The sequence below is a fragment of the Kogia breviceps genome, chromosome 4 (genome assembly GCF_026419965.1).
Source record: "Kogia breviceps isolate mKogBre1 chromosome 4, mKogBre1 haplotype 1, whole genome shotgun sequence".
NCBI classification, from domain to species: Eukaryota; Metazoa; Chordata; class Mammalia; order Artiodactyla; family Physeteridae; genus Kogia; species Kogia breviceps.
Window position 1 is genome coordinate 141,986,173 of NC_081313.1, and position 1,153,433 is coordinate 143,139,605.

At 44.5% G+C, this 1,153,433-nt stretch overlaps 21 protein-coding genes, 3 long non-coding RNA genes, 1 other non-coding gene and 6 pseudogenes across 78 annotated transcripts; 18 read left to right on the forward strand and 13 right to left on the reverse strand.

Moving 5' to 3' along the window:
* Nucleotides 1-12,812: 12,812 nt before the first annotated feature.
* On the reverse strand, nucleotides 12,813-43,623 carry G3BP1 (G3BP stress granule assembly factor 1). 4 transcript variants are annotated; one of them, XM_067032029.1, is made up of 14 exons: nucleotides 38,682-38,835; nucleotides 37,459-37,517; nucleotides 34,559-34,595; nucleotides 28,428-28,540; nucleotides 26,123-26,204; nucleotides 25,475-25,648; nucleotides 22,783-22,873; nucleotides 21,783-21,876; nucleotides 20,325-20,526; nucleotides 18,621-18,722; nucleotides 18,047-18,158; nucleotides 17,700-17,828; nucleotides 17,210-17,319; nucleotides 12,813-13,574 (listed from the first exon to the last, which is right to left on the reverse strand). In XM_067032029.1, the coding sequence occupies exons 4-14, from the start codon at nucleotides 28,520-28,522 to the stop codon at nucleotides 13,368-13,370; spliced, it is 1,398 nt and encodes a 465-aa protein (XP_066888130.1). In that variant the 5' UTR covers nucleotides 28,523-28,540; nucleotides 34,559-34,595; nucleotides 37,459-37,517; nucleotides 38,682-38,835; the 3' UTR covers nucleotides 12,813-13,367. The 4 variants fall into 4 exon arrangements, with proteins under 4 accessions (XP_066888130.1, XP_066888131.1, XP_058918455.1 ...); XM_067032030.1 differs by having other exon boundaries at nucleotides 37,433-37,517; XM_059062472.2 differs by lacking the exons at nucleotides 34,559-34,595; nucleotides 37,459-37,517; nucleotides 38,682-38,835 and adding an exon at nucleotides 43,326-43,623.
* Nucleotides 43,624-43,844: 221 nt separating this feature from the next.
* Nucleotides 43,845-47,682, forward strand: LOC136794177 (uncharacterized). Its single transcript, XR_010840559.1, has 3 exons — nucleotides 43,845-44,439; nucleotides 46,354-46,553; nucleotides 47,135-47,682. It is a non-coding gene; the product is annotated as an uncharacterized lncRNA (long non-coding RNA).
* Nucleotides 47,683-57,729: 10,047 nt separating this feature from the next.
* On the forward strand, nucleotides 57,730-72,967 carry ATOX1 (antioxidant 1 copper chaperone). Of its 3 annotated transcripts, none has more exons than XM_059062477.2 (4): nucleotides 57,730-58,106; nucleotides 64,686-64,761; nucleotides 69,547-69,716; nucleotides 72,829-72,967. In XM_059062477.2, the coding sequence occupies exons 1-3, from the start codon at nucleotides 58,101-58,103 to the stop codon at nucleotides 69,669-69,671; spliced, it is 207 nt and encodes a 68-aa protein (XP_058918460.1). In that variant the 5' UTR covers nucleotides 57,730-58,100; the 3' UTR covers nucleotides 69,672-69,716; nucleotides 72,829-72,967. The 3 variants fall into 3 exon arrangements, with proteins under 3 accessions (XP_058918460.1, XP_066888139.1, XP_058918459.1); XM_067032038.1 differs by lacking the exon at nucleotides 72,829-72,967 and adding an exon at nucleotides 72,238-72,815; XM_059062476.2 differs by having other exon boundaries at nucleotides 58,021-58,106; nucleotides 64,689-64,761.
* Nucleotides 62,950-364,956, reverse strand: SLC36A1 (solute carrier family 36 member 1). 9 transcript variants are annotated; one of them, XR_010840298.1, is made up of 14 exons: nucleotides 364,814-364,956; nucleotides 353,621-353,768; nucleotides 347,666-347,756; nucleotides 346,711-346,799; nucleotides 346,135-346,230; nucleotides 344,006-344,090; nucleotides 343,228-343,446; nucleotides 337,285-337,383; nucleotides 332,790-332,956; nucleotides 321,329-321,498; nucleotides 269,482-269,561; nucleotides 267,917-268,036; nucleotides 75,369-75,483; nucleotides 64,437-64,482 (listed from the first exon to the last, which is right to left on the reverse strand). XR_010840298.1 is itself a non-coding variant. In XM_067032033.1 (12 exons), exons 2-12 carry the CDS (start codon nucleotides 353,761-353,763, stop codon nucleotides 63,183-63,185), a joined length of 1,254 nt encoding a protein of 417 aa, XP_066888134.1. In that variant the 5' UTR covers nucleotides 353,764-353,768; nucleotides 364,814-364,949; the 3' UTR covers nucleotides 62,950-63,182. The 9 variants fall into 9 exon arrangements, 5 of the variants coding, with proteins under 5 accessions (XP_066888134.1, XP_066888132.1, XP_066888133.1 ...); XR_010840297.1 differs by lacking the exons at nucleotides 64,437-64,482; nucleotides 75,369-75,483 and adding an exon at nucleotides 100,041-101,422; XR_010840300.1 differs by lacking the exons at nucleotides 64,437-64,482; nucleotides 75,369-75,483 and adding an exon at nucleotides 194,395-194,592.
* On the forward strand, nucleotides 66,403-67,230 carry LOC136794069 (large ribosomal subunit protein uL15-like; annotated as a pseudogene).
* SPARC (secreted protein acidic and cysteine rich) lies at nucleotides 119,215-142,600 on the forward strand. 3 transcript variants are annotated; one of them, XM_059062474.2, is made up of 11 exons: nucleotides 119,215-119,396; nucleotides 119,649-119,700; nucleotides 129,684-129,753; nucleotides 131,216-131,278; nucleotides 131,877-131,964; nucleotides 133,347-133,468; nucleotides 135,286-135,406; nucleotides 137,394-137,527; nucleotides 138,491-138,639; nucleotides 140,713-140,861; nucleotides 141,351-142,600. In XM_059062474.2, exons 3-11 carry the CDS (start codon nucleotides 129,697-129,699, stop codon nucleotides 141,377-141,379), a joined length of 912 nt encoding a protein of 303 aa, XP_058918457.1. In that variant the 5' UTR covers nucleotides 119,215-119,396; nucleotides 119,649-119,700; nucleotides 129,684-129,696; the 3' UTR covers nucleotides 141,380-142,600. The 3 variants fall into 3 exon arrangements, with proteins under 3 accessions (XP_058918457.1, XP_066888137.1, XP_066888138.1); XM_067032036.1 differs by having other exon boundaries at nucleotides 119,216-119,439; XM_067032037.1 differs by having other exon boundaries at nucleotides 119,246-119,406.
* LOC131755759 (uncharacterized protein NKAPD1 pseudogene) lies at nucleotides 200,911-204,285 on the forward strand (annotated as a pseudogene).
* FAT2 (FAT atypical cadherin 2) lies at nucleotides 208,049-297,266 on the forward strand. The gene is made up of 24 exons (XM_059062466.2): nucleotides 208,049-208,095; nucleotides 227,950-231,226; nucleotides 232,931-233,245; nucleotides 239,400-239,458; nucleotides 240,823-241,134; nucleotides 242,126-242,336; nucleotides 243,911-244,050; nucleotides 244,694-244,975; nucleotides 246,048-246,258; nucleotides 249,351-253,409; nucleotides 255,227-255,423; nucleotides 257,424-257,577; nucleotides 259,855-260,088; nucleotides 262,694-263,077; nucleotides 265,181-265,395; nucleotides 266,345-266,482; nucleotides 267,085-267,228; nucleotides 268,859-269,056; nucleotides 273,138-273,948; nucleotides 277,093-277,238; nucleotides 288,550-288,991; nucleotides 291,423-291,576; nucleotides 293,857-294,314; nucleotides 295,309-297,266. Exons 2-24 carry the CDS (start codon nucleotides 227,971-227,973, stop codon nucleotides 295,845-295,847), a joined length of 13,059 nt encoding a protein of 4,352 aa, XP_058918449.1. The 5' UTR covers nucleotides 208,049-208,095; nucleotides 227,950-227,970; the 3' UTR covers nucleotides 295,848-297,266.
* An 89-nt stretch (nucleotides 364,957-365,045) lies between the features above and the next one.
* Nucleotides 365,046-462,369, forward strand: LOC131755871 (proton-coupled amino acid transporter 2-like). Of its 2 annotated transcripts, XM_067033413.1 has the most exons (15): nucleotides 365,058-365,328; nucleotides 401,548-401,679; nucleotides 402,853-402,935; nucleotides 405,338-405,507; nucleotides 426,210-426,445; nucleotides 433,856-434,021; nucleotides 437,112-437,202; nucleotides 437,822-437,910; nucleotides 438,458-438,553; nucleotides 442,178-442,262; nucleotides 445,547-445,765; nucleotides 447,162-447,260; nucleotides 455,780-455,946; nucleotides 458,076-458,245; nucleotides 460,875-462,369. In XM_067033413.1, exons 6-15 carry the CDS (start codon nucleotides 433,858-433,860, stop codon nucleotides 461,144-461,146), a joined length of 1,452 nt encoding a protein of 483 aa, XP_066889514.1. In that variant the 5' UTR covers nucleotides 365,058-365,328; nucleotides 401,548-401,679; nucleotides 402,853-402,935; nucleotides 405,338-405,507; nucleotides 426,210-426,445; nucleotides 433,856-433,857; the 3' UTR covers nucleotides 461,147-462,369. The 2 variants fall into 2 exon arrangements, with proteins under 2 accessions (XP_066889515.1, XP_066889514.1); XM_067033414.1 differs by lacking the exon at nucleotides 402,853-402,935 and having other exon boundaries at nucleotides 365,046-365,328.
* A 9,761-nt stretch (nucleotides 462,370-472,130) lies between these two features.
* Nucleotides 472,131-496,071, forward strand: SLC36A3 (solute carrier family 36 member 3). Its single transcript, XM_059061165.1, has 10 exons — nucleotides 472,131-472,270; nucleotides 476,086-476,176; nucleotides 479,124-479,212; nucleotides 481,528-481,623; nucleotides 484,629-484,713; nucleotides 485,651-485,869; nucleotides 488,361-488,459; nucleotides 488,835-489,001; nucleotides 492,654-492,823; nucleotides 495,803-496,071. The coding sequence occupies exons 1-10, from the start codon at nucleotides 472,131-472,133 to the stop codon at nucleotides 496,069-496,071; spliced, it is 1,425 nt and encodes a 474-aa protein (XP_058917148.1).
* A 13,703-nt stretch (nucleotides 496,072-509,774) lies between these two features.
* GM2A (ganglioside GM2 activator) lies at nucleotides 509,775-523,264 on the reverse strand. Its single transcript, XM_059061166.2, has 4 exons — nucleotides 522,989-523,264; nucleotides 517,529-517,690; nucleotides 511,733-511,915; nucleotides 509,775-511,417 (listed from the first exon to the last, which is right to left on the reverse strand). Exons 1-4 carry the CDS (start codon nucleotides 523,076-523,078, stop codon nucleotides 511,262-511,264), a joined length of 591 nt encoding a protein of 196 aa, XP_058917149.1. The 5' UTR covers nucleotides 523,079-523,264; the 3' UTR covers nucleotides 509,775-511,261.
* Nucleotides 523,265-529,861: 6,597 nt separating this feature from the next.
* Nucleotides 529,862-530,905, reverse strand: LOC131754701 (NHL repeat-containing protein 3-like; annotated as a pseudogene).
* A 14,602-nt stretch (nucleotides 530,906-545,507) lies between these two features.
* On the forward strand, nucleotides 545,508-581,423 carry CCDC69 (coiled-coil domain containing 69). The gene is made up of 9 exons (XM_059062392.2): nucleotides 545,508-545,734; nucleotides 562,020-562,089; nucleotides 565,188-565,294; nucleotides 565,797-565,884; nucleotides 575,698-575,771; nucleotides 576,622-576,723; nucleotides 577,211-577,330; nucleotides 578,259-578,356; nucleotides 579,034-581,423. The coding sequence occupies exons 1-9, from the start codon at nucleotides 545,687-545,689 to the stop codon at nucleotides 579,209-579,211; spliced, it is 885 nt and encodes a 294-aa protein (XP_058918375.2). The 5' UTR covers nucleotides 545,508-545,686; the 3' UTR covers nucleotides 579,212-581,423.
* A 43,695-nt stretch (nucleotides 581,424-625,118) lies between these two features.
* ANXA6 (annexin A6) lies at nucleotides 625,119-678,210 on the forward strand. Of its 2 annotated transcripts, XM_059061505.2 has the most exons (26): nucleotides 625,119-625,342; nucleotides 635,094-635,137; nucleotides 640,620-640,710; nucleotides 641,425-641,519; nucleotides 642,383-642,496; nucleotides 643,466-643,556; nucleotides 644,498-644,577; nucleotides 646,552-646,608; nucleotides 647,438-647,531; nucleotides 647,961-648,056; nucleotides 648,687-648,745; nucleotides 650,010-650,132; nucleotides 651,577-651,635; nucleotides 653,002-653,080; nucleotides 654,783-654,864; nucleotides 656,124-656,218; nucleotides 656,782-656,895; nucleotides 658,255-658,345; nucleotides 659,378-659,457; nucleotides 660,062-660,115; nucleotides 665,371-665,388; nucleotides 666,175-666,268; nucleotides 667,503-667,598; nucleotides 670,532-670,590; nucleotides 671,952-672,074; nucleotides 677,802-678,210. In XM_059061505.2, the coding sequence occupies exons 2-26, from the start codon at nucleotides 635,120-635,122 to the stop codon at nucleotides 677,859-677,861; spliced, it is 2,022 nt and encodes a 673-aa protein (XP_058917488.1). In that variant the 5' UTR covers nucleotides 625,119-625,342; nucleotides 635,094-635,119; the 3' UTR covers nucleotides 677,862-678,210. The 2 variants fall into 2 exon arrangements, with proteins under 2 accessions (XP_058917488.1, XP_066888140.1); XM_067032039.1 differs by lacking the exon at nucleotides 665,371-665,388 and having other exon boundaries at nucleotides 625,157-625,342.
* LOC131754783 (N-acetyllactosaminide beta-1,3-N-acetylglucosaminyltransferase 2-like) lies at nucleotides 674,524-675,789 on the reverse strand (annotated as a pseudogene).
* An 11,438-nt stretch (nucleotides 678,211-689,648) lies between the features above and the next one.
* On the forward strand, nucleotides 689,649-741,507 carry TNIP1 (TNFAIP3 interacting protein 1). Of its 17 annotated transcripts, none has more exons than XM_059061512.2 (19): nucleotides 689,809-689,901; nucleotides 711,162-711,333; nucleotides 712,504-712,638; nucleotides 714,035-714,120; nucleotides 715,872-715,952; nucleotides 717,885-718,076; nucleotides 722,806-722,900; nucleotides 724,530-724,650; nucleotides 727,337-727,396; nucleotides 728,485-728,574; nucleotides 730,225-730,290; nucleotides 730,452-730,583; nucleotides 732,947-733,075; nucleotides 735,304-735,435; nucleotides 736,800-736,925; nucleotides 737,472-737,537; nucleotides 737,910-738,101; nucleotides 738,955-739,045; nucleotides 740,741-741,507. In XM_059061512.2, the coding sequence occupies exons 2-19, from the start codon at nucleotides 711,198-711,200 to the stop codon at nucleotides 740,773-740,775; spliced, it is 1,965 nt and encodes a 654-aa protein (XP_058917495.1). In that variant the 5' UTR covers nucleotides 689,809-689,901; nucleotides 711,162-711,197; the 3' UTR covers nucleotides 740,776-741,507. The 17 variants fall into 17 exon arrangements, with proteins under 17 accessions (XP_066888143.1, XP_058917495.1, XP_058917498.1 ...); XM_059061511.2 differs by lacking the exon at nucleotides 689,809-689,901 and adding an exon at nucleotides 695,976-696,184; XM_067032041.1 differs by lacking the exon at nucleotides 689,809-689,901 and adding an exon at nucleotides 695,980-696,184 and having other exon boundaries at nucleotides 736,800-736,904.
* LOC136794071 (uncharacterized) lies at nucleotides 691,783-696,063 on the reverse strand. The gene is made up of 2 exons (XR_010840302.1): nucleotides 695,652-696,063; nucleotides 691,783-692,041 (listed from the first exon to the last, which is right to left on the reverse strand). It is a non-coding gene; the product is annotated as an uncharacterized lncRNA (long non-coding RNA).
* Nucleotides 739,789-739,861, forward strand: TRNAR-CCU (transfer RNA arginine (anticodon CCU)). The gene has a single exon. It is a non-coding gene; the product is annotated as a tRNA-Arg (tRNA).
* Nucleotides 741,508-742,025: 518 nt separating the features above from the next.
* Nucleotides 742,026-750,238, reverse strand: GPX3 (glutathione peroxidase 3). Its single transcript, XM_059061545.2, has 5 exons — nucleotides 749,889-750,238; nucleotides 745,086-745,239; nucleotides 744,054-744,171; nucleotides 743,525-743,624; nucleotides 742,026-743,104 (listed from the first exon to the last, which is right to left on the reverse strand). Exons 1-5 carry the CDS (start codon nucleotides 749,970-749,972, stop codon nucleotides 742,883-742,885), a joined length of 678 nt encoding a protein of 225 aa, XP_058917528.1. The 5' UTR covers nucleotides 749,973-750,238; the 3' UTR covers nucleotides 742,026-742,882.
* A 22,650-nt stretch (nucleotides 750,239-772,888) lies between these two features.
* On the reverse strand, nucleotides 772,889-790,236 carry LOC131755206 (zinc finger protein 300-like). Of its 7 annotated transcripts, none has more exons than XM_059061554.2 (5): nucleotides 790,027-790,236; nucleotides 787,944-787,988; nucleotides 787,077-787,203; nucleotides 786,691-786,786; nucleotides 772,889-773,118 (listed from the first exon to the last, which is right to left on the reverse strand). In XM_059061554.2, the coding sequence occupies exons 1-5, from the start codon at nucleotides 790,033-790,035 to the stop codon at nucleotides 773,114-773,116; spliced, it is 282 nt and encodes a 93-aa protein (XP_058917537.1). In that variant the 5' UTR covers nucleotides 790,036-790,236; the 3' UTR covers nucleotides 772,889-773,113. The 7 variants fall into 7 exon arrangements, with proteins under 7 accessions (XP_058917537.1, XP_066888157.1, XP_066888155.1 ...); XM_067032056.1 differs by lacking the exon at nucleotides 772,889-773,118 and adding an exon at nucleotides 786,359-786,444 and having other exon boundaries at nucleotides 790,109-790,236; XM_067032054.1 differs by lacking the exon at nucleotides 772,889-773,118 and adding an exon at nucleotides 786,359-786,444 and having other exon boundaries at nucleotides 790,055-790,236.
* A 4,847-nt stretch (nucleotides 790,237-795,083) lies between these two features.
* Nucleotides 795,084-810,546, forward strand: LOC131755195 (zinc finger protein 300-like). The gene is given in 7 exon segments (XM_059061527.2): nucleotides 795,084-795,282; nucleotides 796,417-796,542; nucleotides 797,127-797,277; nucleotides 797,908-798,034; nucleotides 798,275-798,370; nucleotides 808,243-809,696; nucleotides 809,698-810,546. Coding segments are annotated over 5 exon segments (1,764 nt in total). The 5' UTR covers nucleotides 795,084-795,282; nucleotides 796,417-796,542; nucleotides 797,127-797,262; the 3' UTR covers nucleotides 809,770-810,546.
* Nucleotides 810,547-824,797: 14,251 nt separating this feature from the next.
* Nucleotides 824,798-829,690, reverse strand: LOC131755761 (protein phosphatase 1 regulatory subunit 12A pseudogene; annotated as a pseudogene).
* A 153-nt stretch (nucleotides 829,691-829,843) lies between these two features.
* Nucleotides 829,844-831,044, forward strand: LOC131755762 (testis-specific Y-encoded protein 1-like). Its single transcript, XM_059062393.1, is given in 4 exon segments — nucleotides 829,844-829,850; nucleotides 829,950-830,084; nucleotides 830,087-830,269; nucleotides 830,272-831,044. Coding segments are annotated over 4 exon segments (1,098 nt in total).
* A 12,585-nt stretch (nucleotides 831,045-843,629) lies between these two features.
* On the forward strand, nucleotides 843,630-853,848 carry LOC131755193 (zinc finger protein 300). Its single transcript, XM_059061521.2, has 5 exons — nucleotides 843,630-843,731; nucleotides 844,428-844,471; nucleotides 849,812-849,938; nucleotides 850,179-850,305; nucleotides 851,420-853,848. Exons 1-5 carry the CDS (start codon nucleotides 843,674-843,676, stop codon nucleotides 852,966-852,968), a joined length of 1,905 nt encoding a protein of 634 aa, XP_058917504.1. The 5' UTR covers nucleotides 843,630-843,673; the 3' UTR covers nucleotides 852,969-853,848.
* A 197-nt stretch (nucleotides 853,849-854,045) lies between these two features.
* LOC136794070 (uncharacterized) lies at nucleotides 854,046-860,315 on the forward strand. The gene is made up of 3 exons (XR_010840301.1): nucleotides 854,046-854,205; nucleotides 855,736-855,823; nucleotides 860,156-860,315. It is a non-coding gene; the product is annotated as an uncharacterized lncRNA (long non-coding RNA).
* Nucleotides 860,316-898,079: 37,764 nt separating this feature from the next.
* On the reverse strand, nucleotides 898,080-900,679 carry LOC131755198 (52 kDa repressor of the inhibitor of the protein kinase-like; annotated as a pseudogene).
* A 69,648-nt stretch (nucleotides 900,680-970,327) lies between these two features.
* SMIM3 (small integral membrane protein 3) lies at nucleotides 970,328-990,207 on the reverse strand. Its single transcript, XM_059061556.2, has 2 exons — nucleotides 989,914-990,207; nucleotides 970,328-971,642 (listed from the first exon to the last, which is right to left on the reverse strand). The coding sequence occupies exon 2, from the start codon at nucleotides 971,629-971,631 to the stop codon at nucleotides 971,449-971,451; it is 183 nt and encodes a 60-aa protein (XP_058917539.1). The 5' UTR covers nucleotides 971,632-971,642; nucleotides 989,914-990,207; the 3' UTR covers nucleotides 970,328-971,448.
* A 23,445-nt stretch (nucleotides 990,208-1,013,652) lies between these two features.
* DCTN4 (dynactin subunit 4) lies at nucleotides 1,013,653-1,045,425 on the forward strand. Of its 2 annotated transcripts, XM_067032096.1 has the most exons (14): nucleotides 1,013,907-1,014,101; nucleotides 1,016,549-1,016,619; nucleotides 1,018,942-1,019,120; nucleotides 1,023,200-1,023,243; nucleotides 1,025,363-1,025,470; nucleotides 1,026,657-1,026,677; nucleotides 1,027,063-1,027,136; nucleotides 1,027,370-1,027,482; nucleotides 1,027,797-1,027,906; nucleotides 1,033,166-1,033,239; nucleotides 1,036,135-1,036,189; nucleotides 1,037,226-1,037,333; nucleotides 1,039,650-1,039,747; nucleotides 1,042,799-1,045,425. In XM_067032096.1, the coding sequence occupies exons 1-14, from the start codon at nucleotides 1,013,967-1,013,969 to the stop codon at nucleotides 1,043,010-1,043,012; spliced, it is 1,404 nt and encodes a 467-aa protein (XP_066888197.1). In that variant the 5' UTR covers nucleotides 1,013,907-1,013,966; the 3' UTR covers nucleotides 1,043,013-1,045,425. The 2 variants fall into 2 exon arrangements, with proteins under 2 accessions (XP_058917519.1, XP_066888197.1); XM_059061536.2 differs by lacking the exon at nucleotides 1,026,657-1,026,677 and having other exon boundaries at nucleotides 1,013,653-1,014,101.
* A 7,881-nt stretch (nucleotides 1,045,426-1,053,306) lies between these two features.
* RBM22 (RNA binding motif protein 22) lies at nucleotides 1,053,307-1,062,456 on the forward strand. Of its 2 annotated transcripts, XM_059061535.2 has the most exons (11): nucleotides 1,053,307-1,053,492; nucleotides 1,053,922-1,053,975; nucleotides 1,054,895-1,054,924; nucleotides 1,055,525-1,055,657; nucleotides 1,056,716-1,056,816; nucleotides 1,056,921-1,057,093; nucleotides 1,058,052-1,058,252; nucleotides 1,059,228-1,059,392; nucleotides 1,060,142-1,060,230; nucleotides 1,060,435-1,060,566; nucleotides 1,061,340-1,062,456. In XM_059061535.2, exons 1-11 carry the CDS (start codon nucleotides 1,053,439-1,053,441, stop codon nucleotides 1,061,468-1,061,470), a joined length of 1,263 nt encoding a protein of 420 aa, XP_058917518.1. In that variant the 5' UTR covers nucleotides 1,053,307-1,053,438; the 3' UTR covers nucleotides 1,061,471-1,062,456. The 2 variants fall into 2 exon arrangements, with proteins under 2 accessions (XP_058917518.1, XP_058917516.1); XM_059061533.2 differs by lacking the exon at nucleotides 1,060,142-1,060,230 and having other exon boundaries at nucleotides 1,053,346-1,053,492.
* A 3,122-nt stretch (nucleotides 1,062,457-1,065,578) lies between these two features.
* Nucleotides 1,065,579-1,081,455, reverse strand: MYOZ3 (myozenin 3). 10 transcript variants are annotated; one of them, XR_010840304.1, is made up of 9 exons: nucleotides 1,081,148-1,081,418; nucleotides 1,080,824-1,081,014; nucleotides 1,079,322-1,079,383; nucleotides 1,073,009-1,073,163; nucleotides 1,071,981-1,072,034; nucleotides 1,071,738-1,071,876; nucleotides 1,071,154-1,071,316; nucleotides 1,070,712-1,070,895; nucleotides 1,065,579-1,068,131 (listed from the first exon to the last, which is right to left on the reverse strand). XR_010840304.1 is itself a non-coding variant. In XM_067032067.1 (9 exons), the coding sequence occupies exons 3-9, from the start codon at nucleotides 1,079,380-1,079,382 to the stop codon at nucleotides 1,067,973-1,067,975; spliced, it is 753 nt and encodes a 250-aa protein (XP_066888168.1). In that variant the 5' UTR covers nucleotide 1,079,383; nucleotides 1,080,824-1,081,014; nucleotides 1,081,148-1,081,455; the 3' UTR covers nucleotides 1,065,579-1,067,972. The 10 variants fall into 10 exon arrangements, 8 of the variants coding, with proteins under 8 accessions (XP_066888168.1, XP_066888167.1, XP_066888169.1 ...); XR_010840303.1 differs by lacking the exon at nucleotides 1,081,148-1,081,418 and adding an exon at nucleotides 1,079,893-1,079,972 and having other exon boundaries at nucleotides 1,080,824-1,080,977; XM_067032067.1 differs by lacking the exon at nucleotides 1,070,712-1,070,895 and adding an exon at nucleotides 1,068,867-1,068,888 and having other exon boundaries at nucleotides 1,081,148-1,081,455.
* A 1,482-nt stretch (nucleotides 1,081,456-1,082,937) lies between these two features.
* On the reverse strand, nucleotides 1,082,938-1,119,600 carry SYNPO (synaptopodin). Of its 4 annotated transcripts, none has more exons than XM_067032060.1 (3): nucleotides 1,119,175-1,119,600; nucleotides 1,090,961-1,093,317; nucleotides 1,082,938-1,085,681 (listed from the first exon to the last, which is right to left on the reverse strand). In XM_067032060.1, exons 1-3 carry the CDS (start codon nucleotides 1,119,569-1,119,571, stop codon nucleotides 1,084,974-1,084,976), a joined length of 3,462 nt encoding a protein of 1,153 aa, XP_066888161.1. In that variant the 5' UTR covers nucleotides 1,119,572-1,119,600; the 3' UTR covers nucleotides 1,082,938-1,084,973. The 4 variants fall into 4 exon arrangements, with proteins under 4 accessions (XP_066888161.1, XP_066888163.1, XP_066888162.1 ...); XM_067032062.1 differs by lacking the exon at nucleotides 1,119,175-1,119,600 and adding an exon at nucleotides 1,113,645-1,113,735; XM_067032061.1 differs by lacking the exon at nucleotides 1,119,175-1,119,600 and adding an exon at nucleotides 1,113,504-1,113,681.
* Between the last annotated feature and the right edge of the window lie 33,833 nt (nucleotides 1,119,601-1,153,433).

Genomic DNA, 1,153,433 nt, shown 5'->3' on the forward strand with positions numbered 1-1,153,433 from the left:
TCTTTCAGAATTGAGGCTGGCTCCCAAAGGGCTAAATCCACCCGCCCTGCAGAGCAGCTGATTCAGTGACATTGCATGACTAGCCCCAAGGATTCTCACTGGCGAATTACACCACACTTGCCTCAGAGCCTGTACGCACACTGAGAGACCTAAATTCTATAACTGATTCCACTTACCAAGCACCTGCATCCCTTTTTCCCATGGATACCATGAGTACCAGCTAAACAGAAGCACCATATTAAGCTCTGTGAAGAGTGGTCACTCAAACGTAGACCATTAAGAGATTATGAACAAACCTTGAATATCGCAATATTGTTGAGCACCTACTGTATGTCAGTCTCTTTAAATTATATAACTTATAAATTACATAATTCTCACAATGGCCCTAATTCTATTTCTCCTTTTATAGATCAGGAAACTGCAGCTCAGAAAGCTTATGTTACTAGCCCAAGTCACAGTCTTGCAGAAGTTTCACATCATTATAGAGATGATGGGAAGCCAAATTTTGGAACAGGCATAACATGTTGACCTCTTCCACTCATCTGTTTTTGACTTCAACAAATTATTTCACTCTGTGACCTTAGTCACCTGCCTGTAAAAAGCTCTTGTCTTCCCAAATTATTGAGTATAAAATCAAGCAACTGATGTGGTAGTTTACATTAAAATAATTTAGTTTACATTAAAAAGCAGTATATTGAAGAGATATTAGTTTAACTCAAATGTATCTTCTTATAAAACACATGGTTCCTTTTGCCTAGGTACATTCCAATACACATAAATTTAACCTCCTGTAATGTTATGTGCCAAGGCATACTATCTTATACTAGACTGGAAATCAAACATCTTCTAGATCAAGAACCAACCAAGACAACCCTTGGCCTTCCTCTTCTCAGAACTTGGTAATGAACAATGAATATCAATCAGCCCACCTTAAAAGGTTGAGAGCCTACTAATCCAGTATTTGGAACATGAAGGATTTGGAATTGATAATGGGGCCATTTTCTGGCTAAAGGAATTGTGGAAGAGAGCAAAATGAGTAAACAGGGCAGAATGGGAATAAATGGCCTTTGGAGGACCACGAGAACACCTTGTCTGTAGTCCCGCATGAGAGGTCACTGTGTCCTGGAATGGCTCAGATTTGGCTGGACTCATGGGTAAGGAACTAGAACTTTTCTGGAAGTCTTTCCTAAGTCTAGAATCCCTCTAAAACATTCACTCAACTAGGAACCTACTACAAACAAGGCATAGGAACCAAAGATAAGCACCATCCCTAACTACAGAACTTATATTTAGTGAAGTGAGATGTGATATGGATATGAAGAACTAATTCAAGAGAAGATCTGATAACAGATGAGACAGAGAAAGAATTCAGAAGAGTCTCTTGGAGGATGGGACATCTGAGTCAGACTCTAAACAAAAAACTATTTTCCACAGCAGTTTACTTCTTAGATTTATGTAATTGTAGTCTCACCCACCTTTGAAAGTGTTAAACACAAGGTAACCACTTCCCCCAATCAGCTGCGGAGGTAAAGAGGGAGCAACTGTTTATATGAGGTACCACTGAAACAAGAGAATTACAAGTGGCAGCCTGACCAATGTTCCAGTAAAGGAGGGCCTTCTAACAGCTCGACTCCTATCCAGGCTCTGGAAATTAAGCGGGAAAATAAAATCATAGGGAAATATGTGGACGTAACGCTGCCCCACACACTCAAAAAATATATATTAATAAGCTACTGCTTGTCTCCAAGTCCTTTTGTTCCTGACTTAACAATCGCCTAGGTAAACTTGATGTGTGTAATCTAGCCAGACCAGTTCATGGGGGTAGGCTTCTTCTTACTACACTGCTGAAGTCCCTTTTGCCCTCATCCATGACTCTCCAGCTGCATCAAGTCTGGCGTCGGGCCTAACAGAACCATCAGCTACCAGCAGCGACACCAAAAAGGTCTTGGCGACCGCTCTGAGGACCAGGGCCGCTTCTTCCGCATAGCTCTGGATGCTGGTGAGCAAAGTGGCGCTCTGAACGGACCCTGTTTAGTGACCACAAGTCAGGTTCAGCAGGTCTCCTGGCAACTGTTAAGTACTTGCCTTTGGATGATTTTTCAAAATGTCTCAGCCTAGAGGAAGCAGCTTAGCCCTTCAAGGTTTGAGCTGGAAGCTCAAAGAGAAGGTTTCAAAAGGAAGTGTCATAGCCAGGGCTAGAATGTACATATTCTGTGCAGGTTTTCTATCAGCTTTGTTTTTAACCTCCCTACACCTGCCTGTCTCCACCTACCTGCTCTTTATTAAATCTACTGTGGCAAGACAGTGTACCATGAAAGCAGGGCATCAGAATAAAGCAGAGCTTCTTTTCCTACATCACAGGAGGGGCTAATAGAAGTACCAAAATACTTGGTACTTACTAATAAGTAAGCAGCTTGGTACTTACTAAGAAATACCAAAATACTTGGTACTTACCAATACTTGGTAATACTTACTAATGTGGAATGCAGGAAATATGTGACAGACAAAGGAGGGTACCACGGACCATGCAGAAAATAAAACATGATATGTTTCATGGCTTAAGGGCCATTTGAGCAGTAGCAAGCTTAAAAAACATGTGAGATTTTGACGGATGGTAAGAGTATTCCAGCAGAAGGAACATGAGTAAAAAATATGGAGGTAAATAACAAGAGGCACAATATAAGGCATAGTGATTATCCATTTGCCTGAAGTCTAATGAATGGTAGGCATGTTTGGAAAGACAGACTTGGAATGCATCAGGACAACCTTAAATGTAGAATAAAGGGTCAGGACTCTATTAAGTATGGCAGCTCTCAAAGACAGACCAATAGGGTATTCCCTCATGGTTTGCAAAGCAGTTCATTCAATCCCCTCTCTCCATTAACTGATACTTCCAGCCTAATTCAAATTTACCTGTACTTTGTTGCAGGGAACTTGCCTTTCCCTTCATCTCAGCAGCAGATATAGTTAATACCCACTAGAAATTCACATCTTCTAGGACATCATCAACTCAAGCCAAGTATTAAGCATTTAGTTTGTGGTAGGTAGGCACTAGAAAGGGGACAATAAGGGTACAGTAGAGTCATGGTTCTACATTCAGCTCACTATACTACAGTGATTCTGAAAAAAAGTTACTTCTAGAGTTTCTTCTTTTGTCAAATCTCAAGCCAAGGCAATTCTTAGTACAATGTAGCTATTTGTAAAGAAGAGATTGTGATCCTAGTACTATTACATTTTGTTGATCTGAAATATTAAACAGAGATGATCTAGAAGAAAAGAATAATCTAGCATGTCCTTTTTATTTTCAGCTGTAACTAAAATGATTCTCCCAACCCAAAGAGCATCTATTCAAAGCACGAAATCATGACTATAAAGTAAAAAGGGTATGGAGTGCGAAAAAGTCAAATATGAATAGAAAAAAAAAAAAAAGACAAAATATAACTGGTTTTTAATAAGTTACTCCTTGTGGAAGTATGTAAAAAGAATAATTTCTTTCAGAATGATTTGCCTTTCTTTAGAAAGAATATATTGGGGAAAGAGAAGGTTAGTATTACCTATCCTAGTAATAGATGAAAGACTGCCCCACATCTTTTTTAGAAGTGGTGCTTACATACCAAATAATCAATTTGCTAAACTCAGTTTTTTCCGTTAGATATATATTTCTACCACATTTAAAGGTGTACCATGCTCAACATGCCATTTAGCCAGAATAGTATGCAAGAGACAAAAAAATTGGACATTCCCACAATGCATTTCAGAGCATTTAAAATTCAGACTATTTCACATTTTAATGGTTCAACCTTCCAATACGTGATCCATTATAATATTTTCAGCATAAACAACAGTTAAAATGAGACGAGTGAATTAAATCCCAAAGGGGTGCGTCTTGCTACTTAGTACACTGGACACAGATTAAATACCTACCCAATGTGATTCTTATGCATATTAAACAAAAGTACAACTTCCTCAAAAAAAATTTTTTAAAGCAAGTTTAAATAGCCAAGTTCTACTTTCAAGACAAACATACCAAGGACCTCAGCAGCCTCCAAATAAGTTTGAAAAAAACGACACAATACACATCTCCCCTGCTGTAATTAGACTTGAGGTGTACTACATGAACTACAAAGTGTCCAAGACTAAACTCTTAATGCTTTTAAGCCTCTCAGCAAGGTTGCCAAAGGGGATCCACATGTCTCACTGTCTGATCAGTCCAAAAGTGCTATATCTAGAACTGAGGCAAATTACTGCAATGTAAACAACTACTGTCATTTGGGGTGAAACGCAGTTGGAAAGGATAGTGACTGCTCACTTTCTAAGTGTTCAAAACATACTAAAGTGCTCCCAAACCACACATTATTTGGTCCTCTCCCAGAACAAGTCATTTCCATAGACCTCATTCTCAAACTTGACTGACCCAGGGAACCCACGGGAGGAGACGAATTACCTTGCAGCCACAGTTGCTCTGAATACCCTGGGCCCTACTTGGAATCTGGCCCATGAAGAATTGGGGACGAACATGACTACTTGATATCCAATTCACAGCTAAGACAACATTAATGAAAAAGCAGTGTTAGACTGATCTAAAACACTCCAAAATGAGTGGTAACATCATCAAATAAAGGCTCAAAGTCAGTCACTGTATTTTATTTACATAATTCATCTTAGATTTAGTTAATTTTTTTTTGTTTTTGAACAATTCATCCACTGAAATGGGCCGATCTCAAGAGCTGCCCCCCAACCTTGCCAAAGCAAATAACTTCTGCATAACTGGAAGTCATCTCCAAAGGACTTGCCCATGTTTTCCCCATTTCACTCATTTGATATTTGCACAAAAAAATCTGCCCTTTGTCTTAAAAGTTGCCTGACTTCATGTTTAGGCAGAAGAACAAATCTCATGTTATGATATTTCTGCAAGTGATTTTACATTTCCTTTTTCCCAAAAAGGTAGCTGCCAACTTAAATGTGTGACACAGTGGGGATACAAGTTATTAACTTTATTATTAACTTTCAACAACTCCAGGGGTCCTTACATGAAACCTCACACTTTGGTTCATTACACTGTAACTATTCAAAAAGTTACCTTAACCCCAAAGAATAGAAAGGCCCTGTTTAGTTCTTCAGGTCACAATGCCATCACTGGCTATAGTCTGTTACAGCTAAGACAAATACAAATTACAATACTTTTAGGAGATGTAAAAACTATGCTGGGCTGGGCAGTTAGTTAAGCTACAAAGTACTTGATCACCCATGATGGAAGAGGTTCAAGATGATTCATACTTCCCTGTAAGAGACTACAAAAGTCACAAGCCCACATAGCAGTAACTGACAGCTAGCCAAAGTAGAAGACATTTCTAAGTAACCTGGGGACATCTTAAACAATTAATTGGCCTGGAAAACTGGGTCAGGATTAGTCACAAAGCTCCTCATCCTTTCCTGGAAGAAAATGTGACAGTATGCCTTTTATATGGAAATTTCTTTGTATGTATGTATAAACTTGGTATGGCCTTAATGCTGCAGTTAAGGATTTGTTTGGCTACCACCTTAAGCAGCATGTTAAGCAAGCAATGGCTTCCTATTGTACATTTCTACTTCTCACTGGACTCTTAACCTTGAACAACCAATTAATTCCCCTCTGTCCCTTATTCTTCCCCATTTTTTGCATGAAGTCATAAATGTTATGGCAGTTATTTTTTGGCTTGTAAAAAAAAATCTATTTCTGCAGTTTGAAGATGGAATGTAAAATTTCTGTGATACATGTATATAAAAATATATTTATTGAACCATCCATATACACATATCCATGCTGATTCCAATGGAAAAAAAATTAAAGTTTTCTGAAATTTTCCCTGTGGTTAACTCATAGTTGTTACTAGTTAGCCGACTTTATATTAGGAGAACTTTTGAAATCTCCCCATTACCCGAGAGAAACCTACATATCATCTGGAAAACATCATTTCACTTAAGACAAGGCTTTATGCTGTTCATTCAAGATATATTTATTGATAGGTGCTATGGGAGATACAAAGATGACTCAGACACAGATCCTGCCCATAAGGAGCTTACAGTCTAGTAGGGAGGATAGAACACATACATGGGATACATGGTCAGAGCTAGGTTTCAGTAAGATGTATCTAATATCGTGTAGAAAGTAGGCTGGGAATAAGAAGAGGTCAAGGAAGCTGAGAGGCCACTGAAATTATCTAAGTGAGGAGGAAGATGTGAAAGACTGCTGAGGTAGAACTGACAGGACTTAGCTGGACACTGGATTTGAGGAGTAAGGAAACAAGAAGCAGATGACTAAGACTGAGTCTAAGGTGACTAAGACGTAAGTCTAAGGTGACTTAGACTTACGGCATAGATGATGACAAACTGAGAACAGAGTAAGTTTGGGAATTGAAACTTGGCGCATACAATTCTTGTGCATAAACACAAAGTGCCCAGGATATACTGGGCACAATCAGAAAGAAATAGCTAATTGCCCAGACCAGGGATGGAAGTACTTATTTCAAAATGACCGGTGACTTCCTCCCTCCTCTGCCCACCTCTCAAAATTTCCCAACAATCTCCTCCACTATGAAATTCATAGTGCCTATTATTTACTGAATTAAGTCTGATCTCTAGGTATGCCTCCCTTGTGAGAAAGAAAACAGAAATACATTAATTTATTAACTGAGTGAATCATCATTTATGGATGCTTTCATGTACCTCCAGGAGGAAGGAGGAATACAGAGATTAATCCTCAAGTCCTTGTCCTCCAGGAGATTATGGTTTCATAAGGTAGGTCTGTTCTAATTCTAGGTTGAAGGGGTAACTTATTAGTTAAGAGAAAGGTATAAAGTATTCTAGGAACACATTTTAAAATGAAGGTTGGGACAGAATTTCAAACAGGAGGGGACAATGTGTAAGGAAAGTAGATGAGAATAAATTTGTTCCTCACTTCAAATTCTGCACAAATCAACCCCTAAAGGGGGGCTAACCTCTCGTAAAACATCTTTTCTCTTAGGGGAGAAAAAAAAAAGCTCGAACTAGGCCTTGAAAAAAACGGTTTTGATGGTAAGAGATTTGGGGGAGGTGGGGGTGGCAAGGAGAATGCAGATGCAAGTCTATCTTCAGGGAAGTGAAGGCACTTGAAGCCACGGAATCAGCCATACCTAGCTTGTTAGATGAACCGTAAGTAGTTCAGCATGGCTGGAGCATCCTTTCGTGAAGAACAGGGAAAATCATTGGAAAGGAAAATTAGGACCGTGATTCAAAAATGGTGCTGCCAGGCACTGAACAGGGTACATGCCTAAGACCAAATTGCTGCCCCTTAGGAGCTTACAGTTATAACAATACAAGGTGGAAAAAGCACCACAATGTACAGAATGCAAAATGCTGAAGGATTTAGGAGAAAATTACAGCTGAGTTTCAGCTATTAACACATTAGGATACCCAATAGCTTTCTGACAGCTAGTAGTAAACCCATCCCTGAGGGGAACACAAGTTAATGTCCTTATTGACAACAGGCCCTGGTAGAATTGGGCATTAAAACAGTTCTAAGAAAACAGAAAACTTGGGTATGAAAATTGAGCTAATGAAGCAACGGGGTAAGCATATAAAATGTGGCTCCTTCCCTTTTCTCCCCACATCCTACCCTTTAACAGCTCTGGCTTACTAGAGCGAACATAGAGCAGGACTGGCAATTCCTGAATGTGCTTTAAGCTGACTTGAAACTCTGTACTAGTAATCTGGGCCATCTATCTTTCGAAAACTGAAGGGGTTATACAAATCACCTTAGTCCTTTCCAGCACTAATATTCTAAGAATTCCAGGAGTCTCCTGTTTCTTGTGGTAACCATCAGTATGGAAGAAAAACTTTATGGAACTATTCTGATGTTTCTCACTTAAAATTATGATTTTTCTTTTATATAAACCATAAATGATTCCTAACCCATCAGCTAAGTTCCACGCCCACCCCACTCTTCTTCAAAACCAACATCTACCTATACAATTTATTTTTAACATCATGTGTTCTGCATAATCTATTTAAAGTGTACACTGAATCTTTAAAGAAAGGAAGTCCCTTCTTCTTTCCTACTTCCTTATGTCTTCATTTAAAAGGCTCAAATCAGGGTACATTCGCTCCTCATAAAAACATTTAAGAATTTAAACCAAACCCAAAGTCAAACAGGTGACAACAAAGCTTAGGGAGATTATCAGTAACCAAAGTGGTTAATATAGCAATAGTTAAAACTGTTTATATACATATTAAATGGTATAATCATCCCTCTAACTACTACCAATAATACAGGCAAACTTCCCATAAATGGGTTTCCAAAAAATAAATACTTGCTAAAGTAATTCAACAGTGAAGTTTTGGTAAGCATCGCTTACTTTTTTAAAAAACAAAGACACATTGGATGGATACAAGTCCCTCAGGAATCTGTGACACTGGACACATTTCAAAGTAATAAGCACGTATGGATTTCTGTAACTGTTCAGGTCACATGGTTTATGGAAGTAAGAGGAGAAATGATTTCCAATACTATTTTCCTCTCACTGGGAACTAAAAAAAAGCTACCAGGTTCAAGTGGAAACTGGAAGAGAAGAGACTTCAAAAGTCATGCAATCAAAGACAAACAGAGGCTTCCCTGGTGGCACAGGGGGTTAAGAATCTGCCTGCCAATGCAGGGGACAAGGGGTTTGAGCCCTGGTCCAGGAAGATCCCACATGCTGCGGAGCAACTAAGCCCATGAGCCACAACTACTGAGCCAGCGCTCTAGAGCCCGCGAGCCACAACTGCTGAATCCCACGCGCCGGAACTACTGAAGCCCGTGTGCATAGAGCCCATGCTCTGCAACAAGAGAAGCCACCGCAATGAGAAGTCCACGCACCACAACGAATAGCAACCCCCGCTCACCACAACAAAGAGCAGCCCCCGCTCACCGCAACTAGAGAAAGCCCGCCCACAGCAACGAAGACCCAACGCAGCCAAAAATAAATTAAAAAAAAAAAAGAAAAACAACTTTGATTCTAAGCCAATACATAAGCATAATCATAAGCAAAACTGGTTAAGGGCTGTAGGCCACCTTTAATCAACTTCTCACTCAACTCTCTCAGGCCATTATGAAAGACTGCTTCATGAAAGCATGAGCAAAGCAGAGTCTAATTTCAGCATCATCCTGAGTTAGATACATATCTACTAAAAAGAATGGAAAAAAAAGTTTTATCTCACACGTGCCACCATTTCTTCTTTAATTCAGTCTAGCAAGAGTTCACAAGCCTATCTATGGTCCCCAGAACCTCGATATTACAGTAAACACAAATTCTAAAAGGTATTACTACCTTAAAACCACAAATCCTTGTTTAATTATCTAGTACAATATGGCCATTACTTGATGAGCAACTTTAACCTACAACCCCATCCCTCAAGACACTGCTAAGTTGCTAACACATTCTTTAAGGTTTCTAAAACATTTGCGAAAGAATACCTCTAACTGTCCACTGCCCATCTGTGGTATATTAGGCAGTTAGCTAGAACCTCAATCTCAAATAAATGCTGAACTTGCTTCTTTTACAAAGTTCAAAATTGCTAAACTAAAAGTTCAACAATTATCTAATTTGTATGCAGTTCCTGCAGAGATTCTTTCAAGTAGCACAAAAATATAACTTTAATATAAAAGATATTTTTAGATCAGCAGATTTGACAAATGTAATCATTTACTTAAAATAAGCCACAACATGAACAATGGTCTACAAATTTAAACCTCATAGAAAGAAATTTTCATATAGATTCGAACAAATTGTTTTCTATAAAGTGCCACGTTTTCCACTAAATCATTAAACTCCACAAAGGTTTTCAAATATAAAAGGGATGAAGAAAAGCATCAGAGGATGGCAGTTATAAGCAAAACATAACTGTTATAAACTCATCTGTATGATGCTATGATAAAAATATTACTTCCATATCTAGATTAAATTGTACTAAATGTATTATCAAACCAGATGAGAAAATAATCTAGTAACTCAATGCTACTGTGTTACCATACAGTTTGCAAAGCCCTACAAATTGAATGTTTACGCATCTACTTTACCCCAAAGGAAATGGAGAACAGTAATGTTAACCTTGATCCGAATGTTTGCAGACTCAAGTCTCTATACTGTAGTTATTTCATGCCCTATGCCCCTAATGTCATTCAAATATAAATAGGTAGGCATTATGGTTCTAGAGAAAAAGCAAAAGTTTTGGAAGCCAATCTGCTCCTAAGCTACATGGATGACTTTCAGGCCTCTGATGTCATTTCTTCATCTATTACTTGGGAAAAATCACACCTAATCCACAGGGTTATAGTTGTGAAAATTTAGCTGTCTAACCTAAAACTAAAGTGCAATTCAACTAACACTGTGGTAGTAACCTACTCATCCAAAGCCAAATAATTATTTTTGCATTATCCATTTCACTGCTCCACAGCAACAGCTCAAAAAGTTGAGAACACAGGAGACACAAGTAAAGCCCAAACTCAGCATAAAAGCAAACAAAATTATTTTTGTACAGCCAAGATCTATTTATTTTCAACAGATCTTAAAAGAGACCCACTGAACCAAAGTAGTCTTAACCTAGCTAAAATATTCATGGGTGAAGGGTTTTAAACTCAGAAAAGAACTGCATGTTGGGTCATTCCTACAGATGAAAAATTATGTTGAATGTGATGAATTGATGCTGTCTACAGAAAATCTTGCCCTAATCTATTTCACTTTCTAACTGTGAAATATGTGAATATATGTTTATCTAGGGTGACATGTTTATTCCATCAGCAATAATGTAATCAATGATAGCTGGATACTTAATAGTGTTAACCATGACGCTAAATCCTATTTATAAAGTCCAACGCTAGTCAAAACACCATAATATCCCAATTATGATAACTTGAAATTACTGAAGCAACCTTTTCTTTTCTGAAATTATGCAGTAATTCCCTGCAATAAATTACAAGCAGCATCTAGTACATTGCTACTACCTCTCCAAATTAAAAAAAAAAAAAAAAAAAAAAAACAATTGGTACAGATAAAGGAAAGCTGAGATTATTACTTACAGTAGTTGTTACTCTAATTCCTGAGAGATTTACTTGCTAATTTGTTTATTTTTCTGAGGCTCTATTTCAAAGGAAGGACAACTTTCACTGCAGTTGTCCTAGTCCACCATTCCACCCACCATGAATTACAGGAGCAGGAACTATCTGTGTTCTCAATGGGGTTGCTTCATTTTCAAAGAGCACTTGGCACACTGGCCCCCACCCAGCAAACCCTAGATGCAGTGTATGCATCTCCCTCCATCCCCAACCCACCAAAAATCCCACACATTTCTGCATGTCCTCTAGGATATAGTAACAGCCCCAAGTTGAGAAACACTGCACCTAGTTAGTGCCCTTTAAAGCTCTGTTCTAAGGAGGAAGAACATTTTGAAATGTACAGTTTAGCACTCACTTATGAAAAATGGTTTCTAGGTTATCTGTAATTTATCACCAAACACTTACTGCAAATTAATTTTTTTCTCAAAAATAACTCAGGCTAAATTTTCTTCTTTCTACCACAAGCTTAATATAAGCTACGCCAAGTACAAGCTGAATTTCTTCCAATTATCACTGGCCTGGGCCAAATGAAGTGGTTACCAATTAGTTATTTAAACTGACCCAAAACACAGCCATGTGACTCAGTTATATGTTTCTTTACATGAAAGAAATGTTGCCAATTTTCAAATATTTGAGGTACTGAGGGTCAACTGATAACATCAAACTTCATTTTAGTTTAAGGCTGCACCCTTCAGCAAACCTAGAGATTCCCAGTAACAGCAAAACAAACATTCCTATTCCTACTAATATTCTATCCTCAAACAATAGTCCTAAAGATGAATACTGTTAAGAAAACAAATAAGTTAAATTTGAAAACCTCATCATTGCCCTTCAACTAATAACAAGTTATAATGCAAAGGCTTGCTTCACAAACGTGTGAACAAAACCTTCACCCATCTCCCAAAGAGCACTTAACAGTAACATACTATGCAAAACGAGTATTAGTCTATATTGCCAGATTAAATTTTCTTCCAGAAACATTTTAATAAAAATTGGCCATTTCCAAGAAACACCCACTGCATGCCCACCAATAAAAGGGAACCATAACAAAATAGAACATTTCCCATATGGCTATGATTTAAGAAAAAAAACGAGTGCACACTCAAGCACACCAGCAAAGTCCAATATTAAAGTCACATTCTTTCTTATGGGCCATGATTAGGATTCTGAAAAGACACTGAAATAAAACTTAATACAAGTGCTGAACTACTCAGGTCAAAGGACCTCTACAGAAGCATCTGACCTCAAAAGCATTCCAGTTTGAGACTCAATTTCAGAATAAGGCATAACAAATGAACACAAGACATACAGGGTGAAAGAGGGATTCTATAATTCCCAACATACTCTGAACCTAATAAAACAAATCTAAGTTTATTTTTTTATTATTATTTTTCTTTAAACAATTGCCAAGACTGGAATCAAAGATAAATAGAAGGCACAACAGTTTAGCTCTGGTTTTTGTGTTATTCAGATCTTTGAAATTTTGGGGGGGTTTTTTGGTTCTTTTTTTGTTTGTTTTTTTTTTTTTTTTTTTACAAATACAAATTAAACATGAAAAAACTCTACTTCAAAAAAAAATCTAACAGTTCAAGAAAAGCTTATCAGTTGCATTCTAGACATTTAAAACCTATCTCACAGTTCAAATTTCAATGGTAAAATCGGTAGGTTTTGGAACTGTTTTGCGACCACGTATCCAAAGAAAAACTCTACTAACATCTTTTATTCAGTTTTTAACCATACCAGAGAGAATCTAAAAATTTTTCCACACCAGAAGGTAGTCATGACTCTCAAAGAGACAATTTGGGTTCTTCCTGCCTTCAAAATGTTTATCAAATCCTGTAATTCTCACAGGCTTTTGAAACATGTAGAAAATAAGTAAGAAATATTCCAATGAATGAAACATACCAAATGTCAGTAATAAGCAAGACACATTCCTTTGGGGAAACTGTTAAAAAAAAAAATCCAGTCTATATATGCAAATAAAGCAAAGAAATGCAGTCTTTTTTTTTTCTTCTTTAAAAATCCATTTTTCCTAAAATATCATTCCACAAAACTGGAAGTGAAGGACTAAAAGGTGGGGGGGTGGGGGTGAGAGGGGAAGGAGCACACACCAGTAACACAAAAAGTAGAATTGTACAAACTTAAGCAGTTTATCATAGACTAGGATCAGATTCTGAGATACCAAAGGTTGGCTGCAGAAATTCACCATTCTGTGGGAGCTAGGGTTTGTACTGCTGCCTGAAGATCGGTGAAGAGCAATTCACTGCCTTGGAGCAATGCCCCTTCCCACTCCAAATCCTGGTTTCTGCACCATGCCTCCACGGGGTGGGCCTCTCATCCCACCACCCAGCCCACCTCGAGGGCCTCCAGGTCCCCGAAGGCGGTTATCTCGGCGGTCCCCTTCCCGGGCAGCTCGAGTCTTCTTTTCTTCCACATTCAGACGGACCTCACCTCTGAACATGATGGGCTGTAAGAACCAAGGTGAACAGACTTACACAGAGTGCTTATGGGCTACTGACTACCAAAGACAAAAGAAAGCTATAAAACAAAGACAAAACAAGGAACCAGCAGCTTACAAATCAGCTACGTTCTCACAGTGTTTTTTGTCTCAAACTCAGAACACATAATTTTCCCATTAACAGATACATGGAAAAGCAGTTAGGTATGCAAGCTAGTTCAAAAGTCAAAAAGTCAATTTAAGAAGTGCAGCAGAGTAACCCTCTTTGTACTTATTAAAGCACATCTTATATTCCCACAGAATTATATAAATAGAATATAAATAAAAATCGCCACCTTCTCCATGGATTGGGAGGCTTAGAATAAAATCCCATCATCACCTAATGTGGAAAGACTTTGCTGTACATGTTTATGGAAAGTACATATATGTCTCAAAAACATCATGAATTTCATGATGTTTTTAATAATAAATATAATCTTAAAATGCTATTTGCCTGAACAGAATTTGGGAAAATACTGAAGATATAATAAAGATACCAGATCTTAGTGCAGGAAAAAAAGTTACTTCCCACTAAGTCTTGGGCTTTCTTTTTTGCCAAGAGAAGTACAGAAAACAAAGGGTTACTCAAGATTCCAATGAACTTAATTTACGCTCCTTGCTGGTACTCAGTGGTTTTCTACTGTAATATTCTTTAACATAAATATCTAACAGTACTTACTATGCAGAGAAGTATTCTATATACTTCACTATTATCTCATTTAATCTTCACAACAACCCTTTCGAGGTTGTTAGCACACCTATTTTATAGAGACCAGCAAACTATGTGCCAGGGAGGTTAAGGAACAAGACTGCACGGGTCACAAGGCTAGTGAGAGACAGAAGAGCAATGTAAACCAAGGCATCCTGACAAGAAAGCATAAGCTTTGAACCAACACAGCATGGTCAGACACCACGGTCATATTCTACAAGTTATTTCTGTACTCAAAAAATTACTGAAGGGGGCTTCCCTGGTAGCGAAGTGGTTAAGACTCTGCGCTCCCAATGCAGGAGGCCGGGGTTCAATCCCTGGTCAGGGAACTAGATCCCACGTGCATGCCGCAACCAAGAGTTTGCATGCTACAACTAAGGAGCTGGACAGCCGCAACTAAGGAGCCCGCCTACTGCAACTAAGGAGCCCACCTGCTGCAACTAAGACCTGGTGCAACCAAATAAATAAATAAATAATTAAAAAATTAAGAACAAACCAAAACAAAAAAAGAAGTCTAAATAAAATTCCTGAAGGGAGTAAGGCAGACTTCTACCAATACAGTGAGGTGAGGGAAAGGCAAGCTACATCTGAAGTCACCAGAGTACACAGGAATGATCTGAAAGTGCATGTGAGGAAACCTGCATGGAGGTGGGGTGGGGGAGCCTCTTTTGAGCTCTGACTCTAAAGTGAATTTTAAATTCTGATTAAATATATACTTATATTTGTACATTTATAAGTATTTTAACACAGATTTACAAATATTTATATATATATATTTTATATACACAGCATATAAATCACACACATTAATGTGAAGTGCTGTTCCTAGTAATGTTCTAGATACAGTGGAAAAAATAAAATCATTTAAAGTGTGAAAGATAAGGAGAGGTTAGGACTGCAGATATTTTAAAAGGTAGTTATGGAAGATACCTCTAAGGAGGTATCACAAGAATAGAAGCAATCTGAATGAAAAAAAGTAGCAGACATACCACTTTCTGAGGACATTTACCTCAACAATTCCTATGCATAACGATGCCATGCCTTATCCACAGGGGTTAAATGAAACACCAAAGCCCTCATCTTGTATAATTAACTGGAAGCAAGCTATCAGGCCTGACCTTGTTTGGCCCCACTGGAGTATCATACCATCTAAGAAAATACAAAGTCAAGGCTGCACCAAAAAGTGTGGCCCCTGGATCTCTTGCATGCTCAATGGTGGATTTATCAACAAAGCCTACTGGACATCTCTGGGTTCAGTATTCTGTGTCCTGGGTGACATAAGCCATTATTCTCTCCACACTTCTCAGGGTTTGCAGGAGATGCTTCACAAAAACAGTGGTCCAACAGTTTGATAGATAATGCACATTTCAGATTAAGGCTAACTTAATGTTATGACCACAACATTAAACTTTGTAATATACCCATTAACATTTTGGAGAACATCAGAGGTTCTGGAGAACCTCTGGGAGAACCTCTGGGAAATAATGATCTACAACACTTCTAACTAACGTGGTTAATAAAATGTGTAAGTTTTAACTGGCAGAGACTGAAAGCAGATTAGTGGTTGCCAGGGGCTGGGGAGAGAGGATATGGGGAAAAACTGCTTAATGGGTAAGGGATTTACTTTTGATGAAAATGTTTTGCAACTAGATTAGGTGATGGTTGCAGAACAATGTGTATTAAATGCCACTGAATTGCACACTGTATTATTTTTTAATGAAATTTTGTTTTGTTTTGTTAATTTGTTTTTGGCCACACTGGATCTTCATGGCTGTATGCAGGCTTTCTCTAGTTGCAGTGAGCAGGGGCTACTCTTCGTTGTGGTGTGCCGGCTTCTCATTACAGTGGGTTCTCTTGCTGTGGCGCACAGGCTCTAGGCACATGGGCTTCAGTAGCTGCACAGCACGTGGGCTCAGTAGTTGCGGCACATGGGCCCTAGAGCACACGGGCTTCAGTAGTTGTGGCACATGGGCTCAGTTGCTGCAGCACACAGGCTCTAGGGTGCACAGGCCTCAGTAGTTGTGGTGCACAGGCTCAGTGGTTGTGGCTCGTGGGCCCTAGAGCACAGACTCAGTAGTTGTGGCGCACGGGCTTAGTTGCTCCACGGCGTGTGGGATCTTCCCAGACCAGGGCTCAAACCCATGTCCCCTGCATTGGCAGGCAGATTCTTCACCACTGCGCCAACAGGGAAGTCTTGAACTGTACATTTTAAAACGGTTAATTTTGTTATGTGAATTTCACCTCAATTGAAAAAAAAAGTGAGGTCTTAAAACTCTCACACCCATCTCAGTAAATTAACCGTATTTACACCTTTGTTCTCTACTACACAGAAAGTGTTTTTTTACTTATGAAAGACGTGGGGGAAGGAAAGAGCTCTTTAAGAACACAGAAATAAGATTCTGATTCTACAAATCCCTCTATTACTAGAGAAAGTACTGTTAATAAAAGTGCCTTAAGGTAGGGTGACTCCAAACCCAGACAACTTATAGAACCAAAGAAGCTCCTCATAGTTACACCCAAACAGTTATATATGAAGACCACAAATATACCCGCTAAACAAACTGATTCTAAGTTATCTTGGCTAAAAATAACCTAATATTTAATTCATCACTTACACCAGAAGCCACTACCAAAGAAAGGAACTGCATAAATCTCAGTGCATTGGCTACCATAGTTATTTCATTCTCCATCATGCACGTATTCAAAAAGTATGGTATTTAGATGGCAGTTTTGTTTTTCTAACTCCCAGGCAGTTCTTTTAATAATGGTTAAACATGATGGAAAATATTACCCAGACATGTTGGAATAAACTGCACTTTACATATAAGACATAGTTTTAAGGATGAATACATTAAAAGACCAAAGATACAGAAAATCAAGATGAAAAACTGCTTACCCTGTTGCTAAGCACCTTCTGAACAGGCTCAGAATCATCAAACACAACGAACCCAAAATTGGGTAATTTCCCACCGCTGTTAATACGCAGCTCCACCACATTCCCATAATCTGCAAGTGGAACACAGATTCTCAAATAACTTAGAACATTTCCCTTAAGTATTACACATGCACTGTCCAATGAGAGCCACTAGTAACACATGGTTACAAAGCATGTGAACTGTGGCTATTCCAAAATAAGATGTGCCCTACATGCAACACACACACTGGATTTCAGACTTAGGATAGACTGACGGAAAGTATCTCATGTTTGTACATATTAAGATGATGTCTTAGGTTAAATAAAATGTTATTAAAATTAAATTATCCAGGTTCTTTTTGCCTTTTAAAATGTTACTACGAAACTTAAAATTATACTTGTGGCTCATCTTCTATTTCTATTGGATAGCACTGTATTAAATGAATCTAGTATTTAAAACTCAACAACCTACTTTGAAAAAAATCTTTAAGCTCTGATTTGTCCACCTCATGAGGCAGGTTGCCAATAAAGAGTTGGTGACTGTCAGGGTGTCTCACGATTCTTCGGGGTTCAACATCACCTTGCTCACCAGCCTCACGGACTGAAGAGGAAACAAAAGCAGCAAGGAATGAGAAAGAAGACACCTTTCAGTGACTGTTCCATTCAACAGTTCTCTCTACCCCTAAATACAGGCAATTCCATTAACTCCACAACATATTTTTTAAAATCTAAGTACACACAAACACCAACTGCCCTCCCAAAACAAGCTCTCACCCTCAACAGGCTCAGACTAAAGAAGCCACCCTTCTGAGCTCTCACCTGGTCTAGGTCCCCTCTGGGGAGGAACATTTATTCGCTGTTCTCGCACCCTTTGATCCCTCTGAGGCCTCTGCGGTGGAATCTGAGATTCAGGCTTAGACTCCGGACGAGGCTAAAAAATGTATAACGTTAACTTTTGTTGAAGAACAAAGCAAGCTTACCTTTTTTTCTTGTGAAGTATCCTAGCTAATAATAAGGTATAAACTACAAAATGACAATTCCCTCATTCTCTCACCAAAAAAAAAAAAAAAACACAACACATTAAAAATCACCTTGTAACACAGATGTAGAGAACAAACGTATGGACACCAAGGGGGGAAAGCAGCGGGGGTGGGGGTGGGGGTTGAGGGTGGGATGAATTGGGTGATTGGGATTGACATGTATACACTGATGTGTATAAAATTGATGACTAATAAGAACCTGCTGTATAAAAAAATAAAATCAAGTTCAAAATTTTTTTTAAAAATCACCTTGTACCCTTCTCCTCTGCCTTATTCATTAAACCTCTGTGAAATCACACTACATGAAAATACAAGTAAATTTGCCTCATATGCAAGCTTAATTAGAAACTCACCTGTGAAGCTGGTACTTTAACAACATGAGGTGGTATCCCAGTAACTGGAACAGCTCCACTGGGTGGAAGGTTCTTACTGGTCACAGATGCCCAAGAAAAGGTCTAAGGGAACACACCAACATCAGTTGATTACACTACTTATCATAACAATATAAAACATATTACCTTTTGGGCTTCCCTGGTGGTGCAGTGGTTAAGAATCCGCCTGCCAATGCAGGGTACACGGGTTCAAGCCCTGGGCCGGGAAGATCCCACATACCATGGAGCAACTAAGCCCATGTTCCACAACTACTGAGCCTGCGCTCTAGAGCCTGCGAGCCACACCTACTGAAGCCTGGCACGCAGAGCCCGTGCTCCACAATAAGAGTAGCCACCGCAATGAGAAGCCCATGTACCACAACCAAGAGTAGCCCCTGCTCGCCACAACTAGAGAAAGACCACACACAACGAAGACCCAACACAGCCAAAAATAAATAAATAAAAGAAATAAATTTATTTTTAAAAAAAGGTATTAGCTTTTGATTTCTTGTATTATTACATGTGCATCTCATTTTCAGAGGCAAGATGGAATTTATAAATAACTTGAGATTCCTTTACCCCACTACTTAAAATTTAGTACTAAAACTCCTTAGGACTAATCATCAAGTATCAGCAAAGTATGAGAGGCTACTTTCACATAATTTCAAGTTTGTGAATCAAAGAAAATTCTCCTTCCAAAAACCAGCTCTTCCTCCTATGATTCTCTCAATCTATAACGCAATTACACCAACTTTGGAATCTTCTTGAGTTATTTCAATCAATACCAAAATCAGCAAATCCTGTTATTTACCTCTTAAATCTCTTCTCCATCTCCACTGCCATGACCCTAATCCAAGATGTCATTACCTCTATGCAGAACTACTATAATTAAGCCACCTAACTTGTCATCCATTCTCAATCCAGCCAACCTACTTTTCCACCTGCAAGCTAAAGTCATTTCACCATTTCTCTTTCCTACTCACCCAGAAGCTTCCAGAGACCAAGAATTCTATCTACTTTACTGACAGTTCCTAAACCTAGAACAATGCCTAACGCAAAGACACTTGAAATAACTGTTAGACAAACGGCATTACAAGAACCCTGGCCCCACAAATACAGCACTAAAACGTATTTCTTCAAGGAGTATCAACTGTAAAGGTTCTGTTAGTTCAGTTGTCATCATCTTGATGTGACTCAGGGACAGTAACTGAAAATCTTCAAACTTTTCAAATCAGGTATTCTAATTAGAAAAGTAGTTATACTTGAGCAATTTGTTTCTACTTCTACTGTAAAGTTGTCCTCGATTAGATTTCATAGAAAAGGGCAGAAGTCTGTTGTGCCATGTTATTTTTTAAAGATAGACTATCACTTGTTTAACAAGCACACAGTAATCTGCAATTTGAAAGATGTAATATTAAAAAGAAGGTTTGTTGATGCAGTGATAAAATAGCACCTGAAACTTCTGGCCTAAAAAGTATTCAAGTTTCCTTAGAGGAGGGGAAAAACTACTTTTGATTTTATAAAGCAATATGCATCTTACTTATCTGAGGTATGGCTCAATATGGAAGAAACTTCCCTGAACAACCAATATGAAAATGCACCTACAAAAGTCAACCAAGCAACAATAAAGAAGAAGAGAGATTTTTAAAAATAGAAATGGAATAAAAATGAAGACACATTGCATACTCTCAAGTCCTCCTGCACTGTCTGGGCTATGTCTGCAGGCGCTGGAGAAGAACTCTTCTGAGCATCCTCAGGAGCAGTTTCTTCCAATACTGGCTCAGACTTTTCCTCTTGGACTTCAGACACAGGTTCTTGCTCTGGCTCTGGTTCAGGATCAGGCTCTGGTTCAGCAACAGGTTCTTCTAAATGTTCTTCTAAGTCATTGCTTTCATGGTAAAATTTGAGAAATATCATTCTGCTTCCATTGATTTCTAAGTCATTGCTTTCATGGTAAAATTTGAGAAATATCATTCTGCTTCCACTGATTTAGAAAGAAATTCCTAGAGACCTGAACCTAAAAAACATAGCTCCCTTCTCCCCAAAAAGATCTAAGAATTACGTATTTGCGTATTAAAACAAGACAACTTTTTAGAAAAGCCCTCAGTGAGCAAATCTTAACTGCAGTCAGATTTGCTAAATTCTGATTAAGCAAATGCATCAAACACATCAAAATGAACCAGAGTAGTGTTTCTCAGAATCCCAAAATTATTACAATTTACCTATCACATATCACAAAACTCTAATAGGCTATGGGGAGGTGGAAAGGTACAGTTTCAGTTTTTTCAAGATAAAAATTTCTAGAGATCTGCTGCACAATCATGTGCATATACTTAACACCACTATAAAGTACACTTAAAAATGGTTAAGAAGGTAAATTTTATGTTATGTGGTTTTTAGTATCAAAACTTTTTCTCACAAAAACACACAAGGAATTCTGGAGGAAAACAAACCATCAGTTGTGATTCAAAATAGTTCTTAAACTTCCACATAAGTCACTTTAACAAACTGCAGATGCTTTCCCCCCCGGAAATTCTAATTTGGTAGGTTTGTGGTAGGACAACAAATCTTCATTTTCAACCAGCAACCCAGGTTAGTAAAGTCAGTCCCATCACCACACCTTGAGATGCATCTGAAAGTATCCTTTAAGCACTGAGTATTAACATTAAGGGTATCACAGGGCAACAAGTAAATATTAATTTATATTAATATATCCAACATATTTCTGTTCCAGTTGCAGATTAAAAAAAGCCTAAGATACAGTCACACATTTGTCTGAGCTAATAAATGAAGTTCCTTATTACAACTTAACTCATGTCTGAATTTCTGTCAATTTATGTCTAAGTCCTTGTACACCTTCCATCTCAAAAGCTAAGGCATCTTAAAGCTATGCCTTGATGTATTAATACTTGATAAAACCAAACCGAAAAGCAACTGATGGATATTATTTAAGTAGTCCTCAGACTGCAATCTATGTTAATTAAACAAGTTATATATTTATGTTACATACCAAAAGCAAAACCTTTCTTCTGGGAAATTATCACTATTTTCTGAGATAATTCTGAGCATTATGGCTGCCCTCCAACAAACAGAAAGACTAAACAACTCAAATTCTCATGCAGCTCTGAACAAAGTTTTCTTTACCTGACAGTCTGATCATAGAAAGTTCCAGAATCATCAGGTACCACCTCAGGTGTCTGCTGTCTTTCTTCAGGTTCCTCTACTTCTTCTTCAGATTCTAAATGAGAAAAGAAATATAACAATGTTCATCATGATAAAAAAGGCAATGAAATAAGAAAAGTACACATACATAAAAAGATAAAGAAAATTGGGTAAAATCATGACATAGGCTTTAAGGACAGAATTAAGGCCATGGTAATGTTTGGGTTACAAGCATGGAGTCTGAGGTCATATTGCCAGTAATCCAACGAAGGTTCTACCACCTAACTAGCTATATGACATCAGGCAAATGACCTCCGTGCATTTCAGTGCCCTAATTTATTAAAAGGGAACAACAACAGTTCCTACAATACTTATCTGTATGGCTGTTGTATTATACAATAAATACAAAGCACTTAAGAATTCTGAGTCATACAGAAAACACTAAAAAACTAATTACTCTTAGCATTTAGAGACAATTCTCCATGTGTCGCTTGTGTTTCTGCACATCTTACAACTGAGGCAATGGCTAACCTTCGTTCCAGACTACCTTTTAAGAATATTTATACAGCAACACTCTGGGAAAACAGCGTCTCTCTCCAGAGCAATGGGCAGGCATGTTTGCTGCCCCATTATAAGGTTTTGGTTGCTGAAACTTAGGTTCCACTCTAGTAATGCATCCCACTGCACTGCAGGTATCATCTAAACTTCTGCAGTGTCCTACGGAAACTATGGCTAAGATGCTACTATTGTTGCTGTAATAACCTGTTTACTTCTGATTTAGGAGTTTGATGTCTTCTACCAGTATCAGTGAAGTAGACTAACCTATCAGCCTCAAGAAGGTTAAAATCTCCAACCCTTCTTATGCCTTGACAATTAAAAGTTACTAATGAAAGATACAGAGAATTATGAAAACATTCAAGAAACCTACACTCTCTTCAGGTCAATCTGATGCCATCCAAAAAAATTTAGACAAGTAACTTACCTTCCTGAGGCTCAGTGACAAAGCCACCAAAGACCTCATCTTGGTATCTGAAGATATCATTATGAACATAGAACTTATTTGCAACAGAGCCCTGCAATGCCAACAGAAAGTTTTCATTTATTCAGCAAACTTTTAAAATTCCACATCACCCTACACCATTGTTCTCAACTAAAGGCAATACTGCCCACCCCAGGAGACATTTGGCAACTTCGGGAGACATCTCAGGTTTCCCATCAGGGAGGAGAGCTGACAACTACTGAGGAGAGGGCAGGGATGCTGCCAGACACCCTATGCCACACAGGACAACCCCACAGCAAGCAGTCACTCAGCCCCAAATGCCAATAAGGTCAAGGCTGAAAGGATCCCTGCTTTCCATTACATACTGTGTGCTTAAAATACCACCAGGTGAATATCCAAAAACTGACAAACTCTAAGTATTTAAGATGCCAAAGCCCAAATTTCAAATCATTTCTTGAACAATAAATACATATTACCAATTGCAACAGGTATTTTAAAATTTGCTAAATCGCTCTCCAAGAATATTGACACAAGCACTCAAACGTGTAGCTAAAAAGGTTTGCCTACCCTAGGTATAAGACACACCTACGTTGAAATCCAACTATGTCATTTACTAGTCATTCAACTTCTAAGGCTGTTTCTACATCTGCAAAATGAAGGATACCAACTTATACTTTAGAGCTTTGAATATTAAATGAGACAGTTTATGTAACAATCCATTATGCTATGGTAATGTTAGGAACTTCTTCTTTAAAGGCAAAAAAGAACTAAATTTAGAATAATTAATAATCATCCCATGATCCCTTGAATATTAGAAGTCCATCAACAATTTTAACACTATAGATAATCTAAGCCTTCCTCTAAAAATCATGACTAAAACGAATTCATGTAATTTTTCAAATAGACAACTGATTTTATATTCAAACAGTAAAATGACAGGCATTTTAGATTCACTACCCTTCAACAGAAAATTATCTGACGAGTAATGCTAGAGAAAACTTGTAGTCAGCAGGTCCTCCTGGAGCCCCTTCCACATGCTCACACAGATAGACAGATAGGATTCCTGACTGTTCATTCTGGACCAGTCAAGAAGGCAGTACAAATGCAATTAATCAACATAAACCTGTAGTCCTTTCATGATAAGCATGATAACTAAAAAAAAAAAAAAAAAAAAAAAACAGGGCTTCTTGAAGAAACAGCTGACTCCAGAACTGGGGTTGCGGCTGGAGCAGGGAGAGTGCAAGGTGAGCCTGAAACATCTGTGCCACAAACTGCACCCCACCCCGCAAAAAAAAAACCCAAAACAAACAAACAAAAAAACCCAGAAACCCGCTCGAAGGGGTTCACACTTAGCAGACCCTAGGACCCTTCAGAAATCAATAAAAAATTAACTAAATCCATTAAATAAACAAAGACCCCATGATAGAAGAAAAGGCAAAGTTCTTTACAGCAGAATGCCAACTAATAAAGAATTAGATGATCACCATTTGTAGCCATCAGAGTAGCAACTGATTCTGGCAAAAATCAATGAATGCTAAAACTAGCGCCTAAAAGTTTGATGAAGAACAAAGTATACGCACAGTCTCAAAGAAGCACCCACAATTTACTTACTAATGAGAAAAGTAAAAGCACTAACTTTACAGCGGCAAAACCTGGTAACCATCACCTTAACTAAGTAATACTAATAATGGGACTAAATGTCATCAAGTGCTACCTAATGTGAAGCACTGAAAGACATGTATAACCTAAAACTAATTATAAGGAAATATCAGACAATTCAAAACTGACACATTCTACATGGTAATTTGATTGTCCTCTTTAAAAAATCAACGTCTTGAAAAAAAGATTAATGAATTACAGCAGATTAAAGGAGCCTAACGAGACATGACAGCTATATGCAATGTGTAATCCTGAACTGAATCTTGGACAAGGAAAAAAAAATTACTATTCTTTGTATTATTGGGACAATAACCAAAATTTAAATATGGACTATAGATGGATAATTGTATTACAAATACTTCTTGACTTTGATAACTGTACTATGGTTATGGAAGAGAAGTCCTTATTCTTAAGAAGTGCTCACTTAAGTACTGGAGGATGACTGGACATAATATCTCCAATTTTTTTTTTAAATTTTATTTATTTATCTAATTTTGGCTGCGCTGGGTCTTCACTGCTGCACACAGGCTTTCTCTAGTTGCGGTGAGTGGGGACTACTCTTTGTGGTGGTGTGCGAGCTTCTCACTGAGGTGGCTTCTCTTGTTGCAATGCACGGGCTCTAGATGTGCAGGCTTCAGTAGTTGTGGCACAGGGGCTCAGTAGTTGTGGCTCAAGGGCTCTAGAGCACAGGCTCAGTAGTTGTGGCGCACGGGCTTAGTTGCTCTGCAGCATGTGGGATCTTCCCGGATCAGGGATTGAACCTGTGTCCCCTGCACTGGCAGGTAGATTCTTAACCACTGTGCCACCAGGGAAGTCCTCCAGTTTACTTTCAAAGTAGTTTAGAATTAAAAATGATACGTAAATAGAAAAAGAATTATAAATGTGTGGGCAAATGTGGCTCTAGGTAAGAGTATTTCTGCACTATTATTTCAACTTTTCTGTATATTTAAAATTTCAAAATGAACAGTTTTTAAAAAGACATGTACAACCTTTCATTGTTTTTTTTTTTTCATACCTCAGGAGCAAGGACAAAGGTCTGCATGAATCTCCTCAAAGCCTGGTTGTTATTAGAGAGCAAGCCCATCACCTGGACCACAACACCATCATTCAGGGTGGCATGAGCATCGACATGACGGATCTTAGTGTGGCAATTGGTGAAATTTTGTGACATCACTTTCCTATGGATTTCCTAAGGAATCGAGGGAAGAGAATGCAGTATCTCCAAGAACAACAAAAAACTTTCTGACACAACAAAGATAGAGCATTTACCTGTGCACATTTAAATTACAAACTACACAGACCCCACTATAATTTGTCTTAATATAGTATATTCCCAATGATACCTTAACCTTAATTATTAAAATTATTGTCCTTAATTAACATAACTAAAATGTTTACAATAGATGATCCCCATGCTAAAACCTATTATCTTCTAACATAAAAAAACTTCAGAATATATCATACAAAATGAACAAAAGTGATATTATAAGCTTTTCAATGATTATCATATAAACCAAGTAGTTATTGAATACCTAAATTTCTAAATAGAAGTTGAGAAATTTGATCTTTAAATGTCAACAAACATATCAAGCATGTTTCAACCTCAATTCTATGGGTTATTTTCTAGCTGCTCAACAGCCTACACGAAGCTTGTTATGCTTACTTTCTGTCCATAGACCGCATCTGCTGGCTTTCCATTTGAATCCAACCCCCCATGGACATAAGAAGAGTTCTTTCCATAAAATCTGTAAAACACAAAGATACTTGTCATCTTCAAGTAACCTAAGATCAGGTATTTACTGTTCATGTTTGAACCCATCTGTCTCACTAGTACATTCTTGGAGGAAGGAATGTGATTTCTTTTTCATCTTTGGATGCAATCATATACGCATCACCTACATGTCACAACATTTGCTGAATGGGAATGAATCTGGTCAAGGAATTTTTACAAGTCACAAGTTTCAGGTCTCAGGAAAGGATGATCATGTTGGGAAGGATCTTGTAGTTCATGTCAGGAAGGCCACATAAAATGAAAGTTCCTGTTTTCACTCAAGGAGACCACAGGTAGTCTTGATACACATGAGGACATCTATACTCTCTACTGACTTAGAGAGTCCTTTTATATCTGAGAATGCATGTGATAAGTTCCCATTAAAAACCCAGTAACTCAGGCAGATGGGTTTTAGGAGTAGTTTAACAATTTTTGCTGATGCATTAAGAACTTCAGACTTAAATCTTCATAGCTTTAATTCACCTATATCCTCAAAATTTGCTTGTTTTCATTACAACAATACTGAATTAGGGAAGCGCCAACAACACCCCGCCCCAACACACACACAGACACACAGAAAATACCCTAACTTGGGGAAAATCACTTTTAGGATTTCTTGTCACTTGTACTCCAAATTAACAATTTTTCACAAATAAGCCCATACATGTCATTCTACATCCTGATTGTTTTTTCCTCCAAAAAAGGGACAGATCTGGGGCCTTAAGGATCCCAAAAGTACCTTTCAACTTCCAAAGTTATTAAAAGGCTGCATGCACATCAGCCAATCAGTTCACTGCTGGCCAACCCACTTTTCATTGTATCCAAAATGTACTTCAGAGATGAAATGTGAAAAACAGATGTGTTAGAACCAATAACTATATTGACAAGAAATGTATTTGGTTAGTTTGTTTCAACTCCTGCTCCACTTTTAATTCCAAATGTATCTAACTTCTAAAGGCACAGAATACAATTGACAAAAAAACAACAAAAAAGGGGGAAAGGTTTAGGACTTGTTTTATCACTTAATAGGTGTGTGAGTACCAGCAAATTTTTAACCCCTTATGTCTTTATCTGTAAAATGAAGTTAACTATCCTACAATGCCTTACTAAGAGGTTTTTATAAAGATCAAGAAGAAAAAGGTAAAAGTGTTTCGGAAATTATAAAACCTTAAAAGAAAAAACACAAGTGATTCTTTCCATTTTCAGAACAAGGACTCAAAACGAATTTAAAAACATTCTCTTACACCTAATAATCATGTGGTATCCAATATATGCAAACTGGCAAGATATAGAAGAAAAAATAGTTCTGGTCCAACAAATACACATTTTAGAATTTCTAAAAAATATTCTAATAAGTCCACATAAACAAACTTAAGAGCTTTGTATAATGCAGCACTGTTTGTAAGAGGAAATAATGGAAGCAACTTACATATTCATCATTAGGGGATTAAAACATGTTATACCTCTAGAAAATAAAAACCTCGTGGGTAACAAAATTAATGTGATACATATACTACCCTTGTAAGATGATCACAGATTATCAAGTAAAAAAAGGTAAAACACGGTATGATAAAAAAAAATTTGCACCTATGGGCTTCCCTGGTGGCGCAGTGGTTGAGAGTCCGCCTGCTGATGCAGGAGACACGGGTTCGTGCCCTGGTCCGGGAAGATCCCACATGCCGTGGAGCAGCTAAGCCCGTGAGCCATGGCCGCTGGGCCTGCGCGTCCGGAGCCTGTGCTCCGCAATGGGAGAGGCCACAGCAGTGAGAGGCCCGCATACCGCAAAAAAAAAAAAAAAAAAAAATTTGCACCTACATAGAAAAATCATTAGCATATCAACACAAAAGTATGTCATTACAGGAACACTCTTGCATCTTCTTCGATACATTCTTACTAAATAATTCATAATTCACCAAAAACAGCAAAAAGGAAAACAAAATCAAAAGCACAAATATTATACATTTACATTATCAAGCATTACTTTTCTGATAATGTATAGGTAACTTAGACTAATTTTAAAATAATATTTGTATATTCTACTGTTACATAATCTGAACAACCATCACTTTTTGGTACTTACAAAGCACTTTTATGCAGTAACCCTAGAAGGTGCATGATGAATAAGAGAATCTTAAGGATAAGTACTCACATACTAAAACACAGCATTAGATGATGCTCAGGAAAAAAAAGGTCTTACCTGTGTAGCATGTCTGGGGCCTGGTTCAGCAGTGTGTAATACTGTCTCACAAATTCCCGCCCGACCAGCAGGGGACTAGGCTTCTCCATAACCATTGCTTTGGTCAATTCAACCTGGAAAAAAAAAGTCAAATATGTTCAACCTGAAAGATCAAGTACAAGGGGAAAAAGGGTCAGGGGAGAAGACTGAATCATTTAGCTGAGGCCAACTCATAGACCAACAAGATCACTTCAGCAATTCTTGGTTTTTAAAAGGAATAAACACTATAAGAAACAAACAAAACCCACACAGACCAGTGAGGTTTTATATATTCAAATTTACTGTAATCAGATGAATGCTATGGGGGAAAAAAATCACTACAAAGAATTAATTCATCATTATTCCCAATATTCAATTTCCTTAAACTTAATATAAGAACTTCAAAGGTACATATTGCCAACATGCATCCTATCATAATTTTCCCAACTCAATAAAATCAATTAAGAGTGTTCCACTTGTAGAATTACAACATATTACTATGGCAATATTAGGTTCAAGAGTGATCAATATATATTTGACAATACAGACACATACTATCACATTTTTAGTCAAACTAAATCAGAGAAATTTTTACTATCTTTAAAAATAAAAAAATTCTAAAATGAAAAAAAATAGGCAAAAAGTAACAAATGATGTTTTTACTCAACAAAATAATCCCTACCACCGCAAAATTATGACTTAAAGTATATTGGAGTGTTAAGAAAGGCACCTGGCACACAGTAAGTTCTCAATAACTGTCAGTTATTATTTTTTTTTAAACCCTTTCAAAAAAATATTTGGGGGCTTCCCTGGTGGCGCAGTGGTTGAGAGTCCGCCTGCCGATGCAGGGGACACGGGTTCCTGCCCAGGTCCGGGAAGATCCCACATGTCGCAGAGCAGCTGGGCCCGTGAGCCATGGCCGCTGAGCCTGCGCGTCCAGAGCCTGTGCTCCGCAACGGGAGAGGCCACAACAGTGAGAGGGCTGCGTACCACCAAATTATATATATATATATATATATATATATATATATATATATATATATATATATATATTTGCACGAGATGATCCAGGTTTCCACTTGAGATAAAATCATCCCTAACTTTATAAAACATAAAGGCAAACAGAGGTACGTATAATTAACTACAGTATAAAGGAAAAATGAGAGAAATTGTATTTCAGCTTTCCTAAAGAATGGGTAAAATGGATCAAGTTTGGTTGGTCAATTCCTGTACAGGCAATCTGTGGAGATGTTTATCCTCATCTAGTGCATGACTGCATTATTCTTGAATACCTAGACAGACCATTTATTACTTGTTTCACCAAGATCTAAGAAACTAAACTAATAACATCAACCTAACTGCATCCTTTGATACTGCCAAGTAGTCTCATTATAATATAAATTTCTAAATAATATTTTATCAAATATTGCTTCCCACATCCAATCTTCCCATGAAAAATGATGAAAATCCTCCAGGTTATATATCAAAGGTAAGAAAAATAAAAACTTAAAAGACCACATCTGGAACTTCTCCTTTCCCTTTGAGATTATCTAGATAATTCAAATTAAAAAAAAAAAAAAAAAACTCAGTTTGATTACCATTATCATCAGTGTTTTATTTCAGGTCATTGCCATAAAGCCAAGAAAGTTAACATATTTATACAGTAAATTGATCTTTACCTCATTTGTGAATTTTTCTTTAACTGTTATACTTCTGAAGGTTGTCAGAGAAATCCGTATTATTCACCGAGTTTCTTTATTAGTTTAACAGTTTAATATAACTGAATATTTTGCAAACTAGGTTCTCAATTAGCATTTTAAAATGTTCCAAACAGATGGTACTTTATTCCAGGGTTACCTCAAATAGCCTTGCACACTCCCAAGGCTTATATTCCCACTATGGTTCCATTAAGGTGGAAACTCCAGCTCAAGTCTCTCCTTTAAGCTCTTCTATAATAAATATCAACCAGTCAGCTCGAGGGAAATGGTAGCAGTATTTAAAAATAATCTGTCAATTATATCTCAATAATTGAGAAAAAAAGAAAAAATAATATTCCATGTGCGTAAATACACATAGCATTTTAGTGAAAAGAAACTATATTGCTTCAATATTTAAAAAAAAAAAAAAAACGCACTGATTCTTAAAATAGCCAGAAGTGTCAATTCTAGTAAGTCATGGTCAGACAAAAATAACATTTTGAAAGAAGGCTGCAAGCTTCTTTGAAGTCATAAAGTTTCTTAAGAGTAAAGACCATTTCTTATGCAACTTTCTAGCCCTAAAACTTACAGTGTCTGACACACTCAGGAATAAAAAGTTTTCTTTCATTCATCACTCTCAACACAAGTGGAGATTAGAATTTTATACAAGCAAAACAGACTGATCATCCATTTGTCAGACTGAACTATCATGTTGTCCAGAATTCAGATTATGACCGCAGACACATTTTTTTTTCAATGATTAAGAAAAGGCCAAAGAGAAAACTAAGCTACAGTGCTAAAAAAACAGAAGCTTCCTGAGAGGGAACAGACTGGGAAGGACTGGAGGAGAAGTGGCTGGGGTGACAGGACCGCATGCATTTGGGTGATGGCTACCTGTATACAACTAAAACACTTTTCAAACTGAACCCTTAAATTCTATAATTTTGTGGTTTGTAAATTATGCCTCAAAAAATTTAAATAAAAATGCTTCCACATTTAAAAAAAAATCCTGAAGACATCATAAAATGTTTTATAATAATTAAGAGTACTGAACCACCCAATAGCACCAGTGACTACAAAATGTTTAGGGAAGTTCTTCAGTAATGTAAGACCATACACTGAAAGTTTTGTGAATAACCTTGTCTATTTGATCATCATTCCCAGTAAAAAAGAAAATGCAGAAAATTTTGGCAATTTGAGCCCAAAAGATTTAGTCTATACAAATAGACTCAATCAATTCTCACTAGAAAAATTTTATTTGGTAAATCAACACCCTGAAATCTCCACCTTTATTTCTGGTCCAAACATAAAACAGAAGCTATGAGAAATATGTAAACTAACATCATACCCTCCTGAGAATAAAGTCTTTAATCTCACCCTCGTTCATTAGAACTCTCAATTCTGTCAAATCTAAAATAATGAAAGTAAACAAAATCAAATGGCATCATCTCAGAAAAGCTGATGTTTTTACCAGTTACTGATCCACTATGACAATTAGAAACTATGTATACCAATGAAAATACATGCTAAAAATACATGAGATCCTCCCTCACTTATTAAATACTCCTGAAACACTGTGTCCTTTTAGAAGAGGTTTTACAAATTTATAATACTATGGATTCTGGCTGTTCCTTATATAATAGCTATGCCAATGGATACATTATTGGTTGGACTATGAAACATGTACCAAAACCAAATAAGAGACAAACGAGATAGTCTTATTATTTTAATTATCAACAGCAATTCCCCCTTCCCCATGCTGATGTGAAGACTGGAAGACTTCCTAAAAGATACATGCCACTCTCCCAAGACAAAGTAAGTTCATTGAACATTCCAAGTAATTCCAATTTGGAGATCAACTCCCTTGCAACACTGCTTTCAGATCTACAGGATAAACCTTTTAGGGTATGTATTACAAATCACTCAAAAGTAATATTCCTAAAAATGATAGAAAATAAAATCACTGTGGTCTAGAAAGATCAATGATGAAAGAAACAGGACCTAGGAAGAATAAAGGAGGAAGGAGGAAATCACTCACTTCCACTAAAGTTTACTTTCCATTAATTTTATATCCAAGTTTGTAATATTGTGAATGTCATAATATGCCAAAATTGTACTCTCCAAAGGGACAAGAAAAATACATTTTAAAAATTATACTTTCCCTTAAAATTTTCTTTCAAGAAATACTGAAAAAGTCCTAGTTTAGGGAAAGGGGAAGAACAGAATAGTTCTTGACCTCAAGAAGTAAAGAAAAACTTGGCCACTCAGAAATACTTAAGGAAGCAAAGATAGTAAACAATACCTTCAGTTTACCAGTTCTAACTGAACTGGTAAATCTAAGACCAGTAAGATATAACAAATGAACTCTACTGAGTGCTCTATTTTAAAACAGTGAATGAGTATTTGAGATGCAACAAAAGGAAACCTTCAAATTTTCTCTGACCAATTCTCACTGGGCAAAATTCTACCACTAGTTGTGCTCCTGAGCTAGTAACAATCTCTCTGGTGCCCTCAGTTCTTTAATCTTTAAAATCATAACTGCAAGAATCAAGTGTCTGGTAGTAAGCAATGAATGTTAGCTGTTACTATAACTTTTACTATTATAACTATTAACTATAGTGAAAGAAAACATTTCTACATCCCACCATTTTCTGTCACCCAGAAGACTATTTAACTATTTTGCTAGCAAAATTAAAAGAGGATTACCTCCTGAGAGAATAAGAATTTTTCTAGAGTACCGTGGACTACGGAAGCCCAAGCAGTTAATGTAAAACTACTTTTTAGTGAACTTCTAGGTTGACTTGATGACTGCAGTGGTCTACTCATGAATGCCACAGAGAGTCACCTGTGTGCCCACAGAATGTAACTGGCCCAATTAAAATGTAAAACCAAATGATGTGCACATCTTAATATCTTAATTTTTAAAACATGCATCACGAAGCTCCAATAATTTTAGGTAAAAATTTCTGCTCTCTTTAAAAAAACATACATAAAGCATTAAGTTTTACTTTTCTGTTAAACACTGCTAAAAATTTATTTTATTCTTAGGCTAGGAAAATAAGTTTGCTGAACTGAAGTACTTCTAAAACAATTTTTATTCATCGGAGTCATAACGAATATTTCCCCTGAGAAAAACTACAAGAAAATATGAATCAACATGCTTATCTCACATTAGCAACCTAAAAACTGAGAATACTGACCAATCCTTTTTTTTTTTGGGGGGGGGGTTATATTATGTGAAATAATCCATACAAAAAGTACTATATAAAAAACACAACATGTAAATACATACAACATAAGGTTTAAAAAATATTCACTGTTTCATTACCTGTGTTATAGAAAATTATATTTTGTTCCATATAATATATATAAAACATTTTTAATGGAATACTATGTACCTATTAAAAAGAATAAAATTCATAGACCTCTGAATTGCTGGAATGTCCTGGGATGAACATGAAATTACTTTCAAAATAAAAGAAAAAGAAAAACAGAACAAAGGGTACCAACATCCAATAATTTATGACCTGTTATCTTACATATTCTAGTTCTTAAAACAAAATGATCTTTAAAAATCCCTGTAAGGGACTTCCCCGGTGGCGCAGTGGTTAAGAATCCGCCTGCCAATGCAGGGGACACGGGTTCAATCCCTGGTCTGGGAAGATCCCACATGCCACAGAGCAACTAAGGCCGTGGGTCACAACTACTGATGCCCGTGCACCTAGAGCCCTGTGCTCTGCAATGAGAAGCCAAAGCAATGAGAACCCCAGGCACCACAAGGAAGGGTAGCCCTCGCTCGCCACCAACTAGAGAAAGCCCACATGCAGCAATGAAGGCCCAAAGCAGCCAAAAATAAATAAATAAAATAAATTTAAAAGAAAGAAAAAAAAAATCCCTTTAAGTTCACAATTCCATAAACTAACTCCACACTGTGTGATTTTAATTAGTCCAAGTGGGATACTTTTGTTAAAGTATCTGAGGACCACAGAACATCTCTATTTATTAGCAGCAAATATAGATGGTCCAATTTAAACTTTTTCATGACTCAGGAAGTTTCTATCTGGTCACTTTCTCCCAACTTTCTGGGTTAAGGTCTTAGAGCGGAGCAATCTCCTAAAAAGCTCTTGGTTTCATCTCTAAATTTGTCTTATGATATCTATGTACTTTGCTTTTTCAAAGGATTATATCAGAATATTTTCTGATAAGTTTTCCAGTTTTAGGAAAGATTCGCTTCTGGCTTCTAATAGTATAATTTTTCCAATATCATCACTTCATGTTGGCCTTAGGATCCATCAAAGCAAACAATAAAAGCATGACTAAGGTAGTTTACAAAACAGGAAAAAAAAGTTTGAGGCAACAAAGTTGGTATTAGTTACCTACAAGGAGTGAAGAATGTAATTTTTATATTTTTCTTACCTTATTTGTAAAGCATGCAACATCAATGAGTGCTATTCTAAAAAAAACACACACACGGAAATGTCAATACCTCACATACTAACATAATCACTGATTTTTTACTAGTTGACCCTGATTTGTGAAATATTCAATACTTCCCTAACTTTCAAAATACTCACTTAGCCCAATTTAACTAAACTGCATGGCAACTTTAAAGAAATTCCACATCAATTTTGCTGAAATTCAGATAAATGTTAAAGGTGCTTCTTTTAACTGAGTCTAATAGAGTTGTGAGAATTTATATTCCAAGAACAGGGAAGCATTAAGAGCAACTATAATCCACCTGAATTTTTAAATAGTAGAGTTTACTCTTTCTAATAATAGCAAAATAGCAAAATGTCTTAATAACTCAAGATCTGTAAGTGCCCACTGTAAATTAAGGAAAAGCACAGCATCACACTCTAAGAGATTAATATGCAGAATGGATATAGAACTCCCACACAGATCACTAAAACAAAGAATAGCCTGAGAGAAAAACAAGCAAAGAAATGGAAAAGGCAACTCTCAGAAAAGTAAACGGGCAACAACAAAAGATAAAGTTACTAGTAAAATGTAAATTAAAACTTATCACTTCTCACAGGAGATCCTCCAAAGTATTAAAATATCACTCAATATCAAACAGTGGAAAGGAAGTAATGAAAAAAGAACCTGCAAAACTGTTGTGAGTCAACTGGTACAACCATGGTGGAGAACAACTCTGCAGTTGTCTAACAAAATTAAAACCAATCTGATGAATCCAGCAATTCTCTTGTAGATTGATATATAAACAAGAGAAACTCACCCATTTGCACAAGATATAAACAGAGAAATTAAATGCCACCCTATTTCTGAAACATAAGACAGGTAACAATTCACATATCTGTCAAAGCGGTAATGGATTAAGTTGCAGTTTATTCACATCGTGGAGCGGCCTGTATGTAAGATAATCATATGCGCACTTAAAAGATTAAAAAGTGATACAATTGATAATTATACCAGTTTAACTGGAGTGAATTAGGAGTGTTCCTGGGAAACCGAGATATAAAGTCACCCTATTTATAGCAGTCATAAAGTCAGCATGAACTAGATCTCAGAAACAAAAAAAAAGTCAGGCTTGCCTGGTGGCGCAGTGGTTAAGAATCCGCCTGCCAATGCAGAGGACACGGGTTCGAGCCCTGGTCAAGGAAGATCCCACATGCCACAGAGCAACTAAGCCTGTGCGCCACAGCTACTGAGCCTATGCTCTAGAGCCTGCAAGCCACAACTACTGAAGCCTGCGCGCCTAGAGCCCGTGCTCCACAAGGGAAGTCACCGCAATGAGAAGCCCACGCATCTCAACGAAGAGTAGCCCCCGCTCTCTGTAACTAGAGAAAGCCCGCACGCAGCAACAAAGACCCTACGCAGCCAAAAATAAATAAATAAATAATTTTTTAAAAAATAAATAAATCAGGTTGGATTTTTAAAAAAGAAACAGAAAGTCACTTGCCAAATAAGTACTGTATGATAGCCTTGAAATGTTTAAGTGCTTTTAGTATACACAAAACAATAGCAGTATTGTTCATAGATACATCGGTAAATTTATTTTTAAAACACTCTGGATGTAAAAATAGACAAATAGATCCATGAAACAGAATAAAGAAATATATTCACACATGATTTCCAAAAGTGCAGACAATTCAGTAGAAAAAGGATACTCTTTTCAACAAATGGTGCTGGAACAACTGTACATCCATATATAGAAATAGAGAACCTCAATTCAAGACCCACAGAATATTAAAATTGACTTAATAGTTTTAGGTGTTACCTAAAACCATAAAACTTCTAAAGAATATCTGAATGACAGCGAGTCATTTTTGGATACAACACTAAAAACGTGATCTATAAGAGCACAGATTGATAATGTGAACCCCATCAAAATTAAAACCTTCTAGGGACTTCCCTGGCAGTCCAGTGGTTAAGACTCCGTGCTTCTAACGCAGGGGATGCAGGTTTGATTCCTGGTCAGGGAAGTAGGATCTGGTATGCCGCACAGCATAACCAAAATAAACAAATAAATAAAAACTTTCACTTTGCAAAGACACTATCAAGAGAATGAAAAGGCAAAGCAGGCTTGAGGTAACTATTTGCAAAGCAACTTGTATACAGAATATATTAAAGAACTCTCAAAACTGAAAAACAACTAAAATATATAAGCGAAAAATCTGAACAGACAATTCATCAAAGATATTACTCACTCAAATGTCAAATAAGCACATGAAAAATGCTGAACATCAACACCATTAGTAATTATAGAAATGCAAATTAAAACCACAATAAAGTGCCACTACACACCTGTCAGAATGACAACTTAAAAGGCTGATAATACAGCACTGGTCAGGATATTGAGGAAATGGAACCCTCAAACATTGCTGGTGGGAATGTAAAATGGCACAACCACATTGTTAAAGTTAGGCAGTTTCTCAAGTTTTATTTGTAATAGCTAAAGGCTGGAAACAAACCAATGTCCATCAACAGGTGAATGCATAAACAAATTGTGATATATTTACAGAATAGAACAAACAGTATTACTCAGCAATTTTTTTTAAAAAAGCACATATTGTATGATTCCATTTACATGAAAATTCTAGAAAGTATAAACTGATCTTCAGTGACAGAAAGCAGATAAGGGATCCCCGGGGGCAGAAGAGGAGGGAGAGTGGATAGGAAAGAGGGAATACAAAGGAGCATGAGAAAACTTTTGGGGATGATAGCTATTTTCACTATCTTGACTGTGGTGGTTTCATAGGTATAAACAATGCCAAAAGCTATAAGATTCTACCCTTGAAATATGTGCAGTTTATTGTATGTCAGTTATACCTCAATAAAGCTGTTTTTTAACCCACCAATATAATAGCTTGGAAAGACAAAAGGTCATCTCAGGGGAAGAGAGCAGAATGGGAACCTGTACAGGAAAAAAAAGCAAATTTAAAAGAGTGACTCAAAATGGTAACTGTCAATTCTGAGTACAATGACATTTAAGGGATCTTTTTACTCTATTGTAATAACCTATCTAAAACACTATGGAAAAATAAAACAGTGAGGGTTTCTGTGTACTAACATGAATATGTTGTAAATTTTGTTACAAAGTTATGCTATGTATTCAAACATTTGAAATTCGGCTTAGTTATGAGAAATAAAAATGCTTTCCCAGACCAGAGAAAAAACTACAGAAACCAAGCCGCTTTTGCTCAGGGAGAGAGCAGCATTAACTATCACTACATTTACTACTGTTCAATCTATTTTCCAAACTCTTAACATTTACCACCTGTCACCCTCCTTCAAAATTCTTCCTGACAACTCCTTGGAGACACAGGACAGGCAAAATACAACATGAGCCTGAAGTAACTGATAAGGAAAGAAAATGCTTAAAAAAAAAAAATAGGGGAACATCAAAAGAACACAAGAGTCAAAACTGGAACAATTCAAAAAATAAATAAGTAAAAAACCAAAAATAAGTTAGGAGAACACTGGATTACAACCCCAAAGAATATCCATGAGCCCATACTGATATAACTAAAAATTTAAAAATTGGGCTTCCCTGGTGGCGCAGTGGTTGAGAGTCTGCCTGCCGATGCAGGGGACACGAGATCGCACCCCGGTCTGGGAGGATCGGCTGGGCCCGTGAGCCATGGCTGCTGAGCCTGCGCGTCCGGAGCCTCCGCAACGGGAGAGGCCACAATAGTGAAAGGCCCGTGTACCGCAAAAAAAAAAAAAAAAAAATTACAGGTAAATAGTGTTAAAAAATGGGAAAATGAAGAATTTAAAAAGTGGGGAGAAGAGACAAATCTTTCTTACCTAAGAATTTCAAATGTTGGAGAAGAAACAAGGGAAATAAAGAATCACCATGAGAACACCATAAGAGCTGCAGGCAAGATCCACTATGAATGCTAACATTAAGCGGGGAAACTTTAGAGAAACAGAATATCTGCCTAAGTTCAAAGTGTTTCCCCCAAAATGTTTAGTAACTACAGCGGTAGCTTTAATATGTGTCCAAAAATTCAAAGATTTTCCTCCCTTAGTGACTAGTTTCTAATGAAAAGAATTTGGAAAGGAAAAAAATACTAACCTGGTACACACCACTTTAATCAAGTGATCAAAGGTTAAATTCAACCAGGAATGGTATTATGTGCCCCGTGATGCGGTAAGAAGGTTAAGTCACCTCTGTGGTATTCTTCCCAAAATCCATAACCTCAGTCTACTCAACACCAAGTATAACCAAACTGAGATCAAGTGTCAAGGTCATTAAAGACAAAGAAAATACAAGAAACTGTCACAGATCAGAGAAGAGAAACCAAGGAGACATGAAGACTAACTGCAATGTGGTATCCTGGATTGGATCCTAGAACAGAAAAAAAGGACATTAGTGGAAAAACTAAGGAAATCCATATAAGGTCAATCCTTTGTTAATACTACTTTATCAATGTCAATTTATTTTTGAAAAATGTACCATGATTAGGTGAGATGTTAACATTAGTGAAGTTAGGTAAAGGGTACACAAGACATGTCTGTATTGCAACTTGTCTGTAAATCCAAAATTACCTCAAAATACACGTTTCCTCAAGAGAAAAAAATTCAAGAACTGAGAAACTTAATTCACTAACTTTTCTTGGTTTTTAACATCCCTTCCCCAATCCAGCATTAAAAGCTAGTCAGCTAGGTTTGTAATTAAGCAACAATCTGTCCTTTCTCACCAAGATGAAAAAATACTGTTAACTAAATACTAATGTTTCATCTATGAAATTCCTTGAAAACATGAATTTCCTATACTTTAGATCTCATAAAGCATAAGTGGATGTATGCCGGGAATCCCTAGGAGTAAGCTCAAGATAGTCCATAAACATGGGATATACTTGAGGCGCAGTTGTTAAAACAAACAAAAAACCCTGGAAAGGCAGGTAGGTGCCACTGATACCTTCTAAAACCTTCAAAGATTTTTTGAATAAGGAAATTCTAAAACATTCAAAGTTTCTGAACAAGGAAATATATCTAGCACATATCCTTACCAGTGACATCACTTGCTTTACAAAACAGTTTAGATAGCTATTTAGGTTACAGAGCTCCAGGTCTTATAAGCAAAAACATAAGAATACCTAAGATGTGTGAATGCACTTTAAAAATACATAAACAGCTACACAAATAAGCAATGATGCTGCCACAAAGCCACTTAACAGCCACCAAGGACGACATTCCTACTAAGCTGAAGTGTGTCCCATCTAGGAAGCCAGCTTTTTTTCTCTAAACCACCTCTAATATTTACTTTTTATTAAATACCTGAAACACATCACCCAGGCTAAACAGCCAAGCAATATGACATAACAGACTGGCCAGAAGGCGGAAGTGGAAATCTATCACCTAAAATCTAAAGACCTGATTTTATTTACAAAGGCCACAGCATATAAGAGAACTTTTAATAACTTTCTGCTTTGTTAAGCCCCCTCTTCCCACTCTTCATGTGCAGATTTTTCCTAACTCTTCACCCTCTTCACCGTATCATCAGGCTTGCAATTAAGCTTTCCCAACCAAAGCCAGATAGGGTGACCAAGAATACTATAAATAAATAGACCAACCAACAAACATAAAGCTGACTTTTGAGATTTAAAAACAAACTTAGTTGTTCACCACAACGTGATCACCAAATACAAGTGTGATTACAGTTGCTGAATCTTAAATTTAACTCCATGGCTGGAAGGATAGTACTGTACTAAAGGTCCCAATAGGTGTTAAAAACTGATTGGGAGGGGTGGGGGGGGCTTTTTTTCTTAGCTACTTTAACAATTATCTCCCTCTTTAAAGTCAGTAAATTTTGTCCAAGGAAGTCTTAAAGTACAATGAAATGAATATACAATGCATATTTGAATTCTGAAGTATTATAAGAAACAAATCTAACTGCAAAATGTTGAAAGATCAAGTGGGTAATGTTAGTAAACTGGCAAAAAGAAAAACTGGTTTAGGTCACACATTCAAGCTTTATACCAAATTTCGTTTTTTAACACTGCCCCATCCGTCCTAAGATCGATATACAATTCACAAACCTATAAAAATTTAAAACAAACTTCTGCCCTTTCGTTTCTAGGCAAAGTACTGAAACAAGTTAAAAAAAATGTAAATTACCAAAAACTGCTGTGAAGTAGGTCACCAAGAAACATTACCAAATCTCCTGATGTTCCCTTAGCAGACTGTCAGCTGAGAACAGCAAACTAAAGTGAGTTAAATAAAAGAACAAAGAACTACCTACTTTTCTACCAGTTAGAAGAGATACAAAAGCTTAGATTCAAAGGATTTAACAGCAAAAGTAACCTCTAGCTTGGATTGAAGACTGGCAGACAAGTCTTGTATTATCACAATTTGCTTTAAGTCATTTGTTCTTGATCAATGAATACACAAGCAATCAACTGGGCTACCAATCTGTGAAATACCAGCTTTCATATTCCTACCCAACCGATAACCATTTGTCTGAAGCCAAAAACAGTGTTTTTTAAAGTATCTGAAGGGGAAACTAACAAATTAATACACAAAGAACTTTCATTCTGATATATTTTACCTCAAGGAATAACTAGCGGACTCATTAACAGTTTAAATGTACATCATTAGTGTTTTAACATTTGATAACTTAAAATGCTAATTCAATAGCTAACTGGTGTATAAATGTAGGTAACTGGAATTGCTACAAGAAGGCAAGTTCCAAAGAAAACGATGTTATATACTCTAAAGCTATCTGTCATTCATGGCAACACCAACAAAGGTGTTGGAACCTGTCCACAAGCTATTTTGATCCTGTATCTACTGCTACTTTGTTAAGAAATATGGAAATTACTGGGTAAATGGAAACAAAAATGTTTGTTTCCTCATAGCTTTTTAATTTACTTACAAAGTTGTAAATTATGTGTTCCCTCTGGCAGCAAAAACAATTCTTACAAAAAGACCAATTCTAAAAAGTGTCTGCACAAACAAAATAGATAAACTTCTTAAAGAAAAAAGAGAGAAAGAAAAATGGTCGACAGCCATTCCAATCAAAATTAATTCAGAAGAGCTAGCTCCAAAACTTTTAATGTAGCTTTAGCTCAAGTAGAGACATTTGTGATGCAAAGCAATGTTTCGGACCTGCAACACAGAACATTTATTATTTCATTAAGTCAAGGAATAAACTGGCTTTTAAAAAATCTCAGCTATAACTCTACTAAAAAAATTTACACTCAAGTCTTTGAAGGTGTCTTCTACGTTTGCATATAACAGGAGCATACACACAATGCTAAATAAATGTATATAAACAAGTTTTCATTCACAGAAGTTCCCAACTGCCATAAGAGTAAGATTTCCAACACCTTTCAATCACCCCTAATTCACCTAGCTGAGGCTCCATAGAGGTCAAATTTGTACTGTAACTGGGCAACAAGGTTTCCACTCCCAATTTCAAATTTACTTATACGTAATGGCCAGATCTGAAGCTCATCGCTCTGCAACCTCATTTTCTTTAACTACATAAAACGAAGAAGTTCAACTGTCTTCTCGAGGGTCTTTCTCAAAAGCCTGTTCCAATTAAAAAAAGAAGAAAGACGATTCAAGATCTAATACCAGAGCCTAACTTCCTGCTGGCGGGAACTTCCCATCATCAGGATGTAAGTTTAAAATCTGACGAGGAACACTGTCCAGGATCAATGGGGCTTATTCATTTTATTCTTCGCTTTTCCAAGAAGCTTTTAGGGCAGCACATCCGTCAGCTACCTGTAGGAATATCTGTAGAAAAGAAGCCCCAAAAACCCTTTCTTTTCCTTTGTCATAATCCCACGTCCAACCCTCGTCTCCCTGGAAGCCCTCAACTGGCCCAAGTATAAATGCCGCTGTAGTCGGCCTTCTGGGGCTGATACCGACCCCAGGGACTAGCGTTCTGGGGGCAAAGATGCCCTAGAACCGCACAGGGCGCTGGGACAAAGAATAAAACAGGTTCGGGGACCGGGAGTCAGACCGCCTAGGCTCAAACAAATACCTGCCCCTTACGGTCTATGTGCCTTTGACCATGTCACTCAACCTCGGCCTTCGAGTCCGCTGTAAAAAGAGGGAAAGCATCGTACATACCTCATCGGGGCATTTCGGGAGTAAAGAAGAGACACACAAGTTGCCAGGCACAGTGCCTGGCACACAGCGAGGGCTTGGGAAAATGTTAGCTATTATCATCACTCAATATCCATGAACTCGCTGCTCCCCCCTTAACTCCTTGTAAAACCTAGGAGCAGCACTTCTGCTTCTCGAGTCGAGAAATTCTCATCGCACTTTCGTGTCCCCCACCCAAAGAAAAGCCTCCTCTGGTCTGGGTTAAGCTGGAGACCCCGCCAGGGGACGAAGGACTCGGCTGGCGCGCGGAGGGGGGGGTGGGCAGGCGGGAAAAGCTACCGAGCCGGCCGCGCGGGGCCCCAGGCCCCCGAGATCACCCTGGGGCCCGGGCGGCGGCCGCGGCTCGCTCTCGCCCGCCGTGGCCGTTGGGCGCGGCACTCGCAGGCTGCGGACGCGGACACGGCCACGCGCGCCGAGCCTGTGGGGGCGGGGGGCGAAGAACCTCCGCGCGCCCGTGCGTCCGCCGCGCGCCTGCGGCCGTTGCGGGATGGGGGGGGAGTGGAGGCGCGCCTCGCGCGGTCGCCGTTAGGACTTCTCCTCACCACAGCCGCAGCTCGTCCTCGTCCCGGGGCCACCCAGCCCCGCCCACACCTCGGCGTACCTGCACGGTGAGCGGGAGAGGAACAAGCTCTGCTCCACAGTACTGCAAAAAGCAAAAAACCCCTCACGCAACTGCGTCCGCACACACGCGTGTTCCGTCGCCGGGCTATATAAGGACGATTCAGCCTAACTTGTTGCGGCCAGGTCGGGCAGTCTGGTGGCCAATCCCGACTGCGCACCCTGGGCTCTTCGAGCAGCAATTGGGTACTGACTCAGGATGGAGGCGTGGCTCTTGATTGGCTTTGACTCATGCCTATGAGACTGTGAGGAGCTCGTTTCCCTAGTAACGGATTGGCAATAAGAGAGACCAATAACTGAAAGGTATTATGGGAAGGAGGGTGGGAAGTTCTTTGACCGATATCCACGGTAGCCAATAAATGTGTGAGGGTGCTCCCATTCGTTACAACGTCTTCCCCGGGGCGGAGATCCGCTTTCCATGCAGGAGCGGTTGCTCCACAAGGTGGGGCCCGTGTACTTTGGGGAAGTAAACCCCAAGCAACTAGGAGGTGGGCGCCAGGGTGGCCAAGGAAGCCCACCAATCACAGCGGGGAAAGGAGCTGATTGACGCAGGGGTTGGACTGCACAGAGGAGACCTACCCCCGGGTACGCCGTGCCCTCTGTGGCGGTTCTGAGCCTCTCTGGGCTCCGGCTTCTGTCCTTTTTTTCTTTCTTCACTTCTTGGGTGCAGTCCCTGAGGCCCCTCTCCCGCCTTTTCCTCACAGTTTGGTACCAGGGGAGCCAGGTGGTAAAGTTTCCCGTTGTTTGGTTGTTTTGTTTTGTTTTTCTTTCTTATACCAACTTTATTTCCATGAGGCCGCCTAAGGGCACTTGCTGGCTCCCACCATTAGTCAGCACTCTTGTGGAACAACTGTTCAAGGAAAGCCAGAGGAGAAAGTAACTCCGTTGTGTACCTAAGATCCTGTAAAAAGGTCGCAGGTGAAAACGGTTGAGTTTGAGGACACCCATTCCTACCCCGCTGTTCTCGGCAAGTGCTGCGGCAGGTCGGCTGGTGGGTGTTCACCGAGGAACGGGAGTTTGTAAATTCTCCGATGGGCTTGGGCCTCCCTGCAACATCCTGGGCGTCACCACCATTGTCATTCAGATTTCCAGTTGCTGTGAGTGTGAGGGCTTATTTCTTCAGGTCGTTGCGTCTTTATAAGGTAGCTTGTCAGACTCCCATACGGGGACTTCCTTGGTGCCTCAGTGTTTAAGAATCCGCCTGCCAATGCAGGGGACACGGATTCGAGCTCTGGTCCGGGAAGATCCCACATGCCGCGGAACAACTAAGCCCGTGGGTCACAACTACGGAGCCTGCGCTCTAGAGCCTGCACGCCACAACTACTGAGCCCACGTACCTAGAGCCCGTGCTCCGCAACAAGAAAAGCCACCGCAAAAAATGCCTGCGCACCGCAACAAAGACCCGACGCAGCCAAAAATTTTAAATAAGTTTATATTTTTTTAAAACTCCTATATGGACACCCCGAAGCTTTCCCGAAACACTTAAGGGGCTAAGTGGTGCTCCAGCCTGGTCCTGTCCACGACTCTTACTGTTTTGTTGGGCCTTCTGTTGATCACATGAGCATTTTATATGGAAATACAGAGACCGCCTCTGTTGGTTCTCCTTCCAGGCATGTGACCCTGCGGAAGGGGCTCTTGTTGTTTTGCAAATCTGGAAATGAAGCACGTGAGGCCTCTCTGTTGGGGACGAAGGGGCGCAGGCAGCAGCCTGGTGGGGTCGGAGGTGCGACTCCGGGAGCGAAGTGGGAGCGTCCCTCTGTCCCCCCAAGCCCCTCTCCTGCACTGGCCTCGCTCAATAAGCATTTGTTGAGCTCCAGGGGCTGGGGTCAGAGATAGCCAAGATGCTGTCCCTGCCTGCTGTTACCCATTCAACAAACCGTGTCTCTGCGCCGTGCCGGGAGCTCCCAAAACTGGGGAACGGGCCTGTGGGGCTATGGGGGCACCGGAGGGAACTCGGCTCAGAGGACAGAACCTGCTAGAGGTTTTCTGGAGTAAGGAACCTCCAGGATCACGTTAGCCTTGCTAAGCAATTTGGACTTTATTCTGACGGCGTTGGAGAGCCCCTGAAAGGTTTCTTAAACGGTGAACTAACAAATTTGCAGTTTACAACACGACTTTACAAATTGAAACGCTAAGGAGAGCGGATTGGCAACACTTCCAATTCACAGATTGGTAATTTAACCCAGGTGGCCTGTGCCGGGGGTCAAGGCTATTCTTAATCACATTTGGAGGGAATTTTAAGTGATAACAGCTCTTTTGTAGGGCTGTTTGGCAGTGTTAAAATTGGGTATATCTCCCTTCTTGCTTGATAGCCATGAGGTTTGTTGTTGTTGTTGTTTTGGGGGTTTTTTTTGCGGTACGCGGGCCTCTCACTGTTGTGGCCTCTCCCTTTGCGGAGCATAGGCTCCGGACGCGCAGGCTCAGCGGCCATGGCTCACGGGCCCAGCCGCTCCACGGCACGTGGGATCTTCCCGGACCGGGGCACGAACCCACGTCCCCTGCATCGGCAGGCGGGCTCTCAACCACTGTGCCACCAGGGAAGCCCTGTTGTTTTTTTTTTTTACCAAGAGACATGTACTACGTGTTTATTACAGCACTGTCAGCTTTGTTATGATATTTAAAAACTGAAAACGTAATTGCTCATCAATTTGCAAACTGATTAACCAGTAATATGCCCATAGTATAGGATACTATGCAGCAGTTTAAAAGAGAATGAGGTCGAACTATACTGATATGAGCCTGTCTCCAGATGTTAATTGGATTGTTAACTGACAAAAATCAAGTTCAACAAAACATACAGTGAATTCCCATTTATGTTAAAAACGAAAAACCAAAACGCCTGATTTCTGTATGTTAAAATAGGTATGTAAGTGCACCGCGTAAGAATTCTAAATTTAAAACAAGCCATTCCCCCTAGGGATTCCCCTAGGGTGGTAGCAACAAGGATAATATTTATTGGAAAGTTTTAGGAGACTGTGTTCATGTACTGTGTTGTATCTGTGTTGCTATAGTTATCCATGCACAATCCTGTACGGTTTTGCTGTCTAATAAGTGGGTAGGAAGAAAGGAAGAGGAAATGGATTACCAGAGTGAGAATGTGGACAGGATCCTTCAGGTGGCTGTGACTGTCTTCCACAGGAGAGAACAAGTTGGCATCTTCCTGTGGTCGTTTACCTCAGGATCCAGACGCTGGATACTTAGTAAATGTTCAGTGAGTAATTTACCACCATGGGAGTGTCTGGAGCGCTTGTTCTCAAGATGGAGGAGATTTTGCCCCCAGGAGACATATGATCTTTTCACAACTAAGTAGAGGGGCTACTAGCATCTAATGGATGGAGTCCTGGGAAGCCCAAGAGAGCCCCCATGATGAAGGGGGCCAAATTAATAGTGCCAGCGGTGAGAACCCTGATGTAGTCATCTAAGGGAGAGTACCCGGCCTCCTACTAGTCTTTCTACCGGCAAACAAATTCTGCAGACCCCTCCAGAACACAACTTCACCCTTCTGTTTCTGCCAATTCTCCCCAAAGCTCTGAGAATGGGGGTGGAAATGAAACGGAGCAAGACAGTGGGGCCCTTCCTGGTACAAATCCTTTCCATGTCCCGTTTCTTATTTGCTAGAAAAAGACTTCAGCCTCCTAGACCTTCCTTGAGTTCCAAAGGGGAGGTTCAAACAGTTGCTAGTCAGGGAAGGGAGGGAATGCAGAGACAAAGGAGAAGTCAAGAAACAATAGGGCAGGGTCTTAGTTCTTCCTGAAGGAAGATATGTAACAGTATATTTGAGTTCTTCTGCAGGAACTAAGGCCCCCCGCCCAAGTGGAGGATGATAACTTCAGGCTGAGCACAAGATTCCTGGAACCCAGACTTCCCTGGTGGTCCAGTGGTAAAGAATCCACCTTCCAGTGCAGGGGATGCCACTCGATCCCTGATCCCTGGTCAGGGAACTGAGATCCCACATGCTGCGGGGCAACTAAGCCCGAGAGAGCCACAACTATCGACCTTGTACGCCTCAGTGAGAGAGCCCACATGCCGCAAACTACAGAGCCCATGTGCCCTGGAGCCCACGCACCACAACTAGAGAGAGAAGAAACCCGCATGCCACAACTAGAGAAACCTGCACGCCACAACAAAGAGCCGATGCATGCCTCAACTGAGTAAGAACAAACGCTCCCATTACCTCACCACCAAGCCAATCAGAAGAAAGTCACACACTCTACAGCCCTCAACCCAAATTTTGCCTGTAAAAATTTCTCCCTGAAAACCGTCAGGAGTTTGGTGGTTTTTCAGCCTGACTCACCCATTCTCCTTGCATGGCCCTGCAATAAACCTTTCTCTGCTCCAAACTCCAACGTTTCAGTTTGTTTAGCCTCACTGTGCATCTGGCACACGAACTTATGTTTAGTAACAGAAAAAAGCATGGGCAAGACCCCAGAAAATACACTTTTGTGGAGAGAATGGATGGGTGGTGTATTAGGTAAGGAATGCTCCTAAGAATATCACCTGAATCAGTATTTCCCAAACAAAGCTAATCACTCAGGAAGGGTGATTTAAAATACGTGCCTGTATGTACCTTTAACTGTTAAACTTCTACCTATGAACAAAGACCCAGTGTAATATTAGTCATTGAAGCACTGCTTGCAGTAGAGACAGGAAACAACCCAAATGTCGAGCTATATGGGACTGGGTAGATACAATACACAATACAGTGCACTCTTGAAACCGTTCAACTCAGATTGGGACTTGAACCCACGGTCTTTTAACTGAGATCACACACCTGTTCTCAGGACTTAATGAAACTCAGGTTCTCCATGTCTCATCACAGAAAGAATTCAGTGAGAGACAAAGTGATAGGTAAGAAGTGGATTTATTTAGAGAGAAACACACTCCACAGAGTGTAGGCCATCTCAGAAGGTGAGAAAGGCACCAGGGTATGCGGTTGTCAGTTTTTATAGGGGTGGGTAATTTCATAGGCTAATGAGTAGGAGGAATATTCCAGCTTTTTTGAGGAAAGGGTGGGGATTTCCAGAAGTTGGGCCACCACCCACTTTTCGACCTTTGGAGTCAGCCTTGGAACTGTCATGGCACCTGTGGGTGTGTCATTTAGCTTGCTGATGTATTACAGTGAGCGTATACTGAGGCTCAATGTCTAGTGGAAAGTAGGCTCATCCGCCATCTTGGACCTATTTGGTTCTAATCAGTTTATGTCATGTCCTCGGGCTGTATCATTCTTCTAAAAGTTGTGCCCTCACCCCCTTCCCTCCTGTTTCACTCTTACAGTGGACTGTCATGCAAACACAGAGAAAATGAGGCAGATCTATGTGTATGGTTATAAAGATCTTCAAGAGATATCAATAAATGAAGATAGGAAGAAAAGAAAACAAAGGAGGGGGCCATTATTAATGGGGCAATTATTTCTATTGATACTCTGTATTGCTACAGTTATCCATGCACAATCCTGTATGGTTTTGCTGTACATGCACAGGTAATACCTGGAAGGAGCCATAAGAAACTGTCAATGATTGTTAACAGGGAGATGAATTGGACCTGGGTTGGAGAAAGGCTTAGTTTTCATTCATTGAAAGTACGTACCCTTTAGTACTTTATAATTTTTTTAAACATGTGCATATATTTTTCAAAAATTCAATGTTAAGTATAGATTTTAATAGTGATATGAGGAACTATACTATGAAAACCTTGATCTTTAAAACAAACAGATGGAATACTACATTACCCCTTTAGGTATATGAGGCCTTTTGGAAATGAGGCATTAAAGTTTTAATCTGCCTCCCTCCCAGACTGCTAACCTCTTTTCCTTTTTCTTCTTACCTTACAAAAATCATACAAAGATCCAAAGAGACCCTTTACTGGCTTAGAAATTCATGCCTAATTGGATCCCTCTCTCCTTTGGCATTGACTGTCTGCAAACACATCACCTCCTCAAACTCTGACCAGTGCCTCAGCCAGGCACCCTACTAATGTTCTCTACAAAGATCATTTCATTTAATAGTCACAACAACCCTATTTCCCATTTCTCAGAAACAGGCTCAGAGGGAGTAAGCAACTTGCCCAAGGACACACAGCGAGAGCTAGAAAGTAGGACTCTCTGACTTCAAGTCCATGTTCTTTTACCCACTTGTCAGTACTGCCCAGAGCAGGATAATACAGCCCCAAGTAGAGAAAAGGGGCAGGACCTCCTCAGAAACCCCTGAGAGGCTGGGATTTTCTTTCATTCTCAAAGGCATGGCACCAGGTATTGCTGCATAGACAGCTTTCCAGGTGGTTTGAGAATTTAATCCATGGCAAATCCTGGTAATCTGCAGCCAAAGCTCTTTGCAAAAAGAGCACACTCCAGTACCATCTATAGACCTAGGTGTCCTCACTTCCTGTGGCTTAGAAGAGGGACAAAAACTTGAAGTCTAAATAACGTAGCATGTATCAAGCACCTCCTATATGATAGGCATGGTGCTCTAGGCACCATGTTTGAGTCCCTCCTCACAAAAACTCTTCATAAACTTCATAAAATAACTCCATTTCACAGCAGTAGAAACTATGGCTCAGAAAGGTTAAATGACTGGCCCAAGGTCACATAGCTTGGAAGTGGCAGAGCCGGTATTCAAATTCAGGATAATAGCACTCTAAATCCAAAGCCCAGTAAGGAAAAAGGGAACAATAATAAAATACATACAATAGCTCATCTAATCCTCAAACTGCTCACTTTAACACAGGGGGAAACCAAGGCAAAAAGAAGTTGAATAACTGTTCACTCATCAAATTGAGAAAATGATAATTTGCTAAAATCAAAAATGTTGACAAGAGTGTGGAAAAGTAGTTATTCTCATATACTACTAGTAGAAAATATAAATTAGCATAACCATTCCAAGTGCTATTTGAATGTATCTGTTAAAATTAAAATCCATACACTCTGTGACCCAGAGATTATACTTTTTTATATCCCTTCTGAAGAAACACTCCCACATGTATACAGTGAGCAAAGATGTTCATTATAGCATTGTTTGCAATATTGAAAAATAATCCAAACATCTCTCAATAAGGGAATATCTAAATTTACAATAATAAATCCATACTAGAGAATTTTATGCAGTAATTTTAAAGATTGAGCTGGTTTTTTATGTGTATATATGTGTGTTTATATACATAGATATTGATATTTTAAGTATATATTGGAATATTATATAGCATAAATCTCCAGAGTATATTCATTAAAAAGAGCATCTTATGAAATATGTATGGTATGTCATATATGCTTAAAAAATCCCAACTATTATTTGCATGTGTTTATCAGTATTGGTAAATGCATAGGTAAATATCTGGAAAGATGTAGAGCAATCTGATAATAGTTACTACCTCTATGGAAGAGAGTGACCTAAGAGTTTGAAGGAGACTTTTACTTTATCTGTATTATTTTTTAATTTTTTTACATTAAGAAACTTTTCATATATTGTGTAATTTACAAAATGACTTGTCATAACCCTAAGAGTAGCTTCTGAGTGCTTTTGTGTACCAAGCAGTGAACTGAGTATTTTGTGAACATTGTCTTATTTTTCACAACTAGACTATGAAGGTAGGTGTAATTATTATCTTTATCTTACAGGGAAATAAACTGAAGTTTGAAGAGGTTAATTGTCCAAAACAGCCAGGAATTGAACACAGGTTTGTCTGGATTATCTCACTGAACACAGTTTTAAATCCTGGAAGCCTAGAGTAGTTTGGCAGAAAATAAAGGAACAAAAGGACACTGTAACAAATGTCCTCTGACCTTTGGCTGTAGTGCTGGGAGTCCACTAAGGCATGCTGGGGACTGTGGTGACCCAAAGAGTTCGTGCCTTGTCTAAACAGTCCCTAGCAGTCATTAGTGTTGTGTTCTGACAATGGTGTTTCTCCTCCTTCCAGGTGCCTGGCAAGATTATACTTTCCTGTCGCTTTTAAAGACAGGCATGAATGGGAATTCCCTGGCAGTCCAGTGGTTAGGACTCCACACTTTTGTTGCCGAGGGTGTGGGTTCAGTCCCTGGTCAGGAAACCAAGATCCCACAATCTGAGCAGCGTGGCCAAAAAAATAATAATAATTAAAAAAAAAAAAAATAGGCACGACCATGTGCTCTGCTTTGTCCAAAACAATGGGAGTAAAAGTCACACAGATCTCTTCCAGGCAGTCTTTGCAGCTGGTGATTATTTTGCCAAGGTCTTCCCTCCCCACCCCACCCCACCCCAGTATTCAATGTTGTCCCATATGGATAGTCTCTCTCGACATGGATCCCTGGGCAAAAACAATTTGCACAGAGCCATTCCTCCAAGGTGCCCAACCTGCAGTGGGCATATGGCATGAGCAAGAAAAAATCTGTTGCTTCAAGCCATTGAGGTTTGGAGATTGTTTGTTACCACAGCATTACCTGACCTATCCGGCCAATTATAGATAGGTTTCCAGATCTTCCAGTTTTTCAGGAGATACTCAAAATCTGGGTCATCACGTGACATCACTTAGCATTCTTTTTTTTCTTAGCATTTTATTAATGGTATAAAAATGTTTTGCTCTCACTTTAAAAAATGCAATGAAATATTCTTTCTAAGAGTAGTATAACTAAATTCATTCTTTTTTTAAACATTATTTGGAATTTTAATTTTTTTAATGCTTTTCTTAGTTCTTGTAATAAAGAAGCAACTAATTTCACATGCCATTCTATAAGTAGATTTGTATTTAATTGTGGTAAAATATCCAGAACATAAAATTTACCAATCTAACCATTTCTAAGGGTACAATTCAATGGCACGTAGTACACTCACAATGTTGTGCAACCACATTCAATGTTCTTAAATGTTAACTACTCTAAACATATTTTGAATACTTTAGGAACTGAATAAAATATGTCTACAGGCCAGATTGAGCCAGTGTGCAACTCTGCCAGATGCTATGCTCCCTCTGCCAAGCCTGCAGCCCAAGCTCCCTTGGCTTTGTAGCCCATCTCTTCTCATGCCTGGGCTTCTCTGCAGGCCCTTTCAGATCAGAACCTTTGGTCTTAGGTTAAGGGTTCCTTAGTGGATAAAGCAGTGAAGCAGCTAATGCATACCTGTATTATAACACAGAAAATAAACACTTGGTCTCCTGGAGGGAGTAGGCAGCAGCTATAAAGGCCTCTCTTTCCAAAGCTTAACTGGAAAGCATCCACCAGCATCCACCAAAGGGTCACTCCGGTAGGTAGAGTCTAGAGGTAGGGTATCCCTGGAAGAAGGCTCCAGTCACTGTCTGAGAACCCACCACTACACATGACCGTAGTCTTTCCCAGGCCCACTGGCTTAGTGATGAAATGACTTACCCAAGTTGACAAAGCTAGTAAGGAGCCTGCTGCTGGGCAGTGTGGAACTCAGAATTCCTGAACTCTACTTTTAAAAAATATTTTTCCCTGTGTTTCTTTCAATACACATTCACTCTTGAAAATATGGCAAAGTTTTCAAAAGGAAATAAAAATGATCTATAATATTGGAAAGGGTAAGAATAATACACAGAGATCTGGAGATGGGAAAAATGTAGTCAATAAAACTTTGAGAGGCCATCTGGCTATATCAAAATTTAAAATGAATAGCAATTTCACATCTAGGAATTCTATACAAAATTTTAAGCAAAGATGTGTGTATATGGATAGTCATTACATCACTGTTATTAGCAATAAAAGATTGGAAGGAACCTATATGTCAAATGGTAAGGGACTGTATCTGGAATGTGTCAGCGGGAAGTCTTAGTACTAGTAGCTAAAAATAAAGGTGGGCTTACATTTTTGACATAACAAGTGTGGAGGCCCAAGCTGCAGCTGGCATCAGTTCAGTGACCACACAGTCAGAACTAGATTCTCTTGACATTTCCCTCATGGTTGCAAGATGGTGCACTTGTGCTCTAGATATCTTATCAGCATTCTAGGCAGGAAAGGAAAAGGAGTGGTACCTGTTCCCTTTGTGAGGAAAGCCAGAGCTTTCCCAGAAGCCTCCCAGCAGTCTGCTTTTGACTCACTGGCCTAAGTCATATCATGTGGGTGCACTTGGCTGCAAGAGACGATGGGAAAGCAAGTATTTAGGGATTCCAGCCTCTACAGTAGCTAGAGTAAAACGAGTGGGAATGAGTGCTGAATTAACCAACCAAAGGTTTCTGCCATAGGGACTGGCTAAATAAATTATGGTACAGCTGAATAGTAGAACACCATGTAGTGCTAAAAAGAATGAAGGGAATTGACATGTACTAGTAAAGAACAATCTGTAAGATATTTTGTAAAGTGAGTAAATAAAGCAAGGGGCAAAACTGTATATAGTATGCCTTTTGTTTAAAAGAGGGGATTAGGGTAGGACGGAGACTGACTTTTCCCTCTGTATCTTTTTGTGTTATTTGAAATTTTGAAAAGAATATGTACATTGGGATTTTGCCTGTAATCCTGCACCCATCCTAGATAACTTCTAGTGACATTTGCTGTAGTTTCATTTCAGGCTTACTTTCATGCAAATGAATGGAATTTATATATACATTCATATATAGGAACTATAATCCTGTACATTTTCCTCTGCTCTTTGACAGGTCTTCATTTGCTGTCTCTAGTGAGTTTTCATAATGCTGCTTATCATTAAATTGCACTTTCTCTGCTTAACCCACTCCTCCCCAATTCTCTGAGCTATTCACTCTTCCTCTGCCTTTCCTTTACTCGCTCCTCTGCCTCCTACAGTGATCTAGCTTTCCCCAGTCTCAGTAAACAGTTGTCCCCAGTGCTACCTTCACTGGTCTCCCTCCCTCCCTCCATCCCTCCCTTCTTCCCTCCTTTAGGAAACACCTGGCAGGTAGGGAGGGGGTGGAGGGTTAACAGGTGAGCATTTTGCCAGTAGGGGAAGACCCAGTGCCAGGGAGGCCAGCAGAGATTTTAGCAATTAGAAGAATTCTAATATTTTTTGATGCCTACCCTGTGCCAAGCAATGTGGTAGACAATATTCATACATTACCATATATATTCCTCCAAACAATACTTAAGTGTAGGTTTCCTTGAGGGAACCATATGCCCTGGAACAGTCATGGTATATGCCTGTTGTCCTGACAACATTATTAACGGTATCCCCTTTCACCAGCTAGAGGTTTGTATAAAAAAGTATATAGTTATCTTAACTACTCCCTTTTATTTAAACACTTTATTTTTATTTTTTTGGCCGTGCCGCATGGCCAAAAGGTTAAAAGAAGGGGGGGGCCTAATTCAGTAGAGCTCTACACTTATAAGAGGAGAAGGAAACACCAGAGCTAGCTAGTTCGACCCTGTGAGGACATAGCAAGAAGGCAGCTGTCTGCAAGCCAATAAGGGAGCTCTCACCAGAAACCAAATGGGCTGGCATCTTGATCTTGGACTTCCCAGCTTCTAGAACTGTGAGAAATGTGAGAAATAACTTTTTGTTGCCTAAGCCATCCAGTCTGTGATACAGTATTTTCTTACAGCAGCCTGAGCAGATTAGGATGGGCTCTAATATCCATGCGCCTTCTACTCACCATGCTGGTGGGCCTAGTCATCTAGGGTCAGTGTGAGTCAGCGACTGGTCCTGGTTTAGACTACCCTTCTGTCTTCCTTGAACGTAAAAATTAAGTGGTTTTTTTTTTTTGGCCGTGTGGCATCTGGGATCTTAGTTCCCGGACCAGGGATCAAATCCGTGCTCCCTGCAGTGGAAGGGCAGAGTCTTTTTTTTTTTTTTAATTTTTAAAAAATTTACTTTATTTATTTATTTTTGGCTGCATTGGGTCTTTGTTGCTTTGCGTGGGCTTTCTCTAGTTGCAGCGATCTGGGGCTACTCTTCGTTGCGGTGCGCGGGCTTCTCATTGTCGTGTTTTCTCTTGTTGAAGAGCAAGGGCTCTAGGCATATGGGCTTCAGTAGTTGTGGCACACAGGCTCAGTAGTTGTGGCTCGCGGGCTGTAGAGCTCAGGCTCAGTAGTTGTGGCGCACGGGCTTAGTTGCTCCGCAGCATGTGGGATCTTCCCAGACCAGGGATCGAACCCGTGTCCCCTGCATTGGCAGGCGGATTCTTTTTTTTTTTTTTTTTTTTGCGGTATGCGGGCCTCTCACTGTTGTGGCCTCTCCCGTTGTGGAGCACAGGCTCCGGACGCACAGGCCTAGCGGCCACGGCTCACGGGCCCAGCCGCTCCGCGGCATGTGGGATCTTCCCGGACCAGGGCACGAACCCGTGTCTCCTGCATCGGCAGGCGGATTCTCAACCACTGCACCACCAGGGAAGCCCTGGCAGGCGGATTCTTAACCACGGAAGGGCAGAGTCTTCACCACTGGACCACCAGGGATGTCCTGTTTTCCTTGAACTTAGACTAAGGGTGGAACCATTATCCTCTTCCCTAAACTGAAGTAGGCAAGTTGTCACTCCCTGAATCAGTCTGGGTTCAATCAGGAGAGGGAAACCACACCATAATTAGAAATAGAAGAGTTTAAAGATTATAATGGAGCTAGAGTAATGAAGAATTGGCTAGTAAGAAGTAAACAGAACTCTAAAGAATATGGGAGTAGCAGATTTGGGGAGAAGCCACTGTCCACAGGGCTAAAATAGTAAAGTGGAGTGCCCAAAGAAGAATCTTGCACCCCACACACCCAGGCTGAGATCCAACACTTGTGAATGGCAAAGGAGTGGCTATGGTACCATGCTGGTGGAACTTGCTAGAAATTCACCCTCTGAGCTGGAAAACTGCCCTCTAGGATGCTGGAGAAAGCTGTTCACAGAGAATCATCTCACTGTAGTTACTCTATGAAAGTGCATAAGCAGGGCAGGTACTGGGGGAAGCTGCTGGCTGCTAGGTGCTGCTGGTCCCTGTACACAGCAGGAGCCTGGTGCTGAGGAAGCCATCCTTAGAAGCTAGGCAGAGGCCAATCACACATACTGCAAGAGCCTGGAGAGCGAGCACACTGGAATCAGAAAGGAAAAGCTTTTCTCCTCTAGTGTCTCTCCAGAGCCTTTACTGGCAAAGCTTAACATCCTGCCATAGGCAATGAAAAAACAATGTTTAATGGGTCTAGATTTTCACAAACAGGCAAAAAGGATGAATTGGACAAAAAGACACATGCACCCCAATGTTCATTTCAGCACTATTTACAATAGCCAGGTCATGGAAGCAACCTAAATACCCATTGACAGACGAATGGATAAAGAAGATGTGGTACACATATACAATGGAATATTACCCAGCCATAAAAAGGAGCGAGACTGGGTCATTTGTAGAGATGTGGATGGATGTAGAGACTGTCATACAGAGTGAGGTAAGTCAGAAAGAGAAAAACAAATATCGTATATTAATGCATATATGTGGAACCTAGAAAAATGGTACAGATGAACAGGTTTGCAGGGCAGAAACAGAGACACAGATGTAGAGAACAAACGTATGGACACCAAGGGGGAAAGTGGCTGGGGGCGGTGGTGGTGGTGGTGGTGGGATAAATTGGGAGATTTTGATGACGTATACACACTATATGTATAAAATAGATAACTAATAAGAACCTGCTGTATAAAAAATAAAATAAAATTCAAAAAACAAATAAAATTACATGAATGAGCTCTTTAAAAAAAAAAAAAGGATGAATTGGAGCTAAGAGACAATAAATCAACAACCAGCACACTTTCTCAGAAAGGTTTCATGTATGTGTTAAGACTATAGTTTGGGACTTCCCTGGCCTTCCAGTGGTTAAGAATCTGCGCTTCCACTGCAGGGGGCATGGGTTTGATCCCTGGAACTAAGATCCTGAATGCCTAGCTGCTGGGCCATTAAAAAAAAAAGACTATAGTTTTCCTCAACGTGGTTCCCCAAACCAGAAGGAGGACGCAGACTAAAAATACACCTGGAAATTAAGGGACAGTGTATCTAATGAAAGGACTAGAAATCTGAGTTTTTAATAAGCTTTCCAATCAGTTCTAGTGATGAGAGATCTTTGAAGCTATCTCCATCTCTCTCTGTGCCTGCCCCGCAATCTGAATATGTCTGCCTCCCAAGGCATGCCCTCTAATGTCTTTCAACTTTTACATGCTGTTCTGTCTCCTTCCTTCCCAAGTGGCCCATCTTCATCTTCAGATGAACGAAGACTTCCTCCTCTGGAAGCCTCCTCTCTTCATGAACCGCCCCACCCTCTCCAGTCTGAGTTAGAGGTCCTTTCTTTGCTCCAAAGACACAGTTCCTTTAACACTTGCATTATCTTGCATTATCATCGCCTGCTTCTCTGGCTCCCTACTAGGCTGTGTCTTTTCCACTACTGCATCTTGGATTCCTAGCACAGTGCCGGCCCATGGTTGGCAATCAACAAATACTGACTGAGCGAGTAACTGAGATTGTCCCTCTAGGGAGGGAGGGATGGCGGTGGGGGGTGGAGTTTGTTCTGTTCACAGCCGTTGGGACGGGGCGGGGGGGGGACAGTATTCCCAGGCCCCTAATACAAGCCTGACGCAGAGCAGGAGTTCTAAAAATGGCTAACAAGCAAGGTAGGCTCGCCTAACTTCCCGCCCACCGCCTAGCTTAGTCGTGGCGGGGCTCCAGTGGCCCCGTCCGGGCCTGAAGGAGGCGGGGAGGCCTACAGTCCTCAGGCAGCTGCCAGCCCGCGGGACCAGAGTGGGCGGGGCCGGGGCCAGAGGGCGGCTCCCGCCCTTGTGCACACCCGGAAGCGCACCGGCTTGCGCGCTCCGAGCCAGGGGAAGCAGCGCCGCCGCCGCCGCCGCCGCCGCCGTCCCTCCAGCCAGCTCCTCAGTCATGCCGGTAAGTTGTCGCGCCGTCCCCGCCCCGCGCAGACCCGCGGCCTCTGGCTTGCACCTCGGCTCCACCGCCTTTTGGCCAGAGGTCCCTCTTGAAGGGCTCAGGCCGCGGCCGGAGCTATCGCCCCTCTTCTCGCTCCTCCCCACCCAGCCCCCAGCTTCTGCGACCCTCCGAAAATCGGATCCCAAGGGAGTTTTATCTGGCAGTCAGGCTTCAGAACATCGAAGCAGCAAGGCCTCCAAGCGATTACAAGCCTAAAGCTTCTCTGCAAAGACGGGGAAACTGAGACCCAGCGAGGGGCAGAGAGTCGCTGGAGGTCACACAGGGAGTCAGTGGCGATCCGGAACTGGGATGGCTGGCTAGTCCCTGCGTCTCCCACGTGGATGCCCCTTCCCGCGGAGCTGGCCTGAAAGAGGGGCTTGGGGTGACTGTTACCTCCTGGACAGGGCAGGAGTTCAGAGATCCGTGTTTGTCTTCCGTTCCTCTGCCCACTGTGTCTGAGTTTCGGGTCAGCACTAGGCCACACTGAATGGAGACAGTGCTTTTAACCTTTTCTGCAGGTCACTTTATGAACCTGAACCCGTGAGCTACAGAGAGGTTCAGGGACCTGCCCAAAGTCGCCAGTTGCTCAGTGGCACAGTCTGAGGAGGGATGAGCCGCTCACTCATTCTTATCATCCAATATACATGATAACATTTATGGCCTCATTTTGTAGGTAAAAGATTAAGGCCTTTTGCAGATAAAAACAAACAAACAAACATTAAAATCTCAGTAATTGGGCTTCCCTGGTGGCGCAGTGGTTGAGAATCCGCCTGCCGATGCAGGGGACACGGGTTCGTGCCCCGGTCCGGGAAGATCCCACATGCCGCGGAGCGGTTGGGCCCGTGAGCCATGGCCGCTGGGCCTGTGCGTCCGGAGCCTGTGCTCCGCAACGGGAGAGGCCACAACAGTGAGAGGCCCGCGTACCAAAAAAAAAAAAAAAAAAAAAAAAAATCCCAGTAATTTATTCAAGGTGGTGTTGGGAGATGGGTGCAGCCAGGATTAAGCCCCTTATCTTCAGGGGCCCAGTCTCTCCTGACCTCAGCACGTGATACATGTCCAACAAAAGTAGTCATACCGGCCTGGGAGGAAGCTCTGATCCCAGGTGCATCCCAGGGCTACTGGCTGGAGTCGTGGTGTTCAGCACTTTCCCCCAAGGTGCCTGGTTTTCTGGCCTTGCTCCAAGTGGGTACCCAGAGGTGTCCCACAGACGCCCTGTGTCTTAGCAGCCTAGCTTTGGGGAGCTGACAGGTGAGCCAGAGGCCCCCTGGGCCAGGCCACAAACATCTCAGGTGTCATTTCCCTTGGGTCTTGCCAGGTGCCTTGAGACAAATCCCCAGACAACACAAAGTATGGACAAAGAACCTGACAGGATCAGCCCTCCCAGTTGAGCAAATCTGCCTGTGGCAATGTCAGAGGACAGCATTAATCACTCTGGGACTGGGACGGCGGAGGTTACCGGCCTTTTTGGGGGGATGGCGGTGAGGGAAAGGCCAGCTTGAGGATGGCTCTATTCTGTGTTCACTTCTGGGAATTTTGACGAACAAAAGACCCACCAGAGTGGATGATCCAAATGAAGATGGCACTTGGCCGTACACCACGAGATGAACAGCTGAAGGAGACTCACACCAAAACTGGAAAGGGATTAATGTGTCACCTGAGAGGTTTCTCGCACAAAACACTTGGAATCTCAGAAACCTCTTTGAAAAATCTGTGCCCTACCCTACCCCCCTTGCCAGCCGCGTGACCTCAGGCAAGCTTTGTGCCTTGATTTCCTCAGTGTAAAATGGGGGTAAAAACTGACCTCACAGGGCTGTCGTTAGTAGTAACAGGAAAAATGCCAGTAAAATATGTAGCTCAGCCACTGACATAGTCCCGAAGAAATGGTAGGTCTTGTGTAGACCTAGGACAAATTGGTAGAACTGTAGGCAGGCAGGTTTCAACCCTATGTTAACAAGGACCACAGTGGCTACAAGTTTAGGCTTGGGTAGGCCTAGGCCCTGCTATTCACTAGCTGTGTCACTCTGAGTGAGTGACCTAACCTCATCTGTCAAGAAGGGATAATAATAATGCCTACCTCATGGTGTCATTGTGATGATTAAACGAGGACATGCATGCACAGTGCCTGGCACATAGTAGGCACTCTAATAATAGTAAATTCCCAATCATCAGGGTGTTCAAAAACTGAATGCCCCGGATATTTGAGAAAGCATTTCGTCTCTGGGAGGGGTCTGGATAGTATGACCCCGTTCCATTCCCACCCTTCCAGTTCTGAGATTCTGTTAAAGCATTGCACAGATGACTGGGCTTTTTCCTCTACGTTACAGGACCCATTTTGTAGGTGACAGAGCAGAGGCTCTGAGGGTTGGGACTGTGCAAAGTCAAGCGTTCGGTGGTGGGGCCGGCCTTGGGATTCTCTGCAAAGACAGGATTACTCTGCCCAGGAAGGAGACTTTCCACAACCCTGTATTTACTTTTGCAACTCAGAGGTGGAGGAGGAGAGGACTGAATTGTAACGATTGCCCAGCGGAAGCCGTCTGCTGGCTTCTGACCTCTGTACCATGCAGGATGGAAGGAGACCCGCTTTCTGTAGCTAACAACAGAAAGCTTTAGAGATCTGTTGACTTCAGGTCCTCGGGCAGCAAAAACTTGGGCTCCTTCACAAGGTGTCCCCATCTCAGGTCTCCTGCTAAGAGTCATCATTGTAGGGGGTGGCAGCCCCATTTGCTGGTCCAGAACCAGCAAGGTGTCCCTGGAGCCAGGAAAGCCTGGGTTCACATCCCAGCCTCAGTGCATACTCACCACAGGACTGTGGGTGGCTTAGTTAACACCTGGAACCTCAAGTTTTCTCCTAAGTATAGTACGGTGACTAGCTCCCTTTCCAGGCTGGGTAAGGACTGAGATACTATATAAAGAGCATTTCACATAGTGGGCACTCATTAGATTTGGGTTTTATGTTGGTCTTACAAACCCATTAAAGCTTTGGATGGGTGTACAGATACCAACCACTGATGAATCTTGATTACCAGTTATTCTAGAGCAGGAATCAGCAAACTTTTTCTTAAAGGGTGAGATAGTGAATACCTAAGGCTCCATGAACCACGTGGTCTGTTAAAATTTCTCAACTCTGCCATTCTAGTGTGAAAGTAAATGAATGAGCTTAGCTGTGTTCCAGTAAAACTTTATAAAACCAGGTCGCAGGCAAGCTGTAGTTTGCCAGTTTGTGTGCTAGAGCAGCATCTCAAACTATAATGTGGGCAGGAATGTGCTGGGTGTCTTGTTAAAGATGAGGATTCTAGGGCTTCCCTGGTGGCGCAGTGGTTGAGAGTCCGCCTGCCGATGCAGGGGACACGGGTTCGTGCCCTGGTCCGGGAGGATCCCACATGCCGCGGAGCGGCTGGGCCCGTGAGCCATGGCCGCTCAGCCTGTGCGTCCCAGCGGGAGAGGCCACAACAGTGAGAGGCCTGCGTACCGCAAAAAAAAAAAAAAAAAATGAGGATTCTGGAAAAACAAAAGAAAAAAAAAGGATTCTAATTCAGGAGGCCTGGGGTGGGACCTGAGAGTCTGCAGTCTGGCAAGCTCCTGGGTGATGCTGATACCGTTGTTCTGAGAACCACCCATTAAAGACAAGATTATGGAATCCTCACTAGAAATTCTTATTTCCAGAATTTGCTGTGGTGGTTGTTGAATAGTCACAAAACGAGCTGATGGGATCAGAGGTGTTTAGAAAAAAAGAAAGACTAACTGTTTTCTTTAAGGCAGGTTTTGCAGATTTGGCCTCGATAAAATAGTGGTCTCCTGGTTGTGTCATGACATTTCTAATGATGGTTATGTAATTCAGCACCGAAAAACCAAACTGCTTAACTCTTGGCCTCAGTTTCCCCTGTACAGCATGATGGTAACCCAGACCCAAAGGTTGTTTGAGACTTGGAAAGAGCCTGAGAAGCCATTTAGACCAATGTTTCTCAAGTGTGTGGTCTTACCCCTCAGTGCGTTAAAAATGGAGAGTCACAGGGCCCACCCAGAGCTACAGAGCTCACTGAGGCAGCTGCCTGCAGAGCTGCCCAGTTACCAGGTACCCCTGTGATTCTTCTGTGCTCTGAGGCTGAGGAAACTGAATTGGCTAATGCCCTTTTGGCATTAGCTCATTTGGATAAGAGGACTGGGGCCCCTAAGGGCAGGGATTTTGCCTGAGGTCTTCTAGCAAGATACACTGCTGTGCCCAGAATTCCAGTTGTAAGAGATTTGAAAAGCTCCATGGAAAATGTAGCCATAGTTTTTTATACTTTTTTTTTTTTTTTTTTTTTTTTGCTGTACGCGGGCCTCTCACTGTTGTGGCCTCTCCCGCTGCAGAGCACAGGCTCCGGTCGCGCAGGCCCAGCGGCCATGGCTCACGGGCCCAGCCGCTCCGCGGCACGTGGGATCCTCCCGGACTGGGGCACAAACCCGCATCCCCTGCATCGGCAGGCGGACTCTCAACCACTGCGCCACCAGGGAAGCCCAATAGTTTTTTAAAGGGACAGAAAAACGGAAGTGGAACAAAGTAATACTAATAATCCGATAGCTAACTTTTTCAAGAATTTTTTTCGCCGCGCCGAGCGGCTTGTGGCATTTTAGTTCCCCTTAGTTCCCCGGCCAGGGATTGAGCCTGGGCTCTCAGCAGTAAGAGCACAGAGTCCTAACCACTGGACTACCAGAGAATTCCCCCATAAGCCAACTTTTTGGAACCTACTACTAGGCTCCAATCTCTTTACCTAACATATGAATTAACTATTACTTCTGAGTAATTACCCCCAAAACTTAGTGGTTTGAGACAACAAATATTTATTAACTTATAATTGCTGAGAGTCAGGAATCTGGAAGCAGATTAGCTGGTATTTCGGCTCAGGGTCTCTCATGGAAGCTGCAGTGAAGACGTTGTCCAGGGCTGTGGTCCTCTGAAGGAGGATCTGCTTCCAAGCTGGCTCCCTCACACGGCTGTTGGCTGGAGGGCTCAGCTCCTCACCATGTGCACCTCTCCATAGGGTTGCCAGAGGGTCCTTAGGACATGGCAGCCAGCTTCCTCCAGAGTGAAGGATCCCAGAGAGAGTAAGGCAGAAACCACAGAGTGAAGGATCCCAGAGAGAGTAAGGCAGAAACCACAATGTCTTTTATGTGTTAGCCTCCAAGGTCACCTAACGTCACTTCAGCCATATTCTACTGGACACACAGGCCAACCCTGAGACATTGTGGGATAGGACTACTCAAGGGCATAAATACCAGGAGGCAGAGATCACTGGGCCATCTTGCATGCTGGCTACCACACTTAAAATCTTGTGTTCATCCCATTCACCAGCCTAGAGAGGGACTTTCATCCCCATTTTGCAGATATAGAAACCAAGGCACAAAGGAGTTAAGTAACTTACTCATGGCCACACAGCTACTAAGTGCCAGAGCTGGGATCTGAAGCCAGGTCTCATTTCCAGAGATTTAAAATAAAGGAAGTATTGGTATAAGTAACCTTTGTTTGAAAGCAAAGGAAGGACCCAGGGTTGTTCAACCAGCTGTGTCAATCATCCATTCACTCAACAAAATGTGTTAAGCCCCTACTCTGTGCCAGGCACTCACTGTTCCGAGTATTGGGGATGCAGCAGTGAACTGAACAAAGCCTCATCTTCTGGGAGCTTGCCTTCAGGCCCTTGGTTTGTTAGATATCCTGGAGACTGTAGGATGTTGAGCCCGCATGGAGAGTCCTGGAGCCTGGGTTCCCTTACTGGCCCAGATTCAGCTCACTGGGAGCCCAGGCAAATCCTCTTCCTTCCCAGGATTCAGGTGCTGCCTCTGAAGCACTTGGATGGCAGCAATGGTCTCCAGGGAAGCTTACTGACCATTTCAGAGTCACCAGGGAAGCTTATTGACCATAATAGATGCCTCAGCCCTCTGGCTTGCTGACCAGAACCTATAGTTTTTGTTTGTTTGTTTGTTTTTATACAGCAGGTTCTTATTGGTTATCCATTTTATACATATTAGTGTACATATGTTAATCCCAATCTCCCACGCTTGCCACCTCCCGCTTTCTCCCCTTGGAACCTACAGTTTTTATAAGCTCCCAGGTGAGTCTCATGCAGAGAGTGATCTTTTAATGCATAACTAAGACCACCAGATCAGCACTGCTCAGAGCATGGGGCCCATCCACATTAGAGTTATTAGTGATCCTGAGACAACCCCATAGCTGAAGAATCAGAGCTTTGAAGGTGAGACTAGAAACCAACATCTTAAACTACCTTCCCAGGTGATCCTTCTCGCGTGTCCCAGACGCCGCTAAAGGGTTTCGAGGGATTCTGTCCTTTAACACAACCACCTGTGAGATATAGAAACCCTTAGTTACTGTACAGTTTAACAGAGTGGGGCTCAGAAACAGGCTACTGGGGAGTCTGATGAAAGCCGGATCTTGCCTTTCTCTCTGCCCTGCGTCTTGGCCCCCAAGTGGGCCTGCATGCTAGTGGGGCGTGGGGCCCCTGGGGCCCCTCTGCAGGACTTGGCTTATGGTCTCCTTTGTTTCAGAAGCACGAGTTCTCCGTGGACATGACCTGTGAAGGCTGCTCTAATGCAGTCACTCGGGTCCTCAACAAGCTGGGAGGTGAGTGCGTGGCCCTCGGATGGGGGTGGGGAGACAGATACACTTATATTAAATGCATGTAGGCATGGGGCAGGAGAAGCTTGAGTTTAAGCTGATAACAGTAACACCAAAACGTATTGAGTACCTAGCATATGCCAAGTACTCTGCTTCATGGCTTCCGTGGGTCACATCATTTAATCCTCACCCTGACCATTTCAGGTAGCTGCTTTGACCATCTCCATTTCAAGCAGGAGGGAACTGAAGTTCAGAGAGGTTAAGTAACCTGTTGGGATCACACAGCCAGTAGTGGCAGAGCTGGGATTTGGCCATGTGGAGCCCTGGCAGTACTACTTAGTATGTTGGTGATCACATTCATCTCCAGTGTGATAACTTTTGTTATGTGACACATTTGAGTGTCATTTTCTTTTAAGATTTTTAGAAGCTGTAACATTTTAAGAAATAAACTTTGGATCAGTCCTGTGCAGAACTCCTAAAGCACCTCTTTTCGGTGTATTTAGAAAACCATTAATCCCCTCCAGTCCCCTCAATTCTCATCTGGGGAAACTGAGGCCCAGAGAGGGCTGGGGCCTGGTCCTGGGGCTCCATGAAGTAATGACAGAGCTGTGATCAGAGTTCTGGTAGTGCTGGGGCAGTCAGTCTTTTAACCCTGGATAATAGTAACACCCAGTTTTCAAAGGGCTTTCACGTGGATGTCATCTTGTTAGCACTTAACACTGTCCTCTGAGCTGTACTTTCCATCTGTGGAATGGGGATGTTGACACCAGGCCCCAGGAGGGGAAGTGACTTGCCCAGTGTCCCACAGTGAGTCCATGGCTGGTTTCTAGACTGTAAACTGGAATCTGAACTGTAAAAGAATCTGAAACAGTGAAAAGAACCTGGCTGCTGACTTGCCATGTGACCTTAGCCTCCTCTCCCGGGGCCTGGCTTTCCCCAGCTACAGTATGGGAAAGTCAGCCTCTCAGCTTTGCTGTGGATGCTTTAACAGTGTAACTCTGCTCACAAGCCCCTCTATACAAGCACCAGCTCTGCATGAAGTGAGGGAGGGCCTGCTTTCACTCTTGCTGGCTCCAGGACACCTGTCCAGGGACCTGGGCTGCCAGAAACATAGCTTGAAATCCACTGGGTCAGATGATGCCAGAGTGTCTTCCAGCTCTATGATGCCACCAGAATATTTGCTCCAAAGAGGAGGGGGACACTTCTGAACCAAAAGACAAAACCTGGAGTGCAGCCAGGATACATTGCCCTCTCCCTGGTATCCATTAGGTACAGGATCAAAGGGTAGGACTAAATCCCGTGCCATGTGCTTCTTCAGGCCCCTTCACTGGTGTCTGAGGATCTGCCTTTGAGCTTGGGCAGGTATCTCTCCCTCTTTCACTACTATCCCCACTTGGGATGGCCTCTTAAGAAGGGTCAGAAGGGTTTTCTGAGTTAGTCGGGGCCACAGATGAGCAGTGCTGGGCCTGAGGAATCACAGACCAGTGGCATACTTGAACTGGAGAGCCCACAGGGGCTGGCTGACCCCAAATCCTTCATGTACCGATGGGGAACCTGAGGCCTGTGATGGGCAGGACCCAGCCAGTCAGTGGTGAAGCCAGGCCTGGGATTCTCCCTCTGTTGTTTCAAGAAGACCCATTTGTACCTATTCCCCTATGCCACCGAGGGGCTTCAAATGGGCACAGCCCTTTAGGAGGGCAGTTTTGCAAAGTCTGTGAACATTTAAAGTGTGCTAGGCCCCTGTGCTCAATAGCCCGCGAGACTTTGCAGAGGCCTTCCTCTTTTATCTCGGCCGCCAACATGCCATCTGGACTAAGGAAGACCCGGAAACTTAGGGGCCACCTGAGCCATGGCCACGGCTGCATCAGCAAACACTGGAAGCACCCGGGAGGCCGCGGTAATGCTGGTGGCATGCATCACCACAGGTTCAACTTTGACAAATATCACCCGGGATGCTTTGGGAAAGTTGGTATTAGGCATTACCCCTCAAAGAGGACCTAGAGCTTCTGCCCAACCATCAACCTTGATAAATTGTGGACCTTGGTCAGCGAGCAGACACGGGTGAATGCTGCCAAGAACAAGACTGGAGCTGCTTCTGTCATTGATGTGGTGTGATCGGGTTACTGCAGAGTTCTGGGGGAGGGGAAGCTTCCAAAGCAGCCTGTCATCTGGAAGTCCAAATTCTTCAGCAGGAGAGCTGAGAAGATTAAGGGTGTGGGTGGGGCTTGTGTCCTGGCAGCTTGAAGCTACATGGTGGGAGATTCATGAAAGCAGGGGTCCCTGACACCACCTGCTCCCCAGCCCAGCCCACAGAGCAGGAGGTCAGCAGCGGGCGAGTGAGCGAAGCTTCATCTGCCGTTCCCCATCGCCCGAAAAACTGTCTTGCATAAAACCGGCCTCTGATACAGGCACTATGAAGAACAGTATAGAGGTTCCTTAAAACACTACAAATAGAACTACCATAGGACCCAGCAATCCCACTACTGGGCATATACCCTGAGAAAACCATAATTCACAAAGAGTCATGTACCACAATGTTCATTGCAGCTCTATTTACAATAGCCAGGACAGGGAAGCAACCTAAGTGTCCATCAACAGATGAATGGATAAAGAAGATGTGGCACATATATACAATGGAATATTACTCAGCCATAAAAAGAAACGAAACTGAGTTATTTGTAGTGAGGTGGATGGACCTGGAGTCTGTCATACAGAGTGAAGTAAGTCAGAAGGAGAAAAACAAATACCATATGCTAACACATGTATGTGGAATCTAAGAAAAAAAAAATGTCATGAAGAGCCTAGGGGTAGGATGGGAATAAAACACAGACCTACTAGAGCATGGACTTGAGGATATGGGGAGAGGGAAGGGTAAGCTGTGACGAAGTGAGAGTGGCATGGACATATATACACTACCAAACGTAGGGTGGATAGCTAGTGGGAAGCAGCCACGTGGCACCGGGAGATCAAGGTGCTTTGTGACCACCTAGAGGGGTGGGATAGGGAGGGTGGGAGGGAGACGCAAGAGGGAGGAGATATGGGAATATATGTATATGTATAACTGATTCACTTTGTTGTAAAGCAGAAACTAACCATTGTAAAGCAATTATACTCCAATAAAGATGTTAAAAAAACAAACAAACAAAAAACCGGCCCCTGATGCCAAAAAGGTTGGGGACTGCTGCATTAAAGGATAACAAGTGCTTTCTTCGTCTGGTCTGAGTGTAGGTTCTTTGGCACTTCTACCTCCCTACCTGTGCCAAAACCCACCTAATAGGTTCTAGGAGTTAGGGAATGAAGACCTGGGCTCCTTTGCCAACTCCCCAGGGAATGAAGACCTGGGTTCCTTTGCCAGCTCCCCTCAAAGTATGGAAGACACGGCACCAACACTTAGAATAAGGCGTTGGCTGGTTACCTCATTTGAGGCTTCTCACTTTGAAAATGAGAATGCTACCTGTTGGTAATGGACATATCTTATCCTTGAAAGGCCTATTGCCATTGTATGCCCTGAATTTATAAATGAGTGGGAGAATGTGCCCTTAACTGTTCCATGGGACTCAAGGTGGGAAAACTCAATGATATTTAACCAGATTTTGCTGAGTCACGTTGGAAAGATGGGTCAGTGTTAGGATCGAAGTGGTTCTTTGGAACTTACTTCCTCAGTCTAAGGTTCTTCCACCTGGCTTCTTCATCTCAGACCAAACCATTCTGGTCATAATCAGAATGTTGGAATGGGGCCCAAAATCTGAATTTTTCAACACACCAGGGCTTTTTTTTTTATCAGAGTGGTTCGGATTCTAGAAAGCAGTTGTCAGGACTTATGGGCCCCTGTGCATAGGAGTCTTAATGTTCAACGAAATACATCATGAAATGCTAATGAAAAAAATAAAGTGTGCCAGTCTGTTGCCCCACAATTTCCATTCTATGAATTCATGGTTTAGAAATATTTCCACAAGTTTTATAAGATACCTTCAAGTGTGTTTACATTGTTGTGATCATAGTGAGAGATTGGAGGCAACCTCAATGTCCTTCAGAGGGGGACTGAGTAGATGGATGGTACATCCACACTATGGGATATGGTGTAGCTGTTAAAAAAGAGTGAAGTAAGTCTGTATGCACTGAGATGGAAAGATATCCTGGACATTGGAAAGTGACATACAGCAAGACCTGTTTACAGAGTATGATGCCACTTTGGGGAATTACTTTTCATTTGTCCATCAGGGAGAAACACTGGATGGGGGCCCTATTGTTCAGTGATCCTTAGAGGTAGGAAATAGTAGGGCCCTTACAGTTTCAAATTTTATTCAGAAATGCTTGCATTTTTTCTTTTTAAATGGTGTGTCTGGGGACTTCGCTGGCAGTCCAGTGGTTAAGACTCCGCGCTTCCACTGCAGGGGGGCACGGGTTCAATCCCTGGTACGGAAATTAAGATCCCACATGCCGCATGGCACGGCCAAAAAAAAAGTGTGTCTGTATTACTTTTGCAATTAAGAAAAAAAATTTTTTTTAAGCCCCCATCTAGAGCAGGGATGGGTAAACTACAGTGCCTGGGCCCAATCCAGCCACAGCCTGTTTTTGCACAGCTGACAATGGTTTTTACATTTTTACAGGGTTGTAAAAACAATATACAGAAGACTGTGCAGCCCACAGTTCCTAAAACATGTGCTCTCTGGCCCTTTTCAGGAGAAGTGTGCTGATCCGTGGTCTAGAGGAGAGGGGAATGGTGGTGGTCAATAATTCAGGAGCCTGACTGGGAATGTCTCTGTCCCCCCTTCATCCCCCTTCCTGCAGGAGTTCAATTTGACATTGACCTGCCCAACAAGAAGGTCTGCGTTGACTCTGAGCACAGTGTGGACACTCTGCTGGAGATCCTGGGGAAAACGGGAAAGGCTGTTTCCTACCTCGGCCCCAAGTAGCGAGGGCCTGGGCCCCCAGCCTGCAGGATGGACCAAAGTGGGCAGGTGGGTGAGGCCCCGACACTGCAACAAAATATGTCTCTACCGAATGCAAATCACAAGCTCAGGGACTCCTTCCAGCCCCCCTGTGAGTAGACAGAGCACTATGTGATGTCTCCCAGGGTCCCCTCTATGACTTCGGGGTACATTTCGTGATCAGCAGGGTTTAAGTTTAAGCATATGGCCCCGAGCAGTGTGTCTTGCTTTGATAACTTAACGGTCCCATCAGAGGTGACACTTATGCCCTGAGCCTTGTGGTCCTGTGCACTGACCAGGTGAGTTAGTTCACCTTGGCCTCTGTCCCCACTTGGAACTGTTGTCAGCTTCCTGAGCATGCCCTCTGCCCAGACTGGTGCAAAAACAATACTGTGGTCAATCTGGTAGTTTCTTAAAACCTACCATATGACCCAGCCATTCCTTTGCCAGGTATTTACCCAAGAGAAATGGAAAGCACTGTCCATATGAAGACTTGTAAATATTGAGAGCAGCTTTACTTGTAATAGCCAAAAGCTGGAAACAACCCAATGTCCATCACTAGGTGAATAGATAAACAAATTGTGGTGTAGCCATACAATTGAATACTATTGTCCATGCAACAACTTCAATGAATCTCACATACTGTATGATATCATTTGTATAAAGTTCTAAAAAATGCAAACGAACCTATAGCGACCAAAGCAGATCCGTGATTGCTTGATGATGTGGGGTGGCAAGGAGAGGCAGGAGGAGACTTCGGGGTTGGAAATGTTCATCATCCTGAGTGCGGTGAGGGTATGTGGTTCACATTGTGCGCTTAAAATATGTCTACGTACAGCATGTCAGTTACACCCCCAATAAAGGTGAAAAACACAACACAAACAAACAAAAAACAGCAGCGGGTTTAAGCTGGATGTTCCCTTTGATTTTACATAATCCAGAAAGGAGGTCAGTGACACTGCGCCAGCACCCTTCACTGTGGAACCAGGGCAGACTTTAGTCATCCATCCAGCATTCCTTCCCTCCATGCCTAGCCACAGTCTCAGTATCCTTCACAGCACAGCCCTCCGAGCAGTCACTGCCCCCGTAGTGCCGTTCATGCCCTTCATACGTGTATTACAACAATCGCCACATCCCTGATGTCGGTCAGTGCTCTCTCGCTGTAATTAGGAAAAATGAGGCCTGGAGAGGGGAAGTGACTTGACCAAAAGCCCCACACAGGTGAGTGCCGGGGGCAGGCTGAGAATCAGGCATCCAGCTACAACCGACTGCTGGGCCATGGCAGTGAACTTCAGCTGCAGCCTCCTTCCTAAAGGTGTGCGTTGGAATCTGAGCCATGGCAGTGTCCTGTGTATCTGGTGACATCCTGTGCGAATCATGAGATGTCAGATGTGTCTGTCTTCGTCATCCCCTTTCTGCCCATGGATGAACCATGTTCAGGAATGAGCCCACGATGAATGATCGGTATTCTAGGAGTCTAGTTTTTAGCTCTGCCCTCATTTCACACTCTGACTTAGGACACTTCTCTTTCATTCCTGAGACTTAGTCCTCCCTCCTGTAAAATGGGGCTATAACCTCTACCCTGCTTTCCTGCCTTGTGGAGGTTACTGTGAAAAAAATCCCTCTGAATATGAAGGATGATCCTTAAAGGGAGGGTAATGTTTCCACCATACCAGTGTTCATCACATGGTTCCTGCATCCCTAGGGTTTTGGGGGGAGGGAGGGTGGGTGGGACACTAGGCCCCTCCATGTATCCCAAATAGCCCTGTTTTATATTGGGCCTCCGTGTAAGACTGTGTTTATAAAAGTCTCTGTGACAAGGAGGGATGAAGGGAGGGAAGAGAAAAAAACTTCCTCAGCTGGCTACACACGTGGGGGAGCCCCAGTGTAGACACTTTGAATTGGAAACTCCCGACCTGAGCATGTGAATTTTGTTTGACGAAAAAAGCAATACCTGCCTGTTGTAAACCATGTGTAGCTTACTGTGTGTTTTTCTCATAGTAGGCTCTTTTTTAAAAAATTGAGATGAAATTCACATAACATGCAATTAACCATTTTAAAGTGTACCATTCATTGGCCTTTAGTGTATTCACAATGTTGTACATCCACCACCTCTCTCTAGTTTCAAAACTTTTCATCACCCTAGAAAAACTCCCTGTACCCATTTAGGCTGTCCCCACTGCCTCCTCTCTCCATCCCCCGGCGACCACTAATCCGCTTTCTGCCCCCTGGACTCACCTATTCTGGATATTTCATATAAAAGGAATCATACGTTATGTGACCTTTTGCGTCTGGCTTCTTTCACTTAGCATAATGTTTTCAGGATTCACCCAAGCTTAGCATGTATCAGTACTTCATTCCTTTCTATGGCTGGATAGTTCTTACAGTAGTTTTAATTAATTAATTTTAGCTTTTTTATTATAGGAAGTATCGAACCTATGCAAGTAGGGTAGTAAAATGAATCTCCACGTACCCATCACCTAGATCCAACGACTATCAAAATTGCCATCATTTCATCCATGGCCCACTCTCTCCACCCCCATATTCACAGCAAATTCAGGCATCATATAATTTCATCTGCACATCTGTCAACAACCATGTGTAGTATGAAAAGGCTCCTGGAGATTCATATGCACGGCACTGGGTGAGAATCACTGATCAGGTAAGCTTTTACCCCACACACCAGGCAGCATCTGTCTCTGAGTCTGTTTTAAGAGGCTGCCCAATGACTGATTTGAAGCCAGGTTCAGGAACCAGAGGTAGAATGTTTATTGGTTCTGAAGTTTCCTTGATCATCTGGCTCTCGGTAGATTTGTTTGCTCGTGATTTTTTTTGTTGCCCTCCTGGTATAAGTTGAAACAGGACAGGGAAGGTGCCCCAGCAGCTCTGGGAGTTCCCCAGAAGAGGGCCTCGGCGGTGATCGGCTTAGCAAGATAGTGGGTTCTGGTCAAGACTGCCAAGAGGCAGTCTTGGTAGAAGCAGCGTGCAGGTCTGGACATGGGATTCTAGTCCTGCTCCAGCACCTGGGTTTCCCACCTCACCCCGTACAACTGCCTCTTAGTGAACCTTTACTGCTTTTGTAATGTCTCCATGTGCCCAGCAGATGGCGCCTGTGTTCCACCTCACTTCTCATCTCTTCCAGGATGCTGAGCCAGCTCCTGCCTTCCAGACAGATCTAGGACCTGACAATCCTGCTCAGCGATGGTAGTTCCTGCGGAGACCCTCACTTGCCCTGCTCCTCTGTAGCTTCCTTGCAATAAACTCAAGTCGATTTTGCTGGAGATATTGTCTCTTGTCTGGTCTTAATGTCACTTGCTTACGTGCTGTGCTGTGCTGCTCACATGTTGCTCTGAAGGAGATAACTGCAGTGCTTGCTTGGGTTGGAGTTCTAAGAGCTCCCAACTGGGTGAAAGAGGTCCGATGGATTCTGAGTCTTTGCTGTGTGAGCTTTTGCAAGTCACTTCCCCTCTCTGGGCCTCACTTGTCCTCATCTATAAGTGAAGGTGTTGGGTCAGGCGGGTGATCCTCTTTCTTTTTACTACTTTCTTAGACTCTGTATTGTGAAAAACTTTTGTCTGTCAAGTGAATCGCATTTAAGGGAGGTAAATTTGTATGGCAGTTAGCATAACGGGAAGAAGCAGCGAGAACAGAGTGCCTGGGATAGAGTCCAAGCTCCACACCTCCCAGCTGGGCCACGTAACCTCTTGGTGTCTGCAAGCATAAAATGTGGTAACAGCATCTCCTGCAAATGGTGGTTGTAGGAATTAAATGAGGGGACTCATGTAAGTCACTTAGATAGTGCTTGTCAGTTAGTAATCACTCAGTGAACATTCTCTATTCCCGTACATTTTTTGTGTGTAATTAATCAAAGATCTGTAGAAATGGCAATTAGAATTCCAGTCAGGCTAAAAGTTAGTGCCTTACAGAGTTGATGCAATTATCTCAAAACAAAGGGAATGTTTTAGTTTGTATAGCTTTACTTATTTTTAAACAATATTTCTTTAAGCCAGCAGCGCTCAAACTGTTTCATCCCAGGACCCTTTTACACTCTTAAAAATTACTGAGTATCTCAAAGAGCTTATGGTTATGTGGGTTATGCCGTATCAGAAATTAAAATAGGAATTTTTTTTTTAAACAGGAATTTTTGAAACACAAGAATACGCAAGCATATATCCCATTAGCCATCAGGGCGAGATGAGGTCATTGCACAGCACTTAGATTCTGGAAACTTCACTGCATTATTGTAAGAAAAAGAGAAAAAGGCATCTTGTGTGAATAGTTTTGACCTCGTGTTCCTTCTGAAAGGTCTTGGGGACCACACATTGAGAATCACTGCTTTGACCATCTACTGGGCAGTGACTGGGGACCAGCGCTGCTGGACCTGGGATGAGACCCAGCTCTGCCTTTGGCGACCTGTGACCCTGGACCAGTCACCTCATCTCTCCCAGAGGCAGTTTTCTCACCTGCACAACGCACCATATCTGTACCTCAGGGGCCTTACATAAGACTTTGCCAACTCTGAACTGTGTGCTAGCATAATTTGGGTCCCATTATGAGAGTATTAAAACAAGTCTCGGCCATTTCTGCCTTTGTGGTCCCTTGGGGACACAGGGACTCTCCCTGCCCTCATGGTATCTAGGGTCCTTGGCCACAAGATGGCAGTGTCCTTTGGCTCTGACCATCCACGGAGACACTGAAGACAGTTTCTGTGGGCGCTGGGAGTACAAACTTGAGTTTTTCCATTTTCACAGCTTCCCAGGAGACCTGGTTCAGGCTGGCTGGCCCACTGGGAATGCCCAAGGATAAAGACTGGTGTCTTGGGCCGAGTGGTCATTGAAGGAGTTCCTTTCCTTTGGCTCTTCTCTTACCACCCCCCCACCTACCCGCCAGAATCCCAGTTTCCAGCTGAGGCCAAGCCCCCAAGCAGCTGGAGCAAATGAGATCACACAGCAGGGTGTGTGTGGGGGGAGCAGATGTGTCTACCTGTCACCCAGGTGCTCTCCCCAGCACCTGATCCCAGCCCACCTGCCCAGCCTTTCCAGTCCCCCCTGCAGCCAGCTGCGCCTCCTGTGTCTCCCAGGTGCCTTGCGTTTGTTTATGCTGCCCTGAAATGGCAGGATCTCTGCCTGCCTCCCCAGCCCCGCCTGTCTCCATGTACAAATTCCTTTTCTTCCCTTGCATACCACAGCCTGCAGGAAACCTCTCCACAACTGGAAGTAATTTATTTCTCCTCTTGGCCCTCACAACATTTATCCCACTAGCTTCGGGGCTGAGGCAAAGCTTTTCGTCCACGTGTCTTTCCTGTCCTCAAGGATCAGGCCACGTATCTATTCCCTCAGCACACAGAACAGGCACTGAGGGGATATTTGATGGATGTGTAATGGCTGCCATCTGGGGGGCATTTATTGTGTGTCCTGCCCTTGCGTTCATGTCACTCATCTTCATCTGGTCCCTGTAAGCTAGTGGACCAGGACAGACCCAGAAACCTGGTAGGTGTGCAGGAGGCATTTGTTGAGTTAATCTCACAGAGATGGAGATCACCTGGTCTGATCCTTTTAGTACGGTTATGTTTTTGTCAAAGGTCCCTGGTGTGAGTACAGCAGCCTGGAGCCACCCCTGGGGCTCATTGTTCCCGGCTCCTTGGCCTCTGTCGACCACCCCACCCTGTGGCCAAAGCCTTACCTGTGTCCAGTGCTGACATTCCCAGGGCTGGAGAGAAGCCTCACAGCCCCCATGAACTCGAGAGAGGGTCCATCGCCCATGACCAGGTGAGCAAATCATCTCCTGTCCCTGCCTCCTGTTAAGTACAAGTTTTTGACTTATAAGTGTTTTTGTTTTTAACAGCTTTAATGAGGTATAATTTCATTCAATAAACTGTACACAATTTAAGCCTATATGTAATTTTTAAAGATACACATACACGCTCATGAAACCATAACCACAATCAAGAGAGTGATGGCATTTATCACCTGGGAAAGTTCCCTCAGGCCCTTAGAAATCCTTCCACCCCTCCCTCCCCACTCAAGCAACCACCATCTGCTTTCTGCTACTATCAATTAGTTTGCAGTTCCTAGACTTTTATATAAATAACAATCATACAGAATGTACTCATCTTTGTCTGGCTTTTTCCACTCAGCACAGTGACTTTGAAATTCACCCATGTTATTGAGGTATCAGTGATTAGGTACTCACTCCCTATCACTGAGTAGTATTCCATTGCATGGCCATACCACAAAGTGTTATTCATTCAACTGTTGATGGACACTGGACTTGTTTCCAGTTTTTCAAACTGCTGTCTGGTGCGGGCCAGGTCCCCCAAGGGCTCCACAGGGCACAGGGGACAGTCTCAGATGCCAAACCAAGGCAGCTCAACATATGGTTTTACCTACCGAGCCTCCACCTACAGCCCAGAGGTATTCAGCCACGCTCTGGACTTGAGCAGATCTGGATTCAAATTCCATCTCCACCACTTAATAACTGCATGACCTTGGGAAAGTAACTGATGCTTTTGTGCAACTCAGTTTCCGCATATGTAAAATGGGGATCATAATATACCTACTTCAGGTGGCTATGGTGGGATTTAAGATCATCACGTGCCTAATGCTTGATTTGTGGCATTGCACAAATCAAGCTTTTTGAACAAAAAGTTTCACAATTATACAATTTGAAGTTTGAAAACTGGAATTTGAAAGTCTTTGGATCTAGGTCCTTTCAACCCTGTAGACTCTGAGAAGGAAAAATGGACCCTCAAGCGCTGTGCTGTGTGGGAGGAGAGCAGTGGTCGTTCAGGCCACAGCCCTCTCTGTGGCACCCTCCTTTAATTAGGGACAGTCTCTTCAAAGCACGAGTCTGTAATTTCTGGGGAGTGCCAGGCAGAGCTGCTTTTAGATTTCCATGTCTTTAGGGGCTGTGGCCACTTAGTTTCAGTGGACGAGGCGAGTCTCCTAATCTGCTTCCCAAGAAGGGAAAGGTTTGCAAATCTCATCTTCAGTTGGAACCTTGAAAGAAAATATCAAAGCCTCTGGAAATAAGGATGCTATCCCCCATCCGTCTCCTCATCAGGGTCTCCTAGTATCCTAATCCTTTTAGGACCACAAATCCCCAGACAGCTAGAAGCCAGCTGGATCTCAGATAAGAATGCAGGCTCTGCAGACAAACGGATGGGTTCAGTGCCAGCGTGGCTGTTTCCCAGCCGCGTGAATTTGGGCAAGTCGCTTAACTGTCCAGGATCTCAGTTTTCTCACCTGTAAAATAAGAATAATAACTACGCCTTCTTCTCAGAGTGATATACGCACACGGCGAGTGCTCAGCTTGGCTGCTGCTATCATTGCAGGATCTTTGAAAAGAAGGCCTAGGGCTTCCCTGGTGGCGCAGTGGTTGGGAGCCCGCCTGCCGATGCAGGGGACATGGGTTCGTGCCCCGGTCCGGGAAGATCCCACATGCCGCGGAGCGGCTGGGCCCGTGAGCCATGGCCGCTGAGCCTGCGCTTCCGGAGCCTGTGCTCCACAATGCAGTGAGAGGCCCGCATACCACAAAAGAAAAAAAAAAAAGAAAGAAAAGAAAAGAAAAGAAGGCCTGGCTGGTCATCCAGCCCAATGTCCACATCCACGCCCCCCTACACCCAACAGTGGGGTCCCAAGCCTTGGCCTGCACACTACCCCTACGAGGGAACACGCCACAAGCAGCTGGCTCCGCTCTGGACAGCTCTCTGGGGGAAAGTTCTGGCGTTGAGCCCACCCTCACCTCCTTGGCACGTCTCACGACTGGGGCTGGGTTCATCCTGACACTCGGGGCATCAGTCCAGCCCCTCCCCATGGTGGCTTCTCAGAGGCAGAACTCTCTCTCCCCTTCCCATCCCTAACCCCCTCCCTGGCCCACCACTTCCTCAGGGATGGAGCTGCAGTTATCAGACCACCTGGTCACTAGCTTCTTTGCTGATGCCCCTCCACCCCCTTTATTTTTGGCCGAACCTCACGGCATGCAGGATCTTAGTTCCCCAACCAGGAATGGAACTAGTTCCCCCTGCAGTGGAAGCAGGGAGTCTTAACCACGGGACCGCCAGGGAAGTCCTTGTTGATGCCCTTTTGATAGTGGAAGCCGAGAAAACACAAAAAGGCCAGGCAGCCCTGGGCTCCCACCACTCCTAGGCCCATTCACATGGTTCCCAGCGCAGCACGTTAGGAGCTGGGCTGAGTCCAGAGAGCACGAGGTCCTCACACAGGGGAACCTGGGCAGGATACGCAATCTCTCCTCATCGGGGAACAGTGGCTCCGCCCTGGATGGCACCTTCTTCACAGGTAAGGCCCATAAGGCACCTAGCATGCGTGTGTGTGTGTGTGGCATGTGCCTGGTCAGTGCTGGCACTCACTTTTACATTTTGGGGAGTGGGTCCCCGAATCCGATGGCTCCATAAAAGGAGACTGAGGCTGCCTGGTCAGGCCGCAGCCCCAAATCAGACCTGGCCCCTATCCTGCTCAGTCACTGCCCCTCCCAGGGTTCAATTTGGAAACCATCCTCTCTGAGGCAGTCGTTTGTGAGTATCTAACTCCTTGTTTTGGTCTAAACAGAAGCTGTGGTTCCCTCCGTGTTCCTGGTAATTAGAGAGACCAGAAAAGCCATTGAGATGGTAGGAAGGGCTAGAGGGAGAGGCGGAGCAGCTTGGAACCTCTAAGAGCTTCAAGTGCCCTCCAGAGCAGAGGGACAAGCTCCCCAGACCTTCCCACTATCACCCCAGGCCTGTGCCTCTTCCTCCGACCAAACTCTGGAGATGGCAGAGGCCTCGAGGAATTCCAGAACGTTAGAACTGGATGGGTCTTTAGAAAGAAAAAGTCCTGCCTCATTTGGCGGTGTTGTTATATTACTAGTGGAAATATCTAACTTACGACAATGATACAGAATAATTAGAAAAAAGTGAAACAATCTTATTTATAAATCACTCCCCCCATTATAATCTCCACATGACAAAGAGAGTCCACTTAACTTTCTGGTGTATTTCCTTCTGGATCCGTTTTAGGCTTATGTAAATATATGTAAGTAAACATAAAAGGCAATATACTGTAGCATGTCGAAGCTCAGGCTCTGGAGTTAGACTGCATGGGTTTAAATCCCCACTCCATATGTTACTGGCAAGTTATTTAACCCACCTAGATCTCCATTTCCCCATCAGTGAATTGGACATCATTGCCTTTATATTGTAGGGTAGTTCTGAAAATTAAATAAGGTAATCCACATAAATCATTTAGCACAGTGGCTGATGTGTAATAAGCACTCAGTAAGCGGTTTAACCATTTTATTAGTATTGATGTTTTGTAACCTGTTTCTTTCACTAAATAGTTCATAGACACATTTTCATCTCAAATGTATGTGTTATCTGAGGCTGCTTCTGCACTACAGTGGCTGAGCTGAATAGTTGCAACAGGGACCATATGGCCCGTGAAGCCTAAAATGTTTACTATCTTGCCCTTTACAGAGAAATTTTATCAACCCATGGTCTAGATCAGTGATTTCAAACTGTATTCTATGGAAACCTAAGGTTCCTACAGGTATGTCAGGGGAAAGAGGAGTAGATGGTAGGGCTCCAGGCCCCTAGCACCTTTCTATCAAGACTGATCCTCCTATTTGTTAAGATTAACTATGTGTTCTACCAACCATAAGGAAGAAAATATACCAATTCTCTACAATCTCACTCAGGGGATAGAAACAGAAGAAATATTTCCTAACTCATACTATGAGGCCAGCATTACCCTAATACCAAAACCAGACAAAGACTCTGCAAGAAAACAAAACCATAGACCTTAGGAACATAGACATAAAATCCTCAACAAAATATTAGGAGATCAAATCCAACAATGTGTAAAAAGAATTTTATACCATTATAGGTATGCAAGGCTGGTTCAGCATTCGAAAATCAGTTAATGTAATCTTTCACATCAATAGGCTAAAAAAGAAAAATCACTTGATCATAGCAATAGATGCACAAAAAACATTTGACAAAATCCAACAGTCATTCATGATTAAAAACTCTCAGTATCCTCACTTGATAAGGAATATCTACAAAAAAATGTAGAGCTAAGATCATACTTAATAGTGAGAAACTCAATGCTGTCTCACTAAGATCGGGCACAAGGCAAGGATGTCCCCTCTCACCACTGCTTTTCAACATTTTACTGGAAGTTCTTGTAATACAATAAGGCAAGAAAAGGAAATAAAAGGAATATAGATTGTGAAGGAAGAAATAAAACTGTCTTTGTTTAAAAAAAAAACTCTGTTTGCAGATGACACGATTGTCTATGTAGAAAATCCAAAAGAACTGGGGTTCAAAGAGCTTTCAGGTTGGTGAACACATCCATGAACCAGGAGGGTGGTACACCCCAATTCCATGGGGACAGAACCTTGCTCTTGCACCTGGAACCCTCCCAGACCTCACCCCTATGTATCTCTTCATCTGGCTGTTCAAGTGTATCTTTTACCATTTCCTTTAGTAAACTGGTAAAAGTAAGCAAGGGTTCCCTTGAGTTCGGTGAGCTGTTCTAGCAAATAATCAAATCCAAATGGGAGGAGGTCATGGGAACCTCCTATTTGTAACCAAGTCAGAAGTTGGGTGTGACCTGGGGACCTACTACTTGCAACTGACATCTGAGTAGGGGGAGTGTCTTGGGACTGAGTCCTTAACCTGTGGGATCTGATGCTATCTCCATGTAGGGAGTGTCAGAATTGAGTTAAATTGTAGGACACCCAGCCGGTGTCACAGAATTGCTTGCTGTGGGGAAAACACATACACATTTGGTGACCAGACGTGTCAGAGTGTTCTGTGTGACAGTAAAGGAGAAAGACATAGGACGAGAACTGTAGGTTTCTCAATACAATCATATATGGCAAAACATCAAGATTCATCAAAGCCAGCAGTTACATACAAAGATACTAACTTTAATATCCTCTATACCTTCTTTGTATGCTTGAAGTATCTCATAAATTAGAAGAAAAAAGATTTGATATACAAACATGGAAAATACTGCCAACAGTTCAAAAGGATACACAATGAAAAATAAACATCCAGTTTATCTTAGATCTGTGGTTTTCCTCAGGGACACTGATTATTATCAATTTCATAATCATCTTTCGGAAACAGTCTGCAAATTAAGCTTTAAGATCCAAAAGAGTGGCTCCACTCAGAAGAATCGCTAACCATCCTTACACACATTGACATCTGATTCCATCCCTCATGTGGGAAGCAGCTTGTACACCGGGGCCTTCCATTTGAAGAGTCTACCTTGTGACCCTTTATTTTGCATGTTCACTGGAAACCACTCTTTGTTTTCTCTGTCAGTGGATCCGAACCCATCTGGTGCATAGTTTCCAGTTGGTGACTATGTGGGCCTCTCTTATTTAACTAGAGTCAGCTTCTCTGGAGAATGACTGCTTATCTCCCCAGGACCCCTAGAATAAAATTTTCATATGCCAAACAAACTATATTTTAAGTCAGACCATCCCAAATATATTCTCAAAATTTGGTATGAATCAGTCCAGCCATTTTTTTGCAATGGGGTACACAAATAGACAAGAAGTCACAAACTTCATTTTTATATTTATACGGACACAACCCATACTGTTCTCCTACCCTGACCTTTAGGAAAAACAAAAGAGAGAACACATACAACGTGGGACTACTTAGCACGGTGTTTTTTGTACTTTGGTGCTTTTTTTTCATACATTTCACAACATCTTGAAATGATTGCATGTTTCATATCAATCCACATAGTTTTGTCCTCCTATTTATAGTGCAAATACTGGTTCAATTTCATTTGTGAATATACTGGGGGCTAAAATTCGTAATCATCTTATTTTTTCTAAAATAGTCTTAATTTATGCTAAGTATAGGGTGAACAACTCATCTCCTTGCCTGAGATTTTTTTCAGTTTTACCACTTAAAGTCCGGTATCCTGGGAAACCCCTCAGTTCTGGGTGAACTGGGATGTTTGGTCATCATATTTAAGTACCATAAAAATATCAGACAAGTTTGAATAGGAGTTGGTGCCTTATAGCAATGTGAGTAGTAATCTTCATTTTTGCCCTAAAATTAAATTATTAACTAAATAGTTTCCATATAAAGTAAGGATTTTCCTAGGACTTTGGTGATTATTGTTGGGAACTGCCTCATGCTGTTAGGTGGCTGCATAATATTCCATTGTATGACTTCACCATAATCTTATTAAACCCATTCCCTACCAATGGTCATTTCATTTCTTTCCCATGTTTTGCTGGAATAAACAAGTCTGCCATAAATGTCCTTATTTATCTGTTCTATAAACTGGTAAATTCTTCACAATAATTTGTTTTGAAAATAAAGTTTCCCGCTAAAAACAAAACTCAAAAAGCCACAGGGTTAAACACTCTTTCATCTTGGGTCTCCTGTGAGCCTCTTTTTCTTCAGGTGACTGGGCTGAGGATGAGTTTAAAATGGGTTGGCAGCCAAGGCTCCTGGAAGGAAGCCCAGGCAAAGGGGAGGCTTCCTGGGGTGCAGGAGGGAGAAAAACAGCCCAGTGCTGTGGTTCCCAGCTTGCAGGGGGTGTTTATCAAGGTGGTGGGAGAGGAGTTGGCCAGACTTGGAGGGGTCCAGTGTTGGCTGGGAAAAGGGCCGAGAGACTGGAGCCATTCAGCCGTGTTCTAAGAAGAGCAGGGAGGGGAAGGAAAAACAAGCCCAGACACACACTGGGTGGCTGCCGGCTGGCCAGGGATCTTGGTACAACAAGCCAGGTGCCAGGCTGTGCGGCCAAGGCAGCTTTCCCCTGGGAACCCACCCCAGACTGGGCAGGTTTAGGTCAGTTCCACAACTGCTTCTTGGTTGGGTCTATTTGGAATGGGTTTTTACAGAGTATGGGATAACTCAGTACTTTTCCAGAAAGATGGGCTACCTGGGCCAGAAAGGTGGTTTTCCAGCCATGTTGTATATGTGATACATGTGTATTAATGCATCCTTTACCCATCAAAGGGGCTCAGCATCGCTTGCCAAGCTGTTCTAGGCAGAATGGTGTTAGTGAAACACAAGATCCAAAAGTTGAAAAAGTTTGGGAAATGCTAGGTCAATCAAAATCAAGCAAAATTCTCTACTGTGGGAATTCACAGAGCCTTCAATATGCTAATAGCATACTTCATGAATTTTCCAAAAGTGGAGAAAGTGTGCATTGTTTCCCAAACTTTGAGTCCTCAGAACACAACCCTACCCCCAATCACGGAATATATAATAACAACTTTGCTAAATGTTAATTGCTAATTTTAATCCATAGGATAAGGCAGAAGCCAACAGGCCTACCCTTAAACGTCCAAGAATCTAGGAGAGAGAGGGTTGTGGAATCTGGCCAATGTGAGATCTTGGACGCTGCCAGGTCCTACATGAAAGCACAATGGGTGCCTTTCACAAAATAACATAATTGACCTTCATGAGCATGAGGGATTCTCCTGGAATTCAGACTTGGGAGTAGCCCCATGCAGGTCATAAGAGTTGAGTGAATATGGCAGAAGAGCTCAGGTTTGCTCCAGCCTGCATCTCTGCATCTCACTTCTCTTGGTCTCAGAGACTCAGCATCATACTTAACCACAGTGCTGTCTGAGGGCCTCTGTGTATCAGGGTGGGTGCACACGGCACCACAGGAGAGATGCCCCACACTGGGTTCTGAGAAATGCTGAGAAGATCACTTCATCCAATTAGCATCCCCATTGTGTGGCTCTGTGTCTATGACTCCATCTTTGCTGATGCATCCTTTTAGGTTACAATGCCATCTGGGAAGAAACACTGGCAGTCTCTCTACCCTATGATCTCTGTGGAAAGACCCAACTTTGGTGCTGGTGGATGATGAAATGCCCTGTACTAGACAGGCCATATTTGCAAATCTTTTCCATCCTTGAATAATTAGGTTAAGGCTGGTACCTTGTATTGAGGGTCACTTCCCCTAGAAAGAACTGGAAAAATGAAATGGTAAGGCTTCAGCAAAACCCGGGTCTTACTTCACCCTGTCACTGATTTGCTGATTGATACTAGAAAGTCCTTTCCTGAGAAGCCTCACATTCTCCCTCTGGAAAATGAGGTGGTCAAACTATTTCAGTTATTTTCTAACTTTTGACCAGAGGAAGACTTTGGTCAAACAAAGTCTTAAACTTTATCCCATTTACTACAGATAAAAGTGGTTTTTAACCAAAATGTTTTTAAGGTAATATTACATCATTACGACATGGAAGTGTTTACTATAAAAGTCAGGATAGAGGCGCTTTTAGGAGCAAAGAGGTAGTTGTGATTGAGTCAGGGCACACGGAGGTCTTCTGTGTGGCTGCAAAATTCTGTTTCTTGACATGAGTGATAGTTACAACTGGTGTTTTCCTTAGAATCATTAAGTAAACTATACAAATATTGTATTACTAATGCATTGTAAAGTCAATCACTGAGAACATAAATGTGTGAATTAGGTTTAGCTGCAAAAAGCAGAAACTCCAACATAAAAGTGACTTAAATATGACAGAAGTTTATGTCTCTTTCATGTAAATGAAGTATGGGAGTAAACAGTCCAGGCACTTAATGTAAGTAAGTAAGAACACAGTGATCATCAAAGACGCAAGATTCCTTCTCTGTTTTTGCCCACCATCTTCAACATGAGACTTCCAACTCAAAGTCCAAGGTGGCTGACTGAGTTCCACCATCATGTCCAAATCAGAGACAGTGAGAAGAAGGCAGAAGAAAAGCATACCTCTTCACTCTAAAAAAACACCCAGAAGTAGCACTCACAACCATTACTTACATCCCACTGACCAAAACTCCATTACATGGCCTTACCTAGCTGCAAGGGAGGCTGGGAAATGTAGTCTTTAATCTGGGTGGCCATGGACCCACCCAACTGTAGTTTCCACCACAAAGAGAATACGGAAGGGTAGATTTAGGAGACAACCAGAAGAATCTGGCACAACATTCTAATGGATTTTCATTTCTGATGTGTTGAAATCTAATGGGTGACTGATACGACTGATATTGGTGTCTTTGCTGTTTTTCGGTCACAGTTTTAAATACAGCTTGAGGTATACAAAAGGAGTTGAATATTAATAGTTTGTGGAACTGCAGAAGCACTCACAGAATGTGGCTTGAAAACCCCTGAACTGGAAACTCCCTAAGAGATTTTCCAGTATTGACATTCTAGAAATCTATGAAATCCCTGCCCTGTTTCATGAGCTTACAGCGGGCTTTCTCTCTGGGGACTGGCAGGGGACTTCTTGTTACCTCCAGGACTGAGAATTGTACTGTTTGTTTCTTCTGAGTCAGCACAGCCCCAGCCAAATGTCTTGAAAAGCTCTCTGTCGTTCAGGAACCTTCCCTCTTGGGCTGGGAGTTCCCTAGAGGAAGTATAGGTTACTGAGGCATTGATAACTCAGGGTTTGGAAGCCATGGCAGCTTCTTAGCAGGGAGTGGCTTAGACTTTCCCTCAAGGGTTTCAGAGATCTTTAGAGTAGAGGAGGCTATCTTTGGTTCAACTCTTTCATTTTTTCAGAGGAGGAAGAACTGATCCAGAGAGGCGGAGAGATTTATTGGAAGTCACCAGCAACTTACAGCAGGGCTGGGCCATATACTGACTTGTCCTGATGCTTTCCATTAACTGTAATAGCTTGAGTTTAACATACACTTTCTATGTGCCAGGGTCTGAGCTAAGCACATTACATGCTAATGTAATGTCCTCCAGCACCAGAGGCTATTAATCTATTCCAGAGATGGAGGAGAGGTGGGATGAGGTCATGAGCCTGAGAGACTTGGTATCTTAGAGAAGGTTCTAGAAAGACTCAGGGGCAAAGGTATTGTTTTTGTCCTGATTCTGACCACATTTCTGAGAGGAATGCTGTGAAGGGTGGGACTGCTGGGCAGCCTGTTGTGAGGGTAGCAGGGCCGGAGCAGTGAAAGGGGATCAACATAGCTGACCTGCCTCTGTGAGAGCATAACCCCGGAAAATCCCAAAGCTTTGCGCAGCGCAGTCTGGGCAGAGCCACAATCGAAGAAAACAAAGTCCCACCGTCACCAGTCATTTAAAAGCTCTATAATCTTTACTTTAATATCTCTAGGAGCATTATAAGGGATCTAATTAATTAAACTAATGAATTAATCCATCCCCGTCCCTATCAAATTCTCTCATCTCCTCACTCCTACTGCCCTACTGCTAGGAGACTCTACAAAACCCAACACCCAGGACTGGTAGATTTTTGTTTTTTCCTTCCTTCCTATTAATTAAAAAAAAAATTTTTTTAGAACTTTTAATTTTGAAATCATCATAGATTCACAAGAAGCTGAAGAGGAAGTAGCAAAAGTATGCAGAGATCCCATGTACCCTCTACCTGGTTTCCCCCAATGGCTACTCTTTATGTAATTCTTTCATATTACATTTTACTAGCTCATTTAATCCTTGCAACAACTCTATGAGATGACTATTACCATGACTGTTTTACATGGGAAGAAACTGAGTCCCAGAGAAATGAAATACATTGCTCAAGATCCCCAGCAATTTGGTGCAGAATCAGGAATTCGATTCAGATTTTATGACTCTAAATTTAGTTTGTGCATGCTCACATGAATTCATATTCTCCCTCCATCTTCTCCCTGACCCTCCCCAGGAGAGAGGAAAAATCCAGAAGAGAGAGGCCCAGCCCCTGAAAGAATGCAGTTCTTCACATGCCTCAGAAGCATAAGGGCCAACTGCAGTTTGCTAAAAATTGGAGGAGCCTCCCTACATAGCTTGGCTGTGGAGTCATCAGAATTACGCGTGTGACCCAGACAGTGGCCCCAGACACTCTTTCGGCTCCTTTCTAAAGCCAGAACATGTTTTCTGCTCTCCTTAAGGCTGCTCTTTGCCCTCTCCCGTGACTTTCTTCCTTTCTCATCCTGTTTTGCTGTTTCTCTGAAGCCACAGGGTGATTCTCCTCTGTCATGTAATGAATTTCATCTCCTTTCTCTTAAAGCTATGACTGGGGCTCACCTTGTCTCAGAGACGTGAGAAAAGATTAGCCGCCTGCTTGAGTAAACACAAGATCTCCTCAGAGCTAGAAATCTGAATTCTTCTCTTGAAAGTGACAGAACACCCATAAAATAGATAACTAATGAGAAACTACTATATAGCACAGGGAACTCTACTCAGTGCTCTGTGGTGACCTAAATGGGAAAGAAATCCAAAAAACAGGGGATATATGTATACATAGAGCTGATTCACTTTGCTGTACAGCAGAAACTAACACAACATTGTAAAGTAACTGTACTCCAAAAAAAATTAATTTAAAAGAAAGAAAGAAAGAAAGTGACAGTACCTAACCCAAAGCAGCATAAGCCCCAAAGGGACTTGATTGGCTCCTGTAAACAAAAAGGCCAGGAGCACGGCTATATATCATGTAGGGAGTGCATGCTGCTGTGTGTCACAGAAGCTGGATTCCAAACACATTGATCTCTCTCTGCAAAGCAACCCGTTCCTCCTGTCAGCCTTCCTGGTGCCTTTTACTCCCCTGCTGCCCTCCTTCTAGTCTCATGCTTTCAATTCAAGAAGAAAGGGACAAAGGGCAAGGTCTCCTTCCTTTCACAAGCTTCCTCAGAAGCTTCCAGGCATGGACTTCTGCCTACAAGTCATCGACCAGAAACACGTCACACGGCCTCCCTGAACAGCAAGAAGGTCTAGGAAGCTCAGTATGGTGGCTGGACATGGACAGAGAGCTCCCTGAGCAAAACGGAGGGTCTGCAGATTAAGCAGAAGAGCAGACAAATAGCAGTGTCTGCCTTGGGCTGGTTTAGGGGCTCCGATCAACGTCCCAGGACCGGTCTCCGTCTCTGTCTCTGTCTCTCTCATGTTGGCTTCATGCTCACACAGGCCTCCCCATGTGATCTCAGGAAGGCTGCTGCTACTCTGGATATCACATCCACTCCTAGTCCAGCCCAGGAGGAAAGGCCGGATCCTTTGCTGCAAGCCTGCCTTCCACTTCATGCTCCTCCTTGAAAGGGTCACTATGGCCATGGAGCATGGGATGGCTTAGCCTAGTCACAGGCTCTTTTTCTAAGCTGGGCCGAGCATGCAGGAGAGGGTATTATTGCCTGAGAGGGAAATCGAGGCATGGTTCCCAAACAAGGGGAAATGGGTGTTGGTGGCCCCCCAAAACCCCAACAAATATCTACTGCTGAATCTTAGGCATTATCGTGTTCCGAGATTCTGAAATCACTGAAGGTGTGTCCAGCTGCCCCAAATATTTGATTAAAATTTCATGTTTTAGATCAGTGGTTCTCCAAGTGTGGCCCCAGGGTCCTGGGGGTCCCTTTAAGGTCCACGAGTTCCAAACTATAGGTTCATAATACACTAAGATGTTATTTGCCTTTTTTACTCGCACTCTCTCCAAAGCATCCAGTGGAGTTTTTTCAGAGGTTACGTGACATGTGGCTACATGACATATGATGTTGTCATTGCCCTGATACCTAATGGGTTGTGTGTTTGTATATTCTTTTTTTTGCAGTACGCGGGCCTCTCACTTCTGTGGCCTCTCCCGTTGCGGGGCACAGGCTGCAGACGCGCAGGCTCAGCGGCCATGGCTCACGGGCCCAGCCGCTCTGCGGCATGTGGGATCTTCCCGGACCAGGGCACGAATCCGCGTCCCCTGCATCGGCAGGCGGACTCTCAACCACTGCGCCACCAGGGAAGCCCGTGTTTGTATATTCTTGTGTTTTAAAAAGATCTTACTGTTAATTTCTAACAAAGTGAATACTGATAGATATAACTGACTAAATAAAAATTCTTTGAAGTCACAACACTTTTCTTTCTTTCTTTTTTTTTTTTTTTGGCCATGCTGTGCAGCTTGTGGGATCTTAGTTCCCTGACCAGGGATTGAACCTGAGCTACAGCAGTGGGAGCCCCAGAATCCTAACTAATAGGCCACCAGGGAACTCCCTCACAACAATTTTAAAAAAAAAATAATTTAATTAATTAATTAATTTTTGGCTGTGTTGCATCTTCCTTGCTGCGTGCAGGCTTTCTCTAGTTGCTGCGAGTGAGGGCTACTCTTCATTGCGGTGCGTGGGCTTCTCATTGCAGTGGCTTCTCTTGTTGCGGAGCACGGGCTCTAGGCATGTGGGCTTCAGTAGCTGTGGCAAGTGGGCTCAGTAGTTGTGGCTCATGGGCTCTAGAGCGCAAGCTGAGTAGTTGTGGCACATGGGCATGTGGTTGCTCTGCGGCATGTGGGATCTTCCTGGACCAGGGATTGAACCCATGTCCCCTGCACTGGCAGGTGGATTCTTAACCACTGCGCCACCCGCGGAGTCCCCCTCACAACAATTTTTAAGACAATAATGGGGTCCTGAGACCAAAAGTTTGAGAATCATTGTGAAGGGCAGCCAAATATGCCACCCATGCCATGTTGGCATATTTTGGAGTGGCATATTCTGCTACCTTTCAGCTGTTTTAGATATTAGGCTCACTTGAAAATCTTAAGGAACAACAGGCACACTTATAAGTGTTAGGTAACAAATTTTAACCCATTCAAGGCCATCATCAGTTTACTTTTCCATATCACAGTTTCAGCTGTAAGTATCAGAAAACCAAACCAAAAATAGCAATGTCTTAAACAATGCAGAAATTTGTTTTGCTCTCATGTAAACAAAATTTGGAGGCAAGTTATCAAGGGCTGGGATTTTGGCTTCATGATCATGAAAGACCTGGATTCACTCTATTTTGCTGCTCTGCCACACCCAACATTGGCTTTAAACCTCATGTTCCAAAATGGCTGCTTAAGCTCCACCCACCCCAATTGCATTCTGTCAGCAAGACATTTCCCAAAAATTGCATATGACACTACTATATATTATTTTGGCCAGAACTTAGTTATATGGCCACATCTACCTGCAAAGCAGTCTGGCAAATTCAGTTTTTAAAATTCTGTTTGTCACACACCCAGTTAAAAATCAGAGTTTCTATTTCTGAGAAAGAAAAGTCTATAAATATCAGCAGTCAACTATCAGGTTAACTTTTTTGTGTGTGTCGACCTTGGAATCAAACTTCTTCTTTATTCTCTGTTTAACTGCAAAATATTCTGTGTTTCAAAGAGAGCTGTTTAAAAATTGCGCCCAGTTTCAACTACATATCCGTAAATTGGTATTTTCTCAATATTATGGCATAAAAAATATATATTGTTCAATGGATTGGCTGCTGAGGCTGATTCAAGTCTGCAATTGTCATCCAAACTCCAGTTTCAGGTTCAAGTTTTTGTGATCATCAATGCCTACTCTTCTCATTGACTGGTTTTAACAAACACATGAAACAATGTTTATTTATTTATTTATTTATTTTGGCCACGCCAAGCAGCTTGCAGGATCTTAGCCCCCAAACCAGGGATTGAACCTGGGCCCTCGGCAGTGAAAGCCCATAGTCCTAACCACTGGCCTGCCAGGGAATTCCCAAAACGATGTTTAAAATCAGAAAATAAACTTATATTGATAAGATATTACTATTATTTATTAATAGATTGAAAGTGTGTGTACAATTTCATTTGGAATTGGGGTTGTATTATTATTATTATTTTATTTATTTATTTTTTTGGTGGTACGCGGGCCTCTCACTGCTGTGGCCTCTCCCTCTGTGGAGCACAGGCTCCGGACGCGCAGGCCCAGCGGCCATGGCTCATGGGTCCAGCCGCTCTGCGGCATGTGGGATCCTCCCGGACCGGGGCACGAACCCATGTCCCCTGCATCGGCAGGCGGACTCTCAACCACTGCGCCACCAGGGAAGCCCGGGGGTTGTATTATTAAAGAATTGATAGCAAAGATTTTCTGAAGGTCGCAGGCCGATAGGTGTTTTCTGTCTGGCTACCACTTCCTTCATAAGCATTTTAAATTTGAATGTCTTTATGCAGGCCAGATACTGTCCAGTTCACTAAGGCTCCAACCCACTCTCTTGTGTTAAACTGGGCTATTTAACCAAATCTTAACCTCTGCCTCGAGGCATCTGAAATTTCTACCAAATTATACAGATAGGGAAAGGTCTTGTCTAAAGTCCAACAAGTATTTGTCGAACTTGGGAAAAACCAAGGTGGGTGAGCACTCTTATAAAGAATAATCACTCAAGAATGAAGTAAGTAGAAGTTGTATAAAAGATCATGGTACACTTTGAGGTCAGATGTTGGAGAATCTTGAAGGTGAGCTGAGAATTCTGGCCTTGACCATGTGGGAGATGGCAATCCACTGGATGTTAAATTTTAAGGGGTTTAGGATTGTTAGGGAGGTCCTAGGAAGTGCTTCTTTAAAACCAAGGGTAAAATAATCTATTCTGGAGATGAGACTAGGCAGGTTAAAACAAGGCAAATAGGATGGCCTGGGGTTAGTATTAATAGGGAGAAGGACTGGGTGTGTCTGCCAAAGGAATTTGGGAAAATCTTCTGGAAAAAAAAATGGGTCAGGTCTATCCTAGCCTCTCGGCTGTTTTTTATGGTCATTAGTGTTCCAATGAACACTCATAAACAGGAATTTGATTGGCTTCCTGAGAGTTCCAAGCATACCTGCTTGGGCCATTCAACATAGAGAATGACTCAGGGGCCATAAATTGAATGACTAGGGCCGAGGTTGGGTTTGCTGGGTCCTATGGGTGCCTGAGAGCAAGGGTCACAGATAATCAAGAAGAAGGTTACACTTCAGGAAGCCTGGGCAAGCTAGGGAGTTGCTTTCTGGGTCTCGTGAATGGACTAAGTAGACAAGAAGTAGTGAAAGACCTGCCATTTTTTTTTCCAGAATTAAAACTTTTTTTTTGAATTTTACTTTATTTTTTTATACAGCAGGTTCTTATTACTCATCCATTTTATACACATCAGTGTATACATGTCAATCCCAATCTCCCAATTCATCACACACATACCCACCCCCCGTGGCTTTCCCACCTTGGTGTCCATATGTTTGTTCTCTACATCTGTGTCTCTATTTCTGCCTTGCAAACCAGTTCATCTGTACCATTTTTCTAGGTTCCCCATATATGCGTTAATATACAGTATTTGTTTTTCTCGTTCTGACTTCACTTTGTATGACAGTCTCTAGATCCATCCACGTCTCTACAAATGACCCAATTTCGTTCCTTTTTATGGCTGAGTAATATTCCAATGTATACATGTACCACATCTTCTTTATCCATTCACTTGTCGATGGACACTTAGGTTGCTTCCATGACCTGGCTATCGTAAATAGAGCTGCAATAAACATTGTGGTACATGACTCTTACTGAATTATGGTTTTCTCAGGGTATATGCCCAGTAGTGGGATTCTTGGATTGTATGATAGTTCTATTTTTAGTTTTTTGATGAACCACCATACTGTTCTCCATAGTGGCTGTATCAATTTACATTCCCACCAACAGTGCAAGAGCGTTCCCTTTTCTCCACACCCTCTCCAGCATTTGTTGTTTGTAGATTTTCTAATCATGCCCATTCTAACTGGTGTGAGGTGATACCTCATTGTAGTTTTTTTTTTTTTGCAGTACGTGGGCCTCTCACTGCTGTGACCTCTACTGTTGTGGAGCACAGGCTCTGGACGTGCAGGCTCAGAGGCCATGGCTCACAGGCCTAGCCGCTCTGCGGCATGTGGGATCTTCCCAGACCGGGGCACGAACCTGCGTCCCCTGCATCAGCAGGTGGACTCCCACCACTGCGCCACAAGGGAAGCCCTCTCATTGTAGTTTTGATTTGCATTTCTCTAATAATTAGTGATGTTGAGCAGCTTTTCATGTGCTTCTTGGCCATCTGTATGTCTTCTTTGAAAAATGTCTATTTAGGTCTTCTGCCCATTTTTTGATTGGGTTGTTTGTTTTTTTGATATTGAGCTTCATGGGCTGCTTGTAAATTTTGGAGATTAATCCTTTGTCCACTGATTCGTTTGCAAATATTTTCTCCCATTCTGAGGGTTGTCTTTTCCTCTTGTTTGTAGTTTCCTTTGCTTTGCAAAAGCTTTTAAGTTTCATTAGGTCCCATTTCTTTACTTTTGTTTTTACTTCCATTACTCTAGGAGGTGGATCAATAATGATCTTGCTGTGATTTATGTCAAAGAATGTTCTTCCCATGTTTTCCTCTAAGAGTTTTATAGTATCCAGTCTTACATTTAGGTCTCTAATCCATTTTGAGTTTATATTTGTGTATGGTATTAGGGAGTGATCTAATCTGATTCTTTTACACGTAGCTATCCAGTTTTCCCAGCACCACTTATTGAAGAGACTATCTTTTTTTTTTTTCTTTTGCAGTACGCGGGCCTCTCACTGCTGTGGCCTCTCCCGCCATGGAACACAGGCTCCGGACGCGCAGGCCCAGCAGCCACGGCTCACGGGCCCAGACACTCTGCGGCACACAGGACCCCCCCAGACCGGGGCACGAGCCCGCACCCCCCGCATCAGCAGGCGGACCCCCAACCACTGCGCCACCAGGGAAGCCCTGAAGAGACTATCTTTTCTCCACTGTATACCCTTGCCTCCTTTGTCATAGATTAGTTGACCATAGGCATGTGGGTTTAGCTCTGGGCTTTCTATCCTGTTCCATTAATCTACATTTCTGTTTTTGTGCCAGTACCATATTGTCTTGATTACTGTAGCTTTATAGTACAGTCTGAAGTCAGGGAGTCTGATTCCTCCAGCTCCATTTTTTTTCCCTCAAGACTGCTTTGGCTTTTTGGGTTCTTTTGTGTTTCCATACAAATTTTAAGATTTTTTTGTTCTAGTTCTGTAAAAAATGCCACTGGTAATTTGATAGGGATTGCATTGAATCTGTAGATTGCTTTGGGTAGTATAGTCGCTTTCACAATATTGATTCTTCCAATTCAAGAACATGGTATATCTCTCCATCTGTTTGTGTCATCTTTGATTTCTTTCATCAGTGTCTTATAGTTTTCTGAGTACAGGTCTTTTACCTCCTTAGGTAGGTTTATTCCTACATATTTTATTTTTTTTGTTGCAACGGTGAATGAGATTGTTTCCTTAATTTCTCTTTCTGATCTTTTGTTGTTAGTGTATAGGAATGCAAGAGATTTCTGTGCATTAATTTTGTATCCTGCAACTTTACCAAATTCATTGACTAGCTCTAGGAGTTTTCTGGTGGCATCTTCAGGATTCTCTATGTATAGTATCATGTCACCTGCAAACAGTGACAGTTTTGCTTCTTCTTTTCCAATTTGTATTCCTTTTATTTCTTTTTCTTCTCTGATTGCCGTGACTAGGACTTCCTAAACTATGTTAAATAATAGTGGCAAGAGTGGACATCCTTGTCTTGTTCCTGATCTTAGAGGAAATGCTTTCAGTTTTTCACCATTGAGAATGATGTTTGCTGTGGGTTTGTCGCATGTGGCCTTTATTATGTTGAGGTAGGTTCCCTCTGTGCCCACTTTCTGGAGAGTTTTTATCATAAATTGGTGTTGAATTTTGTCAAAAGCTTTTTCTGCATCTATTGAGATGCTCATATGGTTTTTATTCTTCAGTTTTTTAATATGGTGTATCACATTGATTGATTTGTGTATACTGAAGAATCCTTGCATCCCTGGGATAAATCCCACTTGATCATAGTATATGATCCTTTTAATGTGTTGTTGGATTCTGTTTGCTAGTATTTTGTTGAGGATTTTTGCATCTATATTCATCAGTGATATTGGTCTGTAATTTTTTTGTAGTATCTTTGTCTGGTTTTGGTATCAGGGTGACGGTGGCCTCACAGAATGAGTTTGAGAGTGTTCTTTCCTCTGCAAATTTTTGGAAGAGTTTGAGAAGGATGGGTGTTAGCTCTTCGCTAAATGTGTTTTTTTAAAAAAATAAATTTATTTATTTTATTTTTGGCTGCATGGGGTCTTCATTGCTGCACGTGGGCTTTCTCTAGTTGCAGCGAGCGGGGATTACTCTTCATTGCAGTGCGCAGGCTTCTCACTGTGGTGGCTTATCTTTTTGCAAAGCACAGGCTCTAGGCCCGTGGGCTTCAGTAGTTGTGGCTTGTGGGCTCTAGAGCACAGGCTCAGTAGTTGTGGCACACAGGCTTAGTTGCTCCACAGCATGTGGGATCTTCCTGGACTAGGGCTCGAACCCATGTCCCCTGCATTGGCAGGTGGATTCTTAACCACTGTGCCACCAGGGAAGCCCTCTAAATGTTTAATAGAATTCACCTGTGAAGCCATCTGGTCCTGGACTTTTGTTTGTTGAAAGATTTTTAATCACAGTTTCAATTTCATTACTTGTGATTGGTCTGTTCATATTTTCTATTTCTTCCTGGTTCAGTCTTGGTAGGTTACACCTTTCTAAGAATTTGTCCATTTCTTCCAGGTTGTCCATTTTATTGGCATAGAGTTGCTTGTAGTAGTCTCTTAGGATGCTTTGTATTTCTTCAGTGTCCGTTGTAACTTCTCCTTTTTCATTTCTAATTTTATTGATTTGAGTCCTCTCCCTCTTTTTCTTGATGAGTCTGGCTAAAGGTTTATCAATTTTGTTTAACTTCTCAAAGAACCAACTTTTAGTTTTATTGATCTTTGCTATTGTCTTCTTTGTTTCTATTTCATTTATTTCTGCTCTGATCTTTATGATTTCTCTCCTTCTACTAACTTTGGGTTTTGTTTGTCCTTCTTTTTCTAGTTCCTTTAGGTGTAAGGTTAACTTGTTTATTTGAGAGGTTTCTGTTTCTTGAGGTAGGCTTGTATTGCTACAAAATTCCCTCTTAGAAATGCTTTTGCTGCATCCCATAGGTTTTGGATCATCGTGTTTTTGTTGTACTTTGTCTCTAGGTTTGTTTTTGGTTTTTTTTTCAACTTGAAAGTAATTATTATTTTTTTTTTCTGATTAGGGCATCACGGTTTTTTGTTTGTTTGTTTGTTTGTTTGCGTTACACGGGCCTCTCACTGTTGTGGCCTCTCCCGTTGCGGAGCACAGGCTCCAGACGCGCAGGCTCAGCAGCCATGGCTCACAGGCCCAGCCGCTCCGCGGCATATGGGATCCTCCCGGACCGGGGCACGAACCCGTGTCCCCTGCATCAGCAGGCGGACTCTCAACCACCGCGCCACCAGGGAAGCCCGAAAGTAATTATTTTAATCAAGTTAAAAAAAACCCTTGGTATATAGACACAGTAATGTACCCATATTACAAGTCTACAATGAATATTACAAGCTGAATGAATTTTCATAAACTGTCTAGGTATTTTTTTATTTCCTCTGATTTCTTCAGTGATCTCTTAGTTATTTAGTAACGTATTGTTTAGCCTCCATGTGTTTGTGTTTTTTACGTTTTTTTCCCTGTAATTGATTTCTAATCTCATAGCATTGTGGTTGGAAAAGATGCTTGATATGATTTCAATTTTCTTAAATTTACTGAGGCTTGATTTGTGACCCAAGACGTGATCTATCCTGGAGAATGTTCTGTGTACACTTGAGAAGAAAGTGTATTCTATTGTTTTTGGATGGAATGTCCTGTAAATATCAATTAAGTCCATCTTGTTTAATGTGTCATTTAAAGCTTGTGTTTCCTTATTTATTTTCATTTTGGATGATCTGTCCATTGGTGAAAGTGGGGTGTTAAAGTCCCTGACTGTGATTGTGTTACTGTCCATTTCCCCGTTTATGGCTGTTAGCATTTGCCTTATGTACTGAGGTGCTCCTATGTTGGGTGCATATTTACAATTGTTATATTTTCTTCTTGGATTGATCCCTTGATCATTATGTAGCATCCTTCTTTGTCTCTTGTAATAGTCTTTATTTTGAAGTCTATTTTGTCTGATATGAGAATTGCTACTCCAGTTTTCTTTTGATTTCCATTTGCATGAAATATCTTTTTCCATCCCCTCACTTTCAGTCTGTATGTGTCAAGAGGTCTGAAGAGGGTCTCTTGTAGACAGCATATATATGGGTCTTGTTTTTGTATCCATTCAGCAAGCCTGTGTCTTTTGGTTGGAGCATTTAATCCCTTCACGTTTAAGGTAATTATCAATATGCATGTTCTTATTACCATTTTCTTAATTGTTATGGGTTTGACTTTGTAGGTCCTTTTCTTCTCCTGTGTTTCCCACTTAGAGAAGTTCCTTTAGCATTTGTTGTAGAGCTGGTTTGGTGGTGCTGAATTCTCTTAGCTTTTGCTTGTCTGTAAAGCTTTTGATTTCTCCACCGAATCTGAATGAGATCCTTGCTGGGTAGAGTAAGTTGGTTGTAGGTTCTTCCCTTTCATCACTTTAAGTATGTCATGCCACTCCCTTCTGGCTTGTAGAGTTTCTGCTGAGAAATCAGCTGTTAACCTTATGGGAGTTCCCTTGTATGTCATTTGTTGTTTTTCCCTTGTTCCTTTCAATAATTTTTCTTTGTCTTTAATTTTCATCAATTCGATTACTATGTGTCTCAGCGTGTTTCTCCTTTGGTTTATTCTGCCTGGGACTCTCTGTGCTTCCTGGACTTGGGTGGCTATTTCCTTTCCCATGTTAGGGAAGTTTTCGACTATAACCTCTTCAAATATTTTCTTGGGTCCTTTCTCTCTCTCTTCTCCTTCTGGGGCCCCTATAATGCGAATGTTGTTGCATTTAATGTTGAAAGATCTGCCATTTATTAAGCTTTTTTTTTTTTTTTTTTTTTTAATGTGCTAAGCCATTTACATGAAGTGTCTGCCTGGATCTTCTTCATTGCTTTATAGGCATAGATACCATTATCCCTATTCCACAGAGGAGAAAACTGAGATAGAGACATTAAAACAATTCTTTGGACACTTCCTATTGATGGGGTTAGTTAAGAAGTAGTATAGTGGGACCTCCCTGGTGGCACAGGGATTAAGAATCTGCCTGCCATTGCAAGGGACATGGGTTCGATCCCTGGTCTGGGAAGTTCCCACATGCCACAGAGCAACTAAGCCCGCGAACCACACAACTGAGCCCGTGCACTGCAACTATTGAAGCCTGCATGCCTAGAGCCCGTGCTCCACAACAAGAGAAGCCACTGCAATGAGAAGCCCGCACACTGCAACAAAGAGTAGCCCCCGCTCATCACAATGAGAGAAAGCCCACGCACAGCAACAAAGACCCAATGCAGCCTAAATAAATAAATAAATAAATAAATTTTTTTTAAAAAGTAGTATAGTGACATTTCTTTATGTTATCTCCCCATAGATGAATGGGGAAGTGTGGTATATTTATTCTAGCACTTGCAGTGAGATAAGAGAGGCAGTGGGCTGGTACCTTTTGTCCTTCAGCATCCACCTACCCTTTCTCCAGTTACAGCACCTGAGTTTTCCTATGGACCATCCCTCCTCCCACTCTCAGTACCTGTGTGGTGTAGGAAGAGTCTACCCCCTGCTTCAGGATAAGAATGCCCCCCTTGCCTAGCTACTCAGGGCATTGCATCCCCTGGTCCCAAGGAAGCAACAGCTATTCTGAAATGCAGGTGGTCTGGGGAAGAAAAGTCAGGATTTGAGTAGGCAGGAGATCTGGGAGAAAACTCCTCATACCCCTTCCAAAATGTACCACTACACCAGTGTCTATTTTTCAGAATAACTAACATTTTCTTGGAAACGGCAGATTACAGCTAGACCCTAAGCTCTGTGTGCAGGCATATCCCAGCATCTAGCACCGTCAATAGTAGGTGTTGAATAAATTGATTGTTGTATGACTGAATGAGTTGTTAGACACATTGGTCATTTACTGAATCACAGCTTGACACAATTGGAGGGATCCTAGAGATGTTTTAGCCTGATTTCTCCCATTTTACAGAGGAAGAAACCAAGGTGAGGGGACTTCCCATGAGACAGTACTGAGTGATAATTTGATCCCAGGCCTCCTGCCCCCAGTCCTGGGCTCACTTTATAATACTGGAGCCTCTCAAAATGGGACGCTGACCACTTTTTGTTCTGAAGATTATTTTTCGCATGAAATTACACTGAATCCACAGATTCAGTATATTATTTGTTTTTAAATATTTTTCCAAGCCTTCTGATCACATGGAGGAGAAAGTCTTGGTTTGAAGCTATTAAATTGCTAACACCCCTCACTTGCTAATCTTTCTTTTTTTTTAACAACAGTGGACATGTTAGGCTCAGAGCCTTCACAAGAAACAGAAGTAATTTAGTTTAATATTGTTATCTAAATGTTTTGTAGAAATTTTCAAGCATAATTCAAAGCAAAGAGAATAATATTATTAACCTCCTATGTACCAGCACCCAGCTCTAATTACTCTCAAGATTTTATCAAGCTTGTTTACACACCCAGCACCATCACACACTTTTTTGCAGAAGTATTTCAAAACAAATCTTATACATTATATCATCACACTCATAAATATTTCAGTATGTAAAGCTAACAGATAAGAACTTTCTTTTCAGTGGAGCCACAATTCCATCATCTCACCTAACACAATTAAAAGTAATTCTTTAGTGTCATCCAATACCCAGTCTGCGTTCAAATTTTCCAAATTATCTCAAAAATATTTCTATTTGGCTGATTTGAATCAAGATACAAAGAAACTCATACCGTACACTACTTTTATGTCCCATTCAATTTATTGGAGTTCCTCCCCATGCCCCACCTTTTTTCACACCATTTATTGAACAAACAATCTTATTTGTCCTGCAGAATTTCTCACATTCTGGATTTGGCTGGTTGGATTCTTGCAGTGTTTCTGAATATGTTCCTCTATCCCTGTAAACTGGTAGATGAAGATTCAGATTGATACTGAAAGTGGTTCCTGAGAAACAGAATCTTAAGATGAGTTTTCCAAATTGGTTCTCTAGTCTGACTAGGTTTAAAGGCACTAATGACCTTGTTTTCAGGGCTAAAAGGGACACTTGCAGTCTATGGCAGGTGGTGGTACAACTGTTACTCACACTATTAGCTAAAGATTCCCATAACCAAGTACCTATAGAAGCCAAGGCCCTAAGTGACCAAATATTCTCCATCATAGAACATCTTAGTGAAATTAAGGAGGGTGATGCAGCTGGTTGGTTGCTTCTAAGGGTGCTGCCAGAGGCAAGGAAAGAAAATGACGAACTCAGGACTTTAAATTCCCAGTAAGCATTTTGTTTAATTGTTTCATTTTTAAAATGTATCTCTTAGGCTCTAAATGTTGGTTGCTAATGATATCAGTACAAGTTATTTCCTCTACCACCTATATAATTTATTTCTTTTTCTTTTTTTTTTTTTTTTTTTTTTTTTTTTTTTTTTCGGTATGCGGGCCTCTCACTGTTGTGGCCTCTCCCGTTGCGGAGCACAGGCTCCGGACACGCAGGCCTAGCGGCCATGGCTCACGGGCTTAGTTGCTCCGCAGCATGTGGGATCTTCCCGGACCAGGGCACGAACCCATGTCCCCTGCATCGGCAGGCGGATTCTCAACCACTGCGCCACCAGGGAAGCCCTATAATTTATTTCTTTATCCTATCGTATCCAGATTCTAACATTAATACTAAAAATAAGTCTATGGAATATACTTTTTTTCCTAAGTATATATCTCCTTAAGGATGAACAGCCAAAATACTATTAAATTTACTTGAAATAATGGTTCTCAGGATGGTTATGCTACCAACGTGATATACAATGAGGCTCTTTTGCTCCTGTATGCTTTTGTTTTTAGAATTTACTTTATCCCTTTGATATAATTTAGCATTTTAAATTATGTAAAACGTTTAATAGTTCCAAAGTTAGAATTATATAACAAGGTATATTCAGAAAGCTAGCTTTTATCAATAATCTTTTTCTCTTTCCCTAAGGTAAACACTTCTATTAATTTTTGGTCTGTCTTTTGTTTCTCTTTGAAAATATAAGCAAACACCTATCAGATTTTTGTTTGTCTCTCCCTTTTACTCTAAACACTGTTTGGCACCTTGTGTTTTTGTAGTTGCTTATTTATTTTTTAGCTAATATGTCCTGGAGATCATTTTATAGCATTATATAAAAATTTCCTGGACCTAGAGATTGTCATACAGAGCGAAGTAAGTCAGGAAGAGAAAGACAAATAGCATATAATATCAGTTATATGTGGAATCTAGAAAAATGGCTCAGATGAACTTATTTGCAAAGCAGAAATAGAGTCACAGATTAGAAAATAAACTTATGGTTACCAAGGGAGGAGGTGGGTGGGATGAACTGGGAGATTTGAATTGACATACATACACTACTGTATATAAAATAGATAACTAATGAGGGCTTCCCTGGTGGCGCAGTGGTTGAGAGTCCGCCTGCCGATGCAGGGGACACGGGTTCGTCCCCAGTCCGGGAATATCCCACATGCCGCAGAGCGGCTGGGCCCGTGAGCCATGGCCGCTGAGCCTGCGCGTGTGGAGCCTGTGCTCCGCAACAGGAGAGGCCACAACAGTGAGAGGCCCGCATACCGAAAAAAAAAAAAAACAAAAACTAATGAGAACCTACTGTATAGCACAGGGAACTCTACTCACTGCTCTGTGGTGACCTAAATGGGAAGGAAATCCAAGAGAGTGGATATATGTATACGTATAACTGATTCACTATGCTGTACAGTAGAAACTAACACAACACTGTAAAGCAACTATACTCCAATACAAAAAATTTAAAAAAAATAGAAATTTCCCCTCGTTCTCTTTTACACTGAGTTACAATTTAATACCATCATTTTATTAGCACTGTGTCAATTACTTTCTATTTATGACAAGTTTATCAGTCAGGTTCCTGGCAGGAAACAGACGGCACTTTCAAAAATGTGGGTCCAGGCAGGTCAACCACAGGGATGGCACAGGTCCCCGGGGCCAGCAACAGCACGGGACCTGAGGGGCAAAAGGGGAGAGGTGGTTACAGGAACAAGAGGGGGGCCTTGGATGGGAGCTGGGCCTCTGGGCAGAGGGACACAGTCAGTCTGCTGTAAAACCCCAGGGCAGGAGCTGGGCGAACTGATACGAGCCAGCCAACCTCGCTCTTCTTTCTCCTCTTCCCAGTCTCCTACTGTGCTCCGCACTGGCCCATCCCAAATGGAAACAGGCCATGGGCACCCACTGAGGTGGGTTTAAGACCAACCTCTGTGGATGGACCTAGAGTCTGTCATACAGAGTGAAGGAAGTCAGAAAGAGAAAAACGAATACCGTATGCTAACACATGTGTCTGGAATCTAAAAAAAAGGTTCTGAAGAACCTAGGGGCAGGACAGGAATAAAGACGCAGACCTACTAGAGAATGGACTTGAGGACACGGGGAGGGGGAAGGGTAAGCTGGGACGTTGTGAGAGACTGGCATGGACTTATATACACTACCAAATGTAAAACCAATAGCTAGTGGGAAGCAGCCGCATAGCACACGGAGATCAGCTCGGTGCTGTGTGACCACTTAGAGGGGTGGGATAGGGAGGGTGGGAGGGAGATGCAAGAAGGAGGGGATATAGGGATATATGTATACATATAGCTGATTCACTTTGTTGTAAAGCAGAAACTAACACAACAATGTAAAGCAATTATACTCCAATAAAGATGTTTAAAAAATTAAAACATTTTTTAAAAGACAAAAAAAACCCCAAAATAAGTAAATAAATTAAAGTCTATTGTTTAAAAAAAAAAAAAGACCAACCTCTGTGCAGAGGGGGAGGGGCGGAGAGTGCATCTCAGGCACAGTTAGTGAGACAGTTTTTCACTTATTTTGGTTTTAAAAAATAAGCTGAAATAAGATGATAGGTGTTAGGAGGACACGGCAAAGATAGTGAAGGTAGTGCCCAATGACTGAATCTGAGAAACCCCGCTCAGGAGGACACACTGCCTCCTTGTATTTTAGGAGAAAGCCTCCCCTCTCTCCTGGCTCCCCACTGGCTGCCTTTCCTCTGGACCTCTGAGAGTTGCTGAGAAACATTAGGGAAATGATATTTTTCATTGGAAAGAGAGGAGAGGCCCTGGGAGGTCACTGGGTGAAGGACGCTGAGAGCCCCTGAAATGGATCTGTGCTCCCCTGGGCCTTCCACTGCCTGCTCCCCTCACCCCAAACCTGTTCCCTTGACTACTCTTCCGGGGAGCACAGGGCCTTCTTTCTTATTCCCTGATCAGCTGAGCCACTGAGGGAAGGTGGATGCTGCCCGGTCTTGGGGCTGAAACCCTGGGCTGGAAACCAGAGAAGGACTTAAAAGAGGTGGAGGATCCCCTGCCTGTATTCAGTGCAAGCCCCACCTGGCCCTGGCTCACCGCCGCCATGGCCTGAGGGCTAAGCGAGGACCTCAGAGAAGATCTCTCCAAGGATGGGGGAGCCAGAAAGCTGTATGATTCCAGGGTGGGAGAGATAAAAGAGACCATTCTAAAAGTAGGGAGCCCTCCTGCCTTTTCTTGGCCTTCCACCACTAGGTATAATCTCATTTACTCAAATGAGCGATTGAGCCCTTCCTCTGGGCCTGGCACTCTGCAAAGCTAGGAACACAATGGAGAACAAGGTATCATTTCCACACGCCCCTCCACCCCCTTCCCCCCGGCATGAAACTCATAGTATAGTGCGGAGGAGAGATGAGTAAACACTTACAGAGCCTGTAGGGAAGGTACCTAACCCAGTCTTTGGGAATCAGAGAAGCTTTCCAAAGGAAGTGATGTCTAGGCTGAGCACTGAAGGATGGTAGGGATGAGCAAGTCCATAGGGAAATTTTCCTATGCAGGGAAAATAGGATACACAAAGGTAGCTGCAGGTTCAAGAGATCCTGGTGTCATAGAGCAATTACAAGTGGGTCAGTTTATTAGAATGTGTGTGTGTCGGTGGGGGGGGGGGTGTTGGGCAAGGGATGGGAGGTGTTGAGGGATGAGGCTGGAGGGTAGGCAGGGGCCAGGCTATGCAGGAACTCAAGCTGCCTTAAGGAGCTTGAAGGGTATATTCTGCGGGGAATGAAGTGTTTAGGCAGGGGAGTGACACCAGATTTGTGTTCAAGAGACTCTTCATGCTACCCGAGAGGTAGCCCTCAAAAGTGCCTTGATATGTCCATCCTCACTGTCATTCCCTGGATCCCTGCAACAGCAAGTTCTCCTCCTAAATCCCCCAGCATGTGTGTTTCTGCTCTAGGTGAACTCCTCCCTCCCTCCCTCCTTCCTTCCCTCTCTCTCTCTCTCTCTCCAGTACCTCAGAATGTGCTCTTATTTGGAGATAGGGCCTTTAAATACGTGCTTAAGTTAAAATGAGGTCAATAGGGTGGGCCCTAGTCCCATATGACTGGTGTCCTTATAAGAAGAGGAAATTTGGACACAGACACACACCGAGGGAAGACCATGTAAAGACAGGGAGAAGACAGCTATTTACAATCCAAGAGGAGAGGCCTTGGAAGAAACCAACCCTGATGACACCTTCATCTCAGACATCTAGCCTCCACAATTGTGAGAAAACAAATTTCTGTTGTTAAAGTCACCCAGTATGTGGTACTTTGTTATGGCAGCCCTAGTAACTAATACACTGTGCAATTCACCTATTTAAGGTGTATAATTCAATGGTTTGTAGTATATCCACAGAGTTGGGCAGTTGTGCTGATCACCACAATCAATTTTAGAATCTTTTCATCATGCCCAAAAGAAACCTCATTAGCATCCATTCTCCCTAGGAGCCCCCCTACCGCCAAACCCCATCCCCAGCTCTGGGTAACTATTAACCATCTTTCTGTCTCTATAGATTTGCCTATTCTGGACATTTTATATAAATGGTATCATGCAATATATGTATGGCCTTTTGTGACTGCTTCTGTCACTTAGCATACTGTTTTCAAGATTTCTGTGGGCTGCTGACTATAGTGTCTCTCAGCTATGTGTACGTGGTGCTTTTTCACTCCCAAAGCCATCAGCCACCTATGAGCACAATTCGTGTCTGATTCATGCCTTTATTGCTCACAGCACATGCCTGGCATATGGTGAATTCATTTTTCTGTGAAATCATTTTTATTGTGAATAAAGGGGAAAATATATATTCAAAAAAATAATGTAGAGTCTTTAGAAAAGATTACATTGTGTGACTTTGCCAGTAGTTAAAAACCAAATCAGGGGCTTCCCTGGTGGCACAGTGGTTAAGAATCCGCCTGCCAATGCAGGGGACACGGGTTCGAGCCCTGGTCAGGGAAGATCCCACATGCCGCGGAGCAACTAATCCCGTGCACCACAACTACTGAGCCTGGGCTCTAGATCCCACGAGCCACAACTACTGAGCCTGTGAGCCACAACTACTGAAGCCTGCGCCTAGAGCCTGTGCTCTGCAACAAGAGAAGCCACCGCAATGAGAAGCCTGAGTACTGCAACGAAAAGTAGCCCCCGCTCTCTGCAACTAGAGAAAGGCCGCGCCCAGCAATGAAGACATAATGCAGCCTAAAATAAATAAATAAAATAAGTAAATTTATTAAAAAAAAAAATCAGGTCAGGGGAGGTGGGGGGAGAAGTGATAAATTAGGAGTTTAGGATTAACAAACTATTATACACACTACTATATGTAAAATAGGTAAACAACAAGGACCTACTGTATAACACAGGGAACTATACTCAATATCTTTTAATAACTTATAATGGAAAAGACTCTGAAAAAGTATATATATATATATATATATATATATATATATCTGAATCACTTTGCTGTACACTTGAAACTAACACAGCATATACTTCAATTTTTAAAATACACTAAAAAACCCAAATCAAATTCCAGTTAACCTTAACATTCATTAGAGTTAATTTCTTAAAAATAATTATATCATTATTCCTTAAGCCTTCTAATCTTTGCACCTAGTAAGACTGAGTTTTTAAAAACTGTGATAAAATAAACATAACATTCATATGAGGAGTTCTTGAAAATGGAAAAATCATCACTGTCGAGCAAATGTAAGCATTGGGTGAGGCCACAGGGCTGTACTGGTGATCAAGACATACAAGGTCCCTGCTCAAGGGACACTTCGATTCTGGGGAGAGGGAGATAGAGAACCCCACGAATAAACACACTAGGTAAATTTATCTTCTGATACGTGCTATAAAGAAAATCCCCCCAGGGTGGTATGACAAAGTGACTGGAGATTAGGGGGTAGGTCATGAATCTTTTTGAGATTAGGTCGTTAGTGAAGGCTTCTCTCAAGAATTAGTTGAGCTGAGATCAGATGGCTGGAGGGTAGCATGTCTGTGAATTCCTGGAGTTAGAACATTCCAGATGGGAACAGCAAGTGCCAGGTCCCTAAGGTAGAACAAGGATCTGCTTCACAGAGAGAAGACCAGTGCAGGTAATGAGTATAAAGTAAGGGAGTGAGTAGTTTGAGCTGGAGGCTGATAGCTGGGACCAGATTACATAGGGCTTTGGGGGTCAAGAAAAAGAATTTGGATTAAAGCAATTAGGAAACATTAAGGGTGAATCAATTAGAATTAAGTTTGACTGCGTATAAAGGGAAACCCCAAAGTAATAGTGCCTTAAACAAGATAGAAATGATTTCTCTATCAGGTAAAATTCCACGGTTGATATGGCAGCTCCTTGGTCATCAGGGCCCAGGCTCTTTCTATCTTAGCTAATGGCTTCCATTCTTAAGGTCATTTTGTGGTCCAATATAGCTGCTGGCACTCCAGCCATTATGTCTGCATTCCAGGCAGCAGGAAGAAGGGAGGAAGGAAAGGCCAAAGGGATAGATTTCCAGTGGCTAGATCAAAGTATTGCTGGAAATAACAACTCTGTCCTTTGGAGTCCTTTTTCATCCCGCCAGAAATGAGTGTCTACCACATGATAGAACTTCACCACCTTGGGAAGGAGAAGGGATGAAGAGGACCAGCTCAGTCTGCTCTGCCTGCCAAGAGTGAGCATTTGAAGGATCTGAGGGGAATTCCCTGGAGGTCCCGTGGTTAGGACTCTTCGGTTTCACTGCTGAGGGCCCGGGTTCAATCCCTGATCACGGAACTAAGATCCCACAAGCCGCGCAGCATGGCCAAATTAAAAAAAAAAAAAAAAAAGATATTACAATATCATTGAAGGACCTGAGGAGGAGAGTCCATGTCAAGAGTCTATTGAGGACACAATACATAAGATATTTGGATTTAGCCACAAGCAGAGCTGCCTCTAGGGTGTACATGGCCTTGGCCAAATTTTCGGGGGAGGGTTAGAGCCCCTATCTATATAAATAATTTGATTTTTTAAAAAAGAAATACATGGACTTCCCAGCTGAGTCAAATTCCTGAAAGGATCCTTCTCAGAAACTCCATACATCTCATTGGCTAGAAAATGGCTACTGCGGGAGAGAATTCTGCAAGGGTTTCAAGCAAGGCAGGGACATGAAGTGATGTGCATTTTAAAGGAGTCATTCTAGTTGCTGCGTGGAAGGGGCAAGAGTGGAAAGAATATCAAAGAGGGAGTTGCAGACTCAGTTCCTCGTCCTGATGATATTCAAATTAACCATGTGACCTTGAACAAGTCTCTCCTCCTGCCTGGGCCCGAGTTACTTCATTTCTTAAATTGGGTTGGACGTGAGGAGCACTCAGTCCCCTTCCCCTTAGGAGGCTGACATACCAGAGGTGGTTGCCTGTGGGCCTGGCAGCTCTCAGGGCAGATTCCATGCCCTGGAGAAGCATCTCTGGGAGGCTCTCCTGTCCTCTATCTCCTTAACCCCACAGCTCTGAAAGGCACCTGCCTTCAGGCCTTGGCGCCCAGGTTCCGGAAGGAGGGAGAAGGCCCAGCCCTGGCTCCTGTGTGTCCCTCCACCTGCCCCGGACCTGCCTGTTCCTGCTCCATCTGTCTCCTCCACGTCTGCCTCTCCTCTGCTTTCTCCGGCTCCCTCCCAGCCTCCTGCCTAGACTTCCAACAACACCACACCCAGCCCATGCCAGCCTCCAGGCTGTGCTGCTCCTGATGCCTAGTCTGTCTCTCTTTGGTGGTTTCTTCCTCTCACAGTCCCTCTTTGCCTTTCCCTCTATGTCTGATTCCCTCTTTTAAAAGCATAAAATAACAGGCGATTACGTGTCCATAAAAAAATGCAATACAGAAGTATTAAGAAGTGAGCATGAAGTCCCTTTCACCTCCATTTTCCACTCCAATCCATCCCCTCTCCAGAAGCTACCACTATTTACGGTTTTGTGTGATGCATGGCCAACACTACATTCTGCTTTTAGCCCTTATGTCTCTCTCTCTCTTTCTCTCTCTCTCTGATTTTGTGTATGGGTTTGACTGAGTCTGAGTCCCTCAGCCTTTATCTCTGTCTGTGTCTCTGTGTTTCTGTCTCTGTTTTTTTCCTCTCTCTCTGACTCTCTGTATGGGTCTGACTGGATCTCAGTCTCTCTGCCTTTATCTCTTTTTTTTTTTTTCCTTTTGGCTGCACCATGACTTGAGGGATCTTAATTCCCCGACCAGGGATTGAACCCAGGCTCCGGCACTGAAAACACCGAGTCCTAACCACTGGACCGCCAGGGAATTCCCATCTCTGTCTTTGTCTCTTTCTGTTTCTCTATGTTGCTTTCTCCTGCCGGTCTGCCAGTGTCTCTCTCTCTCTCTCTTTCCCTTTCTCTCTCTGTCTCTGCGTCTCACTCTCACTCTTTCTTTATCTGCCTCATTCTATCTTTGCTTCTCTTGTCAAAAATATAGTTTTTTTAAAAGTTAAAAACACAACTTGCATAAAAATAAAAAATGGGCACATGTCAATGATTTATTTAACCTGTTAATGAGGGAATAAGCAGGGTGGTAAAGCTGATTCAAGGAGAGTTCAAAGAGAGATCACGTCTACAAAGGCATTGAAGGAAGGCTGGAAAAAGTCTGCTAGGACATATACAAAACTGGTTAATGTCCTACAAGGCATTAAAACTGTAACCTCTGGGCTTCTTTCTTTAACTGGACAGAAATCTATGAGTTAATATGTAACTTCAGAGCCAAACCCCCTAATCAATAGTAAACAGCAAGTCAAACAACAATATATCCCCTAGAGAAGCAGATCTTTGGACAGGTGTGTTAGCCCAAGCTTCAGTCTAATGTCAGGAGAATACGCAGGGACTTCCCTGGTGGTCCAGTAGTTAACACTCTGTGCTTCCACTGCAGGGGGTGCGGGTTCGATCCCTGGTTGGGGAACAAGACACGCTGCACAGCCAAAAAAAATTTTTTTTAAAGATAAAAGACCTCTTTGCTTAGTACATTCATTTATTTAAAAAAAAAAAAAAAAAAGAGGATATGCAGTCAGCCTTTTGTCTTATTGCTAAGTTTTGAGTCATTTTCTCCACATTTGTTTCTCTGTGTCTGCCTCTTCCCCTCTCTCCTCACCTCTGTCTCTCTCTTGATCATGACAGACTCTGTCGGTGTCTCTCTCTTCCTCTGTCCGAGCCTGTCTCCCTTTGACTGTGTCCCTCTGTCTTGATTTCACAAACTCATTTTAGTCACCTTTACCTGGGAGTCAGCCATGTGCCAGGACCCGCACAGGAGCTACAGGGAAAGGCCAGAGCTGAATCCCAGAGCTGACATGCCCCTGCCACTCTGTCTGAATTTCTTTTTAGCCTTGGAAGGACATCAGATGGAAATTCTGAGCACTTGGAGGAAAGGAGCTGAGGGTGTGGGACGTGGCAGGAGAAGGGAGGGCCGGTGAGCTGTTGTGGGCTGTAGCAACCTCCTGGCTTCAGCTGGCTGGGGCAGAGATGATTTCACACCACAAAAATGTCTGAATCAGGAGAATAATCCAACTTGGGATAAGGCTGTGAAGCGGGGCCGTTTAGTGGGGGAGGGCAGGGGGTGGAGATCTCAGTGTTGCAACCATTGACCAAGATGGGTGGCTGGCTACAATTCCTCACGGCCCTGGGATTTCAGGAAAGAGACCATTTCTTCTCCCACGTTGCAAGTGAAGGCGCACAGCCTGGTCTCTCGAGAGACAGCGGGACAGACTTAGGGTTGCCACCCTGGAGGATCGTAAGTCTCCACTTGCAAACCTGAGGACCTGAGGGAGGGAGAGAAGCAGGAGCCAAAATAGAAAAAGAAGAGGAAACACTGAACTGAAAGGCTGGAAGGCCTTGAGTTAAATGACTTGCGATTTTCAAGAGTTATTTAGCTGCAGAACCTCATTAAAATAGCCAAACAGCTGCCTCTGGGGGTCTAAGGAGGGAACCTGAGTGCCCTCATCTTGGTCCTCATCCCCTGCTGTTTGGAAATGACGACCTAACCCGACAGCCTCATTTCACAAGCGAGCTAACTGCCCAGAGAGGGGAGATGACTTGCCCAAATCATTTACAGAGTGAGGAACTCAGGCCCCTTGATTCTTGGTCCACTACTCTTCTCAAAAAGATGGGAAGGACAGAAAGAGGAGGGGCCCAGGCAAAACGGAAGAAGAAAAATGAGAAAATGGAGGAGAAGAGGAACAGATTAGCAGAGAGAAGGAAGCAAGAGGCTATGTATCTTTTAAAGTTTTCAAAACCAGAAAGTAAGACGTTGGCCCTTCTCCCAGAAAAATACAGAAGAGGGATGGTCCATCTCTTAAAGAAAGGTGAACCAGCCCCTATCAGTAAAGGTGCCAAACTGGTGGCCAATGGAGAGATTCCTCCTGAAGTTGGATTTTGTTTGGAGGGCAAAACATTTTTAAAAAGGGCAGAAGGGAGACTTCCCTGGTGGTCCAGTGGTGAAGACTTCGTCTTCCAATGCGGGGGGTGCGAGTTCGATCCCTGGTCGGGGAACTAAGATCCCACATGCCTCGCAGCCAAAAAACCAAAACATAAAATAGAACCAATATTGTAACAAATAAAGACTTTTAAAAATTAATTAATTAAAAGGGCGGAAGGGATCTGAGAGCCTCTGGGTGGGGCACGTTCTCTCCAGGTTGCGCAAGGCCCAAACAATCCTTAGAGGAGCTGCTCACATCCATCACCTGCCTGCCCCTGAAGATGATAAATTTACCTCCCTGGTAACCCTTGTTTCTCCTCCAGGGATGTACCCGGCTGGTGGATGGAGCCCCTTCCTCATGGCTGCCTACCTGGGGTGAGCGGACTGCAAGCTTCCGGGGAGGGGGGGTCTCACATCCTCCAGGGCTCATGCGTGGCTCTTGGAAACCTCCCCTTTCCCACAGGGCCTGGTATAGTTTGTGAGTTTGCGATGCTCCGTGTCTGGGACAGATTACCCTCTTTTTCTCTGTTCATTTTTTCTTCACCCATAAAGCCAGTGGACTAAAAATAAATTTGTACATTTCATTTTTTTTTGTTTTGTTTTGCGATAAGTGGGCCTCTCACTGTTGTGGCCTCTCCCGTTGTGGAGCACAGGCTCCGGACGCGCAGGCTCAGCGGCCATGGCTCACGGGCCCAGCCGCTCCGCGGCATGTGGGATCTTCCCGGACCGGGGCACGAACCCGCGTCCCCTGCATCGGCAGGCGGACTCTCAACCACTGCGCCACCAGAGAAGCCCTCAATTTTGTTTTTTAAGCAGCGAACCCACTCTAGGAAATGAAATGAAATCTTAGGCAAAAGTCTGATATGTCAGACAGATAAAAGTAGTTCTGCTCTAGATAACTAATAAGAACCTGCTGTGTAGCACAGGGAACTCTGCTCAATACTCTGTAATGGCCTATATGGGAAAAGAATCTAAAAAAGAGCAGATGTATATATATATATGCATAACTGAATCACTTTGCTGTACACCTGACACTAACACAACATCGTAAATCAACTATACTCCAAAAAAAAAAGTAGTTCCGCTCTGGTTGAAGGCACGGATGGACTGGCACCTAGAGACCTGCCCCTGTGGCCTCCTTTCCGTCCTCTTGAGACTCCTGCATGAAACTCCTATAGAAGCCAGTTTGAACACCACTGGCTTGGAAAATCTCAAAGATTCATCACAAGAAGTTGCTGTCTGAGAACAGAAGCCAGAAGTGGGGAGAGGTGACATATTGGGGCCATGTTAGATCAGCCTCAGAAGAGAGTGATGAGACCTGCCTTCCAGGCAATGGTGGGGAAAAAAGAGACTTGTGTTGGAGATGGGGGTAGAGGTTCTACTGGTTAATCCAGATCTTTCTTCCATGTCTCCTATCTGCCCAGCCCTGGGACCTGGAAAAGACCAATGGAGGCTCCAGGCTGCCTCCCAGGTCGGCTGAGTCACAGCACCGGCTGCCACGTCGCTGGGCTGGCAGGGCTGTCATTACTCCTGGGTCTACAGCTGCTAAAACTGAAGAGAGGTTTGGTTTGCGGGCCACGTCAGGGAAGATGTAAGAGCTGCCACGTTGTTGGGTTGGGTTATTGGGCTTTCCCCCTCCTTCAGAAAAGATTTCCAGGCGTGTGGGGTTTCTAAAGAAAATTGGTGCCTGTGTGGGAGTGTTCCCTGGACCAGGACCAGCAGCTGCAGTGTTACAGAGCCAGGGGTGGGAGGAGGCAGAACTAATCCATAGTCGAGCTCCTCCAACTCCACCCAGGGCTACGGGGAGACAGCTCAGGCCAGAGGGAGCCTGGCATCCTCAGTCATGGATACAGAGCCTCAGAGGAAGAATAAAAGGCTATGAAACCAGTATACAGATCTTTGACATTTAAAGAGTGCTCGTCCACACCAACAGCAGAAGGTGTTTTCTCAGCGTGCTTTAACAGAGCAATAGCCCAAAGAACTCGTTAGCTCGGGTCAAGTCCCAGATCTGCCATTTACTGGCCACGTGACCCAGGACAAGTCGCGTCACCTTCCTGGACTTTAGTTTCTTCTTTGGACAAGGGCATTGGATCAAATAGGCATTCCCCCAAAGGTATTTTCATGGAACACGAGTTCTGTGGGACGCATTCAGAAGTTCATGAAAAGAGAGATGTGTAAATGTTAGATGGAGTTAAACAGGTTTCTTTTCTGCAGAACTTTTCAGAGGCTTTAAGGCTCTCATATGCCTGAGGAATAGCTATGAGGAAGGTGGCAGATGCCACATTTCCAAAACTCACTTGAACCCAGGGTCCCCCTTTTTATCTGAGGCCTAATAGTTTGTGGACATGCTTTGGGAAATGTTTAATGATCTAATGGTACGATGGCTCACATTTATTGATAGTGTAGAATATGAACAGTGAGCCAAACACGTTACCTATATGATCTCATTTAATCCTCACAAGATAGAGGGGAGAGTAATACGTTACACTTGAGAAAACTGAACTTGGAGATGAAATAACATGCCCCCAGTTTTAGAGTTAAGTCACTTGCTACAGGATCCAGGCCCAGAGATCTGACTCCAACGCTGTGACTTCTGACTTTGCTCTTGCTAACTAACTCTCTGAAACCCACACTCGTTTGAATCTTACACTGACTTTGCACCCAGGAGGGTCAGATAATTACGCTCATTTAACAGACAAGAAACCGAGGTGGGGGCTTCCCTGGTGGCGCAGTGGTTAAGAATCCGCCTGCTAATACAGGAGACACGGGTTCGAGCCCTGGTCCGGGAAGATCCCACATGCCGCAGGGCAATTAAGCCTGTGCGCCACAACTTCTGAGCCTGTGCTCTAGAGCCTGTGAGCCACAACTACTGAGCCTGGGCGCCTAGAGCCCGTGCTCTGCAACAAGAGAAGCCACTGCAATGAGAAGCTCATGCGCCGCAACGAAGAGTAGCCCCTGCTCACCTCAGCTAGAGAAAACCCCGTGTGCAGCAACAAAGACCCAGTGCAGGCAAAAATAAAATAAATAAAGTGAATAAATTTTTAAAAAGAAAAAGAAAACCGAGGTGGAGAGGAAAGATGGGCCACTCAAGGACAGACTACAGGCAGGGCCACAGGGCACAGGTCCTACTAAGGGCAGAACCTAACTGGAACTCAATCACTTCTCCTTGGGTGGGTCTGTGTCAATGCGAGGAAGTGCAGCCAACACATCGTGAACGGTTTGTCACCTCAACGAAGAAGGAGATGGCTCTGTAAGCTCTCCCTGGACCCTGGATGGAGGCAGCTGTTTAGTGGAAAGAGCCTCGGACCAAGGGTTAAGTTTGGAATTGTCATTTCAGCGCCACATGGGCCATCAGGGTGACCAAGAGCGGGACATTCTGTCTGCTCAAGCCCCGAATGTGCTTAGTAAATTCTGACTTTTCTACCTGAGAGACTGACTGTGCCACTCCGTAAGACTACGGGAATAAGAGTCCTTTGTGAATAGCAAAGAGCTGAGGGAAAATCTGAATTTGCCCAGTGGGAGTGTGCAAGTGGGGAGGGGTGCTGACATGAAATTTCATCCTCCTCTCCCTTTGGCCTTGCCCTGGTCAGTGGCCACTTTACTCAGGGGACCAAGGGCCAGATGACAATGGGGTCTTTGTGCCCCTCAGCCAATAGGAGGGCTGGCCCAGGAAAAGATACAGTAACAGGACGACAGGCTGAGTCAGTCCCCATGTGCCCAGGCCGTCTTAGCTTGGCAGCCTTGACCTTCAGCCAGATGCACAAAGGGTGCATTTCAAAGTTTTGATACATAATCTTCAGCCCAAAGGATCAGCTGGTCCAGTCCCTGACTCCAGAGACTTGGAACAGCCAGAGATGGCCTCCGCCTGGGCCTGGATTTTGGAGACCAGGGCTCTAGGCCCAGCTGTCTATACTGTGACCTTGGGCTCTATGATCCTCAATTTCCCCAGCCATACAAGGAGGTGTAGGGTTGGAGAGGGCTGAAGGGCCTTATCAGCTCTAAACTTTGAAAGACTAGGAGAGAGTCAGCCTGAGCTCAAAGGATGGGTGGGTTTGGGGCAGATGGGGGCAGGGAGGCAGCCTCACCAAGAGCATGGCATAGGCAGAGTTCTGATTAGGGAGGCTATGGAGAGTTGAGGTCTGGAGTTAAGCTACTTGTGTGGATTCCTGGCTTTATCACTGTGGGACTTTGAGCAAGTTATGTAGTTCCCTGAACCTTTGTTTCCTCATCTTTGGAATGTAAATGGTCATTGTACCTACCTATGGTAGACTAAATCATGCCCCCGCCCCCCCCCCCGCCAAAGAAGTCCATTTCTTATTCCTGTAACTATAAATATGGCTAAAGGGACCAACTTTGCAGGTGAAGTTAAGGCTTTGGAGATGGGAAAATTATCCTAGATTATCCGGGTGGGCCCACTGTAATCACAAGGGTCTCTATAAGAGGGAGGCAAGAGGGTCAAAGCCAGAAAAAGGAGATGCAATGATGGAAGCAGAGGTTGGAATGATGTGCTTGGAGGAATGGAGAATGGGCCACAAGCCAAGCGATGTGGGTGGCCTCTAGAAGCTGAAAAAGGCAAGGAGGCAGATTCTCCCCTCAAGCCTCCGGAAGGAACACAGCCCTGCCGACACCTTGATTTTAGGACTTCTGACCTCCAGAAATGTAAAGTAATAAATGTGTGTTTAAGTCACCAAGTTTGTGGTAATTTCTTAGAGCAATAATGGAAAACTAACATCCTACCTACGTGTGTATATTAAGTGAAGATTAAATGAGAGGATGGACATAAGTGTCTTGCCCAGTGTCTGCTGAGAAATATTGGATATTATTCTCTCTCTTCCCAGTTTACTCATAATTGTTCCAATGGGACATGGTCCCCCCCATAGGCCTTCAAGTTCCCACATGCAAAACTCAGTAAGTTTTTTACCTGCAAGCCCCCTTAGGATTTACAGCCTGGAGTTCTGAACCACTGAGATCCTGACACTGTTTCCGATGTGAGGCCTTAGGGGATGTTTCTTGGCACTGGTTTTATTTATTTAACTTTCTGCTTGGTGGCCTTCCTTCCTGAGAGAAGTTAAATCGACAAGAGCCTCCCTGATCTATTCCAGAGATCAGACCTCTCACGCCCTGTCCTGGTATTTCTGCCCATACATGGGAACACTGGTTGCCCACCTGGCCCCAGTCCAGCTCCCAGAGATGGTCCATCAGGTGGTGCAGGTGACACAGACTCTGGAGCTACGAGCAGAAAGACAAGCAGGTTCTCAGTAGGGTTGAGACTCTGCCTCTGAGCCAGGGCTCAGGAGACCTGGTTTTGAGCCCCAGCTCCACTGGGTGACTTGGGCCTCAGTTTCCTCGTATCTACAACATAGGTTCTAAGCCCTAGCCTGACTCCCTCACAGGACGGCTCTGTCATTCACTGAGAAAGTAGACGAAGAAGTACTTTGGAATGGCCGAAAGGGTGTAAAAATAATACGCATGAAGCAGAGGAAGAGGATGGAGAGAAGGAAGAGGAAGGCCAGGAGGAGAAGGGAAATCTCTGATCGGTAATTCTAACTACACTTTCAGTCACTTGAAGAAGCCAAGCTCTCCCCACCCAGAGTCTTGGCACTTATTCACCCCTTGCCTGGAACACGCCTCCCCCAGCCCTTCTCACTGACTCATGATACAACTTTTTTTTTTCTCAGAATCGGCCTCCTCCAAAGGCTTACCCCGACTACCTTATCGAAATAGTCCCCCCACTACTTTCTCAAGTCGTCTTGTTTAGTTCATTATAGAATTGATGACAACCTGAAACTCGTTTATCACCTGCCTCCGGCTGTGAGAATGTAAAAGGCACGAGGACAGCCTTTGTCCTACTTATTGCTACGGCCTCTGTGCAGTGGAGTCCATGAATGAGTGATGGAGACCAGCTGATGTCCTGGGAGGTGTGGGGAGCTTGGACGCTGTGCACCTGTGGGTATTGCCCTGGAGTTCTAAAGCTGTGCTGGGTGCTAAGTCAGGAAGGGCGGGATCAAGGTAGCGGGGGTGGTGCCTAAAGGAACACTGCTGGTGAGAGGGTGGAGGGGGTGGTGGGCAGCTGGTAGGGACCCCACGGCGCTGACTTCTCGTTCTGCGAGCTGAAAAGCTGATCCAATCTGATGCTGGGTCAGCAACATACTCAGCTAGGGAGATGGGCACCAAGTGGCTGTGTAGCCCAGAGTCCACAGATAGCAGAGCTGGAGGAGAACTTAGGAGAGGGTAGAGTGTAGTGGTTAAGGATTTGGGCTCTGGGATCCCCTAAACCTGGATTTGAATCTCTGATTTGACCATGTATTCGGTGCATGAGCTTGGGCAAATTATTGATCCGAAATTCACTTTCCACATTTCTAAAATGGGGATAATAGGAACTATTAAAAACTATAAAAACTATTAAAAACTATAAAATAGGAACTATTATAGTTCCTATTTTATAAAGGTTAGGTCAGTAAATACGTGCCAATCACCTAGCTCGGGGCTCGGCACATAGTAGGTGTTTAATAAATGCTGGCTCTCATTGCTACTATTATGCTGTCCAATCTACTTACCGATGGAAAAAGTATGGCTCAGACGGGAATGGGGAGGAGCCCTGTGTCACTTGGTAACTCAGTGGCAGAGTGGGAACTGGCACCCAGATCTAGCACATCTGGCCCAGCTGCACGTCTCTCCCTTCTCTTGGTGGTGACCTTGCTGGTGGCGCCCTTGCTGGTGGCAGGAGGAACAGCCTTAGTCCTAATGGTCTCCCTCCCTAGATCAAAGTCATCTTGCTTCAGAGGCTCCTGTTCTCCCAGGATGCTCTCACCCCTAGATAGAAAAAGCCTACCAAGTTTTCCTCTGAGGGATTTGGGCTCAGGGTTCCCCCACAGGGGCTTGGGAGCGGCCCCCAGACTGGATCTCTGTCCTAGAGCTTTAGCCTGGCCCCAACCGGCTTTCCAGTTCCTGAACAGAAGGCCATATGGGAACTCCAGCGAAACACTGGGAATCGTTCAATCAGCTCATTCTCATCAGCATCATTATCTTAGTTCATGAAGGAAAGCACAAAGTTTAGGTTAATTTTAGCCCCCGCGATCCCTGGGAGCTACAGCAACCAATCCTATGAAAACATACATCTGTCCACACTGCAAACAGGAACCTGAGGAGTCTGCCAGCACCCTATACTGAACAGCCGAGGCAGAGAACGCACTTTTGGCTTCTGGACCAGGGAGGGGTCTTGGGGGTCAGTTGGAACAGAGCAACTTTCATGGATTCCTGACCAGTCCCTTTGGAAACCTGAAGGAAGCCTTGGACCCTCTCTGAAGAAAAAGGCACAGACGTCCAGACTTTTGCAGGTTTGAGGATCTCTCTCTCTTTTTTTTTTTTTTTAACTTTTTATTTTATAGTGGAGTATAGTTGATTAACAATGTTGTGTTAGTTTCAGGTGTACAGCAAAGTGATTCAGTTATACATATACATGTATCTATTCTTTTCCCATTTAGGTTCTTATAGAATATTTAGCAGTGTTCCCTGTGCTATACAATAGGTCCTTGTTGGTTATCTATTTTATATTTAGTAGTGTGTATATGTTAATCCCAAATTCCAAATTTATCCCTACCCCCAACCCTTCCCCCCTGGAAACCATAAATTCCTTCTCTAAGTCTGTGAGTCTGTTTCTGTTTTGTAGATAAGTTCATTTGTATCTTTTTTTTTTTTAGATTCCACATATAAGTGATATCATATGATATTTGTCTTTCTCTGACTTACTTCACTTGAAGACCAGTGAAGACCAGTGTTGGGCACTATTGCAGGGTAGAACCCTAGGTAAAAGACAACTCCCACACTGATTGACAGCTAGCTTTGTGTTGGCCACTGATCTAAACACTTGGAGCACTGCAGCAACTAAGACACGAGAAGCCCCTATCCTCATGAAGTGTCTGTCTGTATGGTTGACAAATAGCTCCTGATCATGACATGTGCCAGGAAGGAAAGAGAACAGTGAAAGGTGCTGAACTATGCCTGTGAGAGAGGGGGTCAGGAAGGGCCTCTCTTAGGAGATGACATTAGAACAGAGACCTGAAGGGTGAAAAATCTCCAGGAACACAAAATCAGATGGAGGAAGGTTCCCGGCGGAGGTAAGAGCAAGTGCAAAGATCCTGGGGTGGGAATAACATTGTGGTTGTTGAGGAAATGAAAGGAAGCCAGTGTGGCTGGAGTAAAGTAAAAAAGGAAGAGAGTGGCAGCAGGACAGGATGGCCAAGGAGGTGGAGGCCATATTGTACAGAAGTTTATGAGAATGTTCTCTGCCTTCTCCCTTTCCATGTTATTCAGACTCAGTTCATGCTTTGAGAGCCATCTATTCCAGGAAGCCTTCTCCACCTGCTCCAACTCAGAGATCCTTGCCACTCTGAACCCCTGGGGATAAACCTCAGAGTCTGTACCACTCATATGAGTGGGTGGATGCCTAAGGCATGCCCTCTCAGCAAGATTCAAAGCTCCTTGAGGACAAGGACCAGATATTAATTCTTATACTTCTCAAAGTGCTAGGCCTGCACTCATAAATATTCATACACTCATCAGTATTCTCATAAATATTCAACTGAGACCTGTTGCACCGAGAAGCTCATACAGCCTACCAGTGAACCAAGCTGAATGTAGAATCAGACTGCCTACCCCACTTCTGCCACGTGATCTTGAGCAAGTAACTCAGTATCTTTGCGCCTCTGTTTCCTGATTAGTAAAATAGGCATAATAACAATATCTATGAAAATTCTAAGTCCTCAGTAAACCTTGGCCATCGCTACCTCTGTGACTGTAGTCCATATCATCAATTACCTTATCTGTTCTCTACTGATGACATAGATCCCCCAGCTAGAAAGCTAACCCCTTCTGTCCATTGCTGGTGCAGCTAGAGTTTGAGTGGCTATTTTTAGACCATATCCCAAATCATCAGCAATGACAGCATCAGTGGCAGCTTCTTTAGTCTGTATAGAGGCGAGTCCCAGCCTTGCCTTTGTCACAGATACAACCCCCTCCAATTGCTCCGCCCTCCTCAGCACTGACTAATGTTAGGGAGGCTCTTGTGAAGGTCACTGGTCATAGAATCAAGACCCTTGGGCCTGGCTCTGCCCCTGGGAACCTCGGGTGATCCCTTGCCTCTCCAGGCCTCACTTCCCCTCTGAACAAGGAAGAGGCTGTTCTAGGGGATTCCTGCCGCCCCTTCTAGCCCTGACACACCGCTCCGTCTGTCTGTTTAGGCAACAGCTCCAGAACCCATGTGGCAGGCGGGGGTAGGGGAGGTGGGCCGTCCTGACCCACAAGGAGAGGAAGAAAGAAATGGAAGACAGAGACAGCTTTGGCTGTGGGGAGAAGGGGAGGGGGAGGGAGGGGAAGGAGGAGACACAGGAGGAGGAGGGACCGCGGGGTGGAGGGGGAGACCCAGCCCAGAGCTCTGAGTGGTTTCCTGTTACCAGGCTCTAAACCCCTCACATTCCTGCAGACCTTCTGACCGCCCAGAGCTCTCGCCTGCTGCCTGCCTGCCTGCCACTGAGGTATGCACGACCCCTGCCCTGCCTGTCCCTTCTCTAGTCCCATAACCCCTGCGCTCTGGTTCACTCCTCAACTTTGTGTACAAGGGAGGGGAAGCAATGCTGGGAGGTCTCTTGGATCGGAGACAGGGATGTGCATCTCCTTTGGGCTCCATCATTGCTCCCCTTAAGGGACCATGGACTTGCTGCCTGTTGCTTTTCAGGATAACTTGGTCTCCCTTTTAGGTTCGCAGAAAATAATCAGACTGCCTTTGAGGGAGTATTTTCGCTCTGTCTCTCTCTGTGTTTGTCTCTCTGGTTTCAGAGGCTGCCTTTACAAATGTGGCAGCCTCTTCCTTTCCTGGGAATCTGATCTGGGCACAGCTGCAAGAGGGACCAGCCGGCAGCCAGAGTCTGCCCTGCTTCCCATTCCAGAAGAAGAAACTTCCTAGACTTGGTTCTTGGTCAGGGGCTCTGTTTTCCAAAAGAGACTTTGCCTGAATGATACATTGATCTCTGGAAGGCAAAGGGGGAGTTTTCATCTTTAATCAGCACCTCTGGGAAGGCTCCTGTTTCCCTGGAATTTCTCCCCTCTCAAACCCCGTCCTCCAACACACACACACACACACACACACACACACACACACACACACACACACACACACACACACACACACACACACACACACACACACACACACACACACTGATCAGTCTTGGGTTAGGCATTGTTCCTATCCTGGGTTCCCTGGGGTGTAAACACAGGAAATGGCCAGCAATAGTCCTCTGTGTATCTAGATCTGAAGACCCCAGACATTTGATATGGTCCAGCTGAGGCACTGGGTCTGATGGGAGGCTGGGTGGGGGGATGTGCTGTAAAGAGTGGAAGGGAGGAGGAAAGATGGAGAGGGTTCCAGGGCAACCTTCTCACACCTTGCTACGAGGAGCTCAAACTCTACACAGGCTGGTGTTAGGTCTTCTTCAGACTATGGCTCCACTGGCTGCTGGAGAATTGGACTTCCTGAGTCCCTGGGGACACCAAGAGAAAAGGGGGCATTGGGCAAGGCATGTCTTCTAGGAAGCCCAGTCTGCCCCAGAAGGAACAGAGAGGCACACATTTTCCTCCAGAAAATTCTATTCTATGCAGAACACATAGAGAAAGTGTTTTCTCTGGGGTTAAACTTCTATACACCCCAAGTGCTGACAGTAGGGTGAGAAGCACATAAGAAGCAAGGTGGCAGACCGAAGGCACACATTTTATGTGTAATCTTAGGTAAGTGTCTCCTCTGGACTTAGTCTCCCTGTCTGTAAAGTAAGAGGGGTGGACTTGATTGATGGTCTTTGGGTTGCCCGATGTCCTCTGAAACTTTCAAAGGAAGGTCTCTTAAACCAGAATCCACGGACTAGCTTTTGAATAGGCTTACAGGCACGTGCAAACCCCTTAAATCTATATATACAGTAGTGTGTGTGTGAGAGAGACTGAGAGACAGAGACAGAAAGAAGCAGAGACAGTAGCAGTGTATAAGAGGGTGTTCACAGCCTTCGGTCTTAACATATTCTCAAATGGATGCTGACCTTCCAGGTAGCCGGAGGGCATGATGTGGAAGATGGAGTGGGTGGGGACTGGACGCAAAGGTATATTTGCAGGAGGATGAAAAACTTTGAAATGGGAGTGGCTGGGGGAAGAGAGAGTTAACTCAGCCATCAGCTGCCACATCGACAAAGCCTGGAGCGGAGGGAGGGAGGGTGGGGAGGAAGGGGGGGCGGTGCCTGGGGAAGGAATCAACTTTTGAAACTTTTTCCAAGTCCCACCCACCAAAAGGCTCTTCTTTGCTATGACTCACTCTATGAGGAATGCGAGTTGCCACGGCAACCTTTTTTTCAGGGTCTCTGCCTGCTGGCTGGGGACTCTAGAAACACTTAGAACATCAGGCTCAGTCTGAATATCCCCCACTCCACTCTGTCCTCAAACACCAGGACAGCAAACTCTAGGTCCTGCCCTTCTGATCTCCCAGCACCCCAGGGTAGCTGTGAGGCTGTGATATGCTTCCCGCTTCCTAGACAGGCAACTTGAAGACCTGAGTTTTAATTCCACCTCTGCCTCAAAGGTGCCATTTGACCTTGAACTAATAGCTTCTCCTTTCTGAGCCCCAGGTTCCTCTTTGGTTAAAAAGCAGTAACAGCACCACCTCAAAGGGATACTATGTGGACAAAACAGGGTGATGCACGGTGAAGCACTTGCTACACTGTGGCCCTCCCACTTAATCAGATGGGTTTTTAGAACTGATGAATTTATGGCATCCAAAGAGTTGAAATCATCCCCACCTTTTTTGTCTGGCAGCTTCATCATCCTGGGGTTTGGATATAACTTCCCTTTACTAAAAGTGCTGACAGGCACATTTAAACAAAGTAAATATTGTTCAAATTCTTTTGATTTGGGCATCTTCTTGAGTATTTCCCAAGAGTGTTGTACCCTCCAGTGTGGAAAGAGCATTGGCCAAGGCAATGGCAGAGGTGGATCCTAATTCACAGTGAGTGACATTTGGAAAGACACTTCCCCTCTCTGGACCTCAGTTTCCCAATCTATTAAATGGGGAATGTAACCTAGATGGTCTCCAGGTACCCTTCTGGCTCTGAAATCCTGTAAACCTAAATGCCAGGTGCTGCTTTCATTAGAGGGAATAGTTAGGCTACATTTTTAACACCTCCTGGCCCCCTAGTTGAAAAGGAAACAAGAGAGGACGGGCTAGGGGGTCATGGGTTACATAACAGTCCTGCTAAAATCTTTATCCATCTGTAGAGACTTGTCAACCAATAGCATGGCTGGGGTTTGCTATTCACAAGAGCAGTCTTCCTTGCTGAAAATAAGCTATAAATAGAAAAAGATGGTGGAGGAAAGGAAAGAGTTGAGGATGTGAGGTAAACAGGAAAATGTTTTATTTTTGAGGTTATTTAGATAGGTAGCTATGTGTGCAGAGATAAAAAACCCACAAGGATGCCAAATATACAAACATTGATTTCACCAGCAGGCACCCACTGGCACAGCTAAAAATAAATGTCTCAATACATGAGCAGACACAGAAGGTCATGCACTCAAAGCTCTACCTGAATGATACCCTGACTCATAGACAAGTCCCAGGTGTCCATTTTGATGCATATGGAAACTCTGACCCTCAACTACATAGGCTGAAACTGACGACAGAGGCCGAGTCAAGTAGACATGCACAGAGTCGCACACACAGCTTCACACAGAGGTCCTCAGGGCCATAGGTCACTCATACAGATACACAACTGCTGTTTGTAGCCACACACGGATATGCACAGCCAGATCTAACTATAGGCCATGGCAGGGAGACAGACTCCTGACCACCTGTTACATATTACAGACAGAAATTGAGACTCAGGAAGGGAGAATAACTCACTTAAGGTCACACAGCAAACTGATGCCTGAGCCATACTTTCAGATGTTTGGAAACATCCAGATGTTCAATGCGTTTTTTGTTTGTTTCATCTGAGCAGTTTGGCATCCTCCATACACTCCTCCCTCTAGAGGCAATGAGCCCCATGAACAATAAGTGATGAGCAGGACTTCTTTCTCTCCTTTGCTGGCCTGCCATGGCCTAACCCAGCCCGTATGGCTTTGTCATTAGGGCAGCAGGATGTGGCTAAGAGGTGGCTGCTCATTCGCTTCCTGCTGGCTCCCTCCCTTAACCTCCTATAAAGGAGGAAAGGGAAGGCTGGAGCTGAGTTTTCAGCCAACCCTGGGGATGAAAGAAATTACCTTTTCTCTACAGTACAGAGCCTGGGTCCTGACCCCAACCCTGAACTTGGGGACAGCTGGTCTGTGCAGGCCCAAGGCCAGCAACCAGTGACTTGACAGAATTATTTAGAAAAACAGCCTCTTTCTCACCCAGAAGATGTCTTAGACAGGAAATTAACTCTGCCCTCACTCATCAAGCTATAGAGCTTGATATCTATAGGGAAAATACAAATGGAAATAGCAACTCTCTCCAGAGCTGGGTTCTTTCAGAAATTTGGTATTAACCCATCTCATCTGTGGATCCTTCTGGCCCATCTTGTGTTAGTCATAGCCTTAGGATCCTGACTTGATCAGATGAAAAAATAAAACCACAAACATCTGGATGTTTCTGAACATCTGGAAGTTGAGCTTGCCATATGACCTCGAGTGAATTATTTTACCTTTCTGATCCTCAGTTTCCCTATCTCTAAAATCAGAAGCATGGCAAAGAGATTTCCCATGGCTTGACAACGCCAATCCATTGGTAGCAGCTGCCAGAAGAACTGTGTTCAGGATTTGAATGCCACTCTGGACTTTAGAGGAAAAGGTCATATGATTGATTAGTAATGTCTGCCACATGCACAGGAGGGGCAGGTGGAGGCATATATGCCACAGATTTGCTATCTTTAGGATATGACAGCTTGGACACTTTGATGTTATTCTTTATCCCCTTCATTGTGGTCACCCAGATGCAGCAGTGGCCCCTAGGGGGAGTCAAGAAGGAGAGCCTGAAGCTCCACCCTGGGGCCTCTCCTAACCACAGTGAAACGTGGCATCTCAGATGTGTTTATAGAACCTCAGTCAGATTGATTCCAGTCTCACACTCTGGGGCTACTTCTGAGTTGCCTCTGAACCTTTTCAAAGCTAGGCTTGAGCACCCATAATATCCTAAAAGTTTCCCTTAGCTTCTTCCCTTCCAGCAAGAAATGTTAGAAGTGGAAGCAGGGAGTCAAGGGGCAAGTTGGGAAAGGTGGTATTCTGAAAGATTTCTGCCTCAGTTGACTCAGAATGTCAGGGCTAAGAGGAACCTTAGGGACCCCCTGGCCCCAAGGTCTTCAAACTCTGTTCATGAAAGAACCTAGAGGCATTCCAAAGTGTCTCAGGGGGTGTCCAAGTGTACAGGATTTCCAGCCCCCATCTCAACACTGCTTTCACCTGCTTTTGTTTTTTTAAAAAATTTCAAGCTAATTCATTGAATAGATAATAGTACATTCACATGTTCAACAAATGCAAGAGGCTCTTAGCTGTTTCAAATTTGGCCTTTTGCAGAAGACTTCATTGAGAGAAAGAACTCCTGGCTTGTATGTTGAATACACTGGTCTAAAAGATCCCTCATTGTGCAGATGAGTGGCGCTAGGTGAGGTCCAGGGAGTAGAGGAGCCTACCCTAATCTGCATGGTGAGCTGGGAGCAACATGGCCAAGACTCGAACCCAGGACCCGACTTCCACGTCACCTCTGACTGGCTGCATCTGCTCCCCTGGGGTGTGAGTGCCCATGTGGCTACGCTGGCCATGATGGTGCCTCTCTGGCCTGGCTCAGCCCTCCTTCTGAGTCCCAGCTCCCTGGCGGGCCTGGCTCACTCATGCGTTCTTTTATTAGCCTCTAGACTTGTTTTCCTCTCTTTAGGCTTGTTTACCAGGAACGTGTGTTTTTTGGAACCCTTGTTTGCAAGCCAAACAGCGGAAGCAAGACGCCTGGTTTGCATCTGCTGCTCAACTGAGAGGGCAGCCTGGGGCCGGCTCTGTCACTGTGCCCACTGGGGGCTGGGCTGGTGTGCCTGAGACCAAGAGGAGCAATGTCTCCTTTCTCCACCCCAACACCTTTTCTCCCTGGGCCACAGACAAAGAGCTGGTATTCTCGCCCTGGATTTTCAAGGGGGATGGAGATTCTGGGATCTTTGGATTTTAAGACGCTCTTCCGTTGCTAACCTCTTGTATTCTCTCAGGCAAATCACCCATGAGCCTTTCAAGGTAGGTGTGTTATTTGCATTTTACAGATGGAGACACGAATTGAGGCCCAGAGAGGGAAAGTCACTTTCTGAAGGTCACACAAATGCTAAGTGGCAGAGCCAGGATTTGAACTTGCATATTCTGTCTCCAGAGCCCCTAGGCTTACCTTTCTGCCATACTGCCTCTATAAAAGTTGATAACCACCCTGTCTAATATGGTAGCCACTAGCCACATGTGGCTACACAGATTTAATTAAAATGAAATACTGTGAAAACTTCAGCCCTTCATTTGCACTAGCAACATTTCAAGTGTTCGATAACCACTGGTGGCCAGTAGCTACCATATTGGACAATGCAGATATAGAATATTTTCATCATCTCAGAAAGTTCTATTAGACTGCATTGCTCCATAAACTCTTCTACTCAAATCAGATTTGATGACTGCATCTCAGATTCTGTGTTTCCTGTTCTTAGGGGTCTATGATTCCAAGACCCACGATCTAAAATTTTATGATTCTGAGATTTCCCCCAGTTCTGACGTTCAGAGACTTTCCAGTGTCCAGCAAGAGTCCAAAGGAGGCCCGTTATATTTTGAGGGAGAGGAACTGGGGGCTCTGGCTGTACTTTTCCATCCCCAGAGAAGTGACCTCAGCTTCGGGTCCTGCTGGCAGCCAAAGACGGGTTTTCAGCCATCTGCAGAGCAAATAAAGGCAAAAGGAAGGGACTGGATGTACGGAACAGGAGGCAGGACAGGCGGTGGGGTGGGAGTGAGTGGTGTCTGCATCTGATGACCACTGAGCCAAGGGAAACACACCTCCTGCCCCCCTCATCCCCCCACCCCCCCAGGCTCATTTCCTTCCCTGTACCTTGGGCCAGTTCGAAGCCCAACTGGGCCCCCTTCAGGTGAGCACCTAGGGAGGGAGCTGCCACAAAGGGAAACAGCGTGTGAGGTGGAGGGCATGCCAGTGGCAGAGGGGGGCAGCCTGGGTCCTCATTCAGCCCTTCCGCTCACTCCCTGGGGCTCTGGGCAGGCTCCCCCCGCCCACCGCCCCCCGCTCTGGGCCTCAGCCTTCTCTCCTGTACTAAAAGGCAGAAAGACATGCCTTCAGCCCCCAGTGGGATGTCGGATTAGGAAGACACTTTGAAAAGCATAAACACAGGTATCATTACAAACTAAAGAGATACAAAGAAGGGAGTTTTCATTTAAAATTGCTCATTTATACAAAAGTATTTTAATTTTCCCTGGGCACGCCAGACCTAGGTTTGATTGGCAAAGGATGGGTGCACAGCTGATAATTTCTGGATGCTGGGGTTTGACCCTGTGTTCTGACCTTGCTGGCATTACTGATGTACCCCCTTAGCTTTGCAGGATGGGTGCCTTGCCTCTTCCGCCAGAAGGAACCTCCAAGAGGGAGCTCACAGTATGCAGGGAGTATGGTCGCGCATCCGAGAACAGCCCAGCTGCCTCCCTTCCCTCCCATCCCATCATCTGGAGGGAGAGGGTTCTGGGACTGGTGAGGTAGCACTGGGCACTGGGCAAAAGCTCAAATTTGGAGAATAACTCCTCCTCCAAGATTTTGTGTCCTTTTCTTAATGCTCTCACTTTCCGCTGTTCTCTCCCACCCCACTCCCGTCTCCGAGCATGACCCCTATGAGGCCCAAACCAACGCCATGGGAAGGGAGTTTGTCAGCTTGGAAGGGGCCTGAATGTTGCGTGACTTTCTCCCTCTCAATCTCAGACTCCTCATCGTGCCAGCAGGACTCAGAGCACCCCCATGCCTGCCTGCCAGTGTGTCAGAGGCTCCAAGGGGACAGAGTACTATACGTGAGGCCTTTAGAAACTATAAAGTACTGTAAGATGTAGAATTATTTTTCTCTTCTGGCTGCAGCACCAAGGATGGGGGTGGCGGAAAGGGTCACTGTGCCCCTGGGAAAGAGCGCAGGTGGTGAGGCAGGACAGACAGAAGGGCTGACCCACAAACCCTTCCCTGGTCAAAGAGAAGGAGCTGGTCCTCTGCTCATAAGGACACAGACTTTGGAGACATCAGTCGTCCTGGCTCTCCAACCTGAAGCTTATTGCATTTCCAGTCCTAGTTGGGCTGTTTCTCTCACGATATGTCTCCTCTGCAATTGGAGCCCAGACGAGATGACTTTTTTTTGTTCCTGTTACGAGTCTCACTTTGACCCTTCAACTTCAAACAATCTCAGACAAGCCCTTCATTCATGCTTTCTCTCCTGTTCCCTTCATCCAAAGCCACATGCAGGAGTTGTTTTGCTTGTATCTTCCAAATGGGGAAGGAAGAAGGCAGATTTTTCCACCTCAAGGCTTGCGGGGAGAGGGGGGAGGAAAAGCATACAGAGCTGTGTGAGGGGAGGAACATTCCCAAAACTGCCTGGAAAGGGAAGACTGGATTCCTCTGGGAGTTGGGGATATCGTGAAGCAAAGCCAAGCTTTCAGGTTGATTTCTTTAAATTTCTGTTGGTTTTATTTCTTGTATACTCTATGAAATAGTGAGGTTTAGTGTCTATTTCAATCCAATAAAGGACCATTATGAAGTCTGCCCTTCCCCTGTCTGTTTCCCCAAATACCATAATCCAAGTTAAAATGGAGGATATCAGAGGGGAGGATGTATGCCTAGACCAGCATGTGCTGTGACAGTTTAAGGGTATCTTAAGGGCCCAGGCTACCACCTCAATGTTCACCTAGTCTAACCCTCTCAACAGAAGGGGGAAACAAGGTCTAGAGAGGATGAAGGATTGAACCAATACACCAAGTTAGTATTTCGACAGAACCAGAATCCCTGGCATTTAGTTCCAAGCCAAGTGTTTCTTCCACGATGCCAGGGTACCTCCCACCAAGGTGCTTGGTCAGTTGAGAAGTCTTGGGAGGAACTTGGGACTGATATGGAAGTTTTGGGGGACAAACGAGGGAAGATATGGTTGTTGCTCACCTTGGCTAAAAGCTGCTTGGGGCCAGAGGAAGCATGCTTGCTCTGTGTGGCCACAGAAGGACCATCAGGGTAGACCAGGAGAAGCTTGAGGGAGGCAAATTAAACAGTATAAGGAAGAACTTTCTAAAGCCACTTGGAAACGGAAGTCCATTCAGTTAGAAGAAGAAACGAAACGTCCCCACCATAGTTCCTCAGTTAGGGATGGCATTTTGGCAGTGAACCATCAGAGGAGATTCTGTTCCAAGATGCCTTCCAGTCATGAGATTATTAGAGTCGAGAGCTCAGCATCTAGAGGAAGGTCACAGCAGTGACCAGGGCAGGAGAATTTTCTAGACCTCAGCTAAAATCCTTTAACTGTGAAGGGGAAAGGGAAGGTACCATGCAACATATGTAAGCATTTGGATCGTTCCCACATAGGATCCAAAGAAGTGCCATCCTCCTGGGTAAATGGAGGAAAGTATGGCCACAAGTTTCCACTGGCCACACTCAAAAACTATTGTTCTCTGTTTAGAACGTAGATCTCATTGTCTCAAATTGGCAAGAGGTTGCTGCCCATTAGCTTCTCTTATTAGAGATGGGTAGGAAGCAGAAGGAAGAGGAGGGGAGGACGAGGAGGAAAAGGACGAGGTGGAGGAGGAGGGGAGGAGAGTTTGGGGTATAGGAAGAAAAGAATCCTAGAACACCAGGGATTGAAGGGACCCTTGAACATGATCTGGTTCAGCACTGCCCAGACTTGACTAATTAGTCAATCACCTTTGTCGAATCACTTTTTAAAAACTTAAATAAATGTACTGAGAAAGGAGACTTAAGATCACTACCATAAATGGAGAAATCTGTGTACCTTTGTCATAAATAGAAGGAAACTGTAAAACTAAACACAAAGGAGACAAAACAAATTTATTGAATTCCAGCTGGATGTAGTTTCCTGTGGAGGCTCCGAGCCAGAGGCAGTACTCTCGGTTCAAAAGGGGTGAGTGTTAGGTGTTAAAGACACATTAGCACCAAACTGAGACTCTCTCATATAATCAGGATTGAAAGAGAAATGAATAGAAGCAATTTACTCCCGTGTCTTTCACTATCCTTTAACATGGACCATCTAAAATTACCTTGCATATCACAGGAATTCAGCATCAAGAGCTCTCCATCAAGAATCCTCCCCCTTGGGGACTTCCCTGGCGGTCCAGTGGTCAAGACTCCATGCATCCAATGCAGCGGGTGCGGGTTTGATCCCTGGGGTCAGGGAACTAAGATCCCAAACAAAAAGAAACCTCCCCCTCACTGAACTCTCCATCTCTCTCCTCCCCACAGGGTTCCTAGCACCATGAGGGCCTGGATCTTCTTCCTCCTTTGCCTGGCTGGGTGGGCCTTGGCAGCCCCTGTAAGTACCTAAAGGTCACATCTGTTTGGTCTTACCTCCTACCACCAGCCCAGGGGCATCGAATCTGCCAGCCCTAGATGCTCAGAAGGGACAGAGACTTCCCCATCTTAACTGTCTAATTTTAAAAAAATATTTTTCTTTTCTTTAATAAGCTCAGAAGAAAAAGTGAATGAGGACCTCTGGGTGGAGATTCCAGAGAAGAGAGATTTCCATGTAACATGAAGATGCTCTTTTTAGCAATCAGAGCTTCCCAGAAAGGGACTAGAATTGCTTTAGAAGGAAGTGACCTGTTTGTCATATGAGGAATTCGAGCAGAGGAGGGGATGCTGAGTTAGAAGGGATTCAAGCCACAGAGAGAGGTCTGGATTAGTTTCTCAATCAGTGAGGGCTCCTTGGTTACAAGCAACAGACTCCAATCTGACTAAATTAGGAGGGAAAAGGATATAGGAGTAGATTATAAAATCCAAGGCCTTGCAGAGAACTAGAAAAGGGCAGCTCTGGGATCTGGGAGGTAAGAGCTAATGAACGGTCACGGAGGTGTTGCCATTTGAATGTCTCTACTCTGACAGTTTTCACATCTTGAGAACATGTGCCAAGAAGATTTAAAAAATGCAAGGAGAGCCAATCTAGTTGAGCTTGGGTCCTGGGCCTGCTTCTTGGCCAAGGGATTGTGAGGCACCTTGACTGACGGGCCCTCCAAGAATCGTATGGATTGGGCCAGCAGTGGTCATCCAGTGCTACGCTGGAAGCTGTGACCAGAAGATGGAGGAAGAAACGTGAAGCGCGCAAAGAAAAATTTCTTTCACCTATGATTCCCTCATCCTCTCTTCACTGGAAGGTGTGATGATGGTAGATGCTGGCAATCCTGATCAGGCAGTAAGATTTTGGCAAAAGATCTGGCAAGTTAGCATCACTTTTAGAAGAAGCCCCAGCCAGCCGGGCACCTCAAAGTCATATGCTATCTTGCTTCTTCTAACTCCAAGTTGACTCCAAGAAGGAATCGCCAAATAATAATAACAATGATGATGATATCATGCTTGTGGGGAAGATAATGACCTCTGTTAAAATTCAGTGTTCATCCCCTCTGGGTCTCAGTTTTCCCATCTGTAAGATGAAGGGAGTTCGTCTGCATTAGCGGTTTTCAGACTTTATGGGAGACTAAGTAGCGGAAATGCTTTTCCAAGCCAAATCTTAGATAGACGCTCCAGATATAAATATAAAGGGAGGTGCTCCAGACCCCCACAGGGCCCCGGTGTTTGGCTTCTCCTGTGCCTTCATCCCTAGTCACAGAAGTCCCTGAGGGGCTCTGCTCGTTGGAGGACCCCCAAGTGCACAGCCTTGGGGGTTCTCCAACGAGCCGCTCTCCTAACTCCCCAGCTTTAGAGGTCCAGGCCGAGGCACTTCAGCAGTGAAGCTGGCCTTGGCCCTGACCTCTCCAAACCCTATTTTCACTTCCCAACAGCAACAGGAAGCCCTGCCAGATGAGACGGAGGTGGTCGAGGAAACCGTGGCTGAGGTGTCCGAGGTAGGTGGGGAGGGACCCCAGACCTGCGGCCCCTCTTTGCCTACATCTGTTCCCTGAGAAAGCCAAACGAGTGCTGTGGGTCTCCTGCTGGAACGGGCGCAGCACAGATGTAAATCCTGTGTATCCCCCAATCCTGACACACTCCTGAAAGCTCCCCAAACCTTCCATGGGACCTAACAGTTGGGAGCTATGATTCTGAATTTTGTTTACTTTTTAAGCTGTGGGACATTTTTTCGCAGATGATCACCCACGGTCTTCCCCATATGTCAAACAGATGAAAGAGGAGCTGCTCTGGTGTGGCTGGAGGGGTGGAGAGCTTGGCACCCCCTGTTGCCCTGACCCCCCCTGGTGGCCTCTGACATCTCCATAGAGCTCTGGGGCCCTAGAGGCACAGCGGCCTGTAAGATTCAGTCTCACTTCTGGACCTGGCAATTGTGCTCTCTGTGACCTGGGCCCAGTGCCCCTCTCCAGCTTGTCTCTCCCCATCCCTTTGTGGGTACCTGAGGCTCCAGGCAAACCCCCTCCAGCCTTTGCCCCTTTCTTCCAGGTCTAGGATGGGGGTAGGGCCATTTGACTCATTCTTCCCCCTCCACCCCAGGTACCTGTGGGAACCAACCCCGTCCAGGTGGAAGTAGGAGAATTTGATGAAGGTCCTGAGGAAGCCGAGGAGGAAGTGGTGGCTGAAAGTAGGTCCCTTCCCCGTGTCTTGTCACATGAAGCCTCTGCCCTCTGCCACCCGGGCCTAAAGCGTGGTCCCAGTGTGCACGAAGCTCCTTCCCAAGGAAATGCAGGGTGGGGTCCTCCCTGCAGGATGGGCCGTGGAGGAGAAACTGCCTTGACTGAAAGGTTGGAATTATTTTCTGGAATCTGGAAAGATCTATTTATAGCCAGGCCATGAGTGTCCGGAAGGGAAGTTCTCAAGCTGCAAATGGCCTTCTCCCCTTATACCTCTTTATTGTAATTCCAAAGTTGGGTTTCACATTCCCACTGAGGTCCCCAGTCCCATCTGGTCACTCGATGGCCCCAGAAGCTTTCACGCTCATGAGCTTATTTGATTTTCACACAGCCGTGAGGAAATAAGGCCTGAAAACCTGACACAGCTCATATAAGGCTACCCGTGGAGTTAGCACCAGAGCAACAGCAGTGACCCAGGGCCTCTGGCTCCCACCCACAGGGCCAGCATTCTCCTACACAGCGGAGATGCTTCGTACCCCAGGGGCTCATAGCACAGACTCTGGAGGCAAACCAAACAAGGCTTGCCTCCAAACGGCCGCCTCTTTCTGCGATGCCCTCCGACAGCCTGCGAAGCTTCTCTGAGCCCGCTTCCTCATGTCTTACTTGGGGAAGGGTGAAGATGGTAGATCCTTGCCCCAGGGCTGTCAGAGGATTATGAGATAAAGAAGAAGTGCCCTTGGCCCAGGGCCTGGCAGGGCAGGCATCCAACAAAGGATGACTATGATACCCCCAGGCAAGCACCAGGAGGAAAAGGCTAGACTGGCTCACATCCTATTCGTTGCTATTGAGTCATGTTCCTTCCCCTCCACGCCCCTCATCCAGTGTTTACCAGACACAGGCAGGCTCTATTGTTCAGTGTGGGCCTTGGGGCTCTGCTCCCTTTTCCTCTACAGCCACTCAAGTCTGTTTTGTTGGGCCTCACAGCTCCCTGATTCCGTGACAACAGCTGACTTTCCAAGTCATTCTAGAATGTCTATTCTAAAATCCCCAAATGCCTTGCGATGATGGATCCACCGAAAGCTGAGGACACAATGGTTGCTTCCATCCTTGGGGGAGCTATATGGCACCTGGCACTCCTGGGTCCCAGACTGAGCCCCCAGCCCCCCAAGTGTGCCTGGCCCTGACCTCAGACTGAATCTCTAATCCCCAGACTGAGCCAACTTCTCCCCTACATGCCCATTGCTGGGTTCAGCAGAAGAGAAGGGAGGACGCAGGGCTGCTCAAAGCCCGAGTGGGGGCCACAGCCTAGGACTTCCGTCCAAGGATCCGTTGTGGGGTGGGATGGACGTGCTAGCCTGGGTGATGCTAACCGGGTGCCCTTGCACTCTACCAGATCCCTGCCAGAACCACCACTGCAAACATGGCAAGGTGTGCGAGCTGGACGAGAACAACACCCCCATGTGCGTGTGCCAGGACCCCACCAGCTGCCCTGCCCCTATTGGCGAGTTTGAGAAGGTGAGGCCTGAGGGACAGGGGCATGGTGGGGGGCTGGGGTCCTCAGAACACAGAGCATCTGCCCAGAACACTGCTGGCTTGGTGGTCCCACGGGGCAGCTCCAGTCTCAGAAGTCCCCTCGCTAGGTGTAGTCACATCAAGCAAGCGAGTCGGAGGGGAGGCTCTTCCCGTCACTGGACTCTCCAGCAACCACCAGGAATTTACGTGGCGCCACCAGCTTCCAGCTCTACTCAGACTCCAAAGGGAATACATCAACACCACCAGGCACCGAGATAGGGGCCTTCTATATATGGGAGCAGCTTGGCAAAGCATCAGGTCCAAAAATGTGCATTCTGGGTCAGACTGAAGGCTGACGTCAAACCCCATCTCCACCACTTGTTAGTGTGGGATCTTAGCTATGTTCCTCTCCAAGTTTTCTCACCTCTAAAAATGGGACAGAAATAGACTTTATCTCATAGGGCTATTGTGGGGATTTGTCAGATAATGTCTGGTACTTAGTAAGTTCTCAATCTGTGCTATTTTAAAAAATCTTTCAAACCTGTTCATTATGCCTCCCCTAGGACTCAACCATTCATCCATCCATCCACGCAAGTAAACACTTATTGAGCACCCATGCATGTCAACCATTGTGCTAGTGGTATGGCTATTTGTTGCTCAGGGCAACAAATCGAGTACCAGTATCACTCCCACAACCTCCCACCTGGCTTCTCCATCTTCAATCTCTCCCCAGTGCAGCTTATCCTCTGGGCTCCAAATTTTAGCATCTTTGTCAACTCTTCCCTCCTCGTCACCCCTTCACCCCCTACTGCACCGGTCACCAATGCCCATCAGTTCTCCCTCTGCAGTGATATATAAGAAATAAGCGTGTGCAGGATGTTCAACGCAAGGCTCCCCTCCTCCTGACACAGCCACTTACTCTGCCACTGCCTTTGTTCAGCCCACGGCATCTCTGCTCCTCCACCCCCTCATGCGGAGATTCGCTAGGGGGACCCACGTAACTCAGCGTACAGTTGCACTCACCGCTAAGACTTAAGGGTATGTAGCTGGATGAAAAGGGAACAAGACACAGGCCGAGTGTGGAGGAATCCATGCACAGTCTTGCTTACTCTCCCCCTGCCACGAGGGGTCTCACAGAACCCCACTCTTTCCCCAGCTACAAAGATGAGATGTAGCCACATGTGAGCAAGGCTTCTGCCCAAGGAAGCCCTTCAGAGACTCAGCACCCAACGTTTAATTGAGGGCTGGTCACACAGACATCCTCTCCCTGGCATGTACCCAAAGTCCAGACTCCAAGCAGGAAAACAGATGGTCAGCATGAACCATATTATTTGTACAAGCAATCTAGGCACAGTGAGCCACTTTCATCATTGTGGACAGTTTTCTAACAGTGCAGGGAACTGTTTACCAGCCACGTTTCCGGACTCCAGCCAAGGGCCAACATCATAAGCACGCCTTTCTAAGGATAACAATCCCAGGCCTGCTGTATTAACTCTTCTGCACACCCTGCCCTTTACCCATCCTCACCTTCAGTTCATCCTTTCCATATCTCCCAGGTTTGCTTTCCCATGTCTCAGCCCTGACTCAGTCATACCACAGCTCAGAGACCAGCAGTGGCTCTCAGCATGGACTGAACGTTGGCCTGGGAGCCCAAAGAATAGATCCTTGTCTGGGCTCCACCACTAACTCACTGTATGACCCCGGGCTAATCATGTTCCTTGCCTGGCCTTCAGTGTCCCTATCTCTGAAATGGGCAAGGATGGCGGTACCAGCGAAGGGCTCTGGGAATGAGGGTGAGGTCCTCTATGCTTTGCCGCCAGGTGTGCAGCAATGACAACAAGACCTTCGACTCTTCCTGCCACTTCTTCGCCACCAAGTGCACACTGGAGGGCACCAAGAAAGGCCACAAACTCCACCTGGACTACATCGGGCCTTGCAAATGTGAGTCTCTCCTCGGACCCTGCCAAGCCTCCCATCTCAGGGAGAAGGCACTGAACTGGCACTGATGCTGGCTCTGCCACTCCTGTGCTGTGTGATCTTGGGCAAATCGCTTCCCCTCCCTGAGCCTCAGGGTTCCCACTTATAAAATGAGATGATTGTCTACGAATAGGTATCTGCATTCAGGACATGTCCAGGGGAGAACTGAGCAGTTGTGGGAGCACAGGATCAGGGAGGGTTTCTGGAGCCTCTCACTAGCATCCAAGACAGCTCATTTCTTTTCTGTAAAGATGACGAAGTTCTTCTATAGGGCTAACCACAATCTTTCCTGCTTCAACACTGTGAAGCAAAAGTGATGTTCTACCCGGACCTATAGAGTGTTTTTATTGTTTTTTTTTTTTTTTTTTTTTTTGGTGGTACGCGGGCCTCTCACTGTTGTGGCCCCTCCCGTTGCGGAGCACAGGCTCCAGACGTGCAGGCTCAGCGGCCGTGGCTCACGGGCCCAGCTGCTCCGTGGCACGTGGGATCTTCCCGGACCGGGGCACGAACCCGTGTCCCTTGCATCGGCAGGCGGACTCTCAAGCACTGCGCCACCAGGGAAGCCCAAGAGTGTTTTTAAAATACTTGAATTTGAATGCTTTAAAATTGGGGCGAGGCTGTCAGTTCCCCTTAGGCCCTGTTACTCAATATTGTCATATCCTTGGCCATGTTACTCCATTACATTCCTGTCTGCCCACATAAGACATATGATTCACCACCTTCTTCTAGAAACCTGGGAGCCAGGCGTGTGGCGGAAGGGATGCCAGGGTGTTGTCTGGCCCTTTGTTAGTGATACCAGGTGTAGTCTCAGATGGCCGAAGCTCCTGCTTCAGCGTGGCTGCCTCCCTATCATCTGAAACACGCAAGGCCACCTCTGCTCCCCTCCAAGACAACATCCACGCGGTATGTCTGGTACATCCTGGCACCAGACGACACTGGGGAGGGCCCCTCACCTGCCTCACGTGTGCAGCGTGCAGAAAGGTGGAGGAGGGGGAATGAGGTTCTCCTGTGGTCAGCCCTGCTCTCCCAGTTACGGGGCCTAGGGTGTGAAATGAGAAGGCACAGCCTGGAGAAGGAAGGCAGGGGGAGGAATGCTGGTAGGAATTCCTGGGCAGTGAGACTGACACACGTGCCGAGCGGCTCTCCCGTCCTCTGGGGTGTATCACTCACTCCCTCCAACTCCTAGCGTTTCCAACCCAGATCTTCTCTTCCATTCCCCAGCTGCTGGTGAAGAAGGTTGTGGTCCTAATCACAGAGGGGGCTTTCCGGAGGTGAAAGGATGAGGGAAGGATGGACCCCTAGGCCCTCAGGCACCCACATGCTCTGGTGCTGGATGAGGCTCTGACAGTGTGGCCTTAATCAAGCCCCTTCTCTCCACACGGACCTCTAATAAGTCCAACAAGAGGGTGGACTTGGATGAAATCTCCAGGTCTGACATTCTGGGATCCTAAGTTCCAAAGACGAGGATGGAATCGTATCGCTAAGAATGTTCTGGTGATTAAGTATACCTGAATCCCCACCCCAGCTAAGCGGGGCCTATGGGTGGATGCTATTCCTCAGTATCCCAGCTTCAAACACCTCTCAAGAGTCAACATCATCAGCGAGGGTCCTGGCCTCTGTTTTCAGGGCTCAACACCCAGAAAAATGCAAGAGCCATCGGAGGGAACCATTTCCCTCCGCAGATCAGATGAAGGTCAAGGGTACAGCAGACGTGCCTTTGCACTTGTCCATTTGCAGAGCATTCTTCCCCCCACACAATCTCTATTGTCCAAAAGGTGTGAAGACACTGTGGCCCAGAGAGGCTGAGCCCTGTGCTTCAATCAAGGGTCGCTGATTGAAGCTTCTTGCCGGAGGAGGGCGTGGGGCGGGGAGAGCCGCCCAGCCAGCATGTTGGCCCTCAGGCAGGGAGAATCAGGGTCTGTGCTGACCATCCTTGTGTGTTGGACCCTAGACATCGCTCCCTGCCTGGACTCTGAGCTGACTGAATTCCCCCTGCGCATGCGGGACTGGCTCAAGAACGTCCTGGTCACGCTGTACGAGAGGGATGAGGACAACAACCTTCTGACCGAGAAGCAGAAGCTGCGAGTGAGTGGTATCTTCTTATCCTGTCCCAGGGCACCTGAGCTGGACGCCTCCTGGCCCCAGGCTGGCTGGGATCTACAGTCCCATTCCTAGATCTAGACCCCCAAGTGTAAGCCCACATCCCCACTCCAACGAGTGCCTTGTATTCTGGGTGCCAGGACGCAGACTCCTCCTTGCTGCCTTTGAAGGCTCCCAGAGTACATTCACATCTTAAAGGCTCTGAGAAGTCCTGTAGCAAAAAGTCCTGCTCACTTTGTTTGTCTCTATAAGAGACATAAATAACTCTATTCCTTTTTCCTTCTGAGTCTGTGGATCTTAAACATTAATGGACATACCAAGCACTAGGAGTACTGATAAATGCAGCTTCCTGGGCCCCACCTCAGGCCCACTGAATCGGTGTCTCTGTGAAGCCAGTCCCAGGAAGCTGCATCCGAACATACTCCCCAGTCATTCTGATGTGGCAGCCCTAGGGAGAGCCCTTTGAGATCGCCCCAGGCCTTCATTTTGTGTGTGTGTGTGTGTGTGTGTGTGTGTGTGTGTGTGTGTGTGTGTGTGTATGTGTGTGTGTGTGTTATGTGGGCCTCTCACTGCTGTGGCCTCTCCCGTTGGGGAGCACAGGCTCCGGACGCGCAGGCTCAGTGGCCGTGGCTCACGGGCCCAGCCGCTCCGCGGCACGTGGGATCTTCCCGGACCGGGGCACGAACCCGTGTCCCCTGCCTCGACAGCCGGACTCTCAACCACTGCGCCACCAGGGAAGTCCAGGCCTTCATTTTTTGTGGACGAGATGCTGGTACTCATCTACACCATCTCATTTTGGAAGATGGTACCCATCTTCCTTTCCTCATTTTGAACCTTGGCCTTGGCTGGTGTCTGCCAGCTCTGGCCTCCTGTCAGAGGCGGGAGGGGTCTTGACTGGTCTGGACAGCCTCCCCGGACTGTTTGTCACACGCGTCTCTGCTCCCACAGGTGAAGAAGATCCACGAGAATGAGAAGCGCCTGGAAGCCGGAGACCACCCTGTGGAGCTGCTGGCCCGGGACTTCCAGAAGAACTACAACATGTACATCTTCCCTGTGCACTGGCAGTTCGGGCAGCTGGACCAGCACCCCATCGATGGGTAAGACCTCAGGTCCCCTGGGTCCCGGGGAGCTGCTCTGGCCTGGCCCTGGAGTGGACAGTCATGGGCCAGCGCTGCTAGGTGCACTAGATGTGGTCAGAAAACCTCCCAGTGGCCTCTGCTGCCCCCAGCCCTAGAGCCCACGGTTTGCCTAAGGGCTGTGGCAGGAAGGGACAGGTAGGTATAGGAGAAAGGATGCCGGACCGGGGCAGGGGGTGGGGGTAGAAAGCCATGAGACACTCCCTCCTGCCAGAAGAGGCAGAAGCCATTGGAACTGAAAACCCCTCCTTAACCCGGTGAGTGCTGGCCTGGGGTATCCATTCACGGAGGGAAAGCGAGCTAGGAAGGAATGCCAGACTCCTCGGGGTGGCAGAGCCAAGGTGGGGCAGTCTGTGTGCTCAGGGTCCTTCAGCAAGACCCTGAGACCCAGCCCTAACAGGGCAAACCGGCCCTGGAAGTTCTTAAGAAATTCACAGAGCCAGCCCCATCCCCAAGGCAAGCCCTTGGTTTGATCGCTCTTGCCCCTTGTCAAAACGAGTTAGGAAGTGCTGTTTAACTGCCCTGCAGGATAGGCAGGGAGTGGGTCAGTGAACAAACACTTACTGAGTGTCTATTACACGCCCAGCACGATTCTAGGCAGGGGATTGGACAGTAATCAGAACTGACATGGCCCTTGCCCCCATGGAGCTCACACTCTGGGTGATGATCAGTCCTTCACAATCGAAGGAAAAAGTAAAGAAGGCTCCTGGAAGTTGCAGGTGGAAGCTGGTGCACACCTGCAGCTGAGCGGGGGTGGTCACCCTCACTGCCGCCTTCTGGCCTTCTTTTGCTGTGTGTTCTTGGAGCAGCAGGAAAAGGAAGGCCACCCAGCTCGCACGCTGTGCCCAGGGATGCTCCCCTCAGGGAAGCTCACCGCTCCCTCCTGGTCCAGCCCCTGTGCCTGGAATCTGCCCACCCTGTGCGTGATCCCCGGGGCCTGGGGTCTCCTGAGCACTGGGAAACTCCCTGCTGCTTCTCTCCCAGGCTCCTTCCTTGGCTGGGATCCATCTGAGTCATACTGTGGAGGGGAGGGGAGAAGTCAGGGGAACATCTGGAGCTCAGGCTGAGCAAGGAAGGGGCCAGGAGGGAGGCTTCTGGATGGAGCTGCAAGGACTGTGAGTCTGGGAAAGCGCTTCAGCCTGGGTCAGGGGGGGCCAACCTTCCCCTCTCCTTGTCGAAGAGATGCCTGGTGACCTTGCTTGAGTCCCCGCCCCTCTCTGGGGCTCCGTTTTCTCACTGGTATACAATGAAGGGGGGAGGGTTCAGTTCAAACATTGTGTATTCCTTCCATGAGTTGGGTGGGGCAGGAGGGCCTGGGGGTCAGAGAGAAAATTGGAGTCAAGTTGTAGTCCCTTAGGGAAGAGTGTTTTTTTGTTTGTTTGTTTGGTACGTGGTGTTGTGGCCTCTCCCGTTGTGGAGCACAGGCTCCGGTCGTCCAGGCTCAGCGGCCATGGCTCACGGGCCCAGCCGCTCCGCGGCATGTGGGATCTTCCCGGACCTGGGTGCACGAACCTGTGTCCCCTGCATCGGCAGGCGGACTCTCAACCACTGCGCCACCAGGGAAGCCCTGATGCATCTCTTTTTAGCCTCTTTAATGTGCATGTGCAGCTGTATAAATGTGCGTCCACAGAAAACATGCATTGTTGTTCCACACCAGATTTTGATCTACCAATAGCAGAAATGCTGAATATCTTCAGTTTAAGTCTCTGTGCCCTCAGATCTTAGCCAATTAGGAAACAAATGCACCAAGAGACCTGTGTTATGAACCCACGGACATCAGAACTAGCAGGGCCCTTAGACATTGTGGTCAACTCCTCCCCCTTTGATGGAGGGGCAACCGAGGCTCAGGGTGGGGCGGGGCTGTGCTCGCAGAAACACAGCAGGTCAGTGGCAGAGCTGGGCGGAGACCAGGATTCTGCATGGAACATCCTTTCCTTCGGCCCTGAGGGGCAGGCTCCCTGCCCCCGACTCCCCATGCAGGGGTGTGTGGGGCTTTCTCAAGCTCTCAGGCTCTCCCCTCCTCATCCCCCGCAGGTACCTGTCTCACACCGAGCTAGCCCCACTTCGTGCGCCCCTCATCCCCATGGAGCACTGCACCACCCGCTTTTTCGAGACCTGTGACCTGGACAATGACAAGTACATCGCCCTGGACGAGTGGGCCGGCTGCTTTGGCATCAAGGAGCGTGAGTGTCTGAGCAAAGGGGCCGCCGTCCTCTCCCTCCCTCTTCGCTGCCCTCTCTGCCGTCTGGGTGTCTGTCCTCTCTGCCCGTCTCTGCTCTCTGTGCCTCATTAACTTCTGTCTGCTCTCCCTGCCTGGGTGGGCCTCGCTCTCTCAGGAGGCTTCCTGATCCTTCTCTGTCCAGCCATCGGGTGGCTCTTTCTCTCTCTCTTCCTCGAGAATCAGCACTCACTCTGTGTCTAGCGCCACTTTGGGAGCTGGCAGGCACCTAGAGAGGAGACAGGGAGAGTAACTTGGTGGTGGGTGTAAGTCACAAGGACCGGCCAGGGGGGAGGAGGAGACCAAAGTTCTCAGTCATAGGCTCCCTGGGTGACCTTGGACTGGTCACCTGGCCCCTGGTCCTGGGGATGGGAGGGATCCACCAACTCCTTGGGAAGCACATCTTCATCAACGCTGACCTCCCAGTCTAATGCTGCTGCTTCTTGCTTCACAGGGGACATCGACAAGGATCTCGTGATCTAAATCCACGTCTCCACCTGCAGAACCAGATTCTTTCTCTTTGACCTTCCCCCTCCTGTTTTCCCCAATGTTTAAAATGTTTGGATGGTTTGTTGTTCTGCCTGGGGTCAAGGTGCTAATATAGACTTAAATGAATACATTAACGGTGCTAAACATGGAAATTTTAACCCAAGTCATGACACTCTTAGCTGTAACTCAGCTATCACGGCCTCTTGCTCATCTACTAACGGTCCCACTTTTGTCTTAACATTTGCACGTCTGCCTATCGTCTATAGGTGGCCTATAGGTGGAAATTTTGATCTGTTCAAGTCTGCCTTCAACACACGTTGCATCTTTAGATTTTCTACTTTTCTGTTTGAAACGAATCCTCACTGAATCAGACTTTGTGTTAATTTTATTTCAGGGTATTGGCTGCCGGGGGGTCATCCCTACGTGGCCTGAAGGTAGGCAAAGGGAAGTAATAGACACGTGACGTTGGCAAGGATGTTTCTGGGGCTAGAGGATCAGTGGTGGGGAAAACCTGCAGAACCCACCAGCCAGGACCGCAGATAACAAATCTTGTTTGCCCGGGGCTGTAACTGAGAGAAAGAACCCAAGACTGTGTTCTGGGAATACACAAACTCTCACATAAACCCGGTTCCTCACCGTTCCTCGCCCCCCCTCACTTTTCAGTGTCGTTTCTTTTCATATTAGGCTGTTTGTTCAAACTTTTCAGAGCCGTGGACCATCAGTTCTCTAGAATCCACCACACCGCTGGGGGGCAGGTCACCACATTGTACAGGGGGCTGCTCCCCTCCGAACTGTCTTTGGGAGTTGCAGGAGTGGGAGGGTGTTTCAGCCAGAAAGGCCAAAATCAAGAAGTGAGTCAGGCTCAGAATGTTGTAAAATAGAAAAAGTGCAGTTGGTGAATCGGTTTTGTTTAGGGTTTTTTTTGTTTGTTTGGTTGGTTTTTTCCTCTTTTTTCACATCTGGATGGCTGTCATGAGGGATCTTTCCTTTGGTTGCTAGCATGTTCCTCCTCTTCTCCCCCACCCCTCTCTTTTCTTTCCGTTAATCAAAAGAAACTCCAAAGTAAGTCAATGGGATGGTCGGATCTCACAGGCTGAGAACTCGTTCACCTCCAAGCATTTCATGAAAAAGCTGCTTCTTATTAATCATGTAAACTCTCACCACGATGTGAAGAGTTTGACAAATCTTTCAAAATAAAAAGTACTGACTTAGAAACTGCCTTCCTGAGTGATTTTGCATGTGTCTTAGTGACCTCATTTCCCTGACACGCCAACACATGGACATTCGTGTCCATACACAACTGTACAAATGCAAAGTTTTGCAAACACACTTTTATGCTTTTGTACACACACATGCGCACACACACACAGGCTTGCTTATACACAGGGAATCTATGGTGCTTATAAGCACAGATTTCGCTTACTTTTAATTTTATGACCTGGGGGCTGACCTTTTTCATGACTGCACTTCATTATCAGAGCACCAGGCTAAGCAACTCTCTCCCTTCACTAAGCACTCACTCATTCATCCATCCATCCATTCAATAAATGTTTATGACCTACCTACTCTGGACAGATCCCATTCCAGGTGTTATGGGCACAAATGTGGCAGAGCAGACAAAGCATTTGTTCTTCTGGCTTTTAAAGTCTCATATGGAATGGATTTTAAAATGTGCGAATAAATATAAATTACAAGATGTGATAGGTACACTGAAGGGAGAGTATAAGAAACCAGGAGGACACAGGATTATTCTAGAGTCCCACGATCCCATATGGTAGCTATGACTCATGCATGGCTCTTGAGATTTAAATTTAAATTAATTAAAATTTAAAATTGAGTCCCTCAGTCACTCTAGAAACTTTTCAAGTGCTTAATAGCAATACGTGGCTAGTGGTTACCCTACTGAACAGGTAGATCCAGAACATTTTCATCAATACAGAAGATTCTATTGGACAAGGCTGTTCTAGGGCTTCCTTAAGAAGACTTGAGCTGAGTCACAGAGGAAGAGAAGGAATAAGTGTTTGGAGGGGCAGAGGTGAGAGAGGGGAGAGGTCGGAGAAAGGGCATTCCAGGCAGGGGGAACAGCACAGGCAAAGGTCTTGAGGGGATGGGGAGCGCTATGAGTCCCACGCCAGTGTGGCTGGTGTGCAAAATGAGGGCTTACACTGGACGAAGCTGAAGAGTTGGGCAGAGGCCAGACCCTGCAGTCTGGTAGGCCATGATATGGAGTTTGGATTTTATTTTGTTGTGTGCAATGGGAAATTGTTGGAGGGTTTTAAACCAGAGAAAGAGAGAGACAAGAGTAGATTGGCTTTAAAAAGAACACTCTGGTTCTGGAAAGATAACGGCATCATAAGTCCACAGAGCACATTTCGAAGCTCTTTTGTGCCCACCACGCTGGTGTGATATTTCAGGCTGGTGTTCTGAGGCACCCCTTCAAGACAGAGAAACAGTTCCAGGAAGTGTGCTCCGTCGCAATGGACCACGGAGCTAGGTCTTCAGATGCCAAGACTAGAGTTGGTTTATTCCTCTCTTATTTTAAATTATTTTCAAACTACTAACATAATACAAACTCATTAAAAAAATCATAAAACTCATCTCATAAACTTGTATTCTGGTGTTCTGTTTTCACACCAGAAGGAGGAGAGACTGGCCAGTTTGGTTCTGGCCATTTGAGGAACTCAAGACCAGCGCTAGTCTCATAATCTCTGGGAATCTAGGCAGAGACTGATAGCGTAAATTTCGGTAACGGTTCATTCATTCATTCGATGACGCTTACCAGATGCCTGCACTATGCTAGGCATGTTCTATGATGTCATAAGTAAGCTCGGGCACGGCCCCTGCTGCCCTGGAGCTTTCATTCTGGCTAAGCAGACAATGCACAAGTCAGACCATTTTGGGTAGAAACATGTGCTGTAAGGGAAATAAAGCAAAGAGCTCAGATGGAACATGGCTTGGATGGGTTGTTCCTTTGGGTAGGGAGGGAGATGTGATGTGACATTTTCCCTGAGATTGTAGGATGCAGTCCTTGTGCCTTGGTCAGCCTGGGGCAGATCACCCGTGCAACACACAGCACCCACTATCACAACAGCTCTGCCACCAACTTACTCACAGATGAGGAAACTGAGGTTCAGGGAGATTGAGTGACTTGGCCATGCGATAAGAAAATGAAAAATGGGGGGAACTGGAATCCAGAGCTTTCTCCCCCATATCTGGATGCCCCCTCTAGGGAGTTTCTCAGGGTTTTCAAGGGAAAGGCAGCATCAGAGAGAGGCAAGGAGCATGAATCAGCCTGGGGCCCTGGGAGGACAGGGTGGAGCTTCACTGCCTGCTGCCTGCAGCAACACTGATCAGCTGAGTTGAGAGGGGCCCTCAGAATCCTTAAAGTCAGTGTTTTCACATTCTCCTTCTATCTGTGCTTCTCCTCCCTTTAAGTCAACGCTCTTAAAAATAAACAAAAAACAAAACAAAAACTTACCATTTAAAGGAAATTATCTCATTACCTTGGGTGGAAAACCAGTATCTTTTACCATAAATAGAGATAAACCTTAAAGATAAATTTTAAAAAACACAGTGGAAAAAAATTTCACCCAATTATGAATGTCCCCTGTGCTTGAAGGATGCTCTGTTTCTTGTCAAAAGAAGAAATCTAAGAGACTTTCTCTTTGATAATCAAATGGTCCAGAAGAGAACTGAATTACACTTAATTCAATGTTAATTTATGCCAAATCTGTAAGTCTCCTAAAATCATCTCCTGCTCCGAACTGGTGGGTATCTCTCCCTTTGAGCAATTCCTCTTTTCATTGAAGGGGGTACGGGTCCCTTGGAGATCTTCTAGATCCTGGTAACAGAAGCCAGCCTCCCTCCCTCCCTTCCAACATCTGCTGCAGAACTGGATTGAGCCCCATTCAGTCAATGACCAAACACTGAGCTTGTTTTCCTCATCTGTAAAATCCTGATGATAATGGTCCCTGCTGCATAGGTCGTGGTCCCTTCCTCATAGAGGAGGAGGATGAAGATGATGATGATGATATTCCCAACTTAAATGTGAGGGGCCTGCTCTTTCCCCACTGCCTGGACTCTGGTCCTTTATCCCTGGTCCTCTCTCATTTGTAAGGTTTCAAGACCACATCTCCTTTGAGAAGGGACTCAGGTAGGTCACAGTTGTTAGGCTGTGCTGGGCTGCCTGGCATCTGCATTGGTTTTGGCTTTAAGACTGCAAGGGTTAAAATATGTCCAGCGGGAAGCAGAAATAGGGGCACCCTAAGGAGGTAAAAAGGCTCTGGATAGGCAATCAGAAGTCTAGTTTCCAGGACAGGGGTGTGAGCCTGGACGAGCGCCTTCCCCTCCGGGGTCCAGTCTCCCTTCTATATAATGGTAGAGGGGGAGCTGAGTGAGATGGTCTCTTCTTCAGAGACTCTATGAGATCTCCCCATTTCTCCTTCTGAATAAGCTATCCTAGGGATGAGTAAGGACCTGGGGCCACCGAAGCCTCACAACCCGGTTTCCAGATGGCCACCCAGGGCCAGAGGGACCGAGCAGTCCACTCCCTGAGCCATCGGCCTGGAGCCCGCTGAGCTGAACCAGGGCGCCCTCTGGTGGAGCAGGGCTCCCATAACAGGGGGATGTATCTAAACTGACTGCTACAAGCATCCAAGCCATAAGAAACCACAGAAGTTATCTAGCCCAGGCCCCCTCATCTTCCAAACGGGGAAACTGAGGCTTGCAGGAGCGGAAGATACCCCCTCAGGTAGGAATGCCAGATAAAACACAGGACTTCCAGTTAAACTTGAATTTCAGATAAACAACAATTTTTTTTTTTTTTTTAGTGTATGTCCCATGCAATGTTTAGAACATGCTTCTATTAGAAAATTATGCATTAGGTAACTGAAATTCAAGTTTAACCAGGTGTACTGTCATTTTCTTTGCTAAATCTGGCAAATCAACCTCCAGTCCATGCACTGAGTTAATGTCTGAGCTGGGACTGCAGCCCAGATATGGGTCAGGTCTTCTTCCCCACAAATACCTGACCAACGTCTTTTGCTAGCAGCTCTGCCCAGCACTCAGGCACATGGGAAATACTTCTTGACATTATTCTGGGGGAGAGCAAGTGGAAGGATATCTGAACATGACTTTGATGATCCTAGAAGTGTTTCAAACAGACAGAACAAGGGAGATTATTATTATTATCTTGTTTATTAACTTTTGTTACCTGACACCCCTCCCCCAATGAAAATGTAAGGTCCATGAAAACAGGGACCTGATCTCTTTTGTTCACTGCAGTTCCCCCAACCCTGAGCACATTTCATGGACCATATTAAGATTTCAGTGAATATTTGTTACGATAATTAGTTAATTAATTAATGAGAGGTGGGGCAAGGTCAGAGTAGGAAAAGCCTTGTAACCAAGAAAAAGGGCAGGTGGACACTGGGTCTGAGAAAACAGGGATAAGCTCCTTGACGTTGGTCTTGGCAAAAATTTTTAAGTACGGCACTAAAAGTGCAAGCAACCAAAGCAAAAATAAACAAATGGGACTGCATCAAACTCAAAAGCTTGCGCACAGTGAAAGAAACAATCAACAAAATAAAAAGGCAACTTACAGAATGGGAGAAAATGTTTGCAAGCCATCTATCTGATAAAAGGTTAATATCTAAAATATATCAGGAGCTCATACAACTCAACAGCAAAAAACCAAACAATCTGATTAAAATATCGGCAGAGAGCTTGAATAGATATTTTCCCAAAGAAGATATTCAAATGACCAACAGGTACATGAAAAGGTGCTGAGCATCATTAATCATCAGGGAAATGCAAATCAAAACCACAATGATATATCACCTCATGTCTATTAGAATGGCTGTCAGTAAAAACACAAGGGTAATGAGTACTGGTGAGGGTGTGGGAAAAAGGAACCCTCCTACACTGCTGGTGGGAATGTAAATTGGTGCAGCCACTATGAAAAACAGTATGGAAGTTCCTCAAAAAACTAAAAAATTCCATACTATCCAGTAATCCCACATCTGGGTATAAATCTGAAGGAAATGAAAACACTATTTTAAAGAGGTATCTCCATCCCCATGCTCATTGCAGCATTATTAACAATAGTCAAGACATGGAAACAACCTAAATGTTCATGAATGGATGAATGGATAAAGAAAATGATCACATGGAAACAACACGCTACTGAAAAACCGGTGGTTCAACAATGAAATCAAAGAGGAAATCAGAAAATACCTGAGACAATGAAAACAGAACCTTACAAAATCTAAGGGATGCAGAAAAAGCAGTTCTAAGAGGGAAGTTCATAGCAATATAGGCCTTCCTCAAGAAATAAGAAAATCTCAAATAAACAACCTAACCTACCACCTAAAAGAATTAGAAAAAGAAGAACAAACAAAACCCAAAGTCAACAGAAGGAAGAAAAAAATAAAGATTAGAGAGGAAATAAAATAGAGATTAAAAAAACAATAGAAAAGATCAACATAAACAAGAGTGGGTTTTCTGAAAAGATAAACAAAACTGACAAACCTCTAGTCAGGCTCACCAAGAAGAAAAGAGAGAGGACCTGAAAAAACAAAACAAGAAATGAAAGAGAAGAAATAGCAACCAATACTGCAGAAATACAGAAAATCATTAAGAGAATACTATGAACAGTTATATGCCAACAAATTTGACAACCTATAAGAAATGGACAAGTTTCTAGAAACACAGAGCCTATGAAAATTGAGTCACAAAGAAACAGATAATTTGAACAGATTAATCACTAGAAGTGAAATAGAATGTGTAATTAAAAACAAACAAACAAACAAACAAACAAAAACCCTCCCTTCAAACAAAAGTCCAGGACTGGACAGCTTACTGGGGAATTCTACCAAACATACAAAGAAGAACTTATACCTATCCTTCTCAAACCATTCCAAAAGACTGAAGAGGAGGGAACACTCCCAAATTCATTTTATGAAGCCACCATCACCCTAATACCAAAATCAGAAAAAGACACTACAAAAAAGGAAAATTACAGGCCAATAAGTTTGGTGAATATAGACGTAAAAATCCTCAACAAAATATTAACAAACCAAATCTAACAATACATAAAAAGGATCATACACAATGATCAAGTTGGACTCATTCCTGGGATGCAAGGATGGTTCAACATAACACAGATCAATCCATGTGATACACCATATTAACAAAAGAAAATACAAAAGCCACATGATCATTTCAATAGATGCAGAAAAAGTATTTGATAAAATTCAACATCCATTCAAGATAAAAACTATCACCAAAGTGGATATAGAGGGGACATATATCAATATAACAAAAGCCATTTATGACAAACCCACAGCCAACTTAATACTCAATGGTGAAAAGCTGAAAGCCTTCCCATTAAATTCAGGAACAAGACAAGACCCCCACTCTCACCACTTCTATTCAACATAGTATTGGAAATCCTAGCCACAGTGATCAGACAAGAAAAGGAAATAAAATGTATGAGATTGGAAGGGAAGATGTAAAACTGTCATTATATGCAGATGACATGATACTCTATATAGAAAATCCTAAACACCACACACAAAAACTATTAGAACTGATAAATGAATTCAGCAAGGGAGCAGGATACAAGATTAATAAACAGAAATATGTTGCATTTCTTTACATTAGCAATGAAATATCAGAAAGTGACCCAAAAAATCCCATTTAAAATTGTGTCCAAAAAATACCTAGGAATAAACTTAACAAAGGAGGTGAAAGACATATACCCTGAGAACTATAAAACATTAATAAAGGAAACTGAAGATGATTCAAAGAAATGGAAAGATATCCCATACTCTTGGATGGGAAGAATTAATATTGCTAAAATGGCCATACTACCCAAGCAATCTACAGATTTAATGTGATCCCTATCAAAATACCCATGACATTTTTCACAGAACTAGAACAAATAATACTAAAATTTATATGAACCACAAAAGACCCAGAATTGCCAAGGTAATCCTGAGGAAAAAGAACAAAGCTGGAGGCATAACCCTTTCAGACTTCAGACAATACTACAAAGCTACAGTAATCAAAACAGCATGGTATTGGCACAGAAACAGATACATAGATCAATGGAACAGAAGAGAGCCCAAAACTATATCCACACACCCATAGTCAATCCATGACAAAAGAGGCAAGAATATACAATGGAGAAAAGACAGTCTCTTCAGCAAGTGGTGTTGGGAAAGCTGGACAGCTACTTGTAAACCAATAATATTAGAATACTCCCTCACACCAAATACCAAAAAAACTCAAAATGGTTTAAAGATCTAAATGTAAGACATGGGACTTCCATGGTGGCTCAGTGGTTAAAAATCTGCTTGCCAATGCAGGTGACATGGGATCAATCCCTGTCCAGGAAGATCCCACATGCCACAGAGCAACTAAGCCCATGTGTCACAACTACTGAGCCTTCACTCTAGAGTCTATGAGCCGCAACTACTGAGCTCACGTGCCACAACTACTGAAGCCTGCATGCTCTAGGGCCTGTGTGCTGCAACTACTGAGTCCGTGTGTTGCAACTACTGAAGCCCACGTGCCTAGAGCCTGTGCTCCGCAACAAGAAAAGCCACCACAATGAGAAGCCCGCTCACCACAACAAAGAGTAGCCCCTGCTCGCTGCAACTAGAGAAAGCCCACACGCAGTAACAAAGACACAATGCAGCCAAAAAAATAGTAAAATAAATAAATAAATAAATATCAGACATGACACCATAAAACTCCTGGAAGAAAATGTAGGCAAAACAGTCTCTGACATAAATTGTAGCAATATTTTCTTAGATCAGTCTTTCAAGGTAAAAGAAATAAAAGCAGAAGTAAACGAATGTGAACTAAGCAAGCTTAAAAGCTTTTGCACAGCAAAAGAAACTATCAACAAAATAATAAGACAACCTACAGAATGGGGGAAAATATTTGCAAACCATGTGACTGACAAGGGGTTAATATCTAAAATATACAAACTGCTCATACAACTCAATATAGATAAAACAAACAACCTAATCAAAAATTGGGCAGAAGACCTAAATAGACATATCCCCAAAGAAGACATACAGATGACCAACAGGCACATGAAAAGATGCACAACATAGCTAATTATTGGAGAAAAGTACATCAAAACCACAGTGAGGTATCAGCCCACACCTGTCAGAATAGCTATCATCAAAAAGTCTACAAATAATAAATGCTGGAGAGGGTCTGGAGAAAAGGGAACCCTCCTACACTGTTGGTGGGAATGTAAATTGGTGCAGTCACTATGGAAAATAATATGGAGGTTCCTTAAAGAAAAACTAAAAATAGAGTTACCATATGATCCAGCAATCCCACTCTTGGACATATATTCAGAAAAGACAAAAACCCTAGTTTGAAAAGATATGTGCACCCCAATGTTCACAGAAGCACATACAATAGCTAAGACCTGGAAGCAACCTAAATCTCCATCAACTGATGAATGAATAAAGAAGATGTGGTATATATATATATATATATATATATACAATAGAATACTACTCAGCCATAAAAAAGAATAAAACATTGCCATTTGCAGCAACATGAATGGACCTAGAGAATATCATAATAAGTGAAGTAAGTCAGACAAAGAAAAATATTACATATCACTTATATGTGGAATCTAAAAAATAATACAAATTAATCTGTATACAAAACAGAAATAGACTCACAGACATAAAAAACAAATTTATGGTTACCAAAGGGGGTTAGAGGAGGGGAAATAAATTAGGAGTACGAGATTAACAGAAACAAACTACTATGCCTAAAATAGAGAAGCAACATGGGTTTACTGTATACAGGGAACTATATTCAATATCTTGTAATAATCTATAATGGAAAATAATCTGAAAAACATATAACCGAATCCCTTTGCTGTACACCTGAAACTAACATAACAGTGTAAATCAAATATACTTCAACAAAAAGAAAAGAAAATGTACACACACACACACACACACAGAGACTGCAATATTATTCAGCCATAAAAGAAGGAAATCCTGTCATTTGTGACAACATGGGTGGACCCCGAGGGCATTATACTAGGTGAAATATATCTAACAGAGAAAGACAAACACTGTATGTTCTCACTTCTATCTGGAATCTAAAAAAGCTGAACTTACAGAGGGTAGCATGGTGGTTGCCAGGGACTGGCGGGGTAGGGAAAATGGGGAGATGTTGGTGAAAGGGTACATACCCCCAGCTATAAGATGAATAAGTTCTGGGTATCTAATCTAAAACCTGGTGAATATAATCAAAACGTGTTATATACTTGAAAGTTGTTAACAGAGGTCTTAAAAGTTATCACCACACACAAAAATAGAGGTAATTTTACGAAGGGATGGAGGTGTTAACTAACATTATTGTGGTAAGCATTTTGCAATACGTTCGTATATCAAATCATCATATTTATGCCTTAAACTTACATGTTATATATCTCTAATATCTCAGTAAAGCTGGAATCAATTAGAAAATAAAAAACAAAATAAAACCTCTGCATTTCATATACCTCTGCTTATTAAGTAACATTTAGTTCTCCATCTGTTAAAAGAAGTCTCAGATCTCTCTGGTTACGGATTTGCCAAGGGACATGGCTACAAGTGCACGCAGATACAAGTGGGTGGAAATAGGGACCACACAGGTGACCCTGGTGACGTGGTTTTATTAGATGGTGAACAACTTTTGGTAAAGTTCTAGACAAAGCAAAGAGCAAGCGTCATCTATTTACAGGATGGTTGCAATTCAGTAGACCCTAAAACAGTGCAAAACAGAACAGCAACAAATAAAAACGCAAAAGACTTTGTTAATGTTTGTAAAGCAGAGTGAGTTTCAGGCTCAGACAATTATGAACAGGATTTCTTCATTGGTTCATTCAAAAGCCATGAAGGATGTGAGATAATTCTTCACTGTGCAGTACTGTCTCAAGCCTTGGAAGATGTCTAGGGTCTCTCAGCCCCTGCCTGTTAGATGCCAGCTGCCCCCTCCAACACCGCCACATCCCCAAACAACTCCACGTCTCCAAAGGACACCCAAGGGGCGGTACAACCACCTTTGAGAACCTCTTTCTTGGAAGCTTCCTGAGCACTTCATGAGAGGCCAGCAGGGGGAAACCTGACACAACAAATGGGAACTCCCAGGCTTGTGTGCTCCAACTCTGGGGCTTTGCCAGGAGCAGCTTGGCCTGTCTGCCCCTAGGACACTGAGAGATCACCTGCTCCACCACACTCACACACACACACACACACACACACACACACACACACACACACACACCATGTTACAGGTGGGGAAACTGAGTCTCAGGGAGGAAAAGGGAAAGTGACTGGCTCCATATCTACTCTTAGCGGCACAGCCAGGAAAGGAATTCCAGAAGCAGAATCCCAAAGCCGTATGTCATCATTCCTGTGCCTGTAAGTATCATGAAGTATCATGGACATAATAAAAACCTACCCAACAGCAAACTCCAAACTGTGCAGAAGGACAGAAAATGTAATTAAAAGGTCTTCTCCTCAGCTCTCATTTCATTTCCTCAGCTGCTAAGATTCTTTATACATCTTTTTGGAAATATCATAATAACACACAAGAATATATGTGTGTACATACATATGTATATATACTTCTCATTGCACAAATTGGGTTATACCATACGCTTTACTGTGTGCTTTATTTTTCATTTAAAATGTCACCAGTAATCTTCCCATAGCAATGATGTATATTTGCCTCCTTCCTCCTGAGTGCCTGCACAGTATTCCATAAAACGAATGCCCCACAGGTTAATGCTGCACCTACCGATACCCATGCCTTGTGCTGTCTCTGGGGTTCTTGCACCGACAAAATGTGCACTACAGTGAACCTCATACATACAGCTCTGTGCACACGTGCAAGGACTTCTGTAGGATGAATTCATAGAGTGGAATTTCTGGGTCCAAGAATATATGTGTGTTTAAAACATTGACAGATGTTGCCAAAATGCCCTTGAAAATGCATCCATTCCAATTCCTCCTCTAGCATAGAAGGTCACCTCCCCTGCTGGCCAGCAAGGGGAAGTACTCACCTTTGGGGTCTCAGTCTGTTCATCCCTGGGACAAAGGTTGGACTGGATGATACCCACATCCAGTCCCTTGCAGCCTTAACTTTCTAAATTTGTGATTTTTTTTTTTCCCTCCAAGATGTCCAGCTTGCGGAGTGGGACTGAGCCTGGAAATTTAGCAGGACTCTGCTCCTCTCCACTCCCCTCCCCTCCCTCCCTCCAGTCCCAGGAGAGTGGAAAACGCAAGAGGCTGCCAGGTAGCAGACCCGGTCCCTGAATTGCTGTGGGAAGGAACCCTGTAAGTCTCTCCGCGCCTGCCTGTCCATTTCTCCACCTGGTTCAGCAACTTCTGCCTTCCCTCCCAGGGCTCCCATGCGGGTCTCTTGAGATAACATCTTATGAAGTCCTGTGCCAAAAGCATGCCTTTTTCTGCCCCTGGAAGGAATTATTTTCACTTGTTCTGAAGAAGAGTCTCTGCATGTACTTGTAACTCCTGCCAAGAAACCTGAGAGGCCCCGAATTCCTCAGTGCCTGGATCCCAGAATCACCTAATCTGCCAGCTGCTCCCTTCCAAGGGGCACTGAGATGATGGAGTTACGAGCTGCTTAAAGGCTTAGGAGTGTCAGTCTGAAGGGAGGAGAGAGTGAGGGAGCGTCTGCCGCCACTTGGTTCGACCTCTCAGATGAAAGAGTTTGGGAGAAGGGAGTGTTTATGGGGATCAGTGCAGACACCCTAGAGGGACCAGAGTTCCCCTTGGGCTTCTCAAAGATGACAGAGGTTTGACATCTCAGAGCCCCTGAGGAAGACTTTCTACCCCTAAGTCACTTAGCATCAGGATCTTAAGAGCCTGAAGGCTCATGCGGATTGAGCTGCTCATGCGGTCAGGACTGCTTCACCTTGCACAACTCCAGGGGGCTCTGTTTACATTAACTACACAGTGAATGGTGCCCTGGACAGGTACAAAGTGGTGCTAATGACAGCACTATAGCAGCCAGCGTGACTTTTTTAATGTTAAAAGAACGCTAATGATTTCTTGTTATACTCAAAACAAAATCCATAAATATCTCTGCGCCATCCAGCCCCATTTTCCTCTCCAACCTCATGACCTGCCATCACCCTGGCTCCCTAAGTTCCAAACACATTGGCCGTCTTTCTGATCCCTGGTGGCCCAATGACCCACTTAGTTCCTGCCTCAGGGCCTTTGCACAAGCTGTCTCTAGACCTTCCTAAGTTTGGCTGCTTCTTGTTAATAAATGCTTACTTTGCTTTTGGACATGGGCTCTTTCTATTCACTCCCATGTTACATTCAAAGTTCTATCCACAAGGAGCCACAAGTATCCATTCTCAATTCGCTTTTCCTTTTCCCTACCATATTATTTCCCTACCACTTATCTCACTCATGCTTATATCCATAGAGCCAAGACAATGCCTGACACCTTATAGATGCTCAGAATTATCTGTTGAACTGTTGACCTACAACAGATAGACTGCTGGATAGTTCTCCAGCAAAAATGAATTTATTTGGGATCAGCAAAGAATTGCAATTTGGGAACTGCAACCATGGTGAGCTATGTGCAAGCTCCTGCACAGCTAGGAGAGAAGAACTCTTTTACAGAGGGGAAAAGGTAGGTGGAAGGGTTGTAGTTAAACAAGAGTCCATGGCTTTTCATTGGCTGAGTCCTTGCTAGCAAAGAAGAGTCTTCCTTCTTCCTGCTGGGCTCTGCAGTGGTGCTTGGTGTGAGAGCTCCCCTCTTCAGGTCTCCAAATTCTATTTAATGGAGGTTTCTGTTTATTAATTTTTTACAGAACAAGCACTGAATTGAATCAGGGCAGTGATGGCACCTTGGAAGCTGTAAAGTGCTACACCTCGGTGAAAACCATCCCAAGTAGCAGAAAAGCAATGAGTGTTAGAGAAAACTTACTGTCTCCTAGTTTCATGAGCAGTTCTTAAAAAGCAGAGAACATTTTTTGGGTGTGGGGGGGTCAGCCCATCATTTTCTCCCCCCCGCCAGTGCCCCACTTACACAGGCTGGTAAATGGTGGGGCTGGTGGTAATCCTTCCATCCAACCCCTTTGCCATAATGATGGGAAAACTGAGGCTCTCCTCAAGGGGCAGAAGATACCAACGTGGATAGCTGAGCTTAGACTAGGGGCTCCGGTCCCCTTCTTGCTGGGCCAGAGCACCCCAGTGTCCACTGCATAGACAAAGAATGGAGGGGGGAGTATAAATGAGGGGCAGCCTGATCTGACCTGAGAAACCTGTCACAGTGCCTGGGTATTATGTCTCCAGAAGATTCCTATTAAAACAGAAACACTTTTTCAAAATTTCATCTCTTAGAAGAGATTTGTTTCTGAGATAAGCCATGTGAAAAAGCAAAGAATGAGACCCCGAGGGGGGAGGAAATTCCAAAGGTGGTGGTCGTGGTGTCTGTTATAAAGGGGAGCTTGGGGTCTAGACTTGGGCAGGAGAGTGGAGAGAGGTGTGGCACCCATGCCTACCTCTGCCAATCTCATTTTGCCTCAGGCTGGCCTCAAACCTGAACCACAGAGAACTGTTCAAATGCCAACAAACAAACACAAGCAGCAAACAAAGAGGTGTTTGTACTGGGGATAACCAGTGCCACGGGTGGATTGGGCGTAGCGGAAAGCAAGGTTTGGATTTTGGAACAGATGGCGTTTAGAAAGCTGAGGAGGAGAGGGGGTCATCCCCTACGGCCCTGTGCCACCTGCCCAGTATCCCTGTGGTGAGGGAAGAGTCTGCATCAGAGGCACCTCCTGGGGGGCTGGACCACACAATCAGAGCCCCTCTTCATTCCTGCCCTCCTGAAGGGTGGGGTGGGGAGGACGCAGGGGGCTGTCTATAAATGCTTGGACAGCTGGAATAGGCAGAAAACAAGCAAGTTCAGCAAGACTTTGATATTCTAGCTAAAAAGCTCAGAACTGTACACACCCGGCTCCCTGCAGCCAACAACTAGAGACACCTATAAGAAACTCAACGGAACAAACAATATCAGCAGTGGAAGTGGACCTGAGCATCCCCTGGTTTGCTCCATTGATCCTCTGCTCCTCCAGGGAGGGAAACGAAGCCAGGACCTGCTGCCAGGTCCTTAGTTTGAAGGCTGCTGAGTGGGCCTCCAAAGTGCACAGAGTTTTTCCTTCTTCTCTCCCTATTCAAAAGCTATTACTTCTTAAAGCCTCAGTTAAAGTCCTTTCCAGCCCATAGCGGCTCTCTTCCCCCTGAGCGCCAATGGCTGTTTTCTTCACCTGGCACTTTGCACAGGGAGCCTCACGTCACCACTGCCTATCAATGCCTTACATCTCTCCCCAGTTCATCATCAAGCTCCTTGAAGGCACGGTGCTGAGCACATAGTAGGAGACCCTGATAAAAGCCTGGAGCTGGATGGAACCTGAGTCACCATGATTGTGCACTCCCTCCATATCACAGATGGAGAAACTGAGACCCAGAGAGGGCAAGGGGCTTGCATGACAGACAGCTGGGGAGGGCCGGGGTATTTGCTGAACTAAGAAACAAGGATAATGGTGGTCCCGGCGGTATGTCCGCATTGGCAGGCATGGAAGGCAACATTTCAACTGATGAATCTGAGATGTCCTTCAACTTTTGGATAACTGCATTTTAAGAAATCAAATCCGGGCTTCCCTGGTGGCGCAGTGGTTGAGACTCCGCCTGCCGATGCAGGGGATATGGGTTCGTGCCCCGGTCCGGGAAGGTCCCACATGCCGCGGAGCGGCTGGGCCCGTGAGCCACGGCCGCTGAGCCTGCGCATCCGGAGCCTATGCTCCGCAACGGGAGAGACCCCAACAGGGAGAGGCCCGTGTACCGCAAAAAAAAAAAAAAAAAAAAAAAAAGAACTCAAATCTTATTTTAGATCTTTGGGGGCATTGTGGTTAAAGAAATTATACAGGATATTGTTCCTTAAAAGTCAATGATCAGTCAAGATTCTCTAGTTGTGAGCAACAGAAACTGACTCCAGCTAATTTAGGAGAAAGGAAATTTACTGAAAGGATGTGGGGATACTTGAAAAATAGAAGGAAGAACTGAGACACCAGGATAGGAAAGGGCTGGGAACTCGGCAGCTTTGGGGATCCAGGTAGGAGGAACCTGCAACAGAGATACCACAAGCGACCATAGGCTTGATCAGTTTCAACACCTTGTCCTTGCTTCAAGATAGGAAGGCCAGATAGAAAGGTCCAGCTTGGGCCATGTGCCTTCCTCTTGGCCCGAGCTGGGCAGGTTACCTTGACTAAGAAGATCACGTGCAGGCAACTGGAAGTGTGGGTGCAGGAGGCGAGGAACACTGCTACACCTGCTTGCCACATTTTAGCGTATTGGTTTAGAACAGGAGTCAGCAAACTGCAGCCTACTGCCTGTTTTTGTAAATAAAGTTTTACTGACACACAGCCACGCTTGTCCATGTTATCCATGGCTGCTTTCCTGATATGGCAGCAGAGTTGAGGAGCTGAGACAGAGATCCTGTGGCCCAGAGTCTAAAGTATTTACTACCTGTCCTTTCACAGCAAAAGTCTGTCGAGCCCTGGTTTTGAATCCTGTGCCACCTCCATCAGTTCCTCAAGGCCTGACTTTGAGCAAGACCTTTATTCACCAGCCTCAGTTTACTCATTTGTTAATGATGAATTTGAGCTGTGCCTTCCTTCACGTGTCTTTCCAGAAGACTTAATTTAGCCCCATTGTTCTATAATTAAGCTGATACAAGTAGTTTTTTTAAAAAAGTCTTTGCTTCACGACCATTAGGGTGGCTATTACTGAAAAAAGCAAAACAAAACAGGAAATAACAAGTGTTGGCGAGGATGTGGAGAAATTGGAACCCTTGTGCACTGTTGGTAGAAATGTAAAATAGTGCAGACACTGTGGAAAGCAGTATGGTGGTTCCACAAAAAATTAAAATTAGAATTAACATATGATCCATCAATTCCACTTCTAGGTATATACCGCAAACAATTGAGAGCAAGGTCTCAAAGAGACATCTGTACATCCATATATGTAGTAGCACTATTCATAATAGCCAAAAGGTGGGAGAACCCAAATGTCCATCTGTGGATGAATGGATGAAGAGAATGTGGTATATACCACAAGGGAATATTATTCAGCCAAAAAGGAGGGAATTCTGATACACACACAACAACACGGACAAGCCTTGAAGACATTATGCTAAGTGAAATAGGCCAGTCACAAAAAGACAAATGCTGTATGATTCTATTTATATGAGACACTTAGAGAAGTCAAATTGATAGATAAAGTAGAATGGTGGTTGCCAGGGGCCTGGGGTGGAGGTGGACAAAGGGCAGTTGTTTAATGGGTATAGAATGTCCATTCTGTAAAATGAAGAAGTTCTGGAGATTAGCTGCACAATGAAGTAAATTAGCACCACTGAACTATACTCTCAAAAATGGTCAAAACGGTACATTTAATGTTATGTATATTTTACCACAACTAAAAAATTTTTTTGAAGAAGTCTTTAAAGCTCTTATGTGATTTAGCAATCATGGACATTCCCCGAGGGCAGGGATTCTAGTCTGTTCTGTGCACGGCTGTACCCTTCACTCCAGAACTGCGCCTGGCGTGGAGCAGGGGCTGGGTACATATTTACAGAGACAGAGGGACTCCCAGCCACTTTGCCATGGTGTTTTAGTCACAACCCTTTTAAGGTGAGGGTGACACTGCGATCGCTGTTTGAAGGTCAAGGCAAACCCCAGAGGGTCCTTGTGGCACTCGCCCTTTCACCTGCTTCCTGCCACCAGCTGAACTGGCACAGCTGGCGCCAGGGCAAGGCAGCAACCTAGCGTGGGCTGTGACAACCCAGATTCTATCCTGCTCCAGACCTCACTAGCTTCCTTACGGGTAACTTAAATAAACAGCCATGTCTCAGAGCACTCAAGTTAATTTGCTCTATCACACATGAATATGTCAAACAATATCTGAAGCTAGGATGAAACAAAACAAATAAGTCTGTCCAAGAGGCAATTCACATCCAATTTTGTTTCATCTCGATTCACCTATTCCCTCTCTTATCTCTTTTATACTTTATGTAAATATTTATTGAAGCAACATATATATCCAGAAAAGTGCTCACATTATAAATGTACACCTCAATGGATTTTCACAAATTGTACACATCCATGTAACCAGTGCCCAGTTCAAGAAACAGAACATCGCCAGCCTCTAGAAGCCCCCTCACGTTGCCTGGAATGACACTGAATTCTGGTCCAACATTTTCATTTCGTAAAGGAGAAAATTAAGGCCCAACAGGGAAAATGGCTGTCCCAAAGTGACAAGGTTCAAGGCGCTGCTACTAGTTTATAATCTTGGAGAGGCGATGACTCCCACACAGAACATATCCCTCTGGGCACGTATGGAACACAACACGCTGGGCACCTAATGCCCTCTGCCTGAGGATGCTGAACTCAGGGCATGGTCCGCACCTGCCCTTTGCGGGGATGATTTCTACATCCTGGCCATTCCCAGCATTTCATACAGAACTCTCCCCTGACCACATGCTCCCAAGAAGCTCTTAACAAGATTGTGCCAGAAGGACCCTCAGAGAACCAATCATCGTATGGTTTGCTTAAAAAAGAAAAAGAAAAAACCCATGAAACCTTATTTTTAAAATTCTCTAAATTAGTGGGTTGTTATTATTTTAAAATTCTAAAAATAGAGAAATATACCAAGCCAACATAGAATATTCCCTTGCCTGGATTGTAAATTAGTCAGGAGTACAGGTGGCTGTGTGGCCAATAGGTTTTATATGTGTGTGATTTTTTTTTTAACAGCTAGAGGAGAGAGCTGCCTCTTTTTCTTCCCTCCTCTTTGGCTTTCTCTCAAAGTCACTGTTTTGCTGCCAAAAGATGGATGAGGAGGAGATGGGAAGGGGTAGAGTGATTGCCACTGGCTATGTACTACAAAAGCCCAGCTTCTCATTCACTTCTGGTGTCGTGCCTTTGTGTGTGATAGAAACACAGAGCAAGAAGGGTATTCTCAGCACTAAGGTCTCTGTAAACAGGACCATGTACTAGAAAACACAGAAGGTTGGAGTGAGATGCAGCCTTAGTGTCAACCATGATGATGGGGAGACCAGAGCAGCTGTGTGGTCTCCTGGGCTCTCTCTCACCAGAGCTTGGATTAACTCCAAGTCTCCTGGCCACCAGTGCAGTGCTCTTTGAACTACTCCACTTGAGTTCCCAGGACAATCTCAATTTTTCTATTCTGTTTTATTTGCTCCCCAAACATGTATTTGTACTTGTAGTACTATGGGTGTCAATTCTGGGTTTGTGAAACTAGCAGGAACTTAGAAAGCCTGCCCCTTTGAAGAGCTGAGTTGGCTGGGGATTTTTTAAGGTAGGCATGTGTAGCCATCAGAAACAATTAGGTTGCAAGTGACAGAAACTGAGATTAAATGAGTTTAAGTAGAAAGATAAGTTATTGGTTCATGCAACACATAAGTGGAGACTTCAGGCATGGCTGGATCCAGGGCTCTCTTCTCTCCATCTCTCAGTTCTGCTCTCTCTGCCTGTTGGCTTCTCTCTTTTGCTGCTTTTGAGCTTCCTCTACATGAATGGGTGTGTGAGCTGAATAAAAGGCCCCAAAGATGTCTATGTCCTAATACCTGACTTGTGAATATGTTACCTTATGTGGTAAAAAGCAATGTGTGATTAAGTTAAGGATCTTGTGATGGGGAGAGTATCATGGATTATCCAGGTGAGCCCAGTGTAATCACAAGGGTCCTTAAAAGAAGAAGCAGGAGGGTCAGAGTAGAAGGAGATGTGATGACAGCAGAGGTTACAAAGAGAGAGAGAGAGAGCTTTGAAGATGATAACTTGCTGGACTTGAAGACACAGGAAGGAGCCATAAACCTAGGAATGGAGATGGCCACCAGAACCTGCAAAAAGTAAAGGAGTCTTGTAGTCTCCCCTAGAGCATCCAGAAGGAATGTGACCCAGCTGACAGCTTGATTTTAGGACTTCTGAGCTCCAGAACTATAAGATAATAAATTTAAAATATATTTATTTATTTATTTATTTATTAGGTTGTGCCAGGTCTTAGTTGTGGCACATGGGATCTTTAGTTGTGGCATGTGGAATCTAGTTCTCTGACCAGCGTTCAAATCCGGGCCCCCTGCATTGGGAGTGCGGAGTCTTAGCCACTGGACCACCGGGAAAGTCCTATAAGATAATAAATTTATGTTCTTTTGAGCCACTAAGTTTGTGGTAATTTGTTACCACAGTAATAGGAAACTGACACAATGGGCTTACTTCCCCAGGTTTTTATCCTCTCACATACGGATCCAGTAGTCAGTCCATGGGGGCAGGGAAGTTTCTTTCTCCCAAAGTCCCCACAGGACTCCCAGAGGAAGATTCTCTTTGGTCACAGTCAGGTCATGGGGCTGTCTGTTGTCATACCGATCACTGGTGCCAGACAGGGGAGTGAGAAGGTCCACTCAGCCTGGGTTAACCTGCCTGGGTGGGGACACTGAGCAATGCACCCTGAGTCACTTACTATGGAGAGAGGAAGGCCTGCTGGACAAACTAAAAAATAACACGTGTGCCCTACATTTGGGACTATTTGGAAAGTGATGTGAGGAGATGAAACCAAGGGCTGGATTAGGAGGTGCTGACCATAGCAGAGAGGTGAGTGAACCAGGGGAGGGGACGATAGAATTGCCTGGAAGGTTCTGGACCCTTCAGAACCACGTGGGAATTTTGTTGCTACGTCACAGAGTTGTCAGTGTGATAGTGCTGGAAGAGAAGATTTGGGTGTGTGTGTGTGTGTACACACAGGAGGTAGCAGAGTGCAGTGGTTAAGTTCTGAAAAGCCTGGGTTCCTTATCTCAGCTCTGCTACTTACTGGCTGAGCAACCTCCCACAAAGTTCTTCATCTCTCCTAAGACTCAGACTCCTCATCTACCAAATACGGACAACAGTCATCCCTACCTCGTGGGACCATTGTGAGGAGTAAAAGAGATCAGGCATGTAATGTGCTCAGCAGAGCGTCCAGCCACAGTAAATTCCACGTTAATGGTACCTGTTATTACTATTTTAATTAAGGAGAAACACCTTCAACACATGAAAGATTTTCAGGGGACAACTTGCTTTGTGCGGTCCTGGAGGGCAGAACCAGGGCCAAAGAGTGGAAGCCATAGTTCAACACAAGGAAGAACTTTGTCTGGAGTCTTGGAAGAAGGGCCAGGCTGCCTTCGGAGGTGGTGAGCATCCACCACTGAGGTACTCAGGTAGAGTGGAGGACCACTTGGGGGGGATGCCATGGAGGGGATGTATTTTAAGTAGGAGGTTGGTGTGGTCACCTTTTAAGAGCTCTTCTTGTTCCAAGAGCCAGTGGTTCTCATCCCTGAGGGGAGCCTTCCCCATGTGAGTTGGGCCTCTGTGGTTTCAGAAACCCTCCAGGATCCACTGAGTCCACACATATTTGCTTCTGACACTCCTGGCCTGGGATTACTTCCAGGCTTTACACCTGCAGCCCCAGAACTTGACTCCATCTCCAACTTGTTCAGCTGCAGCTTAGCAAGCAGAGGGACTGACCTGTATTCAGTAACCACCTCAGGAATCATGTGTGAAAGGCTTGGGAAAGTAGCTTCTGTCTTGGGGATAAGATCCCAGCCCCCACCCCCACCCCCAGGAGAGCTGAAAATAACAGCATTAGCAGTCTTTGACCACTTCCAAATTGCCTGGCACTGTACGAGCTCTGGTATCAACTAGAATTCAGCATAGCAAAAAAGCCAAATAATCATAGTTTACACATAAACGTTTTGTTTTTCTTAGGTATAGAAGAAGTATGGACACAAACAGTTCTGAGTTGATGTGGCGACACCATGCAATTACCAGCGACCCAGAATCCTTCTACCTTTTTCTCTTTAGAACAGCATTTCTCCAAAGGGTGTTTGGTCTGATAAATTTGGTACATACTACAAACTATAACCCTTTTTTTAAAAAAAATATAATTTTAATTGGAGTATAGTTGATTTATGTTGTATTAGTTTCAGGTGTACAGCAAAGTGTATAACCATTCTTTAGAAATCACAAATGAGCCCCAGGATGCTCAGGACCGGCACTGCTTCCTGGTGCTTTCTTAGTATCATTTTTTAAATTTTTTTCTTTTGGCCACACCGCATGGCAAGTGGGATTTTAGTTCCCCGACCAGTTCCCTGATCAAACCCACACCTCTTGCAGTGGAAGCTCGGAATCTTAACCACCGGACCGCCAGGGAAGTCCCTCCTGGTGTGCTTTTTTATGAATAATTTTTTTAAGTATTTGTTTTTTTAACCACACAGTTCATATTTGCTATAGAAAATGTTCTTAAGTATAAACAAAGCTGAAAAAAAAAAGAATAAAAAAGAAGATGTCCATATCTTTTCACTCAGAGAGAACCCTTATTAGGAAGTTGGTATGTTACCTAGATTAGATATAAAAAATATACAAACATATTTACAAAAATGGGGTCATTCCCACATACTATTATATAACCTGTTTATTCCATTTAGCAAGATATCATGACCATCTTTCCACGCTGAGAATTACGGTCACAGCATCAAATTAATTAATTTGTTTATTCAACAGTTGATTCAGTGTCTAGAAAGTGACAGGTGTGAGCTATTCCAGGTGGGTTGGACAAAACCAGAAGCTGTCTCTTCCTCCTGGAGCTCATGGCATTGCTCTCTGCACTGTGTTTCACCTCACAGACACATGACCGCACACACACACACACACACGTTTATACAGATATGATGGATTATTGACATGTACATAGAGTGAGGGGTCGACACCTCAGGAGCACAGCTCGATGGACTTTTCCACAAGCATGCACCCCCGTAACCACCACTCACATACTGAACATGTCTGGAACCCCAGAAAGTTCCTTCCTGCCCTTTCCCAGTCACACAGAGCCCTCTGAACGGAAACCCCTTTTGGGGCACGTGGATTTTATCACGGGAGTGAGTTTTGTCTCTAGAACTAGACAGAATTGAGCTCCTCGGCACAGCCCCTCCTGGGCTGGGCTCCCCTCTGGCCCTTAGGGACAGGGCAGCCTGGTGGGCACTACTGACGACTACGGGTACGCCCCCTGGGACCTCCAGACACCTACCCTCCCCGGGGGCACTGGAGGCAGAGGCTTAGGCGTCCTGTGCTCCCAGGTCAGGGAGCACGAAAGCTCTCCTCACGGCGTTACCTCTTGTTCTGTCTGGCCTGGGCAGGCCTCAGTGGGGCGGGCAGGAGAAAGGGGGCCTGAGCAGGAGACGGCGGGTGAAAGAAAGGATTAAAGGCCTGAGTCAGGTTCCCCCAGGTGAAAGGGAGGGGCACAGGGGTAATGAGTAAAAATAATCGCCAGTTCTGAGGTGGGGCTGGGGGCACGACTGAGGACATTTGAATATGGACAGTATCTTAAATAATGGTACTGTATCAATGGTAAATTTCTCGATTTTGATCATTATACTGTGACTGTGAAAGGGAAATATTCACTAACGCACTGAGGGATACTGTATTTGACTTGACCTCAAATGGTTCAGATAAAAATCTCTGTGTGTGTGTGTGTGTGTGTGTGTGTGTGTGTGTGTGTGTGTGTATTTACGGAGCAAGAGAATGGTAAAGAAAATAGGGCAAGATATAAACAAATGGTGAATCTGGGTAAAGGGTTTCTGGGAGTTCCCTGCACTATTCTTTCAACTTTCGTCAAGGAAGTTTAGAATTATAACACCAAAATCACAGAACATAATGGTGTCTGAGCCCTGTCTGAGTTTCAGATGTTTCCATTCTGATGCCGGGGAACAATGTGATCTTGGGCAGCTTCCTGTCTCTTTGGTCCTAAGGTTTGATTTCGTAGGGGTGAAACTGGACACCAGATGGTCTTTGTGTGATAGATCAGCTCTGGCTTTCTGGAAACTTAAGGCTCTGGGTTTGTACTGATAGAATCACAGGATTACCCAGGTGACCCACCAGGTGACTGATGGGTGTAGGTTCCCTCTATCATAACCTTCCCATTTTTACCAGATCACCTGGGGCAGGGGGTTTGCTTCCTGCTGGGGAGGATGAGAGGAGAAGTGGTGATTTTCCAGTGGTTGCCTTTCTCCCAAATTTAAAGTAACAGAAAACTTGTAAGTATGGAAAATAGGAAAATGACAAGCAAGTAGCCAGCCCTCTACAATCCCACTACCCTAATGTTGGCACTTACTCGACAAGTACAGGCTGTTAGAATAGAACGGAATCCCTACTCACTGTACTGCTGGAGAAACTGAGGCTCAGAGGTGGGAAGTGACTTGCTCAACATTCCATAGATGCCCCCTAGTGGCAGGGTCAGGATTAGAGACTATGTGTTGTGAATTTCAGACTAGCCCAATATTGGTGTTTATTATTATTATTATTGTTGGTTTTTTTTTTCGGTATGCAGGCCTCCCACCGTTGTGGCCTCTCCCGTTGCGGAGCACAGGCTCCGGACGCGCAGGCTCAGTGGCCATGGCTCACGGGCCCAGCCGCTCTGCGGCATGTGGGATCTTCCCGGACCAGGGCACGAACCCGTGTCCCCTGCATCGGCAGGCGGACTCTCAACCACTGCGCCACCAGGGAAGCCCGGTGTTTATTATTATCGTTACTATTTTGGCCAGGCCTCACGGTGTGCGGGACCTTAGTCCCCCGGACCAGGGATTGAACCCACGCCCTTGGCAGTGAAACCACGGTTCCTAACCACTGGACTGCCAGGGAATTCCCCCAATATTGGTGTTTCATATGTTATCTTTTTCTAATTATGTAGGAAATATAAAATATGGAAAAGTCTGAGAGGCCATATCAGATGGATTTGCTTGCTGGCTTTCTTGCTTTAAGAATCTCCAGATTCCAGGTGGAACATTCCTCTTTGCATTTGGGTCCCACACCTGGCCCTTCCTTCATCCAGCTGCCTGGGTGCGGCGGGGCTGGGCTGGGCAGGGCAGGGCTGGACTCCATTCCTCAGCAGGGTGTTAGTGGCTTCCAGCTGACCATCAGTAAAACACTCAGGCCCTGAACCTTCCCTGATGGTTCCTTCTCATCCCCCCATGGAAAGTTGGGCTGGGGCTAGCCCATGGGCTGGATGTTGTACAATATATGCCACTCAGAGTCTGGCTTTGGGGGATCAGGAAGATAAACCATCTGTGCATCCTTCTACCTGAAATTTCACAGTTAATGCTTCATTCCTTTAACTTAAGCTTTGGCCAAATTCCTCTGGTAGCCAGGCCCACCTCTAGAGTTCATCAGAAGACGGGGGTCATTCTGTTTGTGGGGAGAGGAGGTATCCTGCTCTCCTTTTTCTCACTCTCCAGAACCCCTTTCATGCATATTTCCAGTGAACATCTGTGTTCTGCTCTGGGGCCATCCCTGGATGGGGCTTATTGTGATCTTGAGGTTGGTCAAAGTAAGAATGTCTGGGGGCAGATCCATTTAAGTTGTTTTATAAAATAAAACAAAAATAGTGATGAACTTAATGTTTATTGGGCTGTTATGTTGGGCTAGGCACTCTGCTAAGTGCTTGAAATGCATCACTTCTTTTAATGCTCACAACGGCCCTATGAGGTATACATTTTCTTCTCCCTGTTTTATTCTTGTGGAAAAACTGGCTAGAGAGATTAGATTACACACAACTGTAAAGAGTAGTAGGGATGGGGTCAGGGATGCAAATCCAGGTCTGGCTCTGGGAGGAGGGGTCACGGTTGTTATTGGGGATTGGCTATCCTTCAACCTCTAGACCCTCTCTATCCCTATGCCTGGCCCTAGGCAAAGGCTCCATCCCTTCTCCCTCCCCAAAGCCCCACACCCTGCTCACACTGATGCCAGGTGAGACTGGGAATTGCCCTCAGAGATGAAACACACCAAGCCTCGTCCTCGCTTTTTGTAGAGCTGAGGAAGCTCAGATGGGAGGCAAGGCCTCTGGGTTGCACAACTCCAGGGGCATCCTTTCATTGTCTTCCATGCGCATGTTACCTCCCGGAGCTGTGCAACACAGGGCCTGTGAGAGAGAGGCAGGGACTACTAGCCCAAGGCACACGGACTAGAAGAGCCAGCCCTTGAACCCAGAGCCAAGGCCTTTCCTGGCAGTCGGGGAGGTCCTTTCGGTGTGTTTTGGGGAACGGGGAGGGTTAAGTCTTGCAGGGATGTCTGCAAGTAATCAAGGCCCAGAGAGGTTAAGTTAACTACTTTTAACTCCCTTTGGAGGAACTTATGATTTAATATATACATTAATAAATAAAATATATAAGTAATATATAAATATAAAGTGATGACTTAGAACTTGGGCTCTGGCGTCACACAGATGTAGTCACACAAATCCCAGTTGTGCCACTGACCGGCTCTGTGACTCAGTCACTTAACCTGTGACTCTGGTTTCCTGTCAACAAAATGGGGATAATAATTGGCAACTTCCCAGGGTTTTTGAGGAGATTAAATATTACATGAAGAGAATTTAGCTCAGTGCCTGGCATTTTATTTTTAATTTTAAATATTTATTTATTTATCTTTGGCTGCATTGGGTCTTCGTTGCTGTGCGTGGGCTTTCTCTAGTTGCGGCGAGTGGGGGCTACGCTTTGTTGCGGTGCATGGGCTTCTCATTGCGGTGGCTTCTCTTGTTGCGGAGCATGGGCTCTGGGCGTGCGGGCTTCAGTAGTTGTGGCACGTGGGCTCAGTAGTTGTGGCCCGTGGGCTCTAGAGTGCAGGCTCAGTAGTCATGGCGCACAGGCTTAGTTGCTCCGAGGCATGTGAGATCTTCCCGGACCAGGGCTCGAACCCGTGTCCCCTGCATTGGCAGGCAGATTCTTTACCACTGTGCCACCAGGGAGGTCCTTTGCTTGACTTTCTGTTTTAACATTTTACCATTCTCTCCTCCTCTCTCCTCTATCCCTAACATCTAATCATCTAGAAAAACTGTCCAACTTGTCTTGTTTTGGGTGGTCAATGAAAAGACATTATCCTATTCCTTCTTTTCTTCAATAAACATCCCCTAATAAGAGCCCCTACCACATCCCAGGTGCTGCAGCCAACAGATCAAAAAAGACCAAGAGGGTCCCTGACCTAGGTGGGGAGGCAATGAATAATGAATAAGCCCATATGTAATTATAACCTGGAAGTGCTCTCTGCATGACACAGCAGAGGCAGGGGAGAGCTCAGGTATCTTAGACTGAGGTCTTATGTAGACGTGGTTTGGGCCATGAGACTGCAGATGGTGTGCATTTCACATCGGGACAAAATCAGACAGTGGAGGATCCTCATTCCAAGTGTGCCCAGGTGCCTGTAGGCGTAGCGAGTGTGGAGATGGAGGAGGTCCATGCTCAGTAGGACAGCTGCTGAGAGCGGGGTCTGCTAAGTGACTGTGATGAATCACCCGGCCTCTCTGATCTGCTTAGCTTATGTAACAGGAGCAAGAAAACTGACTTCCCTCCATCCCAGGAGGGTCTGCAGAGTCCTCTGACATGAGGGAATTATTCACGTGTACATTCATTTATTTGTAAAAGATTCCTTGAGTGCCTACCTACTCCATGCTCTGTACAAGAGGAATATGGACCCTTGGGCTCTTGAGAGGCTCATCATAACAGCCAGGATTTATTGAGCTGTTATTATGTTTCAGGCACTTTACCCATATTAAGTCATTTTATTGTCATAAGACTTATGGCAACAGTTATTACTCGCCCATATTTTATAAGCATGGAAATTGAGGCACAGAGAGGATGACTGACTTCTCCATCGTTCCCAAGAGTTTTTCTGTAATCACTACAACAGTGATTCTCATGGAGTGGCTTGGGGAACCCTGAGGGTCCCAGAGACCTTCGTTCATGGTCCAAAAGGTCAAAATAATTTTCTTTATTAGTAAGACCTTGGTTGCCTTTTTAACTCTCATTTTCTCATGAGGGCACGATGGAGTTTTCCAGAATCTACATGACTTATGATATCAAGCAGCTGGGAGAATCCCGGTATCGTCTGCAGAGATGTGCAAAATGTTGCTGCGCACGGGCTTTCTCTAGTTTCAGTGAGTGGGGGCTACTCTTCGTTGCAGTGCACAGGCTCCTCGTTGCAGTGGTTTCTCTTGTTGCAGATCATGGGCTCTAGGCATGTGGGCTTCAGTAGTTGTGGCATGCGGGTTCAGTAGCTGTGGCTTGCAGGCTGTAGATTGCAGGCTCAGTAGTTGTGGTGCACGGGCTTAGTTGCTCCACAGCATGTGGGACCTTCCCCAACCAGGGCCCGAACCCATGTTCCCTGCATGGGCAGGCGTATTCCTAACCACTGCACCACCAGGGAAATCCATTAATATTTTATCTTGAAAACATTTTTCATAAGGATACTTTTTGTGAATATGTGATGGGTTCATTGATATTTTTAAAATAAATTACTCCAGATTGGAAGAATCAATATTGTGAAAATGATTATACTACTCAAAGCAATCTACAGATTCAATGCAATCCCTATCAAATTACCAATGTCATTTTATACAGAACTAGAACAAGAAATCTTAAAATTTGTATGGAGACACAAAAGACCCCGAATAGCCAAAGCAGTCTTGAGGGGAAAAAATGGAGCTGGAGGAATCAGACTCCCTGAATTCAGACTATACTACAAAGCTACAGTAACCAAGACAGTATGGTACTGGCACAAAAACAGAAATATAGATCAATGGAACAGGATAGAAAGCCCAGAGATAAACCCACACACCTATGGTCAACTAATCTATGACAAAGGAGGCAAGGATATACAATGGAGAAAAGACAGTCTCTTCAATAAGTGGTGCTGGGAAAACTGGACAGCTACATGTAAAAGAATGAAATTAGAACACTCCCTAACACCATACACAAAAATAAACTCAAAATGGATTAGAGACCTAACTGTAAGACCGGACACTATAAAACTCTTAGAGGAAAACATAGGAAGAACATTCTTTGACATAAATCACTACAAGATCTTTTTTGATCCACCTCCTAGAGTAATGGAAATAAAACCAAAAATAAACAAATGGGACCTAATGAAAGTTAAAAGCTTTTGCAAAGCAAAGGAAACTACAAATAAGATGAAAAGACAACCCTCAGAATGGGAAAAAATATTTGCAAATGAATCAATGGACAAAGGATTAATCTCCAAAATATATAAACAGCTCATGCAGCTCAATATTAAAAAAACAAACAACCCAATCAAAAAATGGGCAGAAGACCTAAATAGACATTCCTCCAAAGAGGACATACAGATGGCCAAGAGCACATGAAAAGCTGCTCAACATCATTATTAGAGAAATGCAAATCAAAACTACAATGAGGTATCACCTCACACCAGTTAGAATGGGCATCATCAGAAAATCTACAAACAACAAATGCTGGAGAGGGTGTGGAGAAAAGGCAACCCTCTTGCACCGTTGGTGGGAATGTAAGTTAATACAGCCACTATGGAGAACAGTATGGAGGTCCCTCAAAAAACTAAAAATAGAATTACCATATGATCCAGCAATCTCACTACTGGGCATATACCCAGAGAAAACCATAATTCAAAAAGACACATGCACCCCAATGTTCATTGCAGCACTATTTACAATAGCCAGGTCATGGAAGCAACCTAAATGCCCATCGACAGACGAATGGATTAAGAAGATGTGGTACATATATACATTGGAATATTACTCAGCCACAGAAAGGAACGAAATTGGGTCATTTGTAGAGACATGGATGAATCTAGAGACTGTCATACAGAGTGAAGTAAGTCAGAAAGAGAGAAACAAATATCACATATTAACGCACATATGTGGAACCTAGAATAATGGCACAGATGAACCGGTTTGCAGGGCAGAAATTGAGACACAGATGTAGAGAACAAACATATGGACACAAAGGGGGAAAAGTGGGGGTGGTGGTAGGATGAATTGGGAGATTGGGATTGATGTATACAGACTAATATGTATAAAATGGATAACTAATAAGAACCTGCTGTATAAAAAATAAAAAATAATAATAAATAATAAATTACCCCATAAAGATTTAGAATATTCTTCTCAGTTTGAATTTCTAATAAACTAAGAGTGTAAAGGGGCCCAGAGACCAAAAAACTTGAGAACCACTGTACTACACTAAACAGAAATGCTCCCCAATCATTGTAATGTGGGAATAATGCTCTAAAAGAGGCCTGTTGGAGGTGTGGTCCCAGTGCTGCTTGCCTATATCATTAGCATTATTAAGAGACAGATCCCCGGATCATGTGACATGGTGTGGCCTGTGTGAGAACCAGCCCCATTCCAAATCAATGCCTGTGATTCAGAGCGTCTGCCCTTGTGACTTGCAATATGGGAGTTAGATTTTAAAACCCTCTTTGTGTTTCTATTTCTACAGCTTCCTCAGGGCTATGGCTTGTCTCTCTTGATCAGCCACCCCTCCAGGGTCTAAGATGACTTCCCTACTCTTTGAGATGCCCCCCACCTGAGCCCTGCAAAATAAAGTTTGTTTCCTACACAGCTTATATTTTACACAAGATGCTCACAAACATTCCCACTAAATTTGGTGACCATCCATCTAGTTGCTTTCACTTGATAAGGTGATAAATCAAAACTGAATAAAAAAAATGATGACAACAATAATATCAGGAATTCAGTAAACATTAATGGCATGGAGACAAATGCCAAACCATGGCAGATCTGAAGAGAACTCTGTGAAAACTTTCACAAAATCTGTGTAAGTGCCCCTTGTGGGGGAATCTGGTCTTCTGGATGACAATCTTGATATTATCTTTTAGATTATTCTTTCTACCTGGAACTCTGCAGGAAGCTTCTTGGAGGAATTCCAAAGGACATATATTTGAAAAGAATTTCATTCCAGAGATATTAAGTTACGATCTGACACGAACGTGATTCTAACTTACAGTGTTTCTATAAAGGTTTCTTCAAAAGATGAGAGCTAAGTTTTTCAGCCACACTGGTTAAATTACTACACTTGTACAGGGTGTGTTAAGTCTCTATACAGACTCACCACAGGACATTCTATATCATGCCTGGCAACTTGGCTTCACCTGGCTCTGCTCTGAACTTTGTAACTCATTCAGAGGCTTGCCTAAGAGCTGATCTTGTTTTGGAAGCTTGCGATGGCACGGTGTCAAAGGAATGAGCTTCAGATTTGACCTGAAAAAACAGTGCAGACCACAGATTTCAGCTCCTGTATCAGGATATTCCTGTGTGATCCTGGCTGAACTGTTAGACATTCTAGAGCTTCAGCTCCTCAGCTGTCAAATGGAAAAAGACATCTACCCTTCTTAGCCTTACAGCTTTGTTCTGAGGATCAAATGAGGTAAAATACTTTGAAAAACAGGAAGCTCTTGTCTCTCTCCTGAGGCCTTCGCACATGCCGTTCTTACCTGGAACCAAGGTAACTAAGCTATGGCTTGCTCTGGTCCAGTCATGCTGCCCTGCCCTGCAAGTCTGTCTCAGGACCTTTGTAGCTGCCATGCCCTTGGCATGGAATGCTCTTCCCTCAGGTATTGCGTGCCCGACTCCCTGATTTTCTTTAGGTCTCTGCTCAGATGTCACCTTATTAGAAAGGCCTTTTCTGGACACACTATACAAACTAACATCCAACCCCCAGGAGTTGGATGTTATTTCCCTCACACCACATCCATGTTCTTCAGAGCATGTGTGCAGTTTATAGTTGTTTACCTGTTCATTATCTGACTAAAATGTCAGTTCGATGAGAACAGGGGCTTTGCTTTGTTTGCTATAACCCTAAAGGTTAGAACCTAGCATGCATGCCCTCCTCCACCAAAAAAAGTAATAATAATAATAATAAGAAAAATCAGCAGACAGCCATATCAAGGTACAAGACAGGGTGGGCTGGGTGGAAGAGACTCCAGCAGGGCAGACCAAATAGAGTAAAGAGGAGGCCCCATGTTCCCTCCTGCTCCTACTCCCACCTCTTGGCTTAGATGTATCAGAGCAAATCCTTAGTGTAATTATGGGTATTTGGGTTGTTTACTCCTTGTCAACCATCATCTTTGCTCACTTAATTGGTCCAAAGCCTGCGGCAGGGGTAACTAACTGTGCAGCAATTTGGCACGCAGTTAGCCGGCAGCGGTGGTGTGATCGCACAGTGAGGGCTGCACTTGCGCTAACCAGGCTCTGGGTGCTCCTCAAGCAGTAATGGAGTTCAGACGTAGCCCACAGCACCTTCGATGTCCTGGCAGACACACTTGGCGGGGCTTGCTCAACCCCAGCACCTTCACTCTGGGCTTCTCACGGGGGTCTGATTGGTTGCTCAGATTCCATGCTCTCGGAGCATCCTACCCAAGTGGGCAGAGTAATTCACATCCCTGCTTCAGGGGGAATAACCCAAGCTGCGTATGCATGGCCCGGTTTCTGCTTGCCTGGCCGCCTCACCTCACATGTCTCTCCTCCACATTCAACTCCTACTTCCTCTCCTGTACAGGTCCTGCCTCAGGCCATTTGCACTAGCTGTTTTCCCATATCCTCACATGGCTACCTCTTCTTATCTGTGTATCAGCTTATATGAATGACTGGATGACTTTGGGCAAGTCCTGGTTTCTCTCTGAATCTCCCCTGGTTTCTCTCTGAATCTCCATTTCCCCATCTGATAAATGAGTAGATGGATTCAAGGTCTATGTTCCTCTCTAAAACACATGTCTGAGCACTGTGTTAGTCATCTAATGAGGCCACAGACATTTGGAGACTTTACTGCGTACTGGGTTCTAGGGGCTAGGTAGATAGTGGTGAAAAAAGAAGATAGAAATCCTGCCCTAAAGGGGCATACGTTCTAGTGGGAAGAGATTGACAGACAATAAACATAGAAACAGATAAATAAGATAACTTCAGTTATTGTAAGTGCTGTGACAATAAAAATAAAAGAATGTGATGGAGAATGAGTGATGGGGGTGGGCTTCAGTTAAAGTAGTCAAGGAGGGCCTCTTTGAGGTGGTGACTTTTGAGTTGAGACCTAGACGATAGTGAGCTGGGATGAACATTCCAAGAAGGAGCAGTAATTTCAGGGACCCAGAGAAAGGAACAAGGTGTCATCTTCTAGGAGTAGGAAGAAGCAGGGAAGATGACCAGTAGGTAGGAGACAGAGGATGAAGGTTTTGTCTTGGGGCCATGGTGCCTCTGCACCTCTATGTGTTTCATGCTAAGGGCCATGGGATGTCCATGGAGGGTTTTGGGAGAAGAGTGACTTACATCTTACAGCAAATCATTCTGACTGCTCCTCTGAGAACAGACTACAGCAGGGAGGCAAGAGTGGAGGCGGGGGAACGGCCATCTAGGGGATAAAAGGCAGCAACAGGGGAACTCCCTGATGGTCCAGTGGTTAAGACTCCACGCTTCCAATGCAGGGGGTGCGGGTTCAATCCCTGGTCAGGGAACTAAGATCCCACAAGCCGCGCAGCCGAAAAAAAAAAAAAAAAACGGCAGCATAAACATCTGGGTCAAGGACAGAGAGGCTGGTCAAATTTGGGGTGTGTGTTTTGGAGGTAGAGCTGGGAGTGCTCACTGATGGACTGGATATGCTCGTGAGAGGGAGAGGCATATGGGATACAGTTAATACATGTCTGATGAATAATAAACATAGCTCTGTGATCCCTCTGGGATGCAAGTTTGCCAAAGACAAACTCACATCACTGGGGTTTAGGCACATCTAAAATGATGACAGAGTGATCTTTGTATTTCCCACTTGTCATTGTCCTTGAGGGCAGGAGCCATGTGGCTTTTGTTGCTTTACCCGGGGTGCCCAGCACAATGCCAGGCACAGAATGGCACTTATAATAGTTACAAATAGTCCCTGGAGCGTCTACCTTCCAGCGACTTCACAGGGAGCCTGGGCCAAGAAGGCATTCCTGGGCTCACAAACCACATGATACCTCATAGTCCTATCGGTCCCTTGATTAATCAATTTCAGCAGGCGAGGCAACCCTGACACATAACCACTGCCAAACAGATCACCCAGAGCCCTCTTCCTGTCCCAGGCTCCCAATTTTGATGCAATCTGGCTGCTTTCCCAGCTCAAATATATGCCCACTGCTTAAAAGTCACCAATAGCCTGGACCCCCAACTTCCTTCTTCCCCTGTGCGTCACACACACATTCACAGAGGTCTTTGAGAGACCCGTGAGTCTGTTTCACACTAAGGGTGGAATTTCAACTGTATGGGGGAAATGTTAGGGGCAGGGGTACTTTGGGGAAGGGGTGATCTGTATTAATCCAGGCTTCTTTTGGCTAAGGGGCACCCCACTTTGTCTATGACTAGGGCTGGTACAGGAAAAATATACTCCTTTTTCTGAAGGTCCCTCCAAGATACCTCCAGAGGGGGAGAGGGCTGCCCCAGAGAGCTTCTCAGGGAAAAAAATCCAATCTTTGCATTCCTGGCTCAGCCTGACTATTCAGGCTTCGCCCTGTTCCAGGGCTAATAAGAAAGCACAGCCCCAAGGCACTGGGGCTTGGTATTAAATTTTTAATAGCCACAGTGGGTTTGATCCCATACTACTGGGAGAATTAGTCACTGCAAGTTCAGGTGAGGAATTTATGGACAGGTCTCAACAATCTGCTTCTAATTTGGGGATGGAAATTCTTTGATTCAAGAATCCCAAGAGGCAGTATGGTATAGACAAGGAGGCCTAGGTTCCTACTGTTCAACAAATTTTATTAATCTCTGTGTCTGGTATTGTGCTACTCCAAGCTCCTTCCTATGAGTCTAAAGCTGTGTGATCTTGGGCAAATTCCTCCCCATCTCTGGGCCTCGGCCTCCTGACTTGCAAATGATAGTGTGGGACTCTTCCCAGCTCTGATGCCCTGTGTCTGGGTCTGTGAAGGACAAATGGCATTTCTAGCTGCAGCTGCTCCCTGGGAGGCCTCCCTTATGGAAAGTTGGCTTTGGAGGCAGAGCAATTCCTAGATGCCCAAGCATGCCCTGCCCTGCAGCCCTGCTTGCCCTCTTGCTGCTTGGGGAGATACGGAAGGGGTTAAAGTTGGCTCAGTCAGGCAGGGAGAGACTCACTCAATTCCCTCCCTCTTCAGGTCCTCCCCTCTTTTTGTTCTCAGGGATTTGCTCAGCTTGCTGAGGTTAGGTAAGCCTTCTTGCTGGGCCAGGAGCCATGCACCTCTGCCTCTCTGCTGTGTGAGAGAGCTGAACTGTAGCAACTTGCCCTAGCTCTTCCCCCAGGCAAGAAATCTGAAGCTACTGCAAGGGGTGGAGAAATCTTGGAACCTGAGATAGTGATTCCAGCTGGAGCCAGAAGTGGCTTTAGAGATTATTGAGTCCAACTAACTCCTTTCGCAGATGGGGAAACTGAGGCCCAGAGAGGGGAGTTTTCTTAGGTTCACCTAGAGAGTGAGGGACAGACTCAAATGCAGTTTCCCAGGCTCTCAAGCCACTGGGCTGATTTCTGGAGGTTGGTGAGTCTTTGGGGCTGAAGGTGTCATGAACAGGTCATGTCGGGGTTGGGGGAAGGCAGAAGGAAAGCAGAGGGGGCATGATTTCAGGTGTCATGAAAGCAGGAAAAAGGGCCTGACTCTTTGCTGATGCTTCTTGGAGCTGCCTTCTTGACACTTATCCCTGCCTCTACCAGGTTGCTCCAGGCACTCCAAATGTCTACCCCTCCAATCCTCAGATTGCAGTAGACAGGTGTGTTTTTACTAAGAACCCGGTTTGGATGGAGGTTCCTTTGTTTACAGCCCAGTTTTGTAAACAGACCCCTGCCTCAAGCCCCAGCTTCTCTTCTTATTAGCTCTGTGACCCTTGGCAAGTTGTTAAACTGTTCTGACCCTGAGTTACCTGTCTGATAAATGGTGTTGCTAACAGTTCTTTAGCTTCACGGCACTGATGAGAAATGAACAAGACAATGTAGGGCCGGGCATAAAGTAAGTGCTGGAGAAATCACAGCGTTTACTATCACTCCTCAGCTTCCTCCTCTTCTCTAGAATGGACCTATTTCTGGTCCTGCCCTCCTCACAGGATAGTGTGAAGCTCTAATAAGACAATGGAGATAAAGGAGCTTTATAAGGACAATATGCAACCAGTGGCCTCTCTTGGTGGTCCCTCTGGCTAGATTGTCCCATGGCTCTGGACAATCCCTGGGTTGACCAGTTGTCAGTCAGCTCAGGATGTGGTGTAGGGGAAATACCAGGAAGCCAGAGGCACTGGGATTCATCCTAATCACCTGTGAGCTAAATGGCTCTCACAGATAGTTATGCCCACTGCAAAAGGGGACCAGAATCCCTGCATTTCCTAATTCATAGGTCTATGGTAAAACTGCAAAGCTTTAGACCTGCTCTGCATTCATCCCCCCTTCCTCTGGTTCTACATCTGATTTTCATGAAGGGTCCAGTCCACTCTAACCTTCCATTTTAACCAGTGGTTTTGGGGCAGATGACTCAACCTTTGCTCCAGGGTTGGGGTTGAGACATGGCCTTGCCAATCAGAGCCCTGAATTCCCTATGGTCACCATGATTGGCTCGGGGATGGGCCTGTGACCCAATCACAGCCAACCAACTTTCACCCTGGAACTTCTGCTTGTAGTGATAGGGAGAAATGACTCACTCTCTTTTCTGCTAGACTAGAGGTGGGGTGAATGAGAGGTTGGAGCTCCCAGGAACCATCAAGTGAGGAGAATTTACCTGATTATTAAGCAAATACAGAAGAAAAAAAAAAAAAACAGACAGAAAGTGGAGAAGGGCAGTCTTCTGCTAATGCTGTTTGCACATTTGGCCCCAGACTTACCTAAAGCCAAACTATTCCTGGGCTTCTCAGGAAAATGAGTCAATTAATTTCTTTTATTATTTCCCTTCCTTCTTTCTTTCTATTAATTTTTCTATCTATTCATTTCTTGATTTTTGCTTAAGCCAGTCTAATTTTGGTTTCTGTCATTTTCAATCAAAATTTCCTAATTGAGACCAAAAAAAGAATGATGATAGTTACTGGGAAAAACAATGTTAGCTGCTGACCCAGTATCTATTTTTCCTTCTTCTTCACTAACAGAACCCTGGATAGAGGATGGGAACAGGGAGAGAAGGCACAGGAAGTCCCAGGAGAGATGTGATGTTTGGTCTAAGCTAATCATGACACCCCTGTTTCATGTTTTTCAGAATCCCTTGTACTTGACAGTGGTCACATGACCCACTTCTAGACCATGAAACAAGGAGAAATCTCCTGAGAAAGGAAACACAGGGAAAATAGACATAGCCAGCATCACTCTATCTCTCTCTTCCTACCTTGAAAGAGGGTGTGATGGCTGGAATTGCAGCAGCCACATTGTGACCATGAGGCAGATGCCAAAAGAACGGCAATGACACCAGTCCTAACATAATTGAGCCACTGAACTAATGCCAAGAGCTCTCTACCTGTGTTTTTCTTGTAATAAAAACAAACACCTATTTGTTTAGGATACTGTTAGTTGGATTTTCTGTTACTTGCAGCTTAAAGTATAGGAATGAGTCATCTTAGTCATGCAGAACTCAAGCAGCTACTCAGCAATGTCACTGACCCAAAATTCAAACAGGCATACTAGTTAAGAATAAAACAAATAACCCTTGTTGAGTAGCTACTATTGCCAGGCAGTGTATAAAGTGCTTTTATTGCATATAACTTTACACTTAGCTGTAGTAACCTTACAAGGCAGATACTATTATTCATCCCATTTTATAGATCAGAACTGTAGAAATATCTTTTTAGGCTCATATGGCTAATACGTGCTGGAAAAAAAAAAAAGGCTTCTGAGCAGCCACAATGGATTCTACCATGTATTTCACTCTTAGGAGAGCCCCTTGCTTAGACAACATATGTTCTCATTTTGTACACAATGTAGATGTGCAGTTATCAAACACATTCACTATTGTAAATAGAGAGAGAAGGGCCCCTAAAATAAGTATCAGCTGATACTTCTGCAATGAACAAAGAAAAAATATGAAAAAGAAAAGCCTGGGGACTTCCCTGGTGGTGCAGTGGTTAAGAATCAGCCTGCCAATGCAGGGGACACAGGTTCGAGCCCTGGTCCAGGAAGATCCCACATGCTGCAGAGCAACTAAGCCTGTGTGCCACAACTACTGAGCCTGCTCTCTAGAGCCCACAAGCCACAACTACTCAGCCCATGCACCACAACTACTGAAGCCCACGCACTGCAACTACTGAGCCCATGTGCTGCAACTACTGAGCCTGTGCACTTAGAGCCCATGCTCTGCAACAAGAGAAGCCACCACAATGAGAAGCCCATGCACTGCAACGAAGAGTAGACCCCGCTCACCGCAACTAGAGAAAGCCCACACACAGCAATGATGAACCAATGCAGCCAAAAACAAATTAAAAAAAAAAAAAAGAAAAGTCTGGCTCTTGCAATGCACGGGCAAATAGCCTAACATACCTTCCCAGCCCTGGAAGACGTTCCAGCATTAACACTCAAATCAATCATTAATGTTTTATAATGGCCCTGAGGTCATCAAGTAAAGATGAAGTCACGCTTAGCCTCTTGTTTGGGAAGGCAGGGAAGCAGTAATACTGCATATCTAGGGAAGGTTCTTACCTGAAATACTTAAACGAAGGTTGTAGCACGTTAATCAGCAATACCTGATACAATACAATGATCTCTTCCTGGAAAAATCAACTCACAGAATGTTTCGACCCCCAGAGGCCCAGAGGCCAAGGTGGTAGAGGACTGCATTTTTCACCACCATTTTCCCAAAATATTCCCTTCCCAAGCCTATAAATGTCAACCAGTGGGTTTCTAGCAAAGGGGATCTTAATTATAATGCCTGGGGATTACCAACGGGCACTCACGGCAGAGAACACAGCAACAGCGTGAAGACTCAAAGAGTGAGACTTGGTTGGGACCTCGGTTCACAGCCTGAGCTGGGATCAGAGGAAGTTGTACAAGGAGTGGGAGAAGGATCTGAGAGAGGCAATTAAATCAATCCAATGTCAGGGTGGACAGGGGTCACTGAGCAAAGGGCTTGAAGGTAAAAACCACACCATGCGGGACTTCTCTGGTGGTCCAGTGGTTAAGACTCCGTGCTTCCACTGCAGGGGGTGCGGCACTGCCAAAAAACAAACAAACAAACACCACACCATGCTGAGACTGGATGTGGCCCCCGATGTCCGTAAGTCCCACTTGCTCTTTTAACAGGGAAACTGAGGTCCAGAGAGGGAAAGAGACTTACTCAAGGTCACACAGCAAGGTTATAGCAGAGCTCAGAGCGTTGTTTCATGACTTTTGACCAGGGAAGAAGGGGACACTGGACAAAAGTCTTAGGGTTGGAGAGGTCAGCTGACACGTGTCCTGAGCTAGGAATGGGATCAACCTGGCTGAAGTCCCTCTCGCATCTCCCTCTTTGGGACTTCTGGAGCTTCTCAGGGAGCTGGGCCACTTGGGAGCCTCTCTGAGATATTAATTCAACAAATGGTATTGAGTATCTATTATGTTCTCACAACAGTGAGAAAAATAGGAAGTGGTACCTGTCCTCAAGGGGCTAACAGTCAAATGCGGTGGTTGAGATTACTGGTTGTGGGATCATATGGCAGGAGCCAAGCTTGGGGACTCTTGCTTGCTGCACTAAGACAGGTTACAGAGGGAAAGACAGACATGGAGATCCACACAACGGAGACACACCGGCACAGGTGCAGAGTGACCCACACGTTCACACACAGACGTAGACACTGCACACACAGAGAGACACAAACACATAGATGGGTGTATAGACAGGTGTGCCCAGAGACACACACGTACCTATCACACGCAGACACATGCACACATGTACACACGTGAACACACACACACAGAGCCTTCTCATTCCCCCATAAGCATACTGCAGAATCAGCAACTCGAGAGATGACATCTACATATTTTCCTGGAAAAAGAGACTTCTTCAATGCTGCCTGACCCAAGACCAGGGGTGCCTGGTTCTCCATCCCCCCACCTCCCTGGCTGCTACAGGTATTTGCTGAGTAGAGGCTGGAAACCAGGATCCGAGCCACTCCTGGCTGATTCACTCCTCTCGGGCCGCAGAGCTTCCTCTTGCCTGCTGCTCCCCAGGGCTCTCAGCACCTCAACTTCTGCCCCTGACTCATCCTGCCTTAGCACAGTACACAGGCCTGTGGTTTGCTCAAGTCAGGGCACAACCCAAGGTGGGGATGGGGTGATCTTGGTGGGGGTTGGGGGTCATTATTAGGTAAGGGCCCAGGAGGAGGTAAGGGTGTGGGCTGTGTGCTCGCAGGGAGTACAAGGCGTGGGTACCAATCAGTCCTGCTGGAAAGCCGGCTAATGGGGCAGGGAGGGGGACCTAGCAGTAACCCCAGGATCATCTGCAGTTAGGATACCCCTCACTCTGGAGCTATGGGGCCCCGCCCTGCCCCTCATCCAGTGGCATTCTTCGCTTGGGGCCAAGAGTCTGTGGAGCCAAGGGGATGGGTCACCCCAAGCCTGTGACCCCCCCGCCCCCCACCCAGTTCCTTCTGAGTCAGGCCTCTGCCAGGTGCCTTCCTCCAAGGGCTGGCTGTGCATCCCTAGGGAGATCTAAGCAGGGGTCACATTGGCGCTGTTTGCTGGGCAGGAGTTAGGGTGGTGTGGGTGGACCTGGGGCTGGGAGGTGTAAGCATCTTCCTTGTTCGGAGGGAACAGGTAAGAAGGGAAGGCAGGCGGGCTGGAGCCATGGGGCCTTGCATTTGGACTCTCGCTTGTCACTCCACACTATTAAGGGTGGACCTGAAGTTGGTCGCACCTGGTTCAGGGATGTGGAGGCCTCCCAGAAGGGGTACACCAGGCTGAATATCTATTGTAAAAGCAAGAAGCATGAAGCTGAATGTCAGAGAACCTGGGTTCTGGCCAAGTTCTGCCTAAAAGTTCCACTGGATAGGAGTAGAGGCTCTGGGGTCAGCTACTCTGGGCATTTCTAGCTGGTGACCCCAGCCAAGATCCCCTCCACCAGCCTCAGTTTCCTTCTTTGTCACATGAAACCAATAATTGTCTCCACCTCGTGCTGACTGATTAGCAAGACCATCTGTGACCTTGATAAGTCCCTTGCTTTCTCTGAGTCTCAATTCTCTTTCAGGAAAGGGGGAGGGGTTGATGATGCTAAATTCAATGATCTTTAAAGTTCCTTCAGATGCTCTTAGGTCAGGATTAGGCCCCAGGGAGATGCCTCTCAGTGCCCTGAACGCCCCATTGACAGAGAACAGCAAGCACACGGGACATTCTCCAGCACCAGCTCTCTGCTCTAACAGATGGTTTGAAACTGCAGAGCCTCATCAAAGGGCTCGGAGAGGAAAGTGGTTCTCAGAGAATCATACTCCCCACCCCAGGGCCTTTGCCCACGTTCATTCCTTTGCTGAGAACACTTGTTGTCTCCCACTTCTTACCAGTTAACTTCCACTTAAGTTTCAGGTTTTAGATCAAGTAACCTTCCTCAGGAAAGTTCAGACCCTCTGTTACAGGTTCTCCTTGTTCTTCAGATCTACTCCCACCTATAATCCTATATCTATGCAGGTGACGTTAGATGTCACTTCCTCTAAGAGGCCTTCCTTTCAACCCTGTCAACGTCTAGTGCCCTCCTGCTGTGTTCCCAAAGCACCTGCACTTTGCGTTTCACCTTTCATCTTGGAATTCTTTGTATTTCATCTTTGAGGAGTGGATGAAATGCCGTCTCGCCATGGAGGCACCGGATGGAGACAGGCTCCCCTGCCGCATGTTCCCCTAGAGCTTCTTACTCTCCTTTCACAAAATGCACTGCACCTGTCAAACTTGTCATGACTTACTGAATGTCTGTCTTCTCTCACCAGAACAGGAACTTCCTGAGGCAGGAACACACTTGTCCTCTGCACAGCTGTATCCCTAACATATAGAACAGTGCTTAGCACATTGAAAGAATTAGAACAATATGCTTACCCTTTCCCCTCTGCAAACACACACACACACACGCACACACGCAGACCTGCTTGTATCCTCAGTGTCTATGACAGTGCCTGGGACAAGGTAAAATTCCCCGTGAGCACTTGTTGAATGAATGAATGATTCTCCTTTATGGGACTAGAAGCTCTGGGAGCCAGGGATCATGTCTTCAGATGTTGTTTTCCATCTCCTTGTGAAAATGGGATCAAATAAGATCCCCAGAGAAATGTCCCTGTTATAGGATCAGATCTCCTGGCTTCCACTCCACGCAGACACATCAGGGCCTCCATTTCCTCACTTCTCAACTGTTTACAACCTGCCCCATTCTCCCATCTGGTCCCAACCTTTCTTTCCAATCTTAATTTCCACAATCTCCCCTCAACCTTGGGTCTCAGCCATGGGGCCCCTCCCATGGTTCCCTGAAGCCCCCTGGTTTTCTCCATTGTCCAATAGCTACCATGGAGAGCCTCGTGAGAGAAAAGATGTACAAGTTCAACGGCATAGGGGGAAACTTCATTGAAACAGTGATATTTGATGCTGGCCTTGAAGGGTAACTAGCTAGCTAGCCAGGCTGAGACTGTGAGGGGTGGAGCAGAAAAGAGCAAAGGGAGGAAAGGTATTTCAGGCAGACAGAATGGTCAGCAAAAGCTCAAGGCAGAACCAGCTGAAATGCCTGGCAATGTGGCTACTCCCCTAAGGACACTGGGGTCCAGCATTATGGGGGTAGTAGAATGATTGGCAGGGACTGGAAGAGAACCCGAACCTGGTAGCATTTTAGGAAAGAGAAGTAGTATTATCATCAGCAATAGAAAAACTCAGATGTGACCTTTCCTTTTAAAGAGACCATTGTGTAACCGTCCGTGGGACCTTGCCTTTCTTAGGCCTCAGTTTCCTGATCTACCAGATGAATGTTTTGGTTGAGGTGATCCCTCCAACTCTTTCCAGCTCTGAAGTCCTGTGACTGAAACTAAAGTCTTCTCTTGGCTTCTCATTCCTGTTCTGGGCCGGTCCCAGGACTTGTGACCAGATATGAGGTCAGTCTTGCAGATTTCAAGACAAATGAGGGCTCAGTCTGTGCAGCTGGTGCCCATTTCCTGTGCCCAGGATTTTGCTCTTGTGCTTCGTGCGGCCGGCTGTCATCACACCCATGGCGTCACCTGCTCCTACCAGCTTTTCATCCTCAGGGCTCCTGGAGCATCCCTGGAGCTTGGCCACGGGGAAGGTAGCACAGCAGGTCAGGGAGGGTAGGTGGGCAAGAGGGATCCTACAGAGGGCTGGCAGGGCATTGCAGACACCCTGATGGTCCTTGGCTCGATGGCCAGGCTTCCGTCTTTATTTCCTATACCCACATATGTTTTTTGCAGCCAATAGATTTTGTAATGAGTCAGACCTGGCTTTGAATTCTCTTCTTGCCACTTACTGGCTGTAGGCATTTGGCCTAGTTTAGTTGTTTGTTTACTACTTATTTCATTTGTCCATTAGCTCAAGTTGCTTGTCGATGCATCCATGCATGTATTCTTCAATAAATGTTTATTGAATGCCTACTATGTGCCCACTCAATGCAAGTGATGCAGTGGTCAACAAGCTGACCCTGTCACTGACCTCATGACAGTGTGACAGGAGTGTTGGCCTGTGTGTCCAATACAATAGCCACTAACCATCCATGGCCATAGAGCACTTGAAAACTGGTTACTAAGATTAAGGAACTGAATTTTTAATTTTATATACTTTTTATTAATTTAAACTTAAAAGCACCTACTTGGTTCACTTTTAAGTATGTTTGATATAACTCAGGAATGTGAAGCTACTTTTTCAAATGTAAATTTTGTGAAATCTAAACACAGCTCAAACATTGCTGATGAAAATTTAGCATTTGAATCAAGATGTGCTGGACATCTATAAGAACACATTGGATTTTAAAGTGTTAGTAAGGAAAAAAAGAATGGAAAAATATCCCACCAGTAAATGTTTAAATGTTGATTAATGTTGGAGAGGATAACATTTGTAATATATTGAGTGAAATAAAAGTATATTACCAAAATGAATTTCATCTGCTTCATTTTACCTTTTTAATGTGGCTCCTGGAAATTTTATATCACATATGTAGCTCACATGGTATTTCTCTTTTTTAAAAAACTAAATTTATTAATTATTTATTTACTTTTGGGCTGCCTTGCGTCCTCGTTGGTACACGTGGACTTTCTCTAGTTGTGACTAGTGGGGGGCTACTCTTCAATGCGGTACACCGGCTTCTCATTGCAGTGGCTTCTCTGGTTGCGGAGCACGGGCTCTAGGCATGCGGGCTCAGTAGTTGTGGCTTGCGGGCTCTAGAGCACAGGCTCAGTAGTTGTGGTGCACAGGCTTAGCTGCTCTGCAGCATGTGGGATCTTCCCAGACCAGGGCTCAAACCCATGTCCCCTGCATTGGCAGGTGGATTTTTTTTTTTTTTTTTTGCGGTATGCGGGCCTCTCACTGCTGTGGCCTCTCGTGTTGTGGAGCACAGGCTCTGGATGCCCAGGCCCAGTGGCCATGGCTTATGGGCCCAGCCGCTCCGTGGCATGTGGGATCTTCCTGGACTGCGGCATGAACCCGTGTCCCCTGCATCGGCAGGAGGACTCTCAACCACTGCGCCACCAGGGAAGCCCCAAAGGCAGGTGGATTCTTAACCACTGTGCCACCCGGGAAGTCCTCACATGGTATTTCTATTGGACAATGCTGTGTTAGGCAATTAAGCAATGTGACATAAACTGACAAATTGTAGTGAGCATTAAATGAGATGCATCTCAAGTGCTTAGTTCAGGGTAAGTACTCAGTCAATATTAGCTACTTCTGAACATCAGACATTGGGCAGTACCCCCACATCACTGCTTTCCCTCATCTTGACACTGGTGCCTTCTTGGGGCCAAGATCTGGTTGCCCTGGTGGAGGGTGACTTTTTTCCCCAGAGGTCTCTTGGGCCTTTCCTGCAAACAGGGTCTTCCAGATCCCACCTCTCAGCCCTTCAGACACTCTAAGACATACCTGTTACACCAAGGCCCCACTTGATTCTCTCTCTGTCTTCCATCTTCCTCCCCAGGAGTGCACACTCTCTGCCTTACCTCTAAATCTAACCCACTCTCCAGAACTTTCCAAGTCACTTTCAGAGCTCACAGATCGATGAAATTCCCCACAATTTTGCAGGCCCAATACAGGATTACTTTTCTTTTCTTTTCTTTTTTTGGCTAAATATGGTCTTTAAAAATTACTGTCTTCTATCACCTTATTTCATAAAAGAAAGAACACTTCTAAAACTGAGACCTTTTTTGGGTAGAATTTGACAAGCTAATTCCAGAATTTATATGGAAATGCCAGGGACTCAGAAAAGCCAAAACAATCTTGAAAAGGAAGAGCAAAGTTGAAGGACTCATACTCCTCCATTTCAAAACTTACTATAAAACCATAGTAATCAAGACTGTACGGTACTGGCAGAAGGACAGGCATAGGTCAATGGAAGAAAACTGAGAGCCCAGAGATAAACCCTTACATTTATGGTCAACTGATTTTGATAAGGGCAGTGAGACAATTCAATATGGACATAAGAGTCTTTTCAACAAACGGTGCTGGTATAATTGGATACACACGCAAAAGAATGAATTTGGTCCCTTATATATCATCATATATGAAACAGCTCAACATGGACCATAGACCTAAATTAAAGGGCTATAAACTCTTAGAAAATACAGGTGTGAATCTTTGCAACTCTGAATTAGGCAATGATTTACTAGATATAACACCTAAAGCATAAGCAATAAAAGAAAAACACTGATAAACTGGAGATCAAAATTTAAAACTTTTGTGTTTTAAATGACACCATCAAACCAGTGAAAGGACAACTCACAAAATGGGAGAAAAATATTCGTAAATTGTATATCCAATAAGGGACTTTTATCCAGAATATATAAAGAACTCTTATAACTCAACAACATAAAGACAAACAACCTAATTCTAAAATGGGCAAAGGATCTGAATAGACATTTCTCCAAAAAAGATACACAAATGGTGAATAAGCATATGAAAAGGTGCTCAACATCCTTAGTCATTAGGGAAATGCAAATCAAAACTCCAGTGCAATACCATTCACACCTACTAGGTTGGCTATAATCAAGAAGGCAAATAATGGCAAGTGTTGGCAAGGATGTAGAGAAACTGGAAACTTCATACACTGCTGGTGGGAATGCAAAATGGCCGCTTTGGGAAACAGTTTGGCAGTTCTGCAAAATGCTAAGGATAGAGTTACCATATGACCCAGCCATTCTACCCAAGAGAAATGAAAACATATGTCAAAAAAGAAAACCCCACCCCCTATACATATGTGCATAGCAGCATTATGCCTAATTCCTAAAAAAGTAGAAAAAGCCCAATCCATCAACTGGTGAAGGGTTAAACAAAGTGGGGTACACCATACAATGGAATTTTATTTAGCCACAGAAAGGAATGAAGTACTAATACATGCTACCACATGAATGAACCTCAAAACCATTATGCTTAGTGAAAGAAGCCAGGAACAAAAGAACACCTATCATTCCATTTATTTGAAATGTCCAGATTAGGCAAATCTATAGAGGCAGAAAATAGATTAGAGGTTGGCAGGGGCTGGAGGTGAGGCGTGGGGATTGGGGCGTGACTACTAATGGGTATGAAATTTGGGGGTGGGGGTGATGAAAAGGTTCTAAAATTATATTAGGGCAATCATTGCATAATGCTGTAAATAAACAAAAAGCCATTGATTTGTACACCTTAAATGGGTGAATTTTATGGCATGTAAATTGCATCTCAATAAAGCCATTAAACATAAAAGTCAGCTCTAGGACAGATGGCATATTGGTTAAGAGGGCAGAGCGCTGTGTCCCAAGGGCCTCAGTGTGTCTCAGCTCTGCCACTTTTCAGCTGTGGGACCGCAGAGAAATTAGTTGACTGTGCTAAGCCTCAATTTTCTCAATTACATGGGGGGGCGCGTTGTGAGGATTAAACAAGAACGTCTGCGTAAAATGTCCAGGACACAGCCAGTGCTCAACAATCACCAGGCGTTTTTGTTCTTAGATACGTTTTCATCTCTGATTCAAGTACAGTCCTTTAAATGAAATAATTTTTTTGAAAATCTCACTGGCTTATCCTTCTTTTTCTCATTTTGTAAAAACTAACGAACGCCTCTTTACCAGCTAGCATCTCCCCCGACCCCCCAGGCAGCAGGGCACTGCTCGCCCACAGCTGCAACTCTCTCTTTGAGAAGGAGACTGCCAGGGCTGGAAGATCTTTAGGGATCATTTACTCCAGTCCTTTCCAAACATGTTTTAGAAGTGGAATCAGTCTTCACATGAAATTAAAACACTAATAACCATGATAGTAGCTAACGATTATCGAGCCTTTACCATAAGCCAAGCTCCATGTGAAACATCTCATGTGCGTTATCTCTTTCAACAACCCTCAGGGTACTCAAGGCCTGTTAGTAAGTAGCAGAGTCCTCAATTCAAGAGCCTATTAGTTTAATACAAAACACCTGTACTCTGAATCAGGGGCCAGTTAAAAGGGGCCTGACCACAAGCCTTTGCCTCCTAGCTCAGATCCTAGACAGGGTACTTAACAGCTCAGAGCTTCGGTTTCCTCATCTATAAAATATATATGCTCATGATACAAATACCATGCAGGGTAACTGCAGTAAGCACTTTGCACACGTTAGCACACATAATCAACCACATCGTGGGAGGGTTCAGTGTTTATTTTCGTTATTACTACACATACTTCCTCATGAAGAAACCCAGAGTGTGAAACAGGTTAAAATAGGCAGTTCTGGTTGAAAAGAATGACGGCCCACTTCTATCCGTCCTATCTTCTGCTGTCCCTGCCCCCAAGGCAGCCCTAAAAACTTCTCTCTGGGACTGGAGGGCTCCTTGAAGCATAATTTGAAACTATGCTTCTTACCGCATCCTCATTAATTGCACAGATGAGACACCTGAGGCCCAGAGAGGGCAGGCTGCCCACCCAAGTTCACACGGTCACTTGGGACAGAGATAGGACTACAACCCTGGCTTCCTGGCTCCCGACCCAGTTGTTGCTGAGGCAGTTGGGGTCCCCAGGTCTCCCTGCTGCCTCAGAGGAGGTTGTGTGGCTGCCAGAACTCCCAGGTTGGACTCCCTGCCCTCCCCCAGTCTCAGGGATAATCCTTTAAAGAATTAAGCGCCACAACGATGGGGCTGAGACGGAGGTTTTGTTACCTTTTGGGAACCGACTGGCATCTCGCAGGGTCTCATTTACTGTCAGTTGTGTACGCAGAGAGAAACCCTCTCGCTTTTCACATCTCCATCAGAATTTCCTCCCAAACCACCTTCCCCTTCAATTCACGGCAACCCCCCCGCCACGCCGCCACCCCACCCCACCCCCGCCACCTCCTCTCCTGGCACTTCCAGCTAGCACAGCAAATGGCACCAAACAAGCAAAAACCAGAGCAAAACCCCAAGCAATAAATAGTCTCAAGCTACCTTCCAGTGTACGGCTCTCCTGTTCAGAGTGGAGGAACGGGTTGAGTCTTGAAGGAAGCACAGAACGAGGCCTGGCTGCTGCTTTTCCTTCCGCCTGGAATTTCCTCTCTGACCTGTGTGGCTGGCTTCTCATCACTCTGGGTCCCCTCAGGGGTCACCTGTTCAGAGCGGTGGCCTTTGCCGGCCACCCCACCGGCGTGATGCCAAGCCACTCTGGCCCTTCCTCTGCTTTATTTTCTTGAGAGCTCACAGTTAGATCCCATCATCCAATTGATTGATTTGCTGATATGTTAATTCTGTCTTCTCCTGGAAGCAGTGGAAGCTCCGGCAGGCAGGAAAGGTGTCTCACTCACTTACTGCAGGCCCACAACCGAGAGCAGTGATTGGCATCTGGTAGGGGCTCCACAATAGGTGTTAAGTGAACGACAGGAGGAAGGAATGGGAGAGCAAAGTGCAAAGAAGTGGAAGTTGGGAAAGGATTCTAGTTCCACGTCCATCACTAACTTGCAGTGGGACCTTGGGCAAGTTTCATAGCCTCTCTGGTGAACCTCCTTTTCTTCAGTTGCAAAATTAAAGAATTAGAGTTAGGATCTCTTTCAGCTGTGTGCTCACATCTCTCTATAATGATTTTCACACTGAAGTATAATCTTGTCTCTAGACATCTGTCTCACCCACTAAGCTCTATGTTCCTTGGGGGCAGGGACCAAGTTTTAAGTTTCCAGTCTAACCTAGCACAGTACTAAACATACAGGGGAGCGCACAGTGTTGGGTGAGTGGATGGATGGATGGATGGATGGATGGATGGAAGGCTCTCAGAAGTTCCTGCCAGGCCTAGAGACTTAGGGTTCTAGGGTTCCTGTAGGCATGGGCAATTAAAAGAGGAAGTAGGTGTCCAGGTCTTTGTCTCCTTTTGTGTCTTAGCTTGGATGTCCTCCCCAGAGTGTTCCCAAACCCATTTCTGGGGGCTCAGGCTGTCCCTCCTCTCTCAATCCCTAAGGCACAGAGCTATCTGCCCCACCGGAAGTAAGACAGTGGAAGGAGTGGTATAAAGGTGGCATATGACACTGTCTCATTAACGAGTACAGACAGGGAAAATTATCTCATTATCCAAACAGCACAGCCTGTAAAGGTGATACAGCAACAATCCCGTGGACTGGGGGGACCTAGAGCACAGGCTGGCACACTTTTTCTGCAAAGAGCTAGACAGTAAATATTGATATTTTAGGCTCTGTGGGCCATACTGTCTCTGATGTAACTCCTCAACTCTGCCATTGTATCATGAGAGCAGCCACAGACGGTACCTAAATGAGTGAGCATGGCTGTGTTCCCATAAAACTAGGGATGGGGCTTCCCTGGTGGCGCAGTGGTTGAGAATCCGCCTGCCGATGCAGGGGACACGGGTTCGTGCCCCGGTCCGGGAAGATCCCACATGCCGCTGAGCGGCTGGGCCCGTGAGCCATGGCCGCTGAGCCTGCGCGTCCGGAGCCTGTGCTCCGCAATGGGAGAGGCCACAACAGTGAGAGGCCCGCAAAAAAAAAAAAAAAAAAAAAAAAACTAGGGATGGACACTGAGATTTCAATTTCTTTTAATTTTCACGTATCACAAAATATTATGCTTGATTTGATTTTTTTCAATTATTTACAAATCTAACACCCATTCTTAGCTTGCCGGCAGTGCAATGGGCTGCACTGGCCCATGGGCCATAGTTTACTTGCCCTTGACCTAGAAGGGAGAGGACAGTGTTAGGTGGCCTATCTGGGGGCTTTCTGGAGGAGGGACCTAGAAGCCAGGGAAGGAGTTGGATAGGAGAGCAGTGGTGGTTCAAATCCAAGGTGAGTTAGCAGGGCACACACTCAAATGCTAGCAGAGGCCAGGGAGACCTAGGGGATGAGTGAGGCAAGCCAGGAGCGACTAGGGGAACTCATATACTTGTGTTCCATCTAAAATCTGCAGCATCTTAGCTCCAGTCCTTTGCTGCCAACATGCCCATTTTTCAGATCAACCAAAATTTCAAGAGAAGCCTGGATTTTAAAAAACTCATTGATTAAAAATGAAAAAAACCTAGAGTGGGTTAAATAGAATGTGAGGAGGGGTGATTGTGGCTCAGGAACCATTAGTTTGTGACTCTCGGCTTTGGATGTTTATGGAGATCATTCAAACTGGAGTGAGGGGGAAAGCTTCTTAACTTGGGAGTGTGCCTCCAAGGAGAAGGGGACTGAAGTCCACTGGATAAACAAGGCCTATACTCCTGAAGAGTCCATTTTCCTGAAACATTCTGGAGGAAATCATTGTTAAAGTGCAAACATATTTGGATAGATTGCAAAAATTACATGTTTTTTCTTTTTTTTAAATTAAAACATTTTTAAAAAATTGGCATTACATACAATAAAGTTCACTTATCTTAATAAGTACAGCTCTGCGAATTCGTTTTGCCTGTTCCTGAACTTCACGTACATGGAGTCATTCAGCATATGCTACTTGGGGTCTGGCTTGCCTCTCTCAATGTGTTGTCTGAGATTCATCCATGTTACTACGTGTAGCAGTGGTCTGCTATTTTTTGTGCTCATGTACTATTGCTTAGTTTACTGATTTTACTGTTACTGGACATTTGGTTTGTTTCCAGTTTCTGGATTTTATGAATGACATCGTTATGACCATCCCTGTGTGTGTCTCTTTGTGGACATAAGCACTCACTTCTCTGGGGTATGTGCCCAAAGTGGACTTCCTGGCAGTCTGGCTGATGTGTGTCTCAAAAGACAGATGTGTTTGCTGTGAGTGATTTCAGACTGCCCCCATGCCCTCAGGGGCCCAAGCCCTCTCTCCTTTGCAGTTAGATGCCCCCACTGGAAAATTTGAGAACAAATATAGGGGCAAGAGCATGGAATGAAGAGCCAGAAGACAGAGGTCAACAGATGGTACCATTATTAGCATCCTTTTGCACTGAGGCTCAGTCAGAGAAGTAGGCTGATTTGTTTGAGGTCAGGTAGATATTAAGGGGAGACACTGGGTTTAAATTCAGATTCATCCAACTCCAGAGTCTTTTTTTTTTTTTTTTTTTTTGCGGTACGCAGGCCTCTCACCGCTGTGGCCTCTCCCGTTGCGGAGCACAGGCTCCGGACGCGCAGGCTCAGCGGCCATGGCTCACGGGCCCAGCCGCTCCGCGGCATGTGGGATCTTCCCGGACCGGGGCACGAACCTGTGTCCCCTGCATCGGCAGGCGGACTCTCAACCACTGCGCCACCAGGGAAGCCCCAGAGTCATATCTTTAATTACTCTGCTCTTAAACCTGGGAGTGGGCACCTGTATTTTCAGCCACTCAGCGTGCACTCCTCTCCTTTTGGTAACAGTGCCACAGTTATCCCTTGGGGAGGCATCCAGGGGCTATCTGATGCAGTCTTAGTGGGCTGTCACTCCAGGTACCCTCCTCCCTGGACCAAGGTGTAGGACCAGCACTAGGGTGAGGGGATTCAGGTGTCTAAGGCCCCCAGGGTGCAAAATTTAAGGAGGCACTCACTCTCAGGCTCACACAAGTGCAGGATCAGGCTCGCCCTCATCCCAGCCCTGCAAGGGACACAAGCTCAGCCAGCCCAACCCACTGGCAGCAATCTGGATCTTGAGAAGACCAGCTCACGGACAGGAGGGGCATCCTTCTGGTGGTGACGGCCTGAGCGGGTTGCCCATCCACTCCTGGCTCCTGTCTTTTGGGAGGTCTAACTGTGAACCCTACACTTCATTTTGTGTTGCTCATAACTGTGCATTAAATCCCCCTTCTGCGTAAGTTAGGCGAGGTTGATTTCTGTGGCTTTTAAGGAACACACTATGCACTCTGGGGCATGTTGCCTGACGCTTCTGAGTCTCACTTACTCCATCTGGAAAATGGAGATTCGATGCTTAGCACTCCAGCTGGAAAACACAGCAAGTCCCTGGCTAAGGGACACCTCTAGGCATTGCTTCCCAGCCTAGGCTCCAAACTGGCATCACCTACTGAGACTTAACAGTCCGACACCCAGGCTTGCAGACATTCAGAATCTCTGGGGTGGGCCCACATAATAATACTTTGTAAAGTTCCACAGGTGATTCCAGGGAGCAATAAGGGCCGAGAACAACTGTTCTCAACAACTTGGGATTTCTGTGGGTAATCAGCAGCTCTACCTCCCCTGCAATGCCCCCGTGGCTCCTTGCCTGGGACTTCAGCAGCACATTAGCGTGGCCCCCATCTGGGCAGCAGGCAGACGGGAGCAGAAGCAAGAACCTCTTATCTCCATTAGGCCTCCCTTATCCCTGGGTTTTCAAGGATCCCAGCAGCAGCCTGGTGAAAGCCGGAGGGCTTAGTTCAAAATCCTCGGGCAACTGGAGAGGCTTGTGTCTCAGAGCTGCTGAGGAGTCTGCAATCTCAGAGCCTAGGGCCATGGAGAGGTCATTTGGGCCACTTCCCTTGCAGGAGGCACTGGCAGGGGTGCTGGAATAGGCAGCAGGAGAGCTGGGTTCAAGTCTCAACCCTCAACATCAACCAGTGAACCTGGGCAAACAGCAACAGCCTCAAAATGAACAGATATTTATTGAAGAATCATTGTGTGCAAGGCACCAAGCCGGTATCCTCACCGGGCACATCAAAGGACACTGATGTAGAGGATGGAGGTGGGACCCCAGAATCTGTACTTGTCAGTGGGCATCCAAGCGATTCTGATATTGGTGGGCTCTGGATACTGACCCTGAGGCTGAGGAATCCAGGTGATTCTGAAGAGGGAAGCAGAGTTGAACATCACAGCAGAAGGTGCTCTGTTCGGGAGGAGTGGCATGCTTTGGATGGTGAGACAAAGTGAGTAAAGGCAGACACTGATCTCAAGCAGTCCCCAAACATCAGACCCTTAGTTTGCTCCACAGATACTTGATAGAGTAGGCCCTACAGCTGTGTAATATACATTCCAGCTCCTACATCTATTCCTCCACCAGTCTCTTAATGTGCCAGTTCTGCATTGTCCTCTTTGTGTATCTAGGACTGAGAAATCCTTTAGATTTGCTTATAACCAGAATTCTCTGACACTTACATGCAGCTTTATGCAGTTGTCCCCCTCACCTACTATTTGAGGCAATTCTTATAATTTTCTGGGGAAGGGGACAGGTTGGACTGATAATCCCTGTTTTCAGCACAAAATTCTCATGGTCACATGGCCAATAAGAGTCAGTAAGCAGAAGGGCCCCAATCCAAACTTGGACATTGGACCCTACATCCAGTGAGCCTAGACTAAGATTATCTCTCTGTCTCTCTGCTTGCTCATCCATTTGTCCAACATCAATCCACGTGTCCATCCAACCATGCATTACTAACTTAACTTTCATCTGCTTATTTCTGTCATCTATTTAGTATACTCATATATTTATACTTATCCATTTAACACAATTTGGTATCTATAACAATCTGTTTATTGCAAATATTTATCAACTCTGTCATATGTCATACTCTCCCTATCTCCTGCTTTCACTCTCCACATACCTCATTTTCCCTCTGAATGCTTTCCCCTCTGACCTCTTTGCAGGACCCTTAGTCTGTGTGACCACAATCTCCATTTGCCTGTCTCCTAACCCACACTCGTCCCTGATCACTTGTGAGCCGACCCCTTGTCCTTCCATGACTGCCCCGACCTGACTCCATTCTTCCCCATGCTAGACTCCAGGGAAATACTGATTGACTCGATGACTGGACCCCCAGCTAGGCTGTCTGCAACTCGAGGGCAAGGACGATGTCTCTTTCAGGGTTCCATCCCCCTCAGTTCTCAGCCTAGGGCTATGCACATGCTATGCATTTTGTTCACACTGGTTGGCTGGAATCTGCACTCCTTGGGAGTTGGAAGGGGCTTTTCAACTATTATTCATTCAACAAATCTTGCATAATTTTTCTTGCTAGATGCTCTTACCAGGCATAGAGATTAATGAGTACAACCTTATGGACAGATGGGGACAGGGAAGCCCTGAGAAGGATAAGGGCTTCTTCATGGTCCCACAGCTGTGGCAGAATCTTGAGGACAGTGAGGAAAACATCACTACTCTAGACCCAGACAGCTCCTGGGTCCCCCACAGAGCCAGATGGCATGTGACAGAAGGTCCCCAGGAAGCAGGTATTGGGAAACCTTGGGCTGCTTCACCCAGTCAAACCAGTTAGCCTCCATCAAGAGCCATGGGGAGCTGCCTTCCGGGTGGCAGGGAGAGCCTGAGTCAGCCTTGCCTGCACAGATGACATCAGGATGACCAGGGGCTGGCAAGGGAGGGAGGGAGTGGCCCTGAGAGCTCTAAGGGAAGGGAAGTAGGGGACCTTAGCTGGATCCCAGGGTACCACACCCTTGATACAGGATATCTGAGCAATGGAGTCCAGCTCCAAGTGCCAAGGACACTCTAATTAGGCTGGACCTTCCCTCATTGCTCTTCCTGGTGAAAGAGCATACCCTGCTCTTCCTGTCCCTACCTTATGCTAAAATTAGACTCATAAGATGTGATGTCAGAATTAATCTAGCTCAGAGGTTGTCAAACTTTAGAGAGCCCCAGAATGAGCTCCAAGCGTGAGGTGGAGCTATGTGTATTCCACGAAAAGACCCCAATACACACCACTGAATAAAAAAGTTGCAGAAGGACACACAACATACTGCTTTAACAACCCCCATTCCCACTCCCTTGAAACAAGCAAAATACCCAAATGCTATATATTTCCTACTGGTATGTATATATATATATATATATATTTTTTTTTTTAATTAATTAATTATTTTTGGCTGCATTGGGTCTTTGTTGCTGTGCATGGGCTTTCTCTAGTTGCGGCGAACAGGGGCTACTCTTTGTTGCGGTGCGCCATTTTCTTTTTTTTTTTTCCGGTATGCGGGCCTCTCACTGTTGTGGCCTCTCCCGTTGCGGAGCACAGGCTCCGGACGCACAGGCTCAGTGGCCATGGCTCACGGGCTTAGTTGCTCCGCGGCATGTGGGATCTTCCCGGACCAGGGCACGAACCCGTGTCTCCTGCATCGGCAGGCGGATTCTCAACCACTGAGCCACCAGGGAAGCCCTCTTTTTTTTTTTTAAACATCTTTATTGTAGTATAATTGCTTTACAATGGTGTGCTAGTTTCTGTTTTACAACAAAGTGAATCAGTTATACATATACATATGTTCCCGTATCTCTTCCCTCTTGTGTCTCGCTCCCTCCCGCCCTCCCTATCCCACCACTCTAGGTGGTCACAAAGCACCGAGCTGATCTCCCTGTGCTATGCGGCTGCTTCCCACTAGCTATCCACCCTACGCTTGGTAGTGTATATATGTCCATGCCACTCTCTCACTTCGTCACAGCTTACCCTTCCCCCTCCCCATATCCTCAAGTCCATGCTCTAGTAGGTCTGTGTTTTATTCCCATCCTACCCCTAGGCTCTTCATGACATTTTTTTTTCTTAGATTCCATATATATGTGTTAGCATGCGGTATTTGTTTTTCTCCTTCTGACTTATTTCACTCTGTATGACAGACTCTAGGTTCATCCACCTCACTACAAATAACTCAATTTCATTTCTTTTTATGGCTGAGTAATATTCCATTGTATATATGTGCCACATCTTCTTTATCCATTCATCTGTTGATGGACACTTAGGTTGCTTCCATGTCCTGGCTATTGTAAATAGAGCTGCAATGAACATGTTGGTACATGACTCTTTTTGAATTATGGTTTTCTCAGGGTATATGCCCAGTAGTGGGATTGCTGGGTCATATGGTAGTTCTATTTGTAGTTTTTTAAGGAACCTCCATACTGTTCTCCATAGTGGCTGTATCAATTTACATTCCAACCAGCAGCGCAAGAGGGTTCCGTTTTCTCCACACCCTCTCCAGCATTTATCGTTTCTAGATTTTTTGATGATGGCCATTCTGACTGGTGTGAGATGATATCTCATTGTACTTTTGATTTGCATTTCTCTAATGATTAATGATGTTGAGCATTCTTTCATGTGTTTGTTGGCAATCTGTATATCTTCTTTGGAGAAATGTCTAATTAGGTCTTCTGCCCATTTTTGGATTGGGTTGTTTGTTTTTTTGTTATTGAGCTGCATGAGTTGCTTATAAACTTTGGAGATTAATCCTTTGTCAGTTGTTTCATTTGCAACTATTTTCTCCCATTCTGAGGGTTGTCGTTTGGTCTTGTTTATGGTGTCCTTTGCTGTGCAAAAGCTTTTAAGTTTCATTAGGTCCCATTTGTTTATTTTTGTTTTTATTTCCATTTATCTAGGAGGTGGGTCAAAAAGGATCTTGCTGTGATTTATGTCATAGAGTGTTCTGCCTATGTTTTCCTCTAAGAGTTTGATAGTGTCTGGTCTTACATTTAGGTCTTTAACCCATTTTGAGTTTATTTTTGTGTATGGTGTTGGGGAGTTTTCTCATTGTGGTGGCTTCTCTTGTTGTGGAGCACGGGCTCTAGGCATGTGGGCTTCAGTAGTAGTGGCACGCAGGTTCAGTAGTTGTGGCTCGCGGGCTCTAGAGCGCAGGCTCAGTTGTTGTGGTGCACGGGCTTAGTTACTCCATGGCATATGGGATCTTCCCGGACTAGGGCTCGAACCTGTGTCCCCTGCATTGGCAGGCGGATTCTTAACCACTGTGCCACCAGGGAAGTTCCCCTACTGGTATATTTATGTGTCAATGTAAGTATCTTGAAACGTTACACACCTAAATGATTATACTGTTTGCCTTTGGAGAAGGTATTGGTGGTGGTGGCAAAGAGGGCTTTAGCCTTAAATGTAACGTTTTATTATTTTAGAAGGAAAATATATCGTGTATTATTTGTGTAAATGCAACACTTTACCCATTTTATCTGGTTGGAAGTCTGAGAATCTGCATTTTAGCAAAGTTTCTGTGCTTCTGTGGAGTTGATCCATGAACTGCACTTTGAGCAAAGCTGGTCTAGTCCCATCATTGTACAAATGAGTAAGCTAAGAGTCAGAGAAGGTCAGGAATTTGCCTAAGACCACACAGCATGGTAGTGACTGAGTTGGGACTTGAGCCCAGGATGTCTTACTCTCTTGTACATGGTGACATGAGAAGGAAACGAATGAGGAGAGAGGAGATGGGGGTGGGTGGGCGTGGTTGTCCACAGGCAGTGTGTGAGCAGATGGGGCTCGGTGTACCACTGAGCTGGGATAGTTAGCAGCCTCTGTGAGGGACAGGGGTATAGGGATGGCGGTGGGGAAAGAGGGGGAATTATTATCCATCTTTCTAACTTTTCCTTGAGCCTCCCGGTTCTCAGCTCCTCTTCCTTTATGGATTTCCCTGCCCTTGTGCATCTTGCCTCTGAGGCCCTCCAGTTTCCATCAGCAGCAGTGGCTCCCCTTTGGACAGCCTGGTTGCTAGGCAACCTTGGGCAATTCTCTTCCCTCTCTTGACTGCATCTTCTTCATCTCTCATCTATACAGTGGACGGAATCAGAGGCTCCCAAACCTGATTTTGCACCCTCTTGGAGGCTCATTTAAAAATGCAGAGTGCTGGACCCCTCCATAATGGGGACAGTAGGACCTGGAACACGCTTTTTTTTTTTTTTTTTTTTTTTTGCGGTACGCGGGCCTCTCGCTGTTGTGGCCTCGTTGCGGAGCACAGGCTCCGAACACGCAGGCTCAGTGGCCGCGGCTCACGGGCCCAACTGCTCCGCGGCATGTGGGATCCTCCCGGACCGGGGCACGAACCCGCGTCCCCTGCATCGGCAGGCGGACTCTCAACCACTGCGCCACCAGGGAAGCCCTGGAACATGCATTTTTTTAACAAGCTCATTGCTCTGTCCCTCCATGAGGTCTACAGAGTCTTGAGTTAGAAAACCGCTGTGCTGCTAGTCTTTTTCCTCATGAGCAGCTCCCCCCAGCACCCCCAAAGGAGCCTTGGGCCTTGGGCGTCCTGAGGTCTGGCCTGTGAGGAGCGCTTGCTGTGCTGAGGAATCCAGAGTGCCAGCAAGACTGGTTCCCAGGAGACCTCTCTCCTTGCCACCCCCTGTCTAGGGGTTCCGGATTTCCTCCCTCGGGCTGGCCTCTTCCTCGCCGCCTGGCCAGAATGTCTGGAATGTGGCTGCCGAGGGAGATGGGGCTGGTGGGGCTGCCAGAGCTGCCTCTGGAATTCAGGCAGCAGAGAGCAGACTCCTACCCTTGAGGGCCCCTGCCTTGCTGGCCTGGAGGTGACCCAGCAGGACCCGAGCACCCGAGCAAGCGAGGAATAGAGGGCGGTGGGGCCCTGAGCAGGCCAGGAAATCTCTCCAGGCCTCAGTTTCTGCATCCGTAATCATGTCCTACTCTACACATGTGGCATTCCGGCACTCGCAACACAATTTCACATCTATCCCTCCTCTGCACCTGTCACATTTCATTAGCACTATATTGAGACCTATTGGAAATTCATAGATGAATGAGACACCAAACTGATCCAGAAAACTACCATTTTCCACCTCAGGCACACTGCTTAGTTTTACTGATTCATTACCTTATTTAATCCTGACAACCCCTGCAAGATAAGAACCCCATTTGGCCACCCTCCATTGCCACCTCCATTTGGCAGATGAGGAAACTACTTCCCAGAGAGGTTAAGTAACTTGTCCAATGTCACACAGCTGCAAGATGGCAGAGCTGGGTTTGAATTCAACTGTCTAAGCTCAAGTTCAAACCGCTCCCTGTGCCCCACTCCCCTGACAAGTACAGCAAGGAGGAGGAGGACCACACAGTGGTATCCTGCCCTGACCTCACTGTCAGACCAGAACACATCAATCTGTGCTCCACAAAGAGCACAGAAGCCCCAGCAGTTCATGGGGAGGTGTGGAGAGGGAGGCCAAGAGACGCTCCTGGATTGGGCAACCTTGTGATGGATCTGGTAGGTGAGGGCGGGCTGGCAATCCAGGTAGACACACAGCATGAGCCAGTGGAGGGGGATGGGCTGAGGTTGTCTGATCTGCAGAACCTGCTACCTCATCTGCTTGGCCCAGTGCAAAATGACCATGAGTGAACCTCATTCCAAAGTTATTGGGGACGAGGCTGCGGCGCACAGATCGAGGGATTGAAGAATGTCCTGAGTTCCCTTGGGGGCAGTCCTCCTGAGGAACGTCATCCGGCACATAGATGCTCACAATAAGATTCAGGAGGAATCAGATATGTGGAAAATAAGAGAACTGGAGAAACAGATGGAAGGTGTGTACCGGGGGACCAAAGGGAAAATGTTACCAGGCAGTTCAAGCCGATGCCTAGTGATGGTTTTGATGAAGAAAGTCAAAAGAGACTATTGGAGGCCAAAGAATGAAATTTCTGGGGCACTGGATGATGATTTTCTTAAGGCTAAATCCTGGAACAAGAAGTTGCATGATTATGAAGCTAACATGCCAGACAGATGGGGTCACAGTGGATATAAAGAGTTATACCCTGAAGAATTTGAAATGGTAGTGATCCGCAAGATATTACCAATGGGAAAAAAAACATCTCCCCAGGTAAAAATCATCTACCCGTGAATCTCACAAACACAAGAAGTCAAAGAAATCCCACCAAAAAAAAAAAAAAAAAAAAGCAGAAAAAATATCACACAGAAAACAGAAGAATAGCAAAAAGGAAGCCACAGATATAACAGCAGATTCCTCAAGCCAAGTTCTAAGAAGAAACTGGGGCTTTTAGTACCAGGAAAAGGAAACAACCACATAAGCTCAAGAAAAAATCGAGGAAAAAGTCTCTCAAGAAATCTGCTTTATTCTTAGAGGCAGAAAGTGACACTTCCCAGTCAGATGATTCTGCATTATCCAGCAGTTCTGAGGAAAGTGAGGAAAGAGACACAAAGAAAACCAAAAGGAAAAAGAGAGATTAAAAAAGCCCACATCCCTACAGTTAACAATGAAATACAGGAGAGGACAAACACACAAATTGGAAAGTGGCTACAGATGGAAGGTCTGCCTAGAGTTCAGAGGATGACTTAATGAGAAAGAAACATTCTTGTTTCCTGCCTGACTCTGGATATTTACAGCTCTTACATCTTGGGGATTTGCCAGTGACTATTGCTCAGCACAGGGGGCCTGAGGTCAGAACTGTCCTGTGCCATCTATATACATTCTGACAGACTTCTTGTTTTCTATTTTGGCCTGTTAAACTTGATCCTCTAATTGCTAATAGGGAATCGGTTATTTTGTTACGGAGGTTTCTTGAAGACATTATTTATTTATTTATTTTGTACTTAATCACATTTAGTGTAGAGTGAATATGCAGCCAATTAAAGGGCCCAGAAAGCTGAATCCAATAATGACCAGGGTAGACCAATTGGAATGTTGAATTTGGGGAAAGCAAGGGCTGGGGTCAAGAGATGGATGGAACTAGTGCTGTATACAACGGTATGATAAGGGAACATCCTGTTGCTCTTGTCTGCTTACATAGTAAGTGCCACAACTTGACTTCTTTTGTCTTTAGCCTTGCTGCTTTGACCTTTCTGTATTTCGACCCCACAGGTGTGGTCCAGTTTACTTAATGAGGAAATGAGCATAAGAACATTTTTTATTCATGATAACATCCATAGACAGCTGTTATTGGAAGAGACTAGGAATTTTTTTCAAATTTCCCTGCTGGACAGGGTCTGTGGGGCTGCACTCAGTATATCCCTAAACATGGTAATTGGATCGTGAAAGGTTTTCTAGTTCCATTGTTCATCGCCTAAATGCACTTGTGTTCAGAATTATTTCTTCAGTTGTCTGAGGTTAAGTCCTCAACCAAATGAGGAAGAATTAGGCATTAGTTGTGTTAACGGTGCTCTGAACAGGATTCAGGGCAGCAACAGCTATTTAAGTGTTGTCTTCCTTGTTCATTTCTTAATCTGTAAATGAACTTTAGATTTTTCCTGAAACTAGGTGGAATCAGTTCCAAAATGAAACAGGCTTCTTGGGGACATATCCATTTCTTCCTAGTCTGCCTTTGGATTAAAGCACCAAGCAGAGACCTTGTTACTTCCCTTTGCCATATACTGTGATCCCCACTATTTAATTCTTAAGAAACCGAAATATCACCGGAAGAAGGCTGGCAGAACACAGTGAATTTTTTTCATTAAGGCAGGTGGTGACACTTTTTTCTTGGTTGTCACTTCATGGGTGGAGTAAAAAGCTAGAAAGCTCAGACTTTCAGTCTTGGTTCTGCCATTCATTGGTTATGAGGTCTGGAGCAGGTAAGTCAACCTCCCTGGCCTTACTTTCCCTGTGTGTAATACAGAAATACTTCATGGTAGCGTGACAGTGTACGACACTAGCAATAGACTATAACTATGACAACATTCCATGAGGTGGTAATATTTTGCAGTTCTAAACTATTAAATTTGTTCTCTTTACAGCGCAGATTTCCAATAAAATGTTTAGTCATAAAATTAAAAAAAATTTTTTTTCAAGTTATTGGGATTTGTAAGACAGAGACAGCAGAGCACTGAATCAAGAGCGGGGCCTATCTAGATATAGGCAGCATGGCCATGGATCCAAATCCTGTGATTTGATCAGAGCATAACAGAGGGCGGAGGTTAAGAACACAGGTTTTAGATCTAGATAAACTTAGTTCAAGTCCTGGCTCTGCCATTTAAAGGTATGATGACCTTGGACAAGTCCCTTTAAACTCTGAATCTCAGTTCCTTCCTCTGCAAAATGAGAATGATAACAGTACCTTACTGGGAGGATCTCTTTGAGGATCAAATGAGATGATGCTTACTTAGCCTAGTACTTAATAAAGTAGAACAAATATCAGTTATTCATATATTCACCACAATTGTTACTCTTGTTGTTACTATACAGGAGGGAGAAGTGGGAGATGATGCTGGAAAAGTGGTTCGCGGTTGTGGAGAAGGGGACATGGGAGGGATACTGGTCCTCAGGGGGGCCAGGGCCACATCAGAGCCCCCCGTCTGGGGGCAGGTAAAGGTGGAGATTACATCAGAGGCTCCATTTCGAGTTCTCAGAGTGGCCCCCCATCTCCCGGCTTCCTGTTGGGGTGACCTAACCAAAGCCATTGAACCAGCCAGCCGGGCTCTAGGTGCTCTCAGCGACACCCCACCTACCAGCACCAGCCTGAGGCAGGCTGACTGAGGGCTGGATTGGACGGATGAGCTCATTCTTACTATAGCCTCACCAACCAGGCCGGACACTTCTCCTGGCAGGAGCCTGTCAGAATTGCCAGCTGGGGGTCAGGATGAGCTGGAGGGCCTGGTGGTGCCCAGATGCCCATGGCCAGCAGGTCTGCTGAGTGTTTGATTACATTCCCAGGCACCCCAGGCAACACCAGGGCTGGCGGTTCCCACTCCTGCTGGGTCCCGTCTGTCAGCCACACAGCTGACATCCCCAGCTCAGCCCCCTCAGCCCACCTGCCTTCCACCTTCTGCTTCTTCCTCTTGGCTGCAGGCTGCAGCCCTCACGGAGCCAGGTGGCCTCATCCCCTGATGACTTCATCCTCCTTAAAGGCATCAGGTCCCTCGGACAGCCAGGCCTCTGGAGCCTTTCCTGTCCACAGGTCCACAAACCAGACTCCAGGGTCTCTGCTCCATACCCACTCCCATCCTGCTATATGTGACTCTCCCCGGGAAGTATGACAGAAGGGACCCCAGCCCTGGAAATGACAGCTTGCGTCTCATGTTCATTGAACATGCTGTCTCATTGTAACCAGTGCATCAGCCAACTGTCCCTATGAGCTGAATCTTTTCTCCAGACTGGTCCTCCAAGGTGGGCCACACTCACTCCGCACCTACTCTGGGTATGTGACTCATGTGGGGCAGTGATGTAGCAGTTCCCTCTATTAGGGTGACAGACGGTTCCCATTTCCCTGAAAGTCCTGCATCCCCCGAAGCCCCTCAGTCCCGTGCCAACCAGGATGTTTGTCAGCCAGTCCTGCACATGCATCTGTGATGCGCTGTCTTTCATGATTCGTGTCTATGATTTTCACTGAATTAACCTGAGCCTTTAGCCTGCCCCAGAAGGAATCAGAGGGGTTCAGTCTATTAAAAATGAAAATTGGGCTTCCCTGGTGGCGCAGTGGTTGAGAGTCCGCCTGTCGATGCAGGGGACACGGGTTAGTGCCCCGGTCCGGGAGGATCCCACATGCCGCGGAGCGGCTGGGCCCGTGAGCCATGGCCGCTGAGCCTGCGCGTCCAGAGCCTGTGCTCCGCAGCGGGAGAGGCCACAACAGTGAGAGGCCTGTGTACCACAAAACAAAAAACAAAAAACAAAACAAAACCACGAAAATAATACTCTCTGTGCTTCCAGAATCCATGGACACCCTGAAACTTGTCATCTGGTTAGAATTTTCATCACTGCTTATGCTCCTCATTTATACTCTCTACCCCATGGTGAACATGGACAGATTGCTCTACGAAGGAAAACCTAGGAGGGAGGGAGAAAGCACTCACCCAGTCCAGCTTTCTTCAGGCAAGTAGGAGAGTGGACAGTGATAATTTGCCAGGTCTTTCTCTTGAAGCCTACAACATCCTATGTCAAGAATGTTAGAGCTTTAGAATACTAGAGTTAGATGTCAAAGATCAGAGTTCAACACCTGCTTCAATGAGACAGGGAAACTGAGGTCCAGGAAGAGGATTCAGAATCAGATGTAATTCTTTTAATGCCTACGATGTGGCTGACACTGCTGGGAAAAACTGATGCCCGGGCCCCACTCCCAGGGAGTTTGATGTAATTGGGTTTGGGGGTGGGGCCTGGGCACCATGATTGGTAGAAACTTCCCAATTGATGCCAGTGTGCAGCCTCAGTTGAGAACCCCTGGGTTAGACAGAGATCCATCCCTGAAGAGCTTCAACCAGAGTGGGGCGGGAGGCGATGTGAAAAGACGCACCCGCAAAAGTAGAACAAAGCAGAGGGGCACACGGGAGGTTCAGCCAGAGTGCTGCGGGGAGGAAGGGGAGAGCCGGGGTAGTACAGCCCGATGGTTAAGAGGGTCCAAACAGCAACTTAGCTTAGTCTAGACCAGTGACCTTGGGCAAGTAATTAAAGCTTTTCTGAGCTTCAGTTTCTTCATCTGAAAACTAGAGAATGATAACAGTGCTTAATCCATTGTGGTGGCGTTCAGAGAAAGTGCTGAGATGAGTGCCTGTCATAAAGATTAGCTGCTATTGTTATTATTATTACTTCTCACTCAGGTCAGGGCCATGGTCTGGGGGAGCTCACAGAGGGGAGCTGGCGTATGGGCTGTACCAACATGAATAGGTACCATTTTTGATGTCCAGGAGTGAGAAGTTGCAAGCATGCTTGGGGGTCAGTGAGGAGTGCAATTTCCTCACGGGGGGGGGGGGCGGGGGGGCTGGAGGCCAGAAGGTCGCCCAGTTAGGTCCTGGGACGGGCAGAGTGGGGGATCAGGGCCTCTGGGGGCAGGAGTGGTGGAGGAACTGGGAAGGAGGGGACGGATGTCAGCAGCATTCTGAGACCCATCCCAATCCTCATCGCTCCCGTACCCCCAGGCTGCAGACATCCCTGCACTGGACAGGCTGGAGGCCAGCCTTGGCCAGGATGGGGAGCCCAAAGGCAGAGAGTCACACATGACTAGCCAAAGGGGCCGCACAGCCACCTTCCTCGGGTTAATGCCTAATCGGCCCAGACTCGGAGACTTGGGTGGCAATCAGCCAAGTGGATAATTGCCCAGGTTAGCCTTCCCATTGGCGTTGATCACAGCCGTCCCCCTCATGCTGTAAACCCCTAGGCCTCTCATGCAGCTTGTAGGAGGGACACCTGGGAGACTCCTCCTGTTAGGGGGACCCTCTAGATGTCTTGGGCAACACGTGGAAGCTGTTGACACCTGTGGTCATCCCTGACTCCGGTGAAAGATCCCTGAGGGCATGGCCCACAGTGGCTGCAGTCACTCCATGAATGGATATCTCCTGAGGGCTGGGAAACCACCAAGAGCCTCATTACTCCTCCATAAACAAGACCAGAACCTTAATGGTTCCGCTTAGCCACAGGGTCCAGACTGAACTTCTAGAAAACCAAGTCCTAGCCAGAGAATCAAGCCTTAGGTTTTGTCACATGGCAGAGGAAATATGTTCTGAGTGTCCCTAGCAGTTTTGAACCCATCTAACAAATGAGGAAATAGAGACAGCAAAGTAACATCATTTGCCTTGAGTCATATAGTTATAATAATAGTAATAATAAAGATATGTAGACTTCTTGTTTATCAACCAGGTTCAAGGGCTGCTGCTCAGCTGAACATCAGGTAGAACTGCTGAGTCAGAACTGACTGCTGGAAGAGGTAGTGAGCTCCCTGTAATTAGAGGTATGCAAGCAAAGACTCATTTATTTGCCAGGGAAGCTGCAGAGGGGTTGTAAGTCTGGGGGCCGGGGGAGAGACGGGAGATTGAACAGGATGGTAACAGAGCCATTTTCAGCTCTGTGGGGCAGGAACTATTTCATTTACCTCTATGTCACCAGTGCCCAGTACAGTACCTGGAAAAGAGATGCCAGGCACTGCTTTGCACTTTACACACATTATCAGTCTCACGATTCTGCACAACCTTATGAAGTAGGGATTCCTGTTAGCCCCATTTCACAGCCAGGGAAACCAGAGCTCAGAGAGGTTAAGTCACTTACTGAGGAAGGCACAGCTAATAACAATGAGAAGAAGAATTACCTTTTATAGGGGACTTTCTCTGCCAAGTGCCTTCCCTCAACTGTTATCTCATTTAATCCTCATAACAACCTCATGAGGTAGCGAGTTATTAACCAGACCTTGCGGGGAAGGGTGACTGTGGTCGTTCATCCAGATCTGCAGCGTGGGGAGGAGAGAGGAGAGAACATTGGCCAGAGAGCTGAGCGACCTGGGTCCTTTCCCAGTGCCTCATGGTCTCTTTGTGTCCTCAGGCAAGTACAACCTGTCCAGGGCCTCAGTTTATCCCTCTGTAAAACCGAGAAGGGAGGTGGAGATGGGCCCGATTTCTCAGCAACTCTCCAGCCGTCATTTTCCATAACTTGATTCCCCACCGTGAGTTCTGGGCCACAACCCAGTTGGCTCCCTCCCTCCACTCCAGACCTGGCAGGAGGGGATGATCCGCCTCAATTCTCCCACCTCCTTTTTCCTCCTCCTCCTCCTGGGCTGGGACACACCTACTCCAACTTTCTCAGTAGCCTCTTCGAGTGTGCGCCTTCCTGCTCTGAGACTCTGCACCTCCCTCCCGAGCTTGTCAGCCTGGGGCTTGTGAAAGGGGCTCCAGACCAGCAGCCCCCCCCGGGGCACCCTCCCCCACCTGAAGGGCACAGGTAAGAACTGCTGGAGGATGGGAAGTTAGGGGGTGGAAGTTGCAAAGTTCATCAATTCTGGTCCCTGAGCAGGGGCTCCTGGAAGGTGGCGACAGAACCAGGAGATGGCTGGGGCAGGCACAGCAGGGGTAGGACAAGGACACCTGGGTCCTGGTCACCTAGGTACACTGAATGAAGCCAGCCTGAGCCTGGGGGCTGGGGATTGGGGCCCAGGAATGGACAAGGCTAGGGCTTTGATCTTCGGGAGGAGCCAGGTCACATTTGCATGTATGGAAAGTTGGGCTCCTTTTCTTGGAAGAATGAAATTCCTTGCTCGGGCTTTCTGGGGCTGAGCCTTCAAGGGGATGTGGAGACAATTTCCTCCTTGATTTTAGGAGGAAGGGCTGGGGCCAGGGAACCGAGAGGTGCTGAGTTCTCCTGTGTGTCCAGGAGGCACGGGGTCCCTAAAACAGACAAAGCCACCTGGTGAGGGGGAGGGAGGGCGGGAGGGCCCGAGGGAAAGTCAGACAACCTGGCGGGCTCTGGCTCTCGTGCGACTCTTTAGAGGCACCCAGATTAGAACCTCAGCCTTCCTGGCTGTCGGATGGGGGTGCTCGCTGTCTCCAAGGTCTGTGAAAGGCGGCGAGTCTCAGAGGCCAAGGGCAGCCCTGGAGTGGGTGTGGGGAGTGGGAGCAGCTCTTAGGGGGCAGCAGCAATCTGACGCATATCTGGGCGGGGAAGGAGAGCTGGAGTGGAACACTGAACAGAGCCACCAGGCCAGAGTTCAGCCCTCCACCTGGGGTGGCGGGTGCTATTTGCCCCAATGTGGGAAGCAGCAGGCCATGCTGAGGTTTGCTAAGGGCTCAGAAAGGCTGCCTCTGTCCCCAGGCACACAGCACTGAGGGGCAAGGCCTGGGCTCAGGAGAGCAGGGAGGTAGAGAAGCAGGCTCAGAATGCAGCATTTCCAATCCTTCAGCTCTTTTTAAGATGGGGGTGTTGAGCCTGGGCAGGTGAGCAGTGCCCTCCACGCAGAATCAACTAACAGTTTTTATTACAGCTGATACCCACTGGATGCTTCCTGTGTTTGGGGATGGGGCTGAGTATACACGGTCATTTGAAAATGTTGGGTTTTCAAAGCAGGCAGGGGGAAAAGAGAATTTCATTATTCACGTCCCTGTAACTCAAAGGCGGTGTGGCCTGAAAGGGTTTCATACTGCTCTGGGCCTATCTATTTCCCTACATTTTCACTAATGGTGGTTGGATTATTGTTAAGATCTGTTCTTTTTTTTAAATTAATTTTTTTATTGGAGTATAGTTGATTTACGATGTTGTGTTAGTTTCTGCTGTACAGCAAAGTGAATCAGCCATACATATACATATATCCACTCTCTTCTAGACTTCGTTCCCATATAGGTCATTACAGAGCACCGAATACAGTTCCCTGTAAGATCCATTCTTAATCGATTGAGCCCAACAAGGCTGCTGGGTAGGCAGAGCAGGAATGATTGCATTTTGCAGGTGAGGAAGCTTTGGAACTCAACACCCTGGTGCAGGAAGAGGCAAGCTCGGGTTCGCCCCAGGGCTCTCTACGGAGCACAGGTTACATTTCTGGCAGGAAGGGGCTGAGTTCATGAGTTGGCCAGCGTGGTGGAGCGAAACAGTGAGGCCCTGTCAGCCACAAGCTCCCTGGGTCTTAGTTTCCTCATCTGTAAAGTGGGGAGGAACTGGAGGGAGTCAAGGTTTCCCTAGAACTCCCCTGTTTCCATGACTCTTAGTGGTCTCCTTAAGGACTCAGAGAACCAGACCCAGAAAGACACTGACACTCTTCAGCCCCTACATGTCAGCTGTGCCTGTGCTTTCCACTGGGAGGGGCTGCCAGGCCCCCCTGCCCCAGGCCTCTGTGAGCTGGGCCACCATACTCCGCTGCCTGCACACTCTTCCCCAGGTATGAATGAACTCACCTCGGCCTGGTGGTTTTCCTTCTTGTTCTCGCCAAGTACGCGAGAACGCGGGGCAGCCTCAGTGGAAACCAGTGTGTGCTAGGGACGATGGGGTGGCATAGTTGGGGACCTTCCTGTACCTGCCGGATGGGCCCTGCCTTTTGGGTTCCTTCAGTAATGTGTGCCCAGAGCCCCTGAAAGCTTCCCGTGCTTGCTGGGTCCCCAGCACAAGCTGAGCTAACTCAGAAGCTCAATGTTACTGTTTCTATGACTAATGGAACTAAATGCTTACATTTACAATAGGGGTTTCTAGACAGGTTTAAAATGAAGAGTGTGGGTCCAAATCCTGGATATTATCGGTTGTATGACCTGGGCCTCAACTTCTTTAAACCTCAGTCTCCTCATTTGAAAAAATGGGGTGAATGATAGTTCTTTTCTCAGAGATTGATGTGAAAATTAAATGAGATAATGCATGTAGTGCCAGGGCCTTATTTATGCTGGTCACAGTTATCATCAATTATTTGCCTCCTCTCCGCTTCCCCTGGGGTGGAGATCATCTCACGGCACCCTGAAGTGTTCCTTCCTAAGACAGATCACAACTGTAATTATTAGTTATTTCCGTATATTTTGTTTGATGTGGTCTCTCCTACTAAGTGCTGTTCACTGCTCCGGAACCCGTGTCTAGCACAGCACCTGGTGCGTAAAAGAAACTCACTGCATATATGTTGAGAGAATGAATGAATCTTCACTTCTAATTCACAGATGAGAACTGTCGCTCAGAGGAACCAAGCATTAGTCCAACCCCATCATAGATAAGAGTGGAAGGGTCCCTAGAGATCATTGAATCAGAGAGGTAGAGACACAGAGGCCTACTTAGAGAAGGCTGATAACTTGGCTGCAGTCACACAGCAAGTGAGTGGGGAAAGCAGGGCCACAACGCAGATCTTTTCACCTTCCTTTTCCTCTCTTTGCCTCGCCCAGCTCAGGAGAGAGTCCTGCTCCCTGTGTGGGTGGTCAGCCTCAGAGGCCAGTGAATGGCCCCCATACCCCATGGAGGCAATTTGGAATCAACAACAAGATTGATCCCTAAACTGTAAGATGCCTTTCAGGGGACAGGGGACATACACCTCATCAATCAGACCCCTCCCCCAATACCTACACACACACACACACACACACACACACACACACACACACACACACACACACACCTGCACACCATTCCCTCACTATTGCCAGAGAGTCAGCAAGAATCTGCAACTGTACAAGTAGAAGGTGCTCAGGAGTTCCCTGAAGTCTCCCTTCAAGAATTACTGGTTCCATTTTACAGATGGAATCATAGATTTGGAATTATTTGCCTAAAGTCAGTAGCCAGTTTGCAATGGTGTCCTGGGTCAATGCACAGCCCTGAACATGGGATTTCAAGGTTGAAAAGAGAGCTCTGATGTACTGAGCCCCTCTATATGCCTGTCACCAGGTTAGACTGTGTCACATATACCTTCTCTTCTACTCTGCACAACTGCCCTGCGGTCCACAATCATGATCCTCTACCACTTCTTTTTGTTGCTGCTATTGTTGTTTTCAGTGTGGACATGAATAGAGGCTCAGAAAAGCTAAGCCACTTCCTTTCAGTCGCACAGCTTCTGTTTTCTCAACAGATCTTAGTTCAATAGACACTTAGCACTTACGATGTGTCAGGCCCCCAGAAACTCACAGCTGGTAGAGGCAGCCAAGTGGGTGGTTTAATACCTCGAGGTAGGTGGTAAAATAGAGGCAAACTGGGGCTAGCATTCGGGCCCGAGGAGCCATACATAGATAGCCCAATTAAGAAGTTGGTGGAGGAAGGCTTCTAGGAGAATCTGAGACTGAACATCAGTTTTGAAGACTGAATGAGGCTTAAAAAAAGAAAGAAAAGTGGGAAAGGCAATTCATAAAGAAAAAGCATATGCAAAAGCATAGCAGTTAAAAGAAAACGGCATGTGTGTGCAGAAAAGTATCAGCTGGGTAGGGAACGTTTGGAGATGTGCTCTGAAAGGCAGGATGGGGTCAGGTCACTGAAGGCTATGTGTGCCAGGCCAAGGAGTATGACTTTAAATATATATATATATATATATATGTATATAATTTATGTATAATTTTTATTAATGAGAAATTATAGAAATACCAAAAGGAAGCAGAAGAGTATTTTTAAAAAATCACTCAGCTTCAATAATTATGTTTCCCCTATACCTCCACCAACTCTTCCCTGATCAGATTATTCTGAAACAAATCTCATATACATAATTGCATCTGAAAATATTTCGATATTCGTCTTTTAAATGTTAGGATTTCAGGGAATCATCATAGGGGCATGGGTTTTGTTCTGTAAATATTGGAGGACCACGTTGAGGAAGTTTAATTCAAAGAGCGTCTTGGTGGAGCCAGAATTTCAGGAGGGGTCAGAGCAGAAGGTGATGATATCTTGTTGTCTCCCCCTTGGCCAATCACAGTGCCCGACTGTCCACCATTACCCACTGATTGACAAACTACCTCCTGAATGAGGTGACGCCGTAAGCGTTTTCCAGTTAGGAGCCTACAGAAGAGACAAATGCCTTCCCTGCCCGCCTTTCTCCATTCTTTTTTTTTTTTTTTTTGTGGTACGCGGGCCTCTCACCGCTGTGGCCTCTCCCGTTGCGGAGCACAGGCTCCGGACGCGCAGGCCCAGCGGCCATGGCTCACGGGCCCAGCTGCTCCGCGGCACGTGGGATCTTCCCGGACCGGGGCACGAACCCTCCTCCCCTGCATCAGCAGGCGGATTCTCAACCACTGCGCCACCAGGGAAGCTCTTTCTCCATTCTTGAGACTTGTGGGTCACTGCAAGGTGACCTGGAGTGGCAGGTAAATGGCAGCTGCCCATCTTCTGGCTGAGGGCAGGGAGCCCACAACAGAGAACTCTCCAGTTCCAAGTTCCCGTTCAGCTCCAGTGCCCACAACAGTTGGCCTCGGTGCCAGCTGAGCAGGATTGTACATGCCAGCTGTGGGGTAACGTCAGCATGTATATGCCTGTTGGCCCCCATGTGCTCAAGCGTCCCAGGTCAGAGCTGCTGTCTGTCCCTGCAGCATCCCCTTCCCTCTGGGTCCTCCCAGCAAATGCAGGCTAGATGGCACAAAATGCATCACTGAGATGCTTAGACACTTAGCCTTGGGAAGCGTCAGACCTTGATACCAGTATGGCACCACGGTTGGGCACACCAGCTCTGGAGCCAGGGTGCTGGAGATCTGGTCCTGGCTTTGCCGCTTTCCAGCTCTGTGACCTTGGGCACGTCGTTTCACCTCTCTGAGGGTTGTGGGCTGGATAATGTTATCTATCAATACCTCACAGAGCTGCTGTGAACGGATCCATATGAAGCTCTTAAGCTCTTAGCACAGCACTCAGCACATGCCAAGAGCTCACTAAATGTTAGCTACTATTACAGATATGGGGGCTTCCTGAAGTCTTGCGAATTGACTCAGAGAATCACAGCATCTTGGAAAATTCAAATCCTAGAATCTCAAGCTCTTGGAAGCATGTAATTAGAAGAACTCTGTTGGATTTCTTGTATAAATCTCTACTCTGTGTAAAGATTGCTTCTGTGGTGTCTCTGACAGATGGTTGGCCTGCCTTTTTTTTTTTTCCTTTTTGTAAATATTCAGAAAGAGGGTGTATCAACTGTAAGTTATAGCTTGATGAATTTTTACAAAGTGAATGCAAACGGTGGCAAACCAGGAACCAGAGCAAAAAGCAGACATCACCAGCACCAGTGCCCCTCACACACCCTCCAAATGCCCCTTGTCAGTCACTGCCCCCCACCCTAAGCATAGCTATTACCCAGCCAGTCGGGCTGTTCTCAAATATCTTCTGCAGGGGTTGTGTACCATTGTTAGGAGGACTCTAATTATTAGAGAGGTTCAGTGTGTTAATCTGGAGGTTGCTAAATTAAGCTTTACCTTTAAATTATCTTGCTTTTAATGTCTTATTTCAGTGGCAGCCTAGTTTAGAGCTGAGCATCCCAAATGCCTAGGGCTGTTTTCAAAAATACAGCTTTCTCAGCCCCATCCTGAGTCTACATCATTGGAATGTGTGGTCTGGTGGTGAAGCCAGAGAATCTGTATTTTTACAAGCTCTAAGGGAACTCCAGGTGAGGTCCAACTGGGTTTGGGAACCACTGGACTCGCGGTTCAGAGCTTCAACTCAACTCAGACCATTTCTTCCAATCCATGCTCCACAATTACTAGGCATTGACCCTGGACAAGTCACTTGGACTTTCTGACTTTTCAGTTTTTTCATCTGTTAAAATGGAAATGATATGACAGTACCCTACCTCCTTGGTTTTTTTTTTTTTTTTTTTTTTTTTTTTTTTTTTTTTTTTTTTTTTTTTTTTTTTGCGGTATGCGGGCCTCTCACTGTTGTGGCCTCTCCCTTTGAGGAGCACAAGCTCCGGACGCGCAGGCTCAGTGGCCACGGCTCACGGGCCCAGCCGCTCCGCAGCATGTGGGATCTTCCCAGACCGGGGCACGAACCCGTGTCCCCTGCATCGGCAGGCGGATTCTCAACCACTGCGCCACCAGGGAAGCCCTACCTCCTTGGTTTATTGAAGGCTCTGAGACATCCCCAGGGAAACTGCTCACTAATTGACAGGTGCTATAATCAGCATTGCTATTACTGGGAAGAGACCATCTGCGGTGTAGCCAAGGGAGTGTTGGATTTGGTATCTGAAGCCTGTGTCTGAGTCCTGGCTGGGCCGCTTGCTAGCCCTTGCTAGCTTTTGGACAAGCCTTTTGACCCCCATCTCGGGGCCTCAAATTTCCCATCTATAAAATGGAAATACTTCTTGCCCTACATTTAGGGTCCTTGAGGGGATCAAAAAAGAAAATGGGCCAGAAAACTGCTCTGAGGACAGAAAAATGCTGCATGAAGCAAGCTCCAATGAATGCGAACTCAGCTGAACCTGGGAATCCAGTGGGCTGCCATTGTCCTTGCGGTTCTGGGGAGGGCGTGCCATGAGGGGGTGAGGACAGGAACTGCTGAGGCATCGGTTTTCCACAGCCCTGGTAGGACCTGGCATGGTGCCCGAGCTCTTGGGTTCTGAGAATTGTCTCCTTCCTGGTTCCTGGGACAGGAAGTGTCCACGATCCCACAGCCATGAAATCCCATGCAATTTGCCACAGTCAGAAGTCACCTGGAATTCCCTTTTATTATTTAAATGCTTTTCCTTTTATTAAAAGTCTTCTTTGAAGTCATTTACTAGTACTTTTAGAAAACTTTTCAATTAAGTATAATATGTATACAGAAAAATGCACAAATCCTAAGTGTGCAGCTCAATGAACTTTCCAGAAACTGACCAGCTCCCAGATAAAGAAACAGAACATTACCACCATTCCAGAAACCTTCTCTGTGCCCCTTCCAGTTACTAACCACCCCTCTTCCCCTGCCCAAGGGTATCCTAATGTAATCCATAGGTGAGTTTTGCCTGTTTTAAAGTTTTATATAGTTGGAATAGCACGGTATGTACTCTTTTGTATATAGCTGTTTTCGCCCCACATTATGTGAGGGGGATTCATCTCTGTTGTTGCCTAGAGCAATACTTTCATTTTCTTTGATGTATAGTATTCCACTATATGTCCAAGCCACAATTTACTTAGCCATCTGCTCTTGATGGACATTCAGGCTATTTCCAACAGAGGGCTGTTATAAATAGTGCTGCTCTGAACATTCTCGTGTGAATCTTTCATGAACATACGTACACACTTCCGCTGTGTAAATGCCTAAGAGTGGAATTATTGGGCCCTTGAGGTATGTGTGTGTGGCTGGAACCCTTTGATTTTCAGTTCATTTCTATTCATTGCAAGGGGAACATTGTTCATGGGGCTGTGTCTCTATCTGGGACAGACCTGTCCACAAGAAGGTAAACAGTTGTCTCTGGGGTTTGAGATGCTAATGAGTGGAGACATTTGCAGACTCAGAGACTTCCAGGTGAAAGGCACAGGAATCAGATCTGTTGTTTCCCTCTCCTATCTGCTCTTCTTTTGACTTTAGAGATAACCTTGTGGCTGCTTTGCCCGGGAGCCAGTGTTCCCCATCTACAGGGGAAAACACACCCTCCGAGTTCTACCACAGCCCTATGAAATCAAACTTCTTAAGAATGAGGCTGTGATTTTTAACACACTGACATTTGAGAAGCACTTGTCTAGCCTAAAAGAGTCATGGAGATTTCAGTCTTTTCCTAACTTCCCCACCCGCCTCTCTCCACTGGGGCCAGGAGAAGGCCACATATGAGATATCAACTTTGCAACAAGGCATGGTAGAACACAGGATCCTAAAGAAAGCGAATACCACCTTCAGCGGATCCCAAACACCAGTCACGAAAATCACCCCGAGAGCTTGTTAAACATCTATTCCTGAGCCCCACCCCTAAGGATTTTGATTCAGTAGATTTGGGGTGGGGCTTGGACTATGTATTTGTAACCCCTACACCCACCCGCTTCGGGAATTCCCAAGATGTAGCCCCTGGTTCAATTCAATGGCCAGCCCTGTCTGATGAGAACACAGCAGGCCCAGAAGTTCTGTTGAGTTCCGTGTCCGCCAGTGGCTGGGTGGAGCACAGAGTTACCATGGGTAAGAGGAACCGGTGTGGACACAGCCCAGGGGACTTGAATGTGGGACTCTGGGCTTGAGCTGGAGTCCCCAGCAGAGGTTCATTTGCATCTCATTAGTATGCACCTTGATGCTCCCAAATCATCCCTAACCCCTCTCTTGCCTCTGGCCCTACAGTTCAGGTTCAGCCAGCTCCACAGCAGGACCGCCAACAGCAGAGGGAGCTGCCTGTCTTGCCCCACTGCTAGAACCAGCTCCTCGCCTGCAAGGCCTGCCTACTTGCCAGCTTTGTCCTAAGCTGTTCTGCTCAGAGAGGATTGGACTTGGACAGACAGACAGCACTGCTGGGCTGGGTTCAGCCAGAGGGAAAGTGATGGAACTGAAGATGAAGGTTTTGCTGAGAATCTGTGTTTGCTGGTGGGAGAGGACATAAGGTTATATGATCCCTGGTGTGGGGGAAGGATCATAAAACTCTCCCCCTCCCAAGAGCTCTTTCCAGGCTGTGGGCACCGGCGGGTGCAGGCCAGGGAACTGTTAGACACCCAGGTGATCTGAGTTTTAATCCTGCTTTGGCCGCAAACTAGCTGTGTGAACTTGGAGCTTAGGTAACCTCTCTGGGTCTCATTTATCCCTTCTGCAAAATGAGGATAATTACAGGGTTGCTGTAAGCCAGCTTAAAAGTGATAACGCATGCCAAGCGCATACCACAGGGCCTGGCGCATAGTAAATGTTCAGTAAACATCAGCTATGACCAGAGCCTGTGCCTCTGTAAACATTTCCTATTCCCCAAATGTCGGCTTCTTCAGAGCATCATTTGACAACAGCTCAGTGGAGGGTTACCCAGGAAGGCAGGAGAGCAGGGACTAGTCCCAATTCCCAGATGGACAAGTGGAGGCCCCATGAAATGAGGGGGTTTGCTCAGGGGTCTCCGGCTTGATCCATTCTGGGGCCCTCTGATATATTACCGAGGCCCCTCGGCACCAAAGGAGTGCTAAATGCTTTGCATGCATAAGCTCATTAAAACCTCCAAGTAGGTAACCATTGCCAGCCCCATTTCACAAATGGGGAAACGGAGGCTCAGAGAGAGGAAGCCAGGCCCCCAGACAAAAGCGGGGGCAGGTCTGACCCTGAAGGCTGGCTCCTTCCCCTGCACTCTCCTGAGTAGGAGACCCTGCCTGTGTGGGTTCGTGAGGAGCCCCAGGTTGGGAGAGGAGCTGGGTTTCAGGGAGCCACTTGGCCAGTGCAAAGCACCCAGGATGGGGAGACCAGGTTCTGGTTCCAGGTGCGCCACCAACGTGTGATGTGACTTAGTACACGGCACTATGGGACTTCCCTTCTTGGGGCATAGTTTTCTAATCTCTACAAAATGGAGATTAGACTCCTAGCAGTTTGTAAACTGTGTCCTAGGGAGGCTTGGTAACTTCACAGGGATGCCTCAGAAGGTGAAGGTGGGAATGAATGGGCACGGGGCTCAGGGCAGCAGCTGGGTTTCAATCCAGTTTCCATAATGATAATGATCATTTTTAAATAACAGCCAATATTTATTTAGCGGTTGCGAGGTATCATGCACTGTGTTAACTGCTTAATATGAATCATCTAGTCGAACCTTCAGAACTATCTGAGGTGGGTTCAGTTAGTATCTCTCTTTTAAAGATGAGGAAAACAGAGGCTCAGAGGTTCAGTTAGTGATCCAAGTCACCCTGTTGGAACTTGATGTCTAGATGTCTGAAAACTCATCCATAGTTCCTGGAAAGACACATGATTTCATTGGATCAAAGAGTTTCAAGGAACGCAGAAGAGGAAGGGCCCCTCCAGATGAAGTCCATGCAGCAGGGACATTCTGGCCTCTGCAATCTGTTCTGCCCTCTGAAAGGAGCTTTCTGGTCCTCCAGGGGAGTCTAACTCTTGACTTCAGAACACAACCTTTCAGGCTTGCAGAGAGCCACCCCCAAACCCAGTCCTTCAGGGCAGCCTCCCCCCCATACAGGGGGCCTCCTGGTCCCTGCCTGGCCAGAGGCTGCCCCACCAGGAGGAGAGACTCCAGGGTTCTCCCTGGCCTGCCCATAGGGCTGAGTTCACACTGTGCCCTGATGGATTCCAAGGCACAAATGCAGAACTTAGAGGAGGTGCTCTGTTCCTCTTGCTTTGTCTCCAGAGCTTCTAAATGATAAATAGGTTCAATGCCCTGCTGAACTGGAGCTGGTTTTGATCTTACAAACCTCTCTGGACAGAGAGCCCTGGAGGAAGTGGGGCAGGATTCGCCCTCCGTCCAAGCCCTCTGATCCTGGGATGCCCTCTGATTTAGGGAGTTTTCAGCTCCAGATGTAAAGCTCATGGACCCACATAGGCAACCCCAAGACAAAGAGATCCCTTGCTCTCTCTGGGGCTCCAAACTCAAATGTCTACAGCTGGCAGGAGCCTCAGGGGTGAAGCAGGCCCAGTGTGTGAACAGGAGGCCATCCTGGATTCTATTTTCTTCACAGTTTGGAAAGAGGTATAGGTACAGGTGTGTGTCTCTTCTATTAGAAAACTACCTTGGAGATCAACGGTAGCTGGAATGGCCTCCACATCTGGGAGAGCTTAGGGAGGGGGGACTAGAGAGCCCAGGCCCTATCTAAAGGGGACAGCCACCACTCAACTCCAGCCAACCATGCCATGGGTAGACACAGACAGTGTCCTCCACTTTGGTAAACAGAAGTTGGAATCTAGGTTTTTGGGTGAAGCTTCCCACTGTTTATATGTTAACTAATTAAGTAGAAAACCATCAAACAACAAAACAATGTATTATAGGCCCAACAAAACTAATTGCAGCTGGACAGCTTGTATACCACCCCTTGGCCACAGCGGATGAAGGGCTCTAAGATTTTATGTCCAGCAGCACGACCCTCCCTCCTTCTGCTCCTTATAGAACCACCATGTAAATCCTGTGATGGGATCCCACCTCACTACAGGTCTTTTCTTCGGGCTGAATTGCCCTGGGCCGCCTCCCTGATCTTGCAGGTACCCCTCTCTCCTTGCTCCCTCTAGTCTGTCTGCGGTCTCCTTGCTCCTGCCCCAGGGCCTTTGCACTGCCCGTTTCTTCTGCCTGGAACTCTTTCTTAAGATGGCTTTGTGGCTCTCCCTCTGCTCAGATGTCACCTTGTCACGTAGGATTTCCCTGACCGCCCTTTCAAAAACAGCGCCCCCTCCATCACTCTCTAACCTTGCCTTGCATGATTTTCCTTCATATCACTTTTCATCACCTGATGATAGTGTATATTTTTTTATTTATCATCTCCCTCTCTCTGCCACGAGAATCCAATCCCCACAAGAGCAGGGACCTCACCTGTCCTATTCTCTGTTCTAGAATGCCCTCACAGGGTAGGCCCTCATAAAAGAAGTATTGAGTGAGCGAGTGAATAAATGACTTTGGCAGAGGAAGTCCAATAACAAAACACTCATCATCATCTCCCACTTTGTCTCTTTTCTTCCTTAAAGCCCAGGTGCCTGGAAGCCCTGTGTTTCCTTCAAACGTCTATCTTCCCAGGGTCACATTCTGACTTTCAAGGGCCCTAGTCACTTTAGCTTTTGTGGGCCCCTTCCTCCATGAAAAAAATTAGAAATTATATTTAAGGACAACATTGGTATAAAGATGAATATATGGTCTAGAGGCTCCCACACTGGACAGCGCTCAGACATAGAACATTTCCATCATTGTAGAAAGTTCTGATGGAGAGTGCTGCTCTAGAGAAGCAGCCCTAGCCACTCCAGTCCTCTCTGAGTCTCTCTTCTTGGAATATGGATTCCTGTTCTGGGTCAGTACTTGAATCCACCACCTACTAGATGAGTAAACGCAGGCAAGAGCCTTCCAATTATCTGAGCTTCAGTTTCTCATTTACAAAATGAGAGTGATAATAAGTGTCACAATGAGGATGAGGTTGATACAATAACTAACTGGCACTGAGTGTTTCCTGCACTGGGAATGTACCATGCATTGACTCTTGCAGCCTTCTCAACAGTTCCATGAGATAGCTGCTACTCTCATTTCCCTTTTTCTGGGACCAGAGAGGTTAAATAACTGCCCAAGGTCACACAGCTGTTGAGTAGGATTTGAAAGCAGGTGTATCCGACTCTAGAGACCACTTTCTTACTATTAATTCTACCCAATAATGGGTCTTCTCCCCAAAGACCAAGTGAGAAAATGCATGCAGATGTGTTTTGAAAACATATAGATTACCATCCAGATGTAAGACAGTATAATTTTTGTCATCAATAATAACAACCAGAATACTGATAAAAAAGGGGACCCCAGGTCCCAGCTCCCTTTTACCCATGCCCTAGGCGAGAACTTCCTTTTCAGTCGTTCCTCTTCCCCTTAATTCCAGGCTTGGGTAGGCCTTGCTTTTACAAGCAGCTCTCCTGAGACTGCCTCTCAGTCCACTGGTGGTTCCAGCTGCCTTTTACCAAGCCATTATTTGTCCTAATAAGGTGTTACTCTGTGTCTTTCCTCCCTATGCTTTCTCCTATCATATTATCTGTCTTTCCTCCAGCCCTAGGGAAGTAGGTAGAAGTAGCTATTATTATCCCCATTTTACAGACAGGTAAATTGAGGCTCAGAAGAAGTTCTATGGTCTTCCAAAGGTCACATGGCCCATCCAGGGCTCAAGCCTCTGGTCCTTTTCCTGCTCGTACTCAGTTCTTTGATTTGTTTTTGTTACACGAGGACTCAACAGCGGCTGCCCTCAAACTAGCACATGACTCAAGTGTTCATCCAAGTTTCTTAGAAGTCAATCAGTCCCTCCTACCAATTTCTGAATTCCAGTTGGCTTAAACCAATAGAGCTGGTGTTCAAACCCAGTCCACACTAGAGTGGGAATCTTGAATGTGAAAATTCCCCTTTTGATCTGATATTCGATTACTCTTCCTAGCATATAGTTCTGCTCTGGTCCTGCCTCTTCTCTAAAACCTTCAATGGCTCCCAAAGACTAAGTAGAAAAATTATTTCAGTAGCTAAAGACTTCCTAACAAGCACGTACCTGGAACATCAACATTCTTTCACTTAACGGTTTTAATCTGGCTCAAAGGCACAACCCCTCCTAATTCCTTCCCCCTGGTCCCACCCTCCCCCACTTCCCAGCCTTCGTCATAAACAGAATATATTTAGGATTCTTTCTTGAGAGGCACAGGAGCCAGCCCTAACACTGGATGCCTGGGACAGAGATGGGGGATGGGGGTGGGAGGTCAGAAAATAAATGCTGAGGGCACCCAAATCCATGGTAAATTCACATTCAGATTTTTGGGGGAGAGTATGGACATTCTCCAATCCAGAGGGATGAATCCAGTGACTCCTTCTTTCATGAAAGACTCTCCAAAGTTTGAAAAATATCTTCCCTCATTGCTTCTCCCCTCAGTCTAGGAAATCCAGAGCACCCAGCTTCAGAATATCTGGCTCTCTGTTATCAGTACAGCCACCCGCTTCTGGGTGGCCTTGGGTGTGCCAGGCAAACCTCAATTTGCCTTACCTGAGAAATGGGAGTAAAAGGACAGATGCGTTTCCTAGGAGTATTCTGTGGCTATTAGTTAATGTCTGTGTCATGCCTAAGAAAAGGGAAGGTGCTGGGCCACGAGGGAGAATGTCATTGCTGATCTGTGCCTGGGTGATGGGAGGAATTTCATCGTCAGAAACAAAGCCTGGGGACTTCCCTGGTGGCACCGTGGTTAAGAATCCACCTGCCAATGCAGGGGACACGGGTTTGATCCCTGGTCCAGGAAGATCCACATGCCGTGGAGCAACTAAGCCCGTGCGCCACAGCTACTGAGCCCTCATGCTGCAACTACTGAAGAATGCGTGCCTGGAGCCCGTGCTCCGCAAATAATAAAGCCACTGCAATGAGAAGCCGGTGCACCGCAACGAAGAGTAGCCCCTGCTCGCCACAACTAGAGAAAGCCCGCGGGCTGCAATGAAGACCCAACGCAGCCAAAAATAAATTAAAAAAAAAAAGAAACAAAGAAACAAAGCCTGGCATTTTGAACAAATTTGGTAGGAGCTTCTTTAGTGGAAGTTTGATTTGGCTTTGAATTCCTTCAAGTACGTCTGCTTCCCCGTGGAAGGGATAGAATTACCGACAGCTTCACAGGCTCCTAGAACTAAAATGCCTGAGCCACGGCACATGGACCATTATGGATACAGGTCACAGAGCATCCGAATCACAGAACATCCAACCACACCGCTTAGAACATGTAGGCAGGACACAGGACGTTAGCATAGCAGAGCCCCTGCTTGTCAGATCTGGAGGGGCTCTTAGTCCAGTTTTTCAAACGTGTGCTTCCCAAGGGAGTGAGGGACAAACCCGGGGGCAGGGTCCTGGCCTCGAGCCCTGCTTCAATAGTGCAGCTCTCCTTTTATCTGTTTATAGGCTGTTTCCAAGTACAATTTCATCAGGAAAAAAGAGATTCTGCCCCTGAAAGCAATAGAGGGGTCTGAAATCACAGATCCATTTCCGCCCCTTCCCCCAACATACACACATCATTTACAGATGAAGAAGGAGGTCCAGAGGGCTTAGGTGACTGATTTGACCAGTCACGGGAATAAGTGACTTTAGACCTAGGTCTCCTGAGAGCCAGGTCAGCTAACTACACTGACCACTGAATAGGCATCGGCGAAAGATTTTCCTGATCCACAGCCAGAGGAAATCCCATAGGCCTGCACAAGCCGAAGAACCTACCTGTATAAGATGGAAAGGACTTTAGAGCTCTCCTTGTTTCCCCCAAGGGCACCTATCCCGCTGGAGTAGCATATCCTTCCTGGGTGGCCACACAGAATCTGCTTGGATTCCCCCAGCGATGAGGAGCTCTCCACATTGTGAGATGAGTTGTTCCAGAATTGCAATTGAGATCACTAACCAAGAAAATGAAGATAGATCTCAGAGCACTTACCCGGCCAGTTGTGACTAGATATCAGTGACTCGGATAAAGACATGTATGTTACAACCACCAAGTTTCTGAACGTTAGAATTAAGATTCTGGGATGCTGGGGCAGTGAGTGAAACACAAGGAGAAATGAATCACAGTCTCATTAAAATCCTATGTCATTTAGATGCAGAAGTTCAGCCTGCACAAGAACAGATTGGGGATGACGTGAAAAGACATCTGAGAGTCACACTCAATAATCAATAGTCTGAGCTGGCTGCTAAAAAGTAATAGTACTTCGTAATATTTTTCAAAAATTGTGTCACATGTCATGTTCAGCATTTATGTACGTTAACTCATTTCATTCTCAAAATGGTATTATGAAGTCAGGAAGCTAAGAATCAGAGAAGGTAAGCCACTTGCCCAAAGTCACACAGCCAGAAGCTTTGTGCTGTGAACCACCTTCTGCTGCCTTCCCCATGCATGAAATGGGGTTGGGAGTTACATGGAGACAGAGTTTGATTCACATATATGTGAATCACGAAACCCCACACCTGCACTTGCTCACACTCGTGTACACACAAGCCCCACAGCTACCAGTTTATTTACTCACACAGAATGCATTCTGCCAAGCAGGCACACACAATTAGCGTACCCACACAATTATTCAAAATTGCTTCCTAAGTGTGTGTGTGTGTGTGTGTGTGTGTGTGTGTGTGCTTTCTTGCAAATGTGCACATTCACCCACATGCAGATTTCTCTCTGAGTCTGGGGAGCCAAGAGCATGAGGCCCCACCCCAGACAAGCGCCTGCTCGCAGCTTCCCAGCAGAGCCTGCGGCTGAGCCAGCAAGCTTAGACTTGACCAGGGACCAGTGGATTCCTGCTCCATTGGGGAGCAGGCTGGGCCTTCTCCAGGGGGTTCAGTCTACCCCACCCTCACCCCAACCTCAGGCTTTGATTCTGCTTTGGCTTTGAGACTAATATTTATTGAGTGCTTTTCTATGGGCCAGGCACCAATGCTAAGCATATTAATGTACATGCTCGTATTTCATCTTCATAAAACCCCAGGACAGCAGTACTGTTAATAGCCTCAGATGAGGAAACTGAGGTTCAGAGAGGTTAACTTCCCCAAGGTTATACAGTTAGCAAGTGGAGGAGTTGGGCTCGAACCCAAACAGTTGGATTTACAGGTGAACACAGTTTCTCTTTCTGGCAGCATGGTTGGGAGGAAAGAACATGGCTCTGGTTCTCACCCTGTGACTTTGGGCAAGTCCCTTTCTTTTTTGCGGACTTTACCTTCTAGCATCAAAAAGGAAAGAATGATCGCTAAAGGTTCTTTCAGCTTTCACTCTGTCATTGCTTTCCCTAAGTCCAGATCCTTTCATTTATCAATTAGTATTTATTGAGCTCTGTTATGTACCAGCCACTGATCTAGGCACTGGGAATTCGTGCATGAATAAGATCAAAAAGCTCCTGTCTTCATGGAGCCTAGCATCTAGGGCAGGAGACAGTAAACAAATAAATAAGAACATATTGGAAGGTGACAAGTGCCATGGAGAAAATGGGGTGATGTGATAAAGAACGGCTTTAGGAAGGAGGTTACATCAAACTGGGGGTTAGGCGGTGACGTTAGAGGTGAGAAATGGATAATAACAAGAAGCCAGCCATGGGAGAATCTTAAATAGAGGGAAACAGTAAGTGCAAAGGCCCTGAGGCAGATCCCAGTTTAGTATGTTTGCAGAGGAGAGAGAAGGCCCTTATGGCTGCAGCTTGGTGAACAATGGGGAGAGTGGTGGGAGGTATCACTGGAGATGCAGGCAGGGCCCAGATGGTGTGGAGCCTTCCAGGCCATGATAACAAGTTCAGATTTTCATCTCAATGCTGTGGGAAGCCACTGGAAAATTTTAAGCAGGGTAGTGATAAGAACTGATCTATGTTTTCACAAGATGTTTCAAAATAGTGGTCCTAGGTGGTATGAGGTGGGAGGGTAGCCCAGGGAGCCCATGTGCCCCTGCACCCTGTAAGCCTGTTCACCTGCCCAGGTGTGGTGCCAGAAAGAAATATCAGACACAGGCCCTTCCCCCAGCAAACCACTCACCAGGTCTGTGGGTCCCACGGCTTGAACACAGCCATGGGCACCAAATCCCTACACAAGGGTGCACCCCCTTTGGCATCTTATTGCCCCCCAGGGAGACCCCGTCCCTGCTCCCTTCCCTGCAGCTCATCTTAAGGACTCTGGCTCTCAAGGCGCCCCTGCAGCTTCTGAGCGGAGTGTCTTGTTGGGACCTGCCCTCCACGGGTGCTGACCTGGTGAACAGGAAGCTTTCCCCGAAGCAGGGCAGGCAGAGCTGGGAGGCTGCATGCACCCTGGGATCGCCGGGCCAAGGAGTGAGTGTGGACCTGGGACCGGGGTAAGCACTCATTTCCCCCCTGGGTCCTCAACTTCAAAAGCAATGCCATCCTGGGGGAAGGGGTGGGGTCCAAACGATTCAGGGGTGCCCTCGTGCTTGCAGGGGATTGTGTCAGGGATGGGTGAGTGTGGCTTTTGCCTGTGGCCGGGTCCTTCCTGGGCTGTGGTGCCAAGCAAGGGGTGAAAGCCAGGGGGCAGGAAGGGTGGGGAGTAGACAGCATCTTTTTCTGTCCCTGGCTTTAGGACCCTCAGTGTAGAATCTACCTCCATCCTGCCCCCTCTCTTCTGAGGTGCTGGGTTTAGGGCGCCACCAACAGGATCTCAAGCGAGGGATGGTGTTAAGGAGGCTGGAAGGAGGAGGCCTGTTCAAATTCTTTTCTGTCACAGGCTTTCAGAGGCCAAGTTAGGTTGGCTTTTCCATTTCTGCCTCCACCCTCCTTCCCGTGTTGGGATGCAACCCACGAGGTCTTAAAGAACCTGCATTTGGTTCTCTCAGGACTCTGGAAAGACAAGGATCCAAGCCTCTCCCTTTCCCCCTTGCCTGGAAGTTTAACTCTTCCTTGCCTTTGAAGACCAAGGCAACTGGAAAAACAAGTTTTGCCTGTTTCCTCCAAGAATGCTGGGCACATCTGGCTGGTAGCCATGAACTCCACGGAGTCAAGACGCCCAAGGGCAGGCCGGCCACCAGCCTGGTGTACGCAGCCTCACACGTTGCTTCTAGAAGACCTGGTTGGGCAGCCAAACTCGGCCCTCCCCGGTCCCCCTCCCCATCCTTGGCTCTGATGAGTCTCACATTTTGACCCAGGCTGGAGTTCAGGGACAAGGCATTCGGGCAGCGGCAAGGGAGAGGGTGGGGAAGAGCAGCAGGTCTCAGAGGGTGAAGCGTTCACTCACGGTTAGTTCAACAATCTCCAGGGGCTGGTCCTTTCCTGGCCACCCACCTTGGGACTTGGGGCCAGACCCCTCCCCCACCCGGGGCTCTATTTCCCCACCTATGCATAAGAGGGATCTGAGCTCCATCATCTCTCAGGTCCATTTCAGCTCTGACATTCCACAAAGGGAGGGCTTTTCTCTGTTCAGGGTTACAAGACGAGTCAGAATCAGGCTCTGTCCAAAGGGACTTGTGGTGGGACAGGTGTAGGTAAGCCTGGGACAGGGGAAGCAGCCCTGGCTTGTGATGCAAGGAGCTCCAGGTCTAATTCTTGCTTCGTTTCGATCTAGCTGTAAGGCCCTGGACAGGCCCCTTCGCTTTATGAAACTTAGATTCCCATGACTAATAATAGCTGATATTACATTAAAACTTACTATGTGCCAGGCACTATGCTAGGTCATTTACCTTTGTTATTTCACTTAATTTTCACAACAATCCAATGAGGTAGTTAATATCCTTATTCCTATTCTACAGTAGAGGAAATCGAGTCTCACAGAGGTGCAATTGCCTGCCTAGAAAGCCACCCAGTTAGTAAGTGGTGGATCCAGGCCTGACAGCCTAGCAGCCTGATGCCAGGCCTGTGATCGTGGTCCCTTTGCTTTTCTGCAGCCCCTACATATGCAGACACAGCTCAGTTCAACTGGAGCTGAGCCCTGATGGAGGGGTCTTGTCAGTAGTACTTAGGGCCAGACTGCTAAGCTTGGGTACCTGGTCAGAATGATTTCACCATCACTGGGGAGACATTGAAGGTTCTGGGAAAAGGAGGGAAGTGGTAAGGACAGTGTTGTATCTGCCGGATGCCCTTCAGAAAGCACTTAAACTAGTCTGTTATCCTTCAAACACAAGGTTTCGCAATCTCAGCCCAACTGACTTTGCTGTGGGGGTCTGTCCCGTGCGTTGTAGGACGTTTAGCAGCATCCCCGTCCTCTGTCTACTAAATGCCAGTAGCACCTCCTGCACACAAGCTGGGGTAGCCAAAAATACCTTCAGACATTACCAAATATCTCCTGAGGGGCAAAACCACCCCAGTGAAGAACCACGGCAGTAGGGACCATCTCTTGCCTAACTTGTACCCTTTCTTTTTCTGCCCAGGGTTTCGGGAGGTTTTCCATCATGATTATTGCCTTGTTGGGGTTTGCCATTTTCTTGCTCCACTGTACAACTTGTGAGAAACCCCTAGAAGGGATCATCTCCTCAGCCTGGCGCTTCACACACCCCCTTTATAATGTGACCATCTATGAAAATTCTGCTCCCAAGACCTACGTGGAAAGCTCTGAGAAAATGGGCATCTATCTCACAGACCCCCAGTGGGCAGTGAGGTACCGGATTATCTCTGGAGATGTGGCCAACGTGTTTAAAACAGAGGAGTACGTGGTAGGCAACTTCTGCTTTCTGAGAATAAGGACAAAGAGTAGCAACACAGCCCTTCTGAACAGGGAGGTGCGAGATAGCTACACCCTCATCGTCCAAGCCACGGAGAAGACCTCAGAGTTAGAAGCTCTGACCCGCGTGGTGGTCCACATCCTGGACCAGAATGACCTGAAGCCCCTCTTCTCCCCGCCTTCATACCGAGTCACCATCTCTGAGGACATGCCCCTCAAGAGCCCCATCTGCAAGGTGAGCGCCACGGATGCCGACCTGGGCCAGAACGCCGAGTTCTATTACACCTTTAACACAAGGTCGGAGATGTTTGCCATCCATCCCACCAGCGGGGTGGTTACCTTGGCTGGGAAGCTCAACGTCACCTGGCGAGGGAAGTATGAGCTGCAGGTGCTGGCTGTGGACCGCATGCGGAAGATCTCAGAGGGCAACGGATTCGGCAACTTGGCAGCACTGGTCATCCATGTGGAGCCTGCCCTCAGGAAGCTCCCGGCCATCGCCTCAGTGGTCTTGGCTACACCGGAGAGCAGTGACGATGCCACCTATGCCACGGTGGTGGTAGATGCAAAGAGCTCAGGTGGTGACGTGGACTCACTGGAAATTGTTGGTGGTGACCCTGGAAAGATCTTCAAAGCCATCAAGTCTTACGCCCGGAGCAGTGAGTTCAGTTTGGTTTCCGTCAGAGACATCAACTGGATGGAACACCCTCATGGATTCAACCTCAGCCTGCAGGCCAGGGGTGGGAGCAGACCTTCTTCTTATTCCCAGATCAGGGGCTTTCACCTACCCCCTTCCAAACTGGCTTCCCTCAAATTTGAGAAGGCTGTTTACAGAGTGCAGCTTAGTGAGTTTTCCCCTCCTGGTAGCCGTGTGGTGATGGTGAAAGTAACCCACGCCTTCCCCAACCTGAAGTATGTTCTAAAGCCATCCTCAGAGAGTGCAGCGTTTAAACTGAATGCCCGCACGGGGCTGATCACCACCACGAAGCTCATGGACTTCCATGACCGAGCTCAGTACCAGCTACACATCAGAACCTCACTGGGCCTGGCCTCCACCACTGTGGTCATTGACATCATGGACTGTAACAATCACGCTCCCATGTTCAATAAGTCCTCCTACTATGGCACCTTTGATGAGAACATCCCTCCAGGCACCAGCATTTTGACTGTTACGGCCACAGACCAGGATCATGGAGAGAATGGATATGTCACCTACTCCATCGCTCGCCCAAACTCTGTGCCCTTTTCTATCGACCCTTACCTGGGGATCATCTCCACCTCCAAACCCATGGACTACGAGCTCATGAACAGAATTTACACCTTCCAGGTATGGGCATCAGATTGGGGGTCCCCATTTCGCCAGGAAAAAGAAGTGTCTGTTTCCCTTAGGCTCAAGAACTTGAATGACAACAAGCCTATGTTTGAGGAAGTCAATTGCACTGGGTCTATCCATGAAGACTGGCCAGTAGGAAAATCAGTAATGACCGTGTCAGCTATAGATGTGGATGAGCTTCAGAACCTAAAATATGAGTTTGTGTCAGGCAACGAACTAGAGTATTTTCATCTAAATCATTTCTCTGGAGTGATATCCCTCCAACGCCCTTTTAGGAACCATACTACTGGTCAACCCATCAACTATTCCCTGAAAATTACAGCCTCAGATGGGAAAAACTATGCCTCACCCATGACTTTGAATGTTACTGTAGTGAAGGACCCTCATTTTGAGGTTCCTGTAAAATGTGATAAAACGGGGGTATTGACACATTTCACAAAGACCATCTTGCACTCTGTTGGGCTTCAGAATCAGCAGTCCAGTGATGAGGATTTCACTTCCTTAAGTGCATATCAGATCAATCATCATACCCCTCAGTTTGAGGACCACTTCCCACAGTCCATTGACATCCTTGAGCGTGCTCCTCTCAACACCCCCCTGGCCCACCTGGCAGCCACCGACCCTGATACTGGCTTTAACGGCAAACTGGTCTACGTGATTGCAGATGGCAATGAAGACGGCTGCTTTGACATTGAGCTGGAAACAGGGCTGCTCACTGTAGCTGCCCCCTTGGACTATGAAGCCACCAGTTTCTACATCCTCAATATAACGGTGTATGACCTGGGCACTCCCCAGAAGTCCTCTTGGAAGCTGCTGACAGTGAATGTGGAAGACTGGAATGATAATGCACCCAGATTTCCTCCTGGTGGGTACCAGGTAACCATCTCAGAGGACACAGAAGTTGGAACCACAGTTGCAGAGCTGAAAGCAAAAGATGCTGACTCGGAGGACAATGGGAGGGTTCGCTACATCCTGCTAAGCCCCACAGAGAAGTTCTCCCTCCATCCCCTCACTGGGGAACTGGTTGTCACAGGACACCTGGACCGGGAATCAGAACCTCAATATATACTCAAGGTGGAGGCCAGGGACCAGCCCAGGAAGGGTCACCAGCTCTTCTCTGTCACTGACCTGATAGTCACATTGGAAGATGCCAATGACAACTCTCCCCAGTGCATCACAGAACTTCGCAGGCTTAAGGTCCCAGAGGATCTGCCTCCAGGGACTATTCTAACATTTCTAGATGCCTCTGATCCTGACCTGGGCCCTGCGGGAGAAGTACGATATGTCCTGTTGGATGATGCCCATGGGACCTTCCATGTGAATCTCATGACGGGGGCACTCAGTCTGGAGAAAGAGCTGGACTTTGAGAGGAGGGCTGGGTATAACCTGAGCCTGTGGGCCAGCGACAGTGGGAGGCCCCTGGCCCGAAGGACCCTCTGCCGCGTGGAGGTGATCGTCCTGGATGTGAATGAGAACCTCCACCCTCCCCACTTTGCCTCCTTTGTGTACCAGGGCCAGGTGCGGGAGAACAGCCCCTCGGGAACCTCAGTGATGGCAGTGGCTGCCCATGATGAGGACAGTGGCTTGGACGGGGAGCTCCAGTACTTCCTGCGGGCCGGCACCGACCTTGCAGCCTTTAGCATCAACCAAGACACAGGTACTGGGAGTGGGATGGGATGGTAGGGCCAGGTGCTGGGAAAGGATGGGCCTAAGGGAATCAGGCACTGTCTTGAGAGAAGTCAGGCTGTAAGGCTAAAAGAACAATAAATAGGGACACTCTTTCCTGTCCCTTTTATTTTATTTTTAATTTATATACATATATATATAGTATAAATATGTATATATACATATGTGGGTGGATGTATGTATACCCATTTAAGTTGAATCAAGCATCTCACACACACATATATACACATACACACACACAAAAATATATTACATATATATGCTTATAAAAATAATGTATCATAGTTATAAAATTTTTATATATAATTTTAAAATGAATGTTTCTGTGTCTCATCTCCCCAGATATAATCTCTATTAACAATCTGTCCTATAATCATCTAAATTTTTCTCACTGCATTTGATATATTATCACTTTTCATTTTATTATTATGAAAACATAATACAACAGATACTAATTCTGAAACTCATTTTGTCACCAGGATATCTTATATGTCAGTACATATAAATATTCTTCATTCTTAATGGCTGCATTTGTTCATATACTTTTACTCATATGCAGTGAGTCTCTACAGGAAAAACTCTTAAAAATGGAGCTCTTGGGTCAAAAGATAATACTAATAGATATATAATATCCACATATCCATATATCCATCATCCATAGATATATAATTAATATCAATGCTAATAGATATTTTCAAATTGTCCTCCAAAAAGGTGGCACCAACTTATTTATTCCTCTGAAGCTCCACAGAAAATAAGTGCAATTCAGCAAACACTTACTGGGCACCCTCTACTTGTGAGGTCCTGAGATAGGCACCTTGGGAGAGATCCCAGGTGAATAAAAGTAGGTCCTTCTTGATGGGATGATTTCTCTCCAGGGTAGAGGGCAGGGTGAGGTGGTAGAAAGAGCATTAGATTGAGAGTCAATTCTAGACCCAGCTCTTCTGCTTACTTGCTACATGATCTTGGTCAAGTCATGCTCTTTCTCTGGGCCTCAGTTTCCCCATCTGTCAAAGGAGTAAGGTTCCTTCAGCTCTGCGAAGGAGAGGGCTTTACCCTCTCATCTGGGTCTTTCCAGCTGAGTGTGACCCATAAGAACTTAGGCTACAAGCCTCTTCTACTCACTCTTGGACCCTCGACTTCTAGAACAGTGCTAGTTCATAATAAGCAATTTGTAGATAAGTGAACCAATGAATGAAGCCAAGTCTCTAAAATCATGAGGATGATGAGAGGGGAACAGCAATTTATTTATCAAACCCCTACCCTTGAATTGGTATCTATAAGGACTTGAAGCTTGAAGGAACCAGTCTAAAGACAAATGTAAGGAAATCCCACTTAAGAGAATGTGAAATGAATAAATTGGACTTGGCTTTAGGTAGTCAGGAGAAAGTAGGTCAACTACCATGGTCTTCTGGAAACCCTGCATATGCCCACATGTCCGAGTCATGGGCCTATCTTAGCAGAGAAAGGCTCTGAGAGGTTCTACAATAAGGATATGAATTTCCCTGTGTTTAACTCAGCAGCTCCCATGCCATATCAGCCACAGTTCCCTTTTCTCATGGAATACTTATTAATATCCTTTCTATAGTACCATTTCAGGATTGTTAGGTAAAGTGCTTTCTAAAGCTACTTTGAGCTCTAAAATATTTTGGGTTTGGTGATCGACTATCCCTAGGAATGATTCAGACTTTCGCACCCCTGGACCGAGAATTCATGTCCTGCTACTGGCTGACGGTACTGGCAGTGGATAGGGGTTCCACCCCCCTCTCTTCTATAACTGAAGTCTACATTGAGGTTTTGGATGTCAATGACAACCCACCCCAGATGTCCAGACCCGTGTTCTACCCCTCCGTCCAGGAGGATGCACCCCTGCACACCTCCGTGCTTCAGCTGGATGCCTGGGACCCGGACTCCAGCTCCAAAGGGAAGCTGACCTTCAATATCACCAGTGGCAACCATATGGGATTCTTTGTTATTCATCCTCTCACAGGTAAGGACCTCAGAAATCTGGGTGCATAGGATTATCTACAACAGTGCTTCTCAAAGCACTTGAAAGTCAAGTTCTCCAGCCCCATCTTAGACCTACTGAATCAGAGCTCAGGGTAGGGACCAGAAATCTGTATTTTAATATGATATCCAGAGGATTTTGACATGTGCTAAGTTTAAGAAGTGCTGCTCAACAAAGTCCATCTCTATGGGAGAATAAGAATATGTCAGTTTTCCTTCCTTGGAGCCTAGGGAAGCTAAGCAGGTTCCCTAGGTGGTCAAGCTGGGACTATTTCAGACCTCCGAGTGCTCCCAACTGACCATTCCTGAGAATCACAAGCCACGGGTTGACTCTCTTAACTCTAGTCCAAACTGATCTCAAGCCTGCTCACGGCACAGTGGCCATACAGATCCACTTCAGAGGAATCAACCATCTCACAAAGGTCTATCCTTGGTCCAAGGTCACCTTGGATGGTTTAGAGGAATCCAGAGGTCATTGGCTTGCAGCCGTGAACCAGATGTAGCCCACAAAGGTGTTCTGTTTGGCCTGCACAAGCTTTAAACCGTGATTTTTCAAGTTGTTGCCAACATTTAAAAAGTTGGAAAATCTGTAAAACATTCCAGACTTCTGGTTGTTCTTAAAATAACTAGAAGATCTGGCCACATGGACCGCACATCCTGCAGGGCCACAGCTGCCCGGAGCTGACAGCAGCTCCCTGTGTACAGCAGGTGTGTCCTCTGTGCCCACAGTCCCCTCACGCCTGACTGTGTTATTCCCGCCTGCTTCCTGCAATTATGCTGCCTGCCTGGCTCCCAGCAGAAGGTGAGAGCCAGTTCCCACTGCTGCAGGTACGGCTCCAAGGCCACATGACCCTCTTGACCATGAACAACAACCCTGTTGCAGAGAAGGCTGACATTCTCTCCTTTGAACCTAACTTCCCATTCTCCAGCTCCAACTGACTCTTGTCCTGGAAGGACAGAACTCTGGCAAGATTGGAGGAAGGAGAAGGGGAGAGTGCTGGCAGCAGCTTCCTGATCCTTAAGGCAAAAGGGAGTCAGGAGGGGCTATGGGCCTGGGGATCCTGAGGCAGACAGTGGATGGGGGATACAAGTGCCTCTTTGCCCTGTGACATCCGTTTGGAACCTTTGACCTCGGGGAGTGGATTAGTCCTCCTAGAAGGAGGATGCTTTTCTCTTGAAAAACAGGCCTAAGCTGGCTCTCTGCCTGGGCCCACTCTGTCCCTCCCTTTTTGGAAGAGGGAAGAGCTCTCTCACCTAAGGCAATAGGTTCTCTACTTCTTCCAAATCCCTTCTCTGTTTACTGTCAACAGTTCCCTGACACCAGGTCTGGCAAAATGCCTCAGAGGGCAGAGAGCTCTTAGTCTTCCTACAGTTGAGAAGCAATTTTATCAACATGAACATTTGAAAATAAAATAATAAGTCAGCAATGATTCCCCCTCACCCCCAAAGCCCACCTTTCTTATCCACATTATATTGTCCTACTTCCATACCTGGATCCCTTGGATGGCTTCCCTATGCCCTTAAGTTAAAGCCAGACCCTGCCGTGTCCGACAGACTTGTGCGTGACCGGGCCCCTGCTTTCCTTTCTGGCTTCATCTTGCCTCTCTTGCTCTATCACTCTCTGGATCCAGCCACATGGCCTGCCTTGGTCCATGCCCTCTCCTGGCACAGGGACTTTGCAAATGCTATTCCTTCTGCCAGGAGTCTCTTCTCTCTGTTTTCAGGCTAACTCCTGCTCTTCTTTCAGATCTTGGCCCAGCTGTTCTTTCCTTAAAAACGTTTTTCCTGACACTATAATACATCTCCCAGCAGCATCTACTTTTTAAAAACACTTATCACTTAGAACATTATATTCATTTATGTGATTATTCCATTAATTATCCATGTCCTGCACTAGACTTCAAAGGCTTTCCAGAAAAGGAACCTTGATTTTTTTTTTGCCCACTATAATATAAAGTCCTGGCACACAGTAAGACATCAATAATTGGGAAATGAATGAATGAGTGTCTGCCAGCATCCACAATCTTTTGTTAAGCTCAAGACTCGTTTATTCAGCAAACGTTTAAAGGTGTCTGCCCTGATGAGGCATTTAAATTATGTGCTGTAGAGAGAGGGGAAGATATAAAACACAATTTCAGGCTTTGAGGAATCCAATCCACCAGGACCATGAAGATCTGGATGTAAAACAAGCTATAGAACCAGCGTAAAAAGTACCAAATTGGGACTTCCCTGGTGGCGCAGTGGTTAAGAATCCGCCTGCCAATGCAGGGGACACAGGTTCAAGCCCTGATCTGGGAAGATCCCACATGCCGCAGAGCAACTAAGCCCATGCGCCACAACTACTGAGCCCACGAGCCACAACTACTGAGCCCACGGCCACAACTACTGAAGCTTGCGTGCCTAGAGCCTGTGCTCTGCAACAAGAGAAGCCACCTCAATGAGAAGCCCGCACACCACAACGAAGAGCAGCACGCCCGCTCGCCGCAACTAGAGAAAGCCCACATGCACAGCAACAAAGACCCAACGCAGCCAAATAAATTAATTGATTATTTTTTAAAAAAATTATTTTTAAAAAACAGAGTACCACATTGTTAAAATATGAGTAGATGTGGTGCTGTGACTGTTTAGAGGAGAGAGGAAGCTGCTCAGCGTGGTAGACCAGAAATGGTTTTATGGAACAGGAGTGGCTATGCCGAGCTGAAGTATGCGGAGGATTTGACAAGCAGCAGTCTGGCAGGGCACTTGGGCAAGGACCGTGACAGGAGAAATAGCCAGGAGGGAAAAAGACCCAGGTCCAGTTGAAGACAGAGCAAGTACACTCATTTTCTTTTTTTCTTTTTTTTCCTTTTAGTTTTTTCTTCTTCTAAAAATTTTTAAAGGTGAAATAATTGTAGACCTACAATTGGAGAGTTGCAAAGACAGTTCTCATATACCCATCACTCAGCTTCCCCTAATGTTAACCTTACAGTACATTTATCAAAACTAAGAATTAATGCTGGTGCAAGGCTATTAAGGAGAATACAGACTTTACTAAGAGTTTCCCAGCTTTCTCTGCTAACATCCTTACTCCCATCCAGGACCTCACACTACCTCTAGTCCTCACGTGTCCTTGGTCTCCAGTGTCTAACCGTTCCTCAGTCTTTACTAGTCTTTTATGAGCAAGTAGGCCCATTTTCTAAAGGCATATCCATTTCCACCACTTATCAAATGTAAGATCTTGGGGAAGTTACTTAACTGCTCTATGTCTGAGTTCGCTCACCAGTAAAATGGAGATAACAATAGCTACCTCTTTGGTGGTTGGGAAGACTAAATGGGTGAATAGATGGAGATATATAAGGAGCTTTGAAGAATGCCTGGATGTGTAAGAGCTCAGTGAGTGCTGACTCTTATGATTCTGAGGAAGGGCAGAGGGGGAGAGGAAGCTGTCAGGGTAGGTGGGGTAAGACCTAGATGGCGGTGGGTCAGGGTAAAAAGAGTAGAAGAATCTAGTATCCATGAGAGGTGGAATCAACAGTAGTTATAAAACCACTGGATGAGGGAAGGGAGGGAGAGGGAAGGGGCTGAGATGGAGTGACAGGGGGACATATGTTTGGAGGAGAGAAATGATAAGAGCTGAATCGGCTGAATGCCCGCCTCATGCCAGGAAGGATCCTTGGTGGACCCTCACACAGCCCCTTGGGGGTGGTTCCACCATGTCCCCGTCCTACATGGGCACTCCCTGGGAATCCTGACACCAACCTCAGAGAGGGGACGAGGCTGAGAACAGGGGCAATGGCCCAGGAGGCCAGGCAGCAATTCCAGGGACACTGGCCCTGAGAAGATGCGGGGGGTGGGGGGAGGCAGTGGTGAGAGAAGGGAGAGAGAGAAAAGAAAAACCAGCGATGGAGAAAGCGTGACAGATTCCAAGATGCAAAGAGGGGGAAGGGAGAGAGGAAGCTCTGGGAAGGCAGAGAGAAGGAGGATGGTGAGGGATGAACAGAGAGAGGGGAGAGGAGATGAAGAGAGAGCAGGACTGAGCCGGAAGGAAGGCTCCCAGCCAGGGCCCTCTCATCCCCACTCTCTTCCTGGGGGGCACCCGGATGCTGGGCCTTCCCCATGAGGCCCCTCAGCTTGGGGACAAGCTGGGTGGGGCAACCTGAAACAATATTCACTCTGTCCTAGAGGAATGCATCTTCCTCTCTAGCTGGGGGGCTTTCCAGGAGCCTTCTCGGATTCCTCCCGTGCCTGCCTTCACTGAGGGAAGAAAAGGCAGGATGACAAGAAGGCAGGGACATGGCGCAGACAGAGGTCACTCCTCACACCACACTCCCATTTCCAGCACTGGAGGCCTCAGTCCCCAACACCGGGTCCCCGTTTCTCTCATGGAGCCCCCATCCCCACACTTCATTCCAGTACTCCATCATTTAATTGCCTAAGCAAGATCAAGAAACTTACTGAAAGTTTTTAGAACACCCACTGACACCCCCCCTACCAATAGCTCTGCTTTCATTGAAAAGAGACCTCCTTACCCAGCTAGGACCTCTCAGTCTATGGGCGTGGATGCCCCTCTGGGCCCCCGAAAACCTTGAGCTTGACTTTCCTGATGCTTGCAGAGAACTGGCACCTTCTCACCTTTATGGCCTCAATTTATAGCCATAGTGTCTAGAAAATGAAAACCAGAATTACAGATCACTAAGTTCACCTTCCTGAATTTACAGAGGAGCACTCCTCTGGCTCATCTGTGCCAGCCCGGCATGGGAAGAGCAGGTCCTAGGTCTCAGATGAATAAGAGAATTACAACAAAGGAGTAAAAAGCCAGCCCTTTGTGATTTCTCGTGAACTGAAGGCAGTGACTGTGATCCCTGTTATAACTCCTGATGAGCTGCCTTTTTCACTCAACAATATACTGTGCTCAGCACCCTCCTCACGGTGAAAGCAGGAAGTAGGTGGGAGCCTCCACTCATGCCATCACCTCAGTTGTCCTCTCCCCTTCCTCTCTTCCCCTTCTTTCTCTCCAGAGTTCCATTTCCCCTTCATGCTCTTGCTCTCCAAAGACGAGAAGAATTCTGATCTAGGCTTTGAATGTAACCCTTGAATTTATCCCAGTAAAATGGCCCTGGGCAGAAGACCTAAATAGACATTTCTCCAAAGAAGATATACAGATTGCCAACAGACACATGAAAGGATGCTCAACATCACTAATCATTAGAGAAATGCAAATCAAAACTACAATGAGGTATCACCTCACACCAGTCAGAATGGCCATCATGAAAACATCTACAAACAATAAATGCTGGAGAGGGTGTGGAGAAAACGGAACCCTCTTGCACTGTTGGTGGGAATGTAAATTAATACAGCCACTATGTAGAACAGTATGGAGGTTCCTTAAAAAACTAAAAATAGAACTACCATACAACCCAGCAATCCCACTACTGGGCATATACCCTGAGAAAACCATAATTCAGAAAGAATCATGTACTGCAATGTTCACTGCAGCTCTATTTACAACAGCCAGGACATGGAAGCAACCTAAGTGTCCATTGACAGATGAATGGATAAAGAAGATGTGGCACATATATACAATGGAATATTACTCAGCCATGAAAAGAAACGAAATTGAGTTACTTGTAGTGAGGTGGATGGACCTAGAGTCTGTCATACTGAGTGAAGTAAGTCAGAAAGAGAAAAACAAATACCATATGCTAACACATAGATATGGAATCTGAAAACAAAAATGGTTCTGAAGAACCTAGGGGCAGGACAGGAATAAAGACGCAGACGTAGAGAATGGACTTGAGGACACGGGGAGGGGGAAGGGTAAGCTGCAACAAAGTGAGAGAGTGGCACGGACATATATACACTACCAAATGTAAAATAGATAGCTAGTGGGAAGCAGCCGCATAGCACAGGGAGATCAGCTCGGTGCTTTGTGACCACCTAGAGGGGTGGGATAGGGAGGGTGGGAGGGAGACGCAAGAGGGAGGGGATATGGGGATATATTTATATGTATAGCTGATTCACTTTGTTATAAAGCAGAAACTAACACACCATTGTAAAGCAATTATACTCCAATAAAGATGTTAAAAAAATAAAAATAAATAAATAAAATGGCCCTGGGAGTCTTTGGTCCAGTTTCCCTCCAACCATCTCTCCCCTAGGTCTCCTATCCACTGCCCAGCAGCTGGACCGAGAGAACAAGGATGAACACATCCTGGAGGTGAGTGATGCTGCTGAACCCATTTACTAGATTTGAAAACCTCCTGCAGGAGGTCAGGCTGGAGCCAAGCCAGGCCTTGGGGCCACATGCACGTTTCCAGGCAGTGGCTGAGGAGGGTGCTGACTCAGAGAGGAGTTGTTACTTAAGCTGAGCCTTGCTGTGGTTAGTGGTGGAGACTCTCAGGGTCTTCGCTGGCTCTCGAGCAGTGTGATGGGAAGGAATCTGAAACCATGTGAGGGCTGGACAGGAAGCACTGACGGATTAGCAATGCCTGCAGTGAGTATAGGAAGACGGAGTAGTACACATGGGCTATGCACTTGTCCGGTCTGCTTTCCAGCCCATCCCTAAGCTCTAGAGAGAGTCACCCAATGTCAAACACTAGGTTAGTAGCAGAGCCAGGATGAAAACCCAGACCTGTGTCCTCTGTGCTCTGTGCTCTTTCTAGGACGTCTCTGAAATCACATAAGCATCCCTGGTGACCATTCCAATGAGAGGCGTCGGTCTTGACCCAGAGGGGATTAAATCAGAAGGAATCTAGTTATACCCCCTCCTGCACTATCCACAACTAATGAACAGGCATCTCTTCTAGTCTTAAAGATGTCAGCTGGGAGGGACACATATTCCTCAGCAGGAATTTTGCCTTCTATGCTCCCAGGCTCTGGACGTTCCCTTTGTATGAAACAGGCATTACTAGTAAGCAGCAGCCAAATGGCTCTCTAGGGACTGAGGCATTCTCCATAGTTCAGTACAGGCATTTATCTTTAAATAGCAAAATATATTAAGAACTCGGAATCATTTAAAGTGGAAATGTCCCTTCTCATACTGATGCATGGGGTGATTTGCCTCTACCTGAAACAGCCCGATTCTGAAATTGTTTTCGTGCCTTTACTCTGTCTCTTGATATCATTTCACGCATTGGGCGGCATGTCTGACTCCAAAGGTACCGCCCATGCCTCCATTAACATCTCCTCAATTATTTTTTTCTAACCTCCAGTAGCTTAAGGAAAGCGAGAACAAAGCTTACCAGAATTAGGAGCAAATAAAAAGTAAATGGTCTCCGAGAAATGGCCATTTGCCTCCTGAGTAAAGAGTTCTAGCTTTTGTCTAGAGCCTCTGCGACTCTTCTTCCAGTTCTTTCTGGTTTCTTTCTCTGTTCTTGCTCGCTTTCCTGTGGGCGAGGTTACCACAGAGCTGGGCTCCAAGAAGGTGAGGTTATGATAATAAAAATCACGAGCGTATACCAAACAACAGATGGACTGGTATTTCCAGGTTTTTGAAAGCAGGGGTAGTGCCAGAACTGTGGTGGGTGGCGATACATATTCACTGCCTTGCGTTTGTCAACTCACACTGGATTCTGTCCCCAGGTGACTGTGCTGGACAACGGGGAGCCCTCGCTAAGGTCCACCTCTAGGGTGGTGGTACGCATCTTGGACATCAATGACAACCCCCCTGTCTTCTCCCACAAGCTCTTCAATGTCCGCCTTCCAGAGAGGCTCAGCCCACTGACCCCTGGGGCTGTGTACAGGCTGGTGGCCTCAGACCCGGATGTGGGTCTCAATGGCAGGGTCACCTACAGTATCGAGGAGAGTGACGAGGGGGGCTTCAGTATCGACCCGGTCACAGGCGTGGTGTCGTCCAGCAGCATCTTCCCAGCTGGAGAGTACAACATCCTAACGGTGAGGGATGGATGGAGGCCGTGGAGGGGGAGTGGCATACCTGGTCAAGGATTTTCTTTGAGGATACAGGAGGAGGGAGACAGCCTTCAGGCTTGATGGAGGTAGTACTCTGCTCCGTGGCTTTCTCCCAAAGAAACTGGGAATCTCGACTTCAGCCAAAAGATCAGAATTCTGGGCCTTTCTCTTTGAGGGCAATAAGGTCCTTGCCTGTGAAATCCACCCTATCTAGAGATAAAGATTTTGGTGAGAGGAGCAGGGCTTTGAAATCAAGATAAGCCTGGGTTCCAATCCTAGCACTGCCATTTTACAACTGTGTGACCTTCGACAGGTCACTTAACCCTTGTGAGCCTTTGTTTCATCATCTGTAAGATGGGCATAAGAACATTTTCCTTGTGGAAAGCCAATATAGCAAATGGCCAGGGCCTGGGCTCTCATGTCTGTAGCCTGAATCCAACCCCAGCCTCACTGCTGGCCAGGCAGACATCCCAGGCAAGTGAATTCACTATGCTGAGCCCCAGTTTCCTCCTGCAAAAGGGAGGTGATAACAGTACCTCTCTGAGCGCTGTCAATAGGATTAAATTAGATATTGCACACAATGCTTTTAGAGCAGGGCCTGGTAATAGGGAGAGCTCAGTAAATTCTAGTTTATTATGTTGATGGCTGTTGGGAAGGGTAAAGGGCCCATGCATGGAAAGTCCCGTTCAGGAAGTAGCACACAAAGCCTTCAGATAATAGTGGCTTTGAGTCATTTTTTACTACCTATGAGTTTCTAGAGCACAGTTCTATGTTCTGTTCACCACTGTGCCAGCTGCAACTGGCTTGGTGCCTGTTTACGTAAGCTCTCAGCTGTTTGTCGAACGGATGAACCAGTGGATGGAAGGCCAGCTCAGTCAGTCACAGGGCGCTCTGTCTCCTGGCCTGGCCACCTGGGTCTTCTTGTTTCTTAACCCCAACCCTACAGTCAAAGCCTCAACTTCTGGCCTCCTTTCAGGTCAAGGCAACAGACAGTGGGCAGCCACCGCTCTCGGCCAGTGTCCGGCTACACATCGAGTGGATCCCCCAGCCCCGGCCCTCCTCCATCCCACTGGCCTTTGATGAATCCCACTACAGCTTTACAGTCATGGAGACAGACCCCGTGAACCACATGGTGGGAGTCATCAGTGTCGAGGGCCGACCTGGTCTCTTCTGGTTCAGCATCTCAGGTGAGCGCCCAAGGGTCCCATCCTTGCAGACCGGCCCTAGTCATTGGGATACAATCCTTCTGAGCCCTCTCAAGGTCACGCTCCGTGGCAGCTGCTGTTTTGGCCATGAGTGGTGATTGCCTCTTCCCTGGTCCTTTGGGGCAGTGGGTATTCAGACCACTGCTTTTGCCAAGCTTTCCTTCACACCAGCTGTGATCTCAGGTGCAACCTCCATGGTCTCACTGGTTACCCCAGCCAGAGCCAGACAGGGCCTCAGTTATCCCGAGTTCCTGGGAGACCTAAGACAGTGGTCCAGAGAGACCCAGAGGAGAAAGCACAAGTTTTATGTTTCCTCTTCTGCCTCAATGTGAACATCAATGTAGAGCTGACTTCATTGACCATGAGCCCGAGGCCAGCTGTACCCTGGGGCCCTGCTTAACGTTCTGGTCCCAGGTTCCATCCTCAAGATCAGGGAAAGGGTTCATTCTTGTAGTAGGAGACACTTGGGTCCAAGCTCTCACGGCCTCCTCTGAAATTCCTTTCTGTTTCTAAATCAAGATTTTGTTAAAACATCTTGGGGTGGGGCGTGGTTCAAAGATTCCTTTGGGAACCTGATAAACGTTTAGGTCCTCTTCCCAGAAAGATGTATGTGATTGAGCGCATGCGCGCACACGCGCGCGCGCGCACACACACACACACACACACACACACACACACACACACACACACACACCTGCATGCAAATTTAGGGGTTTTATAGATTCTCTGAAACCCAGCCAGGGATTCCAGGTCAAGAATCTCTAATCTAAGAGCTTCAGTACCCCCTGAACCATGAAGTCCTATTACAGAGATTCCCAGCCTGCTTCAGAGGTTGGATACCAGCCTCTCTCAAGCTTTTTGACCTCCTAGATTTACCTCCAGTTCTGATTCAATGCTCTTTTTAAGTATTTGACTTTTTTTCTTATAGAACATTTAGAAAACACAAATGAGTACAGAAAAGAGAATAAAAATCACCTAAACTCCCACCAATCCGAAGATAATCCCGTTATCATTTTTATGTTTCCCTCTAGTCTTTTCCTTTATACACCCATATACTTAGGGTTATATGAAAATATTGTCATATAACTTTTAAAAATATAATATATCATGAACGTATTTCCATGTCACCAAACAAATTTCTACAAGCAGACATTTAAATAGCTGCATGCTAATTCTATATTTTGGATTCTCATAGTTTATTAAAAGAATTCCCTCCTGTTGAACAGAGTTACTTCCATTTTTTGCTGTGTCTAAGCTGCTTTGGACTATGCAAACTACCTGTAAGCCATGATGTAGAGCTCCATTACTCCTACATGTTTCAATTTTAGTAGCAGAATACATTCTAGAGCAAATTTTAGTCTTCCTCTGGAATTCTTCAGTCCTTATAAGTGTACCTTTTTCTGAATCATCACTTGGATCTTCAAAATAATTTGACAATAAGTTGAGAAGATCAACTACCACCTCCTCTAGATCCGCCAGCCACATCCCATAGTACTTGTGCTACTACTGCCTACATCACTGAGGTCGTGTGTGCTTTCCTCTTACCACCCATCCAGGTGGGGACAAGGACATGGACTTTGACATTGAGAAGACCACAGGCAGCATTGTCATCGCCAAGCCTCTCGATACAAGGAGGAGGTCAAGCTATAACTTGACCGTGGAGGTGACTGATGGGTCCCACACCATTGCCACCCAGGTGAGAGGCCTCACTGGGAACCCTGAGTTGAGAGGAGATGGGAGACCTCCTTGGCTGGAAGGCAGCTGTGCTCACCACTGTGCTACCATTGCACACTGGTGCTTCTTTGGTTGGGATGAGGATACAGAAGGCTCTCTGTGCATGTGGTGTACCTCAAGGAACAGTGAATTTGGAATCAAGGTTCTGTGCTGTAGTCTTGTCTGATCACTATGTCTGTGATCTTGGGAGAATTCTTGTTCCCACTATGGATCTCTATATAATGAAGGGTTTTGTCTAAATGAGCAGTTTTTAATTAAAGGTAGAGTGCCACAGGGGCTACCACAGACATCAGGAATGATGGTAAGTGGGGCTCTGGATTGCTACTCTGGTTTCAGCCAGTTTTATTTGTTTCATACACTGGAATTTCACCCAAAAAATTGCATCTGAAGAAAAGGCCCTTTAACAAGAATTTTGTTTTTGAAAACCACGCAACTGCATACCATCTGAAAGCCCTGTGATTTTGAAATCCTATCATTCATTCAACAAATATTTATCAAGTGACTGCTGTGTGCCAGGCCCAGTTGTTATGGTGGAGAACCAGACAGACAAGGTTCCTGACCCCCTGGAGCTTACAGTCTGTCTTCTCTTTCATTCTCCTCCCTAGGTCTACATCTTCATGATTACCAATGTTAACCACCATCGGCCCCAGTTTTTGAAGCCTCATTATGAGGTCAGAGTTCCCCAGGACACTCTGCCTGGGGTTGAGCTCCTCCGAGTCCAGGCTACTGATCAAGACAAGGGCAAGGGCCTCATCTACACCATACATGGCAGCCAAGACCCGGGAAGTGCCAGCCTCTTCCAGCTGGACCCAAGTAGTGGTGTCCTGGTAACTGTGGGGAAATTGGACCTGGGCTCGGGGCCTTCCCAGCACACACTGACAGTTATGGTGAGTTAACTGAAAAACTGGGTAAGGATGTGCTTGCACACGATGTGTGGGGTGGACATGCTTGGAGGCATGCTGAAGGTTCCCTTTCTCTTGCTGAGCCAGATGTACTGATGCTCATAATGATAATCCATGAGATGAGTTGTGACATTTCACAGCCTGCCAGAGGCACCTTCCATAACGGATGCCTGGGACTGAGGAAAGAGATGGGACAAAACTGCCAAAGAACCCCCTGCAAACTTGGCTTTTTCTGGGCTCACTCCAAATATCCCTCAAGAATTCTCTCCTTGCTCCATGACTGCATGATCGCACAAACTCACATAGCATCAGAGCTGGGAGGGACCCAGAGACCATCCCACCCAGAGCAAGCAGGTATATAGGGCACAAATGAAGGAGGACTTGACTCTTAGGGTCACGTACCTGCAGTTTTATGACCCTGAGAGTGAGATCTTCCCTAAATTTATGCCTTACATGCTTCATTTGCCTCATTCTAGTCCCAGCCCTGGTCCCACCCATTTCTCTTATCTTACACCTGAGGCCCATAGAGGAAGAGAGACTTGCTCACCATCATACAGTTCTTTATGATGGAACCCAAATCAGAGCCAAGCCTTCCCAACTCAAGGTTCTTAGTGTTAGTTTATCATCCTCTGGGCACTTAAATATATATTAAAGGCTCTGAGAAGTCCTGCAGCAAAGAACACTTCAACTTCATTTTAGTTCAGTGCTCCCTAAATTTATTTGACCATAGAATTTTTTTTCCCTGAATAACGTGTTGACATCTTGAAGAACTAATATTCTCTGAGAACCAATCTGGAAAATACTGACTGCTTCTCTGCTTAATTCTGCCTTTCTCCTGAAATGGAATTATCCCTGAAAATAGCTAAGCCTAATAATCACAAATTAATAAACTTATTTAAGAAGAAAAAAGAACGTAACTGAGAGCAAAATTTAAAGGAATACAGAGAGTTACAATTGTGTGCCTCTTGCACTGGCATTCTCTGTCATCGACCTTAATTTAACTGTGCCTCCTCCCATTCCACTTGCTGCTCATCCCATTGCACCCTTGGACCCACAGGTTCGTGACCAGGAGATGCCCATCAAGAGGAACTTTGTGTGGGTGTCCATTCACGTGGAGGATGGAAACCTCCACCCTCCTCGCTTCACCCAGCTTCACTATGAGATGAGTGTTTCTGACACCACAGCCCCCGGAACAGAGCTGCTCCAGATCCGAGCCATGGATGGTGACCGGGGAGCCAATGCTGAGGTCCACTACTCCCTCCTCAAAGGTGAGAGGGCTGAGTTCGGGACATGAGGGGAGGGACTTTGGCAGTAAGGGAAAGCACCGGAGGCATGGATTTGCAAGTTATTCAAGTGCCAAGCTCGCTAAGCTTTGGCAAATGATCATTCTAAAGCACTCCCTGGGACTATAGTGACCTAAGTTACTTTCAAAGGTGGAAAGAACAGTAACAAAGGATTACTCAAGTTATGGGAGAATTTACATAGAGAATACATATATATTCACCAACAACCACACATGTAAAGGATGCTTATGAAGTCCATGCAACATTTTAAAAGATAATACCTTTGTGTAGGTACAATAAAAGAGATCTATAAATACTTGATAAGATATACGGCATAGTTTTAGGAGTATTTTCTTCTAAGGCCACATCATGATTTCATATCTATTATATTTTTTTATCTTAAAAATAGGAATATTACCTGTGCCAGAAACTCATTGTAAAGATTAAAAGAGAAAATGTATGTTAACACATGCTGTAAATTGTAAAATATTATACAAGTGCCAGGGGTTATTACTATCATTGATAAGTGTTAATTATAAGTAGTTAATAGGACAAAAAATGATAATATCTAGTACCCTAATTAATTACTGATTAATCACAGTTAGATTAAGGTTGATGACAGAGAATGCCAATGAAAAATACACACAATTGTAACTCTCTGTATTCCTTTAAATTTTGCTCTCAGTTATGTAATGTCTGATAATTCATAATTGATATTTAATAATTATTGTTATCTTTAATATTCATTAATACTTCATAGAGCTAGCTGCTGCGGACAATCAAAGATGAGAGTGACTTGCTCGCTGCCCTAAAGGGGCATAATAATGTTCATTTATTGCTTGTCAGTATCTTATATACTTTAAGGATTCAGAACTTTTTACATTTTCTTTTTTTGAAGAAATGGAAGTTGTTATACCTTGTCATATGGCAGAAATCTATTCATCCCTGAGGAATAATAATACAAATTATAACCCACTAATTGCTTACTTTTTGTGACTTATGAAGTATAATCACGTCTTTTATCTCACTGACAACCCCATTGATATTAGTATTAATTTTATTTTACAGATAGGGTTAGTTTTAAAATATTCTTCTGATTATAGAAATAACACATGTTGATTCTTTAAAACCTGGAAAAACCAGGAATGTATCAAGAAGAAAATAACATTCAGCCATGGTTCTCATGACCTAGAGAAAATAAGTTCGTGTATTTCCCTCTTATTTTTTTCTATGCATCATTCTGCAGTGGTAGGATCAAAATGAATATACGATTTTGTTCCCTAATTTTTTCTTCCAGCGGTAAAATAAAAAATTATGATTATGTTAAATAGTTTACTTGGCTACTTTTAATGGAACTACTTTTAAATTGCTGTTTACTCATTAAAACCATGTTCTTTGACCAGACTTAGGATTTGTATCACAAAGGCAAATTGGGAAATCACCTCACTAGTCAGCTGGAAAAGGGCTTCCATGAGTGGGAGAATTAGATGGAAGGTTTTGTGGTAAAGCCTGGCTATTTACTTTGCCACTGGAATAATAAAATATCATAAAATATGATAAATGAAATAAGAATAGTAATAAGCAGTACTCCTCTGAGTGAAGGACCTGTACCCCTGAGCAAAATTATTCAGGTGTACGTCACAGTATTAAATAGGTAATGGTCTCATCACAAGAAAAAAATGTATTTGTAACTATGTCAAGTGATGGATGTTAACTAAATTTATTGTGGTGGTCATTTCACAATATATACTTATACACATATCAAATTATGTTGTACACTTTTAATGAAATGTTATATGTCAATTATATCTCAGTAAAACTGGAAAGAAGTACCAGTTATGCAAGCTGAATACGTTCTAGAGATCTCTGTATGACATTGTGCTTATAGTTAACAATTCTGTACTATAACCTCTAAAAATTCAAGAGGGTGAAATCTCATGTTACCTGTTCTTACCACAGTATTAAAAAAGGAAAGGAAAAAAAGGGTAGTTGCAGTCCAAGTAAGGTCATAGGTAATCAGACATGGAGAAATTACTCCATTTTCAATTCTCTTTGGGGCTTCCCCATAAGTCAAGGAAGACTCCTTTGGGTACTAGAATCTCTTCAGTTCTCTAATACTTGCTACTCTTTGCCAAAGAAAGCATGTAGTTCTCAGGCCCAGACCCTTTTAGCAAGCAATAGATTTTAAGAAAATATTTTCCATTGACTAGTTTTTACGGTAACCTCTGACTTATGACAAGCAATACTGGCTTTCTTTTTAAAGTACCAATATAAAGTTGCCTGTTAAAGATATTTTAAATTTTAAAAATAAACAAATTTAAAGGAAAATATCCATTAAATAATGATATAAATAATATACTATACTATTGTATAGGTAGTGGCTGAATATTTAAAAAAATTGTAAAGGCGGTGTGAGAGTGCCTGAAGTTTAGGAAATGTAGGTGTGGTGGAAGGGCCATTTGATCAGGAGCCTCAAGATCTGTGTGTGCTGTCCAGTCCCTCCCCACTCAACCTGTTGCCACTCACTCCCAAAGCCTGACAATGGACTTTCCCACAATAGACTATACAAGGGCTAGACAAGGTGGTTTTTCCAGTCAGTATCAGTTTCGACAACTTATGACTCCATATTTACAATTTTCATCTATCAGGTATATAATCAAAGCTGTTACAAGTTATATAAAGAATGGGTTAAAATTCTAAATAATGTAACTGAAGTTTGTCCTGTAAAAGTCAACACTGAAATACAGAGTGGAGTGTGCTTTTCCTACAAAGTATGTCTCCTTTCTTTGCTCCAAAAACCTACTACTGCTTTGGTTTATAGCTTAAGTTGCAGTCCAAACACTTAGTGATCATTGAAGCTTCCATTTATAGACCACCTAATATAAGCACCACATAAAGAATTTCATAAAGTATATATCTACCCTACACATTATATCATAATTAAATCCAGGGTGGTGCAGGATGTGGATTTTGCCCTGTCCAGCTTTTGTGTGATTGCCTTTTACTGATCTAGAAAGCCTAGTTGGTACCTCTTGAGGGTGTGGTAAACTTCAATTTTATCTTGTCTTTTGTTTCAGGGAACAGTGAAGGTTTCTTCAACATCAATGCCCTACTAGGCATCATAACTCTAGCACAGACACTTGATCAGGCAAATCATGCCCATTATACTCTGACAGTGAAGGCAGAAGATCAAGGCTCCCCACAATGGCATGACCTGGCTACAGTGATCATTCATGTCTACCCCTCAGATAGCAGTGCCCCCATCTTTTCAAACTCCGAGTACTTTGTAGAGATTCCTGAATCAATCCCTGTTGGTTCCCCAATCCTCCTTATCTCAGCTACAAGCTCCTCGGAAGTTACCTATGAGTTACGAGAGGGAAACAAGAATGGTGTATTTTCCATGAACTCATATTCTGGACTCATTTCTACCCAGAAGAACTTGGACCATGAGAAAATTTCATCTTACCAGCTGAAAATCCGAGGCAGCAATATGGCGGGTACATTTACTGATGTCATGGTTCTTGTTTATATCATTGACGAAAATGACAATGCTCCCATGTTCTCAAAGTCGACTTTTGTGGGCCAAATTAGTGAAGCAGCTGCACTGAACAGCATGATAGTGGATGAAAACAACAACCCCCTTGTGATCCGTGCCTCTGACAGTGACAAAGAAGCTAATTCCTTGTTGGTCTATAAAATTTTGGAGGAAGAAGCTCTGAAGTTTTTAAAAATCGATCCCAGCATGGGAACCCTAACCACTGTATTAGAGATGGATTACGAGAGCATGCCCTCTTTCCAATTCAACATCTATGTCCATGACCAAGGAAGCCCTGTCTTATTTGCACCCATGGCTGCCCAGGTCATAATCAATGTCAGAAATATAAATGACTGTCCCCCCAGGTTCTCAGACCAGATATATGAAGTAGCAGTACTGAAGCCCATCCACCGGGGTATGGAGCTCCTCATGGTGCAGGCCAGTGATGATGACTCAGAAGTCAATTATAGCATCAAAACGGGCAATGCTGATGAAGCCGTTGCCATCCATCCCATTACTGGTCGCGTAACTGTGTTGAATCCTGCTTTGCTGGGACTCTCTCGGGAGCTCATCGTCAAGGCTTCTGATGGCCTGTATCAAGATACTGCACTAGTAAAAATTTCTTTGACACAAGCCCTTAACACAAGCTTACAGTTTGATCGGGATGTCTACAGGGCAACAGTGAAGGAGAATTTGCTGGACAGAAAGGCACTGGTGATTCTTGGTGCCCAGGGCAATTGTTTGAATGACACCCTATCTTACTTTCTCTTGAATGGTACAGATATGTTTCATATGGTCAAATCAGTAGGCGTGTTGCAGACAAGAGGTGTGGCGTTTGACAGAGAACAGCAAGACACTCATGAGGTGGCGGTGGAATTGAGGGACAGTCGGACACCTCAGCGGGTGGCTCAGGCTCTGGTCCAAGTCTCTGTTGAGGATGTCAATGACAATAGCCCTGAATTTAAACATCTGCCCTACCACACAATCATCCAAGATGGCACAGAGCCAGGGGACGTCCTCTTTCAGGTATCTGCCACTGACCAGGACTTGGGGGTGAATGGTGCTGTCACATATGCATTTGCAGAAGATTACAGATATTTTCGAATCGACCCCTATCTTGGGGACATATCATTAAAGAAACCCTTTGATTATCAAGCTTTAAATAAGTATCACCTCAAAGTCATTGCTCGAGATGGAGGAACCCCATCCCTCCAGACTGAGGAAGAGGTACTTGTCATTGTGAGAAATAAATCCAACCCACTGTTTCAGAGTCCTTACTACAAAGTCAGAGTGCCTGAAAATATCACACTCTATACCCCAATTCTCCACACCCAGGCCCGGAGTCCAGAGGGACTCCGGCTCATCTACAACATCGTGGAGGAAGAGCCCTTGATGCTGTTCACCACTGACTTTAGGACTGGTGTCCTAACAGTGACAGGCCCTTTGGACTATGAGTCTAAGACCAAACATGTATTCACAGTCAGAGCCACAGACACAGCTCTGGGGTCATTTTCTGAAGCCACGGTAGAAGTCCTGGTGGAGGACGTCAATGATAATCCTCCCACTTTCTCTCAATTGGTCTACTCCACTTCAATCTCAGAAGGTTTGCCTGCTCAGACTCCTGTGATCCAACTGTTGGCTTCTGACCAGGATTCAGGGCAGAACTGTGATGTGTCTTACCAGATTGTAGAGGATGGCTCTGATGTTTCCAAATTCTTCCAGATCAATGGGAGCACGGGGGCGATGTCCACAGTTCAAGAGCTGGATTATGAAGCCCAACAACACTTTAATGTGAAGGTCAGGGCCATGGATGGAGGAGACCCCCCACTAACTGGCGAAACCCTTGTGGTTGTCAATGTGTCTGACATCAATGACAACCCCCCAGAGTTCAGGCAACCTCAGTATGAAGCCAATGTCAGTGAGCTAGCAACCTGTGGACACCTGGTTCTCAAAGTCCAAGCTCTTGACCCCGACAGCAGGGATGCCTCCCGCCTGGAGTACCTGATTCTTTCTGGCAACCAGGACAGGCACTTCTCCATTAACAGTTCATCGGGAATAATTTCTATGTTCAACCTTTGCAAAAAGCACTTGTACTCTTCTTACAATCTGAGGGTAGGTGCTTCTGATGGGGTCTTCCGAGCAACTGTGCCTGTGTATATCAATACTACAAATGCCAACAAGTACAGCCCAGAGTTCCAGCAGCATGTTTATGAGGCAGAATTAGCTGAGAATGCAAAGGTGGGAACCAAGGTGATTGAGTTGTTAGCCATAGACAAAGATAGTGGTTCCTATGGCACTGTAGATTACACCATCATCAATAAACTAGCAGGTGAGAAGTTCTCTATAAACCCCAGTGGCCAGATCACCACTCTGCAGAAATTGGATCGGGAAAATTCCACAGAAAGAGTTATTGCTATTAAGGTCATGGCTCAGGATGGAGGAGGACGAGTGGCCTTCTGCACTGTGAAGATCATCCTCACGGATGAAAATGACAACCCCCCACGGTTCAAAGCATCTGAGTACACTGTATCCATTCAATCCAACGTCAGTAAAGACTTCTCAGTCATCCAGGTGCTGGCCTATGATGCAGACGAAGGTCGGAATGCAGATGTCACCTACTCAGTGGACTCAGTGGAGGACTTGGAAGAAGAGGTCATTGAAGTTAACCCAACCACTGGTGTTGTCAAGGTGAAAGAGAGCCTGGTGGGATTGGAAAATCGGGCCTTTGACTTAAAAATCAAAGCCCAAGATGGGGGCCCTCCTCACTGGAACTCTCTCATGCTGTTACGACTTCAGGTGGTTCCTAATGAAGTATCCTTGCCCAAATTTTCTGAACCTCTATATACCTTTTCTGCATCAGAGGACCTTCCAGAAGGGTCTGAAATTGGTTCTGTTAAAGCAGTGGCAGCCCAAGATCCAGTCATCTATAGTCTAGTGCAGGGCACCACACCAGAGAGCAACAAGGATGGCATCTTTTCCTTGGACCAAAACACAGGGGTTCTAAAGGTGAGGAAGGCCATGGATTATGAGTCCACCAAATGGTACCAGATTGATTTGATGGCACATTGCCCCCATAATGACACTTACTTGGGTTCCTTGGTCTCTGTCAACATCCAAGTGAAGGATGTCAATGACAATAGGCCTGTATTTGAGGCTGATCCATATAAGGCTGTTCTCACTGAGAATATGCCAGTGGGGACCTCAGTCATTCAAGTGACTGCCAATGATCAGGACACTGGGAATGATGGCCAGGTGAGCTATAGGCTGCCAGTGGACCCTGGCAGCAATATCCATGAGCTCTTCGCCATTGACAGTGAAACTGGCTGGATCACCACACTCCAGGAACTTGACTGTGAGACCAGCCAGATCTACCACTTTTATGTGGTGGCCTATGACCATGGCCAGACCATCCAGCTATCTTCTCAGGTCCTAGTCGAAGTCTCCATCACAGATGAGAATGACAATGCCCCCCGATTTGCTTCTGAAGACTACAGAGGATCTGTGGTTGAGAACAGCGAACCTGGTGAACCTGTGGCCACTCTTAAAACTTTGGATGCTGATATCTCTGAGCAGAACAGACAGGTCACCTGCTATATCACAGGTAAGTAGACCTATTTTGGAACAGAGGCACTGGGGTGCATTGAAAAAAGTCCAATAAGAGGTTCCCTAAGACATGGCTCTGCCACTCATTAGCAATGTGACTTTGGGTAAATCACTTAACTTCCCAAGACTTCAACTGCTCCATCTGTAGACTTTGCAGGGCTGTTCTCATTCAACTCACAGGGATGCTGGTAAGATCTAACTTGAAAAAGCTTTGAGAGCCCCCTATACATTGCAAAGTGCATTGTAAAGAGGATTTCTTATTACCTTAGATGGAGTAGATAGACTAGAAGTGAGATTCTACAACTGTTCTCAGTTAGCTTCTGGGAGACAGAGAGAGAATCAACAGTTGTGTGGTCCATGACAACTCTGTAAGGTGACTGTCCTTGTAGAGTAGTATTCTGCCTAGGGCAAGTTGTGGATAGTAGAAAACACTGCCTAGTCAACCATAGGACCTAAGTGTTGGAGCAAAAACACTTTCTTGGATATGATTCCAGCCCAACCTCCTCATTTCAAACATGGGAGAACCAAAGCCCAGATAGGGGAAGAAACTCAACCAAGGTCACACTCCAAGCTTGCATCAGGGCTGGGATTAAAACCATACCCTACAAACTGCTTTCCCCAGTGGATACCTATTGTAAACCTACATTTCCCCAATCTCTGCCCAGTGGCTAAATGAGCCAATCAGTGGCTAAAAGAGAGTTTCTTTACTTCTCAGTGTCCCTTTCCCCATGTCCCAGGTACCATGTCATTCCATTACCATAGTCATGGTTTCTTCTGCTATCACAGCTGTCTGGTGGAGAGTTAATGAGCCTCAAGTTCCAACCAAGAATCATAGACTCCTGGAGACAAATCCTGGATCAGAGCTGTTTGAAATATGGAGTCTTAGTGAAATAGAATCTTGTCATCTTATAATATCAGACTCTTAAAAACACAAAAGTCTTTAAATCTCTGAATAATAGAATAATAAATGTCAATATATCATCAACCCTTGGAATAGTTTAATCTTAGGACTCTGGCATCTTAGAATCTCAAAAATCCATCTCTCCTCTCAGTGACTGGTATCAAGGAAAGATAACTCAGAAGCAAATCTAGTGATCCATCTGAACCTCCACTTAGCCTGTGTCCTCAGTCATAAAATAAAGCCTCAGAGAGTGTATTTATCTATTTATTTATTTTATTTATTTTTGGCTGCATTGGGTCTTCGTTGCTCCATGTGGGCTTTCTCTAGTTGTGGCAAGTGGGGGCTACTCTTCATTGCGGTGCACGGGCTTCAGTAGTTGTGGCACGTGGGCTCAGTAGTTATGGTGCACGGGCTTAGTTGCTCCACAGCATGTGGGATCTTCCTTGACCAGGACTTGAACCCGTGTCCCCTGCATTGGCAAGCAGATTCTTAACCACTGCACCACCAAGGAAGCCCCCACAGAGAGTTTTTACTGATCACTTCCCACCCCTCCACTGTTGAACAGATACTGGATACTAGAAGGTTCTTTTCTAGAATTGCAATCTGCTTCCCTTTAACTTCCTCCGATGCCTTCCAATGCACAAAAATTAAAAACCTGCCCTTCAGCCACATACTTTGGAGCAGTGTTTCTTGCAGTGATAATTCCATTTAATGGAGGCCTTTGAAGTTCGTAGAGGCTTCATAACACCAGATAAACTGACTCGTTGCAGAATTATGGGTCCTCAGCTAAGGGAGAAAATTTTTGCCTTTCCCAACAATCCTAAAAAAGAGTGTCAGGTGGGCAGCCACATAGGGCACAAAGCCTGGTTTGTTCCTGTTGCATGGATTCAGGAAAATCTGTCCCATCTTTTTAGAGGGAGACCCCCTGGGCCAGTTTGGCATCAGCCAAGTTGGGGATGAGTGGAGGATTTTCTCGAGGAAGACCCTGGACCGTGAGCACATGGCCAAATACTTGCTCCGAATCACAGCTTCCGATGGCAAGTTCCAGGCTTCAGTCCTCGTGGAGATCTTTGTCCTGGACATCAATGATAACAGCCCGCAATGCTCAGAGGTGAGAGCCTGGTGAGGGTGGGGGAGGCGTAGAGGCAAGAAGCTGGAGTGAAGGGCAAGAGGAAGGAGAAGGACTCAGGGTACCACCTCTGGGACTGGACATCGTTGACCACACTTGCCCTTGCTTCTCCTTGGCTGGCCTCAGACTAGTGCCCTAGGCAAGGGCGATCCTAGGTGATTCCTCCCGCCCCCTCCAAAGGGATGTCACCAAGCTCTTTAGGACCCATGGTCCATACCTCTTCCCCTACACTCCATAAAAATATCCTTTTCTCTGCAAAACATATCCAGAAGTAAATTCTTCATTCTCCAAACAGCCTGCTATGCCCAGTGGGAAAGCTCCTCCACTGCTGAGCTTGTTAGCATGGCTCATTGTTATCTAATACATCCAAAGAGACCTGCCCCAGAGACGCCCCACACCACTCGCCATGCCTATATGGGCCTATCCCTACATGTGGATAGGTTATACAGAGCAACAGAGACCCTACTCCAGGTTATATGTATAAACAAACATGCAGACAGGGCAGTTACACTTTTGATAAGGGAGACTTTCCTGAGGACTTCATGTAATTCAACACTAAATTTCCCAAGGAAAATGTTGAGTGGTGTGTGTGTGTGTGTGTGTGTGTGTGTGTGTGTGTGTGTGTGTGTGCGTGCACATGCGTAAGGAGAGGAACTGCATTCTTAGAGGGCATAAATCAACAACCACTGTCATGTAGCATTGCTTTTAAACATATTTTTTTAAACACAGTAAATAATTTTTAACTTTGGGGAGATTTGCATTACTTCAAAGTTTGCAGATAAAGTTAAACTATTAACATTTAAATTTTATAACATCAAATTAGCATAATTCAAATTTATAGAAAATCCAGCTATTCAGTATATATACATAAATGCAAACTTACACGTAGGTACTCACACACAGGCATAGTCAAAGGATCATGTACAACTCTCTATAAATATGCAAATACCTATTATATATACAAAGATACACATAAGCATATACCTACATACCCACAACATTCATCCATAAGTACACCCATCCATATACACAAATGTACCTCTATAACTCACACATACTTACATATGCATGTGAATATATATATACTTCAATTCTTCATACTTTATTTGTCCACACACATATATACGGACACACACCTTGGAACACACAAAAATCATACATCCTATCACCTTTTCTTCCACTGTCTTCCACGCTCCAACCTCAAAGAAGCAGAAGAGAAAAAGAGAACCTGGGTTATCAAGTGGGGTGCATGGAAAAAAGTCTTTGCAGGATCCAAGATGACCACTTTTTGGGCAGTCTCAGAAGGGCAGCCTTTTTGGGGAGAATGGTAGCCACACCTTCCCCTTCTTTCCCCTCAGCATCCTGCCAACCAGTCTGCACCCTCCCCATGCTGGAAAAGGCTGGGGCCAAGTTCACCCTGGCCTCCTCGAGGTGGTCAATAGCATCACCAGAGCCAGGGAACGGAGGCCTTGGGGCTGTCTCCACACAGCCCCCCAGGCACAAAGCCCCCACCTGGAGCATGTACAGGTGTCCATGTTCACCCACACCATGCAGTGGGGGGACCGGTTTGCTTGGAAGCTGTGCCCACAGCCAGCAGCTGGAAGAGCACTGGGTTCTCAGGGAACTCCAGCCTCTCCCCTGTGCCACCCCTTCTGCAATGTGGCCCCTGTGGAGTAACAGATTGCGGCAGGTCCTTCTAGCCCTGAGTGTGAGCTTTCATATGGTGGAAATTCTCTCTCATTCTTTGCTTTTCTGACTATGTCTCTTGTCATCATTCTCCTTGCTTTTAATCTCCATTTTCCTTGCAGGTTCCATCTTATTCTGTCCTCCTCCCTCCCTCTCTCCGCTTCTCTCCCCTACCTGCTTCCATCTCTGCTCTCTAATCTCTCTCTCTGCTTCTGTCTCCCTCTCTGTCACTCTGCCTCTCTCTGAATCTCAGCACATCTCCCATAATCCCCCTCTTCTTTGTCTTCTATCTCCAGCTTCTCTACACTGGCAAAGTCAGTGAAGATGTACCTCTAGGACACTTCATTTTGAAAGTTTCTGCAACAGACTTGGACTCCGATACCAATGCTCAGATCACATATTCACTGCATGGTCCTGGGGCAGACGAATTTAAGCTGGATCCTCATACAGGTAGGTTTCCTGAGCTGAAGGATCAAGCAAAGAACTTATACACTGAATAACCAGGGCCCAGTACCCAGGCTCCTTAGAAAAGAAACAGGAATTTATTTATCCATCCATCCATCCGCTCAGCAAACATATATTGGCACTGTGTGTCGAGCATTCACTAAATGCTAAGGACATAAACTGATAAGACAAGATCTAGGTCTTTACAATCCAGTGGGAAAGGCAGTCATTGAATCAGTGGTTTGACGTGTGCTAAGAAAAAATGCAGGATGCTAGGAGAGGTTTGACAGGAGGACTTAAATTTGGGATCAGGGTTAAGTAAAACTTCTCTGAGGAAATGTAGCTGGGGATAAGGGAGTGGTAGGGATGGATATTCAAGGCGGAAGGAGATTTTATACAAGGACCTTGTTTTTGGAAAGAGCATGCACATCTGAGGACCTGAGAGACAGCCAGAAATTGGAGCACAGAACGGGGGGAGGGAGAGAGAGCAAAGGATGAGGCCCTCTGAGCAGGGGGGCCAAATCCCATCTTTACAGCCATTAAAGGATTCAAGAAGGTGAGAGTCATGGTCAAAGACATGATCTCAAGATTGTATGCTGCAGATTGAGATAAAATCTCATAGCATTGTTGCAAGGATCCCAACAAATAAAGTATATAGAAATCTAGCCCAGGTCTGGCACATAATAAGAATTCAGTAGATATGGTTTCCATTGTCAATTATTATCAGTTAGGGGACAAAGCGGAGAGTGGGAAACAGAGAGCCCAGCAGAGTAGACCACAAATACTTGGGAGAGGTTGGCCTGTGACCATCTGGTGGAGAAGACAGGATAGAGACTGCTTCCTTTAGAAAAGGAGGGATCCCTGTCCTGCTGCTACAAGGAAGGGTGTGGAGACGGACAGCACAGAAGGCCCACGTGACAGAGAGCCAGCTGCTGACACTTGACTTGGAATCAGTAGTTCAAAGGATGCCTTGGAGATTCCTGAGCAAGGAGGTGGCACGTGAGAGCTGGTATCCCAGAAAGCTGTCTGGATAGAAGGAGACAGCATTGGGACTTCCCTGGTGGTGCAGTGGTTAAGAATCCGCCTGCCAATGCAGGTGACACAGGTTCGAGCCCTGGTCCAGGAAGATCCCACATGCCACGGAGCAGCTAAGCCCGTGCGCACAACTACTGAGCCTGCTCTCTAGAGCCCCCGAGCCACAGCTACTGAAGCCCACGCACCTAGAGCCTGTGCTCCGCAGCAAGAGAAGCCACCGCAATGAGAAGCCCGCGCACCACAACGAAGAGTAGCCCCCGCTCGACGCAACTAGAGAAAGGCCGTGTGCAGCAACGGAAACCCAATGCAGACGTAAATGAATAAATAGATAGATAATAAATAAATTAATTAAATAAAAAGGAGACAGCATCACCCTTTCTGACCCCAGCATGGGCATGCTGAGTCACCCCAAGTAGGTGACCTAATGTCTGTTGCTGTTTGTCCAGCTGCAGGATGATAGGTGGGGTCTTAAAAAAAAAACTCAGCGGTTTTTCTGAGTATGGAAATAATACATGCTCATTATTCAAAAATTCAAACCATGTAGGCATGCATTATGCGGAAATTGGAAAGACTTCATGATAACCAGCCTCTCCCCCAAAGATAAGCACTCTTGGTATATATTCTATCAGACCAGTTTTCCATGCATCCCCCAAATCTCTATGTAGCATACTACTTTGTGACTTTTTTCTCATAGCAATATCTTGGCGCTATTAACAAGGCAGTACATAAAGCTCTATCATAATTCCTTTTCTGTTGCATAGTATTTTACTATATGGCTAAATGATAATATATTTAACCAGTACCTTTTTGAAAGACACAGGATATTTTCAGTATGTTGCTATTTATAAAGAATGCTGCAGAGAATATCTCTATATGTATATTTTATCCTTGGGTTGATTATTCTATAGAATACATTCCTAGAAGTAAAACTGCAGGCCAAAGGATAAACCCATTTTATGTGCTGTTAGCAATTGCCTAACTGGCCTTTTAAAATGTTGTGGCTCTTTGTAGCTTGTTGGTGTGGATCTTAAACTGGGGATGTGGTGGTGGAATGTGATTAGGGAGGCGAGCAGGTGTGGGAAGCTATAAGACTGAACCTCTTTCCTAACCATTTGTACACAGGACTGACCCCTTTTCCCTGTGACAGCACACAGTATGTCTGGGTTTGTCTCACATAGACATCAGGAAGTCACATGCTGGGGTCATGGCCCCCAGAGAAAGCTCACTTGCTGTCCTTTCTCCGGCCAGGGGAGCTGACCACACTCACAGCCTTAGACCGAGAGAAGAAGGATGCGTACAGCCTTGTTGCCAAGGCGACGGATGGAGGTGGCCAATCGTGCCAGGCAGATGTGATCCTTCACGTGGAGGATGTGAACGACAACGCCCCCCGGTTCTTCCCCAGCCACTGTGCTGTGGCAGTCTTCGACAACACCACAGTGAAGACCCCCGTTGCGGTGGTATTGGCCCGGGACCCAGACCAAGGTGAGAAAGAGAAGGATTGGAGGCCATTTGCTTACAGGGTCACCCTGGGCGAGGGTCTGGCTTTCTCTGTGTTGCTCTGAGACTGGCAAATACCTCACTCCTGAGCCTACAGACACGTACAAGTAGAAAATGTACACAAACTGCATACCTAAGTGCTAGGCACGAAAGATTTTGGCAATGTTTCAAAGCTGGTATGGGGCATTTCAGCCTCATTGTTTCTCACTGCCACTAAGACCTGGAGCCCTTTCAATCCCACCATTTAACCTCAAGAACATTTGAATACAAACATTTAATGTGAAATACACCAATCAGAATTATTCAACCTGATTAATTGGCCACAAGAAAGAAACTTAGGGCACAAACTCCATTAAGCCTATTAAATGCTTAGATCAATTTTCTAGTCAATGAAGTGGAATATTTTACATTTTATTTTGCATTTTAATTTTAATGACATTGTTTTCATTAGGGTTAATTCTTTTCCTTCTACTATTTACAAGGCAAATTGGATTCATCCAGGAGTCTTCATTCCATATTATACCAATTATAGCTTCTGACATCATGAAGTGTTTCATTGTGGAGATCTCTATATCTATAGATATATGTACATATATACATGTTTATATATATATAAACACATATACGTGTGTGTGTGTGTGTGTGTGTGTGTATATATATATATATATACATACACATCCAATTTGCTTGAATTAAATTTTATAATTTAGGTGGGGTAAAAAAATACCCTCAGGGTCAAAGTCTCCAGAGGAACATAGGATATGACAATTATGAAGATAATGATGGTGATAAAAGAGGGATCAAAACACCCTGCTGGGCTTCCCTGGTGGCGCAGTGGTTGAGAGTCCACCTGCCAATGCAGGGGACACGGGTTCGAGCCCTGGTCTGGGAAGATTCCACATGCCACGGAGCACCTAGGCCCGTGAGCCACAACTACTGAGCCTGCGCGCCTGGAGCCCGTGCTCCTCAACAAGAGAGGCCACAATAGTGAGAGGCCCGCGCAACGTGATGAAGAGTGGCCCCTGCTTGCCGCAACTAGAGAAAGCCCTCGCACAGAAACGAAGACCCAACACAGCCAAAAATAAATAAATTAATTAAACAAACAAACAAAAAAACACCCTGCTTTGTTTGACACCAACAGAGTAAATTTAAGACTTCTTAGAGGAAGTGAGTTTTAGCTTGGCATTGAGGAAGGTGAGAGATTTTGGAGGAACGCAGGGGTCCTAGGGAGGGCAAATAGCAGTGCAAAAGCATCTAACATCTAAGGCCCTGCAAATGCTCAATTAGCCAGTGCTTGCACACCTCCAGGGACAGGAAGCTCCCTACTTCCTAGGCAGCCCCTTCTTTCCATGGTACCTCAGATAATATCAAGTGTTACCTTTTTGGAGCAGACATCTGTCAATCACGGTCCTGCCATCTGCAGCCACACAGATCTCCCAGACCCTCACCCATGACAGCCCTTCAGAGACTAGGAGGCAGTGACTATCTGCTCCAGCCTCAAGGTTCCCTTTCTGGGTAGAAGGGCCCTAGTTTCTTCAATCTCGTGTTTCCAATCCCACTTCTCTTCTAGGACTCGTCCTTTGGCCTTGCACCAATTAACCATTAAAACTTCAAAGCTGTTATTATTATTCTAACCCAAATATTCCACCTCAATATTCCAAATGTAGCCTGACCAGCACCTCTCTCTCTCTCCAGAAAATTCATACATGAGAGAATGTGCATGGTATGCACATTTATTTCATGTAAATTCAATGAAAGGGCTGTGTGTCCCCACGTGTGTATAAGACTCAATGCCTATAGGCTCAGAGCCTGTGCTTTTCCCACTGGGTAAGGCTCTCATGGCTGAGCACTAAATGTTGGTGTTCTTCAGACCCTATGGTCCCTACATGAGCCAACTGCTTCATCTGGTCCACAACCAAAGGAAATAATAGCACCTGAGTAGAGCTGGAAAAACACTACATGCTTTGATTTACTAAGAACTTTCCATGGGTGTGTGGTTTTTTTTGTTTGTTTTGTTTTATTTTGACATAATTATAGACTCATAGGAAGTTGTAAAAATAGTACTGAGAGGCCCAGCACCCTTCACCCAGCTTCCCCCAAAGGCAGCATCTGCAGTATGATATCAAAGCCAGGAAACTGGCCCTGGGACATTACTGGTAATTGGACTCCAGTCTTATTCAGATTTCACAGTTTCTATATGCACTCATTTGAATATGTATGCAAACACCACCACAATCCAAATACAGGATTGTTTTATCACAACCAAAGAACTCACTATGGGTGCTTTTGATCTTGCACAATTTTTAATTTGTGAGCTGACACTGGACCCTAACCTCCACATAAACAGCTTCAGATATCCTTAAGGGTTTGCAGAACAACCCTCCCCTTCATAAGAACCTTTCTATGAGGCCTTGAGCCTCACCCTAGTCAAAAACCCTCACATGAGAGAGTCTCACTGCTAACAGCCTAAGCATGTTAGCCTTTATGGGGACCCTGTCCGCCAGGCCCTCCTCTGGCTAAAAGCTCTGCGGCAGGCAGGGCCAAAGGAGGGTCCCTCTGTATGAATCACACGCTCTGTCTCCCCCCGCAGGCACCAATGCCCAGGTGGTTTACTCTCTCACGGACTCTGCTGAAGGCCGCTTTTCCATCGAGGCCACCACGGGAGTGATCCGCCTGGAGAAGCCACTGCGGGTCAGGCCACAGGCAGCACTGGAGCTCACCGTCCGTGCCTCTGACCTGGGCACCCCAATACCGCTGTCCACGCTGGGCACCGTCACCATCTCCGTGGTGGGCCTGGATGAATACCTGCCCGTGTTCCTGAACACCGAGCACAGCGTGCAGGTGCCCGAGGATGCCCAGCGTGGCACGGAGGTTCTGCGGCTGGCCACCCTCACTCGCCCGGGCGCCGAGAAGACCAGCTACCGCGTGGTCAGCGGGAACGAGCAGGGCCGGTTCCGCCTGGATGCCCGCACAGGTGAGGGAGCACGCCCCCTACACACACACACACACACACACACACACACACACACACACAGAGACTTGGGGAACACTGGATTCCTCGCATACCATAGCCCCTCCCCAGCATCCTTCAGCCCCTTCTTCACTCTCCATCTCTCCAGGTACCAAGTCCCTTCTTGCAGCATGGGGCCAGCTTATATGGAAACACCCCTTATTCCACTACATCCCCACCAAAGACTCTGTTGAGGACTCTCTCCTCCCAGTTTGCAGCTTCATAGTCCTGGCTCACACCCAACCCCAGGAGGCTGAAGCAACCTCCATCCTTGGCTGCCGAGGCACGAAGAACTTGCTAGTATCTGGGGCTTAAGCAGCCCAAGGCAAGGCTGCCTGCTTCCCTCCTAAAGCCTTCCCAAAACATCCGGGGACCCCCGAATTTTCCCTTAGTCTCATAAAGAGAGAGAACTAGGAAACCGGCTCTCTTCTATCCTCCTAGCCACAGAAGGATCTAAGTCAGACTCCCAGAATCCCATGGAAGGGAGGATTCAGAGGCTGCTCAGGTCAGACCAGGCTCCATGTGGATTCCTCACCACAACACCTCTGCAACGGTGCGCTCTACCTCCTAAGGCAGCCGCCTTACTGTTGAGCAGTATATTTTTAGTTTTTATTACAGAGACTTTAAACATAGAAAAAATAGACGAACAGTATAATGGACCCCATGATCCCATCACCCAGCTTCAGTAATTATCAATATTTGTCTAGTCTGGTTTCATCTTTGCCCCCCATATCCACCCAGTGCTGAGTTATTTTAAAGCAAATCCCAGACATGATATCATTTGGTTTGTAAATACTTTGGTGTGTATCTCTCTCTAAATGGTAAGGACTCCTTGTATAAACACAACCATAATACCATTATCACACCTCAAAGATAATAATTCCTTAATACAGTCCAAAACCCAGCCAATTTTTCAGATTATCTCGTAAATGAGTTTTAGAAGTTGATTTGCTTGTCAACATCTCCCAAATGTCCACATATTGCATCTGGTTGATAGGCAGTATCTTAAGCCTCTTTTAACCTCTAACGTTTTCCTCTCCCTCTTTATTTCCTGCTTCCATTTATTTAATGAAATATTGGGGTCGTGTGTGAGGCAGGATTTTTAAAATAATTTTGGATTGGCTAGTTGTATCTTTATGGTGTCATATAACATATCCCTCTAGCCCCTATATTTATTATAAATGACATTTGGATCAAAGACCTCGATGCGGTTCAAGCTCAATTTTTTTGCCAACAGAGCTTCATAGATGATGCTGGGCTCTCCTTTGCACCACATAAGGAGGCACATAATGGCTGATTGGTTCTTTTTTCTGAGGTCAAGATTGATGGTGGGTTCGGGGGTTGTCAGCTCGATCCATCCAGCTCTTCTTCTAATGGTTTTAACAGCCTTTAATGATTATTTCCCAGATATATTATTTCATTAGGGGCTGCAAAATGGTGATTTTTCTAACCTTATCATTCCTCATTCATTTACTAACTGGAATTATTTTATGAAGAAGAGTTTTCTACCATTAACTATTCAGTTATCCAGGAATGGCAGGATAAATCCTTGTTCTTTTATTTTACAGTGTTCAGAAGAATAAATCTCTGCCCTAATAATTTGTTAAACAGCTTTGGGTATTATAAAACTCTGTAATCTAAGTTCTGTCATTTACTAGGTGACTGAGCTTGGGCAAGTCACGTAGATGTTAGGAGCATCAGCTGACTTGCCTAGAAAATGGAAATCACACTTGTTCCTGCTCTACAGGGTTATTACAGATCTACATGAGATAGAGTCAATATTATAGAATTAAATGAGATTTCAATGAAATAATGCAGAAATAAATGAGGGAAACACTACTGTTGAGAATGGTAATAAGGAAAATGAGAGGAGATGGGGGGAAGGGAGAGGCTATGGGAGAGAGAAAATGAAGAGGGAGGTGAGATGATGGAGGAGATGATGCAGGAGGTCTGTCTCTCCCAACCCAGTTGAGCTGTTTCTCCCGGGGTTTGGCTCAAGACCCCCTCAGTAATCTGCCTTTGTGGCCCCAACTGCCTCAATGCTCCCATCACCTCTTGTTTCCTCAGGGATCCTGTACGTCAATGAGAGCCTGGACTTTGAGACAAGCCCCAAGTACTTCTTATCCATCGAGTGCAGCCGGAAGGGCTCCTCCTCCCTCAGTGACATGACCACAATTGTGGTCAATATCACTGATGTCAACGAACACCGGCCCAGATTCTCCCAGGATCTGTACAGCACGAGGGTCTTAGAGAATGCCATCGTGGGTGATATTGTGCTCACAGTAAGGATCTGCAATTTTGCACTTTTGAGGGGCATGGACTCTGGGGTGGGTTCTTCTCTCCCCCTCCCCCAGTCATCTATGAACATGGATTATTTTATCAATTAAAACACTACAGACTTGACTCTGACTTGTAGCCACTCAACCAAACTCTCTCATGATAAAATTTCTCAGAGCCACGTTTGGTGAGACCTAGATCACGTACTGAAAGAACGGGGCATGGGAGAGGGCCCAGAGCACAGCCAGAGAGACACTGAGTGTCAGCGTGGGAGGGGAGGAAGAGAGGGGACACCAAACAACACCTCTTTGCATTTAAACATGTAATTGCTCCCCACTTCATGGAGTGAAACCAAACTCTGTATGTCCACATTCGAGGTTCTCATCTCCTTCCACCCCCTGACATGCACCCTATGCTCCAACCACACAGGAAGAGGTACCTTTCCCCAAACATCCTCTGTACTTTCATACCTCTGGGCTCATATTGTTTCTTCTGCCTGGAATGCTGGCTCCACTTCCAGAAGCCTTCAAGGCTTCATGAATCCTCTTCTAATCTCCCCAGGTGAAATTTATCACCATAACGTGGATCATACTTTGCCCCAAATTAGACTTGTCCATAAAATTAGACATTAAGCTTCCCGAGGGCTTATTCATTTTGGCACATTCCTCAACTCCTAGCACAGGACCCTAGCACCCTGTCAGTTATGAGTGAATGAGTGAATGAATGAATGAATGAATGGATAGATAAATGAATGAACCATGAACGCTGACATCCATACAAGGATGTAAATGAGGAGATTCCCTTGGCAAGGGCGACCATGGTCCAGGGATTGCCAGCCCAAGGGCAGTCTATGAGGCAGGGACATATCTGTGCCCCCTACACTCCCAGGGGCCAAGATTCCTTTCTGTTCCTTCTTGCCTCTCCAACCACAACTGTCACGTGCCTCTATTGCAGGTGTCAGCGACTGACGAAGATGGACCCCTAAATAGTGCCATCAACTACAGCCTCATAGGAGGGAACCAGCTTGGGCACTTTGCCATCCACCCCAAGAAAGGGGAGCTACAGGTGGCCAAGGCCCTGGATTGGGAACAGGTGAGTCATGTGGGAGGGCCCCAATCTGAGCTCATCAGAGCAGAATATAGCCCTGCTGCAGGTCCAGAGGGTGAACTGCATTCAGCACCCCATCCTGACACTTCTCCAGACCTGCCCTCAGGGCCTCCCACTCCTTTTCTCTGTGGGTCCCCTGTGACCTGTGAGGCCAGCAGCAGGAGAGGGGCTGAGTAACCTTTAACCTTCCTGAAAGAGCTCAGGCCAGCTTCTATTAACCAGGGATCATTAGATCATTACAAGTTATCACTTATTGAGCACCTGCTCTGTACCAGGAACTTTGCTAAGTGATGTACATACATTACGCCATTTGGTCCTTAAAGTAATCCTAGGAGGTAGGTCCTAATACTGTCCTCACATAAGTTTAGTCGCTTTCCCAAGGTCTCACAGCTAGTAAATGGTTAAACTGGAAGTCAAACCTACTTCTGCCTGACTCTAGAACCTGAGCCCTAAAAGGCTATGGGAGAGTAATGGGGGTGGGCATAGGGGAGTGCCTCCATCTTATTTTTCTAAAAACATCAGTCATGAATCAGGGGGCAGAACTGAGTGGTCTTGTTGCTAACTCTCCCCTGGGCATCTTGCTGTAGTTTTCTAGCTACTCCCTGAGGCTCCGAGCCACAGACAGTGGGAAGCCCCCACTGCATGAGGACACAGACATTGCTATCCAAGTGGCTGATGTCAATGACAACCCACCAAGATTCTTCCAGCTCAACTACAGCACTTCCATCCAGGTATGCTCAAGCTTCCCAAAGCATCCTGAATCCATCTTCCCTTCATATCCCTCCTAGTGGAGGGCACTCACCACCGATACCAGACCACCCAAATAGTGACTGTGACCTTGCATTGATATCCCTAATGGCAACACGGTCTGCTGAAGGGGATTATGGATTACACAATTAAAAATTATCAGGCAATGTGCTAGGCACGTCCACATCCATTATCTCATAGGGGACTCACACAGCCATATGGAAGTAGACAGTACCCATTTTATAGATTTTTTAAAATGGAGGTATAGAAATGTGCCACAGTCAAAATGTGGCAAATTTGGGATTTGAACCCAGAAGATCTTCCAGATCCCAAGCTATTTCCACCATACTAATGGTTTGTGAATGGGATTTGGAGAGAGTCTTAAGATTCCGTGGGGAATTGTGACCACAAGGGGTGAGGGAGGTGAGGAAGTAGGTAAGAGGACAGAGTTCTGTGTCACACTATGCATCAACCAGGGTCACCCCACTTTCACCTGTTTTGTATCATGAGTATGAGTTAGGATGCTTTGGCTGCAAATAACAGATCACCTGACTAAAAGCTTATTAAATAATAAGGCCTTATTGTTTTACATAACAAAAGGTCTGCGAGTGGGAAATCCTATTCCAGAATTGGTTATTTCAGCAGGAAACTGATATCACAACTTTGGGTTACCTTCTTCAAAATTCCTGTACCTTCTCCCTCATGGTAACAAAATGGCTGCTGCAGCTCCAGCATCACATCCTTGCTAAACCATCTTCAAAGGCAAACAGATGGGGACTTCTTTTGCAGAATCTGTTTTTATCAAAGAAGAAGACTTTTCAGAACCCCCACCTGGTAGACTCCTCCAATGATCAGAAATGGATTACATGATCACCCTTAAATCCAAAAACCGGCACAGGGACTCAGATTATTGTAACTGACTTAAACCAATCATAGTCCATCTCCTCTTGGGAGGGGTATATCTTTGCTGAGGATATTGCCACCCAACACCTGAACAAAAGTTGGGTTTTGTAAGAAAGGAAGGAAAGAATGCCTGTTGGATAGGCAACTGCCAGTTTCTGCTCATAAGATACTGTTTGTAGATAAGGTTATGATGCTAAAAAAGATAGTTAACAACCACTGTGTTATGGCATACTGAATTTCCGTGTTATAGAACAGACTGGGACAATATCCAAGGGATCCATTTTTCTCTGTTAATTCCTAATCATCTTTGAATTTTCTCATTGGTCTTCTAATCAGAAAACCATTTATAGGTTTTCAATGGACCCTATGAATCACAAAATTCCCACATGGACCCCAGGCACTAATTTATATACTTTAGTCATCAGCTATGTGACTTTGGCAAGTCACCTCTATAGGATAAAGGGACTCTAAAGACCCTTCCAGACCCAATGGGCTTCATTTCTAAAAACCAGCACTGCCCTCAGGAAGTTCAAAAGTCAACAACTAATTCACAGATGGGCAGAATGAATGAATGACATCTCAAGATGCAGACATGACCTGGGAGCAGCCATAGTGCTGAGGACTCATCCCAGAGAAGGGGACCCAGAAAGATGTGAAAGGAAGGACTGGGACTCATTTTGCTCTTTGATTTCCTGTCTCTCTTGGTCTCAGGAAAACTCCCCCATCGGCAGCAAAGTCCTGCAACTGATCCTGAGTGACCCGGACTCCCCAGAGAATGGTCCCCCCTACTCATTCCGAATCACCAAGGGGAACAATGGCTCTGCCTTCCGAGTGACCCCGGACGGATGGCTGGTGACCACTGCAGGTCTGAGCAAGAGAGTCCAGGAATGGTATCAACTTCAGATCGAGGTTAGAGCTGTGTTGGGCCACTGGTGGTGACCATGGGGACAGAAAATGTGCTGACAAAAGCACCACTAGTGCTTCTCTTATTAGAAAAACAATATACAGAACTCTTCCTTTGTGCCAGGCACTGGCCTAAGTGCTTTATGGGCATCACTGCATTAAATTCCCACAACATGCTTTACAGTGAGTACAGTTATTACCCCCAGTTTCCAAATGTGGTAACTGAGGTACCCAAGAGGTTAAGTTACTGGCTGAAAGTAGTGCTACTAATAAGTGGTAGAGCTGGGCTGCTTCAAACCCAAGCATTCTGACTCCAAGCTCTTAATTCCTCCCCTGCTCCCAGACAGAACAAAAACTCCCTCACCCTGGCTCTAACTCCTTGAGTTTGGCCAGGACAGCTCTCTGAACCTCAAGTCTTTTTAAAGACCTACCTCAGAGAATTGGTGCTGTTATCGAACCAGGTTCAGTTTGTCCAACCGCGCAGCAAACTGAAATGCTGAGATGCCGAAGTCTGCAGTAAAGAGAGGGTTTATTAGCAAGGCAGCCAAGCAAGAAGATAGGAGAACAAGTCTCAGAACTGCCTCCCAAAAGGCAAGGGGCTTGAGGCATTTATGGAATAAAGAATAAAGGAGCAGGGCAGTCTGAGGCATGGGGAGCATGGGGAGCATGGGGAGCATGGGGAAAGGTGACTGGAAAAAGGTGCAGTAATCACAGTTCTGCCGCAGGTGTAACTAAGCTACAGGTCTCTGCACGTTCAAAAATGGAGGCAGTCAGCACTATCTGAGGGTTTTCTGCCCTCTGACGTCAAGGTCACCAAGCAGACCCTTGGGCATGCCCAGTTAAAGGGTCGGCAGTCTTACCCAGTCTTAACCAGCTCAACTCCAACTAGTCATGGTTGACTCCACGTCCTGCCTGGAAAATAACTCTGGCAAACATCTTATTGTTTAGGATATGCGTAGATGCAAGTCTTTAAATGACCTTGTTTAGTGAAGGCAGGTGAAATGAATTTGACTAATCCATGGATCCACTAATCCATGATTACCCACGGTTTCAGTGCAGGGGTCAAATGAGAGAACATATACATACATGGAGAGGATTATAGTGATATTATATGGGTTGTATGAGAACTGCCCAAGGAAAAGTGGCCAAGATGGTGATCAAACATTTCTCCCTCATTTCATTCCCCCAAATCCCTTTCCTAAATCTCAAATCTAGTGGATCCTACTATTCTGTGAACTTCTCTGGGCTCACAATGATGTTGTCATCCATTCAGCCAGCAAACCAGCCAGCCAGCCATGCATCATTCAACAAACATTTATGAGTACTTATCATCATTCAACAAACATTTATGAGTACTTATCATATGCCTTATGAGTACTTATCATATGGCATGCTACCTGCTAGTAATATAGCGGGGAAAATAAGGGGATGATCCCCATCCCTGTGGGCTTTTTTTTTTTTTTTTTTTTTTGCGGTACACAGGCCTCTCACTGTTGTGGCCTCTCCCGTTGTAGAGCACAGGCTCCGGAAGCGCAGGCCCAGCGACCATGGCTCACGGGCCCAGCTGCTCCGTGGCACGTGGGATCTTCCCGGACCGGGGCATGAACCCGTGTCCCCTGCATCAGTGGGCGGACTCTCAACCACTGTGCCACCAGGGAAGCCCCTCCCCGTGGGCTTTTGATTCTAATTATGGCAATAAGCAATAAACAGATGAAGAAAGTGACAGGAGGCTCATAAGGCACAAGAGAGACACTTTCAGAGGGTGGCTGCCCTTGTGAGGAGGGGGCATTTGAGCTGAGATCTGAGGAGCTGGCCATGTGGAAAGTGGGCAGGAGAGCATCACAGGCAGGAAGAGCAAGATGAGACCAAGTTCCAGGGTGGGAAAGAGCTTGAAGTGACCTGAGGTGTTGCCACGTGGTCAGCGCATGGTGAGCACTGGTGGGAACGAAGTTGAAGAGATGGGTTGGGTGGATCATGGGGTCTCATAGCTTGGATGACCGTGTTATTTGAGGCCCAAACGGTGATGCTCTTGAGAGTGAGAGAGGCACTAAAAATAATTAATTGGTGATAAGTGATCCACAAAGGTGAAAATCAAGACTGTCCTGGGCTAACCAGGAAGTAGAGTCATCCTAATGATAAGCCTTGATAATACTTTTAGATTCTATTCGAAGTGCAGTTACAAGTGATTGAAGGGTTTCAAAGAGAGAAGTGACCCTTTTTGTGTCTCAGGAGGCTTGTTTTTGAAGCTCTAGAGAAAGTCAGTTGAAGGGGGCAGGAGTGGTTGAGGGAGACCAGTGAGAATTCATCTAAGCTGGAGGTAGTGGTGATGAGATCTTGAGGTGATGGTGAAGATGAACAAGTGGACATATCTGCGACAGATTTTGCTTGGAAATAAATGGGAGTCGGTGGTGGATTGGATATGAGGAGAGAAAGAAAAGAGAAGAATCAGGACCACTCCCTGGTTCCTGGCTCCAGTAAAGTCTGGATGGTAGGGCCATTTATGAGACTGGAAAGACTTGGGGTGGGGGAGTGACAGGTTTATGGGGTAAAATGAGGGCTCTGCTTAGCATATGTTACCTTTCAGGTGTCCATGAAATATCTAAGTAGAGGTGTCCAATAAACATCTGGGAATGGGAGTCTCAGAGGACAGGTGTGGGCTAATGTAGAGGGTCCTCAAAGCCAAGGGCACGGGTGTGATTGTCTAGGGAGGCAACAGCTTTCTGACCTCTGTATACTGGCCCAGACAATCACTCAGTAACTATTGGCATCATCACTCTCTTTTGCATTTGTCTTGTATTTCCGCTTCCGTTCACTGGGAGGCACTATAGGCCAGCAAAGAAACGGGCTATGAACACAAGAAGAAGTTCGGATTCTGCCCTGGCCTTACCTGCTGTATGGCCTTGGGCACGTCACTTGACCTCTTTGAGACTCAGTTATATTTTTTTTAAATAGGACACTTCAGGGTACTTACCTCATAAGAAAGATAAACTATGATCATGCATTTAAAGCATTCAGAAGTGACTGGCACACAGTTTGTACTCAGTTAATATTAGTTATATATTATTCTTAGTAGTAATATTAATTATTACTGTTGCTATTTATATCTCATCAGTGTTATGCACAATTCCCAGTAGTAGGTGTAATATTGCACCTTTCTCCTGCACTCAAAGCGAATCCACATGAACAAGATATTACCGTAGGGAAAACCGTGAAGACCCTGCTGACAGCTGAGAAAGTGATAACATTACTGAGGAGAGGAAGGAAAGCTTCCTCCTTGCTAAGTCCAGACAGAAAGTTGCAGAGATGCTTGGTGAAATGTGCAAGGGAAAGGCATTTCTAATTTACAATCTTTCCTTGCTTAAGTGAGGTCACGTTGCTTCAAACCTGCATTGGCTTTTCGGGCCTGACTTAAATCCAACCTCGTGCTCCTCAGCCCATCAGCGACAGCCTGGGCTTCCCTCTCTACTCACCTCTGGCCTTCAGCCCTGCCCGCTCCTCCAGCAGCAGTGGTCCCTTCCTGCTGTGTTGAGCATTCTTTCCCACCAGAGGGCCTGACGCTTGCTGTTCCCTGTCTGTCACCTCTTCTCCTCACCTCTCTTTTCTCCTGATCATAGCGGAGGGCCTGGCCCATACAAGGCACTCAATAAATATTTGTTGGCTGAGCTGAAGAAGACATGCCCACCCCGACCCCGACCCCAGTCACATAGTAAAGAGGAATAAGAGAACCCCCTTAGGCTGACAGGGGTCATGAAGGGTGTACCCTAGAATCACTAGGAGACCTTTGAGGACCCTCCTAAGGAAAGAGACAGAATGAGAGAAGCTCAAGTGGTAGGAGGCCGCATGTGGCTGGAGAGGCTTAGGACGGGCTCAGAGAAGTGTCAGATGGAAGGAGGAGTTAAGTTTTACCACCCACACTGGTGATGTGGGATGTAACTCCCTCCACAGAGCCCTCAGCACTTTTGGAGTTACGATTTTCCCTTTCAAATGCAACAACACGCTGAGCCTGCCCTGGAGCAGAGGGACGTGGCTCCCCGGGAAGGCCCCGAGCCGCGGTCCTACGGTAATTCTGTGCCCACTTCGCCCACAGGTGTCAGACAGCGGCACCCCGCCCCTCTCATCTTCCACATCGGTCAGCGTCCACGTCAGGGAGCAGAGCCACTACCCACCCTCTGCCCTCCCACTGGAGATCTTCATCACCATCGGGGAGGAGGAGTTCCAGGGCGGCATGGTGGGCAAAATCCACGCCACAGACCGAGACCCACAGGACACGCTGACCTACAGCCTGGAGGGAGAGGAGAGCCTGGGCAGGCGCTTCACAGTGGGCGCGTCTGATGGCAAGATCATTGCCGCCCAGGGGCTGCCTCAGGGCCGCTACACGTTCAACGTCATGGTCGGCGATGGGACCTTCTCCACCACTGCCGGGGTCCACGTCCACGTGTGGCACGTGGGGCGGGAGGCTCTGCAGCAGACCGTGTGGATGGGCTTCCACCAGCTCACCCCGGAGGAGCTGGTGAGTGACCACTGGAGGAACCTGCAGAGGTTCCTCAGCAACAGGCTGGACATCAAACGAGCCAACATCCACCTGGCCAGCCTGCAGCCTGCAGAGGCCATGGCTGGGGTGGACGTGCTCCTGGTCTTTGAGGGGCATTCGGGGACCTTCTCCAAACTCCAGGAGCTGGCATCCATCATCACTCACTCAGCCAAGGAGATGGAACACTCGGTGGGAATTCAGATGAGGTCAGCCATGGCTGTGGTGCCCTGCCAGGGGCCAACCTGCCAGGGACAAATCTGCCAAGAGACCGTGCACCTGGACCCCAGGGTTGGGCCCACGTACAGCACAGCCAGGCTCAGCATCCTGACCCCGCGGCACCGCCTGGAGAGGAACTGCTCCTGTAATGGTGAGGAATGGGACTTCCCCGGGACAACCAGCGCTGACGGCCCAGCCAGACTAACTCCAGGCATGGAGATCCCAGCAGGGGGCTCTCTGGGGTAGTGACAGGGACATTTTAACAGGGTTAAAGAGCAGGGACCACCATGCTAGTCACTGAATAGCATCCTAGTTCTGGTCACTTTTTGGAACTTCGAAAATAATGGTAAGAATTCAAGAGGCAGTTCAGCATCACAGCTGAAAGCATAGACTCTGGCATCAAGTTGCCTGGGTTCAAATCCCAGCTACGACACTAGCTAGCCAGATGACCTTAAGAAAATTATTTAACCTCTCTGTGCCTTTGCACTGTTGTAGGGATTAAATGAGAATTAAATATCAAGTGCTTGCTTAGAAAAGTGCCTGACCTACAGAAGGTGGTCAATTAACCCGAGTTACTAGCACTACTACTATTATTACTATAGCCTGATAGTTTTTTGGTTTTTTGTTTTTTTTTTGTGGTACGCGGGCCTCTCACTGTTGTGGCCTCTCCCGTTGTGGAGCACAGGCTCCGGACGCGCAGGCTCAGCGGCCATGCCTCACGGGCCCAGCCGCTCCGCGGCATGTGGGATCTTCCCGGACCGGGGCATGAACCCGTGTCCCCTGCATCAGCAGGCAGATTCTCAACCACTGCGCCACCAGGGAAGCCCTAGCCTGATAGTTTTAACCTAAACATTTAGGCTCAGCAGCTCAGGTTCAAACCCCAGCTCTGTCATTTACGAGCTGTGTAACTTTGGGTGGATTACTAAAACGCTCTGAGCTTTTTCCTCATCTTTGAAATAATGAAGATAGTAACATCTACCTCCTTGAGTTGGTTTGCGGAGTAAATTACTTAATGGATATGAAAGCATTTTAACCCCTAGCTATCTCATACTAAGCACCCTATCAGTGATGGCTGCCATTCACATGGTGGTAGTTGTTGCTATAAGGACTCTGCTATGTGCCAGTCTCTGTGTGTATGTTACCTAAACTCATCACCACAACCTTAGGAAGCAGAATCATTAGCTCCATCTACAGTTGAAACAGGTATGGGGATTGTATTGGTTTGCTTGAAACTGTACAGCCTCCAGTGAAGAGCTGGTTATTCTAATACCTGTGTCCCACTCTAAAGCCTGAGCTCTTCGCCAAACTCTTTAGGAACTTGGTGTTCTGACAGGACTTATCCCAGTGCCCCTGGCATTAGGACCAATGCCCTGGATCAGCTCAGGTGCATTTGCAAAAGGGGAATGACATCACCCCGCCCCCTTGCCCCCTGCCTGGCCTGGCCTAGGGGTCCGTCCAGATTGCATTAGGGAAATTCTAGGAAGATTTGTGGACTTTCTCCAGGGTCCTCTGGATTTAGGCTAGGTGAGCTACTCTAGGGGTATGGGGTGGGCTGGGGCGGCAGGTGTTCCCTTTTTGTGTCTCTTACCCTGGAGTCGGCTGCAGGGAAAGCTGTGATGGCTGAAGTTTCTCTCTTGACCCCCTGGCATCAGATAGCAGAGGTTCTAAAATTCAAGATTATGCAAAATCACCTGGGGAGCATGTTTATAAAGTGACCTGCTCCTGGCTGTCACCTCCAGAGTTTTTTATTTAGAAGGTCTTGGGTGACGCCTGGAATTGGCATTTTTAGCCAGCACCTCAAGCACTTCTGAAGCAGGTGGGCCAAGGGCTGCACTTTGAGAAATACTAGGTAGGCTGGCTCACCTAACACCAGAATCACTTGGAAAGAAGTTTGGTTTCTGTTTGTTTGTTTGAACATTTTAGTGAAACAGGACATAAGAAAGATCCATGTATCATAAGTGTACAGCTCAACAAGTGTTCACAAATCAAATACATCAGTGTAACGAGCCTAGATCAAGGTAATCACCTAGATCAAGGACCAGAATATGATCAGCATCTCAGAAACCTCCCGTGGGCTCTCTTCCAGTTGCTACACCCATCATGGGGAAATTTTTAAAATACAGATACCCAAGTGCCACCAGAACTACAGAATCTTAATCACTAAGGGGTAGAGCCTAGCATTCTGTATTTTAAAAGATTCTTCAGCTGATACTGATACTCAGCCAGGTTTGGGGATTCTTGATCTAGATCATCTTCAATATCCCATCCAACAATGGAATTGCCAGCATCAGAGCGTTTTAGACGTACGGTATGACAGCATCTTAGCATCTTGTAACCCATGGGCCTCACTTTCCGGTTCTTTCTCTTCCTTTTGACCTGTGTTCCCTCTCTTCAACAATCCTCTTCCCTAGGAATCTGGAGTCTATACTGCTCATCCCTTCTCCTGACAACTGATAAGCTTATTCACACTGAGGTTTTAGGGATTTAATAACTGAACTCACTTCTGAGGAGGGTGGATTTTTTAAAAAAAATCTGGGGCAGGCGTGGCTTAATATAACACAGCATGTCCCAAAGGAGTTTCCACAGAGTGCTATTTCCAAGGGCTAAGGGTACGTAGTCCACACTAGAGGGTCCCATGGTCAAATAAGCTTGAAAAACTCAAGTTTAGGTGAAGTCTCAGACTCCTCACTGTGCAGTTCTGCATTAGCAATTGCTATGGAGGATGGAGCATATGGAAGTTTTGGCCACACAATTTATCACTACCTTCTTCCTTTACCACAGAAGCCTCTCGACTTCTCAGCAGCATTTTGTGTGGGAAGTGCCTACCCAAATGATTACGCTCCTGATGATGAAGAAGATGTCTTGAGGCAAAAGCCCTCGTGGTGTCCCTGAAATCACACATATATGCAAAATCCTCTCCAACTCGACCTCCTTCTTCCCCAAGTGATGTCAGAAATCACATGGAAAACATGGAGGATAGAAGTTTTGACTTCTGCACACTTGATTGATGACCTTTCTGGCTTGATTCTTGCTTTCTTAATGGTTTGAGTTCATAGTTTCTGATCCAGGCCAGGACCCAAGGCGAGGGTCCCTGGGGCCAGAGGAAGGTGTGCAGGGTGATGGCCCCTGTCTAACTGTGTGACCCTGGACCAGTAACCTCACAGCCTCATTTCATCTGTAAAATGGAAGCAATGACCTTGCTTGCCACCCAAGGGTTGAATGAGACAAAGTCAGTTCCAGGGCTCCATGGGGACCACTTTGTGGGAGGTGACAGTGTCTCTGGTTGCTTTCACAGGTACTGCCGCGAGGTTCAGTGGTCAGAGCTTTGGGAGGTACAGTCTCCCAGAAGCTCAGAACTGGCACATCCGTTTCCGCCTGAAAACACTCCAGTCACAGGCCATTCTCCTGTTCAGCAATAAGACAGTGTGTCTCTCCCTGAAGGTAAGGAACTGCCAGCCTGAGAGATTTCCTGTGGGTGTGCCAGGCTGGGGAGGTGGGGCAGCATGGGGGTGGCCAAGAAGGGTCACTTCTGCAAAGAAACCCCTGCCTGGTTTTCAGGGATACTGGGTGTGACTCTTAGGTAGAACACAAGACTTTCCAGCCACCCCACCTGGCAATACATGTCCAAGTTCAACAGAGGTCAGGCTGTTCTGTGGGATGACAGAGAGCCTCTGAAGATAGAAAGAGAGATGGGTAAGGCCACCTAGACCTGGTTGATGCTTTATCATTTTTGCTGAGTAATAGACCAGTGTTTCCCAAGATGGGTGGAAGGCTGGGGTACATTAAGGTACGTGGAATCCACATGGAGGAAAATGAATTTCCTTTCAAGGGTCTTTTAGTCCTTCTGATTATGTCTTGTAGAAAGTCTCAGAGTACCTGCCTGATTTTAACATCTCTATCACAGGTGTCCATCTCCCATTTTGACAAAGAGAAAGCAGACTTTGGCAGCTAGTTAGAATTTAATCCATTCAACAAATATTTATGGAGCATCTACTATGCAACAGGCACTCTTCCAGGTGCTTGGGTCTCAGTGAAAAAGACAAAAAGCCCTCTTAGAGCTTTCATCCTATGGTGGGAGACTGACAATAAACATAAAAATAATAAATCAGAAAATTATAGAGTTTGTCCAAATGTGATAAGTGCTTTGGGTTAAAAGAAAAAAAAAAGGTTAAGGGGGATCAGGAATGTGGGAAGTTGCAATTTTATTGCTACTTTTTTTTTAAACAAAAGAGAGAATTTTATTGGCTCATGTAATGGAAGAGTCCAAGGGTTGACCTCAGGCTTGGGTAGATCCAGGTGTTCAAAGTATATCAACAGGATCCTTTTCCTTCCTGCTGTCTGATCTGCTTTTGTTCAGAAGACCACAAATATCCCAAGTGATGGCAAAGGTGGCCCCAGCAGCCCAGGCTTTCATTCTGCCACCAAGCCAGCCCCGCAGAAAAGGAGCATCTCTTTCCAATAGCAGTGAAACTCCCACCTCAGACCTTGATTGGCAGGTCTGAGTCATGTGACTATCCCCAAGGCTGCCAAGGAGAGAGGCCAGCCTTTCCAGAACAACGTAGACTCAGTTGAGAAGGAAGCGGAGTGTCCCAAAAGGAAAAGAAGAATGACGGGCACAGTAATAACTCCAGTCCACCCCTACCCTTGTGTACCTGTCCACCTGCAATGCAGAACCCTGCAGCAGGCGGAACCCCGCAGCAGCAACTTCGCGGAGGTCAGCTGCTCAGAGAGCAGGGTGGTGTGCAGGAGAGGCAGCCTGCAGAATATTTCTCTTCTACAGTCACAGTCCTTTGGTGCTTTTTTTTTTTATTATTAATTAATTTATTTATTTTTGGCTGTATTGGGTCTTTGTTTCTGTGTGAGGGCTTTCTCTAGTTGTGGCATGCGGGGGCCACTCTTCATCGCCGTGCGCAGGCCTCTCACTATCGCGACCTCTCTTGTTGCGGAGCACAGGCTCCAGATGTGCAGGCTCAGTAATTGTGGCTCACGGGCCCAGTTGCTCCACGGCATGTGGGATCTTCCCGGACCAGGGCTTGAACCCGTGTGCGCTGCATCGGCAGGCAGATTCTCAACCACTGCGCCACCAGGGAAGCCCAGTCCTTTGGTGCTTTTAAAGCTCTCAAATAAATCATAAGCCTGGAGGTTATGATTTTCATGGACAGTTTTCTTTATAGTTTTCCTTTCCTGCTATATTATTCTAAATTCTGAAAATAGTTTTATGGGTTTTTAAAAACTAAAAATGACATACTTATTGTAATAAATTAAAATGCTATAGGGAAATATACTGAAGAGAGCCAGTTGTTCATGTCAGGCTCCTCTGACCAGCACATGTGCATGGCTGAGCTCCCATTTTCGAATCCCTGCTCAGGCACTCGGTCCTTTGGTCCAGAGCCTCAATCTCACTACATCTGAATTTACTCATCTATGAAAATGGGACTCATCCTTGTAGAGTGGTCATAAGAAAGTACTGAGCCCTTGTCGTGCCAGACACCTTATTGCCTGTGTTGTAGCATTTAGTCCTCAAAAGAGCCTTGTAAGGTGGTGACTGTCATCATCCTTGTCCTATAGATGAAGAAACTGAGGCTTGGGGGGATTAAGTAATTTGCTTATGACTGCACAGGCAGTAAATGTTGGGGATTGGGCTAGTCCAACCTGCTCTAGCACCCGAGCTCTTACCCATGGCGCTGTACTCTGTGAGAATTACATAATGATTCAAGGAAAGCTTTTGGCACAGTGCCTAAAACAGAGCAAGCACTCAAATAATTGTGTTCATTTTTAAAATAGTAATGATACTGACGACATAGTGCAGTTTTATACAAAAGGATGACACATTTGGTACAGTCTGTCTTTTTTTTGGTAACATCTTTACTGGAGTATAACTGTTTTACAATGGTGTGTTAGTTTCTGCTGTATGCCAAAGTGAATAAGCTGTACGTATACATATATCCCCATATCTCCTCCCTCTTGAAACTCCCTCCCACCCTCCCTATCCCACCTCTCTAGGTGGACACAAAGCACTGAGCTGATCTCCCTGTGCTATGCAGCTGCTTCCCACCAGCTATCTATTTTACATTTGGTAGTGTATATATGTCCATGCCACTCTCTCACTTCATCCCAGCTTACCCTTCCCCCTCCCTTTGTCCTCAAGTCCATTCTCCACATCTGCATCTTTATTCTTGTCCTGCCCCTCGGTTCTCCAGAACCATTTTTTTCCTTTAGATTCCATATATATGTATTAGCATACGATCTTTGTTTTTCTTTCTGACTTTCTTCACTCCGTATGACAGTCTCTACGTCCATCCACCTCACTACAAATAACTCAATTTAGTTTCTTTTTATGGCTGAGTAATATTCCATTGTATATATGTGCCACATCTTCTTTATCCATTCATCTGTCGATGGACACTTAGGTTGCTTCCATGTCCTGACTATTGTAAACACAGCTGCAATGAACATTGTGGTACATGACTCTTTGAATTATGGTTTTCTCAGGGTATATGCCCAGTAGTGGGATTGCTAGATCGTATGGTAGTTCTCTATTTTTTGTTTTTTAAGGAACCTCCATACTGTTCTCCATAGTGGCTGTATCAATTTACATTCCCACCAACAGTGCAAGAGGGTTCCCTTTTCTCCACACCCTCTCCAGCATTTATTGTTTGTAGATTTTTTGATGATAGCCATTCTGACTGGTGTGAAGTGATACCTCATTGTAGTTTTGATTTGCATTTCTCTAATGATTAGTGATGTTGAGCATCCTTTCATGTGTTTGTTGGCAGTCTGTGTATCTTCTTTGGAGAAATGTCTATTTAGGTCCTCTGCCCATTTTTGGATTGGGTTTTTTGATATTGAGCTGCGTGAGCTTGTATAGTAGTTTTCTGGAAGCATCTTTAGGAATCTCTATGTATAGTATCATGTCATCCGCAAACAGTGACAGTTTTACTTCTTCTCTTCCAGTATGGATTCCTTTTATTTCTTTTTAGTCTCTGATTGCTGTGGCTAAAACTTCCAAAACTATTTTGAATAATTGTGGGGAGAGTAGGCAACCTTGTCTTGTTCCTGATCTTCGTGGAAATGGTTTCAGTTTTTCACCACTGAGAACAATGTTGGCTGTGGGTTTGTTATATATGGACTTTATTATGTTTAGATAGGTTCCCTCTATGCCTACTTTCTGGAGGGTTTTTATCATAAATTGGTGTTGAATATTGTCAAAAGCTTTTTCTGCATCTATTGAGATGATCATATGATTTTTATCCTTCAATTTGTTAATATGGTTTATAATATTGATTGATTTGTGTATATTGAAGAATCCTTGTGTTCCTGGGATAAACCCCACTTGATCATGCTGTATGATCCTTTTAATGTGCTGTTGGATTCTGTTTGCTAGTATTTTGTTGAGGATTTTTGCATATGTTCATCAGTGATATTGGCCTGTAGTTTTCTTTTAGTGTGATGTCTTTGTCTGGTTTTTGGTATCAGGGTGATGGTATTCTCATAGAATGAGTTTGGGAGTGTTCCTCCCTCTGTTATATTTTGGAAGAGTTGAGAAGGATAGGTGTTAGCTCTTCTCTAAATGTTTGATAGAATTTGCCTGTGAAGCCATCGAGTCCTGGGCTTTTGTTTGCCGGAAGATTTTTAATCACAGTTTCAATTTCAGTGCTTGTGATTGGTTTGTTTATATTTTCTATTTCTTCCTGGTTCAGTCTTGGAAGGTTGTGCATTTCTAAGAATTTGTCCATTTCTTCCAGGTTGTCCATTTTATTGGCATATAGTTGCCTGTAATAATCTTTCATGATCCTTTGTATTTCTGCAGTGTCAGTTCTTCTCTTTTTTCATTTCTAATTCTGTTGATTTGAGTCTTCTCGCTTTTTTTCTTGATGCGTCTGGCTAATAGTTTATCAATTTTGTTTATCTTCTCAAAGAACCACCTTTCAGTTTTATTGATCTTTGCTACTGTTTCCTTCATTTCTTTTTCATTTATTTCTGATTTGATCTTTATGATTTCTTTCCTTCTGCTAACTTTGGGGGTTTTTTTGCTCTTCTTTCTCTAATTTCTTTAGGTGTAAGGTGAGGTTGTTAATTTGAGATGTTTCTTGTTTCTTGAGGTAGGATTTTATTGCTATATATTTCCCTCTTAGAAATGCTTTTGCTGCATCCCACAGATTTTGGGTCATTGTGTTTTCGTTGTCATTTGTTTCTAGGTATTTTTTGATTTCCTCTTTGATTTCTTCAGTGATCTCTTGGTTATTTAATAGTGTATTGTTTAGCCTCCATGTGTTTGCATTTTTTAACAGATTTTTTTCCTGTAATTGATATCTAGTCTCATAGCATTGTGGTCAGAAAAGATACTTGATACAATTTCAATTTTCTTAAATTTACCAAGGCTTGATTTGTGACCCAAGATATGGAGAATGTTCCATGAGCACTTGAGAAGAAAGTGTATTCTGCTGTTTTTGGATGGAATGTCCTATAAATATCAATTAAGTCCTTCCTGTTTAACGTATCATTTAAAGCTTGTGTTTCCTTATTTATTTTCATTTTGGATGATCTGTCCATTAGTGAAAGTGGGATGTTAAAGTCTCCTACTATGATTGTGTTACTGTTGATTTCCTCCTTTATGGCTGTTAGCATTTGCCTCATGTATTGAGGTGCTCCTATGTCAGATGCATAAACATTTACAATTGTTATATCTTCTTCTTGGATTGATCCCTTAATCATTATGTAGTGTCCTTCTTTATCTCTTGTAATAGTCTTTATTTTAAAGTCTATTTTGTCTGATATAAGAATTGCTACTTCGGCATTTTTTCTTTTCTTTTCTTTTCTTTTTTTTTTTTTGTGGTACATGGGCCTCTCACTGTTGTGGCCTCTCCCGTTGCGGAGCACAGGCTCCGGACGTGCAGGCTCAGTGGCCATGGCTCACGGGCCCAGCTGCTCTGCAGCATGTGGGATCTTCCCGGACCGGGGCACAAACCCGTGTCCCCCACATTGGCAGGCGGACTCTCAACCACTGCGCCACCAGGGAAGCCCCCAGCTTTCTTTTGATTTCCATTTGCATGGAGTATCTTTTTCCAACCCCTCACTTTCAGTCTGTATGTGTCCCTAGGTCTGAAGTGGGTCTCTTGTAGACAGCATATATATGGATCTTGGTTTTGTACGCATTCAGCTAGTCTATGTCTTATGGTTGGAGCATTTAATCCATTTACATTTAAGGCAGTTATTGATATGTATGTTCCTATTCCCATTTTCTTAATTGTTTGGGGTTTCTTTTTATGGATCTTTTCCTTCTCTTGTGTTTCCTTCCTAAAGAAGTTCCTTTAGCATTTGTTGTAAAGCTAGTTTGGTGGTGCTGAAGTCTCTTAACTTTTGCTCATTTGTAAAGGTTTTAATTTCTCTGTCGAATCTGAATGAGATCCTTGCTGGGTAGAGTATTCTTGGTTGTAGGTTTTCCCTTTCATCACTTTAAGTATGTCCTGCCACTCCCTTCTGGCATGCAGAGTTTCTGATGAAAGATCAGCTGTTAACCTTCTGGGGATTCCCTTGTGTGTTACTTGTTATTTTTCCCTTGCTGCTTTTAATATTTTTTCTTTGTATTTAATTTTGGATAGTTTGATTAATATGTGTCTTGGCGTGTTTCTCCTTGGATTTATCCTGTATGGGACTCTCTGCACTTCCTCGACTTGATTGACTATTTCCTTTCCCATATGAGGGAAGTTTTCAACTATAATCTCTTTAAATATTTTCTCAGTCCCCCCTTTTTTTTTCTTCTTCTTCTGGGACCCCTATAATTCGAATGTTGGTGCATTTAATGTTGTCCCAGAGGTCTCTGCAACTGTCCTCAATTCTTTTCATTCTTTTTTCTTTATTCTGCTCTGCGGTAGTTATTTCCCCTATTTTATCTTCCAGGTCACTTATCCGTTCTTCTGCCTCAGTTATTTTGCTATTGATTTCTTCTAGAGAACTTTTAATTTCATTTATTGTCTTGTTCATCATTGTTTGTTTGCTCTTTCGCTCTTCTAGGTCCTTGTTAAATGTGTCTTGTATTTTCTCCATTCTATTTTCAAGATTTTGGATCATCTTTACTATCATTACTCTGAATTCTTTTTCTGGTAGACTGCCTATTTCCTCTTCATTTGTTTGGTTCAGTGGGTTTTTACCTTGCTCCTTCATCTGCTGTGTATTTCTCTGTCTTCTCATTTTGCTTAACTTAATGTGTTTGGTGTCTCCTTTTCTCAGGCTGCAGGTTTGTAGTTCCCGTTGTTTTTGGTGTCTTCTCCCAGTGGGTAAGGTTGGTTCAGTGGGTTGTGTAGGCTTCCTGGTGGAGGGGACTGGTGCCTGTGTTCTGGTGGATGAGACTGGATCTTGTCTTTCTGGTGGGTAGGACCACGTACGGTGGTGTGTTTGGGGGTGTCTGTGACCTTATTATGATTTTTAGGCTGCCTCTCTGTGAATGGGTGGGGCTGTGTTCCTGTCTTGCTAGTTGTTTGACATAGGGTGTCCAGCACTGTAGATTGCTGGTCGTTGAGTGCAGCTGTGTCTTAGTGTTGAGATGGAGATGTCTGGTAGAGCTTCTGCCGTTTGATATTACATGGGGCTGGGAGGTCTCTGGTGGACCAATGTCCTGAACTCAGCTCTCCCACATCAGAGGCTCAGGCCTGACACCCGGCCAGAGCACCAAGACCCCGTCATCCACATGGCTCAGAAGAAAAGGGAGGAAAATGAACGAAAGAAAGAAGCCCCCCATAAAGAAAGAAGCCCAAAGAGCTTTTGTTAACGTGAGTTATATCTAGTGATGTTTACCCTGTTAGAAATTAAAACCATGGGGCTTCCCTGGTGGCGCAGTGGTTGAGAATCCGCCTGCTGATGCAGGGGACACGGGTTCGTGCCCCGGTCCGGGAAGATCCCACATGCCGCGGAGCAGCTAGGCCCGTGAGCCAAGGCCGCTGAGCCTGTGTGTCCGGAGCCTGTGCTCCGCAACGGGAGAGGCCACAACAGTGAGAGGCCCGCGTAGCACAAAAAAAAAAAAAAGAAAGAAATTAAAACCATGAAACATTTAAAATAGCTGTTTATTAATCCATTTAGAAATGAGTAATAAGCCCAATTCATGTTCAAATAAATAACATAATTTTTGAAAAGCAGTATTTTAAAAATTACTCATAATGGCATTGTTTTACATATTTGCAAATCTCTTTCATGTCTGGCTTAATAAAATATAGCTGGATTCTCCTAAATGCTTCTACGTTCAAAAAAAAAGGAAAGAAAATGTAATAAAGTTATTGAAATAAAAAAATATTAAAAATAAAAAATTTTTAAAGTAAAAAAGGGAAGAAAGAGAACAACCAACCAAAAAATAAATCCACCAATGATAACAAGCCCTAAAAACTATACTATTAAAAAAAAAAAAAAAAACCACAAAAATGGACAGACAGAACCCTAGGACAAATGGCAAAAACAAAGCTTTTGGGAAGTCTGAGGTCTTCTGCCAGTGTTCAGTAGGTGTTCTGTAGGAGTTGTTCCACATGTAGATGTAGTTTTGATGTATTTGTGGGGAGGAAGGTGATCTCCACGTCTTACTCCTCCACTATCTTGAAGGTGCCTGGTACATTCTGTATTATAGCTGCTTTTCTCCCTCAATGAAGATGAGCCTCTAACTGCTATGTTGTCTACCAAACCAGAGTGGAGGAGATGATGCTTGCATTCTGCCCTTTTGTGGGAAGTAGCAATTTTAAGTAAGGTGGTTAGGGAAGGCTTCATTGAGGTGATAATTGAACAATAATTTGAAGGGGGTGAGGTAGTTAGCCATGTAGACTTCTGGGGGAACAGCCTTCTAGGTAGAGGGTATAGTCATTGGCAGGAGATTCCTTGGCATGTTTAAGGAACAGCTCAGACATCAATATGGCTTGAGTGAAGTGAGCAAGGGGACAGTAGTAGCAGGAGTTGAGGTCAGAGATGTAATAGGATGGGGTCATATCTATAAAGGTCTCATAGGCTATTTAAGGACTTTGAGTTTTATTCTGAGCAAAGTGGGGGGCATCAGAAGGTTTTGAGCAGAGAATTAACATGGTGTGACATATGCAGAAAGGGTCCTCGTGGCTACTGTATGGAGAATAGATTTTAGAGGAACAAGGATGGAAGTGGAAAGACCCAGCCAAAAGGCCGTAATTCTGGTGAGAGCTGATGGTAGTTTAGATCAGGGGAATGACGGTGGAACTGGGAAAAAGAGTGCAGATTCTGGAGAGATTTTGAAGGTAAGGTCAACAGGACTTCCTGATGAACTGAATGAGGGCTCGGAGAGAAAGCAAGGAGTAAGATGTTGATCTGAGAAACCTGAAGGAATGGAGTTGCTGCCAACAGACCCAGGCAAGGATACAGGTGGAGTAGGTTGGGGAAGGGGGATGACCAGGAGTTCCGTTTTGGACATAGGAGCTTGAGATGACTATTAGACCTACTAGTGGAGCTGGACAAACAAAATCTAGCAAGAAAGGTCTGGGCTGGAGATGAAGATCTGGGATTCTTCCACATATACGTAGTATTCAAAGCCATGAGACTGGGGAGATCACCAAAGAGTGTAGACTGAAAAGAGAGTAGACTAAGGATTTATCCCTGAGATACTCCAACACTGAGAGGTTGAGGAAGAGGAGGATCCAATAAAGGAGAATGAAAAGATACAACCAGTGATGCTGGAGAAAAACCAAGAGAGTATTGTATCTGGGAAGCCAAATGAGGGATGTGTATCAAGAAGGAAGCAGTGATCAGCTGCGTAATATGCTGCTGAGAGGTTAAGTAAGATGGGAAGTGGTATCAATCATTGAATTTGGCAACACAAAGGACGCTGAGTACCCTGACACCAGTGGTTTCAGTGTCATGGTGGGTGGGGGTAGAATTTTGCTGCAAAGGGAAAGCAAAGAAAGAAAGTGCTATCTGGCAGGAAAAGTGGGTTCAAGAAAACTTTTTTTTTTTAAAGATTAGAACAATAACAGCATGTTTGTATGATGACTGGGAGACTGGGATGATCCAGTAGAGAGTGAACAAAGATGTAGGAAGGAGAAAGGAAAGTCAGTGGCATCTTGTCCTTTAGGAGGTAAGGGGGGGGGTGGGATCTAGTGCATGAATGGAGAGATTGGCTTTGGACAACGTGGACAGATATGATGGGGAGAGTGCCTGGAAGTTTCCATCTGATTGCTGAGAGAGAGGATGGGGAGAGAGGCATTAAGGGTCTGAGGAGAGAGAAGTTGTGAAAATAGTCATCTGAGAGAGTGAGGGGACTAAGCAAGATAGTACAATCACTGGGTAGCATGAAGGGCTCATTTGAGATGCATGGTCATGAAATTAAAGGGAGACCAATAAGCAAAAGTTGTGTGTTTTTCTCCAGCCATGTTCAGCTCCATGATACGTATATATAGAGGGAGAGTTGGATTTTACTGGATTTGTGTATTTGCCAAGTGAGTTCTACCAAGTAAAAGAGGGACAGGAATTTGGCTCTGGAGTTTAAGATTGGTAAGGAGAGGGATGAGGACATTACAGAGGGGAGAGACAGTGAAAAGATGGAAGGATCAACAGATCTGTGGTCCTAGGTAAGTGAAAGGAGTGATTTAATGACAATGTTTTGTATAAGTTGTACTTATTTTTGTCATTGTCTTTTCTTAATGGCAAGTTATATTGGTTTTCTATTTACTGTAATAATACTGTTTCCTTTTTAAGGAAATAAAGGTATAGGTAGAATTCAACCAGGGCAAAAATCAGGAAGATGGTGTACAAATGTCCAACTTCTGGAAAACACTGGGTTAGATCTTCACATTTCACCCAGAGAAAGCGCTACCTAACCCAGAGTGACAGGAAAACTATTTGGCCACAAGTAGTCCCACTTCTTGAGGGTGAGGGGAACTAAAATGTTCTAACCCAGTGATTCTCAGACTTTTTGATTTTGGGACTTTTTATACTCTTAAAAATAATCGAGGATCATAGGGAAGTTTTGTTTATGTGGGTAATAGCTATTGGCATTTTCATTATTAGAAAGTAAAACTGAGAAGTTTTAAAATAACAAGACACCCATTACATGTTAACATAAATACCATATTTTTAGGAAAAATTGTTCCATTTTCCATAATTTAAAAAAGAGTGGCATTGTTTTACATTTTTGCAAATTTCTCTTACATCTTGGCTTAATAGAAGCTAGCTGGCTCATACCTACTTCTGCCTTTATCTGTTGTGATAGTGCATGTCTAGAGATCACCACTGTATATTTGTGACAGAATCAGAGTAGAAGAGGCAAATAATGTCTTGGATTATTATGAAAATAGTTTCACCTTGTAGATGCCCTAAAATTGTCTTAGAGACCCACTTCAAGAACTGTTGAACTGTTGAGTAAGGGAGTGGGGATGAGAGGGAGGTTTTTGGTATCCCTGAAGGCTGAGGAGTATAGAATACTGGAGAGCCCTGTGAAGAAGAATCCAAAAGACAGGGTCTTGATCAGCAAGGCATCTCTGGGCCTCAGTTTCCTCATCTCTGAAATGGAGATATCATCCCTGCCCAGGCCATCCCAGGGAGAGCGGCGAGGGCCAAATGAGACCATAGAAGAGCACTTTGAGGGTTTCTATACTCTACAAATACAATGTCTAAAACATCCTTGAAAATCACCAAACACTACCCCTCCTACCTCTGAAAATAAACTAACATTCTTTGCACTGGCAGCTTCTGAGCAGGGATTTTTATAAGTACTTCTTGGCTTTGCTGATGACCATTTGGATTTTCTTTACAGCTGGTCGATGGAGTGCTCCAGCTGGAATACCATTGCCCAGGTGGCTTCTACAGAAATCTTTCCTCCCGGTCTCGTGTGAATGACCAAGAGTGGCACTCCGTTCTGGTGGAGGAGACAGATACTTCCGTTCACCTGTCGGTTGACAGTGCAGCCAACACCTCCCTTGCGCTCCCAGAGAACTGCTGGAGTCTGAGGCCTGAAAGGGACCTCTTTCTGGGTGGCCTCTTCCTCTTGCATTCCTTCCCAAATGTCTCCCAGGGCTTTGAAGGCTGCCTGGATGCTGTCATGATCAACGGAGAGGCTCTGGAACTGCTGGCCCATGGCAAGAAGGTGGCAGGCATGCTGGAGAGGCAGGCCCTCACCCAGTGTTGCCTCCACAGTGACCAGTGCAGCCAGAACCCGTGTCTCAACGGTGGAAAGTGCTCACAGATCCGCGGGGCAGGTAAGGCTAGGGCTGACCCTGAGGCTTATCCCAGGAGGCTCTGCAGAGGACCCTGCCAGGTTGAACTAGCAATCGTGTATCACCATAGAGTTTACCAAGCCGATTCCTCCACCACAGTCCCATGAGGGAGGGAGCCGGGTAGGGGGCTGCAGAGAAGAGAGCCATTAAAGCTCCATTTTACTGTTCAGGAAACCACTGGGCTATGTCAGGGATACCCAGAGAGGTAAAGGAATTCACCCAAGGTCACAGGGCTGTTAAGCGAGAGGCATGCTCAGGGTGCAGATCTCAGTGGAAATCTCCCCCTCTTCCCCTTACTGTCTGGTGAGTAACGAGTTGGGATCTGCTAGGTTTACACCAGGGGAGGCCAGTAGTCTTCTTTCTCCCTCAACAAGAACTATCTTCCTTTCTCCTTTTTTTTTTTTTTTTGGATGGGGGAAGGGTACGAATGGGGACCTCTGATGTAGAAGGCTGAAGTCATCACACATCTCAGTGTCATCATTGGTGCGCGCTAAGTCTCTCTCTCTCTCTCTTTTTTAAAAAAATTATTTATTTTATTTTTGGCTGCGTTGGGTCTTTGTTGCTGTGTGCGGGCTTTCTCTAGTTGTGACAAGCGGGGTCTACTCCTCGCTGCGGTGCACAGGCTTCTCATTGCGGTGGCTTCTCTTGTTGCGGAGCAGAGGGTCTAGGCGTGCAGGCCTCAGTAGTTGTGGCTCATGGGATCTAGAACGCAGGCTCCAGTAATTGTGGCGAATGGGCTTAGGGATCCTCCGGGACCAGGATTCTAACCCATGTCCCCTGCATTGGCAGGAGGACTCTTAACCACTGCGCCATCAGGGAAGTCCAGTTTCTCCTTCTTATTGCCCTTTATACTCCACTACCTTCTCCCTTCCTCAAACCCACAGGCAAACATTTAAAGTTTTAAAATGAGTTCTTTCAAAATGTAAGAACTGTTTTACACATGCTTGAATTTCTAACTTATATAACTGGTATATCATGTTTTACACGTTTCCATCCACACTGCCACGAGTAATTCTTATTCATTGCTTTTAATTGCGGCTCAATACTCCAAGGTGTGCATGAGCTTACCTGGACTCTCCCAGCAATGGACATCCCACCTCCATCAACAATGCTGCACTGAACATCCTCCCTCGTCATCTTACAAACCTATCTGAGAACTTTTCACACAGACACACATACATACGCACCACCCAGAGATGGAATTCACATACCCAGAGTATGCAAATAGTTACTTTGACTAAATCGGGTCAGACTGCTGTCCAGCATGGCCGCAGCAGTCTGTATACTTCCACCAGCAAGTACATGAGATTCCTAGGCACCTACATCTCTGTCAACACTTGGCATTCTCCCATTTTCTAATCTTTGCCTGACAAATAATACTGTCATTTCTACCTAAGATACCCAAGGAGTCCATCACTTCTGCATCCCCACCGCCACTGGTCTGACCCCAGCCCCCATCACCTCTCTTCTTTTCTTCTGCACCCGCCACCTCCCTGCTCTCCTGCTTCTCTCCCTCCACTAGCATCTTCCAGCAAGGCACCAGAGAGATCTTTATACAATGTAGATATGAGCACATCGCTTTCCCGCTTGGAATCTTGCAGTGGCTTCCCCTTGCCGTTCAGATGGAGTCCCAATTCCTAATTCCTGCCTGTGGATCTTAGGCCCTGGCCCCTCCCACCTGTTGGTCCACCCTGGTGGCACGCCACACCCTCTCCTCCAAGCCTTTGCACACGTTCTCCTCCGCCTGAAACATCTTCCTCTTTGCCCCTTTATCTTTTTGCCTGGCTAATTTTTACTCAACCTTCAGGTCTCAACTAAAATATCACCTCCTCCAGGAAACCTCCCCTGGTGCCTAGTTTAGGCTAACTCCTTCCCCCAATGCTTCCCTTCAATAAAACTAATTTTTATGATAATTACTAACATACTGATATTATCTATAACTGTCTCAGTTTGAACCCCCAAATTGCCATTTGCTTGCTGTGTGACCTTGAGCAAATGTCATGCATTCCCTGAGCCTCATTTCCTGACCTGCCATCAACTGGTACCTGTCCCTGATGAGGACAATAACAGTAACCAAACTCAGGGCTGTCAGGAGGATCAAATGAGCTAATACATGAAGATTCTTAGAACAACGATTACAATAAATAGTGTTGTCTAGGATGACGATACCCATTATTATCCTTTAGATGCCTATTCTCTGTAGTCTGTGAGCTGTCTGAGGGCAGGGATCCAATCTTCTTGTCCAGCAGGGCACCAGTGCCTACCACGGTGCATGTGGCAGAGAGAGGCACTCAATAACTAAGTGTGAACACTGGGATCTGCAAACACACGAGGTCCCCCTCCATCCTGGAGGACCTATCCCCTGGGGCTACTGGACCAGAGTGCTCTCTCATGGCCCTGCCCTTCTCCCCAGGCTATGTCTGCACGTGCCCCTCACAGTTCTCCGGGAGGCACTGTGAACAAAGGAAGGAGAACTGCACTTCGATGCCCTGCCTGGAAGGTGGAACTTGCATCTCTTCCCCTGAAGGAGCCCCGTGTATCTGCCCTCACCCCTACATGGGAGACAGGTAAGCACAGGAGAGGTCCCCTGACACTGGTTCCTCTCCCTGAGTGTGGCACCACTGGGGGATGACCTCTGCACTCTGACCCCTAGAGAGGCCAATGGGCAGCCAGGGGCTGAGTGCTCTGGTTATCTGGCTTCTTGGCCTTTTCCATGTGTCAAGGCTTCTCCCTCCCACCACCTACATCAGAACCCCCTGGGAGGGGAGGTGCTCGTTAAAAAGACAGATTTCCCAAGCCCTATTCTGAACCTACTGAATTGGACTCACTAGGCTGGGGCCAAGGAATCTGCACTTCCCACCAGATCTTCTGGCAGTTCTGATCTTTGCTGAAGTCTGAAAGTGGCTAAGGTTCTTATTCTCTTGCTCTGGACTGTGACTTTCCAGAAAGCGGCCTGGGGGTAATGATTCCACTTGATACAGGCACTGCTATGGGTCTCAAACCCCACCACTAGCTACCTGTGCCTTGTATTATGCTGGCCTGGGGGGTTGTAAGGGAAGGAGAATCATCCCTAGAATCCTAGATGTAAAGAGGCTTTGGTAGTTCTCTGGTTTTATGGCTCCCCAACTTGGAAACCTTTAAAAATCATGAGGGAGACTTGTGAAAAATACAGATTCCTGGACCAACTAAACTGGAATCTCCAAGGAAGGAGGCCAAGGCTTCTATTTATAACAAGCTCCCAAGGTACCCCCTTGCTGTCAGTGGGTGCATAAGAGATCCAATGTTATAGTCCATACTTCCAATTTACAGATGAGGAAACTGAGGCCCAGAGAAGGAAAGGGCTTGTCCAAGGCTCCCCCGTGTGTTTAAGATCCAAGGCCTTTCTCTCAGCACCTGGCATTACCAGCCCCACTGTGCGCCTCACTCTGCAGCAGGGGATTCTCTCCATCCAGTAGATGTGTTAGGGCAGGGGTCCCCAACACTCAGCCAAGGACCAGTCCGAGGCCTGTTAGGAACTGGGCTGCACAGCAGGAGGTGAGTGGCAAGTGAGTGAGCGAAGCTTCATCTGCTGCTCCCGATCGCTCCCCATCGCTCACATTACTGCCTGAACCATCCCCTCCCCACACCGGTCCATGGAAAACCTGTCTTCCATGAAACTGGTCCCTGGTGCCTAAAAGGTTGGGGACCATTGTGTTAGGGGACACTTCCTGGCTGAAAGTGGTGCTTTGCATTTTAAAAGAGAATTTGGGGAGGCCAGCATAAAACCCAAAGGACAAACTGTTGGTGGTGAAATTTCAGGCACTGGGACTCACGTGGGATGGAGGGAGCCTTTCCCAATGTCCCTCAAAAGTATGCTAACGCATATATATGGAATCTAAAAAAAAAAAAAAAAAATGATACTGATGAACCTAGTGCAGGGCAGGAACAAAGAGGAAGACATAGAAAATGGACTTGAAGACATGGGGTGGGAGGGCAAAGCTGGGGCAAAGTGAGAGTAGCATCGACATATATACACTAGCGAATGTAAAATAGTTGGCTGGTGGGAAGCAGCCGCATAGCACAGGGAGATCAGCTCGGTGCTTTGTGACCACCTAGAGGGGTGGGATAGGGAGGGTGGGAGGGAGACGCAAGAGGGAAGGGATATGGGGATATATGTATATGTATAGCTGATTCACTTTGTTGTGCCACAGAAATGAACACAGTACTGTGAAGCAATTATACTCCAATAAAGATCTATTTTTTTAAAAAGTAGGTAAAGCTGACTATAGAAGTCTCCTAGGAGCCTCACACCAATGAAAGCCAAGCTGAAGGTGACCTGCGAGGTCATACGGTTCTAGGTGTTCCCTCTGAGAAAGTTGTCCCGTGTAAGGTCTGTGTGGAGCCATGCTGGGTTCCTGCAACCTCCTGGTGAGGGACAGAGGAAACACTGGCGCCTGGTTGCCATTGCTGGGTGACTGCTGACTTGTATCTCGGACCCTGACCCGAAGGACAGCTAGGTTGCTGGCTGCCTCTACCACAGTATATGACTGGAAATTTGACCTCAGTGGTAGGCAGTGTATCCAATGCCTAGATCTCACGGGTGGAACATAATGGACTTGTCCAGAGCCTAGATTCAAATGGTCATGAACAAGGGTATTGCTGAGTCTCATGCCTCACTGGTAGAGGATGATGTGAAACTGAAGTTGATGTGTTGGTATGTGTGATAATTACTTTTTTTTTTTTTCTTGGTGGGAAATTGGAGAGGCAGGCTTGAGTGCAGGGGTTTTTATCCCATACATCTTTTAAGAGGGGACATGGAAAGGGCAGTATAGTGACTCAGTCCCCTGACTACTTCTCTGTGTCTGCAGGTGTGAAATGGAATCAAGGGGCTGCTCGGAAGGACACTGTCTTGTCACCCCTGAGATCAAAAGGGGGGACTGGGGACAGCAGGAGATTCTGATTGTCATAGTGGTCCTACTGGTCATCGTCATAATCTCTGCTGGGCTTCTCTTCTACTGCCGTCGTTGCAAGTCCCACAAGCCCGTGGCCATGGAGGACCCAGACCTCCTGGCCAGGAGTGTTGGTGTTGACACCCAAGCCACACCTGCCATTGAGCTCAACCCCCTGAGCACAAGCACCTGCAACAACCTGAACCAAGTGGAGCCCAGCAAGACCTCAGGTCCAAATGAACTCGTCACTTTTGGACCCAGCTCTAAGCAACGGCCAATGGTCTGCAGCGTGCCTCCCAGACTCCCGCCAGTGGTGGTCTCTTCCCACTCTGACAATGAGGCCATCATTAAGAGGACCTGGTCAGGCGAGGAGATGGGTCAGTACAGCCACAGGCCTTTAGCCTCTGGGGTTGATGGAACAGGGTAATAGACTGAAACACTCCATTATCTGAGCCACCATCCAGTCCATGAAGGGATGTGGTCAAGGTCATGGCGCACTAGTGAGCTGCACCAGATCCCAGGCCTCTGGACTCAGAGTCTGTGCCTCATTCCACTGTACCATGATCTACTCCTCTAAATTCCAAGACATTCCACAGGATTGATGTCCATGGCAGAAACCTGTAGACCCTGGATGGGGTGGGTAGGATCCCTGAGGTGAAAAGGGGGCTTCTGTAATATTTATGCTTTTCTGGAAAGGGAAAGAGAGGCAGTCGTCCAAGCTTCTGGTTGCCCAGTCTAGAGGTACAGCAGCCTTGGGCCAGACCTGGCTGACCCAGAGGAGGGACCTTCACTCCCTCTCATCTTTGGCTCAAAAGGAGGTGAATTTGTAAAGTACTTTATATTTTCTGGCTTATTCAGTAATAGTTAAAACAAGTATTTGCTCTTTCTGCCAGCAGAGACAGAGGTAGGACCAAGGATGCCTGCCCTCTAACCTTCCAAGCCACATCTCATTTAATCACCCTCTGTGATAGATGCCATCACACCTCCTAGTCCAAAATATGTGTTTCTTTCCTTCAATTAAGGAGACAAAACTCACCAGTAGGACTTGGGATAGAGCTGCTGTCTCCAGGCATGGGGGTGGGATGCATGGAGCCATTCAGATTCTTCCCTTATTCACTGACCCTTGGATCAGTGGCACAGATTTACAAGATGGGCTGGCTTTGAGTTAAACCTCTGGCTTTGAACTTGGCCCCATTGGGTTCTAGATATTAATCTAAGCTGCCAGAGACAACACACACAGACGGGCCACATACCCACCGACTCCTCGGCCCATCTGTACCACATGCTAAGTCATGTAGAGCAGCTCTAAGGCCAGCTGGAACTTTCACCAGGGAAACTCAGAGCTCACCCTATCTTGCTGTTCCCTTTCAGTGTACCCAGGTGGAGCCACAGTCTGGCCCCCAACTTACTCCAGGAAGGAACGCTGGGAATACCCCCACTCCGAAGGGACCCCCGGCCCTCTGCCGCCATCGCCTCGCTTCCACCGGAACCCAGCTGTGATGCCGGACCCCACTGGCCTCTACGGGGGCTTCCCCTTCCCACTGGAGATGGAAAACAAGAGAGCACCCCTCCCACCCCGTTACAGCAACCAGAACCTGGAAGATCTGATCCCCCGACAGCCCCCCAGTCCCCGGGAGCACCTGCTGGCCCCCTGTCTCAATGAGTACACAGCTATCAGCTACTACCACTCGCAGTTCCAGCAGGGAGCGGGAGGGCCAGGGCCCTGCCTCGCAGAAGGGGGCTACAAGGGAGTGAGCATGCGCCTCAGCCGGGCCGGGCCCTCTTACGCCGACTGCGAGGTAGGGGGCAGGCATCCCATGGGCCGGGGCCAGCCCCAGGCCCCCCCCAACTATGAGGGCTCTGACATGGTGGAGAGTGATTATGGGAGCTGTGAAGAGGTCATGTTCTAGCTGCCCTCAGACGGAGGCAAGGGGGAGGCCGAGGACTTGGCGCCTTTCCCTGTCTGGCGGGGAGCGAGTTGAGCGTGGTTGGGAAACTGGGGGGAAGCCCCCATACCCAGTCCGGGCTGCCCCATCTTGAAATGTGCTCTTCCAGACCCCCAGCTAGTCCCTGAGGATGGAGGGAAGCTGAGGGTAGAGCTCCAGAAACAGCACCAGGGCCCCCAGCAGAAACGGTGTGCACAGAGCCGTTACCCTGGAAACCCAGGAAAAACTGACTCCTGGGATGGGTAAGAGGCAGTGTGCGTCTCCCTGACAGTCCCCAGGGAGTCAGGGCCTGAACGGGCCTGTCGGGCACATTCTTGGACCTGCCTGTTGCTGCACTCTGCAGGCAAGCACCACATGCCTCACAGGCAAGCACCACACCTGCTGAGAGACAAGGTCCAAGGTCACCGACCCTGCAGAGCAACAGGGTGTCCTCCTAGGGGCTGAGAGGTGAGCAGCAGGGAGCAGCTACCACATGTCACTTGTGCGCCCTGTCTGCCTCGCTGCAGAGTCTGCTCCATGTTAGGCACCCAGCTAGGCATCGGGCATAAGGCAGTGAACTACGGCGACAAGGGTTCCCGAGGAGCATCACTTGGCCTCAGTCTCCCGGAGGTCCCACTCCTCTAATCTAATTCCAAGCACCTTGAGCCTCCTCTTTAAGTCTGACTTAAAGCCTGACTTTCTACCAGCCAGGGCCTGCCAGCATCTGTGCAGCCCTTGAATCGTCTTTGTTAAAGAATTCAGACCTCATGGAACTCTGGGTTCGTCAGCCCAAGTTTCGCAAGCACTTTGGGCCAAAGGCAAGAAGGATATCATTTTTCATTAAAAAAAAAAATTCGTAGGCACTTTTCAACCTTGCTGTCTGGATGAGTTGCCCCAGAGGGATTTTTCTTCCCTAGACACAAGGAAGTCAGAACTCCTATGCAGGGAAGGGTGGAAGCAGGGAGCCGGACATCAGGAGTGTCCTTTCCTGCCTCTCTGTTTCAGAGGCCTGCCAATCCAAGTGTTACCTGCAGCGACTCAACCCTATGCATGGAGGGTCATTGTGGGCACGTGTCTGCACATGTGGGCGCTCATGTATAGTACGTGTGTACACATGTGAAGAATATATGTAGCCAGGAGTGGTAGGGACCAGAGACTTCTGGTGGCCTTGCCACTCCCTTGCCTGGCAATCCCTGTCTCCGGTCCACTGCCTTTTCATGTGTGTTGTTTCTGGAGACAAAAGTCTAAAGGAAGCCACTGTTACCCACAGGGCTGCTGCCTCCAGCAAGAGGGAGCTGTGTGGGTGACAGGGTGTTTGTGTGCATGGTTCACGGCTGGGCGGGCGACTGTGTGCGTGAGTGATGAGATGACTGGTTTCACTGGTCATTTGTGGTTGTTGTTTTTTTTTTTTAACAATAAAATATCTTTTTTACTGTTATTTTCTGTGTCACTTAGGCTGTTTGGTCAGGGGAAGGTCACAAAGGTCTACAGGCCCTTCCAAGCTGAGGTTCGTGGGATTTGGGGGCTGGAAAGGACCCCAGAGGTCATTAAGCACTATGATTCTCAAACCTTGCAAAATGGCTAAAATACAGATCTCTGAGGCCCACACATACAAAATCAGAACCTCTGGGAGAAGGGCCCAGGACACTATTTGGATAAAAGGCCTCTAGTTCTGATACAACTGTGCATAGTTATTGGACAAGTCTGCTAAGCAGCAGGTGAATGAAAGGCCCTGGACAAGACTTCAGGACTGCTGACCACCCCCCGCCCCGGCCAGCACCCTTGGCGACACATCAAACTGGTCAGGGAGAGGGGACAATATCGCAGGTCTTGGGAAGCCAGCCTCCTGATGCCCAGAGTCAGCCTGTGGCGCTGCTGCACAGCTCGCCCCAAAGCCCAGCTGGACATGAGTGTCACCAGGCAACCTGGTCCGTGCGGGCCTTGAGGGTACAACACCAAGACTGGACAGTCCAGTCCCTGCCGACAGGCTCCCAGCGCAGGTGGCCAGAGAAGGCACATCCATGGGAGACACCACAGCAGACCGTGGCTCTGGGGTCCGATGGGCTCAGTTCCAAACCTGCTGTGCCACACACTAATGTGGTCTCAGGCAGGTATGACCGGGCCTCTCACTGTTCAGTAAAATGAAGGGTAAATAATATCCCTAATCTCAGGGATAAGTTCAAAGAGCTTATAGCAGCATAAACAATAACTGGTGACCATTATGCTAGGGAAAAATACTGGGTAATATACAAATAGGATTAACTTATCAGAACTGTGTGGGAAATCACAAATAATCTAGTCCAGTGTCACTCAAATTTCTGTTGCTTTGCTTACCACTTTTATGATTTTTGTCCTGATAGAATAACACCTGTCCTATTATTTACTTAATTTTTTTTAGTGTATTTAGATTTTTAAAAATGTTTTTATTCACCTTAAAAGGATAATATCCATAAAAGAAAAGATCTGAAAATTCGTATTTTTTTGTAGCGCACAGGAAAATACGTAAACATGCTGGTTTTCAAAATGACTGTCTAAGGCCCTCTAAATCATCTCTGGGAAACACGGATCTAGTCCATCTTTGTTCTCAATGTTCCTCACCCTGAGGCCTGCAGAGGAGAAGGGGTTTGTGTGAAGTTCCACAGGTAGAACTTCACAGCAGTGAGACTACATTCAGGTAAGCCAAGATACCTTGGCATCTCCCTAAAATACCACATGCTCTTCTCCTGGATGGGGAGCCTCTCTCCACCCAGCCCACCTCTGTCCCCACCTGTCCCCTCCCTCCCTTTGTCCTCCCGAGCCTGCACCTTCGTGGATCAGCCACTAGAGGGCTCTCTGAGACCAAGAAGCAGAGCCGCAGAAGAGAAGGTTTTCAGGGAAATCCTAGCATCTCAAGGCACTGGATGTCCTGAGTCTGACACAGCGTGACAGTGGCAGGGAAAGGCAGAGACCCAGACCTAGGCCTCCTGACTTGACCCAGGTGAAAACACAGTTCACCATAATCACTCTCACCACCACTACTGGCACTTGCTATATGACAGGTGCTATACAAGCACTTGGCATGCCTTATCTCATTTAATCCTCACCAAAAACCCATCATGTAAGTACTGTCATCTCTGTTTTACAGATGAAGGAACAGGGGGCATCCAGAAATTAAGTGGCTTGTAACTTACAGTAGTGACTCAAAGTGAAGTCACCCAGTTCATGAGTGACAGGGTCAGGATTCAATCCAGGGCTGCCAGACTCCAGAACTATGCCTTACATTTGGGTTCATGAAACCAATTATAAATACAGGATATATGAAGACTGAAGAACAGCAGAAACTAGTCCAAGGATCCAACTGAGTTCAGAGGCTAAGAACGTCACTATAATTCTAAGTGATGTTAACAGCTGGAATGTCTGCTCAACCCCAGGGCTCAACTCCAGACCACCCTTGTAATCCTCCTGCATCCAGTTCTGAGGCTGGGCCTTAAGAGCAACACGGTAACCTTGGGCATTGCTAGAGGAGGGCAGCTAGGAAGGGGGCGGGGCTGGGGGGGGCGGCGAGGACTCACAACCATGTCCCACCAGGAAGGGCAGCTGTAATCCACCAGGGGCACCTGTAATCCACCAGGACCAATGGCAAGGGAATTGTGAGACAGCTCCTTGGATGGACAGCCTGCACTGCTGTCCAGGCTGTCCTTGAGAAACATGGAGTTTCTCAGGGCCTTATGGAGAAGGTAGATACATCTTCCAGGAATCAGAGCAGTGCTCTGGAGGGACACACATCAGGTCTTGGGGGGAGAGCCTCAAAAAGTGAGTATCTGGGGATAGAAGAAGGGCAGACAGAGCCAAACCACTCTCATGTGGACTGAACATTATGGAGATTCTATGAGATAGAGGGGGGAAAAAGATACAGTATGTAAAGTTTTGAGATATGGAGTGACTTGCCCAGGGTTCACGATGGTTCTGTAGAGAACAGCTACCCCATCCTCCTGGTGCCACACCATGAATGGGTGAAACGCCTGCCTGCGAAGACACCGGGCCCAGGTGCAGAACAACAGCCCGTGCTGCAGCATCTGAGGACAGGCTTTGGGAGTTCTCGGTGACTCTGCCAGCTCCACCCTGAGGAGAGGCACAGGCTGTGGCACCAAAAGAAGAGCAGGATCATTCTCAAGGACAGGGCTGGGGAATGACAAGCCTTTAGAATTTTCTCATGATTCCTCAACAGACCTACAAGGTCCAACCAAGGAAAGTGCTTGGTTAGATCGATAGGAAACTCAAAATAAATAGAGTGATGTCAACTCTTCACAGCCCGGGACACCATTCTCTCCTGAAGGAGACGACACTGAATTTAGTAACCAGCTAATTCCAGATACACGATTAGCCCCACAGACTGGCACTCAGCCTGATCCAATCAACACCACAATCAACTCATGATCTGGGGAAGTGGCCAAGTAGTCACGTCTCTCTAGCATCAGTAGCGAGGAGGTTAACCAGAGAAGCAGTGTTACAGCATCACTGAGAAGGAAGCCATAAATTCTGACAGAAGAGGCCAGGGAAGGTTCTAGAGAGCAGCAGCCACTGGAGCGGGGTCTTAAAGTTGAGCTTCAAATTGAGCACAGGGAGAAGGGCCAGCTGGGCTAAGAAAACAGCCAAAAGGAAGGCCTGAAGGTTTTCAGTATTTCAGCTGGGTAGATCTGATGGGTGGGAGTGGAGGGACTGTGGAGCACAGGGCGGGGAAAGCATCCTGGGGTCAGAATGTGGGAGGAGCTAGGTGCCCAGACCAGGGCCTAGAGATGTATACTGTGTCCACCCACGGATGTGAGGGGAGGAGTGACAGAATCAGGTAGCAGGGAAGTGAATTCTATGGGCAAAGACATGAGGTCTGGAGTCAGACAGACCTGCGTCCACCATTTAGAAAATGTGTGATCTTGGGGACTTCCCTGGAGGTTCAGTGGTTAGGACTCCGCACTTCCACTGCAGGGAGCATGGGTTCAATCCCTGGACAGGGAACTGAGATCCCACGTGTCGTGTGGTGTGGCCAATTATAATAATAATAATAATAATAATAGAAAATGTGTTATCTTGGGCAAGTCATTTAACCTTTTATGCCTCAGTCTGAAAAGTGGGGATATTACCAGCACCTTCCTTCACTGGATCTGAGCACCGAAGAAAATAATATAGGTAAAGTGATTAGCACGGCTGGCACAGTAAATGTTTAGAAGATGTTAGATATTTTATCACTGCTATTAAAGAGGCAGATCTTTTCGCAGTATCCATGACCACACACCTTTGTTCCATAGCCAAGACAAAAAGACATCCCCCCAGCTTGGGGTAGTTAGGGGCTAAGTGTATTAAGGCAGTGGTTCTTGATGGAGAGGGTGGTGATTTCCAAACATACCCCTGCCCCAACACACACACACACACACACGGACCTTTGACAATGTCTAGAGACACTTTGGGTTGTCATAACTGGCAGGGTGCAAGTGGCATCTAGTGGGTAGACTAGGGATGCTGCTAATCACCCTACAGTGCACAAGACAGTCCCCACAGCATAGAATGATCCAGCCCAAAATGAACATAATATCAAGGCTGAGAAACTCTGTCCTAAGGAAACATATGTAGCCTTTAGGTAACACAGTAGCAGCTGGGAACCTGGCCTGAGGCAAAAGTACACGTAGGCCAAGAATTGCCGTTATGGCATATGGTTTGTTCATTTATAAAAAGGCACCATTCTGGATCCTAGATATGTCAGAGTAAATATCAGGGTGAGTAAAAAAACAAAAAACAATCCATATATATATTATATATAATATATATATAATATAAATATTCCATGACCAAGTGGGATTTATTCTAGGTAAGCTAGGCTGGTTCAATATTCAAAGATGAATCCATTTAATCTACCATATTGACCAGTGGAAACAGAAAAAATTTAAGATTATAGCAATTGATGCAGAAAAAGCATTCAACAAAATTAAGCCATTCAATGTTTTCAAGAAAAATCTCTCAGTACAGGAACAGAGAGGAACTTCTATAAAAATCTTACAGTTGGCATCATATTGAAAGGTGAAAGACTGAAGGCTTTCCCTGTAAGATCAGGGACAAGGCTAGGATGTTACTGGAACCACTCTTTTTAAACATAGTACTGAAAGTTCTAGCCTGTGCAATAAGACCAAAAAAAAAAAGTATACAGATCAGAAAAGAAGTATAACTACTTCTGTTTGTAGACAACATGTGCTATCTACACAGAAAATCCCAAGAATTTTAACCAAAAACTCACAGAACTACAAAGTGAGTGCAGAAAGGTCATAAGACAGGTTTAACATTCAAAAATAAATTTCATTTCTATATACTACCAATGAACATGTGGAAACTGAAATTAAAAACACATTACCATTTACAATTGCTCCAAAGAAAATTAAATACTTAGGTATAAATCTAACAAAACATTTATAAGATCTGATAAATGGCTAAAATAAAAAATAACATCACCAAATGCTGGCAAGAATGCAAAGAAACTGGATCATTCACACATTGCTGACAGAAAGGTAAAATGGTACAGCCACTCTGGAAAATGGTGTGCAAAATACTTTTAAAACTAAAAACAGGCTTGCCATACAACCCAGCAATTGTACTGACAAAACATCCCAGAGAAATAAAAACTTATCATCATAAAGAAACTTGTACATGAGTATTCACAGCAGCTTTATTTGTAATAGCCAGACCTGGAAGCTATGCAAATTTCCTTCAATGGGTAATTGGATAAACAAACTGTGGTACATCCATACCATGGAATACTACTCAGCAATGAAAAGAAATGAACGCTTCAAACATGCACCAACATGAATGATCCTCAAGGAAATTACACTGAGTGAAAGAAGCCAAACTCAAAAGGACACATAGAGCATAATTACATTTATAGAACATTCATGAAGTAACAATGACAGAGATGAAGAACAAACAGATTAGTGGTTGCCAGGGGTTAGGGGATGTTGGGAAGGTGCAGGGCATGGATGTGTCTGTAAAGTGGTAGCATGAAGGAGTCTTGCGGCGATGGTACAGTTAAGCATCTTGATTGTGGTAGAAGAAGCCACACATGATAAAACTGCTGAGCTACACACACAAACACACATACACGTACATGCACACACTCAAACAAGTGTGTGTATAACTGGAGAAAGAAGAATGAGCTCTATGGATTGTGCCAATGTCAGTTTCCTGGGTTTGATAATGTACTATAGTTATGCAAGCTGTCAACACTGGAAGAGACTGGGTGAAAGGTGCACTGGATCTCCCTATTTCTCTGCACCTTCCTGTGAATCTATACTTCAAAATAAAAAGCTTAATTTTTTTAAAAACCAAATTTTAAAGGAGGAAAATTATTTGAATGAATACCTTACTAAAGAAGATAGATCAGGGGACCACAGAACCAAGGAATCAGGGAACTTGGGAACTAAGAAAACAAGGAAAATGGTCAACGTGATGAAGAGGAAGGTGAAGGAGGAGGAGACAAGGTGATCAAGATGCTGCTTACATCCAGTAACAAAACCAAGAAACAGAAAACAGCCTTGTGCTTGCTGCTGGGGAATGAAATACTGATGTATACTACAACATGGACCTTGACAACACTATGCAAAATGAAAAAAGCCAGAAAAAAAGGTCACACATTGTATGGTTCCATTTATATGAAATATCCAGAATAGGCAAATCCATAGAGACAGAAATCAGATTAGTAGTTGCCAGGGGTTAGGAGGAGGGGGTGTATTAATCATGTTTTCTGTTTTCTGTATTTTATGATGCTTTGACATCTTGGGGCCTTGTGGACCCAGAGGGGGATTGCCCCTCCCAGAGTCAGCTAACTCCTGGAGAAAGCTAACAGCTTGCCCGAGGACATCCCTTTGAAATGCAAATCAATCAGTCTTGAGTGCAAACCCTAACCCAACTCATTTAATCAGTCTGGAACGCAGTCTCTGCCCTCAGTCACCCCAGGACCAGTTATGGACAACAAGGGACCACCTCTACAGCCCAGGCTGCTCAAAGTGTTTACCTATCTAACCCCAAGTCTGCTCAGCTTGCTAACCCTGCCCTGCCTTGCCTTTCCCACAAAAACCTCAATAAAGGCTCTTGCCCACATTTCCCCCTCTCTTCTTCTGCCTCCGGATCACCCCTGGCACTTCCCCATGTGGCTCTGCCTCCTGTTTCTATGGACCTGTGAGTATAAAAACTTCATCCTTCGTGACAGTCATAACTGTTTCTGTGTGCCTTACCCTACCTAATTAAAACAAATCCCAGGTACATTTTAAAACAGGGGGGAATAGGAAGTGTTTCATGTGTATATGGTTGTCATTTGGGGTGCTAAAAATATTCTGTAATTAGCTAGTGGTAATGGCTACACAGCATTGTGAACGAGCTAATTGTCTCTAGCGGTAAATTTTATTCTGTATTTCTGTACTTTGCATTTCTACATAGACAATCATGTTGTCTATGAATAAAAGGTTTTCTTTCCAAAAAAAGGCCAATGGTAAATAAGCCCAGGAAAAGATGCACAGCATCAGTAGTCATTAGGCAAATGCAAATTAAAATCACGAGGTACTACTTACTACATATCCATTAAGATGGGTAAAATTTTAAAAACCACAGTATGAAGAAGTATTGGTGAGGATATGGAGCAAATGGAACTTTCACAAACTGTTGGCAACAATCCAAAATGGTATATCTACTTTGGAAAACAATTTTCCAGTATCTTATAGAGTTAGTATACACTTACCCATACGACCTCACAATTCTACTCCAAGGTATTTACCAAAGAGTAATAAATACATATGTCCACACAAATATCTGTACATGAATATTTATAGCAGCTTTATTCATAACACCCCAAAGTGGAAGCAACCCAAATGTCCAACGACTGGTAAATAAGTAAACTATGGTTCAGCCACACAACAGAATATTATTCCACAATAAAAACAAACTCCTGATACATGTCACAACAGAGGTGAATATAAAAAGCATTATGCAAAGTGAAAGAAGTCAGACAGAAAGGACCATACTTAACATTTCATTTATATGACATTCTAGAAAAGGCAAAACTACAGTCAGTCAGTTCCGTTGTTTCCAAGGGCCGAGTAGCATGGGGATTGGATTGCAGAGGGGCACAAGTGACCTTTGGGTGGGAAAGGAAACATTCTGATCTTCATTGAAATGGTGGTCGGCTGACTGCATGCATTTGCCCAAACTCATCAAATTGTGCACTTAAAACACAGGTGACTTTGGGGGCTTCCCTGTTGGGGGCTTCCCTGGTGGCGCAGTGGTTGAGAATCTGCCTGCTAATGCAGGGGATACGGGTTCGAGCCCTGGTCTGGGAGGATCCCACATGCCGTGGAGCAACTGAGCCCGTGAGCCGCAACTGCTGAGCCGCAACTACTGAGCCTGCGTGTCTGGAGCCTATGCTCCGCAACAAGAAAGGCCGCGATAGTGAGAGGCCTGCGCACTGCAATGAAGAGTGACCCCCGCTTGCCACAACTGGAGAAAACCCTCACACAGAAAGACCCAACACAGCCAAAATAAATAAATAAATTAATAAAACTCCTACCCCCAACATCTTCTTTTAAAAAAAAAAAAACAAAAAACAGGTGACTTAGGTAAATTATACCCCAATTTTTTAAAAAAGAGGTGTGGGAGACCAAAGGCCAAGGGTCTAGTAAAGGGTACCAGTTGAAGACACACAGTTTCTTGGCACATGTCTGCAATGGGCTGGGTCTGAGGAAGCCAGCCTACTTGGCAAAATGCCCTAGCTAGACTTACGACCCAAATCCAGTCTCTGTCACTTAATTTATGTCTGTGCAAGTGCAGTGGGCTTACCTTGAGGGCCTTGGTTACCTGGAAGGGGGGATTATGGTATTATGTACAGACATGAGCAGGAATAAAAACATGAAGAGGTGAACAGTCTAAGAAGGGTTGAATGCTCTGCCCAAAGCCAGTGAGCAAGACAAGATTATAATGAATGCACATCCAAAAAAAAAGAAAAAAAACAAGTAAACCTGCTTTTCTCTAAGTCTTGGTTTTCTTCAATTCAGCTATGTTTTATAAAATGTTTCAGAAGCCCTTCATGCCAGGTACTTTATAACATTCTCTCTAACCCTCTCAATAGTCCCTAAGGGTGGCCCTCCCTGCTGAGGCTGCAACAAAGAGGGCAAGGCAGCCACTGCCTTGGGAAGGGCTTGGGTTCTCCAACCACAGGGCTCGCATATGTATCCCAACTCTGCCCCTTGCTGGCTGGTGTCCTGGAACAGTCACTGAATGCCTTTGACCCTCCCCCCCCATCCACCCACCGCCAGTTCCAGTAATTAACACTGATCATAGAAAACAGTCATCATACTTTCCCCACCTTCCTCTGTCAGTAAAGTTTTACACCTCAACAGTGTTCCTTGAGGGCTCTGCTTTTAGACAAGTCTAATCTAGTCAGCCAATGAAGATCAGTATTCAAATCGTCTCAGGGGCAGCATGGATGGCCTTGTTTTTCCTCTTAAATGTGACAAAAAGGGAGTCATTTCTTGCATGTCCTGAAATCTATCTTGTCACTTCAAGAAAGGTAGGTGTTACCTCTTGTATCAGTCAGGTTCTTCAGAGAAACAGAAACAGTAAGATGGAGATATTCATACTTACATATATACAGGAGGTGGTGGGGGAGAGAGAGGGGGGGAAAGAGAGAGAGAGACACAGACAGGCAGACAGACATATCAAGGACTTCAGTGATTGTGCAGGCTGGCAAGTTCAGAATTTACAGGGCCAGCTAGCAGCTGGAAACTCTAGGGCAGGAGTCGATGCTGCAGTCTTGAGGCAGAATTTCTTCTTTCTGTGAAACCTCAGTTTTGCTCTTAAGGCCCTTTAGCTGATTGGACAAAGCCCACCCACATTTTGAGGATAATCTTTTTATTTAAATGCAACTGACTGTGGACATTAACCACATCTACAAAACATCTTCACGGCAACACCTAGGTTAGTGTTTGACTGAATAACTGGGTTATTCAATACAATCGCCCAACCATCTCGACACTTAAAACTGACCATCACACCTGTCCTGGGTGGTCATCTGACACACACACAAAGGGGGCTGAAGTGGGAGAGTGGCAGGGACAAATATACACTACCAAATGTAAATTAGATAGCTAGTGGGAAGCAGCCGCATAGCACAGGGAGATCAGCTCTGTGCTTTGTGACCACCTAGAGGGGTGGGATAGGGAGGGTAGGAGAGAGGGTGACGCAAGAGGGAAGAGATATGGGAACATATGTATATGTATAACTGATTCACTTTGTTGTAAAGCAGAAACTAACACACTATTGTAAAACAGTTATACTCCAATAAAGATGTTTAAAAAAAAAAAAAAGGGGGGGGGCCTGAGAATTCCTACTCAAGTTTTTGAGAGAAGCAGGAGCACACTTAGGAAGGGCAGGATTTTCTAACAGAAAAATAATTACCGCCCTTTCTCGGGGACTCTCCATCCACAGATGGTTCTGCTGTTCCCACTACACCCCTGGATGAGCTCTGTGACATAAACCAGGAACATTTTGACATAAGATCTAGTAAAGGGATCTGAGTGACCAAAAAAAAAGTGAAAACAAGGACACAGACTGCAATCTCTCAAAAATCAAAAATAAAATTCATTTATTAAGGAAAAGTTTAACACATGATCTGTGTGCAGAACCCAAAATAAGATCTTCCATGAGCTCCAGCATGATCCACATCTCTATACATACCATGAGGGAAACAACACATCCAATGCAGGCACATAACATACACAGGACTGTCTTGTTATCAAGACCTGCTGGACGGTAGTTTTTCATATTCCTCTTATTCACACATCCACTGACATGTTCTACAACAGAGCCACATAATTTTATTGTTCAGTAAAACAAAATCACTTCTACAGCACCACCTTGATTGAAACAAAAGAACACGGCTGATAACAGGCACCCTCACCCTCACTCCCCACTGCAACTCTGGCAACCTCAGATCAGCACCATTTATGTCTCCTGGCCAGGAAAGGACCCAGTGGTACAAGGACAGGGAAGATATGCCACAGGCAGATGCTGTGAGAGCAAACAGCTTTGCAACCAGCACGACTGTCTAAAAGTATTGACCGTGATTTCAAAGACAAACCACTCTCCTTTCCCCTTGGAGATGTGTAATGTACTTTGGAAAATTTATTTCTAAGGCAGACTTTGAGTCAACTCCTGTACACCAAGTCATGCCACCTGCATTTTTTATTTCCACTGTGATAAAGCAGCTTTGTGTTCTGACCAGGGCCGATGCCAGGTCTCGCCTTAACATCCAATCGGCCATGAAATAAACTGATACAGACCCCCTTGTGGTGAATAGTGAATAGAGGGAGCTGTAAACAGACATAAATTGAGATTCTGCACTTCCAAAAAGCATGAGGTGAACGTGTAGTATTAAACAGAGATGATGTTCTACAATTTAGGAAGGGAGAAATTTTAGGAAAAAGAGAGACAGGAGAACCGGGAGGGGGGAAAAGATTTTCCTAATGTACCTGTTTGCCTGGGGGTAGAGGTTGAATGGTGAGCATCAGCCCGTGAATTTGGCTGGAGAGGTGAGTGACAGAGAAGGAGGGTGTAAGCGGCAGGTTCTAGGCTAAGACATGCCACACAGTCACATACCTCTGGCCAGGATCTGTGCAGATGAAGGGCTCCTAGCAGCTGGACAACAGCACAACATAAATATAAATAATGCCACTTGTGAATGGTACAACTTCTAGGATAGTGGCATTTGCAGGACAGAACAAGGGGCTCTGAGAAGCTACCTCTGGGCTGATGGAATCTGGGGTTGCCCTGGGGAGACTGGAGAAGGACACAGAGCCAAATAGCACTGGGCCAGAAAGCCCCACGGTTTGGTTTGGTCTGGCAGATGTGGCCTCACACTCCTGAAAGCCTTTGCTCTGTTGCTCCCTGATCAGTGTCTTACTGATGCTGGAGCTTTCTCACCAGAGACTAAAGCAGGGCCCAGGAAGAGGCTGGGCAGCTGGTTCCTAAGAGCACTGGGAGGAAAGCAGGGAGGGCTCCCTGACTGAGAAGCCCCGTGGGCAGCAGAGGAGTAAGCTTCCCTGAGCTGGCCCCGCGGGCTGCTTCCAGAAGAGGAAGGGCTTCCTACACTACGACCTCTGGCCGACCCTTCACTCGACAACTCATTGCTGTGCAACTGCACTAGCGGGAAGGTCCCCATGGGGTCCGCCTTGCCTAGGTCTCCTGAAGCAGCCATGCAATTAGGCTGTCAAAGCAGCAAAAGTGCAGGAAAGCAACTGAACAGGACGAAGGCTGGGCCAAACTAGCTTCCCGAAGCCCCAAGGCTAGAGCTGTCTCTCCTATGCACAACCTTCCCTGAGCAGGTGCCCTGAAGCAAGAGACCTGGGGCCAGAGGACCTCAGTATTGTGTCATCCAGTCCTCAGGACCCAGCGTCACACTCCGGGCCTTAAGACCCACCTGGAGAGGACTGCCTCTAGCAGTGCCCAGAGCCTCTGCCGTGGAAGCTGTGGGTGGGATACACATATGACCCCCTTCTAGTGGCCTGCACCTTCTCACTGAAAACAACTCTCAGGACCACTCTGGAAAGACTGCTGGAACCAGGGCTTGCAAAGAAGAGCTGACAGTTCTTGAAGTTACACTTTGCGACTAGAAGTTACTTAGAAAGCCGGAGGGCAGGGAAAGCCTTCAGAGGGCAGGGCTGCTGCCACCTCCAGCTAGAACCCTGGTCATGTAAGCACCTGTGAGTGACCACCAAAGAGCAGAAAGGATGGAGGAAAGTGTCATTTTCCTAAGGGAGACCAAATCACCACTGACTGCATCTTCCTAAGTGAATAAATTATTAGGTAGGTCAGAAGTCACTGCAATGAGAGAATCTGGCTTTGAAACAGAAGAGAAAGAAAAAGCTGGGGCTGTGAGGGCGAGTCACAGCCCCTAGGAGCTTTGGTGAAATACAAAAACAAAACCCCTGATAAAGTGGTGCTGTTCTCCCACTTTCAGGTAAGAGCCTGCTAGCAGGGGTGGAGGACAGCAGAACCCTGTTATATATGCAGGGCAGTGTGCATACACATACACACACACACACACACACACACACACACACACACACATAGAGCTCAAGAGATGGAGAGTCAATGAACACCCTTCTGCAATACTTCTCACACCTAAAGGGAAGATGGGGCAGCCGAAAGCAAGGCAAGGGACCTTCCCCTGCCTTCTTGGCAGTTTGTTCCCAAACCTGAAGGCCGACCTTGAGGTGAGTCAGCCCTGAGGCTGTTTCTTATCTGATACCCAGGGAGGCATGCGGGTTGGGGGGGGGGATGACAACAGACAAGGGCAGATTAGTGTTCCACATGGTTCCTTTAGAAGTCCAGGTCCTGGGGGCAGCTTGGGGCGGGGCACTGTTTCTGCCCATCCTCCTCATCCTCCGGGGGATTGTAAACAACTGAGCGTAGTGTCGACCAGCTGCCGCAAACTCTAGGAACTGAATTTCAAACGCTCGTCTTCTTGTCCATGGCAAGAGTCTGGGTGTCTTCCTGGATGCTGCCGTGCTGCTTGTCTGTCAGGGGCTGAAGCTGGGAAACAGGCCTGAATGCACAAAGCAGCCATTTTCTAAGCCTCCTATGGAGAGAAACACACCCCACGTGGCCATCCTTCCCCTTGGCCTTGTGCACCGGCAAACACCTCCTGAGTCCTTCATGTCTTCTCAGTAGGAAATCTGGCTGGTCAACAGGAGGCAAAGTCCATGGTGTCCCACAAAGGTCCACACTCTGATGATCCTGATGAAAATCTCTGGGGTCCTTGGCCAAGGGTGCTGAGGGTCTAAGCAGACATCTCCTGCACTAAGCTTCTTCTCAGCGGGAGAAGCTGAATAAGAGTTTACTGAAGAAGGAACGATTCACAATAGTCCCAGATCCAGAGACGGAGTCTAAAAACAAAGGCTGATTTTAAATAAAATATAAATATTTTGAATTTTGGCAGCACTTGATACCTTCCAGGAGTTCAAGCAACTAAGATAATAACAGTATCGTGATCCACACGAGGAAACTGGAGAAGAGGAGGTGTCGCCGAGGATGACAGCACACCAGAGACAGTGAAGGCTAAAAACTCCAGCTTTGGGCTGCTCGTTTTAAACTACTAGGTAGGCTCCACTACGAGGTGGAGACTTGAACAGGTAGGAGAATATTGAGGTAAAATATTTGGGAGAGAGATAAGAGATGGGCCCGGCAAAGGCATAAAGAAGGGCACTCCCACTGACTTCATCTAGGCCTGGCCCGGGCGAGGAGAAAACATGAGGTGAGAGACACTAAAATTTTTAAATAAAGTGAGCTGTGCAACAGGAATAATTTGGATGAAGTGGGTCAGAAGGAGAAGGGCAGGCAGTAAGAGAGGAGGCGTGATCAGGGAAAAGAGTTGAAAAGTTCTGGGTTAAAATAAGTACAAATGAACAGAGATGGCACTGCCCCGAGAGGTACCTCCCACATATCTGCTGCCCACCCTCTACCCTGCCCTCATCCCTACCTGGCTCAGGGAACCCAGGTGCCAGGTAAGGGTACATGGATGGCAACCTTGCCTTTCCCCAGAGCCTGGACCCTACCTGAGGCTCTGGGGCCAGGTGCGGGGGAACATACAGGGCAGAGTGGGCCGGTGCAGGGAACGCACCCAGCCCGCTATACAAAGGCACTGGTGGAGTTGACGAAGATGGGAGCGCTGCTGGGCTGGATCAGCTCGTAGAGGGTCACACACGTCCCCACCACAAAGCCCACAAAGCCCAGGAGGCTGATCAGGGCGTCCTTGACGATGGTGACGGGGCTCATGCCCTCTGAGTAGTAGGTGGCAATCTCCAGGAGGGGCGGGATGATGAGGGCCAGGGCACTGCTGCTCACGGAGCCCACCAGAGAGATGACCAGGTCCAGGCGGGGGATGAGGATGGCCAAGACGCCTGTGGGAGAGAGGACACGCCTGTTGATGACTGCCCAGAGCTGAGAGGGATCGCCTCACTGTTCAGCAAATTTAGCGAGTGTTCTTCTCATAGTATGGAGAGCTCCAAGGAAGCTGAGACATTGTCCAGTCCAATCTCTCATTCCACAGATGAGAAAACTGATGCCCGGAGATGTGGCATGACCCGGGTCTCCCAGCAAGGATGACAGAACTGGGACTGGAAACCAGATTTCCCAGCTTTGCCTGCCACAGTCCTTGACTTCCACCTTTCTGAGGAAAAGGAACCAAATTACATTCCAGGGTAACCTGGTCCTACCAAAGGAGAGCGAGTGGAGAGCAGAAGAGGAGGTGAACCTTTTCTGAGTGACTGCTCATCTTCTTACCACTGAGGGTACCTCCAGCACAAACCACTCTACTTGAATGACAAGAAACAAAATGGGGAGAAAACCCTCGTTCTTCTGGAACGATCCCATGTCAGCCCCAGTGCACAGAGCGTTTTCATACAGGGAAAGGAGAAGCAGGTCTGTGTGCAGGCCAACCTCAGAAGCAAGGCCTCCCATGATGGCTGCATCCCTGTGCCAGGACAAACCAGTGGCTCCCACACCTGAAACTCAGCCCAGGTGTACACGAGGAAGGTGCAACTGATGATAAAGGTGAATGGGGGGGACTTCCTTGGTGGTCCAGTGGGTAAGACTCTGCGCTCCCAATGCAGGGGGCCCGGGTTCGATCCCTGGTCGGGGAACTAGTTCCCACATACCGCAACTAAGAGTCCGCATGCCGCAACTCAGGAGTACAACATGCTGCAGCTAAGAGGTCCGCATGCCGCAACTAAAGATCACGTGTGCTGCAACTAACATCCAGTGCAGCCAAAATTAAATAAATAAATAAATATTTTTTTAAAAAGATGAGTGGGGGCTGCACGAGGAAATGCCATCGGCTTCCAGAGCACACCAACACCTGTACCACCAGCCAGCTGGCCAGACGGCTCTGTTTGAAACCAAGGGGAGGAGGCTCCACTGACCACACTTATTCCAGTGCCCACTGACCCCACTGCTCCCACCTAACTCTGCTCTCCACTTGGGGGTGAAGGCCAATGTTTCACAGGTTTATTGAGGATTATGGCCTCTGGAATTAGGCACTTGTGTGTGAACCCTGGCTCTGCCTTGAGTGACACATGGCTCCTTTCTACTTTCCAGTGTTCTTGTTGGCAAAACAGGGATACAAAAAGCTCTTATATCACAGAGATGTTGCGATGATCAAAGGAGATTACACAGGCACTTAACTAGAGTCCTGGTGTACAACAGGCACACAATACAGTTAATATTATTCATCACTAGTATATATCTTATTGCTTATGGAAAGTGCATTGTTAACTCGTTAGTCATCAAATGTATTTTGATGGATTGTCTTCCCCGCTGCGGGGCTACAGCCGGAGGTCCTGGGCATTGAGACAGCCATCCAGGGCACATCTGTTACCTCACTGATCCCTATGAGAGACTCACACTAGACACGGGGGTTTCAGTTCTAACTTCATTTCATAAAGCAGAAATGTAGTTAAATTGCTCTGAGGAAGGCATCATAGTGGTGAGAGGCCAGAACGTCTTGTATTGGCCAGAGTCCAGTACAGCCTTTTTACCCACCAGATGGATTGTCTGAATTGATCGCTGCTTCTTTGGCTGAGCACCAGATGAAAGCAGTGGGCTGCATTTAGAGGCCAGGCTTTATGAGAAACACCTACTTTTAAACTGGAATACCACTCCATGCGGTAAAGGGAGAGGCATGCTGGGAGCCGGGATTTAGCAGGGGAGGAGCAGGGTCACATCACCTGTCTTACACTCACTCTGCAGCTGTGCTGTCCGATAATGCTGCAGTCACTAGCGATCTAAATCTAAATGAATTCAGTTCCACAATCACACTGGCCACATTGCAAGGACTCAACTGCCACCTGTGCCTAGTGGCTACTGTCCTGGACAGCACACCTAGAACACTCCCATCACATAGACCAGCTAGTGTCTAGTAGACAGCACTGGGAAGCATCCACTCACTGAGCTGAATTTCCCTCTGCTCCACGGGTACGGAACTCCACAACATTATTATGGTCCCTGTGGAAGGAAAGGTCCAAAGAATTTAAATGAGAAAGTGACAGAGCTGCGGCTAGAGTCCAGGACCTCAAGCCCCTGCTACAGTCACATCACAGACCTGATGATCAAGAAAACACAGAATGGGACTTCCCTGGTTGCACAGTGGTTAAGAATCCGCCTGCCAATGCAGGGGACACGGGTTTGAGTCCTGATCCAGGAAGATGCCGCAGAGCAACTAAGCCCATGTGCCATGACTACTGAGGCTGCACTCTAGAGCCCGTGAGCCACAACTACTGAGCGCAAGCACCACAACTACTGAAGCCCACACACTCTAGGGCCCGCGTGTCGCAACCGCTGAGCCTGCATGCTGCAACTACTGAAGCCCATGCACCTAGAGCCTGTGCTCCGCAACAAGAGAAGCCACCGCCGTGAGAAGCCCGTGCACTGCAATGAAAAGTAACCCCCGCTCACGGTAACTAGAGAAAGCCCATGCACAGCAACAAAGACCCAATGCAGCCAAAAAAGAAAATACAGAATGATACATGCAGCAGGAGGGAGAACAGGGAATCTGGCCGATCGGGGGAAAGGTCCTGTTTGTGAAGAACTGGGGACTCTGATATTGGGTTAGCTTTCCCAGGGATGCACCATAATCGTGTGGTAGAGAATCCGGTACAGGTCAGCCCTGACCTCTCTCTGCTTTGTAGAGGACACCAGACAAGGATTTTGAAGCCTGGATAACAAAAGGGGGTACAAGGAAAATGAGTCTCAGATCTGCCTCTGCCACCCAGGGTTTTATAGCCCTGGGGCAATCCCTTCCTCTTTCTTTCTTCTATATTCAACCATCATGGCAATTATCCATGAATACCGTCACTGTTCTGAAGCCTTCAGAAAGTCTAAAAAAAGGATAAGCTTTTAACTTGCTCTGCAAGTTAAAAATAGTCTGTTTCAGCCTTTAGTTATTTCTAAATAGAGTTGGTGATGTCCCTCAAACCTTCAGGGTTGAATATGGAGGAAAGTTGGAGGTGAAGTGTCTGTAGGCTGATGACAAAATGGCATTCTCATCATGGATAACCTGATGCTCAACAAATGTTGATCTGCTGTGTGACCTGGAATAAAACACTTGTCCTCTCTGGGGTCTGGGTCTCTCTCTGCCTAATGTTTAACCACACAGTGGTGGCTCCAGATGTTCCAGTTTGGGTGAGAAGTGGGGTGGAATCAGCTGAGGCAGCCATCAGACCTAAGCCTGGGTGTGGTTAAGGGTCTGGACTCAGAACCTAGGCTCCAATCCACCACTGACCAGCCAGTTTCTTAACCTGTTTAAGACTCATCTCCCGTACTGCTAAAAAGGGATGGTCAAATGAGATCATTCACGTAAAGAACTTAGAGTACTACACATATAACAAGTGCTTCATACACGTTAGCTAATAGCATCACCCGTCCCTGCTCAGTAGTAGGCTGTGTGTGACCTGGGGGGAAATCAGTTCCCATTCTGAGCCTCAGTTCATTTACCCATGAAGTATGGTGATTGTATTAACATTGGATGATCACTCAAGTCACACTCGACTCTGAAATTTTAAGGAACTGTGCAATGCAGATTTAGTCACGTAGGAATGTGTTCTGGGATATGTCCTTCAACTCACTGTCAACTGGGAAGCAACGTGTGCTGCTCCAGAGTGGCACAGCACAGAGACGGGATTTCACTCTAAGAGCACATGGATGGGCTGAAAACGTAGCTTCTAGCCTGCCTGCTTTTGTACTGTTAAAGGGAGTATGAATTATTCCTCCTGGTCCCCAGGATGCTCCAGCCCACTCAAGAGAAGGGAGGATTTTAGCAGAGACAATGAGCCCCTGGAGGAGATAAGTCAGAAGACCTGCCCAGCCCTCCCAGCTCTGACAGTCTGTCCTCTCCCTTCCCTCTCTCATATTAGCCCGGAGGACAGATGGGTACTTCATGATACGAGTTAAGTGAAGTCCCTGTGCTCCACTCTGCTAAGAATTAAGTGACAACAGAAACAGAAGCTTGTGAGATCAGAATCTTTTCTCAGACTGGATGGAGATGTTCCATTTCATCATGACTTTAAAAAGCAATCTAAACACTTGTTCTTGATTTTACTAAAACAGATATACAAGATAAGTATGTTTAGCAAAAATATCCTTAATAGAAATATTTTTTAAAGGGCGAAACTTTTCTTTTAAAGCCAGGACCACAGGGTTGCAAACGGAGCACTGTCTTTCTGTCCTAGCTGGACTGGATATTTAGCTGAATCAAAATACGCCTGACACTGAAGAAAGATAATGGGGGAAGAAGGCGGGAAGAGTGAGCCTCCCGCTAATACACTGGGGGAAGAGGAAGAGAAAGGGACTCAAACCGAGGGCTCACTAGCCAAGGCATCTGTTGACCACAAGGCAAAATGTGGCAAACTAGTTTTCACTAATTCCAGAGGTGGGAATCAGTACTTGGGCAAGATACAGGAGCAACTAAAACCTCTTCTAGCACTGAATGTCTTCACTCCATGAGTTAAAATAAAGCCCTCTAGAAAGAGAAACCCAAGAAGGCAGAGATCTCAGGAAGCAGCCACCTGGGAATACCCTATCCCTACTCCCCCACGAAAAGAGCACCCCATGCAAAGAGGAAGACCACAAACTCCCAACTGGCAGTTGCCAGACCTCTGCATTAGCCTAGCTGTGGCATGAACAGAAAGGGGGCCCTGAGGACAACCAGACCACATGATTAGTGAAGAGGGCTCCAGTGGTATTACAAAACATCTTCCCTTTGGGTTAAGAAACACTGAAAATGTGACTTTAACTGCTGAAGCAGCAGGAGGCCAATGGCCATGTTCAGAGAAGGAACTGATTGGGATTCTGGAGCCTGTGGTTGTAGACCAGCAGCAGAAAAAGCTGACTTATGCACAAGAGGAGAGAAAGCACTTTAGAGACAAACATGCACTGACAGAAATCCCTTGGACACTTACAGCTCCCGTGTCCAGAAGTGCTTGTTGCTATTTATTATGATCAATGCTGGTGAGGCCCACCTGTGTGACTCTTAAATTGGTAGAAATCTGCCTTTAAAATTAATAGCAGCCTTGGACAGGATATACAATTTCATTTAGTGGGAGTATAAATTTTAAAAATAATACAAAAGCACAGGAAACGACTTACATGTCCAACATTAAAGGAATAGTTTAGTAAATACAATTCATCAATAAAATGGAATACCATGCGGTCATAAAAATATTTATGAAGGATATGTATATTCATGATGTAATTTTAAACAAAATGCAAAAGGCAAAGTTATATGTATACTAGGATTGCAACTTTTTGTAAAAAGCACCCATGGCGGACTTCCCTAGTGGCACAGTGGTTAAGAATCTGCCTGCCAATGCAGGGGACACAGGTTCGAGCCCTGGTCCGGGAAGATCCCACACGCCTCAGAGCAACTAAGCCCGTGCGCCACAACTACTGAGCCTGTGCTCTAAGCCTTCAAGCCACAACTACTGAGCCCACGTGCTGCAGGTGCTCCACAACAAGAGAGGCCACCTCAATGAGAAGCCTGCGCACCACAACAAAGAGCAGCCCCAGCTTGCCGCAACTGGAGAAAGCTCGCGTGCAGTAACAAAGACCCAACGCAGCCAAAAATAAATAAAATTTTAAAAAAGAAAAAAAAAGCACCCATGAGGATTAACACAGAAGATAAAATGCAAGAAAAATTATTTTAAGTCACTGGGATATGGGAATTTCATTTTTACTTACTCCAGATCTAGACAGTCTTCAGGTGTTTTTACATTAACTTTCTTTTTTAGAGAAATGCTTTGGTAGAAATTTAAAATCAGGCTTAAAGTAGTTGTGTAGCATCACAGAATTTTAGACATGAAGCGATCGGATACCCTTCATATCTTACAGATGAAGAAGCTGAAGCCTTGCAACCGTCCCCGCAGTGGGGACAGGGGGCACAGTGTACAGGTATTAATGCTGCTGCCCTTTTTCTTTATAGCTGCAAGACTGAGACGTGTGAAAGGCCAAAAGGCATTGAAAAACCGCTTTGTTTGGACCTGGAAGCTTCATGCTCTAAAGGGTCTGGCTGCTTGGAATGTTTTACATTCGAGTCTAAACAGGCTTCTTAACTGAGATGATTTTGTTGTTATTCTATCTTCAATGACAAGTTTGTGACATTCTCATACCTAACTGAAATAAAATGCTTCAAGTGGCAAATGCCACAGAGAATCAGTTCAAACCACTGAAGGACAGGTTAGGGCCTCAAGGAATCCAAAGAAACTACTCTTCATACAGCCCCGGCTGCCCTCAGGTGAAGCCAGCCTCTTCCAGCCTCTTGTTCTACACAACTTCTGCACATAAGGTGGCCTGCTAAGCCTGCATGTCCAAACATACAGGCTGGAAGTAACTACTATCCAACATGAAATCATAAGAATATGAGCACCAGTCTCTGACATGTGTTATTTTCCTTTACTCTCCTCTCCAACAGTGTGAAATTAAGCATAAAAAAGTAGACACAGGGCTTCCCTGGTGGCACAGTGGTTAAAAATCCACCTGCCAAGGCTGGGAACACGGGTTTGAGCCCTGATCCGGGAAGATCCCACATGCCGCAGAGTAACTAAGCCTGTGCGCCACAACTACTGAGCCTGCGCTCTAGAGCCCATGAGCCACAACTACTGAAGCCCACACGCCTAGAGCCCGAGCTCTAAGACAAGAGAAGCCACCACAATGAGAAGCCCGTGCACCACAACGAAGAGTAGCCCCCACTCGCTGCAACCAGAGAAAGCCCACATGCAGCAATGAAGAGCCAACACAGCCAAAATTAAATAAATAAATAAATAAATAAAATTTTTTAAAAAGTAGACACAGCTATCTTTGGTGGATGGGGAAGAGTGGTGAGAAGGTTGAATTCCAAGTGGAAAAAAAAATGAGGCTGGACCAAATGCTCCTGCTTTCCTTGGGGACGAGGGTGAGGAAGAGGAGAGAAAGTTGAGAAAATGACAAGAAAATACCCAAAATAGCAATAAAATGAGCTGTCATTAAAACTTATAGGTATAATTGAAAACAATCAGTTATATCAAAGATCTAAAATCATATACCAATTAACCTTCTGCAAAAGGATCTGAAGGTACAGAGAAACAAAAACAAACGAACTCAGATAAATGCAATTAAGTTGGTGCTACAGTAAAATGCCTCTCCTGAATCCCACAATTACTTCACAGTCTCCAGGGAAAGCAAGAGAAGCCTAGGGCTGGGAGATGAAGGGGTTGCACCCTTTAATAGGATGACATGTAAGGCTAAGTCACAAGCGACCATAGAAGAAGGGAAAAACAACCCAATGAGCTTGAAGATCAAAAGTGGCTCATGTCATTTGAGAGTCACGCTGTAGAAGGGAGGTGAGACCCACAGACAGTGCCAGGAAAAGCCAAGTGAAAACCAAGAGGCATCTAAGGATAGACACTATGAGATCTGTGAATCAGAGACTGCTGGTTCCTGCGGGGTGCAGTGGAGAGGAACTGGCAGGAAGCACAACATATGGTATCGGAGGCTAAGCCAGGCTTGAGAAGAAAATGGGGCGGTGAGAGGAGTCAGGGCCAGCTCAGTGCCCCAGATCTGCCGGCAGGGACAGCACATTGTACCCAGACAGACCTACCTTCTCTCGAGGAACCACTCTGAAACAAAGCGCATTATTTGAGCTATCCCTATCCTTTCTTCCAACGCCCCTTAGATTCAAGAATCAGGGCCCTGAGAGTTGACATTATGAACACTTTTCACGTGGAAGCTGTCTCCTCAACACTCAGAGCTAATCCATCCACAGAGGAAACATACACATTTGATCAAAGCCTCCAGAGTTGCCAGCAGGAGACAGGAGTAAAATCTAGAAGAGTCCAAGCATCCTATCTTATCACACATTAAGGCAATTTACTGGAAAAGCAAGCTATATCACATTCCTTCCTTTCAGTTGCTTTGGGGCAGCAGTGGCCTGCAGGCAATGAGTTGTTTCTCTAGGCTGGTCTAGGAGAGAGCCGGAAGGGCTGTCAAATAAAGGCTACAAGAAGTCAGATTCTTGGTTGCCATCAGCTCTCTGGGGCTGCGGAATCCAAGGTACCCACGGTCCTACCCAGGTCCACCCTATAAGAAATCTTCAGCAGGAGAGCTGCCCAAGATTAAGGTCAAGGGACAGTCGTTAGTTCCTCAGCTCCAGTGAGTTTTTTCCACACAGATCCAGGATGCTAAGCTTCCAACACTGTCCTAGAAGTAATTACAGGAAGGCAACTGTGGGTGGCTTGAGGAGGTCCATTCCAGGATGGGCACTAGTCTGATCCCCACGTTTGCTTCGGTAAGGATGGACAGCCTCTTCCCTGTCCTCCTCTTGCTAACAGTTAACCAATAAAGTCATTTCTGACTTTCCATACTATGAGTGCATGCTAGACAACTTTCACATCATTCATCCCTAAAACATTCCATTCTGGTCTAATTAAAAAATCACATAGAACTATTTTTACTCCAAAGAAAGAGGCTTGGACTGGATAATTTAAAGAAAGTCCCAAGGAAGTCTCAATAAAATAATGAAAGACGTTTCTTTTCCAAAAGAATAAAATGAAGGAAAAAAAAATACTTAAACACAACCAAAAAGAGAAATCTATGATTCAAGCATTCAATTTGGAAAGAAACTGCAAATCGCCTAGAAATTTAAATTAGATATTACAGACCAATTTATTCAAGGATTCTCTATTCTATCAATTCACAGAATCTTCAAAAAAAAAAAAAGAATTTATTTTTAGTTTTGAACTTATACCAGTTTTAACCAAGAGCAAATAGGGTGATATCTCATCCCTCAACTCACACTCCTGGGTGTGTGGTCAGGGAAGAGGAGTAAAACACAAAGTGATAAATCAAACACCTAGGTTAATCAACAGAAATTTTCTAAGAAACATATTTTAGTAAGACCAACATCCAAAAGTGTCTAGAACAGTATCAAGCAGTCTCAAAATGAAATCCAAGGAATAGACTGTCACACTGGAAACACGATTATTTGAAAAAACAAACAAACATATACCTGCTATCAAAGTAAACTATAGTACTCATTATGCATATGGGTTAAATGGCTCTCTTTTAAACTTTTGCCATATTTCGTACGGAATAGTAATTGTGCATGCTTACAATGAATTATGACCATTGCCATTGCGTTTTAGGCCATATCTATAAATAAAGCACCGTTTCCATTCCCGTGTCCTTTAGAGCACATCTATAATCAATTCACTCCTTTCATGGACGTGCCTCAACTCTGAAGCTGACACTGCACCCCAAGTTCTCTGCTCACACAGCACTGGCCATTTCACTATGATATAAGTTCTCTCTCATGAAAGCCCTGGGGACTCGGTGCCCTCTGGAAGAAAACAGACAAGGCAATGATCTTGTCCTCTACTCACACGTCAGGCAGACCAGCATGGTGCGCACAGATAGGTCTATCACCAGCTCGCAATGCTCAGGCGCACGGGCCACGAAGAAGGGGATGATGATCTCAGCCGGGACGTAGAACTGGAGGGCGTAGGTGAAGAAAATGCCGATGGAATACAGCAGCTTAACTGACTGGTACAGCCTGCAGAGAGAGCCGAGACACGTTCAGAGCCGGCTCTGCACGCTCATACACCAGCAATGAGAGTGCAAAACAGTCCCAAGGTGATTTGGCCATATCTATCCAAGTTACACGCGCACGTGTCCTTTCGACAAGCAATTTCAGCTCTAGGGATTTATCTTGTAGATATACTTGCACATGCGCATATAAACTTACATAAAAAATATGTTACTGCAGCATTATTTAAGTCTGAAAGACTGGAAAGAGTTTAAATGTTAATCAGTGGGGAACTGGTTAAATAGATCATGGCACCCCCATATAACTGTTAAAAAGTAGGAGACAGGGCTTCCCTGGTGGCGCAGTGGTTGAGAGTCCGCCTGCCGATGCAGGGGACATGGGTTCGTGTCTTAGTCTGGGAAGATCCCATATGCCGCGGAGCGGCTGGGCCCGTGAGCCATGGCCGCTGAGCCTGCGCGTCCGGAGCCTGTGCTCCGCAACGGGAGAGGCCACAACAGTGAGAGGCCCGCGTACCACAGAAAAAAAAAAAAAAAAGCAGGAAACAGAACTCCAGGCGCTGATATGGTACGAGTTCCACAATATACAATGAAGTGAAATAAAGCATGAAGCAGAACAGTGTCGACAGTATGGTACCAACTGTCTAAAAAAGGAAGAAGAGGGAAAAACACTCCCCTTCACACACACATACATGTGACATTCTTACATACACCAAACATCTTCAGGAGAAAACATAAGAAACTGGTAATATGGTTGTCCCTGAAATGGAAAATTGTAAAACTGGGGTCCTAGAGAGGCAAGTGGAAACTTAACGTTTTCTGTATGCCCTTTGAACATTTGGAGTCTCTTCCACAGGCATATATCCTTTCAAAAATAAAAACAATTAAAAATACAATGTGGAGGAGCTTCAAGATGGCGGAAGAGTAAGACGCGGAGATCACCTCCCTCTCCACAAATACGTCAGAAATACATCTACATGTGGAACAACTCCTACAGAACACCTACTGAACGCTGGCAGAAGACTTCAGACTTCCCAAAAGGCAAGAAACTCCCCACATACCTGGGCAGGGCAAAAGAAAAAAGAAAAAACAGAGACAAAGAATAGGGACGGGACCTGCGAAGGAGGAAAGGTTTCCACACACTAGAAGCCCCTTCGTGGGCGGAGACTGTGGGTGGCGGAGGGGGAAGCTTCAGAGCCACGGAGGAGAGCGCAGCAACAGGGTGCGGAGGGCAAAGCGGAGAGATTCCCGCAGAGGATCGGTGCCGACCAGCACTCACCAGCCCGAGAGGCTTGTCTGCTCACCCGCCGGGGCGGGCGGGGGCGGGGAGCTGAGGCTCAGGCTTCGGTCGAATCCCAGGGAGAAGAATGGGGTTGGCTGCGTGAACACAGCCTGAAGGGATTAGTGCGCCACAGCTAGCCGGGAGGGAGTCCGGGAAAAGGTCTGGAGCTGCCGAAGAGGCAAGAGACTTTTTTTCTTCCCTCTTTGTTTCCTGGTGCGCAAGGAGGGGGGATTAAGAGCAACGCTTAAAGGAGCTCCAGAGACTGGCGCGAGCCGCGGCTATCAGCGCGGACCCCAGAGACGGGCATGGGACGCTAAAGCTGCTGCTGCTGCCGCCACCAAGAAGCCTGTGTGCAAGCACAGGTCACTGTCCACACCTCCCCTTCCGGGAGGCTGTGCAGCCCGCCACTGCCAGGGTCCCGTGATCCAGAGAAAACTTCCCCGGGAGAACACACGGCGCGCCTCAGCCTTCTGCAACGTCACGCCACCTCAGGCTCGCCTCGCACACCGTGCCCCTCCCTCCCCGCCGCCTGAGTAAGCCAGAGCCCCCAAGTCAGCTGATCGTTTAACCCTGTCCTGTCTGAGCGAAGAACAGACGCCCTCAGGCGACCTACATGCAGAGGCGTGTCCAAATCCAAAGCTGAACCCCGGGAGCTGTGCAAACAAAGAAGAGAAAGGGAAATTTCTCCCAGCAGCCTCAGGAGCAGCGGATTAAATCTCCACAATCAGCTTGATGTACCCTGCATCTGTGGAATACCTGAATATACAATGAATCATCCCAAATTGAGGAGGTGGACTTTGGGAGCAAAGATATATATTTTTTTTCCCTTTTTCTCTTTTTGTGAGTGTGTAAGTGTATGCTTCTGTGTGGGATTTTGTCTGTATAGCTTTGCTTTTACCATTTGTCCTAGCGTTCTGTCCGTCCGTTTTTTTGTTCTTTTTTTTTAACTTAAAAATTTTTTTTCTTAATAATTTTTTTTATTTTAATAACTTTATTTTATTTTACTTTATTTTATCTCCTCCCTCCCTCCCTCGCTCTCTCTCTCTCTCTCTCTCTCTCTCTCTCTCTCTCTTTCTATTTTTTCTCCCTTTTATTCTGAGCTGTGTGGATGAAAGGCTCTTGGTGCTCCAGCCAGGCATCAGGGCTGTGAGGTGGGAGAGCCAACTTCAGGACACTGGTCCACAAGAGACCTCCCAGCGCCACATAATATCAAATGGCAAAAATCTCCCAGAGATCTCCATCTCAACGCCAAGACCCAGCTTCACTCAACGACCAGCAAGCTACAGTGCTGGACACCCTATGCCAAACAACTAGCAAGACAGGAACACAACCCCATCCATTAGCAGAGAGGTTGCCTAAAATCATAATAAGGCCACAAACACCCCAAAACAATACCAGACGTGGACCTGCCCACCAGAAAGACAAGATCCAGCCTCATCCACCAGAACACAGGCACTAGTCCCCTCCATCAGGAAGCCTACACAACTCACTAAACCAACCTTACCCACTGGGGACAGACACCAAAAACAACGGGAACTACGAACCTCCAGACTGCAAAAAGGAGACCCCAAACACAGTAAGTTAAGCAAAATGAGAAGACAGAAAAACACACAGCAGATGAAGGAGCAAGGTAAAAACACACCAGACCTATCAAATGAAGAGGAAATAGGCAGTCTACCTTAAAAAGAATTCAGAATAATGACAGCAAAGATGATCCAAAATCTTGGAAATAGAATAGAGAAAATACAAGAAACGTTTAACAAGGACCTAGAAGACCTTAAAGAGCAAACAAACAATGATGAACAACACAATAAATGAAATTTAAAATTCTCTAGAAGGGATCAATAGAATAACTGAGGCAGAAGAACAGATAAGTAACCTGGAAGATAAAATAGTGGAAATAACTACTGTAGAGCAGAATAAAGAAAAAAGAATGAAAAGAAATGAGGACACTCTCAGAGACCTCTGGGACAACATTAAACGTACCAACATTCGAATTATAGGGGTCCCAAGGAAGAAGAGAAAAAGAAAGGGACTGAGAAAATATTTGAAGAGATCATAGTTGAAAACGTCCCCAATATGGGAAAGGAAATAGTTAATCTAATCAAGTCCAGGAAGCACAGAGAGTCCCATACAGGATTAACACAAGGAGAAACACGCCAAGACACGTATTAATCAAACTATCAAAAATTAAATACAAAGAACAAATATTAAAAGCAGCAAGAGAAAAACAACAAATAGCACACAAGGGAATCCCCAGAAGGTTAAAAGCTGATTTTTCAGCAGAAACTCTGCAAGCCAGAAGGGAGTGGCAGGACATATTTAAAGTGATGAAGGGGAAAAACCTACAACCAAGATTACACTACCCAGCAAGGATGTCATTCAGATTTGATGGAGAAATTAAAACCTTTACAGAAAAGCAAAAGCTAAGAGAATTCAGCACCACTAAACCAGTTTTACAACAAATGCTAAAGGAACTTCTCTAGGCAGGAAACACAAGAAAGGAAAAGACCTACAAGAACAAACCCAAAACAATTAAGAAAATGGGAAGAGGAACATACATATCAATAATTACCTTAAATGTAAATGGATTAAATGCTCCAACCAAAAGACACAGACTGGCTGAATGGATACAAAAACAAGACCCGTATATATGCTGTCTACAAGAGACCCACTTCAGACCTACGGACACATTCAGACTGAAAGTGAGGGGATAGAAAAAGATATTCCATGCAAATGGAAATCAAAAGAAAGCTGGAGTAGCAATTTTCATATCAGACAAAATAGACTTTAAAATAAAGACTATTACAAGAGACCAAGGACATTACATCATGATCAAGGGATCGATCCAAGAAGAAGATATAACAATTGTAAATATTTATGCACCCAACATAGGAGCACCTCAATGCATAAGGCAAATACTAACAGCCATAAAAGGGGAAATCAATAGTAACACAATCATAGTACGGGACTTTAACACCCCACTTTCACCAATGGACAGATCATCGAAAATGAAAATAAATAAGGAAACACAAGCTTTAAATGATACATTAAACAAGAAGGACTTAATTGATATTTATAGGACATTCCATCCAAAAACAACAGAATACACATATTTCTCAAGTGCTCATGGAACATTCTCCAGGATAGATCATATCTTGGGTCACAAATCAAGCCTTGGTAACTTTAAGAAAATTGAAATTGTATCAAGTATCTTTTTTTTTTTTTTTTTTTTTTTTTTTTTTTGCGGTACGCGGGCCTCTCACTGTTGTGGCCTCTTCCGTCGCAGAGCACAGGCTCCAGATGCACAGGCTCAGCGGCCATGGCTCACGGGCCCAGCCGCTCTGCGGCATGTGGGATATTCCTGGACCGGGGCACGAACCCGCGTCCCCTGCATCGGCAGGCAGACTCTCAACCACTGCGCCACCAGGGAAGCCCTGTATCAAGTATCTTTTCTGACCACAACGCATTGAGACTAGATATCAATTACAGGAAAAAAATACAAGCACATGGAGGCTAAACAATACACTACTTAATAACCAAGAAATCACTAAAAAAATCAAAGGGGAAATTAAAAAATACCTAGAAACAAATGACAATGAAAACATGACGACCCAAAACCTATGGGATGCAGCAAAAGCAGTTCTAAGAAGGAAGTTTATAGCAATAAAATCCTACCTTAAAAAACAAGAAACATCTCAAATAAACAACCTAACCTTACACCTAAAACAATTAGAGAAAGAACAAAAAACCCCCCAAAGTTAGCAGAAGGAAAGAAATCATAAAGATCAGATCAGAAATAAATGAAAAAGAAATGAACAATAAAACAACAAAACAACAAAACAATAACAAAGATCAATAAAACTAAAAGCTGGTTCTTTCAAAGGATAAACAAAATTGATAAACCATTAGCCAGACTCATCAAGAAAAAAAGGGAGAAGACTCAAATCAATAGAATTAGAAATGAAAAAGGAGAAGTAACAACTGACACTGCAGAAATACAAACGATCATGAGAGATTACTACAATCAGCTATATGCCAATAAAACGGACAACCTGGAAGAAATGGACAAATTCTTAGAAATGCACAAAGTTCCAAGACTGAACCAGGAATAAATAGAAAATATGAACAGACCAATCACAAGCACTGAAATTGAAACTGTGATTAAAAATCTCCCAACAAACAGAAGCCCAGGACCAGATGGCTTCACAGGTGAATTCTATCAAACATTTAGAGAAGAGCTAACACCTATCCTTCTCAAACTCTTCCAAAATATAACAGAGGGAGGAACACTCCCAAACTCATTCTATGAGGCCACCATCACCCTGATGCCAAAACCAGACAAAGATGTCACAAGGAAATAAAACTACAGGCCATTATCACTGATGAACATAGATGCAAAAATCCTCAACAAAATACTAGCAAACAGAATCCAACAGCACATTAAAAGGATCATACACCATGGTCAAGTGGGGTTTATCCCAGGAATGCCAGGATTCTTCAATATACGCAAATCAATCAATGTGATACACCATATTAACAAATTGAAGGAGAAAAACCATACGATCATCTCAATCGATGCAGAGAAAGCTTTCAACAAATTCAACACCCATTTATGATAAAAACCCTGCAGAAAGTAAGCATAGAGGGAACTTTCCTCAACATAATAAAGGCCATATATGACAAACCCACAGCCAACGTCATCCTCAATGGTGAAAAACTGAAACCATTTCCACTAAGATCAGGAACAAGACAAGGTTGCCCACTCTCACCACTATTATTCAACATAGTTTTGGAAGTTCTAGCCACAGCAATCAGAGAATAAAAAGAAATAAAAGGAATCCAAATCGGAAAAGAAGAAGTAATGTTGTCACTGTTTGCAGATGACATGATATTATACATAGAGAATCCTAAAGATGCTACCAGAAAACTACTAGAGGTAATCAATGAAGTTGCAGGATACAAAATTAATGCACAGAAACCTCTGGCATTCCTATACACTAATGATGAAAAATGTGAAACTGAAATTAAGAAAACACTCCCATTTACCATTGCAAGAAAAAGAATAAAATATCTAGGAATAAACCTACCTAAGGAGACAAAAGACTTGTATGCAGAAAATTATAAGACACTGATGAAAGAAATTAAAGATGATACAAATAGATGGAGAGATATACCATGTTCTTGGATTGGAAGAATCAACATTGTGAAAATGACTCTACTACCCAAAGCAATCTACAGATTCAGTGCAATCCCTATCAAACTACCACTGGCATTTTTCACAGAACTAGAACAAAAAATTTCACAAATTGTATGGGAACACAAAAGACCCTGACTAGCCAAAGCAATCTTGAGAAAGAAAAATGGAGCCGGAGGAATCAGGCTTCCTGACTTCAGACTATACTACAAAGTTACAGTAATCAAGACAGTATGGTACTGGCACAAAAACAGAAATACAGATCAATGGAACAGGAGAGAAAGCCCAGAGATAAACCCATGCACATATGGTCACCTTATCTCTGATAAAGGAGGCAAGAATATGCAGTGGAGAAAAGACAGCCTCTTCAATAAGTGGTGCTGGGAAAACTGGATAGGTACATGTAAAAGTATGAAATTAGAACACTCCCTAACACCACACACAAAAATAAACTCAAAATGGATTAAAGACCTAAATGTAAGACCAGACACTATCAAACTCTTAGAGGAAAACATAGGCAGAACACTCTATGACATAAATCACAGCAAGATCCTTTTTGACCCACCTCCTAGATAAATGGAAATAAAAACAAAAATAAACAAATGGGACCTAATGAAACTTAAAAGCTTTTGCACAGCAAAGGAAACCATAAACAAGACCAAAAGACAACCCTCAGAATGGGAGAAAATATTTACAAATGAAGCAACTGACAAAGGATTAATCTCCAAAATTTATAAGCATCTCATACAGCTCAATATCAAAAAAACAAACAACCCAATCCAAAAATGGGCAGAAGACCTAAATAGACATTTCTCCAAAGATGATATACACATTGCCAACAAACACATGAAAGAATGCTCAACATAATTAATCATTAGAGCAATGCAAATCAAAACTACAATGAGATATCATCTCACACGGGTCAGAATAGCCACCATCACAAAATCTACAAACAATGAATGCTGGAGAGGGTGTGGAGAAAAGGGAACCCTCTTGTACTGTTGTTGGGAATGTAAACTGATACAGTCACTATGGAGAACAGTATGGAGGTTCCTTAAAAAACTAAAAATAGAACTACCATATGACCCAGCAATCCCACTACTGGGCATATACCCTGAGAAAACCATAATTCAGAAAGAGTCATGTACCAAAATGTTCATTGCAGCTCTATTTACAATAGCCAGGACTTGGATGCAATCTAAGTGTCCATCAACAGATGAATGGATAAAGAAGATGTGGCACATATATACAATGGAATATTACTCAGCCATAAAAAGAAACGAAATTGAGTTATTTGTAGTGAGGTGGATGGACCTAGAGTCTGTCATACTGAGTGAAGTAAGTCAGAAAGAGAAAAATGAATACCATATGCCAACACATACATATGGAATCTAAGAAAAAATATAGGTCAGGAAGAACCTAGGGGCAAGACAGGAATAAAGACACAGACCTACTAGAGAATGGACTTGAGGACATGGGGAGGGGGAAGGGTAAGCTGTGACAAGGTGAGAGAGTGGCATGGACATGTATACACTACCAAACATAAAATAGATAGCTAATGGGAAGCAGCTGCATAGCACAGGGAGATCAGCTCGATGCTTTGTGACCACCTAGAGGGGTGGAATAGGGAGGATGGAAGGGAGGGAGATGCAAGAGGGAAGAGATATGGGAACATATGTATATGTATAAGTGATTCACTTTGTTATAAAGGAGAAACTAACACACCATTGTAAAGCAATTATACTCCAATAAAGATGTTATAAAAAAAGTAAAAATAAAAAAATTTTTTAAAAATGCAGTGTAACTCCAACAAGCCTATTTATATCCTTCCCAACCAACTCAGTGCTCCCTAGAAGCAAAGTGCTCCCTCTGGAGCAAAATCCATCTTTCTATTCCACTAGGGTTACTATCTTACTACTGCTTCATGGCTAGCTTCTCAGGGAGACTGCTAACTCACCATGGGACATCTCTATCTTATCCCAGGCCTAGGACTGTGCAGAGGAGTAAAAAGGTCTGATCGATAAGTATTCACAGATCTGACTTGATCATTAAAGGGAAGGACACTGCCCTTAAGCAAAACTCCACTTCAAATAAGACCCTCATGCATTATGAAGCGAGAAACACGGATCTCCCTCCCTTGGAAATCTATTTAAAAGTGGTGATTATATTGTGCATGATGCATACTGAATTCCTCTGTGGTCGAAATTAATACCTAGAAGATGTTCTAACGCTATGAGCAGAACACCCTGGGAGAAACTGAGATTGACAAAACGTCTTACTTGCTCCAAGAAGAGATGATAAAAATCCTTGGGGAAAAAAACAGGTAGTGGCTCTATAATTAAACTCAGTGCAGCACCAAAGCCTTCTGGAGTGCTGGGAAGTCTAGAATCAGGACAGTCACCTGCTGGGACGGCCAAATAAATCACACCCGAATAGAGGCAGAAAGATTAGGGTAGCTCTGTTTGAAACATCAGAGGAAAGAAGACAGATGCTCAGCTATGGCTTCAGATTATGTGGGCTGCTTCTGCGGCTCCTTATCCATTTATCTTCACGTATGCGAGCTACCACCCGACTCTTCTCTATTGAAAGGGCAGGAACATTTGGAAATTTAAAAGCAGGCATCAGAGGGAAAGAGAAAGACTTTCAGAAAACAAAAGCCCATTTCAGGGCTACCGCTTGGCTGGCCATACAACAAACCTACTCCCCAGAGCCCTGCTGATTAGGGTGTCCTGTGCGAAACACTGATACTCCTGAAAAAATGTTTTTCTCAATTTTCTCAATCTGTCCTTGTACAATGCCTCACTGATCAGAGCTCTACAACCAGACTGGCCTGAAAGGTTATTCTGATCCCTAGGGCATTCAACGAGCTTCTCAGAATCTGCTCATGGCTGCTCTCTGCAATGAAATTGTAATCTTCCGAAAAGAACTGCTGCTTAAGACACACCCTGTGACGTCTATCTTTTTAGGAAGCATTTCAGTATGTCTCAGTGCTTCTCTACAATACAGCAATCATGACTTAGGGAAAATGAGATACAGAAGGGTTCCCAAGCATCCCGGGCCCACGGTGAGAGGCTCCATCTGCACCTGCACATGGAGCAGGTGACATCCATGGGACAGGCACAACAGAAGCTGGGAATCAGGCAGGTTTGCCCTCCTCTTTCTCCATCTATTTAGAATGGTTCAAGGTCAATGGACTGGATGCTTGACCCTTCTGGGCTCAGATCTCCGGGGAGAAATGGCACCATCAGTCAGGGGATCAACCAATCCATGCAGCATCCATTTCCATCAGAATGACTCACCCAAAGCATAAAGCTCTTGCAGCATCGTACTTCTCCATAGTGCCAGTGCAGTATTAGAAAGCTCACACACATCTTTTGATCTTCATGACAATCCTGGCAGAAATGACTATTCTTATTTCCCAGAAAGAGGAACTGAGGCAGTGAGAAGCTATGATCTGTCCAAGGCCATAAAGCTGGGACATGGCAGATCACCTCTATCCTCTGTGCCCCACTGGCTTCCTGGTAACCTCTCCTCATTTATAAATGCCTCACAGTCTCAGCGCTTAGTCCTCCTTTTCAATCAAAAACTTTTCACTGGGTTTTGATCGTATGCCAGGCATTGTGCCAGGGGCTTGGAGTAAAATGAAGAACTGGACAGTTGCTGCCCTCAGAGCTTACAATGTAGGGAGATCATAGTACAGGTAAATGGACAACCTCAACATAATGGGGGAAGAATTAGGACAGGATCCTCACGGGACTCCAGGGCAGCAGAGAGGAGGGCCACTGACCTAGACTTGAAGTTGCTGCGGCTGAGACATCAGAGAAGTTTCTCAAACAGAGTGACACCCAGGCCGAGTCCTCCTCACTGAGAAGGAATAAGGTAGGGGTGGGGCTAGAGCCTGAGTGGCCCTGACTGTACCTGAAGGTTTCCTCTTTATCATAAGAACTAAAGGAAGGGGCTTCCCTGGTGGCGCAGTGGTTGAGAGTCCGCCTGCCGATGCAGGGGACACGGGTTCGTGCCCCAGTCCGGGAGGATCCCACATGCCGCGGAGTGGCTGGGCCCGTGAGCCACGGCCGCTGAGCCTGTGTGTCTGGAGCCTGTGCTCCGCAACGGGAGAGGCCTGCATACCACAAAAAAAAAAAAAAAAAAAAAAGAACTAAAGGAAGCCTTTGAGCCTTCTCAATGGGGAAGTGCATAACTGAACTAAGGGTTAGATGGCTCACACGGGTAACAGGAGGAGAACAGATCTGGAGAGAGAGTCAGACCCAGGCAGGGAAACCAGCCAAAAGGCTTAGTGGGCAGCCAAGGAGGGATGGTGCTAGGCTGGGGGCTGGTGGCAAGTGAGAGCTAAAGTGAAGTGGGCTCGGGCTTCCCTGGTGGCGCAGTGGTTAAGAATCCGCCTGCCAGTGCAGGGTACGTGGGTTCGAACCCTGGTCTGGGAAGATCCCACATCCTGTGGAGCAACTAAGCCTGTGTGCCACAACTACTGAGCCTGTGCTCTGGAGCCCGTGAGCCACAACTACTGAGCCCGCGCGCCACAACTACGGAAGCCCGTGAGCCGAGAGCCCATGCGCCGCAAGAGAAGCCACCGCAATGAGAAGCCCGCGCACTGCAATGAAGAGTAGCCCCTGCTCGCTGCACCTAGAGAAAGCCTGCCTGCAGCAACGAAGACCCAACGCAGCCAAAAATAAATAAATAAATATTTTTTAAAAAGTGAAGTGGGCTGATTTAAGAGATAGGGAGGAGGAAAAATACACATTCTGACCCTCATTAATGTTTTAAAAAACCCAGTGCTCCCAGGCTACCATCCTCCCCCACATACCAACAGTTGGGCAGGTTGAGGGTTATGCTCCCTTGGATGTTAGCTCCAAATTGCAGGTACCCCAGACTCCCCAGGCTTATGTAGAGGACAGTGATGATAGCCATTCCCACATAGAGGATGAGCGAAAACTTCCGGGGATCCTTCATTTTGTTTTCAAGGGGCAGAACCTAGGAGAGTAGTGAGAGAAAAGAAAGCTTAGAATAAAGCAACATTAATGGCCAATGACAACAACAAACTAATATTCTCAGAAAAAAGTAACTTCTTTATCCCCAAACTCCCCCAAAGCACATCTGTCCTTGACTAGACAGACAAATGCAAGCTGTTCCTCATTAGTTATGCTTGTCGAGCTGGAGGAGCTCTGGAGCCTGCTGTCTAAGCAGGAAGTCCCAGGAGGTAAGGGCAGGCAGGCCCGGAAGCCAGGACTCCTGGCACAGGCTGTCTCTTTGCCTCCAGCTACAAGATCCCCGTGGGCTGGGAGTGCTGTTTGCCCCTCGAATGCAGGTGGCATGGCACCCAGCAGGCCCTCTCGCATCATGCCCACCCAGTGCAACAAGGAAGAGACACGGGTGGTGGCCCAAGCCAGCTGTACCTCACCTGAAATCACAGCTCTGCTAACCTGTACCAAGAATGCAAAATGAAGGTCAGGGAAAACTGCCACTCCAGTTCCCAGAAACTGTTTCCTTACCTCAAAAGGGGTGAGCACTAGCAGTGACAAGTGAAATCTCCAAGTTAGAGAAACGGAGAGGACCCTGGAAATTGAGGCTCGTGGAGATGTATAACAAAACCCAGTTTCCAGACTCCTATTTCAAACCACTGATCCTCACGTCCTTCTCCCTCAAAGCAGAGGACTTTCTTTTTTTTTTTTTTTTTAATTAAATTTATTTATTTTATTTTTGCTTGCATTGGGTCCTTGCCGCTGCACGAGGGCTCTCCCCAGCTGCGGCGCGCGGGCCTCTCATTGTGGTGGCCTCCCCCCTTGTGGAGCACGGCCTCCAGGTGCATAGGCTACAGTAGTTGTGGCACGCGGGCTCAATAGCTATGGCTCGCGGGCTCTAGAGCACAGGCTCAGTAGCTGTGGCGCCCGGGCCTAGTTGCTCCACAGCATGTGGGATCCTCCCAAACCAGGGCTCAAACCCGTGTCCCCTGCATTGGTAGGTGGACTCCCAACCACTGCACCACCAGGGAAGCCCAGGACCTTCTTTAACATTAGTCAAAGCCAAGGAAAGGCCCCCTGTTTTTTTAAATACTTCAAATTTTTATTATGAAAATTTTCTTTTAAAAAATTTTATTGAAGTATAGTTGACTTACAATGTTGTGTTTAATTTCTGCTGCACAGCAAAGTAACTCAGTCATACATATATCTATTCTTTTTCATATTCTTTTCCATTATGATTTATCACAGGATATTGAATACAGTTCCCTGTGCTATACAGTAGGACCTTGTTGTTTATCCATCCTATATGTAATAGTTTGCATTTGCTAATCCCAAGCTCTCAATCCTTCCCTACTCCCGACCCCCTGGCAACCACAAGCCTGTTCTCTCTATTTGTGAGTCTGTTCTTGTTTTGTAGATATGTTTGTTTGGGCCGTATTTTAGATTCTACATATAAGTGATATCAGATGATACTTGTCTTTCTCTTTCTGACTTACTTCATTTAGTATGATAATCTCTAGTTGTATCCACATTGCTGCAAATGGCATTATTTCATTCTTTTCAATGGCTGAGTAATATTCCATTGTGTGTGTGTGTGTGTGTGTGTGTGTGTGTGTGTGTGTGTGTGTGCCACATCTTCTTTATTCATTCATCTGTCAGTGGACATTTAGGTTGCTTCCACATCTTGGCTACTGTGAACAGTGCTGCTATGAACACAGGGGTGCGTGTATCTTTTCAAATAATAGTTTTGTCTGGGTAGATGCCCAGGAGTGGAATTGCTGGATCACATGGCAATTCTATTTTTAGGTTTTTGTTTCAATAAATTTAATTTTATTTATTTAGGCTGTGCTGGGTCTTCACTGCAGCGTGTGGGCTTCTCTAGGTGCAGCGCACCGGCTCTAGAGTGCGGAGGCTCAGTAGTTGCGGCGTGTGGGCTTAGTTGTGGTATGTGGGATGTTAGTTCCCTGACCAGGGATCGAACCTGCATTGGGAGTGAGGAGTCTTAACCGCTGGACTACCAGGGAAGTCCCTATTCTTAGTTTTTTGAGGAACCTCCATACTGTTAGGAAAGGCCCTTAATGAAGGCTGGTTCCTATAGGAACCAGGGAAAATAGCAAGTGTGACCGTGACAACCTTCATGATCTGCTGTCAACCGCCCCTGGCTGGTCTGACTCCCGAAAGGTGGCTCAGGGCAACATCAAACTGCCCCGCCTCCCTCCCCAACTGTCTTTGATCTTGTCATTATGCTCATTTTCCTTGAGGGCCTGCAGCCACCAGGCAGAGCAGGTCTGAGCCAGACACACCCAGCGATGGCAGATACTGCGAGCCTGCTGCAGGCCTAGGGCTGTGGGGTGTATCACTGCTCTGTATCTCCAACTGGCCCTCGGCAACCCACCCCCACCAACCAGCTCGAGGGGCTCAAGCTTCAGTTGATCCACATCCAATGAGAAACAGTTTCTAAGCTTTCCTTTGGTTTCTCTCTATGGAGAGTCTCAGGAGCCAGAGGGCAGGGTGCCCATCTCCTCCAGCCCGGCCAGCCCAGGCCAATGGTACAGAAACAGAGAGAGCCCAGGAAACCCCAGTGAGTCCACTGCTCTTACCAGTCATGCCCAACAGCCCTCAGATCCAAACTAACAGTCAAAACAGCAGTGTCTCTATTGTAAAAAGAGAAAACATGGACAAATCTTGAAGTAACAGATAATGACGATTACAGAATCACTCCGTATCCAAGCCTCAGCTAATGAAATGAAGCAAAGAACAACTTCTGCCCTGTGCTGTTAGGGAAAACTGACAAATGCAGTACAACGTTCCTGAAGAACCCCAGGCATCTTTCCGCACTCACTCAGCCTCTTCTTTCCAGTCCCGAGTGCCCGGGACCTCTTTCTCCTGCTATGATACAGGCACCTTCAGGCCTCTGCCCCAGCAGCAGGGAAACCATATATGTCTGTGAATCAAGATGAGACATTCTGGGGCTTCCCTGGTGGTGCAGGGGTTAAGAATCCGCCTGCCAATGCAGGGGACACAGGTTCGAGCCCTGGTCTGGGAAGATCCCACATGCCACGGAGCAACTAAGCCCACGAGCCACAACTACTGAGCCCGCGCTCTAGATCCCGTGAGCCACAACTACTGAAGCCCACGCGCCTACAGCCCATGCTCCACAACAAGAGAAGTCACCGCAATGAGAAGCCCGCGCACCACAACGAAGAGTAGCCCCTGCTTGCCGCAACTAGAGAAAGCCCGCACACAGCAATGAAGACCCAACACAAAAATAAAATAAATAAATAAATTTATTAAAAAAAAATTTTTTTAAAAAAGATGAGACATTCTTCTTGGGCAATGAGAAGCCCCAAGAGCGAGCACAGGGAAAGGTTCAAAACCTCAGGACAACCACATACACACAATCACTCAAAAAACCTCCCCCATGTTGTTAGAGCCTCACGTTCCATGGACACCACCGGGGTAATTCCTCAAATTGTGACCAAAAATGTCCAGCATCTAGGTTTTCTTAAAAGTGTATAAGGTGACAGGACAATCAAATGGGGACAAAAAGATATTCCATGAAAGAAGTGTCTTCCCATTTCCTAAGCCCTAGGCCAGCAGAGCTAATAACTTTCTTCAGAGAAGAATTCTGGACCTTTATTATGAAAAACACAAATAAAAACCAAAATAGGTACACCTGAGTGACAGATTCCTCCCTTTAGGAGAAGAATTTGGTGAAATCACAGCACCAACACAGGGAAGCTGAGCTAGGAGTAAAGGCTACTCATTTATATAAGGAAAATACAGCTCAACAGTGTTCCAGGGCAGAGAATTCATTCATATGTTTATTGATTTAACAATAAAATCAACAGTATTATTAACGAAAATAAAAAGTACTTAGTGCTCACCATATGTCAGGCACCATACAAAGCACTTTACACATATCTCATTTAATCCTAACAACTACTAAACATTAAGCCCACTTTTCAGAAGCAAACAATGAAGGCTCTGAGAAGGCGAGTCCTTGCATAAGGTCACACAGCTACTCTCTGGCAGAGCCGGGACTCACCCCAAGTCAGTCTGAATCTAGACCCTGTGTTTAGAATTGCCCTGCACTGCTGCTTACTGCACACACAGGAGATGAGTGTGCAACAGAGAGGGCTTGAAGGGAAACATTCTCAAATTACATACAACTTACTTCCAAAACCTGAAGCTGGGAAACTTCAGTGGAGTCTTTGAAATGCTGTTCATTAACTGGCCAGTAAGACTCAGAAGATAATTTCTAACAGCATTTCCTCAGCATTCCTTAAAGCAGACCTCAAGGACACTGAGGGCACCAGAGAATCACAGTGCAACTCTTACCATCCCGATGCCTTCAAATGCAAAAATGGCCGTGCCAAAGAACAGAGGGTAGGTCCGCCAGGATGCCACCAAGGGGAGGAATCTGGGGTCTGGGATATCCTGAAACAGAGAAAATAAAACAGAGCAAAGGTTATACAGAGATTCATAATTTCAACCCCAGCATCAGACAGGTCAAACCTTTCCTAAGTCCAAGATCCTCTGAAGGGAGAAAGTCTAACATCTGACAGATGATTTGGGGTCATTTATAGCCTTTCTTTTTTTTTTTTCCATCAAGCTGAGAAAACCCTACTTGCTTTGGGGAAAGACTAGCCCAAAGTACCATTAAAAACTCAAATGTTGGGATTTCCCTGGTGGCGCAGTGGTTAAGAATCTGCCTGCCAACGCAGCGGACATGGGTTCAATCCCTGGTCCGGGAAGATCTCACATGCCATGAGCAAATAAGCCCGTGCGCCACAGCTACTGAGCCTGTGCTCTAGGGCCCGCGAACCACAACTACTGAAGCCCACATGCCCCAACTACTGAAGCCCATGTGCCTAGAACCCCTGCTCCACAACAAGAGGAGCCACTGCAATGAGAAGCCCGTGAACCGCAACGAAGAGTAGAGCTAGCTCACCTCAACTAGAGAAAGCCCACGCACAGCAACAAAGACCCAACTCAGCCAAAAATAAAAAACTAAATTTATTTTACAAAACCTCAAATGTTAGAGACTGCATAAAAAGAATCATGTTCTTTCACTAGGTAATCCCATCCCCAGAAATATAATCTAAGTAGAAAAAAAATGATGAAAATATGAAAAAAGTTGAGCAAGGCTTTTTAACAGTAAGTGATAACAACCTAAATGCTCCCAAACATCTGAACAGTTTACTGCACATCCAATAAACCACCGAATATTATGCATTATTTAAAAAGAGTAGGGGGCTTCCCTGGTGGCGCAGTGGTTGAGAGTCCGCCTGCCGATGCAGGGGATGCGGGTTCGTGCCCCAGTCCGGGAGGATCCCACATGCCGCGGAGCGGTTGGGCCCGTGAGCCATGGCCACTGAGCCTGTGCGTCCGGGGCCTGTGCTCCGCGGCGGGAGAGGCCACAACAGTGAGAGGCCCGCATACCAAAAAAAAAAAAAAAAAAAAAAGAGTGGGATAACTAAATAGTACATGAAAACTGCTTATGAAATAGTAATGAGAAAAATAGTTTTAAAATTTATATATTCACCATGATGCAACTACATAAACACTCCACACAGATAAAGCTGGAGGGAAAGGTGGTAGATTTTTAGATGAGCACTTTCTCTTTTTTTCTCTACTTCCCTTTCTTTTTTCAAAAATTCTGTAAATCAACACTTGGAAAATATTTTTGATGGGCACACGACAGGAGTATCGGCACATATGGGGGAAAATATAGCAAAAACAGCATTTTTAAAAGAAGGCAAATAAAAACCAAGGCACTTGATAACTGCAGGTACAATGTAAGTATGTACCCACCTGGCTGACCAATGGGCAAGAGTCCCCAGTGATGGACAGTATCGAAGGAACGGGACTCAGAGGAGACAGATGCTGCCATCCTTTCAGAATTTGGCCTTTAGATTAAAAAATGACTTTAAAACTTCCTTTTACAATCTTTTAAAACTGATTTCACTAAAGAGGTCTCTAGAGAGATATGGGGCATGTTCTAACAGTGTGATGGAATAATATCAGAGAGCAAAAAGAGATCTACTATTCCTCTCTATAACAGGCTTCTCTTTGAAAGATTTCAAAGCAATTATATTATAGTCTTCCTAAAATAAAAAGGATTTTTTAAATGCTTTATTTTTTTTTTCTCTGAGCCCCTGCTAAGAAATCAGTTAGAACTCTCATAAGAAGCACTTCAGGGACTTCCCTGGTGGTGCAGTGGTTAAGAATCCGCCTGCCAGGGGACATGGGTTTGATCCCTGGTCCAGGAAGATCCCACATGCCGCGGAGCAACTAAGCCCGTGTGCCACACCTATTGAGCCTGTGCTCTAGAGCCTGCGCTCTACAACTACTGAAGCCTGCCTGCCCTAGAGCCCATGTGCCGCAACTACCGAAGCCTGCACGCTCTAGGGCCTGCATGCCACAACAACTTAGCCTGCGTGCTGCAACTACTGAAGCCCGTGCGCCTAGAGCCTGTGATCCACAACAAGAGAAGCCACCTCAATGAGAAGCCTGCACACCACAAAGAAGTGTAGCCCCCGCTCGCCGAAACTAGAGAAAGTCCGTGCGCAGCAGTGAAGACCCAACGCGGCCAAAAAAGAAAAAAGAAACACTTCAGTTCCTAGAATGAAGACAAGACTCGTAAATATTTTTGTTCTTTGATGAACTATGAGGGTGAGATCACCCCGTAATTATTCCTGAGTCACGGTGTAACTGAAGTTCCTGAAAACAGGAGGTTAGTGGATCTGTTGGTTAATGGATGACTAATGCCCAGAGCCATACATTATATCGGGCTGAGATATCAGAGAGGGGAATTTCAAAATACACATCTGGGGTACCGGTGTGAATGAGACAAGCAAAAGGAATTTATAATTCTACATACGTAATGACTGCTACTGCCTTACATCCCAACGAATTAAACCTGGGGAAAAACTTTCATTTACAAAGAAATGTACAAATTAAAATCTGCTCACTTGCAACATATTATCTCCTCATTTGTACCACATTATCATATAATTATAATAGCTTTTTGAAAAAATGCTGTTAAATGTACATAAGGATTGTCAGATGTACTCCAGTTTTGGAAACGTTATTAACTGTGAAAAAATACATCTCAGAATCAAGGATATCCCTGGCAGTCCAGTGGTTAGGACTCCAAGCTCTCACTGCCATGGCCCGGGTTCAGTCCCTGGTCAGGGGACCTAAGATCCCACAGGCTGTGCGATGCGGCCAAAAAAAAAAAGAATTAAGGATTTGCAGTGATAACACATTTATTGGATTTATTGGGAGCCCTTCTGGGCAAGGCACTCTGCTTAGAACTGTGCCATTTGTCATGCACATGATGAAGACAGCTGCTCGGGTGGAAGGCATCAGGCAACTTCCTACAATGGCATGAGCCTGAGGCGCAAGAGCACCGGTCATGTACAGGCTCGGGTTTAGGTAAAAATTCAGGAACTTTGGACAGCAGGAGGAAATATCAAGGTAAAGAGGGCAGAATGCCAAGATGGGACAAAACTAACAGCAACAACAAAAACAACCCAGAGGGACATCTTTAGCTGTGTACCACATCAAAATGAAGCTCCTGGACACACAGCCAGACCCAGGCAGATAGCACTATCAGATCACAACCTACCTCCTGGCTGAGCCCAGAGACAGGCTCAGAATCGCTCTCGGGAAGTCAGCAGGGCTGCCTCATCCAAAAGCGCAGGTTGTACGAGGCACAGACAATGCCCTGGATGGACACTACTTTCAGGGGGGACTGAGATGCTATGGAACCCATATTCCCATCCCAGCCCTCTGATCACAGCAGCGACCACGGTCCAACAACCTGCAGTGGTTTGAAATTAAATGCGGTGCCTACATGAGCTGGCATCACCCGTTTTTGTGTTTAATGTTCACCGCAGTGTGTCCTACGCACTGACTGAGATCTCTAATTACAAAGTTAAATCATACATCTTTACCCTTGCTTGTTTTAACTTAATTGGCCAGATAGGGAAAGAAACTCTCTGGAAATTGTCATTCATGTGTTCACAGGTCCTCTTTCCAGTCCCATAAAAAAATGGGACATGGACAGCTGTCTATTTTATGCATTAGAAAATAGTTCTGCTTAGATCCTTGGCTAGTTTGATTTGGTATTCTTGCACCTTGACTGCTAGTAAGAATATTGCAAGGCTTTTTATAAAGGATATCACTTACATTACTAGAACCATAAAAGATACTAAAATAAAGCTATAAACAAAATTATGGATAAAATATATATAATGAAGACATATACTTACATGATTATTATATGTAAATTAAATATTTTAAACCTTTTTGTATTGTTTTTGCAATATTTTTTTGTTGTTTGTTTTCTGCTATTTATTATTTTTGAAATGGTAAAAAGTACCCAGAATAAAAAATTTGTATTCAAAAAAAAAAAAAAGAAAATACTTCTGCAGGAGAAGAGTCAATATCTGCCATCCATCTGACTTACTGAGAGAAGGAAATACTGAATGCTCACTGACTACACTGTTAGTCTAAATTCATTATGTCATTTCCTCAGTACAGGAAGTCCTTGTATTTTATGACCCACTGTTTTCCTAGAAACCTCATCAGGGGGTAACCAGGTTACTGTTAAGCAGACTGAAAATGAGGTAATGTTCACCTGTCAGACTGAGCCAAATACAGTGTGGCTAGAGGGGTTGCTTACAAACTGTGGAAGGGAGTCAATGTGAAATTGGTAAATAGCTTTTGGAAAAAGCAACTTGGCAATATAAAAAATTCTACAGTGCACACTGTCTAGCAATTGCGTCTCTAGCACCTCTAGATGCTTATCTTGGAGAAGTATTTATACATGTCCACAAAAAGGAAGGCATACGAATATTCACTTTCATAATACTAAATGACACTACAGATGATACATTCCTTGACAGGCTACGAAACTACAGCATGTCTATTCTCTGAGATACTATTTAGCAATTTTAAAAAATGAGATAAAACCAGGTATATCAGCATGGAAGGCTTTCTGAGACACTATCAAAGAAAAAAAGCAAGGCAGATGAACACTACATACATATAATAATTTTTAAAATTATGTTAAAAAACCCCACAAAACCAATTTTTGCTTTATATATTTCTCTACATAGGAATACAGTGTGTAAATGTATTCGCAGGACCTAGAAACACACACAGCTGGTCCCAGAGTGGAGGAGACTCAGGGTGGAGACGGAGTGTTCAAAAGGTACTTGTATTGTCCTTTTTTTTTTTTTGCGGTAAGCGGGCCTCTCACTGTTGTGGCCTTTCCCGTTGCGGAGCACAGGCTCCGGACGTGCAGCCTCAGCGGCCAGGGCTCACAGGCCCAGCCGCTCCACGGCATGTGGGATCTTCCCGGACCGGGGCACGAACCTGTGTCCCCTACATCGGCAGGCGGATTCTCAACCACTGCGCCACCAGGGAAGCCCCGTATTTTAACAAGTATGTATTGATGAGTTATTTGGGGAATTAAATTTACATATCTCTTTTTAAAGTTATTCTTCTATTCACATGCTTTCATTGTTTTCCTTTTCTTAAGTCTTGGCAAATGTCTATAATCAACCAGTGTTTAAGGGCACATTTTCCTCAGCCTGATCTTCTACCCATCTATATACAGATGTCCTCTCCTGCACCTCCCCACAGACCTGCCCACATGGCCTATGTGAGGTGGAATAATCACCGGATTTACAATTCTGACAAATAAATATAAAACTGGAGTGGTAAGGAATTATTTACTATTTGAATAAATATAAAACTGGAGTGGTAAAATAATAATATAATATTCCTTATTACAATATATTATATAATAAGATGATTCTATTATTTAATATAAGAATATAAATGTTATAAGTTATTATAAGAATCATCTTAATATTTTTCTCTCTTTTCCAATCTTATACAATGATCATGTCTTAATTATCTAACTGGGAAAAAGTCTAAACCAGTGATCTCAGCGGGGGTGATTTTGCCCCCCTGGGGACATTTGGCAACGTCTGGAGACACTTTTGGTTGTCGTAACTTGGGGAGCGGTTGCTACTGGCACCTAGTGGGTAGAGACCAGGATGCTGCTAAACATCCCGCAATGCACAGAACAGCCCCACAACAAAGGGTTATCTGGCCCAAACATCAACCGTGCCCACGCTGCGAAGCGCTAACCTAAGTACACTGCTCATAAGTAACAAGCCCCTATTTATGTTCCACTTACTCACTTTCTTTGTTTCTCTGATTATTCAATCAATAGGTGGAGCGGGGAGCCTGGGGTCATACCTGAACAATGAACTGGTAGATCATAACCAGGCTGACCACCATGGTGATGTTGGCCAACAGGGAGAAGATGGACAGGGCTCGGAGGTTTCTAACGAACACCAGAAGCACCAGGAAGGGCAGGAAGGCGAGCATGTAGAGTCTTGAGTCCATGGTGGGCGTCAGGATCACCGTCTCGTTGTTGTGGCAGTTGGTGGTGGTACCATTGGCTGCTTCTATCACCTAGAATGAGGGGAAGAAAAGCAGCAGAGAAAGCCTCTCAAATGACAAAGGCCAGTGGCCCTCCCACCAGAAGGGGTTCTTGGCTAAAGGCTCAGTGTGTGAAGAAGCCCACATAGAAAGTTAGTGGTTGGTGAACTGTCTTTGGAGATGTTCATAATTGTTAGCCACCTGAATGTCTGAGCTGGGTTTGATCACATCTTACCTAAAGACAGGAGGACAGCAAGACGTCTTGAGGTTTCTCGACGCCCTGGGTCTCTATAAAGATTTTTTTTTTCCTTTAAATTTTCATTTATTTATTTATTTTTTGCCACACCGCACAGCATTCAGGATCTTAGTTCCCTGAGCAGGGATCGAACATGTGCCCCCTGCAGTGGAACTGCTGAGTCTTAACCACTGGACCACGGGCGAAGTCCCATGCCCTGGGTCTTTAGATAAACTCAAACGACAATGACACTGTTCTACGTAAAGTGTTAAGATCTCAATTTTTGTGTTGAACAAAACTGGCTTAAACAGAAAGTCCACTCATCTCTTGCCAGTCTCTCTTTTTACCAGGGCCTACCTGTTTGAAGTTGTCAGCCAGAAAGACAAAATAGACACAGCAGAATCCCAGCTGCGTGACGATTAGGAAGAAGTCCACAGTGTGCCTGCAGGTGGGGAGGGAAGGAAGACAAAGATCTTAATGATAGCAAGCAAGACTGCCAGAACGACAGGTGTTTGAACAGCGCTTATTCCCAAGTCATCACAGACCCTTCCCATCAGGTGACAAGGATGAGTGTGCCCAGGAAAGAGGAGAAAATGTGCCACGTGCCACTGGTCTAAAGCCTTGGAGGAAGGTGAAGGAGGTGCTATCTGTGTGGTTCCCGAGGTCCCCTTCCTGGCTTCGTGTCAGGAATGCTGCACGCGGTCAGGCAGACTCGAGACAGTCCTGAGACTGCACTGGACGGGGTGAAGCACATACACCAGGACCACTACCCAGCCCCTTGGCTACCCCCTTCCCATGGCCCGCCTATCCCCTCTCACACTGTTTGTCCTAAAGCTACAGGGAACCCTCAGCATAAAAGCCCAAGAAGTGGACCCCTTCATGGATCTCTTTCTATAACTTGGATCTAAGAACCAACTGACTCTCACATAAGGACACAGAAATTGATGTACCAAAACAGGCTGCTGGTTGAAGCACTGTTACAACAACAGCTGGTAACAACCTAAGGGGTCATCAAAAGGAAAATGATTAAATTATAGGCCATTATGAGATGAAACAGAATACAGCAGGTAAAAAGAATATGTTAAATCTACATGTGCTGATAGAGAAATGTCTAAGACCTTTAAGGGAAAAAAACAAAACAAAACAAGTTTCCGGTCAGTATGCATAGTATGGTAATTAGTGTAAAAAGTGTTAAGAATGTGTGTATGTTTGTATATATTCAGAAAATTCCAAAAGAAAATCCATGCAACTGTGACTGGGATATACTTTTACTCTTCACTTTATATTCTCCTATCTTGTTCCAAAAAAAAAATTTTTTTTAACCACAAGCACACATTAATTTTATTAAAGGAAGGGAGGGAGTAAGGAAGGAGGGGGAAGGTATGGGGCTAGAGGGAAAGAGAGGAGGAGGAGAGAGGAAAAAACAGAGATGAAGAAAGGAAGAGGAGAGAAGAAGAGAGGAGAAGAAAGGATCAACTAACAACCAACCAACCAACAGTGGTCACTTGGCAATCTGGCTTCTCCCAGGCACAGAAAATGACTTTGCTGAAAGAATTACATAATCCTGCATCACAGGAAGAAGCTGACTATGTGTGAAGGTAAAAGTCTCCCTATGACCACAACAAGGAGTTTTTCTGGAGAACATAACTTTAATGTGATTCAATTTTTTTTAAAAAAAAGGATTCAGCCCTCGATGTTATCAATTTTCTATATCTATATGTACCATTTCCTCAAATAGGAAACAAACAGTAGATTATTTCTCTCCAGGCATCTGAAAAGTTACCATAAGGAGAAACTTCCAAACACCTCCCAACCCAGCTCCTGAAACATCTTTTTCCCTGACAAACCCATTTGTTCTGGCTCACCTCACCTCCTCCTTGAAGCCTTCCTTCTCCTGCCCAGTGCCCTGCCCTGAAAGCTCCTCTCATGTGCGCTCCTCATCTGCCATGGTGGACAAGAGTGTCTTTAGGGCTCCTCCCTCTCACGGCTCCTGGGGTGTATTTCTAGCTCATGACTCTCTCTACTGGTATATCCTATTCCTGATCTCTTGTTCTCAAGATTCCCATGCATCTTTCTCCATCTATTGGAGGGCCAGGACTACATAATATCCCTCAGGGAAACCCCCCTCCCTATACCTAAAATTGTTTTGTACCACTTATAAGAGTGTGCTTAAATATATCTGTTGACCAAACAAGGGGAGGAAATATAATCACTGATCACAGGCTGTCGAAGCTGGGAGAGCCCTTAAATATCTTTCAGGCCAGGCCCCAAGTTTTACCAATGAGGAAACTGAGGCCCAGGGAAGGGAGGGGTCACACAGCCCAGGGTCACACAAATGACCACTGGCAGAGCTGAGCTAGAACTCAAGTCCACAGACCCAAGCAATGCTCTTCCCACGAGCTGCACTGTCTACCACACCTCACTTACCTATCTGCAGGCCTCCACACTGGGTGGCCACAGCCGCAAAGAAAAAGGGAACCCATTACCTTCCCCAGTGGGCGTTGTTCCGGAGCCAGGAGATGGGGCTGGCTTCCAGGCCGTACATCACCGTATCCCCATAGTCCACAAAGGGCTTGTTCAGTCTGGGAGGAGGGGAGGGAGAGGAAGGGCAGAGTGCAGGGGTCAGACAATGACAATGACAGAACAAACATAGATCACGGAGACCTGGGCTGGTTCCCCATCAGCCACCTTAGACATACCACTGAGTCCTGGGTCTGATGCTTTCAAGGAGCACAAGTCTTACGTCCATGGGACGGTTACTTCCCTTATAATTAACAACCATCTGGTAAACCTTTACAATGGGGTAAATATTACAAAGCGCGTAAAACCAGAATGTGGTCTCTGTCCACTGGATATAAGTAAGTGCGACAGATGACAACAAGCTAAACAAGAACACAAAAATCGCCAGGGAAAGGCAGTGCTGCGATGACTAGCAGCCACCTTCAGCTTCAGCCAAGCACAAAGAGTCCAGAGTGATCTGTGTTAAGTGCTCACTTTCAGTGTTGGCAACGGAACCCCAAAGGACAATCTCTCACTCGAGAAGTGGCTCGGAGGGCTCTCACCTGTGGCAGAAGTGGTGAGCGCACTTCACCAGGATACCCATGCAGTGCACAGCCACGAGGCCCATCACCAGCAGGCTGAGGGGACCCATCTGCGGACAGGCATTGTGGGTAAGAGGGGGAGAGACAAGCAGACAGAATTAGAACTGGATTTGCAAATGATCAAAACTTTACTAGGGAACCTTCCAATGACAGAACTTCCGGCTGAGCTTTCTAGAGGCAAATGTGCTCACAGAGATGAGCTGAGTAGGACGGGCACCATCTGAACCTCAACAGGCCTTCTAGAGAATTAACCTCCCAGAGGAGAATGACACAAGATCAGGCTATTCTGAGACTGTTGCCAATCGGCAGAACAGAAGGCTCCTGGGACTGTCTGGGAAGAAGAGACAGGCTAAGGGGTGGTGGAAGGGGGAGAGTTCTCTCTAGAGCAATGCCACAAGACCGTCCTTAGCTGAGGACAATCCCCGTCTCTGAGCTTCTCCAACTTTAAAAGAAACCAGAATGGCTTTGGACGGGCAGCCTATGGGGGGAGAATCATGAAAGACAAAAATAAGATTCTCAGACTTGGCCATCTAAGGGCAGGGCATGGAAGGACTGTGTAGAAAATGAACAGACTTCTGTTACTAACTCATTAGTTAATATTATTGATAGAAACTGCCAGAAACTTTTCAAGTACCTCCTCCTCGCCTCAAAGTAAGCTCCATGAGGGAAGGAATCATTGTCTGTTTTTATTCACTGATAATATTCTAAGAGTCTAGAACAGTGCCTGGCACACAGAAGATCCTCAATAAATATCTTTAGATGAATGAACACCTGAACTTTGCTTTTTCCCAACTGAATTTGAAAAAGAAAAGCTTCCCATTTTAAAATGTTTTCCGTGAAGTAAATTTTAAAAAAAAACAACCATTGTCTCCTAAAATTTGTCACAATACTTCCTTGCACCAACGCAGACCCTTACCAAAATGCCTGCATTTTTCACAGCCAGAGGCAGCCCCAGGAGTCCTGTGCCAATGTTACTTTTTAATAGGTGGATCAGGGTCTGGAACCATCTGAAGTGGGAAGAAGGCAGACAAGGGCATGTTAACAATAATGAGAGCTAGCATTTACTGAGCACTTAGCACTGTGCTAAGTGCCTACATGAGTTATCTCATTCAATTTCCAGAACAATTTCCAGAACACCTATGAGATAGGTATTAACTTCACCTTATGTATGAGGGAGCAACTTGCTCAAGGCCACTTACCTTGAGTGTGAGCCTAGATTCAAACCCAGGCTGTCTAGCGCCTGAGCCCACTCTCTTAGTCACTGGGCTATAAATTCTGTTCCCTGAAGCATCTGAAAAGTCCACCTCTCTTGGAGATTAGATCAGAGGGACAGTGGGGGTCTGCAGTCCCTGGTGTATTTTTTATTAAAAAAAAAAAGTCAAATGCCTAAGATTGGAGAAGCCCTCTTCACACAGTCACCTAATTTATCCTTCTGCCTTGAGGACAGTTTTCCCTCATCTGTTGTACAGACTGTCCGCCTGAAGCTGCAACTGTAAAGTCTCTCAAGTGTCCTCATTATTTTTTCACTCAACAAATACCATCTATAATGTGTAAAACATTGTGTTAATGCAATGGTGGAAATAAGCATGAACCAGATACAGACCTCAGTCTCTAGAAACTAATAAAAGTCTCCAAGGAGATAAGGCAGACACATTAACAACCACCCAAGGTAGAAAGATCCCTGTCCTAGGAAGAGCCCAGGAACAGTGCCCAGGGAGGGGCAGGGAGGTGAGGGTTTGTAGCGTGCAGAGACTTGGGCTGAGCCCAGCAGGGCCCTACGCAGGGCTCTGTGTGTGTGCCAACAGGGAAGAAGAGCCTGGGAACACGCGCCCAGACACAGGCGTGAGCACCAACACAGAGAAGCGCGTCAGCTCTGTGGCCGCTCAGGTTGGGTGAGGATGGGCATTCCATACAGAATGGGAGCTCCTCAAAGGACTGACGTCAGTGGCCTCATCTTTAGCATTTTCCATCCTCTGTTACTCCAGCAGGATACGGAAAAGATCAAACGTGGTACCACAGACTTAATCAGGATTTGGCCCCTGGCACTGTCCAGAAATTCTTCTGCGCAAATAACCTAAATACCTCCTAAATGATGTTTCCACATATTTCTTCAAATCTGCAATTCAGTGAAAACTGAAAGCAAGTCATGTGTTAACTTGTAAAGACCATAATAAATAAGACCCATCTACACTCTCTGGAAAGGAATTTTACTTTTGGTAACCTTTCTCCCTCTACCTCCAGGAAGAAAATCTCTTGACCTTCCTACTGTCTCCCATGCTTCTCAGGCAAGATGAAGAAAACTGCTTCAAGTCTGAATGAAAAGAGGCAAGTACTCTCCTGCATTAAACTAAAGGACTGTAAGGGTCCATGGGTGACTCGTTCATTATCAGTGGCCAGTGACCAGGAGATTAAGTGCAGGATGATGGACTAAGCAAATTTCTATCTTGGCAAATGTTTAATCCACTTAAGGGCAAAGATAAGCACTGTACCAAAACCACCTGCCTACCAGAGGCCTCCCCAAAACGCCTCATCAGGTCCCTCCAGCCCTGGCTCTGCCATTAACTCCATATGGCAATTCCCTTCCCTTCTCTGGGCCTGTTCTCTCATCTGTAGAGTGAGGGGACTGGACCAGAACAGCATACTTCAGCTCTGAAACAGCAGGATTCCAGGCAATTGACCAAAATCATGCTTTTTAATCAATGGCCATGAGCTGGGATTACCCAAACCCATATGACCTATCACAAAATCAGCTCCACAGACTACAGACTCTTAACTGTGGGGGGTGGGAGGGAAAAATAAGCCTCACAAATCTCTGTCATCTCTTTATGCTCCAAATCTGTTCTTATACTTGTTTGGTCTTACATCCCCCTTTATACACTTATAAATTATTGAGGATCCCAAACAGTTTTTGCTTATATGGATTATGTCTGCTGACATATATTATATTACAAATTAAACCAAGAAATTTTAAAACATTTATTTATTTAAAATAACAATAAACCTATTACATGTTAATATAAATAACCAATTTTTAACAAAAAGTAACTCTATTTTCCAAAAAGTATAATGTGAGAAGGACACTATTTTACTTCTTTGCAAATCTCTTTAATGTCTTGTTTGACAGTTGGACTATCTACTTCTGCATTCAAGCTGTTGTGATATGTTGTTTTGGTGGAAGTATCTGAAGAAAATCTGTCCTCACACAGACATGTAGTTAGAATGTATCTTAATAGCCTCTTCTGACAATTGTGATAATTTTTCTTTGATACTACACCAAAACTCGACATGTGTAGTTTCTTAGAAGTTAGTTGTAATGTAGAATCTGACCTTTTCATCCTCTATTACATGAAAACCCACTGGTGATCTTGCTCCTTGGATGGATCTTTTACCCATGCACAATTTTCTAACATCGCCCTTTGGTCATCTGGGAAGATACTGATTCCCTGAGCTATGTGGACCTTCTAAATGCTGACACATTTCTTTATACAATATCAAAAATAATCACATTCATTAATATCACTCCTAATCTCATCAGAAAAGTCTTTGAGTAGAGGGAAGCTGTCAAGGTCACAGTGCTGGATATGAGGTTTTTATTTTCTGATTTTGCTCGAAAGCTCAAATTTCATTGTGGGCAACAAATACTACTGATTGTTTTCCTTGAGGTGACAGTCTCATTACTTTCATTTTCAAGAAAATGTCTGCCAAGTACTCATGTCTGAATGACCTATAGTTTGTTAGTTGTTCAGCAGAAGTATTGCATGTGTACTTTCCATTTTGTCACACAGAATATTAAAAGACCTGTACTGAAGGGTCAAGATTTAACAAAATTAGTAATTTGACTGCTTCATCAAGGACGTGCTTAAGTGAAACTGGCTTATTCTTTGTATATGTATATGTGTGACAGTGAAAAATACAATGACAAGCATAATTTGGTACCACCTCCTTGATTTACACTAAGGTGCCAGCAATTTTACCCATCATTTCTTCTGAACTATGAGTGCAAATGTCAACACAGTGAGAAAACAAATCACATCTTAGTATTATTATGAAAACAGTTTTGACTTCCTGGGCTTCTTAAAATGGTCTTGGGAGCCCTAAAGGGTCTGAAGACCATACTTTGCAAGTGGCTGCTCCAGATAACCTACAGAAGACCAGTTTCAGTCAACTGGTTTCTCAGCCTCCCAGCCTGGAGAAAAAGTATCAAAGCCTGATCAAGAGCAGTATAATGTAGCTCAATAGGGCAACAAGAAAACTTTGTCCAAAAGAGTAAAAAATGAGGCTGTCATCAAAGCAGTCAACAGCTTGGTAACATTCAAGTGTTAGGAAATACCCTCAATAAGCACATCATCATGAAAGCATCTGGGGTTCCTATTTGCACCTCTGATTAGGGATTTATACTGAGCCCATAACCCTTAGAAGAGCCTGGTGTGTACATGCTTTTTGTACATGGAACAAAGTACAAGAAGCAAAGTATATGTACTTTGTTCCATGTACTTATTCCATGTACTTTGTTCCTGGGCAAACTAGATTACATGGTGGAGCAAGTCCCAGTGAACAGGAAACCAGATCAAAAACTTGTCCCTGGCCTTCCCTGCGGAGTGGTTAAGAGTCCACCTGCTGATGCAGAGGACACGGGTTCGTGTCCCGGTCTGGGAAGATCCCACATGCCGCAGAGCGGCTGGGCCCGTGAGCCATGGCCGCTGAGCCTATGCGTTCGGAGCCTGTGCTCCGCAACAGGAGAGGCCACAACAGTGAGAGGCCCGTGTACCGCAAAAAAAAAAAAAAACACAAAAAAAACACAACTTGTCCCTAACACTTCTCACCTATTGAGCTAACTAGGTCCCAAATCAGCTTATACTTAATCATACCTGGCATGTTTCTACACATAACATGTCAGGCTTGTGTGGATCCAGGCCCCAGGGAAGTACTCAGCCAACCCTCCAAGTCCCAAGGGAGTACTTTTCCCTGTACCACTTATGATGGGATTGTGATACCTGCCATCACTTACAGATGGGCTTTCCTGGTCACCTACCTTGTATTACAATGTCAGGGCAGGATGGGCCCTCAGAAAAAGTACACCCTGGAAAATGTCCCAAAGCAAGGACAAGGGAAGTATCTTCCAATTGGTCAATTTCCAGCAAACAAGGGGAGATAATTTGCAGTTGACCAGTAGTTATAATCCAATGTGAACAAAAAAGAGAGATATTCAGAATAGCTGACAGCCACACATTATCTTCAATACATACAAAACCTATGAGCTACCAACCTGATGTTACTAGCTGGTTGGTTTTGAACTTCAGAGAAGTCCCTTTAAAAATGAAAATCTAGGGAATTCCCTGGCAGTCCAGTGGTTAGGACTCCGTACTTTCACTGCCAGAGCCTGGATTCAATCCCTGGCTGGGGAACTAAGATCCTGCAAGCCTCGTAGCCAAAAAAAAGAAAAGAAAAAAATAAAAATGAAAATCTAGACCCCATATGGCAAGCACTGCAAAGACAAGCTGATGCCTAAGAACAAGGAGCAAAAACTGGAAAGGAAACTAGAGAGAGAGAAGCTTGGAAGAAGTATTTCACAGTAACAAGAGTGACTTCTGAAGGGAAGCTATCAAATGTCATTGGCTGCATCTGACACTCCTTCCACCTGGGGGAATCCAATTAGGTAGGTAAGGTTAGGGAAAAAACAGGAAAGATGGTCCTCACTGCTGCCAGTTGTGGTCTAAGCAATCTTTTCCATCAGCTAACATTGCAAGCAAATGGGGGAATCTACAATAGCATGCCACAGAAGAAAGAAGTTATGGAGACCAAATCTTTATGAGCAGAAAACCAGCTAGAGGTGGAGAGGGGCTTATAATGTGGGCCAACCATCTCCTCTAGTTCTGAGTTCACTAGGGAAAATGCCCTGCACTAGGAGAGATTGCAGCCAGGCGAAGCTTCACCAGTAATGAACCCCAAGAGAAGCTTCCATGGTCTCCTTGGGCAGTCACAGTAGGACAGTGTGAGTCAAGGACATAATGGATCCCTCAGTAAGTCACACCCAACCCACAAGGGAACACAGAGCAGGTGATGGCAAAGCTTGAGGAATAAACAGAAGGGCTGCAAAAGATGGAATGCTGGGGTCCAGAGAAAATGTCGGGGCTCTGCTGACTTTCAGAACTGAGCCAGATAACTCAGTGGAGTAGAAAACCCTCCTCTGAATCTTTTCATTTGAACGGTGAGTCAGTATAGCTTCACAGGGGTGGTCCTCAATTTTATTTTACACTTGGAAAAACTGAGGCCCATAGAGGGCCAAACTCACCCAGATGAGACTTGGAATTCAGTTTCCAGGGGTAAGACTTAAGCCCTCCCAAGGGCATGCAAAGTAGATCACCTTTAACAAACCCTTGAATCTTTTAAGGGCAGGAAAAGTTATTCCTCCCTCTTCCTATTTCTTCCGCCAAATGTCCCAGTTGATTGGTGACAGGGACAGAAGTCTGGGGGAGACTTTGCAAAGGAGGCTTCCAATTGGACTTGGAGGCATTTAAGGTTCTAGCACAGAGGACTCATGGTTCTAAATTAACAGAATGTTCTCTCTGGAAGTTTTTCTGATGTTCAGGCTCTTACTCAGCACCAGCCTTCTGGGACCACACAGGTGAAATGAACAAAGAATAAGAAACAGACTAGAGAGTGGCAGACAAGGAGCGTCAAATCTCAGCGCCATTACTCACTCAATCTCAGCGCCATTACTCACTCAATCTCTTTACCTCTTACTTTCATTTGTAAAGTAGGGAATCAATCAAATAGGGGAGCAAAAATAACTCTAATGCAGATTATGTTACTAATACAGAATTTAGGAATACGAACCCCACCCAGGAGGGTAGACAGAACAGCTACTTACGTTGTGCTGTTGCTTTCCCCGAACCGCTGGTAGGATCCCGGGGAAGAGAAGTTGTTCAGGCCTTCGGACGGACTCTCCTCTGGGCTCACGTCGGTGGAGCTGTAGTCACGGTAGTCCTCGTTCCGAAGTCTCTGCGTGGACATGGTAACTGGGGGGACAGGGGCAGTGCTAAGACCTCCAGTGGCTGGGGCCTTTAGCTCCAAGCCTGGGGTCAGCTCTGAGGCAGCCATTGCCACAGTAGCTCAGTGACAGCTGCACTATGGATTAAGTACAATGAGGTTGCCTGATACCAAGAGAAGTGAAAAAGGTACAAAGTACACATGGGCGGGCTGAGCTCTCTTGGCTTCTCCCTCGCAACCTATCTAGTTGGTGCCACACTCACAAGTTTCTAAATTTGCCCGCACACCTGGACAGAGCAAAGGTGAGGCACGGCTTGGGAGGGGTGGGGGAAGATGCAGACAGGCACTTCTAGGCAGCCTTTCACATTCCTTCTGTTGGGATTAACGACCCCTTCCTTTGAGCTAATTTCTTGGACCCTGAACAACACTAACATTGTATCTACATCCATCTTCCCCAAAAGCAAGCTCTCAGAGGATGGGAACCTAAATATTCCTAGCTGTATTCTATTTTTCCTCTGCATTCAGTCCAGAAAGAGCCTTCTGCATTCCAGAAATCCCTTCTAGATCATCTAATTCTGCTCAAACTCGCTACCAGGTCCCAGAGCCACAGATGACCTTCTCTTTCTCTCTGCCATGACTTCTGGTATGTCCTATACTCTTTGGAGGTCATCAGTGATTCTCATTCCCTCCTCCTAGGACTCTTCTTGCAACCAGCCGCACACTGAGAAATGGCAGCTGAAAGCAGCGCAGAGGAAGACCAGGAGCATGAGAGGTGCTCACCACTGGCCCTTGTGGCAACATCTCCCCGACGTAACCCTTCTCCCTTTTTGCCAATTTTTCAAAAGCTGGTGAAAGAAGAAACCCTTCCTATTGTGTGCTGAGGACGGATGGTGAGGGTGGTGTCCCATGAGTGGAGTTTTTTAATAAATATACACCAGAAAAGATAAATACAACGACTTCACTAAGACACACTATAAGGATACATTTTGAGAGCTGTGTAGGCTCCCAGAATCCTAGAGACGGTTGCTAAAAGAGCCTTCGGAGGTCACTCCAAACCACTCACTTCACAGATGAAGAATCGTTCCCCCAAAAGATGAAGGGACCCGCTCTGCTACAGCCAGGTAGCACCAAGCCGTAAACATACATCCTGACTCCCTGCCTAAATGTGGAAACACCTACGGAATACACTGCCAGTTGCAATGATGGAATATCATAATGAAAGAGAGTCAACTTCCTCCAAGAATCCGCAATCAAGTAGGGAAGAAAAGGTCCATGAACGTTAAAAATTACCAATAAAAATCCTTCTGACACTTGGCAGACTGGCACAACCAGCTGCCTATAAGGTGCTCTCCCCCAGCACGTGGCTGGATGCCCATCCTGAGTCTGATGTGCTATCTCAGATGCCTGGTGAAGAGACAGGACCTCTGATGGCCATCACAACATGCCGTACTGCCCAACACCCATCACTAGCTGCCAGAGAATAGACAGCTCTGTGTCAAGTGCTCCCAGAGGTCCAGTCCCAAGGGACTCTTTGGAAGCTGATCCCACCTAGCACCTGAGTGATCCGAGGGTGATCTCATTTTCTCCCACCAACTATAATGGAGGAAGGACCCCCATGTAATCTCATGAGGAAAGTGCTTGACAGAAAGCCAGTGAAGGGCTTGGAAGTCCCAGAGAGGATCCTGCCTCACTTCACCACCAGAGCCAACTTTGCTAGATATCTAAGTCTGCATCATTTACTCACATGGCGTTGGAATTCAAGGAAGTCATCTAAGCTCTGGGGCAATGAAATTCATAAGAGGGCCAGGAAACAAAAAATCTATTTAGTATCTCAATATGAACAGTTGAAAGCTGCTATTCAGGCAAAAGCAATTAAATTAATTTCTATGAATGTCAGAAGGCCTGGGTGCTAAAGCTGCCTCTAACACCAGTCTGCTCAGTAGCCTGGAGCAATTCTCCTTATTTGTCTCGGGTCTTAGTTCCACATGCTCAAAAAGGTGGGGGTGGGGGGTATGGTGTACTAAACTATTGCTCTAATATTCCAGGAATCAATTAATGCAATTCTTTATGCAAACAGCAGCTAATTTCTAGTCTCTTCCAATATACCAAAAGTGTCTGAGGAACAGAGCCTTCCAGGTGAACCCTGCATATTACTGAGTGAGAGGGACAGAAAACAGGCACTGACAAGTTCCCCAATCCCTCCCCATCAACCAAAAACCACTCTTGCTTACTTGATACAGACACTCAACTTATTTCAAGCACTGTAAAGAGGCCTCTTTATGTTGTGACCCACAGCAGATTATCACTAAGAAAACTGCTCAGAAAGAAGATGAAATCTATAGATCAAAAGTCCAATGAACAACTGCAGGATGTGGAAGATGTGGCTTGGCAACTGTGTGCATGTTGAAAAAGGAAAAAAAAAAAGCTACTTATGGGTTTTGGTTGTTGATAAGCTCAACAGAAATCAATGATATCATAACAGACGCCAATTCAACTAATGCAATTCTTGGTTGCACTACAAGAGAGAACCCCAGGGAGATGACAGACTGTTCTTTTTTGTCATACCTTGTACTCTGTTCCAGGCAGCACACTATAAAGGGGATAATGATAAACTGCGGTATAGGCAGGGGTCAGCACCAAGGTCATGAGGGGGAAGAAAACCAGCTAAATGAAGAATGGTTGGAAGCCCTGAGAAGTTTCAACCTGGTGAACTGGCAACACAGGAGGTAAAAAAACTGTCTTTAAAATCTGTCCTAGGGATCAGATTTGTTCTGTGGAGCCTCAAAGATTACTCAGAAACAGGATCAATAGGTGGAAAGTAAAGGGAGGCAGGTCCTTAGCTAGACATAAGGAAGACAACTATCAAAAGGATGTTGTCCAGGGCTTCCCTGGTGGCACAGTGGTTAAGAATCCACCTGCCAATGCAGGAGACATGGGTTCGAGCCCTGGTCCGGAAAGATCCCACATTCCGCGGAGCAATGAAGCCCGTGCACCACAACTACTGAGCCTGCACTCTACAGCCCACGAGCCACAACTACTGAGCCCGCATGCCACAACTACTGAAGCCCATGCGCCTAGAGCCCATGCTCTGCAACAAGAGAAGCCACTGCAATGAGAAGCCCGCGCACCGCAATGAAGAGTAGCCCCCGCTTGCAGCAACTAGAGAAAAGCCTGTGCGCAGCAACAAAGACCCAATGCAGCCAAAAATAAATAAATAAATTTATTTATTTTTTTAAAAAGGGGAGTTGTCCAAATGGCTCACTCTAGGAGATAGTTCCTTATCCCTGGAAAGATCCAAGCAGAAGCCCCTCTCAGAGCTGCTAAGCAGGAACTGAAGCACTGTAGAGGGTGGGTGCGGTCACTCCCTGGAGTGCCTTCTAGGGCTCTTTCTGGCAACCAAGGCCTCCTCCTCTTCTCTCTAGCTGTCCCCACTGAGTGCAAGCCTCCATGGCCACCTTGCCCTGGCCCTCTGTGATGAAACCTGGTTTCTACCGTCTGGTGCTATAATTGCCATTTCCTGCCCTGTGGGAGATTTTATTAGACCCTGTTAACTGTCCAAATGAGGGATGTAATATTTAAGAGTTCAAGACCAGCTCTTCCTTCAGGTTCTTGAGGACAATGAACAGAGTTTATACAATATGTGTGGCCCACCAACACAAAGTAAAAATCTCCATAAGATATTTAGACTCAAAAGAGTATACTAAGGGACTTCCCTGTCAGTCCAGTGGTTAAGACTCCGCACTTGCAGTGTAAAGGTGTGGATTTGATCCCTGGTCAAGAAACTGAGATCCCACATGCCACGTGGCACAGCCAAAAAAAAAAAGTGTACTTCATAAGAAAAGTCTGTATGTTTACTGGCAAATATATATGTATATATTGTTTTTTTCAAGTGTACATTCAACCAAAATTGCATTGAAATATCAACTATTTGTATAAGCCTGATAAATTGCCTTCTTTTTCCTTATATAAACTATTTTTAATTAATCGATATTCTCATTATTTTAAGTTTTTTTCCACTTATTTTGTATCTACTCTTCCTTGAATCTACACAGTACACACACTGATGATATTTAGTTGTAATATAGTAATATAATGGTCCATCATTACATTAATAAAATAATTTGCTTCACTAGCTCCCAACTGTTGGCTTTTGAGCTTTTTTTCTTTTTTTTTTGGACTATCTTACATCATAGCTAAAAAAATTCCTACAAATAGTTTTTAGTTTTCAAGTCATATCCTTGGAGCAGAGCTAGATGAATAGGCTTTTCTATGGTTATCACCATACATATGACTGAACTAACATACAGTGTCACTAGCAATATATAGACATACCTATCTTTTCATAACCCTGCCAAGTTTGGATTTTATCTTTTTTTTTGGGGGGGGCACGCTGTGCATGCAGGTTGTGGGATCTTAGTTCCACGACCAAGGATTGAACTTGGGCCCCAGCAGTGAAAGCACTGAGTCTTAACCACTGGACCGCCGGGGAATTCCTGGATTTTATCATTTTTTTTTTTGCTATTTCTGATGAATGTGTGGCTCCTTGTATTTATTTTATTTTACATTTCTTTAATTTCCAACAAAGACCACTGATAATAAAAACTGTAAGAGGACCTTTCCCCCACCTATCAGATTCATACTTTTGAAAATACTAAACTCATTTTTGAACTTACTTTTGAAAATACTAAAATGTTCTCATGATAGCTATTTAAGACTTAGTGATTAAATTCTGTTTCAAATTCAGTACAATAAACAAGATGAATTCCAACAACGGAAGGAGAATCCATCTGTATGAGTTTGTAGGTCTCTTTCAGGGCACACAAGAAGTTCGGAGAGAGGAAAAGAGAGGAGGGAGGGAGAGGCAGTACTAACGTGTTAGCTTCATTACTAAAATTTAAACAATATTTCTAAGGATGACTTGTAAACACATAAAAAATTATCCTCTAAAAACCATTAGAACTAATAAGTTCAGCAAAGTTGCAGGATATAAGATCAATATACAAAAATCAGTTATATTTCTTTGTACTTTCAGTGAACAATTTGAAAACAAAATTGAGAAAACAGTTCTATTTACAATAGCATCAAAAAGAATCAAACATTTAGGAAGAAATTTAGCCAAGTAGGTGTAAGACTTGTACATGAAAACTATAAAACATTGTTGAAAGAAATTAAAGAAGACCTAAATAAATGAAAAACATACCAATATTCATGAATTAGAAGATTTAATACTGTTAAAATGGCAATATTCCCTAAATTGATCCACAGATTCAATTGAAACCCTATCAAAATCCCAGCTGCCTTTCTGCAGAAATTAACAAGCCGATTCTAAAATTCATATGGAAATTCAAGAGGCCCAAATTAACCAAAACAATTTTGGAGAAAAAGAACAAAGTTGGAGGACTTCCCAATTGCTACACAAAGCTATACTGACCCCAAGACAATACAGTATTGGCAGAAGGACAGACAGATAGATCAATAGAATAGAATTTAGAGTCCAGAAATAAACTCTCATACCTACGGTCAATTGATTTTTGACAAGAGTGCCAAGACAATTCAATGGAGGAAAAAATAGCCTTTTCAACAACTGACACTGGGACAACTGGATATTCACATGCAAAAGAATGAAGTTGTAACGCTACCTCACACCATATATAAAAATTAACTCAAAATAGGTCAAAGACCTACATGTAGGGGCTAAAACTATAAAAACTCTTATTATAAAACATAGGTATAAACTTTTGTGACCATGGATTAAGCAGAGTTTCTTATATATGACAGTAGAAGCACAAGAAAAAATAGGTAAATTAGACCTAATCAAAATTTAAAATGTATATGCCTCAAAGGATACCACTAAGAAAGTGAAAAACAACCAACAGAATGAGAAAAATTTTCTGCAAATATATTATACTTCAATAATAAAATGAAAACCCAATTAAAAAATGGGAAAAGGATCTGAATATTTCACCGAAGATGTGAAAAAAGCCAATAATCATCTGCAAAAATACTCAATATCCTTAGCCATCAGGTAAATGAGAAACAAATATCACAATGAGATACCACTTCACACCCACCAGGATGGCTAGACTCAAAGACGGATAATAATAAGTATCCACAAGGATGTAGATAAATTGTAGAGGGTTCCCTCTTACACTGCTGGTGGGAATGTAAAATGGTGCAATCACTTTGGAAAACAGTCTGGCAGTTCCTCAAAAGGCTAAACATAGTTACCATATGATCTAGCAATGATTCCACTCCTAGGTACATACCAAAATGAAAATGTATGTCCATAGAAAAACATAAACACAAATGTTCATAGCAGCATTATTCCCACTAGCCAAAAAATGGGGGGGAAAAACCCCGATCAATGGATAAATGAAATGCGGAATATTCATACAATGGAATATTATTCAGCAATAAAAAGAAATGAAATACTGATAGATGCTACAGCACAGATGAACCTTGAAGACATTATTCTAATGGAAAGAAGTCAGTCACAGAGGATCATATAGTGTATGATTTCATTCATATGAAAGTCCAGAATAGGGAAACCTATAGACAAAAAGTAGACTAGCAGTTGCCTAGAGTTTGCAGTAGACAGTTGGGAGGGATTAGGGGGTGACAACTAAAGGGTTCAGAGTTTCTTTTGGATGATGAAATGTTCTAAAATTGATTGTGTTGGGGCTTCCCTGGTGGCGCAGTGGTTGCGAGTCCGCCTGCCGATGCAGGGGACGCGGGTTTGTGCCCTGGTCCGGGAGGATCCCACATGCCGCGGAGTGGCTGGGCCCGTGAGCCATGGCCGCTGAGCCTGCGCGTCCGGAGCCTGCGCTTCGCAACGGGAGAGGCCACAACAGTGAGAGGCCCACGTACCTCAAAAATAAATAAATAAATAAAAATAAAAATAAAATAAAATTGATTGTGTTGATGGTTGCACAACTTTGTGAGTTCAGTGGAAAAGCTATTGAATTGTACACTTTAAATGGTTGAATAGTATGCTATGTGAATAATATCTCAATAAAACTGCTATAAAAAGACAAAACAGATTTCTGGGCCCAATCTGATTCAGCCTGACCATTTTAATTTTAACAAGCTTCTTAGATGATCCCGATTACAGGCAGATTTATATAAAGCACTATGAAAAAAAACATATATATATATGATCTTATGATAGGTATATCGCAGGCCTCACCTCCTACCAAAGTTCATGGATTGGTGATATACGCAGACTAAAAGTGCTACCTATTACTCTGAAACAATTACGTTCTCTGGAACCCAGAGAAACAGCAAATTCTCTAGATATACGTTCTCTTCTCTGTTGCTGGAATTTAAAAACATGAACAAGGACACAGACTGTGCTCCTGTATGTGGTCTACAGGGAGGGTAGTGAAAATTTCTGACATCCACATGATTTATTTTAGAGGACATCAGATAGGACTCCATCTGATCTACCAGAAAAGTACATTCCCTAACTAGAGACTCCTGCCTGAGAGGGTCTGGTGCAAGGACAGCCGCAAAAACAGCTGCTGACATCAGCAGGCTCTGCATGGAAGCAGATGAAAGAGCAAACATGCTCACTTTTTACCCACAATTATAAAAATCTCTAAATGTTAGGACCAGGCATGACTGACAGGTGACCAAGCTCCAGTTTCCCATTTATAGGTGAGAAAACCAAGGCCCTGGCTGGTTAACAGTTTGGGATTAGAATCCAGCATACCAGATTCCTAGTCCAGTGTTCTTTCTAACACACCATCTACTCTCCCTAAAATCTCCCTGGGAACAAAACTGGGGCAGGATTAGGTCTACAGGGGGAATCCTGAATAATATAAAGTACATGAGTTCAGAGCCTAGTTGTGTGACCCTGATCTCCCTTTGGTTCAATTTCCTCATCTGAAAAATGTCATTAAGAATGCTTACATCACAACAGTGTTATGAAAGTAGAAGGAAAAGATGTTAATTATGTTGCCTGGTACATAATGGACCCTCATTAATGGCAGCAACTGTGTTATTACTAGAGAGAAGTTCAAGGACAGAAGTCAGAAGTTCAAGTTAGGGAGTCACTACACAAATAAAGCACTGCAGGACTTCCTCCATTCCATCACTCTGGAGAGCTGAGCCAGGTCTCCATCTCGGAAACAGTGATCTATGTGCCAAGAGCATCCCAGTAACCCATGTAGACAGATTCCTGAACTTTATGGAAAAGGGAAGCACAGAGGAGTCTTTCCTACTAGAGAGGGTCATTGAGAACTGGCCCTGCGTGTCAAGGATTCCAAGAGAAATGAATGGGAGGAAAAAGAAGAGACAGCACCAAATACAGCATCAGGAGGTTTCTCTTTTGGCATATGCAGAATATCCTATCCACTGGACCCCACTCATTAAATAGAGACTAGCTTTGTGTGCTCAGACCCAGTAAGGCCCGGCCAAAGGAAGGAGGTACAAGATTCCACCAAGATCTGCGTTAAGACAATGTGAGCTTCCTCTATGGGAAAAAGAGAAAGCTAGCCTAGGACTCAGTGGGTAGTCACACACCTCTGGAAGAAAGTATGAGGACCAGTCAGCAAAAGTAGAAACCAAAGTCCACTCACTCAGCCCAGCTCTAGGATCTCACTTCAGGTCAGGAGGGAAAGAAGGAATATACCATTAACAGCAATGACTCTTCAGCATCTGATCCTGGAAGAGGTATCAAGAACTTAAAGAACTGAGACACTCAATGGGGAAGAGAGGAGGGATAAAAAGAAAGAAAAAGTGGAATATTTAACATGAGAATTGTTATCTAAGCAAAGGAGAAAAATAAAGCATTCACAAAAGTGGACCTCTGTTCCATTACTCTACCTCACATCCCACATGCTAACAAGTCCAGTCCTAGAATTTCAAAAGAACTTCTGAGTTAGAAGAAAACTTAAAATTTTATCTAGTCTGACCCTCTACCCAACACAATGACCTAATCTACAACATTCCCCAAAGTAATTGCCCAGTGACAATGACCTCCAGCGATAGGGACTGCCATGCTCTGTGTTGCAACATGCTAGAGCACTAATTTTTTTTTTTTTTTTTTTTGCGGTACGTGGGCCTCTCACCGCTGTGGTCTCTCCCGTCGCGGAGAGCAGGCTCAGTGGCCATGGCTCACGGGCCCAGCCGCTCCACGGCATGTGGGATTTTCCCGGACCGGGCCACGAACCCGCGTCCCCTGCATCAGCAGGCGGATTCTCAACCACTGCGCCACCAGGGAAGCCCTAGAGCACTAATTCTTTTAAAGTTCTTATGCTCACCCAAAAACCACTTCCTTTATGGCACTTCCATCCACTGGTCCCAGTTGTGGTCTCTGGAACGTTACAAAAGAAATGGAATCCACCTCCTTACACTGCCTTTAAAATAGAGAAAGCTCTGAGCACTTCAAGCTGCCACAGGGATGAGGCCACATGAAAGGGAAAACAAGGACTCAAGAGCAGACAATTATAAAAGGCACAATCAGAAAACAAACGGAGAGAGACTTAATATGATCATCAGAGCAAGCTCTGTTGCATAAGGCCTCCACCCCCAACAGTCTCAAACCAGAGCAAATGGTCAAGTCTTTTGTGTCCTCTTGACTTCAAGAACATCTTTAAAAAAAAAACACACTCTAAACATACAATCACGTTAATTACTGTAGACTAGGCTCTCAAAAAGAATCAAAGAGGGCCCTGATCATATTTAAAATAATAAAAGTCAAAACCATTTTCAGCTATCAGCATTTAGCTTAGATATAATACAGAGATGGGTAGAAAGAGGAGGTGGATTTCATGGTAACCTAGAAATAAATAGGGAAACTGCTTCCTGGACAACTAAATTAAACCTTTTTGCAAGGGAAATACTAATATACGGGAGAAAAAAATCTCTCTGAATAGAAAACAAACAGACTGAGATGCAGAGAATGTCACAGCACAAGGAGACCTTAGGGATTCTACCCCATCACTGTTCAGACTGGGAAACCTAAACCCAAGCAAGGATGGGAGTCACCCAAGGTTTCAAAGCAAGTGTCAGAACTAGAACAAAATCTCCTGATTCCCCCATCTCAGTTCTTTCCATTACACCACGCTGCTATCTTCTTTCCGCAAGCCTCAAATAACTGCAAAACATCCATCTGAATGATCAGCATTCCCCAATCTAACAAGCTATATTAAAAATAAAGCAAAGGTCTTGACATTCTTCAAGTTAATGTTAGGGCTCTCCACAACCTCAGCTGGGAGCCACCTACACTCCCAGGAGTATACTCTGCTTATTTCATGTTTCATGTTTGTATGACTTACACAAAATTGCAGAACGGTTAGAAACAAAACCTACAGAATGATGAGTTTGCAGAAAAATCGGTGAACACGGAATCAGGGAACCACACCCAGAGCCAAGCAGATCCTGGCGGCGATGGAGAATGCAGAGCTAAAAAAGGGAGAGGAATGAAAGAAAAGGGGACAGGAAAAGCGTGCTTTTTCACCTGTCAAGTTTTCTGCAGGAGGCAGTGTGGTGAAAAGGAAAAAGCCACTGGAGCTCAGGGAGATATGGATTCTAGTCGCCGGGCTGCGACTAACTCACTGGATTACCTTAGGCAACCCCTACCGCTTCTTGGACCTCGATTTCCCCACAGCTCTAGAGAGCGGTTGCGAAAGATAATTTCGCAGAATCCTGGTAGTTTCGGTATTCTATGACCCAAAGACCCGCTATTAGCAAGTCCCAAGCAGGGTTCCCGCAGCTGGCCGGTCACCTGCCCGCGATGTCCTGACCCCTTTAGAAAGCGCAACAGAAGCCCTAGCTGGTCATTTCGGTGATTCTTCCCGTCTCGGGACCTCAGTTTCCACACCTGTCAAACAGGTCGGGGAGGTCAAGGGAGACAGCGCGAAGGACTAGGGATTCTCCAGCTCCCCTCATCCAGGAGGAGTGTCCGCATCGCACCGCAGCTGCGACCGGTAAATCGAGGAGACTCTGACCCGCAGCCCAAGCCGGTCGGTGCCTGACCCGGAGCATCCGCTGAGCCCGGAGGAAGGCGACGTGGGTCCAGCAGAAGGCGACGACCCGCCGCCAGCCCCAGGCCATCAGCGCGCGGACTCACCGCTCGGGTTCCGACTCCGGCTCTGGCTCCAGCTTCAGCGCAGCAGCCCACCACTCCCTGTCTCAGCTCGGAGCCCTAGCCATCCCCACACTCCGCTGCCCTGGCAGCCGCTTCCGGGCGCCATCACGTGATCCAGGCTCCCAAACCCGAGGCCCGGGTCACATGCTCCCGCGCGCGGCTGCTCCTCCCCTCTCGCGGGGCTCGGGGGCTCGGCTTCGCAGCACCACCTGGCGACGGGAGCTGCCTCTGCGGGAAGCACGGTGCTCGCGGGAGCTGGGCCTGAGTCGGGCGTCGAAGATACAGGCCCGGCCGCGAGTCCAGAGTCGGAGAATGCGGTCCCCTGAGCTGTGGGCTTGTGAAAGGTTGCTCAGTTTTACCCTAGCCGTACGTTAACACGTCTCCTCCAGCATATGTTGCGCTTAATAATCGAGAAATAATGCATATTTTCAAAACTTTCGTCATACTTTTAAACGTTTGCCCAAACGTGTGGTTGCGACTGGAAATGGGGCAGTGAGGTAAGTCAATACCCTCTTTTTAATATATTTTAAAAATGTAAGTAACATTTTTTAATGGCAACAAGGGGTGTATGTCTTATCTACGCTCCTCTTCCCTCCTTTTAACAGATTTTACTTTTAAAAATTATGCAGCAAGGCTTCCCTGGTGGTGCAGTGGTTGAGAGTCCGCCTGCCGATGCAGGGGACACAGGTTTGTGCCCCGGTCCGGGAGGATCTCACGTGCCGCGGAGCGGCTGGGCCCGTGAGCCATGGCCGCTGAGCCTGCGCGTCTGGAGCCTGTGCTCTGCAATGGGAGAGGCCACAGCAGTGAGAGGCCCGCGTACCGCAAAAAAAAAAAAAAATTACGCAGCAAAAAAAAAAAAAAAAAAAAAAAGCGCTATCGAAGCAGGTACAGAATGGATACATCTTAATTATGCTGAGTGAAAGAAGCCAGAAAAAAAATTCTGTTTATATAGTATTCTAGAAATTTTAAAATAATCTACACCGACAGAAAACGCATCAGTGTTTGCCTAGGAGTGGCTGAGGAGATCAGGAGAGGAGAGAGTGATTATAAAGGGACATAAAGGGCTTTCCTGGTGGCCCAGTGGTTGAGAATCCGCCTGCCAATGCAGGGGACACGGGTTCGTGTCCTGTCCGGGAAGATTCCACATGCTGCAGAGCGGCTGGGCCCGTGAGCCATGGCCGCTGAGCCTGCGCGTCCGGAGCCTGTGCTCCGCAACGGGAGAGGCCACAACAGTGAGAGGCCCGCATACCGCAAAAAAAAAAATTAAATTAAAAAATAAAGGGACATAAGGAAACTTTCAAGGTGACAAATATATTCATTATATTTTTAAATTTCTTTTTAATGTAACTATTTATTTATTTATTTTTGGCTGCGTTGGGTCTTCATTGCTGCACACCAGCTTTTCTCTCGTTACTGCCAGCAGGGGAGGCAAATCTTCATTGTGGTGCGTGGGCTTCTCCTTGCGGTGGCTTCTCTTGTTGCAGAGCATGGGCTCTAGGCATGCAGGCTTCAGTAGTTGTGGCACGAGGGCTCAGTAGTTGTGGCTCACAGGCTTCAGAGCGCAGACTCAGTAGTTGTGGCGCACGGGCTTACTTGCTCCGCGGCCTGTGGGATCTTACTGGACCAGGGATCAAACCCATGTCCCCTGCATTGGCAGGCAGACTCTGAACCACTGTGCCACCAGGGAAGTTCTTGCGTAACATTTCTAATAAGAATATGTTACTGCATTATATAATTTTTACTGAATATTTTAACAGCTTTATTGTGGTTTAATTTATATACAATAAACTGCACATAATTAAAGTGTATAATTTGATAACTTTCAACATATATATTCACCTGTGAAACCATCACCACAATCAAGATAATGAACACGGACTTCCCTGGTGGTGCAGTGGTTAAGAATCCGCCTGCCAATGCAGGGGACACGGGTTTGAGCTCTGGTCCGGGAAGATGCCACATGCCGCAGAGCAACTAAGCCCGCGAGCCACAACTACTGAGCCCACGTACCACAACTGCTGAAGCCCGTGCACCGCAACAAGAGTAGCCCCCGCTCGCCATAACTAGAGAAAGCCCGCACACAGCAACAAAGACCCAACACAGCAAGAAAAAAAAAGAAATGTTAGGCAATATATAAGTATATAAACAGTGAAAATTTCCCTTCTCCCAAATTCACTCTCCTCTCCAAAGATACAGTTACCAGCATTTGAGTATTGTTTTCCAAACCCTATGCCATGTATTTATAGAAGTATCTATATATAGGCATGTACAGGTGTGTGGTGTTAAAATTTAGAATCATGAATACCAGTACTTACTGTTTTGCTTAAGACTTTTATTCTTCACTGTCTGTACTGTTTAAATTATTTCATAAACATATATTATTTTATGTATATATGTTTTAAATCTCTGTATGTTCCATAACCTATATATATATTTTTAAAAATCTACTCCAGTTGATTCATTTCAGCAGGGAAAGAGAAAAGAATGTAGATTCACGCTCAGTCAAAATACGAGGATGAATGAATTCATCCCATCCCTGGTAGAAGTCCCCAGTTCATTGGCTGCTCAGTGCCAGGAGCTGTGCTTGGAATGCTGCTGAGCCCAAGTCCAGGAATGCCTCCTTTAGGTCACCTCCCACCCTCAAATTTCATTGATTCTGTGGCTCCTTCTAATGTTTTACCCCCAGAAAAGTAGAGCTTGTGAGAACCACATAGCTCCCTATTGTAAAAACTGATGCAGGTGGGACTTTGCCTTCCCCATCTGCACCTGGGATGCACTGACTCTAGATAAGGTTCTTACTTCTGTGGTGACCACTACACCCTTATTAGAGAGATCCTTGAAAAAAGGCTGCACAATTTTCAGATACTGTTAGGACTCTATCAACCTTATCATTTTGCAGCCCTAATTAGAAACTGGCATACAATAACATCTTATCTTTCCCAGATAACTTTTCCCCAATATGCAAATCTCCACCTCTGCTCCCACTGTTTACTCAGAAATATAAAGATTTCTAGTGCAGAATGGTTGTGTAAATAACCACTTTGACTTTTACTCTTAGAAACTATATGAAAGCAAAAAGGAAAAAACTGCAAATTCTTTTTACAGCAAAGTCCGAAGAGAAATATAATTCATAGTTACCAAAATACGTGTAAGGACCAACAAAAGCAGCTGAGATCAGACAGAAGCTGTTCAGGAGAAAAGAGAAGAAACTCAGAGAGGAGTGAGGGGACCCAGGGTGGGGGGTTAGGGGTGAGGGCAGATCTCAGAAAAGCATCAATAAAAACTCTTTCTGAAGGTGAAGAGCTCACTCAGAGCTACACAGCTTATATCGCCTTTGTTTGAAACAGCGCTCATAGACAGTTCAGCAAGACTAACAGCAAAAACTCTCCTGAATCTCATTTGGATCAGGAAAGCCAAAGAGATGAGGATGACAGAAAGAACTGCACGGGTGAGCCATATTTGCAGCAGTCCATCTGTGGCAACAGAGAAGAAAAGAGTGGAAATACATGTGTTGGTGAGGATGTGGAGCAACTGGGACTCTCATCCCTTGCTGGTGGGAGTGTACAATGGTGCAGACACTTTGGAAAACTCATTGGCAGTTTTTTACGAAGTTAAATGCGTACCTATCCTATGATGGAGCAATTTCACTCTTTACCCAAGAAAAATAGAAGCATATCCACACCAGGCCCAGAGCCTGGTGCCTTGGGTGGAAAATTTAAGGAGGGGCTCTCTCTCAGGGTTGTGCAAGTGCAAAGTTGGCAATTATAGGTACACAAGAGTGAGGGCCTCCTTAAATTTTGTGAACTAGGTTTCCCGGCTTGCCTCACCCTAGTCCTGGCTATGATCCATACAAAGACTTGTACTCACAGGTTCACAGCAAGCAGCTTAATAAAGCTAAATTAGTAACAACTCAAATATTCATCAATAGATGAATTGATAAACAAATTGTGGCATATATAGCAGGAAGGAACTACTGATAAGGATCAATCTCATTATGCTAAGTGAAAGAAGCTAGACACAAGAGATTACATGCTACATGATTCAATTAATACAAATATATAGAATGAGCAAAAAAACTGATCAGTGGTTGCTTGGGATGTGTGGGGTGGGGACTGACAGCAAAGGGACATGAGAGCTTTCCGGGGCAGTGCTAAAATGCTACATCTTGATTGGGATGATGGCTAAATAGGCTTAAATGCTGGTCAAAAGCCATTACCTGGGCAATTAAAATATATGAACTTTATTGTATATAAAAAGTTAATTTTAAAATTTTAAAGAGATTACCAGACATCTGAGAAAAGCCACTAAGAAGAATAATCAAATGCATAAACACATGAAAGCACCTTGGAAGAAACTATGCAAAACATAAAAGCACAAACTGGGGTCCCTGGACCAGCAATATCAGCATCCCCTGGGAACTTACTGGAAATGCAGATTCTGGGGTCCCACTCCACACTTACTGCATCTGAAACTCCAGGGGTGGGGCCCAGCAATCTATTTCAATAAGCCCTCCAGGTGATTCTGATGCTCCCTCATGTTGGAGAAACACTGCCCTAAAAAACCTCAGACATAAGATGTTACAATCATGAAATAAAAACAATATGCTTTAAAAAAGAATATTCTGAGAAAAATAAAAATTATAAATTTTATATTTTAAAATTAGTATTAAATTAAAATTAAAATTTGGAAATTTAAAATATAATAACAGAAATTAAGAATCAAATCGAACAGTGAGAAGATAAGGATGAGGAAATGTGTTCATTTTTTTATCAATAAGTATTTATTGAGTATCATTGTGCCAGGCTCTAGGGATACAACAGTGAACAAAATAGAGAAAAACCGCTGCTCTTGTGCAGTTTATATTTTAGTGGGAGGAGACAGGCAACAGAAATAACTAAGAATAACTAAGTGATATACATATGTCAGTGGTGTATCTGCTATGGAGAAAAATAAATTAGGAAAGTGGAAGAGGGAGTCTGGAGGCAGAGGGAAGGGAGTGCAACCTTTTATTTATTTATTTATTTTTTGCGGTACACGGGCCTCTCGCTGTTGTGGCCTCTCCCGTTGCGGAGCACAGGCTCAGGACGCACAGTCTCAGCGGCCATGGCTCACAGGCCCAGCCACTCCGCGGCATGTGGGATCCTCCCGGACCAGGGCACAAACCCGTGTCCTCTGCATCGGCAGGCGGACTCTCAACCACTGCGCCACCAGGGAAGCCCTGCAACCTTTTTAAATAGTCAAGAAAGGCCTCACTGAGAAGGTGAAATGTAAATAAAGACCTGATATAGGTGAAGAAACAGGTCATGTGAACACTGGGAAGAGCATTCTGGGCAGAGGGAATAGCATATGCTAAGGCCCTGGGGTGGGAGTGTGCCTCATCCGTTTGAAGAATGACAAGGAGGTCACTGTGACTAGAGAGCAAAGAGAGCTAGGGAAAGAGATGTAGATTAGGTCAGAGCAACAACAAATGGGTGAAAATTGTATAGTGCTCTGTGAGCCACTTTAAGGGCTTTGGCTTTTATTCTGGGTGAGATGGGAAGATACTGGAGGAGTTTCAGCAGAGGAGTGCCGTGATCTGATTTGGGTTTAAAAGGATGCTTTTTCTATTGGGTTGATATAAGCAAGGGCAGAAACAGCAAGACCTGTTGGGAGGCAGTTGTAGTAAGCCAGGATAAGATTGTGATGACTTGACAAGAGTGACAGCAGTGAAGGTGGTCAGTTTCTGAAAATAATTTTATCGTAGGTTGGACACCTTGATGGACTGGAAGTGGAGTATGACAGGGAGGAGCCAAACACTTTGGCCTGAGCAACAGGAAGGAATGAGTTGCCTTTTACTAGAACAGAAAGACAATGGCAGGGGCAGGTTTTGGTGGGGAGCAAGGGGAGGCTGTTGTGTGTGAAGCGCCTGTTAGACATCCAAGGGGAGAGATCAGGTAGGCATTGGAATGATTGTGGAGAGGAGAGAGGTCCAGCCTAGAGATAAAAAATTGGCCATTGTCAGCATATTTATGGTAGTGAAGCAAAGAGACTAGATGAGATCACCAGGGAAGTGAGTGCAAATAACTATGAGAGGAAATCCAAAAATCAAGTCTAGGAGAGTGTAGAGAGATGACTAGGAATGAGCGGAAGGGACCACGAAGGTGTGGTCACTGAGCCAGGAGGAAAACCAGAAGTGGTGGTGTCCTGGAAGCCAAGTGAGGAAAGTTTTTCTAGGAGGCGAGAGACTACCTATGTCAAATACTTCTGCTTGTTCACGTAAGAAGAGGACTGAAAACAGACCATTGTGTTTAGTAAAGAGTGACCATTGATGGTGTTCAAAAGAGCAGATTTGATTGGGTGCTGGGAGTGAAACCAACTCCGTTTGGAGAGAGTTCTTGGGCAACATTATTTATCTGTATCTCAACCCAGTACCATCATCAGCACCACCACCCCCCGATTATCTATTCCCACCTAATGCCCCTGCACCCTAAATTATTTTGAAGCAAATTCCAGTTATATTCCTAAGGGAAAAAATGAAGAGAATGGTGATACAGCCTTTTGTATAAAAAGGAGAGGGTATATGTTTATTGATTGTGTATGTCATCTTAGTCCTGCTCAATTTCCCCTTTTTCTCTCCATCTCTTCTTTCAGGATCCCTTGGGTCCCCGATCCATTTCCTTCACACTCTATGACAGATGGGGGGAGTACAGTCCACAGCCAATTACTTAAGGGTGATGGGAACCAAAGGTCAGTCCCCTGACTTTAAGGTGGGACCAGCTTATGATGCAACTTGTGCTCCAGAGCTCCCTGTGGGATCAGGCTGAAGCTAGTCTCCACCTGAGACTGCATCCTCGCTTAGCTTTTCCCTTTTTCTTCCCTTCTGCTTCCCTCACACCCCTTCTCCTGAGAACACTCCTTAGTAAATCACTTCCTCAAGAAACCCTGTCTCAGCTTCTCATTCTAGGCATAAGGCATTATCCCCATTTTACAGATGAGGCAAGTGGGCTTTACAAAGATTTAAAACACTCAGGGTCGTGTGGCTGATCATTGCTGAAGCCAGAATGCCAGTGACCACTTACTTGACCATCTCACCACACCCACCACTCAGCAGCACCCACAGTTAGTGAAGCAGGAGGGTGGGGAATGCCATCAAAGGGCAGAGAACACGCAGGAGCCCAGCCTCCCCGGAGAAGCTGAGCAAACGCCTCCCCATGTTATGGGTACTGGGGCAAAAGTGTTGAGATACAGCTTCCCAGCCTCCTATACCCCTGGACACATGACATGACCTCTTGGGGCTTAACCTCCCTGAGCCTCTGCCTCCTCATCTCTCGGCCAGAAGAGGGTCTGATGGGTTTCAGAGCACTTGGCACACTGTACTGATCAATATATCCACACAAGAGGCGATTCTCATTACTCTCACTGTCCACATCCAGTGGAGGGACAGACTTGGTTAGCATGGGGGGGACATGCCTGCTTCGTCTCTCTGGGTTCTTCACTCAGGAACTGGGAGTTGTTTGGCCTCATGAGGATGGGAAGGGGAAGGGCGACCTACAAACACCTTAAAGGAAGGAGAATTCCTGCCCCCGCTGTCTCAGAGGGACCCCAGGAAAAGTGATGACAATGACAGTAAGATCTCTGATTCACTGAGTGCTCTGTGCTTTACAAACTCATTCACTCCCCCCTGAGATCCTGTGAGGTCGTTATTTTTCATTCCACTTAATAGATGAAACTGAGGCAAGGAGACAGGAAAACTGCCCAAAGTCACACAAGAATATAAGTGATAAAGCCAGGAGTCAAACTCCGTATAACTCCACAGCCAGTGTTCTTAAAAAACATTGTGAATTGAAACCTATTTTTTAATAAATGAAGTCCATACTCACACTTTGTGAGTCTAGGCAGCTTGCTGCTTCTTTCCTTTCCCCTTCTTTTATCAACACATGTCTGCTCCTTCCCGTTTTTTCTCGTAGCTGTTTCTTTTCCTTCCCCTTTGTTCTCTTTTTCTTCTGTTTACATCCCTAGACATAAAGAGAATGAGGGATTCTTCCAGGGAGCCTCCTTTAACTCTAGATTATCAGAGCTGGAAAGCCCCTCTTGGGTCAGTGAGTCCAACCTCTCATCCTTAGTGGAGAAACTGAGGCCTAGAGAGGAGGGGCAACACACCCAGAGTCACACATGTCATGTGTCTCTTGGTTCTGTCTTCCCAGCCCTTGGCCCCCACATACATGGAGGTTACAAAATAGCACACGTAGAATGAGCACTTTTAGTTAAGGAAAAAACAAAAACACCCAGGGTACGCATCACAGTCTCTGTATACATAGCTTCATTACATGTATTTAAGATGGTGTGGTATAAAAATGTTAATGAAGTCCTACTTCATATGCAGAATTTAGAGTGTTTAGAATCCTACCCAAATTTAAACTTTCACGAGGTATCTCATAATAGCCTGACTGATGTTCAAAAGAGTGAACTGTAAACTGTGCTACGCTTTGGCTGGGACACAGAAGTGCCCACCCATTTTTGTCAGAAACCAGAGATAAATGCCGTTGTTCACGTGGAACTTCTGTGGGTGGATTGAGTAATTATCTGTAGTATAAGCATTCTTTTTTTTTTTTTTTTTTTTTTTTTTTTGTGGTATGCGGGCCTCTCACTGTTGTGGCCTCTCCCTTTGAGGAGCACAGGCTCCGGACGCGCAGGCTCAGCGGCCATGGCTCATGGGCCCAGCCGCTCCGCGGCATGTGGATCTTCCCGGACCGGGGCACGAACCCGTGTCCCCTGCATCAGCAGGCAGATTCTCAACCACTGCGCCACCAGGGAAGCCCAGCATTCTTTGTTAGTGTAATTTAAAATATTCTATAAGCCATAACTGTATAATTCAAGAATTCATTGAGTGGCACAGTGGCAAAAAGTTCACTTTAAAAATTCTTAATTTGGGAATGGAAATTAGAAATGGCTATAGAAATTAGAAATTGTTATAAAGAAAGCCAAACACCACCATTATGTAACATGCTGATGACCAAAGAAGGTGCATCCTGGTCAGTAAATTAGCAACGTGGTTGAAATTTAAAGCAGCTGTTAAAGCAAGGACCCCACTAAGGGAACAAACAGCAGCTCAGATACTAGGAAAAGTGCTGGTGCCATATCTACACTATAACGTGCCTCTGAGCCAAGCTCTTGTGACTTTTGATGATTAGAAAGGAGATAATGATGATAAAATGTTTTACCACTAACGTCTTTGTGATAAATGAAGTATGTTTATAGAAAAAAATGCGTTACAAATTTAAGAGACATATGCACTCTGAAGACCCAGAGAAAAATTTTGCAAGCTGTCTTTAAAAGCCCATCCAGAGAATCCAGTGGGACCTCTCTACCACCAACACCAACACTCTTGATGCCTTGGAGAATGCACGAGGCATGGGGAATTCTGCAGGGACACAACCAGAGGGCATATGGGAAAAGATGCCAGCACTCTACAACCTGAACTAACCTGCAGGCAGGATTGCAATGACAGGAGCATCAGGGCATGTGTATGAGAACCTGGGTGCACTCCTTGGAATTAAATGCTGCTCACACAGGAGCATATCAGAAGAACAGGCTTTAAAACATATTATATTGGGGCTTCCCTGGTGGCACAGTGGTTGAGAGTCCGCCTGCCGATGCAGGGGACACGGGTTCGTGCCCCGGTTCGGGAAGATCCCACATGCCGCGGAGCGGCTGGGCCCGTGAGCCATGGCGGAAAAAAAAAAAAAAAAAACATATTATATTGCTTTAGTGTAAGGAAGACTTTCCAATGGTATGCAGTGGCCAATGGGGTACCATAAGTGGGTTATAAGGGTGCTGAGATGTTGATACTTGCCCCTTGGAGCAGCCAACTGGGTCCTAACGTGGCCGGAGCTTCTGAGACAATTACCTCTAGTCATGAGTAGGCTTGTTCTTTTATCCTGAGGATTTATAAAAGGTTATCATTTTCCACATGTGTTATGATATAAAAGAGATTGGGAAACATTAGATAAGTGGGGTGTTATAATTTTTTGTTCAAGTGGAGATACTTTTGAGAATAAAAGGGGCTGTATTAATATTTTTTAAACATCTTTATTGGAGTATAATTGCTTTACAATGGGAACTGTATTAATATTTACACCAGGACACCAGGCATATAGTGGGACTGTTCCAGGTAAACTGGGATGTATGGTGGAGTAGGCAGAATAATGGCCCCCAAAGCTGTCCAGGTCCTAATCCCCACAGCCTGTGAATATGTTACCTTAGATGGCCAAAGAGACTTTGAAGATGTGATTAAGTTAAAGATACTGACAAGAGGAGATTATACTGGATTACCCCAGTCGGGCCTAATGTAATCACAAGGGTTCTGATAGGAGGGAAGCAGAAAGGTCAGAGAAGAAAAGATGCTACTCTACTGGCTTTGGAGATGGAGAAGGAGCCACAAGCCAAGGGAGTGTGGGAGGGCTTTAGAAGCTGGAAAAGCAAGGAAGGGGATTCTCCCTAGAGCCTCCAGAAAAAAACACAGCCCTGCCAACATCTTGATTTTAGGACTTCTGACCTCCAGCACTGTAAGATAACAAATTTGTGTTGTTTTATCCACAGAACGTGTGGTAATTTGCTAAAGCAGCAATAGGAAATGAACACAAATACTCTTTATAATTTATAAGAAGTTTATCTTCATGCTTATATAATTTTTAAAAGTACAAATATAAGTAAAAAATAACTAAAAGTGAAATAATTATATTAAGAGGAGTGGGGGAGATTGACAGGTATAAATTTTCATCTAACATCATGTTGATTAGTTGAGAAATACCATTAAAGTGTATTATACAAAGAGATGGAGAACTGAAGAACTAAAACCAAAAAAAAATTTTTTTTAAAGGCTAGCCCCAGAAAGAGGAATGGAGAGGATCAGATAACGAGACTCTAGCTTTAATTATAAATCCTTTGATTAAAAAAATTAAGGATTTAACCATGGACATCTTTTTTAAAATGTGATTTTTTTTTTTTTTTTTTTTTTGGCTGCATTGGGTCTCTGTTGCTGCTCACGGGCTTTCTCTAGTTGTGGTGAGTGGAGGCTACTCTTTGTTGCGGTGCACGGACTTCTCCTTGTAGTGGCTTCTCTGTTGTGAAGCACGGGCTCTAGGCATGCGGGCTTCAGTAGTTGTGGCTCACGGGCCCTAGAGTTCAGGCTCAGTAGTTGTGGCACACAGGCTTAGCTGCTCCATGGCATGTGAGATCTTCCTGGACCAGGGCTCAAACCCATGTCCCCTGCATTGGCAGGAGGATTCTTAACCACTGCGCCACCAGGGAAGCCCTGTGAATATTAATTTTTAAAGTAAGAGTGTGTGGCGGGAAGCCTCCGAGAGCTTACTGGGCTCAGGTTCTCCAAAGTTCTAGCTTCCAATCTACCTGAAACCAACTTACAGCTTCCATCTTACCCACAGATCCTCCCCTAACCTCTTACTCAGCCAACAGCTTCCTTGATCTCAGTCTTGGCATAAGACAGCGCCAACTGGTAGGTCCTCCTGAAACAAGGCAGGAAAAGGCAGCATTGGGTGAGGAATATTCCCAGGATTGGGACCAAGCCCTCTAAGAGATTTGGAGCAAACCCACTAAGCCCCTGTAGGGCAGGCAGACCTTGGGGTTACCTCACAACGGTAACAAAGGACCTGGGAGAGCTTAGAAGAAAGAAGTGCCTCCTGTTGCAAAAAGACACTGATGTAGGAGCCCAAAGGAAAGGGCTGAGGCTAGCTCTGCTATGTAATAGCAAGTCCCATTCATCCGGGTTTCAGTTTCTCAACAATGAAATTAATAGGGGAAGAAATTCATCTCCCAAATCTTTCAGCTCTGTGAGTCCTTCTTTTCCCTGCTTCAGCAACTTCCCTCCCTCCAAAGAAGACTGGATAGGCCCTCAGCCACAGAATCATTATATATTACACTTTAGAGTTTCTTTGAGATGGCTTGCTGCAACCCATTCATTTTTTTTTCCTTAGCCACACCACTTGGCTTGCAGGATCTTAGTTCCCTGACCAGGGATTGAACCCCAGGCCATGGCAGTGAAAGTCCTAACCACTAGACTTCCAGGGAAATCTCCCATACATTTTATATATGGGAAATTGAACCTCAGAGAGACAAAGGTGTTTGGTCAAGGTCACACTTGGTAAGAAGTGTGAGAACCTTTGGGTTCTCTTCTGACTCCTCACTTAGACCCTAGGGTTCCGTGGTCATGATTTGCCATATGAAGGTACAGAATGGTACCTGTTTAATATGCAAATAACTTGTGTCTGAGTTTTTTTTTAATACAGTATAAGATGCCACTATGGAAAAAACATAACCATATAAAAGAAGATGAGTGGTTATATTAGTTTCCTATTGCTGTGTAATAAATTACCACAAACTTAGTGGCTTAAAGTGACATACATTTATTGTCTCACAGTTTCTCTGGGTCAGGAGTTCAGGCATGGCTTAACTGGGTCCTAAGCTTATAGGGGCTCACAGGCTGCAACTACGTGTTGGCTGAGCTATAGTCTCATCTGGAGGCACAACTGGAAAATAATATTCCTCCAAGCTCGCTCAGGTTTTTGGCACAACTAATTCCTTTGCTGTTGTAGGACTGAGGGCCCCAGCTTCTTGCTGGCTATCAGCTTCTTGCTGGCCCTCATCTCCTAACCATATGGGCCTCCTAACCATATGGGCCACCTAACATGACCACTTACTTCTTTAAAGCCAACTAGACTTTGAAGTCTCTAGAGTCTGCTAGTAAAACAAGACCTTATATGATGCTGTAATCATGAAAGTGACATTACATCATCTTTGCCACATTCTATTGGTTAGAAGCAAGCATAGGTCCCACCCACACTCAAGAGGAGGAGATAAACAAGAGCATGAATACCATAAATATCAAAGGAGGTGGAATCTTAGAGTCTGTCACCACAGTGGTGAAAATAGTGTGTGTAAAAAGGACTGAGGACTTCCCTGGTGGTCCAGGGGTTAAGACTGCGCTTCCACTGCAGGGTGCGTAGGTTTGATCCCTGATCCCTAGTCGGGGAACTAAGATCCCACATGACGCGTGGCACGGCCAAAAGAAAAAAGGGGGGTGGGGAATGAAATGTCTACTCCTGTCGAGACAAGTGAGAAGAGGGCTAAGTTTTAGCCATTGGATTTGGCAACAGGAACCAAAAGAAAAGGGGGGTGGGGACTGAAATGTCTACTCCTGTCAAGACAAGTGAGAAAAGGGCTAAGTTTTAGCCATTGGATTTGGCAACAGGAACCATCATTGCCACTGGCAAGAGCAGTTTCAGTGAAATAATAAGGATGAAAGTCAGCTGAGGTAGATTCAAGAGAATGGAAAATGAGAAATTGGAGAGTGAATAGAGACAACTCTTTTAAGGAGTTTTGCTATGAAAGGGAGTGGAGAGATGAGAGATTAAAGGTACTATGGTATGTTTATATGTTCATGGGAATGATGCAGTAGAAAGGGAAGGGCTGATGATGCAAGAGAGAGGGAAGGATCATTGCAGGAGGAAGGCTTTTGAGTAGACGAAGGAAAGAGGATGAGATCCAGTGCTCAAGATAAAGGGACTTAGGACAGGGTGAGGATGGCTCAGCCACTTTCATGTGAGAAAAAGCCTAGTATATGGATTCAGACACAGGTCAGTGGGTAGATTTAGTGGCTGGAGGATAAGGAAGTTCTCTTCTGATTGCTTCTGTTTTCTCAACGAAATGAGAACAATGCCATCCGCTGACAGTGAAAAGGGGAGAGCGATGGAGGTTTGAATAGAGAGAAGAGGTAGGAAATAGTCCTCTTGAAGAGTGGAAGAAAAACATAAATAAGACAAAGAGTAGATTTTCCCTGCGGTGCTAGGACCCACCTGAGGTTTTCATAAATTTAAAATGCAACGGGTTGCCAAATCTGGCTGTTGTTCTCTAGCCACATTCAACTACTTGGGTGTAGTCTCAAAGTAGAGGCAAAAGTGCATCCGGTCAGTGTTGTGGCTTTGGAAGGTGGATACAATACAAGGAGAGTGACAAGAGGGATGAGAGTGTATGGCAGGGAGACTCCACAACTGACCAGTCACTGGGTAAAAAGGGGAGTGAAGCTATGAGGGGGCGAAGAGCAGTGGATGGGTCTCAGAGCAGCATCGGTGGACTGGAGGCCCTGACGTGGTCAAAGATCTGGTAGGGTCTGCAAATTAGTGGATGTGAGATGGACCAGCAGGTGTTGGTGAGGCGCCCAGAGAATGGGATGCTTGAAATAGAGACTTTGAAAGTGGTGCAGGAACACAACATTGTAAATCAACCATACTTCAGTAAAACTTTTTTTTTTTTTTTTTTTGCGGTACGCGGGCCTCTCACTGCTGTAGCCTCCCCCGTTGCGGAGCACAGGCTCCAGACGCACAGGCTCAGCGGCCATGGCTCACGGGCCCAGCCGCTCCGCGGCATGTGGGATTTTCCCAGACCGGGGCACGAACCCGTGTCTCCTGCATCGGCAGGCGGACTCTCAACCACTGCGCCACCAGGGAAGCCCAGTAAAACATTTTTTTTTTAAGTGGTGCAGGTTTTGATAATGACAAGGTCTAGGGTATGATAGTGGGAGTCCGTATGTGGAGGACAAACTGGAAGAAAAGGTGGTCAAGGACGTAAGATGCTGGAGTACAGGTGATTCCTTTATGTGGTTGAACTAATCAAGAATGATCATAGGGAAATGGTGGAGGGAGAGAGAGAGGGCAAGAAAGGGAGAAAGAGAGAAAGAGGGTGTTAAGTGGAAGAGGGGGCGGCCCTGAGGGCTGTGCATGCCGCAACAAGTAGAGGTGCTGTGGACTGCTGCCATATGTTCCAAGGGAGCTGTCTTAGAGAGGAGAGGAAAGCAGCCCTCTTAGAGGCCTGCAGAGGAAGCAGTGACCTCAGGGGGAAGCCACATGTTGTTAGAGCAGCGAGGCGAAGAGAACATTGCTGTGCACGGAACTTCCCTCTTCTCAGGAAAACCTTCCTGATCCCCTTTATAAGAGTAACTGCTTTTGTTACACTCACTCAGCCTTGCTAAATTTTCCTTCAGAGCGCTTATCACAGTTGAAATTTTTAAAATTTATTTATGGGAAACCCTGATTGATATTCATGATTTCCAGCTAAGCTCATGGAAGGCAGGGACTGCACCCTGGCCCCCCGGTGGGTCCTCAGCACCCAGCGGAGTAGCCAGCATGGGGGTACTTCATCAGTATTTGTGGCCAGAAGGAGGAAGAGAAAGAACAGACTCATAGAGCAACTGTGAGGCGTCTCCAAGTTGAGGGTAGGAGAAGCCCATCTATCCATCCATTCATGCTTTTGGCCATTTGTTCTTCCCAAGGAGCAGAGCCTGCATCACAACAGGCAAGGTAGGCAGTGCAGAATTTAAGCTCCTGAGCCTTCTGTGGCTCAAGCAGCTGAGAGCTGGGCCTTGCAGCTCCTGCATAACAAACCTGTGCTTGCTTAACCCCTGCCAAAGCCATGACCACTTCCAGCCGCTCACCCGCACAGTGCTTGAGCGCAAGCGTGAGGTGTTTGCCTGCCTGGGGCGGGAGGCACCTCCTTCAGCTGCCAAGGCTGTGGATGGTGCAGCCCAAGGAATGCTCCAGTGGCCCCCAGAGAGGGTCTAGCAGCATCTCCACTACATCTCCTCCTGCCTGGAGGAGGTCAGCGGGATCTCATAAGTCTCCTTACCTCCCCAACAGGAGCTCCTGGGCCTGAGATCTTGCACCTGGAGACTTTTATGGGAACTTTTTCCTTCTTCTTTCCAGTAACTCCAGGAGCTACATCTTGACAGACAGGCAAAGAGAGGTTGAGAGAAGTTGTGTTGGTGGCAAAAAATAATGCTCCTTAAAGATAATTTTTAAATCCTAAGCATGACTCTTTAAGGGTCCATTTACTCAACATTACTGAGCACCTGGGCATCGTGGGGCTATAGCAGTGAGCACATGACATCATTCACATCCCTGCCTCTAAGGCTCTTGCAGCCCAGGGAGGAAGAGATGTTCACACAAAACTGAAATAACAGAGAATGACATGGGTGAAGTCAGTGTTCTGTAAGGGTTTAGAAGAGGAAGGTGTTCTTTCCAGATGGAGAAAACGGGGAAGGCTTGTCTTAGAGGTGACATCTGAGTTAGTCCTTGGAGAAAGGACGTTGCCAGTGAGGACACCTATAAAGCATTATCCACCTCCACTGAAGAATGCAGATCAAGCCCTTGCCAGCAGAATCAAAGAATCCCAGGGTTGACATTGACCTGGTCAGTAGAACATTGTGGAAACGAGCACTGGTTTTGGAGTCAGACAGACCTGAGTTAAAATCCCAGTGCTACAACTTACTAGCTGTGTACGTAGCATGGGACGAGTTACTGAACCTGTCTTAGCTTCAAATTTCTCATCTGTATAATGGGGATAATAGTATTTACCTCAGATGATTATTGTTAAGGATCAATTGAGGTAATCCATGCAAAGCACTTAACACGTGGTAATTGTTACCTGGCACATGGTAACTGCTAAGTAAAAAGTTAGCTAATTCTGGCCTGGATCAGCTGAGCTGCCCAGACTGTGAGCAACTCGAGGACAATGACCAGGCCTCATTCACCTCTGTATCTTCCCAAGCCTGACACCGAGCCTGGGCACAAGGGGCTTAGTGAAGGTTTGCAAAACGAGTGAATGAACAAAAGAGACATTCACTTTATCAGCCTCTTAAATTTCACACCAGGGAAGGGGCTTTTGTGGTTTTTTTGGGTTTTTTTTTTGTTTTTTTTGGAAAATGAGTATGGTTGAATCTTAGAAGGTATTTCTAAAGAAGTCTGTGTTATTGACAAAGGTCTTTCAAGACAATAAACTGTCATCTGTCCTTAGAGGTTTAAGGGGCCACACTATTTACAATAGCCAGGACATGGAAGCAACCTAAGTGTCCATCGACAGATGAATGGATAAAGAAGACGTGACACATATATACAATGGAGTATTACTCAGCCATATAAAGAAACAGAATTGAGTTTTTTGTAGTGAGGTAGATGGACCTAGAGTCTGTCATACAGAGTGAAGTAAGTCAGAAGGAGAAAAACACCATATGCTAACACATATATATGGAATAAAAAAAAATGGTTCTGAAGAACCTAGGGGCAGGACAGGAATAAAGATGGAGACATAGAGAATGGACTTGAGGACATGGGGAAGGGGAAGGGGAAGCTGGGATGAAGTGAGAGAGTGGCATGGACGTACATACACTACCAAATGTAAAATAGGTAACTAGTGGGAAGCAGCCACATAGCACAGGGAGATCAGCTCGGTGCTTTGTGACCACCTAGAGGGGTGGAATAGGGAGGGTGGGAGGGAGACGCAAGAGGGAGGGGATATGGGGATATATGTATACATATAGCTGATTCACTTTGTTATACAGCAGCAACTAACACAACAATGTAAAGCAATTATACTCCAATAAAGATGTTAAAAAAAAAAAAGGTTTAAGGGACTGCACTGCAAGGCTTGCGTGATCTTAGTTCCCAACCCCAGGGATCGAACCCATTCCCCCTGCAGTGGAAGCACAGAGTTCTAACCACTGGACTGCCAGGGAAGTCCCAGGGGCCAGTGTTTTTTTTTGAACACTTTTCCTATTAAATTGGTTTATTGTACCCAAACAAACACATACATATATAATTGTATATGAATGAAATACAATAAAATAAAATATTAATGCCTCAAACATAGTTGATACTCAGTAACTGATGGACAAATTAACTTTTGAAAAACCTGGATTTTCATATCAATTAATTTCAATATACATTACCATGTATAACTGAATACCATTCAATTGGATAAATGTATCATCATTAATTTCCCTAGCAATATGACTTGACAATAGCTTGCTTATAATTTTACAAGTATAACTAGGGCTGTAATGAGTACCCTTGATTTTACATACATGTTTGAACACTCCCTATTATATCCTATAGGTAAACTTCTAAATATAAAATTGTTAGTCAAAATGTGCTAATTTCCATCTAATACATATTTTCCACTGTCTATTGGAAAGATTGTAACACACAAGGAAGAGGAAACCTTCAAGCATTTTATGGGAGGGAAGAGAACGTTGAACTAGATGGCTTCTAGGATGCTGGACAACCTGTAGTTAAGACTACAGAAAAACACACTCCCATCCTGCTTTTGTGACTTCCATGTTAGCTGTGTGACCTTGGGCAAGCTGTCCCCATCTCTGAGCCATAGGTAAAATGGTGAGAATAAGTCCTATTGCTTTGAGTTGTTGAAAGGGTTAAAGGAGACAATGGGTATTAAGCACAATGTGGGTAGCACTTATAACAGGGATTTCTCTCTCAGATTGTGGGCAGGGCTAAGTCTGGTTCTGGCATCCTGTGAATTTTCTGTCACAACTTTACCCATTTCATGGGGAGCTTTCTCCTCAAGAGCCCACAAGGCAGCAGAGGAAGGAAATGTTCTTTATCACTTATCCCCAGAAAACCCCCAAGTTAAGGTCAGGCCACCTGTCCTGGAACCCTGGGTACAATTAGGGCCAGACTTAGCGTAAGTGCCAAGGGAACAACAGAGAGTAGATCTGGGAAGCCATGGGACACATCAAACTCACCTCTGCTTGGGCGAGTCAGGGCCTGGAGATGCAGCCAGGGAAGTGAGGGGTGAGCTGGGCCACCCCTTTCTCCTGCCAGCATCGCCACATGTCCCTCAGTAAAAACACCGGATTTCGAAAACTGCTTTTTCTGCCATGGAGGAATGTGGAGAAGTCATAGAAACTGGAGTAGGAAACTACATTGGAGGTTTTGCACATCCCTGCCTCCCATCAGTCAGGGTTAGGGTAGGAAACCATATTTTATGCAGGAAAATACCAGAAATAGATTTCATAATGGGAATTAGGGGCTTACAGAGCCATTAGGAGGGTCAGAGGAGGGGGCTATAGACTGGACTTACAGGAAGGATTCTCAGAACAATGCCTCTGAAGTGGCACCCAGGGAGTCACCACCTCCCCCATTGTCAGGAAGGCAGGGAAGCAGGAGCCCCCTGGAACCACTGTGGTCAGGAACCCAAGGCTGCTGCTGTGTCCCAGGGATTGGGACTGGGGCCTGCTGCGGTATGCCTCTAGACAACCTCGAGAACAAAGCCAGGATGACTCTATAGAAAAACCCCTCCTCTCTACAACCTCTCCTGACAGCAGAAGCCTGAAACAGCAGATATCCTCCACCACCTTTTGACCTTCCTGTTTTATAGACAGAACTGTAGCTTCCAAGAGTATAGGAGATGTAACTAACTGTTCCCTTTCCAGCCTCTGCAGTAGAGGAGGACACACCAAAAAGATGTGGGAATAGAAACTACCAGTCAACCCTGTCCTACATACCTTGATCTCTGCTTGAATACCCTTACTGACAGGGAGCTCACTACCTCAGAAGTCTTCTAGGGAGAATGTTGGGGAGATCTGAGGGCTTTTTTAAAAATTGAAGTAGCATTGAATTACAGTGTTGCATTAATTACTGCTGTACAGCAAACTGACTCAGTTATACATATATATACATTCATTTTCATATTCTTTTCCATTATGGTTTATCACAGGATATTGAATATAGTTCTCTGTGCTATACAGTAGGACCTTGTTGTTTATCCATTTCTATATATAATAGTTTGCATCTGCTAATCCCAAACTCCCAATCCAACTCTCTCCCACCACCCCAGCCCTTGGCATCCACAAGTCTGTTCTCTGTGTCCCTGAGGGCTTTCTTAGAGGAAAGCTGCAAAGCTGCTGCACCTTACCGGCCCACCTGCTGTTGACCTTCACCCCACCTGGATGCACAGCACGTTGTGCTCCCTTATCTTAATGACAGCCCTTCAAGGAGGGGCAGGGCATGAGTCTGGCTGTCCTAATTTCCAAAGAGTCCTTTCAAGCTCTTCTCCAAGACATAGTTTCCTGGGCCCTGACCCCTTTAACTCTCACCTTCAGACAGGTTCCAGTCATACAAGATCTTTGATAAAGTGAGGAATAGGAACCGAGTCCAGGAGTGCAGCCCCACAAGGAGCTGCCACTTGCAGTCTGCAGAGACCCATCCAGGGTGAGAAGTGTGGCTCCCAACGCTTGCCGGGATAGACAGAAACAGTCCCTCTCACCCTCGGCTTGTGGAAAGCAAATGAGTGGTACCCCTTGGAGGGTAATTTGTTACTGTGAAAACTTTAAAAGTACATGCCCTTGACCTACTAAACCCACTTCTGAGAATGTATCTAACAGGCAAATTCTCATATATGTAGGAAATCATATGTGCATAATTACCCGTCTCAGCTCCGGAAACAGCCAAAATACTCACCAATAGGGGACTGGTTAAATAAACCATGATGCAGCCTCTAACAAAATACTACACAGTTGTAAAAACAATGAAGAATGAGCCACATCTATTACACACTGATGGGCTCAATCTTGTTCTTTAAAACAGTAAAGGTAGGGCTTCCCTGGTGGCGCAGTGGTTGAGAATCCGCCTGCGGATGCAGGGGACACGGGTTCATACCCCGATCCGGGAAGATCCCACTTGCTGCGGAGCGGCTGGGCCCGTGAGCCATGGCCGCTGAGCCTGCGCTCTGCAAAGGGAGAGGCCACGACAGTGAGAGGCCCTCATACCGCAAAAAAAAAAAAAAAAAAAAAAAAAAAAAAACAGGAAAGGTAGAAGTGAATTTAATACTGTATAAAGGGGTATAAGCATATGTGTGTATATATCCCGTGGCCCTCCTAAAAGAAACCTGCCCAAGTACAGTCACCCCTTCCCTGGCTCTTTTGAGTTTCAGTTTTATCACCTATAAAAATGGGTATTGTGGGACTTCCCTGGCAGTTCAGTGGTTAAGACTCCGCGCTTCCACTGCAGGGAGCATGGGTTTGATCCCTGGTCATGAAACTGTGCACCGCTGATTGGGACTTGAACCCACGTGCTGGGACTCAAACCCAACCTAAACCCAGATTGGGACTTAAACCCACAGTCTTTTAATTAGAGTCACTCACCTGTGTCTGGACTTAACTAAGGCTCGGGTTCTTTGTGTCTCAGCGCAGAAGGAATTCAGCGAGAGGCAAAGTGATAGGCAAGAAGTAGATTTATTAATATAGGATGCTTGTGAGGGATACAAGTGGGCAGGTGAGGGGGCTCTGCCCCAAGGATTAAGCAGGCTACATTTTTATAGTCAAAGGAAAGTGGGGGAGGGGGAAAAGACCCCCTTCCTCATTCTTTGAGTAGACATCAGGCTTACATCACTGGCTCCTCCTTTGTATCAGGCAGGAGAGTGTTTGACCCTATGAGGTCACACCAGCACTGTCATAGCCCTTACTCAAATCAGCAGTAGGGTGGTAACGTATACTAAAATATGTTGAATCATCTCAGGTTTCTGTATAATGAGGGTCTCCTACTTTGGAATGTCACTTTTCCCTTAAATTCCTGTCCTTGGTCCTAAGGATCCCTGTCTTGCTGAACTCCACCAGCAGAATGCAGGCCTCATTTTTTTCTTTCACTTAACCTGGTGCATATCTCATGCTTTTATTTATGGCTTTATAGTTAAGCAAGCCTGCTTCGTTCCACGACGTTCCCCATAGCTTTATTGAGCAATCATTAACTTACAGTGGTCTCCCAAAGTTCCCTAGGTTTCCCTCTCTATCTGTAATCCCCTACTGGGACTTCTACAACTACCTGTGGTGGATAGAGTAAGATAGAGTACTATCCTACTCTATCCCTATCAGTCGAGGAACTGAGATCCTGCATGCCATTGTGCAGCCGTGGCCAAAAAAAAAAAAAGGGGGGTGGGGGGTGGGGATTGACAGCCTACTTATTGGAAAGATTAAATAATGTATGCGAAGTTATTTTGTAAATGTTAGAGTACTTGACACTTAAATGGTTGGTTTCCACTATTTTTTTTTTTAATTTTTATTTTTTTTTGCGGTACGCAGGCCTCTCACTGTTGTGGCCTCTCCTGTTGCGTGCGGAGCATAGGCTCCAGACGCGCAGGCTCCGCGGCACGTGGGATCCTCCTGGACCGGGGCACGAACCCGTGTCCCCTGCATCGTCAGGCGGACTCTCAACCACTGCGCCACCAGGGAAGCCCCACTATTACTTTTAACATAATTATTGGTTAACGATTACTCTCATCTTACTAGTCTCCCTAGGCCATGGGTCTTCTTAGGAGTTTCATAAACGTCATGAAATTGTAGGCAGTTTAATGATTAATGTTTGCTTTTTCTCTGAGAGGATCAATTCTTTTTTTTTTTTTTTGGTGGTATGAGGGCCTCTCACTGTCGTGGCCTCTCCCTTTGCGGAGCGCAGGTTCAACGGCCATGGCTCACGGGCCCAGCCGCTCCGCAGCAAGTGGGATCTTCCCGGATCGGGGTATGAACCCGTGTCCCCTGCATCCGCAGGCGGATTCTCAACCACTGCGCCACCAGGGAAGCCCAGAGGATCAATTCTTTATCTCATGGAAAAAGAAATTTGTGATTCACAAAAAGAAGAAAAGTTGTAAATTTTCTGAACAGTCTAGTGGAGTGATAACCCTTTCATTTTTCCCTTGATTTAGAAGTCCATATTATCTTCCCCTAAATGCATTCTTTTCTCCAGAGATCAGCCCCTAGAGTCTGTCCTCTGCCTTTCCCTCACCAGTGATGTTGAAACCTCCACACCCTCCATCTTCTGAAGTTTGCTGTACCCTCGGGGCTCTGCCATTGTTCTCTGTAATGTTAGAGGTAACTGGGAGAGTGTCCAAGGTCAGACCCATTTCCTGTCTAACATAAAGTGCTTTTATTTTATATTCTCTGTTCTCCTTTCCCAAGCCACAGAACCTAGAGGCTCTTCCTGCAGAGTGGTGGAGAGGGAAGGCAGAGGAGTCTACCTTCTTCGAATCCTGATGCCACCACTGATCAGCTCTGTGGCACTGGTCAAGTTCCCTGATGCCACCACTAATCAGCATTGTGGCATTGGTCAATTTCCCTAAGCCTCAGTTGCCCCATCTGTAAAATAGGGCTAATAGTAGAGAGTTGTTCTCTAGATTAAATGAGACAATAATACTTAGCAAATGGTTACTCTAATTAATTACCCTTATCTTAGGAAATGTTCAAAAAGTTCTGCTGCCAGGAAATAATGCATAAAACCTTAAGAAATAAGAGACCCTTGAGAATTGCAAGCCCACTTTACACAAAGAGAAAGTGGACCTAGAGAGGGGAAGGGACTTGTCCCAGGTTGCACAGCAAACTAGAGGCAATGCCAGGGTGAAAACTGGTCACTGAGCTCCCAGCACAGGGAGCTCCTGTGCCTCACAAGCCCCACTGGATGGGGGAGAAGGGCAGTTACAAATTCTCTCTTTTTTTTTAAAAAAAAAAAGGGTTAGCATCTTTTTATTTGCAGGTATCAGGAGCACAAATATATATAGCCAGCTAGTATACTACTAGTCTCTCGTGTGTTGATGGAGCCCATGATAGGAGGGCTTGGTGCCCTTTCTTTATCCTGTTTCTCTTTTCCTTTTGGCTGCTTACTGCTCCAGCCTACTCTCTGTAGTATGGTGTTGTCTGTCCATGTGAGACTAGTCATATACTTACATCATTAATATCAAACTAGAGTTCTTAGTACCCCTGTCTATATGTCTTAAATATTTGGAGGTTTGGGGTTTTTTTCAATAGACTTTGTTTCTTTTTTATTTATTTATTTTTGGCTGCATTGGGTCTTTGTTGCTGCACGTGAGCTTTCTCTAGTTGTGGCGAGCGGGGGCTACTCTTTGTTGTGGTGGCTTCTCTTGTGGCAGAGTACAGGTTCTAGGCACACGGGCTTCAGTAGTTGTGGCACGTGGGCTCAGCAGTTGTGGCTTGCGGGCTCTAGAGCGCAGGCTCAGTAGTTGTGGCTCATGGGCTTAGTTGCTCCACGGCACGTGGGATCTTCCCGGGCCAGGGCTCGAACCCGTGTCCTCTGCATTGGCAGGCAGATTCTTAACCAGTGCACCACCAGGGAAGCCTTCCATGTCTTTTTATGGCTTGATAGCTGATTTTTTTTTTTTTACTTCTGAATAATATTGCACTGTCTGAATATACCACAGTTTGTCTGTCTACCTACTGAAGGACGTTGTAGTTGCTTCTAAGTTTGGGCAATTATAAATAAACCTGCTATAAACATTCGTGTAAGGTCTTTGTGTTGCCAAAAGTTTTCAGCTCATTTGAGAAAATACCAAGGAATGCAATTGCTGAATCATATGGTAAGAATCCGTTTAGTATTGTGAGAAACCACCAAACTGTTTTCCGAAGTGGCTGTTTCATACCATTGTGCATTCCCACCAGCAGTGTGAGTGTTTCCGTCACTCCACAGCCTGACCAGCATTTTATGTTGTCAGTGTTGAGGATTTTGGCCATTCTAATAGGTGTGTAGTGATATCTCCATGTTGTTGTAACTTGCATTTCCTTGATGACATAAAGTGAAGCATCTTTTCATATGCTTTTTTTGCTTTCTATACACTTCTTTTGATGAGAGGTCTGTTCTAGGTCTTTTACCCATTTTTTAATCGGGTTGTTCATTTTCTTATTGTTGAGTTTTAAGAGAGAAAACAGTCCTTTTTCAGATATGCTTTTGCAAGTATTTTCTCTTAGTCAATGGCTTGTCTTCTCATTGTCTTCACACATCCATTTTTGTCCTATGTTTTTCATCCTAACATACCTACTCAGCTCCCTTCCTTCTGCTCACATCCCCATCTCCAGCTCGGTCCTGTCAGACCGTAGGCGATAGGCTGTGGCCTTGCACCACGAGGGTGTCCTAATGAACTGTGCCCGCCACTTTTGCTGCTGGTGAGAGCCTCCGAGCCATCTCACAAAGAAGACTTCCTTTGCTTTAGTTCTACCCCCAGGTTCTTCCGGTTCTCCTGCTATCTCTTTATACACATACCAGAACAAGGCCTCTTGATTGTGCTCCATCAGCCAAGAGTTTTTCCATCACAAAAGTAGTGTCCTTTTTTCACTTTGAACACACACAGTTTTATTTAATTTATTTATTTTAAAAATATTTATTTATTTATTTGGCTGCATCGGGTCTTACTTGCGGCAAGAGGGCTCTTCGTTGTGGCGTGCAGGCCTCTCTCTAGTTGTGGTGCATGGGCTCCAGAGCACGAGGGCTTAATTTCCCCATAGTATGTGGGATCTTAGTTCCCTGATCAGGGATCGAACCCACTTCCCCTGCATTGGAAGGTGAACTTTTAACCACTGGATGACCAGGGAAGTCCCAACACACACAATTTAAAAAATAATATTGAATATGTTTTTAAAACTCTACAGGATTTTTTTAAATAACCTATTTAATATATATGTATATAAATTATTTATACATAATCTTTATAAATATATTAAAAAGGCCCGGACTTAATCACACTACACTATTAAAAGTAGTTACTCTTGAGGAAAGAAGTGGGAAGGAGAATTAGACTGGGAGGAAGTGGGGAGATGGGTATGAACACGGATGTTCCTTTTTTACGTATATACTTCTGTACCATTTGACCGTTGTATAATAAGCATTCATCACCACTGTATTTTTTAACTAAATGGGAAAAGAAGTCACATTACTTCTAATTTCCTTGAAATTCTGCTGTGCCCTTGGGAGTATGAACCCCTGCAGTCCTGGTGAAAACTGTTGTAGTAAGGGGTAGCGTGTATGATAATCTTCATTGCTAGCACAAAGACCAGCAATTTGTGTGGTGTCTGGGAAGCAGCAGGGTGTAATAGGAAAATCACTGTTGTGGAGCCAGGACACCTGAGGTCAGGTCTTGAATCAGCCATGTGATCTGAGGTACTCTGCAGACATCTTTACTCACCCTTACTGACTCTGTTAATTGTGGACCAGCCTACACAGAGCCAAGGGCCAAGGCAGGATAGGACCAAAGTGTAGGATGTGGGCGATGGAGGCCCTTCAGCTCCACTGGCTTCAGCAGCCAGGACTAAGAAGCTAGAAGTTGCAGGTAAGCACGAAAGTCACCCTTACTGACTCTGTTAATTGTGGACCAGCCTACACAGAGCCAAGGGCCAAGGCAGGATAGGACCAAAGTGTAGGATGTGGGCGATGGAGGCCCTTCAGCTCCACTGGCTTCAGCAGCCAGGACTAAGAAGCTAGAAGTTGCAGGTAAGCACGAAAGGCAGAGGGGCCAGGCTAAGGAGGCCCAAGGGCAGTATAAGATGGCTCATGACCCTGAACAGCATGCAGCAACTCAAAGTCAGACGGATCCTGTGTGTACTTCCTAGAAGATCAGTCCATTCACTGAGAAACCAGCATCTCATTCACTCATTAATTCATTCATCCACTTACTGAACAAGTGTCAATTGAGTACTCGCTATAGATCAGGCACCATGTTAGCTGTTAGGGAGATAAGGATAAATGAAACAGGTATGATTCCTACCTTGATGGAGTTTCATGACCTAGTGGCAGAGACAGAAAATAAATAAGAAAATAAGTAAATGTATAATTATGAATTAGGATAAGAGCTACAGGGGGATGGGGGAAACCTGTCTGAGGACGTGAAGTTTAAGCCAATGATAATGAAGGGCAAGAGCCGACCAAATGAAGAGGCGTGGGAATGGTATCAGCAAAAGGCCATGGAATGGGAAGAGCTGAGAGTCCTCCAGAAGCTGATGAAGCATGCTGAGTGAGGAGGAAGAGATGTCGAAGGAAAGAAGGGAAAGGGAGGCTGGAGCCAATCATGTGCTAGAATGTTATTCCAAGAGTAGAGGAAAGCTCTATAAGGGTCGTAAGCAGAGGAAGGGCATGACATAATCAATAATTTTTAAAAGATATCTATAGCTGCCGCATGGATCATAGATGGGCTAGCCAAAAGAAACAGATTCATTCATTCCATGTGGGAAGAAATGGCCAACACTGAGCAGAGTGTTCAGTGTCCAAGTCAAGTCAGAATTTTCAGGGGTCAGAGCCTTCCTTCTCCAACCAGATGAGACTGGGCAGCAGATAATGGGATAGGGAGGCCAAGGCAGGCTCTCGGCTCCATAACTACCTGGACACAGAGGTTCTGCCTGGGAACATACCTGGACACATGTAAAAAGAGCCTGCCAGGGCATTCCTGCCTCTTCTTGAGCAGCAGGAGATCTGAGGCTGCCACAAGGCTTCCTACCTATGGCTGTGGGTAGCAAGGGCACCCAGGCAAGACAGGTGAGGCAGAGGGTAATAACTCCAGCACAGTGGGTGGCCTCATATTCTGTCTGCCTTTCTTCTTTTTATAACCAAAAATCTTTTCCTCCCAGCACCCACATGCAATCATGTTCTTCCTCCTGCTTGTGGACTAGCTGGGATTCTTCTTTGTGTTCCTCATGTTTGTGGTAGATAACTGTAAACAGGTAGGGCAAAGCCCTGGAGCAGAAATGTAAGATGGCAGGAGATATCCCAGCCTGAGCTTCTAGCAGCTCCCTCCCAATCAACCAAGTTAGTGAAAGCCTAAACAATTGAGCCTTTGCTTTTGAAAGCCTAAACAATTCAGTCCTTATCTCAAAGCAGCAACAGATAAAACCCAAGCATACCTTTTCTACTTGAGAATCTTCAAGGTCTCCCTACTGCACAGGATATATTCTAATCTGGCTCAAAAGACTTTGGGCGACCTGGCCCCCACCTACCATCCAGCCTGATTTTCCACTTCTCTTCTGAATGTGTCCTATGCTCCAAAACATCTGAGTTCTCTAGTGCTCCCACATATATCTCCTCTTTCCCACCACTGAGCCTTTACTTCTGCTGTCCTTCTCACATGCAGTGTCCTTCCTCCTCCACTCTCTCTCTCTGAATGTCTAAATCAGGCGTCCCCAACCCCCCGGGCCGTGGACCGGTACCAGTCCGAGGCCTGTTAGGAACCAGGCCACACAGCAGGAGGTGAGTGGCGGGTGAGCAAGCGAAGCTTCTTCTGTGTTTACAGCTGCTCCCCATCGCTGGCATTATCACCTGAGCTCCGCCTCCTGTCAGATCAACGGCAGCATTAGATTCTCATAAGAGCTCGAACCGTACTGTGAACTGTGCACGTGAGGGATCTAGGTTGCGCGCTCCACATGAGAATCTAATGCCTGATGATGTGCAGTGGAGCTGAGGCGGTGATGCTAGCGCTGGGGAGCGGCTGCAAATACAGATTATCATTAGCAGAGAGGTTTGACTGCACAGAGACCATAGTAAATCAACTGCTTGCAGACTCATATCAAAACCCTATCGGTGAGTGGCAAGTGACAATTAAGCTGCATCTGGTGGCAAGTGAGTTGATGTATTTCAGTTGTACAGCTGCATCTGATTGCAGGCTTTAAGTCAGAATCTGACCCTTATTTTAGTGTGGGTGTGGCCTGCCCATTATTTTATTTACCACTTCCGTCCATGCCTCTTTCCCACACTGCACACTTGTCTAGGACCAGGGACTGAACACATGTCCCCTGCATTGGCAGGCAGATTCTCAACCACTGCACCACCAGGGAAGTCCCTGTGTTGTTTTTTTTGTTTGTTTGTTTGTTTGTTTGTTTGGTACGCGGGCCTATCACTGTTGTGGCCTCTCCCGTTGCGGAGCACAGGCTCCGGACGTGCAGGCTCAGCGGCCATGGCTCATAGGCTCAGCCGCTCTGCTGGATCTTCCCGGACCGGGGCACGAACCCAAGTCCCCTGCATCGGCAGGCGGACTCTCAACCACTGCGCCACCGGGGAAGCCCAAAAGGCTTGTCTTTTAATGTAGGGTGCTTGGTATCCATGTGGTGAAGCTGTTTTGAAGTTTTCTTCGTTGGATAGCCAGTTGTCACATATTATACAAAGCAGTCTTGGAGAATGTGAATCACCTGTTGCAATGAACCTGTAATTCAAGTAGGACTCTTGGTATTTTCTTTTAAATGCAGCTTTCTTTTTGTTGGAGGTCTTAGAGTCTTCTGCTGTTTCATCATTGGGTCTTTCCCCCTTTTCAAAGAAGCTCCCCAGCGACATTTGTTTTTCACTCCTTTTGGCTAGGGTTAGCTTGTGGACTTACCAAAACTGTGACTGAGACAAGTGTGCAGTGTGGGAAAGAGGCATGGATGGAAGTGGTAAATAAAATAATGGGCAGGCCACACCCGCACTAAAATAAGGGTCAGATTCTGACTTAAAGCCTGCCATCAGATGCAGCTGTACAACTGAAATACATCAACTCACTTGCCACCAGATGCAGCTTAATTGTCACTTGCCACTCACCAATAGGGTTTTGATATGAGTCTGCAAGCAGTTGATTTACTATGGTCTCTGTGCAGTCAAACCTCTCTGCTAATGATAATCTGTATTTGCAGCCGCTCCCCAGCGCTAGCATCACCGCCTCAGCTCCACTGCACATCATCAGGCATTAGATTCTCATGTGGAGCGCGCAACCTAGATCCCTCACGTGCGCAGTTCACAGTACGGTTCGAGCTCTTATGAGAATCTAATGCTGCCGTTGATCTGACAGGAGGCGGAGCTCAGGTGATAATGCCAGCGATGGGGAGCAGCTGTAAACACAGAAGAAGCTTCGCTTGCTCACCCGCCACTCACCTCCTGCTGTGTGGCCTGGTTCCTAACAGGCCTCGGACTGGTACCGGTCCACGGCCCGGGGGTAGGGGATGCCTGATTTAGACATTCGGGGAGAGAGAGTGGAGGAGGAAGGACACTGCATGTGAGAAGGACAGCAGAAGTAAAGGCTCAGTGGTGGGAAAGAGGAGATATATGTGGGGATCCCTGATCCCTACCACAAAAAAAAAAAAAGACAAGCCTTTGGAGTTTTTCAAAAGAAAAACACGTGAACACGAAGAACAGAAGTAGTTATTGAAGAACACCACTTCATCAGATGTGTCTGCACTGAGAGCATCATTCTTAGTGGCTAACTGCATTGCTAAAGCTAAGAAGCCCTTTACTGTTGGTGAAGAGTTGATCCTGCCTTCTGCTAAGGACATTTGTCGTGAACTTTTAGGAGAGGCTGCGGTTCAAAAGATGGCATGTGTTCCTCTTTCGGCTAGCACCATAACTAGGCGATGAAATAGCAGAGGATACTGAGGCACAATTGTTAGAGAGGATTAATGAATGAGTCACCATGGTATGCAATCCAGGTTGACGAGTCTACCGATGTTGACAAGACAACAATGCTTGTTTTTGTGTGATATATTTTTCAGGAGGATGTTCATGAGGATATGTTATGTGTACTTTTGTTGCCAGTCAACACCGCAGCTGCAGAACCATTCGAGTCTTTGAATGATTACATGTCAGGAAAACTGAATTGGTCATTTTGTGTTGGTACATGCACGGATGCAGCAGCTGCCATGACTGGATGGCTTTCTGGTTTCGCTACTCGGGTCAAAGAGGTTGCTTCTGAATGTGAGTCTATGCACTGTGTCAACCGTAGAGAAGTGCTGGCTAGCCAAAAAATGTCACCTGAACTTAACAGTGTTTTGCAAGATGTAATTAAAATTATCAGTCACATTAAAGTACATGCCCTTAACGCACATCTGTTCGCGCAGCTCTGTGAGGAGATGGACACAGAGCACACACACACATCTTCTCTTATACACAGAAGTGAGATGGCTTCTAAAGGTAGATCTCTGCCCAGAGTTTTTGAGTTACAAGAGCTGCTCCAGAGATTTCTTTTAGAAAAACAGTCACCACTGGCAGCACATTTCAGTGACACAGAATGGGTCACAAAACTTCCTTACTGGTGTGACATATTCAACCTGCTCAACGATCTGTCACTTCAGGGGAGAACAACAACTGTGTTGACGTCGGCAGATAAGTGGCTGCATTCAAAGCGAAACTGGAATTAGGAGGGGCGACAAGTGAACATTGGGATTTTTGACATGTTTCAAACATTAGCAGAGATTTTGAAAGAGACTGAGCCAGGGCCTTCTTTCTCCCAGCTGGTGCATGATCACCTATCTCAGCTTTCAGAAGAGTTTAAGCATAACTTCCCAACCACAAAAGACCCCCGAAATGAGAAGGAATGGATCTGCGACCCATTTGTGAGTAAGCCAGGTGAATCAACTTTGTCCGTGCTAGAAGTGGATCAACTGCTTGAGATCGCAAATGACGGTGACATTGAAAGCATGTTTGAGACAACTTCAAATCTCCATACGTTCTGGATTAAAGTCAAGGCAGAATATTCTGAGATTGCCACAAAAGCACTGAAAAGCCTGCTTCCATTTCCAACATCCTGTCTTTGTGAAGCAGAGCTTTCTGCAGTGACAGCAACCAAAACGAGATCATGGAGTAGACTGCACATAAGCAACACACTTCGGGTGTCGCTGTCTCCCATCACCCCCAGATGGAACCATCTAGTTGCAGGAAAACAAGCTCAGGGCTCCCACTGGTTCTGCATTATGGTGAGTTGTATAATTATTTCGTTATATATTACAATGTAATAATAACAGAAATAAAGTGCACACTAAATGTAATGTGCTTGAATCATCCTGAAACCGTCCCCCCCACCGACCTGGTCCATGGAAAAATTGTCTTCCACGAAACCAGTCCCTAAAAACTTGGGGGACCACTGGTCTAAATTACACCCATTCTACATGCCCACCTCCTCTGGGTATTGTTCCCTGATCTACACAGCAGAATCACCACCTTATTTTTCCCTTCTCAATTCAACCCTATTTTTTTTAAAAAAGGAGGAGGTAGATTTATTTTCTTCCTTTAATTTATTGATTTAAATTTTTTTTAGTTTATTGAGGTAACATTGATTTATAACATTATATAGATTTCATGTGTAGGACATTATATTTCGACTTCTCACCACCAAAAGTTTAGTTTCCATCAATCACCTGTTCATTTTAAAAAATATTCACAACCTGAAAGTTGAGAGTTATGTTTTATCCAGTGGGAATTTTTAGGACTACAAGCCCAGGAGGATCCAGAGAATCTTTAATTACCAACAGGGCCTAATCCAGAAATTAGCACCTGGAGTAGCATACCAACAGGAATTTTCACCTGATCTGGGATGAGCCTCCCAGCACCATGGGACAAAATTTGGTCATGAAATGTCTCCCAAATATTGGTTGAATTCCAGACCAAGAGGAGGATCTGAGAAATGGAATATTTCCTGCCATATCAGTAAACAAAGGATGTCACAGTCATCAGTGAATGCAGCCACCACTGGATGGTGAACTGGTGAGCCCTGAGGGCACTCAGGAAGGAAAGAATACCTGACATCTAGCAGCCATCAAACTGGGGCCTCTCCCTATGGTGATCCCTGAGGAAACTCAGGATGTGAAAATACAGGATACTGGCCCCAGATAGCTGAGGTGGACTCTTGCACCTTCCCATACATAGAAAGGCGTTAAATTCCTTAACTTGAGATATCTGGTCTTCTTTAATTAATAATCTTCTGATGTTCCCAACTACCTGCCCTTTGTTTCAAAAACTTCTGTGTAACCTGGCTCCCCGCTTTAACCTCCTCAGAGCAGTTCTCTCAGGGTTACTTGAGATGCTGCCTCCTGGACTTGAAGTCCAAAAAATTCCCACCGAGTAAAACATAACTCTCAACTTTTAGGTTGTAAATAATTTTTTAAGTCGACACCTAATAGAATATTTCTCTCTTTTTTTTAAGGATAAGGTACTAGTTTTATCTATCTATCTATTTATTTATTTTTGGCTGTGTTGGGTCTTAGTTGCTGCGCTCAGGCTTTCTCTAGTTGCAGCGAGCAGGGGTTACTCTTCGTTGCTTTGCGCGGGCTTCTCATTGCAGTGGATTCTCTTGTTGCAGAGCACAGACTCTACATGCGTAGGCTTCAGTAGTTGTGGCACGCGGGCTCAGTAGTTGTGGCACACAGGCTTAGTTGCTCTGTGGCATGTGGGATCTTCCCGGACCAGTGCTCAAACCCATGTCGCCTGCATTGGCAGGCAGATTCTTAACCACTGCACCAACAGAGAAGTCCCTCTCTATTTTTTAATGCCCAAACTTCATAGCATAAATATATCTCTCCCGCTGTAATTTTTCTGTACAATATTTATTTAGGAAACATTTATATTTATGTCCCCCAGACTCAATACAACAGGTTTTTTGGTTGCTTTTTTTTTTTTTTGCGGTATGCGGGCCTCTCATTGTTGTGGCCTCTCCTGTTGCAGAGCACAGGCTCTGGACGCGCAGGCTCAGCGGCCATGGCTCACGGGCCCAGCCGCTCCGTGGCATGTGGGATCTTCCCAGACCGGGGCACGAACCCGTGTCCCCTGCATTGGCAGGCGGACTCTCAACCACTGCGCCACCAGGGAAGCCCAATACAACAGGTTTAACAAAACAATCTGTGAGAAATATCTTGAGATATTTCTTACAGTCTTACATCCCAGACACAGCCAAATGTTAGAATCCCACACAGACAGCTTAGAACACAGAACAAATGTCCACAAAGAGGATGTGGAAGATGTTACTGTAAACAAAGCAACTTTTTGTAACAAGCACATTAATTTGTGTTCAGTATCACGTTGTAAGCATTTATAGCCTAACATCAGTTAATTACGTACATAGCGACATTCTACTGAGTTTTAGTTACGTTTCAAAAATTGGCTGAGTGTTTGGGTTGATGTGTCATGTGACATAATCTTTCAAAATAATAGGAACTTGATTATCAGGCATGCTTGCACAGGTCAAAATTTTAGGAGCAGGTTACTGATATTAAGAAGGGTTTCTTCTCCCCACAACAAATAGGTATTTTGTTTTTAGGGAAAAACTATAATAAGGGCTCTCATTCAACTCAATCTAAAGTAAATGGGGAACAAAAGGAGACTGTATGAGAAAGATCTTGGGAATGTTCATGGAACAGTCAAGCCCCAGGAAGGATCCTGAGGCAGTCAGAGGTGGGAGCAGACACACCCAGGAGTCAGGTCATATCAGGGCTTCCAGTGCCCCTGCTCAGGTTGACTCTGTGTATTGGCTTCATTCCTTCCTTTTGATGTGAACGAGCTCTATCCACAGCTCTTGAGTTTTACTTTTTACCAGAAGGAAAATAATCTGATAATGTCTGGTCCCAATAATCCAGGGAAGGAATGGATTTATTGGTTCACCTTGGGTCAGGTGCTACCACTGAACCAATCAACTGTAGTTAGGGAAGTGCTGGTAGAAACCACAACTAATACAGAAGAGGGATCAGGTCACTTCAGGTATGAGGGGAGGGTTTCTGAGCAGATAATCCCATAGACATCCATGACAAGCCTTGAAGAAGAAAAAATAAATCAGGAATAAAAACTGGGCAGAGTCCGTCCCTAGCCTTCAGTTTTGCTCATTCAAGAGGCACAAAAACTTACCCCAGACATCCACCATATCTGGAAAGGCTTGAAATATGGATATGAGTCCTAGCTTTGCAACTCGCAAGCTGTGCGGCCCTGGATAACTCATGCTTTTAGAATGGGGCTAATAATTCCTCTCTTGCTAGGCTGTTGTGGTGAAAAACTACTGGTGAGAACCCAGGGGTTCTTAGAGAGGCAGCAGAGTGAGTTTAGTGAATAGGAGTATAAACTGTAGAACAGTGGTCCTCAATCAGGAATGATTTTGCCCCCAGGGGACATCTGGCAATGTGTGAATTCATTTTTGGTTGTCACAAGTGGGAGGAGGTGCAACTAGTGGATAGAAGCCAGGGATGCAGTTAAACATCCTGTGATGCACAGGACAGCCCCAGATGACAATAGTGCTGAAACTAAGAAACCCTTCTCTAGAGCCAAGTTACCTGATTCTATTGATAGCTCCACCACTACAAAATTTGGCAAATTACTGTACTTTTCTGTACCTCAGTTTTCCCATCTGGAAAATGGGACTAATTCTAGAAACTATTTCCTAAGGCTGTTTTGAGGATGGAATGGATTAATACATGTAAAGAGCTTAGGCCCCTGCCTGGTACATAGTAAGTTCTCCCTAAATGTAAGCTGTTATCTCCCCCAAACCTGGCTAAGCTTCAGAATCACCTTGAAACCTTGTCTAATAACAGACTCCCAGGCCCTGCTTTAGTTGTACTGGATCTGAATCTTTGGAATTTGGAATCCAGGAATCTGGGGGTTTTAGAGTTCCCCAGCTGATTTTGATGATCAGCCAAGTATGGGGGTGACTGCTGTGAAGCATTGCTATTCAGAGTGTGGTCTTCAGACCAGCAGCATCAGCAGCAACTCCGAGCAAACTCCAGTGTGCACATAAACCACCTGGGGGCCTTGGTACAATGTAGATGCTGATTCAGCAGTCTGGGTGGCACCTGAGATTCTGCTTTCCTAACAAGCCCCGAGGTGAGGCCAATGCTGCTGGTCCTCCGACACAACGTTCCAAAGCACTTTATACCTGCATGTTATGGTTTCCAAGCCCTCAATAATGCTACTGGACCCAAAGCCTGTTGAATGCCAAAGGGTTTAGTTGCAATAGCTGCCACTGTTTCTCCTTCTCAAGAGCCAAAAGCAAGGTAAAGAAAGGATGCTGTATGAACTCTTCAGGTGGCCTCTGTCTCCTGAGGACCGGCCCCCCCCCCGCCCCCCCCCCACCTGAGCAGCAACGGAAACCACCCCCAGAAGAAGGTCATCCACTTATCACTCTCTGGCTGGAAAGTATCTCCCTGTACCCAGAAAGAATAAAGAACCTTTGAAAGCTTCTGGAGTCCTTTGTTGTAAATAACCTGGAGGACATCTTGTTTACAGTGGAGTTTTAGTAGTGTTCCCTTTCATGGCTGATGTCTCTTAAAAAGCATTGTTCTTGAATGTTAGGCCTCACCAGCCTCCAGGATTCTGTGTTCATAGAGAGTCAGAGATAGGACTGCACCTGGAAGTCCTTTAATTCAGTGGTTTTTCAGTGTGTCTCCATGTCTCTGGTGGTGCGTGTGATGAACTTAGTGGGGAGATGGGTAATGTTTGTTTGCTTTCTTAATTATGTATTTGTGTTAATATGTTCTATTCATGGTGACTTAGAACTGCACTATAATACTTCTTTTTAAAATTTAAATTTTAAATACTGACTTGATGAGAAAAATAATATAGGTAGAACACATATATGGTAAATGACTGAAGTTTCAGACATGCTGTTTCAGTCCAGCTTCCTCATTTTAAGGAAGAAGAAACTAAAGCAAGAGAGGCCCTGAGCCTCAATTTTTTTATCCTTAAAATAAAGATAATAATCCCTACTTTGTGTGATCATGGTGAGAATTAAACAGTGCATTTAAAGCACTTTGCACATTGCCTGGCCCATCATACAGACCTAAGAAATGTTAGCTGCTCACAATATCAGAATTAGATGAGGAAACTTATTAATATGATCACTGATAGTCTCTCTGAGCCTCACACTCCCCATCTGTAGAGTGAAGACATCAGAGGAGAGGGCTAAGCATCTATGGCCATCCAACTCCCTCATCCTCTAACATGCCAGAGAAAGCTATCTGACAGAAAGATGTGGGATGTTGAACATCTGTTCTCCTTTCAGTGGGCCTTATTTTATCCATCTATAAAATGGGAGAAGTGAAGACTTCTATGACAATCCCTGCCAACAAGTCAACCTATTTAAACAACCTATTAAACACCATATTAAAAATCTGTTTACTTTGGTGTGCTCTTAATTGACACATTTGAGTGCTAGAGCTATTTTAATCCATCATGAGCAACATTATTGGAAAAAATCAGCACTAAATGTATGTGTTCACATCCACTCACAGATAATGAAAACAAGGTGGCTGAAATGAATTAATTTAGAAGGATAAACAGTGGGTAAATGGGGTCTCTACATAAGTGGAGACCACTGAGTAATTACGGCCCCTCCATTCGCAGGTTTTGCCTTTGGAAAACAAGATACGGGACCATGCCCAGTTTCCACTCATCCTACATGGAGGGATGTGGATCACCACCCTGTACATGAGGTTCCGGGCCTCGGGCTACCTCAAGTTTGGGGCCACCACCCAGGTAAGCATCACCCTCAACTTCCCCAACTGCTGGTGAGTGAGTTCAGGCCTCAGAGCCAGAAGGATGATAGGCAGGGTGGGGCTGGCTTCCCCTCGTCAGAGGGGAGTAGCAAAGACATGATTGAGAATTAAGTCTTCCACACAGAGAAGAGATGCCAGGAAACCATGGAAAGAGGTGGACTGGATAACTCAGGAGACCTAGATTCTTGTCCAACATGGCCACTACTTCTCCTGTGTTTTGGGCAAGATATTTCTCTTCTCATTTTCCCCATCTGCCAAACAAAGGGATTAAACTAAATGATTCTTAAGAGCCCTCTCAGCTTTGATTGGTATTTAGTCAGGTCTCTCTCCTTTACAAGTGACTGAAATCCAATCTAAACTGGCCTAAGTTTTAAAACAAAAAGTCCATGCATATATCTAACTTCAGGCATAGCTGGATCCAGCTACTCAAGTGGTATCCCCAGGACTCAGTCTCCATCACTCAAGCTTGTTTTTCTGCATGGACTTAGTTCAAGTACACTCTTCCCATACAGTATACTGTGGCATATAACTGCCGACACCCCTCAGTTACAGACCTTTCTTTCATCAGCCCCAGTGTAAAGAGTTTCTCTGTTTCACAAGGTCCATTAAATCCTTGGGATTAATTCTGATCCTTCCGCTAGGGTCACATGTTCACTCTGAACCAGTCCTATGGCCAGTAGATAAAATATGCTGATTGGCCGGGCCTGGATCACATCCCTTGCTGGAGTGGGCGGGGGGACCCTGAACCTAGTGAACTGAGAGTGGTGACAGAGTGACTCCTGTTAACTGAAGGAGTAACGGTTGCTGGGTCAGTTAATCCAACTGAGGTCTATTAGAGCATATAATAATTATAGCCAAATCTGGGGACCACAGATCATTTAATAGACATGCTTACCACTTCTCAGTAAGCCTCAGGCAAGGTGTGAGACTCATTGAAACGGGTGGTAAGTGGGATATCACTATAGGGTAGGTAGCAGCTTCTCCCTTTTTCTCACCATCTTGACTTTCCAAAAGCACTCAGAGTCTCAGGCACATGGACCCCCTCTTGCATTCTGCTCCTCGCTTTATGCCCTTACATTAACAACCTCACTGGGAACGTTCTCTTGTGTCTGTGCATGGGATGAATACAATTGAAAGTGTTCCGTTCTTAAAGGCAGATGCAGGAAGCTTCAAATGGTGAGCTACAGCTGAGGGCTGTTTGCCTGGGGCCAGGAGTTGGTGTGAGGATCCCGAGAGGTAAGGTTATGAGGGTACTTTATAAACTCTACACATGTGATTGGGTGGTGGTTGCTATTAATTTTGCCAGGCCCACAGGGAAGTCCATGTGGATTCATACTGCTCTGGTCAAAATCCTGATGGTCACGAAATACTCCAACTTCTCTTGCATCTTTCACATCACTGACAAGGAGAGTGTGGGTAACAGAGAACTCTGCCACGTGGAGAGGCTGTCTCTCTGAGCCCTCGTGAAATGATTAAGAGCGCGTTTCTGAAGCCAGTCAGACCTAAAGCTATGTCCATGCTCCCCACTTGCTACCTGCATGACCTTGGTAATATTACTTAACCTGTCAAAGGCTCAGCTTCCTCACATGTAAAATGGGATAATAACAGTACCTGCTTAACATGGCTGAATCTGGAGGGTATTATGTGAAGTAAGTTAGACAAAGAAAGACACATACTGTATGTTTTTACTTATATGTGGAATCTAAAAAATAAAACGAATGAATGACAGTAGCAAAACAGAAACAGGGTCACAGATACAGAGAAAAAACCAGTGGTTATCAGTGGAGAGAGGGAAGAGGGAAGGGCAATATAGAAGTACGGGATTAAGAGGTACAAACTACTATGTTTAAAATAAATAAGATACAGGGATGTAATGTACAACACAGGGATTATAGCCAATATTTTATAATACCTTTAAGTGTAGTTTAATCTACAAAAATATCAAATCACTATGTTGTACACTTGAAACTAATATAACATTGTCAATCATCTTTCCTTCAATTAAAAAAATAATAATAACAGCATTTGCTTCATGGGGTTGTAGTCGGAAATAATCTATATAAACCCAAGTAAATAGCTTAGCACAGTGCCTGTCATATAGAAGTGGCTCAATAAATTTTAGTTATTATTAATATTATCTCCCCCCAAAATGCAATCCCATACACATCATTCTTCTTTCTTTAAAAAAAGGAAAATGTAAACCAGGATACATTTTTTCTTGTGTATGACCCCCTGAGTTTTGGCTACTGTAAGTTAATCGTCCTAAAGAACAGAAATTCACATCTTAATCTAATATATAAATAATGTTTAAAAAAATGTAATCGTGATCACTTAGTTTTCTGAATAATTCATACTCATCGTTAATAAAATGGAGAAGAAAGAATAGTAAGTATTTATTGCGTGTTTCCCTTGTACTAAGTAGTTTACATGTTCTCGTTTGTCCTTATCGTAGATAAGGACCAAGTCAAGGGATCCTGACATGACTTGGCCACATCCCCTAGCCTCATGGAGAGGTTGACTACACACACACAGCCAATTCACAGTCCATGTGAGACGCTCTGTAACCTGGGTGAGGACCAAGTGTCCTCAGAAGGGAGCTCAAAAGAAGGAGAATTAATCCTGACCAGGGAACAGAGAGGCATCACAGAAGCCTCTGAGACTTGAACCATGAACAGGAGTGTAACAGGTTACAAACGGAGGGAAAGGGCGTTATTAGCAGAGGAAACAGCATGTGCAAAGACACTGATTGTAAAGGTATATCTCACGCTCAGGGAATGCCTCTGATTGTCTAGTCTGGTTGCAGTGTTGAGCACATAAGGTGGAGACAGAGTGAAGGACTACCTGTATTGTGAGATGAGATAGTGGGAATTGGACTTGAAATACAGTGGGCTTTGAATCCCAGGCTCAAGTTTGGAACTCTTTCCTATAGGCAATGAGATACCAGTAAAGGCTTTTTGAGCATTACAGTAACGTAATCACTAATCTTTTCTTTGTCTTTTGTCCATTAAAAAGCAATGTAATTTTTCTACTCTTGATAAAAATGAGTTCTATGTTGTGAGCATTTCATGATCATATACTTTCAATGACCATCATTTTCAGCCCCTACTTTTTAGCATGTACAGAATATATCCCAATTTTACAGATGAGACAAATGAAGTTCAGGGAAGTAAAGTCATCTAGATAGTGGTAGAGGCTGAGTTAGAATTCATGTCTTCTGAAACTCAATCCATTTTTCCAACATACACATTATATACTCTGATCTCACGCAGATTCAATTATGAGACTGGGAGTTATTTTTGAGGTGCAGGCAGTTTCACCCATCACCACATTCATTGAATAGATGTTTCTGAAGGAGTTGGGATGGGAAATGTGGATCCACATCTCTGTTAGGTCCTGGTCCCTTCATGCCCTTCATAGGGTGAGACTCTTGTGCCTAGAGATACGTCTATAATATTTTCTACTATATGGCCTCTTAACACATTGCTGTATTTTAGGGTGTTTAAGGGATTATTCAAGACAATTCTGACAATTCCCAATTTCTGCCTCATGCTCTGGTTTCCCTGCTATTCCTCAACAGGTCCTCCAGGTGCTGCTGGTATCTGCAAATGGATTTTTCTTGACTCCCTTTGCCTTTACAGGTGGTACAAGTCTGTCAAGCTCCTCTCCTTGGATGATATGTACCCCATCAACCCCCCACAGTTCTGTGTCCCCTCAGAGATCATCATGCACTTCACTGTTTCCCAGATACTGAAGCTCTGGACCTTCGTGGTAGACCTGGGCATCTGTGCTGCCATGATCTGTCTGACATGTGAGTAAAAGGCAGACAGCCTTGATTCTTTCCTATCTCTCCACCAGGCCCCAGAAATTTCCAGTACTCAGGCCACCAGGACCTCCCTAGGGAAACTCCAGGCAGAGCATGTCTTTGTAGAATTAAGCTGAGCCTAAGAGGACCTCATCGGTTAGGTTCTTTGGTGGCAAGCAACAGAATACAACTCTGGCCAACTTAGGCTAAAACAAAGGGGTTTGGGGGTAGCTCACAGAGTCCAAGGAAAAGCTAAAGAAGAAGATCTTGAAAAAGACAGAAACCAGGTGGAGCTTAAGATTAAAGTCAAAGGAATGAAGAGACTCTGTACCTAGGATAAATTTCCTCCACCTGTTTTCTGTCCTTGGGCTCCCTGCTCAAGATGCAGACTCTATGCAGAGAGAGTCCAGTTGCACATGCTCATCCACTGTGCAAGGAAGGTTGGGGCATTCTGATTGACAATGCCAACAAGATGCCCATACAATGAGAGGGGGTGGTACCGCAAATCAAAAATGGGGTTCTGCACCAAACGAAGAGGGAATTGATGGAGGATAGGTGGTGTTAATAGCAAGAGATGTACATAGAAAGTGAACATCACCATCCAGATGACAGGCGTCCCCAGGTAAGGGTAACTGAGAAACCAGGAGAATCAGATTTGACGTTAGTCAACTTAAAGAAATGATCATAATATCTTCAAGCACTAAAAACAGTATAAGTTCTAGATCGGGATGGAAAGTAAGTTCAACAACCAGCACTCTAGTTTTAAAAGGCTTAATCTGAGAACCTGAACAATGATCTATCAACTTTCTGGAATTGTATGCCAACATGATCAGTCTGGATAGATAAAATCACTTTTATTGATTTTTTTGAAACAAACTTTGGTTCATTGATTGTTTTCCTGTTTTCAGTTCCATGGATTTCTCCTTTTATGTGTATTATTTCTTTCCTTCAGCTTACTTTGAGCTAAATTTTTTTTCTATCTTCTTGACTTGGGAGCTTAGATCATTGATCAGAGACTTATCTTCTTTCCTTAAATAAGCATTTAATGCTATAAAGTATCCTGTAAGCCTGCATTAATACAGTAGTCACATGTGGTTATTAAGCATTTGAAATGTGACTAGTCTGAATTTAGATGTGCCATAGTGTAAAATAAACACCAGATTTTGAAAATTCATTACCAAAGTGTAAAATATCTCATTAATAATTTTTATTGTTATACATGAATTAGTAATATTTTAGATATATTGTGTTCAGTAAAGTATTTAAAATTAATTCTACCTGTTTTCTTTTTGCTTCTTTCAAAGTGGATACTAGACAAATTAAAATTACATATATGACTTGCTTTTGTGACTCACATTATATTTCTGTTGGACAGTGCTGCTCTAAACCCTGCTTTAACTGCATCCCACACATTTTGACATGTTGTGCTTTCTTTTCATTCAATTCAAAATATTTTCTAATTATCATTACAACTCTCTTTCATGCATGGGTTATTTAGAAATGTGTTAATTTTCAAATATTTGGTGGGTTTCCAGATATCTTTCTGTTAATTGATTTCTACTTTAATTCCATTTTTGTCAGAGAACATTCTTTTTCTGTGATTTCAATTTTTATAAATTTGTGGGTTTGTTTTATGACCCAGAATATAGTTTATCTTGGTGTGTGCTTGTGCACTTGAAAAGAATGTGTATTCTACTGCTGTTAGATGGAACATACTATAAACATTAAGTAGACCAAGTTGATTGATAGTGTTGTTCAGGTCTTATATATCCTTACTGATTTTCCATCTATTCTATTGATTACTGGAAGGGGAGGGGGAGTATTGAAGTCTACAAATATACTTGTGAATTTGTCTATTTCTTCTGTCAAATCTGTTCGTTTTTGCTTCATATATTTTGAAGCTTTGTTGTTAGATGCATATGCATTTACATCATTTAGATTTGTCTTGATGAATTGACCACTTAATCACTATAAAATGTCTCTCTTTATCTCTGACAATATTCCTTGTTCCAGAGTCTACTTTGTCTAATATTAATACAGTCACTCCAGGTTTCTTTAAATTAGTGTTTCCATGAAATAAATTTTATCCCTTAATTTTAGCAGATTTATGTCTTTATAGTTTAAGTGGGCTCCTTGTAGGGAGCATTTAGTTGGATCTTGTTTTTATATCCAATTTGACTATCTCTGTCTTTTAATTTGTGTGTTTAGACCATTTATATTTAATGTGATTATTGATACGGTTGGACTAAAATCTAACATTTTGTTAATTGTTTTCTATTTGTTTCATCTGTTCTTTGCCATTTCTTCTTTCTGTTTCCTCTTGGGGATTCATTGAGTATTTATTAAGAGTCTGTCTTAGTATGTATACCTCTTTTAGTAGTTGCCCTATGAGTTATAATACATATCTTTAATTAATCATAGATTACTTCAAATAATAATATACCATTTCATGTGTAGTATAAGAACCTTACAATAGTATACTACCAAGTCCTCCCTTCCATCTTTGAGCCATTTTTGTCATATATTTTTTATGTATGCTATAAACCCATGATATATTGCCACTGTTTTTGCTTTAAACCAGGGGTTGTCAAACTCTTTATTAAAGGGCCAAATAGCAAGTATTTTATCCTTTCCATCCATTCAGCCTCTATTGCAACTACTTAACCCTGCCATTATAACTCAGAAGCAGCCATAGAGGATGCGGGGAAAAGGGAGCCCTCGTACATTGCTGGTGGGAATGTAAATTGGTGCAGCCACTGTGGAAAACAGTATGGAGGTTTCTCAAAAAACTAAAAATAGAACTACCATATGACCCAGGAATTCCACTCCCAGATGTATATACAAAAAAAACAGAAGCACTAATTAGGAAAAAATACATGTACCCCAGTGTTCATAGCAGCATTATTTACAGTTACCAAAATATGGAAGCAACCTAAGTGTCCATAAACAAATGAATGGATAAAGAAGATGTGATGTATATATATCAGACACATAAAATACAGCAAACTAGTGAATATAGCAAAAAGGAATCAGACTCATAGATATAGAGAACAAACTAGTGGTTACCAGTGAGCAGAGGGAAGTGGGGAGGGGCATATAGGGGTAGGGGATTGAGAGGTACAAAGTACTAAGTATAAAATAAGCTACAAGGATATATTGTACAACATGGGGAATATAGCCAATATTTTATAATAACTATAAACAGAGTATAACCTTTAAAAATTGTGAACCACTATATTGTACACCTGTAACTTATATAATATTGTACAGCAACTATACTTCAATAAAAGAAGCAGCCATAGACAATACATAAGTTATGAGAATCACTGTGTTCTAATACACTTTACTCATAAAAGGGACTTCCCTGGTGGCACAATGGTTAAGAATCCACCTACCAATCCAGGGGACATGGGTTCAATCCTGGTCCAGGAAGATCCCACATGCCACGGAGCAACTAAGCCCATGTGCCACAACTACTGAAGCCCGTGCATCTAGAGCCCGTGCTCCACAATAAGAGAAGCCACCGCAATGAGAAGCCCGCACAGCACAACGAAGAGAAGCCCCTGCTCGCCACAACTAGAGAAAGCCCATGCTCAGCAATCAAGACCCAATGCAGCCAAAAATAAATAAGTTAATTAATTAATTTTAAAAATATAAATACATTTTTTAATCTAAGAAAACCCAAAAAACATAAAAATAGGCAGCCAGCCCACAGGCTATAGTTTGATGATCCCTGCTTGAGATAATCAGATCTCTTTAAGAGCAATTAAAAATAAGTTTAAGGGCTTCCCTGGTGGCGCAGTGGTTGAGAATCTGCCTGCCAATGCAGGGGACACAGGTTCGAGCCCTGGTGTGGGAAGATCCCACATGCCGCGGAGCGGCTGGGCCCATGAGCCACAACTACTGAGCCTGCACGGCTGGAGCCTGTGCTCCGCAACAAGAGAGGCCGCAATAGTGAGAGGCCCGCACACCATGATGAAGAGTGGCCCCTGCTCGCCGCAACTAGAGAAAGCCCTCACACAGAAACGAAGACCCAACCTAGCCAAAAATAAATAAATTTTAAAAAATAAATAAATAAGTTTAAAAACTTTTATATTTACCTTTCTTTTAACCATTTCCAAAGATCTTAGTTTCTTCTTGTAGGTAACTGTTATCATATTCCTTCTTCCTGAGTAACTTCCTTTAACACTTTTTGTAACACAGATCTACTGGTAGTGAATATGTTAGTTTTTTGCTTGTCTTTTTAAAAAAACCTTTATTTCTCCTTCATTTTTGAAAAATATTTTCTCTGGTATAGAATTCTGGATTGACAGTGTTTTTGTGTCAGCACTTTAAAGATATCACTTCTTGTCTTCTGATTGCATGATTTCTGATGAGGATGCTACAATTCTTATATTTGTTTCTCTGTGTGTAAATGTTTTCCCTGGCTGCCTTCAGGTTTTACTCTTTGTTTTTGGTTTTCAGTAGTTTGAATATGATATGTCCAGGTGAGTGTGCGTGTGTGGTATGTGGTGTGTGTGTGTGTGTGTGTGTGTGTGTGTGTGTGTGTGTGTGTGTGTGCTGGTGTTTATCCTATTCTGTTCTGGTGTTTTTCTGTGAACTTTTTGGTCTGTAGTTTTATATCTTTCATTATTTTCTGAAAATTCTTGGCCTTTATTTCTTCAAATATTTATTTTGCCACATTCTTTCTTCTCCCTCTGGGATTCCAGTAACTCATATGTGAAACTTATTTATGTTGTCTTATAGCTGTTGGATTTTCTTATTTTTCCACTCTTTTTTCTCTTTGTATTTCAATTTGGGTAATTTTTATTGACCTATCTTCAAGTTCACAGATTCTTTCCATGGCTTTATTGCATCTAGATAAAGGTAATCCTATCGAAAGAATTCTTCATTTCCTATCAAAAATTATTCACAGTATTTTTTATCACCAGCATTTCAATTTGATGATTTTTTAAATTTTTATTTTATTCAATTTGATAAATTTTTTAATTTCCATTTCTCCACTGAATTCTCTATTCGTTCACATATTTTCTCTAAATCAACTTCAGAAGTACCTTGAAGTACTCAGAAATAGTCATGTTCTTAATTCGTTTGCCTTCTGGGATGGTGGGGAACAGTCTTGAGGTTGAATTTGCTGTGAGAACAGCCTTATGTAGAGTACAACCAGGATAACAACCTTGAGATTCTCCACTAGAGTCACAGAATCTCAGAATTCTAGAAGCTTGTCATCTTGGAATCTTGGAAGTTAGGGTTCAAAAAAATTCATAATATTTTAGAGTTTAACTTAAGAGCGTAAACACCAAAGACGGGAATTTACCAACTCACAAGGCAGCTAAGGCCAAAGGGAAGAAGCTGTCTTCCTTCAAGTAGGATGATGATGTTAAAGCAGCACTAGAGGGAGTCCCTGTCCATTGTGCCACAGTCACAATAAAAGCAAGATCTCCCCTCTCCTGTTCTCACCTCCACATACACCAGGAGTAACATAGGCACTGATCAGAAGAAGAAAAACCAAGATCAGCATACACTTGTCTTCTCTAAAGTGTTATGTAATGTTATTGGATATAGAGTCTTAATTCCTGTTCACAAAAGGAAGGGATAAAAGAACAAGACTTTGCCCTAGCCTCTTGAACATCTTTTTCTAAATCTTTGCTGATAGTTGGAGCTGATAATAAAACAGATTATTATTATTATTAACTAGAGATTTTTTTAACCTCACTAAGCCTCAATGACCTCATCTCTAAAATGGGGTAAATTTCTGTTCTGTTTCCCTGTTAGGCTTTAAAATGCTATAATGTAACATCAAAAATTGCTAATGACTTATTGAGTGACAAAGGCAGGTAGTAGGGAAATATGTGTCATGCAATGTTACTTGAAAAAATGAATGTGTGTGAGAGTGTGTATGTTTATTTTGTGTGTCTAGAAGAGGGAATAACAATTGATCTTTAGGTGGTAGAATTGTGTATATGTACATTTCCTATTTGCTTATGTATATTTTTAATTTTTATACATTGAATATAGTTTTTAGAAAACAAGATTATAGAAAAACTCCAAAGTTCTATACCAATATAAGGAATGATCATCATTGATCCATGGAAAGTCCCTCCTTGAATTTATTTGTTTATCTTCCTTCTTTATTTACACCAGTGGTTCTCAACTGGAGGCATTCCCTACCCCCTTCCACAGGGGAACATTTGACAACGTCTGGAGACGTCTGATGATCACAACTAGGTTTTATGGTGCTACTGGCATCTAGTGGGTAGAGGCCAGAGATGCTGCTGAACATCCTACAATACACAGGACAGTTCACCACTTAGAAGCAATTTAAATCAGATACTGGCCTCAGGAAAGTTTATATTGAGTAAGAAAGTACAGATGTCATATTGTAATCTATTTAACCAACCTTGTATTTCTATACCATTTAACTTGTTTCCAATATTCTGCTATTACAAATGGTGCTACAAAGAATATTATTGCATATGCATTCTTAGGAAACATGGGAAGGTTTCTTCACGGTGGATAGCAAGGAGTGGAGTAGCTGGGCCAATGTGCACATCCATTCTTTTTTTTTTTAATTTATTTTTGGCTGCATGGGGTCTTCGTTGCTGCACGCAGGCTCTCTCTAGTTGCAGCGAGCAGGGGATGCTCTTCATTGTGGTGCATGGGCTTCTCATTGTGGTAGCTTCTCTTGTCACAGAGCATGGGCTCTTGGCACGCAAGGTTCAGTAGTTGTGGCACGTGGGCTCAGTAGCTGTGGCACACAGGCTTAGTTGCTCTGTGGCTTGTGGGATCTTCCCAGACTAGGGACCGAACCCACGTCCCCTGCATTGACAGGTGGATTCTTAACCACTGCACCACCAGGGAAGTCCCATGGGCACATCCCTTCTTAGTTTTAACAATATCTATAAACCTAGAAGCATGGATGAAGTATAAAAATAGAGGCTAAATTTAAAAAGCAGGAAATAGAATGAGATTTTAACATAATACCATTTACATTAAGCATACACAGCAACAAAGCAACAATACACACATTAGACGAGTAAATACGAGACAATATACTCTAAATAGATCAGAATCATTGCTTATGGTGGGTAAAGGATTGGTGTAAATCAGCATTTCTGTACTTCATCACTGTTGATGTTTTGGGCTGTATAATTCTTAGTTATGGGAACTGTCATGTGCATTGTAGGATGTTTAGCAGCATCCCTGACCTCTACCCACTAGATGCTAATAGCAGTTGTGATAAGCAGAAATGTCTGTAGACATTGTCAAATGTTCCTGGGAGGTGTAAAACTGCCCCCAGTTCAAACCACTGTTATAAATAAAGGGGTAAGATAAATGAGTAAACCCAGGTAGGAGCCTTGCATGGACCCATGATGACAGGAAAAGAGTTTCCTGACAATATGAGTAACTCAACATTTGACACCTGAATTTCTGAAAGAGTGATTGAAAAAAATAGTTACTGCCAAATTGTCCTCCAGAGTGGCTCTACAAATTTATATTTCTGACAGAGTATGAAAGAACTTCTTTCCTCACACCTTTGCCAACACCTGCTATTGTTAAACCTCCATTGTGTTTTACTTTTTATCTTTACCAATCTGACTGGTAAGAAAAAGAAAATTCATTTCATTGTTTCCATAAAGTTGACCATCTCTTCATATGTTTATTGGCTATTTAGATATCCTCATCTGTCTGTACCTGATTTGTATTCACATAGGTCAGTTATACACTTGTGAGTATTTGACATTTGAGGGAGGGGGCAAAAACCTTCTGGGAAAAGTCTTCTTCATGAATGTAGAAAACTTCCATTGCCTCCACTTCTACAGCAAATGTTTGCTATGGGATAGGCACTGTGCTTTCCCACACATTTTATGCTGAAGCAGTTTGCAAGGCATGATGGCTGTCTCTGTCTGGTATTACACTTCTTGATGGATTGGCAACATGACAGAAAAGAGTTCCTCAAAGCTTCTGAGTAACCGGAGTCCACTCATTCCTTCAATACCTACTTACTGAGTGTCAGACCTTGTTCCAGTTGTGCCTGTTGGCCATCTGTATGTCTTCTTTGGAGAAATGTCTATTGAGGTGTTCTGTCCATTTTTTGATTAGGTTGTTTGTTTTTTTGTTATTGAGTTGTATGGGCTGTTTGTAAGTTTGGAGATTAAGCCCTTGTCAGTTGCATCATTTGCAAATATTTTCTCCCAGTCTGTAGGTTATCTTTTCATTTTGTTTGTGGTTTCCTTTGCTGTGCAAAAGCTTGTAAGTTTGACTAGGTTCCATTTGTTTATTTTTGCTTTTATTTCTATTGCCTTGGGAGACTAACTTAAGAAAACATTGGTACAATTTATGTCAGAGAATGTTTTGCCTATGTTCTCTTCTAAGAGTTTTATGGTGTTATGTCTTATATGTAAGTCTTTAAGCCATTTTGAGTTTATTTTTGCATATGGTGTGAGGGTGTGTTCTAACTTCATTGATTTATTAACATGTGGCTGTCCAGCTTTCCCAACACCACTTGCTGAAGAGACCATGTTTTCTCCATTGTATATTCTTGCCTTCTTTGGCAAAGGTTTAATGACTGTAGGTGTGTGGGTTTATTTCTGGGCTCTCTATTCTGTTCCACTGATCCACCTGTCTGTTTTTGTACCAATATTACACTGTTTTGATTACTGTAGCTTTTTATGCTTCCTGCTTTGTCTTTTTTCCTCAGGATTGCTTTGGCAATTCTGCGTCTTTTATTGTTCCATGTAAATTTTAAGATTATTTGTTCCAGTTCTGTCATGGGTAATTAGATGGGGATCGCATTAAATGTTTAGATTTCTTTGGGCAATGTGGCCATTTTAACAATATTAATTCTTCCAATCCAAGCTCATGGGATCTCTTTTCATTTCTTTGAATCATCTTCAATTTCCTTTATTAATGTTTTATAGTTCTCAGCATATAAGTCTTTCACCTCCTTGGTCAGGTTTATTTCTTTATTTCTTTTTTTTTTTTTGATGAGATCTTAAAAGGGATTGTTTTTTTAAATTCCCTTTCTGATATTTCATTGTTAGCGTAAAGAAATGCAACAGATTTCTGTATGTTAATCTTGTATTCTGCTACCTTGCTGAATTCACTTATCAGTTCTAGTAGATTTGTGTGGAGTCTTTAGGGTTCTCTCTATATAGTATCATGTCATCTGCATTAATGACAATTTTACGTCTTCTCTTCTGATTTATCTTTTATTTCTTTTTCTTGTTTGATTGCTGTGGCTAGGACTTCAAATACTATGTTGAATAGAATTGGTGAGAGTGGGCATCCTTGTCTTGTTCCATATCTTAGCAGGAAGGCTTTCAGTTTTTCACCATTGAGTATTATATTGGCTGTGGGTTTGTCATAAATAACTTTTATTATGTTGAGATGTGTTCCCTCTATACCCACTTTGGTAAGAGTTTTTATCATGAATGGATGTTGAATTTTACCAAATGCTTTTTCTGCATGTCTCAAGATGATCATGTGGTTTTGTCTTTTCTTTTGTTGATGTGATGCATCACATTGATTGATTTGTGTATGTTGAACCATCCTTGTGACCCTGGGATGAATCTAACTTGGTCAGGTGTATGATCTTTTTTATGTGTTGTTGGATTCAGTTTGCTAGTATTTTATTGAGATTTTGCATCTATATTCATCAAAGATGTTGGCCTGTACCACCCCCCCTTATTCTTATCATACCCCTTTTAAATGTTCAATTTTTGTTGTAAAAACAGCTTATATGTCTTTAAAAATCAAAACATTTAAATTAAAACTTAAAATTCCACCCCCTGCTTCCACCCATAGGTCTCCACTTATACTTCTACAGTGTAGGAGGAACTATTGTAAATTCTTCCAGACCTTTTTCGAGCGTATACGAACATGGATATAACATGTGTGTGTCTTTGTCCATTCACTCTGCTACACAAAATACCACAGACTAGGTAGCTTATAAATAACAGAATTTTATTTCTCACAATTCTAAAGGCTGGAAGCCCAAGATCAGGGTGGTAGCTTGGTCAGGTGAAGACCCTCTTCTGGGTTGCAGATTTCTCAATGTGTCTTCACATGGTGGAAAGGGCAAGGGAGGTCTCTCAAGCTACTTTGTTTGTTTGTTTGTTTCTGGATGCGTTGGGTCCTCATTGCTGCACGCGGGCTTTTCTCTGATTGGGGTGAGTGGGAGCTACTTTTCATTGCGGTGCGTGGGCTTCTCATTGTGGTGGCTTCTCTTGTTGCAGAGCACAGGCTCTAGGCGCATGGGCTTCAGTAGTTGTGGCTCGTGGGTTCTAGAGAGCAGGCTTAGTAGCTGTGACACACGGGCTTAGATTGCTCCGCAGCATGTGGGATCTTCCTGGACCAGGGCTCGAACTTGTGTCTGCTACATTGGCAGGTGGATTCTTAACCACTGCGCCACTGGGGAAGCCCCCTGAAGCTAGTTTTAGAAAGGCATTAATCTCATTCATGAAATCTCCACCCTCATAACTGAATCATCTGCTAAAGGCCTTATCTCCTAGTATCATCACACTGGGCATTAGGGTTTCAGTATATGAATTTCAGAGGGATACAAACATTCAGACCATAGCAGTGTGTATGTTTGTGTGTGTATTTTCTGTGTTTGAGTGTTAGACTGTGGTTGTGTGTATATGTGGTCTCTTTCTTAGTTTTAGAAAAATGAGATATTATACTTAATATGTTGAGCATTTCATATTTCACAATAGTATTTCCTGAACATGCCTCCACATCAGCATATACAGATATATTTGAGCCTCTTTAACAAGTACAGCAACATTTTACTCAATAGAATTACAATAATTTATTTAATCATTTTCCCCTCAGTGTACATGCACATTGTCTCCAATCTCTTAATGGTGCAGATAACACTGTAGTGAACACCATGGTGTATAGATGTACAAGCACTTGTATAGGATAGATTGCTAGAAATGGAGTTGCTGAGTTGAGGGGAATGTGTTAATGAAAAATTTTGACAGACATCATCAGATTAACTTCCAGTGCTTCGTCATTGTTTTTAATGTGCTTGTCTTTGGTCAGTAGATAGGTCTTGCCATGCTGTCCCTTGCAATACAGCTCCTAATGTTCAAGTGTTATTTCTCCTATGTGATGAACATCTGTTTCTGCTGCCCAGCATCGATCATCCCTTCCCCTGGTAATCATTCCCTAATTCTCCTTTGGAAAGCCACTTCTGCCATCCCCATCTACACAGTTCTGATGAGGCTGGCGCTGCCTCCCACTCAGGGGTGAACGTATAACCCAATGCTGGACCATCGGAGTTGCAATGACTGGTTTAGGCATATGCGCTAACCAATAGCAGTTAATGTCAGGAGCTACTGGGAGAGAGGGAGAAGAGCCCTGCAGCCATCTCTCCTTCCTGTCCTCCAACCAGAGTAGAACCCAATCCAACAACCCCTAACCCCAGCAGAGGGACCTAACCCCCCAGGGTCCCAGGGACAGGGCAAGGTCAATCTCTGTGGGCCTCAGTTTCCCCTCCTGTAAATGAGGAGGTTGGGTTCTGTGATCTCCAAGATCATTTTAGCTCGTGTGATTTTGCATACATGAAACACAGAGCAGCATAGGGACTTGTCCAGGTAGGAGATCATTTCCTCTGGAGTAGTTGTTCTTCAAACCTGATCTAATAGAAAGAGGACATCAGTATTTACCCAGATGAGTTGAAAACTTATGTCCACACAAAAACACCCACTCAAATGTTTACCACAACGATGTTCATAATGGCCAAAACTTGGAAGCAACCAAAATGTCCTTCAGTAGGTGTATGAATAAATAAACCATAGTTCATCCAGACAGTGCAGTATTATTCAGCACTAAAAAGAAAGGGGCTATCAAGCCATGAGAAGACATGGAGGAGCCTTAAATGAATATTGCTGAGAGAAAGAGGTCAACCTGAAAAGGATGCATACTATATGAGTCCAATTACAAGACACTCTGGAAAAGGGAAAACTATGGAGAGATTTAAAAAGATCAGTGGTTGCCAGGGGTTAAGAGGGAGGGAGGGAGAGCATGGAAGATTTTTAGGGCAGAGAAACTACTGTGTCTAATGATACAATGGTAGATATGTGTCATTCTACGTTTGTCCAAAGCCATAGAATATAAAACACCAAGAGTAAACCCTAGTGAACTGTGATCCTAGAGTGATGATGATGTGTCAATGTAGGTTCATAACTTGTAGCAAATATACCACTTCGGTGGGGGATGTTGATAGTAGGGGAGGCTAGAGACTGAGTGATGGGGTCAGGAGGTATATGAGAACACTGTACCTTCTGCTCAGTTTTGCTGTGACCCTAAAGCTGCTCTAAAAAAATAAAATTGATTAATAATAAAAAAATCTTAAAAGACAATGTCAGCTTTTGGTAGACATTTTCTAAACTGGAAACCATATTTTGGGTTCTATTCCTGGCTTTATCCCAAACACAGTGCGTCTTTGTGTATGTTCACTGCCCCTCTCTGAGCCTCAGTTTCACAATCTGTAGAATGAAAAGACTAGTCTATGCGGCGTCCAAGTACTACAAATCTGTGATATCTAAGAAGTAAAAAAGAAGGAAGGAAACGGGACTTCCCTGGTGGTCCAGTGGTTAAGAATCCACTTTCCAATGCAGAGGACGTGGGTTCGATCCCTGGTCGGGGAACTAAGACCCCACATGCAGTGGGGCAACTAAGCCCATGTGCCGCAACTACTGAGCCCACATGCTCTGGAGCCCGCGCACCACAACTAGAGAGAAGCCCGTGTGCCGCAACGAAAGATCCTGCGTGCCACAACTAAGACATGAAACAGCCAAAAAATACATAATAAAATAAAAATAATTAATAAAATGAAAATTATTATTATTTTTTTTTTTAAAAAGAAGGGGGTGTCCCCTGGTGGCGCAGTGGTTGAGAGTCTGCCTGCCGATGTAGGGGACACAGGTTCGTGCTCCGGTCTGGGAAGATCCCACATGCCGCGGAGCGGCTGGGCCCGTGAGCCATGGCCGCTGAGCCTGTGCGTCCGGAGCCTGTGCTCCGCGACGGGAGAGGCCACAAAAGTGAGAGGCCCGCGTACCACAAAAAAAAAAAAAAAAAAAAAAAAAAAGAAGAAGGAAGGAAAAAAGGAGATGTGTAGGGGGAGAAGCAGCAGAAAGGAAAGTGGGAAGGGACCTAAAACCCGTGATGAGTAGTAGATAAGGAATTAAGGAAGAAGTCTGATTGAGCCAGAGCCATCAGTGGTCTCCTCTTTGGGTAAATATAAAGGAAAGTAGGTTGGCCCAGGAGCCACATCTTGGTCTTTAGTCCTTGCTGAATGAGAAAAGATCTGATGCCCCAAGGGAGACTGTTACATTTATCTGAGAGCACTAAATAAGCAGTAATCCTGTGCACAGTTGTGTGCTAGGTAATCTAACTCAACCAGGGAAGAGAAATACTTGTATGCAAACACCACAGCCTAATGGCCAACAGCTTGCTTCTGAACTCAGACAGATCCGGGTTGGATGAATGGTTATGTAACAGTCATATGGTGAAAAAATGGCCCCAAAGATATCCATGTCCAAATCACCAGAATCTGTGAATGTTACTTTATATTGGGCTGTGCAGATGTGGTTAAATTAAGCATCTTGAGATGCGAAGATTAGCCTGGATTATCCAGATAGGCACCAAATGTAATCACAGTTATCCTTATGAGAGAGAGTCAGAGGGAGATTTGACTACAGACAAAAGAGAAGAAAACCATTAGATGGAAACAGAGGTAGAGAAAGGAGACACTACATGAAGACCAAGGAAGGGGTCATGAGCCAAGGGGTGCAGGAATGGAGCTCTAGAAGCTGGAAAATCAAGCATACAGACTCTCTCCATAGCCTCTGGGGGGAACATGGTCCTGCTTGACCATGACTTTAGCCCACTGAAACTGATTTTAGGCTTCTGGCATCCAGAACTGTAAGAGGATAGGTCTTTAATGTTTTAAGCCACTAAGTTTGTGGCAATTTCTTACAACAGCCAAAGGAAACTAGTGTAGGCAAGGCAAACACTTTACCTCTCTGACATTTATTCCTCATCTGTTAAATGGGAACAATAGTACATTCGTTCATCAGATATTTTTGAGAGCCTACCATGGGCCAGGCCTAAGCATTGGCGACATGAAGGTGACCAAGGCCTTCCCACTTTTATGAAGTTCAATTCTAATGACAGGAGATAAGCAACAATAGGGAAGCAAGTACATAAAGGCAAGATGATTACAAACCAGGAGAAGCAACATGAGGGAAAACAGCAGGGTATGTGACTGAGAGTAACTAGGCATGTAGAGGAGGCTGGCTTTAGGTAGTGTGGTCGGGGGAGGCTCATGGAGGAGAAGAAATTTGAGCTAAGACCAGCAAGGCAAAATGCAGGGGATAAACGATGCAGGTGCAGGGAGCAGTGCATAGATACCCAAGCAGGAAAGGACAGACTTTGCTGGAGAACAAACAAGAGGTCAGTGTGGCTGGGGTGCAGTGTTCTGGAGAGAGGGATGAACAGGATGAAGTGGGAAGGGTGGCAGGGGCTAGAGCCTGCAGGGCCTGTGAGCCATGGTCAGGAGTCTAGGTTGTATTCTCAGGGGGAGGTTTTGGGCAAGGGAGAGGCATCATCACTGGCCACCGTGAGGATGTAGATTTTAGGCAAGGAAGAGGGAGGCAAAGAAACTTGTTAGGAAGCTTTTGCTGTCTTCCAAGTGAGAGATGATGCTGGCTTGGATGTGGGCAGAGGGGGTGAGGATGAAAGACTGCTGTGAACATTAAATAACATAAGTGTTAAGTGCCTGCCACATAGGAAATGCTCAATAAATAGTACTGATTATGGTATTATTATTTTCATCATCATCATCTTCTTCATCACTAGCTTCTGCTGAAAACAAACTTAGCTGAATGAAACTCATACTAGATAGTATGAGCAGAGTTGACACCTGCACCAGGCCAAGAGGCCCCATTGTGTCCCCATTCCTGTTCATCAGGAGAAGCCACTTGCTGAAGCCACTGGCCTTCTCCCCATCCCAGCCCCCATCCCCCCCACAAGAAGTTCAGTCACTTGGAAATGTGTCTGAGCCCATACCTGCATGCATGAATATATCATTAGGCCACATGGGGGTTCTGAGGGATGGGTTTTAATTTTATAGATGCCATGGTAAGTCCGGTGGACTTTTGGAGATTAGCCCTAATATAATATTTATGTGAAAACTCAAGATATCATTGACTAGGCCTTTCTCTGTCTCTGTCTCTCTCTCTCACACAGGCAGACACATACACAGACCCAGACACACACACACACACACACACACACACTCACCACGGAAGACCATGTGAGGACATAGGGAGAAGGCAGCCGTCCACAAGCCAGGAAGAGAGCTCTCAACAGGAGCCAACCCTGCCAGACCTAGATCTGGGACTTCCAGCTGTCAGAACTGTGATAAAATAAATGTCTGTATTTAAGCCACCCAGCCTGTGGTATTTTGTCACGCATCTCTAAGACACAGGCAATTGTTTTGTTGATTCTCCTTCTTCCCAGTCCTACCATAGCACTTGGCACATGGCAGAGATTTGGTAAATATTTGTTGAATGAATTAATTAAACTTCCTGTTTGTACTGCATTTCAGGGTGCCAGGGAAGTCATGAAAGCAACACCTGGCCTGGGTTATAGTCTTGGTCCTGCCATGGCACACTACTCTTAACTCCCTCTGTCCCTTTCCCCTTGAGTCTCAGTTCCCCAGTTGGTGAGACAGTACAACTCAATGAGTTGACTTTTCTAGTCCCTCTAGTAATAAACTGGTATAATAAAAATAACTCCCCTATCCAGGCACACTGACTCTGACCCAGGCCCTGTACTTGTCTCTTTTCTCATTCAGTCCTCCCTCCTGCCTAGAAAACTACAGATGCCCCCATCAGCATTTCATGATGAGGAACCCAAGGCGCAGAGCTTTGACCCGCCAGAAAGGGGAGGAATGCTCTTAGCGTTAAAAACATTGTTCTTTTTGCTATGATGCATCCCTCAGCTTTGGAGGGTTGGAATGTTTTCTTTTAAGAAATGACAGTGATATTTTTAAGGACCTTAACAGAAAAATGAGAATGTGGTGTTCAATATGTCGACTGAAAGAAAAAAGCACAACGTAAAAACTGCAAGTTAAGTTTTATTTGGGGACCTTACTGCAGACTATAGACCAGGAGACAGCCTCTCAGTTCCCTCAGAGGAACTGCTCCAAAGAGCTAAGGGATGAGGAGGCAGGATGTATAGGATGAGTTTTTTTGCTGGAAAAAAAAAACGTAGTCAAACATCCAAAGACTACTGCTAATCACAAAGAACACACATCTCAGGTCAATGATTTTAATGCTTTTCTTTGTATGGGAAGATACAAGAATCTGAGTTCATTGAAATTATTCTTTAGTTTTGAATCTTAACTGTCTAGGGCCAGTATCCAAAGCACAGAATTCTTCCTGAATTCACCTCAGAGCTCACTGTCAGTGGGCAACTGCAGTGGCTAATGGCCTGCCTGATCCTTGCAGAAGTGGAATGGCAGGCAACATTCTTTGTTTACAGTGCCCTTTTGTAAGTAATAAATTTGACCAAAGTTTGGGGCCAATTTCATGACCAATTTGTCCCATGTCTAGGAAATCTCATTCCTAGGTCAGATGAGGATTATGTTGATAAACCACTCAATGTGCTGTTTTTTGGATTAGGCCCTGTTGATAACCCAAAATTCTCTGAATCACCTGTCTTACTAGTCTGTTATTATCCGGGAAATATTTTATCTTGTTGCTTCTTCCCATATCTATAGTTGCACTATTACAATTATTTTATATAGAGTTATATATGTGATCAATTGCCTCAAGATGTTTAGCCATCATTGATTTTGTCAGCGGCCTGGTTACACATTGGGCAATGCAAAAACACTCATAAAATAGGATATAAGTAATATAGCTAGTAACATTAATAAGTCATAGTACAGCAGAAAGAGACACAAAGAGCAAACATTTTGAAAACAACAAAGAGAACAATTTTTTAATTTATTTTTTGGCTGTGTTGTGTCTTTGTTGCTGCACGTGGGCTTTCTCTAGTTGTGGGGAGCAGGGGCTACTCTTTGTTGTGGTGCACGGGCTTCTCATTGTGGTGGCTTCTCTTGTTGTGGAGCACGGGCCATAGAGTGCACGGGCTTCAGTAGTTGCAGTGCGTGGGCTCCGTAGTTGCAGCGCATAGGCTCTAGGGCATGTGGGCTTCAGTAGTTGTGGCACGCGGGCTCAGTAGTTGTGGCTCACAGGCTCTAGAGCGCAGGCTCAGTAGTTGTGGTGCAAGGGCTTAGTTGCTCCATAGCATGTGGGATCTTCCAGGACCAGGGATTGAACCCATGTCCCCTGAATTGACAGGCAGATTCTTAACCACTGCACCACCAGGGAAGTCCTGAGAAAACAATTTAAAACAATGATTAGTATAACCAGTTGTAATCTGGATCATAATAAGCCGTCAAGTCCAAAGGGGAGCGAGCTGGAGAGGCCAAATTCTGGACGGATCAGGCAGAGAGAAAAAGATAAATATACTTTATCAACTTGTTGTGGGTCATAGAGTAAGAGGAAAGGTCTTCTAGAAAACAAAGATTAAAAGCCTGTGATGTTTCAGACAAAAAGTCATAAAATTATTTATCAGTTCATTCAGTCCCATGCAGTTCATTCCTGTTGATCTTGAAGAAGCCATCAGGTTTTTCATTAGAGTTTTGTAATTCCTTACTAAGTTTAGTGATACGATCTAAAAGTCAGAAACCTTATTTGTCAAAAAGTCGCTTTTATGAATATTCTTGAAGATCTTCTTGAAGCATCAGAATAAAACAATGACTATCTATAAATGACACAAGACTTAAAATGGCATGGTTAAAGATCTGACTACATGCAACTAACAAAGAAACTTAGTTATTTCTGTGACATACAACATTTTAAGGTAACTAGAATCATGACTGATAACATAACAGGACATACCAGATTTTTTGGCATTCCGTATAATTTTTGGGTATCTATATTAGTGACATTTACCCATACAATATAACCTAAGAAGGTTTATTACCACCTATTTGACAATGTTTCCCATGTAATTAAGCTTACCAAATAAATGTAATTAGTTTAATATCTCTCTTTGGGGGATATTTCAGGGGTCCTTTGAAACATCCCAAAGTTAGCTAGAGGTCAAAAAAACTTCATTTAGAATTTGACTTGGGAAAGTTTGTCAAAGATAACAAAAGGTTTTAAAACACTTGGTCAAATAGGATCACAGGTCACTGTGAAATAATACTTATTCATTCAACCAAAGTGACAATAAAAGATTTTAAAGACAACAATGGAAAGTTATACCAGATTGTTTAAATGGTAAAGAAACTTTACAATATGCTACCAAAAGCAGATCAGTATTCTAAGAAAACTTTGTTCTCTTAACATAGAAAACCGAATTCTAGTTTTTGTACCAGCTTACTTTTAATATTAAAATTTATTTGCTCAATTAAATTTTACTATTAGCCAGTCTTTTTTTTTTTTTTTTTCTGAGAGAAGGAAGGATTAATTATTATTTGCAGCAAGTAAGGAGAACACTGAAGATCCTTCCCACAGCAGTGTCTCCCCAGACAGCAAAACTGCGGACATTTTAAGCTAAGGGCACATGCATATTCATGAGGGGGCTTGAGCAGAGGAAAAAACCGCATAGAATTGGGGCAAAGGTTGACCAAGTGCAAGCTTTAGTTGATTGAAGTGAAGAGGGTCCACATCATCATTCTGTCCTCCACGTGGGTGGGGGCCCTCAGTTCCTGCAGAACTCAAAGATGTATTATTACGTATATCCTTTGGGAGGAACTAAGACTCTGCTTTACCACCACAAGATTGTTTGACTGCCATTTCTCTGTTCCTGCATTCCTTTGTTCCCTTAAGATCATTACTTACTGAGAACTGTTCGAGGGCAAGCGTTGCAGCCAGGCTTAGATCACAAAATTAGTGCAGGAAAGAAAGTGGGGTGTGAGAGTGTGGTCACATACCAGGTCTCAGGCAAATCCCTAGGACGGCTGCTGAGTGTGGGTTCTTGGCTCAGCACAGGAAAGAATTCAAGGGTGAGCCAAAGTGAAAGAAGCCTTATTCAGGGAGATATACACTCCACAGAGTGTGGGCCATCTCAGAAGGCGAGAGGCCAATATTAGCCAGTCTTGACCATGTACAGAACTTTTATTGGGTTTCCTTTCCCACAAACCTTCTAAACCTTTCTTTTTCACCTTGAGATTTTGTCCTGTGTTTTCCCTTTCTTTGTCTCTCTGCAGGACAAAGTTACTTTCTTTGCTCTTAGCAAAATTCATTTCCATTCAGTATACCTTTTCCTTTCATATAAAGGTGTTTTCCTTATTTTTGCTTAATTTCTAGTGAAAACCAAGAAGTAAGCAATTATGAACTGTCTTTTACACTAGCATTCTATAGATTGGTAAACTTATAAATATTATTTATGATTTTTTTTTAATGTGCTATTTTTATAGAAAAATTTCACTGTAGCACCCTGGTGCTACACTGAAATTTCAGTCCTAAATATCTTTAGCTTCTCTTTAAAAGGAAGCTTCTGTTCAGTAATTAATGTTTCAGTATCTTATTTGGGAATGATCTAGATATTTAATGAATTTCTATCATTTAACTTAACTTAGCAAAAACTCTCAGGTTTCAAGTTACCAAAAATCTGGAGAAATTAATTTTAAGTAGACATACCATAACATGTAAGTATTCTTAAACAGATCACCTGAAAGCTCTTACCCCATTTATATCTATTTAATTCACCTGCTCCCAACAATTAGTTTAGATTACCGATGAAACTTTTATGAGACATTAGACCAAGTCAGCCATCATTCTAAGCTATTTTTCTTACCGGTGAATTTTATTTATTTATTTTAATTGATTGATTGATCAATTAATTAATATTTTATTTTTGGCTGCGTTGGGTGTTTCTTGCTGCATGCAGCCTTTCTCTAGTTGCGGCACATGGGGGCTACTCTTCATTGCAGTGCGTAGGCTTCTCATTGCGATGGTTTCACTTGTTGTGAAGCATGGGCTCTAGGCATGCAGGCTCAGTAGTTGTGGCTTGCGGGCTTAGTTTCTCCATGGCATGTGGGATCTCCCCAGACCAGGGCTCAAACCTGTGTCTCCTGCACTGGCAGGCGAATTCTTAACCGCTGCACCACCAGGGAAGTCCTTACTGGTGAATTTTATAAGAGAGATAATATAACCTTATTTGACTTTTAGTAAACCTGTATTAATTAAACCAACAAACTCTAATAACAAATATTAACTTAATATTGAATATTTCCTAGATCATGTGAACTTGAAATTCATTTGGGTTAGTTTCTGTAACATTTCGAAATATTTAATTTGTAAGCACTTACTTTTAAGTCAGTTAAATAGAGCTCTTTTATAAATTTGATAATACTATCTGAAGGTAGAGACATATCACATGTATAATGGACTCACAGAATATAAACAGACATTACCAGAGATCTCATAGCTTCATTTTAAAACTTAGTCATGAATCAGGTATTAATGATACAGTATAAACTTACTAGTTTATAAATAAACTTTGGAATAAGTTAAATTTATTTGCTTAGATGCCTAAGGCTTTTTTACTATTTGTGGAGAAGACTTTTTTTTATTTTTTATTTTTTAATTTTTTTACTTTGGCTGCTCCAGGTCTTCGTTGTGGCACGCAGGATCTTCACTGTGGCATGCGGGATCTTTAGTTGTGGCATGCAGACTCTTAGTTGCGGCATGTGTACTCAGTTGTGGCCTGCAGGCTTAGTGCATCCTGCGGCATGCACGCAAGATCTATTTTTCCAGCCAGGGATTGAACCCAGGCCCCCTGCATTGGGAGCGCAGAGTCTCACCTACTGGACCACCAGAGAAGTCCTGTGGAGAAGACTCTTAAGGTTTGTATTTGTTTTTAATAAATCTTTATGGAGACTGTGAATTAAGATTTTGGGTGAGGAAGGCTTTCAAGCAGTTTGAATTTTAAAACCTTCTTTTTCCCTCTTTGGCTTCAGGTTCTACTTTATTGAGCTAATTAGGCTCTGTCTGAGGTCATTGTGGGCTATATTTACATTTCTGATTTGTAGAGATTTGCAAGACAAAGATACCTGCTTTTAATTCCCCCAAAGAACTGGTCTGCCACCTAAATTATATCAGAAGATTGATTTGCTAGACTACATTTTCCTTAATTTGATTTTTTTTTAATATCAGCAAGTAGATTTCCAACGAAACTGAAAATCAAGGGTTCTATGTTCTAGAACTTTAGGATTCAATTTATTATGTTTCCAGAAGTTTGCACAAAGCGTTCAACAAAGGCCTGGTTTCTGAGTGCACAAGTTAAACCCAGAGCAATTTACCCTAGGGGAAAAAAAGTCTCCATTATTACTTTTATTATCCCCTGAATATTAGCCCCCAGTTTTTACTTCATATTGTGTGGGCTCTGGTAACGCTGTTGGTTTCTTTTAGTATTTTAATTAATATTGATTGGGGGGCAGATTTATGCGCCTTGTCTTCTAGTACCAGGAATACTATGCAAGTATTCCCCAGTGAGACATAATGTCTATCCCACAATATAATTAGGCAAAATGTCTATCCCCCTAATTATAATTAGGCAAAAGAGGTGTAACCATCTTATATAAAGCCCATCAATTTTTATCAACTTTCATCTCAATTCTATTAACTCTTATACCTTTAACTTTAGCTTCCATTAGGACCTATTAACAAGCCTTGGTCTTACAAGGAGTCTCAGAAACTTTCATTTTTATCCCCTGGCCATTTTATCCATTTTTGTGTAAAAGGCTTTGGGGTCCACAGTGATGCGTTGAGCCAAGGGACTCAGGCCCTTTTGTCAATCTTTTAACTTGATTAATTGATCTAACTGTTGCCCCAAGCAATTGCTGCTCAAGTATCTCAGTGTAATTTTCTTCCAGCCTTATAAATTTTTTTTGAACAGAGCAGACTTGTTTGGCTCCCTTTAATGTTGGGGGTGGGGAGAACGCTAACAGCGTCTCTTTGGCTCATCCAGCTTTAGGTGGTGTTGTATCAAAACCTTTGTTTTAATCCCATCCATTCATTTTATTTATCCCACTTCTTAATAACCATCTAAAGATTTCCATCCTGTTGCGAGGAGTACTTTTAAAATTTCCACCTTGTTGGGGAGAAATCTCATGACTTTCTCCTCAGCTGCTTCTTTGTTAATCAACCTAATTAACATTAATTAATCTAATATTTGTATTAGCATCTCTAAAACCCATTGAAGGGAAGCCAAGACCACAAATAAGGCTTCCTAAACCATTTTTTGTTTGTTTAATTTGTTTTAAGTTAAGGGTGTTCTTAAGATTAGCTGTTATATTTTTTGTACCCACCTTCTAATATGGTTTTTCCATGGTACCAATAAAACAGCCATTTATAAGAGAACTCTCTAAAAATTTACCAGTTTAGAAGTTTCTCCAACTTAAAGGATCCATTGTCTGGCCATTGATGAGTAGTATTTTAATAGCAACTCAATCCAAGACGACACAAGAGTCATCCTCAAGTGAGAATTCAGAGGATGTGTTACCGAGTCCAGGCTCACTTTGCTCGCCACACGACAGGCCAATACATCGGGAGACGAGGTGTTGAGGCAAGGAATAGCGACTTTATTTGGAAAGTCGTCAGACCGAGAAGATGACAGACTAGGGTCCCCCAAAACCATCTTATCAGGGTCTGGATGCCAGTTTCTTTTATAGAACAGAGAGGGAGGAGAGGTGAGGAAGTAAAGTAAAAAGGCCATTTATCTTGCAAAATAGGAGGGGATCTGTTAATTTCTTCTTTTCTGCAGCCATTCACAGGTGGGTAGGGTCAAAATGTCTCTGTGAGCTGAGCAAAGACACTTTGGTACCCTGTGGCAGGATGCTTACAGCCTTAGACAGTGATTATAATAACAAAAGCAATGAAAAGCAAAGGTTCAAGTAAAAGAAACAGATCCACCATGGATTCAGAATTGGCTCTTCCCTGTTACAGATGCAGCTTTCACAAGATCCAGAAAGTTTACTCCCCAAAATAGTCTTAAGAAAGTAAAGGCCTGCATTGTAGAGGTGATGCAGCAAAGGCTGAGATGACAAAGGCTCCTTATGGGCTGGGATCCCTTCTGATAAATTTCCCTGAAAATTGACACAGTCAGAGACTGCTCGGAATCCGAGTCTATTTGACTGACTGCCAAATGTATGTGTACGTTCTGGATGGCAGAGACCAAGCTCTCGAAACACGGAACAAAATGCCTAAAAAGATCAGTTAGAATATTTACATCTTAAAGTCATGGGGAGAGAAATGCAAATTTCTCCTTTACTGGGGAAAGAGGAAGCATCTGGGGCAAAGGTGATTAAAGAGAGAGAGAGATAGCATCTGGGTCAGGCAGTTCATATAAAAGAGGATATGAGGGAGGAGCAGAGAGTGAGGCAGGGTTAACATTAGCAGCTTTTTAAAAATTCTGATGTTGTTTCAAGCAATTTTTTGGTTGGTTTCCCACAAAGAAGTTACTTTATCATTTCCTCTTCCAGAAGTTTTAAAATACCAATCAAAATAAGCATTCCATTCAGTCTGCTCTTTAACTGTAGAGACACACACACAAAAATTAATTTTGGAACGTCAAAAGAACCCCAATTTGGCCATTTTAGGTTGAGGTTTCCTTTAGTATATTTTCCCCAATTAAGTAAGCATTTGTTAAGTATAATTTTCACAGGTAACGTATGTGAACCAAGCTGGGGTGTTAGTTGGAGGTTGGCAAATCTGTTGCTCCTTTTTTTTTTATTTTGAAAGCTTTGTTGCCCATTCTGGGTTGGTTTGTCAGGATGAAACTGCTACTGATGATTGTGTGGTGGGCCAAGGTGCTGTCTGTGAGCTTAACTCCTCTAGGTGTCACCCTAGAGTCGTTTCCGCTCTTTTACATGTCTTAGCTTTTCCCTTTGGCAATCTAAGACCGCCGTGGTTGCTCAGATCACTGAGTGGCCAGCTCTTATACGTGGTTCCCCAGAGGAGCAAGTTTTTTAAATTAAATAACTGGGTTTCCCTATGGAACTGTTACCTGGTATGAAGACTTGCCTCCACCACTCCTGCAAGTTTCTCAGTTGCCTGAGAAAGCCATTGCTTGCCGGGAGGAGATGTCCCTTTTCTTCTTCAGAGCTGAAAACTCTCATGTAACATTTTTAATTTTATTCTGACAAACTCAATTAAAGTAGCCACTTCAAGGGACAATAACAGGCCAGTCTCCTACCTAATCACTCAGTCTAAACCTACTCAGTGTTTTTCAACTGGGGCAACCCAGGTACCTTTCTTGAAACTAAGTTCACGGAAGACCTACTCCTCACAGGGAGGAGTTTATCCACCACTAAATAAAACTTAGGATCATCAGCCAATAACGGGAGATCCAGGACCCAGGAGAGACTCAACCAAATTCATCTGGAATCACTGAGGAGGCAGACAGGCACAAGGGGCCTCTGCTAGCACCAAGACCCTGGATCCTTATAGAGTTCAAAGGAGAAAAGTCTTCTCTGAATCCTTTCATGGTCACCAAAACTGTTGACTGAAAGAAAAATGCACAACTTAAAAATTGCGAGTTAAGATTTATTCAGGAACCTTACTGAGGACTGTAGCCCAAGAGCCAGCCTCTCAGATACCTCTGAGGTATCTTATCCAAAGAGATAAGGGAGGCACCAGGATATATGAGTTTTTCTGCTGGAAAAACAAATAAAAACATAGTCAAACATCAAAAGATAATCACAAAGAACACACATCTCAAGCTAACAATTTTAGTGTTTTTCTTTGTATGGGAAGATGCAAGCATCTGAGTTCATTGAATTATTCTTTAGATATGCATCTTAACTATCTAGAGCCAGTCAAAGCACAGAATGCTTCCTGAATTTCCTTCAGGGTGCACTGTCAGTGGGCAAATGCAGTGGCTAATGACCTAATCCTTGCAGAACTGGAATGGCAGGCCCTAAAATTCATTTGGAAATTTGATTGATGCATGAAACCCCAAAGTCTTGAACCACATAAACTATGTACATGGGAGGGGTTTTTTTGTTTTGTTTTAATTCTGGAGTTTCTACTGTGCTCAAGGGATATAAGGGAACATGGGAATAACTAAACAACAGCTTCAGAGGCTTGGATTCAAATCAGAGCCCTGCCTTTAGGCAAGTGAAGTAAACTTTTCTGAGCCTCGGTTTCCTCATCTAATGAGGATAATAAGAGTGCCTACCTTATGTAACACACTTAGTCTAGAGCTAGGCACATGTTAGTGTATTATCATTTTTATCCAGGCAACAGGAGAGCCATAGTAAACAACCACAGGCTATGAAAAGGTGCCTGAGGAAACAAGGATGGGGTAATAAATTCCACCTGAGTATTGGTTTCGTTGTTGTTTTTGAAGTCCCTAACTTCCAGCCCCAAAGAGTACTTGTGTTCATTTCCACCAGATTATATTGGGTTGGCCAAAAAGTTCGTTCAGGTTTTTCTGTAACATCTTACAGAAATCCGAACTTTTTGGCCAACTCAGTACAACTTCAGGCAAAGCATTCCCCAGCTGTCTGCCTCAGTTCTCTAATCTATTAAAGAGGGGCAATTCTTCCTAGTCCATAGAGTAGTGGAACTCAAACTCTGGCCAGTATCAGCACCACCTGGGGAACTTGGTAAAAATAAAAAGGCCCGAATTCTCCCTACTTCAATAAGTCTGGGTCTCTGTGTGCTTTACTATCTCCCCAGATGATTCTGATAACACACCAACTTTCCAAACTGCGATAAAAGAATAAAAAACACAAGGTTCTCTGTTTACTCTAAAGGGTCGTAAATGATTCTCATTACTTAAATCCCATTTGTTGCACCTTCTATGGAGAGGTCAGGCAGTTTAGGCTGTCCTCACATAAGTTGTATGTGCCCCAACCCAAGAGGAGCTGGACCTGCATCTCAGCATCCAGTGGGAATGAGAAGCACAGGCCCTGGGGTCCTCAGTCCTTCCGAGGTCCTCTATAATCTAGTACCTATTTCACCAAGGGGGAAAAGGGAGCAATACCTTTCCCAGGATCACAATAGCTGTATGGTAGAGCTGTAGTGGAACCCAGAGCTACAGATGCCTGGACCAGTGTTAGAAGGGCTTATTTTTGAGGCTCTCATCCTGGAAGAATCCCTCTTGCCTGCTGACAGGTGGTACAGCAAGTTGGAAGTCTGCAGGCAGTGCCCTGCAGGTTTTCTTGTAGGTGATGATATCTGGGAAGGGACCCAGCCAAATTCTGATATTCCAGCAGCCCTGTTCCCAAAGGCTTGAAGATTAACTTAGGGTTCTTCTCCAAACCTGGAGAGGAAAGCAAGAACTAGTCTTTTTTTTTTTTTTTTTTTTTTGGCCGCACCGCATAGCTTGTGGGATCTTAGTTCCCTGACCAGGGATTGAACCTGGGGCCACCACCTCAGTGAAAGCGCCAAGTCCAAACCACTGGACAACCAGGGAAGTCCCAAGAACTATTCTTATATCTGAACATCTCAAGACAGTCTTATTTACTGATCTTGTTGGCTGAACAAGAAAAAAGATCTATTGGTGGATGAGATCTGAGATTAGCATCACATTATGGAATCTCTGTCGCCCCACAGGCCAGGAATACTGCCATGTAAATGGTGCTGGACAAGGGAATAGAGGATGTTTCTCAAACCACAGTGAGTGTTTCAGCTGATTCAGGGCAAGAAACTTGAAGAGTGGGGCAAGGATTCAAACCAGTAGGTCAGTGTAGTGGTCAAAGCCTCAGCCTTCAGAGATAGAAAGATCTGACTAGGGTAGAGTGGGCTCTGCAGAGGATTTGCTGCGGCCTTGGGCAAGCTATTCTTTACTTCCCTGAGCCTCAGTTTCCACATCTGTAAAAACAAAATAACAGTGCTACCCAGAGAAGTAGACAGGCTTTGTGGAGTCTGAAGCTTATACCACTGGGAAGGGGATTGGGGGTAGCAGTAAGGGGTGGAGAGAGCCTCTTTAAGAAAAAGAACACAAAATTACAAATTCAAAATTGCATGTAGGACCTTGGAAAGGGTCCCATGTGAGGGAGGGGCCCAGACAAATCTGTCTCGAATGCTACCAGTTAGCTGTGAGACCATTTAAATAAAGCTCGTGGCACATGAGATGATGACGTGGGGAATGGTATGGCTTGAGTAAATGCTGTAATTTTGAGGGAGGAGGAAATTTTGGCCCATTCATCTGTCACTGAAGCAGAGATAATGACAGAGAACGGAACACTAGAGAAACCTCCAAAGCCTTCTTTAGCTGCAGAGTTCTGTCCTGACTGCCACATGTGACCTTAGGCAACTCACAACTTCTCCTGAGGCCAGCGCTAGGCTAAGGGTTGAACAATCTCTGCCTCTCTGCCCCTTTCCAAAAGAATCCCCACTCCTCTCTCCCTGGAGCCTCACAGAAGCTAAGAAGCAGTTCGAGGTGAGTAATTGCTCCTTTTTTTTCCAACTTAAGAAAGGGAGGTTCCAGAAGGATGCCTTAGAGCAGGCATGCAGCCAGTGAGAAGTGGAGCCCCTGCCCCAGCAGCGCAGGTGGCAGGGCGGGATAGATATTCTCTTGGATGTAGAAATAGGTTATTGGCTAAGAAGCCTGACGTGGGCTTCCCTGGTGGCGCAGTGGTTGAGAATCCGCCTGCGGATGCAGGAGACACGGGTTCGTGCCCTGGTCCGGGAAGATCCCACATGCCGCGGAGCAACTAAGCCCGTGAGCCATGGCCGCGGAGCCTGTGCTCCGCAATGGGAGAGGCCACAACAGTGAGAGGCCCGCATACTACAAAAAAAAAAAAAAAAAAAAAAAAAAAAAAAAAGAAGCCTGACGTGTTGAGCTCTCGTCCCTACTCTGTCACTTTTTTAGCTATGTGACTTTAGGCAGGTCCCTATAGTTCAGAGCCTGATTTCCTCATTAGTTAATTTATAGGACTAAGTGAGAAAATATAGGTAAAGCACTTAGAAGAGCATCTATCCCTTAGTGAAGTGATTAATAAATAGTAGTTATCAAAATGATCAGTGTCGTAGTCGCTGTTGCCGTTACTATTGCTAGGTAAGCGAGGATGACTCCCTCCCCAGTGCCCTCCCCTCCTCTCCTCCTCCTCCTGGCCGTTGCTCCTCTTCCACTGGGCTTCGTAGGGGCAGGAGGCCACCCTCTGGAGGAGGTGGGCGGAGCCTCGTTCCCGCTTGGCCAGCGCCTGCTAAGGCACAAGCCGCTGAGCTGGGGTTTGCACCTGACTGGACACCTTCTTGCTCAGTGCAGACCCCACCATCACCGGGCGCCCTCTCTTTGCGAACAGCCATGCCCATGACAGAGAGTGCCGGGGGTCCCCAGGGAGCTGTTGACCTCAAACTGGACCTCAAGTCCTCTTCCGAAAGTGCCAAGAAGTTGCAGAACAAGGATTCCGGTTTCTTGGATGGAAGCCCTTCTGAGTCGCCAGACTTGGAAACGACCAAGGGCATAACGTGAGTGCTCTTTTCTGCCATCCCCAGTTCTGGCTTCCAGCCTGGAAGCTTGCAGTGGCAAAAACCCTGAGGCGGGTGTGTCTGACCCCCAACCCATCGTGCAGCCTTGGGGAAACCAGAGCTGCAAAAGGTGCAGTCAGAGACTGAGTCAACTTGAGAACTTAAAGGGGCAGGAGGGGAGACTGTCAGAAAGCCCTTAGGATAGAGTGATCCAGCCCCCTGTCTGTTTGTTTTAAATTGAAGTATAGCCCTAGAGTCAGTTTTGCTCCTGGCCAGTCCTGATAATGTCCAGGAGAGGGGCAGAATCCCCAGCTTCTTGGTGGAGAAGGTGACACTTGAGCTAAAACCACAGACAACCAATCATTGCCCCCTTCCTGCAGTTACCCGGGCCTCTACTTCCATTGACAACTGCAGTGACAACATCAAAAGCACAGTATGTAGAAGAGTCTAGTTTCTTCCACCTCCCTGGGGTGTGTTTGGGGGGAAGAGGGAGGGTCACTCGTGAGACTTTCAAACCGTGATAACTGAAAGAGTTTCAGCAGGGAAGCCAAGCTCCAGCTCCCTTCGCCTCCACCATTCAAGCAGCGTGGCTAGTTCACTGAGGAAAAATGGGTGGGGCGACTGGCTGGCGTGGTGGTCAGGTTCCGCAGCTTTATGAAGAAAATGTTGACCCTGTCAGTGTAGTAGAAAGGTCACTTGCATCCAAGGTGTGAGTCTGCTCCTTCTTTCTCAAAGCCTCAGTTTTCCCCATATGCAAAATGGGGACACATTGTTGGCAGTGTGAATTTAAGGAGGTTGCCTGTGGCGGTTACATCTGAAAGGTTGAGTGTTGTGTGGGTCGGGGGACAGTGTGCAGCAAAGAGGGAGAAAGAGGCAGGCAAAGCTCCTCGCAGTGCCACCCTGCAGGACCATTCAGGGATGGACACAATGACTGACGTTGTGACCGGGTTCGCTAGTCCCCCAAGGTTGCTAAGAATTCAGGATCCTAAGGGTGAGATCTCCAGGCCTTGGGGCCATCCACTGCTGAGGTGGGCTATTTCTCCATCAGAGGCCTTGAGGGAACCAGTCCTGAACGGTTGGGTTGGAATAGTGACATCTTATGGAAAACGTGAACGAACTTTTTGGCCAACCCAATAAGATCTAGTTTGATGGTAATGTTAGCTACTTAAGAATCAAAGAAAGAAAGCAAGTCAGAACTAGCTCCTGGCTTGAAGGGAGGTAATAAACAGGTTGGGTAAGCATGGTACCTATGGAGTTAGCTCACCGGGGTTTGAATTCCCACTTTAGCTACTTACCAGCCTGAGCAAGTGATAGAACTTAGTACTCTAGTTTCTCCCCTGTGAAATAACAGTTGGCTCCTTCCCAGGGTGGCTGCAAAGGCGATTTGTGCAGGAAGCCCCCAAGCTTAGTGCCCATAAGCCAACTACTGTGACTACAGTGACGTTCCGAAGTCACCAAAGGAGTTAAGGCTAGAACCCAGGTCTCCTGCCTCCCAGCCCAGTGCTTTGCACAACTCACCACATTATTAAGTTGTATGAGTGGCCCAAAGTTAAATTCTGATTTCCTAAGTCCTTTAGTTAGAAATTTCCAAGTGACCCTTTGACCCTAGTTGCAAAACAAGCCCGTCATTGGAGGGCCATGGGGTGCAGTGCTCAATCAGCGATGTTGACACCCACAGGGAGAGAGAAAGGGATACAGAGACTCTCCACCCTCTTTTTCCCACAGTTTTTATCTTTTAACCCTTAACAAGTAAGTGGGCAGATCCTCAGGAAGCTAGAGGATTCAGGGATTAATATAAAGAACATTTATATTAGTTCCTGAATGTTTGGGGCAGTTCTTCCAAAAATATTCCTCCTAACATTCATAGAGGCTCAGCAAAGTGGACATGTTGCCCAGGGTAACACAGCTAGTTAAGTAGTAGATCAAACCAGTGCCCCCAAAGTAGAGGCGTGGAGTCTTAACCACTGGACCACCAGGGAAGTGCAGCCTTGGGTTTTAATCCCTGGTTTGTCCAACCCCAGAGACCAGGCTCCTTCCATAATAACCTCTGCTGTTCTTCATAGTAAGTCTCTTCACTTGGAAGGCTCTCATGGGGAATTTCCAAGGTTTCTCAAGTTATAAATGTTAACCTGATACTCATCTTAGTTTAATCTTGTCCAGGTACAAAGAGGTGTAAAAATAGGTTGTTTTGTTAATTCACCACCAGAGAGGATACCTCCCTAGAACTTTAGACCCGGTGGCTTAGACCTTGTCTTCTGGACCACTTTCACATCTGTCTTAAAAGTCTGAGTGTTGGGTTTTGTTTTTGCTGGAGGTAGGAGGAGACTTGCCATTCCCCAGTTTGATGTCCTGGCCTGAGGGAAAAAAAAATCCCTCTGGAGCCCAAACCCTAAATAACCTTGTCCCAACAGACCCCATATGAGGACCAAGTCATTTGACCTCTTCATTTCAGAAGTTACAATGATTTCTCTTTGCTGCCTGCCCTTTCTCCTTTTCTCTGAGTTCAGTCCTATATCTGCCACCAGTATTGTGACCTTGGGCTGTTTGCTGCCCTCTCTGAGCCTTACTTCCCTCAATTATGAAGTGGGGCTGTCCCTTTAACCCATCTCTCTCTGGGCTCCTTTCTGGAAGGCAGTCCAGTAGAAGTGGGATGAAGAACAAAGACTCTGAGGCAGTTCTGGGTTCAAATTCTGGCTCCCCAATATATCCTTGGATAAGTCATTTTAAAAAAATCTCTATTCCTCAGTTTCCTCACTGCAAAATAAGGGCAATAACCTGCTTCCTTGTCTTGACAAGAGGATTAAATGAGATAATACATGTAATCCTTAGCATAATGTCTGTTATATAGTAAGTGTTCTAATGGCATATATTGAGTGTTAGCTGATAAAATCAGGACAGTTCTGGGCAAACTGGGATGGTTGGTCACCCTACACGAGACCCAGAGTGCCAGCAAAGGCCGTGGAGACTGAGAGACAACCAGGAGCCCACCTATCCAGCTCAACTCAGGTGTGGGCACGCTGGGACAGAATGCCTGTTGGATCTCCTCACCTCTGCACACCCACATGCTCATGTCTTTTTCCTCTCCTTTAGAGCATTCCAGACCTTGGTTCACCTGGTGAAAGGTAACATAGGCACAGGGGTCCTGGGACTACCCCTGGCTATGAAGAATGCAGGCATCCTGGTAAGAGGGGCTGTCACAGGTGGGGCGAGTAAAACTGGATGGTAGCAAGGAGGTAGGAGGACAGCCTCTAAAGGTTTATAGTGGCCTACAGTGAGCAATCTTTCTGAAAGGCAGCTTGGTCCAGACTTGGAGTCTAGATATCTAGCCTAGGTTTGAGTTCTGGCCCTGCCACAGACTTTGAGTGGCCTCAGCAAGTCAGTTGTCCACTGTCCAGGCCTCAGCTTCCTCCCCTGTGGAATGCAAGGGTTGGACTATGACTAGTTTTCCAGCTGTGGTCTGTAGAGCACTAGCTCTCAGGGACACCTCAGAGGCCACTAAGGACCACAGTTCTGAGCCCTTACTCCTTCCAAAATACCCCATTGTGAATGCCTTTTGCACTTTCCCAAGTACGACTTGAGAGCATATTTGCAAGAATAGATAACATTGTAAGTTAACTATACTTCAAGAAAGAAAAAAGAAAAGAAAGAATTGCTGTTACTGCTAAAAAGGGTTTGCAAACCAGTTTGCTAGAAAATTCTTTGAGTCCAGAATAATATCTGCACTACCAAATCTCTCCTGGACAAGTTATTCACAAGTCCATTCTCTTCTCTCTTCCCTTGCCCCTTGGCCCTTCCTCCAGATGGGCCCTCTCAGTTTGCTGGCCATGGGCATCATCTCCTGCCACTGTATGCACATCCTGGTCAGGTGTGCCCAGCGCTTCTGCCACAGGTGAGGAAAACACCGTCTTCTTGTCACTTCCTTTGGTACTTGGTTCTCAGAGACATCCCAGAAGCATCCCACATATAACAAGAGTTCACTTCTTAATTTCTTCCAACAAGGCCAAGAAAAAGAGAAAAGCATTTGGGGCAGGGACCTAAATGAAGCTCTACCACATGACTCATTAGATGATCTCAGTCAGGCCATTGTGCTTATCTGCTTGGCTCATCTATAAATTGGGCATAAACAATCCATGACTAACCCTGCCTCAGAGAATTGTCATGAGGATCCAATGGGATCAAGGATATGAGAACTACTTTACCCCTGCAAGGTGTGTATTATTACCCATGTTATATAGTCACCATCCCACTTGACAGGTAAGGAAAACAAGCCACCAAGGAAATAATACCAGGTGTCAAAACCTGAACTAGAACTTGGGTTTCTGCCCCAGTGTTCTTTCCGTTCTAGCTGGGTTCTGTCTTGCTATGTGTCTCCTGACTTATCAGTATATTATCTTAATTTAAACTGCCTCTTGGTAACTATGCAGTCTCTCCTGCAGACTTAACAAGCCCTTTATGGACTACGGGGATACGGTGATGCATGGACTAGAAGCCAGCCCCAGCACCTGGCTCCAGAACCACGCACACTGGGGAAGGTACCTTGTTCTTGCTTTGCCCAAAGTAGGGAGGACATGTGGCTGTCAGGGATGCTGTCTTCCCTGGAGAGTTGGCTCATGTAACACAGAACGCTGGACTTCACATGAAAGGGATTCAATGGCAGTCTTCCTGATCCAGCCCCACTCCTTGTGTATACAGAGTTCTCATTCCTTTGCTATGCAACTTGAATCTCATTCACTTTTTTATTAAACTACATTTATCTAGTTGCGACTATGTACCAGGCCCTAGAAATACTGTGGGGAACAAGGCAAACGAAGCTTTGCCCGTGCAGAATCCATAGTCCAATGGGAAACACAGACCTTAAACAGTTTAGGACACAGTTACTTAATAGCACTGGGATAAGTACCATGAAGGAAAGAAGTACTAGTTGCTACCAAGCAGGTAAGGAGATGTACATAGGTTCAGGTAGGCTTCCTAGGATGGAACGGTTGATGAGTTCTGAAGGAAGGCATTCTTAGGAATGAGAGATTACCTAGGGAAAAGTGGGCAGGAGCCTGAAGGGCCTTCCAGGACGAGGAGCAAGCTATGAAGGTCCCGAAGCAAGAGGGAGTATGTGACAGTTTCAGGGTAAAGAACGACCAGGTAGCTTGAGGGCAGATAGGGAGATGATGCTGAAGAAGGATCCAAAAGGGCCCAAACAAGCTGTACATTTTGGACCCCCTTCAAGGTCTTGTTCTTTTCTTAAAAGCAACCAGGAAACCATTGGAGGGTTTTAATCAGAGGCTTTCCTGTTTTAATCATATTTGCATTGTCTGAAGATCTGTCTGGCTTTTGTAAGGAGAAGAGATTGTAAGGGAGCAAGAATAGACTTAGACCATGAAGAGGCTGTTGACAATGTCCAGGCAGGTGACAGTGATGGCTGGTTCCAAGCTGGTGGCAGTGGGGATGGAGAAAAATGAATCTGGTCATGATTTGGGTCCCAGGGTTGTGGGGAAAGGAAAGAAAGAGTCAAGGTTGACTCAGGCTTCTGATGACTTCTGTTTTGCATATTCAAGCAGAGATGTCAAGTGGGTAGTTACATGTATAGGTTTGAACCTGTCTTCATGCAGGAGACACTGAAGTCATCAGCTATGATGCCAGGGAACAGAAGAGGTCTCTTAGGGAGAGAGTATATAGTGAGAAGAAAAGAGAGAAAAAGACCAAGACGTTGAGGGTTCCTTGGTGAGCTGAAGTCTACCTCCTGCAGCCTCTACTTTTTTGCTTTTGGAGATGATGGAAACAGTCAACACCTTCTGTCTCCTGGTACTTGGGACTAAATCTACTCTTTTGTCTTTGTTTTCCCACCTCTCCCCACCCTGTCTGTCTACTCTTTTCTACTCACCTCTAGATTATCAAAGTCTCTCTTGAACTGCGATACCCCAAACTGCACTACCTGAGGTGTGCCTTGCCCACGAGCATCATGGGTCTGGCATGTCTCTTGACCCAAAGCCCATTCACATACTGAATTAATCAATTCAGCCTATGAGCAGTCTAGGAAGGCTATGGAATGATTTCTTGTGTTTTCCCAATTGTGTGACCCAAGAGGTGGCTTTTGCCTGTCACAACGCGTCAGATCCTTCTACTTATTGTTGGGCATGTAAGGTAGATTTTCCTGCTCTGTTTAGCAATTTCACTCTACTGATTATCTCCTCTCCTATAACTTGAACTTCTTTTTTGAACTATGGGCTCTTCCTCTCAACATTGAAATGTGTTCATGTATCTCCATCTTAAAAATAATAAAATAAATTAATAAAGCCTCCTGGACCTTATACCATCCTCTATATCATATTCATTATCTGATTATTCAACAGATATCTACTGAATACCTGCAGTGTGTCAGGAAGTGCTTTAGGCAGTGGGTTTACAATGATAAACAAAATGGGCACCTTCAAGACTGGAACTCACACTCTAGCTTTATGAAAGAATAGCCCCACCCTCTAATTTTACATCCATACACCCCGTTCACACCTCCTTCATGGGTCACCTGGCTTTCCTGTCCTATACTTCTACTGAAGTCCTTTCCACCAATGTTCTCTAGGGCACCTTCTTTGCCCTAGAGAACCTCCCAGCAGCAGTGGGTACAATTGACTGTTCTCTTCTTCAGACATTCTCTCTTCACTTGGCTTCTATTAAACCCTTTTTCATCCTAGTTTCCCAGCTACCTCTCTGGTCATTACTTTGCAGGCTTCTTTGTTTCTATCCTCTCTTTAAATGTTGGTGTTCTCTAGGGTTTGGGATGCTGCCTTCTCTTCTCACTCTGCACATTTTCCAACACTAATTTGCCTTCTCAAGGCTTTATCCATCACTGACAAATCAACATTTCCAGACCCCAGTATGTGGTTGTCTCCTGTAGGGACCTCAAGCTCAACAATACAGGTACTGAATGTGCCATTTCTTCCCCTTCCCCTAAAACCTGTTCTTCCTTCTGAGTTTCCCAGTTCATTTTGTTGTCCAAGCCAAAAACTTGTCACTCACCTTAAGTCATTTCCTTTTTCCTTCCCCTAGATGTAGGTGGTCACCAGGTTCTGTAAGTTCTAGTTCCCTAGTATCTCTTAAAATGCTTTCAGTTCTCTCACCCTAACAGCTACGTCTTTGTCCAGGTGGCTGCCATCTTTCACCTCCATTATCTGGTCTTCCCATCCTCAGTCTTGCCCCCTCCAATGGACTCTCCACATGGCAGCTAGAGAAATCTGCCTAATCCCTCTGCTGAAATGCTTTTTCCTCACTACTTCTTCACCATCTGCCCCTCCTCTTTATTCCTTTTTTCTTCTCTTACTCTTTCTTCCTCTTCCCAAAGGACTCCCGCTCAGGTATTGTTTTTTTCTACGAAGGCTGTCTGCTCTTTAGTTCGGGTAAAATGCCCTTTTTACCATGGCCCTTAGTGCCGTTTTATTATTTTTTTAATTAATTAATTTATTTATTTCTGGCAGTGCTGGGTCTTCATTGCTGCACGCAGGCTTTCTCTAGTTGAGGCGAGCGGGGGCTACTCTTTGTTGCAGTGCACAGGCTTCTCATTGCGGTGGCTTCTCTTGTTGCGGAGCACGAGCTCTAGAGCACAGGCTCAGTAGTTGTGGTGCATGGGATTAGTTGCTCAAAGGCATGTGGGATCTTCCCGGACCAGGAATCGAACCCATGTCCCCTGCATTGGCAGGTGGATTCTTAACCACTGCGCCACCAGGGAAGTTCCGCCATATTATTTTTTATCCATCTCACCCACTAGTCTCTAAACCACTAGAGGAAAAGACAATGTGTTATTTGTCTGTGTATCTTTGGTGCCTTATATGGTGTCTGGCACATGGTAAGGAAAAAATTTTAATGATTGCTAATAAGTTGTGCCTACTGCCTTACATCAGTTAGTATCAACACAGAGCTGGGTATGGGGCAAGTTTCCTGATGATGAAGAGTTTTACCACATCTGAGTTGAGAGTGTGGAGGTGGTTGAGAAATATGTTTTTCAAAGAATTATTGTTACATCCCTTCTACTGCCCTATTGTTGATTGTGGTAGCAGGACCGAGGGTGCTGGTCGAGGGTCACCAACCCCTGGGAACAGAAATGGAAATGACAAGCCAGCTCTTCTTTTATAACAAGTTGTTTTTCTTTTTCTCTCTCTCCTCTCTTTCAGGCGTATCGTGAGCTTCTTTCTTATAGTCACTCAGATGGGCTTCTGCTGCGTGTACATTGTGTTTCTGGCTGATAATTTAAAACAGGTAGAGTCTTCTAGAGAAGGTGGGAGGGAAAAGAACATGGAAAAGGAGGGTCCTCTTTTTCTAGTTGTTCAACAAATAGCTTCTTCTCTTTGGGCCGTAGTGTCCTCATCATACAATGAAGAAAGTTAAACTGAGTGTTATCAAAGAACCCAGGCTTCCCCCAGTTCACATATCTGCAGATTTCTGTAAGTGGTTACCTTATCCATAGTACCCTTTGTCCAAGAGTTATCTCTAAAACTGGACCTGTGCTCGAGGTTGGTCTTTAAAATTGAGCTGGAAGTAACCTTGGATTTTGTCAATCATCCTGCCTTGGTACGTAATCATCCTTAACTCTTTTTAAACTGATATAGGTCATTTTGAATGATACCTAATCTTTGGGCCATCTTTATCTACCTTTAGCTGTTTAATCTCCTTGGTTTAACAGTTTTTTGTCCCCGAGAAATTCTTCTGATCTAACCCAATAGTTATCTTGGAGCAATTTGAGCAAAATAATGTGGGTAATAACAGAGGCTATCCTTAATCAATAAGCTTAAAAAAGAAAACTATTCTTCAGGGCTCTTTTTCTGTTTATAGTAATATCAGAAATTTGGAAATATAAAATAAAAATTAAAAAGAAGGAAAAAAATAGTAAGAATTCAGAATTAGCTTCTATTATGTGTCAGGTACAGTGCTGGTAATTTTATAAGCTTTCCCTCATTTAATTCTCTCCTTGGTCTTATCAGAGTAGGTACTATGGTTATTCCCATCTTGCAGATGAGAAAACTGATGTTATGAACTCTATAATATATATAAATATGGTCACAGAACAAAGGGTAAAAATACAGGCCTTTTTAATATCACAGCTCAAGTTTTTAAACACTATGCTATACTGCTTCTCAAAATAAAACAAAATTATTCTTAATCCAACCACTCATGGATTGTTTTAAATGAATATTAACTGATTAGCATTTTTCAATGTTCTTAAGTTTTTTAGTGTAATTTTTAATAGTTTTATAATTTTCCATCATACAGATGACTTAGTCTTTTATCATCTGATATTTTCTGTTTTTCTACTATAATCTGTTTTTTACTATAATCTGTACAAGTCTTTGTATAACCCTTTATTACTTTAGTATATGTATTTTTTAAGTAAAATTATTGGGTCAAGGAATTTGATTTGAAGGCTCCTAATTGCCAGATTGCTGCTTGGGAATCAATCTGACATTAGCAGAACTTTATCAATCATCTGTCAAGAGACAAGATAAGCATTGTCTCAAGGAGTTTGCAGACTAATGGGATGTGCTCTAAGACATATGAAAAGCTAAATATCAGTATAATATGTCATTGTTGGGTCAAGACTCCACTAACACCCTGAGGTTGGGGATGCTTAATTGTGAACTAAGGGCCAGAAATGTATGGGAGCAGGAGAGATCATTGGAGCAAGAGAAGCCTCCCTTGAGGAGATGCACCTGAGCTGGGCATTGAAGGGCAGGTTGGAGAAGTAGTGACAGTCAAGGTGGGAGGAGAAATAAACACCTGAAGGCAGGAATGTACGGGACTTGCTCAGGAGAGGCAATACAAGTGGTTGTAGAAGAAGGTGTGGGCCTTGGGAGAGGAAGAGCTTTCACAGTTGAATGGGTCCATTTATGGAAGGCCTTGAATACCTACCTAATGTTCCAAGTATTTTTCCTACTGTAGTGAGGAATCAGAAAAAAACAAGACTTAATGATTTATTTAAGTATTCATGATGTGTTAAATGAAAAGGAGATTTCTTTTTTTTAAAATTAATTAATTTATTTTTGGCTGTGTTGGGTTTTCGTTGCTGTGCATGGGTTTTCTCAAGTTGCGGTGAGCAGGGGCTACTCTTTGTTGCGGCGCGCAGGCTTCTCATTGTGGAGGTTTCTCTTGTTGCAGAGCAGGGCTCTAGGCACGCAGGCTTCAGTAGTTGTGGCACACGGGCTCAGTAGTTGTGGCTCGCAGACTCTAGAGCACAGGCTCAGTAGTTGTGGCACACGGGCTTAGTTGCTCTACGGTGTGTGGTATCTTCCCGGACCAGGGATCGAATGCGTGTCCCCTGCATTGGCAGGTGGATACTTAACCACTGCACCACCAGGGAAGTCCCGGAAAGGAGATTTCAAAATAAGAATGTATACTATAATTTCAGTCTTGTAAAATAAAAAGGATGCGTGTAATACATGTAATTTGTGATACTGCATAGAAAATGTACAGATGAATATGTTGCAAGGCATTACCATGGCTACCCATAGGTACTGAGATTATCATTGATTTCACATTTTCTTATTGCTTAAATCTAGTTTCTAATTGTTCTGCAGTGGACTGTGTTGCTTGCACAATAAGACTGTAGCCATTAAGTCAGGCTAATTCCAAAGGAGGGTGGTGCCCTCCCTCCTACCCCCACTTTGCTGGGAGGTATTTGTACAGTGTGCAGGGGTGTTCCTTGTTTGTCGCAGTGATGGGGGGATGCTGATACATTTTACTGGGTGGCATCCAGAGATGCTAAATGACCTGCAATGAATGGTCAGATGCTCACAAGGAAGAGTTCTCTCACTGAAAATGTCAGTGTTGGTCCAATTAAGAAACAGTAAGTGATGAGCTTTTTTGGTTATAAGCAAAAGAAACAGATTCAGTGGAACTTAAGCAGAAAATGAGTTTAGTGGAAGAATATTAGCTAACTTCCAAAATGACAGAGAAAACTTAAAAAAAAAAAAAAAAAAAAAGCGTCTCAGAAAAAGACAGGAACAGGAGGAACCAGGGCAGCTAGGGGGATGTCGATAGAACTGATGAGGGATCCTCAGGGATTCCCTATCATAATTACTGTTTACCCTTTTCTAGGTCTGCCTTGTGTCATTTTGCTTGTTATTTAGATTCATATTCCAGGGAGAGATGTGAGTGCCTGTGCTTGAGTTCAAGGCAGTGCTTTGGCTCTGCCACATGATTGTGAGTTACAGTCCACCAAGGATGTATTCAGGTGAGAGAGAATGCACCAAAAATAAAGCAAAATCAGGAGGAATGGATTCTGCGTTGCCAAAAGCTAACAAATAGCCACTCTAAGTTTAGGTATTTATGTTTATTAAGTTCATTTTTTTATTAAAGTTATTTCTGCAGCTTCTTTTGAGGAAGTATGGTGCAGAAGATTTGCAATAAGAAGTCCTAAAGTCACTCTAACTCACTCTGAGACCCTGGCACGTGAGACATGCCAGCTCTTTGTGAGGGAGTCTGATTATGGGCCAGGCACTGAGAAGATTCATCGAATCTTCCCCTTGCTTTTCCCATTCCCCTCCCAGGTAGCGGAAGCGGTTAATAGCACAACCAACAACTGCCATTACAACAGGACAGTGATCCTGACGCCCACCGTGGACTCTCGACTCTACATGCTCACCTTCCTGCCCTTCCTGGCGCTGATCGTCCTCATCCGGAACCTCAGGGTTCTGACCATCTTCTCCCTATTGGCCAACATCACCATGCTGGTCAGCTTGGTCATCATCACCCAGTCCATCATCCAGGTTAGCACACCACACTCCTCACTTCTCTAGTGGGCAGAGCCTTTTTTTATCAATGATAGACTGACACCTGGGGCCAGCCCCGAGGGTAGATATATGTATGCACTCCCCTCTTCAGCTTAGAACCCACTTTACTGTAGCATTTCTTCCACAAAGATGTCTCTGTGCACTCTCATTTTTCTGGGTATCTCCTCTTTGATGTTGCTTCTCCAATACTCATTTTATGTCAAATCCTGGTCTTAGAAAAAAATTATGCTTTGCAAGGAAAATATCTTGATTGGTTAACTATACAGACCATTCCTGTAATGGTTGGATAGCAGCAAAAGGCAGATAAAAAACAGGATTTTCTACCACAGCTAAACCTTATTGAACTAGTCTTACATCCTCTACGCTGTAATTCCAAGTACTTGCAAAATTACCCCTAAGGAACTCAAGAGAAAACAACAACAACTAATATTTAGTCACAGAGTTATAAATAGAAAGTCTTGAAAGACCACAAACAAATCTATCATGATGTAAATCACACATCTTCGAAGTTGAGTATGGGTATTCATTTTCCCTCAGTTTCCCACTTTTCTCTCCTTTCTAATTTTCATTTTATAATGGACAAGCCTACATAGAAATTTAAATCCAGAAGACCCTTGGCATGCCTCATACCTTTCAGATGTTTTCCTCTTTCAGAAGTCACAAGAAAAAAACGTTATTTTGTCCATGGAATTTAGTAAAAATAAGAGATTAGCCAAATATTTTAGGATAACCACAGATAAGTCTTAAGGCAATATTGATAGATTCTACAAAATTGAATTTCCCAATGAAATAGCTACCTCTAATTTATTTTTGGACTGTTCCAGAGGTTGCTCAATTAGAGAAATTGTTCTTTCATTATTTTCACATACTAGGTCACAGGATACATAAAATATTTATTCCACACACTTTCTTCTCCTTCTGTTTACAGCTCATTGAAGAAGAAAATGGGACTTTCATATTTAACTAATTACTTTGGGCTCCCTAGAATATCACTGTAACTATAGTCACAGTAATTTCCAACATCTATAACCACTGGTACATTCAAAGTGTTCTTGGGCACTTTAGGCTAGTACTAACCTGTGGTGTGTAAGATTTTCTTCTGGAGGATTCTGGTAAACCAGACTCCCTCTGTGAGATTCCCTTATCCTTCAGTACTTTGATAATATCTTAATCTTTCTTTCCTCTGGCTCTTTGGTATTGGGAAGTATTAAAATCAACTCTGATTGTTGCCTACTTCCTTTTGAAGTTTTCTGAATTTCTTGATATTCAATTTTTTTTATAATTCAGCTTTACTCTCAGAATACTCTTCTCTTAAGGGATCCCAAATATGCTTTTAGAGGAAATGTCTTTACCACTTTTCTCTCCCCCATAGGGAATTCCGGACCCCAGCCACTTGCCACTGGTAGCAAATTGGAAGACCTACTCGCTCTTCTTTGGAACAGCCGTTTTTTCATTTGAAAGCATTGGTGTGGTAAGGTTTCAATTGGGGTAGACTTTCCAAGGTGCTGTGGGTGGCCTTCTGAACAGGAGCTGGGAGCTCTGGGTTCTGTGTGCACCAGAGGAACTAACCTCTGACCTCACTTGTGTCAGCTGGAGAAACTAACCTCTGACTTCACTTTGGACCAGCAGGAAAAAGTAGGTTATAGCAAAGAGGTAAAAAAAAAAAAGAGGTTAGAGCAGTCAGGAGAGTTTTATTCCTGTCCCAGTACATTTGTTAAACATTTATCTTCATATCAACATGGATTTATTAATCTTTAAAAATCAATATAAATGGAGGTATACAACTTAAATTACAGGATTTTTATGAAACATAAAGGAGTTTTAAACTGGAAAGTACAGTTTATTTACAATGGATTATTATATAGTCTCTACTTCCACACTTGAGGAAGGATAGTGCTGTGTATAATTTTTTTCTTCCAGTTTTATTGAGGTATAATTGACATACAGCACTGTATAAGTTTAAGGTATACAGAATAATGATGTGACTTACATATATCATGAAATGATTATCACAATAAGTTTAGTGAACATACATCATCTCTTATAGATAGAAAATTAAAGAAATAGAAAAAAAATTTTTTCCTTGTGATGAAAACTCAGGATTTACTTAACTTTCACATATAGAATAGTGTTAATTATATTTATAATTGACCTACAGCACTATGTTAATTCCTGTTACTTACAACATAGTAATTCGATATTTCTATGGCTTTCAAAATGATCACCATGGTAAGTCTAGTTACGATAAATGTCACAATACAAAGATATTACATAGTTATTGACTGTTTTCCCTGTACTGTACATTTCATACCTGTGACTCATTTATTTTGCAAGTAGTAGTTTATACCTCTTGTACCTCTATGCTTTTTAAGTTTACTTTTAATTTATATACAGTACAATTCACTTTTATTTGGTGTACATCTCTTTAAGTTTTGAAAAGTACAGAGTCATAGATGCACCACAATCAGAACACAGAACAATTCCCTCACCATAAAAAGCTCCCTTGTGCTGCCCTTTTTATAGTCAACTTCCCCCCACTCCCACTAACCCCTGGCATCCACCTTCTTTTCTGTCTCTATTGTTTCACTTTTTCCAGAATGCCATCCACATGGGATCATACAGTATGTAACCTTTTAAGCTTGGCTTCTTTCACTTAGCTGCATATACGGTCATCCACGTGGTTGCATGCATCAGGAGCTTGCTGCTTTCTACCGCTGAGCATCCACTGTATGAGCAGTACCACAATTTGTTTAACCATCACCTGTTTAAGGACATTTAGGTTGTTTCTAGTTTCTGATGATTATGAGTAATGCTACTGTAAGCATTTGTGTACAGGGTTTTGTGTGAACATACGTTTTCATTTCTCTAGGAGTAGGTTTGTTGGGTGACATGTTAATGTATGTTTAACTTTATAGAAAATTGCCCAGCAGTTTTCCAGAATTGCCAGACCATTTTGTATTCCCACCGGATGTATGAGTGTTAGGATTCCTTTGCATCTTTGCTAGTTCTTACCTGTGTTTTTAGTGGCTTTTTAAAATTTTAGCCATTCTAATAGGTGTGTAGTGCTATTTGATTGTGATTTAATTTGCATTTTACTAATGACCAATGATTTTGAGCATCTTTTTATGGGCTTATTTGACATCTGTATAAGTGTCTGTTTGGTATAAGTGTCTGTTCAAATCTGCGAATTTTTAAAGAACTGAGTTGTTGTCTTTTATTGCTGAGTTTAAAAAATTCTTTATATATGCCAAATGCAAATCCTTTATTAGATGTGTAATTTGCAAATATTTTCTCTAGTCTGTAGCTTGTCTTTTCATTCTTTTAACGTTGTCTTTCATAGAGAAAAAGTTTTAATTTTGATGAAGTTCAACATATCAAAAATTTTCATTTATGGATCCTACTTAGTTTATCTAAAACTTTAGTTTTATCTAGAACACTTTGCCTACTCCAAAGTCACGAAGACTTTTCTCCTATATTTTCTTCTAAATGTTTTGTTTTCATTGTACATTTAGATCTATGATACATTCTGAGTTTAATTTTTGTTAAAAGTGTTTATAAGTTGAAGTTCAATTTTTTTAAGGATGCCAATTATTCCTTCATCATTTGTTGAAAAGACTATCTACTCTCCACTGAATTACCTTTGCATCTTTGTAAAAAGCTAGTCGATATATGAATATGGGTCAATTTCTGGACTTCCTATACTGATTCATTGATCAATGTGTCTTTCCTTTCACGAATACCAAAATATCATGATAACACAAGCTTTACCTTAAAATCATGTAACATTAGAGCTCCAACTTTGTCCTAATTAGTATTTGTGTGATACATTTTTTTCCATCCTTTTAATTTTTTTATCGAGATAAAATTCACCATTTTAACCATTTTAAAATATATAATTCAGTGGTTTTCATTGCCTTCACAATATTGTGCATTCATCACTACTGTCTAATTCCAAAACATTTTCATCATCCCAAAAAGAGACCCTATGCCCAGTAAGCAGTCAGTCTCCATTTCCCTCTGCTCCCAGCCCTGGCACCCACCATCTTTGGCTTTTAGTTGGTGTGGTTAGACCATTTGCAGTTAATATAATTATTATGTTTATTAGGTCTGCATTTTATTATTTGTTTTCTGTTCTACCCCTCCTTTTGCTTTCCCATTTTCTCTTTTTGCCTCCTTTTGGATTCTTTGAATACTGTTTAGTATTCTACTTTAGTTTGCCCATCAGAGGTTTGACTATATCTCTTTCTATAACAGTTTTCATGGTTGCTCTAGGGATTACAGTATACATATATCTTTTCACAATTTACTTACAGTTAATATTTTATCATTTCTAGTAAACTATAGAAATCTTATAGTTGTAGAGTTTTTTTTTCTTTCCCCCCTTTTTGTTGTAATGCCCATATGTATTACTGGGTTGGCCAAAAAGTTCGTTCGGGTTTTTTTTAGGAAAAACTTGAACAAACTTTTCGGCCAACCCAATACATCTAAATATGTCAAAACACCATCAGAAAAATGTTAAAAATGTTATAATTTTTGCTTTCAGTAGTGCCACATGGCCCTTTTGATAAACTTACTAAGGGAAAAATAGTCTAATGTATCTATCCAGATAACTACCATTTCTGTTGCTCTTTCCTTATTCCTGAAATCACAAGTTTCCCTCTGGTATCATTCCCTTCAATGTGAAGAAACTCCATCATTATTTCTTTTAGACTGGTGACAAATTTTTTTCATTTTTTTAAAATCTTAGAATATCTTTATTTTTTGCCTTTATTACTGAAGGATGTTTTTGCACAACATAGGATTCTAGGTTGGCAGTCTATTTTTAGCACTTTGAAAATATGGTATCCCTTCCTTTTGCCCTCAATGGTTCTAGTGAGAAATCTGCAGTTATTTGAATCATTGTTCCCCTATATGTGATGTTATTTTTTATCTGGTTACTTTCAAGATACTTTTCTAAAAATCTTTGGTTTTCAGCAGTTGTATTGTATTGTCTGGATTAGTTTTCTTTGAATTTGTCCTGTTTGAAATTCATTTAATTTCTTGAATCTGTAAATATATGTCTTTTACAATTTGGGAAGTTTTCTTTTTCAAAAATTATTTTCTTTACCAATCTCTTTTTCTTCCCCTTCTGGGACTCCAGTGACCTGAATGTTAGACAGTTTGATATATGTCCAACAATTTTCTGAGGCCCTATTCATTTTTTAAAATCGTTTTTTCTCTTTTATGTTCAGATTCAATTGTTCCTATTGATCTATTTTCAAGTTCACTGACTGTGTTCTGTCATTTACATTGGGCCTCTCCAGTGGGGTTTTTCAGTTCTAAAATTGCCATTTGGTTCTTTGGTTCTTATTCCTTCAGCTTTGTTGCCGAGAACTTATATCTGTCCTTTTGTTTCAACAGTGTTCTCCCTTACTTCACAGAGGATGGTTATAACAGTTGCTTTAAAGTCTTTGTCTGATATTTCCATAATTTTAGTCATCTTAGGGTTGGCATCTGTTGTCTTTTCCCTTGAGAAGTATTGAGATTTTCCTGGTTCTTTGTATGTTGATTAATTTTAGACTGTATCCTACACATTTTGAATATTATTTTATGAGACTCTGGAGCCTGTTAAAATCCTCTGGAGAATGTTGACTTTTTTATTTTAGCAAGCAGTCAATCTGATTAGATTCAAACTACAAGTCTTTATATACCTTCAATAGACCATGGTTTTACTATCAGATTAGTTTTCAAAGACTTTGAAGTGATATTTGGCTTCACCTTGCTTATATGCTACCCAGGGGCCAGACGGTGGTCTGTCTACACAATAGTTCTCAAAGCCTTTACTTTGATGCTTCACATCAGTTCCATACATGTACAGCTCAGGGCTAAGCCCAGACTTGATTCACAGGGATGAAGGGAATCACTTTCTCTGGCTCCCTCCTTTCCGTGTTTTCCTGCACTAGTGTGCTGCACATTCACCCAGCAGTTTCTTTTTCTGGTCCTTTGGCTACAAAGCCAGGGTTTTAGCCTCCCTATACTCCTATACACTTCTTGTGACTGGGCCTAACTCGAGGGTGAGCACTGAGAGTAAAAAGAGAAGAAAAGAGCACTAGAGATTCCTTCCAGGTCAGGCTTCATGGGCATGTAACCTGTGTGGTCACATGGGCCCTTGCCTTTAAAAGGATTTCACACTTGGTTTAATGCCCTGTGTTCATCATCTTGAATTTCTTGATCTTTGACCAAGTGGCCTTGCGTTGTCATTTTGCACTGGGCCCCACAAATTATGTAGCCAATCCAATTCCCCTTTTACTCTTTGGACTCCCAAAGCCCTCTTTCCCTGTTCCTCTGCTCCAAGAGAAGGAGTTTGTCTTGTCTCAGATTTTTAGGTGCCTAAGTAACCACCACAGTCCCTGATACAACAGATTGCTGCTTTGTGGCTGAGACTTGCCTTGGGGGCTATGGTCTGGAGAGTAAAAAAGGAAACAGAATAATAGGGATTCTCTCCATGCTCTCTGTCCCACAGGGTCCCCTATTTTAGGCCCCTCCGGCCAGAAAGAGTGTTTCTTCTTGAGTTTTTTCTGTCTGCAGAACTATGTAGTTCCAGGATTTGGGCTCTCCTTGAGTCTAAACTAGGAGATACAAGAAGAAAAAAATCAGGAAACTCACTGCCATGATGGCCATTTTTACTGGTTTTGAGCAATTCACTTTCTATTATATACTTTTCAGAGTCCATGGATAGTTGCTTTATGTATTCTGTCCAGGGCTTTTAGTTTTAATTAGTGAGAGAGATATGGCGCAATGTGCTTATACCATCTTAATGGAACCGGAAGCACTTTATATTTAGAATTTTGAACAGTCATGGCAAAAAGAAGCGTACAGTGGTTGAGCAAATGACTTTGGAGGCAGAGTGTGCTGGAATCTTACTTTAGTCACAGGCTAATCTCTGAACCTTAATTCTTCAAACTATAAGATGATGATTCTACGTGTTCAGTAAGTGTTTATGAACATCTACTATGTGCTAATGATTATTAGTATCAGAGTTCAAATTACCTTTAGAAACCTTCTATTCAGTCTCTAATTTTACAGAAGAGGAGCCTCACCCCAAAGAGGGACAGGGTCTTGAGCTGCGTCACCAGCTGGGAACTGCTACAGCTGGTACTCCTCACTCCCAAGCCAGAGAGAGACCTTCCCACTTGATGTGAATGGCCATTTAATCTCTTTGATTGATTGTGGGGAGACGCAGGGGACAGAGGGAGAAAACCAGTTACAGTAAATCCCCTACATACAAACCTTCAAGTTGGGAACTTTCAAAGATGTGAACGTAAGGAGTGAAACTGTGCAGCTTGCCCTCCGTCTCCTGTTGCTGACGATCCTTCAGCTCTACATCTCCCACCTCCTCTCCCTCCTGCAGTCAGTAACTCTTCTTGCCTGTTCCCTCGATACCAGCCCCTGTATGCCAGCTGTTGTACTGTACTACTGTACTTTTCAAGGTACTGTACTGTAAGATTTAAAATGTTTATTTTTTGTGTTTTTAATGTATTATTTGTGTGAAAAGTATTATAAACTTACTATAGTACAGCACTATATAGCCGATTGTGTTAGTTGGGTACCTAGGCTAACTTTATGGGACCTATGAACAAATTGGACTTATGAACGTGCTCTCAGAATGAAACTCGTTCTTATGTAGGGATTTTACCGTACTTAGTATGAGCTGGCCTTGTAAAAAGATCATCTTTAGCCTGGGGAATTTATGCAACAAAAATGTATTGCAGGGTAGGAAAGCTCACGTTGGATTGCCCTTCACCTAATCCCCTGGACATTTTCCCAGGCACCTGCTGCATCTAGGAACGTGCACCTAACCCAGAAGAAAGTGGAAAGTCCCAGACACGCCCTCCCCTCAAGCGTCTGCCATTCGGAGGTGCATACACGACAAAGAAGGATTGAACAATACAAAGGAATAGGTGCTAAGTTCTCACTGAGTAATAAACAAGCCCAGGGCTGTGGGAGTTTAGGGTAGAAGTAAGTATTGGACTTTGGAGGACAGCCCTGGTTTGCAGCCTTCCTCTGCCACTTCCAAGCTGTATAGCTTGGTGTAAGTAATATCATCTTCAGAACCTTGTTATAAAATAAGAATTACACAAGTACCAGCTTCATAGAGTTGTGGTCTTCGCAGTATTGCAAAATAATTGTAGTTAACATTACTAAGTCCTTACTGTGTGCCATTTCAATGCTCATATAATTCTCCAAAAGATTCTAACAGGTAAGTTTTCAGATCGGGAAACTGAGGCACATATCACCCTAATGGTGCATGAAGTGTGCTTAGCACATGGCTGGATCAAGGAGAAGAGTAAGGTGAGGGTGGGCCCTCGGTCAGTAGAAGTCTGAGGAGGAAATTATGAGATGAGGCCAAAGAGTTGGTACCAAAGATAGACGAGACCTTGGAATGCCCAACAGGCCCAAGAGGCAGGCTGGCCTCAGTTTGGATTCTCTTAGAGCCAGGTATGCATCTGGGGAAGAAGGATCCTGAGAACACGGTATGTGGGGAAATGTGCCTCTGGGGAGCCAGGACGCTCTAGTCCCAGTGCTGCTGCCAGCCCACTGCATAACCTGAGCCTTGGCCTTCCCATCTGTACAGAGAGGGGCAAGTGCACTAGAATTGGGAGCCTCAAACTCACGAGCTTTTGGAAGACAACGTGGGTGGAGAAGCCAGGTATATGTGAGAGGGAGAGGTGGGCCTGGTAGGTGGGGAAAGAATGTTGTGCTTAAAGGCGTTCATATTCAGTTGTCTGAAAAACTGGCCAAACAAAACGCACCTGCTGGCCAGATCGGGCCGCCCCAGGGAGTTGAGCTCCTTGGTCTAGTCAACCTGCAGGGTGCTTCCAGCTCTGAATGGTCCAGGGATCATCTTGTGACTCCAGGCCTTCCTTTCCTTTCTTTTCTCTCTTTTTTTCTTTTTTATTTATTATTATTTATTCACTTATTTTGGCTGTGCTGGGTCTTAGTTGCAGCACGCAGGATCTTCATTGCAGCATGTGGACTTCTTAGTTGCCGCATGTGGACTCTTAGTTGCAGCATGCATGTGAGATCTAGTTCCCCGACCAGGGATCGAACTCTGGCCCCCTGTGTGAGGAGCACAAAGTCTTATCCACTGGAGCACGAGGAAGTCCCTCTTTTTTTTTTTCTTTAATTGTGGTGAAATATACCTAACATAAAATTTACTATCTTAACCAGTTTTAAGTGTACAGTTCAGTGACATAAAGTACATTCATATTGTTGTACAAAGATCATCACCATCCATCTCTTTTCATTTTGCAAAACCAAAACCGTGTACCCATTAAACAATAATTCCCCATTTATTCCTCCCCCCAGCCCATGGGAATCACCAGTCTAGTTTCTTTTTTTTTTTTTTTTTTTTTTTGCGGTACGAGGGCCTCTCACTGCTGTGGCCTCTCCCGTTGCGGAGCACAGGCTCCGGACGCGCAGGCTCAGCGGCCATGGCTCACGGGCCCAGCCGCTCCGCGGCATGTGGGATCCTCCCGGACCAGGGCATGAACCTTATGTCCCCTGTGTCGGCAGGCGGACTCTCAACCACTGCGCCACCACGGAAGCCCACCAGTCTAGTTTCTGACTCTGAATCTGACTACTCCAGGTACCTCATATAAGTGGAATCACACAGTATCTGTCATTTTGTGACTGGCTTACTAATGTCTTCAAGAGTCATCCATGTTGGGGCATATGTCAGGATTTCCTTCTTTTAAAGGCTGAATAATATTCCATTGTATGTATGGACCACATTTTGTTTATCCATTCCTTCATCAGTGGACACTCGGGTTGCCTCCAACTTTTGGCTACTGTGAATAATGCTGCTATGAACGTAGGTATACAGATATCTGCGCATGTTCCTGCTTCCGATTCTTTTGTGTACATACCCCCGGAAGTGGCATGCCTTTCTTCTTTATGCTTGTGTTCCTCCTCCTCCTCCTCTCTTCTTACATTGTGGCGTTTCTGTAGGTTCTGCCCCTGGAAAACAAGATGAAGGATGCCCGCCGCTTCCCAGTCATCCTGTCTTTGGGAATGTCCATCGTTACTGCCCTCTACATCAGCATCGGGACTCTGGGCTACCTGCGGTTCGGAAATGACATCAAGGCCAGCATAACCCTTAACCTGCCCAACTGCTGGTAACTCTATGGGCTCTCAGGCGGTAGGGACTCAGGGCCAGTGGGAACAGGAACATATAGGTCACTTTCTCCTCCTTTCCACAGAAGGTAAACTTAGGTCTTAAGGGTCTCCACAGGGAGAAGCAGAGCTGACACGGGAACCCTGGGCTCTGGATTCTCCATCCAGGGAGCTCTTCTTCAACAACAGCCTCCCATGTTGAGTGACGCCTTGATAGCTTAGTATGAGGAAGGACATGATTTAGGAAGAGAGAGAAGTCAGAGTCCTTGGTCACCTAAAGAGAGAAAGGAGGGCCACAGAGAAGGGCAAGAGGTAGAGAGTGGAGCCGGTGGGTGGCTCCAATTACATTTACCAAGGCTGCACTACCAAGTCCTGCAGAGTAGCTAGAATGAAAAAGTAGTAAAACAAGAACCAACTGGGGAAGACCATTAGAATCTGGAAAATGTTTATATCAAATGACCTAATTCATACAACAGTTAGCTGACCCAGACTTCAACACTGAATATTTAAATAGACAGATGAACCCCTATCACATTGTGCAGCACTTTCTCCCACACTGAGGCATGTCATTAATTACCAGGTGCCTGTCTTTTTAAGGGTCACTTGGAGGCTTAATTTGTCTAAATGGGGCTTCTTTCCCAAGTTGATCAATGTCATTCATCAGGCATTTACTGCATCCCAATTACACGCAGATGCCAGTCTAGACACATGGTGTGGAGGGTGCTGATGTGAGTAGACTATGATTTTTGACCTTCACTATCTTCCTCAGCTCATGGTCCAATGGGAATGGGGAATGGATAGTGCATGTACACAAATACAACATAGAACAGAAAAAGAAGCCCTCCAGAATAGTGGAGAGGACTTGGGGACTCCCAAGGAAAGAAAGTACATTGGAATGGGAGAACAGGGAATCTCCCTGTCCAATGAGACGACTCCGTCCAAACAAGGACAACGACAGCACCTCTGGATCCAAGACCCAGTTACACCAACTCCTAGCTTATGGTCGTGGATGGTTTATTAAACTTCTCTGATGCTCAGTTTTCTCTTCTAAAAAGCAGAGTTATGTGGATTAAGTTGGGCGTGCCTAAAAGCATCTGGAATGTAGTACCTCCTCAAAAGATGGGAATTTCAAAAAATAGGTGGGGTTTGCACAGATGGAAAGGGAGTAGAGAGGGTGTTCCAGGCAGCAGAACTAGTATGAGCAAGAAACACAGAAATGTGGAAGTTTGCCTTTCTAAGGAATGGACTAAATATACACAGACACAGTCATACAGGTTTATTTAATATGCCAGATGCATCTACCACATTTGTGGGCTAAATGAAAAAAGCCTTATCTCCATTGGTCAAAAAAGGCATCGATAAAACTCAGCATCCCCCATCACATGCTCTTCTGCCCCCAGTCTGAGGCCTGCAAGTAACCCTGCCTCTCCTTTTATCCCCCAACCCTCACACAATCCTATGTGTAGACTACCTCTTCCCTCAAGGATTTGGGATTCTGCAGTTCATGCAACCACCTGGAAGCATTTGTTGAGAGCCTGTTATATGCCAGGTGCTTTGGGGGATCCAGAGAATTCCTAATAAAAGAGATTACAAAAGACCAGATCTTTTAGACCTAGGTTTTTTGGTCTTCACCACTTATCACTTGTATCTCCCTGAGCAAGGTACCGGGCCTGAGCCTCTCTTTCGTAAAATCTAAAATTCAGCATCAAGTGATGATAGTTGATGAAGGTGTTATATATACCCATACCTGAGATTCTTTTTTATGCAGAGATGACCCTCTCAACTGTTTCCATTTGAATCTGTGATGCTTCGCTCTATTTCCACTGCGTGCTCTGCTGTGACTTCCTCTCATAGAAGGTCCCTCCCCATCATTTTCAGACAAGGAAACATTTGCCTACGGGACTGTTCCAAGGTCAGAGGTTAATGTACAAAGAGGCCAGGGACTTCCCTGGCAGTCCAGTGGTTAAGACTCCACACTTCCAGTGGGGCTTTCAATCCCTGGTCGGAGAACTAAGATCCCACATGCCTTGCAGAGAGGCCAAAAAAAAAAAAAAAGCAAAAACAAAAAAACAAGGAGGTCAGGTGTCAGGGTATGCTGACCTTGAGAGCACTGTTCTGGTTTGTCCTTCAGGCTGTACCAGTCGGTCAAGATCCTCTATGTAATTGGCATCCTGTGCACCTACGCCCTGCAGTTCTACGTCCCTGCAGAAATCATCATTCCTTTCGCCACCTCCCAGGTGTCAAAGCGCTGGGCACTGCCTCTGGACTTGTTCGTCCGCCTAGCCATGGTCAGCCTGACATGTGAGTAGGAGGCAAAGAGCACCTCGTTGCTGCTTTCCTGAGGGCTATCAGGAATCAGCCACGATAACCAGCATTGATTGCATACTAACTGTGTTTCAGGGACCATTCTAAGGCTTTCCAAGTAGTAATTCATTTCATTTCTGCTTTAGGGACAACTTCTTACATGTACCTAATTAGACAGATTTACCAGTGTCCAGCTTGAGGGAGTGACAACTTATCAAATAATAATCACAATAAGAACTGACTTTTATTTAACACCTACTATGTGCCAGCCACTGCGCTAAGCTCTTTCTGTTCCATATTTCATAGTATTTTATTCAGTCCTTGCAGGAACTCTTATGAGGTAGGACTGTGATAAACCCTACTTTGTAAATGAGAAAGCTGAAGCAGAGGGTGATAAGTAATTGGGCAGGAAGTGCCAAAGCTGGGATTTGAACCCAAGTCCAGGCCCATCACCCTTCACTTCCAGGACAGAGGTTGAAAATGGTGGCCAGTGAGTCTAATCTGGCATCAGAGGTATGTTGTTTCACCCTCATAATGTTGTATAAATTTGGGCCAACATTAATAATATGGGAGAGATCTCACATACAAATGCAGATTTCTAATGTTTGGGGGAAAAATAAAATGATTTCGCAAACCTAGGGTCACATCCCCATTGGCAGCAGTTCCTTGGCCTCCGATGGGCTGGTATTCACCTGCTGGCTTCAACTGTCCCCACTCACCCCCTCGGCAGCCCTCCTTGTGCTCCAGGCCCTATGATCCAGGGTGCCCCTTTCTGTAAGTATTTTAGTGGAGGTTAAGATGATAGAGATTCCTGCGTTGTGTTTGCCATGGCCCAGCTGTCCCTAAGCCTCCTTTTAATTGTGAGTCTTGCTGTGCTAGACCAGCCCATATAAATCATGGGACACTGATTTTCTTCCTTTGAAGTTATTTGTTCCCAATTTGTCCTAGGAGGCAGGGACACTACCCTTCAGAATATTTGAGACTCCAGAAAGATCAATGTATTTGCCCCAGATATGAAGATAACAGTTCCTTAAGCTTCTGCATGCATTTCCCCAATCAGTACATATGCAAACAGTTACTTTCAAACAAGTAATAATAATAAAGTAATAATGAAATAATAACAAAAATAACTTTTCTGAGTGTTTTACACGAATTAACTCATTTAAAACTTTAACACCATTTGCAGTATGAACCACAATACCTAAAAGGATAGCTACCATCCCCATTTGGCAGATGAGGAAAAGAGCTGAGAAACGTGTGGAGACTTACTCAAGGCCACACAGGGAGAAACCAGAATCCTGCCTTCCAGTTCTGTTTTGCTCTGTTATACCACACTCCATCCTAGGAGACCTGGGGGAGCCTTCTGGGCTTTCTTTGTAACTAGGAAAATTGTCCATCAGGTAAAATAAAAAATGTAAAAACCCAGGCCTGTAAAACAACCTACAGAAAAAACTACATATATATATATATATATATATATATATATATATATATAATATATAATTATATATAAAAATTTAAACATATAATTATATATTTTATATATTACATATAATTATATATTTATAAAATATAATTATATATTATATCATGTATATGTGTATATTATATATATATAATTTCAAAACTTTATTTTAGCTTTTAGTATTTCTTTGTTAGATGTTTTCTGACATGTATATAAAACCTGGAGAAGATATTCCTTTAAAGGGACCCTGTGATCTTGTTCCCACCGAAGACCCCTTTCTATAAATAATTTCACATTCTAATTGTTTGCAAGTAAGAGGTTTTTGCAGTCATGTTACTTATTAATGTTAGTTCCATGAAGGTAGTTTTTTTTTGGTCTATTTTGTACATTGACACATTCCAAACAGCTGGACTGTTCCCAGCACTGTTATTTAGTGTTATTTATTAAGAAAGAGCTTAATCATTGAACATGTAGAGATTCGAAATGTACTTCTGTGGCATAAAAATTATCTTAGGCTAAAAGCATTAGAACAAGCAGCCGCAGGGGGCGCAAAACCTTTTCTAAACTTCCTTTGCTGAATTAAGCAGGAACTTCTGAAAAATACAGGCACCATAAATCCCCTTTCTGGGAGATCTTCAATCAGAAAGAAGATTAACCATCATCACAGACTGAGTAATACTTAAATTATCAGAGAATGTCATACCTTCCACTTGTTCTTGCATGGAAGCTATTTCTCCCCCATCCAGTTCCCCTTCTGAAGTGGGTATATAAACCTCTATCTTTGTTTGGAGAGCCAGTTCATCTGAAGGCTCCCTAGCCCTAAATAAACTTTGTCTTTCCTCCTGTTAATTGCCTAATTGTCAGTTAAATTCTCAGGCCCCCAAACACTTGAACCTAAACGGGAAGAGGGAAGGTTTTTCTCCCCAACAATGAATATATATATTTGAACAATAATTGGTTGAAAATGATTGAAAGGAGACACACCAAAATTTTAATGTATAAATGTGATTGGGGGTATTACAGGAGTTTCAACTTTTTCTTTATGTAACTGAATGTATGAGAAACAACTGGTATATGTTTTAAGAAAAAGATTTTTAAAACAAACTTTAAATTTTGGGCTAAGCCTGGGAAGAGCCATCTATCCTGTATCATCTCCCGCAGGTGTCTTGGCCATCCTCATCCCCCGCCTGGACCTGGTCCTCTCTCTGGTGGGCTCCCTGAGCAGCAGTGCGCTGGCCCTCATCATCCCGCCCCTCCTGGAGATCACCACCTACTACTCAGAGGGCATGAGCCCCGTCACCATCATCAAGGACGCCCTGATCAGCATCCTGGGCTTCGTGGGCTTTGTGATGGGGACCTACCAGGCCCTGGATGAGCTGATCCAGTCAGAAGACCCTCTAAGCTTTTCCAACTCAACCATTTTTATTCAGTGAAAATGGCACTGCTTCTTACCCACCAGCACCTGACATTTAATGATAGAAATCTCTTATATACATTATATTTTGCTGCTTTACCTTTCTCTGGGTCAAGTCACAGTGAAACAAGCACGGACTCACCAGCTACAAGGTCTAGATGGTAATTACAAAATTTTTTTTAAATTTATTTTCTTTCCATCTCTAGCTTTCCACTACACTGAGAGTTCTCTCACTGAAGGCTCTTGATTCCATCCAGCTTTTTGGCAATTCACATGATGAATTTCACACCTTGAGTGGGGCTATGCAAGATGAAGCCACCAGGGGGCATCCAAGAGGCAGCACCTGACAGAAGGAGGTGGGTGCAGCCAGCTAAGGCTGATGGTGATTTGGTAGACAAAGGGTGTCCTCTTCTCCAGATCTGTTTAAAGAGCAAAGATTAAGAGTGGGGACATAATCCATATTCCAGCAAGGTGTGCACAGCTCCAGCGTCAAGATGGATAGGATCCACAGGTCCATGGTGAGCTGCAATTCTCAGACAGAAAGGAACCACCATATTTAAGTCAAGGGCAATAAACTTTCTAAACAACTGGATAAAGTTTTGGCCCAGTTCAAAGATCTCAACAAAGGACAGTCATCACAGAAATGGATGTGCCAATGGCGGGGGGTGAGGGGTAGGGTGGGCATGGACAATGATTATTTCATTATTTATCTCTTGATTCTTTTTTTTTTTCTTTAACCTCTTGATTCTTGCAACAACCATTCTTTCTTACACCAAGCATAGTTCAAAGTTCTTGTAATAGTTTGCAAAAATGGCGACAAATTCCTCTTGACAATGTGAGGTTGCAGCTCCCATCAAGAAGTGAAATCTATATCTCTACCCCTTGAATCTTGTCTTGGCCTTGTAGCTTGCTTTGGCCAATGGGACATTAGTAAATGATGCAAGCAGAGGTTTCGTGATGGCTAACGCATTGGAACTTTCATCGTGATGCTCTGTGGAGTTAAGAGCACCAAGTGAAGAAGCCGAGGCTAGCCAACTGGAGGAGGAGAGATCATATGGAGCAGAAATGAATCATCGCAGTTGAGCCCCATCTCCCAGAACAGCCAGCCTGCCGACTTCCAGACACGTGAGTGAAGTATCCTAGACTATATACAGCCCCAGTCAAGCTGGCCCGGACCATAAATATTGCTCAGGTGATCCACAGAATTATGAGAAATAATAAATGTTTTTAGTTTTAAGCCATAAGATGTGGAAGTTTTTATGCAGCAAAGGCTAACTGATACATTATTCTAAAGGGGATACACTAATGAGTGAGAAAAGATCTCCATCCTCCAGCTAGTCTGCTCTCCACTGGGGAATAATGACAGGTCATCAACTAAGTTAATACCATCGTAGGTCCTTTTGAGGGCAGGGGGACACTAACTGCTCTGGAGTACTGAGCATGTCTTTCCACCAGTGGCACCATTAGAGCTGGATTTTGAGTAGAACTTAGGTCTCCCAACCCTGAATCTGGCCCTTCTTCCACTCAATCCTGCTGCCTTGACATTCCCGTGCCTTTTGTCATGTCTGACCTTGGCTGACAGCCAGGGGCCCCTCAACCCAACACAGCACTTCACCCTTCTTGGTGGTGACGGCTCCCTCCCTCCTCCCTAAAATCACTAAAATTGGGGAAAGGCATATAGATAAATGAGATGTTGTAGGCAGATCTGTAGTTCAGTGGGGGGTAAGGATGTTTCTTATTACACTCTCTATGGTGTTGGAAAGTGACCCATGCTTGTTTCAGCCTCAGTTTTAAGAAACCATTTTAAAAAGCCCTTTCCTGCTTAGTTTCATCCATCATCCTCCCTTTGCAGCCTAGGGAAGTTATGGAGGGGTGAGGGGCATGTCTGCCCCAATTCCCAAGTCCTCGTCTCATGGTTTTGTGTGTTACTTTCTACCTGCTGGATTCCAGAAGGTACTTCATGAACACAAGCTCCACACCCAGATCCCATAGTCTGCTGGGAGATGGGACACTCATAGCCTCTGCAGTGGTCCACAGCCTACCTGGCCAGAGAGCTGGGTCATCAGTTCTACATCAGAAATGTAAAAGACCCAAAGGACTTCCACTGATTGGTTCAGAGCCTTGGCAAAGTGGTCTTCCTCTCTCTGAAACTGTCTCCTCCACTGGGCTCAGCTGTCACCCCACCCAACCTTGCTAAGTTTAAGATTGTTTTCTCTGTTACTAAAAAATGGTCACTCTCATTCTCCAAGGACAAGTCCCTACTGTGTAAGATGATCAGGTTAATCTTATCATTTAGACCAGTCTGGCTAAAGTTAAATCCTGGAAAGAAAAAAATAAATTTAGCAACATGGATATAAGCAATAAAAGCTATCTGGGGAGACTTATTAGTAATTGTCAGCAACACTAAAGATACCAACTATTAGATTTGTGTGAGTGTTGGGGGTATTGAAATTTTTTAATTGTTCAATACTGGGTTTTTACACACACACACACACACACACACACACACACACACAGAGGCTTCCCCCTACTGATTCTTTAACTTTGGGAGCTTGCTTTTGAATCAAGGATCAGAGAAAATCATTCTATCCCTCAGTGAGCACTTTTTAAGTGTTTTGCATGTGATTATCTCATTTAATCCTTACAGTGAAACCATGAGGTATGTAGTGTCATTGTTCTCATTTTCAGATAAGGAAATAGGCTTAGAGATATTGAGTAACTTGCTGACAGTCAAACACGTAGTGACAAATGGGTTCAGGACTGAAGACTTTCCACAGCCTGCCCCCTTCATCTGCAGTGGTGGAGCCCTCGAACCTTACACCAACACTCCTCACTGCTTTATAGAGCGCCCAGGAGAGACCTTTGAATCATGGTGATTAAAGTAAAAATGGGAAAAATGTGTCCAGTGGATTACACATTTTAAAAAATTAGAAACCCCACAGCCTCTCTTTATAAGTAATAAATCAGCTGTGAACTGAGGAGGGGGTTTCTGGAGACTGTATAGTGAATCAGGAGCAAAGCAGGATTTTCTTGCCGCCCTTCAAGTCTGCCTGATGCTATTTAAACTCTTTTCAGGCCTAGAGAGAGAAGAAAGTCTTCCCTACTTTTTATACAAAGATATCCTGATTCTGATACCAAAACCTGACAAAGCACACAGGAAAACCATGACCAAATATAAACATAAATACAAGCATCTTTGGGACTTCCCTGGTGGCGCAGTGGTTAAGAATCCACCTGCCAATGCAGGGGACACTGGTTCGAGCCCTGGTCCGGGAAGATCCCACATGCTGCGGAGCAACTAAACCCACACACCCAAACTACTGAGCCTGAGTTCTAGAGCCCGTGACCCACAACTACTGAGCCCACATGCCACAACTACTGAAGCCCACGCGCCTAGAGCCCATGCTCCGCAATAAGGGAAGCCACCACAATGAGAAGCCCGTGAACCACAATGAAGAGTAGCCCCCACTCGCCGCAACTAGAGAAAGCTTACGTGCAGCAACGAAGACCCAACACAGCCAAAAATAAATTAATTAATTTAAAAATAATCTGCAAAATAATTATCTTCCCTACATACTAATTGTCATCAAAAAAACGAGTGGAATGATATCAGCAACATGGAGTGAAGAGCTACCTCTCTCTCTCCCCCTTCAATCTACAACCAGTCAAACATCCACAACTCAACAAAGGCACCTCTGCCCAACACACCAGGACACTAGAGAATTCTAAACATTTGTGTACCTAAAGGTGGGTAGACTGAAACACATAGAGGAGGCAGAACTGAGGGACCAGCAGAGTTGGTGCCTGCAATCCCAGCCCTTTGACCGTGGAAGGTAAGCCGCAGCTTCAGAGAACCCAAGAGCAGAAGGGGAGGTGGAGCACACAACTCCGGCCTCCTGACCACAGCTGTGCCTGCGGTTACAGGTAACTGGGCAACAGTGGCAGTGGGGCCTGGGACCCTGTCCCTCGAGCCACTGAGGCACACGTGACCCCAACCTGCCCCCTTCATCTGCAATGGTGGAGCCCTCGAGCCTTACAACACCAGACCCAGTAGAGGCACCTGCAGGACCCCAGCTCACCCCCCACCACCACCACCGTTCCCCTCCCATCACGGCAGCAGAGCCTGCAACTCGGGGTCACAGATGCTAGGGAAGAGCCAACCATCCGGGTGACAACAGTGGCTCTGGCAGAAGCAAGGCAGCAAGGACTCCAGAGGCACAAGAAGCAATAACAAAGGCACGGAGCCACACCTCTTACAGAGACAGCAGAGGCTGGAAAGTGCCAACTCTCAGATGTAACCAGGGGCAGCTCAGGTAAGAGAAACCAAAACCTTGTGTTATGGCGCCACCTACGTGAAAACAAAAGAAAGGACTCTAACTTCTAACCTGTCGTTAACTTCAAATGTGCCGATAGAGGGACAATTAATCAAGACCCATGAAGAACCATGGTAACATTATGCCACCAAAAAAAGAGAGAGAGAGAGAATTCTTCATAGACAAGTGATGGAATATTGCAGTCTAACTGATAGCGAGTTCAAAATAGCTGTCATGAAGAAACTCAATGAGCTACAAGAAAACACGGAAAGGTAGTTAAATGAGCTCAGGAATAAAATTAATGAACAGAAGGAATACTTTACCAGAGAGACTGAAACTCTGAAAAAGAACCAAACAGAAATTCTGGAGCTGAGGAACTCAGTAAATGCGATGAAAATGCATTAGAAAGCACTGGAAATAGAGCAGACCTTATGGAAGAGAACGTCAGAGAACTCGAAGCTAGAAATCTAGTAATGATACCAGTAGAAAAAGAAAGAGAAATAAGATATCTAAAATGAGGAAATTCTATGAGAGCTCTCCAATGCTTTTAGGGAAGGTAATATTAGGATAACAGGTATCTCAGGAGGAGAAGGGAGCAGAGAGTTTATTAAAGAAATAATAGCTGAGAACTTCCCAAACATGGGGAAGGAATTGGATATACAAGTCCATGAAGTTAAGAGAAAACCTAATTACTTCAATGCAAAAAGACCTTCTCCAAGACACATAATAACTATATATCAAAAGGATTATACACCATAATCAAGTGGAATTTATTCCAGGGATGCAAGGATGGCTCAATGCCTGCAAATCAATCAACATGCTACGCCACATTAACAAAATGGAGGATAAAAACCATATGATCGAGGGCTTCCCTGGTGGCGCAGTGGTTGAGAATCCGCCTGCCGATGCAGGAGACACGGGTTCGTGCCCTGGTCCGGGAAGATCCCACATGCCGCGGAGCAACTAAGCCCGTGAGCCATGGCCGCTGAGCCTGTGCGTCCGGAGCCTGTGCTCCGCAACGGGAGAGGCCACAACAGTGAGAGGCCCGCATACCGCAAAAAAAAAAAAAAAAAAAAACCATATGATCATCTCAGTAGATGCAGAAAAAGCATTTGACAAGACTACACCTATTTATTATAAAAAATTCTCAATTAAGGTGGATAGAGAAGAGATGTACCTAAACATAATAAAAGTCATATGTGACAACCCCACAGCTAACATCATACTCAATGGTAAAAACCTGAAAGCTATCCCTCTAAGATCAGGAACAAGACAAGGATTCCCACTTGCACCACTCTTATTCAACAGAGGATTGGAAGTCCTAACCAGAGCAACTAGGCAAGAAAAAAAATAAGGCACCCGAATTGGAAAGGAAGAAGTAAAACTGTCACTAATTGCAGATGACATGATTTTTTTTAATATAATTTATTTTTGTCTGTGTTGGGTCTTCGTTGCTGCGTGTGGGCTTTCTCTAGTTGCGGCGAGTGGGGGCTACTCTTCATTGAGGTGTGCAGGCTTCTCATTGTGGTGGCTTCTCTTGTTGCAGAACATGGGCTCTAGGCGTGCAGGCTTCAGTAGTTGTGGCATGCAGGCTCAGTAGTTGTGGCTTGCAGGCTCTAGAGCGCAGGCTCAGTAGTTGTGGAGCATGGGCTTAGTTGCTCTGCAGCATGTGGAATCCTCCCGGACTGGGTCTCAAACCTGTGTCCCCTGCATTGGCAGGCAGATTGCTAACCACTGTGCCACCAGGGAAGCCCAGCAGATGACCTGATTTTATATATAGAAAACCTAAAGGCTCAACCAAAAACTATTAGAAATAATAAATACAGTAAAGTTGCAGGATACAAAACCAATATACAAAAATCTGTTGCATTTATATACACTAACAAAGAGCTAACAGAAAGTGAAATTAATAAAACAATCTCTTTTTCAATCTCAACAAAAAGAATAAAATACCTAGGAATAAATTTAACCAAGGAGGTGAAAGACATGTACATTGAAAACTATCGCACATTATTAAAAGAAATTGAAAACACAGATAAATGGAAAAATATTCCATGCTCATGGACTGGAAGAATTAACATTGTTAAAATGTCCATATTACCTAAAGCAATCTACATATTCAATGCAATCTATAAAAATTTCAACATTTTTCACAGAAAAGGAAAAAATTCTAAATTTATATGGAACCACAAAACACTCTGAATAGCCAAAGCAATCCTGACAAAAAAGAACAAAGCTGGAGGTATCATAGTCCCTAATTTCAAACTATATGACAAAGCTATAGTAATCAAAACAGCATGATATTGGCAGAAAAACAGATACATAGATCAATGAAACAGAATTGAGAGCCTAGAAATAAACTCACACATACATGGACAATTGATTTACAGCAAAGGAGCAAAAAACATACAATAGAGAAAGGATAATCTCTTCAATAAATAGTGTTCAGTAAATAGTCACATGCAAAGAAATGAAACTAGACCATTATCTTACACCATACCCAAAAATCAACTCAAAGTGCATTAAAGACTTGAATATAAGACATGAAACCATAAAACTCCTAGAAGAAAACAGGCAGTACACTCCTTGACATCAGTCTTAGCAATATCTTTCTAGATATGTCTCTTCAGGCAAGGGAAACAAAAGCAAAAATAAATGGGACTACATAAAACTAAAAGGCTTCTGTACAACAAAGGAAACAATAAAAGGAAAAGACAACCAACTGAATGGGAGAAAATACTTGGAAATGATATATTCAATAAGGGATTAATATCCAAAATATATAAAGAACTCATACAACTCAACAACAACAACAAAACCCAAACAACCCATTTAAAAAATGGGCAGAGGAGCTGAATAGACGTTTTTCCAGAGAAGACATACAAATGACCAATAGGCACATGGAAAGATGCTCAACATCACTAATTATAAGGAAAATACAAATCAAAACCACGAGATATCACCTCACACTGGTAAGAATGACTGTTAACAAAAGGACAAGAAATAACAAGTGTTGGTGAAGAAGTAGAGAAAAGGGAACTACTTTCACTACTTGCACTATTGGTGGGAATGTAAATTGGTGCAGCCACTATGGAAAACAGTATGCAGATTCTTCAGAATTCTCCAAGATTCTTCAGATTCTCCAAGAACAGACCTACCATATGATCCATCTATTCCACTTCTGGGCATTTATCCAAATAACATAAAAACACCAATTTGAAAAGAGAAATGAACCCCTGCGTTCACTGTGTTACTATTTACAAGAGCCAAGATACGGAAACTGAGTGGATAAAGAATAAGTGGTATATATATACAATGGAATACTACTAAGATAAAAAAAGATAAAGTCTTGCCATTTGTGACAATATGGATGGAACTTGAGGGTATTACACTAAGTGAAATAAGTCAGACAAGGACTTCCCTCGTGGCACAGTGGTTAAGAATCTGCTTGCAAATGCAGGGGACAGGGTTCAAGCCCTGGTCCAGGAAGATCCCACATGCCGTGGAGCAACTAAGCCCATGAGCCACAACTGCACTCCAGAGCCCACGTGCCACAACTACTGAAACCCACGTGCCTAGAGCCTGTGCTCCGCAACAAGAGAAGCCACTGCAATGAGAAGCTCATGCACCGCAACGAAGAGTAGCCCCCACTCGCTGCAACTAGAGAAAGACTGTGCACAGCAACGAAGACCTAACACAGCCAAAAATTAATTAATTAATTAATTTTTAAAAAAGAAGTCAAAGACAAATACCCTATGATTTCACTTATATGTGGAATATTACAAACTAATAAACAAACAAAAACAATAAATGAACAAACCAAACTGGACAAAAAACACATAGATATAGAGAACAGAGCAGTAGTTTCCAGAGGGGGAGGGATGGGGGAGGGCAAAATAGGTAAAGGGCGTCAACTGTATGGTACTGGTTGGAAACTAAACTTATGGTGGTGAGCATACTGTAGTGTACAGAGAAGTAGAAATTTAATATTGTACACATGAAACATAATGTTATAAATCAGAATTACCTCAATTCAAAAATAATAATAATAAAAATAAATAAAAGGGGAGTTATTAGAAATCCTACATGTAGCAATAGGAAACAAAAGCACCTAGAAACAAACTTTTTTAATGTGCTATATCTATGTGAAGAAAAAGTCTACTAAGAGGCATAAATTAAGATTTCCATAAATAGAGTCATATTGCATGCTTTAGATGGGAAAACTCAGATTGTAAATATGACCATTTTGCCCAATATAACCCATCAATCTAACTTAATCGCAATAAAAATGCCCAACTAGATTTCAGCGGGGGGTTGAGGGGGTTAGGATATTCTTAAAGTTATCTAGAAGGATTAATGGGGGGGAAATAAAATCATGAAAAAGGTAAAGTGAGTGGCCCTTTCTTATCAGACATTAAATATACTAATAATTAAAACAATTTGGTACTAGCATTAGAAAAGACTAACCAACGGAAAAGGAGAATACAAAAAAACAGATCCAAGCCTACAGAGAAATTTGATTAATATGAGGGAAACCTTTCAAATAAAATGAGGAAAAGATAGATTATTCAATATATATATTGAATAATATACCTTCAATATATATATACCTTCAATATATATATATTCAATATATATGTTGGAAAAACTAGCTAGCCATTTAGAAAATGTGTTAGCAACAGTAATAACTTATTGGTGCTTACCAGATGCTGAGCACTGTTCTGAATGCTGTACACATGTTAATTCATTTAATCTTCCTAACAATGCTCTGACATTGGTATTACTATCATACTTATTTTACAGATGAGGAATATACGGCACAGAAAGGTTAAGTGACTTGGCCATGCCACACAACTAGTAAGTGGCAAACCCAGGATTCTATTAAGAATTAAAAATTAGATATTTAAAGGCAAAAAATTAATAGCCATTAAAAATATACATCTTTATTTTTCCAAAGAAGACATACAGATGGCCAGCTGGCACATGAAAAGATGTTCAACATTGCTAATCATCAGAGAAATGCAAATCAAAACCACAGTCAGGGACTTCCCTGGGGGCACAGTGGATAAGACTCCATGCTCCCAATACAGGGAGCCCAGGTTTGATCCCTGGTCAGGGAACTAGATCCCACATGCATGCCACAACTAAGAGTTCGCATGCCACAACTAAGGAGCTCACGCACCACAACTAAGGAGCCCACGAGTCACAATTAAGGAGCCCACCTGCTGCAACTAAGACCCAGTGCAACCAAATAAATAAATAAATAAATACTTTTTAAAAAAACCACAATGAGCTATAACCTCACACCTGTCAGAATGGCTATCATCAATAAGACCACAAATAACAGGTGTTGGGAGGGTGTAGAGGAAAGGGAACCTTTGTACACTGTTGGTGGGGATGTAAATTGGTGCAGCCACCATAGAAGACAGTACGGAGCTTCCCCAAAAAACTAAAAGAATTACCATATGATCCAGCAATTCCACTCCTGGGTATATATCTGAAGAAAACAAAAACACTAATTTGAAAAAATACATACACCCCAATGTTCATAGCAGCATTATTTACAAATACCAAGATATGGAAGCAACCTAAGTGCACATCAGCAGATGAATGTACAAAGAAGATGTGGTGTATATACAATGGACTATTAGTCATAAAAGAGAACGAAAATTTGTAATTTGCAACAGCATGGATGGACCTGGAGGGTATTATGCTTAGGGCAATAAGTCAAACAGAGAAAGACAAATTCTGTATGTTATCACTTATATGTGGAATCTAAAAAATAAAACAAACGAATGAATATAACAAACTGTGAGAAAAGAGACTCACAGGTACAGGGAACAAACTAGTGGATATCAGTGGGGAGAGGGGAAATGGAGGGATGAGACAGGGGTAGGGGATTAAGAGGTACAAACTACTATGTATAAGAGATATGGGAACATATGTATATGTATAACTGATTCACTTTGTTGGAAAGCAGAAACTAACACACCATTGTAAAGCAATTATACTCCAATAAAGATGTTAAATAAATAAATAATATACTGTACAGCACAGGGAAATATGGCCATTATTTTATAACTTTAGAGGCTAATCTATAGAAATTTTGAATCACTATGTTGTACACCTGGAACTAACACAATATTGTAAATCAACTACACATCAATTTAAAAACAAAGCCACTCCACCCCCACGCAGGGAAGGCGGCAGCCAGATTACTCTCCGTTGAGCCACACCTGCATCCTGTGATTCAGCAGCACCTTATTGGCTGGGCAGCCTCCTATTGTGAGGTAGTTCTGGTTTCCTCCTTACCAAAGACATCCAGGCACCAGAACCTCCAGTCCAATGGTGTCTTCTTCCTCCCAGTCACACAGTTCACTTTGCCCTAAAGCACTAAGGGCTAAACTGGGAGAGGCTGAAAGCCCAGGCGAGTACCAGGCTGTGGCGGGGCAATTACCAGGAGCCCTGAGGATCATCCTGAGATGAGACTCTCGTAAGTCCCCAAAGCCAAGTGAGGCATATAATCAACATCAGCGTCTGCCTCTCACCAGCACCAGGGCCCTGCACCCTTGGGGGTTAGGAGCCAGCATCTCAGTGCTGTAGCCTTTGGTTCCTCTGGAGAAAAACCCATGGGAGACTGGTTCAAGGCTGTTACAGTCCTTAACCCTGAGCCACCACCACCTACCCACCATGCTGAAGATCTCACTGCTTGCAAGGGACAGCAACAGCGAGCCCAAGTCCTTGGATGATGGGTCCAAGTCACTCTCGGAGAGTAGCAGTAGCATCACTTCAGAGAGTGTCCATCCTGAAGAGGAAGCCAATGGATTATCGTAAGTGGCTGCACAGCCCTCCTCTATCTGAGGTCAGACACTGCTGCCTTCACAGAGCTGGGCCACAACTTCCTACTTCTCTCTTAACTCATTTATCCCCATTGACCAGGAGACACGTGGATTAAAGACAAAACCTTCAGAATCTAAGAAGTTTGACCCGTGTGGCTCTGGATATTACACCTGAGTCACAGGTTTTGCAAAATTGCAGATAGTCATCCCCAACATGAGCTTTTTTTTTTTTAAATTAAGTAATTTATTTATTTAGCCTGTGCCAGGTCTTAGTTGTGGCACTCCGGGATCTTAGTTGTGGCATGCGGACTTCTTAGCTGTGGCATGTAAACTCTTAGTTGCAGCATGTGGGATCTAGTTCCCTGACCAGGGATGAAACCTGGGCCCCCTACATTGAGAGTGTGGCATCTTACCCACTGGGCCACCAGGGAAGTCCCCAACGTGAGCTTCTCAATTCCCAGAACAATTTTCTGTCTCAGGCTGGCTGCTCTTTCTTCAGCAGTTTCAAGCTGCCTTCCTCTCTGTTGACTTCTACTATCATTCATACTCTCTCTCCCTCTCCCTCTCTCCCTCCCCCTTCCTCATACAAACCCATCCAGGAAATAAAGTTTGGCTCCTAGCCCCATGTCCCTACTTTTACTCCCATAAACTCAGACACGTGGCTCTTTTCCTCAGGGCTTTATTGCCAATCAGATTATTATTTAGTAATCAGATCAGATAATATCCATGGTATAGAGAGATTGTAAATGACAATACCCAGTGTTGATAAGGATGTCAGGAAACGCCCTCTCTCGTGTCCTTTTGGGAAGAATTAAAATGGTATCTTTCTAGATGGCAATGTTGTATATATGTTGAATCCTAACACATATTTATATAAAACATACAAATACTTATTTGGCCTATGCTTTCTTTTAAAGTACACACACACACACACACACACACACACACACACACAACTGGCCGTAGTGGCTGCTTCTGGCTAAGAGAATTGGGAGACTGAGAGGCAGAGATAGAAGAGACATTTATGTTCACTACATAAGGTTTTTTGGGGTTCCTTTTCAGTTTGTTTTACCTTTTGAATTTCATGCTGTGTTACTTAGGGCTTTTTTTTTTTTTTTTTTTTTTTTTTTTTTTTTTTTTTTTTTTTGGCTGCGTTGGGTCTTCGTTGCTGCACGTGGGCTTTCTCTAGTTGCAGTGAGCGGGGACTACTCTTCATTGCGGTGCGCATGCTTCTCATTGCAGTGGCTTCTCTTGTTGTGGAGCACGGGCTTTAGGTGCATGGGCTTCAGTAGTTGTGGCACGCGGGCTCAGTAGTGGTGGCGCATGGGCTTAGTTGCTTTAGTTGCTCTGTGGCATGTGGAATCTTCCCGGACCAGGGATCAAACCTGTGTCCCCTGCATTGGCAGGGGGATTCTTAACCACTGCGCCACCAGGGAATTCCCCTACTTAGGGCGTTTTAAGCATAAGTAAATATAAATAAATAAATCCTTTGATCAGTAATACCACTTCCAGGAATTTTTCCTAAGGAAATAATAAAGCAGGTATGCATGATAATTTTATTGAAGCCAGATCTTAACCTCAGATCTGGTTGTAATACTGACAATTAAGAAACAACGAGAGATTATTTAAAGTATGATACACTTAGTGGGATACAATACAGCCATTAGGAGTGATGAAGGAAATCTGTGGTTGTGGGAAAATATGCAGGACATACTAGACATAAAGAAAATTAAAATACAGTATTATAATGTTTCTCCTTGTGTAAAATTTGTATGCATTTAAAGACAAGTAAGGATGCCTAGAGGAATGTTGAAGCGTTAAAAGGAGTTTTTTCCAGCTGGTGGAATTTGAGTATTTCCTTTTATAATGACAATGTATCATTTTTCAAGGAAAAAAAATAGAAACTTTTTTTTAAGTCCCTGGGAGCTCCCAACATGTGTTTTACTCCTCACAGCCCTGATCCATAATGCTGTTAATTAAGGTGCTATGTTTTCTCCAAACCCTTATCTCACCCTTCCCCAGAGATTTTATCAGATTGGGCAATACGCTGCTGTAGGAAAGAAATGAGAGATGGAGGGATGGAGAACAGGAAGGGGGCGCATCTTTTGGAGAAATTACTATCAAAGAATTGACAAAAGATTTTTTAAAATAGGGTGGGGTGGTTTTTTTTGGCTTTGACATATTTTTCAATAATTGCAGTTACCCAGAAATATAAATTACTGTTGGAAGTGAAGGGACAGCTTGTACCACCCACACCCCCATTGCTTAGGTGAAAAGTCTGAACTCACAGAGATGCAGGAAGTCACTCTCTTCTCTCAGCCCCAGCCCTCTCCCTGGGCAATACTGAAATGCCAAAACCTGACACAGCCCTGACACCCTAACCAACAGGACAAGACCAGGAGATGTGAGCACTGACTCGCAATGTGACCTTGGTCAGTTTATTTCCACCCTCCGGGCTGCCTCCGAACAATCCAAAGGCTGCACAAGGAGGTGCCTCCAATGCCCTCCTCCAGGTGCCTTTTGTTCCAGGAGGAGGGGGCCCCACTACCTGCTTAAACCAGCCCTTGCTTGCCTTTTTTCTATCACCCTAGCTCTGCCTCCTCTTTAGGAAGCCGTTTCAAACAGGTGAGCACCGTAAGGCCAAACCAAAGGTGGTGGTGATGATGAGGAGGAGGAGGACGATGATAATGATGTTGATGGTGATGATGCCTCACATCTGTGAAGCACTTCACAATTCCAAGATTCATTATGTCATTACCCCTTCTGATTTTTATTATATCCTTGGGAGGTAGGCAGGTCAAGATGAATAAACAGAAGATGTAAGCAGCCGAGGGCCTTCCCAAAATAGTGACCAAACACAGTCGGTAAATGGCAGAGCTAGAACTCAGAATCCAGTGATCCTACTGCAGTTCAGTCCTTTGCAGTCAACTTTTCATTTCAATTCCTTTTTGATTCTCTTCTCATGATCCTGTTCCACATTCCCCCTCCCCAGTGCCTGAGCAGGCGCTGCCAGCACTGGTGTGGAGAACATTTAGAACCCTGGTACCTAGCACCCTGCCAGGCACATAGTAAGTATTGTATATGCACGTTTAGCAACTGTTATTAAATTGTATCCAATGCATAGCGTGGAATAAGTTTGCAGTGAATATTGTTGAGTAAATGGATGAAAGAGTGAACTAGAACCAATAAATACTCCATATGTGGTGGCAGACTGTTTCTTTTCTAGTGAATGAATTAATAAATGACTGGGCAGCGATAATTACCTGTAAATTGAGAAAATTCTTATTATTTTTTCCATTGTCTATCTAAATGCCAAACATCTAGTAGGTCTTAATAAATTTTGAGTGAATGTATCATGAAAGAAATCGTTGAATGCATTAATGAATAAACTGGTACTAGGGAGTTATCCAGAATAGTAGCAATGGTTATTAACTTTTTCTTTAGAGCCTAGTGTGTGTTAAATATTTGTTGAGTCACATGAACTAGCACCAGCCCTTGATCAGAGGTTCCAGAACAGATCCTAGGAACTGAGAGTTAAACCAGAGTCCCCTTCATCTGTTTTTTTTGTGTTTTTTTTAAACATCTTTATTTGAGTATAACTGTTTTACAATAGTGTGTTAGTTTCTCCTTTACAACAAAGTGAATCAGTTATACATATACATATGTTCCCATATCTCTTCCCTCTTGCATCACCCTCCCTCCCCTTCCCACCACAGGGTGCCTGGAGAGGCTGAAAGAAGCCTGAGCGTTGGGTCTCCTTTCCCTCCCCTAACATACCCTTCTGTTGCCTTATGCTCCCCCTACAGGATTATGCAAACCTTGATTCACTTATTGAAATGCAATATTGGCACGGGGCTCCTGGGACTTCCTCTGGCCATGAAAAATGCCGGCTTATTGGTAAGATGGACCTGTGCAATGGGGACCAGGTCTACCCATTTCGGGGAAAGGGTTGGCGGGTCCCTAAGGCCTTAGTACTGTTTATCAATGGGCAATAAACCTATTGCTTAGGGGGGCACCCTTTGCAATAGGAAATGAGCCTATTGGCATCAACCATCAACTAGAATTGATGCCAACTCCAGTTGGAATCAACTGGAGCCAACCCAGAGCTAAATGAAGCATGCCTGGAGGAGACAAGCCATTCTTTTTTTTTTTTTTTTTTTCCAGTTTTATTGAGATATAATTGACATACAGCTTTGTATAAATTTAAGGTGTACCGCATAATGACTTGACATACGTATACTACAAAATGATTGCCACAATAAATTTAGTTAACATCCATCTCCCCATATAGTTACAAAAATAGATGTTTTTTCATTGTGATGAAAACTTTTAAGATCTACTCTCTTTGCAACTCTCAAATATACCATATAGCAGTGTTAACTACAGTCATTGTGTTGTACAATACATCCCCAGTACCTTTTATCTCATGACTAGAAGTTTGTACCTTTTGACCACCTCCATCCAGTTCTCCCTCCCCACCATTGTTCTTAAAGACTCACCAGGGCTTCCCTGGTGGCGCAGTGGTTGAGAGTCCGCCTGCCGATGCAGGGGACGCAGGTTCGTGTCCCGGTCCGGGAGGATCCCGCATGCCGCGGAGCAGCTGGGCCCGTGAGCCATGGCCGCTGAGCCTGCGCGTCCGGAGCCTGTGCTCCACAGCCGGAGAGGCCACAACAGTGAGAGGCCCGTGTACAGCGAAAAAAAAAAAAAAAAAAGACTCACCATACTCGCATACTGATGCAGAATCTACTTTGCCACAGTTCTCCCAACTCCCTAGGATTATATCCTTGCTATTTCATTCATTTATATCAGCAACCTGGCCCCTCCAGGCATTTGAGTGTGTGACTCCTGTTTGTGATTGATTGAGAGAAAGTGGCTTGGAAGATGAGGATAACAAAGTCTCTACCAATCCCCTGACACTTCCTGTGCCCTCCCACCTCCGTCTTCTTGCTTATGCTGTTACCTTCTCCCTTATTTCTGTCTTTTGAACTCCACCTCCTCTGTAAAATTTGACTGTTTCCTATTAAAATTCCTTCACCTGTGTTTTTCCAGAACTTATATCTACCTAACCTGGAATACTTCCAGCACTTACAAAGATGAAACATGCTTATTTTAAAAAATACCTATCTTCCTCACTTACCTGAAAGCTCTGAGGGCAAGTACTCTCTGATTCATCTTTACACCTCCCCACAATACCTGCTATAGAGACTGGCACACTGGAAGTCCCAATTTGTGTCCATGGAATTGAATAGATTATTTCCATTTAGTTGAAACAGATTTCTCCTCTCCAGGCCTGCTAAGTGGCTCTCATGTCTAAAAAAGTCACATTGAGGCTTCCCTGGTGGCGCAGTGGTTGAGAGTCCGCCTGCCAATGCAGGGGACACGGGTTCGTGCCCCGGTCTGGGAAGATCCCACATGCCGCGGAGCGGCTGGGCCCGTGAGCCATGGCCGCTGAGCCTGCGTGTCCGGAGCCTGTGCTCTGCAACAGGAGAGGCCACAGCAGTGAGAGGCCCACGTACCGCAAAAAAAAAAAAAAAAGTCACATTGAGACCCTGGCTACTGACATGACTTCTAATCTGAATCAGTTCCAACCCAGAGATGGGACATTCCCCTTTAGAATTCTCAGGGTTCTAGAACTTCTGAAGAGCATTATTACCACATGGCCCTCAACCAAACTCTCTTTGCCAGTGTGGTCTTCGCGTTTTAAGATAACTCTTTTATCCTTTGATTTTGGTTCCTAAGAGTTATTAGGTGATTTCTTTACCCTCCATCCCCCATCAGAACCTGTAATCATGATTCATTTGAGAAATATATATTGAGCACCTACTTTTCTTAAGCCCTGGGAATATAGATGTAAACAGCACAAAAGAGTCTCTGCTGTAGGGAGGCTACATCCTGGTGCAATCTAGTGGTCCTCTTCATCTCTCAAATTTCTTTGTGATGTTAGCACAGGTCACATCTATAAAGGCACAGGTGTCCAGCACAAAGAGGGTGAGAGAGTCCCTCTTTGCTCTGTGCCCTTGTGATCACATCTGGGAGATAATGATTAATAATGAGCCCTGCTTTTTGATCTCATCACACATTAAAAAAATGGAGACTATGTGAGAAGGAGACTTGTTCATTAGCTTGACTCTAGTCATCATTTCTCTGTGTATGTATATCAAATCATGTCATTCACCTTAAATACATACAATTTTTAGTTAAAAAAATAAAAAGGACATGGAAAGTAGACATATGAGAGCAGTGATTCTCAACTGAGGGTAATTTTGATCCTCCCTCACCCAAAGACATTTACAATGTCTGGAGACATTCTTGGTTGCCACAACTTGGAGAGGAGGGGGAGGGAGTGCTTCTGAAATCCAGTGGGTGGAGGCCAGGGATGCTGCTAAATATCCCACAATGTATAGGACAGCCCCCTGCAACAATAAAAAAAAATCAGCTGGCCCAAAATATCAGTAGTGCCCCTTTTAATAACTCTGTACTAAAGGAAGGAAGCCAATCCCTAAGAGGAACCTTGGTCTTCAAGCATCTTGGAGGAGGTAAGGGCTGGGATGTGAGAAGGAATGAGAGATCTAGAAGCAGAACTAAAGGCCCATGAGGAAAGGCGTGGGCTGTCTGGGAAGTAGTGAGCTCTCTGTTACTAGAAGTACTGTAGCACAGGTTGGGCAGCCACTTTGCAGTGATGCCAAGAAGGGTATTCAGACCAGGGCACAGGGACATTCAGGCAGGGGCTCTCATCCCCAAATCTCTATTATGAGAGGGACCCTAGCATCCAGGTGGGGAGAGGGCCAGGTATGGGAGCAATCCACCTGTGGCTTACTGCGCCCACATCTCCTTTCCCCTCCAGGTCGGTCCTTTCAGCCTGCTTGCCATCGGGATCCTCACCGTGCACTGCATGGTCATCCTGTTGAACTGTGCTCATCACCTAAGTCAGAGGTGAGAGTCCTGCTTCTCTGTCACTTGGTGCCGGGTTCCATCTGAGGGTGTGCTGTTTCCCTGGATCGTTGACCCAATTAGCTGGCCCCCTCTCCAGGCCACCACCCCTGCTCCTCTAGATACTGCAGAGGTGGTGGAGGGAGTGATTAAAATCCCAACGGGGAACTCCTAGGTCTGGACCCAACTCTGCTGCTAACTAGCTGGACAACTTTGCCAAGCTCCTGCACTCTCTGAGCCCAAATATCCCTATCAAGAGAAATCAAAAGGGATAAAGGATGCAAATGTGCTCATACAAACCCATGAATATGTGAGATACTTAAGATGTCTTTCATTTCCTCTTAATCTCCCCACCCCCATCTCCCCCCAACTCCAATACATATACCTTCGAAGGGGAATTTTTTCCAGGTAAACCCTTCTTGGGACATTTTAGTAACAGTAAAAAAACATAGTTAGCAATGAGATGAATAGCTCACAGGGATATTAGGGATATCCCTAATTCAGGGATAGTTCACTTCAATCCCTAATAAAGTGTACATGCAACACTCAACATTTATATATTTAACACTGTAATGCAAAACAAAATTCCTGAAGGAAAAGACAAATACAGTGAAAACAAACAATGCTGAGAACTTCATATTTATAAACTAGCAATCATGGTGATTAGCAATTCTTTACAGCCAATAGCCTTATGGCTTTCTGTCCACAGGGCTCAGCTTCTCCCAAGGCAGCAAGTGGGCTCCTCAGTTGTGGCTCATGGGCTCCTTAGGTGTGGCATGTGAACTCCCAGTTACAGCATGCATGTGGGACCCAGTTTCCCGATGAGCGATCGAACCCAGGCCCCCTGCATTGGGAGTGCAGAGTCCTAACCACTGTGCCACCAGGGAAGTCCCTTGGTTTTTTGTTTTTCGCCAGCATTTAAAAACCTGGAGATTTCACGTAAAAAAAAAAAAACTGTACCTTCTTGCCAGTCAGACACTCTGCCACCTCTGCAGCTTCATTCCTTCATCATTCAGCTGGAGCCACATCCTGATCAACCCCTTTTGGAGCAAGACCTGTACCAGAGCCTAGGACACTGTCTCCACTATCCCCTATTCTGTCTCATATCCAGCCCTTCTCACCACATTACTGATACCTTTCTGATCCCCATTGCTTTTGAATTTGCAATCCTCAGAGTAATGTATTTGCCAGTCCTATGCAATGTGACCTCATCTATATTTCGTATACCAAGCTCATTGAGCAATAATAAAAACAGAAGCATCATGCCGTGTTCTCAGTGCATCACCATATTCATCTCTTACTGTCTCCTCTCCAAAGCCCAGACTGCATGTAAAAAAAAAACTGAAGCCTGGAAGTATAAAGAGACTTGCTCAAGGTCTCCCAGCCATCTAAGGGGGTGTGTTGGGACTTAAACCCTAGTCCCTGACAAGTCTGGGGCCCTTTCCCTCTCCAAGCTACTCCCCTGAGTCATGCAATTAACTCCAGGGACCTGGGCAACTTGCTCCCACTTGCTGTGTTGACAGTCCTCAGCAGGGCCTTCCTGTCCCTTAGGAAGGGCTGCCTGGGGAAGGAGGGAAGAGGGATAGGCTGGAACTGGGGTGTCACATCCTACAGGGGTGCTGGGGAGGAGGCTACAGATTACCTTTGCATGGTGGCTGGTCCGGGGCAAGCATCCCAAATGTTCCAACACCCTCAACAGTAGGAAGAAGTGAATGTAAGTCCAGAAAAGCCAGAGCCACTGCCTTAGCCATACTCATACCCCGTCCCCCTCCCTTCTCCTCCCTCTAACCAGGTGTGCACACCTCACAACTTTAGTATCTTCTCTGCCCTTGTTTGCAGACCTAATCAATTCACAGCTACTGTCTACCTAAATAGTAATAATAATATCCACTTAAATATTACTGTAAAAAAAGACAACTACAGGGGCTTCCCTGGTGGCGCGGTGGTTGAGAGTCCGCCTGCCGATGCAGGGGACGCGGGTTCGTGCCCCGGTCCGGGAGGATCTCCCGCATGCCGCGGAGCAGCTGGGCCATTGAGCCTGCGTGTCCGGAGCCTGTGCTCCACAACAGGAGAGGCCACAACAGTGAGAGGCCCGTGTACCGCAAAAAAAAAAAAAAAAGACAACTACAAAAAAGAGGCAGAATTCTGAAACTTTTAAAAGTATACCATTATAAAATATCTCAATAATACTGTTGCTAGAAAATTACCAGAATGTCCCATATTAATACATGAATGTATAATAATTACTCACTTTGGGGGAGTACATTGTACTTTAAAAAAAAATGTTTTAAGTTATTCATTGCTTGTCCTTTCCCTAGACTGCAGAAGACTTTTGTGAACTATGGAGAGGCCATGATGTACAGCCTCGAAACCTGCCCAAGCGCCTGGCTGAGGACCCACTCAGTGTGGGGAAGGTAGTAGTCACAGATGTCACAGTAGTAGTAGTAGTAGTAATAACAACAACAATAATAATAATCCTCACCTGTTCTTTCTTTATTTCTAGTAACACAAGTTTTAAATGAATATGTTCTTGTTGAAAACTATTGAACAATATAGAGAATCTCCTCTGATAGCTCCATCCCCCATCCCACTCTTCACCCAAGAAGTAATCGCTGATATCTAGTTAGTAAACATTCCTCTAGACTTTTTCTCTGCATGTACTTTTTCTCTGTATATATGTGTACAAATGGAAATATATATTTTGTATTGTATTTTCTTGTATATTAATTGGAATATTTTTTGCAAATTTGCTCTTTCATCTAATAATATGATTAATTTCTTTCCACATTGGGACATAGAGATTGACCTCATTATTTTGTAAGGCTCATGTGATGTTCCCCAGTATAGATGGATCCTGTGGTTTTATTTAATCCTTCCCCTAATGGTGAACATTTAGGTTGTAACCCTCGCTGGATAAAAAGTTTATGGTGTACAAATGCTCTTCTCTGTCTAATTTCCTCTGATCATCTCAATGACCTTGTGAGGTAGGCAGGTGTATCTTTATTGGGAGGAAATATGGTGATAAAGGCTCACGGAGACAGAATAATGTGTCCAAGGTCACAGGTATAGATACTGGTGAAGCAGAGTTTTGACCAAGCAGCTAACATGTTAGCCTTTCCCAGCAGAGCCCCTCAGGAGTTAGTCCCTCACCTGCCAAGATCCTTCCTGCATCTCCTCTCTTGGGAATGTCAGTAGGTCACTGATTCCCAATCAAGAGTCACTCTGATTGTCAGACAGGAAAGGCACGGGGCAGTAATAATAGAGATCTCGCAACTGTCCATCCTTTCTCACGAAGATATATCAGCTTCTGATGACATCCTGAATAAAACTTTCAGGCAGGAAGGCTCCTTGGAAATCACTATATCCATGCCTATTCAAGTGGCGGAAAATGAAGACCAGATAGAACAATAAGGCTGCTCAGATTACCCAGGGATCAGAGCAAGGACTGAAATCCAGAACATTCAGCTCTCACCCACTATACTGTGCCATTTCTCTGGAGGCCCAGCAGCTGAGAAAGAATTGGGAAACTATTTTATTTAAACGAATGATTTGTAATTTTTAGTGTGCCAAGAAATACCTGGGGAGTTTGATTAAAAATTATTCCACATAAGCAACAATCATCAATTGATGCTCATTGTGAAAGGTCATTGGAAAACTATAAAGGAAGAATACACTGGCATCACCTGACCCCATGTAGTCATCGACTCATGTCTAGACATGGGATAAATGGACGTGATGCGTCTTATGATAGGATACAGTAGGGAGTACGGAGAACCACCTCTGAAATACCCTTGCCAGAAAGATAAATGAAGAACCTCAGTCTTATCAAACCACTAGATCTAATATCAGTTTACAGGAAACACAGGGGATAGAAGAACAAGATAAATGACATTATGAATTCATCATCTGAATCTAGAAAGTGAAACTTACTACAGGGCAATTTTCTGGTATCTTCAGCACCAACCAAAAAAATTAAAGTTGCAAGGGAAAACATAAATAAGGCAAGGGGAATATAGCAGATTAAAAATCTTGAGACTTAATTACAAAATGCAATGAATAGACTTGTTTAGAAACCAACTGTGAAATAGACATTTTTGAAAAAATTGGAAAAATCTGACTATGGATGGAATATTAAGTGATATAAGAAATTATTGTTAGTTTTGTAAGGGACGATTAAGGACATGGTGGTTATATTTTATTTAAATTCTTGCCCATTAAAGCTGCATACTGAATTATTTACAGGTGGAATGACTTGACATCTCCAGTTTGCTTCAAATACACTAACAAAATAAGTTTGTGTGCAGTGGAGGGTGAAGGAATAGGTGGAAGAGGATTGGCAAAAAGTTAATTGTTGAACCTGGGATGAGCACACAAGGAGTCATTGAATTATTATCATTGTTTTCATGTATGTTTGAAAATCTCAGCAATAAAGAGAAAAAACATCTTTATTCTGAAGTCTCACATGACACTGCCAAGCTTCTGACTCAATAGGCTGATATGAGAGCCAGGACTCTGTATTCTTACCATAAACCTCAGATGATTCTGATGCAGTGGTTACTACAACCCAGTCTTGAAAAACATCGATCTAAACCTTAGAACCTAAGTAGAGGAACATATTTTTGTTCTCTTAAAAAATAAATGCAGGGCTTCCCTAGTGATGCAGTGGTTAAGAATCCGCCTGCCAATGCAGCGGACACGGGTTCGTGCCCCGGTCCGGGAGGATCCCACATGCCGTGGAGCGGCTGGGCCCGTGAGCCGTGGCCGCTGAGCCTGCGCGTCCGGAGCCTGTGCTCCGCAACGGGAGAGGCCACAGCGGTGAGGGGCCCGCGTACCGCAAAAAAAAAAAAAAAAAAAAAGGAAAAAAGGTGGATATGTACAGGGCAGCTCTACCTGAAAAAAAATACTAAACAAACATAGCTGAATGCCACATATGAAGCATGATTAGATCCTGAATTAAAAAAATTTTTTAAACAGCTATAAAATATACTTTGGAGAGAATTGGGTTATTTAAAATATAGACTATATATCTGAGTATATTGAAGTTGGTTTTCTGGACATCATAGTCCTAAGGGAGGTATGTTATGGTCTTTAGGGTTGACGTGTTATAATATCTGCAATTAATTTTCAAGTAGTTCTGAAAAAATGCACAAGTGTGTGTGTGTGTGTGTGTGTATGGATAAACACATTCATCCATACATATTTAATGCAGTTAGGGCTAAACTTTAGCAATCAGTATATCTAGTTAAAGAGTATATGGATGTTAATTATACTAGTCTTTCAACTTTTACTGTGGACTTAAAATTTTTCAAAATTAAAAAATGAGGAAATACTAAAAATAATAAAAGAAATAATTATCTCAAAAAATGCATTTAAAAATAATTTGTTTCTCCCTCTGTCTGCCTCTTGTTTTCCTTCTCAGGTACACTGTCAGCTTTTTATTAATCATCACCCAGTTGGGCTTCTGCAGTGTTTATTTTATGTTTATGGCAGACAATTTACAACAGGTAAAGAGGCCCCTTCTGGGCAGAGTGGGGGAAAGCAGACCTCCTGCTGCTAGGGTTTTGCATTAGCAAAATTACAGTTTTGGGATCATGGGAAGAGAGGGCTTCATTTCTACTCCCTGGTCAGACTACACTTGAGAGTTCTTTCAGTCCTGGGAATCACTCTTTAAATGGATCACAGGGAAGCCGAAGCAACATCTGAGGAGTGTAACCAGGATGGAAAGAGAGGCTTGCAATCCTGTCCAATCAGAAATAACTGAGAATTTTTAGCCTGAAAAGTGTTGGTGGGCTTTTCTTTAGGCAGCTCAAGGTTGTCATGTAGAAGACTTAAATTAAGGCAAACAAGTTGCAACATTGCCCTCATTGCATTCCTAACAGGCATTATAAATCAATCATAGCATTCTTTCTTGGTTTCATGGAATAAAGGAAGCATACTTGTTTTCGTGCACTCAAACAGCCAGAGCTATGACAGGCATTATAAATGGAATATTCAAGCAGGCAGATTTTGCTCAATATTCAGAACTTTCTAACTTTTAGGGCTATCTAAAGTTGAAGAAGATATTCCTGTGTAATCAATTTCTATTCTCTGGATGTATGAAAGAAAACCATTTGGTACGGAAGAAGAGCTTTGGCTAGATGACAGAAGGACCCTTCAGGCTTGAGATTTGACGATTCTAAGGGTTTCTGGTTGTCACAGTCATGGGTACTACGGTTTAGGGTTACCAGATTTGGCAAATAAAAATATATGACACCCAGTTAAATAGGAATTTCAGATAAGCAGCATAATTTTTTTTTTTACTACAGGTATGTCCTTATGTAATATTTGGGACATACTTTTACTAAAATGTTACCTGTTAATTATCTGAAATTGAAACTTAATGGCATCCTGTGTTAATGTGGCACCTCTAACTACACTGCCCTTCCTTGTGCTCCGCATCAGATGGTGGAAGAAGCCTACGTGACCTCCAACACCTGCCAACCCAGGAAGATCCTGGTGCTGACCCCCACCCTGGACATCCGTTTCTACATGCTGACAGTCCTGCCCTTCCTGATCCTGCTGGTGTTTATCCAGAACCTCAGGGTGCTGTCCGTCTTCTCCACACTGGCCAATATCACCACCCTGGGGAGCATGGCTCTGATCTTTGAGTATATCGTGCAGGTCTGTGCCCTCAACCACCACAGAAGGGGGTCAGTGTCCAGGGCTTCTGAGACCCTTGGGGAGGGTCACTGTTGTCACGGGCAGATGAGAGTGAGGAAGGTGACCTCCTGCTCTGAGCAGCCCCTGCCAGAGTGACGTCCGTGAACACCTGCCCGACAAGCTATAAAAACTAGTCACCATCATCATCATTATTGTCACACTGGACAATGGGTCATTCAACAAATAGTTCTTGATAGCTTCTATGACCCAGGCATTGTGCAAGGGGTGGGGATTCAGTAGTAAGTAAAATGGATGGGGTGTCTGCTTTCATGGAGGTTACAATCACTTGGGGTAATAAATCTCAATCAAATAACCAACCAAAACTGTAGCAGTGATAGGTTGACAAAGGGATACATGGATGATAAAGGAATTTGATTTACTTTGTGCCAAGTTCTTTACGTAGGTTAACTCATTAAATCTTCACAATGATGCTATTTTGGAAGTAATACTACTTTATCCTCAGTCCACAGACAAGAAAACTGATAAACAGAAAGTAATTTTTCTACTAATTACAGTCATTTTGCCTCCCAAGCCCATGCTTTGCTATCATTACAGGCCCTGAAATTTCACCATTATAGTTTCATTTCTTTGAAAGTCTCTGGGGTTGTATTAGTTTCCTGCTGCTGCTGTGACAAATTACCATAAATCTGGTGACTTAAAACAGCGCAAAATTGTCTCAGAGTTCTGGAGGTCTCACCCGGCAGGACTGCATTTCTTTTTGGAGGCTTGTGGGGAGAATCTGTTTCTTTGCTTTTTCTGGCTTCTAGAAGCTGCCCTCATGCCTTGGCTCATGGCCCACTTCCCTCTTCAAAACCAGCAACGTCGGGCCAAGTCTTTCTCATGCTGCCATCTCTCTGGTTCTCTCTTCGGATTCTCTCTTCCATTTTTAAAGTCCCTTGTGATTACGTTGAATCTACCCAGGTAATCCAGGATAACCTCGTTATTTTAAAATTAGCTTCAGGGGAAGTATAAAGCATTATCCACGTGTGCATCTCACCTCTCAGTTGTCTCCTTATTTTATTGTACAGGCATAGGAGTGCACAGGAGCTCTGCTGCTCCTCACAGCTCACATTCAAGTGCAATAGCCTCAGCGATGTACGCTGTGATCACACCCATGCTGAACCCCTCCGTCTAGTCTGAGAAATAAAGACTTAAAGAGGGGCCTGAAATTGCTCTTTCGAAAGGAAACTATAAAAGGTCCTGTTGTCCTAAGGGCTTAAGAAGTGCCTGTGATAGCAGAGCTCAAAGCCTGAACTCAGTGTTGCCAGTCTTTGATCAGATTGTGGAAGTAGAACATGCCTCTTCTATTTGTCTTGGAATTTCTACTTTGATTTTGATTCTATACAATTCACGTAACTCACCTTTAAGTTTTGTGATAACTCTGATATCCAAGAGTTTTTCCCTTTGGCATTTTCATACTCTCCCAATTGTATTCCCAAACTTGGATTTGAAACATTTGGAAATTCCCATTTATCTCAAGGGACTACATGTATCTCTTAGGAATAATTTCTTCTCAAATAAAATATATAATACTGTGAAATAAATAAATTAATTAATTAAATAAAATTAGCTTGATTAGCTCCCTTAATTCAGTCTGAAAACTTAATTCTCCTTTGCCATGTAATGTATCATAGTCAAGTTTCCAGGGTTAGGATGTAGACATTATTCTGCCCACATGAGTCTATTAAAAGAATCATTTCCTCTAGACCTGTGATAGCTACTGTGCCAGCCAGAAGACTTCATGGCTCTGAGAGACGTGATGGGAAAGAAGTATTAGAGAACTGGAAAATAGAAGACCTGAATCCTTATCTGGGCTGTGTCACTCACTTGCACAGTGGCCTTGGGCAGTTCCCTTCTACTCCCTGGGTTCCATTTTCACCACATGTAAAGATGTGGTAAATCAAAATGTAAATATATACAATGTATTCCTTAAGTAGGAATGAAATTCTGATTTATGCTACAACATGGATAAGCCTTGGACATTATGCTTAGTGAAATAAGCCAGCCACAAAAAGACAAATATTATATGATTTCACTTGTAAGAGGTACCTAGAATAGTCAAATTCATAAAGACAGAAAGTAGAATAGGGGTTACCAGCGGGCTGGGTAATAGGGGGTTATTATTTAATGGGTGTAGAGTTTCGGCTGGGGATGATGATAAAGTTCTGGAGATGGAATGTGGTGATGGTTGTACAACAATGTGAAGGTTCTTAATGCCGCTGAATTATACACTTAAAAGTGTTTAAAATGGTAACTTTTATGCCATGTATATTTTACCACAATAAAAATAAGTAACTTGTTTAGAAGATGAGAAGGCTGACTCAGCTGTAGATATCTCATGGGTGCTTCTAACACTGTCTCTGTTGATGTCGGGCAAGCCCAGCTCTCTACCAGATTTGGGGTGACTTCTCCGCCTTGGCAAAATGAATGCCCTTCTTCTACTTCCTTTCAGGACATTCCAGATCCCAGGAACCTACCCTTGGTGGCAAGCTGGAAGACTTTCTTGCTGTTCTTCGGTACAGCCATCTTCACGTTTGAAGGCGTCGGTATGGTAAGATGGGTGTGGGGTTTGAGGGAATGGTCCCCAGTGCTCTCTATGAAAGCCAGTCATTGTTCTAGATGTCTACATAGTGGTATTTATGAAAAGTGCCGAATATGATCTTCTCCTGGTGGAAGGGAAAGTCAGTATCCATTTACAGGGTGCCACCTGCCCCATACACCACACCAAGCCTTGAAGACTGAGTGAGAATTTACCATCAGCCCAGATGCAGTGGGGCACTCCTGGCTGTAGAAAATGTGGGAGAAGATGAAAGGGGGTGTGGCCCCTTCCTGTCTCTGGGCTGCCTGGAGAAGGATGTCTGTGCTTGTGGGGGAACCTGCTAGCTTTCTTTCTACCTTTTCTTTCTCAACCTCCTTGCATCTCTAGGTTCTGTCTCTCAAAAACCAGATGAAGCATCCACAGCAGTTTTCTTTTGTTCTGTACTTGGGGATGTCCCTTGTCATCGTCCTCTACATCTGCCTGGGGACACTGGGCTACATGAAGTTTGGGTCGAACACCCAGGCCAGCATCACCCTCAACTTGCCCAATTGCTGGTATGTCCCTGCCCATCTGGGGTTGGGGGGAAGGGCAGGGGAGTCACAGGGTCTGAGTCTTAGCAACAGAATGTGGCATCCCTGAGTTACCATTAGCAACAAATATTAACTGCTAGTATTAGTATTATAATAACAGGTACGTTTAATAACCCAGGCATTGTGTATTATCTCATTTAATTCTCTCCAGAGCCCTATGGGTTAGCATTATTATTATCAACTCCATTGAATGGATAAGGAAGTTGATATGTGGAGAGGCTGTAAGTAACTTGCCCAGCTCACACTGTTCATGAGAAGTTGAAACTTGAAACTGAATCTGTCTGACTGTATGGTACAAAGGCTGTCAAACAGGGATGATCTGGGAGTGTCTGAAACAGAAATAGCAACAACAAAAAGTATAACTCCGGAGTAATGATTGAGGGGCCTGCATGTGGACTGCTACTCAGGACCCCAATTCCGGAAATGGACCTAAGCTGCCATGGCTATGCCCCACTTGGTTCTTGGACTGGAGTTCTTGCATTCAGTTGTTGATTCACTTACTCATTCATTCATTCATCCAGGAAGCGCTTTGGGGACTGGTACTTAGCATTCATCAAGTATTAGCTATTGTCATTATTCCGGCAGTAGTGGGTGCAGAATGACTCAGCAGTCAGTAGGACCAAGTGTTTAAGAGCACAGATTTCTACACCTGAGCAATGGGATTTGATCCTGGTTCTCACGTGACCTTGGATAAGCTAACCTAATCTTGCAGACCTCATTTCCATCCTCCATAAAATAAGGATAATACTCTCGCCTATTTGTATCAGTCAGGATAGGTTATGCTCTGGTAATAAAATAAACCACTCCAAAATCTCAGTGGCTGAACACACAAATGCTTAATTGTATGTTCATGCTACATGTCCATTATGGGATGGCTGGGGCTCAGCTCTGCACCATCCCCACTCCAAGACCCAGACTGATGGAACAGCCACTCCCTGAAACATTGGTGGTTTCCATGGCAAAGGGCACATTGAATCATACCCTTTACCATGAAGCTGCTAAAGCTTCTCTAGGAAGTGACATATGTCTCTTCTGCTCATACTTCATCAGTCAAAGCAAGTGGCCACGCCTCACTCCAAGGGGCAGGGAAGTGAAATTCTACCATGTGTCTGGAAGACTGGGAGATATTTGGCGAGCAGCGCAAATGACCGCCTTGCTATCTAAGGGAGTGACTGTGAGGGTGAATTGGCTTAATATACATAAAATGCTTCGAAAAGTGTCTGGCACTCAGTAAGTGCTCATTGCATGTTAGCTATTATCACTGCTATGTCTCCCCACAGCCTTGGTCTTTTGGAAGTGAGTAGGATGGTGGGGTGTTCATTTCCCATAAGGCCACAGCTGTAAAATGAGAAAAATGTCACCAGTCCCACCCACTTCACTGTGTTGTGGTAATGACTAGATGAGATAATAAAAGTGGAATTTCTTTGAAGTTGTGACTTATTTTACACGAGTAAGATATCAGCCTAATATGCTGTTCTTATTCTGGGTAATTCGGGCTGCCACTAGCTACCTTGGGCAGGGCGGGTGCTTTCCTTCTGGGATATCAGCTGGAAAAAAACAGGCATCGGGTGCCGTGAGGACCTCACAGCTTCTCTGAACCTGGCTGGTGATGAGATTCTCCAGAAGAGCCTTAAAGAAGGAATGAACAAATATTTCCTCCCGGGCTTCCCTGGTGGTGCAGTGGTTGAGAGTCCGCCTGCCGATACAGAGGACACAGGTTCATGCCCCGGTCCGGGAAGATCCCACATGCTGCAGAGTGGCTGGGCCCGTGAGCCATGGCCGCTGAGCCTGCGCGTCCGGAGAGGCCACAACAGTGAGAGGCCCGCATACCGCAAAATATATATATATATCCCCTCCTAATGACCAAAGATCAACAACCCAAGGAGAAATGGGCCTGAGCAAGCAGTAAGCAGTTCACAGGCAACTCAGAAAGTGACATTTTATATATTTGAAAAGCTACTCTGTCTCCCTCATAATCACAGAAATGCCAATTTTACAAAACACAATGGCACAAACCAGCAGGTGTTCACACACTGTTTTGCCAAGGATGGAGGGAAGCAAGCACTCCATTATGCTGGGACAACAAATGTGCAATATGTCAAGAGCTATCAAACTTTTATATTTTATTTTATTTCTTTTTATTGAGGTATAGTTGATATATAATGTTATATAAGTTTCAAGTGTACAACGTAGTGATTCACAATTTTCAAAGATTGTATTCCATTTATAGTTATTATAAAATATTGGCTATATTCTCTGTGTTGTACAATATATCCTGTAGCTCATTTATTTTATACACAGTAGTTTGTATCTCTTAATCCCCTACCCCTATCTTGCCCCTCCCCCCATCCCTCTCCCCACTGGTAATCACTAGTTGGTTCTCTATATCTGTGAATGTGCTTCTTTTTTGTTATATTCACTAGTTTGTTTTATTTTTTGGATTCCACATATAAGTGACATCATACAGTATTTGTCTTTCTCTGTCTGACTTATTTCACTTAGCATACTACCCTCCAAGTCCATCCATGTTTTTGCAAATGGCAAAATTTCATTCTTGTTTATGGCTGAGTAGTATTCCATGATGTGTATCTGTGTGTGTGTGTGTGTGTGTGTATACACACACACATATATATATGTGTGTGTGTGTATATACACACTGCATTGAACATGGGGGTACATGTATCTTTTTGAATTAGTGTTTTAATTTTTTTTTTCTGTTATATACCCAGGAGCAGAACTGCTGGGTCATATGGTAGTTTTGTTTTTAGTTTTTTGAGGAACGTCCATACTGTTTTCCACAGTGGCTGCACTAATTTACAACAGTGTATGGCAGTACCCTTTTCTGAGAGCTATCAAAATGTTAAATCACATATACTTTTACCCAACATTTTTACTTCTGGGGTTGTATACTGTATGTGCATAGGTTTATGTATAAGCGTATTCTTTACTGCATTGTTTACTGACAAAAGACTAGGAATAATCTAAATATCCATTAATTGGAGACTGGTTAAAAAATTATAGTATATCCATGCAATTGGAATATCAAGCAGCTATTAAATAGAAGAGCCAGATCTATGTATCTATGTGTACTGACAGGGAACAATCTCTAAAAAATATTAAATGGCTAAAAACAGAGATCAATGGTGTGTAGAGGATGCTTCTGTGTGTGTGTGTGTGTGTGTGTGTGTGTGTGTACCTACATTCTGTGTAAATTTGTATCTACACTATTTCTGGAAGGCCTTCAAGAAAATTGTTTGAAGAGTTGCCTGTGGAGAGAGGAACTGGAGACTGGGAATCAAAGGTGGGGGGGAGTCCTGGTATGACCTTTGTACTGTGAATTTTACTCCATACAGGTATACCTTTTTAAAAAAGTAAAAGAAAAAAAAAAGAAAGGCACAGATTCCTGAGCCACAGGCCTATTGAATGAGAATCTCCAAGAATGTACACTTTTAATAAGCTTCCCAGGTGGCTCTGGTGACGGGTCAGGCTGAGTCAGTGGAAGTTAGGCAGTTCTATAACTCAACAAGTCCCAGCTTCCAAGCAGTGGATGAGTCCTGTGCGGCCCTGCCTAGGAGCCACGTCGAATTTCACGTGCTGTCTGTCCCTCTCTCTGCAGGTTGTACCAGTCGGTCAAGCTGATGTACTCCATCGGCATCTTCTTCACTTACGCCCTCCAGTTCCACGTGCCAGCTGAGATCATCATCCCTGTCATCATCTCCCAGGTGTCAGAGAGCTGGGTGCTGTTTGCAGACCTGTCTGTTCGCACGGCCTTGGTCTGTCTGACCTGTGAGTAAGATAAAAGGGCTCTCTTTGCCCAAAGCTGTGGCCGGGAGCCACATTGACAGCTACCCCCATCACTGGCTCGGCCACTAGCCAAGCAAGATATTTCACTTCCCGGAACTGCAACTTTCCAACTGAAAAATGGGCTTAACAGAACTGTCACGTAGTAAATGTTATAGTAATCTCTACAGTCCACACATAGAAAGAATACATTGACTGGTTTGAGGGAGGAAGAAGCGTCATTTATTCATTCCTATATGCCTCCTATATGTCAGGCACAGCACTGACATTATCTAATACTCATGACAGCCTAACTATGTAATATTACCAATTGAAGGAACTATGACCCAGGAAATTAAGTAACATGCTCACATTATAAATAGCTGCTAAGCGACAGAGCTGGGATTTGAATGCAGGTTGTGTAGCACCAAAGTCTGTGTTTTCCGTTGTGCCATATTCCTTCCTATCATAAATTAAGGGCTAGTCTCCTTAAAGTGGTGTTTAACTATAGAGAAAAACCCCAAGGGGCTGATTTCTTACAGTCTTGGAAGTCATTTTCTCCTCCCTTCCTCCATCCCTCCCTTTCTTCCTTCCTTCCTGCTTCCTTCCATTCATTCATCCATTCATTACCTCATTCATTCTACATCAGGTGCCATTGTGGATGTTTGGGAAACATTGTGAACAGAGCTGGGAAGGTCTTTCTCTGAAGCATGTTCAGAGAAAGAAGATCAAAAAAGGTGTCCCATGAAGAATGAGGGAAAGAACTATGGAGGTTTTGCCTGGAGAAGCAAAGGCTTGGGGAAATTCTATATCTGTTTTCAAACACCTGTGGGATTATTGTGCAAGAGAGAGAGCAAATTTCATCTTAAAGTCTCCAGGAGTCAGCGTTTAAAGTTCAGGGAATCCCATCTCTGTTCAGGGTCAGGAGAAAGTGTGTAAATCTTGGAGCAGACCAACAGAACAATATACTACCAGATGCTAAACTCCATATAACTGGAGTTCTATAAGCGGAAACAGCATACCTGCTTGGCTTAAGGTGTTGTTACAGAGTTCCCAGTCTGTACCAAGACATCAGGAACCTGTAAATATATTGTTTTGAGATCATTCCCAATAGGAAGGGTGTACATTGAAGAGAAACACTGAGTAGTTCAGGCCACTTGGTATCAGGGAAAGAGCATCACTAGAGACAGCTGACTTTCAATGACATGTCCTGCTTCTGTTGTGTGCTGAATGACCACTTCTTCCTCTTTTATTCATTGGTCAATTCTGTTATCCTTCATTCAGTACTCATTTGTTGAGCACCTACTATGTGCCTGACATTGTGCTAGGTGCTAGAGATACAATAATGAATCATGAAAAAGACATGGCTCCTGCCTCATGAGGCTTACAGTTTGAGTGGGAAATATATGCAGGCAAATAATTATAGCACATTGTGATGAATGTTAAGATGGTACACAGTGATGTACCAGAGGATAGTTAAGACTGTAAGAAGAGGCTACCCTAAGAGCACCTGAGAAGGTCCTATAACTTAGCCTGGGCCAGGTCAGGAAGTCCTCTCCACTGGAGTGATATTTCAGTTAAGACCTAAAAGATAATTAGGAGGCAGGTGGAGCAGTGAAGAATGTACCATGTGCAGTAAGCAGGCTCTGCACAGATTGGAGGCAAGTACTTATATATGGCCTCTCTGGAGAACTGAAAGCATGAGGAGTGATAAGACACGAAGCCAGAGGATTTGGCAGGGCCCACGTCCTAAGGGACCTTGTTCTAAGGAGATCAGGCAGTGGGGAAGGGCCCACAGCAATGGGTTAGCATGACCAGATCTGACCCTTCTAGAGCACTCCTCCAGTCCACCTTGTGTTATAGCTTTCCTTGAGCGTGTCTTCTCTCTGCCCTGCCTGCATGAGCTCTCCTAACGAACAGACACTGAATTGTCTCTGTACTTCTTCCAGTAAGCAATTTATTAAATATCTGATAAAGGAAAGCTGTGGACGAGGATCATCCCATCAGAGAGGTGATGGATTCTCAACCATGAGAGTATGAGTCTCTCTTGTTCTCTGATGAGATGTGCTGGAGCAATTTCAGAAAGATGTGATGTTTTCTTCAGGACCCAGAAAGCTAGTCTGAGTGCTTTCCAGAACTGGTTTTCCCTAATTTATTCATAGGAAAATCATATGGCTGTATAAAGTTAAGTCACATAATTTATATGTTTATTTGTTCAAATATTATCAAAATTGGATCCTCCTCGAAAATCCATGATATATGTTCATTGTATGTATAAAAGATGGAAAACTAAGAGTGTCTGTGGAAGAGAGGAGATGGTGAGTGAGCCGCCTAATGCTGTCTGCATGTTTTATATCCTCCTTAATTACCAGTTTCCTTCTAAGAGTAGGAAAACCAGTGGTTGAGAGTCTGAGAGCAGCAGAACCATCTCTCATTGTTTATCCATCCTTGCTTCTAGACAGTGACTATATTGTGTAGACTAGTACAAATTCACTGTAGATGCAGTGCCTGGGCAAGAGTCAAGCATTTATCAAGCACCTATTGTATATCAAGTTCTTTCATGTACATTAGAGGCAACCTAGTAGGGTGGAAAGGGCCTTAGATTGGGCATTTCAGTGGCTTCTAATCTAACTCTTTGTGACCTTGGGCACAACCCATTCCCTCTAGAGCTCTAGATTTCCCCAGCTCTGTGATGAGAAGGTTACAATAGATAGGTGGTAGAGGGTCCTTTTCAATAAATATTATATGTGAAAAACCCAATAGATAAAACATAAAAGGAGAGCATGTTTTGACAGCTAAAACAGAGGTGGGAGTCCAGAGCCACAGTGCCTGGTCTGCTCCAGTTCACAATGGGCTCTTTCCCCACCTCTCCAATGGTCTGTCAGGCACCTGTAGAATTACACAATTCTCCAAAGAAATGGTTTGTTTCTGGGCTCCCTTCCTGCAGGAACATTCAGCAGTTCTAAACTTCTTTTTTCCCCGCAGGTGTCTCAGCCATCCTCATCCCCCGCCTGGACCTGGTCATCTCTCTGGTGGGCTCCGTGAGCAGCAGTGCCCTGGCCCTCATCATCCCGCCCCTCCTGGAGATCACCACCTTTTACCCTGAAGACATGAGCTGTGCCACCATTGCAAAGGACATCATGATCAGCATCCTGGGCCTTTTGGGGTGTGTATTTGGAACATACCAAGCCCTCTATGAGTTGATCCAACCCATCAACTATTCCATAGCCAACTCCACAGCTGTCTATGCATAATTATCTATTTTTATTCTGATAGTTCTCCCTTACTCCCATCCCCAATTTGACTTCTATTGTGGATGTTATATACATTCATCAAACCCCAACATCTCTATATTAATTAGTGCCTTCTTTATCTTTCCAAGAGAAATGTAGGTGACACAAGTCAGTACTGATACCCCTCAGGCTATGTCTTTTCTGTTTTTTGGATTTCTCTGGAGGCCTTTTGTACCTCTGAACCAAAACCACATTCAACCATATGTATTATCAGCCTCATTTAATGGGAAAAGGGATGCCATTTGCCCATGATATCCCTGGAAACAGAGACCAATCAAAAATATAAATGCAAAAGGAGTTGTTTTCTCTATTCTGAAGTAACTACCCTTAAAGCATCAGGTTTAGAAAAGTGTATGTTGGGGGAAGAGGAGTTTCTATTTAGGTATGGTTCTAAGTGGAACTGTCACAGAACAAAAATAGTACTTAGCAGTAATTTTTCTAACCAATAGCTCTGACACTGATTTCCTATGGGATCTTTTTTTTTTTTTTTTTTTTTTTTTTTATCCTATGGGGTCTTGGGCAAGTTTCTCTCCCTGTCCATCTCACTTTCCCATTCTGTGAATTGAAGGATTGGATTAATTGGCTGTTATGGGCTCTTCCAGCTCTGACTTTCTGAAAGCGAAAAAAAAAAGAAAAACAGAAAAGAAAAGAAATGAATTTATCCTTTAACACATGTGTGAAAATCGAAGGGTTTTCTGTCAGCAAGTTACCCTGTTGCCCTGGAGACACAGGCATACTGGAAGTAGGTTAAGGGATTAAAAACCTATTTCTTAGCAATCTTTCATTATGGTGACCTCCTTACTGAGAAGGACATCACCTCTCTCTCTCTTTCTTTTTCTCTCTCTCCCCATCTGACCCCCACCTTCTCGGATATCTTAAGGCCGCTTAGAGCTGATTTAGGCTAAAGGGGATGAGCAGTTTGTCTGAGGGAAAGGATTTCATCATGTGCAAGGACTACTGACCTTTTTAAAAATAATACTTAGTTTTGGTAAGGGTTTGGAAAAGCAATCTTATACTCTGCAGAGGGCAGAATACATTTTTATGGCTTTTCTGAAGGACAATTTTTATAATACATAAGTTTTAAAATGTATAGCCCTCTGACCCAATTTCACTTCTGGGAGTTTATTCTAAGAATCTTTTATGTTTGCAAAAATGTATGCATTATTTATGTTGGAAACAAATATCCAACATTAAGTTAAATTATTATTCATCCAGAATAGAATTCTGTGATGACCCCCAAACACTGCAAAAATGCACCTATTGATATGCAAATATATTTGTGATTTATCAGTGGGAAAAAAAAAAAAAAAGCTGGTTTAAAACACTCTGTGAACCAAAACTAGGCAAAGACATTACAAGAAAATATAGCTACAGACCAAAATCCTTCATGGACATAGATGTAAAAATTCTAAACAAAATTTTAGCAAATCAATATAATCAATGTGATTCACCATATTAACAAACTAAAAAGAGAAAAATATATGATCATCTCAATATATACAGAAAAGCATTTGGCAAAATCTAATGTCTATTCCTAGAATAAGACTCTTGGCAACTAGAAATAGTAGGATTCCTAGAATAAAACTCTCGGCAACTAGGAATAGTAGGGAACTTTTACAACTGGTAAAAAGCATTTGTGAAAAATCTACAGCTAACATCATACCTGATACGGAAAGACTGAAGATCAAAAACAAAATACAGATGTGCATTCTCACCACTTCTATTCAGTATTGTACCAGATGTCTAGACAGTGAAATAAGGCAACAGAAAGAAATAAAATCATCCAGAATGGAAAGGAAAAAGTAAAACTGTCTTTATATGAAGTTGATATGATCATCAATGTAGAAAATCCAATGGAATCTACAAAAAAGCTACTACTAATTGATTTTACAAAGTTTCAGGATATAAGGTCAATGTATAAAATTCAGTTGTGTTTCTCTGTACTATCTGGGGACAATCAGAAATTGCACTTGCACTTACAATAGCACCAAAAATATGCAATAATTTGGGATAAATCTGTTGAAAGATATGAAACATGTGTACAATAAAGACTATAATATATTGCTAAAAGAAATTAAGATGTAAATAAATGGAGAGATACACCTTGGTCATGGCCCAGAAGACACATCATAGTTAAGATGTCAATCCTCATCAAATTCAGCAAGGTTTTTTTTTTAAATAAATTGACCAGCTGATTCTAAAATTCACATGGAAATGCAAAGGACCTAGAATGCCAAAATATTTTTTGGAAAAGAACATAGTTGAAGAGCTAACGCTATCTGATTTCAAGAACTATAACAAAGCTACCATAATCAAAACTGCATGGTGCTGGTGCCAAAATTGACACATAATTCAATGGACAGAATAGAGAGTCCAGCAATAACTCTACACACATGTGAGCAACTTATTTTTGACAAAGGTACAGAGGCAAAGGCAAGGTAGTGGAAAGAGAATCACCTTTTCAAGGCAGTTGTGCTGCAAAAATTGGAAATCCTTATGCTCTCCCCACCCCCCCATCAAAAAAAGAACTTGGATCCATATTTTACATCATATACAAAAAAAAATCAATTTAAAATGTATCTTAGGCCTAAATGTAAAATCTAAAACTATAAAACTGTTAGAAGAAAATATAGGAGAAAAATGTTGTGACCCTTGGACTAGGCAAAGATTTCTTAGATATAACACCTAAACCACAATCCATAACAGAAGAAATTGCTAAAATGGACTCCATTAAAGTTAAAACATTTATTATTCAAAAGGCACTGTAAGAGGATGGAAGGAAAAGTCACCAAGTGGGAGAAAATCTTTGTGAAGTTTGTGTCTAATGAGATACTCATATCCAGAATACATAAAGAACTCTCAAAGTCCAACAATTAGAAAACAACTTATATTTTTAACGAGCAAAAAAATATGAATGCACTCTTCACCAAAGAAGATATATGGATGGTAAATAAGCATATGAAGAGCTGTCCCAACATCATTAGTATTTAGGGAAATTCAAATTAAAACCACGATGAGATATTACTCTATACCTAATAGAATGACTAAAATTTTAAAGACTGACCATACTGGTGTTGGCAAGGATGTAGAGAAATTGGAACCCCTATATGCTGCTATTGTGGATGAATATGGTGAAACCACTTTTTTTTTTTTTTTTTTTTTTTTAATGCGGTACGCAGACCTCTCACTGTTGTGGCCTCTCCCGTTGCGGAGCACAGGCTCCAGACCCGCAGGCTCAGCGGCCATGGCTCACGGGCCCAGCAGCTCCGCAGCATGTGGGATCTTCCTGGACCGGGGCACAAATCCACACCCCCTGCATTGGCAGGCAGACTCTCAACCACTGAGCCACCAGGGAAGCCCTGGTGAAACCACTTTGATAAACAGTTTGGTAGTTTCTTTAAAAGCTCAACACACACCTATCATATGATCCACGTATTCTACCTCAAGATATTTACCTGAAAGAAAAGGAATTTTCTACCTATAAAAAGACTTGTACAGGGAATTCCCTGGTGGTTCAGTGGTTAGGACTTCAAGCTTTCACTGCCAAGGGCATGGGTTCAATCCCTGGTTGAGGAACTAAGATCCCACAAGCTGTGTGGTGTGGCCAAAAAAAAAAAAAAAAAAAGACTTGTACATACATGTTTGTGGTAACTTTATTTACAGTAGCAAAAAATGGGAGACAACCAAAATGCCCATCAACAGGTGAATGGATAAACAAACTGTGGTATATCCGAGCAGTGGAATACAACTCAGTGATAATCAAACTGTTGGTGCACACAATAACATGGATGAATCTTAAAATAATTATATTGAGTGACAGAATCCAGATTTTAAAAAACAGGTACAAACTGTATCATTCTATTCATATAAAAGTTTAGAAAATGCAACCTAGTCTGTAGGGACAGAAAGCAAATCTGGTTGCTTGAAGGTGAGAGAGGTGAGAAGGGGCATGAGGAAACTTTCATAAGTGTTGGATAATATGTTCACTATTTTGATTGTCAGGATGGTTTCCAAGGTGTGTATATATATGTCAAATTTTATTCAATTGTACAGTATGTACAGTTTTATTATATAACAATTATAATTCAAAGCTGTGAAAAATAGAATGTGAAGCATGATGCCATTTTGGTTCCTTTTAAAAAAGCAGTCATATGCATATAGCCAAACAGTTTTGAAGGATATGCACAACGTAAAATGTTATAGGAATTTTCTCCAAGTGGGTTCAGTTATGAGTGAAATTTTATGGGTTTTTTTCTTTTTTTGCTTACCTGTGTTGTTGCAATTTTAACAATAATGTGTTGATTTTATTATTTACTTATTTTTGGCTGTGTTGGATCTTTGTTGCTGCATGCGGGCTTTCTCTAGTTGCGATGAGCGGGGGCTACTCTTTGTTGCGGTGCGCAGGCTTCTCACTGCAATGGCTTCTCTTGTTGCGGAGCATGGGCTCTAGGCACGCGAAATTCAGTAGTTGTGGCACGTGGGCTCAGTAGTTGCAGCGCACAGTCTTCAGTAGTGTGGCGCATGGGCTTAGTTGCTCCACGATGTGTGGGATCTTCCCAGACCAGGGATCGAACACATGTCCCCTGCATTGGCAGGCAGATTCTCAACCACTGCACCACCAGGGAAGTCCCTGTGTTGATTTTTTTTTTTTTTTTTTTTTTTTCGGTACGCGGGCCCCTCACTGTTGTGGACTCTCCCGTTGCGGAGCACAGGCTCCGGACGCGCAGGCTCAGCAGCCATGGCTCACGGGCCCAGCCGCTCTGCGGCATGTGGGATCTTCCTGGACTGGGGCACGAATCCATGTCCCCTGCATCGGCAGGTGGACTCTCAACCACTGCGCCACCAGGGAAGCCCCCTGTGTTGATTTTATAACTAAAAAAACTTCATGTGAGGGAAAATTTTAATGATCTGTTTCACTCTAATGGAAGCACGACTTTTAAAAAACATTTTATAGTGAACTACAACTCCCATACAGGAAAGTATGCAAAGCGTAAATTTACAGTATAATGAGTATTTCTAGGTAACATCACTTTTCAACCTCACCTTTTATTTGATGATTGGTTCTGTGGCTTAAATAACAGGAATCCCAGCTGGGGTTAGCAGAGTTCTCATCCTGCAATGCGTCTTCATTCATTTACCGATGGTCAGATGTCAAGCAACAACCTCTCAGAGGGGATGTGAAGTAGCCATGGCATCATGAAGGAAAGGACGGTGGAGAGGAGCATCTTGTCACTACATAAGAAAGCTATGTGCCAGTAATAAGATCTTTGCTCTTTGGGGACCCAGACCATGAGCCTGGAGCAGGTGAAACTTTAGGGAATATATGGAAACCTTACTATAGAATATATAACAATAAAATGCATGTAAGACAGTGGTTTATAACTTTTGGAGGGGTCATACACCTTGTTGATTCTATTGAAATCCACGGATCCTCCTTCCATAAAATTCACATATATGCATACATACTAAATTTTGCATGCAACTTTAGGAGCAATCACAAACCCAATGAAACAAATAGACCCTGGGTTGCAAAAGAACCTCTGGAAAAAGGAAGGCAAGAATATTTGCTTCTTGTGGCATTGAACAATCTGCAGATGGTGGATAGCCAACCCTGGCAGGTTTGAATGCAGAATGGGGCAATATGCAAAATTAGATGAGGGAGGTAAGCTACCAGACAAGGAAACCTAAGCCACCATACGACTGGTACAGAACACACTTACTGACTGCAGCCAGCACTGACAGGACCCAAATTGGCCTTTCCAGTTTCATCAATGTATACTGAATTTTCTGCTGCCATGTGCTTCTTTGGCAAAAACTGGGACCTGGTAGTTGGAATAGAGATGTCTGGGAGGATACAGAGGCTATAGGGGGATTCCTGACCCCCAGAACCTTCAGAATCATCTCCCACTGCATTTCTTGGATCCATGAACATGATCTGTCTCAACATAACTGAAATGGACTGTGGTTGGGACATTGAGGGGAATGATATACAAAATCACTTTAAGGAGAGGCTGAATTCGAATCTTCAACAACCCATCGAAAGAAAGAGGAATGAGAGAGTTGAGATTGCTAAGCAACACAAGCCCTGCGTAGGGTTGGCAGCAAAATTTGCCCATGAGAAACTGAGGCATTAAGAGTTGGCTACCAGGTGGACACAAGTGACATGAGTGGCGTATAAGCCACCATGACCCTGGGAATGAAACTGACAGAGAACTCTCTAAAGATTCACAAGATTTGTGACTAGCACACAATGTCCAGACAGCGCCTGACTCAAACCCATGAAGGAGTGCCTCAAGCAATTCCCTGATCTGAGCTCTAAGGTTATAAAAAGGGGGGCTGGGGAGCGCAGAACATCTCCCTGGCATCTGACACCACTTGGAAGTGAAATTGCACTGCTATGAAATTGCACTGAAAATTTTCTTAAGGGAAAATTTTCAGGTGGACCATAACTTAGGAAGTTGGACTTGCCGGTCAGGGAGATTCACACGTGAACCACAGGCCCTGTGATCTGGTCCTTCCCCACCTCTCTTGCTTCTTCTGGCACCAATAGTACCTTTTCCCTCCAGCCGCACCAGCCTTTGTCCAGTTTCCAAAAAGCAGCCCCTCCTTACTGCAGGGCCTCGGCATATGCTATTCCCTCCACTTTGAACTCTTTCCCCCCCTCTCTCTACCTACTTAATTCCTACTCATTTGTCAGATCTCAGTTATCACTTCCTCAGGAAAACCCTCCCTGACTTCACCCACTAACACAGGCTCTGCTATTCCCGATAAGCTTCTATTTCATAACACTTCTCAGTTGTAATAGAGAAACTTCAACAGTATATTTTAACAACTTTTTATTTATTTATTTATTTATTGGGGGGGGGGTCGTTTGTGTCTCCATACAAATTTTAAGATTTTTTTTGTTCTAGTTCCATAAAAAATGCCATTGGTAATTTGATAGGGATTGCATTGAATCTGTAGATTGCTTTGGGTAGTATAGTCATTTTCACAATATTGATTCTTCCAATCCAAGAACATGGTATATCTCTCTATCTGTTGGTATCATCTTTAATTTCCTTCATCAGTGTCATAGTTTTCTGCATACAGGTCTTTTGTCTCCCTAGGTAGGTTTATTCCTAGGTATTTTTTTCTTTTTGTTGCAATGGTAAATGGGAGGGTTTCTTTAATTTCTCTTTCAGATTTTTCATCATTAGTGTACAGGAATGCAAGAGATTTCTGTGCATTAATTTTGTATCCTGCAACTTTACCAAATTCATTGATTAACTCTAGTATTTTCTGGTGGCATTTTTAGGATTCTCTATGTATAGTGTCATGTCATCCGCAAACAGTGACAGTTTTGGCTAGGACTTCCAAAACTATGTTGAATAATAGTGGTGAGAGTGGACATCCTTGTCTTGTTCCTGGTCTTAGAGGAAATGCTTTCAGTTTTTCACCATTGAGAATGATGTTTGCTGTGGGTTTGTCATATATGGTCTTTATTATGTTGAGGTAGGTTCCCTCTATGCCCACTTTCTGGAGAGTTTTTATCATAAATGGGTGTTGAATTTTGTCAAAAGTTTTTTCTGCATCTATTGAGATAATCATATGGTTTTTATTCTTCAGTTTGTTAATATGGTACATCACATTGATTGATTTGTGTATATTGAAGAATCCTTGCATCCCTGGGATAAATCCCACTTGATCATGGTGTATGATCCTTTTAATGTGTTGTTGGATTCTGTTTGCTAGTATTTTGTTGAGGATTTTTGCATCTATATTCATCAGTGATATTGGTCTGTAATTTTCTTTTTTTGTAGTATCTTTGTCTGGTTTTGGTATCAGGGTGATGGTGGCCTCATAGAATGAGTTTGGGAATGAGTCTGCAATTTTTTGGAAGAGTTTGAGAAGGATGGATGTTAACTCTTCTCTAAATGTTTGATAGAATTCACCTGTGAAGCCATCTGGTCCTGGACTTTTGTTTGTTGGAAGATTTTTAATCACAGTTTCAATTACATTACTTGTGATTGGTTTGTTCATATTTTCTATTTCTTCCTGGTTCAGTCTTGGAAGATTATACCTTTCTAAGAATTTGTCCATTTCTTCCACGTTGTCCATTTTATTGGCATAGAGTTGCTTGTAGTAGTCTCTTAGGATGCTTTGTATTTCTGCGGTGTCTGTTGTAACGTCTCCTTTTTCATTTCTAAGTTTATTGATTTGAGTCCTCTCCCTCTTTTTCTTGATGAGTCTGGCTAAGGGTTTATCAATTTTATCTTCTCAAAGAATCAGCTTTTAGTTTTATTGATCTTTGCTATTGTTTTCTTTGTTTCTATTTCATTTATTTCTGCTCTGATCTTTATGATTTCTTTCCTTCTGCTAACTTTGGGTTTTGTTTGTTCTTCTTTCTCTGGTTCCTTTAGGTGTAAGGTTAGATTGTTTATTTGAGATTTTTCTTGTTTCTTGAGGTAGGCTTGTATAGCTATAAAATTCCCTCATAGAACTGCTTTTGCTGCATCCCATAGGTTTTGTTTGGATCATCGTGTTTTCATTGTCATTTGCCTCTAGGTATTTTTTGATTTCCTCTTTGGTTTCTTTAGTCATCTCTTGGTTATTTAGTAACGTATTGTTTAGCCTCCATGTGTCTGTGTTTTTTACGGTTTTTTCCCTGTAATTCATTTCTAATCTCATAGCATTGTGGTCAGAAAAGATACTTGATATGATTTCAGTTTTCTTAAATTTACTGAGGCTAGATTTGTGACCCAAGATGTGATCTATCCTGGAGAATGTTCCATGCACACTTGAGAACAAAGTGTAATCTGCTGTTTTTGGATGGAATGTCCTATAATATCAATTAAATCCATCTGGTCTATTGTGTCATTTAAAGCTTCTGTTTCCTTATTTATATTCATTTTGGATGATCTGTCCATTGGTGTAAGTGAGGTGTTAAAGTCCCCCACTATTATTGTGTTACTGTTGATTTCCTCTTTTATAGCTGTCAGCAATTGCCTTAAGTATTGAGGTGCTCCTATGTTGGGTGCATATATATTTATAATTATTATATCTTCTTCTTGGATTGATCCCTTGATCATTATGTAGTGTCCTTCCTTGTCTCTTGTAACATTCTTTATTTTAAAGTCTATTTTATCTGATATGAGTATAGCTACTCCAGCTTTCTTTAGATTTCCATTTGCATGGAATATCTTTTTCCATCCCCTCACTTTCAGTCTATATGTGTCCCTAGGTCTGAAGTGGGTCTCTTGTAGACAGCATATAGATGGGTCTTGTTTTTGTATCCATTCAGCAAGCCTGTGTCTTTTGGTTGGAGCATTTAATCCATTCACATTTAAGGTAATTATCGATATATATGTTCCTATGACCATTTTCTTAATTGTTTTGGGTTTGTTTTTGTAGGTCCTTTTCTTCTCTTGTGTTTCCCACTTAGAGAAGTTCCTTTAGCATTTGTTGTAGAGCTGGTTTGGTGGTGCTGAATTCTCTTAGCTTTTGCTTGTCTGTAAAGCTTTTGATTTCTCCATGGAATCTGAATGAGATCCTTGATGGGTAGAGTAATCTTGGTTGTAGGTCTTTCCCTTTCATCACTTTAAGTATATCATGCCACTCCCTTCTGGCTGGTAGAGTTTCTGCTGAGAAATCAGCTGTTAACTTTATGGGAGTTCCCTTGTATGTTACTTGTCGTTTTTCCCTTGCTGCTTTCAATAATTTTTCTTTGCCTTTAATTTTTGCCAATTTGATTACTATGTGTCTCGGCGTGTTTCTCCTTGGGTTTATCCTGTATGGGACTTGCTGCGCTTCCTGAACTTGGGTGGTTATTTCCTTTCCCATGTTAAGGAAGTTTTCGACTATAATCTCTTGAAATATTTTTTGGGGTCCTTTCTCTCTCTCTTCTGCTTCTGGGACCCCTGTAATGGTAATGTTGTTGTGTTTAATGTTGTCCCAGAGGTTTCTTAGGCTTTCATTTCTTTTCATTCTTTTTTCTTTATTCTGTTCCACAGCAGTGAATTCCACCATTCTGTCTTCCCGGTCACTTATGTGTTCTTCTGCCTCAGTTATTCTGCTATTGATTCCTTCTAGTGTAGTTTTCGTTTCAGTTATTGTACTGTTAATCACTGTTTGTTTGTTCTTTAATTCTTCTAGGTCTTTTTTAAACATTTCTTACATCTTCTTGATCTTTGCCTCCATTCTTTTTCCAAGGTCATGGATCATCTTCACTCTCATTATTCTGAATTCTTTTTCTGGAAGGTTGCCTATCTCCACTTCATTTAGTTGTTTTTCTGGGGTTTTATCTTGTTCCTTCATCTGGTACATAGCCCTCTGCCTTTTCATCTTGTCTACCTTTCTGTGAATGTGGTTTTTGTTCCACAGGCTGCAGGATTGTAGTTCTTCTTGCTTCTCTACAACTTTTTATTTTGAAAAAACTTCAAAGTGGCAAAAATAATAGAGTCCCCATATACCCTTCACCTAGCTTTCAATAATGTTAATCTTACCAAAACAGAGCACAGTGATCAAAACTAAGTAATTAACACTGGTGAAATCCTATTTCTGGTCCTTTTTCTAATCCAGCATCCAATCCAAGTTCTCACAATTTCTATATTCTCTTCTAATCTGTGACTGTTCGTCAGTCTTCCCTTACTGTTCATGGCCCTGATGCTTTTGAAGACGACTAGCCAGTTATTTTGTATTGTTTCTCAATTTAGGTTTGTGTGATCTTTCTTGTGATGAAATTGTGATTATACGTTTTGGGCAATACCAGAGAAGTGTCACTATCCTTTATCAGTGCACCATATTGGGAAGTGCACAATGTCAGTATGTCTTATTACTGGTGATATTAAATGTGATTACTTGGTTAAGTGGTGTCTGCCAGGTTTCTCCACTATATTTTCCCCTTTGTAATTGTATCCTGTAAGGAAATACCTTGAGACCATGCAAAATCCTGTTTCTCATCATATGTTTATCCAATAATTTTAGCACACATAGATGTTTCTTGTCTGCAACAATTCTTACAGTGGCATTTGCCTAATGATGTTTTTTTCCCATTTTTGCCATTTCTTCTACATTTAATTGGGATTCTGTTGTGTATGGACTCAAGGATGTTTATTCAATGGATTATAACCCATTACTGTCAATATTTCTTTTCTTGCTCAAGTTGTCCAAGATTTGGCCACTGAGAGCTCAGGTTGGTTCCTGTGTCCTTTCAGTATGCCCTTATGCTCTCAGTGTCTATAATATACTTATTCATTTTCTCAGTCCTAATATGCACATGAAACACTTTAAAAATTGCTATCTGCTACTCCTGTGAAAAAACTAATTGACTAATTAGAGTACATTCAGTATTTGTGTGCAGTTCCTTTTTTCTGTTGCTTTATAGTACCCCATGAAAATACTGTAATTTTTTCCCCCCACCCACTTTAGTGTGGTTGTATTATTTGAAATAGGTTTTCATTTGAAATAGGTTTTGTTAGTTTCTGTTCCATGTTAAATTTCCCTTATCTCCTGGTTGATTTTAATCATGATTTGGGAATCAGAAACATTATATGGTTCTAAGAGTCAGATACACAAAAAGATATACTCAGAAGTATCCCATCCTCTTCATCCTTTATAACCTGTTATCATTTCCCTCTTCTTTCAACTCTCTGTAAATAAGCAATTCATTAGTTTCTGGCTTATTTTTCCTTATGTACAAATGAACAGACACATGTCTATTTTTCTTACACTCTTTTCTTACATGACAGGTAACACTGACAAATTACATGACAAGTAACACTGACAAATTCCCCTCAAGGACTGAATCAGTTTGCATTCCTACCAGCTGTGTATGAGAGGACCTGTTTCCACACAGCCCTGCCTGGTGGGTTGTGGTGGCATACTTATTTACCAACCCAAGAAATGACAAGTGTTATGTCAATATTGTTTCAATTTACATTTTTCTGATCTTGAAGTGAGTTTCAACATTTTTTTCATGTTTAAGGGTCATTTTTATACCTTTGTGTGAGAGTTTGTCTGTTCAATTCTTTTCCCAGTTTTTCTATCAGGTTTTTGATCCCTTGACAATTCTTTATAGTAGGAATATTATTAACCTTTTGTCTATGATATGTGCTGTAAATATCTTCTTCCTGTCTTTTGACTGGTGTTTCTTGCCAAGCAATTTTTTTCATATGTAGTCAAATTTGTCAGTCTTTATTGCCTCTGGATGTTTCACCCATGTTTCCTTTTAGTATTTGTATGGTTTCATTTTTAACAGATCCTGGATTCACTTGGGGTTTATTCTTGCATATGGCATTAAGTATAGATCTAATTTCAACTTTCTCCAAATGGCTTTCCATTTGGCTCAGCACCATTTATTTAAAAGTTCACTTTTCCCTGTGATTTGAGATTCTCACCATCTCCCCACACAACCTCTCACTGTCCTCCACCATCCCCACCGAGACTTGGAGGCACATCTGAGCCGAGAGCATGGCATGGCACACAAAGACTAACCAAACTATCGAGCTTCCTTCCATGCAAGGATGTGACTCGGAGAATAATGCTCAACTCAAAGATCCAGGAGGAGGAAAAAAAAGGCTGGAGAGGTCACAGTGTGATGGGAAGGCAAAAAAACAACCAAGGAAGCTGGATGGTGATGAGACAGAATGAAGCTGAGATAACAAGCAGCACAGGAGACAGAAACAGAAGATTTAGTCCCTGGCATCGCCTCATCTCTGTCCCACTGCCACAAACTCTTCTGGCAGAAACAGCCCAGGAAACAAGCTCCAGAAATCCCTAGATGTCACTCCAGTCAGAATGGGCATCATCAAAAAATCTACAAACAATAAATGCTGGAGAGGGTGTAGAGAAAAGGGAACCCTCTTGCACTGTTGGTGGTAATGTAAATTGACACAGCCACTATGGAGAACAGTATGGAGGTTCCTTAAAAAACTAAAAATAGAACTACCATACAACCCAGCAATCCCACTACTGGGCATATACCCTGAGAAAACCATAATTCAAAGAGACATGTACCACAACGTTCATTGCAGCTCTATTTACAATAGCCAGGACATGGAAGCAACCTAAGTGTCCATCAACAGATAAATGGATAAAGAAGATGTGGCACATGTATACAATGGAATATTACTCAGCCATAAAGAGAAACGAAATTGAGTTATTTGTAGTGAGGTGGATGGACCTAGAGTCTGTCATACAGTGAAGTAAGTCAGAAAGAGAAAAACAAATACCATATGCTAACACATATATATGGAATCTAAAAAAAAAAAAAAAGGTTCTGAAGAACCTAGGGGCAGGACAGGAATAAAGACACAGACGTAGAGAATGGACTTGAGGATATGGGGAGGGGGAAGGGTAAGCTGGGACGAAGTGAGAGAGTGGCATGGACATATATCCACTACCAAATGTCAAATAGATAGCTAGTGGGAAGCAGCCGCAGAGCACAGGGAGATCAGCTAGGTGCTTTGTGACCACCAAGAGGGATGGATAGGGAGGGTGGGAGGGAGACGCAAGAGGGAGGAGATATGGGGATATATGTATATGTATAGCTGATTCACTATGTTATACAGCAGAAACTAACACACCATTCATTGTAAAGCAATTATACCCCAAAAAGATGTTAAAAAAAAAAAAGAAATCCTGAGATGTGATCAATGAGAAAATATGCAGCCACAACAAACGAGGAATTCTCCTCGAGTTAAAAAGATTTATTACCATTCCAGCCTTCATATGAGCCCAGAACCCGGGGCTGGTCATGGGTGATTAAGTTGTCAAGAGAGGACAGGACAGTGAACAAACCCAGGCACGTGACATGAGTCCACCTCTCTTCGCTGGATCCCTGCTCCACAGAGTGGCTGCTGGCGGGTCCACCTGTTCAGCCTCTGCCCCACTCACCCTGACAGTGCTCCAAGGCCAGGGCAGGCAGCCTCGTGACCCCTGAGCTCACAGCTCTGAGGCCGCCTCTACTCCCCCAGCACTGGAGGAGCATTCTAGGGTCAGGCACTATGGATTTGGCCCGATGGAGGGAGAAACATTGCTGGAGGAGTTGTCTCAAGGTTAAAAAGGACAAGGCATGCATGTTCTTATATCCAAGGCCACGAACTGGCCACCCATGAGCCAACCAGATTTCCCCAGTGACAAGTCTGTTTGGCCCCTTCTGCCTGCTCAGTATTTAAAAAAATAATTCGTTGCCAATATTTAAAAATTGATTTCATATAAAAGTCTGGATTTCTGGCTTCTCGAGGGAAAAAGAAATTGAGAATATTTGGTAATGCTGGGCCCATACTCTCCTGTGGTACTCACTGGCTATAGCTAGACAGCAGCTGTCCCTATGGACCAGATGTGCCCTTCCCAACTCAACCCAGTCCCCACATCCCTGATTATACCCCCAGCTCGAGACTGGGCAGCAGCTGCCTCGGATCAGTTACGTTATACAAAGGAAAAATGGAAGATGTGCCTACAAACAACAAGTTCCTCGTGGTCCTCATCACTTACTGATGTCTTGCGCTTTGCCCTGCAGGTACCTGAGTTCGCAGACTGCCTTAAACATACAGCATTCTCAGATATCTCTCCCATCACATGCCCTGCCTCTCCAGGATACACTGTGCCCCACTGTTAACTGGGCAAGTCTAGAAAAGAACACTAAATCATAGACGTTAATGGAGGAACAGACTGAGATCGACTCCTTCAGACCCTTCATTGTAAGAGGGGGTGGGAGTAAAATAAAAACTGTTAGTACTCTCACTCTGCTTTTAGGTCAGCGACACACACAAAAAATCAATGAGAAAAATCATAAAGGTACTTCAGGAGACCAAGACTGGGTCAGCCTGAACGTGGGGTCACAAAACGTGTTAGCCCCCTTCCTTGACCGTTTAGAAAATGAGTTGAGCTCTTAGAGAGAAAGCCATGGAGGTGAGGAGGAAAACGCAGTGGCCAGCCCAGTAGATGTCCTGGGCTGTCAAAAAACCACCAGGCTCATCCTCCTTTAGGTTAGGGCTGCTGGCCCACACCTAAAAATTTTATAGGTGGCATAAAATGACTTTCAGTGGGGGAGTGTCATCATTGTAGAAAGGGGATTGAGAAAGGACAGAGAGTAGAATCTGGCCTTGGCCAATGTAAGAAGAAGAGGATGCCTTCCTCACATCCCCTTCATTCTGCTGTGGCAGGTGCCACCTTATTTGCCCTTTAGGGAGGCGGAGATTTTGACACATCCCAGATGTTTCCCGTTGATGCTTAGCATAATCTTCGAGCGGTAGTTCCCACTGCTGAGCCAGCTGGGCAGCTCCAGGTCAGGCAGGAAGAAGTCAGTCTTGGGCAGTGAGTAGGTACCCTGTGGGAAAGGCAGTGGACCACAGGTCAGTAAGAGCCTACAGATGGGACTCTCTCCTGGAGTGACCTCTAGGATTGCAGCTGCAAACTGCCCCTTCTCCCACTCTCCTAAGAGCCATGTAGAGCATAGAATGTGGTAGCAAAAGGACACCAGAGGTCAGATCGAGTTTCAGGTCTCCCATCACAGTTGGATAAACCGAGGCCCCCAAAAGATAAGTGATTCAGGATAGATCATATCAATTTATACTCACAGACATCCAGGTCTGCAAGAGAATGTCTCCAAACCCCATGTCTCTACTCTACTCCCTATACTTACTTGTTTGAATGGACAGTGACAGGGAAGTCCATAGGTGTGCAAGGGTTCTGGGCAGGGATTCTCATCGGGAGCTAACACTTCAAGCACATTACAGAAGTTCTCGTAGGTGCAGCTGCCAAGTTCCTCCATACATGGGACTTTGACCCAAAAGCCAGCCACTTCCTTCTCCAGAGTTAGTACCAACTGGTGAGAGAGTTGGAGAAAGTGTAAAATTCCAAGGCAAACATACCAGTTCTTCTGCCTCTTTAAAAGGTCAGCGTTTTATTTTAACATATTTTAATTGGATGGGATCTGGGAGATATTCTGATTGAGAAATGACAATATTGTGGCACATCCTCCAACACTATCCTTTCCTGTGCCCATGGCAGACATTAATAATCAAATGTAACTTTTTTCCCCCTGCACTGAACCACACTGTCTTATAATTCTTTAGATAGTCACTACCCATTGTTTGAAGTTGAAATGCACTTGTCATCTAACTGCTAATTGGCTAACTGTGGCACTGCTTCTAGACTTTCCTTCTCAGCCCAATCTTGGCTTCAAAACCTTTTCCTTCAGAGGACTTCAGGCAGCTACCACCAACTGATTGGAGTTGGTTACCAAGATGAAACCCATCTGCTATTCTTGGATCCTATTTTCTCTGTACAGCCATAGAAGACAGAAACTGAAAACAATAGGAATTTACAGAGGGATCATTCTGGGATTGCTATTAGGAAGATCTTAACAATCGTAGTGAGGTTACAACAGATGGAACTACCTCAAGAAGAGATGGGCTGCCTGGACCCTGTTGGGGAAGCTACAAAAGGACTCCTGCACCCAGAGAGAAGCTGGATGGGGAGATCTGTGAGTACTTCACACCTCCATGCTGCCACGATTCTGCTCCTGTTCTGGAGGTGGGGGCTGACCAGTTGTGCCTGGCACGGGCTAAGCATTCACTACGTATTAGCTGCCTAAGAGCCAAATGAGTGGTGCCTTAGGGACCATGATCGTATGCCCCCAAAGGTGTCAGGGAAAAGTGTCGGGAAAGGGCAGGAGGAAGTCTGATTCTCTGTGGGTGTAATGGCAGGAAACCACTAGCGCTGTAACATCACAGCATCCTATGAATCCCAGCCCCCAAGCTCACTTGATTCAGGGCTTTTGTTTCTAAGAGACAAATCCTGGATGGGTACTTATTCCCCTTGAGCCTGCTGGGCTCAGGCTAGCTCCCCAGGGTGTAGACTCAGTCTTCCAACTGCCCCAGGTGTCAGGATCCAGGTCCAGGAGGAAGGGATAAGTCCGCGCAGCCTGTATCCTGAGTGGACAAACTCAATTTTGCCTCATCCCACTCTGCTGACCCACACGTTATTCCCCACCCCCCGAGTCATGCACGGTCCCCTCCCAGCCCTCCTGTCTCCTCTCCTGCCAAGCCTGCTTCAACCTCTTTGCCTAGAAAGAGCTGAGGGCCTGGGGTGGAATGCTACTTCGGCCACTTCCTACTCTTGTGCCTTTGGGGAATTTCTTCTGTCCCCATTCCCTTATCTCCAAAATGGGACATTTTAAGAGTGTCTGCCTCTCTCACAAGGTCCCACTGAGTGAGACAATGCCTGTCAAACACTTAGCATACTGCCGGAAATCCAAAAATTACTTCCTGCTGGACTTCTCCCCTCAATACCCCTCCTTGTTTTGCTAACACCCCAATGAAAATGGTTGAGCCAGTTCTGCCCTGAACAAGAGAGAACACCCAGCTGAGGGGACCAGTGGGGACCAAGTCCTGCCTGGGCTCTTCCCACCACACTGGAAGCCTGTGGGGCTGCATCCACTAGGAGCCAGGCCTCCCCCAGCCAGGACAAGCACAGCACAGGAGGTACTCAGCGGGGTTACCCCAAACTTAAGGCAACAGCCATGCCTGCCGTTTGGGGATTACAAACCATGGCTTATTTTCCAGTCCTTGTTCTCAGTCTACTTGTTCATATGGCTCAGAAGAGCAAGCAAGGAGAGTTCCCTGGGTGGTCCAATGGTTAGGACTTGGTGCTTTCACCGCCATGGGCCTGAGTTCAATCCCTGGTTGGGGAACTAAGATCCCACAAGACGTGCAGCATGGCCAAAAAAAAAAAAAAAAAAAAAAAACATCAAGCAAAGCTGAATTAATAAGGGACCATCATTCCCTCTATTCCAGGACTACCTTAGCACCTCCACAGCTCAACCTAAATAAACCCCTGTGTCATGGGACCTGGTTCCACAAGACAGACAGAGGCACTGATGGGTAATGGAATCACGATCTCTGTACCCACCAGGGCACCTGGGCAAGTCCCTTCTCCCCTCAGGCCTCGGCTCCTCCATCTTGACCATGGAGTATTTGGATCTCATGATCTTGAAGAGACCTACCAGTTCTGACATCCTAAGAGTCCAAGTTTCTTGCAGGTTGAAAACAATGACTTTTCTCTTGGCCTCTAGCTCAGGGCTAGGCACACAAGGCTCTAGATAAAGACCCACTGATAAGGGCTTCCTTGGTGGTGCAGTGGTTAAGAATCTGCCTGCCAGTGCAGGGGACTCGGGTTCAAGCCCTGGTCCGGGAAGATCCCACATGCCCTGGGGCAACTAAGCCCGTGAGCCACAACTACTGAGCCTGCGCTCTAGAGCCCACGAGCCACAACTACTGAGCCCGTATGCCACAACTATTGAAGCCCACGTTCCTAGAGCCTGTGCTCCACATCAAGAGAAGCCACCGCAATGAGAAGCACACACACCGCAATGAAGAGCAGCCCCGCTTGCCACAACTAGAGAAAGCCCGCGCACAGCAACAAAGACCCAATGCAGCCAAAAAACCAAACAAACAAACAAAAAACCCCACTGTTAGCAACTGACTTGAAGGGGAGACATTTGATGAGATCAGGGAAGGGGCAGTTATATCTCAATCACAGGGCTCAGGCAGGGGCATTGCAGGTACAGGACTTTAGAGGGGAAAAACAAGGTAAACCATCAGGGCTGAGAGCTACGAATCTAAAAGCCTGAAATAAGTGTACATGCCAAATGTGATAGCAATTTACGATTCCTGAGGATGGGGAAACCAAGGTCTCAGAGGCTGCAACTTGAGAGCTCAAAGAAGAGAGTTCTAAATTATGCCAAATCCTGTGGAACACATCAAAAGAAGAAAAAGGCGTTCCTGGACAAACTCCAACCTTGTCCGTGGCTCACAGAATCTGGAGCATCCAACTTCTAAAAATTGTAGCTGGCATCAAGTCCATCCAGCTTCCAAATGGAACTTTTTTTTTCCTTAATTTTTTGTTTAACTTATTTAATTTATTTACTTTTGGCTGCGTTGAGTCTTCATTGCTGAGCATGGGCTTTCGCTAGTTGCGGCGAGCGGGGGCTACTCTTCATTGCAGTGCCCGGGCTTCTCACTGTGGTGGCTTCTCTTGTTGCAGAGCTCGGGCTCCAGGCATGCAGATTCTTAACCACTGTGCCACCAGGGAGGCGGACTTTTGATTGAAGAAATTTCACTTCAGCAAGGTCAGAAGAGGAGGAGGTTTCTCTCCTGCCACTAACAGGTGCGTGGCCTGGACCAGTCACTCCTCTCTGGGTCCCAGTAACAAGGGGAGAAGCCATTAACCTTAAGAGCCCTTCAGGCTCATACAGTGCTTGCATCCTAGCAGCTCTCCTGGGGGGCAGGGGTCTTTGCTGTCAAGGGGAAAGTCCTGGCATACTCCCCTGCTAAAACTCCAAGCACTAATTCCACCTCCCTGCCAGAAAGAGCTCAGGAATAGGAAACATTAGACAGATAAGGACACCAGCCTTGAATGCTGACCTGGGGCAAGTTACATCCTTCTCTGACCTTCAGTGTCCCTTATCCGTAAAAGGAGACTCATCATCTTTTCTCCTACCCAAGTGGTGAGAGGCCAAATCAAAACTATATACATAAGAGAAATGTAGGAGGAAGGGAAGGGACAGTGGGAATCTGAGTCCAATTTTTTTTTTCTTTTTTTTTTGCGGTATGTGGGCCTCTCACTGTTGTGGCCTCTCCTGTTGCGGAGCATAGGCTCCGGACGCGCAGGCTCAGCGGCCATGGCTCACGGGCCCAGCCGCTCCACGGCATGTGGGACCTTCCCGGACCGGGGCACGAACCCACGTCTCCTGCATCGGCAGACGGACTCTCAACCACTGCGCCACCAGGGAAGCCCTAAGTCCAATTTTAAAAAGCTCAATGGCCCAAATTTATGATAGGTAATAAAGTACAGACTGACGATGGTTCAACTTACAATTTTTCAACTTTACGATGGTACAGAAGCAATACACATTCAGTAGAAACTGTACTTCCTGTTGTGAATTGTGATCTTTTTCAGGGCTAGCAATATGCAGTACCATTCTCTCTGGTGATGCAGGGCAGTGACAGGAAGCCACAGCTCCCAATCAGCCATGCGATCATGAGGGTAAACAACTTAAACCATTCTGTACCCAGACAACCATTCTGGTTTTCACTTTCAGTACAGTATTCGATATTCAACACCTTATCATAAAATAGGCTTTGTGTTAAATGATTTTGCCCAACTGTAGGCTAATGTACATGTTCTGAGTGTGGTTAAGGTAGGTGAGGCTAAGCTGTGATGTTTGGTAGGTTAGGTGTATTAAATGCATTTTCGACTTAACGAGATTTTTCAACTTATGCTAGGTTCACTGGGATGTAAGTTGAGGAAGATCTATAATAGAAAATGGGTCAGGGGGAAACCATCTTAATGGTCTACAAAGAAGCCAGGAAAAGGCTGGGGGGAGAAAAAGGAGTTCACCAGCTTTTTCCTTCCAAGTCAGTTGTACTGCATCAGTGTTCTTGGAAACGTCTGCAGTTTGCATGGCAGTGGCAGAAGAGCAATCATGATGGCCAGCTCGCCAAAGAGCTCTTTGCTCCAGACTCAGTGGAGGTAGTGTCGAAATGTGACCCTGGTAGAAAATCACTTGAAGAACAGCTAAAGAAAATGCAGTGACCTAGCCTGGAGAAGACTTGGGAAGAGGTGCTGGACAAAGCAAAGCCTGAGAGCTGTTTGCACATACAGGACTCTGGGTCAGAGAAGCCACAGGAAGAGATTGATACTAGAGGAAATATTAACAACGGCTAACATGTACCGAGCTGGTCTTGTGTGCCAGGCCCTGTGCAAGGCACCATCCATGTTATTAACTCAGTAATCGCTCAGAGAAATGTATGAAGTAGGGGCTCATACAAGTCAAAGGGTAGTTTCAGGTACACAGATTCCAAATCAGAAAACCTTTTAAAGAGTCAAAAGGAAACTGGTGCCAGAAGAGATCTGCACCAGGATAAGCTGAAGGCATACAAGAATATGGTATATGTCACAACTACTAAGCCCACACGCTCTGGAGCCCGCACGCCACAACTAGAGAGAAGCCCCATGCCCTGCAATGAAGAGCCCGCATGCCGCAACTAAGATGCAGCCAGATAAACAAATAAATATTTAAAAAATAATAATATGGTATAAAGGTAGCAATGCAAACCAGTGAGGAAAGGACTACAATATATGGAGTTGCAATGGATACACAGAAAGTTTCTATTGTTCTGTATGAAAACATGCAAATATCCACCCCCAAAACAGGCAACAGGCATGAATGAACTGGTTATTCCTAAACAAAAATACAAAAGGCAAATAAACTTATGAAAGGACATTTAACAAATCTATGCTTCTTTTGCTGCTCTGGGATTCCAGGATTCCAAAATTATTCAGTTCCCTGAGCATACATGCCTCAGGGCCCTCCCTCTGGCCCATAGCACCTTCCCTCCAGCACCTCCCCGACCTTGCCCACCCCTGGGCTCACCTTCAGAGGATCTTTGAGGTTCGCAGTGGTCCTGACCTCAGCACTGATGGTCATGTTCCCAGGAATGACAATGGGGTCAGGTTCCACCGTCAGGCTGTTGATCACCACAGGGTCCTTCCCCTCATCGCAGTTATCCCAGGAAAAGCTACTGAGCTGGGAGAGCTAAGGACAATAAGGCAGCAAGAAAAGAAGAGAAAAGAAAAGTTGACAAAAGGAACTCTCGGGCTTCCTTGGTGGCGCAGTGGTTGGGCGTCTGCCTGCCGAAGCAGGGGACGCGGGTTCGTGCCCTGGTCCGGGAAGATCCCACATGCCGCAGAGCGGCTGGGCCCATGAGCCATAGCCACTGAGCCTTCGCGTCTGGAGCCTGTGCTCCGCAACGAGGCCACAACAGTGAGAGGCCCGCATACCGCAAAAATACAACAACAACAACAACAACAAAAAAAAAACGGAACTCTCACAGGTTAGAAGGATTAACAGAGCAGTTTACTGACAGTGTGCCAGAGGGCGAGGTACCTGCCCTCTATAAGCTTCATCTGCAACTCTACATCTGTAAGCCTGGAATAACGCTGGTCCTACCCATTTCATAGGCAGGACTAAACTAAAAGACAATTTCCCAAAAGTATGCTGTGAACTATAGAGCACAGAATCACAGACCTTGCAATTCAAAATAGGAGACTAACCATATCCACCTTTGGTAGATACCTTCTCTGATCTCTCACCTCCCTGCTCCCCGCTTCTCTCCAGCTAGTCTTGGCATCTCCTTAGAGCGAGGCTTTTGGAGGATTCGGCTTTGCAGCCCATGCCCAGAACCTTATTCATGTCACACCCCAGGCCCAATCCAGGGCCAGGAACAATAGGTAACACAAAACACAATGGGAGGGCTTCCCTGGTGGTGCAGTGGTTGAGAGTCCGTCTGCCGATGCTAGGGCACGCGGGTTCGTGTCCTGGTCTGGGAGGATCCCGCGTCCCGAGGCCATGGCCGCTGGGCCTGCGCGTCCGGAGCCTGTGCTCCGCAATGGGAGAGGCCACAGCAGTGAGAGGCCAGCGTACCGCAAAAAAAAAAAAAAAAAAAAAAAAACAATGGGAAACATAACAACATCTAACACCCTACCCTCAAGGAGGCACAATTAGCCCAGGGAGGGACTAGGACACACCTGAAAAGATCCCCAGTGGGCCATCTGCTGATGAACAATCCCTAGTGAACAAACTTCCGCAATCCTAACCAGTGCTTTCTTAACTGCCCTGTCCCGCACCCCAAGTCATTCCCCTCCCCTCTGCTGAGCCATATCTCCTCCTCTTCCTCCACATCCCCCAAGAGGTCTCCTGATTCCTGATTCCACCATTGTGTCCAACTACACATGACCACTGACTCCCCACTCCCACAGAACCCTGTCTATGATCTTTAACACTTGCTGTACCGTGCAGACTCTGCCCACCCACGCACACCTTTCCCAGCCCCCTGAAGACCACCTACGAGAGGCTTTCAGCATTCCCACCACGCACATCCCATCTTAGAAGGAAAACCTGCCAGTCCCACATCCCCAAGTTGACCCCTGTCATCAACACAGCCACAGGTAGGTGGGCCAAAAGAGAATACTTAACCCAGGCCAGGCAGACAGATTCTCTCTGCCTCCGATTTGGGAAGTGAGACAGAGGCAAAATCATTCAGAGGACATTGGGCTTTGAGCTGTCATGGGGTCATAAGCTTTAAGACAGAGCCAGAACACCTAGACTCATGACCAAGCCAAAGGGACAAGAACAAAGGGCTCTGCTGGGCTGTGGAAAAGAGAACAGAGTCGCCCCCTGCCTCCGGCCCCCTATCTAAATAGGCAGTGAGGGGGAATAGCCAAGTGCATGGTTTTAGACTAAGATATGGGAAAAATCAAGGCTTTAGTTGGTAGACATGGCTTGAAATCATAGCTCAACCACCGTATCATGTGACTCGACAGGCCAGTTTCCCCTTTGGAGCTGCAATTTCCACATCTTTTAAGTGGAGTCATTTCTACTTTCCTCCCAGACCTGTTGCGAGGATGAGAGCATGTACATAAAGCTCATGACACAATGCCAGGCACAAAGCATGAGCTGGCTCCCTAAATGATAGCCATTAGACATCCCAGCCGCCACTTCCTGCCATTAGTTCTATGAGATTCCTTGTATACCTGGAATAAACTTCCCTGTACTTGAGCTTCTTGGAATGGGCTTCTGTCCCTTGGAATGAAGCATTGGGCCATGAATAAGAAAGGCCTGATTCATCCCTGCATTTCCCACAGCCCCTTAGACAGTACCCTATTTGTAGGTACCAACAAACGTTTCCTTCAACATTCATTCTGCAGATATTTATGAAGCAGTGATCACAGGCCCGGGGCCAAGGGCTGTTCATAGAGGTAAACAATTAGAAATGTGCCTGTCCTTCGGTGAGGAGCTTACAGTCCATTGTAAATAAATATTACCCACTATGATCTCTGGGTGCCATAAAAGAAACAAACAGAGGGTCGTGTTGAGAGTGACAAAGGACTCACTTAAATAGGGTGATGAGGAGGTTATAATCCTGCAAGATGAGGAGCCAGCCATGCAAGTATTGAAAGAATGTTCAGGCGGAGGGAACATGGGCAAAGGCCTCGCACTGGGAAGATGCTCAGCTGCTCTGGGCCCTTCAAGGCCAGTGGGCTAGATGTAGTGGATGAGGCACCCAAGTAAGCTTAGAGGGGTGGCAGGGTCATTTAATTCATGCCAGACCTCATAGGTCATCATCAGGAGGCCGGATTTCCTATAAGTGCAATGGAACGCCATTGCAGGAGAGGGCCATGCTCTGGTTTATGGTTGAGAATGGACTGCAGAGGGTCAAGTTTAGAACACGGGAGACCAATTAGAAGGCCACTATCAAATGAAAGCATGCCTGGGATTTAGAGTTGGGCTGGAGGGTGGGTAGGAAGACTAGCCATTTTCTAGAGCTGCTTTCACAAATTCCAAGGCAGGCTGATTCACAGCGAGGATTGATTCCAGGCTGGAGGAAGTGTCCAGAGTACCCTGCTCCTCCTTCCCTCAGGCTCTGGGGAGACTAAACAAGGTGGTTTCTCGATGGCTGACTAGAGGCTTCTGTCGCAGTGAATTCTGCAGCTGAGTCCAGTCTCATCCGGAAAAGAAAGCGTGATGTGTTAGCAATGCCCACTAAGGGCAGGCCTGGCACCAGATATCTGTCATCCCAGCCTAGGCTAACATGTGGGAAGAGGCAACGTATGGCAGAGGGCAAAGGCTGTGGAGGCAGAAATATGGGTCCAAATCACAGACCTGGATTAAAACCATACCTCAGCCACTCTCACTAGCTAAGAACATGTGTCAGTTGACCCCCCTCTTGAGGTTCAATTTCCTCATATATTAAATGGGCATAACTATATCTTCTCACAGGGCTACTGTAAGAGTGAGAAGTTTGTATATAGAAAGTACAGGTCACAACTCCTCAACACTGTCACGGTCATGAAAACACAAGTCTGAGAAACTGTCACAGACCAGAGGAGACTGGGGAGATAGGACAACACATGTAGTGTGGTGCCTGAGATTGGATCCTGGAACAGAAAGAGGATGTTAATGGGAAAACTGGTAGAATCCAAATAAAGTCTAGAGTTTAGCTCGTGGTAATGTACCTATGTTGGTTTCTCAGTCTTGACAAATGTACCATGGTAATACAAGATCTTAACATTAGGGGAAACTGAGTGAGGAGTGTGTGGGAGCTCTGTACTGTCTTTGCAACTTTTCTGTAAGTCTAAAATTACTCCCCTAAAAAAGTTTATTAGGGAAATAAAGAGCAAATACCTGGCTCAACACATAGCACATAGTATGTGCACAATAAATGACATTAGACAGTTACCCGAGAGTCTATTAAGTACCTATTTTGCACCCAGCCTGGGGCTAGACATTCTCCTCTTTTATCTAAGGATCACCACAGCCCAGGATCATGAGACCAGGTTAATGCTAGAAGAGGAACTGGAACTCCCGGTTTCCTGATGCTCCAACACTATCACCCCACAGCCTTCATGTGGCCCAGGGTTTCAGGGTAAGGGTTCCGAATCACATGAGCCCAGAGAAGACCCGGATGATAGCAGATAAGAATGGAAAGTGCCCCTTGCTGTGTAATCTCAGATGAGTCCCCTATCCTCTATGGGGCTGGGTAAGGTGGGTGAACTCCCTGATGTCTCATGGCCTCTCTAAAACTGCCAACGTAAGACCCTCTGGTCTGGGGCAGCATCCACAGCCAAGACATGTAGGAGAGCGGGGATGTAGGACTGGTTCCAGACTTAGCCACACCACCTCATAGTGGTCAGACCTGGAGCCAAGAGAAACATTCTCAGCCTACACTCAGGGACTAACTGTGAACACTCCGGGCCAGTAAGGCCAAGAGTTCTTTGCTCCTCCATTCAATAGGCAAAATAGACTCCTTGCCCCTGGGGCAGGGTGAGGCGGAGCCCACTGGCTTCTATCACTTTATGAGTTTAAGATATAAGAGCTTTTCCATCCATGGAAGCATTTCCCTTCACCCACAACCATCAAAGAAAGGCAGGTTGGTACTATCGAGCCCATTGTACAGATAAGGAGACCAAGGCTTAAGGAGCCCAAATGCCACTCCCATGGATTAGAGACAGAGGAGGAATCAGAAGCCAAGCCTCCTAGTCCTATCCCACTTTACCTCACACTGCCCTGTTCCTGGCTCTGACAAATATTTCCAAGGAGGTTGGCGGGAGGGGACTTAGGCTGGGCCTCTCTCTTTGACTGCTGCCAGAGATACTAAGTGTCTGGCCCCCAGGTATGCAGCAAAGAGGCCATGGAACTAGGCTTCTCTACTTCTCAGAATTACAGAACTTCCCCTTCCCCAGGGTCTGGAGCACAGGGTGACTGAGAAGATAAGGGAGAAGCTTGTAGGCTGTTGCCTCTCAATGCCTCACACCCAGGAACAGGGCTGCACCTTTGTCGCCAGAGGAGCAAGTATGGACCTTCTGGCCTGAAGAGCCTCTCAAACCCACCCACCCACGAGGAGGAGCAGTGCCTCAGAGCAGGACAGAGGGGAGGGGAAGGGTACCATGCATTTCATGGAGGAAAAGAGAGGGCACGTAAACGGGGCTGCGTCTCTGGGCCTGGGATTAGAGCCTTGGTCTTGCAGTTCCATAAATTTCATTCAGACGTTTGGAAAGAGGACAGGAGTACAGACGGGACTGAGATTAACCCTTCCAAAACAGTCTGGAGCAGAGCAAAGCCTTACAGTCCACCCCACTGTACAGATGGGGAAACTGAAACCCGCAGAGAGCAAAGGACCCACTCAGAGCCCCACAGTTGGTGACTTTGGGAGGCTCTGATGCAAAGAAGTAATTCTAGAGACCGGAGAGGCCACCCCCATATCCCACCCCAGCCCGCACATCCCGAGCTGGGCTGGGATGCTGGAAGCAGCCTCCTAAAGGAGAGGGTGCTCACCCGGTTCAAGGAGATGTGTGCAGCAGCCACTGGGCCGGCGAGAAGCAAGCCCAGGGAGATGAGGAGAGGAGCCTGCATCAGGGGGTTCATCGCAAAGGGTGGGTCCTCACCAGGTTAACTACAAGGTTCGTGGCGGCGACGACGCCTTTAAATGCCTGCCTGTATTGGTTATGCAAAGCTGTGTATTCCTACGCAAAGCTGAGTGCGGCCACTTCCCCGTGCATCCGCCCCCTCCGGATCTGAGATTTCGGGGCCGGGGATTGGACAGAGCTCTCCCGGCTCCGCCCCACAAAGGTTCCTCCTTTAGCCCCGCACTTCGCCCGTGGGCGACAGGCCCCGCCTTCAGTGGCGAAAGCAGAGTCTGAGGAGAAAAGGGGCGTGTCGAGTACGGGGCGGGGCGGGGCCGGAGTGCTAGGGAGGGGTGGGGCTGTTGTTTCTGAACTCACGCTGTGAACCGTCACTGCTGGAAGGGCCATCATGTTTTCGTTCGCCCAAGTCCTTCTTGACAAAAATATCATGCTCCCTGTCTATACTACGCTTCCCCTTAGTTGTGTTACAAATCACCCTGTCTTTTAAATAATTATTATAATGATAATGTTAACTTTTAGTAAGTGCATTAATGCAAGCCAAGCGCTGTCAAGCACTTACGAGGGAATCCATTTTTTTGCCCCACTTTACCACTGAGGAAACATACATGATAAGGCAGGTTAGCTTTGCCAAGGTCACACAGCTAAGAAGTGACAGAGCAAGGATTCTGCTTATATATACCTCATCAGCCAAGATTTCCCTAAGCTACTACACTGTGTAGTTGAGGTTTAATTTTTTAAAAAGCAATAGGGACCCTATTCCTGCCAAATTACTGCTGGATTCTAAACCCCACAAGGGGTGGAACCATGACTTCTGGTCACTAGTAATGTGACACATAATAGGCAATCTTTGTCGAGTAAATGAACGCATTAATAGAATTGAAAACAACCTAATCATCTTTTAAAATAAATTTTTAATTTTGGAATTAATTTTAGATTACAGAAAAGTTGCAAAAATAGTGCAGGGGCTTCCCTGGTGGCGCAGTGGTTGAGAGTCCGCCTGCCGATGCAGGGGACACCGGCTCGTGCCCCGGTCCGGGAAGATCCCACATGCCGCGGAGCGGCTGGGCCCGTGAGCCATGGCCGCTGAGCCTGCGCTTCCGGAGCCTGTGCTTCGCAACAAGAGAGGCCACAACAGTGAGAGGCCCACGTAACGCAAAAACAAACAAACAAAAAAATACTTATAGATTCAAGTCAGACAAAATAAAGGCCCTGCCCCCATTCCTATAACCCTACCCCACCTCTGCAAAAACTAGGGTCTATTCAAGAAAAGCAATCACCAAGTAAAGAGTAAAACAAAGAATGTTGCTCACCATCCAGTTCTACCTACAGTGCAGCCTGAAAGGGGTTCAGGAAGGAGATTAGGATGAGACACTGTGCTCTGGGAAAACTGATAGAACAGGCCTTTAGATAGTTAGATATGTTCAGGAAGAATTTTTATGAACCTGATTCTTGCATCTTCCCGTAATTAGAAAAGCACTAAAACCGTTGACTAAGATATCTGTTCCTTATGACTAGCGGCAACCTTCTACCAAGATGTGTGCTTGATTACATGAACACTTTCACCAGAATGACACATATACTGACCTCTCCCCCAACTCCCTCCACCTCTTCAGAGCAGTTCCTCAGGACTATCTGAGAGGCTGTCTCCTCGGCTACAGTCCTCAGTTAAGTCCCCAAAGAAAACTGAAACTCACAACTCTCATTTTTGGGTTTGTTTGATTGGTTTTTTTTTTTCTTAGTTGACAAGACAAACAAGGTACTATCCAAGAGTATTAATACCAAAAGACAAGAAATCAGGTTAAAGTAATACAAAGTGCAGGTGGTCGGCATTCTTGAGACTAATAACTCTCGGACCATCTGGGAGAAATAGAAACATCTGGGAGAAGAGCCAATGTAAAATTTTAAATGGTCCAGACCATCAGGCCATCATTCTTAGCCAGGACTGCACACTACACTTTTCTGCAGAGCTTTTACAATTCCTAATCACCAGGCCATACTCCAGACCAACTACACCTAAATCTCTGGAGGTGGGACCCAAGGTTGTTTTTGTTTTTTTTTTAATCCCAGATGATTCAAATGTATGACCAAGGTTGACATAAAGCACCTGGCATACAATAGACTCACACGTACATAAAAGTGGCAATTACTAAAACAAGACCATTATCCTTGAAGAACCCACATTCTAGGAGTGATGGGTTGCAACTTTGAAAGTTGCTGCCACTCTAATGTTCATCATCATGGGCTTCCTGGAGGAGCAACTGGGTCTGAGCCCTGGAATAACATGGCTCAGGATGACCTTCCAGCCTTGTTTGCGTGTGGTTGGAGACCCAGTGTGAGCGTAAAGCCTGGTGTGGGTAGTGCCCTTGTTGCTGAACCCAAAGGTCGCGCACCTGATACACAGTGAGGCCAAACAAACCGAAACATTGGAATATGGAGCTGAGAAAGTTTTATTGTAGGGCCAAGCAAGGTGAATAGGCAGTGCCTGCTCAAAAGACCGGAACCTCCCAGTGGTTTTCAGGGAATAGTTTTTAAAGGCAACATTTGGGTGCCGGCTGCAGGGTGCATGACTTTCTTCTGATTGGTTGGTAGTGAGGTCACAGGGTGGTGTCCCAGGAATCTCAACCATCAACCTCCTGGCTCTGACCAGTCTGGGGTCTCAGCATGTCTTCCCCATCCTCCATCTGGGTGGGAGCCTTAGTTCTTGCAAAACAACTCAAAGACATGTGTCAGATTGTTGTGTACATTCCCTGAGAAGCTAGGACTCTGTTTCATCACTGAACTACTTTTTGTTGGCTGCTTTTCCTTTGTTTTTGCACTCCCTCACTTCCCTGATTAGTAGCTGCTTGAATCTGCTCTTTGGAACTCAGGGAAGGTCTAGGAGACTGAAACCCTTTTTCTACAAACAAGAAACGGGGGACATGGAAAGGTTGTTGTACCCGGGAATGTCCCGCATGGTCCTGCTTAATTTCAGATTTAGTGAGGAATGCTTACCACCTCAAATGCATGTGAAGACGTCACAGACAGCAACACAAGCCTCAAATATCATTTGTTTGTCTATGTGGTGTTTCTTAGAATTTTTACTTTTTTAAAAAAATTGAAGTATAGTTGGTTTGCAATGTGTTAGTTTCTGATTCAGCAACTATATACATATAGTGATTCAGATGTATATACATATATATGTATGTATTCTTTTTCACATCTTTTCCATTTTAGTTTATTACAAGACACTGAATATAGTTCCCTGTGCTATACAGTAGGACCTTGTTATTTACCTATTTTATAGATGGTAGTGTGTGTAGTTGGTTTTTACTTGGTTGTCAGTGTATAATAAAAGCAGGTGATTTCTCATTAAATTATGGACTTCCAGCTTTCCTGAAAAACTCAGAGAATCTGGAAACACTGGCCTGCATTTCTACAGGGCAACAGTCTGTTGAAGCTGAGCTGTCACTGATGGGCTTCTGCAGCCTCCAATAGCCCCTACAAGCTGTGCATCTCTCACTTTTGTTACTGCCTGGTCTCTGTGGGTTTCAATCCCAAATTTAGCCTGGACCTCTGGTTTTAAAATCTTAACTCTTCTTGTTATTAAAGGGTATTATTTATTTATTTTAAAAATTTATTTATTTTATTTATTTATTTTTGGCTGTGTTGGGTCTTCTTTGCTGCATGCTGGCTTTCCCTAATTGCGGTGAGCGGGGGCTACTCTTCGTTGCGGTGTGCGGGCTTCTCATGGCGGTGGCTTCTCTTGTTGTGGCTTTTGGGCTCTAGAGCACGGGCTCAGTAGCTGTGGCACACGGGCTTAGCTGCTCCGCGGCATGTGGCATCTTCCCGGACCAGGGCTCAAACCCATGTCCCCTGCACTAGCAGGCGTATTCTTAACCACTGCGCCACCAGGGAAGCCCAAGGGTAATTTTTAAAAAGAAGGTAAAATCATAACTCTCGTACAGATATGAAATGAGCATGCAGTAGTGATTTTATTGTTAACTCCTTCAATGAGGGAACCTGTGAGATGTTACAGCCAGTGCAAAGGAGAGTTCAAAGAACAAACACAAGTATGCATCAGGAATATTGAGATAAAAGTAGAAATGGAGGCAAAATCGGCCTCTTCCATAATGGGGGAGGGAAGTCAATTTAACCTCCACAGGACAGAAATGAAATGTCTATAGGCAAAGATTATTTTCTATTGTTATGGGTTATCTACAACTTCAGATGTAGGTAACCTTCAATGACAGACACAGAGTCTCCATAGAACTAGAAGTAGATATGTAGAAGAGTATGCTCTAGACAATGAAGAGTTTTCCATTGAAGTCAAAAATTTTCTCTCAATGGTAATGGTATTTCTTTTCTAAAAAAAATAATTAATTAATTAATTAATTTCTTTTTGGCTGCATTGGGTCTTTGTTGCTGTGTGCGGGCTTTCTCTAGTTGTGGTGAGCGGGGGCTACTCTTCATTGCGGTGCATGGGCTTCTCATTGTGGTGGCTTCTCTTGTTGCAGAGCACGGGCTCTAGCCACGTGGGTTTCAGTAATTGTGGCACACGGGCTCAGTAGTTGTGGCTCGTGGGCTCTAGAGCACAGGCTCAGTAATTGTGGCACATGGGCTTAGTTGCTCCGTGGAATGTGGGATCTTCCCGGACCAGGGCTCGAACCCGTGTCCCCTGCATCGGCAGGCGGATTCTTAACCACTGCACCACCAGGGAAGCCAAGGTAATGGTATTTCTGACTTAAACAATGCCTTTAACCTTACTGGGCCTCAGTTTCCCCATTTGTAAGAAGGTCAGATTAAACTAGATGACCTCCAAGTTCCCTTTCAACTTTGAGAGTCTGTCTACATAGTAGAAAACTGGAAGGAACCCTAGAAGTTATTTCAGTCTCCTCTCACTAGCCCATTTTATTTTATTTTACTTTATTTTCATTCTTTCCAAAACTTTTATTTTTATTTTTTAATAGAAAATACAACACATTTCTCATTCAATTAATTCAACCAATTAATCCAAAGGAAAAAAGTGAGATACCATGATTACAAGTATGCTAATAAAATAAACATTTTTAGCAGGACACATGGAAACAATACTTTCAGCAAGTTTTATAAAAATCTGGTATAAAACAAAGTAAAATACAACATTTTTGAAATGACAAAATCTAACCTATATTCTTTCAAAGAGACATTTGCACTTCTTGTCCTGGCCTGGAAACAAAACAAATAAAACCTCAAATTACTTCCTTTCATCCAAGTCGATTTGGCTAAACTGCATAAAGTTTGTGAGGATACGTTTTGAAAAAAAGCAATAAATGCAAAATTAAGGCAAAACTGATAGCTGGTATCAGGTAAATAGCACATTTAGTAGGACCCTTGCTAATAAGATGACTTTAATGTACTTGGAGCTACAGATTTCAAAGGGCACATTTGTACCTATTGCACATCAGATCCTCACAACCTTCCTGAAGGAGGAAAGGCAATGATGTTCCCATTTCACTGAAGAGAAAACTAAGGCAACTCACTTAGATCACACAGCTTGACTAGTGGCACAAACACACATCACTGGCCTTGGAACACAGGAGAGAGTTTCCTGTTGGTAGATTTACCTTCCTAACTGCATCACGATATGACAAAAGTGTAAGTTCCTCGAGGTCTGGAAAACAGACTCCAGTCGTAACAGGTAATGAGGACAGTCAGCTCAAGATTTCTCACTTGCCGTACAGTTTACAGTAAAACACTGAGATAAAGACGTTGGTTGATACGAGAAAAGGCGAAGAATGCTCTGAAAGATTGTAATATGGCAAGGTTCCTTCCAAACCTAGAATGAACTAGAACAAACTGAACAAATGGTCTTAATTGGGAGGCCAATATTCAAAGGGGTAAAAAAGAGACATAGAAAAGAAAGGTAGGAAATTCTTCATCTTAATAGCTCCAAGTGTTTGGCTCCCATAAATAATTCTAAAACTTCCTTGAGGTAGACAAATGTTAGAAATGGACAGAGTTCATGTAAAACAAAGATGGATGGATGGAAGGAAGGAAGGGAGGAAGGGAGGGAGGGAGGGAGGGAGGAAGGAAGGTGGCGGCACTGAGCGGAACTATTTTTAACGCTACCTTTAAAAACCATTCCAGTTACTTGTAAAAACCCCTTTCGGTAAAGTGCTTAGACGCTAGCCATTTTATTCTTACACTTAAAGGATGAAACTACATATCCTATAGCTAAAGGACCAAAGCCAAGTTGGACCTGTAAAATAAAGTCTACCGAAGTTCACAGCAAGCATGCACTTTTCTTAACATCTGCACCTGGACGCCGTTCTCTCCTCCTCAGTTTTTCAAGTCAGAGCTCAAACGGACTCCCCTGCAAAGTCTCCATGATTCAGACATAACACCCCTCCTTCTGAAAGTCCTACTTCCCTGGTGCGTTGCTGTCGCCGTGTTTTGTGGACTCTAAGCTACTCAAAGGCACACAGACAACCCTGCCTGCTCGTTCCTGAATCTTCAGGACCTGGCACTCTGTGGGTTCTCATTAATCAAGACCCCAATTGACCCCATCTCTCAAGCAGTTCATTTTTTACTAAGTGAATAAAGTGAAGGTTTGTGTTTATGTGAAATTCAATAAATTATCCTGCAAACCCATTTTTATTCCTGTGTTTCCCCCCCCCACCCCAGGGAGAATGAGTCTATAGGGCAAATTACTGGCTTACCACCTTAGTCCCATTTTTCATTAGAGTTACGTTTCTTTCATTAAAGTATCCTTATGCACTCATGTGTGACACGAAGTCACAAGCATGCCCCAAAGTTGAGAATCTGAACTTCCACCTGAAAGACCTTCAGGGAAAGAAACAGTTACGAACCGAATGAAGAGAAATAGCTATTCACAGGGACGTATTTTTGTACTTGTTTTCTTCCAATTTCTGCTACATAAATGGCTCCAGTCTTCCCACTGACGTCTAAGAGACGAGGTGAGACCTGATCCGCCAGCTGGATTGTGCTGATCGCCGAACAGTCGCCAATGCTTCCTACCAGGGGCGCTGCCACGAGTAAGCGCCGGCTCAGATTCAGTTGGGCTACGATCAAGTGCTTCCCGTCGGGAGTCAGTCTGACTGCAGAAGGTCCCTCTTCGGAGAAACAATTATTCCAAGCTCCTAGCCACTCCCCCGTGTCTTTATCAAACACCTGAATTCTTTTATTGCCTCGGTCCTGCCACCCACACCCGACCATCAGAGTCAGCTGTAACACTGAGGAATGCTGGACTTAGCAGGCCCTGTCCCATTTTCTTCGTGTAGCCAAAGGATCATGAAATCTTGCGACAATTTGATCAAGCTATTATTCAATCCTCCATCTCCATCCACAATGTAAATATCCCCTGTGTCTTCTACATATAATTCAGCAGGGTTATCAAACTGCAGGGGATTTAAACCAGTGCCTTCTTCACCTGGGGTACCCAAAACTTGAACAAGATCACCAAAGGAATTGTATTTTTTAATAGTATGACCATAGAGTCTTGGGCTACATAAACGAATCCGTTGAGGGAGTCAACTGAAACACAAAATGTTGCTCCAGTAAAGTATTCTGAATACTTAGGCCAATCCACATCCAGCCAGTAAAGGGCTTCCTCAGCTCTCCAGGAAATTTTAAAAGCAAAGTGAAGAGGTAACGGGAGCCGAGAGGCACAAAATCGAGAATGGAAAACCAGAAACGCAAGAAAGAAGCCAGCGCCGGCTACACAGACCCAGAATCTCGTCATGACTAGACAGGAATCCTGGCGAGGGAGAAAGATAGGCAGGCGGCTGGGGGCCACCCGGACAGCCTCAGGTCCATGCGGTTCGTCGCTGCACTGAGCTCCTAGCTCCAATGCGCCTAGGTGAGAGCCAGAAGGCAGCGAAGACCAGGGCGAAAGAAAATCAGAACTGGGCTTCCGGATTCCCAGCGCGTTCCCACCACCCGCCGCCCGCCTCCCCCTGCACCTCCTGACTAGCCCATTTTAGAGATCAAGAAATTGAAGCCCAGAGAGGGACAGACCTTGCCGAAGGCCACCCAGCTGAAATGGGATGAGAATCCAGGTTTCTGGCCTCTCAGCTCAGGGCCACACCCCTGGACAGAATTGCAAAGCTAATAAGAGCAGGAACCCCTTTCTCACCTCACCCTTCTGAAACCTGAGAGCAGCTGGAGGCCTGACAGTGCCTTGGGGAGCAGGGGTTGGACTGGTTGAGCAGGCCCAGCAGGGCTGGGGAAGTTGCTAAGCAAGGGCCCAGGGTGGGAAGCCCCACCCAAGTTTGCATTGCCTTGATACCCCCAGATTTTCATCTCATTAGAGCCTTTGCCTGGAGCTGTGATTCTCAATGCTGGTTACACACTGGAATCACCTCAAGAGCTTTATTTTTATTTATTTATTTAATTTAAAAATTTTTGGCTGCATTGGGTCTTCGTTGCTGCGCTTGGGCTTTCTCTGGTTGTGGTAAGCAGGGACTACTCCTCATTGTGGTGCATGTGCTTCTCATTGCGGTGGCTTCTCATTGCGGTGGCTTCTCTTGTTGCGGAGCACAGGCTCAGTAGTTGTGGCATGTGGGCTCAGTAGTTGTGGCTCGCGGGCTCTAGAGCGCAGGCTCAGTAGTTGTGGCGCACGGGCTTAGTTGCTCTGTGGCATGTGGGATCTTCCCGGACCAGGGCTCGAACCCGTGTCCCCTGCATTGGCAGGCAGATTCTTAACCAGTGCGCCACCACGGATGTCCCTAAATCCTTCTTTTTAATGGCTGTAGCACCTGGAGAGCTTTAACCAAATCACCTGGGAGCCCAGGCCCAGACGGCTGCCCATGGTGGGACACATGAAGCAACATTTTTTAAAGTAATCCCCAGAGGATTCCAAGGTGCAGCCAACTGGGAGAATTACTGGACTAAAGCAGCTTTTCCCTAGTGGTAATACACATGCAAAACACCTGGGATCTCATTAAAATGCAGATTATGATTCAGCAGGCCTGGGCAGAGCCCAAGAGTTTGCATTTCTAAGAAGCTGCTGATGAGGCCAAGGCTGTTACCCAGAAGACCACAGAGTAGCAAGGGTCAGTACCAGACACTGTCTCCACCACTGAGTTGCAGGAGTGGGATACAGATGGAGTCACTATTTCCTTCCAAGGAAGGCATCTGGTGAACTTTCCCCTTCTCCTCCGTTTACTGAAACCCAGCAGAAAGGACAAAGCCTCGGCTGTTCGCAGGTTCTCACTCTACACCTCATCGCCCTACTGCTTGTAGAGGCAGGATGGATTCCATGCTGTCGGAAGGTCAGTCCACATGCAGTATCCTTTGGTTCTGTGAAGTGTCTAGCTTCAGTGAGTTTCTCAAGGAGAGCTGGGTGAATCCAAGCAGGCTGTCCTGAAGCCTGTTCTTTGAACAGGTCTGCTCAACCTTTGCTACCCTTCCTCCTGATTCCTTCCCTGGCCCTTGGCTGGCCTCCAAAGTGGTGCTAAATATAATTTGAGTTTAACAGACCCTGACTGTTTTTGCCAGTAATTTTCCAACCAAGGACAATCCTACTGACTTATCAGGAAGGAGGGCAATACTTAAGAACCTTACTTGTCTGATGACTCCCACCACGGGTGGGGTCGAGGCGGAGGGTATGAGGATCTTGTGCTTTCTGAGGGCTTGGGACCTGGACTCAGGGACAGGCTTGCAATGCACTGGTAACAGATTTCAGCCAGGCAGCACCACGGTCAAAACTCCTTCATGGGAACCTTGACAGTTGAAACCGAGTCCCCCTAAAACTGAGTTCCCTCTCTATCCAAAATTTTATTCCCTTTCTTGTCCCCTCTGACCTCAAGGCTGTGCTAGCTGAACACTAATCAGCTAGAGTCAGATAACTAAAATTGCTGTTGTCGGTAACATGTTAATGTACCAAAACTACTATTATCGATATCGTCATTAAGGTAGAAACTCAGGTTGTTTCTGCAGAGCAAGATGAGCTAATTTAAGACCCCCAAGCCATGGACCACCTGGCCAAAGAATCATAAACCAGAGATAGCCTGACCTCTTGAAATTACAATTAAGAAATGTCACAGGGGCTTCCCTGGTGGCGCAGTGGTTGAGAGTCCGCCTGCCGATGCAGGGGACATGGGTTCGTGCCCTGGTCCAGGAGGATCCCACATGCCGCAGAGCGGCTGGGCCCGTGAGCCATGGCCGCTGACCCTGTGCGTCCCGAGCCTGTGCTCCGCAATGGGAGAGGCCACAACGGTGAGAGGCCCGCGTACCGCAAAAAAATAAAAATAAAAATAAAAATAAAAATAAAAATAAAAATAAAAAAAAAGAAAAGAAATGTCACAAGAGGATGATTAATCTCAGCCTCTTTGTTCCTCCCCTTACAAAAACCCGTAATCAAAGACTAAGTTGGAGTGGATCTGAGGCTTGTCTCCCAGCTCCCTACTTTGGCACCCTGCAGTAAGTGTTCTTTTCTTCACCACAACCCAGTGTCAGTGGCTTTGCTTCACGTTGGAGGAGCAGACCCGAGGTGGGTTTGGTAATACAGTCTCCAAAGCATTCTATTAGCTATCTCATTCATTCATTCAACAAGCATTTGCTGGGCAGAGCAATGCCAATATCCCGACCCTAGGCTGCAAAACGGAATCTGCCAGCACTCAGAGTACTCAGTCGTATTGCTCCAGGTGCCTCGCACGCCTGCAAGGCTGGGCAGAAATGTGAGTGAGGGCGTCAGCCGCCACCTGTAGTACGTTCATTCTGCCAGCAGGGGGAGACAGCTACCCAATTCGGGCTTTTTGTTTCCTGACACACTGGCCCAGTGTGGACAGACCTGATTTTTCAAGAGAAGCTGGAAATCCAGATTTTTATGTGAATGTTTCAAATCGTTAAGGACTGGGCAGCGAATTAAGATCCTAATAAAAGACGGCATGAGTCTGCAGGACAGATGTACCCTAAAGAACCCCAGTGGGCACTCTCTGAAGTTTTGAGTGTGGGATCCTGAATTCATTCAAAAATGCCAGCGCTTTACATCATTCGTCTAACGCCCGCATTTGACATGTGGGGAGACTGAGGTTCAAAGAAAAAAGGGACTTGCCCAGCTTTGTTAGGGCAGAGCCAAGAGTTGGAGTCGGGCGTCCTGACTTCTGGTCCAGGTCTTCCTGCTGTGAGAAGCTTTCCCACCAGAACCCTGGGGTCCTCAGCGACACAAGATTCTATAGCTCCGGCAAGGGCGGGCTCCGAGAGCTGGTCCTGCCCAGGGGAGCCCTGACGGGGCTGGGGAGGTCGCCAAAGCCCAAGGGCAGGAGGGGGAGTCAGAGTTTATTTTTAGCTGCCTAGAATGTGCTTCTAAGCCTTATTTAGACATCAGGCGGCAGGGTGAGCTGGAGGCAGCAGGGGCGGGGGAGGAGATAGCTGCCTCCCCCTCCCTGGGCTCCTCTTACAACTGCTCTTCCCTGCCTACCCCTTATCATCCTTTCTGGGGGCTCTAGGGCTGCTCTAAATAGCAGCCCTTGCTGGCATGGGCTCTGTCCTGCTCCGGCTGGCTGGCTGGCTGGCTTCCTCCTCGACCTCCACCCCTTTCTCCCCATTCCCCACAGTCCCACAGAGAAATAGAACTCCAGGGTCCTAGAATGTTTTCATCTTCTGTGGTCACAGATCCCTCTGAGAAGCTGTAGTAATTTACCACGGTGGCTTAGAGCTTATTTTGTGGAGTCTCATGGACCTGGGTTCGACTCCAGTACATGACCCTAAGCAAGTCCTTATTACACTCCCCAAACCCAAGTTTCCACTTTAGTACAGTGGAAATAGTAACCCCTCTAACCTCCCTCATGGTTCCTGAAGATTCAATGTGATAAAATATGTACAGACCTTAGCTTGCTGTAACAAATCCTCAATAAATGATGGCGATAGTGATTAAAGCTACAGACCCTCTACCCAGAAAAAAACTGAATTGCTCATCCATGCAGAGTTGTGAATGTAATTTCAGGAGGTTCAGGTAGCCTCTGAGGCCTGCTGACCCCAGTCCAACTTCGGACCCAATCCAGCTAATTAATCCATTCATTCATTTGTTCAACGAATCTTTGCTTGGCATTTTCTGGCGGTCCAGTGGTTAGGGCTCCACACTTCCACTGCTGGGGGCCGGGTTCAGTCCCTGGTCAGGGAATTAAGATCCCGCAAGCTGTGTGGAACAGCCAAAAAAATATATGTATATATACTGGAGGAGTTTATTAAATTTAGAAAAACAAAACAAACAAAAAACAAATCTTTGCTAGAGCTTAGCAATGCCAGGCCTGGGTAAAGTGTGGGGTGGGGAGATGTGAGTCCAGAGAAGTGAATGTATGTGAATTATCCAGGGTCAAAATGCAAATCAATAGCAAGCCAAGGATCAGAATGAAAGTCTCTCTCTTTTCTAAAACAACTTTCTTGAGGTATAAATGATATACAAAAAACCTGTACATATTTAACACATATGATTGGATGAGTTTGGACATATGCATGCAGCCCTGATACCATCACCATAGTCAAGGTAATAGACATCTCCCTCACTTCCGAAAGTTTCCTTGTGCCCCTTTGTTTTTTGGTTTCGTTTTTGTGGTAAGAACACAAAACATGAGATTCACTCTCTTAACAAGTGTTTCAGAGCACAATACTTTAGTGTTGTTAACTGCAGACCCTATGTTGTACCACAGATCTCTAGAACCACCTTTCTCTGCTTCTTTGAGACTATTTGAGATACCTCATACAAGTGGAATCATGCAGTATCCTTCTGTGACTGGTTTATTTCACTTAGCATAATGTCCTCCAGTTTCAGCCATGTTGTCACAAGTGGCAGAATTTCTCTCTTTTTAAAGGCTAACTAAACTTTGGTTGTATGCATACAACCATTTATCTGTCAGTGGACATTTGGGTGTTTCCATATCTTGGCTTTTGTTAATAATGTTTCAGTGAACATTAGGAGTGCAGATAACTCTTCATGATCCTGATTTCAATTCTTTTGGCTATATACCCAGAAGTGAGACTGCTGGATCATATTACCATATTTTTTAATTTTTTGAGAACCGTCCATACTGGTTTCCATAGCGACTGTGCCATTTTACATTCCCACCAATATGTACCAGAATGAAAGCCTCTTGAATGCCAATCTTGATTCCTTTGAGGAAGAACTTCTGTCTCTGAAGGGGGAACCACAATAAATACCCCTTCCAGTCACAATCACAGTGGATCTGAGCATCCATTCCCTCAGGACCCGTATCTCAGCAGGCCCTTGCAGTACTTTCTCCAACGTGCCCTATCAATGTTAGCCTCTCCTTGCATACCTCCCACAATGGGGACCTCACTCACTGTCAAGCCAGACCCCTGAATCTTGGACCAGTTGGAAGGTCTTTCTTCTCAAGGAGCTGGACCCCACATTCCTGGGCTACCCTACCCACTAGTTCTAGTTTTCCAGGACAGCTCGGAACACTGATCATCTTCAAGTGCTCTGGATGCAAAAGTGCCCTAAGGAAGGAAGAGTGGAAATGGGGTGACCTGGAGATCTGATCTCCTTCCACCTTGCCCACCTTCCAAGCCCTGCCTGAACTCGGGCTCTCCCAGCAATCCAGGTTCAGAGGCTCCCTCCCTCTGCAGCTACTTCTTTAAGAAGCACCACAGAGGCTGGTCCTTGCTACTGTCCTTGGATCCTGTCCAAGGAGCGGATTTAAAAGGTATTGCAATGTTTTTTCAAAAACAAACGTGTTGTAACCCAAGGCCCTGGTAACCACAGCACTGCGGGCTGCTACAGCCACTTCCCAGGCCAAGAGGAAAGGAAACTGCCCACTGCCTACCCCCACGGCATCCAAGCTCCGCTGCCTCCTTGCAGAGTACACGCCTCATTACCATAGTACCTCAGGCTGGGAGCCAAGTGGGGGCAGGGCCAGAGTTGGACGTGGGGGCTGCAGGCCTTCTGGACCGAAGTGCCTTTAGGAACCGTCCCAGCTCCCTCCTGAACCATTCCAGGAGATGTTTGACAGCACCAGGAGAGAGCTTTCTGTCTGCCCTCCACCTGAGTCCCCAGAGTGACCGTGAATAACGCCAATCTGATCGTGCCACTTCCATTGCCCACAGGATAAAGTAAGAACGTCTGAGAAAACCATCATTCAAAAAGAGTCATGTTCCACAATGTTCATTGCAGCACTATTTACAATAGCCAGGACACGGAAGCAACCTAAGTGTCCATCGACAGATGAATGGATAAAGTAGATGTGGCACATATATACAATGGAATATTACTCAGCCATAAAAAGGGATGAAATTGAGTTATTTGTAGTGAGGTAGATGGACCTAGAGTCTGTCATACAGAGTGAAGGAAGTCAGAAAGAGAAAAACAAACACCGTATGCTAACACATACATATGGAATCTAAAAAACAAAAAAAATCGAAGAACCTAGGGGCAAGACAGGAATAAAGACGCAGATGTAGAGCATGGACTTGAGGACACAGGGAGGGGGAAGGGTAAGCTGGGTTGAAGTGAGAGAGTAGCATTGACATATATACACTACCAGATGTAAAATGGATGGCTAGTGGGAAGCAGCCGCATAGCACAGGGAGATCAGCTCGGTGCTTTGTGACCACCTACAAGGGTGGGATAGGGAGGGTGGGAGGGAGACACAAGAGGGAGGAGATATGGGGATACATGTATATGTATAACTGATTCACTTTGTTATAAAGCAGAAACTAACACACCATTGTAAAGCAATTATACTCCAATAACGTTGTTAAAAAAAAAAAAGAATGTCTTGGCCAGGGACCTCCCTTGCGGTCTAGTGGTTAAGACTCTGTGCTTGCACTGCAGGGGGCATGGGTTCATTCCCTGATGGGGAACTAAGATCCCACATGCGGCACAAGAAGGGCCTTCAAGGCTGTCCTGTCTATTTGCGTCCCACTCCTTCCCTAATCTCACCCAGTACTCCAACCACACAGAGCGGCTGGGCCCCCCTGAAGACCCATGCAGTACTGTGCACTGGGCACGCGTGTTCTCTCCACTTTCTTTTTTTTAATTTTTAATTTTATACATATATGTATACATAAGTATGTATGTGTATGTATATATATATATATATTGCAAAATGATCAGCACAATAATGTAAGTTAACACTGTCATCCCCTCACAGAGTTATACTTCCCCACTTTCTTGACACGAAGAATCCTGGCCTAATCTACACAGCCCAGGTCAACCATCACATCCCTGAGGAAGCCTGCCCTTCCCTTTCCTCCCAGATGGAGTTTGTTACTCCTTTTGCTTCCCTGGTATTTTTCAATACCCCTTGTTATATTATTTGTCTACCTAAACCAGAAGCTATGTAACCTCCTGCAAATATTTTGTTTAGCTTGCATGATGACGTGTGTGTGTGTGTGTGTGTGTGTGTGTGTGAGAGAGAGAGAGAGAGAGAGAGAGACAAATTTTACATTACCCACCCCCCCACCCCCAGATTTCTAATTTCTCTTGAAAAATCAGAAGGTCAGGCCAGCTTGGAGTTTCATTTCCTTCTAACAACCATCCACCGCAACACATCCTCTTGTACTCATTTTAGAGGGGTATGTGGTCCCCAGTTTAACCCCACCCCAGTCTTATGCCCTCCTCTCATTTATGTACCTACCCAGCCTTGTAGACAGTTAGGTTTTAAGCCTTGGAGCTGGATCATGCTTCTCATGTGTTCTGTTCCCATTTACAGATATTCCGCCTCTTGTCCCCATAAACCATTTAGCCGTCCCACAACAGTGAGAAGCCCGCGTACCGCAAAAAAAAAAAAGGGGGGGGGTTGCTTGAATTTTGATTACATAGCAAATGATATAGGTGGAAAAATATTCATTTTTCAAATGAGATGGGCTGGTAGAAACTGGGATTGCACTAAAAATGTACAGTAAGTTTGTTTGGAACCGAATGGAGTTGAGAACATGATGTTGGGTGGGAACGTGCAGAAGGTGCAAACGGTCTGGGGCATACAGGAGCGGACAGGTAGATGGCCGACTTCCAGCCAGGCAAGTCAATATCCATCCTTGATATAGGCCCCCCAGCTAGTGTTGAAGTCCTGCTCATTCAATTACATTTTTTTTTTTTTTTTTTTTTTTTTTTGCGGTACGCGGGCCTCTCACTGCTGTGGCCTCTCCCATTGCGGAGCACAGGCTCCGGACGCACAGGCTCAACGGCCATGGCTCATGGGCCAGCCGCCCCACAGCATGTGGGATCTTCCCGGACCGGGGCACAAACCTGTGTCCCCTGCATTGGCAGGCGGACTCTCAACCACTGCGCCACCAGGGAAGCCCTATTTTTTTTTTTTTTTTGATATTTATTTATTTATTTGGCTGCTCTGGGTCTTAGTTATGGCATGCGGGATATTCATTGCGGCGTACGAGATCTTCGTTGTGGCGTGTGAACTCTTAGTTGTGGCATGTGGATCTAGTTCCCTGACCAGGGATAGAACCCGGGCCCCCTGCATTGGGAGCGTGGAGCACCAGGGAAGTCCCATGATTCAATTACATTTAAACGAACAAGCTGATCATCAGGGGACTCTATCCTGAAGGACTCATCCTTAGTCCCTAGATGTGAGATTGCTCAGGGCCTGGCTCAAAACCCATGGAACAGTCCTCTGTGTGTCCCATGAAGGGCACAGTTAGGAGTGGCCTGGAAACCAGACACTCAGCCCAGCCAAGGATGTCTCAAACATGGAAAATGGGGCTTACTGGAGACTCACTGAGCCCAGGACCTCACTCCATCTCTCATCTCTGTGCCCATTATAAAATGGCTGATAGGGACTTCCCTGGTGGTGCAGTGGTTAAGAATCCGCCTACGAATGCAGAGCACACGGGTTCGATCCCTGGTCCAGGAAGATCCCACATGCCGTGGAGCAACTAAACCCATGTGCCGCAACTACTGAGCCTACGTTCTAGAGCCCATGCGCCACAACTACTGAGCCTGCGCTCTAGAGCCCATGCGCCACAACTACTGAGCTCGCGTGTCACAACTACTGAAGCCCGGGCACCTAGAGCCCATGCTCCGCAATAAGAGAGAAGCCACAGCAATGAGAAGCCCGCGTACCACAGTGAAGAGTAGCCCCCACTCGCCGCAACCAGAGAAAGCCCGCACGCAGCAACGAAGACCCAACAGCCAAAAATAAATAAATAAAATTAATTTTAAAAAAATGGCTGACAGGAGGACATAAAGGTTGAAAGTAGCTCAAACATAAGCACACATCAGAATTACCTGGAGGACTCATAAAACACAGATTCCTGGGCCCCGTACCCAGTGTTTCTGACGCAGCTCATCTGGGGTGGAGCCCCCAAATTTGCATTTCTAACCATTTCCCAAGAGATGCTGATGCTGCTGACCCCCAGACCACATTTTGAGAACCACTGATGTAAAGAAATGTTTACTAGCAGCCTCTAGACCCTAGAGCCCACTTAAAGAGGTGATGTGTAATTTTCCCTAGAATCCCTAGGTGATGCTCTGTACCCTTCTAATCTGCATCACCACAGAAGCTCCTTGAGGAGCTCCATCCAAACTTCATCGAACAGAGAAAGCATTAACCAATGATTAGTGGCATGAGTTCACTCTTGGTTTAAAGAAAGTGGTAAAGTGAATCTTGCCGCCTCTCCCAAGGCAGCCCCAAGACCCAAACCACAGGTCTTCTGGGAAGATAGGCAGGGATGGCTTCTTGCTAATTAGCATTACTCATACTCAATTCTCCTTTCCGAGGACCTCCCTATTAATTCAGTTCAACACAATTCGATATAATTAATGTCATAATTTGATTCCCTGGTGAGATAACCTACCACAACAACTGGAGCAATAAGCTTCAAATTTTATTGTGAAAATTCCTCAGACTCAGCCCTCCAGGGCCTGATTGAATAGATGGGAAAAGGATCCAGATGGTTCTGAAGCACATGAGCCTGCCCACACTCCAATAGAAGCCTAAGAACTCGACAATTTTAGGTCCCCTCTCATTTCCTTCTCTTACATATATTTCCAGGAGGAAGTTGTCAAAACCAACATTTCCATCAAGAGTCTGGCAAATCCAGGATAACTTTCTCAGCAGAGCCTCGTGTCCCACCTCCAGAACTGAAGCTGGGGTACATATAGTATCTCCAAGAGTAAATTGTTCTAATTAAATTCAATATAACAAATGTTAATTAGTGACCTATGAATTGGTTAGAAATTGCATTCTGCTCCTAGTGACAGAATCTCAGTGGCAGTGATCTCAGTGGCTGTGGCTTAAACAAATTTGTTGTTTATTCTATTACGTGAAAATATTAGGAAGTGGTTGATCAAAGCTGGGACTGGGGCTCCATCAGTTCATCAGAGATCAAGGCTCCTTCCACCTTCTTGCTCAGGGTACTAAAATGGCTGTATTCCATCATGTCTGTATTCCAGGCAGGAAAAGCGGGGGCAAGAAAAGGGGGAGACCTACTCCCAGCTGAGTCATTCTTCTGTTAAGTGTTGTCCTGGAAGCCCCAACCAGTAATGCCCCCTTACATATCACTGAGCGCCCCTTGATGCAAGTGAAGCTGAGGAAGTAGCACACCCCTGACCCAGAGAATATCAGAATTCCATCACTAAGGAAGAGAAAAGAATGGAAGTTGAGTAAGGTGACTGGAAGTCTCTGCCATGACCTATTAAGGACCAGGTGGCATAAGGAGGCAGGTGGCAGAGCTGTGTAACCCGTAGTCCATTAGGGAGGACTCACAGAGCACACAAACAAGTAAGAGAGTTGTAGAACAGGTGCTGCAGGGCTTTTGTAAGGAGAGGGCATTTGAGTTGTTTCCTGATGTACAGGTAGAATGATAACTCACTCAGGTGGATAGTAAAGAAAGTTACTCTGGGCAGACAACATGTTTGGGAAACAATTGGGGTCAGTCGGAAGCCACACAGAGAAAGCTTTCAGGGCTAGAATGATGTTTAGTGACCACTGCATTGAGAGGTTCTTAACCTGAGATCCACACACAGCCGCACTGTGTGGGGCTGCAGGGAGCCCTGAAATTCCTGAAATTCTAGGCGAAACTTTCTATGTGTGAGTATATTGTACTTTTCATATGAAAGGTGTTCAAGATAATTATATTGTTCTTTCCAATCTTTCCCCCAAATTGCTCACCCCATCCTCAACTTTTGTCCCTTTACACACAGCCTAGTCACCAACACTAATTCCTCCTTTTTCCCCAACTCCCCAGCCTCTACACACTACCCTGACTTGACCCATGCTGTTCCTCCCTCTTGTGATTACTCCTTCCTGCTTCTCCTCTTCCCCCTAGATATGGAAAGATAGGTAGTGATTTCCCCATCACTGGAAGTATTCAAACATAGACTGCACAAATACAGCTGGAAAGGTAATTATAGAAGGGAAATTATAAAAGAGATTTATCTGAGTTAGAAGCAACAGAAGTGAAGCATCAGATCCCATCCCAGCCTGAGATTCTAGAATTCCTTTTGCCATGAATGGCTTTTGGCTTTAGTATTTCTCCAGGAAGTCTTCCTTTCCCATCCCCATCCACCACCGTCTATTATCTCCTTTTAATCCTAATGCTTCCTGCATGGAATATGCAACTTGACATTTGCTTTATAACCTGTTTTGTAAGTTTCCCATCTTTTCCTATGTATAGGTCTAATGTCAAGAAAATAGATTATAACTAATTCAAGACAAGAACTGAGTCTTCACTGTCCTTGCCCATAGGGTGACCAACCGTCCCTGTGTGCCTAGGACTGAGGAGTTTCCTGAGACATGGGACTTTCAGTGCTGAAAGTGGGGAAATCCTGAGCAGACCAGGATGAGTTAGTTACCCTACTTGCCCAATAAATGAGCACAGTATAGTACCTGCTTGTTGATTGCTAACTGTGGTAGACATTTCTGCTGTTCACCAGTATTTCTTGTTCTCTTCTCCTTCTGGGCACATATTACACTTCTCCATCCCCTTGAAGTTGCGCATGACCATGCGACTTGCTTTAGCCAATCAAATGTGAGTGGACTTAATGTGTGTCTCTCCTGAGTGGAAGAATTTAAGACCCCATGCACCATTCTCCATACTGTCTTCTCTTGACCTGGCAAACCCTGAAGCCATGGAGTTGGGATGGCTGCATCTTAGAATGGTGTCGGATATCTCTGTGAAGCAGGGCCCTCGGCCTCCCCATGCTAGACGGGTAGTGTGAGCAAAACTTAGCTTCACTCATAAGTTGCTGAGATTTGTATGTTTTTCATCACTGCAGCAAAACCTTACCTAACCTGACTGGCACGACCACCACCCAAAATCTCATTAGCAACTTATTTAAACTCAAGTTCCTAAAGAAAAAAAAAAAAACTCCTAAGGGTTTTTTCTCAGGTGGAACTTCAAAGCACATAACCAAAAAGCCAGTTGTGTGAACATAGGAAATCTGAGCCTGGTCTCCCAGGAACCTTAAAGAAGCCGGAGGCAAGAGCTCCTGAGAACAGAGGCTCTGGGAACAGAATTTGCCTTCCTGGTTCCTACCCACCAGTCTAAGTTATTGATTCTAACTGCTGACATTAAAATTCCAGATCATTTTTAGAAAGTACAACTCTTCGATGTTCAGATGGGAAACTCTCCAAAAAGAGAAACAACAGGTTCAGGATCACCCAAGACATTACTGGTTATGATCTCCCTACACATTTTTGGCCCTGTTTGTACTTCACATTGCTTTCCAACCTAGTTCATCACAATCATTGTCTATTTCCTTGGGATTTCACATCCTTAACCACTTGATGGTGAAAAACTAGTCTCAATCTCATGCCTGGGCTTAAAAACATATAAATTTTTAAAAATTATTTATTTTTGGTTGCATCGGGTCTTTGTTGCTGTGCGGTGTGCAGGCTTCTCGCTGTGGTGGCTTCTAGTTGTGGCACACGGCTCAGTAGTTGTGGCGCACAGGCTTAGTTGCTCCGCGGCATGTGGGATCTTCCCGGACTAGGGCTTGAACCCGTGACCCCTGCATTGGCAGGCGGATTCTTAACCACTGCGCTACCAGGGAAGCCCTAAAAGCATATTTTTTAGAGAACTTTTTTCTTATTATGACAATAATTTTCTTATTATAATAGTAGAAGTGTATACTCATTTTTTTAACATAAGAAAATGAATATCCAAAATCTCACCCTCATGTAGAGGTAATCACTATTAACACTTTTTAAAAGTAAGAATGAATTTGTTACATTTTATGATATTTAAAAACTTCATCCTCATCAGTATTTTAGCAGGTTACATGCTATTCTATTTTTATGGATATATCATAATTTTTTTAACCAAGCTCCTTTTCTTGGATATTTACTTTGTTCTGGTTTTTTGCTTGTTTGTTGGTTTGGGTTTTCAGTAAATCGTGAGCACTGTTTCATAATCATTGTTAATTTAAGTAGATACTCTTTCCTCATTACCTGGTCAGCGCGTCCTACAGCAGGGGTCCTCACACATAAGCATGGCTCAGAATCACTGGGAGGGCTTGGGAAGCTAGAGATTGCTGAGCCCCATCTCCAGAGTTTAGGATCTGTAGGTCGGGGTGGGGTCTGACAATTTGTATTTCTATCAAAGATTTCTGGTAGTGCTTATGCTGTTGATTTGGGGGCCACACCTTGTGAACCACCGTCTTATTCTTCTTTCCAGGAACCTAATTATCACCTGTGTCCTCAGTTTCCTTTCTTTGAACCTGCTGCAATTGGGTTTTTACTCTGGAGGGGGAAGTTCTGTAGTGGTCTCGCATTCTTTTCCCGTTCATGACTGTAAGTCCCTTTCATCAGTACATCTTTCCAAGTGGTGCAAACTCACACTGATTTTCAAAGTTAGGTGTCTTTTTCCTGCCTTTGCCACTCCCAGAAACCTCAGCTAGTAACAAAGCAAGGGTAAACAAAAGTTCTTTTTCCCAGACTCTGACATTTTACATCCCTTATTCTCCCTGCATCTGCCTGTCTGCCTCACAGAGTTGTTGTGATGGGCAACATCGATTCAAAATGGATAGAGTAGAATATTACAGGTGCTTGTGAGCTGGAAGGAGCTGTGGACCCAGAAGTGGGGAGGCATTACAATTAAACTTCCCATTATTATGTATTTGTAGGGAAATGGTTGGAAGCTTAGGCTCTGGAGTTAGAACTGGATTTTCATCTGGGCTCTGATACTTACTAGCTTTGTGAGCTTAGGCAAATCACATCTCGGAGCCTGATTTTCCTCACCTGTAAAACGGAGGAAATAATACCTTTGTTGCAAGGAGATTGCAAGAAATCGAAATAATATGTGCAAAGAAGCTGGGACAGAAACAACTCAATAAATGGTAGCTGTTGTGTTTACTAAATAATTGTTTTAATTTTTTCTCCTGGCCTTTTCTCTGCTGCGGGCCTGGGAAGGAGTCCATTGATCGTAGGGATCTTTTCGGCCCTGGCCCGAGTTTTCTATCATTTACAAAGATTCTGGTCACCTGCTCAGGCGGCGGCTCTGCGCGCCCAGCCGGCTTCGCTGAGGCCCTGTTTTTCGAGTATTTACGGCGCGCGGCCGCCCCAGCTCCCGCTCAAGTCTGCGCTTCCAGGTTCAGTTTCAGGGTCTCGCCGGCAGCCCCGGCCGGCGGGCGCGGAGCCGGCAGCGGGGCCAGAAGGACAGGGTCCTCTGGGGGCCCCGGAGTTGGGAGGCGGCGTCCGGGAGCCCCCCGAGGAGGATGGGCTGCGGACACAGCAGGCTGAGCTGCTGCAAACCCCCCAAAAAGGTAAAGGGCGCCGGCGGAGAAGTTTGTCTTCGGAGGGGAAGGAGGGTGCGGAACCGCTCCGCCTCAGGGGACCCTCGGTGACCTGGGTTCCCTCGGGTCGGCCGGGGATGCCGGACGGAGAACAGCTAGAGGCCGGCGCGGAGGGAGGCGGGGAAGACTCGGCCGGGCGGCGCTCTCTCCCCCACGGCCCTGGGCTGAGCCGCGCGGGGCAGCAGAGTTTACAAACACGGCCCCAGGGCCCGGGAAGGGCAGCTGATTCCGGCTGGCGGGCTGGGGAAATGTCTAGTGCCTATGGCAGGTGCCCTTTTCCTTCGGTCTGGGGCTGCTCGCTGTGTGGCCGTGGACATGTGACTTGACCTCTCTGGGCCTTGGGTTTTCCCACCATTAAGAGGCAGATTATCTCTAGGGCCGGTACTCGCACACAGAGTGGTCCACGGCTTTACATCATCGGCATCACCTGGGACTTGTTAGAAATGCAGAATCTCTAGCTGTGCCCCAGACTTACTAAAATAGAACCTTTTAACAAGATGCCCAGGTGATTACACTACGCCACTACGCTTTAAAGTTTGAGAAGTGCTGGTTTAGAGCCTTTTCAGGCCCTGGGGCCGGTGCATGTGGGCTGTCCTAAGGGTAGCTGGGAGGGGCCAACGAGGGAGGCGATTTACCGCCTTCTGTTCCCCTTCCCTCCCTTCCTGTCCCTCCCCCAAGGGGCCTCCGAGCTGGGGCAGGGCCCAGGAGACTCTACTCGGGTTTCTTGCAGTGGGACCAGCTGCCCCTTGGGTTCTGACAAGCCCAGAAGGTCAGAGCCTGGAGCCAGAGGACAGCCTGAGGCACAGAGAGGGAAGGGAGGACCCTCAAGTCCTGAGCCTTTTTCCTACGATTGCCTGCCCTCCAGCCAGGGGGGAACAGCTGATCCTATAAGCTTGATGATCAGTCTCCTGAGACCTCAAGAGGCCCCCCCCCCGCCCCCACACTGTGACACTGTTTAGTAATTTTTCATTGAACTTGAGTGTCTGCTGTTTTGCTTGTGCTTGAGCACATGCTTTTCTGCCTGTTGAGTATGCAGTACTGTCCCTAACCTGGATGATTCTATTTCCTGCCCTGTGCCTAGTCCAGGGAGAAGAGTTTTTGTCCCAAGTACAGTGCCCCCCCACACACTTTCCTTGCTCCTCCTTTATTCCCAGTTCAAAAAACCTCACAGAGCCCTGACCCAGAAACCCTCCTGTCTTCCCTGGCTCCAACAGGGAAACTGAGGCTTGCCTCCATCAGTGGAAGCAGCAGCTGGCTGACGGGATGATGAGCACATAAACCTGAGCCTGGCTTGAGACTTACAACAAACTGGTGATAGGTGGACATGGATCCTCAGTGTTAATCCTAGCTCTGCCACAAACATCCTGTGTGACCCCAAGTAAGCCATTAGCCCTCTCTGGGCCTCAGTTTCTCCCTCTATATGGAGAGGGAGGGCAATGAGCAGGATGATTTCTAAGAGTCTGAGAATCTGTGTTCTCTGCACCTGTGTCAACCTCTTAGTCTGCAAAGTGGGCCAAGGGTGAATTCTGTCTACACGGTGGTGGGAGGAGACTGGAGGAGGAGCCCTGTTCCAGGCCTTGACTCTTCCATAGTCCAGAAGAGGAGACCACAGTGAGCATGGGTTCCCCTGCCTCGTGGCCTTTCTGAAAGCCTCACCAGCTGTCCCTGTCTGTCCCTGGCACAGCCTGAACTGGACCCCCTGTCTCAAGCTGTGAAGGGCAAGTAAAGTCAGCAGAGACTATCCCTGTGGGAAAGGGCCTTGGGTACCACCTGGGTTGATGCACCCAACATACAGATGGGAGGTTAAAGCCTGGAGAAGGAAGGGTCTTGACTGAGGTCACAGAGCAACTTAGAGTAGAACCCAGGTGTCCAGTCCCCTAGCCCAGTGTTCTTTGTCTCTGCCCCTACTCGGTGCTTCCAGTGGCTTCTTGTTGATTCCAAAGCCCTTTGGCATTAAAGCCTTTACCCTGTTGCCTTAGAGCAGCCTGGCTTTTCTTCATGCCCCAGCAGTGCCAGGCCCCTGCCCCTGAGTGGCAGGATTTATAAGCTGATTTTGTTTAAAGTTCATGCCTGTTTCCATCCCTTCATGCTGTGCTCCTGCCCAGTTTCTCATCCAGGTGCCAACCCCTAGAAGGCGTGAGCTTCCAAGCTCATCCCCAGTAGGCTCTCAGCCCCCTGGAGGAGAGGGGGCCTCTGAGGATGGGATGTACAAAAATGAGCTCAGACCGCAGGAGGCTAACGTCACAACAACAGTGACTCACCCTGAGTGGCAGTTGACAGAGTACTTTCACATCCTGCCGACCTCACAGAAGCCTGGAAGCCAGGCTGAGCGGCCGAATCTTCCCCACTTTATAGGGGAGGAGTGATGTCCCGTAGTCAGTTGGTGGCCAAGCTCTGCAGTGGGGCCTGGTTTCCTGCCCTCCCCGGCTAGCGCTCACTGCCCCTCACAGAGCCCAGAGCAGGTGCTACATAAATATTTGAGTGAGTGAATGAGGGCCACATGAGAGCCAGACTAGGGGTTAGCCCAGGGTGCAGCAGGAGTATCTCATCCAGCTTTGAGAGACACAGGAAGGCTTCTTGGATGAGGGCTGGGCACGCCTTGGATGAGTGTTGAAGGTTTGGTAGGAGTTACCCAGTCGAGGCAGAAAGGTCAGTCTGTGCAGAGGCTGAGCCCAAGAAGCACAGAGTGACAGTGCTGGTTGTGGAGAGTGGGCATGGCCAGCTGTGAGGAAGGAGGCCGGCGCTCTCAGCGGGGACTTCGCTGGCTAGAGACAGGGGCTTGACCCCCAGGACTTCTCGAGGTCCCTCCAGGGGCCAGGCCCTGAGGGTTTGCTGAGTCCTGTGGTCAACAGTGCCTGGTGGCCTTAGCGACCAGCTGTCCTAGATCCCACTGAGAGGCCTGACCTGGGGCTGAGGGTTACTGGGACTTTTGGGGAAAGTTGAAATCCTGGTGAAAGAATGAGTGGGGATCCCTAGCAGGCTGGATGTGGATACCGAAGAACCACCTGCATTGTGTGGTCCTTCCGAAACCCTTTTTGGCAGAGACCGTGGCTGATGTGGCCACATCCCTGGGAGGATTTGGGAGAAGGCCGGACAGAAAGGGGAAGGGCCGAGGAAGCAAGCCCATGGACTTGCCTGTAGGAGTGACATGGAGAGTACGCAGGGGCCTTCCATCCCCAACGGGTTACCCGTCTGGGCCCAAGGTGGGGAGGGACAGCTAGTGCCTCACGGTCAGTCCCCTGTATGTATGCCTGGTGTCCCCAGGGCTTCGGCTCTGGCACCACAGCTCTAAGCAGCGCATCAGAGACCCTGGCTCAGCACTGCTCCCCGAGACAGGCCTCGCGCAACAGGTTCTCTGTGGTCAGTAGCCCTTCAGGAGGGTTTCCATGTAGCAGGCTAGGCGAGAGAGGCAGAAATGCAGAAGTGAGCACCATGGGAGAGCCTGGCATGGGCACAGCTAATTCTGAAACAAAACCATAGACACTAAGGACATGGGCTTTAGAACTGGGTCTACATAGTCATTTATTAACTCAGCTGTCCGACTCTGGGCCAGGTGCCACTTCAGTCTTGGCTCCATCGTGGATCCGTTAAGTGACCCTGGAAGGGACTTGGCTTTTCCGTGCCTCAGTTTCCTCATCTGTAAAATACGTGTGATGTTAGCTCCTGAGTCATAGGGTTCTAAGATTAGATGAAAGAATGCATGTAGTAGAGCCCCTGATACACCAACTGGTAAGTGGCACACCCTCGATAAGACGGAATGTGGGTGAGGACCTCACCGCCTGGATTGTACCCAAGGAAAGCACATAGGGTTGCAGAAGACAGGGGGACATTAATGTCCTTGGCAGGCTTTTGGGTTAGGAAGATGAAGCCTGGAGCCTGGCCGCTGCCTTCCAACCTCTGAAATGTTGTCAAGCGGCACGGGCACAGGGCACAGCCTTGTTCTCTGGTTCCAGGAGGCAGAGTTGTGGCCAATGAGGGGAAGCTAAAGGGAGCCAGATTCTACTTCTCACCAGGAAGAAGGGTAGTGAGTTCCCCATCCTGGAGTAGTTCAAGCAGAGGTCAGCTGCGATTGTGGCAAAAATAGAAGAGGGGATGCAAGCCTCGGACGAGGAAGTACTTAGGATTCCACTCAAGACATCTCATTATTGTGATTACTATAATGTTTGCGGCAAAATTTCAGAATTTGGAAAAGTATAAAGAAGTTTTAAAGTAGTTTTTAATCCCACCATGAAGAGGTAGCCTCTGTGTACATTTCAGTGGCATTTTTTCTACTGTTTTCCTACTTGTATGATTTATGTGAATGTGACTATTTCTGCAGAATTGGGAAAATATTTTATCTTATTTATTTATTTGATATTTATGTATGCATTTGTTTTTTGGCTGCGTCGGGTCTTGGTTGCAGCGTGCGGGCTTCTCTCTAGTTGTGGCGCGAGGGCTACAGAGCTCTGTAGTTGTAGCACGGGGGGCTTACTTGCCCCATGGCGTGTGGGATCTTAGTTCTCCGACCAGGGATCGAACCCGCGTCCCCTGCATTGGAAGGTGGATTCTTAACCACTGGACTGCCAGGAAAGTCCCTGGGAATATATTTTAAATGATTATATTCTAGTTACTTAATATTTTGTTGGGGGCGTTCTCCCATGTTAAATAGTCCACGGAAATGTGATTTTTAATGACCACCTGATGTTCTGTGGCTTATTTAACCAGTTTGGACACTTGGTTATTTACATTCCCCACTCCTACCCACCCTTGTGTTTTCATCCTAAGCCGGAAGACTGTGCCTTTTTGTCAGAGGGGAGAGGTTGGGGGAGGGAGGGCCTCCAGGGAGAGATGTCATCTTGGCTGGGTTTTGAAGGTGAATGGGGGCCAGACACTTGTGTCAGGGTGAATGGGGTACACAAGAGGCAGGGCCCCTGATACCTGGTCGGTAAGAGCAGGGCAAATCTGACCTTTGAACTTGCTTTGCCGAGGGTGGGACAGAGGGTCTATGAAAGGAAACTGCCTTTTCCTGGCACTGAGCCCTCTGTCCCAAACATTGTGGGGATGTTGCTGTGTATGTGGCCTCTGAGCTTTGCCCAGCCCCCAAAATGATGCCCCCTCCACCGGAAAAAATCATCCTAGTTAAAGTCAATACAGGCTTCTATATATATGACCTCTGTGAACCTTGTGAGGTTCAATGCCAGATTTCTACGTTATAAAGAGACATCTGTGCCCTGTGACCTAAAACCCATCAGAATAATTCCTAATAATCCTTGCCTTGGACACACAACCTTTGGTAACACATTTTCTGCACATGTACATGTTTTTTAATTCTGTTCCTTTGTAGCTGAATTCCCAATCAGCTAGCATAGGTCCCTGAGATGCCCCCAGCCACCTCAAGACTTGCATTGCTGCCTCAGTTGGGTGTTGAGTTTGGGTCCCATGCTTCACGTCGTCACTTGTATTTTTTTGTCATACAAAGGGCCGAAAAGGGCTTCCCTGGTGGCGCAGTGGTTGGGGGTCCGCCTGCTGATGCGGGGGGCGCGGGTTCATGCCCCGGTCCGGGAGGATCCTGCGTGCCGCAGAGCGGCTGGGCCTGCGCGTCCAGGGCCTGTGCTCCGCGGCGGGAGAGGCCACAGCGGTGAGGGGCCCGCGTACCGCAAAAAAAAAAAAAAAAAAAAAAAAAAAACTCAAAAAAAAAAAAAAAAGGCCGAAAAGATAAAACTTCAAATTGTTCGTCCGGAAACAGGATGCCATATAAGTCAAGATGGTGACACTCCTCGTAGGAGGTGCTGCCACTAGACATCTCAGTGTTCATAGGTTGGCTAGTAAGCAAAAGTCTGAAATCTACCTGAAAGAGAGTTCCAAGAGACCTCAGTATAACATTCATGAGCGTTCATGTTCAAAAACCAAACTTGGAAAAAGTTGGGTAGCCTCCATAAAAGGACGAGTCTGATGGATGGCCTGAGTCCTGGCTCTGACATCTCGGGGTGCACTTGGGTTTCCATCCTCAAGGCCTGAACCTTGTTCTCTCAGTGTCCTCCACCCTCAGAGCACTGTGAGCCATCCCCGATGACTGGTCGACCAGGGACTGGGCCAGGAAGGAAGCAGGACCAGCAGGTGGGTGCAGGGGGAGCTCCCGGGGCCCCGCCCCAGGCAGAGAGAAGGAGAGAGAGAAAATGAGAAATTCCATCTATCTTTAGCATAGATAGATCTAAATTTATCCATCACCCGAAGACAAGCCATCGACTTCTCTCACCATGTAAATGTGAATCCTTAAAAATCATTTATCGTGTGTCACTTTATTTTCAAATCTGAATCTTCCAGAGCATCTAGGCCAAATGCCTCACAATACATCCATCCCACACCCATGCTTCCCCCCAGATAAATGATGTACAAACTGACCTACTTCCAGTTTTCCTTCCTCCCCAGCAGTGAAGTTCTTTTTCAGAGTGTACAACGAACCTTGTCATTTCTCCACTGCCCCGTGCGACCCTACCCCCTGCCCTCTCCTTGAGAAAACAGCTCTGACATCAGAAAAGTTATCTGTAATGGATTTTTTATGTTTGTTTATTTGTGGCCGTGCCACGCAGCATGTGGGATCATAGTTCCCTGACCAGGGATCAAACCCGTGCCCCCTACAGTGGAAGCACGGAGTCTTAACCACTGGACTGCCAGGGAAGTCCCTTTAATGGGTTGATTAGTGTCTCTACCCAAACTCATGTACACCCAGAACCTATGAGTATGACCTTATTTGAAACAGGGTTTTTGCCAATGTAATCAGTCAAGATGAGGTCATACTGGATGATGGTGGGCCCTAATCCAAGGACTGGTGTCCTTGTAAGAAGAGGGAACTTTGGACACAGATACATGGGGAGAAGGCCATGTGATGACAGAAGCAGAGATTGGAGTGATGCAGCTACAAGCCAAGGAACGCCAAGGATTGCTGACAACCACTGGAAGCTAGGAGAGAGGGATGGAACAGAAACTCCCTCCGAGCCTCCAGAAGGACCCAACCCACCTGATACCTTGGTTTGGGACTTCTAGCCTTCAGAACTGGAAGAGAATAAATTTCTATTGTTTTAAGTCACCAACGTTGTGGTGATTTGTTACAGCAGCCCTAGGAAACATATATATTTTAAGATTAATTACTCCCCACCCTCTCTCACCCCTCTCCCACCTTGCCACCAGTAGAAATGGGCAGGAAGAACCCATTGCCTCCCCTTTGGAACCATGGCTTGGCAGAAGAGTACTGCAAACAAGGAGGTGCTTGGACAAGGCCCAAATGCTGTTGGACACCAGCTGCAGCATCTGCAGAGGAAAGCGCATTGGGCCCCGGGGTCAAGAGTGGGTCCCACTCCTGCCTCTTTCACTAACTTGCTGTGTGATCTCAGCTGGTTCTCTCCCCGGGCCTTGATCTCCCCACCAGTAAAAGAATCGCCATGGCTGCTTTTAGGTTCCAAGAGAGGTATTTATTCTGCCTGTTGTTGTTCATTGTACACAAGTCAAACCTGAATACACTATTGTTTGAAAAATTCTAAGAATTTAGGCAAAACCGAAGCTCTCCCTCCTTGACTGCAGAAATTCTAGTCCTTTCTCTAGAGATGATGACCGACTGCCATCATTGTGCGCTTTTCTAGGTAGTTTTTCCTGTGCCTTTACGTACAGTAGAAATAGTTTATTTTGCCTATTGATATTCTACCAAATGGCTTTCCACTCTTGTGGGTAAATTCCTACTTGGTTTTTTAAACATATGAGTGGCATTGCCTAGTGTTATATACCTTAGTGTATTGAGCTGGTGCCCTGTTGTGGATATGAGCCTGGTTTCCAGCGTTTCCCTGTTACAAGTGACCCCACCCTGAGCACCCTGGAGGAGCCACCACCCTCGCTAATGGGTGCCGGTCTCTGCTGGCCGTGCTATGGCAGGGTGGGGGTGCTTGCCGCGTGTACCTTGCGAGGTGGCTGCTGGGCTCTGTCATCTTCTGCTCCAGGCACTGCAGCCCCCCCTTTTACATCCTCTCCGCAGGAGCTGCTCAAGAACAGAGGGTGGTATGAAGGGTTCAGGACACCCCCCAGACCCTCCTGAGCAAGGGCCCCTCATTCCTTGTCCTGCAGAGGAGCCCTCTCCATGCAGGGCCTGACAGCTGAGTGTGTCCACCTGCCAGCTCTGCCGTGCCTGGAGCCAGCGAGCGTGACAGGACTGATGGCGGATGAAGTGTCAGGGTGACCTCACTCTGCCCCTTCTTTTGCATCCACAGCATACCAAAACCAGTAGGGCCCTGATGTATTCCATTGCCCAACTCCATGCCAGAGAGAGGAGGAAACAGAAGCCCAGAGAGGGGAGGGTGCTTCCCCAAGGTCACACAGCAAGCAAGTAGCAAGTCAGGGGCCTGACTCTGGACTCCGACTGGGGAGTTTGCCATTGGGTTGGTGAGACAGGTGGATATCCAGCCGTGTATCTGTGCCCTCAGCCCGTCTCTTCCCCCGCTGTGGCCACTGACACCGTTTTCTGTCCCACTCCTTCAGGGTCCTTCTGCCTGGCGGGCTGACCCAAATGCTGGAAATGGTACCGAGGGCTTCTGCCAGCTCCGGGCCCTCTCAGGCAAGCAGAGCTGGCAGACCCGCTGGGAGGCTGATACGGGACAGGAAAAGGTGGGCTCTAGGGAAGAAGGAAGGGGATATGGTATACTGGAAACCCTTCCCTAGGCCTGAGCCTCTCCATCTGTGAATGAGGGGTTGGGCCCTGTGCTCACTGTCTGCCATGGGTGGGCTCAGCAGGTGCGTGGGAGGGAAGTGGTTCTGTCCTCCCCTGAGATCTCTTTCATCAGCTGGTCAGATGGGAGGGATCGAGGCCACATCCGCCCCTGACTTGGGGTGTTCTAGGGGCATTGCAGGTATTCAGAGAATAGGCGGGGCCTCCTGACACATCTGAGAGGTACTGGCTGGTGCTTCTACCTTTCATTCGGTTGCGTGGTCACGTCAGTATGTCCCCAGGCAGGCACTGGCTGATGCTGACGCCGTCATGTGTAAAACGAACAAGTTGAAGTAAATCTTTGGTGTCTCTGGCTGCGTGAAAATGAAATCACATTCAGGCATTGCTTTGGCAAAATACTTCTGCCCATCTTAGAGATGGGGAAGCTGAGGCCTGTGATTATGGTGTTCTTACGTCCGAGGCTCTGTAGTTTGGGTGTGAACGCTGACATTTCTCAACAGCCCTGAGCATTTAGGTCCTGCCTCTCCTCCACCCGAAGTCCTGGAGGGGCCCCTTGGGCCTCCGCCTCCACAGGCCTCCGCCGCCACCTCCTTCCTGCCTCTGTCCTCAGCCAATGGGCTCTGCTGTGGTTGTTCAGATCCTGAAACCAGTGGTGCCAGGGACCCCACCCACGCTGAGTTCTGACACCGGAAAGGCAGCTCTGATACTGCAGACGGTTGTGACATGAGTCCCTTGAGGCTCAGAATCCCCTAAACGTTCGGCTACTTGGATCATTCCGGCGCGTGCACGAAGGATGCGGAAAGGGCTCCGCCTCAAGTCTGGATTCCCTTTAGGGCTCTGCTCCCTGCTTTGTGGCCTCTGACAAGCACTGCTCACCCCCACTCTGGGCCTCAGTTTTTCCATCTGGAAGTAGGAGGTGAGGATTGGAATAAACTGCCTCCAGGGGCCCTTCCATCCCTGTCTTTTGGGTCCCAGTAAGCCTTCCTCAGCCAAGGTGGCTGTGACAGACCTATGCGACCAAGGGAAGCCAGGGCTGTGGTTTATGGGGATGGCAGAGGAGCTTGGTGAACTCTTAAGGCTCCTTTGATTACTAAATTCTCGAAACTAAGCAGGAATCATGAGGCCATAAATCACACCATTCAATCAGAAATACACAATGCCTAAAGGCCCATGAAGAAGACGGAGTGATGATCCCTAAAGCAAGGTTAGACCAAGTGTCGTCAGGAAAGGCCAAGCCAGCCTCAGGGCTTGGCTTCCATCCTAGTGGGATTCCCAAGGGAAGGAAGAGCTGGGAAGTTTCTATCCAAGTTGCTTCTGCCTTCCTCATTCTTTCCTAATGAGGCTCAGAATTTGAGGGAAGTGAGGAGTCTATCCTGGACACTTTAATATGAGACTATGAAAATTCACCCCAAAGTACTGCAACCTGAATAATACTCAACAGAGCCCCCTGGAACTCTGTTAATGTTGGTGGGTTTTACGTACCGCCTGCACTAGCTAAACACTTGATGCTTACCGGAGGTCTTTACTTGTTGAACATCAGGGATGTTTTATAGAATTATTGACGGTTGGAGTTGAGGGCCCTCTGAGATCACTCAGTCCCACCTGCAAAATGAAGTTTGCCTCTTCTTGTATGCTACCAGTGACAGAGAGCTCACTACCACCACCCCACCCTCCAATAAGGCAGCCTATCTCTATTTGGGACAATTCTGAGATTCTTCATATAGCGCTTGAAACTTCTAGTTCTTGGACACCATCTTGCCCTTCAAGGCTGTGGACCACACACTAGCAGCTTCTACCTCATGGCAGTCCTGCAGAGATTTGAAGATGGAGTCCAGAGATTTTTCTTTTTGTTTTTTGCCTAGTCTCGAGGCTGATCAACTATGGTTAACAGTCCCTCCTGTCACTTGGTTTGAATCTCCTACCACATTCTGTCAGCTCCTCTTGGACACCTTCTATTTGGTCAATTTACCCTCCAAAATGCAAGCATATTTGAGAGGGTCTCTCCAGGCCCAGTCCAAGCTTGCCTGGCTTCCTCACGGCTCTGGGACCTGTCCTTCCGTTCTGCCTGGACCGTGTCTGCTTTAAAGCCGTGTCCTACCGCAGACCAGGTTTGCTTCTGGTTGACCCCAGAGCAGAGCTCTGGTCTGCTTGACAGCAAGGAGCTGGGCCCCAGAATGGTGCATGTCACCAAGATGGAAGGGCCCTGTTTCCAGCCCTCTTAGTTGAAGGGCTGCCCTGGAGCCCAGAAGGACTGAGGAGAACGTCTATTCCAACCCTGACCCATCACAGATAGCTCCAGAGAGGGGACAGCACTTCCCTCAAGTCATACAGTAAAGCTGGAACCTGAGTCTCCTGGCCTCTCCCCCAGTCCTGGGTTCTCCCTCCGTCCTGTGCTGCTAGCTGCCACCTCATAGCTTTCTTCGCCCAAGTTTCCATTGACACAGGAAGCTGCCATCCCTCTTCCAGAGCTCAGGCCAGATGCCCCTCCCAGTCTGAGGCCTACCCCACTGTGCTTTTGGAAGGGAACATTGTTGTGGCCCCCTCCCAGCTCCTATCCTCTCCCACTGCAGGGTGAACTCTGCTCCATGACCTCTGAGGAGGAAGCAGCCAAGGCCCCACTGTGGGATTTTCCATGCAGCAGTTGCTTATCGATTCCTGCTCAGCTGTGGGCTGTGTGTCCTCAGGCTTTGGGGAGCCTCAAAATCACCTGGATGGGTTGGTAGATCGGAGCCTCCCAGCACACACACACCACCCTCGTATGCTGTAGGTCTAGAACTGGGCCTGGGAGCTATGTTAAGCAAGGGCTTCAGGTGGTTCTAATACAGGAGACCCTCTATTAGGCCTGGAAATTCCTAGAAATATTGTTCTGGGCATCATAACAGATACTGGGGCAAATCCAAAGTCGATTTCAAAAATGGTCCCTGTCCTCAAGGAGCCCCTTGGGCTAGCAGAAGTACAGGTAACTGGGTAGCTACTCACATAGGTGTCTGAAAGGCCCTCGAGCGTAGCGCTGACAGGAGCTAACTCAGCCCTGAGGAGAGACCAAGTAGAAATAATATATGAGCTGGGCCTGGAGGCCTGAGAAATTATTGACCATGTGTCATGCTGGGATGGTCTTGAACACACGGTTGTGCTTCTTGCGGCCAGGAGCACAGTAGGTTGTTTTGGTTTGGTTTTGGCCTAGCAAATTGGTGAACATGAAAAAAAAATTTTTTTAATTAAAGAAAAAAAAAGACACTAGTCCATGTAGACAAGGTTGCAGTGAAACTGGCCTTCTGTGTGTTATGAGTGGGTGAGTTAATTGATAGAACTTTCTAAAGAGTAGAGCCAGTAATTTTATTATTATTATTTTTTAATCTTATATTTCCTTTTTAAAAATTGTATTTATATTTGGCTGTGTCGGGTCTTCATTGCTGCGCGTGAGCTTTCTCTAGTTGCGGCGAGTGGGGGCTACTCTTCGTTGCAGTGCGTGGGCTTCTCATTGTGGTGGCTTCCCTTATTGCAGAGCACAGGCAGAGCCAGTAATTTTAGATGTGTGAAAAATTTTATAAATCAGTATGCTCTCTAAAGCATGATTTGGAAATTAAAAAATGGAAATAATGTAAATATTCAACAGTGGATTTTTTTTTTTTGGCTGTGCCATGCGGCATGTGGGTTCTTAGTTCCCCAACCAGGGATCGAACCTGTGCTCCCTGCATTGGGAGCGCGGAGTCTTAACCACTGGCCCACCAGGGAAGTCCCTCAACTTTTTTTCCCTCAATGTGAAAAAAAAAAAGATGTGAAATTTTTTTTCACACCTGGATTTATGTTTATTCACATGTGGGAGGGAGTAACATTTTACAGTTAGATCACAAATATCAGAAAGCTACTCAAAGTGGGAGCTTCATAGAAATGTTAGAGAGTGGAAGGAGATACATCAAGGCATTATTTTTTATAAAAGCAAATTCTTTGCGGTCAACATATTCTTGCAAACTATTTTGAAAATGGAACATTCAATTAGATATTGAGTAATATTAATGATTTAAAACCAGTGGAGGTTGTATGGATTAAAAAACCATTCAACTGTGGATTATTGATTAAATGATTAAATTCACCCGTAAGGATGTCATACTGAAGTCATTAAAATGAATATATTTACAGAATATTTAATGCCATGTAGTAAATGCTCATATTTGAAAAAGTAAGATGTAAGAAAGTATATATAATATTCAAATAATGAATAAATATGTATTATTTATTACCACTATAATTGGAAAAAGATGTTTACCAATATTTAAATATTAAGAAAATGGAGGGCTTCCCTGGTGGCGCAGTGGTTGAGAGTCTGCCTGCCGATGCAGGGGACATGGGTTCGTGCCCCGGTCCGGGAGGATCCCACATGCTGTGGAGCGGCTGGGCCCGTGAGCCATGGCCGCTGAGCCTGCGCGTCCGGAGCCTGTGCTCCGCAACGGGAGAGGCCACAGCAGTGAGAGGCCCGCGTACGCGAAAAAAAAAAAAAAGAAAAAGAAAATGGAGAGGAGAACAATAGAGTGAGGACAGATTATGAGTCTTGAATGTCATTCTGAAGGAGTTATCCTGGGGGCAGGGGTACCATCAGGATCTGGAGACTGAAGCACAAGGCCATGTCCTGCCTAAGGTCTGGAAGCTGTTAGTGGAGAAGAGTTTTTCACCTTCTGTGGTGGTTATTTGGGAGAAGACAGTTTCTCATGAGCTTTATGAACTTTTTTCAGGCAACCTGAGGCCAATGGCACCCCAGAAGATCTAGGAAAGCACTGTGCGTCTTTGCTCTTGCCGTGCCTTTCAAACATAACGTGATAACTGTCATAATGCCATGTTTGAGATCTTAGAATATGCCAGACATTATAGGTGCCTTATCTCATCTAATCCTTAAAATAACCTCCTGAGGAAACCAAGGCTTGGAGAGGCCATGTAGTCACACAGTGTTGGATTTAGTATTTGAATCCAGATCTGGGTGATTTTAGACTCCCACAGTTCTTAACCATACTGTTCTGGTCTCTACTGTTCTGAGACCTTGTTCTTATGATGATTTTGACACCAAGGTCCCGTTAGACAGTGTCTTACCTCCCCAGCTCCAGTTTCCTCCCTTGTAATAACCCTTGCCTCTCAGTGCGGTTGAGAGGATCTGAAATCAGGCACTCAGAGTTTGAATGCCATGGGCGTCGTTGGGTGAAACTAAGACCTCCTCACCTCCACTTCACAAAGGAGGAAGTGGGAACCCGGAGGAGGAAGGAGACTTCTCCAAATTTGTGGAAAAGCCAAGACTGGAATTCTGGAAATCTCACTCTCATAAAAACGTTGACCAGATTAGTGTAACCAGTGGTGGCGACAGGGACAAGACAACCGTTGGTGTTTATCTCCCTCCTTCCCCCAGCCCAGGGTGGAGAGGCTGGCTCCTGTCATTTCCCCAGAATCCTGTGTTGACAGCTTGTGCCTGGGCCAGGCGTCCCCTCTCCCCTGGGCAGGAGGGCGGAGACTTCACAGGGTGGGTGGAGGGAGGGTGACAGGCGTGCCAGCCACTGAGCAGATGTGGGGACCAGGGCCTGGGGGAAGCACTGTGCCTTGCTCAGTTTGCCAGGGTTTCACGCTGCACCAGGCCCTGTGCCAGGCACTGTGGGACAGGAGCAGAATGTTTTAGAAGCCTTCTCTTCTCTTCCCTCCTCAACCGGAAGTATGCTTTCTAGCAGCATTTCATTCATTCTCAAGTTCAGGAAATTGTTAATGATTTTTATTTTATTAATCTATTATCACAGAAAAAAGTAAAGCTTTTCCTTTACAATGATAATTCACAATTGAATGCTTTCATAGCCTTTTCACAGGCTGACTTATTGAAGTGTTTTTTAAAATGGGGCCTAGGGACTTCCCTTGTGGCACAGTGGTTAAGAATCCGCCTGCCCATGCAGGGGACACGGGTTCGAGCCCCGGTCCGCGAAGATCTCACATGCTGCGGAGCAACTAAGCCCGTGCACCACAACTACTGAGCCTGCGTTCTAGAGCCCACGAGCCACAACTACTGAAGCCTGAGTGCCTAAAGCCCGTGCTCCGCAACAAGAGAAGCCGCCGCAATGAGAAGCCCTCACACTGCAAGGAAGAGTAGCCCCCACTTGCCGCAACCAGAGAAAGCCCGCGTGCAGCAATGAAGACCCAATGCAGCCAAAAATTAATTAATTAATTAATAAAAATAAAATGAGGCCTAGAATATCTTTTTTTAAAAATGAGAACACTTTTTCAAGGTATAATTGAGAAGTAACATATTAATTTCAGGTGTACAACCTAAGGATTCAATATTTATATACATTGTGAAATGATCACAATAAGTCTAGCTAACATCCTAGAGCATTTTGAAAAGTATACAAAAGGCTTAAATTTTTTTTCTACCCCAGATCCTGGTCCAGTGGCCAGTGCCAGACTTTGACCAACTTTTCACCTCTCTTGGGTGAAATGAGAAAATTAAAGGTGTGAATGTGTGTGTAACGTTGAGTAAGATGTTACTTCCCCTTTCCTGGAAGAACTATCTTGAGCTTTCCTTAATATACTTTGGAAGGTTAAAATGTCTTCTGTTTTATGAAATGATAGTGATAGTCTGCAAATAATTTTTGTCAGCATCCTTTCTTGTCAACCCATATCAATTTTCCTATTTCAAAATATTATTTATGAAAACTGAAATCTGGGAGCCACTGACACTGCCTCGTGGTACAGAAGGCCCTTTTGCCTCAGTTCTCTCCTTTGATCAGATTCAACCCACACTGGCCAAGGTTGGTTAAAATGCCCACTAGGTATGGCTCAAATACTTGACTCTGCTAGTTGTCCCCTGATTTACCTTGATTGACTCCTCACCTGCCTCAGCCTTCTCATCTTTAAATTGGGGGGCATTCGTATTTCCCAGGGTCCTTCTGAAGATTACCTGAGATAGTATAGATAAGACAGCATAGTGCCTGGTACATCCTGGCTGCAGTATCTCACCCCCATCTGTCACGTTAAGTACTGCTGTCTCCTTACAGTTGGGGAAACAGCCCTCCCAGCGGAGAAGAAGCATAATAAAACATGGTTCAAACCTTGATGCTCTGCTTTCAATACAGTGAAGTTGGCTGGAAGTTGTGGTAGCCACAAGCCCTGAGAGGGAAGGGGAATTGTCTCTGAACTGGGGGTTAGGAAGTTTTAGGACACCTAAAGGCCATAACTGGGGTGAGGGTAATAGCAGAAGGCCTGGCCAAGTCCCTAGAGAAGGAAGATAAGGGCAGAGAGGGGCCCATGGTTGGTGGCCAAGCCAAATCACAAGAATCTAAGGAGAGACCAACCAGCATCAAACTCCCTGCAGAGGGTTTCCCTGGCCAAGATGAGAAATTCTGCTCTGAGAACTCCTTCCCCACAGAGGGAGTGCTGCCTCGGTATGGTGAGGAAGGAAGCCTAAGTGAACTGGGCATAGAGCCGGGTTTGGCACGACTGGAATTCCAGTCTTGCCTTTAGAAGGATCTTACCATAGCCTCCATCCTCACACTGACCTCCTACCTTCTTCCTTCATCTGCTTTGTTATCTCATTTCTTCCAGAGGTGCCAAGGACCAGATCAGCCTCTCAAACCAGAGCTGCAGGAACTGGGTCCCCTCAATGGTGACACAGGTGAGTAGGCAGCCCTATAAATGCCCTCCCTGACATCTATGAGATTTCCTACTTTATAATCAACAGACATGATATGGCTATTTAATTATCTCACAAGATTTTACTTAGGTTACATTAATAGGAGTATCATGTCTAAAATCAGGGAGGTGATAGTTCTTCGCTGTTCCCGACTATTGATACCACACCTGGAGTGCTGAGTTTATTTCTGGAAAATACATTTTCAGGGGAATCCAGAAAAACTGGAGAGAATACAGTGGAGAAAGATGAGGCTGGTGAGGAATCTGGAAACCATGTCTTGAAGGAAAAGTTAAAGAAACAGAGGATGTTGCAATAAAACACAACAGTTCTCTCCAAGTGACTGAAGTGCCCTCATGGAGAAGAAAGATGAGGCTTGTCCAGTGACCCAGAGATCAGTACTAGGGCCTCAATGTAGCAGAAACAGGCTGGCCAAATTCAGTTCAATCTCAAAGGACTTTTTGTGTGGTTGTTGGTTTAACATCATCAGAGATACTTCATAATAGGACGAGCTCTCCATCTCTCAAAGTGTTTCATTACCACCTGAAGTCCATCAGGGATATTGTAGGTGAAGTTCAAGTACCAGATAAGCAACTGGGTCAGAATTCAGAGGTTCTCCAATCTGAATGTACATAAGAATTACCTGGGGGGCAGGGATTTTCAAAAGTACGGATTCTGGGGCCTCACCACAGACCAACTAAACAAGGATCTCTGGGAGCGGGGCTGAAGACTCTGCATTGTTAGTGATGATAAATCTTTTTAATAAGCTTCTCCCCAGTTGGGGCCAGTCTGGTACTGCTGACCAACATTTGGGACCCTGAGCCAAATGATTTATGAAAGCTGATCATGACCACTGCCTCCGCCCAGGACCCAGGGCTCAGACTTCCTATCTGATGGACTGACCACAGACTCTTTCCTCACATTTCTTGTCATATCTTGTACCCAACCTGGCCTATGAAGTTCTGTAGTAGTATTACTACTACATTTACTTTTATTTATTTATTTTTAAAATTTATTTATGGCTGCGTTGGGTCTTCGTTGCTGCTTGCGGGCTTTCTCTAGTTGCGGCGAGCAGGGGCTACTCTTCTTCGCAGTGAGCTGGCTTCTCATTGCAGTGGCTTCACCTGCTGTGGAGCACGGGCTCTAGGTGCACGGGCTTCAGTAGTTGTGGCATGTGGGCTCAGTAGTTGTGGCTCGCAGGCTCAGTAGTTGTGGCGCACACCGGCTTAGTTGCTCCGTGGCATGTGGGATCTTCCCGGACCAGGGATCAAACCCGTGTCCCCCGCATTGGCAGGAGGATTCTTAACCATTGTGCCACCAGGAAAGTCCCTATTAACTACTACATTTATAATAATGCTAACAATGCTAGTATTAGCCTCCAATGCTTGTCATGAGCACCGAGGAATATTTAGAGAACATTTAGTGAACAATGAAGAGTACTTATTGAGCACCTCCAAATGCCTGGCACTACACTTAGTGCTTTTTAAAATTCTTTCATTTGTTGTATTTTTTAGATTCTACGTATAAGTGGTACAGTAAAGACCAATACAGTATTGGTCTTTCTCTGACTTAGTGCACTAAGCATAATACTGTCTAGGTCCATCCATGTTGTTGCAAATGGCAGGATTTCATTGTTTTTTATGGCTGAGTAATACTCCTTTAGATGTATATACTGCATCTACTTTATCCACTCATACGTTGCTGGACACTTAGGTTGCTTCCATGTGTTGGCTATTGTACAATTACTGCTTTTTATGCATAAGCTGGTAGAACAAGGTGGTAGTTCAGAATGTTTGCTGTGGAATCAAATTGTGTAGGTTCACAGTCCTTTGTCCCGATTGTGAGCTGGGTAATCTTGCGCAGGTTACATGATTTCTTTGTCCCTCAGTTCCCTCGTCTGTGACATGGGGATAATCATAATGCCCACCACTCTGGGTGGTTGTAAGGATTCAGTGAGTAATACCTGTGAGATACTTGGAACAGAGCTGGGCATGTTTCTGAGCATGGTAAGCGCTCTTTATTGTTTACCTGCTGTTGTTATTTTTATCGCCGTTGTTTTCTGACTTAATCATCTCAATAGCCCCATGAGGTAGGTATTATCATTATCCTGATTTAACATGTTGGGTAATTGAGGCCCCAAGAGGGTGGGTCCCTGCCTCAGGTGAGACCCAGAGCCTGTTGGACTCAGAGTGGCATCACCACGCCTGTTTTGGGGGTTCCCTGTAGACTTCCTGTTTGCGTCTCCTCACTGTTCACAGCAGCCTCTCTGCCCCCCGCTTCGGGGGATGCTGAAGGTGAGGGGTCACGCACTCAGACACGGGGCCCAGCAGGTAAAGTGTGTGACCAAGTAGCCCCTTACACGCGTCCTGTGTGAGGAGAGGTTAGGACAGTGGCAAAGGGCAGAGCCACATCCTGGACGGAGGGGAAGGCAGCTGCCCCTCAGCCCAGCCCCTGCTTGACACTGAGGCACACACACCACCACTTCTTTGGCTTCTTCAAGATAAGTTGGAAATCTGTCATATTAAGTAAAATCTGACCAGTTATCAAGCATCAGCCACTATTTGGTTTTAGATATTGGGTAGAGCAGCAGTCCCCAGCCTTTTTGGTACCAGGGACCGTTTTCGTGGAAGACAATTTTTCCAAGGACTGGGGCGTGAGGGGGTGGGGTGGGGGTGGGGTGGTTTCGAGATGACTCAAGCGCATTACTTTTATTGTGCACTTTATTTCTAGTATTATTACCTCAGCTCCATCTCCGATCATCGGGCATTAGATCCTGGGGTTTGGGGACCCCTGGGGTAGAGCAAGTAGCACCTTTACGGGCTGAACGTGTCCCGTGAGTTACCAGCTCTGCTATAGATCCCAGGGGCAACATGAGACCCCTGGCTCCCGCACTTCATGAAGGAGGGTCTCCAAAGCCAGGGAGATTTAAGGGGCTGCCTCTGGAGGTTGATCCCCCAGCTGAGACCATTCTTGAGGAGGAGACAGGCTCCCCACCCCTTAGCTTGAGCCTCATACACCCTCTCTGCTGGGCCTGGTCCCAACCTCTGCTCTGTGATTTTTTTTTTTTCCTCCCTCACCTATAGCCACAACTGTCCATCTCTGTGTATCTGAGGAGGTTGAACAGCATCAGAAAGCTATCACCAGAATTCTCCAGCAACACGAAGAGGACAAGAAGAAATGGGCACAGAAGGTGAGTCCCACAGCCCCTCTCTCTTCCTCCTGCTCGGCAAACCAAGTTAAACCCCAGAGTGAGGCCATCTTTGGGTTTTATTGTTGGTGTATCTCTTACTTGTTTTGCCAGGAAGAGAGTCCTTTATCTGTTGAACAAATATTTGGAACTTCGGGCAAATAATTCATTATATTCATTCTATGCAATAAAAGGTGGGGAAACACTAACATAACAAAGAGCTTCCTGCCTTCAGTGGCATCAGGATTAGAAGATTCCAAAAACCCTTTCCACCTGGTAAACCTCTGGGAGCCCCCTTCTAAGCCCTAAAGAGGGCAAAGTCAGCCACACCTGCTGTGTCTTGGAGGCCTTGTGCCCTCTCTGGGCACATGTCATTCCCATCACTCAGATCAGCGGGTAGGACTCTGATCACCGACCTCCAAAAGGCTCCATTGTCGGTGAGTGAATAAGTGAGGCTGCCCTGAACTTACTCAGTCTCATCCTGCGCTGGACCCTCCGCCCCCAGGTGGAGAAGGAGAGGGAACTAGAGCTCGGAGAGAAACTGAATGAACAGCGAAGAGTCCTGGAGGGAGAGCATGCGGAGGCCCTGAGAGGTAAGGACAAGATGCACTTGGGAGGCTGTGGAACGGACTCCTCTGTTCCACCTGCTGAGTTCACATGGGGCTCCCACTGTCCCCTCCCTCCCACCTCTGGTCCATAAGCAGTTGGTCACTTCAGGGCTAGAGTTTGCGGGGTCCTTCGACTTGTCCTTTCAGGCATGTAAAATCTGACCCCATCCTTTGTTTTACCTTAGTTTGAGAGGTGTTTTTCTTTTCCATTTTAAAAGCAATTTGTATTCATTACAGGAAATTTGGAAAACCTTGACAAATAGGAGCATTTTAAAATATGTTTTCCTTCCCCACAGTGATGACGGCTCTTACAATTTATGGTTAGCTTGATTATTTTTTTCAAGTAACTTTCTTTCCTTTTATATGTGATGTGCTCATCATAGAAAATGTAGAATGTATGGATTAAACAAAAAGATCTTACAGCATAATGGTTGGATCTCAGACTCTGCAAATAGTCTCTGGGTTTGAATCCCAGCTTTGCCATTTACCAGCTGTGTAACCTTGAAGAAAATTAGTTAACCCTTGTTCATAGGGTCTTTATGAGAATCAAACAATTTAAGTTATAGTTAGATAGACAGATAGATAGATAGATAGATAGATAGATAGATAGATAGATAGGTAGATGAAGGAATCTAGAACATTCCCTGATAGTTCACAAGATACTTAGCATTTATTATTTTATTACTGAGAAAATTAAAATTGTGTATAATTTCACCCAGAACTAATCACTGCTACCCCTTTGATATAGATCCTTTTTACTTCTTTTGTGTATATTTACCTAGAATATATATCTATGCACACACACACACACTTTGGGGGGAGGAGGGAAATTGATTTTTTCACTTTGAACTGTATTAACATCTTGTAATTAAACTCCTGTAGCACAGTTTTAGTAACTACATAGCATTCCAGTGTGTACCCTTGTTCATTTAACTGAGCCCCTTTGGTTAGGCATTTAGGCAGTTTCAGACTTTTGCCATTGTTTATAATAGCAGTGATACTTACACAATGAACCTCATTTTGTAAAATCTTTGCCACACTCATGATTTTATCATTAGAATAACATCCTAGTAGGTTTGGTATGGCAAAGTTTATGTACGTACATATCTTTTATTTTGGTAAAATACACATATGATTTACCATTAGTGACATTTACTCCATTCACAGTGCCCTGCAACCATCACCACTGTCCACTTCCAGAACTCTCTCATCCTAAAGGCAAACCCCATACCCACTAAGCAGTCATTCCCAAACCCCACCGTCACCCTTCCAACCCCCCAGCAACTTTCGATCTGCTCTGAGTCTCATGGCTTTGCCACTGCGGACACTCATGTAAATGGAGTCATACAACCCCTACATCTGGCTTCCTTCACCCAGCATGACATTTCCAAGGCTCATCCATGCCACAGTGTGCATTTGCACTCCATTCCTTTTTCTCCTCCCATTTTTTTTTTAACATCTTTATTTGAGTATAACTGTTTTACAATAGTGTGTTAGTTTCTCCTTTACAACAAAGTGAATCAGTTATACATATACATATGTTCCCATATCTCTTCCCTCTTGTGTCACCCTCCCTCCCACCCTCCCTATCCCACCCCTCTAGGTGGTCACTAAGTACAGAGGTGAACTCCCTGTGCTATGCTGCAGCTTCCCACTAGCTATCTAATTTACATTTGGTAGTGTGTATATGTCCCTGCCACTCTCTCACATCGTCACAGCTTACCCTTCCCCCTCCCCATATCCTCAAGTCCATGCTCTAGTAGGTCTGTGTTTTATTCCCATCCTACCACTAATCTCTTCATGACATTTTTTTTTTCTTAGATTCCATATATATGTGTTAGCATACGGTATTTGTTTTTCTCCTTCTGACTTACTTCACTCTGTAGGACAGATTCCAGGTCTATCCACCTCATTACAAATAACTCAGTTTCATTTCTTTTTATGGCTGAGTAATATTCCATTGTATTCCTCTCCTCCCATTTTAAAAATTACTCCATTCCTTTTTGTGGCTGAATAATATTCCATTGCCTGGGCACCCCACACTCTTATCCATTCATCAGTTGATGGATACCTGGGCTATGAACCAGTGCCACCAGTACAAGCACCTGCTTGAACACCTGCTTTCAGTTCCCCTGGGTGTACGCTTAGGAGTAGAACTGCTGGGTCACACAGTAATTCTATGCTTAACTTTTTGAGAAACCACCAAACTGTTTTCCACAGTGGCCGCACCACTTTTCAGTTCCAACAGCAAAGCACAAGGGTTCCAGTTGCACCACATCCTTGCCAACACTTGTTAGTTTCCGTTGTTGTTGCTATTATTATTACTGCCATCCTACTGAGCGCAAAGTGGTGTCTCATCATGGTTTTGATTTGCATTTCCCTAATGACTAATTTTGCTGAGCATCTTTTCATGTGCACGTTGGCCATTTGTATAGCTTCTTTGGGGAAGGTTATCTAGATTTTTGATGCTATTGAAGTTGACCTTGAAAATGTTATACCAATTTTTCTTTAATCATCAGTATTTGTATGACTTTCCCCCAGAATTATTTATCTTTTTTAAAACACAGTTAAGATTATTTTATATGGAAAATTTTATCTTGTTCTTTTTATTTAACATTGTATCAAACATGTTTCCAAGTAATTCTTCTGCTACTAAAATGTAAAATCTAGACCACTGCATACAGGGTTTTCCTTATTTCCTGTGAGTCTAGACATATAGATTTTAACTTTTGTAAGTAACACTGCACTAAATGTGTTTTGCTTAAAGATGTGCCCACATTTTACATTATATCCTTAGATTCCCAGAAATGGAATAACTAGAACAAAGGTCTGAACAATTTTAAGAATCTTGAAACATATTGCAACATAAGCGCAATTTTGAAATAGAATTGAAGCCATTGCCCTGGGAATTTTCGAAGGGTTGCATTTTAATACTAATACACCCCGTGAAACTGGGTCTGTCACTGGACCTTAGTTCACTTTCTATATCTCTAAAACCTACCTTGAATCTCCTTTCAGTATGTGTATCTCTAAAATCTTCCTTCCCTCCCTCTCAAGGCTATTATGGGAAAACAACTTTCTTCTCCAAGCAGAGCATTGATTTGATATTAATTTTAGCACTGTAAATATATTGATAAGAAAATTTTCCTACTGTAAAAACCCCAGAGGGGACGGGACTGCCTGTCTTGAGTTCTTCCCATCAGTCAGAATTCTTTCATAGTTACTTTTAAATTGCTTGGCGCCGATTAGGTGCTGCCTGAGTGTGTATTAAATGAATGACTAAAAGCACAGCATGGGAGAAGTATAACTGGGAGAGGCTAGTGGTGGTTTTTCACATTTGATAACTTTGTTGTCTTTTATTTTCTTTTTGTTTTTATTTTTTAATAATAATAATTTTAATTTTAATAATAAACTTTAACACATGTGTAGATTCGTACAACCATCACCATAATCCAATATAGAACAGTTGCATCACCCCCAAAACACTCTCTCAGGCTGCCCATTTGTATTCACATCCTCTCCCACCCCAACCCCTGACAACCACTGATCTGTTCTCCGCCACTATGGTTTTATCTTTTTGAGACTGTTAGAGAAACAAAATAATACAAATATAATTTTTAACAGTGTCTTCTTTCCCTCATCGTGATGCCTTTGAGGGTCATCCAAGTGGCTGGGTGTATCAATAGTACCTTCTTTTTCATGGCTGAGTTGTGATCTAGTGTTCACTCATCCCCTTGTCCCAGCGGGGACAGGTCGTTTCCAACTTGAGGCAATTATGAGTAGAGCTCTTCTAAACATTTGTGTACAGGTCTCTATGTGTTCTTAAGTTTCTTGGGTAAACACCTAGGAATGGAATGGATATGATAAATGTACGTTCAGCTTTATGAGAAATGACTAAACTGCCTTCCTAAGGGACCATCATTTTACATTCCCATCAGCGATGGATGAGTTCCACTGTTCCTTTTCACCAACACTTGTCAATACTTTTTTTTTGCTGTTCTAATAAATAAGCAGTGATGACTCACTGTGGGTGTAATTTGCATTTCAGTAATGACTAATCATGTTGAACATCTCTTCTTGTGTTTATTTGCTGTCTGTATAACCTCTTTGGTAAAATGTCTGTTCAAATCCTTTGCCCATTTTAATTAGCTTGTTTGTTCTTACTGGAGAGTTTTGAGAGATCTTTATATATTTTGGATACAAGTCCTCTGTATTTGCAAATATTTTCTCCTAGTCTGTGTGGGTGTTTTGGTTTTGTTTTGTTTTTTCTTTTTCATTCTCTTAATGGCTTTCACAAGGCAAAGCTTTTAACTTTGATAAATTCCAAAGTTATTTTTTCTTTTGTCAATTATGCTTTTGGTGTCATATCTAAGAACTCTTTGCTGAACTCTAGGTAACAAAGATCTTCTATGTTTTCTTCCAAAAGTTATATGGTTTTAAGTTTTACATTTAGGTCTATGATCCATATAGTCATGTGATTTTTCTTCTTTATACTGTCAACATGGTAGATTGCATTGATTTGAGTTTTCAAATTTTGGACTTGTGTTACAAAACCCTACTTGGTCTTTTTATATATTGCTGAATTTGATTTGCTTATATTTTACTGAAGATGTTTGTGTCTATGTTCATAAGGGCTACTGGTCTGTAGTTTTTTCTTGTACCCTCTGTCTGGTTTCAGTATCAGGGTAAAGCTTGCCTCGTGGAATGAGTTGGGAAATGCCCCTTCCTCTTCTATCTCTAAAAGAGATTGTATAGAGTTGGTACTATATCATTTTTAAATATTCAGTAGAATTTGTCAGAGAAACCTAAAGATTTAAACAGATACTTGACCAAAGAGGATATACAGACAGCAAATAAACACAGGAAAAGATGGGCTTGGACATTTCCTTTCCAGAAAGTATTTAGGTACAGATTTAACTTCAATAGTTAAAGGAATGTCCAGGTTATGTATTTTTTTCTTGGATGAGTTTTGGATGTAGTTTATTGGTACTCTTTATCTAAGTTGTCAAGTTTATGTGCATAGGAATTGTTCACAGTGGTCCCTTAGTATTGTTTTAAGTATCTTCTGTCTCTATAATGCTATCCCCTCTTAAGTTTCTGTAATTGGTAATCTGTGCATTTAATTTTTTTTCTCTGTCAGTCTTGCTTGAGGTTTATCACTTTTATTAATCCTTTCCAAGAATCAGCTTTCGGTTCCATTGATTTCTTTTTCCTATTTTTCTATTTTCAATCTCACTGACTTCTCTTTTTATTTCCTTCCTCCTGCTTGCTTGCTTTGTATCCAGTTAGCTCTTTTTTTTTTCTAGTTTTTTAAACTAGAAGTTTATTTATTTGAGACCTATCTCCTTTTCTAACATAAACACTTGGTGCTATAAATTTCCCCCTCAGCACTGCATTCTCTGCATCCTACAAATTGATGTTTTATATTTTTATTTTTGTTCAGTTCAATATATATTCAAGGGAGACTACCTTGAGACTTCCTCTTTGGCTCACTGAATATTTAGAAGTGTCTTTCCTTCCAAGTGTTTGGACATTTTCCAGTTCTCTTTTTGTTACTATTTCCAGTTTGATTCCATTATGGTCAGAGAACACAGTTTATATTTCATTTCTTTTATAATATTTTACAGCTTGTTTTATGATTCAGGATATGGTCTATCTTGTGAATGTTTCGTGTGCACTTGGAAAGAATGTGTATTGAGCATTTTATAAATGAATCAATTAAAACAAGTCATTGACAGTATTGTTCAGTTTATATTCTTACTGTCTGTCTACCTTTTCTATCGAATACTGAGGAGTGTTGACATCTTCAACTGTAATTGTGTATTTGTCTGTTTCTCCTTTCAGTTCTGTTTTTGCTTCATGTAATTTGAAGAATGACTGTTCAATTATAAATATTTAAGGTTTGTTATGTCTTCCTGGAGAATGGACCCCTTTATCATGATGTAGTGTATGTCTTCATCCCTGAGCATCTTCCTTATTCTTTTTTTTTTTTTTTAATTTTATTTATTTTTTGGTTGTGCCAGGTCTTAGTCGCAGCAGGAGCGCTCTTTAGTTGCGGCTCACGAGCTCCTTAGTTGCGGCATGGATGTGGGATCTAGTTCCCTGACCAGGGATCGAACCCGCATCCCCAGCAGTGGGAGGCGGATTCTTAACCACTGCACCACCAGGGAAGTCCCGAGAATCTTCCTTATTCTTAAATGTTGCTTTTCCACTCTTACTTTTAACCTACCTATGACATATTTAACGTAGGTTTTGTAGGGACCCTGGTGGTCCAGTGGTTACAACTCTGTGCTTTCACTGCCGAGGGCATGGGTTCGATCCCTGGTTGGGGAACTAAGATCCTGTGAGCCTCACGGCACGGCCAAAAACAAACAAAAATAGTAGGTGTTATATCATGTCAATAGCACATAGTTGGGGTTTCTTTTTTTTTTTTGCGGTATGCGGGCCTCTCACTGTTGTGGCCTCTCCCGTTGCGGAGCACAGGCTCCGGACGCACAGGCTCAGCGGCCGTGGCTCACGGGCTTAGTTGCTCCGCGGCATGTGGGATCTTCCCGGACCAGGGCACGAACCCGTGTCTCCTGCATCGGCAGGCGGATTCTCAACCACTGCGCCACCAGGGAAGCCCTGGGGTTTCTTTTATTTGGAGTGTTTAGGCAGTTTAATGTTGTTATTGATATGGTTGAATTTAGGTCTGTTGTTTTGGTATTTGTCTTCTGTTTGTTCTGTTTTTTATCCTCTATTTTCCCTTCCCTGCTTTCTTTTGGAGTATCTGAATATTTTTTAGTATTCCTTTTTAACTTACCTATTCTCTTTTACTATATCTCTTTGTATATGTATATATGTGTGTACGTGTATGTATGTATTAGTGATTGCTCTAAGAATTACAATATGCTTAACAGTCTACTTAGAATTAATATCTTACCAGTTCAAGTGGAATGTACAAACCTTATCATCATATAGGTCTATCATCTCTCCTTTTTGTTGTACTTAGTCTTATGTATTACATCTGCATACACTGAATACCTCATCAGACAATGTTATAATTTTTGCTTTTAACCATCATATTTTAAAGAGCTCAAAGGAAACAGAATAGTCTATTACATTTACCCAGGTGTTTACCAGTTCTGTTGTTCTTCCTAAATTCCTGAAGTTTCAAGTTGCCCCCTGGTACCATTTGCCTTCTATTTAAAGAATTTCCTTGAGCAGTTCTTTTAGAGCAGGTCTATTGGTGATGAATTTTTAGTGTTTCTTCATCTAGAATGTCTTTATTTCACCTTCTTTCCTGAAGGATATTTTTACTGAAGATAGGATTCTTGATTTACAGTTCTTTTATTTCAGCAGTTTTAAAATGTTCTTATGCCTTCTAGTCTCCAAGCTTTCTAATGAGAAATCCACAACTCATTCAAACTTATTCCTTCTATGTAATGCATCATTTTTCTTTCATTCTGTTCCAGATTTTTTGTTATTAGTTTTTTTTAAACACCTTTACTGGAGTAAATTGCTTTACAATGGTGTGTTAGTTTCTGCTTTATAACAAAGTGAATCAGCTATACATATATATATATCCCCATATCTCCTCCCTCTTACGTCTCCCTCCCACCCTCCCTATTCCACCCCTCTAGGTCGACACAAAGTACTGAGCTGATCTCCCTGTGCTATGTGGCTGCTTCCCACTAGCTATCTGTTTTACATTTGGTAGTATATATAAGTCCATGCCACTCTCTCACTTTGTCCTACCTTCCCCTTCCCCCTCCCCACTCCTCAAGTCCATTCTCTACATCTGCATCTTTATTCCTGTCCTGCCCCTACGTTCTTCATAACCTTTTTTTTTTTTTTTTAGATTCCATATATATGTGTTAGCACACGATATTTGTTTTTCTCTTTCTGACTTCACTCTGTATGACAGTCTCTAGGTCCATCCACCTTGCTACACATAACCCAATTTCGTTTCTTTTTATGGCTGATTGTTAATTAGTTTTTAAAAATGATACGTCTGAGTGTGGATTTCGTTGGGTTTACTTTGATGTTCAGTGAGCATCTTTAATCTGTAGGATTATGTTTTGCCAAATTTGGGAAGCATTCAACCGTTCCTTCCTATAGTTTTCCTGTGCTGCATCCTTTCTGAGTCTTTGACTCAAATGTCAGATATCCTGGGATTATCTTTGGGGTCCCTGAGGCTCTGTCCATTTTTTTCCAATATTTTTTCACTTTCTTTCAGATTGGGTCATTTCTATTGATCTTCAAAAGTTCACTAGCTCTTTTTTATGTCATCTCTGTTCTTCTAGTGAGCCCACCAAGTGAGTTTTTTACTTCATTTTTTTGTTCTAAAATTCCCTCCTAGTTTTAATGTTTGGTTACACTTTCTAGTTTTCCATTCTTTTGAAGAGTGTTCACTCTTATTTCAGAGCATTTGTATAGTGGCTTCCTTAAAGTCCCTTAATAATTCCAACATCTGTGGCTCCTCACTGTTGGCATCTGTTGAATGTCTTTTCCCAGGAGAATTGAGATTTTCCCACTTCTTTGTATGCTGAGTATTTAGAAGTGCAAGCTGAGGAATTTTGGATTTCTATGCTGAGCAATTTTGTATTGCATTTTGGATATTTTGGATGTTTGAATACATCAGATTCTGGGTCTTGTTTAAATTAAATGTACTGGTTGAGTGGTACTTTGAATTCTGATCTTCTTGCGCAGTCTGCCTGCTACCATTTACTTTTCAGAGTCTGAAAATAGTTGTTCCATTCATTCTGTCCTGGTTTTATAGCTAAATTCAGTAGACTGCATGGAGTGTGCTTCCTCCATCTTACCTGGAAACAAACCTGTCTTGATAGGCCAATTAATTAAGCCCATAATTTATAAAAATTAAGCCTGTGGTTTTTATATAAGCTGATCTTATCAATTTTTGACAGCTCTATCACATTTACGTTACGGAACATTCTTTTCCTTGTGTCACTGCCCACTGTGACACAGGCCCCTTATAAACCTGGGCCTTGGGCTGTACTACACTTTCCTGTTGTCTGTGCTATTTCCCATCCCACCCAGTGACTAGTCATTTCCCTCTTATCTTCTTTCAGCCAAGACAAGGTTGGAATTTTCCAAAAGGAACGTTGTAGAGGAGGCAGGATGAAAAATAAACTCTGTGAATTTGGAGAGTGATAAGTCCAGCTCTGTACAGCACTGCCCAGCCTGGAGAGCCCTTGCATGTCCTTTTCTCACCCCTTAGAGACAACTAGGCCAGGCTTATTTTGACCCATTTCACAATTGAGTCAACAGGAATTTTAGGTATTTCAAGCGATCTCCTCCAGGTTTCTCAGTTTTAAAGAAGCAGAATTAGGACCAGGTAGATTTCCTGGCCCCAAATCTAATGTACCTACTGGAGTTTTGTGCCATAGTTTGGCAACTAATGAGTCAATGATTTGGGGATTTGGCTAGCCCAACTTATAGAACATTGGCCCTGTGCATTTTCCACAGCGTGCTGTGGCCTGGGATTAACAGCCTGATGCAGATCTTTGGATCTTCCCCTCAGCCGGGTGTGGGTGGCACCCACAACCTGGTAGGGTTCACAGTTCTTCCCAGGATCTCATTTGTTTCCCCTTCCATGAGCTTCTGTTAAATATCTACTCTAGTTCTGGTACAGCCCCAAGCCCATGAGATAGGAGGAGGAATAAAAGCATTCTCAGACTCCTGGCCCCCATGATCCCAGGGGGTCACCTGGGCTCTCCGAAGCTCACGGGGCCTGCCGGACAGCTTTAGGGTGAAGTGTCAGGGATCTGAGCTCACAGTGGTCTCCTTTCCCTCCAGTCCTCCAGGCCTCCCATGAGCAGGATAAAGAAGCCCTTACCCACTCCTTCCAGGAGGCCAAGGCAGCCCTGCAGGTGAGATGGGTTGGGCCATGTCAGTTAAGGGTTGGCCTGTTTTTCAAACCGTTGGGAACATCTTGGAGACTTCATGGGCCTGGTGCCACAGTGTGATTAGAGCGATGGGTGGATGCACAGGGACCCGTGGAAGCAGGAAGGGAGGTGTCTGACCCAATCTGTCCCGTCAGGGATTTCCTAGAGGGATTGAGATCTAAGCTGGAATCTGAGGGTGGGTTAGAATTTTTCAGATGAAGAAAAGTAGGAGGAGTGCCTTAGGTAGGAAAAAAAAAAAAGTGTTCAAAGGCATGGAGGAAAGGGAAAAAATATACAGTACCTGTGGAACTGAAACAAGTCCAAGATGACTGGGTATAGACTATAAGTGGGAGATAGCTGAGGCCAGAGAGGGAGGCAAGGACCAAACGGTGGGAGTCTGTGAGCCATAGTAAGGGGGTGCACTATCCTAAAGGCAACGGGCAAGGTTCGGGTGGAAGAAATCCTTGGCAGGGGAGCAGTATGGAGACAGAAATGCACCTGGCAGCTGGAAGAGTGATGTGATGTTGGCTGCAGGAGAAGGCGTGTAGAGGGAGCAGTGAGAGAAGAGAAAGGGCAAGGACACTGAGCCTGGTTTGCATGTATTTTTAATGCCAGACTACCACCGGCCTTGAATACCCTGGCATCGTCCCCAAGGGTATGGAGAGGTGGGGCTGTGTGTTTCGAGCAGTGGTTGAAGTAGCTAGAGCCTGCATTGTTGGGTAGATCAACAACAGACTGAAGAACCCAATACTGACCCCTTCCTGTGGGGTGGAGAAGTCCACCTCCAGCCTTCTGGGCCAGGGTTTCATCATCTCCATCCCACTCCCTTCTCCAGGAGACCACTGACAGACTGACCGCACAGCTGGAGGCCTTCCAGGCCAAGATGAAGAGGGTAGAGGAGTCCATACTGAGCCAAGACTACAAGAAGCACATCCAGGTAGGCAGCAGTTCACCCACAGCTTCTCCTCCTTCAATCTCCAGGGAGGTCCAGGTCTGGGCAACAGGAAAGGTCAGTCCCTCTTCAAGGACAGGGCTCAGACCGGACACTCTTACCTTCACAAGGGTCTGGAAGAAACAGTGTCCCCATGTCACTGAGGGGGAAGGTAAGGTTCAGAGACAGGCATATGGGACGGTCAAGTGCTCAGGCTCTGGACTCAGAACTAGGTGCAAAGAGCAAACCTACCCCTTAGCACAAGCGACTTGACCTCTGTGAACCACGGTTTCCCCACCTGTGACGGTGTGAGCACAGCATGCACTACTGAATAGAGTAAGATAAAGCACGTTAAGCACTTTCCATGGACCGAGAGAGAGAGGTGACTTGTGAAAGCAGAGCTGGGGGCAGAGTGTGTAGGAGGGAGGTCACCCGTGCCCCGTTGCCCCCTCTGCCGGATGGTCTGCTGAGATCACCCTGCGTTCCTGTCTAGGAGTACGGGAGCCCCAGCCAGTTCTGGGAGCAGGAGCTGGAGAGCTTACACTTCGTCATCGAGATGAAGAACGAGCGAATCCACGAGCTAGACAGGCGGCTGATCCTCATGGAGACAGTGGTCCGTGGCTGGCAGCGGCTGGTGGGGGATGGTAGGGGGGGCAGCTCATGCTTCTGCTTTCTGGGCATTTCCTCTGTCAAGTGTGCAGAGGGGGAGGGACTTGGAGGAGGGCCCAGCCTGGTCCATACCAGCTGTGACCTGCCACCTGTGCTGGCCCTTGAGCCGCTGAGGCCGGTCCGGGTCCAACCATGCCTCCTTGTCATCCGGGTCCTATACTTTTCTTGACTGCTCATGTTGCTGTCACTTGGGTGACACTGGGCAGGTAGCCGGGCTAATCAGGAGGGGCTGGCAGATGTCATAGGTCGGGCAGGGGCTGAGGAAGAAGTCAAGGCTGGAAAAAAAAAAAAAAAAAAGTCAGACAGATTTGGAAAGCCAGAGTCAGCAAGGACAGGCCTGGGTGGTGGTGGGTATTGGGGACACAGGTGGCTTTGTCTCCAGGAGAAGGGAGGCCTTGGGAACCTAGGGTTGAATCCAAACGGATTATGTTACGTTGTCCTGGAAGAAGTTCCCTGTCCTCTTGTGTGGTGCACAACCTAAATTTTAAATCAGAGCATCTCAGAGCTTCCCTATAAATTTTTTTTCAACCCTTTCTGTGGAATAGCATAACAGATACACTTACATGTTTATACATTAGATACTTCTGACTTTTGGAAAACCAAAATACTCTTTCTCTTGTGAACTGACGGAGATTGTAAATAGTAGTGGTGCTCTTCTTTCTTTTCATACTCATCTGGCAAAGTGAAAAGTTGGCCGTCCTGTGTTCATGCCTTAGCTGTATTGTTCCAAGTAATCTTATTGCTTCACGAAATGTGACATTTGGTCTCAAGTAAATCAGTGTTTTCAGTGACTGCAGATAAGAGGGAGGTGACAGCACACATTGTGTCGAGTGAGGTTGGTGGCTTTCTGAGCTCGCTCTTATTTGTCACAGAAAGAAAAAAACCTGCTGTTGGAGGAGAAGATCACCACCCTGCAGCTGGAGAACGAGGACCTCCATGCCCGAGGCCGCAACCAGATGGCTGTGTCCAGGTAGCTGCTCCCATCCCCACTGCTTTTTTTTTTTTGTGAACTTCCAGTTGGGAGAGTTTCCAAGAGGCCCTGGGAATGGATGGACGTGGGCCCAGGCCTGTCTGGGGAATGCGGCTCCTCTTTGCTTGGGGGTCAGCAAAGGGAAATCCCAAGGGACCGGCTCTGCCTGGAAACAGAAGTCACAGGGCTGATTAATATCTGTTTGTCTCCATCCTGGCTAAGTGGGCTCCATGGGAAAGCCCAATCCAGGAAGAAGGAACAGGAAGCTTAGGGTTCATGAGGCCAAATGAATGAACGACTCAGTTGTAAGGGATCAGTAAATGAGAACTAAGATCATGTGTCAGATGTAATTTGTTGACTACACATTATCGCATCTAATCCTCATCATTACTCTAAGAGCCAGTCCTGTTATCATTCCCATTTTACAAAGTCACCAAGAGTGAATACCTTGTCCAGAGTTACACGTCTCAGTGGTGGAGCAGATCTGAACCCAGAGCTGTCTGCCCGTGAGCGCCACAGTCCTTGGTCAACAGCTGGAGGTGCCTTTTACAGACAGGCAGATGGGGCGGTGGGCGCCCGGGCAGGCTTCCTGGAGAAGTGGGCTGGTCGCTGCCGTCCATGGGGACCCCGAGGGGCGGTTCCCCGCAGGCAACGCTGGGCTCTGTCTGTGTCCACAGGCAGCTGTCTGAGGACTTGCTTCTCGCCCGAGAGGCCCTGGAGAAGGAGTCGCAGTTACGCCGGCAGCTCCAGCAGGAGAAAGAGCAGCTGCTGTACCGGGTCCTCGGGGCCGCCGCCTCCCCCGCCTTCCCGCTGGCCTCTCGCACCCCCACCGAGGCCTCCTTCCTCGCCACATAGGGCCTGGGCCGCTGGGATGGCCGTGGTCACAGCTTTCTCTCAAGGACTTGGCAGAGAAAACAGCAGGGGCCTCTTGTCCCTAGGAGGGGACAAGGGTGGGAGTGAGATGGGGAGCCAGGATGTGTGGCCAGTCAGCCCTGGGGGGCTCGGGCCACGCAGACTCGCCCACAGAGCTTCAGAGGCCCCTCAAGTTGGCGCAGGGGACAAGCAAGAGAAGCCTTTTCCTCGCTCCCCTTCTCTCTGTTCAGGTCGGGGAGTTCTGAGGCTTTCCCCAGGGGCACCCATGCCACATTGGTCATCTGACCAAGAGGAGACAGCCCCCTGGTCCTCACTTCCCGCAGCCACCCCCCCAAGCCCCACTCCCACCCCGGCCTTTTCTCAGCCTCTGAACCAGTTGGGGGAACTGAACAGACGGCCCTAGTGTCCCACTCTAGGCTTGTCTGAAGTTTAGACTAGGGGCTGGGGGCAGGGGAGGACAGGATTCCATGCTGTGAATCCAACTGGGGAGGGTGAGTGGCTGGGAGGGGGGCACTGGAGGCCCTGCCGACTGGGCAGTGAGTCGGGCACGGCACCGCTCCCAGGCCCAGAATCCGGTCAGTCTAGGGGTTACCGGCAGACCTGCTCCTCCTGGACCGGGCAAGGCTCACTGCCCCGCACTCCCCGTCCCTCAGCCTCAGTGCCATCAGGACACGGGGGCCACCTAGTGGATCTAAGTACCCTCGACAGCCAGAGCTGGAACCTCACTCATCCTTGTACTGATGAGGAAACCAGGGGAGTGGGACCCGCAGAGCCAGGACTAGCTGGCTAGAATGGGTAGCCAAGTAATTTGGGAACTCTAGGTTCACTCAGACAGCTCTGCAAACTGCAGGTCTCTTCCACATATAGGATGTTCACTGCATCCTACCTGGCTTTCCCAGTGTACCTATCCACATCGCCATGGGCCTGCTCACTGACATCCGGGGGCTGGACCCAGCTGCAGGGATTAAAAAAAAAACCCTGTCCATCAGCTGCCCCAGGTGCCATCTCTGACTGGGGCACAGTGGGCAGGTAAGAGGCACAATGTACCCCTTCAGGGAAAGGAGGAGCGACTTGGCCAAGGTCACGCCTCATCTGTCATCCAGGGTTCACCTTATCGTACTTTTACTTCCTCCCCAGGCTCTGGGAGGTCATGTCTGAGACTTGGTCTTTCTCCTCCTTGCTCTGACAGCCCCCTACCCTTACCAGTCCTCTCTTTCATTCCTGCTCTCCACTGAATTCCTTCTACCACCCCTGACCCCAGGCCCACGGATCCTGGCCCTCAGGCGTCAGTACAAAGCGGTGGCTCGAATAACTAACCCGGGCAGGCCTGTCCAGTCCTGACTGTCTGCGGATTCAAGATTCTTCTCAGGAAGTGTTGGGTCATCTGGAAACAATAACAATCCCGCCCCTGTATAAGCATTTTAATTAAATGCTTTCATACACACCTCCCTCCTTGATCTGCAAAAGATCCTCAAAGCAGGTTCTTACCCAGCTTTAGCAGAGAGCAAACTGAGATCACAGGAGCCAATGGGCCTTGCCTGGGGTCCCCCAGCCCCCCGGACCATCACGTAGGAAAAGTCAACTCACAGGAACTGAGGTTTCCTCTGTCATGCCAGACTGCCTTCTTCATTCCCCCAGATCTGGGCTTCATCCATTTCTAGTTCTAGGGGTTCGGATGTGACTCTGTTTCTCCAGCCCTGGGCAAACAGGTTTTCCAGGAGCCTTGGGGACAGCTCTGGAGTGAAACACACACATACTCCTTCCTATAACTTTTCCCAAAGCCTGACTAGGATAGGCTAGTTCATTGAACGTTAATGGTCACAACCAAGAAAAGAATGGGTAGCCAAGTAATTTGGGAAACTCTAGGTTCACTCAAACAGCTCTGCAAACTGCAGGATTTCTCAGAGCCTTTAAGATGCTAACATGCACTGCAAACTCCCAAGGAGGAAGCAACGTGTCCAGCATCTCCTAAACATCTTTGACCAAGTTTCTCCCCCAACCTGAGCACTTCAGGCTGCAGAATGCACTTTAGAAAAAATCGTTCTAATTGAGAGAGTTGAGGGCTGGAGAAGGGGCAGGTCGTGGGAAGTGGGGTTTCCCTCACGTAGCCCGTGGTGGTTGTGAGGTGAACTGAGGTCCTACCCTCACCCTGGGGCAGTCAAGCTATGGAAAGAAACACGTGATACTGCATTGATTTGGCCTCTGTTTTTCTGGGAGAGGGTGGAGGTGGGTCCTTACTCAAGGCCTCTGCTAGGGGCAGGGATCCTTCAGAAGTAAGTCCTGGGGCCTGGGGGGACTCACCAGCAGTTCTGGGCTCCTCCTCAGGTACTGGGGCCACACGGGCCCTGGCTTTGCCCAGGCTTGGCGTAAAGGCTGGCTCAAAGGCTGGCTGTCAGAATAGGGCGAGGCCTGGAGCGAGGCCATGAGGCTGAAACAAGAGGTGAAAGCAGTGATGGGCTGGCAGAGTGTAGGGGGTGAACGTGAAGGTTCTTTCTGTTTTGCAAGGGGCACCTCCTTGGCATCAAAACCACCGAGGTTCATACGGTTACCTACCCCTGCTTCTACCTATTGCTCTACACCTGGATGCCAGGGAGCAGGGGAACACAAGGACACGGGTGGTAGCTGTCCCTGGGCCCTGAAGGTGCATGGCCTGGCAGGTGTCAATGCCAGCATCCCCGGCCCAGGTCTCTTCCACATATAGGGTGTTCCCTGCATCCTACCTGGCTTTCCTGGTGTACCTGTCCACATCGCCATGGGCCTGCTCACTGACATCGGGGGCTGAACCCAGCTGCAGGGATAAAAAAAACCTGTCCATCAGCTGCCCCAGGTGCCATCTCTGACTGGGGCACAGTGGGCAGGTAAGAGGCACAATGTACCCCTTCAGGGAAAGGAGGAGCGACTTGGCCAAGGTCACACCTCAGTAGTAGAGCACCTGAAAGGCCAGGTTCTCTGTGGAAAAATAAGCTGTTCAAGTCCCTGGAGGGAAGCTGGGGTCTCCTCCCCAACTCAAGGAGAAGCAGGAGGTAACTCGGCACTTTGCGGTGTGGGTTTTCTTGCACTCTGCTTCTGTGGGGATGTTAAGGGGTGTTCCCTCCACAGAGGGGGGCAAAATTGGTAAATAGTCAAGCAAAGTAAAAACTGGGGAGACTCAGACCACTGAGTCTAACACGTGTGCCTGTATGTTTTGAATCTCCAAGGTAAATGCTTTTAAGAGGCAGTGTTTTCCTAAGAATGCTTTTTTTTTTGGAGGAGGGGGTGGTATGATATTTTTGGTTTTCTGCCATTCCAGGGAACATGTCTGTGGAAATGCTGGCCTAGCAAAGCCAGTGTCTCCCAGCCATTTCCCTTCGTTGGGTCTCAAGTTTCCACTTTTGACAAGTGGGAGAATGACACCTCACTCTCTCTACTTCCTAAGGCCTCTGGGGGGCTCACCTTCAAGTCTTTGCACCTCAAATTCCAGCCCCTCCAGGAAACTCTTTTAAGAATTCCTAAGGCCTGCACAGTTGGTAGCCTATTGCTTTAGCACAGTTCTTCTTTAGATGTTTGAGGTTATGGGTTAAGTTCTTTGAGAGAAAAGAACATGACCACCGCCACCACCTGGGGAAGGTCTGGCCCCACATGGAATGGTCAGGAAACAGTTACTAATGCATTTAGTCCATTTCCTATCACATACACACCCAGCCACAGGGCGTGAGCATTTGTTCAAGACCCATTTTTCATGGGATTTGGGCCACTTTGGTCTCAGCTTGAGTGTCACCTCAGAAGACCCCCTGACCACTATCTCAGTAGACCCTCTCACACTGCTTTATTGTATCCTCGATGGAGCACTTAGTATTGTGTAGATGATCGTGTTTGTTCATCTCCCACTTCTTCCTCCCCATTTAGATTGTAAGCTTGCAAAGAGCGGGGAGCCATCTTTCTCTTTAATTCGTCATTGTAGTCTCAGCACCTAGTTCAGTGTCTGCTCCGTGGTGGGTGCTCAATGATTGTTGGACAAATTAAAACAAATTATATATTTTTATACAATAAGCTGATAAGTAGTTCTATCTGACAAATGAGGAAACTGAGGCCCAGAAAAGGAAGTGACTTCCCCAAGGTCACTCAGAGAGGCAGTGTCAGATTTGGGACTAAAATGCAGACTGCTCAGATTCCCAGTCAAGCCATGTCTCCCCTGTGGCTCCTAGCCCTCATCCCAAGCCTTCACTCCCATGCCCCTGCCCCGATACACCACCACCCCATACACACTGCCTCTTACCTTCTGCCCTGGATATTCCCAACTCAAGTCCACAGCCACCTCTGGCTCACTCAGAACTGTGCAGATCACACTGACGTTCTCTCCCAGTCATACCAATGTTGCTGAAGCTTGGACGGTGGGTTCGGGGGAGAAAGAAGGGTCTTCCATGGAGAGAAATGGGGACACATAGGTTGAATTATTGTTAGAATGGTTGGAGTGAAGGTCTGGGTCAGAGCGTGAACAAGATGGCTGAGCAAAAGGACATGGAGCTCACGTCCCTCCCACCAACACATCAAAAATACATCTACGTGTGCAACAAGTCTCTCAGAATACTAACTGGAAACTGGAAGAGTTCCCGTGTAACCAAGGCTACAGAAGGATTCCTGCAGAATCGGGCAGGATGGGAAGAAAAGCATTGGGTCAGCACCTGTGAGCCTGGGAGGGGACTAAGAGGCAAATCAGAGGGGTGGGTGCTCGCCCTGGGGAGTGAGTAGATTGAGCCACGTACTGGGTGTCCCAGTCCTGGGGTCCTACACGGAGGAGACAAGCCCTCTTGGCCGCGTGGAGAACCAGTGGGACAGACAGAAATGCTGGCAAAGCCAGGGCTCCACTCATGAGGAGTACAGGGCTACCAGCCTGCCAACAGACAGGGTGGAGAGGTCTGCCCCAGCAGCAACTGCCTCGCCACAATCCGCAACCTGAGCTGAGCGTTCGAACACCCCGGCCCCACTCACTCCACACCACGGCCTGGCACTGGATCTAGGAAAGCCCGGACCTGGGAAAAGACTATCTAGGCATGCAGAGGTGACCTGGGGGCCTGGGGTGTGGTCCAGGTGGGGCAGCAGTGGCCATTGCTGGCGCTTACTTAAACAGCACCACAGAAGCAGCCCAGACTTCTGACTGCAGCGCAGCCACTTTAGTTCCCGCCACCACAAGGCCACCATCCCCAGTAGCAGCCTAGTCAACGCTCCAGCTCCACCCACCCCATACCACAGCCTTGTACTAGATCCAGGACAGACACAATGGGGTACGACGGGATCATGGGCTGCGTCTGAATGGAGCAGCAGCCACCAACACAGGCAGTGCATCAGACCCCTGTAAGCACGGGAGCCCCACCTGTTTCGGTGTCACCCTCCTTTGGGGCAAAGGCCCCAGGGCAGGGAGGAGGAAAACACACTTAAAAGGCAACAGAACCAGCTTGAGCCTGACCCTCAAGTCAGCTACTCCATCAACTTGGGAGCGGGCCCCATCCAACAGGCCTATGACCACCACTGAGCAGACAGTGGGTCCCACCTCACACCCTGTGCAGGCTCTGGCTTCTCCGATACCAGTCACACCCCTTCTCGAGGTGATAGTGGTTAGCACACCCTGAGGGAAGATGTGGCCAGTGTCCACATCAAAGCCAGCCCTCACACTGAAGACACTGGCCCACACAGTCTACATAGGGATGCTCCCACATAAAAACACCACTTTGAGACCACAATCAGTAACTGTTCCGCCTAAATTCATAGAGGGAAAAAGTTAAATAAAATGAAAAGGCAGAGGAACTACTCCCAATTTAAAGAGCAAGAGAAAACCCTTGAAAAAAATAATGAAACAGATAAATCAGACTACCAGACAATGAGTTCAAAAAGTTGGTAATATGGGCTTCCCTGGTGGCGCAGTGGTTGAGAATCCGCCTGCCGATGCAGGAGACACGGGTTCGTGCCCTGGTCCGGGAAGATCCCACATGCCGTGGAGCAACTAAGCCCGTGAGCCATGGCCACTAGGCCTGCGCATCCGGAGCCTGTGCTCCGCAATGGGAGAGGCCACAACAGTGAGAGGCCCGCATACCGCAAAAAAAAAAAAAAAAAAAGTTGGTAATAAAAATGCGAACGGAGTTAAGAGAATTGATCTAAGCACAGATCACTTTAATAAGGAACTAGAAACTATAAAGACCCAATCAAAAATAGGTAGTTCAGTCTCTGAGATTAAAAGCAATTTAAAAGCAATGAATAGCAGAGTAAATGACAGAGAATGCCTAAGTGATCAGGAAGACAGAATAATGGAAATCACCTAATCAGAACAGCAGGCAGAAAGATAAGTGGGAAGGAAGGAAGGAAGGAAGGAAGGGAGGGAGGGAGGAAGGGAGGGAAGAAGGGGGGAGGGAGGGAGAGCGAAAGAAAGAAAGAAAGACGAAGGAAGGGAGGGAGCAAGGAAGGAAGAAATACGCAAGATCTATGGGATAATATAAAATGTGCGAACATCCACATTACAGGGGTTCCAGAGAAGAAGAAGGGAGAGAAGGGGATCAAAAATATATTTGAAGAAATTATGCCTGAAAACTTCCCAAGCCTAAAAAAACAGATATCCAGGTACAGAAAGAACAGAGAGTCCCAAACAAGATGAAATCAAACAGACCCACACCAAGACATATCATAACCAAAACAGCAAAAGTTAAAGAGAATTCTAAAGGCAGCAAGAGGAAAAACAAAGATTCATATACAAAGGAACTCCATAAGGCTATCAGCTGCTTTCTCTGCAGAAACTTTGCAAGCCAGAAGGGAGTGGCATGACATATTCAAAGTCCTAAAAGGAAAAATCCTGCAACCTAGGATACTCTACCCAATAAGATTATCATTCAGAATAGAAGGAGAAACTAAGAATTTCTCAGACAAGCAAAAACTAAAAGAATTCATCAATACTAAACCTACCTTAAAAGAAATGTTGAAGGGTCTTCACTAAATGGAAAAGTAGTAAGACTCTGCAGGAAAGGGAAAATCCCAGTAAGAAAAGCAAATATAAAGATTGAAGATCACTTAAATAAGCCAGTACTTAGATCAAAAAATTTTTTTAAGCAACTACAACTAAAATAAACAGTAAATAGTTAAGGATGAAGATGTAAAATATGACATCAAGAGCAAAATGTGGGGAAGGGGAGTAAAAATATAGATCTTTTCAAATGTGTTTGAACTTAAATGATTATCAATTTAAACTAGATCATGGTAACCACAAATCAAAAATCTATAATAGATACACAAACCAAGAAGAAAGGAACTCAAGCATACTACAAAAGAAAATTAAACCACAATGAGGGAATTCCCTGGTGGTCCAGTGGTTAGGATGCTGTGCTTTCACTGCCAAGGGAAACTAAGATCCCACAAGCCTTGTGGTTTGGCCTAAATAAATAAACAAACAAACCACAATGGGAGAAACAAAAAGAAGAAATGAACAAAGAACTACAAAAACAACTGGAAAACAAGGAATAAAGTGGTAATAAGCACATACCTATCAAAAATTTAAATGTCAATGGATTGGTACAGCCACTATGGAGAATAGTATGGAAGTTCCTTAAAAACTAAAAATAGAACTACCATATGACACAGCAATCCCACTCCTGGGCATATACCCAGAAAAAACCAAAGTTCATAAAGATACATGCACCCCAATGTTCATTGCAGCACTTTTACAATAGCAGGACATGGAAGCAAACTAAATGTCCATCAGCAGAGGAATGGATAAAGAAGATGTGATACATATATACAATGGAATATTACTCAGCCATAAAAAAGAACAAACTAATTCCATTTTCAGCAACATCGATGGACCTAGAGATTGTCATACTGAGTGAAGTAAGTCAGACAAAGACAAATATGATATCCCTTACATGTGGAATCTAAAAAAATGGGTACAAATGAACTTATTTACAAAACAGAAGTCAAGTCATGGATGTTGAAAACAAACTTATGGTTACCAGGGATGGTGGGGGAGGGATAAATTGGGAGACTGGGATTGACATAAACACAGTACTATATATAATATAGATAACTAATAAGAACCTGCTATATAGCACAGGGAAATCTACTCAATGCTCTGTAATGGCCTATATGGGAAAAGAATCTAAAAAAAAAAAGTGGATATATATATATATATATATATATATATATATATATATATATATGTATGTATGTATAACTGATTCACTTTGCCATGCAACTGAAAGTAACACAACATTGTAAATCAACTATACTCCAATAAAAATTAAAATAAATATGTATGAAAAAATGTCGATGGACTACATGTTCCAATCAAAACACATAGGGTGGCTGATTGGATAAAAACAAGACCTTTTAATATGCTGCCTACAAGAGACTCACTTCAGGGTCAAAGACACACAGACTAAAAGCAAGGGGATAGAAAAAGCTATTTCATGCAAATAGAAATGACAAGAAAGCAGGGGTAGCAATACTTAGACAAAACAGACTTTAAAACAAAGACTATAACAAAAGACAAAGGGCATTATATATATATATATTATATATATTATATATAAAAGGAGCAATACAAGAAGAGGATATTATACTCGTTAATACACATACCCAGTATAGGCACACTTAAATATATAAAGCAAACACTAACAGACATAAGGGGACAAACTGACAATAATACAATAATAGAGAGTATAACACCTCAGTGACATCAATGGACAGATCATCCAGACAGAAAAAATCAAGGCAGAGATCCTAAGAGACACAATAGAGCAGGTGGACTTAACTGATATCCACAGGGCACCACATAGAAAAAAAGCATAATATACATTCTTTACAAGTGTGCATGGAATGTTCTCCAGGATAGATCACATACTAGGTCACAAACAAGCCTCAACAAATTTAAGAGGCTAGAAATTATATCAAGCATCTTTTCTGACCACAACAATATGAAGCTAGAAATCAACTACAGAAGGAGAAATGGAAAAACATGTGAGGACTAAACAATATGCTCCTAAAAAAAGCCTGCATGTCAGCAATGAAAGCAAAGAAGAAATCAGAAAATACCTCAAGGCAAACGAAAATGAAAACACTACTTTCCATTATCTATGGGATACCGCAAAAGCAGTTCTAAGAGGGAAGTTCATAGTGAAACACGCCTTCCTTAAGAAACAAGAAAAATCTCAAACAACCTAACCTACAACTTAAAAAAATAATAAAAAGAAAAAAGCCCAAAGTCAGTAGAAAGAAGGAACTAAAAGATCAGAGAGGAAATAAAACAGATTAAAAAAAAAAAAAACAATAAAAAGGAAACCAAGAACTGGTTTTTTTAAAAAGATAAACAGGGGGAGGCGAGAAGATGGCAGAAGAGTAAGACGCGGGGATGACCTTCCTCCTCACAGATACATCAGAAATACATCTACACGTGGAACTGCTCCTATAGAACACCCACCGAACGCTGGCAGAAGACCTCAGACCTCCCAAAAGGCAAGAAACTCCCCACGTACCTGGGTAGGGCAAAAGAAAAAAAAATAAACAGAGACAAAGAATAGGGACGCGACCTGCACCAGTGGGAGGGAACCGTGAAGGAGGAAAGGTTCCCACGCACTAGAAGCCCCTTCTCGGGCTGAGACTGCGGGTGGCGGAGGGGGGAAGCTTCAGAGCCGCGGAGGACAGCTCAGCCACAGGGGTGCGGAGGGCAAAGTGGAGAGATTCCGCAGAGGATCGGTGCCGACCGGCACTCACCAGCCCGAGAGGCTTGTCTGCTCACCAGCCGGGATGGATGGGGGCTGGGAGCTAAAGCTCGGGCTTCAGTCAGATCCCAGGGAGAGGACTGGGGATGGCTATGTGAACACAGCCTGAAGGTGTAGTGCGCCACGGCTAGCCAGGAGGGAGTCCGGGAGAAGTCTGGAGCTGCCAAAGAGGCAAGAGCCCTTTTCTTCCCTCTTTGCTTCCTAGTGCGCAAGGAGAGGGGTTTAAGCGCTCCGCTTAAAGGAGCTCCAGAAACGGGCGCGAGCCGCGGCTGTTGGCACGGACAACAGAGACGGGTGTGGGACGCTAGGGTTGCTACTGCCGCCACCAAGAGGCCTGTGTGCGAGCTCCACACCGCCCCTTCCGGGAGCCCATGAAGTCCGCCACTGCCAGGGCCCCGTGATCCAGGGACAGCTTCCCCGGGAAAACACGCGGTGCGCCTTGGGCCGGTGCAGCGTCACGCCGGCCCCGCATCCGTGTCCCTCCCTCCCCCTGGCCTGTGCCAGAGCCCCCGAATCAGCTGCTCCTTTAACCCCGTCCTGTCTGAGCGAAGGGCAGATGCCCTCGGACGACCTACACGCAGAGGCAGGGCCAAGTCCAAAGCTGAACTCCAGGAGCTGTGCGAACAAAGAGGAGACGGGGAGGTCTCTCCCAGCAGCCTCAGAAGCAGCTGATTAAAGCTCCACAGTCAACTTGAAGTGCCCTGCATCTGTGGAAAACCTGAATAGACAGCGAAATATCCCAAGTTGAGGAGGTGGACTTTGGGAGCAAGATATACTATTATTTTCCCCTTTTTTCTTTTTGTGAGTGTGTATGTGTGTGCTGCTGTGTGAGATTTTGTCTGTATAGCTTTGTTTTCACCATTTGTCCTAGGGTTAGACTGACCCGTTTTTTTGTTTTTTTTTAATAGAAATTTTTCTTCTTAATAATTATTTTTAATTTTAATAATTATATTTTATCCTACTTTATTTTGTCTTCTCCCTTTCTTTCTTCCTTTCTTCCCTCCTTTCTTCCCTACTTCCCTCCTTCCCTCCTTCCTTCCTTCCTCCCTTCCTTCCTCCCTTTCTTCCTCCCTTCCTTCCTCTCCTCCTTCCTTCCTTCCTTTCTTCCTTCCTCCCTTCCTTTCTTCCTCCCTCCCTTCCTTTCTTCCTTCTTCCCTCCCTTCCTTTCTTCCTTCCTTCCTTCCCTCCCTCCTTCCTTCCTTTCTTTCCTATTTTTTTCTCCCTTTTATTTTGAGCCATGTGGATTAAAGGCTCTTGGCACTCCAGCCAGGAGTCAAGGCTGTGTCTCTGAGGTGGGAGAACCAACCTCAGGACACTGGTCCACAAGAGATCTCCCAGCTACATGCAATATCAAACTGCGAAAATCTCCCAGAGATCTCCATCTCAACACCAAGACCCAGCTTCACTCAGGGACCAGCAACGAACACTGCTGGACACCCTATGCCCAACAAAGACCAAGACAGGTCTACAGCTCCATCCATTAGCAGAGAGGCTGCCTAAAATCATAATAAGGCTACCAACATCCCCAAACACACCACCAGACATGGACCTGCCCACCAGAAAGACAAGATCCAGCCTCATCCACCAGAACAGAGGCACTAGTCCCCCCAACCAGGTAACCTACTCAACCCACTGAACCAACCTTAGCCACTGGGGACAGCCACCAAAAACAATGGGAACTACAAACGTGCAGCCTGCAAAAAGGAGACCCCAAACACAGTAAGATAAGCAAAATGAGAAGACAGAAAAACACACAGCAGATGAAGGAGCAAGATAAAAACACACCAGACCTAACAAATGAAGAGGTAATAGCCAGTCTACCTGAAAGAAAATTCAGAATAATGATAGTAAAGATTATTCAAAATCTTGGAAATAGAATAGACAAATTGCAGGAAACAGTTAACAAGGACCTAGAAGAAATAAAGAGGAAGCAAGCAATGATGAGCAACACAATTAATGAAATGAAAAATACTCTAGATGGGATCAATAGCAGAATAACTGAGGCAGAAGGACAGATAAGTGACCTGGAAGATAAAATAGTGGAAATAACTACTGCAGAGCAGAAGAAAGAAAAAAGAATGAAAAGAACTGAGGACAGTCTCAGAGACCTCTGGGACAACATTAAATGCACCAACATTCGAATTATAGGGGTCCCAGAAGAAGAAGAGAAAAAGAAAGGGACTGAGAAAATATTTGAAGAGATTATAGTTGAAAACTTCCCTAATATAGGAAAGGAAATAGTCAATCAAGTCCAGGAAGCACAGAGAGTCCCATACAGGATAAACCCAAGGGAGAAACACGCCAAGACACATAATAATCAAAGTGTCAAAAATTAAATACAAAGAAAACATATTAAAAGCAGCAAGGGAAAAACAACAAATAACACACAAGAGAATCCCCATAAGGTTAACATCTGATCTTTCAGCAGAAACTCTACAAGCCAGAAGGGAGTGGCAGGACATATTTAAAGTGATGAAGGAAAAAAACCTACAACCAAGATTACTCTACCCAGCAAGGATCTCATTCAGATTTGATGGAGAAATTAAAACCTTTACAGACAAGCAAAAGCTGAGAGAGTTCAGCACCACCAAACCAGCTTTACAACTAATGCTAAAGGAACTTCTCTAGGCAAGAAGCACAAGAGAAGGAAAAGACCTACAAAAACAACCAGAAACAATTAAGTAAATGGTAATAGGAACATACATATCGATAATTACCTTAAATGTAAATGGATTAAATGCTCCCATCAAAAGACACAGACTGGGTGAATGGATACAAAAACAAGACCCATATATATGCTGTCTACAAGAGACCCACTTCAGACCTAGGGACACTTACAGACTGAAAGTGAGGGGATGGAAAAAGATACTCCATGAAAATGGAAATCAGAAGAGAGCTGAAGTAGCCATTCTCATATCAGACAAAATAGACTTTAAAATAAAAACTATTACAAGAGACAAAGAAGGACACTACATAATGATCAAGGGATCGATCCAAGAAGAAGATATAACAATTGTAAATATTTATGCACCCAACATAGGAGCACCTCAATACATAAGGCAAATACTAACAGCCATAAAAGGGGAAATCGACAGTAACACAATCATAGTAGGGGACTTTAACACCCCACTGTCACCAATGGACAGATCATCCAAAATGAAAATAAATAAGGAAACACAAGCTTTAAATGATACATTACACAAGATGGACTTACTTGATATTTATAGGACATTCCATCCAAAAACAACAGAATACACATTTTTCTCAAGTGCTCATGGAACACTCTCCAGAATAGATCATATATTGGGTCACAAATCTAGCCTTGGCAAATTTAAGAAAATTGAAATCGTATCAAGTATCTTTTCCGACCACAATGCTATGAGACTAGATATCAATTACAGGAAAAGATCTGGAAAAAATACAAGCACATGGAGGCTAAACAATACACTACTTAATGACGAAGTGATCACTGAAGAAATCAAAGAGGAAATCAAAAAATACTTAGAAACAAATGACAATGGAGACACGACGACCCAAAACCTATGGGATACAGCAAAAGCAGTTCTAAGAGGGAAGTTTAGAGCAATACAATCATACCTTAAGAAACAGGAAACATCTCGAATAAACAACCTAACTTTGCACCTAAAGCAATTAGAGAAAGAAGAACAAAAAACCCCCAAATTTAGCAGAAGGAAAGAAATCATAAAGATCAGATCAGAAATAAATGAAAAAGAAATGAAGGAAACAATAGCAAAGATCAATAAAACTAAAAGCTGGTTCTTTGAGAAGATAAATAAAATTGATAAACCATTAGCCAGACTCATCAAGAAAAAAAGGGAGAAGACTCACATCAATAGAATTAGAAATGAAAAAGGAGATGTAACAACTGACACTGCAGAAATACAAAAGATTATTAGAGATTACTACAAGCAACTCTATGCCAATAAAATGGACAACCTGGAAGAAATGGACAAATTCTTAGAAATGCAGAAGCTGCCGAGACTGAACCAGGAAGAAATAGAAAATATGAACAGACCAATCACAAGCACTGAAATTGAAACTGTGATTTAAAATCTTCCAACAAACAAAAGTCCAGGACCAGATGGCTTCACAGGCGAATTCTATCAAACATTTAGAGAGGAGCTAATACCTACCCTTCTCAAACCCTTCCAAAAGATAGCAGAGGGAGGAACACTCCCAAACTCATTCTATGAGGCCACCATCACCCTGATACCAAAACCAGACAAAGACGTCACAAAGAAAGAAAACTACAGGCCAATATCACTGATGGACATAGATGCAAAAATCCTCAACAAAATACCAGCAAACAGAATCCAACAGCACATTAAAAAGATCATACACCATGATCAAGTGGGGTTTATTCCAGGAATGCAAGGATTCTTCAATATACGCAAATCAATCAATGTGATACACCATATCAACAAACTGAAGGAGAAAAAACATATGATCATCTCAATAGATGCAGAGAAAGCTTTTGACAAAATTCACACCCATTTATGATAAAAACCCTGCAGAAAGTAGGCATAGAGGGAACTTTCCTCAACATAATAAAGGCCATATATGACAAACCCACAGCCAACATTGCCCTCAATGGTGAAAAACTGAAACCATTTCCACTAAGATCAGGAACAAGACAAGGTTGCCCACTCTCACCACTCTTACTCAACATAGTTTTGGAAGTTCTAGCCACAGCAATCAGAGAAAAAAAGAAATAAAAGGAATCAAAATCAGAAAAGAAGTTAAGCTCTCACTGTTTGCAGATGACATGATACTATACACAGAGAATCTTAAAGAAGCTTCCAGAAAACTACTAGAGCTAATCAATGAATTCGGTAAAGTAGCAGGATACAACATGAATGCACAGAAATCTCTAGCATTCTTATACACTAATGATGAAAAATCTGAGAGTGAAATTAAGAAAACACTCCCATTTACCACTGCAACAAAAAGAATAAAATATCTAGGAATAAACCTACCTAAGGAGACAAAAGACCTGTAGGCAGAAAATTATAAGACACTGATGAAAGAAATTAAAGATGATACAAACAGATGGAGAAATATACCACGTTCTTGGATTGGAAGAATCAATATTATGAAAATGACTCTACTACCCAAAGCAATCTACAGATTCAATGCAATCCCTATCAAATTACCACTGGCATTTTTTATAGAACTAGAACAAAAAATTTCACAATTTGTATGGAAACACAAAAGACCCCGAATAGCCAAAGCAATCTTGAGAACGAAAAATGGAGCTGGAGCAATCAGGCTCCCTGACTTCAGACTATACTACAAGGCTACAGTAATCAAGACAGTATGGTACTGGCACCAAAACAAATATAGATCAATGGAACAGGATAGAAAGCCCAGAGATAAACCCACACACATATGGTCACCTTATCTTTCATAAAGGAAGGAAGGATATACAGTGGAGAAAAGACAGCCTCTTCAATAAGTGGTGCTGGGAAAACTGGACAGCTACCTGTAAAAGTATGAAATTAGAACACTCCTTAACATCACACACAAAAATAAACTCAAAATGGTTTAAAGACCTAAATGTAAGGCCAGACACTATCAAACTCTTAGAGGAAAACATAGGCAGAACACTCCATGACATAAATCACAGCAAGATCCTTTTTGACCCATCTCCTAGAGAAATGGAAATCAAAACAAAAATAAACAAATGGGATCTAATGAAACTTAAAAGCTTTTGCACAGCAAAGGATACCATAAACAAGACCAAAAGACAACCCTCAGAATGGGAGAAAATATTTGCAAATGAAGCAACTGACAAACGATTAATATCCAAAATTTATAAGCAACTCATGCAGCTCAATAACAAAAAAACAAACAACCCAATCCAAAAATGGGCAGAAGAACTAAATAGACATTTCTCCAAAGAAGATATACAGATTGCCAACAAGCACATGAAAGAATGCTCAACATCATTAATCATTAGAGAAATGCAAATCAAAACTACAATGAGATATCATCTCACACCGGTCAGATTGGCCATCATCAAAAACTCTAGAAACAATAAATGCTGGAGAGGGTGTGAAGAAAAGGGAACACTCTTGCACTGTTGGTGGGAATGTAAATTGATACAGCCACTATGGAGAACAGTATGGAGGTTCCTTAAAAAATTACAAATAGAACTACCATATGACCCAGCAATCCCACTACTGGGCATATACCCTGAGAAAACCATAATTCAAAAAGAGTCATGTACCAAAATGTTTATTGCAGCTCTATTTACGATAGCCAGGACATGGAAGCAACCTAAGTGTCCATCAACAGATGAATGGATAAGGAAGATGTGGCACATATATACAATGGAATATTACTCAGCCATAAAAAGAAATGAAACTGAGTTATTTGTAATGAGGTGGATAGACCTGGAATCTGTCATACAGAGTGAAGTAAGTCAGAAGGACAAAAACAAATACCGTATGCTAACACATATATATGGAATCTAAAAAAAAAAATGTCATGAAGAGATTAGTGGTAGGAGGGAATAAAACACAGACCTACTAGAGCATGGACTTGAGGATATGGGGAGGGGGAAGGGTAAGCTGTGACGATGTGAGAGAGTGGCAGGGACATATACACACTACCAAATGTAAATTAGATAGCTAGTGGGAAGCTACAGCATAGCACAGGGAGTTCACCTCTGTACTTAGTGACCACCTAGAGGGGTGGGATAGGGAGGGTGGGAGGGAGGGTGACAAAAGAGGGAAGAGTTATGGGAACATATGTATATGTATAACTGATTCACTTTGTTGTAAAGGAGAAACTAACCCACTATTGTAAAACAGTTATACTCAAATAAAGATGTTAAAAAAAAAAGACAGACAAACAATAACAAGTGTCATATACTGCTGGTGGGAATGTAAAATAGTTCAGCCACTTTGGAAAATGTTCTAAAATTGATTGTGGTGGTGATGGTTGCATGATTCTATGTATATTTTAAAACCATTAAATTGTACACTTTGAGTGACTTTTATGATATTTAAGTTTTATCTCAATAAAGATGTTTAAACAAAAAGGAAAAAAAAAAGATAAACAAAATTGACAAACCTTTAGCCAGGCTCACCAAGAAAAGAGGGAACTCAAATAAAATAAGAAATGAAAGAGGAGAAATAACAACTGATACCACAGAGATACAAAAAATCATTAAGGGAACACTATGAACATTATACACCAACAAATTGGACAACCTAGAAGAAATGTACCAATTTCTAGAAACAAATGGCATGCCAGGACTTGAGTCAAGAAGAAACAGATGGGGCACTTCCCTGGTGATGCAGTGGTTAAGACTCCACGCTCCCAATGCAGGGGGCCCAGGTTCGATTCCTGGTCGGGGAACTAGATCCCATGTGCATGCCGAACTAGAGTTTGCATGCCACAACAAAGGAACTCATGTGCCACAACTAAGACACAGTGCAACCAAATAAATAAATAAAATAAAATATTAAAAGAAAAAGAAACAGACAATTAGAACAAACTGATCAGGAATTCCCTGGCAGTCTAGTGGTTGGGACTCCACACTTCCAGTGCAGGGGATCCCTGGTCAGGGAACTAATCCTGCAAGCCATGTGGCATGGCCAAAAAAAAAAGAACAAACTAATCATTACTAGTGAAACTGTAATTTTAAAAACTCCCAGCAAACAAAAGTCCAGGACCAGATGGCTTCACTGGGGAACTCTACCAAACATAAAGAAGAACTTATACTGATCCTTCTCAAACTATTCCAAAAGACTGAAGAGGAGGGAACACCTCAGAGTCGTTCTACAAGGCCACAATGACCCTGATACCAAAACCAGACAAAGACACTACCAAAAAGGAGAATTAAAGGCCAATATCTTTCAGTATAGATGCAAAAATCCTCAAAATATTACCAAACTGAATTCAACAATACATAAAAAGAATCATATACCATGACTGAGTCACAAAAGGCTGGTTTGTTCAATACATGCAAAATCAGTGTGATACACAATGTTAACAAAAGACAAAACTCACATGATCTCAATAGACACAGAAAAAGGATTCGACAAAATTCAACATCCACTCATGATAAAAACTGTCAAAGTGGACATAGAGGGAACATATCTCAACAAATAAAGGCCATTTACAACAAAACAACAGCCATCATAATACTCAACAGTGAAAAGCTGAAAGCTTTCCCACTAAATTCAGGAACAAGACAAGGATGTCCACTCTCACCACTTCTATTCAACATAGTATTGGAAGTCCTAGCCATAGCAATCAGACAAGAAAAAGAAATAAAATGTATCCAAATTGAAAGGGAAGAGGTTAACCTGTCACTATTTGCTGATGACATGATACTCTAGAGAATCCTTATGTCTTCACCCCAAAACTATCAGAATAAATGAGTTCACCAAGGCAGCAAGATAAAAGATTAATATACAGAAATCTGTTGTTTCTATACATTAGTAATGGAATATCAGAGAAAGTAAAAAAAAATCCCATTTAAAATTACATCAAAAAATTAATACTTAGGAATAAACTTAACCAAAGAGGTGAGAAACCTATACTCTGCAAACTATAAAACACTGATGAAGGAGACTAATGATTCAAAGAAATGGAAAGATACCTCATGCTCTTGGATTAGAAGAATTAATATTATTAAAATGGCCATACTACCCAAAACAATCTACAGATTTAATGCAATCCATACCGAACTACCCAGGACATTTTTCACAGAACTAGAAGAATCCTAAAATTTATATGGAACCACAAAAGACCCAGAATTGCCAAAGTAATCCTGAGAAAAAAAGAACAAAGCTGGAGGTATAACCCTTGCAGACACCAGACTATGCTGCAAAGCTACAGTAATCAACCAGCATTATCTTGACACAAAAACAGACACATAGATCAACGGAAAAGAATAGAGAGCCCAGAAATAAACCCACACATCTACAGTCAATTAACCTATGACAAAGGAGGCAAGAATATACAGTGGAGAAAAGACAGTCTCTCCAAGAAGTGGTGCTGAAAAAACTGGAAAGCCACATGTGAAACAATGAGATTAGAACATTCCCTCAAACCATATACAAAAATACACCCAAAAAACCCCTCAAAATGTTTTAAAGACCTAAATGTAAGACCTGAAACCATAAAACTCCTAGAAGGTAACATAGGCAGAACGCTCCTGGACATAAATCATAGCAATTTTCTTGGATCAGTCTCCTAAGACAAAAGAAATAAAAGCAAAAAATAAACAAATGGAACCTAATTAAACTGAAAAGCTTTTGCACAGCAAAGGAAACCACTGACAAAATGAAAAGACTACCTACAGAATGGGAGAATAGTTGAATAGAATGAATAGGTGGAATAGTTAAATTGATAAGAGGATAAATGGTTGAGATGGTTGAATTGATAGAGGCCGTGTGAATGGGTATAATGAATTAATGGAGGATGGATGAATGGAATGGTTGGTTGGAGGAAGGGTGGATCAGTGGAACAGTTTGAGAATGGGTGGGTGAATAAACAGGCTGACCTGATGCAAGCTAGCTTAAGCTGATTGACTGGCTGTCAGACAAGGTGGTTGAATATGTGGAGCATTGTTAAATCTGGTTGGTTGTTTAGAGCTCCATAATCCACAGAACCCCAACCTGAGGTGCCCAAAGGAGGCATCTCTCCCCATAACGTCCCCCTTCCCTGCCCACCCAGAGCCCTAAGTTCATGCACAGTTGATGCAGATCAGCACGTACTTGGTAGAGATTCGCCTCATGCCGCCCGAGCTGGCCAAGCAGAAGAGAGAGACAGCCAAGGAAGCTCAGGGCCAGTGGATGGTGAAGCCCTCTTCACAACAAAGGAGATGTCTGTCCTCACAGATACAGAGAACAAACTAGTGGTTACCAGTGGGGAGAGGGAAGCGGGGGTTACTATACTGGGGTAAGGGATGAAGAGATACAAATTATCGTGTACTAAATAAGCTACGTGGATATATTGTGTAATACAGAGAATATAGCCAATGTTTTATAAAAACTATAAATGGAGTATAGTATTTAAAAATTGTAAATCACTATATTGTACACTCATAACTTATATAATATTATACACCAACCATACTTCAATAAAAAAATAATTAAAATAAAACTTGAAAAGGAGACTTCGGTCTCATCCATGGGGACCTCCTTAGGGGGTAACTCCCAATGCAGTGTCACCTGGGCCAGGGCGTTGGTCACCTGACAGAGAACTGGAACTGGCTGATAGCTGCACAGCTGCACCACCTCATATAATCCTCTGTGATGACAAAGAGTTCCTCTGGGTCTGGAAGGAGAGAGAATGAGCTTGACAGATTTGTTGCTTCCTGATGCTCTACCACCACCCACAAGCATAAGGTCCCTGGTGGGGACTTGAAATCCTACTTTACCTGCCCATCCCCATTCTCTATGCTCTTGGCTATCTCATATGGTGTCCTGTACTGAAGGCTAAAGACCAGTCTGCTAGTTTCAGTTTTGTCATCAGTTTGCTGTGCATCATCAGTCTCTTTCCCTCTCTGATCTTTAGTGTCTTCATTTGTACAATGAGCGATTCAGACCACTCAGTCTCTAAGGGCCCTTCTTTGTGAAAAATACCACAGGAAATACTGAATTAAAGTCCAGATTTCTAGTTTAATTCCTAATCTTGCCACCCACTACCCGTGGAATCTTAAGCGAATCACTTTCTTCCTCCGAGCCTTGGTTCCTGTTTGGTTTTTTTTCATCAAGTGGGAGCAATAATCTCACTCTGGCCTACTTTGCAGAGCTGATAACAAGCAAATGAGATACTGGATATGAGGCACCAGGCCTGTGAAAGGCAAACGTTCATTAAACTCTTTCACGGTACTTTTAGCAACACAATCTCAAGTCAGATTCTTCGGTGCATAATGGTGCACTGAGTAGGAATTAACTGGGGACTAGCTTTCTAAAGCAGTGCTACCAATAGAACTTTCTGTACTTGTATCTGTGTTGTTGAAGATGTAACCACTAGCTACATGTGGCTATAGGGCTCTTTGAATGTAGCTAGTGCAACTTAACTGAATTTTCAGCTTTTAATTCATTTAGGTTTAAATAGCCCTATCTGTTGAGTGGCTTCTGTATTGGGTGAAGAAGCTCTAGAATTAGACAAATGCAAAGGTTCTTAACCTGGCTGCACAGAAGAGTCACCTGAGGTGCTTTTAAGGTAACCAGTTCCTGGGCCCCAGCCCCAGACTAAGTCCATGGTGACCTGGCTTGAGGCAGGGGTTTGGTATCAGCAGTTTTAAAGCTCCCCCGGTGACCCTGATGTGCAGCCATAGCTGGGACACACTGGCTCTTGGTTCCCAAATCTTCCTGAAGATTGGAATCACCTATAGGACTTATTAGGCTTCTAGACTCTGTCTAGAGTTAATGGCAGTGGGGCCTAAGAATCTGTTTTTAACAGGCTCCCAGGTGATACCGATAGTCATGATCAAGACCCTATAGATTAGCTTATCATTACTGCTAGGGTTGGAACTGAGTAAGAGAGAGACACTGCTGAGTCTAGAAGAGGCATCTCTTTCCTCCGTTGGACAAAGGTGGACTCTGACTCCTCCATTCTACATGGAACTAGCCATAGAATCCCAAAATGTCACAAGAAGGACCTTAGAGATCCACTAGTGCAATCCTCTCATTTTATAGGTGGGTCTAAGGAGAAATACCGAAGACAGGTTTGAAGGGCTTTCTGAGTTGAGTTTCTTGGAGACCCTGACTCCAGGGCACCCGTGAAGATGAAGGTCTTCCCCTGGAGGTCCTTGCTGTCTGCACACATGCTGTCCTGGCAGTGCCAAGCCCACCAGCTGTATTCCTATCTCTGTGCCCTTAGATTCCACCAGCTGCAAGTGACTGTGCTGGCTGAAGGGCTTGATTCTGAAAGACAGTCAGTGGGCAGTGGGCCGGGGCGGGCGGGAGATGGGGATGACCTGAGACACCTAGTGGGCAGCGTCTGTTTGGCTGACAGTGCCCTTCCCCAATTTCTATCACTCCACCCACCCAGTCTTCCCCAATCGAGCTGTCAGGATTTGTATTGGCCCTACCCACAGTTTGATCGGCTCTCCTATCCCACTGGCCTCAAGTGCAACTTCTGATTGGTCCATCTTCCCCGGCACTGACACTGCCCACACATTGCAAATGAAATCTCCCAAACTTCTTTGCCCTTCTTGGCTCCTTTCTTGTGTCCCTTTGTTCAGGCCAGCAAATGCCCTCTGAATGCTTCCACCTGCCAAAAGACACAGAGTCCACAGAACTCTCATTTTAAGAGACTCAGTTGAGGGACTTTCCTGGCGGTCCAGTGATTAGGACTCCGAGCTCCCATTGCAGGGGGCATGGGTTTGACCCTTGGTCGGGAAACTAAGATCCAGCATGCCGTGCGGTGCAGAAAAAAAAAAAAAAAAAAAGACTCAGTTAAGGGAGGACAAGTTTTCTGAACCCAGTTTTATATCCCAACCTTTGCCCGATTTTCTTCCAGACGAGTGGGCAACACTGTGGGACCAACTTTGCCTTTACTTCTGCCTTCCCTGTGATGGAGCACCTGACAGAAGGGTGGTCTCCAGCCTGACCTCTAAGCACAGATAGGTCAGTCTTTTGGCCTTACCATTGCCACCTTTTTCCCTATAGGCACTGTTTGCTGCCTCCACAATTGACATCCCAAGATTGTGGACAGCCTTATGTCCCATTCTGTAAAACCACTAGGCATCTGACGGGTCCTGTGAGCCCATCTTACTGTGCCTTTTTTTTTTTTTTTTTTTTTTTTGCGGTACGCGGGCCTCTCACTGTTGTGGCCTCTCCCGTTGCGGAGCACAGGCTCCGGACGCGCAGGCCCAGTGGCCATCGCTCACGGGCCCAGCCGCTCCGCGGCACGTGGGATCTTCCCGGACCGGGGCACGAACCCGTGTTCCCTGCATCGGCAGGCGGATTCTCAACCACTGCGCCACCAGGGAAGCCCTTACTGTGCCTTTTAAATGCCTATAGTTGCTTGTAATGGGATGCCCACTGTGGGTTCTGGGCCATTTTAATCCCTATAAAGACTTATCAAAGTGCTTGACATCTACTGCCTGACAACCTCTGACCCACCCCTGGATCCATTTAGGCTGTCACAGGAGTTCTTCCATCCCATACCTCAGGCATCCCTCACCCTCCTCTTCCAGGTTCACAGGGGCCCTCCAGCAGACCACCTTCCGCTGGCAGCTCCGAGGGCTCCCCAGCCCACAGGCTCAGAGTTCCCCACCTTTTGGAATTGGCCTCTCCCTAACACCTGGGTCAGGATGGAGGGAGCTGGGTGGCTTGGGTCTGTGGCCTCCACAGGGGTCTTCATCTGCAGGGACTTCTGGCTCTGGTCTGATGTGGGTTCTATCACCTGGAGCTCCTGGGGCCTTCACCTCACCGGGGCTGGCTGCTTTGAGGCTCCTCTTTTCTGGGCTTTGGAGTTCTGCCACACTCTTGGATTTCAGCTGCAGGGAAGAAAGGGTGAGTCTGGGGTCAGCCTCCACCATTCTGTCCTTTCCTCACCTAAGCAGTTGACAGAACCACAGAGCTCTGTTGTTTTTTATACTTACTACTACTACACAAGCAATTCTCACTCTTTAGAGAAAAATTATAAAATACAGACAAACCAAGAAAAAGGATTAAATTTGCCCCAAAACTTACCATCCAGAGATAACCACCATGAGTATTTGAAGCATATTTTCCCAGGGCTTTTTAATGCAAATATTTTAAATATTGTTAAAATGGAATATAATACATATTAATAATCTGCATTTTCAGTTAGTATGTGATCACCATTCCATGTCAAACACACATGCACCAACATTTTTAATAACTTGAATGGTATTTCATGACAGTGATGTATTTTTATTTTTGAGTATTTGGGTTTTTCATTCTTAGCCCAAATAAACAATTTTGCAATTATCATCTTGTTCATGCACCTTCAATCAGATTGCTTCCTTAGAACAAATTCCTTAGAAGCGGAACTGCTGGTGGGCTATGCAAGGGACCTTACACATTTTCGTACCCAAGCTTCCATCAGTATTTCAAAACGTTCTAGAGCATGCTCCAAAAGAGGGAGCTTAACCTGCACTTAGATATGTCTCCTGATGGGGAGCTTGGTATTTAAATATACCAATAGCTACCTTTAGTGGACCTACAGTGTTTCTGGAACAGGACTAGCCCTTTATATACATCTTATTTCATCCTCTTAATGACTGCAAAGTATTATTCTGATTTTACAGATGAGGAACTTGAGACTCATGGAGGCTAACTTTCTCAAGGTATGTGGGGAAGTAGGAGACCCAGAACTCAGACCTAGCTCAGCCTGACTTCAGAGCCCACGGTAATTCCACCAGCAGTGATCTTGACGCCGAGTGGCTCTGGCTGCTCAACAGTCCTTTCAGATATGGACTCACTATCTCCAGCTTTTACCACTGATCTAATTATCTACCCTGTGGAAGAGGAAGTAGAATCATTCCATATGCCTGCCTGCCACTCCAGCCCCCAAATCTCTCTTAATACAGAGGAAGCTGTAAATTTATACTAAGTCCTGAGGCTCTTTTCCTTCCTAATAGTTACCAATAGTTCATCCTTTTCTCTCTATCACCACTGTTAACACCACACATTCAAAGCTGTGATGAAATCACATCTAGACTGTTGCAGTACCTCCCAGCTAGTCTTCTCGCCTCTGTTCTACTATCTTACACACAACATCAGATGCATCTTCTTAAAGCACCATGTTACAAAAGCCTTGGGCAACTCCATCACTGGCATGGATGGCAGGGGCCAATCGGGGCAAGGAGACTCTGGTACAGCGTCTGGGCATCAGTAATAGTAAAAAGTCCCAATGGAGTTTAGCAATCGTCCTTTTTTATGGCCCCAAACCACCATCACCAACACACAGGCACCCAATGGGCAGAAACAAAACAACAAAATAAAGGATCCAAACCACCACTTTCAAACCTGCGTCCTCTGGTTTTCACCATTGTTAAGAAAAAAACTACACTCCTGTTTGCTTCTCCTTTGTTCTCACACTATGACCACACTCACAACACTTTTGACACCAGATGTGTGGATTTTTCCACCCCTACCCTAAGCAATTCTGGGACAACAGCTGCATGTCCTACAATTCAACTCAATTCTGACAATATCCACCTGGAGAGAGCATCAGACACCCCCCCCCCATAGGTTAAGGGCTCAGTCCCAAAAGACTGCCCCTGGCCCCCTACTTCAGATGACAGACTCAAGTCCCAGGCTGTCACCTATGCTTGTGACCAACCAGCTGCAAATCAGGGTTCCCACAACCACCTCCTGGGGGCTTGTTAACTTGCTAGAATGGTTTATAGAACTGAGGGAAACATGTTTACCAGCTTATTATAAAAAGATATGATGATCTCTGACTTCAGACTATACTACAAAGCTACAGTAATCAACAGTATGGTGCTGGCACAAAAACAGAAATATAGATCAATGGAACAGGATAGAAAGCCCAGAAATAAACCCGTGCACCTGTGGTCAATTAATCTACAACAAAGGAGGCAAGATTATACAATGGAGAAAAGGCAGTCTCTTCAATAAATGAGGCTGGGAAAACTGAACAGCTACATTTAGAAGAATGAAATCAGAACACTCCCTAACACCATACACAAAAATAAACTCAAAATGGATTAAAGACCTAAATGTAAGATTGGACACTATAAAACTCTTAGAGGAAAAGACAGGCAGAACACTCTTTGACATAAGTCACAGGAATATCTTTTTTCAATCCATGTCCTAGAGTAATGGAAATAAAAACAAAAACAAAAAAATGGGACTTAAAAGCTTTTGCACAGCAAAGGAAACCATCAACAAAATGAAAAGGCAGCCCACAGAATGGGAGAAAATATTTTCAAATGATGTGACTAAAGAGGAAATAATCTCCAAAATCTACAAACAGCTCAGGCAGCTCAGTATCAAAAAACGAAACAACCCAATCAAAAAATGGGCACAAGACCTAAATAGACATTTCTCCAGAGAAGACATACAGATGGCCAAGAGGCACATGAAAAGATGCTCAACATCACTAATTATTAGAGAAATGCAAATCAAAATTACAATGAGATATCACTTCACACCAGTCAGAATGGCCATCATCAAAAAGTCTACAAACAATAAATACTGGAGAGGGTGTGGAGAAATGGGAATCCTCCTACAGTGTTGGTGGGAATATAAATTGGTACAGCCACTATGGAGAACTGTATGGAGGTTCCTTAAATAACTAAAAATAGAGCTACCATATGATCCAGCAATGCCACTCCTGGGCATATGTCCAGACAAAACTCTAATCCAAAAAGATACATGTACCCCCAATGTTCATAGCAGCACTATTCACAATACCCAAGACATGGAAGCAAACTAAGTGTCCATGGACAGGGGTGTGGATAAAGAATATGTGGTATATATATATATACAGTGGACTATTACTCAGCCATTAAAAATAATGAAATAATGCCATTTGCAGCAACATGGATGGACCTGGAGATTATCATACTAGGTGAGGTCAGACAGAGAAAGACAAATATCATATGATATCACTTACATGTGGAATTTTTTTTTAATGATACAAATGAACTCATTTACAAAACAGACTCACAGATTTAGAATCAAAGGGGAAAGGTGGAGGGGGAGACAAATTGGGAGTTTGGGATTGACATATACACATTGCTATATTTAAAATAGATAACCGAGACTTCCCTGGTGGTCCAGTGGTTAAGACTCCATGCTCCCAATGCAGGGAGCCCAGGTTTGATCCCTGGTCAGGGAACTAGATTCTGCACGCCACAACTAAAGATCCTGCTTGTGCAACTAAGACCCAGCGCAGCCAAATAAATAAATATTAAAATAGATAACCAACAAGGACCTACTGTGTAGCCCAGGGAACTGTGCTCAGTATTCTGTAATAACCTAAATGGGAAAAGAATCTGAAAAAGAATAAATGTATATGTATAACTGAATCACTTTGCTGTACATCTGAAACTAACACAACATTGTAAATCAACTATACTCCAATACAAAAGCTAAAAAATAATAATAAAATAAAAGACAAAAGATGTGATGAAGGACACAGATAAATATCCAGATGGAAGAGATGCATAGGACAAGGTGTGTAGGAAGGGGCTTGCAGCTTCCATGCCCTCCTGTGGTGCCCCACTCTCCCAGAACTTGCCCATTAGCTCCAGAAGCTCTCCAAACCCCATACTTGGGGGATATTTATGGAGGAGGCTTCTTCATGTAGGCATGATCCATCAACTCACTCTCCAGCCCCTCTCCCCTTCCCAGAGGACGGGGGTAGACTTGAAAGTTCCAAGCTTCTAGTCATGGCTTGCTCTTGATGGTGACCAGCCCTCATCCAGGAGCCCCCAAGAATCACCTCATTAGAACAAAAGACACTCTATATCACTTGGGAAATTCCAAGAGCTTTCAGAGCTCTGTGTCAGGAACCGGGGTCAAAACCCAAACATTATAAGATGCTCCGTAGTGCTCCTATCACTTAGGAAATTCCAAGGGTTTTTAGAAGCTCATGTCAGGAGCGGCGGACAGAGACCAATATTTCTTTTTTCTATAATTTCACTACAGTGTAAAAGGTTTCCCTAGTGTCCCTGGCAGGGATATATCCTGGGAGCCATGCCCAGCCTTGGAAGGAAAGGAAGTTGCAATGGCTTGGGGCAAGTTTTGGTAGTTTGGGGGAGGTTTATTCTGAAGTTCTTACATGGAGAGCACTTAACAGAGCAGAGAATTTTTCCACCCACATTCTGGTTTAATCCTTGCTGTAGCCCCAAAAGGGCGCCCAATGAGCATTATTATCCCCTTTTTACAAGTTGAGAAACTAAGCCTCCGAGAGAACAGCTGGACTCAACATACTGAAGAGGTGGCCTAGAACACTGAGGTCTGGCATCTGAAAACAAAGATTCTCTAAGGAGGTATCGCTAAGCCACTCCAGAGAAGTGGGGATAAGCCTGGGTGAGCTGACAGCAATATGGCCTTTAGAGCCGGTGCTGCTGGGCTTTGAATCTTTGCTCTGCTACACACTAGCTGTGTGACCTTGGCCAGGTCAATAATTTCCCTGAGTCCCTTTTTCTTCATTTAGAAAATGGGAACAAGAATCCCTACTTGGCAGAACTATTATATGTATTAAATGATAAGCGTCAAACAGCACAGTGCCTGGGTTATGATAGACGTTCAATAAACAGTTATCATGAATAGCTTATTCATTTCCTATCACTGCTGTAACAAACTGCCACAAACTCAGTGGCTTAGTACGACCCAAATTTATTAACTTACAGTTCTGAAGGTCAGAAGCCTGAAATGGGTCTCACTGGGCTAAAATCAAAGCGTCAGCAGGGGCTCTTGGAAGATTTTAACTTGCCTTTTCTGGCTTCTAGAGGCTGCCCATATTCCTTGGCTTATGGCCCCCTTTTCTCTATCTTCAAAGCCAGCATCGTTGGACCAAGTCTTCCTCACGGTGCCATCTCTCTGGTTCTCTCATGTGAGTCCCTTTGTTTCAGAACCAGGTTTGTTAGCGAACAGCCAGCCAAAACGCTGAGACGCGGGGTTTGAGAACAGGGAGATCAAGTCTCAAATCCACATCCCCAAAGGCAAGGGGCTCAGAGTACTTATCGACTAAAGGATAAAGAAGCAGTGCGGTCTGAGGCGTGCGGAGCGGGGAGAACGTGGAAAGCCTGAGGAAAGGTGATTGGAAAAAGGTGCGATAAGTGCTTTTCTGCGCAGGCGATAAGTGCTTTTCTGCGCAGGCGTAACTAGGCTACACGTTCTGCACGTTCTAAGGAGTTTCCGGCTCTCCGCAAGCAAAAGATCACTCGCGCACGCCCAGTTGAAGGGTCAGTGGTCCTATCCAGTCCAAACCAGCCCAGCCCAGCTCGAGCTAGACACGGCTGATTCCAAGTTCCGGGAAAATAACTCGGGCAAACATTGTTTGGGCTACGTGCTGCTTGGAGGACATGACCTGGATTAGTGAAGGCAGGTGAACTGGATTTAACCCATGGTTTCATTTCTTCCACATTTAAGGACGGTTGTGATTACACTGGGCCCACCTGAATGAATAATCCAGCCTACTCTCCCTATTTTAAGGTCAGTTGATTGGCAACTTTAACTACATCTATGGCTTTAACTCCTCTCTGCTGTATAAAGTTCTGGGTGTGAGGATGTGGACATCTTTGCGAGACCACAGTATATTTTTTAAAATCTAAATATAACGCTAATGTTTTAATAGCCAAACGTCTATGGATAGGGGCCTTCCATGAAACAGAAGCAAGCCAGTCAGTGGGCAGGATAAGAGAGGGGGGCCAGGAACGCCCCCTGGTTCTTTGATTACCCTAATTGAGAAGCTGTTGTCCGAGCAGCCAGCTGGAGGTACCTCTGGGATCTGGAATTCTGTTTGGTCTGGAGTTGAAATCTGACCAAGGGCTGCGTTAGAGTAGCTCTCAGAGCTGGGGCTGTCCTGGCTGGTTCTGCCAGGGCTCGCAGCAAACCCTGATTACAGGGTGGCTGCAAACACTTCAGTAGCAGAGGCCCTACCTCCCAGGATGGAGCGCTTCCATGGAAGATGGGGTTCTGTGGAAGCCATCACAAGATACCTACAGCTTTGGAGCTCACGGGTTCGGCAAGCCAACAAGTCGCTGAAGCAAATTAAAGGAAGATGTCAAGCTTGACTTCAGGTTTGGATGATAATGATTATAACTCAAAAGTTGGGAACCCAGGCACTGTGCATAGTGCTTTCCATGCATTATCTGACCTAACCCTACAAAGCCCTGCCAGGAAGCTTTCACTCACGCCCCATTTTACAGATGAGAAAAATGAGTATCACGTAAGTTACATAGTTTGCCCAAGGTCACCAAATTAGAGAGATCCTGTCTTATGCTACCTCTATGTATTCTTCATCTTGCTGGCCCTGGATCTCAGGTTTTGCAGTTATAAAATGAAGAGGTTGCACTAAACTGAGATTTTTCAAGTTTAAAAAAAAAAACCAATCAATAAACAGTCTAGATAACAGAACCCTCTCTTGAAATGTCGAAAAATAACAATAGGATTGTTCTGGTTGAAGAAGATGGGGGGCTGAGACCCACCCAGTCAGCTTTTCAATCACTGCTCTCGCCCTCCTCTCTTGTCCCCACCCCAAGGCAGGCAGTAAGGCAATAGAATTAATTCCTCAGAGCATAGTTTTTAAATTCCTGGACTATATGAGCTCTCAAGCATCCTTCTCAGTGCCCATGTTCTAAATGAATGATCACATCACCTCCAGTATCCCCCATCCTCCAACTCCTTCTCCTCCAATCTCAACCATCAACCCTTTCATAAACTGCTACATTCTTATCAGGAAGGTGCCTGTCCCTTCCCTTCCACCTGAGGCTCCCTAAAGGGCATCTGATAGCACCACATGGGAATAACTATTGCCAATGACCAGGCAGATCTGGAAGAGGACGTCTGGGATGACACCAGCTCTCGAAATCCTGTTTCAAGCACAGCTGTTCTCTCGCAGAGATTATTACAGCCCTAACCTCTTCCTGGGATGGTTGGAAGCAGAGAGATAGAGCGACAGTCTCCCTGGGGCCTCAGCCTCCCCTGGGTATTTACCTACTGTCAGGTTCTGGGCCAGAAATCATTCAGGCTGTGCCCCTGCTGGACCCTCCTTACAACTGTTGATATTTGTAAGCAAAATCATAGATTCTTAGAGTCAAAGAATCTAGAAATAAACACTCAAACTCTTAGAATTACATAATCTTGGTATAATCAGGTTCCTTTGAATTAAAATAATACTGCTACCACTTACTGTTTTTGTGCTAGGCTCCAGGCCAGATGTTTATATGCATCATTTAATCGTCGAAACTACCCTATAATTGTAAGATTGCTGTTATTCCCACTCTACTCCTGAATAAACTGAGTCTTGGTTTTATTAAATCTTGCCAGTGATCGCAGGAGCCAGGGTTTATATTGTCAGATTTCAGAGTTGTACACACTGTACCACCGATGAATCCCAGATTGCTAGACTTAAAATGATATAGCCTCTGACTTTCAGATCAGAGAGGCCTGTTGGATCTGGAAAGGACTTGGGCGATAACACACACAGTCCGTCCTTGTCACCGCAAGATGAGGAAGCTGAGCTCACAGAGGCGACAGTACCCAGCCACGGGGCACAGACAGTGAGGGGAGGAGCTGAGCTCAGTGCTCAGATCCAGGACTCACTTCCCTCCCCCTGCTGTCGGCAGGGCAGTCCTGGGAAAGGCAGAGACAATGGTGGGGGTGTCCTCAAGAGTCCCAAGGAGATGAAGGATATCTGACTTTTTTCCTTCTGAATAATTTTAGCCAACATGTCCCTTAAAGCAACACCAATTTGTTGCATATCTGACAGTTAATAACATTATAATGAAATTCAATCTATATTCATTTCCATTCAAAATATATTTTTATTACTCTGTAGCAAAGATAGTGAAAATAAAAAAATTAGCCAATGATTCTTCAAAAAAAAAAGAGTCCCAAGGGAGGAAAAAGATCTGCCAAGATGGAAGAAGATGCCCATACCTGACATGACTCAGATGAGCAGGCACAGGAAGCAGAGGGCTCTGAGGTCCATGGTGGAGCCACCTGGAGCTGAGATGCTGATGAGACCATGGGGCTGCAGGGGAGAGATGGTCGATGCCAGCTGGGTGTGATCAGGGAAGTGGCGAGGGACCCCTGGGAATGGGAGAGAAGGGGGGCTAATTTCAAAGGCAAATCAAAGTTCTGGCTTCTCCAGTGGACTCCACACAAAATTCTTTTCTCTGGTTTCCCCCTGCTAAGGTGAAGGGAGCCATTCAGAGCCCTGCTCAGGAAAAACTAGCCCTGCAGCCCTGAGAAGAGGTCCCCAAGGGCAGACAGGTAGAGCTGGGAGGCAGCCGGAGGGACCACTGCAGGTCACAGGAGGGTCATGAGGGGGCCTGAAGGACAGGAATATTTGAGGCAAAACAAATGAGTGTGGTAGGAGGGAGAGGCTTGAACTGGACTTAGAGCAGGGCTTGGCCAGTGCCCCAGAGCCAGATCTGCCTGCTGCTGGCTTCTAGAGAGCCTGTGACCTAAGAATGGTTTTAACATTTTTATTTTATTTTCCAAAAATATTTATTTATTTATTTAGATATTTGGTTGTGCTGTGTCTTAGTTGCGGATGCAGGGCTCCTTAGTTGCAGCACACAAACTCTTAGTTGCAGCATGCATGTGGGATCTAGTTCCTTGACCAGGAATAGAACCTGGGCCCCCTGCATTGGGAGTGTGGAGTCTTAGCCACCGCACCACCAGGCAAGTCCCTGGTTTTAACATTTTAAATGGTTAAAGAAAATATTTGGTGACACATGAAAATTATGTGAAATTCAAATTTCTGTGTCCATAAATATAGTCATATTTGAAAACAGCCACAATCCTTCTTGTATGTACTGTCTAGGGCTGTGTTTGCACTTATGACAGCACACATGTGGCCCACAGATCCTAAAATATTTATTGCTGCCTTTGGCAGGAAAACTTTGCCAACTCTTGCTCTAAAGGATGTTATTTCTTAATGCCATTTGCAGCAACATGGATGGAGCTAGAGATTATCATACTAAGTGAAGTAAGTCAGAGAAAAACAAATATCATGACATCACTTATATGTGGAATATAAAAAAATGATACAAATGAACTTATTTACAAAACAAACAGACAGGCTTAGAAAACAAATTTACTAAAGGGGAAAGGTGGGGGGAGAGATAAATTAGAAGTTTGGGATTGACATATACACACTACTGTATATAAAATAGATAACCAGCAAAGACCTACTCTACAGCACAGGGAACTGTGCTCAATATTTTCTAATAACCTAAATGGAAAAAGAATCTGAAAAAGAATAGATACATTTATATGTATAACTGAATCTCTTTGCTGTACACGTGAAACTAACACAACATTGTAAATCAACTATACTGCGATATAAAATAAAAATAAAAAAATAAAGTATGGTATTTCTAAAACATAGTTTTATTTAAGTAAATGATATGTAAATAAAATTCATTCTCAAAAAAAAATTACGGATGAGGTTTCATTTGACCAGCCCTTCCCCCCAACACATGCCCCCCCTCCCCTTGCCTAAGAGGTTATTTATTGCCTTGGTGGTGTGTGTTTTTCCAGATTTTTTTCTGCATTTATATAAGCACATGTGTATCCGTAGAAGAATACAGGATTGATTCAAGAGGTTTTTTTTTTCTGTACATGGTTTTATACTGTACATATTTTTCTTAAACTTGCTTTTCAGTTTTTTTTAACAAAAAACGTGCTGTAGGCCCCTGTGCAGACCTACCTCTATACTTGTAAAGTGCTACACAGTGTCCGATGCCTTGGTTCTACACCATCCATCCATTCCCTTACCACGGGATGTTAATTAGGCTGTTTCAGAGGTGGTTTCCATTTTTTTTTTTGCTACAGGAAACCATGCTGCAATGAGCAAGAGCTAGCATTTCAAGGTTCACATCACTATGTTTACTCCGAGAAAATGTTTGTGAAATGAAAAGAATGGTATTCAACACAGGCATGTCATGGATGGGTTTTCACTCATGTATGGTTGTGACCTAAGTGAACACAGCAGCGCAGATCGCTCCGAACGCAGCCTGGGGCTCTTGCTCTCCTGCAGAGTTTGGTCAACATTCTAACTGCTATTTGTAAGCTGGTAGAAACCCTCCTGTCTCTTGGTTGACACAGGATTGCCCTGTACAAACGTAACCATCATTCTTGGAAGGAGGGAGGTAGTGCGGAGGGCTGGGGGGCAGCAGAGCACGGGGAGCCTGTGGGGCTTGGGGTCCGGTTTTCACTTTGCCACTTGCTATGTGACTGTGAGCAGCCTCTTCCCTTTGGGCCTCAGTTTTCCCATCTGTTCCAAGACGGTGACAGACACCTAGAGCTCCAGCCTTCCAAGGCTTTAGCATTCTGTTTTCAGTGGCCGAGTCCTGCGAGGAGGACTCTGGGAGGTAATGGTTTAGCTCCCAGCTTCACGGGCACAGTGCTCTCAGCGAGGTTCTAGGAGCTGGGCAGGTCACCACTTTGGACTCAAGTTCTCTCTGACCATTCCCTAGGGAAGAGATTTCACCAGGATCACAGCCATGTGTCCCAGATGATGGGCGTAGGGGATCCACCCAAGATCCTGGGTCTAGACCTCAGGCTGTTACACACTCTCAGAGAACCCTGTTCCTCTCCGTTCCACAGCACTTACCTCAGTTTGTAATTTTATGATAATTTGTGTGATCGTGCCGTGAATGTCCATCTCTGCCCCTCTTGGGCGTGAGCTCTGTGAAAGCTGGGACCAGGTCTGCTTTGCTCCCCCTTTGTTCCAGCCCCCCAGCACACTACTGGACACTTTGTCGGCACTAGACAAACATCTGCTGAATGAATGAATGAATGAATGCACTGCTCCAGGCTGGTTTCAATATCGGAGACATAGCCTAGGCTTCTCTCTAATCCAAGGGCTCCCAAAGAGGCAAATGACAGAAGGGCGGGGAGCAGAGGGGGGCAGGACACAAATGATCCAGGCAACATCATGGAGCTGGAAAGGTCACTCCCTCCCCAGGTGTCAGCCCAGGTGGAGTGGAGGGTGGGGAGTTTCTGGAATGGTAGACCTTGGGACTAAATACTCATGAAATCTTTAAATTGTAGGATTCATTCTTTCATTTATTTTCCATTCATCAAATACGTATTGAGAATCTACTTTACCAAGCAATGGAGACACGAAGACAGGCATTAACCAAAATCACAAATAAATGGATAAATACCAACTGGGACCTGTTTTGATGCGAAAACACAGGATTCCCGGAGAGGCAATGGAGAGGGGTATATAAAATGCACTGGAGGAAGAACTGGGAAGGAATTTCTGAAGAAGTGCTATTTAAGGAGAAACCCACAAGAATAGTAAGAGCTAGTCAGGCAGGCTTAGAAGAAGAGCTCTCATTTCATGCAAATGGAATCTTTCAATAGAATTTTGAGTGAGTCATGGGATCTTGGAATTCCAGAAAGAAGATCTCAGGATTACAGAATCTTGAGACAAACACAGATTCTTCAACATCAAATGGAATCTTAGAATGTTACAGACTAAGAGGCATCACAGATAAGAACAAAGGGAATCTTAAGAGATAATTTCTTCCCATCCCCTTCTATCAAAACAAAAACTACAGTGCAAGGTCATATGACCCAGCCAGATTAGCTCTCACCTCTTATTATTAATAGACCAGGACTCTTATCCATTTAATAAATAATAACAATGCTTATATTGATTGTCTCATTACTAAGTGCTAATTGCTGCTAAATGATTTATATCATTATATCAGTGAATTCCAACATGAAAAAACAGAATCTCAGAAAAGTAAATAACTAAATGGTTCAGGGTCACTCTGCTAGAATGTGGTGGAACCAGACCCCTCGGGCTTTTATGCTAATTTTATTTTTATTTTTTAAAGTTTATTTATTTTTTATTTTTGGCTGCGTTGGGTCTTCGTTGCTGCGCATGGGCTTTCTCTAGTTGCGGCAAGCGGGGGCTACTCTTCGTTGTGATGCACGGGCTTCTCATTGCTGTGGCTTCTCTTGTTGCGGAGCATGGGTTCTAGGTGTGGGGCTTCAGTAGTAGTGGCACGCAGGCTCAGTAGTTGTGGCTCATGGTCTTAGTTGTTCCGGACCAGGGCTCAAACCCGTGTCCCCTGAAGTGGCAGGCGGATTCTTAACCACTATGCCACCAGGGAAGTCCCTATGCTTATTTTATTTTTAACTTAATGACTGTGCTCTAAAGCACTGTACTATGTAGCTTTCTCTCATTACAGTGGCTTTCAGGCCTGCCCCTTTCACTGTGACCCCAGGCTTCCTAGAACTCTCTCCTTGTGGGGTCAATGGAATCTTTTAGCTCTGCTTTGCTGTGGAGTGATGAGCTGCCTGTAAGGTCCACAGTACACTCTTGTCCTAAACGTCCAACAATAGGCAATTAGATAAGTAAATTGTACTTTACTGGTAAATGGTAAATAGTATTACCATATAAAGGAATTTGATATAGCTACTTTAAATGTTTTGAATAATAATATTTAATCACATGAAAAGATGTTCAAAATAAAGATTTATAAAAGATAAAATAATATTTGCAATATGTTACAATTTCTTTGCAAAGTAAAGTTTGTGTGTGGCACATAAGTGCTCCATAAATGTTGCTATTATTGTTGTTATAATACAGAATGATGTAATGGGGACTTCCCTGGTGGCGCAGTAGTTAAGACTCCGCCTGCCAATTCAGGGGACACGGGTTCGATCCCTGGTCTGGGAAGATCCCAAAAGCGGCAGAGCAGCTAAGCCCATGTGCCACAACTACTGAGCCTGTGTTCTAGAGCCCAGAAGCCACAACTACTGAGCCTGCGTGCCACAACTACTGAAGCCTGTGCACTTAGACCCCATGCTCTGCAACAGAGAGAAACCACCGCAATGAGAAGACCGCGCACTACAACGAAGTGTAGCCCCCGCTCGCCGCAACTAGAAAAAGCCCACGCAGAGCAATGAAGATCCCATGCAGCCAAAAATAAATTTTAAAAAAAGAATGATGTGATAATGTAGGCCATCTTTGGATTGTAAAATTATGACTTAAAATTTTTTTCATCTTTTGTTTATCTATAATGAACACCCAGTATTTTATAATAAGAAACAATCAAAATCATGAGAAAAGTGGTTCTGTGATTTTTAAGCCTGTCTTCCATTTGAACACTGCTTCTCCATCTCTTCATCCTCTAAGTGACATGCCTGCCCTTAACTAAGTGTCCTCATGTTGCTAAAACCCCATAGCAGAAAATAATCTGCTTTGTGCCAAGTGAAACTCTTTATGTGCTCTCCCATAGACAGAAGCAACCCTCAAGTCTTATGGAGAAATGCCAGGCATTGCAACAGGCCTTTTGGTTTTTTTCCTTCTGGCCGCACTGCGCAGCTTGTGGAATCTTAGTTCCCCAACCAGGGATTGAACCAGGGCCCTAACCACTGGACTGCCATGGAATTCCCTGAAACAGGCCTTAAGAGGAGTTGTGATAGAGGAAAGAGGGTCTTCCTGGTGGCCATGTGAACAGTACAGACTGGCGCCCCTTCCTCCAGCGAATTTTTTTTCTTTTTTTTTTGGCTGTGTTGGGTCTTCATGGCTGCACGTGGGCTTTCTCTGGTTGCGGCGATCGGGGGCTACTCTTCCTCGCAGTGCGTGGGCTTCTCATTGCGGTGGCTTCTCTTGTTGCGGAGTACGGGCTCTAGGTGAGCGGGCTCAGCAGTTGTGGCTCGCGGGCTCTAGAGCGCAGACTTTAGTAGTTGTGGCACACGGGCTCAGTTGCTCTGCGGCATGCAGGATCTTCCTGGACCAAGGATCGAACCCGTGTCCCCTGCATTGGCAGGCAGATTCTTAACCACTGCACCGCCAGGGAAGTCCCTCTCCAGTGAATTTAAAGTGAGACCCGGGGATTCCCTGGCGGTCCAGTGGTTAGGACTCCGCACTTTCACTGCCCAGGGCCTGAAACTGTTCAATCCCTGGTCGGGGAACTAAGACCCCACGAGCTGCATGGCACAGCCAAAAATAAAAAGAATTTTTAAATAAAATAAAATAAAGTGAGACCCATCTCTGGGAACACCCAACACTGGTCATCCTCTCCGGACGGAGGCTGGCAGAACAGGGAACTGCCAGTAGGTGGCAGTATCTGACTGTTTCCAGCTTCCCCAGCTGGCAGCCAGGAGATCTTGAACTCATCTCTTAAATCGCAGAAACCACAGCCCAGCTAAGGGAAGTGAGAAAATCTGGAATCCCAGTCCCTTGTTCTGGTACGCATCACAGCACCATAGTCTCTCTTACAAACACTTTTGGAAGGGCCACCCCGTAGAGGAAGGGGCTTGAGTCAGTGCCAAAAAGATGAAGTCATCTTAGCCTGCTCTCTCTTCCTATCATAGCCATCCTATGTTTGTCTCTCCTTCCAGGCTTTGTTTCCACCAGCCAGTGAGGCTGTGTGACATGTGCTTATTTGCTATTCCAGCCCCTGGATGTTTAGGTTGTTTCCTTTTTGCAGTTAAAAAATACATTGTTGGAAAAAAAAAAAAAAAAAACATTGTTGGGCCTAAAAAAGCTTTCCCTGTATTTCAAACTATTTTCTTAGGGCTAATTTCTTAGGACTATTTTCTTAGGACTCATTCCCAGAAATGAGATGATCAGCTCAAAAATAATGAGGGGTATATTAGACTTTTTTCTGTAGCTCAGGGAGTAAGGCCCTGGGCTCTGCAGTTAAGGGGATCTGGCTTTCACTCCTGCCCTTCGTCCCTTGGGCTGACTTTGGGCCAAGGCCATAATTTCTCTGAACTTCAGTTAACTTTACTGCGAATTAAGGATACTAACTAGCTCCCACACTTGTACACTAGTTCCCACTCTTTCTCCATCATCCGTGTGGCACCCCTCTATCTGATCATTCCCATCAGCACACAGATACGCTGTGATGTCTCCAATCTTAAAAAAACCAATGAACCAAAACCCTCCTCTCGATCCCCATCCCCCTGCCAGACACTGCCCCATTTCTTTGCTGGCCTTTGCAGCAAAGCTCCTGGAATAAGTACCTAATGCTTGTTATCCTCAGCCCATTCCTATCAGGTCCATACCCCCAACAATCCACTGAGTCTGCTCTTCACAGCACAGGAAACAATGCTTCCCATGTAATGTAACATATCAAATAAGCCTAATTAGTTTAACATCTCCCTTTCTACAAGGAGAGAGAACAAATCTTTGGTACATTTTAGGGCTTCTGAAATATTTCAAATCTCAGAGTTAGTTCTAAGTCAAAAAGACTTCATTTAGAATCTGATTTTGGAAAGTTAGTCAAAAATATCAAATGTTTTCAAAACACTCGGTCAAACAGGATCACAGGTCACTGTGAAAATATGCTTAGCTCTCCATTTAAACAAAATAACAAAGACTTCATAGGTAAACATAGAAGGTTATATAGTTCTGAGCAAAACTTAGCTTTTTTAATATGGAGAAGACTTGGTTTACTTAAGTAATTAAAGACCTGATAAAGACAACGTAGAAAATAAGGTGTAATTTTGGCAAAGCATAAGATCTACCTTTTATAATCTCTTATTATCAAGAGCAGACCAATAGGAAAAAGCTGTCCTTTTAAAAGACAGAAAAACCAAATTTAAATTTTGCACCAGCTTACTTTTGGTATTAAAATGCATTCATTTAATTAAATTTATTCCAATTTTAGCCAGTCCCGATCAGACAAAAAATTCTTCCTCAAGATTCCTTTTTTCATAAACCTTTTATAACCTTCTATATCCATTTTATTTGTCCCTTGTTTTCTTTTCCATTTAGAAATAACCAGCTTTAAGACAAAATCACCTTGTTTTCCCTTAACAAAATGCATTTCCATTCCTTACATCTTAAAAAAAAAATCCCTTGCATACAAAGATGTTTTCCTTATTAATTTTAGTAGTTTTAATTACATATATTAATTAAAATTCTTAACCCTTAAAAACTTTAATTTCTAGTGGAAACTAAGAAGTAAGCAATTATGAACTTTTACATTAGTATTCTGTAGACTGGCAAACTTATAAATACTTTTTATAATTTCTAGAAACATGTGCTTTCTCATAGAAAATTTTCTCAGCATGGCACCAAAAATATTTACTAGTAGTTCCAAACATCTTTATTAAAGGATGCCTATGTTCAGTAATTAATGTCTCAGTATCTTTTTAGTTTGGGATTGATCTAGATATTCAGTAAATTTCCATCATTTAACTTAATTTAGCAAAACTCTACAGTTTCAAGTTCCCAAAAAGATTTAAGGAAACTATTTTTAGGTAGACATATGATAAAACATAATTATTCTTAAAGAGTTCACCTAAACTCTTATCACATTTACATTTACTTAAGAAAATTTTATCATACCAAGTTATTATTCTTGCTGACAAATTTTGTAACAGAGATAACATGAACTTATTTGACTTTTAGTAAATCTACATACAATAAAAGTATTGTACTTAATGTTGATAACTCTAAAGACCCATCTGTATTAATTAAAACAACAAAGTTAAATTAGCTTTATTTACTGTAAATTAATCCTAGATCTTGTGAACTTGAAAAACATTTGGCTTAGTTTCTGTTATATTTTGGTGAGTATACTCAATTTATATACTGCTTTTTTGTTTTAAGCCAATTAAATAGAGTTCTTTTACAAATTAGTTTTAGCAACACCATCTGAAGGTAGAAAAAATACCATTATCTATAATGTGCATACATAGATATATATACAAATAGACACAAAGATCTCATAGTTTTCATTTTTAAACTTTAGTCATGAATCAGGTATAATACTGATTATATTACTAGGTATAAAACTCACTAGTTTATAGAGTTTATTATACTTAGTGAAATAAATCAGACAGTGAAAGACAAATATATAAGATCGCTTATTTGTAGAATCTTAAAAAAGATACAAATGAACTTATTTGCCAAACAGAAACAGACTCACAAACATAGAGAACAATCCTATGGTTACCAAAGGTGAAGGGGGGGTCATAAATTAGGAGTTTGGGATTAACGGATACAGAATACTATATATAAAATTGATAGGGACTTCCCTAGTGGTGCAGTGGTTAAGAATCCGCCTGCCAATGCAGAGGACACAGGTTCGAGCCCTGGTCCACGAAGATCCCACATGCTGCAGAGCAACTAAGCCCACGAGCCACAACTACTGAAGCCCGCGCTCCTGGAGCCCGCGCTCCTGGAGCCCGTGCTCCACAACAAGAGAAGCCACCGCAATAAGAAGCCTGCACACCACAACAAAGAGCAGCCCCTGCTCTCCGCAACTAGAGAAAGCCCACCCACAGCAACGAAGATCCAACACAGCCAAATATAAATAATAAAATAAAATAAATAATAAAAAATTTTTTTAAATAAAATAGATAAGTAACAAGGACCTACTGTACAGCACAGGGAGCTATATTCAATAAGTTGTAATCACCTATAAAGGAAAAGAATCTGAAAAAGAATATATAACTGAATCACTTTGCTGTGCAACTGAAACTAACACAACACTAAATCAATTATACTTCAATACAAAAATGAAAAAACTCACTAGCTTATAAATAACAGTTGGAATAAATTGTCTACTCACTCAGATGACTAAAGTCTTTCACTATTTGTAGAGAAGATTTTTAAGATCTGTATGTGCCCTTGACAAACAATTTTAAGGAGGCTATTTGGGCAAGAGTGTCCTTTAGGCAGTTTGTGTTTAAAAAGGCCTCTTTTCCTTTTTTTTTTTTTTTTTTTTTTCTCTCCTGTCTTGGAAATTGGAGATGGCCTAAGTAAGAGTTCCCAGAGAGGTTACAAGCCTTTTGAGATAAAAGGGGGAGGTTTTGGGATCCATGAAAAGGAATGGGTAGAATTTGAACTGTCTCTAGAGCTGCCTTTACAGTTGTGCAAAGATTTGTAAGATGTAACTTAAATGACATTGTAGGTTGATCCACCCATCTAAAAGCATTATATCTGGTTTTAAAAGGGGCTGTCATTACAGGGAAGTCAGTATGGCTAGCCTTCTGCAGGAGATAAATCTCAGCGTTAAAAAAAAAAGGAAGTTCAGAGTGAGATGGATAGCAGGGAGGAGAGCATTGTGGTAGACACTCAGAGGAGCAGGGAGGGGCAGAGCTGGCCGGAGAGAGAGCTCTCACGAGCCTCAGAGGATGTTTCCAATGTGGATATCCTTTGAGATAATTGGGAGTTTCTCTGAGGGAAGCAATCGTGGGTTCATTATGATGTTTGGAGGCTTCCAATACCAATTGAAATAGGCTTCCCATTATTTGTTGTCTTACATCCTTTTTCTAATTGTGCAGATAAACTAATTTAGAAATTTCAAGTGAGACCCAGTTTGGGCAATTTAATTGTAAATCATCCCAGGTAATCATAGTCCAGTAAGATCAATATTTGCAGGACTAGGATACATAGTTTTTACACATAAATCCAACAAGAGTTCCAGAAAGGGGCTGCTCTACAGCCTTACCCTTAGAGAGTGAATTTTCCATTTTTCTAAGAGTGATTAGTCACCAGACCAAAATGGGAAACAGAAGCCAGCACAGAGGATACCCAAATAGAGTAGAACTTCTGCCAAGGTGGGAGGTTCAGGTACAGAACTTACCACTATAAGCCAGGACCACCTAAGAAACAACAGAGCACAAAGGACTCTTGTAGGTACCTTATTCACATCATAGTGATGCTGGAGTTAGGGAGGAGGCAGGTCACTCCCATTGGTCTGACACCAGGTCAACCAAAGACATGCAGAAGGTTGCAGATAAGAAGAGAGTTTATTTGGTCTTCAGAACTGCAATTTGGGAGACACAGATTCCAGTATAACTGAAAGAGTGCTCCAAGGAAGAGAAAGAATCAGGGCTTATAAAGGCAAAAGCGGTGAGGCTGGGAATTCCCTGGTGGTCCAGTGGTTAGGACTGAATGCTTTCACTGCCCAGGGCGTGGGTTCAATCCCTGGTCAGAGAACTAAGATCCTGCAAGCCATGTGGTATGGCCAAAAAAAAAAAGTAAGGGAAAATTGTACTTGTATTTAAAAAACAAAAAAGCCATGAGGCTGGACTCTGACATAAGAAAGTAAATATTTGTCCTTAAGGGATGGCTAGCATGAGTTGTTTTAGGGTAAGGGTCTGATGGGTACTTTGAGTACCAGGCTCTGGATGACAATAGATATTCTGGAGAACAATAAGTCAAAAGATCAGATTCCAACTAGGCTAAGACAAGCATAAGTCACACTTCCTCAATGGCCTCCAGGCTCCATATTTAGAGAGCTCTCTTAACAATACCAAGTCCATTTTGATTTTCCTTTCACATTGCTCTGCCCAGAGAGCTAGGTAAAACATTATTTCTGAGTGTATCTGTGAGGATTAGCATTTGATTAGCTAAGAGATTAGCATTTGATTCAGTAGACTGAGCACAGAGGCTTGCCCTCACCAATGGGTAGGTATCATCCAGTCCACTGAGGGACCAAATGGAACAAAAGGCAAATGAAGGGCAAATTTCTCTGTCTCTTCTATAGCTGGGACATCTCTCTGTTCCTGCCTTTAGACCTCAGAGCTATGTCTTCCCATCCCCCTGATCATCCCCGTCCCCTCACTACCTTCCTGCCTCCCTCTGGCTCACTCCACTCCAGCCACACTGGCCTCCTTGCTGTTCCTTCAATATTCCAGGCTTGCTCCTGCCCTGGAGCATTTGTTCCAGCTGTTTCCTCTGCTTAAAACACTCTTCCCACAGATCTCTCATCAGCTCTGCTACCTTCCTCACATCCTGCATGTCTTTGTTCAAATCTCACCCTCTCATTGAGGCCTCTGCTGAACACCCTACATAATACTGCAACTTCCCCTATCATCCTGGGACACTTCATCTGCTTTTTCTTCTTATCGTCCACACCACTTGTGACCTTCGAACATATTGTTGTGTTTAATTATTGTGTGTCTATCTTCCCTCTGCTGAAATGCAGATTCCATGAGGGCAGAGATCTTCATTTTGTTTGCTGATAAAACTCCTGAAATAGTGCCTGACATGCAGTAGGTGCTGAATAAATATTTACTAATGAATTGTGAGGATTCAAAGTGACAGTGCAAGTAAAGCACTTACAACAGTACCTGGCTCATACAAAATGCTCAATAAATAGCAGGTACTATTATGATGCTTGAGGAAACCTCACCTCTATCCTTGCTGGGGCCAGCCTCCCCATATCCTATCTCAGAAGGTGTTGCTTCTGAAGCCTGTGGGGCTCCCAGGTACAAATCCTTTCTGTGTCCCCATTTCTTGTTTGTAGAAAATAGGCTTTATTTAGAAGCAGGTTCAAACAGTTGCTAATCAGGGAAGGGAGGGAATGCAGAAACAAGGGAGGAGCAGTGAAGAAACAGTGCAGCCTGGGTCAGGGTCCTGGTTCTTCCTAAAGAAATATACATAACAATATCTTTTCTTTTTTTTAAATAAATTTATTTATTTTTGGCTGCATTGGGTCTTCATTGCTGTGCGCGGGCTTTCTCTAGGTGCAGAGAGTGGAGGCTACTCTTTGTTGCAGTGTGCAGGCTTCTCATTGTGGTGGCTTTTCTTGTTGTGGAGCACCAGCTCTAGGCATGTGGGCTCCGTAGTTGTGGCTCACGGGCTCCAGAGTGCAGGCTCAGTAGTTGTGGCACGTGGGCTTAGTTGCTCCGCGGCATGTGGGATCCTCCTGGACCAGGGCTCAAACCCGTGTCCCCTGCATTGGCAGGAGGATTCTTAACCAGTGCGCCACCAGGGAAGTCCCTCATAACAATATCTTTAAGTTCTTCTGCAGGAAATAAGGCCCCCACCCAGGAGGAGGATGGTAACTTCAGCCTCAACACAAGATTCCTGGAACCACCCTGTTACCTCACCACCAGCCAATCAGAAGAAAGTCACACACCTTGCAGCCCTCACCCCAAATTTTTCCTATTAAAAATTTTCCCCCCCAAACAATTGGGGAGTTTGGGGATTTTGAGCATGAGCCACCCGTTTTCCTTGCTTGGCCCTGCAATAAACCTTTCTCTGCTCCAAATCTGATGTTTCAGTCTGTTTGGTGTCACTCTGCTTCGGACACATGAACTTGTGTTCGGTAACACTTCTATTGAATACTAACAGCAGATCTCATCTTAAGGTACTTACTTTATTTATTTATTTATCTATTTTAATTTCTTCTTAGTCTCCTACTAGATTCCATTCACCTTTTGGTCACAACACTACTCTCATTCAAAGGTCTAGGTTAGGCAGGATCCATCTGCTGTGGCCATCATAGCACTTTATAGTTTCCAGATTACAACTGCCTAAACCTTATTGTAACAAAGACCTAACCATCTGTCTTCCATAAGAGTGGAAGCTCCATGGGCTTCCCTGGTGGCGCAGTGGTTGAGAATCCGCCTGCCGATGCAGGAGACACGGGTTCGTGCCCCGGTCCGGGAAGATCCCACATGCCGCGGAGCGGCTGGGCCCGTGAGCCATGGCCGCTGAGCCTGCGCGTCCGGAGCCTGTGCTCCGCAACGGGAGAGGCCACAACAGTGAGAGGCCCGCATACCGCAAAAAAAAAAAAAAAAAAAAAAAAAAAAGAGTGGAAGCTCCATGTGGGCAGGTCTAGGCGGCATTTCCCATTTGCTCACTTCGGTCTCCCAGCTCAGTGCCCAGCATGCAGCAGGTACTCAATAAATGTTGGGGGGATGAATAGATGAAAGAACATACTAGGTCCCCTTGCTAAAAAGGCTTAGAGTTCTCTAACCAGTGAGAGGTTGAAGACAGCCTTTGGAAAGAGCTTTGATTATCCCTATCTTTTGGTTGAGCAAATTGAAAATCAGAGCATCTAAGAGTCTTGCCTATGAAGACTCAGCAGCCCAGGGTTGCCATCTTTCCATCAAAGCAGAATTTCTAAGGGGTGGGTGGGTGGGAAGTACTATTGGTTTCACTGCAGCATCACCTCCTCCAGGAAGTCTTTACAAATCCCCTGGGGGACAGTCATTCTCAGTTTCCTCTGGATTCCCAAAGAGTTTATCACTTTTTTTATTATTCTACGGTTTTCCCCACAGCCCCGGATTATAACTGCTGGTCTGTCTCCCTTTCTTCTGGACTATGCACTCCCCTGAGCCAAGCTAGAGCAAGCGCCCCTCTGGAGTCACCTGGCCCAGGTTTGAATCCCGCTCCACAACTTACTAGCTGTGTGACCTTCGTTTAAATACTGGGCTTCTCTGGGCTCTCCTCTGGAAAGTGGATAAGTAATGTCACAGACCTGAAGGGGCTGTGGAGGGACAGAATCTGCAGGCAGATTAAATGCTTGGCCTTAATTTTGTCAAGCCTCAAGGTTCTGTTTCTCAACAAATCTTTGGTGAGCAGTAGGAATTTGGGGACAGTGTCCAGAACTGGATTCGGGAGCTTTGACTTCCAGCCCTGAACGTCCGAGTGACCTTGGCCAAATCCTCCTCCCCTCTTCAGGTCTTAGGTCTGGGGTCTGAGCACAGACGCAGTTTTCCTGGCGAGGCCCCTCCCGGCTGATGACATCCTAAGATTCCAGGAGCGAATGAACTTGGCGGGGTGGGGGGAGGCGGGACGAGCCCGATTGGGCCCCGCGCGCCACGTGTCCGGCCCGGGAGCCGAGGACTGTCCTCCCGGCCCGCCCCTGCGCTGCGGCTGCTGCTGCTGCTAACGGGCTCTGACCCAGCGAGCTCCGCGTCCGCCTGCTCGTCTGTCCGTCCGCTACAGGAGGCTTCCGCCGCGCGGTGAGCAGGTTGAGGTAGGAGACCGTATCGCTCCAGTGGGCCCCCACCCCTTCCGGCGGGATGCAGGGGGCGAGCCATAAATGCCCAGTCATCGCTGACCCACGCCTGCCGCCGGCCCCAGGGAGGGGCGCGGGAGGTGGGGGCCGCGGAGACCGGGAACCCGAGGGCGCGGGAACCCGAGTGGGTCGCGGGCAGAGCGCGTTTGCGCAGCATAGTGGAGCGAATCCACTGCCGCAGGCGGGGAAGCGGAGGCGGACTGCGTGCGGGCTGCGGGAGGGAAGGGGAGAGAAAGGAGGGGAAAGGAAGGGGGGCGAGAGGAAGGCCGGTTCTGCAGAGGGTGTGGTGGAGGGGCGGGGGGCACCTGGGCCGGGGCCACGCAAGCTTTTGGCCGTGCTTTGCGGGACTAAAGCGACTCTCAAGGCCCAGGGTTGGAGGCAGCTGGACGGGGGACCGACCCTCAGGGAAGGGTGTAGCTGAAGCCGAAGACTGAGGGCATGAAGAGTCCGACCCTGCGCTGCACCTGAAATGGTGGTCGTTGGGGCAGGGTTCTTTGTGTGCAGACTGATGGGGGACCGGCTGTCCACACCTCAGGGCCCCAGTGGACCGTCCCGCCCTCTTGGGGCCACTCCTCGACTCTAAAGGAGACTCCCAGCTGGGCTCCAGGGGCCTTGTGATGGGCCAGAGGCCCCACCCTTTTTCCTGCTCCCCCTCAGCCGAGTTTCGGCCTTTCCAAAGCTTGTGGGCTTCAGATGACTCCACAGATGCGGGCATGGGCGTGAAATACCCTGAGTCGGAATCCCAGCTCCACCAACAACGAGCACTGTGACCTTGAATCCGTAGCTTTCCCTTTCTGAGCCTCAGTTTCCTTCCCCAAGTCCAGAGCTGATAAACCCAGCCTCTCAGAGGAAACAATGGCTGTGAAAATTGATTTATCTGTCAGCTGCAAGGAATGATTACAGGTTTGGGAAGTCTTGATTACAGGCCTGGGAAGCCTGGCCTACCCAGCTAGGCCGTGCAAGGGGATGGGGTGGGGTGGGGGGTGTCCTTTGGGAGGATCCACCCTTTGCTTCCTTCCTCCCCCTCCTTTTCTCTAAACTCTGGTGGGTCTTCCCCGACAATTCCAAATTTGGACATACGGCTCCTGGGTTTGTAAAAGAACTCTGGTTTCCCTGGTCCGCCCTTTTCCCTCACTTCCCCTTCCTCCCCTCTACCCAAAGCACACCTTAAATTGCCTGCCCCACTGACCCAAATGGGATAGCGTGACCTGCTTAGCCCTCTCTTTGGAGGTGAATGACTGCCCAGCTTTAGCTGCCATGGACCCTGCCCCTCTGGCTGGCAGGCCCTGTGCCATGGCAGAGGGCACTGGCCTAGGGGCCAGTGGAAAGCTGGGTCACAGTTCCAGGTGTCAGGGGTCCTTGGGCAAGCCCCTTCCTTCTCTGTGCTTTAGTTACCATTCTGTGGCGAAGTCTGCTGAACTGTCTCCTCCTTGCAGTGCAGGCGTTCTAGGATTCAACTGTTCTAAGATTTAGGATTGTGGGAGTAGGGTGGGGCAGAGGCCTCTATCCCCCTATGCAGCTGTGACAATCACTCAGCCATCTTTCTTTGCCTTCCACTCCTTGTTCCCGAGGCGCGGGCTGCTGGGATGCAGAAAATATTTGTGGTTTCTGGGTAAGGGTCACAGCTGTTGCTGGGGCAGACTGTGGATGTGAATGTGCAGAGGAGGGGGCTGTCCCTGGGAAGCCAGGGACCTGGCCTCTTGGGGCTTGTTCCTGGGACAGGGTCAGGGAGCTCTGCAGTGTTGGGTAGCCGCCAGCGTCTGGAATATCTGCACTGCAGCACCCAGAGGGAGCCCTGGGCCACCAGGCTCCAGCCACACCCAGTCCCAGCCTCTGCCTTGCCACTAACCACCTGGAGCCCTGGGGACACTCCTACCCCTCTGAGCCTTAGTGCCTGCCTTTCTAGAGGGACAAGAGCTGTGCCCAGGGCACCCAGCTGGTAAAATGGGTTGGAGTTGCCTGGCTCTTCTTCATGGCCATTCTAGAATTTTCCAGGGAGGTCCAGTAGTGTCACCAGCCTCACCCCACCCTGCCCCTCCAAGATGCTTCCTGGGTGGGGACAAAGCACAGGATGTGGTCTCTACCCTGATTTTCGAGTAAGCATGTCCCTCTACCTCCCTCTCAAAAGAGGAGAGGAAGTCTTGGGTGAGGGTGCCTTTATTCATCCTTTTAAACTTGGTTTGGAATCCAGCCATACTCCCTTTCCTCCTGGGGTTGAGATCCCTCCCCACTCACCCCACCCCCAGACTGGCTAAGGAGGAGTGCCCGTCTTTGGGTTCTTGGAGCCTCAGATTCCCCCACCTGTAAAATGAGGATGAGGTTGATAGCCCCCTCATGAGATTATAAGATGGGAGATGTGAAAAAGTGCCTTGTAAACTGTAGAGTGCTCTGCTCAGAGAATCAAGTGCTACTGTGGTGTGGTGCCACAGAAGGGTGTGGTGCTTGAGAAAGCAGGTGACCCGAGCCTCAGGTTCCTCATCTGCAAGACGAGTGTCCTTGTAAATAATAGTAAAATAGTCACTTCTATTATTTATTGAACCTTCTAACTTACCAGGCCTTGGCTGAACCCTATGTTAGATGCTGTTACCATGCCCATTTTGCACATGTGGAAACTCAGCCCTCAAAAGTTTAGGTAGAAAGAATATTAACACTTACATAGGGTGTCCTGTGTGCCAGGGCGTCTTCTAAGCACTAGATATGTCTTAATTCTTTTCACGCTCACCACAACTCCTCTGAGGTGAGCATAATTTTTATCCCCATTTTTTTTTTTTTTTTTTTTTTTTGCGGTACACGGGCCTCTCACCGTTGTGGCCTCTCCCGTTGCGGAGCGCAGGCTCCGGACGCGCAGGCTCAGCGGCCATGGCTCACGGGCCCAGCCGCTCCGCGGCATGTGGGATCTTCCCGGACCGGGGCACGAACCCGTGTCCCCTGCATCGGCAGGCGGACTCTCAACCACTGCGCCACCAGGGAAGCCCCTTTATCCCCCATTTTACATTTGAGGTTAAGTATGTGCCCAAGGCCACACAGCTCCTAAATAACAGGTCAGGCTCCGATCTCAGGCAATCTTGTTCCTGCCTCTGTACTGGGAGACACTATGCTTTGCTGTCTCTCACAAAAGTGACCTGAGCATTCCAACCCAGGCCAGTTCAACTCCAAACCCGATGCCCCTGGATCATATCCTGGGGCCTTATCCTGCCTGAGGATCAATGACTCTGGGTCAGGAGAGGGAAAGACTGTGCTCTCTAAGAAACCCTAGTGCTGTGAGCTGGGGGGTGTGCCCGGGCACAGGGCCAAGAATGGCATTTAGTCTGGCTTCATTAAAGGCAGGTCCTGGAGGGCGGAGGGGCTGGTCTTTGGTGTCTCTCTGCAGACTGGGGGAGGAGCCATCAGGAAAGGAGAAAGGGAAGGATCTAGATTTTGTAGACCAGGGGCCTCCAAAAGGGGGTACATATAACCTGGGAGGCACTAAGATGATTTTCTGGGATGCCGGAAGAAACTGTTAGACTTATTATATATGCTTTTAATCTTATGCTTAAAAGAGTGTATGTTTGTTTATCATGATGAATGATCTTTTTTTTTTCTTTTGTTACTGGTAGTGTATAGGATCAAAAAAAATTTGCAGATCACTGCACAAAAATTTGTCAGCTTCGTTGGGGTGGGAGATTCGTCTGTCTCGTTGTCTGTTCTACCCCCAACTCCTGCCAATGGGCATGCAGGAGGTGCTCAGTAAATAGGTTTTGAAAAGTGAGCCTCTGCTTAATCACTAATTTTCTTTATGAGCTGGGCAAGTTACTTAACCCCTCAAGTTATTTCCTCTCCTGGCTGTATAATGAGTCTGAAAACCAGTAGGCAAGGTGATTCCTTTTTATTCTGTGATTTTTCAAGGGAGTCATTAAAGAAAGCATGAAAACCACTCAGTACCTTTCACTCAACAATCCTTATGAACCACACTTAGTAGTAAGGGTACATTAAGGAAGCATATACAATAATTTTAAAGAAGAGGTAAAATCATCCCTCAGATATAAAAATGATCATGTGCTAAAGATTTTATTCTACTCAATAATCAGTGACTGGACCAGGCAGGTGCTAGAACCAGCTCAGAAGAGAATCAGCAGATGCCTTTATATTGAAAGGAATGTACAATTGGAGGCAAACTTGTTTTTCCATCAGAGGTGGGGGAAGGGAAGGGAAGTCCCCTGAACCTTTATCAGATAGGACAGAATGAGCATGTCTCTAAGAATTATCGTGCATTTTTACAGATTTTTTTTTTTCTCACAATACCTTAGAGACAAGCAGCCTCCATCTAATTGAGGAATGATAAATCCACAATGATTGACCCAAGCCACTCACGAGCAGATGGTTTTAGAGTCACACTGTGGTTCAGAGGTAGGAGAAATCCCTCCTGGCTTCCTAGAAAAGTTAGCAGAATCACCTAGGAAAGTTTTCAAAAATTACCAAAGCCCAGGCTTCATCCCTGGCCTGTTGAATCTCTGGGGGGTGGCCTTCTGTGTTGGTAAGTTTGAAAAACTCCCCAGGTGGTATTAATAAAGCCAGAATTGAAAAAGCACTGGTTGTGATGCAAAAGGCTGGTTAGAAAATGCCAGTGGAAGAGATTCCTGGTTTAGGGGGGGAGAGGGTGTGGTAGTGGGTGAAGAGGAGGAAGGCGAGGGCAGACAAATCAAGAAGGGTGTCAGGGGCCGTGAGTGCCGAGCTCAGAGGACCTGCATCAAAGGGGGGCCATTGGAGATGAGTGGGCAGAGTCCCTCTGGTACTCCTGGGGCGCAGAGGTCTGCGTGATTTTTTTTTTTGCGTGATCTTCCAGGTTATAAAATTTTTCTCAGTTTGCCCCTTACCCTCCATGCCTGATCTCACCCCCTAATACTCAACATCTCCTCTCTCCTCTCAAAAGTACACTCTATTCCACCAAAGCCCACAGGCTACGTTTTGAGAACAGAAATGCTTTTTCTTATGCCCGTGTTTCTTCTCCCCTCTTTCTTCTCCTTCCTCTGCTTCAGTCCATCGAGTCCAAACTTTTTAATTTTTTTTTTGGTTGCGACAGGTGGGCTTCTTAGTTGCATCATGTGAACTCTTAGTTATGGCATGCATGTGGGATCTAGTTCCCTGACCAGGGATCGAACACGGGCCCCCTGCATTGGGAGTGCGGAGTCTTAACCCCTGTACCACCAGGGAAGTCTCGAGTCCAAACTCTTGATTGTGTACTTCTATCAGCCCTAATATGCATCTTTTAACTTTATATGTATAGCAAACATCAGCAGTGGAACATGGAAGGACAAGATCAATTTAGAAAGTTGTAATATTCTCATTCTGCACCCCAGTGGATCATTGTGCCCAGTACCCCACTTTGGAGACCACTGCTCTAATAACGGTGATTGTGATAACAGAAGCTACCACTTATTAAACATTTACTCTGAACCTGACCATGCTAAGTATTTTACCTGCCTTACTTCATTGAATTTTCACAAAAACCTTATGAGATTATCATTTCTGAGATGAAGAAACCGAGTCAGAGAGAAATGATGTAACTCACCCAAGGTCATGAGCAGTCAGGATTTGAACTCAGGCCATGACTGCAAAGCCCACATTCTTTATTACAATGCCACCCTGCCTCCTCTGTAAATGTTTGGGACTTCATATGTATCTTGTAGATGTGGAAATTGAGATTCATATTTAGGTAACTAACAAAATTACTAATTGGTGGGGAGCAGAGCTGTGACTCAGTCCTTTTGCAGGACGTGGACAAGACCTTCTGTCTGGCTCTCGGTTTCCCCAATGCTATAGTTAGGCAGTGGTGGTTGAGCCAGCCCTGGTATTCTCTACCCCAGAGTGTTCCTTCTGGAACGAGTCCTGATTGCTTGCAGCCTAAAGGACTGAGGCAGGAGGTGGCCACAGCAGCACAAGGCCACCAGGCAGCTCTATCCTTGAATGGGTTTCTGGCAAATGGGTTTCTGGAGTGATCTGCCATGATGAGCCTTCATGGAAATCCAGGTCCAAAGAGATTCAGGGTTCCTGAGAGGAGAGAGACACTGGTGTATAGCGGCCATAGCTGCCAGTCTTGAGAAGCTATTTCAACCAAGATGGTGAAACTTGCCTCTTGGGTGTGGGGTGGGGATAGAGAGGAGTCCTGTGGCCTTGGGGGAGAACTCTCCTAGAACTGATATTCTGAGATTTTGCTGTGAAAATCCCTGGTTAATACCGACAAAAGCCTCTCACATCCATTCTGGGTTTTCCCAAGGAGGGAGTGATATTATCCACATTGTGCAGATGAAGAAACTGAGGTCTAGAGAGACACCCTGGCTTGTCTGAGGTTACAGAGGGGCAGGCTGGGAACCAGAACCTGGGTCTTTTCCTTCGGCCTCTTCCTAACGTCCCACCGTGTTATTACCCGGGGGTGGGTTGCAGGGATGTTAGCCATTGTCTGGGCCTGGCAAGTCACTTATCCTCCCTGAGATGCCTTTACTTCATCTAGAAAGTGAGGGGCTTGGAAGTAATGGATTGTTAAGGGCCCTCTGGGGTTCTGAAACATTGGATATAAAACATTTATTCAGGCAACCTGAGAAGTGTGGTCTGGGTCGCCCTGGGAGGGATCAGAGCCCCTCGTAAAACCAGGGTAGATGGCGCCTCTGTGATTAGCTCCAGAGCTTCCCTGAAACCTCAGAGGAGGGGCTGTGGGAGCTTGCCCCCCCCCCCGAACTGCAATCAGAACATCTAGTTCTGGAAGTTTGCTTTCCATGTATACACAAGACGTGCACTCACAGGAGGCACATATAAACTGCTCTCAGAGCTGAGAGTATTTTCCCAAAGACTTGGAGGCCCCTCCTCTGAGCCGTCCAGATGGGCCTGGGCTGCCGCCAGCAGCTGAAGTTTCCAGCAACAAGGCCAAAGGAAAATGCTTCGAGGCTGGAGGTGCAGGTGACGGGCCTCAGCTGACTTCCTGGGCCTCACGCAGTCCCTTTTTGTCTGCTGGCCTTGGAGCTCCCTCATCTTTTGCCCATACCATCCCCCAGACCGGGGGAAACCCAGAGCTGGCTCCTGGCCAGACCCTAGGGTAAATGTGGGTTCTCGCTCCCGTCGGGGGAGTTTCTATTTCCTGAGGAGAGCTCAAGTTTGTACCAAAGGGCCCCTGGTTGTCAGGGAAACAGCAAGGTTTCCTCAAGCTCTGCTGTCAGCTCGCTGCAGTTACAGTCAGATCACTGCCCTCTGCTCTTCACTCCTACCCCATCATCTCACGTCCGTCTGCTGATTGTAGTTTGGGAGACTTGTATTCAGGCAGTGGGGACACATGGGTAAACATGACAAAGCCCTGTCCTCAGAATGTCCCCCTAGCACACTGAATGCCACCATTTACTGAGAACACATCTCTGGTCTGGCCTTGACATAACTTGGGTCTCATCCTCCAACTCTCCAAGGCAGGAAGGGGAAAGCCCCAATTCTGTACTTAAGATAACCTTGAATTCAGAGATGAGCAATGTACCTGAGGTCACGTAGCTGGTAAGTGACAAAACTGACTTGAATCCGGGTCTGTCTGACTCCAAACCTATGTTCTCCCTGCTGTGTCACATGTCTCCTATGGCCCCAGAGTGAGAGAGCAGGATTATGGGCTGAGATCAGGGGCTGATTTCCCCTCGGTGGTTTTTTTTTTTTTTTTTTTTTTGGGTGGGGTGGGGTAGGGGTGATGGTATGTGAAGAACTGGAAAATACTGAGGTTACGCATCTCCTTTGTTTCTACCCTCTGTTCTGGTTCAGTTCCTTGTAGCTCTTACTGGATATAAGTCTGATAGAGTTTGTTATTTTTACTTTTTTTTTTGCGTTACGTGGGCCTCTCCCATTGAGGAGCCTGTCGGACGCGCAGGCTCAGCGGCCATGGCTCACGGGCCCAGGCGCTCCGCGGCATGTGGGATCTTCCCGGACCGGGGCACGAACCCGTGTCCCCTGCATCGGCAGGCGGACTCCCAACCACTGCGCCACCAGGGAAGCCCATATTTTTACTTTTAAAAAGTAATACGTAGACATGGTTTAAAAAGATCAAACTGTACAGTCCTGACTACAATGGACAGCACTGGTCCTTCTTTCTCCTCATATCCCAAGAAGACTGTGGCTCTTCCATCCATGCCCTCCTGCAGAGAGTGCTCAGTAGCCCACCCACTCTCCCTTCTCTTCCCCTTTCCAAAGCAGCAATGTTCCTTTTTACATTTCTTTTTAGATAAGATATCTTTGTTTCTTATTCCTTCACTGCAGACCCTGTGTCCTGACACCCCTTTCAGTGAGGTCGTGTGTCCTGTTTGTTCAGTTCCCCACCCTCACCCATGATCTGTCGCATCAGAGAAAAACCCAAGTTTTAACAGTGGCCTTAGGCACTGGTCCCTTGATGCCACATCTTACCAATGTCCCCACCCAACTCCCTGCCGCCATATCGGCCACACTGAGCTCCTTGACCTCACTGCCTTCAGGTAGCCATGTGGTTCATGAGGCCTCTGGCCACTCCACCTGAGATCACACCCCTGTCACTCTCTCCCAACCAAGCTTCATCTTTTCTCCTTAGTTTTTATCATATGTTTGTCATCCTTCCCCATTATAGAGGAAGCTCCAGAAAAGCACATGTTTTAGAAAGTCTCTTTTATTTACTGGTGTATCCTCAGTGCCTAATAGGAGTAGATGCTAAAGAAACCATAGCCCCTCAGTTTTTTTTTTTTTTTTTTTTTTTTTGCGGTACGTGGGCCTCTCACTGTTGTGGCCTCTCCCGTTGCGGAGCACAGGCTCCGGACGCGCAGGCTCAGCGGCCATGGCTCATGGGCCCAGCCGCTCCACGGCATGTGGGATCTTCCCGGACCGGGGCACGAACCCGTGTCCCCTGCATCGGCAGGCGGACTCCCAACCACTGCGCCACCATGGAAGCCTACCCCTCAGATATTTGCAATAGGTGACCCAGAGCCCCTTGAGGGTGCCCATCTATAGACTGTTAAGCCCTGAATTCTGGAACTGTTCTTGGTGACTTGGAAAGAGAGCATGCATGGTGCAGATGGCATGGACCCTGGGATCTAGACTTTGTTGAATTCAGGGTCTTTTTAAAATTTAAGTAGAGTTGATGTACGATGTTGTGTTAGTTTCAGGTATACAGCAGAGTGATTCAGCTTTTTCAGATTCTTTTCCGTTATATGTTATCACAAGATATTGAATATAATTCCCTGTGCTATGCAGTAGGTCGTTGTTTATTTCATATATAGTGAATTCAGTTTTAAGCTGTATGATCTTGGGCAAGTTATTTAACCTCCCTGAACCCCCATCCTCAGTTTCCTCCTCTATAAAAAAGGGGAATTTGACTCCAGGAAGGATTGCTGTGAGGATTAAGTGAGACAGCAACTGGGAAAGTGCCCTGCGTGGCCTGGAGGAATCGTGCTGGTTAGTGGTCGTGCCTTTTCCCTCTTTCAAGTTCTCTTGGTTCCAAGAGTCTTTCCCACCCTGGTGTGAGCATCTGGACACTGGCTAGTCCATCCATTATCCTCCAAAAACTGTGCCTGGCCCTGAGCTGGGTCTTTGGGTGTGATTTAAGCTGAAGGGCTGGAGACAGCTGGAAAACAGCAGCAGGAGCACACTCTCTCTTGAAAGGAATGAGGCTGAGGAAATTTAGGGGAAAGAATGGAGGGAATCAGAGTGCAGAGGAATCTCATGGCATTTCTTTTTTTCTCCACAGCGTTTTCTGCTGCAGAACCTGAGACCATGGCCAAACTAGCACAGGTAAGGAGACTTTCCCCTCCTATAGTACTTCCGCTGGGCCTGGGCTTCTCCTAGAGTCACTGGGCCTGCAGCACAGATCCCTGGTACCTTCAGGTACAAAGGAGCTGGAGAGGTTCTCAGGCTTTGCTTGCTCCTATTATAAGTCACAGCTCTTTCAGAGGCAAGTGACCAGTAACAACACACAACATCCTAAGCAGAAAGGAGGTGTATTGGCTCACATGACTGAGAAGCCCAGGGCTTCAGGTCTGGCTGGATCCAGGGGCCCACGTCATATTGTCAGGATTCTGCCTCCATGAACTGGGCCTCCACTGGGTGACTTCACTCTTGGGCACATTCTTCCTTAATTGTTCATACTAGCCATCAGCAGCAGCTCTAGGCTTCCATTCTGCTTCCTGGGCAGCGTGCAGGATACAACATAATTTATACCAAATGATTCCAGGGAAAGTCTTGGGTTTGGTTTTCATTGGCTGGGCCTGGGTAACTTGGATCCAGGTGGTAGAGCTGGTCCCAGCTGAACTGCCTGGCCCAAGAGTGGTTCCCCCAGGAAGGGAGACGGATACTGGATAGGCAAAAGCATTAGAGGGTCCTCTCTGGTCTGGAGGTGGATTTGGGTCCTCTCTGTCACATGCATTTGGGATTAAGTTACCCTGGCTTGGGAGACACCAGTCTTTCATGCTGTCTGAGCGCTTTGCTGGGCTGTGGAATTTGAAGTGTATCAGAGCTTTTACTCCTGTGTGTGGCCAGGATTAGATTCCATCCTTGGTCAGAGCTAGGTGTTGTTCTGGGCCAGGATTTGCCTGAGAGTGACACCTGTTGGCTGGCCTTAGAGAAAAAGACGTGGTCACTGCAACAGTGGGGTTGAAAAGGGAGAATAAAACAAAGGGACCCCTGACTTGGCCCCTTTGTTCCCTCATGTCAATCGTAGAGCTATTGACCACAGGCATAATACAGGCGCTGTGTGATCTTGGGTGAGTTCTTTACCTTCTCTGTGGCCCCAGTTTCCATTATGAGGTGATTGAGCTCAGTGATAACTAAACTTTGTCCCCATCTTCATGACTTGCCACCCAATGAACAAGGGCCTTAAGGATGTCTATTCACAATTTTTGAAGAGCACAATGTGTTATATGATGTAGGATCAGTACTCAAAAAAGTCTTAGCCATGGCCTCCCTTTCGGCCTCTGAGGAGCACACGTTGCACAAGTGGCCTCTCTGACCAGGAGAGAGTGCTAGTTGTTATAGACAAAGATCCAAGGCATAGTTGTTGTTGCTACCCATTTCCCATGAGTAATCATCCCAGAGTTACTTCCTGAGAGGCATTCGAATTGCAGGGTTCTGGATGACCCATGTGGACAGATCAGGTCCTGGGAGACCAGGGTGGCCGGGACCTAGGGTGTACATCTTTGGACTCCTGGACCAGTGCTCCCAGACCCTGCTGTCTGCCAAGCTGACCTGTGCTTTCTTGTCGCCATGGACCAGCAGCCGTAGACATCCTACAAGCGAGAGTCCTAGGATGGCAGAGCCTTAGGGGGTCCCTTACCCTGTGGGATGAGTTGGAGCCCCCATGCACAGTGCTAATGCTCTGGTGGGAGCAGTAAAGGAGCTCTGGGGGCACGCAGGTTGAGGAAATAGGAAAAGCTGCCTGGAGAGAGCTACTTGAGGAAGAACAAGGGAGCTGAGAGTGCTTTAGGTAGAGGGGATGCTGGAACAGAGGGGCAGAGGGGAGAGAACGTAGTGTGTGCAGGGCAGTCAGAGCAGTTTGGATGCTTGGAGTGCAAGGGTTGGGGGAAAGAAGAAGGGGGCTGAAGACAATACAGGTCTTCCTTGACCTGCAATGGGGTTACCTCCTAGTAAACCCCTGGTTAGTTGAAAACATCATGAGTTGTAAATGCATTTAATCCACCTACCCCACTGAACATCAGAGCTTAGCCTTACCTACCTTAACTGTGCTCGGAACTCTTATATGAGCCCACTGTTGGGCTAAATCATCTAACACACAGCCTATTTCATAATAAAGTGTTGAATATCTCATGTAATGTATTGAATACGGTACTTAATGTGAAAACCAGAATGGTTGGGTACAGAATAGCCGTCAGCGTATTAGATGACCGCCCTCGTGGTCGCGTGGCGGACTGGGAGCTGTGGCTTGCTCTTGCTGACCAGCATCGTGAGAGAGGACCTTATAGCATATCGCTAGCCCAGGAAAAGATCAAAATGTACAATTTGAAGTACAGTTTCTACTGAAAGTGTATCGCTTTTTGAAAAATCAAAATTGAATCAGTCGGGTACTGCCTGTGCTAGGGAAGAGTGAGAAAGGTCTTCCTTCCACTGAGCTGAAGTTTGTGTCTAATGCGCCCAATTACTAGCACCCCCAACTCTGCTCCTGTGCACCCCTTCCCAACACACACATGCATGCACACACGTGTACACACAGACACAGGCACAGAGCAAGCCACTCCCTCTTTTCTCTGGTCCAGGTCGCCCCCAGTTACTTCTGCTGTGATCTCTATGCCAGTTCTCCCTCTTTCCTTCCAGAAGGGGGGACCCTGAGGCCCAAAGTCATAAAGAAATAGTGTGGTGTCATAGAAAGGCCCAGAGGCATGGCTCTGTGGCCTCCATTTCACAGGGATGTTCTGGGTTTGACGTGAAGGTGAGCATGAGAACACTTAGGGGACAGGGCGAGAGTGGCAGGTGTTGGTGCCTGCAGAGGGGAGGCCTGGGTCAGGTCTGCTCAAAACGGCTCTCAGGTGGAGTCCTGGCTGGGCAGCCACCTCTCTGACTCATGTGGCTTAGGTTCCCGAGCGGCCTCGGGACGCCTGCTCTAGCAGCAGCCTGGGTGGAGCCTGGGGTCCAGGCTGCTCACCAGCTGGCACTGGGGCCTGCTGAATATTTCAGGGTAGAAAGTCCTTTCTCCTCTTCCCTCCCCTCCCCTCGCGGGTACTTGAGGCCCGTGTGCCGGAGGAGTGGCAGGCAGTCGGGGTGAGGTGGAGAAGTGGGGACAGCTGTGCAGGTGGCACTTGGAGATGCAAATTCACCAGGTTGGTGTGAGAATGACCAATGATGGGAAACCTGGGTGATTTGAAGGACTGTCCCTGCATCTCTAAATGTGACCAGTCCTGGGGCCGCCCTGCGTCACCCTGTGATCCCTGTGGCTGTGATCCTGCAGGGTGCTGCGATAACTAGTCTGACGGGCTACTTATTATTGTTGTGCAAACACCCACATGGGAGGGAGACCCGACTTGCAGCTGGCCAAGTCTGCCTCTAAGGGAGCGTTTTGATCGAGGCTTGTGTCAGCAGTTGGATTTCTTGTCCTCCAGCATGGCATTGCCTCATCTTTCAGCTGCAGCCTCTGCCCCAAATGCTGCCTCAACCGCTGCACTGGGTGAGGAGGGAAGGGAGGGAGGAGGAGGAGGAGCAGGAGAGAAGCTGTTGGCTTACCGCTGGAACCTCTTCCCTTCTTCCTGGGGGCTCCGCTTCCATCCTTCCCCTCTCCTCTTCCTTCCCTCCTGGCCACTTACAGTCCCACCATGTTGGCAACTTGGGGCATCCGCAGGAGCCCTGAAGAATCTGGGCTTGCTTTCCTGGCTGTTCTTGTATGCTCTTGGCTCCAGGCCTTTGCCATGCTGTTTCTCTGTATGAAGCCTTTTGCTTCCCTCCCCCTCCCCTTGGGCCAGCTGTTGCTCATCCTTTAGGGCTCGGCTTAGCCTTCCCCTCCACCCCTCCAGGAAGTCTTCTTTGATTGCTCAGGGTATGTTCACAGTCATGTATCCGCCCGTACACCTATCCACCTAGGAAACAAATAGTGCCTAGTTGTGGCAAGCCTGGAGCTAGCTGCTGGGAATACATCAGTGAGCAAGACAGATATGCGTGGAGCTTTCTAAAGGGAGTATCTCTTTTCTGGTCTGGGTATCTGGCGTGTGTTACTCTTTCTTTCTCTGCCCAGCGGTGTGATCAGGTTGCAGGGGATTCACGGGTGGCGGGAAGAGGGCCGTGTCCCTTTCTGGTCATCCTCCCTGCCAGAACTTTAAATAGCAACCCTGCACCCACGCATGCATACCTTGGAGGAGCCAGCAACGGCTGACATAAACCAACAGAGCGTTCAAATGCCAGGCCAGGTCCTGCAGTGCAGGTGCCGGGAGACACAGGAGGTGGTCGGAGGCTCATTTGCTGCCGTGCACTTCTTACCGCTCTAGGCACAGTTATGCGAGCCACCCCGCCTCCCGTGAAGCCTGTCCTGGTTCCCTCATCCAGCTGGAACTGCCCTCCACTATTCTCCCAAGTTGCTTTGCCTCTGTCATGGGGTATTTATTACGAGCTCTATGCTAATTTGTGTTCTAGTCTCTCTCCTCCACGGGGTCAGAAGCTCATGAAAGTCAGGCTCGGGTCTTCTTTCTCCCTGAATCTTCAGCCCTTCTCATCGGACCTGGGACAAGCTAAGTGCCCTGTCACTGCACTGTGTGCTTAGTGCCCTGGGCTCTGGCATCCACAGCTATTCCAGCTCTCACTGCTCTCCGGGGCCCCATGGCTGACCCATATCTGACTTCTCTGTGAACCAGCCCATTGTGCATTCAGCTTCGATGTCTAAGATTCTCTGGCTCTGCCTCTCCCCGCCTTTGTCCCAAGGACCCAGCCAGCTTGTCCTCAGATGCCAGTTCATGGCTCAGTTTACTCGGCCCAGAAGAGCAGCCCCTCATCTGGGTGTTGATTCTGAGGGTGGCTCTGGGCCCCCCACCCTGGGCCAGGACCCCACCCTCAGAAGCTGGCAGCTGCAAGGTTTCTGGAGCTAGAGAGCAGAGGGGAACTGGAGAGAGATGTGGGTTCTGTGTGACCCCAGCAAGTGGCTTCCCTTTGTGGGGCTTGGTTTCTTTGTTTCTGTGATAGAGATCATCTTAAGCGCTTCTAGAAGACACTAAGAAAAATCACACTCATGGAGGTGAAAGGGCTTTGTACACCGTAAAGTGCCATAAACATATGTGGGGCTCTGGTTACTTCTGCAGGAACCATTCCCACCCCCCTGCACTCAGTCTGGCTTTTATCTCTCCCGGGTCCTGGGAAAGTGGTGCAGAGCCGGGGGCTTGGTTGAGCTCTCCTCCGGCGGGGAAGTGGCACCACCCTTGGGGCAGGGGGTGGCAGGAGGTACAGGGAGCGTCCTCCATACCCTTGCCAGGGCTTTCTGTAGCCAGCGCTCCATTTTAGGGGCAGGGAGCTCAGCCACGCTCCAGGTGAGTGACGACGGTGTCTGGGGTAGGACAGTGCAGGTGTGGATAGAGAGAAGTGGGCAGATTCCATCTCACCATGTCCTGGTGTCTTCAGAGAACTGTGAAAATACACCCCTGGGTCTTGCCATGGTCATTATGGAGGCTGGGTTTTGGGATTTGTAACAAATATCTGATCATTTTAGGGACAGCGGGGACCCTTATCCTGTGGCCAGGGCTGGGAACCCCGTTCAGGGCCAGCACCTCACCCTCTGCTCTTCTCCCCACAGGGTGCCAAGTACCGGGGCTCCATTCACGACTTCCCCGACTTCGACCCCAGCCAGGATGCCGAGGCTCTGTACAATGCCATGAAGGGCTTCGGTGGGTGCTCGGCCACCAGGAGTGGGGCCCTCAGGAAGAGAAGTGGGATTCAGCTGGGCTTGAGGGTGTCCCCATACCAAAAGGATAGCCCTTTTGGTGGGCGGTGGGGTGGGATGGTGAGATGTACTTGGTCATTCTTTGGTCTCCACTTTTTATTATTATAATTTTATAATGAACTATTCCAGACAAATAAAAAGATCTAAAGAGTAGGAGAAACTTTACCCATAGACCTGCCACCCAACTTGAGAAATAGCACTTGCTTCCTCATATAGTTGAAACCTCCATGGTAGGTCCCCCTCCTGATAGCATCACTCTGTCTTTTCTCTCGGGGGTTAAGCACTACCCTGAATTTGCTGCTTATTATTCTCTTTTCTTTTCCCCATCACTGAAAGAACCCTGTCCTGGGCATTAGGACACCTGGGTTTTTCTAAGCCAGGCTCATTGGGAGACCTTGGATGAGTCGTTGCTCCTTTCTGGGCCTCAGTTTCCTGATCCGTGTGATGAGGAGCTAGATCATGGGCCCTCTGAGCTCAGATACTACATGTGCTAGGATCTCTCTCAGTGGTGGCTTGTCAGGTCCCCATAGATCCCCCCCTCCAACGTCACTGCCTCACACGAGCGGAAGACTGATGCGGAGGCCTTGCAGGGAGCAACCCTGGCGGGCTTCCTGGAGGCAGGTTGGGGGTAGGGTGACGGGTGCCTCCCCTCTTCTAGGCAGTGACAAGGAGGCCATACTGGATCTGATTACTTCCCGGAGCAACAGGCAGAGGCAGGAGATCTGCCAGAACTACAAGTCCCTCTATGGCAAGGTAACCATGGCAACCAGAGGGTGGGTGGGATGGGGGGGTGAATGATTTCATTCACCTGTGTGTTCAGGGCCTTTTCTGAGTATTTTACTCCAGGTCAGCCTCTGTGCTGGCACTTCTGCCTTCCTTTTTCCTTTTTCTTTTTTTGGGGCTGTTTTGGGTCTTCGTTGCTGTGTGTGGGCTTTCTCTAGTTGTGGCAAGCGGGGCCTACTCTTCATTGCAGTGCGTGGGCGTCTCATCGCAGTGGCTTCTCGTTGCGGAGCAAGGGCTTAAGTAGTTGCGGGTGCGTGGGCTCAGTAGTTGTGGCGCACGGGCTCTAGAGCGCAGGCTCAGTAGTTGTGGCGCTTGCTCCGTGGCAGGTGGGATCTTCCTAGACCAGGGATCAAACTTGTGTCCCCTGCATTGGCAGGCGGATTCTTAACCACTGTGCCACCAGGGAAGTCCCCTCCTTTTTTCTTCTCTCGGGCAGGGACCATTCAGCCACAGGAACATCTAGAGCACCTGCTTCACGCTGGGCACTGTGTTAGAGGTTAGGGCTACACAGGTGAATAAGACCTGAGGGTGTTAACCCTATGGACTCACGGACCGTGGGAGAGACACACAGTGAACAAGTAAACAGACAATGGCGGGGAAGAGGCACAGTGCTGTGGACTTGAATCCTGCCATTTGCTAGCTGCGTGCCTCTGGGCAGGTTACCTGATGTCTCTAAACCCATTTCTGAAGGCTGATGATAGTATGTGCCTCCACAAATGAGGATTAAGTGAAATTACTTAGCCCAGTGCCTGTACAGAGTAAGCACTCATTAAATGTAATCCTTATCATTATAACTGCTCTTCCATCTCCTCCTGCCTCCGTCCCGCAACCAGGACCTCATTGCAGACTTGAAGTACGAGCTGACAGGGAAGTTTGAACGACTGATTGTGGGTCTCATGAGGCCACCTGCCTATAGTGATGCCAAAGAAATTAAAGACGCCATCTCGGTATGAAGCGTGGGTCTGCGCATCTGCGAGGGTTGGGGGCGTGGTTCATGGGAGATTCCAACCTCTCCAGCAAGCGTTCAGTGAGCCCTGCACCCACCCAGCGTGTGTTCCCTGCTTCGAGGCAGCTTGCCCAAATCCTATCCCAGAGGGGCGCCACGGTCTCCCCCAGATGGACAGAGGCGGGACAGGTGTCAGTGTGAGGCCCACCCTGTGAAATGGGGCCCTTGGCCCACACGCCCACCCCAGCAGCTTACAGTCCCGAGGAAGCAGGACACGGGGAATTGGAGACAGATTGTGTCCAATACCCCAAGGCCAAGGGCATGTTAAAGGAGGTCATGGGGACAGGCCCTGGGCTTGGGGTGGCTGGAGAGGGCGTCACAGAAGATGAGAGGATCGAGCTGGGCCCAGAGCCTGGAGAGGATTTGGTTGATCAGAGTGGGCCGGAGAGGAAAGGGCAGGAGCAGCTGAGGAGGTGAGTTCAGGATCTGACGAGCAGCCCAGGCTAGTGGAGGTAGAAAGTCGCTCCCCACCAAGCAGGGAGAGACCAAATGCCCTTGAGTGTGCTTAGCACTTTACAGTTTATATAGTGCTATGAACTGTGCCTCAGATGAACTAGTAAACATGAAGTTGTTTCTGACTAATAAACTTAGCCATGTAAGAGGTTATCACCTTCTCATTCTTCCTGTGAGTTCAGTAGAGCAACTGGTATCATCTCCATTTTATAGATAAGAAAAGAGAGGTGCAGAAACATAAAGGTTTTTTAATGAGCAATCACAAAGCAAGCTTCAGGCAGAGGTGGCACTAGAACCCCTGTCTCAGGGCAGCAGCTCCAGCTTGGTGCCTAAGAGCTGTGTTAGGGGCACCCTGAGTGCTGCAGGTTTCCTTGCTCCGACCACCCCAGGCTCCCATCTCGGGGCTGGTGGCCTCCCACCCCAACCCTTGACTCACACGCCCCTTCCCTTCTCCCAGGGCATTGGTACCGATGAGAAGTGCCTCATTGAGATCTTGGCTTCGCGGACCAACGAGCAGATCCACCAGCTGGTGGCAGCGTACAAAGATGGTGAGAAGAGCAGGAGGGGCCATTCAGGGTTTTTCAGATGTGTAATGAAGGTGATCACAAGAGTAGGGACCCTAAGACTCTACCCATTCACCTTTTGTTTCTCCTTCCCTCTGTTCTGTCCATCCATCCAATACGTACCCGCTCTGTGCTGGGCAGTGTGCTAGGTTCTCAGGATATGGCGGTGGGCATCCGTATAGTTCCTGCCTGAGAGCTTATAGATTAATGAGTTAGTGAGGGATACAGATAATAAAGAGGTAAACAAATAAACATGATGATGACTTGTTGTGAAGTTATGAAAGAAACAAACAGAGAGCAAGCATCCGACTTTAACTGGGGAGGATGTGCTTCAGACAGGTGGTCAGGAAAGCCTGTCTTGGGAGGAAACGAGAAGGATCCAGTTGTACACAGAGTGGGGAAGAAGACCCAGGAGAGGGCATGGCAAGACCAAAGGCCCTTGAGCAGAATAAGCCTGGTATCCAGTGCGAGGCTAGAGCAGTAGAGGGCAGGACAGGATTACACAGGGCCATGTAGGCCGAGAGAGAGAGAGACAATGTTTATTCCAAGCCCAGTGGGAAACAGAGGCGCCCACGATGAATGTGGGTTTTAAGACAGTCACCCATGTTGCTGTGGATCGGAGAAGCAGAGAGAACAGTCAGAAGGCTGTAGCCACTGTCCAGGTGAGCAACGATGGTGCCTGGGGTAGGACAGCGCAGGTGGGGTAGAGAGACGTGGGCAGATTCCATCTCATCACATCATGGGTCAGTACAGAGAACTGTGAAAATACACCCTGGGTCTCGCCATGGCTGTCCTGGAGACTGGGTTTGGGAATTTGTAACAAATATCTGATCATTTTAGGGGCAGCAGGGACTTTTATCCTGGTTTCCTGGGGTGTCCTGGGGTGTCCTGGGGATGGGACTAGAGCCTGTGTTCCTTCCCCGCAGCCTACGAGCGAGACCTGGAGGCTGACGTTATTGGGGACACCTCTGGTCACTTCCAGAAGATGCTCGTGGTCCTGCTGCAGGTTGGTCCACCTTGGGGCCCTCCCCGAGCTCTCTGCCAGGGTGCAGGGGGCTGTGAGCACCCACTCACTGATTTCCCAAACAGGGTGGCCCGTGAGGGCCTCCTTGGTGGTTCTTCACATGTAAAGTCCTCCTTGGTGTTTTGTGGCCTCCCCTCCTCCTCTGCCCATCTTATCCTCAAACTTGAGATAGTTTCTCTCTGGCTCACCTGGGTGTGGAATCTGAGCGTCCAGGGTCTCTTCTGTCCCCCGTGGCTTGCACAGGCAGGTGACCTGCATTTCTTTACACATACCCTGTCTCTCTTGTGCTCCTGTGTCCTCTTTCCTCTCTCCACACATACCTCTTCCCCCTCCTCTCCAGCCTCGCTCCACTGCACCTACCTGAGCTCACCAGCAGGGGCGCCAGCGGGGGCATAGCATCTCTGGAGCTGCCTGCGTGGCATTCCCCCATAGCCAAGTCCTGCTACTCCCTCCCACCCACGGATGACATAAAAAAGAGCATAAAGATGCTGCACACTGGTGTCCATGGCCGAGTTCTGCCTGCCCAAGTTGGGTTTTTTCCTTTGTTCATTTACCCCCACATACGTTTTATTTTTTTAAAAAACACTTTGAGTTAGTTGCTAACATTTAAAACTAGGGAGATTTTGGTCCAAAACCAGATCTCTAGATTCTTTTGAATAATCGAAAGCTCTGGCAACAGCAGGCATGCATTCTGCACGACTTCAGTGGCTGGAGTACACATCCCACCCTGCTGCTTATCCTCTCCCTGCCCAGCCCCTTGGGAACAGGCATTGAGGTATCTCAAGTCCAGCTCCAAGGACCAAACTTTTAGGAAGGTTTATATTTAAAGCCACCTCTTTATTTCTTTCATTGCCCTCCCTCCCCCCATTTTACAGCAGCTGCTCCCAGTTCATTTCCTCTTGTTACCATAACTATCCTCATTCCGTATTAAGCAGCTGTGGAATTATCAGGAGATGATCTTCAAGAGTGGGAAAGCGTGGCCTTTGCCCCCATTTTCAAAGCGCATGTTCCGGACAGGAGCGTTCCAGCCTGTATCTTGGAGTCAAGGATGTGGCCTCCTCAATATCTAACATCTAGCTGGCGGTTACATGGCATGGATTGTAAGCGTACCGGCTCTGTCTCCTTAGGCTCACTCCCAAAGAGAGCCAGGGGGTTTGAGATCCTGAAATGCACAGTTCAGGGGGAACAGGAGATAAGCATAGTCTTGACCTCTGCCCACATAGCTAGGAGCCCAGTATGGCTGGCCCCTTGGCCCCTATGAGTATCCCTCTCTGTCTGATGGGGCATAGGGCGTGGGTGGAGTGACAGGAACCCAAATAGGATTTGGTGCCTTCACAGCTTGTGAGCTCAGATCTCAGGCCCCCAGTCTCAAATCCTCATTGGTGAATTCCTTGGGTTAAGATATGGGAACCCCTAACAGAATGCAAATATGCAGACTTTTGACCCCTATGATATTGTTGGATGGCCTCGTGGGCCATGCCAGGACTTGTGGCAGGAGTCCTATCCTCAGAGATGTTCTCAGTACAAGGCTTCCTCTGGGGGTGGAGGTACCTAGGAAGACCTTGGTTATTCTCAGGACTCCCCTGTTTTGTCCAAGCTCCAAGGATGAAGGAGAAGCCAGTGGGAGGGGCCCTATGATTTGCTGCAAAATAGATGCTGTGGTCTTTTTTTTTTCTTTTTCCTTTTTTTTGGCTGCACTGCGCAGCATGTGGGGTTTTAGTTCCTCAACCAGGGATTGAACCCAGGCCCTCAGCAGTGAGAGCTCGGATCATAACCACTGGACCACCAGGGACTTCGCAGGTGCTGTGGTCTTGATCCAGTGGCTGCTGTCAGTCTCTTCTCCTGGACCCTCTGGGCCACCACAGTTTTCCCAGTCCTCCGTGTCTCCACCACTGGCATCCAGGCTTTGTCCTGGCTCTGGTATTTGAACCACGTGTTCCTTGTCTTTCTGCCCAGGGAACCAGGGAGGAGGATGATGTAGTGAGCGAGGACCTGGTGCAGCAGGACGTCCAGGTAAATCGGCACCAGTGCAGGTCCTCGGGCACAGCGAGGCAGCCCTGAGAGAGGGGAGAGGTTGGGCATCCAGGGAAGGGCTGGAGGCAAAGTAATTTGCATCAGACACCAGAAATAACTGACTCACAGCCGTCATTTATACAGTGCTTTGTTGAAGAAAGGACTTCAGTTAGCTTTCAAAGGTACACAGTATGTAAAGTTGGTGAGATGTATTTTGGAGCTTTTCATCATTTGTTCATTTATTCATTCAGTTAATTAATATTTATTGAACACTTACTATGTGCCAGGCATTCTGCCAAGCATTGGGAAATCCTAAATGAACAAAGTCAGACAGTATTGGGGAGATAGGCATATATTAATCACACAAACACCTTCCCTGTGGATATACCATACATTCCAGGTGTTTTGAGCCCCCACTGTGTGCCAGTAACCCTGCAGCAGTACATACAGAGAATGTAAGACATAATTCCTGTTCCTGAGGAGCCCATGCCATAGTGGGAAGCAGGGCATATAAATATTATAATATATACTGGATCAAAGCTATAAAGAAACAGGAAGCCTAGAAGAGGGAGGGAAGGAAAGAGAACTCTGCCTAGGGACATCAGGAAGTGCTTTGAGAACAAATGGGACATTTAATCTGGGCCCTGAAGTTTGAGTAGGAGTTTCCCCAGAAAGAAACGGAGAAAGCTGTACAGGTGTGTGCAAATGTCCTGAGGCTACCAATTACTGGCATGTTCAGGGATCTGGCAGCAGTTCTGAGTGGCTTGGCTGGTGAGTTCTGTCTCCTGCAGTTTCCTCTTTTAGTTAAGTCTCACCTCTTCCCCTTCAGGACCTGTATGAGGCAGGGGAACTGAAATGGGGAACAGATGAAGCCCAGTTCATTTACATTTTGGGAAATCGCAGCAAGCAGCACCTTCGGTTGGGTAAGCTCCAGAGAAGACCTACAGCTGCCCCCTTCAAGTTATGCCAATATTTCCTTTCTCTTTTCCTTTTCTGCTAAGGGAGCATGATAGCTGCCTCATCCACAACCCAAACACTAGTCTTGATTTTATTAGACGGTGGTTTGTATAGGCCCTCATGAGAGGCCTTAACAGGATGTTCAGCCCCTGCATCTCAGTACCAGTCCTGTCTTCATGTTGGAGCAGGAGGTGTACACAGTCCCTCACAGCAGACGCAGCGAGGCTGCAAGGTGACTGGTGATGTGCACGACCTCCCTGACCCCTCCCTAGGTGCCAGCCCTACCTTCATGGTGGCACTCTGGTCCTGGCCACTATGCCTCCCCTTCTGAAGTCCCCGTTCCTTCCAGTGTTATGGGGGTACTCTTGACACCCCTTTCTCTCTGTCGGACTCAGTGTTTGATGAGTATCTGAAGACCACGGGGAAGCCAATCGAAGCCAGCATCCGAGGGGAGCTGTCCGGGGACTTCGAGAAGCTGATGCTTGCTGTGGGTACGTCCGGACGTTGCATTCCCGGGGCCTTTGAGAGATTCAGGGGTTCTGACCCAGGAACAGGGGAATTGTATGGTATGGGGGTGGGAAGGAGAAAACCAGATTATCTGTTTGCAAACCAGTCATTTCAAGAGTCAGTATGTCTGAGCCTGGGGTAGGTTGTGTGTATGTGTTTCTTGGGGGAGAGCTATGGCCTGGCCCTCATCTTGCCCAGAGCTATCCCCCACTAACCCTATTTAAAGTAGTCAGGTTCTAGCCTGCTCTGCCAGCAAGATCCAGAGGTTCAGCTGGTACCTTTCTGTTGAGGAACTACCTTTCCCAGCCCCATCCCAGACGCTTCCCCACCTGACCCAGTTCCCTGTGAAACCCCAGAGGACTAGAAAGTGGAAGGGGGTCCTTGCAGTGCACTCCCCACATTACAACAGGCCCATTTTCTGATTGCTCTGTCCCCTGGGTTTGTGATAAAAGTGGTGGGTCTGGAGTACTCTAGGACTGTGGCTTATCAGGAACCAGGTTCTTCCCAGGTTTGAACTTGGTGACCCCCAAGGAATGGAAACAAAAAAGGGCTCGGGCCACCCCTTCGTCCTTCCGAGGCAGCCAGAATAACTACCTCTTCCTCCCTCTTCCCAGTGAAGTGCATCCGGAGCACCCCAGAGTATTTTGCTGAAAGGCTCTTCAAGGCCATGAAGGTGCGTGGTGGGGTTGATGTGAATGAGGTAGGGGGATGGGGGCTCTGCACGCCTCCACAGGACTGTTGGGAGTCTGGCAAATCTTTGGGGTCCACCGACCAAAGAGAGTGTTCAAGGGATTGACCACAGAACAGCGTGATGGCCCTTTGTCCCAGGTGAGCTCCAGAGCCTGGAGTGCTGCCTGGTCACACACCTGTCCACCCAATACCTGCCCTGTCCTCATGATTGATCAGAGGGTGCAGTGACAGCCTGCACCCGATCCAGCTAACCAGCTGGGTTGGAAGCCCATGCTTTTTTTATTTTTTATTTTTAAAAAATTTTTATTGCAGTATAGTTGATTTACACTTGTGTTAGTTTCAGGTGTACAGCAAAGTGAACCTGTTATACATGTACATACATCTGCTCTTTTTTAGATTCTTTTCCCATATAGGCCATTACAGAGTATTGAGTAGAGTTCCCTGTGCTATATAGTAGGTCCTTATTAGTTATCTATTTTATAAATAGTAGTGTGTATATGTCAATCCCAATCGGAAGCTCATGCTGTTTAAATACTATTAAACAGAATGTTTATATACAATGTATGTAGATAAGTGAAAAACAGTTTGGCATTTTCTGCCAAGATTTGTGATGTTCACCCCTGAGACCCGGGTACTGAGGATCGTGCTTCCCAGGACTTTATACACATGACACACAGAAAGTGGTGGTATTTCCATAGTGTACCAGGCTGAATGAATCATTCATTGCCAGAGGCCAGAGGCCCAAAGTCCCTGCATGGCCATCCCACAAGGACAAGTGGCCTGTAGCCCATCCCTTGTCTCCCAGCGCCAGAGTGAGCTGGACAGCTGGGCCCCGCAGAGACGTCTGCCTGTATGATGTGTTCATAAGAACGTTCATAGCAGTGTTGTCCATATTATGAAAGAACTAGAAACAACCCAGTGTCCATCAGGAGCAGCATGGACAAATAAATGCATAGTGGTGTATTTACAGAGTTCCAAAATGTGCAAACCTAAACCACGTATTGCTTAGTTACAAAGTTAGGTAAAATTATGAGGGTATCAAGGATGGAAATGACATGAGGTGTGGGGAGGAAGGAGATAAAAGCAGGAGGGACACACGGGGAGCTTTGGAGGGATCGGCAATTTGCTTCCTTCGTTCTTAATTTTAACATTTTATCTCAAAAAGTTGTATTTTCAGTTGAGCTGGGGGCTGTCAGCACTCCAGCCCCCTCTCAACTCCCCGTCCCCCAAACCCGCTTGTCTTGCAGGGGCTGGGGACTCGGGACAACACCCTGATCCGCATCATGGTCTCCCGCAGTGAGCTGGACATGCTCGACATCCGGGAGATATTCCGGACGAAGTATGAAAAGTCCCTGTACAGCATGATCAAGGTGAGGTGCTCATGGGGGTACAGGAGGGCTGGGGACCTCTCCCAAGAGAAAAGGCACTGTCCTGGAAAGCTGGGCATCTCATGGGGATTCCAGGAGCCTCAGCCTGTGGTACCTTCAGGGAATTTAAGGCAGCTCAACAGAGGAGCAAGTGTCCAAGGTGCTTGTAAGACATGAGGCACCTCTTTAGAGGAAGGCAGGGCGGGGCCGTGAAGAGCATGAAGTTGAATCCAGGTTGAGGACTCCATCCCTAGGGCAGTGAGAGGTCAGCCTCCTGAAGGCAGCAGGAGGCACTGAAGAACACAAAGGAGGGTTTATTTGGGACCTGTTGGCCCTGGGCCAGGCGATGACTCTGGGCTGTCCAGCCCGCGAGACTGGAGACAGGAGACAGATGCAGAGCTGGTTGGGTTCTCCTTGTTTCAGGTGAGTGGGATAAAGCTTTCTGAGTTCAAGTTGAGCTCCCCAGAGTGTGTTTCTTTTTTTTTTCTTTATACATTGATTTATTGATTTTTGGCCGCGTTGGGTCTTTGTTGCTGCACGCAGGCTTTCTCTAGTTGCAGTGAGTGGGGCCTACTCTTCGTTGCGGTGCACGGACTTCGCATCGCGGTGGCTTCTTTTGTTGCGGAGCATGGGCTCTAGGCACGTGGGCTTCAGTAGTTGTGGCTCACGGGCTCTAGAGCACAGGCTCAGTAGTTGTGGTGCATGGGCTCAGTTGCTCCGCGGTATGTGGGGGTCTTCCCGGACCAGGGATCGAACCCGTGTCCCCTGCATCGGCAGGCGGATTCTTAACCACTGCGCCACCAGGGAAAGTGTATTTCAAAATAGGAATTGTATAGGCATTGTGTGCAAAAATGTCCCATGGAAAACGTTTGGGAAGAAGTAGAATAAGCAAAGATAAGTCAGCTTCTTTACCTCAGAACTTCTCACAGCCTTCACTTCAGTATGTCCATTATGAGGCTCCAAGAGGGATGTAGAATATGCCATGTCTGTCAAATGTGCATTTGTTTGTTTGGTTTTGGCACTCCCAATGTTTTTGCTCCGGGAGCCCTATTTTATGGACTGTTTCATGTGGGAGAGCGCGGCTGGGGATTATCTGGTGGCAGGGGTGTGCTGAGGCCAGCTGTCTGGGGAAGACATCTCTTCTTAATTCCACGTTCAGTAAAGGCGTATCGGTGCCTTGGAATTGTCCATTGGAGGTATTTACACCACGGAAATTGACAAATGCTACAAATCAGGGCTTTTTTTTTTCTTTTTTTCCCAGAGAGCCAGTTGTTAATACTTACCAGTACACCAATTTTTGGTCTCAGCTACCTCCAGACAGGAGGAGAGTCAGGGCTGCTGTGAATACGTGGTCGGCCTCCCCCTGTTTGGGGGAGAACCTCCCGTCCTTGTCTGAGAGGATCCCAGGGCTGAGTGAGAGGTAACCTTTCTCTGTCATTCTCCCCAGAACGACACCTCTGGCGAGTACAAGAAGACTCTGCTGAAGCTGTGTGGGGGAGATGATGAGTAAGTGACCTCCTGGCTGAGGGCTGGAGGGCGTGGCCTCAGGCGTGGCCGGTCAGGATTCTCTTGGCCTCATCTGGATGGATGGGTGGATGGATGGATAGATGATGGATTGGATGGGCTTGGGGATTCCCCAAAGGTCAGAGCACCACACAGGTGAAAGTCTGCGTGTCCATGTATGTGCACTTGAGTGTGGTCTCCCATACACGGAGACATCTACTCCTCTGAACTTGGAAATCAGTTTGGGGCTGTGGACCAGGAATCAGAATATGAGGGTCTAGGCCCTGCTACTTTTTCTTCACAGGTGCTTCTCGGTTTCATCATCTGTTAAATGGAAAAAATACAGATGCCTGCTCTGACTACTTGTTTATTCAGCATCTCTGTATTAAGTACTCTCCATGTGCAGGCATTGAGGGGAAGCACAGTGATGATGCCTCCGGCCTAGAAAGGCATACAGACCAGGGTGTATGTACATGATGGGGTAGTATATGAGCCTCAGAGAGCCCTCAGAGGGTGCACTGTCCCAGACAGGGCGGGGAGGCTCCTGGAGATAATGAGGCTGAGACGCAAGGAGGGAGGTGAAGAGGTGAAGACAGGGCCTGGAAAGGAGAGTGTTTGGGGTGGAGAGAGGGCCTAGAGAGGAGAAGGCACAGCCTGATTCATTTATGTAACTGAGGTCTCACTTTTGTAGCATGCTTGGGAGAGATGAGGCTGAGAGGTGGGCGGGGTCCGGGGCCTCTTCCTGGCACACAGACCTCACCTAAGGGTAGCAGAGAGCCAGGCATTGGAGGCGTGAAATTGGGGCATGACTTGACTAGATTTGGGTTCTAGGAAAGGAACTACAGGTACTCTGATTTCCCTTCTCTGGGGCTTATAATGATCCAGTTAAGTAGGGAATACCAGAGCCTCCTGTTTACCTTTGTTAAGAGCCTTAGGGGCTGATTCAGTTCAGCAGATATTTACCTGGCAACTAATAAACCGGGGTGCTTGACAGAAGGAGAGGTAGAGATGGCGTGGCCCTAAGCTGGTCATGGACATGTCTGAGAGGGGAGACTTGGATAGAAGTCACTCAAATTATAAAGAGGGAAGGGGAGGTTGAGGGCCTAGAGAAATCATCTCCAGCAGGAAGGCTGCTGCTCAGAGCCAGCATGGTAGGGGGAGTCACAAGAGAGGGTAGAAGGTTCTCAGAAGTGGAGGGAGGGCCATGGTGAATGGGTGAGGCCCAGGCTGCAGAGAAGGGAAAGCCAGATGGATTTACTTAAAGTGTGTGTGCATGAGTGTGTGTGTGTGTATGCGTGTGTGTTGTGTGTGTGAGTGTTGCCCACGATGACCTTCCCTCCTGTCCTCTCCCTAACACCCTCCATTCCAGTGCTGCTGGCAAGTTCTTCCCGGAGGCAGCGCAGGTGGCCTATCAGATGTGGGAACTTAGTGCAGTGGCCCGAGTAGAGGTCAGACCCTCCCCCCCTCCTGCTTGACCTCTTGACCACAGCTTCCACTCTTCTGCTCGCACCTTCCTGCTGCTCTCGTTGGCACCCAGCTGCCCCCTGGTGGCCAGCCCGAGACGTTGAGTCTCATGTCTTGAAGCTTCCTGTTCTCCGCGGAGTGATGGATGGGTGGGTGGGCACTCTGGTGTTGGCATCTGATTCCTGCGTTCACCTCTCACATGCTGGGAGGTGTTCTGCCCCACTAACTACTAACAGACCTTGCCAGATGGAGACCTGGTTGGTTCAGTAGCGGGGCCTATCCCATCCTGGGTCCAACAGTTGGGTTTTGGAGGCATGAAAGCTGAGAACAGATGGGCACCCCTGGGTGTACTGGGCGATTCTTGGTCATCCTGACCATCCTCAGACCCAGGGTCCACACAGGGCAAGAAGGAAAAGTTTCACAGAAGTACTCAGGGCAAATGCATCCAGGGACCGGTAGCACTTGGCCCCTATGAAAATATTTGGAACCTATGACTCTATTACTCACTCGCTAGCTACCTTTGGCGGGTCCCCACCTCTCTCTGTCTCCACCTCTCAGATGAGGCTGTTAGACATGGCAGTCTGGATGCCCTTCAAGGGCTCTTGTGCTCTGATGTTCTAGGACAGCATTTCCCAAATTATAAGGCAAGAGCTGTCATTGCAGATGATGTTAAGTCATATGAGAAATGAACTGAGTTTTTTTTCTGGGGAGGGGGACCTCCATGGCATTCAATAACACTGACTCCACATAGTGAGAAAGCTGCTCAGCTTCACTTTCATCAACCTTATTGTTAACGTCAAAGAAGGAGTCTCAGTTTGGTGCCACATCTTTGCCATAGTCGCTAATTTCCCCTTTTCACAAAGAGCTGAGAAAGCTAGCTTCAGGTTCACAGCTTTTGGCAAGCAACGGTGTCTTGTTAAATTTGGTGGTATTCGAAAACATGTTTTTTGTTTTTATGACATTTATTTTCATGGGTTATTATCAGTGTATGGCACATGACACCAACTTTCTATTCATGATAGTGATATAAAACTATTTTCATTCATTAGTTCATTGAGCAAGTTTTTTCTGAGAGCTTACCCCTGTGTCAGGCACTGCTGCAGGCTCTTGGGGCATATCACAGAACAAAATGGACCAAAATCCTTGCCCTTTAGGAATATTTAAATGCACTTCAAAATGAATGCATTTAAATAAAACAGAAAAGAAGCTGAATTAAGTTAAAATATTAAGTAATAACAGGGTGTACACAAATATAGAAAACATTATGAAGGTCGTTCAGGAGTGACTGAAATTTGGGCAACTCTCTTCTGGTATTTCAGACCATTTCAGTTGCCTTTTCAGGGAGAGTGTTTCTCTAAGAGGCAAGAAGACCTTGGCAACAGGGCAGGGTTCTGAGGGACTGGGTTCCAGTGCATCTGGGCCAGAGCTGACTCCTGGGGCAGGAGCCCGGCCTCTCTTCCCCTGACAGCACTTGACCTGCTCCCAGGCCTGGGTCTGTCTCTCTCCTCCCTCTCTCAGCTCTAGGGCAGGGGTCTGTCTGCTGTGCCTTCACCCCCGCCTCTTTCCCCCCAAGCTGCTTGGTTTGGGGCTCATGGGGAAAGCCTCCCCTCCCTCGCATGCTCCTCTCTTGGCCTGGCCCCCGGGGGGCCTCCAGACACCTGCTGAGTCACTTTCTGCTTCTTGCAGGTGAAAGGAACTGTGCACCCAGCTGGTGACTTTAACCCTGACGCAGATGCCAAAGCCTTGCGGAAAGCCATGAAGGGACTTGGTAAGGGGCATGTGAAAGGGACCAGGTTGGCCTCTGGAGCAGCAGGGGTGGCAGGTCTGGCAATGGGCCTGGCAGGGGCAAGAGCTGAGGCCTCAGACTGGGGTCTGCAGGATGATGAGCACTTTATTTGCTTTGAGTCTCCACCCCCCTGGAACCTCCAGCTCCCTAGGTATAGGGAGGAGGGGAGTGAGGGCGTTTGTAAGGAACATTCCCAGAGACCAAGGTGCTCCCAGGCCCTGGTATAGAAAAAAGTACTAGGTGATAAGGATGGGTTTTTGCTCTGGCTTTGCTGCTGACTCACTGTGTGACTTTGGGCAAGTCTTGTAACCCACCTGGGGGTCTCAGTATCTCCATGCATAAAATAAGGGATGTGGACCCTGTAACCCAAGAGGCCACTTCTGGTGTGGGAACACCCCCTGCTGGTTACCCATATCCAGGCCTCCATTTGGCTTAGGTGAGAAGAACCACCTGTGGGTGGGTGGCCTGTCCTCAGGAAGGCCAGCGGGGACAGAGCATCTGGGTTTGGCTTCCATTGCCCTTTCTCCCCCATCTGTCTAACAGTACCTCCCAGGGGACCTTGGGCTAAGTCTTTTACCTTCTGGGCTTCATTTTCATTTGTCTCATGCGAATAATAATATCTACCAAGCATATCTAGGACTGTAAGATGACAGGGGTAGAAATGCTCTTGAAAGATAGAGTCCTTAAAAAATTAATAAATAAATGAAGACAGAGTCCTGTGCCAGGTCTGAGGTTGATGGCATTGATCTGAGGCGCAGGACATGGTACCCTGATGCCTTCCAGAGTCAACCTGCTGTGGTTAGAGGGACTTGGGGTCCAGCTTTCAGGGCGTTACAGAGAAAGGACACAGGGTCCCCAAAAGGACTTAGGTTGTCATGTTGGAAGGATCCCTTAGTAACCCCTCCAGCCCTTCCAGAAACAGAAGGGGAGGGGACTTGTCCAAGGGGATAGCCATTGCCAGAGCTGGGACTAGAACTCAGAAGCCCTGGCTCTCAATCCAGTGCTCTCTGCTCCCCCAGGGGTCTTTTTTTCCTCAACTAGTGACACAGCAGAAAGAAGTGCAGAAGGAATCCAGGGGAAGTTAGTGGCTTGGGCCAGAAGCAAGGCTCCTGCAGGGACTTGGGGGCATAAGACTGCCTATCCTGGCCTCTACCCTGACAAAGGTGGATGGGGCCCATCACTGGGGGACATGGGGGAGCTGGGCCAAGGCCTTCCTCTGAACTGTGGCTTTGGGGACTCAGGAACTGATGAGGACACCATCATTGACATCATCACGCACCGCAGCAACGCCCAACGGCAGCAGATCCGCCAGACCTTCAAGTCTCACTTCGGCCGGGTAAGGGCCTCAGCCTGGGCCCTGGGCCCCTCATCCACGATCCTCCTTGGAGGGAGCTCAGCCTGTCACAGCCAGCTCTGCACCTGGGTCTTCATGGCAGTGGGACCCCCTGTGGCCACGTGTTCTTGGAGTGTCTCCAGCACTGGATTTGGGCTGCCTGCACACGCACCTCTCCCTCCCACTGCACCCCGGCTTCCTTGTGGTCAGCAACACGTGTGTGACTGGCTCCACTTAGAGCTTCGATCAGGGATATGAGTTTTGTTAGTAGCATCTAGTTTTGGCTGACCAGTTTCCCCAGGATGGAAATGGCACTGCCCCCTTTCCTTCCCTGTCTCCTGCCTCCAAGGAGAGCAAGCAGGTCTTCCTCCAGCTTGGTTTATTTCCCCCACCCTCTTTGGCTTCCTCAAAACAGTGAACCCAACATCAGCCAAGATAGACACAGGCTTCCACGATCCCTGCGTCCACATGGAGCCCCCGTCTCCTCCTTCCATGTCTCCTCCCTGTCCCAAGTCACATGTGGGCAAGTGCTGATGTTGGCATGACCTTGGCTCTGCCCTCTGCAGGACTTGATGGCTGACCTGAAGTCTGAGCTCTCTGGAGACCTGGCAAGGCTGATTCTGGGGCTCATGATGCCACCGGCCCATTATGATGCCAAGCAGTTGAAGAAAGCCATGGAGGTAAGGTGTGGGCACCAAGGGCATGGGGTCCAGTCTCTGTGGGTGCTGGGTGGGACACAGGCACTCTTCCCAAGCCCAGGTGTGTTGGATGTAACTCCTTGGTAGAGCCCCTCCCACGCCTATCCTGGGCTCAGTGTCTTAGCTCAGCTCCCTGTCTCATCAACCCACAAGGCAAGGCTTCTCTTTTGTCCCCATTTTACAGATGAGGAAGCTGAGGCTCAGAGCTTAAGTTGCTTGGTTAAAGTCATAGCACTAGGAAGTAGCAGAGCTGGAATTCGGATCAAGTCTGTCTGATTCGAGTGCCTGACTTGACAACCACATGAAACCACTAGAGTTTTCGGCTCCTTAAGGATTAAGAGGAGAACAGACATTCCCTGGGCAAAGCAAATTGAGATTATTGTCCTTTTAAAATTCCTGGACAAAAAAATGGATGACTTAAAAACATGGAATTAGGAGAAGGATGGGGCTAGACTGTGGATCTCAGGACACTCTGAGGATAAGGCTGTCCTCATCACACACCAGCTTTTAATAAAGAAACTTGAAGCTTTCCTTCAGGTCAGAGAACCCAGAGACCAGTTGACCACTGAGCAGTAACCTCCCAGGACAGAGACACGTCTTACCTTTTTTTATAGCCATTGCCCCAGCAGCTTGCTGGGGCAAGCTGACTGGCACAAAATAGGTGTTTAACAGATGTTTGAATCCATCAGTCTGCCTCCCTTCCCTCCCCCAAAGTGGGGACCTTAGAATAATGGGTTCCTCAGCTGCCTGAGTCCACGTATCATCCATCAAATCCAAATGTAAACAAATGTAGCTTGTTGTTTTCCTTGAGGCACAGAACTTTTTTTCTTCTTCTGACAAATATGTGTTCACCATGAAAGCTTGGGAAAACATACACAGAGCAAAAAAGAAGAAAATAAAAATCATCTGTGATCCCTCACCCACCCGTAGACCACAATCACTATTACACTGTGATGCATGTCCTCTATCCTTTTTATGTACTTAGATATAAATATTTATATTCAGATATATATGCATATCAGCATTTTTATACACACACACACACACACACACACACACACACACCCATATCCTGTATATTCTTTTCTTTTTAAAATTTTGGGTCCAAAGCACTTCTCATGGGAGGTTCTGGAAATCTTAAGCTAGTGTGGTCCCTTGATCGTGCCAAGGTCTGGTCTGGGGACCACATCTGAGGGTAAAAAGAAAATTAGGGAAGGTTTGGTCTGAGTGTTGACCTCCTGTGTGGTTTCTTGGAGCAGGGGTCTCTTTGACCTGGGCCCCTCAGACCTCTGCACGGGGGTCTGTGCTGTGGTTCAGATCCTCTTTGCCTTGACTTTCTAGGGAGCTGGCACAGATGAAAAGGCTCTCATCGAAATCCTGGCCACTCGGACCAACGCCGAAATCCGGGCCATCAATGAGGCCTATAAGGAGGGTGAGTATGGGAGGCCTGGGGCCAGTGCCTCTGGGAGGTGTAGGGGGAAGAGCAGGTCCTCCAGCTCCTGGCCTCACCCTACAGCCCTGCCCCATCTCCCTCCTCTCAGGCCACAAGGCTTTGATAAGCCCGTTGGGTGTGCCCAGCCCTGTGTCTGGGGAAAGAGTGCCCCAGATGGAGTCCCAGCAGGACAGAGGCCTGGAGGTAGAAGAGGGTTTGACTGGGAGTGGGAGAGAGAGCACCCAGGCCACTGGAGAGAGAGGGTGGCTTCATGGGCGTTTGGCCTGTGCAGTCACACAGGGCCCCGCATTCAGAAGGCCCCGTGCCTGGTTACATGCTTTGCTGTCACCGTCTTGAAATTTATTTTTTATTTTTTATTTTTTTTGTGGTACGTAGGCCTCTCACTGTTGTGGCCTCTCCCGTTGCAGAGCGCAGGCTCAGCAGCCATGGCTCACGGGCCCAGCCGCTCTGCAGCATGTGGGATTTTCCCAGACCGGGGCACGAACCCGTGTCCCCTGCATCGGCAGGAGGATTCTCAACCACTGCCCCACCAGGGAAGCCCCTTTGAAATTTTTAATAAATTTTTAACAAATGATCTCATATTATCCTGCAGAACCTTGCATGTCAGTCAAAAACGTTTTAAGCATTTTTCTCTTCTGAGCAGCTTTAAAATGGTAGAATCTTTGAGCAGGGAAGTGACATGATCAGAGCTGTGCTTTTGGGTCCAGCAACTGCCATGCAGGAGCAAAGGTAGGAAAGAGAGTGAAGACAGAGAGGCTGCTGTATGGGAGAGGGGAGAGGCACTGAGCCCTCAGCAGGGACAGGAGCAGAGGGGGATGATGGACCGATGAGCACATCACTGTCAAAATCAACAGGAGGGTAGCTGGATGCCCTCAAGAGCCAACTACAAACTCCTTCATCTCCACCACCCCGCCAGCACTGCTCTGACTTCAGTCTGCCCTTCTAGGACCCCTTGCCCATCCCATGTCCTTCTTGGCCAGCAGGTGCCCACATCTCCTTTTTCTGTCTCAGACTATCACAAGTCCCTGGAAGATGCTCTGAGCTCAGACACGTCCGGCCATTTCAAGAGGATCCTCATCTCTCTGGCCACGGTGTGTGAATTCATGGCCCCAGGCCTGCTTGGCCCTCTGGGGCCCTGGGAGTGGGGGAAGGGTTGCTACAGGGAAGGGAAGGGAGTTAGGAGTCCACTCCTGATGAGGAGAGGATGTCTTCCCCTGCTGCCTCCTCAGAGTCTTACCACTGAAGCAGTTACTACTTGTGCAATGCCTTCTCCATTGTTCACTTTTCAAAGCTGGCTTAGTGCCCCCTTCTCCAGGCAGCCTTCCATGATTGCCCTTAACCTGGCTTTTTGGGCCCCCAGCTGACAGGACAAAGCCATGTAGGTGACCTTTCCCTGTGTCATCATCCAAGAGCTTCTGTTACCATCTCTTGAATTCTCATAACCCAGGCGCCAGGCCCTGATGCACAGTTATGGCAAACTCAGTGTGTCTGAGTCAGGCATTGGGCTAAGTGCCTTCCCAGTGTTTGTGTTAATGCTCATGACTGCCTATCTTATGAAGGCAGGTTTATTGTCCCCATGTTACACATGAGGGAGAGGGTTCAGAGAGCTGAGTGGCTGAGCAAAGTACTGTGGCTACTGAGGGACAGAGAGGGTGGATGTTTGGAGGCTGAACTTTCTTACTGGTCCTGCTGCAGGGGAACCGTGAGGAGGGAGGAGAAGATCGGGACCGGGCGCGGGAAGATGCCCAGGTGAGACACCCCACCCCACCCCATCCCCTGCCCAGTGACTCCAGCTGACATCTGTCCATGCCAGGCCCTGGCTGTCTGGGAGTGGGGAAGGCATCTGGCAGAACATGGCTGGTGTGACTGGCTACACTTAGACTCTTGGCCCCTGCACCTCTCCACCCTTAGAAGTGAGACTAGGACACTTTCCAGAACTTTCAGAGAGAGGCTTGGGAGGGTGGTGCTGATTCTACTGAAATTTCCTGTGTCAAGCCCTAGACCCTCAGAGCTAGAAGGAACCTATGGATTGTCCAGGTCAGGCCCCTCATGTTACAGTTCAAAAATGGAGGCCCTGAGAGCAGGAATGGCTTCTGAAAGTCACACAGCAAATCAGTGGCCCAGGTGGAATTGACCCAGAGGGCGCTGGTCTGGGAGCTTGCTGGGAAGGGGGCCTGAGTGCTAAAGGTCTCAGTTTATTATCTATAAAATGTGACCAAGTCGAAGGGAATGTCCTGGGAGACCTAGAAAGGGAGTTCATCGAGGGCTGGGGTCTGCTCACTGATGTATCCAAAGTGGCACATGGTTGGTACTCAATATATATCTGTTGTTGAGTGAATAGGGGGGCAGGGGGTTCTCTAGGGTCTCCTGGCTGCTCTGCTGCTACCCTGCTTCTAAGGCTAATGAGCTTGAGGTCTGGAGATGGCTTCTCATGGAGGCTGGACAACCCCAAATCCATTGTCCCTCTGGGTCCCCATGGATGGGGAGTCCCTGTTGAGGCCATCTGCACTGTCCCCGCTCGCCTGTGCCTTGTTCCCGGCATCCTCTGGCCCGGCCCAGGTCCAGGGGTTGGGCATAGATACCAGAGCCAGTGTTTCCAGCCCCCTTCTTTTACAGTTGGTGGGTTGAAAAGAGCCCTGATAGACTGGGAGTCAGGGAAGGAGCCCTGTTCTGAATTCTGCCAACAGAGGTGTGAAATGTTACAGCACCATCTGAGCTGAAGAATCTGTAGCTGTAACCCGACAACTACAAAACTATTACAGTGTGTACTGAGTATGATGCTGAGGCTGTTTCATACTTTGATATGACCCCATTTTCTTACTGGAAGAAAAATGAAGCCCCTTACCTATCCAAGGGTACAGTTTCTAAGTGGCCATGGTGTGATTTGAAGCCAGGCCTGCCTGACTCCAAAACCTGCGCTTAATACCATTTAATATCCTCCAGGACCCAGTATAGTAATTTCCCTGCAGCTTCCAAACCAGGTAGCTGCCGGTGTCTAGTTTTCCTGCCCCTTGTTTGGAATACAGTTGTCAGAAGCTACAGGGTTCCATACAGATAAGTTATTCCAAATGTGTTATAGATATGTTTGTGGGGGCTAGCCTGGGAACCCAGTCTAGGGAAGCCCCCCCCCAGACTGGCTTGCTGAAGCCACATTTCATCCCCTCATTCAGCAGGTATTTATTAAGTACTGCTGTGAGCATCCCCATTGTGCCCTTAAGGGTCTTTGAACCTGGCTTCCTCGTGAAAGCTCAATGCAAATCCATCCATCACCTCCTCCGGGGAATTCTGCTTGGTGCCTGGTCCGCCTAGGAGGCTATGCTTCTAGTTGCTGCCAGCAGGGGGCAATGGTGGGCCTCGCTGGCAGCCACTTTTCAGGAGAGAAGCGGGAGAGAGAGAACCTGGGTGGAGTCAACCAAGGGAGCCAGAGCCAGGCCCCGCCCAACTCAGCTGCTTCTCCAGATTCACAGTTGCTAGACCCTGATCTTAGTGTGGACTCATTTCCTTATAGCTAAAAATATTTTGTTTCTCAAGTAATACATATTTTTTTTGTAGAAACTTTAGAAAATAGACAAGCAAAACCAAAAACAAAACCCCATAACCTACTACTAATAATAGCTATTGTTAATATTTTAGAGTATATTATTCTAGTTGTCTTTTTATGTATTTATAAAAATGGATCCCTGATTTATAACAGTTAAAAATGAGTATTCTGTGAATATGGTAACATATCATTTTTTTAAAAATCAATAGCATCATTTAATGGCTAAATAACTCTTCCATTTAAGAATCTACCAAACTTCTTTTAAAAAGCCCTCTCCCTGGTAACCAACTGTCATCACATTCATGATTTTTTTCCTTAGAATAGATTTCTAGAGGTGAATTGGGAATGCTGGAGGAAAATGTATACAAAAATTGAAGGCCTTTCATATGCAGAGCCAAGGTCCCCCAGAAAAATAATGACATTGGTGCTTGACGGTGTGTGGTTGCTGGTTTTACACCTCCTCCTTCCCAGGCTCTCACTCTGGGCATCGAGAACAACCTCAAGCTCTTGGAAATCTGGGTCTGTTATGATCAGGTGACAAATGGCCAGTGTTTACCTCTTGCCCCACAGTACTGCAAATAGCTTTTGCCCTTTACTCTCAGTGTTCCAGTGTGAGCAGTAAATCATGTAAATGATCTAATTATTATAGACCCAGAGTGAAGTGAAGAATTGTGGCCATTTTTAGATAATTCAATCTCCAGGTTATTTTTTTAATATAACAGCTTTATTGAAATATAATTTTCATACTGTCTATTGACCCATTTAAAGAATACAATTTGGTGGTTGCTAGTGTCTTCACAGACTTGTGCAGCCATCACCACAGTAATTTTAGAACATTTCATCACCCTAAAAAGAAACCCTGTACATATTGCGGTTCGTCTCATTTCCTCCCAACCCCCCAGCCCTAGGCAACCACTAATCTACTTTCTGTCTGTATAGATTTACCTATTCTGGACATTTCATATAAATGGAATCCTACAATATATGGCCTTTTGTGGCTACTTTCTTTCACTTTATTATAATATTTTCACAGTTTGTCCATATCATAGTATATATAAGTACTTTATTCCTTTCCATTGCCAAATAATATTTCATTGTATGGATATCTTACTTTTTTTTTAACCTCCATTCATCAGCTAATAGACATTTGGCTTGTTTCTACTTTTTAGCTATTATGAATAATGCTACCATAAACATTTGTGTACAAGTTTTTATGTGCACGTATGATTGCATTTCTCTTGGGTGTATGTCTATGAGTAGAATTGCTGGGTCATGTGATAACTCTAACTTTTAGAGATTAATTTTGGCATGAAGTGGCTCAGCTAATAAGGAACAGCTTTTGTGTTGAATATCTGGAAAATTATTGTAGTTACCCACTGCATTTTTCATATTACAAATATGATGGTCTTAAAGTGCTTTGAAAAAAACAAATATATCTGGGGGTTCTCTCATCCAAATAAGTAAAGAATCTTTGACACTTTAGATTCCACTTTGTTTAATTTTTTAAACATCTCCCTCTTTTTTTCTTTCTTTTTTTTTTTTTTTTTTTTTTTCTTTTTTTGCGGTACGCGGGCCTCTCACCGTTGCAGCCTCTCCCGTTGCGGAGCACAGGCTCCGGACGCGCAGGCTCAGCGGCCATGGCTCACGGGCCCAGCCGCTCCGCGGCAAGTGGGATCTTCCCGGACCTGGGCACGAACCCACGCCCCCTGCATCGGCAGGTGGACTCTCAACCACTGCGCCACCAGGGAGGCCCCTCTCCCTCTTTTTAATAGCAATACTAGACTTTTTAGCATAACTTTAAAAAAACACCTGTGGTAAAATACACGTAACACATCGTACAATTTACCATCTTAACCTTTTTGAATTGTACAGTTCGTTGGCATTAAGTACATTCACGCTGTTGTGCAGCCATCTCCACCATGCATCCACTGATCTCTTCATCTTGCAAAACTGAAACTCTGTACCCATTAAACAGCAACTACCTACTCCCCCTACCCCCAGCCCCTGGCAACCACCATTCTGCTTTCTGTCTCCATGAAGTTGACTACTCTAGGGACCTCATATATTTGAAATCATACAGTATTTGTCCTTTTGTAACTGGCTTATTTCACTTAGCATAATGTCCTCAAGGTTGTCCTTGAGGTTGTTTTTAATATGGAAAAGTGTAAATAAAAACCAGAAGCATCCCATAATCCTAGTAGCTCTGATAACTCCTATTTGACTTTAAAAAAAAATTAACGTATTTGCATGTTGAGGAAATGTAAACATAAAATTTCAGGGAAAATAAAACAAAATGCAAAAGCTCTTCCCCCCAGTCCTTCTCCTTGAAGGTAACCACTGTCAACAGTATCTTGACTACCCCTCTAGCCCGACTTCCCAGTAAATATGTAAGAGTGAGCATACATTTATCTTTTCTCATCTAGATAAAAGGAACACTTATACACAGCATGCTGTACTTTACTTTTAGGCTTAATTTAAATGGAAACTCTCTCCTTATTAGCCCTATAGACCACTCTCATTCTTTTTACTAGCTGCATGGATTTCCATTACTAAATGAACCATTGCCTATTTAACAAGTGATCTAGTAATAGTTTCCAGTTTTTCTCTATTAACAGTGAACAATATCTCCAAAGACTTTTACTGGTTTATTTGTAAGAGAAATTCCTAGCAACATGTAGTTGCTTGATCAAGTGGTGTGTGCATTTTGAATTTTGATAGACATTACAAATTTAATGAAAAGGTTTCTAAAGCCTAAGGCTATTAAGCTGTTTATAAGGAGGATGATTTCAGTCTGCCCAATAGAATAAAGTAGTTGGCAGAGTTTCGGAAAAAAAAGAAAAGGCAAAACTCGGTCTGGGGTACACAGGACTGGCTATATTCTATTCCCAGGCCCTGCTAGTCAGAGCTATTTGCCTAACAAAATAGTGTCCTAACCTCAGAATTTTGTGTTCAGCATAACATGATGATGAAAATTCACCCTTGTAAGATGACTTGAACAGCTGGCATCTTCCCACCTGATCGGCTGCACGTCCCCTCCAGGCCTCAGCTTTCCTGTCTCCTGTCTGTAACATGAGGGGGTAAATGACAGGTATCCTAAGGACCCTTCAACTCCAAATGTGGTAAAAGGTGTAGGAAACAGGGCACGTCTCACGTCGAACTTCTCGGTGGCTCTGAGGAGTCGCCCTAGGTTGCCAGGCGTGAGGGGTAGAGTGTCCTGCCCTGTGCCCTCCTTTTATCCCTCCAGTAAACACTTTCATCGTGAATTCCCAGACCTGTCCTCATTTTGAGCTCCAGCCCAAAGGTCAGGGGAAGGTGCCTCCTCCCAGCCCCTTCCCTGCCCCCTACTGTGAGACCTCTGCCACCCTGGGCCAGGCTCCCTCACCTGCACCCCAGGTCCCCCTCTCCGGGCCTCCTCTGACTCTTGCCTTCCCCCCTCTCTCTCCTGTCTCCTCCTTGCTCTCAGGTGGCTGCTGAGATCTTGGTGAGTGCCCTGTTCTTCACGTGGATTTTAACGGTCTGAGTCTGGCTGTGCCTCTGGGTGGAGCTGAGGGGCAGAGTCAGGCAGTGATTTGGGGACATGCCCCCCAGGTTCTCTCTCTCCCCTTCTGGGCCTCCAAAGAACCCCGGTGGGTGACGTATGGGCCAGGCAAGTGTTTCCCAAAACTTCACCACTCACCATCTGCCTGATTTGTGCTACATACCACCAGATGTGAATAATTTTCTTTAAATGGACTCTTTTCATTTTAACCCAAAATGAGTTATTTTAAAGGAAATTTCATATCGATGTAAATAGAACTGATAGCTGGCTAGAAGATCACTGTCGAAGCCTACATATGCAGTGTGTAAAAATATGTTTGCCTGTTTACCCCACTTGGGGAAACACTGGCTAGGCCATTTTTCCTTGCACACGTGCACGGGCACACTTCCCCAGAGGGGCTTTCAGAGTGGTTTAAAGATGGAAGGAGAACTCTGAGTCTCCATGCCCAGTGCCTGTTTGCCCCTCCCCTGGGCCCAGTCCCGTAACCCTGAGGCCAGGGTGGAAGTGCTCTGTGCTCAGCTCCTCTGGGTGAGTCCACGGGGTCTCTGGGAACTGGAGCGGGGATGTGGAGTCCGAGGAAGAAGGAAGGGGCCAACGTCAGCCTCCTTGGGTGGCTGAGTTAGCCCAGCTTCTGACTGTCCTCGGCCCAGGCAGACATGAAAGTGAATAACAAACGAGGCTTTCTTGTGTCTTCCCTCTCAAATTCTCGCCCCGACCCGGGCTCTGCAGGAAATAGCAGACACGTCCAGTGGAGACAGATCTTCCCTGGAGACACGTTTCATGATGATCCTCTGCACGCGTAGCTATCAGCACCTTCGGAGAGGTGAGGCCTGACTCCCTCCCCCTCCCAAGTCAGCAGGAAGATCCCCTAGTCTTGACAATAGGAGCCAGTTGCCCACCTACCCACTCCTTACCCCAGCAAGGGAGTATGGTGGCCAGTGGGTACCAGGAGCCACGTCTAGTCCTGGCTCTGCTGCTAACAGCATCATTCAGCCTCGGGCCAACTCTCTTCACCTCCTTTGGGAAGCATGTGGGATGCCTGGGATAAGAGATGGCAGGTGGCTTTTCTCTCCAAGGCCAACTCCAGTGGATTGGTAGCGGCTGCCTAGAATGCTATGTTGAGAAGGATTCGAAGGTTCTGTGTCATGATTCTTTGGTGACGTCTGCCAGGAGCAAGGCAGTGAGGGGTGATAATGATACAAGGACCATGTACACACACAGGCTGCCACGTGCAGTATGTGGTGGCCCTGACATTAGGTGATGATGAAGTGCCCTTACCACTAAGACATGGACATTTTGACATGCATATGCCTGGCACTTGCCAGTAAAAGTGCTTTAGCACAGTGACTAAAGGAACGGACTTGGAAGCCGGAATGCCTTCATTCAGATCTCCCACTTATCAGTTGTGTGACCCTGGGCAAGTTACTGAATATCTGTGCCTTAATTCCCTTACCTATAAATTTAGGATTTTAATTCTACCTCACATGACTGTTGTGAGGGTACAAAAAATAAATACACAAAAAGCACTTAGCACCTGGTAACTTGCTTAGTGTTATCATTGTGATGACTTACATTAGTCTCTATCCCGACTTCCCTGGTGATCCAGTGGTAGACTCCACGCTTCCACTGCAGGGGACACGGGTTCGATCCCTGGTCAGGGAACTGAGATCCCGCATGCCTCAGCACAGCAAACAAGCAAACAAACAAACAAACAAAAACAAACCTCTATCCAGGAGGAAGGGGAGGCCCAGAAAGGGGGAGGGGTTCACCCCGGGTCCCTTGGTGAGCTTGTGGCAGAGCTGTGAATAGGACGCATGCTCCTTCTACTACCCATGCCTGGGTTCCTGGAACTTGTCCAAAGCTCTGGGGCAGTGTCTGACTTGATAGAGATTTGGCTCTGAGCTCAAGGTAGCCCTGAGGTCAGAACATCCCTTCCACCACAGGTCTGGGCTGCAGCCATACCTGCTGCTACTGGGTGGGTTGGGGGAGGGGTGATCTTCCCCCCTTCCTCTGAGTCAAAGCTCACCTCCCACCTCCGGGGCTTCTCTTGGGGCCAGTCTTCCAGGAATTCGTCAAGATGACCAACTATGACGTGGAGCACACCATCAAGAAGGAGATGTCCGGGGATGTCAGAGATGTGTTTGTGGCCATTGGTAACTGGTGGGGACCAAGGGAAAGGGCTGGGGGCCACAGGGAACATGGCCAGGTTCACTGGATGAGTGTGGCCTCTATAGTTTCGTAAGCTACTAGTACTGGAAAATAAGCACTGCCACTTCTTGGGCTTTGCCTATGTGTGATTGGCAGGATAACACAAGAACTTGTTCTGGGTTGCAGGGCAAGATGAGGAAACAGCACTCTCTGGGGAAGTGGCTGGGAGAGTGAGCTGAGTACGGGGTGCAGCGTCCCGCAGGACTGGGGTGTGTACACACACCCCTACCTTTTCCTCCTCCCAGCACCTGGATCTCTTTGGTTACTCTCTTATTGTGTAATTTGAGTTCTTGCCTTTGGAAAAGTCCTTCCCCTTTTTTTTTTTTTTTTTTTTTTTTTTTTTTTTTTTTTTTTTTTGTGATATGCGGGCCTCTCACTGTTGTGGCCTCTTCCGTTGCGAAGCACAGGCTCCGGATGCACAGGCTCAGCAGCCATGGCTCACGGGCCCAGCCGCTCTGCGGCATGTGGGATCTTCCCGGACCGGGGCACGAACCCATGTCCCCTGCATCGGCAGGCGGATTCTCAACCACTGCGCCACCAGGGAAGCCCTAGTCCTTCCCCTTTTGGATCTCAATTTCTCCATGTGTATAAACGGATGAGTAGATATGAGCAAAGGTCAAACTTGTTTTTATTAGTATTAGTGATTAGCAGTATCTTATTTATGAGTACAAAATGCATTGTATTGATGCACATTTTTTTTTTCATCTTACCTGGAGGTGTCAGTGGAAGGTTTTCACATAATTGCCATCAATTACAGGATGCATCTTGATTTCAGGGACTTCGAATTCGAGGAAAAGGTGTTTTAGAACAGATGGAGCAGAGGTGTTATTGTTGTGATATTATTATTTAACTCTCAGTGGGTCTTTACCACCTGGGAACAATACCTAGGAGGCAGAATAGCATAGTGAATCCAGGTAGAGTCCCAGCGGTGCCACTTACCATCTGTACAGTTACATCCATTGGCAAGTCACAGAAGCCCTGTGCCTCAGTTTTCCTCCTCTGTAAAGTGGATGTGATAACAGTACACAGATTTAAATGAGTTAATTATCCAACACTTAAAAACATTGCCCCCTGGCACATAGAATGCACTGGATGAATGTTAGCTTCTATTATTATTTCCTGCCAGGCACTGTGTGAAGCCAGTTGCACACAGCTTTGGTTGAATCCTTTCGAGGTGCTTTTATCTGCTTATTTTACAAAGTGGGACACTGAGGTTCAGAAAGGTTACATATCAGTAGTGGAGGCAGGACTCACACCAGAGGCCGCCTGAGCCCAAAGCTCACGCTCGGATTAATCACCAGAGTAATTGGTCTATGGAGACACGTCTAGACCTCGCTTTCCTCGTGTTTCTCCCTCTGTCCTCTCTCCTCCCACCTAGACCATGTGTATGTGCGTGTGCACACGGACACACCACTCCACCTCATTCCATCCCACGGCAGCCCCCGGGGTCCTCTGAGGCAGATGACAGGCTTCAGGTTCTGGGGAAGGTTTTCGGGGTCGGTTGCAAAGGATGGAAGTTTCTGCCCAGTCTGCTCCTTAACCACACTGACTGAGCCCCAGGCTCCGAGTCGAGTCGGAGAAGGTGATGGGATTGGGGATGTGGATTCGGGAGGTAAAGTAGTGGAAGGCAGACAGCAGACTTCTTCTTACCAGGAGGACAGAGGCCGAAAGGAATTCACAGAATGTTCGGAGAATGGGGAACAGAGGCAATGAGAGAGCAGAGGCAGGCAGGAGCTTTGATTTTCAGGCCAAGGAGCTTAGGCTTTGTTTGGGAAGTGATAGGGAGCTTCATAAGGACCTGGGAAGGTTGGTATGTAATGTGATCTTTCCCACGGTTCCTGGTTCCCGAGCCTGGTGCAGGGGAGGGTACAGGCCTGTCTCCTGCGTGACTGTGCCCTTGGGATGCACAGCTCCAGCCTCTCGCCCCCTGCCTTCCTGACAGAGATACTTTTATATCCAGAGTCATAATGGCTTTCTGGTCCTGGCGTCTGATTCCTCCTCCTTAAGCTGTCTGAGACACCCTCCCACCCCCGTGAGCTCTGGAGCCTTGGAATCCAGCAGCTGCTGAGGACTAGAGACCCCCAGGCCTTGGGAAAGTGTGGGAGGTTGTTAGGCAGGCAGTATCTGGAGTAGGGATGGGTGGGCAGCAGGGGTTGCCAATGGGGCAAGAGTGGGCAACACTCAGCCCTAGGGATTGGCACCGTGCCCTAAATTATACTGACAGACATTCTTTGGCATAGTATTTCTCTCAATCGGTAGTTCTCAAACATTAGGCTGCACTACAATGCAGTGACCAACCCTCTGGGTTTGTGCTAAAACCAGGAATGTCCCAGGAAAAGTGGGATGAGTTGGTCACCCACCTTCCGAGTTGCAGATTCAACACATCTCGGATGGGTATGAGAATGTGCATTTCTACAAAGCTCCCAGATGATGCTGATGCCTTCCAGGAACTATACTTTGAGAACTTCTGCTTGAAATATTTCTTGAATCTGGGTCTCTAGGGTGGAGCCCAAAACCTGAGTTTTAAACAAGTTCTTCTTTGATTCTGATGCCCTTACAAGTCTGAGGCGCTGTACCTTGGGTTCACGAGTGTTTTCTTCCCTTTGAGTCCTCTACCAGCCTTAGTTAGCTACAAGCACCTTAGCAGGAAGTGAGTTGCAACCCAGTGAGAGCCAGGTCTAGGGATGAGACAGGGGAGGCGGCATCAGGAAGAGGGAGTGAAAGTGTCAGGCCCTCGATATGACCCTGGGGTTGGCAACGATCCTGGGCCCAGGTTGCGGATAGAGGAGGTGCTACTTCTCTAGCAGCAGTAGCAGCCCATGGTCTGGACACATCTCCTCTGACCAAGTTATCTGCATCTCTTTCCTCTTTCTTCCAGTTCAAAGTGTCAAGAATAAGCCTCTCTTCTTTGCCGACAAACTTTACAAATCTATGAAGGTAAGAAAACTTAACTCGTCTGTTCCTTTCACTTTGAGCACTTCTGTCCCCACGAACACAGACGTGCGCCATCCCCTGGATCAGGAATTGTGTTTGTTTCCACCCATTTGATATGTATCAGCATCTGCCTCATGCCTGGTTCTAGGAGAGTAGTTCTCAACCAGGGTTTACGTTGCCCCCCCCCCACCCCGCGAAACATTTGACAATGTTCAGACTCAATTTGGTTGTCACGACTTGGGGAGTGTTGCTTTTTGCATCTGGTGGGTAGAGAGCAGGGATGCTGCTAAATGTCCTACAATGTACAGGACAGATCCCCGCAACAGAGAATGATCTGGTCCCAGGCTCCAAGGTTGAGAAACTTATTCTGGGGACTCAGCGCTGAAAAGGACAGTCTCTGCCCCTTGGAGCTCCCATTCTAGCAGATGACACAGTGTCTCCTATGACCAGTGATCACGAAAGGAAGCAAGTGCTCAGCTCTGGGACTAGCCCTGGCTTCCTGAAAACCCAAGCCACTCTGGCCACCCTCTCAGCCCAGCAAGTGGAGTCTCAGCTGCTGACACAGCCTGCGCAGGCAGTTTGGTGGGAGTGAGCCCGAGAGCCCTGTCAGCCTGTTGTCCACAAACATGACAGCCATCTCTTGAGCCCCTGCCACGTGCCGGCTCTGATTCCTCAGCTGGTGTTCAGGGCTCCTTCGGGAGCAGAGGTGGGCCTTGGCTGCCCATGTATTCCGTGTCCTGTGTCTGCTCCTTGGGCCCTGTATTAGTTTCCCAGGGCTGCTGTCCCAAAGTAAATAGCAACAGAAATGTATTCTTTCATGATTCTAGAGGCCAGAAGTCCAAAATGAAGGTGTTGGTAGGACTGGTTCCTTTTGGAGGCCCTGAGGGAGAAACTCTCCCATGCCTTTCTCCTAGCTTCGGGTGGGCGTCTGGAATCCTGGTGTTTCCTGACTTAAGCATGAGTCCCTCCAGTCTCTGCCTTTATCTGTGTGTATGTCCATGTGTCCTCTTTCTGTAAGGACACAAGTCATTGGACCTAGGGCTCACCCAAATGCAGTATAACCTCAACTAATTACATGTGCTAAGACCCTATATCCATATTAGATCGCCTTGTAAGGTTCTCGGTGGACATGAATTTGGGGGGCACACTATTCAACTCATATAGGCTGTTCTTGCCTCTGTCTGGCCAGTCCCGGCACAGGGGAGTTTGAGTCAGGACTGTTTGTGGAAGACAGAGGCAGGATGTCCCATCCTGGTTTTGGAGGGAAAAGGGAGAGAGGCAGAGGGCCACCCATGAGTTCCTGCCTGACCTAAGCCCGTTTCTCCTCCTGCCCTGTGTTTCTTCCCGTCGCCTGGCTCCACCAGGGTGCTGGCACAGAGGAGAAGACCCTCACCAGGATCATGGTCTCCCGAAGTGAGATCGACCTGCTCAACATCCGGCGGGAGTTCATTGAGAAATATGACAAGTCTCTCCACCAAGCCATTGAGGTGAGGGGCGGGGTGAGAGGTCAGTGGGGGAGTGGTGAGTGTCAGATGCTTGAATGTAGATTAGAAGTCCTTTTTATTCCCAGAATGTTACCTCTGAGAACAGCCAAGACGTTGCTAAATGAGAGGAGACCTGCCTCACTTGTTTATACCAAAATAGATTTCAGATGGATGGATCAAAGGCTTATAAAGATTTCCAAATAAAACAAGAGCCTTTTTTTTTGGCTTTTTAAAAGCAATTTTATTGAAATATAATTTAAGGGTCATAAATTTTATGATATTTACTCATTTAAGGGCATCAGTAATTTCTAGTAAAGTTAATGAGTTGTACAGCCTTCACCACAATCCAGTGTTAGAACATTTTCATCACCCCACTGATGTCCCTTGTACCTGTTTACCTATTTCCACCCCCAGCCCTAGGCAACCTACGAGTGACTTTCTGTCTCTATAGATTTGCCTTTTCTGATTATCTCATGTAAGTGGAATCATGTAATATGTGATTTTTTTGTATCTGACTTTTCTCATTTATGAAGCGCATTTCTTTGATTTTGGGGACTGACCAAAATCTTAAAGTTTGATGCTATACTTGGTTGACCACACCCATGAGGAAGCTCACAGGCAGTCTCATACAGACTTGGTGTAAATGTAACTTGGTAGCACATCTTCATTATTTTTTTCTTCCAGTTTTATTGAGATATAATTGACATGTAGCATTATATAAGTTTAAGCTGTACAGCATGATTTGACTTAAATACATCATGAAATGCTTATCACAATAACTTTAGTGAACATCCATCATCTTATATAGATGCAAAATTAAAGAAACAGTACATTTTTGTGTGTGTGGTGAGAACTCTTAGGATTTACTCTCTTAACTTTTAGATATAACATACAGCAGTGTTAATTATATTTATCATGTTGTACATTACATTCCTAATACTTATTTGTCTTATAGTTTGTACCTTTTGACTGCCTTCATCCAGTTGCCCCTCCCCCATCCCCTACCTCTGGTAAACACAAGTCTGATCTCTGTTTCTATGAGTTTGTTTGTATGTTTGTTTGTTTTTGAAGTATAATTGACCTACAACACTAGGTTAGTTTCTCTTATACAACATAGTGATTTTTTTCTATGCATTTCAAAATGATCACCATGATAAGTCTAGTTACAGCGTGTCACCATACAAAGATATTAGTTATTGACTATACTCCCCACGCTGTACATTTCATACCCATGACTCATTTATTTTGCAACTGGAAGTTTGTGCCTCTAATCTCCCTCACCTTTTTCTTTCCGCCCCCTACCAGCTCTCCTCTGGCAACCACCTATTTGCTCTCTGTATCCATGACTGTTTCTTTTTTTGTTATGTTTGTTCATTTATTTTGTTTGTTAGATTCCAAGTATAAGTGAAACCATACAGTATTTCTCTTTCTCTTTCTTACTTATTTCACTTAGCATATGTTCTAAGTGAACATATGGCAAAGATTTCATTTTTTATGGCTGAGTAATATTCCATTGAATGTATATACCACATCTTCTTTATCCATTCATCAATTGATGGGCACTTGGGTTGCTTCCATATCTTAGCTATTGTAAATAATGCTGCTATGAACCTAGAAATGCATATATCTTTTCTAATTAATATTTTTGTTTTCTTTGGATAAATACCCAGGATTGAAATTGCTGAGTCATATGGTAGTTCTATTTCTAATTTTTTTTTCACATGACAAAAATATGGTGACTTTATTTCTATCTTCTTACAGTCCCCAGTATCACATCTGGTAAGAATCTTCATATCTATAACACAAAAATATCTCAAGAAAGCATGTTACAAGACAGTATATATAAGCAACAGTTTGGCAGAATTCTAGTTCCTATTCACTCCCCCCAAAAAAAATTTTTTTTAATTCAAAAATGACAGTTAATTTTATCTAACATATGTTATACTTACTACTTAAAATACCATGCTCTAGTTAAATAATTCATCAACAACACTGTATGCAAATAAAATATTACACAAAATATATTTAAGAAAATGTTTTGGTATTTGATCTGAACAATAAATAAAAACACAGGCACTTCTACATTGAGACAGGAAAGCAGTCACTACTCAGGATAATAATTTTGTATAAGCAACACGTAACCATATGGCAAGAATAGAATTCTGCAGTTTTAAACTGACAAACCACTGATAAAAAGGTCTGCCACTTCAATCTTTTCACTTAAAGTTCAAAAGTTACATATGCTTTCCTGGTTCACAATGAAAAATCATAGATACAGTATGGTTGCCAGGGTCAATTCAATCTTCAGTTTGAAGATTATGGAATCATACTCATTATTTTCAAGTACTGAAACAGAGAGAACTATCACAACACCCAGCAAACCAAATACAAGATAGTTAAGCTTTCTTCTTATTATGACCATAAGACCATAACAAGATAAACTGGGTGAATGTCACACAGTGAAAATATCAATCATGTCTTGAGGTTTTCTACTATGTACCAACATCAAACCTACATAGGAACAAATGTTATTCCTGTTTTTCTCTTCTGTATCAAATGTCCTGAAACCTTTGTGTTTCTCTGGAACGAGGCCAAGTTTCTGAAGGCACGTTCCAGTATAAACATCATCAATAGGGTAGAGAAGGACCTGGTCAGTTACATTGTGTAGCCTCAGAGCCGGGTGGCTGGAGTAGAGGAATCCACCTCCCCCCGCCAGTGTAAAGAACTTCCGGGATGTAGTACTTTAGTTTCTTATCCTGACGAGGTCCAGCATTGGGAATCACATCAACTATAAACACATCTTTGGCTTTGTTCTTGGATAAGCTATTCAAGTGATTCAGGATGTGACAGGTGTTCACAAAAACATCATCATCGCCCTTGAACACGAACGCAGCATTTGGGCAGGAAATGCTCACCCAACTGAGAAAGAGTACTTCTTCAGAGATAAGTTGAAGAAGGTGTCTCTGTAGTTCCACATAAGAATGTCTTGGTGCTTCTGACTCTCAAATTTCAGCATATCTGAAAGGTCAGGATGGTTGTCCTCTGGGGAGGTCTGGCCCAGTAAGAAGACTCGCTCCACTGTTTGGTTCCCCACATTGGTTTCTTTGCCCCAAGATTCCCAAATCGCTTGCCTTCTATCGAAATGTGAAGTAAGGGACTTAATCGCCAGCAATAAGAAGGGCTTCTTTGCACACTTATCGGGTTGATCTATAAGCAGTGAATAATTTCAACATCTCAAATACAACAGAAAGTCTTTAAATCTGTCTGGCAAACTGTCGAAACCTGAAACTACTGATGTGACCCTCAGGTCAGGTTCACCATAATTCAGATGGCTTATGTTGGAAAATCCTTATGCTTCCCCTGTCTGGTTGGCTAACATGTTCAAAATGGGATTGTACCTCCTATTCAGCTTTTCTTGTTCCCTGTTCCAGTATGCCTTGGGAGGGTCCGATATCTTCCAGAACTTTTCTTTGGGTGTTATTACTTCCCCTTTTCCATTTTTTTCTTGGCTACTGCTTTTGGAGACTGCCACAATCAAATAAATGAAGACATTTACTATCATCAGGATTCCCAACAACTTTATTCTTCGACTTCCAACACTCATTTCTCATATCTTGTCCGGGAACAGCTCTTGCTCAGCGGGGCCGGGGCGGGCGATCACAGCTGCATCCGCGTCCAGGCAGCTCCGCGGGGCTCAGCCCGGCGACCGCCACCGCTGCTCTCGCTGCATGCGTTGCACCCGCGATGGGCGGCTGGGTGGTGTCTGAGTCGGGAATGCTTAGCCTCAGCTTGGCCCCGGCTCAGCTCACCTACGGCATTTGTTCTATTTTTAATTTTTTGAGGAAAAAATAGTGTTCTCCATAGTGGCTGTACCAGTTTACATTCCCACCAAGAGTGCACGTGGGTTCTCTTTTCTCCACATCCTCACCACTTGTTATTTGTTGTCTTTTTGATAATAGCCATTCTGACAGGTATGAGGTGATGTCTCCTTGTGATGTAAATTGGTAGCACATCTTTAAAGGGTAGTTTGGCAGTTTCAAAATTTTAAATGCATGTACTTTGGACTTGATAATTCTACTTGTAGGAATTTATCCTACGGACATAGCATAGCCACATGTGTTCTCAAAGACACGTACGGGAATATTTATGCCAGCATTCTTTTATAGTAGCAAAAGATTGGAAGCCCTTCATACAGAACTAGTTAAATAAATTACAGTGCATCCATATGATAGAATACAGTACAGCCATGAAAAAAGCATGAGGAGGCTCTATGTGCTGATTTGGGATCTTCTCTAAGTCAAAAATTATGGCCCAGAATAGTATGAATGCTCTGCAGAAAAGGGACATTATACATATATACATATTTGTATATGCATATGGAAAAGCATTGCTAGAAAATCATACAAGTAAATACAACAGTGGCTACCTCTTGATTTAGGAAATTGGGGGTTGGGGTAGGAGGGAGACTTTTATTGTATAATCCTTTGATTTGAATTGTTTACAACAATGATTTTTTTTTAAGAGGAAATTTCCTCTTTTTATATATAACCATTTATTTATTTACTTTTGGCTGTGTTGGGTCTTCATTGCTACCCTTGGGCTTTCTCTAGTTGTGGCAAATGGGGGCTACTCTTCGTTGTGGTGCGGTGGCTTCTCGTTGTGGAGCATGGACTCCAGGCACGCAAACTTCAGTAGTTGTGGCACATGGGCCAAGTAGTTGTGGCTCGTGGGCTGTAGAGTGCAGGCTCAGTCGTTGTGGCCACGGGCTTCGTTGCTCCGTGGCACGTGGGATCTTCCCGGACCACGGCTCGAACCCATGTCCCATGCATTGGCAGGCGGATTCTTAACCACTGCGCCACCAGGGTATTTTTAATCATATATCAAAAATTATAAAATCAAAAAATACGATAAAAATGACAGGAGCCCTCTAAAAAGAGGGAGAAAGTCTGCTCCCTCCCCCCGATAGCCCTGTCATATGCCAGACAATACAACATAAATCCAATGATGGTCACATAAATTCTTGCAAGGGCCTGTTACCCAGTAAGTGCTCGATAATGTTTGTTCAAATAAGGAATCCCGTAACACAGGGGTCCCCAATCCTGGGCCGCATATCGGTACCGGTCTGCGGGCTCTTAGGAACCGGGCGCACAGCAGGAGGTGAGTGGCGGGCGAGCAAGTGAAGCTTCACCTGCCGCTCCCCATCACTCGCATTCCCGCTGAACCATCTCCCTCTCCTCCCCCCCCCACCATGGTTCGTGGGAAAATTGTCCGCTGGTGCCAAAAAGTTTGGGGACTGATGCCTTAACACTTGAGATAATGGCCGTGGGGGGACGGTTAGCAGGGTGCAAGGCAGCCATGGGAGGAGACAAGAATTGAGGCAGGAACGCTTCACAGAGGAGGAGGCATCTGATGGCAGACAGGATTTGGGGCCAGTGTGGAGGGCGTGCTGGGTGGAGCAATGGTAGGTATGTAGGTAGTAAGATGACCAAGATGCTCCCAGAAGGAAGGCGGGAGGTGAAGGCACAGAGCTTCATGAGGGTCAGACCACACAAGGCCTTGAAGCCAAGCCTAGAGCTTGGACATTTTCCTGAGGATGATGGGGAGCCACGAAAGGGACATGGTCACATTTACATACTAGGGAGACATCCAGGCTGCCAGCAGCTGGGAGGAGGGGGCCTTGAGGTCATCAAGATTGTTTCACTCACTCTGCTCTCCCTCTTTCCCTGCCAGGGTGACACCTCCGGTCACTTCCTGAAGGCCTTGCTGGCTGTCTGTGGAGGCGAGGACTAGGACCGCCGGTGTTGGCGGGCACCTCTGCTAAGAAGTGGTCATCCCCCGCCACGACCCAGCCTGATGCTCCAGCTTCAGAGACTAAAGAAGGGACAGGGGTGGGGGGAGGGGCCAGGGTGGGCTCTTGTCTTCAACTGGGGTTTAGGAAAAGCTACCACTCCCACTAGCCAGTAAGGGCGTGGCACGGTCACTCCTACTCACGTCTGAGTGGCTGAAGAACCGTAGCCATTGATCCTGTCCACCTCTGCTCCCCATCTTCCTCCTCCTGCCTTCCCAGCTTCCGTCCCTCGTCACAGTCCCTGCCCTGGTTTGGGCTTTGTCGAAGCCAAAAACATTCTGAGCCTCTGAATGTGAAGCGAGTGATGTGTGTGCTTTGCATGGTGGGGTGTGGTGGCAGGTGCCAGTTCTGAGGGTTGGGGGGAGGAAGAAATATCTTCGGGCCAACTGACAACTCTCCCACCGTTTCATGAATCACCACCTCTGTCCCGGTTATTGTGCTAGACCACTGAACCAGGAGTCCAAATACCTGTGTTCAAATTTGTATCTGCCACACACTTGCTTTATGACCTTGCACCAGTCTCTTTCCCTCCCTGAGTCTCTATGTTCTTGGCTACAAGATGAGAGAGTTCGACAAAAAGATCTTGGCTTTCTAACATTGACATTCCAGGATGTGTCTCCAAATCATTCCCTTTCCATTTCTTCTCTCTTTAAATAAAAAGAGACATACAGACACATAAATACATTTCCAAGAGGGATCTGTGGTTTTGACCTAGAACCTGCAGCCCAGATTGTTGCCATTAGAACTGAGGTGTTAACCTGCCCGGGAGTGACTTTCTATCTTCCCATCCCTTCCTCGGAATCCCGAATGAGGGTCTGAGCTCAGGTCAGCCTGGGAAGGCTGGCGCAGCCGGGTCTGGGTCTTGGGTCCGCTCCCCTCCCTCTGCTACCTGGATGTTTCTCTGTGCACGCTTCATCCATGACATCCGGGCCCAGACTTCCTCTTTTGAACTCTTCAGGGGTACCAGATGTGATGGTGATCTGGGAGGCCTGTGGAAAGCTTCCACTTTGTGAAGATCAGTGATCAACGGGAGGTCAGCTGCACTTTCTCCATCTCCCTTCCCCCAGCTCTGCTGCTGCTCTGGGACTCAGATCTAAAGTTATCTGGCGATCACGGATCTAAAGTTATCCAGTGACCATGGCATGTGGGTGCCTGCTGGCTGGAGGGCTCTGCTCCCTGGCCCGGCTGACCTGCCCTCTGCTGCGGTTCAGCGTGTGTTTATTGTAGCTGCTGAGCAGGGAATGGCGTGGGGACGTTGGGAAATGTGCTGCATCTGGTCTTTTTTCTTTTCTTTTTTTCTTATTTATTTTTTGGCTGCATTGTGCATGGCACACGGGACCTTAGTTCCCCGACCAGGGATCAAACCCTTGCCCCCTGGCAGTGGAAGCGCAGTCTTAACCACCAGACTGCCAGGGAAGTCCCGAGTCTGGTCTTGTGTGACCTTGGACCAGCCCCTGCCCTCACTGGGCCTCAGTGACTCTCCATTTGTACAGTGAGGGGTTGGACCTAACAATCTCGAAGAGCCCTTTCTTCATCTCTGACGTAGTGAGTCTGAAAGTCAGGCAGTTTCCCTTGTGTCTTCCCCGCTTCCTTCCCTCCACCAGGCTGTGAGCCCAAACCCCATGAGGGTCAGCTGAGAGCTTGTTTGACTCTTTGCCCAACTTAATTTAACTGTTACTGAAGATAAATTAACACAGTGGTTCAGAGCTGTGGAGTCAGACCTTTGCCACTAACTGACCATGATCATGTTATCTCTCTGAGCCTCAGTTTCCTTGTTTGTAAGACAGATCCCATTCCTACCTATGGCACAGCCTTTGTGGAGTAAATGAAATGATTCGTGGAAATTTGGGGCCGTCTGGCTTGGAGTCAGCTGCCAGCACCACCTGCCCTGAGCCAGGCCCCATTATAGAAGCCGGGAGGTGGTTCCCAAGATGTTTCCTTGAGCTTTGTTTTCAAAAAAGTCAGCCGCGTATCGCAGAGGCATCAGAAGACAAAAGTATGTACCAAGGGGGGACTTGGGTGCTCCCATGGTTAAGACTCCGTGCTCCCAATGCAGGGGGCACGGGTTTTGATCCCTGGTCGGGAAACTGAGATCCCCTCATGCCACACAGCACAGCAAAAAACAAAACAAACAAACAAAAACCTCCGAGGGAAAAATAGGCTGGGGATGGAAAGGAAAGAGTGATGGAATCTGAAATCTGAGGCCATGGGAAGACCTCATGAGGCTGAGGGGAATACACAAGTGGAGAAACCAGGAATTTCTAGAATTCCTGGAAAGCAGGAAGAAGGATAGCTCAAACGGAGCACTGGCCGTGTACCAGACACCACACTAACCCCTCAACATGCAGTTTTCACTTACGTTAACTTGAATTTTCAGTTAAGGTACGTTGCACTCTGGGATTGGTCAGCATTAGGAGGGAGATCCTCAGCGTTTTGAGGGGAGGTGGATGAGATTAGAAATGGGAGTTTGCGTTCCAATTAGAGGACATTGTAAGCCAGGATTTTATCTCATCACCCAGGGGGAGCCTTTGGAGGTTTTTGGCCGGGGAAGGTAAGCCTCTGTGAATTTAAGGAAAGCCTATGAAAGGAGGGTGGCCAGTTGGGAGGCTACTACAACAGTTGCGCTAAGTCCCAGGTACCTGCAGAGCAAACCCCGCTTTTTCCTTGGACCTGTGGCAGAGGAGGGAGTAACCACTATTCTGAATCCAAGGCACCTCATTCATTCATTCATCCATCCACTCATGCACCTTATGCGTACTGAATGCCTCCTGTGTGCCGTGCCATGTGCAAGATGCTAAAGACAGAAAAACGTAGACTGCTGTGGTCCTAATGCTTAAAAGATTATGTTCAAGTGTCCCTCTCATCCAACCGTCTCCAAAACTGTACTAAACAACACTGGAGGTTGTTTCTGTGACCAAAGTTCAACGGAGAGAAGGGGTGGGGACTAAATTAAAACTAAAAGGAAAGAGAAAGCAGAAGCCCAGACCGCTGCTGTCTCACAGTGGGACCACCGGAGGATGGTTGTGATGCTCTAGTGTGGAAGGGACCCTCAGAAGTTCTCACCTCCCTCTCTGCCAGACAGACAACTGTCACTTCACAGAGAGGAAGCAGCAGGCCTAGGGTCACATAGCCTTTCAGCGGCAGAAAGAACTGGAACCGTGCAGTCCTGGCCCCGGTGCAGAGCTTCTGTCAACACTGTGCACGTGCTTCCACTTTCTTCAGTCCTCCCCTCTGAGAGGGCTTCAGCCCAGAGTCGGCTTCCCTCCAGCTCCTGACTGCTCCCCTCCTGCCCTGAGCCGTGCCTTTTCTCTCAGCGCAAATGCTTCTCGGCAGCTCTGGACTGGGATGCGCCCACCTGGGTCTTTGGGACCAGGAGGAAATGTCTGAAGGAAGTGGCTGGTTGGGAGGAGGTTGCCCTTTGAAGCTGAGCAGAGAGCGACTATTTGGGAATCGCTGCCATCACATTTCCTGCTGTTGGAGAACATTGTGGGAACTGTTGGCTATTTCCAGCACCCTGATAACTGGCTGTGACCGGCTTTGCTGAGAGCCGCGAGTCACCATCGCCAGAGTGATCCCACTGGAGTGATCCCCCTCCTCAATAATCCTCCACCGCTGTGCAGGGGTGAGCACCTCATTCTACTAACGAGGAAACTCAGGGTCCAAGTGGTGACGCAGATTGCCTGAAGACAGCACATCATGGATTGACTGAGCTGGAAATGGTCTTAGAGATCATCCAAACCAACCCTCTTATTTCCCAAGTTTGGAAATCGAGGCCCGCAGAGCAGACTGTGGCCGTGCTGTGAGCAAGGGCTAGTCCTGCAACTGGCACCCGGGTCTCCTGATTGCGGCTCTGCTCTCTCGGATGACACATCCTCCTCTTCCTCCTGATGGCAGAGCTGAGAACAGGAGGGAGAAGTGTCAAGTTGCGCAGTCCAAATTTCAGAACCCAGGAGCGGTAAATCACTGCTCTAACGGGCCTCCCCGCTCCCCTCAGACCTCAGGTTTCCCAGGGCAGACTTCCCCACTTCACAGCTGCAGTTAGGCAAATGGGAAATTCTAGTTCTGCCACTGAGCCTAGTGAGATCGATGGAGGGAGGGAGGCAGGCAGACCAGCCTGGATCTGAATGGCAGCCAACCACTGAGAAGTGGATAAGTTGCTTGGCCTCACTATGCCTTGATGTCTTTATGCATAAAATGGGAACAACCAAGGTTTCTATCTCACAGGGTTGTTGTGAGGATGAACTAAGGCAATGCATGTCTATCTCTGGGGACACTGTCCAGGACACAGCAAAGACTCAATAAATATCAACTCTTTGTTATTAATAAATAGGCTGGATTCCATTTCAGAGCAGAGAAAGACAGAGAGGAGGAGTCTCTTTCAAGAGCCTCTGATGATTAACTGAGGCCCTACAACTGTTCTCCTTACCTTCAGAGAGCTGAAGATTATAAGAAAAATTCAACCAAACACGCAGTAGGAAGGGATACCAAGTACAGATTAACCACAGGGAGGCCTGAAAAATCTCCCTGGAAAGAGGGCATGTGAGAAGCATCTCAAAATATGGGTAGAGAAGCTCTCAATAGTAAAAGATATTGAAGGAGGGAGAGAGTCGCAGGCAGGGACAACTTGAGTAAAGGTACAGAGGTGGGAATTGGAGGCGGTGGGGTGCGCTCGTGGAGGTCCTGGGCCCCGCACCCAGCATGAAGACACCGTTTGGGAAGGTCACGGCGAGTCTGGGCTGGACTGTGACCCTTACTCTCTGGGCCCTGGCCAGCCCCTGAATGTGCTGGGGATGGGAGTAGTATGATCAGAAACATCCTTTAGAAAGCCATCTCTGGGGCCCTGCGTGGAGGAGGAGACCAGCCCAGCGGCTGGGAGACCATTGGACAGGCTTGCAGTTATTCCCCTGACATGGAGGGATGAGGACCCGAGCCAGGCTAGGGGGAAGCAGAGACGGAGAAAGGAAAGACACAAGAGGGAACGAGAAACCAAGGAAACTGCCTGACCTGCCGTGGGGAACAAGAGAGGGAGGCCGAGGTGAAGTTAGGTGTCATCACCTGGGAACCCAGAGGCAGCAGGAAGTGCTTTAAAGGCAGGAAGAGGCCAAGGCCCCTGGTGTGGGCCATCACATCGCCCTCCGCTCAGCTAGGTGAGGACTGAGGAGGCCCTCAACCAGAGCCATCTGGGAACGGGCCCTGCCCCCAGGCCCAGGTGTCAAGCAGTTAGCAGATTCTGTGGGATGGTCTCACCCCTTCCTCTAGCCCCACCACCTGCCTTCAGCCCTGCCAGCTGTAGCCAGCACCCCCTAGTGGCTACCCCACTGAGATGGCCATGGACCTTGACCTGGAGATAGCCATGGGTGGGGATGGGAGGGCCTGACAGGAGAGCAGGGAGGGCGGGGGATGACACAGAGATCCCAAGCCTGGGCTGGGCCAGCATCTCCATTTCCACTTTCCCACACATTGGGTATCCACTCAAAGCCCATAAGTACTACTTACCACACACACACACACACACACACACACACACACACACACACACAATTCCAAATCACCACCAGACGCAGCCATAGGGACTCACACTCTGTATACCCAGAATCAGAAACAAACATTCTTGACCATAGAGAGAAAAATGATTAGGCCTCCAAAACACGGTTGGTCACAAATAGAAAGACAGACATCGCTGCCCACAGATGCCCTGCTGGCCACACAGGAAGGGCCTCACACAAGCACCCAAACTTGCTTTTCACACACGCTTGCTAGGGCACCTGTGAGCTCACGCTTTTCTTGGCACACAGCCTTGCTCTGCAGCACACAACTCCAGGAACCTGTGTCCTGCCTGTTCCTGTGTATGTTCTTCTTTCTGTTCTTCGATAGGAGGAGAAACAACCAGGCTGTCTGGCAGGCAGACTTTGGGCCTAACTACCCTGCCTTGAGCTCTGGGGAGGCAAGACCAGCTCCCTGGAGGAGTGGGGAGTCAGCCTTGCAATGGAGCAGAATCCCTGGGAAAGGATTCCTGGAGGAAGTGAGCCTCAAGGTGAGTGAAATGTAAAGATGCAGGAGAGAGAGAGAGAGATTTTCCTTCAAAAGCCTCCAGCCCGTCCTCCACCACTCTTGGGGTGTTCTAGAAGAAGCTGGCGGTGAAAGGGTTAACAGCGCCAGCTGTCACCCCCAACCTCCTACCCTTGAACCTGGGAAAACTTGAGGACTCAGATTTGCCCACAGGAAGTCAGGGTCACTACATCCCTGATGCCTTTTCGCTGTTTCCAGAATAAAACTCCCCAGGTGAGTGAGATGGAAACCTAAAACGAAACTGCCAGACTTCTCAGACTTGGGCCCCATTACTGTCACCTTAGTCAGCAGCTGCAGCACCAGACCCACCATCATCATGGCCTCTCCCCTCAGGGTCAGAATGTGCTGTGCTTTCTCATGGGCAAATGTACCTTCCCCTTACTGGGTCTCAGGCTCCCAACCTTCCTACTTAGGAGGATGTTTCAGGAACAAAATGAGATTAAGCACACAAAGACCCTAGCACAATGCCTGGTACCTGGGAAGTTCAGGCCCTATTACCTTGCCTTCCCAATGCCCTGCCTCTCCCAGGGTCCCCTCTCTCCCCTGCCTCTCTCCCATCCTGGGGTCCAGGTTAATTGGAGTGCAATATTTGCATAGACATGAGACCTCACCCGGGGAAATTCCCCCTGGTGACCAGGCTTCCTTTCTGAGGTCAGGCCACATCATCAGACACTGCTCCTTCCTCTCCAGCTCCCCCCAGTCTCCCGCTGGCTTTCGTTCCTATCATCTGGCCGGTGTAGATCCAGGCTCACAGATTTAGTCCCATCCTTTGATCCTGGGTGCTGTCCAAGAGGGTGTGAGGGTAGAGGGTGGGCTGGGAATCTGGAACAAAAGCAGAAGTGATATGTGCTTTAGGGACAGAGTAAAGGGCAGCAGGCAGGTGGTGTTCTGGAAGCCTGTATTGTAAAGCTAACTCGACCTTGGGCACATTCCTCCCCCTCCCTGGGCCTTAGGTTCTCCTTCTGTCTGGCCAGGGGGTTGGTCTGGATAATCTCAAAGCTTTGTTCCAGAGCTGATATGCTAAGAAACCACTTCCTTCAGCAGGGCAGCCTTGCAACATTTGTCCTTGGATCTTCGTCCTTTGACTCTTGCTACATACCGCCTGCCCTGTTTCTGTTTCTTTGGAAAGAACAGTTTTGCAAAATGCATCCCTGAATTCCATTTTTCAGGTGTTGACAGAATTAATTATATGTACCTCCTCTCCTCGTAGTGACTTGGTTTGAGTTTTAATTTTTCCTTTCACATCCACCATGTATGATATCCTGTGACCCACAGAAGAGGGATAGAGCTCTCCAGATGCTAAGATCTGTTCTCCTCCTGGTCTCTGACCCTGGTACTGAGAAGCTACCTTCCCTGGTACAAAAAGAGGAAACAGTGAGGTCCTGCGACCACCTGCGTCAGAACCAACTGTTAGAAAAGAACTTTGAGAGCAGTGGTCACAACTTTGAATCACCTGGGGAGCTTTTTAGTTATTTATTTATTTTTAAATTTAATTAATTTATTTTATTTTGTTCTTTATTTTTGGCTGCATTGGGTCTTCATTGCTGTGCGTGGGCTTTCTCTAGTTGCGGCGAGCGGGGGCTACTCTTCGTTGCAGCACGCGGTCTTATTGCGGTGGCTTCTCTTGCTGCAGAGCATGGACTCCAGGCGCGCGGGCTTTAGTAGTTGTGGCACACGGGCTCAGTAGTTGTGGCCCGTGGGCTCTAGAGCGCAGGCTTGGTAGCTGTGGTGCACGGACATAGTTGCTCCACGGCATGTGGGATCTTCCTGGACCAGGGCTCAAGCCTGTGTCCCCTGCCTTGGCAAGTGGATTCTTAACCACTGTGCCACCAGGGAAGCCCTGGGGAGCTTTTAAAATACCAATCCCAGGTCACACCCCCCTGAGATTCTGCTATAATTACTCTGGGGTGGGGCCTGGGCATCTGTATTTTTACAAGGCTCCCCAGGTGATTCTGATGTGCTGCCTGGATTGAGAAACACTGATCTAAGACCCCCACCCAAGACCAAATGGATCAGATGATTCTGACAGACACTAAAGTTGACAAACCCCTCACCTATGATATTCTTTATGAAATCATCATAATGGGCACACCTCTACGCACACAGCTATTTCCTGGTTATAGATGGGCAAAGAGAATTGACTGCTTTTCACAAATGAGGAAGGTGAGAGACAGAGAGAGGAAATTTCTACTGAGGTCACATAGTGAGTCAGCAACAGCAGTGGGTCTAGCACCTAGTGGATGCTTGTGGACTCGAAGCATTTTTGCAAAAGTCACAGATTTGATGTTTGGGTGACCAAGAGAAGTGCTAGCATACTTGGTACTTCCCACTAGTTCATGACGGTGAGTTCTTGGCTGCCTGTATCTGAGCAGGTAATTCTCACTTTGGAGTTGGAAGACCCAGCTTAGGGAGTTTGGGCTTCTCAAACTGCTAAGTACTAAGACCACCCCTGAAAGGTTAGTTAAAGTGCCATCTCTAGGGCCCCGTTCCCGAGAGAGTTGATACCTCAGGTCTATGGTGGGATCCAGAAATCTGCCCAGAGTCCTGGTCTAGGTTCAAATAGCACTGGGGGAGCTTTCAACAGAACTGATGAATCAGGAAGCCCACAGAGTCAAATCTATTCATTTGCTAAATAAATATTGATTGACTGTTATGAGACGGACTCAATGCTATTCCCACAACATCAGCAATGAAACCAGAGACATCAGGGTGGCAGAGGAAATTAAGGGTGGGGTGGGCGGAGGGGTGTCCGGATAATTAAGTAGCAAAGGAGTGGGCCTGTGAGAGCTTCCCCCTGTATATCCAAATCTCACACATCTTTTGAAGTTCAGCAAAGGTCTCATCTCCCCCATGTAAGCTCTGGAGACATTAATTACCTGAGTTTGAACTCCAGCTATGCCACTTAGTAGCTGTTGGCTTAAACCACTATAAGCCTCAGTTTCCTCATTTGTAAAACCACAGTACCAATCTCATAGGGTTCTGATGAGGAATGCATAAAACAACACATTGAAGAGCACTTAGTACCATGCCTGGTACATGTTAATCTTAAGTATCAGATATTACTGTTATTATTTCCTGACCATCTTGGCCTGCTCTGATTTCTCCTTCCTTTGAACCTTTAGACTTCCTTACAGTGTCAGAAGGGAAGGTCGCTTCGTGATCATCTAGTCTGATTCCTTCATGTTATGGAAGGTGAAGCTGAGGACCAGAGAGGGGAAGGAACTTGCCCAGGGCCACACAGCAGAGCCAGGACTCAAACTCAAGTCTTCTGATACCCAGTCCAAGGGCCTCTTCTTCCTTGATGTCTATCCCTTGGCCTGAACAGGGAAGGCAATTTCAGGAAATCCATGGCTGGAAGGAGGAAGAAGGGGAAGAGGAGGTGGGAGAAGCTGATAGTTCTCAGCATTTAAGCAGGGAAAGCCCAGAGCTAATCTTCCCACTGGGTGCACAAACCAAGTGTTCTAACTGGAGATTGCAGCTCATGTGGGTCCAGCTACTTGAGCCTCCTTAGCCCTTTAAGTTCCCTCCACCATTTAGGACTCCAGGAGCAGGAACCAGTCTAAGCTGAGTTTTGTGAATTCACAGAGGATCTATGATGATTGTGGCCTCTGGAGAGAAATACTGTGTATAGGGGAAATATCACAATCCCGGAACATCAGGGCTGAATTACACATTATACTAATGAGGAATCTGAAACTCTGTTTCCTCTAGAAAGGGACATTCCTCAATTTCACAGAAGGCTCTGGCTGACTCAGGGGGCTTCACAAAGGGAGCCAGGAGCAAGATCTCTCTCCCTGATGCTGAGTCCTATCATCATCCCAAATGCCTGTTTCTGAGCTGTTGGGGACATGAGTAAGGAAGGCCTTGCAATTTGGTATCAGAGGACAGAGAGGGGAGCATCTGACAACATGGGTGTGAGAAGGTATATTTTTACTCCCCGCAGAGAAAAGAGTTTACATGCAGGGAAGTGTATCACCCTTTGCGCCTGGTCTAGCTCAGGGACTGGTGTCATTAGTCCTGTAGGACTTTCGGCACGGTTTGGTATGGTAGCTGCTTGCCACATGTGGCTATTGAAACATTTAAAAAGCAGCTTGTGCAACCGGGGGACTGAGCGTGGTGTGGGAAAAAGCACTGGACTAGGAGTCAGGAAGTCCCTCAATTAACTCACTGGGAAAGTCACTTCCCCCCTCTGTTCTTTACTTCCACATCTGTAAAGTGAGACTGTTGAGCCAGGAGGTGTCTCTAGTATTCCCCGGGCAATCCCAGTCTGAAGGGCACAGAAGCAGCTGAGGATCAGAGTCAGTGGGCTCTCCCACTCCGTCACCCCGTCCTAGCTCCCAATGCCCTGCCCAGGACAGATGTGGCCTCTTGATATCTGGCCCTGGGTATTTCTCCAGACCCACCTCTGTTACTTCCCCTTTGCTTGCTTCAAACTCCATGGTCCACTCAGAGTGGACAATTTTCAGTTCCCTGAATGTACTCTCTCTTCTCTTTGCATATTCTATTCCCTTTGCTGAGAACACCCTTCCTTATGCTCTTGCTTGGCTACTTTCGGGTCTCAACCAAGGTGTCCCTTCCTTTAGGAAGACTTCCCAGATCCCAAATCCTGACCAGACGCTGCCTTGTCCTGCTCCTATAGCTCCTTGTATTCCTCCTGTCAAAATTCAACTCTACCACACTTGACTGTTGTTACCTATTGATTTGCCTCCAGCCCCCAGAGCAATGCTATCCAATAGAACTTTCTGTGATGATGGAAATATTCTATACATGTGCAGTCTAAGGTGATAGCCACACGTGGCTCTTGAGCACTTGCAATGTGGCTGGTGCTACTGGGGAACTGAATTATTAATTTTATTAATTTCAACTAATTTATATTTAAATAGCCATGTACTGCTAATGGCTACTGTACTGGACAGCGCAGCCCAGAGCCTGTGAGCTCTCAGTGGGCAGAAAGTGGGTCTGACTTGTCCATTCCTAGGTCTTCAGTGGTCTATAATGTTGTGCAAGAATGACGAAACTCCAGAACCGGGAATGATGGAGAAAGGCCAGCTCATCCAGATGGTCCCCATCCATCTCCTCCTTAGGCATCTTTTCAGCAGATAATGAACTGAGACCTTACATTTGTAAAGTAGTCAATAGTTTACAAAGAATGTCTGTAAACTATCATTTTATTTTAATTACCATCGCAGGAGGCGGCCAAAGCAGGACTCATTATCCCCATTTTACAGTAGGGGATCACTGAGGCTCAGAATGGGGAAGTGAGCTTCAGGAGTTAGTGCAGAGCTGGGCTGCTCATCGGTGGGTAGGTCTCTAAGGCCCCACTCAACATCCCAATGAGATCAGGCACAGAGGGAAGGAACGGGCTTTTTCCTACCCTGTGGAGAAGAAACTAAGTGGAAACAGATGGGAGAGGAATGGGGAGGGGGGATGGGCAAGAAGATGTGCGCTGGGCGGCTGGTGATTTCAGCCAGGGCCCTGGGCGCTGGAATCCCCCCAACTTAGGTAAAGGAAGAGATCGAGGTCCTCGGGGAGAACTGACGCTGGGGCAGGGTGGGCCGGCCGGGTTGCCTCTGCCCCTGGGCCACTTCCCAGTCCAGCCACAGAATCATCAGGCTTCTGGGCGGGCTCTTACCCAGAGCCCCCTCCCTGCCCTGGAATTCACAGCAAGCGACAGCCCGTCTGGGAAGTGACAGGTGTGGAACTGACAAAGAAGGGCCCTGTGCTCTACCAGGGGGCGGGATGGGCCTCAGTCGGGTCTGCGGAGCTGCCTGCGGCTCCATCGTGGGGAATTCCCCTCCTGCCTAAAAGTCAGCCTGGCCCAGCTCTCCTTCCTGCAGAAGCACAGCGAGCCGAGGAGCCTTCTCGGGTGGCAGCCCCGCTGCACAGACCCCGTCCTCCCCCGCCCTTCCCCAGGTGAGTGACCCGGCCCGGCCCGGGGGCCGTGAGCCAGGACAGGGCAAGGGCTCACCGCACAAGACCTCCAGGGCCACCAGACCCTACTGGCTGAGTCACGAGCCAGCTGGCCCCCCTCTGCTTTCCTGCCAGCTGGGATCTGTGGCTGCCCTGGGCCAGCTCCGTCTCCCCATCAGGGCTCGGGCTCTGGGCCTCTACATCCTTGCCTGGCTTTGTTCTCCTCTTGCGTCTCTCCCTCTATTTCTTATTTCCTCTTCCTGCCCTCCTCTTCTTGCTCTGCCTTCTCAGCCAGTCTTTTTTCTCTCCAGTCGCTGCCAGTTTTTCCAAAGGGAAGGAAAAGAAAGGTCTATTTTTGTCTTATCCTTCTCCCAAGAAAAGGGGATAGGTAGGTTTGCAAGTATGAAGGCAGGTGCGTGTGTGTGCATGTGTGAGAACGTGTGTCTACATTTGTGAGCGTGTCATGTCTCCCGAGGTGCCTGTGTGTACGACTGTGTGAGCAAAAGCGTGTGAGCATGTCTATGTGTTTGTGTGTGAGTGTGTCCGTGGGCGTCTGGGTCTGGCTCATTACATGATTATGCGTCTGTGACTTTTTGAGGGTGAGTGTGTGGGCATGTGTTGGGCACTTCAGTGGTCTAAAGCTAGACAGGAAGAGACCAGGTGGGAGTCTGGCCCTGCCTCCCTTGGGAACATGGTGGAAGGCTGGGGCCTTCCTTAACACGGGGGAGAAAGGACGTCTGGAGGGCTCTCCCACCTGCTCTCCTCCAGGGTACGCTGGACCTTTCTGTGGTTGAGCCTTTAACACAGAGAGAGCCCGAGGTACTAGGAGTGGGTGATGGGCTGGCAGACAGTGGTGATGCGGCCTCCTCCTCGATCACAGTCAGTCCAGATTTTCCAAAGTTGGTCAGAGGCCCAGCCCAGGGAAGTCCCTGGCTAGGAGGGGCAAGGAGTGGAAGCCAAGTCACTGTCAGTGGCTTCTGGGCTGGAGAAGAATGGAGGGAGAAGTGGGAGGGGCCCTAGAAGGGGGAGCATGGGAGAGGACTTGGGGTGAGGCTGAACAGCACCACCGTCAGGGCTTCCCAGGATTAGGAAATGCTCTGGTTCCCATGGGTCTGCCTCCTTCAGGGGCTGGGCTGAGCCTGGCTGACCTCTTCCCACTTCCAGGATGATGACAAGGGGCAAGCTTGGATCCAAACCCAGATCCACTTGACATTCTGAGCTGGAGACAGGGAGGCCAGAGGGAGAGGAGCTGGCCTGGGGCTCCTAGGAACTGTGGGAGGGGCCTGGCTAGGCCACGTCTGCTACAGGCGGGAATTTCCCCCACTGTCATTTTGCCCTTTCCTCTCCTCCAGCGATGCCCTAGAAAGCCTAGAGTAAGAGGCAAGCCCAGGGACGCAGCGGAAACAGTTGAGATGAAAAAAGAGGAAAACAGGAAAGACCCTGGAGAAAAAGGGGAAATGCCTTCTAGGCCTGGTGTTTCCGAGAACACTGTGAAGTCTAGGGCAAGTTCCTCCACAGATCTGGGCCCTGAGGTCCTCACTGGACCTCACCAGTGAGGTCCTATAGGACCTCACTTATGATCACCCTATAGGGCTGATCATAAGTATCATCGTTGCCTCTCACTGATGCCAGGTTCTGTGATGTTTCATTCTTTCTACCCTGTGCATTGGGCACTGTCTTAACCTTCTTGTTATTGATGAGGAAACTGGAGGAGAGTCATCGCGAGGTGTAAGTGGCAGGACTGTGATCTAAGGCAGGGTTTATCAGACTCCAGAGTCCACCTCCTAACCCTTGCATGACATGCCTCTTGGAAGTGGGGCAAACTGTTAATATGAAACGGTTTAATTCACCTCAGAGTGCTGAATGAATGTGAAAAGTCATGGATTTCTTTTTTAAAAAAATAAATTTATTTTTATTTATTTATTTTTGGCTACGTTGGGTCTTCGTTGCTGTGTGCGGGCTTTCTCTAGTTGTGGCAAGTGGGGCTACTCCTTGTTGCAGTGTGCGGACTTCTCATTGCGGTGGCTTCTCTTGTTGCAGAGCAGGGGCTCTAGGCGCGCAGGCTTCAGTAGTTGTGGCGCACAGGCTTAGTTGCTCCACAGCATGTGGGATCTTCCTGGATCAGGGCCCGAACTCGTATCCCCTGCATTGGTAGGCAGGTTCTTAACCCCTGCGCCACCAGGGGAGCCCAAAAGTTATGGGTTTCTTAGCACTGTTGTATCCATCCTCTCATGCAGTTATTTGGGATGTAGGTAGAACTAAAAATGCTTTCTGGGGCTTAGGGTGGGAAGCAGAGACCATAGACTCTGCTCATTTATTTACTCTTTTTTTTCATTTATTTACTCTTTACCCCCAAATACGATTACCTAATACAATTTCAGCCAACACCATGTGCTTGACATGCATTTCTCATTTATCACTGAAATCTCCCTCTCATATACACACACACACCCAACACCAAAAAGCACCTAGAATCCATCGTAGGATTTTCCATTCCTGAGATTGCCTCTGGCTATGGAGATGTGGGACTGGATCTAAGGAAGGGACCCAGACCCAGGACTGCTCCTTTCTTAGTTCATTAGTTGCTCATCACCCCCTAGTGAAGGCCCAGACTCACTAATTCACCTATCAGAGTGAGGCACATGTTCATTAGTCTTAGGAGCTCTGTTTCCCATGACTGAGATGTGTGGAAATAGCATTGCTCTGGGAGCAGGAGACTTAAGTACTATCCCAAACTTGCTGTAAGACTTGTGACAAGTCCATGGCCCTCCCTGGCCCTCAGTGGCTTCATCCCTGTAAGAAAAAGGCTGGGTTTGATCCTTTCTAAGGACTGGCATTTTGAGTTCTGTGCCTTGCTAGCTGGCCAGACTCCATAGCATAATGCTCAAGAGCGTGAAGAGTTTAAGAACCGGGATTTTCATGTTCCAGTGATCTGTTGCTGCTGAAGACCCTGTGGAAGTCACCTAATGGCTCAGAGCCCTAGTTTCATCTGTGAAACGGGGGTGATAATGGTTCTGACCTCAGAGGCTGGTTGGGAGATATGTGAAAGTGCAGACCTAGCACACAGCAAATATGCCATAAATATTACCTTCTAATGTTTTTAATATGCAGCTTTCACTCCTTTTTAGGCCCTTGATCTAGAGCTAAATCACTTATAGGTTGAGGGTTTTTGGGTATGTTTTTCATATCCCTCAAATGTGGATTTAGGTGTGTGTTAACTTTGGAGCAGCCTTGGTGGAGGTGGTGGAAGGGGGTGGGGGAGTGGTAGAAAAGAGACTGGGAAACTGCCTGCCTTAAAACAAAACAAAACAAAACAAAACAAAACAAAACGAAACAACAAAACAACACACACGCCTTTTGATTCTCCTGCCAGGTGGGGCTTTGCACAGGTGCTTGTCCTCACTCTGGAAGAGCAAGAGGTTCCCAGCTGACTAAGTCACTCAGTTTTCAGTGTCAGGCCCAGCTTCCCAGCTTGGAATTTCCTTCCAGGGCTGGGGGAAGAAGGGGGTGCCAGGCTAGGGGGCCCATCTCCTACCCTGCCTAGCTCCCAGAGTCTAGGGTCCAGAGAGTTTGTGGATGGTGGGATGGAGCCTGGGGAGGTTGCATTCCTGGGTTTAACAGTGAAGTTCTACTCAATGCATGCAATCCACATCTACAAACCACTATCTTTTCTTGAATGCCTACTGTGTGCCAAGCTTTGGGCTTTACTTGCATTATCTCATTTATCCTCATGATCACCTAAGGGGTAGGTAATCATTATCTCCATTATTCAGAGAGGAACAAAGACGTAAAAGAGTCCACCCAGGAAGGCAGTGGTTGAGTGGTTAGAACCCCATTAGTTAGGTCCATAGCCTACGTTCATCAAGAGTGTTGAGTTTCTGTAAGAAAGTAAGAAAAATCAGGACACTGTAAAGACAACATGATGCAGTGGAAAGAGCACATATGACTGGGAGCCAAGGACCTGGGTTCCAACCCTGGTTTCATCACTCCATGTGCGTGGCCTTAAGTAAGTTCTTTACTACATTGAGGACTCAGTTTACCAGTCTGCCAAATAGGGGATTGTGATCAACGGTCCCATGGCCCCTAACATGGAATGTTTAGAACTCAAACAGACTGAAATGGATGGAAGAGGTGGATGTGGTCATGACTTCGAAGAGATGCATCTTCTCACATATTGCAATTGTTAAGAAAAATTATCCAAAAGGAGGGAATCAGGCAAAAAGATGACTGAGACCTTTTTGTGCCATACTAGAGCATTGTCCAACAAGCCCACCTCTAGGAGTCACCTGGCACTTTGGGGAATGAAACCATTTGCCTAATTCTCTAAGGTCAGACATTTACAAAAACAGCTGAAATAGTTTGGAAACAAAATGCAAACAGTTGGAGACTCTTCATTTTTTAAAGTAAATTTCAGTGTTCATGAGAAGGACTTTGGTTGGGATTAGGAAGAGTGCATTCCAGGAAAAGGCAAACTGGGAATTACAGACAAGAGCAGGAAGAAAACCGGACAGGGAGGGGGAAGTGCACAAATGGGTGAGGTGATGCCTGAGAGCTGCAGTATGAACCAGTCCAAGATCATAATCTCCCAGTAATTGGTGACACTCAGTGGTGCTTTGTTTGGTGTTCACATCCTTCTCTCCCTCCCTCTCTTCAAAATATGTGTACTTATTTTCCTAATTAAAATGAACTAGAGGGCTTCCCTGATGGCAGAGTGGTTGAGAGTCCGCCTGCCGATGCCGAGGACATGGGTTCGTGCCCCAGTATGGCAAGACCCCACATGCCGCAGAGCGGCTGGGCCCGTGAGCCATGGCCACTGAGCCTGCGCGTCCGGAGCCTGTGCTCCACAACGGGAGAGGCCACAACAGTGAGAGGCCCGCGTACCACAAACAACAATACAAAACAAAACTAGAACTAATATCGTTTTGAGACTTTGATAACCCCTTTGAAGTAACTAAAAGCATTCCAGGATGTCACAAAGCCTGAAAGGAGAGTTCTTGGATTAGGCATATAGCTGGGTAGGGTTGTTTTTTTTTTTTTTTTTGTGTGTGTGTGTGTGTGTGTGTGTGTGTGTGTGTGTTTTCACACAGTCACAGTTAATTTACAGAGCTCTCCTTTATGAGGATGAGGGCCTGTCAATGACTAAGTTTTCAATAGTTCCGGTGAAACGAATCTTTTGGAATAAGTTTTTCATAAAGCTATATTAACCCAATTTAAAGAGCTGTCCTATATTCCAAGGTTAGGACTTTCCACTTTTTGAAATTAAAATTTACCCTCTTTTAAATAAAATAGTGGGCTTAAAAAAACAAGTGTTCCCAACCTTAAAACAAGTTACTGCTCCTTCCTGGTCTGGGAAATCTCACAGCCTGTTTGCATGATCTGGCCCACATATAGGTAGACAGCGTAGAAAGTGGGCTACGGATTTGCTCACTTAGTTTTCAATCTTGGTTCAGCCACTTATTGAGGTCATCTAACCTCCATGCGCCTTTTACATTAATTTATTTATGATAAAAAAAAGGGGGGGGGGATAAAAACCATCTCACTAGGGTGGGTGACCGAATTAAATAAATAATGCATGCAAAGTGCTTACCAAGTTTGGAGCAGTAAGTACGCAAAAAATGTCAGCTGTGACAATAAGATTCTTTAAGGGTACTTTCACCTCAGAATTTCTGTGAGCTCTGTAAGAAGTCCAGGGGAGTCCTGGACCGAACTCTAGGACGCCGAACTCTAGCTCTGGCTCAGCTACAAATGCTTACATGCCTTGTGGCAAGTCCCCTCCCCGCGCTCCGGCCCCTGTGCCCCTCGGCGAAAGGAAAGGGTGGGTGGTCTCTTCGGCTCGTCTCTACTCTGAAATTCCGGCTTTCAAGGTGGCCCCAGCCTCATTACGGCGCCCGGAGTTTCCGCAGCAGGGAGGGCCGCGAGGGACTGCCCGGACCTGCAGAGGTTGCAGCCCAAAGCAGAGGGTACCCAGAGACCGGCCTGCTCCGGCGGCGGCTGTTTACCTCTCTGCGTCCCTCCCTGGTGGCTGCGGACCCGCCCACATAGCGCAGCGTGATTGGGCGAGCGGCCTGTCAATCGCTGGGGACTTTCCCAGGGGGTGGGGCGGCCCGGCCCCCAGCACTTCCTAGTCCCCGGCCCTGTTCCCTGTCGCTGGCCCTGTTCCCTTTCACCGACACGGGATCCTGTGCAGTGCTGCGGGGCCAGAGCCTGTCCCAGGCCTCTACCGCGTCCCTGGACTCGGGCTGGACGCGGAGAGTGGGGCGCTGTCTCTCAGGGTCCCCACCCTCAGGTAAGCCGGCCGGGCGGAGCGGGGATGGAAAGGAAGGGAGTCTGGGACTGGGCCGGTCCCAGCCTCGGTAGTCCACCGGGCGTGGCAGCGGGGAGGTCAGGCCCGGACTGGTGGCCTGGCCTTCTTGGCTCCTGGGCTCCGGCGCCCGAGGTCCCCGGGCGCAGGGCACCTCCAGGGGCGGCCGGGTCCGGCCGAGTGGGGAATCCCTGACCTGAGCTGAGGGTGGTGGGCGCGCGTGCGCACTGAGTGGACAAGCGTGTCTGGGAACTGCAGGCGGGCTGTGTGCTGGGTCTGCGGACCCGCGGGTTGGAGGGTGTGTGTGCAGGCGTGGGCCTGTTTATAGTGTGGGAGACCAGTTTTGGAAGCCGTGTGCACACATAATAACGAGGAAAATAACTCTTATTGGGCGCTTTCCAATTGCTGAACTAAGCTCTTTACATGTATTAAACTCGTTTAATTGTCACTTCCATCCTCAAAACGAGTATGATTATTATTATCCGCATTTTACCGGTTAGGAAACCGAAGCACTTGGAGATTGGGGTCATACAGTTAGAGAGTTGCAAAGTCAGGATTTGAACTCTGGCGTTTGACTCCAGACTCTGTGCTATACTGTTTCTGTTTTGCCCACTGTTGGAGACAACATCTGGGTGCATTTGCAGGGTAGCTGTAGTGAATTTTGGGGAGCGATTTGGGGTGTGGAGTTTCTACATATGCGTGAGTTTTCTTTTGTAGAATATTTGTCTGCAAGAGTGTGTGAAGTTGTGTGTACATGAAAGTGATTGTATTATATATTCATTAATTGTATGGGAATTTTGTGGGTGGGAATTTTGTGCAACTGAGTGAGACTTCGTGTTTTGGTTGGAGGGGGGGACTTTTGTGGATGATACAGAAGAATCAGCAACGTTTATCCCCACCCCCTTGCAGAATGACAGTGCAGAGAAATCTGTGGATTCCTAATGCATCATTTTTATTTCACAGCATTGTCAAAATAGAATTTAATCAGCTCTTACTCATTTTCCAAACAATGTGGTAGGGTAGAGGGGAATTCAGCACCTGATGAGAGATCCGGAAAGAGGACTCTCAGTTTTTTTTTTCATTCCTGACAATGGATATTGCATTAGGAGGCTGGAATATTTATTAGCACAAACTCATAGCAATCCTATGATGTATTAATATCACTCTTTTACAGCAGAGAGAACTGAGGCAGTGAAAAACCAATAACGGTAATAATAACAGCTTACATTTATCAGCACTTACTGTGTGCCAAGCACAGTGCTTTATGTTTAATATCTCATTTACTCTTTTCAGCAACCCTAGGAGAGAGTCACTAGTAGTAGCCTCAATTTTGAGGTGAGGAAACTGAACCCCCAAAAGGTTAAGACTTGCCCAAGACTAGTAAGCCTTGAACCCTGGGCCCTGTTTCCTTTCCAGTATCCTGGCTGTGTCCTGGGAAAATAATGTGATCAGGGCCTAACACTTCACTGAAGCACTTGATCTTGTCCCTCTGGAGGCTGCAGCCGTGAGTGTCCTGTGTTCCATACTTATGTGACCCTGTTTTCTCCCACCCATGTGTGTCTGTGGGTATAGCGTGGCACTCATGCTGAGGGTTGCTGCCTGCCCCTATTCCCACACCAGGGACTTTGGGGCCCCAGGAAGCCGTGGGGTTTGACTCATACCCTAACCCCCAGTGCTGCCTGAGACTTGGGCCCCGGATGTTCTGGGTTGGGTTGGCCGACCTGATTTGAACACCTCAGAATTGTAGGAGGTCGGCTGTCTGCCTCCCTCTCTGGGTACTACTGGGTACTATTTTATTATTGCACTCACTGTGATTTAACCACAGCAGCCTGCTTTTTTTCCCCTCGGACAGGCCAAGCTTATTCTTGCCTTGAGGCCTTTGTATGTACTGTTCCTTCTGCCTGGAATACCTTTCCCCAGCTCTTTTCATGGCTGGTTCTTCCTTATCTGTCAAGTCTCAGCTCAAATGTCACCTCCTCAGAGGGGCCTTCCCTGACCTTTCTATGCAAAGTAACCCCTTTTTTCACTTTCTGTCATATTACTATTATATATATTTTTTAATACATTCATCATGCCCTGAAATGATCTTGCTTATTTGCAATTGAGAAAGTATGTGTGTAGACACTGTGTGTGTCAGGCATACAGTAATTTTTACTGTTTGCTTGTTTGTTGTCTTCCTCTTTTCCTAGAATAGAAGGGTGAGAGCAGGGACCTCTTTAGTCTTCATGTGTGCGTTCCTGATACTAGATAGAGTGTCTGGGGTAAGGCTTTGCTGGATTTGTTCAGCAGATGAGTAGAATAGAAGAAACTAGAATAATGGTGCATTTCACAGATGAGAAAACTGATTCCTAGAGATGGAAAGGCACTTGTCCCAGAGAAGTAGTGGCAGAGTCAGGGTGAGAGCTGGAACTTGCTTCCCAAGGCATTTTTCTTTTCTTCTGATAGTCAGCAAACATTTCCTGACAGCCCTCTGGCCTGGTGCTGTGTGGCGTGGCATGGTACTCACGTGAATAAGGCACTGGCTCTGCCCTCCAGGAACTCATTATGCACTGGGCAGAAATGTGCTATGAGCGCTAGCTGGAAGGCATAGTGTGCCAGCAAGTGCCTGGCAGTAAGTCTGACTGAGGTGTGGAGCAATTTGGGGGTGTCAGATGGTCAGGGGGCTTCTGGAAGGAGGAGACTTCAAGGCCGGGCCCAAGCAAGATGATGAGGTGCAGAGCGGGGCCTGAGTCCCTTCTGCAATTTAGGGTAAGAGGATTTGGGCTACGGCTCTGCTGCACTGGAGGAGCTGACCAGCTGGGCTAGGAAAATCCCTATGGTCTTGACTACCAGGCAGAGACGTGTCAGTTTTCCCTTGTCAGCAGCACTGGGAAGTGATCAGAGCATTGGCAAACCCAAGCGTGCACCAGAATCCCCTGGGTGGCTTGTTAAACAGATTGCAGGGCTGCGCCCCCAAGGGTGTCTGATCCAGCTGGTGGCAGTGATGCTGATGCTGCCGGTCCAGCTGCCCTTTGAGAACCCGTGGTGTAATGTGCCTGATTTAGAGTTCAGCACACCTGGGTGCGTGCTGTGTCTGCCTCCTCTTCTATAAGATTATGTGACGTAAGTGCTACTTCCAGAGTGGTGTGAATTATTGAGGCAGTGTGTGTCAAGCACTCAGCACAGGGCTGGCGTGGGGTAAGTGATCAATCGCTGCTGGCTGCCGAACATCATTAAATCTTATCAATGATGCTGATCATGCGGCTGTTGAAGGGATTTCAGTAGGAGATGATGCAGATGGTCCGATTTTTCACGCTTTGGGATAACTTGCCTTTAATCCTCTGCCACCTCTGGACCATGCTGTGTCCTCTCTGGATGGGTCATCCTTTGTTTTGTCTCAGACGTCTTTCCATCCCTGTTTGGAATAGTGGCAGTAGACATGTGGGAGGGCCGCAGAGGACATCTGGCCCGAATTTCCTCAACAGCACCCGAGCAGGTGATCAGCCAGCCTCCGCTTGACCACCCTCAGTGCGGCGCGGTGTCAAGAGTGAACTGCCTTGTAGGCGGCCCCTTCCAGTGTTGTTACAGGTGGCTCCCCGTTGTGGGCCCACCTCCTTTCTTGTCCCTGTTTTTTCCCTCACTGCTTACCTGACCACTTGGAGGGAGGGAAGCGGAACGAGAGAGAGACAGAGACAGAGAGACAGAGAGAGACAGAGACAGAGAGAGAAGGCAGTAGGAGGTGTGGTGAAAAGAGCGCGCAGCTGGCCACCAGAAGACTGGGTTTGCTTCCCCTCTGTGTCACCGCCGTCCCTGCAGCCTTGGGCAGGTCCTCCTCCCTTTGCTGGCTTTGGTGTCCCAGCTGCAAAATGAAGGGATTGCCGTGGCAGGCGTCTTAGGGCGTTACTTCCAGAAAACTGTAGCCCAGTGACTGGGCCGCCCTCTCTGGCTCCAGTAGTTGCCGAGTTCTTCCCACGGGGCCAGGTCTTTCTGTGCCCACCCTTCTTGCTGCTCCCCCACCCCCGCCTGCCCCTCCTCTTCCTGTTCCTCTTTGGAGAGTGTCTGGAGCCCCCTGGAGAGTGGCCAGAAGGAAGGTGCAGGGAAGCAGGGAGAAGCGCCCCTCGTTCTGTGGGGAGCAAGGCTCCCTGGCCCGCAGAGACGGACCTGGGCAGCCTCCAGGGCCTGGCCTGGCTCCTTGCGGGAGGAAGTCCTTGATGTTTCCCCCCCACCCCCCCGTGACCGGCCCGGGACAGTCGCTCTTCCCATAGGAACGGATGACTGGGCTGAGGAGCACTGGGCTGAGGGGCGGCTGGCTCTTTGTCTGGGGGCTGTCCCCGGGCGGGGCTGAACTCTCCTCTCCCCAAGGAGCTCATCCCTAGGCTGTTGCCTGTGTCCTTGAGCACCTGAGGGGTGGAGAGACCCTGTGGCCCAGGCAGATGTGTGAGTATGTGTGCGTGTGCGTGTGTGTGTGTGTGTGTGTGTGTGTATCGGGGGGGAGGAGGCTGGGGGCTGGGGTGTCGTGTCACCAGGGAGTCATCTACTCAGAGGCCAGAGCTGGTGCTTTTAGGGCGGGCGTGGGGGTGTCCCATGAGTCAGGGGCCCTTGGTTTGGTCTCCACCCGCAGTGGAGGACAGCTGTACCGCTCTCAGCTGGCCAGCACACCCTGGTCCTGTGCCTTCTTCACGGCCAGCTTCATCTCAGTGGTCTGAGGGACCCCAGTTCCTGCCACACCCCGACTGCTGCCTCTGAGGTGCTGCCACCCCCCTCCCCAACCTCTGGGAAGAGGAGTGGGGGTCTGAGGACGGCAGCCCTGACTTCTAGAAAACACGAAGTCATCTTTCAGACACAGAGGGTAACATGCAGACACTTGGGTATCCACCCATCCAGCTTAAGAAAGAACGTATTTTCTGTTCATGTGAAATTTCTCCCTGATCATGTCCTTCCCCACCCCTCCAGAAGCGAACAAGTGTTCTGAATTTAGAGCTTATTCTTTTGTATTTCTCTACAGTTTTTTAATAAACATATACATCTGTAAACAATATTTAGTATTGTTTTAAAATGTTATTTAAATGCCATCACACTGCCTGTGTTCTTCTGCAACTTGCTTGTTTCGCTTAGTGTTATATCTGTGAGATACCTCGCTATTTGTGTCTCTAGCTTGCGCCTATTTGTTTTGCACAGCTGTATAGTATTAGCATTCCCTGGTGTGAAATGGCTTCGATGTCTTTATTCTTTTTCTTCTTCATTAGGTTGTTTCCAGCCTTTGCTATTAAAATAGGACATCTCCGGCTTTGATCTGGGTACTCTTGCCCCCGGAAGCTCTCTTCCTAACCACTGTGGCTCCTGTTGGGATAGTCTGCAGAGTGTTCTCTGGTTTCCAGCTGGTCCTCACAGCACTTCCATAGGGAGAAGAAACCAGGAAAGTGAGGACTGCTCAGGGTCACTTGGTGAGGGAGCAGACCCATTAAACCCTCTTTTCACCATATTTGGTATGAGGGGAATTCTCAGAAGTTGTCATCTTGCCCCTTGGAGGAGGGAGTTACAGGGCTGGAGAAAGCCTTTGATGGATAAACCAGCTTTGGGCATTTTGGGGTCAGGTAGACAGGAGGACAGTCGAGTCTCCCTTCTCTTTTGTCCCAAGGTTGGGCCTAGTGCTCTTTGTCCCTGTGGCTGATAGTGGATGTGCTCCTCCTAGGTTAAGAGAGTCACACCTGCCAGGAGGGAAGCTGGACTTCTCAGCGCAGAGTATTTGTACCTGTGGATCCCAGGAACTGTGAGGAGGCGAAAGAAAGCGGGCTGGGGTTGCTTGCGCTGCCTTCTCAGCCCTTCTTAGGGGGCTCTTGGCAGTGGGGGGGTACAGGCTGGGGACTGATGATCAGGTGGGGATGTTCTCCTTTGTCCCTTGGGAACCGTGCCACCTTGAGCCCAGCTCTGCACCTGTTTTGACTTGGCTTCCTCTCCAGCAAAACAGGTATAAGTCCCTGTGTGAGGGCTCACAGGCAACAGGTGGGAAGCTTCGCCCTTGTTTCCAGCACCAAAGTCCGGTGCTTTTCTTCCCGCCTTTGTCACCTCAAGCCCAGCCCTGACCTTCCTGAAGCCAGATCCTTTCTGGTGGCTTCCAGGTTGAAACTCTCCTTCACAGTTGCCAGGTCTCCATCTACCGCATTCCTTGACTAGAAAACTTGTCCCTGGACTTTCCCTCCTTATTTATGATTCAGTCTCTATAGCCTGTGTCTGTCCACGTGAAGCAGATTCATAATAAGGAGACTCTCATCCCTGCCCCCAGCCCTCCAGCCTCATTTGGTGCCAGAACAATAGCCCTTTCCTATTGTTCTGGCCCCGTCAAGCCACTTAAATTAAAAACAAACGAAAAAAAATTAAACTCTCCCTTTAAAAGTGTTACAAAATAATATGTATTCATTAGAGAAAAAAGTCCAAAAACTCAAGCAATACTGAAGGTATAATGTAAAAAATGAAAGTTGTATTCTTTTCTCCTCCTTCTCTCCTGCCTGTATTTAAAAATTAATTTAAAAACTAGAACAAGACTAGATTCCGTTGTAAAGAGTTAAAAAACTAGGTAAAATAAAAGTTTCTTTTGATTCCAGTCCCCTAGCCCAAGTCCTTCTCTAGATCTGTCTACTAGCAGCAGTTTGATGTGTATCTTTCCAGACCTTTTTCTATGCACATTTAAGATTTTATACATATATGTATACATACACACACACACACACACATATATGCACATGTAGTTGTGTGTTGTTTAATAAATAGTATCCTATTATACATATAAATCTGTACTTTGCTTTTTTCCTTAACAATTTTTTTCTTAGTAAATTTATTTATTTATTTTTGGCTGCGTTGGCTCTTTGTTGCTGTGCATGGGCTTTCTCTGGTTGTGGCGAGCGGGGGCTACTCTTCATTGTGGTACATGGGCTTCTCACTGCAGTGGCTTCTCTTGTTGCGGAGCATGGGCTCTAGGCGCACGGGGTTCAGTAGCTGTGGCGCACGGGCTCAGTTGCTCTGTGGCATGTGGGATCTTCCCGGACCAGGGCTCGAACACGTGTCCCATGCATTGGCAGGCAGATTCTTAACCACTGCGCCACCAGGGAAGTCCCCTTAACAATATCTCATGGGCACCTTTCTGTCATTGCAAAGCAGTCTGTCCTATTCTTTTTGATGGCTGTATAAGTAGTCCATTGAATGAATGCACCATAGTTTATTAAACTAGTCCCCACTTGATGAACATTCAGGACATTTTTTCTGTTACAAAGTGTGTGGCAGTGCACATCTTTGTCCAGTCTCTGTGTACAGTGACACAGAGATTCCTAGCTTACTTAAATAGGCGATTACCCAATCAGTTACCTCTGACCCTTTAGATAGTTGAAACCTCCTCAAGCATACTTATCTACAAGAGAACTTTCTTCTCAGCCAATCAGGCATAGAAGCCTGATTGTTGATGTCATTGAGAAAGGACATTCTTTAGTATGGGCAGCCAGCTATAAGAAAAGCAAATGTCCACAAGGCGACATCAATAGAAACATAATACCTAATAAATACATAATACCATAAACATAATACCTAAACATTATACCTAAAAGGGTGGAGGTGAAACTTCCTCTCTTTGGTCAGGCAAACCACACCTGGAGTGTTGTGTCCAGTTTCAAAGCCAGCTGCAGATAGGGTGGGGTTGGAGGGTTGAGGGGGTGGATGGGGAGAGGTCTGGAAGCCAGTCCCTACAAAGGGTGATGCAGGGAACAAGGGCTAATCTGCTTTGAGAGAATGCTGCAGGTTCCATATCTCCTCAGGGCCGAGATGGAGAAGAGGGTCATCTTGTTCCTTATTCTAGGGGACCCCAGGAAGCAGAGCAAAGGTCAGAGGAAGCAGAACTGGGAATAGCCTAACTATAGCCAATGCTGGCTGCCCAGGAGAGGCTCCTTGAGGAGGAGGTTGGTCTGGGTCACTAAAGATGGTCAACCAGAGTCCCCTGGCTCCCCTGGGGACCGGATAAGAACAGGACCGAATTTCCCCTGAGCTTCCTTTCATCCTGAGAGTCTAAGCCATGTTGACTGCTGGCAATCAAGGGCAGACTGGTACCTGATGCAAAGTTAGCAGCACATAGAGGTAGGGACCTAGAACCTGAGGCATGTTCCTGGTAGTGGGACAACAGGCAGGACTGGTGTCCTCGCCGTGAGGCACAGAGCCCTGTGCCTCTCAGTCAGTGCAGGCCAGTGGAAAGGGCACCAATGTTGGAGTCTGACAGATCAAGGCTGGATTTTTTGTTCTGCCACTAACCGGCTGTGTGTCCTTATGCAAGTGACTTAACCTCTCTGAGTCTGCTTCCTCATCTGAAAAATAGAGATTATGCCATCTAGCCGAGAGTATTGGTTTCCTTGCTGGAAAACAGGGATAAGAATTTTTATCTCTGTGTGGTGAGAAGAAAATGAGGTAATAATGTTGGTAATGATGCCAGCCTAGTGCCTGGCATATGGTAGCACACAACTGTCAGGCCCTCTCCCAGCTTTAGTTAGATGCTCTTTGGTCGACTTTTGCAGAGTTTCCAGCCAGCTGATGGCCCTGGTCCTCCCCACTGTCCCTAGGCTGATAGTGTAGAGCCTCTTGGAGGCTAAGTGGGGGCAGTGGGGCTCCCTCTGTGGGTGAGTCAGTGGAGGGGACGGGGGAAAGGAGGACACAGAGACGTGTGCCGTGTTTGAGGGACACAGTTCTCAGGCTGAGCTGGAGAGCCTGGGTGCAGGTCAGAGAGGAGGGCAGGACCTGGGGAAGGGCTGCAGACATCATCCAGGGATTTCTCACTGCTCTTGGGGAGGCGACAGCACCCCTGATAGCACTGCAGGAGGATCGACGAGGCAGGGAAATCTGCTTGGGCATTGGGAGGGATTGGAGCTGGGGAGAGCAGGCTTTTCAAGGTCAGAAGGTTTTAGAAAGGGATGACAATAAATTGCAAGTTCTGGAATGTTAGAACTAGAAGGGGCCTTAAAGTTTGTCTAGTCTTCCCCCTTATGTATTATTGCTATTGTTGCTAACCTCTCCTTTTAGAAAACTGAGGCTGGGTGATGGAAGATATTTGTCTTGGTGTACGTTGACTAGATCCTACGATTCCTGAGCCCCACCTGTTCCTCATATTACGCCCCATGCCTGCAGCCTCTTTATTACTGAATTGGTTGGAAAGACTGATTAAATCTTTGGCTCCTCACTGGTGAGGATGCTAGGGCGGGCTCCCTGGGTACAAACCATCTAAAGTAGGTGCTGTCTCTCTGCTGACAGTCGTCAAGAGGGCACCGCCTGCTCTTTCATGGATGGACCTGGAGCCCCAGTTTCCCTGATAGTGGAATGGGTGAGGAGGACTGGAGGTCATCACGAAGTGCAGATGTGGACAGATTTTTGCTTTAGTTTGCAAGGTGCTTTCATGATGCCTCACTTCCCGTTAGCCCTTGGGGGACTTGCAAGATATTCCCATTTGCAATTGAGGAAAATGAGACTCAGATGATTCCTAATCTTTCATGAGCATGGCCTTGGTCCATGGGCTTCTTGTAGCTTCAGCTTCACCAGCTATGGTGTTGTCCCAGTGTCCCTGCTTAACAGTTATTTGCAGTTCACAGAAATTAAGTGGATGCCATAACCAATCAGCTGGGCACAGTTATGGGGCTGCCTCAACCTTTTAATAAGAACCTACTGAGTGCCAGGTACTTAGTGAGGTGCTATTGTTATTATTGTTTAGGAAATTTTATTACAAAATGAATACATTTCTTTGTTAAATAAACAATTGGGAAGTAGAAAGTGAGAACTCCCTTCCAATCATACATATATTATTTCATTTAACTTCCTTAATCTGACCTGCAGTGGATTCTATTATTATTCCTGTTTTGCAGATGAGGCAGCTGGGGCTCAGAAAAGGTGAGGGGCTGGTCCAGTATCACACAGCCTGCAGGGGTGGGCAGAGCTGGACCAGGGGGAGGCAGGAGCAAGTGAGGCCCCAGGTGCAGCGTGTAAGGAGGGCTCCCGCTCAGGGTCTCTTGCGTGCACTTGGGCGCCCCCTTCTGTTTTGCACCCTGCGTGCCTCACCTGCTTACCCCCAGATCCCACCCTACTGGGGCCCTTTCTTCCTGACTCCAAGGCTGTTTTATCTCCAGTGTGCTGCGTCCCCTCTCTTTCCTTGCCTTGTGGCTGGCTCCCAAGCCAAGGCTTCGGTCTCCATGGATCCTTAGGCCAGTTTTTAAGTCATCACCCAGTTTCTCTCTGGTCCAGGCTCCTCCCTGTGCCTATGAGGGAACTGAGGTACAGAGAGTGGACAGCTTGCCCATGGCCATCAGAGCGGGCAACAGAGTAGACATCAGGACCTCTGATTTCCTGTCCTGTGCCTTCCTCCTGAAGACCCCTTCCCTTCACCACGCTGTCACCCCTACCCACCAGCATCCCTGCCAGCCCCTGCCTTTGCCTGGGGAGGAGGCTGCTGGCCACTGTGACCTCCCAACTCCCAGTACCAGAGATCTACTCAGGAGTTTTCCTCTGGTCCAGGGAGAACTTCACTTCCCCCAGAGCTGCAGCATCTAGCTGACCTCAGGATGCAGCCAGTGCCCAGTGGCATTAGATCAGACTAAGTTCCCAAGTGGTCCTCAGTTTCCTCGTCTGTCGAACAGACATCAGCCATGCCTTCTTTCCAAGGCTGTTGTGACAGAAAAACAATGCTTGGGAAACTCTAGGTGTTTTGCAAATGTTACTAGCTATGCAAATTCGTATCGTTCATTCATACCTAGGAGCCTCTACTTCTGGCACCAGCACATGGCTGATCACAAGGCAGCTTCTGATGGGCTGAAGCATTTCAGTGCAGAAGCTGGAATGTAAATTTAATTCTGAATCTAGCCTTTTTCAACCGTCATCATCCTCTTGGGTGGAGGTTGTGATTTGGGCCCACGTTCCCACCCCCCCATCCCCTTAGCTGCTCACCTGTCGTCCTGTCATGCCGGCTCCTCCTCTGTTTTGGGGCTGGTGGCTCCTTCAGTTTCAACAGGATCACCTCTGTCGTTTCACTGTGTGGTCGCTGCCTGGCCTGCCATCTCTCTGGGCCCTTTTTTGCCCCTAAATCAGGACTTTCTGGTTCCAGCAGGCACCCCCAGGCCTCTCAGGGTGGGCTGTGGGATCCCACCCCCTGCCCTGAGCCAAGATCTTGTTTTGGAAGAAGGTCTGAGCTGGCTGCCTCTGCCCCACCGACGCTTTCTGTTTTTGGAAGGCAGGTTGGTATCCACTGCTGGCGGGTCACCTGATCTGTAGCTTTAAATTTAAAGGAACCAGGCTCAGGTGGGTATGGAATCCAGGCCAGACATGGCAAGAATGTGGATGGGGCTTCTGCTTTGCAGTGAGATTGTGGCACAGGAGCAGAAATGGTGGGTGGGGGCAGTGGCAGACTGGAGAGAGATCAGGCACCTTCCAGCTCCATCCTGATGTTTTGTGTGACCTTGGTCTTCCTGCTCTGGGGCCTGACTGCTGCCCTCACACCATGAGGGAGGGTCAGATGAGCTCATGCCCTGGGATGCCTAGGCGCTGAGCTCCCGTACTGCCCCATGCAAGGTGTGTGGGTGGTCAGCGCCTCCTTCCCCTGTCCACACCCACTCCTGTGGTCTGTGACGGAGGGGAAATGTGCTGTCAGCCCGGGAGGCAGGACAGTGATGCAGCCCCGCATTCTGAGAGCCCTGGGGCGCCTGGTAACAGGCTTGGCCTTGTTGCCCTTGGAGATTCCTGTCCAGCTCTGTCATCCTGGGAATGAGTCCTCTCTCCAGGAAAGGCCTAAAAACCATACAGACCAGGAGGAGAGTTCCCATGTGCCCGGTGGTCATCCTGGAACTGCTGCTGACCATCTGGGCATGAGGTCAGCAGGACGTGGAAATTCCCCATTCCTCTCTTTGTGTTTCTTTCCTCCAGAAGTCCAGACCCTCCCTTGGGCAGCTCCTCTGATCTCCAGAGAGGACTTTCTCACAGTAGACTGTTTTGTCTGGGTTCCCTCTGCCTGTAGCCTGTTTCTCCCCCTGCCCCCAAGCTGCCCAGGCTGGAGTCAGGAGAATAGCCCTGCCTGCCCCTCCACTGCTTCCCGTGAGTCCGCTTCCCCATTGGCTCCCCAGTGCTGAGGGAGAGCATGCGTGGTTTGGAGGATGTGGAGGTGGGGTTTCAGTTCCCGTATCCTGCATCCTGCTCTGTCGCTTGGCCTTACATCTGGGCATCTGTGAGAGATCTTGGCTGTGCCAGCCTCGATTCTAGAAGTATATGGCTGTCCAGGTCCTTCTGGTCCGTAGATCACGGTTAGGCTCTCAGGATGTTTGCACATGGCCTGTCAGGAGGCAGGCATAGGGTCAAGGGTTCCTCTGGCCCTTTCTGTCTCTCTGTCTGATTAGAGGTTTACTGGGGCTCTATTCTGGACCACTCTGAAGATACCCTGGTAGACCAGGTGATCTCCACCCCTGCTCTCATGGAGCTTCTAATCTATTGGGCAAGCCAGATGTGGAGTAAAAACATTCCCAAATCATCGCATAATGTCAGCTGTGAGTTCCGTGTAGGGTGAGTGTGGAGTGGCAAGCAGGAACCCGGACACCTGCTGTCACTTATCACCAAAGGTGGCTGCGGCCCCTCCGGTTCTTGGTCTCCCCATTTGTGGACTCCATTCAGCTCTTAATCACAGCTCACCTCCCAAGTGCCAGGCCTTTGCTGGCAACAGAGATGAGGAGAGCATGCTCCTGCCCCCAGGAGGTTCTCAGTCAGATGCACATAGGCTTACCCCAGTCATATATATTCCATACTGGGCGTAAGGACGTGCTGGGGAGGCACACAGGAGAAAGGGGAGCATAGAGGAAGGACGCCCCCAACGTCTACCAACATTTCAAGCTCCTTGCTGTATGCTAGTCATTGTGCCAAGTGCCTTACCCACACTGTCTTTTAATTCAGTGACCACTTCAAAGCTTTATTGCTCTGCTGTGTAACATTGACCTTTCAAGTTAAAAATAAGTCCCCCCTAAGCTGACTGGTGACTTTTGTGTTGGGTGTGTGGGCAGCTGTCCTTTGCCTCTGTGGGGCTCAGCAGGGCGTGGGTGCCTCTCAAGTGTGTGTTTCTCTTTTCCGTTAGTCTTTGGGGGAAAGATCCCTCTCACCAGAACTTTGTTTTTCTTCATGGCTCATGGCATCCCATGGTAATGTGGATCCTCTGGGCAAAATCCTTGTTTATCTCTTGTGCTGCAAGGCAGGGGAAACAGCCCTGAGGGTACCCGATTGATAGCCCCATGTTACCCTACAAACAGGCTTGAACTTGCATTTTGCCCATCTGGCCTGAGTCTTGGCAGCTGTGTGAGGAAAGCAGGTGACTAGCTCGGCTTTCTTAGGTGGAACTGGATTTTCATCTTGACCCTTACTTGCTGGCTGTGTAATCCAGGCTGAGTTACTAACCACTTACTTGGTGGTTACCTCACCAAGCCTCCATTATAAAGTGAGGATAATTTACTATGTATTTTAGGGTTGTTGTGCAGTTTGACTGAGATAATGCATCTGAAGGGCTTAATGCAGTGTGCCTGGCAAGTAGGTTAATGAATGGTGGCTGTTATTATTAGTCCCTTTTTACTCTTTTCTTGCAGTGAGCACTTGTGGGTGCTCAAAGGGCCTTTGAGGACTTGTGACTGAAATCGTTTTGGCCCTGAGGGTGGTGATCTTGGGAGGGAGGTTTCGGGGCCACAAGTCCTCTGAAGTCCCCAGTGGAGGCCTTCAGAGCTCTTTCGTGGTTAGTAAACTCTTTGTAGGGCTGGAGGCCGAATAAGTTTTTCAGCCTCAGGACCTTTGCACTTACTGTTCTCTCTGCCTGAAACATTATTCCCCCAGATATCTGCATGGCTAGTTCCCTCACCTCCTTCTATAAAGTCCCTGCCTCAAACTTCCTCCTTAATTTTTGTCCGTAGATGTTTTTATCACCCCTAATACTATGTTCATCTTTCTCGCTATGTATCTACTTATCTACCTCCGTCACTAGAATGTAAGCTCCAAGAAGGATTTTTGTCTATTTTGTTTGCTGATAATTACCTAGCACCTAGACTAGCACCACAGCACAGAATAGATGCTCAATAAATAATTGTGGAATGAATGAATGCAAGAAGGAAGTTTCTCTGCTAAGTCACAGAACTTGGATTCTGAAATCACTTTGCACAGTGGTTTCAAATGAAATAAAGCTGGTGAAATTGAACAGAGTAATGCAGAGCACTCGCCGCACAAGTAGATGGTGCTTTGATGGAAAATCCATCTGTTCATTAGAACTGGAAGGAGGAGGTTGACAGTGTCAATTCATAGAGTAAATATTAGTCAGGGGGTTTTCTTCTTGTTCTTTCTTTTGAAAAAGATAGTGCACATATAAATGGAACTTCAGATTGGATTGACTTGCTTATCCCTTTGGGCACAAGCATTTCATTTTAAAGATCACCGATTTAGTGTAGGACTTTCATTTTCCCTCTTCCGAGAGGGGAAGGGACTGCCCACAATCCCACAGTGAGTTAATAGCTAGACTATTTATTCATTTGATAAGTGTTTTTTGGGCGTTCCTGTCAGAGCTCACACCGTGCTGGGTGCTGCGGATGCAGTGATGCAGGGTCCTCTTCTTCTGAACCCTGTCAACAGGACATGAGCTCAAGTGTTTTGACTCCAAGGCCAGTGCTCTTTCTTGTACTCCACATTGCACCTCACAGTTGACTGCTGTTCCAAATGAACTGGTGGTACAGTGAGGCTGCTAAAAGAGACTGATGCCATTCTTAGGTTGCATTAATAGAGGCAAAGTTTCCAGATCAAAGGAGGTGACTGTTCTGCTCTGCTGTACTGTGGCAGAAGTGCTGTGTTCTCTGAAGTGCTGTGTTCTCTTCTGGGTTATGGTGACTGCCTTCTGGGGCACTGATTGACTAGGATGCCTCAGTGGCTTGGCCAGCCCCCTGACATACTGCTGTTGTCCTTACAGCCAGGCGGGCACCACGGCAGGGGCTGAGCCACCATCATGGAAGGGAGAGGACCATACCGGATCTACGACCCTGGGGGCGGCGTACCTCTGGGTGAGGCGTCCGCAGCTTTTGAGCGCCTAGTGGAGGAGAATTCCAGACTGAAGGAAAAAATGCAAGGGATAAAGATGTTAGGTAAAGCAGACCCTGCACTCTGCCTGCAAGCCTCCTCCCTGCAGCCTGCAGTGCCAGCTGGCATATGCTTCTGCCCAAGTCATCCCTCTCCCTCCTGCCCCACAACTGTGTCTTTGTGTACTTCTGTAGCACGGTGGCAGTATTCCCAGCCCTGAGTCCCTAGCACCCCAGAACCATGATGACAAGACTCAGAATACCTTGAGGGACTGAGAAGGAGGCCTGGGTTGGCGGAGAGGGAGCTGGCAGGCCCAATTAGCAGACAGGGAAACAGAATGGCCCATCTTCCAGAAGCACCAGAAATGGGGAGAGCTGGCATCACCAGGGCAACCGGGGTATGGTCCCCAAGTGTTAGAGCAGGGAGCTGAGCTTGGCTTGAAGCAAGGCGGGAGGAGGCCCCTTGGTTTCTCTGTTCCTGGCTTTTCCTCAAACTGTCACCACTGCCCAGAACAAGCCTGCTTACCTCCACGTGACTGACTGGTACCCAGCTCAGATGCCATCTTTTCCTCCATGAGAGGCTTTCATTGATTTCCCCATCCAGAGGGGACTCTCTTTCCTCCAAACTCCTAAAACTCTTCCTTTGCCTTGCTGCCACCTTCTCCAGGCTTAGGCTTTGGGGGTGAGCACAGCTCCCGATTTTCCAAATGCTTTCTCCTTGCTTGGCACATCTCTCCTTGGAATGGAAGATTGGGGAAGGAGGGATGGAGTTTCCCTGTCTCCACTTACAAAAGAAGGCAAACGAGGCCCAGAGGGGTGGTTGGTGTTATGGAGGGTCTCCTCCCTTCAGGCGGTCCCTGGCTGCCGGCCGTAGGCTATGGGTAGCCCCCCGGGACCATGATGGTGGGCCTAAAAGAGCCCCTGGCTTTGTGGAGTCCCCAGCCAGGTGCGGTGGGAGTGGGGCAGGAAGAGGGTGCCAGGGATCAGGAATTTTTTGTAGATTCCCCTCTGCTCCTTTTCCCCTGGTTGCAGAGCTCTTCCTTATCAGGCCTGTTTCTGGTTGTGGGCTAGAATGACGTGTGTCCCACTCAGCCCACAAGGTGATGCAGGGAGTGAAACCCAGGGCCTGCAGCTCCAGAACCCAGGTAGAAGCAGGCTTAGAGGCTTGGGATGGGAGAACGAGCACACTGAACTGAGTAATTCCTTTTGCTCCTCTTTCCCCTATTGTCTCCCCAGGGGAGCTTTTGGAAGAGTCCCAGATGGAAGCGTCCAGGCTGCGGCAGAAGGCAGAGGAGCTGGTCAAGGACAGTGAGCTGCTCCCACCGCCGTCTCCCTCTATGGCCTCCTTCGACCACCTGGCTGAGCTCACAGGTACAAGAGGAGCCCAGGCGGTCCTCTGCCTTGCCCGTACTCCTTACTCTCTAATCCCTTAACTGTGGACTCCCTTCTTAATCAGAAATCCACCTCTCCTTCATTTATCCTTAGGCCGCAGGCCATCCTCCCAGTCATGTTCTGGCTATAGAATCCCCCAGAAGGTCAGATTTGGAAAGGACTTTACAATAACCTTGTCCAAAAGTAGCTGGTGACTCAGCAGTCCTGAGGCCCTGGCAGACATTAGAAATAGATCACAACAATCCACTGCACCCAGGATGTGGACTCAGGATCTTTATCAGCGTAACTTATTCAGCAGATATTTAACGAGCAGCTACTATGTGCCAGGCATCGTGCTCCAGGCAGCCACTTCAGGTCACTAGAGTTGGAATCTGAGTCAGAAGCTCTCTGGTCTGGCCCCCCGACTTCCATTTTACAGGTGAGGAAACTGAGGCCTGTGGAAGAACTAGACTTGCCTATCAGCCTGCTGCAGTGTCTTTCAGATGTCAGGTCCATATGCTACCTATTAAAGGAAAGCGTTGACTATGACTTAGGGTTAAAGTCCTGTGTGTGATCACCGTGCATTCCTCTGGCATGTCCCCAAGTCCAGGACAAGGTCTAGGACTAGGGAGGAAAAGGTGCCCCCCGACATGGGGCTCAGATGCCTCCTGCTGCAGCCCCACCTTATGGTCTCAGCCCAGGCCAGTGTGCCAGCCTTCCATTTGGCTGCTGGCTATATTTGCTGAATGGACACATGGAGGAAAGTGATGCTCACAGAGTCCACTGGTGCTGCAGGCAATGGATGTTTCCAGCTTCCACTTGTCCATTCAATAGCATTTTCTGAGTCCTGGATGGGTTCCAGGCCCAGCCCCAGAGGGAGCCGTGCAACTCCCCTCAAGGGGCCCCCTGTGGCCAGAGCCCCAGGAATTCGGGGAAGGAGAGCTAACTTTGAGTCCTGGTTCTGCAGTTGCCAACTGTGTGACCGTGGGCCAGTTGGTGACCTTTCCATGCCTCAGTTTTCTTACCTTTAAAATGGGGACACGGAGCCGTCTTGAGAATTGGCTGAGCTAATAAATATAAAAACACTTTGTTAATTGTAAATTGTCATCCTTGTCATCATTGAGGCAGGTCCAGGGTAGCAAGGAGCAGTGGCCACCTTGGGATTTTCCCAGCAAATCCAGGGAAGATGGTCTCTCTGCCTAGGTCCTACCCCATCATTCCAGAGCCAGTTGTTCTCCCAGGCTACCGGGCCCTGCTGGGACCACCTCCCATTTTCCTGGACTCGTGTAGGGAACTCTGTCTGAGAACTTTCCTGGCCAAGGCTGTCCTTAAGTGGGCAGCATCTGGGCTTTTCCCCTTTCCCTGCTGCTCACCCATGCTTTTCTCAATTCTCCAGGAAAGGATGCAGATGTCCCAGCAACCCCCGCTGACCCTGCACGCCCCAGCGACAAGCCAGAGCCAGTCCCCAAACCTCCAGCAAGTGTAAGTTGCATTTGGAGTCATGGCTGAAAGTTGCCTGGATTTCAAGGTCCCATTGGCAGAACAGCAAAGAGAGTTTTGGGGTCAGGAAACCTGGGTTCTGACTTGCTGGGTGATGTTGGCAAGTTGATCTCAGTCTCTCTGGGGCCTCGGTTTACCCATTTTCAAATGAAGGTCAGAGTTAAATCTTACCAGGAAGATCCTGATATGTACAAGGAGTTCCTCCCATTTGCTAGGCTGCATAATGTTAAGCATGTATCGACTGCACGGTGCTCAGAAAGTAGGCGGATGTGACAGGGAACTCACCTCTCAACAGGGGCTCAGAAACTGTCTTCTGCAGGTTTGCCTTGAGAAGTTTTGCTTGGTATCCTAGGACTGGAAGGGACCCAGGTGGTCATATCATTTATTTTTATTTTTAAATTTTTAAAAATATTTATTTATTTGTTTATTTTTGTCTGCATCCAGTCTTAGTTGCAGCACACGGGCCCTTTCGTTGTGGTGCGCGGGCTTCTCTCTAGCTGTGACGCGTGGGCTCTGTAGGTGGCACGCATGCGTGCACGGGGGCTTCGTTGCCCTGCGTCATGTAGGATCTTAGTTCCCCCACCAGGGATTGAACCCATGTCCGCTGCAGTGGAAGGCAGATTCTCAACCACTGGACTACCAGGGAAGTCCCAGTCGTATCAGTTAGAGTCTCCATCCCACAGATCAGATCAGATCCAGAGAGAGAAGAACACTTTGTGAGGTCATGCAGACAGCTGAGGAAATGTAGAGGTGAAAGGGAAACTTTCTAGGGTGGCGCCGAGATCCAAAGCTGGGCCCTTGGTGGCCATGGGGCTCAGCAGAAGCTGAGCACAGAGGTCCTCCCATCCCTGCCCTTTCCTGGGATGAAGGAAGGCTGAATTAGCCTTTGTTCTACCAGGTTTAACAGCAATCCCAGAGCCAGTTGCTGGTCCACAAGGACCATCGGCCCATCCTCTGGTGGCACAACCAGTACCTTCTACTTGGAGTGGCTGGGAGATGTGGGGGAGGCTGGAGTCCTTGGCCTCCCTGGATTTGGGTGTGTCCTGAAAAAGTCTCTCCAGATTTGTGGATGTCTTGTTGGGACTTATCCCAGATCAGTCCACTCCCCTGGGATCTCTGGGGCTGGGTTGGCAAGGCTGGCACAGGACCACCATGGCTGTGGCCACACTAACTGTTGTCTGTGTTCTCCAGGTAACCAGTCAGAGACACCTAGGCCCAGGAGACAGCTCTGGTGCCATAGCAGGAATGTTGCATTTGCAGTCCTTAGAATGCAGTCCTACTTTTGTATTTATTAACGATATGTCTTCAGTTTCCTCATCTGCCCAATGGGGATATAACCTTCTGACCACTCCATGGGTTGCTTTGAGAAAATATGGAGTTCATGAAAACATTTTAAAAGTGTAAAGCCATTAAGAAAGATATGATCCTAAAGTGCTAGCGGTTTACAGTCAGCTAGTCCAGTATCCCTGTTTTACAGATGAGGAAACTGGCCATAGGGGGATGTGACCTTGAGTCACACAGTGGGTTGTGGGCCGACTTGCTGGGATTCATTCCTGCTTCATTGTCTGTGAGCTCATCCTGGTCCGGTTCCCCTCCTGCCCAGAGGACTTGGATGTGAGAAGGGGTTTCCTCCTTCCATTCTCTGACCCCACTGTACTCTCAGCCATGAGGCCCCAGAGGAGGGGCGAGGTGTTTTTCTCTCAGGCAGCCCCTGACCCCCTTTTTCTGCACAGAGCACCTCCTCTGAATTTGAAGTGGTCCCCGCCGAGGGGCATTCTTCACCAGAGAGCGGCAGCCACACCAGAAATACCACGGTGAGTGGACGGCAGGTCCCTGGGCATGTCCCCCGTCTCCTCTCTGTTTCAGTCACCTGGCCCCGCGTGAGAGGCACAGGACCCGCTTATATCCCCTGGGCACCCCGGAGTCACTAGGGATATGCTTGAGGGGCCAGCACCAGGGGGTGCTTCTCGCTCACATATGCAAATCCGTGGCTGGTGACTTCCCTGTGAACCACACAAGCACCCGACCATTGTGAAAGCCCGGGCACGTCGCCAGCCCTGCCAGCCCCGCTCGCCTCCGCCAAGCGCCAGGCACCTCCGCAGGCTCTGACTTAGCCTTTGGGCCTGTGGGCTCATAGCCTGGGTAGAGTAGAAAGGGTCAGAGAAACCCAGAGCAGCTTGAGGCAGGTGTGGCCCTTCTGTGCAGGCTCTTGGCTGCTCCCAGGCTCCCATTTGGGACATGCAGGTAGGAGGTTAAACCTTGCACTTACTTACACACACACGTGCGCGCACGCACACACACACACACACACACACACACACACACTCCCCTCCAGTTCTGGGGTGTCCACCTGGCATCCTCATTCTCTATTTTACCCTACTTGCTGCCTTTATTCCAACTATGTTGTCCTGTTCTCTCTTAAAATGGCAGACTTATTGGAGAACCACTGAGAAAGGTGTGGAACGTTCTTCAAAAGTCTTCAAGTCCTGCCCTCTCCTTCTCCTTCCTCACTTTGAGATTTTTTTGATTGTTACACAGGCAATAAGTGGTATAACCCTTCACTGATACCTTGGTCTCCACTGCCTCATTCTACCAAGGATTTGGGGCACAAATGTTGCTCTTTACATGTAAAGTGAATGGCTTTGGGAAGTGGTCACTGGGACGTGGAGGGAAGTGAGACAGGAAACTGCCGGTTTCCATTACAAACCTTGTAAAACAGTTTGACTTTTTAAGCTACAAATAGTTGATTAAAATGTTAAAACTTTAAGTTAAAAGCCAAAAAATTAGTTAAAATATAATTAAATTAAAAATATTGAATTAACAAGGCAAAAAAAAAATGTTGCTCTTTAGTTCACTGATTGCATCTTGTGTCTGTCAGTCCCCAGTGCAAGGTCCCCATCAAGTTGTCATGCAGCTTACACTAGCATGCCTTCAGTGATGAGGGGCTGCTCTGAGTATTAGAAATGTTCTGTGTTTTGTCCCCTGGGAACTTCTGTCCCCTTGTCCTGTTCTATCCCCAAGGGCTCTGAGAAGTTGGCCGAGGAGGCAAGACCCCCTGCTTAGAAAGCATTTCACTCTATGACCTCGGACTTCATCTCGTTAATAGGTTCCTCCTTAGCCCCACCATGTGCCTAGTCTGTGCTGAGCAAAGACAAGACAGCCTCCCTGCTTTCTGGGAGCTTGTAGGCCAGTCGGAGAAGTCAGGGCGATGAAACAATTCACCAGCCTTGAATAGAGCACCGTTCTAGAGTACCACCTCAAATCCTGTATGGAAAGAGGCAGTGGGGGAATGAAGGCAGAATTGAAGAAGCAGCAGCATCTGATAGAATAAGGTGCTAAGAGTATTATGGAGGCATTCACTGGACATCACACTGTGGCTGTCAGGGCATTTCCACTGCTGCAGAGTTCAGATGAGGGAAGTGACCATAGATGGAGAGTCAGGAAGCCCAAGTTCCAGTCGAGGCTCTGCCACTGACTCACTGGGCAACTTTGAGCAACCTTCTTCTCCCCGAAGCTTCGTTTCCAAACCGGAACCCTGAGGCTCCCTGTAGCTCTGGAGGCCTGTGACTGCCATAAGTGGTAGCAGCCCCAGACAGGGAACCTGCATAACTGGAGAATGTCCCTGGGCTGAGCTGGGATCAGAGCGGGGAACTGAGTCATGAGGAATGGGGAAGCAGAGGGAGAAAGGCTTGCGGCACCTACTCAGACTGTGGTGAAGAGCGATCCGCATCCCCTCCCCCTGCCAGGAGCTGGGCCCCCTGCCCCACGAGGACAGCAACCTGATGCTGCACCTGCAGCGCCTGGAGACCACCCTGAGCGTGTGCGCCAAGGAGCCTGACCACAGCCAGCTCTTCACGCACCTGGGCCGCATGGCCCTCGAGTTCAACCGGCTGGCTTCCAAGGTGCACAAGAATGAGCAGCGCACCTCCATCCTGCAGGTGAGGCTGGGCCCAGGGAGGGTGGCCTGGGGTCTGCCATGTGGTTCCCCCTCTGCTTCCTCCAGCTCTTCTGGGGCGTGCAGGGTACCACGGGGACTTCCGAGGGTGAGGATGGGGACCCGACTTGGGCTTCTTGTTCAAGGCATTGAGCAGGGTAAGGAATTTGTGAGAAGGGATGAGGAAGAGGCAGAAAACCGGGAAATAATGGTGTGGGTGATGCAGATTTCATGGTGGGGGTTACTCTCGAGGCTGTGGATGTGGTAGGTTGGCAGCAGCCTTGCCTTTGTTCTTCACATACAGGTGGGGAAAGGGAGGGGACAGAGGCCGGCCCCTTGTATGTTACTGTCCCTGCCCCCTGAGCCAGGACCATCATTATCCGCACTTCACAGGTGGGGCCACAGCCCTTGAGAGGTGATTTTTTTTTTTTTTTTTGCCTAAGGCCCCCCAATTAGTAGATGGCGCAGCTGGGATTTGAACCTCGGTCTGTCGTATTCCAAAGTCCATGCTCTTAACTCCCATCCCAACCTGCCTCCCCAATGGAAGAGGCTTCTTTTTATAACCCTTCCTGTGCTGTGGGAATGAAGTCAGATTTCCCTCCTAGGCCAGGCCAGGCCTTGGAACCATATGGTCCTTGGTTCCAGTAGACTCTTTATTGTTCTCTGACCTTGGGCAAGTGACTTCTCCTCTCGGTCCCTCACTGTCCCCATCAGTAACATGGGGCTGGAAATGCCTCCCTCATGGAATTGCTCTGAGTGTTAAATGAAGCCCCTTGTACAGTCTAGAACATAGTGAGTGCTCAAAAAGTGGTCACTGTTAAGATTTTATGGTGATGGCTCATCCACACTGGGCACTGGATCTGAGCCTTGAGGGCTTGGGGGTAGGGAAGGATTCACAGATACTGAAACTGAGGCTCCGAGAAGCCCTGCTTAGGACCTGAGTATCTGTCACCTTAGTGACAGAGCTATAACTCCAAGCCTTCCTCCCTCCTAGACCCTCCTCTGGGCCAGTCACCGCCCTGTTGTCTCACTCATGTCAGCAAACATTCAAGTGCCCAGTTGACGGATGAGGTGCTGGGGTGTCCACTGTGAGCAGCTTTGGGAAGGGCCTGGGTTGACAAAAACAGGAGGGGCGTCCAGGCTGGCGATAGGTGTGAGGAGAGACGGGGAGCAGAGGATTCCCACCTCCACCTTGGGTGAGGGGCCACACTGGGAGGCTGGAGGAGTGATTGGAGCCTGGAGGGCCAGGCCGAGGGAGACCACCTTCAGGTGTCAGCAAGGCCCAGAGATGTCAAGTGTCAAGGCTGAGCCACTGGGGAGGCAAACCTGGTGCGTTGCTTGTGGTTGGATCACTTTGAGTGTCAACTTTTCAGTTTTGTTGTTGTTGTTTTTTAAAATTAATTAGTTAAGTTTTGGCTGCGTTGGGTCTTCGTTGCTGCGTGCGGGCTTTTCTCTGGTTGCAGAGAGCAGGGGTTACTCTTCGTTGCGGTGGTTTCTCTTGTTGCGGAGCACAGGCTCTAGGCCTGTGCGCATGGGCTTCAGTAGTTGTGGCTCGTGGGCTCTAGAGCGCAGGCTCAGTAGTTGTGGCGCACGGGCTTAGTTGCTCTGTGGCATGTGGGATCTTCCCAGACCAGGGATCGAACCCGTGTACCCTGCATTGGCAGGAGGATTCTTAACCACTACGCCACCAGGGGAGTCCCAACTTTTCAGCTTTGAAATAAGGATTGATACTGGGCCTCATAAAAGGGGTCCTGCCAACCCTTGTTATTAAAAAAATTTTTTTTATTGACGTATAGTTGATTTACAATGTTGTGTTAGTTTTAGGTATACAGCACAGTGATTCAGTTTTATATATACATATATATACACACATACACAAATATTCTTTTTCAGATCTTTTTGTTGTTGTTGGGCTGTGCTGCGCGGTGTGTGGGATCAATCTGACCAGGGATTGAACCCGTGCCCACTGCAGTGGAAGCGCGGAGTCTTAACCACTGAACCAACAGGGAAGTGCCCCCACTGTTATTTTTTATCAGGCTCTTATTTGTTTCCTTCTTAGCTCTTATCATAGTTTGTAATAATTTTATTAATTGGTTTCTTTACTTTGTGTTTGGTTTTTTCCCTTGTGTTCCCTGCTAGAATGTAGGCCTCATAAGAGGGGCAGGTACCTTGTCCGTCATATGCACCACTGCATCCCAGTGTCAGGCACTTCATAGGTGCTGAATGTACATTTGGTGAATGAACAAATGAATGAATGAACTAATGAACTCACACATGAGCTCTCTTAGCCCCTTTGATGGAAGGTGATGACTTTTGTGACAATCTCTCTCCATCTGCTTTGTGCCCTGGGCGTTTGCCTCTTGCCTAGAAGGACGGCATGTGAGGCCTTGTCCTGGCCTTCCCTTAGAGACCACAGCAGGATGTTCTGTTCCCTGGAGGCCCCACTCAGGGCTGTTGCATCCTGGGCATTTGCCCAGCCTGTGGGTGGAGGTAGATTAATCTGGTTCCTCCTCATTCATTCACTGATTTGTTTCTCAGTTCACTCAGCATTTCCAAGGCCAGGTATGGCATGAGGCCTCTGCTGGGCATTGCAGCCAGTCATAATGGTTTTCTATTCCTCCATGTCTGACCACTCACCAGTTCCAGGCTGTGTTCTCCTTCCAGCCTTCTCAAGTCTTTCCTGGGTTAGTCAGAAAGGGCTCAAGTTTCGCTGTGGAAACAAACAACTCGGAAATCTCCCTGGATAACATGAAAGTTTTCCCTCATAGTCTGTGTGGCAGGGGCTTGTTTCTGCTCCACAGTCACATTGTGCCCTTTGGCAGCCATAGGGAAAAAGAGACCAGGGAATTGTGCATGAGCCAACCCAGAAGTGACACTCGTCACTACCACTCACCTTTCATTGGTCAGAACTGGTCACATGGTCACAGCAAGTCTGGGAAATGGACATGGAAGGGAGCAGGTAGAAGGTCTGGTGAATATCGCTCACTGTCTCTGCCCTCAGCCCAGCTCACAGCCTGCCACCTCCCTTCTCTGCTCTTTCATCACAGGCGAAAGAGGTACCATTTAGGATCTGCCAGATGGAGTTTAATCCCCTTGGTGATTCCCAAGAGCTGTACAACCTCATGCACATTATTTCACCTGCACTAGCCTACATTGTTTTTTGGCCACACCAGGCAACTTGCGGGATCTTAGTTCCCTGACGGAGGATTGAACCCGGGGCCTTGGCAGTGGAAGCATAGAGTCCTAACCACTGGACTGCTAGGGAATTCCCTAGCCTACATTTAAAATAGAGATGAATTACGTAGCTTTGGGGAAGCTGTGAGGCTCCACCGAGGTGGTGAGTGGAAGAACACCTTGGCCATTTATGGGTCATGGGTTAGGTGCTCACTAGGTATTTGTTGAGCGACTGAGTCGCTTAGTACTGACCTGGTGCATCACGCTCACTAGTCAGAACCTCCCTTCCCTCCATCTGTGAGACCCCGAGCCTGGCTGCCCATCTTCCATGCCCACTCCACCTTGCAGCACTTCAAACACATGTCCTCAAAGGTTATCAAGCGCCTGGCAGCTCACGAGGCACTTGCACTCTCCCGGTCTCGTTTGTCCTCATAGCAGCCCTATAAAGGAGGCAGGGGAGGAGCAGTTGTCCCACTTTGTAGGTGGGGGAACTAAGTGTGTCTCAGAAGTGAGGGAAGGGCTTCCCTGGTGGCGCAGTGGTTGAAAATCCGCCTGCTGATGCAGGGGACACGGGTTCGTGCCCCGGTCCGGGAAGATCCCACATGCCGCGGAGCGGCTGGGCCCGTGAGCCATGGCTGCTGGGCCTGCGCGTCCGGAGCCTGTGCTCCGCAATGGGAGAGGCCACAACGGTGAGAGGCCCGCGTACCGCAAAAAAAAAAAAAAAAAAAAAAAAAGAAGTGAGGGAATCCTGAGCCACACTGGGAATTGGTGAGGTCTTGACCTGATGCCCTGTCTTCTGACTTGCCGGCTGACAACCTTGTACCCCGGCTGCCTTGAGTACTCTCCAGATCGCCTAAGCTCTAGACCTACTACGACTCAGGTCCATTCAGCCAATCAGTCCTGCGTTCCTTCAACAAAGTGTCGAGCTGAGCTGGGCCCTGGGCTAAGGATCCCGCAGTGGACAAGAGAGTGGCGAGAGGATCCCAGGTGTCTGGGAATTCATGGACTAGTGGGGTGGGGGGGGACATTAAGAAAGTAAGGACACTGATGGTTCTTTAGCTCTAATTGTCACAGGTACCAGGGAGGGTGAGAGCAGGGGACTGTGAGTGAGGATAATGGAGGTGACCTAACTCACCTGAGATGTGGGAGTCAGGGAGGACTTCTCGGAGGAGGTGACGTTTAGGCTAAGACTTGAAGCAGGAGTAGAAGTCAGCCAGGGGAAGGCTGGTGGGGAACAGCATTCTAGGCTGTGGGAACAGCAGTGAAGGAGGAAGAGGGATGGTGCTCTCTGCCTTGGAGGAACAGAAGGCGCTGTGGCTGATTCTTGGTCTGGCGTCCTCATGGCTGGCTCCTGAGGGAGAGGATGCAGAGAGGAGCCTGGGTGGGCCTTGTGGCTTGGCTCCTGCTGTCCCAAGAGGGCTTGGGTGAGGCCATTGCAAAGGGGATACCATGTCGGGACCTGGCGTGCCTATAGCGACCCCCCTGCCCCCCAGCATCAACCTGCATTTGGGGTGCACCCCTTCCCTTACCTTGCCCCCATCTCCCTCTCTGCCCTGCAGACCCTGTGTGAGCAGCTTCGGAAGGAGAATGAGGCCCTGAAGGCCAAGCTGGACAAGGGCCTGGAACAGCGGGATCAGGCTGCTGAGAGGCTCCGGTAAGTCCAGGCTCCTCAGAGGAGGAGTGAGGAGTCGGATGGGCAAGAGGAAGGCGGTGACGCATGGCACTGATTTCTGGGCTGATCACTCTGAGGCCTGTGCCAGTGCCCTGCTTTGGATGTCAGGTCTCTTGGTCCTTCTCCTTGGGTGTTTCCTCTCTGGTCCTTTTAATACCTTGGGGAGTGTTTGTGTATAAAGTGCCTTGAGAGTTTCAGAAGGTCTGTACAAAGTGCACTCCTTCCTTGGGAACTTACCCCCTCCACCTGTTAACAGTAGCTAGCTGGCTGTTGGAGAGAGGGCTTTGGGCTTTGTTGCCCCCTGCTGGTCACCATCCTGACCTGCTCTGTTTCCTGAGAACAGTTAGGGGTTGCTCACCTGGGCTACTACTGGGTCTCAGACTTAACTATGCATCAGAATCACTGAGGGTCAGGGAAGGCATTACAAGTTTACACTCCCACACATCTCTCCTGTGCTGAGATTCTGATTCAGTGGGTCTGGGGTGAGACCTAGGCATCTGCATTTTCCAGTGGGCCTCTGTGATTATGATGTAGATAGACCCAGGATCACACCTGAGAGGCACTGATCTTGACTGTCAGAGCTCGAAGGGCCCTTTGAGATCATGTGGGCCAAACCCCTCACCCTGCAGAGGGAAACTGAGGTCCAGGGAAAGGCCTGTGAGGCCCAGAGGGAGTCAGGTGTGACTACTGATCCACTGTGCCGTTTTGAATCAGCATATATTTATTGACTTCTGGATGGCCAAGCATTTGGAGTTTTATAGCCATAATGACTCCATCCATGGATCCAAAAACCCAGGCTGGAGGAAAGGCCCATGATTAGAAGGCGAGGATGCAAGTCCCCACTGTGTGACCTTGGGAAAGCCATTTTACTTCTCTGTTTTCCTATTATCACATGGAAACCAGCTGAAAAATAGAATACAAAGAAATAGTTTCTATATTTCAGTCATACCTGAGTCCACATCACCATTTTTCTTATGTCCTGTATCATCTACCGTATTATTTACTTAAGAATTTAATTTGCATCATGTTTTTGCTTAAGATTATTATAATGAAAACTTACACTAGAGTCACTGGAAAACAGCATGACCTGGAATAAATAGAAGATACCTCCAATAATAAACACAACAAAAATGGAAGGATGTTAATTAATTTTGGCGAATTGCCCGCTCAAGGCTCTGAGGCTGAAGGCTGCTCTTTCTCTGTTAACACGGGAGACTAGCAAGCACTAGAGAGGCACTCAGGACCTATCGGCACCAAACTGAGACTTTCCCCGTGCTCCGCACAGGACGTCTGAGGATAATTGGAAAGGGTGGAATTTTCTCAGAGAGTGTGATCCAGGGTTCTTTAATGCAGTGTGGATATATCCTGAAGATCTCATGTATACAGACGTCTCACAGTTGGGGAAACCCTGTTGGTGAGCATCAGAGACCTCTAGGTAAGCCGAGCAAAGTGGCGTAAGGATGCCCTTTGTGGTTGCACCTGAGGGCAGGTCTCAGGGACTCACCTTACTCCCCACATCTCAGCTGCAACTCAGATGAGTAACAGGTCTGAGGTCCCCAGGATCCTCGACCCAGGGCCAGCAATATGACCTCTCTCTTTGCCTCCAACCAGGGAGGAAAACCTGGAGCTCAGGAAGTTGTTGATGAGCAGCGGCAAAGATGGTGCCTCCAGATGGCCAGGCTCACCAAAGACGGAAGGCACGGGCAAGAAGGGGGCAGCCGCACAGCAGCAGGTATGTGGTCAGAAACTCCTTCCCCAGCACTGCAGTGGCTGATGCCCAGCCTCCAGAGGCAGTGAGCCAGCCCCACTGCTGGAAGGGTCTAGTTGTTAGACGGCGTTTCCTTGGCTTGTCCTGAGAGGCCACCTCCCTGTAGCTTCCACTCCTCAGCCCTTATTCTGCTGCCAGCCACGTGGAGCATCCCATCCCCTGGGACACACGCTCAGCCTACTGGCTGTGACTCTGGCTCCCTGGCCCCCACATGCCTTCTCTTCTCCAGGCTGAATAGCTGCAGTTCCTTTGGTCATTTCTCATAAAGGTGGTGTCGTGTCATTTGTGCTGTCTGGGCATATCCCCTAAACACATTCCAGTTTGTCAAGGTCTCCCTTACAGGGTGGCTCCCCAAAATCAGTTTAATGTCTCAGATACCCCTGGTGGTATTAGGGTGTTAGGTTGAGAAAGCCCCTGAAGGGACTCTGTTAAGCTCCTACCTGGGAGCCTCTGACATGCAGAGAACAGGGTGTGGGCTGACTTAGGAAGGCCCGCTAATGCCCTGGGCTGGCCCACCTGCCCCCTTCCCACCACAGCTCCCAGTGCTGGCTCACATCCAGTTCCCAGCTAGGAGCTGGATGGCCCCTTGCCTGGTCTGTGCTGTGCTGCAGAGCTGAGTCCCAACTTTTTACTGACATGTTTTTCCTCTTTAATGGGGTTTAATGGCAGGACTCAAATGTCTTTAACAAACCCCACACTTGTGTAATAGTAATAATTATCCTAATAACTTAATTCCTTATTACTATGTGGCAATGTAGAGTTTACCTGGGATTTGCAAACTCATTATGTGATTTGGACGTCCTCTCTACATGTCAGGGAGGCAGGGCTAGGACTCTTACTCCATGAGACAGCTATGGCAGGAGGTTTGGAGAGGTCCTGTGACATCACATCATCTAGATTCCTGCACCCACCTGCTGTTAGGCAAACGTGGGGTGTGAGAGGGCAACATGCCGATGAATGGCCTTCTGAATCCCAACCCATGAAGCCCCTCTCTTCTTCCATTTACTCCTCAAGTCAGAGCCTGCATTGTCTGCCCTCTTGAGGAAGTGACTTGTGGACTCTCCCGATCTCCCCTGGGTTCTCGGAAGTGTGTGGGCAGGCCTCTTGACTTTTCCAAAGCCCTTAACATCATTGACTTCTCGAAAGGCCAGATGCCCTTATTGCCCTGCCGGGGAGTAAGGTCCCGTAGGAGGTGTGTGTTCTGGGCAGTGGTGAAGCCTGTGCCCTGGAGTTGCATGTGGGTTGAATGCTGACTCTACCTGTGGTCAGTGCTGCCACCTTGGACAAGTTGCATAACCTCTCTGACCTCAGTTTCCTCCTCTGTGAAATGGAGATAATGACACCTACCTCAGAGGGTCATTGGAGGATTCAGTGATGTGACGCCTGTACAGTAAGTTTAGCACTTGGCACATGGTAAACAGTGAACATTGGCTGTCGCTCTTAATGGCAGATTTGGTGCCTCTTTTCTCTGTGGAGGTTAAGGGTGCACCCAGGAGCACGGCACCCCCCTTCCTCCTTCCCCAGTAAGGGCAGGCCCATCTCTCACTTTTCCTAAAGGAGGTGAGACCATCCCTGGAAGGCTCCCCCAACCTTCTCCCCTTACTCCTGGGCTCTATGGTGTACTTACAGACCTTAGCCTGTAGGGGCGCTTGAGCCTCACGAGTTCACTCAGCACCGTGCCCCCCGCACCCCACCCCCCACCAGCCACAGGGGAGTGTGCACGGGAATGGGAAGGCAAGGAACAAAGAGAATGTGGGCAACAACTCCAGGACAAATGCTGTCAGACCCACAGGATGTCAGAGGTTGGGGCCCATCCTGTTTGATCTCTTTGTACCGAGGCCCAAAAAGGGTGTGGGTCTTGTCCTATACCAAGCAGGGCCTTGGAGATAGAGCTGGTGTTCAGCTTCTGAATTGCTAGCATCCTGTGGCATGTGGGATCCTAGTTACCTGACCAGAGATCGAACCCGCACCCCCTGCAGTGGAAGCGCAGAGTCCTAACCACTGGACTGCCAGGAAATTCCCAACACTTCCTATGTATAAAACATTTTTTTTTTTTTTTTTTTTTTTTGCGGTATGCGGGCCTCTCACTGCTGTGGCCTCTCCCGTTGCGGAGCACAGGCTCCGGACGCGCAGGCCCAGCGGCCATGGCTCACGGGCCCAGCCACTCCGCGGCACGTGGGATCCTCCCGGACCAGGGCACGAACCCGTGACCCCTGCATCGGCAGGCGGACTCTCAACCACTGCGCCACCAGGGAAGCCCTAAAACATTTTTTTAGAAAACTTTTTATTTTGAGATAATTTTAGACTTACAGAAGAGTAGCAAAATAGTCCAGAGAGTGCCAATCTCCCTATCGTCTTGACAGCTCACCTAACCGTGGTTCAGTGATCAAAACCAGGAAATTAACTAAACTACAGTCTTTGTTCAGATTTCACCAGTTTTTCACTCATGTCCTTTTTCTGTACCAGGATCGAATCCAGGATCCCACATTGCATTTATCAATAGTTGTCCTGTCTCCTTAGTTTCCTCTTGTCTGTGACAGCGCCCAGTGGTTCTTGTCTTTCATGAGCTTGAGGCTTTTGAGTTATACTGGCCAGTTATTTTGTAGAATGTCCCTCAACTTGGGTTTCTCTTATGTTTTCTTATGATTAGACTGATGTTATGGATTTGGACAAGAAGATCACTGGAGTGACATCTTGCATTATGTCAAGGGTACATGATATCGATGTGTCTATTTACATTCAGTCTTGATCATTTGGTTAAAGGGGTGTCTGTCAGCTTCCTCCATAATAAAGGGACTAATTTTCCCTTTGTAGTTAATAAATATTTACTTTTTTTTTTTTTAAATACTAGATACTATTAACATCTTTATTGGAGTATAACTGTTTTACAATAGTGTGTTAGTTTCTCCTTTACAACAAAGTGAATCAGTTATACATATACATATGTTCCCATAACTCTTCCCTCTTGTGTCACCCTCCCTCCCACCCTCCCTATCCCACCCCAATAAATATTTACTTTTGAGGAGACACTTTGAGACTGCAGATGTCCTGTTTCTCCTTATACTAATTTTAGTATCCACTGGTGGATCTCACCTGCAGTGATTATTACTATAGTCTTCTAATGGTGATTTTGTGCTTCCCTCATTCCTTCTCTATTTACTAATTGGAGTTTTTCTTCTCCCCCATCCATTTATTCATTTATTCATTTATTTTTTTCTGTTAATAGGGACACAAGGATATTTATTTTATTCTTTGGCTTATAATCCAGCACTATGGCAATTTGTTTTCTTGTTCAAATTGTTCCAGCTTTGGTCATAGGAAGCTCTTTCAAGTTGTCTCCTATGCCCATTTGACATGCCCTTCTTATTATTATTATTCTTATGATTGAGCACTTCCTTACTTTCTGGCACCACAAGTTGCTCCGTAATCACCTTATATTTTCCCTGCCCCAGGCCTGAAATTAACCACTTCTCCAAGGAGTCCTGTTTCTTTTTGTTAGAGAATGGTATTTAGAAACCAAGATCTGTGCTCATTGCTGTTGGAGTGACACTGCTTTAGGGAGAGGGAAGGGTCTGGGAGCCACTGAGGGTCAGGGAGGGGGAATAATGATCTCCATGGACTTGCCGAAGGGACTCGGGCATAGCTGGGACGAGTAGCAGTGTCCTGGTGGGTGGGAGGGTAGAGAGGCAAGAGACGGAGGGCTGGGTCTCATGGGTGAGCAGCCTTAGAGGGGCACTGAGTAGGGGAGAGAATTGTTACTTCAGGCTCTGCTGAAGGCCCCTCTGTGTTTCTCCTCAGGCTGGTGTGACAGCAGGTAAAGTCCCAGAGGTGGAAGCCTTGGGTACTGCTGAGAAGAAGGTGAGGATGCTGGAGCAGCAGCGCACAGAGGTAGGTGGCTGGAGGGAGTGGTGGTGGTCGGGGAAGACCCTTCCTCACTCCTGGGACCAGCAGGACGAAGACTCTCCCTGGCCCCCTGGCTCCAGCTAGGCCCAGGTCTCTGTGATGCGTTGCCATGGTGACTACTGAACCATCTGCCCATGGGTGAGAGATGCTGCTTTGCCCTGGCTCTTGTCTCCTGATCAGTTCCCCTACTCACAGGAGTCACTCTGAGGAGGTGGCATTTGGGGTATGGCCTAAAATTGCTATGGGGGGTAGTTTAGGAAGGCTCCCATGGTAAACCCTGGATGGTGGAGAGAGGTTGTGATAAGAGGCAAGTTTTAGCATCAGGAATGGGGAGTCTGGGGTTCATCTTTCACCACGCAGCTGGTTCAGGGAGGGACTGTCACAGAAGGAGAGATCCCATAACTGCTTGCAGCACTGCTTCTAATCAGTTGAGAGTCTCCAGAAGTTGAGGCTCTTTCCTTGTGTCTCGTGCATAGTCTTCCTCCGTCCCCCACCCCGGTATTTCTGGATCAGAGGTGGGAACCCCATCCTCTCTATTCTCTGAGCTCCTCCTCTCCATACAACCCAGTCCTTGTCCCAGTCCCTGGGCCTTTCTGCCCTCCCTGGTCCTCCAGCACATTTGAGAGTCAGGTTCTCTTGGTCTTTTGTTTATATGCATATTCATTTGTTTTCTTTTTGTATTGCTGTAAGGTTGTTTTTTTTTTCCTCTGATTACAGAAGTTATATAATGTTCATTTTAAAAAGATCGAGAATCTCACCTCCTGGAGATGACCACAGTTGATAACAGTTCATTGCATATTCCTCAGTTTTTTCTATGTATTTACTAATGTATGATGTTTGTAAAAATATCATACATACCACATTGCAGATTGCTTTTTTTCTTTCTTTCCTTAAAATTAACTATATCTTTGAGGGTATTTATTTATATGTAAAACATACCCTATTTTCTTTAATGCTGAGTACTTTTTATCATATTTTAATGTTTTTGAACTTGGGATGCCCTTTCCATTGTTAATTTAATGATGTTGGATTGTTTTTCTTCCTCGAATTGTTGTTATATCAAGATTATGGCAAATAATTAGTATCATCTCAGAACAGAGGCAATGTATTAGGCACCTGAATTTTTGAAGAACTGTGCAGTGCTCCATTTTCTGTTTATTCTATCATTTCCTTAACCTGTTTCTGATGCTCAGGTTAGCCTCTAGATTTTTTGCAATATAAACATTGTTGAGATGATCAACAGTACACATATTTTTTACACACTTGTACAAGTGCTTCTTTTGGTTACATTTTTCAGAGTGGAATTTTTTGGTTAAAGAGAATGAGAATTTGAAATTTAAATACAGAGTCCCAAATTGCCCTCCACATGGGTGTGTGTTCCATAATTCTACAATAAAAATTATATACTCTTTCTGTGTCTTGGTGTTAGTCTTGCCTTCCCGGCAAGGGTAAAATGTGGCGGTTGGTAAAGGTGATTTGCTCTGAGGAACGTTTTTGAGAAGCGCAGGATCGAGGCAGCGTGTGTAGCTGCCGTCCACGTACGCTACACACGCCTGCGAAGCTGGTGTTGGAGGAGTTGGCTCTCTTTGGTCGTTTCCTGCTTATCTCCTGACCACCCCAATCTCTCCCCCGCAGCTGCTGGAAGTGAACAAGCAATGGGACCAGCATTTCCGGTCCATGAAGCAGCAGTATGAGCAGAAGGTACTGTGGGGGTGATGGGAGCTCAAGGCTGGAGCCCTGCTTCACAGCTGGGCTCTCCAGGCATCCCCAGCATCCCGCATGCTGCTTCCCTCGCAGCAGCCTTGAACTTTGGACGTTCAGCCCGACCCTCACACACTCCCTTTCTCTGCCTCTGAACTCAGATCACTGAGCTGCGCCAGAAGCTGGCGGACCTGCAGAAGCAGGTGACTGAGCTGGAAGCCGAGCGGGAACAGAAGCAGCGCGACTTTGACCGCAAGCTCCTCCTGGCCAAGTCCAAGATAGAAATGGAGGAGGCGAGTGTGACTGTGGGCCCACAGGTTCAGCTCCGGGGGGCCAGCCCTCTCCTCCTCAGCAGTCTGGAGCTAGGGGAGTCAACAAGCAGGGGTGGGACTCAGGCAGGAGATGCGGGTTCCATCTCTGACTCCAGTACTCCAGGGCTGTGTGGCCAGAGGCAAAAGCGCTTTTCTTCCCCGTGCCTCAGTTTCTCATCTGAAAATTGAGATTGGATTAGTTATACTTTTCATTTTTTTCTTGTTTTTATACCGAAGAGCTTTGGTTCAGTTAAAATCTTATGATCTAGGGGACTGCACAGGGAAGCACAGAACGTGAAAGAGATCCCGCAGGCCTGCTCTAGTACACTTGATGGGCTGGGTGCTGCTGAATGTGTACAGTGGTGATGGCTGTTTGTGGGCGAGGGGCTCCAGTGTTAGAGCTTCCTTCAGTCCTTCATCTGGTCACTGTTCAACAGATCATGCCCTGGGCACCGTGCTGGGCACACAGACTCAGCAGTGAACAGTTAACCCCGCCCTCAGGGGAAGAGATGTGGGACATCTAATTACAGAAGCAAATGAGTAGATGTGTGTTAAGTATGACACAGGAAAAGTTGCAGGGATCAGGGCGAGAGCACAAAGGGGGCCTGGATTCATTCTGGGGGGGCCCAGGAACAGGTCCCCTGAAGAAGTAGCATCTGATCTGTCATGTGTGTGACTGACACCGGCCAGGGCCCTTCAGGATCCTGGAGCAGCTTAAAGAGGACAGGCCATTTGACCCCCAGGCTCTCTGGAGATTTTATTTCTGTCACCATGCCTTCTCCTTCATGAGAACTGGGTACAGGCTGCTTTTGCCTGACTTAGAAATGGCCGTTTCCAGCAGAGTTCCTTCCCATCAGTATGTGACACCCAGGGGCCTTCTCCGAGCAGTCAGCCTGCCTTGGCGACAGCCCCGTACCTTGGAGATGTGTGTTAGGGAGGACACTGCCTGTCTTTTCTGGTGAGTGCACAGTCACAGCTTGGGACTGTCAGCCAGACCCTGGCTCACATTAGTGGGTGGGTTAAGTTCCTGGCATCTGACACTCTTCCCTGTCAGCTGGGGGAAAAGCGGGGTGTTTCAAGACAAAAGCGTGGCCCCGTGGATAGGGACACATGGCCATAGAGGCTGTGCTGACCTGGGAGCCTCTAAAGCGGGGAGTCCGCAACAACTCCCACAAGATCCAACCAAGGCTGCCCTTGGCCATCTTTGGCTGAAAGCAGCTCACCAGCTAGTTTGTAGCATATTGACATGTTCACACAATACAGATACAGTGAGAGTTTTCCTGGACAGTCTCACCACCCCCACCACCCCCAATTCCAGGCCCTTCCCAGTGGTAACCACGGTTACCATTTTGGTGTATCTTTCCAGGCCTCTTATCACAAATAAACACAGAAATAGACAGTTTAATGTGGGTGTGCCTGGTCTTTCCTCTGCACTGTGCTGCCCTCTTCTATTTTAAACACTCCCTTTGACTTGCAAGGGGACAGAGAGCACCAGAATTAGTAGATCTGGGTTCTAGTCTAGCCCCAGCTCACAGCATGGCCTTGGATAAGTCACCTCCCCTCTCTGGATAGTCATTTCCTGTTGTGTAAAGTGGCTAGGACTTGATGCTCTCTCAGGGCCATTCCAGATGTGTCTCTTTGCGATGAAGAACGTGGATTGTTCCAGAGTAGGTATTGGAAGCAGTGCTTCCACCTTGAAGCCTTCCCTGGTTTCTTTTCAGCTGTAGTATTCTTTCTTTTAACCTCACAGTAGTACTTTGTTTCTCCGTGGAGGAACCCTTTCTGCCTTATGCTGCATTTATTTCGATGAGGGTCTTATCTCCTCTGGGCTCAGAGACTGTAAGAGCTGAAAGGTCCTTTGGAGACTTTCAGTGGCTTATCGCTTTCTGTGCCTCATAGAAGACCCCTGTGCGAATCTGGTGAAAACTGGCTTGTCTCTCTAGAAAGTTGCACAGTCAAAATTGTGTACTCGGTTTTGGGGCTCACAGACCTCCTGAAGCCCACCTGTGACTCCTGTTACGAACCCCTTACCCATGGCAGATAGGAGAGCTTAGACCAGAGAGGGCTGGGACAGCGCCCAAGGGCTCAGCTCACTGTTGGAGGAGCTGGTGGCAGAATCTGGGGCCTTTCATTCAATTGAGCGCCCCCCTTCCTTGAGGACAGGACCATGTAGATATTACCGCTCTCACCGGGGTGCCTCGCCTGGGGCCTTGTGCATGAGCATCGTGGGGCAGCAGAGTGAGAGCGAGAGGGGAGGCATGGCTGCGTGCAGAGTGGGGCGGGCAGTCAGGGAGTCTAGGCGTCCTGCAGGGGCTCCCTGCTTACCAGTCCTGTGTTCCCTGCAGACCGACAAGGAGCAGCTGACAGCAGAGGCCAAGGAGCTGCGTCAGAAGGTCAAATACCTGCAGGATCAGCTGAGCCCGCTCACCCGGCAGCGGGAGTACCAGGAAAAGGAGATTCAGCGGCTCAACAAGGTGGGCGCCTCGGCTGTGGTCCGTTGGGCGGGCAGGGCTTCCCTGAGCCAGCTGCGGTGCCCGCCCTGTGGCCGGTGCCTCAGACCCTCAGCTCAGGAGGGGCAACTGCCGGGTCAGGGCGAAGGCACTGAGGCTCTCAGTGCTGCCCCGTGATTTCCGCCACCTCTGCCTTCCCCTCCCCACACGCTGAGTGCCAGGCTGGGACGACCCCATGCTTGCTCTCCTGCAGGCCCTTGGACGTGCTGTTTGCTCACACAGTGCCACCCCCTCATCGTTCAGGTTTAGCTTTAACACTGCCTCCTCAGTGAGGCCTTCCAAACCCAAGTCTCCTTTGAGCTCCCTATTCTGTGTGTCTAAAGTACCGGCAGCTTCTTTCACACCCCTTCTGGCATTTTCTTGTGATTGCTTATCGATGACCTGTCTTCCCATCTGACTGTGGGAGGTGTGCGTCTTCACCAGGGTACGTATCCCCCAGCACCTGGCGCCAAGCCCGTCCGTGTTCAGGAAAAACTCACTGAAGGGAGTGGATGATCACTGGCCTGAGGTTCCTGCCCTCGAGAAGGGGGATCCAGGGAGATATGGGGCTCGGAGTGGGGGTGGGAGAGCCCAGGTAAAGCGTGAGCCCTCTGCTCTGAGTCACGGTGAGAGGCAGTGGGCCGGGTTGGGCTGGGGGCTGTTTCTGGTCCGAGGTTATAGCCCCTGCCCGCCTTCCAGTGCAGGGGCTAAAGGAACAAACTGACAGGAGGGGCTTTGAAAGGAAACTTTCTCCTAGGGCTCAGCTTTTCCTGCTGTGGATCCTGTGCTGAGCTTTTCCTCCCGTCCTGTCTGTCTGCCTTTCCCTTCTGCTTGCTCTTCCTGCTCACAGCGGGCTCTGCTGTGAGTTTGCATTCACTAGGCCCCGGGGGTGACCCTTTCTGTTTGGTTTTGGTGTTTGGTAAGCGCTGGTGATGCTGAGTGTGGAGCCCTGGGACCTGTTCTCAGGGAAAAGAACGATCTGTCCTGAGCTGGGGGAATTGGGGGTCTAAATCCAGACAGAATGTCGTACATGCTTCGGGTTGTAGGAATGACTCAGACAGGGTCACTGCCCTCCAGGTTTCTGTGGCATAGCTGGGGACGGATGATTAACGCAAGCCTCTCCCTGTCCCTGGACCTCAGCCTGCTCATCTGAAAACTGGGGCAGATGGAGGAGGAGGTTGAAGGGCAGCCATAGCCGCCCGCCCCTTGAGCATCCTGAATTTACTCTTGCCTCAGCAGTTTCCTCATGTTTCTGGGGGAGTCTTGGAGACCAAGTGGGGCCCAAGTCCAAGTTGGGGAAGGTTTCCTTTATCTCCCCAAGGTCCAGGGAGGCACTGTGAGCAGTGCTGATGCATGGCCAGCAGAGGCCCCGCTGCCTAGGGAGCTAAAGTCCAGGTGGTGATGAGGGTGTTCGGTCTTGAGAGGTGTTCCAAAGTTCTCAAGCAACACGTTAACAGGGTTGAAGGAGAAAACCAGTTAATGGAAAACTTTTAAGAGAATGTGAGCACACTGTTTATGTAAGGAAAGGTATCTTGTGGACATGGTAAAATAGGGGTGCTTTTTAAATTTTCAAAATGCTATTTGGTGATGTTTCAGCCCATTTTCAGGGTTGGAAAGGTAAAATATTAATTAAGTCACAATTAAAATCCAGGCTAATCTCATACAGAAGAGCTGGGGATGGAGAGGTTGGCTTGGTGGGAATGGGTTACGGAAGCTGAAGAATCACAGGGCAGGCAGTTGTCAAGGAGACTGAAATTTCTTCCCCCAAAGGAGTTAGTATTCTTTCTAGGTCTGGGTGCTAAGAATTGAGCCACTCATCCTCAGGGAAGGAGATTTCTCCCTTCTATATAAAGACCACAGGTTAGGCTGCTGGTTACGAGCACACGCTGGCTTTGAATCCCTGCTTTGCCACTTACTGTGTGACTTTGGACAAGTCACTTCAGGTCTCTGAACCTCAGTTTTCACATCCATAAAATGGGGATGATGGTCACAATCTTTTCTTCATAGGACTGTGGCGAGGAGTCAGTGAAATGATGTATGTATAGTGTTCATAAATAAGATAAATATTATTAAACTTATTAAATAGTGGTGGTTATTATTATTATTATTGTTATCAGGAAAGCGGCCTTTCAGTGGGGCCTGACCCTTCCAATGAGGGCTGACTTCCACGGGCTTTCTGCTGATGGGCCCGTCTCCTCTGTTCCTGATTCCAGGCCCTGGAGGAAGCACTGAGTATCCAGGCCTCCCCATCATCTCCAACAGCAGCATTCGGGAGCCCGGAAGGAGCTGGAGGCCTGCTAAGGAAACAGGAGCTGGTCACGCAGAATGAATTGCTGAAACAGCAGGTGAGGCTAGGGGAAAGAGGTCGGGTAGGAGGTGCTCAGTGGGAGCTGGAGCATTCCTGAGGGCCCAGGATGGGCCTTGAACCATGTGGAAGCTGTAATTTGTCGTCCACTTTCTGGGCATTGGCCAGGACCCCTGTCAGGATATAGGCTTATCCTCACTACCAGTGTATCCCTATCTAGGTCATTCCTCTACCACCATCATGGCTTAAACATTTCTGTGCCCCAGCTGTGCTATTATTTTCCTAATATTTTGAAAACAAATTTTAAAATAAATTCAATAAATATATTTAAAAGGGAACTTAAATTTCTACTATAAATGGGAAAACCTGTTTATTATTTGCCATAAATAGAAAGTAACTATAAGCAATAAATACAGTAAAAGGTAAAATAGTGTTGTTGAACTCTAGCTAGACACTGTTGCCTGGTGAAGACTGAGCTTGAGTCATCTCTCCCTTTATTTAAGGGAAGTTAAGTACTAGAAACCTGTTAAAGACACAGTAGCATAAAATGCAGACTTTCTTCTTGAGGGACACAGAGAATTGAAAGGAAGTTGAAAAGGTTTTAGTTCTCTCACGTGTTTCTGTGGTGTTTGGTGCCATGCTTTTGATCCTTCTAAATCATTTTGAGCCTGGTCGGCTTCCCATTGATCTGCAGTAAGGATGTGAAACTGCAGAGGCAGAGACAGGGTCCCACCCCGTCCCTTCCTTGCCAGGGCACCCCAAAGCCTTGGGAGAGTTTGTAGGCCCTCTGCTCTTGGAGCCAGCAGACCGGAACTCCAGTCCTCCATTCATATTCTTTTTCTGTGGCCTCCACCTCTCTGTGGGCCTCAGCAGCAGGAGAGGATGGGACTGGTTGATGGCTGTCAACCTGTTGTTTTCTTTTTTGGCATGGATCCTTTTTTCAAATAAAGCCCTATGTTGAAGCCCAGAATATAAGATAGACAGACCCAGAACTACTCTGTTTGAACTTGGGGGTGGGGGGCCAGAGGTACACCTGTTCCCCTCCCCACGGAGATTTTTCCTTCTTTTTTTTTTTTTTTGCGTTATGCGGGTCTCTCACGTTGCGGAGCACAAGCTCCGGACGCGCAGGCTCAGCGGCCATGGCTCACGGGCCCAGCCGCTCCGCGGCACGTGGGATCTTCCTGGACCGGGGCACGAACCCACGTCCCCTGCATCGGCAGGCGGACTCTCAACCACTGCGCCACCAGGGAAGCCCTCCCCACGGGGATTTTTGAGATGCGGTGAAACCACTTTTGATGTCTGACTCCCATCAGGAGGTCCGGGGTTCTAGGCCCGAGCAGGTGAACTGCCCCTCCTGCTTCATCCCTTTCTCACCACCTCCCCCCCCCCTTCCCACCCCTTCAGGTGAAGATTTTTGAGGAGGACTTCCAGAGGGAGCGCAGCGACCGGGAGCGCATGAATGAGGAGAAGGAAGAGCTGAAGAAGCAGGTGGAGAAACTGCAAGCCCAGGTCAGCCTGTCCCATGCCCAGGTGAGAAGAGCTGGACCAAGGAGGGGACAGCTGGCTGTCCTCATGGGGAGGGGGCATGGATTGGAGGGTCCCTGGTGAGACTGGAGTTCAGGACACTCACTGATCCTCCTTTCAGCTCCACTGCCACATTTCTGTGGCCCTCAGAAAGGCCCTTCCCTTCTCTGACCTCTAGCTCTGATTTTCCACAGTCAGTTTTCATGCCTTAAAAGAGCAAATTTAGGAGTTAGCTCTGAGCCATCCACTCTCTCCCACATTGGAGCTAAAAGGTGTTAATGCGAAAGCACAGAAGCAGTGAGGCTCACGCAACCCTCCTGACCTGTGTTCAGACCACCCCCAGTGATGGGTGAGCAGGCCTTACCTGCAGCCTGTAGCCTGGGCTGTGCTGTGTCTCACAGGGCCCTTGCCCGGGGCTGGGACAGGCAGGACAGCCCAGAGCAGTGCCTCATGCATTGGCTGGTCAACCCTGTGGTTGGTTAGGCCCTGGATCCAGGCCTGGCCAGGAAACACCTAGGCTAACAGTCTCCTCTCCTTCCCTCCTTCTCTCAGCTAAAAGCCTTCAAAGAGGAGGAGAGGGCGAAAGATGCCCTGAGACAGCAGAAGAGGAAAGCAAAGGTGAGGAGGCTTGAGGGAGGAAGCAGCACTTACTGCATTTTACCTCCTTCGGGGTGCTGCACTCACTGGGGGGGGCGTCGTTGGCTCAGGTGCCCAGCTAACTAATGAGGTAATGCAGGTGGAGCATTCATAACAGGACTTGGTACAGAATAAGTGCTCAGGACAGTAACTTATCATAGTTGATGCTCTGTGCCCATGTACCAGTTTTCCATGCCCATGTGCATATGGGTGCGTGTGCCAGCCTTCCATGGCCACGTGCCAGTCTTTAGAGAACTGAGATTCTAAGTAGAGAACGGGAGATGGGATGGGCGTCACTGGGACGGCCCATGCAGCCTGTCACAGGCCAGAGCCAGATGTCAGCCTTTCTTGCAGACCTCGGCAGACCGCTACCACGTGGAGCCCCACCCAGAGCATCTCTACGGGGCCTACCCCTACGCCTACCCGCCCATGCCCCCCGTTGTGCCACACCGTGGCTTCGAGGACTGGTCCCAGATCCGCTACCCGCCTCCCCCCACGGCCATGGAGCACCCACCCCCGCTTCCCAACTCGCGTCTCTTCCACCTGGTGAGTCTGTGCCCCTCTTTCACTCCAGGACACACACACAGGCCACCCAGACACATTCCAGAGGGCAAGGTCAAGTGAGGGAGTCAGAAGCTGCATCCTCGGCCCCTTCTGAACAGCACTGTGGTGTGCGGCCTGCTGTCCCAGGGGCAGGACCTTCCAGCCCAGGGCTCCTCAGGGTCACTGGTGTAGGACAGAAAAGGCCAAGTAAGGGAGTGGGCCCAGAAGGAGGGCTTTCCCCCACCCACCAGCCCAGGGGTAGTGGAGTTTGGGTTTGACCTTCTTTATAACTTCCACATGGAACCAGGTACCAGATCCTTACCATGCATTCTCTCCCTTTGCTTTTCTTTCTCTTTTCCCTTTACAGTTTCCTTTCCTTTTCTCTTTTCTTCCATTTTTTTGGCTGCTTTTTGCTTCCCTTGCTTATCGTTCTGTCTCCAAAGAGCTGCTGTCACCTGTTCCATCATCTGCAGTGCCTCTGCCACAGCCCCCTCAGGCACCCCTGCTCTCACCTGGTGACAGCTGCCTTCCATCCAGCTTCTCCCCTATGACCGTTCCTTACATGCGTCTTTAAACACCGGAGTGTACTATGGGGCTTAAGAGATTCGCTCCAGGATTATAGAGACCTGGACTCAAATCAAAGCTTGGCCACTTGCCTAACTGGACGACCTTCAACAAGTTGCCTAACCCATCTGAGCCTCAGTTTGCTAACCTGTAAAATGGGGGTCGCAACCTGGGTAGTTGTAAAGATTCAGTTTTACTCGATTAATATGAACTTAGTACTGTTCCGGCACGGTAGCTGCTACTGTAATTTTCGAGTATGGTAATTGATTACTAAGCACCAGTGTTGTTGCAGCCAGAATACACCTGGCGGCTGCCCTGTGGAGGGATACGCAATCAGAGCTCCCAAGTGATGGGCTCACCCACGGCCAGGCCTACGGAACCAGGTGAGCATGAACCCCTGGTAATGGGCCTTGTCTTCCATGGGGGGAGATAACTTCTCATCTGCCAGGATCACCCCCGTTTGGGGACGACGATGTTGCTACCTTCTGATCTAGGTGGAGGAGGAGGCCCAGGTTTGTGAAATAGTGTTGAGAAGAAAGGGATGGTGACTGCATCATGAGGGGGTTGAAACCATTCCTTCCTTCGTTACAGTTTAGGGTCTAAATGCTGTGTGCTGTACGAGGTTCTGGGGCAGCTTGGATATGGTCCCAGCCCTTATGACCTTACTGTCTAGTGAGGCGGGCAGAAATGAATGGCTAAAGTCACACCAATGGGCATACAACTGCACTCAAGTGCCCTGAAGGAAGAAGAGCAGGTTTCTATGAGAGCAGACGGCAGAGGGACATGACCCAGCCTGGGGGCCATGGTGTTTGAGTTGAGACCCTCAGAATGAGTGGCATTAACGAGGTAAAGAGGCAGAAGCCAAGGGTGTTCTTGCAGAGAAAGGACAAATGCAAAGGCCTTGGTGAGAAGGGATGAAGAACTGTGGCCAGCTTGAGGATTGAGAGAAGGCCAGTGTGGCTGGAGCCAGGAACAAGGTGGGGAAGGGGGGATGGGCAAGGCGAGGTCCGGGAGGTTGGCGGGTCCTGGCCGAGAGGGCCTTGCAGGCCACGGCAGGAAGGCTGGTCTTTATCCTAAGGATGATGTGCAGTCCTTGGACATTTTAAAATCAGAGTGGCATGGGAATTCCCTGGTGGTCCAGTGGTTAGGACTCTGTGCCTCCTCTGCAGGGGGCCCAGGTTCGATCCCCGGTTGGGGAACTAAGATCCCACAAGCCCTGCCGTGCGGCCAAAAAAATAAAAAATAAAATAAAAGCAGAGCGGCATGAGAGATTAGATTTGCATTTTATAAAGCTCCCTCTGGCCACGGTGTCCGCCATAAACAGTTGGGGACTGGAGGTCTGTTCGCTAGTCACGAGAGCACCCTGGGCCCTTGGTCACTCCCTCACTTTCTGCGAGGCTTTCGTGGGGCAGAAGGCACTGCCTTGCCTGTGGGGGCTTCTGGGAGCAGAATTGCAACCAAGGGGAGCAGTAGGGAGGCCAAGTCCATCTCAGCAGGAAGAAGAGTTTTCTAAGGGGCACAGCTGTGCCAGGAGGTCGAGTGGCCCTCTGCAGAAGGAGTGGGAGCAGAGACTACAGGGGGGGGGAACTTAGAGAGGTGTGGTTTGGAGGATCTCGTGGTTGGAAGGAGGAGGTATTGGACTGGTCATTTTCTGATGTTTCCCTGCGGAGCCCTAGAGGTTCTGTGGAGCCCCTTGGAGCCTGCTTTGATGCGGGCAGAGGGTGGCCAAGTGGGCAGGACTGTCCCCTCGCCCAGAGCTACTCCATTTCTGGGATCTGAAACCAGACTGACTAGGCACCAGCACCTCCTAGACCTGGGACTTTGAGCAAGTTTTTAAAAACCTCTCTGTGCCCCAGTTCCCTCCCCCCCATAAAGGGATAATAATCTGTCTGCTTTGTAGGTCTGGGCAAGGACTGAATGACAGATATACCTAAGGCACTTAGCCCGGGGCCTGGCACTTGGTGCTACCCAACAGCCCTCACTGGTTTCTTTCCACTTTTACTATATTGATTTCCGTAGGACTTTGAAACCTGCTGTACCACCTCATCTTCAAATCCTCAAAATTTTTGTTTATTTAGAGCCCAGCAAAAATGACCATGAGGGACCTCAGTGAAACCAGTCCCTTGGCTCCACCTTCGTCTTGCAGAGCCAGCTGACTTCAGCTTACTGGAAAACTAGAGGCCATGGGCTCTCCGAGCCTCAGCCACTCGGGAGGCTGAGATGGATGGCCAGCTTGAGCCCTGGCCCCAACCTGAACTGTTTAGAGACTGGGGAGGCTCCATCCAGAAGGCGTCCATCTGGGCTTTTCCTTTGGAGTGACTGGGAAAAACTCACTACTCTGCCACTGGTTGGAGAGAGGTGTCATCCGGCCTTGACCTACCATCCCCTGCAGAAACTGCTGACAGATGTTAATCTCAAGTGGGGTACAGTCAAGACCCCTTCCTTTCATAACTTGCTCAGAATTGGTTCAGCAGCCCCTCTGGGGACCACATTCAGTTCATGTGTGTGTTTAATTTTTGCTTCAAGCTCTGCAGTAGCAGGACCTGCCCCACGCACATCCCCTCCCCCTCTGAGGAGCTGCGGGAAGAGCGGGTTTGCCTCTGGGAGCAGAAGAGACAGGATGCTTTACTCCCGGGCCCTCCAGTTCCGCCCACGGCAGCCTTGCCAGCACCACTGCAGCCTGGGATGAAGCCCATGCCAGCCACATCGGCTGAGGGACCCCAGCCTGAAGCTGCCAGGCCCTCAGCTGGAGGCTTGTGGTGCTGGAGGCCCGGATTGGGGTGGCTGTTGATCCCCGGGCAGCTGTTTGCACGAATCTTGGACATAAATCCAAGTTGAAGATTAATATTTTGTGACTGGTATTCTTTTATGCCCTGATTAATGTTCTGCTCCTAGTCAACCAGAGCGCTGCTTTCCTGGCCCCCTCCCTCCATACCCCATTCCTCCCAGACACACCCAGGAGCATCACCGTTACTCTTGGCAGATATCCCCTGGGGCCCTGCTCAGAGCCTCTGTGAGGGTTGTCCAGGGGCTGGGGGTCACGCAACCTGGGTTTACATTCTAGTCCTGCCCCTCACTTGTCAGGAGACATTGGGCAAGGCCTGGACCTTCTACAAGGCTGTTTCTTCATCTGTCAAATGAACACCTCACCTGAGCCCTAGCTGCCGTGGAGAACTGTGGGATGAGAGTAGACGTGAGCTGGTTTTATAAACTCCAAATGCCGAGTGAGGAAACAGAGTGGGCCTAGGTGGAAACCAAAAAGCAAGGGCCCAAAGGTCTCCGTTCCTTTTCTCTTCCTCTTCCTCTTCTCCCTTCCCCCCGGCGAGGGTGGCCCCACTGAGGAAGCATCACAGTAGGCTCAGCTGCTGCAGAAAGGCCTTTACTAGGCAGACAGGGGTGAGTCTAATGCCAGCGGGTCGGGGTGAGAGGAGAGGGCACATCCCTCAAAGGAGCGGGGGTGGCATCCCTGCCCGGGGGCCTCAGCCTGAATGCACTAAGGGCCGGCCCTTCAGACAGGTTCAAGGGAGGTCCGCCCACAAGGGCTTCGGGCCCCTCCTTCATGGAGATGCCACCCCTGACATGGGGAACATGGCCCTTGCTCTCACATCTGCCTTGGCTACTCTCAGGGAACACTGCGGGGCGGGGTAGGGGGCTTGGGAGGGCCCTCAGGAAGGAGGGAGGCTGTGTGATGGAGAGGAGGGAGGTCGGGCAGTGTGGCAGACCCAGAAACTTCTGGGCACTTCAGGGGTGGTGTTTGGAGGCAGTGGGAGGAGCCGGCTCCAAGGGATGAGGTCTAGGTTAGAGCAGAACAGTTGAATCTAGAGCTGGTTTTTTTCTTTGGGCTCAGCAGGAAGTGAATTGTTGTCATTGGAACAGAGAACTGGAAAGAGGGGAGTTCCTCTCTGGCACTCTCCACAGCACACAGCTGTCGCCACACACACGGTGCACGTTCCTGGGTGTTCATGCAGGTCAGCCCATGTGGCCGTACACTTACGTGTGTGCACACACCTGGTCACACACAGCTGTAGGCATGCGTGCAAACACCCATGTGCACAGCAATACAGACACAGTTGTATGCACACGTTCGTGTCAGGCTGAGGCCTTGCGTAATCGTAAGGGGTCTAGCGTGGGAGTATGGTGTGGGTGGAAAAATGGATTCCTTCCTGAACAGAGTCCTCCCCAGCCCCTTTGTGGTGGACATGGGGTGGGGTGGGCCTCGGTTACTTCCCCTTGGCCACCAGGGCAGCCTGGCGCCGCATGTAGGTCAGGATGTCCATCTTGACAGTGTTGACCGTGGTGCGGTGGTGCCAGCGCATGATGGGAACACCATCTGGCCCCACCAGGAACTTCTCAAAGTTCCAGCGGATGTCATGGACCTTCATGGGATCCCAGAAGAGGCGGCCCGGTGAGCCCAGGAGCTCCGAGGTAGGAGGACAGGAATTCTGGAGCAGAGATGAGAATAGAGTCAACCCTGCTTGGGACCCCTCCCACGCTCTTATCCTGCCTCCTTCCCAGGACTTCTTGGGGAAAGGAGAATAGCCTGGCACTGAGAAAAGAGCATCAGTTTGGGAGTCACAAAACGGAATCCCAGAACCAGTTTTGGCTCTAGCGGATTGTGAGACCCTAATCTTGTCCCTTCTGGGGCCCATCTGTAAAATGGGCTGATGAGACCCTAGGGTTTGCAAAGCCCTCTAGTTGGAAATAATAATCAGATGCCAAGAAATTCCCCAAGAGCCCAGGAGCAGAGGAGGGTTGCACAGGCCTTGTCTTTATGTGGGCTGGAGCCAGGAGCGGCTGCAGCCTGGTCCAGAGCCAGCATCAGCTGGGCAGAGAGGCTCTGATAGAGGTGGCTGTGTACTCACCTTCAGGAATGTGTAGAACTTCTGTTCTTTCTCCCCGTTCACATCCCCTTTCTCAAAGAGCTGGAAATTGGGGACGAAGCCCCCACCTGGTCGGACATACCTAAGAGAGCAATGTTTTTATGTGGGTCTCAGGGAAATGGGCACAGGGCTCAGAAATGAGAGGAAGGGACAGAACAGGGGAGGGGGTGTTGGGAGTCTGGATTTTAGTCTACAGTGGGAGCCAGTGAATATTGAATGGGCACAGGCATAATGTGGGTCTACAGTCTTTTTCCAGTTTGGTACCTTCTCAATAACCCCATGCCCTCCACCTGTACTCCCCTTCCCCCTCCCCGGTCACGTGCTCACAACCATCATCCCTGTCTCTGTCCATCTCCTGGCCCCTCTTCCACTCGTTCCACTAAACGGCGTTCCTGGAAGGGGAGAGTAGTTCTTGGAGGCTGATAAACATCCATCATGAGTAGGGGCAGGTGCAAGCGATGCCTGGAGGCTAGGCTGGGGCGCTTTCTCAGGACACTGAGTCAGCACTCACTTGAGAGTGGCTAGGATCTCCGAGTTTTCTCCTGGTTCCTGTTTTCCGAATTGGTTGCAGGGGAAGCCCAGAATGACCAGACCAAATGGTGCAAGTTCTTCCTGTAGTGCATTCAGTTCTGGGCCAGGGAGAGAGAGAGCAGAGACTGGGGTAGCCTGATGAGGAGCCCTCCCTCCTGTGTACCACTCCACCTGCTCACCCATTGTGAGCAGCTGAAATCACTGAGGCCTGACGGGGGAAGGGACTTGCCCAAGATCATCCACTGAGTGTGGCAATGCTGGGATTCAAGTCCCATCCTATGGATTCCAATCTGGATAGGTTGGAGATTTGGGGAAAGAGAGAGCAATATGGTTCATCAAATGAGTAATCAGTCACCCACTGCCAAGGTCCAATGATTGCCAGGCAGAACATTCTAGGTCAGGTTGCCCTTGCCTCCCTCTCACACCCCACCCCACCCCCCAAAGCATTTTCTTGTGGGTGCTGTCAGATGCCTTTCGCCTGCCTGTTCCCTCATGCTCTTGACTCTGACCCAGCTAAGGAGAAAGAAGTGAGGATACTAGGGATCATGACACCTGGGTGCAACACCTGGTCCTGTCACTAACACCCGTACTCTGGGGACTCAGGCCAGTTGCCTGCTTTCCAGGGGCCAAGAGAAGCACTAAGGCAGATGGGGCTGAGGACAGGTGAGGAATTCTCAGCAAGACAAAGCTATTATTTCTTACTCCAATGAAAGGACCCTCCAGGCACAAACCCAGTCTCCTCCCTCCTTCTGCTTTTAGAGCAATTGAGGTGCCCAGGGATGAAGGATAACTGAGAATCTTCCAGAACGTGTTTGAAGGTGATCAGACCTCAGGCTTATACGATCATTTTCAGAGAACCATGGAACACAGTAGGATTAAGATACAAGGTTTGGAATCTCATGATCACCGTTCACCCCTTCCCCCTTGCACGGGGAAAGCTCCTGTGATTGGAATGTGCCCAACTGGCAGAAACAGTCCCAAATAAAGCAGGGTAGGAGGGATGGGCTCTTACCAACGTACTGGCTCGTCAGGCCTCAGAAGCTGGCCACGTTGACAAAGAGGATGTATTTGCCAGCGTACTGCTTAAAGGGGATGTACTCCTCCCCGTCAATGGCGAGGGCTCCATACTCGTAGATGGTATTGCTCACACCGGCATGGCAGTCCATCTGGAAGAGAAGACCAGTGCCGGGGAGCGGTTAGACCTGGAAGGGAACTTGGACTCCACCGTTTTCAAGATAACAGGGGGAGGTGGAACTGATTTGCCCAGGTGGTCTTGACTTGCCCAAGACCACTCCAAGAATTAGAACCAGACTAGAAGTGAGGTCTCCTAATTCCTTGTAGAAGACAATAATTTTGAAAGCACTTAATAAGCTGGTGGGTGCTATGGAAACTTGGAGAAATACTTACTTTGGTCATTACTTCTGCATCACATGTCAATTTATTAACAGTCACCGGGCAGGTTCTGAGCGAGACTCCCCCAATGCTGGTGTTGTGTTATTGGATGGGCTGGTGGAGACAGGGAGGTGATAAGAGCCTGAACTAGACCATCGTGAAGGAAGAACTGAACGGAAATGAGGAAGCAGCAGTATGGACAGTGGTGATTCAGAGGTTCCCGATCTGGGGGACTGGAAAACTGAGGCTGTTAGAAAATAGGGAAGTAGGATAGTAGCCAGGAATGGGGCAAGGCCTGCCATGAGGATTAAATGGGATGGTCAGGGTAAAGCCCCAGTGCCTGGCATAGATTCATTGTTCCCTGTGGGCGAGCAGCTGTGACAAACGGTCATCCTCCAGAACTAGTAGAGAGAGTGTTAAATGGGCTGCAAGTTGGGGAACCTGGATGCCATGACCAGCTCCGCCACTAACTCCCTGTGTGGTCTTGGACTAGCCCTTTCTCTTCTGTGGGCCTCAGTTTCCTCATTTATAAAATGAGAACCTTGAACTGGATCAGCTGTTCTCAACCACCATGGCTTGACAGCGTCACTGTCAGTGGGAGAGGACGGAATGGATTAACTGCCGGCGGGCGGAATGCTGCATTTACCCCACTCTACCCCATCTCATCTCTGCCATTGTTTTGGTACAGACTACAAAAATCTGGGTCTACTCTTGAAAGAGTGTCACGGCATCACCACTATAATTCGCAGCTTGGGCGGGCCCTGGCCTGGACGTCTGAGAAGAGGTGAGAAGACAATAAACAAATTGAATGCAAACTAGCATTATAGACCAGAGAGACAGAGCCAGGTGGTTGGAGTTAGAGAAGCAAATTCACGCCCTCTCTTCCCACCAATCCTGGAAGACTTGCTGTTGCGGCCAGTTACACCTCTGCGCAACTGCGTGAAGAGAGCCATCTGGGCTGGCAGGGCGTGGCCCCAGGAGGGTGTAAAAAAGCAGCCTCTGTCTTGAAGACTCCGTAGCCTGCTGAGACAGGGGAGCTGGAACTCCCTCTGTGCGGCCATTCCCTGACAGCTGCAAGCTCTCTTCTTGGCTCCGGTACAAATTCCCTGCTACACGTGAGTCTAATATTCCATGCCCCGTGACTTCTGGTGGCTGCTGGAGGCCGGCCTGAGACCTAAGCTTGACATTCCTTCAGCCCCTGGGCTTCGTGGGCCCCAGCTGGGGTCAGCTCTACCTCAAAATACAAACAGCCAGGGCACAACAAACACACCCTAGAGCTGGCCACAGAGGTCTAGCAGCCAGAAGGAAAGTCCTCCCGACTTGCCTCCCCACTCCACCCCGGTCTGAAAACAAACTGTGAAATGGGGAGAAAAAAAGCCAAGAGGTTGTATAAATAATGGAAGCTTGCAAACAGCGGGAGGATCGGCTTCTGAAACCAGTTTCAGGGTGGGACTCTCCTCTCATTCGATTTGAATCTTTGCTGGCTGTGTGGCCCTGGGCAAGTCATGTTCAGTCTGAGCCTCCATCTGCTGATGGGACAGGATAATACCACCTGCCTCCCAAAATGGCTGCGAGAATTTACTAGCAGGTCAAAACTGTCTTGCAAGCCTCTTGGAAAGAAATCTGTACCCGCCCCCCACCCCACCCACCCATCAAGGGATAGGGTAAAGGGCCCTGACGTTCCTACCTTATTGTGAAGAGGGCTTTGATGTTCCCTAGCCAGTATGAAGATGATGCATTGGGCAGGGTGTTTACAGGAGAAGGGGTGTGTGACAAAGCCTCCCTCCTTTCTACTGGGCCAGTGAAGCCAGTGCTGTGAGTTCCCACCGAGAGGGGTCAGAGAGCACCTTTGGTGGGGGAAGCCATGGCCTGCATTCACCACTGAGCACGCTCCCAGTCCTTATGGAAGCCCCCTCCCCTTTTCTGGGCCCATGGAGTCCCAGAACCCTGCACCTTAACCCGGATGTCAGAGGAATTGTGGGTGGAGGTGGGGAGAGGGAGTGAAGGTGCCTCTCTCCTGCCACAACTGCACAAGACAGGAGAGTTTCGATGGCTTGAGAGTTGGACGGGGGACCCCGCCAGGACCCCAGCTGGCTTGGGTTGCTGGTCCTGTGTCTTTCTCCTCACCCATCTGCCCATTCCTATCAGTGTGAAAGTGTGAAGGGAGAGCTGGACTGGGGGCAGGAGACCTGAGTTCTGGGCCTGGCTGGCCTCCGATTCTGGGTGATGACTCCTGTCCCTTCTCTGGGGCTCTGGCTCCTCAGCTGTGAGGCGGGGTCAGATTCAGTGCTGTCTTAAGGGCTCTTCAGCCCAGACTGTCAGCCGGTGGTTCCATGATTCTCTCTGCCTGGTTTAGTCACCTAGAAACCAGCGGTTACTAGGATCCCACGCACGTCAGCGGTTGTTATTCTCTCTAGCCTCTGCAAAGTCCTTTTGTAGAGGGAGGCTGGGCAGCCTTAAACTGGACTGGAGAGGGGACATGGCAAGAAAAGGAGGATTCCCTTTGTTACCCAGCCCCTCCCTTTGAATCGAGAGGAGGCAAACATCCCTTTGGGGCTCTCACCCTTTGTCCATCCCATTCTCCACCTGCCCCTTGCCCCATTGCTTGGCCCTGGAGTTGGGGTAGGATAAGTGGTTGAGTCCTAGAACCCAGGGCTATGACATTTCAGCTCTCTCAGGACCTGGAGGAGAAATAGGCATGCCCAGACTGTCATTAGCTATCAAGTCCTAGCTGGTTGTATATGATAAGATCACACCTCACCCTAAGACTCTTCTAGATCATACCCATCCTGCTTTCTCTGAATCCAGCTACTCCTCCCCAGAGTTCTACAGAGAACACATGGCTATGATGAGTTATTCATTGGATCCATGTTCTTACCTCCAGCCTTCTTGAAGCAGGGCCCATCTTCCCTTCTCTGCTTCTCCCCAAACTGAGGTTATAGGACTGACTCCAAGATAGTGCCCTACCCATGGTCTACCCTCACTTCTACTCCACACCCCAATATTGAAATTCAGTACCATCCCTGCCCTGGAAAATACCTTCTGAGTTGGAGATTATGAACAGGACTGGATACAAAGCCAGAGGCTTAGAGAAAGTGGCCCCATAACCATCCAGTCTCAAGGCTGACTCCAAGCAGGGGCAGACTGATTGGAATTTAGGCTGAGGACAGGACAGGGGATAGAAACAGACAGAAGGAACCTTGTGTTTGGAATGGGCTTCCTGAACAGTAGATACGATTTTGGAAATAGAATCATGGAGTCATAAGATCTTAGAATTAAGATCTGGAAGATTTGAGGAACACAGAAGTGCAAAGCTTCTTCAGCTTATACAAGCGTGTGTGTGTGTGTGTGTGTGTGTGTGTGTGTGTGTGTGTGTGTGTGTGTGTGTGTGTGTGTGTGTACTGGGATGCTGGAGACATAAATCTCTCTCTTTGGGTCTATGCCTGGCTTCTGCCTCTCCACCCTAGGGAAGAGGAGAGATCTACAGCGCCCACTTTGGCATGTACTGTCCAAAGAGATAAGCATGTGTGGTCACCCCTGCTCCTGGACTCAGCATCTCCACTCTAGCTAAGGGCCACACACTCTGCTGGGGATAGACTGAGGCTCAGGAGAATTCTGCCTCTCCTGTCAAGCTGGCAGTCCCCAGCTTTCTCCAACTACTAGGTTTGCTCAGGCCAAGATGGGCAGTGTGTGGTGGGTAGTGAGGCTGCCCCCAAACAGGAGACACGTCAGAGAACAGCGGGTGGATTTTGCAGCTTCTGAAAGCATCCCCTCCGAAAGCATCACCCTCATTGTGCCCTGTCCTCCCACCTGCTACAGGTGGAGAAACTGAGGTCCACAAAGGAAAAGGGAGTCTAGTCAGCATCCTGGGCATTCTGTGCTGCCAGCTCAGAGCTCCTTCTGTCACAGACCTCTGTGTCTTCTACAAGTATCCCAGAATTCTACCTGTGTTTATGCTTGAGCTAGACGGGGACCACACAGCTGCGTGTTCCTTCCCTTTCACCTTGCCTGCCATTCTCCCTGTGAACCTCTGCAGCCAACCCAGACCCTGAGTCTCCAGGCCATTTTCTGTGCCCCCCAACCCCCTTCAGGCCCCACTGGAGAATATCTCAGAAACAGACGGTGGCATGGAGGTAGCAAGGCGACCTGGAGGTAGCCGTGGGGATGGAAGTGTGCACCGGGAGAGAAGACCCTTCCTCCCTCATTCATTCTGCCCGCCCGGGGCACCCAGGTCTCCAACAGATGGAACCGCGAAGAGTCTGACTACGGTCTGGGGGAGGCAACGGGAGTTAGGGCTTCTCTCGCACCTTAGGTGTCACCCTACTGCTGCGGAGCCCGGGAAGAAGGGTGCCTCACCACCAAGAGATGGACACCTGCGGACCACGTTCGATCCCCCGGCCACCCATCCCCGAGGCTCACTCACCTTCGACTTCTGTCCTCGGCTCGGCGGAACAAAGCCGGCCAGGAGCAGGGAGAGAAGGCAGGATGCCCGGAAGAGCCGAGCCATGGTGGGCGGGGGCCGCGTCTCGGACTCGCCGCAGACGCTGTCTGATCCCGGGCCACAGTCCTTCTGAGGTGTAGTCCGCTCTCATCCACCTTTCAAGCCCTCAGCGATGACCAATCCGCGGCCGGGCCGGAGTCCTGTAGCCAATCGCAGGGCGTCTGGCATTTCAGGGGCGGACACAATTTACCCTCCGCTTCTCCCCCTCCCCAGGCCCCGGGCGACAGTGACATAAGCAAGTCTGGACAGAGAGATGGGAGCCAGTTCCTTGTGAACCTGTGAGGCGGGACCCTCTTCTTTAGACTCTAAAGTGCTGGAAGAGGCAGGCACAATGTCCTCAGCACAGCTTGGGAAAGGGCTTTGAAAAGCACCGAAGAGTTGATGGCACCCCCAAGGTGTTCCCTGTTCCTTCCTGCCTCCATTCTGGTTGAAGGGATATTAAGGACCTAAAATGTCAGCAAGATCTGAAGTGAAACGTCCAGGAACATTTATTTACTCTATGTAGGTTTAGTGCTTAAAAAGCAAAGAGTGCATGCCCTAGGATTTTGAATGCAGCCCTCTCCTGGAAAGAACATTGGGATTCCTCAGCTGGTTTGAGAGCAGAAAATACATTTGCTCCCTGTGTAGTCTTAAACATGTTGCTTTCCCTCTCTGGGCCTCAGTTTCCCCAACTGTGTCATGATGGGATTGGTTGATGCTCTCTAAGTCCCTTCTGGTTCTGGCTAGATGACTTGTTTCTAAAAATAAGTGACAGACCTAGACCAGGAATCCCTTGAGAGTAGGGACCATAATCACCAGCTGGCACAGGGCCTAGAACACAACATGTGCTTAATATTTGCAGCATTAATCAATCCATGACTTTGTTCCTCTGCTTCAAGATGCTGATGATCAGTTCAGGGAGCTCTAGGTCTGTGCTGTCTAGGTATGATTCTCTCCACCGATAGGGGAATGCGTTGGGATCAGTGCTTCTCAAATCAGACTACCAGCCACCCGAGAAGATTTTCATACAGATTCCCAGGTCCCTCTTCAGAATCAGTGCATTAGAATCTCTAGCGGCAGAGGCTGAGGCTCCACCTTCAGACATGTTCCAAAGGTGATTCTGAGGCAGGTGATTCTCTGTCTTCTGATGGAGAAATGCCTTGAGATACCATGACTTTACTATGATTTGAGATAGTATTGTCCCCGTGGGAATTTGGAAGGTCTGTCTCAATCCCCCATTCTCTGTGAAGCCTTCCTTACCTCAAACCACAGCCTGTTGAAGTGAAGGGAGTGTTGAAGGCCAGGAATTCTTTAAATGAGTTAAAGCACAGAATCATTTGAACAGTGGCTGACACAGAGTATGTAGTCAATAAATGCTATTTATTCAACCACCTCATTTTGCTGAAGCCTAGAGACAGGGAACAATTTACCCAAGTTCCCAAAACAAACTGATGGCAGAGAGAGGACCAGAATCCAGGTCTAGACTCCATTCTCAGGCCCTCTTGACTTTTTTCTGGTGTCTCCTGAAGGTCATATTTAACCAAAGATACAAACATCTGTATACATATCAGTTTGTCAGAAATCCATTGTTCATTAGCATCAGCAGGCATCTAGGATCCCTCAAAATATGTGCCTAGCATCATGTCAACACGATTAAAGATGTCAAAAAGGTTTCTGGAAGTTACAATCCCTGCCTTTGAAGTGTGTCCAACAGAGCCAGGACGAGGGTAAGGCAAGTGCAGAGCTGGCACCCGCGAGCGAGTGCCTCCTTAAATGGTGCACCCTGAGTGCCTGACTTGCCTCACCCTATTCCTAGCCTTGGTGTTTGGTTTCTCTGGGGGAGACAAGAAGGAGTCAGAGCCTGAGGCTTGCAGTGGGGCCACAGACAAGTTTCTTTCTCTGGGCCTCAGTTGGTCAATCTGTTAGACAAGAGTCTTTGACAGTCTCTCCATGGTGGTCTCTGTGGCTCTACAGTTCCAAGGGTCTAAGGAAGACCTGTGCTGCACCAGACTCGGGAATACTGATCTCATGGCCAGTGGGCTGGGAGGTTGAGGGAGCATGGCCTGCCATTGGGTTGGGCCTTCATGCTGCAGACTACTTTCAAAGGAGGTCTGAGCCTCAGTACAAAGATCATGAAGACAAGGTTGAAAACACTTGCCAGTCTTTTCACCATCAGCCTTTCCAGCACATTTGGTTGATTTGTTCCCAGGAACCCTATGTTTTGAAAGATGTTATTCTTCACCAGGATGTTTCCCCTTGCCCTCAGGTTAAAGTCCAAATTCCTTAGCGCTTCAGACAGTATCCTCCAAATCCAGCCGCTTCCGCATCTTTCGCCACACTCCTCTTATTCTCTCTACCCAGCTGTACTGGACTGTTCTCCAGTTCTTCCAACATGCCATTCTCTCTTACCTCCAGGTCTTGTCTATGTTGTTGAGTTCTGTCTGGAACTCTCCATGTTCTCTCTCTTTTACTGGTTCTCTCCTACCATTTTCAGGTTTCAGCATCATGTCAACACCATAGAAAGAGTTTTTATTCAGGTCCCCTTGCTTTATTCTATTACAGTTCCTAGAGTATTTGACATTTTCTACATCAAGCCTTTGTTGTACTTTACCATCATTTCTTGTTTGTCTGTTTTCTACAACAAATCATAAGGTCCACAAAGGCTTCATTCTCACCATTTTGCAGAGGGCTTAATACACAGTAGATGCTCAGTAACTATCTATTAAATAAACAAATGCCAAATAAAACATTATTTGGCAAATGGAATAAGCAGATCTTCAGGTCGGCATGTGCTATCAAGTTTGAGCCCACGAAACTGGTCTGATTCCAGCTGCTAGTAAGATTTGAGATGTGTGAGTTTGTCAGAGGAGAGTAGGTGATTTCGTCTGAGTTTCAGGAAAGAAAGGGTGGAGAGAGATACTCTAAAGGAATCATAAGCCAGTTTTGTTTCCAGCCTGAGAACATGCCCTACTGCATCCCAGATAAGTGGGCACCCAGTACCCCTTCACTCTCTCTCTTTTAGACATATTTGGGGAGCTCCCTATCTACCTGCTTGGTGGGTGGATGGGGACTGTAGATGATTAAATGGAGGTTTTTTAAAAAGTGCTGACGCTCTGCGTCTTCGAGGAAGATAGAACATGAGTTAATAAATAAGAAGGGCGTAAAAAGTGAAAACAATGGAAGCCAGCCCTATTGGTGCTGAGTAAGCACTGGACTCAGTGATGGAGTCAGCCAGCCCAACTGATGGGTCCAGATGGCGGTGGCAGAAGGGAGGCCCAGCCCCACCACTTCAGTGCCAACTCAAATGGTGGCCCTGTTTTGCAATCAAGACAGGATTGCAGACCTAGGTGGGGCCCTGAAGCTGCTGGTTTCCTAAATAATTGGCAGGTGCTGTCTTAGAGCTAGCCAGGGGACAGGAAAGAGGTGGCTAGAGCCTTTGCTTTTCAAACCAGTGCCTTCCAAACTCTGGGCCTCAGTTTCCTCATCTATGGAATAAAGATTTGGACAAGTTGACCTCAAAGGCCAAACTTTTGGATAATAAGAGGAGCAGCCAGCATTCACCCAACATCCTATATGTACCAGGTACTGCCTCAGGTTTATTAACTTTTGGAAAAATCCCTGTAACTTCATGAGGTAGCTAACATTATTATCCCCATTTTAGAGATGAAGAAACTAACATATAGGTTAAGTCACTTCGCTTAAGGTCATGCAGCTGGTAGGTGGCAAAACCAGGATTCTGACCCAGATGTCCTGTTTCCAGAGTCCTTGTCATTATCTGTAAGACTGTGCTGTTCAACATGGCAGCCAATAGCTGGATGTGGCTTGTGAGCACTCGGAATGTGGCTAGTCCAAACTGAGATGTGCTGTGAATGTAAAATACACACTGGTTTTTGAAGACTTAGTAAGAAAAAAAGAACATAAAAATATCTCGATAAATTTTTATATCATTATGTGTTGAAACATTAATATTTTTATACATTGGATTAAAGAAACTATATTCTTGAAATTAATTTCACCTCTTTCTTTTTACTTTGTAAAATGTGACCAATAGAAAAATTTAAATTACATACACAACTGACATTATATTTCTTTTGGATTGTGCTGGGTTTAAGCTGTATATTCATAAAACATTGCTATAGGATTATAGTTATCTCTGTGAAATCTAGGCTTATCCCCTGTCTGAGGTCCCCAAGACCACCTCCCAGTTCAATGATTTGCTATCAGCACTCACAGAACTCAGCATATAATCATACTCACACTATGATTTATTACAGCAGTAGGTTACAGAACAAATCAACCAAGGGAAAAGGTGCATGAGACAAAGACTGGGTAAAATCAGGCACAAGCTTCCAAGAGGCCTCTCGCAGTTGAGTCACACAAGGTGTACTTAATTCCTCTAGCAACAAAGTGTGACAACACATGTAAAGTGTCCACCAAGGAGGACCATTAGACTCAGTGCTCAGTTTTTATTGGGGGCTGGCCATGTAGGCATCCTCTGCCTAGCATGTACCAAGATGCCAGACTCCCAGAAGGAAAGCAGGAATTCAGCACAAGCCACATTGTTTGTCCAAATAGTTTAGGCATAGTGAGTCACTCTTATCAGTTTTGGGAATGGTGGAAATCCTCCTGAAATCAAAGTCGCTGAACATCAACCCAGGGCCAGTTGTGCAAGCAGATCTTTCTAAGCATAGCAATCTCAGGCTTGCATGTTAACTCTTTTCCTCAGATCTTGCAACTAAACTTCAGCAGGACCTGGCCTGGCAAATACTAGGTTTATTGAATTTACCTGAAATGGAGTTAATGACTCTCACTTCGTCTAATGCCCACTTCATTGGAGGGAGAATTATAAAAAAGGGGAAGAGTCCCTAGAAACTATCTCATTCCATCCTCTCATTTGAGAGGCTGAGGTTCCAAGAGACTGAGTGTTTTGTCCAGGGACCCACCCCAGAGAAAGGCGCCTGCAAGAGTCACACCTACGCTGGATACAATTCCAAGCTTTCAGACAAAATGTCCCTTCCCTTCTCTTGGAACCTAAAACGTGTACCCTTTTCCCCGTTTCTTAGTAGTAGGGAGCCCTACCTATGTCTCTGCTGGCCTCATTTTTCCTGCCCTCCATCCTCTCTATGTTGTTTGGCTGGGAGACTACTGTGCTGGAGTAGCAATAATGACCTTCATAAACAGTCACTAAACAGTGGACAACCCATATTCTACTTCCTCTGGTTAAATGACAATGCACAAAACCAATGAGGACTAGTGGGAACTAATCAACTCTAGAGTAGGATAACCAGATGGAGTGGGTAGCCCATCACCCCTCCTCCCTCACGTCTCCCAGCATGACCGCAGATAACAAATGGCCAGGTCTGGTCCACATCATTGTCACCCCTTCCCCAACTCAGAGGTTCATGTCAAGGGTATACTTGAGAAAGTTTTGGACTGGGAGTCTGGAGTCCTGCTCCTATCTCCATAGGTGCCATCTCTCTGATGCCCTGAGGTCCCCAACTCTGAAACAAAGAAGTTAGAATTCTGAGGTTTTGTCCATCCTAGTCAGTCTCTGACTGTGCAGTGTCTCATGAACTGACCCCAGGAAGGAGTCCCTGAGGACAAATGGAGTGGTGGCCTGGAGAATCTGCCTAGTCGGGTTGGGTTACAGGGTGAGGGAGGACTGTGAGTAAATCATGTTGTCTCCTCCTTTGTGGCTACCATCACTGTCACCCTCAAGCGGTTATTTTGAGTTTTAGATGAGCCAGGACACTTAGTTCAGAGTCTGCCTGTTACCACCCCCATCCACATTCCCTGTATGATGAAGAGGTTGGGCCTGTTGTCTCTGGGGCCCTAAACTTGTTCAGATGCACTCTACCGCCACCTGGCTGGGTAACTTCTGCTAAAGTAGATTCACCTTTCTGGGGCTTGACCTTCCTTAGCTGTTAAGTGGGGTCAATAATTTCTGCCCTGACTGCTCTGTAAGCCTTTTGGGAGGTTCTGGTGGAGTATTAGAGCTGAAAGATGCTAAAATATGAACTCCAGAAAGGACTGAGAAATTATACTTTTTTTCTTCCAATTAATTCTTTGTCTCCAAAGCCATGCCTTGTCCATGTCTTTTCCTCATATTAATGAGGTCTGAAAACTTACTAAACTAGTGTTAATTAATTCAACAGGTGTTTCTTAAGCATCTACTACGTCCTATGCACTGTGCCAACTGTTGAGGATTCTATGATTCAAGGAGAACAAGATGTGATTCCTGCCCTCCAGGAGCTCACGGTCTAGTGCAGGGACAACAGCGAACTGGCTACACAGGGTGACAGATGCTCTTGAAGGAGAAAGTGCAGCACAAAAAGAGGCACCTCACCTGGATTCGTGGGAGCAGGGCTGGCTTCCAGGTGGAAGTAACTAGTGACCTGAGAAGGAGCAGGAGTTAGCTGGCTGAGAGACATGAAAGAAGTAGCGAAAAAGAGATCGCCTTTGTGGCTAAAAGAACCACTAGATCAAGGGTCAAGTGGGCCCCTTCCAACTTTGATATGCAGGTTTTTCATGGCTGAAGCAGAGAGTTCAAGGTGAGAAGTGACAAGAGGTAAGGCCGGAGAGGTAAATAAGGGCAGATGGAGATGGGCTTTCACAGCCTTGGACTTTATTTTGAGGACAATAGACAGAAGAAAACTCCCCGCTCCATCATTGTGTTTTGCTATCCTTTTATTACTTTCCACAATTTTAAATGCTCTCATTCATTTATTTATCTACCTACTTATGGTCTATCCCATTCTCCTTCCACCTAGAATGTGAACAGCATGATGTCAGAGACTATGTCTTATTCTCTGCTGTAACTTCAGCCCTAGAAAAGAACCAAGCACACATAGAGGGTATTTCATTAATAGTTGTTTAAGAGTGAATGAATGAACGAATGCAAAAAAAGAAAGGGGAGACATCGATTTGGGAATGTCCCTTGTACTTTGCCTTTATTTAGGGAGAAGCCTCCCCCTCCCCACCCTCCATAGGGGAGGGTTGCAGCTCAGAAAGTTTTGTCTCTTCAGGAAGTGAAGTGCAGGTGTGTGGCGAGCATTGCCCTCTGAGGAAGGTGCCATTAAGACCCTCATAAGCCTCAGGGCCCGACTGTACTCTCCTTGGTATGCATCCTGGACTTTATGGTATGAACGTAAAAAAGGAGATGGCCTTTGGCCAGATCGCCCCAGGGACCTGCTCAGTTAATGGGAGTCCCTGGTTGTTCCCTAAAGCCAGGAAATGCAATCCTGGAGGGGAACTTGGTGCCTTTGTGGAACAAGCGATAGATTTGCTGATGCAGATAATGCAGATAAGGTGGTGATTAAACCGAGACGGTAAACCTGCTTAGTTCCACAGAACAAAGGTTATGCAAAGTTTCTACTTTACATTGACTATGCAAATTCCCTGCTTTAGGGGTGTATATATGGCTATGCTTTGTTATTAAACTTGCCTTGCAACCGTCAGTTGCTTGTGCCCTTCTGATCCCATACCTTGGTGCGTTCAGTTCCCTACTCCCTCTCGTCGATTGTTGCTGCACTTTGAGGACCCGCCGCGGCTGGCGGCACAGGTGAGGGTGAGAAATGGGCTAGGGAGAAGGATCATGTCTGACCCTGGAGCCGAAAGCCTAACTGAGGTCTGGACATCAAATTCATTTTCCTTAAGGCTCTGTGGTCCATGGGAAATAACCTGGCCCTCACACTGAACTCCAAAACATTTTAGGGCATCTGGGTCAGAATCCGGCCTTCTCTTACTTCTCAGGCTTTGATCTCTCAACCTCATTAGAGTATCAGCCTAGAAGGGTCTTGGGAGATGATCTAGTTCCTTCGACTCCAAGTGTATGGTCCTGACACTCCACTGACAGACATTCCCACTGCAGCCTACCCTGCTCCTGGTGTTTCTTATACAACGTTAAGTTGACGAATTCATATCAACTATAGACTACGTTTTTGAGAGGTAGAAGTTCTTTCTCAGGTTACCCCTTGCCTTGCTTCTTCTCCCACTTTCCATCTATTCATGGTCCTTCCAAGTCAAGGCTCTAGATGAAGTCTGGGCAAGTCAGGTCCTGAAGGTTCACCCCAGGCTCTAAGCCTTACTTCTCTGCCCCTTCCAAAACCAGCTACTGCTTCTCTCCCAACTCTAGACAGCAGGACCATACCTGTCATGTTCAAAGATGTCAAGCCTGGCATTCAGCAAAAAGTTCCTGGAGAAGGGCTCTTCCTCTCCCAGATGCCCAAGAAATGTGGGAACCTCGTGACTGAGTTTGAAGTGATCTTCCCCTCAAAATTCCCCAGGCATCAAGAACCATGCTTGAGCAGGGTCTTCCTCTGTAGCCACCTGTGTTCCCTAAGGACTGACCAGGGAACTTTCCAGAACACAAGGATCTCTGGATCCTTCCACGAGTTTTGGACCTGTGAGAGAGTAGGAGAGCCCAGGGAGGGCTTTCCTACTGCTGAATGTTTTCCAGAGAATATATTATAATCTTTCAAAGTTGTAAAAAAAAAAAAAAATTAGTGGGGACAGATGGCATTAAGGCAGGGTCCCCAAAAGAAAGGACATGTCTGTCTCACACAGGGTCTGATCTGTCTCTGTGGCTTGTGGGTCGGGGTGGACAGGGTTGGAAAGATGACTGGGAGGCCAGGCTCATCCATTGGTGTTATCTGCTTGGCCAGCTCAGTCAGACAAATGAAAGATTCTTGTGTTTTGGGCTGTGGGTTTAAGCCCCAGGCACTGGGAAGCATAAAAGAGTCTTGCTGGCTTTGGCATCAGAGAAACCTGTATGCAAGCCCCAGATCTGCCCCTTTCTAGTTATTTCACCTTGGGTAAGGCATCTTTCCTCATTTGTAAAATGGAGATTTTATGTGGACTGAGAGAATGCCTGTGAGCACATTTGGTGCAGGGTGTGAGATATGTTCCACTGGTTATTATTATTAAAGATGTCAGTGATGACCCCAAGTATCCTAGCCATGCAGGGGGTGCCTGAACCAAGCATCCTTGAGGGCATGGAGGCTGGGGTTCTGACCCTCAGACTCTGACCATCCCATTCTCCCCTCAAATCTCCATCTGCATTTCTACAACTCAGCACTGCTCTGCGATCTCAGACCAGTTCTTATAGTCTCTCTGGTCGTCTCTGCCCTTTCCACCCCATGAGAAGTTGGACCAGATGACCTCTAAGGGCTCTATCTGGCTTTGAAAGTCTCTGACTAGTTTCCTAGGGTCTCTCTGGGACAGTCAAGTACTTTGTGTACCTAGAATGTAAGCAGCATGATGTCAGAGACTATGTCTATTCTCTGCTGTAACTCCAGCCCTAGAAAAGTACCAGGCACACACAGAGGGTATCTAATTAATAGTTATTTAAGAATGAATGAGTGAATGAATGAATGAGAAATAGAAAGGGGAGACATAGATTTGGGAGTGTCCCTTAATCCTTGTACTTTGCCTTTATTTAGGCAGAATCTTGTGTACAAGAGTCTGATCTGTTCTCATCCAGAGGTCAACAAAGAGAAGGAATGTGAGGTTTCAGGACTTTGTAATACTCTGAGAGGATGTCCTGCTCTTCCCACGTGCACACCACCCGTTCTTTTCTTTTCTTTTTTTTTTTTTTTAACATACTAAAGCTCTTTTTTTTAATAATTGAAATATGTTTGACATAATGTTGTACCCACCTTGTTCTACCTCCCCATTTACACAGAATAGCTAAGATTAACTGAGTGCCTTCTATGGGCTAGGCTCTGTTCTAAGTGATCTAAACAGACTAATTTATTTAATCCTCATAACAACCCCATAAAATACATATAAATTCCATTTTAAAATTGAGGAAACTGGGGGGGATAGAGAGGTTAGTAACCCAAGCTAGTAAGTGGTGGAGACAAGGTTACAGCTCAGACAATCTGGCTCCAGGGCCTGATACTCTCCACTTTTATTCCGCGCTGTGCTGAGTCCAGAGAGTGAAAGGGACTTGCCCAAAGTCACACGGTAACTTACGCAATGATCTCTGACCATTAAGCCACTAGAAGAGTCATATTGAGGGCAACAATAAGCCAAAGAGTTAAGTATCTTGGCCTCTCCCTTTCTACATCCTCCCTCCACCCCCAAATCCTGTGGGCTATTTACTAAAAGCAGAGAAGCTAGGGTGTGGCCTTGTGGTAAGTGCCAAGGCTGGCTGGCCCTACAGTAGGCTGCCCTCCTCAGGGCAAGCCTGGCTGCCTCTCCCATCCACCCAGGCAGCAGCAGCACAGTCAGAGGGGCTGGAAGTGCCCGGGGGCAGGGTGGGGGGGTCCGGAGTGAAGGCGTAGTTGGGGCAGGACTGGGGCAGGAAAAGAGAAGGTGAAAAGGGCAGGGACCAGAGTTAGGGAGAAGGGATGGAGTGGAGAGGGAAAAAGGGAAAGACAAATGTGTGCTGTTTTTTTTTTTTTAACATCTTTATTGGGGTATAATTGCTTTACAGTGTTGCGTTAGTTTCTGCTGTATAACAAAGTGAATCAGCTATACTATACATATATCCCCATATCTCCTCCCTCTTGCGTCTCCCTCCCACCCTCCCTATCTTACCCCTCTAGGTGGTCACAAAGCACCGAGCTGATCTCCCTGTGCTGTGCGGCTGCTTCCCACTAGCTGTCTATTTTACATTTGGTAGTGGATATATGTCCATGCTACTCTCTCACTTTGTCCCAGCTTATGCTTACCCCCCACCCCTGTGTCCTCAGGTCCAGACAAATGTGTTTTAAATACCCACTACGTGTGTGCCAAACACAGTGCTAGAGACCTTCCCATACCTGCTGCAGAGAGGGCCCTGTCATTACCCCCATATTATAAGGGAGGAAACAGGGACTCAGAGGGATGGATTACATGCCCAAAGTTATGGGGTGTGTCTATTGTGAAAATGTATCCTCTTTCCATTATAGAAGATAGGAAAGGAGTGACAGGAGAAAGTAAAGAGGAGGGGAGTGGGGAGAAAGGAGGAGGAAGTGAGGCGTGGGTGTCTGGACACTCTGCTCCCACCAAGGGCAACGGCCCCTGAGTTGTCCTTGCATCCCAGAAGGCTCACTGGGAGAATGTTTATGAGAAGTCTCAACATTGAGAAGGAGCGTGACCTCCCAGCCTGTCTGTCCTTGCCCCGTGACTGCTTCTGGCTATAAACAGCCTGTTTATTAACCCCAGGAAACTGGCTCCTCTGCCACTTAGCTTTATCTCCTGGAATGGGCGGGCTTGGAGAGCAGGGGCTGCTTGGCCAAGAGTTTCCAGACTGGGAGGAGCAGCTGCTAGGAACTTGATGATCCTTGAAGAATGGTGCCAAAAGCAGCCACAGACAGTCCCCACTCTGTCTGCATTCCACCCCCTTGCAGACTTGCTCAAGGCAGCATGGTGGGTTAATAGGCCTGAAAAGCCCTTGAGCCAATGGTTGCCACTTTAAGGGAGTTAAAGTTTGATTTACTCATTATCTTCCCTAATGATCCCCATCATTAGATCAATGTGGTGACACCAAATGAAATCATGGCTATAAAGGCACTTGGCAAAATGAACGCCCCGACCCCCAGTCCAGCACCTGAGAAGTTGTTCCCTCACCCAGTCCCTTGTACCTCCCCTTTCTCTCTTCCCCCCATTCAATCGCTTATGCGATTTTGTCCTAACACTCACCCACTACATGCTTACCGCTACACACTGTCTCCGCTGTGAAATGAGGGTTATAATTGTATTGACTTACTAGGTTGCTGGAGGAATCAAATGAGATACTTTCCATAAGTTTAGCACCACGCCCGGCACCTCCCTGTGCTCAATCAGTGTTAGCAACATCTATTGCCAGGTGTCTCGAAAAATTCCATAAAAGGCCTCCCACAGTGTTCTTGTAAGTAACCTGGAGTGGGAATTTTTTTTCTTTTTCTTTTTTTTTTTTTTTTCAGTACGCGGGCCTCTCACTGTTGTGGCCTCTCCTGTTGCGAAGCACAGGCTCCAGACGCGCAGGCTCAGCGGCGGCCATGGCTCACGGGCCCAGTCGCTCCGTGGCACGTGGGATTTTCCCGGACCGGGGCACGAACCTGCGTCCCCTGCATCGGCAGGCGGATTCTCAACCACTGCGCCACCAGGGAAGCCCCCAGGAGTGGGAATATTTTTGAATGGGGGACAAGAGATGAGGCAGGAACTGGCTGGGATTGGAACAGGAGGAAGTGGACTTCACCGGTAGCTTGAAGGACTGGAATGAGAACACGAAGAATGCTGGAATTTCTGGGAAAGGGAGGGCATGTGCAAACACAAGAATTGGATGAAAAGTCGTAGGACATTTACAACTCAGGAAAGAACAGAGCAAACAGCGGCTCATTCCAAGGCTAGTGGTGGGACATGGTGACCTTTCCAGGACACAGGAGCTTGTGGCTATAATTGAAAGGTGTTGAAAACTAGCTGAGCTCACAGGGCTCATCCTGCTGGTCGCCTCTGCAGAGTCGGTGAGTGTTGTGATTCCCCCCTCCACTTTGCACTTCCAGAAACTTCTCCCAGTGTTCCCAATAATATTTCCCTACCCCCCATAGCCTTGAACTATGTCCCCATCTCTTCCATTCTCTCTTATTCCCCTTGAATCTGTATATTTTTTAATACTTTGAGAATTTTTATTCACATAAGTCATTATGATTGCATTCTTCTTATAAAATTAAAACTTGGCAACTAAGGCTAAAATCCCATTTCACCCCTCTTGCTCTTCATTTCTTAAAATTAATTTTTATTGGAGTATAGTTGCTTTACAATGTTGTGTTAGTTTCTGCTGGACAGCAAAGTGAATCAGCTATAAGTATACATATATCCCCTCTTTTTTGGATTTCCTTCCCATTTAGGTCACCTCTTGCTCTTCATTTTTGTCACAACTCTTTTCCTCCAGCATAATTAACAGTATGTTTATCCTTCCAGAAATTTCTCTGTGCGCACGCGCGCGCACACACACACACACACACACACACACACACACACTATTTAAAATATATGTGGGGCTTCCCTGGTGGCGCAGTGGTTGAGGGTCCGCCTGCCGATGCAGGGGACATGGGTTTGTGCCCCGGTCCGGGAGGATCCCACATGCTGCAGAGCGGCTGGGCCCGTGAGCCATGGCCGCTGAGCCTGCGCGTCTGGAGCCTGTGCTCCGCAACGGGAGAGGCCACGGCGGTGAGAGGCCCGCGTACCGCAAAAATAAATAAATAAATAAATAAATAAATAAATAAATAAATAAATAAAATATATGTGACATTTTTTCTTTAGCTTCTTTTCTTCTCTTTTCATAAGTAGCACTACACATTATTATTATTGTGCTACAACTTGCTTTTCTCTCCCACTCTATGTTTTGGAGATCTGTCCATGTTAGCATTTTTTTTTTTTTTTTTTTTTTTTTTTTTTTTTTTTGTGGTAGGCGGGCCTCTCACCGTTGTGGCCTCTCCCTTTGCGGAGCACAGGCTCCGGACGCGCAGGCCCAGCAGCCATGGCTCACGGGCCCAGCCGCTCCGCGGCACGCGGGATCCTCCCGGACCGGGGCACGAACCCGTGTCCCCTGCATCGGCAGGCGGACTCCCAACCACTGCGCCACCAGGGAAGCCCAGCATTTTTTTTTAATCTACTTAATTTTTAACCACTGCACAGTGTGGCTGTTTTATGGTTTATTTACTCACTCCTCCCCTCACCCCACCTTTCACTGCTACAAACAATGCTGCTGTGAACATCCTTCATACACTTTCCTGTGCACTTGTGATTTTATTTCTCTACAACAGAAATCTGACAGTGGAATTACAGGTTATCAGGGTACAAGCATCCCCTGATGAATCCTATAAGTGTAGATTCTCCCTGGCCTGCTCCCAGTCATTTCCTCTGATTCTCGGGTACCACGTCTAAATTACCAGCTTCCCGCTCCTAACTCCCCACTGAACATCTCTACCCAGAAGTTCCTCAGGTTCCTTAATCCTATGTAGGAAAAGACACCTACTCTCCCCATGGCCCCCTCCTGGTGTACACGCTTACATTCTCCCAGTTGCCCAAACGTGTAAACCGTAATCATGGTTCTCTCCTCTCTCCCCATTGTCTAATGAGATGTCATATCTCGTGGATTTTATCTCAGTAATGTCTTTCGGTTCTCATTTCTTCTCTGATTACCTTTGGCCAGGATTATTTTAACAATCCCCTAATAGTCTCCTTGTTCCCTTATGCAATGCATCAAATTTATCTTCATAAAGCACAGGTGATGTCATTCTCTTTGGTTGGTTCCCCCCACTGTAAAACACAGTAGGATCTCCTTGGCTTGCTCTTCACAGATTTCTCCAATCTGGCTCAGTTTTCTCCCTCTAGTTTTTATGTCTTCAGATCCCTCCTCTTTCACACTCCAGGCACACCGATCCCCTTGCATTCCCAAATGTGCCCGTATTTCTTGCCTCCAAGACTTTGTTTCTGTTTCCTCTCCTAGAAGTCTGTCTCCTAGCTCTGCCTATTGAAGGTCTACCACTCCTTCTAGAACCTGACAAATACAAATTAAGGATGTGGGTTCCAGCGTTCTGACACAAGTAGCCAGTTTCTTAACCTCTCTAATCATCCATTTTCTTCCCTATAAAAAGGACATTAATACCTTCCAGATCTATGGGGAACTTTTAGTTAGATTATGCATATAAAGGACTTAGCACAGTGCCTCCTAGAGTAAATGCTAAATAAACCTTAACTCTTATTGGCATCATGCTTCTTTTTATAAAGCTGTGCTTGGTCTCACCATCAAAGGGATTTCTTGCCTTCCTGGGCTCTCTTTATCCTAGTGGGCATCTAGTCATTCAGTTTCTTATGTCTAAGTCTGTCCTCAGACCTGATAATGACCCCCTGAGGATCAGGGATCCTCTAATTCTTTTTTTAAAAAATGAATTTATTTTTGGCCACATTCGTTGTTGCATGCGGGCTTTTCTCTAGTTGCTGTGAGTCGGGGCTACTCTTCGTTGTGGTGTGTGGGCTTTTCATTGCGGTGGCTTCTCTTGTTGTGGAGCACGGGCTCTAGGCATGTGGGCTTCAGTAATTGTGGCACGTGGGCTCAGCAGTTGTGGCACATAGGCTTAGTTGCTCCGCGGCACGTGGGATCTTCCTGGACCAGGGCTCAAAACTGTGTCCCCTGCAATGGCAGGCAGATTCTTAACCACTGCGCCACCAGGGAAGTCCCTCATTTTAAAAAAATAAATTCATTTATTTTTGGGTGCGTTGGGTCTTCGTTGCTGTGCACAAGCTTTCTGTAGTTGTGGTGAGCGGGGGCTACTCTTTGTTGCGGTGCGCAGGCTTCTCATTGCAGTGGTTTCTCTTTGTTGAGGAGCACGGCCTCTAGGCACGCAGGCTTCAGTAGCTGTGGCACATGGACTCAGTAGTTGTGGTGCACGGGCTTAGTTGCTCCATGGAATGTGGGAATCTTCCTAGACCAGGGCTCGAACCCATGTTCCCTGCATTGGCAGGCAAATTCTTAACCACTGCACCACCAGAAAAGTCCCTTTGATTCATTTCTGCATGCCTCAGAATGTCCCCAGCACAGTGCCTAGACCTGAACTGAATGTAAGGAGAATGCCAATGTCAATTTGGAAGTGCTGTGAAGGAAAGAGAGCCAGCTATATGGAATCAGAAGACAGCTTTGAATTCCACCTTGGCACTCACTAAGAATCCATACACATCACCCAGTTTCCGTATCCATAAAATGCGGAAAATACTCCCACCAGCCTCACAAGGTTGGGGTGAGCTTCTGTGTGCCAAAGAACTTTCTTTCTTCCTTTTTTTTTTTCTTTCCTGAAAGCAAAAGAGTAAGAACTTTTTAGTTGTTTTTGTTTTTTGAATCTTAGTTTGTCTTCTCACAGTAGCCTGCTTCCCCCTTGTGGAAAAAATTCAAATTACATGTTAAAAATCAGTCAATATAAATAATCTGGGAGCCAGAGGTTGATCTCAGCATTGTTTATATTGCTGAAAAACTGAAAACAAACCAGGCCTTCAAACAGGAGTTTGGCTACATATACACACACACGGGGGAAATTATCAAGCCATTTGAGTATAATGAAATAGATGTCTAGGGTGTACTTCTAAGTAAAACCCTAATTATAAACACATAAACTTTGCAGTTTTGTAAGTGTCTACACACATATGAAAGGACAGTGCATTAAATGTTAATAGTGCTTATGTTGGGTAGTGAAATTCAGTTGCTTTTCACCTTCTCTACAGTTGTATGTCTGAGTTGTTAACAATGACCTTATTGCTATTAGAAAATTTTAATTGTGGGGGAATCTATCTGTAAAACAAGAAACCCCTTAGTTACCTCTTGTGACAGGCCAATCTGAATCAGGGAGTAGTCTGAGTCATGGATTCTAAAAATATTTCATGCTCCAGTGCAATGCATGCTCATACACAGCAAACTAATGCTGAAATCAACCCCAGATATGCGGATCCCATTGAGAGGCAGCATCAACAGTCAAATGATAACAGATAAATATCTGCTCCTTGGGCCTGCTGCATGCAGAGAGCCTGGGCAGGAGAGGGTGGTAACAGCAAGCCAAGGGGAATGAAGAATCTTGGGCTGGAGTTCTGGGATCCTCTCATAAGTGGGCCGATGGTAGCTGTGTATCCACGGTTCTTGGCCAGGCTGATCTGGAGTCCGGAATCTGACCCTTTGTTCCCAGCCCCAGTCAGACATGCAGCCTAGACAAAAATCCCAGAACGGTCCAGGACTTGCTGGAGACACTGACCAGTGAGCAAGTGTGTCCTCTAGGGCTCCAGTCTAGACTGGGGGAGCACTGGAGCATGAAGAGGACAAATGTGGTAAGCGTTGGAGACCAGGAGGACCTTTGGAGCTCAGGGGACAGAAAGAACCTCCTGGGAGTAAGGGGGCTGAGGAAGTTCCTGGAGGAGGTTGCAAATAAGTTGGATACACATTTGTTCAGCATTTTACCCAGGGTTTTTCAAAGATTCAGCACACAAGGGCCACCTAATGGATAGCCAGAGCATATGAAGATTATACATTTTAAGTTTTTTGTTAGTCACTATTTAAAACAAAATTTAAATTATATAAGAGTAATACTCTCATATCAGTGAGAGGGACGATACTACTTTTAGTCTTTAACTGAAGTGTGTATATCTGGCTCCACGAGAGAAGGTGAATTTTACTTCTGGTTGTTTTCTGTTTCTTTCTGCTATATTAGAAAAATCTGAACTTAAAACTGTAGGTCATCAGTCACTGTGGAAAACAGTATGGTGGTTCCTCAAAGACGTAAACACAGAATTACCATATGATCCAGCAATTCCACTTTTAGGTATATACCTAAAAGAACTGGAGGCAGGGACTCAGACTTGTGCTCTTAACCAGTGAGCAATACTACCTTCCCAGCTGTCCAGAGAGCTTTTAAAACTTGAATGACAAAAGCTGATTCCAGTAGTACCAGAGGGCCAGTGAATGTCATAATTGACAGTTACATTCAGTGGCTTCAGGGAGAACAGCCATTTATTTATAGAGCCATGAATATATGAGGCAAGCTCAAGTGTAGGTGCTTGGTGTCTTCACTGCAAACAGAACCTCATTCCCCATTAAACAGGAAGTGTGATCTCAGAGTTCTAAGTCACAGATTTGTACAAGCAGCAGTTAGCCCACTCTCCAGAGCTTATGACATAGTGTCCTCCTGCCCTTTGCTTCTGTCCAGAACACTGAGAAATCAAGATAATATCTGCAAGCCAGGGAAATCTAACAGAGTTCATTCCCAAATGCAAGGCTGGTCCAACATTCATAAATCAATGTAATTCATCCTATTAACAGACTAAATCAGAAAAACCATGAGATCATATCTATAGAGGCAGAAAATGTATTCAACAAAATTCAATACCTGTATATGATTTTTTTTAAAAAGGAACTGAAGAGAAATGGCACATCCAGACAATGGAATATTATGCAGCACTAAAAAGAAATGACCTATCAAGTCATGAAAAAACATGGAGGGAACTTAAGTGTATATTACTAAGTGAAAGAAGCCAATCTGAAAAGGCTGTATACTGTATGATTCCAACTATATGACATTCTGGAAAAGGTAAAACTATGGAGACAGTAAAAAAAAGATCAGTGGTTGCCAGGGGTTAGGGGGAGGGAGGGATGCATTGGCAGAGTACAGAGGATTTTTTTAGGGCAGTAAAACTATTCTATATGATACCATAATGGTGGATACATATCATTATACATTTGTAAAAACCCACAGAATATATAGCATCAGAAGTAAACCATAATAGAAACTATGGACTTTGAGTGATTATGATATGTTCATGTAGGTTCATCAATTATAACAAATGTACCACTCTGGTAGGATATTAATAGTGGTGGAGGCTGTGCCTGTGTAGGGGAACTGTACTTTCGTCTTAATTTTGCTGTGAACCTGAAATTGCTCAGAAGAATCAAGTCTATTAAAAATAACTGGGGGACTTCCCTGGTGGCGCAGTGGTTGAGAATCTGCCTGCCAGTGCAGGGGACATGGGTTCTATCCTTGGTCTGGGAAGATCTCACATGCCAAGGAGCAACTAAGCCTGTGCACCACAACTACTGAGCCTGTGCTCTAGAGCCTGTGAGCCACAACTACTGAAGCCCACGCACCTAGAGCCCGTGCTCTGCAACAAGAGAATCCACCACAATGAGAAGCCCACACACGGCAACAAAGAGTAGCCCCCACCCCCGCAACTAGAGAAAGCCTGCGCGCAGCAACGAAGAGCCAACGCAGCCAAAAATAAGCAAAAAACAAACAAACAAACAATACCTGGGGATTTCCCTGGTGGTCAAGCGGTTAAGACTTTGCGCTCCCAGTGAAGGGGGCCTGGGTTCCATCCCTGGTCAGGGAACTAGATCCTGCGTGCTGCAACTAAGAGCCCGCATACTGCAACTAAAGATCCCACATGTTGCAACTAAAGATCCCGCACACGGCAATGAACATCCAGTGTGCCACAACTAAGACCCGGCACTGACAAATAAATATTTTTTTTAAGTTAAAAAAAAATAATTGGCACATCGATACAATGGAGTATTATCCACTGACAAAAATAAATGAGCTATCAAGCCACACAAAAACATGGATGACTCTTAAATGTATATTGCTAGATGAAAGAAGCCAATCTGAAAAGGCAATATGCTGTATGATCCCATTTATATGACATAATGGAAAAGGAAAAACTATATGGCCAGTAAAAACCTCAGTGGTTTTCAGGGATGTTGAAAAAGGAGGAGAGAGTTGAATAGGTGAAGTACAGATGATTTTTAGGGTGTGAAACTATTCTGTATGATACTATAATAATGGATGTACATGACACTATGAAATTGTCAAAACCCATAGAACTTAGCAGCACAGGTATTGAACCTTATGTAATCAATTTTTAAAAATAATTTAGGCAGTAGGGGGATCTCATGATGGTATTTAAACTTTGATAAAAGAATCTCTGTATGAAATAACTTCACCGTATGGGGTGATGGGAAAATAATAAACTTGGGATATGAGTGGAGAAGTAAGACTAAAGGCAAGTAAACTGCACATAAATACTGTACTCTGGTTGCTAAAGTTGTTTTCCACAGGGGTTCAGGTTAATAATCCTGAAGCTACTACACATGCATACTGGCACTGAACAATTAAATAAATAGATGGCAGATGGTGGGACCCAGGAGTGAGAGGTTACAGTTAAGCTAGTGGGGATGGCTAGAATGATCTACGTGATATTGGATTAGAGTTGGAGACATCAGTATGAAATCATGTTTAGCTTAATGGAGATAGAGATGGGTACATATACAGATATTTGTAGGTATGTGTATATCCATGGGTTCGTATAAACACGTATGTATCTTGCTCTCTCAGCTGGGAGGGCCTAGAAGCTGTGACACTACAATACCAACAAGCACACCCAGCACTCAGATCTTGGTTTCAATTTTATATAACAGCTTTATTGAGATTTAATTCACATACCTAAAATTCACCTATTTAAAGTGTACATTTCAATGGTTTTAGTATGCATATTTAGTATATTTTAGTGTATTGTGGTGCGACCATCACCATGATCAATTTTAGAATATTTTCATCACCCCCCAAAGAAACTCTGTATCCATTATCAGTCACTCTCCATACTTCCCCAACCCTCCCAGCCCTAGGCAACCACCAATATTCTTGGACTCTGGATTTGCCTAATCTAGACATTTCATGTAAGTGGAATATTGCAACATGTGGTCCTTGTGACTCATTTGTTTCACTTAGCATAATTTTTCAAGGTTCATCCATGGTGTAGTATGAATTAGTGCTTTACTTCTTATCATAGCTAAATAATATTCTGTTGGAGGGATATGCCAGATTTTATTTATCTATTCATAAGTTTATGGACAGTTCTTTCACTCTGGCTATTATGAATAATGCTGCTATAAACATTTTGTGTACAAGTTTTTCTGTGGATATGTGTTTCCATTTTTCTTGGATATATATCTAGAAGTGAATTACTCTTTTGAGGAACTGTCAGACTGTTTTCCAAAGCAGCTGCACTATTTCACCTTTTTATCAGCAATGTAGTGTATGAGGGTTCTAATGTCTATACATCCTTTCCAACAGTTACTGTTGTCCATCTTTTCAACTATAGCCATCTTCGTGGATATGAGATTATATCTCACTGTGGTTTTGATTTGCATTTCCCCCGATGGCTAGTGATGTTCAGCATCTTTTCATGTGCTTATTGGTCATTTGTATATCTTCTTTGGAAAAATGTCTATTCAGATTCTATATCTTTTTTTAAATTGGGTTATTTTTCTTTTCAATGGGAGTTCTTTATATACCCTAGATACAAGTCCCTTATCATATATATAATTTGCAACATTTTTTCTCCTATTCTTTTCTTCCATATCTATTCACTTACTTGGTGGTATCCTTTGAAGCACAAAATTTTAAAATTTTGATAATATCCAATTTATTTACTTTTTCACTTTGTTGCTTGTGCTTTTGGTGTCATATTTAAGTATCCATCGTGTACGTAAGGTCATGAGATACACCAGGCAAGCTGCCACTAGGCTGGGATTTTAACTTGATTTCAGAAGTAGCGGTATTCACACCTCCATGTTAAAGCTCATACTTTATATGTTAAATCCAAAGGTAGATGAATGAAAGTCTTAATTATGAAGAAATTTCAAGGGAAGAGATGAAGGAAGTAGCTGTCTTGATCTCCTCACCCCACCTCATTCACCTTCAATTTTCCACTTTCAACACCTTCAAACCCTGATAGAGTAAATGCTTTTGACTCTTATGATCAAATAATTTTCCTTTTCCCGCATAGCTTATGTTTGTCAGGGTTTCAAGATTATTTTATTTTTTTCATCAAGCAACCAAATATATTCCCATTCCTGTCCTGTGTATTCAAGTTCAGACAAACAATTTCCATGGGCAAAAACTTCTTCCAGTCAGTAAATAAGGGTTTTTTGTTGTTGTTAAGGTGTTGGATTATGTGAGATTTCTGTTACCTAGATCCAAAACTCTGTGATTCTGTTTCCACGGTGCTGTGATTTTAAAAATTCTAATCCATCGGTGGTTTAGTTGTCAAGGCAGTTATAGGCAGCCTCACCCAGTTCTCTGGGCTCTCTTGTGTCTGGAATTTCAGACATGGCTGGCTGGTATTCCCAAGCCAAGTGATGTCTTCTTAGAGAAAGTGAATACAGCCCACCTGTAGGTCTATGTGACCTACTTTATAAGGAGAAGACCACACAAACCATCTTTGTGTTCCATAAGGCAGGCAAATTCCAGTGAGAAGAAAGGACATGAATAAAGTACCCTTGGTAAGTTTTTTTTTAGAAAGAGAAATAGTCTGTTAGCCACTAGACTCAGATGCCTTGGTAAGGAGAGATGCAAGTATGAACGAAGTGGTCAATATGGCCTTACCCATATTAGAATATATGGGACCCATATTAGAATACAAGGGTGACTCTTTCCAAGAGCCAAGGCTGCATGATGGTATAACTCCCTGGGAGGGGAGAAGACTCAGCAGATTTCTGCCCTGCAGCAGACCAGGGCCAGAAGGAAAACTGGTCACGAGATGGAGGTCTGGGTCTTTCATCAAGGTTTGTCCTACCCCAAGGGATTTTTCTGTTCTATCAGGTGAACAGAGGGTAAGACCTGGGCTTCAAATTGTTTCTAAAATCACTCTAATCCCAGACTCATGCACCCCTGCCACCACATGCCTCCCCCTTCATATGTGCCTTCCATCTGCTAACCTAACAGAAATATATCACAGAAAACCTTTCCTGCTCATGTGTCTCACCTAGACACATCAACCCCCCTTTTGGACATCCCTCCTTCAGGGTGTTACTCAGACTTCATGCCCTTCTTCATACCATCTTCTACAGGTGTATCATGCTTTAATCTTCATACATTTAGGTCTCCCCAATCCTGCCAACTCTCTTTTTCCATCATGTCCTGTGTATGGGGAGGTGTCAAGATGCTTCTCAAGTAATTTCTGTTAAAGGAAAAAGGAAGGGGCCCAGCACCCTCCTACCCTGCCTCTTTTGTTCCACTCTATAGGGCTGTCTTTGCAACTTCTAGAGAGTGATTCCATTTGTGGATTCTCTAGCATGTAGATCTAAAGTCAAGACTTTATATACCATTGATCCCATTTTTCTTTTTCTTTTTTTTTTTTGCAGTACGCGGGCCTCTCACTGTTGTGGCCTCTCCCGTTGCGAAGCACAGGCTCCGGACGCGCAGGCTCAGCGGCCATGGCTCACGGGCCCAGCCGCTCCGCGACATGTGGGATCTTCCCGGACTGGGGCACGAACCCGTGTCCCCTGCATCGGAAGATGGACTCCCAACCACTGCGCCACCAGGGAAGCCCTGATCCCATTATTTTAAGTAGTTTCTCTACTATTAACATATTACATTACTAGGGTATATTTGTTACAATAAATGAACCAATAGTGGTACATCATAATTAACTAAAGTCCACACTTTATTCAGATTTCTTTAGTTTTTATCTGATGTCCTTTTTCTGTTCCAGGATTCCACCTAGGATACTACATTATATTTAGCCATCATGTCTCCTTAGGCTCCTCTTGGCTGAAGCAGTTTCTCTGACTTTCCTTGTTTTCATAACCTCAACAGTTTTGAGAAGTACTGGTCAGGGATTTTGTGGAATGTCCCCCTGTTGAGATTTTCTTGATGTTTTTCTCATGCTTAGACTGCAAAGGGAGGAAGACCACAGAGGTAAAGCACCATTTCATCATATTATATCAAGGGTTCATGCTATCAACATGACTTATTAGTGTTGATATTGACATTGGTCATCTGTCTAAGGTAGTGTTGGTCCATGTTTCTCCACTGTAAAGTTACTATTTCCCCATTTCTTTCCATACTATTCACTTTAGAAATCGCTAGGCATAGCATACACTTAAGGACTGAGAAGTTAGGCTCTCCATTTTTGAGTATCTATTGATCTTTAAACTATTTGTTATTTGTTACATTGCTCTAGGGTTTAGATAATCTCTATCATAATTTCCTTCAGATTAACACTAACTTAATTCCAGTGATATATAGAAAATTTGCTCCACTCTGCCCACTTTTGTGCAACTATTTTATATGTATTTTGTCTATGTATGTTAAAACCCAACAATACAGTGTTATAATTGTTGCTTTATATAATTTTATGTCTTTTTGGTTGTGCCACGGGGCACGCGGGATCTTAGTTCTCCAACCAGGGATCGAACCCATGCCCCCTATAGTGGAAGTGCCGAGTCTTAACCACTGGACCACCAGGGAAGTCCCTAATTTTATGTCTTTTGAAGAAACTAAAAGAAAGGATACACACAAATAATCTTAAAAAAAACCCAAACATTTATCATTTCTGGTACTCTTCAGCTCTTCCTGTGGTTTCAAGTTACCATCTGATGTCACATCCTTACTCCGCTAGAACTTCTTTCTTTCTCCCTTCCTTTGACTGTAAAATATATTATATCTCTATATGTTATAGGTCCAACACTTCAACCTTTAAAAACAGAGTTATGGAGATATAGTTCACACACCACACAATTCACCCATTTAGAGTATACAATTCAATGGTTTCGGTTTATTTACAGACATGTGCAGCCATCTCCACAGTCAATATCAGAACATTTTCATCACCTCAGAAAGACATTTGATATCCTTTAGCCATAATCCCCTTATCTCCTCATCTCCTTCTCCAACCCTAAGCAACCACTAGCCTACTCTTTGTCTCTGTAGAATTGTCTGTTCTGGACAGCTCATATAAATTGAATCATGTGATATGTAGTCTTTTGTGACTGGCTTCATTTACCTAGCATGTTTTCAAGCTTCATCTATGTTGTATTGTGTATTTCATTGTTTTATGGCCGAATAATATTCCATTACATAGATATACCACATTTGCTTATTCATTCATCAGTTGGTGGACATTTAGGTGGTTTATACCTTTTAGTTATTGTGAAGAGTAGTGCTTTGAGCATTTGTGTACAAGGTTTTGTATGAACATATGTTTTCATTCCTCTTGGGTATATATATAGTAGTGGAGTTGCTGGGTCCTATGGTAACTCTATGTTTGGTCATTTGAGGAACTTGCAGAGTGTTTCCCAAAGTGACTGCATCATTTTACATTCCCACCAGCAAAGCTATGCATGTTGTCTACAAGAAACTCACTTAAATATAAAGACACAGATTAAAAGATAATTCCTCCCTCCCATCCCTATGACATTGCTGTCATTCCTTTCACTTACCCATAGGCTGTAATCAACAAATATACCTCCATTATTATTTTGAACAAACATTATTTAGATCAATTGAGACTAAGGAAAGGGCTTCCCTGGTGGCGCAGTGGTTGAGAGTCCGCCTGCCGATGCAGGGGAAACGGACGGGTTCGTGGCCTGGTCCAGGAAGATCCCACATGCTGCGGAGCGGCTAGGCCCGTGAGCCATGGCCGCTGAGCCTGCGCGTCCGGAGCCTGTGCTCCGCAATGGGAGAGGCCACAACAGTGAGAGGCCTGCGTACCGCAAAAAAAAAAAAAAAAAGACCAAGGAAAATAAAAAATTGTATTTTGCCTTTATTCCTTCTCCAACACTCTTCCTTCCCTTATGGAGATCTTGAATTTCTTTTCTTTTCTTTTTATAAATTTATTTATTTTTGGCTGCATTGGGTCTTCATTGCTGTATGCCGGCTTTCTCTAGTTGTGGCGAGCTGGAGCTACTCTGTTGCGGTGCCCGTGTTTCTCATTGCGGTGGCTTCTCTTGTTGCGGAGCAAGGGCTCTAGGCGCGCGGGCTTCAGTAGTTGTGGCTCATGGGCTCTAGAGTGCAGGCTCAGTAGTTGTGGTGCACGGGCTTAGTTGCTCTGCAGCATGTGGGATCTTCCCGGACCATGGATCGGACCCGCGTCCCCTGAATTGGCAGGCGGATTCTTAACCACTGCGCCACCAGGGAAGTCCCGAGATCTTGAGTTTCTGACCTACATCATTTTCCTTCTTTCTGGGAAGATATTTTAACCTTTCTTGCAAGACAGGTCTACTGGCAATAAGTTCCCTCAAATTTTGTTTGAGACAGCATTTCTCCTTAAACTTTTGAAGGGTCCGGTATCTTTCTTCTGACACCACTCCTGATGCCAAATGTGCAGGTTTTTTCTACAACAATTCTCCAACACCAATTTTATGTTTACCTGGCTAACAGTTTGGTTAAGTTTTTTGTTTGCTGTAGATTTGAGAGGTAAAATTTCCTCCAGTGTCCTTATTTTTGTCTCCTGTGTTATCTTTAGTTTTCTCTAAACACTTCTGCTCAAATAGCATCTGAGCTTTGCAGTTATTTTAGCTGTAACCCACTGTTATTATACAGGTTGATTGATGCGATGGTTAAGATGTGGAGGGAGGGGAGCATTCTATAATCCTATGATTAGGTGCCAGTCTTTTAGTGAGAGTTTGATTTTAGGCTGTGACTTTTACAAGTGTTCTTAGCTTCTCCTGACCCCCAGGTGAGACATGAAGGTTAAAGGAGGCCCGTGTTGGATATTTCTTTCCTCCATGTCAAAGACTAGAGAGGGCCAGACTGGAATATTTTCCTTCCCTCAAGTTAAAATAGTTTCTTTTGATGCAAGCCCCTTCTTAAAAATAGTTCTTCCCTTAGGCTCTGGTGAAAACAGTTTCTTTGGATGCAAGTCCTATCTTAAAAAGAACAGAATCCTCTGGGTATATTTCAAAATGGTTACTTTTCTGCTCCCTCTGTCAGAGGCAGGAAGGAACTTTTTTCTGATGTTACCTGAAGAACTTGTGTGTGGGGGGGGTGTGTTCCTGGAGATGACTCATGAAAGTGTGGAGGACCCCCTAAGACTGAACCCTGAGAGCTTTTAACTCTCAGTCTACTTCACACTGAGTCTCCAGCAATTCATCAATTACAATCTAAGTGTTCCTACCTATACTGGCTCCTCTGGTGAGCTTGTTCCTAGTAACCTCTGGGTATCTTCCTTTTTCTCTAGTTTTCAGGGAAGCAGTTTGTCCTGTAACCTAAATTTTCTACAGGAAGTGAGAAGAATTGTTGATTTCCAACTTGTTCAGATTTTTTTCTTGTTGTGAAGATGATAGTGACAAATTCTAAGATTTTTCTGTCAGATAAGAAACCAGAAGTCTGCTCAGTTCATTTTACTTCATTCTTTTTTTCTCTCTGTTCTCAGATCGTATCATCTCTAATGATCTATTTTCAAATTCACTCATTCTTCTGCCAACTTAAATATACTGTTGATCCCCTACAGTGAATCTTTATTTCAGGTATTGTACTTCTCAACTCCAGAATTCGTTTGGTTCTTTCAAATAATTTTATCTATTGACATTCTCTATTCATGGGCTACTTTCATGAACATAGTTTCCTTTAGCTTTTGAACATATTTATAATAGCTTTTTTTGGAGTGTTTGCCTTAAAAGTTTAACATTTGGGCCTCCTCAAAGGTAGTTTCTATTGCCACTGTTGTTCCTGTACAAGGGTTATACTATTCCATTTCTTTGCATCTCTCATAGTTTTTTGAGATACTATATTGTAGGAACTTTGGGTTCTGATACATCCCCTTCAGGGCTTGTGAATTTGCTCCGTTTTGTTAGTTTTTTAAAGTAGCTTGCCTGGACTAATTTTGTGAAGTCCATTTTCCTCCACCGTGTATAGTCTCTGATGTTACTGCTCAGTTCCCCCATCTCCCACCCCAAGCCTGGCTTCCTAGAAGTCACCCCTGGGTCCAAATTATTGTAACATTCAGCCAGTGATTGGTCAGAGGTGTGCCTAAGTCCCTTGAGCCAGTAAAGCTTCCACTCTCTGCTAATCAATCTGTGTGTGACTTAGGGAATTCTTTCAAGTCTGGCCTATGTTCAGTTAGTGACTATACCTTTCAAGTGCCTGCTCCGGTTGGTTCTGAGTGTGAAACCTAGATGTGTGCACAGCCTTCCAGACAGGGATAACTATGATCTTCCAGGGCACTTTTTAAATTACTTCTCTGGTTCCCTCTGTTAAACTTTCGGGTGGCCTGCTATTTCATTTGTTGCTACTTATTTTATGGAATAGAATTCTAATTGCTTGCCACTAAGATCTCTGTTTTCAACAATGTCTGAAGTCAAGCATTCCTCCACACTGTGTACTAAATAAATTCAGGTCCCTCTGTGGAGCTCTGGAGTTTCCAGTCCTCCCTCTTGCCTCTTTCCCTGGACAGATGTCTATACTATTGCATTGGAGCTGAGGAAGCTTCTTGGTTTCTCCTCTTGGCATGGAAACTCCTCCCTGCAAGTGGGATTTGGGAGGAGAAATGGAAGCCCAAGGTCTTTTTGATTTACTCCTCCCAGTATGGAACCTCTGCTCTATAAATGGGAGTTGGGAAAATAGCCTGCTGTCCTTTCAGCTTTCACCCCCTGGCATGGAACATTTGCCCTACAAACATAAAGCCTGGAGGGGGATGGATCAGGGCCCCAATATTCTTGGTCTACCTTGTCTGGGGTAGAGCTATTGTATAAGAAAGAGCTAGGTTGGGAACAGGAGCCCAAGTCTTCTCAGTTGGAGCTGACTAAAATTGAGCTCCTGTAACATGGAGCTGGGGTGGGCAGATGAGACACTTTGAATATATTAGGTTTCAACAAGATCTTTCTTCTAAGTCACTTTATTTCACTGAAAGGTTTATCAGGTTGTCAATTCTCAAAACCTTTTAAATCGTTCTCAACTATTAGAAGTCTAGAAATAATTTTTCAAAAATTCTGTAGGGGGACTTCCCTGGTGGTGCAATGGTCAAGAATCCGCCTGCCAATGCAGGGGACATGGATTCGAGCCCTGGTCCGGGAAGATCCCACATACCGCAGAGCAACTAAGTCCATGTACCACAACTACTGAGCCTGCACTCTAGAGCCCATGAGTGACAACTACTGAGCCCGTGTGCCACAATACTGAAGCCCACATGCCTAGAGCCCGTGCTCCACAACAAGAGAAGCCACTGCAATGAGAAGCCTGCGCACGAACAGTAGCCCCCGCTTGCCACAACTAGAGAAAGCCCGTGCACAGCAACGAAGACCCAATGCAGCCAAAAATAAATAAACTAATTAATTGAAAAAAAATTCTGTAGGGCCCCACATTTCTGGACTATTTGCTTTTATTTTGGCTTGTCAATCACTAATTTTTCCTGAGTTTATCTCTTTATTGTAAAAGCTTGCCAAATGCAGCTAATATCAGTGAGAAAATATTACTAACACTCTGTTCTCTGATATCTTCTAGAGCTGTTAACACAGTAGGTGTATGTAGAGGAGACAATTTTACCTATTGTTTTGCCAGTTTGTCATCATCTTTTCAGCCTTTGACATGTTTTCTCACTGCCCAAGTGCTAGGCCAATGTCACATATTTTATTTTCTGTTACACAGACAATACACTTCTAGGACCAATCCCTAAATCAGTGACTTAATATAGGGGCAATGTAGGGCAGTGGTTCCAGGCTCAAATCCTTGTGAAAATGAAACAGAATGATGCATGTGACACCCCCTCCCCCAAGTCCTTTCTATCTCCCTCTATTACAGCCCTGATAACAGTGAATCGTTTCCCTATCTTTCTAATTAGAATGAAAGTTCCAATTGTACCCTTGAAAAACATAAAAATAGCTAACATCCTATGAATACCATACATATACTATCTTGTATAATCTTTGCAATAACCCAAAAAATTAGGGCATTGTTATCTCTAATTCACAGAAGAGAAAATAAGGCTCAAAGTAGATCTAGAATCTAGAATCTGGCCACCTGCAGAATGAGAGCTCTTACGCCACCTCTTGTATGTTTTTCACCTGTGTACATAATTCTCTGTTAAAACTCACTTTAGGAAAAAATGAGGTTGCATTTAAAATTAATAAATAAGGGAGTTGATTTCTAATGCCATGGATGTTTACATGGAAATTTACAGGGTTATCTACCCCCCACCATTGAATGGATTTTATTTTTAAAAATGAATAATTCTCTCTGAAAAAAGTCCCTATATTTCTGAACTGTAAAATCCTAATGAAAAGTATTTCTTACTATTCTACCACAGGTGAATTAGGAAGTGCCAAATAGATAGAAATGGTGCATAGTACAACAAGCCTCCAATCATATTGTTAGATTGTGTAGTATTTATAGTTTGTATACTCAAACCTATGAAGTAATCCAGTGAAAACGAATTAATAGTATGTATATTAATTTGCTAGGGCTGCCAAAAAAACATGCCACAGACTGGCTGGCTTAAAAAACAGAAATCTATTTTCTCACAGTTACGGAGGTTAGAAGTCCAAGATCAAGGGGCAGGCAGGGTTTGGTTCCTCTGAGGCCACCCTCCTGCTGTCTCTTCACATGGCCTTTCCTCTCTGTATCTATATCCCTGGTATCCTAATCCCTTCTTATAAGGACACCAGTCAGACTGATTAGGGCCCACTTAATGGCCTCATTTTAACTCAATTACTCTTTAAAGGCCCCATCTCCAAATATAGTCACATTATGAGACACTGGGGGTTAGGGCTTCAACATATGGATCTGGGGGTACAGTAACAGTATATAAAAAGGGGATAATTTAGTCACCAAAAACAACTATTTAAATTGTAGTGAGTGTTGTAAGAGGCCATGGCTATTTTCTTTTGCTCACTCTCATATGATAGCTCATATATACTTTATGTAAATAACAATACATTTACATACTCTTATCATTGATCAAGAAGTAGCAGGAGTCTTTTATATATGCCAACAAACAACAGGAAAAAAGTTTATTTTATACTTTAGAATTCTTATTTAGGATGCCCTATGTTTTGTCACAAATCATACTTTGCTAAAAGAAAAAAAATAGGGAATTCCCTGGTCGTCCAGTGGTTAGGACTCTGCACTTTCACTGCCATGGCCTGAGTTCAATCTCTGGTTGGGGAACGAAGATACTGCAAGCTGTGCAGCACAAGCAAAAATTTTTTAAAATTAAAAATAAATAATTAAAAAAAGAAAAAATAGTATTATTTAATGTGGAAAATAATTAGTAATGGAATTCTATGTATATAATATTTTATATTCGTAATTGTTAGCTTCATGTAAGCAATTCCAATACCTATATGATTTACATTATGTGGTGCATAATGTAACGTAGAACAGTTTGGAATATAATGCTTTTATATTTTGCAGACTGTCCATATATGATTTTCTAATTTTGTTTTGACTAGCCCACTTATTAATATTTCAAAAGTGTTTGTAGTCCACAGTAAGTATTTATCCTTTAACAAGGAGGTGTACTTTCTGTAATATCTTCTAGAAATACTTTGGCATCACATCTGAAATATGATTTCTACAGAAACATAGCTACATACTTTTCTAAATTTGTTGAATTAATAGGCTTCTTCTTAAAACTTCTTGATATGTAATAAGGTTTGATTTCTAATGAAGCCTTTCTGTCACTGTAATTTTTAGTTGAAGATATTCCCACATTAGTTTCTCTTTTAAGAAACTTTTTCTTTTTTTTCTTTTTTTTTGCGGTACACGGGCCTCTCACCATTGTGGCCTCTCCCGCTGTGGAGCACAGGCTCCGGACGTGCAGGCCCAGCGGCCATGGCTCACGGGCCCAGCCGTTCCGCGGTATGTGGGATCCTCCCGGACAGGGGCACGAACCCGTGTCCCCTGCATCGGCAGGCGGACTCTCCACCACTGTGCCACCAGGGAAGCCCCAAGAAACTTTTTCTTAATGAGTCCTCTTATGGCAACAGAGGGCTGAGCTATGTCTGAAGGCTTTCCCACATTGACTGCATTCATAGGGTTTTTCTCCTGTGTGAGTTCTGTGATGTATAATGAGGTCAGACTTCTCAAAAAAGGCTTTTTTACACTCATTACATTCATAAGATTTCTCCCCAGTATGGATTTTCTTATGTCTAATAAGGCAGGACACTTCACTGAAAGCTCTCTCATACCTGGTACACACATAAGGTTTCTCTCCTGTGTGTATTCTCTGATGTACAAAGAGGTGTGACTTCATGATGAAGGCTCTCCCACATTCATCACACACGTAGGGTCTCTCCCCAGTATGAGTTCTCTGGTGAATACTAAGGTGTGATTTTTGGAAAAAGGCTTTCCCACACTCATTACACTCATAGGGTTTCTCCCCAGTGTGAATTCTCTGATGTTCAATGAGGTGTGACTTATGGGAGAAGGCTTTTCTACATTCAGTACACTCATAAGGTTTCTCTAGAGTATGGATTCTCAGATGTATAACAAGATTTGATTTCTTGCTGAAGCCTTTCCCACACTCAGTACATACAAAGGGCTTTTCTCCTGTATGAGTTCTCTTTTTTTTTTTTTTTTTTTTTTTTTTTTGTGATATGCGGGCCTCTCACTGTTGTGGCCTCTCCCGTTGCGGAGCATAGGCTCCGGACGCGCAGGCTCAGCGGCCACGGCTCACGGGCCCAGCCGCTCCGCGGCATGTGGGATCCTCCCGGACCGGGGCACGAACCCGTGTCCCCTGCATCGGCAGGCGGACTCCCAACCACTGCGCCACCAGGGAAGCCCATGAGTTCTCTTATGTATAATGAGGTCTGACTTCTGGAAGAAGGCTTTTCCACATTCACTACATTCATTCTTTCTTGCATATCTTCTGTTACCACTAAATAAGTCTAAATAGTTAAAACTTCTACCATACGAGTCATGTCTTTGGAGTCTTTGTTTTGAAGAAACAAAGGCTGTGCTCAGATGACACCTATTTTCAAGTGCATTACAATTGTCACCCTTTTCCTCCATCACCATTTTCTGGTCTATGAATGCAAAATGCCTGAAAAGTGTTCCTTGGTTCTCTTGGTGCCTCTCCATGTGGTCATGAACTTGCCAGACTTTTTCTAGAAGGAAGCATAATAAACTATATGTTGGTGAATATTTCTGCTAATGTATTATGACTCATAGCTTTTTGCCCTATTGTGAGATTGAATCTTTACTTGCAGACCCAGTATCCATATCTAAAAGAAATACCAATGCTAAATGGAATCTATACCCCTGAGCTTAGGAGGAAAGCCACAACTTTTCATAAAACTGTAGTAGTAGTAAAACAACTAGATAATATGACAATGAACATAAATATATTTGACTATATGCAAACAAGACTTTGTAAACTGGGGAGAAAAATGGAAATAATGCCAAGAAGTAGTAAAAAGGAACAAAGAAGAACAGCTGCTACAGGGTCAATAGGAACAGCCCATCTAGGAGAAATGAAAGTGACTAGGGTAAAATGGTGATTAGAGGAAATAAAGGAAGGACTGGATGAGGAACAGAGAGATTTGAGCTAGTGTCTCATCAACTCATTGTTGGACTGCTGTAGTTTAATCGTCACTTGTCTCTTTGCTTCCAGTGTCTTTGAGCTCTTGTCTATTCATCCAGCAGCATGAAACTGATTTTATAAAACCATCAATTCTACTTGTAAACAGGAACACTTTTGTAGCCAGTATAATGGTAATTCATTCTTGTATAGGTGTGAGGGCGCAGGAATTCCTATGTCCAGTAAGAGGAAAATATGCCATAGGATAAGCCAAGCTTGCCTCAGGATTAGAGTCACTGCTAAATTCTGTTACTGAGAGTATCATATTTTTCTATAATAGTTCATAGATACTGAATCAATCTTGACTTTTAAATGCTCTCCCTACCTTGCTCTCTACCTACCACAGATGGAAAATGAATTGTCGTTAAGCACATGGGCTCTGAATCCAGATTACAATCTTAGTTTCATCACTAATTAGATGTGTGGCACAGGTCAAGTTAATCTCTTTGGGCCTCAATTTCCCCTTCTATAAAAAAGGATAATAACAGCACCTATCTTACAGGGTTTTGTGAGGATTAAACGAGTCAATCGCTTTAAGTACTCAGAATACTGCCTAGCATTGTAATGTTTCACTAGTTAGATATTATTATATTTATTATTACTGATCCTCAGACAACTATGTGCTTGCCACTTTCTGCTTCATATCATGTTTTCCAAGCGTCTGGATTCTATTAATGTAATCTTAAGCAGTAGATTTCTCACCCTGTATCTAAATTCCTATCAATCTTCATTTTCATCTATTGATATTTTATAAACTTCTGACAGTACCAGACTACTGTTACACTTATGCTACCTATATCCAGAGCAATAAAGGCACTCCTTGGCTCAGAATTTGACAATCCTACCGAGCTTCCTGGCCCAGTTCCCAACATGTAAGTCATCACTCTTTAAAGAAAGTGAGGAAATTTCTATTCTATATCTACCATTGGAACCCCAGAGGCTTCAACACATAACTTTTATCCCACTGATACTGTGATTTATAATAAGAAATATATATTTCATCTTTGTCCCTGTTTCTGGCAAAGAGCTCCAAAAACCCTTGTAATTTCCTAAGTGATGAGAGTCATAAAGGTATCTTTTGTTATGTTAATAAGTGACTTATGGGAAGCATCTAAGGATGGGGGCTGGTTGCCAGTGGAGCCAACCATGTGATTAGAGGGCTGGAACTTTCAGTTCTATGCCTCAACTTCCAGAGAGGGGAGAGGGGCTGGAGGCTGATGTACTCACCAGTGGCCAATGATTTAATCAATCATGCCAATGTAATGGAGCCTCCATAAAAACCCTAAAGGAGGGGGTTCAGAAAGTTCACAGGCTGGGGAACCAGAGTGCTTTCATGTACCACCACGCTGGGCCCTAAACTCCATGAGGCCAGAAGTTCCTTGAGTTTGAACTTCTAGCCTCCATACCTGTAAGACAATTAATTTCTGTTGTTTTAAGCCTAGTTTGTGGTAATTTTTAAATTGAAGCCCTGGGAAATTAATGCAATGTTAAAAAAAAAAGACACTATGACAACGCAAGGGTGATGGTGGGAAGGCTAGAATGCTAGAGAAATGAAGATCAAAAACTCTAGGTCCAACCCCAGTGACTTTTTAGCAGAGATAGAAAAATCCATCTTAAAATTCACATGGAATCTCAAGGGACTCCGAGTAGTCAAACACTCCAAAAAAAGAACAAGGTTGGATAACTAACACTTCCTGATTTTAAAACATACTACAAAGCCACAGTAATCAAGACAGTGTGGTAATGACATAAAGACAGATAGATAGACCAAAGGAAGAGAACAGAGAGCCCAGAAATAAACCCTCATGTATATGGTTAAATGATTTTCTACAAGAGTACCAAGATCATTCAATGGAGAAAGGACAGTCTTTTCAATAAATGGTGCTAGGAAAACTGGATACCTACATGCAAAAGAATGAAGCTGTATCCTTATCTTATGCCATATACAAAAATTAACTGAAAATCGATCAAAGACTTAAAGAGCTAAAATGATAAAACACTTCTTTGGGACTTCCCTGGTGGTCCAGTAGTTAAGACTCTGCACTTCCACTGCAGGGGATGCAGGTTCGATCCCTGATTGGGGAACTAATTTCCCACTTGACCACAGTGTGGCCAAAAAAAAAAAAAAAAAAAGATAAAATACTTAGATGAAAATACAGAAAAAAGCCTCATGGAGTTGGATTTGGCAATGATTTCTTGGATATAACACCAAAAGCATAGGCAACAAAAGAAAAAATAGGTAAACTGGATTTCATCAAAATTAAAACCTTTTGTGTGTCAAAGGACACTATTAAGGGAAATTGCTGGATCATGTGGTAATTCTCTATTTACATTTTTAAGGAATTCCCATGATATTTTCCACAGCTACTGCACAATTCTACATTCCCACAGAATGTGAGAAAATACTTGCAAATCATATATTTTGTAAAGGATTAATATCCAGAATATATAAAGAAACAACCCAGTTTTAAAATAGGCAAAGAGGGGCTTCCCTGGTGGCACAGTGGTTAAGAACCTACCTGCCAGTGCAAGGGACATGGGTTCGAGCCCTGGTCCAGAAAGATCCCACATACCACGCAGCAACTAAGCCTGTGTACCACAAGTACTGAGCCTGCGCTCTAGAGCCCGCAAGCCACAACTACTGAAGCCCGTGCTCCGCAACAAGAGAAGCCATCGCAATGAGAAGCCCACGCACTGCAAGGAAGAGTAGCCCCCGCTCACCACAACTAAAGAAAACCTGTGCAGCAACAAAGACTCAGCATAGCCAAAAATAAAATAAAATAAATACATTAAAATAAAATAAAATAGGCAAAGAATTTGAATAGATACTTCTTCAAAGAAGATATACAAATGGCCAATAAGCACATGAAAAGATGCTCAACATCACTAATCACTAGGGAAATGCAAATCGAAACCATAATGAGATACCACTTCATACCAATTAGGATGACTATTTATTTCAAAAAACTAGAAAATAACAAGTGTTGGTGAGGATGTGGAGAAATTGTGCATTGTTGTGGGAATGTAAAATTGTGCAGTAGCTGTGGAAAATATCATGGGAATTCCTTAAAAATGTAAATAGAGAATTATCACATGATCCAGAAATTTCCCTTCTAAGTATATACCTGAAGAACTAAAAGCAGGGACTCAAACAGATATTTGTACACCAATGTTCATAGAAGCAATATTCACAACAACTAAAAGGTAACAACTCAAATGTTCACTGGTAGATGAATGGATAAATAAAATGTGGTATATACTACAATGGAATATTATTCAGCCATAAAAAGGAACGACACTCTGACACATGCTACAATATAGATGAACTTTGAGATATTATGCTAAGTGAAATAAATCAGACACAAGAGGACAAATATTCTAAGATTCCACTTATATGAGGTATCTAGAATAGTCAAATTCATAGCTATAGAAAGTAGAATAGTGGGTACCAGTGGCTGGGGGAAAGTGGAACAGAGTTATTGTGTAATGGTTTCAGTTTGTGATAATGAAAGAGTTCTAGAGATGGATGGTGGTAATGGTCTCACAACAATGTGAATGTACTTAATACCACTAAACTGTACACTTAAAAATGGTTGAAATGGTAAATTTTATGTTGTCTACATTTTGCCACAATTTTAAAAAAGAGAAAAATATCTTCTCAAGGTCCTAAATGAAGTTGATAGGGATCACAGGCAGAATACACCTGAAGGAGAAAATGTAACTCTCTAACAGCCATGCAAAAACAAACACATTAATATGTGAAGGTGGTACACAGAAATGGTGTTCAGGTAGATATGAAATGTATGTTAACTGTCCCCAGTTATTTCCAAGGTCCGAGGCCTTTAAGAAGAGAATCTGAAGCATATTTCTCAAAGATGCCAGCCCTCATTAACCAACTGTGAACTTCATTTCATTCACTTCCACCCACACAACTCTTTACCTAACTCACCTGGGTATCTCCAACTTGAGATTTCTGTCTCCACCATCCATGGTTCTTCTCCTTGTTCCAATTTGTAGATCACAGCAGGCTTGGTGGTTTTATATCCTGTCAATGAGAAATGATAAGGGATTTGGACCTAGCTACTTGGGCTTCAGGTCCTTTGAACTCTCAGCTTCATCAGGGACTGCCTGATTAAGGTGCTCACTTGTACCTTATAAAGAGGTTTTTTAAACAAACATGTAGCCATATCTCCCCAAAGATTGTCAGTTGTCATCAACTGAGACTCAGAGCCACACTAGTAAAAGTATTTCAGAGGGCTGGCAATTTGGAAAAACTGAGAAAGGAAAAGCAGTCAACCAGGCGCATACCAATCAACACTGGGAAATGGTCCTCACCCACTGAGATGAGGTTGATATAGTTCTCCAGCATCACATCCCGGTACAGATCCTTCTGGGGAGGGTCCGGATACTGCCACTCCTCCTGGGTGAAATCGACAGCCACGTCCTTGAATGTTACTGGTGTCTGTAACAACACATCCTATTCCAACTAAAATGATCTATAATGCATAAAATGGAAAAAAAAATGCATGGCTACTTGTTTCTAACCATGTTCATTAGTTGACAATGCTTCCCAAAATTTAGTCCCACTTCTTTTTTGGGGATATTACACTAAACTGGTCTCATTCTGTTTCTCTAGCACTGTGCTTTGATGCCTGTTTGTCTAGATTTATGTTCTATTTTGTGCATGACACAAAACTCATATTTGAAATACTTTATACTTGTGAAATAATTACCCATTAGGCCATTCATTTAATAGTAAGTCATTAAACAAATATTTACTGAGTATCCATTACGTGTCCAGAACTGACTGTCCTAAATGCAAAGGATCAAATATTGGAAGCTGATCCAATTTGCCAATATGTCAAGCCATAGAAAAAATGCTTACTCAGTGTCAAAAGTTATACAATGAGAAGGCACTGTTCAAACCGCTCTTGATAAGCTTTTTAACAAAGAATAACACTTTCTCAATGTTTCAAATTACAGTGTACTAAATATTTGTTTTTATTATTTTTCATTTCCCTATACTTGTATAACCATGAGAGGATTCAATGTTTTGACAAAAAAGTTTAAGGTCACAGAATAATTGTAACCAATGGGGAAAATCTCATTGATTATTAAGTTTGCTTTGAACTATTTCAGCTCACGTGGTCATTTTTACAATCCTGTACTACTGTTCCTGTATAGCAAAACAAACTAACTCACCTGGGACTTGGTCATTTTCTGTAACCCTTGGGTGAAGGCAGAGATCTATGAAGACAGAGACAGGTTTAAGAGAATGAGCCATGTGAGACCAGGTATGACTTGAAGATTCCAGAATCACTGGTGTAATAAACTCTGACACAGGTGACCATAACAACCCATACACAGCTGCCTCAACAGTTGGATTGAAGAAGCCACTGTGGGAGAATTTCCCCTGGGTCCTCCAGAATTGATTGAGAGAAAACCACAGATTTGCACTAAGATTTAGCTACAAGGATAACTGTTGTAGCACTTTTTAACATACTTAAAGTTGGAATAAATTAAAGAACTGGTTAGTCAAATAGATATATACCCCCCAAGTAAATCTGTAATCATCAAAAATGATGTCAGAAATTTATCAAAATGTAAGTGGTAGTTGATGTACACCCTTCTCTGACCCTCTAATCATGCATTCTGTGGACTCCAACCAGGGCTGTAGGACTACAGATAGGCTACAGTTTGAAAGTAGGATGCACCAGTATTGGGTTCTCAGTGGGACCAAGGATCTAGGCAAACACATCTATAGAGTTGGAAATACAGTCTCCACATGTTGAGATTCATTCAACAGTCTGTCTGGAATCTGCCCAGGGGAACTGAGGTGCAGGTCCCTGTGGTTTAAGCTGAGCAGGAGCAGAGTTCAGTCAAATGCTGTGTTTTAGGCTGGGAGACATGTTGTAAAAAGTAGGAGAGTTGGAAACAAATATCTGGGCTTGAATTTACATGCTGGCTATTTGACCTTGAGCAAGTCACTTCATCTTCCTGAGCCTCAGTAAAATTGGAAATAATACCTGTGTTGTACCAGTGACTTTACCTGCCCACCCCTTTTTAAATTAAGCTAATAAATATATTTTACAAAACAACCTAATGTTAACGTAGGGGGTGTGTGTGTGGGTGTGTGTGTGTGTGCGCTCATGCACACACTCGCGTCCATGCTAGCTGTTCCCTCTGGCCAGCACACACTTCCACTATTTCATCAAGACTTTTGTCAAATACCAAGGGGGGCTCCCTGTCTACCTAATTTAAAATGAACCCTTCTCCCATTTCCCTTACCCTGATCTACTTTTTCTTTGTGTATAACACATCACCTTCTAGTATACTACATAATTTACTGATTTATCATGCTTATTGTTTATTGACTATCTCTACTTAACTAAAACTGAAATTTCATGAAGGGAGGGATTTTTGTCTGAATAATAGTCAATAGCCAGCACCAGGAACAGTGTTTGGCTCAGATGCTCAAAAAAATTGTCATTGAAAAAAAAATACATATGTAGCTACAGTAAGTTTCATAAAACAATGATTACATGGGATACGTGATATTTTACAGTATTTTATTTTTTTAAATGTTCACATACAAGAGTACATACTATAGGATTCCATTTATATGATGTTCTAGAAAGGCAGAATTAACCTGTAGAAAGTGGAAAACTGGTTGTTTCTCAGCATACGGGGGGAATGATTCACCGGGAAGGTTCAGAACTTTCTGGGGGATTAAAATGTTTTGTATTTTGATGGCGTGGTGGTTAAATGGGTGTATACAACAATTTTTTACATTTTTATTTTCTGTAAGTTATGTGCCAATTATTCTACGTAAATTATAACCCAACTTTTAAAAAGCACTGGCAAACAAAAATACTAGGCTTTACTAACTGAACGGATTTCATCACCCATACTCAACGACCGTACTGGGTTTCAACCCAGTTTGAAAAACCGACCTACAGGGTTGCTGTGGGGTTAAAGCTAGACACCTTTGGAAAAGCAGGTAGCATTCCACCGGCAACAATTCAGACCTTCAGTAAAGCTTGGCTGTCTTTGCACACCCCAGAGGGCGCTCCGGCCACCGGTGTGGATGCGCTCCGGGTCGCCACACCTGCAGAGCCCCTGAATCTCCCGATCCCCGACCAGCAAGAACGCAGTCCCGAGAGCCCGCCCACCCAGGGCTCTCAGACTCGGGCTGGGAAGGGTCACTGTAGCTTTTGACACACGCCGGTCCACGCCTCTACCCCGAAGTCCGGCTGAGCCCTATTATTCCCCACCCCCCTCATACCCGCGCCATCTTCCTCTGCACGGCGCACCTCCAGCGCCGACCAAGGCCAGCCAGGTGAGGGGCTTAACCTCTCGGGCCTCACCCCTGCGCGGGGTCACCACCGTGACGACGTGGAGGGCACACACGCGCAGAAGAAGCCGCCTCGCGCGGGGAGCGCTGGAGCGTGTTCCCTCCGACTGCAAACTACATCTCCCAGACGGCCCGCGCTGAGGTGCCGCACATGCGCAGCGAGAGGCCAGGCGCGCGTGAGGTGTGGTCCCGGCGCGTACCACCTGATTCCCCCACTGCGTTTCCCGCCCCGGTCCCCAACCCCCTTCCCGGCAAAACGTCCCCTGGGGGATGACGCACAGGCGCACTGTGCCAGGAATCTTGCGGTGGCGTCCGTAAGTACTCCGTTTTAAGAACTCTCCCGGCGGGATCGGCTTTCACTAGAAATTTGAGGACTTAACTCTGGAATTTGAGTTTGAGCCCAAGGCTTTTCGTTGTGGGCCTGTGAGTATGAAGTTACGACTAAATGGGAAATATATCTTACAGATTTCATTAAAATGCCTGCAAATTGAAGCTAACAGTGGTTGAAGTTAGTACTGACTGAGTGGGATAATTCCGAAGAACACAAACACAAATTTATATTGATTACACAAATATGATGACCAATAGCTAACTCGCCTGGGTAATATTTAAAGAGAAAAATTTGAAAAAGCTTGGAGACAGATTTCCTCCTCACGGGAGTTCAATATTAAGAAGGTGTGTTCCCGACCCTTTGGAGTCGGGCCCCAAGAAGGGTCTACTTAAGAAGCATAGAGAGCTTTATTCTGTGGTCAGAGAATGGAGAGGTGCAAACTGGTGCTGTAGAGCACAGGTTCTCCTGGAAAGACCATTAGTGGGTCTACTTTATAGGGTTCTTGTCAGTGGCGGGCGGGTTGGAGATCTCCCGGGTGAGGGGCAGGCATGTTCCTCACGCACCTCAGACTGAAGTGCCGCGTACAGCGCCTGCACACGACCTGCTGCTGCCACCGCCATCTTGAATTGAATGGCCTGCGCAGGCTTCCGCTCACCTCAGGCCAAGTTTGGGTGTCCCGAACAGCGCTTCTGCTCTGGGAGCTCTAATGCGATGGGTTAGGTGGAAGGCCTCTGCACACGGCCCTCTACAGGCCAGTGAAACTAGACTAAGCACAAAAGAAGAGGTTAGACCTTATCACTTAAGATTCCATTTTATTTTTCCCAGGGGACCATAGTGGCCTTTGGCAAAGTGGCAAATCCTCTCTCTTTATTTTGACCTGCCCCTCATTCTTGACGGGTGCTGAGGGGCGAGGGTCTGTCTTCTGCAACTGCTTTCTGCCGAGTTTGGGTGTTGTCATAACCCCAGGTGGAGGAGCATAACTTCTCCCCTGCTGCCTTGAGATATGTTTGATTGTTGACTGGCCTCAGCTCTGACATGGTATCCCTGAGCGACCACCATTTGAAGTTTAATAGATTCTAATCTTTTGGAGACAAAGGACACCAGACAATTTAAACTACATGGCCCAAATATCAGCAAGAGGACGATGGTTCTTAAGGGGCCCAGGAAAGGTAGAAACCAAGGATGCTGGGGAGGGCTTGTTTTACCCTGCTCCAAAATTTGTTCGGCCAGATTAGGCTGGCTGGCTTCTGTTAGCCAAGTTGGTTTTTCTAGTAGCCTGTCTACACTTTCTTCAATCAGGCCACTTGCACTGATGTAAAAGAAACATGTTGTATTGACGTGCACAGACCCCCTCCCTGGTCAGCCAACAGATAAATCTAGGGCAATCCAGTTATCCTAAAATACCTATTGCTTGGCATATACGATTACTTATCTTTTGCGTTTTTTCGGAAAAGGAGTTTTAGGTTGGAGAGAGGTTCACAAGAGTAGTGTGGAGTGGGGTGGGGTGGGGGATGGTGTCTCTTTGTCTTGGATTATTTCTCCAGAGGTTGGGGCTCAGGAGCCCTGCCCTCTTCATTGGAGTGTGATGTACCCACGGAGCGATCCCCTGCAACTTCAGGGCAGAATGGGTGGTTAGGATCACTAAGTGCGGTTCGTTCCACTTAGGAGTGAGCTGATCTCGTGGGCTGCCTGTTTTCCATGTTTTTAGGTACACCCACTCTCCTGGCTGGAAGGGATGTAGGGCCAGGTCAGTGTGTGCAGGCCGCTCGTGGTTACCATATTCTGTGAGAGCTTTCATGGTTTCTCCTACCTGGAGAGCTTGAGTTGTTTCATTCCAAGGGGGTTAAGGTGTCCCTTCTTGGGTTTGGGGAATGGATCTACCATTCATGAATTCAGATGCATTTAAGTTTAACTTATCCCCACCGGGGACTAACCACATGTAGAGCAGAGCAGTCAGAAGAACCTTAATCCAGTTTTCTTGACAGGCTGAGTGTAAGGTCCCTTTTATGCCCAGGGCACTCTTTATCCGCTTCATCACTTGAGACACAAATGCTGGATCATTATCATTTTGTAGGGATCCTGGGAGCCCAAATCTGGGGATTATGTCTTTTAGTAATGCCTTAGTCACTTCAGCCACCCTTTCAGTTCTAGTGGGGAATGCTTATATCTGAAATTGTCCGGTTCTCTCAGTGTGACAGTGAAGTCTGTCTGCCAGTGTTCTCCAGGGTCTGTCCCTCTGGTTTGAATGGGACTTATCTGGGGGCTCTGGTGTTGGGGTTATTTATTGCACCAATGGGGCAGGTCTCAACTACCCAACCGATTATGTTTTTCATGCTTGGGGTCACCATGATCTCAACCAGCTAATTATCTAGGACTTCCCTCCCATAGTGAGATCCTTAATGGTCCTCCCTGATGGCTTGGCAAGCTACAGTTTGGGGCATTAACTAGCCACCCATGACTACCCAAATCCCTATTGAAGCCCCATTTTGGGGTTTTGTCTAATACTTCTTTTGTGTAGATTGGGGAATAATTGGATGGATCTGACCTTCAAAGTATGAAGGGTCGTTGCCAAGTTACTGGTTCTAGGGCCATCTTTTTGGCAGTTGCATCCACTGTGTTGTTTCCCATTATCCTCTGCATCCTCTTCTTGGTGACCCCAGCAAGGAATCATTGACACCTGTTTTGTAATCTGTACTGCTTCTGAGAGTTTCAGTATGCTTAAGCCATGTACCACCTGTTTATTCTCTGCAGTAAGCATAACTTTTTCCCTCCAAATATCCCTGTGTCTGTGTAGGGTAGCATATGCATACCAGGAATCTGTGTAAATATTTAAGGGCTTCCCTGTCCTGAGCTCTAAGGCTTGGGTGAGGGCCATCAGTTTCACCTTTTGGGCTGAAGTCCCTGGGGGTAGGCCTGTTCATTCTATGACTTGGGTCTGGGAGGTTATTGCATATCCCACCAGGCTTTTTCCCTCCCTCATAAACTACTCCTCTTCAGCGTTTGGGAGAGGCTTGATTCCTAGGTTGGTGTAACTGGGATAGACTGTGTCTGTTGTTTGTATACACTCATGTTCTAAGGGCCCTGTTTCTATAGGTAGTAAGATGGCAGAATTTAATGTACAACAGGTTTGACGGGTTTTTTGTTTTGTCTTGTTTTGTTTTTTGGCTGCGCCGCACCCCAGTGAAAGTGCTGACTCCTAACCACTGGACTGCCAGGGAATTCCCAGTGTACGACAGGTTTTCATAGTAACCACTAAGGTGTCCAAAAGTGTAGCCTGGACTTGAATTGACCTGGGGGATAGCATTCTGTTCCCTTAGAGCTTACAAATGCTTGAAACTGGTGTGGAGTTCATATGGTGATTGGCTGTCTGAACATTAACTTCTCAACCTCCTTTAGCAGAGTTGCAGTAGCTCCTGCTGCTTGAAGGCAAGGAGACCATCCCTTAGCAGTTTGATCTAATTGTTTAGATCTGTCCAGGGAAGTTTGTTCTCAGCCATTAACATTACCATTTTGTGCCCCCTGTCTAGGGGAATGCCAGTCTCCAGTTTGTCTCCCATTAGGTGGATAGTAACTCCCAATTTATGTAAGATATCCCTTCCTATCAGGGATATAGGATATTTGGGAATGTGTAGGAAGGAATGGGTGACGTGTTTGTCAAATTTGCTGTTTTTATTTTTTTGCGGTACGCGGGCCTCTCACTGTTGTGGCCTCTCCCGTTGCAGAGCACAGGCTCTGGACGCACAGGCTCAGTGGCCATGGCTCACGGGCCCAGCCGCTCCGCGGCATGTGGGATCTTCCCGGACCGGGGCACGAACCCGTGTCCCCTGCATCGGCAGGCGGACTCTCAACCACTATGCCACCAGGGAAGCCCTAAAAATAATTTTATTGAAGTAACATTGTGTTAGTTTATGCCTTACAGCAAAGCAGCAAAGTGATTCAGTTATGTGTGTGTGTGTGTGTGTGTGTGTGTGTGTGTGTATATATATATATATATATATATATATACACACACAAACATACTCTTTTTCCTATTCTTTTCCATTATGGTTTATTACAGGATATTGAATATAGTTCCCTGTGCTATACAGTAGGACCTTGTTGTTTATCCATCAATTTTCCTTTTTTTCTTCAATCGCCCCTTGTGATTTATTACCATAATTGTAATTTCCCCTAGGAGGATTTCCTATAATAATTAGCATAAGTAACTGTTCATGCTCCTCTCTGCTGCCCAAGTCTTCCATCACTTTTGCCCCTCTCCCACACTGGAATCTCCTGGACCATTTACCAGAGCTTTTCAGTAGACTCTCCTACGAAAGGATTGCACCATTCCAAATTCCTTTTACACCAGTTACAGTCTTCCAGTAAAGTACTGTCCTACTGCAGATTCTTCCCCAATCCTGTAAAGTCTGCAATAGCTTCTACCTTACGCATTTGTATAATTCTCCTTTTTGTCATCTTTCCCCCTTCCCCTCGCTGCCGCGGTGCTACAGCCCAGCCTCAGGTCCCGAATAAACCGAATTCCTCTGCTTGTACGGAACTGGCCGGCCTTTCAAGATGGCGGCTCCCACTGAGACACAGTGCATGGGGACGGCCATATTGCCTCCTGAACAAAGCCGACCAGCGTGTGGAGCGGGCAAAACTGCTCGGTACGGAACAGCGCAGATCCGGGAGCCTCGTGCTTTGCTCACCCAGACCGGAAGCGGGAGAGTTCGCCGCAATGGATGTGACATCCGTACTGGGATAAGCTGTGGCAGGCGTTTTGGGACCTGATAAACGAGCTGGGGGGTCAGAAGGGGGATTTATGGGTTGAGACCTGAGGAAGACTGAAATTGTTATTGGTACGGCGGTGCATGAGGGTCAGTAATTGAAGGTCTATGGGGTCAGTGGTGGGGAGTCTGTAGGATTAGAGTGTTGGGTATGTATGTGGATCAGTCATAGGGAGAGCTGTGTTATTTGTGGGTCAGGGACGGCGGGCCTGTGCGCTGATGGGGTATCCGTGTGGCCAGTGATTTGTGGACCTATATGGCCAGTGCTGTGATGGGAGTAGGGGTGCTCTTTGAGATTTCTGATTTTTGCACCTGGTGATTCAGTGATTTTTAGAGGTTATTAATGGGGCCCAGAGCTGATAAAGGTTAGTCCCAGTTTCCTGGGAAATGCCTCACTTTACAGTCTGTGTAGGTCAGAGGCTGCTCTCAAGTTGAAGCCTCTCCTCAGATGTTTTTTCAAGCCATCATCTCTTTCCATCATTCATATCCTCACAGTAGAAAACATCCTTTGAATTTAAGACCAAACAAATCTAAAGGGACAGGTTTATTACTGTTAATTCCGTCGAGCCGAAGACTACCAGGAACACCCTGTAGTTGAATAAGTTGGGTTTATTACTCTTGCATGTAGTTAGGAACACGTACACAGTGGGGAGCCTTAAGGGTGTCTCGATAAGAGGTGTTAGAAAACACTTGTTACAGGATTTGGCCTTGTGTTAGGTGATTTTGAGGAGGGTGTAGGGAAGGGCCTTGCTCTGAATTGGATGTTTTCAGGAAATGGGGTAATTCAGTGAGTGGGATTTTTAATAAATCTTATCTAGAGAGAAGAATGACTAGATTGAAGCTAAAGCTGTGATAGGTTGAAAGGTAGCAATCCTTCATGTTAGTTGGGAGAGGGGGATGTTTGGTATTTTGTGAATTGGAGAATGTTGATATTTTTTGTTTTTGTCTTAATCTATCCTGGTCAGGGAGTGGCCTGTTTGATGTAAGTGTTTCTTGTAATTGTTCGTGTTAAATAGGAGAGTTGAGTGCCAGGCCAGTTCTCAGATAGGAAGGACTGCTTTTTCTCTTTCTCATGTAAGATTTGATTTCAACCCTGCTTCTTCCTCAGTTTATTGCAGTCCTTCTACATTCTGTTCAACAAACATTTATTAAATGCCTGCTGTTTACTTGTTGCAGAACTGGGCGTTCAGACATGAGCATGACTATTTGATTGTTTTCTTCCAGATTTATTTTGACAAAGCCTGGGATACCCTATATGAAACAGTCTTCCTATCATGAGAGTACTCACTTCCTCTAAATGAGTTCAGCCCATGTCTGCATGACCCATCCTGGGACTGCGAAGATTACCAGGTAACTATCTTGCCGCATTGTGGTATGTTCATGTTTAATAGTAGTTCCAACCTATAATTATTTTTTTTTAATATAGACAACTGCACTATTAAAAATTAGCAATAAAAATTTAAACAGAAAACATCTTAAAATTAACAAAATCAGCAATTTTAATCCATGAATACTGACTTGGCAAGAGAATTTGCCAAGTTAGAGGAAAATATGAAAGAGCTCTTAGGATTTTACTGGCTGCTTCTGGTTAGGGAATATGGGAATGCATATTCCCTAAACAGAAGCAGTTTTCTACTTTGTCATTCCCATTCTTATTGCCAGGGATCTGCTCCATCTTCAGTTAAATCTTTACATATATATCCATGATTATTGTCGTATGGTAGTTCTGCATATAGAACAACAAATATAATTGCTGGTCCATAGGGCAACAATAAGGTGTTAGTAAGTCAACAGAAAACATATCAGCATTCATCCAATTAAAAATACACCTTGTCCAAGTTCTATGTGATCATATTATAATCACAAGAGGGCTTCCTTCACGTGGTGGTTTGGTAAGGACTCTTCTATAAGGACCAAATGACCTTCTTCTACAGGGTGACCTGTTATCCACGTGACTTTTGGTGGTAGTGTTTCTAGACTGGTGAATGTCAGTTCTGGCTCCAGGAGGCTCCATTCTATCTCCTAGTCCTGATTCCTCAGACCTTTTCCCTTTTGGAAGAGAAGCAGAAGATGACCAAGTCTCAGGTGAGTTGCTTGCTTACTTTGTACTTGATTTCCATACAATGAAATAGAAAAGAGTGGAAAGTCAAAAATTAGGATTAGGGAAAATGTAGAGAGAACGAAAGATAAAGACTTGAAAAGAGTTACTATGTAATATGCAGATTATATATTTTGAAACTACACGAAACCAGTATTAAAGCGTAGTTCATATATATATATTTGTTATATATAAATTTCAAGAAGACACAGTGGAAAGTTAGAGGATATCATATACATGATTTGCATTCTCTACAAAGAGAAATCAGTTGAATTTTCGATGAAAAGAAAATATTTCCTGCCAGTAGGACTAAAAGAAATCTTTTTGGCAGGGTCTTCCTATAGGTAATGTCCTGACCTATACTCCTGTCTAAATGTACCATTTGTTGAATAATCCACTTACTTGAAGTGGATGCTGCCTTGATTAAATTTCCATTTGTGATTAGGTCTCTTTTGCTTTCCTGTTCTCTTGCTGTGTTTAACTCTTTTTGCTGAAGATAGATCTTTGCATCATTTTTCTCAATAGGCATAATGTAGAACTGGGAATGTAGTTTTGTATACTATGGTAAAAATGATGAGAATGATTAATTCAGATTGAACAGGAGCATGCTATTACAGGGTCCAGTGTCATTCGAGGATGTGGCTATAGATTTCACCCAGGAGGAGTGGCAGCAACTGGACCCTGCTCAGAGGACCCTGTACAGGGATGTAATGCTGGAGAACTACAGCCACCTGGTCTCAGTGGGTAAGGATGGCTTCCCAACATAACTCAGAGCCAATCCAGTGCCTCTCAACTGGAATTTGATTGAGTTGGGTGGGTTCTTGACCTACTTGTGACTTTTTGCTCTCTTTCTTCTCTCCAGTGGAAGGTCATTACTGTGCTGAGGGCCAGCTGGACAACTTCATTGTAGGGCTCCTAAAACTGTACCTTTTCTTCTTTCTTCAGTGTAGTAAACTCAATTCCTCAATTTTTTTTTTATCACAGGGTATCCAGTTTCCAAACCAGGTGTCATATCTAAGTTGGAACAAGGAGAAGAGCCATGGATCATGAAGAGAGACATATCAAATTGGATCTATCCAGGTGAAAATCTGGCAGATGGAAGACAAAGGAAGTGAAATATCAATTTGTTTTTGTTTTTAATTCGTTGGCAACTAAGACTTACATTTCCACTCAGATTGATAACTCCTGTTCCTCCTTGCTCCTGTGCTGTGCGTGTAGTAGGTATTCAACAACTAGTTAATTCAGTAGCAGTGAGCCATGTACAGAATAGAAATTTTTTATTGATCCACTCAACAATCATATCTTTAATACTTTTCTAAAAGAGATTTAAAGACAGTAGAAGGCAAATGCTTTTCAGGAACATAGGTTATACATAGAAAGACAAGACATCAAGATTTACAGCTATATAAAATTGCATGTCCAATATAGTTACTGCTTCAGGGGTTCAGTGAAAATTATGGTCTAAAGAGATGTGGCATAATTGAAGAAGGCATTTTTCAAAGTGTGAACCAGCTACTTTGAAGCATATCTGAAGTGTGGCTTAGGCAGGAGGAAGGTGAGGGCAAACTCTAGGAAAGGACATGTACAAATCCTTGGAGGTAGAAATCAACATGGCTTTTCTGTTAGAAATTTTCTAGGTTTACTTTAATAAAAGATATTTATTGGGGAATAGTAGAATATAAAATTGGTTACATATTGTGACTACAGCTATGTTTCACTAGCTGTACCCTGAAATTTTCTGTTATTATTTTTTTTAAGCAGTTTTGAGATGTAACTCATATGCCATACAGTTCACCCATTTAAAGTCAGCAGTGTTTTTTAGGATATTCACAGATTTGTGCAACTGTCACCATAGTCAATTTTAAGACAGTTTTATCACCTCCAAAAGAAACCATATACCCTTTAGCTATCACACCCCTTCTTCCCATCTCCCCAGCCCTAAACAATCACTAATCTGCTTTCCGTCTGTATTGATTTGCCTTATTCTTGATATTTCATATAAATGTATTCATATAATATGTGGTCTTTTGTGACTGACTTCTTTTACTTAGCATAATGTTTTCAAGGTTCATCCACATTTTAGCATGTATCAGTACTTCATTCCTTTTTTGGCTGAATAATATTACATTGTATTGATACACTACGTTTTGTTAATTCATTCATCAGTTGTTGGATATTTGGCTTGTTTCCACCTTTTGGCTACATGAATAAGGCTACTATTAACATTCATGTCCAAGTTTTTGTATAGACATATCCTTTTTTTTCCTTTGGTGTGTACCTAGGAGTAGAATTGCTAGGTAATATAGCAACTCTATGTTGAACCAAAACGGTCCCTGAAGACTAATTAGGTTGAACATTTTTTCATATGCTTATTGGCCATTTATGTATGTTCTTCGGAGAAATGTCTGTTCAGATCACTTGTCCTTTTTTTTTTTGAAGTATAGTCAATTTACAATATCTTAGTTTCAAGTGTACAACATAGTTATTCAACATTTTAATAGATTATACTCTATTTAAAGTTATTACAAAATAATGGCTATATTTTCCTGTGCTGTACAATATATTCTTGTTGTTTATTTATTTTATACGTAGTAGTTTGTATCTCTTAATCCCCTATCCCTATCTTGCCCCCCATCCATTTTTGAATTGAGTTATTTGTCTTTTATTATTGAATTATAAGAGCTCTTTATATAAAGTTCCTATATAGAACTTTTATGTAAAGTTTGTTATATAGGTATAATTCTTTGTATAGAATTCTTATTTGATATAAATCTCTTATCAGATAAATGATTTGTACATACTTCCTCCCATGTTTTCTTTTTACTTTCTTGTGTCCTTTGAAGCACAAGAGTTTTTAACTCTTTTTAAAATTTTTAAAAATTTTTGTCTGCATTGGGTCTTCATTGCTGAGCGCGGGCTTTCTCTAGTTGTGGCAAGTGGGGGCTACTCTTGGTTGCGGTGCGCAGGCTTCTCATTGCGGTGGCTTCTCTCATTGCGGAGCACAGGCTCTAGGTGCCCAGGCTTCAGTAGTTGCAGCATGTGGACTCAGTAGTTGTGGCACGTGGGCTCAGTAGTTGTGGTGCATGTGCTTAGTAGTTGTGATGCATGGGCTTAGTTTCCCTGTGGCATGTGGGATCTTCCCGGACCAGGGATCAAACCCATGTCTCCTGCATTGGCAGGCAGATTCTTAACCACTGTGCCACCATGGAAGTCCCAAGAGTTCTTAATTTTGATGAAGTATAGTTTATCTATTTTTTTGTTGTTATTTGTGCTTTGGTGTCATATCCAAGAATCCATTGCCAAATCCAATGTCATGAAGATTTACCCCTATGTTTTTTTCCTAAGAGTTTTGTACTTTTAGCTCTCACATTTAGGTCTTTGATCTGATATTTTGAGTTAATTTTTGCATATGGTTTGGGGTAAGGGTCCAACTTCATTCTTTTGCCTGTGGTAATCCAGTTGTTCCAGCACCAATTATTGAAAAGACTCCTTTTCCCATTGAATGGTCTTGGTACCCTTGCCCAAAATCAACTGGCCATAAATGAAAGGGTTTATTTCTGGACTGTCTATACTATTCTATTGATCTAGATATCTGTCCTTATGCCAATATCACACTCTCTTGATTACTGTTGTTTGTGGTAAGTTTTGAAATTGGGAAGTATCATTCTTCCAACATTGTTTTTCTTTTTCGGCATTGTTTTGGCTCTTCGGGTTCCATATGAATTTTAGAATCAGAGTATCAGTTTCTACAAATAAACGTCTTCAGATTCTGATAGGGATTGGTTGAATTTGTAGATCGATTTGAGGAGTATTGCCATGTTAACAGTATTGTCTTCTGATCCCTGGAACATGAAATGTTTTTCCATTTATTTAGATCCTCTTTAACTTTTTTCAGCAATGTTTTATAGTTTTCAGAGTATAAGTTGTGTACATCTTTGTTAAACATACTTCTTAGTATTTTATTCTATTTGATACTATTGTAAATGAAATTGTTTCATTAACTTTATTTTTGGATTGTCCATTGCAAGTGCATAGAAATGCAATTGATTTTTGAATATTGGTCTGGGATCCTGCAAACTCACAAAGTTTACTAGTTCTAATAGTTTTTAGCTAATTCTTTAGGATTTTCCATATAAATGAATTTGTCATCTGTAAATAGAGATCGTTTTAAATATCCCTTTCCACATTGGATGCTTTTTATTTCTATTCTTGGTTAACTACCCTGGCTAGAACTTCTAGTACAATGTTGAATAGAATGGAGAGTGGACATCCTTGTCTTGTTCCTGATCTTATGGGGAAAATCCAGTCTTTTACCATTAAGTTATGTTAGCTGTAGGTTGTCATGCCCTTTGTCAGGTTGTGGAAGTTGCTTTCTATTCCTAGTTTGGTGAGTGTTTTTATCATGAAAATGTGTTGCATTTTGGCAAATGTTCTTTCTGCATATATTGAAATGATCTATTTATGTGATATGTTAGTGAATTTTAATTGATAGATCTTTGGACAGCAAATCAACCTTATTTTTCTGGATAAGTTCCACTTGGTGATGGTGTATAATTCTTTTTATATGTTGCTGGATTTGGTTTTCTAGTTGTGTTGGGGGTCTGCAAGACCACCTTCAGGTCTGCTGATTTGCTAGAAGGACTCACAGACTGAGAAAAGCTGTTATATTCATGGTTATGGTTTATTACAGTGATAGAATTTACCAGTCTAGATATGGACATTTCTTTGTGGGAAGATTTTTATTTATTAAGTTTCTTTCCTTGATGTGGATCTGTGTAGATTATTTACTTTTTCTTGAGTCAGTTTTGGTAGGTGGTTTTTTTTCAAGGAATTTTTCCAGTTTATGTAAACTGTCATATTTATTGGTATAAACTTTTTTCATAATATTCCCTTTTTGTTCTTTTATGTCTATAGGATCTCTAGAGATGTTCTGTCTTTCATTCCTGACACTAATACTTTATTCTTTCCTCATCACTAGCTAAAACATAACAATTTCATTAATTTTTTTCAAATAATCAGGTTTTGATTTCATTTATTTTTCTTTATTGTTTGTCTATCTTCTATTGATTTCCACTGTGATCTTTATTGTTTCCTGTCTTCTATTTATTTTAGGTTTAATTTGCTCTTTTTCTAGCTTCTAAGGTAGAAGCTTAGATCATTAATTTGAAACCTTTATTGTTTTCTAGTATGAACACTTAAATATAGATAGTCCTCACTTTGTATGGTAGTGAGGGGCCATAAAAATTACCATGGAAGCCAGAACTTTGCCAAGTAATTTTTATAATCAACGGGAAAAATTGTAATTGATTTTGACCTTTAAACATTTTTCGTTAAAACATTAAACGTTATCTTGGGGACTTCCCTGGTGGTCTAGTGGTTAAGACTTTGCCTTCCAATGCAGGGGGTGCAGGTTCGATCCCTGGTTGGGGAGCTAAGATCCCACATGCCTTGTGGCCAAAAAAACCAAAACATAAAACAGAAGCAGTGGGGCTTCCCTGGTGGCGCAGTGGTTGAGAGTCCGCCTGCCGATGCAGGGGATACGGGTTCGTGCCCCGGTCCGGGAAGATCCCACATGCCGCGGAGCGGCTGGGCCCGTGAGCCATGGCCGCTGGGCCTGCGCGTCCGGAGCCTGTGCCCCGCAACGGGAGAGGCCACAACAGTGAGAGGCCCGCGTACCACAAAAAAAAAAAAAAAAAACAGAAGCAGTATTGTAACAAATTCAGTAAAGACAAAAAAAAAAAATGGTTCACATTAAAAAAAAATTGAAAAGAAAATGCTATCTTGCTGTTGGTTATAACTGTTTATAGAGATGAAAATGTAGTAAGACTAATATTTATTTATTACCCTGCAATTTAAAACGTTGGAAGAATTGAAAATGTCTTTTATTTCTTTTCAGAAACTCTATGTAGAGTGCTTTGAACAGTGCTTGCCTTCTTATAATTGTATAACTTAAGGAGTTAGCATGTTCTCTGTGCCTTAGTGAATTGTCATATTACTTTCTAAGGTTGGGTCAGCTTCCAACATTTTCTCCTTTGTGCTTTCAGTGTTGTGAAATATGTCGAAGGTAATGTGAAAATTTTGGCATCACTTTCTTTGAAATATTTTTATCCTTTCCATCACAACCCAGAAATTTGTGTTGATAAGTTTGCCTTCACTAAGTTCCTCTGGCTGCATATCTAAAGTCTCATAAATAGTGGCAATGCCAACATGGTCAGCTATCTTCTAATCACATCCAGTGTTGTTATGTGTTGTTTCTTTGCTGCATTTACATCTTTGTTGGTCAATTCCCTTTTTCATTTACGCATTTTTGGATGATTAGGATAATTTGGATAATGTCACGTGGGTTTATCAATGGGATACAAGGAGGAAACAAACTACAAACTTTGCTGTCTGTATATATATTGGACAACAGATGTGAGTTAATAATCACCAACAGACTTTGAAAGAAGTGAAATGATTGGGTACTGATCATGATGTGTATCTGTTATTTATTTAGTGATTTATGGACCGAAGAGCTAGCAGTGAAGTTTGTACTTTATGCTGTTAGACATACTGTGGTCATTAAAGTGTGAACTATGTTGTTGGCAGACTGGTGTTATTTAACTAAACTGTGGTAACTAAATTTCATGCTTGTTGAAATCTTGCAAAATGAGGATTACCTGCATATAATTTGTCATCTAAGCATGAAGCTGTGTCCCACGAATTTTGATATTTTGTGTTTTCATTTTCATTCAATTAAGTTATTTTCTAATTTCTCTTTGGACCTTTTGACACATAGTTTATTTACAAATATGTTATTTAATTCCCAAATTTTGGGGACATTTCTGATATTTCTTTTTGTTATTTATTTCTAATTTAGTTCCATTCGGGTTGGAAAATATACTCTGTATGATTTCCATCCTTATAAAATTATTGCAGCTTGTTTTGAAGCCCAGTATATAGTCTATTCTGATGTTTGATTAATGTGTTCTTGAAATGAATGTGTGTTCTGTTGTTGGATGGGGTATCTGTAGATGTCAGTTACGTCAAGTTCATTGATATTTACTGATTTTTTTTGTCTACTTGTCTTTTTTAAAAATATTTTTTTAAAATATGACTTGAATTTTATTTATTTGTTAATTATTATTTTTAAAAATTTATTTTTGGCTGCGCTGGGTCTTTGTTGCTCTGCGCAGGCTTTCTCTAGTTGCCACGAGTGAGAGCTACTCTTTGTTGCGGTGGGCAGGCTTCTCACTTTGGTGGCTTCTCTTCTTGAGGAGCATGGGCTCTAGGTGCATGGGCTTCAGTAGTTACAGCACGTGGGCTCAGTACTTGTGGCTCACAGGCTCTAGAGCTCAGGCTCAGCAGTTGTGGTGCATAGGCTTAGTTGCTGTGCGGCATGTGGGATCTTCCCGGACCAGGGATCGAACCTGTGTCCCTTGCATTGGCAGGTCGATTCTTAACCACTGCGCCATCAGGGAAGTCCTGTCTACTTGTCTTATTAATCATTGTGAGAGGGGTGTTGAAATCCCTAGCTGTAATTGTTAATTTGTCTGTTTTGTCTTTCATTTTTGTTAGTTTTGGTTCATGTTTTGTGGGGCTCTGTTGTTAGGTACATATACGTTTATAATTGTTATATCTTCTTGCTGTATTGATCCTTTAGCAGTTTTGAAATGTACCTAATTTCTAATATTTGTTATCTTGAAATCTCTATTGTCTGATTTAGTATAGCTACTACAACTCTCTTATGCTTAAAACTTTTTTCCTATCCTTTTATTTTCAACCTATTTATTTATTTTTGAATTGAAAGTGAATCTCTTTTAGACAATGTACAGTTAGTTTTATCTAGTCTGACAGTTTCTGATTGGAAAATTATTCCATTCCTAAATCTTTATAATTACTGATTTGGTTTGATTTGTGTTTGACATTTTGCTATTTCTATTTGTTTAATCTCATTTTTGGTCCCTGTTATTTTGTTACAAGAATATTTTTTATTTTTATCTTTATTTTTTTTGCAGTATGGGGGCCTCTCACCTCTGTGGCCTCTCCCGTTGTGGAGCACAGGCTCCGGACGCGCAGGCTCAGCGACCATGGCTCACAGGCCCAGCTGCTCCGTGGCATGCGGGATCCTCCTGGACCAGGGCACAAACCTGTGTCCCTTGCATCAGCAGGCAGACTCTCAACCACTGTGCCACCAGGGAAGCCCACAAGAATATTTTTTAATAGACTTTTTAATTTATTTATGTATTTGGCTGCATTGGGTCTTCGTTGCTGCATGCAGGCTTTTCTCTGGTTGCAGAGAGCAGGGTCCACTCTTTGTTGCGGTGTGCAGGCTTCTCATTGTGGTGGCTTCTCTTGTTGTGGAGCATGGGCTCTAAGCGCACGGGCTTCAGTAGTTGCGGCACATGGGCTCAGTAGTTGTGGCTTGCGGGCTCTAGAGCGCAGGCTCAATAGTTGTGGTGCGTGGGCTTAGTTGCTCCGTGGCATGTGGGATCTTCCCAGACCAGGGCTCAAACCCGTCTCCCCTGTATTGGCAGGTGGATTCTTAACCACTGTGCCACCAGGGAAGTCCTTATTAGACCATTTTCATTCCCCTGTTTAATTTTTAGTTGTAGGTGTGTGTGTGTGTGTGTGTGTGTGTGTGTGTGTGATGTTGCTATAGGGATTACAATATGATATTTATCTTCTTATAACCCACCTTATGTTGATACTGCATTTTTTTCTCTCACAAATTATAGAAACTTGCACTAGCATAGCTCCATTTTCTGTCCTCCTGAACCACCTTGTGCTGTTTTGTTCTTTTAGTCATGTTTGTTATGTTTGTATTTGTCATAAATTTGACAGTATAGTGTTACTGTTTTTACTTTAGAAAGTCTTTTGAAGAAATTAGAAGGAAATATTATTTAAATTATACATATTTAAATCCTTTATATTTACCGACATAGTTTAAAATTTTTCTGTTGTCTTGTGGATTTGAATTATCATCTGGTATTATTTCTTCAGCAGGAAAGATTTTCTTTAGTATTTCTTATAGATCAGTTCTGTTGGTAACTTTTTTTTGTTTATCTGGAAATGTTTTCATTTTGCCATTATTAAAGTTTCACTGAATGTAGAATTCTTGGTTGACAGGTTGCATTCTTTTAGTATTTTGACTGTGTGTCATTCCAGTTTTTCCTGACCTCAGTTATTTTGTGTGTGTGTGTGTGTGTGTGTGTGTGTGTGTGTGTTGAAAATTCAACTAACGGTACTGTTATTCTTTGATACATGATGTGTCATTTTTGCCCTTGCTGCTTTGAAGATTTTTCTTTTTGCCTTTATTTTTCAGCAGTTTAATTCTGATTTGGCTGGTTGTCTTGATATCCTTCCTGTGGTCTTGAGCTTTTTGTATGTATAAACTAATGTTTTCCACTGAATTTGGTAATTTTAAAGACATTTCTCCAGATTTCTTTTGGCTCTTCCCCCCCCTTTCTAAACTCCAATTACACATATACTGGAATGCCTAACTGCTCCACAGATCTTGAGATTCTATTTTTTAAATAATTTTTCTTTTTGTTCTTTGGGCTGAATAATTTCTAGTGATATATCTTCAAGTTTACTGATTCTGATTTTGCCTTCTGCTGTCTCAAATCCATTAATGAGCCCATCTGGTGAAATCTTCATTTCAACTTTAGAATTTTCATTTGGTTCTTTTATTTTTAAATTTACATAAAATAAATGTTACTCTTTCTTTAAATTTTGAAAAAGATATAGAGGAAGTTAACTGCCACCACAATCATGATACAGAAAAGTTCCATTACTCTCAAAAATTCTTCTTCCTGCCTCTTTATAGTCAAACTGGTTGTTTTATATTCTTCTTTCCTCTTTTGAAATGGTCAGTTTATTCACTTGTTCCTTAGAATATTTTCCCTTAGTTTTTTGAATATGTTTTATAATAGCTTCTTTAAAGTCTTTGCTAAATCCAACATTTGCACCCATTTGGAGTCAGTTTCTATTGACTGATTTTGTTCTTTAGTATAGGTCACATTGTTTTCCTTATATGTCTCATAATTTTTGGTTGAAAGCTCTACATTGTAGACAATACGTTATAGCGTCTTTGGCTCCTTTTGTTCCTTCTGAGAGTTTTTGTTTTAGAGGCACTAGCTTGGGCTTAAGCTGTGACATCTTTCTGTCTTGTGGAGTGTCATCACTAATATCTCTGCTTAGTTTTGTTTGTTTGATTAAGCCTGGCTATAGATGTGAACTAATGATTTGGACAGAGGTTTATTAGACACCTAAAGCCAGTATGACTTCTACTCTTTGCCACCTGGATTGTGCATGTCTCAGAACACTTTAAAAGCATAGAAAATTTGCAAGTTTCCCTAGCCTTTCAATCACTGCTGGGCTCACTAGGATCTCTTTTCACAAATATTTTCTCAGTCAGGTGGGAATGTATGGCAAGTTCATTATCTCAACCTTTCTATGATTCCTTTGCTTACAAATTCTCCTTGTTAAATTCCTAGCTGCTCTACTATCAGCATAAAACTATATCCTGTGGATTTGTGTTATCTCTCAATGCCCCATAAACTAGGGATGCAAGACGGGAAAACCTTAGGAAAGAGTGCCACAAACTCCCCATTCTTACCTAATGAAGTAGAAGTTTTTGACAAGTAAACACTTTTCACCTTGTGGCCTGCCTTTGGTAGTTTTCCAGTGCCCTGAATTGGTTGTTTTTAAAATTATTTTATTCAGTTTTATACTTGTTTTCTGAGGAGGGGAAGTCCGTGACTACCTCATGCCACCATTGTCAGAAGTAAAGTCCATCTTTAGTTACTCACCCAATAAATTTACATGTTTTGTTGTGTTTTAAATGGCCTGTTGCCCTCCCAGTTCTGTCTTCATGGACCATCCTGGATCATCCATTTGTTTCACCTCTTCTGTCCTCTACTCAATCTTTATATCTGTTTGATTTTATCTCTACAATTTTATTCTTTCAGACAGGGAGACTAGACTTGACACACATGAATTGGATACACTTGGAGATGTTTACTTTCATAAGGATATACTGGAAAGTGTCACAAGGGATCATTCATTGTACTCCATTTTAAAGGTCTGGCAAGGCGACCAGCTGGAGATAGATCAGGAAAATCAAGACAGACTTCTCAGGCAAGTCACAATCATCAACAACAAAACAGTTATTGAAGAGTCAAACTATACATATAATGCATTTGGAAAAATATTTCATAACTGCATAGACCTAGATACTTCAAGACAAAGACTGTGTAGGTGTGATTCATTTGAAAAGAGCTTGGAACCTACTGTAAGCCTATTCAGTTGTAATAGGGGTTATGCAAGAAAAAACACAGATGAGAATTTTGAATGTGGGAGAACATCTAGTTCTTCCTATTCTAAGCATGAAAAAATTCATAGTAGAGTGAAACACTGTGCAGATAGTCAATTTGGAAAAATCATCAGTGATAAACAGTCTCTTATTCAATATGTGAATGTTGAAACTGGGGAGAAGATCTGTGTATGTATTGAATGTGGAAAATCTTTTCTCAAGAAGTCACAGCTCATTATACATCAAAGAATTCATACTGGAGAGAAACCTTATGGTTGTAGTGCTTGTGGGAAAGCCTTCAGTGAGAAATCACATCTCATTGTACATCAGAGGACACATACCGGGGAGAAACCTTACGAATGTTCTGAATGTGGAAAAACCTTCTCTCAAAAATCATCCCTCATTATCCATCAGAGAGTTCATTCTGGTGAAAAACCATATGAATGTAGTGACTGTGGGAAAGCCTTCTCCCAGAAATCACCCCTCATTATACATCAGAGAATACATACTGGTGAAAAGCCATATGAATGTAATCAGTGTAGGAAGGCCTTCTCCCAGAAGTCACAGCTGATTATACATCATAGAGCTCATACTGGAGAGAAGCCTTATGAGTGTACTGAATGTGGGAAAGCCTTCTGTGAGAAGTCCCACCTCATCATACATAAAAGGATTCACACTGGGGAGAAACCCTACAAATGTACTCAATGTGAGGAAGCCTTCAGCAGAAAGTCAGAACTCATTATACATCAGATAATTCATACTGGGGAGAAACCTTATGAATGTACTGCATGTGGGAAGACCTTCTCCCGGAAGTCACAGCTCATTATACATCAGAGAACGCATACTGGAGAAAAGCCCTATAAATGCAGTGAATGTGGAAAAGCCTTCTGTCAGCAGTCACATCTCATTGGACATCAAAGGATTCACACAGGAGAAAAACCTTACATTTGTACTGAATGTGGGAAAGCCTTCTCTCAAAAGTCTCACCTCCCAGGACATCAGAGGATTCATACAGGAGAGAAACCTTATATATGTGTTGAATGTGGAAAAGCCTTTTCCCAGAAGTCAGACCTTGTTGTACATCAGAGAATTCATACTGGGGAGAAACCTTATCAATGTGCTGTATGTGGAAAAGCCTTCATCCAGAAATCCCAACTCACTGTACATCAGAGAATTCATATAGTGGTGAAATCATAAGAATGGACTAAGCATAGAAAAGCCTTTAGTATCTGTTCAAGCCTTAATAAGTACCACAAAACTCACAGGTTTAATGTGTTTCTAGGCATCTTTGTTGGTACTATTTTACAAGTGAAATCATATTTGTAATGTGTTTAATTTTTTTATCAAAGATAATACAAGACAGTTTTGTTTGTATAAATTTTCACTGTGGCATGTTAAACTTTTAAGATTTGGAACTGAATGATTAGCATAACAGAACAAATTATATATAGTCTATTTTGAAGTTACATTTTCCTGATTATACTACATAATAAGTTAGGCATGTGGTAATATTGTTAATGTTAACCTCTCGTAATTACAGCCATGCAGTAATTCCCCAAAGAGGACATGAAGAAAGTGTGAGTCAAAAAGTGCCAAGACCTAGAAACTGCAGTAAGGGGAAGGGACTTGACCATCAGACCCTAAAAGTATATGTAAAATTCTTCTTATAGAATGATGGAAAGATGGGTTGAAAAGGTTCAATAAATGTGGTCTTTTGGGGCTTTTTAACTTTAATAATATAAGTTGATTTGTGTCTGTGGATGGACCCAGGACCTTGGAATTGATACTGCTTGCTCATTTCTCCCTTTTACCCCGCCCTTCTAAGAGCTTGGTGTGGTGGAAAGACATTGGTTCTAAAGTTAGATGGCCATGAGTTTTAACACTTGTTCCCTTATTAATAGATTGTGTGACATCTATGAAGAACTTTTTAACCCTCAGTGTCTGTTTGCTCATCTGTATGTGAAATCCTGGCAGACAGCACTTTTTTTTTTTTTTTTTTTAGTTATTTCTAATATATACGTTTTAAAGTAGTAACTAGAATTATGACATAACATTATATCAGAACATATAAGATTTTTAGAAATTTCATGTAATGTCTGAAACATTTATATTAACATATTTCCATACAAATAACCCAAAGAAAGTTTAATATTAGTTTTTTGGTTTTTTTGTTTTTTTATACTGCAGGTTCTTATTAGACATCAATTTTATACACATCAGTGTATACATGTCAGTCCCAGTCGCCCAATTCAGCACACCACCATCCCCACCCCACCACGGCTTTCCCCCCTTGGTGTCCATACGTTTGTTCTCTACATCTGCAGACAGCATATTATTAGCTAATATTTGTACTGTTTGTCCCTCTCTCTTCTCTTGAAATAGGCTACTAATTTCAATGTGCACACATTTAAATTTGATTTGCATTTAAGACACACTGCTTCTGATCTCAGTTTTCCTGTCCTCTACTTTGTGCATTTCACTGCCTTTGTGTCTGGTGATCTAACTCATGCTATGTTAAAGAGACCTCAATTACTTTTCATTTATTTTATTTTGCAAACACATACAAATTGTGATATATCTATATCTATATCTAGTTGATTCTAATATATATATGGAAATACTAAGGGACAAGAATAGGCAAGTCACTCATTAAAAACAAATATTAGAGAATTGATCAGACTGAGGTTTCCCACAAAGCTGTAGTAATGTAGGCAACATAGTATTGACACAAGAGTGACAAAAATAGATGAATGAAATGAGAGCCTGAGAATGAAAAAATTATATATGAGTAACTTTATGACAAAAGTGGTATTGTGATCAGAAGGGGAAAAATTATCTTTTAATAAATTGTTCTGGGTCAATTAATCTAAATATAAATATGAAATGCAAAATGACAAAGTTTCCAGGTAATTATATAGGAAACTCTTCATAACCTTAGGATAGGGAAAAATGTTTGACACTGTGCATGAAGAAAAGATTGATAAAATGGCTTATATTAATATTAAAATTTCTTCTGTGTTAAAAGAAGTGGTTAGTTTGGAATAAGCTTGGATGTATCTAGCAAAATTACATATGCAATTTCTAAACATTTTTAGGAATCTTCTAAAGATGTGTTGGGAAAATATTAAGAGATGCATGCTTGGGACTTCCCTGGCAGCCCAGTGGTTAAGACTTCGCCTTCCAATGCAGGGGTGCAGCTTCAATCAGTGGTTGGGGAGCTAAGATCTCACATGTCTCAAGGCCAAAAAACCCAAAACATAAAACAGAAGCAATATTGTAACAAATTAATAAAGACTAAAAATGGTCCACATCAAAAAAAGTCTTAAAAAAAAAGAGGTGCATACTTATGTTTATTCATCATAGCACTATTCACAACAGAAAAAAGTAAACAGCCTAAATGATTATTGATAGAAAATGTTTAAATATAGTATATCTGCACACTGGGGATGGTGCAACTCTAAAGAGGAATGAGATATGTCTTTTTATACTCTCCAGTCATGTTCTCAAATAAAACAAGGCACAGAAGAGTTACAGTACACTGTCTTCTAAGAAAGACAGATAGTGGTGGGAACAAGTGGACATATTTTCTTATATATATATAAGTACAAATTCTGAAAGGAAAGACACAAATATTAATTAAAATGTTTTGCTCTAAGGTGACGGAACATGGTGGAAAGGATAGTGATATCCCTAGACCTCTCATGAATGTAACTTTGTTTTGTATAATTGACTTTGGAACCATGTAAATAGTATAAATAGTAACAAAACAAAGTCAAAACGAAGTGACACCAAAAAATTTAGCAAAATGAAACTAAACATGTATAGCATTGGTGGTTAACCATACTGAGAAATAATTTCAAGTAACTTTAAAATGGCAAAGAAGGTTTTTTTCAGTAACTGTTCTGTTACTCATAATACTGGTATTGATAATAATATTGGATACATACACATACAGAGAGAAGAAAAAGAAATGAAGGAATGGATCAAAAATACAGTAGTCCCCCCCTTATCTGTGGTTTCGCTTGCTGTGTTTTCAGTTACCTGCTGTCAACCTCCATCTAAGAATATTAAATGGAAAATTCTGTAAATACGTTGTAAGTTTTAAATTGCACATCATACTGAGTAGTGTGAAGAAGTCTTTTACTGTCCCACTCCCTGGGACATAAACCATCCCTTTGTCCAATGTATCCTGCCTGTGAAGTCACTTAGTAGTAATTTCGTTTATCAGATCAACTGTCATGGTATCACAGTGCTTGTGTTCAAGTAATGCTTATTTTACTTAGTAATGGCCCCGAAGCACAATAGTAGTGATGCTGGCAATTAAGATATGCCAAAGAGAGCCTGTGAAATGTTTTCTTAAAGTGAAAAGGTAAAAGTTTTTGACTTACTAAGGAAAGAAAAAAATTGTATGCTGAGATTGCTAAGACCTATGGTAAGAACAAATCTTTGAAATTGTGAAGATGGAAAAATAATTCATGCTGGTTTTGCTGTCACACCCCAGACTTCAATAGTTATGGCCACAGTGCATGATAAGTGCTTAAGATGGAAAAGACATTAAATTTGTACAAGAAGATATTTTGAAAGAGAGGCCACATTCAGATAACTTTTATTACAGTATATTGTTATAATTGTTTAATTTTTAGTAATTGCCTCTTATTGTGCCTAATTTGTAAATTAAACTTTATCATAGGATGTAAGTATAGGAAAAAACAGCTCAATTTCAGTCATCCACTGCAGGTCTTGAAACATATCCCCTGTGGTCAAGGGAGAACTACTGTAGTTATGAATGTCTTTAGGAACCAAAGATTTCAGATGTATGATAAAAAATTACCATATCAAAGATGTTAAGTAAAAGTCTTATAATCCTAAATTTATTTTTCTCCCTAGAGTTATTGAGATATAGTTGACATAGCATTGTGTAAGTTTAAGGTGTAGAAAGTGATAATTTGATACATGTGATATATATTTATAATGCGACATTTACCACAATATGGTTAGTCAATGCCTTCATCACCTCACATAGTTATTTTATTTTTGTGGTGAAATTACTTAAGATTTACTCTCAGCAACTTTCAAGTATATGATACAGTATTGTTAGCTGAAGTCACCATACTATACATTATATCCCCAGAACTTATTTATTATATAACTGGAAGTGTGTACCATTTGACCAACATCTCATTTTCCCAGGCCTTCAGCCCCTGGCAGCCACCAAACTATTCTCAATTTCTATGAGTTTAGCATTTCCATATTTTATATATGTGGGGTCACACCATAATACCCTCAGGGTCCACCCATGTTGTCACAAACGGCAGGATTTCCTTTTTCCCCCAGTTTTATTGAGATATATCTGACATATAACAAACATTGTGTAAGTTTAAGGTATACAGCATAATGATATGCATATATTGTGAAATGATTGCCACTATAAATTTAGCTAACATCCATCACTTCATATAGCTACAGGTTCTTTTCCTGTGCTAAGAACTTTCAAGATTTACTCTGTTAGCAACTTGCAAACATATGCAATATTGTTAACTATAGCCACTGTGCTGTACAGGAATTCCTTCATTTTTTATAGCTGAATTGTATATATATATAGTCATGTAGTTTTTAAATATTTTTTAATTTATTTATTTTTGGCTGCATTGGGTCTTGGTGGCTGTGCACAGGCTTTCTCTAGTTGTGTTGAGCAGGGGCTACTCTTTGTTGCAGTGCAGGGGCTTCTCTTGTTGCGGTGGCTTTTCTTGTTGCAGTGACTTCTCTTGTGGAGCACAGGCTCTAGGCGCACGGGCTCAGTACTTGTGGCTTGTGGACTCTAGAGCACAGGCTCAATAGTTGTGGTGCATGGGATTAGTTGCTCTGCGGCATGTGGGATCTTCCTGGACCAGGGCTTGAACCTGTGTCCCCTGCCTTGGCAGGCAGTTTCAACACTGTGCCACCAGGGAAGTCCTGTCATGTAGTTATAAAAATGACTATTGTGATTAATGCTGCAGTGAACATGGAGGTGTAGATATCTCTTCAAGTAGTGATTTCACTTCCTTTTGATATATATGCCCACAAGCAGGACTTTTTTAGAAACCTCCATATGTTTTCCATAATAGCTGTGCTGATTTACATTCATACCAGTAGTGTATAGGGTTCCCCTTTCTCTGCATCATTGCCAACATGTTATCTGTCTTTTTGATAATAGCCATTCTAACAGGTATGAGGTCAGAATGGTTTTGATTTGCTCTTTTCTGATGATTAGTGATGTTGAGCACATTTTCATATACCTGTTGACCACTTGGATGTCTTCTTTGGAAAAATGCCTATTCAATTTCTCTACCCATTTTATAATCAGATTTTTTTTTGCTATTGAGTTGTATGAGTTCCTTATATATTTTGGATATTAACTTCTTACCAGATCAATGATTTGTAGGTGTTTCCCCCTCTTCCATAGGTTGTCTTTTCATTTTGTTGATTATTTCCTTTTCTTTTCAGAAGGCTTTTAATTAATTTATTTAGATTTCTAATTATTTTTATTTTTAAAATCTTTTATACATCTTTATTGGAGTATAACTGCTTCACAATGCTGTGTTAGTTTCTGTTGTACAACAAAGTGAATCAACCATATGCATACATGTATCCCCTCCCTCTTGAGCCTCCCTCCTACCCTCCCTATCCTACCCTTCTAGGTTGTCACAGAGCACGGAGCTGATCTCCCTGTGCTATGCTCCTGCTTCCCACTAGCTAGCTATTTTACATTTGGTAGTGTATATATGTTGGTGCTACTCTCACTTAACCCCACCTTCCCCTCCCCTTCCACCCATGTCCTCAAGTCCATTCTCTATGTCTGCGTCTTTATTCCTGCCCTGCCCTTAGGTTCATTAGTACCTTTTTTTTTAGATTCCATATATATGCGTTAGCATACTGTATTAGTTTTTCTTTCTGACTTACTTCACTCTGTATGACATATACAGTGGAATATTACTCAACCATAAAAAGAAATGAAATTGAGTTACATGAAGTCAGAAGCTTTTTAGTTTGATGTAGTTCCACTTGTTTATTTTGTTTTTATTTCCTCTGCTTTTGGTGTCATATCCAAAAAAATCATTGCCAAGACCAATGTCAAGGAGCTTTTCCCCTGTGTTCTTCTAGGAGTTACATGGTTTCAGGTAAATTTAGTCTTTAATCCATTTTGAGATAACTTTTGTGAGTGGTGTAAGGTAAGGGTCTAGTTTCATTCTTTTGAATGTGGATACCCAGTTTTCCCAGCACCATTTAATGAAGAGATTATCCTTTCTCCATTGTGTGTTCTTGATGAAGATTAGCTGACTGTATATGTATGGGTTATGTCTGGGCTGTCTGTTCTGTTCCACTGGTTTATGTGTCTTTTTATGGCAGTACCATTCTGTTGATTACTATAGATTTGTAATATAGTTTGACATAAGGAAATATGTTGCCTCCAGCTTTGTTCTTTTTCAGTATTGCTTTGGCTATTCAGGGTCTTTGTGGTTCCCGATGAATTGTAGGATTGTTTTTTCTATGTCTGTGAAAAATGCCAATGGAATTTTAATAGCGGGTGCATTGAAACTACATATTGTTTTGCTACTATAGACATTTTAACAATATTAAATCTTCCAAACTATGAACACAGATTATCTTTTCATTTATTTGTGTCCTCTTCAATTTTTTAAATTGGTATTGTATAGTTTTCAGTTTACAGTTTGAGTTTATACCTAAGTATTTTATTGTTTTTGATGCTGTTGTAAATGGGATTTCTTTTTTGGCCATGCTGTGTGGTTTGCAGGATCTTAGTTCCCTGACCAGGGATCGAACCCAGGCCCTCAGCAGTGAAAGCACTAAGTTCTAACCACTGGACTGCCAGGGAATTCCCTGGGATTGTTTTCTTACTTTCTCTTTCCAATAGTTCAGTTTGTATATAGATGAATAACTGATTTTTGCATATTGATTTTGTATCCTTCAGCTTTCCTGAATTTGTTTATTATTTTAACAGGTTTTTTGGTAAAGTCTCTAGTTTTCTGTACAAACATACTTTGCTTTATCATGCTTCACTTTATTATGTTTTGCAGATGTTGTGTTTTTTACAAACCAAAGGTTTGTGGCAAGCTTGTGTTGAGCAAATCTATTCGTGCCATTTTTCAACAGCATTTGCTCACTTTTTGTCTCTGTGTCACATTTTGGTAATTCTTGCAGAATTAGAAGTGGAGCCTGAAGATGTGACTGAGGTGCTACAATCTCATGATAAAACTGTAACGGGATGAGGAGTTGCTTTTTATGAATGAACAAAAAAAGTGGTTTCTTGAGATGGAATCTACTCCTGGTGAAGATGTGAAGATTGTTGAAATGACAACAAAGGATTTAGAATATTACTTAAACTTAGTTGATAAAGCAGTGGCAGCGTTTGAGAGGATTAACTGCAATTTTGAAAGAACTTCTCTGGGTAAAATGCTATCAAACATTGCATGCTACAGAAAAATCATACCTGAAGGAAGAGTCAATTAATGTAGCAAACTTCACTTTCGTCTTATTTTAAGAAATTGCCACAGTCACCCTGACCTCCAGCAGCCACCAGTGATCAGTCAGCAGCCATCAACATTGAGGCAAGACTCTCCATCAACAAAAAGTAAGACTCGCTGAAAACTCAAATGGTGGTTAGCATTGTTTAGCAATGTTATTTTTAAATTAAAGTATTACATGCTTTAGGTATAATGCTATTACATTCTTAATAGACTACAGTATATTTTTAAAAATTTTTTTAAACATCTTTATTGGAGTATAACTGATTTACAATAGTGTGTTAGTTTCTCCTTTACAACAAAGTGAATCAGTTATACATATACATATGTTCCCATATCTCTTCCCTCTTGCATCACCCTCTCTCCCACCCCTCCCTATCAAACCCCTCTAGGTGGTCACAAAGCACAGAGGTGATCTCCCTGTGCTATGCGGCAGCTTCCCACTAGTTACCTGATTTACATTTGGTAGTGTATATATGTCCCTGCCACTCTCTCACTTCGTCACAGCTTACTCTTCCCCCTCCCCATATCCTCAAGTCCATGCTCTAGTAGGTCTGTGTTTTATTCCCATCCTACCACTAATCTCTTCATGACTTTTTTTTACTTAGAGTCCATATATATGTGTTAGCATACGGTATTTGTTTTTCTCTTTCTGACTTACTTCACTCTATGACAGACTCCAGGTCTATCCACCTCATTACAAATAACTCAGTTTCATTTCTTTTTATGGCTGAGTAATATTCCATTGTATATATGTGCCACATCTTCTTTATCCATTCATCTGTTGATGGACACTTAGGTTGCTTCCATGTCCTGGCTATTGTAAATAGAGCTGCAATGAACATTGTGGTACATGACTCTTTGAATTATGGTTTTCTCAGGGTATATGCCCAGTAGTGGGATTGCTGAGTTGTATGGTAGTTCTACTTTTAGTTTTTTAAGGAACCTCCATACTGTTCTCCATGGTGGCTGTATCAATTTACATTCCCACCAGCAGTGCAAGAGGGTTCCCTTTTCTCCACACCCTCTCCAGCATTTATTGTTTCTAGAGTTTTTGATGATGGCCAATCTGACTGGTGTGAGATGATATCTCATTGTAGTTTTGATTTGCATTTCTCTAATGATTAATGATGTTGAGCATTCTTTCATGTGTTTGTTGGCAATCTGTATATCTTCTTTGGAGAAATGTCAATTTAGTTCTTCTGCCCATTTTTGGATTGGGTTGTTTGTTTTTTTGTTATTGAGCTACATGAGTTGCTTATAAATTTTGGATATTAATCCTTTGTCAGTTGCTTCATTTGCAAATATTTTCTCCCATTCTGAGGGTTGTCCTTTGGTCTTGTTTATGGTAACCTTTGCTGTGCAAAAGCTTTTAAGTTTCATTAGGTCCCATTTGTTTATTTTTGTTTTTATTTCCATTTCTCTAGGAGATGGGTCAAAAAGGATCTTGCTGTGATTTATGTCATAGAGTGTTCTGCCTATGTTTTCCTCTAAGAGTTTGATAGTGTCTGGCCTTACATTTAGGGCTTTAACCCATTTTGAGTTTATTTTTGTGTGTGGTGTTAGGGAGTGTTCTAATTTCATACTTTTACATTTAGCTGTCCAGTTTTCCCAGCACCACTTATTGAAGAGGCTGTCTTTTTTCCACTGTATATCCTTCCCTCCTTTATCAAAGATAAGGTGACCATATGTGTGTGGGTGTATCTCTGGGCTTTCTATCCTGTTCCATTGATCTATATTTCTGTTTTTGTGCCAGTACCATACTGTTGATTACTGTAGCCTTGTAGTATAGTCTGAAGTCAGGGAGACTGATTCCTCCAGCTCCATTTTTCGTTCTCAAGATTGCTTTGGCTATTCGGGGTCTTTTGTGTTTCCATACAAATTGTGAAATTTTTTTGTTCTAGTTCTGTAAAAAATGCCAGTGGTAATTTGATAGGGATTGCATTGAATCTGTAGATTGCTTTGGGTAGTAGAGTCATTTTCACAATGTTGATTCTTCCAATCCAAGAATATGATATATTTCTCCACCTATTTGTATCATCTTTAATTTCTTTCATCAGTGTCTTATAATTTTCTGCATACAGGTCTTTTGTCTCCTTAGGTAGGTTTATTCCTAGATATTTTATTCTTTTTGTTGCAATGGTAAATGGGAGTGTTTTCTTAATTTCACTCTCAGATTTTTCGTCATTAGTGTATAAGAATGCGAGAGATTTCTGTGCATTAATTTTGTATTCTACTGCTTTACCAAATTCATTGATTAGCTCTAGTAGTTTTCTGGTAGCATCCTTAGGATTCTCTATGTATAGTATCATGTCATCTGCAAACAGAGACAGTTTTACTTCTTCTTTTCCTATTTGGATTCCTTTTATTTCTTTTTTTTCTCTGATTGCTGTGGCTAGAACTTCTTGTCTTGTTCCTGATCTTAGTGGAAATGGTTTCAGTTTTTCACCATTGAGAACGATGCTGGCTGTGGGTTTGTCATATATGGCCTTTATTATGTTGAGGAAAGTTCCCTGTATGCCTACTTTCTGCAGGGTTTGTATCATAAATGGGTGTTGAATTTTGTCAAAAGCTTTCTCTGCATCGATTGAGAGGATCATATGGTTTTTCTCCTTCAGTTTGTTGATATGGTGTATCACGTTGATTGATTTGAGTATATTGAAGAATCCTTGCATTCCTGGAATAAACCCCACTTGATCATGGTGTATGATCCTTTTAATGTGCTGTTGGATTCTGTTTGTTAGTATTTTGTTGAGGATTTTTGCATCTATGTTGTTCATCAGTGATATTGGCCTGTAGTTTTCTTTCTTTGTGACGTCTTTGTCTGGTTTTGGTATCAGGGTGATGGTGGCCTCGTAGAATGAGTTTGGGAGTGTTCCTCCCTCTGCTATATTTTGGAAGAGTTTGAGAAGGATAGGTGTTAGCTCTTCTCTAAATGTTTGATAGAATTCGCCTGTGAAGCCATCTGGTCCTGGACTTTTGTTTGTTGGAAGATTTTTAATCACAGTTTCAATTTCAGTGCTTGTGATTGGTCTGTTCATATTTTCTATTTCTTCCTGGTTCAGTCTTGGCAGGTTGTGCATTTCTAAGAATGTGTCCATTTCTCCCAGGTTGTCCATTTTATTGGCCTACAGTTGCTTGTAGTAATCTCTAATAATCTTTTGTATTTCTGCAGTGTCAATTGTTACATCTCCTTTTTCATTTCTAAGTCTATTGATTTGAGTCTTCTCCCTTTTATTCTTGATGAGTCTGGCTAACGCTTTATCAATTTATTTATCTTCTCAAAGAACCAGCTTTTAGTTTTATTGATCTTTGCTATTGTTTCCTTCATTTCTTTTTCATTTATTTCTGATCTGATCTTTATGATTTCTTTCCTTCTGCTAAATTTGGGGTTTTTTTGTTCTTCTTTCTCTAATTGCTTTAGGTGCAAAGTTAGGTTGTTTATTCGAGATGTTTCCTGTTTATTAAGGTATGATTGTATTGCTATAAACTTCCCTCTTAGAACTGCTTTTGCTGTATCCCATAGGTTTTGGGTCGTCGTGTCTCCATTGTCATTTGTTTCTAAGTATTTTTTGATTTCCTCTTTGATTTCTTCAGTGATCACTTCGTCATTAAGTAGTGTATTGTTTAGCCTCCATGTGTTTGTATTTTTAGAGATCTTTTCCTGTAATTGATATCTAGTCTCATAGCGTTGTGGTCGGAAAAGATACTTGATACGATTTCAATTTTCTTAAATTTGCCAAGGCTAGATTTGGGACCCAGGATAGGATCTATTCTGGAGAGTGTTCCATGAGCACTTGAGAAAAATGTGTATTCTGTTGTTTTTGGATGGAATGTCCTATAAATATCAATTAAGTCCATCTTGTGTAATGTATCAGTTAAAGCTTGTGTTTCCTTATTTATTTTCATTTTGGATGATCTGTCCATTGGTGAAAGTGGGGTGTTAAAGTCCCCTACTATGATTGTGTTACTGTCGATTTCCCCTTTTATGGCTGTTAGTATTTGCCTTATGTATTGAGGTGCTCCTATGTTGGGTGCATAAATATTTACAATTGTTATATCTTCTTCTTGGATCGATCCCTTGATCATTATGTAGTGTTCTTCTTTGTCTCTTGTAATAGTTTTTATTTTAAAGTCTATTTTGTCTGATATGAGAATTGCTACTCCAGCTTTCTTCTGATTTCCATTTACATGGAATATCTTTTTCCATCCCCTCATTTTCAGTCTGTATGTGTCCCTAGGTCTGAAGTGGGTCTCTTGTAGACAGCATGTATATGGGTCTTGTTTTTGTATCCATTCAGCCAGTCTGTGTCTTTTGGTGGGAGCATTCAATCCATTTACATTTAAGGTAATTATCGATGTGTATGTTCCTATTACCGTTTACTTAATTGTTTCCGGTTGTTCTTGTAGGTCTTTTCCTTCTCTTGTGTTTCTTGCCTAGAGAAGTTCCTTTAGCATTTGTTGTAGAGCTGGTTTGGTGGTGCTGAACTCTCTCAGCTTTTGCTTGTCTGTAAAGGTTTTAATTTCTCCATCAAATCTGAATGAGATCCTTGCTGGGTAGAGTAATCTTGGTTGTAGGTTTTTTCCTTTATCACTTTAAATATGTCCTACCACTCCCTTCTGGCTTGTAGAGTTTCTGCTGAAAGATCAGATGTTAACCTTATGGGGATTCTCTTTTGTGTTATTTGTTGTTATTCCCTTGTTGCTTTTAATATGTTTTCTTTGTATTTAATTTTTGACAGTTTGATTATTACGTGTCTTGGTGTGTTTATCCTTGGGTTTATCCTGTATGGGACTCTCTGTGCTTCCTGGACTTGATCGACTATTTCCTTTCCTATATTAGGGAAGTTTTCAACTATAATCTCTTCAAATATTTTCTCAGTCCCTTTCTTTTTCTCTTCTTCTTCTGGGACCCCTATAATTCAAATGTTGGTGCATTTAATGTTGTCCCAGAGGTCTCTGAGACTATCCTCAGTTCTTTTCATTCTTTTTTCTTTATTCTGCTCTGCAGTAGTTATTTCCACTGTTTTATCTTCCAGGTCACTTATCCGTCCTTCTGCCTCAGTTATTCTGCTATTGATCCCATCTAGAGTATTTTTCATTTCATTAATTGTGTTGCTCATCGTTGCTTGCTTCCTCTTTATTTCTTCTAGGTCCTTGTTGACTGTTTCTTGCAATTTGTCTATTCTATTTCCAAGATTTTGAATCATCTTTACTATCATTATTCTGAATTCTTTCTCAGGTAGACTGCCTATTTCCTCTTCATTTGTTAGGTCTGGTATGTTTTTATCTTGCTCCTTCATCTGCTGTGTGTTTTTCTGTCTTCTCATTTTGCTTATCTTACTGTGTTTGGGGTCTCTTTTTGCAGGCTGCAGGTTCGTAGTTGCTCTTGTTTTTGGTGGCTCTCCCCAGTGGCTAAGGTTGGTTCAGTGGGTTGAGTAGGTTTCCCGGTTGGGGGGACTAGTGCCTCTGTTCTGGTGCATGAGGCTGGATCTTGTCTTTCTGGTGGGCAGGTCCACGTCTGGTGGTGTGTTTGGGGATGTTGGTAGCCTTATTATGATTTTAGGCAGCCTCTCTGCTAATGGATGGAGCTGTAGACCTTTCTTGGTCTTTGTTGGGGATAGGGTGTCCAGCACTGTTCGTTGCTGGTCCTTGAATGAAGCTGGGTCTTGGTGTTGAGATGGAGATCTCTGGGAGATTTTCGCCGTTTGATATTGCATGGAGCTGGGAGGTCTCTTGTGGACCAGTGTCCTGAGGTTGGTTCTCCCACCTCAGAGACACAGCCCTGATGCCTGGCTGGAGTGCCAAGAGCCTTTAATCCACACAGCTCAAAGTAAAAGGGAGAAAAAATAGAAAGGAAAGAAAAGGAAGGAAGGAAGGGAAGGAAGGAAGGAAGAAAGGAAGGGAGGAAGGCAGGATGGAGGGAAGGAAGGAAGGAAGAAAGGAAGGGAGGAAGGAAGGAAGAAAGGAAGGAAGAAATGAAGGAAGGAAAAAATGAAGGAAGAAAGGAAGGAAGGAGGAGAGGAAGAAAGGGAGGAAAGAAGGGGGAAGGAAGGAAGAAAGGGAAGGAGGGAAGAAAGGAAGGAAGAAAGAAAGGGAGAAGACAAAATAAAGTAGGATAATGTATGGTTATTACAATAAAAAATAATTATTAAGAAGAAAATTTTCTATTAAAAAAAAAAATGGGTCGGTCTAACCCTAGGACAAATGGTGAAAGCAAAGCTATACAGACAAAATCTCACACAGCAGCACACACATACACACTCACAAAAAGAAAAAAGGGGAAAATAATAGTATATCTTGCTCCCAAAGTCCACCTCCTCAACTTGGGATATTTCGCTGTCTATTCAGATTTTCCACAGATGCAGGGCACTTCAAGTTGATTGTGGAGCTTTAATCAGCTGCTTCTGAGGCTGCTGGGAGAGACCTTCACCTCTCCTCTTTGTTCGCACAGCTCCTGGGGTTCAGCTTTGGACTTGGCCCTGCCTCTGCATGTAGGTCGTCCGAGGGCGTCTGCCCTTCGCTCAGACAGGACGGGGTTAAAGGAGCAGGTTATTCGGGGGCTCTTGCACAGGCCGGGAGGAGGGAGGGGCATGGATGCAGGGCGAGTCCACGGCGGCAGAGGCCGGCATGACGGCTGCACCGGCCCAAGGTGCGCCGCGCGGTCTCCCGGGGAAGCTGTCCCTGGATCCCGGGACCCCGGCAGTGGCGGGCTGCACGAGCTCCCGGGAGGGGCGGTGTGGAGAGTGACCTGTGCTCGCACACAGGCCTCTTGGTGGCGGCAGCAGCAACCCTAGCGTCCCACACCCGTCTCTGCTGTCCGCGCCGACAGCTGCGGCTCTCATCTTTTTCTGGAGCTCCTTTACGCAGTGCCCTTAATCCCCTCTCCTCGTGTTCCAGGAAGCAAAGAGGCAAGAAAAAGTCTCCTGTCTCTTCGGCAGCTCCGCGCCCGTTTCTGGAGCTCCTTTATGCGGTGCGTTTAATCCCCTCTCCTCTCGCACCAGGAGACAAAGTGGCAAGAAAAAGTCTCTTGTCTCTTCGGTAGCTCCGTGACCGTTTCTGGAGCTCCTTTAAGCGGCTCGCTTAAACCCCTCTCCTCGAGCACCAGGAAGCAAAGAGGGAAGAAAAGGTCTCTTGCCTCTTCGGCAGCTCCAGACTTCAACTGGACTCCCTCCTGGCTAGCCGTGGTGCACTAACCCCTTCAGGCTGTTTTCACTCTGCCAGCTCCAGACCTTTCCCTGGGATCCGACTGAAGCCCGAGCCTCAGCTCCCAGCCCCCGCCCACCCCAGCAGGTGAGCAGACAAGCCTCTTGGGCTGGTGAGTGCCGGTCGGCACCGATCCTTTGTGCGGGAATCTCTCCGCTTTGCCCTCCGCACCCTGTGGCTGCGCTCTCCTCCGCGGCTCTGGAGCTTCCCTCTCCACCACCGCAGTCTCTGCCCACGAAGGGGCTTCTAGTGCGTGGGAACCTTTCCTCCTTCACAGCTCCCTTCCACTGGTGCAGGTCCCGTCCCTATTCTTTGTCTCTGTTTATTCTTTTTTCTTTTGCCCTACCCAGGTACGTGGGGAGTTTCTTGCCTTTTGGGAGGTCTGAGGTCTTCTGCCAGCGTTCGGTGGGTGTTCTATAGGAGAAGTTACGCGTGTAGATGTATTTCTGATGTATCTGTGAGGAGGAAGGTGATCCCCGCGTCTTACTCTTCTGCCATCTTCTCGCCTCCCTCTATACAGTTCTTTAGGCAAGAAGATGTTTGGGAGAGAAACTGAGGAAAATTTACAGAGCTCAGTAAGCGTTAAGACCCTTCCTGATGCATGAATATTATCTTTTTCCACAGGTAGGAAAGATACAGTATATTTTTAACATAGCTTTTATATATACTAGGAAACCAAAACATTTGTGTGACTCACTTTATTGCACTCTTCACTTTATTGCAGTGGCCTGGAACTCTACCCTCAATATCTCTGAGGTATGCCTGTATATAAGGTCATGTCATCTGCAAACAGAGACACTTTTACTTTTTACTTTTCAATTTGGATGGCTTATTTTTTTTTTGACTAATTGCTCTGGTTACTACTTCTAGTACTATGTTCAATAGAAGTGTCAAGAATGGGCACATATTTGTGAGCTTTTCAGTTTTGCTTCTATTATTGATTTCTTGTTTTGTACCACAGTGGTCAGAAAAGATACTTGATATGGTTTCACTTTTCATAAATATTCTATGACTTGTTTTGTGATCTATCTTATGATTTATCCTGGAGGATGTCCTGTGTGCCATTGGGAAGAATGTATATTCTTTTGCTGTTGAATGAAATGTTGTGTATGTGTCCATTTGATTTAAAATATAGTTCAAATTCCTTTGTTGATTTTCTGTCTGGATGATCTATCCATTGTTGAAAGTGGGGTATTGAAGTCCTCTACTATTACTGTAGTTTTATTTCTCCTTTCAGACCTATTAGTATTTAACTAATATTTAGGTAGTCCGATGTTGGGTGTATATATATTTATAATATTGTATTATCTTGATTAATTGACCCTTTTATCATTATATAATGAACTTTTTTGTCTCTGTTTCAGTTTTTAACTTATAGTATATTTTGTCTAATATAAGTATAGCTATGCTTGATCTCTTTTGGTTTCCATTTGCTTGGAATATCTTTTCCCATCCTGTAACTTTGAACCTATACATGTTCCTAAAGCTGAAGTGAGTCTCTTGTAGGCAGCATATTGTTGGGTCTTGTTTTGTTGTTGTTTTTTAAATCTATTCAGCCACTCTGTGCCTTTTGACTGGATAATTTAATCAATTTAAAGTAATTATTGATCAGCAAAGATTTATTGATGCCATCTAATTAATTGTTTCTTGACTGTCTTGTATTTCTATTTTTCTTTTCTTCCTCTTTTGCTGTCTTCCTTTGTTAATTGATGATTTTCCTTAGAGGTGTTCTTTGATTCCCCTCTCTTTATCTTTTCTGTATCTACTATAGGTTTTTGCTGTGATTATCATGAGGCTCATATAAAATATCTTATTCTGTTGTAAGCTGATGATAACTTGATTGCATACAAAACTACCCTTTACTCCCCCTCATTTTATGTTTTTATGTAACAATTTATGTTTTTTATTTGTATATCCATTAACAAATTATTTTGGCTATAGTTATTTTTAGTACTTTTATCTTTTTTAAGCTTTCTACTGGAGTTAAGTGGTTAATACACCATTGTATTATAGTATTAGAATATTCTGAATTTGACTATGTACTTACCTTTACAACTGTGTTTTATATTTTCATGTTACTAGCTAGTATCCTTTCATTTCAGCTTAAATAATTCCTTTTGGCATTTCTTGTAAAGCTGGTATAGTGGTGATGAACCTCCTCAGTTTTTACTGTCTGGGAAAGTCTTTATCTCCCCTTCATTTCTGAAAGGCAGCTTTGACAGGTGGCTCTTATTTAGGACCTTGATCCATTTTGAGGTAATTTTGTATATGGTGTTAGATGAGGGTACGAATTCATCCTTTTGCATGTGGCTATCCGGTTTTCCCAGCACTATTTATTGAAAAAGACTGTTCTTTCCCCTTTTTATGGTCTTGGCATCTTTGTTGAGATCATTTGACCGTATATGCAAGGGTTTATTTCTGTCCTCTCTATTCTATTACGTTGGTTTATATGTCTGTTCTTATGCCAATACCACACTCTTTTGATTACAGTAGTTTTGTAATAAGTTTTGAAATCAGGATGTGTTAGACTTACATTGTTTTTCTTTTGAAGATTGTTTTGGTTATACAGGGTTTCCTGAGGTTACATATAAATTTTAGGATGGATTTTTCTGTTTCTGCAAAAAGCATTATTGGAGTTTTGATGGAAACTACATTGAATCTGTAGACCACTTTGGATGATATTTACATCTTAACAGTATAAAATCTTCCGGTCTGTGAATATGAGATTTCTTTCCGTTTGTGTTCTTTAATTTCTTTCAGCAATGTTTTGTAGTTTTCAGTGTACAAGTCTTTTGTCTCCTTGATTAACTTTAGTCCCGTGTATTTTGTTCTTTTTCTTGCTATTATAAATGAAATTATTTTCTTAATTTTACTCCTGTTTTCATGCCTAAATGTTGTGCAGTCACTCAAACTGTTCAATTATCTGTGTATTTTATGCCCACATAAGATCAAAATTCTCTATATTCAGATGTTCTATTCATACAGTTCAAATCAAAATAAAATTCCCATAACTCTCCTTGTACCTTTAAAAATCTAGAATCCTGAGCTTGGTGGTAAGAACATAATCTCACATCTTCATAAAACCCATCGAGAGAGAAGACTTAAAATCCTTCTGGGAAAACACTCTTTCCCAACCCCAAAATAATCTAAAATAGGCAGTAGAACACAGTGACCTTCTAAAATGAGGGGGGACAAATTCACATTTTGTATAATATACACTACAATCAGTAATGCAATTAGTGACCATAAGCTTTCCAATGTACAATTTATTCAAAAGTCTGAAATGTTCAGTGGATAAGGAGACAGTTATATGCTAGAAAGATGTAATATTTTTGCATGGTTTAATTAAAATATAAAGCTATTTGTCCAAATAAAGCCATATTCATTAGGTACTTGGTTTTTTTTTTAAAGGTCACTAGTACATGTATAGTCTGGACATGCTGGTAGTATCAAAGTCAGTGCCTCTTCCCATGGCAATAACAATGCATTGAACATTAACTCATGGGTTAAATCTGGAACTGACTTCATAGCATTACTTTGGCTAGCACAACAATTTTAGACAACACTCAGATAAATATAGGTATATGAAATGTGAAGCATTTATCTTATGCAACTTAAATTGTGGTTGACAACTATCAAATGCAAACTGAAAATAAAAGCACTTTACAGTAGAAAAATTTTGTAAAGATAGTGTATCTTTTAAAATCTTTATATCACATTGTTAGCAAGTTTTGTTTTTAACACTATTATGGAATAGCCTACTTGTGTTAACAGATTTTTGAAATAAGAAAATAGTCAAGTGTGCCATGGGGTTTTCTAAAAATCAATCAACACACATTTATATATACAGTATCACTCAGTACCTGCAAAATGAATGTGAAGATGACAGGGTCTAATCTCTTATTCTACAATCATAAACAACAGAAACAACACCCTTCCAATGAAGGCAGAAAGTAGGACTTAGAAGAATCTAATCTCAATTGACTTTAAAGCATTCATATAAGAAATAAATGCATATTGCACAAACAATGAGAAAAAATGTTCCTCCAAGCAACTCAGTTCCATCTGGGGGACAACACAGCATTAGCCTGCATCTAACAACAATCTCAGAAGAGCACATGTTCTTTTCTGTAAATGATAAAGGTGTGAAAACATAGAAATGTCTGCCACATGAAGAATTATAAAGAAAAAATACAAACCCAAACTTAGATGTAAAGCAAAAAAACCTAAATATTGAAAAACTGAAAACTGGCAGATCAAAAAATGCTGAATAACTATCTTCTGTGAGAGCTGAAAGTTTTTGTTGACACAAAAGTATTTACATAAAACAAAGGCTTGCTGATTAAATATCTGAGGCATATCTGGCTTTGAACACTTTCTTTATATGCTGGAGTTGTACACAAGTTTTCTCAGTTATTTAAAATAAATAAATGAAAAACCCCACTTCTCAGCAGCTGCATTATCATGAAACAATGACCTCGATACAAAGAAAAAAAAACAAAATGAAACAGAAATCCTAGATAAGTTGGCAATTGGCAGCATATCCAAAAATGATAGCATCCAAGGATCCTTCCCAGTTTCCAGTGACTTTCAGTTATGGTCCATGGGATTACAAATATGTGCAATTCCATTACTTGCTGCTTTTTATTTAATTTGTAAAGTTTGCTTATGACTCTGATCAAGTCCCCATTTTCATCCTTTAGCCTCTGGTTGTCTGCTTTTAGATCTGGTAACGTTTTGAGCTCTTCTTTCACTTGAGATATTCTTTTTAGAGCTCTCTGTCCCCCTTTTTCCCAACGTCCAATAGTGACCTATCTGCAAATCTTTCTTGTCTCTGGGTGGCCTTTTCCAATTGCAGTTTAAGATCTGTCAGTTCCATATATGTATCATGTAGCTATGCTTTCAGCTTTTCATTTTCAGTTCGAATTTGTTCATAAAGCTTTTTAAAGTCAGGTGAGTCATCCTTTTCTAGCCTGCTACTGTAAATCTCTTTTTAAAAATTAACTGTATGATCCAGAGCAACCCAGCAAGGAATTAATACCAGTCACTAGATGACATGGAACTTGTTTCACATCTAGAAATGGAATCCATCTCAGTTTCCTTCTTATTGGATCTCCCATCTGTATCTGATTGTTGTTCTTTTTCATTTTCATCTCTATCTTGTGTCCAAAATGAAACTCCTGTGGATCTTCTTTTCTCTCTTGGTCACTGTTGTTCTCTGATTAATTTAGGGTGTGCTTTATTTTCTCCTTTTTCTTCTCTCTTTTCTTCCTCTTTTTCATTTTCTTTTGTTAATCTTCTGGAATACGCAGAAGTTATACCTACAAGATTGTTTGGCCTGTTTAGATGACTTGAATCATAGAGTGAACTGTTCATGGTAGAAAGTGAACAGGTTGCCCTTGCCCCCCACACTGAGATCTGTGGCGCAGAGGGTGACTCTGGTTGCTGGGCCTGTTTGCTCTGCAGGCCATGTGCTGTGCTTCCACCTCCCGCTCCTTCGCAGCTGCCCCAGCTCAGGGCCAGGGCCACATGGCGAGTGAGGTGGGGTCTGGGGAAGGTGGCGCTGTCCAGGGACCCTGGGTCATCCTAGTTGTGGGAGGGGGTTCTCAGGACGCAGGGGCCTGAGGGTCCCCAGGTGTGGTGGGGGAGGTGAGTACAGTGAGGACACTAGCTGGTGGGTCAGGCAAGGAGGCCACCATCTTCCGGGTGGAGGTCGTGCAGCAAAGCGTGGCCCTGGAGGAGGGAGAGGTGGCGGGAATCAGGAGGAGTTGGGGCTGCTGGTGGAGGACATCTTGCAAGTGTTGGAGGTGGTGGTGGAGGAGGAGCAGGAGGAGAAGCCCCAGGAGCAGGGGCAGGAAGAGCCAGAGCCGGGACCCACGAATGCCTGGCCCCTGCTGGAGGCACTGGGGGCCCTGCAGTTAGAGCTGAGCATTCTGAATGCCCAAGCCATCAGGGCAAGCACAAGATCAGTCAGAGGCGAAATCCTCAGTTGGATCGCAGAAGGGCCATCATCCAGGGCATTCCTGGCTTATGGGCCAGAGCCATTATGAACCAGTCCCAGATGTCGGCCATGATCAGTGACCAAGATGAAGACATGCTTAGCTACATGATCAATTTGGAGGTGCAGAAACTGGGCCATCCCAGGCACCACTGCAGGTTGATGTTTTTCTTTCGGAACAATCCCTGCTTCTGGAATGACATGATCGTTAAGGAGTATCACCTTGGCATTGCTGGATATAGGGTGTCTCGTTCCACTCCCGTCCAGTGGTTCTGGGATTATGAATGAGGAGCCCCCAACTGCAGGGAGGACACCACCAGTCTTAACTTCCTCAACTGGTTGTCTGACCACAACTGCCCAGGTTCTAACAGGATTGCTGAGATCATCGGTGAGGAACTGTGGCCCAATCCCCTGCACTACTACCACAGGGAGGAAGGCCCCACCAGGACAGACCTGGAGATGAAGGTGCCGGGGGAGCCTCAAGAGTTTGGCCAAATAGCACAAGAGGCAGGAGCCATCTACAGATGCGGGAGACTCGTGGATGTATCTACCTACATGGTTCTGGTGCTCAGGGGAGAAACGAGGAAAGGATGGCCAATGAAGATTCCAGACTGGGCCCCACATGTGGGGAATGATGCCCAGAGAGACATAAACAAGCTAACAAGTTACAAAAAAAGAAAAGAAAGTGAACAGGATGGAGTGGTTGAACTTGAAATCAATTCTGGTCTGTAAGGCTGATAATTTTTTTTTCTTTTCCATTATGGTTTATTACAGGATATTGAATATAGTTCCCTGTGCAATACAGTCGAACCTTGTTGTTTATCCATTCTATATATAGTAGTTTGCATCTGCTAATCCCAAACTCCCACTCCATCCCTCCCCACCCCTTCACCCCCCCTTGGCAACCACAAGTCTGTTCTCTCTGTCTGTAAGTCTGTTTCTGTTTCATAGATAAGTTCATTTGTGTCATATTGTAGATTCCACATATAAGTGATGTCATATGGTATCTGTCTTTCTCTTTCTGACTTACTTTACCTAGTATGATAATCTCTAGTTGCATCCATGTTGCTGCAAATGGCATTATTTTGTTCTTTTTTATGACTGAGTAGTATTCCATTGTATATATATATACCACATCTTTATCCATTCATCTGTCAGTGGACATTTAGGTTGTTTCCCTATCTTGGCTATTGTAAATAATGCTGCTGTGAACATAGGGGTGCATGTATCTTTTCGAATTATAGTTTTGTCTAGGTATATGCCCAGGAATGGGATTGCTAGATCATATGGCAACTCTATTTTTAGTTTTTTGAGGAACCTTCATGCTGTTTTCCATAGTGGCTGCACCAACTTACATTCCCAGCAATGGTGTAAGAGGCTTCCCTTTTCTCCACACCCTCTCCAGCATTTATTACTTGTAGACTTTTTAATCATGGCCATTCTGATTGGTGTGAGGTGGTACCTCATTGTAATTTTGATTTGCATTTCTCTAATAATTAGAATGTTGAGCATCTTTTCATGTGTCTGTTGGCCATATCTGTATGTCTTCTTTGGAGAAATGTCTATTTAGGTTTTCTGCCCATTTTTTGACTGGGTTTTTTTGTTATTGAGTTGTAGGAGCTGTTTATATATTTTGGAATTAAGTCCTTGTCAGTCACATCATTTGCAAGTATTTTCTCTCCGTCTGTAGGTTGTCTCTTTCCATTTTGTTTATGGTTTCCTTTGCTATGCAAAAGCTTATAAGTTTGATTAGGTCACATTTGTTTATTCTTTTATTTCTATTGCTTTGGGCGACAAGGCTGATAAATCTTATCATATGTTCTGAAATACTTTTGTTCATATTTATCTTCTCTAGATGTTTCTGCTTCTTTTCTTCTTCCTTCCCTTTATCCTGCTTTCCTTTTCCCCCTTTTTCTTTTTCTTGTTCTCTGATTTGGGTACAATGACTTCTTCATATTGTTTTTTCAGCTTCCTAAAGATCAGTCTATGCAGTGTTGATCTTCTAGACTGTCTTGCTTGTCTAGAGCTTGCTTTTCTTTGCGTTTCAGACTCTTCATCTCTAATGGGGTGAAATATGACCTTCATGTCTCCTTGACCTCTACTGTGGAGGAAAGTGCCCCCAACAGTTGTAGTCAGGGTTATTTATTGCGAGGTTTTTGATTACTTATTCAGTCCCCTTACTGGTTTTAAATCTATTGATTTTTCTGTTTCTTCATGATTTAGTACTGGTAAGTTTTGCGTTTCTAGGAATTTGTCTGTTTCATCTAGATGATTCAATTTGTTGGGGTACAGTTGTTCATAGTACTCTCTTACAATCTTTTTTAGCTCTGTAAAATCAGTTGTAATGTCCCCTCTTTCATTTCTGATTTTAGTTATTTGAATCTTTTCTCTTTTTTCTTAGTCATTCTAGTTAAAGGTTTGCCAATTTTGTTGAACTTTTTGAAGAACCAACTCTTGGTTTCATTAATTTTCTCTGTTGGTTTTTATTGTCTATTTTGTTTATCTCTGCTCTAATCTTTATTATTCTTTTTCTTTTGGTAGACCTAGGGAGCATACACTCTTAATTATCATTATACAGTGTTTTATCACTGTAGAATTACACTGTATTATGAGTCTGAGTTCTTAGATGACTGGTTAGATCAGAATTCTCTAAGACTAGCAGACTTCCATGTGTGATACAACAACACTCCCCTAAGCATTCCTAATTTTCTTTGTTTTATTTCACTTTTTAGATGGTACTTTTGTCATATTGTAACTTATCTTGTTTATTGTCTATCCATTTTGGTAGCATTTAAGCATGAATGGAGCAGGAATATTTAGCTATATTAAAATGATATAGCTGAAGCTATAGAAGAGTGCGTGACACATAGTAGATGTTCACTGAACATTTGCTGAACAACTAAATGATAGAGTGAATTAACAGTTTTACTCATTTAGTAACCTGAGTGGAATTACCCAAAATTTTATACATCAGAAAGCTTTTAAGGTGTGGGTAAGTTGGGAGTAAGAAAGATGAAAAGAGAAGGGAAGACCAGAAGAAAAAGGTATTTTCATTTTGGGGAGATAATCTAAATATTTCTTATTTGCTATGGTAATTGGTGAGAGTAGTGATAAATCTGTATACTAGTAAGAGGAGCATTCTCAAAAGCCCTAAAGTGAAAGTGAGTTGAGGAAGAACAAGAATGTCTGAAGTCAAATGAATGAGGGGAAGTGGTTTATGATGATGTCAAAAAAATTGAGGAAGATAATGTAGGGCATTTTAAGGCATGCTGTAGGGTTTTTAAAAAGCAGGTTTATTGAGGTTTAATAGACAAACAATAAATCGCACATATTTAATAACATTGGCTTATGTATATACACCAGTGAAACTGTCACCACAGTCAAGATAATGAAAATGTTAGTCATCCCCCAAAGTTTCTTCTTATTGCTTGGAAATTAATTCCTCTTCCCCAACTGGCTTTCTGCCTGATCCCCAGGCAACGACTGACCTGTTTTCTGCCACTATATATTCATTTGCATTTTCTCAAATTTGATATAAGTAGAATCATAACGTATGCACTCTTGCTTTTACTGATTTCTTTCACTCAGCATACTTATTTTGAATTTAATCCGATTTTCTATGTGTACCAAGAGTTCATTCCTTTCTGTTGCTGATTAGTATTCTATCGTATGGATGCCTATGATGGACATTCGAGTTAATTTTAGTTTCTGGCTTTTACAAATAAAGCTGCTATGAGCATTCCTGTACAAATGTTTGCATGCACATGTATTGGATATTGTATGTTTTATTGTGTACATGCCTAATACTTATTCTCTTGGATAAACATTAGGAATGGAATGGCTGGATCATATAGTCAGTGAATACTTAACCTGAGGAATTGCCTGTTTTCCAAAGGGATTGCACAATTTTACTTTCCCACTAGCTGTGTGTAAAAGTTCATTTCTCTACATCCTTGCCAGTATTTGGTATTATTAGTTTTAAAAATTATAGTCATTTTAGTAAGTGATTAATGGTATCTCATTATGATACCATAGCATTTCCCTGATGACTAATGATGTTGGGCATCTTTTCCTGTTCTTATTTGCCATCAGTATATCTTTAGTGAAGTGTCTGTTTAAATCTTTTGGTCAGTTTTAAATAATTTCGTTGTTAGAGGTCTCCATATATTCTGGCTGATGGTTCTTTACTAGATATATGACATAGAAACAATTTCTTCTAGTCTGTGGCTTCTCTTTTTATTCTTTTAAATTGTGTCTTTTGAATACCAGAGGTCCAATTTATCATTTATTTTATGATTCATGCTTTTGGTGTCAACTAAGAAATCTTTGCCTCATCCTAGGTCACAAAGGATTTCTTCTACATTTTATTCTAGGAGTTTTATAGTTTTAGATTTTATATTTAGGGCTATAAGCCATTTTGTTAATTTTTTGTGTGTGTAGTATGAAGAATGGATTAAGGTTCAAATTAAATTATGGATATCCAATTATTCCAGCACTATTTGTTGAAAAGGTGATTCTTTCCCCCACAGAATTTCCTTTGTTATTATATCAGTTGGATCTATTTCTGAACTATCTATTCTGTTTCATTTATACATTTTTCTATCTTTACACCAATACCAAACTCTCTTGATTATTGCAGTGTGTGTATAATAAGCCTTGAGATCAGGTAGTGTTAAGCCTCAAAGTTAATTTTTCTTTTTCAAAGTTGTTTTGGCAATTCTTGGTCCTTTTCCTTTCCATATAAATATAAAACTGTCCTTCTCATACAGTGACAGTTTTATTTCTTTCCTTATCAGTTTCTCCTCTAAAGCTTGCTGCTGTTTTGAATAGATTGCACTGAACTTATAAATCAATTTGCAGAATTTGACATTATAAAAACAATGAGCTGACACATGAATGTGATGTAGCTCTTTTAAGTCTTCTTTCGTTTCTGTTAGCATTGTTTTATAGTTTTCAGTGTACAGGTGTTTCATGTCTTTTGTCAGATTTCCCCCCAAACCTTTCATACTTGAAAATTCTACTGTAGATATTTTAAATTTTAATTTCTGGTTATTTATTGATTGTATATGGAAGTACAACTAATTATTGTATATTGATTTGATATACTTCAACCTTCTTCTAGTACCATTTTTTTGGTAGAATACATTGGATTTTCTGCATAGAAGATTATGTTATCTACAAGGGAATGTGGTTTTACCCTTTCCTTTCCAAACCAGGTGGCTTTAATTTCTTTTTTGCCTTATTGCACTGACTAGAAACTCCAGTACAATGTTTAATAGAAGTTGTGGGAGTAATTCCTTCCACTTTTTCTTCATTGTCAAGATTGTTTTAGCTATTCTAGGGCCTGTTCCTTTCCATGTAATTTTTTTTTTCAAAACAAGCAACTTTTTATTCAAGTATAGTTGATATACAGTGTTGTGTTGGCTTCAGTTGTATAGCAAAATGATTCATTTATATATATATGTATTCTTTTTCAGATTCTTTTCTATTACAGGGTATTATAAGATATTGAATCTAGTTCCCTGTGCCATCAATAGGTCTTTGTTGTTTATCTATTTTATATATAGTAGTGTCTATCTGTTAATCCCAAACTCCTAATATATTCCTCCCCACCTTTCCCCTTGATGACCATAAGTTTGTTTTCTATGTCTGTGAGTCTTATTTCTGTTTTGTAAATAAGTTCATTTGTATCTTTTTTTAGATTCCACATATAAGTGATATCTTATATTTGTCTTTCTCTTTCTGACTTACTTCATTTAGTATGATAATCTCTAGGTCTATCCTTGTTGCTGCAAATGGCATTATTTCATTATTTTTTATGGCTGAGTAATGTTCCATTGTACATATGTGCCACATCTTCTTTATCCATTCATCTGTTGATGGACAGTTAGGTTGCTTCCATGTGTTGGCTATTGTAAATAGTGCTGCTATGAACATTGGGGTGCATGTATCTTTTCAAATTAGAGTTTTCATCTTTTCTCTATATATGCCCAGGAGTGGGATTGCTGGATCATATGGGAACTCTATTTTTAGTTTTTTTAAGGAACACCATATAAATTTTTAAATAATTTTGTCTAAGTCTACAAAAAACAAAACAAAACTTGCTGTCATTTTTAAGAGAAATTGCTTTAAGCCTATAGATCGATTTGGGCATAATTAACATCTTTATTGTTTATAGTTTTCATATCAGTGACCATGGTATATCTCTATTTGTTTGATTTCTTTTAATGACATTTTGTAATTTTCTTCCTAAAATCCTACATGTTTTGATAAGTGTAAGCCTAAGTGTTTCAGTTTCTTTGGAGTGATTAAAAATGGTAGTTTTTATTTGTGCTTGCATGTTTTTATTATTAGTGTAGAGAAATGTGATTGATTTTTATGTTGGTCGTGTATCCTCTTACTTTGCTGAACTCACTTAGTCTTAGGCATAATATTGGTAAATTCCTTTGGATTGCCTACATAGACAATCATTCATGTCATTTGCATATAGGGACAGTTTTATTTCTTTCCTTTCTGATATGTATGCTTCTAATTTTTCTTTCTTGTGTTATTTTAGTGCGTAGAATTTCCAGTACTATGTTGAACTAGAATGGTGAGAGGAAACATCATTGTCTTGTTCCTGATCTAAGAGGGGAATCATTCAGTCTTTCATCATTAAGTATCATATTTTGTGTGGGTTGTATTTTTTTGTTTTTTGTTTGTTTGGTATATGCTCTTCATTAAGTTAGGGAAATTCCTCTCTGTTACTGTTTGCTGAGAATTTTTTTTTTATCATTCATGAGTATTGGGATTTTTTCAAGTGCCTGTTCTGTGTCAATTGATATAATCATTTACTTTTTCTTTGTATCTTGTTGGTTAATTTTCTATTTTGAGCCAGCTTTGAATACTTGAAATACATTTCACTTAGTCATAGGGTATAATTCTTTTTATAGATTGTTGAATTTGGTTTGTTAATATTTTTTTGAGGATTTTTATGTTTATGTTCATGGGAGACATTGATCTGTAGTTTTCTTTCACTGTACAGTCTTGGTATGGTTTTGGTAATAATTTCCTGATAAAATGATTTGGGGAGTATTCCCTCCCCTTCTATTTTCTGGAAGATATTGTGTAAAATCAGTGTTAATTCTTTAAGTTTTGGTAGAATTCTCCAGTGAAACCATTTTTCCTTTTTTGTGAGGTCTTTAAGAATCAACTTTTTACATAGTTATAGGACCATGCAGATGATCTATTTCATCTTAGTTGAGCTTTGGTGTTTGAAGAAATAGTCCATTTCTTCTACCTTGCCAAATTTATGAGTCTAAAATTGTTCATAATATTCTCACATTATCCTTTTAATGACTGCAAGATCTATACTGACTTGTTAATATCTATCTCTACAATTTCCAACATCTTTTTCAATTCTGGTCGTTTTTTTCTTCTTTGACTGATTTTTCTCTTTATTATGAATATCATTTCCCAGTTTCTATACATGCCTGATAATTCTTGATTTAGTGGTAGACATTGTGAATTTTACCTTGTTGGATGATAGATACTTCTGTGTTCCAATACATATTTTTGAAGCTTTTTCTGTAGTTAAGTTACTTGGAAACAGTTGTTAGGTGGCACCAGAGCAAGATTTAAATATAGAGCTAATAATTTCCCACTATTGAGGCAAGACCCTTCTGTGTATTCTTCCCAGTGAATTGTAAAGTTCTCCAGTGTGGCTGGTGGGCACAGGCATTAATCTTGGTTTTTTGTGCGCTCCAGTTACTGTTTCCTCCTTCCGTTCTGGTGTCTCTTTTCCCAGACTCTGATTTTCCTTACATATATATGTACTGACCAGTACTCTCCTAAATACTTGAAGTGGACCCTCTGCAAGTCTCTTGAGCTCTCTTTCTGTGCAGCTTTCTCCTCTTTGGCCTCTGCTCTGTGAATATAGCTGCCTTGGTCTTTCTGTACTATTAGTTCTTTCTCCTCCACTCTGGAAGTCTGTTGGCCCCTGCCTGGACTCTTTTGTCCTGTGTCATACCTAGAAGTGTTCTCAAGGCAGTAAACTGGGCAATCAAAGGGGTCACCTCAATTTGTTTCCCATCTCTCAAGGATCACTGTCCTTCACAACCTGATGTCTAATACCTTTAAAGCCATTGTTTCATACACTTCTCTGGTTTTTCCATTGGTTCAGGGAAAGTTCCCATCCGTTCCTTATTACTTCACTTTGGTCAGAAGCAGAAGTTTGGAATTGGTTTGTAAAATTTAATTTTGTTTTATAATTATGTAAAATTTTTTGTGGTTACAAAGTCAAATCAACAGAACATGGTATATTCAAAGAAAATTAGGTATGATTTCTGTCCCTTCTATCTTATTTCCTTCCTCCCTGGAGTAGGAAGTGTCTAAGGTAGCTGCCAGTGATTCCCACCTCCTGATATTCATGGCTTTTTTGTTATACTCTCTGCATAAGTAAGCAGCTTCTAACCAATGGCATATGGCAACATAGAGGGGATGTCACTTATATATTGATAATGAGGTTATAAAAGTTTGTGACTTCCATCTTGCTTACAGACTCTTCTCTTGACTTCCTAGATAAGCAAGTTGTAAGTTGGATGGCAAAGTACTGTGGGTGGCTTCCTCTCAACAATCAGCAAGGACATGAATGCCCTTAGTCCAACAATCTTTGAGGCATTAAATTGTGCCAACAATCGTGTAATTGAGCTTGGAAATGAATCTCTCCCCATTTGAGTCTTCAGATTAGAGAGACCCCAGCCTGGGCCAATACCTTGATTATAGATTTGTAGAAGACTCTGAAGCAGAGGACTCAGATAATCCATGTCCAGATTCCTGGCCAACATAAACTGTGAAACAATAGATGTGTGTTGTTTTAAGCCACTAAATTTTAGGGTAGGTTGCTACATTTCAATAGATAACTAATAATACCTTTTGTAGATGATATTTTATTCGATGGCTTATTCTTCCATCATTTGCTTTTTATTTTTAAGGTAAACATATACAGTTGATTTTCATTATTCACAAATTCTGTGTCTGCAAATTCACCTACTTGCTAAAATGTATTTATAATCTCAAAATTGATACTCACAGTGCTTTTTCAGTCATTGGCAAACATGCACAGAGTAGCAAAAAATCTGAGTTGCCCCATGCACACATTCCCGGCTGATTTTAAACAAGGGGATGCTCTGCCTTTCTGTTTCAGCTGTCATACAGAGATGAACAGATGACGGGGATGGTAGGGGAAATTCAGTGTAGTGCAAGAAACTCCAGCTCTGGAGTCAGTTGCATAGGGTTTGAATCTAACTCTGGCCTTTGTTACTGGACCTCAGGCAAATTACTTAACTGTTCTGAACCTTGGTGTGTTTTTTTGGTAAAATACAGAAAATAGAATCCACCAACATAAGTTGTTTTTAAGGTTATAATCTTAATTATATTAAGTTGTATTTTAAGATTATAATCTATTTTATGTTGATTTATTCCCCTTTGGAGAAATGGTTCAGTATTCACTAATTCTGTGTTTGCAGCAACTTAATTGAACATAGCTACCATGAATAAGTAGAATTAACTGTATACGTATTCACATTTTTAGAAAATAAATGGTAATAACAAACTCTTTTCATTTTTTTCTACTTTTTTTTCCCTCATATAACATTATATCCTGAAGTTACCTCCATATTAGTACATAGAGATACTTCTCTCTGTCTCTCTCTTACAGCTGAATAGTACTGTTTTGTGTGTATACTGTAATTTATACAGCTAGACCTGTTAGTAGATGTTTGGGTTGACTGATGTCTTTTGGTATTAAAAATAGTACTGCAATGAGTAACTTTTTTTTTTTTTTGCCAATGTGTATTTGGGACATATTCCTGGAATGGAGTTTCTGAGTTAAAAGGCAAAAGCTTACATGTAGTGTTGTAGTTTTAGAATAATCCTCCCCTTAAGAGGTAGAGCTCAATTCCCATTCATTTGATTGTGGGCACCCTTAGTGATTCACTTTCAGGAAATAGAATACAAAAGAAGTAATGAGATGTCATTTTAAATTTAGGTTATAAGAAGACTATGGCTTCTATCTTGTGTGTGCTCTCTCACTCTCTTTCCCTTGACTCACTGGTCTGGGTAGAAGCCCGCTTCCATAGTAAGAGGGAGGCTTGAGAGGGAAGACCCCTACCATGTCATGAGGATAATAGAGTAGCCGAAGGAAATCCTCCCATGGTGAGCAACTGAGCTTGGAAATTGAAATTCTGAGGCTTGTCATCAGCTACTTGATCGAGTTTAGAAGCATAACTTCCTCCAGTTCAGCCTTGAAATAATTGCAGCCCTGGCTGACAGCTTGACTGCAACCTCATGACAGACTAGATCTGAACCACCCACTTAAGCTATTCCCACATTCTCCAATCACAGAAACTATGAAACAGTTAACTACAACAATGTATATAGTTTCAGACTGCTAAATTTCAGGTAATTTGTTACACAGCAATAGATAATGAATACATATAGTTTTGTTAACTATTGCTAAATCTTCTATATAAGGGCTATACCATTTTTCTGTCCCATGAGTAACATATGAGAATTCCAGGTTCCCATGACTTTACTAACGCTGTGTATTTCCAAACTAAGAATACTTTTGTTTTAACAAGGTAATAGATGAGAAATAGTATCTTACTGTGGCTTTAATTTTTATTTCTTTCATTATAGGAGAGGACTCCTCTCCACCTTCTTTTTTAATTAAATATTAAAATAAGGACAGCTTCCCATCATGCTTAGGATAAAAAGCTAACATTTTCACAATTTCTACATGGCTCTGCACAATTTGATCCCTTCCCATATCAATTTCCACTGGTATCACTGCTTTAGGATTCTAAATCAATCATTACTATACCCTTAGTGCATAACACAGTGAGTGACTACAGTGTCTTATGCACAAGACATGCAATAAAGATCGATGTAACTATGGAAGTTTAAATTGGAGTGCTATTGGTTGTCCATTTCTTACCATCTTCTTTGTCTTAACCAAATGTTAGGCCTTTTTTGTCCCCTCATACTCCTAAATTTTGGCTTGCCCCCAAGTTTAAACATACACTAAAGGGTAACGATATGCGGAACATCCTCCTTCAGCAGCTTATTCTCAGAATCCAAAGACCCTAGAAACATTTCCTGTTAAAGTACCCTGGTTTTGCCACTTGCACACCTCCACCTCTTCAAAGTTCCTGCTAATCCTTCTTACACCACCCTATTAAAGAAAAGCCTTTTTCTGTTTGATTTTGTGAGGTGCTTGCAGATTTCTGAGATTGATACATTCTCCCTATTGCAATAATCTTTCTGATAAAATCTCTTCATATCTAAATCCAGACATGTTTTTATTTGACATGGGAAACAAAACTGCTAATGTAAAATTGCGGCTCATTTAATTACACACAAGCCAGAAATCATGGCTCTTGTGAAATCTATGATGATTCAAAATTGTATCTATTTATGTACAGGAAACATCAGTTTGTTAGTATGCCTTTTTTTTTAAGTAAAAAAGCTTGATGTAAGGTAAAGCATATGATAACAAGTGTTTCGTTGGGTATTTTTTTTTTTTTTTATCAAGTGATTTTTTTTTTCCCCCTGAAGTCTAACCTCACTCTCATCCTCTCTTTTCTTTTCTTCTGTTGTTTTAGCCTCCTCCTTCTCGGTCTCAGTCTCCCTCTGAGTCTCCCGTGTTGTGTCCGGTTTCCCACTTCTGTTCCTGTGCTTCCATTTTTAACGCTTAAGCTTCCCATCTCTCTGTCTCCACAAGCTTCTCCTTTGCCCCCATTATTCTTTTCTCCTAGTCTCTGATTCTCATCTCCTCTTCCCTCTCACTTTATTTTCTTCAGTCGGCCTCTGCAACTTGTTACTGCAGTAGTAGTAGTTTCCCCTAGAGAATTCCATATAATCGTTTTTAGCGTAAAGTTCATTATTTCTGTGTGTCCTCTTTCTCAGCTCCTCAGTGAACTCTTCCATCACTCTGGCCCCTTTCCCACAGTGGAATCTCCATTCCACGTTTTCACCCCTCTCAGCAAGTAGAATCTCCCGGTAGAGGGCTGTGCCATTTACAAACACTTTTAGGTAAAGTCTCCAATGAGGATATTTTACTGTTCCAAATTCTTCCTCTTCCACCAAGCTTTCTAATAGAGGACATTCACTCAAACGTCTTACCCAGTCCTCCTATAAAATCTCTCTGCAAAATTTTGCATGTTACTCGTTTGTATAATTCTCCTTTATGTCATCTTTTCCCCCTCCCCTCTCTGCCGCGGTGGTACAGCCCAGCCTCCGAATAAACCGAATTCCTCTGCTTGTACGGAACTGGCCGGCCTCTCGAGATGGCGGCTCCCACTGAGACACAGCGCTTAGGAGCGGCCATATTGCCTCCTGAACAAAGCCGCCCAGGGTGCGGAGTGGGCAAAGCTGCCCGGTACCGAACAGCGCAGGCCCGGGAGACCAGTGCTTTGCTCACCCAGACAGGAAGCGGGAGAGTTCGCCGCTATGGATGTGACAGCTGTCCCGGGTTAAGCCGTGACGGGCGTTTCTAGATCTGATAACGGAACTGCAGGTCAGAAGGCGGACATGTGTGGTGATGAGTGAGTCTTTTGGATTGGTAATGGGACAGGAGGGGTCCGTGAGTGTCAGTGATTGGAGAATGATGAAGTCACTGGTGGGGAAGATGTGTAGGATTAGGGTTGGGCTTATTTGGGAGTCAGGGATGGGGTGAGCTATGAGGTTAGTAATTGGATAACGGTGTGTCAGTGACGGGGTTGTCTGTGGGATCAGAAATGGTGTGTAGGGGGACTGACTGGTGATGGTTGGGTCAGGGATTTAGGGGACTCTGAGGAATCAGTGATTGGTGACGGAGGCTGCGGACTAAATGATGAGGGCATCCATGTGGCAGTCAGTGATGTGGTGGGCATGGGGCAGATCTGTGGGGGTGTGTGATTGCTAGGTCCGAGGATTCAGAGATTTGGAGGGAGCAGTAACGGGATCAGGGCGTCTTGATGATCAGCCCTACTTTTTTTTACATACATTAAAATTTCCACAGGTCATAGGCAACTTTAAAGGTCAAATCTCTTCTCAACCATTATGCCCTTAGTCTGGTGCCCCGCATAAAAATGATCATTTTGAAACAAGACCAAACAAATCAAAAAAGATAGGATTATTATGAAAAGTGTGATTTTTGTCCTACCTCCTTTTAAGTTTATTGAAATCATTTTATATTTTATTCAAGAAACGTTTATTGAACACCTGTTGGGTGCCCAGAGATAAGTATGACTATTTCCCCTGGTTGTTTCCTTCCAGATCTATTTTGACAAAGCCTGGAATACCCCATATAAAACAGTCTATCATGGGAGCACCCACTTCCAATGAACCAGTTAAGTCTTACCTACCTGACTCCTTCTGGGACTGAGAAGGATTTCCCAGGTATGTACCTTCTTACATTAGGGTATATTCCGTTGTATCAGTGGTTCCAACATACCACCATTTTTATATGCAGACAACCATACTGTTGAAATCAGCAATAAAAATTTAAACGAAAAACATCTTAAAATTGAAATTTTGGTCGATGAATATTGATTGGCAGGAAAGTCTGCTGAGTTGAAGGAAAATATGAGAGCTCTTGGGAGATTATTAGAATTCAGCTGCTGATTCCTTTCTGAGGAATAAGGGAATACATTCCTCTGTTTTTCATTTGGTCATTAGCCATTCTTATTGCTGGGGAACTTCTTTGTGTGTGTGTGTGTGTGTGTGTGTGTGTGCGTGTGTGCGTGTGTGCGTGTGTGTGTATATGTATTGCCTTATGAAAACATTAGAGTGGAATTGCTAGTTCATAGTGGGGAAAATAAGTTGTTAATAAATCAACAGGAAACATATGTTCACATCTATACAATTAAAAAACCTTGTCCAAGTTCTGTATAATCATAGTATGTAGTCACAAGAGGACTTCCTTCACATGATACGTGCTGATCTTTCTATAAAGACCGAACAGTCTTCTCCCACAGGTTGGCCTAACATCTACCTGACTTCTGTGGTAGCTGTTTCTAGACTGGTGAATGTGGAAGCTGCAGTCTACATCTGATCTGTGAAAACGTCCTTCTGATACCAATTTTGCTTTTTCAGGAATATATCTTTTTAGAAGAGAGCAGAAAATGATGAAGTCCCAGGTGAGTTGCTTTAATTTTTAATTTCTTAAATTTCTTTTTTTTGCTTCTTCATACAATCAAATGGGAAAATGAAGATAGCTAAAATTTGGATTGGGGAAAGACAGCCAAAATAAAGATCCAGACCTAGAAAGAGTTGCTAGGTAATATATAGATAACCTGGCCTGAAACCACTTTAAAAAACTGATGTACCAATTTTTTTAATCTTTCTTGCTGACATCATCAGTTACATGATTTGCAGACCTCAGAAGAGAAAGCAAATACATTTCCCATGGGAAGAAATTATTTCTTGCCATATAAGACTAAGATTTCCTTTTTTGGTCTTTCTCTAGGTGGTGGAGTGTGCAGTGTTCTCACCAACACTTCTGTGGTAAATGCAGTAATAAATTTCTTGTAGCTGTATCACAGAGTGATTTCTTTTAGAGGGAAGTTATAATGTCATGGTCAAACTCCTTAACTTTATCCTTTAGAGCTGGAGTCATCAAACTATTGCCTAAATTCAGTTCTCCACCTGTTTTTGTAAATAAAGTTTTATTGGCAGCACAGCCATGCCATTTGTTTACATATTGTCTATAGCTTTTTTTTTGTACTACAATGGCACCATATGGCCTGCAATGCTGAAAATATATACTTTAGTGAAAAAGTTTGTTGACCTCTTCTTTAGAGGACCAGATTGATTATAGAGGTTTCCTATTGGCCAGCTTTCTCTACCGATAAAGTCTAGATAATATAGGATGGATACATTTTGAATGGTCTTCCAAAATATATATTTCTTTTAAAAAGCAGTTCTTAAAATATAATTGTCTGGCAGAGCTTTGGAGAGCAAGGGTCACTGATGCTCTGCACCCTTTACTATGGTTTCAGAGTTTGTAGGATTACTGTCTAACTTGGGGCTAGTTCCTTCTCTATGTTTCTGTTTTTAACAGTCTGTTATTTTTTCTCCCTGCCAATATTCACTATATATACGGTATGAAAATATTCAACTATAGAAAAAGATAAAAATTTAAACACTGAGGGACCTTTTAACTTAAACTCCTCTCCTCCTGAGATTATCAGTGTTAACCATTTGTTTCTAACCTTGTGATGGAGCGTACATGTGTAATAGTACCAGTGCCAAGGAATGTCTCTTACTTTCTTGTTCCTTTTTTGGGGAAAAATAATGTTGTAGTAAACATTCTGTTTTACAACTTGATTTTTAACTTTAATGTCCAGTATAAAAATTTTTGTATACATTTGGAATATCTTCCTGTGCCGGTATATAGAATTCTCCTTTACTATTTTAGCAGATCCATAATATATCCTCGTGGACTGGAATTGTTTCTTCATCTGTAAAATGGAGATTGTAATCCTCATAGGATTGTTGTAAAAATTGAGTAAAAACCATGCTTAGAACTGTAACTGGGGATGTTTTGTTTTATATTTAAGTATTAGCTATTATTATTATATCATCATTATTATTGTCAAATCTTGGAATCGGTTTTTGCATTAGGAGTTCTTATGTATATTTTACAGTGGAGCTTAACAAATGAATTCTATTGTGAAAAGACAGGTTTTTTCCTTTTGGGGTCTCAGTAGCTTTAGAGCTGTGCTGTCCAATACAGAGCCACCAGCCTCATGTGGTTATTGAGCTCTTGAAATTGGCTAGTCTGAATTGAAGTGTGCTTTGAGTATAAAGTACATAGTGGGTTTTGAAGATATAATTGCAGAAATTCATTAATAATTTTTAAAGATTGATTACATGTTGGAATGATATTTTGAATATACTGGGATAAATATATATTATTGAAAATAATTTTTTGAATGTTGCTACTAGAAAATTTAAAATTACTTATCTGGTTGGCTTTATATTTCTGTTAGAGCTGCTTTAAAGATGAAAATGGCTTTTTTTTTTTTTTTTTTTCGGTATGCGGGCCTCTCACTGTTGTGGCCTCTCCCGTTGTGGAGCACAGGCTCCGGACGTGCAGGATCAGTGGCCATGGCTCGTGGGCCCAGCCGCTCAGTGGCATGTGGGATCTTCCCGGACCGGGGCACGAACCCGTGTCCCCTGCATCGGCAGGCAGACTCTCAACCACTGCGCCACCAGGGAAGCCCCCAAATGGATTTTTTATTGGCCCAATAAATCCAACTATCATGGCTAATTAACTTGCTTGTTAGCTCAGGAAGAAAGATTTATATTTTTTCCATACAGTCCAGAAGTGAAGTCATCATTTACACACATATCTATCCTTTTTTTCTCCCTCTTAATACCTACTCCCTTCCATTTCCTCCATCTCTTCCATTCTTCCAGTCACTCAAGCTGTAAAAATTGCTTGTAGCAGATTGGAAAGTACAATTTTCCACTGATTATGCACTATTTTACTCAAAATTAACAAAATTTATACATATTAGTATATTAAAGCATTCTAGTGTCATCGATAAAGCAAAATTAGAATGTCAGCGTTACATTTATTAATTTTCTTATCAGAATGGTTTCCCTCTACATTCTACATTTGTTATCTTCCTCATGTTACTGTTCTTTAGATCACAAGAATATTATTGACAGTGCACAAAACTGTTCTTAACTAAGCATGAAATTTATTTTATTCTCTATAATTTTCATTCATTCCTTTTAGGCAAACATTTCTTGAGTATTCAATATTTGTCACAGGTGCTGGCTGGCTGTGGAATATATCAAGAGTTACACATGGTTCTTTCTTGGGAAGAATGCAGAGAAAAATGGGGTGAACAGATGTGGAAACTAACGTTAACACATAAAAGCTCTATAATAGACATGGGAGCAAGGAACTTTTATAGTCGATAAGGGGGAGCAGCCAGCTTTACAAATAAGTCAAGGATAAGAGTCTTAAAAGATTATTAAACTCTGGATCATGATGGAAGTAGGATGAGGATAGGAAACAGCATTTGAAAAAGTAGAAAAGGCTGAGAATTTGAGGAAAACTAAAGCGGAGGGTGTCTCATGGCAAGTTTGTCTGAAGGTGGCATTAAGGTAATAAAATATAAAAGGTCTCGTTTACAGATCAAGGAAGGCATTGTGGAGTACAGTGGTCAAGAACCCAGCTACTGAGTCAGGACACCCGCTTTTAAATCTGACAGTTAATCAGTCATATATTCAGTGTAACCTCTGGCAAGAAGTGACTTAACCACTGTAATCCTCAATTCTCTCATATGTAAAGTGGGAAAACTAAAGGGATTGTTATGGGAACAAACTGAATGCTTGGAAGCTTGATGGTGTGAATATGAGACTTGATGTGGGGTGAGGGAAACCTTAACATTGAGATGATTGAGATGAGACTAATTATATATGCAAGGATGGACCCAAAGGAGTCTTTTAAGCAGGGGAATGTTGATATTTATTTATTTTTTCATTCTGAAAGCAATATTTGATAATAATGGAATAATTAGGGAAAAACCCTCAAGAGTAGTTTAAAATAATACAAATCACTCATATTCCACTATTAGGTGACAACTATTATGTACATACATAATGGTGGCATAATTAAAACAATCAGTTTACCCTCCAGAAACACCTCTGGCTCTGCAGTTACCCAAGTCCTTTATTTCAGTGTCATGTCAATAGTTGTTATAGTTTTCTCATGAATGTTTCCTGCATATTTCTTAAGTGTGTTTTTCAATATTTCTGTTATAATTGATGTATTTCATTATATTCCTAGCTATTGCATATATATAGGAGAACTGTTAGATTTAGAAGAAGCTAAGATTTCTTTCCTATGAAATGAGGGGATTGGATTAGAATCCAAGAACTCTGACATTCTCTGATTATCTAAATGTGGCTTTTTTCTTTTTTATATGTTAAACTTTAAAAATCCTTCTCTATAATTATTAATAAAGGGCTTCCCTGGTGGCGCAATGGTTAAGAACCTGCCTGCCAATGCAGGGGACACGGGTTTGAGCCCTGGTCAGGGATGATCCCACATGCCGCAGAGCACCTAAGCCCATGTGCCACAACTACTGAGCCTGCGCCCTAGAGCCTGCGAGCCACAACTGCTGAGCCCATATGCCACAACTACTGAAGTCTGTGACCCCTAGAGCCCATGCTCCACAACAAGAGAAGCCACCGCAATGAGGAGCCCACGCACTGCAAGGAAGAGCAGCCCCTGCTCCCAGTAACTAGAGAAAGCCTGCGTGCAGCAACAAAGACCCAACGCAGCCAAAAATAAATAAATTAATAAGTTAATTTAAAAATATTATTAATAAAAATCTTCCCGGCCAGGTTTTGTTTTGTTGTTATATAATTTGGGGGTATTTTTAGAGTTTAAATTTTTACTCCATCCAGAATATATTTTTTTCTCTTTTCCAAGACATAAGATATCATTGTATTAGTTATAATTGATGTATTTTATTATGGCATCTAGAGCTGCCCTAACAGAATACCACACACTGTGTGGGTTAAACAACAGAAATTTTTTGTGTCACAGTTCTGGAGACTAGAAGTCAAAACTTAGGGTATCAGCAAGGTTGGTTCCTTCTGAGGGCTGTGAGGGAAGGATCTGTTCCAAGTCTCTCTCTTCAGCTTGTAGATAACTATCTTCTCCTCATGTCTCTTCATACTATCTTCCCTCTGTGTGTGTGTGTCTGTCTGTTCAGATTTCTCCTTTTGATATGGACCTCAGTCATAATGAATTAGGGTCCCCCCTAATAACCTCATATAACTAATTACATCTGCAGTAACCCTTTTTCCAAATAAGGTCACATTCTGAGGTACTAGGGGTTAGGACTTCAACTTATGAATTTTCAGGGTATACAATTCAGCCTCTAACATATGGCTTCAACATTATTCTTTTCCTGTTAACTGTCCAGTTGTTTCAGTACTATTCATTGAATAATACATCTTCCTCTCAGCTGTGTGTTTTTTTTAATACTAAACTAAAATCTTTATGTAATGCTAGTTCTTTTCTAATTTATTAGTGCACAGAGATACATTTTCATAGTTATATTCAGTGTGTACATATTAACTTATGCTGTTTTTTCATTTATTCTTTCATGTAAATATTTCCACATGTTGAAAGAGCTGTATATTATTCCATCAAATTTAAATAATTGTTTCCTTATTATTAGATACTTGAATTGTTTTCCAAAATTCCTCTCAGCTGCTTTAATGCTGCCTTTATCACTTAACTAAATTACCATTTGTATTAGGCATTTTATTATTTACTTCTTCTGTTTTCCCGTACTGTCTGGGTCTTCCTGCTAAAGGCAGGATTTTACATTGGTTCTCCCAAATACTCTGATACAAAACTAGATGTAGGTATAGTTTTGCATACTATAAGATATATAGATGATAAGAATGATCACTTTAGATTGAACAGGAATATACTGTTACAGGGGTTAGTATCATTCAAGGATGTGGCTGTGGATTTCACCCAGGAGGAGTGGCAGCAACTGGACCCTGCTCAGAAGACCCTGTACAGGGATGTGATGCTGGAGAACTACAGCCACCTGGTCTCAGTGGGTAAGGATGACTTCCCTGTATAACTCAGACTTGTCCAATCAAGTGCCTTTCCTTATCAGTCTCTGTGGCTAGGTGGTTCCTGACATATATAATGACTTTTATGATATTCGTACCTTCCCCGATGGAGGTCATTACTTTGCTGAGGACCAAATGTACTACTTCATTGTAGACCTCCACTGCACCTTCTCTTTTGCCTTCTGTGCAGTCTATCCCAGTTCCTCTGTGATTTCCATTTAATAGGGCATCCAGGTTCCAAACCAGATGTCATCTCCAAGTTGGAACAAGGAGAAGATCCATGGATCATAAAGAGAGACATACCAAATTGGATCTATCCATATGAAGATCAGGCAGATGGGCGACAAGGGAAGTGAAATATCAGGTTTTTTTTAGTTGATTGATGCCTGAGGCTTATGTTTTTCTCCTTAGTGAATTCTCTTATTCTTTATTCCTGTGCTGAGAATTTAGTAGGCATTCAACAAATAATCAATTAAATAACTGTGAACCTTTATAGAGGATAGCTATTTTTTATTGATTGTATATGTATATATTATGTATTAAATATATATTTGTTTAATATATTTAATATATATTTAATGCATTTTATGAAAAGGCTTAATAGGCAATAGAAGGCAAATTCCTTCTGAGAACACAGGTTGCATTACAGAATTAAATGTCAGATACTGCTACTGTTTTATTTAAAAGTTCAGAGAAAATTAGAGTCTAAAGAAATGAAACAGAATTTGAAAAGGCATTTTTCATAGCATGCAGCTGTAGCTGCTTTGAAAGATATATTGAGTATTGATGATGCTGAGAGAGGGAGGTGAAGACAAACTGTTGATGGGGGGTGGGCGTGAAGAGTATATGAATGAAACCTTGAAGTTAGGGAAATATGGCTTTTCTGGGAGAACTTTGCTAGTTTTATTTGATAATGTATAGAAGGAATTTATGGGGAACTGTGGAATTCAAGCTTGGATTTTTGGTGTGAATCTGATACTGAATCTACAGCAAGATTTTGGGTTTTTCTGTTTGTATTAGTCGTTAATTAGGAAAGTAGACTGAGGAGAGTTAAAGTATTTTGAGTACAGAAGAGACCTTGTTTCTTTGGCTAGTGGTGGCAGGATAATACTAGTCAAGTATATATATCAAATTATAAAATAGATGCATTTGAAAGGTGAAAAGCATTTCCCTTCAGAAAGCAGGAGAAATGGGAAGACTCTAGAAGAGTAATCTAAGATTAGAGTGATAATAACTCAGATAGTTTTCTATCTCTTTCAGGTATAGTTTTTCCATAAATATTTCGCTTTAACATCCTTGTCTAACCATTTCCCTCATCATACTATTTGCTGTCTTATGAAATGGCCTGTCTCCATCACTGTTTTGAGTTCATCACCTTCATTGGATCAGTCATTTTTTATACTTCTCTGCATTCTGTTAATTATTCTTTATGACTGTTTGATTTTATCTTTCTTTCCTTTAGACAGGAAAAGTAACCTTGACAACACCCAATCATGTATTTTGGGGTCTGTTTCCTTCCATAATAAGATACTGAAAGGAGTCACAAAGGATGGTTCATTTTACTCCATTTTAAAAGTCTGTCAAGGTGATGGCCACCTGCAGAGATGTCAGAAAAACAGACTTTTCAGGCAAGTAACAGTCATCAACAACCAAACAATGACTGTGGAGTCAGACCACAAATATAATGCATTGGGGAAAATATTTCAAGAATGCATAGTGTCAGATACTTCAAGACAAAGACCCCATAACTGTGATGCATTTAAAAATAACTTGAAATCTAGTATTGACCTACCTAGTTGTAATAAGAGCAATTCAGGAAAAAACCCTGATGAGAGTTTTGGATTTGGAAAATCATCCATCCATGGTGTGTCCAATCCTGATCTTGAGAAAATTCATAATCGAGTAATTCCCTGTGATGATAATGAGTGTGGAAACATTTTCAGCAAGAAACAATCCCTTATTCAGTATCAGAATGTTGAAACTAAGGAGAAAACCTGTGTATGTATTACATGTGGAAAAGCCTTTGCTAAGAAGTCGCAGCTCATTGTACATCAACGAATTCATACTGGGAAGAAACCATACAATTGTGGTGCATGTGGGAAAGCCTTCAGTGAGAAGTTTCACCTCATTGTACATCAAAGAATTCATACTGGGGAGAAACCTTATGAATGTTCTGAATGTGGAAAAGCCTTCTCTCAAAAATCATCCCTCATTATACATCAAAGAGTTCATACTGGGGAAAAACCATATGAATGTAGTGACTGTGGGAAAGCCTTCTCCCAGAAATCACCCCTTATTATACATCAGAGAATTCACACTGGAGAGAAACCTTATGAATGTAGAGAGTGTGGTAAGGCCTTCTCCCAGAAGTCACAGCTGATTATACATCATAGAGCTCATACTGGAGAGAAGCCCTATGAGTGTACTGAATGTGGGAAAGCCTTCTGTGAGAAGTCTCACCTCATCATACATAAAAGGATTCACACTGGGGAGAAACCCTACAAATGTGCTCAATGTGAGGAAGCCTTCAGCAGGAAGACAGAACTCATTACACACCAGTTAATTCATACTGGGGAGAAACCTTATGAATGTACTGCATGTGGGAAGACCTTCTCCCGGAAGTCACAGCTCATTATACATCAGAGAACGCATACTGGAGAAAAGCCCTATAAATGCAGTGAATGTGGAAAAGCCTTCTGTCAGAAATCACATCTCATTGGACATCAGAGGATTCACACAGGAGAAAAACCTTACGTTTGTAATGAATGTGGGAAAGCCTTCTCCCAAAAGTCTCACCTCCCAGGGCATCAGCGGATTCATACAGGAGAGAAACCTTATATATGTGCTGAATGTGGAAAGGCATTTTCTCAGAAGTCAGACCTTGTTTTACATCAGAGAATTCATACTGGGGAAAGACCTTATCGGTGTGCTGTATGTGGGAAAGCCTTCATCCAGAAATCACAACTCACTGTACATCAGAGAATTCACAGCAGTGGTAAAATCATAATGAACTAAAAACACAGACAAGCTTTCAGTATTAGCTCAAGCCTTAATAAACAACAGAAACCTGATTAACTTGATAAATTTGTGGATAACATCTTTATAGAGAAAATTTTACAAGAGAATTCGTGTCTGTAGTGTGGTGATACCTAGCTCAGCAAAGATGGTGGGAAATAATTACATAAATGAAGGACATTTCACCATGGCATGTAAAGCTTTTAAAGTCATGAACTGAATGGTCAGTAGAACAAATTATGTATATAGAATATTGTCAAATTACATATTCCTTATTATACCATAACAATAAACATATTGTGAAATTGCTAATATTAGCTTGCCATTATTTTGGCCATGTACAGTAATTCCCTATAAAGGACGTGAAGAAAACTTGAGTTAAAAAAATCAATTCCTAGAAACTTTATTATTAAGGAGGGGCTTGGGAGTTCCCTGATGGTAGGACTTGGCGCTTTCACTGCTGTGGCCCAGGTTCAATTCCTGGTCAGGGAACTAAGATCCTGCAAGTTGTGCAGAGCAGCCAAAAAAAGAAAAAGGGGGGGCTTAACATGATCCCTAAATATACATGTAAAATTCTTATACAAAGATGGAAAGATAGGTTGATCAGATTCAGTAAAGGTGATAATTATACATTTTCCCATCTCAAGCATATAAGTTGATCTGTATCTCTGGAAGGACCCTGGACCTTGAAATTGATGCTTCTTGACCAAGTCTCCTCTTTACTCTCCCTTACTGGGAATTTGGTATAGTGGAAAGACTTTGGTACTGAACCAGATGGTTTGGGTTTTAATCCTGGCTCAACTACTCAAAAGATCGTGTGACTTCAGGCAAGCCTACTTTACCCATCTGAATATTTTTTCTTATTGGTAAATAAGTGTACAGTGTAGAGCACATTTTCAGTTAATATTAGTTCTTTTCATCTTTCTATTGTCCTATAACAATTCTAAGACTAATATGACACATCTGAACTTGCTATGCAGTCCAGATGCTCTGCTTTTGTACCCCATTCCTATGACTGTTTGATTTAACTGTCTTTGACCATGGTAGTCTTGATTCTTGGCATGTTAAAGTGAGATTTTATTATACTTTTATTATTTTTTACATACATTTATATAAGCCATTGTGTTTGCACATAAAGACCCTGTCTAATGTCACTTTAGTTCCTTTATGACCCCTGTCCTGCAGCTGCAACTGTTCTCCCTGGAACTGAGGACACTTACAAAGAAAAACTCTTGGGGTAAGAATTCATGCCTGCCATAGATTTGAGATCTTAATACCTCTAAAATATCTCCTGCCCTCCTTCCTGTGGTCCCACATATTCCTGCATGAGCAACTTAACATGAGGACTCCTGCTGGAGCTGCTCTGCAGGAGAGCATACCTGGCAAGGATGAGGGTGTCTATATGGTCAAACATGGTTTACCCATGTTCACATTGTTCTTCCCTTAGTTCCTACTTGATTCCTTCACATTTCATGCCCACCTTATCCCCTTCCTTCATGGCTGAACTATCTATTATGAAACTGGGTGAGAATCTCTGCAGGGGAGAGGACGTACCTGATGGAGAGGGATGTGGGAACCTGTGTGGGCAAATTTCTGGTCTCATTATTAACACTGAGTTGAGGGCACTGTCATCAGATATAACTGGCCATTCAGATCTGGGATAGAAGGCTTAAGAGTACACCTCATGGGTTGAGCTACTCTGAGGGTTCCTCATGGAAGATGTCCTATCCGGCTCTTATGGAGACATGAGGACAAGGGATCATACTGGGAATATAGAGAAATTTAGTGAAGAGGGGGTTTTATATAGTGACAGGTATGGACCTTATATAGGTTTCACAAAGATGTACAGTTCCCACCTCATAGACTTCCCATTTGATCCTTCCACTGTTACAGCTCCCATGCAGCCTCATTGATCTGATAATGAGTTTCTATAAAAATCTCATTTCAGATTTAGCACCTCCTGGTTTAACATTTCACAAGCTTTTTCTCCCCAGCTTTTTACTAGAGGAGCTAGCCAGTGCAATGAGGCAAGAAAAAGAAGGAATAGGCATATTCAGATTCTAAACATACTTAAAAGTTATTGAAAAGATTTGAATACAACTAAATTAAAAAGAAAAAAGCCAATTCTGCAATATCTATTCCAGAAAAGAAGGAAGGATCCTTGACATATTTTATGAGGCTACCATTATTCCTGATGCTAAAGCCAGACAGAGACATTACAAGAAAAATAAAATTAGTGACCAGTATTTCTCCTGAACATAGCCACAACCATCCTTAACAAACTATTTGCAAATCAAGTCTAGAAATATTTTGAAAAAAAAAGTACATCATGGCTAAATAGAGTTTAATTCAAGAATGCAAGTTTGGTCCAATGTACAAAAAAAATTGGTATAATTCGACATAGCAATAGCCTAAAAAGAATAACTATATGGTCATTTCTATAGATGGGGGAAAATTATTTGACAAAAATTCCACATCGATTTACAATAAAAACTCAGTAACTAGGAATAAAGGGCAGCTTTCTCAAATTGTTGAAGGACATCTATAGAACATCTAAAGTTAGCATATTTAATGGTGAAAGACTAAATGTGTGCCCCAAGATTGGGAAATGTTAAAGATGTCTGTTCTTCTCTTCCTAGTGAATATTGTACTGGTGATATTAGCCAGTGCAGAAGGGAAAACAAAATAAGGTGGAGGGTGGGGTGGAGTGGGGGGGGGGGTGGAGCATACAGTCAGGAAAGGAAAATAAAATTGTCTTTCTTTGCAGATAACATGGTCTTCTACACAGAAGATTTCAAAGACTACAAAAAAATCTACTAGACCTGATAAATGGGTTTCACAAAATATCTGAAAAAGTGAGGAGGTATACTGTATTTACATATGGAAAGATTCAATATTGACTGTTAAGATATCAGTTTTCCCCAAATTGATCTATATATTTATTTCAATCACCCACAAAAAAATCTCAGCAGACATTTGTGTAGAATTCAACAATCTGATTCAAAAATGTGCATGGAAATGCAAAAGACCTAGAATAAACAAGACCTCTTTGGAAAGAAAGAAGAAGACTCATATTACCTGATTTCAAGGCTTATTATAAAGCTAGAGTAATTGAGTATATAGTATTGGCATAAGGATAGACAGGTCAATGGAACAGTATAGTCTAGAAGTCAAACCACACACGAATAACAGACTTTTAACAGCTGTCAAGGTAACTCAATGGACAGAAGGTAGTCTTCAACAGACAATGCTGGAACATTTGGAAGTTCATATGCAAACACAAAACAATACAAAAACCTCTTGATTCCTAGATCATACTCATACTATATATAAAAATCAACGTGAAAAAGGTCATGAGCATAAATGTAAATGTGGAAACTATAAAGTTCTAGAAGAAAACAGAAAGTAATTGTGACTTTCATTATGCAAAGATTTTTCAAAGACAAAACCCCCACAAAACATGACATTAAAAGCTGATAGAGTTCATTATAATAACATCTATTCTTCTAAATACAGTGTTAAGAAAATGCCTAGTTATAATACCCCAGTCATTAAGTTTAGACCACCTTCAGTGGACTTGGAAAGGGATCAGAACATACTGTTTTAAATTGCGAGTCTGTACTGTTCCATTCATACTTTTCATAAAATCCTTAATATTTTGCTAGTATTTCATCTTACACTGAAAATAATGTTTCCCAACCACGTTAGCAGAATTATTAAATTATTTTGCTTATAGTATGCTTAAACAAACTTCAAATTTTCAACACCAGTATTACTAAAACAGTAAAAACAACAGATGAACAAAGTCTATTCTTATGTTGATTACTCAGCTTTAATTTTTTCCATTTCAATGGCTATAAAAATTCAACCAAGTTAAAAATAGTTACATTAATAAGCTAAAAATGCCAACAGGATAAGTATTCAAGGAGATATAGTCAGAAGATCTGTGAAAACTCAACTTCCCCTTCTTTTATATATATATCTTTATTGGAATATAATTGCTTTACGGTGTTGTGTTAGTTTCTGCTGTACAACAAAGTGAATCAGCTATATGTATACATATATCCCCATATCCCCTCCCTCTTGAGCTTCCCTCCCACCCTCCCTATCTCACTCCTCTAGGTTGTCACAAAGCATCAAGCTGATCTCCCTGTGCTATGCAGCAGCTTCCCACTAGTCATCCATTTTACATTTGGTAGTGTATATATGTCAATGCTACTCTCTCGCTTTGTCCCAGCTTCCCTTTCCTTCCCTGTGTCCTCAAGTCCATTCTCTACATCTGTGTCTTTTTTCCTGCCCTGCCACTAGGTTAATCAGTACCGGTTTTTGTTTGTTTGTTTTTTGTTTTTTAGATTCCATATATGTGTGCCAGCATACGGTATTTGTTTTTCTCTTTCTGACTTACTTCACTCTGTATGACAGACTGTAAGTCCATCCACCTCATTACAAATAACTCAGTTTCATTCTGTTTTATGGCTGAGTAATATTCTATTGTATATATGTACCACATCTTCATCCATTCATTTTTCGATGTACATTTAGGTTGCTTCCATGTCCTGGCTATTGTAAATAGTGCTGCAATGAACATTGTGGTACATGTCTCTTTTTGAATTATGGTTTTCTCTGGGTATATGCCCAGTAGTGGGATCATATGGTAGTTCTATTTTTAGTTTTTTAAGGAACCTCCATACTGTTCTCCATGGTGGCTGTATCAATTTACATTCCCACCAACAGTGCAGGAGGGTTCCCTTTTCTCCACATCCTCTCCAACATTTATTGTTTCTAGATTTCTTGATGTTGGCCATTCTGACCAGTGTGAGCTGATACCTCATCGTGGTTTTGATTTTCATTTCTCTAATGATTAGTGATGTTGAGCATCTTTTCATGTGTTTGTTGGCAATCTGTATGTCTACTTTGGAGAAGTGTCTATTTAGGTCTTCCACCCATTTTTGGATTGGGTTCGTTGTTTTTTTGATATTGAGCTGCATGAGCTTGTATATTTTGGAGATTAATCCTTTGTCAGTTGCTTCATTTGCAAATATTTTCTCCCATTCTGAGGGTTGTCTTTTTGTCTTGTTTATGGTTTCCTTTGCTGTGCAAAAGCTTAAGATCCCACATGCCTCATGGCCAAAAAACCAAAAAAAAAAACAGAAGCAATATTGTAACAAATTCAATAAAAGACTTTAAAATTGGCCCACATCAAAAAAAAATCTTAAAAAAAATGATCAATGTGAGGAAGTATGTCAAGGATTCATCTGCAAAGATGACTTAGAAAGAGAATTTTATGGGTAGAAAGAAGGGGAAGTTAAGGATTCTACATTTTAATGGCTTGTGGTCTAACTGGACTACAAAGGTTTTGATACATTTCTGCAATAGGGAAATACTGTATTTCTGACTTGGTGAGGAGACTGAAAATTTACAAAATTCTCTAGGAAATCATTGTTACTGTCCACGAGCTAGTTTTGCAAATCTGGAGCTGTGGGGGATCTCAGGTAATCCTTGAGATGGTTATCTGGGGTCATCTCCAGTCTCCTAATGGAATGAACTTCTTTCTCACCACCAGGAGCTTCATCATCTTGTTGGTAATAGGCAGCACACCCATCATGGCCTATCTCTTTACCAGTGCATGCTATTGTCATCACACCCTCCTCTCAGAATCTCTTCACCAGACCGAATAAGAGAGCATCTTTATAGAAAGGCTGAGATCAATATTTTAAAGCCAGAAAGCTGCTTTGAAAGTCAGCACACACTTTCCATCGTCAAAAGAAAACAAACAAACAAAAGCTGTCTTTAATTCCTTTCCTTTATACCTAAAAGAAAATCAAGATACCAAAAATAAAGCAAAACAAAAACAAAGAGTAACTTAGTTTCCATTCATCAGAAATTATAATTCAAACCCAGATATTCTGATGCCAGAGTCTACACTCTTGACCACTGTGTTATGCTGCCCCTCTTGCCTCATTCTCCATTGTAGACTGTTTTTGTTTTTTTCTTGTTTTTTTTTGTGGTACACGGGCCTCTCACTGTTGTGGCCTCTCCCGTTGCGGAGCACAGGCTCTGGACGCGCAGGCTCAGCGGCCATGGCTCACGGGCCCAGCTGCTCCGCGGCATGTGGGATCTTCCCAGACCGGGGCACGAACCCATGTCCCCTGCATCGGCAGGCGGATTCTCAACCACTGCGCCACCAGGGAAGCCCCTGTAGACTGTTTTTTGAACCAGTTCATGATATGTGATGCCTGCACAAAGGTGCTCCTACTATTTATTTATTTATTTATTTTTAAGTGGTTCTTGTTTACGTGTTTAATCTTTTTTTTTTGAAACAAACCATACTAATTTATTATTAAAATTCTTTGAAAGATTTAGAATCTCTGGTTTTGAAAACTTGTACAGCATTGCAAAGCAAATCTCCACAAACTTAGATACAGGAATTAAAGTTTGTTACAGTCAACAAAAAAGAACATTATTCTCACATGAAGCTTGGATAACTAGCTACTAACAAGGCAGACAATTTTAAAATCATTTTCCCTTGTAATTGAATATATTATAATATAATATATAAACAAGTGTTCTGAACTGTATATAAATCTTGAAAACATTTTTCGTTTTTTAATATGACCTCTGCAAGTTACAGAAAATGTTTGAGAAAACAATAAAATGCCATTTTGTATATTTACATTGAAAATTAAATTCAGACTTACATGATGTGTATAAAAAGTTAAATCTTTTCTAAAAAATTGTTCTATTAAGAATCATTGGCTCTAGATGATTTATTCCAATGTTGTCAGTCCATAAAATACTATTAATAGCTCCAGTAACAGTTGCATCAACAGAAAAATTCTTCTTAAAATGCTCCTTCTATTTAGCCAAGATTTATTATTGAAAATAAAAACTCCTTTAAAAATCACCATTTTAATTAATTTAAAGATTTAATCTTAATTCTTAAGTTTTGGTGTTCAGAGAGGACCTCTCCTAGGTCCTGGAAATGAGATAGCTTATTGATAAACATAGATATCAAGTTGGATTTTTAAAAGAGCTCAGAGAATCTGTATCTGAAGAATATTGGGGAAGCCATTGATACTACACATTTAGTGAACTCCCTAACCTCTGGCCCTCTAAGATTGAAGCATCTAGAAATATAGTCCCTTAGGAGGCGTGTCCTGATTGATGATACTCTCTCTTTGTTGCAGGTGGTACCACAGACACTGGCTCCAGATTTTGTTGAGATGATCAAGAGGAAATCTAATCTAATGCCTCATATTGCTTTGGGATTCCTTATCTAAGGAGATCCTTGGAGAGCTCCCAGGTATAGCTGTCTGAAGAGTGTCACATCATCCACAATCATACCTGCCAGAGGTAGGTCAAGCCAATCTTTGGAGGAGCCATGTGGTCATATAATGGCAAAACATGACCATGAACATATTGTAAGGCTCTTATACTATATATGAAGTTGTATGTTACTTGCAGGTAGATTGGGATAAGCTAAAGTTATATAGTACAAGTGCTAAATAAACCACTAAAACAACAACACAATTATAGCTAATAATCCAAAACAGGTTTAAAAGGAATCCAAACAAACATTCAATTGATCCAACAGAAGGCAGAAAAAGGAAAAAGAAAAGGACAGATAGGACAAATAGAAAATAAAATGAAGATGATAGACTTAATCTAACAATGTAAATTATCACATTACATATAAGTCCAAACACAGGAAGAGGTTGTCGTATTGGCTAAAACAGCATAGCCCAACTATATACTGCCTACAAAGAGCATGCTTTAAATATAAAGACACAAATAGGCTATTTTTTTTCCTGTACAAATGTTTGTTTTAAAATTTTTATTTTATATTGGACTATAGTTGATTTACAATGTTGTGTTAGTTTCAGGTGTACAGCAAAGTGATTCTTTTATACATATACATATATCTATCCTTTTTCAAATTCTTTTCCCCTTTAGGTTATTACAGAATATTGAGCAGAGTTTCCTGTGCTATACAGTAGGTTCTTGTTGGTTATCTATTTTAAATATAGTAGTGTATATATGTTAATCCCAAACTCCCAATTTATTCCTCGCCCCCCCATCTTTCCCTTTTGGTAACCATAGATTTCTTTTCTAAGCCTGTGAGTCTCTTTTTGTTTTGTAAATAAGTTCGTTTGTATCTTTTTTTAGATTCTACATATAAGTGATATCATACGTTATTTGCCTTTCTTTGTCTGACATACTTCACCTAGTATGATAATCTCCAGGTCCATCCATCCATAGATAATCTCCATGTTGCTGCAAATGGCATTATTTCATTCTTTTTAATGACTGAGTAATATTCCATTGTATATACATACCACATCTTCTTTATCTGTTCATCTGTCGATGGACATTAGGTTACTTCCATGTCTTGGCTATTGTAAACAGTGCTGCAGTGAACATTGGGGTGCATGTATCCTTTTGAACCATGGTTTTCTCTGGATGTATGCCCAGGAGTGGGATTGCTGGATCATATGGTAGCTCTGTTTTTAGTTTTTTAAGGAAGCTGCATACTGTTCTCTGTAGTGGCTGTATCAATTTACATTCCCACCAACAGTGCAAGAGGGTTTCCTTTTCTCCACACCTTCTCCAGCATTTATTATTTGTAGACTTTTTGATGATGGCCATTTTGAACAGTGTGAAGTGATATCTCATTGTAGTTTTGATTTGCATTTCTCTAATAATTGGCAACGTTGAGCATTGTTTCATGTGCTTCTTGGCCATCTGTATTTCTTCTTTGAAGAAATGTCTATTTAGGTCTTCTGCCCATTTTTTGATTGGGTTGTTAGATTTTTTTTTTGATATTGAGCTGAATGAGCACTTTGTAAATTTTGGAGATTAATCCCTTGTTGGTCCCATCATTTGCAAGTATTTTCTCCCATTATGTGGGTTGTCTCTTTGTTTTGTTTATGGTTTCCTTTGCTGTGCAAAAGCTTTTGAGTTTAATTAGGTCCCATTTGTTGATTTTTGTTTTTATTTCAGTTACTCTAGGAGATGGATTGAATAAGATATTCCTCTGATTTATGTCAGAGAGTGTTCTGCCTATGTTTTCCTCTAAGAGTTTTATAGTATCCCATCTTAAATTTAGGTCTTTACTCTATTTTGAGTTCATTTCTGTGTACAGTATTAGAGAATGTTCTAATTTCATTCTTTTACAAGTAGCTGTCCAGTTTTCCCAGCACCATTTATTGAAGACAGTGTCATTTCTCCATTGTCTATTCTGCCTCATTTGTCATAGATTAATTGGCAATAGGTTTGTGGGTTTATTTCTGGGGTTTCTATCCTGTTCCATTGGTCTATATTTCTATTTTTGTGCCAGTACCATACTTTTTTATTAACTATAGCTTTGTAGTAGAGTCTGAAGTCAGGGAGCCTGATTCCTCCAGCTCCATTTTTCTTTCTCAAGATCGCTTTGGCTGGGGCTTCGCTGGTGGCGCAGTGGTTGAGAGTCCGCCTGCCGATGCAGGGGACACAGGTTCGTGCCCCGGTCCGGGAGGATCCCACATGCTGCGGAGCGGCTGGGCCCGTGAGCCATGGCTGCTGAGCCTGCACGTCCAGAGCCTGTGCTCCGCAACGGGAGAGGCCACAACAGTGAGAGGCCCGCATACCACACACACACAAAAAAAAAAGATTGCTTTGGCTCTTTAGGGTCTTTTGTGTCTCCGTACAAATTAAAAATTTTTTTGTTCTACAGTGAAAAATGCCATTGGTAATTTGATAGGGGTTGCATTGAATCTGTAGATTGCCTTGGATAGTATAGTCATTTTAACAATATTGATTCTTCCAATTCAAGAACATGGTATATCTTTCCATCTGTTTGTGTCATCTTCAATTTATTTCATCAGTGTCTTATAGTTTTTGGAGTACAGTTCTTCTACCTCCTTTGGTATGTCTTTTATCCCTAGGTATTTTATGCACTGGGTCTGCATTGCTGCCCTTGGGCTTTCTCTAGTTGCAGGGAGCAGGGACTACTCTTTGTCGCTGTGTGGGGGGCTTCTCATTGTGGTGGCTTCTTTTGTTGTGGAGTGCGGGCTTCAGTAATTGTGGCACACGGGCTCAGTAGTTGTGGCTTGTGGACTCTAGAGCGCAAGCTCAGTAGTCGTGGCACACAGGCTTAGTTGCTCCGCAGCATGTGGGATCTTCCCGGACCGGGGCTCAAACCTATGTCCCTTGCATTGGCAGGAGTATTCTTAACCACTGCACCACCACGGAAACCATTGTCACCTTTTTGTTTCACTATTTTGAAGTGGGCATTATGCACAACTATTACCAGTCTTATTTATGTGCCTGTTGATGTGGCAATACGTAGTCTTTGTGCATGATGCTAGACACTACTTTTCCAAGTGAAACTCTGTTGTGTAATTTTTACATTTATAATTTTAATGTGATGATCACATTAAGGATTATATTAAAATGTAAATTTAGAACCTAATAAAATGAAGCATTTTGAAATTTGATGTTCTACACTTAACCTAGAGAGAGAAAAATGCTTATTTCCTTGTGAAAAATCTAAATTCCATCCTCACCTTCTGTGGTACATAAACTCCATGCTCTGAGACACACTCTGTGGTGTCTGAGACACTCATAAACAGGTCAGGGTGTGTGTGTGTGTGTGTGTGTGTGTGTGTGTGTGTGTGTGTGTGTGTGTCTGTGTGCACATGCATGTGTTGTTTGGTGGGGTAGGGTGTGTCATGATTAGTGACGATGAAAACGTTCCCATTCTTTCCCACTAGCTGGGTTATTTTTCCTCCCTTCCCACTCATTCCCCAACCTTTCCCCACTCTTGTCCTTATTTTTCTGTAGATGCTGTATGACTGCCCCATGAATCTTCCCATCACTGAAGGCTGTATTATCCCTTTGCCCTGCAATGACGTCATCAAGTCAAGCATTGTAGAATGGGGCTTCCTTCCATAAGATATCCACTCAGCAGGGAGAATTCATTGAGTTCAAAGGTTTTTTTGAGACCAGTGAATCCCATAGACTCAGGCAATCCTTAATTTGTTCCTTGGTCTTGCCATATCCGTCTGATGATCCATCTCAGCATAATTCTCAAACAGCTGACACCTTCAAGCTCATCCAGTTCTGTGTACACTAGATGGGCCTAGTTTCTCTAGCATTCAAAAAACACTGTTTTCTGGAAAACAATCTCATTTCCAAACACTTTCAGAGTGGGGCTATCTCTGCAGGATGGGTGATCGTGATTCAGGACATGCATCAATTTTTATGTCTCTCAGTTTGAATTCAGCTCTTCTACCAGCCAGAGAGTGAACTGAGTGCTACCTGGAAATGTGAGGAGATTTCTTTCCCAAGCCTGATAAAACTATGTTCTCCTTCAATTCTCAGGTTTTCTAAGACCTTAACCCTCCTCCACTTTCCTCCTGTCTCCCACTTACTGTAAAACAGTCAGGAGTTCTGTGTTTCCTGCTTCTCCAGAGCCTTTTGCATGGAGAGAGGAAAGGAGAGTTAGTGGTCCACTGTACATTTTAAGGACGATTCCTACATCAGGAATGTAAGGGGGTCTGGAGGGCAGGTGGAAGCTATTCTCCACCAAAATATTCGGGATCATGGAGAATTCTTCCTTACTGTTCTAAACTTAGGACTCTCAAACTCCAGTTCCATTTGGGGGGCATGAGAAGTTTGTTGCTTACTATTCCTGGAGGTTCAGTGGGAAATTCTGGCCCTTTGATGCCTATGTAACCCCAATCATTCCAACCATGGCAGTATATGGTTCAAAATAATGATGGAACAGGGGGAGGGCTAAGTCCAGCTCCTGGGCATGGTATTTATGGGTTTTCGCATTTTTCAAAGCTTCTGAATATATTTTTTTGATTTTATAAGGGCGCATTATAATAAGTATTAAGCAGGGTATCTTGAGAGAGATAAATGGAGCAACTTGAGATGGCAGTAGGTGCCATGCCACCATGACTGGCCCTTCCTAACCCTCATCAGCTTTAAGAAGTCAAAGCTAGCTCTCAATAAGAGATAAAACTGGCCTCTTTTTTTCTCCAAGCTCTAGTTCTTCGGATACTCTAAACTTCTCACAAGTGCAGCAGAGACAAAGGACATTATTCTCCTTTTAGAAGAAACAAATATATTTGAGATCATGAGAAACTGAGCACATCCTCTTCAGTAATGAGAAAACCAGTTAATTTTCTCTAATTGTATGGAAACATTTGAGAGAAGTTTTGCTGGCAACAGGGAGGGAATAGAGGAGGAGTTTATGATTGACTGGAAGAAACACCCACCCCGAGAGACAGATCCTGGGGCAGGTATGAGGATGGTCTGTTGGACCTGGCATCCTTGGTCCAGGATCCCTGATTAGCTTCAAACACAGTAGCTCATTCTGGAAGCTCACAATTTTCATGAGTTTTATGATTCTGACTGTGACCTGCCTATTGTTTAGAGCATTTAGCAACTTAAGAGTATACTTGTAGGTATCATGATGTGTTCCTCAGCCCTTTCATTTCCACAGGGATGTAGGGATCTTTGTAATTACAGGAAAATATATCTTTTAACTCAGCCTGGGCCTTGAGTTCCTCAGGCAGACTTCCTTTCCTTGATTAATTCTGTACATAATCCCATTTTTTCTTTAGGATCTAGCCAGTGACTGACTTGTTCTTCTGAGTTTCAATATCCCCTTTGCCCATAGAGGCAGTTCTGACTTCTAGTGGATCTGAGCTCTACACAGAATTTGACAGTGTCTTGGTTTTGTGCCATGAATCTATGTCTGTTCTATCCAGTGGATGAAACCACTCGAGCACATACTTATTCCTGTTTTCCAAGTACTGTTTGGTGGACCCTATGATAGGTAGTAGGATGACTTGTTCCCAGGAGTCTCTGCAATAGGCTGTCCTGAGCAGAGACTTTCCTCCTTGGGGTCTCCAGTCTGCATTCCCTTTTTGCTCTTCTCCAGCTAAGGGTTTCCTAGGATACTTAGGATCTTTTCTCTATTAAGTTGGCAATAGATTCTTGTCCTGTTTGCTCCCCTCCCCAGCCTGAGCCTATGAGCAAAATTTTAGGGGAATGACCTGATGGCCATCTGGCCCTCTTCACCGACAGGTAAGCATGCAGAAAACTGATTTTTTCTTCTCCTTGATCTGCTTGAATGTTTCCTCCAAGGGGCTTTGCAGCTTCAGCTATAGTCAGCCTTTTAAATATAGATGACTGAAGAGGGAAGGTATCTTCAGAAGTGTGGGGTCAGGTAAGCAGATATGGTATAGAGGCACAGGGGGCCTAGTTGTGAAATAGGGTCCAGGATCTGAGTATTCTCTAGAGGTAGAAAGGAAAAGGGAAGAGGTGGTGTGAAAGAAGGTCGATGGATATTGTTGGATTAGGCATTAAATGGAGCTCTGATGGAAGTAGGCCACGCAATATTGATGGTGAAAACAAGGAAACTGAGAAGGTGGTTCAGTCCAGTGGGAAGTTGGAGGCCAGAGTGTGTGACGACTCAGTGAATCCCAAAGGTGATAAGAGTCAAAACAACATTTCTCCCAGCTTCTCCCATAACAGAATATTTGCTTCTGTGGTTGCTCTGTTACACTCCTCAGAGCAGGATCTTGCTCTGACTGCTCTAGAAAGCCACATCAAAAAGAGAGCTTGTGGGCTTCCCTGGTGGCACAGTGGTTGGGAGTCTGCCTGCCGATGCAGGGGACACGGGTTCGTGCCCCGGTCCGGGAAGATCCCACAGGCTGCGGAGCGGCTGGGCCCGTGAGCCATGGCCGCTGAGCCTGCGTGTCCAGAGCCTGTGCTCCGCAACGGGAGAGGCCACAACAGTGAGAGGCCCGTGTACCGCAAAAAAAAAAAAGAGGACTTGTGCAGGCGCCTGTAAGAGACCAGAGGTAAAAATAGCATCCACGAGCAGAATGGGGACAAGCTGGCCTAGCAGGCCTGGCAAAGGTCACGTTTCTCCACATTCCTATTCTCTCATTCCTATATCTCTTAACCCAAGGCTTCCTTTCACTTTCCATTCTCTATATGTCCCCTTTTTGTGCCATCCCCAGACTGCTATGTGGTCCTGGAATTCCAAGAAGCAAGCCAGGAAGAGGGATATGTGGAAAAATAAGAGATTAATCATTTCCAAAGAGAAAACTGGTGCCTTTAAGGGAAGCTCTCAAGTTAGGAAAATAGCCTATTGGTTGAAAGAAGGAGCAAGGGATCTTATAGGAGGCTTTGTAGAATGTTCAACTGAGAAAAGACTATTTCAAAATTTACCCTAAGAGCCCCAGGAATTAAGACTTAAGGTCAAAAGGTCAATGTGAAAATCATAAGGATGATATAGGTCCGATGCTGTCATTTACAAAGTGCTTTCATGCACATTGTTCCCAACTGATTATCACAACATTGCTGTGCTCTTGGCAAGCCAGATGCTGTCTCAAAGGATGAGTCTGAATATTAGGGAAGATAACAACTTGTACAAGGTCAGGCCCCAAAATGTTGCCTCCAAAACAACCTATATTGCTTCTACTATCTCACATCACCACCCCACCCCATGGGCACGACCCACTGCCCAGCTCCACCAGTTTAAATTCTTGTGGAGGAGAGAGAAGGGATTAGAAGTGTCCCCAATTCTGATTTACTTCCAGTGAGCTCTCCTCAGAGGGCTATGTTTTTTGAGGATTGGCTTTAGGAAGTGACATCCCAACAATTGTGGACTTGAGACCAGTTGCTCCACAATGAAAGGAGCAAAAAGGGTATCAATGGGAGAGGCCTGGGTTGAACAGCAAAACCTTAGATCTTAAAGTTCCCACTTTCTCTTCCTGCCACTGAGTTGATGCTGAAAGACAAGATAAGAAAAAACAATGAGAAGTGGGACCCATTTCTTATACTCCTTATTCTAAGCAAGCAGCAGACATTCATTAATGAGTAAAGTGACATTCTATATTGATAAAGTTGAGTCCTGTCTTGTTTCCATGTTATTTATTTATAAAGTAGATATGTTTTCTACTGATTCTCCTTTGTCAAAGAATGACAAAGAATTCTTTGAGAAGAATCTTTCTCAAAGAATGGCTTACTGCCTTTGGTCCTCAATTGGTATTTCAAATAGTAGTCCTCTACTGTAAAGGGGCACAGAAACTCATATTTTCTGGGACATGTTTGCTCCATTCTATAGGATTCTGCTCCATGAGTAGAATCTGTATCAGAGGCTTTCAGAGGCTCAACATTGCTCTCTGGGTCAGCCCAAACACAAGAGAGAGGCTTGGCCAGGTAACACTATAATGGGAAAGCAGCTGCTGAATGAAAGCATTGAAGGCCTCTTCTCTTCCGGTGCCCTGAACTCTCTTTATGAACCAATCCATTACCCCCATGAATCACAGTGTTTGGATTTTAACCTGGAACTCTTTACCACATCTAGGTAGATGGTCTGTGAACTTTGGATAGAAACCCTAGTCTCCACTATACCCCTTGTCCACCCAACCAGTTTTCCTAGTCAAATGATGTGCTAATCTCTCCTGAGAATTCCCATTCCTGTTGTCTCTCCATTCCAATAATTGATTTAGAATAGTGGGAGTAGGAAAAGGAAAATTAAGAGTCAAGTTTAGTCTCTTTTGTGGGCTGAGCCTAGAGTTCCCTTACCTGACTGTCTCTGTTTTTTTTTTTCAAACATTGGTAATTATGCACACCACTGGGTGCAGTAACAAGACAAAAAGGTGACCCCAACTTTGTACAAACATAAAAGATGTAACCAAGGTCTCAGGACTCACTAAAATGCAGAAACAACCAGCCAAAGTTCTCCATCATCTAAAATGCACTACTACCTCAGGAAGCTGAGCACAGAGACTACCCACTCCAGTCTGGAGTTCCAGACCTGCATCACAGAGCTATGGAACAGTCACAAAGGGTTCTAGAATGTGGGGGAGGGGAAATGAGGAAGGTGAACCCAATCCTCATCCCGTACTATCTAACCTAGCAGATCCCATCATGGCCTCTATATCTCTTCTGGTTTTTCCATTTTCTACCAACAACTTTTCAGCATATTATATATATATATATGAACTGATTACTTTTGCCAGGCACACTTTTATGCCTTTCATGTGTATTTACTCATTTAATCCTCATTATAATCCTATTGTTTAAATACTATTACTGTCCCCATGTTAACTATAAGGAAACTAGGGAACATAGAATTTATGTTATTTGCTAAGGTTACACTGATAGCAAATAGCAGAGCCAGCATCCAAGCTGGGAACTCCAGCTCCAGTCACATTCTTTACCACCAAACTGTGTTGTGTAAGATATCATGACAGTCTGGATCAACAGTCCAAATCAATGCAGTCAGATTTACCTCCGTTTAGCACTTTGCACAGGATTTCAAACATACTCTTAATTGATATCCTTTCACCTGTGACTCAGAACACTGTTCAAAGGCGTGAGACTCTGAGAGGAGGGACTTGCCCAGGATCACACATGTTAAAGAACAGAGACAGATTTGAGCCCATGACAGATTAGGGTACATTATTTTCTTCTGCATTTCTCAGAAGACAGGAGGAAACTGAGGCCAGGAGAGGTTAAATGAGTAACACTGTCCTGTCTCCAGCTGGTCCAGCTTGGCACTCACTCTACATGTGATTGTTGCTAAACTTGTATAAAGTCCTAGTTAGTCCTTGTCTCTGTATTGAATATTTAGGTGAAACTTGACCCTTCAGACTCCTTGGGGGAGTCTGGGTTCTTGACAGCACTCATGCAGGTGATAGGAGGTTTTCTTACAGTCCAGGCAGATGCTATAGGAAGATAAGAGAATTAGGGAGATGAATGAGGCAGAGGGTGAGCAGGACAGACGCTCTCTGTGAATTAGGGGATCTGGTAGGAGTGACTAGTGTACACATTACCTGTCCTTACAGCTCGCAGTAACTTTTGGGGAAGAGTGAACAGCATCCACTTAGTGCTGTAGGCTTAAGGGTTTCCATCAGCACAACTGGGTTCAAATCCTAGCTCTGCAAGTCACTGAATGTGCACCCTGAATAGATCATTCCATCCCTCAGGGTCCTGCTTTCTTTGTTTGTAAAATAGTGTTGATAGTATGACTGCTCACCAAAATGACAGTTTCATTAAGTAAGGTCGTCTATTATTTACCTTATAGGTGGCATAAAAGTTGCTGTCAATACATTTTATTTCTTTCCTACATCCTGTCTTTGTTGAACTCTTCCCTTGATACTGATCTAGGGTAAGTATCAATGAGATATTACTTCTTTGCAAAAGAGAAATGAAATGAAAAATAGTGGGTTTTTTCCTAAGACCACTTCATGACTGAAAAAAAAAAAAGCTGTACATATGTAATATATACAACTGGATGCGTTTGGAGATAATAGTGATGCTTTCTTTGAATATCTTCTTAGCGTTGGGTGGTTTTATTAATCTTGCATGACTGGCAAAAAGGCCTAACTTAGATATATTCAACAGAGAGAAAAGAACATTGGATATACAGGCAGAATGACTATGAAAGAGAATAAAGATGTATGTATTATGTACTGATGAGCAAGGATAAGAATGACAGGAAATTCATCAGTGGAAGTAGTGCAAGTCGGAAGACAGCGGAGTAACTTCTTGACAGTACTGAAAAAAAAAAGAATGACTGTCCATCTAGAATTCTTGGTGCATCAGAAATACATTTTAAAAACAAAGGTGAAATGAAGATGTCTTCAGACCTACAAAAGCTGAAAGAAAATTTATCACCAACAGACATGCACTACCAGAGAGCTTAAAGAAAGCCCTGCAGTCTCAAGGAAAATAGAAGAGATGAAATCTGGATCTATAGGAGAAAAGAAAAGCATATAGATAAATATAAGACTTTTCCCCTTTATTTAAAAATCTCTTCAGAAGATAATTGACCTTTTAAGGCAAAAATAATAACAATGTAGTGAGGGTTTTCTAGCATATGTGTAAGTAATATGTATAACAATGTAACTGCGTAAGAGTGATACAAAGGCAAGGAGAAGATAAACGGAAGTATATTCTCGTGTGCTTCTTTTTTTTTTGCGGTACACAGGCCTCTCCCGTTGCAGAGCACAGGCTCCAGACGCGTAGGCTCAGTGGCCATGGCCCACGCGCCTAGCCGCTCTGCTGCATGTGGAATCTTCCCGGATCGGGGCACGAACCCATGTCCCCTGCATTGGCAGGGGGACAGGAAAGCAGGAAAGCCCTTGTGTGCTTCTTAAACTGTACCTAGGGCTTCCCTGGTGGCGCAGTGGTTGAGAGTCCAACTATGTTGAATAATAGTGGTGAGAGTGGGCAACCTTGTCTTGTTCCTGATCTTAGTGGAAATGGTTTCAGTTTTTCACCATTGAGGACGATGTTGGCTGTGGGTTTGTCATATATGGCCTTTATTATGTTGGGGAAAGTTCCCTTTATGCCTACTTTCTGCAGGGTTTTTATCATAAATAGGTGTTGAATTTTGTCAAAAGCTTTCTCTGCATCGTTTGAGATGATCATATGGTTTTTCTCCTTCAGTTTGTTAATATGGTGTATCACGTTGATTGATTTGCATATATTGAAGAATCCTTGCATTCCTGGAATAAACCCCACTTGATCATGGTGTATGATCCGTTTAATGTGCTGTTGGATTCTGTTTGCTAGTATTTTGTTGAGGATTTTTGCATCTATGTTCATCAGTGATACTGGCCTGTAGTTTTCTTTCTTTGTGACGTCTTTGTCTGGTTTTGGTATCAGGGTGATGGTGGCCTCGTAGAATGAGTTTGGGAGTGTTCCTCCCTCTACTATATTTTGGAAGAGTTTGAGAAGGATAGGTGTTAGCTCTTCTCTAAATGTTTGTTAGAATTTGCCTGTGAAGCCATCTGGTCCTGGGCTTTTGTTTGTTGGAAGATTTTTAATCACAGTTTCAATTTCAGTGCTTGTGATTGGTCTGTTCATATTCTCTATTTCTTCCTGGTTCAGTCTTGGCAGGTTGTGCATTTCTAAGAATTTGTCCATTTCTTCCAGGTTGTCCATTTTATTGGCATACAGTTGCTTGTAGTAGTCTCTTAGGATGCTTTGTATTTCTACGATGTCTGTTGTAACTTCTCCTTTTTCATTTCAAATTTTATTGATTTGAATCCTCTCTCTTTTTCTTGATGAGTCTGGCTAAGGGTTTATCAATTTTTTTTATCTCCTTAAAGAACGAGCTTTTAGTTTTATTGATCTTTGCTATTGTTTTCTTTGGTTCTATTTCATTTATTTCTGCTCTGGTCTTTATGATATCTTTCCTTCTGCTAACTTTGGGTTTTGTTTGTTCTTCTTTCTCTAGTCCATTTAGGTGTAAGGTTACATTGTTTGAGATTTTTCTTGTTTCTTGAGGTAGGCTTATATAGCTATAAACTTCCCTCTTAGAACTGCTTTTACTGCATCCCATAGGTGTTGGATCTCATGTTTTCATTGTCATTTGTCTCTAGGTATTTTTTGATTTCCTCTTTGATTTCTTCTGTGATCTCTTGATTATTTTGTAACATATTGTTTAGCCTCCATGTATTTGTGTTTTTTACGTTTTTTTCCCCTGTAATTCATTTCTAATCTCATAGTGTTGTGGTCAGAAGAGATTCTTGATATGATTTCAGTTTCCTTAAATTTACTGAGTCTTGATTTGTGACCCAAGACATGATCTATCCTGGAGAATGTTCCATGTGCCCTTGAGAAGAGACTGTAATCTGCTGTTTTTGGATGGAATGTCCTATAAATATCAATTAAATCTATCTGGTCTATTGTGTCATTTAAAGCTTCTGTTTCCTTATTTATTTTCATTTTGGATGATCTGTCCATTGGTGTAAGTGAGGTGTTAAAGTCCCCCACTATTATTGTGTTACTGTCGATTTCCTCTTTTATAGCTGTTAGCAGTTGCCTTATGTATTGAGGTGCTTCTACGTTGGGGGCATATATATTTATAATTGTTATATCTTCTTCTTGGATTGATCCCTTGATCATTATGTAGTGTCCTTCCTTGTCTCTTGTAGCATTCTTTATTTTAAAGTCTATTTTGTCTGATACGAGAATAGCTACTCCAGCTTTCTTCTGATTTCCATTGGCATGGAATGTCTTTTTCCATCCCCTCACTTTCAGTCTGTATGTGTCCCTAGGTCTGAAGTGGGTCTCTTGTAGACAGCAAATATATGGGTCTTGTTTTTGTATCCATTCAGCAAGCCTGTGTCTTTTGGTTGGAGCATTTAATCCATTTACATTTAAGGTAATTATCGATATGTATGTTCCTATGACCATTTTCTTAATCGTTTTGGGTTTGTTTGTTTTTGTAGGTCCTTTTCTTCTTTTGTGTTTCCTACTTAGAGAAGTTCCTTTAGCATTTGTTGTAGAGTTGGTTTGGTGGTGCTGAATTCTCTTAACTTTTGCTTGTCTGTAAAGCTTTTGATATCTCCATGGAATCTGAATGAGATCCTTGACAGGTAGAGTAATCTTGGTTGTAGGTTCTTCCCTTTCATCCCTTTAAGTATATCATGCCACTCCCTTCTGGCTTGTAGAGTTTCTGCTGAGAAATCAGCTGTTAACCTTATGGGAGTTCCCTTGTATGTTATTTGTCATTTTTCCCTTGCTGCTTTCAATAATTTTTCTTTGCCTTTAATTTTTGCCAATTTGAATACTGTGTGTCTTGGCATGTTTCTCCTTGGTTTTATCATGTATGGGACTCACTGCACTTCCTGGACTTGGGTGGCTGTTTCCTTTCCAATGTTAAGGAAGTTTTCAACTATAATCTCTTCAAATATTTTCTTGGGTCCTTTCTCTCTCTCTTCTCCTTCTTGGACCCCTGTAATGCAAATGTTGTTGTGTTTAATGTTGTCCCAGAGGTCTCTTAGGCTGTCTTCATTTCTTTTCATTCTTTTTTCTTTATTCTGTTCTGTGCAGTGAATTCCACCATTCTGTCTTCCTGGTCACTTATGTGTTCTTCTGCTTCAATTATTCTGCTATTGATTCCTCCTAGTGTAGTTTTCATTTCAGTTATTGTATTGTTCATTGCTGTTTGTGTTTGTTCTTTAATTCTTCTAGGACTTTGTTAAATATTTCTTGCATCTGCTCGATCTTTACCTCCATTCTTTTTCCGAGGTCCTGGATCATCTTCACTATCATCATTCTGAATTTTTTTTCTGGAAGGTTGCCTATCTCCACTTCATTTAGTTGTTTTTCTGGGGTTTTATCTTGTTCCTTCATCTGGTATGTAGCCCTCTGCCTTTTCATCTTGTCTGTCTTTCTGTGAATGTGGTTTTTGTTCCACAGGCTGCAGGATTGTAGTTCTTCTTGCTTCTGTCTGCCCTCTGAGAGTGGTGCTTTGTTCTTCTCATATCAAGAGGCACGTGATGTTTATTTGTCCCATTATTGTTGGTGTAAACTTTTAATCACTTGGTTCAGATGGTGTCTTCCAGATTTGTCCACTGCTGGTCTTGGGGTGTGTCCTGGGGAGGCAGAGGATGGCTGTTGCTCTCTGGGGTCATAAAAGCTGGTGGCAGAAATATCAGTGAGTGTTCATCTACTTGAACTCTTGTTGGAGGCAGACATCTTGCTTGGGTCATTAGCCTATCTTTTTTTTTAATGTAGGTTTTTATAGCTATAAATTTCCATCTAAGCACTGCTTTACCTGAACTCAATAAGTTTTGGTATATTGTGTTTTTGATTTCATTCGTTTAAAATTAGTTCAGAAAGTCAACATCACTAATCACAAGGGAAATGCAAATCAAAAAAACAATGAGATATCACCTCATACCTGTCAGAATGGCTGTAATGAAAAAGTCTACAAATAACTAATGTTGGAGAGGATGTAAAGAAAAGGGAGCCCTTGTACTCTGTTGGTGGGAATGTAAATTGGTACAGCCACTATGGAAAACAGAATTGAGATTCCTCAAAAAACTAAAATTAGAACTACCAAATGATCCAGCAGTTCTATTCCTGGGCATATATCTGGACAAAGCAAAATACTAATTTGATGTTGAGTGCACTCCAGTATTGTCTTTCCATTTTGTTGATGGTTTCCCTTCACTGTGCAAAGGCTGTTAAGTTTAATTAGGTCCAATTTGTTTATTTTTACTTTTGTTTTCCTTGCCTGAGGAGGTAAATCCAAACAAATATTGCTAAGACTTATGTCAACATGTGTACTGCACCCTCAGTGTTCATAGCAGCACTATTTACAACAGCCAAGACATGGAAGCAACCTAAGTGCCCATCAACAAATGAATGGATAAATAAGATGTGGCGCATGCACACTCTCACTCGCGCACACACACACAGTGGAATATTATTCACCCCTAAAAAGGAACAAAATCATGCCATTTGCAGCAATGTGGATGGCCCTAGAGAATATTGTGCTTAGTGAAATAAGTCAGAGAAAGACTTATTATTGTTCACTTATTATGTGGAATCTAAAAATTATACAAATGAATGTATATGCAAACAGAAATAGACTTGTAGATAAAGAAAACAAACTTGTGGTTATCAAAGGGGAGAGGGAATGGGGGAAGGACAAATTAGGGGTTTGGGATTAATAGATACAAACTACTATGTGTAAAATAGATAAGCAACAAGGATATATTCCATAGCAAAGGGAGTTCCAGCCATTATTTTGTAATAACTTATGATGGAGTACAATCTGCAAAAATAATGAATCACTATGCTGTACACTCAAAAATAATATAATATTGTAAATCAAGTATACTTCAATTTTTTAAGTCACTATACTAACAACAACAACAACACCAATGGCAGCAGTAACAACAAACCCTGGGGAGAGGGTGGAATCTGATTTCCAGATTTGCCACATAATATGATATTTTAAATATAAATTTTCAACAAAATTTTGAGAATTCCTTTGGAATGTGGCACTGGTAATTTTATTTTTAAAAGGTGATTATTAAGTGAGGCCAGTGTTAAGGACCATTGTACTATACCATATTGTCTCAAAGGCCCTATCATTTATTTGTTTTAATTTTTAGATTCTACATATAAATGAAAACATACAATATTTGTCTTTCTCTGACTTATTTCACTAAGCATAATACCCTCCACATCCATCCACGTTGTTGGAAATGGCATAATTTCATTCTTTTTTATGGCTGAGTAATATTCCATTGTATTGTATATACCACATCTTCTTTAACCATTCATCTTTTGATGGACAGCTAGGTTGCTTCCATATCTTGGCTACTGTAAATAATGCTACTAGGAACATTGGGCTGCAGTACACTCTTTGACATAAGTCTTAGCAATATTTTTTTGGAGTTATCTCCTCAGGCAAGGAAAACAAAAGTAAAAATAAACAAATGGGACCTAATTAAATTTAAAAGCCTTTGCAGAGATAAGGAAACCATCAACAAAGCAAAAATAAAACCTACTGAATGGGAGAAGATATCTGCAAATGATATGTCTGATAAGGGGTTAACATACAAAGTAATTCAGATCATCTCATCCATATGTAATGACGTTCTTCATTAATGACATCCTCATTCAAGATAAAGTCACTGCAGTAGTGGTACAGAAGTCAAGCAGGAGGTGAACCTCCGAATCTTCTCCAAAAACTTCCCAAGGGCTTTTGTCATTCAGTTTTAAATTAGAATACAGCAGTGCCCACATTAAACAATCTGGTGGTTTAATGTGCTGGTTCTTCTTTCTGTTATTCCTAAATTTGGTCATTCCCACACCTTTTAGGTGTACTTTTTACTACTTTTAAGTCTCCTTCTTTGCTTTCCCATGGCCTACACCAGTGTAACCAAGATACCTGCCTCAGGAATTCTCAGTAAGAATAGTGAAAATGGCCCTATTTTCTCCAGATGAACTGGTTTGGATTGGAATCAGAGGTTCACAAAACCATGGAAAGTCAGAATTACAGAACCATGGAATCTTGGAACTGAAGGCACAAGGGAGCTCAAGACAGTATAATTTCTTATCTCGAAGTTAAAAGGACTTTTTTTTTTGTCTGATGATGGAGAATATTTTACCTTATATATACCCTTATTTTAGAAATGTGTACATTTCACCATTTCACATAACAATAAACATGCCTATATTTCTTCGTTGCTTATACTTACTGAATGTTATACTGTAGTGAGTTTTCCCTTTTTATTGCCTGGTAACCTCTCTCCCTTTCAATGAACTCTATTTTGTCCAGTGTAAGAAGAGCTATTTAGCAGCTTTCTTTTGATTAGTATATGAATAATATATTTTTTCTTTCCATTACTTTCAGTATTTCTGTATCTTCTATTGAAAATGTATGTCTTTGAAGCAGACCGCTTAGCTTAGCCCCCCAGGGTGTGCCCTGGACATGATGTTGAAGGAAGAGAGGAACTTCAGGTGAGGAAACTAAAGTGGGAAAAGATTTGAAAGTGTTGACTAGCAATGGGGAAGAGATACAGAAGTTAGGATGAGTCTGTATTTGTGAAAGAGATGAGAAATAAGAAATACAGTGCTTTGGGAAGAAGTGGTACAAGAGCTGCAGAAAAGGAAATCCACATGAAAGAGAATCTTAGGAAGCAAATGGTTCTCTTTTTTACAACAGGAGAAATTAACATTAATGGGGCAGGTGAATAGAGGGAAATACAATAACTAAGTGAATAATGAAAGATGTATCAACAAAAGTAAAAGATGACAAGATAAGGTTTTGGAGGAAGGTGAAGTGTCTGGCTGGCCAGAGCAGAAGATGGATGGTTGGCAGGGATAGAGTGATCTAAGTCTAAATCCCCCAGTGAAAGAATTTGTACTGTAGCCCTATGTGTTTCCTTAGGACTCCAGACAGATTTCCAACCCTGTGCCCAAGATCTATGGCTGGAAGAGAAATGTACAATAGCATTTGTGTAGGAGGTGGATCCAAAGGCTAAGAAAAACCAGGTCCTGGCTGTTACATGTGGGCTCAAGATGAAGGTGAAGAGGCAGCCAGAGTGAGCTGTGCAACCTGAGCACCACAAGGCCTGTCATAGGCTGCTTGGTACTAGCACCTCCAAATCTGTCCCTTAAATCATATTTCTCCAAAAATGAAGAACCTTTCAAAACTAGCCTTCTCAAAGCAGTGCTTCGTTATCCTTTCCTTGTCAAGAATGTTTAGAAAATGATAGATGATTAGACTAAGAGGGAATAGCATTTGCACTTGGGAACAGAAAACATGGGTTCGTGGTAGCCTCTGCAGTTATGAGCTTTCTGGATCTTATTTCTTGCACTATACAATGGGGACCATAATACCAACTCCATACCCTGTTGTAAATATCAAATAAGAAAATGAATGTAAATGTCCAAAGTGGCACATTTATATACTATGAGCAGTTATAATTGTTCATTTAAAATTCTGGATAATACAGATTTTAAAAAATTTATAACCCTGTATATTCAACCTATCAGGAGCCTCAGAATTGGGATATACTATCCATTGAATGAGAAATATTCTCTTTCAGTAACTAACTCTTAGACCCAACGTTGGAACTTCTAGAAAGGTATTGCTGAAGAGCCTTCAGCCTTGTCTTTATTCTGGATTATTCTGGTTTCCCTTTTTCAACCTAATATCCACTCTTTTCACAGAATATCCTGTTATTCAAATCTTTTTTGGACTAGAACAAGCAATTGAGGTTTTCTGACAAGGTAGCATTCTTCTCCTACAAATACTTTTGCCCAAACCCATATTCTGGGTGGGTTGGGGAGAGGAGAAGGTACAATGAGATGATACTTCTAAAAACATAGCTTTTCACACACTCTTTTTACCTCCCCTTGGTGCCTTACTGCATGTCTCTTGAAGACCCAGTTGGTTTGCTCCTGTGATATGGGCTGAATTGTGTATCCTCCCAAATTCATACGTTGAAGTCCTAACTAATGTGACTTTGGAGGTAGGGTCTTTAAAAAGGTTGCTAAGGTTAAATGAGGTCATTAGGTGGGCTCTAATTCAATATGTCCTTATAGTAAAAGGAAATTAGGAAGCAGAGACATACAGAGGAAAGACCGTGTGAAGACAAAGGGAAAAGATAGCCATTTACAAGCCAAGGAGAGAGGCCTTAGCAGATATCAATCCTGCTGACACCTTGATCTCACACTTCTAGCCTCTAAAATTGCTAGAAAATAAATTCCTGTTGTTTAATCCACCTAGTCTGTGGTACTTTGTTGTGGCAGCCCTAATGAACAAATACATCCACTGTGACTGGGCCTTGCCCCAGGGATCTTTAGTTGGATATTACTTACTGGGTATTGCTGCCTGTGCTCCTAAGCCTCCTGCCCTCTTAGTCCTATCAAAGTCCTACTATCTCAGGCACTGAGAATACACTCTTCAAAAAGTCAAAACTTAACTATTTTCAGAGAAACATTAATTTTCTTTCCCTTCATTTCCTTGATTTGGAGCCGACTCTGAACAGGTGTCCTGGATCCCAACACTGTTTTCTCCGCTATGAGATGTAACTCTCTGCCTCCAGCCTCTCATTCTCTTATTTCAATTTGCTTCCTCTTCCAGGATGTGATCACTCTTCTTTTTGCTTTTGTTTTTGTTTCCTTCTGTCAGTATTTCCTGCCCATGGTCATGGCTTATTTTAGCCAGGCTGGTCTCCCCTCTTCTCAATATGAACAGCCTCGTTTCTTCCTAGATCTGTGAGTATTTCACCTTATTCCATCAACCAACTTTCAGTAGCCTGGGACTGAAGAAGTAGAAGTGGGGCTATTATGTTTTGCCTTTTTTTTTTTTGGATGTTCATTGTGTGTTGGGGTTATAAGACAGGTTTTATTTTCTCTTTCTATTATCAATATTTTGTGTATTATTTTTAAAACTTTACACTAAAAAAAGAAAGCCATAGAAAATTCAAACTCAGCTAAGAGTAGAAAAAATAATTAAGACCATCATTTTTCAAGCAAACAGTCCTGAAACATTAGTCACCCCCAATTCCTTGTCTCTCCCACGTCTTTCCATATGATTGCCACGTCTAATCCTATTCTTTTTAATATGCTTCAAATGCCTTATTTCAGTCCCTCATTATGTCATGCCAACCTATTACAAAATTCTCATCTTGTGTTAGCCTTTCTTTCTACCATCTCACCACTACCTGGTTGATTTTATGCATATCGTCAGAATGATCCTTCAAAAATAGACACCAGACCATTTCACAACCCTATTTAAAAACTTCATTAGCTTCTAATTATCTTCTTAAGTCCATAGTTCCCACTTTGTTTTCAATCTGCAATCTCCATTAGCTTATTTACCATCCTGATTGCATTCCTTATTTTCAAAGGACTTACTCGCTGTTCCCACCAAATAACCTACAGTTTCCTCTCCTCTATTTTCATATCGTATTTTTTTGTCTGAATATCTGGTGAACATATCCACCTAATGAAATATTCTGTATTCTTTACTGCCAGTTTAAACACCTCCTACTTCATGATGCCTTCTCCAAACTTTGCAATTAGATATGATCTGACATTCTGCATCTCAGTAGCCCTTAATTTGAAGTCCTATTATAATATGCTATTTTGAGTTTCCTTCTCTCTCTCTTTTCCTCAATTCCAATAAACAAGATACCATTGGAAAGGCAGAGTCATTTCATAATATCAGTGTATTCAGTAAAGCACTCACGACAACATTTTGCATTTTACAAATGTTTGTGTGAGATTGAGTCTCGAAGATAGTATGGAGTATAGCAACTAGGTGAAGCTTTTGTTCAGTTATTCAGTCAATAAAATCTTAATAAGTGCCTCCTGTGTGCTAGATACTATGAGGGAGGAGGGTACACATTAAAGATGAATAGTAGATATTTGTAAAGATTTTGATTAGCAGATATTTGTAGGCTTTTGTTGGTATAGGGATAATTCATAAGTGAACTAAAGGTGCTTACAGTGTACTGGGAGAGAAAGGTATGGGCACATATACCAAATGGAAGGGAAGAGGGAAGATGGACATGGAAAACTGTGATGAAATATATATTGCTTAAGGATGGTATAAAATGTCATAAAGGTTCCTAGGTTGGTATTTGTCATCATATTGTGAGGGAGCCCTTCTAAAGGGCAGATATACTGAGGATCAGGGTATGTGTAATATATATTTACAAGATCATATTTAGATGCTTGAAGATATTTACCAACAAAAAATGAATCCATTACAATAGTTATGACATGCTACTTAACAGCGATTCAACTGTGACATCACTGCCATTGTCCTTTACATCCCAACCTACAGAATGTTTTACTTTGCTTTGTGCTCCTGGGATACCACTGACTACTCCCTTACTACTACCCCCCTCCCCAGATGATCACAGCATCACCATATGCAGCCCATGATCACAATCTACTCCGCAAGAATCACAATGTCATGGTTTTACAAAGAACAATCATCTAAGAATCCATCCAAAACCCATCTTTTGTTTGCATGGTAACAAAGGTTAGCCTGACAGAAGATAGTCTTCTATTGTGGGAGATAAAGAGATTTAGCTCAGATTCTATCAAGGATTCAGGTTCTGAACACCCCACAGCTATTATCTAGAACTGGATATTGAAGAGAAAGGAAAACGTTTCACTGACGTTCAACTTGGAACATAGAAGCAAAAAAACCCTATATATTTAAGTCTCTTGTTGATACGTTGGGTTCCTGCCTGGTTTAGGGCAGAAATTCTGAGATCAGAAAACTTCATCTTCTCACTTTACCTGAAACCTAGGTTTTCCAACAGGAGACATCTTTTCTGTGGCTTCCCATTTAAAATGGATACTATAATGCACTGTAGTGACCTAAATGGGAAGGAAATCCAAAAAAGAAGGGATATATGTATATGTATAGCTGATTCATTTTGCTGTACAGCAGAAACTAACACAACATTGTACAGCAACTATGCTCCAGTAAAAATTAATTAAAAATAAAATAAAATGGATACTAAGATTATGCCATTTTCCACATACCGGAAAGTGTGGAGGAAGTGTGTGCATTCTTTCTTCCTTCAACTCTTTCCAGGATATTTGTTTTCCAGCTTCACACAAAAACTTTCTTCCTGCACCAGATTATGAAACCTAGCTCTGTATCCTATATTCTACTTTGTCAGCCACCTGCAAATCTCCCAATTATGTCACCACATTACACAGTGACTTTTGTCAACTAGCCCGGTAGGCCCATATCACCCAAAGTAAACCAAATGCCAATGTTAGAAAGAAGGATATTTTAACACTTAAAACCTAAGCTTTATAATCAGACAGACTTGTCATCAAATCCCAGCTCATCTATTTTCTGTCTTTATGACTTTGGGTAAATTATGTTATGTCTCTGAATTTCAGTGTCTTCATTTGTAAAATGGGGATAGTATTAATTTTATGGACATTATGAAGACTCAATTAAATAATAAATGTTAATCACTTTGCATAGTGCCTGGCATCAGATCCAGCATTCGTTAGTATTTGATATTATTAATAATACTAGCATTACTAATATCAGTGCTGTTGAAAGTGTATCTGAATCCTTATCTTTCCTCTCAATTTCAATGATCTTTGTCTCAATTCACCTTCAGCTACCCACTCTGTGGCCAACCTCCAAATATTATCTTTTACCCTACTGCTCCATATCTGTCATCTTAAATTCTGGCATCACATTTCTTGAGCACATCTTCCTAACTTTCCACCTGTCACAATAACCTATTCATGGGCTTCCCTGGTGGCGCAGTGGTTGAGAATCCGCCTGCCGATGCAGGGGACAAGGGTTCGTGCCCCGGTCTGGGAAGATCCCACGTGCCGCAGAGCGGCTGGGCCCGTGAGCCATGGCCGCTGAGCCTGCGTGTCCGGAGCCTGTGCCCCGCAGCGGGAGAGGCCACAACGGTGAGAGGCCCGCGTACTGCAAAAAATAAAAAAATAAAAAAAATAAATAACAATAACCTATTCATGATACTTCCTCTTCAATATAAGTTCTAAGACATCATTTCTACCTTATCCAGCAGGTGGCCTAATTTGTTTCTTCAAGAAGAAAATAGAAGTGTTCAGGAATGGAATTCATCAACTTTGCAGCTTCTAACATGCAAAATTCTCTTTAAACCAATCATTTTATTTTGCTCTCCAGTCTCAAAATTATCCAAAGGTAATCATTATATCTCTTCCCATACTGTTATGGGCTTAGTTTTATATACAGATCCACTTCTCTCCTGCATCATCAGCCCCCAGTAGAATATTTTCATTGATCTTATTAAAAAATTTTCAACTCTCTTATTTGTTAAAACAAGCCACCTTTTGAACTCCCCTCTCCCTTAACTATTTTCGTATTATTTTTCTCCTACTTAGAGCCAAACTTCTTTAAAATGTGGTCTAGAACTCCTTTCTACAACTTTACTTTCTGTTGACTAGTAATTTCGATACATCATATTCCCACATTCCATTTCATGGCAGTTTCACATGTCTCTCTTTCTGTGTCACATATGAGATTCTGTTTTCCAAATCTGATAGACACTAACCTTAAATTAGTGCCACCCTGAGAAGAATCTTTCAGTGTGGCTGCTTGTTCATTCCCTTATCAGTCTATTCCATCTCACCACTGTTTTGTTTTCCTTTTTCCTCTCTTGCCAGTTCCTCTCAGCTCCCCCATAAATTTTTCTTCCTTCCTTCATCTGTCCCAGAAAGGTTAGCATCTTCTAGGCTCTGACTTTCAGTCCTCTTCTCTCTGTCAAGGGCAGCCACAGTCCAAGATCAGAGAGTGGAGAGTGAAGCCAATGTGTTCACTCCTTCAGTCCCTCCCGTGTCCCTCCTGGTCTTAGGAAGTAGTAGCTCTCCACTGTTGCTATCCTCAGGATGCTTCACCCCAGGTGTATCTCTTGGATCATCTGTGTCAGTCAGCTTCAGCTAAGTTTTGCTGCAGGTAAACACCTCCCCCCAAATCTTAGTGACTTTCAACAAAGAGTTTATCTCTTACTCCTTTTACATACCTAGAGTGCGTCAGCTGCAGGATTCAGGCTGATGAATTATCTGGGATATTGCTAGTCTTGGAGGGAGGAAAAAAAGTGAAGGTGGAAAAACAGATGATGATTCTTAAAGCTCTTCTTCAAAGGAGCACATCGCTCACATCCATTGGCTGAAATAAGACATATGTTCAGGTCTGAAATGTATGGCGCAAAAAGTCTAATTATCCCTCAGTGAGGGGCCTCTTGTGGCAGACAGGCTCAAAGATAGTCCCCACTTATACCAACATCATGATAGTCACCCCTTGTGCAATTCCCCTGTCACAGGACCTGTGACTTGTCTCTAACATATAGACTATGGGGTGTCACTTATGTTATTATGTAACAAAGGTGAAAATCTCTTACTAGTAGATGTTCTTCCTTGCTGATTTTGATGAAGTACTCTGCTCATGTTGAGAACTGCACTGTGGAGAGAGTGCCACATGACAGGGAACAGAGGGTGGCTCCAGCTAGCAGCCAACAAGGGAAAAAATCTGTGAGAAAATGAATTCTGCCAATAACCTGGGTAAGCTTGGAAGTACATCCTTGTCTAGTCGAATGTTCAGTGAGACCCCAGCCTTGGCCGACAACTTCATTACAATCTGTGAGAGACACTGAAGCAAAGGACCCAGTTAAACTGTTCCTGGACTCCTGATCCACAAAATCTATGAAATAACAAACCTGTATTTTTTTTAAAAAACATGAGTTTGTGGTAATTTTTTAGGCAGCAATAGTCATAACAGAGCCATGTTCAAAGGTTCTGATAGGAAAGGACAGAGAATATTTTTGAAAAGTAATTCAGTTTGCCTAGTCCACTTTTATGGCCACAAATATTTACCTCCTTTAACTTAGCATGCAAAATATCCTCACCCCCTCCCAAAAGGAGGCAACCAGGATTTCATTGTAGTTTCTATGTAAGTTTCAGATGTACCTTCTCTTAGTTCAGAGACCTGTGAACTAAAAATCACAAGTAATATGCCCTCCACATCCAGCATTCAATGAAAGAACAGAGACAGAATAACCACAACGAACATTCCCCATTTGGAAAGAGAAAGAATTGGGTACCTGTGGCAGTCTCTTACATTGATGGCCACTAACGAACAACTCCTTTAGGTATGTCCCTCATTTAGTCCCCTCCTCTTGAATTTAAGCTGGCCTTGTGACTTATTTAAATAGTAGAATGCTGCAGAAGTAAGTTTGGACTAATTCCTGTCCTAAGCCTTAAAAAGTACTGATAGCTTTCAATTTTGTACTGCTAGGATCCAGCCACTATAGAGAAGATGTCTGATTATCCTGAAACTACAAGACTTTTAAGGAAGCCTAAGTGAGCCACCTGGAGAGACCACAAGGAGAACAAAAGTGCTCCAAATGACAGCCTCACATGAGATTCCAGCCTACAGCAAAGACCAAGGGCCACTGCCTTGGACATTCCAAATCAGTTGATCCTCCAGTGAGCCATCTTGGATATTTCAAACCAGCTGAGCCTTCAGATGACTGCAGCCACAGTTCACGTCATGCAGAGAAAAAAATATTCAGTTGAGCCCAACTAACCCACAGACTCATGAGCAGCAATAAATGATGGTTGCTGATTGAAGCCAGTGAGCAAGGCAGGTAGCACAGGCCCTGAGCAACTGGCCTAGTGGTTGTGTCTGTATGTGCACAGGGGTACTAAGGTGGGAGGCCCCAAGGCATCAGCAGAAGCAGCAGTGGTGGCAACAGTGGGCACAGCCCAGGAGAGAAGAACAGTGGGCACACATTTCACAAGGGATAGCACAGGGACCTGGGTGGTAGGCTGGCTTGCTTCCAGACCTTGTCCCTACAATGTCTGCAATTATTAACTCTTTGTGCTGAGCACTGGGACAGGTACTGCAGATGTCCAGGCTGTAAACTTTGTCAGTAAATTATTACAAAATAACATCATACACAGGGACATTGAAATAAAGCATATCAGGAAGTTATTAGAATTTTTCCAAGAGTTCATAATCTCTGGTTTTGAAAATTGCTGGGTCATTGCAAAGCAAATACCCATAGGCTTAAAAATAGATATTAAATTTAAAGATCACCCACCTTAACAAAAATAACCCTAGTTTTTTTTTTTTGCGGTACGCGGGCTTCTCACTGTTGTGGTCTCTCCCGTTGCGGAGCACAGGCTCCAGGCGCGCAGGCTCAACAGCCATGGCTCACGGGCCCAGCCGCTCCGTGGCACGTGGGGTCTTCCCGGACCGGGGCAGGAACCCGTGTCCCCTGCATCGGCAGGCGGACTCTCAACCACTGCGCCACCAGGGAAGCCCATAACACTAGTTTTAAATGAAGCTTTGCGTGAAGCAATTATTCACAAGATATCTTGAAAGTTAATTTTTCCTTGTAATTCATTAAATTGCCATTGCATAACCTTTAAAAATAAATTCAGACAGGAAACTCACTTGAATAAGGAGTTAAATCTTTCCAGAAAAAGTGTTATGTCAAACTCATCAACTTGACGAGCTATAATTTATACTTCAAAAATAATTTATCAGAAGTATGGTCCAGGGTTTTCACAGCCTATAAAATACTCCTCACAGCTCCTGTAACAGTTGCATCAGCAGAAAGATTCTTCTTAAAATTAAAAATTATCAAAAATTAGTTACAACCTTACATTTGCCCAGAACAACTCATTGCTTCCAGTTATATCAGTATGAAAATAAAGTTTCTAAAGGTATAAATTGTGATGATATAATAAATAAATTTGCAGAAAGGCAAGCCAAAAAAACCAGTGATCAATCAAGATGTCACAATAATATAGTATTTTATTCATTATTTTATATAAATTATGACACCTAAATAGTATTTTTTGCAATTTAAAAATTGATGTTCTTATATATCACTATTACCTTTATTATATTTTGTAAGTAATAAAATATTTTAAAGGTAAAATCTTTATATTTTAGTATCTTCAGTAGTCTTTTCTTTTTGACTTTTGAACAAGGGTTCCCATATTTCCATTTTACAATGGAACCTAAGATTATACAATGTATTAAACATACTCCTATTTTCTCAATTGTTTTTATTTTGTAATAAAAGTTTTCATTTGTCGGGCATATATAGTTTGCTTTAGTATTCCTTCAGTCAGTTTATATGTTGATGCATTTTATTAAATTGCATACCTTTAAGAAAATCCTAAAATTTAACATTATGCCCGGAGTGCACTGCAGTTGTGTATCAGCTGTACTTGAAGAAACACTAGCAGTGACTTATGTTATTTGAAGGAAAAGTAACAGGAATCCCACTACCCTGGTTTTGATTCCAGTACTCTAAGCCACTCTCTCATTGCTGTTCCTGGAGTTGTCCCCAAAACGTAGAACAGTTCCGTCACAGAGACAGCAGCTGAATTAGTTGAATAAAAATTTCTTTGATCATGTGCAAGGGAAAAAGAAGATTTAGGTAGCGGCAGCTCTTTAGTGTATTGTTACTTATATATTCTGTAGGGGCAGAGAACATGACCTAAGATTACCTCTAGCTGAGAAGGTGGTTGTTGGACAAAAGGTTGGCCTGGGAGTGTAGAGATAACATTGTAAGAGTCAGCGAGCATCAGCTGAGATTGGTAAAAATGAGGTGGGCTTTATGCTAAGACAGCAGCAACCATGTAAAGACTAAATCACACAGTAATTATGATCAGTTAATTTATGTGTATGGTGACTTCTTTGTGTTCCTGGTACCTGCCCCTTTATTGGCCAGAAAGCTCTGTGAATCAGACCTGCTGCTGCTGGCCTGGGTATGATGGCTTTTGTGATACTGGCAGCCACATTCCAGGGAGTGAGGTCATGAGAGGATTTGTTTGGCATCTGATGCAAGTGACAGAGTCTGTAGAGAAAAGTCCAGGTAAGTTCTTATGTCATTGCCATAATTAAGATACTGGCCTGAATATTTTGAAAAACAAACATCAAAGCTCTCAAAAATTGTAGTAACCATGTGGCTTGAGGCTAATGCCTGGCAAGAAAATTTTAAATAACAATATAAGTGACCTACTTGACAACTCTTCTACATTTGAGTTAATTTTTTGGATATGTTTTGCTTCGTCTTATTTTAAAAGTATTTATATGGGATAAAAATTTTAAATGCATTTCTCTAAAGTGCTTATTAACTCACTGTAATTATGTATACTATATACAGATATAGACGATTCATCCCAGTTGAATTATTCACTTTGTCCCAAATATTCTTTTTTATGCTGAATCCCCTCAGATTTTAGATTCAAAATCTGAATGGTCTCGCATGACATTTGGCTCATAAGTTAGATCTCCACGGAAAACTAAGCCAAGTGTCATGGGCTCCATGATAAAATATCTAGTTCATAAATAAGGACCAAATTAATCATAATATGGAGTAATTTTTGTTTTCTAGTTATTGTGAAATTGAGATTATCATTTAGACATATAATTCTCAAAGTTTAGTGTTCTTTACTAGGTTCACTCTAGTCCAGCTGAATTTCTGGAGTTGTGTAAACATGAATCCAAGATCCACAAATGTTTTCTAAGCTCTAGCTAATGGAAAACAAGCTTGAACTATGGTAATGTGGAGATGTTTTCTGGAAATATCAAGTGATAACTCTTTCTAGTCATAGTGAATCCAGCAACTACCAAGAGTTTAGACTCTATCATTCCCAGATTCATTTAGAACGCCACACAGATACTGAGAATAGTATGCACATATACTCTGCAGATTTTATTGAGTGTTGAGTAAATAGGATTTCTTGAAATGAGCGTGAGAGGAACAGAAGGCTCATAATTGCTTGATGATTTTTGGCCCAGTCTAACAGGAGTGATGAAATTGCTATTCATTGAGTCCAGGATAATTGGTGAAACAGGTTTTGGAGGGAAAATAATAGTTCCACATATAATGTACATCTTTTTATCAATATGTAAGAGCTTCTTAATGGTAAGAAAATATAACTTTCACTTGATAGGAATTGTAATTTTTTATTGTTTTATGGGTTATTTTTTAACATAGCTAATTATAAATATTGTTGAATTTAAAAATTTTGATCATTGATTGTATCTTTTTGTGGATTCATTTTTCATGCTTTTAAATTCCTTTTTTACACACAGATTTTTAAAACCTTTTCTCTTAATTTCCTTTAGTATATTTTAATTTAATCTTAAATCTTTGATCTTTTTGAAACTATTCTAGAGTAAAATGTACAATATGAGTGAAAAAACTTTTTTCCCCTTAGGGCTTTCCCACTCCATCTTTTCAGGACGGATACTAAGGACCGACTTTATAATATATAAAACTTTTGTGTATGATTGAGCTTTTTGTTTTGTTCTTTTGAGAAGATAGTGTATATAATCCAAGTTTGAAAATTTGGATATCAAGGGCCATTGGGACATCTGTCTGTCTGTGAATACTTCCTCTTATTTGTCTCCTTTGTTCATAATTTTCTGCCTCATTGAAGTCTGATGTACTGCATATATTGAAGCATGCTTGAATTTCATCAGTTGCAAACTGATTGATAGTATCATTTCTATTTCTTATTTACTGTAAATTAGATCATTCCATGTTTCACGCTTGCTGCCTTGTTCCCTGATTGCATTGCATGCCCTTTTGGTCCTAAATGTGAATCAGAGATGGAGAGCTGGGAAACGTATAAAAAGAAGCTTTAGACTGTGAAGAATTATGAGCCCAGAGGATACTTAAGAAAGGTGAGGGCCAGAAACATTCTCATTGGAGCCAAACATCCATTTCATGCATGCCCAGAAACATTTCACTGTCTTTGACCAGGTGACCTAAGAGAAGCCATGTTCCACAAGGCACAGTATGCTGTCTGGGCAGTGCATCTGTGAGTGATCTGACATATGCTGGTTCAAACCCCTGCTACTCTCAGTACTGCAGTTCATGCAGATCCCTGCAAAAGGAAAAGAATTAACAACAGCTCTGTAACTGTCTCCTCCATGTAAACTTACAAGTAGGAGGATAGCCAAAGAAGGTCTCACGTGAGAATATTTTTACCAGAATTTTTACATTGCTTATTGTAAACAAATCTGGAATTTATTGATTATGGAGCACAGCTTAGAGAACAGAAGTTAGTCTTATAGATCCCCTCTCTGCATGACTGATGGAATATAAAAACTAAGAAGCTCTAAACTTAAATAGCTCCCCTACTCTAAACTTAAATAGCTCCCTAGGGCTGACTTTTACAGCACATGTCCAACACACACAGTGAACACTCATCTCTAACTCTGAAGCCAGAATACATCCCAGTACAAAAATCTATTTTTGGGAGGTGCATATGGTAGTTTGGACCCTTCCAGAGATAAATGTTATGCTTGTTTTTTTGCTTGTATCCTTAATTAATCATTAGTAAAATTTGCTGTTAAGTAAGGTGCCTAATTTCTCTGAATCTGCTTTGACAATTTGACTTCTGTTGTGGTATAATAACTTTTGATTAAAACTGTGCCATTCAACCAGCTTTTAGGGTGCTTCTGAAATTACTATAAATTCTTAGACTCAGCTTCTCATTATTATCTTCTTTTCTTTCATATTTTCAATTATCTCAGTTCTTAAAAGTTACTTGTTCTTGCCTTTTTCTGCTATATATGATTCCTTAGGGTAATTATGTATTTTGATGGAAATTTTTCATTGTTTTTACCTAAGTTATACAGGAGATGGACCATCTTTTGACTTGGTTCATTATATTCAAAATACTGAAACTAGAATCAAACCACTTTTTGATTTCTTAATTGAGCTGCTTGTTCCCTTCTCATTTCACAGGAATAGGAAGTTCCTCACATGTTCTCATCAAGAACAGTGATGCCAGAGTTGTCCATCTGGTATGTAAAGATGCAGGATGGTACCCAGAACCTGAAGCAAGCTGGGTAGACCTCCAGAGACATAGTTTAAAACCACACTCTGAAAATAACAGAGCAAATGGAAAAGGCCTGTTCTCCATTGAGTTTTCAGTTCTGGTAACTGAACTCAAAAAATTGTGCCCTGTTCCAACCTCAACTCCAGGCTCAAACAGAAAAAGGAAACAAATATTTCTGATTCAGGTTAGTTTGTCTATAATTATATCTCATTTCCTGGAGAAGTGTTTTAAGACTGAGTGCACACTGTTGAGTTCCTAATTGAAAGGGAAATGATACTGAGTTCCTGTACTGTACTTTTTAGGCAGCTTTCCCTAATCTATATTACTTCCTTCTTTCTGCTAGCTTTGGGTTTAGGTTGTTCTTCTTTTTCTAGTTCTTTAAGAGAAAAAGTTAGGTTGTTGAATTAAAATCTTTCTTCTTGTTAAATGTAAGCATTTACAGTTATAAATTGTCCTTTTAGCAATGCTTTTACTGTTTCTCATAAATTTCAGAGCATTGTGTTTTGTTTTCATCTGTCTCAATATATTTCCTAATGTCCCTTGCAATTTCTTCTTTGACTCATTGGTTGTTTAAAAGTATGTTGTTTAATTTCCACATATTTGTGAATTTTTCAGTTTTTCTTCTGATATTCATTTTTAGTTACATTCCATTGTGATTTGAAAGATACATTGCATAATTCCAATCTTTTAAAATTTATTAACAATTGCTTTGTAGTCTAACATATGGGGTCTGTCCTGAAGAATGTTCCATGTGCACTTGAAAAAAAATGGACATTCTGTCGTTGAGAGGAGTATAGGTGTCTGTTGTGTCCATTTGTCTATAGTATTGTTCAAGTACTCTATTTCCATGCTGATGTTCTATCTGGTTGTCTTATACATTATTGAAAGTGGATTATTGAAGTCTCCTACTATTATTGTAGATCTATCTACTTCTCTCTCTAATTCTAAAAATGTTTGCTGCATACAGTTTGTAGGTATGTTATTTGGTACATGTATGTTAATAGTTGTTATATCTTCTTGGTGAATTGATCCTTTTATCAATATGTAATGTCCTTTTTTGTCTCTTGTAACAGTTTTTTTTTTCTTTTTGGCTGCGCCACACAGCTTATAGGATCTTAGTTCCCCAACCAAGGATTGAACCTGTGGCCTCAGCAGAGAGCACGGAGTCCTAACCACTGGACTGCCAGAGAATTCCCTTATGTAACAGCTTTTGAGTTAAAAGTCTATTTTGTCTAATATTAGTATAGCCACCCCTACTCTTCTTTAGTTACTGTTTACATGAAATACCTTTTCCCATAGGTATTTGTGTTTTTTCTTACCCCTGTGAAACATGATGACAGACAGTAGATTTTTATGATAAAATATACCATACTTGCAAAACTGTATATACAATATACAGTTAATATGGTTAAAAATTTAGTATCCATCTAAATATAAGATGTCATCAAGTATAATACATATTGTATTTTATGTACCACTAAAAAGAAAAAATTATACCAATTAAACTGACACAATGATTTTTTGTCACTTTAAATTTTTTATACTTATTAAAATTTTTTTCAGACTTTGGTTTTAACATTTATCACCCTTGTGAATACATAAAAAGTAAAATGTATTTAAAAACTGACTAAGGTGTATTCATGATAATGACAGCTATATCTTAAGACCATCCAGATTTCAGAAATGTGAAAATATTAGAAAATAAATACCTGTGTACCCACCACCTTGTTTATGAAATAGAAAAATCGCCAACACTATTGAAGCTGTTGTGTATACTTCCCTAGTAACATCTCCCTTCTTTATACCCTATAGATACTTGCTTTTTTCTAATTTTGCCAAATATATACTCTAAATAATTTATTGCTAGGTATTATTATTAACTGTTTTATACATTGAACTAAAGCACATGTGTTCTGTGACTTACTATTTTTACCCTACCATAGGTGAGGTTCATTCATGCCTATGTGTCTAACTGCCACTGTTGTATAGTATCCAACAGTATATGTAGTCCATAATTTATCAGTTCCCCAGCTGATGGACATTTGGGGCTATTTCCAATGTTTTGCCCTTATATTTTGTTGCATTTTACAGTTGTCTCCTGGTACACATGTATTAGAATTTCTCTTGGGTATATACATGGAAGTGGAATTGCAAAGTCAAGTCAAGATGGTAGCCTGACAAATACTGCTGTTCCCCTCCTCCCTCCCATGAGTATACTGAGGAAACATGAGTCTTGTTCTTGCTTGATCTACAGACCAGACTTAGTATGTATGTTCAGGGGCCTTCAAAGGGAAGACAAGCAAGAGAAGGAGGTGGTGGTGCTTTCCAGCCCACAGAAGTTGACTTTCAGCCATAACATTGAGGAACCAAAGATAGACAGGGGTTAATGTGAGGTAGAGTGTTTCTATCAGCTCCATTGAGCATGGGTGTGATGTGGGGCTCCATCTGACTGGAGACTAGGGTCATCTCAGGCTGAAGCTTGGTTGATGTCACAGAATCCACTGTGAAGTCACTTCTATGCTGTGGAATACATAAGTTCAAAAAGAAGATAGTAATTCATTCTAAAAATGAATTTAAAACTAAGGGACGCTAAACTGAAAACAGCTTGGTTTCATGTTCTGGCTCTTCTTCTGATGGGCTTAACAGGTTACAGTCTCCTTGTCTTAGGTATGATGGCACCAGTGACCTCCAGCCCTTCCACATGCTCTTCTGTCTGTGTGATGGATTACGTGCTGCTCTCCTCCACAGCTTGTGACCCGATGATGTCCACCTCTGTATCATGCACAGTACAGTAGGCGTTGAGGTTCTTGCAGAACCCCAGATTACTGTCTGTGCAATAAGGTAGGCTTTGAGCTTTGTCAGCAATGAGCCAGTCCTTCTGGGTCTCTTATTTTCAGAACCTGGGGTCACTATGGAGTAGTGTGGGATTTGAGGTTCTTTAACAATGAGCCAAAATTGCTGTATCTTCTTACTCAGAACATGGGACTACTGTTTGTGTAATAGGGTAGGCTTTGAAATTTATTTTTTTTTAAAGCCAATTGTACTGGGGCTCTTACTTGAAGCCCTAGATAAAAGAGCCAGAGCCATAAGCAACAAAGGACCTACAAGGACAACGAGGGAAGGAAGGGATTCTTACTTTGATCCTCAACTAATTCACTGATGGATTCTGATTCAAAAGCCATTAATAATGTCTATATTAATTATCTGCTTTAAAAAAAAGCTACAGTGGCTCTCCATTGCCCAACGAATCAAGTGCAAGCTCTTAACATAGTATTTGAGACCTTTGGCAATCTGGATACAACCAAATTTCAGAGTCTTATACCTGAATCCATACTGATATAAATAATTGAGTAAATAAATGAGGGAGAAGAGATAGCTCTTCCTTGCTGTAGAATTCCAGCTAATGAGTGTGAAAGGAATGAGGAAAACAGAAAATCACCATTAGGTCAATACCACAGGAATAACTGCAGATAAAATCCACTGATGGATGCTAAAATTAGGAGGTGAAAATTTGGGAAGAAATATACTTGTAGAGCTTTGTACCATCTCTTCCAAAATATTTATTAACTGCAAAGGAAAATATATTACCTTGAAAGTGGAGAGACCTGATGGAAACCCTCTTAACCAAGTCATCGAAGTCAAAGTCACCAGTAATAAGACATATCAACAACCTAAATCCTGTGATGTGATGCCCTCAGGAGGACACAAAATCATTTCTGCAGTGTTCTTGTCTAAAATGCACAACCTCAGACTAATCATGAAGAAATATCAGACAAACCCAAATTGAGGAACATTAAAATAGGAGATCAGTACCCTTAGAACATGCCAAGGTCATGAAGGACAAGGAAAGACTGAGGAACTGCTGCAGATTAGAGGAGACTAAGGAGAAATAACTAGTGCAGTGTGAGATCCTGGATTGGACCTTTTCAAAAATAGTTTCAGTGGAAAAACTTAAGAAATTCAAATACAGTTTTTACAGTAGTTAATAACATTGTACTAATGTTAATTTCCTGATTCTCATGTTTGTACTGTGGTTATGTAAGATGTTAACATGAGGGGAAGCTGGTTGAAAGATATCAGGACAGTGTTATATTTACAGTTTTTATTTTTTAATATATATATATATATTTGGCTGCGTTGGGTCTTAGTTGTGGCACACTGGATCTTTCATTGCAGCGTACAGGTGCTTCATTGTGGTGCATGGGCTTCTCCCTAGTTGTGGTGCACAGGCTCCAGAGCACCAGGGCTCTGTAGTTGTGGCACGCAAGCTCTCTAGTTGTGGCGCGTGGACTCAGTTGTTGCGGTGTGCGGGCTTAGTTGCCACAAGGCACGTGGGATCTTAGTTCTCTGACCAAGGATCGAACTGGCATCCCCCTGTGTTACAAGATGGATTCTTATCTACTGGACCACCAGGGTAGTCCTGCAACTTTTATATAACTTTTATATGCTTGCTCTTTAAAAAGAATACCCATTTTCACGTAATTAAAAGAAATAATTCCCAGTATATGGCAAAGAGCACAGGTTACATAGTCAGAAAGACACAGCTTGATATTCTAGCTCTACTACATATTAGCTTGTGTGACCTATGCAGATCACTTCAGTCCTCTGAGCCTCCATTTTCTTCATATGACTTTCTTCAAACTGAGATGACAATGTCTTAAGCATAAAATTGTTACAAGCATGAGTTATGCTTGTAAAGTACCAGGTGCAGCACCTGGCACAGAACAGGTAGCAGCAAGTCTAAGTTTTTCTTCCCATAAGAGACATTCAATTCACTACACAATTGAATTGACCCAGTGCCCTATAGGAGATCATGGTCCAGAGATCATGTGCTATGGAGATCATAGTCCAGAGAGGAATGCAGTCAGATCACTTCAATTCCACTCAATTTCTTTCTTGTGCTTATCAGTCTGCCTTGTATGATCCATGATTTGGTATTTGTGATCCTCATGAGCAGCTGAAGAAAAAAAAAAAAGAAAAGTTTGCAATCCACTCTACTACACTGCAAGCTCCTTGAGAAGAGGGTTACTGTTTCACTTATTCTTCACAGAGACCTTAGTATAGGCCCTTTCACAGAAGGAAGGGCTTTCTGGCCACCCACTTAGACTCCTATGTGGTAGGTTGAGTCCAGTATTTATGATGGGTGAGAAGCTGCATCCTCTCTCCCCTGGGATGCTCTGGCCTTTCCCTCCTTTTTTTCTTTTTAACTCTTAGTGGTTCCCTGGTAGGCTAACCAGCATATGGATAATATGAGGGTTTTTCTGTACTGCCCCACCTTATGATGTTGGAATGGCTTTAATTGGAAGTTATCCTTTCCATTTCTTTCCATTTGGGTTTCATTCTTGGGTTGGGAAACTCTCTGGCTTCTGTTCCGTTCACTTGTGTTGCCTTAACCCTGCAAGTTTGGGATGAGGTGTCCCACTACTGAATCTTTAGCTGTTTCTGCAACAGGCTTCTGTAATCACCACACTCATGCTGCCCTCTGGGGAGAGATCAGCAGTCCTGCTGACATACTAGAAGGCCAGGCTTGTGGCCCTTGCTGCAGCCATTTTAAACATTCTTGAGTATATTTCACAGTGCCTGCCATGGACGTGCTGGCTCCACTTCCTCCTGGGTCCAGGAAGGCTGCTCTGGCCAGAGCTGAGATTAACTGTCCTGAGTCTGCAGACTCAGTTGCTCTCATGTCTATAGCACCTGTAGTGGTGCATGGTGCCTGTTGTCATTGCTAATGCCACTCCTGTTGTTGTCAGGCACCAAAAGTCTCTGGATTGCAAGAAAAAGTGTGCTTCTCTGCAGTAAAAGATAAACTCAGTAGGCCTGGGTTGTCTAAAACCTGCACATTTCAAAGAAAGGTTTGACCACTTGCCAGGCTCCCAGGAGGTAACCTCTAAGTTTTTGGAATATCCTGCCTGATAAAAGCATCTTTTTTACATGGGGCTTCGGGACACTTAATATCAGTTTGACCTCTGAGAGGCTAGAGACTAAGTAACGAAGGTCAGCCATGTATGCACACCTTGTCTACATGACTGACCCTGAATAAAAACTCTGGACACCAAGGCTCAATTGAACTTCATGGATTGGTAGTACTTTGTGCATGTTGTCTCTCATTGTTGATAGAAGACTTAAATGTTGTCTGTATCAATCCACTGGGAGAGGACAAATGGAAGCTCACATCTGATGGCTCTTCTAGACTCTTCCCTGTGTACCTTTTTCCTGGCTAATTTTAATCTATATCTTTTTTTCTTTTGTTTTAAACTGAGGTATAGTTGATTTACAGTATTATATTAGTTTCAGGTGTACAACATAGTGATTCAAAGTTTTTATAGATTATATTCCATTTAAAGTTATTATAAAATATTGGATATATTCCCTGTGCTGTACAATATATCCTTGTAGCATATTTATTTTGTACACAGTTTGTACCTCTTAATCTCCTACCTCCTCGCATTGGTAACTTTTTTTTTTAACAAAATTCACATTTTATTTAGGTTGAAATAAACTATACAAAATTGATTTTCTTCACCAAAAATAACAGCAGTATTTTCTGTATTATTCCTAGATAAACCACAAAACACTTATTTTTGTAGGTTTTCTAGGTTTTGCTTGTAAATCAAGGTGAAGCAGTAGATACAGTCATGGAAAAAGACAGAAGAAAACAGACAAATCAGTTGTCAGTATCCATGGCCTCTAATCCTGTCTTGACTGTGAAACAGAAGTGTTCAACATATACCTGTCAAAAAGCTTATGAAGATGTAAGCTCAATAAAGGAATGTAAACAGCAACAATCAGATGTGGGACGACAATGGCAGTCTCTTCCATTCAAACTTTAACTATAACTTGTTCCTTCAACTTCATTTGATAAAGACAAAATCTACAATGAAATTCTTGTTTGGCAAGCTCACACGTTTCTCTTACAGTCTGATAATTTTAATGGTCCCTTACAGATTTTTAACAGCATACTTAAAACTCCTACTATTCAAAGGCCAGTCATGAGCTTCATTGTAATGTTTTATAAAATGTATTCCTTCTTCCCATACCTCCTCAAAATTTATTTCTTCAAAGAACTGATAACTCAGTACCTGACAATTGGATCCACAGTGACAAATGTTATATCTAAAATGACTTAACTAATACAATTTCAAAGTGCCATTAACAGAGATCACACAGAGTGTAACATGGTACTTTCAATGTTATCTTCTGGAAGAACAGTTAGGTCTCCAAAGCATGGGCCTTCAAACAGGCCATTTAAACAGGAAGATTATAAATGACTAATGTACTCAATGCGAGGCCTACAGGTCAAGATATTCAGTGATTAAGTGGCCTACGTACGTACACCTTACAACTTTTCTGAAAGATATTTTCAAATTTCTTACAGATTTTTTCAAATATCAAATATAAGAGAAAGCCTATTTTAAAAGTCTCTTAGGTATTTTCAATGGTTTCTGAATTATCTGTAGGAAGCTCTGACTTAACTTGTATAGAGTTTGATATATGTATCCACCATTAAATCCAAATCGTGTTTTATATCAAAATTTATGTTAAGCAAAGCCAAGTTACTTGAACTTTGGTCTGTCAAAGTGTTCCTCAGGTGTGCTTTGAGACGCTTTCGCCCATTTTCATAGCGTTCATTCTCACCCTTCATCACAGGAAGAATACATAGGACCTTCACCAATGCATAAACATTAGGAAAAAACTTGATGTCTGGCAGATGAAGGGCTTCATAAATAGTGGATGAAAGCTCTATATCTTTCCCTCTGTGTTTCCACTTGATTCTCCAACAGTGCAGCTCAGCAGAGAGTGTGTCAGGATTAGGTAAATCACTTCCGTACTTCTCAGCATGATGCTCCTCTGATGTATTGAATTTAAGCTGTCCCATGACAGAGGGTACCAGAGATAAGCATTTAAGAGCTTTGAGGTATTGTTCTGAGAATATATCTTTCAGTTCCTGAATAATGTGTTCCACTGTTGGAACACTTAGAGTTTCTTTATAGTAACTCTCAAAGGTTAGCTGAGATTCCAGGTTACTGTGCTGAGCTCTGCGAAATTTCCCTGGGAGTTTCATCTGAATATCAAGTTTGGTTGCCAAATTTGTGGCTTCCTCAAACCAAAATTCATGATAAACTTAGATATTTTCCATCACTTCATTTAGTGAATGCAGCACTGCAGTCAAACTACTGGCTGCAAAGAAGACATCAGAAGTTTGCCCCTGAAGATTTTTCCCAAAGGCTCTTGTAGAAGATAGAACATTTTTAAGAACAACATTGGTAACGATGAAATCAAAATCTGTTACTGCACTACAGAGTACAAATGCTCGGCCAGCTATACAGTTATTCCATCTAACATTTGTGTCACTATTTATACCATCTAAACATAAAACAAGTGCTTATAGGAGGTCCACTAAGATTTCAAAAGCATCATGCCTGCCTGTCCACTGAGAATGGCAAATTTCCTCAGTTCTTTGCCCCATTCTTCATTGTTCTGAAATGGAACAGAAATTACATTGTCAAGCTCTAAAAGCAGTTGTGGTGATCAATGGGAAAAAGAACAAACTTCCTCAATTGTTCCTAATGTGACAGATACTCCCATAACAGGCACTGATTTTGCCAACCACTATTTAAGGCACAGGAAGAGCAGAGTGTGTAGATAGCTTGCAGATATTTCTCTAAAAGTCTAGAAGCAACAACTTTCATTTTGGAAGAAAATCCACTGGACACAATGTAAGCCTGGCCATGGCAGTACTCCATGTTTAATCCCCACTTCTCAGTTATTGTAGTGTGAAATTTCACAGCCAAAATTTCTGCATCAGCTTCATAAGGCAGGAAGCCCACAAATTCCTCTCTCAGGTCATGAGCTTCGTCAACAAACCTCACCAACACAGGCAGGTGCTCTTTCCCTGCTATGTCCACCACATCGTCAGTGACGATGGAAAAGAAGTGAGAGTCTCTCACTTTCCTGAGGGTTTCTTCCCAAATGCAGCTCTCACAGATCTCTAGCATCTGTTTCTGCTGTGTTTTCGAACAGAACAATGTGTTAACTGCTGTTGTCTCAAAGTGCCTTCTCAGAACCTCTTCACCAGAATTGATCCAGCACTCCAGCAGTGCTTGAAAGTTATCAGGAGTAAAGAGACCATCTGGGATTTCATCAGTTTCATGTCTATCCAGAGGTATGTTGTTTTCACGTAAGAATCAAAATCTCAAATAAAGATTTTAAGTATTCTTTGTTTTCCTTCTCTTCAAGGATTAAAGGTAAAATGTCTTCACCCTGCTCTTCGCTTCTTCTGCACTGGGGTTCTGAGCATTGCTGTTGTTTATTTCCTTATGTTTTGGTTCCTGTTCAGAAGTTTCATCAATTTTTTTCTGTTTCAGTGTCCTGATTTCATCTTCACTCAATTCTTTTTTTTTTTTTTTCCGGTATGCGGGCCTTTCACTGTTGTGGCCTCTCCTGTTGCAGAGCACAGGCTCCAGATGCGCAGGCTCAGTGGCCATGGCTCACGGGCCCAGCCGCTCTGCGGCATGTGGGATATCCCCGGACCGGGGCACAAACCCGTGTCCCCTGCATCGGCAGGCAGACTCTCAACCACTGTGTCACCAGGGAAGCCCCACTCAATTCTTTTATTCGTTTTCTGTGTCTACTGTGTGGATTATTCAAATGGCTGGTAAGATCAAATATTGTTGGCATTGCATTATCTCGAAGAACTGTCCTATAAGGACTCTCCCAATGACTTCACATGTATCTGCTTCAGTTAATTTTGAGAAATACAATAACCCAATCATTCTTTAGTTTTCTGATGCCTCTGCAAAATGTATAGTGCTACAGATCATAGAAGTCTCAAAGTGTTTGGCACACAATCAGTAATGTTTATTTAGTTGATCAGGTGTTTTATCTTCTAAGTCTGCTCTCCTGCAATTCTCCACCCACTTCTGGCATCTGGCTGAATCCCGCGGGAACCTGAAAAAGGCCAGGTCCGACTGAGTGCTCTTCCGCGTGCAGTTGGGGGCCGCGCATAAGTTCCGCATCGTCGTCTGCCAGCCGGCTGGCCCAGCCCTCGCAGCCCTCCCCTCCCTGCCTCCTCAGGGCAGCCGGCCCGACGGGCCGGGGAGGGGAGCCAGGCCGACTGGCCGGCTCGTTAGGGCCAGCGCACCGTGGGGAGGGGCGGGCGGGCGAGAAGCCGCGAGGGGCAGGAGGGGCGCTGCAGTCCGAGGCCGGGCTGAGGATGCGGCCACACAGTGCTGTGAGCGGCCGGGAGGATTTACCAGCGCCGCCGCCACTGGTGCACCTCCCGCCCGCCCGGGACGCTGCCGCCTCCTTCCCACCCGCATTGGTAACTATTACTTTGTTTTCTATATGAGTCTGTTTCTGTTTTGTTATATTCATTCATTTGTTGTATTTTTTAGATTCCATATATAAATGGTAACATACAGTATTTGTCTTTCTCTGACTTATTTCACTAAGCATAATACCCACCAGGTCCACCCATGTTGTGGGAAATGGCAAAATTTCATTCTTTTTATGACTGAGTAATATTCCAGTGGTGTGTGTGTGTGTGTGTGTGTGTGTGTGTGTGTGTGTGTGTGTGTGTACGCACCACATCTTTATCCATTCATCTGTTGAGGGACAGGTCATCTGTTGTTGACTATGGTAAATAATGCTGCTATGAACACTGGTGTGCACGTATCTTTTCAAATTAGTGTTGTTTTCTTCAGATATATACCATGGAATGGAATTGCTGTGTCATATGGTAGCTCTATTTTTAGTTTTTTGAGGAACCTTCATACTGTTTTCCACAATGGCTGCACCAATGTACATTCCTACCAACAGTGCACAACAGTTTCCTTTTCGCCACATAGTCACCAACATTTATTATTTGTGGTCTTAATAATAGCCATTCTGACAGGTGTGAGGCGATGTTTTTTTGTGGTTTTGATCTGCATTTCTCTGATGATAAGTGATGTTGGGCACCTTTTCATGTGCCTGTTGGCCATCTGAAAGTCTTGTTTGGAAGAATGTCTATCAGCTCCTCTGCCCATTTTTTAATAGGATTGTTTGTTCTCTGTTGTTGAGTTGTATGAGTTCTCTATATATTTTGGATATTAACCTTTTATTAGATATATGATTTGCAAATATTTTCTCCCATTTGGTATGTTGTCTTTTCATTTTGTCAATGGCTTTCTTTGTTGTGCAAAAGCTCTTAAGTTTAATTAGATCCCATTTGTTTATTTTTGCTTTCATTTCCTTTGCCTTAGGAGACAGATTTTTAAAAATATTTGTACAGTTTATGTCAAAGTGTGTTCTGCCTATGCTTCTTCCTGGAGTTTTATGGTTTCCAGTCTTACATTTAGGTCTTTAATCCATTTTGAGTTTGTTTTTGTATATGGTCTCAGAAAATGTTCTAATTTCATTCTTTTACATGTAACTGTCCAACTTTCCAACCATCACTTATTGAATGGTCTGTCTTTTCCCACATTGTCTATTCTTGCCTCCTTTGTCAAAGATTAATTGACCATTAGTGTGTGGGTTTATTTCTGGCTTTCTATTCTGTTTCATTGATCTTTCTGTCTGTTTTTGTGCCAGTACCATATTCTTTTGATTACTGTACCTTTGCAGTATAGTCTGAAGTCAGGAAGCATGATTCCCCAGCTCTATTCTTCTTTCTCAAGATTGTTTTGGTTACTCAGGGTCTTTTGTGCTCCCATACAAATTTTAAAATTATTTGCTCTAGTTCTGTGAAAAATGCCATTGGTATTTTGATAGGGATTGTGTTGAATCTGTAGATTTCCTTGGGTGAAAGTTTAGTATCTTTAAATAACAAACATTTATTATCTCACAGTTTCTGTGGGACAGGAATTTGGGCATGGCTTTGCTGAGTCCTCTGGCTCACAGTTTCTCACAGGACTTAAGTCAAGGTTTCAGGTGCTGAGGACTCATGTGACGATTTGATTAGGGAAGGATCTGCTCCCAAGTTCACTTAAGTGGTTATTTCATTCAATTACTCAAGAGCTGTTAGACTATAGACCTCAGTCCATGGGTGAGTAGCAGGCAGGTGATTTGAGCTGATGCTGAGGAAAAATTTATTCCAAACCTGGAAAAAGGCAAAATGTTCATTGCTTGATTCCTTCATATCATGCTAAAGCTTCATCAAAGAAATCAGTTAGGCTTTCATCTGACTCTGGAATATAACTAACAATTAACAATTGGCAAGGGTACAGACAGCTCTGTAAAGTTAGTGGTTAGTTTATTGAAAATTATGGGGTTTGATATTTTGCTGCATTGTGGAGATGATAACCCTAAAGTTTATAGGCTTGTTTTCTTGAAGAATATTTATAGATTTTCATCTGACTGAGTAATTTTCGATTCTTTTCCCTTTGAATAGTACAGAACTATGTTCTTCGAATGCTCTTGCCACCAACCCCATTGTCTTCTAATTGGTTTCTTTGTTAATAAGTTAAAATTTGGCATGTGATTATTACCTGTTGTTTTTAACAGTGAGTGCCAATTAGACTGTGGAAAGCAGACTTGACCAAAGATACTGCTCTGAGTATTGCAAGCCATAGAAATGATAAAAGCAGATGACATTCTGCCATCTGCAGAGGGAGAGGTGTGGGGATGTTTTGTCTCTGTACAATCTTAAAGCAAAACTAAAACAGCTGAAGTGAGGCTTGTACCTACAAGTTCTGATTATGTTATATGATGAAATTCTAGTTGTTGCAAAAAAGGATCAGAGAAATAAGCAATACGTTTTTCCTAAGCAAGCCAATGAGTCATAGGGAATTTTATAAAAGGAAGCTGAAACTGGCTAGACAATGTGACTGTCTTTGGAAACTGGTTGTTTTTCAAGGAGAGGGAGTAAGAGAACAGTGTTTTACCTCATGACCTCAGTTACTGAGTCAGTGGATAAAAGTCCAGTAAGTTCATTCACAGCAAACACAGCAGAGAGTACAGTAACTGCTTCAAAGTATTTTCAGAGAAACACCAGAAGGCAGAATGATTCAAAAAAAGAAATAAGTGACCGGAAGCCTATGGACTAGCTAATTTAGGGAATCAGATGTAAAATATATAACTCTCACTCTGATAGATTTTGGTAAATGCTATTCATGCCAGGGAGCTTCCTAGCCTACAGAACAAAATAGATTGAACAGGAAGAACCAAGGTAGCATGAAGAATTTCAGGAGTATTTTAAGTAATCCTACTATCTAGACATCAGGGAACCTAATTTCTATGACTTGTAGAGCTTTCTCCTTAATTCATGATGACTAATTAATAAACTGAGCTCAGGGAATGGGATAGTTGTAGATATAGAGAAGGAGTCTGAGGCTTTCATGAGATGGTTTTGATCATTAATTTTAGATAATGAAGGTAATTCTATTTTAAACTGGAACATTTTCAAGAAAAAAATATCTGCAGTAGTATAATTATGTTGTACTCAAATGATACAAATATTTTGTGAAAATTACATGTTCCTTCTGCTCTCTTAATAAACCTGTTTGATATAAGAATCTTTCAAACAATAGTTAAAATTTAGGCACAGTTAGAAGTTAATTTACTCCAGTGGAAATTTGCTCAAATTTGTGTCTTATATATACTCACATCTGTGACCACAGAATTCTAATTTGTCAATGTGTATAAACACAGGGTTTGACAACATAATCAAAAATATCATATTTCTTATAATTTTCTCTCTTCCTCAAGGCCCTTATGTCTTGCAAACTTCTCTCCATACATTGGCTGGTTCTGATGGTGCTGACCACAGCACGAGGCCTCTGGGAGCTGAGGGAATTCCCCCGTTGTTCTGGGTTCTGGCTCGCCTGCACTCCTTGCCTTCCTCTTGTGCTTCCCTGGCTCAGGTAAGTGCAATATTGTGCAGTGTGGTCCCCTCCCACTAATGAATCATCACTGTTCCTAACAAGCCTGGCAGGTGACTTGTTGCTTCCTGTACTCAGACTCAATTACACAACTGAGGAAAATGGCTCAGGTTAAGTTACAGGATCTAATGTCAATTATAATTCAATTAATAACGAGTCAGTAAGGAAGACAGAGGTGAATACATCTAACATCCTAACCTCCACTGTCTTCTGCAGTGACTTTCATCCAATAATTTGTATTTGTATTATTATAGGAGAATTCATTCTTCTTTGAAAATTTTAAGACTTATGTAGAGTTCCCAATAATCCATGTGGCTATTTTTTCCTTGAATTTTATTTCTTTATTCTATATGGAATTATTTTACTTAGTATAAATACTTTTACTTCTAAATGTAAATATCTTCAGATTTTAGATTAAAAAAGTGAAATAGAACATTCTCTAGGATAGCTCACATAATAGGATACAAAACAAGCCTCAACAGATTTAAAGAGTAGGAATTATTTCAAGCATCTTTTCTGACCACAGTGGCATGAAACTAGAAATCAACCACAGGAGGGGAAACAAAGAAAAAAGCAATTACATGCAGACTAAGAAACATGCTATTAAAAAAACCAATGGGTTAATGATGAAATCAAAGAGGAAATAAAAAAACAAATACCTCAAGACAAACAACAATGAAAACAAAACACAACCATACAAAATCTATACATGCAGCAAAAATAGTCCTAAGAGGGAAGTTTGTAGTGATACAGGTCTTTCTCAAAAAACAAGAATAATTCTAAATAGGGACTTCTCTGGTGGCACAGTGGTTAAGAATCTGCCTGCCAGTGCAGGGGACACAGGTTCGATCTCTGGTCTGGGAAGATCCCACATGCCATGGAGCAACTAAGCCCGTGTGCCACAACTACTGAGCCTGCATGCCACAGCCACTGAAGCCCACGCACCTAGAGCCCGTGTTCCGCAACAAGAGAAGCCACTGCAATGAGAAGCATGCACACCACAATGAAGAATAGCCCCTGCTCGCTGCAACTAGAGAAAGGCCATGCACAGCAATGAAGACCCAACACAGCCAATAAATAAAAAAATAAGATCAATTTATATTTAAAAAACGCTTTCTTCTTAAAAAAAAATCCCAAATAAACAACCTCTTCTACCACCCAAAAGAATTAGAAAAAGAACAAATAAAATCTAAAGCCAGCAGAAGGAAGGAAATAATAAAGATCAGAGAGGAAATAAATAGATATCCAAAAAATAGAAAAAAATCAATAAAATCAAGAGCTGTTTTTTTGGAAAGAGAAACAAAATTGACAAACCTTTGGCCAGGCTCACCAAGAAGAAAAGAGAAGACCCAAATAGACAAAATAAGATATGAAAGAGGAGAGGGACTTCTCTGGTGGTCCAGTGAATAATACTCCATGCTCCCAATGCAGGGGGCCCAGGTTCAATCCCTGGTTGAGGAACCAGTTCCCGCATGCATGCCACAACTAAGAAGTCCACATGCCACAACTAAAAGATCCCACGTGCTGCAACAAAGACCTGGCACAGCCAAAGTAAATAAATATTTTTTTTAAAAAAGGGACTTCCCTAGTGGCACAGTGGTTAAGAATCTGCCTGCCAATACTGAGGACATGGGTTTGAGCCCTGGTCTGGGAAGATCCCACATGCCACGGAGCAACTAAGCCCATGTGCCACAAATACTGAGGCTGTGTGCCACAACTGCTGAAGCCCACGTGCCTAGAGTCCATGATTTGCAACAAGAGAAGCCACTGCAATGAGAAACCAGAGCACCACAATGAAGAGTATCCCCCACTCACCACAACTAGAGAAAGCCCGTGCGCAGCAATGAAGACTCAACATAGCCAAAAATAAATAAATTAATTAATTTTAAAAATAATTTTTACTTATTAACAAAAAGACATAAGAGGAGAAATAGCAACTGATACCACAGAAATACAAAAAAATCATGAGAAAATATTAAGAACAGTTATATGCCAAAATGGATGACCTAGAAGAAATGGACAAGTTTCTAGAAACATACAGCCTGCCAAAACTGAATCAAAAAGAAACAGATAATTTGAACAGGCTGATTACTAGAAGTGGAATAGAATCTGTAATTTTAAAAACTCCCTGAATAAAACGTCCAGGATAGGATGACTTCACTGGGGAATTCTACCAAACACACAAAGAATAACTTATACTGAATAGACTCTTCCAAAAGACTGAAGAGGAGGGAACACTCCCAAAGTCATTCTATGAAGCCACCATCACCATGATACCAAAACCAGACAAAGACCCTACCAAAAAAGAAAATTATAGGCCAATAATCTTTTAGAAATATAGGTGCAAAATTCCTCAACAAAATAGTAGTAGACTGAATCCAACAACACATAAAAAGGATCATATATCGTGATCAAGTTGGTTTCATCCCAGAGTCATAAGGATGGTTCAGCATATGCAAATCAATCAATGTGATACACCACATCAACAAAAGAAAAGACAAAAACCACACAATCATCTCAGTAGATGCAGAAAAAGCATTTGATGAAATTCAACATTCATTCATGATAAAAACTCTTGCCAAAGTGGATATAGAGGGAACATATCTCAACATAATAAAAACTATTTATGACAAAACAACAGCCAACATAACATTCAATGGTGAAAAGCTGAAAGCCTTCCTGCTAAAATCTGGAACAAGCCCAGGATGCCAACTCTCACCAATTCTATTTGACATAGTATCGGAAGTCCTAGCAACAGCAATCAGACAAGAAAAATAAATAAAAGGTATCAAATGGGAAGGAAAGAGGTAAAATTATCATAATGTGCAAATGACATGATACTCTATATAGAAGACCCTAAAGACTCCACACAAAAACTGTTAGAACTGATAAATGAATTCAGAAATGTAGCAGGATACAACATTATTATACAGAAATCTTTTGGCATTTCTTTACACTAACAATGAAATATCAGAAAGAGAAAGTTAAAAACAATCCCATTTAAAACCACATCAAAAATATAAAATAAGGGCTTCTCTGGTGGCACAGTGGTTGAGAATCCGCCTGCTGATGCAGGGGACACAGGTTCGTGCCCCAGTCTGGGAAGATCCCACATGCCGCAGAGTGGCTGGGCCCGTGAGCCATGGCGTCCGGAGCCTGTGCTCCGCAGTGGGAGAGGCCACAACAGTGAGAGGCCCGTGTACCAAAAAAAAAAAAAAAAAAAAAAAAAAAAAAAAAAAAATATATATATATATATATATATATATATATATATATAAAATAAAATGCCTAGGAATAAACCTAACCAAGGACATTAAAGACTTATACACTGAGAACTATAAAGCATTGATAACGAAAATTGAAGATGATTCAAGGAAACAGAAAGACATCCCATGCTCTTGGATTGGAAGAATTAATATTGTTAAATGGGCCATACTACCCAAAACAATCTACAGATTTAATGCAATCCCTATCAAATTACCCATGACATTTTTTACAGAACTAAAGCAAGTAATCCTAAAATTTATATGGAATCATAAAAGACCCAGAATTGCCAAAGCAATCCTGAAAAAAGAACAAAAGAACAACAACAATGAAAAACAAAGAACAAAGCTGGAGACATAAGCCTCCCAGACTTCAGACGATGCTACAAAGCTACAGTAATCAAAACAGTATGATACTGGCACAGAAACATACACATAGATCAATGGAACAGAATAGAGAGCCTAGAAATAAACTCATACACCTATGGTCAATTAATCTTTGACAAAGGAGGCAAGAATTTACAAGTGGTGTTTGGAAAGCTGGACAGCTGCATGTAAATCAATGAAGTTAGAACACTCCTTCACACCATATACAAAAATATACTCAAAATGACTTAAAGACTTAAATGTAAGGCGACTCCAGCCTCCTGATTGCAAGAGTGCTCTAGGCCATAGGTAAGCGGGCAACAGCAGCAGCAGCAGGACCTGGGACCCTATCCCACCAGCTGCAGAGACACCCATGACTCTGACCCTACGTCCCCTCACTTACAGTGGTGGCACCAGCAAACCGAACAACCCCAGAGGCACAATCAGTGATAAGGCTGGCATGGGGCGACACCTCTGTCCGAGGCAGTAGAGGGTAAAAGTGCAGACTCTCAAATAGAATCAGAGGCAGCTCAGGTAAGAGAAACCAAAAAGGTGTGCTATAGTGCCACTTACTGGAAATGAAAAGAAAGGCCTCTAATTTCTAAGCAACTGAACCATTAAAATCAAGTAGCAAGTTGGCTACTTCAACCCACTGGCAGAGGAACAACTCATCAAGCAATACAGTAACAACAGTAACAATAACACTATACCACTAAAAGGTAATGACACTTCTACAGAAACCAAACTTAAAGTCATGAAATATTATGATCTAACAGAGGATTCAAAATAGGTGTCAGAAAGAAACTCAACAAGGTACAAGAAAACTCAGAAAGGCAGTTCAGTAAGCTCAGGAATAAAGTTAATGAGCATAAGAAATACTTTACCAGGCTTCCCTGGTGGCGCAGTGGTTGAGAGTCTGCCTGCCGATGCAGGGGACACAGGTTTGTGCCCCGGTCCAGGAAGATCCCACATGCCGTGGAGCGGCTGGGCCCTTGAGCCATGGCCACTGAGCCTGCGCGTCCGGAGCCTGTGCTCCACAATGCTTCCATTGTGGAGAGGCCACAACAGTGAGAGGCCCATGTACCACAAAAAAAAAAAAAAAAAAGAAAGAAAGAAAGAAAGCATTGGAAGTAGAGCAGACCATATGGAAGAGAGAATTAGAGAGCTTGAAGATAGAAATATAGAAATGATATAAGTGGAAGAGAAAAGAGAATCAAGATATTTTGTAAAGTGAGGAAAGTCTACAAAAGCTATCCACCTTTTTTAGGAATAGCAACGTTAGGGTAATAGGTATCCCAGAAGAAAAAGAGAGGAGAAGGGAGCACAGAGTTTATTTAAAGAAATAATAACTGAGGTGGCCAATATGGGGGAGTAGGAAGACCCTGAGCTCACCCCCTATGTGCATACCAAAATTACAACTACTTACAGAACAACAGTTGATGAAAATGACCTGAAGACTAGCAGAAAAGATTTTCTGCAGCTAAAGATACAAAGAAGGAATCACAGTGAAATGGGTAGGAGGGGCAAAGATATGGTATAGTCAAAACCCACACCCCCAAGTTGGGGGACCCACAAACAGGGGGAGAATCACAATTGCTGAGGTTCTCCTCAAGGAGCAAAGGGTCTGAGCCCCACATCAGGTTCCTTGGTCCAGGGGTCTTGCACTGGGAAGGAGGGCCCCCAGAATATCTGACTTTGAAAGCCAGTGGGGCTTGTGTATGGGAGAGCCAGAGGACTGTAGGAAACAGAGACTCCAATCTTATAGGGCTCACACAAAATCTTACATGCTCCAAGACTCAATGCAGGGGCAGTAATTTGAAAGGACTTCAGGTCAGACCCACTTGCTGATCGTGGAGAGCCTCCCAGAGAGGTAGGAGGCAACTGGTACTCCCTCTGGTGGAGGGCATTTTGAGGAGCTCATTCTACCACTGGTGCTGGCAAGTGCCATTTTGGAGTCCTTCCTCTAGCCTGTTAGTGCTGGGGGCTTACCTGCCCACCAGCCTGTTGGCAGCAGTCCCGTGATCCCCCAACTGAGCAGTCAGCCATCCTGGGACCCAACCCCACCCACCAGTATGCTGGCACCAGCCACAGTACTCCCTGGTCCACACAGCCAAACATGCCAGGACCCAGCCCCACTCACCAGTGGGTTGGCAACCTCTGCATGAGGCAGGACCTGACAGCCAACCAGGCTCGGGGCCAGCCCCACTTACCTGCTTACCCATAGGAGTCCACCCCACCACAACAGAAGGGCCCACACAGCCCACCTAGGGGGCACCCCTAGAGCATGTAGCTCTGATAACCAGAGGGGAGTGTGCTGCTGGGCCCCATAGGATTCTCTGACATAAGGCCACTTCTCCAAGTTTGGAAAATGTAACCATCCTACCTAACACATAGAAATGAAAACAGCAAATTAGGCAAAATAAGGTGACAGAGGAATATATTCCAAATGAAGGAACAAGATAAAAACCCAGAAGAGGAACTAAGTGAAGTGGAGATAACCACTCTACCCAATAAAGAGTTTACGATAATCAGAAAGATGTTCAGTAAACTCAGGAGAAAAATGGTTAAACACTGTGAGAAGTTTCACGAAGAGTTAGAAAATAAAAAGAGGAATCAAACAGAGCTGAAGAATACAATAACTGAAAAAATACACTAGAACGAATCAATGATAGAATAGATGATATAGAGGAATGGATCAATGAACTGGAAGGCAGAGTAGTTTCCACCCAAGCTGAAGAGAAAAAAGAAAAAAGAATTTTTAAAAATTAGGATAATTTAAGAAATCTCTCGGATAACCTCAAGTGTACTAACATTTGCATTATAGGGTCCCAAAAGCAGGAGAGAGAGAAAGGGTCAGAGAACTTATTTGAAGAGGTAGTTAATAGCTGAAAACTTCCCTAACCTGGAAAAGGAAACAGACGTCCAGAAAGCTCAGAGAGTCCCAAATAAGATGAACCCAAGAAATCCACACCAAGACACATTGTAATTTAAATAGTAAAAATTAAAAAATAAAGAAAGATAGGAGTGAAAAGCAACTAGTATGTACCAGGGAACTCCCATAAGACCATCAGCTGACTTTTCAGCAGGAACTTTGCAGGCCAGAAGGGAGTGGTATGATATATTTAAAGTGATGAAAGTAAAAACCTGAAACCAAGAATACTCTACCTGGCAAGACTTTCATTCAGATTTGAAGAGAGAGAGTTTTACAAACAAAAGCTAAAAGAGTTCAGCACCACTAAACCAGCTTTACAAGAAATGTTAAAGGGACTTTTCTAAGTGGAAAAGAAGAGACTACAACTAGAAGTATGAAAATTATGAAAGGATAAATCTCATTGGCAAAGGCAAACACACAGTAACGGTAGTAGATTAACCACTTATAAAGTTAGTAGGAAGGTTAAAAGACAAATGTAGCAAAATCATCTATGTCCGCACTAGTAGTTAAAAGATAAAACAAAAAGATGTAAAATATGATGTCAAAAACGTTAAATGTTTGGGTAAGGGAGTAAATATACAAGGTTGTAAAAATGCACTTGAACTTAAGAGATCATCAACTTAAAAGAAATGTATTTACATATATATTTACAGTTATGTTTATATATAAACCTCATGGTAATCATAAACTAAAAATCTGTAATAGATACACACACAAAAGAGAAAGGAATCCAAATATAATGATAAAGATAGTCATCAAATCACAGGGGAAGAGAGCAAAAGAAGAAAGGTACAAAAAAGAGCTACAAAAACAACCCCAAAACAATTAACAAAATGGCAAGAAGTACATACCTATCAATAATCATTTTAAATGTAACTGATCTAAATGCTCCACTCAAAAGACAGGGTGACTGATTGGATAGGAAACAAAACCCATGTGTATGCTGCCTACAAGAAACTCACTTTAGATCTAAAGATACACACAGAGTAAAAGTGAGAGAATGGAAAATGGTATTCCATGCAAATGTAAATGAAAACTGGGGTAGCAATACTTATATCAGACAAAATAGACTTAAAACAAAGATGGTGGGACTTCCCTGGTGGTGCAGTGGTTAAGAATCTGCCTGCCAATGCAGGGAACACGGGTTTGATCCCTGATCCAGGAAGATCCCACATGCCATGAAGCAACTAAGCCTGTGCACCACAACTACTGAGCCTGTGCTCTAGAGCCTGTGTGCCACAACTACTGAAGCCCACACACTCTAGGGCCCATGTGCTGCAACTACGGAGCCCGCATGCTGCAGCTACCGAAGCCTGCGTGTCTAGAGGAAATAAAAAAATACCTGGAGACAAAAGAAAATGGAAAGACAGTGGTCCAAAAACTATGGATGCAGCAGAAGCAGCTCTAAATTTATAGTGATTCAAGCCTACTTCAGGAAACAAGAAAAATCTCAGATAGAAAACTTAACCTTGCATCTAAAGTAACTATAAAAAGAAGAACAAAAAAACCCCTGAGTTAGTAGAAGGAAAGAAATCTTAATGATCAGAGCACAAATAAATGAAATGGAGTCTAAAAAAAACAAATAGAAAAGGTCAATAAAATTAGAGATCACTGTTTGAAAAGATAAACAAAATTGATGAACCTTTAGCCAGATTCATTACGAAAAAAATAGAGGGCCCAAACAAATAAAATCTGAAATAAAAATGAGAAGTTACAACCAGTACCACAGAAATACAAGCGATCATAAGAAATCACTGTAACCAATTACATGCCAATAAAATGGACACCTAGAAGAAATGGATAAATTCCTAGAAACGTACTATCTCCTAAGGCTGAATCAGGAGGAAACAGAAAATATGAACAGCCTGATTGCCAGTAATGAAATTGAATCAGTAATGAAAAAATTCCCAACAAACAAAAGTCCAGGACAAGATGGCTTCACAGATGAATTCTACTGAACATTTAAAGAAGAGTGAATATCTATCCTTCTCAAACTATTCCAAAAATATGAAGAGAAAGGAATGCTTTTCAAACTCATTTTATGAGGCCAGCATCACTCTGATACCAAAAGCAGACAAAGACACTGCAAAAAAAGAAAATTACAGGCTACTGTTTCTGATGAACATAGATGCAAAAGTCCTCAACAAAATATTAGCAAACTGAATTCAACAATGCATCAAAAGGATCATACACCATGATTAGATGGGATTTATCCCAGGGATGCAGTGATGATTCACTATCCACAAATCAACCAATGTGATACACCAAATTAACAAATTAAAGAATAAAAATCATATGATCATCTCAATAGATGCAGAAAAACTTCTGACAACATTGAACATCCACTTACGATAAAAACTCTCCAGAAATTGGGTATAGAGGGAACACACCTCAGCATAATAAAGGCCATATATTACAAGCACACAGCTAACTTTATATTCAATGGTAAAAAGCTGAAAACATTTCCTCTAAGATCAGGAACAAGACAAGGATGCCTGCTGTCCCCACTTTCATTCAACATAGTATTGGGGTCCTAACCATAACATTCAGCCAAGAAAAAGAAATAAAAGGAATCCAAACTGGAAAGAAAAAAGTAAAACTGTCACTGTTTGCAGATGACATGATAGCATATACATACATAAAAATTTCAAAAGAAGCCACCAAAAAACTTTTAGAACTACTAAATGAATTCATTAAAGTTGTAGGATACAAAACTAGTATACAGACACCTGTTGCATTTCCTTACACTAAGAACAAACCATCACAAAGAGAAATTAAGAAAATAATACCATTTAGAATAGCATCAAAAATTATAAAATACCTAGGAATAAATCTAACAAAGGAGACAAACGATGTGTACACTGAAAACTATGACATTGTTGAAATAAATTGAAGAAGACACAAATAAATAGAAAGATATTCTGTGCTAATGGATTGGAAGAATTGACACTCTTAAAATGTCCATATTACCTAAAGCAATCTACAGATTCAATACAATCCATTTCAAAATCCTAAGGACCTTTTTTCACAGAAATAGAACAAAAAATTCTAAAATATATAGAGAGCTGCAACAGACTCCAAGTAGCTAGAGCAATCCTGAGAAAGAAAAAGCTGGAGATAGCACACTCTCTGATTTCAAACTGTATTACAAAGCTATAGTAATCAAAACATATGGTATTGGCAGAAAAACAGATACATAGATCAGTAGAACAGAGTTGAGGGCCCATAAATAAACCCATGTACATATGTACAATTAATTTATGACAAAGGAGCAAAGAACATACAATGGAGATAGGATAGTCTCTTCAATTAATGGTGTTGGGAAAACTAGACAGCCACATGAAAAAGAATGAAACTAGGCCACTATCTCACAGCATACAAAAAAATAAACTCAAAATGGATTAAAGACTTAGAGGTAAGACCTGAAACCATAAAACTCCTAGAAGAAAACATAGGCAGTATGCTCTTTGACATTGGTCTTAGCAACATCTTTCTAAATATGTTTTTGCAGGCAGGGGAAACAAAAGCAAAAATAAACAAGTGAGAACACATCAAACCAACAAAGAAACTATCAACAAAACAAAAAGACAACCTTTCAAATGGGAGAAGATATTTGCACATCATACACATCCAGTAAGAGGTTAATATCCAAAATATATAAAGAAGTCGTAAAACTCAACAAAAAATTCCATTCTCTATGTCTGTGTCCTTATTCCTGTCCTGCCCCTAGGTTCTTCCGAACCATTTTTTTTTTTTTTTTTAGATTCCATATATATGTGTTAGCATACGGTATTTGTTTTTCTCTTTCTGACTTACTTCACTCTGACACAGGGAGGGGGAAGGGTAAGCTGGGACGAAGTGAGAAAGAGTGTCATGGACATATATACACTACCAAATGTAAAATAGATAGCTAGTGGGAAGCAGCCGCATAGCACAGGGATATCAGCTCAGTGCTTTGTGACCACCTAGAGGGGTGGGATAGGAAGGGTGGGAGGGAGATGCAAGAGGGAGACTATATGGAGATATATGTATACGTATACCTGATTCACTTTGTTATACAGCAGAAACTAACACACCATTGTAAAGCAATTATATTCCAATAAAGATGTTAAAAAATAAAAAAACAAACAACCCTATTAAAAAATGGGCAGAAGAGCTGAATAGACATTTTTCCAAAGACATACATGTCTTTGGCCATTTCATGGCCAACAGGCACATGAAAAGATGTTTAACATCACTAGTTATTAGAGAAATACAAATTGAACCATAATGAGATATCACCTCAAGCCTGTTATAATGGCTGTTATCAAAAAGGCAAGAAATAGTAAGTGTTGGTGAGGATGTGGAGACAAGAGCACCCTCTTATACTGTTGCTTGGAATATAAACTGGTGCAGCCACTATGGAAAACAGTGTGGAGATTCCACAAAATATTAAGAATAGAATTACCATATGATCTGGCTATCCTACTTCTGGGTATTTATACAAAGAATATGAAAACACTAATTTGAAAAGATATATGCACCCGTTTGTTCATTGCAGCATTATTTACAATAGCTAAGATATGGAAACAGACTAAGTGCCCATCAACAGATGAATGGATAAAGATGTATATATATATATACAATATAATACTACTCAGCTATAAAAAAATAGAAAATCTTGTCATTTGCAACAGCATGGATGGACCTTGAGGGTATTATGCTAAGTGAAATAAGTCAGACGGAGAAAGACAGATACCATGATTTCACTCATATTGAAGTAGAAAAAATGAACAATAAAATAATAAAATAAAATAAATGAACAAACCAAACAAAAACAAACATATAGATACAGAGAATGGAGACGGGGCTGGGGGGAGGACAAGAGGGCTAAGTGGGTAAAGGGGATCAACTATATGCTGATAGATGAAAACTAAATTTTTGGTGGTGAGCATGCTGTGGTGTACACAGAAGTAGAAATATGATGTGCACATGAAACTTATATAATAAGTCACTATTACCTCAATAAAAAATTATTAAAATATTGTCTCTCTTTCGTGTGTACATGTGCGCGCATGTGTGTATGTTTACATGTGTGGCATGTTGAACTCACCAAAGTATTCAAGAAAGAATCTGCATTTAATTGCTGTTTAGGAAATAAATTATTAAGGATAGGCTAGGATTTGGGAAAGCAAAAATTAGAAGACAATTCAAGGAGGAGCAAATATGTCATTGTGAGACGGTATGTACTGCGTGGAACTTATGAAAGGCTGGAATGGTCTTGGAAAGGAGATGGAGACTTGGAGTTTATCATGAAAGCAATGTCAAGCCATTGAAAGTTTTTGAGCTAGGAGGTAACAGTTAATATTAGTTTGTGTCACAATTTCTAAGGTTTTACTGTGGAAGTTTGTAGTTAGATTTAATCTAACTACAAAAAGAAAGAATGGACTGAGAGATTTTCATCTTGCCTTGCTTCGTTTTCTGCATGTGTTGTCCACTTTGAAAACATAAAAAAGTGTTATTTCTCTAATGTTTCCCCACAGGTTTTATTAGGGTACCCAAGAGGAATTCACATGCCAAGATCTTTTATAAAGCTCTCATTCCTGAGTTACTGTCTTTTACCTCTAAAGACATTCACTTGCCCATCCCATGTGGTCATTTTGGGAAATTGCCACAGTTTATAGTTTTGAGCAAAGCTTATTAATTGGAGAGTTATTTGAGACATCTCCTTATTGGTGCTTCTGAATTTTTACATATCTCCCAGCAGCAATTACCTCATGGAAAAGTATTTGTTAACTTTCTCAATTAAGAATGTGTTGTCCATTGAACCCTCACTCCTATTTACCAACTTTGATTAAACCTCCTCCCACGAACAATATATTTGTTAATGCCCAGGCATTTGGATTGTGTTTAGAAGCAGTAACTAATTCATTATATTCAAACTTGGCAACTCTGTGGCAGAATTCACTCACTGCCTCCCCCACTACAGATAGGGTTTTATGTAAATATTTATATGAGTTTTGTATTTATTCATTTAGACCTTTTCAAAACCTTATTAGCTAATTCTGTCTTGGGTATTAAAGGAAAATCATTGAGAATAATTTTATTTGGATTTCCTATAATATCTGTGTGTTCTGCTTACTTAACAGAAAAATGTCAGAAACTAATTGATGAGTTTTATCTATTTCTATTTTTATCAAATATGTGAGCTCAAATTCTGACTCTCCTTAAAGAGATCATTTTCCCGGGGATAAATTCAGAATGGAGAGTTGCTTAGCAGAGCTGTCTTTGTTCTTTACTGTGTTTCACAGGGACTAATAATGTAAAAGAGATAAGAGGTGACCAAGGTCAGGAATAGACATTAATATTAATTGAGTACTGACTGCTTGTCAGGCACAGGCTCAGCCTCCTTCACAAAGTATATCTTAAAAATTTTCTTCAGAATTCAAACAACAATTTTAAGAATATTATCCCTAAAATATTCTGTAATATTAGATATATTAATATATATGATAATGTGTAGTATATATTTATATTATACATCTTGTATGAATATATTTTGTATTATATGATGGATAATTTTATGTTATACTATATTAATATTATAATAGACATTAGATTATCTAATATTATCTTAAATACAATATTACTTTGATAAATATTCACCTTCCTTCTTTAATGTGCAAACTATTCTCCCACTCTCCCTAAGAGAGGCAGCCAAAATGCCTATCATTTGGCTTAGTCTCAGAGTCAGAGTCTCATGATAGTTTCTGTATAAGTTTCAGATGTGCCTCTCTTAATCCAGAGACTAAACTCACACACATCTATCCTTCAATGAAGGAAGAGGGACAGGATAACCACTGTGAACACTCCTGTTTGAAAATAGAAAGATTGGGAAGCTGTGGTAATCTCTACATCAGTGACCAGTAATAAATGACTCCTTCCAGTGGTCTCCTCGTTTGGTCTGCTCCTCTTGAATCTGATCTGGTCCCGTGGCTTGCTTTAATAGAACAGAATGTGACACAAGTGTTATTATGTTACCCCTGGCCTAAGACTTAAAAGGACGTGACTACTTCCAATTTTGTACTCTTAGGGTTCAGCCACCATAGAAGAAGTCTGATTATCCTGAGACTACCAGACGCTTAAGGAAGCCTAAGTGAGCCACTTGAAGATGTCACATGAAGGAGGATCCAAGTGCTTTGATTGACAGCCCCACATGAAATCCCAGCCTCTAGGCAGCACCAACTGCCACTGTCTTGGACATTACGAATCAGTTGCGCCTCCAGTGAGCCATCTTGGACATTCCAGACCAGTTGAGCCTCCAGATGATTGCAGCCACAGCTCAACCCACATAAGGAAGAACTACCCAGGTGAGCTCAGCAAATCCACAGACTCATGAGCCATGATGCTAGTTGTTGCTGATTGAAGCCACTAATTTGAGGGTGATTTGTTACATAGTAATAGATAATTGAAACACACAGAGATCACTGTTCAGAGCAATTCAGAACTTTCTCTTTGTAGATCCTGTGAAAGTTCCTTATCTGTGGGTGGGGATGTGTCTTGATTAAGCCTGATGTGCCTTAGTACAACCTCTGTGATAGCTGCAAGGGAGAAGACCTTTTCTGAATGATAAAGATCACAAGCTAAATACCTCTTCTCTGACAGGTATATCTTCTTAGAACACAGGACTTATTCTCATGCTAACTGTAGCATCTCTAACTGTAGCATCACATGGCTTAAAGAAAATCACCCTTAATAGACAACTAATGGAAACATACTGTATAGCATAGGGAACTCTACTTCATGCACTGTGGTGACCTAGATGGGAGAGAAATCCAAAAGGGAGGGGATATATGTATATGTATGGCTGATTGATTTTGCTGTGCAGTAGAAGCTAACACAACATTGTAAAGCAACTATACCCCAATAAAAATTAATTAATAAAAAAAGAAAAGAAAATCAGCCTTGCTTTAAAGCTTTACAACCAAAAATGACATCCTTTGGATAATATTGCTCTTACTTTCTGTAAGCTTATATTATTACTTCTCTGCATTCTTCTCCCTCTCCACATAAGAGATTGCTAGATCCTTTGTATAGCAGTCAGCAAACTGAATTTATAAGTCTGAGTGGAAAGCATGTTACTCCTTCCAGCTCCCAGCAGATCTTTCCTGCTCTATGTTACCCAGGTCTTAGAGCTCCCCCACCTATGCCTTCTTGTGCTCATGGCAGCACTGACTGGCCCAAGCTTCTCTTTGGCCCTCAGGATCCTGCACGGCTGCTTCCACAGGGACACCCTCACCCAGATTATCTTCTCAGCTCTCAGGCAAGCCTTCACCTGCAGTTTCTTCTTTAGCCTTTAAGAAATGCTTCATGCTGGATCACAGAAAGACTCTTGGGTCTCAGTTCAAGATCTCTGGGAAGCAGATTCAGAGATGAACATTTGAGTGCAGGAGTTTTATTAGGGAGGTAGTAGGGAAACCTAAGGTGAACTAAGAGGCAGTGTTGAGAGAGACTTTGATCCCACAAGGAGCTCTGGAGCTAGAATGGCCTTGCAAAGTGGTTTCAGATTGAAGCAAGTGACTGGGCCTTTGTATGAGCTGTATTCCCTCAGCTTTTGACTACCAGCGGGCAATTACATGTAAATTGCAATGAGATGTGTGTGGGAAATAGAGGATGAGTGGTCCTACTGTGTGCAATGTTATAAAGAGTAGCTGGAACACTAGTTAGGATCATTTTGTCACGAAATGTATGTTATAAATCTTCAGCTATTTAATGGTTTAAACATTTTCCCATTTGTCAACGAACCTTTTTGGCAACAATGATCCAAAGAACCTGAAAAGCTTACGTTTAATAAAATATTGTATAATTAAATTGTGTTCCTTTTAAAGAGAATTGATGGTGTATGTGCTCCTTACAGGAAATGTTTTCCACCTGCCTTAAGAATAGTAGCAATATCACTGACCCCATAAACATGAGAAGACACAAATTAGCTGAAGAAGCATCAGCATTTTTTTTAAAAGTAAGTTTTCTAAGAAGACTCTAGCCAAAGATGATAAATTCACACATTAGGCAGCAGAAGGGGGTTTACATGTCACTTTGTGACACATGTCCTTTTATATAGTCTAGTCACTGTTCTTCTAAAATAGTTTGTCTCATTTTTTCCTTCAAGTTTTCTTGAGCACCATTCTAGTGCTACTGTGTTGTTTCACTAGAAAAACTTTGCCAAGAGATTGAATGAAGCCAGTGTCATTAGCTGTATCAACCAGAAAATTAGTTAATTCTAATAACAATTTGTTTCTTTTATTCGATTGACACAGAAAAAAGAATTATTTTGGAATTTCATTTTGTTGAGAAATGTTACATAATTGTAACATTTATGAGACAAGTTACATAATTGAAAGTATAAATTCAGCTCAAAACTTTAACATTGACTATAAAATTACAATTGACTCTTGAGCAATGCAGTGTTTAGGTGCGCTGACCCCCCCTCACAATGGAAAATCCATGTATAACTTTTGACTCCCACAAAACTTAATTAGAAATAGTTTACTGTTATATGTATATCTACATATATTTTGTGCATTCATGACATACCTTTTTCTTATTTTTTTCAATATTTCTAGGCTATGCAGTTCATCTGCAAGTTTTTTCAAATTGTCACAAATCTCCAGAAAATTTTCCAATAATTTTATTGAAAAAACATCGTTGTATAAGTGGACCAGCACAGTTCAAACCCATGTTGTTCAAGGGTCAACTGTATGCTTTATGATGGTGATATAAATAAAAATATTGGTGTCATAGTGAAAACTATATTCTTACTAAATTAAGAAACCCATGGAGAATATTTCAGTTGTAGTACATATAAAATTCATATTTTCATTCTAACAAGCTACAATATTCCACCAAAAAAGAGATTCAACAGTCAAAAAAACACTTTTTTTAATGTTTTTATATTCATAGAATTAGAGGAGCAAAAATATTTGTGTGTACTATAGCCAATGTTGATATAAAAAAATAATTACTTCAGCATGGTCGTACACATTTTCAGTTGGATCCTAAAAATGTTTGAACTTGAAAGAACTAATTTGGAAGTGAATATAAGTGTTTTGCAACATTTTTTGCTGGGTATAGAATTTTAGGTAGAAATTTTTCCATTTTAACCCTTTAAAACTGTCTCTCTATTGACCTTCATTGTTTGTGACCATAAGTTTGCAGTGATTCTTATCTTACTTCTTCTCTATGTAGTTTCTCTTTTTCCTTTGGATGCTTTAGAATTTCTTTTTATCTATTGTATAGAATTTTATTATGGTTTTCAACTTGTTTTAAATATTTTCAACAATTATTTTTTTCTTTTTTGTCCTCTCCTGAGACTCCAGCCCACAGGTCCTGAGACTCTGGTCATTCTGTAAATTTGTTTAAAAATCTGTCTTTTATTTTGCCTAATGTCTGTTATTACACCTACAATTTCACTGATTTTTTTTTTCCTCCTTAGAGTTAGATCTGCTTTTATTTCCATTCAGTGACATAATTTCCGATATTGTGTTTTTCACTTCTAGAAGTTCCATTTCATTCTTCTTTATACTGTCCATTTATCTCATTATGTTTATTTTTTAAATGCTTGAACATATGTGTAAAGTCCTTTTCTACTCATTCCGTCATTGCTTTTTCTTCTTTGTTTGTCTCTCCTGGTTACCAGTCACATTTTCCTACTCCTTCCCATGTCTACCTAATTTAATTGGATGCTGGATGTGTGATTTTTACATTATTGAGTGACAGATTTTGTTTTATTCCTTTAAAGAGTTTTGGACTCAATTCAGTAAGAATGGCAGGGTATCTGTTGATTCCCACTTTTTGTGCAGGTTCCTGGAAATCACCAGGTATCAATATAAGAAAAGTGGCTCAATCTTTTCAATAAGTCAGAAACAGAAGAAAGGGACTATGCTAGATTAAGAGTATGATTAAAGTATGATCCTGGAATAGGAAGGGACATAAGTGTAAAGACATTTCAAGATCACGAGAGAAATTTTTAAAATTACTGAAACACAGAGGCGATATTATCGACCAGGATACAAGTTACAAAACAGCAGAGACACTATATTCTCACTTTGGTTAAAAACCAACACTTACAGGTATACATACATGTGTAGAAAAAGATCCACCAAGACATATACTAAGTTGTCAACCTTGGTGGTGATCCCTGAGTGTTAGATTATGGTGTTTTCATTTGCATAAAAATAATGGATGGCGAGGAGATAGAAAGCTGGGGTGATTTTAGGGCTCAGTTTATGTTTCCCTTCCTCAGAGATTCCAGTCCTGTATTACCTGTTGTCCATTGTCTGAAAATAGCTGTCTCATAAATTTTATTCAGTTTACTCATTTATGATGAGAGAACTTTTTGTGTAGCTGTTACATTTTCATGGATGGAAGTAAAAGTACATTAAATGACCTTCCTTTTCAAAATGTGGTGACTTTGGATCCCTACTTTGTTATACTTAATTATAGGAAACTGGTTTTCTCCAGTTTCAAAAAGCATCATCCTTCAGAGAACAGGAAACACTTTGAAACTCTGATATGTACATTGGGTGAAGAGATGTTTTCTGATGGTGGTCACTACTGGGAGGTGAGGGTCCCAAGAAAGTCTGTTGAATATTTGTTTGGACTCAGGTCACTGGAAAGGAAGGGATATAGATACTTGTTGACCGTGGTTTCCTATTCACTGAGCCTCAAGAACAATCCGTTTGAAGTTCTTTCTGAGCATTCCGTCCTTTCCTTCAGACAGTCCTGTCACTATGGAGAGGATCTAGTCTATAATGTGACAGAGTGGACCCATATTTATAGTTTTAATTACACCTTCCTCCAGTCTCTTATATTTCTCCTTTAAGATCCTAGACAATGGAATGGATCTTCTTTCACTGACCACCCTGCAACTGCAACTGATTTCAGCCTTGGACAACCAGAAAGTCACACTGATGTATATCGTAACCCAGGCTAACTGGAGCTTCCTTGGCTGACTACTGGATCTTGCGGTCTCTTAGTGTTGCTTATAGTTTGATAAAAATTCACTCAAGCAAAACAAAACTGTATTTCCTACCATTCACACTGAGAGGGGAATGAAAACAGTGCAAATTTTTCATAGTTATTTGAAAAACCTGTGGTATTTGGCATAGAAAAGATATTCAAAAAGTAAAATTGTGTTTTGGAACACTTTATAAAGACACAGATACAAATCCCTATTGTTGCTGGTAAGCCATATCTCACATAGTCATGACTTTAATCATCTATTTTGAAAATATTTAAAATAGTGTAAGTATGGATACCACCACAGCTTTATTAAAATCAACATCCCTCTTCTGTTATTTGTTTCACAAAACTTCTTGGAGACACCAATTTTTCAATGCTGAAACAATTATTTTCTCTTATCCATGCCATCCTGCCATCTCCATCTCACTCTCTACCTCTCATTTGTCTAACCCTTAGGCTGCCTGCATGGATCATTCCCAGCATGTCACACCCAGCAACAACTTTGCAGTTGCCTGGTGGTTCAGTTTGGCTCTGGGGGGGTCTTCCCAAGAGTATTCCCTTGTCTAGCTTTTGTTCTTTATCTTCTCAGAGAATCTGGTAGTGGGCAGGGGAGTTAGTACCAAATGAGCAATGTGTATTTAGGTAGATAACCTCTATGAATAATTTGTAAAGTAGTTTGTAAATTAGGAAACTTTAATTTTGATTTCCAGTGGATGATGTTTCAAGCTACTAAAATGAAATCATTTACTATAGAAATCCAAGTACTTTCTCCACTGAAGCACAGTCAATTATAAAATATTTTAACGAGGTTTCACTCTAAGACAAAAATTTAGACCAGGTTCCAGCTAATGAAGTGTCTTGTCCTTTCATTACAAACTCTGTAAAGTATTATTATTACTTTATTGCCTCACTTGCTTCAGATAAGGCATTATTTAAGCAATACTGAAACTTGAGGAAACAGGGAGGGACAGCTGCTCTTGGACACATTTTTTTTTGTTTTTGTTTGTTTTTATAATTTCTCAATTCCTTACAGTCTACTTGTAATGGATTTTCTGTTACATTATTGCATTATTGCATTACTGACTTGGTGAATTAATTAGATAACCAAAGTGGAAATGTGAACATATGGTTTCATTAAACCTACAAAATGAAGTCACTGACAAGCTTGTGCAAATAATTCTTCTTCAAAAAGTATTTCCCTAGGGCTTCCCTGGTGGCACAGTGGTTGAGAGTCCGCCTGCCAATGCAGGGGACACGGGTTCGTGCCTTGGTCCGGGAAGATCCCACATGCCGCGGAGCGACTAAGCCCGTGGGCCTGGCCGCTGGGCCTGCGCGTCCGGAGCCTGTGCTCCGCAACGGGAGAGGCCACAGCAGTGAGAGGCCCGCATACCGGGGAAAAAAAAAAAAAAAAAAAGTATTTCCCTAAGGACTTCATGGTAAATTGAAAACTTTTGTTATTGACACTCAGTGCTCTCTGTCAACTCACACATCTAATTACCTTTGTGATGCAAGTGTCCTACAACACTCCCCAGTTGTTTTGTGCCCTGACCTCAAAACACCTACACGTAACCACTTCTGGGCATTTGCTTGTATCATATTCCTCCGGCTGCAATATTTCATCTCTCTCACTTTGTTTCTAAATTCCCTTTATTTATTATTTTGCTTTCTTTATTCTTATTTCCCTTTTTTCTACAATGAATGTGTATTATTTGTATTTAAATACATTTTTCACATTACATTTGAATCATTGGTTGGACCTCCATATCCATTTGAAGGCCTGGTTTTAGTACTGGGTAGAAGGTGAAATGTTGTCTAAAATGTGCCTTTAGAGTGTGGAAAAGCATCTGATGGGCTGAGAGGAACCAAACAGTCCCTCTCCATGTTGTTTACACTTACAACCTTTGCTGGTGTCTCTCAGCTTAGAGACAAAAAGCAAACAGCAACAGAGTTGCTCCATTCCATCTCTCTGAACATTTTTGGAATATTATTTAAGCATTATTTATCTATATCCAAGAAAATCCAAGCTCAGCAGAAGAGAAAGATGTTGAGTTTGTTCAACTTCTTTCTTCTATCTATGCAAAATAAGTGTTTACCACGTGTGTGTGTGTGTGTGAGTGTGTGTGTGTGTGTGTGTGTGTGTGTTAGATGGAAGTTCTACCACTTAGGATGAAAATGACACAATATTCTGAAGTGGCCTCCAGGAGTAGGCAGGGTAAGTGAGTGATAGTGACATGGTTGGCTCCACCCAACTCATGATGGAAGCCACATTGTCTCTACTCAATAACCCCAGAATCAGTTATTTTCATTTAATGGTGATGAAATATTAGAATTCTACGTGCTTTTGTTTGTTGGTTTGGCTTGGTTGGTTGGTTTGGTTTGTTTGTTTTTCCTATACAAGTTATCAATTTAGTTAAATCTGTAGGCTAAGAGCTAGGGTCAGAATTCTTGTTCTTCCACTCTTTGCCAAGAAGACACTAAGCAAATCTGTTAGCCTCCCTCTGCCTCAGTTTTGTCAACTATAAATGAGGATGATAGTACTCACCTTTCTCATAACATTAGCAGAAAAATCTGTAAAAGAAAGAAAAAATGTCTGGCAAATAAAAGGGACTAAGATAAAAGTTTCAAACTGGCAGTATGTTTGCTATCCTGGGGCTATAAGTGCATATGTATTCCACTGGGGGCGCACACCACAAATATAGGGATCTCTTGTTATCTGGACTTTCATTATAAAAATATTTGCTATAATGACTTTCAGATATTGAAGATTGTGAAGGAGTGAGCCCTGCATGGAGAAAAGTGGTACAGACAGAGGGAACTTAATTTTAAAAGTCCTTGAATTGGCATCAAGTCTCAGTTTCGAAAGGGAAAATCTGTTATAGTGAGTCCACAGACTTCTAGTGAAAACACTTAAATTGTACAGGAGTCCAGGCAAGAGGACAGAGAGTGTGCTGCAGTCACACTTCAGCTGTACTTGAAGGAATAGTAACAGTGACTTGCATTATTTGAAGGCAAAGAAACAGAAATACAGCCATGATTAACCACATTTGCTCCCAGTGCTCCAGCCACACTGGCCTCCTTACTGTTCATGGCAATGCACGCTCTGTCCCTATGGCTTGGAACATGATTGCCACATAGTAGAGGTCTTAGTCCATTTGGGCTGCTATAACAAAAATACCATAGACTGACTGACTTAAAAACAAATTTATCCTCACAGTTCTAGAGGTTGGGAAGTCCAGGATCAACACACTGGCAGATTCAATCTCTGATGAGAGCCTTCTTCTTGTTTCACAGATGGTGGTCTTCTTACTGTGTCCTCACAAGGCAGAAAAGGTGAAGGAGCTCTCTGGGGTATCTTTTATCTTTTATCTTTATCTTTTATCTTTTTTTATCTTTTATATCTTTTATAATTCCATTCATGAGGACACCACCCTTATGACTAGTCACCTCCCAACAGCCCCACCTCTAAATACCATCATATTAGGGGCTAGTTTTCAACATAAGAATTTTGAGGGGACACAAACTTTAGTCTATAGCTGTGTGTCCAATAACTAATAATTTGCTGAATAATTTGAATAAATAAAGTCTCTTGCATCTGAGCATGAGAACATGGAGATTTTGGTAGCTGAGACTCTTCAGGTTATTAAGTGTGATTTAACATATATTTTGTCAGAGCAGAGAGCTTGACCTGGGATTCCATATAGCTAAGGAGGTAGCACTTGGGAGAAAGGGTGGTCTGAGAGCTCAGAGACAGTGATTTAAGAGTCTGTGAGCATCTGTTGATATTGGGAGGACAGAGATGGATTCTATAATAAACCAGCAGCAACTGTGAAAGGACTGAATCACCCACTAATTATGGCAGGTTAATTCACCTGTATAATTACTTATTTGTGTTCATGGTACCTGCCCTCTTTGTTGACTAGAAATCTCCATGAATCAGACCTGCTATTGTTGGCCTGAGAGGGTGGCTCTTGAGACATTGATGCCCATACTATCAGAGAAGGGGATTATAAGAGAATTAGTTTGGCATCTGATTCAAATTGCAAAGTCTGTAGAGAAAGTCCAGATAAATTCTTAAGCTGCAAGTGTCTCTAGAGTAAGATAAGTTCTTTGGGATTCTGAAAGTAGAACTCCAGAATATGTGGGTTTTTCTTAAGCTAAGTATCATGACTCCATCAGTAAAATATCTTTTTCATAGATAAGAGCTAAATGAATCATAATACAGAGTAATTTCTGTTTTTAAATTATTGTAAAATTTTGATTATCATCTAGAAATATGGTTCTGAAACTTTAGTGTTTATTGTAGTTATAACTAGGGTTCACTCCAGTCTGACTGAATGTTTGGAGTTATGTAGGTGTGGATTCAAAATCCAGAAAGGTTTTCTAAGCTCTAGCTAATACAAAAGGAGCTTGAAAAATGATAACATGGGGCAGTTTTCTGGAAATAGCAAGTGATATCCTTGCCAATTATAATGAGTCCAAAAAGTTCCGAGAGTTCTGACTCCTCCTTTCTTTGGCTCAGTTTGGATTCACTTAGACAGTTTTTGTTTGTTTGTTTGTTTGTGGTTTTTTGCAAAGCTCCTTTTTCCCAGGGAAGTTCTCAGTGCTGGAGCCAACAAGCCAATCATTGCACTGATGGAGCAGAAGGCTGTGCTCCCCTGTCACCTCAGACCCTCCCCCCAAGTGGATGCCCAATACATGGAGTGAGTGGACTCAAGATCACCCCTTAGCTAAGACAGTTTTTTTAAATGTCTGATCATCAGGGAACACCATGGGGAGTGTTGCTCTGAGGCTGCAAGATATACCCTTCTGATGAAGAGCAGTACAGATGCAGCTTTGAGCGTTTGTCCTTTCACAGTAATGCTACTTTAAGTGTATGGGGCAGGTGCGTCTGTGGGATAGGAGTCTGTGTGGCTGAGTTCTAGGATAAGACCTGTCATTTCTCACATGACCAGTCTGCTCACATACAAGGAGAACTGGCAAGAGAAAATCGAATTCCATCTCCTCCTGGTGATTTTGTGCAGTATATCTCCATTCTATGCAATTTTCTTGTAGCACATCCCTCCTCCCCTTGAATCATGGTAAGAACCCCAAACTCATTGTATCAGACCAGTGAAATGTTATATTCATCTATCTGTCTCAAGTTTACTATTCTCAGATGTCTATAATTTAATCTCTCCACAAATATTTTCATAAATTCAGTATCAGATATTTATATCAAAGTGACTTACTGGTACATTTCTTAAATTTTATTAACTGACTATTGCAATCAATAAATGTTATCCCAACAACACTGCAGAAGGCCTGAGACAATGTAGGAGGAAGTAACACATCATCTCTTTCCTGTCAGCACAGAGGATTTTAGTAGGGTTGAACAACTGGACACTGGCCTAAAATGTATAATTCCAGGGATTAAATCCTCTAAGATTATGTTATTTATCATTTCAAGGTGAGACTTTATACCTTACTGATGGAGCACAAATAAACTCACACGAAGTCACCTCTGAGAAGATAATATTCATTCCTTATTTTGTAACAAAGAATAAAAAAAATTGGGAAGAAGTTCATGCTCTACTATTTTTTAGAAATACACTTTTATGCAAGTTACTTGACCTTTAACATTTTTCCATTATTTAAACAAATGTGAGAAAAATACAGCTGACCCTTGAATAATGTGAGGGTTGAGGCGCCAACCCCTCACTCCCCAACACTGCCCTTGAAAATTGGGTACTGCTATCTATCAAAGGAATTGATAAATGACTCACTCAAGGGCAGGAAGCTGAACCAGTTTGAACAGAATCAGAACTCAAACCCTAGTTCTCTTGATTTCACATATTATGATCTCTAATCGAATATACTTTTCCCCACACTTAGTATGAAGATCTGTAAAATGAAAATACAAAAATCATTGGAAAAAATCTGCATGTAGGTGGACCCACACAGTTCAAACCTGTTGTTCAAGCGTCAACTCTACTACCTACTTTATTGAGATATTATGTAATTTAAATAAGAATACATGCAAAGAAATTAGTACATTGCATAGTACATAGTAAGTGCACAATAAATGCTGCTGCTGCTGATCTACCCTTGGTATATCAGCAGCAATCATCTTGACATTTACAATAAACAATGCCCTGAACCTCTAATCCAAAAAATCATATCAAAGTCTAGCAGCCTCCTCCAAATATTTCCATGTTTACAGTCTAAAGCTCAAATTTTGTACTAGCATCTGGATTCTAATAGTAGCTAAGTATAGTGGTCAGTTTGTTTTCCCTCAGTTGCTTTTATTAGTTTCCAAAATATCACTCCAGACACAGAATACAGCATTCCCTGATTTCACCAAATATATCAACCATGAATGGTGCTTCTGTGTGTTATGTGCTTTAAAAATTGTGTTGAGATCCAGAAATGTCCATTACCTTGTAGTCTCCCAAACCACTGGGCACTGACTAGTGGGCAGCCCTACTACATTTCCAGGAGCATTCCAAGGACCAATTTAGTGTCTCCAGTGTATTCATTCCTTTTTTCACACTCTCTCCTGTTGCCTGTAGCCTTGCTTTTTTCTTAGCTATGTATAGCATTATAGGCCTCAGTGTGAGTCAGAGATGGAGACCTGGAAGATGTATAAAAAGAAGTGCTAACTTGAATAATTCTGAGCCCAGGAGAAAGGTAAGAGAGTAGAGGGCCAGAGATACTTTCATTGGAGCTCAAGGCCCATCTCATGGATGCTCAGAAATCTGTCAATGTCTTCCATCAGGAGTCCTGAGAGAGCCCAGGGTCCACAATGTATAGGGTGTCTAGGGAGGAGATAATCGTCCTCCACATGCAGATTCAATCTCCTGCCACTCCCAGGACTGCAACTTATGCACATCCCCAAAAAGGAAGGCTACAGCATTAATTCACCCACTCATAACTGGGAAAGGAGGAGTTAACAGCATTTCTGGATATTTGATCTTTCTACATTGCTTATTGTACATAAAACTGGAATTTATGGTTTATAGGGTACAACTGGAGAGCGAAAGTCAGTCATGTAGGTTCCCTACCTGTGTGATTGATGGAGTGTAAAAGCTAAGAATCTAAAGTGGCTTCCTCAGGCTCTAACTTTTAAATCACATGTGTTACACATATTGTTAGCACTCATCTCTTAATGTAAAACCAAAATACATCCCAGGGTGGAAAAATGACTTTTTTGAGAAGTACGTCAGATGGTTTTAGACCATTTCAGAGGTGGATTTTGCTGTCTCTGTCCTTGCTTTTTGTGTCTATCACTAATCATAGTAAAGTTTGGTGCTAGGTACAGCATGTGATTGCTATGAATCTGTTTTGACAGTTGAACATTTGTGGTAGTGTAATGACTTAATCAGAACTGTGTCCTTCAACAAGCCTCTGAGATTACTATAAATCCTAACCCTTGACTTCTCATTATCACCTTCTTTTCTTGACTATTTGTTAATATCTCATTCCTTCAAGATTTCTTGTTCTTCCCTTTTTCTGCTACCTTTGATCTCTTAGGATAATCATTCATTCTGAGGAAATTGTTCACAGAATATTCTTACTACCTAAGTTACACAAGAGATGAGCAATCATTCTGTTTGGTTAAATGTACTAAAACCTAGGATCAAAACAATTTTTGGTCGTTGCTCTCTTAACTGAGCTCCTTGTCCCCTTCACATTTCACAGGATTAGGAAGTTACCCACACCCTCTCATCAAGAACAGTGATGCCAGAGTGGTCCATCTTGTGTGCCAGGCTGCAGGCTGGTATCCAGAGCCTGAGGCAAGCTGGGGAGATCCCTAAGGACAGAATTTAAAGCCACGCTCTGAAAACAACAGAGCAGGTAGAAACAACCTGTTCTTCACTGAGTCTTCAGTCCTGGTAACCATGACCTCTTTGGTCCTCAACCCCAGGCTCAACAAGAAGAAGGAAATAACTATTTCTGTTGTCAGGTTAGTTTCTATATTATTACATCCCATTGCCTTGAGTAACGTTTTAAAAGCTGTGTTTCTTGTGTATTGTTGAATTTCTAATAGCAAGGAAAATGATTTTGAGTCCCTGAACTGTACTTTTTTAGGCAACCTTCCAATATCAAATTGAATTATTCTATTCAAAGTCTCCCACTTGGACTAGAGTTGCTAGCATATCTTTGCTAAGTGAGGTGTGATATGAAATTCAAAATTCACAGTATTCTTTCTTGAGCTTGGGTTTCTTACCAGATGATTTTTAAATAATGAATATAATAATTTTTAACAGTAAATTGACAGGAAGCACAGTGAAGTTGAAGCTTTCCTTTATCCTTACATAAGCACTTCTTTTATTCATAATATTTATGCAATGGCACAGTAAATAGTTAAATTATATTAAAATCATTGAAATGATTGTTTTGTCTGTAAGACACCAGGGAAGTTATTTGTATTATTTTACTGGTCGATTTAAAAATGGTGGAGGCAAAAAAAAAAAAAAAAATAGTGGAGGCATGTGTGTGTGGAGTGATCAGATTAGGCCTGACCCATCCCCACTAGTGTAGACAGGGGCTACAGTAGAGAAGAATTTAAATGTTATCAAAAAAAAAAAAAAGATAAAATGTAAGATGCTTTAAGGTCAGCATGAAGGCTCCGGACGCGCAGGCTCAGCGGCCATGGCTCACGGGCCCAGCCGCTCTGCGGCATGTGGGATCTTCCCGGACCGGGGCACGAACCCGTGTCCCCTGCATCGGCAGGCGGATTCTCAACCACTGCGCCACCAGGGAAGCCCAGATATCTGGCTCTTTTGAGAAATTAATTATGTACTGACACACATTGCCACTTGTCATAATGGATGTCTATATTTTCCTTCATGACAGAAATAATATATGGATAATTTTGAATATTATTTTAGCTGTAGTCTGCATTCCCGTGGTTGTTTTTTTCATTGTGGTGCAAAGACGATCTAAAAGTAAGTGGGCTGGGGTAATGTGATGATTGTCATTTGAGTTTGTCCATTGTTGGGACCGGTGGAGTAAGATGGTGACTTGGAAGAGTAAAACGGTTATCTAAAAGAGTTAAATGATATGTATGTGACAGAGACTGAAGGCTTGGAAAGCAGGAATATGAAGGGTCATATTTTGGTAGCACTTCTTCAGTTAGGAATCTTGGTTTTATCTTGGTACTGAATGGCATGTTATTCTCAGTCTTGCTATTGTGGAAAAAATGTTATTTGCCCAACAGAATAGATTACCACATGGACCCTAGTCCTTCAGCCTCCCTTAGTTTGGCTTCAGTTAGGATTTATATAGGGGCCCTGAGCAACCTGGTTCCCATAATGGAGCAGATGAGATGTCCAGCAGTGAAGTGTGGGACACCACTGTGTACATGACAACAAAAGAAAAACAAACTATCAAAATAAGTTAATTAAAAAGAAGCCAAAAGTATAAATATAACCCATTTTTGAATAAGGGGATAATTTAGAGATAATTTAAACTTTCTCAAACATTCTCCTGGAGAACACTTTCCCCAGATGTTAATTAGGGGAGATTTGGGGAAATATCTGATTAAATAAACTTGAAATTTCTTACTTTAAAAATGATCAGAGATATTAAATGATAATATGAATTATGAATCTCTAAAAGCATTTAATTTCATGAAAGAATACTTCAGAAAATATTAAGTTTAAAATGTATAAATGTCCATATTTTATAAAGTTTATATATAATTTGAAAAAATACATAAGATGGAATGAATTAGAGTTTTCTTTTTATATCCATGGGTGATATTTATTTTATTCTCCATATATTTCTGATCCTCCCTATTATCCATAATAAGAATGTATAACACTGAAAAAAAATTTTAGAAAAAATAGATTCAATAATTTTTTTCTAGTTATACTTTCCATGCATATCAGTTAATCAGACATAAGGTGAGGATCCCTCTTTAAGGAGAATGGTGGATCAGCTGCAAACCAAACATCATTTAATAGATGTTCTGCTGAGCCACAGTTCTCCACAGACTCAGACCTCCTTGCTGGGTCCCTGCCTTCTCCTTTGCTTGAGCAGACCCACCAGGAAGGATCACCTGAGAACGCTGAGAGGGTAAGGGGTGGATGAGGAAGGGCAAAAAACCCCTTATCTCAAGAGGAGCCTGCTTCCTCTCTCATGATTTGGTCCAGTTGTTTCACATGACATCGCCTTTTCCCATCCTGGACCACTTCCTCTACATTTGGCATCCCTAGCATGAAAACCAAAGAATGTTAGCATGGATGCAGAACTGGATTTGCAGTTTCTCCACCCAGACACTAAATAAAGGTGTAAACAACAGTCCATTTTCTTGTTACAGAATCATAAAATTGTAACAGGAGCCCCCAAATGGTAAGAATCCTAACAATTTATTCTTCCAGTAAAATTCCTGAAACATAGGAAGCACTTGATTAATGTGTTGAATTACATATTGAACCCAATCCCTCATTTTCCATGTGAGAAAACTGAAGTCTAAAGGCATTCAGGGACCAATTTAGTCCTAGTAACAGAACTGAGATGGGGATTCTGAACACCCAACTTCCAGTCTTGCAGTCCCTTCTCTGCCATGGTGTCTGTCTCAGGCAAGGGCAATTTTGAGTTGAAATACAATGTTGGTAATATTTGTGTTCAACAACAGCTGCCAGTTGGGACTTTCTTCTTTCCATGATCTAAGTAAATCTGTGCTCAAAATGCTGCTGCATTGTCCTAATCCCACATCCTCCTCAATCTAATATACCTGCTATGGACCCTTATACTTCACAGTGCTGACTTGGTTATCCAGAGTGACAGCTAGAAAATAGGTGAAGTCATCCTCAACAGTCATCCAGGAGAACGTGGCTTAGCATTGGCACTTCTCATCCATTGAGGAAGACTTCATATATTTAATTTGTCCAGTTTGGCCAAATAATTCATATTAAGCAAAACACATATTTTAGAATAGTGATGGGGTAAATAGCCATGTGATTTCCCTATCACACTTATTTCTATAGGGAGAGAAAAAGTTCTGCAATATAATGAAAGACTCAAAACGCTTTAAAAGTTGTAATAGTTGTTCTGAGACTGATCCTTTTACCCAAAGCATAGTTTCTGTTGCATCTTTCCGAAGTTTCATTTCTGGGTAGTTTGGGGCAAACCTCTCTCTGGCTTTGCCCTAGTTCTTTTTCTTCAATTTTGGAGGACATGAACATCTTTCATGGAGTGGGCTTCCCTGGCCCCAAGGCTGGATGGGCTTAGAGAGCTCCAGTTGGATTAGAGCACTTATTACCCCCTCCCCAAGCCTCTCCTTTTATCCAACACATCTCTAAAATTGTCCAACCTTTTTTGCAACTTCAGAATTGACACTTGGAAAGTTTCTTCACTCCCAGTTTTTTCTCTACATTTTTCTATATGGCCTTCGTATTTTAGATTATTCAAAAGCTTTGTTTTCATAGTCTATCTCATATAAACCATGTTGAACAATTTTTAAAACTTTTTCCCCCTCCCTCGCTTCCTTCCTTCCTCTCACTTCCTCTCATCCACAGCCGGGTCAGTGTGAAAGAGCCAGTTTTCCCTTTAACCTCATATTCAGGTGAATACACATCACATGTAATTTATGATCTAATCATCTGTTTGCCATGAGCAATGTTACCATTTTGATGCCTAGATTCACAGTCTCATAACTTTTAAGAGATAGTCAAAATAAATTTCTCCATGGAGCTTACTGAGACCACTTCCAGGAATTCACAGTATGCTTCACTTTGCTAATTGTAGTAGCAGAGAGCTAGTAATTACTCATACTTGGGTGTCAAGGTTTTTTTTTTTCTGTCTCTCCATTCTCTATGTCTTCTGAACTTCCATGGTCTACTAGAAATGTCTTCATAACAGTTGACCTTGATCTGAAAATCAATAACTCCATCTTTTTACTCTTCATCAATCTCTGTAATATGCTTATTTTTTATACATCTTTATTGGAGTATAATTGGTTTACAATGTTCTGTTAGTTTCTGCTGTACAACAAAGTGAATCAGCTATATGCATATATATATATATATCCCCATATCCCCTCCCTCTTGAGCCTCCCTCCCATCCTCCCTATCCCACCCCTCTAGGTGGTCACAAAGCACCGAGCTGATCTCCCTGTGCTATGCAGCAGCTTCCCACTAGCCATCAATTTGTAATATGCTTATTTTTAACTAAAGTAAAACTACAGACATTTCAGTACACTGAGTTTCTACCAGGTTTTGGCTATCTGAAACAGTAAATTTTGGGAGACTATTTTTGTTATAGTCTTTGCCCTCTCTTTTTTCACATTGCATAGTCTGATTACCCATAACAGTATGTATGTCTGGCATCAGTGGAAATACGGCTCAAACTTCTGGATACTTTCTGATCTGTCCATTTGAATCCTGTCTTTCACTTGTTGAAGAATATGGATTCTTTTCCTTTCTTTCAAAATTATTTATTTTTACCTTTTTTTTTTTTTGCTAGAAGTATGTGAAGGCTCCACGTCTACTGGGGAATAGAATTGATATTGTCAGGTTTCCATCATTGCAGTAATAAATTCCACTGAAAGGTCCATCATGTAGTTGATTTTCAGAATCACAGTGGAAACCCTTACTTTGATTCAAATTTTTAATACAGGTGCTTCTCTCTCTCTTTCCCCTAGTGGGTTCTTTTACTGAGCTCCTCCTTTGCCTGTGAGGCTCCGATTCCTGCCATCCATATCCAAGTGCTCTCCTTAGCTGAATCAGCTCTCTTTTGGGGAGGTGGGTGAAAACATGCTTTGACAGCTTTGGCGCTCTCCAGTCAGGCTTCAAGAAGGTTGGCCTTAGGGTAATAAATCATCCCAGTTTGTCTAGGACTAGCCTGGTTTTAGTAATGAAATTCATGTGTCCCAGGAAACCCCTTTTCATGATGCAAAAATCTCCAGTTTTCTATAATGGGTACAGAAGGTTGGAGGAAAACTGTAAAACCAGTGCAGCAGCCCAAAAGCTAGGTCTGAAAGCAAAATTTTTTTTTTTTTAATTTTGTTTATTACTTGCTTCTTATTAGCTTTTATTTATTTATTTATTTTTGGCTGTGTTGGGTCTTCGTTGCTGCACGGGGGCTTTCCCTAGGTGCGGTGAGCGGGGGGCTACTCTTCTTTGCAGTGCGCAGGCTTGTCATTGTGGTGGCTTCTCATTGCAGAGCACAGGCTCTAGGTGCGCAGGCTTCAGTAGTTGTGGCACACAGGCTTAGTTGCTCCACAGCATGCGGGATCTTCCTGGACCAGGGCTCAAACCCGTGTCCCCTGCATTGGCAGGCAGATTCTTAACCACTGTGCCACCAGGGAAGTCCCTGAAAGCAACACTCTTTTTAATATCAAATGAATACAGCATAGATTATCTGCCTTCTTTAGTCACTGTCACTGTTTTTTCCCCTGATAACTGATGTTGGCAATCATGATTTGCAGTTCACAGTAGTGAATCACCTGTTGTTGCATCAGTCTGAGTGATATGACTTGTGTGCAAAGTAAATGCATTGTAATCATGAGCATTACCCATCCATCTTTGACTTTGCTTGTAGATTAACTGTTGTGCATTGCATTGAGATAGCTAAAATCTTTTTGAAAGAATGCTGGCTGAAAATGTCCCAAATTTGATAAATAGTGAACACTCATAGATCTAAGAAGCTCAGTGAACCCAAAGGCATAAGAATCATGAAGAAAACTGCACAAAGTCACACAATAATCAAATTACTGAAATCTAGTGATAAAGGAAAAATCTAAAAACCAGAAAGAGAAAAAATACATTATTCTTATTCTGTAATAAGAATAAGAATTACAACAGACTTGTTAGTAGAAAAAATGCAAGTCAGAAGAGAGTAAGGGTTACTTCTTTAAAGTATTAAAAAAAATTTTTAACTGTCAATCTACAATTTACCCACCAGAAATAAATTTCAAAAGCAAAGGTAAAATACTTATTCATCCCTAAAAAAGGTTAAAGAATTAATTACCAACAGAGCTTCACTGCAAATGATAAAGGAAAGCCTGTAATCCCAAGGAGACTAGAGCACGTGGAAATCCGGATTTGTACAAGGAATGAAATTTATGGAAAATAAATACAGAGACAAATATACGACCTTTTGCCCTTTAAGATTTAAATCTCTTCAGAAGATGATTGACTGCTTAAAGCAAAAATAATGACGTATTTGTGGGCTTTATGACATACACAGAAGTAAAATGTGTGACAAGAATAGTACTTAGGCAAGGAAAGGATAAATGGAAGTGTATTATTGTATGGTTCTGGTTTTGTTTTGGTTTTTTTGCCTCACTGCAGGGCATGTGGGATCTTAGTTCTCTGACCAGGAATCAAACCTGCACCCACTGCATTGGAAGCATGGAGTCTTAACCTCTGGACCGCCAGGGAAGTCCTATTTTATGGTTCTTAAAGTGCCATGAGGTTTAATATTTCTTGAAGGTGGTCTGTGGTTAAATATGTATACTATAAATATTTATCTAAGAATCCATCATTATGTAAAACATAATTATAAAACATAATTAATTAAAAATAAAGTATAATAAGAGGAAAGAGAATGCAAACAACAGATGGGCGAGCAGAAAACAAATAGAAAAGTGTTACACACAAACATATCAATAGTAACATTAAGCATAAATGTTCCAAAAGACCCAACTAAATGTCAGATTGTCAAATTGGATAAAAAAACAAGACACAACAATATGTTGTCTATAAGAAACCCAATTAAAAATATAAATAAACATTGCTGAAAAGTAAAAAGATAGTAAAGAATATAGCATGCTAACACTAATCCAAAGAAATTGGAAGTAGCTATATTAATAGCCATATTAATATCAATCAAATTAGATTTTAGAATATTACCAGGGATAGAGGACCATGTAGAAATGACAAAGGGCCAATTTATCGAGAAGATAAGACAATCCTAATTGTTTGTGCTCCAATTAACAGAGTTTCAAAATACATGAAGCAAAAAACTGATAGGTCTGCAAGAAGAAACTGACATATCTACAATATACTCAGAAATGTCAATAACAATATCTCAGTAATTGATAGAACAAGTAGAAAGAAAATCAGTGAGGACATGGTAGACTTAAACTTGACTCTCAACGAACTTCACCTAATTGACGGTTATAGGACATCCCACAACACAATACAACAGCAGAGTACAAATACAACTTTTTCTCAAGTGCCTACAGACCATTTACAAAGTGTCATTTACATTCTGTGTCATAAAATTAAGAAAGATTTCAGCAGAATGCAGGATATGTACCTTATTTGTAGCCTCATTAGCATGAAACTACTGTGGAAAAGAAATCATGAGTGTGGGATCCTGGATGGAATCCTAGAGTAGAAAAGGCCATTGGTGGAAAAACTGATGAAATGCAAGTGAAAGCTTTAGTTTAGTTAGTAATATTGTTACCAATGGAATGTCCCGGTTCTGATCATTGTACTATAGTATTAAGATATTAACATTAGGGGAGGCCAGGTGAGGAATATATGGAAACTCTCTACTATTTTTGCAACTTTACTGTAGGTCAAAATAAGGCTTTTTAAAATGTAAGTCAGTTTTTGCCTATTAAATTAGCTTCTGTGGATTGCTGCCAAGAACATAGTTTACGTAGTCAGAAAGACATAGGTTGCAATCCTATAAGCTTTATCGCTTATTACCTGTGTGTCTGTGGGTAAGTTACTCAAGTCCTGTGGCCTCCATTTTCTTAATCTGTAAAACTGAGATGATGATACCTTCATTATAAAATTGTTTTGAGAATTAGGTATGTAGGTTGAGTGCCAAGTGCAATGCCTGGCACAGAGTAGGCAGCAGCAAGACTGTTTTCCTTCCCACTGCACGATTGAGTTGACATATGTGCTTTGTCCCTATCCTTTTGGAGCCCATAGTCCAGAGAGAAAAACATTCCAATCATTTCAGCTTTACATGATTTCCTTTCATATGGCACTCATCAATCTGCCTTGTACTATTTGTGATTCATGATTAGTGATTCTCATGAGCAGGCAAAAAGAATAAGAGAAAAGATGGCAATACACTGTACTATACTGTGAGCTCCTTGAGAATAGGACTAGTGTTTCTCACTTCCCTTGATTCACCACCCAGACCTGAGTACAGGGCCTTTCACAATTTTATTGAAGTCAATAGAAAGTAGGAAAGGAAGAGTAATCTGACCACCCACCCAGACTCCTTTTCGGTAAGGCTGAGGCTGATGGCTTTTTGTTTTTGTTTTGTTTTTCATGGGAGGAGGATCTGTGTCCTCTGCATCCTGGGCTGTTCCAGCCTTTTTCTTTCTTTTCTACCCCTAGTGGTTCCATGCCAGGCAAAGGGCCAGCAGGAGGATGATATTAAGGTTGATTTGTCCTCTTCCAGTCATATGGTGACAGGAATGCCTTCTATTGGGAATTCTGTCATTTTCCTTTCTTTCCCTCTAGGCTTCAGCATGGTTTGGGAGACCTTCTGGCTTCCATCCTGTTAATCATGCAGCTTTCAGTCTGCAAGCTTGAGATGAGGGGTCCCACCACTGGAACTTTAGCTGTTCCAGTAGAGGCTTGCTGGTGGTATCTGTTCCTGCAAGCACCACATGCATGCTGCCCTCTGGGGAGAGACTGGTACCTCCTGCTGACATGCTGAATTGCCCTCTGAGGACAATGAGATGCTTACAGCCATTGCCACAAACATGTTAAGACCTCACCTCATAGGTGGGGACATGTCAGAAGCAACTGCCCTGGCCATGCTGGCTCTGCTTCCTCCTGGATCCATGAAGGCTGCTCCTGCTAGTGCTGAGTTGATCTGCCCTGAGTGTGAAGACTTGGTGGATGCCATGTCCATAACACCTGCTGTGGCTCCTATTGTTAGTGCTGCCTCCCCAGCCCCTGCTGCTGCCCCTTAGTCAGGCAGCGTAGGTTTCATGGTTGCAAAACAGTGTGTGCTTCGGGCTTCCCTGGTGGCGCAGTGGTTGAGAGTCCGCCTGCCAATGCAGGGGACACGGGTTCGTGCCCCGGTCCGGGAAGATCCCACGTGCTGCGGAGCGGCTGGGCCTGTGAGCCATGGCCGCTGAGCCTGCGCGTCCGGAGCCTGTGCTCCGCAACGGGAGAGGCCACAACAGAGAGAGGCCCGCGTACTGCAAAAAAAAAAAAAAAAAAAAAGTGTGTGCTTCCATAAACACAGTATGTCTGGGAGGACTACTGGATTCCTCCTTGCTCCCACCTAAGCATAACAAGAAGAGATGACCTTAAATATCTCAGGGATCATGTGAAGTCACCTGATTCTGACCTGACCTTGATGCCCTTCTCCATAGATACTCATGACCTGTGCCAAGAGGGAAAAAACAAATAGAGAAAATGAGTGAGACCAGAAAGGCCTGCTCCCTTTCTTCCCGTAGATGAATAAGTCAAGAGTTTGACTTGAAGTCAAGTCCAATCTCCTGTTTAATCCCCTCTCTCGTATCCATATGATGGTGATTCAAGTTTTGCTTGAATAGTTCCAGTGTTTGAAAGAGAACTGCCACAATAAACCTTTATTTTCTATACTTTTGTTCATATATCTGCAGAATATATTCCTAGAAGTGAGACTGCTGGCCATTTTGATAGCGACTAACAAATTGTACACATGCACACAGCTTGTACCACCTCTGATGTAGACAAAAATCGGTGCGTGACAGTCACAGGGAGATGGATTAGGACTCAAATAAAGGGAGGACTTTCTATTAGTTAAAAATGTCCCGCAACAGATCAGACTGCCTGTCTCGGAATTGTAAGTGTTCAAGAATAGATTGGATGGTCAGTATGATTAAGAAGGCATTACAACAGTGGGTATTTGAATAGAGGAGCTGGTATCTAAGAAATCTCACTTTGGAAGCATTAGGAAACTTGTGGCAAGGACTCTGAATGGTGGCTCACTTGGCCTTGATCCCTTCCAAATGCAATTCATTTTTCAAGTGAGCCCCTGAGCACCACCTGCTTTGTAGGAACCAAAACACCCTGGCCCCATTTTCTAGAGTATCTGCTAAGTCTTACTTCTAGACTCTTCTTGTCCTCTTCCTCAAAGGGAGCTAAATCCATTGTGTCCCAGCTGGGATGGCCTCAGCACTGCTAGACCTCTCCCCTGGTGGTCTCAGGAGGTTTTTCCAATAAACAAAAAGATCTCAGAGCAACACACCAGGAGGTAAAAAGAGCAGCTAGTGGCAACATTCAGATGGAGATGTTGTTTTTTCATGACTATGGATTGATATCTTTATTAAGTTGAAGGGCTACAGCCTACAGGGAGCCAAAGAGTGGGAGATTAGGTGGTAACAAATAGGAAGGAAAACAAATAGGCCCAGCCACATTCCACTCCTTCTGTTAAAAGAGTTACCAAGTCCTATACATTCTACTTCACCTCTCACATCCATCTCTTTTTCTTGAGAGGTTGAGCCCTAATTCAGATTAATAAAATACATCATCTCATCATGCCTCAGCTCAAAAACCTTTAATGGCTCCCTGTTACCTACTAAAAAAAGGTATGTGCGAATCCTTCCCTCCCTTACTCTGGCATGCAAGGCCCACTATACATCCCCAACCTCCTTGTTTGGTGTTACTTTCCACAGTCCCCTTACATACTCAGCCAAAGGTCTCTTCCTCCACAAAGGCTTGGTGAACCTCTGGGGCTGTGTCAGATCTCTCTTTCCTTTGAATCCATGCCATATTTGGGAGTCCTCCCATGGGGAGGCCCCTAACAGCTTGGGTTCCATGTCAGAGTGTATTATTTGCAATACTGTCTTTGTTCTGCTGCATCATTCTTAAAGGGAGGGACTGAAATGCCTAGACTCACCTGGTCAGCTCTAAGGTCTTTGTAGGCTTGAGCCATTTGAACCATGTAATGCAGTAACACAGGTTTATTGCTTAAGGCTATATTTTGTCAAGACAGCTGAAAAGACACATTATCTCTTGTCCCCGTTTCCTTAACAGCCTCATAAGGGTCTGTTTCCCTAGCACCTACAAGCACAGCACCTACTAAATGCAGTTAACCCATACATAGTGCCCTTTTAGACAAAGGGACCCTCTGGGCAGACACAGCCCCTCAGACACACAGTTTGGCTAGTAGACAGGTGCCCTTTCCTCCAGGCTATGGCAAGCCAGCACCAGGGTGACTATACAGCTTGGTGAAAGTAATGCAGCCTGGATTGTATACTCTCACCCTTACCTCTGAACCAGGTGCCCTTGTGCAATGAGCAACCTACACAACATTATGGGACGGTTTTACCGGCCCTAGAGTGACTCACAGGTCTCAGACTTGAATTCCACCCCCATTTTCCACCCCAGGCCTATTGCAGCTCACTTGTTCAACCCCCTGAGCAGCTTTGCCTTCCCTGTAGACCAGATGGGTTGTAGAGAGCTGTGTAAAGTTTCCATTAGTTTATCAGCAGTATCTTTGTCAAGCATTTTTTTAAATCACATTTGGTTAACAAAACACAGTCATTGTACCCTGTCTTCAACATTTAACATCATCCAGCTCATCCATAGTTACGTCCCTCACTGTGAGGTTACCTGAGTCAAGCCATAGGGACACATTCCAATCTTCCAAGACTTCTCAAAGCCTGGTTTTTTTTTTTAAAAAAAAGAAAAAATTTATTTATTTGGTTGCACTGGGTCTTAGTTGCGGCAGGTGGTCTCCTTAGTTGTGGCTTGCCAGCTCCTTAGTTGCGGCACATGGGCTCCTTAGTTGTGGCATGCATGTGGGATCTAGTTCCCCGACTAGGGATCAAACCTGGGCCCCCGGCATTGGAGGCATGGAGTCTTAACCGCTGTGCCACCAATGAATTCCCTCAAAGCCTGTTTTAATTTTGTGTCTTAAATCAGGATAAGCCAGTGCTCTGGAGAAAACACATATGCTGCTAAGTCCTCTTCTTTTCCCAAGTTGGTCATCCTGACACCTTGCAAGTACATTGTCTCCAGCTGTTAGGGTGATGAATTCTCTCACACTGGGACCCATATAAGTCCATTCCCGCTACAGGAATTTCCAGACAGGACAGGGAGAATGACATTAGCTGCCTCAACAACTGACTTGGTGAGGATTAGAATCAGAGACTCAAACACCATGGGAACTTAGAATCACAGAGCCACCGAACTTAAGCTGCAGAACAGAGTCCACCTGATAGAATGCATTGCCTTTACTTCAAGACATAAAGACATCTTTTCCTGATCGGGGGTATATTTTATCTCCTTTACAATTTTGATTTATTGAAAATGAGTATATTGTCACTCAACAGAGAAGCATGCCATTATTCAATGACTGCTGATATTTAGGCTGAAATAATTATTATATGTTCCTAGTGAATTGAACTTTTTACAATTGTAAGGTGTCTCTTCATAAGTCTAGTTATACTTAATGCGATAAAGTCTACTTTGACTAATTTTAGCAAGCCACCCAAGCTCTCCTTTTGTTAGACTTTATATGGGGCTTTTCCCCGCAAACCTTTTAACCTAAATTTTTAGTTTGCTTTATATTTAAGTTATGTATGTCTCACATAAGGAACATGTAGTTCAGTATCTTATTCAGTCTAACAATCTTTACATCTACTTGGTGTAGTCTGTTTACACTCAATAGAATCAATGTTTATTTTGGTTTAGCTCCATCATCTCAATATTTGTTTCATATTTCACTTATCTATTGTTTAGTTACACTTAACTTTTTAACATCAAACCATAATACAGCACTGTGGGTAAAAGCATTGGCTCTGGAGTCAGGCAGCTTGGGAACATTTCCTAGTTCCACTACTTGCTAGGTGTAACCCTAACCATGTTTCTGAACCTCTCTAAGCTTCATTTTCTTAACAGGAAAATGGGATGATAATAGCAATTATCATAACTATCTGACAGGAGAGAGTTAGTTTTTAAAAATCTCAAATGTTTTACAAAACATTTGATATGTTTTATCGTAATGTTTATATAATACACTTTCTATTAATCTTACCTATTATTTTATTAAACAGTAAACATAATTTCTAAAGCTAATACATTTCCATAGCTCCCCTGACATAGAAAGTAGGAGCTGCATCTGTTACCCTCTGTCACCGTCCATATCAGTGTTTTCTGATAATTTAGATTGACATTTGTATTTCTTTTCCACAAAGAAAAATTAGCTCTTAAAATCTTTATCAGATTTTTGTGCATGACTTCTTGTCTCTTACATTATCCTCTTGGATTCCATAGCATATGCTGTCGGTGCCCTGTCCCATATTCCCTTGGCCCACCTGGGTTCAGCAGTAACCACAAGAGATATTTGCCCTGGCAGCTTTCCACATCAGGAGCCTTGATCTCTCTTCTCTGCCTGAGAGCTTTCTCAAGCACCAGGGGAGCTTTCTCAGCTGCTAGAAGGAGCAGCCAGAAGTGCAGGGAATGGCTTTATCATTTATCAGTGGATAAATGTCACAGCATCCCTGTCCTCTGTTAGTGTGATTCTGAGCCATTTTTCTCACACATGTTCAGAGAGTTCCAATTTTCCACAATATTAACCTGCTCATTAAGGTATTTTCCTTAGCTTTTTCCCCACCCTTATCTCGCTTTCCCAGTTTCCTCATTTGTGTTTCCTAGGATCAACTTCCAAATAAATACTTACATCCAAGTCCTTCTCAAATTGAGATGATCATGTTTTTTCTCCTTTGTCTCTTACATTGTGGTGGTTTTCAACAATTTATTTTCAAATATTAATAAACATTGCATTCTGAAAATAAGCTTAATATGGTTGTGACACACAGAGAGATCCATAGATAAGTTGATTTATTTTGTTAACATGGTACCCTATAATTTTCATTTCTTGTAATGTCTTATCAAATTTGGGCATCAAAGTTACATTGCCCTTACAAAATGTGGTGAAAAGTATCCATATTTTTCTATTCTCTAGAAGAGTTTCTGGGAGATTTTTGTTTCTTGCATTTTAAATGCTTAGAAGAATTCCTCATGAAAGTCATCTGGACCTGTAGCTTTCTTTATGGGATGATTTTTATTTTTTAATTTTTATTTTTTTGCAATGAGAAATTGATTTATTGATTGATTGATTGATGGCCACGCTCCCACAGCTTGCAGGATCTTAGTTTCTCAACCAGGGATGGAAAACCCATGCTCTGCATTGAGAGCACAGAGTCCTAACTGCTGGGCCACCAGGGAATTCCCTGGGATGATTTTTAATGTTTCATTTAGTTGCTTTAATAGATAGACTTGTTCAGATTTTCATTTTTTCATGAATTGGTTTTAGCAAGTCATATTTTCTAAGAATTAATACATTTCATCTAAGGTGTCAAATTTATTGTCAAACTAGTTCACAATATCTTCATATGAATTTTGTAATCCCTGTGGCAGATTTTCTCTTTTCTAGCCCTTCTAAGGATGTATTAATTTTTAAAAAATTTTTGTCATAACAATGGTGTTTTGCACATGAGAGGAGGCAAACTTAGCTTACTGTTCCCTATTTAACCGTAATTCCAATTATTTTTAATGACTCATTTACTCAAGTCAGGGCAGAAAAAAATGGAAAATTTTCTCAAAGAGATTACCTTTCACAAAGGATGTAAATCAACTCTAATGGCTTCTGAAGTGAAAATTTCTGAAGCTCCTATTCTGTGCTTTCCCCTACTTCTCCCCAGCAATTTTTTTTTTTTTTTTTTTTGGTGGTACGCGGGCCTCTCACTGTTGTGGCCTCTCCCGTTGCGGAGCACAGGCTCTGGACGCGCAGGCTCAGCGGCCATGGCTCACGGGCCCAGCCGCTCCGTGGCATGTGGGATCTTCCCGGACCGGGGCACGAACCCGTGTGCCCTGCATGGGCAGGCAGGTTCTCAACCACTGCGCCACCAGGGAAGCCCGCCCCTCCCCCCCCAGCATTTTGCCCTAGAGAGATAGTCACACACAGGCCCTTTATTGGAGCCAGAATTTAAATCATAGCTTAAATATCTTTCTGTTTTCCTCATTAAACCTCCTCCACTGGTATCCAGGTTGAACTCCCTACTTCCAGGAAAAAACACCCTATTTCACCTGAACCGTCCAACTTGACCAATCTTACTCCAGCCTTTTATTATTTAAATGGGGACAAAAATCACATCTCAGAATTGCAGTAAGGATTAGAGATAATGCATCAAAAGTAACAAGCATAGTACTTGATTCTTACTTGTACCATAAATAGTAGTTATTATTGTTGCTTTCCATGCTTGATTCCCCCCCTTCAACACACTAGACTGTAAGCCCATAATGAGATGGGCAGTGTTTTATTTACCTATGTAAATCTCTTCTTTGTGGTCAGTAACTGGCACAAAATAGACATATATTTTTTGTTTGAGAGTCTGAATTGAAGTCCTGATATTCCAATAAAAATTTTGTCCCTTAGACTCTTGGAACTACTACAAAGTTTCACAATTTAATAAAGGTACTACGAATATTTCCTGTATTATATAAGAGGACATGGTTGAGTGATAAGGCATGGACATATCACCAGCACTGTGATATGCCTAGTGCATATTAGATAGTTAATTTTTTTAATTGATTGCATGTTGATGGGGTAGAGAAGAAAACAAAACTCCCCTACAGAATTTGAGCTATTTTCAAATATGTGCTTTAGCAGCACTATGCCTGGCCTGTAAAGATATTCAATGTTTTAAAATACAGTATTACTCTTTTATTTTATAAAGAGCTCTTTCAAATCAGTAAGTAAGGAAGAACAGGTGAAAAGACCAGCAGAAAAGAAAACCAAGAAAATTTACAAAATGTTTTTTCTGAATATTAAACATAAGTATTCAGAAACTTACGACTTACAGAAGAGGAAATTCTATCTATATACAATTAAATAAACTCAAATAGGCAAAGAAACAGCTTGAAAATCTTATGCAGAACTGGTGAGGGTGCAGGGAAGAACATTCCCTTATTAAATGATGGCATGTTGGCACAATATTTCTGAGAAGAACAGTTGGAAAATGCATGTCAAAAGTTTAAAAATTAGGGCTTCCCTGGTGGCGCAGTGGTTGAGAATCCGCCTGTCGATGCAGGGGACATGGGTTCGTGCCCCGGTCCGGGAAGATCCCACATGCCGCAGAGCGGCTGGGCCCGTGAGCCATGGCCGCTGAGCCTGTACGTCCGGAGCCTGCGCTCCGCAATGGGAGAGGCCACAACAGTGAGAGGCCCGCGTACCACAAAAAAAAAAAAAAAAAAAAAAAAAAAAAAAGTTTAAAAATTAAACAATACCCTTTGATGCAGCATCTCCTTTCTTAGGAAATTATTGCAAAGAAATTATCAGACAACTGTATAGGGATATAGATGCAAAATTTTATTACTTATGGAAATAAAAAGTAAAACCAAAATAGACCTTTTTAGCAGGAAATGTTACAGAGACAATGCACTGAAGGAAAAATGTCAACAATTAAGGAAACTTTTATATCTTAATTACCGATGGGTATTAATGGATTTTCTTCCAAACACTCAAAAACAAAAGAATAAAAATAACAATTATTATGATCACCAGATGGCAGTGTGGCTCTTTTTTCAAATGGAGCACTTTGCCATTGGTTCCAGGTTGTCACTCCAGAAGTTCACAACTTTTTTAGCCAACCAGGATTTGTAGTGTTAGTATTGAAATAAAACCTGAGAGTTATAAGGGAACAAGAACTTACCTAGTTCTGACTCCTCATATCCCTTCCTTGCCTGACTTGCAGGAATCCCCTTTATAGTATCACTCACTATGGTTAACTTCAGCACATTAGAAGACCTCCTACTGAAGCTGCCCACTGAGATGTTAGGGAACTTTGTACTTTTTAAAGTTCTTCTTTAAATGAAAATATACCCCCAGTGAGCCAAGTCAGCTCTGGTTTCTGGCACCACAGAGAACTCTCCCCTTCAGAATTTGGAAATATTTGAAGATAGCTAGCACTGTTTTCCCACATTTAATCTTATTATTTTTTCCAGGTGGAAAAGTTCTCAGCTTTCTGCTTTTCTCATGTTTCTGTGTTGCTTTAGTTTTCTCTTTGTATTCTGCTGTCATTCCCACATTTTCCAGGCAACCATGTAGCTAGTGCTTAGAGCATGGGTCTTTGGAATCCTGACACCAGTACTTCCTACTTGTATGTGCTTGGGCACATTACTTAAACACTCTGTCTTTCAGATTTTTCAACTGTGAATTTGGAAAATAATAGAAACTATGACCTCATAGGTTGGTGGTGAGGATAAATAGGACAATTTGTGAAAAGTAGACAGCACAATGCCTGGCACACAAGAAGTGCTCAATTTGTGTTAGCTAGAACTAAACTTCTGTTTTCTGTAAAATAATACTCAGCTAATAAGTTATCATGGGAATCTAATGAGAATGTCAGTAAACTGCCTAACACAGCATCCGGTGCTCAGTAAGCATGACACAGGAGAGCCAGTGTACAGGCGTGCCTAAGGCCTCCCTGGCTCAAGACTAATGAAAACATAAATGATGGCAAGAGTGGTGGTTTGGTTTTTTGTTTCTTTGTTTTGTGAGACTTTACTTTTTTAAGGTAGTTTTATATTTGAAGCAGAATGAAAAGGAAGGCAGAGAAATTTCTCATAGACTCCCCTGTCCACACACATGCACAGCCTCCCCCATTATCAACATTTCCATCAGAGGGGTACACTTGTTGCAATTGATGAACGGACATTGAACATCATAATCACTCCAAATCCATAGTTTACATTACGGTTCACTCTTGGTGTTGCAGTTTCTGTCTACTATAATATTCCTCCTCCCTAAAGAAAATCCTTAACATTTTTGTAGCACATTCTGCTGGTAGTGAATTCTCTCAACTTTTATTTGTCTCATAGAGTCTTTGTTTTACCTTTCAAGTAGTCCTGTTTCTGACTAAAAACCTATGTGTGATTTTTTTTTCAGATCTGGCCATAGGCAATTACAAGTCTTTCTGGACCTGAAACATAGACTGCCAGATATTTCTCCAGCAAAGATGCGTTTATTCAGGATCAGCAGAGAATTGCAATTCAGGATCTGCAACCATGGTGAGCCACATGCAAGTCCCCACACAGCAAAAGAAGAAAAGGGGAAAAGGAAGTTGGGAGGGCTGCAGTTAACAAAGAGTCCGTGGCTTTTCTTTGGCTGAGTCCTTGCCAGGAAAGGAGAGAAGACTTCTTCCTCTTGGGCTCTGTAGTGGTGCTGGGTGTGAGAGTTCCCCTTTCTGGTCTCCCAACTCTATTTAATGGAGGTTTCTGTTTATTAATTTTTTATAGCTTTATCTGGCTGCCCTCCCCACACCACACTTGGAGCACAGCCTGTGCATTGCAGTCTCTGAAAGGAATTGCAGTCAGTGACGCAGGCCCACCCCCACACCCCCACCCCACCCCCGTCCACCTATGCTCTTACGTATATCTGCATTCCTAGTTCAAGTGCCTCTGGAGGCCTCTTCACTGGGGCTCTTGGCAGAAGCCTTCGTCAGACACTTCTGCCGAAACCCCTTTGTTGGGAAGAAGGAAGGGAATCTTGAAGCTGTTCTCCGCACTGACTCAGCACTCAGTACTTTTCCAAGTCTAGCCTACTCTCCCTGCCCCTGGTTTCCAGGTCCACGAAATTTCGGGCGCTTTCTGACCAGGGCTCCCTCAGCAGTGAGACAAGCCCCACATCTGTGCTAATCCACTTAACCCTTAACTGAGGCACCATTCCTTGAGGGAAAATGGAATGGTGGAGTCATTGCTTTCTCCTGTTTAGCCTCTTGCTTGTACTGTGACAGTAAGTGATTAAAAACTTGTCTGTTATTTTCATTTTTCCTTGTTGTCTTAATTGGCTACTCCCAACACCTGGCAGCTCAGCTGTCTCTAGCTCAGCTGAGCTCCTGACACCTTGACTTTGAAGATATTTTTATCGTGACTAGAATTCTGGGTTGACAGTTTTGAGATTCAGAACTTTGAAGATGTCATACCATTGTCTTCCAGTTATGACATGTATTTCTTATCTTTATTCCTCTGATTTAATGTATTTATTTTCTCGATGTCTTCAAGATTTTCTCTTTATCATTGTCAGCAGTTCAAAAATGATGAGTTTAGATTTGTGGGTGGAGTTGTTTATTTGGTTGGTTATTTGGGGTTTCTGTTGTCTATATTGCTCATTATTTATTCTACCTGAGGTTTTCCAGACATGGACCTTTGCCTTGATATTTTTCATTGTTTTTGGAAAATTCTTAGTCATTATCTCTTCAAATATTACTTCTACCTTGTTCTTTACTTTCTTCTGCCTGCATGACTCCAGTTACATTTATGTTTGTCTGTTTGTCAAAATGAAAAATCATCTAATGACTGCTGGATTTATTGTGCCAATAATTTGTTTTAATTCTTATATATACGTTCATGGATAAAAAGACAGTCTAGTGTGCCTTTCTTATCCTGTCTTCATCTGGTTTTGTTATCAAGTTAAACTAGCTTCACAGAATAAATTAAAATGTAGTTCCCTCCTTTTTCATATTCAGAAATTTTGTAAAGGATTGGAATTAACTCTTTTTGAAATTGTTGGAGAATTGCCTATATAACTGCTGTACTTGTGTTTCCTATAAGAGAAGATAATAACTATTTTTGCAGTTTCATTTATTGTTATAGGACTATGTAGGTGTTTTATTCTTGATATATTTTAGTAAGTTTCTCAGGAACAGTCATTTCATCTAAGCTGTTGAATTATCAATATAAATTATTTGATGGTACTCTCTTACTATATTTTAATCTATACTGGATTGGTAGTTATGTATTTTTAAAAAAATATTTATTTATTTATGGCTGTGTTGGGTCTTCGTTTCTGTGCGAGGGCTTTCTCTAGTTGCAGCAAGCAGGGGCCACTCTTCATCGTGGTCATCGCGGCACGCAGGCCTCTCTCACTATCGCGGCCCCTCTTGTTGCGGAGCACAGGCTCCAGACGCGCAGGCTCAGTAATTGTGGCTCACGGGCCTAGTTGCTCCGCGGCATGTGGGATCTTCCCAGCCCAGGGCTCGAACCCGTGTCCCCTGCATTGGCAGGCAGATTCTCAACAACTGAGGCACTAAGGAAGCCCTGGTAGTTATGTATTTTTAAAATTCTCTTTTGGCTTTCTTGATTCTCTCCATTTTACCTTTGTTTTCTAAATCAATCATTTTTATTAGTTTACTTTGTTTTCTTAATCTACTCTTAGTGCCTTCCCACTGCTTTATCGGTAATGATTTTGTTGTATGTTTCTTACCTTCTTTATTTGGACTCACTATTATTCTGCAGTCTCCATCCTAATATAATAAGCCATACGTATAAATCAAAATATACAAAACCAAAAAGTTTTTGATACATGATTTATTCACAATCATTAATTCATTTATATATCAATTGGCATGATTTCTTCTTTGACCCATGGGTTATTTATAAACGTGCCTTTAATTTGCAAACATATTAGGGTTTAAAGTCACCTTTTTTGTTTCTAACTTCTAATTGTGTTGTGGTCAATAAACATGATCTGTAATGATGCCTCTTCTTTGAAATTTGTGAAGATGAGCTTATGACCTAGTTAGTACAGAATCAATTTTTGTAAATGTGTTTTACAGCCTTGAGAAGAATGTGTGTTCTTTAACTGCTAGATACAGATGTCTATATATCTATATTAGCTCAAGATAAGATTACTCGTGTGGTTCTAATCTCCTTGACTTGTCGATAATGGGAAGATATGTTTAGCTATTCCATTCTGACAGTGGGTTTCTTAGTTTCTTTCTGTGATTCTATTATTTTTTGTGTTATCAATTTTAAAGCTCTTTTATTAGGTACATATATGTTTGGAAGTGATGTATCTTCCTAAAGAATTAAATTCTTTGTCATTTCGTACTTACTCCCCTATGCCTAATGATGTGTTTCATCTTAAAACATTTTCATAATGTAAAATAGTCACACCAGTTATTTGGTTTAGGTTACTTTTTTTTTTTTCCGGTACGCGGGCATCTCACCGTTGTGGCCTCTCCAGCTGCAGAGCACAGGCTGTGGATGCACAGGCTCAGCAACCATGGCTCACGGGTCCAGCCGCTCCGCGGCATGTGGGATCCTCCCGGACCAGGGCACGAACCTGTGTCCCCTGCATCGGCAGGCAGACTCTCAACCACTGCGCCACCAGGGAAGCCCCTAGGTTACTTTTGTACTGACATATTTTTCCATTCTTCTATTTTCAAAATTTCTATGGTCATATGTTTTGGGTATGGCTATTGTAAATAGCATGAAATTCAAGTTTTTAAAAATCTAATCTGACCATTCATGTCTTACTAATTGTAAGTTTAATACACTAGCCTTTCAGTATTTTTTAAAATATTTGACATATTTACCATTTAACCATTTTACATTTTAACTAATAGTAGTACCATTTAAAATATTTCCCCCACCCTTTTTTTATTGCATCAGTTTATTTTCTTATTCCACTTCTCTCTCTCATTTGTAAATTATGCTCTCTAATCTTTGTCTGGTTACACTTGAAATCTTAGTGTGCATTTTTTTAACATCTTTTATTGGAGTATAATTTCTTTACAATGGTGTGTTAGTTTCTGCTGTATAAAAAGGTGAATCAGCTATACATATACATATATCCCCATATCTCCTGCCTCTTGCGTCTCCCTCCCACCCTCCCTATCCCACCCCTCTAGGTGGACACAAAGCACCGAGCTGATCTCCCTGTGCTATGAGGCTGCTTCCCATTAGCTGTCTGTTTTACATTTGGTAGTGGATATATGTCCATGCCACTCTCTCACTTCGTCCCAGCTTCCCCTTCCCCTTCCCTGTGTCCTTATTCCTGTCCTGCCCCTAGGTTCTTCAGAACGTTTTTGTTTTTGTTTTAGATTCCACATATATGTGTTAGAATATGGTATTTGTTTTTCTCTTTCTCACTTACTTCACTCTGTATGACAGTCTCTAGGTCCATCCATCTTTGTTACAAATAACTCAATTTCATTTCTTTTTATGGCTGAGTAATATTCCATTGTATATATGTGCCACATTTTCTTTATCCATTCATCTGACACTTAGGTTGCTTCCATGTCCTGGCTATTGTAAATAGAGCTGCAGTGAACATTGTGGTACATGACTCTTTGTGAATTATGGTTTTCTCAGGGTATATGCCCAGTAGTGGGATTGCTGGGTCATATGGTAGTTCTATTTGTAGTTTTTTAAGGAACCTCCATGCTGTTCTCCATAGTGGCTGTATCAATTTACATTCCCACCAGCAGTGCAAGAGGGTTCCCTTTTCTCCACACCCTCTCCAGCATTTATTGTTTCTAGATTTTTTAATGTTGGCCATTCTGACTGGTGTGAGGTGATACCTCATTGTAGTTTTGATTTGCATTTCTCTAATGATTAGTGATGTTGAGCATCCTTTCATGTGTTTGTTGGCAATCTGTATGTCTTCTTTGGAGAAATGTCTGTTTAGGTCTTCTGCCCATTTTTTGATTGGGTTGTTTGTTTTTTTGATATTGAGCTGCATGAACTGCTTGTATATTTTGGAGATTAATCCTTTGTCAATTGCTTCATTTGCAAATATTTTCCCCTTTCTGAGGTTTGTCTTTTCATCTTGTTTATGGTTTCCTTTGCTGTGCAAAATTAGCATGCATTCTTAAGTCATTGAATTTTAAACAATAGTTTGACATTCCTCCATTCCCTTTCCATTCTGTAGACTGTTTTAGTCTCTTATATTTAGATGTTACTACCACTATTATATAAAAATCTTTGTTAGTTCTTTCTACATATTCACCAATTTATTGTTTTCATAGACCATACATCCTTCTAGGATCATTTCCCATCCCTTAAAGTGCAATTTCCACATTAATCTATGGATTTAGAGAATTCCACATCTCTTAAAGTCCTTTTACATTCCTAGTTGTAATATTTATAAATATACTTTCTAAGTTCACCAATTATCTTAGTAGTGCCAAAGCCAGTGGACATTCACCAATTACCTTAGTAGCACCAAAACCAATGGACATTTTCTTTATATGTTGCTTCATCTTTATTAGGTATTTGATGCTTATATTTCCTTAAAGATCCATCATTGGATTTTGTATGTCAGCTCTCACTTACTTTCATCTATCACTTTTAGTCACTCTTTAGTTTCATGTAATGCTTCTGATGTTTCACATGCTTCCTCAAAATTATGTTTTATACAGCTCTATCCTAGGCTCTCTTTTTCTTCATGGAACAAATACTTAAGTATAATATGCAGCCCCTGATGAAATTTTTAAAATGAAAAGCTCTGAATAACATGTTAATAAATCAGAAACTATATTCTTAGTCTAGATCTCTTTGATAAGGTCCAAACATACATTTTAAGTATGTACTGGTCATCTCCAATCAGATTAATGAAAGCCACCAGAGATCCAAATTTTATACAGCTGAACTCATTTTCCACCAAACTCTGCTTTTATTCCTCAGCTCAGTGTACCATACCTTTACCCATCTAAATGAATAATCCAGAATCTTGAGAATTATCCTACATTCTCTCTCAAGTCCAGGGTGATAAATCAATAAATTATCTTCAGTCATCACTATACAGTGTCTCAAACTTCCTGTTCCCACTGCCTCGGACTTCTTTCTGGGATTACAGCATGCTCTCCTTACTCACCAGCCTGTTGCCACAGTGGCCACTGAATACATGTGCTTTCCATGCTGCACCCCAGGCAATCTTCTCAAAACTTAAGTTTTTCAATGGCTCTTACTGCCTAACAGAGGTGAAGTTTGGTTTGGATCTCTTGATAATTGACATATTTAGTTACCAACATTTAAAAATTATATTTTACTTACCTTCTGGATTTGAGTGTCTCTTGATAACCCGGATGGCCTGGCAACACTGAGCCTACATTGCTACATGGCAACATTTGGCTGGACTGATTAGCAGCTGCCCAAATTTCACTGAGCTTGCATGTCACTTAACAGTTGGTCTCTGACTTAAAGATTAAAACCAAAACTCTGTGACTTAGAACATAAAGTACTTTGTAATATTGATGCTTCCTAACTTTCTGTTACTGCTCACACGGTTTCACATACTTTCCTCTCCAGCCAAAGAGTACCAATCATTTTTTGTATAAACATGCCACGATGTTGGATACATATGTGCCTTCAAACTTGCTGTTTCTTCTGTCTAGAATGCCCTTCACTCTTGTCTCCATCTAGTGAATTACTACTCCATTTTAAAAATTCAAGTCAAGAGTCATTTTTTCTGGATGACTTTCTCACAAGTGGTCCATTGCATGCACAACTTTTCCTCTGTTCCCCTGCAGTACCTTGCACGTATCTATTTTATAAAGTGTGAGGCATACCCCTGCATGGCCATTGTTGATTTGGGTGACTGTCTAACTCTTTAGATTATTTTCATAAGTAGGGAGGGAAAAAGGAACACAAAGGCTGGGCTTTATTTGTAATTATGTTTCAAGCCCTGAGTTTGCTCAGTTCTTAACACTTGGTTAGTGCTCAATAACTTTGTCAAATGAATGAGTTTTCACTGATTTAGGAATTCTAGGAGTTTAATGGTGAAGATGGGGAAAATGTAGATATAAGTGGAAGGTAACAGAGAGGAGAGAGGAATACATAACAGAGGAAAGGGAGTGGGAGGAAGATGGAGAGAGCAAGGGAGCAAAGCAGGTGATATAGTCATGGGCCCATTGCCATGTGTTCTGTTCTCTCAAGTTTTTCTGTAGTGTTTTAAGATCAAAATAAATTCTGAAACTTCCTTCTTTCTCCTATTTTTGATCCAGCTACTACTGTTTTAACACTGCAACCGAAATTGCTATCCTGTGGTACTTCCTTTGCATAAAGATGACTGACGAACAGAAAGGCATTCTTTGTTTGCAATAACTAAACAAAATAATAATATAGCCAGAACTGTTTGAGTTCCTAGAAAATGACAAGTAGTGTATGTAAAAGTAGTCACAAATACTTACATAGAAACTACTATCATCCTTCTAAATCCCTTTATGTATATATCTCAAATAGTATTCACATATACCCTATAGAGTCTCATACTATTAATATCATCATTTTTATCTTACAGATGATGAAACTGAGGCACAGAGAGGTTAAGTAAGTTATCCAAGGATCACAGCTAATAGCTGGAGTAGCCTTTGGATAAAAGCAGGCTGTCTGGTTTGAGGTCAGTGTTCTCAACCACTAAATCACACTGCTTATCAATGAACATGAGTTGAAAAAACATAACTTAGCAGATCCAAAAATTCAGGAGTTAAATGAAAATGAGAATTACAGATATAAAATTAAAGAAAAACTGCAGTGTTGGAAGAACTGGAGAGAATAACATAATGGGATATTTACAGACATACTGACAAAGTGTGTATGGAAGACACAGAAATACCTGCAGCTACGAGATGATCCCTCTCCCCTTCATGCCCATGTCCACCACCATGTCCACCACCTCCCACTTGACCACTCGCATTCAGAGGCTAGTCTCCTGCCTCCACCAATTTTCATTATTACACTCTTACTGCTCAGAGCAAGACTGACATGTAACTTCATCCCAACTGCTCTCTGAACTGAACATTGTGGTGATTTCTCCCAGCTACTACTTTCTGGGAGTCCAGTTGTAGTTGAACTGGCTCATATTTTAAGAGCTCAATCTGTGTCAGCAGGACTGAGAGCCCCTGTCCCCCACCTTCCTATCAGTAGCTGGACAATCACCATCTGATCAGATCTGGTGAATATACTGCAATTAAGATCTCTTTGTATTGTGTTATTATCCATGGTATTGAAACTTTAATTTCACAGAATTTCACAGAATTAGAAAAGTAACTATATGTGCTTATAAGAAATGACAGTGCTGGCTGATAGGCCTGGCCGAAATAATTTCTTCAGCTCCTTGATGGTCACCATTTCTGCTTGATTCAGGGGCTGGTCAAGGATCCTTAGTATAAGTGCACCCTCCCCAGAAAATTCAGTATCCGAAAGCTCCATACATTAGAGGAATTTATGAAAAAGGCTACTTTTCCCAATTCATCATATAGGAGTCATTGAGCTTATTCTGTCTCCAGACAAGAACAGCATTGACCCTCTGCTGGGAGCTGTTCTCAGGTTCCTGAAATTGAAGGATTGCAGGTTTCTGAGCTGAGCTTAGAGACTCAGGTAGATAACTCAACAACCTGCCACTTTCCAGGCAGACTCTCTGGACCTAAATGGCTGGACCCTCCCAGCAAGAAATACATAAAGAGAAGCAAGGCCTCCTACCTCCACAGGAGGAAGAAAGGAGTGGCTTGGATTTTGGTGCCTAGAACAGAAAACCTCCAGCAGCTACTGCTGCCAAACACACTCAGGCCCAGACTGTTAATGGCCAGGACAGCCCTGAAGCACCTTCCAGTGCTGGGCTCAGGGGCTCGCCGATGTCCTCCTGGTAAGGTACTAAGCTGCAGTGAGAGAGCCCTGGGAAAAGATCAGGAGGGGCATGGGATGGTTTGTGTCTTTAGTTTGGGTTTCAATTTGATACACAGAAGTCTAAGAACACTTAGAGATAATAGGGTGGGGACAACATGTTTCTTCTGGGTTCTCTCCAAGCACAATGAAGAAAACCAGCCCATTCAAACAAAATGCCAGAGACATTCACTTACTTAAAAACGTTACAGTCCTGGTAATGTAACAGGTACGGATGTTGCGTAAACAGTTTCCATTCAGTAAAACGGTTCTCATCTGACCCAAAAGGGAAAAAGCCCCCAATCATTAGGGTCCCCATCTCTACAGAATCCAGCCTTCAGTTGCTGGAAGCAGAGGGGCTTGCCCATCCCCACACTCTGTGAGAGGAACCAGGGAGAAGAGCATGGGTGAGTGTAAACCCAATCAAAATTCTGGCTGGGTTTTTTCACATGCTGATTCCTAATTTTATGTAAAAATGCAAAAGATGTAGAAAAGCCAAAACAATTTTGAAAAATAAGTTGGAAGATTTACATCACTTGACTTCAAGGCATAATTTGGGATGGTTCGTAGACCTCACTAGGAAACCATAACCATAAACCTAAAAAGAAATAACATAGCAGAATATCCTCACAGGCTTGGCATAGAGAAAGATTTCTTGGACAGAATACGAGAAGTGTGAACCATAAGAGGAAAATTATTCAGTTAGGCTTTATCAGAATTAGAGATGTCTGCTAATCAAAACACCATTTAAAAATTAAAAGACAAGCCACAAAATAAGGCTGAGAGACAATATTTGTAAAACACATATCAGCAAAGAACTTGCATGAGACTATATAGACAATACCTAGAAATCAACAAAAAGCCCATTTTTTTTAACATCTTTATTGGAGTATAATTCCTTTACAGTGGTGTGTTAGTTTCTGCTGTATAACAAAAAGAATCAGCTATACATATACATATATCCCCATATCTCCTCTCTTGCGTTTCCCTCCCACTCTCCCTATCCCACCCCTCTAGGTGGTCACAAAGCACCGAGTTGATCTCCCTGTGCTATGAGGCTGCTTCCCACTAGCTATCTGTTTTGCATTTGGTAGTGTATATATGTCCATGTCACTCTCTCACTTGGTCCCACCTTACCCTTCCCCCTCCCCATGTCCTGAAGTCCATTCGCTACATCTCCGACTTTATTCCTGTCCTGCCCCTAGGTTCTTCATGACCTTTTTTTTTTTTAGATTCCATGTATATGTGTTAGCATACGGTATTTGTTTTTCTCTTTCTGACTTACTTCGCTCTGTATGACAGACTCTAGGTCCATCCACCTCACTACAAATAACTCAATTTCATTTCGTTTTATGGCTGAGTAATATTCCATTGTATATATGTGCCACATCTTCTTTATCAATTCGTCTGTCAATGGACACTTAGGTTGCTTCCATGTCCTGGCTATTGTAAATAGAGTTGCAATGAACATTGTGGTACATGACTCTTTTTGAATTATGGTTTTCTCAGGGTATGTGCCCAGTAGTGGGATTGCTAGGTCGTATGGTTGTCCTATTTTTAGTTTTTTGAGGAACCTCCATACTGTTCTCCATGGTGGCTGTATCAATTTACATTCCCACCAACAGTGCAAGGGGATTTCCTTTTCTCCACACCCTCTCCAGCATTTATTGTTAGCAGATTTTTTGATGATGGCCATTCTGACTGGTGTGAGGTGATACCTCATTGTAGTTTTGATTTGCATTTCTCTAATGTTTAGTGATGTTGAGCATCCTTTCATGTTTGTTGGCAATCTGTATATCTTCTTTGGAGAAATGTCTATTTAGGTCTTCTGCCCATTTTTTGATTGGGTTGTTTGTTGTTTTCATATTGAGCTGCATGAACTGCTTGTATATTTTGCAGATTAATCCTTTGTCAGTTGCTTCATTTGCAAATATTTTCTCCCATTCTGAGGGTGATCTTTTTGTCTTGTTTATGGTTTCCTTTGCTCTGCAAAAGCTTTTAAGTTTCATTAGGTCCCATTTGTTTATTTTTGTTTTTATTTCCATTTCTCTAGGAGGTGGGTCAAAAAGGATCTTGCTGTGATTTATGTCATAGAGTGTTCGGCCTATGTTTTCCTCTAAGAGTTTTATAGTGTCTGGCCTTACATTTAGGTCTTTAATCCATTGTGAGTTTATTTTTGTGTATGGTGTTAAGGAGTGTTCTAATTTCATTCTTTTACATGTAGCTGTCCAGTTTTCCCAACACCACTTATTGAAGAGGCTGTCTTTTCTCCATTGTATATTCTTGCCTCCTTTATCAAAAATAAGTTGACCATATGTGTGTGGGTTTACCTCTGGGCTTTCTCTCCTGTTCCACTGGTCTATATTTCTGTTTTTGTGCCAGTACCATACTGTCTTGATTACTGTAGCATTGTAGTATAGTCTGAAGTCAGGGAGCCTGATTGCTCCAGCTCCGTTTTTCTTTCTCAAGATTGCTTTGGCTATTCGGGGTCTTTTGTGTTTCCATACAAATTGTGAAATTTTTTGTTCTAGTTCTGTGAAAAATACCATTGGTAGTTTGATAGGGATTGCATTGAATCTGTAGATTGGTGCGGGTAGTAGAGTCATTTTCACAATGTTGAATCTTCCAATCCAATAACATGGTATATCTCTCCATCTGTTTGTATCACCTTTAAATTCTTTCATCAGTATCTTATAGTTTTCTGCATACAGGTCTTTTGTCTCCTTAGGTAGGTTTATTCCTAGATATTTTATTCTTTTTGTTGCAGTGGTAAATGGGAGTGTTTTCTTAATTTCTCTTTCAGATTTTTCATCATTAGTATATAGGAATGCAAGAGATTTCTGTGCATTAATTTTGTATCCTGCTACTTTACCAAATTCATTGATTAGCTCTAGTAATTTTCTGGTAGCATCTTTAGGATTCTCTATGTATAGTATCATGTCATCTGCAAACAGTGACTGCTTTAATTCATGTTTTCCAATTTGGATTCCTTTTATTTCTTTTTCTTCTCTGATTGCTGTGGCTAAAATTTCCAAAACTATGATGAATAATAGTGGTGAGAGTGGACAGCCTTGTCTTGTTCCTCATCTTAGAGGAAATGGTTTCACCATTGAGAATGATATTGGCTGTGGTTTGTCATATGTGGCCTTTATTAGGTTGAGGAAAGTTCCCTCTATGCCTACTTTCTGCAAGGTTTTTATCATAAATGGGTGTTGAATTTTGTCGAAAGCTTTTTCTGCATCTATTGAGATGATCATACGGTTTTTATTCTTCAGTTTGTTAATATGGTTTATCACATTGATTGATTTGTGTATATTGAAGAAACCTTGCATTCCTGGGATAAACCCCACTTGAGCATAGTATATGATCCTTTTAATGTGTTGTCAGATTCTGTTTGCTAGTATTTTGTTGAGGATTTTTGCATCTATGTTCATCAGTGAGATTGGCCTGTAGTTTTCCTTCTTTGTGACATAATTGTCTGGTTTTGGTATCAGGGTGATGGTGACCTCGTAGAATGAGTTTGGGAGTGTTCCTCCCTCTGCTATATTTTGGAAGATTTTGAGACAGATAGGTGTTAGCTCTTCTCTAAATGTATGATAGAATTCACCTGTGAAGCCATCTGGTCCTGGGCTTTTGTTTGTTGGAAGATTTTTAATCACAGTTTCAATTTCAGTGCTTGTGATTGGTCTGTTTATATTTTCTATTTCTTCCTGGTTTAGTCTCAGAAGGTTGTGCTTTTTTAAGAATTTGTCCATTTCTTTCAGGTTGTCCATTGTATTGGCATATAGTTGCTTGTAGTAATCTCTCATGATCCTTTGTATCTCTGCAGTGTCAGTTGTTACTTCTCCTTTTTCATTTCTAATTCTATTGATTTGATTCTTCTCCCTTTCTTTCTTGATGAGTCTGGCTAATGGTTTATCAATTTTGTTTATCTTCTCAGAGAACCAGCTTTTAGTTTTATTGATCTTTGCTTTTGTTTCCTTCATTTCTTTTTCATTTATTTCTGATCTGATCTTTATGATTTCTTTCCTTCTGCTAACTTTGGGGTTTTTTTGTTCTCCTTTCTCTAATTGCTTTAGGTGTAAGGTTAGGTTGTTTATTTGAGATGTTTCTTGTTTCTTGAGGTAAGATTGTATTGCTATAAACTTCCCTCTTAGAAGTGCTTTTGCTGCATCCCATAGGTTTTGGGTCACTGTGTTTTCATTGTCATTTGTTTCTAGGTATTTTTTGATTTCCTCTTTGATTTCTTCAGTGATCTCTTGGTTATTTAGTAGTGTATTGCTTAGCCCCCATGTGTTTGTATTTTTTACAGATTTTTTCCTGTAATTGACATCTAGTCTCATAACATTGTGATTGGAAAAGATACTTGATATGATTTCAATTTTCTTAAATTTACCAAGGCTTGATTTGTGACCCAAGATATGATCTATCCTGGAGAATGTTTCATGAGCACTTGGGAAGAAAGTGTATTCTATTGTTTTTGGATGGAATGTCCTATAAATATCAATTAAGTCCATCTTGTTTAATGTATCATTTAAAGCTCATGTTTCCTTATTTATTTTCATTTTGGATGATCTTTCCATTGGCGAAAGTGGGGTGTTAAAGTCCCCTACTATGATTTTGTTACTGTCCATTTCCCCTTTTATGGCTATTAGCTTTTGCCTTATGTATTGAGGTACTCCTGTGTTGGGTGCAAAATATTTACAATTGTTATATCTTTTTCTTGGATTGATCCCTTAGTCATTATGTAGTGTCCTTCTTTATCTCTTTTAATAGTCTTTATTTTAAAGTCTATTTTGTCTGATATGAGAATAGCTACTCTAGCTTTCTTTTGATTTCCATTTGCATGGAATATCTTTTTCCATCCCCTCACTTTCAGTCTGTATGTGTCCTCCCTAGGTCTGAAGTGGGTCTCTTGTAGACAGCATACATAAGGGCCTTGTTTTTGTATCCATTCAGCCAGTCTACGTCTTTGGGTTGGAGCATTTAATCCATTTACGTTTAAGGTAGTTATCGATATGTTTGTTCCTATGACCATTTTCTTAATTGTTTTGGGTTTGTTATTGTAGGTCTTTTCCTTCTCTTCTGTTTCCTCCCTAGAGAAGTTCCTTTAGCATTTGTTGTAAAGCTGGTATGGTGGTGCTGAATTCTCTTAGCTTTTGCTTTTCTGTAAAGGTTTTAATTTCTCCGTCGAATCTGAATGAGATCCTTGCTGGGTAGAGTAATCTTGGTTGTAGGTTTTTCCCTTTCATCACTTTAAATATGTCCTGCCACTCCCTTCTGGCTTGCAGTTTCTGCTGAAAGATCAGCTGTTAACCTTCTGGGGATTCCCTTGTATGTTATTTGTTGGTTTTCCCTTGCTGCTTTTAATATTTTTTCTTTGTATTTAATTTTTGATAGTTTGGTTAATATGTGTCTTGGTGTGTTTCTCCTTGGATTTATCCTGTATGGGACTTTCTGCACTTCCTGGATAGGATTGAGTATTTCCTTTCCCATATTAGGGAAGTTTTCAACTATAATCTCTTCAAATATTTTCTCAGTCCCTTTCTTTTTCTCTTCTTCTTCTGGGACCCCTATTATTCGAATATTGGTGCATTTAATGTCCCAGAGGTCTCTGAGACTGTCCTCAGTTCTTTTCATTCTTTTTTCTTTATTCTGCTCTGTGCTAGTTATTTCCACTATTCTATCTTCCAGGTCACTTATCTGTTCTTCTGCTTCAGTTATTCTGCTATTGATTCCTTCTAGATAATTTTTAATTTCATGTATCTTGTTGTTCATCATTGTTTGTTTGCTCTTTAGTTCTCCTAGGTCCTTGTTAAACATTTCTAGTATTTTCTCCATTCTCTTTCCAAGATTTTGGATCATCCTTACTATCATTACTCTGAATTCTTTTTCAGGTAGACTGCTGATTTCCTCTTCATTTGTTTGGTCTGGTGGGTTTTTACCTTGCTCCTTCTTCTGCTGTTTGTTTCTCTGTCTTCTTATTTTGCTTAACTTACTGTGTTTGGGGTCTCGTTTTTGCAGCCTGCAGGTTCATAGTTCCCATTGTTTTTGGTGTCTGCCCCCAGTGGCTAAGGTTGGCTCAGTGGGTTGTGTAGGCTTCCTGGTGGAGGGGACTGGTGCCTGTGTTCTGGTGGATGAGGCTGGATCTTGTCTTTCTGGTGGGCAGGACCACATCTGGTGGTGTGTTTTGGGGTGTCTGTGACCTTATGATTTTAGGCAGCCTCTCTGCTAATGGGTGGTGTTGTGTTCCTGTCTTGCTAGTTGTTTGGCATAGGGTATCCAGCACTGTAGCTTGCTGGTCGTTGAGTGGAGCTGGGTCTTAGCATTGAGATGGAGATCTCTGGGAAAGCTTTCACTGTTTGATGTTATGTGCAGCTGGAAGTTGTCTGGTGGACCAATATCCTGAACTCGGCTCTCCCACCTCAGAGGCACAGGCCTGACACCCAGCTGGAGCACCAATACCCTGTCAGCCACACGGCCAGGTACGTGGGGAGTTTCTTGCCTTTTGGGAAGTCTGAGGTCTTCTGCTAGTGTTCAGTAGGTGTCCTGTAGGAGTTGTTCCACATGTAGATGTATTTCTGATGTATTTGTGGGGAGAAAGGTGATCGCCACGTCTTACTCCTCTGCCATCTTGAGGGTCTCCCAAAAAGCCCAATTTTAAAAAATAGGCAAAAGACTTGAATAGATACTTCAGAAAAGAACAGTAGTTTTCTAATAAACTCCTGGAAAAGTGCTCAATATCTTCAGTCAATGGAGAAATGCAAACTAAAACCACCAATGATATATCATTTCACAGAAATGTCAAAATTAATGAGTAAAATAGAAAAGACTATACCAAATGTTGACAAGGATGTAACTCAACTGGAACACTCATGCATTGCCAGTGGGAGTATAAAATGTACAGCCTCTTTGAAGATCTGTCCAGCAGTTGGTTATATAATTAAATTTGCATCTAACCCTATGACAAAACAATTCCACTCAGGCACTTTTCCAAGAGAAATTAAAGCATGTTCACAAAAAGATTCAAAGAAGAGTGTTAGCAGCCCGGTTCATAATAGCCCCAAATGGGAACCAACCTAAATGTCCATAAACAGTAAAACGACTAAACAAATTATAGCATATTCCTACAAAAGAAGCAGTTTTTATACTTTTTAGACAAACAATAAATTTGTGAGGAATCAACAGGACAAACATAGGCTTTGGGTGCTTAATAAGTGAAGAATCTCAACAGATTTGGGGCTTGGGTAGTGAATTAAAGAAGTAACAAGGTTTGTTTATACAGGATTCTCAGGCTGAATTCCTTATCTCTGGCAATAAGTGTGTCCTTTTACCTCCAGACGTGGGGAGGGCACTTTTCACATGGGAGATTTATTTCCTGCCTTCCGGGAGACAGGAGGGTTGAAGTGTCCCTCTTGTGTTAGCAATTTCTTAAATAACTGTAATTCAAAATAATGTGCCACTGTGGAATATTTGGCGGCAGCCTGCCCTGGACCCCAACAGTTTATACTTTTGCTGGAAGCCTGACAAATCTTAGCTCACATTATGATTACCACCCTTCCTTTTCTCTCTTCCCTGAACCCCTTCCTTCTCCTTCTCCTTTCCCTTTCCAGTGTGTATCATGTTTCTCTCCTTATCCAGTATTGTTTACTTTTTAGAATTTTTAGTTCATTCATACAGTTGTTGAAAAACTTTGTCATCCCACATCAGTTTACCAAGTGTATTAGTTTCCTAGGGCTGCCTTAACACATTTCCACAAACATAGTGGCTTAAAATAAGAGAAAATTATTCTCTCACAGTTTTGGATGCTAGAGGTCTGAAATTAAGGTGTCAGCAGGGCCACACTCCCTCCAGAGGCTCTGGGGGACAGTGCATTGCTTGGCTCTTCTGTCCTTTGCTGGCTCTGAGCATTCCTTGGCTTGTGGCCACATCACTCCCGTCTCTACCCCCATGGTCAGATTGCCTCTTCCTCTTCTCTCTGTGTGTCTCTCCTCTATGTGACTTTCATAAGGATGCTTGTCTTTGGATTTAGAGCCCACTCACATAATCCAGGGTGATCTCTTTATCTCAAAATCCTTAATGACATCAACAGAGACCTTTTTCCCAAATGAGTTCACATTCATAGGTTCAGAGAATTAGGAAGTGGACGAAGCTTTTGGGGGCCACCATTCAATCCATTACACCAAGAAAGAGTATTAGTCCCTTTTGAAAGTGTCAGGCTTCTTACAACAAAATGAAAAGTTGTGGTTTATTTAGCTTAACTTCCCATAAGTTCAAAATAATTTAGTACTAAGTATGGAAAAATTGAAAATAAGAGCAATCTACTGCCCTGATGTTCAGGGATTCCATAAATCATTCTTTGGCCAACTGCAGTTAGATTCCTAGAGCACAAAATAGCTTCATTTTTAGTTATGCATTCTTTGTTATACATGTCGCAGATAATTGCTGTGAACAAGTGACACCCAGCAGTCATACTGGATTTTTTCTAACAATAACAACAAAATTTTAAGTATGTTTTCAGAGGTACAAATCTTGATTAAAAGTAATGAAGTATAAAAAACCCCAGTAGTGGAAATTCTAAAGCCACTAATAACAATGTAAAGATTCATTAAAATATATTTCTTATACTATTGTGATAAAGTGAGTTCATTTATTGGGCCACAAAATAGAGGGTGAGCCCACAGCCCAGCCTACATCACAGATCAAAACCTCAGTCGTTTACTGGAAACACCAACAAGGAACCCTGACATTCACCAATCACAACCCTCCAACTCAGCTTTAGCTAGCTTACCTTACCCTAATTTCTCCTCAGACTGTTTAGCTGTTGTGATATTCTAATTTATAAGAAATATCTATACTTGGTCATTCAGATGACCAAAATATGTTTCTCATTTTACTTGGTCTTCATCCACAGTTGTGGCTCTCGGCTCCCCAAACCTTTGGAATTTCCTTATCAATAAGAGCAATACTCTTTCGTTATAATATTTGGTCTCGTTCTCAGTTCCTGAAAACCCTTCAGAGCCATAAAGGTGAAATGGGTGTCTTGTTATTATTCATAACAAGCCCCTTTTCACCACTTCTGGGTTATGTTTGTGAGGTGACTTTTGGAAAGCACTTAAGAATGGGGGCTGGCTGCCAGGAATAGAGGGGTGGAACTTTCATTCCCACCTCCTGATTTCTGGGTATGGGACAGAGGCTAGAGGTTGTATGAATCACCAATGGTCAATGAGTTAATCACGCCTAATAATGAAACCTCCATAAGAACCCAAAAGGAAGAGGTTTGGAGAGCTTCCAGGCTAGGGAACCAGAACGTTTTTCATGTTCTACCTTACCCAGCCCCAAACTCCATGAGGACAGAAGCCCCTTTGTTTGGGACCTTGCCCTATACGTCTCCTCATTTAGCTGTTGATTCAAATCCTTTAATATCCATTGTAATAAATAGGCAATGTAGGGAGTAAATTTCCTGAGGTCTATGAGCTGTTCCAGCAAATTAATCAAACCCGAGGAGGAGGTCATGGAAACCCTCTGATTTATAGCCAGTGGGCCGGAAGGACAGGTAACAACCTAGGCTTGCCATTGACATCTAAAATAGAGGGTGGTCTTATGGGACTGAGTTCTTTACCTGTAGAATCTAATGGTATTCCCAGCTTCCAGAATTGAGTTGAACTCTTGGACACCTACTGCTGTCTGAGAATTGCTTGTTGGTGCAGGGAACACCCACATCTCCACAACTCACATGCACTTTGGAACTGGGTCCAGGAGCAAAGAAAAGCTGTCTCTTACCGTCTCCCACCCCACTTCCACCCCAGCCTGCTCACTCTCTCCACTCTCCTCCTCATGCCCTGGGAATGAGCGTTCCCTGAGGTATTTGGGTGAAACCAATCTAGGGAGACCAATCCAGCAGAACTGCCCCACTTGTATCTATATTCTCTACGATAGAGCTAACAATCCTCCTTTGTTTTTAGGTAACATAAGCATTGAGTATTTACACAGGCCCAGCTCTCTGTAAATATTTTAGGTACAGAGCCTGACTTAATTCTTCCAGCGGCCCTGCAGAGATCAACAAACCTTCTGTTTTACTAATGAGGGCAGTAAAACTCCGAGATAGCTAGTTTCAAGAACACACTGGCAGAGCCAGATGGGAATTCAGTCTGCTTGACTCAGAAGTTTGCGCATGTAAACAATTCACTGTATAATGGTAGCTGTCCACATTTAAATACATACAATAATTTTTATGATTTTGATAAAAAATGTTAGAGACCTGCTAAAACAGAAACTTTTTTTCTAGCATGTAAATCTTTATGGGAATTGAAGAGCCTTCCATACACCTCAATTAAATTATTTGTGTGATTTGGACAATTTAAAAGTTGCTACTTCAACTTTTGGGATTAAGGCTTTCAAAGGCAATTTTTATTCTTACCATTTCATCTCACAATCCTTTTCCATTCTTTCTCTTTAGCAAGAATTATGTAGAGACCTGATTAAAGTTTTATCTTAAAGATTGTAAATGTTTTTTTGCACTCTTAAAAGTTTAGAAGGCAATTTCTGTGAAGAATTAAAACTTGAAAACTTTGTATTTTATTAATTGTGAGTTAGTTATGAAATAATTTCTGAAGGGAGAAGTACAATTTTTATATTAGTTCTAAGGACGTTTGTGAATTTAGTGCCAGTCCTACAGGGTGCCAGTGGCGAAGTTTTCTGCTAAACTCATTACTTTAACCAGTGATTTTTAAAATCCCACCCCATTAGGATCATAGGCCTTTAGTGTTTTTACATTATTGGCTACCTTATAGTTACCATTATTGAGAGACTCCTATGAGTCAGACACTGGCCAAATCCTTTACTTACATTATCTCATTTAATCCTCCCCACACTCAGAAGTAACTGTCATGACCATCAGACAGGCTCGAGAAACTGAGACTCATTCATATAGATCACATTGATTATTTGCTGTATTTTACCTTTTCACCTTGCATTTGTGACCTCATTTAATACTCACAACAATTCTGTGATGTAAGTATAATTTTACATCTGTCTTACAGGTGAGGAAATTGAGGCTCAACGAGTCTATGTTACTTGCCCACAATCATAAAGCTAGTGAATAGTGAAACCAAGATTCTTCAGGCCCTTGCTCTTAATCTATGGCTATACTGTCTCCCAGAAAGGGAGGGAGGGAGGATGACAGCCAATGCCTAATGCAAAGTATGAATCTTTCACTTAGAGAAGATGAGATAAGTCATGATAGCTATCTTAAAATTATTCAGACATTGTCACAGGAAAAGGAAGTTGATCTCTTCAGGATGGCCCCAAGAGGGCTGAGCTGGTGCCCCTGGGTCCCCAACTCTCTTTCACTGAAGGAAGAATTCTAACAGAACAGCTATCAAGGAGCCGTTTCAGCAAGAAGAGGACTCCTTTTCCCTGGCACTTGGTTCTCCAATTTTGACCTGTTCACTGATCACTCATAAAGCTTGTTTTTTACAAAGCAGACACTCAAGAACCCTCTGCCAGGGGCTCTCAGTAAGTGTGAAGCAGAGCCCTGGAAGCTATGTGTATAAGCAAATGCTTCTGGGTGAACCTGAGGCAGGTGGTCTAGGGCCACACAGGGAAATACTGAATAGTCAACAACTGGCAACCCCAGGGTTAATAGGGGATTCCTTCATTACAGGGGAGGTTGGACTGGATGGTCCCTCTGTTACCTCCAAAGTCTCTGAAACCAGAACTGTAAAATAAACTCTTGAGCTGCTAGGAATGTGATGGGATTGACTCTGGAAACTTCTGTGAGCTGACTGTTCCATGTGAAAAAAGAGCTGTATCACCATCTGGTGGGCTGCCTGAAAGTCTTCACGTTCAGTCACCCTAGAACCTTGGAAGGATTTTCTCATTTAATTCTGATACCCTCTGCCTTACAGACCAGGAATCCAACTCAGAAAGACTGGGCAGCACACACGGCCTTAGCCACACACCCAGCAGTTCCCAGTCTACTGATTCTTATTGGATTCACATCAGCACCATGAATGCCTCACACCTGGCAGTATCTCTCCCAACCCAACTAGATTCCAAACTCAGCTTCCAATGCATGCATCCAATTAGCAAATTCTAAATCACACATGAATCTCTGGCTAAAGTTTAGTTAGGAAAATGGGAGTTTTTCACATTCAGTATAGTTTTTCACTTTCTAGCCTCTGCCACCCAGGAAGGCATAATAGAAAAAAAAAAAAAATGGAATAGATGCTTAGCAAACCAATCAGAATCTTGTGATTGACCATTTTCTTTTCTTTCCACTTGGCCATTTTCTCCGAAACCTTCCTCTCTTACCTCTATACTACGTTCTATTCCTGGAAAGAGTCGTCTGTTCCCACTGTCTCCAATTCCTAACCCCCCATCCTTCCTTCACTCACAGAGTATGACTGCATCCCTCTCATAATCAGTTCACATCACATGACCGTTTCCATCTCCTTGCTTTGTCTTTTCCCCCCTCTTCCTCTTCCACTCCTCTTTAGCATTCTCCCAGTTCTGCATTAGCACCTCACTCCTCCCAGTCTAATTATGCAGATAATCCCCCCAAACATGATCCCAGCTATAAAATCTTTCCCAGGTTTCCAACCGCATCCTGAAAGTACCCACCTGAATATCACAAGCACCTCAAACTCAACATGTTAAACCCGATACTAAATACTAAAGTCATCTTACTTCCAAAATCTGTTCTCCCTCCTGCATTCTATGTCTGTGTAAACTGCACAACTATTCACCCACTTGCTGAAGCTAGACTCACTTACTGAAGTTGATTTGATTGTCCTCTTTCCCTTTCTATTCCTATATTCAAGCTGTCCCTAAGACCATAAATTCAGTGGAATCCTCTTACTGAGCTTAACAGGTGCTCTTTAAAGAAAGACTTCAGACATGCTTATTCTAGCACTTTATTGGAAAGTAGTTATGTACATCAATGAAATCAGATCAATGTAAAAGCATCATTTTCACACAATAATATCCCGATAATCTGTGCTATCTTCTTACATAATTTAACAAATCCCCGGGTGCTCCTGATTTCGGTCAAAGAGCTTGAGTGGTCCAGAAATCTCTCTATACATATAAATATAGATGGTAGCGTTTAAAATAAACATCATTGTTTGAGTTAGTTCCAAAGGTGCTGGGAACATCTCGTACCTTGGAATGGTTGCAGTGCTGGTGGGAGGGGATGAAGGGAGTACACATTATGCAGTGGACCTAATTACAGCAGGGGCTGGAGCGGAGGGGCACACAGGGGACGGGGCGGGCACTGGATATCCTGAAAGCTGGCCAGGGAACTCAGCCACCCTGCATCTGCCAACAATGCTTGAGCGTCAAAGCTATGGTACGCGAATGCAGAAAGAAGCCCATCGCCCCAGCTCCCTTGGCATTGTCAAGAAATGTCAGAGCCCCTCCAAACTGCAGATTCCGTTGTCCTGGGAAGATACACCCATCTCCCTCCCCCTGCCATGCTCAATTCCCTCCCAAATTGGACAACTCAAGGGAGTGGTACCTCAAAGAAAATAACTTTGAGCCACATGCTGTTGGTCCCTTGGAATGATGACAGGGTGCCTTTGCTTGCCTTCACCTTAGGGTCACTGGGAAAGACTGCTCTGCCCCAGTGTCTCCCTCACCACCTTGAAGGCCCTCATCAGCAGCTAGGCTCTGTGGTTCTTCAAAGCTTCTCAGCATTCAACAGGAACACCTGTGTATCTACTCACCAACAGCTTTAACCTCCACTAGGTCATTGGTTCTCACAACCCCATGAGGTAGGACGGGCAGGCATCACGATCCCCATTTGGAAAATAAGGAACTTGGAACTCACAGAATTAGGTCCCTTGACCAAACTCACACCACTGGCCAGTGGCAGAATCAAAACCAGAACTCGGGTCTCCTCACATATCGAGCTCCAGGGTCCATGCTCCAAAGTCCCTCCTGCGGCTCTTCTGAGAAAGGGGAAGAAGATGGGGGCAGGGACGCTGTCCTCATCCCTCACCTCCCCCTCTGGGAAGGTTGTCAGACGGCCCCACTGAGGACAGGATGAGTCCGCATGCGATAGAGGATGACCGCAGTGGCCGGGCACAGCAACAGGGAGGTCATGATGACAATGGTGGCCAGGATGATGAGGACAATGACCCAGATGTCCAGGATGTGCTTGGGGAGCACGACTCCCATGGGGACCTGGCTGACGGCATCCATGCTGCTTCACTCTGCAACAGATGGGAAAGAGGAATTCACCGCTCTGTACCCCAGGAGTCAGAAGGTAGGTCACTGACCAGCTGCTGCGTACTCGTTAATGTTGCCTGATCAATAATAGTAACAGCCTCATTCACTGTGGGCTTCCTATGTGCCAGGCCCTATATCCTAAGCACCTGACGTGTATTAACTCTCTTAGTCCTCACTTCAACCACCAACCCTTTGTGGTAGGGACTATTATTGTCATGCTTTTTTATTTCTTGGCCTTTATCTTCAGTTATTTCCATTTTGGAGATGAAGACTCTAAAGCCTTAAAAGATGTAGATGTAGTTAATTTCCCCAAGGAAGCAAAGCCAGGTAGGTGGGACTCCAGAGTCTTCATGTTTAACTATTAAACTATCATATACCACCGGTCTGTTCCCTCATCTGTAAAATGAGAAATTCATTGTTTTTGGTCCTGCACCCCTTCTCCCTTTCTCCTGGTAACAGGTCCTCCTCTTTTCTGGAGAACCTACCTTTTTTCTGTGTGGTTTAGTTAGGGCACACTCCTGAGCACAGGGAAGCACATGTGACCTAGGCTTGGCCATTACAAATCGCCATAGCCTCAATTCAGGAATAGGCAAGTGACCCAGGCTAGGTCAACCAAAGTCCTCCCAGGGCTTTTATTCACAAACTATTGGGAAAGATGATTCTTTCTGCTGGGATTGTTAAACTGAAAGGATGTGAGTCTGGAAAGGATGGGCATGGGGCTATCTTGCCCACATGTGACAGCATGTCCTAGAGATGGAAAGAGAAGTGGAGTCCTGACGACCTCATTTGAGTACCTGAACCCAGCCAGTCTGACACCATCTGCAACCTCGGACGGCCCAGATATATAAGCGAATAATCCTCTAGTTTTGCTAAAGCCAGTGTCAGTTTGGTTTCTCTCACTTGCAGTTAAAAGAGTTCTGATGGATAAAGATGTAAATCAGTTGTTCCCAAACTTGTTCGATTCACAGCGCCTTCGGTAATTTTCTCTCAGCACTCCAGGCCAAAAGAAATGCCTAGCAGGGGCTTCCCTGGTGGCGCAGTGGTTGAGAGTCCGCCTGCTGATGCAGGGGACACGGGTTCGTGCCCCGGTCCGGGAAGATCCCACATGCCGCGGAGCGGCTGGGCCCATGAGCCATGGCCGCTGAGCCTGCGCGTCCGGAGCCTGTGCTCTGCAACGGAAGAGGCCACAACGGTGAGAGGCCCGCGTACCGCAAAAAAACAAAACAAAAAAAAACCAAACAAATACCTAGCAGTTCCATTTATTATGTAGTTAGGTTCAACTTAATAAACATTTAGGTCCCAACAAATGAGTAGCTGTTTGAAAAACTAATACACAGAATTTGAAAGAAAAAATTTGTATTTCACTCCTAGCCAGTTACTTACGGCATGTTGTGCGACTGTGAGGCATTGCACAACTTTTCAAACTTTGGAGTCAGATGGGACGATGCCATGCTCACTTCCTATTCCACATTCATTTGTGTGCAGTGCTTGCAGTATCATGGCAACTGCCAAAAACTCAGCATCACAAAGTAGAGCATCACCAAAAGGAATGTAGTATGATTAATGTTAGACTGTAAATTATCTTGAACTAGTAGTTTGCACAATGTCTTAGAGTTGTCAAATATCAATATTCCTGTCAAAAATTTTAAAGATCCCACAGCTCCCAGACACACACTTTTCCAATGAGTTCACTGCAGCTCCTCAGGGCTCAGCACACAACCTGGGAACCACAGGTGCAACATGTTCCCTGCCCAGAAGTCAAAAGGCCGGAATAAACAATCTCCTACAGTTCCTTCTAGATCAAAGATTTATAATTCTGTGATTCAAGGTCCCAGGCAAAATCCCCAATTCCAGTCCTATTTCCTGCTTTTATCTAAATCAATAGCTTTTCCTTTTTAATGCCTTTGGCTCCATGCCCACTGTGGCCGCATTAAGTAAGTTTACTGATTACCATACCCAAGGTACAGTCTCCAAGATATGCATACTAGGGTGTTTGTTTCTGCATTGTCTGCTATAGCAACCAACACAACAGAAGTATCCATAAATAGTAGAGTATATCCATATAATGGAATACCAGGCAGCAATTTTCATTCATTTATTTAACAAATATACAGTGCTTGCTACACACCATGCACTGTTCCGAGTGTGTTACAAATATTAACTTATTTAATAGTTATTATCAAAAAGAATGATGATCCGTAGTGAGCTCCAAAATAGTCCTAAGTGGGGAAAAAAATAATGTGCAGGATAATGTGTATAGGACAACTCCTTTGGTTCAGATTTTGTAGAATTAGGTAGATAGATAGGTGAGGATATATAAAAGTAAAATCATTTATAAGCAGAATCCGAAGAAAATGTTAATAGTGATTACCTTTGGGAGTTGGACTAGGAGTGGGAAAAGTTCCTGCTTTTCATTCTTCATTTTTTTTTGTACTGTTGAGTTTTATAAACATGAGCATGTCGTACTTTTTTTCAAGTCAACCAGTTGATGGAAAAATGGGCTTTTTTGTTTTGTTTTTTCTTTATTAAAAAAGACTAAATACATACACATACAATTTTCAAGCCAAATAAAATTAAAGTATGAGACAATTAGTGGTCACCAAATACCACATACCGTGCTAAGTGAGAACAACCTAAGGACAGTTTAAAAAGCGTTGCTTCGAGGTCCCATTACAGACTTACTGAATTAGACTCCAGAGGGGCCTCCCCCTCCCATTTCCCAGGTGATTTGAATGGGCAGCCAGCTTTGGGAACCTCTGATCTCTAAGGCCTCTACCACTCTTCCTAGCTCCACGATTTGGGAACTGATTCCTCCGTGCTCTGTAGCCAGTCTAAGTCAGATGTGGCACGTTCTAGGATGGAGGAGAAGCCTCTAGCGAGGCTCTCAGGGCCACAGGATTATAAGGCAGGGGGCCTGCCCTGGAGGAAGAGGCACAGGCTGGCCCTGCCTCAGCCTCAGAAACATGGTCACTTTCTCCAAGGTCTGAGGCACAGAAGCGTGAGTCACAGGAGACACACACTGTTAAAGAGGGACAGCAGTAGGGGAAATAATTCATTGTGGTCTCCTGATTACATCAATAGCTAGCTTGCCTTGGGCCAAAAGAACCCCACAAAAGCCCTTTCTGGTAAACCCATTAACATCAAACAGTCTCTGTAACTCCAAATGCCAGGAACACATAATCTCCCTGGCTGATTTTCATAAGGAAAACCTGTCATTTACGGGAACTCAGGCTTCAGGGTTCATCCACAACCAAAAACCACTGAAGCTAGAGCTAGCCTTGTTTTACAGGTGGCAAAACTGAAGCCCAAAGGTCTTCCCTCACCTTCAAGCCCACCCCCCTTCCAGAATGATCACTCAAAGACATAAATCTGATCAGATCAATGGCCCTAATTAAAACAGAACAAATCGATGAATAAATGAAACTTTGTAACCTGTATTCCAGACTGTACCACTATTACTTTTTCACACATGAAATTGTTTAAAACGCAGTCACAAAAACAGATAAAATTGGGGCTCCTCTAGACTGCTGGGGAGTGCTCAGCGAAAGGGGTTTGGGGTCCTATCCAGTAAGCGGAGCTGAATAAATGTCCTTAGAGGTCCTAAGCACTAGAGATTAGGGTGCCCACCCCCTTCACATATATAATTCAAACTCAAAGCAATAGTAAACCATAACACCAAAATGTACATGTTATAATGAAATTAAAGTCATTTTTTTCTTCTAACTGAAAAGGTCTGAGAACATAACTTTTCCCAGTTATTTTTCTGGTGTCCCCACTTAGCACATCCTGCTCACTTGGTACAGCACAGCTGTTCAGCTGCTCCTTGACCCCTTGGGCTCCTCAGAACACAGATTGAAAGCCACAAGCTGTGATGTTCTCCAAGTGCCCTTCAGGGCTCTAAGGCTGGCCATACACGTGGCCAGGAGTCAGAGGGCACAGGGAGATCCCTCTCCCTGTTTCAACCCTCTCAGTCCTCCAGCATGTTCTCTGATGAGCTGTTCCCTCCCATGTAACAGAGGTTCCGGTAACTTCCACCTTTCCCCACTGTGAAAGAAAAGATATTTTTCCCCAAATGAGAACTACACAAACCATATGTTCAGCACCATTAATGGCATGCTGGAAAAATTGGCTTGAGAAAAAGCAGGACTCGCTGACTTCTGTTTGACCTCTGTCTGGCATCTGGGTGACTGGCTCCTTGTGAGGGCATAAAACTCTGTTTCTTGGTACATCTCATGAATAACTATAGATCAATAAGCTTATTGTTTGCTTTGCAGATATATTACTTGTGATTTCTGATGAATACGTCAAGTTGGGATATGGCACAAGCCATTCATGTCACAAATTTAACCTTATCATTGATAAAAATATAATGTTTTTATGACCATGGAAGGTAAAACAGCAGTCAGGCCTAAATTCTTGTTACTTCAAACTGGTATACTCTATTTACCTCGTTAATAAATAATAAACTTTAACATATGTTCGATGTGTTTGTCTAAGAAACTACGTTAAAGTCACCCTGATCTGACAAACAAAGGAGTCACTGGCTCCATCAGCCACTGACACCATCTAGGCCCTATGCCACCTGCCCTGTGATCTGGAGACATCATGGCTCCACTTTAGACCATGAGTTTAAGCAATGGAAAAGTTAAGAATCCCAAAATGACTATTTTGTATCCATTAATAAGACTAAGTATAAGGGCAAAAAAAGAAAAAATGGTAGTTCCTCCAAAGGAGGAAAACACTGTACCTTCTCCAAAAGTGGGAAATTCATACTTTTATTTACTCAAAAGGCATGACTCTTTTCATTCCAAGGAGCACAAAGAAATTAAGTATTCCTCCCCTTAAACACAGAATTACACAAGCCAGCATTTGTTTAACAAATACCAACTGCTAAGGACTGTGCTATACCTTGTCCCATACATTAATTTATTTAAACTTCACAGTAATCCTGTGCAGGATATATTATTTTACAGATGTGGAAACTAAATCTGAGAGAGGTTAACTGGCTTGTGATCATAAAATTAGTAAACGGGATTCAAACTCGGGTCTCCTGACCCTGTATTCACCACTATGTACAGCTACCTCCAAAGCACCCACACAGACCCAGGAGTATGAACAGGGAGATGCCAGATCCATAGCTCTCTTTTAAGTCCAGGTCAGACTATTACTGTTTTTGGTCAAAGGGCATTCTAGATTTAGAGAATTAAGAAAAGGTATGCACAGAAATAGAGCAAACAATCCTAAAATGTGTATGGAACCAACAAAAGATCCTGAGTTGCAAAGCAATCTGGAGAGAGAACAAAGCTGGAAGCATCATGCTCCCTGATTTCAAACTATATTACAAAGCCACAGTAATCACAAAAACATGGTATTGGCATAAAAACAGATAGATCATTGGAACAGAATAGAGAGCCCAGAAATAAGGCCACACATATACAGTCAATTAATTTACTACAAAGGGGCAAGAATACACAACGGGGAAAGGACAGTCTCTTTAACAAATGGCATTGAGAAAACTAGGCAGCCACATGCAGAAGAATGAAGTTAGATTACTATTTTACAACATGCATAAAAATTAACGCAAACTGGATTAAAGACCTGAAACCATAAAACTCCTAGAAGAAAACATAGACAGTAAACTCCTGGACATTTGTCTTGGGAAGGATTCTTCGGATCTGACTCCAAAGGCAAGGGCAACAGAAGCAAAAATAAACAATAAAAAAAAATATATTAAACTAAAAAGCTTCTGCACAGCAAAGGAAACTATCAACAAAATAAAAAGGCAACCTATTGAATGGGAGAAAATATTTCCAAAGCATATATCCAGTAAGGGGTTAATATTCAAAATATATAAAGAACTCATACAACGCAACAACAGCAAAAATATGGTTTAAAAAATGGGCAGAGGGCTCCCCTGGTGGCACAGTGGTTGAGAGTCCGCCTGCCGATGCAGGGGACACAGGTTCGTGCCCCGGTCCGGGAGGATCCCACATGCCGCGGCGCGGCTGGGCCCACGAGCCATGACCACTGAGCCGCGCGTCCGGAGCCTATGCTCCACAATGGGAGAGGCCACAACAGTGAGAGGCCCGCGTACCGCTAAAAAAAAAAAAAAAAATGGGCAGAGGATCTGAATAGACATTTTTCCAAAGAAGACAAACAGATAACTAAGTGACACATGAAAATATGCTCAGCATCACAAATCATCAGGGAAATTGGTGCGACCACTATGGAAAACAGTATGGAGCTTCCTCAAAAAATTAAAAATAGAACTACCATATGATCCAGCAATTCCACTTCTGGGTATTTAGCCAAAGAAAACAAAAACACCAATTTGAAAAGATATGTGCAGCCCTATGTTCATTGCAGCATTATTTTTAATAGCCAAGATATGGAAACAAACTAAGTGTCCATCAATGGATGAATGGATAAAGAAGGTGAGGTGTATATACACAATGGAATACTACTTAGCCATAAAAAGAATGAAACCTTGCCGTTTGTGACAATGTGGATGGACCTTGAGGGTATTATGCTAAGTGAAATAAGTCAGTCAGAGAAAGACAAATACCATTTGATTTCATTTATATGTGAAATATGGAAAAACAAATGAACAAACAAAACTAAACTAAACCAAACCAATAAATGCAGATAAGAGAGTGGTGGTTGCCAGAGGGAAGAGGTGTCAGAGAGTGGGTAAAATGGGTGCAGGGGGCCAAGAGGTATAAACTTCCAGTTACAAAATAAATAAGTTGTGGGGATGTAATATACCGCACGGTAACTATAGTCAAGAGTATTGTATTGCATATTTGAAAAGTGATAAGAGAATAAATCTTAAAAAACTTCTCATCACAAGAAAAAAAATTTGTAACTTTGGTGACTAGATGGTACTAGAATTATTGTGATGATTATTTCACAGCATATACAAATTTTGAATCATGTACACCTGAAATTAATATAATGACATATGCTAATTACACCTCAGTTTAAAAAAAGAGAGATGCAATCTACAAAAATCAGGACTTTCACTTCTGTTATTGACAAACTAGATAATTTTGACCAATCTTCTTACTGAGGACTGGAAAAATTAGGCCCCCAAAAAATCTGCTCAAAGGCACTAAGAAGTAGCAAAATAATGAAGAATTACCAGGCTAAGATCTGGAAGAAGACAGAAATTCAGGGAGATGAGCCTGGCATTTGAAGCAGCATTTCCATTAGTGGAGGATGGAGGCTAAGCATTTCCATTAGTGGAGGATGGAGGCTAAGCATTTCCATTAGTGGGGGATGGATGCTAAGCAGTGTTTCTGACAGACTCAAAAGTAAAAGATTCCTGAGACAGAGAAAGCAAAACCCCTGCATTTTGAGTTTGGACTTTAAAGAGCACTCTTAGTGCTAAGAGTGAACAAGAAGTATACCAATCCTGGAGACTGCAACCCAGCTTTGAATCATCACAGTCCTTGAAATTGAATTAAGTTTGTTCCAGATCACTAGCACCTTCAGGTGTTTGGCAGAAGCAAACTTACATCCTCTCTAGAGGGATAACATCACAATTCAAACTTTCATTCAAATTTCAAATTTTTTATTCAAATGTCCAATCATGACCAAAAATAAGCAGCAGTGAAAAAAGGCAAGATGACTAGAATGGAACCATCAGAAACAACAGACAATAGAAAAAGATTTACAGGGCTTCCCTGGTGGCGCAGTGGTTAAGAACCCACCTGCCAGTGCAGGGGACATGGGTTTGAGCCCTGGTCCGGGAAGATCCCACAGGCTGCGGAGCAACTAAGCCCATGCACCACAACTACTGAGCCCTCGTGCCACAACTACTGAAGCCCACACGCCTAGAGCCCATGCTCTGCAACAAGAGAAGCCACCACAATGAGAAGCCCGCAAACTGCAATAAAGAGTAGCCCCCGCTCACTGCAACTAGAGAAAGCCCACGTGCAGAAACGAAGACCCAATGCAGCCAAAAAAAAAAAGAAAAGATTTACAGGGGCTCCAGATATTGGAGTTGTCAGACAGACACACACTTTAAGTAACCTTGATTACTATGTTTGAGGATAAAATAAAACAAGATTGAGAATTTTCACAGAGAACTGGAAACTATAAGAAAGAACACAACAGATTTTTTAAAAGAACCAAATAGAAATTCTAGAACTGAAGAATACAGTTAATTGGAAAAAAAAAAATCCCAATGAATAGACTTAACAGCAGATGAAGCATAACTGAAAAAAGAATTAGTGAAGTGGAGGATCAGAGAGAAAAAAATCATAATGAAGCAGACAAATAAAAGGGTGAAAAATACAGAAAACTGGATAAGGGGTATAGAGGAAACAGTGACCCAATACAACATACATGTAACTGGAGTCCTAGAAAGACAAAAGGGCAGAAACAACATTAGAGAAAGAAAGAACTAAGCTGATGAAAGACATCAATTCACAAACTAAAGAAGCCCTATGAAGTCCTAGCGAGATAAATAAAATGAAATCCATAGTTAGGTGCATTATAGTAAATCTGCTGAAAGCCAGAGACAAAGAGAAAAAAAGATTATCTTCAAATGAAAACCAGTTAGACTGAGAGCTAACTTCTCAACAGAAACAATGGAATCTAGAAAGCAGAATGATTTCTTTAAAGTGAACAAAAATAATGAAAAAGTATTAAGATGAAATAAATTTTTTCAGGTAAAAAAACAGGATTTAAATATTTAAATACCACAAAATTGTGGTAATTTGTTATGGTAGCAATAGAAAACTAATACAGCAATACTGTATCCTACTGGGTTTGTTCTGTGGAGGTGAAACTTCTACAAAGTAATGGTATTCTAGAAATCTACACAGAATTTAGACACTACCTAGTTTAAACCACATAATCTACCTTCCATTTTACAGATGAAGGACATGACTTGCCCAGGGTCACATAGCAAGTTAATGGCAGGACCCAGGGGAGAACTCAGGCCTCCTGATTCGCAGTGCTCTTTTCAATTCCATCACTATCCTGTTTCAGATGGGAGCTGGGAGAGGACGGTGGGGCATAGGGTTGGAGAAAGCGGTGATAGAGAATAAACTAATGTAACAAATGAGAGCCAGCCAGGCTTCTTTTTTTTGTATTGAAGTATAGTTGATTAACATTAACATTAACAATGTTAACAATGTTGTGTTAGTTTCTGCTATACAGCAAAGTGATTGTTATACATATATATATTCTTTCTTAAAATATTCTTTTCCATTATGGTTTATCATAGGATACTGAATATAGTTCTCTGTGCTATACAGTAGGGCCTTGTTGTTTATTCATTCCATGTATAATAGCTTACATCTGCTAACCCTAACCTCCCTCCCCCAATCCCCTCCTCCTTGGCAACCACAAGTCTGATTTCTATGTCCGTGGTCTGTTTCACTTGTATCATATTTTAGATTCCGCATATAAGTGATATCATATAGTATTTGTCTTTCTCTTTCTGACTTACTTCACCTAGTATGATAATCCCTAGTTGCATCCATGTTGCTGCAAATGGCATTATTTCATTCTTTTTTTATGGCTGAGTAGTATTCCATTGTACGTATGTACTACATTTTCTTTATTCATTCATCCATCAGTGGACATTTAGGTTGTTTCCCTGTCTTTGCTATTGTGAATAGTGCTGCTATGAACAGAGAGGTGCATGTATGTTTGGGGATTAAAGTTTTGTGCAGATATATTCCCAGGAGTGGGATTTCTGGATCATATGGTAATTCTATTTTTAGTTTTCTGAGGAACCTCCATACTGCTTTCCATAGCGGCTGGTACAGGCTTCTTGACTGTACCTTTTTTACTATATAAAAACCTAAGGGGACCTTTAGGCCCAGAGCCCTAAACAACTTCCCCAGAGGTGAGGCAGTGAGATAGTTTTCCAGTACCACACACACACCCACAAACCAAAAGCAAAGCAAAGCAGTGTCCTGTCAGAAGCACTCATGGATATAGTTCCAGCGTTTGTATTTCATCCCTTTGACTTAAGGTCCAAATGCAAATCAACCCAGTGAAGAACATAATGACTTGGCCTGTAACTTATTTATTCCTCACCTTCGGTAAGAACATCAAAGAAGAGAGGGAGAGACAATGGACTCCTACTTGTAGTGGGAGATTCCACCAAATTGGAAAAAAAAAAAAAAAAAAAGCCAACATGCATAGAGGACGAATGACTAGGAGAGGAATGGACTTTGCCTGGGTTCCAGCTCTGCCCCAGCACTGATTTTACCCAACACAGCTCCGTTCTCCTCACAGAATGCCTTCCCTCTCTACTCAGTGGTATAGGTACTGAATAAACATTTCTTAAGTCAGCAAAGCCCTAAGCTCCTGTAATCTGGTAAGATGATGGAAGCTCTTAGAGTAGAGAGAATACTTGGAAACAGTATGGAATTAGCTCCTAAACAACCAGACTGCAGAGTAGTGTTAAAAGCCTAGTCTTAGAGGCCAGTCGGCTTGGATTTAAATGTAGCTCTGCCACTTTCTAGCTGACCTACCTTGTATAAGTTACTTTAACTTCCTAATGCTTCCATTTACTAAGCTGAAAACAAAAACAAAAATGGGAAAATAATAGTATCTGCCTTGTAAGGTTAGGAGAACTCCATGAGATAATCACATATAGTACTTAGCAGTGTTCTGACAAACACTAAGCCCTCTACAAATGTTTGTCCTATGATTAATAATTCCTGACCATAGGGACTCTGCAAATATCCACCCCTTTGGCTAGAGTTTCTTAGAATCCCTAACTTGGACTGTGTCTTCGCTTTATCAACAAAGATGATAGATGCTTAATCCATATTAACGATTTTTTTAAAATCAACCAGCAGCAGCACTGGTTAAGCTGACCTATTCCTCCAGTCCAAGTATGAAGCTAGTAGAGTAGCAATTCATTCTAATTCAATAAACATTTATGGCACTGTGATTAACACTGGGGAGTAGGTGTGGAGATAGAGAGAAATACAGTGTTTTCCCTTAGGAGGCTCAGGCTCTTCTGGAGGAAAAGACATGAATTACAATACAAGGCAGAAAAGTGGACTAAAGGTACAAACTACATGCTATCTCCAAGGAGGAAAGAAGTAGAGTACTTGATTTGAATCCTGCTTTCCACCCTTAGAAGTATGACTTTGGACAAGTTATTTAAAAACGCTAAACCTGTCTTCTCATCTTTAAAATAGGGACACTAAAAGCACTGCACTGCAACATCCTATTGCGAGGATAAAGTGAGATAATATGTATGGAGTCCTGGAAAATAACAGATGCTCAAAAAAATATTAATCCCCATGCCTTTGTTTTTGTCTAAGTAAAATTGAAGACAAAAAAGGGGGCTTTTGATATGGGCTTTGAAGGTAAGTAGGAGTTCAAAAGAAAGAAATACAGGGAAAGGCAAGATCAGTAGAATAAACATCATCAACAAAGCCCAGAACTGATGAGATACTTGGTGTGTTGGGAGCACATATAGTCCTGGTGGCTTTGGCAAGAAACTTAACCTTTTAAAGCTCCAGTTTCATTTGTAAAATGGGAATAATAATAAGTATTAATAGTAACTTCTTCATAGGGATGCCATGGAAGGTGAATGAGCTAACGCACATAAAGCACTTTCTTGGACAATGCCTAGTACACAGTTAGGGCTTCATAAATATTAAACTGAGCTAGTGAACACAGCTCCCAAACTCACACAAAGTTCAGAGGCTCCACCATTAGTTTGGAGCCATGACTGCTCTGCGACTGAACTAGGAAACTGTAGTGATAGTTTCATAAACAAACAGCCGTTGATGTCTGTCCCAGCTTTGACCTTCCACCAGAAATGCACACTCTCCACATCTGAACTGCAGCTAACAGTTAACTTCTGAGAGACTGCCAGTGGTTATCCAACCAGTTTTACCACCAAGAAGTTCTCCAAGGAAGAATGCAATAAAAGAAATGACTTCCTGATGGCAGGCAAACTTAATTATGCCAGAGTGGGAGAAAAGGCAGATAGAGGCAGGTGGCTTCCGGCAGGTGTGGCCTTAGTCCGGCACTGCCAGAGCTCTGAGCAAACAGTGCTGATGATTCCTTTCCACTAGACACAGAGCCCAGAGAAGGGGCAGCTAGAACCAGCTGTGAGTCACTTAGGCTGGAGGCGTCTCTTGAAGCAGCTTGCAGAATGTGAACAATGAGGTAATGGTTCACAGGGGAGTAGACTAGGGGATTTACCAGCAAGGCCCAGTTTATAGCAGCACTTCCTAAGGCTCTACCCTCTGAAAGAGGTGGTGAGATTGTCAGAAAAGAATGGAGCATTTAGGCCAGACAGAGAGGGCAACTCAGGTACCAAGAAGGGACCCCACAGGCCACCTAGAAGCCTGGAGTACCTAGTGACCTGTGTCCCAAGCGCTGTTCCATTTCAAGACCTTTGCGCTTGCTGTTCCCTCTTCTTAAAATACTCTTGCTGCCAGATCTCTTCAGTATCCAGTGTCTCAGTGGCCATGATCTCAACTTAAACGCCACCTCTTTGGAAAAGCCTTTCCAGACCCACCCTATTAAATTACCATCTTATCCACCAGCCATTCTCTTTCTCATACTTTGTTTTATTTTCTTCATAGACTTTTCACAGCCTGAAACTAACTTGTTTGCTTGTTTGTTTGTTTTTATTGGCCATCTTTGCCCACTCAAAGTACAGTGCAAGTACTAGGAGAGTAGATGCATCATCTCTTGTTCACTTAGCACCCATCACAGGCTCTGCTCTGGCACACAGTAAGTGCCCAGTGAATGTGAGATTGACAAAGAAATGAATATGGACAGACTGGGGAACTTTAGTTTTGAGCTTAACTACTAGAACTTAGTTAGTAGGGCAGGTCCAGAAAGGATCCTCATCCCTGTAGAAGTTCAATGACCTTAAAGTCAGAACCTTATCTCTTGAATAAAATCACACCTTCTGACTTGATCTCTGTACACTGAGGAAGGATTATGGGGCCTCTTTCTTTCCCAGTCCACCTTGTATGTGCCAGGCAGAGGAGCACTGGCCTTTCAGAATAAAGTCCTCTAGGCTTCCCACCTACTGACTTGCTTGGGCTGGTGAGTCAAATTCAGGTTTTGATTCCCTGTGTTCAGGGGCTGGGCATTGAGGTGGATGTGTAGGGGGTTGGGGGGTTACTGCCCAGAGTATGGACTTTTCTCCCTCTGTTCTCCAAAGAGGACAGAGAGGCTGATAAAAGGGAAGGGGATTTCTCATGACAAGTCCAGTGTGAGAAGGCCATCCCAGCCTCACATTTACTCTTGGAAACAGTGTTATGTAATAGTTAGCCTCAAGTATTTACCAACTCAGCAAGGAGTCCATTTCACCAGGGACCTTTGTTCCAAAGAAAGGGGCCAGTGCAAGGAATGGGCAGGACACACAACTATCAAAAATGTGAAATAAAGCAAATCAGAGGACTTTCTCCAACGACCCGAGGTCCCTGAGGAGCACTCTGTTCTCATTTTACCCCAGTTGGCTTCTATCTCCTCCAAAATTCTTAACAGTCTAAAGACTTGTTCCCTGCATGAGTTTCTATCTGCTCCTCTGTGGCTGGAAAAATGGAAAAACACCAGGATATTTCAAAGAGATCAGAAAGCAGCCAGAGCTGTTCAAGACTGCACGTACTATCTGACCCAGCCAATCACAGTGTCTTAGAAACCAACAGGGAGCCAGCAGAGGAGAAACCCGGGCCAAATCCACAGCATCCTGTTTAATCCTCTACCATCCATCATTGTTATTTGCCAGTGACTAAGTGCCTGCTGCTGCTGGGCTGACAAAGGAGACGCTCCATGAGATCGGCTCTCAGTGGACTGGGGGGCGGAGGGGTGTCAGGGATAGAGCTGCAAGGGCACCACAGTGGTGCAAATCCCCTGCCAAGATGTGTGATCCAGAACAAGTCCCTCTGCTAAAGTGGGCCTTGCTGTGTATGGTACCAGAATAATGACCCCTCAAAGATGTCCACATCCTGGTCCTCAAACCTTAAATATGAACAAGGAAGCATGGCTCAGAGGGAGGAGTCAAGGGAAGAGGAAAAGGGACTCTACAGCTGTGATCAAAGTTAAGGACTTTGAGACGGGGAGATTAGCCTGGATTCTCCAGGTGAACCCAATCTAATCACATGAGTCCTTAAAAGTGAGGAGGAAGGCAGCAGAGTCAGAGAAATGACCTGACTGGCTGTTACTTACTCTGAAGATGGAGGAAGGGGGCTATGCACCAAGGAATGCAGTGGCCTGAGAAGCAGGGAATGGCCCTCAGCTTGCAGCCAGCAAGAAAACAGTGACCTTGGTCCTACAACCACAGGAACTGAGTTCTGCCAGCAACTCAAATAAGCAGGGAACCAAGTCTCCCCTAAAGACTCCAGAAAGAAATGCAGGTCGATGATGCCTCGATTTATTCTAGGGAGATCCATACTAGATTTATGATTGCTAGAACTGTAATACAATATATTTGAAGCCATTAAATTTGCAGTGATTTGTTACAGCATTAGAAAATGAATGCAGGGTGTGATCCTCAGTAAGTCCCTCTTTCAAAGTGCGCTTCAGTTTCCTGTAGGTCAATAGAAGAGGATGGACAAGGTGACCCCTAAGGGACCAGCTCTCAAAGACTGACTCTCCTCCCTGGAGAGCTCCGCCCCAGGTCAAGATGGTGTGTTGGGTTGAAAACCATTAAAGAAAACATAGAGAAGAGTGAGGGAAAAAGAAGATTAATCTTTAAAAAGCCCCAGGTGTTTCCCAAGTTGCCACCCAGGGCACTCAAAAAGAAAGGTCTCCTGTTTTGCCCCTCGTTACTTCCTTGACCATACATATCCCAGAGAAACCAAGTGGGAAGTCTGAGAGGGCTAGACAGATGCTTCACAATCAATCCGTAGAGGCTGTCCAGAGCACTATGTTAAGAAAGATTCTCCTGCCCTGTGGAGGTCTGTTGAAAATTCTTGAGTATCAGTGTCAGCCTGGGGCAGGGAATTAGGAGGAGTGATGTGTGTGACAGATATGTGTCATTATTAATTGAAACTGATTTGGGGAACCCAGTTGTTTTCTCTGTCTTTCCTTCTCCCTCCTCCATTTCTTTTCCCCTGGTCCTATGTAGTGGGTCACCAGCAATTCACATGCCCAATCAGCCAACCAGGGTCCAAATCAACAAGATAAGGAAGCTGTATCTACACACAACTAAGTAGTTTGAAGTCACACAGTTTACTCATGGAATCTGTTTTGCTGTTGTTTAATGTGCCAGGCAATTATAATTCTGACCTGTCGCCCTTCCTGGCCACCTAACTCTTAGCCTTTACTCCCAGATGTACACCACTTTCACTCGAGTTTCACTGTCTGTTTCCCTAGTGAGTTGGAAGGGTACTAGAGTCCCTAGTGATTCACTAGTCCAGTGGCTGCCAAATTCTCACTTAACTCCCCCAGGTCACCTTGTAAGTAAGCGGCAGAGGCAAGATCTGAATCCAGATCCCCCCAACTGCAATGAGGTTCAGAGTATAGGCCCTGGAGCCAAACTGCCTGGTTTCAAATTGCAGCTCTGCCACTTACTTCCTGTGTGATCATGCGTGAGTTACTCTCTCTGGACCTCAGTGTCCTCATCTATAAAATGGATGCAGTGATGGTCCCTACCTCATAGGATTATGGTAAAGATCATAGCATTATGTAAAATGCTTCAAATAATGCCTGGCTAGTAGCAAGCGCTCAATAAATGTCAAGTATGATTATTATTACATTATTCAGCTTACCTGGCTAATCAGGGAGGAGGTCAGCAATGTGTGGTAATACCAACATTTACTCTTATAAACTGTGAGTGCGAGTACACATGTGTCTTTGATACCACTGCCAATCGTGGCAGTGTAAGACAATCAAGATAAAGATCCTCTTTCCTTGGAAATATTTCTTGTGGGTTTTTTATCTTGTTGTTTGTTTTTTGTTTTTTGCGGTACGCGGGCCTCTCACCGCTGTGGCCTCTCCCACTGCGGAGCACAGGCTCCGGACGCACAGGCTCAGCAGCCATGGCTCGCGGGCCCAGCCGCTCCGCGGCACGTGGGATCTTCCCGGATCGGGGCACGAACCCGTGTCCCCTGCATCGGCAGGCGGACTCTCAACCACTGCGCCACCAGGGAAGCCCTCCTGTGTTTTTATGCTTTAATCCATGGAGAAGAAACAGAAGCACTTTTCTTTTCTTTTTTTTTTTTTTTTTTGCACTTAATGTATTTATTTGAAACTTTGTACATGTCTCACTAAAGCATTCTAATATTTCGTTAGAGTGTGATAGGTGGTATAGCAGGCACCTCTGTGCAGGGAAACAGAGCATCTATTACAAACATACTGTGTCTCACTGCGCTTTCCCCTGGAAGAAAAGACTCTACACTTTCTGGTCGCATTTTTTTTTAAAGTCCTGTGGGTATTATTTCCTCTAGAATATGTTCTTTTATTTTGCCTGATAGTCGACAAGGTGGATCTTTGCAGGGGCCTCTTTTAGAAATGCCACAAGAAGGACCAGGTGCAGGACCACCACTACATTCACCAGAATGGTCATTTACCCATTCTCTGGCTACTGCTAACAAAAATTGCTTGTGAGTCATTTTATTCTGAGAAGCACTTTTCTTAAAAAAAAAAAAAAAGGATCAGAATATGGCTGGGAAAGCATCTGAGGCTGTAACTACCTATTTACCCCCTTGGTCTGGCACCCCTGGGCCCAATACGTGACCCAACCACACTTGGTCCCCAGAGTCTCTGATTTGTTTTATGTCTCAAACACCTCACCACGGCTCAGTGATTCTCAGGCTGGGCCACAGACAGGGAATCCCCAGATATTTTACGGGACGGGGCCCACAGCACTGATGCTCTGAGAGGTCAGTGTTTGGAAGATCTGATGGGGCATGAGTTATAACCCCCATGGCATGATTCATAACCCTGACACAGCTGGAAACAGGAGGTCTCGGTTGGAGCAGAGAAACACTTCTCCTTGGCTGTTTTTGGTTGTTGTTATGACAGAAGTACGTGATGTCCTGAGGCTCAGCTGGGCTGTCTCGTATGTGTTCAGAGGATTGCTGAGTGCCCTGAAAAACCCCCAAAGCACATCCCTCTTAGCCACAGACACCCAACTGTTCCACCTCCACTTCCTCATTTTATAGGTGGGGGAAGCAAGGTCCAGATAGGGAAACCCCTCAAGGTAACTCAGTGTCTCCTGACTCCCAGGGAAATTGTTCACCTAACCCCCAGCCCAACCCTATTCAAGCATTCACAGTCCTTCCGGACTATGGACTATTTACCCACCACACTGGGACCACAGATCATAGCAGATGATCAGGGACTCTTACATCCTTGAATAACTGAGCAGCTCTCAACACTACAGCCTAGAGCTTTGAGGGAATCTATAGACAAATGTGAGACCCGAGCCCGCAGGTGCCAACAAGACTAGAATGAGTCAAGAAGAAACAAGTGGAGCTGCATGCATAAGAGCCCAGCCTGGCCACTGAATCCAAAAAACAACCTTGACAGTTGTATGGGGTTTTAACGGTTTACATCTCTCTCTCACTCAGTAGGCAATATCAGGCGCCTGTTCACCAGGCCCTGTGCCAAGTGCTGAGGATGAGAGACAGTCCCTACACTCAAGGGGGCTCAGGGGTGCAAGAGAACTGGCAATTGGAACAACCAAGTCCTAAGAGGCAGGAGGAGGGAGCTTGGGAGGAAGGCTTCTCTCCAAGATACTTTGCACGTTCCCTTTCTCATTTGATCTGTATGCAAAGGGTATTTTCTCCATTTCACAGATAGAGAAACTGCTCGTGACAGACCAGGGCTGGAATCCACCACCCCTGACTCCAAACCCCTGGCACCCTCCACGCGGGACTTTGAGAAAAGTAAGACAGACAGCCTGCTGCTCTGGGTGGTGCAAAGACCCAAACTGCCGACGCAGCTCCCACAGCGGTGCTCACGCTGGGGAGCTGAGCCCTGACGCCGCGCCTGCAGAACCTACTGGAGGAGGGGGCGCGCTCCCCAACCCCTGCAGGAGCAGGGAAACGCAAGAGAGGCCCGTTTCCGGTGGGGCTGGGAGCCCACCCATCCAAGCTCCGGCCTCCGGGGAGGCCCAAGATCGAGCGCCGAAGGTCTTTGGAACTTAGGGGCGGACAGAAGGAGAAAAGAGAAAAGCAAAAGTGATGAAGGGGGAGAAATGTGGAATTAAAGGAGATGAAAAGAGGGCAGTTGGGAGGGCATTGGGGTAGAGGCAGCACGAGAGCCAGAGTCCCAGGCACGACACTTAATAACCCAACTCACCCTGGACCCGCACAGCTCCTTTGAAAACCCACGGCCCCCACCGCTGCTGGATCGTGCCAGGTCTGCGAAAAGTTCCTGGGGTAGAGGCAGCCGGAACGCTTCTCCAGGTCTCCTCGGACGGTACGGGCCCCAGCAGCGGGATGCGACCCCTAGCCCTGGGATCTCGTCCCCGAATGTGCCCCGTAGCTCCAAGCCCCGGGCAGGCGGGAGCGCGCAGCAGTGGGACTCGCGGCTGGGCACGGGGCACGCTCTGCTCTGGTGGCTCTGGAATGCGCGGCCGCCAGGGACCGCCCCCGGAACGCGGGGGCCTCGGCAGCTGCAGCCCGGCTCAACTCCTCCCCCTGCCTCCCCAGCGGGCTGCACAGGAAAGAAGAAACAGAGTCTCGGGGTTCCGAGAGTGCCACTTGTCACGCACTCGCCATGTGACCTTAGCAATCACTTCTCCTGTCGAGGGTCTCCACTCTCTTGTATTGTAAACAGAGAGAATTGACCTAAAATGTGTCCTCTGTGATCCCTTCCAGCTGTAGTCTTACACATGGGAAAGTCTAGCCCTCTAGTTTGGTTGGAGTTTGGTTTGGAAGGAGGTTTGAATGGAGGAGCAGAACTCAAACTCCTCCTTTGCAATGTACTGAGCGTAGGATCCTTAACAAGAGGCTTCACCTCGCTGACTGTTGCATTCTCTGTAAAAACGAGGACAGGAACACCTGTCTCCCAGTCGTGCTGTGAGGACAGGGGTGGAGGGCCAGCATGAATGACGTTGATCGGTTGCCTGCAATAACGTGCCTCTGCGCCTCCTGTTTATTTTGTGATAACAGTGAAATGGCCCAATCTAAGGCGCATTAGAGCTCAGTGTCTGAGAGGCCTCCCAGGCCCTACCAGTTCCCCACCCAGCTTCCACAAGGACAGTGCCAACTCTGCAATCTCCTACACACCTCTGTGATCTACCCAGTAAAGGGGACTCCCAGTCCCATCTCGGCACCTACAATATTTAATTCAGTAGCACAGCGTCCTTCAGTCTACTATTTTAAAACACAGGAGCTCAGGCCTTGACCATCAGTGCAAACTTGAGTAGTCTTGGAGCCCAGCTGTGTTTCAGTTTCTTTCTTTGCCCTGTAGATATGTATAGTAGGAACCATACTTGCTCAGGACTAAATTTCATATGGCGTAAGCGCCGGACTTAACCCCTACTCTTTTCTCTGAATCAGGGATGAGGTGAGCAGAAATGACTTCTAAATCATCACTACCAGATGCCAGTTTTTTAGAGGGAAAGCAATGAGGATGAAGGGGACTGACATGAGAAGTTATTTGATGAAAATTCTAGGAATTGTCACTCAACAGCATATTTTAATGAAAAGAGAATTATGGGATCCTAAGAACAAGTACCACACAATTCTGAAGAGTTTAATACAAAACTATTACCAGGGAAAAATAAAAAGTTAAAGGAGGATAATCTCAACTTAATACAAAATATTCCCTGGTTAGTGGAAAGGGGCAGGGGTTCCTTTGCGTGGACAACTGGTAACTCTATTTGCCCTGTATGAACACTGGCTGCCTTCTTAGAGAATGAAGAGGCCCTGGACAGAGCCAGTTGCAGCCAGGCTTGGTCTGCCTTTCCCATTTGGCAGTGTCTCAGTCTCTCTTTAGTAATGATTTGCCCTGGCACCCAAAAGGCAAGCCAGAAGAACAAATTTGAATATCCTATGGGAGATATCCCACATTATGTCTGGTGTCTCAGTTGGGCTGATTTTACCAAGACAGCTTTGGAACAGAAGAATAATGGATGCTGTGTTGGGGTAGTAGGAGGGGGAGAATAGCTAATTTCAGCAACAAGCTTTTGTTACAACAAAAATCAGGGGACAACTCACATTTCTCTTTCTTAATCCTCCATTACAAGTACACCAAAGGGAAAAACAACAGGAGCTCAAAGAAATAAGTAATACTTACTGGGAGATTCCACCCTCCTCCCCCCCCACATAGTGGGGGGAATTTAAATAAAAGAAGCTGTAGTCTAATGACATTGGCTTCTATCAAAACACTGCCTAAAGGTGCCCCCACTAGGATGCAATCCATTTCTGATACCCTCTCTGTGAATCACATCTGTGCAAGAATGTTCTTCTTCAGTATATTTTTCACTTGAACATGAGCATTTATTTAGTTGTGAGAAATGTGGTATGTTGCGTTACAAATCAGGAAACCAAAATTCTGAGTCTGTCACTCAGTAGCAATATGATCATTAATGCCTCAGTTGCCTCACTTGTAAAGTAGTAAAATGAGACCTATTCCTCCTGTCTGATACAATTATTGAGTATTCATATATTTCTTTATTCAAAACTGTTCATTGAAAGTCTTCTACATGTTCTGGTCACCAAGGAAGGCGAATTTTCTTTCTTTTTTTTTTTCTTCCTCAAATTTATTTATTTATTTATCTATTTTTGGCTGTGTTGGGTCCTTGTTGCTGCGCACCAGCTTTCTTTAGTTGCGGCAAGCAGGGGCTACTCTTTGTTGCAGTGTGTGGGCTTCTCATTGCGGTGGCTTCTCCTGTTGTGGAACACGGGCTCTAGACATGGGGGCTTCAGTAGTTGTGGCTCGCGGGCTCTAGAGCGCAGGCTCAGTAGTTGTGGCGCCCGGGCTTAGTTGCTCCGCGGCATGTGGGATCTTCATGCACCAGGGATCAAACCCATGTCCCCTGAATTGGCAGGCGGATTCTTAACCACTGCGCCACCAGGGAAACCCCAAATTCTTTCTTTGTTGTGTTTACATCTAGTGGTAAAATGTTCACAGTAAGCAAACAAATAAATAAGCGAGGTGATATCAATTTGTGAAACCATGAAGACTACACAACAAGATATTGTGATACCGTGATGGAGAGTGTTTTATCATGGAGATTGTAGTTAACCTGAATTTCCTAAATTGTTTATGTCATTTGCGATTATGTTACTCTGTAATATATCAGCTGAAACATAATTTCCAAGGTCTTTAAGAATTTTGACTGATGTTAAATCAAGTAAGTTGGTGAATAATCTTTAGATGGCTGAATAATTTCTAAGGAAGATAGACTACAAAAACATTGGTCACCAAGCATGGTATGTACACACACACATACAAACCACACATGCCTCATTTTTATGTTTGAGAGTAGATAAGCCTTTGGGGTATATTAATGTATATGTTCAGTTTTGCCCCTTTAAGAAATTTAAAAGGGATGTGTGTGGCCACAGGAAGTTTTATGTTTGCTTTGCACCTAGCTAAATGTTTGTGTATTTCAAACCATACTCAGTTACTTGCCTACAGTTACCTCCATGAGGAAATAGAAGGTAGTTACATTGGTTAAAAGTTGTAATTTATACGCTAAAAGAGTAGAACTTAATGTTCTCAGCACACAGAAAAAGGAATGGTAGCTATATGATGGGATGGAAATGGTAGCTAATACTGTGGTGGTAATAATTTTACAGTTTGTAAATGTATCAAATCAACATTTTATACATCTTAAACTTATACAATGTTAAGTGCCAATTATATCTTAGTAAAGCTGGAAAAAAGAAAGGGATAGGATCCCATTTTTTAACTTGCAGTTTGGTTGATTTACAATGCTGTGTTAATTTCAGGTGTACAGCAAAGTGAGATATATGTATATATCTATTATAGGTTATTATAGGTTATTACAAGATATTGAATATAGTTTCCTGTGCTATACAACAGGACCTTATTGGTTATCTATTTTGTATATAGCAGCTTGTATCTGTTAATCCCAAACTCCTTATTTACCCCTCCCCTGCTTTCCCCTTAGGTAACTGTGAGTTTGTTTTCTGTGTCTGTGAGTCTATTTCTGTTTTGTAAATAAGTTCAATTGTATCATTTTTTTTAGATTCCACATATAAGAGATATCAGATGATATTAGTCTTTCTCTGTCTGACTTGTTTCACTTAGTATCATAATCTCTAGGTGGTCCATCCATGTTGCTGCAAATGGCATTATTTAGTTCTTTTTTATGGCTGAGTAATATTCCATTATATATATATATATCTCTCTCTCCATTCATCTGTCAATGGACATTTAAGCTGCTTCCGTGTCTTGGCTATTGTAAATAGTGTGGCTATGAACATTGGGGTGCACGTATCTTTTCAAATTAGAGTTTTCATCTTTTCTAGATATATACCCAGGAGTGGGGTTGGTGGATCATATGGTAGCTCTATTTTTAGTTTTTAAAGGAACCTCCATAGCGGCTGCACAAATTTACATTCCCACCAACAGTGTAAGAGTGTTCCCTTTTCTCCATGCCTTCTCCAGCATTTATTATTTATAGACTTTTTGTTGATGGCCATTCTGACCAGTGTGAGGTGATATCTCATTGCAGTTTTGATTTGTATTTCTCAATGTAATTAGAAATTAGCGATTTTGAGCATCTTCTCATGTGCCTTTTGACCATCTCCGTGTCTTTTTTTGAGAAATGTCTATTTAGTTCTTCTGACAATTTTTTGATTGGGTTGCTTGTTTTTTTTGATATTGAGTTCTGTGAGCTGTTTGTATATTTTGGAAATTAAGCCCTTGTCAGTCACATCATTTGCAAATATTTTCTCCCATTCTGTAAGTTGTCTTTTCATTTTGTTTATGGTTTTCTTTGCTGTGCAAAAGCTTCTAAGTTGGATTAGGTCCCATTTGTTTATTTTTGCTTTTACTTCTTTTGCCTTGAGAGGATGACCTAAGAAAACATTGGTATGATTTATGTCAGAGAATGTTTTGCCTATGTTTTCTTATAGGAGTTTTATGGTATGATGCCTTATATTTAAATCTTTAAACCATTTTGAGTTTATTTTTGTGTATGGTGTGAGGGTGTGCTCTAACTTCATGCTTTACATGCAGCTGTCCAGCTTTCCCAAGACCACTTGCTGAAGAGACCATCTTTTCTCTATTGTATATTAATGCCTCCTTTGTTGAAGATTAATTGCCTGTAGGTGTGTGGGTTTATTTCTGGGCTCTCTATTATGTTAGGATCCCATTTTATTCAATATGATGGGAACTAGAAAAATTTTTTTGAGATACACAAAATAAGATACGAACAAATGTATGAGCCTATCATTTTTCTAGAAGAAAAATCTAGTTGTGACAATGTCAATTCTCTTCAAATAAATGTATAAGCTTAAAAAGTTTTGGGCTTCCCTGGTGGCGCAGTGGTTAAGAATCCGTCTGTCAATGCAGAGGACGTGGGTTCAAGCCCTGGTCCAGGAAGATCCCATGTGCTGCGGAGCAACTAAGCCCGTGAGCCACAACTACTGAGCCCGGGAGCCACAATTACTGAAGGCTACGCGCCTAGAGCACGTGCTCCGCAACAAGAGAAGCCACCGCAATGAGAAGCCCGAGCACCGCAATGAAGAGTAGCCCCCGCTCGCCACAACTAGAGAAAGCCTGCGTGCAGAGACAAAGACCCAATGCAGCCAAAAATAAAATAAATTTATATTTTTTAAGTTTTAATTTATATGGGCCATTGAGACTATATTAAGAATTGAAGTAGCAAAGAAATATGAATGTGTATGTAAGATTATGAGTGTGATTGTGTTTATCAACGTAAAAAGAGCAATTTTGTCTTGAAGTAAAATAAATGGCTGACTGTGCCAGAATGTGAAGATTAGTAAGAGACAAAATTTGAATAGGTAAGTTGTAGAAGTTCGATGGAAAGAAAACCTTGTTTTCTATGGTTTATAATACCTACAAATTGTAAGTCTCAAAAGAAAGAATGAAATATGTTAAAACTTTTGACAAAATTGGCTCTGCTTTAATGGGTTTACTCATAGGACTTGTTAAAAAGGTCTTTGCTGCAAATTGTTATATTAATACAAGAATAGAACTTGATTTTTTTCCTTTATGTTAAAATGACAAACTAGTCTTGGACTATTCAGTTTGTTATCAACAAGAGATAGTAAAAGTTATTTTCAACTTTGTGTAATCTGCCCAAATATCAGATATTATATATCTGACCAGAAGAACTGTCTGTACTTTCTGCTGACTTTGTCATGGCCTGATTATTTCAAAGCAAAAAAAAAACCGTAGCAGAAATTCTTCATTTCTTAGATAGTTGAAGTTCCTTATAATTATACCCACAGTTATGTTTATTTAGCACCAGTGTATTGTCATGCTGGTTAATAGGTAGCCAAGCTACAACCATTCATTGTTCCCAGGTATCTAGGCTTTCATCTTAAGCTATTGAGGGTTTTTTGAAAATTCTTTTCAATATTACCTTCCCAAGATCTGTTCCATAGTTTATAAAAATGTAATTATTAATGTGTTTTTACATGTCAAACCATCTTTGTTGCTTCCTAAATGACTAAAATACCAAAGGCTTGGCCTCTTACCATATAACCCATGATGTGTCATTCACAATCAGGAGGGATAGTAAAGTTAATTAGCTGTGTTTAATATGCTCTATATTTCTTTTTAAAAAAATATTTATTTATTTGGCTGCACCAGGTCTTAGTTGAAGCACGTGGGATCTTAGTTGCAGTACGTAGGATCTAGTCCCTTGGCCAGGGATCAAACCTAGGCCCTCTGCATTGGGAGCATGTAGTCTTAACCACTGGACCACCGGGGAAGTCTCGGTATGCTCCATATTTCTTAATTGGCTTAATCCTGTTGTAGGATATGCATTAAATATTAAGCCCACAAACTGGGATAAGCTGTCCCATCAAAAAAATAATTTCTATCTTCCCTATGTTCATCTTTTAAAGTAGATTTGTCAGTATCCCCATGTCCACAGTATATTCTTACCTTTGAGGAAACACTGACAAAGTCCGCAACCCAATAGAATTTTACGCTCCTCTATTCTGATATAATTGTTTTCTCTAATAAATTAACAGAGCCCTCAGTCTAATCAAGATCAAGTGTCTTTTTCTTTCCTTGCATGCTTACCTCAAGTCTTCTGCTGCATGCTAAAGTCTTCAACATAGGACAGTCCAAACCACTTGGTGGGAAAGATTGCACCCGGTACTCTTAACTGGAATAGACTTATAGGGCTAGGCTTCTCCACATAAGCTGACATTGCAACCACAAGTAGATATCTATATCTATATCAGGATTTATAGGACTCTTGTTAGTCCAGAAGTGAAAACTTCATGGAAGTACACTTCTGGTCCAAGATTTGTGAGTCAAGAATAAATCACATAAGCCTAATAAGTTGATGAGGGGAACATAATTGTAGATTGTGCTTATGCATTGTAAAATATTGTTGTTGGACTATTTTTCATGTTTTGTTTTTGATATGCCTATGAGGATGTCCTTATTTTCTCTTTTGCTTCTTTGCTTTCTTCCTGAACTATCTCTAACCCTCAGTTTAGCAAGGTAGGCTTATACAAACTAAAAGGAAATATTTTTAAATGATATTTTGTTCTCACTGATCCCTTGGAGTTCAAAAGTGAATACTTTCTCTGGGGCCCTAGTAATGTAATTATTTGCAAAGAATAACCACCAAAGTTCAAAGAATCTGCCCTTAATCTTTATCAGGCTGCAATTGTATTTGTATTATACAAACAAAGCCATCTAAAGAGTTTTACATTTGAGAAAATATGATTGTGTAACCATTAAGGAACAAGAGTTGTACCACCTTGTGGAAGCAAGACTATGAAGTCCTCCCAGGAGACTGGTCTGATAAACCTATTTTATGGCTTACAGAGCCCAGCATTATGCTAGTAAGATAGTAAGAAGTTCACTTGCTGGCAGGTCAGGAACTTTAGCAAATGTTGAGGACCTTGAGAAAAGATGAATTCACTTATTTTTAGGGACTGCAAGTAAAGCCTGATAGAGGTTAATTTCTTAGCTTTGGTTTTCTCATACTGGAATAGATGAGCAAAGAAGAGCAATTTTTAAACATCAATCATTAAATGATTGAAATAGTAACACTAGAAAATATTACTTGATACAAAAGAAAACAGTAAAGGAGGAATAAAAGAACAAAAATACATATGTGATATTTAAAAAATGAAATGGTAGGTGTAAATCCAATTAAATTAAAAGAGCCACATTTTATAATGGGTCAGTCTGTCAGGAAATTTTAAACATATATACGCCTAGCAACAAGGCCACACACACACAAAAACACCATGACCAAGCGAGACTTATTCCAGGAATGCAAGGTTGTTTAACATCCAAAAATCAATGTAATATGCCACATCAAGAGAGTAAAGGACAGAAATAACATGATCATCTCAATAGACACAGATCTGATGCAATTTTATCAAAACCCCAAGTGTATTTTTTGTAGAAATGGACAAACTTATAAATTAAATTCATGTGAAAATGCAAGCGACCCCAAGTAGCCAAAACAATGTTACAAAGAATAAAGTTAGAGGACTCCCACTTTCCAATTTCAAAACTTACAGGGCTCCAGTAATTAAAACAGTGTAGTACTGGAATAATGATAAGCATATAGATCAGTGGAATAAAAGTGAGAGTCCAGAAATAAACCCTCACATTTACAGTCAATTGATTACGAGGGTACCAAAACAATTAAGTGGGAGAAGAAGAGTCTCTTCAACAAAAGTGCTGGGACAACTGGATATCCAAGTACCAAAGAATAAAATTGGATTCCTATGGATCAAAGGCATAAATGAAAGAGTTAAAACTGTAAAACTCTAAGAAAATCTTCATGACCATACAATGGAATATTACTCAGCAATTTTAAAAAAATGAAGTACTGGTACAGACTTCAACATGAACCTTGAAAGTATTATGCTAAATGGAAGACGCCAGCCACAAAGACCACATATTATATGATTCTATTTACATAAATTATCAAAAACAGGTAAGTCAAAAGAGATGGAAAGATTAATCGTTTCCTATGGCTGGGGGTAGTGAGGGGGTAGGGAGCAGCATATAAAGAATGTGGGATTTCTTTCTGGGATAATGAAAATCTTCTGAATTGATTGTTATGATAATTGCACAACTCTGTGAACATACTAAAAGCTGATGGATTGTATACTTTAAATGAATGAATTGTATGATATGTGAATTATATCTCAATCAAGTTAAAAATATGTGTGGAATGATAGTGGGTAATGAACATTCAATCCTAGTTCTTTGTGAAATCTCCAAATGGAAGTCAATCCTCTGGCTGTAGTAGTTGTTCAGTACCCATGCCCTAGATTTGCTGACCATACAATAATGAAGCTTCTGTGCACATGAGTCAGGTCAAATATCCCCAACATATAATGAAATCAGCCATTTTTGTGATCATAAATAACTTTTTAAGTTTGTAGTCATAGAGGTGGACTGATAAGAAAACTTATCCAGAACTAAGAAATAAACCAAAAGGATAACCAGATGTCTTGTCAACATCATACAAGAGCATGGCCTAACAAGCCTGCCTAAAGATCATCTGACTCTCTAGAAATATGTACGTTTGTTTGATTTACTATTTACTGTTTTTTGTGGGGGTTTTTTGTTTGTTTTTTTGAAGATTTTTTTGATGTGGACCATTTTTAAAGTCTCTATTGAATTTGTTACAGTATTGCTTCTGTTTTATGTTTTGGTTATTTTGGTCGCAAGGCATGTGGGATCTTAGCTCCCTCACCAGGGATCAAAACCGCACCCCCTGCATTGGAAGGCAATGTCTTAAACACTGGACCCCAAGGGAAGTCCCTTACTGTTAATTAGGGTCCAGACATTTTACAACTCTGTAAAGTTAGATGCTAACTTGTAGAAAATTTGATAAGGTACAGTTCGTTTGTTTGGTGGATTGGTTGTTTGGTCATTTGGTTGGTTGGTTTGTCTAGTAGAGATGCAAATTATTTCTATCTGATAGAAAAGATAACTCCAAAAGTTGTGTTTTTATTGCCCTATATGGTATTAACCAATTTTGGCTCTGACATCAATATTTTGTCAGCATTCTTTGTCATCCTGCTATTTCCTTCGTTAAACATATAAATAAAACTTTGATACACACTCACTATATGTATGAATATTTTTAACATTTTCAAAATTATACTTGGACAATCTATTTGGAGAGAACACAGCATTAGAAACAGATCCCGGTTCTGGCACTTACTAACTGTGTGACTTGGGCAAAGTATTTAGTGTCTATGAGTCTCAGTTTTCTCTTCTCCAAACTGTGAATGCCAGTGCCTACCTCCAGGAGTTTTAGTGAGTATGAAATAGGATCAACTCATGAACGTGAAAGAGCTTATGACTGATAACACTGCTTATTTGTATACATAGTAAATATGAATTTTATATTCATCTATAGGTTTTTCTCCTGGGCCCTAAAGTAGATGTTTTTCTTGCCTTGTAGAGCATCAACCCATTTTGCATCTAATTTATCAATCTTATTTCAGCATCTTTTGTCATCCTATTGGTTGACTGATACTATTTACAGTTCTTCACTTCCTGAATTTTTGATAAATTAGGACACTGCTTGTACAAAATTAAAGGGAAAACTAAAGATCATCTAATCTAATCCCCTTTTATAGATGGGTAAACTAAACTGAGGCTCAGGGAGGGTGAGTGACTTCCCAAGGTCACTGGCAATTGTCAAAGCCAGACATGAACCCAGGACTGTCTGACTACAGAGCCTAAATTCTCTGTCACTCTGCGCTATGATTTTGGCCAGGGTCTGATTTTATCAAAGCCCTAAGTTCATAACTCTTATTGCAATATTTTCTTTTCTATCACCAGCACTTGGTACAGAATAATGTTCCCTCCGTTGAATGAATGAATGATGGATGCTGAGAGATCAACCAAGGCTTCTCTTTCCAGGTCTGATGTTCTGCCTAAAGGCAAAGTTCAATGCTTGAAAACATGGTATTAGTCAGGGTTCTTCAAAGAAACAGAACCAATTGTGTGTGTGTATTATAAAGACATATGGGGGGAAAGAGATGGATTTATTTTAAGGAATTGGCTCACATGATTGTGGAGGCTGACAACTTCAAAATCTGTAGGGTAGGATAGCAGGCTGGAGGCCCAGGGAAGTGTTGATACTTCAGCTCAAGTCCAAAGGCCATCTGCTGGCAGAATTCCCTCTTCCTCAGAGATGGGCAGTCTTTTTTTTTTTAATTTTTGTACTGTGTATTCTTTTTTTTTAACATCTTTATTGGAGTACAACTGCTTTACAATGGTGTGTTAGTTTCTGCTTTACAACAAAGTGAATCAGTTATACATATACATATGTTCCCATATCTCTTCCCTCTTGCGTCTCCCGCCCTCTCACCCTCCCTAACCCACCCCTCTAGGTGGTCACAAAGCACTGAGCTGATCTCCCTGTGCTATGCGGCTGCTTCCCACTAGCTATCTATTTTACATTTGGTAGTGTATATATGTCCATGCCACTCTCTCACTTCGTCCCATCTTACCCTTCCCCCTCCCCATATCCTCAAGTGCATGCTCTAGTAGGTCTGTGCAACCTAAGTGTCCATCAGCAGATGAATGGATAAAGAAGATGAGGCACATATATACAATGGAATATTACTCAGCCATAAAAAGAAACGAAATTGAGTTATTTGTAGTGAGGTGGATGGACCTGGAGTCTGTCATACAGAGTGAAGTAAGTCAGAAGGAGAAAAACAAATACCGTATGCTAACACATATATGTGGAATCTAAGAAAAAAAAATGTCATGAAGAGCCTAGGGGTAGGATGGGAATAGACACACACCTACTGGACAGTCTTTTTCTTAAGGCCTTCAACTGATTGGATGGGGCCCACCCACATTATGGAGAGTAATCTGCTTTACTCAAAGTCTACTTACTAAAATGTCAATCTCATCTAAAAACATACCTTCATAGCAGGACATCCCTGGTGGTCCAGTGGGTAAGACTCTGCACTCCCAATGCAGGGGGCCCAGGTTTGATCCCTGGTTGGGGAACTAGACCCCGCATGCATGCCACAACTAAAAGATCCCACATGCCGCAATGAAGATCTCACGTGCTTCAACTAAGACCCAGCGCAGCCTAAATCAATCAATCAATCTCAGTCTTCCTCCCTAGAGGCTGTCAGTGCCTTGAGAACCTGATTTCATTTGTCTCTGCCTCTCCGGTGCCTGGCATGGTTCTTGCCACAAAGTAGATGCTTAATAAATGTTTGCTGACTTGAGATGAAAAAAAATAATATCTTCATAACCATACAAAGAAGTGTTTGACCAAGTATCAAGGTACCATTTCCCAGTTAGGTTGATGCATAAAATTAGTCATCACATTTGTGTTCCCACAGTCCGGAGGAAATCTTAACTAGGTAATTGCGTATGTGTAGAATGGAAGATTCCTCTCAGCTTCTAAAGCAGACCAGAAAAATACAGAATTGCAAGAAACCAGGATCTAGAGATGGGGGGGTTTATGGAGGCCATGTGGAATCTGAGCAAAGCTCCAAGATACACTGGGACAGAGCAAGCCATCTTGAGGGCCAACCTAGAACCAAAGAGTGTCAGCCAAAGAGAGGCAACCCTTAGTTCACTCTAAGAAACAATTTTTTTAGAGTTGTCTGAAAATGGAACAGAATAAGCTTTCTTGGGGTGTTCATGAGCTCCCTACACTGGAGGCACACAAGCAGAGGATGCACTGGAATGGTGGAGGGCCTGGGAGACAGAGGGAAGTGAGTGCGGCATGGGCACAAGGTAATGGGCACGAAACTGGCACTAAATCATACTACACCATGGCTTCTTCTGCTGGCTCTATCACTAGTTTGCTATGTGATCTTCAATGAGTCCCTACCCCTCTCTAGATCTTTTGACCCCAAAAGTGAAAAAAAAGGAGTTAAATTAGATATTCTTTGAAGTCACTTACACTTCCAAAATCCCTTTAAAGCTAAGACTCACAGATCATAAAATGACTACCGTTTTTAGTTAAAAGCATGTGAATGTGAGGTGATCCATCTTGTTCCACATACGGTTATGTCCTGGCTCAGACATAAGCTCCCTCTTTACAGGCCCCTGAACAGCTCAGTTCTTTCCAGGAAGTCCGGAACTGGGCACCAGGACTCCTGAGAATACTGTGCTCCCTCCCTTCCACTTCTCCCCTGAAAAAATTCCCGAGGTCTTTTTGCTCTACACATCCTTGGGCACAATGCCTTCTTACTCTTTGGGGAACCCCAGTTGCTTGCTACTTCTCTAAAGAAATATGCTTTTAACCTGAAAACTAGATGCAAGAGTTTTTAAAATTACAACTTTTTTTGTTTGTTAGACGGTAGCGGAAAGAACTAATTGAACCAATGATTAGGCAAGAAGGTAAAATGATGGAACTCTCCAAATATGTGGAATTGGAGATTAAACAAGTTTCTGAGCAGACAGGAAGAAAGAAAAGGAAATGAAAGTTTCTGTTTTATAGCTTTCAAGCAGAGTAATGGTCACATGGTCTCATTAATGTGGTTATAATTATTTGAATCAATTCTCATGGCTTAATTCAAAAGTGTTCAATTATCACACAGTCATGTAGCTGAGAGAAAAGAGAATGCCTATTACTGGAAGATATCTCAGTCCAGTTGGACTAGTTTTTGATGTAAACTGTGAGCTCAAGAAAAATGTATGTAATAAAAGCCTTTGCCTTTTTCTTCCCCCCTAAAGATTACTTATTAAAAGACATTTCTTTAAGAGCACCTACCGTGTAGCTAGGATTTTCCATGCATCATACCACTTATTCCTTGTAACAATTCTATGGTGAAAATGTTATTACCCCTAATGTTATTAACTTAACTTTCCGAAGAGGATAAGTTAACTTGTCTAAGATAACCCAGCCATTAAGTGGCAGAACTGACTCTAAATATCCTGCACCTAACTGACTCTTACTGAGTTAAGTCCTCTCTATGCCTCTGTTTTCTAATCCATGAACTGGAGTAGTTCCTGTTGTAGTTAGTGCACAATCAGACCATTAGATTCATGACAGTGATAGAGGGTAGAGGACAGTAATTGTGAGAATCAAAATGCAAAATTGTTTTGAAATCCAAATGGTGCTTCTAAATTTTACAGAGTATTGGTAGATATTACTTAGCTACTTTAGATATGCATGTAAGTTTTATTTGTCCCTCCAGATTCACTCTCCACACACTTCTCCATTCCTCATTGTACACAGGGAGGTGCATCTGTACCACATCTAACCCACATCAATGGGCCCTGTAGGAGACACCGTCAATGCCTTACTCAAATCCTTTGGACCTCATGCACTTCTGTTCTCACAGACTTCCAACTGCTACTATCTGCACCTTTGTGTCTGAGGGCTTTTCCCAGAACCACACAAGGCCAGTCTGCCAGCCTGGCATTCCATACATACCCAGGAATTAACACCCATCACCAGGAGCAGCTCTCGACCAAAGACTGTAGAGGTATAAATACCCTAACTCCCTCACCCCTTGATGGAATTATTTTCTTAACAGAAAAACTGTTGGAACCATCTTAAGTCATGTGTTTACACTGTTTTCCTGAGTTTCTCTGTGGGACTCAGCTCCAGTCACCCACTCTGAAAACTGGTTTAATAGCACAATCTTATTGGCTACCTTCTTTTCCCCATGTCACTTCCTCACTCCTCTACTAGTTTACCCTGAACCTCTCAAATAAAAGACTTTTACTTAAACCCTTACTGCATAGTCTGCTTCTAAGGGAACCCAAATGAACATAGATTTCCTTGATGTCTGACTTTCTGCTGGGTTTAGCTAAGAGGGAAGCACCGGCAGGAACTGAGGTGTTTTGCATTCTACCCTCTACCCCCGGGATGTCAATGCCTGGCTCTGTCCTGTACCCAAAGGTCCAACTCCTGTCAGGGGCCTTCTTCACACAGTTCTCTCTGTCTCCAGATCCCAGCAAGTGTTCCCTCCCCTTACCCTGTCAGGCCTCAGGCTACAAACAGAAGCCCACCTCCACTAGCCCTGGGGTACTGCAGTATTCCTTGTGATTACCCTCCACCCCACTCACACTTTTTGCAAATAGTCCCTTCATTAAATTTTCCTCAAATTCCAAGTATAGTCCATGATCTGTTCCTGTTGGTACCACAAGTGGTTCAGCAGGTCTGGGTTTGGTCACAGATAGTTGGGTGATGTGAAGTACACAAGGTGATGACAAGGATGGTAGAGGGGGCAGAGATGAAAGGACAAGTGTACAGTGCAACAAAGGCTAACTGTTGTGGTGGGAAGGGAAGCTGGTTATATTAGTTATCTTATTGCTGTGTAAGAAAGTATCTCAAAATTTAGCAGCTTATCAGAAGAAAAAGAAAACACTAACTTGAAAAGATATCTGCACCTCTGGGTTCATTGCAACATTACTTACAATAGCCAAGACATGGAAAAAGTTGTTTCCATGGGTGAACGGATGACGAAACTGTGAAAGGTATGTATGTATGTGTGTGTGTGTGTGTGTGTGTGTGTGTGTGTGTGTGTGTGTAATATATAGAATGGATTTCATGTAATCTTGGCCAGGTTACATAACCTTTTTTTAAAAAACTGAAGTATAGTTGATTTATAATATTGTGTTAGTTTCAGGTTTACAGCAAAAGGATTCAGTTATATTTTTTCAGATTATTATCCACTATAGGTTATTATAAGATATTGAATATTGTTCCCTATATTATACAGTTAATCCTTGTTGCTTATCTATTTTATATATAGTATCTGCTAATCCCATACTCCTAATTTATCCCTTCCTCCCTCCCTTTCCCCTTTGGTAATCATAAGTGTGTTTTCTTTTTTTTTTTTTTAACGTCTTTATTGGAGTATAATTGCTTTACAATGGTGTGTTAGTTTCTGCTTTATAACAAAGTGAACCAGTTATACATATACATATATCTCCATATCCCTTCCCTCTTGCGTCTCCCTCCCACCCTCCCTATCCCACCCCCTAGGTGGTCACAAAGCACTGAGCTGATCCCCCTGTGCTATGCGGCTGCTTCCCACTAGCTATCTATTTTACGTTTGGTAGTGTATATATGTCCATGCCACTGTCTCGCTTTGTCGCAGCTTACCCTTCCCCCTCCCCGTATCCTCAAGTCTAGTAGGTCTGCATCTTTATTCCAGTCTTGCCCCTAGGTTCTTCTGATCATTTTTCTTTCTTTTTTCTTTTTTTTTTTAGATTCCATATATATGTGTTAGCATACGGTATTTGTTTTTCTCTTTCTGACTTACTTCACTCTGTAGGACAGCCTCTAGGTCCATCCACCTCACTACAAATAACTCAGTTTCGTTCCTTTTTATGGCTGAGTAATATTTATTGTATATATGTGCCACATCTTCTTTATCCATTAATCTGTTGATGGACACTTAGGTTGCTTCCATGTCCTGGCTATTGTAAATAGAGCTGCAATGAACATTGTGGTACATGACTCTTTTTGAATTATGGTTTTCTCAGGGTATATGCCCAGTAGTGGGATTGCTGGGTCATATGGTAGTTCTATTTTCAGTTTTTTAAGGAACCTCCACACTGTTCTCCATAGTGGCTGTATCAATTCACATTCCCACCAACAGTGCAAGAGGGTTCCCTTTTCTCCACACCCTCTCCAGCATTTATTGTTTGTAGATTTTTTGATGATGGCCATTCTGACAGGTGTGAGATGACATCTCACTGTAGTTTTGATTTGCATTTCTCTAATGATTAGTGATGTTGAGCATCCTTTCATGTGTTTGTTGGCAATCTGTATATCTTCTTTGGAGAAATGTCTATTTAGGTCTTCTGCCCATTTTTTGATTGGGTTGTTTGTTGTTTTCATATTGAACTGCATGCGTTGCTTGTATGTTTGGGATATTAATCCTTTGTCAGTTGCTTCATTTGCAAATATTTTCTCCCATTCTGAGGGCTGTCTTTTGGTCTTGTTTATGGTTTCCTTTGCTCTGCAGAAGCTTTTAAGTTTCATTAGGTCCTATTTGTTTATTTTTGTTTTTATTTCCATTTCTCTAGGAGGTGGGTCAAAAAGGATCTTGCTGTGATTTATGTCATAGAGTGTTCTGCCTATGTTTTCCTCTAAGAGTTTGATAGCGTCTGTCCTTACATTTAGGTCTTTAATCCATTGTGAGTTTATTTTTGTGTATGGTGTTAAGGAGTGTTCTAATTTCATTCTTTTACATGTAGCTGTCCAGTTTTCCCAACACCACTTATTAAAGAGGCTGTCTTTTCTCTATCGTATATTCTTGCCTCCTTTATCAAAAATAAGTTGACCATATGTGCATGGATTTATCTCTGGGCTTTCTATCCTGTTCCATTGGTCTATATTTCTGTTTTTGTGCCAGTACCATACTGTCTCGATTGCTGTAGGTTTGTAGTATAGTCTGAAGTCAGGGAGCCTGATTGCTCCAGCTCCGTTTTTCTTTCTCAAGATTGCTTTGGCTATTCGGGGTCTTTTGTGTTTCCATACAAATTGTGAAATTTTTTGTTCTAGTTCTGTAAAAATGTCAGTGGTAGTTTGATAGGGATTGCATTGAATCTGTAGATTGGTGCGGGTAGTAGAGTCATTTTCACAATGTTGATTCTTCCAATCCAATAACATGGTATATCTCTCCATCTATTTGTATCATCTTTAATTTCTTTCATCAGTATCTTATAGTTTTCTGCATACAAGTCTTTTGTCTCCTTAGGTAGGTTTATTCCTAAATATTTTATTCTTTTGGTTAAAATGGTAAATGGGAGTGTTTCCTTAATTTCACTTTCAGATTTTTCATCATTAGTGTATAGGAATGCCAGAGATTTCTGTGCATTAATTTTGTATCCTGCTACTTTACCAAATTCATTGATTACTTCTAGTAGTTTTCTGGTAGCATCTTTAGGATTCTCTATGTATATTATCATGTCATCTGCAAACAGTGACAACTTTACTTCTTCTTTTCCGATTTGGATTCCAAATAGCTGTTGATGGACGTTTGTGTTGTTTCCATATCTTGTCTATTGTAAATAGTTCTGCAATGAACATTGGGATACATGTATCTTTTCAAATTAGAGTTTTCCTCTTTTCCAGATATATGCCTAGGAGTGAGATTGCTGTATTATATAGTAGTTCTATTTTTAGTTTTTAAAGGAACCTCCATAACGGCTGCATGAATTTACATTCCCAACAACAGTGTAGGAGTGTTCCCTTTTCTCCATAACTTCTCCAACATTTATTACTTGTAGACCTTTTGATGATGGCCATTCTGACCAGTATGAGGTGATACCTCATTGTGGTTCTGATTTGCATTTCTCAAATAATTAGCAATGTTGAGCATCTTTTCATGTGCCCATTGGCCATCTATATGTCTTCTTTGGAGAAATGTCTGTTTAGGTCTTCTGCCCAATTTTTGATTGAGTTGTTTGTGTTTTTGATATTGGCTTCTATGAATTGTTTGTATATTTTGGAAATTAAGCCCTTGTTGGTCATATCACTTGCAAATATTTTCTCCCATTCTGTAGCTGGTCTTTTTGTTTTGTTAATGGTTTCCTTTGCTGTGCAAAAGCTTTTAAGTTTGATTAGGTCCCAACCTAACTTTTATTTATTTATTTATTTATTTGGCCACGCTGTGCAGCTTGTGGGATTTTAGTTCCCCTACCAGCGTTTGAACCACGGGACCTCAGCAGTGAGAGTGTGAAGTCCTAACCACTGGACCACCAGGGAATTCCCCCAACATAACCTTTTCAAAACATGCTGTTTAGACTGTTAAATGAAAAATATATTTTTAATTGTACTTGTGTAAAACTGAGCATGTAAAAAAAAAAAATGGGCATGTCAAGTTGGAAAGGTGGGGAAAGAATCCATTATTTGCTGAATACTACTGTATGTCTGGCATTGTGCTCGGTGTTTTACATGTGGTATGTAATTTAACTCCATCCTCAAATTAATCCTGTGATTTAGATAATGCCAGTCTCAAGCTGCAGATGTGGAAACTGAGATGAGGTAAATTAGTCACACTAGGTTAGGAATATCATTGGGGACACACAAAGAACTGCCAGGAGTCCATGGGCACATTCAGTTGTAAAGAAACCAATTTCTAGACTCTTGACTTCCTAAAATGGTCTGCCTGAGAACACTGAGTCTCCTTTCCAACCTCCTCTTTCTCAACAGCCCTTCTCTCATTTTACAGAAACACATTCCTCTTTCCCCGCTACCCCCCATGTGGCTAATCTGACCTTGGTGCATTGCCCCAAGGGACAGTAGCCTCTGGGTACCAAACAACAGGACCAGCCAAAATAAGGGTGTTGATGTGGAAAAATGAATGACCCTAATCTCTGCTTAACAAGGCCTTTTGCAACACAGGAGGTTTATAATTCTTTGCTTTCAACAAAATTGCTGAAGTAACTAATGGAATTGTCAGCTAACAAATCATGAAAATTAATTTTTGAGGCTCATGATGGAATTTTTGGTACATAACTCAGAGGAAATACAAAGAATTGTGTGACAATGCTGTGAGAAAAACTTTTCATTTCCTTCTACCTATTCATGTGAACAAAACTTCTTAGCATTTACATTTTTTCAAAGTGAAAGAATCAAAATAAAACGGATACTGAACACTTTCTCAAAAAAAAAGTAGCAGCTTAAAACAAACATTTATTATTTCACAGTTTCTGAGGGTCAGGAGTCCAGTAGCTGCTTAGGTAGATGGTTCTAACTCAGGGTCTCTCAAGAGACTGCAGTCAGGCTGTCAGCTGGGTCTGTAGTCATCTCAATACTTGACTGGAACAGGAGAATCCACTTCCAAGCTCATTCACTAGTTGTTGGCAGGCCTTGGTCCTCACTGGCTGTTGGTGGAGGCTTCAGTTCCCTACTGCATAAGCATCTCCATAGGGCTGCTCACAAAACGGCAGCTTGCTTTTCCCAAACAAGTGATCTAAGACAGCACCCAACACAGCAAGAGGGCACCCAGCATAGAAACCACAGACTTACATAATCTAATATCAGAAGGGTCACCACCACTTCTATTGTATGCTATTGGTCACACAGACCAACCCTGGTACAATGTGGAAGGGGAATACACAAGGGTATAAATACCATTGAAGGACAAGTTTCAGGCTGGCTTCTACAGGTGGTCAAGAGTATCAAAACATCCCATTGAACTTCCCTGGGAGGGCAGAAAGATTCTCTCATGTAAAGTGACAGCTCAAAGTCTAAAAGAACTTCCCAGAAATGAACTGTAAGAGGCACAGATGAGAGTGTGGTCAAGACTGGAGATCCCAACCATCCAAACATAATAAAAGAAATCAACTTAGTTAATGCTCATTAAGTAAGCTGGAGATCCATGTAACTTCAGACAAACACTTCCTCTCTCTGAAACTGTTTTCTCACTTGTAAATGAAGGGACTGGACTCATCTCTGTGGCCGAATAACAAATACGTAGCAACTTATCATGTTCTGTGCTCTACCCACTTTAACTTCAAGCTCATTTTACCTGCATGGCGAAAGGCAAAGCTCGTTTGGAAGAGTCCCTGGCACCATTGCAAATGTGTTGGGTGCTCCCACACCAGTTTCCTATTCTCAGCCTGAGCTGGAGCTCCAAAGATGTGATTCATGTGTTTAGTAATGGGCTGGCTCTTTCTCTGGGCTTCTTGTGAAATATGGTTCCCTGTGTGGCAATCACCGAGCTTGGTGACTTGGAACAAAGTGAACTAGAGACTAAAGAAGTTAGCTTCATCTGCTTCCTTTAAATATAAAAGTGTCTGATCCTTTCTGTGATGTTTTTATTTTGACCTCCGGGAGAAGAGAGAGTCTTGATGATTTCTGAGGAAATAAACTCCCAGCGGCTGAATTTGGCTAAACCATGAAATGGATGTTCCCCCAGCCTAACAAGGGCATCTCTGCTGAGACTCCAAACTACCCTTCATATGACAGTCTATGTACATGTCTTCCCAGGGTTGGGCATTGGGAAATCCTGTGAGCTCTACTTCAAAATATAGTCAGAATCCCTAGTCCAGGGCACTGTTGCCTGTTGCCTGGTCACTGCAGTAATCTACAAACTCACCCCCTGCTTCTATCCTTGTCCCTCTACAGTCCATTCCCCAAACAGCATACAGAGTGACCCTTGTTAAATGTAGGTTAGATTGTATCACTGTTCTGTGTGAAATCCTATAACGGCTTCCCACTTCCTTCAGAGCAAAATACAACGTCCTTAAAATGCCTTCAAGATCCTACATGCGCTGCACCCCCATTACCTCTGGGACTTCATCCCCTATACCTCTCCTCCTTGCTCACTCCTTACCAGCTGCACTACCTCCTTGCTGTTCCTCAGTTAGGCCTTAGAGACTTTGCTCAGACTCTGCTTGAAAGGCTCTTCCCCCAGATGGCCACCCAGCCCTCTCTCACCTCCTTCAAACCTTTGTTCCTATCTTACCTTCTTATGAGGCCAACCCTGACCACCCTATTTAAAATTGTGACCAGTCTGCTTCCCCTATTTCTTCCTTTACCTTCTGAAAGAAGGAGTTACTTAAAGACCAAAAAGAAAAAAAATTTAGTTACTGGATTCCATCTGCAGCAAGTTCCAGATAGTATATTGAGTTAGGCTGGAATTCAGTTTTCAATTCTCTTTTATTCAATTCAACAAACAATACACTGGTGGTCTCCCAGAAGCAAGCTTTAGGGTTGGATGGTGAATTGTGGAGAGATGGAGGTCCAGCAAAGTGCAGTGAAGGCAATAAACTTGGAACAAAGACCTGCATTCAAACCCTAGCTTCACCTCTAACTTCCTTTGGGAAACTGGGCAAGTCTCTTCCCTACTCTGGGCTTCAGTTCTCCACCTTGAATAAAAGGGGAGGGAACTAGTTAGTCTCTAAGGTCACGTTTGGCTCTATAGCTCCATGACTTTACCCTTATTTCACAGAGACCTATGGTCTCTTGTGTCAGGTGCGAGTTCTCAGGGGTGAGTGGGCACAGAGAGTGCATGGCCACCAGCTATCTCTTATAAGCCAACACCTCAGAGGACTGAGGTCTGCCTTAAGCACTCGCAGCAATTGGGTAATAGCTGCAGTGGTTAACCTGAAGTCACCCTGTGCATCCTCCAGCCGAAAGAGGATGCCCATCTCACCCCCCTGCATCCTTAGCAGAAAACAGAGGAAATGTGCCATGGTGCCACAGAATTAGCATTAGCTTCAGCTGAAAGAGGATGCCCATCTCACCCCCCTGCATCCTTAGCAGAACACAGAGGAAATGTTCCATGGTGCCACAGAATTAGCATTAGCTTCCGGTTAGTCTACTATGCAGAAGGGGTGGGATGTGGGAACAAGCCTTGGTTAGGCTTGAGGTATGATTGGGAAATTACTGTTGAAGCCAAGCAGACAGCATTCTAGAGGTGTGAAACTCATGTGCCCATAATGGGAATGATGCAGTTCCAGCAAAGTTCCAGGGCAAAAATGAGTAGGCCATCAATTAATGTTCCACTTTCTCTTGCATTTGCTTTCTTCTCTTTTTAAGTGTTGTTAGAAGAGAAAATGGTTTCTTACTCTGCTGTAAATATTAATGAACTGCTGTAGTGTGCAGGGAACTGCATTTATGGAATTAGAAAACAATACTGTACCAGGAGTGAGAAAACCTGGGGCATGTTCCTGGGGCATGTTGATGCTCAGGACCTCATTTTCTCCATTTGAAAAATACAAGTATTGGGCTTCCCTGGTGGCGCAGTGGCTGGGAGTCCGCCTGCCGATAAGGGGGACGCGGGTTCGTGCCCCGGTCCGGGAAGATCCCGTATGCCACAGAGCGGCTGGGCCTGTGAGCCATGGCCACTGAGCCTGTGCGTCTGGAACCTGTGTTCCGCAGAGGGAGGGGCCACAACAGTGAGAGGCCTGCGTACCACCAAAAAAAAAAAAAAAAAATACAAGTATTGAACTAGGATCTTTCTAGTATATGATCATTCTAAGGCATCCAGTCCACTACCCCAGGAGGCTATAGCAGGTGTCAGCAAACTCCAACCCGTGGCTGTTATCTGTTTTGGTAAAACCTGCCAGCACCACTGAAGCAGGCTGACCCTGTGAGCCTCAGAAACCAAGCCAAGTACCCTCCTATGACTCACTTTCTCTCTCTGCTGCCAGGGCCCAGGCTGGTCCCTATCTACGCATTGGGGATTCTGCTACTGGTGACTACCAGTCACAGAGCAGAGGAATCTCAGTCTGCCCCAGTTGAGATGGCCAGGCTTTCTTGGGAGAAGAGAAGGGCACCCGGATCTCAGTTTCCTGCACTGTAAAACAGAGATAATGATAGTACCTGCCTTTTGAAGTTACGGTGAAAATTAAATGAGACAATGTATGTATAGTTTGGACAGTGTTCTTCATTCAATAAGTGCTCAATAAACGTCAACTAATATTACTATTCAGTTCTATTTCTTCTCAATCACCAACTCTAATATCAGATAGGTAATAATACAACACTAGTACCAAAGGGAAAAGCACTGAACTGATGGCAGGTAACATGAGCTCCAGTCTCTGCCAGCCCAGCTCTAAGTGGTTATTTTACATGTCTAAGCTTTAGTTTATGCACTAGAAAAATGTAAACGACATCTAGCAACATTGTTCATTCACTGATTCCACTCCTTCATTAAGCAATACTTATTGAAACCCACAGTATAGACTTAGTCCTAACGCTAAATATGCGAAACCTGAAAATGAATGAGATATGGCTTCTGCGTGGAGGAGCTCAATCTAAGAAACTTCAAACGAGATAACGTCCGTGAAAGTTTCCTACAGGTCAGTAACAAGACTGTCAGAAGAAAGTGCTGATGTGGACTCTCAGTTTTCTAGATCCCATGAAACTCTGTCTCAGAGATCCTCCCTAACTTCCGGATGTTTTTCTGGAAGGTGAGGGCGGTAGAGGCAGTGTTAAATAAAACAGAAGAGCAGCCTTCCTTTCTGTTAGAAACAAAGGAAAGGAGCGCACGGAGTCTGTTTGGATTTGTTCTGCGACTCCGTACTTAGCAAAAAAAGGTCTAAGCTCAGCACAGACGGCTGACGCTCACAAAAAGGCTGGAGGGTAAGGTGGAGGCGGGGGAAAACCCTGGAACCCAGATAAGCATGCGCACTTTGACTTTCGTCCAGCGCAAAGCCCCTCTAGCTCGGAAACCTTACGTCAAAGTCTACGTTGAAAGACGTAGGGAGGGAAGCCAGGGAAACGCTGACTCTCGAGTCACGTGACGCGACGAGAGCGTCGTTTACTCCTCCCCCTCAAGATGGCGTCGTTGCTGCAATCGGAGCGGGTTCTCTACGTAGTCCAGGGAGAAAAGAAGGTTCGGGCCCCGCTCTCGCAGCTTTACTTCTGCCGCTACTGTAGCGAGCTGCGGTCGCTGGAATGTGTGTCTCACGAGGTAATGCAGTCGTCCCATGAAGAGTGTGTGTGTTGGGGGAGGGGGGAGGCGGTTCATCCTAGTCACCGCGACCAGCGGGTGGTAATTTTCCTAGCATGCTGATTGGCGTTGCCTTCCGTCACTTAGATTTGCCTGTGATTTAATTTGCTTATACGTATGTAAGTTGTCACTTGGGAAGGAGAAGCGGCCTTGGGTGGGGCTGAGCAGCCATTCTGTTCTAGAGCGCCCTCTGGGACAAACTTGACTTTGGGGACTTTGGCCATCTCCTGGGAGGGGGGTTTGGTAATTGGGTGGGTCAGGGGGAAAAAAGGTATGGGGGTGCTTAGTTCAGGCCACTTGAGGGGCGAGATATCGTCTTTCCAGCATTGATTGAGGGAGTGGGGAGGTCTGCGGGCATTCTCATCCAAGCCCCTCCCATCCTGGAAGTTCTGCCCCTGCTTGGGCAGAAACTGGGCCCTCTTCCAACTGCCTTGTTCTGTTTCCTGACCCAGCCCAAGGCTTACAGCAGATAAGAGGTTGGGATGGGGTGAACTAAATGTAAAGCGCTTACAATCGGGTCTGTCGTTTAAGAAGCTCAGTGTTATATTCATGGCGCTTCTCCTGAGGGTACATTTCTGACCTTCACTGGCGCAAGTGGGCGTTGGAGGTGGGATTGCTCAAAATGTAAAAGACCCCCGGAAAAAAAAATCACCAAATAACAAAAGCCCATAACTTCTGCAGCACTTGGAACATGTTGTTCATTCAGTAGGCTCTGCGGTTTAAAAGACGCGTTAAGATGTAAACCTTGCTGTTGAGTAACTTGCAGTCTTGTGAAGTAAAAGCTGATTAGTAATAATACATAGTTAATGCTTATTCAGTACTTTCTATATGCCATGTGCTTTACATAATCTTTAATCATCCTACAAAGTAGAATGGATACCTTTTTTTAAAAACCACTTTACAGTTAAAGAAAGAGGCACATAATGTTTGCGCTGGGTCACACAGCCAAATATTTGTGGGTGGGAGGGGGCAGCAAGATTTGAAACCAAGCAGCCTGATTCAGAGGACTTCAGTGAGGATCCCTGGACGGTTAAAAATGCATATGAGAATATGTCCTATACTATAAGCCATTTTACACATTATGAATAATTATTATTTTATTGGGAATATTTTTCATACTGTTAAGAATAGAGAAAGCAGTTAAATAACACAAGAGAAAAATCAATGCTGTATTATATACATGATTTTTTTTTTCCATCTCCATTAGCACTTTGTATGCTTATTTTCTGGCAGGTCCTTTCTCTTTAGGATGCTGTCCCAGCTCCACCACCAGAATTTATTGGATTAGATTCTCATTTGGTGATCATTAGGGAGCTGAGTCTCCATAATCTGTAAGGATCTCTTCAGCTAGGACTTTCAGTCTGTGACTGCATCTTTTACGGACTGGTGTGCACCTGTGAAATGGAGGCCATTAGGGTTTGGGGAAGGATGATGCTAGTGAGGGCTGAAGCAGTCCAGAAATTTCTAATGACAAGCCTGGGATTGGAGCTGCAAATGAAGGGATGAGCATAATTTGGAAAGGGGACAGGGAGGAATGAATTATATTTTGCCTTTTATGATGAGTAAGTGCAACTATAAGTTAACAGTATTATATTTTGTGTTCCTGGAGACTTATTTGAGCAGTAACTTTATCTTTTCAAAGGTGGTTCTGTTTATAAGCAGATGATGAAAAAAGAAAACAGTTTCTGTCATAGTATTTATGTTCAAGTGAATCTGTCCATCTGTAGGTGACTAGATTTCTAGAATTATCAAATAGGATCTACTGCATTAAAGAAAATATTTAGTCCTTAAAAAAATACACTGAATTAAATTTTTGTACTATGTTTTTGCATTAAATACAGTAAGAGTATGTTGTTAACTTAGTAGTTTAATTTGCCATTTAAAAATCTCTAATTGGTTGGCTACAGCTGACTTTGTAAATGTTAATGTATGCTTTTCTTCAGTGAACATGTAATACCTCAGTAATGGGAAAACTTTTAAAATCTCTTAACAATTTGTGTGGTCAAGTTATTGCAGTCACACAAAGCTGGGCTAGATAGAAGGATATTTGATCACAGCCTCATAAATTGGGTTATTTTATTTGTTAATCTATTTAGATTATCATAGAGATCTTCTTTTACATAAACATGTTTTAACACGTCTAATACATAAAACCCTGATGAAAGGGAATAGGAAAGATCAGAAAGGAAAAATAGAAGGATTTCAGGAAATCCAGAGGTTAAGAAAGCAACAGGTGATTGAAGAATAAACCCGATGCTGAAAACAGTCCAGGTTCTTTGCCAGATCAATGGTCTCTCACCTCTGCCGCAGAATAATGTATTTTAAATTTCACTAATTGACATAGGCATATATACAAGCCAAGCTAAATGTCTTTTCCTCCAGTTTTTTGATTTCTTCTTTCTTTCTAGGTGGACTCCCATTATTGTCCCAGTTGTTTAGAAAATATGCCATCGGCTGAAGCCAAACTAAAAAAGAATAGGTAAGACTGGGATTAATTTTTTCTGTTTTCCCCAACTGTTTTTTTAATAGCTGGTAAAAAAGCACATGCAATTAACTCTCATTTTTAACAAGCTGTTTTTCTTTTTTTAGCATCACTTATGCTAAAGATGAAACTTTCATTTTAAAAAAATAAATTGTATTTTAGATCAGTTTTAGACTTTAAGAATTACTGTGAAGATGATACAGAAAATTCCCTTTACTCCTTACCCTATTGTAAATGTCGTGTATTAGTATGGTATATTCTTCTCAACTAATGATCATTATTGGTAACATTATTATTAAATAAACTCTATACTTTATTTAGATTTCCTCAATTTTCCCATAATCTCCTTTTTCTGTTCTAAGATCCTATTCAGGATACCCACATTATATTTAATAGTCATGTCTCTTTAGGCTCCTCTTGCTGTGATATTTTCTTAGACTTTCCTTAGTTTTGAGGAGTACTGGTAAGATATTTTATAGAATGTCCCTCAATTGGAAGTTGTCTTATGTTTTTCTCATCAGCTGGGAGAATGTGTTGTGGGGAGGAGAACCACACAGGTAAAGTGCATCTCTCGTCACATCATATCAAAGGTATTTACCACCAACATGACATCACTATTGATGTTAACTTTGATTACCTGGCTTAAGCTAGTGTTTGTCAGGTTTCTCTGATGTAGTTACTTTTTTTTTTCTTCTCCTTTTCCATATTGTACTCTTTGGAGAGAAATGCACTATTACAGCCCACACTTAAATAGTGGGGAGTTATGATCCCCTTCCATGAAGGCTGTCTCCATGTATTACTTGGAATTCTTTTGTTAAGTGTTTTTTTTTTTTTTTTTTTTTCTTTTTGCGGACCTCTCACTGCTGTTGCCTCTCCCACCGCGGAGCACAGGCTCCGGACGCGGACGAGCAGGCCCAGCAGCCATGGCTCACGGGCCCAGCTGCTCTGTGGCATGTGGGATCCTCCCGGACCGGGGCACGAACCCGCGTCCCCTGCATCGGCAGGCGGACTCTCAACCACTGTGCCACCAGGGAAGCCCTGGAATTCTTTTGTATGGAAGATTTTTCTCTTCTCCACTTTTAATTTATTTAGTCATTTACTTCAAGCAGTATGGGCTTGTGAATATTTATTTTATACTTTAGGTTATAATCCAATACTACTTTTTTTTTTTTTAACTCAGATTGTTCCAGCTTTGGCCATTGGGACTTCTTTTAGTAGACTTCCATCTCCCTTTGGCATACCCCCGTCATTATATGGCAGTGAGGAGGAGGGAAGTGTTATTCAGTTGTTTGAGAACTTTCTTACTTACTCCAGGCTCATCTCTATATTTTCGGCTCCAGTCCTAGAATTAGCCATTTCTCCAAGGAGCCCTGGTACCTTTTATTTGAGATTGGTATTGCAAACCAAGATCTGGGTAGTATTAAAAACCAAGATTGGTATTAAAAACCAAGATCTGGTATTAAAAACCAAGGTCTGGTACTCACTGCTACTGGTGCCATTTTGGTTTTTAGCATGGTGTGGAAGTCCTTTGTAACCAGTCACACCTCTGTACCTCCATGGATATGAACCACTGTTTTGTCTTTCCTGTCCTGGAGAAATAACTCCTTATAAACCAGTTTTGTAGTATGCTTTCCATACATTAAATTTTGTCATTTAATCCTCACACTATCCCTATGAGGTGGATACTATTATTATCCTTATTTGAGGATATTATCTAGTAGCAAAATATCACAGAAAATTGGAGTTATGGAATGGAACGTCAGAACAAGTCCAGGACTGGAGGTGAAATCTTGATAATCTCAGATGGTGGGAAAGTTAAAAACAACAAGGCATGGGGGAGTCTGTTTCAGCTCTCTGGCACAGCAAAGAAGCAGTTATTTTCCAAACCCAGTTTCACAGCTTATTGTATTGTTGCCTCTCAGTTTTCCATTGTTCAATTGGTCTGTCCTCTCTAAAGTCATAAGCTGTGACATTTCTATGTCCCACAGAAACCTTTGTGGTCTGTAAAAGAGTCTAAAAGTTAACTCCAGACTATTAACCGTGATTTCCTCTCTGGAGTAGGATTGGGTCATGCTGTAACTCTTCAGGAACTTTGATGATGATTGCATTTTAAAAAATAATTATCGTAATACTTTTGAAATTTTAAAATGAAGTTTGTAGGAGCCTCTTCAGAGTACTTTTTAATTTCTTTTTGCTTGAGAGCTACCCTTCCCTTACAGTTCTCTCTTGAATTCCTAACAAGTAGAACAATGTCTGGCACATAGTAGGTGCTCGGTAAATATTTGTTGAATGAATTAATGGTTGTTTGTTGTGTCCTAGATGCGCCAACTGCTTTGACTGTCCCGGCTGTATGCACACCCTCTCCACTCGGGCAACAAGCATTTCCACACAGCTTCCAGATGACCCAGCCAAGACCACGGTGAAGAAAGCCTATTATCTGGCCTGTGGATTTTGTCGCTGGACATCTAGAGATGTGGGCATGGCAGACAAATCCGTGGGTGAGTGAGGCGGACTTCAGCATGAGATTTTGTGAAATCAGCAGTGCTATAATTGCACATAAATCATTATTTCTGTTACCTGTTGGGAGGTAGGTGATAAATTCAGAGTATTTTGTCATTAAATCTTATGTGTTCCCACATTCTCACATGGACCGTGATGTTTCATCTGAGACTTGGTAAACTATTTCATTTTCTTAAAGTTGGTAAAATAGCATTTATAAATCTGATACTTTTTTTAGAATCAAAAGATTAATGTTCTTCATAAAAAATAAATGCTCCTGATGGTGGAATACACCATGAACAAACCTAAAAGATAAAAGTCACAAAGCTTGGATCATATATAAGAGTAGATAAATAACCAAAAATAAGGAACCCTTAGAAATCAGAAAACTACCCCATAGAAAGAAAGAAATTGTCAGAGTATCCTCTGAACAGCAGCTCTCAGAAATGGAAATAAAGATGGTCAATAACCAGAGTGTGCACAAATCATTGCATTTTTTTTCTTGCACACAACTTGGTGAGGTGGTTTTTTTAAGTCAATAAATATGCAAAAAGGTAAGTTCAGTTTTGCTGGTAATCATGAAAATGCAAATTAAAACTTCGTCCATTGATTCGGCAAAATTTTAAAAATCTGGTAGTATGACAAGAATATGGGAAAATAGTTCGTTTGTCTGCTGCCATTTTAGAGAGCAGTTTGACAACATTTATTAAAATTTCAAATTGCTTTTATTCTTTTATCGAGAAATTACATGTCCAAGTATCTATCCTGGAGCATTCAAACACATGCTCAAAGATACATCTATATGTATCATAAGTGAAACAGGAAAGTTATGTATGTTTGGACCTAAAGAAAGCCTAAGGTATTAAATAACCTTTCCATCATTTGAGCATTTCAAAGCAGAGGTTGCATTTACCTTCATTAGGAAACTTCCTTTATTTTTTCATATCCTGTACTCCATGGTTAATATCAGAGAGTAGAAACACTCTATTGCAATCAGTTTAAAATCTTGAGTTGCTGTTTATTTTTTATATAAACAGCAGCACTGCTAACTCCCCATTGTCTTTTTTCTTTCTGAAATTTCATTTGTTTAATTTTGTGAAAACTTTTTAGACTTGTTAAAAATTCCCATTTTTACGTTTCCATAAAAAATATCAACTTACTGTTTACATGAGGAAGCCAATTAAAAACTCATTATGGGGCCTCCCTGGTGGCGCAGTGGTTGAGAATCTGCCTGCTAATGCAGGGGACACGGGTTCGAGCTCTGGTCTGGGAGGATCCCACATGCCGCGGAGCAACTAGGCCCTCTCACTGTTGTGGCATTTCCGGTTGCGGAGCACAGGCTCCGGACACGCAGGCTCAGCGGCCATGGCTCACAGGCGCAGCCGCTCCGCGGCATGTGGGATCTTCCCGGACCGGGGCACGAACCCTTGTCCCCTGCATTAGCAGGCGGACTCCCAGCCACTGCACCACCAGGGAAACCTGGTTTACCAATTTTTGCTCCCACTAATAATATTTGAGTAGACTACACATTGCTCCAGATCTCCAGCAGCTCTTAGCATTGTTGGACTTCTTTCAAGTTTTTCCGAACTGATGGTTGTGAAATGGTATCTCATTACAGTTCCCCGCCCCCTTTTTTCTGGTTAGCTTTATTGAGATATAATTTACATATAATGAAGCTCACCAATTTTAAGTGTAAAATGCTTTGATTTTTGACAAATGTGTATAGCCATGTAGCCACCTCCACAATCATAGAACATTTCCATTACCCCGAAAAGTTCTCTCATGCCCCTTTGCAGTCACTTCCTTCCCCCCACCTCCTGGCCCGTGACTACAGTTGATTTCTTTCTTTCACTGTAATTGTGCCTCTTCTAGAAGTTTATATAATTGGAGTAGTTTAGTCTGTTGTGTCTGTCTTCTTTCACTTAGCATAATGCTTCTGAGGTTCGTTCTGTTTTTGCTTTTTATTTTTGAGTTGTATTCTATTGTATGGATATACCATAATTTGTTTATTCATTCTCCAGTTAATGGACATTGAATTTTTTGCAGTTTAGGGCTCATATGAATAAAGCTGGCTATGAACATTTGCCTAGAAATCTTAGTGTGAATATGTATTTTCATTTTTCTTGAGTATATACCTGGGAATGGAATTGCTGAGTCATAGGGTTAAGTGTATGTTTTCCTTGACTGAAAACTGCCAAACTGTTTTCCACAGTGGCTGTACTATTTTGGGCCCTCACCAGCAGTGTAGGAGAGTTCCAGTTCCTCATCAACTATTAGTATTGGTTTTTTTTTCATCTTGGCCATTCTAGTGAGTGGGTAGTGATACCTCATTGTGGTTTTAATTTGCATTTTCTTAATGTGCTTGTTTGCCATCTATGTATTTTCTTTGGTGAAGTGTTTGTACAAATCTTTTACCTATTTTTAAACTGAGTTTTAATCTTTTTATTGAGTTGTGAGAGTTCTGTGTTGTAGATACAGGTCCTTTGTTGAATATATATTTTGCAAATATTTTCTCCCAATCTGTGGCTTGCCTTCTTATTTTCTCAACTGTGTCTTTTGAAGAACACAAGTTTCTAATTTATTTTAATTTTATTTTTGGCTGCATTGGGTCTTTGTTGCTGCACTTGGGCGAGGTGTGGTGAGCGCGGGCTACTCTTCATTGTGGTGCGTGGGCTTCTCACTGTGTCGGCTTCTCGTTGCAGAGCACGGGCTCTAGGCGTGTGGGCTCAGTAGTTGTGGCTCACGGGCTCTAGAGCGCAGACTCAGTAGTTGTGGTGCACGGGCTTAGTTGCTCCTTGGCATGTGGGACCAGGGCTCAAACCCATGTCCCCTGTATTGGCAGGCGGATTCTTAACCACTGCGCCACCATGGAAGTCCTACAGGTTTCTAATTTTGATGAGGTTCAGTTTATCAGTTTTTTATTTTATAGTAGTGCCTTTTGTGTTCTGGTAAAGAAACTTTAGCCTAACCCAAGGTCACTAAGATTTTCACTTCTGTTTTCTTCTAGAAATATTATAGTTTCAGCTCGTACATATAAGTTTATTACCTTTCAGGGTAAATTTTGTAAATGTTGTGAGGTAAGGGTCGAGGTTAATTTTTTTTAAATTGTTACAGCACCATTTGTTGAAAGTATTCATTATGGTTTTACTTTCAGCTTTCTGGAATAATCTTTTCCCTTATGATTTGTGCTTTTGTCTCTTATGTAAGAAACTGTTCTCTAAACTGAGGTTGTAGAACACAGAAATTGCCCAGTGTTGCAGATACGGGCAAGTTCTCTGGAGTCAGACTGCCTGAGTTTGAATCCTGGCTATACCACTTACTATCTCTATGACTTTGGGCAAGATATTTAATTTAAATGAGCCTCAATTTCCCATTTGTAAAATAAGACTAATAATGAGAGTCCCTACTACAGAGGGTTATTTTTTTTAATGAATTTATTTATTTATTTATTTTTGGCTGCGTTGGGTCTTTGTTGCTGTGTGCGGGGGGCTTTCTCTAGTCGCAGCGAGCAGGGGCTACTCTTCATTGCGGTGTGCGGGCTTTTCATTGTGGTGGCTTCTCTTGTTGCGGAGCACGGGCTCTAGGCACGTGGCTTCAGTAGTTGCAGCACGCGGGCTCAGTAGTTGTGGCTCACAGGCTCTCGAGCGCAGACTCAGTAGTTGTGGCACGGGGGCTTAGTTGCTCTGCAGCATGTGGGATTTTCCCGGATCAGGCCTTGAACCCATGTCCCCTGCATTGGCAGGTGGATTCTTAACCACTGAGCCACCAGGGAAATCCTCAGAGGGTTATTATGAGAATAAAATGAAGTGTGATACATTTCAAATACCTGGCACAGAAGTTATACATGTGTTGGTTGTAGTTGTGGTCCTAGTGGTGGTTATTATTATCACCATCATTATATTTAAAGAAAAATTTCATTCTGAGCCCTTTGGTCTGTATAATTTCTAGGACTCTTTCTTGGAAATTGTGTGATTTTTATGTTTTTAAGCTTTATTTTGTGGCCTGCAGATGACCTGTTTTTGTGAAAATAAAATTATCAAATTATGTAAGTCTTGTTTAATATTCCTTTATTTTGCAGCTAGTGGTGGTTGGCAGGAACCTGAAAATCATCACACGCAACGGGTAAGTAAAGGGTCATCAGAGAGAGGATGAAGTGAGAAAAGATGAAGAAAAAGACCAGTTTATCAGTGTATATGGCATATGCTTATAAATCCATGATGTGTATTTTAGTGTTTTTTACACTTAGAAAGTGCTACTCATTGTAAGACATTAAATCACAGTGGCAGTTTTTTCAAATCTGACTTAAGTTAATAGAGAAACCTAGGTGTAGTTTTAGTTCTGTACTCAGGTTGTGAATTGGAAAAGGGAAATGGTACGTTTCTGTTTTCCACGTACCCACCAACTGTGTTAAGGGTCCATTTGTTCTCAGAAATATCATCAACATATAAACATTTTAACTCTTGGAAACACCACTAATTTGGAAGATGCCCTTGGACTCAGTAGTGGTTGCGTATAGAATCATGATTTAGACATCCTTTAATAGTTCACAGTGACTTGATCTCTGCAGTATACATTAGAACTGATTTTGTTGCCCCTGGAAGTAGAATATTAGAAAGATGATAAAATGCTATCGAAATGAAGTTGTACAGACTGCAAATTAAATAATAATTTATAATTATTCACTTACGACATCAGCAAAAACGAGAAATACTGAAAATATCTTGGATAGGAGTGTATGGAATTTGACCTTTTCACATATACTATTGTTAGTGTAAATTAATACAGATTTCTTTGTCTCTTAGCAATATCTACTTCCTGGACTCTGACCTATAGAAATACTTGTACTGATGCACAGAAATATGTATATTCATTTATCAAACACTTATCAAGCTTGTGATGCATACTGTGTGTCAGGGATTGTGCTGAACAATAGGAATACATGGTCCTTACCCTCATAGAGCTTAAGTCTAATGGGAAAATAAAAATCAATTAAATAATCCCCAGATAAAGGAAAAACTCAGGGTAATATGAAGGAGAGAAAAACTGTGCATGTGGGCATTTATTAGGGGGAATTTCAACTAGGTAGGTCCACATCTGAGGATTGCGCTAGGATCTGAGGATGACAGGCAGAGAAGAGAAAGAATTCAGGCGGAGGAACAGCATAGGCAAAGAGCTTGTAAGTGGAAGGGGCAAAGCAAGTTATAGACAAGAAGGTGAATGTGTCAGAGTGGAGCATAGCAGTAGGTGAATGGAGAAAAGGATTTGGGGTCAGACTGTGCAGAACCATGTGGACCAAGTTAAGGAGTCTAAGAAGCCTTTAAAGTAAAAGATCTGACAGGATCTGGTTAGTGTTTGTAAAAAATAATTACTGCTGAATTGAGAGGACAAGAGTGGGTACCAGGAGACCATTTAAGTGCTCTCAGAGGAAATGGTTAAATACCTTTAGGACATCTGTACCATTTAATAAGATGCAGCCTTTAAAAAGAATGAGGTAGATCTGTTTGTACTGAATGTAAAGTTCATGGCACTTACTGTGAAAAAGTTTTAAAATAGTAAGTTTTTTCCCCTTATATGAAAAATAAAAAGAGCTGTATTTATTTTACACATATAAAAGTGATTTGTCTATACATGCAGTTTTTAATGTATGCAGGATATAATATCATACCCCTGTCTGTAAGTGTGTAAGAAAGATATCTAAACTCTATTGGTGGATACCTGTGGTGAGGGGAAGGGTGGACTTCGGCGTGAGAGATAAAAGAGAAGATTCACTTTTTATTCTTTATGTTTCTATATTGTTTGAGCTTTTCACAGTTACCATTTATTGCTTTTATGATTAAAATATATTTTTAAATGAAAATATGTGATGGAGAGTGGGAGACAATAAAGTATGAAATGTCACATCCTTGGAAATAGGTGGTCTTCTGGTCATGCAGAGAAAATAGGAGCACTTGTGAGGGGAAGTAAGCAGTGAAGTTAAAGAGCAGTGAAAAGAGAACATGAAATTTTCAAGCCTTTGCATTGCTCATTTCTTCCTGTTGTTGAACTTGAAGGTTCCATTTCAATTATGAAAATGGATCATGTAATGAAGACAAATTCTCTTTCAAGAAGAGGGCAAACTTGCCCACCTGAATAAATTTGTCTTGTCTAGTCATTATATGTCTAGTCAGTAGAGTTGATTAATTCTGTAAGTTTCTTGTTAGCTTTTTCGTGAAACGAATACTGAGTCTTTGATTTCTTACAGATGAACAAACTGATTGAATATTACCAGCAGCTTGCTCAGAAGGAGAAGGTTGAGCGAGATCGCAAGAAACTGGCACGGCGTAGAAACTATATGCCTTTGGCTTTTTCGGTGAGAAATTGGTACAAAAAGGAGTTTGCAATTCATGGATCAAGACCGGTGTGGCATAAGAACAGGGAACATTTCAGAAAGTGGCCATTGTCCCTAGATTCCTGAACGATGGCTAGCAGAAGAAGGTTTCTCAGGTGATAGGTGTCTAAGTCCAGTGGTTATGCTTTTGCCATATCATTAGTTCTGTTTGAGTTCTTTGAGTTTTAAGTACATTTGTGTTTCTTTCTCCATCACACCCCTTTCTCTTCTGATTATTCCTAAAGAGGCTACTGTTTAGTTTTATAGGCACCCACATGTACAGCTTTTGGATATTACAGAAAGTCAGGAGAATATGGGCGAGTGGTAGGTTTTATCCATATTACCTGTGTAGCCCACCCACCTTTGGCATCCTGGTAGTATTGGTTTCCCAGCTTTAGTTACCATAATTTCTTGGCCCCTTCCAGTATTTCTCCAGTATAAAAAAACCCTGACTTTTACACAGAGCATTTTTGTGGTTAAACAAGTACTGATATATGCAGGTGTAATTTTTGATAGGAATTATTTACAAAAGTCATTCTCTACTCATTTGTAAACTACCAATTAGAAACTAGAAATTAGGATTTGGAGCTTTTGCTATTGTCCCCCAAGTTTTATTTGTTCTCACAGAACAGTTTATTTTCTGTGTGTTTGCTTGGAGCCAAGCAGGTTGGCATTTAATAAATAATGTTTATTGAATAACAATGATGTGTCAAGCTCTGTGCTAAGCACTTTATACATATTATTTTGTTTAATCCTCACAACAATCCTGTGTAGTAGGTGGTATATCCCCATTTTACACTGAAGGGAATGAGACCTGTAAAGGTTAATTAACTTCTTGTACTGCCTCTGTATGAGAATTAGTTAAGGCATTAAAACCCTACGAATTGGTAAGGTTCATATAAAAATATCTAGTTTAGAATTTAATAAAACATTAACACTTGCAAAGCATCCATATTTGCCAGAGACTTTTATGAAGTCTCAGTGAGTTTTTTGAACAATCCAGTGGTATAATCAGCATATGCACTAGTGTATTTAGGAGAGGAATTTGAATTAAGTGTGTTATTCTTCCAACTTTCCCATATAACCTGCCTGCTGTATGAGTTTGCTTCTATCTTATGCTGCATTTTTTTGTCTCTGTTGCAACCTGCTGCTATTTTGGGGCCTACAGCAACATACTATTCATGTAGTGGTAAGTTCTCTTTTATGATTCTTGCTAACCCTGAAGAAGTTAGCAGATGATCACTGGTGTTCCAAGAAGACGTTCATCGTGTGTCTTAGATACTCCACATAGTTCTGGTCTAAGCCATAGCTTAGATATTCTTAGATTATCACATTTTGCTCATTTTCACTGCATTAATGTAGTTTCAATCTCCATGTTTGGTGCTTTTGTTATTATTTTAGGAGTAAGATGATGTGGGCTACAATTACTCTCTTTAAAAGAAGCTTTAAAATTAGCGCTTTTTTTTGGCTTATTTCCCTGAGCTTCTCATGCTGTCCCTCCCAAAATTACTTATTTTGATACACAGGATATATAAAAGTAGAATTTCTAATAGGAATTTCTGAACTCTGTTTAGGACAAATATGGTCTTGGAACCAGGCTTCAGCGACCACGAGCTGGTACAACCATCAGTACCCTTGCTGGACTTTCGTAAGTTTGGACGTTAAATGGCTTTTAGGGAAAAAGCTGATATCAAAATGAACATCGAAGGAATGTGGTCTTAAAGTTAATAACAGTTGCCAATGGGGAAGAAGATACTCATACTTAGGAAAAACCTAAACAGAAAGAATATTCTACAGTAGAGGAATACTTCAATTATTGATATCATGGACTTTGAAGATATTCAGGTGAACCCTTGAGAAATTATGGCTTTTATCTTTTAGCCTTAAAGAAGGAGAGGACCAGAAAGAGATAAAGGTTGAACCAGCTCAGGCTGTAGATGAAGTGGAACCTCTACCTGAAGACTATTATACGAGACCAGTAAATTTAACAGAGGGTAATTTTATACATGATTCTGCTTCCTATTTTACATCTAATTCTGTTTTTGTTACTTATATGCCTTGAGATATGAGGGGTTTTTTTTGATTTGAGATTTTTAATAGCATAGTTGTTAGTACTAAAATGAGTTGTAGAAAGTAAAATAAGATGTAATCATTTGAAGAACTTTAAAACATCTGTCAAATTTCTATATTGTAGTTTTTTGAAGAGCACTATTCACAAAGGCAGTGTTATTTTGTGTAATTATCTCATATACGTCTGATTTTGAGCAAGTCACTGTAAACCAAGCTTGGTTTCTGCCTTTCATGCTAGTGACCACCCTTCAGCAGCGCCTCTTACAGCCTGACTTCCAGCCAATCTGTGCTTCACAGCTCTATCCTCGTCACAAACATCTACTGATCAAACGGTCCCTGCGCTGCCGAGTAAGTATTCCTTTCTGTAGAGTTGTCATTTGTGTAAGAGAAAAGTAAAAATAAACACGATTGGCATCTGGTCAGTAGCAAAACCTCTGGAATGTAGTAAATGTAGAAAGTGCTTGTAGATAACGTTCCGGTGTCCAGGCACTATTTTAAAACTTTCAAGATAAACTTAAGCCCCCTAACTCAGTGAGGTAGGTACTGTTGTTACCCTTGTTTTACAGATGTGGAAGCTGGGGTATTTGAAGGTTAAGTTCATACTGCTAACCCCTGAAAGAATAGTGAAAGAATATAAAGCTTTTAGGCCAGTAGAGAGGGGGAAAAAGGACTAATAAAAAAAATCAATTTGAAAGAAAGCAAGAAAGAAGAAAAATCAGCAAAAGCCTCTGGGAATCTATGAAACTAACAGCAGGGTGTCTTCAATAAATAAAAGAAACATTGTAAAAGAAAACAAAGTATGAAAAAAAAATGGAAAGGAAACCTTTGCGATCAGTACCATCCAACAGAACTTTTCTGTGGTGATGGAAATGTTCTTTATCTGCATATAGTCCAGCATGTTAGCCACTAGTCACCTGTGGCTACTGAGCATTTGAAATATGGTAGTGCAGCTGAGGGCCTGAATCTTTCTAAGATGAAATTCATTTAAATAGTCACATGTGACTAGTAGCTCCTGTTATCAAATAACACAGTATTAGATTAGAAGAGACTTATGAGGCCTATCAACCAAACGCAGTGTATAGACTTTAATTCCTGATTCAAACACAGCATAGAAAGATAGAAAGAAAGGGACCAGGGGAGGAGGGAGGGAGGAAAGAAAAATGAGGGAAACCTTTGGGGAAATTTAAATACTGACTGGATTTTTTAATGCTATTAAAAGGATTATTCATTTTTTTAGGGGTAATAATGGTATTGTTAATTTTTTTAAGTATCTTTATCTTTTAGAGCTGCATACCAAAATGTTTAAGGATGAAATGACATGATGTCTGATATTTGTTTCAAAATAGTCAGGCATAGGGAGTGGGTAAGAGTCTAGGTGAAACAAGATTGGCCATTGTTGCTAACACGTTGCTAATTGTTGAAGTTGGGTGGCTGGTACCAAGGGATTTATAATACTACTCTGTATTTTTGCATATGTTAAAAAATCTCTATATTGAAAAACCTTTTTGAAAGAAAGGGGCTTCCCTGGTGGCACAGTGGTTGAGAATCCGCCTCCCAGTGCAGGGGACACGGGTTCGAGCCCTGGTCTGGGAAGATCCCACATGCCGCGGAGCAACTAAGCCCATGCGCCACAACTATTGAGCCTGCACTCTAGAGCCCACGAGCCACAACTACTGAAGCCCACAGGCCTAGGGCCCATGCTCCACCACAAGAGAAGCCACCGCAGTGAGAAACCCGCTCGCCACAACTAGAGAAAAGCCTTCGCACAGCAACAAATACCCAAGGCAGCCAAAAATAAATAAATTTATTTTTTAAAAAAGGAAAAGCCCACTTTAAATATAAAGGCACATATAGGGCTTCCCTGGTGGCGCAGTGGTTGAGAGTCCACCTGCCGATGCAGGGGACACGGGTTCGTGCCCTGGTCCGGGAAGATCCCACATGCCGCGGAGCGGCTGGGCCCGTGAGCCATGGTCGCTGGGCCTGCACGTCCGGAGCCTGTGCTCCGCAACGGGAGAGGCCACAACAGTGAGAGGCCCGCGTACCGAAAAAAAAAATAAAAAAATAAAAATAAAGACACATATAGATTAAAAGTAAATGGAGAAATCCAAAAATGGGCAGAAGTCCTAAATAGACATTTCTCCAAAGAAGACATACAGATGGCCAAGAAGCACATGAAAAGCTGCTCACCATCACTAATTATTAGAGAAATGCAAATCAAAGCTACAATGAGGTATCACCTCACATCAGTTAGAATGGGCATCACCAGAAAATCTACAAACAACAAATTCTGGACAGGGTATGGAGAAAAGGGAACCCTCTTGCCCTGTTGGTGGGAATGTGAATTGATACAGCCACTATGGAGAACAGTAAGGAAGTTCCAAAAATAGAATTACCATATGATCCAGCAATCCCACTACTGGGCATATACCCAGAGAAAACCATAATTCAAAAAGACACATGCACCCCAATGTTCATTGCAGCACTATTTACAATAGCCAGGTCATGGAAGCAACCTAAATGCCCATCAACAGGTGAATGAATAACGAAGAAGTGGTACATATATACAATGGAATATTAGTCATAAAAAGGAACGAAATTGTGTCATTTGTTGAGACATGGATGAATCTAGAGACTGTGATACAGAGTGAAGTAAGTGAGAAAGAGAAAAACAAGTATCATATATTAACGCATATATGTGGAACCTAGAAAAATGGTACAGATGAACTGGTTTGCAGGGCAGAAGTTGAGACACAGATGTAGAGAACAAATGTATGGACACCAAGGGGGAAAGCCGCAGGGGATGGGGGGATGGTGGTGTGATGAATTGGGTGATTGGGATTGACATGTATACACTGATGTGTATAAAATTGATGACTAATAAGAACCTGCTGTATAAAAAAATAAATAAAATTTAAAAATTAAAAAAAAAGTAAATGGAGAAAAATATACCATGTCAATACTAATTGAAAGGAAGCAAGAGTAACCCTATTAATTTCAGACAGAACAGACTTCAAAGTAGGGACAGTTATGAGGGATAAAGAAGGGTATTATGTAACGGTAAAGGGGTCAGTTCTCCAAGAAGATGTAACAATTCTTAATGTGTATGTGCTGAACAATAGAGTGTTAGACTCTGTGAGGCAAAACCTGATAGAACTGCAGGAGAAATAGATGAGTCCACCATCGTAGTTGGAGTCTTCAACACCTGTGTCTCAGAAATGGACAGATCCAGCAGGCAAAAAATCAGTTTTGTATTGACCCATCGATCTCACTTCTAGGAGTCTGCCCTGAAGGTACACCTCTACAAACCAAAATATATAGAGGTTAGGGTACATCCACACAATGAGTACCAAAAATCTATAAAACAGAATGTACTAATGTGGGATGTATTTTTATTTTATTTTTTTGTTGTTGTTGTTGTTTTTTGTTTTGTTTTGTTTTGTTTTTTTCGGTATGCGGGCCTCATTGTTGTGGCCTCTCCGTCGTGGAGCACAAGCTCCGGACGCGCAGGCCCAGCGGCCATGGCTCATGGGCCCAGCCGCTCCGCGGCATGTGGGATCTTCCCAGACCGGGGCACGAACCCGTGTCCCCCGCACCGGCAGGCAGACTCTCAACCACTGTGCCACCAGGGAAGCCCGGGATGTATTTTTAAATGCAAAAAGCAGGGTATGCAGCAGGTACATAACTTTTTGTATAAGAAAAGAGGGAAAATAAATATATATATAAACATAAAAAATATTTGTGTATGTTAGATAAATAGACTGTTGGAACAGAATAGAGAAAGCAGAAAGAGACTCATGCATGTGAGGAAACTTGATTTTACTAAATATGGCCTTGCAGGTCCCTGGGGAAAGAATACTATTGAAATTTTGCTAGGTCAAATGATTCTATGAAAAAAAAATAAAATTCGATCTCTAACTCACACCATACACAAAAGTCAATTTCAGGAGCATTGGAAACTTTAAAGAGTAAATATGACCAGTATGTCTAGAACGAAATATGGGAGAATATTCTTTATGGCTTTAAGTTAAGGGAGTAGTCCAAAAATAAGACAAATCATAAAGGAAAAGTTATATATTTGACACATTAAAAGTAAAATTTATACCCCCATTCCAAAGAAAACCCATGAAGAAATGAAAAGGTAGGCCATAGACTGAGAAAAGTAATTTGCAAGGTATATAATTGACAAAGAATTAGTATCCAGAATATGTAAAGAAGTATAGCAAATCAGTAAGGAAAAGATACCCAGTATAAAAATAACAAGTAGGTACTAGCAATTTATGGCAGAGGAAATCCCAGTACCCAATAAATAGGAAAGATACACAAACATGTACAGTAATCAGGGAAATGTACATTAAAACTACAGTGAGAAACCATTTCCTAATCATCAGATTGGGAAAAGTTAGCAGTTTGGCAATATCCATCAAAATAATAAATGCATGCACCCACTTTTAGGAAATTATCCTACAGATACATTTATACGTGGGGGAAGTGATTTGCATACAAGATTACTCATTGCTGCATTATTTGTAGTAGCAAAATCATGGAAACATTTATCAATTTGGGTCTGGTTACATAAGTTATGGAAATCATTACAGTAGGACACAAGTACATCTGTGTGTGCTGGTATGTCATTCCAAGATCGATTCAGTGAAAAAGGCAGAAGAATATAAAATGTTCTCTTTTGTGTTATTGTGAAAAAGAAAGGTGATGTATGTGTATACTTCTATGCGCATCAGCTATCTGAGAAAACACATGAGAAGCTTGTTGGCTCTGGGGAGAGGAACAGTGGGACAGGTAACTGGTATCTTTACACTGTTTCTTTTTTATACCATTAAAAAAATGTTTTAACTGGATGTATGTGGAACCCATTGAAGAAAGTAAGCAAGTAATTGTTACTGTATTTTAAAGCATGAGATCTGGAATCATACCACTTGGATTTAAATCCCAGCTCCAAGTCTCACTGGCTCTGTGACGTTTGCACAGATTATATACCTTTCCTGTGTCCCATTTTTATCATCTGTGACATAGGGACAATAATAATTAGAGTACCTACACCTACCTCATAAAGTTGATGTGACATTTAAATTCACTTAAACCAAGAATGCATATCTTTTAGGCTAGTAGTAAAGAAATTAAAAAGGACTAATAATAATATAAAAGAAAACAAGGAAGGGACTTCCCTGGTGGTCAGGTGGTTAAGACTCCACATTTCCACTGCAGGGGGCACAGGTTCCACCCCTGGTCAGGGAACTAAGATCCCGCATGCCACAAGGCACGGGCAAACAAACAAACAAAACGAAGAGGAAAACTCAGAAAAATCCACATCGTTCACGCTTAATAAGAAGTCTGTGTTAGTTATTATTTCAGTAGTTTTGAAGCACTACAAGCTTATTAATATTTGATAGTGTGGTTGCTTATTTCTGGAAGTCCAAAACATCTTTTGTATATTTTGGTTATGGGTAGTATACACTCTATTTCAAAACATCTGTGATCTTGCAGCAAAATAAAACCAAACTGTAGTAAATGCTATGCTTCTGGATTTGGCAGGTCTCTGGATCAGCAGAGTGTGTTCCTGTTTTCCTCTGATACATATTTTTTTCTTTTTAGAAATGTGAACATAATCTGAGCAAGCCAGAATTTAATCCAACATCTATCAAATTCAAAATCCAGCTGGTTGCTGTGTGAGTATTTGGGATTGGTGTTTTGGGTTACTGTTATTTTTGTTTTTTCACTGTGACATGTGCTTACTCTTGGCTTAAAAAAGGAAAGAGAAACTACTTCAGAATAATCTTGCTGTTTTGTTCCTGTTTTGGTTTTGAAATACATACCAGGAACTTGAAGGCAAATTTACTGACACAGAATCCAGGGTGTTATATCAGGGCACGTGATAGTATGGCCTGTGGCAATGTGGTATGTTGCTGGTTAGAGAGTCACTAGTCATTCATCACAAATGATAAAGTACCTCTGTTTGGGAATGATCTCTTAAAAAAATTAATAAAATAGGGCTTCCCTGGTGGTGCAGTGGTTGAGAGTCCGCCTGCCGATGCAGGGGACGCGGGTTTCTGCCCCGGTCCAGGAGGATCCCACATGCTGCGGAGCGGCTGGGCCCGTGAGCCATGGCCGCTGGGCCTGTGCGTCCGGAGCCTGTGCTCCGCAACAGGAGAGGCCACAGCAGTGAGAGGCCCATGTACCGCAAAAAATAATAATAATAATAAATTAATAAAATATAGCAGATGGAGGAATATCCCTGTAACAATGTTCATGCTATTTAACTGTTTTCTGATAAGCTTTGTTGAGTGGGATAAAAGTGATTAAATTAGCATTAACTCACTGAGACTTGTCAGTAGAAGGGAATTTTGTGTATGAACATCATCTATCAAACAAGAAAAATTAGGAAACTATTGTCTTGACTTAAGGGTGAGAGAGCCCTTCCCAAGTAAGGCAGGAAGCCCAGAAGCCATTAAGGAAAGTAGCCAGCTTTGATCTTAGTAGAAAGATATGAGTTGTAAAAACCAAAATTGACAACAAAGTCCTGAGACAGTAGAGCAAGAAAGAATATTTGCTACTCCATGATAAATAAAAGTTGAATATCCCTGGAATGGGCTTGTTGCGGGGGGGGGATGAGGTAAGACAAAGAATTTGAACATGTAACTCACAGAAAAGAAATTCCAAATGACCGGTAAATATATGGAAAGATGCTGAGACTAATAGGAAAAATTTTAAATAATAAGTAGTATTGAGTGCTTGTGAGCGTTTGGGTAAGCATACTTGCATACATTGTTCATAGACTGAATTGCTAGAGTCTTTTTTTGGAGAGAGACCTGGAATATCAAGACAAAATGACATAGACCTTTTAACCTGGTAGTGCTATCTCAGGAATCTATTCTGTAGAAACAAAGCAATATATAAAGACCAATACATAAAGATGTGTGTTATAACATTTTAAAGGCAAAAAGCTGGAAACAATTTTAATGTCAAACTGATTAACCATTAACAAAGAAATACTTGATTAAATTGAGATACACTCATGTAGAATATTATGCAACAATTAAGAAGAAATCATTGGCAGTCAAAATGGCAGAGAAGTGCTGGTCTCATGACTTAGGAGGAAGGAACTAGGAGGGCCAGATATGGGTTCTGTCACAGAATTTGTCTAAACTGATTTCCCTCATCTCTGAAATGGGCATAACACCTGTCCTGCCTCTCTCTTGTGGTTGTTGAGAAGGATCAAATGAGCTATATGTTCACAAATGCTTTGTAACTGTAAATCACCATACAGTATGTTCTGTTTTCCCAACTATTATTTAATGCATGACTGGTTAGGACTACAAAAATGGCATGTGAAGTGTGGTACAAACTCCTTTAATTAAGAATTACACTCATTACAGAAATCCTGAATGGCAGGATGTGCTTTGCATCAATTTCTTAAGATTCCTTTGAAAAAAAGTGCTTTTCTTCTGACATCATAGCAGAGTCACCGGGGAATCTTAAATACATGTGTTCTGGTCACACATCAGACCAGCTAAATCCAAATCCTTGATAGTGGGGCTCTTGAATTTGTATCAAGTTACTCAGGTAGTCCTGATGACTGTCATGAAAAATACCTAGTCTGAAGTTAAAATACCTTAATGCTAAGATGCACTCCTACCCCTGCCCACTTGTAGTGTTTCTGCAGTAGATTTTGTCTTATGTTAATATATGCACGATAGCATTTATGCATGTTTTGTTCCAAGCACTTTTTGCACTATTATTTGATTTATTCTTCACAATAACCTCAAGATAAAGGTACTTTCAATGTTCTCATTTTATAACCGAGACACAAAGAGGTAAATATCTTGTCCTGCTCTTTACAAAGAAGTATCTTGGTATATAAACACTAAGCTGGAATTTGAACCTGGGTTTTGAGGTTTTGAGTCCAGAACAAGCACATATAAGTACAAAATTCTATTGTCTTATTTAAAAGAGGTAGCATAACATAGTGGTTAAGAGCAAGGACCCTGCAGCCAGACTGCCTAGATTTGAATGCTGGCCGCTTACCAGCAAGCTACTTCTCCCAAGCCTAGTTTCTTCCTCTTTATTATGGGGATAATAGTAATATCTATTTTACGCAGTTGCAGTGAAGATTACATGAGTTAATATTTGTAACATACTTCAAATGTTACACATAGTAAGTGCTATATAAAAGTGGTAAGTATGTGGTAGTGTTTTTATACCCCTATAATGTATTATTAAATCAGTCTTGGATCTTGTAACCGGTTGCCTATAGATTTACAGAAATGAATTAATAAAAATCTCAAAAAATATATCTAATACATATATAAGGTAGAGATATCTGCCATGGTGCACTCACATATAGGCTCTAAACTAGAGGTATACGTAAGATTTCAGAAAGAATTCATTACCAGTTTGGTTTCATATCTTAAGTTCTTATCGTATTGGTATGATTCTTTAAAATTTTCTCTGACATGTTCTAATGAACATGAAGAAATCGTTTCTTTGCTGCACTAGCTTTAAAAAAAAAGTAACAATTTTAAGAGACTCCAATGACCATTAATGATTTTTTTATTCACACATAGCAATTATATCCCAGAAGTGAGAATCATGTCAATTCCCAACCTTCGCTACATGAAGGTTAGTACCATGCTTATTTACAGGAAGAGAAAGAATTAATTGATCAAAGATGTGTGTATATGTGTATGTGGTGGCTGTGTGTATTTGACATGGGATGCAATGAGCAAGGGATAAAAAAGAAGAAAGTTTGAAATAATAAAGTGATTGAGATTTTAAGTGTCCTTAGGCTGGGATTCTTGATAACAGCATCTTTGAAATATATGCAGAAGGAGCAGTGTGCACATTACATTGAGGTAGAATCATGGCAGGGAAAGAAAGGAGATGTTAGACCCCACAGGCATCTTCAGCTCTCCTCCAGCCAGGAGATTTTCCACCATCTCATGTGTGTGTATGTGTGAGATATCAGCAATCAACTAGATTTCTTCTTTACCACAGCCCCTCTCTTCTTTGAGGTCCTTATCTCCCACACACAGACACCCCAGTGAATTGCACAGTGTTCTGGAGCAGTGTCTTAGTTCTTTCATGCTGCTCATAAAGACACTTTTATAGTCCCTGTTCATTTTAATTTTTTTTTTTTTTGCTAATGTAAAGAGCATACCAAACAAGGGCAAATTATGGTTCAAGAAATCTTAAAAGTCTTTTACAGTCTTGATGTGCCATTTTTTTTCTATGCTAATATATCTGGCTAGCCTGTGGCTCCCATATTTTATTTATGAGGGCTTCCTTCTTTGTAGTCCTTAAGTGGTGACCTAGGTAGGGCAAGCGTTGTAAACTTTAAACAATCACTTAGATAATATGTATTTCTCAGAATTTCTGCATCTACTAACTGGCCCTTTCTGTGGGATCTATTCCATTTCCTCAGGGAAATAGCAGGTCCAGAGAGTATGTAGACTAGCATATAAGTAACAGAATAGGAGTTAGTGAGCACTTTGTGAATGCAGTGATGTAGAGGCACAGGTGGGTGTTACTGTTCAAGAGTAATGCTGGAGATGTGGAGGGCGGAGGGGGTGATGATTTTGTGACTTAAGCATCTAAGAAAGTGGACCTAGGTGGCAGCAGTGGAACATGTCTGAAAGATGCCTTTCCTTTTCCCTAGGAGAGCCAGGTCCTCCTGACTCTTACGAATCCAGTGGAAAACCTCACCCACGTGACTCTGTTGGAGTACGAGGAGGGGGACCCTGATAATATCAACAGCACTGCTAAGGTAGGAACGCTTTGCCTCATCCTGGAACGCTTGCCTCATCCAGAAGTAACCCTGACTTCTCCTGGAGTGGCCTCATTTGCCCTGGCTTAAAGGACTCCACACTGTCACATTTTCACATCCAAACAGTCATCAAGTTCTTCTGATTTCACTTCTTGAGTTTTTTTACTTTATCTGCAAGCACACTGCCACTGCCCTTTTTGAAGGTCTCATCATTTCTTACATGGACTGTGACAGTAAGTTCCTAACTCCCTGTTTTTTCTTCACCCCCATTTCCATGCCAGCCCATCTTCCGTCTTGCCATTAGGGTGATCTTTCTAAGATCTAATTTTGATCATGGCATGCAGCTTGTTTGGTGTCCCTCTGATGTTGGGATGAAGTCCACATTCCTTGGCATAGCTTAGGAGCTCCCTAATGTCCTCACCTCTCTCTCTCCTTCCAGGATGATCTTCCCTGAAACCCCCAAATCTAGCATTCTCAAAATTGTGCATATTAATGGTTGAGATCCAAGCATATCCAATGGGTCATAAACTTTCATGCTTCTGGAGGACTGCATATGCTATTCATTTTATCTAGAATTCCTCCTGCCCATCCCCACTCCCCTGACATACATGGCCACATCTCTTTCTGCCTGATGCATACTCATTTTTCAAGGCACAAAGGAAATAACATTTCCTTTTAAAAGCTGGTATGCCTCCACTAGATGCCCTCTGGTTACACAGAGTATACATAGAACTAAATTATTTTTTTATAATCAATTTATTTATTTGTCGGCTGTGTTGGGTCTTCATTGCTGCACACAGGCTTTCTCTGGTTGCGGTGAGCGGGGGCTACTCTCCGTTGTGGTGCGCGGGCTTCTCATTGTGGTGGCTTCTTTTATTGCGGAGCATGGCTTCTAGGTGCGTGGCTTCAGTAGTTGTGGCTCATGGGCTCAGTAGTTGTGGTGCACAGGCTTAGTTGCTCTGCGGCATCTGGGATCTTCCCGGACCAGGGATCGAACCCGTATCCCCTGCATTGGCAGGCGGATTCTTAACCACTGCGCCACCAGGGAAGTCTGAATACTAAATATTAAAATAGGTGATTTTGACTCTCAGTGTTGGTTGAATGAATGAAATGAGGCCTTTCTACATTTTGCTGCTTCATGATTCATCTAGTACTTGTAATTTTAGAAAAAGAACTTTTCTCTATAGACCATCTATTACTGACTCATAATTCAGCACGATACTCAAACAAAAGTTGGTAGAAAGGATGCCTGTATCTTTAATTAGCTGGTATTCAAGTTATACTTATTAGTAGAGAATTTATCTTTTTTTTTTACTTGTGCTTTTTAATGATTTCATTTACTAGCATCACTTTCAAAGAGAGATGGCACTCATCTGTCCTTGCTCCTTTTTAAAATAACACTAATAAGCTGTGCCAGTGAGGATAGAGACAGAAATAAGTGCCTGATGAGTATACCCAGCTTATGGATTTGCCGTTTTTCTCTCTCTTTACAGCTCCCCGGCCACATTTATATCCATAATTAGGAATGTTGTTTACATTGTTATCTGTTAACTTCTAACATAGCAAAGTTGAAGCCAGTTACAACATAAGGCTAAGTGTAAAGAATGCTTAACTGTTTTTCATGGCCAAAAACATACCCAGTATCTGCATTTCAGAAAATATGTTGGAACCACTGTTTCACATTATGTATTTTCTTTTTTTAAAAAAAATGAGGGCTTCCCAGGTGGCACAGTGGTTGAGAGTCCGCCTGCCGATGCAGGGGACACGGGTTCGCGCCCCGGTCTGGGAAGATCCCACATGCCGCAGAGCAGCTGGGCCCGTGAGCCATGGCCACTGAGCCTGCATGTCCAGAGCCTGTGCTCCACAACGGGAGAGGCCACAACAGTAAGAGCCCCGCGTACCACAAAAAAAAAAAGAAAGAAAAAAAAGAAAAACTGTCTCAGATATACCACAAAGCATAAAGAATAATATAGCAAACACCCATATTCCCCCAGCCCCTTAAGAAATAAAACATTAAAGACAAAATTGGAGCCCCCACATCCTGCCCATTTAAATTACCCTTAGCAGCCCCAGTGAAGTAAGCACTCACCTGACTTTACCGTTCCCTTAAATTTCTTTGTTCTTATACTTTTATCAGAAATGTCCAAACAATATGTTTGTTAAACTTTTTATAAGTGAAATAATGTATGTTTCTTGAAACTTGCTGCTTACTTCTGCATGTCTAGGTCAGGGCAATACTTTTCTGTATTCCATTGAATGAATTTTTTACAACGCACTGATTGCTTCTGAGGCAGCCCTCTTTGTGTTGCTTTCCAGGTGGTGGTGCCTCCCAAAGAGCTTGTTTTAGCTGGCAAGGATGCAGCAGCAGAGTATGATGAGTTGGCAGAACCCCAGGACTTTCAGGATGATCCTGAGTGAGTGACCCTTCTGTCACACACACACACACACACACACACACACACACACACACACACACGCCACAGTTGGCTGGTACACGAGGCCCACTCATAGATCTCAATTTTCTTATCTGAATTTTTTTTAACATCTTTATTGGAGTATAATTGCTTTACAATGGTGTGTCAGTTTCTGCTTTACGTCTCCCTCCCTCCCACCCTCCCTATTATCTGAATTTTTAAAGTAATTTTTTCTTCCTATTTATAAAAATAATTACTATAGAAATTTGGTGAATATATATTTTTATATAAAACCATGAAGAAGAAAATAAAATCTCACCACCAGAGATTAGCACCATTAACATTTCCATCATTGGGATCATTCTATAAGCACAGTTTTTTTAACCTATGTTTCCTGTGTTAAAAAATTTTCAAGTGCATGATTGTTAATGGTTGTGGACAGGATATAGTATTCTATCCCCAAAGATTTACCATTGGATTTGTCCACCTGCCCCCGAGCCTTTCCAACTTAGAGTAACAGATTTTACTCTCTCATACCTAATAACTGAGAAGTAAAAAAACCAAACCTTTCCCAGATGAGGAATACATCAGTCAGGTTCCAGTCTAAAAACAGAAATCACATCAGTTATTTGAACAGAGAGAATTTAATAAAAAACTTGTTAACTGGGTAATTTCAAAGGTTAAGAAGAAATCTGAAATATCCCAGAGATGGTAATTTTATGAAGCAGTTACCACTCCCAGGGCTAAAGGAACAAAGGGAAATGGTTTAAATGATTCAAATTTAGAAGCTTGAAGGAGGAGTCCCATGGAGCTGAAACTCAGACCTCTAGGAAATGGGAGCGGGGACACTGCCTACTGGCATCACAGGGTGCCAGAGGAGGGGGTGGCATGCTGAAGCTGGTTGTGCAGTTGGAAAACCTGGATATTGCCACTTCCTGAGTGAAGAGGCATTGCTGGAGTGCTGCCCACAGGAGCTGCATGCAGACAGGAAGCTCACCGGGAGGACCAGGCCCCTTCTTCCTGCAGGTTTCTGGTCTCCATTAGAGCCCCTAAAGGGAGCCTGGTAAGGAGCCAGCCTACCAAGCAGAAATGTGGTTAGCAGAATCCCGTGTCACAAAGCAGCCTACAGAAAGTGGACTTGGAGCTGAAAAGCAATAGCATTTAATACACTGGTGTAGGGAATATTTAAGGTTTTTTAACAGAATGATCAAAAACTCCCTCTGCGGACTTCCCTGGTGGCGCAGTGGTTGAGAGTCCGCCTGCTGATGCAGGGCACACGGGTTTGTGCCCCGGTCCGGGAAGATCCCACATGCCGCGGAGCGGCTGGGCCCGTGAGCCATGGCTGCTGAGCCTGCGCGTTCGGAGCCTGTGCTCCGCAATGGGAGAGGCCACGACAGTGAGAGGCCCGCATACCGCAAAAAAAAAAAAAAATCCGCAAGATCCCGGAAAAGAAGAAATAACATGGGACAAATTAGAAAGACAAAGTGAGGGCAAAGAGGAGGTTAGTACGGTGATTACCAAACTTGGGTGAACTTCAGAAAGCACCAACGTGGGTGTGTTAATTTTTTTTTTTTAATTCTGTATAGAGTACCAGACCCCACAGCTTCTCTTTAACAGGTCTAGGTAGGCACCAGGAATCCGAATTTTTTTTCAAAAAGCTTCCCATGCATCAGTGGTTACCTGGGAAATTAAGGCTAGAAAGATTTTTTCTTTTTTACTTTTTTTTGTTTGTTTGTTTGTTTTTGTGGTACGCGGGCCTCTCACTGTTGTGGCCTCTCCCGTTGCGGAGCACAGGCTCCGGACGCGCAGGCTCAGTGGCCATGGCTCACGGGCCCAGCCGCTCCGCGGCACGTGGGATCCTCCCGGACCAGGGCACGAACCCATGTCCCCTGCATCGGCAGGCGGACTCTCAACCACTGTGCCACCAGGGAAGCCCTTTTTTACTATTTTTGAACTGAATTTTTAAAATGAATCTGATGTAAATCAAAGGTTTGATTAGTTACTAGAAAATGATTGTGTTAATATAATACAAAATGCATTCTCTATAATCCTTACTTTATATAAATTATATTAATTTAACTACAAAAATTTGTTAAGCCAAGGTGAACTTCTGGAAAGATCATCTGAGATAAATTCCAGTCAGATTACATGACAGATTAAGGGAAGATTGAATTAATTACATTCCACATTATTGTACTTTTTAGGACTTCCAGATATCTGGAAATTAATAGTACTAATACTGGATAATATGTAAATATATGATTTCAGTAACTTTTCTTAAAGTAATTGAGTATCATCTGGATAGTAGATCAAGTTCTGTTTATTTCATTGCCTTTTGACTTTTTGAAGTTATTTAAACACAAACTTCAAGTGCATATCAGAAAACTGAAATGGAAACTTCAACTAAAGAGATTTTTTTCTATTCTAAAAATTCCTAATTTACAGACTCTATTTACAAAACATACTGATTTGTGGTATTCCAGAAACTCCTTTAAAGCTCCTAGTTAGCATCGGTCTATATCCTATAGAAATAATACCATATGTATATAAAGGTTAATGTGAAGGGATGTTTATAACAGGGGAAATTGGTGTATACTAATTATGGTCGCTGTGCACCCATTAAGTAGAATGGAGTAAACCTATATATACCAATATGGACAGGTGTTTGTGATAAACAGTGAAAAAAAGCATGTTACAGAATAGTGTCCGTATTGTGTTGGTTAAAAAAGCAGAAAAGTTTAAGTGCACAGAAAAATATTTGGTAGGTTAAGAGCCAAACCGTTTACAGTTGTTCTCTGTGTACTGAAGAGGAAAATAAGAGGAAAGACTTACTTTTCCCCATTAAAAATTTTTATGACTATATTTTACTGTTATAATATTAAAAAAATAAGGAGGTCAGCATTTTGCTGAAGAAACTCTTCATTGTTGACAAACGGGATGGTGATCATATCTTGTCAACAGAGATTTCCTGTGGGGCATAAAATGACTGTGAGTCTAACAGGCTTGGCTGACTTGCGACCTGCCTAATACTATGCTTATTTCCTTCCATAGCATTATAGCCTTCAGAAAGGCCAACAAAGTGGGTATTTTCATCAAAGTGACCCCACAGCGTGAGGAGGGCGAAGTGACCGTGTGCTTTAAGATGAAGCATGATTTTAAAAACCTGGCCACCCCCATCCGCCCCATCGAAGAAGCTGACCAGGGTACAGAGGTCATCTGGCTCACCCAGCATGTGGAACTCAGCTTGGGCCCGCTTCTTCCTTAAAGTGTTCCAGTGGCGGGCAGATCCCAAAGGACAGTATCATCACGAACCCGCGTTAAAATGTGGAAGCCACTGCTTCGTTAGGCCTTGTTTATAATGATGTACCCATGCACTACTGAATCCTGTTCCTAGGAGGTTGGGGGCATAGGCAAGGCATTAGGAACACAGGGTGACTGCTGTTCCTCTGGCCCTGTCTTCTGTTAACACCCGTAAGTCTGTGTCTCCCTCACTGAACCCTGCACGTTGACTAACAACAGCATAGTTCCATCCCAAGAAAGGGGGTGGCTGTTCTTTGGAGTGGCATTCGATTGACCACTTGAGAAACTGACCATACTATCTCCCGATCTGATCTCATAAAGTATCACAGTCTCACAGATGAAACTTAAAATAACTGAAAGGTAGGCCCGCTATTGATGACCCAGCATTGGTCTCAGTATACCAGCTGCTTTTTGCATTCCACTAGATATAATCTAGCACTCTAAACATATCCCTTCACTTGCCATCTTGGCTCCCATCCATTTGACAGGGTAATAGAATCGTCATGTTGTCGTTAGTTTTGTGGTGATTGGAAAAACCTGTGAAATAGTTAAGGCACCTTAATTTGCCCTCTTTTAAGTGAATATAGGATACTTATTTATTAATTGTTCTTAAAAATTTTTTCCCAGTAGAATACAGAACTTTTTCTTCTGGGAAGAATTTGAGAAGCAAGCAATTACGTATCATGTCAAGGGGGTGGCAGATTCTGTTCATTTTAACTGTTGCCGCAATATCCAGGGACTGATGCTGCTTCAGCGAGCCAGTGTTTATGTCTTACTCCCTATCCTTCTCTTCTGCTCGGCCTCTTTAACTCAATAAGTTGTTCTGAGTACTGGGGACCTGGAAAGAGCCCAAAGAAAACTTGGTGGACAAGTTCATTTCTGGAATACAGAAAACATTTTAAATGTTAGATGTTTATCATGATCTGAACTAATGTTCTTTCCATTGATTTGAAGGGGAAGTTAACATTTGTAATCTCTTCAATCCAAAACTGGATATTCAGAAAAAGAACCTTCTCCCTTCCTGCATTTAAGACTTTTATCGACCGGTTTGTCAGATAAGAGCATTTGACCATAAATCATAAAGAATACTTGCCTAACAGCACACATGCTGTTTTCACTTGGTAACCTGGAGTTGGGTTGCTAACCTTAATTTCTGTGATGTTTTCTCAACTGAGACTTGACAAAGTAGACCACCCCCTTCACCACATTTGCTGTAAACGTATTGTTAGCAAGCAGCCAACCGACTTTTGGGGAAAGAGAAACTTCCTGTTTATTCTGGTTTTGTTTTTAAGTTCCAGCCTTTAGTTTAAAAAAAAAAAAAAAGAAAGGTATATATAATAATCTAGAGTACAGACAGGACATAGTTACTTTTCAGCTCCCCTTGGAAGATAAAAATATTTAGGAAACCTCTGAAAGACACTAAATAGTACTCTTAAGATCAAGCCAATATTATGAAACAGTATTCCACAGAGCAATATATATGCTGCAGTATGAGAAAAAAAACACTCATGTCTCCAATATTATGACAGTAGTAAGGCTTAGCCTGTTAGGAGTTGGGTCAGTGTGTTGTATAATGACAAATCTGCAGACTATAGAAATAGCTTAACATTTTGTGACCCCACAAAGTGTCAAATTAATTTTTATTTCAGTACCCACTACAGCCTCCTGTGACGTGAGTGCTCCATATTTGCCAGTGGAGGAGATAGGCCTCAAGGTAGAGGATAGCTTCCTATGTTTACACATTTGCATAGACTACACACAGTAACGTGTTTAAGGCATATAGCTGGTGTTTGTTCCCAGTAATAGTGTTGAAGTAATGGGTCTCATCACCCCCATGTGACACAGAAACACAAAAACACTTGTGATCATAGAATTTTTTCCTCGGAAGCCAAATTAACTTGCAGAATAACAGAGCCATTGATTTAATGGTTCCTCAAGATAGTTTTCAGTGCAAGCTGGTACTTCGTGTGTTAGTAGAAATGGTTCAGTATCTGTGTGTTAGTAGAAATGGTTCGATACCTGCAGCTGGTGAATTTGGAATTTTATTTGTTCCTTTTTTATATTCGATTAGGTGCAAGATTTTTAAAGTATAGTCAGTGTGCACCACTGCAGGCAAATTAGATGTCATTAGCACTAGAAACTACAATTTTGGAAACTTAAAGCTAAGCTAATTTGAATTTGTGACTTGATTAGCCCACCAGAGTTTTCTTTTTTTCAGACTGTTTAATGAGCTAAATGTCATGCATATTTGTAAAGAAACATCCTTTTTGGTCCCTTTCGGGAATGAGAGGCACTCCTTGGTCTTTATGAATGACAGGTTACTGTTTTGCCTGATTGCTTAACTTCGTGTGGTAAAATAAAGCAGAAAAGCTTGAAAAGTGTCCTTTGTTTGGTTTCATGAAGACTGATTGGAGTAGCATGCCAGGGGTGGAGTTAGGGTTAGCATGAGAGTCAGTGGGGCATGCTCCCTTCTTCCATTTGTCTAAATGAACTAAGGTAAAACCTCAAGGTAGTTCACTATAACATATAGATAGATGTTGCTTGAGCTCCTTATGAACATATTACCAGAACCAATATGTAAATGTTACGTTGTTAGGACTCCGCCAGCTTTTATCCTGGGTCATTGCTCCCAGAGATGTCCCTTTAAGTGTACAAAGTAGCCCAGCCCTCTCAGGTAGCCACTCGTCCACTTTCATCTGTACTCAACTTTTCCCTCCTCTTACTGTAGATGAATTGTTCATGTTTCTCCTGTCTAAAGCTAGCCCCAACACTTACTGCACTCAGTCTCACTCTCTTACCTATTCAAAGACCTCACTTCACCAATTTCTCCCCCTCCCTCTCCTGCATCATTTCCATTGGCATACTATGATTTATCTAAAAGAAATTGACCTTATGCCCCTCTTCAGCCACCACCCCATTTTTCTATTCCCTTTACAGCAAAACTCCTAACTTTATTTATTTACTTTTGATGTGGAACATTTTTTAAAGTCTTTATTGAATTTGTTACAATATTGCTTCTGTTCTGTGCTTTGATTCCTTGGCCACGAGGCATGTGGGATCTCAGCTCCCCGACCAGGGATCGAATCCGTGCCCCCTGCATTGGAAGGTGAAGTCCCAACCACTGAACCACCAGGGAAGTCCCAAAACGCCTAACTTTACCTTCCAGTTCCTCTTCCCATTTTCACCTGAATCCATTCCACTGAGGCTGCCACCCCTTCCACATCACCAGACTGTTCTTGTCTAGGTCCCCAAGAATCCACACCATTAAATATAATGGTCAGGGACTTCCCTGGTGGTCCAGTAGTTAAAGACTGTGCTCCCAACGCAGGGGGCGTGGGTTCAATCCCTGGTTGGGGAAGATCCCACATGCACAGTGGATGTCTCCCTGCTTGAAAGACTTAACTTCACTTGGTTTCCAGAACACAGCTTTCTTGGTTTTCCTTCTACCTTACTGGCAACTTTTCTTCTGTATCCTTTGCTAGTTCTTTCCCATCTTCCCAACCTTGGAGTGTTCCAGCTCTCATTTCTTACAGTGCTTTTCTCTCTGCACTCACTCTTAGCCATCTCACCCAGTTTTCAGGCCATCCGTCAAATTCATATACCAACTCTAGAATAGTCTGTGAAAGTGCAAAACCACAGTCTGGATTGTCTCTCAGCACATCTGTCTCTCCAGCATTCATCCCGAACTAGATGGCAATTGTTTCCCTTCAGTTGCTCACAACAAAGACCTTGGCACCACCAATGACTCCTCTTACATGCCACATCGAGTAAGTCAGCAAATCCTTTCAGGTCTGTCTTCAAACTGTGACTACTTCACAGCCTCTCCAGCGTTACTATCCTGGGCCAAATCAGCATCATCTATGTAGACCCCTAGATGATAATTACAGTAGCATCCAAACTGGTCTTGAAGCCACCCTGGTCCCTGCCCCACTCTAGTCAGTTTTCAACATAGCAGCCAGAGTGATTAAGTCATTTCTCTGCTTAAAACCCTTAGGCTTCTTAGCTTGCTCAAGAGCAAAACAAATACAAAGTCCTTACAATAGCTTAGGGGGTTCTACAGGACCTGAAACCCACTGCCCACCCCTGCCTCCCCGAATTCATCAACTACTTCTCTTGCTCTCTACACCCTAGACACACAAGTCTCTGCTATTCCTGAGTCACCCCAGGTTGTGCCCTCTCAGGGTCTTTGTACTGGCTGTTACCTCTGCCTAGAAAACTTCTCCCAGATATCTGTACAACTCAAACCCCCGCCAGTGAGGTCTGTGCTTAAATGCTTCCTTCTTAGGCTTTCCCTGACCTCCGTATGTGATCATGTAAACTGCCCTTCCCTAAACACGTATCCCCCTTCTTTGCTGCTTTTTTCCCCCATAGCAGTGACTACCATCCAGCACTATATACTTTATTTTTTGTTTCATCGTATGAGAACATAAGCTCCACAGTACGGGGATTTTTGTCTTTTTTTAAAAATTGATGTATCTGCAGAGTCTAGAGCAATGCCTGGCAAATAGCAGACAACCAATATTTGTTAAATAAATTAATACCATCTTCCTTTTCCTTGTTTACGTAGCTGTTGGTCTTTTATCTTTTTAAAAATATACATATGTCTCTGTCATAAGCCAAATATCTTAACTTCCCTTGAGCGCTCTTGTTCTGGTGTTAGCTCAACCTAGGATACTCCCTAGGTATCCTACTCCCATCTAGATGTGGTCTTAATCTGTAGTACTTAACCTCTCCAGGGCATTTACCTCTGCCTAGTATTGGGTTTTGTATATGTATAATTCCTTTGCTGTAATGCACACCCTTGCAGAGCCAAATCCAGGCCCCTTTGTCATCTCTTTCTCCTATATTCCAGTCAAAGGGTAGCCTGGAATAAACTCAAAAACTCAGAGCCAAGTCACTTGCTCAATTGCAATATAGTTGATCCTTGAACAATGCAGGGGTTAGGAACACTGACGCTGGGGCAGTCAAAAACCTGTGTATAATTTTACAGTTGGCCCTCTGTACCCAAGGTTCTGCATCCATGCATTCAACCAAGTGCAGATCATGTAGTAGTGTAGTATGTATTTAGTGGGGGAGAAAAGTGTGTGTAAGTGGACCCACACAGTTCAAACCTGTGTTGTTCAAGGATCAATTGTAGTTAGCTTTATTTATCCCCATTTTCTGGTGGTCAGGGACATCAATAGTGAAATATATTTCACAATACAAACCACCTACCCAAGACAATGACTTTGTTAAGTGTAAGTAACTAAATGATATGCAATCAAATAGAAAGTTGTATCATTCTCATGCCCTGCTCCCCTCTCCCCATCCTTCTGTCAAATAAGGATAAAGTATCAGTTCTCTTATGTAGCACTTTTTTTTTCTTTTAAACATAGGCTTCTGTCTCAGAGCCTTTGGCAGACAACAGAGGCTTACTTACTAAAAAATATTGTTTCATTTTCATTGTTCTTCAGGCTACATCTACACAAGTGATACTAATTTTCCATTTACAGAAGTGATTAAAAAAATGTTTCTCTTAAAATATATTTAAGTAAAATGAGGAGGCTTAGGAGTTCCACTTGTGCCTATGATATAGATGTGTGGAAAGAGTGTCACCCTGACTCAAACAAAAAAAGTGGATAGATGACAAAATCATAAATTTTATTGGATTTATCAGCTGATGTGGCAGGGCAGTCAACTAGCCTGAATTTCAAGGAAGGACAGACCCCTCCAAGGACACATGGGATGTAGACTGGCTCACCTGTAGCAGAGCATGGGAGGAAGAAGTGTTGACCAACATAGAAGCAGGTAAGAGGAAATCAACTAAAATAAAGAATTGCCAAAGGCCAAACTGGGGCTAACATGACAGTATAAAATCCCTGGGAGCCTGAGATACTAGGGGACCTTGCATGCACTGACAAGCTCTTTCCAAAACCTCCACCGGGTGTTCATGAGAAAGACCTGGGGGGAGTGGGGTGCTGGAGCTGTACAGAGCCTCCCTTGGTTTGGGAGGAAGGAGGAGTAGGAAAGGCATGAAACCTTGCGTCCCACGGCTAGGCCATTCCTTCATTAGGAGCAAAAAGGCCTAAGCCACTGGGGGAGGAGCAGAAAACCCTGTCTCCCTAGAACACAGGTAAAGACCCGTTGCTGCTGGGACAAGGTAAGAAAACTCTACCCTTGGGAGGGAAAGGATTCAGTCCTGAGCCCCCCCAGGATTTTATACCAATACCATTAAAGGCCTCTTGCCAATGCAAGAAGGTCAAGAAACTCTCCCCGCTCAAGACCAACCACAGATACAAGTCAGGGTTTGGCTGCCACAGAGAGGAGGGGCAAGAATGCTGAGAAAAGACCCATTCCCAAGGCCTGGGCACGAAGGACCTACTAAAGACTGAGGCTTTGGGACTTCCCTGGTGACGCAGTGGTTAAGAATCTGCCTGCTGGGCTTCCCTGGTGGCACGGTGGTTGAAAGTCTGCCTGCCAATGCAGGGGACACGGGTTTGAGCCCTGGTTCGGGAAGATCCTGCATGATGCAGAGCAACTAAGCCCGTGCACCACAACTACTGAGCCTGCAAGCCACAACTGAAGCCCGTGTGCCTAGAGCCCGTGCTCCTCAACAAAGAGAAGCCACCGCAATGAGAAGCCCGCACACCACAACGAAGAGTAGCCCCCACTCGCCACAACTAGAGAAAGCCCACGTGCAGCAACGAAGACCCAACGCAGCCAAAAATAATTAATTTTTTAAAAATTAAAAAAAAAAGACTGAGGCTTAATTAGAACAAAGAATCCCTGAGTCCTCCCTCCCTGACTACCAACGTAGCAAGTAGCTGCTGGGGGCATGGGCAAAGGCATAGAGACTTAACCATATGATGCAGGTATGCAGGACAGCTGAAAGCTAAAGATGAAGTATGAACACTTGAGAAAAATTCTTCAGCTCCAACCTAAAGCACAAAATTAGTGGATATGAAACCTGTGGTTTCAAACACTGAAGGCAACCATCGCAACAACAAAACCCAAACCTAGCTCAATTTCTGACCGGAATGACCAAACCCCACACAAATGGCCTGACAGAAGAGGCTTGCCTATTTCCAAGCATTAATACTATTGACTTCAGTCTCTACTGTTATATAAGTAATGACTGGCATTCAATAAACAATTTGAGATATACAAAGAAGCAAGAAAAATCAACCCATTTGTGATAGACAATCAATGAGACCATATACAGGTATGACCCAGATGTTGGAATTATTGGTCAGGGACTTAAACTCTGATTAACATGTCGAAGATCTATTGAAAATAGGGATAATATGCATGAACAGATTTCAGCAGAGAGGTAGAAACTATAAGAAAGGGACAAACTGAAATGAAAACCACAGGATCAAACATGAGGAATATTTTCTCTGGGCTCATCAGAACACCTTGTCATACCTGAGGAAATAATCAGGAAACTTGGAAACGGGTCAATAGAAATTATCCAAACTGAAACTCCCAAAAAGAAAACAGAGTATTCAAGGTCTATGGGATGATATCAAATAGTCTAACATGTAATTGGAGTCCCAGATGGAGAAGAAACTGGGCAGAATATTTAAAGAGATGACACTTAAGAATTTTCAAAATACAATGAAGGACAAATCACAGATGCACGAAGTTCAGATAAACGCAAGCACTTTCTTATACAGGAAAAAAAACATACCATATGATCAAGTAATCCCACTCCTAGGTATTTACACATGCAAAATGAAAACCTATGTCTGTACAACAACCTGTATGTGAATGTTTATAATGCCTTTATTTATTTATTTTTGGTTTTTGTTTTTATTTTTTTAACATCTTTATTGGCGTATACTTACTTTACAATGGTGTGTTAGTTTCTGTTTTATAACAAAGTGAATCAGCTATACATATACTTATGTCCCCATATCTCCTCCCTCTGTGTCTCCCTCCCATCCTCCCTATCCCATCCCTCTAGGTGGACACAAACCACCTAGCTCATCTCCCTGTGCTATGCGGCTGCTTCCCACTAGCTATCTATTTTACATTTGGTAGTGTATATATGTCCATGCCACTCTCGCACTTCACCCCAGCTTACCCTTCCCCCTCCCCGTGTCCTCAAGTCCATTCTCTATGTCTGCGTCTTTATTCCTGTCCTGCCCTTAGGTTCTTCAGAACTTTTTTTTTAAGAGTCCATATATATGTGTTAGCCTATGGTATTTGTTTTTCTCTTTCTGACTTACTTCACTGTATGACAGACTCTAGGTCCATCCACCTCACTACAAATAACTCAATTTCATTTCGTTTTATGGCTGAGTAATATTCCATTGTATATATGTGCCACATCTTCTTTATCAATTCGTCTGTCAATGGACACTTAGGTTGCTTCCATGTCCTGGCTATTGTAAATAGAGCTGCAATGAACATTGTGGTACATGACTCTTTTTGAATTATGGTTTTCTCAGGGTATATGCCCAGTAGTAGGATTGCTGGGTCCTATGGTAGTTCTATTTTTAGTTTTTTAAGGAACCTCCATACTGTTCTCCATAGTGGCTGTACCAATTTACATTCCCTCCAACAGTGCAAGAGGGTTCCGTTTTCTCCACACCCTCTCCAGCATTTACTGTTTGTAGATTTTTTGATGATGTCCATTCTGACTGGTGTGAGATGATACCTCACTGTAGTTTTGATTTGCATTTCTCTAATGATTAGTGATGTTGAGCATCCTTTCATGTGTTTGTTGGCAATCTGTATGTCTTCTTTGGAGAAATGTCTATTTAGGTCTTCTGCCCATTTTTTGATTGGGTTGGTTTTGTTGTTGTTGTTGTTTTGTTTTTGCGGTACGCGGGCCTGTCACTGTTGTGGCCTCTCCCGTTGCGGAGCACAGGCTCCGGACGCGCAGGCTCAGCGGCCATGGCTCACGGGCCCAGCCGCTCCGCGGCATGTGGGATCTTCCCTGACCGGGGGGCACGAACCCGCGTCCCCTGCATCGGCAGGCGGACTCTCAACCACTGCACCACCAGGGAAGCCCGGGTTGTTTGTTTTTTTGATATTAAGCTGCATGAGCTTATACCTTTATTTATATTCATTCAAATTTGGAACAACTCAAATGTCCATCAACTGGCAAGTGTGTGTGGTGAGGGGTGGTGTGTGTTTAACCCCAGGTGCATCCATACAATGAAATTCTCAGCAATGAAAAGGAACAGATTACTGATACATGTAACAATATGGATGAATTTCAAATACAATATGCGAAGAGAAAGAAATCAGACCCAAAAGGCAATACAGGATTCTATTTATGATATTCTGGAAATGGCAAAACTATAGGAGTAGAACACAGATCAGTGGTTGCCATGGACCAAGCATGGGGAGAAGTGGATTCACTCAGCATAAGGAAACTTTGGGGGATGATAGAGCTATTCTATATTTGTATGACTATATGTTAAAATTCATAATTGTTCAAGTAAAAAGGGTAAAATTTTACTCTACACATATTATGCTTTAAACCTAATTGTTAAGACATAAGGTGGCATAAATAAAAGTATTAGTTTGATAATATGTCAAAAATTACGAAAGTGATACCAGGACGCTTAAAATTCATAAAATATCGGCAGTGTGGTTATGAGTTGTTCCAAAAACTATGTAACAATACATGTGTTGATTCATAGGACCCTTTTCATTTCAGAAGTTGGAAACAGTACTATTGTCTTTGGATTTGTGGCTTCACCATTTTCTAGCTACACGACCAGAAGCAAGTTACTTAACCTCTCTAAACCTCAGTTTCCTTCTATAAAAGAGATACAATAATACTTGCCTAGAGGGTAGTGGTTGCCAGATAAAGTACAAGACATCCTGCTAAATTTCACTTTCAGAAAAACGAGTCATTATTTAGTGTAAGCATGTTTGGAACATATTTGGAACTAAAATAGGGTTCGCTGTTTATCTGAAATTCAAATTTAACTAAACGTTCTGGGTTTTCCTTGTTAAATCTGGCAACCCTACAGAGAGAAGGCTTATTGTGGGAATTAAGTAAGACACGGTCACGGCAAGACGTTAGCCCCCCGTTTGGCATAATAAGCGCTCAGTGGGGACCAACGCTGTTTTAATCCCAACCCCTCATTCATTACTTGTTCCTTTATTCTTTCACTCAAATGTTTAAATGAACCGATTGTACTTGTGACTCTTCATCCCTTGCTGTCACCACTCTGAAGAAGCACCAGGAAACGAACTATCAAGCGAAGAAATTCTGAGCGGGCTACGTCATGACGCACAAGGCCCGCGCCCCCGCCCCCGCCCCCGCCCAAGGGCGCACAAGACGCGTAAATAAGAAGTCGACGGCTGGCAGGCAGCCTTGGGGCCTGACGGGATTGTGGCGGTCCTCTCTCCCAACTGGGAAGCTGCGGCTACCTCCAGACGCTTTCAAGATGGCGACCTCTCTGGGTTCCAACACATACAACAGGCAGAACTGGGAGGATGCGGTGAGTATGCCTGCCGGAGGAGGACGGAAAGAGGCAGCGAAGCCAGGCTTCCAGCGGGTGGGCAGTGACATGGCTGCGGCGCAGCCGAGGGAATTCCGGGGAGAAGCCAGCACCGCGGCCTAACTCGGCCACGGCTGAAAGCTGAAGGGCGGCCCTCCTGCGGGCTTGGAGGGAGAGGGCTTAGCCAGGGTCCAGCAGCAACCCCCTTTCCATCCCTACTCCCTCCACTCTTTTCGAGCGGGTCTTTTCTCCCGCCGTCTGCCGGAAGTGCAGACAGCGCCCCGTCCGCGACCCGGCCCGTGCTGGACCTCGGGTTTCTGCCCTGTTCCCCAACCGCGCTCCTCGTCCCCTCCCCCCGCCCCACCACTGTGGCCGAGATGGCAGGGTCTTCGGAGCCTGGCGTTCGACCAGATTTCCCATTTTCACCAGGACTTCCCTATTCTGTGCCAGACGTGTCTTGGAGAAAACCCATATATCAGAATGGTGAGTGATCGTGTGTGAAACGGGACTTACTGTCTGTGTTCTGTCAGTGTTGTGGTACTTGCACACTGTCGGTGATGTGTTTGTCTTAGCCGAGAAGTAATAATGCCCATTTACTAACCCTAAGAGTACGACGAATTTGCCAAGGACTGTCATGCTTGTTCTCTCATTTTGGAACTCAGCAACAGTCCTGTGATATGAGTCATAATAATAGCTAATATTCGTTGAGCATTTACCTAGGAGATAGGTCTGTTAACCAGAGGCAAAGGGAGTTTATGTCTTTTCAATATAGCAAGTAAGGTGTGGAGCTGGGATCTAAGTTCAGATATTCTGACTCCAGGGACCTCAGCAAATTAGGAGGAGAACCAGGACTAAAAATCTGGGTTTCCTGTTTAGTATAAGGTACCCTCTATCCTTACAAATAAGGGTAAAATTAGCAGCAGTTAACATTTAATACTTAGATTAGGGCTGTGTTGTGATCAATCTTGGAGGTATTGGTTGACTATATGCAGGGGACCAGCACAGGATGAGTCTGTAGTAGTTAACTCTGACTAAACTTTGTAAAATGGGCTGGCCATGGCTGCATCCTCCATTTAGGGACTGTGGAAACCATTAGGAAATTGTTCTTGGGAGAGAGCTTCGGAGCCAGAAATGAATCTTAAGAGTTGCGGTTGTGGAAAGGTACATACTTACCTGGTGTTAGATCTGTAAGATTCTTAAGAGGTTATAACTTGTAGGTGACTAGATTATATCCCCAACCCTCCCTTACCCCCTCTCCCTCCCCAAAAGGGTGCATTTTTTCCTCCTCTCTTCAAGATGTCAGGGATTTCCAGATAAATTACTTAGGTCCTATCTAGAGAAGGAGCAGGCATCAGGTTTTCTTCATTCCATAACTCATTCTTTTCTATTTTTTCTATTTCAGACCAAAGAAAAGTACGGGAAGGAATGCAAAGTAAGTATGTTTAAAGAGTAATGATTTAATTTTATTTTCCTTTTCTCTTCCACTTGCTGAGGTATGAAGTCCTTTATAAAAGTGAGTGCTACACAGACATTCATGTATCATTTATGTACTCATTGGCTGTTAACTATTTAGTGTAGGGGTACGAAAATGAGCCCTTTAATGTAAGGATTCTTAACTTGGTGTCTGTGGTTGGGCTTTGGACCCCCTGAGATTGTATATACCAAGTGTTGTTTGATTATGCACGTGAGCATTTTAGCTGAGGAGGAAGGTCATAGCCATCATAAGATTCTCAAAGGAGTATATGACACTCCCTACTCACCCCGTAAAAGATTAAGGGTTATATCATTAATGATGGTGACCTCTAGAGTGGGGAAGACTTTGATTTTTGAGTATTTTATTTCTGTACTATGTGAATTTTTTAACTACTGAGGAAGGATGTTGTAAAGGATTGAAACATCATATGGTGTTTAGACTAGATGATTGCTAAGATCTCTTCTACACCCTAGATTCAGGGATCCTTTTATTAAATCTCCTGGATTGATTGTCCAGATCAGGACCATTAACGCTCTGTGGCTTTATTTTGTGTTCCAGATCTGTGCCAGGCCATTCACAGTGTTTCGCTGGTGCCCCGGGGTCCGCATGCGTTTCAAGAAGACTGAAGTTTGCCAGACCTGCAGTAAATTGAAGAATGTCTGTCAGACCTGCCTCTTGGACCTAGAGTATGGTATGTTTGCCCTGTCCTATAGGTGTGAAAGTGTGCAAATACTCTACACAAAAAACCAGTTTTCTTGTCTCCTACTTCTCACCCCTTCTCTGGTTCTCACCCACTTTGGAGTGTCTGCTGTGCTCCGCCTTTCCCAAGAAGAAAAGAACCATACTAGTTTATTCTAGCGTTCTGAACAACAGTAGGGACTTAAAGAAAAGTTGGTAATTGATCAGCACTGGCCGAAACCTCCCTTCTGTATACCTTTGTAGCCAAGATAAGTTAAAGACATTGTTGCTGTGATAGGTAATTTCTTTGCCTTTGTCTTCTTTCTAAATCCAGAGCTTTTTTTCCCACAATCCCTGAAAAAGTTCTGGCTAATTGTGCTCTAGATTTTTGTATCAAATATATTGTTAGGACTGATACACTATATTGCTGCTGTTTCAGAGTAACTGCTTTTGGGAGTGATTTTTTTTTTTTAACTGCAGATGATTTTTTATTTATGAGAAAAATATTCTTTCAACAAAAGTTTCTACCATACAGTAAAATAAAAGGGAAAAGGAAACTACAAGTTTATCTATGTTAAGTTCAGAAAGTTGACTCTGCTAATCAGAGTCCTGGTCATATACTGTTTAATATTATTTGTATGTTTGTTAAGGGGGTGTTCTGATTCTGGAATACAACGACCCTTACATGACTGATTATCCAGAGGATGTGTAGGACAAGCCTAAAAATAATCCATTTTTAATATTTATTTTAAATAAATTATGGCATAGTAAAAGCTAGATGCATTATTAATTGCAGGTCAAATCTAACTATAGTAAAAGTTTGTTCATCTAAAAGATTTTCTAAAACATTCATTTCATGAAATTTCATGAAAACTCAGGAATTTGGATAATTTCTTAGAATGCTCTGTAGTAGTATTGGCCTGATGGTGCTAAAGATTTTGAATTAAAAGAAAGCCTCTGGTACCAAATAAGAAAGTGGAGAAAGGAAGAATGATGTATTCTGTCTACATATTCAGTTTGGATATGGTTTAGAATATATTTTGAGTGTTTTCCTCCTTTCCTTTGCTCTAGGCTTGCCCATCCAGGTTCGTGACGCAGGATTGTCTTTTAAGGATGACATGCCAAAGTCCGATGTCAACAAAGAATACTACACACAGAATATGGAGCGAGAAGTATGTTGCCACTTGCTTGATGTAGTTTTATATTTAATGAAAGAATCCTGGGGGATTGATAGAAGCTGTGTAATTTATCTTTTGAATGTGTCATTCCTTTATAGATTTCTAACTCTGATGGAACACGGCCAGTTGGCATGTTGGGGAAGGCCACATCCACCAGTGACATGCTGCTCAAACTGGCCCGGACCACACCCTACTACAAAAGAAATCGACCCCACATTTGCTCCTTCTGGGTGAAAGGAGAATGTAAGAGAGGAGAGGAGTGTCCATACAGGCAAGAGCTGAACTGCTTTTTCAGTTTTTGCTTTCAGATGATTAGTCATCTAAGAAGGGGGAGGTGCTAGCTTAAACTATTTCTGCTTTAAAATGTAAAAGTTTAGGGCTTCCCTGGTGGCGCAGTGGTTGAGAATCCACCTGCCGATGCAGGGTATACGGGTTCGTGCCCTGGTCCGGGAAGATCCCACATGCCGCAGAGCGGCTGAGCCCGTGAGCCATGGCCGCTGAGCCTGTGCATCCGGAGCCTGTGCTCTGCAACGGGAGAGGCCACAGCAGTGAGAGGCCTGCGTACCACAAAAAAAAAAAAAAAAAAAAAAAAAGTAAAAGTTTATAGAACTAGTGTCATATGTCTTATATCTTAGGACTAGAGCTTGATTAAATTATTTTTACTTATAATGGAACTTTTACTTACAACCAAGCCTTGGGAAGCTAAATTGCTCTGCCATAAAATATCAATGTTGACCTCAAAAGTTTCTGCCTAAGATGTAAGTCTTTGCCATCGTGGTATGATTGGCTTGAATCTCAATGTATAGTTGAAATCAGATTAAGACCAGACTTCTAAAGAATGTGTAAGTGTGTTTGAGTCAAGACTGCCAGGTATCTGGATTGCAGTTCTTACTTTGGGGTTGGTGAAGCCTACATCCAACAAAAAGCTAGCTATGTCTAGAGGAGGGTAATCATTTTGTGGTTACCTTTTCTTTTGGAGTGGATTGTGCCAAAAACATTTCTTTGTAAGGAAACTCTGCCACTCCGTGGCTGTTTAAGTGGCTTTTCGGAGGCTAGCAAGTCCTTGTGTGATACAGTAAATCCCTTGATATTAGCTCTGTTTTAATAGTTATGTTTTGGTATGGCCATGGTTTCTAGATCAAAAGGGGACTTTTGTAGCTCCTGTTGGGTGGTATCTAAAATTTTTTCCCTTGTTTCACCTTTATGCATTGTTGTTTCCTGAACCATAGACATGAGAAGCCAACAGATCCGGATGACCCCCTTGCTGATCAGAACATTAAAGACCGATATTATGGAATCAATGACCCTGTGGCAGATAAACTTTTAAAGCGGGCATCAACAATGCCTCGTCTGGACCCACCAGAGGACAAGACTATCACCACACTGTATGTTGGTGGTCTGGGCGATACCATTACTGAGACAGATCTAAGGTTTGTAAATATAATTTTATGAGTTATTTTTGCTTTCACCTGCCCTAGAATTTTTTTTTTTGGGGGGGGAGGGCAAAAACATAGGAAAACATGATAATTCTGTATAAGGTACATTTTTCTTTAGTTGCTCTAGAGTTAGTAAGTGTCATGCTGACTGGAATTTTTATAAAGTTGTCCTTTATGATGCCACATCATGTTCCTCAACAGTGCTTATTCCATGCTGTGTAGGGCATTAATTACATGAGCTTCTGTTTGGCCTAATAGCCATTAGAATTTCTAAAGATGGCACATATCCAAGTATGATTAATTTTGTAGGGGAGGGAGAGCTTTGCAATTATAAAAGCTTATGGTTTAACTTGTTGGCTTTTTAAAGAGATTGGTATTTGGTAAATTTGTGTTATTCTTGGCTTGTATCTTGCATGGCTAGATGAAACATCTGGGCAGATACTGATGGAAATTACCTGTTGCAAAGAGATAGAGGGGAGAAGAAACTCTTATAGGTGTACAACCTGCCCTTGGTAGCTTGTCTGCATTAAACCCTAAGTGAGCTAGAGTGTTCCCAAGGGGTGGCATACTTTTTCCCACCTGCTCTTTCTCTTCTTTTTTACAACCTTAAAAAAAAAATTTTTTTTTTAATGTTCTTGGCTCATCAGCCATGGGGGCTCTAGTTTGCCAACCCCTTATCTAGGGTTTAAGGTCTTTAGGGAACCTTCTGGAGCCTCTTTTCCTCCATGGGAAAAACCCTGAGACGTTTGATAGCCTTTATTTACTAATTATTTTTCTTTCCCTTCCTCAATACACAGCACCCACAATAGGGTGTAAGGTATGGGGGGAACCACCTGCAGGTAATTAGGCAGATCACCATGGGGCCACCTGCCTTGTGGTGAATCAGTTAAAGAGTTAATAATCCATATTCAACTTCCTGGGAATGTCTGTGTTATTAACTCTCATTTTTCTCTACCTGTGTCCCTTCAGAAATCACTTCTACCAGTTTGGAGAGATCCGGACAATCACTGTTGTGCAGAGACAGCAGTGTGCTTTCATCCAGTTTGCCACAAGGCAGGCTGCAGAAGTGGCTGCTGAGAAGTCCTTTAACAAGTTGATCGTCAATGGCCGCAGGCTCAACGTGAAATGGGGAAGGTGAGCATTAGACTGTATTAAAATAGCATTATTGAGATTTTCAAGCACTTATCATTATCTGGGGACTAGTAAGCTTTCGGTGAATAGGCTTAAATCAATAGGACCTTTAAAAAGAATTTTTCATTCTGTCTGGCACTCCATTCCTGTGCATATTAGGAAGATGCTACTTTGGAAATTTATTCAGGGTTTTGGTGTAGTAATCTGATCCTTTGAAGGTTCATGTGTTTTGTGACCAGCTATTATAGGCCAAGGGTAATGCCAGGGCATGAAAGGTGGCATTTGAGTTTACACAGGAATTAGACCTAGATTCTGTCCTCTGTAGGCCAACTATCTAGTGAAGAAGAATAGCTAACATAAGTTTGAAAGTGGTGATTGCATAAGAGAGACACAGGTAAAATGCCCTGGACATTCAAAGGTGGAGCGTGTTTCTGGCTTGGAGCCAGGGAGACCTTTCACAGCAGCAGAGCAGCAGCAGTCCTCACGGAGGGCTCCTTGAGCACTGAGCTCAACACATGGGTGTTGCGTCCTGCAGCCCCTATAGCAATTCTAGTGAATTTTGGACCCAAGTCTTTCTGGCTTCAAAACCTTTCCTCTTATCCACTGTGCACTGTGGCATTTATGGGAAAAGGTTGTGTGCTGAAGAGGAGGCAAGGAGTGAAGGAACTCCGTTTGTCTAGGAAACATGAGAAGCAGAGGTGTGAGAGAAGGTGGGACCATGTGCTGGTGGCGTAAGGGTCTGTGTCTCCCAGGTCCCAAGCAGCCAGAGGAAAAGAAAAGGAGAAGGACGGAACCACAGACTCTGGAATCAAGCTAGAGCCCGTTCCAGGGCTACCAGGAGGTGAGTGCAGACTTTCTGCCTACCTGGTAGCTTGCTAACTTCAGTTGCTCACACTGCCCTCGTGTCCCACGGACGTTAGAAGAGACCCAGGTCTCTGGCTCCCAGCAGCTGTGTTCTCCCAGCAGGACCTCCCAGGATTTCAAGGCTGTGGAAGCGCTGTTGCACAGTTGTCCTCTACTCTAACTAGCTGTTTCTCTTCTTTAGCTCTTCCTCCTCCTCCTGCCGCAGAAGAAGAGGCCTCAGCCAACTACTTCAACCTACCCCCCAGCGGTCCTCCAGCCGTGGTGAACATCGCCCTGCCACCCCCGCCTGGTATTGCCCCGCCCCCACCCCCAGGTAACCAGCTTCCTTCTGAGGAAATTGGGAAACCCTGGCGAAGTCCTGTAGGCTGTGGGTGTGTTAGCTCGCAAAGCCTTTACTACCTGCCTGCAAACTCCAAAAGGAGTTTGCACCAAAGTATAAATTCCTCAAGAAAGTCGTGTTACCAAAAAATTGTCAGATGAACTAAACAGTGTGCTTGGTCATGTAATGAAGTTACATTTTGGCTCAAGCTCTTTATCTTGTTCATGACAAGTAATAAACAGTTTAGGGACTAGCACTTTGTATAGCAATGCTCTTTATAGCACTGTCAATGCCAGTATGAGCAGTGTAAGTAAATCACAAGCAGCCGGTTCTCCTGGGCAGAGTTCCCATACTCTCTGGAGAAAGTCCTGGTTTCTGAACACCCTTCACTCGTGTATAAAACATTGAGGTTAATGATGACAGGGTCTTGCCATCAGCCTGATTTCTCCCTCACCTCCCAAATTCGGATCAAATCCTGTCTGATGGGATTGGCATGTTTGATAGATAGCAGAGGCTCAGATGACATACTAGCAATACCTGAGACGTGTGGAGGTTTTTTTTTTTTAAGCCATCTTGAGGGGGAAGGTTTCTAAAACCAAGGAAGTCATGCAGTTGGACATTCCTAAGCAAGTCTTGTGAACTGACATTTTCTGAAGCCCCATGTTAATTTGATTTATGTGTAGGTGGTATTGACCTTAGAAAATTCAGGGTTTGAAAGGTTGTCAAGAGAACTGCAAGCCTAACAGATTTTTCTTTTCTATCTGTAGGTTTTGGGCCACACATGTTCCACCCAATGGGACCACCCCCTCCTTTCATGAGGGCTCCAGGACCAATCCACTATCCTTCTCAGGACCCTCAGAGGATGGGAGCTCATGCCGGGAAACACAGCAGCCCCTAGCACATTATCACCACTCTGGGGCTCTACGGAAGAGAGGGCGCTTAAAAATCCCAGTAAATGAATCTTGGAATAAATATATTTTTCCTTCCTCTGTAGTTTCCATGATAGCGGAATGTATTCAGATGTGGGCATTGGAGAACAACAGCCATGCTTTCCTACATGTGCTCAAAGGATTGATGGACCTGAAATAAGCTGCCATTAACACATCTGGTTACTACTATAACATTACTAATAAAGCTTAATGCCTCTTCCCCTTACCTGTATGGGGAACAAGCAACTGGGTGAATCGGAATGTCCAGCGGAGTTACCATCCCAATTAAATGTTCATTTTGTATCTTTTCTGGGGGGAAAAAGTTGACCTGCAGTAACAAAACAACTTTGACCATTTTTATGTCCATTGGATATTTTCCTTTTTATCATCTAAAAAAAGATTACTAGTACTAATCATTGTAGTGGCAAGAGTGTGATTTAACGCTTCTAAAGTCACACTCTTAGAAAGACAAGTAGAAACCAGCACCCAGCACAGCCCAGGTTTTTCTCATCTCTCCTTTCCTCATTTATTACTAAAGGAATCTGGCTGATAGTTTTACTTCTTTATGCTACCGATAAAAGACAAAGATAAAAATTACTTTTTATTCCTGTCAATCAGATGGAAACACAAATGTCATGGGGCTGTGTATCATTGAAGAAACCTGGTGTCTAGGATGAAATTATTTTAAAGAACTTCCAGTAAAACACTTGAACAAACTGTGAAAGAAAAAGAATTAGAGTGTGTTTGAATGGAAGACTTGTGACCTATAGCTGGAACTTTGATCTTCAGCATTCACTTTTGTGTGACTTCAGTGTCTCATTTTAATTCCCTGCTTCTGGGCAGGGGACTCTGGTCTTAGAATATTTGGATATAACTGAATTGTAGATGGAAAAAAAAAATTGATGTTGTGTTGTGGTTTTGTTTTTAAAAAATTAAAACGGGTCAATTTTCTAAATGTTGTCATAGGTTTATTTCTGTTTTCTTTATCCTTGGTAGCTGAACTTGAGGTCAGTGGGAGTTAGAAACAAGTTATATATAAATATGTTTTTGCTTTAGACTGTTTTGATTCTGATCTCTATCCATTCTAAAAGAACCAGGCCTTTTTAGTACTTATGTCAAAGGTTAATTGTGGACTTGAAATAGGAATACACAGAAGGCACAACACAGAGCCTGCCATGTGGTTGTTTATACATGGCAGCTTTAAAAAGTTGTCCTAGTATTATACAAGTCATTTTAAAAGGAAACAGGAAAAATTTATCTACAAGTGCATTTTTTCCAGAAGCCAATTCCCATGTAATTTTTATCCAAAATACATACTTACAGAATGGATATACCCCCTAATTGCCCTATTTTAGCTTCTCTGGAGAATTTTTGTTGTTTTCTTCTAGAGGACTTTATCTTGCCTTTTTTTTTTTAAGCTCTAAAATTAATCTAGAAGCACTTAGAAATTTTGATTTTAATTCTAGTAATATCAGATGTGAAGCAATGTAAGGGTACTTCCAAGTATTTTGACACCCTTTTGGGTAGGGTTTTTTACTTTTGAGCAGGTGAGAGATTTTTAGCCAATTTGTGAATAATGTGAAACATAGTGTTTTATAATTGCCAAATTCAATTATATCTAAACATATTTATATACACGTGTAAATATGACTATCCAATTGCGTATTCTTGCCTTTTTGAGAAAGAGATTCTAAATTTTGTGCACTACCTGGCTGTGGATTTGTATTTCTTTTTAAAGCATAAACCAACATAAATTGAAGTATAGAATAGATGCTTGATTAGTCTTTCTTATGGAAATCAGAATTATGAGCAATTAGATTTTGGCAAAAACTCTTAGGTGCTTACCAAACTCCATTTCCTTCTCTAGGGCATACAGCCAGGGGTACACTTGGAAAAAAGTAAACTTTGCCATTCCCAGACCTCTGTAAAAAACATCTCACCCACCCAGTCCTATGAGCTCTTTCCCCATCTGCTGCCTGAATGCACAGGAGGATGATCCCTGGAAGACGGCAGAGCCACACAATGGAAGGAGCCTGTGTTCCTTTATCACTGCTTCAAGGAGAGCATTGTGATAAGAGGAATTTTTGTTACGGTAAGCCATTAATACTTGGGGATCTGTCTGTAACAGCAGCTAGTGTTACTCATAAAAGATGTAGTCAGATCTGATCACACAAAAAAAGCAGAAACCAATTTTTGTTGGTACTGCGTAATGGTGATTTTTTAAATTTATTTTTATTCAAGTATAGTTGGTTTATAATATGTGAATTTCTGATGTACAGCAAAGTGACTCAGTTATATACATATATACATTCTTTTTAATATTCTTTTCCATTATGGTTTATCCCAGGATATTGAATATAGTTCCCTGTGCTATACAGTAGGACTTTGTTATTTATCCATTCTATATGTCATAGTTTACATCCACTAACCCCAAACTCCCAGTCCATCCCTCCCCCCCGCCTTGGTAACTACAAGTCTGTTCTCTATGTCTGTGAGTCTGTTTCTGTTTCGTAGATAAGTTCATTTGTGTCATAAGTGATATCATACGGTATTTGTCTTTCTCTTTCTGACTTAGTTCACTTAGTATGATAATCTCTAGTTGCATCCAAATTGCTGCACATGGCATTATTTCACTCTTTTTTAAGGCTGAGTAGTATTCCATTGTATATATGTACCACATCTTCTTTATCCATTCATCTGTCAATGGACATTTAGGTTGTTCCCATGTCTTGGCTATTGTGAATAGAGCTGCTATGAACATTGGGGTGCATGTATCTTTCTGAATTACAGTTCTGTCCAGATTTCTGCTCAGGAGTGGGATTGCTGGATCATATGGTAACTCTAGTTTTAATATTCTGAGGAACCTCCATACTGTTTTCCACAGTGACTGCACCAACTTATATTCCCACCAATAGTGTAGGAGGGTTCCCTTTTCTCCACACCCTTTCTGGCATTTGTTATTTGTATACTTTTTTAAAAAATAAATTTATTTTTTATTTATTTTTGGCTGCATTGGGTCTGTTGCTGTGTGTGGGGCTAGTTGCAGCAAGCGGGGGCTACTCTTCATTGCAGTGCGTGGGCTTCTCGTTGAGGTGGCTTCTCTTGTTGTGGAGCACGGGCTCTAGGCGCACAGGCTTCAGTAGTGACTTGCGGGCTTTAGAGCGCAGGCTCAGTAGTTGTGGCGCACAGGCTTAGCTGCTCTGCGGCATGTGGGATCTTCCTGGACCAGGGATCGAACTTGTGTCCCCTGCATTGGCAGGTGGATTCTTAACCACTGTACCACCAGAGAGGTCTCCCGTTAACTTTTTTAGAAGGAGGGATTGTCTTGGTAAAATGTAACTCATGTACAGAAAAAGTGCATAAACACAGAAGCACAACTAAATTAAATATTTTAAAGTGAATATCTGTGTAACAATCATGCAGATCTAGAAATAGAAATTGTCCAGCTTTCCCCAGAAGCATTTTATTATGTCCCTTCACAATCACAATCCTTTCTTTCTCCAAAGTACCACCATCCTGACTTTTATATTCAGCACCTCCTTGCATCAGTAAACATATGTTTGTATATGTCCCTTCCTTTGCTCACCATTTTGTTTCTGAGATGCATCCATATTGTTGTATGTAACTGTAGTTCATTCATGTTCATTGCTGCCATGTCTATTGTCAGGTTTCCCAATGTTTGGGCTATTCTCAGCCCTTTTCATTTCCATGTCTCAGTCTGATTTCATTCACGTAAAGAACAAAAACAGGCCAAAGCATAGAGTTTATATGAAGGGCCTGCTAGGCCCCCAAATTACATGAAAGGTTAATGACCTGCTTTTTCAGGATCGAAATTTTACTTGTTGAATAAAGAAGCAAAATACAGAACAACAAATACTGTATGATCCCATTAAAAGAAAGACATATCTTTGTATTTGTGCATCTATATACATGTAAATATTTATTCAAATAAGTCTAGAATTCTAGAGCAACCAAACTATTACCACTGGTTACCTCTGGTATATGGGAATGGGGCAGGATGCAGGAGAGTGGGAAGGTCTATGTATGTGCATGGGAGGAGCTATGTGGGCAGATACCTTCACATTTTACTTCTTTATTTATTTTTACAGTAGGCTTTAAAAAACAACAACAACAACAACAACAACATCAGCAGAAGTCACATCAGAATAAGGAAGGAATGAGAATTTACTTTGGGGTGCAGCAGGCTCCCTACCAGTCTCTCCTCTTCTGTCCCTGGTGGCTGCCATTACCCTCAGAGCACAGCAGAGCCAACCCAAGGCAGACCAAATACTCTCTTCTGTGTTTCAGACACTTTTAATGGTTGGCTTTCAGCTCTTGGAAACATGACTTTAAATGGCAGGCCCCAAATTGAAGCCAACACATCAACTGCAAGCAAATCTGAGTCAGCCGTTGGCCCCTTGAAACTGTGTGGGGCAGAGTGAAACTCCAGAGCAAAAGGAAAATGCAACCACTATCCCGTGCACCTGGGAACCAGCTAGATCCCTAGCCTTCTCATCTCCCCAGGAGAGGGCGTCAGGGCGGAGACAGAGGGAAGCAGCGGGGAAGGAGGTGAGCCTTGTCCAACAGAGCCCTACAGTGATCAGAGGCTTTCCTTCACGTTTCAGCTTTACTGACCCCCAGTGACATTTCCATGAGCCTGCTTCTTAAGGTGCACTCACTGCGGGAACATCTTATCAGCCAAGAGTAGTAGCTGCATGGAATCTGATAATGATTGAGTGCTTATTAGGTATGTGTCCATCACTATGCCCACGAAACTCTATGCAGGGGCTTCTACTCTCGTCCTCACCTTACAGGTAGAGAATTAGAGGCCCACAGGTGAGAAATGACTTGAGTTCACACAGCCAGTGGTGGCATTAGAACCCACCCCATCCTGTCTGACCCCCAGGCTGTACTCTTAACCTTAAAGCAGGGCACCATGACTAGGTGATTCCAGAGTGAATGGGCTTGGCCGCCCAGTGGGGTGATAAGAAACATCCACTGGAATCGAACAGATCCCCATTTGTCCCTGGACAAGTCACTTCCCCCTTTTGAGCCTGGATATCCGCATCTGTAAAACGGGACAATACCTTTGTCTCAAGGTTGTACTGAAAATTAGAAATGGGATACGGAGAGAACCTACTACCAGCCCAAGCACTGAGGCACCCAATAAAAAGCAACCATAGTCATCATTATCACCAGCACCTGCAGTGAGGCGTTCCTTTCCCTTCTCTTCCTAACAAGCCAGCATACAGGCAGAAAAACTCCTGGTGGGGACTAGGACAAGATCTACCCTGGCGCCTGCTCTAAAAGGTGAGTGGAAGCGGCTGGAAAGGAGTTGTCCTTGTAAGCACCCTACTCTGCACCTGTCCTGTGAGGTGCCGAGCGCTGCCCCTTCTCTCTGACCCCACGGCTGCCTCCCTAGTCCAGGCCTTGTTCCTTCAAGGATCCTGGCTTCCAGCTGTACACCTCTCCAGTCTGTGCTCCACACAGCAACCAGCGAGACCCTTCGCTCTCCAGCCCAAGAACCGCCCCATCTCCTTAGTGCAGCCCACCCGACTCTGGCCCCCTGAGGAGTCACTGACTCCTTTGACATTGCCATCTCCCTTCTCCACAACACCTGCCCCCATTGCAACTCTGCACCTTTGCACTCTCTGTGCACTTGCCAGGGATGCCCTCCCCATCACACTCTCCCCATCACACCCCCTTCCCTTGATGGACTGTCATTCCTCTGAGGCCCCACTCGAATCCTCTGGGAAGCTTCCCAGAATCCCACCCCACAGCCAGGGTTAGAGAACCCCTCCTCTGCTTCACTGGCACTTTGTTCCTCAGTTGTCAATTAGCGTGCTTTAGGGAAAATTAAGATGACTTCCTGCTTTACAAATCTGTCTTCTCTACTGTCTTTTCCTCCCTAGGCTAGGGCCTCGGCTTACTCACCACACCCTCTCCCTGGAGCTGGCACGGCGGCTAGCACACAGTCGGTGCTTAGTAAATGTTAACAGCATAAATAAAGACCACCTGTGTCTCAGTAAAAGGAAAATCTAATTATCAGAGTGATTCGCAGGTAAATAGCCGGCTAGTGAGCTCCCTGTCGTTGGGGCAGTGTAAGCTAGACCATAGGAGCAGGAAAGAGTAGAGGCTTGGATGTGAAGTCATTGGTGGTTTGGATTCCTAAAGATACAAACCAGGGATGAGTTTTCCTGGAATCAGCTGGGAGTACTAGTTACTAATAGAGACCCTCCACTCAGGAGATTCTGATGCTGCAGGTTTGGGACGGGCCAGAAATCTGTATTAAAACACCTCCAGGTAATTTTGAAGCACACCACATTTGGGAACTGCTGAACTTCGTGACCTTTGAGGCCATTTGTGTGTGATGGCCCTTCGTAAACTGTGAAGTGCTGTCCACAAGTCTTGGCTCCAGGTGCTACCCGAACTCTGAGATGGGGGAATTGAAGCGGCTGGGGCTACAGCTCCTCAGACTCTGGGAGGTTGCGGACCCAGCCCTGGGCCACCCTGTTGAAGCTGGGTCTGAGGCGGAGGAGTTCCAAGCCACTGGTGAGCTCCGGGACGAAGGGGGTGCCTGCCCTCGGAATGGTTTCCCCCACCAGGGGTCCTCCAAAGGGCACCGGTGTCCTGGGGAGAGAAGAGCAGCAGGGGAGGAAGGCAGTGTGGGAAAGGGTGGCAGAACAGACCTGTGGGTCACCACGTGCAGCCCCCTCCCCTCCTCTTTCTGGGCCTCAGTTTCCCTGCTACTAAGCAAGCTTTTGTACTGTCTTTAACAGGCTTCTCCAGCTCTGCCCATTCTCAAATCTGCCCCTAGTGGGGATGGCTTCTTGCTTTGAAATAGGAGTGAGGTTTTCAGTGAGAACTGGCTTGTCCTGGCAAAACTCTAGGTTCCTGTTAAGGAAGGTCCAGACGGGAGTAGAATTGGAACAGTTTTTCCCTCCTCTTGTCATCTCCCCTTAAAACAATATGTCTCAGACTGGAGAGAGAAAGCAGGGTTAGAAAGAACACTGAGAATCAGAGACTACAGATTACCACAGAGACATGCCATTTCTCACCCATAAGACTGGCAAGAATAAGTGATTTGGTAATGGGGCAAAGTTAGTGAGGCGGTGGGGCAAAGTCTCGCTCATATACTGCTGGTTGGAGAGTAAATTGGTGTTGCTCCCTTGGAGGGCAATTTGGCAGGATCTTTTAAACCTGAAAATGTGCAAATTCTGTCAACCAGCAACTCTACCTGTAAGCATATGGCTTAGGGAAGCGCATGTACAAGGAAGCAGATATGAGCAGTGATTAGTGACAGACCAGAAACAAGCCATATGCCCACTGGCAGAGGAATGGATAAGATAAATATAGTATACTCACATGGCAGAGCACTATATAGCTACTTAAAAGGAATGAAAAGAGATATAGGTATTAGAAAGAGGAGGCTGCAAAAGCATAGTGGTGAGTGAAAAAAGCAAGCAAGTTACAGGATGAAATACAAAGTAGCAACACACACACACATGCACAACAAACAATGCTACATCCCCATAGGTATGTAGCTGCTTGTAGAGAATATTCTCTTGTAGAGAATGTTCTGAAAACATGCATACCAACCTGACAACAGTGTTACCTTTGGGAAGGGAGCTGGGATTGGAGCATGGGGAACAAAGGGGCCCTACCTTTATTTGAAGTCGCTTAGGGTTTTTTTAAAAGATAATATAAATACATGATTTTCAAACTATTTTTTTAATTTTAAGAGAATAAAAAGCATTGCTCATGTAGTGTTCTCCCTGCAGCCTGGGACCAATGGAGAGAGGGGAATGCCTGCTCTGGGGTAAAAAGGCAAACCTTGGGCCAGGGCCTGGGTTCCAGCCAGGACCAGTGTTTCTGCCTGGACCACCACAGCTGTGATGGCGACAGCCAGGCCCCGCAGGAACAGGCTGGGCTGTTTCCATGTCAAGCAGGCCTCACGGGTGGGCCCTTGATCAGGAGCTCAGAGCCCTGGATCCTGAGCACAGCTTGGCCACCAACACTACAGTTCCTTCTCTCTCTGCCTCTGTTGCCTCCTCTGTCCCAGGAGGGGTCTGGGCTCAGGGGTCTCTAAGACCCTTCTTATTTTGGCGGGAACATGCCTCAGCCTTTCAGAGCTGAGGCATGAGATGGATGGGGCTGCAACCTGTAATGGCCAGCCTGGAAGCTGGCTGCTAGCACTGAATGTCAGCTGAGGGTTTAAATAGCTGGACAGGCAGGGTCTGAGGGCCCCAGGAGGAGAGACAGCACAGTCCTGCCTGGCAGGAAACCCCAAAATGTCTGCCAATGGCTCGTGCTTCACACGAGGCCTGTTGGGCCCATTCTTCCCATCATGGTCCTCCATGGATCTCAGCTGTTTGAGGGCAGTCACATCCCTCCTGAGCAGTCTCTTCTCAAGGCCCATCACCCCCAGTTCCTCCAGCCCTTCCTCAGAGGGCTTGGTCTCCAGGCCTAGCAAGACACACACACAGTCTCCATGTGTGGTCTGAGCAGGTGCCAGAAGACCTGGACTGTGGCCTCCTCTCTGTGGACCCTCCACTTTCTCACTTAATCCAGCCCAAGCCAGAGGAGCATTTTTCACAAATAGCAGCAGACTAAGGAAGCCTATGGAAATGCAGTTGAAATGCATCCCCCAGCCCAAAGCCTTCCTTCCTGCCAAGCTCCTGTCCTGACTGCTGTGATTTGTTTTCAGGCCCCCAGGGCAGGATGTTAAATCTATCCCTTTTAAGTTCTCCCCTGTAGGCTTTTCCAGCCATCATTTCAACCTGTAAATAATAATAATTATTATTATAATGGCAGCTACCATTTATTGAGAGCTTATCACTTGCCAGAAATTTTGCCTAAGGCCTCTCACGCCATCCTCACGACCATCTTAAGAAGCAGGTACTAGAACAGTCTCATTTTACCGGTGGGGAAAGGGAGGCCCAGCGAGGTGAAGCCACTTGCCCAAGGTCACACAGCCAGGGGTGGAGATTGCATTAAGCCCTTGTCGAGGGCCCCTGTGCTAAACACTATGAGCCACTGCTTTGTGGCTGTCACCTCTGGTGTCCAGCATTTCACTGCCACTCCCCGCAGTGGTACAGCCTCAAGATCACTTTCTAGGCCTCTTCCAGACCACTGATGAAAGTGAGGAAAACGCTGAGCTGGCCTAGGACTAGTGAGATCTGGGGCCCCCACTCGGGGAAGGACTCGCACCTTGATGTCCATCAAGGAGACGGCACCCAGCAGTGATGGAGAATAGGCAACTGGACTCTGGAGTCAGACAAAACCAGACTTGGATCCCAGCCCTGCCACTGCTTCCTTGCTTTGTGATTTTGGGCAGATTGTTGATAATCCTCTTCTCCAGCAGAATAGGAAAAACTGTGGCACCTGCCCCACCCTGTTGTGGAGGAGAATCCAGCAAGATGTGTAACACGTTCACCCATTTATTCCCTGTACATTTATTGAGCACTAGTTAGTTGTGCTAAGGCAAGAGCTCTACTGAGTTTCAGCAGGGGCTCAATAAATGTATATAAAGCGTTGGGGTAGAGCCTGGCATGTAGAAAGTGCTCAGAAGATGCAGCTACTGCTGTGGTTGTGACTGGCTCCAGCACATCCTCCCTCCAGGTCTCTCCCTAAGCAGCCCGCCTCGTCTTACTTGTTGAAATTTCGATACTCCGCCAGGCTGGGGGTGTGACTTCTGCCTTCGCCCACGTCGGCCCGGTAGCTGACAAACTCCTGCCATGGGCAGCTGTAGCCCTTGGGGATGGCCGTGTGGTTGAACTTCTCGGGAGGGACGCCCTTCAGTGGCTCAGCATAGCCTAGGGGTGTGGAGCATGGTGCGTGGGAGACGGGCGAGCGGGCCGCCTGGGTTCCTTTTAACCTTGCCGCCACGCCCCGCTGCAGACACTGTTTGGGGGGGCTAGGAAAGGGGAGTTGGAGGAGGGGGTGGAATGTGATGCTAAAGTTGCTACAGCAAAGAGGACCCTTCCCCATCCCTGGAAACAAGAAGGAGCGCAGACTCTAGTCTTGCCTTGGACCCTAGCTCGCTCTGTGACCTTGGCTCATTGCTGCGCTACTCTGGGCTTGTGTTGGGTCTTTAGAGTGGGGTGAGTGTGTGTGTGTGTGTGTGTGTGTGTGTGTGTGTGTGTGTGTGTGTGTGCGCTGTCTGGATGCTCTTCCTGACCCACCGTGGAGCTTGCCCACGGTCCCCTGGTTCTGGGACGCGGGCAGGCCACTTACCTGGCGCCAGGGCACTGGGGCTGCGGGCACTCACTGGCCGGGCGGCTGTGGGCTGGGCATCCTCAGGGCCCCCGGGCCCTGAGGTCGGGAAGATGTGGAGCTCAGAGCAGTAGTTCTGCCCATTGGAGGTGTTGGCAACCTAGGCACAGGGGCAGGAGCTCAGGGGTGGTGGACCGGGGAATCTGAGCTGGCTGGCCCCTTTCCCCAGGCTTCCGCCACTTCGGGGTCTCTGTGCACGCTCACCATCCCAGGTTCTGCTGTTCCAGTCACCTTCTCCTTGGCGCTTCCTGCCACGAGCTGGGGGGAGGGAAGGGGCAAATAAACCGCAGGAAGGCTCAGCGGGGCAAGAGGTCAGGGTTCTTCCTCCACTAAAAAAAGGCAGGAGGTGGTGGGAGGTCATAATCGTAGAGCCCACCTCCCAGGGATGTTTGTGGCGGGGGGAGGATGAATTAATAGTGTAGAGCGCTGAACCCTGGAACAGAGAAGTGCGCTCTTATATACGTTAGCTGCTATTATAGTATTGACCCCGGGCATATAATACTAAACCTCTCCGAGCCACAGTTTCCTTCTCTGTAAAGTGGAGATGATGATAATGATATCACTCTCTGATCATTAAATGAGATGATGCATGCAAACTGCTTAGCTAGTACTGTCATAAGCACGTAGCAAAGGTAGGTGTTTTGTCATTTTTATTATTCTGCCACATTGATCCCTCTCATCATCTCCTGTTTCATCCAGAAATTGAGTGGAGTAGGATGAAAGGCCCCTGAGTTCATTAGAAGTAACTGAAACTGCCTGCCACATTTTTGAAGCCAGAGGACAAGCCATTCTTGCCTCCTTTCTCTACCAGCTGACTGTCTCGTGACCTTTGCCTTCTTCCAGTGGGAAGAAGAGGACGGCATTCTGCATTTTCCATCTTAGATCAAGCTCAAGTCTAATCTAAATCCTGCTTGCTGCAAATTCAGCCCAGAGCACCTGACTATTCTTCCGCACTTTTTGTAGGAGCCAGAGTCCCTTCACTCCATGGGTCATCCTGTCCAATCCACTTTATGTACTGCATCTGGGGAAAGGTGCCTAAAGAGCTAACCCTTTTCTAGGATCACCTAGCAAGGCAGAGGTCAATCTGATGGCAATATCACAGCTGTCCCCGGCTGGAGCTTGAGAGACCCCCCATAGAGGGCAGAGATCCTATCTGGCTCATTGACTCTAGCCTAACGATTGGCCCTCTCTGGGCCTCAGTTTCCCTGTGAACACAATGGAGACTTGCTCACCGCACGCGGGCTGGATGCAAACTCAAAGGTGAATTTCTGCACGCGGCGCTGTCTCTTCTGGAAAAGGAGGGATCCTCTGTTGTTACGCAGTGATAGCTCTTCCATCATCAAGTCCTGGGGCACGCTCAGCTTCTTGCCCAGGTCCAGCAAAGGGACTGCCCAGAGAGACCAGAGGGAGCTCTTACTACCAAACCCTCAGGGGACTCGGGGTTGCTGCCTCTAAGAGGACCTCTGCACAGCACCGCCTGCTGTGTATGAGAGTGCCGATTTCTCCCCACACTTGCTGACCCTGGGTGTCATTATTCTCAGGAATCTTTGCCCACCCAATGGGCGGAAATGACTCCTCCGAGTTTAATTAGCATGTGTTTGACACTCAGTGAAATTGAGCATCATTTCAGATGTTCTTTGGCCGGGTATATTCATTCCATGCATTTCCCATGCAGCTCTTTGCCCATAGTGGTGGAGGTAGTGAGTAATGATCAGATTCTAGTTATCTTTTAAAGGTAAGCCATGGGTGTGGGATGTGAGAGAGAGAGAGAAAGAGAGAGAGAGAGAGAGAGGTATGGGAGGTAAAGGCAAGGTTTGTGGCCTGAGCCGCTGGGAGGATGGAGTAGCCGCTCTCTGATATGGGAAGGCTGGAGGAGGAGGAGGTGTGAGGAAAGATCAGGCATTCCGTTCTAGACATGTCTTCTTTTAATGTTAAAATACCCTTTTATTATTATAAAAACAGCATGTATGTGCATTGAAGACAGTTAGAAAATATAGACATAAAAGAAAAGAAAAACACATTTTCTACCATCCAGAGGTTGCCACTACTAACACCTTAGTGTATATCCTTTCCTGTCTTTTTAACCAAAATGAAATCATAGCACAGCTGCTTTGTAACTTGCTTTTATCAGTTAAAGATCTCCACCTTTCCAAGTGAATGAATTTTTTTATATATATAATGCCTAGTCTATATTCAAACTCCCCTAATTGTCTCCAAAACTGAGCATAATGTTTGAAGAACCTTGTAGGCATCCCAGCGGAGATGCCGAGGAGGGAGCTGGCTATATGAGTCTAGTGTTCATGGGAGAAAACTGACCTGGACATAAAAATTGGAGCATCAGGAAGTACAAATGGTATTTGCTGTTGTTGTTGTTTTTGCGTTACGCGGGCCTCTCACTGCTGTGGCCTCTCCCCGTTGCGGAGCACAGGCTCCGGACGCGCAGGCTCAGCGGCCATGGCTCACGGGCCCAGCCGCTCCGCGGCATGTGGGATCTTCCCGGACCGGGGCACGAACCCGTGTCCCCTGCATCGGCAGGCGGACCCTCAACCACTGCGCCACCAGGGAAGCCCGCTGTTGTTGTTTTTTAATGAAGACTGTCCCGTTTATTTCTTTTCTCATAGTTAGGACCAGTCATTATAGCCGTGTAGACGGATTCCAGGGCTGATGACCGTCCTTAGTAGTTTGGTAGCCCATCCATGTCCTTGGTGCTTTCCCCACCAGCAAAACACATACTTTTATGTTGGTGCCGCAAGGGAAGACTTTTGGAAGAAAGGAGTGTCAGCACATTGAGGACGTTGGTAGGAGAGGGATATGTATGGGCAGCACGGGCAGACTTGTCATCTCTACAATCAGACACACATAGGTTCATATTCCAGCTCTCAGAATGGTATTTGGAACCTGGAGGCTAGGTGAGATCACCAAGGATATGGGAATGGATAAAGAGATCCAAAGACTGAGCCCCGGGGCCTCCAACATTTAGACTGAGGAGATGAGCCCCAGCCCTGGAGCCTGGGAGAAAACACCCAGCAAGTTAAGAGGAAATCTAAAGACTGTGGTGTCCTAGAACCAAATGATGAAAGCGTATCAGGGAAGATGGACTGACCAACGGAGTCAAATGTTGCTGATATGTCAAGTAAGAGGAGGGCTGAAAACTGACCATTGTATTTAGTAACATGGGGTTATTATTGGCAATCTCTGCAAAAGCAGTTCCTGTGGAGTATTTGGGTGTGAAAGCCTTATTGGACAGGGTTCGAGAGAAGAGGACAGAGGAACAGTTTAACCACAACACAAGGAAGCAATGAGCCAAATCTAGGATGTGGGATGTTCTACAGAGCAGGTGGCCCAGTGTCTTCAAAGGAGTGAATGACATGGGAAAAAAGGAGGGGGGGGCAGTGTTTTAGATTAAAGGATATTTAAGAGACATAGCTACCAAATAAAAACAAGGGCCCTTGAGGGTACAGTTATTATGCTAAGTGAAATAAGTCAGAGAAAGACAAATGCCATGTGATTTCACTCATATGCGGAATATAAAAACAAACAAACATAAACCAAAATAAATGATCAAACCAAACCAAACATCAACAAATGTAGATACAGAGAACAGAGTAGTGGTTCCCACAAGGGAATGGGGGTCGCGGGGGAGGGTGAAATGGGTAAAAGGGGATCAACTGTATGATGAAGGATAGAAACTAAATTTTTGGTGGTGAGCATGCTGTAGTGTATACAGAAGTAGAAACATAATTTTGTACACGTGAAACTATCAATATATAACGTTAAATATGAACCAATGCTACCTCAGTTAAAAAGTGGCTCTTATTTGGATCCCCGTTAACAAACTAGAAAATTGGAGAAAGTTGACTATAGGACTGGTCATTAGATAGTATTAAATCAACATTTAATTTTGTTCAGTGTTAATATCTTTGTGGCATGTAAGGAAATGTCCTTTTTATTACTTTCTGTGAAGTATTTGGGGGATGAAATGACATGCTCTTTGGGATTTGCTCCAGACCCCAGGAGGGTCATAGGGATTGGCACTCCCAACGTGTGTGTGTGTGTGTGTGTGTGTGTGTGTGTAAGTTGGTTTAATAAAATGTGAAAAAGAGAGGAGGGAAGTATAGACAGCTGCTTTGAGGACGTGTGCTCTGAAGGACCATGGCTGGGGGCAGCTGTGGAAGCAAGAGTGGTTTGCTTACTTGCTTGCTTGTTTTTAAAGAGGGAGGAATAATAGCATGTTTGTTAGCTGATGAGAAAATCTGACAATGCAATAAAGAGAGGGGAGAATTACTGAAGGAATGTCTTGAGCAGGAGAGAGGGCAGGGAGGGTGTTCAGTGCCCAGCAAGAAGGGTTGGCTTTACACAATTCAAGGAGAGTTCATCTATCATATCAGGAAGGAAAACCGAGAACAGGGACACAGATGCAAGCAAGTGGACAGATACAGAGGCCGGAGCTTGCAGAAGTTCTCTTTTGGCCACTTTAGTTTTCTAGGTGAAATAAGAAGCAAGGTCATTAGCTGAGAATGAAGGTCGGAGAGGAGGTATTGGAGGTTTGAGAAGAGAGGTTGCTAAAGTTATCTCAGAGGACAGTAGGGGAGAGTGAATGGGTCAGGAATGGGTGATGTGGTCACCAGGCAACACTGAGGGCCATTCAGATGCTGTGATTCATCCCATTCAATGGAATCCTAAACGGCCTTTTAAAAAAGGAGGGTGATGTTTCTTTCATTCTTTCAGCAAATATAGAGACAGCACCTTCTACATGTTAGGATCAGAAAGAAATCCACTGTAGATTAAAAGGGGGAAAAAAGGAAATTTCAGAAGAATCTGTATTCTAAGATCCCACTCATATATTTTTTAAAAATAAGCACATGTTTATGTATGCATTGCAAAATCTGCAAGGAGATATGCCAAATATTGGCAGTGACAATCTGGGGACCTAGGAAGGAGGAGGGCTGGAAATTGTTTGCATTGCTTTTGTTTTTGAACAAGAAAATGTACTGCATACTTAAACAGATGAAAAGCCATTTATACCTAAATACATAATGAAAGTCCCCTGGCATCATATTCTCAAATGCTGTTCAGATGAACTGAGCTCAATATTTAAAAAAAAAAAGCTATGGAGAAAACCTATTTGACTAAGCAATTCCACTTCTAGGCATTCGTCCTCGGGCAGAAAAGTTGAATAAACATGCCTGAAGATATACATACAAGGATGTTTACTGCAGTGAGTTTTCGAATTGTGAAAACTGGGAATCGATCTTGCGGTGCATGCTGCCCAGATGCCCTTTATCAGTGACTAACAGCTCACAACTGCCACCTCTACAGAGAACTGCCTCGGTGAGTAGAGGCTGCAACAGCCCCCTTGAAGATGAGATGAATTCTGTAGGGCAATTAATTTATGCTTTGGAGCCCATATCCTTACTTAGAAATTTCCTCTGCCGGATTGTGCTTTTGTCACTTTCCTTCTCCTAGGAGTGCAAGCTCAACAAGTCACTTGTTTGGGAATCCTCAGGCTCTACTCCTAAGGGTCCCAACCTGGGCTGAACCTTCATGGCCTCCCTTAGGGGATGTGTGTGTATAAGTATATATAATATCTTATATGCTGGGGGAGCGAGGGGAGGGGAGGGGTGAGATAAGTCATACTCAGATGGAAAGAAGTCTGTGGTGTGCCGCTAAGTGGAAAAAATTTAAGATGACGAACACAGTGTATAGTATTTAGCCCGTGTGTGTGTGTTTATATAAATACATTTATATATGAACAGAAGAAGGATTTACACAAAACTGTTACCAGTGGTTCCCTCCAGATGGTTTTGTTATGAGGAACTTTCACATTCAAAGTCATTCATGTCTGCTTTGTCTGAATATTATATAAAATGAATGTTTTATTTATATAACCATGTGGTAAAGGAGCAGTTTTGGAGACAGAGATCTGGGGTCAAATCTCAGTTCTGGGCTTTCCTGGTGGCGCAGTGGTTGAGAGTCCGCTTGCTGATGCGGGGGACGCAGGTTCGTGCCCCGGTCCGGGAGGATCCCACATGCCGCGGAGCGGCTGGGCCCGTGAGCCATGGCCGCTGAGCCTGCGCGTCTGGAGCCTGTGCTCCTCAACGGGAGAGGCCGCAGCAGTGAGAGGCCCGCGTACCGCAAAAAAAAAAAAAAAAAAAAAAAAATCTCCGTTCTACCACCTACTATATATGTGACTTCCTCGCTTCTCTGACCCCTGTTTTCTTATCTGCAAGGGTGGGTGTGATCGTATCTAACTTACAGAGTTGTTGTGAGGGTTATATATATAATGAAAGGTACAAATGCTCTTAGCACAGTATCTGAGACATAGTGAGCACACAATAACGGTGTTTTATTATTATTATTATTATTTTACAGTGGCTATCTTTCGGTAGTGACACCATGAGATTTTTTCCTTTCTACTTTTCTTTAATTTCAAAATTGTCCTTAATACCCTCGCAATCGTCAACAATTCACGTATTTCCAGTCTGGCATAAATGTTGTGTGTCAGTATTTGGGGGTCTGTAACTAATTAATTACTTAGACAAGAGAAAAGAAAATGCATTGCCTGAGTCTTCTAGTTAGAGCATCGTTACCTCGTAAAGCTTGTGGATTTCAGCACAGAAAATCATGGAATAAAAAAAAATGACACCAACAAAAGGAGTCAAGAACACACAAAACAAGTTAAAAGTATGACTCACACATAAAGTCATACACATGATTAAATACTTCCTAGAACACTGAAGGAGGTAAAACAGCAGCAATGCCCTTAGACAGGGGTTTATCAGAGCTTGGTTCACTTCCCACCTGCATCAGAATCACCTGGGTACTTGGCTAAAAGGCTAAGGTATGGCCTCCTCCCCAGGTCCCCTGAATCAGAATTCCTGGGGGTTGATGCTGGGAATCTGTATTTTTAACCAACAACGCCATGTCACTGCGATTCACAGTAAAGTTTGAGAGTTCTGACTTAGCTAAATTTGTTTTTAAAATATTTGAAATGCTCTAAAATAGGCCAAATCAATAGACTCCAAAATTATGCCAAGAGGTCTTATAAAGTTGATAATCATGTATTTTAGATGATTTATGCATTGGAGGAATGTGCTTTTAAGTGAAATGGTTTGAGTCAGATCGGGCAGCCTATTCCTGGCCCCCTGCCCCGCTCTCCCCTGACCCCTTGTCTCTTGCCATGGGGGCTCGGGGAGACCGCCCAGTTAAAACAAGCAGGGGCAATCTGTGGGACGCTTGGGCCATTGTTAGGGTTGAATCTGGGACCAGAGCCCTCAGAGCTGCATTTGGGGTTGAGGTACGGACTTAGGTGGGGGCAGGACCCAGTCTAGGGCACTCAACCTCAGCTCTTGGGGGTGCGGGCATCAGGGCAAGGCCCTTCCCAGTGCTTGGGGAAGCTTCCCAGCTCAGGAGGCAGATTCCACAGGCTGGCCTCGAACTCACACCTGTTTGCCCAGGCCTGGGGCCAGCAGGCCTGAGTGACTGCAGCCTGGGAGCAAGAAAGCATGGGATCTGAGGAATGCTCAAGGGCTGGGTCAACCTTACCTGGTTCAGTGAGGTCCCCCATGGTAGTCATTACTGGCCCCTTCTGCTCCTTGGGGATCATCCTGTGGAGAAGAGACTGCCACAAATGGTCCAGGCTACCTCCGTTCCTCCCCAGACCTCCCAATCTTTGGTCTACCCAACCCCAGCCCTGTGCAGCCTTGACCCACCCCAAAGTCTCAAGCAAGGGCTGTGTGAGCTGGAAAGAGGAGGCTGAGGTCCATGGAAGAAAAAGGAGATGCTCAAGGTCACACAAATCTGCTTCCTTGAGGCTAGGGAAGCACACACTCATTGGGGGTAGTTTCTGGGACATTAGGAGAAGGGGAGGCGAGGGTCTCTGACTGTTGTTGTCCACTGACTCAAGTGAGCGCTAATCAGAGGCTGAAAGAGGTTGGAGGTTGAAGTCAGGGGGAGAGGAGCTTGGGTGGTTAGGCTGAAGCTGCACTGGGGTCTGCAAGGTGCGCCCCTCCTGTCCTCAGGACTCGGCTCTGAGGCTTGAGGGCACAGGCTGGTCCAAGGACACTGAAAACAACCATCAGCCCCCTTCCTACCCCCCGTCCTTCAGTTCACTTACATGGTGTTCTTTTCTCCCTCGCTCCTTCTCTCCCTCTTCCTCCATCCCCCCATTTGCATCTTATGGCGTGTCCCAGAAACCTTGGAGGTGATTTACAAATAAAATGAGGTCCAAAGCCCCAGAGAAGCCCTGCAGGCCCCAAGTCCAGATCCCCTAACTCACCCCCAGGAGAGAAGGCAAAGTCCTTGAGCCTCCTGATGGCCTTACCAACCCTTGTGCCCCTCTGCTTTGTTTCCAGGTTTTTCTATATTTCTTCTTTTAGAAAAACAATCTGCCTCGGTCTGTGCCCCCCACACCCATACCCAGCCCCGGGTCAGTGGGCGCTGAGCTGGACGGCCTGGATTCTAATCGGTGTCCCTGACTCCCTTGGTAACTGTGAGCAAGTAGGTCTCCTGTAACCTGAGGAGACTGGGCTAGATCATGGGTACCCATGGATGTGCTTCAGGGCATACACGAACCCCCTAAAACCGCATGCAAACATGAGCACACATGCATGCATTGGGGGTGATGCCCACGAAATGGTGGACAGTGCTCCAACTGGGACCACTTAGGATTCCACAGTCCCCGGATCTGTTTCTTGACAAACACTCTCCTTACAGAAATTCACAGACATTGGGAAGGACCCCCCCCACCCTCCTCATTTTATAGACAGGGACCCTGCTTCCCTCTATTGCTGAAAGATCTTGGAGTCCTGAGCAGAGCCATTACCTACCCCAACCTTGAATCCTAGCCACCCCTCTCCGTTTAACCCAGAGTAACCCAGAGCTTAGAATCCCTCCCTTCCCAACTCAGGATCCAGGCTTCCACAAGGCGCCACCCTCTCCAGACCCCCTTGGGCCCTTCCTCTTCTTGGGGGAAGGGGCTCTGGGAATTGGCTCTTCCCCACTTCCCACTCCCCACAGCGCCTCGAGCTCCCCTTGAATCCTGGTACCTGAGAGATGGAACCACAGTGGGCAGGAGGGAGTGTCAGACCCTCAGATTAACACCTCTGTCGGGAAGCTGAGAGTTGAGTGGTCGTTGGTGTCTGTGCAGGCGGTGAGCTGGGTGTGCCTTGCCGCTGGCTCTGGCCTCAGCTGACAAGAGTTGTCCTCGCCTTGTGGTGGCTCACAGCCTTATTTCGGGCTGCAACAGGATCCAGGGACAGATGTTAAAAGCACCAGGCCCCAGGGAAGACAGGTGCCCCGGCAGCAGGCCCTTGTAAACAGAAGGCCTTGCACACGTACAATACACATACATATGCACACACCAAAGTCACCTGGAAATGCTGAGTGAGTCACCGGTCCCCTGAGCTTGCAAATTGTATCCTTAAGGCCTGGATCGGGGCCTGGTAGGAACTCAGTAGATATTTGTTGAATGAATGATTGAATGGGTAGACTGATGAATGAATGAATTGTCCCCCAGTAACTTTGCTTGACTTGTTCATTCCTCCTTTCCTTTCTTCCTCTGCTTCCTTCCTTCCTCCCTTCTTCCTTCTCTCCCTCCCTCCCTCCACCTTCTCACATTCTCTGAGCCTCTCTCTGTGGACTGAAAATAAATAAGGCAGGGCTCTGTCCTCAAGGAGCTCAGCCAGGCCTGTGTCAGACCTGTAAACAGCCTTTGCGACGCATCATGGGAAATGCTCTGGGAGGGCCAGGGAAGGGTGCCACCAGCTCGGCCAGGGGGTGAGGAAGGCCTCCCAGAGGAGGAGACATTTGAGCTGTGCCTTGAAGTCTGAGTGGGAGCTCACAGGCAGAGAGGGGCACGGGCACTGCAGGCTGAGGCCATGTCACACATAGGATGTGAGGGGCCAGCGAGGAGAGCTAGAACTGGGGGCTGGGGCGGTGCTGAGAGATGAGGCCAGACAGGTGGGCAAGGCCAGATCACAGCAGGCTTTTCAAAAGTACAGTGTATCTTATAAAGGGCTGTTGGAGTTTAAGGCAGTGGAATGGAACAATCATGTGGTCATTTTCCAAAGATATCTCTGGCTGCCCTGTGGAAAGTGGGTTGGCGGGAGTTAGTCTGGAGGCAGGAGGATTTCACTGTGGTCAGGTGAGACCTGGGGGTGGCTGGACCAGGGAGGTGACAGAGGGCATGGAGAGGAGGTGAGGGGCTTGAGGGGTATTTGAGGAATCACCAGGTCCCAGTTAGAGACTGGATGTGGGAGGTGAGGAAAGGGCCGCTCCCGTTTCTGGATTGAGTCATTCAAGGAAAATAATGGTGAGGAGTAGCGGGGGCAGCTTGGGGTTGGGGGCAGAGACTGAGTTCAGTTTGGGGTGAAATTGGTTTGGCATGTCTGGGCACCAGGATCACCAGGAGGCAGGGGGACACTGTGCTCAGGAGAGGTTCCTGCTGAAGATAAAGACTGAGTCAGAGGTGCACTAACCATTAGAAGAAGCCTGGACTCTGCTGTGGACCACCTGAACTCAGCTTCCTGACCATCAGAGTGCTTCGCCCAGCCTCTGCTGGGCCTGAGCTTTTAGAGAGGAAGGTGAGGGCTCTTGGCCTCACCTGGGAGTGGGGCCCCAATCCCCTTCTCTGGGCAAAGGGCACCCCTATCAGGAGAGGAGCACTCCTGATGGTCTGGATCCTGAGTTCTCTAGGGTTGCCTGGACTCTGACGTTACCTCTCATAGGGGCGGCTCCTCCTGTCTGAAGTCCCGACCTGCCATCAGTAAGCAGCCCCAGAGCACTGGTCCCTGAGGCAGCTTGGCCCTGGCCACTCCAGTGACAGTGTCCTGTGGTCAGGGCCTGGGCAAAACCACCTTGAGACATCACCTCACCAACTCACTCATTACACAGATAGGGAAGCTGAGGCCTGGAGAAGGAGTGGGTTTACCCAGGGTCACCCAGCTAGTAGATGATAGGACCAGAACTTCAACCCAGGGACTTCTTCTATGGCCCAGAGTGTTTTTGTTGTTCCCCATCTCTGCTCATGATTGCTACTTCCCAAGCTCCCATCCCATGTGTATCAAACATTCTCATCCACCCAGCATCCCATGGACTGTTCCATGGTTGGGGAAAAGGGAAGGGCTTTAGACATAGCTGAAAATGACACAGGAGACAGAAAGATGCAGGAAGCATTTATTGAGGGCCAGAGCTGAATTCTACAGGAGGCAAAAGGCAGGACACAGGCAATTTCTAGTGGGTTAGAGGAGAGGACTGGGGGAGAAGGCAGTTACAGGGAGAGAACAGCCAGACAGAACTGCAGCTTCCCAAGGCTGCCTCCTGCTGGCTCTTTGGGGGAAATGCAGGTAGAAGTGGATTTTTCTCTGCCACTGCATCAACCAGTGGCCTGATAGTGTCTTTTCTCTGAAAGAGGCCCTTAGCCCCTGCCTCCCATGCTACAAGGGTCCCTGAAGCAGGTGGGGACTTCAGTAATGTGATCACTCATCACTGACAAGTTGGAGCACCCTCTCATCTTCCTAGCAGCAGGGCCTATGTTCCCAATCTTTAGGCCCTGGGAATCCTTTGGGATCAGTCCTTTATTCCAAAGCACCCCACCCTCACCCTGGCTCCCATCCTAACCCCAGCTTGCCCTAGCCTCACTTGGGGGTTCCAGGTCTAAATCACCCTGAGGGATGGGTAAGTCTCCTCCTAACCCCAAAATCACCCTCTGTCCCTCACCTTTAGCAACATCCTGATATCCTTTCACTGACATACATACCTTTGATCCTCAGCCAATTCCAGCCACCCCCCACCCCCCCACACACTTAGTTTCCTGAAACTGATATAGAGAACCTCTAGAGGGCACCACCAGCCAACTCTGGAAACTACCGGACCGAGGCACATTCCTCCCTGTGTCCCTCCTGGGGATTGGAATCAGAGTCACTACAGCTTAAGGGACAGGCTAGGGCCTGCAGCGAGGCTCCCCAAGGTCACTGGGCACCAGACACTGGCTAGGCCAGAGTGTGATGGCAAAGAGATGAGGCAGAACAGGGCCCCCTCATCTGGGCACAGTATGGATGCTGGGGCCTGAAACTGAAGAGTGGAGTACTTCCTAAGGAACCAGAAACACAGGCAGACTCTGGTCTAACCCCTCACTCACCCACCCAAGCTCATCTCCCCAGCCAATCCTCCAGCACTACTCTCCCTCCCTTCCTAATACTGTGGAATGCATTTCAGGACTGGAAGAGCCCCAAGAGGTCATCTGAGCCAATCCATTCCCTACCAGAATCTCCTCTATGCATCCTGGCCACTGCTTGCATACAACCATAACAAAGAACTCTTTGCCTCCCTCTTTCCGAATGGGCAACCTCAAACTCAGGGCTACCAGGTAAAGCCAGAGGATAGCAGATAGCTCCATATCAACTCTTCTCTGCCCAGCTCAGCTTTGAGTCCAGAGCCTGCCATGAAAGGGCCCAGAAGGGATAGATGGGTTGGAGACACCTATAGCATCATTCCTGGAGACCCTGGGAAGCCTGAATCGGCATGGAGAAAAGCCTGAGAGGGATCTGAGAGGAGGAATCTTCCCTCCTCTTCTCTCCAGAGAAGCCAGTAGGGTATCTTGAGCTGGCCTGGGAGACCCTCTCTAAAGGTCACCATGGTAAAAATAGAACGTGTCTGGGAAGGGATAGAAAACAGCTGCTCCTGCCTGGGACTTGGTGCCAGGGAGGCGGATGGTCAAGCCAGGGCCTGGACAAGGAACTCAGGCGTAGGATCCTCTGAACACACCCCTCATTTACCAGACTCCAGAGATCAGAGTCAGGAAGGGGGGGAAGAGTATGGAACCCTGCAATGCAGCAAGTCTAGGGGTCCATACATACAACACCCTGTCTCTTCCAAGGCACTAGTGTGTGTGTACGGATAGAAGGGGTAATTTAGAAGTTTGGAGATTGCCTTGGCCAAAGCTCTATTAAACAGATGGGAAAGCTGAGGAACAGAGGAAGGGTCTTTCCCACAATGAATGACAGAGCAAGGGCTAGAACCCAAGCTTGGATCACCACCCCACCCTCAAGCCCAGAGCTCTCCTCCCCTGACCCCTTATCTCTGGTGCTATCAAAGAAGGCCAGACCCTTGGGGACATGGTGCTGGGATCTCCTAAGCCCAACGACACTTCTGGCTCGGCTCTCCCGGGGCAGGGATGGGGTGTGGGCGGGGAAGCCTTTAGGTGGTGCAGGAGGCCTCCGTGGGTAGGCTGCCACGCTTGAGCCTCAGGCTGCCGTTCCACCCGCGGGGACAGATGTTGTAGCCGAGGATGCCGGGAGACTTAGCTCCAGAGTCCTCGGAGTCGAGGGACACATCGGAGTCCGTGGGCGAGCGGCGGTAAGGGAAGGGCCTGGGCGGCGCGGGCAGCGGGCTCCGGGGACTGGCGCAGGGCGAGGGCCCGGCGGGCAGTGGGCTCCGGGGGATGGGAGCGAACGTTGCCCCGGGGTCCGCGGCCTGGCCGGGTCGGGCCGGCAGGGGCGAGCGCATGCGCGGCGGCGGTGGCGGTGGCGGCGGCGGCAGCGCTCTCGGCGGGGAGAAGGGCCGAAGGCTCTCAGCGCCCGCCGGCCGCGGGGAGGCGCTCTTGCGCCGGGCCGCGTTGATGATGTTTCGCGCCAGGAGCGCCTGCAGCTGGCGGCTGGGGGGCCGCGCCTCGGTCTCAGGTCGCAGAGGGGATACGGAGCGCTCGCTCCACGAGGGGGACATGGGCGGCGGCGGCGGCGGTGGCGGCGGCGGCGGCGGCAGCAGCAGCGGCGGCGGGGGGCTGCTCAAGCTGCTCCCGCGGCCCGGCTCCCACGGCCCCGGGCTCACCCAGCCGTCCAGACTGCTGGGGGGCCGGGACGCGCCCGGCGTCCAGGGCGGGGAGGTGGGCAGGCTCTCTCGGCGGTCCTGGGGAGAGAACAGAGAGGGTGGGGGCAGGCGTTAGTTCTGGGCTCCTCTATACCGGGGTTTCAGAAGGGACCGAGTCGGCTGTGTCCATTGTACAGAGTCGGGAAGCCAGCGACCAAAGTCAGGTAGTGCCTGCAGAAAAACGCAGGTGCCCCAACTTTCATCTTTCAGGTGCTTGAACGAGCCCACGCTGCCTGCCCCTGCGCTTAGCAGGGAGGCAGATGACGGCCGGTTTAAGAACGCTCGCTTTGGAGACAGACCCCTTTGTTTACTGAATGAACTTGGGCAAGTTGTTTCCGCAACAGAAGCAACTAGAAGCCCCTGGGCGGCAGTTTCCTCCTCTGTGAAATGGGAGTATAATATCAGCATGTACCCTATACGATTGTTGTGAGGAGTAAATGATATAACTTAAGTAAAAGACTATCAGTATGAGAAGGTTCCCTAGAAGAGAGTAGTGGCGTAATAGATGTTAGTTACCTTAAAGACATACTAGAAGGATACACATGAAACTAACCAGAGTGCTTCTGTTAGGAATGGGGTGAACAGGGCAGGGGACACAGCCACAGGAGTGGGAATAAGGCTTTTAATGTATTATATCCTTTTTATATAAGTTTAAGGTTTTGAACCATATGGATATAATATCTATTCAAAAAAATTACAAGCAAAAATATTGATCATTATTACTAAAGTTGGACTTAGGGAAAGGCCCTCTCTGTCTCAATCCCCCTGCCATGTTGCCAGGGTCACCTCCTAATTGTTCCTTGGACACCTTGAACAGGGAGGAGGTTCCCACTGACAAATGGAAACATAAAAGGAAGTTGGGTCGTTCCTCCCTAGGCAGCACACTCCCCTCACTGGACTTCTTGCCAGCATGGGGTGGGGAGTGTGGGTTCCGTGAGGCCAAGTTGGTGAACCTCTTTAAAGTTATAAAGCACTGCTCTGCTATACACTATCATACCTGCTTCCTACCTCCTTAGGAACTTTCCAGTCTACAAAGTTCGGTCTCATCCTTACTCTCTCATCATATCCTCACAACAGCCTGGTGAAGTAGCTGGTATTATCACACCCATTTTACAGTGATGAAAATGAAGTTCAGACGTGTAAATAACTATCTGGTGTGTTCTGCCCCACCAGGAAATGTGTGTGACTATCTGTTGCTTAAAGGAGGGAGGCAGGCTTAAGCAGTTTGAACTGGTTTGAAAGTACAGGGCTTGGGGATCCATGCCCAGCATGTATCTGCTAAACCATCCAGCTGTTCAGCCAATCAGATTCCAGCAACAAAGCAGTCCACTCAGTCTTCAATCCAATCCAAATTCACCAGCAGTCATCCCTCAGAGTCCAGAACTAGCCAGTCCATTCAGTGCCTCCTACCCAATCAAAATCTAGAACCTCAGGCTTCCCTGGTGGCGCAGTGGTTGAGTATCCGCCTGCCGATGCAGGGAACGCGGGTTCATACCCCGGTCCGTGAAGATCCCACATGCCGAGGAGCGGCTGGACCCGTGAGCCATGGCCGCTGAGCCTGCGCGTCCCGAGCCTGTGCTCGGCAACGGGAGAGGCCACAGCAGTGAGAGGCCTGCGTACGGCAAAAATTTTTTAAAAAATCTAGAACCTCTCGTAAGGTCCATTCTCTCATCCAATCAGTAACCAGCCGCAGCCAAGCCAGACAGCTTCTCATCCAATCAGAATCTGATTTCTCCTAATCAAAAGGAAGCAATAAAGTACATGTATTCTCCAAACAATGCAGCAACTATCAGATGAGCCCAGCCTCAGAAATGGAGCCCTTTAATCTATAGAGGAACATATAGCAGTCTGAACAGATTTTTCATGGGATTGGGAATGTTAGGAACCTCCCGGGGACATCCAAGGCCCCAGTCATCAAGTAGGAAAGTTAAAGATCAGCATGGGCTCCACCTCTTTTACTCCCAGGGTCAGAGTTGTGTATATGTGAGCCAGAGACACTGGGAGCTGCTGTCTGTGAGCCATCTCAGGAATCTTTCAGTGAGCCTGGCTGGGGGGAGCAGGGCCAAGAGTTCATGATCCAAGTCCATCAACAAGCACTGAGGCAGAGGAACCAGGGGCTTTCAGCCAGGAGCAAAGCAGCCTGGGGCAAGAGGAGCTATGATAACTGTCTGAAATCTCCAAGGATGGTCTGCCTTTAGTGGCTACAAGGGGAAGGCTAGGGCCAGCAAGTGGAAGGAGTAACAGAATTTACTTCTCAGAATGCCTGGGTTGGAATGTTGGGGGCAGTGGTAAGCAGCTCCTCATCCATTGGAGGTGGGCCAGGGCCTGACCTCATCGAAACTGCCATGTCTGGGTACTGACGTGTGTGTGTGTGTGTGTGTGTGTGTGTGTGTGTGTGTGTGTGTGTGTGTGTGTTGGGGGGGCGGGGGAGCAGTGAATAATACAAAAAGGCTACAGGGAATCAGAATTATTCACTTTCTGAAAAAGTTCTCAATGTACCATATACACCAGAACTCCTTGGAAATGCACATGGGTGAAAATTCAGAAAGGAGCGCCCACTTCACCCAGCATCAGACCCAAAGCAGGACACGTGTGGGGTGAAGGCACGAGTAGAGCAGAGTCAGACAGGAACTATCAGCGATCAAAGAGAGCTAGCTCCCAGACAGCTTCTGTAATCCTCTTGTTGCATGGAAGGGGAGACTAAACCCCACCTTGTCTAAGGTCACACAAGGAGTTAGATGCAGATCTGGGCCTAGCACCCATTTTTCTGGCTCTTGATGGCAGTTTGCTCCTCTCCATGAGGGCAGAAACTCATTTTAGGCACGAGCCCGGCAGTGATGACTGTGGAAAGTGGCCAGATTTAGATAATGGGGGCACCTGGGGGGGGGGGGGCGGATGCTGAGGGAACCAGAAAGTATATATGCTCTGGCTAAAGGCACTTAAATACCACTTTTAAAGAATTCAAACAAACCTGGACCATAAGGGGTATGGGTTTTCCCCCATGCTCTACAGACTTTTTGGCCAGACTCTTAAGGAAGGAGAAAACAGAACATGATTTCCACAGGATTCTGGTTCCCTCAGTGCTGACCCAGGGAAGAGAGAGGGCAGCCCTCACTTTCAAGCCAGCACACATCTGTACCCATGGCAGATCCACACTCAGCAAACGCAGGCAGCACGTGGACACACACCACAGGCTCACACGCTGTAACTAAGCAGCCCCACCCCACTTCCCAGGCCAGAACTGGGGAGGAGGGAGAGGGCCCTGACCACCAGCCAGTGAGCGTGGAAGAAAGAAAGAAGCAAGACAGATTTGAGGCAGAGTGTATTGAGAACAGGAGAGAAAACAAAGTTGAGGGAAGAGCTCAGCCAGCCTGATCACAGGAGCTGCAGGATGGAGGGTGGGCTCTTCCATTGCTGGCCCTCAGGGGTGGAAGGGAGCAGGGGTCCCGAACATGGGTTTCACTCTGTCCTGGGAGGGGTTTGGCGTGAAGGAGCCGAGCTCCCTCACGACTCTCCCATGCATGCCCCCACGTTCTGGGCAGAATGAACTCACTGAGAAGGCACCCCCTGTTGCCATGGAGACGAGCTGAGAGCTCACGAAAACTGCAGGCTCAGCCCAGCATGGGCACCGCCTCCACCACCCCTCGCCCCTCTGGGGAGCCCAGAAATAGGGCTGGGAAAGAGAAAGTGGGTGGTGCTCACCCCCGGTCTTGGGAAGTTTCCATCTGAATTCTGCCTCTTGCATCTATATTCTCTAACCCCCACAAAGTGTGGTTTGGGGGGAGCTGCAGAACATCAAAGGTGTCAGAGGCGGTGAGGATCTCAGACTACCTGACTCAAAACCCTCACAGTATGATGGGGAAACTGAGACCCAAAGCTACACATGGAGTCCATCTTTGAGAATCCAGATCTCCTAAGTCCCAGCCTTTATTTCAAAACCTTAAGGTCTCCTTTGTCCCTTCCTGGAGCTGCTGTGCTCCTGCCCCAGCCCTTGCCGCGTTCCCACTGTCTCCAGGCGATCCTGAGCCTGAGCAGTCCCAGCCTAAACTTCTGATCTCCTGGCCTCCTGCTGCAGCTATCCCAGCCACACTCTCCCAAGGACACCCTTACATCTACTCCCCATCTGTCCTATGGCAACTGTCCCATTTCCTTCCCCTCTCTTCCCAGGGACTGTCTTATCACTTACAGGGCCTTTCTCCCAAAGCACCAGCCTATCCTCTCATTCTTCACAGATTGTGCAGCTAGGAGGGCCCTCATTGTATAAATGAGAAAACTGAGGCACAAAAAGGGAAAGTGACTTGGCTAAAGTCGCACAGCAAACGGGAGGCTGAGATGCCTCTCTCCTTGCGGCCCCTTCCACTGCACATAGATGGCTGCTTTCAGTCGTGCAGGTCTTGGCTGAGGTTGAAGGCAAAACAGCTGATGGATACACTGCTAGGGGCCTCTCTCCTAGCTGCACACCAACCTCTGCACAGCCTCCTACAGGGCTTTCTGTCTCTCAGGGGTCCCCTGGGACCTCCCACATCCCAGAACAGTGAGGGCAAGCTAGGTAGAACCAGGAGTGAGGTCTGGGATGAACTGCATTAGCTGTCTCAAAAGCGGAGCTAGATGTTCGGAGAGGGCATGAAGGCAGCTGAGAAGAGGGCCAGGAAGAAGAGTGTCAGACAGCAGTGGTGGGCTGAGTCCTCATCCAGCAGAACCCAGGAGAAGAGAAAATGTGGAGGCCGAGGCAAAGGTCTCTGAAGCAGCGTAGAGGAAACAGTGTCCAGAAGGCAGAGGTGGGTGGAAGAGACAGACCTGTGGAGGTGAGAATCCAGCAAGAGGCAGAAAGATGCCAGAGCTGGGGCCACAGTGAGGACGGCCCCACCGGGGTGGCTGAGGAGGCAGACCCTTGGCTGGCTGGTCCCACAGGCAAGGGCAGGCTCTGTTTGCTGCAGAAGCCCCTCAGCAAGACGCTGGCATCCCTACAGCTCACAAAGGCCAGGTGAAGCCCCCCAGCTTCGTTAGGGCCTGCCAAGGGAGTTCTCTCTCCGTGACCCTCCTCCCCCCGCAGTGGCAGACTTCAGATCCCTCAGACACGGAGTCGAACCACTCTGTGGTAGGGAAGGGGCGGCTGCAGCTCAGAGAGGGGAGGTGACTTGCCCGACGTCACAAAGCTAGCTGGTGGCAGCGTCAGCCCTTGAGACCTGAGTCCCCATACTCCTGACTCAGCCCTGTGCCACTTCCTGCTCTCCATCCGGCCCTCGGAGAGCGGGCTCTGACAGGCAGCGGGGTCCCTGTGGGGTCCATTACTTGAAGCAGAAGGAAGGCTTCCACACCTGAGCCTCGATCCCGGCATTCCGGGTGGAGAAGGAGGGCCTGGGGGCTTGCTTGGCTCGGGGAGACCACGCCCTGGAGGGAGACACGGGCGAGACATCACTGCTGTAGGTAGGGCTCACGGCAGTGGGCTGGAGGCCATCCTGGCCAGGGGAGGTGTAGAGGCCTGGGGAGGAGCGGGAGGGCCGAGGCAGGGCAGGCGACGTTGGGAGGGCCGCCTTGGGCAGGCTGGGCGCCAGGTCCAGGGAGCTCGGCTTGGCAGGCGAGGCAGCTGTGGGTGAGGACTTGGCAGGTTCCTTGATGGGTGAGAGGACAAAGAGTGAGGGCCGCAGCTGGCAGGGTGGCTGCCTGGAGGGCTCTGGGCGCAGGACCCCATTCTCAGGCAGGTAGCCATGATAGAGGGAGGCAGGCGGGGTCCGAGCCGGGCTTCGGGACGCCACTCGGAAGCCGCCAGGTGCATGGGTGGGGTACTTCCAGCACGAAGGCAGGGACATAGTGGGAGAAGGGCAGCGGGCCCGTTCCGCGTGGCCCGAAGACTCGATGACGTACTTCTCCATGCGGGACTGGCGGCGGGCGTAGAGCTCAGCCCCCTTCCCAGAGGCCTCGGAGAGGTTCTGGTTGGGTCTGGGCTTGGGCTTGGCCTGGATGCGCGGTGACTTGAGGCACGAGGCCCACTCGGGGACGATCTCCTCGGCCCCTGCGGTGCTGGCCCCGCCCCGGGGTGCGGGCTCCTGCTGGAAGTTGGAGGCCTCGGCCCCCAGCGCAAAGGGCTCCTCCTCCACGCCCACCCCACCCTGGTCTCTCTGCCTCCGCTTCTCATCCGCTGTCTGTACCAGGTCCAGCAGGTCTGGATTCGGGGTCACCTTGGGCTTCTCCACGAAGGTGAACATGGATTTCCGGCTGCCCCTGCGGGCCATCGACTCCTCCAAAATGCCCGTCTTGCTGGCGGGAACTGCCTGGCCCTTTAGATGCGAAGGCTTGGGGTCGGAGCTGGGGTACAGGGCAGAGTAAGAGGGGGGAGACCTAACCCGGGAAGTCAGGGGGGCTGTGGACAAGGTCTCGGCATAGGTTGGGGGTGGGGTGAAGTTCCCCAAGGGGCGTCTCTCCAAGGCGGGGCTTCGCTGTGCCACAGGCCTCCTCTCCAGCATGGGGCTATGGGACATGATGTGTCTCTGTGGCCGAGGGCTCCTGTCTGCCACGCTGGGGGGCTGGGGAGCGGGACCCTTCTCTCCAAGATGTCGTCTCTCTACCATGGGGCTTCGTTCCATCTGGCTGGTGCCGCCCGGCGCCTGAATCCCAAAGGGCCTGGCCGTCCTATTGACCACAGATGGGGGCTTGGCCAGCGTGAGGTGGACCTCGCTGTACAGTTTGGTGGGCGTGGTGGCAGCTGCCCGCCCGGACATCTCTTGTTCTGTGGACACCACTGGAGCACCAAGCTGGACATCAATGAGCAGGGAGGTGGACATGAAATCTGGGGCTGGGGACCTGGAGCTGGAGATGGGAGTAACTTCTCTGGAGAAGGTGCTGGTGGTGGTAGGTGGAGCTGATACCTTATCAATTAGTAGGGTGCTGGATCTCACCTCCGCAGCTGGCTCCTGGGGTTGCCCACCAGCACACGGGGTGCTGGGTTTGAAATCTGGCACTGGACCCTTCGGCGGGAGCTGTGCCTGTGAAGAATTCTGTTGGACGCTGGACAGTGGCAGGCTCTGCGGGGTGACAGTTGCCGGTGGGTTCTGATCGACATCTGTGGCCGGGAGGTTGTGGTTGCTGTTGGAAGCTGGCGTGATGAGCGTGGCGCCGGGTAAGGGAAGGTTTTGGCTGGCATCTGTGGCTGGGCTGTGGACCTCCGCCGGAGGTGGAGTTGGGGGTGTCTCCTGGGCTTCTCGGTTCTGGGACAGGTGGAGCCCATTGGCCGTCAGCAGGGCCGCGTTCTCCTTTAAATAAACCACCAGTGGTACCTCCTCTTCCTCACTGGCCACCTTCTCCAGGTGCCGCAGCAAGCTGGCTTCCTCTGAGGAGTCCTCCATGCTGTGACCAGGGACCCCTGTGTCAGCGCTCTGGCAGGCGGGGTTTCTCTGAGGGCCTGGCTCAGGGAGGGAGGTGGGACTCAGGCTGAGCCCTGGGGCATGGCCTGTGGGGCTGGCGGTGGGCACCCTGAGGGACTCCTGGCTGGGCTTCTGTCCCGTCTGGCCGTGGCTCTCCAAGGTGAACTCGTTCACCCTCTGCCGGCGCCTGTTGAAGAGCTGGACACCGCGGGAGTTGGAGCTGGGAGGGGTGGTCAGCTGGGCTGCGATCTGCTGGCTCCTCGCCTTGGCCTCTTTTAGATCCTTCTCGGTGAGGCTAGTGCTCCGGCCCAGTGCTGCAGGAGGGACAGAGGCCGAGTCAGCAAATGGGATTGCAGAGCCACAGGGGTATACACACAGACAGACAGATGGTCACCCATGCCCCACGACAGATGGCCTTTTCCTCCGGAATTTGATCTTTACTCACCGTGTCCTAGAATCTCCTCATAAAGATCCCTGACCCAACCATCATGGCCCAACTCAAATACCCATGTAAAACCTTCCCTGATTACCCTTGCAGTATTAACTGCCCCCTTGTTTGGATTCCCCCTGAAGGTTGTTGACATGGCACTTTACCAAACTCAGCAAAAACTAGCATTCAAGGCCCCACTACATCTCAGACTAATCTTGTGCCACCTTTCTCTCTCACTGGGCTCTTCCTGGCTGGCTTTCTGTTCCTTGAAAATGCCAAGTTTGTTCCTGCCCCAGGGCCTTTGCACTTGCTGTTCTCTCTGCTTGGACTGATCTTTTCCCAAGTGGCATTCCATGTTGATTCCTTATCGCTTAGGACTCACGTGAATGTCACCTCTCTGGAGGGGCCTTCCTCTATAATCAGCACCACCCCCCTGCAACCCATCTCTTTGTTTTGTTTTCTTCATAGCATTCAACACAATTCAGTATTATCTTCTTTACACGTTTCCTTGTCTATTATCTGTCTCCCTCACCTAGAACGCAAGCTCTAAGGGGGAAATGAACTTGCTTGACTTCTTTATCCCTCTAACCCTAGTCCCTAGAATAGTGCCTGGCAAAAAGTGGGCACTCAGTAAGCATTACTGAGTGCATGAATGAACCTGCAGGATAGTCACATGCCTAAGTGTGTATCTTAGGGCCCTTTATACTTTCAAACTCATAGTATAGTCATTTCTTAGCACTAACACTTCCTCTTTTTAGAATAGGTAATACATTTACATGGACTAAAATTTTTTTTTTATTTAAAAACATAAAAAAGTATACAGTAAAAAATGTCTCTCTACCTCTGAGTGCTCCACACCACAAATCAGGTAACAACTGTTAATAGTTTCTTCCAAGTCCTTGCAGAATTTCTTACCATTTTCATTTAAACAATCATTGAAAAATTCTCATACTTTAATATTATAAAAGTAGTAAATTGGGCTAATTTCAGCAGGGACTCTACTAGAACATTGCATTACCTCATTTTATCCTCACAAGAACACTAGGACACAAGCATTACTTGCCCCCTATTGTACAGAAGTGGAAAATGAGGTCTAGAGACTTGTAAGTAACTCATCCAAGATCACACAGCAAAGGGTGGCAAGGCTGGAGAGTCAGAACCAGTTCTGTGGGTCCACAGTGCATGCTCAAGCTGCCTGCTAGTCCCAAAGGTCCCTTTGGGACATATAGGGGACAGAGTGGGTGGGAGTCGGGGTTCAGTCTGGGGCTGCAGGCTAGGACTGGAGTCTGGGGCCTGAGGTCAGGGATCAGGCTGGGGGTCAGGCCCGATTAATCTGTAAGTTCACTACAGGCAACCATTTCTTTTAATATCACCAGTGCCCGGCTGGCACAGAGTCAGTGTTTAATTTGTGGTTGTTGAATAAGGAGTGAAGAAATGGACGCATGAACAAATGAACCTATGGACAGATGGATGGGACAGCCTGTGGCCAGGCTAGCAGCTCAGTCGGTGGCTGGGAAAATTCCTCCCTTTGTCACCCCACCCCCACTGAGGGAAGCTAATTAGTTCTTGAGGAATCTGACCCTGCCCTTCCTCCTATCTTGCCCTCATTAGCACTGGCCGTGACATGCTGCGTGGGTCTCCAGGGACAGTTTTTCTAGGCATCTTGCCAGAGAGGCTCAGAATTCATGGACTCTCAGAGCTGGGAGGGCCCTTATAGAGGAGCTGTTTCACTACCACCCCCATTTTACAGATGAAGAAACCAAGGTTCAGAGAGTGGTGCAGGGTAGAGCTCACACTAGGGTCAGCGGGGAGGCCCACACGGGACAGAGTGGCTGCCGACAGCTGCGTCACTGGGACCAGGCCCAGCAGCCACAGGCTCTCTGGCCCCAACCTCCTTCTTTCCTCCTCCCATCACGACCTGGCTCCCCACCACACACACCTGTGCCCACAGGTCCAGAACAGTGACAGCACACAGGCTGCCCCATGCGCCCCTGATGCCTGCTTCCTCCCGGTAGGGCTCCTCTCCTGCCTGGATCACCCCATGATGAAGGCTTTGGGGGTTGGGCCAGGCTGCTCCCCTGTGGGGAACTTAGGTAGGGGGACAAGCCAGCCACACAGGAGGGGTTGCTCAGTTCATGCCATGTCCGTCTCCTCTGGTCTGCTTAGAAACCAAGCCTCCCGGCCCAAATCCAGGCTCTGCTATTTGCTAGCTGTGTGACCTTGGCAAGTGACTGCACCTCTCGGAGCCAGTTTCCTTAGCTGAGGAGAAGGTAATAAAAGCACTGACATTAGGGTTTGGAGGCTACAATGAGATGGCGGATGCCTGGGGGATTACTGTCATTCAGCCCAAGTAGAGAGGACCGAGGGCTCGTGCTACCCTGGGATGGAGTTGACGGTGACCCCACGTGACACCCTGGAAGGGGTCAGAGCTTCTTCTAGCAAAGGAGATTCACCCTACAGATCATGGTCCTGAGAGGGGTGACTGTCTTAAGGTCACAGAGCAGGGGATTTTAGAGTTATTGGGAGGCAGGGATCATTGCCCCAAATCACAGAACCTCAGAATCTCAGAGATGGCTGTCACCGGGTCCAATTCCCCACACGATTCCTGTGTCCCTAAAACCATGTCCCTGAGTGTACAAGCCTCTGTTTATACCCTCAACTGACATGGAGCTCACTACCCTGAAGATGTACCTTCTGCTAATTAACATTCTTTCTTTAGCTAGAAAGTCGCTCCTTATATTAATTCCCACCTCTTGACATGACTCTGCCCCTCACTGCCACACAGATAAAGAGCTTTCTCTTTCCAACCTGACAGCCCTGCAGAGACTCAGTCACAAATCACATCCCCACGGGGCATGGTCAGGATAAACATCCCTAGTCCCACCAGTGGCTCTTATGACACAACTGCAGCCATCGTAGGTCACATTGATTGGGGTCTTACTGTGTACCCGGCTAGCGCGTTCCCACAGTGCCAGGCTCCTAGAAAGGGCTTCAGTGTTTGTGTAATTCAGACCTCCCAAATCCCTGCACTTTTCTCTTTTTTCTCTTCACCTCTCTGCTTCAGTCCTATCCCAAGGCTGGTTCTAAGGGCCATGGGCAAGAAAATGCTCCAGTGTCAGAGAGTGAAGGGCCCTCAGGGATAAGCTGGCCTGGGAGGCTTTAGAGAGGGAAGGGGTTGCAGAGGAGGCCATGGGCCAAGACCTGGTCTGCTGACCCCCAGCCAGGCTGGGAACCTTCCCCACACTGTTGTTCTGGGACAAGAGGAACCCAGCAGAAAAGGCCAGGGGGTGAGAGAGCCCTGCCTCCGAGGGAGCTCCCGTGCCCCCCATCCCAGCCTGCAATGACTCCATGGAAAAGGAATTTGGCAGGACGCTTGGACCAGACCCAGCCAGCAATCCAGACGACTTTTGCCACCCTGCACAAACAAAGCCGGGAGAAGGGGGGCTGGGCCAACCACGGGCATCCCAGAGTCCCCCACTGCAGGGCACCGGGGGTGGCAGCTCCATGCAGAATTCCCCAGACTAGGGAACTGCCACCTCTAGTGATGCCCCAGCCAGGTGGGTCCAAGATTGTGGTTCCTGGTGTCAGAGAGGCAAGAGGTGGCCAAGGCCCACAGGGGACAGGCCCCTTGCTGAGCCCCCAATCTGCTTGGCTGCAGCCTGCACCTGTACAAGTCCTAATACCCCCTCTTCCCTCAGCCTCTTCAGGGCTGGCCCTTGAAAGCCCCACCCTGGACAATGGATGAGGAGCTCTGAAGGCCGGCCTTCCGGAGATGGAGGGGTGAGGGCACACTCAAGGAAGAGCTGCCCAGGGTCAGGAGACCTGGGTCCAACAGGGTTAAATCCCTAAGTGGGGAAGGGGGACAGGAAGCCCTGAGTACAGCGCTTAGAATGAAGATCGTAGTGGGTGCTGTAATTAGTGAGCCCTCACTACCGCGCACTTTAGACCCATCATCTTGTTCGATCCTCCCGATGACCCTAAGGGATAAGTACTAGCACTCTCCCCAGTTTGCAGTTGAAACCAGAGCTCAGAAAGACCTGCCCAGTGTCATATGACTTTTAAGTAGCAGAGCTGGGATTCAAAACTCAAAATCTGCTTGCTGAATCTCATTTCCTAACCACCCTGCCTTCTGGACCCTGACTCTGGTGGGAGGGACACCAACAGAGACTCTGGTGCTCCTGGATGCTGGTCTGAAGACCCCTCTGTTTCCACATCTCGTGATCAGTGCCTGCAGCAGTGCCCACTCCTCTTCATATTCAGCTGCCCAGAGCAACTCATGCTTTGTCTCCCTTCTTCCTCGCAGGAGAAGAGCTGATAAACGCCTTGTGACTAACGTAGAAATGAGTGCTAGGACATAAAAACTAGTGGAGTAGAAAGAACACGGTGTGGGGAGTAAGGAGACCTGAATTCAAGTGCTCAGGCAGGGATAAGCCCTTTCTCCCACTCCATTACTTCTGTAGGCAGCTGCCTGTTCTGATGGCCATCAGGCCTTTTGGACAGAGGATCCAGAGGAGGGAGGCAGGGCAGGGGAACGGAGGCCAGAGCAGAAGGTCAGGACAGGGAGAGAATTCAAGGAAATTCTTCTTCACACGGCTGCCGTCAATGGGAGTGCCCAGGGCCCCGTCGGGTGGGGTGGGACAGGGAGCCAGAGGTAGGAAGAGAGACTGGCTGGAGACGGCCCATTGTGGCTGCCTGGGAGTCTTGGCAACGGGACAGGTAAACAGGCTGGGGTAACTGCCCCCCTGGTGGGGTCAGGAAGGAACCAATGGCTGGCTGCTGCACAACCTCGGCCTCAGCCGGGGGCAGGAAGATGAACTGGACCTGAGTAATGGCCTGACTACCTTGCCAGCCCCTGCCCTGCATCCTCCCTGCTGAAAGGAGGAAATGACACAGCCTCCTTTCCCTGGGGAGTTCTCCATCCATGCCAAAGTCCTGGTGAGTGCAACCTGACTGAGTCCCAGCAGACTGCCAGGCCTCCTTGCAGAGGATAATTCATACTAAGGTGGGAAGGACTGCCAGACACGGGAGATGCATAGGAATGGAAGTGAAGAGCCCCAGACCTAGCTCCAGCCTGGCCACCAGTCGGCCGGCAGAAGTCACGGCCTGCCTCTCCCTTTTAATGCCCAGGGGGAACTGAGACCAGAGAAGGATGCTGTATGCCCTAAGTCACACACCCCAAACCACAAAGGCACCTCTGGGTGCTTGCTTTACTCACTCCGGCCGGGTCCTCCCTGCAGCCCAGCTTCCCTCTGGATGCTGAGCCGGCCTTGCTTCTCAAAGCCTCCGCGAAAGGCAGCCAATCGACTAGCTGACAAAGAGGAAAATCCCACGTTGACGGCAACGCGGAGGAGCTGGATATGACTTCTCTCCTCCACAGATGACTCAGCCTAGCTCTTTATCAGGAAAACCGATTTCGCAACAGCCTTTTAAATGGTCTCTCCGCCCCCAGTCTCTCCCCCGACAACCTACCCACCCCAGGCTGCCAGATCCATCTTCCTCCCGCCTGGCTCCACTCGTGTCGGGCCTCTCTCCTCCTCTCCAGGCCATGGGGGATCGAGCAGCAAGTCCTCGTCCTGGCATTCAGGGTCCCCGACGTCAGGGTCTGCCCGAGAGCTCGCTCACCTGCTCCCTGCACCCTCAGCAACCGTCAGACGGAGGGAGTCCGGCGGCTCGTGGTGCCACACCTGCCCTGCGAGTTCCAGCCTCCGCTGTGGGTGTGCGCGGACCCTTCCACCCAGAACCCATCTCTGTCTCCTATCCTTTCTACATGCTCAATCCCCAGATCATCAGTGTTTTATCTGCACCGCTTAATAACCTCATCACTTGGCATATTATTTGTTTTAGTCAGTTTTCGTCCAGGGCGTGCTTACCACATGCCCCATGCCAGGCCCTGGCTTCAGTAACAGCAGCCAGGAGGTCAGCAGTCCCCTCATCTTCATGTTAGAGGAGAAACGGGCTCAGAGAGGTGAAGTGGCTTAGGTGGTACAGCTAGCCAGAGGCAGAGTTGGGATTCGAACCCAGGGTGGCCCAGCACCCAGCCCAGGACCCATCACATGGGCCATGCTGCCTCCTCCCAACATCTTGCTTTGCAGCAATCAGGGTCTGGGTCTTTTTTTCCCCCAGAGAGTGCGCGAGCCAGGGGACAGGGGCCTCAACTGCTTCCGCCTTGTCCCCTACACCTTCCCCGGGGGCTTGCAGAAAGGATGAAGTCAATGAGGATGACAAGAGCCAACGCATGAGGAGCTCCAGATGCTGCCAAGCTAAGGGTTTAGCATATATTTTCTCATTGAATCCTCATAGCAACTCATAAAGGAGGCCCCCTTGCCTCTGTTTTATTAATGAGGAAAACGAGACCCAGAGAATTAGCCAATTCACCCGAGGTCTTACAGCCAGCAAGGGACAGGCTGGAGCAGAGCTGGAGCCGGGAGTCTGACCTATCCCAAGCCTGGGCCCCTCCTTCTGAAGAGCTCTCCCCACGAAGCACACTCACTTTCCCCACCTACTGTCCCAGGCCCAGCCCAACTGCCACTTCCTCCAGGAAGCTTTTTCATCAATCCATCCGGACTCCTAGATCAGTGCTCCTCCCCTACTCGACCTGGCCCAGGGGCCTGGGAGCAGGAGTGGGGCTTGGAGGAAACAACAGGTTGAGAAAGCTCAGGAACCAAGGCCCAAGGGGAAGGAGGCTGGGACTGGCCCAGCTCCTGGTATCTCCCTGACAGGGGTTCGGGATCATGCAGGGCAGGATGGATGGGCTAAGTCGAGGGCTCCCAGGTCAGGTGGGCATGGGTGTTGGCTAGCAGGTATCCCTGTAGGCCACAGGCACTGCTCGCTGCTGGCTGACGAGGGCCCTGCTATGCGCTCCTCCTCTCCCAAAGGCCAGGAGCCACCACCTTCCTCCTGCCTGCTCTACTAGCCTAAACACTAATCTACAGTTAGATTTTCAGGGACTTGGGAACGGTGACCCAGAGAGAGGCAGGCTCAGTTCCAGGTGCACAGCAAACTGGAAAGGGCTGGTTCACAGGGAGCCAAGCTCAGACCCAGGCTCCCACCTCCCCCAGTCCAGCCCTGGTAAGCCAGGCCTCCCCCCACGATCCCCAAGCCCTCTCCTGCTGCATCAGCCTCTATCATCCCAGCCCTGGGAGCCTTGAGAGTACAGAAAGGACTACCACACCCTACCGTTCCAGAGAAAACAATCCAGGAGACATAAAGGTGGTGAGCCAGGGCGGGAGAGAGAGAATTTCCCCTAAACTATGCTTCTGCCAGGAGCAGGGCTGAGCCTAGTCTATCTCAGGGTCCCCAGCACCCAGCCCAAGGCCCTCGACAAAGATACAGCCCTTCCTCTTGGCCCTGTGGCAGCCTGGGGCCGGAGTTGGTCCCATTCTCTCTAAATTCCCCAGACTCAGCAGAGGCCATCACCCAGGAGGGGTTCACTAAGTGTTGACTAAACAAATGACTGAAGGATGAGCACTCCCACAGTCCAAATCTACCTTCACATTTTACTCCACCATTCACCCCAGGAGACAAATTCTCGATTTGTCTAGATCCCAGAGACATGGAGATTCTAGGTCAGAGATCTAGAGGGTGGTTCCTCGAGGACGGGGAGAGAGGAAGGAGGGAGGTAGCGACAAGCCTTTGGGTGAAGAGGGAGATGAAACCTCAAATGGCAGTGTTAGATCCAAGTGGCAGAATATTCCATTGAGTGCCAGGAGAATATACAGCTTAAGAGATAGATAAATGAGGATGAAGAAATCTGGGAAGTCTTCCTGGAGGTGGCGGCGTATGCCCTAGGTCTTGAAAGATGGAGCTGTGGAAGCATTTCAAGCAATGGGACAGCCCAGTGGAGGCTGGAAGGCTCAAGGTGATCCCCACCCTATCCTCTACCCCCCTCCACTCACACCTCCAGTCAAGACAGCTGGAGAGGAAGGCACCTCTGACAGAGGAACACTGTCCACCACTGGGCTTGCCCAGAGGCTAAGGGTGACTGGGGTGGTCCAGGTAGAGTTCCAAGGGAGCTATGTACATGGGAAGGCACATGCCTAGAGCTCAGAAGCACCGTGGTATCTGCCCTGGGCCTCCGGGTGGGTTACATAACCGCCCCACCAGGGCCACAGATTCAGCCGGGACCCTCCTCCGCCTCCACCTCCCCAGCCATCTGTCTCTGCTGCTTCCCTCTCATAGAAGAGGCCGCTGCACTGCCCAAAGCAAGGCCAGCGCCCTGTGGTAAATTCCCCACATTCCTTCCTCACAGAAAAATAAATAACGGGGAGAAAAAATGCTGGAGGAATGATAATGACGGCCCCAGCACGCTGCAGTCCCAGCTCGCCTCCCCACCCTGTAGAGCCGAGCCCGTCCTGGGCTGGGGCAGGGATGGGGACACTGCTGCTTCTCCCTGAGGCATCCTCACTGCCAGACCCTGGGATAGAGAAGCCGCCCGCAGCCCCTCACCGCTTCCCCAGGCCTGTCAACCCTCTTTTGTTCTCAGGGTCACTCGTATCTGCTGAAGAAGGTGCTGGGGAAGGTTCTGAGAATCTTTTGGTTGTGGCAGGTGACCAGCAAGGGCAAACTTGCCAGAGGCTGGGCGCCCTTCACTTTTACTACTCAGGTTGCTCTTTACTGAGCGCTTCTTATGTTCCAGGCATTATTATCATTATTTCATTATGTTTTGTTTTATCTTTGCAAGCTGTGAACTGGAAGTACTGTCATACCCATTTTAAAGATGCGGAAACTGAGGCTCAGAAAGGTTTTATGATTCGCTAAGGTAGTTTGGCCAGTGAGTGGTCTACCCTCTCCACTCCTGCCTCTTACTCCCATATCTATCCAGCCTGCCTGCCCTCCCCCAGACAGCCCTCCTTTACCAAATCCAACCAGAGGTGCAGCCTGTTCCCTTCCCACATCCTGCTCAACAAAGCATCCTGTGCGGGCTACCTTTAGTAAGTCACCTCACCTCTGAGTCTCAACTTCCTCATCAGTAAACCAGGGATGATTATAGCTGCTTTGCAGAGTCACTGCTGAGCAAATGAGATGCACAAATTATTTCTATAGCATAAAACATTGTGCACACCTGAGAGGGATTTAACTTCAGCCTTTTGCATAAACCTACCTTTGTATAACTGTACCAGGCTAGGGCACTGTCTGTCTCCCTCCCTTCTCCAGCCCTCTCTGCGGCTGGTCTCCCTCTTCTGCCTCAGAGTCAGGCACAGCCCAACCTTCCCCTCCCCCTCCAGCATCCTCTCAGCAGGGGAACCCCAGTGTCAACCTCTAGCTAACTGTGCTGTAGCAGGAGAGAACCAGGTTTGAATCCCAGGTCTGCCTCTTACTGGATGTGAGCACGCAGGCCCCCTTGGATGGCCCCAGACCCAAGACTCCTGGGAGGGAAGGTATGGCCGAGGCTCCCACCACTCAGTACGCAGTCCTGCAGCCAGGAGGGTGCTGTGGTCCTGAGTGGGCAGGAGGCTACCGACCCTGCCATGCTCTCATGCCATTCGCTGGAGCATGTGTGGCTCCCCTCCAGCTGGAGGAGTCTCCAGCCAGAGGAGAGGCTGAACCATCCAGCCTCACCCTCCCCTTGTCCCTCAAACTGCAAAAGGAAAGCAGGCTGGAGGTCAGGAAATTTGGTTCCAGTCTGTTCTGTCACAATATGGGTGAGATGCTGGACTAGTTCCTGACCCTCTTTGGGTTTCAGTTTGTCCATGTGTTTGTTTCAGAGAAGGGATTGGCCTGGACCAGTGATTCCTAGAGTGTGGTACCCCCACACCTCTAGTGGGAGCAGAAGGATTTAAGTGGTACCCTGATACTTAATAACATCTTACTAGTTATTTAAACTTCACATGTGTATTAGAAAAGGAGGATAATAAATCCATCAAAGGTATATTACTGCTTAGTGAGAGGTAAAAGTGGTTATTTCAGCAACAAAAGTTAGACAATTTAAAGAAAACAAGTACAGGTGGTGTATGAACTCATTCATTCAACTGATATTTATTGCACACCAACTAAGGGCCAGGCACTGTTCATAGGCATGAAGAGAAACAGATAAAGCCCTGCTTGCATTCTAGCACGGGAGCCAAATAATAAATAAGACTATTTCTGTAATCTTATTATATTATATTATTATATGTCTGTAATCTTATTCTATTACTTCTATAATAAATTCTATAGAATTTACCATCTGACTTACAACTAAGTCAGATGGTAAATTCTATAGAGAAAAATAAAGCAGGGGTGGGAGATATACAGACTGCACAGGGTGGGGAGTGGTGTGCAAAGGTGAATAAGGTAATCAAAGGAGGCATCACTGAGAAGTCACATCAGAGTGAAGAAGTGAAGAAGGTGAGGGATTGAGGCTTGTGCATTTCTAGGAGAAGAAAGACCAGGTAGAGGGAACAGGCAGGCTCGCACCTGCCAGGTTGAGGATGGTGCACGTGATGTGGAGGTGGGACATGAATAAGGAAACCGGGTTTTCTAGTGGTCTTTCTAGTGGCCTGCAGGGTCTCAGGGATCCCCCTGCATTGCAACCATTTGTGCTTGTGCGCACACGCACACACACACCCTGCAACACGCACATTCTGGACAGCTCCCTAATGCTGGTGAGAGCCTAGCCAGCAACAGTATATCTTCCTCTGCACACACACCCACACACAAAGGTGCTGTCTGCGTGTGCACCCACAGAAGGGGCAGAACCTACACACCACTGTGTGCACACAGAGCACCCGTCGGTATGCATGTGGAGACACACAGGTACTTAGTTGGCAGACTGGCACAGATGCACGTGCAGCAGGTACACACCTTATGGGCGACATATGTATCTCCCTCCTGCCAGCCTGCCCTGCCTCTGAGTTACCAGACCACCCTTGCCTGGAGGGCAAGTGTCCCGATGGCATGGTTTCAAATTCACTTCTCCATATCTCTGCACCTCAGTCATGGTTTCCCATTTCCAGGGCTACATTAAAATCGGCCACCTGATGCTCACATTGTCCCAAGGGATCATGTGGCTGTGGAGAATGTCCCCTTTTCTACCCCTACTGCAGTTAAATAGAAAAGCCATGTAAAGCGCCTAGCACAGCACTGTAAACAGGATCCGCCGCCACTGGCATCATTGCTCATCACAGTCATCTGCATCCCTGGCTTCATGACTTTAGGGTGCTCAGGGGGCAGCTGATGAGTAGAAGGAAAAGGCCAGACTGGGAGCTTCAAGCCTGGGTTTTAGTCGCAACCTGGTCTCCAACACATTGCAAGGCCTCAGGCAAGTCCTGTCCCCTCTCTGGCCCGGATCGGAAACCTGTGGGTGCTGCAGAATTTCTCAGGGAGTGTGTCCAACGTGCCGATTCCTGGGGTCCGCCCCAGACCCAGGACCACAGCATATGCACATTAACAGTCTCCCTGAGGGGTTTTGAAGCACAGCTAGGTTGGGGAGCCAGTGGACCCCGTGGGCTTTAGAGCTCATGATTTTATAAATGTGTTTATGAGTAAATGAACATATAGGGAAGTGCTTGGAACATAGTCTGGCAAGTAGACCCACGTCAACAAAAAATAAGTTTGAGAAAATATATTTACATAAGTAATTATATGTAGTAATCATACACCATCCTTGAACATGCACACACTTTTATAGTCTTCCTAGCAGCTTCACATCCGTCAGAGAAAGAAGTAGAGCAGTGATTGTGATGCTATTTTAAAGACTAGAAAACTGAGGCAGAGAAAGGTCAAGGGGCTTGGCCAGAATCTCACAGAACACAGGTCTTTGGCTCCCAGCCAGAGTCCTTGGCTCAGCTTCATTAGATGTGCCACCTCGGGGCCTTGTCACCTCATCCTATAACGTTTTGCCTCCCAGCCCACAGTGGGCATTGTGTACACGGCAAACACAGTCCTTCCACTCCAGGTGCACTGAATTCTCCAGTCACTTGGGGTTCACTGACAATGGGACAACCTCAGCCAGTTAATTTCCTTCCAGCTGAAACACCCTTCTCACTGGGTAGGGCAGCGGGTTCCCAAAGCCCTAATGCTGCATGCTACTGTTTGATCTGGAATGGTGTTTCTGTTCCAGCCAACCTGAGTCCAGATCCCACCTGAGCAGATCCCTACCTTGTATATGCTAAGCCTCAGTTTCCTCCTCTGCGAAGGGGTCTCCTAATTCCTATCCTTCCCGGTGATTGTGAGGATAAGATGTTTTGTGCAAAGTACCCAGCATCTTGCCTGGCACATAAGCTCCTGCAACGCTGGAGCACCACTAACTTGCAGGCTAAAGTGTGAGCTCCTGGAAGGCAGGAACCCACATAGCGGTCATCAGGGCACCCACACCTATCACGTGTCGTATGCTTGATTACTATGCACCTGAATGGGTGAGAAATGAAATATCATCTCGAACTTCTTCCTGATCCCAGCTCATCATTGTCTTTCTTGACCCATTTCCCAGCATGGGGGCTGGATGCACAGAGCAGAGATGCTCGGGGCCAGAGGGATGGGTCACGGGTCCTGGGAAGACACTGATGAAGGCCGCTGGGGAGGACCGTGTTCTGGGAGACCTGAGTGCAATCCTGTTGACTCAGAGGCATAAATAATGCACTAGCACATTCTCTGCTCGCCATCCTGTCATGCTAAGAATAGCACTGGCTACCCTTTCAGGGATTTCTCAGGGAAGAGAAAAGGACACCAAGATGGGGACAGGCAGGAAAAGGCATCGCTAGACTGTGGACCATCAAGCGCCCTTTCTTCAAGCCCACCTCTCCAAACCCATCAAACTGAGGACCCTGGAGGTCTGAGCTGAAAGGGCTCCTGGGGGCACCTGGTCAGGAGAGGCCTGAGGAGACGGGGCACCACTCACCCTCTCCCACTGGGACTGTTTCTTTTCCTCTTCCCTTCTGATGCTCATCCCAATAAAGCCCATGGCCCTAGCCCATACCCCACGATCCCCACCCCCAATCATGTGATGTACAGAGTGGGTGGTTCCCCTCTTAATGTGTTTTCATCTGTAAGACTTTGGAGAGAGAAGAAGATTCTATAGCTTTTAATTTAAAAAAAATTTTTTACGTTTAAAAATGACTGACTTAGTGCTTCTCATACTTTAATGTACATAGTAATTACTCAGGGTTGTTGTTAAATTGCAGATTCTGATTCAGGACGTCTGGGGTGTGGCCTCAGAGTCTGCATTTCTAAGAGGCTTCTGGGTGATGCTGATATTGCATACATGATTGCCATACAATGAGTACAGAAAAACTAGAGTATTTCCCTATAAAATAGATGGAGAAACCGAGGCCCAGAAAGGAAAAGGGATGTGCCCAAAAGCATACAGCAGAGCTAGGCTCAGAACACAGGCCTCCTGAATCCTCCTAGGGCTTGCTCCTAGAGGGGCTTTGGGGTTGAATGGAGGCGCCTGGAGTGGGACAGGGGACAGGCAGCAGTTTCAGGCAGCAGGAGTCGGTCCGGGGGCAGGCCTTCATTCAGCCCAAAGCTGAACCTCTTGGGGTCCACAGGCTCCCACAAGGCATAAAAGGAAATAAGAATCCACCTGAACAGAGGCACTCAGCTGAAGTGACTGCAGCCTCCTGCTCAAGATCATGCCCTCATCAGCTTGCATTTGAGGCCTGAGGGGCTGGTACCCTCCTGGAAGGCAGGATGAAACAGGGGGCTATTAAAATGCAAACAAGATCCAAGCAGAGGAAGATGAGGTCTGAGCACTCTGCATTCAGCCATACTGAGAAGTGGCTGGGGGAGTGCACGGTGGGGGTGAGGGGGCACTGCACTATCAGGATGGGCATCGGAAGGAAAGCAGAAAAGAAAGGAGGCAAGATCAGCCTCTAAGACCAACACTAGGAACAGCTCCTCCTTCCTAGGCTTGGCCTCAAACCCCTTTGCAGGCTCCAGGCCCTGCATGACTAGCCCCACTGCCCCTCCATGCCATGCTGCAGCTCCCCTCATGGTGTTTGCCCTCCCTACACGCCAGCCATGCTGACCTTCCTTCAAGTGCTCAGACAGGAACCACCTCAGGGCCTTTGCACTGGCTGCTGCTTTTGCCTAGAACCCTTTCCTCCCATACCCCTCAGTTGTCCCTTTCTGGCCATACTTCTCATCCTTCAGGTATGTTTACAGGTCTCAGGGAGGGTGCGCCTATCCTGAGAGGTCACATTCCTCTGCCACAGCACCCTCTACCTCTCCTCCAAACTCTCATGAGATTTGTAATTCCATCGTCATTTGTTTTAGTGTCAGTCTGCCCTGCCCCATGGTAAGGAGGCCCCACAGGGCAGGGACCTTGGCTATCATTTCTCTGCTATGTTCCTGCCCCCATGCCTAGGCCATAGCTGGGCTCAATAAACATTTCCTGACTGAATGAGGGAATAAATGAATAAAAACAGTGTTGACATCTACCTCCATGGTTCCCAGTGACCTCGCTCACCCTGGAGAAGTTGTAAAGGACAAGGACTTGCAAGATTATGTGGGTCTAACACTCTGCTCTGCTTCGCTCCAGCTGAGTGGCCTTCACAGGTCATATCACCTCTCGGGTCTAAATGAGAGGTAGAGGGCTTCCCTGGTGGCGCAGTGGTTGGGAGTCCGCCTGCCGATGCAGGAGACACGGGTTCGTGCCCTGGTCCGGGAAGATCCCACATGCCGCGGAGCAACTAAGCCCGTGAGCCATGGCCGCTAGGCCTGCGTGTCCGGAGCCTGTGCTCCGCAACGGGAGAGGCCACAACAGTGAGAGGCCCGCATACCGCAAAAAAAATAATAATAATAATAAATAAATAAATAAATAAATAAATAAATGAGAGGTAGAATCTGGGAAAGGCTCTGAAAGCTAGAAAGAGCTTTAACTGGTAGCTCTACTCATCTGTGTTTGAGGCCCAGAGAGGGAAAGGGCCTCATTCAAGGCCACACAGCCAGTGTGTGGTGATGCCAGACCCCCCGTGGCACAGCTTAAAGCCAACAGGCCCACCCAGGCTCAGTGAGGGCACCGTCTGGCTGGAGGCAGGGCACGGGTGGAGGAGGAGAGGAGAGGAGGTGGCTGGGAGCATCCAGCCTCAGGCCCAGAGCCAGGGTTGGGGTGGGCGGGGCCCCCAGCAGGAGCCCTGAGTGGGGCCTGGCAGCTGGGCATAGGGGAGCCAACTGGCTCAAGCTGGGTGGCGACAGGCCTGTTCCGCATGCGCGTGATGGTTTATTTTTTAATCAGCACCCTCCCCATCCCCCAACTTCATGTGCCCTCCTAAAGGGTACATATTAGGAATCATGTCCTGGCTGAGACCAGGGGCCACCTTGGAGATTGGTGGGAGGGTCCCCATGTCCCATATCTTCACAAAGCCCACAAGTCCTAAGCAGCCCAGGAGGCAGTACAGGAGACTCAGGGAGCCCGTGTGGGCTTGGGCCTGTCCCTGGACTCTCTGACCTCAGTTTACCCTGTCTGTACAGTGATGAGAGTCATGCCAGACTCCACGGCAGTTTATTACAGCTCAGGCTCTTGGGATCCACTCAAGCTTCACGACACTAATGACGCTCACTTGTCAGGCCCTGGCAGAGCCTCCTTTGCCCACAGCATTCCCAGGGCACACATGGTCCTCCCTGACCTACTCCCAGGGGATGAGGGGAGAAGATAAGAGGCTGAGCTGGCTCAAGGGTCAACCTCAGAACCCCAGACCCCAGACCCAGTGAGGGTCCCCCTTCCAGCACCTGAGGGGCAGAGATGATGAGGATCAAAGGGGAAAGAAAGACAAAATACCACGTGTTATTAAGCACGTGGCTTGGCCCCTCTGAGCCTCTGGCACTCCACCCAAGGCAGGAGAGAGCATGTTGTGCAGGAGTTAAGCACATGGGCTTTGAGGCCAGACTGCCTAGGTTTGAACCTGGCCAGTTACCAGCTGTGTGACCTTGGGAAGCTCACTTAACCTCTCTGTGCCTCAGTTTCCCATCTGTAAAATGTTGATAATAACAGGACTTACTTCATAGAGTTGGTGACATGTAAAGAACTTAAAACACCCTGGCACATATTAAGTTACCATAAATGTTAACTATTTTTCAAGAACTTTGTCTTTTACCTATCGAACGCTCTTCGTATCCAAGAGATTTTATTCCAGAGGATTACATGCAAGAGTATCACGTCAGCCCACTCTCCTGTCTCTGAGGCTCATCCAGCCTGCCCCTTCCTGAGCCACCCTGGTGACCACCCTTCCTGCCAGCCCAGTGGCTTTCGCGTCTGTCGAGCTCTTTCACACTCACGATCCCCTTATATCTTTCTTAGTCCATTTCATAGTAGCTCAGAACCAAAGCCTGAGCCCCAGAGGAAGCAAATGATTTGTCCAAGACCACCAGCTTGTTGGCTAAGGCTGGAGGTTCAAGTATCCATTCCTGAAGCTCGATCCAGGCCCTTTTCCACTATACTGTGCCCATCCGCCCACTATCAAACCTGTTCCTGGCTAAGCATCAAAAAGTAACATATACTGAGATATGAGTCTTCAGCAAGTGTTCCTCTTCTCCAGGGCTTGCTATTTTAACAGAGATCAAAACATTATAATACTATTTAATAGGTAATAGTTATTTTTATCATCTCATTTAATTTTCAGAACAACAGTACAAGGTAGGGTCTGTTATTGTTTCTATTTTATTGCTGAGGAAACAAAAGCCTAGAGAGGTTATATAACACGCTCAAGATCTCCCAGATCTCCCAGCAGGCTGGGGAGAGAATCCAGAGGTCCAACCACAGGATCTGTGTATTAGGCACGCAGGAAACAGCTAGCACAGGAGTAGACTGAATTTTGCTTCACCTGCAGCAGCCCTGGGAGGCTGGACAGGGAAGGAAAGGGTAGGGTAGGGTCAACACAGCACTATACTATACTGCCTCACTGAGTGGAAAAGATGAAGCTAGGATGATGGAATTTCAGGCAGCGGCCAGTTGGTAAAGATTTCATTTCGGAGAGAGAGGGCTTTTGTGAGCCTCTGGAATTACAGGGCCTGGAGGCTGTCCCCACATTGACTTCTCCTCTGGCCACAGTGGGTAGCGATTGAGCCACAGTGTCCAGGGACAGTTCACAAAGGACTCTGAGCTCACACACACACACACACAGGCCTGGTAGAGCCCAGCTGCCCCTGTGACCAGATCATAGGCCTGGGTTCCTTTGGGTGGACAGCCTGAAGCCCTGAGGGATGAAGGCATTTTCATAACCTACAGCCAATGCCCACTCCCTGCCCCCAGCTCTTAGTTTAGACCCTTTACCAGCCTCTGAAACACCCTTTCTCCCAACCAAATCCCTCCCATTCTTCTAGACCCAAGTTCTGGACATGCCAACTCCACAAAGGCAGCCATGACCACACCTTCAAATAACATTCAGGGTGCTAATCCAGTGTCACCTCCAGAGAGAGGCCTTCCCTAACCACCAAGACAAAGAACCCCTCTGAGTGCTCTTCATCTTAGAAGTGTGGCTTTTTGTTTGTTTGTTTTTCATGCTACTTTTATCTATCTGAAACTATCTTGCTGATTTCTTTGCTTCCCTTTTTCTTGTCTATTTCCCCAATTAAAAAGCAATCTTGAGGGCAGGGACCAGTCTATCTTGTTCACTATTGTAACCCCAGTGCCTAAGGATCCACACACCCCATTGCTAGACAGGGACACTGAGGTCCATAGAGGGCAAGGGATTCACCCAAGGTCATACAGCAAGCAAGTGGCAGAGGTCGGCCTAGCACCTGCAACTCGGCACTACCGCCCAGGGCACTTGGCCTGTCCCCATCTCCACTCTAGTTGACCCTCTGTTGGCCTACCTTGTCCTTGCCTTCACACTACAGTGGGGCCACAGCCTGCCAGTCCTTGACAACAGTGTCCCTCCACTGCCCCAGGGGCCTTCGGTGCCCCAATCTGGGCAGCCCAGCCTGCTTCCCCCTCTGTCCCTCCCTTCCTGGCATCAGCATCTCCGATGAGCTCATGTCTGGAAGCCTGGGAGCTGCCCTGAAGGAAAAGGTGCCTCCCAGCCTGGCCCCTAGGCCTGGAGGTGTGTTCAGCCTTGTGGGATAGCAGCCCTGGCCAGCAGAGAAAGTGTAATGACCCCTGCCCAGCCCAGTGCCCAGGGCTGTGCAGTGGGCTCAGGGAGACACGTGTCATCCAGGGAGATAGAGCACGACTAGGGGTAGAGAGGAGACAGAGAAAAGGCTCCTACTGTGCTTCTCCCATCTCTCCAGGTGCTCCTCTGCCACACTGGCCCCTCCTGCCTGTCAAGGAGCTTCTCTGTCCCAAGGAAAGGGGTCTCTGCTGCCTTCTCCTCACAGAACCACCCTGAGCAAATCTCTTCCCCTCCCCAGCCTCAGTCTCCCCAACTCTAAACTGGGGAGATTAGATAAAACGCTGACTGAAGAGGCTAGGGATCAGTTGGGAACCAGGCACCAAATGCCACAGGATTTTTTTCTTTTTTCTTTCTTATTTTTTTTTACCTTAGGGGAAAGGCAACAGATAACAAGGGAGGGAAGGAGCTAAAAGGCCTTATTTTAATAATGTAAATGCTAATTCCAACCAGCTTAATTTAGGTACTAGTCTGGGGGTGGGGAGTGGGGGGAGCCATTTCAAGGCCTGCAAAGTGGCGATGGGGAGCCGAGGCGGCATAGCAGCAAACAGTTTGCTTTTGGGAAGTTCTCTGAATATCAAACTAGAATGATCCTAGTCCATTCCCCTCGTTGGACAGATAGGAAAGAGAGGAAGAGGAACCAACCCAAGATCCCACAGGGAGACAGAGGCAGGTGTTCCCCCGCCTCCCAAGCAAACAAAGTATTTTCGCCTCCCTTGAGGTCCCATTCCACTGCCTGAGATAATACAGCAAACACTGGGAGGAGGAAGAGGTCATCAGTTTGTTTGTGGTGCTGCCCCCCAACACAGGGTGGGGGAGCCAGGCCTGGGGTTGGTGACAGTGGCACCAGCAAGGCTTCCAGTCCCCTACCCCAGCACACCCTAGTCCCTCTGATCAGCATCCTATCTCATCCTAATCGTTCTCAACATGACAGGGGTGGGGCAACCTCCGACTGCCCCTACAGCCACTACCAGTTCTGCTGTCTCCAACGCAGTTAGCCCCTCAGGGGCCACCCGCCCACCCTCTCACTGGGAGCCAGAGAGGGCAGGAGGCTTGCCCCAAGATCACAGAACAAGGTGGTTTACTCCAGTGCCACCTGCCACTCAGGGTAGGATGGGGACTGGGGCGCATGCTGCTTCCCCCCTGGCTCTTGTCCCTGTGAACAACCCAGGCATGGAACACGGGAGGTCCTGTCCCCGTCCAGAGTTAGCCTATAACTTGGGGTGGAGGTGGGGAGGGGGGAGACCTTTTCTCCCGAGTTCTCAGAAAGGTCCTGTCTGGGCTCTGGATGGAGCCCCCTGATTCCACGGTGTAGTGGTTAGATAGGAGCCCCGCCCTTCACCTCTAGGGCCTCCGCGCTCCCCTTGGCAGACTGGGCAAACTGAGAATGCAGTGTAGAGAGCCCTTAGGACAGTTCCCCCTCTCCCCCATAGGCACTCAGGAAAGGCCTCGATTTCCCCAGGTGGGACTCGCGCCGGTGTTCCCCGCGGTCTGCGGGTTCCGCGTCCTGCGTGCCTCGCCCGCACAGCCGGACCGGGCGCCCCGCCCGCGGGAAAGGGTGAGGGCCCGGGCCCAGCACACTCCGTTCCCGCTGCCCCACGGGCGCCCATGTTGGTCAACCCCCGGCAGAGCCCAACCCGCCACTTCCCGGAGTCAAGCCGTTCCCCCCTTCCCCAGAGCGTGCCGGGGGGCGCAGACCTCCGGCTGTCGCCCACCCGCCAGCCCGCGGCTGCCCCGGCCGCGATCTGCTTGCTGACTGGGGCTTGAGGGCTGGAGCTCCCACGCAGCCCGGCTTCGGGGCGTCCTCCCGCTGCTAAGCTGCCGCGGAGCTTCGAGATTTCCCCAGGTCCCCGCCTCCACCCCACCGTACAGGTGGGGAAACTGAGGCCCAGAGTGTAGCAGCGACTCGGCCAAGGTCATCCTGCGTGTGGGGACTGGAGCCCAGATGTGCCACCTCCACCTGGGCGGCACCTAGACCGGCACAGGTGGGAAGGGGCGAGGCTCGCTCAGCACCGGCACCCCTGCCCGGCCGGCGCCCCTCACTCACCTCCAGCCTCCGCGCGCGGTCCCCGAGCTCACCGGCGCCGCCACCTCCGCGCACCTGGCCACGTCCGTCAGCGCGCTTCGCCCCAATCGAGACCCCCGCCGACCCCCCCCTCCCCCCGCGCGCCGGGCGCCCCCTCCGAACCTCAGCCACAGCCCACTCCACCGCCTAGCAGGCTGCTCCGGGACCGGGAGCCGGGATGGCTGGGCGGGCTGGCGAGCCACGCTCCTGCCGCCCGCTCCCCGGGGCCCTAGCGCCGCCCTCCCTGCCCGCCCCGCCCAGCCCTCAGAGGTGCGACTCCCTCCGCCACGGGCTAGGGCTAGGCCTCCCGTCTCCCCTCGGGTCCCCTCTCTCTCCCTCTTTCCTCTCCCTGGCCTCACTCTCTGCTGCCTGATTGTCTGTCTCTCTGTTTCCTCCTCAATTTTTGTGTCTCTCGATGGGTCCCTGAATCCTTCTGCTTTCTATTTCACTCAGTTTCTTCATGTCTCTCCCATCTATTTCATTTCACCCCCCCCTTTCCTCTATCCTTCCCACTAACCCCATTTTAAGTCTGTCTTTGTGAGTCCCCACAACTGACACCACCTCCCATCTCCCCAGCCCGTTTCCTTTCAGACCCAGATGCAGTGCCCTCTTAGGCCCCTCCTCTCCCTTCTCAGCCCCAGTAACTAGAATAACTGTCTAGGACTTAGGCAGGTAGGACTGCCTAAGTAGGTCTTGACAAATGGAGGTTGAGGAAGGTTGTCACCTCCCAGGCAGTCTGGGGCCATGTACTGTCTTAACTAGTGGGCCATCAACAACAAGGGCAGTGACGTTCAGAGCCCCATGGCAAGGGTCACTGTGCATCCGAATCTAGTGGGGATGCTGTGAAAAGTCAATATTTTCACAATCAGGTGCCCCCTCCCAGTGGTGGAGGGGCTAGCAATGGGCTTGGAAACTCGGCTGATAAGAAGCACCTTTCACTCCCCCAACAATTCTGAAACAAAGCACGTGGAAAAACGCTGTCCTGGGTTTTCACCGAAGTTTCCCTGGGTTCCAAGTACCCCACCCCTTTAACCAGGGTGGTTCCACTTTTGTGTCCTTTATATCAAGGTTCTATGTTTAGATTTCTGCTAGAGGAAGTTGGAAATGTGCTGATGTAAGCCCACTCACCCAAGGTTCTGTGAAATGCAGAGGTACAAGTGGCCTGGTTTTGAGACATCCCCTATCCCCAGTGGGTGGGCTTAGAGTACATGGGGTCAGGTGACAGAAGGGACAAACCCTGCCTGGCTGCTGACCCTCTGCTTGGCTTCATGGCTTCAGAGAATCCCTCTGACCCGGTGGCTGTTCTTGTGCTGGGGCTGCCCCAGGTGACAGTGGGGGGTTGGAGGTGGGCACTGAAGGGGTCCTGGGGATGGGCATCAGGCAGGGTATTGCCTGCTCTGTGAGTGCACGTGCTATAGCCCAGCCTGTGAGAAACCAGGAAACAAACTGTGTGGGAGAGAGAGAGAGAGAGAGAGAGACAGGGAGGCTAGGATTACTGTGTGGGTGGGTATGAAAGTGAAAGAGATGGGGGAAAGGAAGGACAGAAAGTGGTTCGGTCTGTATGTGGGTATGTGACAGTGGGTGTGCAGAGTGGATATGCCTGTAGGAGAGAGTGTGTGCATGCAAGAGAGGCTGCACAGTGTAGGTGTGTGAGCAAGAGAAAATGGAGAAAGGAACATGCTTTTAACCTGTATCTAAGGGAAGGAATATGTGTGCTTCTATGTTTTCAGGTGGGACTGCTATGTATGCAAATCTGACACATGTGTCCACATGTGAAAGTTAAGCATGCATGGGTGAGGGGGGCGTCTGTGGGAGAGTGTGTGCCAATGTCTACCCCATGCATGGGTGTGTTGGTGTCTGAGAGCATGCATGTGTGTGCATGTGTGTGCAGTTGTGAATATATACACATAAGCATTTGCATAAGAACATGGTGTGTAGACATCATTGTGCATACACATGTGTTTGTAGGGAGTGTGAGCGAGTATGTGTGGGTACACGTGTGAGGTCTATGAGAACCTGTGAGCCCTGCTCCTACACCATCACCCCTGTTAGAGTCACCGTGGTCGGGGAGGGGAGGGAGAGTCGGCAGCACCTTGCCTCTCTGTCTGCCCTCTTTTCCACGGGCCTGAGGAACAGCAGCCTTGTCCTTGGCCCAGGGATCAGCTCTCATCATAGGCGCTGACTCCTCTGCCTCAACAAGATAGACATAGCCAGGGGCAGGGCTTCTCTGACAACCCAGATCCACACCCCCATCTCCACCCCAAATCATTGGAGCAGTGTCTCCACTAGAGTTGGAAAGGTCTCCAAATTCTCCAGATAACCTGGACCTCCAGAACAGTGGCCCAGAGAGGAGGGAAGGTGGGAATCCCAAAGCCAGGGGCAGAGGAGGGGCTGGATTGGCAGTGGATCCCAGGTGTCCCTGAGTGTCTCCAAGGAGGTGGGGGGGTATGGCTTGTCCACCATCCCTCAGAGTCTGAACAACCTTTCCCCAGCCCCAGGTGGGTGGAAGAACACAGTCTGCTGCCTTGTCTCCATGGAGACAAGGCAGCACAGAAGGTGGTTGAAAGCATGGGTCAGACCTCCCAGGGTTCAAATCTCAGCTCCTCTACCCGCTGGCCTGATACTTTGACAAGTCACCTAAACTTGTTATGCCTCAGTTTCCTCATCTGTCAAACAGATAAGAAAATTATGAACTTCAGAGGGTTGTTTAGAGGATGAAAAGAAATAGCCCATGCAAAGCATTTAACACAGGGCCTGGCAGCTGAATTGAGGGGCAGAAATCTTGGGTTCCAGCTATAGCTTTGCACCAGCTTACTGTGTGACCTTGGACTATTCACTTGCCATCTTTGCATTTAGGAATCTCCACAAAATTATCTATAGAATAATCTCAATAATCCCTGCCAGTTATGGCCAGCTGAGACTTTGTGGGAAGTACAGCGTGGGTCTCTCTTGGTGAGCTATGGACTAACCAGTGCTGATGAGGAGGCCTATGGGACACTTTCCTTCCCACGTATCTTCTCTCAAGTTGGCAGCAGCTGATGGCAGGAAACTTGAGCTGCAGGCTGCTGCCCACCTCATCTCTTTGCATCCCCTGACCCTCCAGCCTGCCAAGGACCCCATTCTGCTCTGCTCAGCTTGTACTCAGGCCTTAGCAAAATGTCACTGGAACCCACCCACCCCAAGTGGTGGATACCCAAAGCAGAAGATGCCATGACCCATAGTTAAAACTGTCAGGGAGCACTCAAGAGAGGCAGGTATAATTGCGGAAGGATGGGTGTAACTGTCTGAAGATGCTTATAATCCTTTGGCAGTAATGGGAGGAAGTTTTAAAAGGACGCCCTAATCCGCTAATAACCTGGCAGCCACAGGCCTCTTCCCTCCAGATCTCCGCGTAGAGAGAAAGGACTCTGGGGCCACTCCCTTTCTCAAGGGAGCAGAAAGGCCAGTGTAGGCTCTGACCCAAGACCACCCGGGTTTCTATTCTCTCTCAAGACCCAGCTTCCTTTCTGCCTCCACTTCTGAGAAGTCTCCGCTGCCCACTCCATCCTCCTGAGGTTACTCCTACCTCTTCTGTCCCTAGAAATGTTCAGGACAGAACTAGATAACCATCTGGCTAGATGTCAAAGAGAGGACTGGACCAGACTGTGAGCAAGAAGAACAAGACCATAGTCTCAGCTCCAGCGCTGACTGTGACCTTGGGCAAGGGACGTAAGTCTCTGAGCCTCAGTTGCCTCACCTGTACAATGGGGAGAATAATAGCTGCCTTGAAAGGCTAGAGTAAGATCGACAAGAATGAGATACCATGAAATGGGCCAGCTCTGTGTGAGAAGCCAACAGGAGTCGGTATGGGTAGTTTCTCCATATATGGTCTCTTCCCCTCAAGGGTGTCAGCAGACAACTCTCACCCATGTAGATCCAGAGCACAGTGGTAGCCAAGAGCAAAGCCCCACATTCAAAACACTGTGATTGAATCATGGCTCTGCAGCTTGCTAGCCATGAGTCTTGGACAAGTCACTTATATTCTCTGAGCCTCAGTCTTCTCTTCTGTATAATGAGATAGTAACAGTATGTCCCTTATGGGGATTGTTATGTGATTAAATGAAGTGATATGTGTAAAGCTCTTAGCACAGCGGACTTGGCACATGAGGGCTCAGCAAATAATAGCTCTTGTATTGTTGCGCTGAGGATGATCTTTTTCGTTGTTATCAACATCTCTTACATGCTTATCTAGATTACCCTGCAACCTCCCGATAGCTCTATGAGGTAGATAGGGCTCATATTTTTATTTTATTTTCACAGCTGAAGAAACTGGGAAGGGATTTTGGGGGGCTTGGCTAGTTGCATCAGGTCCAGAACCAGCACCCATGTCTCCTGACCCCCAGCCATGGTCTGTGAGAGGTAAGGGAGCAGGTCCTGAGGCTTCCGGTTCTAGGGGACCTGGATTTGGGTCCACACTCTGGTGTGGAGGCCTGACTCCAAGTTCAAGGCTGCTGGATCCTCCTCCTACCTACCCCAAATGCATTGAGGGCCCCTCCTTGTTCCTGCCTGGCTACCTGTGTGACCCAAGCCTGGGGGCCACGGGGATGGGGAATGGTGCCCGTGGGGGGTGATCAGAGCCTGGAGAGAATTATTTCGGAAAAGAGAGTGGGTGGGAGGCTGGTGAGATGCCAGGCTGGGTGTCAGCAACGCCTGCACAGAAATGAAGTGCTCCTTCAGTTTCCTGACGCACAAGCCCTCCCAGGCCTGTGTCCCCCGCATGCCCTGCGCCCCCGGGATCTGCTGGCAGCGGCTCCCACCTGAGCGAGCATGGCCCGGCTCATGTCCTCCCCATCTGGACCCACTTCAGCGTTGCCACGCACCCAGCGGTGGAGGTGATTCAGCGTGGGTTTCCCTGTCCTGCCCTGTTCTGCCGACTCCTGCCGCCTGTGGGAAACTGATCTTCCTTCCTTCCTTCCTTCTGTGCCATGCACACCAAGCTCTCCCCTACACAATGTCATTGAGTCATCACTGCAGCCCAGGTGACGTGCCTCTGTCGCCTCTAACAGATGGGAAACCAAGGCCTGGATGAGGAATGTGGGCTCGGCTCAGCCACCGACAGGCCGAGTGACCTGGAGCAGTCTCTTCCTCACTGTGGGCCTCAGTTTTCCCACCTGTAAAATTAGGAGGTCGGTTTAGATCCAAGGCTCAGTGTCTACCTCAAAAGCACCATGAGGGCAGGGACCACATCTGTTTCGCCCCGTGCTGCATCCCCAGCACCCGCAAGTAGTTGGCACTTTGTATGTTCAGCAAGGAGGTCCTGCCCCATCAGTTGCTCAGACTCTAAGGTCATTTGTTACCATGAATGATCGAAGGGCAGGCAAGAGTGAGCGATGGCCTTTTTTTAACCAAGCATATGATAACGTGGCTTTCTCTCGCTGCCTTCTCATGTGCCCTCTTTGGCAGAGAAAAGAGTGGACTTAGATGTGGTACAGCTAGAATGACACGTATGGCACAGCCTCCCCTATCTCTCCGCAGCTGTTAATCTGGGCAGGCCCGTGGGACTCTGATGGTCTCTTGTGTACCATGGGAAAATATGGTCAGGAGTACCTGTGTTAAGGACCTGTGGGGTCCCTCATGACTCTGGCAGTCCAGGGGAAGAGGGCCATGGGCTTACCTGGTTTCTGGGCAACCCTGGGCCCAGGGCTGAGGCTGAGGCTGGCTGTCATCACCTGCTGGGCCTTCACCGTGTCCCAGTCCTGGCTGGCTCTGTTGTCATTCTGGGAACCCCCTCGTGCCTCCCTGGAGCAGCTGGGTGACTGGATGCCCCGGGCTCTGGGAAGCTGTGGTGCCCCTTGGGTGGCTCTGCAGGCGCTGTCCTCATTCCTTCTGGCCACCTTGTTTTCCTCCAAGTCCGTGAGCCCCGCCTCTCCCTGTAGGCCCTCCTCGCCGCCGCTCTCCTCTGCCTCCAAGGCCAGACACCTGTAGCTCCCGTCAGGAAGCCCAAATGTGCAGGAGGAGGACTTGCCTTCGCTGGGCCCCAGGGGCGGGGGTGGGAGGTGAGGGCCCAGCATGGTGCCGCCTCTCCTCAGGGACACAGAGAAGCTGGTGCCTGGGCTGAGGCCAGGACTGGAGGCTCCCGAGTAAGCCCTGGTCTCTGCTCTTCTCGGGGCCTTCTCTGGCTCTCTGCAGCCCTGCCTTCCTCAGCCGACTCACAGAGCTGGAATGGGGTCCAACTGCTAGACTTCCTGGACTGGGTGGGTGGTGGACCCCCAAGCCCTCCTCCTTAACCCGTCTCTCGTCTGTGAGGCCTCCCCTTCAAGATGATCTGTCTGCAGAGGGAGAAAAGAAACAGTGCATGAGACAGTTCTCTGCGTGTTCCAGGCTGAGTCTGTGAGACCACTTTAGGGGAACCCTGAGAACTGAACTGACTGGGGTTTGGGGTACGGGTCTCACGTGCCCATAGAAAAGCCCCAAGCTTCAGTCATTCGACATCCCAAATTTTTGCCATATCCTTGTGCCACTTACACTTTATTTGCTTAATATCTTTCCGTAAATCAACTTTAAATAACTTACTTCTATTACTTTAGACTTATCTTAAGCAATAATTGCAAAGAAACCACAAATATGTTGTGCTAAGTCATTTTCCCCCTTAATACACATTAAATAAATACCTAGTTATTAAAAAAATATTTATCTGGGCACCTCCTGGAAAAAATTCCCTCATGTGTCACCAAGGGTACATATGCCACAAGGAATCGCAGCAGCGGTGGTGCAGAGGGTGCAAGACTGGGGCAAGGACGCCCTGAGGAGGCTGTGCACCAAGGGATGTGGCGCAGTGATGTGCTTACATGCCCAGGCTTTGAGCTAGAATCCCACCTCTGCCACCTGTGTGGTGGGCAACAAGTCCCATGACCTTTGTGAACCTCAGCTTCCCCATCTGTAAAATGGGAACTGTAATATTTCCATCATAGTGTTGCAATGAGGATTAAGTGAGAAAATGCATGCAGAGGACTTAGGACAGTTTCTGAGACATGACTTAATACATGTTGACTATTCCTTCATTCCACCAAAAACTTTTGAGCTCCTGTTTACATTTTAGACATGATAAAATGTAGTGGGGCTACAGTGGGACTAAAGAAGACATGGTACTCTGGCTTGTGAAGCCTTCAAATCTGGTGGGGAGAGCTGTGAATGACAACGGGGACAATAATAATAATGGTATGATTATTTAGAAGTGTTAAAAATGATGGCAATCCAGGAGAGAGGGGATGGAGTCTTTCTATAGGGAGGAGCGGAGGGGATAGATAGGAGAGAAACTTGGGTGGAAGAATTGGCTGGGCGGGGAGGCAGATGGAGAGTGGGTGTGAAGGAAGAGGGAGGAGGCTAGGACGCAGCCCAGTTCGTCACTCTGGTGACAGCGTGATTTCGTTAATAGAGATCAGGAATAAACGGTAAGGAGCAGGTGTTCAGGGGAGCAGGGAGATGAGTTTGATTTGGGATTTCCGGGGGAGATGAGCACGGTCAGCTCCACATGGAGGCCTGAAGAGCAGGGGAGAGTTCCAGGTTGGAGACAAAGATTTAAAAATCATTTGTGGAGGCCCCAGGCAGAGGTGGGCAAGATGCCCCAGGATGAGCAGGTAGAGCTTAAGTCAGGGTCAGTGACCAATTGCACTCGGGAGGAAACCTTGAAGTTTATAGATATTGGTTAACAGACCTTGGATTCCACCACTGCTTAGCTGTGTGAACTCTGGAGAATCTGAACTCTCTGAATGTCACTTATCCTGTTATAAAACAGAAAGAGAAGAATCCCCCCACCTCCTACTGGCTGCCCCATGGGTGGTGAGAATTCTGAGAATTGTGAAAGACTGTGGATGTTGGCGACCTCAGGGCCTGGGCTGACCTCTGCTGCTGTGGTACCTGGAGGCCATGCCTCTGCCCTCAGGCAGGGTCAGCCATCCCCCACCCCAGTAGGCTCCTATAAGGGAGGTACTGTTATTATCCCATTTCGGAGGTGGGGAAATTGAGGATCAGAGAGGTGAAGTGACTTCTGGCCTAAGTCACACAGCTAGTAAGCGATAAGTCTGGTCTCTGAACCCAGCTCTGGCACCGTGGACCGTGATGGTGGACACAGAAAAGAGAGGTTCCAGGGCCTCATTCGTCTCCAGATTCCTTCTCACCCGCCAGCTGCTGCCAGTTTTCTGCCATCAGAGTTTCGAAGAATCTTAGAATCTCACAAAGGGCCGGTAGAATTCTGAAGAGACCTAACTGGCTGTTTGACCTTGGGCAGGGGCCTTCTGCCCTCGAGTCGGTTTGCCCAAAGGCACCAAGGTGGGCTTGAGTCAGATGATGCTGGAGGGTCCAGCCAGCCCTGACATTGCAGAATGCCATGATTCTAAGCCTTTGGAGCCCTCCATCGCCACCGCCACCCGCCCCACCATGGAGCCAGATGGCAGGAGGCAGGAGTGGGTGTGGGGGACAGGGCTCCCTGGGACGCCCCACAGGGCCTCGCCTCACTCTATGCCTGCTTCTGTTTTGCTGTATTTGACGGTGGCTACGGTTTCCAGGAAAGAAGACAGGGGCGGAAAAGTTAACTTTCCGCCACCCACACAAATATTTTTGGCCGGCGTTGTCTTCGCACTGCCAAGCCGGGAGGGAGGAGTTGGCAGGAGCGCTCCAATTCAAGTCTCCCTCCCAAGGAGGGAAGGCTCCCAGCCCAGCTGGGGGGTCTGGGCAGGCGCCATTGTGGTCCCAAGCCCTGGAACACCCACCCTGCTCAGGAGCCCGGGGCAGGGGCGGGGGTGTCAGGACCCAGAACAGTAATGGCAGCTGCCACTTACTGAGCATCTGCTGATGCTTGGCCAAGGCTCTGACCGAATGCTCCTGTGGGACAGCCACGTGAGTGCTGTCTACAGATGAGGAAACTGAGGCACGGAGAGAGAAATTCTGCATCCACGGTCACAGGGGGCTGAGTGGTAGAGCTGCTGGGCCCTGGGCTCTTACCCGCACTCTCAGTGGCTGCAGACTTGACTCTAGGGACCCCGCACAGCCCCTGAGGTTGCGCGCTCTGACACAGCACACCTGTCTGTGTGGGCACGGCTCTACCGTGGGCAGGAGAGAGCCTGCTCCGGCCTCCACAGAAACGGGAGGGGGAGTCCTCTAATACCAGCTTCCCCGAATCCACAGCCCTCCTCTGGCCACGGGCCCAAGGTTCCAGGCCATCAAGCCTCAGCTGATAGGGCTGACAGAGTCCAGCAAACCCACAGCGCTCATCTCAGAGAGGGGAGCTCTGAGCCCAGAACAGGGAAGGGATCACCCAGGTTGTACAGAAGTTTCAGACACAGGCCTGGCATTAGAGCCCAGGTGTCAAGACACCTGCCTCCAGCCTCTCGCACAAGCCCTGCTCCCTCCTGAGCGGTCAGCCTCCTGTCCTCCCTCCCTTCACCCCCCATGAATCCAAGCAGAGCCTCCAGGACCAGAGGCCTAGCTGAGCATCAGATCTCTACAGCCCCTGTCCGTGCAGCTCTGAGGGTCTGCAGAGATCTCCAAAGGCTCCTTCAGTGGTTGGCTTCTGCCATGAGTGGGCCCAGGGGACATGGCCTTGGGAGCCTCACGTCGCTATGTGGTGGAGGAAGGACACTGGCTTTGGAATCAGATCTGGGTTTGAATTCTGACTCCTCTGTTCAGTAGCTGCCCGACTCTGGGCAAGTCTCTCTGTCTTTGTGAGCTTCAGTTTCCCCTTCTGTAAAACAGAGCCTACTTCACAGGGTTGTTGAGGGATTAATTGAAAAATACAGGCTCGTTCCTTTACTTGGCAGAGGATGAGGGAGCAGGGCTGGGTGCTGCTCACCTATGGGGCTCTGGGGATGCTTGGCTCACAGGCCAGGTGAACATACAGCACAGTCTAGCCTGTCCTGATTCTTCATCATCTTCAGTGCCCTCAGCCTGCTTTGCAGCTGCAGAGGAAATAAAGGGAGTGAGGAATGCTGAGCATCAGGGCTTAAGTAGACACATTGCAGGGTCAGGCATGGGGTCCTAGTTTTGACTTTCCCCCTGACTTATTGAGTCAGTGCTGGGGAAATCACACGATCTGATTTTGTAAGGGGGAGACTAGAGTAGGCCGAGAGGGGATAAGCAGCCCAGGAAGCTTAAACCCTTACTCCTCTGAAGGACTCCATACCTGGCCTCCCTACCTGCCATCTCTCCCTGTCTCCATCCTCTACAGGATCTGGTCCGTTCTTCTAAAGTGTACCTCTGAGTGTGCTGCTCAGCTGCTCAGGAACCCTCCGTGGCTCCCCATCGCTCGTGGAATAAAGAAAAGTTGCAGACAAAGGGAAATGCAGATTCAAAGGCAGATCTCATGATTCTTGGCTGAGGGGAAGGAAGGAGGGCTTCCTGGGGATGATGGATGATGTTTCAGTTGAATTTGAAGGATTTTGGCAGGAAGTGTTTGGCATTCTGATGAATGGAGGGTACTCCATCCATCAAGGCCCAGTAGAGGCAAGAAGGCAGGACCATTTGAGGATGCATCTGGAGAGCCACAAGGGCCTGGACAGGCTGAGGCTAGGACACGTGTGGCAGGGCAGAGAGGGAGGTGAGGCTGGGAGAGAAGGTGGCCAAGTTGTGACAGGCCTCAGCTGCCTGGACTCTCTCCTGCTGGCTTGAGAGGTAATGTAGAGGGTAACCCTATAGGGCTGCGGGAGCCATGGCAAGGCCCAGCTGTGGGGGTGGAAGTGGAGGCAGCAAGGCCACAGCAGAAGGTGGAGGCTGAAACAAGGGCTGGCGTGCAGACACCTCTGTGAGAGGAGCATTTTGAAGCAATTTCCTCAGCACTTGGCACAGTGCCAGGCACATAATCACAATGACAATGATGACGGCTGAAGTCTATGAAGTGTTTACTACATCAGGTGTTATTCCAGACACTTAGTGTACATTGACTCATGTTATCCTCTTCACAACCCTATAAGGAAGATGCTATTATTATCCCCATTTTACAGATAAGGAAATTGAACTTATGTGACTTGCCGAGCTCACACAGCTAGTGAGTGGCTGAGTCAGGGGTCATATCCTGATAGTCCAGCTCCAAATAGCCCTCTTATCCATAGGCTGTACTGCCTTAATAGTTTAAGTAGTTACTAAATGAATGAATGAATGAATGAGGAGGAAGAATGGAAAGATGGGAGGATGGGAGGATGGGAGGATGGAAGGGAGAGAGGGGAAGATTATCTGCAATGCTTGGTACACTGCCTGGCACATAGGAGTCACTAAATCAATATTTATCAAGTGGAATAATGGACTTGGAGTAATTGAGGTACTAACTGTATGTATAGCCTAGGGACAAAATTGGAGTCACTCTGGGGAAAGGGGTAACCCAGAACTGGTCCAGATGGCTCAGGGTGCACCTACCCACCCCACCCCTGTCTGGCAGGACCCTGGCATTGGGAGTAGGGTGGAGAGTAGTGTCTGGACTGTCCAGAGCTGAGTTCTCTTGGCCACTAGGAAGAGAGCTTTTGTTGTCCTCAAGAGTCTGAGCTGAGATTATGTTGCAGCCTTAGTGCTTTTCTCACAAGGAGGGGATGGGAGCCAAGGTGGGTGGGGGTCTCTTCCCCATGGCTCCAAGGGGGGAGTCTCAACCCCCTCCAACCTCCAGAACTGGTGAGAATGAGGAAGCCTGGCATTTGGAATTATCTTGCTGTGTATCCTGGAAGAGTCACTTCCTTTCAATGGGCCTCAGTTTTCCCTTCTCCCCACTGTTCCTGTCCTACTCCTGGGGCCTAAGGGGCCAGTGTTGGATGAGCGTCATGTGAAGCTGGGAGAGCTCTGGAAGCATCCGGAAACCATCCCTCGACAAGAGGTAGCTGTGAGGGCCTGGGAAGAACTCCTGAGCTGGACACACTGCGTGGTCTCAGGAGAGATGAGTGTCAGCCAGGCCCCAGTTCAGCCTCGTGATAGTTTGGTAACTTTCGACCAATCACTCATCTCACTGAATTCCAGTTGCCTTCTTGGTAGGATGGAGACTCACACATTCACTTATTCATTCATTCGTTCTTTTGACACATATTCACTGAACGCCTGCTCTGTGCCATGCACTATTTTAAGTCCTGGCAGTACACAGTGAACAAAAGAGAAAGAAACCCTGCCCACGTGAAGCTCACACGTTAGTTGGGGTGGATGGACAATAAATAAATAAGAAAGTATGTCAGAGGGTGATAAGTGCAATGGAAAAATAATTAAGCAGGAAAGGGGACTGGGGAGTGCATGTATCATTAGGACAGAAAAAACAGTGGTATTACTATGATGCTATCTTCTGTTTTGTGTGGCATATGTATTTCAGGTTCAGTATTACATTAAATTCTCATATGCAATTAAAAATATGTAAAATCAACATTAGGTGGCAAACTCAGGAACACAAACCCTGCAAGCCCCTGGGAGATGTCTTACGCTAACATTCTGGTTATTCAAGCATTCACCACTTTAGAACCTTCATGTTCCACTATGAACCTGTCTACCATTTAGGACTGAGCATTTCTATGGTCCAGTATATAAAAATATGATTTCACATATTAGCTTTATTTCTTTGAGGGCATTCTTTTCCAAGTTCACTAAATGGATAGAGTGTCTCCTTGATGTAAAACACATGCCATACAATGAGTTTGAGGATAATAATAATGATATCCTATATGTTACTTTTGTTAAGGGGTGACTGAGGATATAATCAACAAGAGGTACCACTTATCAAACACTGACTGTGACGGTGTGCTGGCGCTGTCCGGGTACATGATATCAAGCATGATCTTGTTTATTTCCCACAGTAACCTTAGAAGGCAGGTACCTACTACTGTTCACATTTAGCAGATGGAGAAACAGAGGCCAAGGGAGGATAATCTCTGCCCATGGTCCCAGAGCAGGAAAACAACCAAACCAGGACCTGACAGGTACCTGGCACCTGATATGATCACTTGTGGAGGGGGTGGTCTCCCCAGGGTCCGGGGAGGGGCCATTTTGCACAGTGCAAAAAACTCTTTATTCTGGGCCTGTCTCTGCCATGCCCTCTGCATGCCTGGACATGTCCCTTCACTCCTGGGCCTGAGTGACCCCCAACCACACAAATACAGGGCTGGGCTTGGAGTCTCCAAGTGCCCTTCCGGCTCTGGATTGCCTGAGTCCTTGTACCCAGGGTGCTGGGAGCTTGAGCCCATTCCAAATGGACACACCAAATCCAGTCTGCTCGCCAAATCAGCCAAGTTCCCTGCACGTCACATCTATTTCTGCCCTGCTGGGTTTATAAATATGTGGTCCAGGGAACTAGCTTCAGTGGCACTGGAGAGACTGAAGTCATGGCTATAAATACAGGGCCAAGGCTGGCTGGGGTCAGGCAGGGGTGCTGCAGTGCCAACGCCAGCTTAGAAAACCACACCCTGCGGGTCCCACGTGCCGTCCAGTCTACTCCTGGACACACAAGAAAATGGAGGCCCAGAGGGGCAGGGACTTGCCCAAGGCCACCCGGGCAGTGAGGTCAGAGGTGGGCCTGGACCACAAGGCTTCTGGTTCTGAGTGGAGGCTGCTCTTCATGCCACCTACTGCCCAGTGTCACAAGTCTCCACCCTGCCCTGGGGCTCACCCAGTTTAGCAAGAGCAAGATCTTATCATTTAAGTTTATAAAATAAACTCTACTGATAACATACTGCTTTTTATCTGTTGGAAATACTGGGGCTTTCAAATTTTTCATTTGAGAAAGTGTTCTATGACTAAAAATTCAGCAAATTACTACAATATCTACCTCCTACTCAATAGGATCCCCCGCTCTTCACCGCGCCGCGTGGCCCAGCCACGTGCTGGAGCCCAAAGTACTGACCCAACAGCCAATTGTGTGAACCACTTCCCAACTCTGCGCTCAGTGACATCACTTTGGTAGCTTGAAATCAGCCATGGTGAGAGTCATTCCACCGTGGATATGGGTAGATGCTACAAATCAGGGCTTTGTTTCGCTCCAGAGAGCCAGTTGTTAAACATTTAACAGCACACCCCTGGCTAAGACCGTGGCTAGTAAATCCCTACCATGCCTGTTTTCTGGCTGTCTGAACTTGGGCCAGTTATTTTACCTCTGTGAGCCTCCATCTTTCCATCTGTAAAGTGGGAACTATAACCACACCAGCATCCTAGCTGCTGTGAGGACTAGATGAGCTTGTGCCCCAAAGGGTTAGCACAGCAGTTCCCAAAATTGTCTGCCTGATAGATCTCCCAAGATCTTTTACACATTCCAAAGCCCCGCCACACCCTAAGCCAATTCAATCACAACCTCTGAGGCATTGGTATATTTTGAAATTTCCCAGGTGATTCCAAAGTGCAGACAGGTTTGGGAACCACTTTGCAAGCGCTCAGCAACTGTCCAGGAACCACAGAGGGATAGGGGGCAATGCCAACTCTTTATCTCTGTTCCATTTAACTCGTGGGGTTTCACGAAAAAAAGAAACATTAAAAAAGTGTGTGGGGATTTGTGTGTTTGTTCTGTGTAAAGACCTAATCTGCCTAAGGCATGCAGGAGGTGCTGCTTCCAGAGACCACAGAAGGAGGGGCCTTTGCCCTTTTCCTTCCAGATGTGTACCTGGCCACCCCACACTCCACAGCAGATGGGCCACAGGCTTATAAACCCCAAGGAGGCCTCACTTCATGTGGTACTCAGCTGGTCAGCTGGGGAGATGGAGAGACCTCAGCCTGGTCTCTCCCTCGCCTCCTAGAGAGAATTAGGCTGGCTCTTTTCAACCCACAGGCCAAGGGTGCACAAAGCTTGGCTTAGCCTGGGAGAGACATCAAGCTGCTGGCTTGGAGGACTCAGATTAAGAACAGAAACATCAGTGCTTATGCCAGGGGCTTGGGGCCTCAGCCCAGCCTCTCCCTGGACCACCACCAACAACAGCCAGTGATAAAAATAATCATAATGGTGCCTGACATTTATTGGATTCTTCCTATGCACTAGAATATAGCATAGCAAGCACCTTGAAAGGCAGTCTAGTATACAACTGTGTGGTCCAGTATGGTGGACACTAGCCACATGTGCTACTAAGATTTTGAAAGGTGCTGAGTTCACACTGAGATGTGCTGTAATGAATACCAGATTTCCAAGGCTTAGAACCCAAAGAAGAACATAAAGTGTCACATCAAAGACTTTTTAAAGATTTATTACATGTTAAAATGATACTATTTTGCATTTAAGTGAACGTATTATTAAGATAAATTTCTCAGGTTCCTTTTTTTTCACCTGTTTCTTTTTACTTTTTTAGTGTGGCTTTTAGAAAATGTAACATTACATATGTGTTTGCATTTATTTCAATGGACGGCACTGGCATAGAGGTTAGGAGGGCAGGCTCTCTAGGGCCCCCGCTCCTGGGGTTCGAATGCTATTCTGTATTCTCCCACTTACCAGCTGTGAGATCTTGGGCAAGTTATACAACTCTCCATGCCTCGGTTTTCTCATCTGTCCAACTAGGATAATAATAGTACCTACCTCTTGTGGCTTTAATGTGCCTGGCACAAAGAAAGTACTCAGGAAAGACGAGCTGTCAGGGAACCACCTGGCCCTGGGCTAAGTGATGTCCTTGGATCATCTCATGCCTCAATAGGTGCTGAGCTCCCCATCACTGGTGGTGACCAAGCAGAGCCTGGGAAACTCCTTGGCAGGCTGCTCTGGCGGGAGTCACATGTGGGTGAGGGAGGCACTGGGTGAAATGGGCTTTGAAGCTGGCTCCCAGCACTGACACTTAGTTATGTTGCTGTCTGCCCCTTGCTTGGTGTTCTCTACTCGTCCTCTCTTCCTCACCATGTCCTCTTTTCCTTTCCCAAATCTTTATTCAACCCAACTGAATGTAATAAACGTTTATAGGTACCAAGGAAGGTCAGCACTGTGCAGGACACAGGGGAGAACAGAGGGAAAGCAGAAGTGGTTCCTGCCTTCCAGGAGTCTAGTGTGGTCAGAGGGGCATGAGACAGGGGCTTGGATAGTTATAATACAAGGTGGGAGGTGGCAAGAGCCGTGAGATGCTATTTAACCTCTCTGAGCCTCAGTTTCCTCATCTGTAAAATGGGGCCAATGATAGCACTACCTTCTAGGCACTGTTGTGAAAATTAAATGAGATGATGTGGGAGAAACACTTGGCACAGTGCCAGGCATATGGACGGGCTCAGGAAGTGTTGGTTGTTACCCTGGCTCCTCAAGGGCTGGCATCGTGTCAGTTTTGCACCCCATTCACTCATTCATATTCATAGGATATGAACCCGGACTGCTCTGGGAGCTGGGAGTACAGTGGGGGCTTGGATGGGTTGAGAGCAGGGCAGGGTGGCACAGGGAAGGCAGGGAGTAAGCCATTAGATGAATAAATAAACCAAGTAATTTCAAAATTGAGAAGTGCTCTGAAGGTGACAGAGGGAAGGAGCTCACCCCCTACTCCAGTGCAGCCACTCTCACATCACTAAGTGCTAGCATAATGCCTGGCACCTAGTAGGTTCTTAATAAATGCATGTCAAGCAGATCTCAAATGAGAGACGCTACGGGGTGTGGAAAAGAGTGGGACTGATTCTGCCTGGGAGCCTTCCCTGACCGGGGGGACCACATTGTCGGTCCACCAATGACCTGGCAGGCTCGGAGGCAGGAGCCCAGGGGTGGAGGTCTGGATTCAAGGTGGAGTTATGGTCACCTCGTACAAGCCACTGACTCCGGGCAAACCCTTTCTCCTCACTTGCCTCCATTCACCCCACCATACAGGGAGGGGCTGGACAAGGTGCTTCCCAAGGGTTCCTCCAACCATGTGGATTACCCTGTCCAAGACTTTGTGTCCTGGTCCTGGTGGGCCATGGGGCGGGGGTGGGGGTTGAGGTCATGCAACATGGAGAGACCGGGGGTGGGATGTGCTCAGGCCTCCCTGGGGAGCCCTCACCTTCAGCACAACCTGTGGGAAGACCTGGAGTCAGGAGACACCAACTCAGAGCGGCTCGGTGTTGGGACTGGAAGGGAACTAAAGCCCCCATCTCAATCTCAAATCCCCTTTTTCACTAAGGCCTCCAGCCTTGTGCATCTCTGGTGTCAGCGGCCTCACTTTCCCCAGAGGCAGCTCATTCACTCCATCTTTCGCATCCCTTTTCTAGAGAGGTGAACTCTCCCCCCACTCTACCCCACTGATTTTAATCCCATCCTCTGAGTATTTTCTATTCCCTTCCTCAAGCTAAACCTCAGTCCCTTCAACTATTCCATATAGGGAAGAATTTTCCGACCCCTTCTCTCCTGTTCACACTCCTCTACTCTCAACCCAATCTGTCAGATTCTCAGAACTAAACTGACCACAGTAATCCAGGAAAATCAGACCAACATGGACCAGGGCAAGACCATGACCTCCCTCATTCTGGGCACTCTATCTTTATTAATGCAGCCTAACATCAGATTAGCTTTCCCCCCCTTTCAACTGCTATATCTCTGCTGAATTATATGATCTTTATGCTTTACCAGGACATCACTATACCACTGCTGCTTTTATGCCACATCTCCCACACCCTGTACATGTATAGCTGGCATTTTGAGCCCAGGGGAGGACTCTGATATGTATTTTAGTTAGTTTGTCCCTCGACTGGAAAGGATTCTCAGTGAATGGTGGAGCCAAGGTAAAAGAAAAATAATAGCCACCACCACACACATACAAAATGAAATAAAATAATGGGAGGGAAATATGTTTTGTCAACAGGCATCCAATGCTATTATTAAGCAAACTCAGGACACGCTTGTTGAGGTAATGGCTGGCTGGATAAACTAGTGTGAGGGTGAGAGATGCTGGGTGGTGAGGTCTAGGGGATAAAGGTGAGTCTCAGGGGTCGGGGCAGGTGACAAAAGGGAGCTATGGCAGAGACGCTGGAAGAGGAGGCTGGAGGACACTGAGCCTACTTGTGACGCGAGAGTTTGTCCGACCCCGACCCCTTGTCTCTCCTCCCCACACACGCAAAGACATCCAGCCCTGCGCCCTCCATTCTGGACCTGAGAAAAGGGCAGCATCCTGTTGCTGGTCACATGATGTGGAGAGAGTGGAGGGGGGTGGGGGTGAAAGTGCTGATCCCAGGGCCTGGCACAGAGCCAGGGCCTAGTGCCGTCACAGACAGGCAGGGGCACCATGCTCCGGTCCCTGCCGCTCCAAGCCCACTTTCCCATCTGCAGACTGGGGCTGATTACAGTGCCCACCTCGTGGGGTTGCTGTGAGGCTTAAACAAGTTCATCCAAGGGCTTAGAGCTCAACAGTAAGTGCCTGGTAGGTGTTACTATAATTGCAGCAAGGGGCTGGGCTGCTGTGTGCCGTGGCTGTGTGGGAAGCGAGGCGCCCAAGCTGGAAGGGGCTGCGGAAGCCCTCCGTCCCAGCACCTGCCCTCCTGCTCGGAGCTCCTGCGCCGTGTGTCTGTGCATACGTGTGTGTGTCTCTCGTGTGTGTGTGTGTGTGTGTGTGTGTGTGTGTGTGTGTGTGTGTGTGTGAGAGCACGTGTGGCGAGGGTTGCTGGGATCTGTCTGCAGAGCAGCTGCGAGTGGCACAGGAGGTGGTCAGCCAGACCAAACAACCCCAGCGCTTGGAGCTCTAGGCTTTTCTCTGATCCTGTTTGCTTTCTTTCTCTCTTTTCTGGTTCCCCTTCAACCGGTTCCTGCTTCCAGGGAACAGCGCTGGAAGGAAGCCCTGGCCGGGTCTGTACAGGGCCCTCCCCGCCTCCCTCTCCCCTCCACCCCTCCAGTCCCTGCCTCACCTCCGCATGGACCCCACACAGGCCCCTTCCCTCTTAGAGCCTCGGTTTTCCCGGTTTCCTCCTTTCTCTCAAGATCCTTCAGGTAGGAAGCCAACCCACACCCCTGCTGGCCGTGGTAGTGAGGTGCACTGTTCCCGCCCACCCTCTGCCTGGGGACAGGGACTGGGACAGAGCACCCCTCTAGGAGATGTTTTTGGTAGTGTTTGTGGCAGGACCTGAAACCAGTCCAGAGAGGAGATGCCCTCCCAGGGCTGCAGAGCCTCTGGCTGCCTGACCTTCCTGCTCCAAACGCTGTGGCCCCACCTGGGGACGAGTGGGGTGATTTGAAGCAAGCATTTTGAGGGGCCTGGCCCCTGAGGTCAGCCCAGGACCTGGCCTCGGGCCTCCAGGTTCCCGCTCAGCTAGAGTAGTGTTCCCTGAGAACCTACTACATGCCGGGAGTTTTAGGTTGGCTCATTTAATCCCCACAGCCGCCTGATGAGGTCCCTAGGTGCTATCTCTGGCCCGGTTTTATAATTGAGGAAACTGAGACTCGGAGGGTGCAGGAACCTGCCAGAAGGCACAGAGTCAGCGGAACCCAGGCCTGGGAAAGAGTTGGTGCTCTACCCTCATCTCGCTGCACGTGGCTCCGGGGCCCCTCCCCTCTGGGAAGAGGCGATGACACACCCTCCCTAAGTCTGCAGAGTTATCCTCAGGCCTGATACCTTTGAGCTGCTATTTATTGAGTGCCGGATACAGTGACTGCTGGGTCTTAGGTACCATCATCTCCTGACTCTTCATGACAACCCATTTTACAGATCAGGAAAGTCAAGCTAAGAGAGATGCAGGAACCTGGCAAGGTCCCGCAGCTGTGGCAGGAGCAGAGCGCAGGTCCACCTGATCTCTTTCCTTTTTCTTTCTTCCTAACCCAAGAGCAAACTTCAGCTTTCCTTTGCCTGAAAATATTGTCAGTAGATCTGGGTGTGACCCTGTAGGTGAACTGCTTTGTTGCCTCTCCACACACTGTGTGTAGCAAACCCGGGAAAAAGAAATCAAGGTGAAATCTAAGGAAGTAGAGCCCCCAGGCATCACTTTGGGTAGATGAGCCAAGTTTAACTAGATTTCTCTGCCTCCGTTGGAACCCATGGCTGAGCCCACCATGGGGGAAATGTTTAAGCAGACGGTGGTCATATGAAGAGTTTCATTTTCCAAATGAGAATATTTCCTTAGGAAGAGGTTGCTCTTTAAGTCCGTGTCCTCCCCACTAATCAGCGCCACCTCCCACTCCCTGGCCAGGTTGATCTCTCTGTAACGATGCCCATAAGGCTGCCCACGTCTCCATTTGCCCTTGGCCTTGGGCGTAGCTGCTGGTAGTTCCCAGGGCCACTGAAAGCCAGTTAGAATGTGATAAGTTCTGCAAGCAGGGACTTTGCCCCTGACCCTGGACAGCTGCTTCCCCAGAGTTTGAGACAGCTAGTCCAGCCCACAAGGGAACCTGGGCTCAAGGAGTATGGATGACCCCGTGTGGCCCATCCCTGCTCAGGGAGCCCCTCCCCAGACTCACAAGGTTTGTCCCTGCCTCCTTCCCCAGAAAGACACTCTTCTAGAGGAACAAGAACCCTCTAGAGGTAGATGGATGTTGCTTCATCTTAGGACAGAACTAGAAAATCACTTTAGCCTCACTGAGGACAATGTCTCCTGGGGGCGGTAGGGACACTGAGACCCCAAAAGGTCAGGGAGCTTGCCCTGGGCTCCTTCGTCGGCACTTGCTGCCTCCCCAAGAAGGGGCCGTGCATTCACCCCCACCGAGGATGCCATCCACATCCTTGAGCCCTCTGGATGCCCTCTGCCCAGTGCAGGATGAGACAAGTCAGAGAGTCTGGGAAGGTACACTTCCTGCAGCAGGGAAATGCCATGCTGGCCTAGAGGGCTGGTGATGAGAGAAATTACCAATGAAGATCCATGAAAAAACAAACATTGTGCTGAGTAACAGTAACAGCAACAGTGAGCCACCCAGTGGGGTGGGGGTGAGAGGCATGAAGAGCACATGCTCAGTGGTGCCAGCTCCAAGCAGCCCAGCCTGGAGGAGTGGGGAGGCCTCTGCCAAGGGGCCTCCCACACGCCCTGCATCCTCCCGGGGCACCTTTCCTGGGCCAGTCCTGGGCTGGCACATAAAATGCAGCCAAGTGGCCAGGGAGCCAGGGCTGAATGACAGGAAAGGCTGAAGTTAGGGCGGCCCCTCGCCTACCCACCCATCCCGGTGATTCAGTGCAAGGCTGAGGCCAGACAAAGCACTTGAAAATGTCAGTCAGGGAACAATCTCTTTCCCCAGCTCCCTGCCTCTGACCTTGGACACCTAGTCTCAACCTCGGATGGGCTGATCTTTTTGCCAACTCTGCCCATTCCATTCCCAGTCCCTTCCCACACAACACACACACACACACACCACACTCCAAGGTGACACAGAATAACAGGGCTGCTAATCTGTGGAGGCCAAAAAACGATCTACACAACAGATCACATCTTTAGGTCCTAGATAGCCAGAACCAACGCTCTCATGAGCATTTAAAATGGTAGAAACGTAAAGAGGGCCTGTTGCTAAAATGGAGAGGACCCCAGGGATCTCCTAGCGGACCTCAGTCTTCATTCATTTGGGTTGTTTATTTTTTTATTTAAATCCACTCCCTGGTTTGAGGTGCTTTTATGTATTTTCCCCTAATGGAGGGGCTGAAAATAACACACAACCCTTGTTAAAATGAAAACTGACAGTCCCCGTGGCACCATCTCCTGAGCCGCTGGTGCTGTGCATACCACGCTTTGGGAAATACTATCTTGGTCCACACTTGCCTTTGTGGGGATGGGGAAACTGAGACCCGGAGTCAGGAGGAGACCCATCCAACATCCAGAGCAAGGCAGTGCCAGGGCCACCCCCAGGACCCAGAGCCCAGCTCCCGGCAAGGCTTGCTCTTTAGGGAGAGGAGACACAGGACTCAGGTCACAGAGCTGGCTCCCCCAGAGCGGGGTGCCCCTATTTGCCATAGAATCTGAGTGCAGCCTTTTTCCAAGGAACCCTTGTCCCAGTCATCCCCTGACCCCTGCAGGTTCGGACAGCCCCCATACTCTCTCCCTCATGCCGTGGGCAAGCTGTCCCCTGTCTTGGGCTTGGTTTCCTCACCTCCAAGGGCTACAGTGAAGATGCCAAGCTCCTGGAGGCAAGCACTCTGAAAAAGGTGACGGCAGACGTGCGAGAAGAGATTGTTGTCAGCCCCTTGCTCTATGCCTCAGCCTTTCTCTCTGGGAAATGGGTAGAGGTTGTGCAGGTGTGAGGAGACTGAACTGGGCTGGAGGCAAAAGGAAGGAGGGTGGTGGCTACAGGGTAGTCTCAGCGTAGGAGGACCGCCACCAGCTCGGCTGGGTGTCTCCTCACCCCGGAGGACCCTCCCAGGAGGCAGCCAGCGGGCTCCCGGGCTCTGGGTGTTAGGAAGGAGTCCGCCCAGGACTCAGGCCACAGGAGGCCAAGGGGGAGACTCATTCGGTCCTGCGAGCAGGGACACCCCACCAACCTGCAGACACGCTCACACACACACACACCCCCGACACACAGACCACCCACCCATGCAACATGCACACACACAGAACTCAGAGTCATGCAGGCTCTGGTACACATGCAAATGACCCCGACCCTCCCTACCCGCCCAGCCGCCCCAGGGCACACAGTGGGGGCCAGCCTGCATCTCTCCTCCCCCCAGTCCCAAGCGCCAGGCCTGGCGGCGTCTCTGTCCCGCTGCCTGGGAGACACATGTGGTTTCAGTTAGCAGCAGAGCGGGCATTTCCGTCCCAGACAGCCGGGCCCTGCCAGGGGCCCTGCCCCACAGGCGCCCGCAAGAAGGGCCACCTTGGTCCCCACTCCTCCACTGGCCATCCCAGCGACCCTGGAGGCCCCTCTCCCCTGGAAGACCCTGCTCCCGTCCTCCATGGACTCCCCCTCACCTGGAGCCGGAATACGCGCCCACTCTCGCAGGGACCGGCTGTGCCCGGGCTCCAGCCCTGCCCGCCTGCCTCCTGGCTCCTGCTCTGTCTTGAGCAGGCTGAGCGGGATGGGAGGAGGGCAGGGTGTCAGGGGCGGGCGGGAGGGAGGGGAGGGGGCGTGTGGAAATGAAACTTTAATAACAGAGCCCCTTTTGTTTCCGAGCATATGGGATATTTCATACATACTGAAGACATTAGCCGTCTATATTTTTAAGGGCTCGGGCTAAAGGATGAATAAATACAGCCCATATTCTGCTCCGCAAACACGCACATGCAGAGTGCTGACTTCTGGAGCATTTCAAAACCCAAAGAAAAAGCCCCCGGTGACACCGGACACTTAAAAATAAATGTTTCCAAAACCTCAGGCTCGCCTTGCCCCCTCTTACAGCCACCTGGAGGCCTTGGGGCTCCTTTTCTCCCACTGGCCTCCTTCCACCCCCTCCACCTTCCACTCTACAGCAGGAAGAGCAAGGCCCTGGAATCCAGCTCCTATCCCAATTCTCTTTCTCAGGCCCCTCAACCCCCAGCAGGATCCCAGAGTGTCAGAGTGCCCACAGAGCTTGGAAATCTTTGCCCTCCTCATTTCAAAGACAGGGGTCCAAGGCCCAGAAAGGGGCAGGGACTTGCCTGAAGTCACACAGCAAATCAGGAGCTTGAGCCAAGGGGCAGTGCCTTCTTCTTTCACCCGGGAGGGACCCCACACTTCCCCACCTCGTGTAGGGGGTGGGGGAGACCCCAGGGCCCCAGAGGGAGGGCTGAGGTGTGGGCTGGGAGAGTGCCCGCCTGTCTTTTCCACTAGTGTGCTGCTCTGGGCACCCATCCAGGGGAGACGTCAGCAGGGCTGGAAACTGGGCTGGCCCCAGGAAATCCCCTTCAGGCTCGCAGATCCCAACAGGCCTGGAGGCCTCAGGTGAGGGAGCCTCCCTCCCTGACAGCTCGTCTCCCAGTTCCCTTATGCCTTCCATCTGTCCTCTGTGAGGAAAAACAGAGGCCCAGAGAGGGCTAGACCTTGGCCAAAGTCACAGAGCAAGATGATGGCAGAGTGGGAAAGTGAACTGGTATCTTCAGACTCTGGGCTTGCTGGCATGCTTTGCTGGTGAGCTATTCCCCAGCTCCCTCCAGGAGGAGGGCCCCTTCCTCCAGGTCTGCAGTTTCCCCCACTGATGTTTATTCACCCCTCACTCTTGTTCGAGTCCAGGCTCTCCTCGACAACTATCTAACCATCCATTTAGTTGAGCAATTAGCATGGTGCTTGACACAGAGTAAGTGCCCATAATAAATGTGGACAGTTTATTAGGATGGTATTGACTGAGTTTCTACCCTGCACCGAGCCCCATGCCAGGCACAGGAGACAAGCCCACACTTCCCAGACTCCTTCTTTGGGAGAAAGTGAGGCTCAGAGAGGTTCTGATGCTTCCCCAGGCCACGCTGGTGGTAGGTACTGGGGCTGGGCCTCCAACCAGGATTTCCTGAGTCCAGAGTCAGTGCTTGTAACCCTCTGGGGGCTCAATCATCCCTTGCCTCCCCCTCTACCCTGGCCCCAAGACTGCCCAGCACTGTGTTATTATTGAATGTCTCTATATGCAATAAGAGCAGGCAGGCAGAGCACCCCCAAACCCTTCCTAAAAAGGAGCACTGGGCTTCCCTGGTGGCGCAGTGGTTGAGAATCCGCCTGCCGATGCAGGAGACACGGGTTCATGCCCTGGTCCGGGAAGATCCCACATGCCGCGGAGCAACTAAGCCCGTGAGCCATGGCCGCTAGGCCTGTGCGTCCGGAGCCTGTGCTCCGCAACGGGAGAGGCCACAACAGTGAGAGGCCCGCATACCACAAAAAAAAAAAAAAAAAAAAAAGGAGCACTGATGCAGGAGCTGGAGCCTTGGGTTCTTGGCCTTGTTCTGCCATTAACAGCTGTGTGAAGTCCCATTGCTAAGGACACGGTTCTTCTCCTCTGTGAAGCAGAGATTGATGTTGTGTTGAATTATGAAGATCATGTGATATGAAGGATGCTAGAGGGGGGCGCTTTGCCAGGTACATGGTGATTTCCCTGTCTGGAATTTTATGTTGTGGATGGATCCTGGCATTAAATCCTGTCTAGGTTCCAACCCATCTCTCCTGCTTCTACCACCAGTTGACTGATGAGGAAGGTCCGCGAGCTTCAGGGCACAAACTTGCAACACTTTATTGGTGACAGCTCAGAGGGCTTTTTTTTTTTTTTTTTTTTTTTGGTGGTACGCGGGCCTCTCACTGTCGTAGCCTCTCCCATTGCGGAGCGCAGGCTCCGGACGCACAGGCTCAGCGGCCATGGCTCACGGGCCCAGCCGCTTCGCGGCACGTGGGATCTTCCCAGACCGGGGCACGAACCCGTGTCCCCTGCATTGGCAGGCGGACTCTCAACCACTGCGCCACCAGGGAAGCCCCAGAGGGCTTTTTAGAAAGGGGTCTTGCGATGAGTTCTTGGCTGGGTTCTGTGAGGTAGGAAGGTTTCCAGGCAAGTGAGAGGTTGTTGTCTTGATGCTAATTATTTCATAAGATAATAATCAAACAGCCACTCGTGGAGCACTTACTCCGTGCCAGACACTTGCTAGTGTTTCAAATGCATTGTCTGCTTGCTCCTGACAACCTGACAATGGCAAGAGGCAGGTAGGGTGGCTAACCTGTTGGCCTGAAGCCCTCCACCTGCACGGGGCAGAGCCGTACTCACCCATGGCCTGCCCAGCGCCAGCCTGGGCTCCTCACTGGCTTTTAGGTCAGTGTTTTCCGTCTCACTGACAGTAGGAGCCTCTGGGGGAGTGAGATTCGGCCTCAGAGTCTTCGTCCTCCCCACAGCAGTGCTTTGCTCTTAACCAGCGTGAGTGAACTGGCTGGATTGAACACTGGACTGATCCCTGTGAGATTCTCTGATGGAAGGAGGTGGTGTGTCTGTACACGTATGTGTGCTGCTTCTCCAGCCTGGCAAGGCCAGCCCAGCCCACGTGGAGCGGTGACGATGCTGTGTCACCTGGAAGGCAGTGGGCACTCACGTGTGATTCTGCTGCTGCTGAGCCGGAGGGTTTTGATCCACTGTGCTTTCAGTCCTGCCGGCTCCTCCGTCCTGTGGCAACCTGGTGGTCCCTGCTCCCGGGAGGTCACTATATTGAGAGGCACAGCGTACTAGCTCCTGGAGCACAGGTAGGGCTTAGTGATCCTCCTCTGTGTGTGGATGGTGAGGGGTAGGGGGGCTCCATGTCCGGGAAAACAGTTCTTGAGCAATGGACTCAGAATAAGGGGCGTTAAATGCAGACTTGAAGAAACAGGAAACCCCAAAGCCCACTGCCCCCAACTCACCAGTTTAGCAGAAGCCACAGGAAGATGGCAGGGATGATCTTGATTCCCCGAGGAGGGTACACCGAGACACCGCACTCGGTTCCCACATCCTCACTATCACAACCCTGCAAGCGAGCAGCAGCCCTTACCTTCCAGGCTGCCCTGCTAGCGGTCAGATCGTAAAGAGGGTTCACGAGGGTTGCCACCCTCACAGGCACCACCGAGTGGACACTTGGCTGTACCAACTGGTGTAAAATGGATATACCACCTTCCTTCGCCCTTCAGCCTTTTATGCGTTGATCTGGGTCTTGAATGAGTCAGGGGCCTGGGACAGAGCGGGAGGTGGCAGCCTATTCTGAGTCTCCTGCTCAGCAGGACACTGCTCACCAGGCCCTGTGTCTTCAGGGGCCAAAGGAAGGCCCCCCGGGGCTGTGAGAGGGGTGGATCACAGGGATGAGGAACCCTCATCTCTGGCAGAGCAACATTCACCAGGGCCCCCTCTGACACATGAGCCATCCCGATCAAATCACCAGTAATTGAGTTGCTTTGGGGGGTAAATTCCATCCAGATGTGGAGGGCGGGGTGGACTTCCTGAGCAGAGCAGGGGCGGGGTACTGATACACGGGGGCCATGCAGCCAACTTGCCAAGAGCCCAGGAGGCCTTGGGATAGAACATCGTCTTCTGAAAGAGCCAGAAGTAGAATTTCAGGGCCAGGGCATCTGAGTCCAACCCCCTGCAGGGGCAGATGCGGAAACTGAGGTCTGGACTGCTTAGAGAGCAGAACGGACTGGTCCAGTCATGACTGGGGGGTCCCAGACTTCCTGCCTGGCCAGATCTCTTAAATCTGGGGGGTTTAGATGGAAGTAGGCAGGGTAGCCCCTTCCCCAGTAACTCCCATCAGTCCTTGAATTAGGAGGTCAGAAGTAGGGGTCAGGGAGTAGGGAATCTTTGGGTGGAGGAAGCTCTAATCACCTCCAGCTCAAACCCCCAAACCAGAGAGAGCTCTGCGTTCCATCTGCAAGGACTGGGACGGTGGGGGAAGGCTGCAGGGGAAGCCCTCCCCTCACCACCCACCCCTGCACGCTGCCGGAGAGCCTGTGGCCTGGGCCTCTTTTCCCAGGGGAGGCCACTCCGTGCTTCTCTCCTTTGACCTCCTCAGGCCACATACCTTCCTGACTCCTTTGGGCTGACTTACTGGAAGGCAGGAAGAGGCCAGCCAGCCGTGGGGCGGGGAGGGTAGGGAGTCGGGGCGGGGGGGGGGGGCATGAGAACTTGGAGAGAATGAGAGGAAATGAGGGGGGAGTGGGCTAGGGTTGGGGGGAGATTAAGAAGGGAATTTTTTTCCTCCTGCCTCATGTTTTGGCTGCCTCAGTGTGAACATGTCTGGGCGCCTTATCGCGAAGGCCAGCCTGGTCTGCACGAGAAAGAAAATAGTGTCTGCGGTGAGAAAAATTACATCTTGATAAAATATCCTCTTGGAATGGCATTGTGGGTCTCTTATCAGCAGGCGGCTGGGCCCTACATACCTCTTGTCTGACTGTCCCCGGGCCTGCAGCCCCTTCTGCTTCTTCCCCCTCCCCTGCCCCTCTACTCTGTTGCCTCCCCAGAAAGTGGCCTATGCTGAAAATGTCTGGGAAGTCAGGATACCCAAGTTCTGGTCCTGTCTCTGTCTCTGATGCTCTGTGACCTGGGCCAAACCCCTTTCCTTCTCTGAGCCTCAGTTTCCCCTCAGTAAAGGTCAGGGAGGGATGCATGAGCCCTATGTGTTCTAAAGATCCTTCCAGCATTAACATTGTGATGCTGACATTTTCATACCTTGCGGTTCTCTGTGTCGTGAAATTTTCTGACTTCCACCCAAATGCCATCGCATGCTAAAAACTGTGCAAATCGCCTTCATTTCCATCAGACACATGAAGTTCTTACCTAAACCCAACCCAGAGTTTATGCAGCTGAGATGCAGGTCCTTTCCAGCTCCCATCTGAGAACACCCGGAAGAGCATGGGCTTTCAATTCTTTTTTAGACACAAATATTTTTTTCCTCAAAATATTTCCGACATAGAAATCCACATGGAAAACAGACAAGTGAAGCAATTGTGCCCATTCTGACCCAGGCCCTGTGTCTCCCACACTCTGGGAGCGTGCAAACCAGTGTTTCACGTGGACGGAGGTCTGGACACAGCCATGGGAGCCCTGGCTCAGCCACCACCTTGCTGTGTGAACTTGAACGACCCTTTTGCCCTCTCTGAGCCTCAGTCAGTCTGTCATCTGAAAAAAAAATTAGGGGAATAGCACTCACCACGCCCTCCTCACTAACCACCCGGTTGTTGTGAGGTAAACTAAGTGGGAAATAGGGAAGGTGCTCTGTAAACTGTAAGACCCCATCATCATCATCATCATCATCACTGTTGAGAACTTGCAGTCTGTAAATGTGAGACCTGGCAGGGCTTTTAGACACTGTCTATCCAAGTCCTTTCTCGTACAACTGAGGAAACTCAAGCCCAGAAAAATGGGAAGGAACTTGACAAAGGTCACACGGCGAGATGGCCGCAGAACAGGGGTCAAAAGGAGAGAGACAGGGAGATAGCGGAACCCCCTTCTTTGACCATCTGCAAAGTGAGAGATGCCGTCTGTCAGGAAAGCCTCTCTGCAGGCTGGAGGGAGGACTTGTCGATTTGTAGAGATCTTACCCAGCTTGGAAATTCAATCTGAGCCCTCTGAGATACTCAGAGTCTGGGCTCTCCCCTTTTCCAGCCTCCTGGCCCTGCAGGGCAGAGAAGGGGAGAAAGCCCCTTTGTGTGGAAACCAAGCCCCAGATCTGACCCGTGTTTTTGTTTCCTAAAGACCTGCCCCCTAGCAGGGGAGCCCCATCTGCACTCCCTGCACCCCACCCCGCCAGCCTCCCATGCCGCCTTCCACACCACCCTCAAGCCGTGAGACTTGGCCTGCTCACAGGATTCCACAGAGCACCTCTGTCCTCCGGCCCTCTGGGTGGCAGGGCGTGGGCTGACATATGTGTGATAGTCTGCAGGCTGGAGAAAGACAGGGCCAAGGCGAGCATAATCGGGCAAGGTACCTCCCTCCTTCCAGCAGGGACGGCCACTGCCCCATATCTGAGTTCACCGAGCACCTCGTTTTGTTCTGCTTTGCCATTCCAGAGCCAGGCACTCTCAGAGCTGGCAGCCCCCTCAAGGCCACAATTGGTCCTATGCAGCTCCTGGACTACTATGCCACTGCCTACACATGGCCTGATTTCCCTCTGGATCCAGATGTTGCCTCAGAATCCTTCTTACCACAGAAATCCAAGCCAGCACAGCACCAGTCGATCAGAACAGGCACAGATGTTTTTACTTGTAAGAATAGGCCAAGCCGTTCACAGTGCATAAAGCAGAGAGCTGAGGCCCAGAAAGGAGAGGGCACTTGTCTGAAGCCACACAGCAGTTAGGGACTGAACGGGGAACGGAGCCCAGGGCTCCAACACTCTCCTGCAGCTCCCGGAAGCTGAACATCTGCAAGAAAGGAACTTCCCTCCCTGTCCTGGTCTGTCCTCGCCTCAGCTCCCAGCATTCCCCACAGACAGCCTCTTCCCTGCTCCCTGTCTGTACACAAGTCCGGGCTACACAGACACTTCCCTACAAATGGGGAAGCCAGAAACCAAGCCATAAAGGGTGCGGTTCAAAGAAATGGGTCTGTTCAGACTCCAGTGGGCTATCATTATGGATGACAGACCCCTGAAGGACCGTCATGGGGCAGAGGGGAAAACTTTGCTCAGAGGGTCAGAGTGAGTCTACAGGAAGGCAGATTTCTGTTCAGGCTAAGGAAGAGCTTGCTCACAATCAACCTGCCTAACGATGAAAGAGATTCCTTAGGAGGTAGTGAGTGCCCCATCATTGGAGAAATGCAAGCAAGTTTCAGATTTCCACGTAGGGCGGGCAGGGACCGGTGGTGGTGTTACAGGAGAGGACCTCAAAAGCCCTTTTGTGTCCTGAGAGGGTGTGATTTGGGTAAACACACATAGTCACTCCTATTCACAAGCCACAGTCACGCCAACACAAGCCCCTCTGTCCTCTGAGGGCAGGGTCAAGACTTCATCCCTGAGGAGTGTCCTCTGTGGCTCAAGCCCTGGCCGATGGGGGAAGGGTTGCTCACAACTCCAACAAGACTGCTGCCCTGCCCTCGCCCCAGTGCCTCCCTCTCCTCCGGGGAGCCTTTCAAAATTTCCCCCAACTGCAATGCTCTTCCCCACCTCCAAATTCCCACACTAGTGTGTTTTGTTGCGCTAACTCCACCTTGAATCAGAACAGTTTTTCTCAAGATTATTTTTGGTGGCATAGGTACACCACATGCAAACATCTAATCTCTCAGCAGTGAGAAAGTTATTCTTTTAAAAGGATAAAAGAATAACTATCAAGGATAGGGTTGCCAGATTTAGCAAATAAAAATACATAATGCCTTCCCTGGTGGCGTAGTGGTTGAGAATCCGCCTGCCGATGCAGGGGACACGGGTTTGTGCCCTGGTCTGGGAAGATCCCACATGCCGCGGAGCGGCTGGGCCCGTGAGCCGTGGCCGCTGAGCCGGCTCGTCCGGAGCCTGTGCTCTGCAATGGGAGAGGCCACAACAGTGAGAGGCCCGCCTAGCACCAAAAAAAAAAAAAAAAAAAAAAAAAAAAAATACATAATGCCCAGTTCAATATGAATTTCAGTTAAACAACAAATAATTTTTTTTTAGTCTAAGTATGACCTTGCAATATTTAGGACATACTTATACTAAAATATTAGTCATTGTTTATCTGAAATTTAAATTTAACTGGGCATCTTGTATTTTATCTGGCAGCACTAATCAAGGAGAAAGTCTTAGTTGGGTGTTAGCCTGTCCTTAACACAACTCTCATACTTGCTTATCTCCCCCTACCTTTTTTTTTTTTAAATCAAAGAAAGCAAGTCTCAGGCTCTAGCTAGAATTTAACATTGTTTATTGTACTTTATTTATATGGTTACTCTGTATAACAAGCGATACAAGTCTTCCATTTGCAGTAGCAAATACGAAGTTCCTTTTTAAAGAAATGTATCAAGTTTTTAAAAGTGAGTCAATTTAAAGAAAAAAAGTTATATAATAAAATCGCAGGCTAAACTCAGATATGACCAAAAACCAGTAAGGTGGCAACAAGGGATAAGTCTTGGGGCTACCTGAGAAGGTGCTTCTCTCCTTCCCCATCAGTAGGCTCCCAGGGGCAGGGTCCCTCCCTCCCTGGCTCAGTCCTTGGTCCCCTGCTGGCATCGGCTCCAGGATGGAATTCTCCCACCCCCAGGGCAGGCCCTTGGGAAGTACAGTGGTTCCGTCAGCCCGTCCGCGTGTGTTGTAATTCTGGGGGAGAGGTTTCAGCCCATCCTCCATCTCTGAGGTCCCCGGAGCCCCTTTATACAAAACAGCCTCCCCAGTCCGGTCTCAACTTCAGAGAGGCTGTTTCTGTGGAGGCAGCCGCCAGAGACTTCTCAATGTGTTTCCAAGTCAAATCCAGACCTTTTCAGCTGTGCCAGGAAACCGCCCCTCCTTTCCCACTCTGGCTGCCTCCTGGAGTCAGGGCTGCACTGGGGGGTGGGGAGGGAGAGGGGAGCGGGGCTGCAGGGCCACATCCTCCCACAAACCCCTCCCCCAGGCCTCCCGGCCCAGACCCCATCGGTGCCCCCACCCCAGGCCTGGCACCCTCTCCCCATCTACACACCCCCGGCTGCAGCTCAGAAGAGAGCCTTGGAATTGGAGGTAGGGAGTTGGGAGAGGAGCAGAGAAGAACCTAATTCCCTGGAGGGCAGTGATGGCCCCAGAGCCTCCTTAGAGCACCACTGGGCAGGAGTGGAGACCTGTATTAGCAAGTCTACTTCACACTAGCCCCCTCTCCTTAGAAAGCCCTTCCCCAGTCTTTTTATCATCAACAAGTAATAAGAGCTCATTTTTTTTGAGACTCCGTATCAGCCACTGTACTAAGTACTTTCTTTCTTTTTTTTAAAAATTAATTAATTTGGCTGTGTTGGGTCTTCGTTGCTGCGCGCGGGCTTTCTCTAGTTGCGGCGTTGCGGTGTGTGGGCTTCTCATTGCGGTGGCTTCTCTTGTTGCGGAGCACGGGCTCTAGAGAGCAGGCTCAGTGGGCTTTGTTGCTCCGCGGCATGTGGGATCTTCCCAGACCAGGGCTCAAACCCGTGTCCCCTGCATTGGCGGGCAAATTCTTAACCACTGTGCCACCAGGGAAGCCCGCTAAGTACTTTCTTGAATCTTCTCATTTCACCCTTACAAGGACCCTTTGAGGTAGGACTTGTCTTTATCCTATTCTACAGAGGAGAAAGTTGAGGCTCAAAGGAGTTAAGTAAATTGACCAAGGTCACACAGCTAAAAGGGATGAGCCCAGGATCTGAACCCCAGCAGGGTGACTGCAGACACCTTCACTGAACCACCCGCCTCGGCTGCAGGGTGTTAGTACCAGAAAATTTCTAGGAAGCAAAGTGGGAAACTGAGAGACCAACAACCAAGGGGCCGCTGGTCTCCACCCATCCAGTTGGAATCCCCTCCACCAGTGTCTGCTCCGCCTGCAAGGGAGCGCTTCACCAAATCGCCGTGTGGCCTGGGGTAGCCCCTTGCCTTCTCTGGGCCTCTGTGTCCCCTCTGGGCTCGATCACAGGGGTCTTGGTCAGGCCGTGATGGTCCGTCCACTCTCCTCCAAGAGCCTTTGGTCTCAGTGAGAGTGGAGCCAGGGGAACACGTTGGGCAGGGAAGGTCTGGGGACCATCTCAGTTTGACTCCCCTCTTGATCCTCAGCAAAGATGCTTCTCCCAAAGGCAGAGGCAGACTCGGCTCAGACATCAAAGGGCCTGCACGGCTGGAGCTTTGATGCCGAGCCTTGTAAAGTAATAGGAAACATGAGGATGACACTGTGCCCAGCCCAAAGTGCAGGACTAGGAAAAATGAAAAGAAGAAACTCTTGGCAGCCCTCTGCACGGGCTTTGGCTGAACTCGTGTCCCTCACAGCTGCCGGCAGCCTGTCCTCTCCCTGCTAGGCTGTTTGCAGCCCCCCTCAGGGGCGGGGAGGGGAGCAGGTCCTACGCACAGCCTCCAGCCTGGAGGCCTCTCCCCACAGCAAAGGAACGTGTCATCCCCTTCTCCCAGGCTCCAGAAGGCACTGTGGAGAGCACAGAGCTGGGAGCTCACAAGTGGACCTTCATTTGAAGATCCTTTAGCCCATTTCAGACCTCGAAAGTGTGTGGCTCATAATCCAATACCTTGCTATTTCCATCCCTGCCTCTGGAGCTACTGACCAGATTGTGGAGGCCTGTCATTCCCCTGCTTGAAACCTCCTGAGGGGATAAATTGGGGGTGTGTACTGAACACCGAATGCATGTATCCTATGACCCAGCAATACCACGGCTAGGAATTCATCCAACATATACTAGCCCATGTATTCAAAGGTGGAGGTACAAGGATATATTCATTGCAGGACTGTTTGTGGAAGCAAAAGTCTAGAAACAAATGTCACTGTCCATCAATAGAGACTAGGTGATGCAGTGCAGAGTGTCTGCATAGCCAGATGGCGGCACATGGTGATAAGATCTGTGCTAAGAAATCTGCAACACATACAACCCAACAGAATGGTGTGTAGGGTAGGCTTCCATTGTGTAAAAAGGAGGGATGGATACATTGAACACATATGGCCTAGAATACCTCTTCAAGGATATAGAAGACCCGACAATAAGGCTGCCTTCTAGGGAGGGAACAGGTGGCAGAGAAGAGAAATTTATTTTTTACTAAACATTCGGTTGTATTATTTTCTTTTTTACAATAAGTGTGCAACATAAATTTTTTTAGTGTCAAAAAAAAATGTGAAAGCCTTTTAAAAGAGAATGATTCCTTACTCTAGAGGATAAAGTCTAAAGGCCTCAACCTGACTTTATGGCCCCAGGAGCCCCTATGACTGCCACCCCAGCCTGCTCTCCTCGGCCCCTTCCTACACCGCACTCCACCCCACACCTCTGCCACAGGGCGTGGGGGTGTCTCCTCTCTCTCTCTCTCTCTCTCTCTCTCTCTCTCTCTCTCTCTCTCTCTCTCTCTCTCTCTCACACACACACACACACACACACACACACACACACACACACACACACAGAACGAGATCCCCTCCTCTTCTGACTCCTGAAGTCCTGCGTCTGGGGCCTCTGAGTCCACTTAAGACCTACCTTCTTCTGGTGCAGCCACAAAGCCCCTTCCTTGCCGACACGTGGATCCCCTTTCCCTGGGGCTGGGCCAGGCACCCCAAGGCCAGCTCTAGGGGAGTTCTCCTCCATGAAACACACTCCCCCCAGCTTCAGGGGCTGGGGTGCAGGTGTCCAAGTAGGTGAGGAAGTTCCAGGCAGGGTGTGTGGAGCCGGAAACTCACTGGGGGGCCCTTCCACAACGTGCAGCCCTCGGGGCACACCTGAGAGTAGAAAATCATACGCTGAGATACGGCTGATGGCCAGGCTGGCTCAAGAGGGAGAGGGAGGCTGGTCCTCCCCCTGCAGACCTGGGCCAGGCCTGACAAAATCCAGTGAGGCTGGCCTTCCCAAGAATTCAAAGGAAACCCTAGATTTTGCAACCTCTTCTTTTAAAGGGAAAATAGACGTCCAGTGACTCATCTCAGATCACACAGAAACCACAGAAGAGACAGGACTGGAACAAGGGATTTTGACCCCATTTTCAGAGGCTGTTTTTGTATGCTAGTTAGAAAACAGGGATTTAGAGTCACCAAATTTGCTGTGTGATCTTGGATAAATCTGCTTTACCTTTCTGAGCCTGTCCATCTCTTATAAGAGGGAATTGAGCTCTGTAATTGTCCCTTCTAATTATAATGCTGAGCTGTTTTATTCTAATGATATAATAAGTAAAAAGCATCTGACTTTAGCAATCTAGAGTTTTGTGATTATAAACATTCTAACAATCTAACCTCTGAAGTTCTGCCTAACTGTCCTTCTGCCTGTGCTTCTGTCCATCCACCCATTCATCTACCTTCCCGTCCAGGACCCATCCATCCACCTATCCATCCATCCATCCATATATACATACAACCCGCCCACCACCCATTTGTTCAACAAAAAAAAATCGGGGTGGAAAGTGACCCCACAGGTTGTGGTTTAAGAGGTTCCTGCCTGAATTGCTCTCTGCTTCTCCTAAGTGCGATGGATTCTAACCCCTGTGACTTGGGGATCTGGCTGAGCACATCACAGTGCTGGTCTCAGCTGCCCCAGCCTAGACGGAGACAACTGGGGAGGTGGGGTTCCCCTTCTCCCTCCTCCATTTCCAGCCTTTGCCTGGCACTCACCTCTGTTGCCTGGCACACTGGCCTGCAGTCAGCCCTGTGCCAGGGAGCTTGATGCCAATGTGTCCCAAGGACCTTCAGAGCCTGGTACCTGTACCACCTGGCAGCGTCCCTCTCTGGGGGTGGCACAGCCACTAGGGACCTCTTAGCTTCTCCCTCCATGGGTCCTGGTTAGTGACACCAGGGAGACCTTTGCCTGGCTAAGGGCCTCCTGTGGCTCCTCCAGGGCCAACGCTGGCAGAGTCCCCAGGAGCAACCCAGACCAGCGTACCAGGGCCAGGCTTGCCTGTCAGCCCCTCCTTCAAGAAAGAAGGAGGATCGACAAAGATCCTTGTGGCTCCCTTAGCCACGAGCCTCCCCTCAGGTTGCTCTGTTCCCTGGTTGGTACGGGGCTCACAGGGACATTCCATCCCCATCCCTTGACTCAAGTCATGCCCACTTCCTAGAATGCTCCTCTCTCTCCTCCCATCCTTTCCCCCCATCCTTTTAAAAGACCGCTCAAATCCCAGTTTCTCAAAGCCTTCAACTGTTTGGTGCCCCAGTCTCTTCCTCATTCAAGCCAGTGAGTGCAGCCTCGTGAGAGAGCTTGGGATTTTGCTTTTTGTTTTTTGTGTTTTTTTGCGGTACGCGGACCTCTCACTGCTGTGGCCTCTCCCGTTGCGGAGCACAGGCTCCAGACGCGCAGGCTCGGCGGCCATGGCTCATGGGCCCAGCCGCTCCGCGGCACGTGGGATCCTCCCGGACAGGGGCACGAACCCGTGTCCCCTGCATCGGCAGGCGGACTCTCAACCACTGCGCCACCAGGGAAGCCCGAGAGCTTGGGTTTTCGAGAAACAATCCTGGGTTTGAGTCCTGACTGGCTGTAAGCCTTGGTTTCCTTATCTGTAAAATGAGGGAAAGATGGTAATAATAATATCTACCTTAGCGGGTTCCTAGGAGTAAATAAGGGAAGCCAGGAGAAGTACCTGCCACCCAGCCGTACCCAGCTACAATCAGCGTTAGCACTGCTCTGATCTCCTGTAGTGTTCCATGTCCGAGCCCCGTATTCAGAAAGCAACACAACCGTTAGTTCTCCTGGCGGGGAGAGGCTGTGCTATGTCTCCTCAAATAAAAGCCCTAGCTTGGGCATGGGGAGACTTCGCTATTAGGCCTGGCTCTGCCGCTCACTCCTTGTGTGACCTTGAGCAAGCCCGTCCTCCGGGCCTCATATGACTGACGGAGCTGTCAGTCCCTCGGAGATGGGAACCTGGGCTACCCTCGCCACTATAGCCCAGCATTGACCTCAGTGCCAGGCACACAGGAAGTAGGTCCTCAAGGTTGGCTTGAGAGGGCAAAGGAGGAGAAAGAGGGGAGAGGAGGGAGGGAGAGGAAGGGAGAAGGGAAGGAGGAGGGGGAGACCTGGGAAGGTAAAGGACTCAGGGACGGGGTTGGGGGCGTGAGGCTGCCCCTTTCCAGCTCGGAAGCACAGGGCTGGGGAAAACTCTGGGTCTACACAAGAAGCCGAGGAGATGGTTTACAACCTGGATTTACTGCATCTCCAGCTGCCTGAATCTGGGCAAGTCAGGTCTGTTCACTGTGTACCAAGGATTGGGAGAGGTGTGGAGGGATTTGTGTGGCCAGCACCCAGCCTGGGCAGGAAGGCAGCAGTCAGGGAACGGGAGTGGGCCGGGTGTGTGCGCGCCGAGGGCGGGGTTGCTCTGTCTACCACCCCTGTGACCTCAGGCAAGTGAATTCATCTCATCTGTGCAATGGAGCCAGTGATGGTGCCTGCTGTTGGGAGGATCAAACAGTGCCTGGGAAGTGCCTGGCACGTAGTGAACAATCAATCAATGTATTAGTAAAAATATTATTGTTTTTTAATCATCATTATTAATTATTTTTACTCTTGTGTGTCTAAGTACGATCGAGCGTGCAAGGCAAGGCAAGTATAGGCTTCAGCGTGCGTGTATGCGCATGCCCGCACATGCGCACACGTGAAGGAAAGAGATGGCTGGAATGCCTCGGGAGTAGTTGATGCTGAGTGGGAGTGTGTCACCAAAGGTGCGGATTCCACGCAGTTCACGGGATTCTTGGGTTCCAGGAGCCCTTGTGAGGTCACCTCCAAGGCCATTCGCCTCGTCCAGTGCTTTTCCGAGAGATCACGGTTCTTGCCGAGCTGTCACACGCCCCTCTCCTCAAGGACCCCAGGAGTCTTCCTCAGCGGCTCGCTCAAGGCTGCGCTGCTCACCCAGCCTGGTCTTCCGTGCCTGTCGGGGGTAAGCAGGCCTGTCAGTACCCAGGTCCGGGCCTGGGGTAGGTGCTCAGGAGATGATGTCTTGCCCTCGTGGCTGCCACAGTCCTCACCTGAGTCACAGAAGTCCCTGCCAGCTGGGCGGGATCATAGTGGGGATGCTGTGGTTCACAGACCCTATGAGCTAGAACTGTGATACCGGCTCCCCCAGTTTGCAGATGGGCAAAGGGAGGACCAGACAGGACTTATCCAAGGTCCCCGCAGTTCCCATCCAGGACTCCCCGCCCCCTAGCTGCCTTCTTGAGAACAGCAGGGAAGGATGTGTTTCTGGGCCCACAGGCAGACCCCCGCCTGCCACGGCAGGCACGGCCAACCACCTTCCTCCAAAGGTGGAGCCAGGCTCGGTGGACATGGAGGGCAGGTCCGGGATGAAGCAGGTGAGCGGAGTTGGGGGAACAAGGGCCTGCGTGTGCGCGTGAAATAGGCTCAGGCTTTCAGGAAGTCAGTTTCATCACGCGTCCCCCAAACCCCATACAACATACTCTTCAACCGACCAATTTTACTTCTTGGAATTTATCCTAAGGAAATAATCCACATGTGTACAAAGATATAGGTGTTGTACAAAGGGATTCAGTGTCTCACTGTCCGTATTAGGGAGATTTTGGAAATCACCCAAAGCCGACAACATGGGGCAGCTGCACAATGGAAAGGCACCAACAAGGCTGCTGTGGATCTCCAGTCCTGGATGCGGGCAGGTGGTCACCGTGTGCTGCTCAGTGGAGGAAGGCAGGTTACAGGTCCAGGAAGCTGGACGTATACGATGAGCCCGCTTTTGGGGAAACCGTGCAAACGTAACTATTTATATACATAAGCCCAGAATATAAGTGAGAGAAGAGTTTACACAAATATGTTAGCAGTTAATTATTCTCCATGGTGAATCTTGGGGTGATGTTCTCTTTTTTTTGTTGTTCCTTATATGTATATTTTCCTGTCCTCCCCTGATTATTACGTGTTTAATACGACAAATCATTAGCAGGCCTGGAGATGATGCCATGTAAGTCTTTGCTACAGTCATGGGACTTGAGAGGAACACGAGGCAATAATTATGCCTTGGGTCTTATCTTAGTGCTGGTGGAACCACCTTCTTGCCCAGAATCTGCCTTCAGACCCACTCCCAAAATCACAAATCCGGGGGCCTCACTGGGGTCTCCTGACCCCATGGAGGGCTCAGGCCCCGGTCATACCTCTCCATTTGGCTCTGGGCGGAATAACACAAGAGCCCTGGGCAGGATTTGGGGGACATTTTTCTCTTTGGACCTTAAAGCCCTTTCCTGGGCAGCTATGTGCCTCTCCCAGCAGGACAGGGTAGGGGAAGACCACCATCCCCAATTCTGAACAGAGTCAAGTCCCAGGGAGACGTGGCCACTGGCCAAAGTTCAAAGCAGAACCAAAGCCACCTGAGTCCAGCTGCCAAAGAGAAGGAGGCAGAAGCTCGACTTCTGGGCGTCTGCCCCCTGGCCCACTGCCAGCCTTCCCTGCCCCCACCCCTGGTCCCCAAAGACCAGGAACATCTGGCTGCTGGCCTTGCTCCAGGAGGGGTGAGCAGCGGAGGGGCCTCCTTCCGCCAGGCCCTAACACTGCTGTGATGCAAGGCACATCAATCAAGGCTGCAGGGCTGGCTGGTGCTGGGAAGGGAGCCGGCTCCTTCCCACCTCCTCCCTAGACATTCCTGCGTAATGGAATCTCCTTTCCTGTCCATTTATTACCAACCCGCAGAGCTCTGCCAAGCACAGTCTGCACATTCAAACCTCAGCAGCCCTGCCTTTTCCTGGGGAAAGGGGTTCCCCAGGGGGGACCTAGGAGGAACGCCAGACCCTAACCCTCACTAGCATGTCCCACCCTGTCCATGGGTTTGCTCAAGGGGCCGGATCTAAGCTAAGCACTTCACATAAGGTTATCTCGCATGTCCATACCTATGAGATGGGCACTCTCTCATATCCTCGTGTTAACAGATGAGAAAACTCAGGCTCAGAGAGATTAACTCACTTGCTCAGAGTCACACAGCAAGACAATGGCAGAGACTGCGTGATCCCCAAACCCAAACTCTTTCCTGCTCTTCTCTTCTTGAAAATACTACTCTTTCCTCATTGAATGGTCTTGGTGCCCTTGTCAAAAATTGGTTGAGCGCAGATGTATGGATTTATTTCTGGACTCTGACTTCTATTCCATTGATCTAAATGTCTAGCCTTGGGCTGATACCACACCACCTGGATTACCGTTGCTCTGTAGTAAG

Excerpts from the sequence above, each read along its gene's own strand:
- LOC131755193 (XM_059061521.2), top strand. The coding sequence starts at position 843,674 with ATGAACCAGTTAAGTCTTACCTACCTGACTCCTTCTGGGACTGAGAAG. Across the intron at positions 843,732-844,427 it reads GACTGAGAAGGATTTCCCAG|GAATATATCTTTTTAGAAGA; the intron begins GTATGTACCTTC and ends TTGCTTTTTCAG. Across the intron at positions 844,472-849,811 it reads AGAAAATGATGAAGTCCCAG|GGGTTAGTATCATTCAAGGA; the intron begins GTGAGTTGCTTT and ends ATACTGTTACAG.
- SYNPO (XM_067032060.1), bottom strand. The coding sequence starts at position 1,119,571 with ATGCTGGGCCCTCACCTCCCACCCCCGCCCCTGGGGCCCAGCGAAGGC. Across the intron at positions 1,093,318-1,119,174 it reads CAGGGTTGCCCAGAAACCAG|CACTGGGCCGGAGCACTAGC; the intron begins GTAAGCCCATGG and ends TCCCTCCTGCAG. Across the intron at positions 1,085,682-1,090,960 it reads ATGCCGGGATCGAGGCTCAG|GACCGCCGAGAGAGCCTGCC; the intron begins GTGTGGAAGCCT and ends TTCTCTCCCCAG.
- GM2A (XM_059061166.2), bottom strand. The coding sequence starts at position 523,078 with ATGAACCCCCTGATGCAGGCTCCTCTCCTCATCTCCCTGGGCTTGCTT. Across the intron at positions 517,691-522,988 it reads CACACATCTCCTTGAACCGG|CTCTCCCAGCTCAGTAGCTT; the intron begins GTGAGCACCCTC and ends TATTGTCCTTAG. Across the intron at positions 511,916-517,528 it reads ACCTCAAAGATCCTCTGAAG|TTGGTACTAACTCTGGAGAA; the intron begins GTGAGCCCAGGG and ends CTCTCTCACCAG.
- TNIP1 (XM_059061512.2), top strand. The coding sequence starts at position 711,198 with ATGGAAGGGAGAGGACCATACCGGATCTACGACCCTGGGGGCGGCGTA. Across the intron at positions 712,639-714,034 it reads CCACCTGGCTGAGCTCACAG|GAAAGGATGCAGATGTCCCA; the intron begins GTACAAGAGGAG and ends TCAATTCTCCAG. Across the intron at positions 733,076-735,303 it reads AGATTCAGCGGCTCAACAAG|GCCCTGGAGGAAGCACTGAG; the intron begins GTGGGCGCCTCG and ends TCCTGATTCCAG.
- SLC36A3 (XM_059061165.1), top strand. The coding sequence starts at position 472,131 with ATGCTGAAGATCTCACTGCTTGCAAGGGACAGCAACAGCGAGCCCAAG. Across the intron at positions 484,714-485,650 it reads TGGCAGACAATTTACAACAG|ATGGTGGAAGAAGCCTACGT; the intron begins GTAAAGAGGCCC and ends GCTCCGCATCAG. Across the intron at positions 492,824-495,802 it reads GGCCTTGGTCTGTCTGACCT|GTGTCTCAGCCATCCTCATC; the intron begins GTGAGTAAGATA and ends TTTTCCCCGCAG.
- CCDC69 (XM_059062392.2), top strand. The coding sequence starts at position 545,687 with ATGGGCTGCGGACACAGCAGGCTGAGCTGCTGCAAACCCCCCAAAAAG. Across the intron at positions 565,295-565,796 it reads AGAAGAAATGGGCACAGAAG|GTGGAGAAGGAGAGGGAACT; the intron begins GTGAGTCCCACA and ends CTCCGCCCCCAG. Across the intron at positions 565,885-575,697 it reads GCATGCGGAGGCCCTGAGAG|TCCTCCAGGCCTCCCATGAG; the intron begins GTAAGGACAAGA and ends CTTTCCCTCCAG.
- SMIM3 (XM_059061556.2), bottom strand. The coding sequence starts at position 971,631 with ATGGATGCCGTCAGCCAGGTCCCCATGGGAGTCGTGCTCCCCAAGCAC.
- ATOX1 (XM_059062477.2), top strand. Across the intron at positions 64,762-69,546 it reads GGTCCTCAACAAGCTGGGAG|GAGTTCAATTTGACATTGAC; the intron begins GTGAGTGCGTGG and ends CCCTTCCTGCAG.
- LOC131755206 (XM_067032053.1), bottom strand. Across the intron at positions 787,204-787,943 it reads AGAAAATGACCAAGTCCCAG|ACACCAGTAACATTCAAGGA; the intron begins GTGAGTTAGTTT and ends GTGTTGTTACAG. Across the intron at positions 786,787-787,076 it reads TATCAACCTCATCTCAGTGG|GATATAAAACCACCAAGCCT; the intron begins GTGAGGACCATT and ends TCTCATTGACAG.
- ANXA6 (XM_059061505.2), top strand. Across the intron at positions 642,497-643,465 it reads AAATTAAAGACGCCATCTCG|GGCATTGGTACCGATGAGAA; the intron begins GTATGAAGCGTG and ends CCCTTCTCCCAG. Across the intron at positions 653,081-654,782 it reads GTGCAGTGGCCCGAGTAGAG|GTGAAAGGAACTGTGCACCC; the intron begins GTCAGACCCTCC and ends TGCTTCTTGCAG.
- MYOZ3 (XM_067032064.1), bottom strand. The coding sequence starts at position 1,079,951 with ATGCAAATGGGGGGATGGAGGAAGAGGGAGAGAAGGAGCGAGGGAGAA. Across the intron at positions 1,079,384-1,079,892 it reads GAGGGAGAAAAGAACACCAT|GATGATCCCCAAGGAGCAGA; the intron begins GTAAGTGAACTG and ends TCTTCTCCACAG. Across the intron at positions 1,068,889-1,071,153 it reads GAGTATCGAAATTTCAACAA|TAGCTATATAGTGCTCTGCC; the intron begins GTAAGACGAGGC and ends ATTCCTTTTAAG.
- DCTN4 (XM_067032096.1), top strand. The coding sequence starts at position 1,013,967 with ATGGCGTCGTTGCTGCAATCGGAGCGGGTTCTCTACGTAGTCCAGGGA. Across the intron at positions 1,027,483-1,027,796 it reads ACCAGTAAATTTAACAGAGG|TGACCACCCTTCAGCAGCGC; the intron begins GTAATTTTATAC and ends CTTTCATGCTAG. Across the intron at positions 1,036,190-1,037,225 it reads CCAACCTTCGCTACATGAAG|GAGAGCCAGGTCCTCCTGAC; the intron begins GTTAGTACCATG and ends CCTTTTCCCTAG.
- LOC131755871 (XM_067033414.1), top strand. The coding sequence starts at position 433,858 with ATGCCCATGACAGAGAGTGCCGGGGGTCCCCAGGGAGCTGTTGACCTC. Across the intron at positions 442,263-445,546 it reads TGGCTGATAATTTAAAACAG|GTAGCGGAAGCGGTTAATAG; the intron begins GTAGAGTCTTCT and ends TTCCCCTCCCAG. Across the intron at positions 458,246-460,874 it reads AGCCATGGTCAGCCTGACAT|GTGTCTTGGCCATCCTCATC; the intron begins GTGAGTAGGAGG and ends CATCTCCCGCAG.
- SPARC (XM_059062474.2), top strand. The coding sequence starts at position 129,697 with ATGAGGGCCTGGATCTTCTTCCTCCTTTGCCTGGCTGGGTGGGCCTTG. Across the intron at positions 131,965-133,346 it reads GGAGGAAGTGGTGGCTGAAA|ATCCCTGCCAGAACCACCAC; the intron begins GTAGGTCCCTTC and ends GCACTCTACCAG. Across the intron at positions 133,469-135,285 it reads CTATTGGCGAGTTTGAGAAG|GTGTGCAGCAATGACAACAA; the intron begins GTGAGGCCTGAG and ends CTTTGCCGCCAG.
- FAT2 (XM_059062466.2), top strand. The coding sequence starts at position 227,971 with ATGATTATTGCCTTGTTGGGGTTTGCCATTTTCTTGCTCCACTGTACA. Across the intron at positions 231,227-232,930 it reads TAGCATCAACCAAGACACAG|GAATGATTCAGACTTTCGCA; the intron begins GTACTGGGAGTG and ends GACTATCCCTAG. Across the intron at positions 265,396-266,344 it reads TGGGTGATATTGTGCTCACA|GTGTCAGCGACTGACGAAGA; the intron begins GTAAGGATCTGC and ends CCTCTATTGCAG.
- G3BP1 (XM_067032028.1), bottom strand. The coding sequence starts at position 28,522 with ATGGTTATGGAGAAGCCTAGTCCCCTGCTGGTCGGGCGGGAATTTGTG. Across the intron at positions 21,877-22,782 it reads TGTCACTGAGCCTCAGGAAG|AATCTGAAGAAGAAGTAGAG; the intron begins GTAAGTTACTTG and ends TTTCTCATTTAG. Across the intron at positions 18,159-18,620 it reads TTAAAGTACCAGCTTCACAG|CCTCGTCCGGAGTCTAAGCC; the intron begins GTGAGTTTCTAA and ends TACATTTTTTAG.
- SLC36A1 (XM_059062468.2), bottom strand. The coding sequence starts at position 353,763 with ATGTCCACGCAGAGACTTCGGAACGAGGACTACCGTGACTACAGCTCC. Across the intron at positions 344,091-346,134 it reads AACAACGCCCACTGGGGAAG|GCACACTGTGGACTTCTTCC; the intron begins GTAATGGGTTCC and ends CCCCACCTGCAG. Across the intron at positions 343,447-344,005 it reads TGGCTGACAACTTCAAACAG|GTGATAGAAGCAGCCAATGG; the intron begins GTAGGCCCTGGT and ends CCCTCATTCTAG.
- RBM22 (XM_059061533.2), top strand. The coding sequence starts at position 1,053,439 with ATGGCGACCTCTCTGGGTTCCAACACATACAACAGGCAGAACTGGGAG. Across the intron at positions 1,055,658-1,056,715 it reads CCTCTTGGACCTAGAGTATG|GCTTGCCCATCCAGGTTCGT; the intron begins GTATGTTTGCCC and ends CCTTTGCTCTAG. Across the intron at positions 1,056,817-1,056,920 it reads CACAGAATATGGAGCGAGAA|ATTTCTAACTCTGATGGAAC; the intron begins GTATGTTGCCAC and ends ATTCCTTTATAG.